Source organism: Antechinus flavipes, chromosome 1, assembly GCF_016432865.1.
Source record: "Antechinus flavipes isolate AdamAnt ecotype Samford, QLD, Australia chromosome 1, AdamAnt_v2, whole genome shotgun sequence".
Classification (NCBI taxonomy): domain Eukaryota; kingdom Metazoa; phylum Chordata; class Mammalia; order Dasyuromorphia; family Dasyuridae; genus Antechinus; species Antechinus flavipes.
Genome location: NC_067398.1, coordinates 136,051,813 through 137,205,245, shown reverse-complemented (window position 1 = coordinate 137,205,245; position 1,153,433 = coordinate 136,051,813). Strand labels below are relative to the sequence as shown.

The 1,153,433-nt window shown below is 34.7% G+C and overlaps 4 protein-coding genes across 13 annotated transcripts; 1 reads left to right on the top strand and 3 right to left on the bottom strand.

Annotated features, from left to right (window-relative positions):
• Positions 1-78,262: 78,262 nt before the first annotated feature.
• Positions 78,263-117,458, bottom strand: SNX18 (sorting nexin 18). The gene is made up of 2 exons (XM_051990713.1): positions 115,786-117,458; positions 78,263-81,570 (listed from the first exon to the last, which is right to left on the bottom strand). Exons 1-2 carry the CDS (start codon positions 117,449-117,451, stop codon positions 81,317-81,319), a joined length of 1,920 nt encoding a protein of 639 aa, XP_051846673.1. The 5' UTR covers positions 117,452-117,458; the 3' UTR covers positions 78,263-81,316.
• A 48,404-nt stretch (positions 117,459-165,862) lies between these two features.
• Positions 165,863-166,764, bottom strand: HSPB3 (heat shock protein family B (small) member 3). The gene has a single exon (XM_051978806.1). It carries the CDS (start codon positions 166,447-166,449, stop codon positions 165,994-165,996), a length of 456 nt encoding a protein of 151 aa, XP_051834766.1. The 5' UTR covers positions 166,450-166,764; the 3' UTR covers positions 165,863-165,993.
• A 67,375-nt stretch (positions 166,765-234,139) lies between these two features.
• Positions 234,140-814,873, top strand: ARL15 (ADP ribosylation factor like GTPase 15). Of its 10 annotated transcripts, none has more exons than XM_051990705.1 (9): positions 305,873-306,220; positions 351,754-351,771; positions 353,948-354,004; positions 356,037-356,087; positions 359,502-359,588; positions 469,522-469,666; positions 509,577-509,636; positions 561,120-561,328; positions 812,865-814,873. In XM_051990705.1, exons 5-9 carry the CDS (start codon positions 359,583-359,585, stop codon positions 813,015-813,017), a joined length of 573 nt encoding a protein of 190 aa, XP_051846665.1. In that variant the 5' UTR covers positions 305,873-306,220; positions 351,754-351,771; positions 353,948-354,004; positions 356,037-356,087; positions 359,502-359,582; the 3' UTR covers positions 813,018-814,873. The 10 variants fall into 10 exon arrangements, with proteins under 10 accessions (XP_051846647.1, XP_051846639.1, XP_051846631.1 ...); XM_051990708.1 differs by lacking the exon at positions 305,873-306,220 and adding an exon at positions 354,209-354,245 and having other exon boundaries at positions 351,751-351,771; XM_051990675.1 differs by lacking the exon at positions 356,037-356,087 and having other exon boundaries at positions 305,870-306,220.
• Positions 814,874-1,003,276: 188,403 nt separating this feature from the next.
• On the bottom strand, positions 1,003,277-1,153,044 carry NDUFS4 (NADH:ubiquinone oxidoreductase subunit S4). Its single transcript, XM_051990666.1, has 5 exons — positions 1,152,927-1,153,044; positions 1,087,930-1,088,008; positions 1,038,798-1,038,970; positions 1,026,762-1,026,835; positions 1,003,277-1,003,495 (listed from the first exon to the last, which is right to left on the bottom strand). The coding sequence occupies exons 1-5, from the start codon at positions 1,153,010-1,153,012 to the stop codon at positions 1,003,392-1,003,394; spliced, it is 516 nt and encodes a 171-aa protein (XP_051846626.1). The 5' UTR covers positions 1,153,013-1,153,044; the 3' UTR covers positions 1,003,277-1,003,391.
• Between the last annotated feature and the right edge of the window lie 389 nt (positions 1,153,045-1,153,433).

The window sequence follows — 1,153,433 nt, the reverse complement described above, 5'->3', positions numbered from 1 at the left end:
CCAGACCTAAAATTCTATTGTAAAGCAGCAGTCATCAAAACCATCTGGTACTGACTAAGAAATAGAGTGGTGGATCAATGGAATAGGTTAGGTACATAAAACACAATAATCAGTGACTATCCTAATCTACCCAAAAACTCCAGCTTGTGGAATAAGAGTTCATTATCTGCCAAAAATTGCTTGGAAAATTGGAAAATAGTATGGTAGAAACTAGCACTGACCATCATCTAATACCCTATACCAAAATAAGGTCAAAATGGGTGATTAAGTGTAAAGGGTGATAGTATAAGCAAGGAATAGTTTATCAGTCAGATCTTTGGAGAAGAGAGGAATTTATAACCAAACAAGAAATAGAGAACATTATAAAATACAAAATGGATAATTTTGGTTACATTAAATTAAAAAGGGTTGCACAAACAAAAGCAATGCAGCCAACATCAGAAAGAAAGTAGCAAATTGGGAAACAATTTTTACAGCTAGTGTTTCTGATAAAAGTCTCATTTCTCAAATATATAGAGAATTGTGTCAAATTTATAATACAAGTCATTCCCCAATTGATAAATGGTCAAAGGATACAAATAGACAATTTTCAGATGAAGAAATTAAAGCCATCTATAATCATGTAAAAATGCTCTAAATCATTATTAATTAAAGAAATGTGAATTAAAACAATTCTGAAGTACAACCCTACACCTATCAGATTGGTTAAGATGACAGGAAAAGACAACGATGAATGTTGATGGGGTTATGTGAAAACTTGGGCACCAATATGTTATTAGTGAAGTTGTGAACTGATCCAACTATTCTGGAGAGCAATTTGGAACTATGCACAAACATATCCTTTGATCTATCAATGTCACTATTAGATCTGTGTCCCAAAAAGATCATAAAAAAAGGGAAAAGAATCCACATGTGCAAAAATGTTTATAGGTGCTCTTTTGGGGATGGCAAAGAATTGGAAAATGTCCATCAATTGAGTAAGGCCGAATAAATTATGGTATATGAAAATAATGAAATATTATTGTTCTATAAGAGATGATGTGTAACAGGTTGATTTTAGAAAAGACTGGAAAGATTTACATGAATTGATAGTAAAGCAAGCAGAAGCAGGAACACATTGAACACAACAGCAAGATTATGTGATGATCAACTATGATTGCTTTGACTCTTCTCAGCAATTCAGTAATCCAAAGCAATTTCAATAAACTTTAGATGGAAAAAGTCATCCTCATTCAGAGGGAGAAATATAGAGACTGAATGAAGATCAAAGCATACTTGTTTTCACCTTATTTTCTGTTTTTTTTTCTCCTGGTTCTTTCCTTTTCTTCTGATTTTTCTCTCCCAACATGACTCATAAGGAAAATTTTAAAAAATGAATGTATATGTATAACCTAATTTTTTTTAATAAAATAAAAATTTTAAAAATTTGATTTGATATGTTTTCCCTTCTTTTTTGCTAGGTAAGTTTCTAGACGCAACATCATCATAGAAAAATGAGAAAATTGTCAATGTCTTAATTTCAAGATGGCAATTGAAGACTATCGTATTTTTTTCCTGGCAGTTCAGTGACCACAACCAGAAATCTTCTTAAAGAAAGGAAGTACAAAAACCACCACTGTGTGCCCAGAAGTCACATTCTATAAGAAAGCCTCTTCAAAAGTCAGAAATATAACAAGTAATGGAATCTGCTCAAGGAAAAATCAATGAAAGCAACAGAGCAGACTCAGGGCTCTTTCGTATTTTAGTCCTCTGTGCCCAAACTCTGAAAAGAAAGTGAAGTGAAAGACTAAATTAAGAAACAGGAAGAATTTGTTGTTGGTGAATTCACTCTGCTACAGATGTCTTAAAGCTAAGATTTAAAAGCAGCAATATAAAATGACCTTATTTGACTGGATCAGAAATGAGTAGCACAATTACAACAATGTGGAATTGATATTTGCAAGAAGTCACAAAGTAAGAATGGTTTGGCAACTTTCCCCCTAAATATCCTTTTACTCTGAAAAAAAAAGTCTTCCCCCTCTCGCCACTAGTCAATTACTCAATATTTATTAAGAACCTATTATGTGCCAGTCAATGTGTCAAGCTCTGGACTTGTGGCAAAAGAGTCCCTGCCCTCAAGGAGCTTACAATCCAAAGGTATTGTTTTTGGTTTTGTTCTCCAGGAATATAAAATATCTTGTATGTAGATAATTATCTACATGTTATCTGTCTTTCCTGTTATAATGTATATTCCTAGAAGGTAGATATTATTTTTTATTTCTTTGTATCCAATTTTGCCCAGTGCCTGCATATAGTAAATGCCCAATAAATGCTTTAAAAAATATTAGTTGCCTGACAAATTTAATGTTCCCAGCTTTCAAAGATGAGAGTGTCTGAGGAGAAATGTTGAGAAGACTGACCTTCTGGAGTTCCTCCTGTTATGGAAGGCCAAGAGAAAGTTGATATCAGGAAAGACTAATTTACATCAACTCCTTTTCTCCCACAAGGATCTGTGGCAAAATATGGAAGCCATCTCCGGTCTGCTACTCCCTGCTTCGAAGTCATAGGGCTCTTTTCAGACCCAGATATTGCAGCAATCTGTCCTTTGAGGTTTCCAGAAAAGCTTTCAAACTTTCCAACCACTCCACATCATCATTATAATAATGAATTCTTACTGCTGTATATGTTATATTGATTATATGTATACAATCACATGCATGGATTAGTAAAAAAATTTAGACTGGAACAATTGCTAAGCAATACTTTACAAATGGGCAGCTAAGTGACGAAATGAATAGAGTAGTAGGCCTGGAATCAGGCAGTCTCATTTTTGTGAGTTCAAATCCTGCCTCAGTCACTAGTTGTGTGACTCTGAACAAGTCACTTCACCCTGTTTGCCTCAGTTTCCTTATCTGTAAAATTAGCCAAAGAAGGCAATGGCACACCACTCCAATATCTTTGCCAAGAAAACCCCAAATGAGATCATGAAAAGTCTAACATAATTGAACAACAACACTTTACAAATAATAATTTTAACTATTTAACAAAAGCCTCTTCATAGTCTCCAGAAAATCAGGTATTTCCTCAAAAGCCTTGAAGTCTGAAGATCCTATATCTCCTCGTAGCAGAATGACCATGGCATTTAAATCCAGCCCTTTCTCCTTTAGGCCACACAAAGCTATACCTTCATCTGTTTAGAACTAGGCAGGATCCAAAACAATCCCAATAGACTTTGGATAGAAAATGTCATCTGCAACCAGAAAAAGAACTATGGAGATTGAATGTAAATCAACACATGCTATGTTTACCTTTTTTCTCTTTTGCTTCTCTTTCCCATGGTTTTTCCCCTTTTTTTCTTTCCCAGCATGATTCATAAAACAATGCATATTAAAAATTAAGCACTTAATTAATTTTATTTTTTTAAATTTAATTTTATTTAATAATAACTTTGTATTGACAGAATCCATGCCAGGATAATTTTTACACAGCATTATCCCTTGCAATCACTTATGTTTCGTTTTTTTTTCCCCTCCTTCCCTCCTCTCCCCCCCCCCCCAAGATGGCAAGCAGTCCTATATATGTTAAATATGTTGCAGTATATCCTAGATACAATACATATTTGCAGAACCGAACAGTTCTCCCGCTGCACAGGGAGAATTGCATTCAGAAGGTAAAAATAACTCGGGAAGAAAATCAAAAATCAAATAGTTCACATTCATTTCCCAGTATTCCTTCTTTGGGTGTAGCTGTTTCTGTCCATCATTTATCCAATGAAACTCAGTTAAGTCTCTTTGTCAGAGAAATCCACTTCTATCAGAATACATCCTCATACAATATCGTTGTCGAAGTGTATAATGATCTCCTGGTTCTGCTCATCTCACTTAGCATCAGTCCATGTAGGTCTCTCCAAGCCTCTCTGTATTCATCCTGCTGGTCATTCCTTACAGAGCAATAATATTCCATAACATTCATATACCACAATTTACCCAGCCATTCTCCAATTGATGGGCATCCATTCATTTTCCAGTTTCTAGCCACTACAAACAGGGCTGCTACAAACATTTTGGCACATACAGATCCCTTTCCCTTTTTTAGTATCTCTTTGGGGTATAAGCCCAATAGAAACACTGCTGGATCAAAGGGTATGCACAGTTTGATAACTTTTTGGGCATAATTCCAGATTGCTCTCCAGAATGGCTGGATTCGTTCACAACTCCACCAACAATGCATCAGTGTCCCCGTTTTCCCGCATCCCCTCCAACATTCATCATTATTCTTTCCTGTCATCTTAGCCAATCTGACAGGTGTGTAGTGATATCTCAGAGTTGTCTTAATTTGCATTTCTCTGATCAATATTGATTTGGAACACTCTTTCATGTGAGTGGTAATAGTTTCAATTTCTTCATCTGAAAATTGTCTGTTCATATCCTTTGACCATTTATCAATTGGAGAATGGCTTGATTTTTTATAAATTTGAGTCAGTTCTCTATATATTTTGGAAATGAGGCCTTTATCAGAACCTTTAATTGTAAAGATGTTTTCCCAGTTTGTTGCTTCCCTACTAATCTTGTTTGCATTCGTTCTGTTTGTACAAAGGCTTTTTAATTTGATATAATCAAAATTTTCTATTTTGTGATCGGTAATGGTCTCTAGTTCATCTTTGGTCACAAATTTCTTTCTCCTCCACAAGTCTGAGAGATAAACTATCCTATGTTCCTCTAATTTATTTATAATCTCATTCTTTAAGCCTAGGTCATGGACCCATTTTGATCTTATCTTGGTATGTGGTGTTAAGTGTGGGTCCTTGCCTAATTTCTGCCATACTAATTTCCAGTTATCCCAGCAGTTTTTATCAAATAATGAAATCTTATCCCAAAATTTAGAATCTTTGGGTTTGTCAAACACTAGATTGCTATAGTTGACTATTCTGTCTTGTGAACCTAACCTTTTCCACTGATCAACTAATCTATTTCTTAGCCAATACCAAATGGTCACTTAATTAATTTTAAAAGAAGAACTAAGAAGAAGATGGACACTCAAACTTCCCTGAACAGTTTATTATTAAGGACTGCCCTGCACCTCTGCTGTGGAGAAGCTATTGTTGTTTGTCCTTTGTTCCTGAAGAAGACCATGACACCAGGGAGATGAAGCCATGGCATGCAAGTCAATTGGATTTAAGTGAGGGAGGGCATGCAAGGTCACCTGCCTCACTTTCCCCTCCAGAGTCCTCTGAGTGTCTAGATATAGATCAGGATGACTGGAGATGCAATAGGAAACCTTGGCCTTTTTAAGCTAAGATTTTTAACAGGTCTCAGCATGACTGAGATTGCTTCTATTTAGTGATTAAGGCTAAGTAGCAATTGAGACAAAAAAATCTCTTTCACCTAGTCCAAAATAAATAAATAAATAAATAAATAAATAAAGCTGGGAGGGGGAAATCCTCAAGATTTATGACCAAGGAAGAAATGATTTCTATTTATACTCAATCTGAGCCAATTGGGATCCAAAAAATAACCAAATGGAAGTTGGCCTGGGACCAAAGTCAATCAAAGAGAATCACAAGGGTTTTGATTTAAGGCTTGGTCCTTAAGAAAGAAATCCAGTCAATAAAACTCAAGATATCTTGGGAGGGTTCAGAGATAGTAATGGTGCTCTTAACCCTTCCTCACACACACACACACCTCTGAGCAATGGCCCTTCACACTGAGGTGAACATTTGCCAACCAGATGGGCAATTGTTTAAAAGAGAAAGAAGGGCTTTGATCATTTGGAAAAATCAGCAACTCATTTGTGCAACACTATGACCAAAACATATCTAAGTTCTGTGGGTATTGTACATAAATTAGGCAGGATATGCCCCTGTGAAAACTCCCTAAAGAGATGTCCTCAGCTTGGAAAAAGAAAGCAGAAATAGGGTGTAATACAGCTTTACCCCCTGTCATGTGATGGTTTGATCAGTGGGAATACAGCTATATTTAGGAGCCCAGAATTACAGAATCTCAAGTTGGAAAGAACCTTGGTCTTCCCCATCTGCTCCAATCCACACCGGAAGAGAAGTCCCCTGCACATCATCCTCACTAAGAAACCATCTTCTCTCCATCAGAAAACCTCCTCCAGGAACAAATAAGTTACCATTTCCTGTGGCAGTCAATTTTTGGAGAATCCTAATTATGAAAAAATTTTTGTTTTTCATTCTTTGAGCTAATTCTGTTTCTTTATAACGTCTCCTGTACTGCTTTGGATTTTGCTCTCTGGGTTCAAACAGTCCAAAAAATTCTATTCTTGCATCTTGGCTATAGGTATTAAAAAGATGGGAGGTAGGAAAAAAAAAAACAAGGCAACCCCCCCCCCCAAAAAAAAAGCCCCTGAGCTGCCCTCCCTCAAAGCAGGCTACAATAGCAGATGCAGCAAATATATCCTTCTCTGCACTGTTCATGCTCAGGCTCATGGCTGGAACCCTTCCCAGCAGCTTCCAGACAGAAGCCTGGCAATGGGGGCTGGCAACAGAATCCAATGGCCATCTCCCCCCAGTGTTCTACATGCAACTTGGGGGTGGGGATGAGGAGGGGGAGGGCACATTGGGGATAATGGAGGTCTGACTGAGTTAGGGGACTATGTGAATAGAAGCTCTATCTCAAAGCAGGAGAGCAAACAAGAGATGAGGTTCCCATCCCTCAGTTGTGCCAGGAGCTCAATGTGGTATCATGGCCAGTCCAGATTTCTTCTGAGGAAATGACTTCTCTGTTAGATTTCCTTTGTTCTCTGCAGGCTCAATCTTGGCATTTTTACCAGGGATCCTTTGGCACTAGTCTACAGATTTGGTGAAGGGTAAAAGTTATAATATGACTGCCCTGAAAGGAGAAAAGTCTAGTGCAGGAGGGAAAAGTCGCTGAAGTTCAGAGAACCTGCTTAAACTGTGGATAATAGGACGATGAAAGGAGATTGTTCCAAGGGAAAAGGAGAAGCTCAGGAACCACAGTGAGCCTTCAGTCACTATCCTTGAAGAGGAAGCCTGCTGGCAGAAGGATAGATGGATGAGCCAACTCAGAACTTAGGTCCTTGACACCTCCCACCTTTGGACCTAAATTAGGTGTTTTTATACCTCATAACTCAACCAATTTCCCATTTTAACAATAATTCATAGGATCACAGATCTCTGATCCTATTCAATAAAAAAAAGATCATGCCAGTGGTTCTATATTCCATCCAACACCATTGCTACTTGGGGAGAATTCCAGGCTTTCTACAGCTTTTATATTGCTGCCTACTTTTATCCCTTAGTTCTATCCTTTTTACAGTCAGCAGCCATCATTTCATTATTCAAAGGATTTGATATGTATGAATATATTCAATTAGACTCTTGGCTCAGATCCCATTCACTGGAAAACCACCCTCTATTGCATTTCAATAACATTTGCTCACACATAGCTATATGTCATACAGCAAATTAAAGTTTTATTTTTGGTCTGCATTATGATTTCATAGTTGTAGAGAAGTCCTCGTGAGGAAACTCTCTTTACCAATGTATATTGATAACTATTATACAATTTAAGGCTTAGAGAATTGCTTGGGGTTGATTGACTAATCTGAGAGATTAATTTATCTGGGGCAACACAGACAGTTTGAGTTAGATTTGGGACTTGAACCAAGGTTTTCCTGATGCCACAGCTGGTTCCCTAACCACTACATAGTAACTCTCTCACATAATTATATTCAGGCTTTTAATCATAACCATGGGAAAAATAAAAGAATAAGGCTGACTGCATTAAACATTTAGCATTGGAGCACCCATGCTCTTTTCTTGGACCAAACCCTTTTTTGGTTGATAGGCATATGGCATCACTTCCCTGATGTCATGGTTGTCTTCAAGAAAGAAATACAAACAACAACATTCAAAGAACCCAGTTTAGATGCTCATATTCAAATCCCCTAACCCTCCAGATTTAGGAAGGGAAAGGGGCCAGCCACACGTGGAGTCCCCATCTCAGTGTCTCTGCTCACACTTCTGATGAATGGCTAACCTCTTCCTTTTTCTCAAATATTTGGATTGGAAGGTTGAATCTGGGCCCCTGTACTATATTTTTTTCCTTTCTTTAAAATCCCTCATCCTACATCTCTTCCTTTTGGGGAATTTAACTTAGCTTATTCTCTGGTATTTTCCAGTATTATCTTAGCAGAGCCAATTCAAGACTCATTCTTTAAGCTCATTTCTTCTTTTTCTTTTTCCACAGTGGGGTAGGGCGGGTAGAGGGTTACAGATATACCCCAAATTAAACACAGTTGAAATGGAACAATAATGACTGCCTAAGCTGAACTAATATAACTTTTTTTCTTATAATAAAAAAATTAAGAACAGAATAATAAAAGCAGAGAAATTTTCCTTCAGTTTTCTCTCTATTAAATAAAGAACTGCTTTAATGTTTCAAAAGAAGTTAGCCTATTAGTTTTGGCTCAGGAAAAGGGTAGAGAAAGTTTCTGGACAGAGATGCTAAGATTAGATAAGCATTGATTTATGATATCACCAAAAGATATTATTTTCTTTAGAGATTAAATTCAAATGATCTGAGAGAAGTCCTAACGTTTTATTTTTAATTTTCTCATATTTCTAAATTTTATTTTTGCCTCTATAGGTAAGAGAATTTTCCATTGGACTCCATGTTGTATGAAGAAGCAGCTGCAGACCTGTGTGCTCATTCTGGGAGCCTGGAAGGAGAAAGCAATAATGCTCACCAGAGTATTTTCTACTTGAATCATGCTTCCAAGTCCAGATGTTGGCACATCATTATTTTTATATTATCATTTGAATTTCATGAGTGGTTAGTCAGAGGTTAGAACTTTGCTCTTAGTGAGCCAATGGCATGGCTCCAGAGCATTTCAGTATTTCCACTGACCAACATGGCTGCCTGGTAAATTTGTGAAAACTAAAAACAATCTGAAGAAGGGATCAGATGTTACTAACACTATGGGTATGTTTGGGGAGTTAGCAATGTTCCATTTTTTCTTTAAAAATAATCCCTCTCCTGGAGAAAATGTAATGGAGACAGAAAGGAATACACTTTCTTTTCAGCAGTTCATGGAACCTATACAAAAATTGACCATATATTAGGACATAAAAACCTCAAACTCAAATGTAGTAAGGCAGAAATAGTAAATGCATCCTTTTCAGACCACGATGCAATGAAAATTACATTCAACAAAAAAGCAGGGGGAAGTAGACCAAAAAATAATTGGAAACTAAATAATCTCATACTAAAGAATGATTGGGTGAAACAGCAAATCATAGACATAATTAATAACTTCACCCAAGAAAACGATAATAATGAGACATCATACCAAAATGTATGGGATGCAGCCAAAGCGGTAATAAGGGGAAATTTCATATCTCTAGAGGCCTATTTGTATAAAATAGAGAAAGAGAAGGTCAATGAATTGGGTTTGCAATTAAAAATGCTAGAAAAGGAACAAATTAAAAACCCCCAGTCAAACACTAAACTTGAAATTCTAAAAGTAAAAGGTGAGATCAATAAAATTGAAAGTAAAAAAACTATTGAATTGATTAATAAAACTAAGAGTTGGTTCTATGAAAAAACCAACAAAATAGACAAACCCTTAGTAAATCTGATTAAAAAAAGGAAAGAGGAAAATCAAATTGTTAGTCTTAAAAATGAAAAGGGAGAACTCACCACTAACGAAGAGGAAATTAGAGCAATAATTAGGAGTTACTTTGCCCAACTTTATGCCAATAAATTCGACAACTTAAATGAAATAGAAAAATACCTCCAAAAATACAGCTTGCCCAAACTAACAGAGGAAGAAGTAAATATCCTAAACAGTCCCATCTCAGAAAAAGAAATAGAACAAACTATCAATCAACTCCCTAAGAAAAAATCCCCAGGACCAGATGGATTTACATGTGAATTCTACCAAACATTTAAAGAACAATTAACTCCAATGTTATATAAACTATTTGAAAAAATAGGGATTGAAGGAGTCCTACCAAACTCCTTTTATGACACAGATATGGTACTGATACCTAAACCAGGTAGGCTGAAAACAGAGAAAGAAAATTATAGACCAATCTCCTTAATGAATATTGATGCTAAAATCTTAAATAAAATATTAGCAAAAAGATTACAGAAAATTGTCACCAGGATAATACACTATGACCAAGTAGGATTTATACCAGGAATGCAGGGCTGGTTCAATATTAGGAAAACTATTAGCATAATTGACTATATCAATAACCAAACAAACAAAAACCACATGATCATCTCAATAGATGCAGAAAAAGCATTTGATAAAATCCAACATCCATTCCTAATAAAAACACTTGAGAGCATAGGAATAAATGGACTTTTCCTTAAAATAGTCAGGAGCATATATTTAAAACCATCAGTAAGCATCATATGCAATGGGGAAAAACTGGAACCTTTCCCAGTAAGATCTGGAGTGAAGCAAGGTTGCCCACTATCACCATTATTATTTAATATCGTATTAGAAACACTAGCCTCGGCAATAAGAGTCGAGAAAGATATAAAAGGAATTAGAGTAGGCAATGAGGAAACCAAACTATCACTCTTTGCAGATGATATGATGGTATACCTAGAGAACCCCAGAGATTCTACCAAAAAGCTATTGGAAATAATTCATAATTTTAGCAAAGTAGCTGGCTACAAAATAAATCCCCATAAATCCTCAGCATTTTTATACATCACCAACAAAACCCAACAGCAAGAGATACAAAGAGAAATTCCATTCAGAATAACTGTTGATACCATAAAATATTTGGGAATCTATCTACCAAAGGAAAGTCAGGAATTATATGAGCAAAATTATAAAAAAGTCTCCACACAAATAAAGTCAGACTTAAATAATTGGAAAAATATTAAGTGCTCTTGGATCGGCCGAGCGAACATAATAAAGATGACAATACTCCCTAAACTAATCTATTTATTTAGTGCTATACCAATCAGACTTCCAAGAAAATATTTTATTGATCTAGAAAAAATAACAACAAAATTCATATGGAACAATAAAAAGTCGAGAATCTCAAGGGAATTAATGAAAAAAAAATCAAATGAAGGTGCCTAGCTGTACCTGATCTAAAATTATATTATAAAGCAGCAGTCACCAAAACCATTTGGTATTGGCTAAGAAATAGATTAGTGGATCAGTGAAAAGGCTAGGCTCACAAGACAGAATAGTCAATTATAGCAATTTAAGGCTTAGAGAATTGCTTGGGGTTGATTGACTAATCTGAGAGATTAATTTATCTGGGGCAACACAGCCAGTTTGAGTTAGATTTGGGACTTGAACCAAGGTTTTCCTGATGCCACAGCTGGTTCCCTAACCACTACATAGTAACTCTCTCACATAATTATATTCAGGCTTTTAATCATAACCATGGGAAAAATAAAAGAATAAGACTGACTGCATTAAACATTTAGCTTTGGAGCACCCATGCTCTTTTCTTGGACCAAACCCTTTTTTGGTTGATAGGCATATGGCATCACTTCCCTGATGTCATGGTTGTCTTCAAGAAAGAAATACAAACAACAACATTCAAAGAACCCAGTTTAGATGCTCATATTCAAATCCCCTAACCCTCCAGACTTAGGAAGGGAAAGGGGCCAGCCACACGTGGAGTCCCCATCTCAGTGTCTCTGCTCACACTTCTGATGAGTGGCTAACCTCTTCCTTTTTCTCAAATATTTGGATTGGAAGGTTGAATCTGGGCCCCTGTACTATATTTTTTTCCTTTCTTTAAAATCCCTCATCCTACATCTCTTCCTTTTGGGGAATTTAACTTAGCTTATTCTCTGGTATTTTCCAGTATTATCTTAGCAGAGCCAATTCAAGACTCATTCTTTAAGCTCATTTCTTCTTTTTCTTTTTCCACAGTGGGGTAGGGCGGGTAGAGGGTTACAGATATACCCCAAATTAAACACATTTGAAATGGAACAATAATGACTGCCTAAGCTGAACTAATATAACTTTTTTCTTATAATAAAAAAATTAAGAACAGAATCATAAAAGCAGAGAAATTTTCCTTCAGTTTTCTCTCTATTAAATAAAGAACTGCTTTAATGTTTCAAAAGAAGTTAGCCTATTAGTTTTGGCTCAGGAAAAGGGTAGAGAAAGTTTCTGGACAGAGATGCTAAGATTAGATAAGCATTGATTTATGATATCACCAAAAGATATTATTTTCCTTAGAGATTAAATTCAAATGATCTGAGAGAAGTCCTAACGTTTTATTTTTAATTTTCTCATATTTCTAAATTTTATTTTTGCCTCTATAGGTAAGAGAATTTTCCATTGGACTCCATGTTGTATGAAGAAGCAGCTGCAGACCTGTGTGCTCATTCTGGGAGCCTGGAAGGAGAAAGCAATAATGCTCACCAGAGTATTTTCTACTTGAATCATGCTTCCAAGTCCAGATGTTGGCACATCATTATTTTTATACTATCATTTGAATTTCATGAGTGGTTAGTCAGAGGTTAGAACTTTGCTCTTAGTGAGCCAATGGCATGGCTCCAGAGCATTTCAGTATTTCCACTGACCAACATGGCTGCCTGGTAAATTTGTGAAAACTAAAAACAATCTGAAGAAGGGATCAGATGTTACTAACACTATGGGTATGTTTGGGGAGTTAGTTAGCAATGTTCCATTTTTTCTTTAAAAATAATCCTCTCCTGGAGAAAATGTAATGGAGACAGAAAGGAATACACTTTCTTTTCAGCAGTTCATGGAACCTATACAAAAATTGACCATATATTAGGACATAAAAACCTCAAACTCAAATGTAGTAAGGCAGAAATAGTAAATGCATCCTTTTCAGACCACGATGCAATGAAAATTACATTCAACAAAAAAGGGGAAGTAGACCAAAAAATAATTGGAAACTAAATAATCTCATACTAAAGAATGATTGGGTGAAACAGCAAATCATAGACATAATTAATAACTTCACCCAAGAAAACGATAATAATGAGACATCATACCAAAATGTATGGGATGCAGCCAAAGCGGTAATAAGGGGAAATTTCATATCTCTAGAGGCCTATTTGTATAAAATAGAGAAAGAGAAGGTCAATGAATTGGGTTTGCAATTAAAAATGCTAGAAAAGGAACAAATTAAAAACCCCCAGTCAAACACTAAACTTGAAATTCTAAAAGTAAAAGGTGAGATCAATAAAATTGAAAGTAAAAAAACTATTGAATTGATTAATAAAACTAAGAGTTGGTTCTATGAAAAAACCAACAAAATAGACAAACCCTTAGTAAATCTGATTAAAAAAAGGAAAGAGGAAAATCAAATTGTTAGTCTTAAAAATGAAAAGGGAGAACTCACCACTAACGAAGAGGAAATTAGAGCAATAATTAGGAGTTACTTTGCCCAACTTTATGCCAATAAATTCGACAACTTAAATGAAATAGAAAAATACCTCCAAAAATACAGCTTGCCCAAACTAACAGAGGAAGAAGTAAATATCCTAAACAGTCCCATCTCAGAAAAAGAAATAGAACAAACTATCAATCAACTCCCTAAGAAAAAATCCCCAGGACCAGATGGATTTACATGTGAATTCTACCAAACATTTAAAGAACAATTAACTCCAATGTTATATAAACTATTTGAAAAAATAGGGATTGAAGGAGTCCTACCAAACTCCTTTTATGACACAGATATGGTACTGATACCTAAACCAGGTAGGCTGAAAACAGAGAAAGAAAATTATAGACCAATCTCCTTAATGAATATTGATGCTAAAATCTTAAATAAAATATTAGCAAAAAGATTACAGAAAATTGTCACCAGGATAATACACTATGACCAAGTAGGATTTATACCAGGAATGCAGGGCTGGTTCAATATTAGGAAAACTATTAGCATAATTGACTATATCAATAACCAAACAAACAAAAACCACATGATCATCTCAATAGATGCAGAAAAAGCATTTGATAAAATCCAACATCCATTCCTAATAAAAACACTTGAGAGCATAGGAATAAATGGACTTTTCCTTAAAATAGTCAGGAGCATATATTTAAAACCATCAGTAAGCATCATATGCAATGGGGAAAAACTGGAACCTTTCCCAGTAAGATCTGGAGTGAAGCAAGGTTGCCCACTATCACCATTATTATTTAATATCGTATTAGAAACACTAGCCTCGGCAATAAGAGTCGAGAAAGATATAAAAGGAATTAGAGTAGGCAATGAGGAAACCAAACTATCACTCTTTGCAGATGATATGATGGTATACCTAGAGAACCCCAGAGATTCTACCAAAAAGCTATTGGAAATAATTCATAATTTTAGCAAAGTAGCTGGCTACAAAATAAATCCCCATAAATCCTCAGCATTTTTATACATCACCAACAAAACCCAACAGCAAGAGATACAAAGAGAAATTCCATTCAGAATAACTGTTGATACCATAAAATATTTGGGAATCTATCTACCAAAGGAAAGTCAGGAATTATATGAGCAAAATTATAAAAAAGTCTCCACACAAATAAAGTCAGACTTAAATAATTGGAAAAATATTAAGTGCTCTTGGATCGGCCGAGCGAACATAATAAAGATGACAATACTCCCTAAACTAATCTATTTATTTAGTGCTATACCAATCAGACTTCCAAGAAAATATTTTATTGATCTAGAAAAAATAACAACAAAATTCATATGGAACAATAAAAAGTCGAGAATCTCAAGGGAATTAATGAAAAAAAAATCAAATGAAGGTGGCCTAGCTGTACCTGATCTAAAATTATATTATAAAGCAGCAGTCACCAAAACCATTTGGTATTGGCTAAGAAATAGATTAGTGGATCAGTGGAAAAGGCTAGGCTCACAAGACAGAATAGTCAATTATAGCAATCTAGTGTTTGACAAACCCAAAGCCCCTAACTTCTGGGAAAAGAATTCATTATTTGATAAAAACTGCTGGGATAATTGGAAATTAGTATGGCAGAAATTAGGCATGGACCCACACTTAACACCATATACCAAGATAAGATCAAAATGGGTCTATGACCTAGGCATAAAGAACGAGATTATAAATAAATTAGAGGAACATAGAATAGTTTATCTCTCAGACTTGTGGAGGAGAAAGAAATTTGTGACCAAAGATGAACTAGAGACCATTACTGATCACAGAATAGAAAATTTCGATTACATCAAATTAAAAAGCCTTTGTACAAATAAAACTAATGCAAACAAGATTAGAAGGGAAGCAACAAACTGGGAAAACATTTTCACAGTTAAAGGTTCTGATAAAGGCCTCATTTCCAAAATATATAGAGAACTGACTCAAATTTATAAGAAATCAAGCCATTCTCCAATTGATAAATGGTCAAAGGATATGAACAGACAATTTTCAGAGGATGAGATTGAAACTATTACCACTCATATGAAAGTGTTCCAAATCATTATTGATCAGAGAAATGCAAATTAAGACAACTCTGAGATACCACTACACACCTGTCAGATTGGCTAAGATGACAGGAAAAAATAATGATGAATGTTGGAGGGGATGCGGGAAAACTGGGACACTAATGCATTGTTGGTGGAGTTGTGAACGAATCCAACCATTCTGGAGAGCAATCTGGAATTATGCCCAAAAAATTATCAAAATGTACATATCCTTTGATCCAGCAGTGTTTCTATTGGGCTTATATCCCAAAGAAATACTAAAGAAGGGAAAGGGACCTGTATGTGCCAAAATGTTTGTAGCAGCCCTGTTTGTAGTGGCTAGAAACTGGAAAATGAATGGATGCCCATCAATTGGAGAATGGCTGGGTAAATTGTGGTATATGAATGTTATGGAATATTATTGTTCTGTAAGAAATGACCAGCAGGATGAATACAGAGAGGCTTGGAGAGACCTACATGAACTGATGCTAAGTGAAATGAGCAGAACCAGGAGATCATTATACACTTCGACAACGATATTGTATGAGGACATATTTTGATGGAAGTGGATTTCTTTGACAAAGAGACCTGAGTTTCAATTGATAAATGACGGACAAAAGCAGCTACACCCAAAGAAAGAACACTGGGAAACGAATGTGAACTATCTGCATTTTTGTTTTTCTTCCCGGATTATTTATACCTTCTGAATCCAATTCTCCCTACGCAACAAGAGAACTGTTCAGTTCTGCAAACATATATTGTATCTAGGATATACTGCAACATATCCAACATATAAAGGACTGCTTGCCATCTAGGGGAGGGGGTGGAGGGAGGGAGGGGAAAAAAATCGGAACAGAAATGAGTGTCAATATAATGTAATTATTAAATAAAAAATTTAAAAAAAAAAAGAAAAAAAAAAAAAAAAAAAAAAAAAAAAAAAAAAAAAGAAAAAAAAAAAAAAAAAAAAAAATAATCCCTCTCCTTATCCCATGTGACCCCAAGCAAGAAGTCTGGGAAGAGGTAACCTTGTAAATTTTCATCCTGTCTTTGATGATGGCTGTTTACCAGAAGGGCCTTCAGCAAGTAACAGTCATCCCAGATTTCATTCAGAATCATGTCTGTGCATATTAATTATTTGTCTTACACGTTGTCTTTCCCCTTTGATGGTTAAGCGGAACAATGGATAGAATGCTGGGTCTGTAGTCAGGTAGACTCTGTTCTGTAAGTTCAAATCCAGCTTCAGACTCTTAGTAGTTGTGCAGCTGTGGGCAAGTCACTTAACCTTATTTGCCTCAGTTTCCTCGTCAGTAAAATGCACCAGAGAAGGGAAGAGCAAATCATTCCAATGTCTTTGCCAAGAAAACATCAAATAGGATCACAGTCAGACGTGACTGAAATGTCTAAACAACAACAAAAAATTGTCTCCCCCCCCCCTTTAAAAATGTAATCTTCTTGCAAATAAGGGCTGTTGTGTTTTAATTTTGGCATGAGCAGTGCTTGGTAGGGCAACATATAACAGGTACTTACTAAATGCTTTTTGATGAATTTCAAAGAGGAAGTAAGTACTGAATCCATTTGAATGTAAGTTCTTTAAAGGGAACGAATTGTCTTTTGCCTCTTTTTGAACCCCTAGTTCATACCTGGGACATACTAGGTGCTTGATAAATATTTATTGATTGACTAGATTCTCAGCAAAGGCAAGTTCAATTGATTTCCCAGTCGTCTTCATTTTTGTGTTGTCCTTTAAGAACACTGAAGTTCTGGAAATGCCACAATGTCCTTAAGGACAACACAACAATGAATTGAATTCTCTTCCTGAGTGTATCAAACCCAACTGAGTTCATCAGGGAGAACAATCCAAAAAGAGTAAATTTATCATAGTGAGCACAAGAACACAATCAGTTACTACCAGATAGCACAGTCAGCCAAGGAATCCATATGTTTTCATTACAGAGGGAACTTCCAGGTGAAGAAATTATTTTTATCAACAAAATGGGTACTTTCTTTTTAACTTCACTAAATGATGGGAAGTTAAGGAGCACACAGTCTGTATGTATCAGAAGTGGCCCTGGAACCCAATTCTTACTGATTTTAAGGACAGTTTTCTATCACCCCGTTTTGGTGTATGTGTATGCATGTGTTATGCAGCTTCAAATATAATTATTACCTTACAAATATTTTAATTAAACTCAATAAAATTTAGTTAAGGGCCTACTTTTGTTCTGATCCAGTTGAGGGGCAAAGTAGTAGAAGACTGGTGGGCTGAGAGTCAGGAAACCCTAGGTTTAAATGACCCTGGACCACCTTCATTCTATCTCCCTAAATCTTAGTTTCCACATCTGTAAAGTGAGGAGAATAATTCCCATAGTAGACATCCTCTGTAACTTTGGGATAATATCTCTAGTACCTGCCCTTCAGGGCTTAAGTGAAATAACACATGTCAAGCTCTTTGCAAACTTTAAAGGACCATACAGATGTGAGCTATGATTATTATGTTATCAAAAGTTTCCCTCCCTAACTTGTTCCATCAGTTACTCATAGGACCCCTTTTCCCACAATTGGCCTTACTTAGACTAGCTCATAGATGCCATCTCCTGATGTCTTCCTCCTTTCTGCTGCCTTCTCCTGAGCCTGCTCAACCACCAGTTAATTACCCAAGACGAGCACTTCATACTATCTTTATCTCATGAGTGGTCACATTACAGACACTGGTTACAGACACGGTGCCTTATAAATCAAAGGTGGGTGGGTCAGAAGCCTAGACACATTCCTAGATTTCTCAACATCTGCAATTTGTCTTCGAGTAGCTGAGATAGTGTCTAATTACTCCTTAGTACATGTATATGTCTGGCTACTAGTTTTCATAAGTGATTCCTGAAATGATAATAATAATAGCTAACATTTACATACTGTTTACTATGTGTCAGGCTCTGTGCTAAGCACTTTGCAAACATTATCTCATTTTGATACTCACAACAGTGATGGGTTGTTGTTATTATTACTCCTTGCCATTTCCTTCTCCAGTTCATTTTATGGATAAGTGGGTCTGTAGTGATTTATATTCAATCCTTGAATACCTACTCTGTGCAAAGTACTCACTGGGTCCTGAGCTCAGAAAACCACTTAGGACAAAATGTTTAGGTTAGTTGAGATTTCTTAGCCCAATATCTTCTCTTAAAAGCCACAATAACCCCTCCCTAGTACTGTGAATAAGTAAGTAAATGAGTGGGTATCTCAATCAGCAGTAAGGCCAAAATGGAGCTTGTCCAGGAAAGGCCAGGAAAAATAGGCAAGAGAGCCAAATGGTATAATCACAAAAACCCCAAATATGAGGTAGCTCAATGGAAATGGAAAGGTTTTGTTTTTATGGCTGGTTCTCTATTCAGAACATGAAGTCATGGTTTAAAATAATACTTGCCCTCTTTTCCATGTAGGGAAAAATGTCTGAACTTTGAAAAACAAGGTAGAGATAGAAGGGCTGTGTCCCTGGGATGCTTAGAATGTATCTCCTGTATGGAGATAAATCAAGTAGGGTTTCACCTGGCTTAGCACCTCAAATGATGGCAAATTAAGACCCAATATCCTTTCAGAAATAAAGCAAATGATGGCAAGGAGCATACTCTTGACATGTCATAGCCCATGAACATACAGTCTGCCTGGTCACTCCCTCCCCCCTATAATTTTCTAAATTACCCAAAGACAAATTTATAGTAGCTCTTCCTTTAAAATTCATGTCCAGCAGTCCGCAGTGGGTATATGCTACATGCTGCTGGGGTGAAGACTTAGAGATGGGAGCTGTAGATTTAGGGGGAAAAAAAGTGGGAGGGAGGGAGAGAGGGGAGATGGGAGAGGCTCATTTACATCACTCCAGCCCTAGGAAAGGATGGAAGATATAGAGCGATTTGGATTTAGCTATATAAGCAATGACTTCATCTGTCACACATATACACACCCTTCTTTTTGCTTAGAAAGCTAATCTTTTCATCTGTAAGGAATATGAATAGTTACTATAACTAGCTTATAATCTTTTGATGGAATATAATTTTGGAGCTATAAAACAGAGGGTTTTTTTTTTTTTAACAAAAAATATAGAATTTTATGCACTTAAGCCAAGGAGTGGCTTTGTCTACACTGGCTTGGCCAAGAGATTTAGGAATCTACATATGATGGGATATAATGGCAATGAATTCATTGCAGTGCTGACAGCTATTTCAACCTAGGAGTCACACTAGGAGATGGAAACTGCCAGAAACAAAGGTGGAGTGAAACTTTTCTCTTACTGCAGTCAAGTCTCCACAAAATTTGGTTTTCCATTCTCTTATAGGTCCTAAAGTACTTTTTCCTTTGGCAAAGACAGATTTTTCCAATATAAAGGAAGGTAACCAGGCCTAAGAGGAATCTGAAGCTTAAGAACCACCAAAGAGACTTGAACTTGCATCAAATTTTGTTACTCAGTTTGGAATTGCTCCCATCCACTCTGTTCTGCGTTCTGATTTCTCTTAAATGTTCTTGGTGGCGAAGATCTTGTTCTTTTCCTGAAGTTAATAGGAATTCCAGATACTGAAAGTATATGGAAAGGAATGGGGAAGTTCATGAGAACAAGAAGGCTCTTTCCTCCTGAGTTAATATACATTTCATTCAGTGAATTCATTATTCTATTGAACTATGCTGGTGAAACTACATCTGAGGGACTGTGTTCAGGTCTTGGCACTGTATTCTGGGAAAAAAGTTGGAAGCCATAGAATATTCCAAAGAGGATGACAAGATAGAAGTATTATCATTTTTTGGTCTATGTTACATAAAAATGAGTCAAAGGAAGCGGGGAGATTTAGTCTGGAGAAGAAAAGATTGGGTAGTAGAGTTTTTTGGGGTGGAGAAATCAGGATGGGAGATCTGATAGCTGTCTCCAAACACTTGGATGAATGAATGAAGATTATGTCAAATTTGAACTGTGAAGCCCCAGAAATTTGAATGTTGAAATGTCATTAGGAGATCCCCAGTAAACTGCCTCCTTTGGGGAGAAGAGGAAATCTAAGATGGAAAATTTGCCCATTATTTTCTCAAAGTGTTTTAAACAATTGTACTATCATTTCTTTAATATCTACAATAAAATAGTCATTATAGATATTATCTCACTAAATGCTGAGACTGATCTCTATATTAAAAGACAATTTGGCTAATATTTTAAAATATTTAGGAAAATTCAAAAATATTTTCATTTCCTTATAGATGCCAATTAATTAGATGAATGTCTTATCTTATTTAAAAGAAGACATAATTAGTACTGATCATGGAAGAATAAACAAGACCCTAACTCAATAATTAATTCTTACTAAATTTTTTGCTGAGACATCATTAGACTTTTAGCCTTTAAATATACTATTTTATATCTTTATATTTAAAATTATACTAGTTATAATAATTACCATCTAGTGGGATATAAATATATGTTAAAAACATACTTTTTTAGTCAATAGAAAGAAAAATCAACAAATAGTTTGAAATGTTGAATTTAGAGCTAAATATAAACTAAAAATTCTACTTTTTCTTCTATTACATAAGAAATAAAACCAATGTTCCATGGATAAACAGAACCATTTTGTATCAACAGATTCTTTTTTGTTCTCCATGGTGGGCTGAAACTCCTCAGGGATTTCTTTTGTTAGAAGGCCTAGTTAGTCCCTGAATCAACCCATGCTGTGCTTACTATTCAGGTCAGATTATTACCAAGCAGTTGGAGTAGTCAAATTCCCACAGCCAGATTTTCTATAAAAATCCCAAGCAATTGATATGGAAGGAAGATACACAGTAAAAGTGAAGGTAAATAATTTAGCCTAGTAGCTTTTTGCATAAGCAAAACACACTGATATATTTCCGATGTAAGGATTGGCCTAAGAGAATTTTTCTAGAGCAAGATGACCACAACCCACCTATATATCAGCTTCTCAGGTGGAAAAGATGTTGCCTTTTGCTTAAGGCTAAAGGACCTGTCAGGAACTCTGGAGTCTAGCCCTAAGTCTTCTATGTTTTTGTGTTCCTATTCTAGCCTAGTGGGTAGAAACAATTGCTCAGCTGAAGTCCTGAAACTGGCAACCTGTGCCAATCTCTGGAGTATATCTGGCCTTGGAAGTTCACAAAGTTTCAATTCTGAGGAATCTCAACTTCTCAAAAAGGGAAGCCACTCCAGGGGAATGGAAAGAGAAGTAACCTATGTACATATAAATTGAGTCTTGAACCAGCTGTTTATTCTTACAAAGAAAGCAATAAAAAAAACACGAGAGGATCACAGCATGCATAAATAAAATTATTTAATCAAGATTCAATATCTTAATTTATTACTTATCACTAGTACAGTCATCTGGAAGTCTAGTATACAGTCTAATATCATAGATAGGACTTACTAGGACATAAAGCTGTTTTTTGTCATTTTTTTTGGCAAGATTTCTAATTATGACAGATCTCAAAGATGATCTTGACCTTTCTGGTGGCTTTTCTGATAATGATTTTTCCTCTGGAAGCAGCTTAGTTAGTTATTCTCTGCAGCAGAGTCCACCCCCAGCTGCTCTGGTTCAGAGAGAAGAAGAAAGCAGGTCCAAGTTCACCAGAACAATGCAAAAGGAAGCAATTACAGAAGAGAGATAATAGCACCCAGCTAACTGAGTCCACCCACTAGTTATGGTCAGCATAGAGAAGGACTACCCTTCTCCACCCTTTGATGAAAGAACGTCTTGTTCCCTGAGGAGCTGCATCCCAGAGCATTGCTAGCCTAAGCTTTCCTCATTATCACCATATTATCAATCAGCTCTGCTGATTCAGCCACCAATGAGCAGATTCTCATGATGAGTTGTACCTAGATGAAAAGGGTCTTTCAGATGCCCCACATCATCCTCCAGAAGAAAAAGTCAGAATGTATCTTCCCATCTTGGGGAATAAGGGAGAGTGGAAGGACCCCATTATACTATAAATTTACATCTTCTTATGTCAGCTAGGTGGCTCTGCATAAAATACCAAGCCTGGGGATCAGGAAGATTTATCTTTTTGAGTTCAAATCTGGCCTCAGACATTTACTAGCTGGGTAAATCATTAACTTTATTTGCCTCAATTCCCTTATCTGTAAAATGAACTGGAAAAGGAAATGGCAAACCACTTTAGTATCTTAGCCAAGAAAACTCCAAGAGGGGTCATAAAGATTCAGACAGGCCTGAAAAATGACCAAACAATAAAAATTGCCAAATGGGAATACTCTTAATACTGTACATGAACCTAAAGCAGGGCTCTAAGAATCTTTATCAGGCCCCAAATAGTCCTATTCAAATCTAAGCATTTATTAAGCACTTGCTAATTTCAAGGTACTGTTTTAGGTTATGGGGATGGAAAACCATAGCAAAAAAATGTTGCTGCCTTCAAGGAACTTTCCTTCAGAAGTGATTAGAAATTTCATTATGTCAGCCACAATCAACCCCAAAACTTCAGAACTTTTTCTGAAAAAAAAAAAAAAAAAAAAAAAAAGGAATCTCCTCCTAATAGGGAGAATGTCCTTGAGAGCAAGAAGAAGATTTTTGTTGTTGTTGTTGTTGTTGTTATTATTTTTAGTTCTTGCACCCACCTCAGGACCTAGCTCAAATGCTTGTTTTATTGAATTGAATCAAATGAATTTTTCCTACTTGTTAAACTAATCATTGGCTATTCAGTGTGGACAAAACTAGACAACTTTCTGGAATTTCTTAGATGTCTCATCCTTTACTTCAGTTGCATAAACTCAGATTCGGGCAATGTTCCCTGAGAGGATGGTGAGAAAGGAGCTGGAGAAGGTGAGAAGCTGGTTCCTAGAACAGCCAATTGCTCCATATACAAGTCAGGTAGAATTTTAGCTAGATGAATTTGGCTAGCTTCTTTGAACTTTTTCAAAGAATTGTTTAAGATCCTTTTAGGTCAATGGGGATTCCTATTTGAAAAGTCAATATCCTATGATGATATGCTTCCCACTCTACCTTCTTTCCTTGAAAACTAAAAAATTCATCTGTTCCTTGAGTTTAGGTACTGATTCATAGGCCCAAAGTAAATTATTGAGTCCTAGCTTAAAGATGAATCCTAGGAAAAATACTGACATACTGCAGTGAATGATTACTGTGGCACTCTGAATGAATATACTAATCAAAATTTTGGTAGCTGTTGTCTAAACTTCCACTTCACAATCCTTCCTTCTTCAATGAGTTTAATTCCTGGTTCATAATCTTTATCTCTGCCTCAACTCCTGCCCTCATACTAGAGAACTTTAACATACATCTTGACTGTCCCTCAAACATCTTAACCATTCAGTTCTTCAAACTAATCACTTCCATGAACTGCTCCTCCATCCCACTCAGATATACCCAAAGATGGCCATATCCTTGATCCTTTCTTCATCCACAAATGCATCACCTCTATGTTCAAGAATTATGAGATCCCTTTATCCTACCACAATCTATTGGCTTTGCACCTCTCCCTCCACCTTGCCTTATTGAACTTTATTCCTTGTCCACACTATTCAATTTGTCAATTTTACTTTTGCCACATTTCTCAGATATGGCCCCCTTTTCTGCTCTAATACTGCTGGCATAGGCCCCCATTATCCCAGACTTGGACTGCTGCATTAGCCTGCTGGCCAGTTGGTCAACTTCAAATCTGCCCCTACTCCAAACGATCCTCCATTCAGTCACTAAAGTGGTTTTCCTAAAGAACAGGTCCACTTATATCTCACTGACCCACCTTGTTCAAAAAAACTCTAATGGCTCCCTATTGCCTTCAAGCAACAGCTAGCCCCCTCCCACCTTTCCAGTCTTCTGATACCTGACTTTGTCACATTCTCTTCTGTTCAGTGACACTGGCCTCCTTGCTATTCCCCAGACAAGATACTCCCTCCATCAGCTCTGGGCATTTTTTCTGGCTGTTCCTCATACCTAGAATTCTCTTTCTTCATTTTCACATCCTGGCTTCCCTAGCTTCCTTCAAGTTCCAACTAAAATGTCATCTTTTACAGGAAGCCTTTCCCATTCCCTTTTGATTCTAGTACCTTTCTTCTTTTAAGAATTTCCAATTTATCTAGTATGTAGCTTATTTGTATGTAGTTGTTTTCTTGTTTTCTCCCCCATTGAACTGTCAGCTCCTTGAGGGGAGGGACTGTATTTGCCTTTCCTTATGTCTCAACTTTTAGCATAATAGTTGGCATGCAGTAGGCATTTAATAAATGCTCCTTGACTTGATTTGATTGGAAACATTTTAAAAAGTAGCATTTGTACCATATTCACAGATGTCACTAAATGGTTTGTGATTCTTGACAGAGTTAAGTATTTCCTAAATTGCAAACACTGCCATTTGCCAGATGTTAAAAGTTTTGCTTCTCCAGTTCTTTAAGCTTACCATTTCAAATTAAAACCATATCTGTATTTCAGAGTCTCATCATTGGAAGGAACCTAAAAAGCCATCTTATTAACCCAGAATTCTCTAAACAAGAATTCCCTACATGACACACCGGACAAGTGATTATCCAACTTTTGCTCTTGGATCTCCAGTCAGAGGGAATATACTATGTTCTCAGAGCAGCCCAGTCCACTTTGGGATAGATTAAATTGTGATAGTTTTTCCTCCTAAATTTGTCTCTGAAACAACCATGTGGGCCTAATAATAATAATGTTATTGTTTAGTAGTATCCAACTCTTCATGTCCCCATTTGGGAGAGACTGGAGTAGTTTGCCATTTCCTTTTTCAGTTCATTTTACATATGAAGAAACTGAGGCAAACAAGATTAAGATCCTTGCCCAGGATCAAATCCTCTAGCTAGTAAGGTCTGAGACCAAATTTGAACTCAGAAAGATGAGTTTTCTTGACTCCAGGCCCATAGCTCAGTGCACTATAGAACTACCTAACTGTCCAATAATAATAATAGTTATCATTTACATAGCACTATGTGCCAGGCACTGTGCTAAATGCTTTACAGTTATTATCTTGTTTTATCCTCACAACAACCCTATGAGCTAGGGGCTATCATTATTCTCATTTTACAGATGTGGAGACTGGGGCAAAGGGTAAAGTGACTTGCTCAGGCTTATCTAGCTAGTCATTTGACAGACCTTCAAACATTTAAAGCAAATCATTTCCCCACCCAAATCCCTTCTTCTCCACACTAAACATTCCCCGTCCTTCAATTAATTCCCATCTATCATGGACTCAAGTCCCTTTGCATCCTGGTTGCACTCCTCTGGATACTTTTAGCTTACAATTGTTCTTACTAAGCTGGGGGACCCAAAACTGACCTCAGGACTCTCAGTATAGTCTGACTAACCAATACTGGAGAAGGACAATGCACTAGATACGCACACGATAATTATTTATTAACATGTATGATTAATATATTAACTCAGAAGCTATCCTGGCTTCATGATCTTCAGTCAATTATGATTTCTAAGGGAAGGTTATATTTATTTAACTATTTAATACTATAGACATATATATGTGTATATAGACAGATATATGTGAATCTTTTTCAAAAATATTTTATTTTTCCAAATACATGTAAAGATAATTTTCAACACTCATTTTTATAAGACTTGGTTTTCCAAATCTTTCTCCCTCATTCTCCCTCTATTACTTTTCCCCTTTCCAAGACAGCAAATACTCTGATATAAATTAAATATGTATAATCTTTTTAAACATATTTCCATATTTGTCATGCTGTGCAAGAAAAATTAGACCAGAAAGGGAAAAAAACCACAAGAAAGAAAAAATAAATAAACAAACAAACAAAAAAGATGAAAATTCTATGGTTCAATCCACATTTAGTCTCCATAATTCTCTCTCTGGGTACAATTGGTATTTTCCATACTAAGTCTATTGGAATTATCTTGAATCACTGCACAGTCAAGAAGAGCCAAGTCCATCATAGTTTGTAGTGTTCTCTTCTCTAAAATATAATCTGGGAACAGGTTTCTTGCGGGGCTTCTGCAGGCAGCCTTCGTTTCAGTTCAAATTAATAATCACCTCAAATGCAGCCAGCTGTTAAAAGTTCAATCCTTTATTGTTTCCTTCAAAATAGCCTGGTTAGCTTTCTTAGAGGCCTATCTCTCTGCTTGGTTCCAAGAGCTCTGGTTGCTAGTCCTTTGCCTCTTCCAGCTTCAGCCTCTCTTCTTCCGAATCCCCAGTTCTGCCCGACTGCAGTCTCTGGCTTCTCAATCTCTTCAACTGACTCCTGCCTGTGGCTCCAAGAGCTTCTTATATATGATCTCTTAAAGGTGTGAACTCAAAGGTTGACTCCTCCTCTGAGAGAGTGGGATTGTGAATCTCCCAGACTTGTGAATCTCCCGACTGAATCCTGATTTGTGAGTCTCCAACGCTAAAGTGTGAACTAATTGTGAACTCTTAAAGGTCTGAAATGTGTGAACTCTGAACTAGAGAACTGCTAAGCATGATGCTAAAATTAAACAACTGACTTATCACTTTGTAAGAATCCTAACAATAGTTGATCATCACATAATCTTATTGTTGCTGTGTACAATGTTCTCTTGGTTCTGCTCATTTTACTTAGCATTGGTTCATGTAAGTCTTTTCAGGCGTTTCTGAAATCAGTTTGCTCATCATTTCTTATAGAACAATAATTTTCCATGCCATTCATATACTATAACTTAATCACTCATTCCCCAACTGATGGGTATCCCCTCAATTTCCATTTCCTCACCACTTATGTATATGTCTATTAAATGCAAACATTCAAGGTTCCCCTTCTCCTTTCTGTTCCTCACCCTTGACATTTCTCCAGCGTTCCTTCACCTTTTCAGCCTTACAAAGTCATTTCCCTCCTGCACAGATTACCTACTCCAGCCAGTTTAACCTGATTTAGAAAGAATCGCTGAATTTCAGAAGAAACTGGAACAGAAATGGAATCCAAGTCCTCTTAGCAATGTTCGCCATCTTTTTACATATCTTACTAGCTTCTACTCTTTTGAACCTTAAAGGCTATGTGTTGACTTAACAAAGCTTTCATAGTCACTTTCTATTAAGTGTCCTTAACCTCCTCCAGGGAGCGCTCCATGATTAATCCTACCTGATATGATAATCCTACCTCAGTTTGCACTGCCCACATTTTTATATGATGTTTTTATAAAGTATTCTTGGTGTGTTTACATATATCAGCTCCAAAGAAATATAGGATCACAGACTCAAAACAGGAAAAAGCTTAGAAGCTCGCATTTTAGAAGGGAGGATGTGTAATTGACTGTCACATGACTAGCTAGATGTCTCTGGGCAAGTCATTTACCATAGGTTTGCTGGAGTCTTTTTATTTGTAAAATATGAAATTAACTGTCTTGCCCAGGATCCCACAGCTAATTAGTGCCTGAAACAGGATTTAAACCCTGGTCTTCCTGACTTTGAGTCCTGTGCTTTATCCCCTAAGGACAGAGATTGAATTTTCAATTACTTTTGCACCTCACTTCCTAGTAGTAATCACCATTCTATGCACCCAAGAGATATTCAATGCATATTATCAAATATCTCAAAGATGCTTCTTTTTTTTAGGAAAACAATAAAAATAACAAGTGATTTCTGTTATTTCCTGGTAAAACCAAAGAGGAGCCATTAACAACCTGTGAACTATAGATTTATTTACACTAAGTGTTTTCTGCTGCTGTGGCTTTATGAATTTTAAACAAAAGGCATGATTTAGACTAGAAATCTATCTTTTAAATGGCTCCATAACAAAATCTATAGTGAATAGAGACCTTGTGACTCTCAAAGCAGACAGATGACTCTAGTATTCTAAATCTTATTCCTACCCTAACATCAACTTGAATGACCTTAGGCAAGTGACAGAATTTCTAACTATACCTTAATTTCTGCAACTGAAAATTAAGACAGACCAGATGGTTAACAGAAACAGGAAGTAGGGAAACATATAGTGACATGAATACATGAGCTCCTCCTGGCATGAATGATTCTTCTCTCTGTCTTTTTATCTTCCCTTCTTCCCTCTCTCCCTCCCTCTCTTCTTTCTTCCATCTCTCTCTTTATTCCTCTTTCTCTGTCACTGTGTGTGTCTCTGTCTCTGTCTCTCTTTTTCTCTGTGTCCATCTCTCTATTTTTTTCTCTCTCTCCCTCTCTGCTTTCCTCCCCTCTCTCCCCCTCTTTTCCTCTCTCCCTCTCAAATGATTCATTTACCCCAACATGCACTCATGTTGGCATGAGTTCCCAGAGGGGAACTGGTCGCAGAAGCCACATGGTTATAATTCTCAAGGACCTGGGGATAACCCTAATGTGCAAGAAATACATGTCTGCACTTAGGTCAGTAGTTCCAGAGCTCTCACTGGTGTGTTTTCCATTTATACAAAAAAATCACAATGACATATTTGACTCATACATGAAATATTTAGTAATAAGAAAGCAAAAGTAAGAATCATCAAAACAAAAAGAGAAGACAAAAGCATAAATAATCAAAACACAAAAGTATACTAATAAACTTAAGTTACAGTCTCTTTATCAATGTACCTAGTGACTTTGGGGAAAGGACAAGGAGAATGGGCACCATTTACAGAAACCTGAGATACATATGTACACAAAGCCATGTACCTGGGACAACAGGCTATGATGTTCTTGATCTCTTTAGTGAATGACTTCTTATTTATAATTATTTAATACTTTGCTTTTAAATTACTTTCAAACAGGTCCTCTCAGTATATGTAACTGAGGAATTGTTTCTCTCAAGTCCTTACAATTACCTCAAGCTATTTTCCTCTATGCTGCTTCTTTTTCTGCCCTGTTCAAGAAATAAAATGTCAATATAAGAAAGATGTAATAGTGAATGATTGAAATAGCACTCCCTTTTCTTCATGATCTCTCTACTCTTCTGTTAGACACATCAGCTTCTCTGCTAACAGTGATATAAGCTCATTTATCAAAACAGCAGCACTGTGTTCTTTTAATGACATACCATTCCCTTAAGTTTAGAATCTATAGAACATAGGTCAGTTCTCTAGGATTTGAGGGGTTTCTCCTTTTCCACTACACAGCCAATGCTTTTTCCTTTCTCAGGATATGGATGATGCTAAGAGCAAAGACATGGCTAGTTGACTCTTAAAACCCTAGAAGATACTTCTTTCCTCCAGTGAGCTCCCAGCAGCAAAGTATGTCACCATAACTGCTCCAGCTCCTCAATTCAGAAGGGAAAAATAGTTCAGGTTTTAAGTTGTTTTTTCAGTATTCAATTCAATTGTTCTTTTCTTTCTCTGCTTTAGTCTCTCCTCCACTTACTCTGCCTTTAAAATTCTTTCAGACAGGTTCTCTCAATATATATAACTGAGGAATTGTTTTCTCTCAAGTCCTTAGAATTGTCTGTTTTTTTCTGTGCTTCTTTTTTTTTTTTTTTTTTACCTTGTTCAACAAACAAAATGTCCATATAAAAAAGATGTGGTAGTGAATGAATGAAATCATATTCACTAAAAACCAGGCACTGTGTGTTGTTCTGGAGAAATAAATACAAGTATACAAAATAATTTTGTTGAGATATTTGGCGAAATCCTGTTTCCCACAGCTAAGATCCAACAAGCAGGCTGTTCCCTGAAAGTGAAATAACAACAATCCTTTGCACTCTGGATGATCTCACCCTCTGGCAACGTTTATTTCATTGAACAGCATCAGATATTAGCTGAAGAAATTCTCCTGTTGCCCAGAGATCTGAGAGCCAGAAATAAGTGATCTGACATATCTCTTGACATGTTCACAATCCCTGTTTAATCTAATTGCCAAATAAACAGAACCAGGTACTGCATTCCTGTTTCTACCATGCTAACTCTGGTTCTATACTCCATAAGGCTCAAGGACTCTTAAGACTTAGGACAATCAACCTGGAAACTTTCTACAAATCCTAGGAATAGATTCATTGTCCACACATAAGAATTGCTAATGAAGACTAAGAATAACCATGTCATGCTTCAGCCCATTTATGCATATTAAGCAGTACTTTTGGCCCAAAATGTTAAGATCTGCTTCTTGGGGGAGGAAAGGGAGAGAATTTCCACTTGCAAGTATTTTCCTCCCTTTGAAATTAACTAAACTTCTGTTTAATTCCTGACTTTCCTGTTTCTAGCCTACTCTGTTCAGCTCAAACCACTCAAAGTCTAGAAGATAATCCCAATCCATTTGACAATCTTTACCCTCCAAGAGGTTATTATCTAAAAGAGGAAGATAATATATATAGATATAGTGTGTGTGTGTAATATAATATATAGATAATATAGACATAGATATAGTGTCTGTGACTAGTTTAAAAATACTTTGTCATTTCAACAAAAAAATTTTGAAGAAGACAAGAGCAAAATTCCCTTTAGAACCCAGGTAGAGGGGAAATATTGTTAGGGGAGGATTTCCTACAAGAATGAGAATTCTTCTAAGGATAAAATCATTGTTTGAAGGGGATATACTATACACATACACTATACTATGTCTATATTATCTATATATTATATTATATATACTACACACATGTTATCTATAAATAACATATCTCCTACATATATGTTACTTGTATGTGTTATATTATATATACTACATATATCATCTCTCTATATAGGTGAATGGTGGCCAGAAAGGAGTATTTTGGACAAGGAACTCAGAAAGAATGGAAATTAAGGATATATCTGATTGGCGTGCCTTTTAAAGGAAGGATTGAATGGTAGGTATGATTTGACTATTACTCTTTGTGCAATAAATGGAAAGGAGAAGATGAATAGAATATACATGTGGCACCTTGGCACAAAAATAGGTGAGAAGTAGTTTGGTGAGCCTGAGACCCGGCATGATAAGGTAAATGCTCATCAGACCACAGGATCATAGGCAGGAAGTAGAACTTCCAGACCAAGGTAGAAGCAGGAGCTCTAGTCACAGCATGGAAATGGCTCCGAAATGACCAGGCTACTCGAGTAGAGGAGGGAAGAGAGAATCAAAGTAACAAGCTTTTATTAAGCACCACTAGGTGGTGGGCTGGAGAATGGGCAAGATAAGGTAAATGCTCAGCAAACAGAGGCCAAGGTCATTGAGGAGGAACCCTTAGTTATAGAATAAGCTGATCTTGCTCAAAAAATATCTCATTACCAGAAATATCCAGATTAGCCATTCACTTTGTTGGAATAAAGTACTGAGAACCAAGGCAAAAATATCATTGTTATTTGTGAAGATATCACAATTCTGGTTGAATATTCTGGGCATACTCCCTAGATGCTAACCATTTCTTTCTAGATTCTAAACTTATAATTCAGACAGCTGCCATTATCAGGATACCATCGACCCAAATGGCTACGCTTCTTATACAAGTAGTGATCCTCCAGAGAAATTAACATCTGATATATGGTTTTATTAGAGAAATGTAATTCCTTATTTAAAATAATACTGTGACCTAAATCCATATAAAAGAAAAGAGAGAAAAGAAAAGAACAGAAGAAAGGAAGGAAAATGGGATTAAAATGAACTGAATTGTAGCAAAACTTTGGAAAAACCTGGAACTAGAACAAAGAATAAAAGCATGTTCTTTGTTTGTTGTTTTTATTATTTGTTTGGTTCTCTCTAATGGTTAGGGGGAAAAAATTATCCCTTGTTTTATAAGCCTATTTTGTTTTTATTGATGATTGTTTAGTTTACAAAATGACTACATGAATTTTTTAACTATTTCTAAAATATTCAAATTGATTAGTGGGTCTAATCATTGTGAATATTTCCTCCAACTGCTCCATGCCAGTTGATCCTGGATGACTTATCTATGACTGCCTATAAATTCTCCATGGCAGCCACCTAATGGATACCAAATGTCCATCAGTTGCTCCTTACCTTTGTCATGTGATTAGCCCATTTTCTTTTACAACTATATATTTCTTTAATAATACCTTTTATTAGAGTTATTTATAACTCTTCACTTGTAAAGAATATGTAATTCCCCATAATACCTCAAAATTCCTGTTCAGATTTACTATGAATTGTAAAGGGCTGAAACTCTGAGTTGATGCACTGAAGTTGGACAAGGGAAGACTTAAGGCTAATTACCAATTGGACAACACTCTATTAGCATATGCTTGGAAAATGGCCCTTCCCACTATTCTGTGCTGATTCAATCTTTTGGTGTATACAGAGAATTGTGGGAAGGATTAGGGGGTGGAGTAAGACAAGCCAAAGTCACTTAGGCGGTAGATTAAGAGAAGGAAGGTCATGGAAATCCTACCATCCAATTCACTTCCACCCCTAAAGACCAAGAATAAAGACCAAGGACTTTTGCTTATCCTGACTCCAGCTGATTCTAAAGTATCCAGGGTGTTAACTCTATCTTCACAATGTACCTATCCATCGACTTTTGAATGAAACTCATTTTTAATTCTTTTGAATGTACTATGACTTACAACAATACTGCAACACTAATAGAATATTAATATTAAAAAGATGGATCTTTTTTTCTAGGAGAAATTAGTGGTTGTTAAAAGATTTTTTCAGTTTCTCAAAGGCTCTAGCTCCCACTCCTACTCCTGTTTAATTTTGAGTCCATCTGTTGTAATCCACAAACAGAAGCATCAGGAGAACCTCACCATCCATAAGAAATCTCTTTTCAACCTGGGCCAAATACTGGATCTCCATGAAATGGGTGAACACCTTTTGCATGTCTCCCTTTTTTATGCCTCAACTAATATACATGATCAAAGGATTGTCAAACAAGGTTAGTTTTGTCACATATCTTTCAAGGAACCTTGAATGATTTTGATGTATGCAAGATAAAGACTTTGTTGAAAGATAGCCTGAGGCCAATGTTTTGCTCATCCAAATCAAACACTTTCTTTATAATCAACAAACAGCAAGCACTGCAAAAATCCCAGCTGCCTGTTTTCCTTTGGCTTTTAAAAAAATTCCTCCACTTTTATTCATTCATTCATCCAAGAAAACATATCTGGCAGAGTCTATGTGATTGCCGACTCACAGTCAGGGCCATTTAACCCCAAAGCCCATCTAACTAGAACTGACAATCTAGGATCAGATAAGATCATATTTGTAAAGCACAGTGCCTGAAACACAGAATACAATAAATGCTTGGGGCAGGCGAGGTGTTGCAGTGGAGTTGGTTCTAGACTCAGGAAGACCTGAGTTCACATGTGGCCCCAATATTTACTAATTGTGTGATCCTGAGCAAGTCACTTTACCTGGTTTGCCTTAATTTCCTCATCTGTAAAATGAGCTGGAGAAAGAAATGGCAAATCACTTTGGTATTTTTGCTGAGAGAACACAATTAAACAAAAAATAAATGTTTGTTTCCTTCTCCCCTTCAAACAATGATTTTATCCTTAGAAGAATTCTCATTCTTGTAGGAAATCCTCCCCTAACAATATTTCCCCTCTACCTGGGTTCTAAAGGGAATTTTGCTCTTGTCTTCTTCAAAATTTTTTTGTTGAAATGACAAAGTATTTTTAAACTAGTCACAGAGCATTTAAGCCATTATTAGCCTTCTAGACCTTACTGTTAATTAATATGTCAAATTATCCAGAAAGGATGACAGTTAAATTTTGATGAGGAAGAGAAGAAAAATAAAGATACCAACTCTATTGTCAGATAACATCCTGAGTATGGCCTGGGAGAGGCATCTCAATGTATGATCTTGTCTGAAGGAGGCCATTGGGAAGCTAATTACTGGTGAAATGTGTCCTTGAAAAGCAGAAGGATGTATCCAAAAGGAAATGTGGGGAAACAAAATGGCTGACTAAATTCTAATAGACTTGTGATGGAGAGAGACATCTGTATCCAGAAGGAGGACTGTGGATCACAACATAGTAAAAGAGAGCTGGAAAAGGTGGGAGGGGAAAGTACCCTTAAAGGGCCAAGATGGCAAAGTCAAGAGAATAAAGAGGGGCTGGTCTGGGCCTTCCTCCAAATGGAAAGTCTGGGAAGATTTCACCAATGGGATGAAACAAAGGGAAAAAGGACACAGTTGCTGAACAATGCTGGTAAAGTCTAGAGAATAAAATCTTGGAGATTTTTCTGAATTTATGAAACAAAATTTGGATTGAAGTAGGGAGAGAAATCTATGATATTAAAATATATTCAAAACCTTAACCATGGTTTGCATCTAAAATCTAGAATTCCTTTTGTTTCTCAGAGCAAAACAAAACTTGGGAAATGAATAGCACTTTAAATTTCTCTTTTCCAACAAGATCATAATGCTAACATCCTTCCCAGAATTATTTCCCAGTAACAGAATGCTCTGTTACTAACCAAAAAAAAAAAAGTTACTATAGTAAAGGAAGCAGCACTCCTGTTTACTATAGCTGACAAGGTGATAATTATCTATAATTATTAGGATCATAGAGTAAACCTTTGTTAAATATGTCACTCAGAAGCCTTGTTTACACATGGTGTTATTTCCTTCCCCACTGAGATGGCAGCTTTCCCATTCTTTTCTTCCCATCCTCCCTACAGTCATGGGGGCCCCTTGGGTGGGGTTCAAGCCTATGCTGATCAGTTGAAGGGGTAGATTTAGAAATCATTCAAAGAAAGCCTGAATTATAAATTCAGCCAAGAAAGTCAAACAACCAAAGAAATACCAAAGCCTAGAAAGGTAAAAACTACTGTCAGAAAGCTGTCAACTCCCACTTTTTAAAAGTCTATTAAATGCAGCTAAAAATCCAGTGGATGAGGAAAAACCTACAAATCACTGTTAGGGAATGAACACACTTAACTCTTGCTCCCTGGCTCACAAACAAGGAAAGTAAGTCCAAGTGAATCCAAGCATGAAGCAAGATAACTACAGGGTGTGTCATCCAGACCCACTGATTTTTTTTTTTTTAAACACACTGTCTTAATACATTGAATGCTAAGGACATTTGTTAACAAGTAAATGTGCCAAAAGTACTATATCTATCAGGAATTCTTAATTTTGGGTCCATGAATTTATTTTTAAAATATCTTGATAACTGAATTTCATTGGATTAATTTTTTTTTAATCCTGTACATTTTATTTATGCATTTAAAAACATGATTCTGAGGAGTTCATAGGCTGTGGAGTGGTCCATATCCCACAGAAAGATTAAGGATCTCTGGTTTAGCAACATGCACATTTTTGTGCACATGTATGTATGTATACATACATGTGCACATGTATGCTGGTGTATGCATGTATATGTGTATAGACATGGATATACACAGATATACACATAAATGTGTATAATATTTATTTAGTATTTACTATGTACCATCCACTATGCTATATCTCATTTATTCCTTCCAATAATCCTGGGGAGTAGATGCTATTATTATCTTCATTTTACAAGTAAGGAAACTGAGGCAAACACGTATAAATATATGCTGTAGCATTTTCATATTTTATATGCATGCACATGTACATGTCTATCAGCCTAAGGAATAAACTCTTCAGAAAAAGCCAGATGGAATAGCAGGTAAAACTCTGAAGTGATAAAGTGATATGTGCTTACTGAAAGTAAAAAGGCAAAGTATTTGAGGGAAAAGCACTCAAGATATGAACATTCATTAGGAAGCCAAGATCCTGCACAGTGATGATGTCAAATGGACTTGGGAGTAATAATGGTCAGCAAATTGCACATTTGCCTGCAATATGATACAGTAGCTTGACAGGAATGGGAGGGATACAACAGGTTTATGTCTGGGATCATGAAACAGGGAGGAAGGTTACAAGTCCTCTCTCCAGGAGCCTGAGGAAGACCACCCTTGGAGAATTATATTCATTATGGGAAAGATTTTGATGGGCTGGAAGGATTTCAAAGAACAACAAGAATGATTAAAGACCTGTAGGAATGGATTGATTTAAAGGATATCTATCTCAGCCAACTAAATATTTTCCTGGGAATAATTCAATATACTTTAGAACATGGCTGCTTTTCAATGAGTGATATAAAGGGGGTTAGATTTAAGGTGAAGGACCTGGATTTGAATGCTTGTTATGTCATGTACAATCTATCTGCCCTTGAGCAATTCTACCTGTGCCTCAGTTTTCTCACCTGTAAAAGAAAGAGGCTGGACTGAATGAATGCTAAAGTCCTTTTCTGTAGAATGAGAAGGGAAATAAAAAAGGGGGAATCTTAACTTTGGTGGAATTAGATGAGACCACCCAACAAAAGTAAATGAGCATGTTTACCTCCCTGGGTAAGCCATCACAAGTTGTCTGCTGAACAAACCTAATGTCGGTGAATGCCTGGGCCCAGCTATGGGTCATTATCTGGGCTCATAGTCTATCATCCTGCTGCTGGAAAGTGGGCCTGAGGCATGGGGGCAGGGCATAAAGGAGCTGGAGAAGAAAACGGCAAACCATTATGATATTTTTGCCAAGAAAACCCCAAATAGGAACCCAAAGAGTCAAATATGACTGAAAAAGATTCAGCAACAATAATCTATCTTACTCATTTTGCAAATAAAGAAACTGAGATCCAAGGACCTAGCTAGGATTTCAAAGGTAGTCCTTTTGACTTTTAATCCTACTTTTTTACCAGTAGACCATAAATGTGTAAGGTAACATGGCCATCCCATACAACCTCATAACTCTAAAGGGAAATAAGCATACAGATAATTGTAACCACATATAACTACACGTAACTAAGATGTGATTTATTCTAAAGCATTATGATGATTATTAAATTCAATACAACATCAAAAATGGATTTCAATAAGAAATGTCATGTTTGTATGTAACATGTTTTATTTGACATTCTAAATTAAGCCCAAATGTTATTTAGAAAAAAAAAAATCTGCAATGCTTACCATAATCCCTATCTTGTGAAAATTAGCATAGCTAATATAATTATAATAATCAAACTTGGTCTCCATGAAAAATTGAGAAAATAAACCCTCACGTCCATCTTTTTGGAGGTGGGAACTTAGCAAACACTGATTAGCTTCATGTGCTGGTTTATTTGGGTGGATTGCTTTTTTTTAATTAAAGGAATGGCTCATTGGGAAGTGAGGACAGAAATGGTCAGAAATAAAGGTGAAACCAAAAAGTACCAATAATAAGATTTTTTTTTTAAAGAAAGCTATTACCTTATCTTAGTCCCTAACTAAAGCATAGTCCTATTTATTAGTGAACTGATTTTTCCCTGTTTTCCCATAAAGTGACAAACTGGGAAGTGACATTGGGGTCTCTTTGTTCTCATGCAAGGCTGATTCTTGCCTCTCTTCCCCTTTCAGCCTTCCCTCCTCATCTCTGCTATTTGAAACTGGAACCACAAGAGTTGAGCCAAATCACAGCTGAGAATTATCTCAGGAGGCTTCACTCCATTCACGGCACTGAAGCCCTCAGGCAGAGCCAGTTTCCACAGCTCTGTGTATTAAGCATTGTCTGAGTATAGGGCCCAGAGAGACCAGTAAAGTTTCTAGCCTTGCAAGTGCTGGTTAGGGTATATGTGGAGCATTTCCTGAAATTTCAGAATTAATCTTTATAATACCACATGAACAACTTGGATCCTGATAATGCTGTTTAAAGAATATTTGGGTAGGGAGGCAGGGAGAGGTGGGATTGCTAAATAGAGATGTTAAGGGCTACTCATCAGGCACCTATGACCATATACTTGGGCTGTTCCCTTAAATCTTGCTAGCCTCCCATACTAAATGAATCTCATTTGATTTCAGTCAACAGCTCTTTGAAAGTTAAGAGTCTAGGCAGTCATTCGGAGACAAAGGTCACATGAAATAATCTACTGATAAACTAACTTAACTGCCAACTTCCAAAGACCATAGCCCCCAGCCCCTGACACTGGAAAACATACTCACCAGCTTCCCCTCTGATCCAACAGCTCAACATTCATTCTCCCCACACTAAGCCCCAATGTCATATCTCTGAGGGCAAAAATTATTTCACTTTGTCTTTGAACCCTCACTTGGCTAGCACACAGTAGCTTAGTGTTCTCTATCTGGGATCCTTGACTATTTTGTTTTGTAATTTGATGATTGTATTTCAACATAATTGGTTTCCTTTGCAATCCAATTTCATTTTACTTATGTATTTAAAAACATGATTTCCAGAAAGGGTCAATAGGCTTCAATAGAATGCCATAGGTATCCATGACACAAAAAAGAGAAAAAAGGTATTTAATAAATGCTTGTTGATTGATTCATTGGTTGGTAGGTAGTGTTAGTTCTTCACAGTTACTCATTTAGTCTGAAACCTACTTCTTTAGCATCTGCCCAGAAGGAGCTTCATTAGCATTAGCTATTTTTTTCTCTCCTGATTATTTAAGTGGGCACCTACAAAGTACCAAGCACAGTGTAAAGATAATCAAAGAGAACAGACTAGCTTCTTGCATTGATGGAGCTTCAAATCTGGCTAGAACCAAGGACCCCTACAGAAATAACCATAATACAAGACAAAATATGAGAGGATAATAAAAAAGCTATTTAAAATCAGAGGGTACTGAGATTGTCAGGAAGAACTTCATAGACGAGATGGTATTTGAACTGCCCTGCAAGGATGGATAGGAAGGGATTGGCCGAGGGGAGGGGGAGACTAGAAGGCTTTCTAAGTGAAATAGCATAAACTAAGGCATAGAGAGGTGATAGCACAGGTCATGTTCAGGGAACAGTGAGTGGCACAATTTAGCTGAAGGATAAAGAGCCCTTTTTTCATATTACTCAATTTCATGCATTCTTTGTTCCCAATCAAGGTGATCTTGCTCTATGTTGTCCAGCCTCAATGCATTGATCTAAGCTGTGCCCCATGTTTGAATTCCTCTCTCTTTTTACCTCCACTTGGTTAAATCTCTCTCTTCCTTCACTTCTCATTTCAAGTGTTTCCTCTATGAAGTTTCCTTTGATTCCTCCAGCTAAAAATGTTATTTCCTTTCTTATTTTCCTAGAACATTTTTATATTTTACCTTTTATCATACTTATTTCTGAATGTCTCATGTCCCCTTAGTAGATAATAAATTATTTAATGGCTGTAATTTCTCATCCTTCCTTCCTCTGCACACAGTAGGCATTTAATAAAAATTACTGAACTAAATCAAAATTGTAATGAAGAGGGGGAGCAGTAAGAAATAAGTAAAAGAAGGTAAGTTGAACTGTTAATGAAATTATGAATAGGTCAGACTATTACGAAAATTAAAAGCTTGGAAATGTATTAGAGAAGTCCCTAAATTATTCCTAGATCCCACTTCTAGGAAGATACTCCCTACCTTCAAAGGGGGAACATGACAGAAATTATGGGCTGGTGCTTTGATTTCTCCCTCTGAACATAATGCCTTTATTCCAGATGAAGCCAATTAAGGTAGAATTGGTGATCTATCTTATATCATAAAATCAGCAAGAATCCACAATATTGATAAAGGAAAATAGTATTGAGAAGTGGTGGTCAGGGCAGTAGACTTGAAATAAAGAAGATGCCTTTAAATCCTACCTTTGATACTTACTAGCTGTGTCATCCTTAGTAAATCAGTTTTACTCTAATTAAGATTTTTATCTGAAAATAAAAGAGTTGCAAAGTGATCATAAAAAATGGAAACAAATCCACATGTACAAAATGTTTATAGTAGCTCTCTTTGTGGTGGCAAAGAATTGGAAACTGAGGGTCCTCATCAATTGGAAAATAGCTGAAAAAACTATGGAACGTAAATGCATATACCACATGAATACTATAGTTCTATGAGAAATGTTTCCCAAAGAAGTTCCAGAAAAATCTGAAAAGACTTACATGAACTGATGCTGAGTAAAAATGAGCAGAACCAGAAGAACATTATACATAGTAAGAGCACCATTGTGCAGATGATTAATTTTGATAGACTTTGTTCTTCTTAGCAATACAGTGATCTAAGACAATTCCAATAGGATTGTGATGGAAAATGCCATCCACATCCAGAAAAAGGACTATGGAGACTGAATGAAAATTGAAACATACTATTTTTGCCTTATTTTGTTGTTGTTTTCTTTCTCTTGTTTTTTTTTTTTTTTTCCTTTTTGTTCTGATTCCTCTTTTACAACACGACAAATGTGGAAATATGTTTAATATGATTATACATGTATTTTTAAAAAGAGGGGTTAGATTGCATGGTCTCTAATTTCACAGTTCCAGCTGTAAATCTCAGATCTTATGATTAACACGGAATTATTCAGAGTGGTCACCAAGATTTTTATTAATCACCTATTTACTTCCACCATCTGATTTCTGTCTCCCGTCCCCTAACTTTCCTCCAAAGGCTGCTTGTTGGTATATTTTCAAAGATCTCCTCACCCAAATATTGTCTCCCCCCTCCCTTCCCTTCAAAGCGTATGGGTTGATATCTATTTACAGAATTCCACACCTTGCTAGATCTTGTGGTTGCACTTCACATCTCTAGACCTTAAAAAGGCTGTGTGAGAGCTAAAGGGGAAAAGTCATCCCTGACTGTGGACACTGACTGCTAACCTACACCAGCCAGTCTAGGGCTGCTTCTGCCCCTTCCTCAAGTTCTCTGAATTGTCCCTGTTAAAAGGTCCATGGTTTTGATTACCCATGCTCCAACAAATATGAAACAGTCCCAGATGTTTTCACTGGCACAGTGTTTGGGGGAAAACACATCCTGCTCCACTGAATTCAGACTGGAGGCTTTATTCAGACAGCTTGGCCCCAGACTCAGCTCAGTTGCCACCCTGAAAATGGAGGCCTTTTTGAGTCGATCCTTCCCTCCCTCACATCCCCTTTAAAGATTGGCATTAGACCTATCAGACACAGATATTTTCTGAAGGGGTTTCCCCAGCTCAGACTATACATGTATCTGCAAATCACAGCTACTCTCGGAGGAGTTTCCCCAGCTCCCAAGTTCCCTGATTTGCAAATGGCCCTTTCCTAGAGTTGAGATGGACTGCAAGGGCCCAGGAAAGCTAGCCAAGCAAATTCCAGGCCTGCAGGGTATAGTGCACCCATTTTGCAATGTTTCATGCCTTTTATTTTAAATCCTCAGAGAAAAAGTTCTTTGTCAGGAATGTGCAAATTTATGTAAATAACGACACACATCTATACAAGATGGTGTGCAAATTGTGTCCCTAGGTTTGCTAGGGAAGCAAAAAATCTTCAGAAATCCAGAATAAGTAAGTGGCTGGGAAGGCCAGGGCAAGGCTAGTGAGATTAGAGTGGGGTGAGGAGTGGAGGTGTTCCAGCTGTCGCTTTATCAATTCTGAGGACCCAGAAACTCACTTAATCTCCCTACCCCAGACACCAATCCTAGGAAAAACATTAAAATAATCCAAGAACTGTCAGATAAGCTATCTTGAGTCCTGGAATCATTTTTTAAAAGGGTGGCAACATTCAAAGGAAACAAACATGTCAGTGATTAAGCTCTGAAGCATTCTAGTGGGGTGAAGCAAGGACTAATGTCAGATCCTTAGACTGTTGTGTGAATTTAGGCATGTTCCAGCCTCTCTGGGCCTCCATTTTCTTGCTTGATAGAACTAGATTCAATTTCATTCAGTAAAGAGTTTCTGAGTGCCTTCTATATGCAGAGAATACTGCTCAGGAGACCCAAGATGTTCTCTAAGATCTTTTCCAGCTTGAATATTTTATGATAACTATCATTATGAAAGACCACCACAAAGCTAATTGTAGGGTGTGTTCTTTGTTTTTTCATTAATTCCCTTTATATTCTTGATCTTTTGTTCTTCCAGATGAATTTTTATATTCTTTTTCCTAACTCTATAATTAGAATACTGTGCAAAACACTTGACAAGGTATGCTAAGTCAATGATTTGGAAAGGTGAACACAACGGACAAGCTTTAAAACATGTTGGAAAATACTTTAAGGTTAAGAAATCAAAGATTTGTAGTCTATTCAGAAGTTCCATGCCTGTATATTATGAATAATTTCCTCAAAGTGAGGGACATTTTAACAACAGCTCAAAAAAAGGAAATTGCTATATTTAACAAAGGAAGGCTTGGTGACATGAGTGTAATGTTAGAATTAGCTGTTTGTAGGTATAGTGAGATGATGGACTAGATAGTACAAAGGTTGAAAGCAAATTAGAAGAAAGGTTAATGATATAAATTCAATTCAAAAATATTAAAGGTGTTGCCTGTGTAAGTCATTGCATTAGTTCACATCAGTGATGGGAGGGTAGTGGGATAGGGCATAAATACAAAGTATCTACTTTGTATATGTATACATATACACCTATATACATATACATACAGAGTAGTTAGTTTCAAGAGGGACAAAATGCTAATAATAAGAATTGGGGAAGATCTCATATGGGAGGTTATACCTTAATTATGCTTTGAAGGAGAGGGCAACTGCCAGACCTGGAGTCAGGAAGATTCATCTTCCTGAATTCAAATCTGGCCTCAGATTCTTACTAGATTTTGTGATCTTGGGCAAGACGCTTAGCCCTAATTACATCAGTTTCTTTATCTACAGAATGAGCTGGAGAAGGAAATGGCAGACCACTCCAGTATCTTTGCCAGAAAACCCAAATGGGATCATGGAGAATTAGATGCACCTGAAAATGAGCAAACAACAACAATAAGGAAGACAAATATTCTATAAATTAATAAGAAGAGGATATAGTTGGAGGAATATCCATCTACCAGAGTCCTTGTCATCTGGGTTGTGCTACCATTTTCAAGCCCTTACCTCACAAAGATGAGTTGTGAGTTTTTTTTTTTTTTTTTTTTCCCTTAAAAGTCCTTGAAGTTGACTTTGAGACTAGATCAGCTCAGGGGAGAGCTCAGGCTGTGAAAATCAAAGTCATCTGAATAGAAAAGCCAAAACAGAGAAAGTCAGGGTCTCTTCCTGGAGATTTCAAACTAACAGATTAGCATCAGAATACAATTATCTCTTCTACTGTTCAGAGGTTAGAGATGTGGTGATCTGGAAAATCCTAGTAAAATTTTTCGGTCCTTCATACCAGAGAAGTTTGGATTATTGTGGTATCAGAAAATAAAATATGTTGATATTATACCACATATATATTTTATGCATTTCTGAATTTTGAAAATTTCTGTCATCTACTCATCTTCATGTGTTATTTGCAGCTTCCACAAAATTGCCCCCAAATTCCCATTAGTTTCTTACGCTGACTCCTTGACAAAGACAAGATAGCAAAAGGCAACATGGGTTTTCAAATTCATTTGCAAAATGTAATAGATGAGGAAAGTAGAAGATATGAGCAATTATCACCTTGACAAATAGTGAAAATCAATAGGGGGAAGAAGAACTTGTAGAAAGCTTGACATGAGGTAGTAAAACCATAAATATTTATAGATGCATTTAAAAGAACAAAAGGAAAAAAATGACCAGAATTTGCAGTGTTCTGTTCTCATTATCTATGATAGCAAAACCAACTCATTTTGATTTTAACCCCTCAGTGATATTTGAGAAAGTAGAAATGATGCCTTAAAAAGATGAAGTAGTGAATAACAGCTGCACCAGAACACGTCAAAGTTGAAGAAATAAGTGCCAAAGGCAACATGATTTGGAAAATATTGAAGGGTGAAGATCTCTCAAAGAGGGGAAACTATTGAATGACAAAAAGTATTGGTGCTATTATTACACCTATATAAACATACGCATATAAACAAAACATTTCAAGAGGGTATCAGTGACCACCAATTACCTCATTTATGTAAAATATTTATGAAAATGAGCCACACACACCTATATGGTGAAAATAAAAGAAGACAACAAGAAGGCTTTTCAAATTATTTTCTACAGTAAACTACATTTTCACTGTCATACAATTGATTGAAAGGTATAGAGAATATGATATCTTGCTATTTTTTGTTTGTTTGTTTCTTTTACTTTTTTTTTTAAAGAATTTGATCTGAAGAACAAAACAGCCCTTAATGGCCCTCTCCAATACATTGTCTTTTATACATATGCTTATATTATATTATATTACAGATATAGATTATTAGATTATATTATATAGATTACATAGATTATTATAGATTACATTAGATTCCTTGAGAGTTACCACCATAAACATAGTTTTTAATCTTCTAATTATAAAGCTTATTAAAGGTATTTGCCCTTGCCACTGAGGATGACCTGTTCATAATCCAAATACAAGAGAACGGACCTCCACGTTTTCTTGTCTGCAGATGACATTGTACCACTGGCATCAAGTTTCAGAATACTTGAGGGCCTCCTCTATGAGATCTAAAACTTGCATGCTAATAATTCTGAGAGACTGGAGGTATCTTTTACACCTAAGGAAGAAACTGGGATCTGTCCAATGAAATTAGCTATAAGATCCACACACTAAAAATGGATTAGATAAATGTCTGTTGCCTTATCTATGACATGTAATAGTCGTCTGAAAAATCCACTGATTTAATTCTTTGATACATAAATCTTGGATAGAAATTGCTGATGTCTGATGTTGATGACAAGTTGGACCCAGAGTTGGACAGAGGAAGAGATCAGGCTCGATTGAATTGGGGAAATTACATAGCATGTCTAGTTTCTTGACACATGTCAAACCCTCCCCCATTTTTTAAAAATCAGTGATACTACTTGGCTGAAATAATGGAATACCCCAATCTTCAAAGAATCAAAACTGTGGGTCAACTCAAGGGCAAAAGAATGACACATGTTGGAAAAGGAACATCAGTAGACTCCAACATTTTACTAACGATCGCAAGAAGTAGCATAAAGTACATCATTAAGAAAAAATGTGTTCAGAAAAAGAGGAAGTGGGCTGGTTATGTAGTATGATGAGGCATAGCAATGGACAATATATTTTATACACTGGGCCTAGAGGAATGTTAAAAGACTCAGAAAAAGGACTACTTCCATCAATAGTTCACAATAAAGCATTTAATAAGGACATGGCCAAGATTTACATAGAATGAGAAGACATTCTCTAGGTTGTAATGGAATAGTTTCCACATCAATGAGATCTAAATCCATCCAAATATTGAACTAATATTTAATTCTAGAAGCAACACAGTATAATGAATAGAGAACCAGTGTCAAGGTGAGAAAGACTTGGTTCACTAGCCTCACTGACATTCTTCCCTTTGAGTAAATTACTTAATTTCTCTACTCCGAAGAAACTATCTAAGATTAAATGAAAAACAGAGGCTTATCTGGGTTGACTGAGAGTTTGCTTACCAGACATTCCCTACATCAGCAAAATCACAGGTGCAGACCCCCCCAGAGAACAGGGACTATACATATATACATACGTGCATGCATGCATGCATACATGCACACACACATATATATTCTATATTTCTAGTACCAAGACACTGTACATTGTAGGCATTTAATAAACTAATTTTAATTTAAACTTGAATAACTCCCATTCAGTGTCAGCCTTCTCATAAATAGGGGAAGATGGTTGATGTGATTTAAGTTCTACTAAGAATTCTATTAGTGTGAGTTAATTTAAATAGGGAGGCAATATGGTATAGTCAAAGGACCTGGGTTCAAATTCCACCTTTGCCATTTCCTACCTGCTGAACCTCAAACAAGCTACTAGGCCCAGTTTCCTCATCTATAAAATAGGAAGGTTGGAGAAAATGATCTCTATGGCACATTTGAACTTCATTTTTTGAAGTGGACCATGATATCAGGAAGACAATGCCATGACAAACATGGGAATTAGATTTAAATGAGAGTGGGCTCATTTAATCTCTCTGAATCTCAGTCATCTGTCTAATCTCACAGGGTTGTTATGAACTTCAAATTAAATCATATTTGCTAAGTGTTTTTCAAACTTTAAAGCATTATGTGTAATCTATTTCAGATTGCTTGCTGTCTTGGGGAGTGGGAGGGAAGGGAAGGAGGAAGAAAAATTTTGAACTCAAAATCTTACAAAAATGAATTTTGAAAACTATCTTTATATGTAATAGGAAAAAAAATACTATTATTAAGTGAAGAAATCAAGAAACTGAGGGAAAAAACTTTCAGGTGTTATATCAATGTTACTTATTAAGAGTTAGTACATTAACACCCTAGATAGAAAGATAGTGATGGATTCATGAAGACCTGGGTTAAAATCTAGCCTCTTGCTTGCTGTGTGATTTTGGATAAGTTGGTTTATCTCTTTTCTCATCAGTTAAAGGAGTACTACCACTTGTAGATACTAGCTCCACAGAGTTTTTGTTAGGCTCAAACAAAAAAAAAAAAAATGGGTGGAAAATACTTTGCAAACTTGTTGTTATCATTAACAGTGATCATTATCTATAATCATCAGTAATGAGAATTATAATACTGACATGCTTATATTACCAGATAAAATTGAAGACAGTTTTATAAATGGAAGCACCATATTAAATGTGCATGATAATTAACTATCAATTTGACTTGATGTGAGACTTTACTCCAAAAGAAGCCACTGAATCTGTGATGCTTTTGCACCAATGAAAAATCAGGCTGAAGTCTTAAGAGACAGAGAAACAAATTCAAATCTGTGATCCTCATGGTACAGATCTATCCCAAGAGACAAAGGAGATGGCACAGGCTGGGGGGGATTGTGTTCATCAAAAAAATTCAAGAAAATCAATTACTATTCATCTGCATTTCTCAGTTCATGAATGAAAATGGAACAAGTCAGTAAAGGAAGCCACAGCTTCAGAGTACACCAATATGCTGCTTCCTGGGATGTTTAAGGATCTATTCATTTTCCCTACCACAGAAACTGGACAGGAAACCACTCTGCTTAAATTTAATGGGAGACCACTGTTAGCTTCTTCCATGGGCTAATGTTTGACTCATGTGTATGGCAGGTTCAAAGAGCAGTGGCTTCCATCATTGATGAGGCTGAATCCTTATTGGAGTGTGATCTGATTTCTGCCACAAATTCAGAAGTTGGTGATTATACCCAGTTTCCTGAATTGCAACAAAACCTCTTGAAACACAATGCACTGACTGGCATGAGGACTTCTAGACCCGCAGAAGTACAGTAATAACTTAGAGTGGCTTGTAAATAATAATCATCCTAAAACATAAGCACTGAAAACAGAAAACTATTTCTAACTCAATCTTTTAAATCCTTTATTAGTGGGCATCAGAAGGAAAGAGTAGAATTTCTGCCCCTCCAAAAATAAAAAGTACAGCTCCTACATTTGAGATATTGCCACAAGAGTGTTGGAATATATACAGTAACTATGGTCCAGGCCCTGGAAAAGCAGGGTGAGGGAGGACCTTAGGAGAGGTTGGGCAGAGCAGCTGAGATGATAAGGGGAACATTCTGAGGGTAGCTGGCCCAGGGAACCAGTTTCTAATGGGAAGCATGCAACAGAAGGGGGGAAAGAGAGAAGAGGACATTCTCTTTGTGAGAATACTTTGGACAGCTTGGGGCAGAATCAAGAGCTGGAGAAGCTCATTGGAGAGGGAGAGATCTTCAATCTAACAACCTTTTTGTTGTTCAGTTGTTTTCATGTGTATCTGACTCTTCGTGATCTCACTTAGGATTTTCTTGGCAACAATACTGGATTGGTTTGACATTTCCTTTTTCAGGAAAATGAAGCAACCAGGTTTAAGTGACTTGTTCAGAGTCTTACAGTCAGTATCAGAGATCAAGTCTGAACTCAGTTCTTTGGGACTCCAGGCTTACTCATCTGTCCACTGCAACACCTAACTGCTCATTAACAAATATTTATTAAGTGCTTGTTGTGCTAAGGAGAGGGGAGGGCATAGTTGAAAAAGATTCAGTCCCTGCCTTTGGGGAGTGTACAATCTGATAAGAAACAATTTTTTTTTTTTAATTTTGTTTTGTTTTTAAATTGAAGCCTTTTATTTTCAAAACATATGCAAGGATAATTTTTCACCATTGACCCTTGCAAAATCTTGTATTTCAATTTCCTCCCCTTCTTCCCACCCTCTCTCCTAGATGGCAAGTAATCCACTATATGTTAAACATGGTAAAAAAAAAAAAAAAATGTAAATCCAATGTAGGCATATGTATTTATACAATTACCTTACCACACAAGATATTCAGATAAAAAAGGAAGAAAAATGAGAATCAAAATAAAATTCAAGCAAACAACAACAAAAGAAGTGAAATTGCTATGTTGTGGTCCTCATTCAGTCCCCACAGTCCTCTCTCTGGGTGTAGATGGCTCTCTCCATCACAAGATCATTGGAACTGGCATCATTCATCACATTGTTGGAAAAGAGTCATGTTCATCAGAATTGATCATTGTATAATATTGATGTTGCCATGTACAATGATCTTCTGGTTCTGCTCATTTCACTTTGTATCAATTCATTTAAGTCTCTTCAGGCCTCCCTAAAATCATCTTGCAGATTGTTTCTTATAGAACAATAATATTCCATAACATCCACATACCATAACTTATTCAGCCATTCTCCAACTGATGGGCCTCCACTCAGTTTCCAGTTTCTTGCCGCTACAAAGAGGGCTGCCACAAACATTTTTGCACATGTGGGTTCCTCTCCCTCCTTTAAGATCTCATTGGGATATAAGCCCAGTAAAAATGATGCTGGATCAAAGGGTATGCATAGTTTGATAACTTTTTGAGCATAGTTCCAAACTGCTCTTCAGAATGGCTGGATCCATTCACAATTCCACCAGCAATGTATTAGTGTCCCAGTTTTCCCACATCCTCTCCAACATTCTTCATTATCTTTTCATTATCTTAACCAATCTGAGAGATGTGTAGTATCTCAGAGTTGTCTTAATTTGCATTTCTCTGGATAATAGTGATTTAGAGTATCTTTTCATAAAATTGTCTATTTATATTCTTTGACTATCAATTGAAGAATAGCTTGAATTCTTATAAATTCTCTCTATATTTTATAAATAAGGCCTTCATTAGAACCCTTAAATGTAAAAATATCGTCCCAATTTATTGCTTTCCTTTTCATCTTGTCTGCATTAATTTTGAAATGGAAGGTTTTTAGCAAAAATCATTGTTCACCCTTCTTTTCTCTCTGTCCTCCAATCCCCTCCAACTCCCTAACCAGCACCAAAGCATCACAGGTGATGTCTTGATTTGCCCATGAATCGGATTTAAGTGAGGCAAAAAATGCACAAATTCTGATTCCTACTTTCTCTTCCAGAGTCATCAAAGTCAGGAAGGCTAGGGATGTGTGACCAAGCTAAGCTCTCCATGATGCCTCTTTCAGTGGCTATAGGAACAAATTGTCCTCATTGATTCATTCCCCAAGAGGAAGTCTTTACATACTCAGGGTAGATATTACCCTAAAATCATCTACTGATTCAAGACCTTTAGGTTATCCTTAACTTGATTTAGTACATTGACAGAGATGGTTTTACAGGGTGGGGCTTCTGCAAATGTTACAGATCCTGGGAGTCACAGGTAAACCATAACAAATGTTAGAGGTCAAAAAGTGAAGTATATGAGATTCAACAAAAGCTTTCACTTTTAGTTAAGGGAAGAGTGAGTAGGGAAGGCTTTATGAAAGAGTTGGAGGGTGAGCTGGGTCTAAATTCTCAATCTGAGGGCGCAGACAGATTTCAAGGGATGCCATAAATTTGGATGGCAACAAAATTACACCTTTATTTTCACAAACCTCTCATTAAAATTGAGCATTTCTTTCAATTATCATAAAATATTATTCTGAAAAACAATCCACATACTTCACCAGATTGTAAAAGGGATCCATGAGACATAAAAAGAATAATACTTCTCCCTCACTCCAATCTGGGGCAGTTTGGTAGTGAAGTAGATAGAGGTGCTGGCCTGAAGTCTGAAACATCTTCCTGAGTTCAAATCTGACCTCAGACACTTACTAGCTATGTGACCCTAGGCATGTCATTTCACTCTATTTGCCTCCGTTTCCTCATCTGTAATATAACCTGGAAAAAGGCAAACTATTCTTGAAGTTTCAGAAAACCTCAAATGGTGTTATGAAAAGTCAGAGGGTTGTTGTTAACAACCCTCCAGGCTAGGAAGAGAGGAAGAATTTTCACCACGACAGCAAAACTCAACAGCTTTTCAGGACTCCTTAATAGCAATAGGATAAAATACAAAGTTTACTTTCTCATTCAAAGTCTTTCACAATCTAGCTCCAATCTATCTTTTCCGCTGTATTTCCTATTACTCTCCTTGATTCAAAATGAATTACTAGATGCTCCCTGGCTTGCCCTGTTCTCTCCTCTGCCTCATTACATTTGTTGCCTTCATGCCAAGAACAGATTCAATCAATCAACAAATACTTATTTAGCCCCTACTATTTGCCAGGTGGTAGGCTTGGAGCTGGAGAAACAAAAGAGAAAAAAGAGACACAGTGTCTGTTCTCAAGGAACTTGGACTTAATCAATCAATAAGCATTTAAACACCTACTAAGTAAGACCTAGGCACTATGCTGGGAGCTGAGACTTCAAATAAAAAGAATGAAATCATCCTAACTTGTAAGGAATTTGTATGGGGATGTGGAGAAACTTAAATACATAAATATTTACAGAACAAATAAGGAGAGAAGAATTACAAAGGAATTTACAATCTCCTCACATATCTCTGCCTTTTAAAATTCTTCCTTTTTTCCTAGCCTGGAGATTATTTTGGCAAGTGTATAGCAAGTATGGTTTGGAATCCATTAAGATAGGAGGCAAAGAGATAGCACAGAAAGCTGATACAATGTGCAATTGATTGGTGATTAGGGTCTAAACTACTAGTGAATATCTATGCAGTGAAAGTAAGAGATGGATGGCAAGAAAGACTAAAGAAGGAGAATCCTCAGGTGTGACATCTGATTATGTAGGTGAAAGGAGAGGAGGGTTGAAGGAGGGGGAAGGAAGAACAAAGAGGACTCCAAGGTTTCAAGCCTCAGAGTTTTCAAATACAAATCCTCTACTGATTTTCACCAAGTTCCTAGGATCCAATCCTACTGCTTAAAATAAGCGTGAGCTGGACAACTATGACTACCACTTTACAGTTGTTGGTGTTACTACTGCTTCCACATGGGCTTGTTTCTGTCCTCGAAGCCTTTTTTTTCTTCCTTCCTTTCTCCCTCCCTCCCACCCTCCCTTTTTTCCTTCCTTCTTTTTTTCCTTCCATCCTTCCTTCCATCCATGCATCCTTTTCCTTTTGTTCTCTTCATCCTTTCTTCCTTTCTCTTCCTCTCTCATTTCTTTTTCTTCCTTCCTATTTCTCTTCTTTCTTTTTCAATCTTTCTTTCTTGTCTTCCTCCCTCCCTCTTTCTTTCTTGTCTTCCTTCTTTTTCCTTCCTCCCTTTTTTCCTTCTTTCTTTCTATTCCTCCCTCCTTTCTTTTTCTCTTTATCTTCATTTTTTCTTTCTATTCCTTCCTCCCTCCCTCATTTATTTTTCTCTTTCTCTTCCTTCCTTCTATCCTTCCTTCCTTTTTTCCTTCCTTCCTTCCCTCCTTCTCTTATGTTTTCTTCTTCTCCTTCTTCTTCTTGTTCTTCTTCTTCTTCTTCTTCTTCTTCTTCTTCTTCTTCTTCTTCTTTTTCTTCTTCTTCTTCCTTCTTCTATAACTGAATGCCATGGTGTGGCATTCTTGGGATGTAATTTTTTACCATGCAACTCAGTGCAACTGAGATGGGAAAAACCTGGAATCATCATTCTTTTAAAAGAAGAGTACAGAGCCTCCCTACTACAGATGGAATGAAACCAAGGCAAGTCTGTTCCATCATTCATGCAATCAATTAGTTGATACTTATTGAATATCTCAGCATAAGTTAGATGCCATGGAGGATACATTGAATTATGACATTTCAACCATCCTCAAGGAGTTTATAATTTACTTAAAGATGAAAAGAGTCTAACAAACTTTATCATTTATTGAAAAATTTGTAAATAACACAAGATAGTATAAGTAAATGCTAAATTGTGTGATGGAGAGCAAGACCTACTGACTGGGATCAGGAAGACCTACTGTGTTTCCCTGATAATAAGACACTGTCTTATTTTGGGGGGGGGGGGGGACGGACGGACAGAAAAACACCAGAGGGCTTATTTTCAGGGGAGGGCTTATTTTAATGAACATTGACAGCAATTTTAATAATTGTAAATGTGAACCAAAAAAAAGTACCTTTATTCAATATTGATCATGTCATCTTCTTCAACACCATCGTCATAAGTGTCCATACCCTGAATTCCGTCCTGGATGTCTTGCGCCTCTATTTCCTTCAGAAGAAGTGGACCCAATCTGTCATGTCCAGCAATATAGCTCTCTTTAAATGAAGATGTCTTGTCCAGGTAACCTGCTTGTAGTGCCTTGGTGACACAGCTGTCAGTAATTTTATCCCATGACTTCTTCACCCAAGTCACAACTTCTTGCAAACACGCAATTTCTTTGCATTCTATTTTCAATGTAGTCATTCACTTCCATGCACAAATAGTCCTTGAATGGCTTGTTTATTGCAATATCAAGGGTCTGGAGATAGGCAGTCATTCCTGCAGGAATCATTACTTGATCTATTCTTCTCTCTGCAAGGAAGTTCTTCATTTCTTTAGCGTGGTGAGTGCTGGCTGAATCCCAGATTATCAGACCTCTTTGGTTACCTTACATAACAAGTGGCAGCATTAAATCAACCCACTTTCTTATAACGGCTTGTGTACACCAGGCTTTTTCAGTTTCAAGAACGTAAATGCCTGATACACGTTCAATCTTGTCTTTCTTGCCCTTACTGATGATTAGAGGTGTGGCTTTCTTTCCATCCAAACAAATTGCCAAAACACAGATGACTCGTGTAGACAGAATAATAAAATTATGACCATCAGTCCTTCTTTTCACTCCATCATGCCCCTCAAAAATGTTTTAACCCCATCATGCTCCCTGAATGCTCCTTCTATCTTCCATGATGCCCCCTGAGTTCTTCTTTTATCCTCCATCATGCCCCCTCACTCCCGCTTAGAGGGTACCATAATGTAGCATGTAGCGCAGGGGATCACCTTCACTACAGTAGCAATCTCAATAGGGCTTATTTTCAGGGGAGGGCTTATTTTAGAGGAATTTTACACAGGAAGGGGAGGGCTTATTTTCGGGATAGGTCTTATTATCGAGGAAACTTGGTAGGTTCAGATCCTTTCTCTGATACTAGCTGTGTTTGTCCTGATCTAATTACTTAATTACCTCCATTAGGACAAGGGAACTATGAAGGTAATTGGATTAAATGACAACTAAGTCCATTCCAAATCTACTTCATCTTCGTCTTCATCTTCTTCTTTCTTATGTATGTTATTGTTGTTGTTGTTGTTCTTTTCCTTTTCTTCCTCTTCCTTCTCTTTCTCCTTTTCTTCCTCCTTCTTTTCCTCTCTTGTAATTTTTCCATTGTTCTGATTTTTTTTTCCCAATGTGATTTATAAAGAAATGTGTATTTAAAAAGTGAATGTACATGTATAACCAGAAAAATAAAACAATTAATTTTAAAAAACCATATTTCCACATTCATCATGTGATGAAAGAAGAACAATGATAAACAAAAAAAAAAAAAAAAACTTTTTAAAAAAATGAAAATAGTATGCTTCTATCTGCATTCAGACACAGTTCTTTGGATATCTCTAGGATTTCCTTCGTGAGTCTTTTGGAATTGTCTTGGATCATTGTTTTGCTAAGAAGAGATAAGTCTATCATAGTTGATCATCATACAGTGTTGCTATTACTATATACAATGTTCTCCTGATTCTGTTCACTTCACTCAATAGTTCGTAGGAGTCTTTACAGATTTTTTGTGATAGCTACCTACTCATCATTTCTTATAGCATAATATTCATATACCACATCCATATACAACAATTTGTTCAGTCATTCTGCAATTGATGAGCATCTCCTCAATTTCCAATTCTTCATCATTATAAAAAGAATTGCTATAACTATTTTTGTACATGTGGGTTCTTTCCCCCTTATTATGATCTCTTTAGGCTATAGACCTAGTAGTGGTATTGCTAGATCAAAGGGCATGCACAGCTTTAAAACCTTTTGGGCATAGTTCCAAATTGTTCTCCTGAATGACTGCATCAGTTGACAACTCTGCCAACAATATTTTAAAACAAAGTTTTCCCATAGCCCTTCTAAAATTCAATGTTTTCCTGTTTTGTCATTGTTGTTTTTATTGTTTGTCCTTCATGACGACCATGACATCAGGGAAGTGATGCTATGACATACAAGTGAATTGGATTTAAGTGAAGGAGGGCTATAAAAGATGGAGCCATCTGGGTCCAGTGACCAGATACAGATCAGGACAAGTGGAGATGGCCGTGAATGAAATGGGAGACTTTGACCTTTTTAAGCTAAGGTCTTCAACAGGTCTCAGTTTGAGTGAAGCCACACCCATTCAGCGATTAAAGCTAGGTAGCTATTGAAGCAAAAAAAAAATTTCCTCTTTCACTAGTTTAAAAAAAAAATCTAAATAAATGAATGAATGAATCTGGGAGGGGAAGATCCTCAGGGTTTCTGGCTAAAGCAAAAATGACTGCTATTTACATTGGATCTGATCTGATAGTATGAGTCCTACCTCATAGTTTACTTTGCATTTCTCTAATCAATAGTGATTTAGAGCATTGTTCCATGAATACATATAGCTTTAATTCCTTCATCTGAAAACTGCCTATTCATATCCTTTGACTATTTATCAAGTGGGGAATGACTTGTATTCTTATATATTTGATTCAGTTATCGATATATTTGAAAAATGAAACCTTCATCTGGCTGAAAAAAAAAATTGTTTTCCAGATTTCTGCTTTTTTTCTAACCTTTGTTGTGTTGGTTCAATGGACTTCTTGCTACTTTTCAGTGGTAATGGCCTGGGACTGGCTTAGAGAAAAACAATCATGCACATTGCTTTGAAGGGGGGAAAGGCTCTGTTTGGACAATAGCCAGGCAACAGATGCAGGAAATGATCAGCCAGCTGCCAACAAGACATGCTAGACTTTGCTAGATTTATTAGAATAGAAGAAAAAAAAGTTTTTGATGGAACATTGAATGGCAGCCCCTTACATTGTGAGAGAAGAAAACCTTGGGATGAACTGGGCAGTGGGAGAATTGAATCTTAGTCTGGATGGAATTGGTACAAATCAGGTCCCTGATTCACCCCAAGATGAACTTGGGTGTGATCTTTCCCTCAAACTTCATGTTTTTCTGGGATCTATTCCCTGACACAACTGCATTCCCAGCTAATACTGTAACAAGAGACTTTCTCCCCTCCCCTTATTGCAATAGCCGACCTCTGCCTCAAGTGTTTTACCCTTCCAAACTATTCTACATAATTCTGTCAAGAGTAATCCCCTCAAAAGTTTCTTTTATCACATCATTTCTATGTTCTAAGACCTCAAGGACAGTCTACCTCAGCCTCTTTAATATTATCTCCCAACTGTTCCCACAAACAAACCTTCCATTACCACCAAGCTGTCTTATGATCTGTTCCCTAAATATCCCACATTTATTGCCATCTAATCAGTTTTGTTTACACTGTTATCTGGGATGCTTTCCCCTCACCTCTCTATTTGTCCAAGTTCTGTTGTGTAGTGTTTTGTTTCCTTTGCAGCTTGGTTTAGTGCAAAGAAAGGGGAACTTAAAACATCTAGTTTTGAATCCTGCCTTTGATTTATTAGTTCTACCAAACTAACTGGCCCAGTATATGGAACATTGAGTTTGAAATCAGGAAGACCTGAGTTCTGGAGTCAGGAGGACTTGAGTTCAAATCTAGTCTCAAATACTTGCTAGCTGAATGACTGTGGGCAAGTCACTTAACCCTATTTGCCTCAATTTCCTCATCTGTAAAATGAGTTGGGAAAGGAAATGGCAAACCACTCCAGTGTCTCTGCCAAGAAAATCCTAAATGAAATCATGAAAAGTTGGATATAACTAAAATGATTCAATAATAACAAAAAACTCTAACCAAGCAAATTATCTAATCTCTGTGGACTCTAGCTTCATTTGTAAAATAGCAGGATGGTTGTAAGACTTATGCTCCATAAAGTTGAGCTATCTTCTCCTTCCTCTTCCTCATCATTCTCTCTAGGAAAGGCAGCATGGAATAGTAAATAAGCTGCTTAAATAAGTAATAAATAAGTAAATAAGCTTAATGACTCAGCTGCTGAGTCAGTAAGACTTGGATTCAAGTCCTAACCATGAAACATACCGAGGCAGGAGAAATTATTTAACCTCTTAGGGCCTGAGGCAACTTCTCCTCCAAGTAGAAAAGTTCTGATTAACATCACTGAATAGGAGTCTCCTTATCAAGAATTCTACTACACAGATGAAATGTACCAAAAAAAAAAAAAAGTTTTCTAAATCTTCCCAACCCATAATGATCTCTGAACTTCTAGAACACCATCTGTTCCACTAATGTGGAATTTACCTAGTAGAACTTTGTATTACTTTTTATCTTCTCATAGCATAGGGAAACATCATAGTACAATGGAATGGAAAGAGTGCTAGTCTTCAGGAGCAGAGTGAAAATTTCATCTTTGCTACTTATTTCTGTTATGCCACAGTTCTCTTTAACTGGCCTGACTCAGTTTCCCTGTCCCAGTTTCCTTTACTGTTCTGTCACGTAGCTCTCAGGTTATAAATTAGCAAGATAAAAGAGTAGATCTCCTGATTCTTTTACGGATTTACAAATACTCCTTTAGAATATTCCAAGATACCCCATGATATCTTTACTTCTTTGTCTCTGGAATTTTTAGGTTTTATGGTTTCCCCTCTCTGATAAAGACTTTCCCTCCCTTCTTCTTCTTTGTCTCCAAAAAGTACTTAAAGATTTGTGATTCTCCCATACAGCACTGGATAATCTGAGATGAGAGTCCTGTCCAGTCAATCTTACTCTCCAATTAATAAAATATTAAATCTCTCTAATCTCTCTCCTGCCTCAGTTTCTCCGGCATTACAATTTGGAGGTCCCACCGAGATAACAGAAACTGAGAACTGGATTAGAGATTAGAGATCTCTCGGTCTCCACCTAGGCCTGAGGGGGGCTCAGGACCTGGGTCTGTTCCTTGAGAAAAGACCAGCACTCCTAGGAAAAGGAAGCGGTTCTTCAGCCTCAGTCCAGCCTACAGTGGACAACGAAATCGATTCGGCATTTGATTCGGCATTCGGGAGAGTAAGTCTGTCTGGGTACCTTTTGGGGTACCATCTGGTTTTGGTTCTGGTTCTGGTCTGTTCTGTTGCTTGCAACCTGTGGTCTCAGAATAAATACCGACGGGTTTAAAAATTCTGAGACGGGTATTTTCTGGGACGCTGGAAAATACCCTCGGGGTATATGTTATATGTTACATGTTCGTTTAATGGTGTAACTGTGTAAGTCCGTGTGTTTTGTGTGTGTCTTGTTTGCCTGGCTTGTTACTTAGGTTTTAAGAAATTTTATAATTGGATAAAAGGGATAGAAAAGGTTAGATAAAAGTAGTGTTTAAAGATAGTAGGAGTTTTCCCTTAGTGGTATAAGATTATAAGATTATCTGTTAATTCAACCATGGGAAACTCTGCTTCAAAAACAATGAATCCACTTGAATGTCTTCTTAGTCATTTTTCTGAGACATTTAAACACCATGACTATGGAATATCTTGGAAAAAGAATAAACTAAAGCGGTTTTGCCAGAAGGAGTGGCCTTCATTTGGGGTAGGATGGCCTCCAGAGGGCACATATGACAGGGAAATAGCATTGGCGGTGCACCGGGTAATTACTGGTGAACCTGGCCATCCAGATCAATACCCCTACATTGATGTTTGGCTACAAATTGTCTCTTACCCCCCTACCTGGCTGAGGGCTGCGACCATGACAAATGGTATTCGTATTCTGATCACACAGTCCCTGAGGACAGACAAGGAAAGTTGTAAACCACCAGAGAAAAAAACCCTACAGGATTCTCTGGAAGACCCCTTAGATAATCCCCCTCCCCCACCGTATCTGGGCGTACGTCTGTATCCACCTTTGCCTGGAAACTCCCCGCCCGAATTGCCACCTGAAGGACAAAACCCTCCTGAGCCTGGTTTTTCACCACCTGGCCCTTTGGTTCCCTCTTTTCCTACACAAGGGCTTGGTACAGCCAGCACCAAGGTGCCAACTCCTGCTCAGTTGCCTTCTCTCTCCTCTGTCCCTCCTGTGCCGTTTCCCACTCCGGCTAGCCCTTCAGCTCCCCTAACTCTCTCACCTTCCTGTACTCAAGGTGGAGTTGCATATAATGCTTCAGGATCTGTCCAGCAAGCCCCAGTTTTCCCCAAATCTATTCTGCCTCTGAGGGAAATGGTGGGCTCAGAAGGGGTCCCCTTCTTAGTCTATGTCCCCTTCTCTACAAATGATATTTATAACTGGAAAGCTCAAAATCCCCCTTTTTCTGAGAAACCACAAGCCTTGATTAACCTTCTTGAATCTGTTTTCCATACCCACCAGCCCACGTGGGACGATTGTCAGCAGCTCCTTACTACTCTCTTTACTACAGAGGAAAGAGAAAAGATTAAAAGGGAAGCAAGGAAAGCTGTCCTGGGACCGGGTGGAGGGTCTGTAGAGGAGCATCGAGCTCAGGTAGAAGCTAGCTTTCCCTCAGAACGGCCCTCCTGGGATCCTAATTCCCAGCAAGGTCGTACTGCACTTTCTGCTTATCATAGATACCTTCTCCAAGGCCTTAAATCAGCAGCAAGGAAACTGGGGCAGGGAAACTGAGTCAGGCCAGTTAAAGAGAACTGTGGCATAACATTTCCTATATGACCTTGAACAAACTTTCTCCACTCTAGTCTCAGTTCCCTTTAATGCAAAATGAAGGAATAAGACTAAACAAACTTTAAGATCCTCCCTTTTAGAATACTATGATCCTAAGCAGGATGGGAAAATGTTTAACAACTGCCTCTTTGAATTTTTTTTTTTTTACATAAGATACACTTTTAAATTTCATGTGCATTTATCAACATTTTTGACCAGTTCAAGTATAGGAATCAACATCATAAATCATGCTCTCTAATTTGTAATGTGTGTCCATTTACAAGGTATAAATGCTCACATTGAAAATTTAACAATCAGTTTTTCTGAGGTGGTATGGGCTGGCTTCAGCGTAGCCCCTGATTCTAACTATGGAAGAAAACAGTTTTAGACATTAACTCTACAGGAGCTGCTTCATAGTAGGTAACTAGGAAGGGTAGGTTGGAAGCCAAGCTAGATAAGGTAGGTGTTACCATTCCAGGAATCCTATGCTTATCTGTTTTGGGGTTTCTGGTAATTGTGAGGAAGGATGCATACCTTCTTCTTAATTATTTCTCCTTCATTAATGGAGAAGGTGGAGATGGAAGTGGTCTGGGGCAGTTGCAGGGGGGAGGGAGAGAAGGAGAAGAAGGTGATACTATTCCCAAGCTTCCTGGGATAAGGATCCTAGTCTGTCTCCATTTGTTGACTCCTAAGAGTCAAGAGACCTGAATCAAAGTCTTAGCTTAGCCCCTGGACAACTAATTGGCTAGGCTGCTTTGGGCAAGATATTGAAGCCTTCTGGATCTCAGTTTTATCATCTACAAAATGAATAAATTGGACTAGTTGATCTGTAAGGTCTCTTTCACTTCTAACATCCTATCAATCTATGAAAATATGTAGTAAGTTCTTTAAGGGTAACAACTTATTTTGTACTTCTCAGGTATACAAAGCACAGTGATTATATATATACAAGATATTACATATAAGTACTTGAATAAATGAATTTTGAGAAGTATTTATTAAGTGCTTGCTATTTACAAAGCACTGTGCTAAGCACTGAAGATGCAAACAGAAAAGTAAGATGGTTCCTGTTTTCAAGGAGCTCACATTCTTATGGAAGAGAAAACATATATGGGAGATTTGAGTTCCTAGTCAGATGAAAGGTCCTGTGGTCCCTAAAGTACACTAGCAAAAAAGATGATAATGCTTCATCATTAATGTCATTTCCACTGATAAAATCATATCACTTTCTGCAGTTTTTTGAAAGTGCGAAGGATTTAAGTGGTGAGAATTTCCCTTCTTTTCTAGGTTTTTAGGAGCTGTAGGTGTGGGAATAGTTGTCAGGCTGCATCTTCTCAGTGGTTAAAGGTTCCCCTAAAGGGAAAGCATTGCTATTCCCAAGGCTCTTGGATTCAAGATCCTGGGCTATCTTCATTGAGTTCTGAGGGGAAAGAGTGGTCAAAAAGACACTCCCTGTTTCCTCTCTCTTTCTCTCTCTCTAGATGCTTTGCAATTTCAGTTAAATTGTTTTATCGGCTGTGTAGAAGTCAGCTGGTGGGAATGGCTTACCTTTTTTCAGTAAGTCAGTCAATAAACATTTATTAAGTACTTATTATGAGTCAGGAATTTGCTAAACACTAGAGATACAGAGGCAAGTGATGATACCTAACCTCAAAGAGCTTCCAATCTAATTGGGAAGACAACAAATAAATATATACAAAAAAAGTTATATATGGGATAAAGAGACAATAACAGAGGGAACAAAAACCAAAAAAGAAAGTTATATATGGGATTAAAAAAACGAGAGAGAAAACACTAGAAATGAGAGATTGGGAAAGGCTTCCTGTAAATGGTAGGATTTTAATCAGAACTTGAGAAAGCCAGAGAAGCTGGTAGGTGAAGATGAGGAAGAGAATTGCAGGCATGGGGGACAGTCAGAGAAAGTTCTTGGAGCAGATAGATGAAGTATCTTATTTTGAGAAAAAGAAGACTGGTATCACTGGATAAATTCGTATTTGGGAGGGAGTAAGATGTTAAACTGAGGGGGGGGAGAGAAAGAGAGAGCGAGAGAGAGAGAGAGAGAGCGAGAGAGAGAGAGAGAGAGAGCGAGAGAGAGAGAGAGAGAGAGAGAGAGAGAGAGAGAGAGAGAGAGAATCTTTGCTTTAGGAAAATCATTTCAATGGCTGAATGAAGGATGAATTGGAGTAGGAGGAGAGTTAAGGCAATCAGACCCAGTGCCAGGCTTTAGCAATAATCCAGCTGTGAAGTATGAGCACCTTTTACCAGGATGGTAGCAATAGCAGAGCAGAGAAGGGGGAACATTAGAGAAGTTTTTTAAAAGTGAAATTGGCAAGCCTTGGCAAGAGATAGATATGTGGGAGTGAGCCATAGTGAGAAGTTAAGGATGCTGCCTAATATTTCTCTTGACAATTAGGTAGAAATTTATAGGGTGAAAGGGTTTAGAAAAAAAGATGATGAGTTTAGTTTTGGACTCTGCAGGAGCTGATTCACAGATTGTAGTTATGAGTTTGAGCTGGAAGTAGGAGGGATGAGGGAAATTTTGCTGTTCCCAAAGCTCCTATTGGTGACAGTCAACACTCGCTGTAGGCAGTTGTGAGAAAATTAGGTCCTTTCTCCATGATAATTTCTCCTTCACTGATGGTTTCAAAGGCAGAGTTGAAAGCAGGTCTGATGATTTGGGGGATGCTATTCCTAAGATTCTTCAGGTCAAAAGTCTTGGTTTATTGATTAGTTGATTGACCTTAGAGTTTCCCCCCACAAAAAAAGATCAAAATTTTATAGGTCACAGTAAAAAAAAAAAAAATCCTCTTCTCTAGTGAATCTTGCAAGACACACATGAAGAACTGATTTGTCCTTGATACTTAGCATAGAAGCCATTTTACTCCTTGTGGTACTTGTGGGCCAATGTAGTTGCTTCCAAATAGTCTTTAGCAGACACAAAAGAACTTCTCTGGCATCCTCCTAGATACATATTCCAATGTTCTTAGCCTTTGAGTACATACAAATAGTGGGGAGAAAATAATTTTGTAATAGTTAAATAAAGAAGATAGATTTTGGATCAGACTACTTATAGTCTAGAGGCTAAATAATTACAAAGTTATCCATCAAAACTGAAGAATAAATTTAATATTAAAAATGAATGGGAACAGTTTCACTTAATGGAAAGTAAATTCACCAACTATCTATTTTCATTAAAGATCCCCTGGACAAACCTTCCTATAGATACAGCCATCTGCTTGCGCGCTATAATACCTAACATAAAAATATGATTATAAATTCAGATCACATGAGAAGAAATGGCCTTATATGAGACTAGCATGTACAAAGCTCTAAATGCAGTTTTATTTTATTAAATCTTTCTTATGCTTTATATCAGAAAAATACTACCTTGGTCCTTTCACACAGAAAACCTCTCAAGGGAAACTTAATATGTCACCTGCAAATGGGACTCAACCCAGACTATTCAAACTCATCCAACACATTGACCAACAATGTTGAAAGCAATAAGTATTCCTTGACAAATTATGGATGTCTCTGCAGAGTACAGAAAACAATGCAGTTTACTCTTAGAGAATATAAATTTTACTTGGCATCTATTCAGAATTTACATTTTCTTTTAAGAGGAAAAATGTTCATTTAGATAAAAGAAAGTCTATGTGTGTCATGGTGTATGAATGAAAACCAGGGACCAAACTCAATGCTAGTTTTTGGCTTTTCTCTACCTCTGTGGAACAGCTGTATGACCTTAGGTCAGTTAGCATACCCCTTGAGGACCCATTTTCTTAATATATAAAATGAAGATGGATCTTTAAGCAGCTCCAATTTTCCATAATTCTATCTCAGGATAAGATCAAAATATTGAGATTCTGTTTCTCAGTATGAGATTCTATCTTGGAAGACTTTCTTTGAGGTAGTGCTGCTTTGTTTAGTTGCCTTATGTTTCTTTTCTCCCAATAGGAACATAGACCTAGAGCTAAAAGACAACTCAGACATCATCCCATCCAGTCCAACCCTTCCATTCTACAGATAAGAAAAAAACTGAGACCCAAAGAAGCTAAAATCACACAGATAGCGTAAGTGTCAGAGGCAGGATTAGAATGCAGATTCCTCTAACATTGTCAGAGTCAATGTTCAATCATCCTTGGTAAGAAATTCAATGACAGGAGTTCTCTCACCATCTTATCTTAGGTTTCAATTACCTGTTAACAAGTTTCTTATTTTGTCCTTCCTAATCTAAAGATTTTTCTTGTTGTTAGAGACAACTGAGTTGAGTAGTTCTATCTTCTCTCTGTAGTCTGTTACCATCAAGCCTGAGGAGTGCTGTTAGCCTTTCTTCCCAAATAACTAAAAATGTCCCTTTTCCCTCCCAACTTAGTCTTAAAAAAAAAAAAAAAAAAAAAAAAAAAAGAGGAATCTAAATAAACAAATAAATGCTCTTAAAGGCACTTTTCCCCACCTCTTTTGATCTTTGAACCCTCCTAAGATATATTAGGGCTTTCTGACTAGATTTGTTTCTAAAGGACCAGGCCTTAAATCCAAACCAATCTGATTCTTACTGGCCACCAATAAGTCCTAGGCCAAGCCCCATTTGGTCATTGTTTGGGTGCTGTTTGATTCAAACTGAATGTATATAGAATCATTTCTGCTTTGGCAAGAAACCTTGAAAGTCTTCCCCTCCCAGCTTCATTTATTCATTCATTTATTTAGATTTTTTTGGACTAGCTGAAAGAAGAGATTCTTTGCTTCAATTGCAACCTAACTAATCACTGAAGAGGTGTGATCTCAGTCACATAGTGACCTGTTGAAGGCTTTAGCTTAAAAAGGCCAAGATCTCCAATTTCATCTAGGGCCATCCCCAGTCATTCTGATCCATATCCTGTCACTGGACCCAGATGACAAACAACAAAACAGGCAGAGATCTCAGCTTAGCTTCCAACTAGGATCACATGAAAGTAGAACTTGGACAATGAAAATGATACCAGAAATATATGAGGGAGAGCATCAGTGTTGCACATGGGAAGTCCATTTTATTTATGTTACTCTTCCCAAGGATTGGCCCATATTGTTTTCTGGTATCAGATTCTTCTGATGACATCTTTTATACCATTTTTGTGCAATCCCTCATTTCTAATATGTTACAGTTTACTCATACCCAGCAGAAACCTCTCTGTTGCCCTTTCAGTGATTCTCAATCATTATCACTTTCATAACAGCAGTAGCAACAACAAAATTTTCCCTTGACTGATTTGAAAAATAAGAGAAAGACTGTAAGATGAAAATCAGGAGAAATTTCAGTAAAAGTTCTAGACAGATTTCTAGAAATGACATCACTTCTTTAAAATCCTTAAAATCCAAACTTTAATAATTCCCTTAAGTAAAGTTTGAAAGAAGTTGCTATCAAATCTACAATTAAAGAAAAATACTATGGCTTTGTTGAGGTCTAGATTTGGGATACCTAAATGAAATTAGAGTTTAGTTGAGGTCTAGTGGCAGGTTCGGGGTACAGGGAGTCAAGCAAAGATGCCCAGCAACCCCCTTGGATTCGGCGCAAGGATATGGCGGTAAATGGGGTCTAGTAGTGGTGTGAGTCCCCAATAAAAGCATTTACTGGTCCGGAGAGCAAGATTGATAAAAGAGGTTTATTATTGGGTTTGGAAGTAAGTAGGTGAAGATAGAGATAAAGAGGGCACTGGACAAAGGGTCCAGTGGACAGAGGGTCCTCACATGGCTACCATGTTTGGAATCTCTGCAAAGAGGGGTTCCCAACGTGGCCTTTTTATAATAGGAGACTTAGCTTGAGGGGCTTTTGGGTGTAGCACCAAAGTTGGCTCAGATCCGGGTGGGGCTGGGACAGGTTCCGATCTTCTATTGGAATTCAAAGGCACCAGGATTTGTGAGTCAAAGGGTAATTACATTCACTAGGAGGGGATGGGAATCTAGAAACTAATCTTTCCCACATCATTCCCCCGTCAAGCGGTTGGAACTTAAATTCATTTAAGGAAAAAGACATGGGGCAAAATTGAGACAGAATTGAGGATTTTCTCCTTCCAGGATTTTCCAAGTTCGGGGGTCCCCTCTTCAGCTTCATTACTATTTATTACTTACCAACACCATACTAGACACTAGGGAAGAGGGGAAGAATGAACAAATGTATGACACAAATCTTGAAGATTTCTTTTTACCTGCATAGAACAAAACTACCCCTCCATGCTGAGTTAGCTTTCTTTTAAGTATACTCCAGTGGATTTCCACCCCAGAAAAGGATTGTTGATTTTGATTGTAGTCTAATGCTCTGTCAATTACCAAATCCTCTGAGAAAAAGGATGCTTCATCTACAGCCTTCTTACAGGTAAATTGGGCCCTGCTGGGAAGAAGCCACATTCTCAGATTTCCTGTCACCTGGGTATTGGGAAGTACTTGTCAGGTTACAAATATGCATGTGATTTCACGGGACAAGGGACTATACCCAAAGAGGAAGAGATGTGAGTAAGACCTGGGAGCTACCTGCCAATCTACCCCTCCAAAAGACTAAGAAGCTTACTTCACTAAAGCAAAGCAGAGAAGGAACCAAGCATCTGCAATTCATCTCTATTCTTCCCTTGTTATTTTTGTTTCCTGCTAAGTTCCTGACAATGAAGTATGGTGTTGAAACCCCCTCTTCCTTTGCAGCCATAGAGCTATATTCATACTTTTAAAACTAGTTCTGCCCACAACACAAACACTTAATTCTGGCAATTACAGAGCATACCTTGAAAGGCTGCACCTTAGAAATTCCAGGATCTGTTTTTTCTCCCCATAGACTTTTGTTTCTCATTACATTACTTCATTTTCTACATTTTTTTTCCACTGAGAGAAAAAAAAAAGTTTAAAAAAGCTTAAAGAAAAAACATAAAACTCCACAAAAAAGCTACTGTAGGGCAGAGGAATATTAGGGCTGGGGCTACATTACAATCTTGGCTATAACTGGCAAGAACAAAGCCCACACTAGAAACTGGAAAATGAATGGATGCCCATCAATTGGAGAATGGCTGGGTAAATTGTGGTATATGAATGTTATGGAATATTATTGCTCTGTAAGAAATGACCAGCAGGATGAATACAGAGAGGCTTGGAGAGACCTACATGAACTGATACTAAGTGAGATGAGCAGAACCAGGAGATCATTATACACTTCGACAACGATATTGTATGAGGATGTATTCTGATGGAAGTGGATTTCTCTGACAAAGAGACTTAACTGAGTTTCATTGGATAAATGATGGACAGAAACAGCTACACCCAAAGAAGGAATACTGGGAAATGAATGTGAACTATTTGATTTTTGATTTTCTTCCCGAGTTATTTTTACCTTCTGAATCCAATTCTCCCTGTGCAGCGGGAGAACTGTTCGGTTCTGCAAATATGTATTGTATCTAGGATATACTGCAACATATTTAACATATATAGGACTGCTTGCCATCTTGGGGGGGGGGGGGGAGAGGGAGGGAGGGGAAAAAGCGAAACATAAGTGATTGCAAGGGATAATGCTGTGTAAAAATTATCCTGGCATGGATTCTGTCAATACAAAGTTATTATTAAATAAAATTAAATTAAAAAAAAAAAAAAAAAAAAGAACAAAGCCCACAGGGAAGGAGCTCTTCTTCAAGTCTCAAGTAATGTCCACTTCCTGGTAGACAAAAGGAAGAGCTCCAAATCTTGTCATATGCCCTCCCACTGAACCTTTCAGAGTTCAGGCATTGCTATCTGCCCTTTCACTATGTTCTCCAGATCTCTGGAACTTGCCCTTCACCCTTGTACACTAAGGAATATCAGGCCTTACCATCTGCTCTGCAGCTCAATCTTAGAAATATACTGTAGTTTCTCTCTCTTAAAATGTGAGCTCCTTGAGAGCAGAGACCTATTTGCTATTTGTATTTCCTATATTAAGCACATAAAAACTATTAAATCCGCTCCCATCCAAAAAAAAAACCCCAAAACCCTATGATTATTTATCTTTAAAAGGGAAGACACATAGTTTTATTTCTTAAGAATCTCAATATGGTGGTCATAGAGAAGCTGGATTGAAATGAGGAAAGATGACACAAAAAATCAAATAAGCAAAAGCAATAATCCAGGAGGGTATTTAGGTGGCACAGTGAACAGCGCTCTGGGTCTGGAGTTAGGAGGACTTGAATTCAATTTTGTTCTCAGACACTTACTAGCTTTGTGATCCTGGACAAGTCATTTTGCCTCAGTTTCCTCTTTAAAATGAGTTGAAGAAGGAAATGGAAAACCACTCCAATATTTTTGCCAAGAAACCCCAAATGGGGTTATAAAAAGTAAGACATGACTGAAATGACCAACTAACAAGAAGCATTAATCTAGGGGAGAGGTTATAAAGACTTTATCTAGCCATGTCCATATGATAGGAGATAAATGTGAGAGATATTGTGGAGGTAGAATTGATGGGACTTGGCCACTGATCAGAAAAAAAGGGCAAAGGAGAATGAATAGGCACAAATGCTCCTCTCTATATAGGGAAGGTAAGAAGGATTAGTTTTTTGGGAGAAGAAGATAGTGAATTATTTTAAATATGGTTTGATTTGCCTATTTTGATATGCCTATGGAACTTCCAGGTAAAGATGTTAAAAATATAAATAATAAAGTGATCTTGAAGCTCAGGAAACAGATGGTGACTGGATATATAATTGGGAGTCATCTGCATTAAGATGATAATTGGCCCCATGATGGTTTCAAGATGTAGAAAGGGAAAAGAATTTAGGACAGAGGAGGTATGGAATCTGGTTGATGGTAAGACATAGCAAAGGAGACTGAAAAGGAATAATCAAAGAGTCAAATAGGTGACTACAGAGTCATGAAAATCCAGGGAAGAGTCTCTAGGACAATAAAGAGATCATCAGTATCAAAAGCCCCAGGGCAGTCAAGAAAAATGAAGACTAAGAAGCCATTGAATTTATAATTGGGAAATTGTCGGTAATCTTAGAGAAAGCAGTTTTAATTGAGTGATGAGTTCAGAAACCAGATTGCAAGGAGCTGAAAAGTGAGTGGAAAGTGAGAAAGGAGGTCATTTTCATTTCCTAAGGATATCAGAGGAACTCTCAAGCTGACTCCCTGGCTGACTAGCCCATTTTCTTTTCTTTTCATACATTTTCCTTATGACATTTTTTATTTCTATTCTTTCTTGAATGTCCTCATTGGTTATATTTTGCAGTTTGCTCACAACCACTATAATATGCCTCTCTGTTGGTTACACTGTAACATTAATTTGCCAGATTGAAGCAAGTCAATCAAATAGTTCCATCAACAAATATTTATTAAGTACTCACTATTTGTTGGATACTTTGCTAAGTACAAACATAGAGGTGATCTCTTCTGGAGGTGAGAGCATAGAGGGACTAATTACAAGATATCCAAAGGGTAGAAAGATACCAAACCACAGACAAAATCTTGGATTTTGTAAATATCAAAGAAAATGACAAAAAGCATCAACAAATTCCATTCTATATGCCTGCTTTCCCATCTATACAAAGTCTTTACAAACCCCATCGTCATAGAAGGCATCCTCAATGAGAGGAACAGAAGGGTACAGGAAGTTTTTCTCAATCAATATGCTACATTGTACTGTCTCCATCTTAGCCATCTCACAACTGACCAAAAAATAAAGATTAAGAAAATTCAAGCTCTCACTACACAAAGATACCTAATTTGATTTCACAAAATTTTACTCAAGTCAAATAAATTCAAACAAAGATTTATTACTCATGAGATCATCACATGGGCACTGGATAGCACAGAGGTCCAAAGAGTCAGAAAGGCATGAGTTCAAACACTTCTTTGCTTTCAACATTACCAGCTATGTAATCATCCTTGTTCAAATCATTTTCAGTTGTGCCTGATTCTCCATGATCCCATTTGGGGTTTTCTTGGCAAAGATACTGGAATTGTTTGCTCATTTTACAGATGAGGAAACTGAGGTAAACAGGGTGAAGTGACTTGACCAGAATCACACAGCTAGTGTCTGAAGCCAGATTTTAACTTATGAAGATGAATCTTTCTGACTTCCAGCGTAGTACTCTATCCACTGCTTAGCTAACCATGTATGCTTTGCAATTTGTCAAATGCTTTTTCTCTCAATGACCCTGTGAGTTATATAGTGCAAGTAATGACATTCCAAATTTAAAGATGAAACTAATGTTCAGAAAGTGATTTGTCCAGTGTCACGTGACATAATAAGCTATAGAACTAAAATTGAAACCTAGTGGACAGAAAATTGTGAATATGGACAAATTATTACACATAGTATTCACCACTGTTAACTCAGATTTTGAAAAACATAAGCCCAGTGCTTAATGAATATTTGTTGAATACAATTGAATATACCTCTTGATAACCCCACAAAAGGGGTCAGTGAGAGGAGAAGGGCAGAATGACAACATGAATGCTGAGATCTGGAAACAAGAGGGTCAAAGAATCAAAGAGAATCTGTCATAAGGGAAAGACTGTGGAAGATTTTGGGGGTGGGCAAAAAAGTGGAGAAAGACAGAACAGATATTTTCAAGTATCTAAAAGGCCATTACATATTGAAATAGCATTAAACTTTGTTCTCCTTGAGCCCAGTAGGCAGTTGCAGAGATGAACTTAAAGTTAAGGTATTAACCAAACTTTACATCAGTTGGAGTTGTCCAAGTGCAATCTCAAGAAGTGATCAGTCCCATGATTGCTGAAGGGAAATCTATTGAACACTGATCACCTGTCAAGGATATAGCAGAGAGAAAAGAAGCCAAACTGGATCACCTCAGTGGCTCCTCCTACTCTTAATATTTTATGACATTGATAGAAAGTAAGAGAAAGGGGGAGATATAATCTGCTTTAATTCATAGACAGGTCCTCTTAGAATCTGCCATTTTTTTGAATGTCATAAGATATGAGAGTAGATAATTGTCTCAGAAGGAAGAATATTCCTTCTTCTATAGCAATCTAGAGAATTTTGAGCTGGGGTAAATTCTTGACTGGAGATTAGAAGAAGGGCAAACCAGAAGAATGGTAATTCAACAGTTCAAGGCTTAATGTAAAAATTTGGGCACAAAATGAAGGAAGTAAAGACAGATGGTATCTGAAAGGCATAAAAGTAGAAGGAGTCACTCTAGGGGTTATGACTACTTCATCCCTATCTATAGGCTCACCATTACACTTAATATAAAATAATTCCTAGTATAGGCAAAAAAGTCTGAAAAGCCCTTCAGGAATTCTGAGTTTGGATTCTTTCATTTGTTCAAGAAACAGTTATTTAATAAACACCTACCAAAGGAAAAGCATTGTGCTAAGTGCTGAAATTTTTCTTTTTTAACAGCATGTGGGATCTGCTTTCAATGTATTTTCAATCAAATGGTGAAAAGACAAGCAGACAAATTAATAAACTACAAAAACAAATACAAAACAGATGAAGCAATATGTGAAATTTGAGAAGTGAAAATTATATTAGATGCAGATAAAGAGTTAGGAAAATTATTATAGCACTTATTGGTGTTTGTCCTTTGTTCTTGAAGAGGATCATGATATAAGATAGGTGATAGTTGATGCCATAACATGCAGGTGATTACAGTATTACAGGAAAAACATAGAATCTGAAGTTGGGTGATGATAGTGAATTGGGAGACAGAAATTAATGAATCAATTTACCGATTCTTTAGTTAGGTCTAAATTGGCTGCTTGGCAGGCAGTCTGATATAATACAAAGCTTCTTAAAATGAGTGTTGTGACCCCATATGATGTAGTATAACTGAATATCAAGTCACAAATTATGATTTATCATCAGCAAATGTTTGATTTGTAAACCCAGGTTATACACCTATATCCTCAAAATCATGTAAAAATTTCTTGGGCAAAAAAGGGTAGTGAATGGAAAAAGTTTAAGAAGCTCACTTCAACAACAATACTGTATGAGGATGTATTCTGATGGAAGTGGATATCTTCGACAAAGAGAAGATCTAATTCAGTTCCAATTGATCAATGATGGACAGAATTAGCTGCACCCAGAGAAGGAACACTGGGAAATGAATGTGGACTACTTGCATTTTTGGTTTTCTTCCCAGGTTATTTTTACCTTCTGAATCCAATTTTTCTGGTGCAACAAAAGAACTGTACAGTTCTGCACACATATATTGTATGCTAGGATATAGTATAACATACTTAACATGTATAAGACTGCCTGCCATCTAGGGGAAGGGGTAGAAGGAGGGAAGGGAAAAGTCGGAACAGAAGTGAGTGCAAGGGATAATGCTGTAAAAATTACCCATGCATATGGCCTGTCAATAAAAAGTTATAATTTTAAAAAAAGCTCTAATCTAGAAATATCCTCTTTATAGGTAGAAAATTAAACGACTCACATTGATCCAATTTTAAAATTGATGCCAAAGTACTTTTTAGAGTGGCAAAGCAATGGCAACAAAGTAGATGTTCATTAATTGGGTGGTATGTTGAATAGATAATTGTATACTGGAATATTGCAATATTCTAAGAGTTGAATATGAAGAATTTAGAAAAAATTAGAAAAACATATATGAATTGAAACAATAAACAAAACTAGCAACAACAACAAAAACCTAAACTGATAGACACAATAATCGAAATGTAATCAGAATATACAATAAAATCAATCTGAATGTTACATAATGAACAAGCTTAGCCTCCAAGAAGAGTTAAAATAATACTCTTTCATTCCTTAATTGCAGAAGTAGGAGAAAATTGTGTGGAATATTGCATATTCTGTTACATATAAGTCAATGTGTTGTTTGGTTTTACCGATTTGCCTCCCTTCCCTCCCAGTTTTGTGATCTTTATCAAAAGGGGTGGCTCCCGGGATAGAAAAGGGAGGAGAGGCATTTGTAAATAAATATAACAAAACAATGAAAAGGAATCAATAAAATTAAAATATAAAAGATAAAATACCAAATTCTGTAGTTATCTAGTTGCCTTGAATCAGAACCTGTCAATTGCATGTGTTTCCTGTTGATAAGGGGGTATTTGAAAAAAGAAAAACCTTTCAATCTCTATTTAGAAATTATGTAGTTATTGAAGAAATTAATATTTCATTCTTAGGGTCACAAATTCTAAGGCTGTTAGTCTCACCCCCCCAAACTGTTGAAGCAAACACCAATATCTGATATTTAGCAAAGTTAGGTAACAATACAGTTAATAAAATACTATCATTTGATTAATTCTTGCATGATAATCATTTGTCATGTTTATTCTACATTTGATTCAAATATGAAGGGGAAAAAAAATCTTTTCAAGGAATTTTGGTTTTTTTAACAATGCTAAGAAAGTATGAAGTCATCAAAACAACTAAATATGGAAAATTAAAGAAACCAGAGTAATAATATCCATCTCAAAGGGTCTAAAAGACGTAGATAGCCAACACATTGGCAGCTCTGTCTCTGGCTTCTGTTCACCTATGTAAAAGTGAGTTGCTACACATTTCTTCCTTGATTCTCATCTCACTAAAGAGCTGAAAGCAGAGGATAATGCCTTCTATAACATAGCACCTCATGAGGTCCAAAGCCCTTTAATTTATTCTTATTTAATCTCAACAACTCAGGTATTATTCTTATCTTGCCAATTAGGAAATAGATTCAGATTTTTAAAGTTACTTCCCTTAGTTAAAGAATAGGATCAGAACTGAAATGAAAACTCATCTTTTGACTCCTAGTCCAGGACGGTTTCCATTATTTCATCTGCTTATGCATTATTGGTACTGCTGAGAGTTAACTCATTTGTGTGTATTGCTTTGTTAGCTCCCTCACCAGATTGTAAACCCAGTGTTAGCATAGTTCCTGGCACAGAATAAATGCTTACTAAATGCTTTCTAATTAATTAGTTCTTTGGGCTAATGTTTTTCTAGATTTTCAGCAAATCTAGGGGTGGAGGGAGATAGAAATAAAATGAATAGGTTTTCAATAGTTTATAAACATTAAAGTCCTAGTCACCACTCAACGGAAGCACTAAATCCATCATGGTAGATAGAACAATCCTTCAGATTTTGGGGAAGAGAAGTATAAAAATATATTAACTTTAAAGTACTTGAAAAGTCTTAAGATTGTGGGTGGGAGTCACTTTTACTTGTATGTGGAAATAAAAATAAAGGAAGCTTAGGGAGGCATTTACAGATAAGAATACAAAAAATTAAGGTCAAGTAGGAAATGACTTCATGTATGAAATCAGAAAAAGTTCATGTCAGGGGAAATGAGGGAGGGCCAGTTGCTTTGGCCTTTAACTCACAGATTGGAGTGCAAACCCCTCTACATAAACATGTTCACAAAAAGTCTTAATTCCATTATTCAATCAGGTAGCTCATCATGGGTTGCACTGTTCTGCCAGTAATGGCATTTAGATATTACTGTACTATGTACAGCCATCAAAGGATTAGCTCCATGAATCATTAAGACCTAGGAACCTTAGGTAGAACATAAAGATTTTTATCATAAAACACACTTGTATATTCATCTCTGGGCTTCAGCTCTCTCATCTCTGAAATGTGAGAGTTAACCTAAATGAAATTCAAAGTCCCTTTCCAGCTATGTCAGCAAAACTGAGTTCAAGTCTTTGTTCCATCACTTAGGAGGTGTGTGAATCATTTAACCACTCTGAGCCTATTGCCTCATATATGGGAAGGAGATAATAATAGAGTTGTAGTGAGAACTGATGTTTGTACACCTTAAAAGGCTATACAAATATGAATTCTTATTTTTAAGAATTTTTTAAAAGGAAAAGGTATAATACCATGCCAGAATACAGAGAACTGGAGAATCTATGATATGTTAGAACTTAAAATGGTAGCTGGGAAGGCCATAGAAGTAGGTTAGAGTTAAATATGTACTGATTTTCTCAATAAGGGGATATATCATTGATGTACTAAGGCAGAAATTTACAAACAAAGGAATTTAGCTGTCAGAGTTAAGAATTAGAAGAAAATATGTAAACAGACATGGAATATGTTACACATGAAGTTTTTCTTGTCTAAAAAAGTGTTTTTAGACAAACTTGGAAGAAAGTGAACTATTAGCAAAACATCAATTAATATAATAAATCAAGTTATTAAAAATTGACAAAGTAATCATGTGGCATTATGTAGTACTCGGAGTCACCTGATTTTAAATCCAGGCCCTACCATTTAATTGCTAATGAACCTTGAAGAAAGCCACTTCAGTCATTTGGCCTTTGATATCCTCATCTGGAAAACAAGAGAGCTGAGCTTGATGAGTTTGAAAGGATGCTTTCTACTTGCAACTGAGTTTCATCGACATAACTATAATATAAAGATCAAATGGGGACTGGGGTGAAAAAATGGGGTCAAATATATAAAAAGGACAGATTGTTGTATAAAATCAGAGCAAACTCTTATGTAGTAAGAGAAAGGCCATCAGAACTATAAATAGCAGTAAATCAAATGTTTGCCCATTAGGGTGTGGAAGCAATTTCAACAAAACGATATGTATTTTCCCAGTATTTGGAATCACCCACGTACTTCCTACCACAGTAAGAACAGGAATGACTGCCTAAAGTGAAAGACGGTTAAGTGAAAGGCCTTGCAAGTAAGAAAGAACTGAAGATCAATGAAAAGGTAGCCTTTGGAGTTCTCTATCTTCTCCCCTTAGGGAAGTACTGTGACTAACAGGATTAGTATCCTAAAGTAGTAATGGAGCAAAAAAAACAAGAACTACAATCACAGATCTGGAGCCAGAAGGGACAACAAGCTGCAATGGTCAAACGACTAGCAAAGTATAATGCAAGTCTCAGGAGCTCTGCTGTATTCATAAAGCATTAATCATAAACAACTTGTATAAATTCAGCCCCTGGACTCAATGATACCAATGATGATGTACAGAATTTTGAGGTTTGTAAAGCACTTTACAAATGTTATTTGATCCTCACAGCAACCCTGGAAGCCAGGTGCTTTTCTTCTCATTTCCTATATGAGGAAACTGAGACTAAAACAGATTAAGTGACTTGCCCAGTAAACTTCTAAGGTCAGGTTCGAACTCAGTTTTTTTTGATTCCAAGTCTAATCTTGTTCACACTCTACCCATAAAACATAACTAGAAAATATAATGAAGGGCCTTGGCATTCTACACACTATAAATGTGCCAAAGTTTAGAGAAGGGCACAATCACTAAAAGAGTGGGACCTTTTGATTTTTTTTGCACATGACATATATGGAATAATGTTTAAAAGGACTGAACATATTTAACCAATAGTAGATTGCTTGCTATTCTGGGGAAAGGGGAGGGAAGGAGAAATTTTTGGAATACAAAGTCTTATAAAAATGAATGTTGAAAACTATCTTTATGTGTATTTGGAGAAATAAAATATTTTTAAGAAAAAAAAAAAGAATGAGATCTGGGTTGGATTTTGAAAAAAAGAAGGAAATTTGAACTGATTTGAATAGAAGGTACTCTAAGAAAAGGCAGAAATGATTAAGGGAGTTTTAAGAGAAAATACAATGATTAACACCTGGGATTAAGCAGTGTGTGCCCCCTGTTAGTCTACTATTAGACATTCCAGAAGATCTTGCAGTAATGCTAGTGAGGACTGGTATAAAATCAAAGAAGTGCCAACTGATTAGGTGATCAGAGTAATTTCATTAGCATAGAATTCCTTTCATGTGCTTTATGTTTTATACTCAGATATCAAGTAATATGCCATGGATCGATTTTGTCACTTAGGAGAGGAATGAAAACATAAGTAGTTTTCTGAATGTTTAACATACCTACAATTTTTTAATGATTCAAGTACAAGGCAACATGTCTAGATGGCTTCCATTACTCATCTGCCTAAAAAGTCAATTTTTCAGTGCATTAATTTTAAAATAGAAAGTATTAAAAGCTTATTATTAAAAACATTAGAGACAGATTGCTTTTCAAAGGAACAAGCATTATTTCCCACAAAGATATTTATGGTACAGAAGTAGTGCTAAATTTAGTCTGAGGAGCTGGATTCAAATCCAGCTTTGAGGCTTACTGCCTATGTGACTTTGGATCGGTCACTTTTTGGACCTATGTTTCCTAAATGACTCCTAAGATCACTTCTAGTCCTAGATGAATCATTTTAGAATTGCAATGATTCTACCCTCATTTTGTCTGTTGTCTCATATGTAATGAAGAAAACTCACATTTGTGGCATTGTACTAAAAAGACAACTGACCTTCTTGCTTGGCTTGGCAGGTAGTTCGCCAATAAATGGGATATGTGTTGTATAATGTTATCTGCCAATATCAGAACTCAATTTATTTTGTAACATGCTGTTTGATCAGTTTTCACTCGTGTCTGACTCTCATGAAACCTTTTGGGATTTTCTTGGCAAAGATACTAGAGTAGTTTGCCATTTCCTTCTCTAGTTCATTTTATAGATGAGGGAACTGAGACAAACAGGATTAAATGATTTGTGTCACACAATTAGTGTCTGAAGCCAGATTTGCACTTATGAAGATGAATTTTTCCTGATTCCAAACTTAGTAGTCTCTCCATACTTTATACATTTTGCTAAGTGGCATAGTGACTTAGACGGACTCTTTCTTCAACATTAAATGAATAATCTGCAAAATTAGAGGTTTGGACTAAAAGATCTTTTGAGGTCTCTTCCAGCATTGGTTACCTCTATGAGCTTATGAACTGCATTAATTTATTGAAAACCTGAATCTTGCTAAATTAACTTGGTAAACAAAACCTATCATGTCACTCTTAATTCTAGGGCTAAAATTAAATCAACTTCTTTTCATCCCCGTAAGATAAGTTGCTGCTAATAAAAGCAGAAATTAATAAGCTTTCCCGGGTCTAAAGCACCAGGCACACATTGGTATGCCCAAAACAAAATTTTAGCATTGACGTCTGCTTGACATACTGCTTTTAACTAAACAGAAAATCACCTCAGAGTGGCTAGCAACCTTTGCAGGATAGCTGTAGACAGCTCTAAAACTTAATGAGGGAAGTTTTATTCCACCTTCCAATCTATTACCTTATATTGTATTTTTAAAATTTTGCTTTTATGAAATAAAATCAAGTATTTCTATAACACAGGATAATAAAAAAAGATGATTTGCATATGAAATTGCAAATCTATAACTTGCTATTCCTTTTAAGTATATAATAAAGTTATAATGGAAATCTTTTTTCTCTCCAAAAAAAAAAAATAGCCAAAAAGGCTATTAGACACATATGTATATGTGTGTAAAATAATTTTATATGTCCTTCCTCTTGTATTTCCACTGACTAGATCTATCATAAATATTGACAATTCACAGTGTGCTTAGGTAACTTGCATAGGTAAATACATATTCAGCAGAAAATACAACAAAGGATTTTAGTTTCTAAGATAACAGATCTGAAATTGGAAGAGAACTTAGAGATCTTCTTGTGTAATCTTCTCATCTGACATGGAGGAAACTGAGGTTTATTGAGGTTAAGTGACTTGTTCAAGATCACATAGGTGTTAAATGGCAGAGTAGGATTTCAACTCAAGATTCAGGATTCTAAGTTCAGTGCTTTTTTCTCTGAATCCTATAAGTAACACATTAGTTATAATAAACATAATATTTAGTATTATATTCTAATATATAATAGTTATCTTACTTTATATATACAATATATAATATGTAATATTATATTACTATATTATTATAATTATCAGTTATCATTGAATTATTGGGATGAGTAGGCTTCCATCTGCAGTTAGCATATAAATTACCCAGTACAGAAGATGTTTTGTTCATTGTCTTAACATTTCTTTCTCTAGTGAGTCTTTTATACTTATTAATGAATACTTTCTTGATAAATGTTGGGGAAAAAAAGTAATATTCACTTTTGTTGAGAAATTTAACAAATCCTTTCCCTTCTTAAATGGGTAGTCATAGCTCTAGCTTACAACAAGAACTGACAGAAGAAAATACTGCTAGAAGATAAACAAAACAGTAAAGGACAACTTATAGATAAGAATTACATTGAATTTGGCAAAGAGGAGCAAAGAATAAGACAAGAACAAATTCAGTTGAAAAATTCTTGAAAAATAGAGCAGAAATGGAAACGAAAATGATGGTAGCATTGAACAGACTGTAGTCAAGAAAGATGTAACAGAAATATTTTAAAATGAGTACATATCATTTTGGAACAAGTAGATCAGAGAATAAATATTTGAACATCTAAAGTATTGTTTACAGTTATTATCAACAGGAGTTTTTAACTGTATGCATGTATTATATGTATGATTAGGGAGGTCCAAAGAAATTCCACCAACCATTTTATTCAAACTAAAAACTAACATAAAATGAGTTTATTAATAAATAATAGCTCACATTGATAATAGTGCTTTTGAGTTTACAAAGCACTTTCCTCACAACAATCCTGTGAGGTAGGTCAGGACAATATTATTTTTCCATTTTAGAGATGAGGAAAATGAGGCTCAGAAGAATAAAAGACTTGACAAAGGTAATGCAGCTCTGATGTCAGAGAGACAAGACTATTTTCCTGTTCTCCTGACCACAAGTACACTGCTCTTTCCTCCTACTATGTATCATGCTGCTCATCTTTGTAGATTCATCCTTCAAATAGGTTCTTTAGCTCTGCGTCCAAACAATCTCAACTTAAAAAAAAAAAAAAAAAAAAAAAAAAAAAGATCCAACAAATGTGATTACAAAGCAGTGAGACTGATTTTTGTGTGGTTGGGAGATCAGTCTCATTACCTCACTCTTAAGATACAGCTGTAGTTTTACTTTAAATAGAAAAATAGATTTTCACAGTGGACTGCCTCACATATGTACTCATTCTAGTCAATTCATCTCCTTATTTACCAATTCTAGAAATAAAGAAGACCAGATAATGTAATGAAGGGCATGAGAGTTTATTGGAGGGAATTGTACCATTCTGATTATGGTGACCAGCATACATGTCATGGCTTTTCTCTTAGGCATTACCATTCCAGTAATATTTGCATGCCGAAATGGTTTAATAGGCCCAAGATCGTTAGAGAAATGAAGATCTTCTCTTTTCAAATGGAAATGAAGAATAATAATTCTGGTCTTCTATGCCACAATACTAAATTAGTTTAATTTTATATGAGCCACTGGTATAACATAATGTGCTTGTTAAAAAACAAAAGCTTTCTTGTAACAAGGCAGTGTGAACTTATACTTTCTTGTGTAGCTCAATGCACACCAGTTCAGGATCTACACATTCATGACCCTGGTACACCCTAGTTTTCAGGGTTTTTGTATTTAAATTAAGTCTACACTGGCCAAAACACAGTCATAGGATTCAGATAGTGCTGCTGACCCACAAATTTTGTTTTCTAATTTTTTTTTTTTTTATCCCAAGGCATCATCACAATAAGGAGGCAAATAAATGTCATTTTCAAACCACTTGGAAAACACATTGAACATATATTGCTTATTTATCCAGTATAGAGCTAGACTTAAAAAATAAATGTTGTAATTCCCAAGCTAAAATGAACTGGGAATTTATAAACTGAACTGTTTCAGTTCAACAATGTTATTTTACAATCAATAAGATCATATCACTTATTTGGAAAACAATGAATTTGGTTACAATTCCATGGTAAAACATAGCCATATATAATTATAAGTCTGGCTCTAAGCAACCTATGGCATGAAATTCAAACCAAAGGTCAAAATAATTGATTATTTGATCTTAGAATTCAACCACCTTAGTCTACTTTTCAGAGACTTCTTAATGAAATGATAAAATTTATTTCACAAAACAACCTTCTTTATTTGGACTGCCAAGACTTTTTGATATTCCTTCTCATTCAATGAGCTAGAAAATCAAAATGGCTTTTCTTTCTTTCTTTTAACAAAATATTAGCAATACAGTACCAGAGGATTTTTGATACCTTTGTCTGACTTCACAAAATAGCAGATACTTGATCTTTCACCAACATGGTATATTTGTAAACTTATTAAGAATCATGTCATTCCCACTCATCAACTGTATCACTATGAATAGCACTTTTGCTTAAGCCAGACTCTTTTTTTTTTTTTTTGTGCTTTTGAAAATCAAGCTGCTTTTAATTTTTTTTTTTTTTGGTATTCAAAACTCATATAAATTTCCCTTGTAATAATAACAAAAGAAAAAAATTAAAAGATTTAAAACAAATTTTTTTTGGGGGGTGGGGAGGAGAAACGCCTTATAATAATAGTGATTCTTTTACATGCAGTAGAAATAAATTTGTATCTCTTCAGTATCTGGAATAGTAGAAATCATGTCTGGTCCCTCCTAAATCAACCAAAGCTACTTTTTAAATTATTTAGTACAATACTTTATAGACATCCCTGAATTTTTTTGATTGAGTAAGCCAGTGAATCACAGTGGAGTCTCGGGTCAATTATTTAACAGTGTAGCTCCATTTCAAAATCAGTGACTATCCAAACAATGAGAAAAATATTTTTTAAACTCAAAAAAAAAAAAAAAAAAAAAAAGAGTGGTCACCAAATCTATTTTTGTATCCCCTGAATTGAATTTTCTTCTTCACTCATAATGTTGAGTTATAATTTAGTAAAGAGGCTCATATGCTACCATGTCATGTACGAGACTGCAGTGGCACAATGTTCTTTCTTCCTGGTATACATAATAAATAGTCTTCACATCCAGAGTCGAGCATTGGTTCCAGGTCCTGTATTTTTAGACAGCATTTTCTCAGGAGATAATACTTGCTGTGCAAAATGATGACAGCTGATAACTCTTCCAGTCAATGAGGTTATCAGTCTGTCATTTATATGCACTGACCCTTCATTCTTTCAATTTCAAAAAATGTGGCTTACTTAAAAAAAGGGGGGGTGGGGAGGGGTGGAGAGAAGAAAAACCAAGAGTCTAAAGGCACAAAGTCGCATAGCTGCTCTAGGAGGAGTTTGTAAACAGAGAATTGGTTGAATTTAGATAATCCAAATCTACAAGAATAAAAAGGCATCCAAAGTAGGCTTTTAACTAGCCAGCTTCTTTGAGACCCTTAATGGGTTTTGAGGTCTACAAAGTATGCACTAAAATACCCATACTTCAAAAAGCAATAAGGCAAATAGTATAATCATTATTCCAAAAGTTACAATGGTAGTGTAGGCATACATAGTATAATTTAGCTACAATGTGTGGTACTGTTTCTATTACATAACCATATTAACTGTTTGTTTCCTACATAATTATATATTCAGCTGGGTTCCAGTTGAACACAAAACCATCCTTGTACCACCACTGACAGTTGGCAAGAGTTCTTTGACAGCAGTTATTTTTACTCTGTTTAAATCACCCTCAAACTGAGGGAAGTTAGAATTCAAAGTTCAGATATTAAACACTATCATACTTGTGAAGAGCTTCTTCCAACTTTTGTGTCACTTTTTGGAAAAATATTATTTGCTGCTGTAAGAAATGCTGCATCTGTGATTTGAAGTCTCTCACTCGAATTTGATGGAAGTGGTGAATTTCAGCCAAAGTAGCAAAAGAAATTGTATTACAGCGATCTTGAATGCCATCTGCCTTTTGGACCTCCATTTTCCCTTCTTCTACATGCCGTTTACTCTCCTTTACTTTGGTAAGAGCTCCTGTCACAAAGAGAAAATTAATGTTAAAAGAAGGAAGAATTTTTATTAGCAACATCACCTCAATCTAATCATGCTATACTAATCATGATTATTTATTATATTGTATTTTAGGGTACTATTAATACATTCTTAAAATATTTTATAATTTTTTAAAAACTTGTTTGTCTATGTATGTATAAAAATCATCACTTTCTGGGATTTCATTTTAGGAGTCCATCCCACTATAGGAGGCTGAATTTCTATATCAGTTTTTTTCCTCTCAAGTATCTTATTTCAGAGGAAGTGCTTATGTCACTAACAGAGAAAGAATGAAAAGTCACTTCTCAGGAAGCCCCACTGAATAATATCTTCAGAAGAATCTGACAATCCACATTCAGTATGATACATGCAAATGAAATGTAGCGATCAGCTAGACAACCTAAGAAGGTTATGTATGAGGGAAGATGAATAAATAAAGCTATCTGGATAGGTAGGAAAATATGAGATCACTGAAGGTTTTCAAAGTCAGACAGAATCTGGAATTTAATAAGCAACTTTATCATTATAAACAACAATAATGAAAAAATTCTGTTGTAAATTTATTGTATAAAATGGATTAAGATATTTCTATCAAAATATAAATAAAAACAATAACAATATTTGTCCCACCTCTTTCGATACATGAATCTGCCCAACTGTCACTTTTTAAAAATATGTTTTTATAATAATTAAAAGGCATGCTGAATTTGCATTACATTCTTTCAGAAGCCTCATCATATTTCTTTGTAATCTTCATATTTATTACATCATAGTATTTCAAATACACACACAAATACATAAGTATACATATACATACAATATATGCATACATTCTTTAGGATAAGTTGCAAGAAGGAGCAGATATGAACTGGTATATAAAATTCTTCATCAGGAGCTCTCTAGATTGATGAAATCACAAGATCAGTTAAGAATAAAATTTTATAACACATATCATGCATACATATACAAACACGCGCTACCTTCAGATTTCTGATTTCATAAGTATAGGAAATTACTAGTGTGTTTAAAATTTCTTCACTTTAAAGCAGTTATAGAACTCCATGTCTTAAGAGTTGCCTGGGGCCATACAATATGTCACAGACAAAACCTTAAAATCAAGTCTTCTCATGACAAAGATGGCCTTCTATCTACTGTGCTACATTCTCTCCCAATGAATATTGTCTTATTAATGTAATTATGCAGATTGCTGTGATTAGAAGTGAGGTCCTTAACCTCATAGTAGAGAAATATGACAAAGAATAATAAACTGTAACCCAAAATAATGATTTAGAGATAGAGAAGTTTTTGAGGAGATGGGAAGTCTTCTAAAAGGAGATGGTAAATGGATAGACTAAGATTTTAGCAGGTAAAGGGGAATTAAAGAAAGGGAAATCATTCCAGTCATAGAGAATAAATATATTCAATGATGTGGAAATATGGAAGAATTAGGATATGCATGAAGAAAAATAGTAGGTCTGGTAGGTTAAACTTTGAGAATGTGGATGAGAGTAGCATGAAAATAGAAAGGCAAGCCAACAAAGATTGGAAAAGGCACTGAATATCAAACTAAAGAGTTTGAACTTTATTTGAAAGGCAAGAGCAGCCACTAAAGAGTTAGGAGCATTGATAACTTTAGTAAACTGCAGGATACAAAATAAATCCACATAAATCATCAGAATCTTTATATAATACCAACAAACTCTAGCAGCAAGAGATACAAAGAGAAATTCCATTCAAAATAACTGTCTATAATTTTTGAGAATCTATCTACCAGGGAAAGTCAGGAACTATATGAACACAAGTACAAAACACTTTCCAAAAAGATAGTCAGATCTAATCAATTGGAAAAATATCAAGTGCTCATGGATAGGATGAGCAAATATAATAAAAATGACAATACTACCTAAATTAATCTACTTATTTAGTGCCATACTAATCAAACTCCCAAGAAATTATTTTACAGATCTAGAAAAAATAATAACAAAGTTCATCTGGAAGAACAAAAGGTCAAAAATTTCAAGGGAATTAATGAAAAAAAAAAAATGCCAATGAAGGTGATCTAGCTGTGCCAAACCTAAAATTATGTTATAAAGCAGTGGTCATCAAAACCATTTGTTACTGACTAAGAAATAGAGTAGTTGATCAGTAGAATAAGTTAGGTTCACAGGACAAAACAGTCAATAACTACAGTAATTTAGTGTTTGACAAACTCAAAGACTTCAACTTTTGGGATAAGAATCCACTATCTGACAAAAACTGCTGGGAAAAATGGAAACTACTAGAAACTAGGCACTAACCCATACCTAACATCCTCTACATAAGATGGAAATGGGTTCATGATTTAGACATAAAAATTGATATTATAAACAAATTAGAAGAACATAGATAGTTTACCTCTTAGATCTGTAGAGAAGGAAGGAATCTGTGACCAAAGAAGAACTGGAGCTCATTACTGAACACAAAGTAGACGATTTTGATTATATTAAGTTAAAAAGTCCTTGTACAAACAAAACTAATGCAAACAAAATTAGAAGAGAAGCAATAAATTTTTACATGCAAAGGTTTTGATAATGCCCTCACTTCTAAAATATATAAAGAACTGACTCAAATTTATAAGAATTCATGCCATTCTCCAACTGATAAATGTTCAAAGGATATTAACAGACAATTTTCAGAAGAAGAAATTGAAATCATTTCTGGTCATATGAAATGGTGCTCTAAATCACTATTGATCAGAGAAATGCAAATTAAGACAACTCTGAGATACCACTACACACCTGTCCAACTGACTAGAATGACAGGGAAAGATAATGCGGAATGTTGGAGGGGATGTGGGAAACCTGGGACACTGATACATTGCTGGTGGATGTGAATGAATCCAACCATTCTAGAGAGCAATACGGAATTATGCTCAAAAAGTTATCAAACTGTGCATACCCTTTGATCCAGCAGTGTTACTACTGAGCTTGTATCCCAAAGAGTTCTTAAAGAAGGGAAAGGGACCCACATGTGCAAAAATGTTTGTGGCAGCCCTTTTTGTAGTGGATGCCCATTTGAGTGGATGCCCATCAATTGGAGAATGGTTGAATAAATTGTGGTATATGAATGTTATGGAATATTATTATTCTGGAAGAAATGACCAGCAGGATGATTTCAGAAAGGTCTGGAGAGACCTACAGGAGCTGATGCAAAGTGAAATGAGCAGAACCAGGAGATTATACATGGCAATAAGGCTATACAATGATCAATTCTGATGGACGTGGCTTTTCTAAACAATGAGATGATTGAGGCTAGTTCCAATGGTCTTGTGATGAAAAGAGCCATCTACACTCAGAGAGAAGACTGTGGGAACTAAGGGTGGACCACAACATAGCATTTTCACTCTTTCTGTTGTTTGCTTGCATTTTGTTTTCTTTCTCATTTTTTCCCTTTTTTGATCCGATTTTTCTTGTGCAGCAAGATAATTGTATAAATAGGTATGCTTATATTAGATTTAACATACATTTCTACCATGTTTAACATATATTGGATTATTTGCCATCTAGGGAAAGGAATGGGGGGGGAAGGAAGAGGAATTGGAATGCAAGGTTTTGCAAGGGTCAATGTTGAAAAATTATCCTTGCATATGTTTTGAAAATAAAAAGCTTCAACTTAAAAAAAAAAAAAAGGAGCAAAGGAGTGATGTGACCAAGACCTGGCAATGGTGTGTGAAAGTGGTTCTGGACATTGATGGAGAATATGTAAGACCAGTTAGAACATTAAAATAGTGGCAAATGGAGTATAGAAGAATGTTTGGATGTTAGGAATACTGTGGAGGTGGAATCTGTAGAACTTGGTGACTTGTTTAGATACAACAGATGAATTGCAGTAGATAGCTGAGTGGCACAGTGGATAGAATGTGAAGTCTGGAGTCAGGAAGACTAGAATTCAAATGCAGCCTCAGACACTGCCCCTGTGCTTGACCCTGAACAAGTCACTTAATCCTGTGCACCTCAGTTTTCTCATCTGTAAAGTGGGAATAATAATAGCATTTACCTCTAAGGCTGTTGTAAGAATCAAATGAGATAATAATTGTCAAGCACTTGTCAAGCACTTAATATAATGCCTGGCCCATAGCAAGTACTAAATGAATATTAGCTATTATTATTAATAACCAAAGTCTTCAACACAAGAGGCCAAGCAATTAATGGTACTACTGACAGAGATAGAAGAGTCCAAAGGAGAACCAAATGTCAAAAGAGATAATAAATTTTGTTTCAGCTAAATTTGGGGCGACTATGGGACACCTAAGTTGGCAGGGTCGAGTTTAGGAAAGAATTTGATGCTAGATTTGAAATTCATCTAAAGATGGTAGCTTAAACCACAGTGGCAAGTGAAATTACCAGGAAGAGTTCAGAGAGAATAAAATAGTTGAGACCACAACAGCAGGAATACAAATTTAGGAATTTGGGAAGAGGACCAGCAAAGAAGTCATAAAAAATAGTTAAAGTGGGTAAAGAATAGTCTCAAAAATCAAAGGAGAGAGTAAGCAGAAAAATAATGAAAAGAAGTTAAGTTGCAGTGCTTCTGTCAAATGGGCTCCATTCTCTTAGTGAAGTAGGTTAGAACAGCTGCTCTAAGAGTGGGAATTGAGAGCTAGATTAGGGCTTAAAGGGAGGTTTGGATAAATGAAACCTTACTGAGTTTTCATGAACTGTTCAAATTCTTCTAAATAACTGGCCACCTTCCCTAGATCACCATTTATTTCACATCCTAAAATCAAAGATGTCCCAAAAGTGCTTAGTGGGTCCTCTTCTCTCCATAACCTCTCTTAATGATGTCACCAACAAACATGAGTTCTATTCTCTTTTCTATGTAGATGACTCTCAGATCAGTATAGTTATCCCAAGTCCTCTTGAGCTCTAATCCCACATAACCAGTTGCCCACCAGACATTTCAAACTGGATGTGTCAGAGCTATCTCAAACTCATTGTGTCCAATACACAACTCATCTTTCCTGTAAAACTCAATCATCCTTCTAGATATCCAAATAGGCAATCCCCCAAATAGCTTTGACTCCTATTTTTCCTTTATCTCCATATACAATCTGTTTTCAAATCTATAACACACCATGAATAAAGCACTGAATTTCAAGTCATGAATAACTTGGTTCAAATTCCATTTTAGACACCAATCTTCACTTTTACCTTCTTACATTTTCTTTCTGTTTGCCTCAGTTTTCTCAACTGCAAAATGAGGTGTAAGCACCTCCCTTACAAGGTTTTTGTGAGGATAAATTGAAATTTGTAAAAGACCTTAGCAGTTTCTGTACATAATAGGCAATAAATGCTTATTCCCTTCCCATTCCCATCCCATCCTCTCCTCATGTGATTGTAAATCCAATGTACTTTTTTTTTTTTGCCCCATCTCATCCAAAAACTGTGAGGTGTCTTGGGTGCTTTCCCCTGCATAAATTAAGTACCAGCTGCTTTCAGAATAGAATGGCTGTTCTAATTCTTCTAGAAAGGTCCTTGCACATTTTAAGGTTGCTGCAACATTCCAGCATTCCATCTGTGATTGTAATCTTGCCTGTAATGACAAGATAGAAATGACAGAATGACCAAGGTAGTGACAGCAGAAATGGTGGGGGAAAAAAAGTATGAATTAGAGATATTGTTAAAGAAGTATTAGGTTTAAATTTTAAAGTTGAAAGAAACCTTAAGGAGTTGGCTAGTTCAATACCCCATTTTAGAGATAATGAAACGGAGCCTCAAATGGGATTAAATGACTTGTCCAAATAACACAGCTAGTTAAAAGAAAATTCAAAACTATAACTCAGTTCTCATGACTCTTAAAGAGTCTAGTTCTCTTTCCAATTATATCATGTACAAAGTACATTGCTAGAATATTGGCCAACAGTAATATATCATACAAAATTGCTTCCTCAGGGTTGATACTTTCAAAAACTAAGAGAGAGGATTTCACAATTTTCTTAACAGCAGATTTATTATCATGGTTATACTTGCATAGACTTTTGAGCTGCATTTTAAAATCTTATCTTGTTTATTTATTTAATAACTTAAGAATTTACATTTCCCATTCTAATGTTGAATTGAATATACTAATTCAGAATGAAAAAAAAAAAAAGTAAAATGAGAATACAGAATGGTGAAATAAAGCATGAACTAATAAGTAAGGGGGCAAATAAAATGAAAGGAAGCTAAAACATTAGCCAAGAAGAATAAGAAGGTTATTTGGAAAACCTAGATCCTACAAATAATAACAAAAAAACCAACAACATAGACCCACAAAAATCAATACAATGATAGAGAATAGCCCTCAAATGATCACTTAAATTATTCAGTTATCACTAAATAAAGAAAAAAAAAAACAACTTAAAATTTCAGTAGAATGCAGGATTTTCTCTTGAAGCACTAATCCTTCTCTTAAGAGGAAAAAGAAGGGGAGGAACACTGTCAATTAAAACACTCTCTTGGGCACAAAATAAATCATTGTGAGCTAAATTCTTCTTAGAACCTGAACTCAATAACGACTATTTTGGCCAGCATAGCTAACATTTTAATATATATATTTTTAAAAACCCTTTGAAGCACTTGATACAATAAGGAGTATCTCTGGCATTTCACATTATATCTGGGGTTAATGATAATCAAGTCCACTGTATGTACCAAAATGTTTGTGGCAGCCCTGTTTGTAGTGGCTAGAAACTGGAAATTGAATGGATGCCCATCAATTGGAGAATGGCTGGGTAAACTGTGGTATATGAATGTTATGGAATATTATTGTTCTGTAAGAAATGACGAGCAGTATGAATACAGAGAGGCTTGGAGAGACTTACATGAACTGATGCTAAGTGAAATGAGCAGAACCAGATCATTATACACTTTGACAACGATATTGTATGAGGATGTATTCTGATGGAAATGGATTTCTTTCACAAAGAGACCTAACTGAGTTTCAATTGATAAATGATGGACAGAAGCAGCTACACCCAAAGAAAGAACACTGGGAAACGAATGTGAACTATTTGCATTTTTGTTTTTCTTCCCGGGTTATTTTTACCTTCTGAATCTAATTCTTCCTATGCAACAAGAGAACTGTTCGGTTCTGCAAACATATATTGTATCTAGGACATACTGCAACATATCTAACATATATAGGACTGCTTGCCATCTAGGGGAGGGGATGGAGGGAAGGAGGGGAAAAATCGGAACAGAAACGAGTGCAAGGGATAATGTTGTAAAAAAATTACCCTGGCATGGATTCTATCAATATAAAGTTATTATTAAATTTTTAAAAAATGATAATCAAGTCCAAAGGAGACAGCACTAACAACTGGTTTAAGATTTTCAAGTTACAGTATCACAAATTCCTTTGGCAATCTAGGGAAACCTACAATCCATACCTTTTCTCAGAACAACACGTTAAAAATATCTATGATTATAAAGAAAACAAATCATCAAAATGTTGTGTGTTGTGTTTTGTTTTGTTTTTTAAAGTTCACAGACCATGTCAAGAACCCTTCTTATATCTTACCACCATAGTAAGCGGCTGGCTGGATTTTTTTTTTTAAAAACTCTTTGAACACAGAAAGAGAATAGAGGCTGGAAAGATTATCTAGAATGAAAAAGAAGACTTTAGGACTAATTTCTTCCAGAAAGAGATTTGCTTGGCAGGTGCAACTAAATGTTGCTATTTTGAAAGTCTAACATTAATAAGACTATGGGTAAATGACACATGTAATAAAATAAAAACTGAAAATACAGCCTACAATACTAACATATTTTTTCAAGCTATTAAAGTTATACTTCCAGATTTAAATGATTAGAAATTAATATTTTTAGTCCAGATCAATTAAAAATATCCTAAAACAAGACGATAGAGTCATGAACATTCACACCAGAATTAAGACTACTCAATTTCCTTTTCTTTAAATCCTAGTTTATTTTTGTGAATGTGGGAGCAAAGCAACAGGCATAATCAAAAATAGTTTCTCATCTAAGGATATAGTACCAGCTAGAGTACTGGTTGGAAAATAGTGGATGCATAAAAAGGCAATTGTTAAGCATTTACCCTGTGAAGGTATCTAGCTTATAGTGTTCGGATTCAGGGGGACCCCAGAATATTGGTTTTCTGGAATGGTGACACAGATGTCCCAAAGAATTTGGAGATTTAAATAATCTCCAAGTCAAGAAGCAAATTTTCATTATAATTAAAACATAAATTAAAGCAGGATAAATTCTAAGAGAAGAAAACAGCAAAGAGTAAGGAGCAATCAGGTAAATTTATATGGATTTAGGGAGTTCAGAACAAATCATGGAGCAAGACAAATGACATCATGAGAGGAGTTCACAGGATTGGTGGAAAGTTTGGTAATGGAGACTAGCAATTATCCCCTTTCTTAACCTAAGAAGAAAACAGTTCAGACTTCTGAATGACAAAGCAGATGTCCTTCTAGAAGGATAGCCTAGTGGAATAAAGATATTGAGCCCAACTCCCTTTCTTTCACACATATTCTCTAAACTTATACCTTATCATTTCCAATAGCTACATGGTGACTATATCATTCCCAAGGTCAGGTAGCCTGGGTTTTTTTTTTTTCAAATATTAGGGTTTTCTACTATTATTGGGGCTTCTACTACATCAATAGTAGGCTCTTAATAAATGTTCCATGACTGCATTGAATATCAAAAGTTCTTTACATGGCAAAAGGAAATGTACCCATAATGCCAAACAGTTAAGTTCCTGGAAAATGTCCAATTCCCAGGCCCAGCCTCAGAAAAGCAGAATGTAATCTCCCCAACATGTGGCTTAATGGTAGAATTTCCTAAGCACCTCCTCTCTAGCAGACCCAAATTCAAGAGTTCTGGAATAAGATTTTGTAGCTAGCTTTAAGAACTATCTCAAAATTAACTTCAATTAGAGACTTATTCTAATTTTTTTTTTAAGACACCACTCCCCTTTCATGCTATACACTCTGAATTCAGTAGAAAATTCAATTTGAGGTTATTTCTACAAGAATAAAGAAAGAAATGAAAATTAATGTTGCAAATGATAACTTTAAGCCATTACAGTATCCTGAGTCATAAAATGAAAAAATATTGTTGCTTGCACAACCTGTTTCTTCTTTTCCTTTCACTTTTCCCAGTCTCTCTACCCTAGACACAGACATAGATATACACAAGAGCATGCACACACACTCAAGTCCTTACCTGCTGACACATTTTTGGCTTTCTACTAGAACTCAGAACATACTTTCCCTACAAAAATGCTGTTTAAAAAAAAAAAAAAGATAAAGCTGAAATACGTTTCAGGTATCCTTGATGGCCATTTAAGCTTTACATGGAATGACCTAAGAAACTAAACTCTAAACCACCAACTCAGAAATGTACTTTTAGAGTATAATCTATTTGTAAATTAGAGCCCACCTGCACATGTCTTGACTTTTCAGATGTGTTATAATAATGGCACCGATATATAGAATTTTCCAATATTGTTGGCATCTAAATAATGAACAGCTGGAGAAGAATAAATTATTAGTTCACCCTAAAAAAAAATGTGTTAAGTTGCAATTTCTAAGGTTTCTTTAAAAAAAAATCATTTGTATCTGTTTATAAAGAGCAGTAAAACAGGGCATGGGCATAGCCACTTACAACACTGTTCTATAACATTACAACATATTTCAAGAATTCTTTTCATTTTACTGAATTTTTCATAAAGCATGAATTCTGGAAACACAGTTTAGAGAACAAAAGAGTCCCACATTTCCATCACTGCCATCATTACAAAAATAATCCAAAGCTTTCAAAGGCTCTATTTGTTGCATGGTTTATTAGAAAGAAATACTTCCTTCTTAATGTGATCAAACATATTTATCTAAATACAAGAATAGGTAATATTGGTAATTAATAAATGGAAGCTTTTATAGCAAGATCAAGGTGAAAAAAAGTTGCTCGATGCCACCATAATTATATAACATCATATTAGAAAGATCAGTTATAACAACAAGAAAAATAAATTTATGGGAACAAGCATAATCACAGAAAGCAAACTGTGATTATTAGTTTACTTAGAAAATCTAAGAGAATCACTTAAAAAGAAAATTGAGATAATAATTTTGACAAAATAACAATATACTCTCCCCCCAAATCCAAAAGATCATGAGCATTTGTATATATTACTAACATAATCCAGAAAAAATGGGCAAAAAAAGAAATGCACTTAAAATTTTTTAAATTACATTAAATATATAGGAGTTAATCTACAAAGAAACAAAAAAGCTTCTACAAATAAAACTAAAAAATAATTTTTATAGGAAAAAAAAGACACAACATGCCCAAATGGAGGGGTATTTGATGTTCACATAAGTCGTGTTAATACAATACAGATGAAACTACTTATTAAACAAATAATCTCTGGGTTTAATATAATGTTGATGTAAATACCAAGGGATAGAAATACTTTATGAAATTAGAAACTTTAATTTAATCAACTAACACCTGAATATCTACTAAGTAGCAAACACTATGCTAAATTCCACTCCATTTCATCTCCATCAGATTTCCCCTCCAATATCCACAAATACTTTTCTTCAACATCTCCCTACTACTGGCTGCTTCCCTACTGCCTAAAAACTTACCCATCTCTCCCCCATTCTCAAAACCCCTTCATTTTATCCTTTTATTCTCTTTTATTTCCTGGCTAAACTCCTTCTCAATGGTGCCTTCAATTCTCTCATTCTCTGAACTCATCATTTTACAAGAACTACTTTCTTCAAAGCTAAAGAATTTCTTAAATATTAAATCTAATGTTCTTTTTTTCAGTCTGCATTCTTCTTGACTTCTCTAAAACCTATAACATTGTTATGTCACCTTCTTGATACTTTCTTCTCTTGAGATTTCTGAAACTCTATTACCCAGGTATATATCTGGTGGTTCCTTCTCAATCTCCTTTCCTGCATCTTCATCCATGTTGCATCTTTTTTTTAAAAACTTTTTGTTTACAAGATATATGCATAGGTAATTTTTCAGCATTGACAGTTGTAAAAACTTTTTGTTCCAAACTTTCCCCTCCTTCCCTCCATCCCCTCCCCTAGATGGTAAGTAGTCCAATACATGATAAATAAGTTAAAATGTATGTTAAAGCCAATATATGTATACACATTTATAATTATCTTGCTGCATAAGAAAAATTGAATCAAAAGGAGAAAAAAAGAAAACCTAAGAAAGAAAACAAAATGCAAGCAAACAAGAATGAGAATGCATTGTTGTGTTCCACACTCAATTCCCACGGTCCTTTCTTTAGGTGTAGATGACTCTCTTCATCACTGCACAAGTGGAACTGATTTGAATCATCTCATTGAAGAGAGCTACATACATCAGAATTGATAATCGTATAGTCTTGTTCTAACTGTGTACAATGATCTCCTGGTTCTGCTCATTTCATTGAGCATCAGTTCATGTAAGTCTCTCCAGACCTCTCTGAAATCTTCTTGATCGTTTCTTATAGAAGAATAATATTCTATAACATTCCTATACCATAATTTATTAAGCCATTCACCAACTGATGGGAAACCATCCAGTTTCTTGCCACAATAAAGAGGGCTGCCACAAACATTTTTGCACATGTGGATCCCTTTCCTCCTTTAAGATCTCTTTGGGATATAAGCCCAGTAGTAACACTGCTGGATCAAAGGGGATGCACAGTTTGATAGCTTTTTGGGCATGGTTCCAAATTGCTTTCCAGAATAGTCGGATCCATTCACAGTTCCATTAACAATATATCAGTGTCCCAGTTTTCCCACATCCCCTCCAACATTCATCATTATCTTTTCCTATCATCTTAGCCAATTTGAGAGGTGTGTAGTGGTATCTCTCAGAGTTGATTTTATTTGCATTTCTCTGATCAATAGTGATTTGGAGCGCCTTTTCATTTGACTAGAAATAGGTTAATTTTCTTCATCTGAAAATTGTTCATATCCTTAGACCATTTATCAATTAGAGAATGGCTTGATTTCTTATAAATTTGACTTGATTCTCTATAGATTTTAGAAATGAGGCCTTTATCAGAACGTTTGAATGTAAAAATGTTTTCCCAGTTTATTGCTTCCCTTCTAATCTTGTCTGCATTAGTTTTGTTTGTACAAAAAAAGTTTTAACTTGATATGATCAAAATTTCCTATTTTGTGATCATTATTGAATAATCTCTAGTTCTTCTTTGGTCACAAATTCCTTCCACAGATCTGAGAGGTAAACTATCCTGTGTTCTTCAAATTTATTTATAATCTTATTCTTTATGTCTAGATCATGAACCCATTTTAATCTTATCTTGGTATATGGTGTTAGGTGTGGGTCAATGCCTAGTTTCACATGTTGCATCTTCTCTAACTTCCAGACTTGCATCTACAAATGCCTACTAGACACTGAATATCTCCCATACAATTTCAACTCAACATGTCCAATCCCAAATCCAGTATTCTCTTCCACCTCCGTCCAAACTTTCCTATGACTACCAACATTCTTTCAGTCCCCCAGGCTCCCCAACCTAAATGTCATTCTTGACTGCTTACTCTCTCACCCCTTATAATACAGTCCTGTTTCCAAGGATGGTCAATTTTGCATTTTGCCTTTCTAGCATCTCTCATATACACCCTCTCACCTGCTACCACCCTGGTCTTCACTGCTTCAGCTGAATTACAGCAATAGCTGGTGATGAATCTGCCTGTCACAAGTCTTTCCACTTATAGCCCAATCTCCACTCAGCTGTCAAAGAGAGCTTCATATAAAATTCTCCATTTAGTGTTCAAAGCCCTTCATTACCCAACACTCTTCTCTCCTCCACTTTCTAATCTTATATCTTAACACTCCTCTCACTCCATTTACTTGGCAAACAAATGACATTGGTCTTTCTGTTCCCTTAACTTCTCCATCACCAGACTCCAGGAATTTTCACTAGTTGTCCCAAGTTTAAAATACTCTCTTTCCTTATTTCTGACTTCTAGATTCTTTTATTTGCAACTAAAAATTTACCTTCTATAAAAAGTCTTTTTTCAGTTCCCCTTATGTTAGTGTATTCCCTCTTTTGATTATTTCTAATTTATTCTGTATATTGCTTTTTTGTCTCTAGTTTGAACCTCTTCATGCTGTCTCCCTTACTTGACTAAGCTTCTTGAGACCAAGGACTATATTTTGCCTCACTTTATATCTCCAAGGCTTAGCACAGTGCCTGGAATATAATAGGTACCTAATGTTTACTGACTTACAACAGTAGAATTATTCACAAGAGAGCCTGAGTCAGCACAAAGAAGGTAAATTATATTTGCATACTCTGTTTATTAAGGCAGGGAAGTGTGTTTTGTTAACTCACAAAATATGGTTAAATAAAAAATCTCATTCTCTCATACCATTTAAGAAAAATTAGATATTATAACATATGGGTAGTCACTTAGTAGACCAGATATTACTTTTATAAGGTTTGTGAACCATATTTCAAAATAAAAGAGTCCATATAATCTTTAAAGAGCTCTGAAACGTAAAGTCCAATGATGACATCATTTATTAGTATATAGATCTGGACATATCTCAGTTCAAAAACATCCCTTCAAAGATAATAATTACACCATTAAAAATGTGATCGAGCAAAATTATTTCTAAGACGTGTTCCTTATTTTCCAACACCACAGCCATTAAGGAGTTTTGTAATCCATAGGTACAGCACAGACATATTTTGTTTCCACAAGAAAACAAAATTTAAATAATTATATATTAGAGATGAATAACTTAAACCAGTGTTTGTATAAGCAATAGATGAAGTCACCCCAAAAAATCCACTTATTTTTTCCTCACAGAAAATAATTTTGTGTTTCTAATTTAGACCTTAATGGCAAAGTTAATTTTTACTTTTCTTAAATTCAAATAATATTCTTCCTTAATTTCTGAATGTTGTCAGCAACACAAGTAGTTCCATGTTGAAAATTAATTGGCTGTTTCCTATTTATAGAATTTTTCAGTAAAGACATTGTATAAAATACCACATGAACTACAGATTTTTCTTAACTTTAAAATATATGACAGAAAATTACTAATTTATACAAAACTGAATTTGGTTCTTTTCCTGAATCTTCCTCATATAAATTATCTTTCCTTTCACTTAAAAATGGCAACCAGTGTCCCAAGGGCAGAGAAGGCAGGACTAGAAGAATCATAATAGTAGAAACAAATTAGGGAGGAAGGCAATAAGAGAGAAGAGAAAGCTAGTTTTTCCTCATTCCTTTATGCAATGAAATATTGAGATAAAATGCTAATTTGGTTGCCATTACTCATTTCTTCATCTTCTCATCACTTCTTTCCTCCCACACCCTTCCCTTCTATAGTATTCTACATACCATTTATTCATTTCTTCTTCCCACATGAATCCTGCCTTAGCTTCTCTTCATCTGCTTCTCTACTAAACTAATTCTAAATCCTCACTGCCAACTTCCAGTCTTGCTCTGACCTCACTTTAATTTTTAAAGTAATACCATAAAGAACAGAATATGCTATTGTCCTTTGTCCTTGACTCCTTAGAACTACAAGCCCTGCAAATACCTTGTCATTGTCAAATAGGTCAACACCAGAAATTGAAATGATTTTATCAATGTAAATGACATTAAAATAAGCATTAGTATTTTCTTTGTCCTGCTAAAGATCATAGGACCTTTCTATCTGACTTTCAGCAGAAACCTCAGATGTGTTATCTCCCCTCTTCCCCATAAGAATGAGCAAGAATTGTTTCATTTTTCTATTTTCATCCCAACACCTATTAAGGTATGTTGCAATAATAAATAAGAGCTCAATAAATGCCTTTTTGTTAATTCATACTGTCCATTGAAGTTGTGATATCTAATTTCAACCTAGCCTTTGCTAAGTGCAGAAAAACGTATTCCAAGATCTCAAAACCATCTCTTTTCTTTTTTTCTTTTTTTTTTTTTTTGTGTGTGGGGGGGCAGGTAGTTCCATCTCCTACTGTGAAAGACAGTAGAAGTCATCTACCCTTCTTTCCTACTCCAGACCCCCAAAGCCTCAGTGTTTTTACTCAACCTTTCCTTCTTCCACCCCCAACTCCTGTCTCTGGGGAAAAGATAAAATTCTAAGTGCCCCAGATCTTTCCACTTGGGTGTTATCTTCCAGGAACCTGCTGCAGAAAATCATTTCTTCTCTTACTCTCATTTTTTTCAAATATTTCCAGTCCTAGTTCTTACACCACAATCAAAACAGACAAACCCTCAAGCTAATCCCACCTAGGGAAGACAAATAAACCTGACCCTCCCCAAACCTTATCTTCCCCTGAAGCTATCTATTGTCTTTCAGATTCCCCTCCCTTTAGAGAAAGGGTGATAGGCAGAGTTCACAGCCAATCTCTATCTACTCACCACCATTCAAATCTCAGCTAATCTGGTTTCTAACTGAATAGACTGAGTTTACAATTGCTAAAATAACAAATTTGGCAGATAGCCTTTCCTAAATAGTCTGCGTTTTAGGCTGCTCTGTAGCTTCTGAAACTGATGACCACTAGCTACTCCTGGGTACTCCTTTCCTTGAGTTCCATGACCCTGCTGTCTCTTGGTTTTCCTCATAGCTGTCTGATCATTTTTTCCTTAGGCTCTTTTTACTATTTGCTGGATATCTCAAGCTAATATGCTACAGTCACTTCCAAGTAAAAATACTCCCAGAGTTCATCAGCTGCCCAGCCTCTACTTCCAAACTTCTCTGTAGTTATTAGGGTACTACTATCCTTCCAAAAACCCAGGCTCATTAACCCAGAAGCCCCACTAGACTTTTCCCCCCAGGGGCCAATCTTATCATTTGTACTTGGACATGAACCTCCTTTCATCTTCTGTACACTCAAAGCCATCACCCTCTTTTTTCAGACCCTTGCTCTGTTACCTGACTATCCTTAAAAACTCTCTCCCAAATAATCTACCTTTCTGTTTCTGTCTCTCTATGCTCAGTTCATCCTGACAATAATTAATCTTTTTACATGATAGGCCTTTTCTCCTGATCAAAAAAAAAAAAAAAAAAAAAAGAAAAAGAAAGAAAGAAAGAAAGAAAAGAAAATTCTAGCAGCTAGCCATGCCTCTGGAATAAAATGTAAATCAGCCTGATATTTAAAGACTTCCATTGTATGATTTCCATCCACCTGGCCCGGATTTTCCATTACTGTCTTCATGAATTCTTATATTCCAGCGAAACAAGAGCAGTAGACATTTCTTGAATTTAATATTGGGTCAATCAACAAACATTTATTAAACACCTACAACGTACAGGAACTAAAATTGAGGTACAAAAAGACTAAGACTTTTTGCAGTGTCACACAAGGTTTCAAATTCAGGTAGTACTGTCTTCACTATAGTACAATGGAATATCCTTCACCTCAAGAAGTTTGCATGGGAGAATAGGAGAGAGGAAAGCACAAAACAAGCCTGAATATTAAGGCAAATTCAAAATATATGCAAAGTAAATACAATACATATACAATATTTATACAAAGAAAATACAAGATAATTTCCAGGGCCACTAACAGATGGAGGAATTGGGAAAGGCACCATGTGGTAGCAGCACCTAAGTCAAACTTTGAAAGAAGCAGGGGATTATAAAAGGTGGAGGGGAGAGGAAGGAATGATTCCAAGCATCAGGGACACACAAGAGATGAAACAGCTACTATGACTATTCAAATCTGCTGATCTAAAATCTTGGTTTCCTTAAATGGTCAGTTCAAGTGCTGTCTCCATGTCTGCCTCTGCAGTATATCCACCATCCTTCCAGTCATTCAAGTTTGTAAGCTTAAAGTCACTCTGGAATATTCTGATTCCTTCTGCCTCTGCCTACATTCAACCAGTAACCAGGTTTTATCAATTGTACCTCCACATTACTCACATTTATTCCCTTCTCTCCAGTCACAGATCACACACTACTTCAAATATTTATCACTTCTCTCAGGCACTAATGTCACCACCTCCCCATTGTTTTCCTTGCCTCCATCCTCCCTTTCTCCAATTCATTCTCTTCTCAAATCTAAACTGTCTGAGGGAAGGTGCTTTTATATAATCTATGCTCATTTATTCTCTATGTGCAAAGTTCTTTGAGCACAGTACGTGCTTTAAAAATGTTTGCTGAACTTTATTTTTCTATCCCTCTCTACTCTCCCCATCCATCACTTTCTATCTTCCTCATTTTCTTTAACCTAAAAAAAAAAAAAAAAAGTTGAAAAAAAAAAAAAAACTGCAGCAATTGCAATTTAGGAACCTCTTTTAAAATGACTACTCGGTGACTGTACATACATAATCAATATCAAATTGCTTTCTTCAGGGAAAGGAAAAGGGAGGGAAAGAGAATTTGTAAGTTAAAAAAAATATTCAAAAGAAGGTTAAAATTAGTTTACATGTAAAAATGAAAAAATTGTTCTGCATTAAAAAATATATATCCTTACTATATGTGCATACAACTACAATATTGCCTTTCAAAATTAAAAAGTCCTGAACAGCAGGACTTCTGTATTTAATACTTCCTTTCACATAGTAATATTATATAAAAATATAATCCTAATTAGTATTCTTCTAATACTAATGACATTAGTCATTTTATGACTGTCACAAAAAAATAGAAAAGCACTTTAACAGTTCCAAGCAACGTGTCTAGATTACAGGTAATGTTATTCAATTCAACAAGCATTTTTTGAATAGTACATGCTATATATGAGACACATATAGAAAATGTTGGGAATACAAAAATAATATGAAGCAATCCCTGCCTCAAGAAGCTAGCATTTTATTGAAGGAAAGGGGCAGCACTTACACGTATAAGTATACACAAAATAGAGAGACAACAGTTTATGAGAGGAGGGCTAGAAAAGATGGACTAAGAACACTGGCTAGAATGGCTATGAGGAATCAGTGGAATGATGAAATGATTTAGGAAACCTACATTTAGGATTCTTAAAGGAATCATATCACATTTTGCAGGAGAAAAGGTAATGTTGATTTGATTATCTATCCCTGAGAAAGAAGTGGAGAAGGGGTAAGAACAGGAAGAATATCAGCAAACTATCAGGAATGATATCCAGACTAAAGTCTAATATGTTGATAGTCAATATTTCAAAGAATTTTAGATGAAAAAAGCTGCATTTTTTTTCATTTGAATCAACTTCTTATTGGAAAAGGAAAACAGTTATACAATTTCTAACTCATTCAATCCAGTAACAGGGAACCTAATGAGGCAGCCTATTCCATTATTGGAAAGTGCTAATTTTTAAAAAGCTCTCTCATGTATTGAAGGGAAAGAGAGGGATGAAAAAAGGCAACAAGCTCAGACCTCCACTTTAGGAAAACCACTTTGACTATTCTATGTGGAAAATGGTTTAGGGGGGAAGCAACCTTAGACAACTAGGTGTTCTAAATCACTACTGATCAGAGAAATGTAAATTAAGACAACCCTGAGATACCACTACAGATCTCTCAGATTGGCTAAGATGACAAGAAAAGATAATGACAAACATTGGAGGGAATGTGGAAAAACTGGGACACTGTTACATTGTTGGTGGAATTGTGGACAGATCCAACCATTCTGGAAAGCAATTTGGAACTGTGCTCAAAAAGCTATCAAACTGCATCTTCATTGAACAGGCAGTGTTTCTACTGGTTTTATATCTCAAAGAGATCTTAAAGGAGGGAAAGGGACCCACATGTGGTAAAATGTTTGTGGCAGCCCTTTTTGTAGAGGCAAGAAACTAGAAACTGAGTGGATGCTCATCAGTTGAAAATGACTAAATAAGTTACAACAGAATGATCATTATACATTGCAACAGCACAATTATACTAAGATCCATTCTGATGGACGTGACTCTTTCCAACATTGAGATGATTGAAGCCAGTTCCAAAGATCTTATGATGAAGAGACCCATATATACCCAGAGGGAGGGCTATGGGAACTGGATGTGGATCACAACATTGCATTTTCACCCTTTTTGTTGTTTGCTTGCATTTTGTTTTCTTTCTCATTTTTTTTTCCTTTTTGATCTAATCTTTCTTGTGCAGCAAGATAATTGTATACATATGTATACATATTTTGGTTTTTAACATATATTGGATTACTTACTATCTAGGGGAGGAAGGAAAAATCTGGAACACAAGGTTTTGCAAGGATGAGTGTTGAAAAATTATCCATGCAAATGAATGAATGCCTATCAAATGGAGAATGGTTGGGTAAATTGTGGTATATAAATGTTATGGAATATTATTCTTCTGTTAGAAATGACCAGCAGGATGAATACAGAGAGGCTTAGAGAGACTTGCATGAATTGATGTTAAGTGAAATGAGCAGAACCAGGAGATCATTATATACTTCAACAACAATACAATAAGGATGTATTCTGATGGAAGTGGATTTCTTTGACAAAGAGAAGATCTACTTCAGTTCCAGTTGATCGATGATGAACTGGAAGCAGCTACACCCAGAGAAGGAACACTGGGAAATGAGTGTAAATTGTTTGCATTTTTGTTTTTCTTCCCGGGTTATTTTTACCTTCTGAATCCAATTCTCCCTATGTAACAAGAGAACTGTTCGGGTCTGCAGACATATATTGTATCTAAGATATACTGTAACATATTTAACATCTAGGGGAGGGGATGGAAGGAGGGAAAGCAAAAGTTGGTACAGAAGTGAGTTCAAGGGATAATGTTGTAAAAAAAAAATTACCCAGGCATATGTTCTGTCAATAAAAAGTTATAATTTAAAAAATTTTTAAAAAAAGAAAAAGAAAAATTATCCATGCACGTTTTTTGAAAATAAAAAGCTTTATGCTTGCCATCTGGGGGAGGGGGTGGAGGGAGGGAAGGGAAAAATCGGAACAGAAGTGAGTGCAAGAGATAATGTCGTAAAAAATTACCCTGGCATGGGTTCTGTCAATAAAAAGTTATTCAAATAAATAAATAAATTAAAAATAAATTGAACATAAAAAGCTTTAATATATATTAACCTAGCAACCAACCCTTATCACCTCTAGCCTACTAACTAACCTTAACTAGCCTACTCTGATTCCAGTAGGAGTAAGTTAATTCCTCTGCTCAAAAAACTTCAGAAGATTCTGTTGATTTAGAAAAGATCTAAAAAAATCATTGGGATTAAACCAAACTAATATTTATCTTCTCCCCTCTTTTAGGATATGCACATAAGGTATATGTCACCCCATTTTTAATTCATCAATTCTATTCCTTCCTTTTTTCCTTTCTCCAAGATTCAACTTATCTTACATAAAAGCCTTATCAGCTATCTATCAGAAGCAAATGTTCTCTTCCTCTCCAAATAAGTTCCTATCTTGTACTATATTTATCCTTGATAGTAGATTGTTAGTTCTCCTTGAGCTTAGGGACTAGGTTATTATTCAATCTATATATTCCCAGTATCTAGCCCTTAATAAATGATTAATAAATTTATTGAAGTGAATATCAAAATTTCCAGATTATAACCAAATCCTGTTAAAAGAAATCTATTTTTACTATCAAATGAACAGACTATTCTTTCTCCTTTCCAAAAACCAATTTTCACCATGTACTATATTTCCAAATTGAACAACATATTACTTTACTATGAGACTATGAGAAAGCTAAATAACCATATACTTTCTCTTAACATAATGACTGTTTGAAGACATACATATACATATATTCACTATTAAATATTTTTAAATTTAGCAGTTTTGAAATAATTAAAACATTATTTTTGTTCAATATGAGTAGCAACATTTATATCTACAGATTGACATATCAAGGACTTAGGATTTCTATTACCTCCAGTGACTCAAATTGAGATCTTTCTATATGTCTTAAAGAATTACCTCAGGCTAAGCTATACTGAGTGACTTGCCTAAGGACCATACAAAGGCAGTAAATTTTCAAATAGAGATTCAAGTCTAGGTTGTCCTGACTCAAAATTCAATTTCTTTGCTTTATATCCTAGGTGTCAATTTTCAGTCTTTCAGTTACAGGCTTCCTGCAAAACTCCCCAGCAAGTACCAGATTAAAATGTATCTGAGAAATTTAACCAAATAACCAAACAGCACAACATAGAGGATGCAAACTTATGGTTTTCTAAGTCAAGCACACAAGGAGAACAAACTTCCATTAGGTTTCTACTGCAACATGTCACTGAGACATGGAGGTCACTGAGCTCTTAAAGCCTACACCAGAGAAGCACAAGCTTGGCAGTTTCTATTGAGCTGGAAAGGTTTCAAGCATAGCCCTGGTGATGTATTATGTGTCCTTTGTCTAAGGACCAGCCTAAGTTTAGAGACTTTGGCCACAGGGTGATGAATTTTTCAACAACAGAAACATGTAATCTGCCTCAGGAGAGGAAATGACACACCAATGAATGACAAATCCTTGGAGTACTGAAGTAAAATAATTATTTTCCTAAACAAGCAAACTTCTTGTCTGATTACTAGGCTGGCTGTAAGGTGACAGCTAATCTCTGACTCTGAAAAATAATAAACTGCCTGGACAGGCCATCAATTAGTTGGTGAATTAACTATAAAAGAAGTGTAACTATCATTCACCATGTCCTACACTCCAGTGTTTCATCTGGGCATCAACGTGACCTTGAGTTTTCAAAGGCTCTGCTGATTAAGCATAATATACTCAGGCCTGTTGTACCACGTGGAAAAGGCTTCAAAACATAGTCCTAGCAATAGACTGGATGTGCTTACTGAGGAACAGTTCAGTTAAGAATGGACAGGCTCATCAGTAGTATGCTAGTCACTTGGTAATGAATTCTTTGGCCACAGTAACCAATGAAACAAAGAAAAAATACAAAATAGTCGTCAAGCCTGTGAAGCCCCCTTCTGTTGCTGCAATGATGACAGAAGAATCGTGAAAACAGGCATACAACACAGAAATCACAAAGATCATATAAAAATAAATTATAAATGTTTAAGGTTCTTGTAAACATTTGCTTATAATTTAAATTACAAAATAAATACAATATATGGCAGATAATAGTAGAAAATTATATGCAGGGAGAAAGGAGTATGTGATACTTAGGTAGAATTCTACCCAGTAATAAGTTTCTCAATTAATTTGATAATAATGACACTAGCTAACATTTATAAAAAGATTACTATGTGTCTGTCACTGTGCTAAGCACTTTAAATATATTTTCTCATTTGAGCCTCATAACACTGGGAAGTAGGAAGTTCATTTTACAGACAAGGAAAGTGATGAAAACAGAGGGGTAGTGACTTGCCCAGGATCTTTCCCAACTAATAGTGTCTTTGGCCCATTTCAAGTCGGGTCTTTCTGCTTCCCTCTGCCCACACTGTGTCCCCAGGGACTGACCTTTGTCCAAAGAGATGGTGCTCCCCTTTGGAGGAAACAAGGATGCTCACCAGCTGGTTCCCAAATGCCTGACAGACTACCCACTCAGCAGTCTGTACTAGCCCTGGCTCTTCATTAGCCTTCAGAACTGCTTCTGGACCTTGCAATAGGTTTGGCAGTGGAGCGGTCAGGTGCCCCCACCTCAGCAGCCACTCAGAACAAAAGTGCCTGGAGAGCAACCCAAGGCCACTGTTCCCAAAGCCCTATCTTCAGAGTGTACAGCATTGCGAGTACCTGCGCTGATGTAACCTTGGAGAAGAAGGCTCTTGGGGACAGGACCAAATATGATAATATTTGCAAAGCACTGGACACATAGTTCTTTTACATGATGGGCAGAACATAAATGCGAGTTACCATTATTGTTATGATGGAGCTGTCCAAAGGAGCACAGAGTCATGGGAATGGAGAGAGATTTGGAAAATGCTATTAAGAAAATAGCAACTGAGTAAGCTATTAGAAATTGAGAGCAATTGAAAGCTTTTGAGCAAAAATGACATTGGCAGTTCACTTACCAAAATTACCTTTAGGTTGGAAAGAGCCATCCATATACAGAGCAGAACTATGGAGACTGTGGATCAAAGCAAAGTATTTTCACCTTTTTGTTGTTGTGTATTTGTTTGCTTAGATTTTTCTTTCTCCTGGTTTTTTTTCTCTCTTTGATCTGATTTTTCTTGTGCAGTGACGAATATGGAAATATATTTAGAAGAACTGTACGTTAAATGTTTAACCTATATTGGATTGCTTGCTATCTAGGGGAGGAGGGAGAGAAAGAGAAAAATTTGGGAACACATTGCTTTGTAAAGGTGAACGCTGGAAATTATCTTTGCATGTATTTGGAAAAAATAAAAAGCTATGATTTAAAAAATTATCCTCTAATCTAATATCTAAAGCAGATTTTTAAAATATAGCTGGATTTTATTTACCTTGAGAATCTTGGCAAAGTACTCAAAATCTCAAGAGTTTGGATTTTAGCTTCATAGTCAAAGGACCAAGGTCTGAATCCAGGTTCTGTTGCTTACTGTGCAAACTTAACAAGTTAGTTCATCTTTCTGAGTCTTAGTTTTCTCATCTGTAAAATCTGAATCTTGGATTAGATGAATAAGATCATTTTCAAATAAAAATCCTATGGTTCTTGCTAGAATTTGGAAGTTAATTCAAACTATCTTCTAATTTACTTTTTCAGTTGTTTAGTTTTTACTGTTGCATTTGGCAATAAATAATATGATTGTCAAAAAGTCATTTTTCATGGCTGAGAACATTTTTGCATAAATGAATAATGAGTTAAATTAATGTTAGATTGCTGGTTGGTGCTACTGCTTAAAAAAAAAAAAAAGCAGACAAATTTAGAGATGGTTTCCCCTATCCTGAATACCAAAATGATTAGAATTATTGAACTAGAAGAATAAGAGAAAAGTAGAGGCAGCAGAACAGAATGGGATAGAGTGCTTACTGATAACATGGAATTAGAAAGCCCTGAGTCTGAACTCTGGAAGAGATCCTGGCATAGGAAGTCATGGGCAACTTGTGATCTAAAGTTTCTTCATATAAAAATCACAAATTCTTTCAGTATTTATGAAATTAAGGAATAATCCAAGAAAGCAGAAGGAAGCCAGAAAAAACAACCAAGAAAAAACAGCACCAGAGAAGATGGTTATAGGACCAAAGAAGTTACAGTGGTCTAGGAACAGATATTCATTATGCATTCAGGCATAAAAAAGAAATCTTTATCTCTAACTAATTAGAGACAGAAGTAACTAATCTTTTTACCTCTCCCCTTTCAAAAAGTAAGACTTTACTTGATAAAAGTTATATTCCAATATAGAAGATAAACAAATTCCAAAGTACTCAAAGAGACCCATCCCAAAACTAACTATATCTTGATCAGTGTCATTATAACTCTTGAATTATTTTTTAGCCTGTGAAACTGATATTAAGGATGTCACAGAAGTAGAAACAACAATTCTAAACTCAAACACCCCACTCCCCACCTAAGAAACTGGTTTATTCTAAGAGTTCTTTCAGTTGGCCAATATTTGTCAAAATCCTAACCTCAATAATATAAAATACCAAGCTGAATAAACCTTTATTATCACAACTATTGAATAATAAAACAAACTTCTAGGACAGCAGTAGCAAGTATATCACATCATAAAAAGTCACAGAATTTGAAAACTCACTTTTGGAGTGGATTGGAGATCACTAGAGTAAAAAAACATTCTTCCCATATTGTAGTTTTCATTCTTAAGGCTCCCAGACCATTTTCTGCCTTTAGATAAGTATTTTAAAAGAGTCAACTTCAAAATCTTCACCATTTCCCCAAAACTGCCTATGGGAACATGACTCTGAGTAGGTCAGACCCAAAAATGAAAAAGATCTAAATTTCAGACTTTAACTAAGGGAGCTCCTTTATTTAGATTTAGATTTTGCTCTTCTATCCAAGTCTGGAATTTATTTGGCTCCATTAGTCTGGGAAGGTTCACAGCAAGCAAAATGTAGCAGGTAGCTACACTTACTGCACCTGCTCAATGAATTTAAGACATGGTCTGAAACTAATTTCAGGCTCTATCCCAATCCTTAAAGGCTTAAAGGTCTCAGTGATAAATAAAGGAAACCAGACATCTTAATCATCTCCTCCTTCCTCATCTCCAATCACTCAGGTGCCATCACATCTGTCACTTTCTCGTTCTTCTCCCCAGTTACACATGATAAAGTAGCCTCATTACCAACCCCTCTATTTGTTCAAATGATATCATTCTAACACATCCCCTTCAACAGACTAACTCTTCTGTCACCCCAACTCTTTTAAAAACTTTTTTTTTCAATCTCTTCCTTTCTACTGGCTCATCTCTTACCTACCTACTTACATATTCATGTCCTCCCTTATTCTAAAAAAACCTTCACTTAATCCCTGCCCCTTTTTGCAGCTAAACTCCCTGAAAAGGCCAACTACAATAGATGCCTCTACTTTCTCTCCTCTTATATCCTTACAATTTGGTTTCTTCAATCCACCAAAGTTGCCCTCTCCAAAGTCAGTAATGGTCTTACAATTGCCAAAAATCGCTGAATGGCCTTTTCTCAATTCTCATTTTCTCCTCAACCTCTCATTGACACTGCTGATCACTCTTTCCTTGATTTTCTTTTCTATAGGTTTTTAGGTTACCATTCTTTACTGATTTTCTTTCCATCTGTTTCCTTTGCTGGATAGTCATCTAAATCATAACCTTAGGATTTTGTTCTGGGCCTCCTTCTCTTGTCCCTCTCAATTACTTCAACTGGTGATCTCATTAGCTCCCATGATAGATCAATTTAATTAGCATCTTTATGCTAATAATTTTCAAATCTACTTTTCTTACCCAAATCTCCTCTCATCTTGCATCTCTGACTATTTTTCAGACATCCCCAACTGGAGTCCACTGGGCATATTAAATTCAGCATTTCAAAAAAACAATTCAGGATCTTTCCCCCTCCATTTCTCCCAGCCCCTACCTTCCGTATTACTGTAGTGGGCAGCACTATCCTCCTAGTCACTCCGGCTCAAAGCCAGAAGTCATCCTGGATTCCTTACTCTCTCTCATTTCCCATATCCAAGCTGTTGCCAAGGCCTGCTGATTTCATCTTTGCAACATTTCTCAAATGCATCCCCTTTCTCTCTTCTCACACTGCCACCAGTCTAGTGCAGGCTCTCATCACCTCATGCCTTGATTACTGCAACAGCCTGCTGATGCATCTGCCTGCCCCAAATTTCTACCCACTCCTATCCAACTCGCATTCAGCCACTAAAGTGATTTTCTTAAACACAGATTGGACATGTTATAACCCTACTCAATAAACTTCAGTGGCTCCCTATAACCTCCAGATACAAATACAAAATGTCTTTTTAGCAGCATTCATAACCAAGTCCCATCCTCCATTTCCAATTTTTTATACCTTACTTCCCAACACATAGTCTTTGATCTACTGACACTGGCCTTGTTGTTCCATCTCTCAGTTCTGGGCATTTTTTCTGGTTATTCCTCTGCCTGGAAAGATCTCTGTTTCAACTAACTGTTTTCCATGGTCTCCTTTAAGTTCCAAGCAAAATCTATAGGAAGCCATCTGCAACCCCACTGAATTCCATTGCCTTCCTATTTATCCTGTACATAGCCTGCTTTGCAAATATTTGTTTGCATTCTGTCTTCCATATTAGATAGTGAGCTCCTTGAGGGCAGGGACTGTCCTTTTGCCTCTTTTTGTATTCCCAAGGCTTAGCACAATTCGCAGAATACCATAAGCTTTTCAATTACAAGGCTTTCAATTACATTTCCACCCTTGGAGGAAATAGGTGAGTATTATACAAACACCCCACACAACCTGCTAACATTTTAAATATGACCATTTCTAAGGTACTGGCCATTTTTAGTTGTAGGACTTCATAAGAAAGACTGGACCAGATCTAGCAGAGGCTGAAAAATTAGCTTAGAAAGAAATGATCTCTCTATAATTGTAGTAAAAGAAAAAAAAAAGTTTCCTTACTCATGTACTAAGGAAGCCTGCATTCATGCAAAAAATATTAAGGACTCCTATGAAGACACCATAGAGATAAAAATGAAGCAAGAAATACAGAGAAAAAGCAGTAAGCCTTGCTCTGAAGGAGAATGCAATTTAATTCTGCTCGTGGTCCAAACCTTGATATTACTTCATATAACTTCATATTCTTTCCTGGAAAGATTGATATTTGCATTCAGTTTTTGAACATAATCTGGTTTTCTACAGCAACCTGTTACATATTCATTATTCCACAAATAATATTTTCATATTCTTATTTAGAGATTATCCCTTCCTTCAACAATTCTCCCCAAATAAGCATAAAACCTTGAAGATCCCTTTATAAAACAGCTTTACTATTAACCAGACTTACATACATTGAAAATCAAACCACATCTCATGAAACAAAATTACCTGTATTAAACATCTGACAACATACTTTATTAAGTTCACTGTTAGTCTTGTATCTCTAGCACAACATTATAAAAGTTAACCCCACTGTATCCCAGGCCAATTTCATCCATCCTGATCTATTTCTTGCCATAGCACCAAATGGCCCTGAAGGAGAAAGTGAGTTGTTGACTTTGAAGAGCCTGCTTTACTTCACTTGCATGTCATGGCATCATCTCCCTGATGTCATGATCCTCTTTTGATAATGAAGGACAATATAAAAACTAATTAATATAAGAGTGTAAAATATGCAATATCCCTTTACAAAAGAAAAAACTATGAAGCACCCAAAACAAGTCGGTACTACAGGTAAGAGTCAGTTAATAGTCTAATATTAAGGTACTAATAATTTAAAAGAGATTCCCTGTTTATTCAAAGTGAATAAATCGTTAACAAGCACCTAGTAGGCATTTACTACAGGCTAAGAATTTTGCTAAGTTCTGGGAATGCAAAGAAGGACAAAAAAAATTAGTCCTTGATTCTAAGAAAGTCACATTCCAAGAGAAAGATATGTAAATAAATAGATATATACAAGATATAAAGAAAAACTGAGTCCCCACTATGATGTCCTAAAAACTAGGACAAACTACTTTCCTCCTTCATTCTAATGCATTAACCCAGATAGGCTCACATGGGAAAGAAATATTACCTGATTAAAAAAAAAAAAATTGAAATTCTGATCTGGCAGATGGTTTTCCATTTCTAATGCCAAAAGTGAAAACTAAATCTATGCAACAACTTTAGTATATGTAAACTGTGAAGTATGAGTCTACTGGACAGAATAGTATTTATTTGCATTTTTTTATCCTCAATCTTTAATGCATCTATCACTAGCCATAAATTCTTAAGTGCTAGTTTATATTGTCTAAATTCTGATGCTGGGGCCACTTTACAAAATTATCCATTTGATGAAGTGCCTTAAAAAAACCCTTTAAGGAAGATCTATGCCTATTTCATTTCCCCAATGTCTTATCTAAAGGCTAGGAAAAGTTATATAATCAGAAAACTATGTGGAGGGTTAAGTTAAGAAAAAAACAAATTTGCTGAAAAAGAATGTGAAAGCAGTGGAAAGCAGTCTTGGCCAAATCATTTCTTCTCTCTAAGCCTCAGTTTCCTAATATATAAAATGCTGGAGTTGGATTAGATAATCTCTAAAGTTAATTTTTTTAGCAGTAGAGGAAGCTTCTTATCCTGATTTTTGGGATAAAGTCCAGGACCTATGATCTAACAATGCTTTCTCTTCCTTAAGGCAATGGTTTTCATAACTTTTGGGTTATCAATTTCTTTGGAGAAGCTTACAAACCTTTTCTAAGAATAATGATTTTTAATTTGTAAAATAAAGTACATAGAATTATAAAAGAAATCAATTACATTTAAATAGTTTTTTTTTTAATATTTTTTTAAGTTGAAAGAGGTTAAGAACTTCCCCAATCCAAAGAAAAATCTAAAAGGAATAAACATCTCTGATAATGTAATTAGAGATAAGTAACTAATTTTCCCCTCCCTCTTCATAAACCTTGAGAGGTTACTAAAATAATTATATTCCAACAGAGAATTTTAAACACAAAAGGATTATTTAATTTGCATCAAGTTTGTTTAGTTTTTTTTCATAAAAAGTTAAGGCCTTTGAAGTGATCTGACTTTCTTTCAAAGGTCTCATTCCAAGAATAACCTTTGAATCTGGGTGGGGGTGGGGGAAAATGGAACTTCTTTTTACTATCAAAATTTTGAGTATTTCTGAAAAGTTTTATCCAAGTCTATGAAAAGCAGTCCATCAGAATTCCTGGAAAACAATGTTAATGGCCTAGTATTCCAAAAGCATAGCTTTAGGCTGCAAATTCCAAACCTACCAAATCTGAAAAGAAGAAAATGAGACACAGAATTTAGGGACAATACTGTATCTTAGCTGCTACAGTGAGGAAAAATTAAAACTTTTGTTTCCTTGGCTTTTTTCTACATTCACCTCCAGTATCCCCTTCTGCAGAATGCTCATAGCCCTTTCCACCTTAGAACCTTCCTCTCTCACATTAATTTACACTTAGTCTCTCTCTTTTTTTTTTTTTTGTACCAGTTATTTGCATGTTCTCCCCCTCCTCCCTCCTCCCTGCAGTTAAACAGTGAAATCCCTCAGAGAAGGGATTGTCTTTTGCCTTTCTTTTAAGTTTCTAGTGTTTAGCACCCATTTGGCACACTGTAAGCACTTCATAAATGTTCACTGACTGAGAGCTTGTAGAGATTTTATAATCACTGGCTCTGCTTGACAGCAATAATCAATACTTTCCCCATAACAACCTTGTGACATAATGCATTTTTATCCTCCCCAAATGCAGCTAAAGACATTGAGCTGCAAGAGTTTAAGAAATTTGTTTCCCAACATGTGGCTTGCAGGTGTCCGGCCTGACCTTGAAACCACATTTTTTAAAGCCAACTCCAGGGTTCTTTCCATACCACCTTGCTATCTCTCATAAATATGCTGCTTCTAATAAAAATAATATTCCATATCTCCACATTGCTGTGACAGTACTATTTTAAATATTAAATTTTACAGCCTCACTTACTTGCTGTGTGACCATGGGCAATTCACATATATTTTTGTCTCAATTTTGTCAACTGTGAAAATGAGAATACATGAACATCCCACTGATATTGTAAGAGTCTAATGAAATACTTATAAATGCACTTAGCATAATGCCTAACTATTAGCTAACTATTATCTGGACAATGATATGGAATACAGATGTCAGATACTCAGCCCTCCTCACTGGGCAAAACCAGATTAAAATGCAAGTGGGAAATGTTCAATAAAATAAACAAAAATACAATAAAGTGTGTCAGTTTGTGATTTTTCTAATAAGTCAATATATGGCCTGCAGGGATTCACTTCCATTTGAGTTTGATACTACTAATGACATTATTTCAATTTCAATACTGTATTTGAGAATGAGTGTGGATAATTTATTTAAGTTCTAGCAATATACAAAAGCAGTTTTAAAACAGGACCATAAAACAAAGTAAGAAAAGATTTTAGATTTCCAATCTCATCTATTTAAGAAATGAGTTAATCTGAAGCTAATAAAGATGAAGTGACTTGCTAAGGACATCACTGGTGAGTCCAGTGCAGTGGAAAGGGCATTAGAGACCAGCAAAGCTGGTTATCAAAACCTAGTCCTCTTGACTCTTAAATGTGCTGCTTTCTATTACATTAATACAAGACTATCTAGCTTGGTCCTCTGCCTTTTATCAATGACTTGGCTACAGGCAGAAAGTTGGAAATAAGAGCAATAAAATGGATAAGAAAATCAAGAACTAAAAAGATCAACGCACTGAGACACAAAGCCTGAAACTAACAAGGCAATAATTTAAAGGACAAATGTGAAGTCCAAATAAGTTTAAAACAAGTAAAAACCCAAAAACAAATAAAATTTTACACAAATACAGGATCAGAGTGAAAGGTTGAAAAGGAATTAATATAAAAAAGTTCTAGGAGTTTTAGCTTATGTTAAAGTTCAATGAACACTAAAACTTGGGGGAAAAAAAAGCTGACACTAATGGAACTTCATTAACAAGAAATGTAATGACCAGAACAAGAGAATATATATATGCCTCTGAAGTCAAGGTTCTCCAGTTTTCAGATTAAATACTCAATTCCAATTTGGTTCCACTGATCAGGCCACATCTGAAGTACAGTTTTTAAGCCTAAATACCATATTTTAAACACAGAAAACTAAAGTAAATCCAGAAGTTTTACAGAACTGACGACAATGTTACATGAATGGGAATGGTTAGCCTGGGAGAATAACAAGACAGAGGGAATAGGATCATAGATCTAAAGCTGGAAGGGACCTTAGCTGACATCCATAGTCATTAGGTAAGTTCAAGAGCCCTGTAACATCCATGCTCCACAAACAACTGGCTCTGCTCTACCACCCAATCATCATCCAAGGAAGTTATTAATCCCTCTAAGGAAGAAGCCAGCCATCCTCACCACCACCATCAATTCCAAGTGCTGACTTAACTGCCAACACTGAACAGGTAAATTTAAGGATCCCAAGGAACAAGAGCTTGCCACTATTTAAGCATCCTACCTGTCCCCATAGCAACAGACCTGCTTACAAGTCTAACCTCTGACATCATTAAGGAGGCAAATCTTGTAGAGGTATGATCAGTACCTACCTCAGAAGGTACACCAACATAATAGCCACAGCTTCAAAGACTCAGAAAAAAAAAAAAAAAAAAAAAGGTTTCAGTACCAAAAGTTCTTGGCATCATCAACTGGCTCAACATAAGACTTTATTAATGAAAAGGATTCTAAAGGTGATGGATTATCATATGCTTTGCTACTGCATACCAGGCTTTTCCATCTGACTTGCAGTTAAAAGTTCATGTAGTTTCCCCATATCAGAGTGCTAGAGCTGCTTGAGAACACAAACTGCCTTACTTTTTTTTTGTATCCCCAGTACTTAGAAAAGTGCTTTGTGCAGTGTAAACAATAAACATTTTTTCATTCACTCATCTACTTCAATCACATAGATGAAATAACAGTAATAGGTACAGAGAAATTAAGTGATTTGCCTAAGTTTTTAAAGGTACTGGCAGAGCCAGTATCCAAGCCTAATGCCCTTTCCACTGCACCATGCTGTCTTCAACTGATCATGGTTGTATCTGGTAGAAAAAACTTATTGTTATTATGGGGCCAAAAATTCAATTAGCTATCAAGTGAGCTCCTTGTCATCGAAAGATATTCAAACAGAAGCTAGATCTGTTAGAAATGTAGAAAAATTCTGCTTTAGGCAGGGGACTGAACTTAAGGTTCTTTCTATGATATCAGTTTAGACTTCAATTTGTACCTCATTTTCCTGAATACAATTTAATACAAATTATGTTTACTTAGTTCATGAACTGTTAAGGTGAGGGATAGTCTTTTCCTTCCTTTTGTATCCTCAGTGCTCTGTATTTTGTCTGGCACTAAGTAGGTGCTTAGTAAATGTTTACTGATTGAATGTTATTGAGATAGCTGTAAAGTTCTACAAGTATAAACTGATGATCCCATGATTCAAAATCAAATTTTACTCCTTAGTCTAATTTCAACCTATCTTTCTAATCTTACTTCAATCTGCTCCCACCCAAAACATTATTAGCTGTTCTGCATCTTGTTCTGAATTCTACTTATTCCAATTATATTGCCCTTTGTCTCCAAGATTAGATGTACTCTCTTTCTAAATCTCTTCTTCTGGCTAACCATTAATTGGAAATTAGACTGAAAATGTTGTATTATGAATGTGATGGAATTCTGTGGTTTAGGAAAAGAGGGAGATGAGTTCAAAAAATCTTGGGAAGACTTATATGAACTGATTCAAGTGAGCAGAACTAGGAGAACATTGTACATAGTACAGCAAAACAGTAAGAAAATCACTTGAATCACAGCTCTTTGCAGCAATACAATAATCAAGGACAATCCTGAATGACTTATGATAAAAATTATCTACCTTTAGAAAATGAATTGATGGGAGTCTGGGTGCAGACTAAAGCAATTTTTTTTTCATTTTCTTTCTTTTTTATTGCTTTCTCTTTTGCAACACAGTTAATATGGAAATATGTTGTGCTCAATTATACATGTATAATTGATATTACATTTTTCTCAAAGGATGTGGGAGGGGAACAAGGGAGAAAATTTTAAACTTAAAAATTTAAAGAAAATCTTAGAAATAATATGAAATTTAAAAAGAAAATAGAAATCTTCACCTCTTTATACAAAAAGCCTATTTTTTTGCCGTTTTTCAGGGGTTTTCTTGACAAAGGTATTGGTTTGCCAGTACCTTCTTTAGCTCATTTTACAAATGAAACAGAATTAAGTGACCTGTCTGGGGTCATAGTGTCTGAGGCAGGTTTGAATTCATGAAAATGAGTCTTTCTGATTCCAAGTAAAAGGCTCCTCTGGGCCACCTAGCTGCTCCAAAACCTATGGTAAGTACCACTATCTCCTCCAGGAAATCTTCCCATATCCCTCTTACTGAAAGTGATCGGTCTTCTCAGTTTTGTATATTTGGGGATGAGGGTGGGATAGGGTGGAGGGATCCAACTCCCTTGTCTTTAACTTTTTCGTTAAACTATAAGCTTCTTGAGAGCAGGAACTGTGTTGTTTTTCCATCTTTGCACTTCCCAGTTCTTGGCAGAGTAAGCAGATTTAGGACTGAAAAAGACCCTCCAATCAGTCCAATCCTCTCACTTTAGAGATGAGGACTGAGGTTAAGTGACCTGCCCAAAGTCACATAGGTTAAGTAGTAGAGCTAGGTTTGAACCCAGATCCTCTAATTTCAAAAACACTCTACTATACTTCTTAATAAATGGTGAACTGAACTGAATTTTCACTTTTTTGACAAAAAGGCACTAAGCTACTTTTTCTGAAGCTACCTAAAATTTCTGCTAAACAAAACTTAGTTTGTTAAAGTTTCTGCAACTTTGAGTCAGGGACTCCAGAGATTACTCTACAGATGCAGAGATTAATGACTTGTCCCACAGTCAGAATGTCAGAGGTAGGATTGCTAACTCGAGGTTTTTTGGTTTCCAGTCCAAGTATACCATTTATGATGTCTTGATGCATCTGCATAACGAGCATTGCCTAACAATAACAAAAGGTGGTCACCCTAAAGTACTGAGCAACTAATTTACTAGACAATGAAGGGAACAAACTCCTGCATCTGCTTCCTGACCTGGTAGAGATCCATTTTCAAGCAATTCCTCCAAAATCACTAAAAAGAATCACTCAGCAAGCATTCAACCTGGAAAAATACACATTTTGTGACAAAAGAATAGTACTCTACCTTTCTGAACATGAATGATGTCTGGAAAGTTGGCCAGATGTCCCTGATAGAGCGCTAACAAATCCATCACTGGGTCCAGGTCCTGCCGGGGCTGCTCAGCAAAGAGCTCTCCAATGGCATCGTAGGCATCTCCGGTGAAGGCAATGGCCTGGTTCAGGCCAACGGAAAAGGCCTGTTGGTCCAGTTCAAAAGCTTGGCTAAGTCCTCGGAAGGACTGTCCCACTTTCTGATATTCCTTCTTGAAGCCAGTCACTTGCTTCCTAGCAAATTCATTGGCCGTATGGTTGAGCTGCAGGGCACTGTCATCCATCTTCTTGGTGAAACTCTTGAAACCGTCGATTTTACTCTCCACTTCTTGCAAGTCCAAGGCTGCGGCCGAAGGGGTGCTCAGGGTCAAAAAAAAGTTCGCTCCCACCATCTCGTCCTTCTCGGCTTTCCTCTTGCCCTGCTTCCAGGCCTTTTCATCTGTGCTGCTGCTGCAGGTCAGAAAGTGCTGGAAGACGTCGCACTGGGCCAGCACCGGGTGACTGGCCATGTGGTTCATCCACCAGATGAGTCCTTTCCTGCGCTTGGAAATAAAGTCCTCCTCGAAACGGCCAGTGGCCTGCTTCTCGGGCAGGTGGGGCACCGAGATGACTGGGAACTTCTCGGCCAGGCGAGCATAGAGCCAGTCGAAGTGCTTATAACGCCGGTGCACCGGCACCTGGGTGTGAGTGGGCACCAACTTGTACGAGATGTAGCTCTTCATGCCTTTGAATTTGGTCTGCTTGGTGGGGTCGTCGATGGTGCACTGGAACGGATAGGGGTTCTCCTGCCACTCGGGGCCGTAGGGGCCCAGCACCACGCACAGCTTATCCCCGTCCTTCACGAAGCCCGACGCCTCCCCCAGCACGAAGGCCTCGCCCCCCGATTTGACGAAGGTGGAGAAGCGGTTCAGGTTGCGGCTCACGGTGGCCGAGCTCTTGGCTCCCGACTGTGGGGGCGGGTGCTGGGGGTGCGCGTGGGCTGAGCCGCCCCGGGACCCCAGGGACAGATCGGAGCGCGTGGACAGGCGGTAGCGCCCGGGCGCGCAGCCGCCGCCCCCCGAGGAGGAGCCGTCGTAGTCCGGGTAAGAGCCGCTGCCCAGCGCCCCGGGCTCATCGGCCACGGTGGAGCTGTCGTCCCATTCGTCGTCCCAGTCATCGTCGCTGCCTTGGCTGGGCTGGTAGCCTCCGCCGTACAGCGGCTGCGCCGCCGAGGGCTGCAGGGCCCCGCTCCCCGCGCCGTACGGGTAGCCCGCTGCGGCGGGGGGCGGCTGCTGCACAGGCTGGAAGTTGTCGGAGGGCAGCGGCTTGAAGGAGCTCGCCAGCGACAGCCCCAGCGGCGCGGCCGAGGACACGGTGGCAGCGGCCGGGGGTAGCGGCTCGAAGCCGCCCGGCGGCACGTTGGCGTAGCGGGCCGCCGGGCCGTGGCTGTCGCCGCTGGGCGCGCTCAGGGGGTCCGGGGCGCGGATCACCTGCACGTAGGAGGCCGGGAAGAGACCGCGATCGCCGCGACTATTGACCCCCTCCAGCCAGCCCTCGATGTCCTGCTCGCTACATAGGCTCAGCACCTCGTGCTCGCGCAGGGAGATCTCGCCCGGGTTCTCCGACCTGAAGTCGTACAGTGCCCGGGCGCGCAGCGCCATGGCCCCGGCGCCCTCGACCCGCCCGCCCACACAGGGTCCTCAGCCGGTCCCTCGGCTATTCCCGGCGCGTGAGAGGCAGGCTCCGCGGCGCCCGCCTTGCGCCGCCCGTCCCGTCTCGTCCCGGGACTCGGCTGCGCTTAGGTCGCTATGCCCGCTTCCCTCAGGCTTCCCTCACAGCGACGGCGGCGGCAGCAACAGCAACAGCGCTTAGTGCCCGCTTCTCCGCCGCCGCCGCGGGCTTTGGGGGCGGGGGCGCCACAGCCTCCCACGTCCCCAGCTTTGCTAATCCACGACCGAGAGGAGCGGGGCCAGGGGAGAGCAAGCGATCGCAGAGTCGCTCCTCTGCTGCGTTCGCTCGGCTCGCTCAAGAGGAGGCAGCCGCAGCGGCGGCGGCGGCGGCGGCGGCACAACGGTTCCCGGGCCACCGCTGCCCCCTGCTGTTTGATTCCTGCAGCGCGTCACCGGGTCCGAGAAAGGGGAAAGAGCTTTCCCGTGGATCGTTACTGGGTGGAAAGGAACTTTTTTATTGTTGCGTTTAACTATCTGGTTAAAATATGCTTTGGAAAACACCTTAAATGTAAATTAAAATAGAATTACATGCAAAAGGTGTTTTGTTTGTTTTTGTTTTTAACAAGGAATGCAAGTACTGAGCTCTCGTTCCTATTCACATTGATTAACCAGTATTCTGGGAAAATGGTATACATACATATACATATAATTTCCATTTAATCTCTTACTAGAGTTTAGCAGCTTCTTCGATTATTTAAAGAACATTTTTATTAGATCCATAAGGGATCAACAGATTATCAAAGGGGTCTATGCCACAAAATAGATTAAGAATCTTTGATCTAAAAAGAAAGAAGGGAGATCAGACAATGAACAAAATAATGGGTTAGTGTTAGTAAATTAATAGTTTACATTTTTCTAATCCTTTGCAAAGTACTATATACATGTATATACATATATGTAAATTTATAGTACTATGCACTTATATATAACACACACACATACATATGTAAATATGAAATTAGACTGCCTGTAATCTCATTTAAAGTAGAGAAGTGGACCCTGCTGAATCCTTAACATGAAGAACCAGATGATTTCTAAGCTACCTTTTAGTGCTAACATTCTGCCACTCAATGTTGCCCTTTTCCCTCCAGGGGCCTGTTTTCTCTGAGGTCCCTTTCAGCTCTTGATCTATAGTCCTATGAATAATGATGGATGATTTCTGGTGCTAGCTGGTGCTGTCCAAATAGGTCAGCTTCCTTTCACAGCCTACTTACACACAACAATCTATTTCTTTGTGGGGTGGACCGTCACAGCGATGCTTTTTGGCTGGAGTGAGCAAAGCTTGCCATTGACAATTATATAGCTCAGTGACTGGAAAGTCATGTCTGACAAAAGGAGTAAAAATATGGGATGTGTGGTACCCTTTAAGAATGTGCACACACTAGCTCAGCTCAACAGGCCTACCATAGGTGTGGGCAGAGCCTGAAAGAACCTTCCTTTCCCAGGAATAGTAGGAGCCTGTATCACCGCCTCTTTTCCTTCATTTCCTATATGTCCACCTCTTCTTCGATTAGACCTTCATTGAAAGCAGAAGGATTATGTCTAGCTAGATTATTTATTCTCCCCATCCCCCAAATGCCCAGCAACAGTATGTGTTAGATAGAAATGTGTTATCAGTATATGCTTTTAACTTCTGGCTCATCTTCAAACATTTCACCTGCTTTCTGGCCTTTCATCTCCTTTAACTGGAACTGAACAGCTGCCACTGAATCTCAGGATCTGATGGTGAGCTTTCATCTTACCTGGTACAGTGCTCCCAGTCCCAAATTATACTCGCTCATATGTGCTCTTTCCACATTCAAACGTAAGCTTTTTGAGAGCAGGGACTAGCTTACTTGTTTTGAGATAGATAAGTAGAAGTATTTATACGTATATATGTGTGTGTATCTGCAACAAAGGGACATTAATGAAGGTGAAAATTCTAGAGTGGAAAGAGAATTGAATTTCTGATCAGAAGCCATAGACTTACATTACAACTCTACTACTTATTATCAATGAATCAAATCAGTAAGCATTAAGTGTTTACTAGATAGCAGGTTGTTTTAAGTGTGGCACACATACATACATACATACACACTGAAAATAGTCCCTGCCGACCTGTATGTGCCAAAATGTTTGTGGCAGCCCTGTTTGTAGTGGCTAGAAACTGGAAATTGAATGGATGCCCATTAATTGGAGAATAAATTATGGTTGAATAATTTCAATTATTCCCTATAACATTCCACCAGTTGAATAATTCAAAGAAGGAAAAGAATAAATTATGGTATATGAATGTTATGGAATATTATTGTTCTGTAAGAAATGACCAGCAGGATGAATACAGAGAGGCCTGGAGAGACTTACATGAACTGATGCTAAGTGAAATGAACAGAACCAGGAGATCATTATACACTTCGACAACGATATTGAATGAGGATGTATTCTGATGGAAGGGGATTTCTTTGACAAAGAGACCTGAGTTTCAATGGATAAATGATGGACAGAAGCAGCTACACCCAAAGAAAGAACACTGGGAAATGAATGTGAACTATCTGCATTTTTGTTTTTCTTCCCGGGATATTTTTACCTTCTGAATTCAATTCTCCCTGTGCAACAAGAGAACTGTTCAGTTCTGCAAACATATATTGTGTCTAGGATATACTGCAATGTATCTAACATATCTATAGGACTGCTTGCCATCTAGGGGAGGGGGTGAAGGGAGGGAGGGGAAAAATCGGAACAGAGACGAGTGCAAGGGAAAATGTTGTAAAAAAAATTACCCTGGCATGGATTCTGTCAATATAAAGTTATTATTAAATAAAATAAAATATTTTTTAAAAAAAGAAAAAAAAAGAAAGAAAATAGTCCCTGCCTCATGGAGTTTATATTATGAGAGAAAACATGTGCATAAACTGACAGATACACACACAAAGTAGATATAAGGAAACCTTAGAGAAGAAGGCACCAGCAGCTGGAGTGTCATCACACAGATCTCTTCTTGTCCTCTGGTCTTCAATTTCCATGTCTATAAAATGTGAAGGTTGAAATACAGGATTGTTAAAGGGTTGTTTTTTTTTTTTTCCATTTCTACATCCTAAGTTTATAACTTCTGCTAATTAATCATTCTGCTAATCATTGAATTTTAAAGTCCATATTTTAAATGGTCAACACTAGGTCCAGGGCAAAAGTTACCCAATCAGCTTTATTACATTTGTACACTTAATGAATCTAAACAATTCCTGGTGATCAGAGAAGTCAAACCGGAACAAATTCTTTTCCTTCTTTGAATTATTCAACTGGTGAAATGTTATAGGGTCAGGAAAAAGTAAATCTTAGACAAAGCAAGTCTGATCCCTCTTCCAAATGAAAGATAGGAATGGAGGAATCAATCATAAATCACCTGAAATCCACAATCAATCTTTCTGAGCCCACCACATCTATTTAATTGGTCAAGGACATAAAAATAGGTTTGAAAAATCCATAATCAACCTTGGAAGAAGTGAGCCATTGAAAGAGATGAGATGATGCTATACAGGGGAAGGATTGAATCAGTGATCATCCAGCATTTGCTTAAAAGACCCCAGTGAAGTACTGTATTACCTCACAAGGCAGCTCATCCCATTTTTGAATAGTTATATTAGGCTTTCCTCCCATTTCTTTATAATATTTGTCTCTTTACAATGTCAAGTATTTGCTCCCTGTTTTGCCTTCTGGATCTAAGCAGAAGCCAGATCCTTTTCCCATGTGAGAGCCCTTCAGTCACAGCTGTCAGAATGTCTGTTTCTTTGATACTACTTTATCACTATCCCCACATTCCCCTTTTCTGCCATCAGCAATAACCTCAGGAGACCTTAAAGTATCCAGGACCAACCAGGCAACTAAGAAGGATAAGTAAAAAAAAAAAAAAAATGCTTTATTTCATCCATAAGAGAAAGTAAATAGTTTTAGTGAGGATTATTTTCCATGAAACACTTTTTAAATTATTTCCCAATTTGAGATTGTGTGCAGAGTGATTGAGATGGCTGGAAGTATGACTTCTAGATAAATAGGTTATTTCTTTATAAATAGGGTATTTCAAAAATTTGCAACAATAAAAACTTTTTATATTGTTATTACAAGAGCTAATAGATTATAATATTGACAATATTCTAGGAGCTTTACTGAAAATAGGTCAACTTTGTTATCCAGAGCATATTAGATTCATATTACACTGAAATATGATTCATTGTCTCGAAGTAAAAAAAAATTTCAATTAATACTATTAATTTTTATTATTGTCTCCAAAGAAGTTAATATCTGTATACTCATAAAATTTGGGAATAGATTTTTCAGAATTCTCATGTACCTTTAGACAGGTACTTCAGTGAATTTACTTCTTCATTCCCTATTTTAAGTTCTAATAAACATTTGTCCAACTGTTCAATAATTACTTCATTTTGAATCACAGCTTTTGCTGAATTTCTATTATCTTTTTGCATCAGCCCAAATGAACCTGCCCATTTCCACAAAGTCAGACACTTCCACAAAAGCCCTGAGCAACCAAAAAGAATTATATATTATCCTGCTGTAAAATATTTGGGATGGAATTTGAACAGAATGAATTTTTATTCTAACATGTTCTGCTTCGTTAAGCCTTCATAGGTTTTTCTTCCTTTATTTCTAAGTCCTTTTTACCACACATAAAAATAGACCAAGCTACATTGTTAATTTGTTACTTTAATTATGAGTTTAATTTTAGCAAATAACATCATTTTTCTTCTAAATGTATGAGATCTCAGTACTTCTTTAAAATCAGTTAGTCAACAAACATTTAGTAAAAGTTTACAATGTGCCAGACACTGTATTAAGCACTGGATGCAAAGAAAAGCAAGAAAAATATGGTCCTAGTCCTCAAGAAGCATTATTTCTTCAGATTGAAGCATACTATTTTCACTATTCTTTTCATGCTTTTCCTTTTGTTCTGTTTCATCTTTCACAACATGACTAATGTGAAAATAGAAGGAAGAAAGGAAGGAAGGAAGGAAGGAAGGGGAAAAGGGAGAAAGGGAGGAAGGGAGGAAGGAAAGGATGGAAGGACATAATTGTGTTATGGCCAACTTTTCAGGAATGAATTTAATTTTTTAGGATGAATCTTTCTTCTTACTGCTTTTAGCATTTTGAATAGAATGTTCCACTGCCCTGTTAGTAGTTTAAAACATTTAAATTTTAATATTAGCTCTCCAGTCACTTCTCTAAACCTATAGTTATCAAAAAGTATGCCTCAAATTCTGCTTGAATTGTATGGGATTTCTACTCATAATCACAGTAATGTGCGGGAATTCCTCAAGGTAAAGAATAATAAATTTGAAAAACACTTTTATATTTATTTTATGCTTCTCCTTCCATCCTATCCTTAGAGATGGGAAGATGAGGGAAGATGAAACCTGATCACAAGAGAATTTGAGAATCAATGAATCTCTTTCTGGTTCTCATGATGCTCTGGACCATTTTTCTTCTACTATCAAATATAAGGATTTAGGACACTGGCATGGCCTCATGATTTCTTATGGTTACAACTTCTACTGTTTCCTGAGTTTCCTAGACAACAAACATAAACTATGATTTAAAAAAAAAATGAAGCCATTTTCCTTTTTCTACTGTTCTCTTGCTCCTTGAAAGATAATCAATAAATAAATCAATAAGTATTTACTAAGCATCTAACATGTGCCAATCACTGGGGATACAAAGTTTAACATTTTAACATTTTCTCTACTCTCAAGGACAATTAACCTCTGTTTGCCTCAGTTTCCTCAACTGCAAAATGGAGATAATATCAGCACCAATCTCAAAGAGTCATTAAGAGGATCAAATGAAATTATATTTGTAAAACACAGACCTGATCATGTCAATAAATCTAGAATGGTCAGGCCTGAACTTTAGGAAAATAGGAAAATCATGTTTTAGGAGCGATAATTTTTTGTTAACAGGACAGCTCCCCCAGGAGATTGCTACCTCAAGTCTAATCTACTCTGAGTATCTAAATCCGCTAAAAACATAGCTCATAAGCATTCACTAATGTTTTTATTTTTTTTAACTTTTAATATCAACCAGAAAACACAACTATTTCAAACTAAAGACTGTTTCTGAAATAGAGTAACAAAAAATAAGCTATTCCCCCAAATGCCCATTGCGTCTGTGAGGAGAGTTGGATGTACCTAAGGATAAACATGGAGAGACAGACATGTGTCTGTAGCTAATAATGTAGAAAGAGCACATCCATAGGAGATGTGTGAAGGTAATGCATGAACACTGATGGATGCATATAGAGTAAATGCCTTGGGCTGGGAAGCTTAGGAAGAGACTCATGCTCCCAGAGCCATCACAGTGAAGGGGCTCCTCCGGCTGATGTGATTCTCTGTTGGCTCAGTCTACGCTGGATGCTTCAGGAAGCATCATGTCTGCCATTCACTGCTTTGCTCTCATCTCCCCCAGAAGCTATTCTGCTGGACTTGTTTTCTCCATTGGACTCTGCTCAAGCAGACAAAAGTCTTCACCAGATGTTCTGCTCTGGTCTGCACTTCCAGGTTCTGGCTCTGCTGAAATCCTTGGCTACATTTTCCTCAGGGGAGCATGGGTGTTGTCATGCTTTCCCTTCCTGCTACCCCCACCCCAGTTCTTTTTTTTTTTCTTTTTAAAGCAGAAACCTTGGCATAAGCATTTTTTTTAAAGTCTCCACCCAAATTCTCTGGTCTTATTCCCCAAAAATCTTGGCTCCTGAAGTCTCTCCTCTTCCCAGCTCAAGATTTTTGGCTCCAGGTCCCAAGCTCTTTAGAACAAAAAGCAAGATTCTCCTAGCTTGCTAATGTCCTGAGCACTGATTTTTCTTTTGGGCTCTTCTTTCTGTTTCAGAGGCTTTCTGGTTCACTCTCTCTGTCCTAGTCCTCCCCTGAGCCCAAGTTGTGCAATCCATATAGCTCTCATGATTATGTGTCTAAAGGCTAAACAATAAATCAGATAATAGTTATTTGCCTAATAATAACCAAACAACTCAAAGATTCAGAATTACCTACTTTTCAAAATCTAGGTCTCTTTCATTCTCTTTTTGTGGATGAATAAGTAGGGAAAAAAGTCACAAGACACATTAAGTCTAGGGGACAAGGCCTTTCTTTGTCTCTTCTACCAGCCTAACTTCATTCCTGGCTTTTTCATATTCAGATAAAGTCAGATGAAAGTTTCATCAGAGGGGCTTTGAAGCATACCCTTACAGGTAGTTATTTTGAGAGAAAGACAGAAAAAGGGAGACAGAGATAGAGACAGGGACAAAAACAGACAGAAAGATACAGAGTCAGAGAGACAGAAATAGAGACAGACAGACAAAAAGACAGATACACAGAGAGAAAGAAAAAGATTAGAGAGGTGAGAGAGGGAGGGAAGGGGAGAAAAGGAGAAAGGAAGGGAAAGAAAAAGATGGAGGGAGGGAGGGAAAGATAGAGAAAGAAACAAGAACAAAGAAAGAGAAAGAGAGGCAGAGAGAGATTTACTGTTTTACCCTGAAAGATTAGGATATTAAAAAAAAATTTTTTTTTTAAGGAGAAGTTTATAAATGTGCAATGATTTTATGTTTCATTCGCCCTAGATTCAATGACCCTATATGGACCTTGGAGACATCCCTTCTTCCTTCTCACTATACCTCTGATATCAGATGAAAGACTTTGACTTCTTCAATTTGTCAAGATGTGTCCCCTACTGAATCTTCAAGCATCTGTCTCCCAAGGAGAGTCACTTCCTAACATGTAGATCTAGGAATTAAAACAAACCAAAAACAAATCCAACCCTACAATAGAATATTTTCTCCTTACTCATTTGAGTAGTCACTACAGACTAAAAAATATAAGTCATGGAATTAGGATGCATGGGTTCAAGTTGGCACATCTTACCTGTATAATCTTGGCAAATTATTTTAGTATTCTGAGTCTTAGTTTCCACATTATTCCAGGCCAGAGAGGCTCTTTTCTCTCTCTTTCTAGGGTACTCTGAGGGGTATGTGGGGTATTTCACTTCTAATACAATCAACCTGAGCTACCCAACATGTATCTTTTCCTACATTGTTCTACACTAGGGATTAGCTTGCCCCCTAAACCACTTAACATCCATGAGCTTTTATAAAGAATATTTACTTTGAAAATATAACCCACAGATTAGTAGTTCTAATGTTTAACAACTTTTTTCAAGATTGCCAGCTTTAGACACAAAGCCTCTTTCTGTTTTTCTCTGTCTCTGTTTCTCACACAAAAATACTTTGAAAATTTACTTTTGAAAGTATACCAAGAACAAATGTACAAATTTGCCCCATACCCCAGCACAGCACCTGGGCCATAAACTTCCCTATACCATCTTGGTCTTTGGAGGAAGAAGGCTTAGACTTTAACTCAGTTCTTATAGTGCATTGGTCCCATCAGGTTAAAGTCTAGATATACTATGACTTCCAAAGTACCCCTCATTTCAGATCCATTGGTCAAAGTCCAGAAGTTCACTCCTGAAAGTTCCAATGTTGCTCAAGGCATCAAAACTGGGCTGGCTGAAAAACTCAGTCTGGACTCTGACTCCCAGATTCCTGTGGTTTGCTTTCCTGATCTTTTGAAACTGGCAGGGCAAACAACTCCACTCCCTTTGCCTACAAGAGAAAAGAACAAAAGCAGAGACCAAGGGGCAAGGCCATTCTCAAGTCCAGATTCAAAGGCTCCACAGCCTTTCTCCTGACCACACTGTCTCCTCCCAGATGCCAGACCACTACATCCGCCAAAAGTGAGACCTAAAAGAAGATCACTGAAGTCTTTGGAGTGCTTCCCTGATGAATCCAAAAGATGCTCACTAACATTTTGGAAGAGCAGCCAAAAACCAGTTATTGTTTCCACAAGCTTTCCAAGGCAATTGTCACCACTCTCTTGAGGCAGATTTCCCAGCTTCAAATAGAAAGTTGCATCAGCTGAGCAAACTGATGGGGTCTGCATATCCATTACATCTGTAAAATGGGGATAATAATTCTTGTACTACCGATTTTATAGCAGCAGCAGCAGAAGCATTTTTCAGCTTCAATATTGCAGCTATTTTCCAACTTCCCATAAAAAATGGACAGTTATAATGAATTCCTTTTCTAAGTTTGTCTTATTAAATTTTCTTCTGTCAATCTTTGTTCTCATTTTCTTTAACTTTAAATATATAGTAGCTGGACGAAATGTATACATGGTATTTGACTAAGCTTACATGCCTAGTTTTAGAGAAAGCTAGAAAGAAGAGAAGTCTGTCAACTTGTCCTAGAAAACAAACAAAAAACCTATTGTCATTTATCTAACAATAGGGAGAAAAGTCACGTAAGAATTTAGAAGAAATGGCATCCCATGCTTCTCAAAACTTTTGATCTCAGGACACCTTTACACTCTTAAACATTACTGAGGTCCTATTACCTAAAGAGCTTTGGTTTGTTTGAGTTGTATCTATCCATATTTACTATATTAAAAGTTTAAATGTCTTAGTATTATTATGAAAATAATTTTGATATTCCAGCCACTGTAAAACAGAACTGCTGGATATAAATATAGGGGAGAGGAAGGGAGAATAGAAAAAAAGAATCTTTATTGCCATAATCCCCCCCCCCCCACCTCCAAGGAAAAGATGGCAATTGCTCGTTTTAAAGTAGATTTGAAGGGAACCCTTTTTTTTTTTTTGTTACTTGGCCTAGAGGCGAAGTTAGACCCAACCCATTACCTGTTCTAATGAGTCATAAAACTTAGTGCCACATATGTCTCTAGCAGTAGTGTAACCATATTATACAGAGCTGGTTCACAGTCATGCAGAGTTATCAATCTCTGTTGCTTATTCCCTTACCTATTTGCATACAAAGCTACTCCTTTTGGAGAAAGACACACACACACTCTCTCTCTCTCTCTCTCTCTCTCTCTCTCTCTCTCTCTCTCTCTCTCTCTCTCTCTCGGCTCTATGTTCTGTGAGCAGCATTCCTTTCAAAACAAGCCCAGGGAGATGGAGGAGGTCCTGCTCAGCTCAGTGTATTACTGTACTACTGTACAGATCTGTTGTCTAAATTCTAGAGCAGAACTTCCTAAAAAAATTTTTTTAGTGTTATACACCTTGTCTGGACCTCTAATGAACTCATGGATCCCTTTCTAAAATGTTTATTGCCAACTTCATAACAAAAGGAAATGCAGTTAGGTGGTACAGTAGATATGGCACCTCTCCAGGAGGATCTGAGTTAAAATTTGGTCCCAAATACTTACCAGTTGTGTTACCTTAGGCAACACTGATTGCCTCAAAAATTAACAAATAAATAAATAAAGGAAGGAAGGAAGGAAGGAAGGAAGGAAGGAAGGAAGGAAGGAAGGAAGGAAGGAAGGAAATGCTAAATTTCATTTTGAAATGAATGAAAAATCCAAGTTCATAGACCACCTGAAATCTATCATCGTTACGTTAAGAACTCTTGCTCTAAAAAAGATTATAAACTCCTAAAGATCAAAGCTTCTTAAATTGTTGGCCATGACCCCATACGGGATTACATAACTGAATGTGGGTAATCACAAAAAATTTGACAATAATAAAAGATAGCAAATATTTAGTCAAGTTTTAATTCTTTGTGTAAAAACAAGCACATCCATCTCATTAGTATGCAACTTAGCTTTTGTCTTTGATAAATGGTAAAATTATATGTATTCCAAAGAATTGTTTTAAAATAATTTCTTTATGATTTATTATAAACTAATGTAAGATTTGTATTCTTTTTTATATATCTACATACCTGGGGATCACATAAAAATTTCTCTGGTAAAAAGGGGTCACAAGTAGAAAAAATTTAAGAAATCCTGTTATAGATCAGTGACTGTCTTTTAGTTTTCTTTGTATCCCCAGAGTTTATAAGATACAATATCTGGTGCATAGTATCCTTACTAAATGTTTATTGACTCCCTGACTTTCTGTTTTAGAAAGATGCAAAACTGAATCAATCATGTTCTTCTTCCAGTCAGAGATGTCCTGGCACTACACAGCAGTTTTTAAAGTATTTCTCTTTCCTCCAGGGATACTTCAGAATTGCCACTTCTCAATGAATTCCAACCTAGATTAGTAGTTCTGTGGCTTAACAACTTTTATCAAGATTGCTAACTGTAGACATAAAGTAAAAAGTTAAACATGAAAAAAAAAAGTTAACAAACTTTTAAGGGACAAGGAACAAAGGTAAACTTCATTTCTTTACCTGACTTCCTGTCCCACACTGTCTATTCCAGCCTACGTGGCCTACTGTTCACAGAGGGCAACTTTCTATCTCCAGCTTTCTTAGCTTTCCTAAACTCCTAGAATTCATTACCCCCCTCACTTTTACCTCTGAAAATCAGGTCAGCAAATAGTATAAACTGAATTTTGTAAGAGGATACCACAATGTACAAAGCCAATCTAGCAAACACAAAAGTGTAGGTCAGACAGTTTAATTTTAACCAATTCAAGATTGGGAGGGAAGTATATTATTATTTCAAATAACTCCTAAAGTATTAAAAACAACAACAACAACAGAGGAACAGTGCATTTTAAAATGGGGCCTTTTTAAGCTTCAACTCCGAAGAATTGCTGGTGCTCTTTCCCTTCTCATGTTATTTTCCTTTTGCTTATCTCTACAACCCATGTCCTAATTCAATAGAATGTAATCTCTCTGATTAAATGAATGGAAAAAAGTTATTAAGCATTTACTACACACCAGGAACTCTGTTATAATACAGGGATACAATAAAAAAGTAAGGCACTCTTTTTCTTTGAGAAATTTATATTTTACTTAGGGAATGGTAGCCAGAGAAAGGAATTTGGGGATGGAGACAGAGATTTGATTCATAGACAATTGATTGATAAGCTCCTATAAAAGCAATGGAAGGATTGAATGGATTACTATGCTTAGACTGAAAAGGGGGGGAGGGAAGCAAAGCAAAATGCATAGCAGGATGGTCTTAGTAGATGACTAGATAAGAAGTGAAACATGGTCTAACCTAAGGCTAGAAAATTAATAGTAACAATAATAAAAACAACAGCAATTATAATAAATAGCTAGCATTTATATAATTATTTAAGATTTGCAAAATATTGTGCATATGTTTTCTCAATTGACCTTCACAGTAATTCTGTGAAGTTGGTACTATTATTATCCCCATTTTACAGATGAGGAAATGGAATCTGAGACGGTTAAATAGATTGTTCAGGGTTACAGAATGCCTGGGGCAGGATTCAAATTCAGGTCTTTCGTAGTTCAAATCTATACTCTAATCCCTTTAATATGTACAAGAGACAAACAGGGAAAGAGAGACAGAGACAGAGACAGAGACAAAGAGATAAAGAGACTGAGACAGAGAGAGACAGAGAGTCAGAGACAGAGAAAGGACAGAGAAAGACACAGACACAGAGCTACACAGACAGAAAGAGAAAGACAGGCAGAGGCAGAAAGACAGAGAAAAAGAGAGAGACAGAGAGACAAACAGAGAGATAAGCAGAGACAGAGAGGGACTAGATGAATTTGGATTTACTAATCAAGAGATCATATCCTTCCTCCAGTAGTCAGGGGTGATAGATGTAAATATGTATAGAAATTATTGACTAATACTCAATTGTTGGGAGAAATGAGTTAGCATGTTACTAAATGGTCCCCTTCCTCTGAGAGTGAGGGCATAAGGAGAGAAGTCTCGCCATCAGTAATGTGAGGTGTCCCTTGTTCTCTTACCTGTTCTGGACAGTGTTCACTCCCCCTCCTAGATGAGGATTCTTTTTCTGAAGACTGCCTCAGAATAAAGTTTGTGGTGCTTATTGCAGATTTAAACATTCCTAGTTAAGTTTCTGTTTAAGAGACGATTGTTGAATTAAAGTAAATAATGAAAATACATGAAATGAGCCAGGGAATTGAATAATAAACCCAATATCATATAATTGGTCAATTTGCTGACCAGAAAGAAAGAATTGATGTCATTGGCTGAGAACATTCATACACAATGCCAAGTTACACAGCATAAAAGATCATGACTTGTAAGACAATCAGACATTAACATACTCCACAAAGGTCCCATGAGACCCAGTCTTAATGTTGCAGCAGAATATCAAAAGGAAAGGAAGATACGGGTTTCAAAAGTTTCTTTGGTAAAAAGGGTTTTTTGGATTAGCTTTAAAGAAAATCCTGTGCTCTGTGTAAGCAGGAAAACAGTATTTTATCTTTATTCCTGTGTCTGTTTGTATTCTCACTTGTCAGCTTTAGCCTTACATGAAAACAGCTGCTCACACCAGACATTTGGAATACAGCCCTGTGGTTAGGACCTCTCAGGCTGCTTGGTGGAATAACCTGGAAGCACTAGATCAGCATTAAAACTAATCTTTGAATTATCCAGACTGTCTGAAGTTTTCAGAGATACCTAGGTCAGAATATAGCCATTTTCCAGTGTTGGCTTTTGTATTAAGGACTTTTGCAATAGGATTAAGCTTAAGGACCTGCATGATTTGACAGTGTTTTCCAGGATTTTTTCATTAGCTAAAGGTCTCTGGTGGTCCTTACTTAACAATAAACTGCAAGGTCAGTTGCAGAAATTGTAGATAAAAAGGGAGACACTGTACTACAGTGAAAGAGGTCTGGTTTTAGAATACAGAAGTTTATGTTCAAATCATACCTTGGTCATTTACTACCTGAGTGACCATAGGAAAACTAGGTGACTCTGTGGGTCAGGCCTGACTTGTGTGGTCATCTTCCTTGTGTGATTTGATGTGAGTCACTTGAACTTTCTGGTTTAAGTTTCCTTGACTGCAAAAGGAGATCTGACAATGACATCAGATCTTTCACTTTTAAAAATCCAAGAGGAATATGAAAATAAAATGCTGAAACAGTGAAAAGGAAAATGTGAATAAGTTTAGAATTTTGTACACATTGACTACATCAGTGAAGAAAAGGAAAAGAAACCAAAGTGAAGGACTTGGAAAGGAATATAGAACAAACATTTATTTGCTTGTTAATTATTTGTTCAGCTTAGAATACATTTAGAGCTGGAAGTAACTCAAAAACTACTGAGTCCAATCCCCTCATTTTATAGCTGAGGAAAATGAATCTGAGAAGGATTAAGTGTTTTTTTTTTTTTTTCCTGAGGGTTACTTAGTAAAATAACAAATGTGAAATTAGAACTCAGTACTGACTTCCAAGGAGTGCCTCACCCACTTTAATATATTTTACTTGTGTTTAGTTTATTTAGTGATTAGGCTTTTTTTTTTTTTTTTAGTTCCAAATTCTTTCCCTTCACCTTCCCCTGTCTACTGAGAAGGCAAGAAATTTGATACTTAGTATATAAATGAATTCACGAAAAATGCATTTCCACATTTGCCAGTTTATGAGGAGGAAAGGATGAAAAATGAAGTAAAAAAATATGCTTCAATCTATACTCAGAGTTCATCAGTTCTGTCTCTGGAGGGAGGTAATATTTTTTTTTTTTTTTATCATAAGTCCTTTGGAATTGTCATAGATGATTCTGTTGATCATTATAACTAAATCCTTAGCTTTCAAAGTTGATTACCATTACAATATTGCTGTTACTATGTACAATGTTTTCCTAGTTCTGTTCATTTTGTATCAGTTCATATAAGTCTTCTCAGATTTTTCTGAAGCCATCCACTTCATTGTTTCTTATAACACAATAATTTTCCATTACATTCATATACCACAGTTTGTTCAACCATTCCCCAATTGGTGGTCATCCCTTCAATTTCCAATTCTTTGCTACTACAAAAAGAGCTGCTATAAATATTTTGTACATATAGGTTCTTTTCGTTTTCCTCTGATCCCTTGGGGATTTTGTACCACTTTGGGTTGTTGTTGTTCACTTGTTCAGTTATATCTGATTTTTTGTGCCCACAGAGACTATATCATGCCCTTCTATCTTCCATTATCTCTCAAAGTCTGTCCAAGTTCATGTTCTGTAATGACCGTGTATTTAAAATCAGCCAGAGTCAGGAATTAAGGTTAAGGGGAAAATCTTCAATCTTTAAGTGAAGTGAAGAGGTGAATAAGGATTGTGATAGCAATATGGGCAGCTGCGACCCGAAGCCAGCTAACAGAGGGGGATCTGAGCTGAAAGGGCCGTTGCAATGGCAAATGCAAGCAGTCTCTCCTTCCCCTTCCTTTTCCACTCCCCTGCCTCCACCCACCCAAATCATCATTTCCTATACAACACATCAGGACTTGCACAAAGCTTAGGCGGGGGCCATTCTTTCTCTAAGCTTATATATTAATAGAGTATGGTCCAATTACTATTTATCCTCATGTGCTTGGGACCTCAGTGCATCAACTCAAGCCTCAACCCATTACAATGTTCATTGTTTCCATGACATTATCTATCCATCTCATCTTTTGCCGATCCCTTTCCTTTTGCCTTCAATCTTTCCCAATATCAGTGTCTTTTCCAATGAACTCTGTCTTCTCATTATGTGGCCAAAGTACTTAAATTTCAGATTCAATATTTGACCTTCCAATGAATAGTTTGAAATAATTTAAATATTGACTAAGTTCATCTCCTTGCTGTCCAAGACACACAAATATCTTTTTCCAGTACCACAATTTGGAAGCATTGATTCTGAGGCATTAAACTTTTCTTATCGTTTAATTTCTATAATCTATGGGACCTAGTTCCTAATTATTCTCTAGAACGACTGGACCATTTTATAGATCCTCCAACAGTACATTGGTGTCCCTATTTTTCCATATTCCCTCCAGCATTTGTCATTTTCCTCTCCTGTCTTCTTAGCCAAATTATTTATCTTTGTTGATCTTTCTCTATCTTACCCTTAAGTCCATTTGTAAAATCAACCAAAATATCCTCTCTTGAATCTTTTCATTTTTTCCTGACTGTTTCCTCTTTCAGGTAGCAGGGGGCTTTAGGAGTCATATGGCCCAGCCTCTCACTTTATATGGAAGTCTCACTGTAATATCTCTCATACATGAGGTCTTTTCCACCTTAAATAACCTTGTATAGTGGAGGTGTGACTAAATTTCCCAATTAGATTGAGATTTTGAGGGGGCATAATAATAATAACAGAAATAATAGCTAGCATTTACATACCTCTTTAAGATTTGCATTATTATTATTATCATCTCTGTTCTATGGAGAAGCGAACTAAGACTGACTGAGTTAAGTGAATTACCCAGCTAATAAGCTGGCAATCTAGTATCAGGTAGTATTTGAAATAGGCTTCAAATTCAGTCCTTCCTGACTCCAAGAAAATATAGGGCTCTCTCCATTAAGGCACATAGAGGTCTCACAAGGCAATTAATAAAGTCTCCTTAGCTCAGAGTTTGACTTGATTGACCAACTTTTGAAACAGGGGTGATTTGGAAAACTCATCTTCAATCTTTAGTTTTTACAAGTGAAAAGAAAGAAACTTTGCATGGCAGGATATTATCAATATTAGATTTCTAATAGTCAGACAGAAATAAATGGGGGTTTGCATCTGGGACATTTTATCAATGCCCTGTTTCAATGTTAGGGTTTGAGGGATAGCTTCCCTTTCTTTTAAATATTCAGTTTATTATGCCCAAAGGGCTATCAGACTGTGCATACCTTTGATCTCTACTAAGTCTTGTATTCCAAAGAGATCTTAAAGGAGGGAAAGGGATCCCACATGTGCAAAAATGTTTGCCGCAGCCCTTTTTGTAGTGTCAAAAAACTGGAAACTGAATGAATGCTCATCAGTTGGAGAAAGGCTGAATAAGTTATGGTATATATTTGTGTGTGTGTGTATGTGTGTGGTGATCTTCTTCTCAAAACGCAGCCAGGTGATAAAAGTTCAGATCTTTTATTATCTCCAATATAGCCCGGTTAGTTTAGAGGTCTATCTCTCTGCTTGGTTCCAAGAGCTCCCTCCGAATGTCGCCAAATCCAAAGGTCTGGTCCTTCAGCCTCTGCCTCTGCTTTCTTCTGCCTCCAACCAGCACAGAGATGGAATGAATCTCTCGTTTCCTTCACTTGGGGCTCGGCTAGCTTTCTGGTGAGTCTTTCAGACCAGCTTGGTCTCAGTGGGGGGCAGTTGAACTCTCTTCTGCGACCAGCCAGCCAAGTAGAAAATATATTCTCTCTTGCCTTGCCTCGGAGAGAGGGCTTCTGGCGTAATTCAGCTGAAATCTCGACTTGTAGTTTCTTCACTCTGAAAAACTTCTTTGACTGGCCCATTGAAGCTCTATTTATGCTCCTTCAAGAGAGGGATTGTGGGTTTTCTCCCATAGTGCTCTCTCGCCCAAAGAGCTCCAAGGGAGGTGTGAACTCATAAAGTTACAAAGTTTACTTTGTGAAACTCCCATACTTGTGAACTCCAATGAGTAAAGGTGTGAACACAAGCCTTGTATTAATTAGTTCTACTTAGTACCTTGTTTCAGGTTCTGGCCCAAAACATCTTCTTGTAAGATTAGATCAACTCTAATTAGTTAGCAGTTTGTAAAGATTCCAACATCTCCCTCTTTCTTTTGTTTTAGAACATAGGGTGGTCATGACCTCCCTGATTTCTCAAGGAGGTGAGACCCCTACCTAAAAGGTGATCACGCCTTCCCTGAATACATGGTATACATAAATTCATCAATATGGGAGGCATTATACATAATTTACATAAGCACATAGCAATATAACACAAGCTAGTATTAATGTAACATACATGAATCAACCTGAAAATTTACACATGTCCATAAGTCCTAGAAATAGTCCATAAGGAATCCACTGTCCATTAGTTCATGTGCCAGAAATCTAATAATTCCTGTAAGCTCTGAAGTACTGCAAAAAGTCTTATCAACAATTTTTCATCTCAGGGAATCCAATGATTCTTGCTGGTTTTTCAAGAACTAAAACAGTTTCGTCTTGTGTTAGGAAATCCAATGATTCCTGAAGATTTTAAAAGTCTTTTTAACAGTCTCCTTGTCAGCCATCTGATTCTTTCTCCATCTATGGAAATATAAGCAGATCCTCTTCCCCAAGCAGTTAACCTAATTCCCTTCTATTTACCAAATTTGGGATTTCTCATCATCATCTGGTAATTACATTGGAGCTGTTTGCACTGGATATTGCCTTGTTGTCTTAAAAGGCCTGTATTCTTCCCAACTGTAATCCTGATTGCTTTTCTGTTGGTTGATGACATCAGAGTCCTGAATTTCTAAAGTCTCTCTGGGTGTAACCTCAGCTGCTATCATGTCCCACCTGTCCTTTGATTGATACTTTGGAGCTGGGCCTTGCCTCTCCTTCCTCTGGGTCAATATACATTTAGAGGCCCAATGAAAGCCTCGGTTACATTTTGGACATGGGGTTTTGGGTTTTATCTCACCCTGTCTTTTCACTCTATCTCCATTTCTACATTGAGCTCTCAAATGTCCAACTTTTCCACAATGAAAACATCGACGAGTTTCTCTAGAATTCCTTTGCCAAGAAGGCCTTGTCTTTCCATGTTCATCATAGTCTGGGCATAATAAGCATTTGTGCCCACTGTGGCACAGCATCTAATGATCTCCTCTAAAGAAGCATTTTTGTCTAGCCCCCATATAATTCTCTTGCAAACCCCATTGGCATTTTCCTTAGCCAAATGTCTAGTCATTATTTCTGTGGCAGCATTATCTCCAATGGTTCTTATTACAGCTGTTTGCAGACGTCCCACAAAATCTGGGTTCATTGGGACCTTGCTCTATTTTTGTGAAAGCATTATTTCCATCTTTCTGTCCAGGGAGAGAATTCCAAGCTTTTATTGCAGCCTTAGAAACTTGCTCATACACTGTTATGGGATAATAAATCTGTTCTGAACTCTCTGCATACTGACCTTCTCCAGCTAATTGGTCAAAAGCAACTTGTACAATAGCTCCTGTTTGCCTATTGCGTTGGGCTTGAATCCTATATAATTCATGAAACTCTGAAAGCCACAATAAATTTTGTCCCGGTTCAAGACATGTTTTAGCGATGGATTTCCAGTCATTCGGGGTTAAGATTTCATAAGACAAATTATCCAGTAACATCTTCACATAAGATGATGTAGCCCCATAAAGAGTGCAACCCTTTTTCAAATCTTTAATTTTTCCCAAATTAAAAGGAGTGTATCTTCTCTCTTTTTGACCTGAAGAGTCAATCTTTTCAATCACAGGATATGCGTTTATAAAATCAGATATATCTTGTCAAGAGAGAAACAAGGACATATGTCCTTTACAGTTTGTAAAAGTTCAGTGATTTGCTGTAAACTTATAATTAAACCTTGGCTTTCCATAACTTTGACAATGCTCTCTAAACATTTTCCTTGAACAGAAACAGGCTGTTTTCTAAATATCTGTCCCATCTTAAGTGAAATTCTACTTTAACTCTTCTAACAAAATTTCTTTGTTGCACTCACCCTAATTTCTGGGTTGAAGAGTCTTTTCCACTGGATCAGGATCAGAGGCTTTTCCACTTGAATCAGGATCGTAGCTTTTCCACTGAAATCCACTGAGGGGTCTGCGCATGTGTGTGTGTATTATACATATATATTTTTTACATAGATAGATAGATATAGATATATAATATGGCATATCATTGTTCTGTAAGAAATGATTAGCGATGATTTCAGAGAGGTCTGGAGAGACATAAACTGACTGCTAAGTGAAGTGAGTAGAATCAGGAGATCATTGTACGCAGCAACAGCAAGATTATATGATGATCAATTCTGACAGACATGGATGGCTCTTTTCAACAATGAGATGATTCAGGCCAGTTCCAGTACTCTTGTGATGGAGAGAGCATCTGTACTCAGAGAGAGAACTGTGAGGACTTAGTGTGGATCACAACATAATTTTTTTTCACCTTTTTTGTTGTAGTTTGCTTGCATTTTGTTTTCTTTCTCATTTTTTTCCTTTTTAATCTGATTTTCCTTATGCACCATGATAATTATAGAAATATGTATAGAAGAATTACACATGTTTAACATATTGGGTTATTTGCCAACTAAGGCAAGGATTAGGGGGAAGGGAAGAAAAAAAATTTGGAGCACAAGATTTTGCAAAAGTAAATGTTGAAAATTATCTATGCATATGTTTTGAAAATAAACAGCTTTAATAAAAATAAGTAAATATTCAGTTTTTAGACACATCACTGGATTAGACTAGTGTACTAAAACAAGGACCTTCTACAGAATTGTTAGAGTGTTACTTATCTTGGTTCTTCAGAAAAAAATGTTTTATTAATAGTAGTTTTTTAATAAGTAATAGTATTATATTTATTTTATTAAAAAACAGAATAAAAAAGATGAATAGAAAAAAAAATACAAAACAAAACAAAAGAGTACATTGTCATATGCCCAACAGAACAGAAAATTTTAATTCTATTCCACTCACATTTTCTACAAAGTCAGACAATTTGGCTTTGGCTTTCTCCACTTTCCTGAAACTCTGGTTCCCAGTGACCTTCTCTTTACCAAATCTGACTTTTCTAATTCTCATTCTCCTTGACCTTTCTGAAGTACTTTGCCTTTTCACCAGTCTCTTTTTCTGGACACTCTCCCATTCTTTGGCTTCTGAGACACCACTTCCTTATTTTTCCTACCTCAAAAATTACTCCAACTTAGACTCTTTTCTGGGTTCTTTTTCATCTTCCCAACCCTTTGGTTCAGCGGAACATATCCATTTTCTCTTCTCTCCCCAATCTGACATAATTTCCTGGAAGAATTGTCAACCTATTCACCTATGGCCCCACTCACTTCCCTGTTCATCATTATCCTATGTATGTTGTCTCTCCCAATTAGATCATAAATTCCTTCACAGTATGAATTGTCTTTGCTTTGTATTTGTAAATGGGCACTGAACATGTTTGTGCTCATTAGCAAGTGCTCATTAAAGGCTTTTTATTCATTCATTCTTCTCTATTCCCACAGCCTCTACCCTAGTGGAGGTACTCATTATCATCACCAACAACCTGAATTAAGGCCATTAAAGGTCCTATGTAATCCGGGTACCTCTTACTTTTCCAATCTTATTTATTATTATATACAGCCTATGGTCCAGCCAAATTGGCCTTTTTACTCTTCCTCATTCACAAAATTCTATCTTTAGAGTCCATGTGTTTTTACAGGCTGTCCCCATAACTGAAATGCCTTCCTCCCTCACCTCTGCTTCTTAGAATTCCTAGTCTACTTTTCTTTAAGACTAAAATCAAATACCACTTTCTAAATTAAACTTCCTGATTCTCCATTCTTCATTTCCAGTGTCCACCTCTTAATTACTATTGTATTGTTATTGTTCAGTCATGTCTGACTCTTCCTGAGACCATGGACCACAGCATGCCAGACCTTTCTGTCCTTCACTATCTCTCAAAATCTAGCCAAGTTCATGTTCTTTATTTCCATGACACTATCTTATTCATCTTATCTTTTGCTGTCCCTTTCTCCTTTTGCCTTCAATTTTTCCCAACATCAGGATCTTTTCCAAGGGCTCCCATCTTCTCAATATGTGGCCAAAGTATATAAGCTTCAGCTTCAATATTTGACTGTTCAGTGAAAAGTGTGAATTAATTTCTTTAAGTATTGACTGCTTTGACCTCCATGCTGTCCAAGGGACTCTCAAAAGTCTTCTCTAGCACTACTATTTGAAAGTGTCAATTCTGAGGTCCATTCAGCTTTCTACAGTCATACATTGCTACTGAAAAAACCATAACTTTGACTACATGGACCTTTGTTGGCAAGGCAACTTCTGCTTTTTAGTATATTTTCCATAGCTTTTCTTCCAAGGAGCAAATGTCTTTTAATCTCATGACTGTAGTCACCATTTTCAGTGATTTTTGAGCTCAAGAAGTTAAAACATGATGCTTTTTCCACCCTCTCTCATTCTATTTACAACGAACTGATGGGACCCAGATCTTCTGCCCCAATCATGTCATATTGAAATTATATTTATTTTGTATACAGTGTACACAATATAGATATAACTTCAATACGATACTTACATTTGTGAATGTTGCTTCTGTGACTAGATTATAAACTCCTCACTCCTGAGACAGTGACTGTTTTTCATTTTGTCAGTTGTGCCTGGCACAGAACAAACATCATTATTGCCACTAACACTTATATAGTGGCTACTGTGTGCCAGGTCCCATACCAAGTCTTTTATAATTATTATGTCATTTGATCTTCACAACTCTGGGAGGTGGGTGATATTATTATCTAATTTTACTAATAAGAAAACTGAAGCAAACAGAGAGTAAGAGATCTGCTTAGGATTCCATAGCTAAAAAGTGTCTGAGGTTGGATTTTTTTTTTAATAATAACTTTTTATTGATAGAACTCATGCCAGGGTAATTTTTTACAACATTATTCCTTGCACTCACTTCTGTTCCAACTTTTCCCTTCCCTCCCTCCACCCCTTCCCCCAGATGGCAAGCAGTCCTTTACTTGTTAAATATGTCACAGTATATCCTAGATACAATATATGTGTGCAGAACCAAACAGTTCTCTTGTTGCACAGAAAGAATTGGATTCAGAAGGTATAAAAAACCCAGGAAGAAAAACAAAAATGCAAGCAGTTTACATTCATTTCCCAGTGTTCTTTCTTTGGGTGTAGCTGCTTCTGTCTGTCCTTGATCAATTGAAACTGACTTAGATCTCTTTGTCGAAGAAATCCACTTCAATCAGAATACATCCTCATACAGTATCTTTATTGCAGTATATAATGATCTCCTGGTTTTGCTCATTTCACTTAGCATCAGTTCATGTAAGTCTTGCCAGTCCTCTCTGTATTCATCCTGCTGGTCATTTCTTATAGAACAATAATATTTCATAACATTCATGTACCACAATTTACCCAACCATTCTCCAATTGAATGGACATACATTCATTTTCCAGCTTCTAGCCACTACAAATAGGGCTGCCACAAACATTTTGGCACATACAGGTCCCTTTCCCTTCTTTAGTATTTCTTTGGGATATAAGCCCAGAAGTAACACTGCTGGATCAAAGGGTATGCACAGTTTGATAACTTTTTGGGCATAATTCAGATTGCTCTCCAGAATGGTTGGATTCGTTCACAACTCCACCAACAATGCATCGGTGTCCCAGTTTTCCCACATCTCCTCCAACATTCCGCATTATCTTTCCCTGTCATACTAGCCAGTTTGACAGGTGTGTAGTGGTATCTCAGAGTTGTCTTAATTTGCATTTTTCTGATCAATAGTGATTTGGAGCACTCTTTTATATGAGTGGAAATAGTTTCAATTTCATCATCATCATATTGAGGTTGGATTTTAACTCAGGTCTTCCTGATTCCAAGCCTAGTGCTCTAATCTTTCCAATCTATTCTTCAAATCATTGCCAGACTGAGCTTCATTATACAATTAATTCCTCTTCTTTAAAGCCTTACTAAGGGCCTTTCCAAGTAATTCTGTTGTGCCACAGTTTCATTTTAATGCCCTGACCCAGTTTCCCTAATTGTCCTATTTTAGTTACTCTGCCTCAGGTTATAATCATTGCCTCTTAATCATTAGAATGTTTGATTGAATAAAGGTTTTATATCTTAGACCTCAGGCTATACTCTTTCCCTCTTAATGTTTGATGAGATAAAGGTCTTTATCCATTTTAGACATCATGAGAATATCTGGAGCCTCTCCAGTACCTCCCTCCATTATGTCATTCTAGGTGCCGCCTCCATTATGTCACTGTTCTTGTTACCCATAAAAGAATCTTGTATCCGACATTCACTGCTGGATTCTTGGAGATGATAGCTTCATTCAGCCCTGGGACCAAACCATGGATCCATTTGGTCCCAGTAAATGTCTCCCTTTCAAATAAAAATTTCAAAACAAAATTTATTAAATTGTTCTCTAATCTCTACCTTGCCTCAGTTTCTCCAGCATCACAGTCAAGGAGGAAAGTCTAGAATTCTTTCCAAAATCTGGTACCACTTTACTCTTCTAAATTCATCTCATACTATTTTACTGAGCTTCGGATACTCTGTTCTTCAGCAAAACTGGTTATTATATACTATTCCATATTTTTCCACTGGGATATCTGATACCTGATGCTTCCTATACTTAGAACCTCCCCAAATCATCTTTCTGCCTATTAAATTCCTACTAATTCATAAAGTTCAAATCAAAAGTCATCTCCTTCTTGAAGTCTTTCCTGATTTCCTAGACAGGAACACCTTTTTGACCTTCCTGCTCACTTAGTACTTTTTAAACAGACTTATCAGTTTTATTTTGCATTAGAATTATTTGTCTTTACCTCACATGATGGGAGGTAGAGAAACTATATGACTATAAACCATATAAAGGCAGAGACTCTAATCTCATCTAAACTTTGTATTTCCCCCATTGTCATCATAGTCCTATGGTAAACAGTAGATGTTTGAGAAAGATTTGTTTGAATTAAATCCTAGGTTAGGGGCTTTTTACAATGCCTAAAGTGCTAGGCAATTTACAGAGAGCAGTTGGAGGTAGCATCTATTTGGAGGTGGCCTTGTCAAGCTTCCCTAAAAATCATGATTTGTTTATCACTTTCAAACTACCATCAGCATTTATTTTATCTATTTTTTAATTTTCTCAATAGTATTTTATTTCTCCAAATACATGTAAAAATTGTTTTCAACATTCATTTTTGTAAGATTTTGTGTTCCAACTTGTATCTCTCTCACTCTTTTATCTTCCCTCTCCCCAAAACAGCAAAAAACCTGATAGAGGTTATATATCATCAACATGCATTTATTAAGTACTGATGATATCAGGCAAGAGGAGTATGATGACTTTTTTTTTTAATTGTTAATCAATGAGAGTTTATTGCCACCTTCAGGAACACCTCTTTTCCAAGGCATATCAGCCTTGAACCTACTGCCACAAGGGGTCTTTGGTATTCAGGACTGTCATTGATCTCTTTCTTTTTTTTTATTTTATTTTATTATTATAGCTTTTTATTTACAAGATATATGCATGAATAATTTTTCGGCATTGACAATTACAAAACCTTTTGTTCCAATTTTTCTCCTTCTTCTCCCCACCCTACCTCCCAGATGGTAGTTTGAACAATATATGCTAAATATGTTAAAGTATAAGTTAAATACAATATAAGTATACATGTCCATACAGTTATTTTACTGTACAAAAAGAATCGGACTTTGAAATAATGTACAATTAGCCTGTGAAAGAAATAAAAAATGCAGGCGAACAAAAATAGAGGGATTGGGAATTCTATGTAGTGGTTCATAGTCATCTCCCAGAGTCCTTGCCCTGGGTGTAGCTGGTTCTATTCATTATTGAACAAATGGAACTGATTTAGTTCATCTCATCGTTGAAGAGGGCCACGTCCATCAGAATTGATCATCATATAGTATTGCTGTTGAAGTATATAATGATCTCCTGGTCCTGCTCATTTCACTTAGCATCAGTTCATGTAAGTCTCTTCATGCCTTACTGATTATCCTGCTGATTTCTTACAGAGCAATAACATTCATATACCACAATTTATTCAGCCATTCTCCAATTGATGGGCATCCACTCAGTTTCCAGTTTCTGGCCACTACAAAGAGACCTGCCACAAACATTCTTGCACATACAGGTCCCTTACCCTTCTTTAAGATGTCTTTGGGATATAAGCCCAGTAGTAACACTGCTGGACTAAAGGGTATGCACAGTTTGATAACTTTTTGAGCATAGTTCCAAATTGCTCTCCAGAATGGCTGGATGTGTTAACAATTCCACCAACAATGTATATGATGACTTTTATAAAAGCCTCACCAATGATTTGTCAGTACACACTTCTCAGTGTGGAGGGGAAACTAGAATTCAGAGCTCTGCTTTTTTCATCTCTCTTTGGACTCCCTTCATCATCTTTGAAAACAAAAAGAATATCAAATTATATTATGTGCTCATCATCTCCCTCATTTGATTTTAAGTTCCTTGAGGGCAAAGATTGGCTTTTGTTTTTATTTGCATCCTCAGTGCTTATCACAGTGCCTTGTAGTGTTCTGGTTGGTTTTCTAGAGGTCTTTGGATGCCTCTGGAACTCCAGAACAGGGAGATGACATTGCCCTTTTTCATTAGCTTTAAAAGCTAATAAACATTTCAAAAGCACAATTAATCCAGGCAGTTTTGGTTTAATTCAATGAAGATATATTAAGATCTTACTATATTTCAGTCTTTCTTATGAGAGATATGCAAAGATGAATAAGACAAAAATCTTGCCCTTGTGGAGTATAAGGAAGAGAGATATAATGTGGAAACCAAAATGAACTAATACAAGGCAGATCATGAAACTCTAATAAGTATAAAATGTGATAATGTAGGGAGAAGATATATGGGAATGAAGAGGTTAGACTCAGAGAAGCCTTCATGATGATGACATTAATAATGGATCCTTTTTGAGGTAAGTGGTTGAGGTCAAATTTGAACTCAGGTCCTCCTGATTTTAGGATTGATTTTCTCTCCTCTTTCTCACCTAGCAGCTTCCCTCTGAACTGGGTTTTAAAGGATGAATGGGAATTTAAAAAGCAGACTAATAAAAAAGCTCACAAATGAATCAAAATTTCTTATGTTTACTTTCATAAATCTTGGTTTCAATTAATTTGTTGGGTTGCATTTAATAGTAAGTCATAAATCCATAGCTGGAAGGGACTCTGAAGGTTATTTAATCCAATGTCCTTATTTAACAGGTGAAAAAAATTTATATTTAGGAGATTAAGTGATTTGTCATAAAGAAAATAAACTTCAGATGACGAATTTTAATACAAGTCCTCATGATTAGTAATTATGTAAAAGGAAGAATTCATTTTCAAAAAATATTTATTTTAGTACACATTACTTTATGAATCATATTGGGAGAGAAAAATCAGAGTAAAAGGGTAAAACCATGGAAGAGGAAAAAACAAAATAGAAAAAAAACACATAGCATGTGTTGATTTACATTCAATCTCCATAGTTCTTTTTCTGGATGCAGATGGCATTTTCTATTCAAAGTCTATTAAGACTGCTTTGGATCACTAAACTACTGAGAACTAAGTCTTTGAAAGTTGTTCATTGCACATTCTTGCTGTTATTGTGTACAATGTATTCCTGGTTCTGCTTGTTTCACTCAGCATCACTTCATGTAAATCTTTCCAGGTCTTTCTCTTTTTATCTAGATAATTTTTTTTATTTCATTCAAAAAATTTATTTTTAATTAAAGCTTTTTATTTTCAAAACATATGCATAGATAGTTTTTAACATTCACCCTTGCAAATTCACGTGTACAATTTTTTTCTCCTTCCCTTCTTCCCACTCCTCCTCTATATGGCAAATAATCCAATGTTGGGAGTTCAAATGTTGGAGTTCTTGTTCTTCTCAAAACACAGCCGGTTTAGCTTAGAGCCCTCCGAATATCTCCAAATCCAAAGGTTCTGTCCGTTAGCCTCTGCCTCTGCTTTCTTCAGCCTCCAACCAGCACAGAGATGGAATGAATCTCTTGTTTCCTTCTCTTGGGGCTCGGCTAGCTTTCTGGTGAGTCTTTCAGACCAGCTTGGTCTCAGTGGGGGGCGTGCAGGAGCCCAGCCACCAACTACAGTGGTGTGAGATGAAGATGAATCTGGTTGTCCACTGAACTCTCACTTGTAGCTTTATCCTCTGAAAACTCTTCGTCTGCCACCAGAGTCGCTCCTCTTCAGTCCAGCTGAACTCTCCTCTGCGACCAGCCAGCCAAGTGGAAAATGTATTCTGGAATAGCTCTTTCTCCTCATTGGCCTTATATGTGAATCTTCTGAGAGAATGGGATTATGGGTTTTCTCCCATAGTGCTCTCTGGCCCAAAGAGCTTTAAGAGAGGTGTGAACACAAAGGTGTAAACACAAGCATTGTACTAATTAGTTCTACTTAGTACCTTGTTTCAGGTTCTGGCCAAAATCTTCTTGTAAGATTAGATCAACTCTAATTGGTTAGCAGTTTGTAAGGATTCCAACAATCCAATATATGTTAAACGTGCAATTCTTTATACATATTTTCACAATTATCATGCTGCACAAGAAAAATCATATCACAAAGGAAAAAAAATGAGAAAAAACAAAATGCAAGAAAACAACAACAACAAAAAGTGAAAATACTATGCTGTGATCCACATTCAATTCCCACAGTCCTCTCTCTGCACTCAGAGACTCTCTCCATCACAGAACCATTAGAACTGGCCTGAACCACTTTGCAGTTGAAAAGAGCCATGTCCATCAGAATTGATCATCTTATAACCTTTTTTATTGCTATATTCAATGTTCTCCTGGTTCTACTCATTTCACTCATGTTCATGTAGGCTTCTTCAGGTCTTTCTCAAATCATTCTGCTGATCATTTCTTACAGAACAATAATATTCCATAACATTCATATACCACAGCTTATTCAGCCATTCTCCAATTGATGAACATCCATTCAGTTTCCTGTTTCTAACCACTACAAAAAGGGCTGCCACAAACATTTTTGCACATATGGGTCTCTTTCCCTCCTTTAAGATTTCTTTGGGATATAATCCCAATACAGAAATGGCTGGATCAAAGGGTATGTGCAATTTGCTAGCCCTTTGGGCATAATTTCATAATGCTTTCCAGAATGATTGGATCAGTTCACAACTGTACCAACAAGTATTAGTGTCCCCATTTTCCCACATTGCCTCCAACGTTCATCATTTTTTTTCCTTCTCATTGTATCCAATCTGAGAGATGTGCAGGGGTACCTTATAATTGTCTTAATTTGCACTTCTTGATCAATAAAATAGTGTTTTAGAGCATTTTTTCATATGACTAGAAATAGTTTCAATTTTTTCCATCTGAAAATTGTCTGTTCATATCCTTTGACCATTTATCAATTGGAGAATGGCTTGTAATATTTTACATTTGAGTCAATTCTTTATATATTTTAGAATGAGATCCATGCCTTTCTAAAATCACCTTGTTCAACATTTTTTGTAGAACAATAATATTCCATTATCTTCATATACCACAGTCATTTCCCAATTGATGGGCATCTCCTCATTTTCCAATTCTTTACTACCAGAAAAAGAACTGCTACAAATATTTTTTTACTTGTGGGCCCCTTTCCCTTCTGTATTATTTCCTTGGTATACAAACCCAGTAATGGTACTGCTGGGTCAAAGGGTAAACACAATTTGATAGTCCTTTGGGTATAGTTCCAGATTGCTCTCCAAAATGGGTGAATCATTTCACAACTCCACCAACAATGCATCAGTGTCCTGGTTTTCCCATATACCCTCCAACATTTATCATTATCTTTTCTGGTCATCTTAGCTAATCTGAGAAATGTGAGGTGGTACCTCAGAGTTGTTTTAATTTGCATTTTTCTAATCAATGGTGACTTAAAGCATTTTTATATGACTATAGATAGAGTTAATTTCTTCATCTGAAAATTGTCTGTTCATATCCTTCAACCATTTATCAACTGGGGAATGACTTGTACTCTTATAAATTTGACACAGTTCTTTATATATTTTAGAAATGAGATCTTTATCAGAAATACTGGCTCTAAAGATTTTTTCCCAGTTTTGTACTTCCCTTTTAATCTTGTTTCTGTTGGTTTTATTTGTGCAAAACCCTTTTAATTTAATGCAATCAAAGTTGTCCATTTTGCCTTTCATAATATTCTCTAGTTCTTCTTTGATCGTATATTCCTCTCTTCTCCAAATATCCCTTGCTCTCCTAATTTGTTTATAGTATTACCTTTTACATCCAAGTCATGTACCCATTTTGGTATGGGTGTGAGATGGAAGTCTATGCCATGTTTCTGACATATCGTTTTCCAATTTTCCCAGCAATTTTTGTCAAATAGTGAATTCTTATGCCAAAAGCTAGAGTATGGGGGTTTATCAAATAGTAGATTGTCATAGGTCTTGATTATTGTTTCATGCATATCTAATCTATTCCACTGATCCACCACTCTAATTCTTAGTCAACACCAAATAGTTTTGATAACTGCTGTTTTATAATTTGGAACTATGCTCAAAAAAGTTATCAAACTGTACATACCCTTTGATCCAGCAATGTTACTGCTTATACCCCAAAGAGATCTTAAAGGAAGGAAAGGAACCCACATGTGCAAAAATGTTTGTGGCAGCCCTTTTTGTAGTGGCAAGAAACTGGAAACTGAATGGATGCCCTTCAGTTAGAAAATGGATGAATAAATTATGGTATATGAATGTTATGGAATATTATTGTTCTATAAGAAATGATCAGGAGGATGATTTCAGAAAGGCCTGAAGAGACTTACATGAACTGATGCTGAGTGGAATGAGCAGGGCCAGGAGATCATTATATACTTCAACAACAATACTATATAATGATCAATTCTGATGGAAGTGGCTCTCTTCTACAATGAATTGATTCATACGAGTTCTAATTCTTCAGTAATGAAGAGAGCCATCTACACCCAGATAGAGGACTGTGGGAACAGAGTGTGAATGACAACATAGTATTTTCACTTTCTATTGTTGTTTGCTTGCTTTTTTATTTTCCTTCTCAGATTTTTTTTTCTCTTTCTAGATCCATTTTTTCTTGTGCAGCAAGATAACTGTATGGATATGTATACATATATCGAATTTAACATATATTTTAACATGTATTGGAATACCTGCCATCTAGGGGAGGGTGAAGGGGAAGAAAGGGAAAATTTGGAACCAGGGACAGTGTTGAAAAATTACCCATGCTTACGTTTTGTAAATAAAAACCTATGATAACTGCTGCTTTATAATATACTTTTAGGTTTGGTATTGCTAAGCCACCATCCTTTGTAATTTTTTTTCATTAGTTTCCTTAATATCTTGACCTTTTGTTCTTGAAGATGAATTTTATTTTTTTCTAGTTCTATAAAATAAGTTTTTTGCAGTTTAATTGATATGGCATAAACAAGTAGACCAGTTTAGGCAGAATTGTGATTTTTATTATATTAGCTCGGTCTAACCAATTGACATTTTTCCAGTTGTTTAGATTTGACTTAATTTGTGTGAGAAGTTTTTTGTAATTGTGTTCATATAGTTCTTGGGTTTGTCTTGGCAGGTAGACCCACAAATATTTTATTTTGTTTATAGCAATTTCAAATGGATTTTCTTTCTATATCTTGCTGATGGGCTTTGTCAGTAATATATAAAAATGCTGATGATTTGTGTGGGTTTATTTTATATCCTATAACTTTGCTGAAGATGCAAATTGTTTTGAATAGGTTTTAGGATGATTTTCTAGGATTCTCTAAGTATATCATCATGCAAAGAGTGAAGTTTTATTTCCTCATTACCTATTTTAATTCTTTTAATTTCTTTTTCTTTTCTCCTTGCTAAAGTCAACATTTCTAGTACAATGTTGAATAATAGTAGTGATAATGAGCATCCTTGTTTCACTCCTGATCTTCCTGGGAATGCATCCAGCTTCTTGCCATTACAAATAATGCTTGCTGTTGGTTTTAGATAGATACTTATTATTTTAAAGAATGCTCCAAAAAGGAGAATTCTTGATCTACGTGATATCTACATGTTTGGGGCATATGTGCTTTAATTCCATACCTATATTGTAACTTTTGTTCTCAGACATGTATATAGAAAAACCTGAATTGCAGATTGTACACAGTTCAATCCCTTAGTCAATTTCTTATTGCACTTAATTAAGGCAGTTCACCACTAGAGGTCGTGATATAGTTTTATAAATGCATAGTCCTCAGAAAAGTTTTTTTTTTTTTTAATTCAGTCATTTGATACAGAAATAGTTGAGCGTTTTAAGTAATATTATTACATTTTGTCAAGTTTGGTTCAATATTCATCTGGTATTGTTATGATTTTCTTCTTTAAAATATAATAATGATGGTTTTCTCTGGGAGAAAGCAGATTTTTTGGGGAGGTTTTCTGGAGGCAGCCTTAGTTGCAGTTGAAAGTAATAATCACCTCAAAACGTAGCCAGGTGATAAAAGTTCAGATCTTTTATTGCCTCCAATATAGCCCGGTTAGCTTAGAGGCCTTTCTCTCTGCTTGGTTCCAAGAGTGCCAAATGTCTCCAAATCCGAAGGTTTGTCCTTCAGCCCAGCCAGCACAAAAGTGAATTTGTCTTGTCTCTGAGAGAGTTTCTGGCTCTCAATCTCCCAGTGTGCTCCTCTCTGACCCCAGTCAATGTTCCAAAGTAAAACTCCTCACTCAGAGAGGGCTTCTGGCTGAATTCATTTGATGCTACCCTCTCAATTTAAATTCAGCTGAACTTCCGACTGAGTCTGCTTCTTATATATCATCTCCCAAAGGTTGACTCCTCCTTCTGGAGGCACACCTAAGGGAGGTGTGAATTCACAAAGTTAACAAAGTTTGCTTTGTGAATCTCCCATACTTGTGAACTCCAATGAGTAAAGGTGTGAACACAAGCATTGTATCAATTAGTTCTACTTAGTACTTTGTTTCAGGTTCTGGCCCAAAACATCTCCTTGTAAGGTCAGATCAGTGATACAGAACCATGCTAAATTAGATAATTATTGTCTCTATCAACTCTAATGACTTAACAGTTTGTAAAGATTCCAACATGGTATAATAATAATTTTCAAATCAAGCACAATTTTACTTTGTATAGAAATCATACATAGTATTCCATGATTCACAGATGTAGAGAATCTCTCAGAAAATATTGAGGCTACAAAAACGACCTCCTGCATCATCAGACATTTGAGGAGCATGGAAAGTCCTAAACAATCTTCTCTCCTCTTCCTTTTTAATCCTATACATCTGTATTTTCTGTCCAAGACGTGTCAAGATGCACTAATTAATTTAATGGACTCCATGTCAGAATCTGGACAATGTACTTCTTTGTTGTTGTTATTGTTGAAGCCCATGTAATTATTTGGTTAATTATTTATCTTAATATAAGTTGTATTTTAACCCCTATTGATAAACTTGTTTTCATTTGTAAACGGGAACATAAAAAAAGAATAAAGCAAATGAGAAACATAGCAAAAAGATCACACATGAGTCTATATATTTCCACAAAATTTCAATTATTTACTGTTTATTAAACTCCAAATAAAAAGTGGCAATATTAGCTCTAATATTATAGCAAACAAATCATTATAATTATTTCTATGAACCCTTTTACAATCACTTTTCAAGTGTTGAACATGGACTTATTGCTGTTGTTTATGATGTGGTCAATGTAAAATTTGTGCTATTAATTATTTGTTTTCTATGGGGCAATGAAATGAATTACATTTTAAATGCTATAATGGGGGGGGGGGGCATGTCCTAATCACTGAACAGGTGTTTTTTTTTGTTGTTGTTTTTTGGTTTTTTTTGGCTTCTTAGGAATATTTTCATACAAATGGATCCTTTTTGTCCATTGCCAATAATTTTTCAGGGCATGATACCTTTAGGTCAAAGGGTACATTTTTTTGTAATTCTCTCTGTATTGTTTTCCAAAATCTTAGATCAATTCCTAATTCTATCACTAGTTTATTATAACCATTGAGCTTTTGTTATGCTTTTTACAGAATTGGATTTTATTATCTTTGCCAATGTGTTGGTTATGATCAAAAACTTCAGAGTTCCTTTAATTTATGTTTGTCTAATTTTTAGAATCTTTAACGATTTTTCCTGTGGTTATCTGTTGAAGCATATTTTGAATAAACTGATTGGATCCCAAGTGAGAGCCAGTTTGAAAGCAATGACACACAAAGGCTATATAGAACCATCTTTGAGTCAAGCATCCTCAATTCCGTTCTGTTATTTGATATAAAACATATTTTTTCCTAATTCATTCTGCTTATTTACATTAGTCAATAAATAGAATCTGAAATATTTGGGACCAATTGGAATAATCTTTAAGTTTTAATATTAATTATTATTTTGGGTAGAACAATTATTCTGGACTTCAGTTTCCTGATTTATAAAATGGAAGGTAGACATGAAGAGGTCAGATTTAATTTTTCTGTATATATTCTTGGGTTTCATCTTAGAAGTTTTAAATGTAAATTAGTCAATAAATATTTATTAAGCTCCTACTCTGTGCCAAGCATTATGCTAAGCCTTGGAGTGAAATATTAGAGCCAGAAGAGATTTTAGAGATTATTCAAATATTATCCTGTATGGAAATAATCACAAGACCAATAAGTGAAGTAAATCTTGGAGAGAAAGAGATCAGTATCACGTGGAATAATCAAAGAAAAATGACTAAGAGAAAAGGGAACTGGGTTGTCCTGTGATGTTCTATGCTAGAAGATTAGTACTCTATAGAGTCCTAAAGGAACCCTGATTAAGAAACTTCTTTGATTCTTTATATGACAAAAAATTTTTTCCTTTTAGTACAACAAAACTAATTTGAAAGAAAATTATTAATGAAACATCTCAATGGTGAGGCAGATGAGAATAATTCCTTACTTACCCATTTCCCAGTTCCAGTCCTGATCATGCCAGTTATTTATTGTGTAATTCTTGGGCAAGTCTCATAATTTTTTAAAAAATATATTTTTATTTGTCTCATTATTTCTCAATTTCATGTAAGTTTTTTTTTTAAACATTCAGTATTTTTTTTAAATTTTGGATTCCAGATTCTTTCTTTCCCTCTTGTTCCTCACTCACTCACTAAAAAGGCAAGCAATATGATATTGATTACGTGTGAAGTGACATAAAACAATTTTCATATTAACCATATTGCAAAAGAAAACACATAAACCAAGAAAAAAATTTAAAACATATCAGTCAGAGTTCATGAGTTCTTTTTCTGAAGGTGGATAGTACTTTTCATCATGGGTCCTTTGGAATTGTCTTGTGTGATTGCCTTGATCAGAGCAACTAACTTTTTCCCAGCTGATCATCCTTAGAGTATTGCGGTCATTGTGTACAGTCACAAAAATAAATAGAAAATAATTTCAGAGAGGGAGAGGGCCCTAGTTGGAAGTGCAGGAAGGGCTCAATGACCAGGCCATAAAATGGGGGCATTTGACCCATTCTTGAAGGGAGTTAAGGATCTTAAGAGGAGAAGATATGGGGGCAATAGGTAAGAATGGAGGGAGAGGGCAGATATGGAGAGGAAGAAGCCAACTTCTAATGATACTGTATTCTGTGGAAGAACCCAATGATGTCAAAACACCAAGAGAATCTTTTCCATCAGGTAGAGAAGCTGCTAGCCTTAAACTGTGATGTGAGGGTGGGAGAGAAAATTTAAAAAAAAAAATACAATCAAATCTAGATTAAACATACCAAAACATCCACATGATAGATAAAGCTTTCTGTTCCAAATTTCAGCATGTCTAAATTGTTTGTGTTTTAGAGTTTGTTTTTTGGTTTGCCTATTTTTAATTATGAAACCTATGGATACAGATATCATTTGCCAGAATGTTCATTTTTCTCAAGATGTACTAAATAGTTGTCTCAAACTTAAATTCTATGATCATCTTGATTTTATTTCAGTAATCTATTTGTGCTAAAAGTCAAATTTTTGTTATCTTCTCAAAAAAGTGTTAATCCAATTATCAATTCATCTATCTGACCAAATGGCACCTTTGGATGACTTGGCAGTTGCCAGCTGTCAGAATGAGAGATCTTAGGCTGAAGACTTTTATTAAGGATTTTAAGCTTTCAACATCATTGCATTAGGGGATCAAGCTAGAGGGGCATTTCCCTGGGAGAAGATGTTTATCTGTAGGATGTTCAGGTATTTGGAATAGGGTTTGTGGTGCAAGACAGTATGGCTTTGACAGTCTCAGGAAAGGCCTGGGGTAAGAGGCAGCTAAGAATTCTGTAATTTGTTGCACCACACTGACTTTTGAGATTTGATCAGAAAAAAGTTGTAAACTTTATATTTTAACATATTTAACATGTATTGGACTACCTGTCATCTAGGGGAGGGGGTAGAGGAAAGGAGGCAAGAATTTGGAAAGGTTTTGCAAGAGTCAATGTTGAAAAATAACCCATGCATATGTTTTGTAAATAAAAAAGAAAAAGTTGTAAACTAATGAGACATAATACTTTAGTCAAGCCTTAGCTAATGCATAGCAGTAAATATGTTGAATATTAAGGAACTGAATTTTATAATTCAATCTTTTTTGTTCAGTCTCATTCAACAAACATTTATTCATCATCTGCTATGTCCAAGAGTCTGCTAGGTATTAAAGGTTATAAAAATAAAAATAAACCAGTTTCTTCTCTAATGGAGCTTACATTCTATTGGGGAAAGGATTATATTAATGGGGTGAATGGACTCCAGCAAAAACAAACAAACAAACAAACAAAAAAACATGTCCTTGTTAGCTATCCAGTTGCTAAGTAGACCCCATCAAGCTGACCCTATGGAGTTATCTTGTACAGACAAAACTATCCTGTACTGACATCTATATTATCTTAAACAGCTTGGAGGTTAAATTGTAGACAACTTCCAAGGCTATCTTGTATAAACAGGACAGCCATGATTACCAGCTGATGTACTGATGTACACAATTAGCATCATGAGGATACCTTGCTTTGGGTCCTTTCCCATAAAAGGTTACACCTTCCCCCTTGTTAATTATTGTGAGTTCATTAGGAACTTTGTCTACCTTATGGCAACAAAATAAAGTTTTTCTCCTTGACATGGAGATGTTTTGAGCTTGTGAATTCATTCTAGATAACTTGCCACTTTTGTGACTTGTTGGATTTCATCATTTTCATGTACACAAGTATGTGTATATATGTGTACAAACAAATTATATAGAAAGCTGTATATACATATATGTGTGTGTACATATGTGTATGTATATATACATATATCTATATATATACACATGTATTTCAAGCATTCAAAATTATTTGAAGAAGCAGAAAGTGACCATTACTTGAAATAGAGGGTTAAGGGAGGAGCAGGAGGAAGACTAAGGAAAAGGCAGGAATTTTGTAAGGTAAAAATAGGGAAAGAGTATATTCCAGACAGGGAGGATTAATTATGCAAAGACAGGGAGGCAAGAGATGAAATTATCCCCATACAGGGAGTAGTTAGCAGACTAGTTTAGCTGGGACAAATAATATGTGAAGGAAAATAATGTGAAATAAGACTAGAAAGATGAGGACATTATTCATAGAGGGCTTCAAATGCCATGCTGAGAGTCAGTAAAGATTTTTAGGATCTGAAGATTCTGGATCTAAAGATTAATGGGATCTGAAACGTGTTTAAGAAATATAAATTTGGCAGCTTTGTGGGGGATGGATTGAAGAGGAAGGACTTGAAGAAGGGATAAGTAATTAGCAGATTATTGCAAAAATGACAAGCCAGATAAAAGGAGATGAGGGCCTACATAGTCTCCTTGCATTTTGCTTATTTATATTGCACGAGGAAACTATAGAATTATTTCTAGTGAAATTAATATTCTAACACTGATTTTTATGTCAAATTAGCACAGAGAACATTACTGGATATGTATAGACGTCAGATTTCCTACTCCTAAGACAAAGCAAACTACTTCCTAATTTTCAAACTGGGAGCAAGATAGAGTAGTGGAGAGGAGTATTCATTATATTTTAATGAAAGCCATTTTCTATATAAATTTGAAGGACAAATCATCTCCATTCTACAAAAATATTTATTTCCTAATCAGCTTCCTAAGTCTACAAAATATAAAATCATTTGACCTAGAAAGACCCTAAACCTGCATAGATATAACTAACTTTTCCTATTATCCCATGTTCTCTCTCAGGTCTTATTTCTACTGAATCAGGAACCAGGCCCCATTAAGTGATAAAAGTCGCTTGGCAAGAATAAGGTTTTGAATTGCTTCTTGCTCTTGGGAGCCTGGAGCAGCTGTTGTTCCCCAGTTAAGCCTGCTGTTAAGACACGTTTATTTTTTAAATTTTTTTTCATTACAATTTCAGTCCAAGAATAAATCAGCTGGTTAATTTCATTAACTAAAAAGCCTCCAGCTCAGAAACGACAATTACCATGAATAACTTTTTAACATTTTGTCCTCTTTAAAAACAAAACCATCTTTCAAAGAGAAAACTTCTATTATATGCTCTAGAAAAGATTTTTTGAAGTGATAACATATATCAGATGATATGAGGATTTATTTTGTTAACTGGCTTTTACAAGACATTAGGCCTTTCTGTCTCTGTCTCTATTTGTCTCTCTGTCCCTCTCTTTCTCTGTCTCTGTCTCTCTTTTTTTCTCTCTCTCCTCTCTCTGTCTCTCTGTCTATCTCTGTGAATCTGTCTCTGTCTCTCTGTCTCGCTCTCCTATTCTTTCTTCCATTACAAGGACAATTTTATTTGATAGGAACAGGAGCCCAAGAAATAGCAGGATCAGGAAAAGCCTCAGATCTGGTTTTGATTAGCTCAGGACTAAAATGGATACCCTAACAAATGTTGGCAATTTCATTTCTAGTTCCTCTGCATCTTTGAAAAACAGGCTGCTTTTCTAATAATTCTCCACATATTGCTGGTCTTTTTTGCAGAATTTTAAACATAACCTTGCTGGCAGGTGAAATGAGTGCAATTGTTTGGTAATTTGAACATTCCTTGGCATTATTCTTCTTTAGGACTGGAGCATAAACTGATTTTTTCCCCAGTTCATTGGCCACTGTTGAGTTTTTCAAATTTGCTGGCATATGGAGTGTAGCACTTTGATAGCATCATCTTTTAGGATTTTAAATAGCTCAGCTGGAATTCTGTTGCTTTCACTAACCTTATTGTTAGCAATGGTTTCTAAGGTCACTTTGACTTCATTTCTAGGATGTCTGGATAATCAGTAACCACACACATCTTAGTTATCAATGATATTAAGATTTTTCTTGTGTGGTTCTTTTATGTTTTTCTCCTTAATTTGTTCTGCTTCTGTTAAGTCTCTACCATTTTTGTCTTTTATCATGCCCATTTTTGCATTAAAAGTTCCCTTGATAACTCTAATTTTCTGGAAGAAATCTCTTTTCTTTTCCATTTTATTCTTTTCTTCTATTTCATTGCATTGCTCATTTAAGAAAAACTTCTTATGTCTCTCTTGCTATTCTCTGGAATTCTGCATTCAATTGGGTTTATATTTTCCCTTTTCCTTTCCCTTTCCTTTTTCTTTGAGATCTGTTGTATTGCTAACTCCTACACAATATTGTAAACTTCTGTCCACATTCTTCAAGCATTCTATCTACCAAATCGAATTCCTTAAATATATTCTTTACTTTTATTTCATATTCCTAAGGATGATATATGTAAATTTTTAAACATATATTATTTTCATTATGTGGCCTAAGTATTTAATCTTTCCATCTCCTGTTTGACTATATTAGCTTGCCTAAATCCATAGATCTTGCATTCCAGGTTCCTCTGCAGTGTTGATCTATACAGAATCAGACTTTCTTTTCATCATCAGACACTTCTGGCTTTGGCTTTTGCCTTTTGGTTTTGGCCCAGCCACTTCATTTCTTCTGGAACTACTTGGAGTTATCCTCCACTCTTCCCCAGTAATGTATTGGATATCTTCTGACTTGAGTGTCTAACCTGCCATATCTCTTATCATTTTAGTATGTCCATGGGATTTTCTTGGCAAGGATACTTGCATAAAAAGTTTCCTGGATTACTCTAATTTTCAAGAAGAGATATCTTGTCTTTCCATCCTATTGTTTTCTTCTTCTTCTTCTTCTTTTTTTTTTTTTAAGTTAGTTTTTTTGCACTGCTCATTTAAAAAATCCTTCTTATCTCTCCTTGCTATTCTCTAGAATTTTGCATTCAATTGGGTACATATTTCTTTTTATCTTTTTCCTTTCACCCTTTGTCAGAACTCTTCACTATGATCTGTCTGTCTTCAGTAACACTGCAGAGGATAACTAATAGTTTCATTGAGGGACTCAATGCCTTGATTGGGATTGGAGACATTAAGTATAAGATAGCCTTTATTTCAATTCAATAAACACATATTCAGCACCTACTGGGTGCATTGTGCTAGAAAAGCAGTTCTCCTCAAAGAGTTTACAAGCTACAATTATTTAAAGATAATACCTACAATAGGAAGCAACAAAGGAGGAAGGGGAGCATATGGAGATTTCAGGAATAGAGGCAAGTGCATTGTAGTTGTTCCTAGAAACCAAAGAGAGCTGCTGATGGAAAATGAAATAATTGCCTGAAAAGTTCTGAACTCCCTACAAAGTAGGACTTTGGGTGAAGTTTATTCCTGTTTTTCAGCTCTCCAAACAATTAAATTCAAAAAACATTTATTTAGTATTTTATGTATTCCAGGCACTAAGCTAAATGCTAGGGACACAAAAAAAGAAAAAGAAAGATAGCCCATGTCCTCAAGTGCTTACAGTCTAATGAAGAAATATATATACAAAAGGAAGCTGAAAGAGATGGGGAGAATAATAAAGGATACCTAATGTCAAAGAGTCAAATCCAAGTAGAGCTGCAGATGGAGTTGGAAGTCCCATTTCTATCCTCTATGAAAACTTTGAGAGGAATCTAGGATTTCACTTTCCAAATTGAAGGGAGAAGAGGCTGAAGCAGGTGAGAAGGTATCTGTTGATCCAAGGCTTTGTAAGCATCTCCCAAAGACTCACTCAATTGTGTTGAGCAGACATTTGTTTCTGACATGTTCCTCTAAAGGAAATTTCTCTTCTGTGTTCCAACTGCTATCAGTTCTTCAGCTGGGAAAATCCACTGGAGGCTTTAATGTGTTCAAACAGGGAACATGAAAAGTAGAAGGCAGTTAGGAAATTGAGGTCCAATAACTCCCTCTTTAGCCACCTAAAAAAGCACGTGAAATTTGTCATGTATTTGGCAATCCAAGAGATATCATTAAGTACCAAGAGAATAGATATCAACTTATTTCTGCCCTGACCTTCTGCCACAAATTATCATCAGTTTCTAATGGGAGAAAACAGCAGATGAGGACAAGTTTCCCTAACCCCTCTTACTCTTCATTGAAAATGCATCTCCATTCTCTTTTGTAGACCTCCTTTCTAATACATCACCATTCCATTAGCAATAAATATTTTGAAGGAAGGATTTCTGGGAGGACTAATGCAAGGTCTGAGATTGCTTTAAAAGAATCCTGTGAGAAAGATGCCAGAAGGATAAAGAGAAGAAGGACAAAGAGGAGAAATGGGAAGAGAAAGAAGAATGGGGAAGAAGGGAAGAGGAGAAATAAGAGGAAAAAATGAGTTCAATAGGGGGGCATGTGATACAACTTATTGGTCACATGAAGGGAGATCTAGGTGACCAGATTTGTCCTCTTCTTTCATTCAGAGAGACTGATATTGGCCATTGTCAAGGTCAATGCGGCTGGTATAGTGGTCCAGGATGATGATATGTTATGGGGCTGAACAGATCTACTTACAGCAAGACTACGCTCCAGATAGTGTCCCTATCTAACTATTCAATCATGAAAGACACATTGTGTTAACTGCATCCCATCTGGTGTTTAAGCAGGGAGTGGGGAAAGGCCATTTCTTGCCTTTGAATCAGAAGTACCTAGCCTTGACTATTGCATTGTTATTCAACTGTACTGACCAGTCCCTTCCTACTTCTCCTCCCTATGCTTTCCTTCTGTCCCTTCTAACTATTTTCTATTCCAATGACTAGATTAGGAGGAGAAAAAATTATCTTGCTTACCTTTGTTTACATGTGTTATTATTTGAGTAAAAGAAACTGGGGAGCAGAATTTGATTTGGTTAATATGACAGACTCACCCAGCTCCTTCCAGTTTCAGAGGCAGACACTAGGCACGAAAGCAACTGAGGAATGATCTCTTTCCCAGGAAGTTACTGACCCAGAGTCCTTCTGGTATAATATCCATTAGTTTAACAAAGGTGAGGATAAGGGAAAGGATAGGAACCCACTGAAAATATAGTCTTTCTAACTGGCCCCATAGTGAGTTATTTGAAAGGGGAAAGAGTGCTTTTTTGTAATACACTTCTGGGTTCTTCACTTAGCATAAATTTTCCCTAGTTTATTATTGCTCATTGTCAGAAGCCAAGGACTAAGGACAAAAGAGTCACAACATCTTCTAGTTTCTTCCATATCCTCCCAATTTATTGCTATGTGTGTTTAATGTATTGGAGCTCCAGATATCTCCCATCATTGGGGCTTCCTTTGTTATAACCTTATTATATGTGGAGTTACCCTACGCCGGAATCCCTAATACACATGGAACATACTCTGTATCACAAATGTGGCAAATATCTTTGTTACACATGGGAAGCTGCCTCCCTTTTTTATATGCATTAAAAACAGACACATATGTGACACATTTATGTGCAATACAATTGGTAGTTCCTGTGATGAGACTAAGTTCTGCTGAGTCTTTCAGTCAATCTTGGATTCCTAATCTATTATCAGGAAAGAACCACTGGATATGCTATCATGCCTCCCAACAAAGTTTTCATCTCACTGATAGGAGAATTCATCAAATTGATCAGTAACTCCTTGACCACCTTCTCCCCTTACATGCTAAAAGAAAATGACTCTCTATTTTAATCTGAAATATACCTTTGTCACCTAGGACCTAAGTGATATAGAAAAGATTTGTAGATAATAGTTTCAAATTCATTTTTTTTTTCAAATGAAGATCTTTCTTCCTCTCTTATCTACTTCCCTCCTCCACTAAGAGTGTGAGAAAAGATACCTGGAGGTTTTTTTTTTAAACAAACAAACAAAATTATATTAGTTAAGCAAAATAATTTCTTGCAATGGCTATGTTTAAAAAAAATAATAAATTAGATCTCAATCTGTACTCTAATTTCATCACCTCTAGGTAGATATTGCATCTCCTCAGTCAGCAGGAATTGTGTTTGGTTAGTGAGATGATCAGAGTTCTTTGAGTCTTTCAAAATTGATTTAACTTTTCAAAGCCATTTATAATTTAATAAATGAAGTTATAGTACCCCAAAAGTTGAAAGAATCAAGTCATTCTGATGCTGGGGAGTAAGTTCAGAAAGAAAGTCTACCTCCTATTTTCCAGACAAAGAAACCAAGAATAACATAACTATTTAGCAATTATTGTCAGATTAAAAGAACAAAGTAAGTTAGGGGTTATGTCATATTTTCCCCCCTCAAATTAAAAAAAAATACAACAACAAAGAAGAATTAAAGCCATATTTAAATTTCAAAGGATTTGAACATTGTTTGGGGGAATCTAGAAGATAATATGACTTGGGTTTGGAAAGAAAAATGATTAACCTTAGGGAGTTCCATCCTTTTGAAGAATAGAGCTTTTGATGGTATGGTATTTGCCTGACAGCTGCTTCTTAGGCAAAGGAACATTAGTATGGTATTTTTGGATAAGTAATGATCGAGGGGGGAGGGAGTGTATTATGAAGAGCTGGAGAGAGACAATGACTTTCCAGACTGGAATTCAGTCAATGCTGAAGGGTCAATACTTACCACAGACAAAAATTCTCAGCTCAAGTTAAGACATAGTTGGGTCTAAAAAAGAAAGAGATAGGAGCAGCTAGATGGCTCAATGGATAGAGCACCAGCATTGTAACACTTCCTTGTTGTGTGACCCTAGGCAAGTCTTTTAACCCCAATTGTCTCACCAAAAACTAAATAAATAAATATTCAAATAAATGAATGAATAAATTAATAAAAGAGATAAAGAGAAACTAAAAAAATAGAAAATCTGGCTAAGGCTGGGTACTTAGTGGGATGAATATTAGTTCACCTTTTGTCATTATATATTAAAAGAGAATCTCCTATTTTTAAAGGTGACTTGGGCAAAAATAAAACTAACAACTTTGAAAATGCCTGGTAACCCAATTTAATAAGTGTGTGTGTGTGTGTGTGTGTGTGTGTGTGTGTGTGTGTGTACCACATTCTCCTCCTAGAACTCAATTATTGCTTCTAAGTTCAAATAGTATAAATTATTCAAGTAAAGTTTCATTAAGTAAAATTATTCAAGAGACATTTTAAAGGACATCACAAAATGATTCTCAATATTATGAAAATTTATTTCAAAACCAAAATATTCCCTTCTTTGCCACCTTCACTCCCAGTCTTCGGGAATGCTTTAAATTACCCTCCTCTTGGATAATATTATCTTTTGCCTCTAAAAGGAACATGTAGATTACAAAGTGCAATAGAAAGAAGCAAAATTCTTCATAGAAGTGTCTTTTTTTTTTTTTCCAAGTGGATTTGGTCCCAACATTTGCTCCAAAAAATCTGGAGCAATTTCTGAAGAAGAGAAGCATACCAGAATTCTAAAAGATGTTTGTAAAAAGCTATTTTGGTATGTTTAGTATGAGAGAAGCAGAAGATGAGGAAAAGGAAGGAGGGGACAATTAACTTAATAGCAATAGTACATAACTATAAGTTTGGGACTCTTATTTTCTTTTTAAAGTGAAGCCTGAAAAAATTAATACAGACAAATTAGAAGGAAAATGAGAACTAGGGGTAAAAATTAACAGCAAGATTCTCTGATCAAGACTTTATTTCTCAATTATATGGGGAACTGAGTCAAATTTATAAAAATAAAAACTGTTCCCCAGTTGATAATTGATTGAAGGTGATTAATAGGCAGTTTTTGTATTAAAAAAATCAAAGCTATCATTAATCACATTAAAAATGCCTTAAATCACTACTGATTAGAGAAATACACAGTAAAACAACTTTGAGATTATCATCTTATAAGCATCAAATTATCTAACATGACAGAAAAAGAAAAAGACATCCTGAAGAGAATGTGGAAAAGACACTAATGCATTGTTGGTGAAGTTATGAACTAATGCAACTATTCTGAAGAATAATTCAAAACTACGGTCAAAGGACTCTAAAATCGCGTATACCCTTTAATCCAACAAGACACTAATGCATTGTTGGTGAAGTTATGAACTAATGCAACTATTCTGAAGAATAATTCAAAACTACGGTCAAAGGACTCTAAAATCGCGTATACCCTTTAATCCAACAATATCACTAGTAGGTCTGTATTACCAAGAGATCAAAGAAAAAGGAAAAGAACCTATATAGACAAAAAACAAGCAAACAAACAAACAAAAAACCCAACAGTAGCAAAGAATTAGAAATCAAGAAGATGATATGTGATTGTAATGGGTTATTATTGTGTTATAAGAAATAATAAGCAGAATGTTTTCAGAAAAACTTGGGAAGACGTGAACTAATTCAGAGTTAAGTGAGCAGAACCAGGAAAACACTGTACACAGTAATAGCAGTTTGTAAGGCTGATGTGAAAGATTTAACTACTCTGATCAAGACAATGATCCAAGACAATTCCAAAGGAATCATGATGAAAAATACTATTCAACACCAGAGAAAGAATTAATGAATTCTGACTGCTGATTGAAGCATACTTTTAATTTTTTTTTCTTTATTTTTCTTGGGGTCTTTTTTGTCTGTTTTTTTTTTCCAACATAGCTAGTATGAAAATATGTTTTGAAAGATATCATATGTCCTAACTACCCATCACTGGACATGACAACCCATCCAGCTTGGTAGGACCTGCCAAAGCTTGTGCTCTGAGGCTGGAATTATTCACAAGCTATAATGAAGCATCAGAATAAATTAAGGCAATTCTTAAAATCCAGCAATCTACTCAGTCTTATAACTAGAAGAGGATAACTGAGATTATGCTCCAGGCTACTGAAATCGAAGTGGGGTATGTTTCTTCTCCAGTGGGGAGGATGGTAGGTGTATTTGCTTCCTTGAAGATTACTGAACATTTTAGTCCTCCACCAGTTTGTATCACAATCCTTCGTATCATCCCCAATGTCTTGTCACCATGACAGCCTTTCCCTGGGACTGGTCTCCTCCCAATCTCCCTAGTGCAGATTAGTCTCTAGGGGATGAGCTGTTCCTCCCCTCTCACTCTTCTCTCCCTCCCTCCCTCCCTCCCTTAATTGCATCTATAATTCTATTGTTCACTGTGTCACTACCACATACATTCCCCACCCTAACTGAATTTGGCTCACATTCAAGAATTTCTAATTGTGCCTCTGAGCATGGCCATGTTTTACTTTAAACTTTACAGATAAAGATCATCCTGGACCATCAAAACAAAACATTCATTTCATTTTTTCAATAAAAGGAATAGAAAATATTGGGGGGGGGAGGGAACCAAGTCATTTTGTTTATAAAGAAGGGACCCTTTAAATATGTCTATTCAGGAACACAGAATGATAGGTTTTTTTATGATCAAGCTCAACTCACTTCACTAAGGACCATTTCTTATTCCATACCCATATTTAGTTATTGAAATTTTACCATCATTACCTCCTTTACCATACAGCAAGGTTTTTTAAAATAGCTTTTTATTGACAAAATATATGCATGGGTAATTTTTCAGCACTAACCCTTGCAAAAAATCCTGTTCCAACTTTTCCTCTCCTTCCCACCACCCCCTCCCCTAGATGGCCGGTAGTCCCCTACATGTTAAATATGTTAAAGTATATGTTAAAAACAATACATATAAACATATTTATACAGTATACAGCAAGTTTTAAAATACTATAATACATAAATAATTTTTACTTTGCTTTCAAATTTCTCCAAACAGGATGTTCCACTAGCTTTAGGGCTATAAGGAACCTTAGAGATGATTTGGTCCAATCTCTTAATTTTGTAGATGAGAAAACTGAGACCTACAGAGATAAATTATTTGGCCTATTATTTCACAGATACTTGGTAGAAGAGTTAAAATTTGAACCCTGGACTTCATTCTCTAAAGTTAGTGATTGTGCCAGCACTTGGCCTACTTACTAACAAAGATTTTGTGTAACTACTGGTGCTTTGAAAAAAGAGGGGAAATAATCTACTTTAAGGAGCAATAGTTATATAGACAGCAACTCCTATAGCAGCCAGAAGATTTTATAGCCTGAATGTTTCATCTAATAGAATATGAGAGCAATCCTCTAAGGTAAGTACCGAGAAAATCAATGATATTCATTTTGGGTCAGTTGATTCTAAAACCTTAGAAAATAAGCACACATCAAATATGAACCTTCACAGAACACAAAAATACACATCATCTCTACTACCTTAATCCTGGAAGAAATCTTTGTTTTGAATTAGAAGGCTGTTTTTCATTCTATAATTTTTCTCTCCCTCCTTTCCCCCCATTCTTTATGTCCTTTCCTTGTGTGCTGGTAGTTGATTTCATTGAAAACTGATTAAATTTAATCACATAGTGCTCTGATAGCAAGAAAGTCTCTATTTAGCTTGACTTCACATTGGGCATTCCTCTTCTATTCATAGAACTGCAGTCATACTTATCTTAGGTACACAAGAAAGGAGGTGGCCAAATCTCTTCCTACACCCCCCACTTTCCCACTCCCTCACTCCCCAATTGTTTAGCATTTATAGCAATGAGATAGCAAATCTGTGGAATGCAATAGACTAGCTGCTGAAAGCAACTTTCACAAAGCAATAAACACATACCTTTACTAAAATTTTAACTGCTGTTCTTTTGAACAAACTAACTGCTTAAGATAGGGCAAGCTGTAATACGAGCACTGTCAGGCATGCTGGGTAAGCACAGTGGTATTTATGACTATGTGACAAGTTTTTTTCTTTCTTATTCTTTTCTTTTAAGTTCCTTGCTATCTATTAGAAATTTAAAGACATAGGATTATATGGAAACAATGAATACACATTTGCCATTTTCTGATTATTGTCAATTTTTCCAGGGCTTAAAGTTGTCCTTTTAACTAAAGTTATCAAAAAGATAGTTATACTTTTTTAAAATGTGTTTTAAGATGTAAAATTATCATGAGATACATAGCAAATGTGTATTCTCATAAATTAACAAAGGCCACGGATCATGTTACAATCAGAGTTTAGCTGATATTTTGGTTTATTTACAACATATAGATCCAGAAGCATACCACAAATGTGCATTGTCTCTCTATTGCAGAAACAAAAAGGTTTATCTGAAATCATAGATTTGGAGTGAGAAGCGACATAGGGGTCCTGTAATCCAATCTCTTCACTTTGAAAGTGAGAAAATCGAGGTCCAGAGAAGTACAATTACTTTACTTGCCCAAAATCATACAGTAAATAGGTGGCAAAATTGGGATTGAATCCACATCTTTTGGTTTCAGGTATAGTGCTCTTTCCATTATATTTATCCCATCTTACCAGACTCAATTTTGATAAAAAATACATTGAAATGAAAAAAATCAGTTAACAGAAATACTACATTTTTCAAAGATGGCCCTTTTTCAAATAAAATTATCATATTAATTCCTTTCCTTAGTATAATCATTGTGGTCGGTTATTACCAATTCAATCCTGCATGCCTTAGTCATGCAGTTAGCACACCTGTTTTGCATTACAACAATATCAGAAATACTTATCTCAAATTGTCATAAGTTTTCAGCTGCATAAACTGCAAAGCTCTGCACTGTAGGCAAATGGCTAACCATTTTCCACTAAGAGAAAATGAATAATAAAACTCAACGTACCAAGAAATATATTCAAATTTTTTTTAATCTCCACTGTAAATGCAGCCAAGGGGGCCACATGCATGCAAGCTCTCATTACACAGAGCTGTCAGACCACATAAGGCACATACTATCTTATTAACAGCAACTGGCAGAAGTTCAGTTAACCCTTCCATGATCTTTCACTTCCACTACCAAAATGCCATCATGACAGAAGAGCGCCGATAGGTCTTTAGTTTCAACGCCATCTGGTAGCTTATATTGCCGGGTGAAGCTCCTTGAGACAAATCCATGCTCGTCCATTCTGGGACCGTGTTGAGCCTTGATCAGAAGCCAGCCTTCAAAAGTCTGGATGATGACATCTTCAGGGAGGAACTGCACCACATCCACCAAGACCTGAAAAAGAGGTTTGCTGTTGCCCTCTGGTTGCTTCTCAGCTTCTGGGGTGAGTAGCAGATTCTGGACTGACCTGGTCTTCCTCAGGTCCTCCGTGGCTGGGCCTGGCAGTGCATACAAACTGTGATCCAGCCTGCAGTCTTCAAGGCCCCGGGCTTCAAATTCCTCCTGGTAGCGTACTGGCGTTTCTATCGGGTGCCTTATGATGATTCTTTCCATGATGGAGCCAGAAAGAGCTCCCAACAGCCTGTCTCAGGGCAGGATCTTTGTTGCCTGCTGACTGGCTTTCCAGTTGAAGCTATTTTTTTAGTGTATAGTCCTAGCAGAACTTCACCACTCACTTTAGTCTGAATCACACAGCAAAACCTTCTTGTCTTTTCACAAACACTGACAATAAGCTGCTATTTATAGAGCTTGTTTCGGAGTTGCCTTAGTAGACTCCCAGCATCTGCTACCACAGTAAAAATAACTGTAATCGTTACATACTCAGTTATTTTTGGCAAAGTTTTCTCTTTATTATAAAGGAAAATTAGTTCCCCCCAAACTGTGTTTGCATGTGGATGTATATAAAAAGTCTTTAGCTAAAGAGACAGGAGGTATGTGGGTGTTCTGTAGTTGGGTACTGTCAATACTATGCTTTGGCACACTATTCTTATAGAACTCTGTGTTGCTTGGGGCTGTTTAGAAAAATTAAAAAGACATATGATTTTCCTGAAAAACATACATCCCTTAAAAATGGAAACTAATGTTGCACCTTATGAGCACAGTTTATCCAAAAACCACAAATGCAAAGTTAAGAATGAGATAAACAGTAAATCAATCTAGAAACATTTATCAGCAACTGTACTTGATACCAATGATACAAAGATAAAAATGAAAAAATCCCTGCCTGCAAGGAATTTCCACTCTAGATTTGGAATCCTGGATTTGAATCTCACCTCAGATACTACCTCATTGGGTAACATGAAAGGGGGAGTGGGAGTGGATAATAATACCTTCATGATATACAGCTACACATATAGGATGTCCCAATGGTCTTAGTGTAGTCTTAAGCTATTCTACCTTAAAACTGCACTAAAACCTTTTGGGACACCCTGAATGCATACATATATACATGTTATATACCCATGCACTCATACCTTTATGTGTTTCTTCATATGGAAATAAGTTGGAGGAAAGTGCTTTGTAAACCTCATACATACACACATGCTTGAATTGTACATTATCCTCATTCCCTACCTCTTATAATTCTTTGTTATTGTTACTGTTGAGTAATTCAGTCATGTCCAACTCTTCATGACCCAATGGACCATACTATTTTCTTGGTAAAGATACTGGAGTGATTTACCATTTCCTTTTCCAATGGATTATCAAATGACTTGCTCAGGATCAAAAAGTTAATAAGAATTTGAGGTCAAATTTGAGGTCAGATCTTTTTGCTTTCAGGCCTAGCACTCTGTCCACTGAGCTATCTAGCTGCCTTGGCTAAAAATATAGTCTGTGATAAAATATAAATTGGAAACAAATGATGTAAGCAACTACTGGGAAATGATCAAAGAAATCATGGCATCTGATCATGTAATATGATTTTGGCATAATGAATAATAAATGTGAAGAAATCAAAGAAACATCAGGTAGATTGGTATTGTAATACTGGAGAAAGTGAGCAAGACAGAGATTAGAGACCAATTCAATAGTTTATTAAATGGAGAGATATACTGGGACCAATGGATCCATATTTGGTCCCAGAGCTGGAGGAGACTATCATCTCAAAGATGATCTTTGATCATCTCAAAGTCTAGTCCAGCCCTCAGTATCACAGAGAAAGCTTTTTTATAAGATAAAAAGAACAATGACAAAATGGGGGAAATACCTGGATGGGGGTAACCTAATGGGAGGAGGCACCTAGGATGACACAATGGAGGGAGGTACGGGAGAGGTTATTGATATTCTAATGACATCTAAAATGGATAAACCTTTATCCTGTCAAACATTAAGAAGGAATGTCTATAACCTAAAGATATAAAACCTTTATCTCATCAAACATTAAGAGGGAAAGGTTATACCTGAAGCAGATAACTAAATAGGACAATTGGAGAAACTAGGTCAGGACATCAAAAGGCACAACATTCCTTTAAGGCACAACATTTCCTTTAATAGAGAAAATAACATGTATACATAAGATACAGAGAGTAGATACAAGTATTACTTGAATGTCATAGCCCATTGGTATAAGACTTTCTCCTCAATGGTGGAGATGAATGCATTGTGGATATATGAGAAGCAGGAAGTAGATGCTGAGAATGAGAGAGAAGACCACCAATTTCTTCAAGTCTTCCCATCTTTTTTGAACTTTTTCAGTCTCTTCAGAATTACTTCAGGCTCTGCTGTCATGTGGGAATTTCTATCTTCTGGCTTTGAAAGAGACTTTAGATAAGATCAATCTCACTTCAGCTTGAGAAAAGAAAAGATTGGAAAAACATGAAGGTCAATTCCTTTTAATTTTAATTCCTAATGCAAATTCCCCTCCCACCACTGACCCTCATCCTTATTGGCTGAGGATCTTACATTCTAAACGAGGGAACTACCCAAGAAATTGAACTTGATCAATAAGGACATAGTTGCCCATATTTCACTGAAATAGGGAGGATAACAAGAAGGGGACTTAAGTATGCCCTTAGGGGGATAACAGGGAGGAGACACTTTAAGTATGCCCTTGACTTAATGCTTAAAGTCCTTCAGGCCTACTCAAACTTAGAAATAGATGAAGCCTTACTCGATTTTCACAACTGTCTTGAAAGATCTCATCTTACCTCATCTCGTTCAGTCCCCCCTCTTATTTTTACACTGAGATTTCTTCAAATTCTGGTAGCATAACTTCACATTCCCTATTGAATTCCTCATCCCCTTCTGGTTCCTGTCAGTCTCCTTGGACTATCTTTGTCCTTTTAACACCATCAATCTAACAGACCCTTCAGCTTTCTCTTCCAACCTAATCATTCTAGATAATGAGGTTTGTACTATTCTGGTTATCAATCGGATCAAACTCTTTTTCTTTCTAGAGCAAAGTAGTCAAATCTTTGACCCCAACTCCCTGTTTCCTCTCCTAATGGAACAAAGTCTCCCTTGGAGAAGGATGGAGCATAAAGAGACTAGAAATGACTATTCTGCCTCTCTTTGAAGTATATAATGACATCCCCATACTACAGTTGGGGGATAGCCCTCACTATACAAGCAAACAACAGAAAAGGTGAAAACACTATGTTGTTATGATATCATCTTTATGTCTAAATCATGTGTCTATTTTGAACTTATCTTGGCATACCATGTAAGATATTGGTCTATACCTAGTATCTATCTATACCTAATATCTACTAAACTACTTTCCAGTTTTCCTAGCAGTTTTTTTTGACAAATAGTAAGTTCTTGCCCCACTAACTTGGATCTTGGGGATTTATTAAATATGGATAAATATGGTCAATTATTTCTATATGTTATATGCCTAAACTAATCCATTGATCAACAATTCTATTTCTATCTACCTAAACCAGTGATTAACAATTCCAGTACTAGATTGTTTTGATGATTAATGTATTGTAATAATAATGTATGGTATAACTAGAGGCTAGATTCCAGGATCAGGTTCCCTAAAAGAATTAAAAATTGCTCCTTCTAAAAAGACTTTAGGGTTCATAAATATTGTTCATGGACTAGCTTCTCATCAACTTATACCTATTTGCCTCTGCCATATTTCTATCTCTGCCACACTAGGGAGGTTGGAGAGAGATGGAAACTCTTTTTCTGTTCCTCCTCCCCAAGTATTTTCTAGAATGAAGATCTGTTGTATTGCACTCAAGTCTGGAAGTGTTACTGGCTCACTTTGACAGATCATACAATACAATTCCCTTTCCTCTTTTAAATTGTCTTGAAAGCTACCCCAGTAATGGATAACCAACCAATCATAGGAGGATCTCACTTCTTCCAAGAGTTGTGAAATGTTCCCTTCAAATAACTCCAGACAGAGGTCAATGATTTGCAATCTCCTCAATTTAATTAGAAAACTTTTACAAATGATTGGGGATTTTTTCTTCCCCCTATGGATCCTCTTCAGAGTAGATAAAGATAACACAATAACAAATTTAAATGCTACCGAAGAAGAAGGTGCTAAGTCTACTAGGATTTAAGATTAATAGTTGTCCAGAATAATGAACTCAGAAAAGCAATCAAAGCCTCAGTATCCTGCCTAATGATTATATTCCCTAGCCTCTTGTTTTTCTTTTCTATATTCTGCTTTCTGAGAGCAGAATTCTGACAAAATTCATTTCTTTTGACTTACATGTTGATTTTTAAACTGTACTTCCAATACGAATCTAGGAAATATTACTAAGTATGTTCAAGTCTTGGGCAAGAAACTGAAAAATATAGAGGCAGAGTGATATTTACATCACTGTTGTCCATGTAAGGTAAGGAACTCAGAAGAGAAAATCAGATTTAGGAAATGGATAATTGGTTATTTATATTACTAAATATTTCCCAATTACATGTAAACAAATTTTAACATAATTTTATAATACTTTGAGTTTTAAATTCTCCCTCCCACCCCTCTCCCTTTCTTGAAAAAATAAGTAATTTGCAATCAATTATATGTGTGAAGTCATACAAAACATATTTACATATTAGGCATGTTGCAAAAGAAAACTCATAAATACTCACAAAACAAGAAAAATAAATAAAGCTTAAAGAACATGCTTCTATCTGCCCTTAGAATTCATCAATTCTCTTTTTGGAGGGAGAAGAGCATTTTCAATCATGAGTCCTTTGGAATTCTCTCAGATCATTGTCTTGATCAAAGTAGTTAAGTCTTTCACAATTGATCATCCTTATGAAAGAGATGAGGTGAGATCTTTCAAGACAGTTGTGAAAATCAAGTAAGGCTTCATCTACTTCAGAGTTTGAGTAGGCCTGAAGGATTTTGAAGATTGAGTCAAGGGTATACTTAAGTCACCTTCCTGCTATCCTCCCATGACATCAATGTCTCTCTACTTCAGTCAAATATGGGCAACTATGTACTTATTGGTCAAGTTCAATTTCTTGGGTAGTTCCCTCATTTATAATGTAAGATCCTCAGCCAATAAGGATGAGAGTCAGTGGTGGGAGGGGGTATTTGCGTTAGGGATTAAAAGTGTTGACCTGGAGGGTGCTTCCTCCCTTCCATTGTCTGCTCAAAGGGTAGGACGTCCTTCTCGTGAGACTGTATAATAAACTTTGCTTTGCCTCTAGAGATCTCTCCAGCTTTTTTTATTAAATGGTGACCCCTCACTATTTCTGAACCACAAAATTACAATATTGTTATCATTGTGTACCATGTTCTCCTGGTTCTGTACTGAACCAATTTTCTGGAAAGACACTGTTCCTTGAATCCAAATCCATACATACCCATGCCACTGACCATAGCTATGTATTTTGTGTATGTATACGAAGAGAGTAATATGTGTCAAACCAAAGACAAAAGAATAAAAACACATGGATGGAAAAGATATTCTATTGCTTCTGACTTCTAGTGTGTCCTAAGAAAAATCTTTTGAGTCCTTCATTTATTTCCTCACTTTAAAATGGGGAATAAGTAAGGAAAAGGAATATTGATGTGTTACATAAATATTTATAATTGTATTCAATATTTATATATTATATAAATGTGTATATCATCTATTATAGTGGTTTTATTAAACAATATCTCATAAACTAAGGACTTTCACTCCCATTTTACAGCTGAGAAAAGAGGAAATTAGAGCTTAAGTGATTTGCCCAGAGTCACATAACTGTAAATATCTGATGCCAGATTTGTACTCATGTCATTCTGATTCCAATCCCAGCTTCTTTTCATTTTCTTTTGGCTTTGAATTGTGATTTAATCTGTATAGGAAATATAAGAAGCCACCAACGCTGATCAGAAACTCTTCAGCAACTTCTAGTCGTAATTAGTTGCCTAGGATGTGAGGAGCTCCCACACCTTGCAAAGGATTACACACAGCCAGTATATGTTCAGGGCGGGAGCCGAGGAGAATGTTACCCATCTATCCACTATGCTAAGCCAAGCTGCTTCTTCCTCATTAAATGGGGAAGGTAAAACTTGAAGGTCATGTGTGAAAATGCTTTGAGTCTTATAGAGTGTTCCACTTTAGACTTTCACATTTCCCTTTATCCTCCTCTTCTCTCTCAACAGCACCCCCCCCCCCAAAAAAATAAAACAAAACAAAACAAAACAAAAAAAACAGACATCGAAAACACAGATCAACTCCCTGGTTTTGAGCAAAGTGTGTAGCCCCTTTAGATAAAAATCCTGTGAGGACACAACTGCCCTCTAGTGGGCAAAGGTGGGATCTTGCTAGACGGTCTCATTCTGTGATGTTTTTTGTTTTTTAAGTAGCCCTTTTAAATTTTTCTTTCTTTTGCCTGTTGGTGAAGATCATGTCTAGCTCACATCTTAATATTTTAGCATAATTTTTGTTTTGTATAGGAAATGGATTTGGTTCTAGTGCCTTCCTTCATTTGATAATTTTCAACTTATTTTGCATATAGTGTCTTTGTATGGTGTTTTTTTTTTTTTTGGTGGGGTTTTTCGCATGTTGTTTTCCCCATTACACTGTGTGGTTCAGAAATGGTGAGGAGTCACCATTTAATTAAAAAAAAAAGCTGGAGAGATCTCTAGAGGCAAAGCAAAGTTTATTATATATTCTCACAAGAAGGGCGTCCCACTTGGGGAGCAGACTATTTGAAGAGAGGAAGCACCTTCTGGGTCAGGGTTAACACTTTTAATCCCTAACACAAATACCTCCTCCCACTACTGACCCTCATCCTTATTGGCTGAGGATCTTACATTCTAAAGGAGGGAACTACCCAAGAAATTGAACTTGACTAATAAGTACATAGTTGCCCATATTTGACTGAAACAGGGAGAAAATGATGTCATGGGAGGATAGCAGGAAAGGGACTTAGATATGCCCTTGGATCAATGCTCAAAATCTTTCAGGCCTACTCAAACTCTGAAGTAGATGAAGCCTTACTCCAGTTTCACAACTGTCTTGAAAGATCTCACCTCATCTCGTTCAATACTATGAACTTCTTGAGAGCAGAGACTGTATTTTGTCCTTCTTTTTATCTCCCACACTCAGCGCAGTGCCTGCCACATAGTATGTGTTCAATAAATGGTAATTGACTAACTATAGGAGTAAAATAAACCTAACTGAATGTTTAATTTTGAAATATAAATGTTAGTGGCCTTTGGCTTGAAGATCTGTTTTCATTCTGATTGATAATTCTTTCTGAGGCTGTGCCCAAATTTTATTATTAATACTGAATGCAAGTTCCATAGTGAGTGCATGACTGAGCCTGCTGGAATAGTAACAATGATAACAAATGTAGAGATTTAGAGCTGAAAAGTCCATCATATCCAACCTTCTCATTTTATAGATGAGAAATCTGAAGTTGAGAGGGGTTTAGTAGCTTACTTAGTAAGAGTCTGAGGCATGATTTGAATCCAGGTCATCTTAAGTCCAAATCCAGAGCTCTATGTATGAAAGATCTTTGAGGAAAGAGCTGACTGATTTAAGTTTAGTAGTAGAGAAGAAAAAGAAAGGAAAGAAAGGAAAGAAAGAAAGAAAGAAAAAAAGAAAGAAAGAAAGAAAGAAAGAAAGAAAGAAAGAAAGAAAGAAAGAAAGAAGGAAGGAAGGAAGGAAGGAAGGAAGGAAGGAAGGAAGGAAGAAAAAAAAGGAAGGAAGGAAGAAAAGGAAGGAAGGAAGGAAGGAAGGAAAGGTAGGAAGGAAAGAAAGAAAGGGAAAAGGAAGAGAGGAAGAGAGGAAGGGAAGGGGAGGGAGAGGGAGGGAAGGAAAAAGGGAGGGAGGGAGGGAGGAAGGAAGGAAGGAAGAAGAAAGAGAGGGAGGAACAAAGGAGAAAAAAGGAAGAAAAGAAAAAGTGAAAAAAGAAAACTAGAAACAAATGAACGAAATGAGGTGAGATCTTTCAAAACAGTTGTGAAAATAGAGTAAGGATTCATCTATTTCAAAGTTTGAATAGGCCTGAAGGACTTTAAGCATTGAGTCAAGGGCATACTTAAGTCCCCTTCCTGCTATCCTCCCATGACATCATTTTCTCCCTGTTTCAGTCAAATATGGGCAACTATGTACTTATTAGGGTTAGTGGTGAGAGGGGGTATTTGCGTTATAGATTAAAAGTGTTGACCCTGCCCTCGACGGGGTTTCCTCCCTTCGACTGTCTGCTCGATGGGTGGGATGCCCTTCTCGCGAGAACATAAAATAAACTTTGTTTTGCTTCTAGAGATCTCTCCAGTTTTTTTATTAAAATGGTGATCCCTCACCATTTCTGAACCACACACAAAGAAAACAAGAAAGATTGAAGAAACAAAAGAAAGAAGGAAGGAAAAAGAAAGAGAAAGGAAAGAAAGAAAGAACATGTAGCATTAACCACATTTTCTTAAACATTAATCAAAGGCTGAGAAAACAGTGGAGTTATGGTTATCCAGTAACATCCTATAATTGAAGGCAGATAAGTTTAGACCAAGCAGTTCTTGGGAAGGAATGTGTCACTGGAGGATTTGTGTTCGTCAGCTACAATCAAAATGTCTTTTTTCCATTATTGTGTTTTGAAATCCTTTGGTGAAATTAGCATTTGCTTTCCTTCACTCAGATACTGTACGAACAAATCTACTTTTCTTTCTTATCCAAAATATGGCTGGGGGTGGGAGGGGGGAGGGCAGGGAATGAGGGAGGAGGGGGAGGAAAAGTGTGAGGGAAGGAGAGGGTAGGATAGAGGGAGGGGAAGAGAAGAGGTTGGTACCAAATCAACAAAAAGTAGCCTTTTTAAAAAAAAATTTAACTGAGTCCCATTTTCCTCAACTGTAACATCAAGTGGTTGGATTGGACGATTTCTGAAGACTTTATCAGTAATATGAGCTCTTGACTATTATCATTTTACCCACCCAACACCAATACTGGTCCTTGAGGGTTGTATATACTTTATTGCTTAGCTTGGCATTTTAACTGAGTATACTCAGATAAGGAAATGAGGTGCTGAGAAGGTGAATTTTGAAGCCTTCATGGGTGCACTGAAGCAAGAGTCAGGAGACTTGGAACAGTGGAGATAAACTAATCCCCTTAGAATGGATTAGCTGATAAGATTTAAGACATAAACCCACCAAGAGCTATTTGCATTTTGATAGATTGTCCTAGAAGACAGAAAAGGAACTTGAAACTTTAAGGAATGAATCTTCAGAAGAGGAAATTTCAAGTCCTGTTTCTGATGTGGGAGGGATGAGTGGGGAAAAAGGGGTAGAAGAGGGGAGAGGACTTTCTAGGGCGCCTAGACTCAAACCTGATTATAGAACCAGCTATGGCAGCTACTGTAAGAAAATGCTGTCCCTTCAATATTTATCTCCAGAATGAATGAGTCCTGTAGGATCAAGCTAAAATCTGGGAACTAAAATATATATACTTTTTCTGAGCTACATATAATATATATGTGTGTATATATATATTATATACATGTGTGTATGAATACACATACAAGCTACACATGTGAATTTTATATTTTTTTAAACAAATTTGACAATTTCATTGGTATAGTTAACACTAGGGAGGAAACTTCCTCTACTTGCTACTTTTTGTTCCTTGTTTTTGCCTTCAAATTATTTTATGGTTCAGGGATCACTGTTCAAACTTGGAAGACTATCCTGTCTTCCTACCAAAGAGCACTTTTAAAAAGTATTGCACATTTCCTCTATCTATTCATTTATGTTCATTTGTTTGTTTGTTTGCCTATTTGTATACTTATTTTTGAGACCAGATGTCTGTATCTCACAGAAACTATAGTTGATCAGTCCAGAAACTTGCTCTACTATTTCCAAACTTGACTATTTGCCTATCATTAAGCAGTTTGATGGTCTACTCCTTCTTGGGATTTCACCATACTGTTGCCAGGCTTAGTATGGATCCCCAATTAGATTTTAGTCCTACCTCAGTTCTCCAGTAGCAGAGATTACAGGCATGCATATGACATTGAACTCAAGGAATACTAAAGAAGATTCCTGTTTCCCCATTAAGACTTTCTAGACCCATTCTATTTAACTATAGTCACTTCAGCTTTTAAAACAATATCCTCAGTTTGTGTATGGATCTTTATGGCTGCTTTGCTTTTCCTGGCTTCTAATAGATTACAGACTCTCTGATGGACTTGACAAGAGCCTTGGGCTTCTTTGTCATGTCTTCTTATAGTATCTACTTACAGTATCTATTTCTATAGTGGGTCATCACTATAGTGTTATGGCTGTATGGTTCACAAGCCTATTACTGTGCACTATTGCCCAGGATTAAAAAGAAGAGTACTTTAAGCCCAGGTCCTCGGCTCCTGATTTCACATAATGGCCTTGGTTAAATCCATGATATGACTCTGTTTCTTCTTCTATAAATGAAAACAAATATGGATCTAGGGACCATATTATTTTTAGTAATATAAAACACATTTTTTATATTTATATATATATTTAAAAGTTTTGAGTTCCAAATTCTATCCTTCCCTTCCTGAGACAGCAAGCAATCCAATATAGGTTATATATATGCAACCATGTAAAAACATTTCCATATTAGTCATTTTGTTTAAGAAGATTCAAAAAAGAGAGAAAGGGGAGAAAAGAGAGAGAGAAGGAGAGGGAGAGGAGGAGAGAGAGAGACACAGAGAGAGAGAGAGAGAGACACAGAGACAGAGACAGAAAGAGACACAGAGAGACAAAGACAGACAGACAGACAGACAGACAGAGAGGAGAGAGAAGAAATGAAGTAAGGGAAGAAGGAAGGGAGGAAGGAAAGAAGAAAGGAAGGGAGGAAGGGAGAAAGGGAGGGAGGGAGGAAAGAAGGGAGGAAGGAAAAAATAGTTTGCTTCATTCGGTAGTCAGACAATATCAGTTCTTTCTCTAGAGGCAGATAGCATGTTTCATTGTAGGAACCATATTTTTAAACCAAAAATCCAACACGACAATCTTATAAAAGCTCTTTTCCCCTTGAATTTTGTCACTGAAATCAAATGAATTCCATATGGTTTTGTCTCAATGTAGTCACCAAGAGAAGAGAGGAGAGGAGAGGGAAACAAGGAAAGGCTCAAACAAACAGAGGAGCTCCTCTGTGACTTTTAGAGAGTTGCCTGATCCTTTTGATTATTGGCCTAGGGTATAGAGCCAGTCTCTATCTAAGGTGGGATTTGAACTTATCTCTGTACCCTTCAGTTCTGACTATTCCTCCAATCTATTTTAGTCCAGCCTCAAAGGTTCTCTAGCTTCCTTTAAGGTTCATCTCAAATCCCACCTTCTACCATAGGTCTTTCCTAGTTCCAACAGCTATCACAGCTCCTTCCCCTCTACAATTTTCTTACACTATTTTTATCTCATATGTATATAGTCATTTACCTATTGTCTTGCCCAACAGAATACCAACTCTGGAGGTTTGGAATCCTTTCATCTCCCAGATCTTAGCACAGTGCCTGGCACACAGTAAGCACTTAACAAATGCTTGTTGACTGATAGAATCCAGATTCTCCAAGCTCCAAGGCTAGTCTGTGAACTACTGTGACATGGTGCCGTGTGTGTGTGTGTGTGTGTGTGTGTGTGTGTGTGTGTGTGTGTGAACTGCTGCAGGCATCCAGAATAATCCTGGTGTTTTCTTAGCCCATGATTCTCCATCTCTTATGGTGCCTAATCTTTTGAGATTTATATTTTTCTGTAGAGCTAACTTCTTGGGATTCACTCTTGTCAAAAGATTAGCACTTCTAGGACATCTATAGGTCATGGAAACAAGGGAGCTTAATATTTGAGATCAGGACTACCCTGAAAAATTATGGGACTTTTAAAAATATTGGACATACTAGGGGAGGGGAATGAAGGATAGAGAGGGAGAAAAATTTGGAACATAAGATTTTGCAAGAATGAATGTTAAAAACTATGCATGTATTTTGAAAATAAAAGTTATTAAAATATAGGACATAAAATGAGTAATGGAAAATAACTGGTGTTTGACAGCAGTTATATATAAGAGAAAAAACATTCTAAGACTGAATATTCAGGGAATTTGGGGGAGGTGGGATGGCACACTGGACAAGTGATATTTTTTTATTACTATCATGAATCTTTAACCTCCATAACCTTAACCTTCCTGTCTTCTATCCTCCCCATTTTCATGTAATTCTTGGGATGTCTCATCTGAACTGTCTCATGTTCTCCTTGGCTCCTCAGAGTGGTGGATATGCTTTCAGGGGAACAACTTATTCACAAAGAATTTCCTGTGCAGAAATCTGCTTCCTTTGGGCAGCAGGCAGGTGGAGCTGCTCCTTTCTTTTCCTTTCTAAAGCTCTTCTTTGACCCCAGTATGAGGACACTCTCATTGGCCAAGGCAACAAAAGGTGCTCAGCACAGCAAGTATGGGTAAGCCAACTTGACAGTGTATGTGGGCATTCTGCTCTGGCAACATTCTCTGCCTCCATTGTTCTCAGCCTGAAAGGCTCCTGTGAAAATGTCCTCACCATCACTTTCTAGAAGAGATTGAATGAGGACAAGGGTCAAAGTGGCATGGTTATTGAGAAAAGATTTCAACAAAAGCAATCAAATAATCAAAAAAAGTATCTTTCTTCTTCTATGTTACGAAATAGTTTCCTGAAGATTGCACCATCATGCATGAGAAGAAAATACCTAAAGACTAGGATCATAACATCAACTTCTATTACCTTCAACTAATTTCCCCTAATATAAAGCACATTTTAAATGACTTTTTTTTAAAGGAAAAAGTGCTTTTAGTGGTATTTTTTTTTAACATGCGGGTTTGCTTCTTTGCCTATAATGGACAAATAACACAGATAAAAAGCCCATTAAAAAGGGAATATGGGCTCTTACACAATTTTCAAGGCATCAAATAACAATATTTTGGTGCCTTGCAAATTGTGTAAGAGTCCAATAACAATATTGCTTCTGTCCCCTAGGAGACTCTCTCTGTACCTTCTGGAATGGAATCATTCTCACGGATATCTTTCTGGCTTATAGTTCTAATTCTCAGCTGATTTGTCTTGTTGGTGTGATGTAAAGAGGTGGGAATGTGAGATACAAGAGGAGGCTTTGAGAAGACAGAATTCTCCTGTCATTTCTGAGATCCCTGCCATGCCCTAATTCCTAAAAGGATTATATGAACTGGACCCAGGGAAACCCCACATATTTTCAATAGAAAATAAGTGATGATGTTCTTCATTTCTAGAACATAGTCCCTGAAATTCACAATTTAAAATTCGTATTTGTAACAAAATGTTGCTTGAAGAAATTGGGAAGTCAGGATGAAGCAATAAACAAAATTCTTGTGACTACCTACAAAGAGCCTGATGTTTCCAGAGGTTTATTCAGTTACCTTCCTCCTTCAACCCAACCCTGTCATAATTTCCTGACTTCTTTACTACATCCCAGAAAGGATACAGCTTCCTGGTCCCATATACCAAGCCATGCTCCCTTAGATTGTCTCTGATTCCTAGCTCAAAATTTTCTGGAACTTCTTATTCTCAGCTCTTCCACATCTAACAATGAATTCTTTGTTTATTTAATTTTTTTTAAGAAAAAATCTTTAGGATGATAAAAATAAACTGCCTCCCAAAATATTTCTTACACACAAAAAGAATATATCATCTGTTAATTCATGTTCATCTTATCCAATACCGAGTTCATAAGTATTTATTAAATACTATGTGCTAGATACTGTTTTAGTCAAAGGATACAAAAGATAAAAATGAAACTCTTCCTGCCCTCAGGGAGCTTACATTTTAGTGGGGACAAGGGACCAACAAAGTAAGTAAGTATATATAAGTAAATACAAATTTACATGTTAAGTAAATGTATATAAAATAAATTCAAAATGAGCTAATTGGAAGATGAAAGGAGAGAAGGGAACCAAGAAGGTAGAAAATGGTCAGAAATAAGGTAAGCCTGAGCTATACTTTAAAAGTAATTATGGATTATAAGAAGTTTAGGTAACAAAGGATTGTATTTCAGTTATGGAGGACAACTAAATGCAAAGGAATAGAGATAAAAGAATAGAGTTTCACATGTGAAAAATAGCAAGAAAGTTGAATTTTATTCTAAAAATGATAGGAAGCCACTGAAATTTATCTAGGAGAAGAGGGACATGATTGGACCTGAATATCATTTTGGCAGCTGTGGGCAGCATGTATTGGTGAGAAGACTTACTGTAGGGAGACTGAGTAAGAGGTTATTGCAATGGATGAGAATAAAAGATTTTTCCAACTAATTAATGGCAGAGTTGGAACTGGATGCTCCAGTCCTGGATTTTTTGCACTACCTCATCTTGTTGCTCTGCTCACTGGAAATTTTCAGCCTCCTTTAACTTCAAAATAATTAATATTTGGGATTTTAAAAATTCTTCATTGGATTTGGGAATTTAATTGGTCATCTACTTGTGAGTTTCCCCAAGGGATAGAATGCTCTGCTGACACACTAAGTAAAACAGTTGTGGATCCTGACTCTAGTCCCTGTTTCTGCTTCAACTTCTTTACAACCTCCACCCTCTATACCCTTACCAAAGCTCTATTTTTTTAGGTGGAGAATTCATGTAGGTAGGGGATGCCTAAAACTCCAGAGTCTAATTCTGTTGATCTGACCATGCCCACCAAGCATCTGATCTTTTCCAGTTTCTTCCCAGTCTTGTGACAAATTGTTGAATGATGTTACATCTTAGTCTTGCAAAATCCTTTTATCTTCTAGAATTACTTTTCCTCATCAGCCCATCCCAAAGTTAAAGTGCAACTCACTTGTTTTACCTTGATTCATATCACACCAAAGGAAAAAAAAATAATTCTGGAATCTTCTTATCCCTCTTTCTACTAAAAGAAAAAAAAAATAAAAGTGTCTCTTCTGAGAAATTTTCAGCTCTACAGGACTCCTACAGAGTAGGGCCATGCTCAGGGGGCAAGGTGATATAACAAAAAGTATAATGGATTGGAAGTCAGGAAATCCAAGTCCTAGTCTCAGTTCTTTAGCTAGCTCTGTAGCCTTAGTCAAGTAACAATTTCTATAAGTTGCTATTTCCTCAGTAATAAAATAGGTTATATCAATCATATGAATTCCAATTTGGCAAAATGAATAGAATAGCAGATATGAAATCAGGAAGAAGTGGGGTCAAATCTCACCCCAGAACCTTACTATGTAGGTGATGCTGACTGAGACTTTTAGCTTCTCTGAAACTGAGTTGCCTCATCTGTAAAATAAGCATACTTGCTGACCTTTAAGGTCCTTTCTGGTTCTAACATTGAGAGGAGATAACCCATTCAGAATCTGAACAGAAAAGGAAAGAGAAACCATGGAAAATTCCCCTATAAATTTTTTAAGTGAAACAATACAGTGTCTGAGATAATTCTCTTAGATTTATGGAAGAAAGAAGATTTCCTGCTAATGATGCTAGGAAAAGGAAAATGAATTTAAAAAAAACAACAAAGGGATAAAATTGTGCCCCTAGCAATTAAAGATAAATATTCAATACAAAATTGGTTCTTCCATTCTTGATAACATAGAAAATACATTTCTATCTTTTGTCTCTTCAATTAAAAAAAATTAAACAAGCATACTTTTATGAGTGATCTTTTCCTGGGTCTTTTTATATTTTTTGTGAATCTTAGTGTACCACTTTAGATGTCCATTGGATCGTCCTAGTTTTCATGGAATAACTAGTGAACTAGTCATATTTCCCAATAGTGTCCTTTCTCTGTTACTTTTTAAATTAAATTAAAATAAAATTGGGGGGTTACATTTTAAGTTCTGAATTGTCTCCTTCCCTCCCTACTTACCCCATAGTAGAAAAGACCACTATTTGACACATTTATAAAAATAAATAAAAATCATAATATGCATACTTTTAGTTATTAGTTCTTGCTCTGAAAGTGGGTAGTATGTTTCTTCATATGTCCTTTATATTTAGAGTATTTACAATACTCAGAATAATTTGGTAGAATAATTTGGTTGTTCACAATTCTTTTTGAACAATATCACTGTTACTATATACAACAATCTCTTGATTCTACTCACTTTACTCTTCATTATTTTATACAAGTCTTTTCATGTTTTTCTAAAATAAACCTGCTCATCATTTCTTACAATCAGTAATATTCCATCACAATCATACACTGGGTACCCTGGGTGAGAAGGAACCAGCAAGTGGTGAGTGCAGAAGCAGCAGGACAGAGACCCTGCTGGCTGTGGGCACTTGTAGGAGAATGGAGCTCTTGATTTGGGGTTCCTAGTCAGCATGGTAAGCTGAAGGGAAGCTTAAAGCACCATTTCCTTATCCCATAATTAGAGGTGCTTACACTAATACCTCTTATTTAAAAAAACTGAACCAGCAAAGAAGAAAGAATCCCATCATTGAAAGATATTATGGGAACAGAGAAGACCAGGATTCATCTTCAGAGGAGGACCCTGAAGTAAAAAAAAAAAAAGTTTCTATCTTAAAGAGTAACATAAACTGGCTCCCTACCCAGAGTGAATTTATAGAAGAGCTCAAAAAAGAATTCAAAAATCAAATGAGAGATATTAAAGAAAAACTAAAGAAAAAAATTAAAACCATCCAAGAAAAAAAAGAAGCTTATGAAAAAAAAAAGTTAACCAACTAGAAAAAAGGGTTCAGAGTCACAAAGGTGAAAATAATGCTTTAAAAATTAGAATTGGGCAAAGGGAAGCCAGTGAAGCTATGAGAGAACAAGAAATAACAAAATAGATGATAAAGAATAAGAAATAGAACAGAATGTGAAACATCTTATAAGAAAAATGACAGGTCTGGAGAACTGATCATGAAGAGAAAATATAAGATAATTGGATTGCCAAAAAGTTCTGACTAAAAAGAGAACCTTACCACAATAATGCAAGAAATAATCTAAAAATATTGTCCTAGAGTTATAAAACATGAGGGGAATATAGAAATAGAAAAAATCCACCAATCACCACCTCAAAGAGATGCATGGAAATACACAGCAATATTATTGCTAAATTTTGAAACCCCCAGATCAAAGAGGAAACTTTGCAAGAAACAAGGAAAAAACAATTCAAATATGCTGGAGCTACAATTAGGATTATACAAGACTTAGCAGCAGCTACAATAAAAGACCGCAGGTCCTAGAATCATATCTACTGACAATCAAAAGAAGTAAGCCTGCAACCAAAAATATCATATCCAGAAAAATTATGTATAATACTGAATGAGAAAAAATGGACATTCAATAGACTTGCAGATTTTCAGGACTTTTGGTCAACCAAACCCAAACTTAACAGAAAATTTAACATATAAAAGCCAATATGAAAGATCAATTTTAAGAAACTTAAAATGGACAAACTGTTTAAACATGGACAAATTATTTATATTTTTATATATAACATATAAAAACATAAATAATTTAGAATGCAAATGTGAAGTAAATAAGGGCACATGACATACACACATACATGTATATATGTAAGATTCATATCAATAATAGGATAGCTCAAAAGAAAGATTGGTAGAGTTAAGGTAAAAATAACAGTCATGTTATATAGATTTGATACAGAGGAAGAATAGATACAGAGGCATTAGAGGGGGGAGGAGGCCTCATAATTCTGAAAACCTACTCACATTGGGAATGGGTTCAATAGGTAACAATACAATGATATACCACCCTCCAAAATCTATAAAGAAATATGTGGGGATGGATGGGCAGATGAGAAAGCAAAGGATAAAGGAAGAAAACAAGGCAGGGATCTTTGGGTTGGAGAAAGTTTTAATATCAAGGCAAGTTATGGAGCAGAATTTATCTATCTGTTTATTTATTTATTTTGCTGAGGCAAATGGGATTAAGTGACTTGCCCAGGTCACACAGCTAGGAAGAGTTAAGTGTCTGAGTCCAGATTTGAACTCAAGTCCTCCTGTCTTCAGGACCAGCACTCTATCCACTACACCAACTAACTGCCCCTCTGGAGCATAATTTAAAGAGGCAGCTAGGATAAGAAAGATATGTGTGTGTGTGTGTGTGTGTGTGTGTGTGTGTCTATCTATCCATCTACATATGTATACATAAATATTTCTTTGCTTAAATGTAGCTTACTTGGGAGTAGGGGTGGAATAAAAGAATATTTTAATAAAGTATTTTATACTTTAAAAAATAGAATACGTTAATAAAATATTTAATAAAGAATAAAAGAATACTTTAGTAAATTAGGTGAACAGTAAAGAACCAAAGAACAATTTACAAAGAAGAAAAGAAAAAAATAGTCATTCATGAATATAATTTTTTTCTATTAGTATATATACTTTCTTGATTGATAATTTATTTTTATATATTTTGAATCTTCCTAGGTATTCTGCTGGTCACATTGTCATGTTCTCTTTTGTTTTGCTTTTTTTTGTTTGTTTTGTTTTGTTTTGTATTTCTTTTCTTTTTTCTTTTTTTCTTTACTGTTATTTCCCCCCTGAGACAATTGGGGTTAAGTGACTTGCCCAGGATCACACAGCTAGAAAAGGTTAAGTGTTTCAGGCCAAATTTGAACTCAGGTCCTCCTGACTTCAGGGCTGGTGCTCTATACTTTGTTTTTTTAATTAAAAAAAAAAAGGGGGGGGAACTGCCTTTTCATATCCTTCATTCATTTATCAATGGAAGAATGGCTTATATTCTTATAAATTTGATGAAGTTATCTATGTGTATTTCAGATGCAAGATGTTTATCTGAGAAAAATGTCTACAACCCCTACCCACCCACCCACTCAATTGCCTGCTTTCCTTCTAATCTTGGCTAGATTGGTTTTAATTGCACAAAAAACTTTTTGCCTTCCCTTGTTTCTTGCTCCATTGTAAATACGTTGCAATATAAATAAAAAGTTACCCCCCTAGTACAGTTTTAACAAAGTAGAGTGGTCTTATTTGAGAAACAATGATTTCCCCCAAGGGCAGAGGTCCTTTCTTGTTTATGTTGTACAGGAGATTGCTATTCAATTATGGGTTAGATTAGATAAATTTGGAGGTCCTTCCAAATTCCTAAAATTGTGATTTCATGAAATTATGTATTTAAAATATTCATAAAAACTGCAAAAAGAGCTATATGGACATACATTATTATAAATAAAAGTTATCAAGACAAAATCAAATTATTTATTTTGTTTTAACAAATTATAAAAGTAGACCTTCTATGGGCATATCCAAGTCTACTTCTTTCCTTTGTTATGATTTGCTAAAACCAAATCCTCATTACACAAACTGGCTAGTCAACCCTATAGAGCTCAGTATTCTCTGTTCTGGGTAATGTTGTTCTCCAGAGGATAGACATGAAATCTTTCACCAGACAGGTATTTAATAACCTTTCCATATGAACAGTTATTGTCCTGCTTAAGCTTATGCTTTGTTGACATAGTTTTTGACAACTCAGGATTACCTCTGCATCACAATGAGGAAAGCCCTGAATTCAAATTCAGTCTTAAACATTTGATAACTATGTGATATTGGACAAATCACTGAGCCTTTGTCTGTTTCATTTTCCTCAACTATAAAATGAGGGTGACAATAGCATCTACTCTCTACCTTGCAGAGTTGTTGTAAAGATCAAATGAGTTAATATTTAGAACAGCATCTGGCACTTAGTGCTTAATAAATGCTTCCTTCTTCCCCCACCCCCAGCCAATTGAGGTTAAATGACTTGCCCACCCACTATTGCGAAGTTAGGAAATGTTAAGTGTCTGAGGTTACATTTGAACTCAGGTCCTCCTGACTTCAGGAGGCTAGTACTTTATGCACTGTACCATATAGTTGCCCCTCTTAATTATTTTTTTCTTTCCTTCATTATCTCCTTCCTTCTTCCCTCTCTCCCTCCCTGCTTCTCTCTTTCCCTCCCTCCCTTTCTTCTTTCCTTCCTTCCTTCCTTCCTTCCATAAAAATAAAGAATATCATTCCTTACTATCCACTTACTATATGTCATTTAGAAACTAGGAAAAGTCAAGTATTTATTTAGTTCATTCTGTAATTGATTTTATTCATGTTTGGTGTGTTATTATGGCGACATTTACTAGCCATACAGATAAATACTGCCCATGAGCTTTCTATTAACTATAAGGTGGTAGGTGGTTAGGGTTGCTGCCAGCCCTGAATTCCAGATTTCCATCCAATCAGATGGATTTTTTTTTCATCATCTATGGTAGTTCACACTTTGTGACCATATTGTTTCATGCTTCCTATTCTTTGTTCTCTTGTCCTTCCTCAAACTATATAAAGATTTCATATCATGGTCTTGTAGCTGGCTTAAGAGCCAAGAGAACTATTTTATTGGTAATTGTTAGGCTCGCAAATAAATTGAACATACCTGGAATTTTGTGCTTCAGTTTCTCTTACTTTTAATCATAACAAAACAGATGGAAACTTGGTGGGCATTAGGACTTATATCCAATCTGCTTACTATGGAGAGAAAGCTTCATGGGATATTGAAGAGTTTTGTGCTATGATCATAGGATCATTTGTTTGATAGTGGCGCAATCATTTTTTTTTTTTTTTTTTGCTACACTCATAACCATTGCTACTAGAAGATAGGACTGGTAAGTCATTTAACCTTAGGAGTTCTGAGCTGCTATAAAGTTAAAGCTGAAGAGTTGTCCAAGATAAATCTGAGTCCAATATGGTGAGGCTGTGGAAGCAGGGGACCACCAGGCTGCCTAAGGAAGGGGTAAATCAACGTAGGTCAAACCTGGAAATAGAGCTAGTCAAAGCTTCCAGGCTGGGTCAGGCTTATGAGTGACCACTGCATTTCCATCGTGGGCAAAATAGGAAGATCTAATCTCAAAAACAGTTCCTTTTTTTTTTTTTTTTTAAATCCGCATCTTTTTCTACTTATATTTAATGATTTGTTCTGGAATTTTCTCAGGAATCAAAGTCAAGCTCACTGGCTTGTAGTTTGTAGTAGAAAGCTCACTGCTTTCCTTCATTTTTTGAAATTCAGGACGTTTGCCTTTCTCTAGTTAATTAGCCAGCACTTGCTCAGTTCCAATTTTGTACTAGGCATTGTAAGAATGACTAAAAAAATTGTAGTTTATTATTTAAATGAAAGAAATAACTTTTATGAATTATTTAGAGGAATTCAAAAATTGGAAAATTTGTATGTACTGATACAGATAGAAGAAAGCACCGAGCACCAAGAAAACAGAATATACAGTGACTCAAATAATGCAAATAAAATGATTAAAAGTTTGAAGTCATATTAATTGCAATGACTAATCTTGGTTCTAGAAAACTGATCTGGATTGTACTTTCTTGCTCTTGGTAGAGAGCTTAGCCTACAAGTACTGAATGTTGATTAAATTATCAAAACTATTTGTTTTGGCTAACTTCTCTGTTAGAAAGCAGAATTTCTTTGTGATGGAAGAGGTAGAAACTATTGGATGTGACCTTGGCTTAAATTTTTTTTAAATGCCATTAAAATCTTTTTTTTTCTTTTCAGAAACATATATGTAGTGTCTTCAGAAAGTGGTCTGAAACATGTATACATTGTTTGAGTATTCATTTCAAGCTTCATGCCTATGCAGAACAATAACTAGAACTTTCAAATGCACATCTGTGAAGCCATCGCTGAAGCCATCAAAGACTAATGTGCAGCTTTTCCAGATTTCCTGGTAGCTCTCATGTTTTGGGGATGGCCCAAGAATCCTGAACAAAAGCATCTTTGAGAAATTTAACTGTGTGATCACAAGCTGTAGTCAGAGAACAAAATGAGTGCCTCTATCTAAGAACATCCAAAAAGAATCTTATCATATTCAACTGCAAGTTGAATGAGCCAGAAATGTACCAGTGATAGTTTGGGCACTGTGTTCTTTTTCCTCTTTAAGTGATCTTTCCCACGTCTAACCTCATTCCGGCCACTTTTTTTAATTTGTCAAGGTCATTTCATATTATTCAAGTAATTGGAGAAATCCTTTTTTTTTCGGGCCAAGCTGGTAAAATCTGCTAATTGGATGACCAGCATACAAGCGAGAGAAGGAGCATATTGTTCCACTGACATGTCAGTGAATGGCTTTGTCCCAAGGGCATTGGAGGGGAGTTCTGACTATTTGCAGCTCCCCAGGAGACTGGATGCATTGGATTCATTCTGCTCTTGCTCAGGACAGTCAGAGTAATCCTGGGAGTTTTTGCCATTCCTGACAGCATTGTGTTTTGTCACATTGATTGACCAGATTTGTCACTGGGAAACCAGCTCCAGAATGAAAGTAAAAAGATAATCTAATTTATTTTTTTATTCACCAGGGAAAAGTCTGGCCATGAGAGGGGAAAGAAAGGAAGAGGAACCTATTTGTGGATCCTCCCCTTTACCCAGAAAGGCAATCAAAAAAAGAGGAGACCAGGTGCGGAATAAAGCCAGGATATTACTGGTTGTGACCTTGGCCAGTCATTGAATATCTCTAATCAGTAAAAATGGAGATAATGATACTTATTCTAACTACTTCATAGGGGTTTTTATAAGTACCCAAGGAGATAATGATAAAAGGAGATAAAAGGTAGTGCTTTGTAAATATGAATGTACCCTGTCAATGTCAGATATGGTTATTATTATCCAGTGTAGCAAACTGACTTCCTACGACAAGCAGAATTAAAGCCTCAGACACCAGCCCTTGCAGTTGAAGAAAATTGAATTTGCTCCCAATCTAACCTCAATACCCTACATTATGTTTCCAGTGGAAGTCAGACTAAAAAAGTTGAAAGGAAAGAAGTCTGGATCTCTACATTCTCAACATGAGAGAAATAATCAAAACAGAACCACAGTAGAGGGGATAAAATATTGACTTTGGGGTAAAGAAGACCTAATTTCAAGTCCCACTCCCCTACTTTGAGCACATAACCTCTCAGTGTCTCAGTGTTTGCCAACTTGTATTAATATGAGAAGTTCCTTGTTGGGAACCCTTTATGCAGATGAAATTACAGGTCCAACAATAAACATATAGGTATTATATTACACATATGCACACACATACACATGTGCATACATATTATATGTTGTGTACACATGAGTGTATATATTTTGGGCAAAATTTATTTTTTCGCAATTTTTAGCCTGATCATGGAATTCTTTTTTTTTTTTTTTTTAACTAATAGCTTTTTACTTTCAAAATACATTCAAAGATAGTTTTTAACATTCACCTTTGCAAAATTTTGTGGTCCAAGTTTTTTTTCCCCTCTCCCCTCTCCCTTAGAGAGCAAGTAATCCAATGTAGGTTAAACATGTGCAATTCTTCTAAACATATTTCCACAATTATCATACTACACAAGAAAAATCAGATGATCATGTAATTCTTAAATGAAGGATTCCTGACATAGGGACCATCTGTGGATGGCACAGAAAAAAATGAAGAGGAAATTTTAATTTTTAACCTTCAGCAGTAATAAGGATGTCTCTATTGATAATCATCTTAGTGTTACATACTTTAAAGAAGGGAGTCCTGTAGTGAGTGAGAGATTGACCTCTACAATAATTTCCCAGCCTATAGTTTTCTGATTCTAACAAAGTCATACATATGCTTCCAAAATGATTTTCTGCCATGGGATTGGAATAGCTATTGTTTTAGGGAGAGGTGTTATCATAAATTTGTTTTACAATCAATTTTAAAGAACTCTAATGGCAGCAACAAGTTTTTCTTGGGGACTTGATGATTATTTTATTTTAAACTATTTGGACATTGAGACTGAAGGTCAGAATGAAAGCTTCTTGAAGGCAGGGGCTGTTTTGTTTTAGAATTTGTATTCCCAGCACCTAGCAGAATAAGTGCATTAAGACATGTTATAAATGCTTGTTGGGATTAAAATAACAAGTAATATTTATAAATAAATAGCTTTACCTATTTGATCTCATTTAATTTTCACAATATGCTTATAAGTTAAGTGTTATTTTTATCTTCATTGAAAGATATGGAAAATAAGGTTCAGAGAGTTTAATGACTTCTCTATGGTCATAGCTAGTAAATGGAACTCAAACTCAGGTCTTCCTATTTCCAAGTCCAGTACTCATCTAGTATATCATGTTGTTTCAACAAACATGTACTGGCTCAACCTACATGTATCTTAATAAGATTTACCACAACCATCACCATGGAAGATCATGGAGAAGAAACTAGGTTAGCCAATCTTGTTAATCCTAATTATATAATATATTTATTTTAAACTAAAGTCTAAAATGTAGTTCTGAAATTACTTATTTTCATAGGAGTTTTACTCTACTTTCATGAGTGTGTATAAAAATTCTTACCTCTTTGAACCAATTGTAATGAGAGTGAAGTTCAAGTATTGCCTACCACCAACACCCATTTTCCCCTCCACTAGAAACTTCTTCCTTGCCTCTTTTATGTGAGAAAAATTTCCTTCTACTTTTTCCTTCTCCCTTTTCCTAGTGCATCTCTTTTTTCTCATCTCTTCATTTTCCCTTTTTATTTGAGAAAAATCCCCACATAATCACTCATACTCATACCTTCTATGTAGATTCCTTCTAATTGTCCTAATAATGATAAAATTCTTAGGAATTACATATTTCATCTTCCTTTAAAGGAATTAAAAAGTTTAACTTTATTGGATTCCTTATGATTACTCTTTACTTTGGAATTGCAACCCAGAACTGCTTATCAGCAATAGAGCTGGCAAATAGTGCTGATCCTGTACCCAATGCCCAATCTTTTTTTCTGAGCAGTTGTCTGACCCTCTGACTGTCTTTAGGTGGAGAGCTCCCAAGGCTACTGCTGCCACTGTTGCAACTATTTCCAAGACCTGCCACAGGTGCTGCCATGGTCTTGTGCTCTGGTCCAGCTCCTACCCCAGTATCACAGACTTCTCCTGACAATGTCCTTAATAGGAATCATGTCTCAGACTAATTTAAAGTATCACTCTAAAATTTGTTTTGAGACATTATTTTAAAATTGTTTGGAGGGGAATGTGGGAAGACTTCAGCTGCATGTTCTCTGCCATCTTGGCTTAGCTTTCTTGGAGAGGTCAAATGATCAAGACCATTTTTTAAAACACCACTATATACTACTCTTTGTAGTACTCCTTGTGATGTAATATGGCTGTGGGTCATGTAACATTCTGATCTATAAGAATAAAAATTAGAAGTGACTCAAAGGACAATGAAAATATGTATAGCAGCTTTAATTAGGTGGCAGTGTATTTCCAATGATAACTTGCTTTTGAGAAGTGACAGGAAAGATACAATGAAGAATAGAAATGAAAATGAGCCTGGTCTCACAACAATGAGGAAAATGAGATGAACAAGTCGAGAGCTACATTTATATGTATGAAATATAAGAAGAAAACTTCTAATATGTGGAAAGGCATGAACAAGAATCACCTGGGATGAGAACACATGGAGGTAATATATTCACAGTGGGCATACCTGCATTAATGATAATCTGTTAAAAGATCTCCTTAAGTACAAAAGTTGAAAAGAGACAAAGAGAGTCTTTCATAAGTGAAAAAAAAAAATCTTAGAAACCTCCTTCCTTAATTTCTTTACTTTATATCTTGGGAAACTAAAGCCCAGAAAAGCTAATTTACTAACCCAGAGTGCCATAGATTATAATTTCCAGAATTAGAAATGTAAATCTAAGTTCTCTTACATCCATTTCAGGGCTCTTTTCACTACCCCAAGGTTTGGTCAGGAAAGCATAAGATTAGTATGCAATATTTATTATTACTCAGTAAGTTAAGGACAAGACTATTTATGGCAAAATGGTATCAATGATAGAGAAGGAATGATTTCATTTATTGGGTGTGTAGTTTCCACGCTGTATTTAGCATATAGCAGGTACTTAACAAATGCCTATTGATTGATTTGTTTTTTTTTTTCCTTCACCTTAGATTATACAATTTAGCTACAAGAATCTCTAGTTTGTGAGACAGTGGACAATCACTTGAGTTAACTATTGAGATATTTGTTGTTCTATGTGGAAAAAACCTGAAACCAGAATCTTGTGTGTGTGTGTGTGTGTGTGTATGTGTTTATGTGTGTCTGTCTGCCTCTCTGTCTCCCTCTCTTTCTATATTTCTCTGTCTCTTTCTTTTTCCTCTCCTCCTCTCCCTTTTCTTTTCCCCTCTTTTCCCTTTCTCTTTTTCCGTGTGTGTCTTTTTCTGTGTCTCTGCCTATAGGTGTGTGTGTCTCTCTCAAACTAAAGGAACTTTCATTGATTGATAAGCCCTTCCCACTGTTTCAAATGATTGATTGATGAAAAATTTGTTCTTCAAATATAGCATGGATCCCAAATACAACTTGAAAGACATTACTTCTACATATTTAAACATATATGCAAATGTTATAGAGAAAATTTATAAATCGGATTTTTTTCTTTCTTCATAGAAAAAGGATAACTTTATAGAAAATTATGCTATGTCTCTTTGTCTGTGACTGGAATCAAGGCTATTTAAAAATCAGAGGGCTAACTTAGTGTCAACTCAGTCCAAATAAAGAATTGATACATAAGAGGAAGTGAACCATCTGAAAAGCCAGCAAGATTCCTCATATCAACAAGTTAGAAAATACAAAAATGTGATACAGAGAAGAAAGACCATTGAACAACTGGGATTAAGTAATGTCTGAGGCTCTTCTCATGGAGGGTAAAACAGGGCATTCTTGGAAGGCTTTTTTTTGGAAGGAAGAAAACAAGTATTTATTAAGCACCTCCTATGGGCTAGGTATTGTAATAAGCATTTTACAAATATTATTTTGTTTGATTATTACAACAACCCTGGGAGATAGGTGCTATTAATAATTCCATCTTATAGTTGAAGAAACTGAGACAGTTTTTAAAAAACAATATTTGTTATTCCCCAATTACATTACATGTAAAGATAATTTTTAACATCCTTTAAAAAATTTTTTTGAGTTCCAAATTTTCTTTCTCCCTTCTCTCTGTAAGAAATTTGACATAGGTTATACATATTCAATCATGTAAAACATATTACCATATTAGTCATGCTGTGAAAGAAGACACAGATGCAAAGGGGAAAATAGGAAAAATTGCAGAAAGTGAAAAATAGTATTTCAATTTACATTCAGATTCTATCAGTTGTTTCTTTGGAGGTAAATAATATTTTCATCATGAGTCCTCTGGAATTGTCTTGGATCATTGTGTTGTTGAAAATAGCTAAGTCATTAACAGTTAATTATTGAAGTGTATTGATGTTACTGTGTACTAGCAGGCAAATCAGTACAAAACAGGTACTTTTTTCTGAGTAGAATTTGAATGCAGACTTTCCTCATTCCAAACACAGCTGTTTATTAACTGTGCATGTGTTTAGCTCCCTCTATGATGAAGTGGGTTTATAGGTACTATGAAGAACTAAGGCTATACATTACTAGTTAAAGAAAGAAGCAACTAGTGGTGTCAGGTATTCTGAGGAAGCCATAAGGTGACCTGACTGACACATATCCATAACATGATGGAAGACCTCTTGAGATTTGTCGAAAATGATGATGTTGGCCAAATGTTTGTGATCTGCTTAGGAACAAATAATGCCACCAACAGAATTCCAGAAAGCATTGCTAGGATTGATGACATTCTGGGCAAGCAACTGAATATCTTAGGGAGCACAGAAGGCATTTTTCTCACTGCTGTTAATTGAAAATGGAAGAAAAAAAGTAAATTTAGGAAATGAATGACTTGTTAAGAAAATGGTCTTTGAGAATAAGATTTAAATCAATTAATTTAATTAATTTAACAATGGATTCAGTTTTTGTTTTTGTTGTTGTTTGTTTATTTGTTTCCTAAATGATTTGTCCAGGGTCACACAGCTAATGTTTTTCTTTTTTCTTAATTAAAATGTTTTTTAAATTTAAAATTTAAATACAAAATAAGAAAAACTATCGCCATCTGCACAACAGAACATAAGAGATCTGCAGCTCATCATTTGTTATACTACTACAATATTCCAACCTTATATTGTCTACTTAACTTAAATCAGTTAAAACAATATTGATTAATATGATTGACATATAATGTAGTTTCCCTATTTTTCTTCTTTGATTAAATTTATTTTAGCTTTAATTTTGTCTGAGATTGTGATTACTACCCCTGCTTTCTTTACATAATAAATTCTACTCCTGATCTTTATTTTATGTTTATGCATTTCTATGATTTTTTTATAACATTTCCTGAAAGTAACATATTATTGAGTTCAAGGTTTTAGTCATTTATCTTTTTCCATTTTATGGGTGAATTCATCTAATTTATAGTCTAAGCTATAATTATTTGTTTATTTCCTCTTTCCTATTTTTTTCACTATCTTTCTCACCCTATTCCTATTCCTCCTAACTTCTCCACTCCATCCATTAACTTGCCCTTTTACTATTTAACCAACCTCCCCTCTAAAAACCCTTCCCTTATCTTCTTCCCCATTCCTTTGCCTTCTTACATCTATCTGAATTTGGAAAACTTATACCCTTCTAAATATATATGTTGTTCCCTCTTAAACCCATTTCCCAATCATCCATACACCTTCTTTACCCCTTCCATCCTATTCTTCTATCTTATTTTTTTTATCAATTATGAAGACTTTTATTCCTTTCTAAATGTATATGTTGTTCTCTTTTTAAGCCAAATCTGAGATGAGTAGAGTTCCCTTTAAAAGCTTTCCTTTATCCCTCCTTATCCTCTATTTCTTTCTGAAATTAGAAGACTTTCATAGTTTTGTATATATATATATATATATATATATATATATATATATATATATTTTTCCACCTTATTGTTCCCATTCCCGATGAGAGTAGGATTCCAGAACTACCAGCTCTTCCCCTATCTTATTCTTCTGTATCATTTCTTCCTCTTGTACCTTTCTTATAGGAGAATTTTTTTCCTTTTCCTACAGTTTTGATTTTTAGAATGACATCCTACTCAGATCTAATTTTTCTTTCAAACTACCTAATTACTAATGACAATCTTAGACATATGGTTTACATTTCCATGTATGAAAAGTAAACAATTTGTCCTTATTGACTCTTTGATGTTAACCTTATAGTTATCTTGGATCTTGGATGTCAATTTTTTTTTTTTTTTATTAAGTTCAGGTCTTTTTGCAAAAAAATCCTAAAAATCTGGCAATTCATTGAATATCATTTTTTTTTTCGTTCAGGACTATGTTTAACTTTGCTGAGTATAATATATTCAGTCACAACCCCTTTTGCTCTTTGATTAATAGTGTTCTAAGACCTGTGGTCTTTTAATGTAGCTGCTAGGTTTTGTGTAATTCCAGTTGTGGCTTTACCATATTTGAAGTGCCTTTTTCTTGTTGCTCAAAATATTTTCTCCTTGACCTAGGGGTTTTGAAATTTGGCCATGATATTCCCATAGGTTTTCCTCTTAGAATGTCTTCCAAGTGGCTATTGGTAGATTTTTTTTTTTCTACTTGTGCTATTTCCTCTTGTTCTAACACTTCAGGACAATTTTCTTTAATTATTTCTTTTGTTGTTGCATCAAGATTTTTTCAGATAGTCCTATTATTTCTTATGTTCCCTCTCTTTGATCTGTTCTCCAGATTAGTCTTATTTCTTATGAAATATAACATTCTTTTCAACTTTTTCCTTGTTTATGTTTTGTTTTATTATTTCTTGGTCACATAACTTTTCTGGCTTCCCATTGCCCAGTTCTAATTTTCAAGGAGTCATTTTATTCCTTAAAAATTTGGAGCTCCTTTTTTAGTTGGTTGACTTTTTTATTCTTGTTTTTCTTGGATTATTCTTATTTTTAAAATTTTTCCTCATTCTCTCTTATTTGATTTTCAAAGTCTTTTTAAAGTTTTTCTATGAATTATTTTTGGACAGGTGAGCATTTGATGTTACTCTTTGGATCAGGAGAGAATTTTTACACTTCAGTATCCTCTTCTGAAAATGAACCCCAGTCTTCTCTATTTCCATAGTAACTGTCACAAGTTGAGTGAAGCAAGAGATAACGGCACATAAGATGGATAGGCTTTTCTCTAGATTGGGCAGGAGGAAATGGTCACAGTCAGTGACCTAAGTGGTGGTAAGATAGTCACCTGCTCCTAATGGACAAGGGATTGGTCTGGAGGTTCAAATCATTTTGGGGGGGGGCGGGGCGGAGTTTGTAGGTAGTTGTGATCTCTACCGCTGGATTGGTCACCATCTCTCTCTCTCTCTCTCTCTCTCTCTCTCTCTCTCTCTCTCTCTCTCTCTCTCTCACACACACACACACACACACACACACACACACACACACACCATCCCTACTCTACATTATTTCATGCACTATGAACTTACAAGTGTTGAAAGTCACAAATTGATTAACAAATCAAAACTATTCTCTAGGAAAAGCATATTTTTGCAATATATAAATGTAATGGTAATGGATTACTCAGTTTAATTTCAAAACAGAGTGTATTATATTGGAAGTCATAGCATAAATGAACATTAGCTTTCTCAACTCAAGTGGGCATAATTTGATTTGTATATTTTTCAGGAAGCACTTTGTGAGGCGTTAAAATATGATGATATATTCTTCTCTTTTGCAAGTAAATTGTCACATGTATATGACTGATTTTTTTAAAATTGATTTTATGCTATTCTGATTGATTTTCTATTGATTTTATCACATCCTGGTTAAAATTTATTTTTTAAAAATGCATTGTTGACAGATTCTCCAAGTCTCCCTCTGTGAATGATTTATTGGACTATGGCTTAGTTCATCACTGAATATAAATGAGAGGGAAAAAAATACTTTCTACATAATACCACCCAATATGATGTTCCCTAAAAGTGTGTATGAGGTCAGTGAAGAAGGGGAAATGAATAAAGGGAAAGAGAGTCTGAAGGGGGTGAAAATAGGCAGGAAATTTTTAGATTAGTTGGCAGAAATGGAATGAGCAAAGATGAGCTTTGACAGGAAGTCTCCTGTTTCTTTTCTGCCAGGTTTAAGGTGAAGGATGATTTTTAAAATTGCATTTTACTTTGAACAAAGAAATAATTGGACATAAAATGTTCCAACAATACAGTAATAACCATCCTAGAGATATACTGATACTAGCACAGCAGGGTGAAGAGAATCTCACTTCACTATTAATTTACTATTCCTGTGGGCATTTTGGCATGGATCCACAAATGAGGAGGGTGGGGGAAATCTCAGATGATTGAAAAGTAGATTTTAGTGGGCCAAATGCCCTACATTTCCTTTTGTCTATTACTCGTAAATCATACAAATGCTATATTTTGTCCTGAAACTGCTTTTGTATATTTTTCCAAAGTTGTAACTATTTGCCCTGAATTATTTAAGTCTTTGATCTGTGAGGTAATCTGCTATCTCTTCAAGTGTTGGAAGTGGGTGGTATGATTAAAAGTCTTGAGGCTCAGTAGCTTTTCAGCCAGCCCTTAATGACATTACCTTTGAATCTGAATTTACATGATAAATATAGCACAATAGAGCCAGATGTCCCTTTGCTTCAAATTACACTGCACCAGACTTTGCTCAGAACAATTTGGTTACAAAGACACAAATCTTGGCTTTATTATTAAATTTATCAAGACACTAACTAGAAATTAGAGTCAAAGATCCTAATTCTTCTGAGCTGGACTATTGAGTCCAAAAACATTTTTTCATGTCGATTAGCCTGTCAGAATTTTTTTTTCACTAATCTACAATGAATAGATTGTACATTGATATTTCATATCAATATACCATTTGTCAGAATTCTAGGATGTTGTTGGCTCATTAATTTCTCCTCGGCATATTTCTTAGAAAAAAAAAAAGAAAACATGGAGGAAAGGTGAAATAATACAATTTAATGCAAATTTATCTGTCTTCAATACTTAAACGATGCAAAAGCATCCTTGTCTCTTAAAAATTCATCTTTCATCTAAATTGATCTTTCACCAAAATGGATATTTAGGCGATTTTCTGGCACATGTAAATAGTCCTTTTACATCATACAAATTCTAGTTCTTGAATTTTTTTCATTGTTGTTATTATTATTATTATTATTTTCGTGAGGCAATTTGGGTTAAGTGACTTGCTCTGGGTCACACAGCCAGGACGTGTCAAGTGTCTGAAGCCTGATTTAAACTCAGATCCTCCTGATTCTATTCACTCTGTCACCTTGCTACTCCTCTTGTATTGTTTTTTAACTGAGTCATAGTATTCCAATGATAGTTTCAACAGTCTCCACAGAAATGAAGTTGAAGCTCACCAAAGAATCATGGAGAAACACACAGTACAGATGATTAGAATATATCATAAACAAAAAAATCTCAAAGGACTCATTAACAAAATATGTCAGATAGCAATTATGAAGAATAACGCAATAGACAAACATATGCTTGTTCCATGGATATCTGTGATAAGAGAGGGGAGGATTTATAGAAAGGCATATCACATAGCATAGCAGGCATGTATCTACAGAATAAGAGACTTAGAGATGGAAGGAGCCTGAGCAGTCACTAGTTGAGCCTTACAGCCAGCCAGTTTGCCAATTCTTATTAATTCTATCATTTTGTGTTTTTTGTTTTTTTTATTTGCTGAGGCAATTGGGGTTAAGTGACTTGCCCAGGGTCATACAGTCAGGAAGTGTTAAGTGTCTGAGACTAGATTTGAACTCAGGTCCTCCTGACTTCAGGGCTGGTGCTCTATCTACTGTGCTACCTACCTGCTCCCAATTTTTTAAAACTTAAATAAAAAATGAGAAAAAAAAATTGTCACATACATAGTAGACATTAAGAGAGGATTCAATATAAAACAATAAATTTTCATGTGAAGAAAATCTATATAATTAATGCTATATATTGTTTTCAATGCTGTTCAACTTTTCTTCTTTGTTAGTTTTCTCTTGTTCTCAGCTGTGCACTTTTTACTTTATTATTTTTCCCTTCCTCCTCCACTTTCCTCAAGGCTACAGTTAAGCATGGATATATATTTATATCTATATAGATAGATATAGATATGGATATGGATATACACATAGATATCCATAAACATATACATACATGTAAGGAAGTATTGTGTTTATTTATTCCTATGAGCTGTTTCTCTGAGGGTAGATAATATTTTCCTGTGTCTTTCTATACTTTTCAAAATTGCAATATTTCAACCCAATCACATTCTATCTGAGAGACTCTCTATGAAAGTTTTCCTCAATTTTCTACTTTCCTTCTATCCTTGGCTACATGTTTTAGTTATATAAGGATATTTTAATCTAAAATAATCAAAGTTCTCCTTTTTATATTTCAACAATGCTGTTACTTATAATATAGTTTAAAGTCAGACACTGCTGAATCTACTTTCTTTACATCTTTTTTTCCTCAGTTTCTTTGAAGTTCCTGACCTTTTATTTTTCCAAATGAATTTTGTTTTTATTTTTTCCTAAATCAGTAAAATATTTTTTTAGTAATTGAATTGGGATGACATTGAATATATAGGTTAAGTAAAACTGTCATTTAAAAAGTTATATTGGCTTTATCTACCCATGAAAAATAAATATTACTTCAATTACTTAGATCTGAGTTTATTTGTATAAAAAATGCTTTGTGTTTATATTCATATAGTTTGTGTGTCTATTTTGGCAGGTTTATGCTAAAATATTTTATATTCTCTAGGGATTCTATGTTAATAATATAATGAGCCTTCATCCTTTCTTTCCACTTAATACTCTCCAAGTACCACTTACATTTCAAGGCCCCATCACCTTTCATATTTTACAATCCTACTTCAAGCTAATTTCCTAGCCTTATTGAGGATGCCTCTCTTTCACCTACTTACTCTACATTCTAGTCAAACTGCCCAAGATACAGTTTAATCTCCCATATAGAAGCCTGAGCACTCCCCTTTTCCCCCTCCACTTCACCGAGTCCCTCACTTCCTTTAAAATAGCTCACATATTACCTCCTGCAATAGGAAACTTATCCTGATGTCTCGTTACTAGTGTTCTCTTCCCAGGGATGAATTTTATCTTTAAATTTCTTATGTATATATTGACTCGCAGTTCTGTCTCCAATAGAAATTCAGTGTTTTCCTAATTCTATCTTTCCAATATATCCAATACTTCTTATTTTCAACTTCTTCTTGACTCCCATCCCTCCTTTCTATTATTCTTTTTGTCTGAGGCAACTGGGGTTAAGTGACTTGCTAGGAAGTATTAAGAGCCTTAAGCCTTAACTCAGGTTCTCCTGACTTCAGGGTTGGTGCTCTATCCACTATGCCTTCTAGCTGCCCCCTATTATTCTTTAGGACCAAAACTATGCACAGGACTACACAGCAAAATCAAGATTCCTTTGCTTATTTTTTTGATATGCTTATGTATTATTTTGATATACTTATGTATGGATAATCAATTCTGATGCACGTGACTCTTTCCAACAATGAGATGACTGAAGTCAGTTCCAATGATTTTGTGATAAGAGAACCATCTACACCCAGAGAGAGAACTACAGGAACAGATATGGATCACGGCATAGCATTCTCATTCTTTTTGTTATTGTTTGCTTACATTTTGCTTTCTCATTTTTTTTCCTTTTTAATCTGACTTTTCTTGTGCAGCAAGATTGTTATATAAATATGTATACATGTATTGAATTTGACATATATTTAACATATATTGGATTACTTACCGTCTAGGGAAGGGGGTAAGGGGAAAGGAGGGGAAATTTTGGAACACAAGGTTTTGTAAGGATCAATGTTGAAAAATTATTCATGCATGTGTTTTGAAAATAAAAAGCTTTGATTAAAAAAAAAAAGAATATACTTATGTATTGCAGACATAGGGAGTTTGCTTTTTTTCTTTTATCTTCTTGATCTAGGAGGTCTTCTGGATATTTATCAATTGCATATTTTTTCAGATACAGATGATATTAGAAGTCTGGCTATTTAGGTTGAATAATGATCTATATGGTCTGAGTAGGAAAATGTGATTTTAGAATTTCTACCCCTTTAACTCCATGGGAGAATGAAGATAAGGAAAATAATATGCTTTGAGAACTAATATATTTTTTGGTACCATTAATCAATCAACCATGAAATATTTATTAAGGGTCTTGTTGTCTTTTGTTCTCAAAGAGAAACAAAAATGATATCACTAAGTAGAATTAAATTACAGTGTGTCCAACTGTGACTGATCAGACCAATATAAACTTGGAATGTTCTACTGCAGGTCAGTCACAAATGATCCATGTGAACATTTGAGGTAGATTCTCTAAAACTGTACAATTCACATTTCTTTTTAGTTATTTCAATTCCGCTTTACTCATAGAGCACAGCACCTTCTCTGATAAGAGCACACCATACTGGGCGATCCTTTGCCAGTGTCTCCAAAATTATTGAGAAAGACCTTGAGAGTGTCCTTGTATTTCTTTTTTTAACTACCATGTACACTTCCTTGTGTAAATTCTCTGTGAAATAAGCTTTTAGGCAAATGTATGTTTGGCATTTGAACAATGTGACCACTATATTGGAGTTGCATTTGCTGTAGCAGAGTTTGAATGGTTTCGTTTGAGAAAGGACCTCAATGTCTGGTACCTCATCCTGTTAAGTGATCACCAGCCCTTTCTGAAGTCCCAATGACTCTCAGGTAGATGACTGTTTTCCAGGTGAAGGAACAGACTCTTTAGGAGGACTCTGGCAAGAATCTTGCCAACAATGACTAAGAGAGAGACCCTCTTGTGATTGTCACAGGACAACCTGTTTCCTTTACCTCTATAGAGATGGACAATGGAAGTATTCTTGAACTCCTGAGAGATAAACTCTTCTTGCCATATGACCCAGAAAATTTCACTCAGCTTTTATATAAGCAATGAATCCCCCAACCTTAAAATCCCAGCTGGAATAAAATCAGCACCAGGTGTTTTGCCATAGGAGAGGAGTCTAATGGCATTCAAAACCTCTTCTTCAGTTAGGGAGGCATTGACTGAGGTAAACAGTCATAGGCTTCAGCAGTGATTGATGACGGTCTGTTGAGAACACTGTGAAAGTGTTCAGCCCAGCTCTCCAGGATCATGTCCTTATCACTAATCAATATGACTCCATCTGCACTGACTGGCTGAGAACCACCATATGTCTTTGGCCCATAAAAATCCTTCAGGGCATCATCACTGTCCTAGGTTCTGGAGAGACAAAAACAACAAAAAAAATTTCTACTTTCAAAGAGCTTATATAGAATATAGATAAATGAAATGCATGATTATTCAAAATGATAATTTTAGAGGCTTTGTCTGTGAGATCTTCCCAAATTTTAAACCATGGTACAAAAGGACAGATTGAAATAATCTCATTTTCCTTCCATTGGCCGCTTTTCAGTTCTAATAAACTATGAAATTGTTCTCAAATAGGGAGGATAAGAGGAAGGGTCCAAATGGTTTGGATGGTTTTTTTCCCTCTTATAGAGACTTTATGGCACCTAGGTTGGGGATCTAGATGCATGTCGATTTGAAGTTAATAGAATGCAAGCTCCTTAAAGGCAGGCATTGTTTTATTTCTGTCTGTATCCCCAGAACCTATTACAGTGTCTAACATATTGTAGATTTTTAATAAATACTTATTGAATGAAGGAAGTTTAAAACTGGTATTTATCAATAATTATGTTACCTATATCATGGAGTTGTAGGTAATATAAGATGTTGGAAATAAAATACTTTGCATACCTTAAAGTATTATATAAATGCCAATTATTAATATTATTTTTAGTATTCTTGAAAAGGAATATAGTTATGATATATAGGCTTAAATAATGTTTAATCTATTCTAATTATTTCTAAGCCCAATCCCAACACCACACCAGGACAAGGATTCCAATGCATGAAAAAGACTACAGAAGATCTCCTTGGTTAAAATTCAGAAACTGGCCCAGAATGGGAGTCAGAAGGAGTATTGTCTTAGTTCTGTGTCATAGAGAAATGATAATACTCATTCACACAGTATATTTTTTTGGGCATATTCTCTGACTCCATGACCTCTTTCTCCCTTTCCCTCTATCCCACTTTATTAACATCTGGGGCTAGCTTTGTTTATCTGAATGGGCTATGGGCATGTGTTCCTACAGTAGGACTGGTTGTCTTGTCTTTGTCCTAGGGAGGATGTGTTTATCTACAGGGCTGCACATAATTACCACTGGGGCCCAGTTCAGAAACCTCATCATTCTCAAGCAAGATTCAGGGATAAAGGATTGATTAGAAAAGATTAACAACTAGATACAGCTGTCTCCAATCCTTGATCATTAGACATTAACTAATTAGTGTGATTTCCTTTTGTGAAGTAATACACAGTGATTGGGAGGAAAATCCTGTCTCCTTGACAGGAGAAAAGTGCCATCTCCTAATGAATGCCTGCTCTGTAGTATTCTCTATGTTACCAGGATGATATCTTTTGCTGTGAGATTTCTAATGACTATATATTTTTTCCTACAGTAGATGTTTTATTATATTCATTCTTAAAATAATTAAGAGTAGAATTTCTATTCAATTCCTCCCCATATTACTCTACTTTTTGTCTGCATTCTGATAAAATTTACATTACAATGTACAAATCCTTCTCTATTTGAAATAAACATTATCCTTTGAAGATAGGGTAAAGCCATAATATGACAGCTTTCCTAAAGAAAAATTTGAAAAAAGATATGAATTTAAATGAATACATTCATCTATCGATTCATCTATTCACAGATGACTTGTAAGTGTCTTCCTGAAATGGAGAAGGAAAATAATTCAAAATACTGTAACTAGAAAATACACAAAACCTTAGATTACAAATCATCAGAATAACTCACAAATGCCTTCAGATTAAACTTTATTTCTACTTTTTGGAGTCTATTTCCTTTAATTTTCCCCATTCATTCTGTTTCCTTGGTAGAAATCAATACTTTGGTCATAACATATGAATGTCTAGTAAATATAATAAAGAAGGGAAATAAATATTAAATGCCAACTATGTGTCAGATACTATGCTAAGAGCTTTCCAAATATCTCATTTGATCCTCACAACAATCCTCCTGGGGTAAGGTCCTATATATTAAATATTAAACAAGATGGACTAACAGTAATTTAATTTTATGATGGTATTCCATTATGAATATGATGCCCCCAAAATGAGAAAATATTGAAGTTTAAAATTAAACATGAGTTTAGTGTAATTTATTTAATGACTTGGTCCATTTAAACTAGGTAGTAGAGCTGGAATTATAATCAGGAAGACCTGAATTCAAACCCTATCTCAAAAAACTAGCAATCCTTAACTTTTCTCAATTTTAGGAAAAAAGACAATAATAATAGCACCTTTTGCTCAGGATTATTGTGATAATCGAGACAGTACTCTAAGGTGCTTTGTAAACCTGACTGCTATGTTAATGCTGTTATTAATTCATTTAGTAAGTGCTTAATGTGTGCATATCATTCTGCTAAGTACCAAAGATACAAAAACTAAAATACAGAACAATCTCTACCCTCAAAGAGCTTACATTCTGACCTTCAATATTAAAGTCCAAATATTTTAAATGAAAATAACCAGTCAGCAAGAAAAAGGCTTTTGTTGCCACTAGAGGTCACTAAAACCAGATCCTAGAACAAATGTATGACAATATCTTTCCCTAAAATAATTTTCATTCTAGTCTTCTAGCAGGGAATCATTTTTAAGCTATACTTAAATATGTCATTATTAGAATCAAGATTTTATTAAGTATAAAGGTCAACTTCATACCCAAAGCAAGAATCCTTCTCTAACATCTCTGACGTTGAGGACACCAATTTGAGTCACCCCTTTCTCTGAGTATAGAGTAAATATTCTCTCCTCTCTCTTTATGTGCTATCCATAATTGTCTTCTATGTCAAGAAATCTTAATGTAACAGTTCCAAGATCAGGCTAAAAATTGTTAAAAATATTTTTTGTACAAAGCTGGACTTTTTTCCCCCCAGATCTATGTGTTTCTTGGTCGTAGAGAGTTCACAATGAGAATTCAAGCTGGCACCTTTTTAAGGAATTTACAATCTCAGGTTATTAAGACACTGAGACATTAACTGACTTAATCTGGAAAACAAAGGCAGCATGTGCCCAGAGGAGGACTTGAATCCAAGGCTTCCTGGTTCTAAGGCTAGCTCTCTATCTACTCCATGCTGTACTAGAACAATCTACTTGCTAACCGCAATAGCAAAAAGAGAGACGAATATATTTTTTTTAAATCTTCCCTGGATTATTCTAACACTTTTAACTACCATTTTACTCCATTCTTTTCTTTCTCCACTATCATCCTTATTTACATCAGTAAAAAACTATTTTCCCAATCCCATAATATCAATAATTTTTTTTTACCTTTTTTTTTAATTAACAAAGTATCTCAAGAGCTCTAGAGTCTCCTAGTATCTTTATTTTCACTGAAGATGATTAGTCAATCAGGAAAATTGTATCATCTTTACTACGTGCTAGATATTGAGCATACAAAAAAAGGAAAAAAACAAAACAAAACATGATGAGATGAAAACAATTATATATCTACAAGATATATAAAAATAATTAAGTCTCACAGTCAAAAGCTATGGGCATTGGTGGACATGAATGCTCAGCCTTACTGGGTGGGACAGAGTTGTTGAGAGTGGGAGAGATCTTCAGTTTCTTTAGTCAGTCTTGAGTTTTCTTCAGACTTTATTCAAATTTTGAGTTGCTTTGGATGCTTTTAATTTACAGCTTCAAGAAGGAAGATAGAAATGGTTAACTCCATTTCAGTTTACTGAAAAAAGACTCTGGGAAGATATAAGGAGAGCAACAGTCTCTGTTATGTGCCAATCTCCAGTTGGTTACACTGGAGACTTGAATTTCTCCTTGGACGAGATTTGGAACTTTGTCTTTCTTGGTTGAGCTGAGTTACTTCCTCCCTTCACTCTGTACTGTCTATTATATATGCTCTTTCTGATTTCTCTTTTAATACTGATTTGGATAAATGGGCTTTCTTGCCTATGTGATATGCGTATTCATTTTTGAACTGGCATTTGATGGAAAGGAAATCAAGTCTTGGATGTAAAGCCTGGGGTCCTCCTTTAACCAAATAATGACACAGAAAGTAATCAGAAGTTAGACTGAAACTAATCATATCCTCTGTACTAACAATATTTAAGGGAGCTGAGAAACATGATTCTAACTCAATATTCCCTCTCTGAGGAAAGCAGAGTGATCTCTGCACCTGACCTCTCGATTCCTTTCCTGGAAGAAATTAAAGTCTTGCTACGAGAAGAATCAGGGTAGAAGAGGCTGGAGGTATCTATTCTGCCTCCCTTTAAATCACACAGTGAAAGCCCCTTTTTAGGGGACAGACCTTGCCACAATGGGAACTCTGTCTCTCTACTCTACTTTTGCCTCTGTCTTTGTCTCTGTCTGTCTGTCTCTCTGTGTATATAACTGTATTTCTGCCTCTCTGTCTCTCTCTCTGTATCTCTGTCTCTGTCTCTCTGTCACTCTCTGTCTTTGTCTGTCTCTGTCTCTGTCTCTCTGTCTCTGTCTCTGTCTCTCTCTCTCTCTCTCTCTCTCTCTGTCTCTCTCTCTGTCTCTCTGTCTCTTTGTGTATGTGCGGGAGGGGGTGGAGAGGGAGGGCAGGAGGTGAATGGGAGATAATTTTAGAGAGAAGTGTCCTTGACCATTGGACTTGACAAAGCAGGCAACAACCTTCCACCCTGAGGATCTCTGAAAACAAAGTCAGCTGAGAATAATGCAGGAATTTCCTGTCTGGAAGGAATGGCTCACTGACAAGCAGGATAAGGAGAGAAGAGAATGAGGTAGCTTACATGCCAAAATTTGCAGAATAAATATGACCAGGGGTCCTTGCTTGGGGGGAAAAGGCAAGAGCTAAACATGAATTGACTAATTTTAGCAAATTGCATTTTCTGGAGTCAAGGTAAGAAATATTGAGTCTATCTTCAATGTAAGGTCATCCCCCAAGAAGTAAGTTATAAAAAATGGCTTCCTGCTGAGTAAGCCTCAATACTATTCCCTTAAAAAGGCAAGAAGAAAATCATAAGGACCAGATTCCTCTAGGGATGTAGTAGATAGACATGGTGAAAACTAAGGTTATGTCTGGAATTCTGTGACTTGGGCAACACTACCAGAATTTCAAATGGTGCATTGGCTGTAGTTGGTTCTAGAAGCAAAAATCAATCAATCAATAAGCATGTATAAAGAGTTGACTATAGTTTAATAACTCTTTAGCATAATTCCAGATTGCTCTCCAAAATGGTTGAATCACTTTATAATTCCACCAACAATGAATTAGTACCCTATTTTTATTTATTTAGCATTTATAGCTATTTATTTAATATTTATAAGAAGACTGCTATAAATATTTTTGCACATGTAGTTCCTTTTCCTTTTTTTTAATAATCTCTTTGGGATATAGACCTCGTAATGGGTTTTGCTGGATTAAAGGGTATGCACAGTTTGGTTGCTCTTTGGGCATAGTTCCAAATTGCTCCCCCAAATAGTTGGATCAATTCACAACTCTACCAACTACATTAGTGTCCTATTTTTTCCATAATCTCTAACCATAATTAATTACTTTCCTTTTTTGTCACATTGGCCAATGTAATAAGTATAAGGTGATAGCTCAGAGTTGTTTTAATTTGCATTTTTCTCATCAAAAATGATTTAGAGCATTTTTTTTCATACATGTATAGACAGCTTTGATTTCTTCATCTGAAAACTGCCTGTTCTTTCCCTTTGACCGTTTGTCAATTAGGTAATGGCTTATATTCTTAGAAATTTGACTCAGTTTTCTATATATTTGTGAAATGAAATCTTTATCAGAGACTCTTACTGTAAAGACTATTTTCCAGCTTTTTTTCTCTCTTTCTAATCTTGTTTGCATTAGTTGTTCTGTTTGCACAAAAGCTTTTGAATTTAATATAATCAAAATGATCTATTTTGCCTTTTGTAATACTCTCTCTCTCTTGTTTGCCATGAATTTTTTCTTTCCCCAAATATCTGACAGATAGACTATACCTTGATCTTCTAATTTCTTTATAGTGTTAGCCTTTATGTCTAAATCATGAACTCATTTTGACCTTATATGGGTATGTAGTATGAGATGTTGGTCTATACCTAGTTTGTGTCCAGTTTTCCCAGCAGTTTTTGTCATATTATCTCCCAAGCTGAGGTTTTTGGCTTGATCAAACACTAGGTTACCCTGGCCGTTGATCTTGTGTGTTAAATCACATCTTCTGATGTATCATTCCATTTCTTAGCCTGGACCAGATTGTTTTGATGGTTACTACTTTATAATATAGTTTGAGATCCGATATTGCTAGGCCACCTTCCTTTTTTCATTAATTATCTTGATATTCTTGACCTTTTGTTTTTCCAGATGAATTTTGAAGTTACTTTTTTCTAGTTCTGTCAGATAGTTTTTTGGGTAATTCAACTGGTATAGCACTGTATAAGTAAATCAGTGTAAGCAGAATTGCCATAGGCAATTGATACTTTTCCAATTATTTAGATATGACTCTATTTGTTCGGAAAGTATTTTGTAATTGTATTCATATAATTCCTAGGTTTGTTTTGGCAGGTAGATAGAGCATTTTTTCATATGACTGTAAATTGTTTTTGATGTATTCATCAAAAAACTGCCTGGTCATATTAAAAGATATGGCTCTTTATCCTTTCACCATTTTTTCTTTTTTTTTTTTTTTATTTGAAGTTTTTTATTTTTAAAACATATGCAAAGATAATTATTTAAACACTGACCCTTGAAAAATCTTGCGTTCCAATTTTTCCCCCACCCTCTCCCTTAGATGACATGTAATCCAATGTAATACCAATGTGAAACATAGTAAAAAATATGTTAAATCCAAAATAGGCATACATATTTATACAATTATCTTGCTGTACAAGAAAAATCAGATAAAAAATGAGATAGAAAATAAAATTCAAGCAAACTAGTTCTCTATTTGGTTGTAGAAGGCTCTCATCATTACTCGCTGAAAGTAGTCTGAATCACCTCATTGTTGAAGAAAGCCATTTCCATCAGAATTGATCATCAAAACAATTGATGTTGTTTTGCCATGTACAATGTTCTCTTGGTTCTGCTCACTTTACTTAGCATCAGTTCATATAAGTCTCTCCAGGCCTCTCTGAAATCATCCTGATGATCATTCCTTATAGAAAAATAATATTCCATAACATTCATATACCATAACTTGTTAGTCATTCTCCAATTGATGGATATCCATTCAGTTTCCAGTTTCTTGCCACTACAAAGAGGGCTGCCACAAACATTTTTGCATATGTGGATCCCTTTCCTTTTTTTAATGATTTCTTTGGGATGTAGACCCAGTAGAAACACTACTGGATCAAAGGGTATGCACAGTTTGATAACCCTTTGGGCATAGTTCCAAATTGCTCTCCAGAATGGTTGGATCCATTCCACCAACAATGTATTAGTGTTCCAGTTTTCTCACATCCCCTCCAACATTTGTCATTATCTTTTTCTGCCTTTGACTCATTTCTCAACTGAGATTTTCTTTATAAAGTTCCTGGGTTTGTTCTGGCAGTTATATTCCCAGATATTTTAAACTCTCTAGGGTTATTTTAGATGTATCTATTTAAAAGTATTTCTTACTATCTCTTCTTGCAGGGTTTTATTTGTTACATATAAGAATGCTGATGATTTATGTGGATTTACTTTATTTCCTGCTTCTTTGCTAAAATCATTAATTGTTTCAACTAACTTGAACTAACTTGAGTCATCTAGAAGAAAGAGATTCTGTCAGATGAAGGTAAGAAGGGAGTGCATTTTAGGCTTAGGGAAATATCAATGCAAAGGCAAAGATGCTGAATATAGGAACTGAGAAAGTCATTTTGGTTGAATCAAAGTATTCAATGAGATGTGGTCATTGTAATGTTCAAGAAACTGAGCAAGACAGGGATTAGAAAACAATTTAATAGTTTATTAAATGGAGAGATTTACTGGGACCAAATGATCCATGTTTGGTCCCAGGGCTGAACAAGACTATCATCTCAAAGAATCCAGCACTGAATGTTGGACAGCCAGACTCTTTTATAGGATAATAAGAATAATGACATAATGGGGGAGGTAATTGCGTGGGGATAACCTAATGGGGGGAGGCACCTAGGATGACATAATGGAGGGAGGTTACTGATATTCTAATGATGTCTAAAATGGATAGATCTTTATCCTGTCAAACATTAAGAAGGAATGATTATAACCTCAAGATACAAAACCTTTATCTCATCAAACATTAAGAGGGAAAGGTTATAACCTGAGGCAAATAACTAAATAGGACAATTAGGGAAACTGGGTCAGGACATTAAAAGAGAACTGTGGCACAACAAATGGGGCAGGGATAAGGTGTGTAAGGCTGAGATCAAATCTAGACTGTAACAAGCCAAAAAAAAAAAGGAGCTTTTTTTTTTCCTATAAGCTACATAGTACTCATAGAAAGCCATTGAAATGAATTGAGTAAGGGTCACATTTGCACGTAAGGAAAATTGCTAGCAGTATTGCATAAAATAGATTAGCTTGAGGTTGTTAGTTGGGGTAGTTTCTTCCAGGAAATAAATTCTTCTAAAGTCTCAGAACTTCTTATTTTTCAATCATCTCCAACTCTGTGACCTTATTTAAGGTTTTCTGGGCAAAGATGTTGGAATGGTTTACTATTTCCTTCTTCAGCTCATTTTACAAATAAGGAAACTTGAGTCAAAGAAGGCTAGTGACTTGCCCAAGGTCACAGGTCACATAGCTAATGTCTGAGGTAAAGACTCACCTTTTCTTGTGCCACAGTTCCCTTTTGATGTCCTGACCTACTTTCCCCATTGTCCAATTTAGTTACTCTGCCTCAGGTTATAAGTTTTCCCTCTTAATGTTTGATGAGATAAAGGTCTACCTCAGTTGCTCTGCTCCAAAACCCCAGGCTATAATCATTCCTTCTTAAATGGTTGATGAGATAAAGGTTTTACATTTTTAGGTTATAGACATTCCTTCTTAATGTTTGACAGGATAAAGGTCTATCCATTTTAGATGTCATTTGAATATTAGTAACCTTTCCAGTACCTCCCTCCATTGTGTCATCTTAGGGGCCTCCCCCTATTAGGTTATCCCCACCCAGGTGCCTCCCCCATTATGTCATTGTTCTTGTTATCCTACAAAAAAAGCTTGCTCTCTGATATTTAGGGCTGGATTCTTTGAGACGATAATCTTGTCCAGCCCTGGGACCAAGATCCATTTGGTCCCAGTATCTCTCCATTTAATAAACTATTAAATTGGTCTCTAACCTCTGTCTTAATCAGTTTCTCTGGCATTACACTTCCTGAGTTCAAATCCAACTTTGTCAAGTCCTCAAGGATTTTTATAATTACAGTCTTTGAACCAGTTGCCTATGTAGCATGATTATGATTGCACCATTAACAGATTATGAGAATATCACAATATCATGCCATCCCTATTCCCATCTCCACACATACACACTGAAGGAGATTCTCAAGTCCTATTTAACCATATTCAGGTAAATTTCAGGAAGTTGTTTACACGACCCTCCCTATTCTCTAGTTATCAGAAATTCAACACTTTTATTTTATTCTTGAAAATGTATAAATGACTATCCTTCATGAACCTCAGAAGCTGAATGTCTTATGCTTCACAATGGAAGCATGTCACAATGGCAGTATGTCACAATGGAAGGAGCTCTGGATTCTTAAATCCTCTTTTTGCTATTTACTGTCTATATGACCATGAACAATTCATCCAACTTCTATAGGGGGCTTTATCTATAAAACAAAAGGGTGGAACTATTAATCTTAAAATTTCCTTCTGGCTGGAATTTTATGATCTTATGGTATCAGCTTCCCTCGATTTTGAATGGGTGTGGAGAATGGATGTTTTGATCCTACACCAAAGCAGACTTGAGGGAGAATTATTCAAAGATGTGCTGATGAATGTTTAACAACCAGCTTTGGGGGGGAGAGGAAGATACCCATGATGAATGTTTAAGTTTAATCTATGTCATTAGCATTTTCTCTGTTACTTAAGTTTAGGTAACCAACAAAATAACAAATCAAACCCTTATTTGTTTATCAATTTCTTTCTTTTAAATTTTTTAAAGTTATTATTTATTTTAAACTTTTTTTTAAATTTTGAGTTCCTAATTCTTTTCTTCACTTTTACTTCTTCCCCCATCCACTGAAAAAGCAAGCAATATGATATCAATATATCCTTGTATTATATGTAATTATACATGTGAAATCATGTAAAACATTTCCATATAAGCCTTAGCAACAAAAAATAAGAAAATTAAAGAAAGGGAGAAAATATACTTCAGTTTGCTCTCAGAGTTCATCGGTTTTCTCTCTGAGGGTGGATAACATTTTTTTTCCCATTATGAACTCTTTGGAATTGTTTTGGATCATTGTATTGATCAGAGCAGTTAGTGTTTGCCAATTTTTAAAATGTAAATGTTGATACCAAAAATTTTAACAATAAGCTTTCCAGAACCAATATAACCTAGATTCAGTACTTCCCCTGTGAATAATCACTTGAAAATCAGGGCTAGGGAGAAATGGAAGATAAAACTTTCGGCCCAGACTGTGAGTTATTAAGTATGTGATTATACTCTTTGGGTTAGCTAATGCACCTGCAACCTTGAAGCACTGGATTAGTGAACTTTTGGCAGATCTTCTTGATTCTTCCCTCTGAAACTCCCAACAATTGCTAGTACCTTCTCTCTTTACATGCCATTATTTAATTATCTTATATTGATTTTGTATTTATGTGACATATATTTAGTCTGTACATTCTTACTTATATACATGTTATCTTTCCTGATATGATGTAATCTCTTTGAAAACAGGAACTACATTTTTTTTCTTTGAATTCCAATGCCTAACACACAGTAAATGTTCAATAAATGTTTATAAATCAGTTAATAAAAGCTTGTCAAACTAAACTTAATCTTCATAATTAATAACTGCATACTGTCATTGATTTGACCTTAGCCTTTTAAAGCCAAAAATCTTTAATAGGTTTCAGTTTGACTGAAGTCACCCATTCAGTGATTAAAGCTAGGCAATTAAATTTCACCTAATTGCTAAGGAGTTCATTACTCTCCCAAGGAAGCAGAAGTTTCTTTTCCTCTTTGTGGGTGGGTTTGTCTTAGCAACTTTTAGCCAAGTTATTTATTTTTCTTTTTTTAGAAAATTTTTATTGATGCATTTTGTTTTTACATTACACACATTTATCCTCCTTCAATGTATCAAAATAAATCAATTAAGGAAAATTAACAGAACAGTGTCTTCATCTGAAAGGGCATACAATATTCCGTGGAGCTCCTTCCCTTCATCATTCTCTTAAAAAATTTTTAATTGAAATCTATTTTCCTTTTTTACCTTTGGCCCATCAGGGGATGGGGACAGAAGGAAAACAAGTTTCTTATAGCAACTATTCATAGTCAAGTAAAACAAATTGATTTAATGGCTATATGTAAAAAAAATGTATATACCTTATTCTACACTCTAATCCATCACTTCTCAATCATACTTAATATTTTCACCATTGATACTCTGAAATGACAAATGCTCATTGTTTGGGTCATAGTACATAGAACTTTCAAAGTTATTCTTTTTTAAATATATATATATATATATATATATAGTTTGGTTATTATTGGTTCTGTTCATTTCATTCTCCATCAGTTCTAAAAGTCTCCAAAATGATTCACTTTTACAATATTAATGTTATAGTATGAATTATTCTTTGTTTCTGATTTTTTCACTCTGCATCAATTCATGCAAATCTATGTCTCATTAATTCAGGTTCCTGTACCAGTCACAGCTCTAAGCTGATTAAGGGGCCTGGCCTTTCCTTGGATGGGGCACACTTCAGAGTAAATCACTAGTCCCATGATCTTGGCCAGGTACATTGATACCTTGTTAAGAAGCATTACTGACCCTCCCCTGTCCTCTGGAGCCTTCCTCAATTATTGGGTAAATGATTTCAGTCAGTTCTGTCACACGATTCTGTCCCTTGTGAATTCAGACTAGCCTACATGACAAAAACACGAGAAACAAAGGTTTTCTGTTGTTCAGGAGTGGAAAGTAAAGTCAGAAAAATAGGGAGGGATAGGACTAGGAAGTCTTTAAGAAGGCATACAAAAAAATTCAAATTTCCTTTAGAGTCTAAGGGGAATAACCACTCTAAGGTCACTCTAAAAATGACACTTAAATCCATGTCAGTTTGTGGCCTCTGTCTCCCAAAATCAACACTCAGATTATAAAAATCCAGACCAAGACTACTGTTCCCAGTGTCTTTCACCTGTTTCTTTATATCTAACCTCTAGACCTCAACTTTTGCATGCATACTCTAACTGTATCTCCCTATATCCTACTTACCTATATTCTGATTCTCCAGCTATGCAGTAAATACTCAGTCTCTAAGCCTTTTCATTCTCACTTGGCATGAAAAAAAAATTCTTAAGAAATGCTTTTTTATTTATTCAATCATGCATGCATGTATTCTCCAATTTGTCCTGATAGCTTAGAGCAGGGGTTTTTAATCTAGGGTCCATGAAATTATTTTTAAAAATATTTTAATAAGCTTTATATTTTCAAAATATATGCACAGATAATTTTTCAACATTGATCCTTGCATAGCCTTGTGTTTCAGATTTTCCCCTTCTTCCCTCCTTCACTCCCCTAGATTTTTATATATGTTAAAAATATATGTTAAATCCAATTTGTGTAAACATATAAAATTATTTTTAAAATGTTTGTGGCAGCCCTTTTTGTAATGGCAAGAAACTAAAAACTGAGTGGATGTTCCCAGTTGGAAAATGGCTGAATAAGTTATGGTATATGAATATTGTGGAATATTATTGTTCTGTAAGAAATGATCAGCAGAATGATTTCAGAGAGGTCTGGAGAGACTTACATGAAGTGATGCTGAATGAAATGAGCAGGACCAGGAGATCATTGTATATGGCAACAAGAAGATTACATTACAATCAATTCTGATGGACATGGCTCTCTTCAATCCAGTGAGATGATCCAAATCAGTTCCAATTGTTCAGTGATGAAGAGAGCCATCTACACCCAGAGAGAGGACTAAGGGAACTGAGTATGGATCGCAACACAACATTTTTGGTCTTTTTGTTGTTTTTTGCTTGCATTTTATTTTTTTTTCTCATTTTTTTCCTGTTTTATTTGATTTTTCTTGTGCAGCAACATAATTGTATAAATATGTATGCATATATTGGATTTAACATATATTTCTAGCATGGTTAACATATATTGGATTATTTGCTATCTAAGGGAGGGGTTGGGGAAGAGGGGTAAATTGAAACACAAGGTTTTGCAAGGGTTTATATTGAAAATTTATCCATGTATATGTTTTGAAAATAAAAGCTTTAACAAAAAACTAAAATAAAATGACAATTTCTAAAAAATAAAAATAAAAGTATTTTTGATAATTATATTTTAATACAATTGTTTTCCTTTGTAATTCTATGCATTTTATTTTATGAAGAAAGAAGGGAAAAATTTATACAATGACTATTATATATTTAAAAGGAAGAGCAATGTTTACATAATAGATTTGCAGTTTCATGTGCAATTATCTTTTTTATCATACTACGCTATGGAAATGTTTTACTCCATAAATTAAAAATAAAATAAATAAATGAGCAAAAACCATTATTCTTAGAAGGGTCTGTTTTTATTGTTGTTGTTTGTCCTTTGTTCTTGAAGAAGACTATGACATCAGAAAGATGAAGCCAGGCTGTGCAAAATCACCTGCTTCACTTTCCTCCCTGGGGCCATCTGGATCCAGTGACCAGATACAGATCAGGATGACTGGAGGCTGCTCTGGATACAATAGGAGACTTTGGCCTTTTTAAGCTAAAAATCTTTAATATGTTTCAATTTGACTGAAGTCATAACCATTCAGTGATTAAAGCTTTCACCTAATTGCTAAGGAGTTCATTGCTCTCTCAAGATATCTTGGGGTTTATTGGCTAGATTTCTTTCTAAGGACCAGGTCTTAAACCAAAACTACTTTGATTCTCACTTATTAATCACCTATTGGTCTCTGATCAAGTCCCATTTGGTCATTATTTGGTTCCTGATTGACTCAGATTGAATGTAAATAACAATCATTTCTGCTATGGCCAGAAACCCTGTGGTTCTCCTCTCCCAGATTTATTTATTTGGATTTTTAAAAACTAGGTGAAAGAGGAGATTCTTTGCCTTAATCTAGCCTTAATTCTTTCTGTTTTATTAAAGCTTTTTATTTTCAAAACATATATGGATAATTTTTCACCATTAACTCTTGCAAAACCTAGTTACAATTTCCCTCCTTTCCTCCCACCCCTTCCCCTAAATGGCAAGTAATCCAATATATGTTATTGGTACCAATATTTACCAATATATGGTAAAATATATGTTAAATTCAATATATGCACACATATTTATACAATTATCTTTCTGCACAAGAAAAATCAAATCAAAAAGGAAAAAAAATAATGAAAATAAAATGCAAGCAAACAAGAACAAGAGTGAAAATGCTATGTTGTTGTCCACACTCAGTTCCTATGGTTCTCTCTCTGGGTGTAGATGACTCTTCATCACTGAACAAGTGGAATTGATCTGAATCATCTCATTGTTGAAGAGAGCCACATCCATCAGAATTGATCATCATATAATCTTATTGTTGCCAAGTATAATGACCTCCTGGTCCTGCTCATTTCACTTAGTATCAGTTCATGTAAGTCTCTCCAAGCCTCTTTGTATTCATCCTGCTGGTCATTTCTTACAGAACAATAATATTCCATAGCATTTATATACCATAATTTACCCAACCATTCTCCAATTGATGGGCATCCACTCAGTTTCCAGTTTCTTGCCACTATAAAAAGGGCTGCCACAAACATTTTGGCACATGTGGGTTCTTTTCCCTCCTTTCAGATTTCTTTAGGATATAAGCTCATAGCCTTAATTCTAATTAATTCTAGCCTTAATCACTGAATGGTGCAGCCTCAGTCAAACTGAGACCTTTGAAAATTTCAGCTTAAAAAGGCCAAGGTCTCCCATGGCATCCAGGGCCATCTTCAGTCATCCTGATCTATACCTGGCCATTGGACCCAGATGGCTCCAGATGTGATCTTGCCCAGCCCTCCCTCACTTAAATCTAATTCACTTGCATGTCATGGCTTCACTTCCCCATGTCATGGTCCTTTTCAAGAACGAAGGACACCCAATAACAATAAACCTTTGCCTTAAAGCTTCACTCTGTTTTTACTCTCATCTCTCACCAAGCTTGCATATTTTTTTTACTTTGTTAACTGACACCCTTTATTGATTTCTTCCTTCTATCTTTGACATCTCTGTGAATTCGGACACATTGTATAATTTCTCTGGCCCTTCGTTTCCATAAGGTGAAAGAGTTGGACTAGATAGCCTCTAAAGTCCTCACCTACTCTTTAAATCCCATGGTCCTAAGAGTTCTCGCCCATACAATGCCTACTACACAGACACCCACAACACAGAAGCTGATCCTGCTGAGTAACCTGATATCTAGTGACAAGGGATTAGGGTGAGACCAGTGCGACTGGAGCAAAAGGAAAGACTCTTACAAGGCATTTTGAGTGAAGAAATGACAGAATGTGGTGACAGATTGGACATAAAAGAGTAGGAGAAGTCAAAAAATAGCTTGAAGTTATTCTGGTTACAGAATGGGTGGTGACAGAAATATGAGAGCAAAGACATGGAATTGGTTTGAAGAACAAGGAAACCAGTCAAGAATACTTTTGACAAGAGGATTTGTATCTAGGGACAGTGGTAATAGTCTGATATTCTTTTAATCATCCACTAGACACAGACTCACCACACTTGTTTTTGTTTGAGAGGGTTCAGAATACTCTGGATGAATTTGAAGCTTGTATTAGGTTGGATCCTCCCAAGGGAACGGCACAGACCACTTTCAGTCCGCCCAGCCCAAGCAGACATTCATTGCCTCTCTTCATAAGTAACTGTTGCCTCAGGGACAAACTGTCCAAATCACCCAGACACTGCCGCTCTCTCCAGAACACTGACAGAGAACAAACCTTATTATAATCCAGCACTTTACTGAGCTCCTCAGGTATCAATATCATTTTCAGTGGCTGGATATTTACTCACAATTAGATTGAGCATCCCATGGGAACACTCAGAAATGCACACATATGGGCTTTAATCTTTTTCTTGTCTTTAGCTATTAGCTTCTCAAATCTTTATGAGATAATTTTTGAAGCTTTGTTCTTCTCCCGGAGTTTTAGTGATCTCCCAGGTTATGGAAACAACAACATCTATCTCTTTTATGCCTATCCTCTCTTTTTACCTTTATGTTGTTTATTTGTTTTTCTGGGAGAAATAATGGATTTTTAGAAACTGAAATGCATGTCTTCTTGGCTCTGGGTTTCTTGTTGTTGTTGATGATTAATACTACTACTGGGCCAGCCTGTTATTTGCTCCATTTTCGTTTCATTTTAGATGAATGATTCTGTCTCTGCCTGCCTCCTCTAGTGTCATACTGTCACTGCCTGTTAGTGCTGTTAACTTGGTTTTCCATGTTCTCTGACAGGAAGGTGAATTGATTGATTAAGCTAACCTGTCAGCCTTTGCAGCTGCCCAAGGCTTTTTCTGGAAGCATATCACATATGTCTCAGCATATGCTCCTTAATTCATCTCACCAGGCTTTAAGGGTGGTAGACTAGGGAAGAAGTCAAGGTGAGCCTTAGAATTTCAAAAAGTGAAGTCTTATATAGAGGCAGTTTGCAAAGATGATGGCTTATGGAAATATATTATTGTTTGGTCATGTCTGACTCTTTTAAATCCCATTTGAGGTTTTTGGAGAGTGGAAAAGATACTGAAATGGTTTGCTATTTTCTTCTCCAGCTCAATTTATAGATATAGAAACTAAGGTAAACAGGGTTACAGTTAGTGTCTGAGCTTGTATTTTTATTTATTTATTTTTAAATTTATGGAATAAAATAAGCATTTCCATAAATTATTAAAAAGAGGATTGTACCTGAAACTGCAAATCTATTATATACAATTTGCTATTCTTTTAAAATATTTAATTAAATTATTGTAAGTTTCTATTTTTTCTTCCCTCCTCCACCCCATCCTAGAGTCAGCTACCATTAGCCACAACAAGATGTATACACAAATAGGTGTATGCACAAATATATGTGTGTGTGTTTATATATACATATGTCATATATGTATATATATATAATTATTCTATATACATATTTATTTATCAGTTCTTTCTCTGGATGTAGATAGCATCTTTCTTCATATATCCTTTATAGTTCATTTTGGTTGTTTATAATAGTCAATATTACCTAGTCACTTAAAATCATTCTTAAAACAATATTGTTGTTTGAATTCAGGGCTTCGTGTCTCTAGGCAAATCCTTCTAAGTATATGCTATCCAGATGCCCTTGAAGGAAATATAACTGTGACAAACACCAGCATCCTTCTGGTGATAGTAAATAAATAGATCAGGCAGCTCATATCAGGGACAAATACTTAAATAATATTTCAGGGGGGAAAGGATGAGTGAATTCCTACTTTGATGGGTTTGGGGAGTACTTTGTCATACACAAAAATATCATGCCAAAAAAGCCTTCACTGGATCCTAGAACCTACTGTTGTTGTTTTTTTTTAAATATATATATATATATATATATAAATATGTAAAATTGGGATAAAAATAGTATCTATATCTATCTTTCAGCCTTCCCTGCCTTGCTCCATCAGTGTCTTGTCATGACAGAGGGGCTTAATGAAACTATGAACTTAGCTATACAGGATTACCTAAGATAGGTCATAACAGAGAGTTCTAACAAAAGGTGACCCTTTGGAGAAGGAAATGGCAAACTATACTAGTATCATTGCCAAGAAAACCCCAAGAACTGTACTAACGTGATAAAAGAGATGACATTGGAAGATGAACCCCTCAGGTCTGAAGATGCCCAGCACACCACTGGACAAGAGCAGAAAACAACTACAAGTAGCTCCAGTACTAATGAACGACTGGGCCAAAACCAAGAGGAGGTTCAGCTGCAGATGTGTTTGGTGACAAAAGGAAAGTCTGATGCTATTTGTTGGTCAATATAGAAATCAGAATGATTATATACTTTACAGCCAAAGATGGGGAAATTCTATACAGTCTGTTAAAATAAATCCTGGAGCTGACTCTAGATCAGATCATGAATTTTTTATTGAAAAATTCAAGTTTATATTGAAGAAAGTAGGAAAACTGTCAGACCATATAGGTATGACCTAAATAACGTTCTTTAGGAATATAAAGTGGAGGTAGATATAAAAGATTAGATCTAGTAAATAGAGTGCGTGGATAACTACGGACAAACATTTACAATATTGTATAGGAGGTGGAAACAATAAAAACATTCCAAAGAAAAAGAATAGCAAGAAAGTAAAATCACTGTCTGATGAGTCCTTAGTATTTCTAATTTTCTTGAAGAGATCTCATGTGTTTCCCATTCTATTATTTCTTTGCATTGCTTATTTAAGAAAAGCTTCTTAGCTCTCCTTACTATTCTCTAAAATCCTGCATTCACTAGGATATATATTTCCCTTTTTCTTTTCCCTTTCCCTTTTCTTTTTTTCTTCGGTAGCAGAGAGGTCAAATCAGTTAATATTTGAAGAGATTAATTCAAACTATTCATTGGAAGATCATATATTAAAATGGAAGCTTAAATACTTTAAACTCCATCACTCCACAATTATATTTTTCACTTTTCTGCCTCTAGGCTTTTGTTCATTTCAGTAAAGTGTGGAATGACCTCTACTGAACCTTCATATCTTGCTGATGAAATCCAAGCTAATCAAGATTCAGCTGAAATACTTCCTCCTCCAAGAACCCTTTCTATGATCCCATTCAGTCAGAAGCAGTTTCTTTCTTCTCTAATTTCTTGTTCACTTATGTTCTATTTTACATTTCACTACAAATTCCTGGAAGATGAGGATTATATTTTATTTGTCTTTCTATCTCCCTCAGCTCTGTGCATAGTAGGCACTTAGTGGTTTGGAAGTTGTTCTTTTGCAGATCTAGACTTCTAACAGTATTGGTGTAAAAAGTCTTCTGACATTCCTTGTCATAGGCAGGATTCATTCAAGGTCAGCTTTCTATCTCCTATTCCACACTAACTATGCGACACTTAGGAAATAGTTGTTAACTTAAATATTGTCAAACTATCCTTATATCATTTGAGTTTACATAATTTATCCACTATTAATGTTGTCCTCTGATGCTTAATAAAGATGACCTTGGATTATTGAATGACAGACCAACTGAATAGCAAATCCAACTGGAAAAGTCTCTAGACAAGGTTAGATGATGGATGGACTGTGAAGATTAGCCTTGTTAAAATCAGAAAGGCACATCCTCAAATTGATAGTTAGGGGATAACTTTTTAGGTTCTGGTAGCTCTTCAAAACCTTTTATTAGTCATAGAAGGGTTGTTTTCTGCCTCAAGGGAAGCAGTATCCACATTGATAAAATTATATCATTCTAGTGTTGAAATGTAAGCGAAATTGTAGCTGGTCTTTCTTTAGATACTTGGTTCTGAATCTCACCCAGTGTCAGAGAATTGTAGCATATTCAGGAGATTGCAAAGATAATTAAGAATTGGTGGTAAATGGGACATAATGTAATATCATAAAACACAATATAGTTACAATATAACATCACAACACAATATTATAATATATAATATAATAACCAAAGATTACACTGACAGAGGTAATGGCAAGACAAAAATTTGAATCCAGTTCTAACTTTAAATGCCAGACTTTCCCCACTATAATATATTGATACCTCCTGTATCTTATCCTAACCTCCATCTTTTAAAATTAGCAAAACCCCCAGTCCAAATCCCAATGAGTTTATTATTTAGTTTATCATTGGGAGGAATAGAAAAAAAATTCAGCTGGAAAACTGGTCTTAGAAAAATGAAGTCTGTTTTAGAACTTCTGAGTTTGAGGCAATGTCAAGATTCTGAGTGTTAATGTACAATAAGCAGGTGAAAGTGCTTGACTGGAGTTCAAAAGAGCAGTAGTCAGAGATGAATTGGAAGTCATCCAATTAGAAATTATATTTTAAGGCATAAGAATAGCAATTTTCTAAAGGGGAAAATAGAGAATGAGAAAAGCAGAGGACAGAGCTCAAATTTAGAGAAATAGTAAAGGAATTAGAGACATTGAATCAGATAGGAAAGTCATTGCCAGTGACACAGCCAGTGGCAAAGGAAAACCAGAAGCATATAGTGTCCCAGAAGCAGGATGGAGAAAAAGTTCCAAGAAGGCTGGGGCAATTTTGGGTCAGATTTGTAGAAAGGACAAAGAGGATGGGAACTAAGGAAATGTTGGCACATTGGCCGTTTTTTTCTACTCTATCCAGGTTTTCTCAGTTTCTCTTAAGCATTCCTGTCTTTTTTTCATATAATTCAGTTTATTTGGGTTTTTTAATGTGTTTTTATTATAGTCACAGTCTAATGAAGTAGTTAACCAACAATGGATATGCAACAGCATTGTTGTTGTTTGCTGTTTGTCCTTCTTTCTTGAAGAGGACCATGATATCAGGGACATGATGCCATATCATGCAAGTGAATTGGATTTAAGTGTAGGAAAGATGTGCAAGATCATCTATGTCACTTTCTCCTCCAGAGTAATCTGGGTCCAGTTACCAGATATAGATCAGGATGACTGGAGATGGCCTTCTACAATAACAACTTAGCAGGAGGATGGGAGCAAGGATTTTGTGAGGCAGTGACTTCAGAGGCATTCTATCACTTTCCCTCCTCACCCAGTGTTCTTCCAAACACTTATGGAAATTTCACTATGGCAGAAACAATTGGTGGAATCCAATTGGAAATATTTAATATGTTTATTAGCAGCATAATCATGGGCAAAATCTGAGCCTCAGTTTTTTCATCTATAAAATGGAAACAGTAGTATTTGGTGGGGCAACTAGATGGTACAGTGGATATGATGCAATATGATTTGTGGTCCCCTGATTTTAAGAGGGGCTTCTGTTCTAACAATAAGTTAGTAATCCTGATATCTATAACATTTTGAGACTTAACAAAACTCCCTATAGAACTAATTCTGTTTCTAGTCTATGATCAAAACTTTTGTGGTCCCCTTCCCAACCTCAACAGATAGAATGTTGGGCCTGAAATCAGGAATACTTGAGTTCAAATTCAGCCTCAGATACTTTCTAGATATGTGATCCTGGGCAAGTCACTTAACCTTGTTTGCCTCAGTTTCCTCATCTATGAGCTAGAGATAGAAATGATAAACCATTCCAATATCTTTGCCAAGAAAAACCTAAGTGGGGTCACAAAGAGTCAGATATGACAAACAATTGAACAATGACATTGTAGGGTAGTTCTATAGGGAGTTTTGTTAAGTCTCAAAATGTTATAGAAATACAACTGTTTTTTTTTTTTTTTTAGAGAAAAAAAGATAGGTTTGCTTAATCAAGATTGTTTTGCTTCTCCTGAAATCTTCCAGTTTACTTAATAATTTCTAAAAAGGAATTTAATAGAATCATTGACTTTCAGAATAGGACAAGACTCTATAGATCCTTTGGTCCAATGTCTACTTAAGCATGAATCCCTTTTACAAGCTAAAGAATAAGTTTTCCGGTTCTTGCTTGAAGATTTTGATATCTGATTGTCCATTTTGCTTATGCACAACTCTAATTGCTAGGAATTTTTATCCTACATCGAATCTAAATCTCTTCTGTGATTATAAAGAGAACAGAGAGTAAGCATAGAAAAGAATGGGGAGAATCTAAATTTACCAAGACTATTTCATAGCCTTTTATCATTTAATTTATTTATTTCACAGTTCTCTGTCTTTATGAATTATATGACCTCTTTATGTATAACTCAGGTTTCGTTGTGCTAGAGAAGAAAGCCCTAAGTATATCATTATTTTGAATTAATCATGTTACTCCCCCATCCTTAGCATAGCTAATTTATTTGGCCACCATATTCTAAATGATCATTGCTATTCATATGTTTGGCTATTGGTCTCCATATGGAGATCAATTGACTATAATTGTCCAGACTGGTTTATTTGCAATTCATCTCCTGCCTCCTTCTTTTTGCATAGGCTATATCCCCAGTCCCACCTCTATCCCTGAAATATACTCCTTTCTTAATCCTCCTCTTTAGATTCTCAGCATTGTTCAAAGTTCTATTCAGGTACTACCTCCTATAGGAAGCCTTTCCTAATTCCTCCTCATTAAAAAAAAAAAAAATTCTCTCCTTCATGAAATTCTTTCTTATTTAACTTTCCTTTTTACATATTGTATACCCTCGGTACTTTGAGAGCAGGGAAAGTTTTTCTTTAAAAAATTTTTTTGGTTACCAATAGGCTTAGCACAGAGTTTATTTGAATAAACTTATTGATTTAAAAAATCAAGGACTGTCATAAATGGTAAACATGTTATGCAGCCCATAAAGAGCTCCACCTCTGCAAAAATACCCCATGCCTTTGATTAAGAGAAAAAGTCTGTTTTTTGACTGAAAGTAAGGAGGTTAACCATCACTAGCTAACATCCCAGATTATAGAACTTGGGTCCCAGATGTGTTGACTCCTGAACACCACTGAGAATTGTTCCTCTCCACTCCATTTATTAATTGTTGGGGGAGGCAATAGCCCAGGACCAATATACATCATTTCCCCAAGAATATGTTCCCTTCTCTGGCTCCTGATAACAATATCAAGACTCTTAACCATGTGTCATATAGTTTAAATATTGACCTAAGATTAAGATGACTGGCCTGAATACAATGGTATGCCCAAAAGTTGCAGTATGGAGAATCCACAACAGAGATCCAGGACTTGGGATCTCAGCTTCCCAACCAAATAACAAAAAGGGAATCAGGATCAGAAAGTGGAAAGAGCATTGAATTTGGAAACAAAGGACCTGGGTTCAAATCCCAGCTTTATCATATGATCTTGGATGAGTCATGTGACCTCTCTATGAGTCAAGTTTCCTTATCTGTAAAATGAAAATATTGGACTAAATAGCTTCTAAGAGTCATGTCAGCTCTAAATCTATATATCCTATAGTCCTAAAAACACATCTCTTCAGGGTTGGTTCCCTTAAGAGCAAAAGAAAAATATGGCCTGTCTTTTATAATGACAAATCCAGAAACTATTGGACAGAATATTGAATCCTTGATATGGTTTCCAGTCACCCAGGACAGCCAATTCTATGTTCTCTGACATAAATGCTTGGTTGGAATCCCAGAAAATATGATACAATCCCAAAACAGTTGTGAAGTTTCCTGCTTAAAGCCAGGTGTCTGAGAAACTGAGACAAGAAACTGGTCTCAGATTGCATTCGGCTTTGCTTTTTGATCAGTTTATGGAATCAGAAGCTGTTAGGGAACCCACCTGCTAGTGGCTGCTGGATATTATGGGACCCACCTGCTAGTGACTGGCTGGGGATCTAATTCTGATCAGCAGAACAGATCCCTTCATTGTGAGAGGATGATAATACTATAAGGAGACTGAGAGGTTGCATTCTCTGACCTCCCTCCTCTTCCCTCTTGCCTCCAATTTATTTCATTTCCAATTCACAAGCAACATCTGCGTCAGTAAAGGCTGATTTACAATTCCTTCAAGTATGTTATGATTCACAGCTGTGGGGGCTTTCGGAAAACTGACCAGCCCCTTAATGGTACATCCCCTTTAATCCTTCATAGGCTTTCTGGATTTTACACTTAGGTATGGTCCTTAACAAGAAGCCCAGAATCCCAGAGTTGGAAAGGCTCTCAGAGGTCACCTAGTCTAATCCTTGCCTAAAGCTCCATGACATTCCCAAAACATGATCATCCTATGAATTCAAGAGATAGGGGCCTCCTCCAGGCATCCCAAATATTTGATAATGGCTATCATGTGCTCCATAAATTATAACTCCCCAGACCATTCAACAGATCATCATATACTATGATCTTCCCCACTCTTTACCCTATTTACTCCCATTTTATCAATGGGCACTTAGCTGGTGCAGTAGATTGAACACGGGACTTGGAATCAGGAAGACATCTTCTAGACACTAGCTGTGTGAATCTGGGCAAGTGATTTTAACGCTCTTTGACTCAGTTCATCATTTGTAAAATGATCTGGGGAAAAAACTGGCAAACCACTTCAGTATATCTACCAAGAAAAGTCCAAGTGGGGTCATGAAGAATCAGATACAACTGAAAATGACTGAACAACAGCAACAACATCTTATTCACATCTATCTAAACCATGGTTACCAGGTTGGAGCATAACAAAACAGATTATGGTCAGAGTTGTGAAATACAGAAAAATTATCACCTCCCTTATTCTCAATATAGCTTTTCTTAATGTAAATAGTTCTTTCACTGGCCATGTCATACTGCTGAATTCATTTGAACTTGCAATCTACTTTAAACCCCCACATGTTTTCCCCTTTTTGCCTTTTTAATCTTTATGCAAGACTTGGATATCTGGTAAGCAACAATCAGTACTATTCTGATAATTATTCAATAACTAGCTCTCTGATGGAAGTATAGGATGACATACATAATTTTTTTAAAAATTCCTTTTGGACTTAAATATAAAAAGATCCCCCAATAAGTTGTGATATATAAATGTTATGGAATATTATTGTTCTGTAAGAAATGACCAGTAGGATGAATACAGAGAGACCTGGAGAGACTTACATGAACTAAGTGAAATGAGCAGAACCAGGAGATCATTATACACTTCAACAACAATACTGTATGAGGATGTATTCTGATGGAAGTGGATATCTTCAACAAAGAGATCTAATTCAGTTCCAATTTATCAATGATGGACAGAATCAGCTATACCCAGAGAAGAAACACTGGGAAATGAGTGTGAACTGTTTGCATTTTTGTTTTTCTTCTCAGGTTATTTTTACCTTCTGAATCCAATTTTTCCTGTGCAACAAGAGAACTGTTAGGATCTGCACACATATATTGTATCTGGGATATACTATGATGTATTTAACATATATAAGACTGCTTGCCATTTAGGGGAGGGGGTGGAGGGAGAGAAGGGAAAAATTGGAAAAGAAGTGAGTACATAGGATAATGTTGTAAAAAATTACCCATGCATATATATGTACTGTTAATAAAAAGTTATTTTAAAAAAAGACCCCCCAAAAGAGGAACTTTTCCATGCACACAACACAACATAGAGAATTGAATATGAACCATGAATTTCCATTTCAGACTGTTTACTTTTTTCCTGAAAAATTTTATAAGTACTACACATTGTGTTTTCTTCTGTTTTCTTTTGTATTCTACCATTCACTTTTTATTTTTTTCTCCCTTTCCACCTCATCCTAGAGAAGGCTACAATTAAACACAGATACATATATATATTTGTGTGCATGTGTGTGTACATATATGTGTATATATATATATAAAGTCTGTGGTTGTGTATATATGTATATGTGTATTTATAAATATATATAATGGTATATATATGTATACACACATACATATATACACGTTCTATATATACCACATATACCACACTATACATATTTTTATTTGTAAGTATTTTCTCTGGAAGAAGATAATATGAGATCATGATCGATACCCCTGGTTTTTTTACATCTTTTGAAACATAATAAATTTTACTCCAATCCTTTATTTTAACTCTGTATGTATCTCTCATTTTAAAATGTGTTTCTTATAAATAACAAATTCTTGGATTCTTTTTTTTTAATCTACTCGGCTGTCGATTTCTGTTTTATGAGTGAGATTATCACATTCACAATTATAATTACTAGTTATATATATCCCTCCATCCTATTTCCCTTACTATCCTTTTCACCCTCTTTTAAAAAAAATCCTATCCTTCCTTAAACATCTATTTGTTTATACTGCCTCCTTAATGTACACTCTCTTATCCCCTCCCCTTGCTCTACTATTCCTTAAGCTACCCACCTCTCTAAGAGTTCCTCCTTCATCCTTTCCCCCCATTCTCTTCTTGATCTATACACCCTACTAAAAATACTTTCTTTATTCTATTCCCTCTGTGCTCCTATTTTTCAAATAAATTCAGAAGACTTTTATACCTATCTACAGGGTTGTTCCCTCTTTAACCCATAATATTCCAACATTACCACCCCTCTACCTCCATAAGCTTTCACTGATCTTCCACTCATGCTTTATTTGTCTAATTGTTTCATTTCACCTTTTCCTACCCAGTTTTATTTTATTTTTTAAATTTCTAAATTACTTTTTTATGATTTAATAGTATTTTATTTTTCCAAATACATGCAAAGACAGTTTTCAATATTCACTTTTGCAAAACCTTATGTTCCAAATTTTTCTCCTTTTCCTCCCCCTCCTCTCTCTCAAAAAAACAAGCAATCAAATTTAAGTTAAATAGGTGCAGTTATTCTAAATGTATTTCTATATTCATGATGCTGCTCACAAAAATAATCAGATCAAAAATCAGAGAAAAATGAGAAAGGAAAAAAAAAGGCAAGCAATCAACAATTACAACAAAAAAGGTGAAAATACTGTGTTTTGATTTACATTCAGTCTTCATACTTATAGATACATACATTTCTATGTACAACTAGTAGTTCTCTCTCTTGTGGATGGCACTTTCCATCCCAAATCTATTGCCTTGAACCTCCTCATCGTTGAAAACATCATTACATAATCTTGTTGTCACTGTATACAATGGTCTCTTGGTTCTGCTCACTTCACTTAGCATTAGTTCATGTAAGTCTTCCCAGGCCTTGCTCAAAAATTTATCAAACTGTGCATACCTTTTGATCCAGCAGTGTTTCCACTGGGCTTATACCCCAAAGAGATACTAAAGAAGGGAAAGGGACCTGTATGTGCCAAAATGTTTGTGGCAGCCCTGTTTGTAGTGGCTAGAAGCTGGAAAATGAAAGGATGCCCATCAATTGGAGAATGGTTGAGTAAATTGTGGTATATGAATGTTATGGAATAGTATTGTTCTGTAAGGAATGACCAGGGGGATGAATACAGAGAGGACTGGCAAGACTTACATGAACTGATGCTAAGTGAAGTGAGCAGAACCAGGTGATCATTACACACTTCAACAACAATACTGAATGAGGATGTATTCTGATGGAAGTGGTTCTCTTCGATAAAGAGAGCTAATTCAGTTTCAATTGATAAATGATAGACAGAAGCACCTACACCCAAAGAAAGAACACTAGGAAATGAATATAAACTGCTTGCATTTTTGTTTTTCTTCCTGGGTTATTTATACCTTCTGAATCCAATTCTCCCTGTGCAACAAGAAAACTGTTCGGTTCTGCACACATATATTATATCTAGGATATACTGTAACCTATTTAACATGTAAAGGACTGCTAACCATCTGGGAGAGGGGGTGGAGGGAGGAAGGGGAAAAATAGGAACAGAAGTGAGTGCAAGGGATAATGCTGTAAAAAATTACCCTGGCATGGGTTCTGTCAATAAAAAAATCCACTTTTATTTAAAAAAAAAAGGATTTCATAAATGGTAGGATAAAGTTGTCATAGAATTAAAACATTTATGAAGTTTAAAAAAAAAAGTCTTCCCAGGCTTTTCTGCTTTTCTTCTCATCATTTCTTATACAACAATAATATTCCATTACATTCAAGTACCATAATTTATTTAACCATTCCTCAACTGATGGACATCCACTCATTTTCCAGTTCCTTGATACTACAAAAAGGGTTGCTACAAACATTTTTTCACATGTGGGTCCTTTTCCCTCTTTTATGATTATTTTGGGATTTAGAACCAGTGGAGATCAAATGCACAATTTTATAGCCCTTTGGGCATAGTTCCAAATTGATCTTCAGAATGGTTGGATCATTTCATAACTCCAGCAACAATGCATTATTGTCCCACTATGAAGTGGTACCTCAAAGTTGTCTTAATTTGCATTTCTCTAATCACTATTGATTTAAATTAATTTTTTCATATAACTAGAAATAGCTTTAATTTCTTCATCTGAAAATTGTCTGTGCATATCCCTTGAGTATCACTAACTTTATTTTTTTTAGAATGATCCCATCATTCTCAACTTAAACCCAAACCTTTTATCAATGATCTTTCAAACTATCCAAGTAATGACAAAGACCTTAAGAGGACAGATAACATTTTCCCATATAAAAAGCAAACAGTTTGATCAGTTGAGTCCTTTATAATTCCTCTTCAGTGGCTACAATAGGCTTTTCCTTGACCTTATTTGTCAAAATTTCCATTGAGTTCTGGTCCTTTTTTTTTTTTTTGCAAATACCTAAAAATCCTTCAATTCATTAAATGTCCAGGTTTAATTTTTTTGTTTTTTTCATTCAGAATTATACTTAGCTTTATTGGGTAAGTTATTCTTGGCTGCAAGCCCAGCTCATTTGCTCTATGAAATATATTGTTACAAGCCCTATAGTCTTTTAAAGTAGAAGCTGCTAGATCTTGTGATATTCTGACTGTAGTTCCATAGTTAGTATTTAGTTTTTGTTTTTCTTGTTCCTTATAGTATTTTCTCCTTAACATGGGAGCTTCAAAATTTGGCTATAATATTCTTATAAGTTTTCATCTTGTTATCTCTTCCAAGTGGTCATCAATGGATTTTTTTCTATTTCAATTTTACTTTCTTATTCTAGTACTTCTGGGCAATTTTCCTTAATATTTTCTTGTAATATCATATCTAGACTCCTTTTTAAAAAATCATAACTTTCAGGTAATTCAACAATTATCACATTGTCTTTATCAATTCCACTGACTTAGCACTTTGTAAGAATCCTTGTTTCAAGTTCAGAGTTCTGGCCCATAACATCTCCCACTTTCTTTTGTTTTAGAACATAGGTGGTCCTACCCTCCCTGACTTCTAAGGGAGGTGAGAACCCCAAAAAGGAGGTGATCATGCCTTCCCTGACTCCTCAGAAAAGGGGTGAAAACACCAAAAAAGTAGGTGATCACGCCCTCCCTGACATCTTAGGAAGGGAGATGAAAACCAAAGGAAAATGGGGAATCAAACCAGATTAGTGGGTTTCTGAAGGGTCTCACTTGAAACAAATATACATAAATCCATCAACATGGGAGTTATTACATAAGCACATAGCAATATAACACAGACTAGTAGTGATGGAACAAATAACATGAGTCAACATGAGAAATTATAGGTGTTCATAAGTCCTAGAAATAGTCAAAACCAATCTCTTGTCCATTACTTCATGTGTCAGAGAATCCAATGATTCCTGTAAGTTTTGAAGTCCTGCAACAATCTTATCAACAATTTTTCATCTTCAGGAATCCAATGATTCTTGCTGATTTTGAAGTTCTACAACAGTCTTATCAACACTTTTTCATCTCAGGGAATCCAATGATTCCTGCTGGTTTTGAAGTTCTGCAACAGTCTTATCAACACTTTTTTATCTCAGGGAATCCTATGGGTTTTGAAGTTCTATAACAGTCTTATTATTAGCCATTCTCTTTCAGTATCAGATATTTCTTAGGTCTTCTTCTTTGTTTCAAGTTTTTTTCTCTTTTTCTATCTCTGTTTAGGTTCTCATTGGCACCCTTCTGATGATTCCTTCTCAATCTCTAGAGATACAAGCAAACTCTTTCTCCCAAGCAGTTAACCTATCTAGTCCCTTCCATTCACCACTTTCTGAATTTCTCCACATCACCTGGCAATTACATTGGAGCTGTTCACACTGTACACTGCCATTTTGTCAGGTTAAAAAGCCTGTATTCTCCCCAATTGTAATCTCTTTCTCCCATATGATTGTTTTTCGGCTGATCATGTAATCCCTTTCTCTCATCTGATTGCTTCTCTGCTGATTGATCATGTCAGAGTCCTGAAGTTCTAAAGATTCTCTGCATTTAATCTTGGCTATCATGCTCCACTTGTTTTTTGTTTGAGGTCTTGGAGCTGAGCCCCACCTCTCCCTTCCCTGGGTCAATCTATATTCTGAGGCCCAGTGGAAGCCCTTGCTGCATTTTAGATACAGGGTTTTGGGTTTTATTCTCTTACCCTATCCTCTCACTCTATCTCTGTGTCAACATTGAGCTTTCAGATGTCCTACTTTACCACATTGAAAGCATTGATGAGTCTCTCTGGGAGTCCCTTGCCAAGAGGGACCACATCTTCCCATGTTCTGCATCATAGCCTGGGTATAAAACACATTTGTGTCCACTGTGGCACAGCATCTTATGATCTCCTCTAAAGGAGCATCCTTGTATAGTCCAAAAATAATTCTTCTACAAATCTCATTAGCATTTTCTGTAGCAAGTTGTTTGATTATTATTCCTGTAGCTGCATTTTCTCCAATAGTTTGTATGACAGCTGTTTGCAGATGTCCCACAAAATAAGCAAAGGGTTCATTTGAACCATGCTCTATTTTCGTAAAGGCTTCCCCTCTATCTTGCTTTCCCAGGAGGCTGCCCCATGCTTTTATAGAAGCAGCAGCAATTTGCCCATATGCTATCAAAGAATAATCAATCTATACTGAAGTGTCTGCATACTGACTTTTACCTGCTAGTTGATCAAAGGTGATTTGTATATTAACTCTAGTTTGCCTATATCATTGGGCCTGTATCCTACATAGTTCACTATACTCGAAAAGCTACAAGAAGTTTTGTCCAGGTTCTAAGCATGTCCTTGTTATAGATTTCCAATCACATTAAGATTTCATGAGCCAAATTCTTTAATACCATCTTAACAGAAGATGATGTAGCCCCATAAAGAGTGCAACCCTTTTTCAAATCCTTAATTATTTCCAGATCAAAAGGTCCTTTCTTGACCTGAAGAGTCAAACTCTTCAAATAACAGGGTATGCATTTATTTTTAAATCAGATATAACCTGTCTTTCTTTTTTAGCTTTAATTAGTGCCTTTTGTAATCGTGTCATAGTCTGTTTCATAGATGGTACTGATTATGTCACTGCCCCTCCCTCTCCTCTTTCTCCCTCCACCCATGAAGAATTAATTGAGGGGGGTAGGTCAGGGGATGTGGAATGGCCTAATGGCCCCTGCTGTGAAGTACCACACTCCTTAATTTCATCAGCTTTGTACCACACTCCTTAATTTCATCAGCTTTGTACTTAACTCCTTTTTTGTCTAATACTTCCTGCTTTTCACCTAGTTTGTCATTATCCTTCCCCTCCTACACTTTCTTCTTTTTCCTTTCAACAAAACAATAAATTAAATTCAGATCTGGGCATCAAACAATTGATTTACACGGTATTTTGAGCTAGCTCCAGCACAACTTCTAATAGCCTATACCCCTACAGCCAATAATAGACAGTACTCCCTTATTTAATTTCAGAACTTCTCCATTCATTGATATCTAATACATCTTAGAGGGCCTCTCCCATTTCCAGACAAATAGATAATGAGAAGTTGCAAAGAGTTCATGTTTCAGTCTGGAATATAGTGCTTCTAGGATCCTGGATTAAGAGGCTGACTAGGAAACAAGGCTGTTTTACTGGTTCTATCTCAGGAAGAGGTTTAGGCACGTCAATAGGATTTTAATTGGCTTCAGGTGAGCTGGGTCTATCAGAGCTAATTAATTTACATTTCCTGAAGATCAAGAGTTAAGCCAAAAGGCTGAAACAAACTAGTAAAACTTCCATTTTCCTCTGATCTGAGTTCTGAGGAATCCCATGTTAGTTCAGAATGAATCATCAAGGACTGATTCTAGAGAAAAAGGGAATTTGGTTGCCATGATACTCTGTATGAATGCTGTGAGCAAGATGAGTTCACTGGTATCCATGACTATTCTAGAGCCATGGAAGGCCTTCTTGAATAGAAGTCACTTTACAATTCTTTATTCAAATACTCTAGTAAGTGGTGTTAAAGTAGTAATTTATTTGTGATGTCCTGGTTACCAGCCTTAACCACTGGGACTTTGGAACTTTCTCAAACTTCATTCAAGAATTGACAATGAAAACTTTTTCAAGGTAGGACTGCTCTGTTTTTGCACTTGTATACCTATAAAAATGCCTGGCACATAATACAAATTTTTTTTTAAAAATTTGCTTAATTGTATCAACCGGACATGTATAGGCTGCAACTTATACATGTGGAACTAGAAATAAGAAATATTGATTAAAGCTGTCATGTCCAAAATTGAAGGACTGTGGAGGTCAGAGGCCACTGAGAAATCATAGCATGTTTTCCCTCATCTATAGCATGAGGGAGTTGGAGCTGATCAATTCTAATGTTCCTTCCAGATCTAATCCTGTGACCTTGTGATTATTTAACTCTATACACCTCCACTCACCTTTTCTATGACTATGAAAATTAAAAGACTGGTCTTGTGTAATTCTGCCATTCAAAGGATGTCACAACATTGTATGTTCTCTAGTTTTGTCAACATCACTGTTAGTGACTCCCCTGAGATGTGGTTGGGGCCACCCTAAAAGAAGATCCTGGCCTTCTCCCTTCCTACATCCCATCTACCTCCAGATGCCATAAATATGTTTGTTCTTCATAATCAACTTTCTGCTCTGGCATATCTGGGTTCCAGGGATACAGATCCTAGTTGACCATTTTTGCTTTCAGAGTCCAAGGTTCAGATCACCGAGTTGAGGAAGCTGAACTATATATAACATAACTTCCCATATGAGAACTTCAGTTCTTTTTGTGAAGAAGAAAGTGATGGAATATTTCCTCAGTCAAGTCTATTGTAGTTTACATGCTACTAAGGTCCAGAATCTTTTGTTCTTAATCTTCAGTCTCCAGTTTCTTAGATCAGCTTTGTTCCACTTCTGTTAGCCCACATTTGACTTCTAAGAGGGCTTAGTTTACATTTGAAAATGAGAGAAGGGGGAAATGGCCATTTTAAATACACTAGCACTGGTCTGTCTAATGTCCCATATGTTTCAGGTACTACCTGAACATTAAGTCATATTCTGCTTGGAAAATATTTACAAATTTATTCATTTTATCACCTATATCTCAATAAATTTGGTCAGGCTACTCCATTACCATTTACATAGTTACCTAAAAGTTATTTCTTCAAGCCTACAATGTACAGTTTCTAATGTACACTAGAATATATTCTAAGTAGCTCCCCAAAAGATGAACACCATTCTATCCGGATTGTACAAAACATAGTCCATGAATTTCCGCCCTACATCCCCAGACATTTCCACATTGATAAACAAAGTAAGATTTGGAATCAGCTTGTTGACATTACCCATGTGATAATGAGTTGTTCTTGTTCTTGTTCTTGTTTTTACTCAAAGAATAATGATTTCTTCCAAACTAATGGTATAGTATTCACATAAAAGAAAAACTAAAGGGGACCAATTTCTGATTGTTTTCTTGAAGTGTACTCATTCCAGATTTGTATTCTTATGGACAGAGTCTCTTGGTTGCCAACAGAAGAAAAACAAGATTTTAAATTTTCAAAAGAGAGTAAAAAACTCGAGATAAGTCTCTAATTAGAATTATTTTTCTGAAATAGAATTTTTAAAAAATCTAATACTATAAGTCAAAGTGATTGGCCAAATTGATTAATATATAAGAGAATGTGAAATGTAATTGCTTTAAATAAAGTTTATTTGGTAAGATGGAAAAGTTACTTTCTAGGAGAAAAGAATTTTAAATGATGTGATTGGGAATGTGTTTATTTCCTTTTGAAATCAATGATCTTTGCAGGTCACCATCATCACCATTCCCTAGCATGTGAAAAATGGATTTGTGTCAAAACTCATTTTTAAAATAAAATTTGGGAGAAGGGCAAAAAGCACTGGTTATAGAAGCAAAGGCCCTGGGTTCAAATCCCACTGCTGTCATTTATTACATGTGTTCCTGTTTCCTCATCTGAAAAATGAAAAGGTTGGGCTAGATGAGCTCTGAAATCTCTTCTTACTCTAAATCTATAATAAATTTCTTTTAATTGCCCATTCTTAAGTATATTATTTATTTATTTTTAACATTCTTTTTTCTTCTTGAGTTCCAAATTCTCTTCCTCCTCTAGACTTTCCCCCACTCACTGAGAAGGCAAGCAATATGATGTCAATATAATCAATTTCTTAAATCATTTTCTTTTAAACCAAGGATATTTCTAGGGAATTATTTAAAAGCTTTAGATGAACATATTGACAAATACTAAATCTCTCTGAGAAAAGAAGGGAAATTAGGACCAAATTCTTCCATAGATTTAGCCTCCAGAGGAGCTATGAAAGAACAGCTACTGTTCTTTCCTACTCTTTCCAACAAATTAAATTAAAAGGAGTTGAGTGAGAAGTAGCTGTCTAATAATGATTTGGGCTAGCTCCAGGAATTTTTATCATTCCTAAAATTAAAAATGACCAATTTAATTTTCATGAAGGGTATCAAAAGGCATTGTTTGGGAATTAAAACCAAATACTCATTTGGCAAGAAAGAAAGACCATGATCCTGAAAGTAGTTTTCCTAAGGTCAGGTTGATCCATTGCTTTAAAGATGTATCCACAGCTACTACTTCCCCAAATACTTGAACATTGTGTAACTATATTGTTCAAGCTTGATCAGAAAAGGATCAGAAAATATATTTATTTGTAAATTATTTGTAAAGGAGGAGACCACAACGATGAAGCTTTAGTCTTCTGTCTGTCAAACTGTCAGCCTCAATTGTTAAAAAAAATACCCTCTCTGGGTAAAGCAATAAAGAGGAATATATTTGGAAATTCAAACAAAAAAAATTTTATTATGGCTTTTTATTGACCAAACATATGCATGGGTAATTTTTCAACAGTGACCCTTGCAAAAACTTCTGTTCCAACTTTTTCCCTCCTTCCCTCCACCCTCTTCCCTAGATAGCAAGTAGTCCCATACATGTTAAATATGTTAAAGTATATATTAAATACAACATAAGTATACATGTTTATACAGTTGTTTTGCTACACAAGAAAAATCGGATTTAAAAAGAAGGTAAAAATAACCTGGGAAGAAAAACAAAAATGCAAGCAAACAATAACAGAAAGAATGAAAATGCTATGTTGTGGTCCACACTCATTTCCCAGTGTTCTTTCACTAGGTGTAGCTGATTCAGTTCATTATTGATCAACTGGAACTGATTTGGATCTCATCTCATTGTTGAAGATAGCCACTTCCATCAGAATACATCCTCATATAGTATTGTTGTTGAAATATATAATGATCCCCTGGTTCTGCTCATTTCACTCAGTATCAGTTCATGTAAGTCTCGCCAGTCCTCTCTGTATTCCTCCTTCTGGTCATTTCTTATAGAACAATAATATTCCATAACATTCATATTTATTCAGCCATTCTCCAATTGATGGGCATCCATTCATTTTCCAGTTTGTAGCCACTACAAAGAGGACTGCCACAAACATTTTGGCACATACAGGTCCCTTTCCCTCCTTTAAGATCTCTTTGGGATATAAGCCCAGTAGTAACACTTCTGGGTCAAAGGGTATGCAGAGTGAAACAAAATTTTTAAGAAAGAATACACATATTGTTGACCTCTTTAAAAAAAATTAAACATAAGAGAAAACTTACTATGCTGAATTTAGAGAAAAAGAATATAAGCAATGGGGGAAAAAAGGAGAACAAACCCTCTTTTAGAATCTAAAACTAGAAACTAACAGTGGCCCTGAATGAAAAATTTATGCTAACTCCAAAGGACAAGACTTTACTATGTAAAATCTTTAAGTCTTTACTGCTATGTCCTTCTTGAATAAGGAAACCAAGCCCTGGAATGATACTCAAATAAGATTAAGGCCCTTCCTTGGTATTCACTGTGGTCTGGTTTGGATTCTTAAAAGTAAATAACCTTGGTTGATGGTCTCTTCAAGGAAGTGTTAACTGGCTGTGATGAGACTCTGGAATGCTTAACATGAGAAAACTTCAGCTTCCAATGGCAACTAGTGCGATAGAGCTACCACCTCCTAATGTTTAGCTCTAACTCCAGAAAAAAATAGCCTTCTCCTTCTACCTAGACCCAAAACAGGAGTTCCTTTTTGTTCAGCTTCAGTAGCCTTGACCTTCTGATTTTTGAAGGCTTTAACTGTGTTAGAAGCTGCCAATGGTAACTGAATAGGTAAGAGTCTCAGTGAGAAAAAGAAGTAAAGAGAAATTACAAAAGAATTTATAGGTTTAGACCTGCTCTAAACTGGCTGGCCTTCTCAAGTATCCACAAACAGTTAATAAGCTCAACAGGACTTGGGTCCTCTCGAAATGAAAGATTCAACAGTATTTTCCTAAGTCTTTTCCAGACACTAGGCCAGTATCTGTCATAGATTAAGGCTGAACGTGTTCCATAACATTGCTGGAAGCTTTATCAATTTTGGAAAAAAAGGGACGTTCTGAAATGGATACATTTCTGTACTAGTAGAGACTAAAAGTATTCAATGATAAGCCAAGGATGGTAATGAGAATACATTAGTAGAAATGAATAGGCAAGAAGGCAAGAAATCAATGAGCATTTATTAGGGTCCTCCTAGGTACCAGGAATCATGTTGAGTACTTTGAAAATATTATTTTACTGGATCCTTACAATAAGTATTATAGATACTATAATTATCTCAATTTAAAGCTGAGAAAATTTTGGCAAATAATGATTAAAGGACTTTCTCAGTTGGATTTGAACTCAGCCCCAATGTACTATCTTTTTTTTTTTTTTTTTTAAATACTTTTTATTGGCAGAACCCATGACAGGATAATTTTTTACAGCATTATCCCTTGCACTCATTTCTGTTCCGATTTTTCCCCTCCCTCCCTCCACCCCCTCCCCCAGATGGCAAGCAATCCTATATATGTTAAATATGTTGCAGTATATCCTAGATACAATATATGTTTGCAGAACCGAACAATTCTCTTGTTGCACAGGGAGAATTGGATTCAGAAGGTATAAATAACCCGGGAAGAAAAACAAAAATGCAAGCAGTTTATATTCATTTCCCAGTGTTCTTTCTTTGGGTGTAGCTGCTTCTGTCCATCCTTGATCAATTGAAACTGAATTAGGTCTCTTTATCGAAGAGATCCACTTCCATCAGAATACATCCTCATACAATATCGTTGTCGAAGTGTATAATGATCTCCTGGTTCTGCTCATTTCACTCAGCATCAGTTCATGTAAGTCTAGCCAGTCCTCTCTGTATTCATCCCCAATGTCCTATCAATTACTTACCTATCTCTAGGAAAAGATGGAAAATGGCACCTGAAGGAGAAGTAGAGTCAAAAAACAGGAACAAAGTCCTAAATGGCCATGCCATTTTGGGTCCAAAATCAAGATAAATAATAGGGTTTTTAGTTTAGCAGATAGAACTCTTACTTTGCTGTGCTCACCAATTCTATAGTCTCCAATATACTTTTATACTAAAACCAGATGAGAATGGGATGCAGAGTAAGTGGTACTGGATTCAGAATCATTAAGACCTGATTTCAAATCCTGACCCTGATATTTACTATCTATGTGATCTCAGGCAAATCAATTCACCTCTCTGGATCTCAGTAGTGATTCTAGGTCCCTTCCAGTTCTAGAAGTGCAACCTGTAAATAGCCTGCCCACCTATGACCATGGATTTAGAGCCAGGAGAGACTTTTAGTGACAGTTAAGTGGACCTATTTATAGTTGAGAAAACTGAGGCCAGAAGATTAAGTGACCTGTTTAAAGCCACATATTCAATGAGGGACAATCAACAACAATCAAGATTTGAATCCAGGTCCTCTAATATGAAATCCATTTTCACACTGTTGAGCAGAGGGCTGTAAAATGGGCATAATAATCCCCATAGTACCTGTTTCATCAGATTGTTGTAGAACTCAATGAGGATGAGGTAAACAAAGTATCTCATAGACCTCAAAGTTGTAAAAGTGGTAGCTATGGTGGGCAGGTTATGCACAGGCTCTAGAACTGGAAGGGAGGTACTTTGGAGATCCAGAAGGTTAACTGATTTGGAGAAGGTGCAGATATACTGAAAAATAATGAAAGCTTTTATAAGAAATATACTCATACAGATTTTACTTCCCATCTAAAACCTTTCCCAACCAGGCCAAGTCAAATTCAGCAGAAAGGTAAAGCCTATCTCAGGGCAGGATAACTGCCCTGTCAACCATCTCACCAAAAGATGAAGGAAAACTTTACACTTTTCACTCTCAATAGGAGCAGTTTGGTGCTCATAATTATTTGTTCCTGAGACCTCTCTAGGGATATTTATGAACCTGCCTCTTGAATTGTTTGGTGAAGTGACCCCATGAAAGTTTACAGACATGGCCAAATCTGGGCCTGGTATGCCATCATTATAAGAAATGAGTGCTCATAAGCAGTCTGTTTCATCCTGATTTTCTGCAGAAATTGCCAACTGAAGGGGTATAACCAGAAGCAAAAAATTCCTCCAGTGGTAGGGTGGAGTAATCCAACCAACCAGCTTTATCTAAAATGATGTTCTGGAATTGCAAGCTGCCTTTGTGAAAAGCATATTTAATTTCTATTTAATTTTGCAAAGTATTAGGCTGAAGGTACCATATGACTGCTGACTCTGCCACATTCTACTTAAAATGCATTCATTTTCTTCTTTTTGGTGAGAGGAATTTACCACCACCTGTTAACAACAAATTTATATAGCTCATTAAGGTTTATACAATGCTTTCCTCCCAACAAACTGCAATTTGGAGGTGTAAGTGGTATCATCCCAATTTTATAAAGAAAACCAAAAATCATAAAGATTGCAAGTAATGAGGCAAACCCAAGATTCGAATAAAAGTATTTTTTCTTTAAGACCTTACAAAGTAAGTACTACAAATGCTGTGTATGTTAAATACCATTCTAAGTTTTTGTTCTAAGTTGATCCTTTTAATTCACTGAGTAGTTTGAGGAAAAGGGCATTGGGATTGGAGTCAAAAGACTGGATCCCACTTCCCTCATTTGTTAAAGTACTAGACTAAATAACTTCTAAGTTTCCTTCCAGCTCTCTATGTTAAACTTTTTTTTCAACTTATTTTAAAACCCTGTTCAATAGTTCTCAGCCTGAATTGTAGCAATCTCCCACCTTTGACTCCCATTTTGTATCCCACCATTTTCTCCCCATCCTAGAGGACATAGTTCTTTTCAAATTGTCTCTTACATTAGACAGTGAACTGTTTGAGAGCAGAGATTGTCCTTTGCCTTCTTCTGCATCATCCTGTGCATAGCATAGAACCTGGCACATAGTAGGCCCCTAATAAATGCTTATTGAGTGATTAATTGATCTCCTATGACCTGACATCCAGAGGGATAAACCTACATGTTCACTCCAATAGAGTGCCCTGTATATAAAATATATATCAGGGCTGTACTGGAGTCACTTTGAATTTATTTCATTTATTGTTAAATTTTCAGTATGAACAATTATATCTAGGAAATCTAGGAAATGCAAAATGAATGCATTTAAAGTAGATCCAACAACAAAATGGCCCTATGGACCATATCACCCAAGAAGTTTTTTTGGAGTGGTTTTCCAATTTCTTCTTCCAGTTGATTAAGACAAACAGAAGTTAAACGATTTGCCCAAGAACACACAACTAGTGATGTCTGAGGCCAGATTTGAACTTGGGTCCTCTCCTTACTCCAGGGCCAGAACTCTATTCACTAAACCATCTAGCTACTATTCTTGGTACAGAGTGGCGATTTAATCATTGTTTTTTACTGATGAACTAATATGGACAATAATAATATAGACTAAGCTTAAAAGTGTGTCATGGATATGTTTCTTTTGGAAAGCTGATTGTTAAACATTTACCAACATATATTAAGTAGGTACTTAATTCCTTATTGAATGAAGACATAGATGTAAATAATTCAATAAAACGGTAATCTCTTCCACAGAAATTTCTGAATTCACTTAAAGAGATTTTCCTGAAACTAAAGGGAGACTTTTCTCCTGACTGGTTCAAGGTAAATGCTTCTTCTTCCCCACTCTACCTTTCCCTGCCAGAGTATTTTATTTTTTCAAAAACTTGAAAATAATTTTCTTTTTTTTTAATCTTTTTTTTTTCTTTTTGTGAGGCAATTGGGGTTAAGTACTTTGCCCAGAGTTATACAGCTAGATAATGTTAAGTGACTGAAATCAAATTTGAATTCTGGTTCTTCAAGAGGGCTGGTGCTCTATTCACTGTACCAGCTAGCTGCCCCTCCCCCCCAAGATAGTTTTCAATATCATTTTTGTAAGACTTTATGTTCCAAAAATTTTTCCCTCTTGCCCTTTTCTCCCTCCTTCTCAAGACAGTAAGCAATCTGATATAGGTTAAACATGCAATCCTTTAAAACATATTTCCATATTTTTCATATTGTACTAAAAAATCAAACCAAAAGGGGAAAAAATCATGAGAAAGAAAAAGCAAACAAACAACAAAAAGGTGAAAATACTATGCTTCAACTCACATTCAGTCTCCATAGTTCTCTCACTGGATACAGATGGCATTTCCTATAAGGGAAAAGCATCTTGTATGTGACATATCCTGAGACAGCTCTTTTGACTCACATATACCTTGTAGAGTCAGAAATCAAGCTTTCAAAGGAGGTCAGCCTTGTTTCCTCTTTCCTGGGCCATAAACCTCATCCAAGGAAATATTCTAGTTTAAGATAGAAAAGAATCTCTTCTTTGAATTTAGTGGACAAGACAGAGGGGGAGAAGAAAAAAGATGAAGTAGATTTTCTGTTCTGTTCAAGTAAAATAATTCTGTTCTATTAAAATAATTAACATTTGCACTCCTTTTGCTGTTTAGAGCCTCTTCAGAATATATCAACTATTTATGGCAAAAGGCTAATAGAATATGATCCTAAGGTTTATGATAGTCCTGCCCCACAACACTAAATTTCCTACTTCATCTTTATAACTATCAATATTCCTATTATTAATGAGTTATTTGTCTATTAAAGACTAAACAACAAAGATTTCAATTAATTTGAAATTGGGGGGGGGATTAATTTCTAGACTAGAAGATATTGTTCCTGGTTTTGCATAAATATGTATATACCCTTAAGTATCATAGCGTTTAGAAGAAGCTACATTAAAAAAATTGGCCAACAAAAATTTTTATTTTAGTTTTATCTACAAGGTTAAAAACAATGGTAGTCAACATCTAGATTAGATAGGTCCAGAACCAGAGTCAGGGGTAATAGTTAGGTACTTACAGAGTATAACAAGGTAGACTTTTAAAATATTACATTATAAATGTATATTTTAGTGCCAGAATATTACATTTTCTGTGGCACGAAGATATTTATTTTGTGTTAATCAAATGCACATATGTTGCTATGAAGGCTCCAAGACCACTATGGACAGGCAAGTATGACAGGCATAAGGGAAGGTGTCATTTTTAAATCTTGCCTAGAGAGAACTAATGTTTCTTTAATGTATTTTTAATGACCCCAATATCCTCTCTGAAACTAAAACCATTTTTAACACTAATATGCTTCTGGTGATGGTGTATGTCTACAAATCATAGACTATCACAATCACAGAAGAATCAAAATGGCAGATGTCTCAAAGGGCACTAGAGAGATGTATTGGGGAAAAAAAAGGTTCCCACAATGAATTACCCACAATGAATTGTTACCAAGAAGTTGTGTATAAGATACCAAATATATGCAAAAGAAGGTTGGTCAATCATGTAGTGAGAACCAAAAGTAGGAGATGGGAAGACTCTGCCCTGCTTCCCAACCCTTTAGCCCCATTTCATTGGTACCATTGTTAGAATCAGAGACCTAAAAGTAAGCTCTAGGGTACATATCTTGTGGGGTATTAGAGGAAAAGAATCTATAGAATGGCTTGAGATCTGCCCTAGTAGAAGGGATACTCATGTGGATCTATTGAAATATAAGCCAAGAATTCTAATAGACTTGGTATGGAAAATGCTGTTGGCATCCAGAAAGAGAACTATGGAGACTGACTATGGACCAAAGTATAGTATTTTCACTTTTTCTTTGTTTCTCATGTTTTTTTCCCCTTTAGATCTGATTTTTCTTATATAACATGACATATATGGAAATATGTTTAAAAGAATTACACATATTGAAAAGGTGCTCTAAATCACTGTTAATCAAAGAAATTCAAATTAAGACAACTCTGAGGTACACTGGACACTGATGCATTGTTGGTGGAATTATAAACTGATCCAACCATTCTGGAGAGCAGTTTGGAACTATGCTCAAAGAGTTATCAAACTGTGCATACCCTCTGATCCAGCAGTGTTTCAACTGGGCTGATATCCCAGAGAGATCTTAAAGGAGGGAAAAGGACCTGTATGTGCACAAATGTTTGTGGCAGCCCTCTTCTAGAAATTGAGTAGATGCCCATCAATTGGAGAATGGCTGAATAAATTATGGTATATGAATATTATGGAATATTATTGCTCTGTAACAAATGATCAATAGGATGATTTCAGAGAGACTTACATGAACTGATGCTGAGTGAAATGAGGAGAACCAGAAGATCATTATACACAGCAAGACTATATGATGATCAATTCTGAGCCATCTGAGATGGCTCTTTTCAATGAGTTGATTCAGGCCAATTCCAATGGTTTTGTGATAAAGAGAGCCATCTACATCCAGAGAGAGGACTGTGGGAAATGAGTGGGCATCACAACATAATATTCTCACTCTTTTTGTTATCATTTGCTTGTGTTTTGTTTTCTTTCGCATTTTTTCCTCTTTTGATATGATTTTTCTTATGCAGCATAATAATTATGGAAATATGTATAGAAGATTAACATATATTGGATTACTTGTTTAGGGGAGGGGGTGAGGGAAGGAACAGAAAAATTTGTAACACAAAGTTTTGAAATGATGAATGTTGAAAATTATCTATGCATATGTTTTGAAAATAAAAACTTTTTTAAACACAAAGAAAAAAAGAATTCCACATATTTAACCTAAACAAAAGAAAGAAAGAAAGAAATATAAGCCAAGGAAGTACTAAGCAATTGATCTATTTTGATTTTAAAAGAGGCTGATAGAGGCAACGAAATGGTGAAGTGGGTAGGGCACCAGCCCTGAAGTCAGCAAGACCTAAATTCAAATTATGCTTTAGATACTTAATACTGACCCTAGGAAAGTCACTTTACTCCAATTGCCTCAGGGGGAAAAAGAGTCTAATCTCTATATTAAAATGTAGAGGTGAGAATATTGACTCCCAGTTTACCTAAACCTCTTCCTTTAGGGATGAACCTCATAGCCACCATCTTTTTTTTCTCCAGCCTTGACCTTGTCTGTCAAGGACTTCATCTCCTTCTTTGATTGGAGGAGAATTTAAAAAAAAAAAAAAAAAAAAAAGGAAGCAAAAAATCTAAACCAAGTTGGTTACTCAGTTGGACCCTCGGGGCAGAGCCAGTTTCAGCATCAGCAGCCACCCTCAAAGCCAGTTAGTTACCTAATATTCCCCCAATGGCTGGGGCCCAAATGGAAACAGAGACACAAGGCATCTTGGTTCAAGGTGGGGGGGCGGAGAGGGCAGAGATCAGCAGATATTAGCATTAATTAGAGCTTAGTATACAGCCTCTTCTTTCTTCAGGCTATATTCCCTCATACTTAACCTGTACAAATCACAGCGTGTTACCACATCTCCCTCATAAATATAAACAAGAAATACAATCTGTCCTAATGTTCCTAGCTTCTTAGCCTAGTCAAACCAAATGATTTTCTCACCCCAGACAGAAGCATCTGTACTTATTTAATAGCTGCAGTATGGTATTCATAAGGTTCTTTCTCGCCCACTCAATTCCCGGTCAGTCTAGGGAATCAATGTGCCCAGCTTATCTTGGTAGCTTTTAAGCTGCCTCATTTAAAGAACTATTTAAATGAAAAATACAGTATGTCATTTTAAAAAATGATTTATTTTAGGAATATTTTGTATGTATATTTGTCTCCAAGGTCTTTCTGGCTTTCTAGTATTTCAGAGACCATCTTGTTATTTCAGGAAAATATGGGAATCGATCCCTCTCCCTGTACAATGTCCTCAAGTACAGATGCTGCTATACTTGATCTGACACTGAAAGATAAAAGGGACTGAGTCTCTTCCACACTGCCTCAGACCGCCTGCCCAGAAGCTATAAATCTGCCACTGTGGGAAACGGTTGCCTTAGCAACAGCCCAAGTTTTCTGCCTGGGTCTGAAATGCATGGGATCTTATTGTTTGGGAAACTCCACTAAAAATACCCAATTTAGCCAGGGCACAAGCATGCCAGGGATGGCACCCTTGGAGTTTAGTTTCCTTTTGTGAATATTTGGAGATGGGCTCCTACTGGGGACATTGCTCTTCTCTGTAATAAGAGATTTATGCAAACACTTCCCACTGATCTCAGTATCAAATGGCATTAACCATAGCCAGAGCTTAAGTTGGGTAACATATTTTGGCATCTGTCAATTTTTGCTTTTTAATTCAGAGTTTCTTAACCTAAGAGTCATTAATAGTTGAATAAATGGATGGATGGATGGATGAATGGAGGGAGGGATAGAAAGATAACTACATTTCAACTTACTTAGTTTTCGTTATGATCCAATGTATTTTATTTTACACATTTAGATACTTTGTTCTGAGAAGGGAGACTGTTGGTCTGTCAAAGGAGTCCATGTTTTAAAAAACAGTTTAAAACCCCCTATTTTAAAAGAAGTACCATTTTTTGGTTATCAGAAGGAAAGAATTAAGTAATGTTTTCTCTGAAGTGACATCATTATCCCTCTTCTTAATTTTAACTTAAAAAATTTAGTTGCCCAAAAAAAAAAAAAAAAAAGGGGTGGGGTGGGGTAATGTAAACATAGTCATTGTCAACATCCAAAAACTTCTTAAATAAAGAACTTGGAAGCTTCTCTAAAAGTAAACCTGCCCTTAAATATTTAAGAAGCTTACCAGTCCTGAATTAGAGCACATTTCTCTCTGCTCTCGGCCCCCTCTAATTGATACTTCAGCTTGAGCTCTTGGAATTGTAGTTTACTTTAAAATCCTTTCTCTAAACTTCCCCAATCAGACCAGCACTTCTTTCCAAAGCCCAAATTTCCATGTCTGTTCCAGTAATGAGGATATGAATAACATCTAATCTTTTCTATAAGCTATGAAGAGCTAAACACCCTTCAATCAACATCTTCCTGCTTTAATTTTAGAAGGAAGTTGAATGAAACAACTCTACTCCTGTTTCAATTTTCCTCTTATGAGTCAGATTTGCCTGGGGGTGGTCGACCACACAAGCACTGGAGCACCCCTTTTCAGGAGTGGATTTGTAGACAAAGCACACACACAAGTCAGATGCAAAGTTACGCCAACATTCCCCATTCTTACCTCCATGGCAGAATTAGTCATGTAGTCATAGAATATCAGAGTTGTAAGGACTTTTAGAGGTTTGACCCTTTCAGTTTTACAAATAAGGAAAAATTTAGCCTAAAAATGTTAGATTTCAAAGAATAAAAGTCACACAGTTCCGACGTCACACAGTTGTGGCATTACACTTCAGTCTTCATTAAACTTCATGACTCTGTGTCTGTTATTCTGCTAGTTTACCACACTGTTATCAGATCACCTTCCCTGTTCTAATGGTCCTTAACATTTAGCCCATGATTTTTTTTGGAGGGAGGAAGAGGGGAAAGGTGGTGGTGGTGAAACAATCAGGGCTAAGTGATTTACTCAGAGTCACACAGTAAATATCAAGTGTTTGAGGCTGAATTTGAATTCAGGCCCTCTTAACTCCAGAGTAAGTGCTCTATCTACTGCATTATCTAGCTGCTATGAATTGGCAGGCCACGAATTTTAAAATAATATTTTGATAATCTCATTTCAATATAAATATTTTCCTTTGTAGTCTTTTGTATTTTATTTTATGTTTTAAAAAAATCTTATTTTGAGAGTGAGGTTTAGCCATTTCATTGAGGTTCATAACACAAAAAGTGGTTTAGAACCCTTGGCCTAATGCTTTTTCTTTCTGTCTGCAATTATTCTAGAGCTTCTTATGTCCTCTAGCTTTCTTTCTTCTCTCACAGAACATAACATACTTCCTAATAAAAAATCACCATAGCCTGGAAAAATTTACATGAACCGATGCTGAGTGAAACAAGCAGAACTAACAATAGATTGTACATACTAACAGCAAGATTGTGGGATGCTCAACTATGAAAGAATCAGTCTTCTCAGTAGTTCAGTAATCAAGACAATCCCAATAAACATTGGATAGAAAATGCCATCTGCATCCAGAGAGAGAACTATGGATTCTTAATGTAAACTAACACATGCTGTGTTCACTTTTTTTCTTTTTCTTTCCTCTTATGGTTTTTCTCTTTTGTTCTGATTTTTCTCTCCCAACATAATCCATAAAGAAATGTGTGTTTAAAACAATTAATGTGCATGTTTAATCAGAAAAAAATAAAAATAATAAAATTATCAACTTAGTTTACAGCATCATTGATTTTGAATAGAAGATAGCTACTACAGATTCAGATAATAGCAGAGATGGTAAGATACTAAATCCGTAAGACACTTCTGCTCCATCCAGTGCCAAGGATGTTGAATAATAATACTTCTTGAGGATTATTCTAATGGTTAATCTCCTTAGACATTTTAATTTTCCAAGCTGGCTAAGAATAGAGACTCTTGAGAGAATCAATATGAATGTGGTGTTTTGTTTTTTTTTTTCCTTAAATTGGTCTCTCACTGTTGTTTCAGGCTCTCGAAGGTTCTTAACTTTTTTTTTTTTTCATCACTGACCCCTTTGACGGTTTGGGAATCTTATGGATCCTTTCTCAAAATGGTTGTCTACATATACTTAACATGCATGGGATTACCTGCCATCTAGGGGAGGGGATGGAGGGAAGGAAGGGGAAAAGTTGGAACAGAAGTTTTTACAAGGATCAATGTTGAAAAATTACTCATGAATATACAAAATGTATAAAAAGCTATAATAAAAAATGGTTGTCTGTATTCACAACAGAAAGAAATGCCAAATTTCAGTTAGAGATTAGTGTATATAAGGATGCATCTTCTGCCCCATACACATATATACTTCACCTTAAACAATTATAAAGAGCCCTGAAATCTATTTGCAGATTTTGAGGCTAAGAATTCCTGAAATAAACAACAGAAAGTCAATGAGGGAAGTTGTCTCTCAGCAAGTTTTATGACTCACCTCAGATCTAAATGGGCAGTATGATGTTATCATATGTCCTTTGTGACATTCTTGAGCCAGCTCTCCTCCAGTTATATGCCTCTTTCCTGGACACCTTAGATCCTCAGTGAGAAGATAACTCAAAAGGGGCCTGATGCCTGTAAGATGGTCTTCATAGGGTCATGGATTTAAACCTGGAAGGGACTTATAAATCCAACTCATTTTCCTGGTTAAGAAACTGAAATAGAAAGCTAAGTGACTAACCCAAAGTCATATAGGTGGCAAGAGACAGGACTAGACTGATTCCTAATCCACTCTTCTTTCCATTAGACTGATACCTGTTATGGTCTAAAGACATGGTTATATAGATTTGATTACTTGCTGTCCGAGGAAAGGATATGGGGAAGGGAGGGAGAAAAAAAATTTGGAACACAAAGTTTTGCAAGAATGAATATTGAAAACTATCTGTGCATGTATTTTGAAAATAAAAAGCTAAAAAAAAAAAGGAAGTATTTATTGCACATCAATGGGAAGTATAGAATAGTGGGATAAAATAAATAAAAACAGGGTTCTGATCATAAAAGAGGGGAAAGGACCCACATGTACAAAAATGTTTGTAGCAGTTCTTTTTGTGGTGGCAAGGAGTTAGAAATTGGGTGAATGTCCATCACTTGGAGAATAGCTGAATAAGTTGTGGCATATGAATGTAATGGAATATTGTTGTATAAGAAATGATGAGCAGTCTGATTTCAGAAAAGCCTGAAAGACTTGCATTGACTGATATAAGTGAAATGAACAGAACCAAGAGAACATTATACACAACAAGATTATGTGATGATCAATTGTGATGAACTTGGCTTTTTTCACCATTGAGGTGATTCAAGGAAATTCCAATAGACTTGTGATGTAAAATGCCATCTACATCCAGAGAGAGAACTATGAAGACTGAATGTATATCAAAGCATAGTATTTTCATCTTTTGTGGTTGTTTGCTTGCTTCGGTTTTTTCCCTTTCTCGTGTTTTTTCCCCTTTTGATCTATTTTTTTTGTTGTTGTTCAGCATGATGAACATGGAAATATATTTAGAAGAATTGCACACATTTAATCCATATCAAAATGCTTGCTGTATTGGGGAGAGCAGAGAAGGGAGAAGAGGGAGGAAAATTTGGAACACAAGGTATTGCGAAGATGAATGTTGAAAACTATCTTTGTGTGTATTTGGAAAAATAAAATACCATTAAGAAAAAAAGAAATAGAACTCTGTCGGCCACATCTTCAATTAAAAAAAATCACAAATTAACAATACCTATGTCATATTGTATTATTTATTTTGTTAACATTTCCCAATACATTTTAATCTAGTTTGGTCTGTACTGAAGAGTTTTGCCGCTGCTTATAGCCAATTTTGACCCAGTTGGTATAGAGGTTTCCAAAGTGTTTTCCTTGCATCTGTGAAGTCAGAATTATAGGAATTATTATCCCCATTTCACAGATGAAGTAATGTGGCACAGTAAGCTTTGTGTTTGGCTAGCATTTCCTCTATTTTTTTTTTTTGCAACTTTTGAAGTACAGTCAAACCTCTCACCAATCTAGATTAGCTCTTGAAGTTCACAAAGAAACATACAGCTACAGGACATTTTCATCCCAGCATTATCCCACTAACCTAGAGTTCCATTACCCCATTACGATTTCTAAGTGTGAAACCACAAAGTGCAAATCAGCAAGATGATCAAGCTGCCCCGTTTGAACCTACAAATGTTGACTGATTGCTAACAGTGCTGAGTGAGCAGCACAGTTCTGGCAAGAAGGTATCCAACTAATTGGGGAGAAATAAAACAGACTTCCTCAATTAGTAGACAAAGCAAAAACTATATGGGAAAATTCTTGAGGATGGATGAGATGAGACAAAAAAAAAAAGAAAAAAAGAATTACAGTGAGAGGAAGGAAAATGGAAGAGAAAAGAGAAACATAAAACAATAGAGAGTTTTCCTTTTCTTTCTATAATCACAGGAATAGAATTAGAGAAATGTGTAATTGAAATGGTAATCAGTTATTCTAATCCCACTGACACCTAGAGAGGAACACAAAATCCTCACACAAGTCACCACCCATCCTTCTCTTGAAAATCTAAAGGGATGGGCCACAACCTTTTAGAGCAGTTCATTCCACTTTGGGATAGTTCCAATGATTAGGAAATTTTTCCTTATATCATGCCAAAATCTACCTTTCCACACCTTCCACCCGCTGCTTCTAGCTCTGCCCTATAGGGTCAAGAAGGGCACACCTAATCACTCTTCTCCATGGCAGTCTTTGTTCCAGAACCAGGGTTGAATTAGACACTGGGTGAAAAAAGGGAATAAGAGACGCCCTCAGGGAAAGGGGGCATTAATTCTGACCAAAAATTCTTAATTTTTTTGGTTTTATGGATCTCATTGGTAATCTGGTGAAGTCTACAAATCCTTTCTTAAAAGAACAATTTCCAAATTTATAAAATGCATAGGCTTACAAAGAAAAACCAGTTACAGTGAGTTTTTTAAATTTAATTTCATAGGACCTACCTTACATAGGGAAAAGGGAAAAAGCATTTATTATAGTATTTACAAATGTTCTAACCCCTGTATTAAGTATTGTTGCCCATTTAGATCTGAGGTGAGTTCATTTGATCTTCCTAACAACTTATAGAAGTAAGTGCTATTTTTAATCCCTATTTTACAGTTTAGGAAACTGAGGCAAGCATAAATTAAGTGACTAATCCAGGGTGTATGAGGTTGAATTTATTCAGGTCTTTCTTACCTATCTGCCTCAGTGAACACTGCCTTAATGGAATTATGGCTCAAAGGCTTTTTCTTTACAAAATTTTACCCTTTGGTGAAGGATATGTAGACATGTCTTAATCTTAATCGTTCCTTCACTAAGAGTTTAAGGCTTGTTTAAAGATGAAAAATAGAGGCAGCTAATAGCCCAAAGGATAGAACACTGACTCTGGAGTCAGGAATGCCTGAATTCAAATCCAGACTCAAACACTTCTAGCTGTGTGACCCTGGGCAAGCTTCTTAACCCCAATTATCTCAGGAAAAAAAAGGGGGAAAAACTATAGTCACTGCAATATACTCAAAGCTGAGATTTATTTTTAAAAATATATCAGGGTTATATCATCTACTGTTAGATGGTAAGAAAGCATTCACCATTATGGAATATTATTGTTCGGTAAGAAATGACCAACAGGATGATTTCAGAAAGTCCTAGAGAGACTTACACAAATTGATGCTGAGTGAAACGAGCAGGGCCAGGAGATCTTTATATACTTCAACAACAATACTATACGATGATCAATTCTGATGGACCTGGCCATCCTTAGCAATGAGATGAACCAAATCAGTTCCAATGGAGCAGGAATGAACTGAACCAGCTACTCCCAGCAAAAGAACTCTGGGAGATGACTAAGAACCATTACATTGAATTCCCAATCCGTATATTTTTGCCTGCCAGCATTTTGTATTTCCCTCACAGGCTAATTGTACAATATTTCAGAGTCCGATTCTTTTTGTACAGCAGAATAATGGTTTGGTCATGTATACTTATTGTGTATCTAATTTATACTTTAATATATTTAACATCTACTGATTATCCTGCCATCTGGAGGAGGGGGTGAGGGGAAGGAGGGGAAAAATTGGAACAAAAGGTTTGGCAATTGTCAATGTTGTAAAATTACCCATACATATAACTTGTAAATAAAAAGCTACGAAATAAAAAAAAAATTTAAAAAAGAGAGCATTCACCAACCAAGTATTAAAACATCTAATATTAATATGTTTCCATCATTAATTATATGATCCTAGTATGTGACTTGGGCCAACCTAAGAGCATTACAATGGAATGTCTCAGACTGAGTGAGACTAATTGCCAATAGTTTGAAGAACTTTTCAGAAAAGGGAGGATTACGGAGCAGAGACACTTATTTTACACTTCTTATTTTTTTGTCTAGGCCTAGTCCTATTTGCCTAGGATTCTAGGTCTGGTTCAGATTAGAATTCTTGAGGGGAATTAGAGGGCCAAAGTAGGAGCAAAATGTGGAAATGTAGAAAGGCAGATTTGGAATTGATTTAAGAAAAATTTCTCTTTTACAAAAATAAGAGTTATTTCAAAGTGAAATATTAAGTTGTAGTTTTTTACCTAGATGATCTTTAAGAAGAAACTAAATGACTATTTGGTTGTTACAGTGTAGAGAGGATTTGTGGTCAGATAGAAGTGGTATTAACTTTTGGATTCTTTTATATCTAAGTCATATATCTATTTAGAATTTATCTTAGTGTGTGTGTTGTAAGAGATGAATCTAAACCTAACCTTCCAAACTACTTACCAGTTTTCCAAGCAGTTTTGTCAAATAGTATAATAGGCTATTTACTCTAGTAATTGGTGGTCTTTGGGGTCATGCTTACAATAAAATAGTTGAGAGTCTACCTGACAATACACACAAGAACTGATTGAGTATAACTATAAAATATTCTTCAGAGACAGATACAAATACTAGAGAAATATTAATAATTTCTGGTAGGCTGAATCAACACAATATGATAGTTATCTTAATTATTTGGATCCTTTGTTTTATATTCCTAATCTGCTACACAGCTCTAGTTAGCTAGCTAGCTAGCTATCCACACACACACACATATATATGTATAACCAGTACCAAATCATTTTTGATGATTACTGTTTTGTAACATAGTTTGACACCTATTAAAACTAGGTCCCAAGATGGCAGAGTAGGTTGGTAAATTTCGAGCTCTCCAAAATTTCCCCACAAATAGAACAGATTTGTGCCTCTAGGCAAACATAGACTGGTGAAAAATCAAAAAGACTTGGGGCAGAACAGGGATTTTCCAGGTATAACCTGAGAAAATCTGAAAAAAAACTTAGGGCCAGGATTAACTCTTGTGAAGTACAAACACCTCCTGACCACTTCCACAGAAACATCAAATGGGGAGACATGGGGCTAGCACCCCACAGAATACCACAGAAATTTTCACCTCCTAGACAGTGTGTGGTGTTGGGGTCTGAGTCTGGGAAGCCTGAGTAAATCTCAGCTGATTAGGAACACCAGGTCTGGCTGTACTGCAGAGTTAAGCCTCTGAGCAAGAAGGAACCAGCACACTCGTGAGTGCAGAGGCAGTAGGTCAGGGAAGGTGCTGGAGGCGGGCACTTGCAGGATGATGGAATTCTGAGTTTAGGGTCCTTGGTCAGAGGAGAGAGCTGAAGTAAAGCCAGAGACACCATCCTGCCTATCCCAGAATTAGAGATACTTATACTAATACCTCTCATTTAAAAAAAATAATAATAAAGGGGCAAAGAAGAAAGAACTCCACTATAGAAGTTTCTGTAGGAACAGGGAAGACTGGAATTCAACTTAAGAGGAGGACACTGAAGTAAAAAAAAAGCTTCCACCCCAAAGAGTAGTAATGACTCCCTGCCCAGAGAGAATTTATAGAATTCAAAAAACAATTTAAAAATCAAATGACATACATTGAGGTAAAACTAAATAAAAACCAAGAAAAACAAGAAAATTATAAAAAAATAAACAACTAAAAGCTAGAAAAAAGATAGAGTCTCAAAGATGAAAAGAATTCTTGAAAATTGGAATTGAGTAAGGGGAAGCTAGTGAAGCTATGAGAGACTAAGAAATAATAAAACAGACTCTAAAGAATTTTTAAAAATACAGCAGAATGGGAAGAAAAATGACAGATCTGAGGAACAGATCAAGAAGAAAAAATATAAAAATAATTGGACTGCCTGAAAGTTGTGACAAAAAAAAAAAAAAAAAAAAAAAAACCCTTGACATAACAATACAAGAAGTAATCCAAGAAAATTTTTTGTTCTGGAGGGATAGAATATAGGAGAAAGTAAAAATAGAAAAAACCAACACCACCTTAATGAGATCCTCTTTGGAAAACACATAGGAATATTATTGTCAAATTTTGAAATCCCAGGTGAAAGAAAAAGTTTGGCAAGAAACAAGGAAAAAAATTCAAATATGCTGGAGCTACAATTAGAATTATACAAGACTTATCAGCAGCTGCAATAAAAGACCACAGGTCCTGAAATCATATCTACCAACAATCAAAAGAATTAGGCCTGCAGTTAAAAATATGACATCCAGTAAAATTATTTATAATATTGAATGAGAAAAAAAAGGACATTTAATGAACTTGCAGATTTTCAGGACTTTCTATCAATCAAACTCAAACATAATAGAAAATTTAATATGTAAGAGCCAAAATCAAAGATCAATTTCAAGGAACTCAACACTGGACAAATAGTTTATGATTTTTAATTTACATGGGAAATGTATACCATATGTTTAAGATTGACATACAGTAGCTCAAAAGAAAGATTGGGAAAGAATTAGGATAAAAATAATAATTATGTTATACAAATAAGGTGTAGAGGAAGAATAGACATAGAGGCATTAGAGAAGGAAGAGGGTTTGTAGTTCTGAAAACCTACTTACATCAGGAATGGGTTAAATAGGCAACAATACAAATATACCATGAAGGGTATATTACCCTCCAAAATCTATAAAGAAATAAGGGAGGAGGGATAGGAGGGCTGGCAAACAAAGGATGAGAGAAGACAAGGGAGGGATCCATAGGTGGGGGGAGGCTTAAGTGATAGCAAAGCAAGTTAAGGAGCAGAATTAAAATAAAGAGCCAATAGGGATAGGGAAGGTATGTATGGGGGAGAGAGCGTATATCTAAATATATACTTTCTTAACTATAGCCTGGGAGAAAAAAAAGAATAAAGTGGGAAAAGCTGTGCAACAGAAAATAAAAGAAGAATTTACAAGGAAGTAAAAAAAAATATGGACACTCATGAAAATAATTTCATGCACTAATATAAATATACTTTCTTGAACTGGTAATTTTTTGTTATATATTTTGAATCCTTTCTGATGTTTTGCGGGGCACATGACAATGTTCAAGAGAACCAAAAATAACCTGGGTCCTTTCTCCTCATTTTTTTTATCATTTCCCTTGAGACTCTTGATTGTTTGTTCTTCCAGATAAATTTTGTTTTTAATTTTTTCAGCTCCATAAAGTAAGTTTTTGGTGATTTGATTGGTATAACACCAAAGAAGTAAAGTAAAGTAAAAATTATTTATAATATTTATTACAAGATATCATATTATAGGTACATACCATAATTTGCTTTCAATTTAATTTTTTTATGTTCAGGATTTCCATTTTAGTGTTTAATTGGGATTTTTCAAAATGTTGGTTTTCTATATTTTTAGTTGCATACATAATGATTATTTCTTTCTCTTTTGTAAATGAATATGCTTATAGTTAATCTATTTTCTCCCAAAGGATGCTTGGACTAGAGCCCACAATTTTTTAAAAAACTTATGCTTTATTTTTTAACATTTTTTTCTTCTAAATTTTCTCTTCCTCTCTCCCACTCCTCTCCCATCCACTGAGAAGGCAAACAATCTATCAATGTAATCACAATCACATGTGAAATCATGCAAAGTATTTTTATGTTAGTCAAATTTTAAAAAGTGAAAAAAATAAAGGAAGAAAATTATGTTTCAATTTTCATTCAGGGTTCATCAGTTCTCTCTCTGGTAATAGGATAGCGTTTTGTTTTGTTTTTTTTCATCATGAATCCTTTGAAATTGTCTTGGATCATTATATTGATCAAAATAACCAAATCTTTCACAATTGATCATCATTTCAGCACTGTTTTTATTGTGTACAATGATCTTAGTCTTTCTCAATTCATTTCATATCAGTTCATATAGATATTGCCATATTTTTTTTTTTCTGAAACCACATACCTTGTCATTTTTTATAGCACAATAGTACTCCATTATAATCACATACCATAATGTGTTTGGCCATTTCCCAATTGATGAGCATCTCTCCAATTTCCATTTTTTTGCCACCCCAAAAAGAGCTGCCATAATATTTTTGTATATATAAGTCTTTTTCCTTTGATATCTTTATAGTACAAATTTGGTAGTGGTTTGTTGGGCCAAAAAATATATACAGTTTTATAGCTCTTTGAGTATATTTCCAAATTGTTCTAAGAATGGTTGGATCAGTTTGCTATTCTACCAAGAAGTTATTAGTGTATCTATTTTCCCCCCATCCACTATAGCATTATTTCTGATAGATATGAAATGGTACCTCAGTGTTGTCTAATTTGCCTTTCTCTAATCAATAGTGGTTTAGAGCATTTTTCAAATGACTATAGATATTTTTGATTTCTTCTTTTGAAAACTGCCTGTTCATATCCTCTGACCACTTATCAACTGTAGAGACCACAAATTTTGATATACTGGTTCTCAATGTGATTTCCATTGATGAAATTGTTTCTATTATTATTAGTTCTTCGACCCATAAATTCCATAGGATTGTTATTTTTTCCTATTTATTTTTCATCCTGAATCAGCAAAGGATATATCCAATATTTACTTTTCTGTATTTGTTTTTATACTTTAATACATGCTCAGTTTTTCTAAAGGTGTCATGCTATGTAGAAGTGAAATTTATATATACTCTGCTATTCCCATTCAATAATTTTCAGTGATTTAGCACATCTAACTTTTCTAAAATTCTATTCAGCCCCTTTATCTCTTTTCTGGGAATAAGGGGAGAGAGTTGTCTAAGCCTAATGGTAAATGTTGAGATATCCATTATTATAGGTTTGCTTTCTATTCATATAACTTGCTTATCTTTTCCTTTAAATATTTAAATGCTATGTAATTTGGTGCATATATTTTGATATTCATCTCTGTGGCAGATTTTAGCATAATAAAATTTCCCTGTTTTTCTCTTTAAATAAAATCTATGCTTGCTATTATTTTGTCTGAGATCATGCCTGCTATTCTTGCTTTTTTTGAGTTGAGAAGAAGCAGGCTAAATTTTGCTCAAACTCTTTGTTTTAATTCTTTGTAAAATCTTATTTTTCAAGTGTGTTCTTATAAATATGTTAGATTTCATTTCAATTCATTCAGCTATTCTTTTCTATTTTCTGGATGAATTCATCCCATTCACATTCATAGTTATAATCTGCAATTATGTGTTTCCATCTATCATATTCTTGTCTAATTTTTCTTCTCTTCCCTGACATCCCACCTCTACTCCTGCTTTAAAAAAAAGAGTGGGGCAGCTAGATGGTATAGTGGATAGAATATTGGCCTTGGAGTCAGGAAAACATGAGTTCAAATCCAGCCTCAGACACACTAGCCATGTGACCCTGGACAAGTTACTTAACCCTAATTGCCTCACAAAAAATAATAAAAAATTTAAAAAGAGGGTAGGGAGAAAGGTATATGCTTAGTGCTAGTGCCATTTTTGATGTAATATGCTTCTAATCAGCTTTCCCTCTTCTTTCCTACTCACCTAGACCTCAATCAAATTTCTTCACCTGTTCTTTTTTTTAAAAAAACCTTTCTTCATTACCTTACAAGATTTGAATTTATTTTACTTATTATTAGTTCCCTCTAAATCTATCCTCTCTCCTATTCCTTTTTTCTTCTCTCTTCCTATTCCTTCCTATTTCTGTGTTGAGTTGAATGTATTTCTAGACAAAATTTTGTCTACATTGTACCATCCTTTCTCTGATTTAGATTATAATGAGTCAAATGATTCCCCACTCCTTTCAATGCTTCTTCCTTGTTTGTATAATCTACTTGTATACCTTGATTAAATGAAATAGAATGTCCTTTCATCCTTTTTCTTTCTTCCATAGTATATTCTTTTCTCTCTTTCTTTTCTTTATTCTCTTAAAATTATCAAAATATAAGAAATGCTATATTTTAGCATTGTCAGGCCCTCTGTCTAATTTATCATTTGTGTTTGTATTTCATAATTTCTATGCACTCTGATCTTTTTATCTTTAATTCTTGGAAATTTCCCACTTTATTAAAGGTCCACTTTCCCCCCTACCTGTAGGATTATATTAAATTTTGCTGAGTAAGTTATTCTTGGTTATAAGCCAATAATATCTTTTGGAATATAATTTTCTAAGCTCTCTATTCCTTCCTAGTTGTAGCTGCTAAATCTTGTGTGATCCTAACTGTAGTTGCATAATAATTGAACTCTAAGGTCTTAGTTTTTGGCTAAGTTTTCTGAGAGTTTTCATTTTGGGGTTTCAGGAAGTAACTGATATATTCTACCAATTAAAAAAAAAAAAAACTCCCAGGAAAACAAAATTTGTGAATTGGAAAAAGAAAATAACTCCTTAAAAATTTTTTATGAAATGGAAAAAAAATACCATAGAACAAAACAATTCATTTAAAAACTCATCTGGACAATTACAAAAAGAAGTTTAATGCATGTGGTGGAATTGTGAACAAATCCAACCATTCTGGAGAGCAATCTGGAATTATGCCCAAAAAGTTATCAAATTGTGCGTACCCTTTGATCCAGCAGTGCTACTACTGGGCTTATACCCCAAAGAGATACTAAAGAAGAGAAAGGGACCTGTATGTGCCAAAATGTTTGTGGCAGCCCTGTTTGTAGTGGCTAGAAACTGGAAATTGAATGGATGCCCATCAATTGGAGAATGGCTGGGTAAATTGTGGTATATGAATGTTATGGAATATTATTGTTCTGTAAGAAATGACCAGCAGGATGAATACAGAGAGGCTTGGAGAGACTTACATGAACTGATGCTAAGTGAAATGAGCAGAACCAGGAGATCATTATTCACTTCGACAACGATATTGTATGAGGATGTATTCTGATGGAAGTGGATTTCTTTGACAAAGAGACCTAACTGAGTTCAACTGATAAATGATGGACAGAAGCAGCTACACCCAAAGAAAGAACACTGGGAAATGGATATGAATTATTTACATTTTTGATTTTCTTCCCGGGCTATTTTTTACCTTCTGAATCCAATTCTCCCTGCGCAACAAGAGAACTGTTCGGTTCTGCAAATATATATTGTATCTAGGATATGTTGCAACATATCTAACATATATAGGACTGCTTGCCATCTAGGGGAGGGGGTGGAGGAAGGGAGAGGAAAAATCGGAACAGAAGCGAGTGCAAGGATAATGTTGTAAAAAAATTACCCTGGCATGGATTCTGTCAATATAAAGTTATTATAAAATAAAAAACAAAAAAAAGAAGTTTAAAAAAGTAAATGAAGAAAATAATTTGTTAAAAATCAAAACTGAACAAATGGAAATAAATGACTCGATGAAACATCAAGAATCAATCAAGCAAAACCCAAAAAATGAAAAAAATGTTAAATACCTACTTGGGAAAACAAAAGACCTGGAAAATAGATCGAGGTGAGATAATCTAAGGATTATTGAACTCCCTGAAAATCATGATGCAAAAAAGAGCCTAGAAACTATTTTTCAGGAAATCATCAAAGAAAATGCCCAGATGTGGTAGAATTAGAAGGTAAAATAGCCAATAAAAAATTCATTGAACACCTACTGAATGAGACCCCACAATTAAAACTCCAAGGAATTATGGCTAAATTTCAGAATTATTGGACCAAGGAAAAAATATTACAAATAGCTAGGGAAAAAAAATTCAAATACCCAGAAGACACAATAAGGATCACTCAGGATCTAGCTGCTTCCACATTAAAGGATTGAAGGGCCTGGAATCTGATATTCTGAAAAGCAAAGGAACTTGGAATGAAGCCAAGAATAAACTACCCAGCATTTTCTTCCAGGGAAGAAGATGGACCTTCAATGAAACAGGTGAATTCTGTTTATTTCTGATGAAAAAAAAAACCAGAGCTAAACAAAAAATTTGACCTCCAAATAAAGGACTCAAAAGAAGCATAAAAAGGTAAAAAGAACTCTTGAGAACTGTGTTTCTGTTATGGGTATACATAGAGAGTGCATGTATAATTTGATTTTACTGTTATAATATAAAAAAAGGAACTAGAGGTGGAAAGGAAATTGTACCAGAAAAAGGGAAAAGTGGAGGTAAAAGAGGGAAATTACATCTCACATAGAGGCAAAGGAAACCTATTGTATCTGAGGGAAAGAAGGGAGAGAGATGAACATTGTGTGAATATTACCCTCATCAGATTTGACTCAAAGAGAAAATATTAAACATATTTGGTTTACAGAGAAACTTCTCTCACCTCAATGAAAAGTGGGAGGGGAAAATTGAAAAGGGAAGGATTAGGCTAAATAGAAGAGAATACAGAAATAGTAGTGGAAAGGTATAAGAAAGGGGGAGATACTCTAAAGGGAAGGGATTCCCAAGGGGGAGGGCTGCTTGAGGCAAGTGGTGCCTCTAAATTAATCAAAATTATAAGTTGACCCAAAGGACAATGAAGAAAACATGATGTTGATAAGCAGTCTGTTCCATATTATAATAACTTGATCAAAAAGTATATATAAAAAAGACATCCTTAAGAATACATTTAACTGGAGAAGGAAGTTAGCTAGTAATGTAATAAGAGAAAGATTTAACACAACAGGTCTCTGTTAGGTAGGTCCCCTATGAATAAGTTTTGGAAAGATGGGACAAGAATCAGAAAACCTGGTTAGGGGTATGGCAATGATGCTCAAATGAGATAAAAGATATAAAATATTATGATCCTTAAAATACTATTTAAATACTAGTTGTTAATATTATTTTTAATCAACCTACAGTCACCAAGCCTCCAATCTGGTGATGAATTCATTTGGTGAACATGCTACTAAATTCCTGTTGAGTTAAATGTTTATAGAGCAATACAGATGCATGCAGACCTGTGCTGGTAAATATTTAACAAATGACAAAAAAATAAATAAAATATACTATACAAACACTTCTAAGCTTAATCTACATTATTAACACTTTATTAAGCCTAGACAATCAAGAAAAAAAATCAAACTCTGATTTGTAGCTTCCAGTTTCTGAGGTGTAATTGCTCACACTGAACTCATTTAAGCAGGGTTTTCACCAGAGATAGCTGCCTCCAGCACATTCCTGATCTAGATACATTATACTCTGTTCTAGGGGGAGACACACCCTTCCCATCCACCTAGTGAGATGAATAATTTAAGTATTCAGTCTATATCTCCTCTTTTAGCTCTGGGGGCTACAATGTTATATTTATTATCTAGTGCAGTTGAAAACAAAAGAGCTTCTCAAAGACTTTATTGGTATTTCCATCTGCAACTCATTTCCCACACTAAGGTCTTGTTTTCCCTCTCTTCGAGGCATTTTTATGTTAGGTGGGGACACAATGACCAAAAAAAGATTTTAAGATTCATTTCAGACAATAAAGGTTGATATTTTGGGATCAAGGTTCCCTTGCTTGAGACTTTTCAATGTCACACTTTATAGGGACTTGTTGTTTGTTATTCACTTATTTTTCAATAGTGTTCAACTCTTCATGATTCCATTTGGGATTTTCTTGGCAAAGATAGTGGAGTAGTTTATCATTTCCTTCTCTAGCTCATTTTACAGATGAGGAAACTGAGGCAAACAGGGACAAGTGACTTGCCCAGGATCACATAGCTAATGTCTGAGGTCAGATTTGGATTCAGGAAGTTGAGTTCTTTTGACTCAAGATCCAGTATTCTATCTATTATGCCACTTAGCTGCCCTGATAATCACATTGTAAAGGTGTCAATCTCCTCTGTCTATAGTTAAAGCCAGGTTTTGCTCAGGAAATATTCAGTTTCAAAGACTGCCAGGTTGCCCTGGCTAGATCTGCCAAATAGGGCTATGAGGTTAGAATTGCACCCTATATAATGTCTGCAATTGAAGTCTTCTTCAATGCCTCATCCTGGTGTGAAAGCCTGTCTGGGTTCTTGAAGTTCATGCCAACTGGACACAAGCTCTGGCAGATCCTCCCTAGCTAGAGAGATTTCAGTCCAAGCTTGGCAATGATTTATCTGTCTGTTGTTTGAAGACCAGCCTGTTGCTTTACTAGCTTATATAGCTATCATTTGAGAATTTCAGGGAAGATTTCTTATTAAAATAACACTAGGGAATGAGCTTTTGTTTTTATTGTTATAATTTTTGCCATAACAACTTATGAAAACCATTGGACAGGCATAAAGTTTTTCTGCCAATGTGGGCACTGATCCTTGAAGCACTGAATTATGTGCCTCCTTAAATGTGCTGGAATGAAGGTGGGTGACATTCTTCTCTCCCTTCACTCTGTAACTTCTGGTTTCAGTGGAGCCCACATTCTTTGAATCAGGGAAGCAGAAGTTAAGTCCTATCTTAGTGTACAGGTTTCCCTTCTTACCATAGTAAAAAAAAAGTGAGTAACATTCTTCTCTACAGGCTTCTACACAAAGAGCCCTTTCTAATATCTTCTTAAATAGGAAGAGACTAAAAGGAAATGCTTCTAGTATATTTCCAAGGGATAAACAAAGTTTTATAGTCTATATTCATAGTTAAAAAAGTATAATTCATTACTTGTTTTGTTTTGGTTCTTTTGTAAAAACTCTCAGAGGAGAATGGATTTCTTTAACCAGCTTCTTGGGTTTCTCAAAGTCATTTAGGTAACCTTAGAAAAATGATTGCGACACAGGATCAAAAGTTGTTGTTTAGTTGTTTCAATCATATTCAACTATTTATGATTCCATTTGTGGTTTTCTTGGTAAAGATGCTGGAGTAGTTTGTATTTCCTTCTCCATGAAATGTCATTTTACAGGTGAAGAAACTGAGGCAAACATGAATAAGTGACTTGCCCAACTTCTCACAGCTTATAATGTCTGAGGCCAGATTTGAAGTCAAGAAGAGACTTCCAGACTTCAGGATGGGAACTTACCCATGGCACCACCTAGCTGCCCAACCCAGATTCAAGACTAGCTTCTGATTGTATATGACTCTGGGGAACGCTCTTTAACCTTTCTCTTCCCCAGGAAATTTTCCAAGACAGTAAATAACATAGGTGGTACTGATCTACACTCATATAGCATGTTTTGCAAAGATGCTGAAATCATAGGTCTCAGCCAAAAAGAAAAAAAAAAAGATTCTATTTAAAACATTTCCCTAACTTACCCATTATCCCTGGGAATAAGAGCTTAGATATAAAGATAGAAGGGCCCTCAGAGATCTTCAATTTACATAGGAGGAAAATGAATCTTAGGAAGTCTTATCATTCTAAAGATCAGAGATGAGCTTTGATTCAGAACCGAGACCTCCAGAGCTAGGGGGTCTCCCAACAAGGAAAGGAGCCTCTGCCAAAAAAGTTTGGCCTTTGATTGGAGATATCTTGGAAGTCTGGCACATTGACTAATATTTTCAGGCCTTCTAATATTTCCCCAGCATTTAAATAATTGGCATTATCTTTACTATCCATGTAATCTGTCTGTGTGACCCAGATTATGGGAGTGACTTTCCTTCTCAGGAACCTTCTTTATGAAATGAGGATACTTTGATTCACAATAGATATCTTACCGGTATATGTGAGGTATTATTGAGGAAAGTGTTATAAAACTGTGAGCTATTGTTAGTGATGCCTTTCCATGGCTGACCATAGTTAGTTTTTCCTATTGTAACATATATTACCTGGCTAATAGAATAGATCCAGATGGATATAAATATTCAGTTTTTCAAAGATGCCTATTTCTGAGAAAAAAATACAATGAAAAAGATTTGTGCAAGAGAAACAGAATATTATAAATTTCCTCTAATCCTGTTCTGAATTATTTTAGACTCTGGGTTTGCCTAATAGCCTGAAAAAAACTATCATCAAATTGATTCTTGCTGTGAATGCCTTTGAAAAGTGACAATTTAAGATCTCTGAAAAATAGGTACTGATCCTAAATATAGTTATTACCTCTTGTCTGTATTTTTACAATAATATGGCTTTCTAACTAGTCTCCCTGACTTTGATACCTCTCTCTCTGTCTCTGTGATGTGGTCCTGAATGGTTTAGCTACATGGTCCCACTTTCTGTGGAGGTTATCCAGTCTGAAATCCAAGTTATGTTAACCCCCTGAGCCCTCTGTAGAGGTCTCAAGCAATCTCACCTTGTCATACCCTGTCAGAAAGCCCAGTCATGTCCCCGAGGTTAAACTTCCCCTATAAAATCTACTTATGGACCATCCCATGGTTGGTACCCTCCTTTGGGTCAGCCTGCTATGGTACTCTGCCTCTTGGTGTTTTTCTCCTTACCCCCACCCCATGTCACGTGGTATCTCCCCTAACTCTACTCCATTCCTCAACCCCACTTCTCCTTAAGCTAACTAAATCTTTTAAGGTGCTAAATTCCTTTCAGGAATTAGCTTTCCAGCTAAGGGCATACCTCAGTCTCATGGGGAGGACCTTTTCTACCAGGTAATTGTAAATTCCACTGAGGAACTTGTCTTTCATATGAAATCCCAACTCTGTTTCATATTTACCATATTTACCAATAGACATATTGGTGTTTATTGTATTTCTTCATTTTTTCTGTAATCTATCCCCTAAATAAATCTATCTTTTGCCAAAGAGAATGGCCATTGTGAATTTTTCACGAGACCAAACCCCGATTTTTGATGTCTACCAATATCTGGTATCTACATCATCCACATCATGTTGGTCCTCAAACCACAACATATACCTGTCTCTCTGTGTGTGTGTGTGTGTGTGTGTGTGTGTGTGTGTGTTGTGTCTCTTTCTCATCTGCCTAAACTCTTTGAGCCTCAGTTTCTTCAGCTGTCAATTTGTATCACCTACCTTTTAGATGTATAGTAAAAAAAAAATCACTTTAAAAACTGTAAAATTATATATTTATATAGACAAAAGGAGTGAGGAAACTCTTTTGATAAGAGTCTATCCTTCTTGATTCTTAGTTAACAAGCATATTTGGAGGCAGATTCACTCACTGGGTATGCAATCAAGAAGACATGAATTCAAATTCAGTCTCAGACATTTAGTACTTTGTAACTCTGAGCCAAGTCACCTACCCTCTATTCATCTCAGTTTCCCCAACAGTAAAATAAGGACAATAATAGCACCTATTTCCCAGAGTTATTTTAAGGATTAAATGAAATATTTGTAAAATACTTAACACTGTACTTAGATACAAGTACATAATAAAAAATGCTTATTCCCATTCCTTTCCCCTCACTGGGAACCAATAAGAAGCATTCTCTGTGCTCTTTCAGCAAGACCCTAAAGTAATTGTCATCCTCCATGGAAGATATCCTTCAGAGAAGATTCAAGTACTGTAATGTTTTTCAAGTTTATTGGGATACTCACCAAACTACCTGGTGGTTCATCATTTACTTTTATAATATTTCCCTACTTATATAGTGTGTTATCATTGCATACCACTTCCAGCATAATCTTTCTAAGTCATTAATGCAATGTAAAGAATGTTGTATCTGAAGCCAAGGGATCTGGGCTCAAAACTCTATTGGGTCCTTTAATTGTGGGATCTCAGACAAATCAGGTAGCAAGTCTGGACCTCAAGTTTCACAAAAGACAACTACTCCCTTTGAGATAGTTTGGATTGAAATTTACCATACAGAAGAGAGAGCCATCTGTATCCAGAAAAAGAATTGTGAGGACTGAATATGCATCACAACATAGTATTTTCTTCTTTTTTGTTGTTTGCTTGTTTTTTCTTTCTCATTTTTTTCCTTTTTGATCTGATTTTTCTTGTACAGCATGAATTCTGGAAATATGCATAGAAGAATTGTATTTGTTTAACATATATTGGATTACTTGTTGCCTAGGGGAAGAGGTGGAATAAGGGGGGTGGGGGGGATTTGTTACACAAGGTTTTGCAAGGATGAATGTTGAAAACTATCTTTTTATGTATTTTGAAAATACAAAGCTATTACTTTTTTTTAATTAAAGATTTTTCTTTTTTTTTGAAAGATAAAAACTTTATTCAACAATCAAGATCTCCTTCACATTCATCAACTCTTACTAACAAGATTTCTTAATATTCCTGCCAAATTCTATTTAACCCAAGTAACAATCATAGTTAGGCACAAAGGTTTCAGATTTCCCTTAATGTCAATTTTTTATAAAACTGAGTTTACTGCTATAAGCAGTTATTATAACTAAAAGATTTGTGTAATAGTTTTCACCTACTAATTAGTACTTACTTAAATAAAAGGTTAGAAACATTTTTGGTTTTAATATAAATTTTCATCTGAGAATAAATAGCCAGGCACTATACATGTTTAAGAAAGATTACTGAAAAGTTCATTGGCGCAATTATTGTAAAAATAAGGAGGTTTATCAGAATGTTAATATGGGATTTTACATTATTATACATTTCTTTGGTACAATATATGTACTGTAGTTGAAATTACATCAATTTTCATTAGCAGAAAGTAAGTAAGCTTTGTTTCACCAACTTTAATTGCCAGGATTTAAAATTTCAGGAATTTTTCATTTTGTGTACAATATGATATGGCACAATAATCATTATAACAGACAAATGACAACCAATGCAGATTTTCACTAGAAAATGATATAAAAATAAGCTTAAAGATTTTTCTATTTTTATAAATCAATATTAATAGTACCTGATATTAAAACTTGTAATTTTTTTTAAACTAAAAGAGATGAACTGTACTGGTAAGGGGAGACAATTGTAGAAAATTTGTTAAATCCAATGTTTAAATTTAAGTCTTTGCTATCTTAACAATGAAGCAGTTTCAAAAAGGGGGAGAAAATAGCTTGAAAGAAATGGGAAGAAAATATATAGCACTTTAAGGGACTAAGAACTGATTTTCAACAATAAGCTATTACAAATGTTTATATAACAAGAAGGTTTCAATATAAACTAAAAGTAACCCTTATTTTTACATCCAACAAAGCTTTTTATTTTCAAAACATATGCATGGATAATTCTTCAACATTGGCCCTTCCAAAATCTTGTATTCCAATTTTCCCCTTCTTCCTCTCATCCCCTGCCCTAAATGGCAAGTAATCTAATATATGTTAAACATGTTAAAAAATATATATGTTAAATCCAAAATATGTATATATTTACACAATTATCTTGCTGTACAAGAAAAATCAGATCAAAAAGGTAAAAAAAAAAAAATGAGAAAGAAAATGAAATGCAAGCAAACAACAACAGAGTGAAAATGTTCTGTTGTGATCCACACTCAGTTCCCACAATCCTCTCTTTGAGTGTAGATGGCTCTCTTCCTCACAAGATCATTGGAACTGGCCTCAATCATCTCATTGTTGAGAAGAGCCACATCCATCAGAATTGATCGTCATATAATCTTGTTGTTGCCCTGTATGATGATTTGCTGGTTCTGCTCATTTCACTCAGTATTAATTCATATAAGTCTCTCCAGGCCTCTCTGAAATTATCCTGCTGATCATTTTTTTTAATAGAACAATAATATTCCTGTTCGGTAAGAAATGACCAACAGGATGATTTCAGAAAGGCCTGGAGAGACTTACATGAACTGATGCTGAGTGAAATGAGCAGGGCCAGGAGATCATTATATACTTCAACAACAATACTATATGATCATCAATTCTGATGGACCTGGCCATCCTCAGCAATGAGATGAACCAAATCAGTTCCAATGAAGCAGGAATGAACTGAACCAGTTACACCCAGCGAAAGAACTCTGGGAGATGACTAAGAAGCATTACATTGAATTCCCAATCCCTATATTTTTGCCCACCTGCATTTTTGATTTCCTTCACAGGCTAATCATACAATATTTCAGAATCCGATTCTTTTTGTACAGCAAAATAATAGTTTGGTCATGTATACTTATTGTGTATCTAATTTATGCTTTAATATATTTAACATCTACTGGTCATCCTGCCATCTGGAGGAAGGGGTGAGGGGAAGGAGAGGAAAAATTGGAACAAGAGGTTTGGCAATTGTCAATGCTGTAAAGTTACCCATACATATAACCTGTAAATAAAAGGCTATTAAAATAAAAAAATAAATAAATAAAAGAATAATAATATTCCAAAACATTCATACACTATAACGTATTCAGCTATACTCCAATTGATGGGCATCCACATGGTTTCCAGTTTCTTGCCACTACAAAAAGGGCTGCCACAAACATTTTTGCACATGTAGGGGCCCTTTCCCTTCTTTAGGATCTCTTTGGAATATAAGCCCAGTAGAAACATTGCTGGATCAAAGGGTAAGCACAATTTGATAGCCCTTTGGGAGTAGTTCCAAATTAAAGTGATTCTTTAAAAGAAAAAAAAAAAGAAATTTATTCATACATAAAGCCTAACTATGCCCTTGTAGCATTAGCTTTTAGCTACTTTTCCTAGTTCTACTTCCTGGAGTCAAGCAGAATAAGTATAAATTTTTCTTTTGCATGCCATATCATTAATATTGCTTTTTTTGGAACCAGTTCTGATATCCAATGTTACTTATCTTTCAGCTTGGTGTCATGTCCAAATTTGATAGATAAATGGAATACAGAATCTTTTTGTGTGTGTAATAAAAAATGTTAAGCAGTACAAAGGCAAGAACAGATTTTTGAGGCATTCCACTTGGGGCTTCCTTAAACACTTAAGCAGAATCACTACTGACTATTTGACAATGGTCATTCCACCAGATCTGAATCTGTATAATTGTACTATTGTTTAAAATACAACTCTCCTATCTACCAGGAAATTATAAAAGACATTTCCAAATGCTTTCTTAAAATCTATGCCCTAATACTTTCAGCCTTCTTTTGACCTGCCAACCTAGTGACCTTTTCAAACAAAGTAAATGAAGTTGGCCTGGCATGACCTCTTCTGAATAAAGCCATGCTGAAACTCTGATCACCGGTTCTTGTTCTAAATGCATATTAACCATCCCTTTAATATGAAGCTCTAGAATAATAGAAGCTCAAAGACCTAGATTTTTTTAAGAGTTCTCCCTCCTTTTTTTTTTTTTTTTAAAGTCAGGATATGTATCTTTTTTCTCTTCCTATAGCACCTCTTTCATTCTTAAAATTTTTTCAAATATCTTTAACAGAGACTATACATTCAGAATGTAATTAGTTTGGACGTAAGTCATTGAAGGTACCTAATTAAACTATCACTATCTCCCTACTTACTTTGATTCAACATCCATACTAGTTCATTTTAGTTTGTCTTTTCTGGTACAGATTCTTTGAGAAAATCAAGGTCAAGTAAGACTTAAGTAGTTCATATCACTTCTCCCTTGTCACTTATCATCATCCCATAACTCTGAGTAGCAATAATATCTTGATTTGATCTTCATAGTTTGCTCAAAATAACTTTTTAAAAAGCCCTTTAATTTAATTAAACTGTATCATTTTAGAACTTTGGTTCTCATGCCTAAATAAGCTGATAAACTTAAAATGATGAACAATCTGATTTTAGAAAGTTCTGGATTTACCTGAACTTCAAGAGGGAAGATAGAAGTCAATTCCACTTCAGGTTGCTAAAAACAATAATAACAACTCTCAGAATAAATGAGAGGAGCTGGAAGTCCCCTTCTCAGATTGCTATATCATAGACATCAGGGAATTTTCCAGTGTGTAAGACCCAAGTCTATCTTTGTTGGTTGGAACTAGTTATCTCCCTCCCAAAGGGAGAACTCCTTCACTCTTCATTGTTTGGTTAACATTCTCCTATGTATATCTTCTATGATTTCTATTTTGCTACCAATTTGTATAAATGAGTTTTCTTTGCTATTTGCTATGTGTGTTCCTTATGAAACTAATATTAGATAAAGAGGTCAAGCCTTGGATACAAAGCTTTGGATTCCCTTTCTCCTCTACTGATGACAGTAGTAGTTAGATTGTTAGACAGTCAGAAGTTAGATTGAACCTAGTTATATCCCCTAGACCAGAATATTTAAGTGAGCAGATAAATAAAATCCTAGCCCAGAATCTTCTTTCTCTGAAAAGAGTAAATTGGCCTCTAATCCCAACTTTCTGCTTTCCCTTCTGGCAGGAATTAAAGTCTCCCTTAAAGGAAGAAGAGGTTATGAAGATACATACTGCCTCCCTTTCAGCCAAATGATAGCCTTTGACACAGTTGGGCCTCCCTATCTACAATTATCTGTCCTACCTTATGTTGTTACTGCATGCTTTTAAAAATATGTAATTGGTTAATGAGTTTCTTATGCATCGGTTTCCTTAGACAACCCCACTTTGTCCTCATCAGAATTATTTCTCTTTGAGTCTTCAGAGATATGTTTTAGGCTGATGTCTTTTAGGATTTAACTCATGGTATCCTACCCATCCTTTGTCCGAATCCTAATTTCAAAAAAAAAACCATCAAAAATGTATGTCAGATTATGTTCCACTTTTCCTTTCTATCACAAATTGTAAAATGAAATGATCATTTATCCTTAAATTTTCTCCTATCATTTCTATTTCAGCAATCAGTTCTTCTTTGTATATGAGAAATGAGTCTAGAGTAGAATTCCTTGATAGTTCTTCTACTTTTTGAAGGATGAAATTTTCATTAAAGGAAGCAAAAAAGAAAAATCAATTTCTCTATTTTGGGCAATTTTTTTTAAAAAGCTCTAGAAAAAAATCTGGATAATTGGAGTCCCTCATTATTGCTATTTTATACCTTTGTGTCAAACTTATGGTCTACCTTCTGAACTCCTCTGATATATTTTTTTCTGTTAAGTTGTCCATAGTATACTTTAAAATAATAACAATATTTCTTTTTCTTGATGCAGTAGTTTTAATCCAACTGCTCTCTAGCATCCCCCTTCTCTTTAGTTTTCCTCACTTGAAGATGTCTTTTTTTTTTTTTTAATAGAAACTTCTCAATCCCTACTTCCAGGCACTCCAAGAGACATATTCTAACTTTTGTGCCGCCTTACAATATTGTGGAATGCCTACTAGGTTAAATTTGTCTTATTGTACTAGCATCTTTATCTCTTCTTTATTTTTTTTTAAATCACTTCTGCGTATTTGTGCATCTATGTACTGAATCAGTCAATCACATGTATTTATTAAGTACTTGCTATGTGCCAGTCACTGTGGTAAGCATCAGCGATATAAACACAAGTAAAAACAGAGTTCCTGTTTGCAAGGAAATCATGAAGTAATAGGACATGCAACCAATTATCTAAATAAAGATACAGTATAAATGAGAAGTAACTTCAAAGAGAAGGCACTGGAAGTAAGAGAGAACAGAAAACTTCTCTTAAAGAAGGTAAGATATGAGCTGAGACTGAAAAAGGCCAAAAAGTAGAAGTAAAGAGGGAGAATATTCAAAGCATGGAGGACAACCAATGAAAAGGCAAAGGATTGGAAGATTGAATGTCCTGTTCAACAAACTTCAGTAAGGCCAGTGTAACTAGATTATAGCGTACATGGAGAGAATAAAAGTGTAATGAGACTGGAAAGCTGGGAAAGGGTCACTTATGAAGGTATTTAAACCAACTGAAGACTTTATATTTGATCCTGGAAGTATAAGGGAGCGATTAGAATTTATTATGGGATAGGGATGTGTGGAGTGGTAGAAAAAGGGTTGGGATAAGAAATGACATATTCAGACCTGTGCTTTCGGAAAATAGGTTTGACAGCTTAGTGGAGGATGGATTGAAGGAAGGAATGACTAGAAACAGGAAGACCAGTTATAGCTCAACATTTGCATTCAACAAAAACTGAACTCACTATCTTTCTCCCAAAACCCTTTCTCCCACGCTTTCCTATTTCTGTCAGTGGTAGCACTCATCCTTGTGGGCTCTGCATTCATAACCTTGTCATTAACCTGAACTCCTCACTCACTCTCACAGTTGCCAAATCTTGCTGTCTCTGCCTTCACAATATCTCTCAGATGTGAAGCATTCTCTCCATTCACACAGCCACCACCTTAGTTTGGGCTCTCATCATCTCTCCCCTAAGTCTCTCTCCACTCTGGTCCATCTTTTATGCTGCTGCCAAAGGAATTTTCTTTAAGAGACTATGTGACTTAACCTGCTCAATTAATTCCCGTGGCTTCCTATTGCCTCTAGGATAATCTTTTAAATTTCTACACAACCTATCTTTCCAGTCTCATTGGACATTTCCATATTCTTTGCATATTCTATGTTATAATTAACCATTCTTCTTTCTTCACACACTACATTCTATCTCCTATCTCCATGCAATTACTATCCCATGTGACTGGAATACTCAAGCCTTACTTGTCTTGCATTAAATCCCTTATTCTTAAGACAGAATAAAAGACCATGTTCTTTATCAAGTCTTTCCCATTGAAAGGGACCTGTATGTACCAAAATGTTTGTGGCAGCCCTGTTTGTAGTGGCTAGAAGCTGGAAAATGAATGGATGCCCATCAATTGGAGAATGGTTGGGTAAATTGTGGTATATGAACGTTATGGAATATTATTGTTCTGTAAGGAATGAGCAGCAGGATGAATACAGAGAGGACTGGCGAGACTTACATGAACTGATGCTAAGTGAAATGAGCAGAACCAGGAGATCATTATATACCTCAACAACGATTCTGTATGAGGATGTATTCTGATGGAAGTGGATCTCTTCAATAATGAGAGCTAATTCAGTTTCAATTGATCAAGGATGGACAGAAGCAGCTACACCCAAAGAAAGAACACTGGGAAATGAATATAAACCGCTTGCATTTTTGTTTTTCTTCCTGGGTTATTTATACCTTCTGAATCCAATTCTCCCTGTGCAACAAGAAAACTGTTCAGTTCTGCACACATATATTGTATCTAGGATATATTGTAACCTATTTAACATGTAAAGGACTGCTTGCCATCTGAGGGAGGGGGTGGAGGGAAGAACAGAAGTGAGTGCAAGGGATAATGTTGTAAAAAATTACCCTGGCATGGGTTCTGTCAATAAAAAGTTATTAAAAAAAAAAGATTTTTCCTTAAGATCTGGGAGTTTTGTGACAAAAACATGAAAGTTTTAAAATTCATTAAATATCCTTTTTTTTTTTTTTTCATTCAGGATTCTATTTAGCTTTGCTGAGTAAGTTATCCTTGGTTGTAAGTAACCCCAGCTCTTTTGTTCTATGGAATATGGTATTGTGAGACCTAAGGTCCTTCAAAATAGTATTTGCTAAATCATGTGTAATCCATATTGTGGCTCCATTATATTTATTTATTTATTCAAAAAAAAAAGTTTTTCCCATTCCTTCCAAACTGCTGGTACCTCCCAAAACTGCTTTGTGCATATTTACATTTACTTATTTTAGAATTACACTATACATATTTATTTACATACTTATCTTTACCATTAGACGCTAAGTTTCTTGCAAATAGGGATTGTTTCCTTCTTTATACTTGTATCCCCTTAGTATAATGTCTGGAATACAGTAGGCTATTATTAAATAGCTGTTTTTTAAATTGATTAAGATATAAAACTAATTTTTTGTTTTATTTCATTTTTCTGAAAATTTTTTTACTTTTGTTTCCTATGAATAATTATTTCTATAACTATCATTCTATATCATAGTTAACTTCTCTGCTGTATAGCTTAGTATATATAGAAAAGCAGTTGTAGACAAAAAGAAAGGATGAGATTAGTGTGCCAATCTAATCTTATGATACTAATCATAATGATGACAAATATATGTTAAGATTATATGTCATAAATATGTGAAATATATTTATAAATATTAAAAATATAAATAAAAATCATAATAAAGGTCCTTTCCCTGAGGATGTCATGTTTTGAAAGTAGATACCAATCTGTAGCTAAGACAGGGTTTTGCTCAAGAATCTTATTCAGTTTTCAGACTATCTTCTTGTCCCTGGACAGATCTACAAAGTAAGGTCATGTGACTAGAACTGTTCCCTATAAAAAATTTCTGCTAAAGTCCTCTTCCAATACCTCATCTTATTGAGAAGATCAGCCTGCATTCTTTCCAAAGGGAAGAGAAAGAGCCAATGGAATGCTTATCCCAGAGGGCAAGCCTGGCTGACATTTTATACATACCAATGTAAGCAGTTTTTTCCCTTTTCTTCCTTCTTTCTCAGCTTATTGACCTTTTCATTAGATATGCAGAAAGCTTAATGAATACATTTTTTAAAAAAAAGAAATGTTAAACGAACTTCTTCACTAGCTAAGAACCCATAACTCCATATTATAAGCTACAGTTCAAAAATCCATATCCTAATCTTAGATATTACCTTTTTAATCAGCCATTCACTTCCAAAATTTTTCTCACTTTTGCCAAGTCTTTTTCTTTTATTGGTAGTGTTAACCAAAAGTCATGATGCCATTGTTAAGACTTTAGTAGTAACTTGATTTACAAGAGAAAGGTACATGCATATGGAACCACACACTACAAAAAAATTCCCTTGGATATTTATGGGATAATAACAAAAAAGGGGAGATTTCACGGGAGTAATGGAAGGCAATCCCCTCCCTAGTAATAATAAAAACACTGCTTGTTCCACCACTGTTTCTTGCCTAGGATTTCATATTCTATAGCAATGCTTCAGTGCCCATCAGTCTACTTCCAATGCTCTTTACCAATTCTCTCTCATACGCCTCCTCTTTGTACATTCTATGCAAAGTGGACTTTTCTCCATTTACAATCATGTAACATATTTTTCTATGTAACATCAATCTGGAAGCCCATAGCGTGGGACTTTCTTCTAATTGGTAAAAATCAATGCCTCATCATTATATGAGAGGTGGAAGTTGATGAGGATGGGAGAGAGGAGAGGTTCTTTCTCCTCAAGATCTTTTTTGTTTTGTTTTGTTTTGTTTTGTAGCACTCTGGGCACTTCTAGTTTCTATTTTAAAGAAAGAAGATGGAAGATTATCATTGTACTTCAGATTACTAAAGGAAAGGAACTCTGGGAAAGACCTGGCTTGAGAGGAGCAGACAATCTAGTTTACAATTCTTTGGGAATCTCCCCTTAAGTAAGATCTAGGATGCTTTCTTTTGGTTGAGCTGAGTTACTTTTTTCCTAATGAGAAGTCCTTCATTCTCTGTAGTCACTCGCAGGGGTCCTCAAACTTTTTAAATAGGGGGCCAGTTCACTGTCCCTCAGATTGCTGGAGCACCAGACTATAGTAAAAACAAAAACTTTGTTTTGTGGGCCTTTAAATAAAGAAACTTCATAGCCCTGGGTGAGGGGGATAATCATCCTCAGCTGCCACATCTGGCCCCAGACCGTAGTTTGAGGACCCCTGGAACCTATGTTCTCCTACATATATTTTTGTTGATTTCTGTTTTACTACAAACTTAGAAATGGGTTTCTTTGCTACCTACCATGTGCATTCATTGTGGAACTGGTATTTGATGGAAAATAGCATCAAGTCTTGGATATAAAGCTTGGAGTCCTGCTGCCCTAATTAATGAGGTAGTCAAATCTAAGAGAGCAGACAGCATTCTTACTTGGTACCTCTTCTCTCTGAGGAGGACACATGTGAAAGCTTCTGGCCCCAATTTCCTATTTTCCCTCTTGGAAGAAATTCAAATCACTCTTTGAAAAGTGTTTGGGGAAAAGAGGCTAAAGATGTCTATTCTGCTTCCCTTGAGCCACATATGATACTCCCATTCTGTACATGGAGGACAACTTTCACTATGCTTATATTTGTGCCTTTACTCATGTTATTTCCTTCCTGTTCCTTTTATCCATTTCTGCTATTAATGTTCTCCCTATCCTTCAAGGTTCAATTCAAATGCCACCAAATTTCTCCTGATTTCTCACAAAAAAACAATCTTTTCCCTCAAATTTTTTAGAGTACTCTTTTACTTTCATATATTTTTATATGTATCTATTCTATGTTTAAATTTATATCATCATTATTTACATATCTGTCTATAAATTGAAGGTTTATTTAGAGGAACTTGATTTTTAAAAAAAAATCCTTTTGTGTGGGTTTTTTTAATCTGGGGTCTACAAATTTGCTTTTTAAATATTTTAGTATCTTTAAATGTGATTGTTCTTTGCAACTCTACATGCTTATTTTAGGCATTTAAACACATTATTGCCTTTGCTAGACTGCCAAAAGAATCTATAGCACTAAAAAGGTTAAGAAGCCCTGCTCTAGAGTTAAACTTTTTAAATAACTTGAATAAATAAAAATTGAATTGAATAGCTTCTCTAAACTTTCATTGTCCATAGAATAAGTAAAGATGTCCGTGTCCTCTTTCCTCCACTCTTCCCTCTTTTCCAACATATACTAAAGTATTCTTTGGATAGTGAGCTCCATACCAAATCATTTCTATATATCTCTTGGAGTAATAAAAATAAATAAATAAAATTATTAATTGATAATAAAATAATAATAAAAATAACTCATCTATAGGTCATATTTTACCATTTGCCTCACATGTTCATGGCACGTGTGTTTTTAGAGTGGCTTCATTTGTTGATATTTTGTTTCATTTGAGCCTTAGAAGACTTATGGAGTAGAAAGGGCAGGTATTGTTTTCATTTTACAGATTAGAAGCTGAGATATTGAGAAATAAAATTATTTGTCCAAAGCCACAAAGAAGCAGAATGATATAGTAGAAAGAACACTATCCAGGGTTTCAGAAGATCTAAGTTCTATGTTGTTGGCCTGCTACTACATAGCTCTGGTATATTGGACAAGTCACAATCACTCTGAACCACAGCTTCCTTATATTCAAAATGGAAATAATAAATTGAAGGATTGTGGGGCACAAATATTATGAAATATTATTGTATTGTAAGAAATGACAAATGTGAGAAATTCAGAGAAGCAGGGGAAGACTCTGGAATTGATATTGAATGAATTAAGTAGAACAGAGAAAAGAATATTCTCAATTACTACTACAATGAAAACAGAAAGATCAATAAAATGTAACTGAACACCATTTAATTATAATGACCAAAGAGAAGAAATGAGAAAATGCTTAGCTCTTCCTTCATTGTAATGCCAGTGTGGATTGTTGCTTTAGCTGTCAGACACAATGGTTCAGTTGTTTGCTTTTTCATAACTGTTTATTGTTTTGTATCTTATATTAAAAGAGCAGGTTTCCTGGGGAAAAGATTAAGTAGAGGCATGTTTAAAACAAATGAATGTGATATAAAAATAAAATGCATCAATAAACATTTTAATAAACAAAACAAAATAAAAAAGTCAAAAACTAAATATTTTGCTAAACTCCCTACAAGTTCTAACAATGTACAAGCCTATGACCATGTTTCCTTTTGTTCTAAATGGTGGTAACTTGCCTATTTTCTAACTGAAGCATAAAATAGTTGGAGAAGAGGAATGAAGAGTGGAAGTAAGAATACCTTATTGGAATTTGTAGAACAGACAGGTTGAATAGAACAGGCCGATTGACAATAAAAAACAAACGAATGAATAAATAAACAAATAGATTTTCACTTGTGTTCTATTGATAATATTTCTTCCTTTAAGTAAACATTATGTTCTATCCCTGAGGTTGTCCTCTATGCTACTTCTAAGTCCTTCTATACCCAAGCTTGACAATTAAAAAGCCAATCCATCCATTCCTAGGCAGATTATCAGTTTTTCATTTCAAGATAAATTCTCCTGTGAGTCTCTAGCTGACTGCTTCTATTTCAGAGATCATACTACAAGCCCTCATTATTTCGCAGCTACATTATTGTAATGCTTAGCTGGCTAGAATCCCAGCTTGGCTGCCGGATTGTTCATTCTACATTCTGCAGTCAAGTTTCTCACTCACTCACATGGATAGTTCCCAATATGTTGCCCACCTGGAAGCATTTAAATATACTCTGTTACTAAAGAAGAGGATTGGGAGATTGTCAAATACTGAATGTTACAAAAGTACAGCAGCTAGCACTAAAGCATCCTTTTCTTACAGAGAACAAATGCAACCTTCTAGCTTTTTAGGACATCAGTGATTTTTGCCATTATATATATATATGGAAATTTAACATTTTCAATTACAACAGTATACCTGAACTAAAAAGGGTCAATTCTGCATATTCAGAATGTTCACAGACATTCACCTTAATATTCAGCAGTCAGTGGTGAGGGGCTAGAGGCTCTATTTCTGTCAAGTCTTTATAGAGGATTTTCATTTCCAACCTTCATTACTTGACCTGTTCTATTCAGACTGATTGTGCTTTTCTGTTGGGAAATACTGTCAGGAAGAATTCCACTGAATGCCTTAGGACTGATTTATGTCTGTCCTTAAAGTCAAGAGAAAAAACAAATATTTATGCTGTAACAGGATTCCCCTAATTCTTCAAGAATGAATAACAGAAAATATGATCTGTTCCTACTCCACAAACTTAGGTAAAACTCAGTTTGCAATCACAGAAGTATAAATAGGTATTAGAGAAGATAAATATTTCTGAGCACTGGGGAATCTAACAGAACACACACACACACACACACACACACACACACAAAATCACTTTAAGTCTTTGTAAAAAGAATAGGAATCCATAACATATATAACAAAATTCATAAGCTGACCTTACTCTTATCACAATGAGTTTGTTTTACCACAGGATATATTTAAAGGAAGTGGAAAAATTTCTTTCAGAGAGATAACTTTAATGAAAAATCTCCTTATATTCCCAGGTTTCAGCAAAGGTCTCTCTACAAGATTCCGTTTAGTGCTTTTCAGTTATCTTTAGAAGAATTTTCAAAGGTTTCTAAAATGCTTTGAGCTATTATAAGGAATGTGGTCAAAGAACCACAAAACTTTGGTCCCTAGGCTATGTTTGGCAAGAGTGCATGTGAAAGAATTCTTAAGGACTACACAGTTTTAAAATTGCAGATGTAGGTAAATCCAGATGAAAATTAGAATAACCAAAGAGGTTTGACAATTGGATTTCAAAAGAGAAGTTGAGAAACTGGGATGGTGGATAGCAAAGGCAAAGAGGTCAAAATGCCTACATTTAGTAACCTCAATAATAAATTATAGCTGACATTTATAAAATTCTTACTATGTGCCAGGCACTGTGCTAAGTACTTCTTAATTGTTATTTCTTTTGATCCTCACAATAACTTTGGGAGATAGGTGCTGTTATTACCCCCATTTTACAGTTGAGGAAACCAAAAGAAACAAGGATTGAGTAACATAGCTATTGTCTGATGCCCAGTTAGAATTCAGATAGTCCTGACGCCAGGTCCAGCACTCTATGCCCTGCACCAACTAGCTGCCTATGTCAGAAAGACAAGTTCTAGTCTCAGACACTTATCAGAGGTAAGTAATTTAACCTCTGGTTTTTTTTTTTTCAGTCCACCAGAGAAGGATATGGCAAACCGCTCCACTAAATTTGCCAGGAAAATGCCGTGGATAATATGGTCTGAAACTGGATTTGAACTCAGGTTCTGAGTTCAGGGCTGTTACTCTATCCACTGTACCATCTAGCTGCCCCTCTCAAGCCCATTCTTAGAGAGATCAAGCCATGTTTCCTATTCTTGCCTCATATCTTGACTGGATTCTTAGAAATTTTCCCATAGCCCAGGAGTTCATTCCTCCACATAAATGGCCATTAGCTTGTAACATATCTTATGACAAAACAAAGAACAAAGGTGTCATTAAGTGTGTTCATGGCCTTTTCATTACCCCTTAATTTTGCTGAGCCAGTTTCCAGACTCTTAAACATGCAATAGATGCAATGAGCAGGCTAACATTTACCCAGGGCTTTTTTTTCAGGTTTTGTTTTTTTTTGGGGGGGAGGGGTTGTTTTTGTTTTGCTTTGTTTTTTACAGCAAGCTATCTGGCATCTAAAAGCAACTACAAATGGCTACAATAGGTCCTATAATACTAGCCCTTCCTTTAATAAGCTAGAAGGCAAACATTAAAGCCTGGGGGTTAGGAAGGAGGACAGAAAAAACCTTGAAGCATCTACAATTCTGATTCATGTATATTCATGTATTTTTCAAAGAAGATATTCCTGACAGGACAGAAGTAGCCAAGGCTTATGAATATGTGGGTCCTGAGAGAAAATGCTAAGGTCATCATAATTGCTAAGCAGCAGTAACAAAGCCTCTGACTCTTCTCTGAACATTGATGCATAGAAGCATGTTACACATTGAACTGGAATTGGGTCAGCTGTGTGAGGCGTTCTAAGAATGTATTAGTCAAGTTGATTTAAGTTGTAAAGAGAGCCTGAAGACTGAGATGAATAAATTCAAGAAACAAGCTTTTCCTCAAGTACTTTGTGAAAGGATTTGCTTTCACAAGTACTAAGTGGCATACATCTCTGCCAACAACAAACATTCTCCTTAAGAAAAAAGGGGTTGTGGCCCCTCTGTAGCTAGTAACACTGTGAGGGCTGCCTCAGAGATTTGTGTGTGTGTGTGTGTGTGTGTGTGTGTGTGTGTGTGTGTGTGTTTTCAAAGCTGTCTGCTTGTCTGAACCTGACTTATTGTCAGTCTTTCTTTAAAAGTCCAGTTTTGAGTATAATTTTAACTATATGATAACTCAAACTCTGGACTAAATATAATTGTATTTTTAACCATTGTTACCAGTAGTAGCTTTGTCAAGGAGGACAAGGTTGTAACATTTGACTTGCCTCTCTCTCTCTCCCACTAAAGTCCAGGATACTAATTTTACTAAAACCTGATACTATAGCATTTCCCTCCTCCTTCCCCATACACACACATGCACACATCAATACTGGCACTATAACCCAAGAGAATTTTATTAGTAATAGTACCTACCATCTTAAGGTTGCTAAGCATTTTATAAATATTCGGTGGGAAATAGATACTATTGTTATCTCTATTTGCAAATGAAGAAACTGAAGTAAATAACTTTGAGGCAGCTAGGTGGTATAATGGATAGAGCACTGGGTCTGAAATCTGGAAGACCTGAATTCAAATCCCGCCTCAGGGCGGGACTTATTTAGCTGTGTGATAACGAGCAAACCAATTAACCTTTGTCTGAATTCACTGGAAAAGGAAACCACTCCATTATCTTTGCCAAGAAACCCCAAATATAGTCACAGAGTTAGTCAGGACTGAACAAGTGACTTGTCCAAGGTCATATAGTCATTAAGCATCTGACAAATGTGACCAAATGTTCTATCCACTGCACCACCTAATTAGCTGTCACTGATAATGAGGCTCACACACACACAAAAAAATAATAATGACAGAAGTGTGAAGGGGAAATTCGCGCACTGAATTCAGAGTCAAAAGATCTGTGTTTTCTAGTAATTAGCCAAATAATTGGGCAACTCACTGAACTCCTTTTATGTGTGCTAAGTGAATACAGTTTAGGTCTGATTATGTCCCTCCCTTATTCAGTAAACACCAATGACTCCCTATTACCTCTAGGTCAGAGGTTCATAACCTGGGGTCTAAAAACTTGTTTTGAAAAACACATTTTGATAAATAATTCAATATAATTGGTTTCCTCTATAATCCTATGTATTTATTTATTTTTATTTATTTTTAATTTTGTTTTATTTAATAATAACTTTGTATTGACAGAATCCATGCCAGGGTAATTTTTTACAACATTATCCCTTGCACTCGCTTATGTTTCGATTTTTCCCCTCCCTCCCTCCAGCCCCCCCCCAAGATGGCAAGCAGTCCTATATATGTTAAATATGTTGCAGTATATCCTAGATACAATACATATTTGCAGAACCGAACAGTTCTCCTGTTGCACAGGGAGAATTGGATTCAGAAGGTAAAAATAACTCGGGAAGAAAATCAAAAATGCAAATAGTTCACATTCGTTTCCCAGTGTTCCTTCTTTGGGTGTAGCTGTTTCTGTCCATCATTTATCAATTGAAACTCAGGTCTCTTTGTCATAGAAATCAACTTCCATCAGAATACATCCTCATACAATATCGTTGTCAAAGTGTATAATGATCTCCTGGTTCTGCTCATCTCACTTAGGATCAGTCCATGTAGGTCTCTCCAAGCCTCTCTGTATTCATCCTGCTAATCCTATGTATTTAAAACATTATTCTGAAAAGGGGTCCATAAGTTTCATCAGACCCCCAAAGGGATCCATGATACAAAAAAGATGAAGAACCATTCCTCTAGCTTAAAATACAAACTTCTCTGTGGCATCTTAAACTCTTTGTAACTTGGTTGCCTTTCCATTACATATCACTCTCATTTACACTCATTGGCCTTCTTGCTTACCGTTATATATGACACTCCATGATTGCACTGACTACCTCCTCATACCTAGAACACACTCCCAATTCATCTCTGTCTTTCAGAAACTCTAAGTTCCTTCAAGACTCAGTTCAACTGCTACATTCTACCCCCAATCTTCCCTGGTTCTCCCAGTTGCTAGTACTTCTCCCCCACCAAAATGAGCTCATATTTACTTTCTATACATTTTGCAAATACCTACATATAATTTTTGTCATTGTTGTTCAGTTGTGTCCAACTGTTCATGACCCTATTTGGGGTTTTCATGTCAAAGGTACTGGAGTGGTTTGTCATTTCCTTCTCCAGTTCATTTTACAGATAAGGAAACTGAGGCAAACAATGATTTTTTTTTCCCCCTTAAGATCACATAGATAGTGCTGGATTTGGGACTGGATTTGAATTTAGGAAGATGTGTCTTCCTGACTCCAGGTAGCATTCTAGCTGCTGAATCATCTAGCTGATACAATGTTTCAAGAACTTATTTTATTTCTTTGAAAACATTTCCTAATGTCAGTCCTACTCCATGAAGAAAAGCTTTGTCCCTGAAGAAGGCCTTATGATTTACTCATAATCATGAATCCACATATTATTTCATTGAATCTACTGTGCTGTCTGCAGGATCTGGGTTGATGCCATAATCCAAGGAAAACTACTGTTTGCTCTCTCTTTAACTGCCAAGAACTCTCATGCCTATTAATTTAGTGAAATGAGAGGACAAAGGACTCTCAAGTCTTGGCAGTTCTGTTTCCTTGCATCAGTTGCTCATTTTTTTTCTATTCCTTAAGTCTAAATGGTAAACAAAAAATAATAACAATAAATCAAGCCCCAATTTGCCAATTTTGGAGGCGTAAAAGGTAACACTGAAAATTTAATAATTAGTTCTCTCAAACTGTCGTGACCAGCAATTCATCCTAGTAACTGCAATTAAGCATGACTTACATGAATTATGAGTTTTATTGGAGATGTATATTGATGTAGCACCCCTTGGGAAGAAGGAGATGTGTAATGGTCAGGACCCTTCTCTCTCCCCAATTCTCACCAGAATAGGTCCCAAGCTCAAAGCCATTAGGGGAAAAAGAATCCTGACAGAAGAGGATTGTCACTTTAGCAAATCCATAGAGTTCTGATATGTTAGCCAATTAAAAAGATTTTGCCCACTCAGCGGCTACATAGAGATATCTCCATTTGAAGGTGAATATATGAAAAAGAACAAAATCACTTTTCTTTTTTTCATGACTTATTTTGCTCATTATCTACTTGTAGGGCAGTATAATATAAAAGATAAAGAAATGATCTCAGAGTCAAAAAGACATAGATTCTAGTTCCCTCTTCTGACACATACTATTTGTGTGATCCTAAGCAAACCACTTTTGTTTGACAGTTCAAACCATAACATATCTGATACAAGAAGGTATTGACCTGCATTGCTAGAGGGAGTTTCCTTATCAAGATGTTCTTTCCACCAATGAAGTTCTTTACTGGAAAGGAATAATAAAAATAGGAAATTTATTTTAGAGCCTCAATTCTGGTTATAATTCATACTGTATCTTTGAGTAAATCACTTCATTTTTCTGAGTCTATTTCTTCTTCTGCAAAAAGAGGAGGGTCAGACTCAATGGCTTTGAAATCCTTTCTACTTTTAAACAATGAGTCTGATCACATGCTATTTCAAGTACTACTGCTGTAATTTTATTTTCTTGTCTGCCATTCATCTACTACCCTCCAGTCCTTTCTTTGTGTTGTTTGCTTGAATTGTCTTCTGAGGCATCTGATCATAAAATCCTTTAATAAAAATTATTTAGTAAGTAGCTGTTGCCTAATGAATAAGATATAAACTCCTAGTTGTCTCATTTAGGACTCTTCACAAGTTAGCTACAGATTACTTTTCCAACCCCTTCTTTTATTCTTTATTGTAGATTTTTTTGCCTGTGTTCTATTTCTATTTTTATTGTATCTTTTTTATCTCTGTGCCTTTTCCCAAGATTGTCTATGCCTAGAACATACTCCCTCTATATCTCTACCAGGGAAATTCTCTTTCTTCAAGTCCTACTTCATGTATTGATTACCTCCTTCTTGAAGCCTTCCTTGATATGTTCTCCTGCTTACATATATTCTCAGGCATAAATAACAGAACCTGAATAGTAGCACCCACTCCTCTATTGACTTGAACTTACCGGCCACTTCATGCCCTTTCAATATTGGGAGAAAGCAAGGTAGCATCTCAGCACATTGGGAAACCCTTCTATGGTACCTTTTGGGAAAACATGGACTAGAGTAGCCCAGAATGGGCATGCATGGACTGGTTATAATCTTCTATTTTGGAGGGAATTTCTCAGTTGATACAATCACAGGTCTTTTTGAGTAATTGAGTTGAAGACTTAGGTTTTTCAATGGCTTGAATGACATTTTGGTTTTGATTTGGATTTTCTGTCTTAAGTTTTATATCATTGCACTGATTGCTCATAAGGCAGGCTTCCTCAGTAGCTGTGCAAAGTTTTCAATTCTCTCTCCATCCTTTCAGATGACTTTGAGTTGGGTTTCCTTGGTTCAGTCTCATACTTTGACTTGCTTGTTTTTGAGATTTGTCATGAGACCAAGTGTCCTCAGTGACACCACAGAATGATCCATCATTTTTTAAAAATGTTTTAATTATCATGCTTTGAAATGACATGATCATACATAGACTAATGCTCTTGAATGATTATTTTGAACAAGACCTTGGGAATAGGCTGTAGTGACTCCATAGCTGGCCTTAAGAAATGTATGCAAATTAAAAATATCAGAGGTCCAAATGCTGACTCCTGTTGTACTCTTTTTAGTATCTCCCTAAGCTATTCGACAAAGTATTTTCTATTTTTAATCAGTGTTTTTTCCATGACTTTGTCCTAATACTTCACCATAAAACATTCAGCAAAAAAATTACTACTGGGTTTCAAAATAAAATCAGTTAATCCTTAAATGTAAGCTTAATTTTCAATCTTTTGACTGACAAGAACTTGTGAAGAAAACTCCAAATGAGGTTATGAAGAGCTGAACTTAACTGGAAAAAAAAAAAGACTGAACAATAAGGTTCAGGAGGTCCATATCTAAGGCCAGAGGTTCTAAGAGGTAAAATTATCTAGAGGAAGAGAAATGGTTCTTAAGAATGAGATTCTATGAAAACTAAATGGATGCCCATCAGTTGGGGAATGGCTAAATAAGTTATAAGTTATGATGTATAAATGTAGTGGAGTATTATTGTTCTAGAAGAAATGATCAGCAGGCTGATTTCAGAAAGGTCTGACCTGATGCAAAGTGGAGTAGAACCAAGAGAACAGTCTACATAGCAACAACAAGATAATGTGATGATTAACTATGATGGACATGGCTTTTTTCAATAATGAGGTGATTCAGGGTAATTCCAATAGATTTGTGATGGAGAGAACCATCTGCATCCAGAGAGAGACTCTGCCAATTTTAGTAACTTTTCCTCTATAGATTATTAAGTACAAAAGTATATATCCAAAATACTAATTGTGTGTCTAGCACTAAAAAAATACTTTCTTCTAACTGATTCCAGAATTATTCTCCCTATCCTTTGTTATTTAATAAAATCCCAGATCAGTATTCATGGTTCATGTGAATATATTTCAGGCCCCAAGACATTCCATGACCAAATTAATTTAAGAATCAAAGATATTTATGTAGGCTCACAGGAAACTGTTTGATGAACTCTACTTCAAAAAACAATATGTACAAAATATGGGCCCTGTTAAAAAGGAAGAAAACAAAAACAATAGGTTTGCAAAAAATGGTGGTAAGAAGACTAAAGCTAAGAATGAAATAAAGTTTATGGAAAATGCCAAATTGAATAAAAGAAACTTTTAAAGCTATATTTAGGGCAAGAAAAACAAAGAACCATTAATCTACTACTTGGAATGGATGGATAAAAGAGAAAATTATTAAGTAGGCTTTATTCATTATTTTTTGTCAAAGGAGAAAATTGGGAAGGTTAAAACAAAAAGGGTTATTAGAAAATGAGAAGAGATAGATAAGAAAAAAAAAAAAGGAGAGACCATCTATGAACTAAATGAATTCAAACTTCCTGGTCTGAATGAATAGTCTTTCATGGTACTAAAAGAACTCATACATGTGATGATCAAACTTCTCTCAGAGATCTATGAGGAATCATCAGAGAAAGAAAGTTATAATAAACTAGAATTGGGAAAATGACATTATAATTCTTAAGAATTTAGATTTTACAAACTGCTAGTCAGTGAGTTAGACACTGATGTCAGACAAAATTCCAAAATTGATTATTAACTATTAATTAGTATTTTTAAAAGAGTAGCAATGATCATTAGAAACTAATGTAGACTCACTAACACTAATGGTCAGGACTATGTTGTAGATCATATAATTATATTTATGGAAAGTTTGTCATATTTATGACAAAGTCTTTATAATTTCCTTACAGAAAAATTGGAAAAAGGAGAATTAGAGGATCATGCAGAAGGGTGGATTCATAACTGGGAAGACATAGCCACATCTCCTTAGGCTGTTGAACAAAGCTTTGACTTTAGCCTACAGTTCAGTTTTTAGTGGTTATATTGAGGGGCTCTCTCCTTGATTTTTTGCTCGTCAACATCCTTATTAATTTTATCTTCAACTAGGGAATATAGTGATACCTGCCTGCAATCCTTCCTACCAAAAAGGTGGCATAAACTCTGCAGTTCTTTGCTACAGTATATTAAGTTAATCTGATATCTGAAGTAAGCCCAGTACCAAATATGATGAGCTCCTGGGAGATATAGATGAGGGGGTCCACCAGGTTGCCTAAGGAGGAGCAAAGTAATACATAATAGAAACAGAATTTCGGGGACAATCAGTAGTGGAATGGACTGGTAGATGGTGGAGAAGAGATTTGAAAGTATCTCATACTGAAAGTCATGGAGGGAGCTAGAGATGGTATGTGAATTTAGAAACAAAAAAGAGTAAACTAGTTGGGATTTTAATAAATGTCTTTAATTATTTGAAAATATGGAAAGGAGATTGGTCTCTGGGGCTCCAGAAAGAAGAATAAGGATCAGATGATGGAATTCAGGTAGAGGTAGATTTCTACTCAATATATATAGGAAGACTTTCCAACAATTAGGGTTGTTGAAAAAGTGAAAAGGGGTGCCATGTGAAGGAAGTGAATTCCACTTAACCAAAAATTTTTGAGCAAAAACTTATATTACCATTTGTTGTTCTTGAATCATCACTGAAAACATGCTGCAGCCTACTTATGACTAGCATAGATCTTCCCTTTGCCCTTGAGGTTACTACAATTTTAATGCCTCTGAGATTGTGACATAGATTCAGAGTGAGGTTCATAAAGTACTTCCCTATATTATGTCCTTTGAGATAATATCTGCTTGCTGACATTGTAAATGTGCCTAGCAAGCATACCACTAAAACAAAGAGAAATGACTAGGTTCCTATCTTTTTCTTCTTTCCTATTTAATGAGAAATTATTCTGTGATTTCTTACACTAATTTAGAATCCACTCTTTCTAGATTATTTTCCTTGGCATGGGGGGAAAATTTCACTGAATGACTTTTTTCCTCCATCTACCTCCACAAGTTTTCCTGTTAATATGAATGAAATATGAAAATTCCATTGGTTCTGGTTTCACTCCTAGTACAGCAAAAGCAATGAGAAAAAGAGGGCTCACATTTGACACAGGACAGAGGAAGTAGAGTTAGGTAAGATCTTTGATAAATGAATGGGAGACAAAATTCAGTCCAGAGGAAGCAAAGTTCCATTGATTAATGTGCTCCTCCTGATGTCTGGTTTATATCTGTTCTTTATCATCTATCTATATCTGGAGCAAGAAAAAAGTTCAGAAATGCCAAGCTAGTATAATAGCTTCTCTACTGACAGTTACATTAAAGTAATAAGGTTTTGCAGGGTTACTTTATAATCTATGCTCTGTCTCAATCTCCTTCTATATATGGGGATGACATGGAACACAGCAGGATGTGTGTAGGGGGGAAATTTGCTTCTGAGGATTCTTCTATCTATCAAAATATCAAAGGAGCTCTCCATGTTAGGCATAGGCTGGTGAGAATTTTATGAATGATCTTCATCTATGTGTGAATTTGGATAGAAATAAGAATTTAATCATTGAAATACATGGAATATTAGTTTATGATATTTATATCTAAGAGAATAGATTAGAGGCTGATAAGGAAAGGATAGAATCTGAGCTAGAAGGAACCTTAAAAGGAATATTTATGTACAGCCTTCTTTGCAGAAACAGACATAAGCAAATTAAAGGACTTGATCATGCTTTCTGAAAATTAAGTTGAGCCAACTTTTGTCTAACTCTTCCCTAGCTCTTGGTCATTGAATGGGGATGACCTCAAACAAATTAAAACCAGGAAAAGAACTTGATTTAGAAAGGTCAAGGTCACCTGCTGCATCCTGGTCCAATGCCAGTAGTTTAGTCTTTTGTCTTATTACTGGATTTTGATGACTCTGGAGGAGAGAATGGGTCAAATGTCTTTGTGTAACTCTGCCTCACTTGTATTCAATTCATGCACAACAACAATGACTTGGTCCATGATCATATAATCAGTTGCAGAGTTGGATCTACAACCTAGATCTGCTGACTTCCAAATCAGAACTCTTTCTTTTAAGTAATTTTTCCAAACTTCCTCGTCTTCCACCGCTCCCTATTTTGAATGTCTTTCAGCTAAGGATCTTGCATCATTTATAGAGCAAGTTAAAACTATTCATGCCTTCCTCTTTTCTCTTTCCCGTCATCTCAAAACTCTTTGACATGATTTCCCTTTCTCTTCTTTTTGCCCGAATTTCTGACAAAACAGTGGTCTCTTTCCTTGCCAAGACAAATCCCTTCTACATGTGCCCTTATTCCATATCTTCCATCTTATTCAGTATGTTGTAACATCAATTATCTCTCTTTGTCCCTTGCTCCCTCTCCACTCTCTGATATTTAACATCTCCTGTCATCAAAATTGGTTCTCTTCCCCCTTCCTTAAAAATAAACAAACAAGCAAACAACAAGAGCAAAACATTCACTAGACCCTACTGTCCCTAAAGTTACGGTATTATAGATCTCACTTCCCCTTTTCAGCAAAGGGCTGAGAAAAAAAAAAGCTATCTGTACTTGATGCTTCCTCTTTCTCTCATTCCTCAACCCTCTGCGTTATATTTCCAACCTGATGTCATTCAACTGAAACTGCTTTCTCCAAAGTTACCAATAAACTCTTAATTGTCAAACCTGTCTTTTTCATTCCTCATTCTTTTCAATTTATCTATTGCCTTTGATACTGTTGGTCACATTTTTTCCCCTAACATTCCCTTTTCTCTTGGCTTTCATGATCCCTATTCTTTCCAATTCCTTCTCAGACACCTTTAATGTTTCCTTAGAGAAGGCCAATGTGTATTAAGGACATGTATTATATGGGTGGTTTCCCATCTTGTAGCACGGGAGATTTTTATGTGTCTTGAAGGGAGCTCTTCTCTCATCCCTCTCCCCTTTCTCCAAGGAAGACTTTAATTCTTGTTAGAAAGGTAAATAGAGCTTGGGACCAAGACTACTCTGCTTTCTTCAGGGAGAGGGGGTAACTGGACTAAAATTATTTGTATCTGCTCCCCTAAATACCGTGTTTTAAGAATTGCAACTTTCAGTTTTAAGCTAACTAACCCTAACCCTAACCCTAACCCCATGTTTTCTTTATATCCAAGACTTCACACCAAATACCAATTCAACAATGAGTAATGAATAGCAAAGAAATACATATATCCAAATTATAAGAAAACATAAGTCATAGAAAGTATACATAAGAGAATATATAGAGTAAAGGAGCTCTCCCATCAGAAGTGAGGTAACTCAGCTCAACCAAGAGAGAGAAGTCCTAGATTTCAGCAAAAGGGAAGTTACCTGAAATCTCACTAAGCTAGGTATAGGGATTTGATAAATTGTTGCTTCTCTGATGTCTTCCTAGAATCTTTTTCTTCAGTAACCTGAAGTGCTACTGCCTTTATCTATCTTCCTTCTGAAAGATGGAAACCAGAAGTCCCGGAAGCAACCTAAGACAATCTCCAAAAGAACTGAAGAGACAGCTCTCTACCTTGACCAACTCCACTCTGCCCACCAGGAAGAACAAAGCTGGATGTTTATCTCTATACTTTTGTTGTAATCTGGATCCCTAGTAAGATCTTGGACACAAAGTAGATACTTAAGAAGTGCTTGTTAACTGCTGATTTAACACCACAATGACTCTGCTAAATAGTTTCTGAACTTAGGAGGGCCATAGGCTCATATAATTTTAAGTGCTTAATGAATACTAATAAATAATAATTATGTAATGCTAACTCAGCATGATAGTTAAGATATAAGGGACAAAGTCCATACTAAAATGAGAATGGAAACTCCCTGTTACATGTAGAAGCAAAAAAAAAAAAAAAAAAAAAAAAAAAAATGTTAGAAATCAGTGGTGTCAATTCAAATAGAAACAGAAAAGATTGCCACAGGCCCACATAATGATTTAGAAAACCACAAATTAGTATAACTGGGTTCTATTGTGTTCTTATTTTAATTAAACATTTCCTAATTACATTTTAATCTGGTTAGAACACGACTGAAGAAGAATTGTATTGTCAATCACCAGATTTAAACCACAGTAAGTCTAGGACAGAGGTTCTCAGATTTTCTATATTTATATCCCTCTCCAAACACTCTTCTGGCTCTTCCCTCATGACCTATGTATCAGTCTTCCACAAAAACAGCTACTGAAGTGCCACTTTTTTGCAACAGCTTTGGGAACCTAAGACTTCTTAAAAATCACAGTTTCAGAAATCATGATAGACAATCATTTCAAAGTTGAATATTCCAGCTGGATTTTCTAAAACAAACTATGTCATCTCCAAAGATGGATCATTTTTCTTTGTTATTTATAGCTTTAATTGTCTCTTTTCATTGCTAGAATTAGCATTCTTATAACTATGTCAAATAGTAGTGGGGAGAGAGACCATAGTTATTTTACTCCAGTATTTATTGGACAAACTTTCTGTGATTCACCTTTGCAGATAATATGGCACTTAGTTTTAAATATATACTTTTTGTGTTAAAGAAGGGCCTTTCCATTCTTAGGCTTTAGACGATTTCAATCATAAATGAGTATTGTATTTTATCAAAGGCTTTTTCTGTCTGTTGACTTATAACCACATATATTTAGCTAATTATTTTAATATTGAATATTGAATGTAATATTGAATATTGAATTCCTGGCTTAAATCCAATTTGGTTATATTCAATAATCTTTTGAAGATATTATTATAGGGTTTTTAAAAATTAAAATCTTATTTAACATTTTGCTTCAATATTCACCAATGAGAATGAATTAACATCCTCTTTCTCTTTGTCCCTCATTGACGTGGGTATCAGAACTCTTTCACTGTTGATCAGTCATATCTGACTCTTTGTGACGCTATATGGGATTTTCTTGACAAAGATGCTGAAGCAGTTTGCCATTTCCTTTGTAATCTCATTTTACAGATGCCTAAAGCAGTCAGGCTTAAGTGACTTGCCTATGATAACATAGCTAGTAAGTGTCTGAAGCTAGGTTTGAATTCAAGTCTTCCTGACTCCAGATTCAGGCTTTATTCACTGTGCCCATCTACGTGCCTATCAGAACTCAATTTTTCTTATAAAAGTAATTTGCCAGAATACATTCTTCTTCGATTATTGAGAACAGATTTTAAAACATTACTAATTTTACTTTTAAATATAATTTACTTAAAAATCTGTCTAATGTGGCTCTTTTCAACAGCAAGGTGATTCAGGCCAGTTTCAATGGTCTTGTGATGAAGAGAGCTATCTTCACTTAGAAAGAGGGCTGTGGAGACTGAATATGAATCACAGTATTGTATTTTCACTTTTTTGTTGTTGTTTGCTTGCATTTTGTTTTCTTTTTCATTCTTTTCCTTTTTGATCTGGTTTTTCTTGTGCAAAATGATGATTGTGGAAATATGTATGGAAGAATGGCACATGTTTAACATATATTCGATTACTTGCCATCTAGGGGAGGTTGTAGCGGGAAAGGAGGAAGAAAAAAATTTGGAACACAAGGTTTTACAAGGGTGGATATTGAAAGTAATCTATATATATGTTTTGAAAATAAAAAGCTTTAATTAAAAAAAAGAAAAGGATCTGAAACTTGCTTGTGGAAATGAGCAATGGTAGAATTACAGCTTGAGAGTAATTGTGAAATACTGCAGTTTTATGCTTTCTAGCTGTTTCTCATGGAAGAAACCATGCATAAGCAAACTTGAAATTTGTGTTATACTAAAAAGTTGTTCAGTAAAATGTCAGTCACATTGTTACAAATTCACATTTCTAAAAACAAGCATTATAAAAGAACTATGTATAGTTTGTGTAGTAGTTTCTTAGAATAAAAAAAATTTCCTCTGTTGTGAGTTCAACTTATTCATTTTTAAATTTTGGTAATTTGCTCACTTTTACGAGAGGACTTAAGTTAGCTAATTTTTATTAGTCTTTTATTTTTTATTTTTATTAGTTTTATATAACCCTAGTGATGAGAGAGTTCTGAGGAGACACATTTATCATTTCTCCATATTAGAATATAAAGTTTGATCTCGGTTGGTTCTTTATGATTGCTTACTCATGGTTGCCCTTTTATGTTTCTCTGGACACCTGTATTTGTATTTCAAAGATTCTAACTCAGCTTTGATCTTTTTATCAGGAATGCTGGAAAGTCTTATCAATTATAATCCATTTTTTCCCTTGTGGGGTGATACTCAGTTTTGCTGGGTAGATTATTCTTGGTTAAAAGTCTATATATTTTGTCTTCTGGAATATTATATTCCAGCTCTATCCTTCTTTGTAGTGATAGTTGCTAAATCTAGTTTTCTAGATTCTGATCATGGCTTCTTAGAACTTCAATTCTTTTTTTTTTTTTTTTGGCAAGGCAATTAGGATTAAGTGACTTTCCCAGGGTTATACAATGAGTAAATGTTAAGTGTCTGAGGTTGGATTTGAACACAGATGCTGGTGCTCTATCACTGTGCCATCTAGCTGTTCCACTTTGATTTCTTTTTTTATGGTTGTTTATAATATTTATTTAATAGTACTTACTCCACAGAGCCCTAATTTGAAGAGTTGTTATGAGGATCAAATTAATATCTATAAAGCACTTAGCACAGTACCTGGTAGATGTTTTTGATTTTCATAGTATTAAGAGTAAAATGTTTTCCCCAGTTCTATTAGCCATAAAATGTTTTGATTTATACAAAATAAGGAAGTGGAATAATCCACAGGTAATCTCTAAACTGATTTAGGGTTCTAAACTATGCTTTTCTTTAAGAGTTTATACATGAGATTTTGTGTTGTACAAGAATTTTAAGCAAAATAGACCTGACTGTAGAATGTAATATATTAGTGGAGGGCCTGACAAACAAATATAGAAGCTTTGAAATATTTTTTCAAGTTCTAAAATAAGAAAAAGACACTGCTAAGTCTTGTAATTTAGAGGAAGGAAATGTTTTTTGCCACAGCTTGTAACATATCAAGATGGTTAAATTTATAGAAAACAATATAAAATGAATAAATATCACTTCTTGAAATTTTTTAGAGAAAGAAATAAAGAGAAGAGAAAAATTATTTTTAAAAAATAGTTGAATGCCAAAGCCTGTATAATACTTCCCGAAATTATTTCTTTAGAAAGTAACTTAAGTCTGTTTATAGATGAACAAATCTGTTTTTGTAATTGGCAATCCAGACAAAGTTACTTTTTTGGTGATGTAGCAGATGTTTCCAATAAATCCCATTCAAAAAGGATAATAATGTTCATTGTGTTTGACAAATACAAAATTAAGCAAGTTAAATCTGTCCAAAAGTAAAGTGCCTACACCGGCAATCCATCATATGCTTGAAAGGATCAACTGGCACAATTCTCTACCTGAAAACAGTACTACTTAGATAAGACTCCTAACAGAACAACAAAGCCATGTGTTTATGATCTTCTTGTATCCAGTATATTCCTTTTTAAATTCATTTTCTAAACTGCTACTTTCAAGTCAAGATCACTCAATCAATAAACATTAAGTGCTTACTATATGCTAGACATTTTGCTAAATGCTGGAAATCCCAACTAAAATTCCTCCTTCTAAAGGAAACCTTTTCCAATATCCCCAAATCCTAATGCCTTCCTTCTAAATTGATTATTTCCAACTTATCCTGTATATATAATTTGATTGTATACAGATGTTTACATCATGTTTACCTCATTAGACTGAATTCTTTGAGGGACTGTTTTTTACCTTCCTTTGTATTCTCAATACTTAGGCTTAGTGCCTACTGTGTAGCAGGTGTTTAATAAATATTTATTGACTAATTGCCCCAAATCCCTTTTGTACCTCTCTGATCATATCACTTTTCTACTTAAAAATCTTCACTTTGATTCACCAGTCTTCTGTTCGATGCTTATTATGTGTAAGGCATCATTCTAAGCACTTGTAAGACAAAGACAAAAAATGAGACACTTTATATCACTATCCTCCCTCATTACAACAATTTTTTATTAATATATCAATACATGGACCAAAGGCAAATACATACAGACATACATATATAGACACACAGACAATCCTTGCGCTTACATTGCAATGGGAGAGACAAATATAATTAACAGGTGCATACAATATATACAGAATGAAGTTTGAACTTTCCACCCTGATTTTCCACCCACTTCTGAATCCAAGCTACTATTCAACATTTTCTTCCTCTTCTTCCCTTTCTGCATCCTATTTTCCAATCAAATTGGGCACATCTTTGTCATCTTTTGATATCTTTGTTCAATACTTATTGTATTGAATAGTTTAGAATAAACTCTTTTACCCACTTCATCTGAGGTATTTTACTTTTTTTTTTTTAAAGCCCAATTTAAATGCTATCTTCTATGTGAAGTCTTTCCCCTTCTCATTTTCCCTCCAAATGAAAAGTATTCTCTCTTCAAATTTCTCATAGCACTTTGCCTGTTTCACTTTTGCCCCATTAAGTTTTACCTTGTATTATTCTTACTTGTGTGCAAATAATTTATATGCCCCTTGTTAAGACAGTAAGTTTCTTGAGGTCCCAGACTAACATGAAGTTTGCAATTCTGTCATTCTGAACCTTCATGATTGAAAGTGTATGAGTATATAGGACTGCTTGCCATCTAGGGGAGGGGGTAGAGGGAAGGAGGGGAAAAATCGGAACAGAAGCGAGTGCAAGGGATAATGTTGTAAAAAAAAATCACCCTAGCATGGATTCTGTCAATATAAAGTTATTATAAAATAAAATTAAATTAAAAAAAAAAAGAAAGTGTATGAGTCTAGTTGGAGTTTATTGGAACATAAGAATAAACTAATAGGAGTACTTTGAAGACTCAAACCCAGGTCAAGTTGCAGAACTCAGACCATAAGTGTGATGACTAATTTTTATCCTGAATCAGACCACTTTGGGAGTACTGTAAGCTTGCCAGGTCTCTTATCTGGGTTGTCACTGAGATCCTGGTATAATAATACTAAATGACTCCATGCTCTAAGAAAACAGAAGGACTTTAAGGTACAAAAGCTCAGTCCAGATGTTCTCCCAGAAGTGTGCACATCCTGGGACTAACATAAAGTCTAAAGTCAGGAAGTAGACTAGAAGAATGAGCAAACAAAGAAAGAATCCCACCTAAAAGAGCTATTATGGTCAGGATAGTTGAGACAAAATCCCACAAGAGAATAACAATAAAACACCTACAAGCAAAGTCTCAAACTTTTGAGTTCAAGTCCAAGAGATGATGCAAGAGTTGTTTGTTTGTTTTTTAAGAGTTTGAAGATGATTTAAAAACTAAATGAGAAGAAAAACTACGAAAAGAAATGAAACCTAGGAAAAATAAGCAATTAAAAAAAATTCTTTACAAAAGGTATATTTTGCTGACATGGTGGCACATACTTATAATCCCTTCTATGTGGGAGGCTGACACTGATGAATTACTTGAATTTAGAAATCCTGAGCTATTATGGATCAAGTGTCTACCCTTACTGCAACACTTGCCTAAAACTGAGTTGGAGGTCGGGTGGGGGTAATTGCTGGGGAGAAGAGCTCCACACATAAGCTATGTGACTCCAGGCAAAGTCATTTAACCTCTTCCAGTCACAGTTTTCTCATCGGTAAAATGAGAGGAAAATAGATTCAATGACCACCCAGATCTTTCAAATCTGAATTTTTATTATCCAATTTAATGTTTATCCATTGCTCTGCAATCTTAAATGATTAATTTCACTTCATTAATAGCAAAAAGAGATTTATTAACTGATCCATTCGATTGTGAAAAGAAAAAGAAAAAGTAAACCAAGGAAGGAGAGACACCTAGATCAAAAGATTCACCAGTTCCTTCATCTAACAGTAGCCCTTTAAGATAATCTTTCCACATTTCTATTCACTTTCACTCTATTGTTTTCTTTCCCACAAGAACAATTCACTTTGTTTCTATACAATCAACCTTTTTAAAGCTATATCTTAAAGTAATCTCTACTTAGGATATTGTCTCTGTGACTGCTTTACTTAAAACTCCTGGTGCTCTAATTTAATAATATAATTTAAAACTTTAAATTGCAATGAATGTAAGACTCTGAATTGGGAGAGGAAATATCCTCATCTAGAAATACTAATGAAATCACAGATCTAGTCCCTATCCTTGTCCTTTGAAGATATTTATTTTAATTTTTTTCATTTTTTATTCATTTAATTCAACCCCTGAGAGATTAATATGTTTTGATTTTACTGCTTTGGTTTTGGATACTAATTTGCTAGTAGAGATAATCGTGTCCTTTGTTGGCTGGAATGATTTGAGGTCAAAATAAATGCTTAATTTGCTGAGTAATAATCTGTTTTTCTCTCTCTAAACTGTGAATTTGATTTAAAAAATTCTCAAGTTTTCTGGCTTTTCAAAAAGCCATGTGCATTATAAAAAGCTGAAGAAAATGGCCATCTGTTTTATTGCAGTGTCCCTAAAGCACCTCTCACTCTACAAATGAAAGAGAAAAGAGGTTTATTTGTTTGTTTGTTTTTTTCTTTTTTGTGAAATCATTTATTCTTCATGTATGTGGAAAATAGGTACCTTTAAATCCGAAAATAATGATTATTACTATATACATAGTATTTCACAATTTTAAAAATGGAATTCATTCCACCCTCACATCAATTCCATGGAGTAAGTAATGCAAAGATTATCCTTTCCATTTTATTGGTAACAAAAGCACACTCAAGGGGAAAATGATTAGTCCAAGGTTTACCCAATAATAGAGTTAGGAACCTATAGCTCTAATTGCCGTTACCCTTTTTAGTTATACTCTTCTGAATCTAAGAAAAGTGATCTTTTATTGAACCTTAGATTTCATTGATGAAAGTATTTTCCCCCTGAATATAGAGGCAATACAAGTTTGAAATAACTCAGGCAGACTACTATCCATTTTTGTCACCATATTATCCAGATTCTACCAGTTCTAATTTAATAAATTCTAACTCATTCTTCATATTCATTTTGTTGTTATTCAGAAATTTCGCCGTGTCTAAGTCTTAATGACCCATTTTGGGGATTTGAATTCTTCAAGCTGAGTTTTCCTAATTTTAGACTCCACACTCTATGAAGGCCTTGGACAAATTGTCTTCTGAAGTTCCTTATGTCCTATGTCTTTCATGTGGTATCCACTTAAAAATAATTCAAAAGATATGCACAGGGCAGCTAGGTGGCACAATGGATAGAACACCAGCCCTATCAGCCCAGTCAGGAGAATCTTTGTTCAAATTTGATCTCAGACATTTAACATTTCCTAGCCATGTAACCCTGGGCAAGTCACTTACTCGCAATTGCCTCAGCAAAAAAATAAATAAATGAATAAATAATTTATATATATATATGCATCTGAAATAGAAGTCTTGTAGGGATAAAAAGCAACATAAACATAAAATTCTGAAAAAATAGATATGCAAGAAATGCAACTGTAAATATTCTTTATTTTCTTCCCATCTCCCAGATGGAAGCTGAAATGGAGCTAAGCCTGGAGGAGTCCTCCTCTGTTATTTAGAAAGGCTATCTCAGTGATTCTTTGAAAATTCTATTGAGACAAAAGGATGGGCAATTGACTCTAGTGACATCACCTTAGCCTTCAGAGAGGAAATTGGGAAGACAAAGGAAGGAAGAAAGAGCAAAATCCATTTTTTCCTATTGTAAATAAGTGGCTAAATTGCATCATAAAAATGTTTCTTTCTTCTCCAGTTTTGTAATCTGATTTGCCTAAAGGGCCTGGAATAGTATGATCTAAGAAGGGCACCAAAAAATGTACTCCTGTCAAAGAAAAAAATACATCTCCCCCCTCAAACCTCTTTCCTAAAACTGAGAAGACAGATTTCTTTTTCTGTAGTTTTTTTTTCTTTCTTTCTGGAATGATATATCATATTCTAAATAAGTACTCTGATACAAAGATGTCAAACTCACAGGCCACTTTTGTTTTCTACCAGATTCAAAATGTAATTAAATGTTTAATAAAATAAATTAAAATATAATACAACACAGATAATGTTAATTTGTGGTTTTCTAAGTCACTAAGATCCATTTTTATTTGAGTATGACATCATTGCCTGTATACATCAGTGAAAGATAAAAGAGAGTGACAAATATGTGGTAAAATGATTACCAGATACTAACTCTATTTTCTCAGACTGAATATAATAATAATAACAACAATAATATTTTGCTATCTCCAATTAATCTTATAATTAAGATTTTTTCCCCTTTCACCTTAAGGTACAAGATCTTATGCTTTTAAATCAACAAGTAAATTTTGGACACTGGGATTTCCCAGTCACTAATAGGTCACCTTTTGAAAAAGTCTAGGTACCTAGAGTTTAGGACAGTGGACTTTCTCGTGATTTAAATCTGGCCTAAAGTCTTTGCTTCTTGTTCATCCCAGGATTAATCACTTATCTTCCTCATCTGAAAAAAAAAATAGTTAGACATTTGTACTTAATAACTTTTAAGGTCCATTCCAATTCTAAATCTATATTGCTATGTTCTATGTTCTAGGTTTTAGCTTAGTTGGATTTATTTGCTATTCCCTGAATAATATATAATTTCCAACTAGCCTTCCTGATCTTACTCATCCTAGGCTTTCATAATAATAATTAGCAATAATAGGTAACATTTACATAGGTAACATGCATTATAAGATTTGCAAAGTACTTTTCAAATATAATCTCATTTGATCCTCACAACAATCTTTGAGGTAGGTGTTTCTATTAATCCCCATTTCATAGATGATAAAATGGGGACAATTCAAATCTGTCCTCAGACACTACAAGCTGTGAGACCTTGGAAACTGAGAGAGAAATTAGCTGTGAGACCTTGGGCAAGTAATTTAACTTCTCTCTCAATTTCCTCATTTATAATAGATAATAATAGCACTTCTCTCCCAGGATTGTTATAAGAATCAAATGAGGTAATAATTGTAAAGCACTTACCATAGTATCTAACATATAATAAGTGCTAATCAAATGTTAACTATAAACCATGATTAGTATTTAGGAACTTTGCTAGGATCAGACAATTAATAAGTATCTGATGTAGAATTCAAATTTAGTTCTTGACTTTAAGTCTAGTGCTATGTCTATTAGGTCACCTAGCTGCCTTCTCTGTTTCATCATAGAAACATTTTTTCAACCCCCTTTATCTGTGAACATGCTACAATAAGATACTCAGTGTTTACTGAAATTATCAAAGGTTTTATTTTATGACATTAATTTACCAGTATCTGTTGAAGCACAATTTGCATGGCCAGAATTGACCAATACAATCTTCAATGTGATTGATGTTAAAGAGAAAGGGTTGATTATGCTTAGAAAGCTTTTACAAGTTATTTTTTCACAGCTTTATGATTTGTTTGATTTCCTTACTCCCCTCTTACTCTTCCTCCCCCATTTAACAACAAATGTTTATTTAGGGCTTACTATTTTAATAGCTTTTTATTTACAAGTCATATGCATGGGTAATTTTATAGCATTGACAATTGCCAAACCTTTTGTTCCAATTTTTCCCCTCCTTTCCCCTCCCCCTCCCCTAGATGGCAGGATCACCAATACATGTTAAATATGCTAAAGTATAAATTTAATACAATATAAGTATACATGTCCAAACCGTTATTTTGCTGTACAAAAAGAATCGGACTCTGAAATAGTGTACAATTAGCCTGTGAAGGAAATCAAAAATGCAGGCAGGCAAAAATATAGGGATTGGGAATTCTATATAATGGTTCTTAGTCATCTCCCAGAATTCTTTCAGTGGGTGAGCTGGTTCAGTTCATTAGTGCTCCATTGGAACTGATTTGGTTCATATCATTGCTGGAGATGGCCAGGTCCATCAGAATTGATCATCATATAGTATTGCTGTTGAAGTATATAATGATCTCTTGGCCCTGCTCATTTCACTCAGCATCAGTTCATGTAAGTCTCTCCAGGACTTTCTGAAATCATCCTGTTGATCATTTCTTACCGAATAATAATAATCCATAATATTCATATACCACAATTTATTCAGCCATTCTCCAGTTGATGGGCATCTACTTAGTTTCCAGTTTCTAGCCACTACAAACAGGGCTGCCACAAACATTCTTGCATATATAGGTCCCTTTCCCTTCTTTATGATCTCTTTGGGATATAAGCCCAGTAGTAACACTGCTGGATCAAAGGGTTTTCACAGTTTGATAACTTTTTGAGCATAGTTCCAAATTGCTCTCCAGAATGGCTGGATGTATTCACAACTCCACCAACAATGTATGTGTCCCTGTTTTCCCACATCCCTTCCAAAATTCCACACTATCTTTCCATGTCATTCTAGCCAGTCTGACAGGTGTGTAGTGGTATCTCAGAGTTGTCTTAATTTGCATTTCTTTGAGCAGTAATGACTTGGAGCATCTTTTCATAGGGTTAGAAATAGTTTCAATTTCTTCATCTGAGAATTGACTGTTCATATCCTTTGACCATTTATCAATTGGAGAATGGCTTGATTTCTTATAAATTAGAGTCAATTCTCTATATGTTTTGGAAATGAGGCCTTTATCAGAACCTTTGAGTATAAAAATGTTTTTTCCAGTTTATTGCTTCCCTTCTAATCTTGCATTAGTTTTGTTTATATAAAAACTTTTCAATTTAATATAATCAAAATTTTCTATTTTGTGATCAGTAATGATCTCTAGTTCTTTTTTGGTCATAAATTCCTTCCTCTTCCACAGGTCTGAGAGGTAAACTATCCTGTGTTCCTCTAATTTATTTATAATCTCATTATGCCTAGGTCATGAACCCATTTTGACCTTATCTTGGTGTACGGTGTTAAGTGTGGGTCAATGCCTAGTTTCTGCCATATTTGTTTCCAATTTTCCCAGCAATTTTTGTCAAACAGTGAGTTCTTATCCTAAAAGCTGGGGTCTTTGGGTTTGTCAAACACTAGAGTTTTAAAGTTATTGACTGTTTTGTCCTTTGAACCTAACCTATTCAACTAATCTGTTTCTTAGCCAATACCAAATGGTTTTGGTAACTGCTGCTTTATAATATAATTTTAGATCTGATACAGCTAGGCTACCTTCATTTGATTTTTTTTTTTTCCATTAATTCTTAGGGCTTACTATTTGCAAGATTGAAAACATCATGACATATTGGATAGAGAGCTGAGCTGGGAACCAAGAAGATCTGGATTCTAGTCTTGCATGGTCCAGGTATTCCCAGACATGCCATTTAGATTTTCAGAGTGGTCCAGGCAACTTCCTACAAGGGTAAGTTGCAGAGAATGTGCTGGCCTTCTTTGATAAAGAATTTTCTCATTTAAGAGATTTCTATAAATGAAATCACAGGTACAGTTCCTCTCCCTTTCTGCCATGAATTATACTAACTTTTTGCTAGGAAACAAAAGGAGCGGAATTTCATTCTACTAGGGAGATATGCAAAGTATGCAAACACACACACACATACACACACACACACACACACCCAAAGTAATTTTTAGAGGGCAGATTACCAAAAACGAGAGAATCAAGATATATACATAGAGTAGCATCAGGGCTGAGGCATAGTAATTCAAAGAAGCAAATGAATACATGGTGCATTCTAGGCATGAGGTACACAGCCAAAGTAAAAGTATTTCCGGTGAGAAAAGAAAATCATGGTTGAATAGGGGAAAAAAATCTATTAAGTGCTTACTAGAACACAGTCAGTGCTGAGCATCAGCGATATAAATACAAAAAGCAAGATGATCCCTGCACTTAAGGAGCTTGTATATTAATGGGGAAAGATAAGATATAGAGGAGTAGTTGCCCCAGGGGCTGTTCAAATCTCCTCTCAGATACTATCTCAGTGACTTTGGGTAAGTCACTTAATCCTGTTTGCCTCAGTTTCTAGGTCCTAGAGTTTAGATAGTAGGATATCTGTAAAATGAATTGTAGAAGGAAATGACAACCATTTCAATATCTTTGCCAAGAAAACCTCAAACGAGGTCACAAAAAATTGGATCTGATTGAAATAGCTCAACAAGTGGCCTAAAGAAGAATGTTAGGGACTGGGAAGTTACTAGAATGGGATTAGGGGACTTCTTGGTCACCTGACTGAGTCTTTCTTTCTAGGGAGATTTGTGTTCATTTGATTATCGTTTCTAGAGGAAGGATTGGCAGTAACTATTACTATATGGCTGTAGTACATATGGCTCTGCTAAAGATCCAGAAGGCACAGCCTTAGAAATGGGGAGCAAGTTCTGGGTCAGAGGCAGAGGATAGAATGAAGCAACCTGGTAAAAAGATGGCTGCATAAGGCAAACAGCAAACATGATGATTACTTTAGTGGAGAAATGGGAACTAAATAAGTCTGACTCTCTTTTGTGAAGAGCTTTAAATAGCAAACTGAAGAGTTTGTATTTTATCCTAGAAGGATTAGGGAACACAGAAGCTTCTTGAGCAGAGGAGTGACATGATCAGATGGGTACTTTAGGAAGATTATTTTGGCAGCTGTGTGGGTAAAGACTTGAGACATACATAGTTTTTTGTGGTTTGCAAAGTGATTTAGTTACAAAGACTCTAGCTAGCTTCATTTTAAACTTCCCTTCTAATAATGCCAAGTCTCACTTTGAAATTCTAAAGACACTTATTAGAAAAAATAAAACATCATGGCTCAGTTGAGCCCATTGGCTCATAAAATATTTTACATTTTGTTTGGTATTTGATCCCAGACAGGGGCTTCCTCTGTTCTTTTCATTAAGAGCCACTCACATAAAACAATCCAGGTCCTGCATATGAAACACATATATGGTGTTCAGATGTTCAACAATTTTAGTTAAACCTATGTTTAATAATAATAATAAAAAACTCCAAATGTCTGCCCATAACACATGTAGAATATAAGTAGACCATTGATCATCAACACACTAGTAGCATTGTCTTTTTCAAGTGATATACACTTGAAATGTAGTTTGTGTTTCCTTAGAGCAATTTTAAAATCCCTTCAGAGGGCAAAGTATCCCAAGCTGATGGCAAGGTAAGTAGTCACAATAATTCTGCTCTGGCAAGTCAATTAATTATTTATTTCCCAGTTTCCTCATCTGTGATGTAAGGGTAATAGCAATAAACTACAACCTAGATTGTCGTGAAGATTGTAAGAGTTTGCAAACTTTACAAAATGCTAGCTAAAAGCTGGCTGTGGATGTCATTTGACGACTGCTCTAAGTGAGAACAGCAACAATCTAACTCAGGATTCGGAAGATTGGGTTTGAATAGGAATCCAATAAAATAAAATCCCACCTCCCTTATAAGAAGCATTCTCAATCCTTAATTCCATTGCCTTTCCCCGGCTAATTATCTCCCCTTTATTTTACATATAGCTTGCTTTATGTCAGTATGCAAACATGCAAATGTCTCTCTCCCCTATTAGCTTGGAGTGCAGAACGTCTTCTGCCTCTTTTTGGATCCCCATCACTCACCACAGTGGAGGGGATATAGTAGACACTTATTGATTTCTCCCTCTTAATTATTCCCTTTTTATCCTGCATATAGCTTGCTTTGTATAAATTTGCACGTTGTGTTCACTATTAGATTGTAAACTCTTTCAGCTTAATACTGATCTTTGCTTACCCTTTTACCCGAAAACGTATACAAAGCAAGGCATTACATAGATTGTAAGCTCCTTGAAGACAGGGCTCTCTTTTGTCTCTTTTTTGTATCTCTAAAGCTTCTAGTAGGTACCAATAAATGTTTTAATAAATTAATGAATTAATTTTTATTAAACTTAGAACCAGAAGCTCTGCGACTTCAGGTTCAGTCAACTACTCGGGGAGGAGTTTTCTCAATGAGAACGTCGGGACCGCCCCCCCAATCATGCCACTTCTACAGGACCCCCCCACTCCCCGCGGCCCGCCCACTCTTGGGCCTTTCTCTGCTCTCTCCGAACCCCCCAGCCTCCAATCACGGTTCCTCCGAGGTCCTCTCTCGGGTCCTTCTCCCGCGCTTCTCCGCTTTCACGCCGGGCAGCCGCGCCTTTTATGGAAAGCCGCAGCCAATGAGCGCTCTTCTTTCCTTATGGTCGGCGGAGGGACCAATCGTGGCGCGGCTGGTGTAATCTTCGTCCGCTCGGCTCTCCTCGGCTCTTTTCGCTGTTGCTGCCTTCCCGGGGGCGGTCGCTTCGCTGCCAGAGACGCTTTCTTTTTTTTCCGGGTTCGGAGCCGTTCCGGATGCTTTAGGTTGCCGGATGTCTGATCTTCGGATAACTGAGGCGTTACTGTACATGGATTATCTGGTAAGGTCCGCGGCGTCCGTGCTGGAAGAGCGGCGGGGTCCCCTCTCCTTCACACCCCACGCCTCGCCTCCGCCTCTCGTGTCCCTCCCCTCTTTTGGGGCGGGCGGGGAGCGGAGGGGAACTGCCTCCCCCTCTTGTCCTCTCTCACTCCCTCTTTCCCCGCTGTTCCCTTTCTTCTGTCCCCCTCCCCCCTCGCAGCCCCGTGCTTGGTTCTGGACTCGGAGCGGAGCAGAGCTGCTGTGCTGCCCCGCTTTGGGGGCGGGGACGGGGTGGGGGGATGAAGAAGCAGGAGGAGGGGGTGGGGGAACTGACAGGTAAAGGTGCAGCCCTGGGGCGAGCAGATTTATAGCCCCGGTTAAAGATCACTGTGCCAGGGACTGGAGAGAGGGTGGGCAGTGGCTGCAGGAGCAGGGGGACCCTCCCTTGTCTCCCCCTTGCCCTTCGTGTTCCCCCTGCCTTTCTGCCTTGCAGCCCCGGCAGGGAGTTTCTAGGTGCCTCTGCCACTCCCGGGTCGCTCCAGGCTCGCCTTCTTTAAGCAGGCTGCAAAAAACTATTAAAGACCCATAACCCGAATGGGTTCACCGAAGTGCACGGGCAGCCTCGGTCATTTGGTTGTTATTAGACCTCTAAAACTATGACCCCAGGTCGCTGTTGGGTTTTTAAAAAAGCACATGAACATAAAGCACGCTCCAGTGAGCTCCGTTGTAACCTTGGGCACTCGGCAGGTCTTGAACCGGGGGCCGGGTCTTCTTGCTTGCCGGGGTGGTGGGGAAGTATCTGTCTGTCTGAGGAAGGCTGCTGTTAATGTTTGGGGCAGAGGGGGAGTGTTAGGCCGAGGGAGTAGGAAAAAGTTTAGATCGAGAAAGGAATGGGCTGCTATGTGTGGAGGGGGTGGGGTAGGCGAGGGGTGGGGAGTGGAAAAAGGGGTAGTCGGAGAAATAACATCTTTGGTGTCCCCCGTCCCCCTTTTCCCTTAAACGTAATTAATTATGTTATTTCATTATTCCAGCAACAAGTATTGCTCCCAAACTCGTTTTCCTCAAAGCTTTATAGTACAAGGAAATTCTGTTTCAATGTATTGCTAAAAGCTAAATTATTTAGTAAAGTTTACTGGCACCCAGAATCATTACAGCGGTCCCGAGTTGGATCAGCTGGTGAAAATAGTGACCCAGAAATCATCTGGTTGTATGTTTGCCACATCCATTAGGCTTTAGGCTGCAGGATTGGCCGGGCAGAATTTTGACCGTGCCTTCTAGGAATTGTCAGATTGTTTTGAAACGTATGGGCCAACATGTAATTTTGAAGTTTAGAAGTTTTGAAGAACAAGTTTAAATTATAACCGAACAATTGCTTAATAGTTGAATGTTTAAATTATTATTTAACAGTTGCTTGATATTTCAAAGTTAGCTGTATTGTTGTGATTACCTGAGTTCATTTTGGGGTTATGTCACTTCATAAGTTCCAGGGTTTAAAGAGGTGGGCCTACAGATTGTTTTTAGTTTAGATATAGCTTATATATAACCTTGTATTTTGAACACTGGATGGAAGTCAAGACATCCCAGTTCAAATCTTGATTTTGCCATTCACTTATTAATAGTTCTTGGGGGCTTTTTGAAAAATAGAGTACTATCCTTTTACTCAAAGGAAGATGTGATTACTTAGTTTTCATGAATGTCATTTAAATGCAAAATGACTGTTTTTGTTGGGCAGCTGTCTTGATTATTTTTTGAAGACATCTTCAAATTTAAATGGTTATTTTTCCTCACAAAATACTCTTGATTTTTCTTTGGAATCTGTCCAAATAAAAGCCAAAGATTGTAGCTTGAAATCAGCTTATAGAGAAGTATGGTGATAGACTAAAGGTTTGTTGATAGTTCCTGAAAAACTTTAAAAAGGAAAAAAGTCTTTAATTATGTGACAAGTGAGGCAGTGTTTATATCCCAGGTATGATTTTTTAGTTATGTGCACATTTAATGTTTGAATCATTAATGTTATTTTGCATGGTGCCAAAATAATCATTAGGTTTTGTTTTTAAGCATTAGATTTGTTGGCATGAAACTGGTTAATTAAATGGATTCATGCAGACAAAGACTGGGTGGAAATCACTTTTCTTTTGGGGGGGGGGCAGTTGGGGTTAAATGATTTGTTCAGGATTACACAGGTAGGAAGCATTTGAACTCTAGGGCTGATATTTTATGCCCTGTATGACCTAGTTGTCTTGGAAGTTATTTTCTTATAAAGACAGTGATTCCATAAGAGTAGGTTCATTTTCTTGATTAGTTTACTCTATCTTGTCTTGTCAGGGTTGATAAATAAGGAATAAATCTTTTATTCTGCCTCCAAATGCATTTTCTATTTGCTTATCTTTGATTATCATTTTAAAAAATTCGAGGCATTGGAGAGGTATCATGGCATGGTGAATAGAGACAGCCTTAAAGCCTGAGTTCATGTTCTGCCTCAGACACATAGGCTATATGATTCTGGGCAAGTAATTTAAAACTTCTCAGGACTCTAGTCAAGTTAAGATTGTACCTTGAGGATAAAGTGTCTGCCTTCATAAGTTTGAGAGGCATGGAGGAGGGTTTTTTATGCCAGTGAAATCACAGGTACTACATCCCTGTGCCTCTTCTAAGAAGTCTAAGCCAATGTACCAAGCGAGATTGAGAAAACATTCTTAGAAATATCATATATAATAAAGGATATGTGCTAAGCCCTGAAAATACAAAAGAGGGACAAAAAGAAAAGAAAAGTATAAGAAAAAAATCACCACCAACAAAAAACCAAATCTCTGCCCTCAACAAGATCACAGTCTAATGAGGAAGACAACATGTAATCAAGTGGGTACAAACAAACTGTATACAGCATGAATTGGAGATAATAAAAGAAGAAACATAATCAGTGTTTGTGGCAGAAAAGGTTTCTTGTAAAAGGAGAGAGTTTAACTAGGATTTGTAGAAAGCTAGAACTAACCACCTATTGAGTAATATTTCATGGTCCTTTCTCCTAAATGTTAAATAAAAAAAATTTGGACTTAATCATCACTTTTATGCTATCCTTGAAAGAATTCCTACCAGTGTCTTATAGTGTGTTCTTTCTATCAAAACACATGATGTTTTGCCTCACTCTGTTCTGATGGAATGATAGCTTACATAGATTGTTACTTCTTTAGCAGCTTCCTTTGCTTCTCTTCCCTCAGTGAATTAACTTGTTTAATCATATCCTGTGTGGATTAATACAAATCAATTTTTTTGACTGTCACAGAGTATTTATTTCTAAAACAAGTCAGTTCTCTTGAATTTCTGCACTTACATTTCAGCTGAAAATGCAAAAGTTTTTTTGAAGTTGTAGTGTTTCAAATGTATGGACTTTGTTGGGATCCCCAACAAATTGCACCTGCCCTTTGCAGGATTGTTGTCTACTAATACAAAATTGAAAAGATATGTGAGTGCTTACTGTTGTTTTCTTGTTGGTTTTTAATAGATGTTTTATTTATTTGTTGTTGGGGTCTGGTAGAGGAAGCTCTGCCTATTATTTTTCATTCTTTAGGTGAAACATTGTCATCTTCCCCTGTATATGATTGAAGAATGAGGAAAAATGGAGAAATATGAAACAATGGAGTTGCACTTCATAATGGAAATGAGGAATTAAAAATAATTTTGGAAGCTAGTAGGAGTTTGCCATTTCTTTCATAGTTATAAGAAAATAAATATAAGTAGGGTTGAAAAGGACAGTGATAGTATTGTAAAATTCATAAGCTTAAGATTTTTTTTTCCCGCATTTCAATAAGTGAGCTTTTAGAGAGCAACAAGTATATGCTCCGATGTCAGTTAATAAACTTAAACTAGTTACAAAATATTAAATGTGTGACTTGAAGAGACTGGTATTTTCTGTTACTGACACCATTTGAAACTAAAGCTTAGATAATAAATAACCTGATAAAATCTGTTTAGTTTAGGTGTTTTGTTTTAGGGAATGCAGAATAATGTATCCTTTTCTCTTAACGGCAAGATCATCAAGATAGGACTTTTTTTTTTTTTTTTTTTTTTTTTTTTAGCTTGTCTGGCAATTTAAAAAGAAAAAAAAAAATCGCATCCCTCTCTTAGGCTTTCAACCAGGAAATCTTTTATTTTAATTCTTAGATAGATGATTCCTCCCTCGGTTCCCTAATCAGGAGCTTCTGTGAAATTTGGTTCTTTTGAATCCATATAGAATCAACGAACTGCAATAATGATTTTCCATTTATTCCCCACCAATTAAAGGGTTGGTACAAGCCTGTGATTTCATCTCTAAGAAACTCCCAGCAACAAAATTTCCTCTAACAATATAGATTCACAGTTCTGTCATTTTTTGTTTTAGGTAATTTTTTAAACATGAGAAGTGGTTACATGACTAGCCAGAGTTGCACAGACAAGCCAGGTTGGTTCTGGAGGGATTTAAAACCCTGGTTGTCCTGACTGTGAGACAGGCCTTCTTTCTATCGGTGTACTACTGCTGCTTTTAAATGACTTGCTTATATTTATCTAAATGGAAAGTTGGGATCTTTGATCTTCCTTTTCCAATAATTCCCTTTATTTTTATGTGCTCTTTTCATTCTTTCTCTTGCTCTTCACAAGGAAAAATTTGTTCTTAAATTATTGCTACTAACTTCTAGACAGAAGAGAGATTCTCTAAAGTTTGGTTGTGATACTTATCCTCTTCCTCTTAGAAAAGTATTTCTCAGGGTTAGGTCTATGCCACATGTCTATTGAATACATGTTTTAGGTTAACTCATTACAGAAACACTTGGAAGGTGTGGGTTATCCCACCATTGAAGAAAGCAATGGATCTTATTTCTGCAAGATTTTTCTGTGAATAACTTCTTTATATAATATATAATATAGTAGTCAGCACATCAAAAAGAATTTCTCACAAAGAAGGCAAGCAAACAAATAAGACTATATTCTAATAATTTTATTACTTCATTCAACAAGTATTTATTGCCTGGTAACTGTGCATAGTATTGGAACAGGTAGTGTGGGAACATTTTTATATTTTTATATACTTATTTAGGATACTGTCCATTTTATTCATTTATGTAGGTTTTGCCATTTGTCTGATTTTTGTGTTCATTGAAATATAAACAAACATATTAATGTTTGGAGAGAAATCATAAGCATGACCTAATGTTTATTCTTTCTGCCTATTTTGTTCATTTGACTGGAGCATTCTGTTGATGAGGCAAAGGAAATGAATGAATAGATATAATCCCCTAATTTGAAATAGTTCCAGGCCTATACTACACCTCCCCCATCCTGGAAACTCCTCATGTGGAGATCAGGTGAGAGAGGAGGTGAATTCAATTTAGCAAACACACATTGTTAAAATGCCTTGTGTTTACCAGGCTACCTGCTATACACTGGGATAAAATGAGAAAAAAGTCACTTTTAATTGGGGGGGAGAGCGTTCTATGTGTTTCTCTGAGCATGATGAGAGGCAGAAGAAGATAAGTGCTAAGGACAAGTGCCGACAAAGTGCTCTGAGAAATGTGAGGAAGGACTGATAAGTTTTAGGCTGAGGGCCTCAGCTCAAGCCTGAGCACCTCCCAGAGGAAGGTGGTGATAATAGTGTCTTGAAGGAAGAGAAGTATTTTCCAGAGAAGAAGAAGAGATGAATGGGAGAGCAGATGCAGATATAAGAGAAAAGTGGACTAGATAGGCGAACAACTCATTGTCTGTCCAGTTTTACTGGAATAAAACCTACATAAGGTAGAACATGAGAGTGAAGTACAGCTAGGTTGACCATTAGGAGCCAGATTGTTCAAGATCTTGAATGTCAGGCTAAGGAATTTGTATTTTATCCAGTAAGCTATTTTGTTTGTTTTTGAGCATGAGAATGATATAGACAAATCTGAGTATTGGGAAGATTGCTTTACCTTCAGTGTCAAGGATGAAGTGGAGAGAAGAAAGGCTAGAAGCAGGAAGCTCATAGGAAGCATTTATTAAGCACCTAAGAGCTAGAGATGCAAAGAAAGGCAAAAAAAAAAAAGTTCCTGTCCTTGAGGTGCTCATGATCTAATGAAGAACTCAATGTGTAGTGATAGGATTCAGTTAAAATAATTCAAGTAAGAGGTGAAAAAAGTGATAAATCAGGATATTGACAAGATGAGGGCTTGGGGGGCTATGAATATTATGGAATTCATATAAGTCATAGGCCTTTGTCCTCTGTGTGTGTGTGTGTGTATGTGTGTGAGATATGTGATCTGAGGGTTCAGTAAAATGCTTGTTCAAGTCAGCTGAAGTAAGGATGTTGGGAGAAAAGGTTAGTTTAAATAGAATGAGCAATTCATGTTTGGATATTTGAATTTGAGATATTACTGATATATCTAGATAGAGACATCCCTTAGAAAATTAAGTAACTGGAATAAAGAGAATGAGGGCTTTGAGGAAGAAGATAATTTAGTGAAAGAAAAATGGAAGAAGTGAGAATCAAGGTGGAGCTGGTTATCAGTTTCATATATAGTAGATAGCTCAGATATTAAACCAATAGGAAGTCATATGACCTTGGAGAAAGTATTTTCAGCAGTGTGCTGGGATTTGTAAGAGTTTGGAAAAAATAATTAGGCCTTGATGACTCATTTCTCATTTGATTCAGGTGGTACAAAGAATGAGAGAGCAGGACTTTGGGTCAGGAAGAACTGAGTTCAAAATTCTATCTCAGACTCTTATTTGCTCTTATTTACTCTGGACAAGTAAATCACTCTTTCTCTGTCTCAGTTGTCTACTTTGTAGAATGAGGATAATAAGGGTTTTAAGGGTCAAATGGAATAAGAAAGTAAAGCCTTAAAGGACTATATAAATGTTAGTTATTGTTATTAAATATTGACTATGCTATTTCTGAAATGAAAGAGAGGGGAGATAAGGGCCTGACAAAGATAAGAAACCAGTAAGGTTTCTTTTTTTTCTTTCTTTTTCTTTTTTTTTTTTTGCTGAGGCAATTGGGGTTAAGTGACTTGCCCAGGGTCACACAGTTAGACGTGTTAGGTGTCTGAGACCATATATGAACTGTTTTTCCTGACTTCGGGGCTGGTGCTCTATCCATTGTACCATCTAGCTGCCCTATCCTATATCCTTTATGAACTCACTATCCCATTTCGCACACTGGTTCTTCAAAATTTTTCATCACTTCTCAAACTTCTCATTGAATCTCTTCCCACCCTCTCAGCTGAGATCTTTATCTCATATTTTACAGAAAAAGATCAAGGCCATTTACCCTTTACTCCCTCTTCTCCCTTCTTCCTTATCTCCTGTAACTCATATGTCTTCTAATGTTACCTCGTTTTTTACCCCTATCTCACATGATGAAATAACCAGTAAAGTTTCTTTAAGGGAGACCTGAACTTGTTTGGATGCAACAGTTAGGGGGAGACAATGAACATGAAATGGGATGAATGGATGGAGAAAATCAATGAAGACAAATCCTGAATGGGATAGAATTGGGATATGTGATGGAGGTTAATCTTGAGAAGAACCATTGCCTTCTTATTTGAGAACAGAAAAAAGGAAAAAAATTGATGAAGTTATGGAGAGGTTTTCAGATTTGGAGGTGGGGAGAGGAAACTCACCTTGTATAATCTCTTATTTAAGGGAAAAGAGATGATGCCCTCTACCAAAAGAGAAGTGATTGGGCTGGAGTAGTGTTAGGCATTTGACAAAAATCTTTGGAGTAGCTACTATGGGACATGAGTATAGGATAAGTGAGAGGATTATTTTATAATAGATAAGTGTGAATTTGTTGAATGTCATCAGCATGGTTTTCTGATGATTGGCCTCTCAGGAAGGCCTATAGTAGGCACATGGTCTAGGGTTATCCAAGGTTGAGAATACAACAGGAACATGGTAAGGTCAGAGGACTAAGGGACTGTGAGTGGAAGAGTTTGCATTGGTGACCTACTATAACAAACCTGAGGGAGAAAAGGTGATGGAGTATTAGACTGATGAGTGAAGAGGGGAAAGGGGGACTACTACCAGAAGTTTTTTGTTTTTTTTTTTTTTTTTTTGGCTTTACAAAAGTCAACTTTTATTATTGTAAACGTTGTTATATTCTTTTCTTAGCTATAGATTTTTTTTTTAATGTTATTCAATGGTACTAAAGAGAGTCTGTTGATCAAAGTGATTATTTGGTAATCTTATAAAAATGATAAAATTAATATTTAATCAAAGGAAGTCAACGCCCTCCATCTCTTTTTTTTCCTTTAAAAATTTTAATAGCTTTTTATTTACAAGTTATATGCGTGGATAATTTTACAACATTGACAAGTGCCAAACCTTTTGTTCCAATTTTTCCCCTCCTTTCCCCTATCCCCTCCCCTAGATGGCAGGATGACCAATACATGTTAAATATATTAAAGTATAAATCAAATACAAAACAAGTATACATGTCCAAACTGTTATTTTGCTGTACAAAAAGAATCGGACTCTGAAATAGTGTATAATTAGCCTGTAAAGGAAATAAAAAAATGCAGGCAGACAAAAATAGAGGGATTGGGAATTCTATGTAATGGTTCTTAGTCATCTCCCGGAGTTTTTTTTGCTGGGTGTAGCTGGTTCTATTCATTATTGAAAAATGGAACTGATGTGGTTCATCTCATTGCTGAAGATTGCCAGGTCCATCAGAATTGATCATCATATAGTAGTGTTGTTGAAGTATATAATGATCTCTTGGCCCTGCTCATTTTACTCAGCCTCAGTTCATGTAAGTCTCTCCAGGCCTTTCTGAAATCATCCTGCTGGTCATTTCTTACAGAACAATAATATTCCATAATATTCATATACCATAATTTATTTAGCCATTCTCCAGTTGATGGGCATCTACTCAGTTTCCAGTTTCTGGCCACTACGAAGAGGGCTGCCACAAACATTCTTGCACATACAGGTCCCTTTCCCTTCTTTAAGATTTCTTTGGGATATAAGCCCAGTAGTAACACTGCTGGGTCGAAGAGTATGGAAAGTTTGATAACTTTTTGAGCATAGTTCCAGATTGCTCTCCAGAATGGTTGGATGTATTCACAATTCCACCAACAATGTATCAATGTCCCTGTTTTCCCACATCCCCTCCAAAATTCCACATTATCTTTCCCTGTCCTTCTAGCCAGTCTGACACATGTGTAATGGTATCTCAGAGTACAACTAGAAGTTTTGATAAGCTCAAGGAACAAGTTCAGGAAAAGTGAGCTAGGGGAGATGAAAGTATAGGAGATTATAATTACAGATGGAAATTTCAAAGAATCTTTGAGGTAGAGCACTTAGAAGTGATATTAAAGTCTAAAATTCAGTACAAATCTGTCATTACTATCACAAAAACAATTGAAAACTCATGTCTTACTGGAAATGATGACATGTTCTGGGAACTCAATTTGTCCAAAATTTAAAGGATGTCATAATCCTAACATAGGTAAGATGCCTGGAATGTGATTGCATGATGGATGTGGGATCTCTTTCTGGTTATTTTCCTCCATTGATATAAATTGCGATCTTTCCATGCTTTTTTATCCTATAAGATTCTTGTCCATTTTTTCCCATATCTCATCCATAGCACTTCCACCTAAAGTGCTGGTAGCCTTCTTCTAGATCTTTTGTCACATTTCCTTGGTGACAGTGGTAGGCTGATGTCATCCATCATTTTTTTTTTTTTAAATTTTCAAAACATTTACAAGGATAATTTTTCAGCAATGAGTCTTGCAAAACCTTGTGTTTTTTCCCCCTTTCACTCCCTCCTCTAGATGGCAAGTAATCCAATTTATGTTAAACATGGTAAAATATATGTAAATCCAATACAGGCATATATATTTATACAATTATCTTGGTGCACTAGAAAAATCAGATCAAAAAGGGAAAAAATGAGAAAGAAAATAAAATTAAAGCAAACAACAACAAAAGAAATGAAAATGCTATGTTTTTATTTACACTCAGTTCCCATAGTCCTCTCTCTGGGTATAGATGGTCTTATCATCACAAGATCATTGGAACTGGCCTGAATCATCTAAAGACCCCACGTCCTTCAGAATTGATCATAGTATAATCTTGCTATTACTGTGTACAATGATCTCCTGGTTCTGCTCATTTCATTTAGTATCAGTTCATATAAGTCTCTCCAGGCCTCTCTTGAAATCATCCTGCTGATCGTTTTTTATAAAACAATAATATTCCTTAATATTCATATATATCATAACTTATCCAGCCATTCTCCAACTTGGCAGCCACTGCAATTTCCAGTTACTAGCCACTACAAAAAGGGCTGCCACAAACATTTTTGCACATGTGAGTCCCTTTCCCTCCTTTAAGATTTCTTTGGGATACAAGCCCAGTAGAAACACTGCTGGTTCAAAGGGTATGTACAGTTTGATATCTTTTAAGGATAGTTTCAAATTGCTCTCCAGAATGGTTGGAACCATTCACAATTCCACCAACGATGTATTAGTGTCCCATTTTTCCCACATCCTCTCAATATTCATCATTATCTTTTCCTGTCATCTTAACCAATCTGAGAGGTATGTAGTGGTACCTCAGAGTTGTCTTAATTTGCATTTCTATGATCAATAGTAATTTATTTAGAGCATGTTTTCACACTACTAGAAATGGTTTCAGTTTCTTCATCTGAAAATTGTTCATATCCTTTGACCATTTATTATTTGGAGAATGGCTTGAATTCTTATAAATTTGAGACAGTTTTCTATATGTTTTAGAAATGAGGCCTTCATCAGAATCCTTGAATGTAAAAAAATGTTTTCCCAATTTATTGCTTCCCTTCTAATCTTGTCTGTATTAGTTTTGCTTTTAAAAATCTTTTAAACTTAATATAATCAAAATTATCTGTTTGGTATTCAGTTATGACCTCCATTTCTTCTTTGGTCACAAATTCCTTCTCCACAGATCTGAGAGGTAAACTATCTTATATTCTTCTAATTTGCTTATAATATCACGGACCCATTTTGACCTTATCTTAATATAGGATGTTAGATGTGTCTCAATGCCTAGTTTCTCCCAAACTAGTTTCCAATTTTCCCAGCAGTTTTTGTCTTATCTCCAAAGCTGGGGTCTTTGGGTTTCTCAAACACTAGTTTACTATAGTCATATAGTCACCCTAACCCTAAATTTTGTCCTGTTATCCTAACCTATTCCATTGATGGACTACTCTGTTTCTTAGCCAGTAACAAACAGTTTTGATGATCGCTGCTTTATAACATAGTTTTAGGTCTTTCTCAGCTAGGCCATCTTCATTTGCATTTTTTTTTCATTAATTCCCTTGAAATTCTTGACCTTTTGTTCTTCCAGATGAACTTTTTTCCCCTATTATTTTTCAAGATCTGTAAAATAATTTCTTGGGAGTTTTATTGGTATGGCACTAGATAGGTAGATTAATTTAGGCAGTGTTGTCATTTTTGTTGTATTTGCTCAGCCTACCCATGAGCACTTGATATTTTTCCAGTTGCTTAGATCTGACTTTTATTTTTGTGGAAAGAGTTTGTAGTTGTGTTCATATAGTTTCTGACTTTGCCTTGGTAGTTAAGACTCCCATCTATCATTCTTAATATCTTTTTTACTCCTAATGATATCCCCTATATCATTTCTTATGGATACATCATCATTGGAAATGTATTGTAGCCTGCTTGCACTTACCATGTGTTTCTCCTTTGCTTGCTGCATCTACTGTAAACCATGAAACAAAAGTTAGATGTTGTATCAGTCAGCAAGCCTTGGTTGGGCCCTGGCTCTGTGCTAGTGACTGTGGTGGGGATACAAAGACACAAAGTAAAGAGTATGTGCCTTCAGGAATTTATGTTTTATCTGGGGAAACATGTTACACATATTAGTAAATATAAGTTAGATATAAAAATGTAACTTTGGAGGAGGGTACTAGCACCTGAGAGGGGCTGTCAGGTCATCCATGGCCTCGTTCAGAATGTTCAGTTGCTCTGAACTTTGAAGGGAACTAGGGATTCTGGCGTACTGGTGGGAAATGGGGGAGGGGAAGGATAAAGCGGAGGAGTGCATTCTAGGCACCTGGACTAGTCTATGCAGATAACGGTTAAAAAGATGCGAGACTGAATGCTTCCTATGTGGACCAGCTTACTTGGACCATGGAGTGCATAAAAGTGAATAATGTATATTAATCCTGTAAATAGAGATTGGAGCCAGATTGTGAAGGTTTTTGTATTTTTGAGCTGAGAAGTGACATTTTTCAAACTTTTAGCTAGAAATACCATTTTTGCAACTGTGTTGAGGATGGTTTGGAGAGTGGAGACAAATCTGACTAAAATTTCAGACAGTGGTGATGGGGCCCCAGAAGATATGGCAGTGTGAGTGGAGAGAAGGAATAAAAGGAAGAGATGTGATTGAGCTAGAATGGACAGATCTTGGCAATCAGATATGAAGTATGCCTCAAAAGTAATTAAATTAAAAGGTTCTGATAAAGGCCTCATTTCCAAAATATATAGAGAACTGACTCAAATTTATAAAAAATCAAGACATTCTCCAATTGATAAATGGTCAAAGGATATGAACAGACAATTTTCAGATGATGAAATTGAAACTATTACCACTCACATGAAAGAGTGTTCCAAATCACTATTGATCAGAGAAATGCAAATTAAGACAACTCTGAGATATCACTACACGTACCTGTCAGATTGGCTAAGATGACAGGAAAAAATAATGATGAATGTTGGAGGGGATGCGGGAAAACGGGGACACTGATGCATTGTTGGTGGAGTTGTGAACGAATCCAACCATTCTGGAGAGCAATCTGGAATTATGCCCAAAAAGTTATCAAACTGTGCATACCCTTTGATCCAGCAGTGTTTCTATTGGGCTTATATCCCAAAGAGGTGCTAAAGAAGGGAAAGGGACCTGTATGTGCCAAAATGTTTGTAGCAGCCCTGTTTGTAGTGGCTAGAAACTGGAAAATGAATGGATGCCCATCAATTGGAGAATGGCTGGGTAAATTGTGGTATATGAATGTCATGGAATATTATTGCTCTGTAAGGAATGACCAGCAGGATGAATACAGGGAGGCTTGGAGAGACCTACATGGACTGATGCTAAGTGAGATGAGCAGAACTAGGAGATCATTATACACTTCGACAACGATATTGTATGAGGATGTATTCTGATGGAAGTGGATTTCTCTGACAAAGAGACCTAACTGAGTTTCAATGGATAAATGATGGACAGAGACAGCTACACCCAGAGAAGGAACACTGGGAAACGAATGTGAACTATTTGCATTTTTGATTTTCTTCCCGAGTTATTTTTACCTTCTGAATCCAATTCTCCCTGTGCAACAGGAGAACTGTTTGGTTCTGCAAATATGTATTATATCTAGGATATACTGCAACATATTTAACATATATAGGACTGCTTGCCATCTTGGGGGGGGGGGTGGAGGGAGGGAGGGGAAAAAATGAAACATATGCGAGTGCAAGGGATAATGTTGTAAAAAATTACCCTGGCATGGATTCTGTCAATACAAAGTTATTATTAAATAAAATAAAATTTAAATAAAAAAAAAGTAATTAAATTAATTTTCAAGTATGGAGTAAGTTTTACTACTTTAGAGTCATGTCTTGGTTGACTCTAAATTTTTTTTTTTTGGAGTAGGTGGTATCATTTATCAACAGTCTGCTCAATGTCACTATGATAATACAGTTACTTTTTACTTAAAAAATATCAAGTAAGAATACAATTTCAAATATCTAATAGTAAAGGAGTTTTTAAAAATTTAGAAAATCAGGCAGAAGCATTGACACAGAAGATGTTTGCGTTATCTCCCTGGCTGTATAATTCCTGAACTACATATTGTAAGTCACTGTGCATCAGTTTCCACTGCTCCTATGTCTATATTTCATCTTTGACTCTTTCCCTTATCCTCACTTCCCTTATTCACTCAAGTTCCAAGTCATAAATAAGTGAAAAACATTTATTAAATGCTTGTTTTCGGCCAAGCACAGTCCTAAGTGATGAGTATAAAAATACAGAAAGAATACAATTCTCTGCTCTAAAGGAGCTTAAATCTAATTTGAGAGAAAAAAAATATATAGGGGAGTAGTAGTTAGGATAGTCATAGTCTGGGATATTATATTTAGACTGTTGCCATTACCAATTTGGTCTCTTGGATCATCTTTGCTTAAACCATTGTAATAATGATCTCTGTTTTCCTATTTGGTTCATGATTCATTCAAGTAACCAGACAATCTCCTAATGTCAGAAATCTTCAGTGCCTCCCTATTAAAAATAGGATAAAATGCCAATTTCTTAACTTTTATGGCCTTGCAAAATCCAATGCCAGCTTATCCATCTTGCTAGACTTTTTTTCTTTTTCTTCCTTTTATGCATGCTGCTGTTTTCACTAAACTAAGTTACTTGCTTTCCCCTAATCTTGTTTAGATCTGTCCCTTTGCTGTTTTTTCTAGACATATGCTTGTAATGCATACCTCATGCATTTCATCTATTCATGGTATTGTACTGTCTTGGAATCTGTTGAAAACATTTTCTTTTGAGGTCAAGCTCAGGTGTTCTGTCTTCCACAGCTCTTTACTTATGTCTTCCACAGCTCTTTACTTGATCTCTGAAGCTGAAAACAATCTCTTTCTTTATAGTTTCTTGTTTAGGTCTATGCTTTCAAATCAATTCAACAAACATTTATTCAGCCTCTATGAGTTCCGAGCCTATGCTAGGCTTTAGGGATACAAATGAAACAATCTTTGTTTTGAAACATATGGATTTGGGGTAAGAAGTGAGGATTGGGTAAGCCTTAGAGTGTATATGTGTATACTCACGTGTGTGCATTTCATATTTTTATGTAAATACAGGGGCAGCTAGGTGGTGCAGTGAATAGAGCACTAGCCCTGAAGTCAGAAGGACCTGAGTTCAAATCTGACTTCACACACTTAACACTTCCTAGCTGTATGACCCTGGGCAAGTCACTTAATCCCATTTGCCTCAGCAAAAAAAAAAAAAAAAAGAAAAAAAGAAAGATATCAATATATGTAAATACAAAGTGATTTGTGGAAAGGGAAATATTGACAATTAGTAGGATCTGGGAAGGTGTCAACAAAGAAGATGAATCTTGAAGAAAAATAAACATTTTAAGAGACAGAAATGAGGAAGTGGGTGCTTTGGGTTGGAGAGGGTTAGTAGAAGTCATGCACATTTATGGAAGAAGGAGATGGCCTATGGAGATTGGGAGTTTATTTGATTGTTTGGCTATTGCAAAAGTAATGGTGGACCTGGCTTTAGTTAAGCCAGGTTAAGGAGTTTGTATTTTTTCCTGGAAGAGACAGAAATCACTGAAGATATTTGAGGGGAATAAGTGATATGGTCAGAATTTAGGGAGATTATTGTGGCATCTGTATGGAGGCTGGAGTCTATAAGAAAGAGACTAGGAGTATAGAAATTAATTAAGCGGAATTAGGAGGCTATTAAAATAGGTCAAGTGAGAAGGTAGGGTTCTGTACTAGCTTTGTGGATGTGGGAATGCAGAAGTGACTGTGGAACTAGAATTAACAATCATTAATTTTTTAAGCACCTGCTAATGTGCCAGGCACTGTGCTAACCTGTGAAGTTACCAAAAAAAAAAAAAAAAAAAAGGATAATGAACAGTCTCTTCCCTCAAGAAGCTTCCAATCTAATGAAGGGACCACATTCAAACAAATATAAACAAAACTAATTCTATGCAGGATAAGTAGGAAATAATTAACAGAGGTAATTGAGAGGTTGGGGAACCTTCCTGTAGAAAGTGGGATTTTAGTTGGGACAGAAAGGAAGCCAGGGAGGGCAGTCTCACTAGAATCAGGTGAGAAGACTGGAAAGGTAGGCAAGGGCATAAAGAGCTTTGAATGCCAACAAAGTATTTGTATTTGATCTTGAAAGCTATAGGGAGTCTTTGGAGTTTGAGTAGAGGGATGATATGATCAGACCTGTGCTAAGAAAATCATTTTTGTGGCTGAATGGAGGTTGGATTGTAGCCAGAAGAGATTTGAGGGCCTGTGATGTCAGGATCCTAGGAGGAAAAGGGGCATATTTAAAAGAGTTTACAAATCTGACCAGATTTGGTGATTACATTTACATTGTGTCATCCTTATTTTTGTGGTTGCACACCTAGCCAGCCCCTGAAAATTTGCATAAACTGCTTGAAAGCCTGGATTAAGTGGTGTCTTAGATTTGTATCTGTAGTGTTAAACACATAATTACTTATTAAATATTTGTTGAATTGGATTAATGTGTATATGAGCAGAGCAGTCTGACCATATTTAAAATATAGTTCTGAAACTTTTGGGATGCCCAAGCTGTTGATCATTCGGGAAGCCCTAGAGACAGGGATTCCACATGTCACTGGAATCCCACAGAATTGTACTGTCTCATGCAGCTTTCAGTCACCATTACCAATGCTCCTACTGTTAGACAATAAAAGTGAAATATCTCGAAAGGCAATTTTTGTTATTTATAAGGTAAGGTATATCATTTATTGACACTGTAATGTAGATTAGTTTGTTATATTTAATCCTTGTTGCTTTGGGTAGGTTACTTCCTACACAGGTAAAGTTTAATCTGGGTATTGGGGAAATGTGGGGAAAAATGGGGATATTAGAGCCTGGGAAAATATTATGGTTCATCCAGTATTACCTAGACCTCTCTTCTTACCACCAAGGAAAAATATTAAAAACAAACAAACAAACCAACCCAGAGTAGATCCATGAAATTAGGCTGGAGCTACATTGTGAAGGGCATCACATGTCAGGATGAGGATTTGAGTTTTATTCTGGAGGCAGTTGTGAGATCTACAGATTTTTGATCAGAGGAATGACATTATCTGCTCCATGTTTTAGGAAGATAATTTTGGAGGTAGATGAACTGTGGGAGTAAAGAAAGAGCAGAAATAGCGACCAATTTGGAAATAGTTGAATAAAATAGTTGAAGATAAAACAGAGGAGACAGAAGCAAAAAAAAAAAAAAAGCAACAGATGTTGAGAAGGTAGAAGTGACAAGACTTGGCATGTGATTGAATCACTGGGAGATGTGTGAGAGAAGGTGAAGAGGTGAGGATTATTACCTTGCCTGTGATTTTTATTTCAACCCTATTTGACTCTTTGTGACCCCATTTGGGGTTTTCTTGGCAAAGATATTGGAGTGTTTTGCCATTTTTTCCCCCTCTAGCTTATTTTATAGATGAGGAAACTGACGCAAAGTGTAATCAATCTGTTTATTTCTTAAATAATGGTACTACTAGCCTTGGAGTTAGGAGAAACAGATTCAAATTCAACTTAATGATCCATCTGTTATTGTGTCTGGGTAAATTTAAGTTTTGATACTTTATCCTATATAATAGGAATAAGGATAACAATACCTAGAGTTCTATTTTTCTGGATTATTCTGAGATTCACGTGAAATAAAGGAGCCTTAAAGTGCTAAAGGAATTGTCTGTTGTTTGTCATTGTCATCAACATTAAGATTGTCCTCCAAAGGTAACAATCAGAGTGGACATTCATATTGCACCTTAAAGTTGGTGAAACTTTCTGAAGACCAGCAGCATGGATGGGTGGTGATTTATATTATTAAGAGGGAATGCCCACATTAATGTGTGCATGGATACTCTGAGATTTTGGAATACTGAAAAAATATTAATGATCTATGAATAACCCAGGTTATTTTCCAAATGTTTATTTCTTGAATGACATCTTGAATGTTCATGTTACTTGAGTCCAGTTCAACAAACATTTATGAGCACCTGCTATATACTGGCCACTCTATGAGGTGCTGAAATATAGAAATAGAAGAGAAAATGGTTTCTGCTCTTAGGGAGTTTATATTCCACTGGGAGAAGCAACATGTACACAGATACATGAATGAGATTTTGAACAAAATAAATGTGAAGTCTATTTGTATTTTATGGTGGAGGGATGCTCACTAGGAGAATGAAGAAAGGCTTCAAGGAGGTGACACATTAAGGAGGCGACATTGAACTGAGTCCAAAGTTGACTGGGGGATGGAGGGGATAATTTTTTCAAAGACAAGGAGGTGGGAGATGTTATCTATAGTTAATAGGCCAGTATGGCTGGAGTATAGGATGCTTGATGGAGAGTAATATGAAATATCCTGATGACTATTATGCCTGCCATATGTCTTTCCATTGTATTTTAAGTGATCCATAGCTTTGATCACAGCTATATAGCTTCAGAATATTACTGGATGAATGTTTGCATTGTAAAGATAAAGACTTGTTTCAGGGAGCAACTTGGGAGTTTTTTACAGTTTTTCCAACTGTATTTCACTTCAGTCTCTTCCAATTCTAGGTCTGGCTCATAGTTCCTTAGCATTGTTTGCTCGAGATTTGGTACTAATGAAATAGCTCAGTGGACTCTTCATCCAGCTAGGTATTGTTAGGACATTTTTTAATCCATTTGTTTTTTCTTGCGTCATTTGTTAGATCAAACTCTTGTAATTGTAAACTACAAAATCTTGTAGTATTCAGGAACTTCTATCACATTTAGAGGCTTGTTATAGGTAGTACAAAATCATCTGTAAATACTGTAAATCATACTGTAAATCAGGCTACTGGAGGACTTTACCAGTCATACAGGATCTTTCTCCACCTAAATAAAAAATTCTTAAGCATGAGCATATATGTCTGCAGCATATCCATGCTTAAGTAACTTTTTCAATATATCAAATAGGTACAGTTTTGTGGAAAATCATTTCAATTCTCTGGACTCCAATTTCCACATTTGTAAAATGAGAATGAGTAGATGATAATTAACTTTACAATTCTATAATTTTTGTACCTTGGAACTATCCCCTTTGCATTCTTTCTCATCTTCCTTTCTTAACCTTTTATTTTTCTTATAGCTCAGGAATCTGAGAGTGAAAAGATGAAGGTGGTCAGAGTAAAGGGAAGTAGAGAATGAGTTGAATAGGGAAGAAAGCATAGGAGTTAAAGAAGGAGAAACAGGTATATAAGGATTACTGAATTGCAATTGGTGCTATATAATATTTCTCTAGCAAATTAAGGTGATGAAAATAAGACCATTTGAGAAACTCTTCCTTCTTCTATCCTCCATTTTCTCTTGCCTTAAAAAAAAAAAAAAGTAATTATTTTTGTTAAAAGTTTGGGAGGGTACCAAGGACAGCTTATAGCCATTATATATACATTTGGCCCTACTCATTGTGTACATTCACACCTTCTTTCCACTTCATTTCCACTTTCTATTAGAGTATTCAAGACCTCTAATCATAAAAATTACTTCATTTTCTTGGCCTTCATCTAGGAACCACAGTCAACTCTTCCCATTTAAAAGACCTTGAGAATTAGATTCCACAGTCTTTTTTTGCCTTTCTAGAGTATAATAAGTAATCAGATTTTTTTTGGCCTAAATGACTTTGACCCTTATCAGCCACATCCCTTGTTCTGTATTTTGGCCTTTTAGTTTCCTCCGTACTTAGAAAGGCACAGCATAATTGGCTGCTGTTCTCTTTTGAATCCTTGCCAACAGCATTAAATTGTTCCTCAGCTCTTTTCTCTAGGCTGTATTCTCCTACTTCCTTTAATTTTTCTTTTTCTTACCCTTTAATCAACCCCGTGGCTCAGAACTGAACTCTCCATAGCTTTTCCATAGCATTGAAAACTTTGATGTATATTAGGCTATTTCTAGGAAAGGAAAACTTTATTCTGAAGAAAAGGAATATGTTGGGTAACTTCACCTTGGTTGAAATGAGTAAACTGTGATTCAGAGATTTATTCTGATATCAAAAGAAAGGTGCAAGATAAATGGTGTGGTGAGACCATTAGACTTGGGAGTTAGTAGACTTAGGTTTGTCTGGATCCTAAAAGCTAGGTTATGTTGTTATTGCTTTTTAATTTTAATTTTAATTACATTAAAAAATAAACATTCATCTTCTCTCCCTCCTTCCATATTGAAAAAAAAGAAAAGGAAAATAAAGCCCTTATAAGAAAAATGCATAGTGAAGTAAAACATAATTGTTCAAAAACATGTCACATTCTGCATATTTTATTTATCATCTTTTTTGTATAAGAATTGTATAGCTTTTTTCATCGTTGGACCTCTGGACATTTTGTTGATCAGAATTCTTAAGTATTCTAAAATTGTTCATTTTCATAATGTTATATAAATGCTTTCTTTGTTGCTCACTTTACTCTGAATCATTTTATACAAATCTTTCCTAGTTTCTTTGTAACTGATTTTTTATAATTTCTTACAGCACAATAACATTGTGTTATATTCATATGCCATAATTTGTTCAGCCATGCTACAATTGATGGATATAAATTTGGTTTCTAGTTCTTTGCTACTAGAAAGAAAAAAAGCTACTATGAGCTACAAAAAGAGCTACATGTGTGTTTCTGAGAATGTGTGTGTGTGTGCACAGTGCGGATATACACACGTGTGTGTGTGTGTGTGTGTGTATCCTATATGATAGGCCTTTTTCCTCTGTTCTCTTTAGCCGTTAGACTTAGTAATATCTGGGTCAGAAGGCAAACAAAATTTAGTAACTTTTTGGGCATAATTCCAAATTGCTTTCAAGAATGGCCATACCAATTCATAGCTTTACTATGAGTGCATCAATATACCTATTTTCTGGAAGTTCTTCCAACATGTCATTTTTTTTTTTGAGGGTCAGTTTTTCTAGTGTGATATATATGAAATGGAACCTCAGAATTGTGCTAATTTATATTTGTCTATTTGCCTCAGTTCCCTCATTTGTAAAATGAATTGGAGAAGGAAATGGCAAACCGCTTCAGGATCTTTGCCAAGAAAACTACAGATGGGGTCATGAAGAGTCAGACATGACTGAAAACTATTGAACAACAACAAATCATTAGTAATTTGGAGCATTTTTTTCCCCCCACATGACTATAGTTTAGATCTTTTTCTTTGACAATTGACTGCTCATTTCATCATTTTTCAATCAAGGAAGCTGTTCGATGTCATACAGACTTGAAAACAGAAAAATCTAAGGATTTCCATGTCTGTAAAATCAGGAGGTTGAATTATATCATTTGTAAGCTTCTTTCTAAATTTTAACAGACTGTATTTGTCTTTTAGAGGGGATTCTGATATGCTGACCACAAGTATTTGCAAAGCTTTTGCTTTTTCTAGCAAGAAAGTGTTATTTTAGAAAGGTTATAAAACATTCTATAAATAGGTGTAAAGCAACTCATAGTTTAAGGTCATAGATCATTCATTCATTCATTCATTCAGTTGTAGCTGTGGGATATTTTTCAAGAGTATTTTTAGTAAGATAAAATATTTCTTCTTTGGGGTTAGTTACAGGCAGACTTGTAAAAGTATGTCACATCTGAAGATGGTGGCAGGGAAAAGAGCTTCTATGGGCAGAAAGGCAAATTCTCCAGAGTCCTTACTTAGCTTTCTCTGTGTGACTTCCATTAAAGAGAAACCTGGCTCCCAAGAGAGAATTTTGGTCATGACTTCTTAATGAGAGGCTGATTATGGTGGTTATACAAAGAACATTGGACTTAGAATCTGGAGACCTGGTTTTTGGATCCTGGCTCTGCCTTTGGACAAATCATTTAATCCCTTGGGGGGGGGGGGGGATGTTTTCCTTATCTGAAAAATGGTAATAGTTATACTTGTACATTATTTGTTTTATGTTTTTATGTACATTATTTGATTTTATCTTCAAAACTACCCTTTGAGATCTTTTAGATGCCATCATTCTTTCCATTTTTTAAATGATGAAGCTATGAGATTGAATGACTGCAGAGTAATTTCTCCATTACAGAGGAGGAAAATAAATCAGTGATCAAACAACTTATGATTAGAGAATCATAGATTTAAAATGAGCTGGAAAGGACACTGAGTCCAGTTCTTTCATTTTACTAATAAGAAAACTGAAAGAGGTTAAGTGCTTCCCTGGGGTGTTACCCATTACATAAGTTGCAGGCAGGAATCAAGTCCAGATTTCTATTTTACCATACCTACCTAACCCCTTCCTTTGTATCACTTGCAAAGCTCTCCTGGCTTCTTGGAAGAGATGAGAGCTAGAGTGGAGGGAAGCCTTGCCCTGATGCTTACAGCTCCAGTAGGGAAATTGTGGATCTTTTTGTGGTATTTTGGCACTTTAGTTTTTTGGGAATGTGTTATGAGCCAGAACCTCCCCAAGAAATCTGCTCCACAGAGAACCATCATATATTTATAGAAAAGTAGTAATCCTTGAGACTGGGAGCTCCTGAAAGTTCAGTCCTGGGGTATCTTTCCAGACATCTGTGTACTGATGGATGCATTGCTATGCTGCAATTATGGGATGATCTCAAGTTGATGAAGGTAATGGAATAAAAGGCATGAGACTGAAGTGGGAATATTATTGCAGTGACCTGAGCAAGATTAGAAGTGAAATAATAGTATTGTTCTTTTTATTTTATTTTATTTGGGCCGAGGCAATTGGGATTAAGTGACTTGCCCAGGGTCATAGCCAGGAAGTGTGAAGTGTTAAGTGTCTGAGACAAGATTTGAACTCTGATCCTATTGACTTCATGGCTGGTGTTCTATCCACTACAACAACTAGCTGCCCCAGTAGTATTGTTCTTTAAGTGTAGAATACTATACTTTGTGCTGAAGAACTTTTTTTTCTCTGTGCTTCTAATCTACTAGATGCTTTCACACTTTGCATGTCTACTCAGAGAAGCACATACATAAAAACATAATAGCTGGAAGGAACTTTCTGGAAACTATTTAGTTTAACTAGTTTATTTTAGAAGGAAAACTCAGGCCCAAGGAGGAGAGATGAATTACCAAATGACACCTAGTAAGTTAATGGCAAACATGCTGTTTTTGTAATATGTATATTTGGTGTTGGCCGGGAGATGGACTGGCTAATGAGAGCCCAGTTATTAGAGTATGGGCTATATGATCTGCCTGATATCAATTCACCTGGAGGTTTGGTGATCTTGCTTCTGGAAATTCATGATGGAGGGGTCCTTCCTGCTCTGCCTCAGATATTCTTTGAGTGGCTGCATGGTGACTAACTGCTGAGTTGCTACCATGGACTCTAGTTACTGGATTTCTTGTGATTCTTTTCATTCTTCATTATTTACAAGGACATGACATGCTCTATTCTTTCTCTGATTCACCTAAGGTTAAGAGAGAATAAACTTATCAGAAAGAAAAAAAGAAAGGGTGGGACAATACGTTGGGCACATGGAGTAGGAACCTTGGGCAGCTTGTGCTGCTACCAGCTATCCCACCACTGGCTTAGTAGCCAATTAATAAGTTTTTCATCATCATGTTGTAAAGAAGCAGGAAGCAATTATGTGATTCCTTGAGCATTCAGTGAAATTGGAGGAGACAGGCTCCTTCTGTTGTGTATCTCAGGAATACCTAAGACCTGTACTCTGGAGGAGAGAATGGGGCTGATGACTTTGCATTACCCTGCCTCATTTAGATCCAATTTGCTTGCGTATCAAGACATCACCCTTTTGATGTTGTTGGTCCTCTTGGAGAATGAAGGATGAACAACAATATCCTCAGGAAGCAGACTCCTTAGGCTTTATCTTGGTTGATTCCATGCATGCAAGGTCTGGGCTTCATTGGAAACTTCTCCTTTGACACTTTTCATATCCCCTCCATCCCACATTTTCCAACCTTTTAGATAGTTAGATATATGGGCTAGACCTGCTTGTAGTGTCTGTTTTGACCTTTAGAAACTTTTACTTTTATTAGATTAAAGTACTCTATTATCTTGGAATTATATACATGCAGGAAAAAACTGTTAGTAGATTAATTACCAGAGGGATTGTCTCTCTATTTTTCTAAGACCTTTCCAAGACTTATGAGTGAAATTTAGGTCAAGAGACATTTTTCAGCTATTTAGATTTTTGTATCTGTCTGAATTATGTGTATTTCTTATGATTTTTACAGTCAGCTTTTATTCTGTAGTAGAAATTCTAATGTTAATTTATTTGTATATAGTTTCAAAGGATTTTTTAAAGTAATTTTTTTTGTTTCCATGCCAGCAATAATCACATTCACATTTTTATACTATTCCCACTGAATAATTTTTAAGAGCCTTATGACTCTATTCAATTTAACAAGCATACCATTTTTATACAAGAAAGTAGTCAGACTACTGCACTAAGAAACCCAAACCCAACAGATCATCCCCTCAAAAGCTTATGTTCTACTTGAGAGATAAATAGTGTTCTGAAAATATTAATACAGTTTTAAGTTTTCATAGCCTAAAATTGCACTAAGACTTTTGGGACATCCTGTATCTTTTGAGAGAGTGGGGGAAAGAAAAAGAGACAGAAACAGAGAGGAGAATGCCCACTGTTACATGTGCTTTATAATGTATATTTTTACTTGTGTCTCTAGATTTCCTTACCCGACTCCATGATTGGCAGACTGTAGGGTTATAAGCTAACAGGGCAGATGGTTGGATAATGGAAACATAAAAGCAGAATGACCTACTAGTAAGGGATTGCCATTTTTGTTGATCATAACTAGTTGGGTGTATTATAATATCCACTCTGCTCCAAGACTAGTTATTATCTTAAAACTGGTGTCATTAAAAAAAATGTATTTTTGCTATGGAATTTTTTTCCATAGATAGTTTTTTTCTTAGGAATCAAAGTAACAGTTAATTTTGCATTGTTGAGTCATGCCTAATTTTTGGTACAATGGCAAAGAGAACAAGATAGAGAGCCTGGAAATCTAGGTGGTGTTGTCCTGAATTTATCACTAGCTAACCCTACCTTGGCAAGTCATTCAACTTCTCATTGACTCATTTTTATCATATGTAAAATGAGGGGATTAAATTGAACCCCAAAGGAAGTTTTCAGTTTTGAGATTGTATTTTCTTGAGACCTATGTAGGCTAACAGTTTGTTTTTAAAAAGAATGAAAATCCTTCTCATCATTATTCACCTGAGGACATTTCAAGTTGCACCAAGGAATTGGGTTGCCAATTAATCAATGTTTTAACCAGAGTTAAGCTTTGAAAATGGCTAGTTATGATTTAAAACTTAATTTTATATGTAAATCATATTTGTCAAAAATTTTAAGGACTTTTTTTTTTTTTTTGATGATAGATAGTCTTCATGTGGTATGCATGTTAAGTAATTGATCTGCAAACGGCTTTATCATTCAACTCTTTCCTTTTTGGACCTCCAAAGCCTCATGTCATTAACTCTGAGAAAGCATCTCAATTCCCCTGAATGCCTAGCAGCTTATAATCACCTTTCTATACAGGAAGGAAATTAACTGAGTGTCAGACTCTTTTCTTGAAGACTTTATAGATGGTCAAGATTCCAAGTTTCTCAGTAAAAAGAAGCAACTCCAGCACTTCCCATAGTCCATCCTACTTACTTGTCTAATGCAGTCACCTCAAACTCAAGTAGACATGACATATTATATGTTTTATTGTAGTTTTATTTACTTTGTTAAATCTTTCCCCATTAAATTTTTACCTTGTTGGGCAGCACTTTACAGGACCTGTTGCAATGAGTTTGACACCTTTGTTTTAATGAATTTATTTAAAACAAGAGATAACCATATCTGATTATATTATGGCTGCTCTGGAGGAGGCAACTGTTAACAGCAAAAACAAATGAAAAACTTCCTTTAGCCAAATAGAATGGGAAAGGTCATTAAACTAACAGAGAAGTGAATTTTGATTCCTTTTTTTTTTTTTTTTTTTTTTTTTTGGTACTGTATTTTTTTGTATTTAGGCAGTTGCTAAGCCTACTGCCTGAGAAACAATGAAAATAAATTAAGCTCTCATCATTCTATAAAAATTAGAACTTAGGTGCAATACAGAGAGATAGTGGGAAAAGAAGTAAACAAACATGGATCCTGGGTACCAGTGTTGAATATGATTGCTGCTAACAATTGAAGTCATGATAATAATTGTAAATATACCTTGAGGTGTATGTGCACATGCACATTCACTTGTTTGAGTAAAGCCCAAATGATTTCTGTATGATTTGCTTGGCCATTTGATAAAAATTTGCTCTCTGTGTCATCCTGCCACATTTTTAGAGGAGTCCACATTAGCTGTACTCTTATCATCGGATGCTGCTAATATTCTTATTACCGATAAGATTTTCTCCCACTCACTGTCCCAGCCAGGTCTGAGTTCTTCTTCCTGGGGCTGTTCCTTTCCCACTGCCCTTCTGCCCAAATCCATTTTCCTTTCCTAACTCTTGTATAAACTTGGTAACCAGCATAAGAACTAGCACTGAGGCTCATCCAATATATACCTTGAACCTGGGGTGACTTTCAGGGATATGTATATACCTGCACATGTGGGCTACTTAGATTTGAAAACTTAAGAGAAACTGATGTCCATCAGTATGGAGATTCCCTCTGTGTGATTATTTCGGTCCCCAACTATGGCAGAATGATGAATTCTGGTTTCTTCTCTCTCATTTGTGGAATGCTTAAGAGTTTTCATACAACTTTCAGAAGGCATCTTATAGTTTCTTTAAGGTTGGATCCCTTGTAGAGTTGGCAATTTATGTACAGACATCGATATTATTTGATCTGGGGATGTTGCTGGGACACTAATGGGAAGATGGAGAGGGTGAAATACATTGCACTTTTAGAAGCTTACAAGATCCTTCTGCCAAAGTGAGATTGGTACACAGAGACCTGGGCAAGATCAAAATCAAGACTTCCTCTTTTTCCACTTTCCACCCCATGTTGTGGTTCCTTTTTAGGGCCTTTACTGGAGAGTCGTACTTGCTCCAACTTCTATAAAAATTAGAATATTAAGTTTTAGTCCAAGAACTATTTTTAGATTTATAGAATGCCCTGGTAATATTCTATAGCAGCTGGAACATGCTTCCATTGCATGCTTGAAAAATATTTGATATTACTGATAGAATTTGAGGAGGTACTCTGTATTCACAGTGAAAAGCACATTGAACTAGGAATTTAGAGATTTTTGCCAACAAGTACTTGTCAAGTCATGATGTCTATTTGAGCCTCAGTTTCTTCATTTGGAAAATGAGGAGATTGGCCATAATGATCGTTCTAAAATGAAATCTTTCTAGCTCTAAAAGTATTTTTTGTTTTTACTGTGACTTAAAAGAAAGGCTTAAGTATCTATTTTGTTCTTTACACCTGTCCAAATTATCTTATATCAGTTTAAAATCTTAGGGTTTTTTTTTAATGATTGAAATTTTAATGATTTTTGGACCCCAGTGAATTTATTTTTTAGTGGTTACTAAGCTTGATTTTTTTCGGACTGCTTTGTCAGAATCGATTGTAAAGTTAATCTGGATGGACCTTTAAAATAGCTCTAATGGGCTGTTTTTTGCTTAGCTGCAGTTTGGAAATTTGCAGGGAATAGAACAAATCTCAGCAATATCATACTGTGTGATGAAGCAGCAGAAACCTCTTATCTGAAGAGTTGACTCTTCTTGAAATACTTTGTTTTGCTTTCTTCTCTCTCAACCTTTTGGATACATTGCAGAATTACTAGGTTGAAATGATTACAGTTTTCATCGTCAGCTATGTTTTAAGTTGCATCTTTGTCTGATTTATTGAGCTTAAAGACCATGACCTAATTCACAGTGACTCATATCTTTATCAGATAGTCATTAAGCAATTCCAACACAATTTTGGGGTAATTTTTGCCTAATAGAAGGACTCACTTTAATTAGTGGAGGAGTTTGCTTTGGCCCTGTGCTGGAATTGTATTACATGTTGGCTCTTTACCTCACTAGTGTTGCAATTGAGTTATTCTGAAAATACAGTTTGTACTTTTGAGAACTCTTTTGTTATTTTAGCATGTGACTGACTAGATCATCCACCAAAATCTGGCATTGGGGTGTCTAGGTGACCTTGAAGGCAGTGTTAGTGAAGTATGGGGCCTCCTGCTGAGGCAGGATAGATTGGAGAGGCATTGTGAAAAGATGTCAGTGTTTAGGCTTGGCCCTCAGGTACTCACTGACTTGAGCAAGTTTCTTTGGACGTCAGCTTTGCATTTGGAACTGGTCCAGGGACCTAGTTTTTCTGCCTGGGGTTTTTTCACTTTGCACTCATTACTAAATATGTATCTTTTTAGTCTGTTTGCACCCTTGGAACCTCAATTCAGAGATTTGCTTTATCTAAACCTCCTATTTGTTGTTTCTTTTGCTGCTGCCACCATCTCCTTAGGCCCTTTCCCTATATCTACTGTTCTTCTTCCTGTCTGTCCTCATTCTCCTCCACAATATTTGTTTTCTAAGATATAAAGGAAAAGAAATTACAGAAATGCAGAAATGATCAGTATGGTAAAGGAGATCAATCCTCTCCTAAACTAAGTATCCCTAATCTTCCTAAATTATCCTATTCTTAAAATTCAATAGTCTGGTCATCCTCTGACTCTTCCATAGATATATAGTGCTATGCCTTCCTTCCACTCATGGTTTTAGACAAGGTTTTTACCCAAGATGGATTTGTAATTGACTTACTTGAACTATCTGAATTGAGCTTATGAGAGTCCATATATTCTTCCCAATTCTGGTTATAAAAGGAAAAAAGACAAACATGATGTAGGAAGAGGGCTGAATTTGAGGTGAGATTCAAAACCTATTTTGGGGTGAGATTCAAAACCTAGTTCTGGTATTAGCAACCTTTAGCAAAAACTTAAATTCTATAGGCCAAAGTTCCTTATCTGCAAAAATGAGAGGTTGAATTAGATGACCTCTAAAATTTGTTATCCTTTAAGGTGAGTTAAAATAACCTTCATTATTTCACAATCAGAATGCAACCTGACATTTAGTTTTCCCCCAAGTTCACAAAGGTTTTTTTTTTCCTGTTACCAATGTCAACAGTTGAGTAACCACCAAATAAAGAATTTTTAAAAATAGCTGTTATATTTCATGAAGACTAGCTGTTAATGGGTTGAAGTATCAGAGTATTGATTTGGTATCATTGTTGTCATCATTTGTTTTTTTCTGAATCTTTTTTGAATAAAAAATTTTTATGAAAATCCTCTGTATGTTTTTTTCTATGCAGTGTCTCCTCAAAGTCTCTTTAAAGCTATTAAAGCTTAAAAAATCAGTAAGGTTTTTGTATTATTTATGAGCTCAGTTTTTCCCAATCTCTAAAAATGTTGAATTAAGTAATCCTTAAAGTCATTTCTGGCTGTAAATCATGTGTTTCTCTATGTGGCATTGAACCATCACCCTAATTTTGCTCCTTCTATCTGGACTTCCTATTTTGTTTTGTGGCCTGAGGTCTTTCTCTACTGCAGTCTATGTGATTTTCTAAAGTACAGGTCTGACTACATCACACTCCTATTTTAAGTAAACTTCATTAGCTCCTTGTTACATTTTGAATCAAATAAAAACTCATCTGTTGGACCTTTACAGCCTGTCCTCAGCCTATTTTTCTAAACTATTATATATTACTCCTTTTTATGCAGACTAAGGTCCAGTCAATTACCATAATTAATGTTCTCATGTTGTTGCACTGGTTGGAATCCTCCATGTCTGGAATGGAATGGAGTTATTCTTCAGAGACTTCTTTATTTCTTCAGAAACTAGTTTGGCTACCTCTTCTATACAATTGAAGCCTATGTTGATTTTTTTCCCCACCTACACATAGTATTTTACTTCCTTTATTAGGTTTAATCTGTTCTCTGTTTTTGAATATATCTGCATGGGTACATCTTGTTTCCTTTAGGTAGATGACAAATTTTCTCAAAGGCAAAGATTGTTAATATTGATGGTAGTCTTTGCAGTCCTAGAACTGAGCACTTAAATTCTTCTTGATTAATGTAGAAAAATGATTCCTGATGGTATTTCTAACTATATGGTGCATTATTTGCTAAGCTTAGGCCTAATAAGCTCTTTTCCTTGTCATACTAGCTTTTAAAAGGTGGTTTTAAAAGATGTAACTGCATAAAATAATTTAGATTGTGTCACATGTTTTTTGTTTGCTTGCTTATTTCTTGGCTATTGTGTATATCTTTCATGCCTACTATTGATATAATTTCTTTTGTTGATTATATTAGTTGTGAAACATTTTCTATTTTTACTAATTTTTCTATTTTCTATTTTTCTTTATATTAAAGGGCATAATAAAAGATGGTTTTTTTGTGTATCTAGAATTGAATATTTCTTTATCATCGTACTGAGAAGTCTTTGCCTTTACTGGCCATTTTTGTCAAAAGCAGCAGATTAATTTAGTGCTGGAAATTGTATTGAAAAATCATTGGTGTTTTGAAAAACATAATTAACTGACTTTTAAACAATAATAGCCTTTTATTTTTCAAAATACATGCCAAGATAGTTTCCAGCATTCACTCTTGCAAAACCTTGTGTTCCAAATTTTTCTCCCTCTCTTTCCACCTTCCTCTTTAGACAGCAAGTAATCCAATGTAGCTTAAACATGACATTAATTTTCATAGAGAATAGTTGCATACAAATAGATTTACCAATAGTTTCTCTTTAACGAGGAAAATATATCCAGTTCTTGACTCTGAAGTTGTGTTTTTTTTTGTTATTTTAAAATCAATTTTAAGTGTTCTCTACATATTTTCATTCTTCATCCAAAGATATTTAAAAAAATTAGAAATCATACATATGTGTCCTCCTAATGAGAGAGGGTAGGCAGAGATCTTAAGACAGGGTGAATCCATGCCTAATTTGGTACTGTCAAGTCTCCTTTGAAGCAATTTTGTTTCATTTTCCAAAATGCAGGATTTTTTTTCCCTATTAAAAATTATATTGATGCATTCCATTATTACCATTTAATATCAGATCACTTTAATCCAGATGCCTGAGTGACAATGATAGTAAGTGATGTAAAAATTGATATTTCCCCCCTCCCTCCAATAACTCAGAATTAGCTAGGGTAATAGCTCATGAAAGGATTTATCTGTACTGGCATATTTATTTGCTTGAAAAATGTAGCAACATAACCATAGTAAATAAGAGCTGTCTTTAGTATTCCAAAGTAATTTAGGCAGACAACTCTGTGACAGAACACCTTGTGAATCATGAAGTATTGTGCCTATCCCAGAAAAGTAGCTAAGTCCTACTTTTAGGACTTTTTTGGTGGATTTAAAATTAAGTCATTACAAAACATCAGCTATATATTACTATTTATATATGAATTTTGATAGGGAATAATTTTTTTATAGATACTACAGTAAAAGTGTTCTTTGCTATTCAGCATACAAGTGGTAGACAGAATTGGATATATTTCGTGATTCCTAGAAAATACAAAATGACAAGTATGTTTTCCAGAAAAAGAATAGTAGTAATCTTACTGTACCCCTTACTTATTAGATCACATAGTTTTGTTTAGTTGTGGACACTGAATTTTAAGACTACCAAGGACGAGCTATTCTGTATTTATAGGAGGGCAATAATGATGGTGAAGGGTCAAGAAATAGTCTCTTAAGATGTATTTAAAAGAATTGGAGATGTTTAGGCTTCAAAAGAGATGACATATAGGAGGAACATGATGCCCTTTTCACAATTGATGGCCCTTCAAATATTTGAAGAGGTATTAGGCTCATTCTGGATTGTTCAGCATGTTAAAACTAGGGCTAAATAAGATTTTCTGGGAGGCAGATTTTAATGTAGAGTTTTCCCAAGATGTATTGTGTACTGCTTTTTTGTAAATAGTGAGGAGCTTGTTATTGTAATTGTTCATGTAGAGACTGTATGACCCTTGTCATTTCTCTTATAGAGCAGAGACCTTCTGACTGGAATAAGATTCTGAGATTCTTAAGCTCTCATTAAAGCTGAATTCCCGACAGTCTAAGGGTTTTGAAAATCAGTTTTATACATATCTTTTTATTTCTCTTAGATTCTTCAATTTTTAATTAGTATTTTATTTTTAAAAATACATGTAAAAATTGTTTTCAACATTCATTTTTGTAAAACTTTGTGTTCCAAAATTTTTTACCTAACTCCCTTATCTCTCCCCTTCACAAGACAGCAAGCAGTCTGGTAAGTGAAAAATAAGGTTAAAAATTCTTTTAAATATATTTCCTTATTTTTCATGTTGTGCAAGAAAAATCAGAAGAAAAGGGAAAAATCACAAGGAAGAAGAAAAAACAAACAAACAAACAATAAAAACAAAAAAAGGTGAAAATACTATATCATGATCCACATTCCGTCCCTACAAGGGGACTGTAAAGTCTTAAATTATTTTAAAAAAAAAAGCTGACTTGAAAAGTGTCAGTTAATAGTCATATGGATGGAGACTTTGTTTCAGACTAATTTAAATGGATATATATATTTTGTTGTTGTTGTTGTTTGTTTTGTTTTGATCTCCCTTGGGCCTGAATGCCATATTTAAAAGTAGAAGTTTTGTTGGCTTATATGTTCCTGAAGACAGTCTTGGTGATCTTTGCTATTATAGCTGTTTTTACCACTGTGCTTGAAAAAATGGTAAACAGGTAAGTTGTAGATAATGCTTTTTGTAGCAAGCCTCCCATTTTAAGAACTTAAACTCTTAAATGCTGGAAGTGAATACCAAAATATCAACCTTAAAATTAAATTATTGACTCTTGATGGTCCCATTCTTGCACAGGACCATGGATCTAGTCTGTAAAGAGATATAGTAGCATATCAACAGAATGAACCCTATGGTGAATCACTCTATTCATAGACTAATAGGCCTCAAGATCCTTTTAACAGATGAGGAAATTTGGGACTTGCTCAAGGTTCAGAGAATTTGGGACTTGCCCAGACCCTTTAAAACTAGTTCTTTTCAGCTATTTTGCTTTCCATTACCATTAATTTGTTCATTTAATTAAAATATTATGCAGTTATTGTTCTTAGGCATGAATCTACTTCCTGGTAGTGTTGGTCAGTCTTGCACGTTAATCTCCCCCTCCCTTTATTTATTCCTTCCTTCGTTCATTTATCCATCTAGCTCTTTATTTATGTTTTATGTTTAGCATTCGTTTTTAAAAACTTTGAGCTTAAAATTCTTTTTCCTGCCCTCCTACATCCATTGAGAAAGTAAGCAATGTAATATGAATTATACATTTGAAATCATGTAAAACATACTTTCATATCAGCTATATTGCAAAAATCAAAAAGAGCAAAAGAAATAAAGTGGAAAAAATTAGGCCCTTGTATTATGCTTCAATTTGCTCTGTGTTCATCCATTCTCTTCTCTTAGAAGGTGGATATCATTTTCCTCATGGTTTCCTTAGTTGCAGGTTAACTCTTTAAGGCTACTGTCACAATATTTGTGAGGTTAAAGGATAGGGGTGTGTGTGTGTGTGTGTGTGTGTACAATACATATTTATATGTGTATACATATGTATGGTTGTAGTTTCATTTGCACTATTTTTTATTGCCTTACGTATGCTGTAGTAGCGCATAGTACAAGAGAGCAGAACCCGAGGGGTATTCTCTTACCCACTAATTTTTTCTTTCCTTCATTCCTTTGACTTTGCAGGAGACTGTTATACAGGGTATAATAAAAATTTACTTACAGGAGAACCAATTTTTCATTAACTAAAGTATATATGAAGTTATTGAGATATCAGTGTACCCTTTTTCTGGAGTAAAGGATTTCAAAAATTAAAAAAAAAAGCTTGGCATCTGGAAACACTTTAATTTTCCGTCAATATTCAGAGAATTTAGGAATGAATTTTATGCTATTCTTTTGCTCCTTAAAAAACTAAGAAAAGCATAATCCATTTGTATCTCATTAGTGAGAAGGTAAATGCTATTCAACCACAGTTGGTTGGATACAGTTTTCTTAGAAGCTACTTCCTATTAGAAGTTTTGCAAATTAACTCAGGCCACTAGGGCAAACAAAACTGTTACAGAGGACATTGATGCACTAATTTAATAGCTAGGTTTGTCAACATAATCTTACTGATAATTTGAGACTCCTTTGGAGATTCTAAATATATTTTAAAAGTACACATAATTCTCAAATAATGGAAAAAGAAAATGATGACCTTATGGGAAATAAATTACAGAATTATAATTTCCTAGGTTTTAACCTTTTGATAGATGAAACTCAGAAAAGGAGTGTTGATATAAGTGTGTACAAAAGAGGTGGCATTGGGAGTTGAAGGAGCCATATGCTCTGAGGAATGCTAAACTTCCTAAATAATACCTGTGGCTTATTAGCAGTAGTTGAGACGAGAGAGTTTAGGTATCTGTTAAAAAGTGTTATGTTTCCATTGATGTGGAGGAAACTGGCTTTTTATTTAGGTTATTTCTTAGGCTACTAGGTGGTATCAGTGCACAGAGCCTGGATCTTGAGTGCCGAAGACTTGAATTCAAGTTTGGCTTCAGATACTTATTAGCTGTGTAACTTTTGAGAAAATCAGTAAACCTGTTTACCTCCATTTCCTCATATATAAAATGAGAATAATATTAGCAGCTATCTCCCAGAGTTGTTTTGAATATGAAATCAACTAATTTATTTGTAACTCTAAGCCTAATGCCTACTACACAGAAGCATGATATAATTGTTCTTGTTATTTTGATGGAAGTCTTCCCTCCCACAAATCCCCCACAAAACAATCTTGTTTTCGGGATTTCCTACAGAAATTCATGAAAGTAGCCTGAGCAGCACCTAGAAGGAACCAGTAGAAATTTAAGTTGCTTGAATAAAAGCTTGCTGCAGCTGCTAGTGGGAAACAGCTGCAACCTGTATGTCCTAGCTCTGGAGTTCTCTGTGTCTGGTGCCTCTAGGATATAAAATGTTCAGAGGTTCTGAATCTGGCTTTGTGTTGTTCCAGGACAGCATACTATGTCATCTGCTATCTAAAGTGAAGCTACTGTTATAATGTTTCTTGATCAATGGACTCTTGGTGTTCTTTACAAAAAATATGTATTTTATTGCTATCCTTTGTTTTTACTTTGTTTTAATTTCCTTGCATTTTTATTCTCTATGCCCCATGCATAATGTTCTGTATTACAATAAAAACTCAAAAAGAAGGTAGTTAGGAAGGCCAAACCAATACCATATCAAATAGTGTGGGCAGTTTTTCACATACACATTCCAGGCCTTCGAAGAAGGGATACCCTGGTGCATTTTAATTCTTTTCCAAGGCCAAGCTTGGTCACTTTTGTTGTTATTATTTTAATTTATTTTATTGTAGTCTTTGTGTATATTGTCTGCTTATGTCATTTGGCTCAGTGGAGAGAGCACTGGCTTTGGAGTCAGGAGTCCTTGAGTTCAAATGTAGCTTCAGACACTTAACATTTCCTAGCTGTGAGACCTTGGGCAAGTCAATCCCATTTGCCTCAGCAGAAGAGGAAGGAAGAAAAAGAGAAAGAAAGAAAAAGGAATTAAAAGAAACTATCCATTTTTCTATGAATCTTATTATTTGTCATTTCTGATGGCACACAGTGTAAAGTTCTGTTACATTCATATAACTCCCTAGTTGTTGGGCATCTACTTTGTTTCCAGTTCTTTGCCTACACAAAAAGTGTTGGTTAGCATTGTTCTTGAGGAGTCATTCAACAAGCATTTCAATAACTACTATATCTTATATATTGTGTAGGTACTGCCCTTAAGGAGTTTACATTCTATCAGAGGAGATGCGTCTATAGATAAGTATGTTCAAGATAATTCATAGGGAGTCACTAGTGGCTGGGAAGATTAAGGTTTCATGTTAGAACTTGTAAGAAAATAAGAGATTCAAACAGGTGGAAGTGAAGAAAGTATACATTCCATTAAAGAATGGAGAATTATAATTTTAAGCTTTTCCCTTTTTGAAAGGGAAGAAAGCTGGCTGATTTTATTGTGCAAGGTGCATAATTTTACAGAATCATTTATATTTATGTACAGCTTTGAATCCTGTTATCTTGAGAAAAATGAAAGGAATTATCAGCTTGCAAAAAGAGGCTCAGCTGTCAGAAATTTCCATGTTGTTTGTCCTTCCTTCTTGAAGACAACCAATGGCATCATGAGGATGACATCTTGACTTGTGAGGGGATTGAATTGAAGTGAAGCAGAAAGGTACAAGGTCATCAGCTTCACTCCGAGTAGGTAGAGAATATGGTATAGTAGAAAGAAGCCTAGGGTTAGGGACTTGGGATTTGAGTTATTTGTAGTTTATGTGAACATGGTTAAATTACTCAACCTTTCTGAAGCTCAGTTGTCTCACCTCTAAAACGGCTACATTTCTGTGCCTAGTACTCTGGCATTGAAGGATTTATTTAGGTAAGAGAGACTAAGCACCTCTTATGTACTAGGTACTATGCTAAGCATGTAATCATCATTTTGTTAACTTAAAAACCGATCTAAAACATAAAATTAGATAATATATCCTACACATTTAGGACTTATGAAATCATCATAATAATATTGGTATATTGGGTTAGCTTCTTTTTGGTGCAGTTTCTCAAAACATATTACCTTTGATGCTTCTTATTCATAATGCTTTTTCAATTGCTTACTTTTTTCTTTTATTAAGTTGTTCTTTCCACAATCTCCCCACTATCTCTTTATTTAAAAAAAAAACAAACAAACACAACCAATAACAACTGTAAAAAGCAAACAAAAAACCCCAACCAAAACCAAAAATAAAAGTCTTTATATGTTCATAGTCCAGCAAAACAGTTTGCTAGATTTACCATGTTTAAATTCCTGGTAGAAGGTGAGTGGTAGGTTTCATCTTTATTCATTTGAACTTATAGTTTATCATTGCTTTGATCACACTAAAGTTTTCAATATTGTTTTTCTCTATAATCATTGTAAAGATTATTCTGTTTCTATTCACTTTACTCTGCTTCATTTCATAAAGATCCTTCCCAGTTTTCTCTGAAATTGTTCACTTCATAATTTCTTAGGATAAAATATGTGGTTGCATGTGGTGCAACAACATTATTGTTCCCTTACCCTGTATGTGCCAAAATGTTTGTGGCAGCCCTGTTTGTAGAGGCTAGAAACTGAAAAATGAATGGATGCCCATCAATTGGAGAATGGCTGGGTAAATTGTGGTATATGAATGTTAAGGAATATTATTTTCTGTAAGAAATGACCAGCAGGTCATGAATACAGAGAGGCTTGGAGAGACTTACATGAACTGATGCTAAGTGAAATGAGAAGAACCAGGAGATCATTATATACTTCAACGATACTGTGTGAGGATGTATTCTTATGGAAGTGGATTTCTTTGACAAAGAGAAGGTCTAACTCAGTTTCAATTGCTCAGTGATGACAGCAGCTACACCCAAAGAAAGAACACTGGGAAATGAATGTAAACTGTTTGCATTTTTGTTTTTCTTCCCAGGTTATTTTTACCTTCTGAATCCAATTCTCCATGTGCAACAAGAGAACTGTTTGGTTCTGCACACATATATTGTATCTAGCATATACTGTGACATTTAACATGTATAGGACTTTTGCCATCTGGGGGAAGGGGGTGGAGGGAGGGGAGGGGGTAGTCGGAACAGAAGTGAGTGCAAGGGATAATGTTGTAAAAAATTACCCAGGCATGGATTCTGTCAATAAAAAGTTATAATTATTTTAAAAAAATGTTCCCTTACATTCATCAAACACACTTTTTATTCATTATTTAATAGGATAATTTCCTTAAGTTTCCAACTTTTAATTACCACAAAAAGAGCTGTTATAAATATTTTTGTATGGATAGTTCCTTTTCCTCTTTGATTTCTTTTGATTTATAGATTTAATAAGTAGTACAGTTGACTGAAAGTATTCACAGTTTAATAACTTTAGGGTAGAGTTCCAAATTGCTTTCCAAAATGCCTAACAATTCCCTGAAATTGAGGTGTCAAATATGGGGCCCATAATACTCCTTTTTGTAGTCTGAATCATATTAAAACAAACATTTTAGTATTCAGTAAATATTTGACAATATGTTTATATGTAAATATATTAATTATATTTGATATAAACATTTAGTAGTAAAATATTAACAAAATAAAAATATAATTAAACATAATATCAATGTGCAATTTTCTAGGTCTGTATGAGGCCGATAGGGATCCCTTATGTATGTTTAAGTAGTCCCCAGTCCTATTTGAATTAGATACCACTTCATAAAGGTACAAACCCTTTCGTATTTGCAATTTTCTTCTTTTGTTATCTTTGCCATTCTGATGGGTGTGAGGTAGAATCTGCAGAATTTTTGAACATGTCAATCTGTGCTCACAATTTAGTCATCTGAAAACTCACTCCAGCTCTGCAGATAGTGTCAAAAAATCTTTTGACTCAAAAATCTTATGCTTTCCTTCTTACCAGTATTATGGCAGAGATAAAATTTAAGAAGTCAATAACAATACTATGTAGAAAGAATACTTTGTGAATGGAATCATGATTCCAGTTATGATTTGGTGAATAAAGTAATGGAATCAGACTCTTAAGAGTAGATGTTTGGCCTTGGAAAAAGTAATGAATGTTTTAAAGTTATCATTTTTTTAATCTGTAAAGAGTTGGATTTGATTTATAAAATCATTTCTTCAAAATGCATATTTCTACAACATTTATTATAACATGTGCTTTGTAAATTTATAAATTATTTGAATTTACATTTTCTGTTTTAAGTTATAGAAAGGAGTTCCTACTTCATACTTAAAAAAGAAATTTGTGTATTCTAGTACTCTTTTTACATAATAAAAGGCTTAGAATTTAGCAGATTTTCCCATTCCTGCATGAATGGTATCTTCTATTAAACTTTAGTAGATAGAGTACTGGTAGGAGCCTGTTATACCATTTCATAGATATAGTAAGGCTAAAATGCCTTTTAGGGGAGAACCTTGTATAGTTGTTCTTTATGATAAGTTAGAATACCTTAGATTAGAAACCTATTTCCAGATGATTGTTTACATGAATAGCAGGTATGTAGTACCCCATTCAGAATGAATTCTTATTGATTTCAAAGAAAATAAAGACATTTATCAAATGGATGAAATAATTTTTCATCAGTTTCTTTTATCTTGCTGCATATGTGTATGTCTATATATATGTATTTCTCTTGTAGATAAATTATTTTCGTTCCCTTGATATCATCATTGAGTTAAAGTTTTCTTGTTTATAAATCAGTTTTCATATAATTGATTGAGAAAAGTCTCAAAGGCAATTGGAAGGGATGAGATTGAAAGCACAGTTGGAAGGACTAACTGGTCTTGAGAAGGAGGGAAAATATTTCCTTCCTAGACAGAGTAAAGAATCAGTGAAGACAGATAAATTTAGAGGTAAGGAATATGGATACTGAGAAAACTCAGAGAGATGATTCCTATCTCAATAAAATAGGAGGTGTGGATAGAGGCTTGAGGAAAGTGGGAAAAAATTGAGCAGCTACTCTGTGAAAGTCAGCAAAGAATTGGTAAAAGCCCAGTTGAAGTTTGGTAGTGTGGAATGGTAGTAGAAATAGTTTTGGTGACTTCTTCCCTTCTTCCTCCCTTCTCCTCCCTAACCCCCCACCAGATGGGCATTCTGAGAGCTAGAGCAGGGCAGTAAAGGCAGAAGAGTCAAGAGATTCTAAAGTACTAGTGAAAGCACTTTGAAAATTCAATATTCTTGGCTGGGTATTGATGTTGTTGCAGCCAGGAGGGAGAATCCTGAGAAAGAAAGGGATCAGAATAAAGGTGAAGAGCAGGTTCAGTAAGAGGAGCGAAAGGGTGAGAGAAGTAGAGAGAACTGAAGAGTTTTAAGAACTGGAGCATTTTAGGTTAATGATGATGTCACATCTATGAGTGGCTGGGAGGTGTAGTGGAGGTTAAAATCATGGAATGGAAGAGATCATGGAAGCATGAACTCTAATGTTCATAGAAGGAACACTAATATGAATGTTGAAGCAATAGATGAGATATAGCAAGAAAGATAAGAGTACAGCAAGAAAGGAGGTGAATGGGAACATTTTGAGCCAGATGCCCAAGTCATTCAGAAAATTAGGGTTGTGATGTAGAGGTCATTTATTTTAATTGATGATGATAATATCAAGGATAAGGATTGAATGGGATAGGAAGATATTCCAGACATAGTTTTAATAGTCTGTTAATAAGTGTATCTGGAGAGTTTGTTGAGTTTTGGCAGAAGAACATGATCTGGAAATGGCAAGAAAGAAGGACAAAACAATTGATGTCTTGCTTTGTTAGTCAAGGGAGTGAAAAAAGGTGGGCCTTCAAGAGAATAGTGACATTAAGGGCAAAAAAAAAAAAAAACAAACAAACTTCATCAGCTTATAGAATTTAGAGTTAAGAGGTAAGAAAATGGAATGTTTTTGACTTAGATGATGTGCAAGAAGAAGCTGATGCTTTGTTAAAATTTCTTAACAGATATGAAAGAAATATAGGAGACACATTTCAGGACATTAGATAAAGTATGCATTAGAGGATGAATTGAGTAACTTACCTTAATGTGGTTATTTGGGATAATAGCAGTATAATAAGATATTAAATGATGTCAATTAAAATGATTACAAGTGAACAAATACACAAGAAATATGTATTTGATAATCCTGGAGGACAAGGTGAAGCATGACAAGGGCAGAGGTTGGGTTAACATTTGGGAAGAGGATTTGTGCTGTTTTTGTGAAGGAGAGGAATGCAAAAAGAATCTTTGGAGAAACCTGGAGAAAAATCAGTTGTATTCTGGCATTTTCTGAAGATGGGGGTTGAGGAGGGGGAAAAACATAATACTCTTTTAACTCTTCCCTACCCATCACATCATCTTGAAAACAGCTAATTTGTCTTTTGTTAAGGAAAACTTAGTGTGATTTCAGGGTGCTACTACTCCTCTGATTTTTTCTTACTTGACATACTGATGACTGAAATTTTATTTAACTATATATGAAGACTTTTATTCCCCAAGAAGCGAATAAAGAATAAATGCAAGTGTAAGTTTAGTTTTAGTTAAAGTCCACAGTGAACAGATAACACTACAGGGTTTACTATTTTGTTAATAGAAAGGTAAAGAAAAGAATTAGGAAACAGTGATTGTTTGAAGCCTGAAGGTGGCACAGGAAGTGAAGATTAGATAATTTGATGAAAAACTTGTTCATATGTAATATATAATCATAGAAAAGGGAGATCTCTATTTACATATTGAATATACATATGTTTATGTACACAAACATATATGCATAACCTTTGTTTTTATTCAACCAATTCAGTCATGTCTGACTTCAAGACCCCGTGGACATGCTTCTATTCTCTACTATCTATAGAAGTCTAAGTTCATGGTTGTTGTTTCCATTATGTTATTTATCCAGCTAATCTTTTGCCATTCTCACCCCCTCTCACCCCTCCCCCCCCCCTTTATTTTTTTGCCCCAAGTCTTTCCCAGTATCAGGGTCTTTTCCAGGGAGTCTTATCTTCTCATGTAGCCAAAGTAAGCTTCAGCTTTGGTATGTGACTTTACAGTGAGTACTTAATTTAAGGACTAACTGATTTGATGTTCTTGCTGTTCAAGAGACTCTCAAAAGTCTTCTAGTGTCTCAGTTTCAAAGTGTTGATTCTGAAGCTCTCAGCTTTCTTTATTGTCCAACTTTCACAGTCATATATTGCTATTTGAAAAACCATAGCTTAGATTATATGGACTTTTTTGTCAACAAGATGGCATTTTTGCTTTTTGCTATCTTGTATAGATTTACTTGTATAGATGTAAAGTACATCTTTTATAGATGTACTAGATTTTCCAAAGGAAAAGCATCTTTTAATTTTATGGCTTCAGTTGCCCTCTGCAGTCATCTTTGAGTCCAAGAATCTAAAATCTGACACTGCTTCCATTTTCTTTTCTATTTGCCAGAAAATGATGGAAACAGTTGCCATAATTTTTTTTTTAATATTAAGCTTCAAGTCAACTTTTATTCTCTTTCATCCTCAAAAGACTTCTTAATTCTTCCCTTTCTTCCATCAGTGTTATTGTTGAAATTATTCTCAGAGCAACCTTAATTCCAACTTTTGATTTGTCCTCCCTACCATTTTGCATGATGTTCTCTGCATATAAATTAAATAAAGTGATAATACACAGTCTTGTATTCCTTTTCAAGTCCTAAACCAATCAGTATTCTTCCCTTTCTTCCATCAATGTTATTGTTGAAATTATTCTCAGAGCAACCTTAATTCCAACTTTTGATTTGTCCTCCCTACCATTTTGCATGATGTTCTCTGCATGTAAATTAAATAAAGTGATAATACACAGTCTTGTATTCCTTTTCAAGTCCTAAACCAATCAGTTGATCTATATTTGATTCTAACTATTGCTTCTTGGCCCCTCAGGAGACAAGTAAAATGATTTGGCCATTTTGTACTTGAAGGCCAAACTTTCCTGTTAATCCAATAATCTTTTGATTTCCTGCTTTAGCATTCCAATCACCTATGAAGAATGTGACTTTTTTTTGGAAGGGAAGAGGTTTTCATAGAATCTGATCAACTTAAGCCTCTTGTTATCAGTGGTTGGAGCAGAGATTTGTATTACAATGGTTTGCTGTCACTTTTGAGATTATACCATACTCTGTTTTTCTCTCCCTATTATTGACTGAGGGCTTCTTTTATTCTAAGGGATTCTTGCCCACAGTGATATATGTAGTGGTCATCGAAATTAAATTCACTCATTTCCATCCATTTAAATTCAGTGACACCGAAGATGTGGTTGTTTAATCTTTCCATCTCCTGTTTGATCACATCTAAGCTACCTTGATGCATAGATCTTACATTCTGGGTTTTTATGCAATATTCTTTTTGTCACCAGACACATCAACAGTTGAGCCTCCACATCTGCTTCATTAGTCCTGGAGGTGCTTGTAGTTATTCTCTGCTCTTCTCTAGTGGTGTATTGAACACCTTTTCATCTGAGGGGCTCATCTACCAACATCATCTCTTTTTATCATTTTACTACTGTCCATGGTGGGTTTTTTTGGGGAGGGGGCGGGAGGCACAAAGATACTGGAATGGTTTGCCATTTCTTTCTCCAGGGGAATTCTTACTCAGAATTCTCTGTATGGCTAATCTCATAATTTCATTGAGTCCCTCTGCCATGACAAGGATACATAAACTTAACAGGTACCAAATTGGGGGGGGAAAACATTTTATTTTTCCTTGAGCTTTAGAGCAAGAGTGTGAGATTTTATGTATAAAAGAAACTACCACATGATAAGCTAGAATGCACAAAAGTTAAAACTCTTCAGGTGATGGGGGCAGAAAAATTAAAGTAAATCAGTGTATTTTTAAGAAAAATATATGTTTGTATTATATTGTAAGTCATATACCCGTATATATGTATATATACGTGTATCTATATCTCTATATATTGAAACATTAGTTATGTGTGTTTGTATTTTTATCACCTACCAAATACTATACATCTGATTTGTTTTTTAAAGGGAGATTTTTCCCTAATTCATCTTTTGTACTGCTTTCATCTTTTTTGGTATTTTAAAAAAAGGTTTTATACAACACTCTTGTTGAAGTAGAAGGTCAGTGTTGAAAGTGTTGTTCCTGTGGTTTTGAATTCAAACTCAGAAAACCCCTTAATTTGCATGACCTTGGGCAAAGCAAAGCAAAGCAAAGAAATTAACTTTGTTAACTTTTTGCTTTGTAAGATGGGGATAGTAGTATTTCTACAACCTACCATAGAAGATTATCCTAAGGAAAATGTTTTGCATCCTTTAACCACTGTATAAATGCAAAACTTTTATACGTGATTTCATTGATGAAAGTCTTGCCCAGATTTATATATAGCTAGAATGTATCAGAGTAGTACTTGAATCCAGGATTTTTATTCTGAAGTCAGCCATCCAACCAACATAGTTCTCTGTTGGTATTATTGTTAATAATAATCAGCTATGATAATAAATATATTTTAAGAAAATTAAGTTTACTTTTGGATAGATAGCTACCTGGAACCTTTGTTCTGTACCTCCCCCAAATGATTATGTATATGATAAATATGGTTTTCAGTAATTATTTTGGGTTTAATGCACGAGTTTTCAGTATTCTATATACTGTTTTGTAAAATTGACTCATTAGTAAATGTTCTATGTTTTAAAAATAAACATTTGGAATGATGGAAATAAGGCAAAAAGCAAATTCTATTTTTAGAGAGACTTAATCTTGTCAGTTTTGCTTTAGATACAGAATGTTTCCATCATCTGATTATCATGCTTTTTCCTATTTTTACGAAGTTAAAAAATAGTTGATGAGCTGTGGAAAAGATGCACTTTAAATATTAACTTAACCTCCCCCCCTCCCCAACTTTTATAATGTTTTCCGCAAAGGAAAAAAGAAAAAGCTTTTTAGTTCACTAAGTAAGTTGTTAAATAATTCACTGTTAATGTTTGCAGTGACATCTAGAACAAGACTAGCTGTAATACAGATAGCACTACAATCAGTTTATTTCAAGGCTGTCTTAGTAACTTAAGTGTGATCGCAACATATTTTCTTTATTTTGTCATATTCAAAGAGGAAAGAGAATCCTAGCAATCAGGTAGCTGATAAGGACATAGATCTTTCCCCCAGTCCTGTACCTTTTACTTTCAATATCCCTTTGCTATGGGGTAAAGACAAACAAAAAAAAAATTAGCCTTGTGGGGAAATGGGATGGTTCCACCTCTCAGATCTCCAACTAGGCTGGCTTTGTTTGAAAGGGGATGAAACCTTCTTCTGAGGGATTTCTCGCTTTTATTCTCTCCTGTGTTTCCTTATTCACACTTTGCTTTCTCTTAGATTTTCAAAAAGCATTTTTAAAAACCTGAAAAATTCTAAATTTTACATTTTTACAGGTTGTTTTTTTAAAAAAATAAAATTTAATATATTAGTTCCATCACTGTCCTGCTTTCCTATGACCTCTTCTGAATTTCTCTGTATTTTCTGTGGTTTTTTAATTGATGTTTTTAAAATCTTCCTCCACCTGTAGGGGGAAAAAGTCATCCCTTGTAGCAAGTAAGCTTAATCAAGCAAAAGAAATTCATGTATTGCTTATATCTGAAAATGTATGTTTTACTCTGCATATTTTGTCCATCCTCCTCTGCCATGAGTTGGGAAAAGGATGATTTATTATCAGACTTTGTAATCTTCAATGGTCTTTGCATTGATCATAGTTCTGTAGTCTTTCATAGTTGGTTTTCTTTATAGTGTTGTAATCATTGTAAATACTCCTGGTTCTATTGAACTTCAATTTGCATTGGCTCACATAAATTCTCCCAGGTTTTTCTGAATTAATTCCTTTTATCATTTTTTACAAAATATTGGAACTTTTTATTATACATACAACATATTTTTTAGCCATTTCCCAATTGATGGGCAAAAAAAAAATTGTTGCAGCATTTTATATATTAGCTTTCTACTTTCCTCCCCATAAAAGTTAAGCAAGGGAAGAAAATGAATCGACAGTTTTCTCTTTTGTGTATTGGGAGGATGAAGGATTGCAAAGAGAGGGTTATATTTGAAACTGTATGTTGTTTATTTTTGCAAAGAAATGTTTTTATCACTTCTGGTTGACTAAGATTTGATACATTTTTGGATTAAGTTGTTACAGACTTTCTGCTAATAATACTTGTTTTCAACTTTGTTGTTTCTTAAGGTTTTTCTTTTTCTTTTTTTGCTTTCATGCTTACCTTCAAACTTCCCTAGAGAAAACAGCTGTAAACTGTAAGTAAATCAAACAATTCAAATGCAGTGTATTCTACACTGCCCCCCCTTCCTTTCCCCCTCCACCCTTTCCCATTCTCCATCCCGGTACAAATTATTTTAGCCAGGAAAGCAATTTAGATCAGTAACTAGTTTTTGCTAATCCTTCCTTCTTTCCTCTTTCTCCCCGCCTCAGTCTTTGAGGAGGAATAGATCTTAGCTAAGGCGAGGCTAATAGAAGACAGCAGTCTGGAAGAAGCACCTCAGCTTCTTGCTTCTTTCTCAGATTTACTTGTCATAGTGTAGATTTGGAAAATGTGCAGATTAGACCAAGACAGCCATGCCTATACTTATCAGGAAATTAATTATGTCTTTCTCAAATGCGAGAATCACAATGCCATTTTTCTCAGTTTCTTATTGGGTAGAAAAACCTTTTGGCATTGATCATTGAGTCTAATGCAGGAAATATATTGATAGGAAAGTTAATTTAGCAGATGGGCCTGAGGGAAAATGCCTGTGATCAGAAGAAGAAATAGTGATAAGAATGAACTTATATAACAATTAGGGTAATTTCCAGAAATTATAGCAATTGTATTATGAAGGTTAACTATTTTGATAGTGCCCAAATTTTAATGTTTTCCATTTTTGGAGCCAGGAGGGGAAGGAAGTAAGAAAGAAGATTTCTAATGAAGAGTATCTTTTCTTTTTCCTCCCTGACCCCTATTTAAAGAGGGTAGCTCCTTTAGCAGGCAGTACTATAACCCTGAATGTTCCCTAATTGTGCCACAGCCCTTTTTCTTATGACATAGTGGATATATATGAATTTCTAAAATACAGTTATCTTACAATAAAGTATTGATTTGACCTTCTTGTCCTTTAAAATATTATTTGAGTTTTGTTCATTTTAATTAAGAAAAGCCAGTTATGCTAAAAGAAATTCATTAATAATGTTGCAAAAATGGAAGTTTTTGAAAAAATAAACCTTTACCTTAGTTAAATTATTAAATAAAAACAACAAATTGTTGGAAATTTTTGGCAACCTCAAGTTTTGGTTTAAATTATTTAGATCAACAAATATCTTCTACTCTAGTTTTCATTGAATTTTCATGTGTATGTGTGGAGGGGAGGCTATATCTATATCTATCTATCTATCTATCTATCTATCTATCTATAGTCACTGACATTGTTTTGAAGGATAAGATCTGATTCTCTTGCATAATCCTTTGATCTGATTGCTTGTGCTACAAAAAGGAAACCTTTGAAAGATTTTCATTTTTTGGTGGGAAATCCCAGGTGGGGATTCTGTGTTATTGCTATACTTGGCATAATAGATAAAACCATAATTGATCCACTTTGTGCTTCTTGGGATTGTGGCATTAAAATTCGATTAGAGAAGCATTTAGTTGATAGTATAATGAAATAATTACCGATGTACTAGTAGGTACTAATTTCATGTGAACATTTTGTGTTAAAGAAGATAGCAAGCAGCATAGTGATTTTTATGAAAAATGATGTACTCACTCAACAATACCTGACGTGTAGTAAGTGCTTGTTGATATGGAAATGGGAGCGAGCTCAGGTGTATTATCAAAACTATCTCTTCTGTCCCTCAGCTACTTGCCTCGGTTTTCTTTAGTTCCCAGAGAATAATGGTAATTGGCCTTTTCAAGAAGTTTACCCTACATGTACAAAGTTTTTATATCTCAAAAAATTTTTTATTAGTAAAAGTATAATAATGCACTTAAAGGCCTATATTGTAAAATGTATTTATGGAATAGTACTTAAATTCTGTTGTAGAGAAGGCTTAAATGTTTAGACTAAATCCTGCAAAAAAATACCAGTCTTGTCTATGTTTTATTTTTTTTTCCTAAATTGGAGCTGTTACAGTAACATTCTGGGAAAATTATATTTAAAGGAATTCATTATCAAAAGATAATTAGCCTTGTAAAACGACTTTTGAAAATTGGTATCATATATTATTCCCTGAATTTTGGTATTTTCTGAGACTAGACAAGAAGCCAAATGATATCTGTATTTATAATCAGTAATCTGTTCATCTGTAATCACTTGATAGAACTCTTATTTCTAGCATTGCAGTTTCTCCAAAGTGGGAGGTAAGGGGAAGGGGAAGGGGAAAAAAGTAAATTCCATAATATGTACACTTACTGGCAATCTCATTCTTATTTTAATCTTTTAGAGAATGTCTGAGTGTATCCAGATCTCATTTGCTGTTTGTAGAATTGGCATTTACACGGTAAGCAATGTATGTTTTTGCTGTACCAAATGTCATACAAAATAGGTGAATAGGTTGTTTTGGTTGCTTATTTAGGGGAGGGGTTAAAGAACCATGACCTTTTGACTCACTACATTCCACTAATATCCATGCTGTGGTTCAGGCATGCAAAGTTGTAAACTAATTTTCCTTTTCTTTTTCTTAAACCTTCTTTCCTTTTGAAAGGCCTAAGAAAGAGGTGCATGAGAGTGTGCCATAGCAGGTAAGAGGCCTGTGGATTTTTGAAGATTCTAATTGTCTTTAAGACACTTATGATAGAAACTTGTGTTGTTCAACTATACTACTCAGAAGAGTTTGTGTTCCTGAAAGTCTTTTGAAAAGTGTAGTGCCAGAGTTCTCCATAATGTTAAAAAGATAATCTTTCATGTCCAATTTGAATCTGGGGAATTGGGGGTGGTGGTGGTGGATTTTTTTCCTTCCTTTTTCCTCTCTGTAGGGAAAAGAACTTGTGTTATTTGGGCTAGATGCTATTATTTTGAGAACCCAGAACCCAGAGTGATTAAATATTTAATGACACCAGTAAATATATTATTAGAAGTTTAAAATTTTACAGTCAGAGATATGAAAGTGTTTTCATAAACACCAAGGCCTCAAAACAAAAGGCATCTGTGATATTTGTTCCCAGCTTGATAAATGGGTGACCTGGAGAACCAAATTGTTAGTTTTATAAGATTAGAGGGTGGGTCTATACAATAAAATAATTACAGCAGAAATCTATTACATTGATCTACTACTAAGTGGCCTGTTCTGTTGGGGGGGGGAGGGTGAGAATCTCCTTTAAAGGAAAAAATGTCCTGCTGAATGGGCAGGACCTACCAAAAAAAAAAAAATGTCCATATGATTAACCATAATTGAAAGTTAAAAATTCTATAGAGAGAAACAAAAAGAGGTAGAAAAGACCACTGACCAATAGATTGTGGTAGAATCTAATATATTTGGCTGTTCCCTTTCCTCCACAACAATTCAAGATAGTTTAGTCAACTTTCATTTCTATGACATTAATAGTACATCAAATAGTGCTTATTAAATAGTTTAAAAAAACAGTTTGAAAGTTTTGATTCTTTCCTCTTATATAAATTGAATGGTAAATTGTCACAGGCAACTATGTTGCATGGAGAAATAAGTTGGATAATATATGAATGCTTACTGGCATGGTAGTCATATAAAAACAGCAAAAATTTAATGAAAATCAAAGTATATACAGTGCATTCTTATCCTATCTCCTTTTTAAGGTTATATAGAAAATTAACAAAATAAGCCAGTACTTCTCCTGCAAGTAATGTAATCAGCTTTTCCTAGAACTTCAGTTAAGTAAGAATGGGAGGGTAATTCCCAGTTTTCAAGGTAGAGAGTTTAAGATAGAGATAGTATAACTAATTAATATTTAGTCAGTGATATAAATTAAAGTAGAACCCAACAGACCTAGTCTCCCACCTGTGTGGGAAAAGGTGAAGAACTTACAGCACATATTAATCAGAGACTGTTAGCTAAAGTAGATCAAGCCTATAGGCCTCAGTTTCTGCTTCTCCGGAGTCACGTGATTTTAGATAAGGCCTGGACTACATTCCATTGTCCAGTGTGGCCAAAGAAGCTGTATATCACCATTCCACTGACCAACCAGGGGAACAGTAGACTTATGTGACCAATCACAACATATAGAGGGTGGGATTTGGGAGGTTCTTTGTCTGACATGTATAAAAGCTGTAAGCATTTTCAAGGCTCTGGCCCGACCCTGCTGTGAAATTTGGCTCGCAGACAGGATGGGGTCTGCTTCTTGAGATTCTAATAAATAATTCTGCTTTCTATGAGTGATCTCGGTAGTAGTCAAATTGGGTAGATCTTTTTGTTCCAAACACACCAAAGCTTAGAATTTAAATGGAAGTATATTTAAGGGAAAAAAAAAAAAAAACCACACACAGTCTTTGGAGCTGAGCATCTGTTTTGAGAAGATAACTTTCTTTTATATTATTTAAAAATAATCTTTCAATTGCAGGGAATGTTACACAGGAGATAATGCATATTCTCTAGAACCTAGTGTCTTGATGTAAGTACAAAGAAGTAATTTATTTTTTAAAAACAAAAATGGTTCTGTTAAGTGGGCCCACACTATTTTTGGTATTAAAAAAAAAAAAAAAAAACCTCAATGGTTGCCAGTAAGGAGGGAGAAGGGGAAGTAGGTTAGTGCAGAAATTGTCATTACAATTGTGGTTGGATGTGGTACTGGACATGAACTAGGCTGTTTTTTGTTTTTTTTTTTTTAAATTCTAGAAAAGAAAAACTAGAAGTTTTCTTATCCTATTCTTTATTGAGGCTGCTATTTTTGTAACCTTAAAATTAACATTCTGGAATCAGAGTTTGACTAACCACAGGGCAAAGAGGGACACTCCTGAAAGCCATTTGTATAGGAGAATGGCTTGCCTTATCTCTGTATAAACTGCAAACATTTTGAGAAAAACAGGTTTTAAAGTTTCCTCAAAGAATCTTCCAGGAGCCTCTTGTCATTGAGGACAGGTGGCTTCTTTGCCAAAATAGGAAGTGTCTTGGAATTATTTTTTACTGAAGATATTAATAATGACTCCTGTCTTCTTTGGCTGTTGTTTGAAGTAATGAAGACGAGGTAAAAGAAGTGGTCAGTGTATTTCGCTCTTCTGGCAATCTACCTATGACAGGTTGCTCTGGAAGCTTAGGAATACTGATAAGAAAGGAAGAAATGGACCTTTAGTCTCAGTTCTTGGAGCTAACATTCAACCAGCATAGCACTGAGACATATTCCAAGTAGCACTAGCTGTCTCTTGGTCATTAAGGCTACATTTAAAGGAGCTTAAAATTGTCTCAACATTATGAGAATAAGGTCAAATAATATGAGATATTAAGTCTTGAAAGGGGGCATGTCATCCATAGAACTCAGGATTTGTAGCTAAGAGACTTGGGTTTAGTCAAGAGACTTAGGGTCCTGAGGTGAAAATGACCTTCAAAGTTATCTAGTGCTCCCCTCTCATTTTGTAAATAAAAAAATTGAAGCTCAAAGAAATGAACTAATTTGTCCCAAGATTTAGAAGTAATTTCAAAGGGTCCTCTGCCTCAGCCTCTGGTGATGATTGAACTGGGTTACTAGACAACTCTGATAACCCTAGTTTCTTCATTTTGTAAAATGGTAATAATAATAGTCATGATGCTTTTTCCTACAGGATAATTGAAAGTTGTTATAGAAACTTTAATGCTCCAGATAAATATGAGATAATTACTATTTTGCCACCACCAGACTCTTTTATTTTTTTTTTTTAAATACCAGATGAGATTTCATTGGTATAGGAAACTCGTCCTTCCCATGCTAGCCTAATCAGAGAAAAGCAGATTAAGACTTATTATCTACCTTCAGAAGGTCAGTATTATAAATGAGGTATCATGTGCCACATCAAAATAAAGAGCAGTGATAGTTTTCTGCCTAGTTGCTATGTAGCTTCCAATTTTGTTTATGCCACCATTCACAAAATTCACTTTCGTGATAGTTTTATCATGTACCTCTTAGCCATGTTGTTTACCATCCAAAGGCAAGACTTCTGTTTTATAACTATTCTGCTATTATTAATACTTTTTAACCTTTCAGCTCACAGGTGTATTGGATTAAACAGGTGTTAAGATTGAACTTGAAACCTTAGCTGTCTTTGTTATATTTAATATAATACAATTGAACCAGGTGTGAGATAATGGAAAATTAGCATCAAGATATCAGGGAGAAAATGAAGAATTTATGTCCAGCTGATATTGAATCAGGAATCATCTTCCTTTATGAAGAAAGGCATAGTTTAAATCTGTATATCACCAAGTTATTATCTGTTAGGCAAACTGGAACACCTGAACATTGGCTTATCAAATATTGTTTGTGATTATAGGTCCAAGAATGGTGACAATGTGCATGCAATGTGGAAAAGACTTCATTGAATCAGAATTTGGGAGATATTGATCATCTAGTCCATCCCCCTCCCGTGAGGGGAATATGAGGAAATAGTCTTGTATCAGGAATCACCTTTATCAGTAATGTGATTTTGGAACATGGGCTGCTGCAGTAGTAAGCCGAGTAGGAAGTTGAACTACCCACAAGCAAGATACTTAAAAGAATGGAAGGACAAATTAAACTGAATTTCAGGGAGCATAGCAGATTTTTGTTGATTATTGGGGAATAGAAAGAATAAGTGATGTACAGGCCAAGATGGGGGTAAAGCCAGAGATGTTGGGAAGTAAAATTGGCTTAGAGATGGGAGCAGAGCTTTTGTAACTGGCAACAGTCACTAGATAAACAATAGACCAAGTCTGCATATGGTTTTAAAAACATATGTGACAATGAATAGTTAATCGTTTGTCAGACCAGCTTCTTTCAAGCAGAAAGGAGCAAGGATGGGGCTAGAATTGTTTTTAAAATGCATATATATATGTCTGCATAACCTTCATATTGGGAGAGGCAGTTTAGAAGGGTGGACAGAGAGCTGGCTTTGGAACCAGGGAAACCTTGTTTGAAGTCTTGAGTCTGACACACACTGACCTCTGACACATTCTGGCTGTGTGACTCTAGGCAAGTCATTCAGCCCTCAAAATTTTCTGAGGCTATCTGTTCCAGGACAGTTGTCATTCTGGTTTGATAGAAGAAATTTACTTGCTGACAGTTCCTCATGTCAGTGAAATCTCAGGTCCAATTTTAAAAGTTCAACAATAACAATAAAAATCCTCTCAACAACAACACTATCAAACAACTCCAAAACCTACCCATTTAAACTTGGAATGCAGAAAATTAGAGTGTATAAATGTCAAGACACATTTAGGGGAGCTTGATATATTTAAGATAATTTTGGAAGCTCTAGAAGGACCTTAGGCACCATCTAGCAGTGGATCATTGATATCTTAGGAAGGCAATTTGGAGTGGTAGATAGAGAACAGGTCTTGAAGTCAGAAAGGTCTCAATTTGAATCCTTAAGACACTTAGATGTATGATCCTGGGCAAATCACATTAACCTTTATGAACCTCAATTTGCAAAATGGAAATAATCATAACAACTGATCTCATTGGGTTGTTGAGAGAATCCTATGAGATAATATATGTAAAATGCTTTGCAAATTTTAAGATACTATGTATTTGCTAGCTCTTACTAACAGAAAAAAGGAATATATTTAAAGCTTAACAAATGATCCAGTTTAGAACAACAAGAGTTAAGAGATCTGGGACCCCTTCATAAAATCTGAAGTGTAGTTACTAAAAAAAAAAAAGTTAGATTGAAGGAACTATGAGAAACTTCTGTAACACCTTTTGAAACTGAAACTTGAACAGTAGCAAGATAAAATCTGTTTTGGGTGTTTTGTTTTGGGGAATAGTATCTTTTGGGGAAGATAGTATCTTTTTCTCTTAACTTCAAGATAATCAAGATATGACATAGATGGCAACTTAAAGAAAATCTTTGCTTTCCAGTGCTGGGCCATTCACAAGGAAACCTTCTTGAAGCCCCACTACTCCATCTTTTTTCCTTATTTGGCTCAGGGCCAGTTTTCAATGATGGTAAGTAGAGGTCATGGTCACATCCTGTCCTCTATAGATAAAATGTTCTTTGCTGTCTTTTTCCTTCTACAGAAGCAGTTTTTGGCGCATTTTTTTGTTTTTTGTTTTTTTTCCTGAGTTAATTTGACCAATATCTAGAGCCAGTTCACACTGATTGTTAAGTTTTTCGTTGGAATATTTACATTTGGGAAATAGCTGAATATTACAAATCAGTATTTGGTTAATTTTGTTTGTTGTATTATATGTAGTTAAAAAAGTGCTGCATAAAATATTAATACACTCACATTTCTTTCTTATACTTCTTCCTTTTCTAACCCTCTTCCCTCTCCTCCCCTCCCAAAAAAGCTGGCAAACCCTCACCAATATTCTTTACAAGATGATCTCAGAAGAATTTTTAAATAGGATAGATTAGTAGTACTTAGTAAAATAATAATGGAAGAAGAAAATGTCTTTCTACTCTCATAAGTTATATAGAAGAAAGATCACTGGACCAGAAATCAGGAGGCCTTGGTATTTAATCTCAGCAAAATTCTCCATCTAGAGAATTTTCCATCTAGAAATATGCATTTTTATGGGTTTCACATGGATCCAACTTTTTAGGAAATCTTTAATTTTCTCATTTCCATTAATACTTTTTGTAGTTGAAGAAATCCTATGAAAATGAAAATTATAACATAGAAGACTGTTCAGATTATAATTTTCCCCTAGCTTTGGCTGTTTAATTTACTTCCTTTACTAACTTCAGCAGACTCTACTTTGTTTGATGGACACTAGTCATGGCTTTGATTCTGGTTAGTTAATACTTCATTTATTTAGACAAAACTTTAAAAAAATTAGTGAATTTGCACTGGACTTTTGTGTATTAAGGATAATAGATATACAGTTATTATTATTATTTTTTAAATTTTATCTTTATTTATTTATTTATTTCTAATAACTTTTTATTGATAGAACTCATGCCAGGGTAACTTTTTACAACATTATCCCTTGCATTCACTTCTGTTCCTATTTTTCCCCTCTCTCCCTCCACTCCCTCCCCCAGATGGCAAGCAATCCTTTACATGTTGAATAGGTTACAGTGATATACAGTTATTTTAGGAAAAAGTAGAATATACTGGTCAGAATCTAGGGATTGAATATAGTTGTGTAATGCCTGGGGTAATTGGTGTAAGGAAGTTAGAATTAGAAAAGAACACCCCCCCAAAAAAAAAAATCAGTTAAAATAACATAGGAAATGAATAGTTTATATATGAGGATTGACTGAAAAGTTTAGGGTTCTTTTAACCCCACTTGTACCTGTTGTTATTTTTTTTTTGTTTTTGTATCTTTAAGTAAATTTGTGTTGAACCTACTTCAGACAGTGTACAGTGTGCTGAGGAAAAATTAGCAGCTCTCGTGTGACAACTTGCCAGACCTTTTCAGAGCTGTCCATCTACCTTTGGTATCCACCTTTACCCAACTACACATAAGGCAGCATGTGTAGCAACCACACCCTGGTAAACTGTCCTGATAGGTGGAATAAATCAAGTCCAGGGTAACTGACTGGGGGGTGTCTGCCCCAAGGACTTGGAGACATTCTCCAGCAGAGTGGGCAGATGAGAACAGATCGTTCTGAAGGCCACAAAAGTGATTGAAGCAGGCTTTGTGCAGCACTTGGAACTAGCGCTTAGTCAGATCCTGGGAGATGTCAGGGTCATCCTGCATCTTGGGTTATTGCCAATTGTCTTAATTGGACTTTGGACTTTGATGACTTGGGAAGAGAGAGGGAGGCTGAAGACTTTGTGCTGCCTCGCTTAAATCCAGTTCAAGGGCAAATCAAGACATCACCTATGATATCATTGGTCCTCTTTGAAAATGAAGCACTGGCAACTACTTCAAGCAGTGATTTTTTTGAGGGTAACAATTTGAGACATTTCTGACCACATCAAAATGCCTTAAAAACATTCAAACAGCAGATTAGTTTAAAGTCATTTTAACTTATTTTTAAAGGACAGCTGTCTATACCTTAAGGATCTTTAATCTGATAAAATAAAGGCTGAGTAGTGCTATAATTTACAAGTTGGCATGTAATGAGCCCTGATAATGTTTAAATGCTATTAATGCTAGGAAGGAGATAATTTCAGGAAAAATAAATGGAAATGTGTCTTTTTCAGTGGCAATATTCTTAATTTCTATAAACTAAAAATATAAATAGGGCTCAAAGATAAACAGGGATTCAGATTCATGACACGTAAGAGGGAACTTTTGGAAATATACTCTCCTATCAGAAAATGACAGTAGTTGACAGAAAGAACACAGCATTTCTTTCTTTCTTTCTTTTTTTAAAGCTTTTTTTTTTTTTTTTAATACAAAACATGCATGGGTAATTTTTCAATATTGACTCTTACAAATCTTTCTGTTCGAAATTTTTCCCTCAACCTCACCCCTAGATGGTAGGTAGTTTAATGTATATTAAATATGTTAAAATATATGTTAAATCCAATATATGTATACATATTTATACAGTTATCTTGCTGCACAAGGAAAATTGGATCAAGAAGGAAAAAACCCGAGAAAGAAAATAAAATGCAAGCAAACATCAACAGAAAGAGTGATAATGCTATGTTGTGGTCCACATTCAGTTCCTGCAGTCCTCTCTCTGGGTGTATATGGCTCTCTTCATCACTGAATAATTGGAACTGATTTGAATCATCTCATTGTTGAAAAGAGCCATGTCCATCAGAATTGATCATTGTATAATCTTGTTGCCATGTATAATGATCTCCTGGTTCTGCTTATTTCACTTAGCATCAGTTCATGTAAATCTTTCTAGGTCTCTCTGAAATTATCCTGTTGATCATTTCCTACAGAACAATAATATTCTATAACATTCATATGTTATTTTTCAGCCATTCTGTACTTGATGGACATCCATTCAGTTTCCAGTTTCTAACCACTACAAAAAGGACACATGTAACATCACATTTCTTTTGTTGTTAAGGGTGATTTTGTAATGTGGATGATAGTATGCTTTTTGTGAATTCTTTTTTGTTTTTTTTCCATTTAAAATAATCAGGGTTAGTTTAGTTGCTCCTAAACCAGACAGGTGGCAGTTTACTGCCTTAAGTTGTCCAAATTTGTTTCTTACTTTGAAGATAGGTTATAGTTATTTAGCTTTTCATTCAAAATACAATCTTGTGAACACATAGACACTGTTTGCTTGGATACAGGTCAATTATTTCTATTTTTCATCTTGTTTGTATTTCTTTCTTTTCATCATCAACAATGTAACTCTTTCATGAAGTTGTGTTTTTAATCCCTTTTTAGTTCCTTCTCATATGTTGTTCTAAATGGATTCATTTCTAGTCTTCTGACTCCTGACTTCCATCCTTTAATTTATCTTTTCAATAGAATATTGAGATTTCTTCATAGGAATGCTGTGTTTTTCATAATCATAACTAAGTTAAATAAGCTTAAAATGTTGCAATTCCAAGGTATTTCCAGAAAAGGAGCTGAAGCTCATCACATTGGAGTTTAAACTGAGGTCCTTTTACTTTCTACTGTATCTCTCCCTGTCTTTATCCCTTTTCCTCTATTTCTGCCTTTCTCTTTCTCTTGTCTCTGCCTCTCTCTTGTTTCTCCCTGCCTTCCTTACAGATGATGGTTTCGTTAGGAGAAATTATTTAAATTTGGCCACATATAGATATCTTCTTTCAGCTCATAAATTAATTATATTGAAAACCCTAAACAATTCCAAACACAAGTATTTCAGAACATAATGAGATTACCCACACATATTTCTATTTTTAATCTTTGTGAATATTTAAATTTTTAGTTCCTTTCTTCCAACTAGTTATAATACCATTTATAAGTGGGTTATTTATTGCCACATCATAGGGAAATGGAACTTTGTTGAAGTGAGTGGCCTATCTAAAAGTTGAGTTTAGCGTGTAAGGATATTTTATAATGTGAGGAAAAGGGTATTCTTTGTATCCATTTAATCCTGTGGAAATGATGTATTTCTAAAAAAGTTGTCCATTTGATTCAACAAATAATTTAAAAAAACATTTATTAAATAAGGCAATGTGATATGCTACATCCTGGAGATGCAGAGATATATGATCCAGATATTGTTAATGAATTTATATCTCATGGGAGAAAGGGATGGAGATATAAATGCACAGATAACTGATATGAAAGCAAATTAGGATCAATGAAAAAGATCCATCTCCAAAGATAGAGATGGCTATGAAGGCAGGCAAGATCAATTTCCCTTGGGAGCGAAGCTTAGGAAAGGCTTTAAAGTAAGTTGTGGCCATTGAGTTAGGCTTTGAAAGAGGGGAAAGAGGGGAAAGAGGGTTGGATTTCATCAGAGGAAGAGTGTGAGAAGGAAGGAATGTATGAGAAATGGTGAGGACAGAGCCATGGAGTCCAGAGAAGGCAGGCAAGTCCAATTTGACTCGAAGATAGGTTATGTGTAGCCAAGAAGGCTATACATAGCACATAGTGCTTAGAGATTTCAGTAATGCTTTTCCTGTTTTTTGTAGTTTTCTTCACAAAAACCCATATAAAAGTACTCTAGGTATTGGTATTCTCATTTTATAAGTGAGGAAAAAGCTTTAGAGAGGATAAGCAATCTTAGGTCACATAGCTATTGAGTATTAAAAGTGAGATTTGAGCCTCTATTCCAATACTTTCCTGAAATAAAAAGATAATAAGAATATAGTATAATATAAGAAGAACTAACATTGGGTTACAGTACATTTTAAGAAAATTTGCAGAATTTTGAAGAAAATTTCCCAATAATTAAATTTGGTGAGTCAATTATGGAAAGAGTTTATTGAAATATATCTAGCCATTAAAAATAATTATAGATACAGGCAAGTGGTGTTACTCAAGATTCTTTGTTTTTTTGAGATAAATAAGCACAGTATAGAGCCTAATTCTTGAAATAGAATAAGGGTCTGTGCTAAAATTTACCTTAATGTTCTGACTGTCTGAAGCCAGTTAGTATAAACAGCATTGTAAAAGGCTTGTTCACTACATTCTATGATGCTGCTAATTTTAAAATGAATTATCTTTTTATTAAAGCAGACTCAGAAGGGCTTCTACATGGATAACTTTTTTTTTTTAATAATTGGATTTAATATTATTAATGTACTTAAAGTAATAAAACTACTGAATATTAAAAAAATTTTTTGTAGTTAACTGTGTCAAATGATATGCTAAGTACTCTGCAAATATATCATTTCATCCTTAAAACACCCCTGTGAGGTAGGTGCTATTATTATTGCTATTTTACAGATGACTAAATTGCAGCAAACAGAGTTTAAATCTCTCTAGCCGAGTCACACAGTTAGTGTCTGAGGCCAGATTTAAACTTACACACGCTCTATCCATTGTGCCATCTAGCCCCTCTACAGATAAAGCTGGAAAGGTGGAGGCTGGGACTAGTGATCAAGGGATTAGAGATCAAGGTTTTTGAGTAGAAGACTAACTTGATCAGAGTGAAGATATCTTATGAAGACAGACTGATAGCTGACTTGATGTAGAGATGAAGGAAGTAACCAGGAATGTGAAGATTGAATTAGCACTCTGGATACCTTAAAATCAGCCGAAGTCAGGATAAGCAAAAGTCCTTGGTCTTTATAATTGGTCTTTAGGGGTAGAAGTGAATTGGATGGACACAGGTTCTCCTTCTTCCTCGTCTACTGCCAAAGTGACTTTGGCTTGTCTTACTCCACTCCCTAATCCTTTCCACAATTCTCTGTATACACCAAAAGATTGAACCAGCACAAAATAGTGGTAAGGACCATTTTCCAAGCATATGCTAATAGAGTGTTGTCCAATGGGTAATTAGCCCTAAGTGCTCAGTTGTCTGACCTCAGTGCACCAACTCGAGTTTCAGCCCTTTACATCTCCCGCTTTCTTTTGTTTTAGAACACAAGTGGTCATGCCATCCCTGATTTTTCAGGGAGGTGAGAACCCTAAAAAGGAGGTGATCACGCTCTCCCCGATTTCTCAGGAAGGGAGGTGAAAGCATTAAAAAGGAGATGATCATGTCCTCCCTGACATTTCAGAAAGAGAGATGAAAAGCACCAAAGGGAAGTGGGGATTGGTAGTGGGTTTCTGGGCTGAAGACTATTATTAGAAACATGTATGCACAAACCCATCAGCATGGGAAGTATTAATTGATGGGGGTGTGTCAATAATATGCTCAGTAGGCGGGGTTGAAGCTGCCTTGTGAGAGGTAGAATCATCATGCTCTTCATCCTCATTTAACTCCCTATACCCTCGGATGACATTGCCATTAATCTGTTCATTATCTTCCTCTTTTTCCTCACACTTCCTCATCTGGCTGTTCTTAAAACTTTTCTTTTTTCTATAATTTGCAAGATTCTTTAAGACCAATTGCATTATGTTATATATATATATATATATAGAATGTTTCCTTGGAAATTGAATCAGGACCTTTATCATTGTAGTACTCACATAGTTTATAGCCTGCTAGTTTCCAATTATCTGTCCCTACATCTTCTTCTTTTAAGAACCAAGGGGATGTGTATTCTAATGTACTCAAGATTCTAGCAATCTGCACCCAAGTTACAAGTAAGCCTTGTCCCTTGATCAACTTAAACATACTTTTTATAGTGCCCCCTTGGCAGGGGTGGGCATGAGAATCTTTTCCTAACATCTGCCCCATTTCAGCTAGAAAAGATTACTAGTTTAGCCCTTAACAAAGTAAGTTCCCTGTTTGTCTATTGAAATATTCACCCTATTTCCTGGTCACCGGGGACTTCTTCAGTGAAATTAGAGTACTTGGTCCACACATTGGACACCAAATGTGAAGACCAAGTTAGCACCCTGGATACCTTAGAATCAGCCAGATTCAGGATAAGGAAAAGTTCTTGGTCCTAAAGACCAAGGCAGGATTGAATTGGATGGATGCAGAATCTCCATGACCTTCCTTCTCTTCATCTATCACCAAAGTGACCCTGGCTAGTCTTACTCCACCTCCTAATCCCTCCTACAATTCTCTGTATGCACCACTTATTGAGCCAGCACAGGACAGTGAGAAGGGCCATTTTCCAAGCATATGCTAATAGAGTTGGTACTCAATCGGGAATGAGCCTCAAGTGCTCTTTTGTCCGACCTCAGTGCATCAACTCAGGAATTTCAGCCCTTTACAAGGAAGAAGCTGCTATCAACAAAAATAATTATTAACAACAAATTATAATATTGGAAAAGTTAGGTGGCTTTTGGGAAGAAAAATAAGGAACTTGGCTTTTAAAATTCTGAATTAATTAAAATTAAAATTCTATTTTAAAATTCTGAAATGTTGGCTGAGCATGAGAAAGGGGATTGGAGTTTTGGAGAATTCTGTATATCAGAACCAGTCTTTATAGTAACACTGCCTTTGTGAGCTCATTCCATTGTTATAACAGTTTATGAGAATGAGTCTTAAATCTGTATCTTTTACTTGACTTTTTATTTACTATCATAAAATTTCAGAGCAAGGAGGGGACCTTAGAGATCTTCTAGTTTGTATTTCAGGCCCATGTTTCCAGTTGTCTGTGGGATATTGTCCCTTCTGCCTTGTCATTAATTCAAACACAAGCCAGAACTGAACAAATTATTTTCCCTACCCCTTCCCAAACTGACTCTTTTTCAGTTGCTATTTCTTTCAGAAACACTACCATCCTTCTAGTTTCCTGTGCTGCAAACAGTGATGTAATATAATCATTTTTTAAAAAGAGAATGAAACAGATATTCAATGATGATGTGCCACCATATGGAATTTTGGCAAATTTCAATCCTAATTACAAACATAGGATTATTGATTTGGAATTTGAAGAGATGTTAAGAGGTCATTGGAGTTGATCTTCCTCATTTTATTTTGTTAACATTTTTATGCTATTTTTTTTATTCTGATTCTAAATAACTCCAAAAATAGCATTTTTATATTTACAGCCAAACGTAAAAGGATTTGTGTGTGTATACATGCACACATATGTGCATATATATATATATATGAAATTACACACATTACTTTCAAAGCTAACCTACTTCCTCTGTGCTTCCTTCAGTTCTCTTTGGTGCTTTATAAAAATATTTATTGGATTGGGGAACAGAGATATATCTTGCTAACCACCTTCTCCTCCAACTCGCCCATCCCCAGTTAAAAATTGAAAAAAAGAAGAAAAAATATCCTTTGTAACAAATAAGCATAGAAAAGCAAAAAGAGCGGCTACATTCAAAAGTACATCTCCCAGTGTACTTTGGATCCATTACATCTTTGTTAGGAAGTGAATAACATGCTTCTTCCTGGGTCCTCTGAGACAAAGTTGGTCATATTCATTGATCACAGTCCTTAAAAGTTTTCCAAGTTATTTTTCTTTACAATGTAGTTGTCCTCATGTTAAAATTGTTCTCTTGGTTCTTTCTACTTCATTCTACATCAGTTCATATTCTCTAGGATTCTCTGAAATTCTTATCATTGCTTCAAGTACCTATGGGAATAAACCTATAAGAATAAACTATAGTTTATTCAGAATTCCACAGTTACCTGAGAAGTAATTGAAACTAGAATTTGTTATTTACTTTTTTAAAAAAATCCTTTTTAAAACCCTCTGTTCAGGATCAAGAAGTTTATTATGCCTGTATTTATTCCATGAAAGACATTATCTTTCTTAAACAATCTCCCCCCCCCCCCCGCCCCGCCTTCACTTATTTCCCTGTTGAATTTGATGTATTTCTTCAATAAACCATTTCTGTGTTTATTTAGCTTTTTATAAGCCTGAAAGTACTATGTAACTACTAGCTATTTTTTTTTTTTAAATTACTTTCACAGAAGGTTTTTTTCTCATTTCTGTTTCTCATTTAAGCATAGCTAACTTTGGCTCCCATGCCTTTGCTATTGTCCTGCCCTTCCGGCATTAACTGGGTTCATATTGCTGCCACTGCTGCCTATATCGCCGTGATTTCCTTCCACATGGAAACATTGAGTTAAGTAACGAACTCATCTACAACTTTCTGTGGTTTTTATAGTCTCTAAACATTCTTTATCCCTGCAAGCCTTCTTATCATTTTTAATCACATGCTTATTTTTTCTTTTATCTGAGCTGTGGGAGAAAACCAGCTAGGAAAACTTTTTTTTTTTTCATACTGCCTTGTTTTCTGGAAACATTATAACTCTTATGTTGCAAACAATATTAAGAGGAGAATAGAACATATGAGTGCGTCATTCATTTTTAGTTTTTTTATTTGAGGTTGGCTAAACACAAAGAAATTAGGGTTGGGATATGTTGAAATTCATGATAGTGTAAGTTTTGTTATCTTTAAAAATTCACCTTCAACCCTTATCCTTTGATGAACAACAACAAAAAAAATCTCACTGGTCATTTTTAATTTGATCCAATCAGTGCCTGAATTCCCTGCCAAGAAGGGATTTTCCCAGGTTCACACAATCTATGTCAAGCAACTGAGAGCCTGAGGTCACCTCAACCAGGTGGAAAACCAGAGCTAGTCCATCATTTAACTCCTCCTCCTCCTCAGACTGTGAGGAATTAGTATCTCTCCTAATTTGCCTCTCTAGGACAACCAGGCACCCTTGTTTCTGCTTGCAACTAAATTATTCTGCATTTTTTTTTTTTTTTAGAACAGGAGCTCCTTTAGAGTTAAGTTCTCTCAGTTTTTTGTATGTATCCCCAAGATTTATCACAAGTTTGCATAAGGTTTGCAAGAGTTGCAAAGTACTTTACAACATCTTATTTTATCCTCACAGCAATCTTGGGAGATATGTGTACTGTTTTTATCATATGAAGAAACTGAGGCAGGTGGTGAGTTAAATGACTTGCTAAGGTCACTTGCTTGGCCTGGTAAGTTTCTGAGGCCAGATTTTGATTTCAGAGCTTCCTGACTCCAAGTCCAATGTGGTGTCCACTGTGCCTCCTGCTGTCTATGTATATAAGGAAACAAGTACAAACAAAATTCCCAAGGTAGGGGTACCTCGATGCCCTCCTGATTTTAAGTTGAAGAATAGTTTCTTTTATAAAAGAACTAGGGAAAGTTTTTTAGACTAGATTATTATCTCAATTTTAAACAACCATATCATTGTTCTAATAAATACTAACATAAATCATCATGATACTCTGTTTGACCTCTTTTGTATTGCCTATCAGTCTAACGATGCAGGTGTTTATGTCTACCTTTTTTCTTCTGTTAGATTGTAAACTCTTAGATGCACAGAGATTTTTATCTTTTGTATATCCTTTGTTGTTGTTCATACATTTTTCAGTCTTTGTGATTCTACTTGGGGGTTTTCTTGGCAAAGATACTGGAGTAACTTGCCATTTCTTTCTGCAACTTATTTTATAGATGAGGGAATTGAGGCAAACGGGGTCAAATGACATGCTCAGGGTCTCATAGCTAAGAATTGTCTGAAACCAGATTTGAACTCAGGAAGATGAGCCTTCTTGACTCCAGATTCAGCACTCCATGTATATTTTCTAGGTACCTTGAATCTCTTAGCCTGTAGCACAGTAGTCCTCAAAGTGTAGTCCTAAGAATTGTTGGGGTCTCTGAAACCCTTTCAGAGGGTCTACAAATTCAAAATTATTTTTTATTTCTAATATAGTAAATAGCTATAAATATAACCCATGTGAACAAAAACTCTTTGAACAAATCCTCGATAGTTTTTTAACAACATGAAGATACTGAGAACAAAAGTTTGAGAACCACTGCTCTAGCATATTTCATACCTAAGTAAGTAGGCACATAAATATTTGTTGAGTTGAATCAAATATGACTTAATGTGACAAAGTAATATCTATGCAGTTCTAATCTTTTTAGAAAGATAGGACTGATGTCATTGTATTAATAATTTTCATACCTTCCCTTACTGAATCTTGGGCAAAAAAAAATTTCATGTCAATCTTTTTTATCTCAAAAATGGAATAATGTTGGAAATACAACTTAACATAAACTTCACCTATTTGATTCCTTTTTATCATTCCATGACAGCTTTATTAAGGCATAGGTTCTAGTCCAAGTTTTGTTAGTAATTAACTCTGTGACCTTGGGCAAATCTGTAAATTCTATAAGCCTTAGTTTCCTTATCTGTAGAATTAGTGATCACCCCATTACTCAAAACCTCTGATTCTGAAATAAGGAAGTTCATATAAAAAGGAAAAAGCACACACACACACACACACACACACACACACACACACATACACACACGCCTTGGCTTTAGTTAACTATTCTCCTGTAGTTTGCTGAAGTATGCTTTTCAATTTTTTCTTTGTTTACAATAAGAACTGATAATCATATTGATAATCTAGAATGATCAAAAAACAGGTAATGTGTTGATATATTTTATATCTTTTTAAGAAATTCTCTGTTTTTTCTTTTTTTTTTTTTCATAGCTTTTTATTTACAAGTTATATGTATGGGTGATTTTGCAGCATTGACAGTTGTCAAACCTTTTGTTCCAATTTTCCCCCTAGATGGCAGGATGACCAGTAGATGTTAAATATATTAAAGTATAAATTAAATAAGTATACATGACCAAACTGTTATTTTGCTGTACAAAAAGAATCGGACTCTGAAATATTGTACAATTAGCCTGTAAATGAAATCCAAAATGCAGGCGGGCAAAAATATAGGGATTGGGAATTCTATGTAATGCTTCTTAGTCATCTCCCAGAGTTCTTTTGCTGGACATAGCTGGTTCAGTTCATTCATTACTGCTCCATTGGAACTAATTTGATTCATCTCATTGCTGAAGATGGCCAGGTCCATCAGAATTGATCATCATCTAGTATTGTTGTTGAAATATAAGGATCTCCTGGCCCTGCTCGTTTCACTCAGCATCAATTCATGTAAGTCTCTCTAGGCCTTTCTGAAATCATCCTCTTGGTCATTTCTTACCAAACAATAAATTCCAGAATATTTCATATACCACAATTTATTTAACCATTCTCCAATTGATGGGCATCTATTCAGTTTCTGGCCACTACAAAGAGGACTGCCATAAACATTCGTGCACATACAGGTCCCTTTCCCTTCTTTATGATTTCTTTGGGATATGAGCCCAGTAGTAACACTGCTGGATCAAAGGGTATGCACAGTTTGATAACTTTTTGAGCATAGTTCTATATTGCTCTCCAGAATGGTTAGATATATTCACAATTCCACCAACAATGTATTAGTGTCTGTTGCTTTTTCTTAATGCTGTAGTCACTTTTTTATTTTAAAGCCTTTTAATTTTCAAAATACATGCATAGTTTTCAGCATTCATCTTTGCAAAATCTTATGTTCCAAATTTTTTTCTTTCTCCCTTCCTCCTCCTACCTCCCTTAGAAAGCAAGTAATCCAATATATGCTAAACATGGGCAATTCTTCTCTCTCTCTCTTTTCACAATTATCATGCTGCAACAAGAAAAATCAGATCAAAAAGGAAAAAAAATTGAAAGAAAATAAAAAGCAAGCAAGCAAACAACAAAAAAGTGAAAATACTATGTTGTGATTCACATTCAGTCCCCACAGCCCTCTCTCTGGATGCAGATGGCTCTCTTCATCACAAAGTCAGTCATTGGAATTGGCCTGAATCAACCTGTTGTTGAAAAGAGTCACATCCATCAGAATTGATTGTTGTATAATCTTGTTGCTGCTTACAATGTTCTCTTAGTTCTACTCACTTCACTTAGTATCAGTTCATGTAAGTCTCTCCAGGCCTCTCTGAAATCATCCTGCTGCTCGATTCTTATAGAACAATAATATCCCATAACATTCATATACCATAACTTATTCAGCTCCAACTGAAGGGCATCCACTCAGTTTCCAGTTACTTGCCACTATGAAAAGGACTGCCACAGATACATGTGGGTCTTTTCCCCTTTTTAATGATCTCTTTGGGATACAGACCCAGTAGAGACACTGCTGGATCAAAGAGTATGGACGTTTTGATAGCCCTTTGGGCATAGTTATGGATTGCTCTCCAGAATGATTGAATCAGTTCACAACTCCACCAACAATGCATTAGTGTCCCAGTTTTACCACATCCCCTCCAACATTCATCATTATATTTTCCTGACACCTTAGCCAATCTGAGAGGTGTGTAGCATAATCATTTTCTAATAACTATCCCTTATATAGAAATTTCCCTTGTGGAAAACAGCAGCAAGTTGTTGTTTGTACATCATTCTTGAAGAGGAGCATTGATATCAGGAGGATTGCAGTTCACTTGTAAGTGAATTGAATTTGTGAGTTAGAGTTGTACAAAGTCATTACCTTTATTCTTTCCTTCATTGGAATCTAATGTCAAGACATTGTTCAGAATGACTGGTCATGACCCCAAATGCAGTGGAGACCGTAACCTTTTAAAGTTAAGGTCTTTCCCAAATCTCACTTTGTATGAGATGAATGAAGCACATTCAGTATTAAAAACTGGGTGAGAATTGAGGCAAAAGATGGCCTAGTTTACCATCATTCTGGGAGGGGAAGACTTTCAGAGTTAAAACGGGATCAAAGACTTAAGTATTGGGATTCTTCTTAGGGAAACTTCATTATAAGAGCTGGGAGTAAAGAAGAAGAGACTGCTGAAGGGAGTTTTCAAATATAACAAAGGGGTAAAGAGGAAACTCATCGAGAGTAGTTTTGTTGAAGTATGAGGTGAAGTCCTCAATTGAGAATATGGAGGACAGGTGGGAATTGGAAGTTTGAGAAGACAAAGTTTAGAATAAGTTGTGAGGAGTTGGATAAAGAATTAAGTAGTCAGTAGATTTTTTTTTTTTTTTTTGCTACACTGAGCATCCAGTAAATGTAAGATATTAAAAGTTTGTAGTCTGCCCTGACTAGTTATGGGATTTCCTCCCTTTCTGTTTAGTAGCATGTAAAACTTGGAGTTTGGGCAAGGCATGAGAAGTGCAGAATAAGAGGATTTGAACTTAGAAAACTGAGGTCAAATTGAATTGATTAAAGTGAATTTAGTTGAAATTGGGAAGAAAGAAAAGTGAAGGTGAAGCCTGAGAAAGTACTTCAGCATGCATGTTCTGGAAGTCATGTTGAGGATTGAGGGCAAGGAATGAGGAGATTTTAAATGATAAAATATGATTAGATAAAAATTGACAAGTTTTTGACCTGGAAATGGAAGACTTGTAGATCCTTACCTATAAGTTCAAAAGTGTGTCCAAGCATGTGTGTGAATGAGGTATAGTAGAGGATTAGTAGGTCATGGGAACTGAGGAAATAGAATTGGAAAATCAGGTCTTTTGAGAAAGCATACTATGTTGGAGAAAAGAGGAAGAATAACCTGGAGATATAACCTGAATAACCTGATCTGTACTAAATGTGATTTTAGATTGTGTTAGATTGTGTATATCAAAGGACAGCAGTTGCTAAGACATAGGCTGCTGAAGGATGATTACAAAAGGAGAGTCAGAAAGTAACAGTGGGGAGCAAAGAGTATTCACTTTCCAGTACTAGGTGATAAAAAGGTTATGGGAGAAGGATGTTAAACTTGGAATGAAAATTCTACAAGGTGTAATGGAAGAGGTGAGCACCACTAGAGTGGGATATGGCAAGAGGGGTAAGATTCAGGAGGATGGAGATAAGAGAATTGGAGGGCGGGGTGACTTATTAGCAGTCTATTATGAAGTATAACCTGGATTTGGAGAGTCACAGCTTCTAGAAGTTTGCTAAACATTGGGAAGGAGCAAGAGGTGGGATGGGAGCAGTTCTGCTGAAGATCTTTTGTTTTAAAATCTACTCCTTTTTTCACTGCATTGTGTACAATGGGGCACCTTGTCCTTAAGAACTGTTGTTGTTTCACTTTCCATGTCCCCAATTTGAAGTTTTCTTGGCAAAGATACCGGAATAGTTTGCCACTTCTTTCCAGATAATTTTACAGATGAGGAAACTGAGGCAAATAGGGTTAAGTGATTTCTATAGTCACATACCTAGAAGGTGTCATAAACCAAATTTGAACTCAGCTTTTCCTGACTCCTGGGTTGACACTCTATCCAGCTGTCCTTTAGAACCATCTCGCTAAAATCAGTTTCTTTCTTTCTTCCTTCCCTCCCTTCTTTCCTTCCTCCCTTCCTTTTTCCTTCCTTCTTTCCTGTCTCCTTCCTTCCTTCCTTCTTTCCTTTCTCCTTCCCTCCCTCCTTTCCTCCCTCCCTCCCTTTCTTTCTTCCTTCCTTCCTTCCTTTCTCTCTCTTTCTCTCTCCCTCCCTATAAATTCTTAATTTTAGTACCTATTTAAAAGTTATTCAGACAAAATTCAGGTAGGATTTGTTAACATAGGAACTGAGCCAAAAGGAATGGAGAATTCTCTCATACCTGTATGTCTTTTCTGGTTATGAACAAATTTCTTCTCTGAGTAGTAGTTTTATCTGCTTCTTAAATAGTGTATCAACATAGAAGAGATCTAATAGGCTACTGAAAATTTAGAAATCTTCAAATGATGATCCTAACCACTGAATGTAGTAATTTCTACTGTGGAACTCTGCTTGAATATAAAAAAAAAAAACAAAAAACAAAAACTGATCTCTCTTAACCTGTAGTTACTTCAAGTATATCCTTAACTGTAGCTTGTAAGCCTTAACAATTCTAATTTTCTCTTGTGGTTTGGAAAATAACCTTCTTGGTTTCGAATTTTATGTGTTTATATTTTGATAGTAGTTTATTTTTGTGGTTTTCTCCTCCTCCCCCATGGAGAAGAGAAATGCCGCTGATTGAGAGTGTTTAGTATATATGCCCTGAGAAACCTGTTGTGCTAGCCTGTGATCCATTCTGTTAGACTGACTAATCTAAGGATATGGCATAAAGTTTATGTTTGAGATTAAGCTTGTGGTTAGTCTGGATAAGAAAGGGTTCATTTGATTTAATTTTTAAAAATAATAACAAATGCATTTCTAGTCTTTTCCTGTGAAAATGTACATAATTGAGGTTAAATTTTAGCTCTGCATTACTACTTTGATCACTGAATAGTGATAAATATTTGCTTCATGAATTTGAGGACCATAACGTTAGGAAGTAAGATTTACTAACTTTAAAACTTTAAATGTCCAGGCATATTCCAGTAGCTTTCTCTTGAGAAGGCACTATTTTTTTTTTTTTTTTGTTATTAGCTTTTTATTTACAAAATATATGCATGGGTAATTTTTTCAACATTGACCCTTGCAAAATCTTCTGTTCCAAAATTTCCCCTCCTTTCCCCAACACCTTTCCCTAGATGGCAGGTAGTCCAATACATGTTAAATATGTTAAAATATATGTTTTAAATATATTTTTATTTAATATATTATGATATATTATATAATATATTATATTATTATTATATATTATACATTATATAATAATATAATAAATATATTAAATATATTTAAATATAAAATATATATATACACACATACACACACACACATATACATATTTATACAGTTATCTTGCTGTGCAAGAAAGAAAAAAAAAACCTGAGAAGGAAAAAAAATGCAAGTAAACAATAACAGAAGAAGTGAGAATGCTATGTTGTGGTCCACATTCAGTTCCCACAGTCCTCTCTCTGGGTATAGATCTCTTCATTACTGAAAATTGGATCTGATTTGAATCATCTCATTGTTGAAGAGAGCTATGTCCATCAGAGTTGATCATCGTGAAGTCTTCTTGTTCAGCATCAGTCCATGGTAAGCCTCTCCAGGCCTTTCTGAAATCATCCTGCTGATTGTTTCTTACAGAACAATAATATTCCATAACATTCCATATAACACAATTTATTCAGCCATTCTTCAATTGATGGGCATCCACTCAGTTACCAGTTTCTAGCCATTACAAAGAGGGCTCACACAAACATTTTTGCACATGTCTGTCCCTTTCCCTCTTTTAAGTTCTCTTTGGGATATAAGCCCAGTAGTAACACAGTTGGGTCAAAGGATATGCACAGTTTGATAACATTTTGAGCGTAATTCCAAATTGTTCTCCAGATTGTTGGTGGAACTGTGAACGGATCCAACCGATGTATCAGTGTCCCAGTTTTCCCACATCCCCTCCAACATTCATCATTATCTTAGCCAATCTGAGAGGTGCGTAGAAGGCACTACTTCTTGAATAATATTTTGCTCTTGAAGTCTGCTCTACATTTAAAAAAAATATTATTTCTATTTCTTTCCCTCCCTTCTTCCCTCTTTCCCTTCCTTCCTCCCTCCTTCTTTCCTTCCTTCCTTCCTTCCCCTCCCTCCCTCTTTTTCTCCTTCCTTCCTTCCTTCTTTCCTTCCTCCTTCCCTCCCTTCCTCCCTCCCTCCCTTCTTCTTTCCTTCCCTCCTTTCCTTCCTCCCTCCTTCTCTCCTTCCCTCCCTCCTTCGCTCCCTCCCTCCTTCCTTCCTTTCTTCCTTCCCTAGCCTTTTTTTTTTGTTTGTTTGTTACAAGATTACTCTACCTTGCCTTCTGAATATAAAGGGAGAGGGACTCCTTAAAAATAGCTTCAACCAGTATCTCATATCTATGGTAGTTTTCAGAAGGGGTTCATTTGCAACAATCCTTCTATTTTTGTCTGCCTGCATTTTTGATTTCCTTTACAGGCTAATTATACACTCTTTAAGAGTCTGATTCTTTTTGTACAGCAAAATAACTGTTTGGACATGCATGCTTATTTTGTATTTAATTTATACTTTAACATATTTAACATGTATTGGTCAACCTGCTATCTGGGGAAGGGGGTGGGTGGAAGGAGGGGAAAAATTGGAATAAAAGGTTTGGCAATTATCAATGCTGTAAAATTACTCATGCAACTTCTAAATAAAAAGCTATTATTAAAAAAAAAACAAAAAAAAAAAGTTAAATTGCCAATCTTGAAATTTTGTAATGAGGAAATACCATTGTTTAATTGAGAATATTTGAGAAGCTTTGTTCCACTTTTAAAACAAACTCTCAAGGTCTATTGATTTTGAGTAAGAAAGAAAAAAATAGCAAATTCTTTTATTGTAGATATTTGTAATAAATATAATCAGTCTGTTGGTTTGATTATCAGGTATTTAGTAAATTAAAGTGATTTGCCTTTTATATGTATGTTTATTTATTTATTTGGCATTTCTACATGTGGCCATTTTAATTTTTTTTTTCCCTCTTTTGATCCAAGCTTTTAAAATACATGGAGCATATAAGCCTCTATTCATATGAAATCGTTTTTAAAATGTTCACAATAAGCTAGTAATAAAATTCACTTCCCTTTTCTCAATGTTTACTTTTTTGCACTTGATTAACTAGCCAACCATTTGAAATCATTCATTGCTCCTTTTATATCTCTTCAACTGATTCCATATTCCATCTCCTAATTTTAGGCAACTCATAAGATTCTGTTCTATAAAACCTCTCCTTTTTTTTTCTTCTACCCTTCCTGGGGGAGAGTATTGTCTCCATGCAAATAATTCCTAGATGTGTACATATGTATACTTACCCCTGATATACACACAATGTCCTAAGGACATTGTATATCTCTAGGTTTGACTTTTAGTTCTGCTTTTTTTTTTTTTTTTTTTTCTTTTTCCCTAATTGCTTATAGGGCAAAATTCCCATTTAATTAAAAATCAGAACATCCAATATTAAGCTCATCTCTTGCATTGTACTGAATTGACTTTTCATTCCAACTCTTCTTTATTCCTTTAAGTTGTCCTTCCAAGGCAGAAATTTAGACATAATCTCTGGCTTTACCTCTCTCTTCATTTATTAACATGACATTCTTACCATTTTTCATTTTTGGTCAAAATGTCTTAGATTTTCCCTTTTTATTCCATTTCTGCCTCTACCCTACTCTAATACACATTTTAGTTAATCTCAAAATTAATAAAAATATATTTATTGATATTATTAATTTTAAACTTTAAATTTTGTAATCCTTTTATATCTCTTCCTTATTACTAGAAGTTAGGTGTCCTTTCATATGTTTCTTTGTTTCTTTTTAATTCCCCCATAGTATCTAGTATTGTGCTGGAAAATATGAAGACTCAGTAATAAATGTTTGTTCATTGACTCCAACATCCACATATACTCACTGATATATAAAGTTTATTGCTGGGACTAAGAGGTATTAACAGAGGAGCCCTTTTATTGATATGTTTATGGAAGACTACAAGTTAAAATTTCTATTTAATGGGTAAATCAAGGAAGGATTTTAAAGGGACTGTGATGTACTCAGTTCCCCATATGGAAAGAGCATAACCATTGGGCTGGGCCTTATGGAAAGTTTGAATGAGATGATTTGTGCAGCATTGCAGTTACTACTCCTGGACCCACAGACAAGCAGGGCGAAGTACTTTACCTAGAACAGCACTGAGTAGTAAGCATATGAGAGTGCGCAGGGTCCAAAGAACTCCCAGATAGCTACAGATTTTTTGGCAGTACTTTATACATAAACACTAGCAGGTGGGTAATCCTGTGCCACCCCTTGCCAAAGCTCTAGACCTGGAAATCAAGCTCTGTGTTTGGCCAGACTGAAACAAAAACAGGAAACTCAAGGTGATATAGCTATAAATTTGAATTTAGGAATCACGAATTACTTTTCTTAAAGCATCAGTCTTTTTATTCCATTGTACTCATGGATATGTTTTTCTGCTGATGCTGAAATATTTTTTTGATTAGATTACATATTAAATCTCCCAACTTCTAATAGCTGCAATATTTTTGTAGTCTTTACATACATATAATAAATTTTTATAAGTAAAAAAAAAAATGGAGAATAATTTTGTAAGTAGAAATAAATGACAACATTTGTTGGATTGACAATGGTGGCCAGAGTGTTGAGAGAGTTTTAGTAAATCAAATTGTCTATGGACTAGGTATTTGACTTTTAGGAATAAAAAATAAAGAGGAAGCAAATGTAGGGGATGCTGTGAATGTTCCTTAAATTATTGTTTGTCATGGAACAGTATGCTTTTTCCTTGAAGATTACTCAATGCTTTTTATTGTTAATGGATTTAATCCAAGATGTAGTAGTTAAAATTACTTTCAGGTATTATGCCCATTTTTGAATGTTTTACCTTTAAAATGGAAGTTTTAAATTAGATATTATATAGTTAATATAATAGATTCCCTGGACAGTTTCCTTAAAATCTTTGATGAAAGATAACTTTTAAAAATGTTTAATATCCTTCATATTTGCATCATCTTCTTTTCCAAATATAAGATTCTATTTCCCTCTCTTAGAGAGCTATTTCTTCTAATAAATAATTTTAAAAGTAATTTACAAAGCTAAGTACCACATTACCTGAACCTTACAGTTTATGCAATGTTGGAATATTTCACATCCTTTGCTCCTATTCTCCCATGAAGAGAGAGAGAACCATTTTTGTCATCTCTTCTTTGGGGCCATTTTTTTGGTCATTGATTGAGCCCTGATTTTAGAGTCAGAGGATTTGAGTGTAAATTCTATACTTCTCATTCTTACCATTCTTACCATGACATTGGGTAAGTCATTTCATCACTTGGGTCTTCCTAACCTATTAAATGAGGAGCTTGGACTGGATGAAAGGCAGAGGCAAGTACTTGCCAGATGTCCATTTCCAGAGGGTTGCCAGGCCTGTACTCTTTTCAACTTTTGCCACATTGCATTCCCTTTGTGCCTGAGCCTTTCCACCCCACCCTTTTTCAGCTTCCTTTCTTTTGTTGTCTTCCAACATTATTGTAAACTACTTGAGGGAGGGAGTGTCTTTTTTGTATTTGTATCCTTGGCACTTAATAAAAATGCATTAAAATATAATGACTTACATTGTCGTGGTGATTGTATATATTTATATATCTACTTTACTTTGTGTTAGTTTATATGTTTGTACATATATATATATTATTTGTCTAGTCTTCATAATTAGCCATTTTTCACTTGTTGATTATCTACTTTGTCTCCAGTTTATGTCACTACAAAAAACGATTCTCTAAATATTTTGGTGTTTATGGAATCTTCCTTTTTGTCTTTGAAAGAGACTTTTATTATACTTTAATCATTACTGTTAGGAATAGAAGCTTATGTCATGAACCTCTAATGTTCCTCAGGTGGTTGAGAGCAGTGTATTTATATCTCACGTTCTTTCTGGCTCTATCCTCCACATGCAGAAAGAAATTTGGTTCTACCACAACTACTTTTTCTTTATCTATTCAATGTATAGTGAGATTGCTTCAGGGAAAGAAAATATGACTCAATGAAGTTTTTAATGACTTAAATGTGTTTTTTAAGGAATTAATGAAATTAGTGCAAGATAGGTATTTAATAGGTGTGTGTGTGTGTGTGTGTGTGTGTGTGTGTGTGTGTGTGTGTGTGTGTATGTGTGTATGTGTGTATGTATGGTGCTAGGGAATAACTAGATTTGTGTGTTGTTGCTGTAAACATTCTTAGTGAGTAAACTGATTTTAGTATTGCAGATCTGTGCAGTTGATTGGGGGGCACCAAGAACATAATTGACACACCTAGGGTCACAAACCTGAGGGTTTCAATTTTAGTTGTCTCCCAGGCAAGCTATAGTTAGGGAAAAATATATTTATGTATACATGCGAAGACCAAGTTATCACCCTGGATACCTTAGAATCGGCCAGAGTCAGGATAAGCAAAAAGTCCTTGGTCTTTATTCTTGATCTTTAGGGGTAGAAGTGAATTGGATGGACGCAGGATCTCCACGACGTCCCTTTTCCTTGTCTACTGCCAAAATGACTCTGGCTTGTATTACTCCATCCCCAATCCCTCCAACAGTTCTCTGTATACACCAAAAAGATCAAGACAGCAAAGAATAGTGGGAAAGGCCATTTCCCAACCATATGCTACTAGAGTATTATCCAATAAGTAATTAGCCTTAAGTGCTTGGCTGTCCAAGTGCATCTGCCCAGTTTCAGCCCATTACATCTCCTGCTTCCTTTTGTTTTAGAACACAGGTGGTCACCCCATCCCTGACTTCTCAGGGAGGTGAGAACCTCAAAAAGGAGGTAATCATGCTCCCTCCTGACTTCTCAGGAAAGGAGGTAAAAACATCAAAAAGGAGATGATCACGCCCTCCCTGACTTCTCAGGAAGAGAGATGAAAAGTACCAAAGGGAAGTGGAGAATCAAGCCAGATATTGCTAGTGGGTTTCTGGGCTGAAGGGTCTTATTAGAGACAAGTATGCACAAACCCATCAGCATGGGAGTTATTACACAAGCACATAACAATAATGCACAGGCTATTAGTGATGACTCTTCCCACAGCCAGTGCAGGCTCAATGTGGTATAACAAACATGAATTGTACATGCAAGTAGTGATATAACAAACAATATGAATCAACATGGTGTTGTAAAAGATTTCCAAGACTCCTAGAAGGAGGGTCAACAACAGTCACATATACACCTCCTTCAGCAACTAAGAGATAGTCCAAAACCAATCTGTTCATTACTTCATGTGAGAGGGAATCCAATGATTCCTGTAGATTTTGAAGTCCTGCAACAGTCTTTTTATATGTTAGGGAATCCAATGATTCCTGTAGATTTTGAAGTCCTGCAACAGTCTTATGTCTCAGAGAATCCAATGATTCCTGAGGGTTTTGAAGTCCAACAATTTCTGATATCCATGAGTCAAATGCCATAACTACCACGCTCTTTCAGTGGTGGGCACAGTCAGCAATGGAACCATCCAATGTTTCTTGGATCTTCTCCTCATTTCAAGGGTCTGCTCTGTCTCTCTCCGATGGACAAGGTGAATACGGCTCGTTGGCACCCATCTGATTCCTTCTCCATCTGTAGCGATACAAGCAAACCCTCTCCCCCAAGCAGTTAGCCTGGAACCAGTGACCACATATTTTAATTATAGTTTTGAGTAGTGAGAATTTGAACTTGGGCAACCTCTTCAGGGAATTCATTATTTTTACTAATTGAGATCTAGATATATAGTTATGTGAAATGTTGAACCAGCAGGTCTAGGTGACATTTGAATGAGCTGATCCTATTATAGTTAAGAAAATTCTTTTTGGAACTCTAAAGTGTATGGAAAAACCCTGCAGAGCTCACAGTGTTGAACACCATATAAAGATCATTAATAACTTTTGAGAGAGCAATTTGATTGAAGGAGGAGGTTGGCAGGCAGACTATAGAGAGTTAAAAAAGAGAATAAGCTTTTTCAAGGAATTTAGCTACTAAAGATAGAAGAAACATGGAATAACAGTTATTTGCAATGGGAGCAACCAGGTGGCATAGTGAGTAGAGCACTGGCTGTAGAGTCAGGAGGGCCTTTTATTCAAATTTGATCTTAAGACACTTACTAGCAGTGTGACCCTATCAGGTCATTTCATCCTGATTGCCTCCAAGAAATGAAATAATTAGGGGGGTGGATAGACCAAATGAAGGTTTTCTGAGGGTAGGAGTGCCATGGTCATGTGTGTAGGTAGTAGGGAATCATCCAATATATGGGGAAGAGATTGAAGATAAATGATAATGTGGGCATGGTGGAGTAGGCCATCTGCTTGCTGATATGCTGTGAAAGGGGGTCACTTGTGTACAAGGAGGGATTGACCTTGGCAAGGATGATAACAGAATGTCTGAGTGAGTTAAGGAGGGCATAAGAAGGAATTTTTGTTGAAGGATGTGTAGACTACACTTCAAAATGGAGATAATAGTTTCTGTTGTACCTACTCACAGGGTTGTTGTGAAATGAAGTATGTAATGAGCTTTCCAAACATTTAAGTGCCATATTTAATGTCAGTTGTTATGTTCATCATTTGCAATCACTTGGAAATAGTGTCTTGGCATATAATAACTGTTGTTTTCTCTACTTTGGTTAAATATTTACATTAATTTATGATTCTGATGACTGTGGAAAAAATTATAGCCAAGTTCTAAAAAATTAGATAAGGAGTATTAATCTTAAATTTACACCATATTTTGCCTTTGTTTTAAAATAAGTTTTTTCTTCCTTCCCTCTTCCTCTTTAACACCTCTCCCACCCCTCTTTGTGTTCAGAAGTTTAAAAATGGGGTGCAACAAAGGAAATGGGAAAGTGCCTATTTTGTTGTTTTGTTTTGTAGTTGTTGAGTTTAGCAGACTATGTGATCTTAGGGTGTGAATTACAGGATGTTGGTTCTGGCCTCCTCCCTACCAGCAGACCCCAGAACAAGGATATTCTATTAAGCCTCAGCCAGAGGAGACTGCAAAACATGGGATTGAGCTTTTTCAAGTTGCTAAACAGGATGCAGATATAAATAACCATTCAGTTTTAGATTTGTTGAAGCTGCTTCCTTACACACATTTTATAATGTAAAAAAGATTGTTATTTTAAAAAAAATATTAATTGGTTCCCTGAACATATTTAATAGACAATAATACCTTAATAAGGTACTTTTCTTTTAATACCTGTAACAGAATCCAATTGTATAAAATAAGACACAGATGAATTTGTTTAATCTGATGTATAATTCATGGCTGTTAATGATTTCTGTGTAGCACCTATAAATTTAGTCCTAAAGTGTTTTCTGCTAAGTAGTTTACTAGTTCAGACTTTTTTTCTCCTATGGAGGAATAACTAGACTCTTGATTATGATAAATTCATTATTCATTATTCAAGTGGAAAATGGCACTCTGGAAATAATTGTGATAGCAGTAATAAGATCTAAGATATAGCTCTTCAAGGTTTACAGAGTGCTCTGCATATGTAGCTAATTTGAATCTTGGGACAACCTTGTGAATAGTTGCTAGTATTATCCATATTTTAACACATGAAGATTTCTGAGATTCAAGGAGATTCACATGGCTGGTAACTCAATCAGGATTTAAACTCACCTTCATGATTTCAAGTCTTTCATTGTACTTACTACTCTATTCAGCTGCTTCAAATCCTGTGGTGCTATACTGGTTAGTTAGGAAATTTAACATTTTGGTGCTAGGTTCACTTTTTTTATTTTTTTATTTTACTGTTGTTTAAATGCTTCTAGAAACAGGACTACTTAAAAAAAAAAAAAGGAAGAAAAAGAACAGAGTATAACATTTTCCCCTGTGTATACCTAAGTGGTTCATAATTTCATTTAGACCTATTGTCAGTTTCAAGTTACCCTCAGAGGAGTTTTAATCCAGTATTTTTTTTTTTCTCATCATAAGCAAGTTAAATATCTTCTGCATCATCAACAATTTTTTAAAAATTAGTTACCTACAATGTTGTGCCAACTTTAATCAGTTTCCAAAGATAGTATTCTGAAAATAGACATCTCATGGTTTTATATGTGAAAAAAATAATTATATAGTACTGTACTGATTTAAAAAGAGATCATTTAGTTCCAGCTGCAGGCACTTAAGAGAATAAAGTTAAAGGTGATTTAATTCCTCAGACACAGAGCTAGCACAGAATCTGTGCTTCTTGACTTCCAAGCCTGGACTGTTTCCTCTCATCCTTGGGCTTGGGTGAGATCAAAGGTAGACAGCAAGGAAAATTTGTTTTTTTGAAATAGTAACATTTCCCTGTTTTGGCCGTTTTTTTTTTTTTTTTTTTCTTTTGGAAAATGGGGATAATGGTGGTTGCCAAGTTGGGCCTTCTCATTCTTTCCATACCTCACTGTTTAGATTTTAGAGTACAATCATAAAGACCAATTTTCCTTCTGTGGCCCTGACCATTGATCTTTTTCCTATGGATAGTTTCATATTCTATACTGTTTTTACTGTTGTTAGACATGGGCATAAGAGATGACGTGTAAATTAGAAACTTGTGACTTTTTTTGGATAATATTAAATTTCTGATTTTAGATTATATACTAAGAAGCAGAGAGGACTTCTTATCATAAAGATAACTTTGAGGTAAATATTTTGTACAAGACTTTCTTTCCATCTCTCTACCCAACACCTGTGTGTAGAACTTCCATGTCTTACTAACTTGAGTATGACTTTATTGGCTGAAGTATAATCCTGTTAAACTTTTAGAATGTCAGAAGTCTCCCTATACTCTTTTTTGGGAACTTGATATAATGTGCTGCACCTTACAAAGATGTATGGACCAGGAGATCATTATATACTTCAATAACAATCCTATATGATGACCAATTCTGATGGACCTGGCCCTTTTCAACAGTGAAATGAACTAAATCAGTTCCAATAGAGCCGTAATGAACTGAACCAGCTACACTCAGCGAAAGAACTCTGGGAGATGATTATGAACCATTACATAGAATTCCCAATCCCTATATTTTTATCCGCCTGCATTTTTGATTTCCTTCACAGGCTAACAGTACGCTATTTCAAAGTCTGATTCTTTCTGTACAGCAAAATAACTGTTAGGACATGTATGCTTTTATTGTGTTTAGTTTATACTTTAACATGTTTAATATGTATTGGTCAACCTGCCATGAGGGAAAGGGGGGGGAAGGAATGGAGGGAATGAGGGGAAAAAGTGGAACAAAAGGTTTGGCAATTGTCAATGCTGTGAAATTACCCATGCATATAACTTGTAAATAAAAAGTTATATTAAAAAAACAAAACAAAACAAAGATGTATGACAGTGATTATGTAAAAATTTATTTGGGGGAGGATTGTTTTCTGATATTCCATAATGAAGAATTCAGGGAACCTTAAATTCTAATTCAAAATGCTACAAGAATTTACTAACGGCTTACCATGGAAGAGAACTTTGTGTTCATGAAGAGATGAAGTTAAAATTAGATTGCTGAACTCAGACCTTAGAAGTAAGATCATAGTTTTAGATTGGGAAGGGACTTACTGGGTTGCCAGTTCAGCCCTTTTATTTTGTTTTTAAAAATTTGATTCTTTTTCAGTGGACAAAAATTCATCATCTAACCCTTTCAGTTAACAAATATTTCTCTTCCACTTCCCCTCCTCTGCCTCTAAAAAAGCATTGAAATAAATATGCATGTTCAAATGAAGCACATTTTTAGCATGCACATTTTCCAAAAAGTATGTCTTGGTTTGTACTTCTCTTATCAGGAGCTGTCAACTCTCACTTTTTAGATGAGGAAACTGAGTCTAAGTATAAATAAATATGTATTGTTGCATATATGCCTTAAGTGTCTCATTATGTGTATTGTGTGTAAGTATATGTATCTTATCTGTAATCAAGAATGGGGCAAATGGGATGTTGTCTCTGGTACTGCTGTCTGGGATGAGGGTTGGCTTCCTTCCCATACTTTTCAGATGTATGAGCAACAGTACTTCAAGCTCGTACTTCCAGACTCTCAAGACAATGGCACTACTCCATTCTTCTTTTGAAGATCTATAGTAAGGGAGACACTAGCTTCTGGAGCAGCCCTTTTTTTTTTTTTTTTTTTTTTAAACTCTAAACTAATATCCATGTCTCCTGCTTTTGCTCTATGAAGATAAGCTGTACAAGTCCATGTTTCATGTGGGTTCAAATAGTTGAATACAATCTTTATATCATAGAATCACAATGTCAGAATTGGAAGGGTTGAGAAACTAGTTATCCTGTAGTTAAAAACACTGGTCTCCTTAATCTTTCTAGTCATATGGTGTGAGCTTTATATTTAGCACCATATAATATTGACAGTAGCAACAATTCATATTTATATAATATTTCACTTGGCATATTTGTATTTCAAACAGCTCTAAAGTGTAGATAGTCCAGATGAAGGAAGGGGAAAACTGATTTTTTTTTTCTTTTTCCCCAGGTAAAAGGTGGTAGTGGCAAATCCAGTTTTTTTTTTTTTTCACTGCAAATTTTTCCAAAGGCTTTCATATACACATTTATTTGAACCTTATGACAATCTTATAAGATATACAGGGAGGGTATTATTGCTTTTATTTTAAAAAATTGAAATTGAATCTTGAAGAGTTTGTGATTGATTTGATCGTATAGATGAACATCAGAATTATGAGTAGGAATGACATTTTCTAGTTCTGTGAACATCTTGCTTCATCATAAACATGAAATTTTATCATAAAGGAGGGTCAGTCACTTTGCTTTTATTATGCTATTTCAGAAAATTAGCATTCTTAAGGAATGCTATATTGAAGGAAGCCATATTGAAATGTGTGTCACTGCAAAAATATCCTCCAACTTTGTAATTCTCAGGAAGAAAAATTGTCAATATTTTAAAAGAAGTAAAATAGTAAAATCTGATTCCAAGATTGCATTCACTGAAATAGAAATGTTCAAAGTCATGAAATCTTAAGTGTAGTTTTGAATATTACTCTGCATGTAATTTAAGATCTGACAATGACAGTTTTAAATTAAAATACTATTTTTGAGATTTAAAGAAATACCACAAATGTAATTGTTTAAACATGTATTTGAAATTTTAATGTTCTAGTTTGATTGCATTCATAACAAATGGAGTTATATAATATATAGCCTAATTATAGGGATCTTAAGGAAATCAGATTACTTGCAGCTTCAATAAGAATAGCAAATAAAATCATATGCCCTACTGTTTGATGTAAAATATTTGTAATTACAAAAAATCTAATATGAACATATCAGTAACTATGAAAAGAATGTTGAATTGGTGTTATGAGAAACCCGAGTTTGAATTGCTCATTTGACAGTTGTGTGACCATGGGCTTAACTTGTATGACAATATTTCCCTATCTGTAAAATGAAAATCAGAACAGTTTTCATAACTATTTCATGGGCTTATTGTGAGGATCAAATGAAATAAAGCATATAAAATGCTTTTCCAAAACTTAAATTGCTGTACAAATGTCAGCTTATTCTTATTGGGGAAATTATTCCTTAGAAATCTTTATAAGACAGTTATACAAATAGCAGGCATCTCAGATAATTGAAACAGATGATTATCATGCATCAGAAAATTCCAAAGAAACAGTAGTTGTAATCATGATTTCAGATAAGACAATAATAAAAATTGTTGCTTAAAGATATTACAGACAATATCATTATTAAATGTACTTCTACCAAAAGGAAAAGCAAGCTGCATTAAAAAAAAAAAAAAAAAACCTTGAAAAATAAAATAAAACAAAAAACAAAACAAACCCTAGAAACATTTTGATATAAACACAGTAATCACAGAAAATTTTAGTACTTCTCTATCCCAATTGATAAAAACAATTGAAAGATAAGAAGGAAAATGTATATAGCTCAATAGATTTTGTGAAAAAGTGGTTTGAAGAGGTGGTACTGAGTGGGAACATTAAAACATTTGTTCTCAGGGATAATGAAGCTATCTTAGAAAAAGTCATCATATGAGAAGGCATAAAAATGTGAAAAGGCAAAAACAAACTTTTAAAACAACATTTTTAAAAATAGGTAATCAATAAAGTAAATATGAACTTAATGTAACAGATATAAATGACATCCTGAATATTAACTGGATAAAAACACAAATCATAGGAACAGTAAATCATTGTGTTTAACAAAATGAAAATTCTTCAGGTCAAAATTTCTCTTTCTGAAAATATATTGACAAAGTATAAAAAGAAAAGATCGATGAACAGAGCCCACACTTTTAAAAATTCACAGAATAACCAGCAAATCAATACCCCCAAAACAAATTTTGAAGTCTTGTAAACTAGGGAACTTAATGAAAATCATAAGACTTTATAATTAGGAAAGGCTATTGAAATAACAAACAAGACACTTTTTTAAAGGACTAACAAAGGGAATAAATCACTGCATCGAGTTTAAAGAAAAAGCCAAGGAGTAAATCAAATTACCGAAATAAAATAAAAAAGTGATGTGCAATGAATGGAAAATAGATACTTTTCAGAAACTGTAATATATGCAGTTATGTGTCAGTAAAATCGATTGTTTAAAGGAAGTGAATGGCTAAGTATAAAAAAATTAAAACGGCTAACAAAAAGAGAACTGGAGAGTTTGAACACTCCAATCTCAGAAAAATTAATTAAAACATAAATTAACTAAAAAAGGATAAAATGTCTGATTCTGGTGGATTTACAAGTGAATAAAGAATATTTTACTTATGATACAAAAATTATCCTAAAAAATGCAGAAAACGATCTACCAATAACTCTTTTTATGAGACTACATGGTCCTGAAGTTGGGAGAGATAAAGCTGAGAAACAGAATTATAGATTAATGAATATTCATGAAAATGCTTTAACATGTTATCTTAGAAGAGATTAGAACTCTTTTTTTAATAAAGCTTTTTATTTTTAAAACATATGTGCGGATAATTTGACAAGATTTTCTCCTCCTTCCCCTCATCTCCTCCCTTAAATGATAAGCAATTCAATATATGTTAAACATGTTAACATGTATGTTAAATCCAATATGTATAAATATATTTATACAATGCTCTTGTTGCAAAAGAGAAATTAGATAAAAAAAAAAGTAAATGAGTAAGAAAACAAAATGCAAGCGAATAACAACAAAAAGTTGTTGTGATGTTATGTGAGAATGTTATGTATGATCCACATTCAGTTCCCACAGACTTCTCTTTGGGTATAGATGGCTTTCTTCATCACAAGATCATTGGAACTAGCATCAATCATCTCATTGTTGGAAAGATTCACGTTCATCAGAATTGATCATCGTATAATCTTACTGTTGCCGTGTACAATGATCTCCTGGTTCTGCTCATTTCACTTAACATCAGCTAAGTCTCTCCAGGCCTCTCTGAAATTATTCTGCTGGTCATTTCTTACAGAACAGTAACATTCCATAACATTCATAGATCATAAATTATTCAGCCACTCTCCAACTGATGGGCATCCACTCAGTTTCCAGTTTCTTGCCACTACAAAGAAGGCTGCCACAAACAGTTTTGCATATGTGGTCCCTTTCCCTCCTTTAAGATCTCTTTGGGATATAGGCCCAATAGAAAGACTGCTGCGTCAAAGAGTAGGCAGAGTTTGATACCTTTTTGTACATAGTTCTAAATTGCTCTCCAGAATGGCTGGATCCATTCACAACTCCATCAACAATATGTTAGTGTTCCAGTTTTCCCACATCCCCTCCAACATTTGTCTTTGGATATTAGAATTCTTATCTTTCTCTCTCCATTCCTGTTTTTCTGCCTTCCTACTTTTTTCCCATCCCCCAGTGAAATTATTTATTATGACAGTTTGAATTCTTACCAATGATGCAAGAAATCATTTAAAAAAAAAAAGAAGTAATCCTCTGGCCAAAAATCTGTCTTTCCTATATTCTATGCTGGGGTGGTCCAGGATGTTTAACCCATTCTTTAATGCTGTTAAAAAGATAATTATTTACCCAGCTAGTAGTTAATTTCTTACATCTTAATTTCTCAGGTAAGGTTCTTTTTTTTTAAAAAATAGACAATAATGAAATTGTCACCTATGCTTTTACATCCTTTTATTTCCTTGTCAGGATAGAAATAAAATGTTGCCTTTAAAATTTTTGACACAGTCATTTTAGACCTTTCCCTAACTCTTAGATTGAATCTTTCCTTGTAAAGAAGAAAAGAGAGGAGAGGAAAAAAAGCATTCATTAAATATTTATTTCTCTGTGTGCGAGGTAGCAAAAAATATTTATTACAGAGACCACATTTGATAGTATATGCAATTTTTTGTTTAGTAGAAAATGCAATAATGTACTTTGTTTTTTCATTTGTTCAGAATGTTAAGTCCTGTTAGTGATCCTTTCATTTACGTTGTTGTAGTAAATGTGCTTATCACTCCCTTGTTTCTGATTAGTTTATTCTGTATCACTTCAAATAGATCTTCTCACATTTCTCTGAATCCTTACATTTTTTTTCATTCATTTTTGCATTGTAGTATCATTGTATTTGAATTTCTTAGGTTTTTCTGTTTTCTACAGTTAATGGACTCCAATTTGTTTTTTATTTATTTGCTACCTAACAATGATTTAGATTGATTTGTATTAGACTTCTGTTAATTTCTTTGATGGCCTTGGTATTTTGCCAGTGGTGGGATTGAAGGGTCTAAGATATAGGTTAGTCATTTTTCTTGCATAATTTTAAGTTACAGAACTGACTTGACTGTTTTCCCAGTCTGCCAATAATGTAATTATTTTGTCTTCTTATAACCCTCCCAAAATTGAATAGTCTACATATTTTGTTATATTTACCAATTTGCGTGGTGTGAGGTGGTCTGAATTGTTGTAATTTGCTTTTCTTTTTAGATTTCTAGCATGTTTTCAAATGGTCATTTATTATCTGAGCTATTTTTTTGAAAACCGCTTATCTTCCTTGAATGCTTATCTGTTGGGGGAATGTCTCCTAGTGTTATATAAATTTCCTGTATATTTTGGTTATCAGACTCTGGTTGGAATCATTTGGTACAAATATTGTTCTTAATTTCACTTCTAGTTCTGTTTTTTTTTTAATTAATGCACAAGTTTCTTAATTTCATGTAGGTGAAATTGTCTATTTTCTCTTTTATGATCTCTGTCTCCTATTTTCAAGTGATTCTTTCTAGATTCCTTTTGGCAGTTTGGATCACCAGCACTGGATGATTATCAGCAAGTTTGACAGGTCACAAGAGACTTACTCCTCATCTCAAATGCACAATCCAGGAAGACAGCCCATCTATAGACTGTTCATCTTGGGTCAAAAGTATGGCCACTTCCATCTCTCTCAATAGAAATTCTCTTAGCACCATCACTTATCTCTGCTTCCTAGTGCTTCTAACAGATGCTTGTCACTTTTTGTGACATCTATTATTATTATCTATTATATCTCAAAAGTCCTTCCCTTATTTTTTTTTCCTTTTTTTTGTTCACATTATTCTCTCTTCCAACCTGTTGACCCTCATATTCTAATCTTGTATTTATTTGTTTCTGTATAATGTTTTTGCTTTTGTTTTCTTTCTAGCTCCCTCCTCTCCCCCCTTCTTAGGGAATGTTATCTGCCTTGTTAAATTAGAATAAGCATTTTATCCATCTTATTTTCTTTTTTAGTGGAGAAAAACATTTTTCATTTAGTGTAGACATGCTTTTTGGGAGGATTACAGACATGGTGCTATGCAACTTATTTAATACTCTCTCAAGCTGCCTAAATCTAAGTATTGAGTTGTTATTTGTAGTCTTAAATCTAAAGCTAAAAATCCTTCATAGTTATTTATATAAACTTTTAGAACTTAAAACTTTGTTAATTTAGTATTTTCAGTGGTTATTGAATGCAAATTTTGAAAATTGTGGGAAAAAAAGATTTGCTAAGCAATTGAATAGTCTAAAAATTATAGTTTAGGAAGAGAATAGAAGTGGAGATTTTAATCTGTGTGTGGTAGCAAGCTATTTTCAAGCACTTCAGAAATAGCCATTTTAATTCATTTTATCTGCCTCTTAATATATTTGTTTTTACTAAAGCAAGTAACTTAGCTATTTGCTAAAAATTTGTTAGCTCATTTCTAGTTACCGTTTGTATGTAATAAAACTATATTTATTTTCAAATATTCTGTATTTTTTTTGCCCATTTAATTATTCCAACTCATTGGAAGCAGTGAGATTTAAGTCTCCTTTGAATCGAAACATCTAGTTCTCAGATTAAAATCTGGTGATTAAAAAAAATCTTCCATTTCCTGTTTATGTTTGAAACATTTTGGGCTTCAATTAATTGTTCCACTAAAGTTAATAAGTGAGGGTGCTATTTAGAGTGAATGTGAATTCATAATTTTAGCTTTTAACTTAACTATTTGGATACTTTCTGAAAACAATTTTGCATTCAATTCAGCTATTCAGATTCAGCTATTACTACTTTGATTGGCAGATTTAACTGGTGCATCTACCAGAATACTACTTTTAGCCACATAGTACTCTCAGAATTTGCTTATACCTTTCTCAGAAGGAGAGAGGGTGGAGATTATGAGGAAGATAGGGAGCTGTGGGAAAACAATATTATTTCTGTCTTGCATTTTTAAAATGAATTACAGTACTCTAAATTATACATAAATATATGATATATAAAAGTACCCATCTCCCCAAATTGAAAATTATTCTATGATCAAACTGTATTAAGCCATGCTCTTGCAAGTACCTTCTTGATTCAATTTATATGCACACTAATTGGAATTTAATATTGATTAGGATAAAAAAAATAGTAACATGTTTTGATTTTTAAATGGACAGTAAAAATTTATTACCCTTGTGTTTTTAGTCTGCTCTGTGGAATCAGGACATCACAGATACGAAAATGTTGATAGGAAAAATAAATGGGAGGGAACAGAGACATTGTGCACTTAGGCCTTACAGCGTGCCCTTTCATTTAAAATTGCTCTTCAATCAGTTGTGGGCAACTAAGTTATTACAATAGATGTAAAATCCTATTGCACTGTATTTATAATGGGAAGTCATGGCATTACCATGAATTTTTCAGCTATTTCTCATTTTGACCTTTATTGTGTTTGAATTTGTGACCTCTGTACTGGTTTTAAAAAATTAATGTTAGGGTGTCAACAGAAAAGAAATTCCTTCCTATGCTACTAGGGAGTGGTACAAAATACATTTATGTGGCTCCATAACTATTTTTCCTCCTGAACTTCCATATAAATGAGCAAAGAAGCTGAGATCATGAAAGAGATGGGTTGGGGTATTTTACTGCAACTTTCTAATGTCATTGAAATGAAAAGCTTTGCTCGACTCTGCTCACTGCTCTCCTTTCTTTTTCTTCCTCTGTTTTGTAAAGCCATTATGTCTTTGAGGTAAAGAGTCTGTGAAATTTGATATTTAATCAGCAACTTTCAATCAGATTAGCCTCATTTTCTAGTGTGGATTGCAAATGGAAAATCTTTTTGTAGAATATAGTCTAAAGCAGTATAGGCAAGGAGAGTAATAATAATAATCATATCATTTGATTCAAAGTATTAGGAATATGTCCTAAACATTTTCATAAAAGGAAAAAAAAGAAAAGACCTTCAAGTATATTTTAAGCAAATATAATAACAAAGAAATAGAAACAACTCGGGTGTCTAATGGGAGAATAGTTGAAATCATCTATGTCATCTATATATATACAATGGGATGCTGACATGCAGTTCAAAATATGGTATAATTCAGATATGATAAATATAAATTTTAAAGGACTTTTATGAAGTAATGTAAATTTTTGAGATAAGAAATATATATATATTATATATATGTGTGTGTTAATTTCCTCTATAATAAGAAAAACTTCTTATACAAATATGCAGAGGAATAGACAAGAGGGAATAGCCAGAGACAGAAAAGAGGTGAACAAAACTCTTGTAGACATTTGGTATTTGGAATCCATTTAAAATATAAATATGTATTTTGTTAAGTGCACTGTTTTCTTTGGGGCATGAGAAGGTTGAAAAGGGAGGTGGAAAACTGTGGAGTTCATTCAGTGAAGAACTTCTGTCAAAACCTCTCAGCATCATCTCTGCTATTAACAGTCTTAGAGAGTTGCCCCAGGACTTTGAGAAGTTAACTGACTTCCTCACAATTGAAAGTACAATTTATACTCTTTACTTTTCCCTTGCCTCTTCCCTCTTCTTTTCTCATTTTCCTCTCCTTCCCTTTCCTTTAAAAAAAAAAAAATTACTTGATTGACTTTTGATGGATTCTATCCTGGCTAGCTCTCTACCTAGACCATTATACTTATTAATTATTTAGGTTAGAGAATATAAGTAGATAAGCTTCATAGGACCAAGCTAACTCTGTGCCAAAGTTTAACACAATGTCTGGCACACATAGTAGTTTCTATTGACTGATTATTGCCTGATAATATATAGAAGAGAGTTAACATATAGAAGAGAGAATTTTAAAAAAGAAATCCTTGAAGGTCTTAGATTTTAGGATTTAAAGAAATCTTTAAAAATTTACTAGACCTATCCTTCATTTTATAGATCAGAAGGTTGAGGCCCAGAAGAGTTACCCCCTCTGTATAAGTAGTGATAGAACCAGTACTCTGTGTACATTGCCACAATTTTTCCTATGTAATAGAATGCAGTCAAGATAGAGAGGAAGATGCTTGAGAGATTTGAGAATAGCCCTTATGGGACCTTACAACTAATTCAATATGGAATCTGAGAGGAAAAAAAATAAATTTGGACGTATACAATAGATGCTGTGTGTTGTTTTTTTTTTTTTTTGTTTTGTTTTGTTTTGTTTTGTCTTTAAATTGGAATTGATCTTGGCCTGAAATGGGAACATTGAGTCGGGATAATATTGAGATTTGATTCATTTCAAGGATAAAATCTGGAAGACCTCCAGTGAGGTAGAATAGGGAAAAATGTATAAGATATATTATAAAACTATACAGGGGAATTCATTGCTTTTAAAAGAACAAACGATAGAATCCAAGACATACCTGAAAATGATTTAGAGCTGAAAGAAACCCTAAACATCATCTGGTTTAAGTTCATCTTTTATAGAAGAAGATAAAGAGATCTAGAATTTTTGTGACTATCTGGAAAGCAGTTTGGAATTACTCAAAAAAAAAAAAAAATGACTGTTATGTTCATGTGTTTTGAGTCAGAGACCCCAGTGCTAGGCAAGTCAGTGATAACAAAAAAGTTATTATGTACATATGATAGGATATCACTATATTGTAAGAAACAGTGGATATAATATAGAGAAGATCATGGAAAAGTTCCAAGGAAAAACAATATATTCAACTATGAAAATGTAAGAACAATAGCAACAAAAGAATAGAAAACTGGACACTGAGAAATTATAATGAGCAAAGAAATCTGAAAGGCATTTCCCTCCATTTTTTGCCAAGTTATGAACACTGAATATAGCATCAGACTTTTTTTGAGGTGCTTGTAAGTTTTACGTAGCTACAACTGGTCCTTTTGCTGTTGTTTGAGGCTCAGCTTTTTGTTGTAGGAAGAGTGTATTGGAAATAGAACAGATAGTAATTTTTTTTTTTTTTAAAGAAACTTGAATAAGGTAGTAACATTGATCCCATTATGGGAGAAGGATGATAATAAATGACAAATTTGGCTTGTTTTCTCTGTCAGAGAAAATGATATTCAAATTGGAATGGGTGGGCTAAAGTGGAAAAGATGGACCTTTGGGAGTCAGTTTGGTAGAATAGAAAGAGTGCTGAATTTGTCAACAAAGGCCCTAATGATTTAGAATCTTGGTTCAATTTTGGTTCTGACAGTTGTTGCCTATATAACTTTGGGCCACTCACTAAACTCTCTGAGTTTCTTTGGTCTAAGCCTTCTTGAAAATGAGAGTGTAGTACTTGACTTTTAGGTATAGACTTACAACTCTATGAACTAAAACTAAAAAGGAAAATAAACGAAAAGATTAGGAAACAACTATTAGTAATTCTAGATCACCTTACTTGGGAGAAGTACATCAAAGACTGCTGAGAAATTGGCAGATGTCCTTGTTTAACCATTATTGGTGATCTTAGAGTTATTGTGAAAATTATCGTATTTGGTCCCAAGGACCAAAGAGTTAGAATTATTTAATAGTAATTAAAGAGAGCAAAATTTTAGGTCAGCATAATGAAATATTTCCAAACAGAGAGGAAAAATAAAAGATCCTTGATTTTATTAAAATGGGTGTTCCCTCCAGTGACAAGTACCAACATTCAAGCCTAAGAAAATGATTTGGTGAATGATGTTTATGATTGCTAATGTTCAAGTTCATAATAAGAGTCTTTTCTGAGTTGAGCTATTTTAGGCAGATTATCGGAGGAAAAAAAAATAGTCCTGGACTTTTCTCCAAGAATGTGACTTCTTTATATTCAATTGGTTTCGACTTCACAGCATCATGTCTCCCCTAGGATGAGTGCATCACTTGAAATTTCAACTTCATGGAGGTTGATCTAGCTTTTACAATCAACACTTTTTCAATATTTTCAGTTATTTTTCCTTTCTGAGGGTAGAGGAATGTTGTAGTTCAATCATTTCAGTTTTATACTCTTTATGACTCTGTTTGGGATTTTCTTGACAAACATACTAGAGTGATTTATCGTTTCCTTTTCCAGCTCATTTTAAGGATGATGAAACTGAGGTAAATAGGGTTTAGTGATTTGCCCAGATATACACGATTAAATGTCTGAGATTTGAACTTGGGAAAATGAATTTTCTTTACTTCAGATTAGGCACTTTACCACTAGATGTTCATTTGTTATCATCTTCATTATTATTGTTAGAATAACAAATATTCCCATGCCCCTGGTAGTCACTAGGCTTTGTGGATCTCAACTTGGAAAACTCTGCCATAGAATTTGTAATAGTTTGAGAATTTAGCCATTTTACCAGTTTGTAATATGATTTGGATTAGGAGACATTGATATAAAACAATTTTCTAGCTTTTTGGGAAATATTACTGTTTTTTAATTTTGTAGTAATGTCACATCATCATTTAGTTCCAGCTTTTCTAGTCTTCGCCTTTCTTCCAGTCCATGCTTTGAATGAGAGACCTTCCATTTAGGGCCCCATCATAACAACTCAAGTGGCATATCTATAGCACAACACTGTATCTTCTATCTTGGTGACTTTGTACTGACTGTCTCCCATGTCTTCAATGCTCTTCCTCCTCACCTCTGTCTCTGACATCCTGGCTTCTAGACTTTGATATAATGAATTTTCATTGGTCTTGTAGTCATTTGAGTATTTTTCTCCAAGATTATCTTCCTTCTGCTGTAAATGTATCTTGTGTGCAATATTTATTTATATAGGCAAGTTAGATGGCACAGTGGATAGAGTCAGAAAACTCCTCTTCCCGAGATCTTCCAGATCTGGTCTGAATACTAATATTCATATTAAATATGTGAATTTGGGCAAGTCCTTAACGCTTACCTCACTTTCCTTATGTAAAATTGAGTTGGAGAAGGAAATAGCTAGCTATTCCAGTATCTTTGCCAAGAAAACCCAAATTGGGTGCCAAAGAGTTGGACACAACTGAAAAGAATTGAACAATATATTATTTATATATTGTCTTCCCCATTAGTATGTAAGCTCTTTGTAGATAGGGATTATTGTTTTTGTTTTTGTTTTAGGTCCTAGAATTAGCCCATAATAGTGTATAGATGAATCACTTAATAAATGATCATGTGTTGGTTAAAAAATCGTAATAGAAGAAAAACATTGATATCTATATTTTCACTTGAGTGTCAGAACTCTTCTTAAAATCAGTGATCATTCCATACATATATATTTGAGGAATAATGAAGACTTTATTTTTCTCCAATAATGATGATAGTATAGTCTAGCTTGTTGATTTTATGTATATTAAACTGCTTGTTGTATATATTAAATATATTATAACAGTTGTTCAAAGCTTAGCACAGTGCCTGGCACTTAATAGGCAGTAAGCAAATGTTTACTGAATTGAATTATGTTAATAGCTTCAGCAGCCCTGTAAATCAGATATCTATCCATACATTTTGAACCCTGAATTTGAGAACTTTGGTAAAAAATCATCACTTAAGGTAGCTTCTCTGGAATTCATTTGGCATGATTATTGTCAACTAATAGTTCTAATTTACTAAATCTCAAAAAGGGAAAGTTTTGATGCCACATCATGTATTTTCTCATTTTGACTCATATTCTCTGCTTAATTGTCCTATTTCCCTTGGAAGAAACAGGCCCTTACAACAAAAGTTGTGGATGTACTTTAAATGACTTTTAGGACACTTTGATTCCATTCTTTGATTGGGAAACTACAGAGGATTCAAGCAAAAGGACACAGCATTTTGAAAATCATAGTTAATGATAAATTAAATCAGTGGTTTTTAAATAGATAAAAATTTAACCTTAAAGAATTTTGATTATTTTCTCTTAGATCCCTTAAGGAACAGAAACACTATTTTTAAGATGGGCATTGCAACATCACCATGCTCTGTAAGTTTGTAAAATGTAAAAAAAAAAAAAGTTACAATTGTATATTTGTATGATGAGAACAGTATCTAAGCATATGGTAGCACAGTGTGTATTTTTAATAAGTTGATCTAATTTTTGAAAAAAGTTCTTTCAATCTAATCCAAACTGTCTAAGGTAGTTGAACTTTGAGTTGGTAATATCAAGCAAGAATCACAAGGCACATGATTTTACATTGGTTACAACTTTTTTCCCATAAGATAAATTTGGAGAATTGCGCTACTTAGTGGCTATAGTTAGGTATTGCCGCTGAATTTTTAGAGCCTTTCAAACTCACTAATTGTAGACAGGAAAGTAGGGATATTCATTTAATCCATTGGAAAAATGTTACAATCTATGGGCTATGCTAATGAATGTTTAGGTGTAAATTAAAAAGCAAGAAATCTTACTTTGACTAGTACTGTGATTGTATTTTATACCATTTTAATGGATTAATAGATTGAGACTATAAATGGAAATTCAACTTTATAAATTTGCAAATGAAAAAGTTGAGTTACAGTAAGTTTAAATGACTTTTGTTTTAAAAGATTTCATTAATATTTTAAAAAATATGTTATTTCCTAATGATTTCTTCTTCTCCTCATATACCATCTTACATTGTAACTAATAAATATGGTTAAGTGTGGTGTTTTTCTTCTTTAAAATAATAATGGTTTTCTCTGGGAGAAAAGTTTCTTGGGGAGGTTTTCTGGAGGCAGCTTTAGTTTCAGTTAAAATAAATAATCACCCAAAATGCAGCCAGCTGGTAAAAATGCAAACATTTATTTTCTCCTTCCAAAATAGCCCGGTTAGTTGAGGCCTATCTCTCTGCTGGGTTCCAAGAGCTCTTGCAGATTGTCCTTTGCTTCTGCCTCTGCTTTCTTCAGCCTCCAGGCAGCCAAGTGGAAAATGGAATGAATCTCTCTTGCCTCAGAGAGAGGGCTTGTGGGCATCCTCCCAGAGTGCTCCTCTACGACCCTGGGAATGTTCTGAAGTAACTCTCTCTAACCTGAAGTAACTAACTGACCTGAAGCTAAGAGCCTCTTTATATATGACCTCCCAAAGATTGACTCCTCCTTCTGGAGGCGCACATCTAAGGGAGGTGTGAATTCACAAAGTTACAAAGTTTATTTTGTGACTCTCCCATACTTATGAACTCCAATGAGTACTGGTGTGAACACAAGCATTGTATCAATTAGTTCTTGTTTCATATTCTGGCCCAAAACATCTCCTTGTAAGATCAGATCAATGATACTGAACCATGCTAAATTAGATAATTGTCTCTATCTACTCTAATGACTTAACAGTTTGTAAAGATTTCAACAATTAAGCAAACAAAGACATTTGTCCATGCTTGAAAATGTATGTGCCATTTTGTTCTTGTGTTCTAGCACTTAAATCTTGAGAAATGGAAATTGTGGTTGAGTTTGAAGCCCCATATGGTCTTCACTAGTCACTTCATTAATTAGTGTTCTAAGATATTTCAGTGTTATTTTTCTTTTTATTGTTGTGATCATCATTTAAATTGTTCTGTGTTTTTTACAACTTAACAGTTCATGTAAGTATTCAAGAATATGTTGTAATTCATCATATTAATCAGTTCTTAATATTGTAATATTACTATTATATTACATATGCAACAAAAAACAATATGTATACATGACAGTTTGTTAGCAATTTCCTAATCAGTAGGTACCCAATTTTTTGTTTCTATCATTGCTGCTATAAATTTTTTTGGTATAGATAGGACCTGTATATATGCCATAGTTTATTAGCAGTTTCCCAAATAATAGGTACTCATTTTTTTTTTGTTTGTTTGTTTTTATCATTACTGCTATAAACTTTTTGTATAGATTGGCCATTTTTTTTATGAGGTCGTTGGGTATATTTCTAGCAATGGTATGTTATCATTAGATAAAAGGATACGTAGAATATAACCAAATCAACTCACCAAACATCATAATAACTTTTTTTTAAAGCAGTATAGTTTTTCTATAAATTGCGTCCCTTTGCTAAATGAATGAGTATTTTATTATGGGAATTACAGTATTCATTCATTTCTTTTTTTCTGGGCTAATTTCTAAGAGTGCTAATTTGAAACCTTTTCAGTAAGTATAAAATACTTCGAAATTGGGGAAGTCATGAATTTAGAAAATGCCCTAGCATTTAAAAAGTAATTACTTTGCCAATAGTGTATGATTTAAAAAAACACAAAATTATATATATACACACACACATATGCACACTTATTTAATGCAATAAGTATTTAAGAATAAAGAAATAGACTTCTTCCTAAAGTTGGCATCATATAATCATTTTGCTATTTTAGCCTGTAAACAATCATTCATTAAGAGAGATACTCAGTATGAGCATACTTAGAATGGTTGAAAAAAAGTTGAAAATAGTATCACATATTTGCCAAAATGTTCCCACTATTAACAATCAGAAGTTTTCAATAAACACATAAAAAGAATCTATAGAAACATTTTGTTTGCTTCCTTATCTACTCCTCATATCCATGATTTTAAGCACAAGACTACTATCAACCAACTTTTCTAATTATTTATTTACTTAACAATTCATTTGCCCAATAAATAGCTATTGAATCTCTTAAATAACTTTTTAGCATTTTTTTTTACAATTTAAAAATATTACCAATATTTTGTCATGGAAATAAATCTTACATAGAACTGTATATAACTTGAACTTTTAAAGAGAAGTTTTTTCTTGTGGGATAAGATTGCCTAGAATGTAGAGATATCTACTGTTTAATAGCTAAAAGACACAGAAAACCTGTTCTTAGAAAGAGTTAACATCAAATAAGAGATAAGAATAATTAAATCTTTGAATGAACTTTAAGTCTATATAAAGAAATTAGATTCTCTAATCTTTAAAAAAGTTTCAGAACCTTACTTAATAGTATACTGAAAAAAATTTGAGTCTTTACCTATTTTTTTTTTTGGCAAGGCAACTGAGGTTGAATGACTTGCCCAGGATCACATAGCTAGAAAATGTTGTGTTTGAGGTTGGATTTGAACTCAGGTCCTCCTGACTAATGCTCTATCCATTGCCCCATCTGGCTGCCCCCAAATTTCAAGTGTTTAGATAAAAATATAATTATATTGATGGCTAAAGCTTCTCATTTTCTAATAAAGGCAACTGAAATTCTAGCCTATGTAGTATGGGTTTATTTCTTTTCCATTTAAAAATGGCAGTTTTCTTGGAGTCTAGATAAATAGTTCCCACAAAAGCTCGTGGATTTTCCTTGTATTAATTCTATAGTCTTATGAAAACACTGCTGGAGGATTTCCTTCTCTGTTTCCCTGATGCCAGTTCTATGGAAACCCAGGGCTGCTGCAGCTTCCTTTGTCCAGAACCCTTTCTTTATAGTTGGTACTGATGTCTGGTTCAATCTCCGATTACTGAAACCACCTCAATTTCAGTTCTGGGCCCACCTTTCTGGGCTTTTCCAAATCAACTAGTCCTCACCTGCGTCAGATGCTCCTGAATATTAGATTATTTCTGTGGTTTAGTGAAGGGTGGTTGGAATTGGTATCTGAAAATCAATGATTTTCTAAAGATTAATAAAGAGGATCAGTTAAATTGAGAGAGATTCATCACCAGTGATTCAAGTTTTTGGAGGGTGGAGGAAGGCATAGCAGCCTGTTTGATTAGAATATAAGCTTCTTTAGGGGAGATTCCTTTTCCCCATATTATCCAAGCACCCATATACAGTGAGGCCCTTAATATTTGTTGAATTGATTCAAGATGCATTGAATTAAATTATTTTCTATGACACAAGATGGGAATTATTGGAAGAATGAAAGCTCAAGTCTTTAAAGTATTGAAATTATTAATTTGAAGAAATGGATAATGAATATTCAGTGCTAAATTTAAGATTATTTTGAATAGCCAGCTTTAGAAGGCAAGAATATAAACCATAATTCATATTTGGACATTATATAAGGCTATCATGATATAGTTTCACTTAAAGTCTCTTATAGTGTGTGATGCAAAATATAACAACAGTTTGGACATATTTTTATAAGATTTTAAACTAAAATGATTTTCTGTAATAGAGCAAATTCATTTTGCATTTTATTAACTTATTAGTCCACCAGAGGGTGCATTCTACTCATCTGTAATGTGAAGACATTAGTTACATACTATTTGCAATTTGGTCTATTTGAGAAGTTTCATAGAGCAGATCTCCCCTTATAATCTTAAAAATCGTTGAAGACCTCTCAAAGAGCTTTCGTTTATGTGAATTATATCTTTTGATATACTTTCATACGTATATTTCGATAGATGTATTATAAATTAAAATATATTATTATGAAAATTGTTTTGATATCCCAGATCATTCAGGGATGCTTAGGCCATTTTGTGAGAACTAGAATTCACCTGAGAAATTCTTTCACTCGTGATTAGTATTTGGGATTATTTTTGATAGAAGATGCCTTATTTGAAAAAAATCCTGCTCTTAACTTCTTAGTTGGTGATACATGATTATGTTTTCCTTTGCTTAAGTAATTTAAATATAATTAGCACTTCTGTTTACCTTTCAGTTATACTGTATTGATAGCAATTTTTTCTTCCTTTCTTAGCAAAAGCCTTAATTACCTCAGATCCCAGGGCTGGTAGGAGCCACATTGGTTTATAAACTCAGAAAAAAGCAACTTACAGACATTTTGAGTTTAGGGTGGCTATACCACATCTCTCTAAGAGGTAAATGCTGTTCATTTGGGAAGCATGGAAGTATAGAGTAATAGGCAAGATGAGGGAGTGTTTGAGCTCTCTTGAATTAGGTCTCCTGAGTGTGTGACTTCATTATTTTGTTGAGGTATTCTGAATTGCCAGAACATGAGTCACATTTAAATATATATATATGTACATATAAAATACACATATGTATATATGTAACTAAAAACCACAAATTACTTTCTTAAAATTTTTCCAATTTACTTTCCCCACCCCTCTATTTGAGTGAATAATTTAGAATTGACCATTTGAAACATGAATTCATGTTTTTTTTCAAAATGACATCATCTGATTTCTTTAGGTAGAAAAAAATCGGTATGAATTGTTCTTTTTGTTTCAATGAGATTTTTAAAAAAAATTATGTCTGAAACTAGATTACATAAAATTCATGAACCATTTTAAAGAATTTTAATGAAAAAACTTAGTTTAGTATGCTGATTGTGCTTTAAAAATATATTGATGAAAGCAAGTGATACACTAAAAATAAATCTTATTATTTATACTTTGTAGTGCAGTTTTACATTTTAAAAATATTAATTACCAAATAAGTAGTGAAACTCAATACTTGTTTATTGATCTGTAGCTCTCCCTTTTTTAAACTTGGGGAACGTCCTAGTGGCAGGGGGTGTCTGTCCCCCCCCCCCCCCCCCCCCCCCGGAATGCTTCATAAATCCTTGTTGACCTGACTCTTTGAAGGCAAACACTTTCTTGGCTAAATTTTATGTCTGCACACAGATGCTTAAAAATGTGATGTTGTGGAATGTTAATTAATGATCAATACAGTAGTAGTTTATGCAGCTTGGGATATGAGGTTTTTTAAATTCCCCATGAGATGTATTGATAACAGGTGCTAGAAGAAAAGACAAAGGCAGCCAAAGTTGTTGACTGCGGAAGTTTAGTAAACTGTCTAAGGAAAGGCTTTTATCTTATCTCTTTCCTTGGTCCAGTATATGAAACCTTAGCTCCCTGAAGACAAACTTATTGCAGGTCTTCAGTACCCTGGTGTGAAGAAATCAGTCTTGCAACACTTTAGATTTTATAGCATTCTATGGGAAAATAACCAGAACAATCATTCTGAGAAACATGCAGTGTTATTTATATTGTGATTAGAGTTAGAGGGAAGGGAATAAGTGTCTATGTAGAATGTAACATGTGCCAGCCCTTTTGCTTAGCACTTTACAAACATTATTTAATCCTCACAATCATCCTGTGAGTTAGATATAATTATGTTCACTTTACAGTTGAGGAAACTCAGGCAAACAGATTATATGACTTACCCAGGGTCACATAGCTAGTTAATGATTTAAGTTCAAATTTGAACTCAAGTGTTCCTGGCTCCAAGTCTATAGCTCTGTCCACTGTACTCCCTATCTACCCTTTTGGGAACACAGAAATGTAAGGTATGGCCTCTTTTAAAGTTCTAAAAGGACCTTTTAAAAACTGAGGATTTTGCCATCTGGGGGAAGAGTTGGGAGGAAGGAAGGGAAAAATTGGAACAAAATATTTTGTAATTGTCAATGCTGAAAAATTACCCATGCATATATCTTGTAAATAAAAAGCTATAATAATAATAATAAAAAATAAAGTGAGGATGGAAGGAACCTTGGAAATCATCTGGTATTCCCTTCATTTCACAGGTGAGAAAACTGGCTTAGGCTGACTAAATGACTTTCTGTCCAATGCCACAGAGCTAGTAAGTGGCAGAGCCTAGATCTCTTCTCTCTTATGCTTTGAGTCTAGTTTAGAAGAGGTGTACATACACAGTATGGTATTTTATGCTGTTACCTTTTTAAGTAACAGCATAAAATAGTTTAATTGATAGGTTTGAATTAATGGCAGATATAATAAATGCTACATGGAGTCTTTGAGACTGGTTTAGTCTGAAAGTGGGTTTTGGGGGAGTTATTTTTTGTTTTATTTTGTTTGAAGATGGGACTTGACCTGGACTTTGAAGGCTGACAAAGCTTCTGATAGGCTGGAGTGGGGTTGTAGAGAGGATACTGGCATGCCCTGAGTGTAGAAGCAAGCCTGCACAAAATGTGTTCAGCTAACTGTTATGAGGACAATGAGACAAAAATAGAAATTCTTTTGGAGTGTAGTAGGAGAATAAGGTTGGAAAGATGATGATGTGAACAATAAGACAAAGTAGAAATTCTTTTGGAGTACAGGAGAATAAGGTTGGAAAGAGATGGAATCTTAGAGATATAGGGGATCTCACAAGTCATCTAATCTTACTTTCTACTCCATATAGATTCTAAACAGGTGACCGCTTCTGTTTGAATAATTCTATTTATGGAGCCCAGAAAGCCCTTAGAAAACTTTAATTTTGAGAAAATATGGCTGTGTACATCAAGCTGAAATATATCTCCCAGTAATTTCATATTTGACCTGACTCTACCCTTTGGAACCATGTAAAATATACGTAATGTATCTTGGACTTCTAGGTGGAAGCCTGGCCAGCTTGGGATAAGTCTTGAGTACCAGACCAGGGAGTATAGACTTTTTCCACATGGACTTTAACCTGAGCTCTTCAAGGTTTTTAAACAGGCAGAGTGAGATGCATGATCAAAGGGTTGTTCCTAGAAAATGAATCTTGTGAAGGAATACCAGATGATTGGTGGAGGAAAGAATATGCAGGAAAATGATTGCAATACTCTAGGTGTTTAATATTTCATTAAATATCTGAATGTCTAGTGTGATGCCTACCACTGCATCAGTAGAGGTGAAAGAATAAACAGAATAAACAAATTATTGGGCTTATTGTATTTCCTAATCCTTGAATACAGGGCACCCCCAGCCTTCCAAGGAATACACACAAAACTGAGAGGGAAATAGGAACTTTGGAATAGTCACAGTTGAGCTGTGAGAAACTTTTTGGAACTTTTATTTTCTCCTATGCTCTCCTACATTGGGAGCCTCATAAAAGACAGGCCAGTTTGATAGTTATGTATCATATAGTCCTTGTGGGAAGCTCCTGTCCCCCAAAACAAACAAAACTTGTCTCTGATGTGTAGCTTCACCTGTGTTTTCTGAGTTTGGATGATTGAGTATCTGAAATGGGCAAGTCAGAAATAGGAGCTATTTTTGTGTGAGAGATAAATTTAGTTTTTTAGATAGATTGAGCTACAGGTGATGGTGGCTCAAGGCCAGTCTTCTCTATTTCATATTTCTCCTATCCCTGAACCTTTTGAACACTCCTTGTAATTTATGAAAGGTTTAAAACTGTATACAACTTGACTAAAAAATGACCTGTGCAGGAGCCTAGGTCAGCAAAAGTATAAAATATGGGTTGCTGATATAGGATTGGGCAGGCAAATGAAAGTAAACTAGGAATTTAGGATGAAAATCAGAGCAAGTATATGAACTAACAAGTAGAAGGAAAAAGAAGTCGAGGATGTACTTTAAAAAAAAAAAATCCAGTATAGTCTATTTAACTATAGCTGGGACATCATTGAAGTAATCCTTCAGGGAAAGCATGACATTTATTTAATTGAACTTATCTAAGTCTTGGCCAATACTCAGCTGGTTTTTAAGAATTTACACTGATTTTTAGCTACTAAAGAATAGTATAGTTTGTTTGGAATAAATCAAAAACACTTTTCCAGATCCCTTGATAATTGGGGATGTTAAAGTGACACAGCTGTTACCTATTATAACCAGGGATTATTTTTGAGGGAAGTACATAATTATTGAAAGTCTAGGCTGAAGGTGTGTATTATTCTGGTGTCATTCATGTAGAAAAGGACCTTCAAGAACAACTGGGGATAGGAACCATTTGTGACTTTTACTAACCAAGCAAGCAAGACTGATCCTTGCATTCCAAATGAGTTTAATGAACGGCAGATGCACCCCTGAATCACAGGAGAGAACAAGCTACCCACAAATACTTTGGAATTCCTTTCCCAGCAACAAACATAACCTTGGGCAAGATATTTTTAGGGTTTGCATGTTTGGTGTTTTAAAGTTATACTGTGACTTTCCTGTTTCTAAATCAAATGGTTCATCAAAGGAGTTTTTGCAATAAGGAAAACAGACCTCTTGACCGAAGAGTTCTTAGAATACTTAAAGTGGGGATGATGTCTGATCAAGTTTTTTCCTTGGTTTCAGAAATTTATTAAAAAGAATGTTTTTCATAATAGAAGATTGCTTGACTTGCAGTCAAGAAGACCTGATTTGGAATTATTTGTCCAGCACTTAATTACTGTATTACCACTAGCAAATCATTTTGCCCTCTATGAGCCTCAATTTTCTCATATGTAAAATGGAGATAATTATACCTATAGCAGCTGTCTTAGGAAAGAGAACATGGAAAAGTAGGTACTAAACTTGCGTCTGCTCATAAGAGACCTGGTGGGGTCAAATATTGCCTCAGATACCTCAGATACCTATGATATTAAGTAAAATCATTTAAGTAGAATTATGCATTGGTAGAGAAAGTTTTTTAACTACAGTTCCCTGATTATTAAATCACAGGCTTACGGAAAAAAAAAAATCCTTGAATATTCCAAACTTACTTCATAAAATTCTTGTGAGAGTGAAGGATAGCGCAGCAATGGGAATTGGATCTGCGATTTCGTAGACAAAGGGGAGTCCTGGACAAGGAAATTTCTTCTACTAATGCAGGATCAAATGATATAATAGATATGTATGATATATACTATTCACATTTCATTTTATAATTTTTGTAACAGGTTCTTTAAATTATTGTGGGAATGGGATGTAGACAAAAATGAAGACATTTCTGGATGTATATTATAAATGACAGGGTTTGGAATTGTCAAATATCTGTAAGTACTTAGTATTAAAATCTACTCTGCTATAAACTTAAAGAAGCAATATTTTGGAAAAAATTTGGTGGTTTTTATAGGTTTTTATAGCAATTATATAAATATGTGAGGGAGCTTAATTTTATTGTATGTGAACCCTAGAGGAAAACTCCAGCTGAAAGGAATATATATTAAAACAAAACAAAATGAAAGATATAGGCCTGTAGCCTTTGTAGAATTGTCCTATCTATGACTATATATATTTTTTCAGCTGGTTGAATTTTGTGGAGATTTTATGGATTAAAATTCTCCATTCTTTTAAATCAACTTCAAGCTTTTGCCAAGATTTTTGAATGAACATTCCTTAGCCAACTTGACTTTTGCCCTCCCTTAGGTTTCATTATTTTGGAGCATTCTTTTGGGTATCACTAGATAACAGACAATAGACTTATTAGGAAAATTAATAACTACAGGAGGAATTGGAGTAGATCATTTCTAAGATTCATTCTAGCTCTCTTAGATTGTTGAACAGTTTAATGAGCCAGTTCAGCTAAAACAAGCTAGGAATGCTTGACAAATGTCTGGGAAAAGTATATTCTTTTTATTTAGAAAGTTTTATTTGAAGAAGAGAATTTAGATTAATCATTTTCCTCAGCTCATGTATTACAAAATCTGTGAAGAAATACTCCTCCAGGTCAGGATATACAAATGACACAGGTTTTCTAGCTATTTTGGAGGATAAACAAGTGGGCCTAGAGAAACATCAGGATGTTAGCAAATAGTGAGGCCAGCTGTGACATCCAAGCATTGGCGCAAACAAAGGAGTTCGTTTGGGAGGAGGAAAAATGATTTTTTATTTTCTGTAAACTGGAACTTCAGCTGGAAGGAACAAAAGAATTCTGAAAACATAACCTATGTTTGATGGAGTAACCACATTCTCTAGAGACAAACTGTTTCATGCAAAGCCACAAATCTGTACGCACTGTCTTTCCACTCTTCATTGAAAATAGAATTTGCCTTCCAAGATGCTATGCTCTGGTCTGGCCTGCGACTCTGAACTTCTGCCCTCTGTTTAATACATAACACTCTCTGATAGAAGTCAATTCATTAAACATTTATTATTAGGGACTGAGGATATAGAAATGAAGATAGCATAGTCTTTGCCTTTAAGGAAACTGGAAATTGATTGAGGGAAGGAGAGAGCAGACATGATTATTGTATTTACGCAAATAAGCATGATACTAGTTAGAGTGAATTAAGGGGAAAGCAAAGATCTGTACTAAACACTGTAGGAAACATTAAGGAAGAAGAGAGTTGGAATCAAGGAAACTTTGTGAATGGAGGCGGTGCTGGAATGGAACCTCGAAGGCAGAGGAGAAAGCAGCAGAGTGGTAGAGTGAAGAGGATGTGGTCCAGGCATAGAGAATGGATAGTGTGTATATATAATAGTGAAAGAATTGATTGAGGGATCATATAGTAATCCAGTTTGGGCAGAAACAGGTACAGGTTGAAACAAATGTGGAAAGGAACAATGAATCTATGTTGTAGAGCTAAGCTAAGGAGTTTGTGGTTTATCCTTTGGGTAATAGCCTCCACCATATAGCCAAAAATGACAGATTTTTCAATCTGACATAATTCTAACGATTCATGTGAAGACAGTTTGACACTATAAGAAAGAATATGGAAAGCTTTGTTAAAGAGTATGAAATCTGGAGTTGGAAAATGAAAAGTTAGAGGGATCAGGTGATATTTTCTTTAGTACTGTCCTTTGGAGGCAAGGGCTTCTAAAGAGAGGAATATTTGAAAAGTAAACAGCTGGTGAAGAGGACTATGTTTATTGATGCATGCAATTATTCTCCATTAGATTGTAAACTTCTTCAGGACAGGGATTGTCCTTTGCCTCTTTTTGTTTCTCTAGGTCTTAGTACCATGGCTGAGCACTTAATAAAGGTATTTTTTGAAAATGGCATTTGAGTTTTAGAGCTGTTGATTATGTTCTGTAAATGAAAGGTTCGTGATACTAGGTTAAATATTAACATTTATTTATGTAGCACTTAAAGGTTCACCAGATGCTTTAATATGTTCTCATTTGATCCTCAGAACAAGGGGATGTAAAAAACATTTATCTGAATTCTTTCAAAATAAACAAAGGAGTATTAAACTCAAAATGAAAGTGGAGGGTAGGGGGAACATACAGAAATGCATAGGTATATGAGTTAGCTGATATATTTTAGTCAACCTTTATTGTTAAAGAAGAGGAACAATAGAGAAACTCTAATCAACAGAAGATAAAATTCCAGAATGGGTATTAATCTACTCAGTCCCATAGCCTACTTTGTTATAGACTTATGCCCAAAATGGGTAACAAAGGAAATGAGGCAGAGACTGTAATGCAAATAAACAATTGTGACCAAATCATTGCCCCTGGAGGAGACTTATGACTAGAAAATAACACTGGGAGGGTAAACCTTTTTCAAAAAAAAAAAAATGGATATATATTGGAAAGGGAGAAGGTAGTGGAATGATATATAAGAAGATATGCTCCTGCAGGAATTAAAGTACAAAACATTTGGGTGGAGATTTATACACAGGATTAGCAGTGATAGTGTCATCAGAGCATATTGCTGACCACTTTGGAGGAAATAGATAATAACCCTGACAGAGCAGCATGATGGAGTCATGATGAAACAGTTCAGTTAAAAGCTGTTAGAGCAGTCGCTGGTATTTATTAAAGATAGAAAGGCTAATAATTTCTTTGCTTGTTTTAACAAGGATTTCATCTTTTAAAAGATTAGAACTAATATTCTGGACCCAAAACTGAATAGCTAGAAGGAGCAGGTTGCTAAAGTAGAAAAGATGGGAATTTTGGAGCTGTTAGGAGGTAGAAGTGACTATTGAGCTTGGGAAGGGGACCGCAAAAGTTTGGGATCATAGACCAATGTTGTCAGCTATCTCAAAAGAATTTGCAGGCTTGAACCCCTTTCTTAGTCAAGGGGCAGAATTTTATTGTAATTGTAACACCATTACAAGTGGGCTAACTTCCAAAAGAAATTAGCAAAGTATTAAGAAAGAGGAGATTCATTGAGAGTCTATTATGTTCAAAGCTGTATATCCCAGATTAATCTAATTTCTTATTTCTGATAGTGTTACTAGACTGGTACATCAGGGGATGTTATAAGTAAAGTTTCCTTAACTTTCAGAAAAAGAATTCGACATTCTCTTTATCCTTATAAACAAGATGGAGAAATGTAGGCCGGAAGATAATAGAATTAAGATTTGGAAGTGATTGAATTTCTATAATGTGTTTTTAAAAAGAGCAGTTATGAAGTGGAAGGTGGGAAGGGTCTGTTATAGACCTATCTGGGGATTTGTGACTTTATGCCATTTTTAACAATGACTTGATTAAAGGCATAAATGGCTTGCTTGTCACATTTACAGATGACTCAAAAGAATAGGTAACATGATAGATAAGTGTATCAGATCCTGATAGTCCAGAATGCTGAGCCAATAGATTAAGATGAAATTTAACAGAGTTAAATGTAGTCTGGTACATGGGTGAAATGAAATCAAATATAAATACAAGATGAAGGAAGTGTGAATATTTAAAACTATTCTGAATGTTATAATATCCAAAAAAAAGCTTATGTATTCCTTGGGAAGAAAAGTCTGTCTACTACTCTTCTGGTAAGACCTTATCGAGAGTATTATATTCAGTTTCTAGCACCACATTTTAGGAAACTGGAAAGTGTCCAGGAGTGCCCAGGAATGAAAATACCCAAAGATCATTCCATATTAAGGTCATTTGAGGGAACTTGGGATGCTTAGCCTGAAGTGTTGAAGTTTTGAAGTTTTAGTCTGGTTATGGTAATTATCTTTACGTATTTGATAGGCCATCTTTTGGGAAAAGGATTAGATTTGTTCTGCTTTTCCCCAGAAGGCAGAGGTAAGTGATTGTGTAGCCATTGCTGAGAGGCCTACTTTAGTTGAATATGAGGAAAAACAATTTGTTGTTTCAGTCATGTCCGACTCTTGATGACTCTGAGGTTTTCTTGGCTAAGATACTGGAGTGGTTATTTCTATCTATTGTTTTCTTCAGCTTACTTTACAGATTAAAAAACTGAGGCAAACATTGTTAAATGGTCAGCATAACATGATCAGATTTGAACTCAGAAAGATAGCATCACCTAGCCGTCTTTTTATACTAATTGGATGTCTTCAAAAAGGAAACAAGGAGACTACTCTGAGAGGTTGCATTAGAAATCTTCAGATAGAGGCTGAATGGATGACCACTTGTCTGGTACTATATAAAAGAGATTTTTAAATTAATTAATTAAATTAATTGTTTTATTATTTAAGGATTCAACTGGCCTCCAGGGACCTTTTCTACTTGGAGGATGTTTGTTTATTTTGTTTGTTTTTTACTCAAGTCCCATTCACTAACCTATTGTTTTCTTCTGGACTTCTTAATAAAATTTATCCCATTGTTACTACCCATTTATTTCTCTCTTTAGTGAGTATAGGTGATGAGAATATGATAGTAGTGATTGTGAATGTCCTAGAGATTAAGTAGAAGAAAGGAGTGCTTGGAGAAAGGAGAGATACAAAGACTCCCGAAAGAGAGACAGAATATTTTATTTATTTATATATATATATATATATATATATATATATATCAATCATAACACAAAGTATAACTTAAAAAGATGTCAGTAGTCAAGGATAAATTTTTGTTGTTGCTTGTAAGAGACAGAAAAGGTACCTGTTTTGAGGTGGGGATTGAAGATCAAGAAGAGAAAAAGAATGTTTGGCAGAGCAAACTTTCAGGAGATGTCAGGGAATGAGTTCAGGCTCACAGATGAGTTAACCTGAGCTACTGGTGGGCTTGCTCATTTTCTAAGATTTTGATATGTTATTAGTCAAATAGCAGGCAGTATCTCCTTTTGAGAGAAAGGAGCTTGAGTTTGGAAGTTAGAGACAGTAAGACATGATATAAAAGACATGATAGAGATGTAGATGAGTGAAATACTTGCTTGGAAGTTACTAATGAATGGAAACAGCACAATTTCATGACTTCTGACATTATTATATAGCTTGAGATAGCCACGATAAAATAGGAAAGTAGAAGGGAGATGATCCAATATGGAAAAGATAAGCAATTTTAGAGGACTTGATAAATTCTTGGTAAAATGTCCTTATTGGGTCAACTATAGGAAATAAGGAAAGACAGAGTGACCAGAAGATATGATGAGGCTGAAGGGAGAGGCCTAAAAAGATTTAGGAAATAAGTTAAATGGAAAGACAAGAGCTCATTATCAGAAGGGAAATTTAAGAGTTCAAGATATCAGAAGTATACTATGTTAGGATGATGATTTAAGGGTAATAGGTAGCCAAGATGGAAGTCTTTGTGAAAGTTAAGTAGTATAATACATTGTTGGTGGAATTGTGACTACATCCAACCATTCTGGAGAGCAGTTTGGAACTATGCTCAAAAAGTTATCAAACTGTGCATACCTTTTGATCCAGCAGTGTTACTATTGGGCTTATATCCCAAAGAGATAATAAAGAAGGGAAAGGGACCTGTATATGCAAGAATGTTTGTGGTAGCCCTCGTTTAGTGGCCAGAAATTGGAAACTGAGTAGATATCCATCAATTGGAGAATGGCTGAATAAATTGTGGTACATGAATATTGTGGAATATTATTGTTCGGTAAGAAATGACCAACAGGATGATTTCAGAAAGGCCTGGAGAGACTTACATGAACTGATGCTGAATGAAACGAGCAGGGCCAGGAGATCATTATATACTTCAACAACAATACTATATGATGATCAGTTCTGATGGGCGTGACCATCCTCAGCAATGAGATGAACCAAATCAGTTCCAATGGAGCAGCAATGAACTGAACCAGCTAGGCCCAGCGAAAGAATGGGAGATGACTAAGAACATTACATTGAATTCCTAATCCCTATATTTTTGCCTGCCTACATTTTGGATTTCCTTTACAGGCTAATTGTACACTATTTCGGAGTCTGATTCTTTTTGTACAGCAAAATAATGGTTTGGTCATGTATACTTATTGTGTATCTAATTTATACTTTAATATATTTAACATCTACTGGTCATCCTGCCATCTAGGGGAGGAGGTGGGGGGAAGGAGGGAAAAATTGGAACAAAAGGTTTGGCGATTGTCAATGCTGTAAAATTACCCATGCATATAACTTGTAAATAAAAAACTATTAAAAAAAAAAGTTAAGTAATATGATGAACTGAGAAGAGAGGAATATGCTAGCTATGAGACATGGTTGGTGAAGTGATGGGTCCAGCAGACAGAAACACAGTAGTGATGCTTCTGGTAATAGGAGGGCTGAGTAGATTTGGCAGCAATCTCACTAAGTAAATTATTTAGTTAAAGCTTTGATAGTGTATTTTTGGCTAAGGGAAAGCAGATCAAAAAATAAAAGAACTGAAGACTGAGTTTTGGGTAACATGATTAGGAGATTGGAGTATGAGATGAGTGAAAGATTAAGAAAAACTGTCACATAGAAGAGTAGCAGGCCAAATCATTATTAATCAGAGAAATGCAAATTAAGACAACTCTGAGATACCACTACACGTACCTGTTAGATTGGCTAGAATGACAGGGAAAGGTAATGCAGAATATTGAAGGGGATGTGGGAAAACAGGGACTGATACATTGTTGGTGGAATTGTGAACACATCCAGCCATTCTGGAGAGCAGTTTGGAACTATGCTCATAAAGTTATCAAACTGTGCATACCCTTTGATCCAGCAGTGTTTCTACTGGGCTTATATCCCAAAGAGATACTAAAGAAAGGAAAGGGACCTTTATGCACCAAAGTATTTGTGGCAGCCCTGTTTGTAGTGGCTAGAAACTGGAAAATGAATGGATGCCATCAATTGGAGAATGGTTGGGTAAATTGTGGTATATGAATATTATGGAATATTATTGTTCTGTAAGAAATGACCAGCAGGATGAATACAGAGAGGCTTGGCGAGACTTACATAAACTGATGCTAAGTGAAATGAGCAGAACCAGGAGATCATTATATACTTCAACAATGATACTGTATGAGGATGTATTCTGATGGAAGTGGATTTCTTTGACAAAGAGAAGATCTAACTCAGTTTCAATTGATCAAGGATGGACAGAAGCAGCTACACCCAAAGAAAGAACACTGGGAAATGAATGTAAACTGCTTGCATTTTTATTTTTCTTCCCAGGTTATTTTTATACCTTCTGAATCCAATTCTCCCTGTGCAATAAGAGAACTGTTCGGTTCTGCACACATATATTGTATCTAGGATATACTGTAACCTATTTAACATGTATAGGATTGCTCCCCCTTCATCTGGGGGAGGGGGTGGAGGGAGAGAGGGGAAAAGTCGAAACAGAAGGTGAGTGCAAGGGATAATGTTGCAAAAAATTACTCTGGCATGGGTTCTGTCAATAAAAAGTTATTTAAAAAAAAAAGAAGAGTAGCAGGGACAAGTTTGTGAGAAATTAATGGTATCTGATGCTGTTAGAAGGTCAAGGAAGATGAAAAGACATTTAAACTTTGACAAGAAAGAGGTTATTAATGACCTTAGGATGGATCATTTCTGTGAAATGACATAAAAGCATATCAGATCTTATGGGTATGAGATTTAAGCACATATAAGGAAATGAAGTGATTAATTTAAATCACTCATTTTATAAAAGAGCTCACATTCCAAAGAATCCATAAAAGGTCATGGAGGAAATAAGATAACAGGTATGATTGTTGTATACACACACACACACACACACACACACACACACATATATATATATATATATATTCAGATATTGAAACTCATATACACTCACAAAATGCCTTCTGTTATCAACTACTTAAGTCCTTATGACTTGCATTCTTTTTTCTTGAGCAACTTCCTGTGGATTGTCCCATCAGCATCCCAAATTCACCTTGACCAAAATGGAATTAATTTTCTTTGCTCCCTAGATTCACCCTTTCTCCATACTTACTCTTCTCTGTTTAGGGCATTGCCAGCCTTATAGTTATCTAGATTTGCAACTTCAGAATCATCCTAGAATTTTGCTTCTCTTACATGTCACATAGCCAATCCAATTTTCAAGTCTACCTCTATAGCATCTCTAGTATCTCTTCCCTTCTCTCCACTCAGACAAATAATACTTGTGTTAGGCCTTCAGGAAATTGAAATTGGACAATTATATTAGCCTCCTACTTGGTGGTCTTATTTCTGGTTTCTCCTCTTCTTCCAAACCATCTTTTACATAACTATAAATACTAATCTTCCCCAAACATAGTTTTGACCATGTTAACCCATAGTTTAAGCACCTCAGCAGTTCCTTATTATCTCAAAGGTCAAATAAATACCAATTCTTTTTTCACATTGAAAGCCCTCCACATTTTGACTCTAACCTGTTTTTCCAGGCTTATTTTATATTGTCATCATATACTCTACGTATTACTCAAACTGGCCTTTTTTTTTTTCCTGTTTCTAGAATTTAACTTTTTCCGCCTTGTATTACAATTATTACTCTTTTTATTCTTCCCCCTCCCCCTTCTTCTCCACCACTACTACCATCAACTACTACCAAAATGTATTCATTCCTAATCTCACTGCTTTAGTTTCCTTCAGAGCTTGGCTTCATTGACACTGAGTATAGCATCTTAGTTACTAGAGCATTTTCTCTTCTCAAATAATCTCATTTGAATTTATCAGTTTTCCTGTTGTGTCTTTGAATAGAGAGGGATTTCCTTGAGATCAGATACTTTTTGAGATTTTGGTCTTTATATCCCTAGCACCTAGCATAGTACCTTGTATGGTTGTTATTTTTTTAATTGCACATGTGATGTCATTGATTTAAGAAAGTTTTGGTGAGGAAACTCCCTCTGCCAACAAGAATCAGCATCTGTTGTTTTTAAAAGATTGCCTGAGGCCAATTCCAATAGATTTGTGATGGAGAGAGCCATCTGCATCGGAGAGGACTGTTGGGATGAATGTAGATCACAACATAGTTTTTTCACCTTTTTGGTTGTTTTTTGCTTTTTGTTTTTTCTCATTTTTTCCCTTTTTGATCTGATTTTTCTTGTGCAGCATGATAAATGTGTAAATATGGAAGAATTGCACATGTTTAACATATATTGGATTGTTTGATGTCTAAGGGGAAGGTTGAGGGAGAAGGGAGGGAGAAAAATTTAGAACATAAGGGTGAATGTTGAAAACTATCTTTGCATATCTGTTAATTAAAAAGCTACAAAAAATAAAAATTGAAATTATAATAACAACATTAAAGTCATTTAATCACAGCCTGTCTTAGTTTTCTTATCTGCAAAATGGGGATAATAAAAGCATTTCTATTCTAGAATTGTTTTGAGGATCAAATGAGTTAATAGTTATTAAGTGTTTTGCAAACCTTAAGGTGCTTCATATAAAATCTGTATCAAATTGTTTGCCATATCAATGAAGGTAAGGGATGGGAGGGAGAGAATTTGGAAGTCAAAAAATTTTTTAAATGAGTATTAAAAATTGTTTTTATATGTAATTGAGGGGAAACAAACTATTAAATTTTAAAAGTCTTAATGTGATATTTAAAGGTTAACTATTATTATGATTATTTCTTACTCTGAGAGTGTCTGTCTCTCTAGCCTTATGTCATAATACGTCTCATAAGTGCTCAGTAAATCTTGTAAAATTGAATTCTATAAAGTCATTGTCTTTTGATGATCCCAGTCCTCAGCAAATCTATTATATTATCTTTGTGACATTGGGCTTAGACTTTCTAGGCCTATTTTCCATATAAGAAATGAAGAAATTGTACTAAACTCCTTTATTTGGCTCCCTTGTTGCTTTAAATGTGTGTTATATGGTGTTTTCCAGGGTTAAGGAGTATCTTGCAAGTTTTTCTGTAGGATTCTTCCCCTTCTTCAGTATCCTCCTTCCACCTTTTTAAAATAAGGAATTTTAGGTGTTAGCAATTGGAAGTAGAACATTTTTTGTCTGAGATGAAATTTCATTTTTTTAACCCTTTCCTTAGATTCCATATCTGTTCTACAGCCTTGTATATCTATATCTATGTATCTATAGACTTACATAAATGTATCTTTATCTTTTATATCCACATCTGTTCAATGTCCCTTATGTATAGATGACTCAGTAGTTCACATTATGTACCAGTTTTAGAATTTCCTAAACTTTAAAACTGAGATTTGTAGTAGAAATATTATTCCCCCCTCCCATTTTACAAATGAACAAACTTTCTTACAGTTATAGTGACTTACCTAGCAAATAAGTAATTAAGCTAGTGAGTATCAATGTCAGAATTCAAACCCACATTTTATGATGCCAGGTTCTTGGAGGGAGGAGATAGGGTATACTCAGGAAAGGGGAGGAAAAGTAAGGGTAAGGAAAAGTGTCTTCGTCTTGTGTAACCTGAGCTCTTTGTTCTTCACCTCTTTTTCCTCTATATTTCTTGCCAGCACTCCTTTCTACTTGTCTTTCAGCCTTCCTATTAAAGACCAAGTCCAAGTTCAGATTTAACTTCATAATCAGGGACTTGTCATTTGAATAGCAAGTACTACTCAACATTCATTTTATCAACAAAATGTGATTAACTCAGTGATACCTCAAACATGGTGAAATATGACAGCTGTTTAAAATATATAATCATGTATTAGAGAGAGAACAAGCTTCTGAATCTGGAACTTCTGGGTTCAAGTCCTTCCTTCTGACACAGACTGACTCTTTGTCTTTGTCATTGTAACCTCTCAGAGGCCCAAATAATTAAGTTACAAATGACTTGTTCTATGCTGCTGTGTGGACAGACTTTTTTTTTTTAATTAATATTTTATTTTATTTTCTTTTATAATAACTTTATATTGACAGAATCCATGCCAGGGTGATTTTTTTTTTTTTTTACAACATTATCCCTTGTACTCACTTCTGTTCCAATTTTTCCCCTCCCTCCCTCCACCCCCTCCCCTAGATGGCAAGCAGTCCTATATATGTTAGATATGTTGCAGTATATCCTAGATACAATATATGTTTGCAGAACCGAGCAGTTCTCTTATTGAACAGGGAGAATTGGATTCAGAAGGTAAAAACAACTCGGAAAGAAAAACAAAGATGCAAATAGTTCACATTCATTTCCCAGTGTTCTTTCTTTGGGTGTAGCTGCTTCTGTCCATCACTTATCAATTGAAACTGAGTCTTTGTCAAAGAAATCCACTTCCATCAGAATACATCCTCATACAATATCGTTGTCAAAGTGTAAAGTGATCTCCTGGTTCTGCGTGGACAGATTTAATGGAAATCATCAGGAAAGATTTCAAATGAAATCTTAAATTGAGAAAATCTCAAATTCAAATGAATTCTCAACAAAGTTGTCATTAATGGGCGACAAGAACTTCTGCACCTTGTATAGGTCACTTCACAGTTTCATATCTATTTAAGTGGTACTTAAGTGTTGTGTGTTTGTTTGGGTTAAAGCTTATGACCATAAGCTCTTGAGTAACATTTCTGTGAAACTGTAACATAATGATGACTACTAATTGACATTTAGATTTGGGAAAGAACTTTAAATATTTCCTAATTTGATCTTCACAATAAACTTGTGAGGTCAGTATCTTTTTTGGTTTAATCTCCTTTTTTTTCTTTTTTCTTTTTTTTTCTTTTTTACAGGTAAGGAAACTGAAACTTAGCATAAGTGACTTGTTTAATATCTCTTTCCTGGTCTTTTGCAACACTCCAACAATTTGATCATCCTGCCATAATTCTCTCCACATCAATACTTTCTTGACACAGCTGCCAAAATGATTTTTCTTAGTTCATGATTGACCGTGCCTCTTCCTTGCTCGATAAATTTTAGTGTCTCCCTGTTACCTTCAGGATCAAACATAGATGATCTTAAATTGGACACTTCAATCATTTCAGTCAAGTTTGATTCTTCATGACTCCATTTGGGATTTTCTTGGCAAAGAATTGGAGTGGTTTACCATTTCCCTCTCCAGCTCGTTTTACAGATAGGGAAACTGAGGCAAATGGGGTTAAGTGACTTGCTCAGGATCACACAGCCAATAGGTGTCTGAAGCCAGGTCTAAATTCATGAAGATGAGTCTGATTCCAGATGGGCACTAACCACTGCGCCACCTAGCTGCCCTGTGTGGCATTTACAGTTTCACCACATAGCACCTTCCAGACTTTATAGAGCCTTAGGAGACACGACTCCCCTCCACTTGTTCTACGCTTCAGACAAATCAGCCCCCTTGTTGTTTTCATGTTTAAGACCATCTCCAGGTTCTAAATCTTTGCGCCAATAGGTCCAGCCACTTGGAATTCACTCCTTCCCCAGGAGGAGGAGGAGCCCTGATTCTTTCAAGATTCATTTCCAAAATCAAGCCATTCTCCAATTGATAAATGGTCAAAGGATATGAACAGACAATTTTCAGAGGATGAGATTGAAACTATTACCACTCATATCAAAGAGTGTTCCAAATCATTATTGATCAGAGAAATGCAAATTAAGACAACTCTGAGATACCACTACACACCTGTCAGATTGGCTAAGATGACAGGAAAAAATAATGATGAATGTTGGAGGGGATGCGGGAAAACTGGGACACTAATGCATTGTTGGTGGAGTTGTGAACGAATCCAACCATTCTGGAGAGCAATCTGGAATTATGCCCAAAAAATTATCAAATTGTGCATACCCTTTGATCCAGCAGTGTTTCTATTGGGCTTATATCCCAAAGAAATACTAAAGAAGGGAAAGGGACCTGTATGTGCCAAAATGTTTGTGGCAGCCCTGTTTGTAGTGGCTAGAAACTGGAAAATGAATGGATGCCCATCAATTGGAGAATGGCTGGGTAAATTGTGGTATATGAATGTTATGGAATATTATTGTTCTGTAAGAAATGACCAGCAGGATGAATACAGAGAGGACTGGCGAGACTTACATAAACTGATGCTAAGTGAAATGAGCAGAACCAGGAGATCATTATACACTTCGACAACGATATTGTATGAGGACATATTTTGATGGAAGTGGATTTCTTTGACAAAGAGACCTGAGTTTCAATTGATAAATGACGGACAAAAGCAGCTACACCCAAAGAAAGAACACTGGGAAACAAATGTAAACTATCTGCATTTTTGTTTTTCTTCCCGGATTATTTATACCTTCTGAATCCAATTCTCCCTACGCAACAAGAGAACTGTTCGGTTCTGCAAACATATATTGTATCTAGGATATACTGCAACATATCCAACATATAAAGGACTGCTTGCCATCTAGGGGAGGGGGTGGAGGGAGGGAGGGGGAAAAAAATCGGAACAGAAACGAGTGTCAATATAATGTAATTATTAAATAAAAAATTAAAAAAAAAAAAGATTCATTTCCAAAACTGTCTTCAGCATGAGGGCTTTCTTGGTCACTTAGTAAACTTTTATTAAACTCCTATAATATTTCAGGCATTGTATTAACTCTGAGGATATAAGTACAAAGGGAAAAACGAGAGAAAGAGAGAGAGAGAGAGAGAGACAGAGAGAGAGAGAGAGAGAGATCCCCTGCCTGGAAGAAACTTACAGTAATTACAATATCTGCTAATGTCTTTCCTTCAAGGTTAACTTGTATCTGTTTTGGATGTGCCTATATATGTTCAGATTGTTACATGTCCTCTCTCCCTCACCTTAGAATTGAAGCTTCTTGAGAGCAAGGACTGTTTTGCTCTTGTATTTTTAGACCCTGGTACGTGGTAGACAATGTTGGTTGTTTGATTGGAATGGAATCTCAGATGGCTCAGTTATTGTTTATGAAAATATAAAAACTGTAGGGATTAAAGAATTAATTCATTGTTAAGTTATCCTTGTTGTATTTGCCTTCTTTCCAGTCAGTCTGGCTCATTTTAACTTTCCCATTCTCTCATATTTAAAATTTGTTTCTTAATTTATTTTGTTTATGCCTGTTTGGCTCAGAGAAGTATCCCCCAAGTCCCTTAAACCCTTTCCTTTGTTTTCTATTGTTCAATATTGTTCCAGGTTTCTTAACTAACCCTTTTTTTTGTGACCAAAAAAAAAAAAATCTGAAAATTGCTTTTCTGCTCTTTCATGGCTTAAAAAAAGACTCATATAAGAATGCTAAAGATTTTATTCTTATTTTCTGTTAATATTCTTTTAATCTTTTAAATTCTTGTTCCTATTTTTGTTTTTTAAGAAAATCTTATTTATGTGACATATAATGGGTAAATGGAGTGGTGGGAATCTTTGAGAGACTTTTTCTGAATTTGAAACTTATGAATCTTCCTTTTCTTTATCATAGCATCCTAGTGTCAAAAGAAATCATCTGGTCTAACTCTCATTTTACAGAAGAGGAAGCTAGCTTGTATGTATATACTGGACATTTAAATGGGTTCTCACTTGTGAGATTACTTTAAAAAAAATTTAACTGAAATCCCCAGAAATCTCTCAAATGAGAGGAGACAAAGAATGTTCTCTTGCCTAGGCTTGGATTGAATCTTTGTGTTTCATTTAAAATGACAAATCATCATACTTTTCAAGTGTGTTGCATCAAGGTAAATTTCCCTTCTTTTCTGGGCTTGGACACAGTTTGCCTGGATCACTTCCCAGGAAAGCCCATGTGTACAACCCCCATTAAAACAAAGTCATCATAAAATAATTTCATTTTCATGACTTTATTCTCATGACCTAAACATAATGTATTACAACTGTTGAGATACACATTCTAAATCTTAAAATTACAAAACAGGGAAAATTAAGTGAAGACTGAATTTACCTTTCTAAACTTTAATGCAGATCACAGAGAAAATGTACAATTTTTTTTCGTTTTGTATGTCAAAGTAATTTAGAGAAAGATATTAGACTTTTATGGGGTGAATGTCAGATGTTTTGATGATTTGTACTGCCCCCAAGCCCTGGGCCTGGATTCAAAATTAAGAATGAAAATTTACTTGGCCTCTGGCTCTTAATCTTGAGACATAGCAATCTTAAGACTGGGACTTGCATCAGTATATTTTTAGGGAACATACTTAATAGACTATCAAGGCAAGAGGTGTTTTAGTCATGTGTGCTATTTACTATCATTGGTCCCCAAAACAGATGAGAGTAATAAATGTTTTATGCTATGCATTCAAATGTCCTCCTGTCTGTTTATTGTAAGTTCTACCTTTTTTTAGGGAAACTGGGAATGACCCATTACTGACCAGCTCCAGGATTTATATAAGCTTTGGCTTTAGATCCATGAAATCTGGAAAAATGGGGTGATGCTATGTGTTAGTGATAAAATTCAAAAGGCATCTTAGGGTAACCTAGTGTTGAGATGATCAGGAAAATTCAGAGTAATGCAAAAAGCTCAGTGGCAGTTACTTTACAAGATCAAAATAAAGTACAAAAGTCAATATTAGTTAGATAATAGACTGATTTTAGGAAGCTAAGGAGCTCCTTTAAGAAGCCCTTTACATTTTGTTAACCAGTGGAGTTGTCCTCAGCCAAAATAGGGAGAGGATTAGCAAAAGGAAATTGAATGCATGGCCATTTTAAACTTTTATAGTAAATTATTTTCTTGCGAACCACAAATTACTACATATGGTAACAGATAACTTGGTTTTATTGCCATATAATCTGTGAGACATAAATAACTATGTACTATAATTACATGGCAGTTACTACATAATTGAAGTAGTTACATGGTTATTTGTTCCCTATAAAATAAGGTGATACTTTTTTTTTGTTTTGTTTTTATAACATATCACATAGTTTTCTTTTATATTCTTAAAGGAAGTAAATAATTTTTAATTATTCTGTAATACTCATTCAGGAAAGGTGGTTGCCCTCCTGAAGGATACCCAGTCCTGTTTTGTGGAATCTGTATCAAATCTGAATGGACTGAATTCTTCTGCTCCTTATTCTGCCATGGGCACCCACCTTTGTGGCTTGAAAGAAGCAGCCAAAATTTACTGAATTTCATCTTTTCATTCCTTAGTCACAAGTGATTTTTGGAACTTCTTGTCATATTTACTTGTTATTTGCTGTAGACCTTCTCTTCAAGGAACTTGAAGCAGAACTGGGATGATGGTGGTTAAGAGTTTAAAATTTCTAAAAATAAGGTATCTCATATAAAATGTCCCCAGATAACCCTTCCCTATGTCCTACAAGGATGCATCTTATTCGTTCTGTAGATAACTACCAAAGAGAGGCAGGATTTGAGACTTAAGATTCCATGCATTTTAAGCCTTTTTTCCCCCTTCTGATCCTCTCTATACATAGCTGCTTTGCAAAACAATTTTGTGCAAGCAGACATGACTTAACTCTCTTCCCTATGTAGAGGACTATTCAACTTTACTTTTATGTGTTCTGAATGCTGCCTCATCTTAGACTGTGACAGCAATAAAGTATGCATGGCCAACCTTATTTTAATAGTGCATGAGAGCTGCTTTTAATTAATAAGTGGATCTCTTGATGTCTGGGATTTTCAGTTTATTTTGTGGTTCTTTAGAGTTCTGCAATTATGTAGTCTAAATGGGCTATCCTGGGGGAGACTAAATCCCTTTAAAAATGTCATTTGCATGTTTTGTTTCTGTAATCTGTGGGTTTAGGCTACTTTCTTTTAAAACACCTTTTGTAGCAATTTACCCTGAAGAATGACAGAAGTTTGTAGTATTTAATTTCATATTTCTTAATTTAAAGGAAAGCTGAACCTATATATATAGGTAGATAGAATTCTAGTCATCATATTCATTTGCTTTGTTCTTCTATTTTGGATGCTTTTATATATCTCTTCTCAACATTTTTCTTAAGTGACCACTTCTTTAAAATGTATTCACACAAACAAACAACCAAATGAATTCCTTTAAGCATACATGCATATTGGGCATCTCACTAAATGTCCCAAATGGTTCTTCTGGGCTCTTCCCACATATCATTGCCTTTCCATTCTTGTGTGAAGTACATGAATTTTGAGTTAGTTCAATCAAATCCAGGTTTTCTCTGTCAAGCACATTTCACCCCACCTCCTCCCCACCAACTTCCTGAGGACTGTTGTGTTTTAACAGGAGTCCAGATCATGACTTGGACACTGGGTGATCCAAAGTGATCCCTAAATGGCAATACAAAATGATTGACACAGACACATATTCATATGCCCATTATATCTGATGATAATTTATATGAAAGATTTTTTTTTATTTCATCCTGTTTAAAGAATATTGGATAGCTGAAGAGAACTTCCAACTATTAATTTCTGTAAGAGCTTGAGAAAAGCAGATAAAAAGGTCCCTTTCCCATCTGTCTATTAATTGCTGGGAATTTCCACTTGCAGATCATTAGTTAAATTTTTAAAAATTCCAAACCAAAACATTTATTTTTCTCTTTGATTATAGGAGGGAGTTAAGAAATTATCACTTTATATTAAAAAGTAAAAATTTTGATTGAAAGGGATTAGGCATGCTTTTTCTGTATTTATCTTTTGCAGAAATATCTATCAAAATATATATCTTAAGGATTTTCTCGGATAAATCAAGATATTTTGGGCTTAGCCAATTTGAGGTCTGCTCTTTAAAAAACTAATACACTGGCAAAGAGTTGTCAGTAGATGGCAGTCCTGTTCCATTACAGTATCACAGCCACCATCAGTTTTAAATGCACAGTAACATTCCACCCCATGACTGTCTGTCTGCTTTAGAAAATGCTTGATTAGCCAGATTCAACCATGTTTGGGTGCTTCTCCCCCACCCCCAACATGCAGCAGAATTAAAGCTTTTCTCTAATAGAAGCCCACTGTTAATAGGCAACAGGAATTAAGCCGTTAAGGAAGTGCAAATGCAATGCCTGCTCCATTAGTTATATTTTATTCTAATGCAATATGTTGACTGAAATCCGCCTGGTAAATAATAAATGGATTTTTTTTTAACTCTTTCTATAGAAACCATCAGTGGAGCTGCATGAAATGTTTAGAGTTCCTGATTATCATTCCTCATTCTTTACTTCAATATTTTCTTTCCTTGGTGCTTTGCAGTACTGGTATCTATTGTAACATCTGGTCATTATGATGGCCCAGGAGTCTTTGAAGCATCCTCTGAGAGTTGTGTGTGTGTGTTTGTTTGCACTTACATTTCTTTGTGTAAGTCTTGCAAAAATTATGTCCAACTTTGCAAAAGTATCTTAGGTACTTTATCCCAAAGTTTAATCTCAAGTTTCACCAGTCCTCCATAGTTTTGACCTGTTTGAAAGTACTAGTAATAAAATTAGCTTTACTTAAAGGAGATGTCTTCTTCCATAAGCCTTTCCGTGTCCCTTAGGAAACCTGTAGAACAAGAAAGAAGTCTTCAAGTTGGTTTTGTTTTAGGATATTGTCTTGTGCAAAATGTCACTCTTGGATTTTAGAACAATAGAGTCTCTTAATCATGTTATCATCTGTCTTGCAGCAGTTCTTGAAAGATCATTTTTCTTATTAAGTTGTATAAAGATGTATATGCATGCTTATTTTATATCTGTATATTTGTGTATAATATGTATGTGACCTCATTTAGGATGAAGTACAAAAATTAGCATGTTATAAAAAATTTTTTTTACATTTAGTTGCTACAGAAAGCCTATTATATTTATGAAACATTGGAGAGAAACCCTCATGCAAACTTGGATTATTAAGGACATTATATCTATAAATATAGAAAATTGAATAAACCCCACTTTTTTCTTCCTTTTTTTTCGTTTCTAAAACAAGAGTGCAACTGAAAATACACTTAGCCTGATTTCTTTTTTTAATAGCAAAAAAGGCATTTGCAAACAGGAATTTAGTTGATGGTAGCTCCTTCACTTCAGAAAGCCCTTCAAAGCCTTAGCAAGCATTTGTAGAAATGGCAAATCATTATAAAAGTTTTGTTTAAGTTGTTATTTTTTTTTTTGAGGCCATTTGGGTAAACCAGTAATCTTAGCCAGACTTATAAACTTGAAATTTCTTATTTAGGCTACAAAATGCAATAGCTAAATTTTGTCATGAATTGCTTCTTATAAATCTCTAGATTGGGCTTTGCTCTTCCTTTTTTCTTGCTGTAATATACTTTCTTATCTACAATTTAATTTAGCAGTAGGTGATTTGGGTATTTCATAGTAAAATAATAGTTTGTGAATCTTGGATTCTGCTTTATAAACTCTACTGCTGGAAACTTGCGTGCAGTTTGTGCTGGAGCAGATGAAAAACTGAGATGCCCTTTACTGTCCCAGACAAAAGCCAGCAAACAAAGACTAGTGAATAAGAAGAAACAACTAATTCATAGGAAAATTTTAGTCATCTATATGAATGGATCCGTTTATATACTGCATGAATCTGCGCAAAAACACAAATAAGGAAAGCAAAGTGAAATAAAGTATAGAATGTATACTTAAACAATCTGTGTAGTCTCACTTTGATTATTAATAAGACCTTCCTATTTCTTGGGGAAGTTTGCATCCTCTAGTACCTAGCATTAAACTAAGCTAGTTACTTTGTACTTAAACTTTTACTTCTGAATATTATTTTGAATATTGCTAAGGAAAAAGTTTTACAAATAGTATTTAAATTTTTCTTGAAAATTTATTGACAAGGTGAACTTAAGAGGAATCAGCAATCCATGATGTGTTAAATATTTTTTGGGAAAGCAAAAATTTTTACATTAGATTTGACAAAGAAATTTCTTAAGTGGTATTTCCTAGTAATAAGAATTAGGCTATAGCATTAAGATGGAAAAACTGGTTTTGTTTCAAATTTATGTGCAGCCAGACGTACTCTTAGGTTAGTAATATTTTGAGGAGTTCAATAGGAAGCCTTCCTTTGATGCTTTGATCTAACACCACAGTGCAGTTTAATGAGAGTTTTTAATATTGTGTGCAATATTAAAATTTCTGCCAGCTCTTGACCTATATAATAAAATATAAGATTTACACCTTGGATCTCTTCTTCTGTGTCTGGGGACTATTTTTCCCTTGTCTGAAACAGGTAATTACAAAGGTCCTCAGATCAATTTTTGTAAAGGGGCACCCTGATGGGTGCCATGACTGAAGTGTGACATGAGCCTTTTCCAATACAATGGGTGGCCTAACATTCCTCTGGAAGGCCAAGCTCATTAAATATTCTGTTCCTCCCCCCCTCCTATCTCCCCCTCTCATGCACTTAGCTTGAGTCGGGCTAAGTCTGGGGTTTCTTCACTGAAGACTTAGGAAAATTGCTTAGAGTTCTCAGATTGAATTTTTTATGTGTATGACTTCATGATGGCATTAGCATGTGCTTTGATCCATGTGTGAATGGCGCTGGGTCGGCTCTTACTGCCATATCCAGATGGTGTTACAGGGAACAAACAGTTGTGTTTTAGGATTTCTCAATAGACTGTCTAGACTGGCCTTGCAGCAGACAGATACAGCCACCCATCAAATTAGCGTTTGTCAGATTTATGGTAATGGTTCACCAAAGCCTTCCTGTCATTGACATGAAGATTTACGCCTCTAAAGTTATTTTCTCTTCCACAAAATATAGCTTGTGATTTCTGAAGGCTTTTTTTTTTTAAAGTTAAAAAAAAGGTCTGCTTAATGAGAACTGTTTCTCAATGAAAAGGAAAAAAAAAGGAAATTAAACAGTAGCTTAATTTTTCAGAGCTGTATTGATTAGAGAGTTGCTTTCTCTGCCCCACCCCACACCAGCCCTCCTGCCAGTGATAAGAAGGATGTTCTGTTCAGGTTGCTGTCTCCCATTTGCCCTTTTAGGAAAGAAAAACATGTATGTGGAAGACTTTGGCCACTTTCATGTTGTTACACTGGAGTAATGTGAGCTGCTGCTTCAACGCAGTGGGAATAACCTTTTGACAGGCAGTATGTCCATTCTCAGTGGAAATGTTTTTCCAAGTCTGGCCAGAGCTGCTTTGATCATCTCTCCCTCAAATTTGGGGGTCGTAGCTACTATGCTATGTAGGAGCTGCCACTGGTTACTGAACAGAAAGGGAGAAACATGAAGGTTAAAAAAAATACATAAAAATATATATTTATACACACACACACACACACACACACAGATATAGACAGCATTTTTGGGTTTCTTTTAGTCTGTAATATTATAAAGCTAAAAATAGGGGAATACCCATGTAGCGGGTGGGATACTTCATATTTCACTTGATGTGCATCCTCTTGAATGAATGGATCAAGAGGTGCATTAAATATTTTCTCCTACAGCAATTTTCAGTAGTGAGAGTAGATCATATCCTGGACATGCTGAGGCCTATTTTTGAAATGTTCTTTCCTATTGTTAGTTTGTATAATTGACAAATGATGAAGAGGCGAGGGGTGTGATTAAAACATTCAGACTTCCATGGCAGACAGTATATTGGAAAACAGGCTTTGCAGAGGTGAAAAGCTAGAGTTTTTCAAAGGAAACTCTTTCATCTTTCCGGGATCCTGGTATTTGGGGGAAAACCCTGCTAACTCCCTGGTATGCCAAGACTGAGATCTTGTGCTTCCTATAGAACAAGGCAGAATGCTCACTGAAATCTTAACTTTCATGGTGCCTCTTATCTATTTTAATGCCAGAAGCAAAATGAGATGGCAGTTGAATAAAGTATACTGTTTAGTCTATATTTAATGGATAGAGGGCTTTTTTGGAAATCTGCAATGGATCCTGCATCCTTGAGTGTTTTGGAGGAGTTTTCTTATAGAAAATTTTTGATGGGTTGCTAATTTTGTTATTTGTTTAATGCTTTTGTGCATATATGTGTGTGTGTTTTCTCAAATTTTGTCATTAACTTGCTAAAGAAAAACATTAAAATGATGCTTTTATATAAAGTGGCAAATCAATACATTTGCTCTCTGCTTATGAATTATTGATTTTGAACACAAAATTTTAATGTCTGGAATTGAATGAAATGTTCTGGGTTTAAAGAAGTCTCTTATTTTGTCTCCCTCAATAAGGGCTAGAGTTTTCAATTAGCATGTAATTTTACTTTTCTGTAAATTCTGATCAACTTAAAATACTTGATAATGTATATGATTTTCCTGAAAAAAATTGAAAAAAACATTTTTAGTAAACACTTTTCCCCTTAGTAATAGATTTCTTGATGATTCTTTATAGATATAATTTGTTGTGATGTATTTCATTGCCCCTTTAAATTAATGTACATATTGATATTGCAAATAAAAAGTTGAACTTAAGATACTCGATTTTACAAATTAATTTATTTGGAGGTTTTGGGGAAGAAGGAGTAAGCAACCTATGGAGTTACATTGATATTTTAATTTTCATATAAAGAATAATTTTTTTTTTTTAGGAATAGTAAGATATATAGTGATTTAAAACCTTTTAGTCCTTATAAATTTCTCTTAGAAATTGGAAGGGTTGAATGAAATGACTGTTTTTTAGCAATGAATGCGAAACATTAATTAAATTTAAAACTTAGTGTTTCTAGAAATGTGTGTGTGTGTGTGTGTGTGTGTGTGTGTGTGTGTGTGTGTGTGTACCCTGTTAGTTTTAGAGAGAAATTGACTGTAAGTTTGATGCTTAATTAATTTATCTGATTAGAAAAGAATTTTTTCAGGACCAGATTGGTTTTTACCAATGATTGCTTAGCTCCTTAATATTAGCATAAGAACAGCAGCAAAAATAACTTATTTATAATGTGCATTAAAGTTTACCCTTCTTTTTTTTTTTTAATTCTTTTTTAAAATTTGTGTTTAATATTTCTTGGTGCATATTGTTATAAGTTTTATAAACCACATTTAATATGGGAATACAAACTAGATTTTCTTTGGGTAGCTATAGCTGTAACTTTCCATTGCTGTCATATCGCCTACCAGATCCATCTTTTGTTGCCCAGAGTATTTTTAAAATTGTTGTTAGGTATGCCTTATTCAAAGATATGTGTTTAGGAGGGGAAAGACAAAAAGATGAAGTTATTTCTTCTCTGTACTGTCAATTAACAAGCATTTTATTTAAGGTTATATGTCAGGTAATATGCTAAGTAATGGATATACAAAGGTTTTATAAAAAAAAAAAAAACAGTCCCTGTCCTCAAGGAGCTTATGTACTAATGAGGGAGACTACCTATAGAAACAGCAATAAGCACAGAAGAGATTTATATAGTATAAGTGGAAAGTAAGCAGATAAATTGGTGACATATTGGCTAGGACACAGGATCTGGGTTGGAGACCACTTAATGTCAAAGCTAGCCTCAGATACTTACTAGCTATGTGAACCAGCCCATACATTTTCCTTAACTGTAAACTGAGGATAATAATGAAACCTACCTTTCAGGATTGCTATGAAGATAAAGTGGGATAATATTTAAAGAGCTTTATAAACCTTACTATGGTATGTAAATGTGGACCATCATCATCATCTTATCATAGGAAGAGCAGTAGCAGCAGAAGGAGCTTGAGGGTGGACAAGAAAAGGACTTCTTCCAAAGATGATATTTGAGCTGTGTCTTGAAGGGTAGCTAGGGAAACTGAAAGGCAGATTCAGGGAGCAGAGCATTCCAGGCAAGAGAGACAGACAGTACAAAGACATAGAGATGGGAAATGGGGGCCTTGTCTGAGGATCTGCAAATAGGCCATTGTAATTGGATCAGAGAGTCTGTGGAGAGTAGCAGGGTGAGACTATGAACATAGGAAGGGACTAGGTTTAGAAAAGTTTTAAATAGCAAACAGAGGAGTTGATATTTGATCCTGGGAGTAACAGGGAACTGAATGGTCAGATTTGTACTTTAAAAAATTAGTTTTGGCTGTTAAGTGGACAGTTTCATTCCTTATTTCTGTAGGTCTTTGTTCATTTTCAAAGTAAAAAAGCTAAAGAGAAGATTTTATCCTCTTCTTTTTGAATTTAATAAAACTTGTATTAATTGTCTTGTATTAAACAATTCTTCAGGGAAGAGAAATAGTGTCTTAAACTGGAAAGAAGGTTAAAGGAAGGAAAAGGGAATAAGCATTTATATAATATTTACTATGTGTAAAATTCTGTACTACACTTTACAAATATCTCATTTAATTCTCATAATGACTTCAGAATAGATGCTGTTTTTGCAGTTGAGAAAACAGATTACAGTGACTTGGCCAGTGTAAGTATCGAAAATGCAATTGAACTCAGGTTTTCCTTACTTCAGAATCCACTACGCTGTTCTACACAGCTGCCTCTCAACACAGGATTTGGAATTAAAAGACCCAGGTTATAATAACTACCATATTATTTAATACCTTTTAACCTCAGACAAGTTATTTTTTGAAAATAATTTTTATTTATATATATTTTTTTCATGTTACCATGTTTCCCACTGTATTCTTTCCTCTTTCTCTCTTAGAAAATCGTATCGTGTACTAAAAAAATTTTTTTGAAGAGAAAGAAAATTGAGTAAAGTCCAGTAAAACTAATCAGCATATCAAAAAAAATATATTGCTAAAGGTAGTGTTCCATACCAGTTATCCTATTCCTCTGCAAAGAAATAAGTGGGGGATTTCTGGTCATTTTAACATTGCATCTTCCCCCTTTCTCTCTTAGAAAATCCTATCTTACACTAAAAAAAATTTTTTGAAGAGAAAGAAAATCGAGTAAAGTCCAGTAAAACTAATCAGCATATCAAAAAAAGTATATTGCTGTAGGTAGTATTCCATACCAGTTATCCTATGCCTCTGCAAAGAAATAAGTGGGGGATTTCTAGTCATTTTGGCATTGCATCATTCAGTTTCAATTGTTTTGTTATTGTTCTTTCCATTTATATTGTGGTTTCCATTGTGTATATTGCTTTCCAGTTTCTACTTAATTTATTTTGCTTTATTTCATTTAAGTTTTTTCATGCTTTTTTTGTAGTCATCTTTACTGGTTTCTTATTTCAGTTTCTAACAGTATGCAATCACATTCATGTTCCACAATTTGTTTAGCCATTTGCCAATCAATCACCACCTACTTTGTTTTCAATTCTTTCTGCAACATCCTCCCAGATGCTGTTAAAACATTTTGGTTTTTATGTGCATTTTGTTGTTGATATTGAATCTTTGGGATATACCTAGCAGTGCAATCTTTGTCATATTTAATAATTTCTCTACATATATGTTATAAAATTTTTTTTTCATAATAGCTAGACTAATTTAGCAGTCTAGGGAAAAATGCCTTTGGATTTTTCTTCTCAACATTTATCCTCTTTGCTACTTGGCTAGGTATGAGGTAAAACCTCAGGATTGTTTTGAGTTTGATTTTTCATATGATTCGTGATTTGCAACATTCTTCATTTGGTTATTAATAGTTTTAAATTCTTTTCAACTCTTTGTTCCTATCACTTGACTATTCCTCTATTAAAAAAGGTTAGTCTTAGATATTTCTGTTAATTATCAAGTCCTTATCAGAAATACTTGCTACAATTTTTTTTTCCTGTTCGACAGTTTTTCTTCTTATGCTAATTGTATTAGTTTGATTCATGTGAAATCTTTTCAATGTCATGATTTTGTGATTGCTGCATTATAATACAGTTTGAAATCTGAAAGTACTATACACCTTTCTGTCCTACCTTTACCTTCATTATTTTTCTTGATATTCTGTAATTTTTTGTTCTTCCAAATGAATTTTGTTGAGCTTTTTAATGGATTCTTTTGGCAGTTTGATTGATTCATCACAAAATCTCTAAACTAACTTTGGCAGATTGCTATTTTTATTATTTCACCATAACTCAATGAGCATTGACTACTCCTCCAACTTTTAGAAGCTTTTTAAAAAATTTCTTTAAAGAACATTTTGTAATTAAATAATTGAGAGTGCTGAGTGTTCTGTATTACATTGAATTTGTATATTTTGCATTTTATTAATATTTTGAATATGACTTTCTTTTTTAACTTTATCTCATAAGTCATTCTTATTATCAATTGCTATTGATTTTTATGGGTTTTATGTTGTAGCCTGAAGCTTTGTAGAAGCTATTGTCTCATTTAGTTTTTTTTTTTTTTTGATGATATTCATGCCATCCACATAGTGATAGTTTTATCTTTTTGAGTTTATATTTCTAACTAAATTTTTTCTTATTGTTTTATTGCTATTGCTTGCGTTTCTAAAACTATATATTAGCAGAAAAAGCTAATGCTTCTATCTTTATTAAGAAAGCTTCTAGTACATCCCTATTACATATAATATTTACTATTACTTGTACTACAAAAGGATGCTTCTATACCAATATTTTGCAATTTTATGAGTTTTGCATATACATATAGTCAAGTGTTTTGTGGATTTGAAATAATCTGAGATTTAGATGTTTGTATTTTGAATATGAGTAATTACCTTGTGTTGCTGATACTGAACTACATTTGCATCATTGACATAAGTTCAACTTGGTCAAAATGAATTACTTTTTGAATAATTTGCTGTCATTTTTTCTTGGACCTTATTTAAAATTGTTGAACTGATAATCATTAATAAAGTGAAATTAATAATGAAATAAAGAAATAATTCTCTTTCTTTGCTCTGTTCTTCCATACTACTGATATTGGAACTGTGATGAGTGTTCCAAAAGACTTGGTATAGTTTAAAAATGCACTAAGACTCTTGAGACACTCTGTATATATTTGTCTCATAAAAGCAATTTGGAATAGAACTTTCTCAATTTTCAAGAATAATTTATGCAACATAGGAAATAGTTCTTTAAAAGTTTGATAAAATTCACCTATAAATCCAAGGACTATGATATTGTTTGTTTGTTTGTTTGGAGAGTGGGGTAGTTGTTATTTACTACTGAGATTTACTGAGATTAAATTATTTTACCGAGTATTACTCAGTACTCAATAATTTTACTGAGATTAAATTATTTAAGTTCTTTACTTGAGTAAACTTAAGTTTACTTGAGAACTTTTAGTTCTTTACTTTTATATTTTTTAAAGATAATATGCTTTTTCTTTATTCAGCTATGTTCTGATAATTCTTTTTAATTCTGGTTTTGTTGTAATTTTTCCTTCTTTATGTGTTTTTTGTTGATTTTATTTATTGTCTTTTAAATCAAGTTGGGTAAAGATTCATCGAAGAATTAGCTTTTAGTGTTATTTGTCATTTCTGTAGTCTTTTTTGGTTTCAATTTTATCTTCTAATTTTCAATATTTTGTTCTTACTTCCTGCTTATCTTGATTTATTGGCTCCTTTGTTGTATTTCTCATACTAATAAGAACTTTATAGTTCCTTTAGAGATTTAAATTTCCCTCTATTTTAGTTCCACCCCAAAGTTTTTTATATATTGTCTGATAATTACTCTTGTTTGCACATAATTATTTTTTCTAAGATCTATTCTTTACCCCAGTCATTACTAAGTTCCGTTTGATTTTTTTTTAGGTTTTTAAATTTTATGTTCTCTGAATTAAATCCTGTAAAGGATGTGTTTAGCATTTCTTCCCTTTTTAAATATTCATTTATAATTTCTTTTTTTCTTAATTCATGGCATAGTACAATTTTTTCCAAAGGCAAATATTGCCAAGAAATGTGCATATTCTTTAGTAGTTTTATTCAGCAGCTGTCATAAATCTTTTACCTATAAATGCTGTAAAATATTCAATTCTATATTTTTCCTTTTATTATCTTTGTTTAGATTTGTCCAACTTTGAGAGAGGAACGTTAAGGTCTTCTTTCATTGAATTACCATCTGTCTTCATAATTCAGTTAATTTTTCCTTATTAATCTAGTTGAATTGACATTTGGAATACAGTTTTAATATTGATGTTGGTTTGTTGTCTGTTTTCAAAATAATGTAATTTAGTTATATTATGAACTCATATTTTTTTTGTTTTTGTTTTATCTGATACCATAGTCACAACTTATAGTTTTTGAAGTCACTTAATACAAAGCAAATTTTGTCCTAGCTTTTTATTTTTAATTTTTGTATGCCTTTGCTTTTTAGTTGTGTTTATTGTGAAAGAAAGAGATTGTGTGGTTTTGTTTTCTTATTCAACCGATCATTCTTATTATTAGATTATTTAATGTATTTCAAACAGTATATGTCTGAGAGACATCTTCAAGACAACATATCCAATATTGAACTCATTATATATCCCCTAAAATCCTTCTTTCTAAACTTGCTTTGTTGTAGGTGCCACCAGTTTTCCAGCTTCCCAAGTTTATAACCACAGCATTATCAAGGACTCCTTACTCTTTCACCTCACATAACTACTGATCAATTGCCACATCTTGAAGTTTTCTAATTTCACAACTGTTTTTGCACCTGACTCTTCTCCATTCATATATGTAAAATGCCCAAAATATTGTGTAGACCTTCTGGTTGGTGTCCATTCCTCAGACCCCTCCTAGCTCCAGTCCAGTTGAATGCTGTTGCCAATATAATTTTATAGAAGGGCAGATCTGATTATTTACCTCTTCTGTTCAGCCAATTTTGGTGGCTTCCTCTAGTCTTTAAAGTAAAATATATGCTGCTTTGTTTAGCTTTTAAAACCCTTCCTAACCTGGCCTCAATCTCTCTTTTTAGCCTCATTTCCTATACTTCCCCTCCCATATACTATGATTCAACCACCTGGCTTTTTCTCTTATATGCCTTGTCTTTTTTAGGAGCCACTGTACTGGATATCCCACATGCCTTTAAAACCTTTCCCCCTTACCTTTGCTTGAATCCTCCTTTTGCATAAAGATAAAGCTCAGGCACCAATTTCTGCATAAAGTCTTAGCAGATCTTTGTTTTGGCTAGTATTCTCCCTCCCAACTACCTTATAATTACTTTTTATTTATTAACTTTATATTTATGTATACATTTTTACTTGTACTTATCTTGACCATTAGAATATAAACTCTTTGCAATTAGAAATTGCTTCATTTTTTTTTAACATCTTGCATATTTCCTGTCATATAAGTAATAATTATCATATTACTTTTACTTCATTAATATTATTGGTTGATTGATCAAAGTTATGAAACTTAATTTTATGTTAACTCTACCTTTTTTTTTCTTGTCTTTTTTAAATGACAAAATCTTTTTAAAAGATTTACTTCTTTTAAGAACATATTTTATCCTTATGACTAGTTTTGCCTAATTTTGATGCAGCCCTTCTTCCACAGAGTATCTTCCTCCCCACATTGCTTTGCTACTCCTTTGGCTGCCATTCTGTTGTTTTGAAGTTTATTCAATTTGTTGATGTTTCTTTCTTTTTAAATTTTAAATCTTACCATTCTTTTCTCTCTTATTTCACCCTTTTCAATTTAAATAATTAGTTCAGAATTCTTTCTCTTCTCTGAATTATTTTGTCAGCTTTTTTCTTTTTCTGTGTACTTTTCAAAGGATTTTCCTCTTTTCTAATTCTTTGCTACCACAAAAAGTTATGCTGTAAAAGATTTTGATGTATTTGGGTACTTAAAAAATTATCAATGACCTTCTTTGGTCATATGCCTAGTATTAGAACTTCTGGTCAAAAGTCATAATCATTTTAGTTTATTTTCAGAATTCCAAATTGTTTTCCAAATGATTTGTATTTATTGACAACTTTATTTAAACACTGTGAGCCTTTTTATTATGGACCATCTCTGACCATACTCTCATGATTCTTTAGGGTTTCTTTCATTCATTCATTCTTTCTTTCTTTCTTTTTTTTTTTTTTTTCGGTTAGCTATTGATTCAGTATCTTTTATCTAGTCAGATATATTTAGAGAATTTTATAATTTTTTTCATGTGTTATGTGTACTTGCATTATGATGTGTGATATGTACTTTTGGATTTCATTTTTGTCATCTTTGCTAATTTGCTAGTTGTAAGGTGAAAACTTAAAGTGATTCCAATTTGTAGTTCTTTTATTATTTGTGATTGGCAGCATTATTTTATATGGTTCTTTGTTCTTAACTTTGGAACATTTGTCTATTGGAAAATAACTACATATATATTCCTCCTTAAAAGACTTTTACTTGATCAACTGTATACATTTAATGCCCCTACTTCCTTTCCTCCTCACACTTCTTAAGATTCTGAATTGTGGTGTCTAACCTCACCATTCATGCTCTCTCCATAATTATCAGTGATCTCTTACTTGCTTAATCTGATGACCCTTTCCCAATTTCAGTCTTCTTGATCTCTCTGCAACTTTTGTCTCCTTAATATTTTCCTTTTCTGTGGATTTTCATGATGCTGCTCTTTCCTGGTTTTCCTCATATTTATCTGATCTCTCCTCACTCGTTTTGTTAGTTATTCATTTGGGTTATGCTTCTAACTTTGGTTATTTGCCAGGTTTTTGTACTGAGTCTCTTCTCCTTTTACACTATTTTTACTGGTGATTTCCTATGGATTTAGTTATTATTCTTATGCAAATTATTTTTAGTTCTATTATTTGCCATATTGTTGGGCTTCTTGAACTGGATGTCCCATAGACATCTTAAACTCAAAATATCTAAAACTGACTCTTTATCTTCCCCCAAGTCTTTCTTTATTCCTGACTTTATTGTTACTATCAAGGGTACCACCAGCCTCACAGTCATCCAAGCTCAAAACCTAGGTGTCATCCTTTATTTATCATTCTCTCTCATTCCCTTTTCTCCAATCTGTCATGTCTTGTTGATTCTATCCTTAAAACATCTCTCCTGGACCTGTCACTTGCTTCTAAACTATGTCCCTCCTGCTTTCTTATCCAGGAATTTCTGTCACAAGGAACATCCAGCCACTTCACAGTTTTGTCAGGCTGGATTATCTCTCTACAAGTCCCTTGGTGAGTTCCTTCTAGAGCCCCCATTTTGTGGAATGATCCAAACTGTTCCCAACAACTCTCTCTTGGCTCCATTCCTGACTTCCAGAATTTCAAACTTTTGTCCTGATAGGTAAATTCATCCTGCTTTCATCTTCTTTTTGTATGTTGTCTTTCCCCATTAGAATATAAACTTCTTGAATGTAGAGACTGTCTCTTTGCTATATTTATATCTCCATTGCTTAGCACAGTGCCAGACACATCGTAAGTACTTTATAAATGTTTGTTTAGTTCTTTCATATATGCCCCCTTCTTTTCTTTGATACTACCACAGTCTTGATGCAGGTCTTTATCACCTCAGATCTGGACTACTGCAGTCACTTTGTCCTTGTTTTATATCTCATCCTATACTTTATTCCATTCTCTATTCAACTGCCAAAGTGATCTTTTTTAAAGCATAGGTCTGACCATGACTGTGTCACTCTTTCTCTTAAATGCCAAAGGCTTCCTGCAGGATCAAATATAAAATCCTTTGTTTGATTTTTAATCTCTTTATAACCTACCCTCTTCCTACCTTTCCTTTCTTACACTTTAACACCTGCCCCTCCAATTTAGTTTGTTACCTTGCAAATCTTCAAACACTCTATCTCTTGATTCCAGACATTTTCATGGACTGTCACATATGCCTGGAATGCTTTCACTCCTCATCTCTGCTTCCTGGCTTTCTTCAAATATCAGATAAAATTGCAGCAGCTGGGAGAAGCCTTTCCATCACTGTGGATTTGGGCAAATTAATTTATTTCTTCTCTTAATTTGTTCATATGTAAAATTAGAGGAATGGAATCGATCTTTTAAGTTTTCTTTCAGCTTTAAAATACTTTGATTCAGAAAAACTCTGCAGGCTAGATTACTTTTGATTCTGCTTAGTTTATTGGAGAATTTTAAGTAGGCCTTCTTTTTTGGGAACACAGGGTTCTCTCTCCCCATCTAGGCTTAGGAGCCTGAATAATACATAAAATGAATAACTCATATATGGGTCATCGTGAATTGATTGTCCTGCTATAAAATGGCATCTGTGTTTCCCCAAAGCCCTGTGTTATGTAAAATTGAACAATTAAAAAATCAGAATTTATGATTAAAATGGGATGAAGAACACAATACTTAAAATTTAACCAGTGACATTAAGAAAAAAAGGTAGGAGCCTAATAAAAATGGCAGCAAAGTTTTATACATGTTTAATGGTTAAGAATTACATAAATGGAACAATAAATAGTGACTTTTTTCAAGGACTTGAACTACTATTCCACCTGTCTTGACGACTGATTGAGCTGGTCAAGACATCACAAGCAGTCATGGTCAAAGGGGGTGGAGTGAAGGAAGATCAGTCTGGCCCTTCTCTGCTCACAGCCCACTGCATCAGAAGAGAGACAATATAGATAGCATTTTATTTTGACAGTGATGTGAAATTTGCTCCTGGAAATGAGTGTTGAAAAGATACAGCTTTTGAATTACTGTGAAATGGCATAGTTTTCTGAGTTCTTTTGCTATTTCTTGGGTGGATACAAGGAACTTTATGATTCCAATGAAACATTTTTGATGCTTTGAATTATTTTTTTAGCAACTTGCTACTGATTTTTAAAAGTGAATTTTTTTCATACTTTTTTGTGGGAAATTTTAAAGGAGTCCCTCTTTTTTCTTTTTGCAAAGCCATTAGGGTTAATTGACTTGCCCAGGGGTACATAGCTAGGAAGTGTTACGTGTCTGAGACTGGATTTGAACTCAGATCTTCCTGACTCTAGGTCGATGCTCTATCCACTGCATCATCTAGCCACCCCCAGAGAGTTCCTCTTTTACTTTAGTGACATAGGAAGGAAATTTGAGGATCATTTTTTTCTTTAGGTAGTGATTATCTGAGAAATTTAGTGCAATGATCAGCACACAGTAAGTGCTTTATAAATGCTTTTTTCCTTCACTCAAACTTGGGTGAGTGAGAAGTTGGCTGAGGATAATATAATGAGGAAAAAGTAAGGGAGGGATAGGCTTTTATGGAGGATCCATCATCGGGGAGAAAGCAGCAAATGGTAGACTAGAAGACTCTTTGGCTAGAGTCAGAGATCGAGTATTGGAATCCCAGCTCAGTCACTGTTGCCTGTGTGATTGAATTAATCAAGTAGTTTTCCAGGGCTTACTTTGCCTTGTACAAAAAGAGTAAATTAGTTGACTTTTAAGTACTCTAGGTTCCAGATATATAATCCTGTGACAGAAAGAAAGTCCTTAACAGTATAGTGCTCAAACCATAAATTAAGGTCAGACTGTAGAAGAAAATGAAAGTGTTTACTTGGGTGAAACTGTATGACAAGGGGCAAAAATAGATCTGATATTCATCTTGTATACTTGTTAGCATCAGCATCTGAAGGGACTTGATAGGATCTAGGAGCTATATATTGTGTAGTGCAATGGACTATGCTTAATTTAGAATCAGAGCACCTGGATTTGAAACTTGGCCGTTTTTTAATTGGCATGAAAAAATCATGACCCTGAGCAGAGATTTGGGGTTGACAGGTTACCATTTTTGGAAATTCTCTTTACCTCCCTGGGCTTCAGATCCTTATTTGTAAAATGATGGGGGCTGGACTAGCTAACCTCTGAGATTCTTTCTAGCTTTAAATCTATGATCCTACGATCTGAGGGGAGTTTATGACAGTATCGCAGCAGAGGAATTACTGTGTGGTCTGGTGTGCATTAGGCTTTTATCTGAGGTTATCTGTGGTAAAGGAAGATCATGGAAAAAGGAATGCAATTAAAAAACCCAAGAATCTTTAAGTTTTTGTGGATGTTCTATTATTCTTCCCCCTCCCCCTACCCCTCCTCTTTGGTCCAGACATGTATATTGTTATGGGCAATTCTCAGTGTTCAAATTCCTTCTACCAATGCATATGTGAATCTGAGCAACTTGTAATCTTAGAACTTCATGAGGGCCACTGATTGATTTAGAAAACCACATATTCAAATAATGTGTTTTATTATATTTTTGTTTATTTGGTTAAATATTTACCAATTACATTTTAATCTGATTCTGTCCAAACTCTTAAAGTATTATGGATGGGACCTGCAGAGTGTTTTGACGTTTTGCTTAGCACCTTCCCATCTCTCTCAGCCTCCCCTTTGATTGGAAGGCTGGAGATTGGAATGTTTACTTTAAAGATTTTCCTTAAAGAGAGCAGAAATTGGATTTCCAGTTACTCAACTTTTCATTGGTGCTCTGTTTGGTCTCATCTTCCTGAAGCTGAGAACCCCCTGATGTCATCCACATGTTCCTTCCCTCTTTCTCCCCTTTGCAGCTTCCTTTTGTGTAGTGTATTTTTCTTTTTCTTTTTCTTTTCCTTTTTTTTTTTTTTTTTTTTTTTTTTTTAAAGACTGTAAGCTCCTTGTGGGTAGGGACCAGCTTTCCTTTTCTTATTTGTGTGCTTATTACTTAGCACAGTTCCTGGCACATAGTAGATACTTTTAATAAGTGTTTATAAGATTGGGGTCCTGAGCAGTTAAATGACTTGTGCTGTATCATACACTGTCTATTTCTAGACAGTCCTTAAACTCGCATCTGTCTGACTAATTCTGGGCTCTCTCTTTCTACGTTATACCCCTTCATGTTGTCTTTACCAAGAAAAATACACTTTTTCAAAGCTGCTTTTAAATAAAGGAAAATTCTTTAATATTATATAATGTAATATAATGTGAAATAAGGACTTATAAAACCAAGCATAGCAGTTAAACATAGCAGTTCTGATCAGCTCCCTTGTCATACAAAGATGATCCTTCACTCCACTTACCATATATGTGACGCAAGTTGGTTATATAATTTGGCTTAAGTTTATCAAGCATTTCATCAGGTGACAATTTGTCTTATTGTGAAGTAATTTTTGAGAGAATTTTCATTGAAGCTTACGTAATTTTGAGCACCTTAAAGTTGGTCTATTGTTGTTTATAGATTTGTCTTTATAATGCAAGTCTTGGCATAGTTGGTCCTTCTATAGAATTTAAAAATCTTGGCTGCCTCTGAAAGTGGAAGAAACAAATTTGGCTGTAGTGTTCCTGGTGAGGGCATGCCATTTTGATATGCCATTATGTTATGTATTATTTTCTAACCCTTTAAAAATATCTGAATGTTTTAAATAAATGAATCAGCTGCTTTTGTTTGGACTTGCTTTAAAAAAAGTTTGAGTATTATTTGAATCTTGTTGGTACAAAACATCCAGACCTTTTTTGTATACTGTATGAGACAGATTGCTTGTAAGAAATTCAGACAGGTAAAGGGATTAGTTTTAATTATGCACAGAGCTGGTGTGATTGTGATGTGGGGGTAACCCCTCCCCCCAGATGCTTCCCAATGTCACAGTGCCTTGAGACATGTACCTGAAAGACGTGTTAAAAGACTAGTAGTTCTCTCCTTAGTAATAGTGAGAGGTTTCTCACTACCTGAAAAAAATAGACACATGTATACAAGTTCATATGCAAGTTTTCTACAGTGAACCTCCTGATTATTGCTTTTCTTTCTCTCTCTGTCTTGCAATTTCAATTCTTGATTCTTTTATCAGCAAATTCCCCGAGTGGGTGTTTCCCCCCTTCTCCCCCCTCATGCATACATACGCTCTTAAAAGAAGGATTAGGAAAGATTCATTATGTACTTTAATTAAAATACCTATTAATGTTCATTGTAAAATTTTAGAATGGCCTGCCTTAGTAAAGTTTTTGTTTTTGTTTTGCACCCTGAGGCCAAAATGAAGAGTGGGGAAGAAAGGGAAAAAAGAAAACATTTGAATCCTGTTCACTGTTTGATAAAGGTAGTGTGTATATTAGGGAGCAGTTAAGTGTTGAAATAGATAAAGTGCTCAGTCTGGAATCAGGAAGATTCATCTTCTTGAGTTCAAATCAGGTCTCAGACCCTTACTAGCTATGTGACACTGAACAAGTCATTTAACCCTATTTACTTCAGTTTCTTCTTCTGTAAAGTTAGCTAGAAAGGAAATGGTAAACCATTTCTCCCAAGAAAACCCAAACTGAGGTTGTGAAGAGCCTGACGTATTGAAATGCATCAACAATAAAAACAACTGCCGGAATAGGGGTGGAGGAGTGGAGGAGAATATGTTAGAATATTCAATAGTGATTCAAATCTCTGTTTTTCCAGTAGTCTCTTCTAGCCTTTTCCTAGCCATAGGAACTTGAGAAGTTCCTTATCAGTAGAAGTTTGCTTTATCAGCAAAATGACACAATAGGCAGCCAAGCTATTGTGAAGAAAATCCTTTATTAACTGTAAATGTAAATGTAGTGGTCTTATTTATCAGTTCTGTGTTTCCTTGGAATGATAGATACGAAGAGATGGAGTAGATATAATAATGATCTTTTCATCTTTTTTCCTTAGGTAATTGAAATATGCATATTAAATGTTTGCTATGTTTTTTCCTTTTGAAAGCTATATGTTCTAGGTGATTGATATCATTTTACCTGATTAAGAGTACAAGTCTAGGGTTAATACTTTCTCATCTTTAACTTTTAACTTAAAACTCACAAAATTTTCTCCCAAAAATTTCACAAAATTTCCAGGTAAGAAAAGCCTCAGATTTCGAAATGATTGTTAATTACCCCAAAGACAAATGGAATAGCAAAGAACAAATACATATGTTTTAAAGATATAACTGTCCTGTTAGAACTCAGCCTCTCTCCATGGGAAATAGGTTCGACAAATTTTAGCATCAGTGGGGCCCCATTGTGGGCCGACCATAAGAGGTTTCAGCATTTCAGGGATTGGATTCACATACTGATTGTATCTGAGCTGTTGACCTTTCATTTACTCTGCCTGGGCTTCTATCTAACATCTGAAGGTTGGACTATATTATCCCACCTGTTTTGCAGATTCCTTGATGATTTCTTAGCTTATTGACTTAGTTACTTTGTTCAATGGTCCAGAAGGCTTTGCCTAAAAATAATGTAACTTTTTGTTGTTATTTGAAGATGTTCAATTTAGATTCTTCCACTAACACTTCAGTCTAATGTGTTTAAGTTAAAGACACACGTATGTGTGCATGCACACGCGCACACACACATATACAAATAACACTACTAATATTAAAGGAAGTGAAAATCTTAAAAGTTGTCAAGAGCTGAAATGAAACACATCTGTTTCCCACGACTATTATCCCACCACCTGGAACAGTCTGTTTTCACTGCATGTGTTTATAAATACATATTCAATATTCTCCTCTGAATTTAAGCATTCCTTATTCTCATGAATGGAAATAGAGTAGAACTAAAATCTTTTTAAAATTTAATTGAATTTTTTATAGTATTTTACATTTCCAAATACATTTGTAGATAGTTTTCAACATTCATTTCCGTAAAATTTTATGTTCCAAATTTTTCTCCCTGCCTCTTACCACTTTCCTTTTCAAGACAGCAGAAAATCTCATATAGTTTAAATGTGTGCGATTCTTTTAAATGTATTTTCATATTTGTCATGTTGTGCATGAAAAATCAGATTAAAAGGGAAAAAACCACAAGAAAGGAAAAACAAGCAAATGACAATAGCAAAAATGTGAAATTGCTTCGATCCATATTCAGTCTACATAGTTCATTCTCTGGATGCAAATGGCATTTTCTATCCCAAGTGTATTGAAATCACCTTGAATCACTGCATTGTTAAAAAGAGCCAAGTCCATCACAGTTGATTGTCATATAATCTTGTTATTGCTGTGTATAATTCCTCCAATAAGGAATATTTGAGTAATGACATATGAATTGAATTAAATGTGTTAATTAAGTACCTACTCTGTGCAAAATGCTGCTAAGCACTGGTGGTTTATAGACCAAAAAATATGTCATGGTATCAGCCCTCAAGTAGTTTAAACTTTTTTGAAAAGGGATTATGAGATAGATAGGCAATAAAGGAATATGTCAAAACAGAGAAAGAAATCTAAAGTGATTTGAAATTGCAGAGTACATTAACAACTGGAAAATGAGGGAAATTGTCACATGGAAGGGAGGTAGCTGCAAAGATCAGTTTTAATGAAATTTAGGATTCTCAAGAGGAAGTGAGAAGGGGATACATTTAGCTTATGTGGCAGTTTGTGAGGAGGCACGAGGCTGAGCATAATATTTTCCTGAGCCCCTGCTTACCAAGGAGACAGAGGCTGACACATTTTGTAAACTCTTGGCCAATTGGGTAGCCATACTATCCTCTGATGAACTTTTGGAAACCTAGGAACACCAGATTTCCTCAGGAGAAATGAACCGCTTCAGGTTAGAAAACAGAGCAAGTCAAAGCTTCCATGCCAATCAGATTGGAACAGGGACTTTGAAGAGTCCCTGCTCTTCCATCATGGTTGAGGTAGTAAGACTTAGTCTCAGAAAAACCCCCAAATCTATCAGCAGATTAGATCTTAAATTCGTGAAATAATAATTAGCCTAGTTTGGTTGGAACATAGATTGTATTAAGAATAAGAAATGTGAAATAGGTCTGGAGAAGTAGTCTGGAGCCAGATTGTTGAGGGCTTTGACTGCCAAGTTAAATTTTTATTTCATTTAGAGGCAATAGCAAACCACTGAAGGTTCTTGAAGGAGAGAGAAACAAGATCAAATATATTCTTTTTTTTTTTTTAAATAACTTTTTATTGATAGCACCCATACCAGAGTAATTTTTTTACAGCTTTATCCCTTGCATTCACTTCTGTTCCGATTTTTCTCCTCCCTCCCTCCACTCCCTCCCCCAGATGGCAAGCAGTCCTTTACATGTTGAATAGGTTACAGTATATCCTAGATATAATATATGTGTGCAGAACCGAACTGTTTTCTTGTTGAACAGGGAGAATTGAATTCAGAAGGTATAAATAACCCGGGAAGAAAAACAAAAATGTAAGCAGTTTATATTCATTTCCCAGTGTTCTTTCTTTGAGTGTCCATCTTTGAAGATCAAATACATTCTTTAGAAAGATTATTTATAAGACACATAGTATAGTGAATAGAGCTTGGGAGTATTGGGAATTAGGAAGACCTGAGTTCAAATGCCCTCCTCAGACAAAATGGAGATAGTAATAGTACCTACTCCTCAGGATTGATGTGAGGATAAAATAAAGTGCTTTAGAAACTTTAAAATATAACAAATTATTGTTAAATTATTACTTTTATTATTAATATTCTGGTAGATGTGTGGAAAATGATTTGGAAAGAGGAGAAACTAGAATCATAGAGACCATTTTAAGGCTATTGCAGTAGTCTAAGCAAGAGGGATTGAGGATAGGGTCCTGACCTCCTTTTTAGCAGGGAAAAGTTAAAATATGTGAGAAATCTTTAGAAAGAAGATCAACAGGAATTAAAAAATGATTAGAAATTGATGATAAAGGAGAATAAAATCAAGATGACTGAGCTTCTGGAAATCTGGAGATTAGAATTATGGTGGTATTTTCAGTTGAAATAGAGAAATTTGAGGAAGGTAGATAGAAGTGAGCAGCTAGGTGGTACAGTGTATAAAATGCCAGGTCCTTGAAGTCAGGACAACTTGACATTAAATCTGGCCTCAGACACTCACTGGCTATTTGATCCTGGGAAAGTCAGACTGTTTACCTCAGACTCCCCATTTGTAAAATAAGCTGCAGAGGGAAATGACAAACTATTCCAGTATCTTTGCCAAGAAAAGCCCAAATGGGGTCATGAAGAATCAGATGCAACTGAAAAACTACTCAACAATAAGATATAGGGGATAAAAATAATATGTTGTCTTATGGTCATGTTGAGTTTGACATGCTTTGGTACGCCCAGTTGAAGAGACTCAATAGAAAGTTCATAATGTGGAACTAACTGGATTTCAGGAGCTGTGGAACTAGATTTGTCCCAGAATGTAAGCAAGCTCTTAGAGGACAAGGACTATCACATTTATATATTTGTATCATCAGCAAATAGCATAGGCACTTTCAGTAAGCGCTCGGTTATTGATTGTGTTGATTGGAATCATCTGAATAAAGACAATTGAACTCTTGGGAACTGATAATATCAAGAAAAGAGACCTTGAAAATTTAGAGAGAGAAGAAAGACTGAAGAAAGAACAGTAAGAGGAAATCTAAGATTTGGAGATGAAGAAACAATGATGTTATACAACAAAAGAACTTGAAAAGAAATAGATTGCTTGGATAAAAAATAGGAGAGAATATTGTTCTGAAAATTCAAGAATGTGAGAGTATTCAGGAGGCTTATGTAGTCTGTAGTGAATAGTGCTGTAGAGAAGGCAAAGAGAATGAGAATTGAACAAAAAAAGCTATTAGATTGAATAGTTAAGCAACTTCATCCAGCCTTGGTGATTGACTATAATCTCACCTCCCAGGAAGCTCAGGGAGACCTGAGCCACAGTGAAATATGCTGAATTCATGGCTGCCTTAAGTTCAGCATTAGTATAGGTTAAGCTCCAATCAAACATAGAGGAGAGCAGAGTTCCTTTGTCAGTGGAATTGGGCTATGAATAGTTCCCATACTTTCAGCATGGGTGAGATAGATCTTGGAGAGGAGGGAGTGTAGAGAAGGAAGTATAATTGGGAAAAGTAGGAGAGAGGAGAACATGGAAAAGAAATTTTATTATTGGAGAGAGTACTTTACAGTTTCTATTCAGTTTTGTTTAGTTGGAGACATGCCTAAGATCTTTATAATACATAGAAAGGACATCCTGATAAGTCTTACTATTCAGTTTTAAACTTATGGCTTGCTTATTAAAAGCAGTGGAAAGATTATATTACCAATATCAAATTTAAGAATTTGTTGTCACAAACAGTGACAATTTTCCTTATCTGTAAAATAAGGGGTTTAGAACTAGATGAATTTTTGAGTTCTAAATTTTTATGATTTATTATGCTTTAATAATGTCATTAGAGGATATGAAAGAACAAAAAATGAATCTTCTGAGTCAATGATGTTGGCAAACTCAACTTTACAGATTTTGTAGTCATGAAAGTAATTGTGTAATAAATGAAGTTGACACTTGTCTTGTATCCATGTTTTGTTCTCTTATTTTTATTGGATTGACTTTTGTCAGGAATTATGTTTAGGTAAATTTTACTTCATATTTTTACATATTTTACACACATGTTGTCTTGGTAGAGGACTTTAGTTTCTCTTTATGGGGATATCACAGAACCTGAATTGGAAGGGTCCTTTGATACCATATGGTCCAAACATGTACATGGGCAAGAATATTTTCTCCAATATCTCTGATAAGTATTATTAGACTTTTTTTTGAAGACGTCTTATTATGCCTGTTATGAGCCTAAGACATTAAATAATAGCAATGGCCTCTTGATGCTCAGAAGGACTGTCAGTTGTGAAGAAAACAAAAGGGGAAATTATAATTCTTTGTCATAGCCAATGGTCCTCCCAGACTTAATTGGCCAAGGGGACTAAGGCTGAAGCAGTGGTGGTTTCAGACATTCTTTTCATCAAGGACATCAAAAGAGGTTTGTTCACTTGGAGCCTGGGACTCTTCAGAACTGGTGTATATCTCCGTGTCAGGAGACACCTCATTCTATCCTTCTCACCACATATGTTTTTGAGTAGAGATGAGGGAAGTCAAATCTACTCAACTAAATGCTGTGTCCTTGTTGAGTATTCTCTTCCTAAGTTTGAGCTAACTAAACTTCCTTTTGTTAAATGTTGAATAACCTCTAAGATTCTCATTCCATTCCAATATTAAGTCAATATTGCCTAGTCATTCCTGTCCTATGATACTGAAGATAAAATAATGGGAAGGGAGAGAAATTTCTGTCTCTTCTCTTCCCCTCTCTCTCAGTTCCAAATATGTCTTGAAGAATCCCTGACATACTCAACAAGTAAGGGGACAATTTTTTTTTTTTGATTTTTGCTTTTTGTCTTTTAACACACACAACTCAGACTCTAGCATATTCATATTGTTTGGAAGTAAGAATAACTTGTAGATATGTATATATGTATGCACATATACATGTACACATATATAATTATATATGCATGCATGTATTTAATGCATATAGTAATGCAAATAGTAATATAGTATTGTAATCTAGATCAGTAGTCTCTTTTTTTGAACATACATATTAAAATATGCATATATTTACTTATTTATAAGTTTCATGGCTATCAAGTTTAAAATTATGTTATGTTTTCTCCCCACCTCTACCCTCAAAGTTGGTTTCAATGTTAAAATTTACCTGGTCATATAGATGTACTACTTTTTCACATTTTGGTATTTGTATAAAAATAGAAAATAAAAAGAAATGTGGTGAAAATGAAACTATTTGTTCCTAGAATGGAGAGTTGATTGGATTTGAGTAGGAGAGTGATGTGCTCAGAGTTGCACTATCTCTTCAGCTCTTTTTATGGAAAGGAGTAAGAATTGAACCATGAGGAAGAACCATGATTAGAAGGCTTCTGATTAGAAGTGATGAAGTTGGTGGCTGCCATGAACAAGAGATGGGAGAGGTGTGAGCAATATCTTAGAGGCAGAAACAACAAAATCTGGCGTGTGTTCGAATATTTGAGTGAGGGAGTTAGGCATCTAGAATGACAGAAGTTGTGAACCTAGGTGAATGAAAGAATAGTAATGCCTTTTGCACTCATAGGAAGTTTGGAAGAGGGTTACTTATTTGGGGAGAAAGATAATGAATCTGCCATTAAGATCACAACAGATCTGTGTCTGTTTATTCTATACAAGTCAATTTTCCCCCACCCAGAATGAGAAAGTGGAGGTAGGACTCTGAGAGAGATAACTACTCTGGTGGGCTAATTCCACTTTTATTCGAATGCTTGCTGTAGCCATGCAATGATGTTGGGGCACAGAAAATGCCTTTGGGATTAGGAAAATGCTAATGATACTTGTTCATTTGTTGCTTTGGGGACCTTCTTAGTGGGTAGGTTATAACTGCCTTGAGCTGTTAATGTCCAATTCAGAAATGGGGAGGTTGAAAGCTTCCGCAGCAGAGGGATGGAGCTGAAGAAGAGTTATATTGCAGGATAAGAATATATGTTGTTGGGTCAGATGTAAGTCCCTGTAATTGGCTATTAGGTTTAACATAGGATTCAGTCTATCTTTCCACATTTTTGTCAGGTTTTGGTTCTTCACAGGGGTCATGACCTCTATTTGGGAAGGTAAGGAATCTCAAGCATGCCTCAGCCTTACCTTGGAATTTCACATGGATGGTCTAGAGAGGTCTTTTCATGGACATTGTATAACAACAATGTTTGGGGAAAAAAGAATAGATTATAACAATTCACATTTATTTAGCACTTCATTTTATACAGATCTTTCTTCACTATAATCCAATGATATAGAGATCTGAATAAGGAAGGATTAGATGGGAAAATATGCTTCTGGTGTTTCAAATGATATCAGAATTTGAAAATACAAATCTAAATGGAATAAAGTATATAGCCCTTCTAGGTGTTCTCTCCCTTAATACTCTCCCACCCCAACTTACCTTTTTTTCCCCATTTCAAAACTTTTTAACTAGATGAGATTTAAAAGATTTTTTTTACTTTAGGTGACTAGAATATATCCAGCTGAAAACCATCAACCATTTAGACTACATGCTTCATTTGAATTGTGTTTCTGGATATGAATCAAGTATGAAAACTGTGAGTTTCATAACTTTCTCTTGGTTTCATAAATATTCTAGGGTCAGGAACACTTCTCTTGATCTTCCCTCATCATCAAACTATATCTTCCCCTATTCTCCCCAAAAAACTTTATAGAGCTTACGTTTTCATTATTAGGTTCCATTAACCTTATAATTGTGAGGAACCAAGATTAAGTGCTTGGTATCTTCATAATTGTTCTTTTCCCCATATCAACTCCTTCTAAACTCAAACCAATTTACTCTTTCTCTAAACATAAAGGATTTCAGAAACACTGTTGATAAAATGGGAAATCTGTATCATCTCTCATTTATTTTGTCTCTTTGAAAAATTATAAGATTTTCTCGCTTGAACTAGGGTTTCTAGACTATTGAGAATAGCTAAAAATATTGAGACTGTTAAGAGATGGTAGATGGAGGATGAGGAACTAACAGGGAAGGGTACCAATTCCCTGGAAGGAATGGTTTTTCAAATACCAAGATGGAGAAATAGTAGCATTCCTTTTTTAGTGCTCAGATCATGTTTGGAAAAAACTTACTATCCAGGTGTCTGTATTTATTTCTGATTAACTCTGATAACTTCTTCCCAATTTATCTCTTTCATTTTTGTTTAATGTTTAGTGTTTCATTATATTCATGTAAATTTCATGCTTCTTGGGTAGACCCCTGGGATGAACTTTTGGAGAAGACATTGACAACAACTAAACAGAATGGGCAGAGATGAATGTGGGGTAGTGATCTCTATCATAAGAAGAAACACCCATAGCAATGAGATCACAGGCATTTGAATACTGAGTATTGAGTTGGCTTTATAGTCAATAGAGCCAGAATTATTGTAGTGCAAGTGTAGAAAATTAGTAATTAAGATCTTGGTAAAAACTGTAATGTTTTTACCTCTATCTCCTCTTATAGTAAGATTTGTGTATGTGGATAATTACTACCCTCCCCACCACTTTTTTCTTCTTATTTTAGTTTGCTATGGGTTCTGGAGAAGTGACTATATTTGTGGGCTTGAGTTCCTTATTTAATGGGAGTGCTTGTTTCTAATTTTGCATTTAAATTAGTTTTGGGAGTCTACTTTAGCATTTTCTAATAAATAACAGAAAATCCAATATCTTAAAAATGTCTGTTATAATAAGGTATAGTATATTTGCTATTTTCTTCCTTTCCTTCAATTTTGTACTGTATGTGTTAAGGTTGAGATAGCACTTCTTTTAAATGTAAAAGGGGAAGGCATAGTATAATTTTTTATTATTTTTAAGTTCCTTTTTCTGGCTTTATAGTTGGGATTTAATTTTTAACAATCAATCATGCAGTTCTAAAGTAGAAAATCAGTATATCTGAAAGATTAATAGGAAAATGTAATCCTTTTAAAATGACTTAAAATATGGAACATATGCCATGAAAACTTTAGCATCTTTTCTTCAATGGAAGAGAAGAAACAAAAGCATTTAGAAATCTTCCTTTCCTTTCCTCTCAAAAAAACAAAAGCAAACATAATGTAAAGAGCAATAGATTTGGCTTGGGAAGACAGTTTCCTATCCTAGCTTTGTGGCTTATCGTTTATATATAATCTCTGACTTAACCTCTTTGGGCCTTAGTCTCCTTATTTGTAAAAAAAGGGGATTGGACTTGATGACATCTAAACTTCCAGTTTGAAATATGGGAAAATACCATACTTCTAAATATTTCCCTATTATAATATGATGCTAAATTTGGTATAACATCAAACTAATACTGACCTGCTTCTATAGGAAATGACCTGAAAATGCTCATGATGATTCTGTGCTTTAGGTCAGAGATTCATGGTTTCATTCACTGACTAGAAGAAATTTAACAGCAACTAGAAAAGAAGTGGCATTTTATCAACTGAAGATAAATTGTTAGAATGACATCACGGGAAAATATTATAATCACTACTTAAAGAGATTTTATTCTAAATGTAATACTCTAACAATGCAAGCTATGGGAATAAAATAATTTTTAAATGATGACAAAATATCTTATATCTTTTTGAACTTTCGTGTGGGGGGAATCTTTAGTAGATCTTGACCTCATTAAATATGGGGCATCAGCCTTCATAGTGGATTTTAGGTATTTGGAATACTAATTACAAATACTGGTGAACTCCTGGATGTGGAGCAGGTCAGTTACTATTCTTTATTCCCTTTGAAATGGCAAGCCACTCCAGTATCTTTGTTAAGAAAGTCCCAAAATGGCATCAGGCAGTCAGACATAACTGAAAAACAACACAGCAATATTTCATTATATTCATGCAGTACTATTTATTGAGCTATTTCTTAGTTAATAAGAATGTACCTGTTATCGATCATTGTTGTCATCAAAAATTGATATTATAAATATTTTGGTATCTATGGAGACTTTTATTTATTTATTTTTAGTGGGCAGTTAGTTGGTGTAGTCAATAAAATGTTATAAACCTGGATTCAGAAAGATCTGAGCATAACACTTATTAACTGTGTAGTCTTGGGCAAGTTATCTAAACTTTGCTATGCCTCAGTTTCCTCATCTATAAAATTATAATAATTAAATATTACTCTGTCTCACATATTTGATGAGATGAAATGAGATTTTGTGAATCCTGTATCCAGTTATGCTATTAAGTCAGTTAGTCATGAACATATATGTGTATTTATTTATTGCTTCACTTTCCCTCACATTTCCAGCGTGTGTGTGTGTGTGTGTGTGTGTGTGTGTGTGTGAAGGTTGTATGGTTTTGGTTTTGATGTCATTTGTACTGTTATAGTTTTACTCTTAAGTCCAAAAGTACTAAAAGTAGCAATACTAAAAAGTATTGCTTTTCAATAATGAAATGACTTATCACTGTAACTTTTTGCTGACTTATTCTGAGTCTCTATGGTCAGAGAAGTATATATTATTGATTTAGTATTTTAAAAATAAACAAATTGTTATACATGATCAACCTAATTTTTTTTCTTTCAAAGTTATTAAACTTTGATACAGCTATGTATATATGTATAACCTAAGACACAGTTTCAAAACTTTTCAATTTTTTTTTTTTTGCCATATTTGTGTAAGACTGAGAAATTGATTGCTAAGTAAGAACATATCTCATTTGAATCAGTTAATCAAAGATGTAACTCAAGCCTGGAAATCTATGTTCATTGAAGGTATTTAAACCAGGTAGAAGGGGAAATCTGTTCAGATTGATTCAGGAGTTTGGTCAAGTATGGACATAAAGTTAAAGGAGATTTGCCCTTTTAGGTATTTAGAATATCACATAATTCACTTTTAATTTTTTTTAGTGTGTGCTAATTTAAAGTTTAGAACTCATTTTATTGCTAATTATTTTACTTGATATTGAGGTAATTGTTGAAGTACAGGTTTAAGCATTTCAGGCAGTCAGGTAGATGAACATACATACTCATAGTAGTCTCCTGCTTATTTATTTGTCTTCTTTAAGTGTTCTTTACCGTCTGTCAGAATGAGATATAATTTCAAGAAAAATCATTAATGAGATCATTTGGATTTGTGAGTGAAAAAGGAAAAAATAAAAAAACAACTCAGAAGTGTTAGAAACTTCCATATTAATATTGTTTCTCAGTATATTTGTTTTTAGTTTTATTTTGTTTTTCTCCTCATTTCTCTGGTTTATATACTTATATTCAGGAAATCTGGAAAAATAGGTATTTCCATCTCCTATCTGGAGATCCTTAGCCCATTTACGTGCTGTGCACAATATTACAGAAGATTTCTTTTTTGAGATAAAAGAAACCTGAAACTTCTGAATGAATATCTCTCTTTTTCCCCAATAGAACTTAAGCTTCTTTAGGGCATTGATTGTTTCATTCATCTTTCTTACTACTAGTAGTGTCTAGCATTGTATCTTGCATGCAAAGGGCATTTAATAAATGCATATTGAATTCCCTGAAGTAGAATTTGTCCCAGAGATATGTATAAATCTCCAGAGGCATTTAGAGCATAGGAGATGATAGCTCCTCTACTCTTTTGTTGTAATGTCAGCACTGGGTTTGGGTGGTCTAAGTTACTTTCAGCTCTCAGCCTCCTGCTTACTATATGGCGTGTGCAAAATGATATTTATAAGTCATGCAAGGCCTTATCAATCTTGGTCTAAGAGGTTGAAGTTCTCTATTTGCAGTTTTCTGTTTCTACCAGTAGGTGTCTCTGGCTGTTTTCTCATTCTGTTGGAGTTTCTTTTGCAGTTCCCTTTTACTCCCACCAGGGGAACTCTAGGTGTTAGTCTTTAGACCTCTCTTTTGTTCTAAGAATGCAAACAAATTCACCTGAATACTTGAGAAACTAAATAACTATCTGCTTTGTATAGTCTTCTCCATGCAGGGAATATAAGTTGCCCGACCATTTTTATCTGGCTGGAGATGAGTGCATTTCAGTTCTAAGGTCCTAGGCTAGCTCATTTTTGTGCTGGCTAGTATAACTGGACCTAGGACTTATTATATAAATAATTTCTTTTCTGTATGATTTCTGGCTATCTCTGGCCACGTGGCCCTTTGCCCCACTGCAGGATTTTCTGTTCTTTCTTAACATCAGAACTTATCTCTGTCTTTCTTGTCTCCTTCCCATAACCTTAAATTCAAGGTTCAGATATGGTGTTGACAAATCCAACCAAGGAACAAAAGCCCAATCAAGAGAATGATTCCTTGACCAATTCAGGAGCTGAGTGGGGTCCCTTCTGACACATCCAAAATTACTTGAACTATCTACTATTAGCTATTAATCCACATGCATGACTGGTTTAAAAGAAAGGACACAGTCTCTCATACGTGCTCAGATTCTGCTGTTCAAAGTAGTTCAGAAAGTAACTTTAAAATGTTTCAATTTCTCCAATTACTAGCTTTTTGAGGTAACTTTTCAAACTTAATTAGGTTGTTGCATTATCTTGCTGTGCCCCCTCTGCTTTTTTTTTTTTTTTTCATAACCAATAACAGACCCTGCAGTCAGAATTTGATATTTGCATTGATGGGTGAAACAGGACAAAATTGAGTGGACTCTATAGCTTTTCACTGCTAAACCATAATAAATACTTACTTTTGTCAGCAATGAAAGCAACATAATTTGAGGACCTACAGGGATTAGATTGAGAATAGAGGATGCTTTTTTTTTTTAAACCGTTGTCTAAACCCTTGAATATTACAGATAATTTATATCCAAGGAAAGATTATTTAAATCTTAACATTAAGCAGATGTATTTAAAAATTACTTCAAAAATGTTCATGAAGGATTACAGTATATGTTATAATGTAGAATAGCAGCTGTGGCTTGTGACCTCTCCATTTGATAGAGTTGAGGAAAATTAAAGAGTCCATAGGTAGTTATATATTTTTAACATTATTACCGGAAGTTCTAACAAAGTACTCTTGGTCTCAATTGAGGGCAGTATTTTATATGCTTTATTGAATTAATTAATGGAAAATAGAAGCAAAAACACAAAAAAGCCCAACATTTATGGAACATGTGAAATGCTAATGGCTTCCCCAAAGAGCTATTAGCCATCTCCCAAATTATTTTTGAGGATTTTTTTTTTAATAAGGAAAATACCTTACCTTTTTTGAATTTATTGAAAAGAGGAACCTATGGAATGACCCAGCCCATATCAAGCTATCTTTGTGGAGTTTAAGGACTTTTTTTTTTTTTTGGAGGGATATCCAGATTTTTGTACCAAAAAATGTGGTATAAGATTTTCTTTTTTCAAAAACAAAGGAAGAAAGGAAATTCACATTTCAAGATGAACTTTCTGTACCAGGAAGAGAATCTTTATTTCTGTCTTCTCTTTCCTCAAAGGTATCAACAGATGCCAAGACTCTTCACTTGGTTCCTTTCCTGGAGAATCCTAGCTGCTGTTGTAATTTGCCCCAAAGAATCCATAGACTGAATTAAGCATTCTGCTTATACACAGATCATTAAGGAATCATTGAAATATAAGGGGATATTGAGGGGTTTGAGGAGTTCCCTCCTCCTCTTTTCTGTTTAAAAAGATAAGCCTAAAAGATTGCGTGGTGAAAATTTGGTCCAGAATAGCAACATGTATTTTTCTTTTTAAAGTTTTAAAAATAAGTTCAATAGAAAAAAGATCATGGTCCATATTTTTAGTTCTAGCTTAGTTTGTATTTCCCACATTCTTACAAAATAGTAGAAAATACCGAGTCTGAAAAGGACTTAGTTTAATCTTTCATTTGTGGTATATGTATGTTTCTTTGGACATGGTAGCTTTTATGAAATTTAAGGCCCTGTGGAATAATGTCTAGTATGATTATAATAGAAAACACTCATTTTGTACCATCTCTGCCTGGGGAGTACACTTTTAATACTCCTGGTTTTTATTTATTCCCTTGATAGACCCTAAGATTTTGGGAATGAACAAAGTAGGAAATGGGCCGTTTTATTGTTCTTATATGGAATTTGGGTTTGATAAACATAATTGTATTGAATGGGACCCACTCAAATCTAATAATCTTAAGCCTAACCCAATTTGGGTTTTTCATTAAGGAAATGTATAAGTCTAATAATGCTTTGGCTCAGGGATGACTAATGTATAGATTGAGAGCCACGTGGGTCCCCGGTTTGGTTCAGTACTGCTTCCTCAATTGAAAGTTTCACATGTATGACCCTCTGCAAAGCAGTGAGGCCACAGTGTATGGCAGCTAAGCATGAAATCCCCTGCTTCTGTTTGTTTCTTTTGTTGCCACGAGTTAATAGGGACAGGGACAGAGACAGAAGACGGCCCCAGAACAAAGCAGAAATAATGGAGTATTTCACCCCAAAAAGGAATGTGGGTTGGAAAATACAATGAGCAAGGCACAGAAAGACTCTGTGGCCTGAGGCAATGCAAAGTATTGGCCAGAGAACAGTAGTACTAACTTCATAGAACCCTTGTGGTCCAGAGTCTCAGTTTGAGATCTCTGCATAACCCACATGGCAAAAAAGGTTTCCATGTATTCTGTAGACACAAGTTAATTGTTTTCTCTCACTAGGGTTTTAAAGGACTGTTACTTTTTTTAAACTTAAAAAGTAGACTGATTTGAGGAAAAGCTTATTACAAGACATTGAGTATCATAGATGCTCCTTTAAGTAGTTCATTTCCTTATCCTGTTTCTTGTTTCTGTTACTTTAGGTCGTGTTTGAAATTTGTATCTTTTGTAAATATTGTGTAGATGCATTTAGATATTCTAGGCCTATGATGGGTACTGGTGAATTGAATGCATTAAAAAAAAAAACAGATCTGGCAAATAATAACATTATAAGTGAATTATTATTTTAAACCTTGAGTCTCAGGTAGGGATAGAACATTTCTTTGATGAATAGTTAATAGTCCAAACAGCTGCGATTTCTTCAGTTTCCCTACCTGTGACCATTCTGCTTCATAAAACTTAATAACCTCACCTGAAATGCCACCTTAAAATATTTTTACTGACACAAATGTCTGCTATTCATAAGCAATGATCACATGCTATGTAATGTGTATCTGTTGTATCAAAAAATCATCACTGTTTACATTTTGACAAATGCCAGTCTGCTTTGAGATAGAAATTATTTTAATTTTATTGTGAATCAGTCATTATTTCACCATTCTTGCATTTTGTTCAATTAAGAGTATTAGATTTTGTATTGTTTGTCTAGAAGTTAGTTTGTGAGTGGAGTCTAGAAGCTATGTTATGTTGTGCAAAAAACACCTCCAGAAAAATAATTTATCTTTTCTTTGGGAGATCCTGTACCGCTGTACCAAATAAAGCATTTTAAATGTTTGACTTAAAAATTATTTATCAAATATTTTTGGTATACAAGATACTCTGCCAGTTCTGAATGGTGAAATTTAGATTTCCCTTTTGTATCACAAGTACACAGGTCTGAAATAAAAGTCATATTATCATTTAAGTTTCATCATTTTTCATTTATTTTATTACTTATGTACTAAAAATGGTTTAGATTTTAGAAGTTTAAAAAAGTCTCAATTTTTACAGATGGACCAAAACAAGTCAAGATTATACCCACAATTCCTAACAAGCTCATTGAATTTAACTCTCTTACATTGTACTTGACCTTTCTTTCCCAAAAGTTTGGGAGGAAAGTAGGATGAGTACTGGAATAAGGAATTCTTGGAAAGGAAAGAATCTTAAAAAGACTGTGTGAGTGGGGCTGGATTGTTTGGAAACAGAAGCAATTTCTTAATTATTCACTTAGAGAATATAATGTTTGGTTGTAGCTGCTTCCCCAGTTCTTCTTTCCCTCCTCTCTTGCTTTTTACCCCTTTTTTTCCCTAAACCAAGTGATAGTCAAGAATTTACCTTTTTTTTTTTTTTTTTTAATGGTTTCAAGTGGGGCAGGTTCTGTAGAAGCTTCTGCCTATTGGTAGAGAGAGAAGAGAGTAGGATTGCTCACATACATGGCTAACCCTAATGACAAAAATCATTATTATTCATTTGTCCTTGAAAGACTATATCCTGGTAATTAATTGGATGTCTTATTATTACTATTATACCAGTACATTGAACAAATATTGTACAATAAGCATTCCTCTGAGGAGGAAGGTAGTAAATAAAATGATAAAATTTACATTTAATAGTGGCTAAATTACAGAGTAGATAATTTAAGTTATATTGAAGTTACATGATTAAATTGTAGTCCTTTAACCATCAGAACGACCTATTTATTATATTAATTATTTGGGTATAATGGAAGGCTTTCTTTAAATTTTTTTTCAAATTGTTTTAATTAGTCAAGATATATCTATTTACCCTCCTACACACATTTGAGAACATAAGGAAAACAGTACTCATTATAAACATGTATAGCCATTTAAGAAAATTTCTGTATTGGTCATATTAAAAGTTTTTTTCTTTTGTCTCACATATTCTAAATCTTTCAACTTTTTATCAGGAAATGGCTAGCACATTTCATCCTCCATTCCCTGGTACCCTTGTTGGTCATTACGCTGATAAGAAGTCATCATAAAAATATTCCATCATATTAATGAATCATAACTTTTCCATCCCCCAATTTATGAGCATTCCTTCAAATTCCCATCCTTTACTACCTCAAAAAGAATTATAAATATTTTTGTACATTCTTGGAGTTTTAAAATTAATTTAACTTAATAATTTAATTAAGATTAATTTAAGACTAACTTCCCCCTCCTTAGTCTACTCTCCTAATTTTCCTCTCCCTACTCCCTTTTCCTTCCTATTTTTCTATTGACTAAAATGTATTTCTGTACCCAACTGTGTGTGTGTATTTCTTCCTTCTTTTGACCAGTTTATATAAGGCTGAGATTTAAATGTTAGCTGCTTTCCCCTCCTTACTCCCTTCTACTTGTTTGAATAGGTATCTGCTAGAACATTGATTATATAATTTTCCCTAACTTTTCTTTTACTTCTCCTAGACTTATTTCCCTGTCTTTCCATTCTTTTCTTAAGATGAACAGATTAAGAGAGCTACTCCTAAATCTTTTCTAATTAGATTCTTTACATGAACCCTGTTGAGGGATAGGAGTCATAAGTTTTGCATAATCATCTCCCCATATTTTAATGGAACCAGTTTATCCCTGTTTAAACCTTTTATCATTGTTCATTCATATTTATCATTTTTATGTTTTTCTTTACTCCTCTGTATTTAAGAGTTTTTATGCAGCTCTTCTCTTTTTATCAGAAATGTTTGCAAATCCTCTGTTTTAAGACCTGTTTTCCTCTTGTGGCATTGTAAGCAATTTGGTTGGATATGATATTCTTGCCTATAACCCCATGTAATTTGTTTTCTGGAATATCATTCCAAGTTCTCCTTTCCTTATAAATGGTAACTACTAAATAATAAGTCATCCTTGACTTTGGCTCCTTGGTTCTTGATTTCATTCATTCCTGCTACTTGCAGTATTGTTTTTTCTTTGTCTTGGCTGGAAGGTTTTATTTTGAAGTTTCTTTCATAAAGTGAATAGTGAATTCCTTCTATTCCAACTTTTCTTTGGTTCTAAGAGATTGGATTTCCTTTTAAGACCTTGAAATATGATGTCTAAGCTCTCTCTTTTTTCCTTCAGTTATGGAATTCAGACAGTCCAGGGATTCTTAAATTTTTTCCCCCTCAATTTGTTTTCCAGGATACTTTTTTTCCCATTATAAGATGCCTTATACTTTCTTTTTCACCCTTCCACTGTTTGACTTTGTTTTTAATATTTCTTGTTTCCTCATGTAGTACACATTTATTTGGTCCATTTTGTTTTTCCAGTAGTTTGTTACTTAGGCAGAGGGTTTTTTTTTTTTTTTTTTAGCCTTGGAGGCTTGCTGTTGATTTCCTTTCCAGTTTTTTCTTTCGTAACTTTCATTTTTAAACCCATTTTTTTCCATTCAAGGACTTTGGATTTAGTTATAAATTTTCAAAAAATCTTTTTTAAACTCTTGCTTCATCTTCTCTCCAGTTGAATTTGTGTCCAAGTTGTGTTAAGGTGTTGCTTGTAGATGTTTTGGAGCCATTCTCTTCTGCATTTATATTTTGAGATTATTGTGACCATATTATCTCATTATGATGGAGTTCCTTTTTTATTTTCCCATTCTTCCAGCCTATTTCAACAGTCCTTGAGAAATGTTTAGACTAATCCTCTTGCTACTTTCTAGGGGGTATTGAGTATTGTGTTGTGTGAGTATCTTAGAAACAAACTAGGGACTTGAAAGCTTTCAGTGATCTTTAAAGTATTCTGATCCAAAGAAAAGTCTGATTATCCATGACTTCCCTCTCTTCATTCTCTTCATCTTCCTCCTCCCCACTTCCAGCCCCCTGCACATTCCTGACCTGGGTTTGGGTCTGTGCAGTAGTAGTAGTCTCAGCCCTTATCAGCCAGCTGGAAAACTTTTTTGGTTCAGTCTGGCAGAACTGTAGACTCCCCTTTCGTCAGAGATTCCTTCCTTGGTTATTTTCCTGTAGGCTGGCCTAGAATTTGGAAATGATGTCCTATTGTACGCCTGGGTCTGAGCCACATGCTGCTGCTGCTGCTGCTGCTGCTGCTGCTGCTGCTGCTGCTGCTGCTACTGCTACTGTTTTGAACTTCCTCCTTTCTTGGTTTACTATCTAGGACCTTTCTTATTGGAGAACCCCACACCATTTTCACTCTACTCCACTCCCCTTCTATCTTTATTCTTTTGCTCCCTCCACTTTCTTTCTCACTTTATCCTATATATGTGCTATAATCCTGTGCAGGTTCCTTTCTTTCTCTACCATGGATCTGTGACCCAGGACTGGGGAGTGGGTTACAAAGCTGCCAGTTGGCACCTGTTCCATCAGGGTGAATCATGGAGATTCAGACATAACTTAAATGACCAAAAAACAGCAAAAGGTGGCATAATCATTAGAATGCCAGACTTGAAGTCAAGAAAACTCCTCTTTGAGTTAAAAAATCTCTCCCCAGATACTCAGTCGGTGTATGTATGATCCTGAGTAAGTCATTTAACCCTATAAATGACCTGAGTGTCTGAATTTGTAAAATGAGCTGGAGAAAGAAATGGCAAACCACTCCAGTATCTTTGCCAAGAAAATGCCAAATGAGGTTATGAAGAGTTGAACATGACTGAAATGACTTAACAACAACAAAGTATTAGGACAATAATTTAAAAGTTAATTCTTGACATTGAGAACAAATTTGCTGCTTTGCAGCTGATACTTATTCTCCATCTTCCACATAATAGCCCCTTAGAAACTTGAATAAAACTTACCACATCTCTAATGAGTCTTCTCAAAATTAAGCATCCCTTTTCCCCTTAAATGCCCTTCATTTGGCAGGGTCTCAAGGCCTACAGCATCTCAGGTGCTTTCCTCTGCCTCCTTGGTTCATTTCTTTCTAAACTTTGGTTTAGTCTTCCAGAAATAGTTAGATCAAGCTCATCAGTGATCTTTTAATCATCAAATCGTATGGTCTTTAACAAATCCTTCTTTTTCTTGAACTCATTAGCATTCTAAATTATTGAACCTCTTTTCTTCTTTGATACTTTCTCTTCTGGTTCTCCTATATGTGTAATTATTTCTTTTAAGCATATTTTTAATAATACAAGTTAAATAGGGAGGTAATCAATCACATAAAATTTAATTTCCATAAACTCCTATTAGGACAAGAACTTTGCTAGGCAGAAGGAATGGTTTTTGAATGTTTGGGGAAATTTACTATAGTTTCCCTGATAAATAGATTATACCTAAAGCATAAAGACAAAGTAATCCTTAGAGACCAGGTAGAGAAATAGGAATCCTTTAAGGAAGACTTCTTGAAGTTCAGAATTGGGCAAATTGGGTCTAATATTCTACAATACATCAGGAAGAAGATTGGGTAAAACTTTGTGTATATTGCCTGAGTAAATGCTTTAAGTAATAGATAGCTTATACTAAATTTATTGAACAGAGAGGCAAGAAAACAAAAGTGTAAATTAGGGGAATCCAGGGATATCATTTATTTGAAGTTTTAAAAATGTCCACAAGATTATGTAAATAAGGTTTTAAAAAAGAAAGAAAATCTGTATTATCTATAAACTGATATTACCTCATTTAAACATGGGACTTATGAGAAAATCAGAAAACATTGGCCTTTCCTTGTATATAGTTTCATGCTATATCTTTAGCTGTAATTCCCTGTGTAACTTTGAACTCCAGTATTCAGGGAAGACATGTTAGAACTGACAGTGTCTTAAGAAGAAAAACAATCGGAGGGAATAGCTGTATAAGGACTTCTGAAAATTGGACTCCTGAGACAGGATCAAAGTCTAATCCTAGCTAGAAGGACACAGACTTCCACAAGGCCGGAACTAGGGGCCCTGTAGAGTGGGTGAACAAACTATGGATGAAAATAACATGCTGGGGGCCTGGATTCTATTTCTTGTGGCAGCTGTGTAATAAAGAGAGATTTCCTGGGTTCAAACCCTGCACTCCTGAAACCAGATGAACCTAAGAAGGTGTGGAGAAAGCTTCCATTAGTCTTTTCCTTGTCGTCCTATGAAAAATTTATAGGTCTTGTAAGTCTGCTCTAACCAATTAGAGAATGGATTTATTCTGTGGTGTGAGTTAAGTAACAACAGACTTCTTACATGCTTCTCCTCCTGGGGGTTCTGGATGCTAACAGAAGCTTGAGGTAGCTTTCTCTCCACCCCCCCACCCCCCTTTGACCATTGACTCTCATGAGTCATTCAGGGGCTTAACAACCCTCTCATTATTTCAACCTTGTTAAGTTGCAGAAAGCTAAGGGTGGTGAGAAAAGCAACTTAGTTGTATCACCAAAGCTGGCAGTAGTACTGAGGAAAGCAGAGGGCTCAGAGGAATAAGAGTAGAGGGCATGAACCCTGAACATAAAAAGGGGCCCTCAAAGCTCCATTCACAATCTGTGGAGTAGTGACTCTTATTATCTGAAATTCTCCACCCTGCCAGCTGCTACATTGGAAATTGACCTTAAAGGAAAAACTGCTAACTTATCATTCATTCCATAACTGGGGCAAAGATGGCAAATAGGCCTGTAGTGAATCGTCCTTGGAAGTGGGCTTGAGGAAAGCAGTGTAAGTATTCCCTTGTTCTGTTTAGCTCCTCTGGGTTAAAATCAGGGGTAAGCCTCAATTTTATCCTCTTAAGCAGTTGCTAGGTTTTATTTTAACTCTGATGATCAATAGTATCAAATTACATTTGATGTGCTCTTCACAACTTACAAAAACATTTCCACATTCATTTTCTTGTTTTATCCTCAAGATCAGGGCTCAATTTGGTGCCTGACACACAATAGGCATTTATTAATATTTTTAGTTCAAATTGTATTGTCTCTCCAGATGAGGAAACTGAATCTAAGGAGTATGAAGTGTCTTGTTCACATCAAATAACTAATTTAAGTGGAGCTGACTTTTGAACTAAGAGCTTTCTGACTTTGTGGTCAAGATTCTTTAACACGACTCATTGTCTATTACTGTCTGTTACTGTGTTGATTCAAAACTTTCCATGAAATATTATGTAAGATTATGCTATCCTAATAAGTATAGGTAGTCAAGAGAAGGGGTGAAAAAGACTATGAGCAAGGTGCTGAAATATTTGAGAAAGGAAATAGAGAAGAGAGACCCCAAGAAGGGAGACAGACAGATATTTACATGGTTTAGTGGAATGAGTACTGGATCTGGATTTCAGAAGACCTGCTTTCAAATTCAGTCACAGACACTTATTAGTTGTGTGACTATGGGCAAGTTACTTTAATCTCTGTTTCAGTTTTCTCATCTGTCAAAAGATGATTACCTACTTAGTATAGTGAGCATCATTTGAGAGAATATTTGTAAAACACTTTGTAAAACTTAAAGCTCTTTATAATTACTAGCTAGCAATTAGCTGGAGGCCAGGTACATTGACAAGGATCTGAAGAAGTAATGATGAAATGTACCTCAAAGGAGAGTGAGTTTCTAGGGTAATGGCAATAGAATGATAGTCAAAAAAGGTCAAGGGGAGGAAGAGACAGGATAAATCTTCCTTTTGTTCCAGCTGTGATATGAGAATAGGAATAACTCATATTTAATGAAACATCAATTCTTTAGCATTTTTTATTATCTGGGTCCACCCAATTTTCTCTATATAATTTTATATTATTCCCCTGTGGTAAACTCTTAACAAAGCAGCTAGTTGTCCTCCAATAGTACATTTCCCTGTTCTAGGCATTTGCATAAGTTGCCTCCTCCTATTTCTGGAATGTATTCCTTTTTTTCCAAAACCATTTTTGTCATTGTGTAGTAATGCTTTGTATGTAGTAGGTATGGGATTACAGAATCATAAATCTAGAGATGGAAGGGACTTTAGAATCTAATCTAACCATTTTAAAGTTACAGTTAAGGAAATTAAATATTATTAAGTGATTTGGCTGCTACTGCTGCTGTTACTGTTAATATTGCCACCATTGCTACTGTGATTCTACTGTTACTACTGTTACTGCTCTTGCTGTTACTGATGATACTGTTACTGTTACTGTTACTGCTATTGCTACTATTGTTGCTACAACTGTCTGTTGTTGAGACTAGTACTTCTGCTATTGTTATTGTTGCTGCTATTACTATTATTGTTGCCAGTACTACTACTACTATTATTGTTGTCAGTACTATTACTGTTGCTGCTACTACTACTACTATTACTGTTGCTGCTATTGTTACTGTTATTATTGTTGCTACTATTGCTGCTGCTATTTTTATTGTTACTTTTGCTACCTCTGCTGTTAATATAGCAAGGTAGATAGTAGAGTCAGAGGCAGAATTTGAATGAAGTTCCTTTTCACTATACAACCCAAAATCTTTTTATTGCACTGTGCTGCCTCCACTTAACACTTTTGTTGAATTAAATTGAAATAAGGAAACTTTAAAGCCTGGGACAGACCTCTTTTAAAATGTTTTCTCTGATTGTGCTTATATTTTATAAAATATATTTTATTTATATCATTACTAAGGAGTAAAAAATAAAAACTCAACAGCTAGCAAAAACTAAAACCAAATCCCTTGAGTACAAAATAGATTCCTAAGTATACTTTTATTCAGGGATTTCAGTTCCTGTATAACTGGATACATTTGTCTGTCTTCTTTAAAATTATAAATCCTTTTAAGTTATAGCATAAGATCTGATCTTGACCATTGTTTCGTGAATATGTTCTAGGAATACTTACTGATAGATATACTTATTTAGGGGTATTTTTATTTCAGAATGCTGATAGCCTAAGACTGATTTGATTAGGGGATAAAAGTATGGAGGCATTTCTTCTTTGTGGATTCAAGTGTATTCTGAAAAAAAAATGCAAATTTTAATTAGGTAAAATCAATGTGGACTTTTGCAGTTAAAATTTTGTGATATTAAATTGAATGTGATATTTTCCTTTAAGAAAATAATTTCAAAGCCTTTTGCCCAAAAATGGCATTATTTTTCATGTTTGTAAAAATGTAAAAGGAAGGGTCTTTAGGTAATGGTTAAAAAATCATGGGAAGTATCAAAGTTCAACTAAAATTTCCCATTTGAGTGATATATTAATTTGTGCCATTAGACAAATAAAGAAAAATGAAATTCTTATGTATTTTTGTGCCTTTAGATTATTGAATAATCATGCCAATAGTTGCCCCCATCAAAATGTACTAGTCACTCAAGAAGCATGTAGTTAATGTTTAGTGTTTAATATCTACCAGGATAGTATTTACTATCCTGTCCTAAGTGCTGGGGATATAAAAAAAGGGCAAAAAACATGGTCTTGCCTTTAGGGAGTTTCAGATTTTTATAGAATAAATGAGATGCAAACAACTTTTTTTTTTTAACTTACCCCCCAAATCAAGCAGTTGTTGTTCAGATGTTTCAATTATCTGAATCTCCATGACTCCACCGGGGTTTTCTTGGCAAATATGTTATAATAGTTTGCCGTTTTTTTCTCCATTTCATTTTACACATGAGGAACTGAAGCAAACCAGGTTAAGTAGACTTGTCCAGGATCACACAGTTAATATCTAAGACTGGATTTGAACTGAAGATGAAACTTCCTGATTCTGAACTCAGTGCTCTGTCTACTGCACTATTTAGCTGTTCTGAATCAAGCAAAAAAGGAGGGGGTTAACTTTTATAGTTCCATACTGAGTAACTCATATGAGTGAATGTTGCTTTGGCCCTTGCATAGCCCTGTAATTGGAAGGCTAATTTGTACCGAAGAATCTGCTCCAGTTGAAATTATTCTCATACTCATGAATATAATACTATATCTAGCTGATTTTAGAACTCCTAAAGATTGGAAATTTCTCTAAAAAAGTCAGGGCTGTTTGATTTGGTCCAGCATGGAACTTTTGGAGATATACTCAAATTAAGTGATGCATTCTTGTATAGCCAGTTAATTCTCCAGTTGTTCTATGGGTTGGAATTGATTTGGGACTGATTTATTCTTCCTTGGTTTTGTCTCTGTATAAACTGTCTTCGCCAGATTTGATGTGAATTTTTATGATTGCTGAGAAAGCAGAAACTGTCATTTTCAGTGTGGATTCATGTTTAGCAACAAGGAAATAGTGTCAGATAACATAAATGTTATGTCATCTGTATGGTATGTTAGTGTCCAGCTCTTCATTATCCCATTTGAGATTTTCCTGGCAGTGATACTGGAATGGTTTTCCATATCCTTCTCCATAGTAGGTGAGGAAACTGAGGCAAACAGGGTTAAGCAACTTTCCCAGGATTACTCACTTAGTAAGTTTCTAAGGCCAGATTTGAACTCAGGTCCTCCTGAATCCAGGCACAATGAGAGCACTGTGACACTCAGCCTCTGTGACTTAAAACAGGTTCTATAAAATTGGCTTATTCAGTGACATGGACTAGAAGAGATGTACTCAGTTATTTAGAATGCTGTACTATTTTGTTGCTATAGACTTTAAAAGACATGTCTTTTTTCTCTCTTCTCAGTGTTTTAGAGCACTTTGCTGCAAGGGACCCCCTCCTCCACGACCAGAATATGATTTAGTCTGCATAGGCCTCTCGGGTGCTGGCAAAACCAGTATGTTGTCGAAGCTATGTGGTGAGAGCCCGGAGAATGTCGTGTCTACAACAGGTAGAGTTCTACAGTCACACTGCTTTTTCTTTTGTTTTCTCCCTAGATTATTTGTATGCTTTATATGGTCTTCATTTATATTATTAAATCAATGTATTCAACAGGGTTAAATTTCTACATTCATTTTTATTTGGCCTAATGATTGTATAGCTACTTTGACAAAATCAAATTTAGAAAAAGTGAAGTTTTATAATAGTCCTGAAACTATTAGTTAACCATATATCTTTAGTAAAATGAGTTTTTATTTTTGAAACAGAGATGTGATAGTACACTTGACGGCTTAAGGAAAGAAAGGGAATCTAATGAGCATCATTAGGCAGCTAGGTGGCAATATAGATAGAGCACAAGGTCTGGAGTCAGGAAAACTCATCTTAAATTCAAATTGCCTCAGACACTTCCTAGTTGTGTGACCCTAGGTGAGTCACTTAATCCACTTTGCCTTAGTTTGTTCCTCTGTTAAATAAGATGGAGAAGGAAATAGCAAACCTCTCCAGTATCTTTGCCAAGAAAATCCCCAATAGAGTTATGGAGACTTAGGCATGACTGAACAACAAATAAGAATTATTGTCCCATGAACAGCCAATCAAACTTATTTAACATTTGAGGTCATACAGTGTAAACTTGGCAATGCCATTCATACATTCTGGAAGATCAAGACAAAATGGGGAAAGACCTAGCAAATTTTTTTTTCCTATTCCTCAGAAAATGTTTAGATCTTAGCAGAGGCACTGTAAGCTTAGATCTAAGCCAACATGGGCGTCATACCCCATATATACCCTCTAGTTGTTTGTGGTAGCTGGAGAGACTGCAGCACAAATAAAGAGCAAAGAAGACAGGGAGGAAGAGCCTTGAGTCCTTTGAGTACTAGCTGTACCACTTATTTGATCTATAAAGTAACTCTAAACCTTCCTGAGCCATTTTCCTGTCTTTAAAATAGACATAATATTTTACAAATTCCCTTTCTTTCTTTAAGGTGTCAAGTGTACTACCACATCTCTGTTTCAAAAAAAGATTTGACTTCTTATTTTACAGAGAAGATAATAGACATCAGCTCAGTTCCTAATTTTTGGTCCTTTCCACCTCAAAAATCTCTTTACATTTATATTTTTATGCTTCCCCAGCATGAGCCACTCTTAGAAGATGAGCTAAAGTATCTCCTGGCCTAACCTAAGCATTTCACTTTCACTTCTCATCTCATTCCCTTTTTTCTCTTTTGGGAAATTGTCTCAATGGTCATTCTCTCTCTTTTATTTGTTTATTTTTTCCTCTGTTGCTTTCAAAAATGTCTAGTTTTTGTTTTTGTTTTATTTTGTATAAAGAGAGTAAGTATGGCTCTGTGGCCTTGCTTTTACTCCTTTTTCCTTGTCTTGTTCGTGGGCATATTATTAAGGGTAAGCCAAGAAAAAAGATAAGAACAGGACTCTGGCTCGCGCTCTCTCTCTCTCTCTCTCTCTCTCTCTCTCTCTCTCTCTCTCTCTCTCTCTAATTTAATTTTATTTAATAATAATTTTATATTGACAGAATCCATGCCAGGGTAACTTTTTTACAACATTATCCCTTGCACTCATTTCTGTTCCAATTTTTCCCCTCCCTCTACCCCCTCCCCTAGATGGCAAGCCGTCCTATATATGTTAGATATGTTGCAGTATATCCTATATACAATGTATGTTTGCAGAACTGAACAGTTCTCTTGTTGCACAGGGAGAATTGGATTCAGAAGGTAAAAATAGCCCGGGAAGAAAATCAAAAAAGGCAAAAAGTTCATATTCGTTTCCCAGTGTTCTTTCTTTGGGTGTAGCTGCTTCTGTCCATCCTTGATCAACTGAAACTCAGTTAGGTCTCTTTTGTCAAAGAAATCCACTTCCATCAGAATACATTCTCAAACAGTATCACTGTTGAGGTATATAATGATCTCCTGGTTCTGCTCATTTCACTTAGCATCAGTTCATGTAAGTCTCGCCAGTCCTTTCTGTATTCATCCTGCTGGCCATTCCTTACAGAACAATAATATTCCATAACATTCATATACCACAATTTACCCAGCCATTCTCCAATTGATGGGCATCCATTCATTTTCTAGCTTCTAGCCACTACAAACAGGGCTGCCACAAACATTTTGGCACATACAGGTCCCTTTCCCTTCTTTAGTATTTCTTTGGGGTATAAGCCCAGTAGTAGCACTGCTGGATCTAAGGGTATGCACAGTTTGACAACGTTTTGGGCATAATTCCCGATTGCTCTCCAGAATGGTTGGATTCGTTCACAACTCCACCAACAATGCATTAGTGTCCCAGTTTTTCCGCATCCCCTCCAACATTCATCATTATTTTTTCCTGTCATCTTAGCCAATCTGACAGGTGTGTAGTGGTATCTCAGAGTTGTCTTAATTTGCATTTCTCTGATCAATAGTGATTTGGAACACTCTTTCATGTGAGTGGTAATAGTTTCAATTTCATCATCTGAAAATTGTCTGTTCATATCCTTTGACCATTTATCAATTGGAGAATGTCTTGATTTTTTATAAATTTGAGTCAGTTCTCTATATATTTTGGAAATGAGGCCTTTATCAGAACCTTTAACTGTGAAGATGTTTTCCCAGTTTGTTGCTTCCCTTCTAAATTTGTTTGCATTAGTTTTGTTTGTACAAAGGCTTTTTAATTTGATATAATCAAAATTTTCTATTTTGTGATCAGTAATGGTCTCTAGTTCATCTTTGGTCACAAATTTCTTTCTCCTCCACAAGTCTGAGAGATAAACTGTCCTATGTTCCTCTAATTTATTTATAATCTCGTTCTTTATGCCTAGGTCATGGACTCATTTTGATCTTATCTTGGTATATGGTGTTAAGTGTGGGTCTATGCAGGACTCTGGCTCTCTTGTCTTTCTTCTCATTCCTTTTGCTCTGTCCTCTCTTTCCTCCTTATCTTTCTCCCTTCCTCTCCCTCACCTCCTTCTTTCCTTTTCTCTCCCTTTCACTCCCTCCCCCTCAATTAATATTTGGTCTGTTTTTCCTGGCCCTTTCTTACATATATATTTATTAAAGCTTTTTATTTAAAAAGAATATGCATGGGTAATTTTTCTGACATTGACCCTTGCATAACCTTTTGTTAAAAATTTTTCCCCTTCTTCTCCTCACTCTCTCCCCATCTGTCAGGTAGTCCAATACATCTTAAATATGTGGAAATACATGTTAGATCCAATATGTGTATATATTTATACAGTTATGTTGTTGTTCAAGAAAAATCAATTTAAGAAGGAAGAAAAAGAAAAACTGAGGGAAAAAACCCCAACAAAATGCAAGCAAATAATAACAGAGTGAGAATGCTATGTTGTGTTCCACACTCTGTTCCTATGGTTCTCTCTCTGGGTGTAGGTTGTTCTCTTCATCACTGCACATGTGGAACTGGTTTGAATCATTGCAACATTATATATAATTTTTATTGCATCATGATACATTTACTATTTCTGCCTTTCTACATTTGATTTTTGAGGTTTTTATACCTTAATACACAGTTAATTTTTGTGTAGGTTCCATATACCATCAAGAAGAAAATATATTCCTTTCTGTCTCCATTCAATTTTCTCCAAAGGTCTATCATACCTAACTTTTCTAAAATTCTATTTACCTCCTTAGCTTCTTATTTATTTTGTGATTTGATATATCTTGTCCTGGTAGAACAGAGTTGAGATAACCCATTAGTATAGTTTTGCTTTCTAATTTTTCTTGCAGCTCTCTTAACTTGTCCTCTAGGAATATGGATATTATATCATTTGGTGCATATATGTTTTGTATTGATATTATTTCATTATTTATGGTACCTTTTAGCAAGATGTAGTTTCCTTCCTTATTTCTTTTTATTAGATCTATTCTTGCTTTTGCTTGATCTGAGATCAGAATCACTATCCCTGTTGTTTTTTTTAACTTCAGCTGAAGCGTAATAGATTCTGCTCCCTCCTTTTACTTTTATGCTGCATGCATCTTTCTACTTTAAATGTGTTTCTTGTAAACAACATATTATAGGATTCTGACTTTTAATCCAATCTGCTATCTGCTTCTATTTTATGGGAATATCCATCCCATACACATTCACAGTTAAAATTGCTAAATCTCCATTTCCTACCATCTTACTTTTCTCAAGTTATACTTTTCTCTTTCCTTCCTTTCTTCCTTCCTTGTGTTTTGCTTCTGACCACTGCCTCCCTCAATAGCCCTCTCCTTTTACAACCTTTTAGAACTTTCTTATCTCTTTCTCCTTCTGTTCTCCTTTTTATTAGCCTCCTCCTTTCCTTTCCCCATTGCTCTCCTACTTCCCTATTGGATGAGACAAGTTTCTCTATGAAGCTAAATGTTTCTGATATTCTCTCTTTGAATCAGATCTTATGAGAGATTCACACAATTCTCATCCTTCTCTCTTCTTTCTCTCACTTGTAATAGGCCTTTTTTGCCTCTTCATGAGTTATAATGTACCCCCATTTTACCTCCGCTTTCCTCTTCTTCTGATGCAATCCCTTTTCCACTTCTAGTTTCTTTTTTATATCATCACAATAAAGTCAAATTATACCTAGGCCCTCTAATATAAGCATAACAGAGATACAGTTCTCAAGAGTTAATATATTATTTTGTCATATTGGGATGTAAACTTTTTAACTTTTAAAAGAAAATTATTTTTTTTTCTTTCCTTTTTACTTTTTTGTGCTTCTCTTGGATTCTGTATTTGAGGGTCAAATTTTCTGTAAATGAATTTTGCCTATTTTATTGAATGTTCATCTTTTCCCCCAAAAAATAATGCTTAGTTTTGCTGAATAGTTGGTAGATTCTTGGTTGCAATCCAAGGTCTTCTGCACTTCAGAATATCATATTCCAGACCCTTTGATCCTTACACATAGAAGCTGCTAGGTCCTGGGTAATCCAGATTGTGGCTTCTCCGGTATTTGAATTGTTTTCTTTCTAACTACTTGAAATATTTTCTTTGTGATCAGATAATTCTGAAATTTAGCTATAATATTCCTTAGAGCTTTCATTTTGGGGTCTCTTTCAGGAGGTAATAGGTGAATTTTTTCAATGGCTATTTTACCCTCAGGTTTTAGGACATCAGGACACTTTTCCTTGATGATTTCCTGAAAAATATTATCTAAGCTTTTTTTTTCATCATGGTTTTCAAGTAGTCCAATAATTCTTAGGTTGTCTCTCATGGATCTATTTTCCAAGTCAGTTGTTTTTTCAACAAGGTAGTTTACATTTTTTTTTCTATTTTTAAATTTTTCTAGTTTTGTTTGACTTTTTGTTGCTGTCTCACTGACTCATTCACTTCCATTTGTTCAATTGTAATTTAGTTAATTATTTCATTCAGTTAATTTTTTTAAATCTTCTTTTGTATTTGACCAATTAAACTTTTATTCATTCATTTATTTATTTATGTATGTATGTATGTATGTATGTATGTTATTTTTTAAGATTGTCTCTTAATTTTTTTATTGTAGTCAGTTTATTTTTAATACACTTTGCTTTATTAATCATGTTGGGAGAGATAAATCAGAGCAAAAGGGAAAAAATCATGAGAAATAAAAAGACAGAAAAAAGAAGTAAACATAGCATATGTTGATTTATATTCAGTCTCCTTGGTTTTATTTCTGGATGCAGATAGCATTTTCTGACTAAAGTCTATCAGATTGCTTTGGATCATTGAGCTACTGAGAAGAATCAAGCCTTTCATACTTCATCATCAGACATTCTTGCTGTTATTGTGTACAATGTATTTCTGGTTCTGCTTGTTTTACTCAGCATCAGTTCATGTAAATCTTTCCAAGCCTTTCTATAATCAGCTCGTTCATCATTTTTAAAAGAACAATAATATTCCATTACTTTCATGTACCACAACTTGTTCAGCCATTCCCCAGTTGATGGGCATCCACTCTTTTTCCAGTTCTTTGCTACCACAAAAAGAGTTGCTACAAACCAATTGAACTTTTTAAATGAATTGTTTTGTTCATTGGATTTTTTTTTCTATTTCACAAATGCTGTTTTTCAAGGTGTTGGTTTCTTTTTCCATTTGGTCAGTTCTATTTTGTAGGGAGTTATATGCTTTTTCCATTTCGCTAAATATATTTTTAAAAGAATATTCTTCAAATAATTTCTGTTTCCTTTTCCAAACTCTCCTGCAAAGTTCTCATTTCCTTTCTCCATTTTTCTTCCAACTCTCTTTTAAGATCCTTTTAAAATTCATATGTATATATATATATATTTATATTTGTGGATTAGGCTCCCATTATTGCCCATGTCACCCTTTTTCTTTTATTTTTGAAAAAGAAGAAGGAACTGGTTAGGATAAAAGTGAACCATAATCTTATGAAAATAAAGTTATACAGAGGTGCATCATAGGCTCTACTAAGATGGACCATATCTCCAATGATGATGTGCTTAAGATGTGTAAAAGATTTCACTGAAGAAATTTGTATATAATTAGATAGAGGTAGGTTGGTTGTGAGCTATAAATAAGAATTTCTCTATTTGGTAGCGTACAAATTTTCAATGGGTATTTTTTTTTTTAAGTTTATATATCCTGCTCTTTTTTTTCCCTCTCTTTTTTTTTTTTTTTTTAATATTTTCTTTTATTTTATAATAACTTTATATTGACAGAATCCATACCAGGGTAATTTTTTTTTTACAACATTATCCCTTGCACTCGATTCTGTTCCGATTTTTCCCCTTCCTCCCTCCACCCCCTCCCGTAGATGGCAAGCAGTCCTATATATGTTAAATATGTTGCAGTATATCCTAGATACAATATATGTGTGCAGAACCGAGCAGTTCTCTTGTTGCACAGGGAGAATTGGATTCAGAAGGTAAAAAACAACTCGGAAAGAAAAACAAAAATGCAAATAGTTCACATTGGTTTCCCAGTGTTCTTTCTTTGGGTGTAGCTACTTCTGTCTAATGGGTATTTTTTTTAAAAGGCAATTTAGCCTGTGCAGTTAATGAAATACACATTTATGTGTAAGTTTTGCTTGTGAAAGAAAATAATCCCCCCCCAAAAAAAAAATTCAAGAAATAAAAGAAAAAATATCATCAATTTGAATTGAAGCTCCACCACTTCTTTTGTTGGAGGTGGACAACACCTTTCATCATAAAGTCCTTCACAATTATCTTGGATCATTGTATTGATAAGAATAGCTAAATTATTTACAATAATTCATCATTCATTGCTGCTACTATGTACAGTAGTAGTTCTTCTGGCATGGCTCATTTCATTTGGCATCAGTTCATGTAAATCTTTCCATGTTTTCCTGAGAGCATCCTGTCTATCTCTTCTTATAATACAGTAGTATTCCATCACAATCATATTTAACAATTTGTTCAGCCATTCTCCAATTGATAGACATCCCCTTTCCCACCATTAAAAGAGCTGCTATAAATATTCTTACATATAGAGCTTCTTTTCCTTCAAATTGTAAAAGAGATCTAGTTTTAGGGGATCTTAACATTTTTTGTGTCATGAACCCTCTGGCAATCTGGTAAAGCCCTTTTAGAATCATTTTTATATTTGTAAAAATCAAATATACATGATAACAAAGAAATTCCATTATATGAAATATAGTTATCAAAATTTGGGGGGAAAAGGGCAAAACCAATTGATGGATTCTTGCTTAAATACCTTTAACATAAAGAACAGGCTTTTAGCCTATTAGGTAAATCCTTTGTGGCATATCGGTGGAAGAACATGGACTGGGATCTCAAAGAAGAAGGAAGTGAGAAATGGATTGCCATCTGTACTAACAGAGGGAATATCTATGTGGATGACATTATAGATCTTTTGTTGTATTGAAACTAACATTGCTGTTAGCAGCAAAAACCTTAAAAGGACTCTCAAGATATGAAAGTAAGTATGAGATTATTATGGGAAATTCTTTATTACATTGAGGATTAATGAGAAAGTATAGTCAAAAGAAACAGGTATGGACATGAATATAGGGGTCGGCCAATTTCTAGAGCTCCAAGAAGAAACTAAAGGGAGTATTAGAGAGTTTACATTTATGGAGGTGTGTGATTAGTATTTAGTTTTTTTTTGTTTTGTGTTGGTGAGGCAATTGGAGTTAATTAAGTGACTTGTCTAGGGTCATTTGGCTAGTCTCTGAAGCCAAATTTGAACTCAGTCCTTTTGGCTTTGGGGCCATGCTCTCTCCACTGTGCCATCTAACTGCTCCTGTGATTAGTATTCACATAGTAGAAGACTAATTCCTTCACATAATGAATAGGAGTTTATTTTCTCAACAAATTCCTTTTGGTACCTCCAGCAATCTGTGTGGATATTAATGATGTCCAAAAGGAGCAGCAATATTTCTTGATTTACTTTTATAGGTTTTATGGGAGAAAACTTGATAAAATGAGATTTTAGAATTATTTAATTTCAGTTGTTTTTTTTATTTGCATTTAGATTTTCCTTTAATTTTGGCTGTGATTAGGGTCTAAAATTTAAGAATTATGTTGTAGAAGAGTTTTAAAAATAGATTTAAAGGTTTGAGTGGTGATCTTGAAGAGGTAGTTTCTTAATAAGAAAACATCCCAAGAAGGAACTGTCCACTGTATCCTTGAAAAGCAAGAGCATTTGCCTCTTTTGAAGGAGAAGGGATTGAGGACTGGATTCTTAATGTGAGCTATTTTTCACATTTGACAGAATTTTAAAAAGTTACTTAAGTTGTCAAAACTCAAAGGCTTGAGAAATTCTCCAGAGAACCAAACCTGAGTTTAGAAGAGGAGAAATTGGATAAAAGGGCTTCCTACCTTTCTGTGTTGGTATGAAAACTAGAATGAAGTGTATACGTCAGTAGATTCCTTAGGCCATATTCTGTCCAGGAATTTGTTGATAAGAAGGATTGTTAAGTTATACATTATACAAATTTAAGGGCTTTTATCAGAGAAAAAACCTAAAGGCTTAGAATAATATATTGACATAATAATTGAAAACAGACAGAGAGAAAGTAGGAATTTGTTGTTGAAACATAGAGGTTGATGATACACACCTATCTAAAGTAATAGGTTACTGTACTTGTATAACTACACAATGTTATTTGATTAAAAGAAACTTGATAATAGTAACTTAAGATATTATAAAAGGCCATGATAATTTGAAAAAGACATTTACATAACTTTGGCATTAGTTGGGAATGTGTTAAGTCAACAAACAGTTCTGTTAGAGAAATTTTGATATCTGCTGTAGGATTGTGTTCTCTAAATGTTAAAATATTAAATCTTGTTTTATGATGTTGAAATCATGTTTACAAGAATCTTAGCAGAATACAGTCCAAGCACCACAAAGTTGCCATAGTCCTAGTATGCCCTTATTTTTGGTCAAGTTCTCCAGATTCTGTGGAATGTCTTTGCCTCGAATAGCTCTGTAGAGCAATTTAGAATTTCAAAACCTTGTCATGTGTACATACACACGCGCACTCTTTCTGTCTCAATCAAATTTTGTGGTTTGTATTTGCAAGTCCAAGCAAAATACTTGCCTATTCCACACGATGAATAAAAATAGACAGGCTAAATTGGGAAAGTATCCTTTTATTGCAATTCTAGGAATGTTCCCATTGTATAAAAAAATAAAAAAATTTAAGTCCCAAATGTATATTTGGGGCTTGAAGAGAGAAAAGGAATATGTGCAGTAAAATTGATTTAAGGTTTGAAAAATGTAGACTCTTAGACTTAAAGTTAACATACGTAAAATATTTCCTATCAAAGTTATCAATTTTTATGTTGTAATAAAATTTGCATGTTTAACTTTTTTATGAGATTTGAAGCTTTTCTAAATAATTTAGGTGGATGAGCCAGGAAAAAAAAAATGACTGGATGCTTTAGACATCACAATCAAATTGCTACATATGAGGGCCAGAAGGAGCTTGTTACATTTTAATTCGCCTCTCAAGAAGCAGAAACAAACTGCTGTTTCATCTTAATTTTTCCTGTTGTGGTTAGAGGCATCACTGTTTAGAAACCTCAATGACCAAACATTCATAGACCTATTTATCCATCTCTATAATGTTTTTTATGAGAATAATTGACATACATATCAAGTGCATCCTTGTTGAAGATTTAGGAAAAGACATACAAAATTTTACAGATGATACTTTAAAGCTTACCACAGCTTTTTAATTATGTGATTGATTGAAGGGAACAGAAAAGATAAATTTCCTCTAGACTTATTGTTTACTGATTATAAAAAACATTTTATTCAATTAATATTAGATTTAGTAGAACAAAATCCTGCCTTAAAGTTTCTCTTCTAGTATATATTCCATGTGTATGTCAAAATCATATATGATACCTTAAATCCCTTAGGAGATATAACAGAAATAACCTTTTTGAAGATCCTTTGATAATAAATATCAATTTATATATGAAACAGAGAAACATATTTGCCAGTATATCAGATGGTGGTCATCACAGTATTTAGATGGGAAAGGACTTCATATATGGTGAGTCCTCTACGATATTCTGCTGATTGCCTCAAGTTTCATAAGATTCTAAAGCCTATTTTGTAAAGTATTTAATCACTCAAAGTAGAATTTGAAGTCACTCTTCATTCAAGGAAAAAAAATGCATGAAAGCATTTGTTAAATATTTGGATAGACCTAGGTATGTCTTGGTAAACATTATGGTCAAAAATATTGGACAATTAAGAATTAAATGATATGATAGGGCCCGGGTGGTCTTTGGAAATGTTAATAATGCTATTAAAATGATCTGTTAACTACTCTGCACCAAAAAAGGCTGTCTTTTAAATAGTTGTATTTCAGACATAGCTTTATAGAACACTTCTCTTTGTGAAGAATTTAAATTTTTGATTACTTAAAAGAATAGAGAGGTATATGTGGAATTCAAAGAAGCCATTGCATATTAGTAACTAAATATTGTATAGGATAAACAATTTCAGAGTTATCCTCAAAGAGATATATGACTGGAAAAACAAATGGGACAGTCATAATATGAGACCAATAGATTACTGAGGGACAGCCTGTATGTACCAAGAAAATCTCTGTATGGTGAGCTACTTATGGAGGAATTGTGGAGGCACATGGAAGAGTCCATGTGGTGAATGTGCATGGATGATTTGTATTCTTTTCAATCACAGGGAATATTTGTAATAATGAAGTCACAGATTCATCTAAGTCATAGCTGAAATTCCTAGTCATTGGAAATTTCTATTCATTGCAAACTCCATATCGTTTTTTTGAAAATTAAATACTTGTCAAAAATAGCAGTGATAACTCAGATGGCATTAAAAAGGAGATAGGTACACCTAGATTATAATTCTGAAAACCCCTTTTTGAATTTTTATCACATGAATGCAGCTAGCAGAACAAATATCCCACAACATTAATTCTAAAAAGTATTCTGTAATCAATTTGACTGAATGTCTTCCCATATGGTATTTGACAATATAAAAACATTTCATGTATTGTTCAAAACAATATATGTGGCAGCAATAGCTATAGCAATTGGTGGAAATGTAAAGTTATCAATGAATGACCTCTAATTATAAGCTTCAAACACCAGAAGTGTTTTGCAGAAGTGACTTGAGAAATCTAGTGAAGATCTATAGAAAGGCCTTACAAGATTATAGCAATATCTAGTTACACATAGAAGACTTGACTAGCCAATATAAGTACTTCAGTGGAAGCAGGAAGATAAGCCCTCCCACATGCATTTCAGAAAAGAAAACATGTAGACATATCAAATTGAATAATGATCAAGAAATCATGTATTGGGGCAGCTAAGTGGCGCAGTGAATAAAGCACCAGCCCTGAAGTCAGGAGGGACCTGAGTCAAATCTGGTCTCAGACACTTAATTCCTAGCTGTGTGACCCTGGGCAAGTCACTTAAGCCCAGTTGCCTCATCAAAAAACCAAAAAAAAACAAGAAAAGAAAAGAAAAAAGAAATCATGTATCAATTATATCATATTGAGTAGTGATCAAAAAATCCAATGGAAAACTGTAATAAGTAACCTTATCAATTTCAAAATTGCATAAAAATGTTAGAAGCTCATGAAGAATAACAAAATGAGCTAGTATCAAATTCAACATCAGCATAGACAAACAAGTCTTCCAGAGCAATCAGTGGCTTGTGAGAGACATGTATAACCAGTCCTAAGGCAGCAAGACAGTAGGGTTTTGATGAAATCAATGGGAACCCAAAGCATGGATTCTGGAAGAAACCAAGAAAAACAGCTTGTATGGGCAAGACAATGCTCAGACGAAGACATCATAGGACTCCAAGTTTTTTTAGTACTTTGTTCTGAGATGCTAAAAGTGGCCCTGAATCTCAAAGTTCTAGGGGCACCTAGTCTTAGGAACAGGAATCAACTAAGCAACTCCCCCTTTCCTCCCCCCCCCCTTTTGTTTCCAAATAGTATGATGCCTGACCTATAGTGGGCACTTGATAAATGCTAGTTGAGTAATCCATTTTACTTCTGTGTTGAATTTGGTTCTTTCACAAAGCCCCAGTTTCCAGTTAGACTGGAAAGAAAAAAAAATTAAATGAGATGCCTTTAATTCAGCTTAGAAGATAAGAGTAATGCCTTGAGAAGTATAAAGTGTCAAAGGAAAAAAAAAAATCTTTACCAAAAGGATTATGACCAACCAGAAGAAATGGAGTAAGAGTTGAAACAAACTGACCAGAAAAGCAGGTCAAGGATAGATGTGTTAAGAATCACTACCTAAATTAATTTGCTTATCTAGTGATTTGTCAGTCAAAATACCAAAGAATTACTGTATAAAACTAGAAAAAATATTCAGCCAGAGGACCAAAAGATGTTAAGAAACTCAAGGAAATGATGAAAAAAATAGGAAGGAAGAAATCCTATATGGAAAAGATATCAAACTATGATTCCAAGAAATAATCATTAAAATATCTTGGTATTTATTAAAGAGAGGTTGTTCAGTAGAACAAGTAAGATACATAGCATACCAAAGCAAATGAATGTAATAGACTGTTGTTTGACAAATTCAAAAACCTTATGTTTCGGGGAAAGGATTCAGTATTTGTAATGTTCGGGCTAGCTTTCTAGGGGACCTTGGGGTCAGCCTTAGTCTTTAGTGGAGGAGTTCAGGAAACAGGAGAGCCACCAAGAAGCTGGTCAAAGATGGAATCTCTCATTTCCAGTCCTTCTCAGCCCTTAAATACCCTATTATAATTACATCATTATAACATCCTGATTATGTGTGAACTAGAGATATCACCATGCTAAGTACTAAGTATATGTATACTAGAGAATCATCATCTCATCAATTCCACTGAGTTAACACCTTGTTTCAAGTATACTTGTTTGAAGTATACTCCTTCAGAGTTCTAGCCCTCTACACTTATTCAACAAGAATTGCTAGGAAAATTGAACAGCATTTGGTAGAAATTGAGTTGAACCAATATCTTATACTATATATACCAAGATAAATCCCAAAAGGATATGTGAGATATATATATATATATATATGAGGTCATAGCATAAATCAGAGGAAAAAAAGAAAAAAATATCTTTAGAATCTGTGAATGATGAACAAAGAATAAAGAGCATTTTAGAATTTAAAATGACAAATTTTAATAAGATTAAAAGGGTTTTGCACAACTATTGCATATAACTAAAATTAGTATGGAAACCATTTACGGGGGGGGGGGGGGGGAATTTAGCCATAAGTTTCTCTGATAAAAGTTTCATTCCTAAGAGTTACATGAAACTTCTTCAGATTTATAAGAATAGAAGTCATTCATTTTGTTGATTAATGGTCAAAAGATATGAAATAATTCTCATGGAAAGAAATCCTGTTATCAGTAACTATAAAAATGTTTCAAATACGTAATGAGTGATTCACATTAAAACAGCTCTGGGGATCTACCTTATGGCTATCAAATTGTCAAACATTGACATAAAAAGAAAATAATATAGGTTGGAGAGACTGAGGGGAGATGGCACATTGAATTATTGATGCAACTATGAATTGGCATAGCCACTATGGAAAGCATTAAGAACTAAGCCCTCCAAATGATTGATCTTTGATTCTCTGATACTACTACTTGATTTATACTACAGAGATTAAAGAAAAAGAAAAACATTCTATATGTACAAAAAAAATAATAATTCTTTTTCTAGTGGCCAGGAATTGGAACTAAAGGGACACACATCAGTTATGGAATGGCTGAATAAATTATGATATATGAATATATTGGCATATCATTGTTCTGTAAGGAATAAAGAGATTATGGTTTTAGAATATTTGTATAAACTGATAAAGAGTAAAATAAACAGAAACATGAGAATAAATGACATTGTAAATATGAGCAATTTTGAAAGATTTTTAAAATATGATCAACATGGTGATATAATCAATTACTATGATTATAAAAAAGCCAGTGATAAAGAATGCTGTTCATATTTTAAAAAGGGAGGTGATGGATTAAGTATGCAAAATGATATATTTTAGCTCATTGAAGCATGTTTGCTTGATTACACATGTTTGCTAGAAATATCCTGGGTTTTTGTTGTTGTTGTTGTTGTTGTTGTTGTTTTCTCTTTGATCAAATTGGGGGAGATGGGAGGGAAAATGTTTGACAGTTTGGAAAAAATTGGACTACCTTAAAAAAAAAACTTGACTTCTATAATTTTTAAAAATCATAAATGAAAACTGCCCAGATCTAGTAGAAACACAGGATAAAGTGAAGATAGAAAAACCAATGAGACCTGAATGTAATTACAAGAGGAAATAAAATCTTAATGTGTAGATAAAATCCAAGGCTTCAATTAAAAAACAAAACAAAACATTGTTAAGTATCCAGAAAAAAAATATTTCATGTATTCAGGAACAAAGTCAAGATCACACAAGAACTGATAGAGTTACTATAAAAAGCCCGAACTTTACAAATTACTTGGAATGCAGGATTTGAAAATAGAAAATATATAGACTTATTGGCTTCTAACCAATAATTAAATTTAACTCAGAAGGCTGTATATAATCCTAAAGAGGGAAAAATCAAACAACTGAACATTTAATGGGATAGAGGACTTTGAAACATGTCTAATGTAAAGACCAAAGTTGAGTAGGAACTTTGAAATGAAAACATACGAATGCAGAGAACCCCAGAGAGGTAAAGTCTTTTGAGCAGTTGGGAGGAGCTGCTATAATGCTAACATCCTCATTTGAAGAAAAGAGTAAAAAAAGTCTCTTTAGAATGTTCATTTCTTAACAGGATATTGAGGGAGTTAAATAAAGAAGACCAGAAGTCTGGTAATGGCTTGTTAAAAATTCTGAGAATTTTAATAGAAGAAAGAGAAAAGAGAATAAAAGGAATATATTAGTATAGAAGAAAGAAGGAAGATGATTGAACTTGCTACCTTACATAATTGGGATATTTGAGAAGAATAGTATTCATACACAGTGGAAGATTTGGAGACATCAGATTAAATTCAGTCTAATTTGCACTGATAAAGGATTGTTAAATACAAGCTTATATACTTAAGCATACACACACATATAATCATTTTGGTATTGAAATATATGTAACTCAAAAGAGAAATAAATGGCAAAGGGAGAGATGGTGGTAAGAGGGTATTTACTATTAGGGAAGATTGGTTCTAGTCCAAAATTCCTGAACTTGAAAGAGGTGAGGAGATTAAAAGAGAAAAAAAAAAAGAGAGAGAAATGGAATCTATAGAGGGCACTTAACTATTGAGAATTGCAGAACAAATTTAGTATAAAAGTAAAAAGGAATATTATTGTGCCATAAGAAATGATCAAGGATTCTGAAAAAATGAACCTATTACCAAGTGAGGTGAGCACAACAATTTACTCAGTGACAGTATTGTAAAGGAAAAAAGACCTGTGAAAACTTAAGAACTTTGATTAAAAAGCAAAGACTAACCAGATAATCTATGATATAAATAAGCCAGTTTCTGAGAGTGAGGCAGGCAGTGAAGAGTATCTCAAGTTGCAGAGACCTATGTGTTTTTCAGAAATGGTCACAATATGGATTTGTTTTTCTTAATTATACTTAATAATATTTTCCCCTCTTTTTACTTTTGGGAAGAGGGTTATCAATAGTGATATCTTCAACATACGTGCCTTTGAAATATTTTTTTTAAATGCACAGAAGAAAACAAAAAGAAATGGAAAAAGAAGCACAGGTAAGCAGCATAGTTTTGAAAGCAATGTATTAAACATACATACACATGTGTAGATATGCATATATTTATGTTTACATATACATGTACATATATACACACACATTTTAAAGTATGGTTTATGAAATGGAAACTCACAGATACAATCTTCTTTTTGTGTTGTATTTTATATTTGGAAATGCTCCCCTTTCTTGATAGAGTAAGATCAGAAAAAAAAAAAAAAACTTTAAATGCTACTCACCCAGTCAAAGGCAGTGGGGGGGGGAAAAAAAAACAGGCAGAAAGGAATCTAGGAAACAGATCCATATTCCAAATACTAGATTATTTTCATCAACAATTAAAGACAAAGAACAAAGTAAATTCAACTTCAGTTAAATACTTTATAATCTTGAAAAATAAAGCAAAATTCATGAAGATAGTGGGAAATTTTTGATTACCTACATGATTACAAGAAAGCTCAATACAATGAAAACATAAGAGAGATTAAACAGTTTGCATATTTTTATAATTATGAATTATAGAATGATTATGTCAAAGTTTGAAAGAATCTGGACTAGATAAAAGCCATGACTATTGTCTCAAATGCTTCACAATAAAGTGTAAATAATTAGCAAGGCCCACTATCTGAAAATCCCAAGCCTACCTTTCTCAAATGTTATCATGTATCTATAGCAAAAGATGGGTATTGTATCCAAATATAAATGAAAATATAGACTTGTACAAGTTACCCATGGTTTGGATTAAGTTAAAAAAAAAAATCCCAACAACCACCAAATCCTTTAAAGCATACAGTACCCAAACTATCTTCCACATCCCACTAATGGAAAGAACTGTACATTATTAATTTGGTAATTATTGAAGAAGCTGCTCCAGATCACCATTGTATTTTTATTACTTTATCATTACAAAACCTTTGACTCAGTCCTGCACTCATGGCTTATTCATCTAGTGCAAATAAAATAGATCTAAGTATATTGAAAATTCTAGAGTAGTTGATATTTACATGAAAAATTATTTTCTATTTAAACAGGCCAATTGATCTTCACACAGTAATGTCAAGATTAATTCATATAAAAATGACATTTTTCACAGATCATTTAAGTCCATTTTGGTTCCACCTAACATTAAGTATATTAAAATCTTTTCTAAGTAGATGTAAACCTGGCTTCCAGATTAATGAGAGAATCAAACCAAAATATTGTGGTATTTATAGATTGCAACAAACTATATAGTTTTACTAAAAGACATCTTAAATAGTTCCCTTATCTCATGTTATCATTGTATAATTACATCAGAATGTAATTTTGGAATCAATAATTATAAATCATGAATATATAGAAAGGAAAAGCAGAAACTGAAGTCTTTCAGCTAGAAGTTGGAGAGCACAGTGAATCATTAAAGTGGTAAATATTTCAAGACGACTGTAGTTGAATACCTTAAAAGACATTGATAGTCTGAAATTAAAGCTAAATGTGTATTCCACAATTAAATCAGTTAACAGTTATACAGTATATATCATTGTTCAGCTTTAGAATTGTAAAGTCAACTATCACAAATTTGAAAAGTTTCTTTAAAAAACTCGTACAAACACTATTTCAAAGTCCGATTCTTTTTATACAACAAAATAACTATATAGACATATATACATATGTTGTATTTAATATATACATTAGCATATTTAACATGTATTGGTCAATCTGCCATCTGGAGGACGGGGTGGGGGGAAGGAGGGGAAAAATTGGAACAAAAGGTTTTGCAATTGTGAATGCTGAAAAATTACCCATGCATATATCTTGTAAATAAAAGTTATTAAAAAAAAACTCATAAAAAATTAATGAACCAAAGGACCTGCCATTCTAAGGCAATTATAGAAAATTAACTCTTCTCATCAAAAAGGAAGGAGAGAATAGGTGGATATTATTAGAACATATGACAGAGTGGTGAAAAACACACTGAAATATGGTGGTATAAACAAACATTACTACACTAAAAAATAAATAATAACAACCTAGAACCTAGAAAATAGGCATAAGATCAATCCAAGAATGGATTAAAAGGGTCATATATGAAAAACATCCACATGAATTACAGCAAGGTGTTGATCAACTGACTCAGTCTTGAATTGAAGTCCACTTAAAACATAAAAGAATGATAGGGTATTGATTTTTCTCAGGACAGTTTCTATCTGAACTTGATTGAATATAAAATGAAAAAGAATAAGGACAGTAATATGAATGATAATTAGAAAACAAACATCCATACTAGTACTTTCAGTTACAAAGAGAGATATTTCATACATCTCTATACAACAGGCTATAGAATGTTAAGTGTACTGGAATAATATGGCAACTTATACTCAGACCATGTGTATCCAAATTCCATTAAAAACAAAAACAAGTTCCTTCTCTCTCTCTCTTTCTCTCTCTTTTAATCTCTCCCTTGCTTTTTTCCTTTTGCTCAGAATTTTTTATCCCAATATGATTCATGTAATGTGTATTAAAAGTAAACTTATTACAATCAAAAAAGAAAAACGTAAGAACAGAAATATGCATAACAATGTGATTTATAGTGATTTATGTATTACAAAGCACTTTATATACTCGTGATCCTCATAACAACTCTGTGCAATAAGTAAAGTAATATTCTCATTTTTCAGATAAGGGGTAATGAGGCTCAGAAAGTTTAAGTGACTTGCCTATGATACACAGAAAGTGTCAGAGATAGGATTTGAAACCAGGTTTGACAGCAATAATAACAGCAAAACAAATAAGCATGAAGTAAGTCTAGTTTTGCTTTTTATGGCCTATTTTGTCTTTCTTGTCTTGTGAAGACTGAGTTAGCACTCTGGATACCTTAGAATCAGCTGGGGTCAGGATAAGCAAAAGTCATTGGTCTTTATTTTTGATCTTTAAGGGTAGAAGTGAATTGGATGGATGCAGGGTCTCCATGACCTTCTTCCTCGTCCACCACCAAAAAGTGACTCTGGCTTGTGTTACTCCACTCCCTAATCCTTCCCACAATTCTCGATATACATTAGAAGATTGAACCAGTACAGAATAGTGGAAAGAGCCATTTTCCAAGCATATGTTAATAGAGTATTGTCCAAGTGGTAATTAGCTTTAAGTGCTCAGTTGTCCAACCTCAGTGTATTAACTCAGAGTTTCAATGGACAAGGCGAATATGGCTTGTTGGCACCCATCTGATTCCTTCTCCACCTGTAGAGATACAAGCAAACCCTCTCCCCCAATCAGTTAACCTATCTGATCCCTTCCATTCACCACTTTCTGGATCTCTCCACATCACCTGGCAATTAAAGATAGTGGAGTTACTCGCACTGGACACTGCCCTTCTGGTGGGTTATAAAACCTGTCCGCCGGAGCCAGTACATCTTTGTCAAAAATCAAGAAGTTAATAGTATAAAGAGGTAGATTTAGAAGTTCTCTAGGGTTACATGTGGCTCCCCCTTTCTTTTGTTTTTGGAGGAGTGTCTTAATGTCTCTGTTTCTCTTCTCTACTATTGCCTGTCCTTGAGGATTAAAGGGTATGCTAGGGGTGTGTAAAATCTGATACCACTTTCAGTGGTGGGCACAGTCAGCAATGGAAACACCTGATGTTTCTTGGGTCTTCTTCTTTTGAAGGGGCTACTCTGTCTCTCTCCAATGGACAAGGTGAATATAGCTTGTTGACATCCTTCTCCATCTCTTTATCAAGGAGACAGTGTGATAGAGTGTCTTTGAATTTTTTCTGGAGCTATGTGCAATTTGTACTTCCTTAGTGTTTCTATAGTCTTTTGTAGACATGTTTCTTTTTTTTTTTTTTTTTCCTTTTTTAAAAAAAATATTTTATTTTATTTTATTTAATAATAACTTTATATTGACAGAATCCATGCCAGGGTAATTTTTTTTTTTTACAACATTATCCCTTGCACTCATTTCTGTTCCAATTTTTCCTCTCCCTCCCTCCACCCCCTCCCCTAGATGGCAAGCAGTCATATATATGTTAGATATGTTACAATATATCCTAGATAGAATATATGTTTGCAGAACTGAACAGTTCTCTTGTTGCACAGGAAGAATTGGATTCAGAAGGTAAAAATAACCCGGGAAGAAAAACAAAAATGCAGATAGTTCACATTCGTTTCCCAGTGTTCTTTCTTTGGGTGTAGCTGCTTCTGTCCATCATTTATCAATTGAAACTCAGTTAGGTCTCTTTGTCAAAGAAATCCACTTCCATCAGAATACATCCTCAAACAGTATCACTGTTGAGGTATATAATGATCTCCTGGTTCTGCTCATTTCACTTAGCATCAGTTCATGTAAGTCTCGCCAGTCCTCTCTGTATTCATCCCACTGGTCATTCCTTGCAGAACAATAATATTCCATAACATTCATATACCACAATTTATCCAGCCATTCTCCAATTGATGGGCATCCATTCATTTTCCAGTTTGGGCTGCTACAAACATTTTTTTTTAGTATTTCTTTGGGAGATAAGCACAATAGAAACACTGCTGGATCAAAGGGTATGCACAATTTGATAACTTTTTGGGCATAATTCCAGATTGCTCTCCAGAATGGTTGGATTCGTTCACAACTCCACCAACAATGCATCAGTGTCCCAGTTTTCCCGCATCCCCTCCAACATTCATCATTATTTTTTCCTGTCATCTTAGCCAATCTGACAGGTGTATAGTGGTATCTCAGAGTTGTCTTAATTTGCATTTTTCTGATCAATAATGATTTGGAACACTCTTTCATATGAGTGGTAATAGTTTCAATTTCATCATCTGAAAATTGTCTGTTCATATCCTTGGCCATTTATCAATTGGAGAATGGTTTGATTTCTTTTTTTTTTTTTTTTTTTTTCTCTTTTTTTTTTTTAATTTTTTATTTAATAATTACATTATATTGACACTCATTTCTGTTCCGATTTTTTTTTCCTCTCCCTCCCTCCACCCCCTCCCCTAGATGGCAAGCAGTCATATATATGTTAGATATGTTACAATATATCCTAGATAGAATATATGTTTGCAGAACTGAACAGTTCTCTTGTTGCACAGGAAGAATTGGATTCAGAAGGTAAAAATAACCTGGGAAGAAAAACAAAAATGCAGATAGTTCACATTCGTTTCCCAGTGTTCTTTCTTTGGGTGTAGCTGCTTCTGTCCATCATTTATCAATTGAAACTCAGTTAGGTCTCTTTGTCAAAGAAATCCACTTCCATCAGAATACATCCTCAAACAGTATCACTGTTGAGGTATATAATGATCTCCTGGTTCTGCTCATTTCACTTAGCATCAGTTCATGTAAGTCTCGCCAGTCCTCTCTGTATTCATCCCACTGGTCATTCCTTGCAGAACAATAATATTCCATAACATTCATATACCACAATTTATCCAGCCATTCTCCAATTGATGGGCATCCATTCATTTTCCAGTTTGGGCTGCTACAAACATTTTTTTTTAGTATTTCTTTGGGAGATAAGCACAATAGAAACACTGCTGGATCAAAGGGTATGCACAATTTGATAACTTTTTGGGCATAATTCCAGATTGCTCTCCAGAATGGTTGGATTCGTTCACAACTCCACCAACAATGCATCAGTGTCCCAGTTTTCCCGCATCCCCTCCAACATTCATCATTATTTTTTCCTGTCATCTTAGCCAATCTGACAGGTGTATAGTGGTATCTCAGAGTTGTCTTAATTTGCATTTTTCTGATCAATAATGATTTGGAACACTCTTTCATATGAGTGGTAATAGTTTCAATTTCATCATCTGAAAATTGTCTGTTCATATCCTTTGGCCATTTATCAATTGGAGAATGGTTTGATTTCTTTTTTTTTTTTTTTTTTTTTCCTTTTTAAAAAAAATATTTTATTTTATTTTATTTAATAATAACTTTATATTGACAGAATCCATGCCAGGGTAATTTTTTTTTTTTTACAACATTATCCCTTGCACTCATTTCTGTTCCAATTTTTCCTCTCCCTCCCTCCACCCCCTCCCCTAGATGGCAAGCAGTCATATATATGTTAGATATGTTACAATATATCCTAGATAGAATATATGTTTGCAGAACCGAACAGTTCTCTTGTTGCACAGGAAGAATTGGATTCAGAAGGTATAAATAATCCGGGAAGAAAAACAAAAATGCAGATAGTTCACATTCGTTTCCCAGTGTTCTTTCTTTGGGTGTAGCTGCTTTTGTCCATCATTTATCAATTGAAACTCAGGTCTCTTTGTCAAAGAAATCCACTTCCATCAAAATATGTCCTCATACAATATCGTTGTCGAAGTGTATAATGATCTCCTGGTTCTGCTCATTTCACTTAGCATCAGTTCATGTAGGTCTCTCCAAGCCTCTCTGTATTCATCCCACTGGTCATTCCTTGCAGAACAATAATATTCCATAACATTCATATACCACAATTTATCAAGCCATTCTCCAATTGATGGGCATCCATTCATTTTCCAGTTTCTAGCCACTACAAACAGGGCTGCTACAAACATTTTGGCACATACAGGTCCCTTTCCCTTTTTTAGTATTTCTTTGGGAGATAAGCACAATAGAAACACTGCTGGATCAAAGGGTATGCACAATTTGATAACTTTTTGGGCATAATTCCAGATTGCTCTCCAGAATGGTTGGATTCGTTCACAACTCCACCAACAATGCATCAGTGTCCCAGTTTTCCCGCATCCCCTCCAACATTCATCATTATTTTTTCCTGTCATCTTAGCCAATCTGACAGGTGTATAGTGGTATCTCAGAGTTGTCTTAATTTGCATTTTTCTGATCAATAATGATTTGGAACACTCTTTCATATGAGTGGTAATAGTTTCAATTTCATCATCTGAAAATTGTCTGTTCATATCCTTTGGCCATTTATCAATTGGAGAATGGTTTGATTTCTTATAAATTTGAGTCAGTTCTCTATATATTTTGGAAATGAGGCCTTTATCAGAACCTTTAATTGTGAAGATGTTTTCCCAGTTTGTTGCTTCCCTTCTAATCTTGTTTGCATTAGTTTTGTTTGTACAAAGGCTTTTTAATTTGATATAATCAAAATTTTCTATTTTGTGATCAGTAATGGTCTCTAGTTCATCTTTGGTCACAAATTTCTTTCTCCTCCACAAGTCTGAGAGATAAACTATTCTATGTTCCTCTAATTTATTTATAATCTCGTTCTTTATGCCTAGGTCATGGACCCATTTTGATCTTATCTTGGTATATGGTGTTAAGTGTGGGTCCATGCCTAGATTCTGCCATACTAATTTCCAGTTATCCCAGCAGTTTTTATCAAATAATGAATTCTTATCCCAAAAGTTAGAATCTTTGGGTTTGTCAAACACTAGATTGCTATAGTTGACTATTCTGTCTTGTGAACCTAACCTTTTCCACTGATCAACTAATGTATTTCTTAGCCAATACCAAATGGTTTTGGTGACTGCTGCTTTATAATATAATTTTAGATCACGTATAGCTAGGCCACCTTCATTTGATTTTTTTGGACTTTTCCTTAAAATAGTCAGCAGCATATATTTAAAACCATCAGTAAGCATCATATGCAATGGGGAAAAACTGGAACCTTTCCCACTAAGATCTGGAGTGAAGCAAGGTTGCCCACTATCACCATTATTATTTAATATAATATTAGAAACACTAGCCTCGGCAATAAGAGTCGACAAAGATATTAAAGGAATTAGATTAGGCAATGAGGAAACCAAACTATCACTCTTTGCAGATGATATGATAGTATACCTAGAGAACCCCAGAGATTCTACTAAAAAGCTACTAGAAATAATTCATAATTTTAGCAAAGTAGCTGGATACAAAATAAATCCCCAGAAATCCTCAGCATTTTTATACATCACCAACAAAACCCAACAGTAAGAGATACAAAGAAAAATTCCATTCAGAATAACTGTTGATAGCATAAAATATTTGAGAATCTATCTACCAAAGGAAAGTCAGGAATTATATGAGCAAAATTACAAAAAAAGTCTCCACACAAATAAAGTCAGACTTAAATAATTGGAAAAATATTAAGTGCTCTTAGATAGGCTGAGCGAATATAATAAAGATGACAATACCCCCTAAACTAATCTATTTAGTGCTATACCAATCAGACTTCCAAGAAAATATTTTAATGATCTAGAAAAAATAACAACAAAATTCATATGGAACAATAAAAAGTCGAGAATCTCAAGGGAATTAATGACATGCTTCTAATATTTGTTCCTCAGGTGCACATCCCAATTTATCATCCATGTAATATAATAACATTATTTTTGGAAATGCTTTTCTTACTGGAGCAAGAACAGCAGCAACATACATTTGACACATAGTAGGGCTGTTTTCATGTGGCAAAACTGTCCATTCATATCTTTTATAAGACTCAGCTAAGTTAACACTGGGCACTGAAAAGGCAAGTCTTTTCATATCCTCCTTATCCAGAAGGATAGAATAGAAACAATCTTTAATGTCTATAACCCAAAGAGACCATTCTCTAGGCAATTGAGTAGGAGATGAAAGTCCAGGCTGAAAAGTTCCCATAATTTCCATTTGTTCATTTACTTTTCTTAAATCAGTGAGCATCCTCCATTTTCCAGATTTCTTTTTTTAAAACAAGTACTGGGGAATTCCAAGGACTTAGGGAAGGTTGTAAGTGTCCTTGGTCAAGTTGCTCCTCTACTATATCTAATAAGGCCTGAATTTTATTGCTCCCTAAGGGCCATTGTTCTATCCACACTGGTGTATCAGTTTTGCATTGGATAGGAACAGGTGAAAGTGTTGGCAGGCCTTCAATAGCAGCTCTGCCTAAAAAAACCTAAGTACTCATTTGTAATCCTAATTGTTGTAAAATGTCTCTTCCCCAGAGATTGATGGGGAGTTTTTCAACTATAAAAGGAGTAAAACTCCTGTTTCATCTTCAAAAGTCTATCTCAAAAGGGTAGCACTAACTTCAGCTGCTTTTGTTCTTCCTACTCCAGACATATAGGTGTCTGCCTTAATCTTTGGCCAGTGACTGGGCCAGTTGGCACCTCTAATGACTGTACGATATGCACCAGTGTCTACCAGTCCTTCCAATGGTAGGCCATTTATATAGATAATGAGCATAGGTTGGTCAGCTGTCACAGCTGCTGTCCGGTATATTCCTGGATTTTGTGGCTTGGAGTCAGAATCTGGGTGACTATCACCAGATTGCTTATTAGGAGTCTGTATCAGTAAACCTGATGCTACTATTTCTTCTGGTTGATAAGTCACACATTGTCTACTTGTGTTAGTGACTGGGATATATCTACACATTCCCCAGTTTCCCATATCTGTGTATGGGTGGACACTGTTTTTTAAGTGCTCTCAGGAGGTGAAATGGTCAAGTCTACTGTACCTGGAGGCAAGGGATCCATAGGCTGGAGAGGAACAGATTTCACCTCTTCAGAGGGTATCTCAGTTGTCTCAGCTGTATACAACTCTATTCTCCCCAATTGTAATTCCTTTGTCCCATCAGGTTGCTTCCTGGCTGATTGATTGTGTAATCCCTTTTTCCCATCAGATTGCTTCCTGGCTGATAGGTCATTTTGGGTTACTGAACGTCTAGGCACTCTCTGGGTGTGGCCTTGGCTGCCATCATGCCCCAAGCATTTTTTGCCTTGGGCCCTGGGGCTGGTTCCCTTATCCTTTTTCCCTGAATCAGTCTACATTCTGATGCCCAATGGAAGGCTCTGTTGCATTTTGGACATGGGGTATTGAGGTTTGTTCTTCCACCCTGTTTTCTCACTCTGTCTCTATGCCAACATTGAGCTTTCAGATGCCCTACTTTACCACATTGAAAGCATTGACGAATCTCTCTGGAAGTTCCTTGCCAATAGGGAACCTGTCTTCCCCTGTTCAGATCTTGGGAAGTCTGCATCATAGCCTGGCTATAAAAGGTATTTGTGTCCACTGTAGAAGAGTATCTTATGATCTCCTAATACTTCCTCATCTGGCTGTTCTGAAAACTTTTCTTTTTTCTATAACTTGCAAGATTCTTTAAGGCCAATTGTATTATGTTGTATATATAAAATGTTTCCTTAGAAATTGAATCAGGATCTTTATCATTGTAGTACTCACATAGTTTGTCTCCTGCTTGTTTACCATTATCTTCCCTCTAATTTATAAGAAATCAAGCCATTCTCCAATTGATAAATGGTCAAAGGATATGAACAGACAATTCTCAGACGAAGAAATTGAAACTATTTATAGACATACGAAAATACGCTCCAAATCATTATTAATCAGAGAAATGCAAATTAAGACAACTCTGAGATACCACTACACACCTGTCAGATTGGCTAGAATGACAGGGAAAGATAATGCGGAATGTTGGAGGGGATGTGGGAAAACAAGGACACTGATACATTGTTGGTGGAATTGTGAACACATCTAGCCATTCTGGAGATTAATTTGGAACTAGGCTCAAAAAGTTATCAAACTGTGCATACCCTTTGATCCAGCAGTGTTTCTACTGGGCTTATACCCCAAAGAGATAATAAAGAAGGGAAAGGGACCTGTATGTACCAAAATGTTTGTGAAAGCCCTGTTTGTAGTGGCCAGAAGCTGGAAAATGAATGGATGCCCATCAATTGGAGAATGGTTGAGTAAATTGTGGTATATGAACGTTATGGAATATTATTGTTCTGTAAGGAATGACCAGTGGGATGAATACAGAGAGGACTGGCGAGACTTACATGAACTGATGCTAAGTGAAATGAGCAGAACCAGGAGATCATTATATATCTCAACAATGATACTGTTTGAGGATGTATTCTGATGGAAGTGGATCTCTTCAATAAAGGGAGCAAATTCAGTTTCAGTTGATCAAGGATGGACAGAAGCAGCTACACCCAAAGAAAGAACACTGGGAAATGAATATAAACTGCTTGCATTTTTGTTTTTCTTCCCAGGTTATTTATTCCTTCTGAATCCAATTCTCCCTGTGCAACAAGAGAACTGTTTGGTTCTGCACACATATATTGTATCTAGGATATACGGTAACCTATTTAACATGTAAAGGAATGCTTGCCATCTTGGGGAGGGGGTGGAGGGAGGGAGGAGAAAAATTGGAACAGAAGTGAGTGCAAGGGATAATGTAAAAAATTACCCTGGCATGGGTTCTGTCAATAAAAAGTTATTTTAAAAAAATACAATTTCTGTCCTACATCTTCTTCCTTTAAGAACCAAAGGGATGTGCATTCTAATGCACCCAAGAGTCTAGCGATCTGCACCCAAGTTACAAGTAAGCCTTATCCCTTGATCAACTTAAGTATGCATTCTATAGCCCTCCCTCAGGCTGGATGTGGGGGTGGGGTTGGGGTTGGGGGAGAATCTTTTCCTAATATCTGCCCCATTTCAGCTAGAAAAGGTTACTAGTTTAGTCCGTAACAAAGTAAGTTCCCTGTTTGTCTATTAAAATACTCACCCTATTTCCTGGTCACTGGGGACTTCTTCAGGGAAAGTAAGGTCCTTGGACCATATATTGGGCACCAAATGTGAAGACCGGGTTAACACTCTGGATACCTTAGAATCAGCCGGAGTCAGGATAAGCAAAAGTCCTTGGTCTTTATTCTTGGTCTTTAGGTGTAGAAGTGAATTGGATGGACGCAGGTTCTCTATGATTTCCTTCTTCCTCGTCCACCACCAAAAAGTGACTCTGGCTTGCCTTACTCCACTCTCTAATCCTTCCCACAGTTCTCTGTATACATTAAAAGATCGAACCAGCACAGAATAGTGGGAAGGGCCATTTTCCAAGCATATTCCCAGCCAATATTTCCAAGTATTGTCCAATTGGTATTTAGCCTTAAGTGTGCGGTTGTCTGATCTCAGTGCACCAACTCAGACTTTCAGCCCTTTACATTGTCTGACTTTCTAAATATCTGTTAAATAGGTAAAATATAACTTGATTCAGGGAACTCTTCTCGTGGTCAAGGTCTATTTATGCTTAAACTAATATGTATTTGAAGAGATTATGTGTTCCAAGGTTTCGTTTTTCCTGCAAGGAAAACAGAAGCTGTAGGGGCTCTTTGATATAGCAACTTGAGGTATTACAAAAATTGTTACTATACAATTTTTACTGAGGCTGCTAGGTAACTCAGTGGATAGAATGTTGGACTTAGAATTTGGAAGATTCCAATTCAAATTCTACCACGGGCTCTTTCTAGTTGTGTGACTGGGTGAATCACATAATCTCGCTCAGCTTCTTTTTCCTCATCTCCAAAATGGTCAAAATAATTATCTTTATTCCACAGAATTATTGTCAAGATCAAGTGAGATAACATATAAAGCATTTTGCCAGTCTTAAAGCATTATTAATTAATTGGTTCCCAATTTAGTATTCCTTGAAATATTGCATCTCATTCTTTTATCTTCAAATCTTTCTCTCCCACCATCCCTACCTAAATGTCATATTGCCTTCTAAACAGCAGGAAGCTTGATACCCTTTAGAATGTCAACAGGGAGATCACATTCTCATATGCCAGCATAGTCTGCTGGATTTTGGTTTTTGTATTTATGGTTGTATAAAATTAACTTGTAAATAAGTTCTTTCAGAAGATAACTGGACTGATATTTCTCTTTTCCTTGGATCAGAATAGAGGATAGAGGAAGGCCTAGGCAAATAGTCTCATAGTATACAGCAATTTGTGGGCAAATTGGCTTTACCAGATAGAATCATTGATGGTTTTTCTGAGTCTTTTGAAGTTTTCCTACTCAACCTATTGGCACTCAGGCAAATATGAAAGGCAGAAATGGATATAAAAGGGAGATTTGGCTTTGACTACTATGTTCTTTTTTCTTTTTCTTTCTTTTTTTCTTTTTGCATCAGTGGAGTGAATAGGAAACAGGAAAGCATGCCATGCTTGTCTCTTTGCCAGCAGAAAGGCAGAGAGTGGTATTCCACTAATTATCTAATATCCACTTGATCCTTTGATGCTTTGTCTTTTGTTTCTTTGTTGGATCTATTATTTCATTTACTTCTTCCATATGAAGGGATACTCCCTCATAAATATAGATCTGAACCCCTCTTTGCCTTCTCATATTTATCCATGTTTTCCTATGAATACTCTATAGAGAATCCATCCAAGTATCTTAATTTTGTTGGGTCAGTTCCCAGGGTTGGAGAGGTCCTCAGTTTCTCTTGCCCATTCCTCAAAATTTAGCCTTAATGCTCTCTAACTAAATAGTTATGTTGTGTATTTGAATGTGAAAGCAAAACTCACTGTGCAACTAATTTTCAAGTGAGTTCTATTGTAGAGATGAATTGCAGCCAACCAGATCTTTACTGGATATCAATATAAGGACTGAGAAGTACCCCTCACGTGAAGGAGGTATCATTTTTTTTTTTTTTGTTCAATCTCCCTTGTATTAATGTGAGTACCCATTTATTTGTGAGTATCATAGGAAGCATCTTTGGTAGCAATATGATTTGAAGTAGGATTTGTTTCTGCTTATGTTGGTTCCCCAGTTCTTGGAAAGAGGTGGGCATGGAAAGGGATGTACAATCTTTTGCAGAAATTTTGTAAAGGAAGAAAAGAACCTGATGTATTTTTAACAGGCCAGTTTTTGAGACTATCAGCAAAGATTCTCTAAAGAAGACAGTTATCTCTTACAGATAAAAAAAATTACAGCAAACAAGATTTCATACAGAAATTTCTTCTGCTTGGGTTAGAGTTTGTCCAAAATGTCATTTTGAACTTGTAGTTTCCATGTGCAAGAAATAGTAATAGTAATGAGTATCAGCAACAGTAATCACTTTGCCTTGATCCTGTATTTCACTCTCTTGAATTTATATTGTATTCCATCTACATATTAGCACCTCTAATAAAATGTTAATTCATGAGAGTAAGGACAGAAAATTCAAATTCTTTGTATTTCTAATACCTAGAACAGTACCTAGCCCAGAGCAGATACTCTAAAAACAATAATAACAGTACTAGTATTTATAGAGTGCTTTAAAGTTTGTAAAGTTCTTTATCAGTATCTCATTTGGTTCTCACATCAATTCTGGGAGATAAGTATTATTATTTTCCCTATTTTATAAATGAAGATGTTGAATCAAACAGTAAGTAACTTGCCCAAGATCACACAGTTAGTGAATGTCTAAGTCATATTTTGTGTCGGGTCTTTCTAACTTCAGGTTCAGCACTCAGTCCACTGTATCCCCTATCTCTTTACTATTCAGATCATTTTTGTAAAGGCTTATAGATTCATGCTTATCTGTTTCATGAACTGGATCCATGAAAATACAACATTTAATAAAATGATCTTAAATGGGGAAAAACAGTTCCAGAGAAATAGTCTGAAAAATGAGTGATCTGTTCCTGACTTGGTAGTTATGTGGTCACAGCAATCTAGTACAATGGCCATTGAGCTGAGCTGAGTATGAGTGCTAAGAGAGATGCAAAAGCAGGAGGCTTGGGGAGAGTGGAAATGATTGCTTAGCTAGGGGTACTCTGCTGCATGTCATAGACTTGGCAATATATGATTATCATGTCCTTTTTTTTTCTATAGAGAGTGATTAGGCTAATTTCTTTTCCATTGCTTTTCCATTCCATTTCATTAAGGAAGTAGACTCATGATAAAGTGGAAAGAATGTTGGACTTAAAATTAAGAAAGAACTGGGCTTGAATCCCACCTCTGTACTTTACTAACTCTGAGATCAAAGGAAAGTCATGTAAACTCTCTGAGCCTTGATGTCCCCATTTGTGAAGTAGGGGTGATAATAATTATTACCTACTTCACAGGGATGTGGTAGGGATTAAATAAGAGAATATGTAAAGCATTTGCAAACATTAAAGTACTCTAAATAATTAGATGTTATTAGGATTATGTATATGATTTGGAGGCCACTGTCTGATCTTGGAAAGAGGTGGGCATGGAAAGGGATGTACAATCTTTTGCAGAAATTTTGTAAAGGAAGAAAAGAACCTGATGTATTTTTAACAGGCCAGTTTTTGAGACTATCAGCAAAGATTCTCTAAAGAAGACAGTTATCTCTTACAGATAAAAAAAATTACAGCAAACAAGATTTCATACAGAAATTTCTTCTGCTTGGGTTAGAGTTTGTCCAAAATGTCATTTTGAACTTGTAGTTTCCATGTGCAAGAAATAGTAATAGTAATGAGTATCAGCAACAGTAATCACTTTGCCTTGATCCTGTATTTCACTCTCTTGAATTTATATTGTATTCCATCTACATATTAGCACCTCTAATAAAATGTTAATTCATGAGAGTAAGGACAGAAAATTCAAATTCTTTGTATTTCTAATACCTAGAACAGTACCTAGCCCAGAGCAGATACTCTAAAAACAATAATAACAGTACTAGTATTTATAGAGTGCTTTAAAGTTTGTAAAGTTCTTTATCAGTATCTCATTTGGTTCTCACATCAATTCTGGGAGATAAGTATTATTATTTTCCCTATTTTATAAATGAAGATGTTGAATCAAACAGTAAGTAACTTGCCCAAGATCACACAGTTAGTGAATGTCTAAGTCATATTTTGTGTCGGGTCTTTCTAACTTCAGGTTCAGCACTCAGTCCACTGTATCTCCTATCTCTTTACTATTCAGATCATTTTTGTAAAGGCTTATAGATTCATGCTTATCTGTTTCATGAACTGGATCCATGAAAATACAACATTTAATAAAATGATCTTAAATGGGGAAAAACAGTTCCAGAGAAATAGTCTGAAAAATGAGTGATCTGTTCCTGACTTGGTAGCTATGTGGTCACAGCAATCTAGTACAATGGCCATTGAGCTGAGCTGAGTATGAGTGCTAAGAGAGATGCAAAAGCAGGAGGCTTGGGGAGAGTGGAAATGATTGCTTAGCTAGGGGTACTCTGCTGCATGTCATAGACTTGGCAATATATGATTATCATGTCCTTTTTTTTTCTATAGAGAGTGATTAGGCTAATTTCTTTTCCATTGCTTTTCCATTCCATTTCATTAAGGAAGTAGACTCATGATAAAGTGGAAAGAATGTTGGACTTAAAATTAAGAAAGAACTGGGCTTGAATCCCACCTCTGTACTTTACTAACTCTGAGATCAAAGGAAAGTCATGTAAACTCTCTGAGCCTTGATGTCCCCATTTGTGAAGTAGGGGTGATAATAATTATTACCTACTTCACAGGGATGTGGTAGGGATTAAATAAGAGAATATGTAAAGCATTTGCAAACATTAAAGTACTCTAAATAATTAGATGTTATTAGGATTATGTATATGATTTGGAGGCCACTGTCTGATCTTTGAAAGATTGTGGAGATTGGGAAATGTTAGTTTTGAAAAAAAGGAGAACAGTTTGTAAATTTTACACTTAAGTTTACTTGTATTTCTGGAAGAATTCTTGAATGTATTATTAAATAAATGATTAATGAATATCTCTAAAGGGAGACAAATAATCAAGAGCTATCAGCTAACATTCCTAGGAATAGGTGATGTCAGTCTAACTTTATTTCCTTTTTAGATAAGGTTAATGGGGCTATAATAGGTTAAGTAAATGTTGATCTATAGTTTATTTAGATTTTACTGGAGCATTTGACAATGTCTTTCTTACTATTGTTGTAGACCAGACGGAGAGATGTTGAATAGACATCTAATAAGAGTTAAGTTGCTTGAACCAAAGAATAATCATTAAATGCTCACTATTCATTTGACAATGTCTTTCTTTGTAGGAGGGTCTCTGGTAAGAATGCTTTAGGGATCTATTTTCAGTTGACTCTGACCTTTAACATTTTTTCAGTGCCTTTTGTAAGGCATAGGTGGTATATTATCAAATTTGTTAGATGACTCAAAATTTGGAATGATAGCTAATGCTAACAAGTAATGTGCCCTACTGGCTCTGGATTTGGAATCAGAAAGATCTGATTTGATAGGGCTCACATACTATTTTTGACATTTGTTGGAGAATAATGGGTAAATCATTTAATTTTTCTGGATCTATTTTTATATCCAAAAAATGGATGTCATAATATCTATATCTATACCTTATGACAAGGCTGTTGAGAGATATTAAATAATATGTGTAGAGCACTTTGCAGATTTTGAAGTGCTACATAAAGGTTAATTATTGTTATTGTTGTGAATATAATGCTAAGTATTTTTGTCGCAGAGACAATAGAATGAATAGAACATTTAATTTGGAATTTGCATTTTTTTCAAGCTACTTAGTAGTTGCTGACATTGGTCAAATTAATTAGCCACTCCCAGCCTTTCCTTCCTCATTGTAAAAAAACAGTCAATAGCCCTTTCTCATTTTAGTATTTTGAGGAATGTATGAAATCATATATGTAAAGTGCTGTGTATACTTTATAGTAATTATATTATCAGTTATCATGGTGATGTTGATAATGCTGATAAAGCTAAATGACCTAAGGATCTAAGAAGTCTTAACAGTAGAGCACAATGGGTTAAATTAAATAAGTTGAAATTTAATAGAGTTTCTCTCCTCCCCCCATGTAATGTGTTATGCTTGTGTTTTTTTTTAAAAAGCATTCATTTAAGAACAGGAAGTCTGGTTATCTTGGTTCAAATCTTTAATCCCATCTATTTTGGAGGCTGGAAATTTTCTTGAAATTGCATCATCTGATTTACAGTGGTCTAAACTTATTAAGTGTCCAAAATAAGAGTGGCATTAATATGTTGATCCTCCAGGGGAGGCAAGTATTACTTTGCCCAAGGATGGATTAAAACTTCCATGACAGTGAGTAGTGTGATTGATGCTATTCTAGTGGCAATGCAGAGAGTTGTGGGAATTCCCTTTTGGTTGGAGGCGCAGATTCTTCATGGAAGAATTCACAAACCCTAAATATTAGTGGCAAAAAAGGAGGTTTTATTGGCATTGAGAGGTTAGCTTTGCTAGAAAAACTGAATTCCGAATGGCATTAGGGAAATGGAGGCTGGCACTGAGAAGAGAATATCTTCACAGTGGGCAGGAGTCCTGGCAGCTACGCAAAGGAACAAAGCAAACTACTTAGGAATGCTGCAAAAATATGAATTTTAAAATTACTTTTATAGAAGTCTCAGGCTCAGGTTTCAAGCCAATGTCCCCCCATAGGCCTAGATACTTATCAATATCAGGCTCAGATCTCCAATTGAATGAAAATCACTTTGAAGGCTTTTCCCCAGAATTTGAATGGGGATATGGCTATTCAAAAGATCAGTTGGGAGGGGGGTGGCATTTGCTTTAGAAAAACCCAGACTTCAGAGTTGTCTTAATTTGCATTTCTCTGATCAATAAAGATTTGGAACACTCTTTCATATGAGTGGTAATAGTTTCAATCTCATCCTCTGAAAATTGTCTGTTCATATCCTTTGACCATTTATCAATTGGAGAATGGCTTGATTTCTTATAAATTTGAGTCAGTTCTCTATATATTTTGGAAATGAGGCCTTTATCAGAACCTTTAACTGTGAAAATGTTTTCCCAGTTTGTTGCTTCCCTTCTAATCTTGTTTGCATTAGTTTTATTTGTACACAGGCTTTTTAATTTGATGTAATCGAAATTTTCTATTCTGTGATCAGTAATGGTCTCTAGTTCATCTTTGGTCACAAATTTCTTTCTCCTCCACAAGTCTGAGAGATAAACTATTCTATGTTCCTCTAATTTATTTATAGTCTCGTTCTTTATGCCTAGGTCATAGACCCATTTTGATCTTATCTTGGTATATGGTGTTAAGTGTGGGTCCATGCCTAATTTCTGCCATACTAATTTCCAGTTATCCCAGCAGTTTTTATCAAATAATGAATTCTTTTCCCAGAAGTTAGGGGCTTTGGGTTTGTCAAACACTAGATTGCTATAATTGACTATTCTGTCTTGTGAGCCTAGCCTTTTCCACTGATCCACTAATCTATTTCTTAGCCAATACCAAATGGTTTTGGTGACTGCTGCTTTATAATATAATTTTAGATCAGGTACAGCTAGGCCACCTTCATTTGATTTTTTTTTCATTAATTCCCTTGAGATTCTCGACTTTTTATTGTTCCATATGAATTTTGTTGTTATTTTTTCTAGATCAATAAAATATTTTCTTGGAAGTCTGATTGGTATAGCACTAAATAAATAGATTAGTTTAGGGAGTATTGTCATCTTTATTATGTTCGCTCGGCCGATCCAAGAGCACTTAATATTTTTCCAATTATTTAAGTCTGACTCTGAGATACCACTACACACCTGTCAGATTGGCTAAGATGACAGGAAAAAATAATGATGAATGTTGGAGGGGATGCGGGAAAACTGGGACACTAATGCATTGTTGGTGGAGTTGTGAACGAATCCAACCATTCTGGAGAGCAATCTGGAATTATGCCCAAAAAATTATCAAATTGTGCATACCCTTTGATCCAGCAGTGTTTCTATTGGGCTTATATCCCAAAGAAATACTAAAGAAGGGAAAGGGACCTGTATGTGCCAAAATGTTTGTAGCAGCCCTGTTTGTAGTGGTTAGAAACTGGAAAATGAATGGATGCCCATCAATTGGAGAATGGCTGGGTAAATTGTGGTATATGAATGTTATGGAATATTATTGTTCTGTAAGAAATGACCAGCAGGATGAATACAGAGAGGACTGGCGAGACTTACATGAACTGATGCTAAGTGAAATGAGCAGAACCAGGAGATCATTATACACTTCGACAACGATATTGTATGAGGACATATTTTGATGGAAGTGGATTTCTTTGACAAAGAGACCTGAGTTTCAATTGATAAATGACGGACAAAAGCAGCTACACCCAAAGAAAGAACACTGGGAAACGAATGTAAACTATCTGCATTTTTGTTTTTCTTCCCGGATTATTTATACCTTCTGAATCCAATTCTCCCTACGCAACAAGAGAACTGTTCGGTTCTGCAAACATATATTGTATCTAGGATATACTGCAACATATCCAACATATAAAGGACTGCTTGCCATCTAGGGGAGGGGGTGGAGGGAGGGAGGGGGAAAAAAATTGGAACAGAAACGAGTGTCAATATAATGTAATTATTAAACAAAAAATTAAAAAAAAATAAAATAAAAATTGAAGAAAGATTTAAAAAAAAAAAAAGAAAGAAAGAAAGAAAAACCCAGACTTCTCCTAGACTTCTGGAGACTGGGAGGCTGGAATCTCCCTTCTTTTACAGATCAAAAGGGGAAACAATTAGTGGTTATTAGTGATAATTTTACAGATTAAAGGGGACAGTTTCACCCATCCACCCCCATGATGCAGCTCATGAATAACTCCTGCATTTCAAATCTCTTGATTCTTTTATGGATTTACAATATTCCTTTAGAATATTCCGAGATCAACCCATGATATCTTTACTTCTTTGTCTCCGGATTTTTTAGAGTTTTATGACTTCCCCTCCCTGCTAAAAACTTTCCCTCCCTTTCTCTTCTTTGTCTCCAAAAAGGTATTTAAGAAGTTGGGGTTCTTCCATTCATTGCTGGAGAATGGCGGCTGGCAGCTGTATGCTGGACGCTGGATTCTTTGGGTCCTCCAGCCCTGGGACCAATATGGATTCCTTGGTCCCAGTATACTTATCTCTGTCTGACTGGATAATCTGAGCCGAGAGTCCTGTCCAGTCAATCTTACTCTCCCATTAATAAAATATTAAAACTCTCTAATCTCTCTCCTGCCTCAGTTTCTCCGGCATTACACAGTCTTCAAAAAATGAAACAAAACATGATATAAAACCAACTACAAGATGAGGGAAGCAAGGTTAAAATAACTTTGTTAAAAAAAAGATCTGGGTGTTGCACACTGAAAGCTCATTATGTTGCTAGTATATGATATGGTAGCCAATGAATCTAATTCCACCTTAGACTTCCTTGATAAGCCTCATATCTGATGCTATAGAGATAATAATGCTATTTTCTATTGTGTTTACCAGAAAACATCTGGAGTATCAACATTTTAGGGAGGACTTGGACAAACTAGGGAGTGTTCAAAGGAGGGCAGTCAGACTAGAAGAGATCATTTCCTATAAACATCAGTTAAAGGAATTGAGAACAGAACTAGAAATGTAGACTTTGGACGTAGTTGATTGAGTAAATGAATGAGTGGACAAGTATTTATCCAGCACCAAATTTGTGTCAAGCATTGTGTTAGTTTCTAGGGATGCAAATAAAAATGAGATATTTTTGCCTTTAATTCTAATAGGATAAAGCAACATAAAAAGAGGAAAGGGAATTTACATTTGGTTAGTTGCAAGCCTTGTGAATGGAGCCTTTGGAAAACACATTGCCTCAGGCTTTTCCAAAGCCACTTTCCAAAGTATTAGCATTACTTATTCTGAAACTAGTAGAGGTAGAAATTGTGGGTGGGTAAGGATAAGATTGACAAGGTTGGTCAAAAAGCAGATGATTATATTATATTTTGAGTTTACCCAGCATGGGCCTTTTGCATAATTGCTGGCTGGGAGTTAAGGATGGATTTTAACCAGCCAGTTAGAATTGCTTAGGTGAGTTTTTGCTTACCTAGCTATCTGTCCAGAGCAGCCCCAGGGTAGAGGTCTCAGTGAATTGCTCCAGGATGGTGGGGCAGGGATATGCTTCACAACAGCTCGAAATTGCATTACTTTTAGTGGGGAGAAATGGAGGCAGTGGCAGCATTCTTGTGTTGTGTAGACCCTAGTGTCTTGGGTCTGGCTGGATGTAATTTGAAACATAGTCTGTAGCTGGCTAGATAGATTGGATTTGGTGAGTAATCTTTCAAATATTTTGGGGAGTGGAGAGGAAAGAGCATTGGATCCGCAGTTGGAAGATTTCAGTTCAAATCCTAGTTCAGCCCCTAATTTACTGTTTTTCTGAGCTTCATATTCATCTGCAATAATGGGGTTGATTAGATGGTTTTAAAGTCTCTGTAAGCTCTTTGAGGCTTTTTTAGAGGGCTGTAACACGGAAGAGGGATTATATTTGGTCTGCTTGGCCTTAGAGGGCAGAACTATGGGCAGTGTGTTGAAATTTCAAAGAGCCTTGAATTTAGACTTTATGTAAGGAAAAATTCCTTCCAATAAGAGCTATCTTGAAGTGGAATGTGCTGCCCTAGGAATTAATACCTTCACCCTTTTCCCTGGAGATCTTTTAGCAAAGGCTGAATTACTATGTGTTGGGTGTTGAAGGAATTCTCACTCATTGATCTCTGGAATTTCATCTAACGCTGAGATTTTGTATATTGTTCTTGGAATCAATGAAATTAATTGGAGGGAAAAGGACACTTGAAGCACTTCACCATCCTTAGAGTCTCCTTTTATTTGATTTTCACATGTCATCTTCCATGAAACTCCCATGTTCATTTGGGAAGGAAGCTTCTTTCTTCCCTCCTTCTCTCCTTCCCTCCCTTGTTCCCTCCTTTCCTCCTTCCTTCTCTCCTCTCTCTCTCCTTTCTTTTTTCCTTCCTTCCTTTCTTTCCTTTTCCTCTCTTCCTCCCTCCCTCCTTCCTTTTTTCTTACCTCCTTTCTTCCCTCCATCTAACACCCTGGTGTGGTGAGTAGGTAGGTTTAGGCTTTCATATTTCTTCCAGGCTAATTTCCATGCCAGCAAAAATACTGTGATTGGCACTTGCTTTCCATGACTTCCCTTACCTGGAGATGCTCACCTATAGGTGCACGTGTATGCTCTAGCACATTAGCCATATCGTCATTTCTCATTTCTCTTTATTTTTCTCTCTCAAACTTCTGTCACTATTCCTATCATTAGCCATATGAGTTGGCTACAATTTCAACTTTCAGAATAGATAGTAATAGTATATACTTCAGAGATTATTAGCAAAATTACCTTATTTAGATTTTCATACCCTAAACACAAGTGATTTGTCATTTTCAACTTATACATTATTATTTCTACTGATACTCCAAAAAAGGCAAGTCTTTTATGCGTCTAAGTTATTTTTCTTTCAACAATTATTTTAGGTTCCTCTTTCCATGTGCCAGAGCATAAAAGAAGTAGAGGAAACAGTTGCTTTTGTTGAGATGTTAAAATTTAGTTAAGTTTGCAAAATAAACATAATTAGAGAAAAACTATCAATCATCAAATAAATGTAAGATATGGTATAAAACTATGTAGATTAGCCCTGAGAAGAAGCAGACTAAAGAGTGCATCCACTGACAGCAAATCGCAAGTACTTAAATACTTAAGCAAAAGAACATTCAATTGTTTTTTATGGGAGTATTATATCCTTAATTAATGCATGGCCTTGTATCAAATGCTTTTCTAAGTATAAATACACTTTTATATTATACTTGTGTATCATACCTGAAAATGCCCTTCTTCCCTTATGTTGCCTCCTCTAGTCCCTTTCTTCTCTTAAGTATTCAGGCACCATCTTCTTTATGAAACCATCCTCCTACAGCCACTAGACCCTTCCCCTTCTAGACTATTTTCAGTTTATACCTAATAACTATGAGAAAACTATGAGAAAAAATATATCTGTAATATAATATATATATATATTAGCATAGAGCTAGTATATATTTAAATAACAATTGGACAAATCATAAGGTCTTTTGAAAAATTATGTCATATTTTTGCTACAATACGCATTTATGTTTGAAAAATGAACAAGTTGAAGTTTTAGGTAATTTTTGGTGATGTGAATTTTTTTATTAAAATATATATTTCTTGTGAGTATATAAGAAGTGTATTTTAGGTAATCTTTCTTAATTAAAGAATCTAATAGAATGTATATTGTGAATGAAATTATGATTACATATATTTTTTCATTTTAGGTTTTAGCATAAAAGCAGTTCCATTCCAGAACGCCATCTTGAATGTAAAAGAACTTGGAGGTAAAACCCTTTAAAATTATTTATATGTCTCATTAGAAATTTTATTCTGATTTTATCTGTGGGAATTTATTATATTGTATTAGAATGAGAATGACTTGCCATCTCACCACTTTGACTTTTTACTTGAAAATATATTTCTTAGTGTTTGCTTTATTAATGTTCTGAAACTTGTTAAAAAAAACTGCTAAATATTATGACTAATGTTTAGGTCTTTACAAGACAAACTAATTGTATAATAAATATAGCTTTTATTAGATTAAAGATTCTTGGATGACATTTATTTTAATCATTACCATCATTGCTAACATTTCTGTAGTCATTTTAAATTTTGCTACTAAATGACTAAGACTGGATTTGAACTTAGATCTTCCTGATTCCAGGTACAATGCTCTATCAACTATACCACCAAGCCATCTATAATTATAATCATAAATTATAATTTATGAAATTACAAATATAAGTTATAAATCTATAAATATAAATAAAAATAAATCTTATAAATAAATTATAAAATTATTGATGGTGGATAATACATTTGTAGGCTGTACAAAAACCCATTTATTGCTCTGTTCTCCTAATTTTTCTGTTTTAGAACTTTTAAAAAGCTTTTACATACAAACCATTACTTTACCTAATATAAGTAACCTTGTAAAGCAGTATTTTAAATCAGTTCAGTAAATCTTAATTTTCATATAGCAAAGAAAATGAAACATTCTTGAGGTGTCTATATGGTATCTTATTTTAATGGTATTCACAAAGTCCTTTCTGGTTTCAAATAGGGAATTTGTTTTCATATTGATGGAAAATTTGAAGTAACTAACTTTACTGGATATGTATTTTTGAGTAATTGTCTTCTTAGCATCAATCTAGTGCTTCTGTTAAGTTCTTCATTTTCTGTGAGGTTCAGCAATTTTAAAATGTAATTCTTGGTGGGCCTGATTAGTTTATAATTATCTTTCTTCATTCTGAGTTCATGAGTAATTTCTGCTTTTTTTTTTTTTATTACCATAGCAGATTTTAAAATAAACTACAAATGTAAAGTCTATTTTCCCTTCTTTTTAGATAGCTTTTTTCAAAATTTCAACTCTCTTACACTATTTTACTACTTAATGTTCCAACAGGTTATTAGAAATGATGGTGACATTATTGAAATACTTTTGGTATATATATGTTCTGTCTAGAACATGTTTCTGACACAACTCTTTATTTCCTAATATCTGCAAAAATCTATCTAAGTGGAATTCAAGTTTGGGCTATTTGTTGAGATTTCATAGTATTTAATGGTAATTCTTTCTGGGATTGGCTTTTGCTCTGTTAAAAAGATCTTGGTTCTAGGCTAAATTCCTACAACTTTCATTCATTTGTTCTCAATACACCACTTGTGACTTGTGAATTTGTCTCATTTCTCCATCTGTTGACACCTATCTGGCACTACGTCTATTATCGTGTGTCAAGGAATTTCTTTTCCTTAGTTTTCCCTGTAAAACTACTTTCTATGAAGTTTTTCTCACAGAACCCTGTAGATAGCCAATGAGAAAAACAACCAGTGGACTAGTTTTTCTTCCCTCTGGTTATACATTTTCCCCTCATGTCTATTTTCATTTTTGCCTTTATTTGTGTCATAGCTGTCTAGATGGCAGGTCCATTGGGCATAAGATTGTTGAATTCTTTTGTCTTGAACTAACTACTACTGAGAATATTTCTAGTACTTCATACTTGTGAATAATAAATGTTTCTGTCTCTTTTCATCTTATCACTTCTCCATCTGTTTTCAGGTTTCACCTGAAAAAAAGCCTCCTTTCTCACACTTACCTTTTAATTGCTTTCTTCCTCTTTTTGACATTAACATTTTAACTATATTATAGAGGCAAGTAAAGCAATTGGCATACAGCTGAGTTGAAAGGAATAGCATACACTATGTCATTGTTCTGGTGCTGAACAGTTAGCATTCACAGATATGAGACTATTACTTCTTATTTATTTCTGTTCCTAAATAGATTTCCTTTTGCTTCTTTGGAAACATGTTTGTAATCATGAATTAAGATATGAATGGTTCAATTAGAGAGGCGATAATTTTGTTTCATAATTTATAACCTGACATGAATACAGACATTACATTTTCCTTCCTCTTTAACTTGAAATTAGAATTGTTGGTTTTATTAGGTGCCCATTTTTCATTCTTTAACATTCTATTGTGATACATCAGAGTTCTTTTTCCTCAATTTATTCTGTGGAAGTGTTATCTGGGCATTTAACATTGGGAGACTCAAGGGGGATGGTGAAAGAGAGGGAGAAACAGAAACAGAGGCAGAAAAAGGTGTTTGTCTTTAAAGCTTCCCTGTCTTTTGCTACCACCTATCAATCAGAAACAAAAGGCTTCATTAAGATTTTTTTGTTTGCTCTTTATTTTATGTTCTTTCAAAAAGGTGAAAATCTTTTGTTGTTAATGGAAAAAAGCAAGTCATGTCCATTTGACATATGAACATATGAAAGATAGCCTTGCACTAGTGATTGAATTATTTTTGAGGATTGTCAGCTAAGCCATTTTTAAAGGTTCCTTCTTTCAGCAGCCAAACTGTTATATGAAACAGATGTTGACTGTGTACTGTTTCTTTGTTTGGCTCAAGGAATATGCCTCCTTGTAGTGAAAGGTGGTGCTTGTTTGTACCATGCTAGTTACCTCCTGGTGCTGTTAATCTGTCCAGGTTGTTTGCATTTTTAAATTTCTCCAAAAATTATTCAGGGTGGATCTTTACAAGCATATCCAGGGCACTGCTTTCTACTCTAGGGTTTATTAGTTCAGTTGTCTTATGTACCTCAGCCCTATAGTGTCTTATATTAAAAGCCTAACTCCTGTGTTTTGACCCCCTCCTTTGGATAGGATATAGTAACCATACATTTTCTCATCTACTATAGTCAGTCTGGTAAGACATATGCACAGAGTTTCCAGAGGGGGAAAATCTTGGTACAGATCTGTCCAACCATTGTAGTAGCTTAGATTTGACTAGCATATTCCTGTAAGATGAAGCACTTGCTCAAGGTAAGGACAATTAAAGATAATATGAATCTGTAAATTTTTGAAGTGTTTTCTATAAAAACCATCAAGACAGACAGAATTAGGGGAGTGTTGTGGTCAGATTGCTTTATCAGACAGGTATAGCTTAGGATATTTCTTCAAACAAAAAAGGAAATCAACTTGCCCATATAGAATCTGCATTAAGGTTTTCCCAGATATCTGGGTATCAGTGGTATATCAGGCAGGAAACCATGCATTTAGCAAGGGAATGTTGACTTGGAGAAGTGTACAAAATAAGCACAGGATACAAAAACTTTATCCCCAAATACTTTGCAACCATGCTGTAAATTGCATTATCACTCAGTTACATACCAGTGTATACTGTGTGCATTCCTTGCATTGCCACAGTGGAAATAGAGGGTTATTCCATGAGCAAAGACTTGAATTGAGGTATTTTGCCACTTTGTGGTCTCTGGAATTTTTGCTGTTCTTCATTTCTCTTCTAAAAATGATAATTTTAATAACTAACCCCCATTCAATTCTAAAGGGGATGAGGCTGAAAAGAAAATGTGTAAAACTTCTCTAGAGATATTTTAAAATTAGATGTTGCTCCAAAGAACCATATAACATATAACTGAAACTACTTGTTATAACCTTGTTTCCTTATCTAGAATGAGAACCATGTCATCTTGGAAAAGGGACAACCAGTTAATTCCTGGCTCTCTGAGCTGTGTACTTTTCTCTTCAGACCAGGTCTATACTAGGGGAAATGATATTGGGATTCATCCAAGTCACTTGGACATTAGTTAAAAGGCTCCAACTATCTGAATTGGTTGAACATGATCCCAGGGTGGTGTTATTCAAGCATTTTTTACACTTGCTAAGGGAAAACACAGCCAACCTGACAACTGAGCCAAATAAATGAATACAGAGGCCCAGAAGTAAGTTACTGACTAATATAGTCCTGAACTTAATTTTTGTTTTCTCTTGGATAAATACCCTAGAGCTTTTCAACTCTGTCTTCTTTATCATTTTTCGGATTATGATACAGGTTTTATTAGACCAAATCCTTGAGGAATGATGTCTCTCTATATAGTATTAGTAGAAGTAACTATGGCATAGCTGATAGAAAACTGACCTTGGATTCAGGAGGACATGGTTCAAGTTCTCACTCTCATATATTCTGGCTTTGTGACCTGGAAAAAGCACTTAAACTCTGTAACCCGGGCAATTCTTTAAAATGACAAATTAATTACAAAAGTAAGTGGCAATTTGCATAAGTGGAGACCATTTCCTCACTGAGAGTTCCCTCCATTAGTAAAATTACTGATCTCTGCTTGGAGGCAGTGAAATGGTACAATCAAAAGAGTACTAGGCCAAGAATTAGGAGCCTCAGGTGCTGATTATCTGGGCAAGTCACTCAACCATTATTTTAGTTGCTTCAACTTAAAATGGGAGTAATGATATTACCTATCTCCCAAAAATTGTTGCAAAGATTAAATGAGATATTTGTAAAGTGCTTAAGCAAAGTGTCTGGCATGTAGCAGACTTCCTCACTGCTGGCCATTTCCATCTCTCTGCCTCTGTCTTTATCTTTGTCTGTCTCTGTTTTTGTCTTTACAAATATACATGAGTATATGTGTGTGTCTTATATATATATACACACACAGACACGTGCTCACACATGCATACACATACATAAATAGATACCATTATTCTTACCTAAGTGGTTGTAATCATTACTTCATGGATTTGAAAAAGGGTTAATAATGCATGTACTTCATAATTCTGATAATTGCCTTTCAAGGGGTTACTCATTTAATTTTATGACTGTTAGCTTACTGACTCCCAGAAAGGAAGAACAGGTATTTTTAGGATTAGGATGAAATTTTTTTGGGACATGAAAATTTGAGATCATAGTAGGACATTCATTCAGTGCTTGAGATCTTGCCCAGAGAATAGAAAATATGGGGCCAGAGGGCAAGGCAAGACTGGGATGTTGACTTGAAAGTCATCTCTATACATGTTTAATCTATATTGAATTATTTCCTGTCTAGGGGGAGAAATCGGTGAGAAGGGAGAGAGAAAATTATGGAACTCAGGGTTTTGCAAGGGTAAATGTTGAAAACTATCTTTGCATGTATTTTGAAAAATAAAAAGCTGTTTTTTTTTTTTTAAGTCATCTGCATAGAATTGATGATTGAAGTCATAGGAGTGAATGAAATAACCAATGTAAAGAGTTGAGATTTTTGAAAAGTAGGCCAAAGATCGAGCCTCCTGGGATGCCCATACTCAGTGGTTATATACATTTGAGAAACTTATCAATAATAAGAGAGTTATTAAGAAAAGTTACTTCTCTTTCAAAGAATCTTATATTTGCCTTTTAATTATTTCATTGACAATAAAGATATAGTCTGTTTTAGATTGCCATTTGCAAAAAAACTTCCCACTTACTTCTTAGACCTTCACCAAAGAAGCCCTTTATATTTATCTAGATTGTTCTCATAAATCATTTGTATAGGCAGAGAGCAAGTATTTGATTTAGTCGTTTATCATATTTTCCTGATCTCTATCCCCTTTTCCTTTTTTTTTTTTTTTTTTTTTCTTTTGAGAGGGTACTAAAGCCCATGATTTCATCCAAGCATTTGATATTCTTCCTTTTTTCAGATATCTTAAAATTTGGTTTCTTAGTTGTAGAGGGCTGAAACTATTGAGTCAATGCACTGAGGTCAGGACTGCCGAGCACTTGAGGCTAATTACCGATTGGACAGTACTCTATGGGCATATGCTTGGAAAATGGTCCTTTCCACTATCCATGCTGGCTCAATGATTGGTGTATACAGAGGATTGTAGGAGGGACTAGGAGATATGGAGTAAGACTAGCCAGAGACACACTTGGGCAGTAGAAGAGGGAGAAAGCGGTCACAGAGATTCTGCTTCCATCCTGTTCAATCCTGTATCTAAGGATCAAGAATAAAGACTGAGGACTTTTGCTTATCCTGACTCCAGCTGATTCTGAGGTATGTGGGGTACTAGCGTGGTCGTCACACTTAGTGCCATTAATATTATATACTTTCCCCTTTATGTGGCTAGTCTAGTTCACTTCTTTTTTCCATCTTAAATTTCTTTGTCTACTTGGTAACACAGTACATGAGATAATGTGGAGCTAGAATTCCAGTACTGTACCTTCTTTATTATTGATGAAACGAATTATTGAAATTTTTATTGATTTTTTTTTCTTTCTATTTTCCCCTAATTTATTTTAGATCTGTTCTTACCAAGATTTTTGAAAATTTGTTTGCCTTTCACTATTTTTTTCTTCTTTTATGAGTTAATATGATTTCTAATCTTTTTTCATCCTTCTTCTGTAAATTTTATAAATTGATATCTAAGCTAGTGTGGCCTGAGCTATCATATCAAAGGAGATGAAGTATTTGCAGGCTGAGGCTATTTCTGAAATACTTCTCCTGATAACTGATTTTCATTAGTTACACTTAGGAAATGATTATAATTGATACCATGTCTTTTAACTCCTTTTCCTTTTCCCCTCCAGTCAACAGTTTTTTTGGATAAATCAGGTTATAGTTACTTTATAACAATATTATTATTATTTATATATTCTCATTTTTTATTCTGCTAATTTAGTACTGATTTCGATCCCAAGTAGCTTGTCTTACTGAATACTCTCAGAGCTTATTTGGAAATAATTAACACATTGCTGATGGGTCCTTCCTTTTTTTTAAAGTCTGTGTGTAAGTATGTATGTATATGTACCTATATATGTATATGTGTATAAGTGCGCACACATGGGTGTGCATACGTATGTGATATTTGATGTTTGTCATGTACAATGTCTCTACACTATTAACATTTCTTGTGTGAGGGCTTGCTGAGCTCTTTTCAAGGCTGCTCATCTACCTTTGATTTCCCCCACTTCTCACTTGTGTCTCCAAGAAGTTGTAGCATGTACAGTGGTCATATTCTAGTAACACCATCTTGGCAGACAGGCTAAACTAAGCCAAGGATTATAGGTAGGCCTCAAACCTTTCAAAGAGTATGGGTCTATCTCTCTACCCAAGCATACAAAAAGTTCCCCATGCCAGATGGGTAAATGAGAACAATATATTTCAATGGCCTTGAAAGCAGCTGAAGCAGGAGCTTGGTCGGATGCCAGTTATCCACTGCACCTCACTCAGGCCTTTTCTGGTAGACAACTGGACTTTTGTCCTGTTGCTGGACTTTCATGATTCTGGAAGAGAGAGGGAAGCTGATGACTTTTTATGGCTCTACCTCATTCAAATTCAATTTAAGTGCAAGTCTAGCTCCCACCCCATGTTATTGGTATTCTTTGAAAACTAAGACAAACAGCAGACTCTCTATATTATCTTTTTCTTCAAAAAACCATTTATGACATATATATATATATTTTTTTTATATATTCAATATATACTTATATAATACAATGAAATTCTGTAAGATCTATAATACTTTGACTCATTTTTTCACCCCCAAATTGTATTTTCTAACATTTTCCCCAATTGTATTTTCTAACATTTTCCCCAACTTTTCCCAAGTCACCATTTTTCTGTCATCATTGAATATTAAAAATGTATTTTAATTGGGGTCAAGTGACTTGCCCAGGATCACACAGCCAGGAAATGTTAAGTGTCTGAGGGCACATTTGAACTCAGGTTCTGACTTCAAGTCTGGTGCTCTATCTACTACATCAACTAGCTGTCCCCTTTTAGTTGCTTAGTTTAGGTAAATTTGTGAGCCATCTTTCCACTTAGCTGTAACTTATTTTTTAATTTGGTTAATTTAATTTAGTCAGAATAAGGATCTCATATTTAGCTTACCAGCAGATAACTGTTTATACCTAATCTTAAAAGCATAATATTTTAATACCCTTTGTTCCATTTTTCATAACTGTGGTGCCATTCCTGTACAATTGGAAGGGGCTAATATATATTTTTATTTTATTTTATGCTGTGTTCAGAATTCCTCACTGAATAGCTAGCCTACTGTTGATGTTTCTGCAGCTCTTATACTTTTTTCCAGCAAGCAGACAATCTACTAGTTAAAATCTGTCAGAGCTTATGTTCTACTGGCTTAGCTTTTGAGTACTGAGTCACCTATGAATTTAGGTTTGCTTATGTTTACTGCCTCCAAATTCCAACATGTCTTCAGGATTTCAGTCTTATATTTACATCTTCATATGAAGTTTAAAAAATATTATGTATTCATTTTATCTAACATATTGCACAATTACTGTTATTGTAAATTTTATTACCTTTCATTGCCTCTCTTTTGATAAACCCAATTCATTTTGAAATCAATGAATCTCAATTTTACTCCTTGGCCGGAGATTAAAAGAACAGCATACTTGGCTCAACATCAGATCATCTTTTACTTCTGACTTATTTCAGCTCATAGTTCCAAATTGCTCTCCAGAGTTGTTGGATCATTTCACAATTCCACCAACAATGCTTTAGTATCCCAGTTTTCCCACATCCTCTCCAACATTCATCATTATCTTTTCCTGTTATCTTGGCCAATCTGAAATGTATGTGGTGGTGCCTCAGAGTTGACTTAATTTGCATTTCTTTAGTCAATAGTAATGTAGGGCTTTTTTTTCATTTGACTAGAAATGGCTCTAATTTATTTATCTGACTATTCATATTCTTTGACTACATCAATTGAGAAATGTCTTGTATTCTTATAAATTTGAATAAATTCTCTCTATATTTTAAATATCTATATATTTTAAAAATTATCAAAAACACTGGTATAAAAAATGTTTACCAGCTTTCTGCTTCCCGTCTGATCTTGGCTGCATTGGTTTTGTTTGTATAAAATATTTTTAATTTAATGTAATCAAAATTATCCATTTTGCATTTCATAATGTTCTCTAGTTTTTCTTTGGCCATAATTTACTTCTTTCTCCACAGATCTTAGAGGTAAACTATCCATTGTTCTTCTGATTTGCTTATGCCTAAATCGTCTATTATGTCTAAACCCATTTTGACTTTATTTTGGTATAGTGTTTTAGATGTTGCTCAATTCTTAGTTTCTACCATACTGTTTTCTAGTTTTCCCAGCAATTTTTGTCAAATAGTGAGTTCTTATCCCAGAAACTGTAGTGTTTGGGTTTGACAAAGCTAACATATTCCACTAATCCACTACTATTATTTCTTAGCCAGTATCAAATGATTTTGGTGACCACTGTTTTATAATATAGTTTTAGCTCTGGTACAGCTAGGCAACCTTCCTTTGCTTCCCCCCTCTCCCCCAATTAATTTACTTGAAATTCTTGTCTTCTTGTTCTGCCAGATGAATTTTGTTTTTATTTTTCTAGCTCTATAAAGTAATTTTTTGGCAGTTTGCTTGGTATGTTACTGAATAATAGATTAATTTAGGTACAATTGTCATTTTTATTATATTATCTTGGCCTACCCATGGGTATTTGACATTTTTCTCATCTATTTGTGTGAAATGTCTATTTCTCAAATCTATTTATGGGAAAAATGTTTTGTAATTGTTTGTATAGTTCCTGGCTTTGTCTTGGCAGGTAGACTCCCAAATATTTTATATTATTTACAGTTATTTTAAATGGGATGTCTCTACTCTTGCTGCTGGGTTTTGTTGGCAATGTATAGAAATGCTGATGATTTATATGGATGTATTTTATATCCTGAAATGTTGCTAAAGTTGTTAATTTTTTCTAGAATTTTTTTAGTCGATTCTCTAGGATTCTCTAAATATACTATCATATCATCTGCAAAGAATGATAGTTTTGTTTTTTCATTATCTAGTCTAATTCCTTAAATTTCTTTTTCTTCTCTTATTGCTAAAACTTTCTAGTATAATATTGCATAATAGTGGTGATAATGGCCAACTTTGTTTCACCCCTTATTTATTTCACCCTTTATTCCCATCTTATTGGGAACACTTAGACAGCTGTTCTTATTACCACTCTAGGGTCTACTTTCTTTGTACAAAAGCCTGTGTGGCTCTATCTCTGCTACCTTCTGCCCTCCCTGTGTGATGCTCATCACCTATCTTTACAAGACTACCTGCTCCAAATTATTTTGACTCCTTTATCTACCTACTTGGCAGAACCTTCTGCTCATCATTGGACCCTTCTAATAACAGTTGCCTCAGCCTGTATCTCTACTTTTTTTCTGCTTCCACATTACTTAGTTTCCCTATTTACTTGTTTAGACCTCCTTAATCATCCAGCCTGATTAGCCATCTTAATTTCAACAGTTTCTTCCCATAATTCCTAGTACTAGCAGTGTCTTCACTCCTTGAAGGAGATCATTGTATAAATCAGTGCATTCCATGCATTATAATTTTTAATAATGTTTGATAAATGAGCAAATGATATTAAGTACATTAACAAAAGGAAAAAGGGATTATTTTCTCTTCAGATGAATCATTTGTTTTTTAAAATCTACTATGGAAATTTTTAGAAATTCACTTGAACTTTTAAATGTAGATCTTGCTTGTCTGCTTAAAGTGATTAAATTTTTAATGATCTTACAATGTATAAAGTGAGATACATTTATAACCGTTAGAAGGCTTCTACACATAGAGAGGTTTATAATAAGGTAAAATATACATACTCAGTGATTTTAATTTTATTTTCTTAGCTTGATCTCTCTGACTCTTTATAAACTAAGTGATAATTAGACTATTATAACATTTTTTGTTCATATGATCTTTTTTTTTTAACCTTCAGATTATTTTAAAGGAAAAATTAGTTGGAACCTTAGCTCAGGAAATCTGTTTTTCAGCTTAGACATTCTATGTATTTTTATTAAACTTCAACCCTCTTTTCATCTATCTATGTCCTTTATCAAGCTTACTTCCCATACAGTTCTGCCATTTTTAAAATTTGAAATTTTTATCTCTCTTTAATGTGTTCCAGTCTATTTTACTAGCCTCCAGAAAATCCTAAAAAACTCATCTATGATAATTTTGTGGCCTTTCATCTATAATTATCTAAGTATACCTTAATTAGCCACATTTTCATGGGCTAACCTTGCTGCCTTCACAGGAAAATCCCCTTGGGAAAGATTTGGACTCTCTTTGTTTGGTAGTTATCAGGATGAAAGGTCTCATATTCACCTTTGCTTGTTATATCTTGAGATAAGAGACCCTGAGGGAAGAAGCAAAGAAACTAGCATAATTGGGTATGTGAGTGAGAATAACTTGAAAGTAAGAAGATGGAAATTTGTAGAGTTAGAGTGCATCTCTTTGCTTCCATCCCACCTGATCTAGAGTTAGATTGGAATTACAGCCTTTTCTGCTTTTGCCCCATGCACACTTTATTGGAGATGAAGTATTATCTGCTTGTTGAAAGTTTTGTTGCTTAATTTTAGTATTTGTAAATATTTGCCTCCTCATTCTTTCATTTTGACTGTTATATGTGATAGGTTGGGTAGTGCTGGTCTCCATTTCTAAGAGAGTATACTGGAGTCCAGAAAATAAATAATTTGGCAGCAGATTAGTAGCCATATAATCTGAATCTTTTCAAGTTAAGAATTGATAATGTTTTTAAAAGCATTGTTATTTGCCTTTGTTTCCTTTGGGAACCTTAGGTCTAAATTTTTTTCCTTCCTGGATTGGCCCATATACTTTATGTATAATGGAAGGACTCTCAGAGTCCTTGGAAAATTTTACCTATGGTAAGTTACTAGCAGAAAAACAACAAAGGAAATTACAGGACAGCCATATTAAATATCTGGGCCACATGGTAGCCATGTCAAAGCCATTTTGGGGGGGACCACAAAATGCTTAACATGACTGAAATATTACTTTGCTAGATTCTGGCATGATTCTTGTTTTTAATGTGCAATGAATACCATTTCATAAATATTGTAGCTGTTGACCTAGAAGAGCCTGAAAAGAAAGTTATCTACTGCAACTCTAAATCAAATGATTTTTTTTTTAAAGGGAAGAAGAGTAGAGAGCATTTTAATATTTGTAGCTGGAAAAGATGTATTTGGAACTGTGCAACTGGCAGTCAGCAATGTAACGACTAAACAGAAGGGATAATTCTTGGGCCAGTGTTGGACATGAACTGAGCTAAATGTAACCCAGGCAATTTCTGCTGTCCGGTTTCCCAGTAAAGTCAGAGGGGAAAACCCTGGCAGTACTATGGATTTGTACACTGGGATAGATATCAACAGCAAAACTTTCAGCCCTGTGATTACTAAAAGAAATAATTTGTATGATATATTCTGTTTTAAAATATACTAAGGGTAGTAGCTTAGCATTTATTCTAATATATAGGAATATCATCTTGTAAAGTGTTTTCAGATGTCTTTATTATGTAATATTGTCTTCCAATTCTCCCTTATATATATGTTTGTTTTTGAACAATCTGTTAAAAAGATCAATTTCTATTTGTCCTTACAACATGATGCTATTTTATGTTTTTAATTTGAATGTGATTTATTGAAACTGGAAGCATATGATTACTTGAATAAACTCTATGTATTGTTTATTTAGGGAAAAAGTACATTTTATATGTTTTTCTTTTTTTTATATTTTTTTATTTAATTTTTTAATAATTATAACTTTTTATTGACAGAGTCCATGCCTGGGTAATTTTTTTTTACAATATTATCCCTTGCCTTCACTTCTGTTCTGACTTTTCCCCTCCCTCCCTCCACGCCCTCCCCGAGATGGCAAGCAGTCCTATACATGTTAAATATGTCACAGTATATCCTAGATACAATTGAAAAATTGAATGTAGTTTGTCTTTACTAGGAGTAAACAATTTTAATTCATACTTCAACACTGTTGTCTTTTGGCTTAATTTTAAATATAGAGCTTCTGATATCCACATACGTGTGTGTGCACCTGTGTGTGTGTCTCCTTACTAGGGCCACTAGCTATTTGCAATCTTTAAAAATATATATTAAATTTAGCAGTATTTCTAACATTGCCTTCCTTATCTGTGATCTCTTCTGAACTTTGCTGTTTACATGTATGTATATGTGTATATATAATATGCATAATCAACATACTTTTCCTCTTTTTTTTTTTTTTTTTTTTTTTTTACCATATATCATTATCTCTTTCCAATGTGTGTTTCCCCCTTTTCATACCCCCTGCAAATACTTCCTTTGTCACAAACAAATATAGTCAATCGAATGTGGAAATTCTGTACTTTTAATCTATTGCCTCTGAACTAAAGGGTTGAAAGCATGATTCATCTTTTTTCTGAAGTCTTCATTGATCATTTAATTTATCATCATTTTTAGGTATTTCACAGTTGTTTGTTTTTACAATGTTGTAGTATATAAATGGTTTTTCTCGTATTGCTTACTTCACTCAGAATCCATTCTTTTAAGTAATTCAAATTTTCTCTGAATTTGCCCCCTTGGGCATTTCTTATAGGGCAGTAATATTCCATTACATCCATAATCTAGTCATTACCTTAATCAATTAATACCCATTTTGTTTTTGGTTTTCTGCTATCTCAAAAAGTATGGCTATAAATTTTTATATAGTTTCTTTATTTCTTTGATTTTTTTGAATATATACCTAGTAGTAATATTGCTACATCAAAAGACATTTATAATTTAGTTACCTTGGGCGACAAAATCAAACTGACTTCTTGAATCTTTGGATTAGTTCTTAGTTCTACCTGCTTTCATTAGTATGCCTTTCTTTTTATAATTCAAATAATTGTCATTTTCTTTCTTTGTTGTCTTAACCAGTCTGATAGGTTTGAAGTAGGATCTCGGAGTGTTCAATTTATCTTGAAATTAATGATTTGGAACATTTAAAAAAAATTAGTAATAACTTGTCTTCTTTTGAGAACCATCTGTTCATATGCTTTTCCACTTATCTATTGGGGAATGACTCTGGACCATGTACTTTTTTCTTCTTTTTTTTAATCTTTTAAACATTTTTTTTTCATTAAAGCTTTTTTTCAAAACATGCGCATCGATAATTCTTCAACATTAACCCTTGCAAAACCTTGTGTTCCAATTTTTCTTCCCCTTCCCCCACTCTCTTCCCTAGATGGCAAGTAGTCCAAAATACATGGAACATGTATCTTTGAACCAATTCCACATTTATCTTGGATATCAGACCTTTATCAGGGAAATTTTCTGAACAGATTTTTTTTTTTCAGTTAAGGGTTTTCTTCTAAATGCATTAATTTGATTTATGCAAAAACATTTTAATTCTATGTAACCAAAATTACCCATTTTATCCTGTCCTTTGTTTTGCTAAGAACATTTCTATTTTCCACAACTGTATAAATATCTCCTTTCTTGGCCTTTTAATTTATTTCTGATATAATCTTTTATATGTAGGTCATGTATCCATTTTAGATTATTATATGTGATGTGATATCTTGGCCAAAACATAACTTCTACCAGACATCTTTCTGATTTTCCTAACAATTTTTCTTCAGTAATTCTTCTCTTAGCAGTTGAAACCCTTGGATTTACCAAATACTGTATTACTAGGTTTGATTACCTCTGAATGTTGTGTGTGTAATGAGTTCTATTAATTTTTTTTTCTAATTTTCCACCCAGATCAGATAGTCTTGAATGTTATTGCTTTGGTATAGTTTGAAATTTGGTAGTAGAAGTGCTCTTCCTTCCTATTTTTATCCATTGTTGTCCCTGAGTATCTTGACTTCTTGTTTCTCCAGTTAGATTTTGTCTTTTTTTTTTTTCAGTTTTGTAAAGTAACCTTTTGATAGTTTGATTGGCATGACATTTGTTCTGTAAATTTACTTAGGTTTTATTATCATATTATTATATTGCTATGGCCCAATGAACAGGAATTAATAGCTCTCTAATGATGTATATCTCCCTTTATTCTTGGACTTTTATACTTTTATTCATATCATTCCTATTCATGTCTTGATGGTTGAAATTATAGATATTTTGTAGGTATTTGTAGTTATTTATAAGGGAATTTTTTCCCCTTTATGATATACTTTCTTGGCATAATGTATAATTGGTATAATTGGATGGCATAATGATATAATTGGATAAAATGTATACTTGGAAAAAATCCTGCTTATTGTAGCTGAATCTCTAAGGTATTATAAGTAAAATATATCATCTTCAAAAATTTAATTTCATTTTTGGGTATGCTTATTCTTTCAGTTTATTTTTTTATTACTATAGTTCGTATTCCTGGAACTAATCAAATTATAGTGGTGAGAATTTGTGTCATTACTTTGCTCCTGACTTTCCTGTTTTTTTTTTTTTTCAATTTTTTTTCCAATAAATATAGAGCTATCTCTTAGATTTAGATACTTTGTTTACTATTCTAAGGAAACATTTATTTATTCATATTTAAATTAAAAATAAAGTGATATATGTCTAAATTTATTCATCTATTGATACTATTATGGAAGATTTATTATTGCTATTAATGTGATATGTTTATAGTTTTGCTAATATTGAGTGAACCTTATAATAATGATATAAATTCAGTATAGTAAAAGTATATCATTTAAAAAAAATATTGCTATATTCCAATACACTTTGCAAATAACATTTTAATCAGCTCTCTGGAAGATATCGGGAACAGCCTTGAGTGTTTGGTCTTAGTGGAGGAGTGAAGAAGGCCGGAGACCCCCGAGGATGGTCAAAGATGGAGTCCCTATTTCAAATCCTCTCAGCCCTAAAATACATTAATATGATTAGACTAAGCATGTGCCAACTAGAGCAAATGCTAACTATAAGCACCCTGCTATTGATATATAAATGTTTCTCTTTATTGTAAATATCTCTTGCTTCAAGTACAATACAGGTGGTCATCCCCTCTTGACTTCTTAGGAAAGGTGAGAGCCCTTAGGGGAGATGGGGAGCCAAACTGGACATTGTCAGCAGATTGTTTCTGGGCTAAAGGGTCTTATACCTTACCTAGAGTTCCCCCACTATCTGTGGCCCTCTACATCTCCCTCTTTCTTTTGTTTTAGTTGAAACAGGTATACATAAATCTTTATCAGTATGGGAGGTATTACTCAAGCACTTAGTAATGTAACAAACAATATGAATCAACATGGTATTATAAAAGAGTTCCATGAGTCCTAAAAGGAAGGTATATAAATAACAATCACACATATACCTCCTTCAACAGCCAAGAGGTAGTCCAAAATCAATCTCTTGTCACTTCAGAGAATCCAATGATTCCTGTAGGTTTTGCACTCCTACAATAGCCTTATCATGTCTCAGAGAATCCAATGATTCCTGAAGGTTTTGAAGTCCTGCAACGGTTTCATCAAAAATGTTTGATGTTCATGAGTCAATTGCAATACACATTGGATTAACAATCATGTTCTTTCATGGCTCTTGTAGTCAGAGATGGAACTACCAGATGTTTCCTAAGTCTTCTCCTTCGTTTTGAGGGTCTTCTCTTTTTCTGCCTTTCTCTAATGGACAAGAAGAATACAGCTTGTAGTCACCCATCTGATTCCTTTTCTATCTGGAGAGATAAAAGCAAACTCTCTCCCCCAAGCAGTTAACCTGTCAGGTCCCTTCCACTCACCACTTTCTGAATCTCTCCATATCACCACAGCAGTTATTTAAAGATAGTGGAGCTGCTCGCACGGGACACTGCCCTTCTGGTGGGTTATAAAACCTGTCTATTGGAGCCAGTGCATTTTATCAAAAATCAAGAAGTTAATTTTATAAAGAGCTAAATTTAGAAGTTCTCCAGTGTTACTTGTGGCTCCCCCTTTCTTTGGTTTTTGGAGAAGCATCTTGATATCTCTGTTTCTCCTCTCTACTGTTGCCTGTCCTTGAGGATTAAAAGGTATGACAGTGGATGTGTAAAATCTGATACTGTGCACAAAAGTGTGTAAAATGTTTAGAAGTATATGCAGGTCCATTATCTGTTTTTGTTGCTTGTGGCCCACCCGTAATTGCAAAAGCTTGTATAAGGAATTCAATAACCAATCAGGCTGTCTCTTTTAATACTGGTATTGCAAAAGTAAATCCTGAAAAGGGGTCTATTACAACATGGATAAAAGACAACCAAAAGCTTTATAATGGTCACATCCATTTGCCAAATTTCCCTGGATCTCAAACCACTAGGGTTCTTCCCTGGAGGGAGTGTAGAAGCATGGAAAGGAAGGCAAGCTGTACAGGCTTTTACTATGCTCCTAGCTGCTTCTTTTGTTATTCCAAATTGTAAACGTAAAACTCAAGCAGCCTGATGATATTTAGAATAAGATTCCTGGGCTTCTTGGAATAAAGGAGTATTGGGTAATATGGTGAGAGGTCTATCTGTCTTTGACTTTCCATCAAAAATAGGACCTGGAAGTCTACTATGAGAGTGGACATGCTTTCTCACTTGTTCTTGAAGTTCCTTAAAGAGCTGATGATATATTGGAAGCTACAAATTTTATTTGGGCTGTGGCAGTTCTTTGTACCACACCTACTGAATAGGCTGAATCAGATATTATATTTATATCTCCTGGATAAGAAGTAAGAGCTAGCATGATTGCATACAATTCATTCCACTGAGTGGACTGAAAAGGAGTTCTGACTACTCTCTTTATAGTATATGAAAATATACAGCACAAATGTTATGTTTGAATGTATCTGTAAAGATAGCTGGTCCTTTAAGAGGAACCTTAAAAACCCTTCCTTCAGGAATCCATCGCCAATTATGTAATAGTAGGGTTATCTTTAATGGAGACCTTGTGTAAAATTTGGAGCCATGGTCAATAAAATTTGCCACCCTGGGATGGTTTCACAGCATACATTAATTTGTGCATTGGTATAAAAGATGTATCTCTTGTCAGGTCTTATCCCAGATAATTATACTACTTGATTAATAGCTTTTAATAAAATTCTAGCCACAAGCACTGGGTAAGGAGTAAGACTTTGTTCTGGTTGTTCTGGGAGGGTCACCCACTCTATCATACTGTCTCCTTAATGAAGGACTGCTGTGGGTGCCTCTTTTGTAGCAAAAACTGATGTTTCCATGGGTTTCTGAGTGACTCTTTCAACCACATTGGATAAAGCCAGTTCAATTTCTCTCAAAGCTTCGTTAGCTTCTTTTGTAAGCTGGTGTGGTAAGATTAAAGCATTGTCTCCCCTTAAAATGTCATATAATGGTTTTAATTGCTAGGTAGTTAAGCTTAATACTGGATGCATGCATTGGATATCTCCTATCAATTTCTGAAAGTCATTTAAGGTGTTCAACTTCTCTGTTATTTTTTTTTTTTATTATTTTTGGTTTGCTATTATCTTTTATTTTTTTTTAATTTTTATTTAATAATTACTTTATATTGACACTCGTTTCTGTTCCAATTTTTTTCCCCCTCCCTCCCTCCACCCCCTCCCCTAGATGGCAAGCAGTCCTTTATATGTTGGATATGTTGCAGTATATCCTAGATACAATATATGTTTGCAGAACCGAACAGTTCTCTTGTTGCATAGGGAGAATTGGATTCAGAAGGTATAAATAACCCGGGAAGAAAAACAAAAATGCAGATAGTTCACATTCGTTTCCCAGTGTTCTTTCTTTGGGTGTAGCTGCTTTTGTCCATCATTTATCAATTGAAACTCAGGTTTCTTTGTCAAAGAAATCCACTTCCATCAAAATATGTCCTCATACAATATCGTTGTCGAAGTGTATAATGATCTCCTGGTTCTGCTCATTTCACTTAGCATCAGTTCATGTAAGTCTCGCCAGTCCTCTCTGTATTCATCCTGCTGGTCATTTCTTACAGAACAATAATATTCCATAACATTCATATACCACAATTTACCCAGCCATTCTCCAATTGATGGGCATCCATTCATTTTCCAGTTTCTAGCCACTACAAACAGGGCTGCTACAAACATTTTGGCACATACAGGTCCCTTTCCCTTCTTTAGTATCTCTTTGGGATATAAGCCCAATAGAAACACTGCTGGATCAAAGGGTATGCACAATTTGATAATTTTTTGGGCATAATTCCAGATTGCTCTCCAGAATGGTTGGAAACTTCTCTGTTCTTAAAGAAAGTTTTTGTACTGTAAGCAACTTAGGGTATACTTCATATCCTAAATATTGAAAAGGAGCGTGCCTTATAATTTTTTTCTGAGGCTGTATACAATTGGTAGTTAATGTTTCTATGGTCTTTTGTAAATATGCTTCTAACATTTGTTCCTCAAGTGCATACCCCAAGGTATCATCCATGTATTATAATAGCATAACTTTTGGAAATGCTTTTCTTACAGGAGTAAGAACAGCAGCCACATGCATTTGGCACATAGTAGGGCTATTTATTTTCATTCCTTGTGGCAAAACTGTTTATTCAAATCTTTTATGAGGCTCAGCTAAATTAACGCTGGGCACTGAAAAGCAAATCTTTTCATATCCTCCTTATCCAGAGGGATAGAATAAAAATAACCCTTAATGTCTATAACCCAAAGAAGCCATTCTCTAGGCATTTAAGTAGGAGATGGAAGTCCAGGCTGAAGAATTCCCATAGTTTCCATTTGTTCATTTACTTTTCTTAAATCAGTCAACATCCTCCATTTTCCAGATTTCTTTCTTACAACAAATACAGGGGAATTCCAAGGACTTAGAGAAGGTTATAAGTGTCCTTGGTCAAATTATTCCTGTATTATATCTAATAAGGCCTGAATTTTATTGCTCCCTAAGGGCGACTGTTCTATCCAAACTGGCGTATCAATTTTCCATTGAATGGGAACAGGTGAGAGTGTTGGCAGGCCTTCAACAGCAGCCCTGCCTAAAAAGCAATTTGTAATCTTAACTGTTGTAAGATGTCTCTTCCCCACAGATTCGTGGGGATTTTTTCAACTACAAAAGGAGTAAAAGCTGTAATAGCTGCAGTCCAGAATATTCCTGGATTCTGTTGTTGGGAGTCAAAATCTGATAAATATCACCAACTTGCCTATCAGGAGTGTGTATCAGTAAACTTGATGCTGCTACTTCTCCTAGGTGATAAGTCACACATTTCCTACCTGTATATTAGTGACTGGGATATTAGCTACACATTCCCTATTTTCCCAAATCAGGGTATGCATGCATACTGTTTTGCAAGCACTCTCAGGAGGTGAAATGGTCAAACCTACTGTGCCTCGAGGCAAGGGATCTATAGGCCAGACAGGGACAGATTTTATCTCTCCATTGGCTATCTCAATAGTCCCAGTGACATACAGCTCTATTCTCCCTAGTTGCAATCTCCCTCCCCCATCAGGTTGCTTCTTGGCTGACTGCTCACGTTAGAATACTGAGCTTTCAAAGATTCTCTGGGTGTAACATCAACTGTCATCATGCCCCAAGTGTTTTTTTTTTTTTTTTTTGCCTGGAGCCATGGAACTGAGCCCCGCTTCCTGTTTCCCTGAGTCACTCAGCATTCTGATGCCCAGTTGGAGCCCTTGTTGCATTTTGGACATGGGGTTTTGGGTCTTGTTCTCTTACTCTGTTCTTTTACTTTATCTTTTTGCCAACCCTGAGCTTTCATAGTCCCTGCCTTACCACATTGAAAGCACTGAAGAGTCTCTTTGGAAGTTCCTTTCCAAAAGCGACCCTATCTTTCCATGTTCAAATCTTAAAAAGTCTGGATCATAGTCTGGGCATAAAAGGTATTTGTGCCCACTATGGCATAGTGTCTTATGATATCTAAAGGACTTTTTTAGTCCTAGTATAATTCTTCTATAATTTTCATTAGCATTTTCTCTAGCAAGTTGTCTTATAATTTCTGTTGCTACATTTTCACTAGTAGTTTGTATGACAGCTGTCTGCTGATATCCCAGAAAATCAGCAAAGGGTCCATTTGGACCTTGTGCTATTTTCGTGAAGGCTTCCCTTCTATCTTGTCTTCCTGGGAGTGTGCCCCATGCTTTGGTAGCAGTAGAACCAATTTGCTCATATGCTGGGAAAGGGTAATTAATCTGTGCTAAAGTGCCTGCATAAAGATCTATACCTGTTAGTTGGTCAAAGATGACTGGTATATTAACTTCAGGTTGCCTATTTTATTTGGCTTGTATTCTATATATTTCACTATACTCAGAAAGCCCCAACAAGTTTGGTTCAGATTCTAACCGTGTCTTTGTATAGATTTCCAATCATTAGGGGTTAAAATTTCATAAGCCAAATTCTCTAATACCATCTTAACATAAGATGATGTAAACCCGTAAAGACTGCAAGCCTTTTTCAGATCTTTAATTTCCAGTATCTTCTCCTGACTTGACCTGAGGAGTCAAGCTCTTCAGTCATAGGGTATTAGAATTCTTACAAGGTACTAAGTCAATGGAATTGATAGAGACAATGGTTGTTTAGCAGGGTGCTTAACAGTTCTCTAGATGTACTTAGTACTTCCTTAGTTCCACAAGATTCACACCTTTAAGAGAGCATATATAAGCTAGGAGACTCAACCATGATGAAGGCTGGGAGATTCACAAGGCAGGATTCAGTCCAGGAGATTTACAAGCCAGAGACAGCAATTGGGCAGAATGAAGGAAGACAAAGAAGTAGTGGCAGACTCTCCTGTGGAGAACACTAATACCAAGATCCCGAAGGCCTACAGAAAATTAGCCCAGCCCCAAGTGAAGGAGATAAGATTTTGGAAGAGACAATAAAGGATTTGGACTTTATTTGGCTGCATTTGAGGTGATTATTACTTTGAACTGAAACAAATGCTGCCTCCAGAAGCTCCCCAAGAAACCTGCTCCCAGAGAACATTATATTTTAGAGAAGAACATTGCAATAGGGTAATCTTCTATTCTCAAACCAGATGTATCCTGTCCTTCCTTTTTAGCTTTAACTAATGCCTCTTGAAATAGTGACATAGGGTGTGGGCAAAACTGCTGCATGGGCGGGGCTGATGGTGTCACTGCCCCTCCCAATTCTTCTACTCCCTCCCATGAAGGTGGAATTGAGAGAAGAGGGTCAGGATGTTGGGAATACCCTAAGGGCACATGTTTGGGTATAGGTGCAACAGAAAGTGAAAAGTGCCACACTCTAAGCTCAATAGCACTATCCTTAAGGTACTTAACTCTTTTCCTGCCATGCCCTCAAACTGCTTTGTCAGTATCATCCCCCTCCTCACATTTCCTTGTCTGGCCATCCACATTTAAATCTTTTCTTGTTGCAAAACTTGTGGGATTCTTTAAAGCCAGTTTTATTATATTGTATATAAGGAATGTTTCCTCAGGAATTGCATCCGGATACATAGCTTTGTAATATTAGTTGCTCTCCCACTATTTTCCACATCTCTGGCTCTAATTTTTCTTCCTTAGAGAACCAAGAAAACATGCACTTTAATATATTTTAGAGCCCAGTGATCTTCTTCTGAGTTACCAACACACCTGTTTCTCTATTAACCTAACTATGCATGTTACATATTCCCCTCTGGTTATGGGAGCCTCTTATTATTTACCCCATTTCCGTTGAAAAACAAAAATGACTAATTTAGCCCTTACTGAATCTTCTTGCTTGCTTATTTTTGTATTTTCCCTATTTCCAGTCATGGGTTGCCCATTGGTGAGCTGGTGAGTGTAGGACCTAACGTCTAGAACCTCACGTCTTGGGACCTGCATTGGGCATTAAAATGTACCATCCGAACTAGCTCTCTGGAGGATCTCTGGACCAGCCTGAGTCCTTGGTCTTAGTGGAGGAGTGAAGAAGACAAGAGACCCAAGCGGATGGTCAAAGATGGAGTCCCTATTTCAAGGCCTCTCAGCCCTTAAATACCTTAGTATGATTACATCATTACAGCACACTAAGCTTATGCCAACTAGAGAACCATTATGTCATCACATCACACTGAGCAAGTGCTAACTATAGTAACATTACATCACCACTGCACACTGAGCAAGTACTAAGTATAAATACCCTGCTATTGATATAGAAATGCTTCTCTTTATTGTAAGTATCCCTTGCTTCAAGTAGAACACAGGTGGTCGCACCATCCTTGACTTCTCAGGAAGGATGAGAGCACCAAAGGGTAATGGGGAGCCAAACCAGATGATGTCAATAGGTTTCCTCTCGACTGAAGGGTCTTATACCTTATCCAGAGTTCCCCTACTATCTGCTGCCCTCTACAAATCTATATTCATTAATATTGCCCAATAGCTTTCTATTTATTCTTCTTTCTTTGGGTTATTGCCAATATCATATTTATCTCATAGAAGGAAATTGGTAGGAGCTCTTTCTTCCCTATTTTTCAAATAACTTAATTGATATTAGAATTAATTGTTCTAGGAATGAATGTATGCTAGAATTTATTTGTAAATCCATCTAGTCCTAAAATTTTTATGTCCTTTTTGGATAGTTCAGTTGATTTTTCTGGACTGTGGTTATATAAATTTTCTACATCTTATCCTTTTAATTTGGGTATTTTTGTAGGCATTCTGCCATTTAACTTAATTTATCATAATCTTCTGATATTTGACTGGGCAAAAAAAAAAATTCCGATTTTTGGTTGATTGCAGGTGTTTGGACATATTAAAATTTCCCTAAAGATTGCTTTGGCTGCATTTAAAATGTTTCCATATATTATTTCATTGTTTTAATTTTCTTTTTAAATTAGTTATTTGTTTTTATGATTTATTTTTCCCCTGACATATTCAGTGGGACTAAATCTAATCTCCATTTAAGTATGAATCCTTTTTTCCCCCTCAAATCTACTTTATTGATTCAATTAAATATGAAATTAAATACAAATTTTGTTATAGTTACAATGTAATTACAAAATTACAATTTTTGAGTTTTTAATGACCCAGTATGTGATTAACTTTTGTCATGGTTTCTTGAATCCCTGAGAAATATGTATGTTCCCTTTTTTTCCCATTACATAATTTTCAGGGATATGTAACATCAAATTTTTTTAAGGATGATGAATTATTTAGGTGTTGACACTCTGTAGATAGAGGGATTGCATTGTGGACAAGTGGAGAAAATGCCCATGTTGATGAAATTTCAGATTTTTAGGTATTGACATATCTAAATCGGCATCAAAAGATCATTGATAGTCTTTTGGCAGCTGCCAAAAGAAATGATGTAGGTAGAAAATAATGAGAACTGAATGAAGGTGGTGACTGTGAATAGAAAGACACAGCAGACGTGAGAGGTATTGGGAAGGTAAACCTGTTCTGGCTTGGCAATTATTTGGATTTCAGAAGTGAAGGAGAAGGAAATCAAATTTGACTCTAAGGTTTGAATGTTGGTGAATAAGTACATGGTGACATTCTCAGTGTAACTTTTGAATTTTGGAGGAAGGGAAGGTTTAGGGAAAAGATGGACCCATTTTGGAATAATGAGTTTCAGAAGCCTTCGTGATATCTAGTTCCAGATGTCTAGCAGGCATTTACTGATGTGAGTGGAATACAGTTGAGAAATTCATATTGGATTCATAGGTTTAGGAGTTCTCTGTTTAGAGATGAAACTTGAATATCAGATAAACAAGAAAGATAGTGTAGATGGAAAAAAAGTGGAATCAAAACAGGATCTTAAGGGAAAAATGCTTGTAGGCAAGAGATCTATGATGTTTCAGAAATTGATAAAGAGCTGTCAGAAAAGAAATAATCACACAACCTAAAAAAAAGTCCAGAAGTGGGAGATAATGAATAGTATGAAAATTGTTAGAAACATTTAATGTAATGAGAACTCAGAAGGTCATGTAATCAGATTTAGCTGTGAAGAAATTGAAAGAAAGCTTTAGTAAAAGTTGGGCTGTAATATAAATTACAAAAAAGTTCAGAAGTAAGCAGTGAGGATATAAGTATACTGTAGTTTGTTCTTTCTAGAAGGGTTTGGTAAAAGTGAAGAAAGTTGAGGATTTTTTGGTTCTTCATTTTCATTTCTTTCTTTTCTGAGGAAAAAAGTTCAATAATTTACTTTTTCAAATATATGTAGAGGTAATTTTCAACATTTTTCTCAGATTTTCTATTGAAAATTTTTTATGTCCTTACCCCTCCCTTCCCCAAGACAGCAAGTAATCTTATATAGGTTAAACATTTACAATCCTTTTAAATACATTTCTGTATTTGTCATGTTGTGCAAAAAAGTCAGAACAAAAGGGAAAAAACATGAGAAAGAAAAAAGCAAACAAATTTTAAAAATCAAAACACTATGCTTCAATCCTCATTCAGTTTCCATGGTTCTCTCTCTCGAACATGTAATTTTCCAAGCATATTGGACTTGCTATGAATCATTGCATTTCTGAGAAGAGCGAGCCAAGTCCATCATAATTGATCACATAATCTTGCTGTTACTGTGTACAATGTTCTCTTAATTCTCCTCACTTCATTCAGCATCAGTTCATATAAGTGAAAAAGAAGAATAAAGGATAATAGTGGAATGGAATATTAAAGCCAAGTGAACAGGTTTTTGGTGGTGTTTTTCTTGTTATTTGTTTTGTTGTTTAGGATGAGTTAAATCTCAACATATTTTTAGACAATGAAGAAAGAACTAATAGAGGCTGAAGATGAGAGAGGTTGATTGAAGTATACTTCTAGAGGAGGTGGGAGGGAACAGCAGGTCACAGACATCAAAATTGGAATTTAATTTCTGGTTTCCCTGATAGCAAATTCATTCTATCTACTGAAATCATTACCTAAATAAACTTTAGTTCCTGTTTCTTTTTGAGATCTTGTAATCTCTGTGATATCCAGAATCACTGCAAAATTAACATGATATAATAAAAATATGCCCGTGTTTTTAATAAAATGCTGTAATGAGCTTAAAAAGTTATCTTTTCACATCATGTCTTTCTTGGTTCATTATTAATTTCTTAATTCATAGTTTTATTTCACTGTTAGGGACTGATTTTAGTAGCCTTTGGAAACTCTTGACTTTGTTTAACAAGACAATTTGTTTATTTTCTTTTTTCTCCTTAGATATGAATTGAACTGTTTTATTTCACCTGGAAGGTTATTTCTCAGCTGCCTTGTTAATTGGTCTACAATTGCCAGTAACATTTCTTTAAGGGATAGAGAGTCATCAGTACTGTCACATGTTCAAAGAAAAATAATCCTTTCCTTTATCTTTGATTCGATGTTCCCTTTAAAAATCACCAAGTCAGTCTTTTCCTCATGCTTCAAAGACTGTGATGGAACCAGTTGAATAAGACTAATGCAGAACTGACTAACTTTATAGAAGCAGTTACCCTGTCATAACTGTGTTTGCTAGAATTCTTTACAGCAAGAGATGACCTCCCAGTATTATTGATTCAAAAATGCTGCTTATTAACATCTCACCACTGTAAGAGAGCTCACATTCTTCACCAAAATGGCCTTTATCCCAACTGACTGAATAGACTTCTCATTGGAGTACCCCCCTACTTTGCTGGAAATAGCCCCCATTTGTTTGCAGTATTCATAGTAGTGGTCAGCACCATGGCTAGGGACAGCAACTCATACAGTTACTGCTAATCATGTAGGAAAGCAAGGGAATTCCTGAAGCTAGGCTGTAATTTTTCTGCTGTTATGGCAGTATTAGGGGACTTTGGCCAGAAATTTAAGGAGGAAGAAAAGCTTTTACAAGATCTGGCATATTTTGGTCTTTCTGGTCAAACTTGATACCTCCAGATTTTATTTACACTGGCTGAATCTAATGCTTATAGCCCATTTGACCTAGAGTGTGTAGTTCAAACCCCTTATGCTTGGGAAAATTCTATTCTATTATCTGTGCCTCTAGAAGAGACCTTTCCCTGAGATGGGTTGGTCTTGATAACTCTTCTGCTATGCTAACTGGCAAGGAGGCAGCCAGAGAAGACTATTTTTTTTTAACCATGCCCTTTATAGATCTAGATATCTACCCTTGTGAAGAGACTTTTTCTTGAGACAGATTTCAAAAATGATGGTTGTTAATTCTTGAGTTGATAAAAGGACTTCTATGTTCTCAGGTGTTTTAAAGATTGGATTAAGACATTTTTGCTGGATAAGTGATTGCCATAGAAGCTGGTCCTTCCAAGGGAAGTCTCAGATCTCTGAGAGATCAGTGGGAGATATAGTAGTCACAAGTAAAAACCTAAAGAGTAGTCTTTAAAGATCCAATTCAGTTCCAGTTGATCAGTGATGGACTTAAATCAGCTACACCCAGGGAAGGAACACTGGGAAATGAATGTGGACTCCTTGCATTTTTGTTTTTCTTCCCAGGTTATTTTTACCTTCTGAATCCAATTTTTCTTGTGCAACAAGAGAACTGTATGGATCTGCACATGTATATTGTATCTAAGATATACTTTAAACATGTTTAACATGTATAAGACTGCCTGCCATCTAGGGGAAGGGGTGGAGAGAGGGAAGGGAAAAGTTGGAACAGAAGTGAGTGCAAGAGACAATGTTGCACCAAAAATTACCCATGCATATGTTCTGTCAATAAGAAGCTATAATAATAATAATAATAATAACAACAATAAAACAGTAGTCTTTGATTCTATGATATTTGCTATCAATGACTTAGATTAAGGAATGGATTGCATATTTTATCAAATTAACAGATGGCACAAAACTAGGAAAGATGTAATAAATTGGATGAAAAAGTCAAATGGGACTTTTGAACAATGAGACAAATCTAATAAGATTTCATTCAATAGGATACAATTCTATGCTTGGTGTAAAAGAATCAGCTTAAAAATGTGGAAGCGGGTTGTGTTGCTAAATAGTTTTTCACAAGGTAGGCAGGGTATAAATTTAAGCTCTCTATGAATCAGTAGTGCAATATAACAATCACAAAAATTAAAGAACTTTTAACTTGTATGTATTTTTAGTCTACAATATTTAGCCTGTGAACAGTAAAACTCATACTGTACTCCATGTTTTTTAGACCACATTTAGTGTATTGTATTTATTTTGGATAGCACTTATAAAGGAAGTACATTGACAAATTGGAAAGCATCCACATTAAAGTGATGAGGGTGGTAAAAAACTGTTACAGGATAATAAAAGGATCTGGGGATATTTAATTTGGTGAAGAGAAGATAGTAGGAAGTAAGGTTTAATAGATGTTTTTAGGTATTTGAATGACTGTCAGAGACATGTGATTCAACTTATTTGTCCTTCCTTAAGAGTGTTTGGGGAAAATTATAGTCACCATAGATTGTCTTAATATAAGGGGTAACCCACCCCAGAAATCTTTCTAGCAATTAAAGCAGTCCAAAATAGGAACGGATTGATGTGTTAGTGGGTATCCCTTCATTGGGAAATTTCAAGGGGTGACTATCAATTAGTAATATAGATGCGGTTTTTCTTCGGATATATCTTGCACTAGCTGACTTCTGAAGTCCCTTTTAACACAGAAGTTCTTGGAAGCCATATATAGGGGAATTAGCCTCCATTAAAACCTGACTCCTTACGAATTACTCTAGGTCAGAATTCTCATTTAATTTAGCCATAAAACACTTAGGGGCTTAAACTATGTTGAGGGATCTCCCAATAGTAATGGTCTGGGGGGGATGTTGGCAGTACAGAATATCTTTTAGATGAAAAGAGTTGGAGTAAAAATGTGACAAAAATGGAAAGGGTGAAGAGTACAATATGATGGAAAATGGTAATAAGTGTATGCAAAATACAGGGAAGAGTGTGAGAGGGATTTGGGGTAGTTATTAAAAACACAGTATATGGGGTATGATGTGAAGGGATTTTGTTCATGGAACAAAAGGTTTGGCAATTGTCAATGCTGTAAAGTTACTCATACATATAACCTGTAAAAGCTATTAAAATAAAATAAAAAGAAAAAAATCATAATGATCTATTCCATAGCCATAAAATGATGGGGAATTAGGGTTTTAGTCTTTAGTCAACCACAATGAGAAGATGTGAAAATTTTGAAAATATCTTTTGCAGATTATGAATATGAGTGAGAGTTACACAGTAGAGGTGTGTGCATGTGTCAAATATAAGGAGCAGGGATGGAATCCTCTGTGTATGTATATGAACTAGTATAATAGGTAGTAGAATATATGTTTTATGGCTTCTTGGTATGCAGAACAATGAAAAAGTATGCTTAGGGATTTTTTTGAGAAATCTAAACACAGTATTGAAGAAAGATGGTTGTTTTGAAGAAAGATGTTATGTTATATGACTGGGATGAGCCCGGTTATTCTTGGAAGGGAAAGAGGGAAGGAAAGGGAATAAGCATTTATTAAATGCTGTGTCACAGAGGGTAGAGTGTCAGATCTGGAGTGGGGAAGACGTCTCTTCCGAATTCAAATCCAGCCACTTACTAGCTATGTGACCCTGGGTAAGTGACTTAATGAGTTTACCTCATCTATAAAATGAGATAAAGAAGGAAATGGTAATCTGCTCCAGTATCTTTGCCAAGAAAACTCCAAATGGGGTTACAGTTGAATGTTACTGAAAAAAAAATTGAACAAAAACAACTATGTGCCATTGTGCAAAGAGTTTTACAAATATTATCTCATTTTATTCTCACAAAAAACCTCTGAGATAGGTGATGGTGGTATCCCAGTTTAGGAAACAAAGATTGACATGCCCAAAGTAACACAATAAGTAAATGTATAAAGCTGGATTTGAATTCATGGCTTTCCTTACTCTACTGTTGCTACTCTACTCTCTACTCTTGCTCTACCTACTATCTCACTTTGATACCTATGCCAATGTCAGTGTAATGAATTAAAAGAGAAGTGGCTGGTTCCTCACTGTCACATAAGAAAACAGAAAATAATGTCTTTTCTTAGTTAAGGAAATTACATGGAATATCCCGTTACTGAGCTGATAACTTCTACTTTGCAGTATTTTTTTCCCAGATTCCATTCTGATAACTCACTTTAGAACTCTACTGCAATCTCCTTTTTCAACTTTCCGTCTTCTTTTAGTATTTAGTATGTCTGTGAACTTTTGCCATGACCTTGTATGGCCTCTGTTTGATCATGTTGTGGATAATACTTTGTTCTCCCAGGAGAGAACAGGCCATGTTTTTCTCTCCCCTACTTCTACCCCAGCAATTTAACAATGTCCTGACCCAAACATTAGCTCAAAATATGACAGAACCATATTGTTTTTGTTTTCTGTAAGCATTCATGCTTATGAAATCAAGGTGTTCAAGTGCTGTAGAAGCAAGGGTTGGACCAAAATCACAAGAACTGGCTGTGCTTCCAAGACATTTTGTAGCTTTATAGGAAATGAGAAGGGAATGGAGTAAGTTGTCCTACTTCTAGGAAGCACAGAGAGACCCCTAATTTATTTCATCAAGCAATTAATGAATCTCTTGATGTTTCTGGCTTATGATATTTTCCATGAGAACTAGTTTACCTTTGTATTTTTCTTTCTCACCTTCTCTTCTTGTTAGGAATGAGGGGAGTGAGAAGACAGAGGCAGATACTGCCATTTCTGTTTCCAAAATAATCCAGTGTATAATGTGGAATATATTCAGGAACTCAAGTCGATCTTTATATTCTTCTTTGATCTGAAATTTCCAACCATTAGATTTGCTAACTCTGGCAAGAGCTGAAGTCTGAGCTAGAACATAGAATTTCCTTCTGAACCCTTAGTCATCATGTGAGGCTTAATATCCCTGACCTGCTCTTTTTTTTGTTGTTGTTGTTTTTTTTTTTTTGTTTTTGTTTTTGTTTTTTACAAAAGTTGGCCATACCTTTTCTTGATAAGTTAGCTGTGATACTCACTCATGTTCACCTTAAACCCTACTTTGGTCATGTCATAAACTGAGGAGGCTCCTGCCTGCCTATTTGGAATTTGGTATTCAATTGCAGAAAGTTTGTATAATTTAAGGGTACCGTATCTGACCCACTTGTACTACCTACAGCAAGCAAATAGTTCATGGTAAGTGTCAGAGCTGCCATTTAGCAATTTTGGCAATAAGGGCAAGTAGCCATAAGTAACCTCAATTCATTTGTAATCAGGGAAAGGGATGAGAGTGACATTAGACTTTAGAATTAGAAGAATATTATTATGTTGAGGTTGGGGAGGATGCCATTTAGATAAAAGCAGTAAGATTCAGCTGCTATGCTGGTAGGCTGGAAAAAGAGTAGGTGAAAAATAGAAATCAGGTAGTTTCCTATTTTAATTATTCTTGCTGAAGTTTTTGTACTGCTAAAGAAGTGAAAGTGTTATCAAAATATTAAATGTGATTGTTTTTAACATCACATAATCTGCAAAAGATATTTTCAAAATTTTCGCATCTTCCCATTGTGGTAGACTAAAGACTAAAACCTTAATTCCCCATCTTAGTTATGGCTATGGAATAGATCATTATTATAACACTCAACTTATCTCCAATGAGGGAAGGATTTTGATAGCCTGCCTCATGGCCCTTTTATACTTGATCATTTAATTAGAACTTTCAGAATGTTTCAGTATTGACTCCATTGTCAATCAAGGAGAATCAAGGCTGTGTGGGGAGACATTGTTAATTTTTTAGTCTAATTCTCCCTTCCCCCTGTCTTTCCCACCTAATGCTTTATTTACCATGTGATATCCTTGTCCTGTAGGAAATGCGGCACACCCAAAGTAGGATAACAAGGCAGAGTTCTCAGTGTTACTAGATTAAAGGTACTGGTTGTAGGAAAAAAGGCAAGAATCCATTTACTAGAACTGGGACATAAAGCTTAAGTGGAATCAGTTACTGAATTTACTCATTTTATGAGCCTTTATAAATTCCCCTCCAAGGGGCTGGATTAGTCCCAGAGCTTGGAATAATACAAAATTTTCACTTGGGAATTGTAGCCCCAGCTGTAGAGATTTGGGGAAGGAAGCCAAGAGATGAATTATTACAGTGAGTCTTCTTCTGGATCTATTTTCCTGCTGTTTTTTTTCTGAGAATTTCTGGGCATTTCTTTAACTTTTTCTGTTCTTTCTGTATTATGCTCATTAACTTGAAAAAGTATCTGATTGGCTTTACAGTGTTATTTGGTCATTTTTCCCCATCCTATCCTGTTTAAACTTGAATTCAAAGTTCTTTTATTCAGATTAATGTTATTTTCTGCCATTTTTTAAAAAACAGTTTTTGTGAGCTGCATTTCTGTTCTTAACTGTTAAGAACTCAACATTTATATCCTAAGCTGAGATCTAGCAATTGATTTCTGATACTTAGTACCATTGACATAACCTGCGAGTCACTTATCTTTTTTCTTTCAGTGATCCTACTTTACAAAGGAAGAAAACATGGTTTCTGAAATGTTTTATAACTTAAATTCTCTGATCACCTATCACCAAGTACCTCAATTTTCTTTCAGTTTAGGTATTTAGGAGTTTTAGGAGGCATTTCTGGATTCTACAAACAATAGCATTTTGATTTATTTTGTTTAACCTATCTACCAGCTTCTAATTTCATTAATATTTATGTCAATGATTTACTTTTGAGCTATCTTAGCTAGCTTTATTAAAGTTCCCTAATATTATAACACTGTGGAATAGTCAAAAGCATAATGAATTGATAGTCAGACGAGATGAAGAAATAATATAGCATCTACCACAAATTGATTATATAATCTTGAAAAATTGACTTCATTCCTCTTCTCCCTAATATCCTCACTTTGAAAATGCATGGATTAAAGTAGACAGTTTGCTCCTGCTACTTCCAGCCCTAACATTATATTAATTAGTATAAAATATCAGCAATTTCTAAGACATCGTTCTTGTGAATCCCATATATGTAGAAAATTTTTACAAGTAAATTTGGCATTTTGGAAGGTTGCTTTAACTATTTCAAGTTACTAATTTAATCTTCTGAAGGAATAATTTATTTAATAGCTTCTTTTAACCTTCAAGAGCTATCACATTACAAAAGCATGTCCAAATGAATTTCATGGGATTATTTTATTTTATTTTTTTGATTGAAGTAATAAAAGCTGATCATCACTCATGATATCAGAATTGAATTATTTTGCCTCCACTTTAGTGTCTTTCACTAAAGAGAGCAGGTAATGATTAGGTCCAACCATACCTCATTATTTGTTGGATTTTATGAACAATTGCTCAGTAGTCTAAACTTGTGAAAAAGCATGTAAAAGTGAAATCTCACCAGTTAAACAAGTTCACACTGGCACAGCAATAGTCATTAACTTTTTCCTTCCAAAAAATTATTGTACAGACACAAAGAGATTTTATCTGGGTCAGCTCTACTGAGTTTGTAATTCACACTATGTGATAAATTCTACTCTTCGAAAGTAAAGTATATTCTTTTTAAAAAATACACAATCATCAACATTTGAGGTATTTGGCCATTTGGGAGAATGGTGTATTTGTAATTAGTGCATTTGTCATTCAACTGAATCTTATCCCGTAAGTGATAAAACCCCACTAATTTTTGATGAAAGTATTTCAGAAATAAAAAGGAGGTTAGAAGGATGAATAAACATTTACACAGTGCCTATTTATGTGCTAGGAACTGTGCTAATTGCTATTATCCTCTCAGCAATGTAATATGAATGCTTTGATTATCTCCATTTTATGGTTGAAGAAACTGAGGCAAACGGGGTTAAGCGACTTGCAGGGTCACTTAGCTAGTAGATATCTGAAGCCAGATTTGAACTTAGGTCTTTCTAATTCTAAACCTTGCCATATCTACTGCACCACTTACTTTTCTGATTTATTTCTCTCTATTCTTCCCCATAGCCCCTCCCATTTTAAAATAGAGTATTCTATGTGTTACTTAAAACTTGTTCTTGATTCAAGGTTATCATTCCAACATCACATTTCCTATGTGCTATAAGGTAGTGATGTTTGCACGGCATCTTGGGAGTATGGCATATACTCCAGAAGCTTCCAGAGCTTGTTCTGATTACTCAGTTTAGTTCCCTTCTTATGTCTTTTTTGGGTCTCCTACTTTGCTTTGTATTTCCAGATCCTTGCATAATTCATAGTAGATATTTGATAAATGACTAATAACAACAATAATAACTAACATTTATATAAAGGGTAGCTATATGGCTCAGTGTATAGAGCACGGGCTTGAAATCAGGAAGACTCATCTTACTGAGTTGAAATCCATCCTCAGACATTAACTAGCTGTGTTACCCTGAGCATGACACTTAATCCTGTTTTCCTCAGATCCCGGATCCTTCAAGGAGCTGACGAAAGAAATAACAAACCACCGGAGTTTCTTTGCCAAGAAAACTCCAAATAGGGTCATTAAGAGTCAGACACACAACAGCATTTATATAGCACTTACTATGTGCCAGTGAGGAGATTGGGCACCAAATAATGAGGTAGACACCAAATAGTGAGTTTGGGGTAGCAATTCCTAGTTCAAAATACAAAGCTGAAGGCACAATGGACTCCTCTTTGCCAAAAGGTATCTTTATTTATGAGAATAGTTTATGGATAAATAAAGAGTTAAAATAAATAGCAGGAGTAGTAAATATAAAATAGATTTGGGGGGATATATACTTAACAAGGAAAGGGATTTTTAACAATTAACAAGGGAAAAGACAACTTCCCTAGTGGAACTTACAATTAACCAGAAAAAAGGGAGTAACCCATGAGGTGGTAATATGCCATTGACTGGCAGGCTAAATTCATAGAGGAGTTTAGCTCTCTAAAAGAGTTAACAAGGAGAAAGACTCCATGAGGCATGGGGGAGGGGTGAAAATAAAAAAACATGAGGCAGAATGTTATGGAGAGCTAACCCAAAAGGGATTTAGCAGAGATGGCTAGGTAAGCACATATTTATAGGGGAAATTTTTTTTATTTTAATATATCTTTTTATTTACAAAACATGCATGGGTAATTTTTTCAACATTGACCCTTGCAAAACTTTCTGTTCCAAATTTTTCCCTCCTTCCACCCAATCCCCCAGATGACAGGTAGTCCAGTACATGTTAAATGTGTTAAAATTATAGGGGAAATTTAACCTTAGGTTTTTGACATTATAACTTGGCTTTCTGATTGGATACAATAAGGTGGGGTTTCCAAAGACTTCCACTGGGATGGGACTGGAAGGCTGAGCTAATCCCCAGCAGTGCCCTTCCTTGCTTGCTTCAGGGAGTATTATAATCTTATCAGTGCTCCATTTAGGTTTTCCCTGCTATTCTGTCTGGCTACCCATCACCTCATCATCAAGCATTGTGTTTAAAGCTTTACAATTATCTATCATTTAATTAGTTAGATCTGGGAGACAGGTGCTATTATTTAACCTGAGTTTTATTTTTTTTAAATGAGTTATTATTTAAACTGAGTTAAACAGTTAAATGTCTTGATTGTTTTGATGTCTAAGTATCTGAGCCTGGATTTGACTTAGGTCTTCCTGATTCCAGGCCCAGGGCTCTATCCACTGTGCCACTTTCATACCATTGTATTTCCTGATGAATAGGATTAGAGGAATGGAAGGGTGTGGATCCACTTATTGGCGCATTATAAGATGAAATCCAATTTCTTTTGTTAGCATTAAAAAAAAAAAAAAAAAGCCCTTTCCCAGGCTCAGAAGCCTTCATTTCCAAACCTGTTAAACATTTCCTCTCATTCAGCATAAAATGTTGACAAATCAGCCTTTTTGCTGTTTCATAAATAACATACAACTTTTCTGCTTTTGTGCTTTTCCTCAGGCTGTCCTGTATGCTTGGAATGTACTCCTTATTTCAAAACTCATCTTGTGTCAGCTCTTAAGATCTTTTCTGATTTTTTCCACCTGTCTCCTAGCAGCCAGTGTCTCCATCTCCCCTTAATGTATATCATTTGTATTTATTTACCTGTGATGTAAGTGCCTGGATTTTGAAGGGTGAGTTCCTTAAATTATACCCGGTTCAAAGTACTGTGTGGGTTCCATCTCCTAAAACTCTTAGCTCATGATTCACCAATGATGTAATTGATATCCTTTAATAGCCACCCAGAGGACAGGATTAGTTCAAAGTAAAGGCATTTAATGAAATGGAATAATGAGAAAAATTGCAACAAAGCATACCTCCTATGAACATAGGGTGCACTCTGTCAAAAATGTACAAACATCATGGAGAAGAGTAGAAATCATCAGAATATATGCCTAGACCCACATGTGAGGAACATATAAATATGGGGTGGTATCTCATGTCTTGGGTACTGTAAACTGCTGCCTTCTAGTGGTGTCATTGTGTACCTTCTTGATCTTAAACTTGTGGTCTCTGTTAGATGGAACTGCTTCCCATGTCCTAGTAGTTGTTACTTTCTGCTTAGCTGAAAAATCTCATGCTCTTTTGGCTTAAAGCCTATACTTTTTATTTTCCCTAGCTATTTTTAGAAAAGACCAAAAATCCTTTCATTGACACCAGGAGAAAAACCTTTCCTCTCTTAATCCTTCTGCAACTTGATTATTTAGACCTTTCATTTTCTTAGTAAGAAATTTTCAGTCCTAGATTCCAAGTTCTTTAAAACAAAGATCAGGGAAGTCTCACTTAGCATTTAGACTTATCTGTATTCCTTTTTCTAGTAAAGGCCTTGATCCCTTGGAAGAAGGGGAGTAAGTAATGGAATGAGTGAAGGAGGAAAGAAAAAAGAAGGAAAATATCAAAAAAGTGCTTTATTATGTGATTTACAAATATCTTATTTCCTCACAGCAACCTCATGGATAAGTGCTATCATTATCCCCATTTATAACTGAGGAAATTGAGGCAGATAGAGTTATTTAAGCTCCTTGCCTAGGCCACATAGTACCTGAGGATGCATTTGAAGTCAGATTTTCTTAATATGTAGGCCCAAATCATTGCACTCTTAGGTGTTTGGTCATTTACTCTATAGATTCACAACTAATACATTAGTCAATCAGTAAATATTTATTAAGCCCTTACAGTCAAGAACTGTTCTAAGAGCTAATGATATAAAAAGAGTCAAGTCCTACTCTCATTGAGAAGTTGTTCATAATCTAATGGAGAAAATCAAATACACACACACACACACACACACACACACACACACACACAAATGAAAAGGTTGAGAAAAGGATTCTGTAAAGAGATTTTAGTTGGGACTTAAAGGAAGCCAGGGAAACCAAAATGTGGAGATAAGGAGGGGAAAAAAAGGTGTTCAGAGTCAAGAGATGGAGAATCTTTTTTTGCAAAAGCAAGGAAAACACTTCCATTGGATCAGAGTGTATGTAACAAGAAGTAAGGCCAAAGAATACTGGAAAGCTGGATGTGGGGTAGGTTATATAGGATTTTGACAGTGAAATACAGAAATTTATATTTAATCCTGATAGTGAGAGAGCCACTGGAATTTATTGAGTAGGAGAGTAACATGGTCAGACTTGTTTTGAGAAAAATCACTTAGATAACTTAATGTAGGTTGGACTGGAATGGGTAGACACTTTTGGTAGCCAGGCCCACCAGTGAGACTATTGCAGTAGTCCAAGAATGAGATGATGTGGGTGTGCATCGTGGTGGTGATAGGATCAATGGAGACAAATTAGGAAGACACAATTGGCAGATCTTGGCAACAGAATGGATATGAAGTATGAGAGAAAGAAATCCAGATGATTCCTGTGTTGGGAGCCTGAGGGTCTAGGAAGATGGTAGTGTCCTCTGCAGTAATAGAAAGGAGAAAGAGTTTAGGGGAAGATAATGAATTCTATTTGGGATATGTTGAGTTTAATATGTTTACTGGACATAACTTGAAATATCTAAAAGGCAATTGCATAATTGGAAGTTAGCAGAGAGTTTGGACAGAATAGGTAGATTTGAGAATCATCATTATAAAGATGGTAATTAAATCCCTGAGAGCTGATGAGATCATCAAATGAATTAGTATATAGGGAGAAGAAGGGAAAGTCTAGGATATCTGTGGGATGCCTATGGTGTTACATTAAAATGTAATCTCCTGGAGACTTGAGATGATTTAATAATAATAATAATAATAATAATTATTATTATTATTATCTTTAATATTCCTGGCATGTTGTTGTTGTTTAGTTGTTTCAGTCATGTCCCATTCTTTGTAACCTCATTTGGCGTTATCTTGGCAAAGGTTGTGAAATGGTTTGCCATTTCCTTTGTCCTGGCACATAATAAACATTTAATAAACAATTACTGTTTGACTGAAAAGTCAGGGATTTCACCTTAGTATACTTCCAAATCTTCATGTTTCATGGATATAAAGGAGGTAATGGTTATTTGTATAACTAAAAAGAAGTTCTGTGGGCCTGATGTTTTCCATTTTTTCAAATGCTAAGTCTTTCCTGTTTCTCACTGGAGAAAATGTTACTTGAGCATGAGGCCTAAATCTGCTGAGTCGATTTGCTCACTCATCAATTCCACAGAGTCAAAAATTCTTTGAGATACATAACCTGATTCTCTGCCTTTTACATGGAGACCCCAATTTAGTCCCTCTGCTCTCCAGAAAAAATCCTTCACTTATTTCTTCCTTTACTTCCAAAGTAACTTAATGGAACACTCTATTAACATTGGATAATTAAAAAAAACCAAAACATAAAAAAAAAAAATCATGGGCTAAGAAAACATTCAAAGGAAAAGTTGTGTGTTCCTCTTTGTGTTTCTTCCTTTACTTCCAAAGTAACTTATTGGAACAATCCATAAGGAATAATTCTTTATTGACTATATGACTCAAGTCTCTTACCTGGTAGTTCATATTTAGCATGTTTACTATTCTCATTCTTAAGCAGTTAAATGTAGTAAATGGAAAGAAAACTTGCTATTTAGTAGAGATTTTCTCCAATGTAAAATTTCTTTCTTTTTTTTTTTTTTTTTAATATAACTTTTTATTGATAGAACCCATGCCAGGGTAATTTTTTTACAACATTATCCCTTGCACTCACTTCTGTTCCGATTTTTCCCCTCCCTCCCTCTACCCCCTCCCCCAGATGGCAAGCAGTCCTTTACATGTTGAATAGGTTACAGTATATCCTAGATCAATGTAAAATTTCTAAAGAGAAAAATTTGACCAGAAAATGAAGATAAATTTTCAGTAAACAGAATTAAAGAAGTACCAATTTAGAAATTAATTTGGCTGCTAAACATGTTGAGGAAATTAATACAGAACTCTAAAGCTGTTCATAATTTATAGAAATTTAAAAATGCTATCCCATATCAAATATTATCCATGGACCCAGCAAATTCATGGGCAATGAGTAAATGATTTAGGAAACAACACAATTTTAAAAAATGAAACAAATACTATGCATGACCAAATTAAAGAGTCGGTAGACCAAAGCAAGAAGCATAACACTAATTTACTTGAGATTCCAAAAAAATTTTTTAATAAAGAATAAAATCTAGATATGATGTTTGAAAAATTTAGAAAGACATTTTTACATTGGTTTAGAATAGATGGAAAAGATACACACAACACGAACCATTAGAAACCCTGGCTCAGAAGGATTAAGGTATGCAATTGGAAAACTACAGAATTAAAAGAAAAATGTAGGGAAGTTTAATGTCTGATAGCTAGTAAATATCTAAGACCAGATTTGAAATTGGATCTTCCTGATTACTGGCATCTATCCACTGTCATCTACCTATTTAAGGACAAAAGGGAGAGAGAGCATAGGTAATTTTGAATTCAATCTGCTAGAGTTGTTGGGAGGGGAATGATTGTCAAAAATAAAAATAGATGGATTGGTTTTAAAAAGCAGAAAGAACATATCTTCATCTGGAACCGAAGTGAAAATTAGGAATAATAGAAATTTTGTGATACAGAGTAAGATAAATGAGGGAGCTCTCTGTGAGTATGCTTAGTCATCTCTAGATTATTAGTTGAGATCTGCTGAGAGAGTGTGAGAATAGGGAAATAGAGAAGTTTTAGAGCAACAACTACTATGTGGAGTGGCATTGAGAGTCTGGGAAGAGAAGCAAAGAAAAGAAAATTCCCTTGATGCTGTTAGCTAGTTGAGGTCAGTTATCAGCATAAATGTTATAGTGCTTAATTTATTCATAGACTTACTTTTACTCTTGTTTATCCCACATTCATTCATCTGTTACACAAAAATAGTATGAAAGATTTATCAAATACATCTAGGTACACAATATTTATAGCATCCCTCTTATTTACTAGTTAAGTAACTTTGTAAAATAAAAATATACTTAATCTGGCATGACCTATTCTTGATAAGTCAACTTTGATAACAGAACTTTTCCTTTGAATGTTTTCTTAACCATGTTTTTTTTTCTTTTCTTTTCTTTTCTTTTTTTAAAAAATTATCTATTGTATAATTTTGTTGGGAATTTAAGTCTCAAGCTGGTTGACTCCATTCTTTCCTCCATCTTTCTCTCTTTTTTTAGGGAAAAATATAATAAAAAAAAAATCAGAATAGCTGAGTTATTTCCTTCATTATATTTTTCCAGAGGTTAATCAGTATTTTTAAGTGTAGATCAACTGGATCTGAAGATTTGAATTTCATCTGTGTCAGCTTTATGCCTTTTTTTTTTTTTTAAACTATCTCTTTACTTATTTTGAGTATCACCTCCCTTGAACCATTTTAGATCTCTCCTTTCTCATATCCCTTTCTACCCCCAGACTAAAGACAATTTTTCTTGCTTGAGAAGACAGGAAGCAAAGCAGAATAAGATGGTTTTCCTTAGGCATCCTTGCCATTTTTTAACACCTTATGAGTTCAGTACCCAGGAGGCTAATTTTATACTGTGGTGTCATACTAATGAATTGATCTTTATTTAGGCACCATATCTTCCCTAGTCTATATGAATTTGTTAATGAGTTCCCTCTGCATCCACATCAATTTTTTATGAGCACATAATCGGACTAGGACCATACATATTTTTATGGTTTGGGAAACAGTAAACACATAGATGTATATGTTTATGTGCCCATATATAGTTCCAGGGTGATAATGCCCTGGAAAACTCTCTCATCCTAGTCTTAGAGATCAAGATGAAAACTCTGGGCTGATTACATTTTTCATTTAATCTATATCAAGCCAGCATATAAAGAAAACAGTATTCATGGGGGGAAATTGCAAGGGTATTTTATCAATTGCTCAGGTGTTCTAGAATATTAGAAGTATAATAAATATTTAGAAACAACTACAAGTGGAAAGGAGTGGCACTTTGCAAATATGGTTGCAGTCAATATTTTTTAAGCCCAAAAGAATTTTTCTCTGTCTTTATGGATAAATGTTTTTATCAACTCATATTGAAACCAAACTTCTGTAGAAGCAGAATGGTAGATATAACAGTTTGAATCTTTTTTTTCTTACTAATTTTCATAATTTATGAGATTAGAAAAGAACTTATAAGAGATTATTTACTCTAACAGTCTGATTTTACATGCAGTATCTTTTCTGGTCCACCATTCTGACTTGCAAGTTGAGTTACCAGCTAGTATTTTATTTCTCATTCTAAAGTATCCTATGGGTTTGTTCTCCTAAAAATATAATTCACAGAGTCACATAAATGAGCTTAACTTCAATAGTTAGCCAGTTGATAAAGTTTATTCAAAATGGCATAGTAAGAATAATAGCAACAAAATGTCATCCTACACCTGTTAACCTGAATGAATCTGTGGGAAAAGGAGGCAGAACTTTGCTTATGCTAAATTTGTTGAAAACATGTTGAGAACACATGTGGCCAAAATAACTCATGCTTCTGATGCATGACAGCCTAGATATCCTCATGACACTTTACTTGCTAGAATGTCTGTTAGGAGTCTAGAACTATTGAAATATAGTATGGATGATTCCATTAGTAGGCATTTATTTATTCCTCTTCCTCTCCTATAAATTAAACAACAAAAAAGAAAATCCACTAACTAATAATTTTCTCATTGACCACCATACTGAAAAACTGTTTTTCATTCTTCACTTTGAATCTATGACCTTTCCTTCTAGAAGTAGGTAGCATGTTTCAACTTTGGTTCTAAAGAATCATGATTTGTTATTTTATAGGTCGGAATTCTAAAGCTTTTCAAAATAATTGTATTTTATAAAATTCTTTTTATTTTATAAATTATTCTTCTACTTTTTGTTCACTTTAATTCATAAAGGTTTTCTCAGTTTTCTCTGAAACTGTTCAAGTCTTATATAGATTATTGAAAGGGCTTGCTGATTTAAGACTTTTTATCTCCACTTAAATCTACTCTCCACATTGCTTCCAAATTGATTTTTTTTTAATGTAGATTTAACAATTTCATTTCCCTTGAAATACTGGCTAAGTTTAAGACAATTAAACTAATAAATCTAGTTAATGTTTGAATGCTACACCATTATCTCAGGATATTTATCCATCCAATAAAGAAATTTGAGTCTTAAATAAAATAAGTATTGTTTAGTAAAACCTAAGCCAAATTCTTACCACAATTTCTTTTCCCTACTCTATAAACTTGATGGTTCCCTATTGCCTCTAGAATTATCTAAAACATTTTATCTAAAACTGTTTATTGTTTAAAGCCTTTTATAACCTTGTTCCAGCCCTTTTTCTGTTTTGTTCTTTCTCCTATATTCTGCCATTTGGCCTCTGTTCCTCATATAAGACATTCTGTATATTCTCTCTATGTCTGGAATGCCCTCCCATCGTGCCTCCACTTTATATAGAGTGAAGTGCATCCTTCTAGATGCAGTTGAAGCACTATATTCCTGGCTTTTTCCAGTCACACTATTAACTGCAAGTGTCCTCCTTCTCTTTGTACTTAATTTGTAGTTTTTTCTCTTTAAATGTATTCTGTACACACACACACACACACACACACACATAATCACAATAGTGATTACATAATTTATAAGCATACACATTCTTGTTATCTAACCTGTTGGGATGTAAGTTGCTAGTAAATATGAATTGTTTTTTTCATTGTACTTATATCTCCTCTATCTAGCGCAATGCTTGGCATATAGAAGACATTTAATAAATATGTATTGGTTGATAGATTATAAAATGTCTCAGTCTGGTTACCACATTTTCTGGAGGGAAAAAAAAATCTAAGTATTTTGCATAGATATGGGAGCTATTTTGGAAGAGAAGATTCTAGGAATTCGTATGCCTAGCAAGCGTTGGAAATATGGAAGTCATAAACACCTTCAAGTTTGGATCTAATACTGCAGTGGTATCCAAAAATATTTGCACACTCTGGATAATAAAAAATATTATACATCCTTATCAGTAAAAATGTTTGACCATAAAGTCCAATATGTGTGTGTGTGTGTGTGTGTGTGTGTGTGTGTGTGTGTGTGTAAATTATATAATCACTATTGTGTTATATACCTAATAAAACACAAACATTTTAAGGATGATAAAGATGAAAAACGATATTTAAAATTTATTTTATTTCTGAATTTTCCTTGTATCCTTTCCTCCCATCTATGTAATAAATACTTTCATCTAAACCAAAAGATAAAGAAGGGGGGAATCATTCAACCTAAATAACAAATCAAAAATTTATGAAAATATATAAAATATTTCAAATCCATGAACCTCCCACCTGTGCAAAGGAGTGGGAGAAGGGGACTTCTCACATCTTTTTTTTGGAGCAATGGTTGTTCTTTGCAGTTTTGAGACATTAATTTTTTTATTGTTTTGTGGTGGTGGTTGCCATCCTTATGTATGTTGGGTTTTTTGGATTTTTGGGGTTTTTTTACTCTGCCTACTGCACACTCTGAATTAGTTCATTTAAGCATTTCTATGCTTGTCTATATTATAATTTTTTTATTTCTTGCAATGCAAGAATATTCCATTACATTCATATATCACATTTTTTCCAGCCATTTCCCATTTGATGAGGTCAGTATTGCTATAAATATTTGACATAGCTGGGGACTTTTTTCTTTTTTTTAATCAGTAAACTCTTTGGGGTATATGCTTACTAGTAGGATCTCTGGGGCAAAGGGTACTGACATTTGCAGAATTCCAAATCACATTCTAAAATATTTATACTAATCTGAATAACCCTAGAGTACCTGTCTTCTTACAATTGCTTCAACATTGAATATTACTATATTTTATCATTTTTGTCATTTTATTGTTTGCCAGGTAAAACAGTAGAAATATCTTCATATACATATTTATATCTTCTCATTATTGCTATTTCCACTTGATTTATGATTCTAGTACTTATACTTCAAAAGTTTGAAGCACTATTATGTCATCTATGCAAGTATTCCCTATATCAAATAAAATCTCCACCTCTCTATGGTTTAGGAGTTGTTTTAAGTTACTGTGGCACCAAAACTCCTCATCATGTGGTTAACTTGATGAACTTTTTTGAGTTTAGACAGGTTGGTCCAATACCAAATATGCCATCCATCATATGGTCCATCCTTGTAACCTCTTTAGCTTAAAATAGAATATGCCAGGACTTATGCCCCACTGTTACAGCTTTGGAGAATACAGGATCACTTTCATATTATAATGAACCACAGAAGTATGGATTTAATTTTTGACAATCTTTTTTAAAAAAAAAGTTTTATGGTTTAGTTGTTATTATTGTTGGATATATTGCTTTTATTTGAATTTATGGAGGGATGATGATTGATTCTATTCTTAGAATGAATCCATCCCTTCTCCATATATCTGTGTAAATATGGGCACTTGTGCATATACACAGTAGAGGTTCTTAGACTGCTTAAGTCTTCCCTTCTCCTCCTCTGTCTTCTTTTTGGGTTTTCAAGCAAAATAAAAAACATAGTCTTGATGTGACTTAGTTTAGGGGATATAGTGCTTGACATTAGATCAAGGAAGCCCTGAGTACCAGTTCTTTTTCAGACATAATAGTGATCCGGGGCAAGTTACTTAACCTATTTCAGTCTTGTTATAAGGATTAGATGTGATGGTACAGGTAAACAAATTGCTTTGTAAACCTTAAATGGTAGCTGCTATAATAATAATAATAATAACTATTATTTCCAAGACCTAAGGAGATTTGATTGGACTGATATAACTTGCGTTTTAATAATACATTCTGACTGATAGTGATTGCCCCTTTCTTTTCTAAATGCTCATAAGGTGTTGTGCCATTGTGTTTCACAATATGGCTAGGAATAAAAGTCAAATTCCTCAGTCTATACCAGGCAGGGGTCTTCAAACTACGGCCAGCGGGCTAGATGCAGCAGCTGAGGACGTTTATCCCCCTCACTCAGGGCTTTGAAGTTTCTTTATTTAAAGGCCCACAAAACAAAGTTTTTGTTTTTACTATAGTCCGGCTCTCCAACAGTCTGAGAGACAGTGAACTGGCTCCCTATTTAAAAAATTTGAGAACCCCTGGTATAGTTTGAAGAATCCATCTTTTACCTCCCTTTAGAAAATCAGGACATATCCCTGTTTCCTGTTCTTTATCTTCATGGTTTTTCCGAAATCATGAATAACACTGTTCAGCAGTTACCCAGGCAAGTTCTGTAATAATTTGGGAAATAGTTAATTTGGGTCTCCTGATTTGCCCTTGTTTTTAGCAGCTAGGTGCCCCCTTATTATCTTAACTCCCTCTTCCTACAAAAAGCCCATAAGGAAAATAGAAATTAAATAATTCTGCTTTCTCTTTGTCATCCTAAACCTCTTTCACTCTAAACAGAAATCTTATCTCTTCTTGGATCTTTTTCTTGACCACAATATAGCTAACAAAGCAATTTTTCTTGTCCTTAGTATACACTTCTCTCCTTATCCCTAATCCTCTAGCATTCCTGACATTTTTATAGGTCTATGCTATCTTTTGGTATTAATCTGCATTTTGTTGTCCTTTCTTCTATTTTTATGTCCCATTTCATTAAGTTTCTTTATCCATTATAGCTAATAAATCTTCCGGATCTCATCAGGGTTTGTTGTTGTTCAGTTTTTAGTCATGTCTGACTCTTCATGACCCCATTTGGGATTTCCCTATTAATATCTGAAACTGGATTTGAACTCAAGAAGATTAGTCTAGCTGTCCCCATCAGGGTTACTGTCTACCTTATTTAAGTTCTTGTAAGCTTCATTATTATTGCATTCTCCTTATTGCAGTCTCCTTGTTGCCTCCAGTATTTTTTCTCTCCTATGCTAGTAAAAACATGTAGGTTTAATCTTTACAGCCCTATCCCAGTCTGGCTTTCCAGATTTAACCTCCATGTGCTTTCTTCCCTGTATAAATGTTCTATTCTAGCCAAACTAGTTTACTCTTGCTTTTCTTGCCTTCCAGTAAAAACATATGAAGTTCTCCACCCTTCTCTTATTCCCATATACATATCTAAATCCTACTCAGCTTTCAAGACCCAACCCTGAACCCACACATTCCTGGAAACCTCCCCTGATTTCCCCAGACAGACGGGATTTCTCTTTTAGCTCTTGTGACATTTGATGACACATTTTTTGTACCACTAATATTTTACCTAACTGTGTTTTGCTGTATCTTTTAGTCATTTTATGCATATATCCTCTTCCTTCCTAAATCATATTATTGTGGAAGACAGGGGTCATTTTACACTTCTTGTTAACTCTGTATTGAACTTATCTCATTTGATGTGTCATTTGTGTATAACACTGGCCATCAATTTGTACTGAGTATAAAGTAATAAAATTACTTTGTTATTACACTGAAGAATTTGGGGCAGATGAGCTGTTGGGCCAGCACGATAGGCCACAACTACAATCAATAAAGGAGAATTAGATCGTAGAGACTATGCCTTTTTTTTTTTTTTTTTTTTACTGTGTAAAGGATGTCAAAGGCAAAAAAAGCAAACTAGCTGGTATTTTCTGCTCACTCATAATATTATTAATTATAGAAATTGTTTTGTTAGAAAGAAGGTGAAAAAAAGAGACTAGTGAGATTTCACTAGCTCAATTACCAGGTTTTGATGTTAATGAATAACTTTCTTGTGTGTCTGAGATTGTAAGACTTTTGCATATAGAATTCTACTATGTGTGATAAGTATGTATGTGCATGCATGTGCTTCAAGCTTCAGGGTTTGAGAGCACTTGACAACTTAGTCAAGAGAGGAAGACAAACTCTTGTTCTTGCCTCAGAATGCTGCAGGCTGGGTAAATATAAATAGGGTTGGACCTTAGGATCAGGCCATCCTGAAAAAGTAGGAAGTGTCCCAGCTGGAAAGGCTTAGCTGTCAGACAATGATTGGCCACTAGGAGAGAGAAGGTCATTTCTGTGATTCCTTTTAGGTTTTCTCAGTACAAACTGATGGTCAATTATTTATTGAAAATATATATACCAGGCTTTGATGATGCATAATCAGATATTTGACCCTATGATGAGCCATTAAGCTGAAATATAGAAGATGTGGGACCATCCTAGAGCTTTAATGATATTATGTAGCAGCATCTATCATTCAGAAAAATAACAATTGACCCTTATAAAGTCAGGGAGGGAGATATTGTTCTCAGTGCAAAGAGATTTTATTTGTTAATCTTTATTTTAAGTAGTAATTGTGTTTTCATATTGTTTGGCCCCTTTCCTTCTTTTACATTATACTCTGTATGTATGGTATATTTTTTTTCCTCATATCTTCATATGATAATATTTGTTGCCTAATTGAGCTTTCAAAATGCCATTTTGTATTTTTTCCAAAAAAAAGCTATTTTTTTGTGTTACTTATCTCTTAAGAACCTACATGGCTTGCCAGTAGCTTATACACCAAGTCCTTTGTATGGTTCTCAAGATTTTATTTTAATTAGGAGAAATCATTTCCAATGGTTTCACATAGTTTCTACTGTACTCTTCTCGCCATTCTCCATATTTGAAATTTTTTTTAAATTTAGGAATAAATTATTAGTAAACATTATAATATTCAAAAAAAGAAAAAAGAGTACCTACATTCTGATTTTTAAAAGAATATTAAAAAAAAAAACAAGAGCAAAAATCGAATCTATTGTACTTAATTGGGTAGTATCAGTATTGTCCTGTTTATGTTCCTTTTTGAAGTTCTTTTTGTTTTCTCTTGCCTATTTACATTTGTTGACTCTTTCTTATGTTGTTTTCCACAATAACATTGCCTTCTCTTCTTCCCTTATCTAACTTTTAGTCATGTTTCAGCACCTTTGGACATATTTAAAAAAAAAAACCCATTTGGACATATTTTTTAAAAAACACATTTTATTAAAAATGTGTTCATTCAATTTAGCAAATATTAAGTCCCTCTTTGTGTGAGGTCCTCTAGTAGCTATATTGTAATTTGTTCCTATATTTTGGAAGTGTTCTTTAAGCCATCTTATTCCTCATTATGAAATTATATTGGCACTCAGTAACTGGAAAGACCACATGGGCATGCTTTTTCCAGTGAACTCATCTTTGGTATCCTAATGTTTTCTCCTTTCAAAAAGCCAAACAAAGCAAACACCTGGTTCTCTTCAGAGAACTTAGTTATAGGTCTTCATTAAAAATTTAATTCATGTTGACTCAATAAAATCAAATATGTTGTAGGTTTTAATAGGTGGGAGGAGGGAGTAATCCTTTGAAGATCATTTTCTTTTATAATTTATTTTGTCTTAAACAGAAATACCATATTCATATACATCCGTCTAGTCTCCTTCATAAGACCTCTTGCTTAAATTTTGTAAAAGTTGGTAGATTCACAGTGTCTTTTTCTAAATGAAGAAAACAGTCAAAGCATTATGCAAAGTCAGAGAGTGATGTATTCATTCAGGTGGGATATATAAAGGATTTTAAATTTATTCCTTCTTACTTCTCCATAATAACCTCTTCATAGACCAGGTACTTTATACAGGAGCATACATTTCATAACATCACCTTCTTTAACAGCTGAACCTGAACAATTTTGATTACAGAGATGAGAATTCAGTAATTAGAATGTTTTTACTTTTAGACTACTTATTTAGAAGATGGTGTTTTTGTTATTTCTTTTGAAATTGCTTTTTTGGTGTAGAGTTTTGCCTTAAAGGTACTTGCCGTCTATGCTGAGAAAAAGTAGTGTCATTTTTTTTTTTTTTTAATGGAACAGCATGCCACAAACTATTAAGATAGAATGGAGGACTATACACAGTCATTAGCTTTTTAATATAAAAATACTTTAAAAGTACCTACTATGTGTAGAACATTATGTCAGGTGCTATGTTTAAGATTAAAATTTGATATCACCTTCACCATGAAACCTTACCTGACCTCTCTGTTAAAATGTTGTCACCTTTCAAACTTTGCTCAAGCTTGTTTTTCCTTCCTTCATCATGACAATTATCTAATTCTAACTTGTATCAAAATTATTTTTGCTCTTGTATTTTCCCTAAGAAGTTTGTAGACACTGTGGACAGAGTTAATGTTTTAATTCCACATAACTTACCATAGTGCTTTGAACTTAATAAACATAATTGTGCTAAATGGAATTGTTGAATTATATGACAAGGTTCCTGACTTCATGAATTTTATAGTCAGGTTGACATTCTAAAATGAGAAAAACAATTATTAATACTATTTCTTCTCCTCCTCTTTTTCTTCCTCCTCCTTCATGGCTTTTTTTTGTTGTTGTGTCTGAACTATTTCTGACTGAAAGTATTTTGAAAAAAAAGCTAAATTGGGAGATCTTCTAAAGTTTAGGATTTTTTGGTGAAAGTTAAACATTTAAAGACTAGTTCCTGGATCTTGGAAGTATGAATGCCAAATATAGAAGAAATCTTATTTTAAATTTGTATTATATACATATATGTACATGTATGTGTATATGTCATACATATGTAATTAGAGAATCTTAGAAATCTGATAATTTTTTCCTTCATTTTTTTTCAATTCATTACCAAAATAACCAAAAATATTGTCATTTTGGTTTACAGAGTATTGAACCTGAAGTCAGGGAGATCTGAATTCATATCTGTCATATTAGCTATGTGACCTTAGATGAATCTTAATTAATAATTATTATATATAATATATTTATATATTCAATTATACATAGAATTCATATATAATAACATAATACATAATTTATCTTAATTTCTGTTTGCCTCAATTTCCTTAGCTGTAAAATGGGTTTCATTAATAATACCTACCTCCCAGGGTTTTTGTGTAAAGTGCTTAGTGCAATTTCTGCTATTTCTCCTGCTGCTGCTGATTATCATCACTTCTTGGAGTAAGAGAAAATCAGAACTGGAGTTCTTTTTACATTAATTTTGATAACAAAAAGCTTTTTGAAATGGGAGCAATTTCATTATCTTAATTCTAAAGCCTGACTTTTTTATCCCCATTCCCACTTTCATCTCCTCAAAATCATTCTGACTCATCTTAAGGCTTCCAAAGTTGTGTTCCATTAATGGAGGTGAAGAGACCAAGAAAATTTACTGTTATTTGGAAATTCTCTTGTTGGGGATATTTTCATTGTACACAAGAGTCACCTATCTGGGTTATTATGTCTTTTTCAATCTCACATGTTCCATATCTTTCATCTTTCTCTCTGCCTTAGGGATAAACTTTCTTTCTTTGGCCTCCACTACTCTCTAGGTAATGTCATCTATTTTTGTGTCAGACATATCATGTTGAAATCTATAACTTCCAGGAATAAAATCAGGTTTGGAATGATTTGGTACTATAGTCAGTGTTTTGCAATTAGTTGTCAAGGTTGTTAACATACACACCAAAGTTTTTAGATCAAGAGAGTCCTTTGAGGATTGGAGGTATAGCAGAAGCAATATATGTATTTTCATCAAGAAGAAGGACTTTCAAAGGAATAGTTACCAAAATTCATCAAAGAAATAATTTTAATTTGATAATGTACAGCATAATCAATAAACTTATCTAATTTTAAATAACTTTCACTCCATATAAATTGCTCTTCAATTACCAAGTCAAAGATAAAGCTTTAAAATTTCTTTAGAAATATTTTAAAAGATGAAATAATTCACTCTCATTTCTTTTTCACAATATTTTCCAGTGTTCTTTTTTAAAAGACATATACACACACAGGGGAGATCTATTTATTTGTTTGTGATTTATGTTTTGACTATTCCATAAAATTCTGCTTTTTGTCTTCTAGATTTATCATACTTGCTAATTTGTAGTGTATCCATGGATTTTTATGTTATAAAATGAAATCATTAGCCTTCTGAAGGTTAGCAAAACTGATCAGCTCCTCTGCTCAAAATAAAGTTGATGTGAGAAACATTTTGGGGATGATTCAGTTGGTTATAATGTACTTTTTCATGACGTTTAACTCATGCGTGGTATGACTCATGTTTTTTATATTGACAGTTCTGACATAGGAAGAAGAATTCTGCATTTATCTAAAAAGTCCTTCTGCTTTTACTTTATTATTATTATTATTATTATTATTATTATTATTATTATTTTTTTTTGCTGAGGCAGTTAGGGTTAAATGACTTGCCCAGAGTCACACAGCTAGGAAGTAATTAAGTGTCAAATCAAAACTCGGGTCCTCCTGATGTCAGGGTTAGTATTCTATCCATTAAGCCATCTAGCCATCTACTTTATTAATTTTGACAAAGATAATATTGTATAATTTACCTTAACTTTTCTTCTCCCTTCGGATCTTCATTTTTGCAACCTTTTTCTCTGATTACTCCTGCCTATACTGAGTCTGATGATTGTCATTCCTGTCATACCAAATATCTTCACACTTTATTGTTAAAAATTAACTTTTTTTTAGTTAGTAATTATTATTGTTTGAATTCTGAGTCATGTAATATTGTATTGGTTGTTTTTATTAAAAAAAATTCTATTTTATTTTGAAAGGGGCTGATAACATTAGGAAATACTGGAGTCGCTACTACCAAGGATCTCAAGGGGTAATATTTGTATTAGACAGTGCTGCTTCAGAAGAGGAACTAGAAACCTCTAGAAAAGAACTACATTCAGCTCTTCAGCACCCACAGTTATGTACTTTGCCATTTTTAATATTGGCCAATCATCAAGACAAGCCAGCTGCTCGATCAGTACAAGAGGTATGTCTTTTTTAGTGGGTATACTCATTTTCTTTATGTTTGCCTCATCAAATTGAAATATTGGAATATTTGCCTTATCAAATTAAAAGATGTATATGCTTTTATATATATATATATATATATATATATATATTTTAAAATGATATTTATATCCTTAATCTTGTTAGCAAAAACCTAGAATGATCTGATATGCCTTTATTCCCTCTGATTTTACAAACATCTATTTCAATAAGAAAAGAATTATCTAGCTGCTTAGTGAGACCAAAAACAGTGTCAGGGTGAACTTTTTGTTTTTCCCTTTGAAGTTATATTTACCTATTCATCTAAAAGTATTGTTTTTATACTCAAGTTTTTATATTACATGATTATAACTGTTTAAGTTATACATGAAACCTATCACTATACTGCCTCATTTAAAACTGAGCTTCTTTCCTTTCTAGGCTAAAATATGATATTTTTTTCTTGGCTTCTATATCAACCAGTGAATCTTGAAATGGCCTATTTTCTTCCTCATTTTGTTTTTCTTAGATTAATATATTCATACTATATAATTAAGGCCAAGTATTGGTAGACTATGACATACTGTTTCATACAATATGTTTTTGATTTGTGATTTGAAATAATCTGACATTAGCAGTGGTAAGTGATGAGATCTTAGTAACTGGGTGCAATTGGCAAAGAGGAACTGGAACATTGATGGAATTGTTCCCTGGGGCAGGTGGAGAAAGAACTCTGATAGAGATGAGTTTAGCCTTGTGGTCCTACTCTCTGTGCAGGTCATCCAGTCAGAGATTCAAGTTATATCACACCCCTGAGGTCTATCCCCTGTGCAAGTTGTGGGCAGCCTCCCCTTGCTTTGTTCCACTAGAAATCTGAGTTATGTCCCTGATGTTAAATTTCCCCTGTAAATTTGTCCATGGCTCATGCCAGCTTTGTTCAGTCCCTCTTGGGACTGCCTCATAATGTCTCTTCCTTCACTCTTCTCCCATTCCAGGTTGTGTGTCTCCTCTCAAACCCTCCCTTTATGTTGTCTTTTTCCTTCTTATCTCTAACTCTTTTAGGGTACTTCCAGGTAAGGGCATCCTCCAACCTTATAGGGTGCTTCTTTCTCCTGGCATTAGGAACTTGCAGTTATTATTATAAATAAACTCTTTCCTTGCTATGTACTCTGTCAGCTCTTTCATATTTACTGTTTTTGGTGTCTGTAACTTCTTTTACTAAGTAAAGTTACTTTTTGTCAAAGAGAATGGCAATTGTGAAGTCTTTACATTACAGAACTCCAATGTATAGTGCTCTCCTAAATCATATCATTTGATGCTGACTACATCAGTAAAGAGCTAGTGAAATCAGAACTTTTATTGTATTTTGTTGTGTTCCTCCTATTAATTTTTAGGATACTTTTTTTTATTATGAAAGTTACTTCTCAAGTAATTTTGAAAGAAAATAACAAGAATGACACTGTAGGTTATAATCTGAAAATGGAGCAAAATGTCAAGAACATTTTTAATTTTTTTTTTGCATTTTTAAGTTTTAATTCAGTCAGTTCTATATTATAGTGTGTTCGGTGACTACTGGGCATAGAATTGCTTATCTGCCAAACAGGAATTATATTGTTTTCATGCTATGTCAATTATGATTGATTTGGATAATGTACTTTGAAGTTGTGAAGTGCTATTGAGGCAGTACCATATTTATAATGTCTTAATTTTAAAAGATTATTAATGAATGCATATATGGAAAAGCTCTGTGTGCTAAGTATGCTTGAATAATATGTTGTCTCATCAGGTGTAAAGCCAATTTTTAATATATTGTCTTAATTTACAAATATGAAAAACTTCATAATTATGTGTTCATAATATGATACAAAGAAGTGAAATTTTGGGAATCATCTGAATTTTAATTTCTGATGTGATTGTAATCCTTTTTTGGGGTCTTAGCCGATTCATTAACTTCTTAGCATTTTTTTTTTTCCGCATGTAGAAAGGAGATAGTTAATAATTTGGGATAATTGTGTTGTTCAGTTTGTTACTGGCTAATAATATTCAGTTGTAATATAAAGTTTCAGTTAGTTAAAAATGCATTTATTTTGGTGTTCATTTTGGTGATGGTTACGCTTAAAAATTATTTTCTTAGAACTGTACCCTCAGGACTTATTTGTAACTAATAAATAAGGGAAGTGTTCTTGTTAAATACTATGCATTTTTAAAGGAAAATGGCCATTTAGAAATTGTGAGACTTTTGTAGTTTCATTATTCTTAATTATACATTTTTCTTAATAAGTGAGATAAATGTGTTATTTAAATTCAATAGAAAACTCTCACTTAAGGCTAATTTTCAGAAGTAAAATCAATAAAATTGGAGAAAGGAAACTTTAAACAAATAAATCAATTATATGCCATATGTGTGTGTGTGTGTGTGTGTGTGTGTGTGTGTGTGTGTGTGTGTATATATATAAAATCTAGGTCAGTTCTTACTCTAAGAAATTCTCATTCTTCCCATTGTTTAAATATTTTTAGTGTTCTTTATAGAATGATGATGATGATGGTAAATTTCTTATTAAAATATATAGGAACCTGCTCTGAAAATCATCCGTGTGTCTCATACATAGAAAAATTATTTAGCTATAATTATTTTCTTTTTTTCATTTGTATCAGTTATTGAAGAAGGGACCCCAAAACTTGAAAACTCCTTGAAGGAGAAAATCTTCAACTCTGCCTCAGTGAGAGATCCTACCCGAAGAAAACAAGACAAATGGTTATCTAGGTGGGGTTGGTTCAGTTCTGAGCAAAAGTATTACAACCCTATTGAATTAAAGAAACTCATTCAATTCTATTCAAATTCCAACTCAAGCTGAAAGATGAGCCAACTTGGGACTCCACCCACTTGTCTCCTTCAGCTTGTAGCCAAAGCTCCTATTATAAAAGAGCCAATCTAAAATTCTCTCTTTGCAGAGGTTCTAAACATGCCATGCTATGCCATGCCATGCCAAGGAGGCCTCTGCCCATTGGATACTATTCTTTCCAGTGTTACCCTCTCTTTACCCTCACCTATTTCCCTAAAGAGACTTTATGCCTCTGTCAGGATTTCTAACCTTACTTCCCAATCCCTATAATGAACCACTTTTATCAATCTAGGTTTTTGGGTTTGTAAATTCCTTTACAGAGAATCCCTGTGCCACCAGAAGGGGGGTTCCCCAAAACTCCCTACCCTAAGGGGGTACAGGGAAGCCAAACCTCTCCATTTGGTTCCCTGAATCCTAAACCTGCCACTAGAGCTTATCATTTAACTTCCTGACCACCAGAAACCCTAATGTCATTTTGGTTCCCTAAATCTAGACCTTATCATTTGGTTCCCTATAAAAGGGAACCCCAAAATCTAAACCTCATCATATTTTAGTTCCCATACTGGGAGCCCCCAAAACTAGACTTCACCTCATCATTATGACAATTTAGCTCAATTCATGTAGGAATATATCTTTAAAATTAAATCAGATCTTCACTTCCAGAACAATAGTGAAGGAATGTCTTTCAAATATTTTTGTGAAGACTATTTCTAAAGACTTTATTTATCATTTAGCAGTGACTTTAATTTAGAACTGAAATGTTACTTCATTACATTTAATAAACAATTAATGTTTGTATCTCAAAACTTAAGTATATTAGAATATGCACCTGTTAAATGTGTGGTATTTTGAAATTTCAATCTTTGCAAAATATCTTACTGGGAATTGTGGGCAAATGCTATTGTAGGTGTGTTCTGAGTTTTGTTCTTTCAGAACAATGGAAAAATACCTTCAGTTTACATAAGAATTAAGAACAATTGTTTGATGCAGTTAAGGAGACAATGAGTCATAAAGACTTATTGGTTCTTTCTGATTAAATTGTTACATTCTGTGCTTACTGCATAATGCAGCATTGCACAATTACTTATGCTGTCTTTGGAGTAGAAAGGTATACACCCCTTTAAAGAATTTATTGGCATTATTTAATTAGGTTATCACTGATTTGGAGAAGACAGTGAATTCTGAGGGAAGAAGTTGAATTATTATGTAGGTATTCCCTGAGTTCAAAGAGAATGAAACTTCCAGGACTGTATTCATTTTATTGCTCTGAGTGCCCCTGAGTAGAAATGTTTGTGTGGAACATTAAAAAAGGACAATTGTTTAAATTACTATATAATCCAAAGTCAGAGCGCAACATGCCCAATTATTTTGTTGCCATTTTCAAGTACAAGTGCAATCTTGTAGAAGACATATTTTCCCTTTATGTAATACCTAGAAGACCAACCTTATCAGATTAAAAAATAGGCATATTATATTTTTATATATATTTATTTATTAAACTTATGTTGTACACACACGTTGTTATAATGTACAATGGGGATCTACGTTTTAAATAAATTATCATACTATGCTTGTTTGCTTTTTAATAGCAAAAGCCCTAAGAAGAATACCCTTTATTAAACTGTCTAAAGGCCAAACACTCTCCACAACAGATGTTTGTTGCATTCACTTTGGGGAGGTGTAGTTGCCATAGTTTTCCAAAATTTACTTTTATCAGACTTTTTTTTTTTCATTTTATATTACTTACCATTGAAATCTTTGCTTACTTCTAATGTGCTATCTTGACTCATTAAGAAAAATAAGCAATGGAATTGGAAAAACTTAGTAATGAGAAATTGTCACCGTACCTTGATGGGTTGTTTATTTGTATTGAATTGTAATTGTATCTAATTTTTTTTTTTTTTTTTACATCTCCCATAGGACTGCATACTTCAGTTCTCATGTTATTTAAGAGATGAGGGGGAATTTTATGAAAAGTTGATATAGAGGCCAATAAATGCAATCACAGTTCTCTTTAGATGGTTACTGAATGTGGCTATTTCATCTCCTATTTTAAGAAATCTGAAATTTTAAATTGTATTATATTTATTTTAAAAATATGGAAATGACTATTCTCATGTTTTCATTTTGTTAATTTTTTTTTGCATTAATTTTTGCTTCTCCCAAACTCAGATGTTTAACCTTTTCAGTACTGATACATCAAATTACTGAATTATTTGCATATAGACAATTTTTGTTATTCCTAACATTAGCATGACAGTTGTAAAGCCTTGATATTTAAGGCCTAATGGATGAATGGTTAAATTGGTTATCTAGTTCTTCAGTTGTAAGATAGAAAATTCAATCACTAAATTAAGATGGCCTCATAAAACTAGAATTTAACTTGTGTCCATGCATTCCTCAATTTTCATTCAATTAACAATTGAGTTTTAATTCTGTGTGTTATGACAAGGAAATTTATTTATTTGTGAAGCTAATACTAGATGATAAATTTGAATAGAAATTGTATACAAATGTGAGAATTTTACATGTTTACAAAAACATAAACCTTGCCAATTTTTAAAATCTGAGACTTAATTTTAGATTTTTTTAAACAAATAGAACTTTATATTCATTATATCCTGAGTAGCTTGCCTAGTTCTCACATTTTTATAATCGTAAAATTGCCTTTGGGAGGAGTACTAACATTCTTTTCAAGGATATTTACCCATTACTCTTAAGGTATACACATTAATTGTACACATCTTTCTAACTTGTTATTGTTACCTTTTTTAAATACCAGAGACAGTATTCTGATTTTGAGATATTAGACCATGGTATTTATATCCCTGAATAATAAAGGATTCATATATCTAGGTTTTTAAAAAGTATTTTTATAGCATAATTGTTGTGTGATATCTATATAAACAATGAAATGCAAACTCCCACCCCCCACAGTATTACATGATAAATCTCTAATAGAAAATACAAAGTTATATTTATTCTTTTCATTCTTCTCATTCATTAAAACTATATGCTGTTAGAAGAAAGGAAGAAAACACTTTCTTGTAACTTTATATCTTGTAAAATTAGCTGTAACACTCTATTGTGAATCTCCTGCATCTTCCAAGTATCTTGAATTGCTCCTTGGCTGCTTTCTAGAATGCTGATTTGATTTCAGAGAAAGTCATATACATACCTATTGTGGCAGTTTGAAAATTCCCTTATGGGATATGGACTTATTTTCAAATGATATAGGAGTGATGTATATACTATTTTTAGGACATTCAATACAGATGTGTATTGTACATCCACAATTCAGTATCGGAGAACAACATCCTCATCTGTTTCAACTACAAAATTTTTCTGTGACATACAGAAGCATGATGGCACCTTTGAAAAGAAGCTATATTAAGAAGTCTTTGACTTGGTTGATGCCAAATTTTGTTTACTGACATAATTTAACAACTTTTAGATCAGGGTAGTTAGCCAAAGTAATATCATCTGACTCTTTTCCCTTTCTATAACCTCTCTTGAAAAATTTCATCTTTTCACCTGGTTTCAATTATCGTAAGCCTGCCTCTTAACTCTGGCCTCTCCATTTTATCTGTACTTCTTGCCTTCTCTGCGTACAATGCATATACAATACATGTAACACCAATGCCCAGAACCTTTCAATATTTGATCAACAAATCAAAAATCTACCATATGCACAGGACCTATGTTAGTCACTCTCTGGGAATAAGGCTAAGTGGTGGCTTTTGTTCTCAAGTTTGCAGGCTATTTGGAAAAATAATAATAAACTTCTTTATGATTTTAGTATATAAAATTAGAATGAATGTTGGTGATCAACCTGTTCAATCTCTTCAATTTAAATCTGGGGAAATTGTATCACTGAGAAGATAATAGATTTGCCTAGAGTCATGCAACTCATAATCTCTAGCATTTAAGGATAGGTCCTCTGTGTTCAAGCCTGTGTGCTTTATTGACGTTATTAAAACCACTTGTAGTGCTGTAATCTTGAGCCTCCCTTTTACATTTCCCCTCAATAGCAATAATAGCCATTGCCAGTTAATATCACCTGAGTTTTATCAATAACAGCAATTTTTACCTGATTATCAATTTAACTACTTAATAACCTCCTTAATTTTGATAACCAGCTAACATTAATTGCTCAAGATAAAACATGGTGAAATATTTATGGAAAAGATACAGTAAGAACCAAAAAAACCAAAATTCCTTTCCTCTTTAACTTTGCCTTTCGTCCTTTCTACCACCTTGATCTCTGGCAGGGGTGAGGTGAAGGTCAAATGTGGCAGAAGTGATGAACAAATTGCTGCCATATTTATCAAAGTGTCTTAGTTGCTAGTCTGGGTTAAAGAGATCGTTCTTCAGGGCTATATAAGTTAGGACTGCTGACATGTTCTACTGACTCTTTTGCTCTTTTGAAGCCCACAAGGTCATTCTGTCCTCAATCCTCCTTTATCTGAGAACTAGAAAGAATAGGCACAAGGGTTAGGTGGCTCAGTAGACCGAGTGCTAGACCTGGAAGCCAGCAAGACTTGATACTCAAATCCTGCCTCCCATACTTACTGAACTTGAACATCAGCAGCCTCAGTTTCCTTCTCTTTAAAATGAGATTAATAATAATAGCACCCATCCCATAAGGTTATTGTAAGGATCAACTGAGATAATGCACATAAAATGTTTCATGAACCTTAGAGTGCTGTATACTTACTAATTATTAATACGACAGAGGCAGAGTTCACATAGGCACCCTATTTTCTAGCCCAAGTGGTACCTGCAGGGTCAGGATCCAAAATCTCTCCTGAACCAGATAGTATTTCTTGTTTCATTTGCCCCCAGGGGAGGTACAGATAGATTTGGTCCATAAGTATGTTTTGTATATGCATTCATTTCAGAATCCAAAGCCAATTAAAATTAAGCTTTATTTATCATGTAATAAGCAGGTAAGAAATCATCATGAATACCAGTGCATGCTATAAATTAAGGTGAAGACTTCTCTGCATTTTAGGTCATTATCAATTTCCAGCAAAAAGTTCCTTAAGCAACCTTGTTGGCTGACTCCAGTCAGGGTCTCCTGCACGTTTTCAGGGGAGGGTAGGCCCTCATTTCCCAGTCTCTTCTCTTTGTTCAGTTTTATTTACATCATCCATTAAGTCTCTTCCTATTTATTCTCTTATGTGTAAAATGATGATCAAATGAGTTAGTTGCTTTAAAGTACTTTGTAAACTATAAAGTGCCAGCTATGATCTTCTTTGTCATGGTCTTCCTCTTCCTCTCAATATCCATCATTAGGTGAGCACTTGTGCTCTCTATGGATGATATAAACACAAAAGGTAAATGGTCTCTGCTCTTACAACTAGTGAAGGAAGCAATATTTATATATTTAGGTACATGCAAAACCGCAGCCAACAAAAGGTCATCTTGGAATGGCATATCTCTAGCAGCTTGTCAGTTGTGAAAGGCCTCCCTTAGAGCTGATGCTTGAGCTGATTTTGAGGAAAGATAATTGTCTTGTAAAAATATGATTGTGATGTAGATTTGCAAGTCATCTTCATATGAAGGAAAAATTGAAGTTATGGATGCTGATGAGGCTACTAAATATGAGAGTTTTAAGAGAAAAGAGAAAAGGGTACATACAGGCCAGAGTTTTGTTGATATTGATTCAGGAGGGAAAAAAGTGAGTGTTCAGAAATGAACAAACTGGTTGGTGTTTGTCATTTATTTTTGAAGAAGACCAATGATATCACAGTTAATGTTTTGATTGGCCTGTAAATTGGACAGTTTTCTGTAAGTATTGATGATTTGACTCCTCTGTTCAGTCAACTTGAGGAAGCCTCCTGTTGCCTCTAAGGAAAAATGCAAACTATTCTACTGAGCTTTTAAATAAGTTCACAACCTGGCTCCAACCTAAGTTTTTATCTTCTTTAGATGTCACTCTTCTTCCTGGATTTGATTTCAGCAAAACTGTCTTTCTTCTGTTTTGTACATCATAAACCTTTATACTATCTCCTGTGCCTAGAAGGCATTCCTTCTTTGTTCAGTAATATCTTACTCTTCATAATCCCCTTTGGGCTTTTCTTGGCAAAGGTCCTGTAGTAGTTTGTTATTTCTTTCTCCAACTCATTTTTACAGATGAGGAAAGTGAGGCAAAAAGATTTAAGGGATTTGCTCAAGGTCACAGAGCTAGTATCTGTGGTTGTATTTGAATTCATGAAGATTTCTTCCCTTCAGATAGAGCATAAACACTACTTCAAAGTTAATAAAGTAGGTCTTCCCAACATTGGTGTCTTCTCTCCCAAACTACCTTGTATTGTTTATATTTATTCATTTTATATTTATGATGTGATGTATGTGTATGTACACATGCACATATGTATGCATATATGGAAATGTGGATTGGAAGTTATGTGTATATCCTTCCAACTGTCTGCTTGTCTATCCGCATTTCTTATCTACTTATTAAAATATCAGATCTTTTAGAGTAGGGATTATTTTATTCTTTGTTCTTGAATCCCTAGAACCTGGTACATAGTTAAGTGTTTAATAAATATTTGTTGAATTATTATTAATATTAATTATGATATTTATTATTTAGCAATAATCTTAAATTGGATCTACTGATCTCAGAAGTTCCTTCTAGCTCTAAAATTCTACTATTTTTTACTTCTTTCTCAGGTACTAACCACCAAAAACCGGTGGATACAGCTTTGATAGAGTATGTATATGCACACATTGACACATCTCTCTCTCTCTCTCTCTCTCTCTCTCTCTCTCTCTCTCTCTCTCTCTCTCTCTCTCTCTCCATCCATTCTTTGTTTTGTGAATATTTACGTATTTTCTTGGGGGCAGCTAGGTAGCATAGTGGAAATAGTATTTTCCTTAGTTTCCTTATCTGTCAAATGAGTTAGAGAACAAAATGGCAAACTACTTCATTATCTTGTTGAGAAATCCCAAATGTTCTTAAAGGTTCCAGACTGTACTGAATTATACCAATAAAGTATTTTGCTTGTATTTGTCCTAATCTCTTTTAGATTATAATCTCTGCATTGAAACAATACTATTGTTCCTTTTTTGCCTCTCTTTGTTCTTTATGGTCTGCATGTGTTGATTAATAAACACATTTTCTTTTGGCCGCTTACTTAGATTTGATCTAATTTGGGGATATTCTGTACTATTGTTTTTGAAGTTTTCTTTCCATCTTTCAAAAATTGTATGGTAGAAAATAGAACACTAATACAATGAACTCAAATTTAATTCAAGTGAATTTCATTTTTCAATTTAGGGGAAAAGTGTTTAAAGTAATGTTTCTATGTGGGCTTAATTTTTAGAAAGAATTAGAAAGTTTTAAAATTTGATTTTATGTCGATATATACTTTTCTTTAATAATAGCAATTAAAGATAAGGTTCCATAATCATTTTATGTTATTCAAGTCTTTATTTTTCATATTTTCACATTTTTTGGCTAATTTAAATTTTTTTTTAACATTTTAGATATTATAATAAATTAGAAGTCACTTTTTTCAACTTTATATTTGGTTAAAAATTTAGTTATGTGAATAGCAGTTATTCCGAAGATATAATGATTTTGAAGTCAGAATGTATATTGTGCTATTTCATTAGTTGTTAGATTCTCCCCTCCCTTTTTTTCCTGGCCAAAAAAAACCGAGACAGTCAGAACACATTCCATAGCTTACAAAGTTAATAAAACATTTGTCCAGTTAAATTAATTTGAAAATAGGCACATAGTTAACGTTGGTAAGGTACTTTGAAGATAAAAAGCACAATAAGTGTTGGTTATTATAATTATGATAATTATTATCATTATTATTATTACATAGTGTCTGCTTGAAAATATCCTTGGTTACTCTGGGATGGTTGAGACTAATGAGAGAGGTTAATCTGCTGGAGTTTATCCAGAAGTAAGGGTCTGAGACACAGTGGGCTCAAGTTTTCATCAAGGGAATCTGTTGTGTTGTGTGCTTTTATTTTTTCTTTAAAGCTGTGAAGAGTGAACTTCCTAATGAACTTTTAACTGAAGTATCAGGATTCTTTTTAATCTCTTAGACACTTTATTTTGTTTGACAGGTTTACTAAAAATGAATTGGATACAAATAGAAACTTCCACAATTTAAAAGATTTAAACAACCTAGAATTTCTAAATCTTTTTCAGCCTATTTAGGGAAATGTAAAATCCTAATTAAAATTGAAGACAACAATTCAAATGGCAAAAAAAAATTACAAAACTGGTTACCATAATTGATTCTATGAATTATACAGGAAATAAGAGATCTGAAATTAAGTTAAATAATCTTTTAAATGGGGGAGGGGCAAACTTTGGGATTAAACAGGTGTTTTTTTAAAAAGAACAAAATGTTTTATAAGATATTGTAAATATTGTTACCCCAAGCCAGAGAGAGAAAGAAAATGTTCTAGCTGTACTTGAACTAGTAAGAGTGGGACTCGGGAGTCTTTCCCCACTTGGTAATCAGTGAGACATCAGTGACAGGTCTGAAGAAGACATTCCCCAATATTATTGCAGACAAAGTAATGAAGGATCTCCTGGGAATGAAAAGAGAAAAGGTGCCTGGAGCCAATGAATTACAATTGACAACCTAAAAGCAGTTGAAGAACCAATTGCTCCAGTGATTGCAAAGCTATTCATAATGTGCAGCAGACAGAGAGAAGCAGGAGAAACAATGCCTCAGTTCCACTATAATGCTTCATGAGAATAGAAAGAGAGAGAACCCTAAGAGCTACTGACCCTGAGACCAATTTCCAGGCAGCTGCACAAACTATATCCTGTAATTAAAGGTTCTGACCAGTAATCACAGCAATGCCAGACTACTACAAGTCCAGCGAACTAGCTTGTTTTACAATTAGGGAAACATCCTTAAAGTTAAAAAAAAAAAAAATCATTGAAAATCTTTGGAGGGGAAAACTTGCTAGTTAATGCAAAAGTTGAAATCTTAATAATTTTGCCTTTTTAAAGAAAGACTACTGCTTTTGTCTTTGAATGGAAGAAGACTCATAATCGGGAACAAACTTTTTCTGCTTGTTTTTTTCCTTCTAGTGTTTTACCCACTAAAAGTTTTTTTTTTTTATATGATGGTGCTGAAAGAATGTCTTTGAAGGATCTCTTGTGTGTAATTGTTGCTTTTAGCTATATGTTGCAAACCCACCATACCATAGTTGAAATTTTAGCTGATCTTGGGTCATTTTAATCCTACAGATTTATCACCTGGTGACGCCTTCCAGATTTAAGTTGACAGGTCCTCAAATAACAGACACATTGGGCCTTTGGTTATAAATAGTGTACCTTGGTTAGCTGGCATATCCCTTGAATGGCCTTCTTGAATGTAGCCTCATGCTTAGGCTACAATTAGGCACAAGAAAACTATTTTATTGCAAAGACTGTTATAAATTTCTCCTTAAGTATTTCCCAACATTTTAGCATTCATATCTTTCTAATATACTGTCAACAGGTCTCTGTACTTACAGCATCTGAACTCATTATTAGTGTGATACTATTCTAGTCTATCATCATCCAGCCTTTTAAAAAAAATCTTGTGATAATTATGCATATCTAAATAACTTTTATATATGCTATTCTGTTGTTTAGTTATTTGTAGTGGTGTCTGATGCTTCATTATTCCATTTTGGAGTTTTTTTGTCAAAGGTAGTGGGAGTGATTTGCCATTTCCTTGTACAGCTCATTTACAGATGAGGAAACTGAGGCAAACAGCATTAAGGGATTTGCCTAGCTAGAAAGTGACTGGGGCCAGATTTGAATTCAGGAAGATGAGTATTCCTGACTCCAGGCCCCATACTATCAGCTGTTCTATCTACTGGCCCTGTATATGGATATAAGTAGCTACTATAGAAATATCATGGTCAGTGCCATATATATATGGAAGTATGTAATACTATAAGTAAATATTTGTTACTGTATGAATCTGGTAGTTCAGTTGTTAACAATGTGGTAGATTCTTGTATACCTCATCCATGATAAGAATTAAGAGACTAATATATATATATATATATATATATATGTATATATATATATATATACACACACACACACACACACACACACACACTATATAATATATACTTTAGTTGGGGAGTCATCCTGACTCAGGAAGGTATGAAATTTAGGTCTAACCTTTTGATTTGTATTAGCTGTGTGAACTAAGCTCAGTAATCTTTAGAAGGTGAGAGTTATAGACTTGTCCTAAGGGAGCAGAGGGGAAGAAGAAGGGTTCTTCATTTTCTTTGAGGTAGTTAGTCTGGGCCTTATTTGCAGAATGATCATATCTAGCTTTATTACCTAATACCCCCATACTTAGCCTTATCCTTGTGATGGTATCCATTCTTTTTACTTCAGAGCCTAGTGTTCACCTCTTGGAGTGATTATAAGCTAACCACTACTGGGGCCCCCTCAACAGTTGTACATGTATCATCCACTTCATCCCTTAGTATTTCCATTCACCTAAGATCAAGACTAGCTTGTAGGTATGGAAGGCAAGACTCTGCACCTGTAAGGCTTTGACCATTGAGAGAAATCATCACTTTCCTCCTTTTAAGTGTGGATGAGACAAAACCCCATATTACCACTAAGTAATGAGCACACATTAAGAATGAGACCTCAGATTTTTTTCTTTTTATAAATAGCTTTTTGGCCACTGTCCAGTATGGTTTATAGTTTACTTAAAATCTTAGTGAATCCAGAACACTCTCCTAAGAGATAGATCAGTAGCTGTTCTGCATTGGCCAGGAATTCTCTTACTAGAGAACCAGTGAGATCATAGGTCTGCCATCTCTTCCCTCCCCGCCTTGTCCCCAAATTAAAAAAAAAAAAAAATCCTTTTTGCTTGACTAGTTGTCTCTACAGGAAAAATATTTAATCAACAAGAAAGACGACCTATTTTCTGAATTTATTTTTAGGATATTTGATATTTCTTGACTTAGAAGCCTTTGATACTCACTATTGCCAATTCCATAAAAAGATCATGTAATTTGTAGAGCTAGAGATCTTGGGACATGCTCTTCTCTCCATAATTTCTCAATCCCCATTTTGCAACCTGTGGAAATCATATGGTTCAAAATTTTAAAAAGGAGAAGAATTTGAGATGCTTTTCATGATATTTCAGATTTAGAATCCAATATCTATTAAGTGCCTAAATTCAGAGCTGGGAAGTACCAAAGTTTGATTAGATCTAATATTTTTGTACCACCCCTGACTCATTCTTACTTTTTGTGCGGCAATTGGTATTAAGTGACTTGTCCCGGATTACAGAGCTAGTGTTAGTACTGTGTGATGTTATAGCTGTTTGGGGGTAAAATTATTTAATGTTGTGACTAGAACAAAATAAAAATGAATTCTAACTTTATTTCATTTGAATTCACATCCTTTAAGGCTTAGATTATGTTTGTAATTATTTTTTAATCTGGTTTCTGGTCTAGAACACTGAAAGGTCAAGTGACCGGTGTAGAGTCACACAGTTTATGTCAGAGCTGAACATAAGAACCCCAGTCCTGGTCTTCATCTGTTATGCTAAGTTACTTCCCCACAGTTAACAATCTAGTAGTCATTTGTATATTTAAAAGAATGATTATTTTAAAGTATAACACCAAATTCTGTATTTCCAAAAAAAGCATTAAAGCTCAAAAAAGGTCTATATTCTATGTTATTAACTAGATTGCTCTTTGAATTTGACTCAGTGTTAGGAAAAGGTAATTGTTTAATGGTAAACATAACTACATGGATTAAATAAAATTGAAGTTTTGTAAAATACAGTATGCAAATGGCAAAATACATGAGGGTAGTAGTTTTCCTATGAAAATATTCAAGGTATAAATTATCATATTAACTTGATATTAAAGTCTTTTTGTTCTCTCTCCCTTCCTTTTCTTTTTATCTTTTTCTTTCTCTCTCTATTTTTTCTTTCTCTCTCACTTTGCCTCTTATTAATGGCCACCTTATTAGACACAACCATTTAACTCTGTGACCTGGCAAGTCATGTAACCCCATTTATTTGCCTCAGTTCTTTATCTGTGGAATAAGCTGGAGGAAAAAAAAATGATGAACTACTCGGTGTCTTAGACAAGAAAATCCCAAACAGAGTCATGAAAAATTAGACACGACTAAACAATGACAAACAAAATACTGTGTTAATTGTTGGTAATGTTTTGCCAACCTCATGTTTATTTTGTATCTGTGAGCAAATAGATCAGTTTCTAAAAGTAAGAAAATTACGGAAGAAAAATTTTTTTCAAACTAAACCCTCAGAGAGCAGTACTATAGTACACATGTAATCATCAAGTGTTTTGATTAATGAACTTGTCTGTTTTAAGATTTAGCCAGAAAACTATTTTTGTCAGATTGTATTATTTTTTTCCTGAAATATCTTCATATAATCATATATATATATGTTATAGTATAAAATACACAAGATGTCTTGCCTTAGGAAGTACAGCATACCATATCCATTTTTATCTTTATATGATCCTTCAGTTTCTTGCCTAGAGACTCATTTAGAATATTCTATACCCATTAATTATATAAAGGAAAGGACATATCCTATGCGTTGATCCTATTAAAAATAACTATCTAATTTAAATATTCTTCTTAAATTTTGTCTTCTCACTTAATACATAGCAAAGAGAAAAAATTATGATTAATTGAATTTTTAAAAATTAGGTTCCATTCAATTAAGACTAAATATTTGATGACATGTAAATCTAAACTCTTTGAAAATGACTGTAGATGCTTTTTATAACCTGAAATCAGGGGAAGTTACTTCAATCTGTTAATTTTGCTATTAATAACTGACTTTTTAGTTTGAAGTAACAAAATCAAGAACTGATTGTCATCGAGACCAACTAATGCAGAACTTCTTGGTTTTCAAATGAAAAAAAAAAAAAAAAAAAAAACTTTGCTCAGAAAGGTTTAAGATACGTTATCCAAGGAGCAAAGAGCAGAATTAGGGTTTCAGTTGGATCTGCTTAATCCAGACCTGCTATCTATTCCACTATTAAACATTTGCTAAGTGATATAATAGCACTGTATTAGCACTATCAATATAAAAAACAAGCAAACAAACAAACAAAAAAACCCAATCCCTGGCTGCACGAAGTTTACATTGCATTGAATGTAAATGTATAATCCTTATACATGGAATTGTGGAAATAGGGCTGTCCTTGGAATAGGATGGACCAGAAGTTCAAGTTCTGCTTACAACTTGGACTAATTTTTTGTTATTAGGCAAGTAATTTAATATTTAGGTTTCCATATCTGTAAAATTAATATAAAAATACTGTGTATATCTCACAAGGTTGAGAAGATCAAATAAAGTAAAATATGTGCATGGGGTCAGCTATCAGCTATTGCAAGATAACCTGAGAGAAACATTGAAGGATTCAAATGATAAAAAGTTTCACCAAACAGGTAGCATCTTAGACAAGATTTAAAGAATATAAGGTTCTTGATATGTCCAAGTACAGATGAGGAAGAAATTCATTCCAGACTAGAAGGAAATTTGTGAAGATGCAGAGAGATGGAAACAAACTTTGGAATTCAGAAAACAACTTAATTAGATTTGCTGTTCTGGTTGAGTAGGTTAAACAGTCAAGATTAACTGAAAAGAGGTAATGTGAGATAAGGTTGGGAAAGCTGTATGAAAAGATCATTGCTTTTTGAAGGAAGATTATTTTTAGAGCTTTGTAGAGAAGGAAGGAATTGGAAGCAGAGTGACCTAATAGAAAAGAATAATCCATGGGAGAAGTGATTAGCATTGGGATTAAAGCAGTGGTTATATGAATGAAGGGAAGGAGGGCAATTTAAGAAATGTGGATGTATAATTAATCAGTTGGTTAAATGTGGGGAGTGTTGAGATAAAGGAAAGAGCAAAAATTGACACCAGGTTTATGAACCTACATGATTGAGCACATGATGCTATCTTAAATAGAAATAAGAAAATTTGGATTAAATGAGAATTTGAAAGTGAGGAAGATGAGTTATTTGGGGGACATGTTGAATTTTAGGTGAAAGAATTTAGGTGAAAAAATTTTAGTGAAGAAAGTTTTAGGAAATCAAAATATGTATTGTACCTGTCTAAGTATCAAGCCCTAACTCAAGCATTACCCTGTCTCTTTTAACAAAGTTTCACTTTGTTGAACAGTGTCAGAGATGTGTCGTTTACTCATGATTTTGTAAAAAGTATCAGTAAAAATTGTGCCATGTTTTTAAGATTTTCATGGAGTCCAAGAACTTTGCTCTTAGATGCACTTTTGTCATTGGTACACAGTTTATTTGTTGAATTGCAATTTGATTTTTTAAAAATAGTAACTTTTTACTTTTCAAAATGCAGACAAAGATAGGTTTCTAATTTATCCTTGCAAAACTTTGTTTTCCACATTTTTTCTCCCTCCTTGGATATTCTCCATGTCCTAGACAGCAAATAATCCAATATAAGTTAAACATATGAAATTCTTCTAAACATATTTTGACATTGAAGAAAGAAAAAAATAAAACAAGCAAGCAAACAATAACAAAAAAGGTGAAAATACTATATTGTGATCCACATTCAGTCCCCATAGTTCTCTCTCTGTATATTGATGACTCTCCCTCTATCACAGGTCTATTGGAATTGGCCTGAATCACCTCATTGTTGAAAAGAGCCACATCTATCAGAATTGATCATAACATAATCTTACGTTGTGTAGAATGTTTTCTTAGTTCTGCTCATTTCACTTAGCATCAGTTCATGTAAAGTCTCTTCAAAAAAGAGACCTCTATGGAATCATCCTACTGATCATTTCTTACAGAACAATACTATTCTATAACATTTATATACCATAATTTATTCAGCCATTCTCCAATTGATGGGCATTCGCTCAGTTTCCAGTTTCTTGCCACTACAAAGAGGGCTGCCACAAACATTTTTGCAGATTTGGGTTTCTTTTTCTTCTTTATGATCTCTTTCGGATACATGCCTAATAGAAACACTGCTGGATCAAAGGTATGCACAATTTGACAGCCCTTTGGGCACAGTTCCAAATTCCTCTCCCAAATGGTTCGATTAGCCCACAACTCTACCAACAAGGTATACAATTTCATTTTAAAAGGAAACTGGAAATTAAAAACACAGGAGGCCTCTGAAAAAATATTTTCCCTTGCCAGCTTGCCTCATTGCCTGAAATTCCCACTAAGAGGCCCTATTGAAGTCCTTTACTGAAAATGTGATAAAATAATATAATAATGGCAATTTTTATCATTATTAACCTTGGATAGTGTATTTTAGTCTCTCTAAGTCTTAGTTTGCTAACAGTATCCTGAGCACACAAATAAAGGAACAGGTAAATTATAATTGGGGGTGTAGGGAAAAATCTGAAGTGTGGAACACTGGGCAAATGTTGACAGAATATCTTAGTGGGGTACAATATGTACTAGGGAAAATGAAAGCTGGCAATGACCAGAAACCATAATGAAAAGGGTTCTGAAAATAAACTGCCTACTTCAGGAGGCTAACTTTCTATATTCTAATTTGTAAAACAAATAATTGATAAATAAGTAAACTCTGCATCATTGGCAGTATTATACCTTAGAGCAAGTCCTCTGGCATATAGATTTGGTGTTGAATAATATTCTCTTAAATGATTGTGGGCTGTACTCTAGAGTATCATAAAGTAAAGTAATTAATGTAAAGCTAAAGTAATTATCATGAGGAAATTTTTCTAGTAATTAACTCTTTTAAAGGAATTATCACTAAGATATGATTGTTCTAAACTATATAGTTGAAATAGATAACAGATGAGTCCCATGAAGATTCTTTTGAAATAATGCAAGAAAAATTGCTTTATTCATAAGCCTTAATAGTTGTATATTCATATTCATTGAAACAAAGAGAAATACTCATTTAGAGTGGGGAGGCATGCTGTATATTAAATCAAAAAATATAGAGAGCAAGTAAAGGATCTATTGTAGCAAAAGACACAATTATTAACAACAGTCTCAAAGTCCTAAATTTGAAATAAATTGAAACTAGTCATATAGTTTTCAACATACATCTTTTAAAATATAAGTAGAATCTAACTTACAGATATTTGATTGGAGTCAATTCATATATAAACATGAGTGCTCCCAAGGCTATGGAAGGCTCCACAGAAGCTCCAGGACCCACTGATGCATATGGATGTCCCAAACCTTTATAATTTTATCCCCGGTTTCCAGATTGCGGTCCCTCTATGCATTCCCCCATCCCTTTGGTGTTTATTCCTCTCTTAATGGGAAGACCACAGGGAGCTTGGAAACCCAGTAATATTTTCAAAAATCAGAATCTGACTAAACTTCCCGATATAAATGTCATTTGGTGGGGACTGTCCCCCAAAACCTTAAAGCTCCTAGAGTTGCCATTATAGATATCCTGAATCTCCACATTGGAGAATAGCTATTGAGTACATCCTCTCTTGGCTGGATAAAACTCACCAGATCTCTAGTGCTTTGTCTGTTTGTTTGGGTAAGAAAAACTCCTTTAATAAAGACTTGGGGACTGTGGCCTTGGTGGTCACAGGTTTCAAGAAGAGGGATTCTTGACAAATCTTTAGATTTGAGATGAGATGGAAATGGAAGTACATTTTGCCTACAGTAGTAGAAACTACCATAGTACGTGAAAACTTTAGGGTATTAACTGAGCTGCTTTTTCTTTTCTTTTTTTTTTTTTTCCTTTTTTTTGGTTATTATTCTTTGTTTTGTTTTGTTGGTGTGGGAGGACAGAGACGGGAGAAAAGATATATAGGGAACACAATTGAATTAATATTCAAAGAGGAATAAGTACTTCTCTTTTTATTATATTTAATCATAAGCAAATTTGTAGCTGACAAAAAAATTCTCCTCTTTAATTACTTTTTTTCTAAAAGCCCATTAAATTATTTATTTTCATAGGCAAACTGGACCATGCTTGATATTCTAGGTGGTTTGTGGCTTATTTCCCCCACATTAACTTCTACACATTATCACATTAGTTAGGTTTTAAAGTTTTCTTTAGCTATTAATTGAACCATTTTATTTATTTTGCTATTTTACAATTGGTCTTTCCAATTCAAAATGAAAGAATGAGAGGATGGATTGAAAAAAGGGCCACCATCATTACCTGCTGCCTTTACTGCTCTTATAGATTCTGAGAATTTCTTTAATGTGTCACTAGGATGGATTCTTATAACATGATTGACAGGCTTGCTATTTTCTTTCTCTGAAGGCCCAGTCAGCCATTGGAATTATCTCAGAGTGTTCTGTGTAATCATAATACTTATTTTCAATTTAAATAAACTCTCCTTGAGAATGAAAGGTAGATTGCTTTGTATTATTGTTGTGTTCCTTTTTGAATGTTTCTAGAGACATTTAAGAATCTTCTTTAAGATTGCATTTCCAATGGTATATTTTCTTCATGTGAGTTTTAAGGATTAGTTGCAATCTACTATTTAATACCCCCAAACATCTGATGCTTAATTAAAAAAAAAAAAAAAAAAACTAGACTAGTGCATTAGTTGAGGAAAGATGCATAGCACCTTTGTATTCCATATAATAAATCAGAAGTCTGTATCTGTGTGTGTTTTTTTTAACAAAAACGAGTGTGTGATTTTTTTTTTCTCCTCCACTATTCTCAGTTTCTTTTGATCATTGATCTGGGTGACCCCACGCTCAGGGTTTTTTTTCTTCATTTGACATGGACAGAGTTTTGAAGTATAGCTCTCCTTTGGGAACCCTGGGCAGTTCCACTTGACTAACCTGTGATCTAATGAGCAGTAATGCAGGGTTACAGTGACCATTTTGTTTGCTTTGAGGGAGGATGGCTAGACAGAGAGTGGGAGAGAGGCTGTGTCTGTGGAGAAAAAGAGATGCAGGGTGATCGAACAGTGTGAAAAAGACTTGTTAGCCCACATTAGTTTGCCTGATTTACTTCACAACAGGTCAGGAAAGGCCAACAGCAGGGCTGTCATTAAATTGCAAAGTTGAAGATCCCAGTATTTGAAAGCTTTCAGGTCCCTGAAAGCTATTAATTCAAAAGTTGGGTGTAATTCATGTTTGAATTACTGCACATGCAGTAAAATCCGACTTTTATCCCGTCTTTAAGATTAATATGAAATAAGTATATAATCCTAGATAAGGAGGAAAAAAAGTCCTTCAACTTTGAGACATATTTTCATGGTTGAGTGTTTTACAATGAGCTTTGGTGTGAAAGAGAGGCCAAACACTAACAAGGTCGTGGCACATCCTTTATACACTGTGTGTGCCTCTTAATGATGTGCCCGTGCTTCTCTTTTTGAAATGCATTAAATGTATGGATTTGTCAATTCATATCATGTATAACAATATGCATCCCTTAAGGCTGCTGTGAGTAAAGCAGGCATAGATGGGTGAATTTGGGGTTTTTCTTCTTGTTTGTTTTTTCAGTGTTGTACTCCTTGTGGATTTCCACTAGTCAAGAAACTAATTCATACATATACTCAAGAATAGTGTTGGTTTCTCTTTAAATTTTACCCTGTTTTTTATATTATAGCTTTTTCTTTTTTCTGTTTACCATTATAAAGTGTGAAAGGTTGCTCACCTTTGATTTTTCTTTTTTACACAAGAGATGATACCTAAGAGTCTCTATTTGTTGCTTAATTTAGGTCTCACATACAAGCTGTCCTCTTCATATTTTTCCATCATAGGAAAATTGCATTTCTTAATTTAAAAAATGTTGGTGTTCATAACACTACATGTACTTGACTATCATTTCTGTAAGACTAAATATCAAAAGTCACCTTTCATTGAAACAATGAAGATTATGGCTTTTCACTCCTTTTTTCAAAAATCATAAAACATCTTAAAAATAAGCAGTTTGGTTATAATGGAGGTTAGTGCAATAACATAAGTAATCTCAGTATTAAGAGGAAATGGGAATCACTTGATTGCCCATAATAATTAGTTTGGGGCTACTATTCACACACAATAGCCATTGAAGATACATGAAATAAGACACTTTCATGTATAATTTTCATATTGTGAAGACCCTGGATATTGGACATGTTTGCTGTAATTAGAATGACCTTTTCCCATTTCAGTCAGGTGATGGAGACATTTTAAGGATAGTACAAACTCTTCTTTATATATTGTGTTTAAGCCCAAATCTAGTACTTAATAAAATGGTTAATATAAGCAATAAAAACTCATTATGTATTAGTATTACTGTATTTGTAAATAAGACTAGCTTTTGGAAAATTTGGTCCTTAGTCATGTTCTGAGAATTTAGGCCATTCAAAGTAATAAACTCACTTTAAAAAACACTCATTACTTTCATTTGGGTTCCAAAATAATCAAATTAATTATGAAATGCCTTAATAAACTGACTTCCAATAGTGGAATTAGTGTAATATTTATTTCAGAACTTAAAATACTTTTATTTATATGATTTTTAAGAGTCTTAGTAACTGATTTTGTCATAGACCATAAATGAAGCAGCTCACCTTTTTCTTTGCCTCAGATAGATTGAATGTGTAGATTTTGCAGATGGATGCAGTTGGGACTCATTTGCAAGTGTGCTTGGTGTATTGATAGAACCAAATCGAGTATGTTTATTTTTTATGTTTAAATATTTGGGAAATATGTATAGTTGGTTTGAGGTTAGATTTATTCACCAAATAAATTGATAATGCCAACCTTAAGCAATACAAAATAGGTCTTAGTGATTACTAAAATAATTTCTGGTGATATCCTTGTTATTTATTACTGAAATTTTCCCAACCTTATCACCTCTACCAGCTCTCATTCTCCTTATCCAGTCTTGAAATGAACTGTAACTTTTGTGAATACAGACCTCCCTTTGCTCTTGGGAAAAGCATGCAGCCAATCTTTAAGAAAAAGAGTTTACTGAATAGTTTCCTCAGCTCCTCCACTTACTCCTTTGAACTCACTTCCTCCCTCCCCTCCCCCTACCTGCCTGACTATGTCCACTACCACCCAGGTAGTAGGCAAAGGAAAAGAGGGATGGGAAGTGAAGAGTGGGACCAGGAGGCTGAGTAGCTTCCCTGTGTTCCTAAGACCCTTTCCCCTCTGCTCAGAGAGATGATGATGGCTCACTGAAGGGTTGAAGAGGTTAGAAAAATTTTTTTGGCACTCTAGGATAAAAAGGTTGCTGACCTCTGATTTTAAGTCATTAACTACAGAGCAGCAGCACTGTTGCCTTAAGTAGGAACTCTCTAGTTGCCTTAGAGTTTCTGCTTCAGAGACAGTTATAACTATTCATGCTGAAGGTGACTAATGACCTGCCAAGTTGATAGTTTTAGAAAATGATTTTAAGAGTGTGACTTCATTTTCTTAGTGAATAAAATGACTCTGAAAGATTCTGAAATTCCAAAGCTTTAACTAAGTATTAATAAGCGAGAATTATTAATCCTTGGGAAATGCTTTGGGATCTCAATAGTAATAATCTTAGAGAGACAGTTTGTTAAACTGCCTAAAAAGTATACTTTGGTCAAAGTCACCAGGGAGGAAAATGTTAAATGCCCTGATATATTCCTTGTTTTGCTTAATAAGTTTTATATTGAATTGAATTTGGTAATTCAACAGGCTTTTATTAAGTTATTAGGATTCAAGTTGTCGTCTAGCTTCTGGGGATAAAAAGACCAATAGAAGTAAAACCTTACTTTAAGGGAATTTCAGTATAAATTTTTACTTGGATGAAACTAGAGGTATACACTTAAGTAAACACAACATAATTTTGGGATTTGGGTGAAGTGCTAACTCTTTGAATCAGGAAATGCCTTGTGCAGGAGGTGGTACTTGAATTAAATTTAATTGCTTTTTGTATTCAGGTTCATGAAGTACATATACCAATTAATTAAATGTTTATGCTAAATTAAATTTTAATTAAGAATTTCCATATTTTCTCTAAGGAGCAAAATCATTATTATTGTTAGATTTAAAATTGATCTGGGAATTATTGAGAATTTTGGGGGTGATAGAACAGTTTTTTTTTTCTCTGCTTCAAGAAATTTCAAGAAAACAGTAGAATCCTACAATAAACTGGGGAAATATGGCAATTTGCTACGAGATCTAAATCAAAAGCACGTAAGGCCAGTTGTGGTAAAAGTCAGAAATTTGGTGAATCTCAAGATTAACTAGTGTGACATTTATGAAGGCAGGTGGTAAATGTCAAAAATATATCTCCTTGCCTTATGTGGCAGACATTCACTGAATATCCAGAACAGCGAAGTCTCTTGGGTAATCATTTGAAATGTCTTTCATCTGTTTCACTAATTGTTTCATAGACTGAAACCTGGATATAACTCTTTAGTTGAGACCAAGTTTTTAAAAAAGGCTTTGCTTTTGTTGGTGGGATGGAATTCATATCTCAAAGCTTTATTTATAGCAGACTCAACATCTGAAAAGAATATATTGCTAATGTCTCACAAATAAGGGAATCCTTTTGATATTGTACTATTAATAGAAAGGGAGGAGAAGAAGGGTGGTGGATCAATGCCTGAATCTTTTCTTTTTGTCTCTTTCCTAGTATAAGTGGGACTAGTGTGAAAGCTGAATAGAAATGGGAATGACTGGAGTGAACAATTCACCAGGAAAGAGAAGACTACACTAGATTTGCAGTCTTAGAAGTCCTGATATGATGATAGATTTTTAAAAAATTTCCTTGCATACATTTGATTCTCAAATGAAGTATTTATTCAGTATTTAAGTTATTGAATGAATGATTTGATAAGATCCGACATGCAATTATAGTGTAAGCAGACTTTTACCTCATTTTTCTGACCTTCACAATTCTCTTTCTAAAAAACTCTCTTCTATTCCCTCCCCATTATGGAATCATTACTTTTATGCTATCCTCTCTGACTATCCACATTTTTCTGTCATAACCAACTGTTGGCTTAGATTCAAAAATCACCTTCCTGCATGTAGTTCTAATCATTGTTGGCCCTCCCCCCAAGAAAACAAAGCACACCTCATTTTATTATATTTCATTTTGTTGAGCTTCACAAATAATGCATTTTTAAAAATAGAACATTGAAGGTTTGGGTCAATCCTGAGAAAAAGAAGTCCATTGGTGCTATTTTTTTCTGATAGCAAGTACTTATACTATATCTCCATGACAAGTTTTATTGATCCTTGCAATATTTCAGATGTTTTCAATGTTATTATACCTGTTATGGTGATCTGTGATCAGTGATCTTAGATATTACTATTATAATTATTTTGGGTTACCATCAACCATACCATGAAAAGATAAATATCATAGGTGTTCTCACTGCTCTACTGACTGGTTGTTCCTGGTCTCTCCCTCTGCCTACATTTCCTTATTCCCTGAGAGACAATAATATTGAAATTAGGCCAATTCAGAGCTCTGCTATGGCCTCTAAGTGTTCAAGTAAAAGGAAGAGTAAGTTGGCGAATTTCATTGTTGTCTTATTTTAAGAAATTGCCAAACCTCTACCCCAAACTTCAGCACCCTAATCAGCCAGCACACCCCCGACATAGTTAAGAAGACTCTTCACCAGCAAAAAGATGATGACTTTCTTAAAGCCTACATGATGGTTAGCATTTTTTGGCCAAAAAAAAAAAAAAAATTAAATGAAGTTTATATACATTGGTTTTTTTTAAAGATATAATTATTACTATTGCACTACAGTATAGTATAAATATAACTTTTATATGCACTGGGAAACCAAAAAAGTTTGCGTGATTTCCATGTTCTGGAACCAAATAGGCTGTATTTTCTACTTAAGTGTATAATTGTTATACATTGAAATGGAAATAATAATGATTAATAATAATAGATAACATTAAGGCTTGCAAACACCTTACATATTTTAGCTCTGGATCCTCACAGTAACTCTGTGAGATGAGAGTTGTTATCATTCTCCTGTTTTTAAATTGAAGTCAAGTCTGAATGTAAGTGATTTGTCCAGCATCCTTGAATCTAGTAAGTATTTGAATGGAAACTTGGGTGTTCTGATTCTGAATTCAGGGATCTAACAACTATTCCTTTGCATAAAATAGACACAGAGCTATGAACAATGGTTAATTTAAAGTTCCTTTACATTTTAAAGTAGAAGCCTTTAAAGTCCAAAAAAATTTAATTAGTATTATGTTTTAAAAATAATATTTTTCTTTAATTTGTTAAATATTGCCCAGTCACATGAAAAATATTTTTAAGCATTCATTTTTAAAATTTTGAGTTTCAAATTCTTCTTTCATGCTCATCTGTCCCTCACATCTTGGGAAGGGAAGCAATATGATATCCATTATACATGTGGCAGCCAGATGGTTCAATGGTTATCATCTTCCTAAGTTTAAATCTGAACTCAGCTAGCTATGTGATCCTGGCCAAGTCATTTAATCTTATTTGCCTTATTTTCCTTATCTATAAAAAGAATTGTTGAAAGAAATGACAAACCAGTGCAATATCTTTACCAAGAAGATCCCAAATGAGGTCATAAAGAGTTGGATATGAGTGAAACAACTAAGCAGCAGCATATAAAGTCATACAAAACATATTTTCAAAGTAGCCATGTTGCAGAATGAAAAAAAAAATGGTGTCAAGGAGGGGAAGGGGAATAGAATTTTTAACCCAGTATTTTTATGTTCCTTTTCTGGGTTGGCCCCATTGCAAGTTTTTCCCAAAGATCTGGGTGAAAATAATTACAGTTTGGGAAGAGAATACAGAACACATTTCCAATCTCTAAACTTCGAGATCTTCACAGAAACCAGCATTGAAATTAACCTCAGAGGCCATTTCTTGTGACCCATATCTGTACAAGAATCCCCTCTGCAATATATCCAATGAATGCCCCATTTCTATTAGATGATCTTCAACAAGATTTCTAGGAAGAAGGGAGGTTAAGAAAGCCTTTGGTCTCAGCAGCTGGGAAGCATCTTTTATTGGTCGCCAGAAAAGTAGGAATCACCACATTTGACAAACTGTATACAATTCACTTGTCGGAACAACAGTCTACAAGGTAACAGGCCTCTCTCTTGTTGACCACCAATACTTGTCTCTTATTCTGTTCCTTATGGGAAAATCTCTTTCCTCAATAGACCACATCATTATTCCTCAGAGAGAAGATTTTTAGAAAGGCTTTCCTTTCTTCTTATTTCTTCGAAGGAAGTCCCATATTCTGCCTTAGAATTTTAGATTGAGAATTTTAAGGTACCTTCAGTACCATCAAAGCCTTATTTTACAATGAGGAAACAGAAGGACAGAGAGTGTTGACCAGGGTCAGCTATCTAGTAAAACAGTATCTTCTTTACTAATAAAAAAAAGTGCAGGGCTCCAAGCATTAAGTCACCTAGCCACATCCAAAGAGGCATGGAAGTCAGACCTATGATTTCATTGATGAGAAGATCTCTAGCTAAGGGACTACTTCTATCAGTATACGTCAGCCAACACCTTCTTCTTCTTTGTAGCCCCAGAGTGCGGTCTACAGAATTGAAAGGCTTTATGAATATGGCCCAGGGTCATATAACCAGCACATATGAAAGATGGAATTTAACCCAAGTCTATTTGTCTCTTTCTGTCTCTTTTATCTTTCTGCTTCTCTCTCCTCTTTCTGTCTCTGTCTCTCTCTGCCTCTCTTTCTTCCTGTCTGTCTGTTTCCTGTCTCTATCTCTATCGCTGTTTCTCTTTCAGTTTCTCTATAGCCAAAATTGTGACTTGCCCAGTATGTCTGAGGCTGTATTTGAATTCACGTCTACCTGACTCCATGCTTCATGCTTTATCCTCTAAGGCACCTTGGTGCACTTTTTCTGTGATCTTTCAAAAATCCCTGACAATGATTCAGTTATGGGATATAGCGGATGAATCTGGTGAATTGAACTTAATGACAGCTAAAATCTAGTTGTGCAAAATAAGTCTGTAAATTTTAGACCCATAACTTTGACGACACCCTTATTCTCTCCATACTTATTTCAGATTGCAACTCTCTTTAAGTCATTTTTTGGTCTCACCTTTCCATTTCAAACCTCAAATTGAACAGTGTTTGGCTTTCTCATTGTCATCCACTATTGTTTCATTCACCCTAAACAACAGCCCCAGTCCCTTCCATGTGTCCCCTTCTCATCCTCATAAACACTCCTTTTGTTGTTTCCTGGTCTCATTTAATTTCTACCTCGATTTATTCAAAGATTTTGTAGCACTAAAATTATTTCACAGGACCATTACATATTTTTGTGTTTACCCACTATTATTCTTCTTGCTTTGACTTTAGTACATGTCTTTTAGAAATTTTAATGGATCAGTGAGTTTCTTGTAAATCTACATATCTTTTCAGGCAACTTTGCTGAGTCATCTCTTTATGGTTTGAGTAGTTCATTTTTAGAGCTTCCTATTTCTCCAATGCTGACTTAACTCCTATATACAGTCTACAGAAAACTTATATTTCCTTTCTCTGAAGCTTTTGAAATCTTTTCTTTTCCATATCTAGGGGGCATGTCAGATAATGCTCAGCTTTACTCTTCTTGTCTGTCAAAATTCACCCATCATTCTTACTTTCAGTGATCATTTTTTTTCATGCTTTAGTGAATCAAATCCAGCATAGAACTTCTCATTGCAGATTTCATCTATTAAATAAAATTAGCTTTCAAACAATTCATAGAATTTTATGCTAATCTTGTTTTGGCAAAAAAGAAAAATCCAGCTGATTTTTAGATATTTGAAACTCCTTTTACTACTATAACATACTTTTTCATGCCAAATTTGTGATTTATTTATCCTACTCCTCAGTTTTTCCCCTTTATTTCCAAGTGGCGTCTTATGTGCCACCAGAACAATTATTATTTACTCTGTATCCACTGCCAATGAACTCCATTCAGATATGCTTTTTCATTTGCTTCTCCTATCTAGTTTTTGGATTCCTTCATATCGGTAGATCTTCTTAGGATGAGTATTCTTTCTTAGGATATATTTTCTACTCTTTTTCTCTCACTACACCTTTTTATGAAACTGTTCATTATGATTAATTGCCCTAATCCTGTCATGGGAGCTGATTTATTAAGTCTTACTGATATCAGTGATGTCTTTTCCACCTTATATCAGATGTTTCGTTCATCTTACTGTTATCCATACTTTGTGTCTTTTTTATGTAGACATTATAATCCATAGGCTATATTGTTGAGTCCTTTCTTGGATGATATCTTTGTATATATCTGGATATCTTTGCTATTATTCATTTTTTTCTGTTATGATTACTCTATGTTATTTCCATTTTTGCTTGTTATGTATAAGCATTTTCTTCTTCCTGACTTTCATAGTTTATAGGCTTTTTCATTTAGACTTACAAGCCTCAAGATCAGGCATTCTTACCCTTTCTTGTATCATGCCCTCTGTTGGCAGTCTAGTGATGTGTGTGGACCTTTTCTTAGAATCATATTTTTAAATAATGGAAGGAAATGCTATATTTCCATTTTTAAACTAATAAAAAGAGAGATGTAATTCCCCCCCTTATTTAATTAAGCACATAGATGCCCAGAAATCTAATCATATATATGCTTTGTAGGCCCTCAGTCTCCAGTTTGAAAAGCTACAGGCCAGTAGAGTTTTATCATGTTAGATGTACTTCATCCTTAGATATATGCTTATCATTCCTAAATTTTCAGCCAGTGTGTAGAAATATCCAGACCCTTTTCTCAGACATCATCTTCCTAACCAGTTATTTATTTCCTAAATTTTACTTTCTTTGCTATAATTTTGCTTTTTATTTGGAGCTGTGATAAAATATTGCCTCTGCCCAGCCAATCTTTAATTTTCTTTTGAGATTTAGCACTATTTTGCTAAAAGAAATACATTCTAAATTTAAATGATAATTTCATATTTGTTGATCATTCTCTACCTTCCTCTTCATTTATACATACATGTATATTATAACCATAAATGAGATTTCAAAGAACAAGCAAGGAAACAAGAAACCTAGCAATCAGTTTCTTCTTGTATTTGAGAATCAAATTCAGCCTAGCAATTCTTCTCATTGATTATTTCACCTATTGAAAGATTAAGTTGTTCCTAAGTCTTATTCCTTCAAAGCTCAGGAAGTTCCCAAAAGTTAGAAGATGTTTTATCTCTTTTTGGTTATATATACTACACAAAGCTTTGATGCCTTCTTTCAAAAGAAATTACTATAAGCACTACTATATCTTTAATAAATTAAATGATATTGTCTTATTCATGTCTGCCTCTTTGTGACACAGTGGTCCATACTGTCTTTGGCTTGAGGGCTTTTTTTTTTAAGTTGAGTTTTATTTCTTTTATATTAACTTAAGGCAAACAGATTAAAAGATTTTCTCAGGATCATGCAGCATATAAGTATTTGAGGCTATATTTGAACTCAAATCTTCCTGACTCCATGTCCTGCACCGTATCCACTCGGCCACCTAGTTTCCATATGTGTGTATTATATACTAGAAATCTTTCTTAACAGGTAACTAAACAGAAAATGGTAATGGAATATATGCCCTTTCTCTCACATTTACGGATGTCCGTAGAGGATGACCTGTGATGAGCTTAGGTTTTGAGACAATCCCCAGAAAGGTACTTAGAGTCCAGTGCCTATTTGGAGCCCTCAGAAAGTCCACTTGACAAATGCAAACAATTGACAAAAACAAGAATTTTAAAAAGTAGATGCCTCACATTCTAAAGAAAGTTTCAAAGGACATTTTCAGAAAAGTCTTAAGTCTGGGTAGCATCAATGAAACAAGGATATATAAACTCTCTACGTGAAAACCTGGAAGAGAAAAACGTGTCTTTTCCTCTACAATTCCTGGTATGTTTATTTCAAATAATAACCTCACATAAAAAATAACAATCATGTATGAACATGTGTAGTCTCCCCTCATCTCCCCATGGCTCAAAAACTAGTTCAGCAGACTATCCATTAGCCACATGTTACTAGCCTGGGGGAGAGAGAAGGTATGCACAGAAATATGTCTGACTTGGGATGTCTCGTTTCCAGGAACAGTTGCCAGGTGCTGGCATGTCCAGAGAGCCAGAATTTGGCCCACTTGGTTGTTCAGGTCCAGCCAGCCCTTGTGGCACACCCCTGGCAGACAACTGTTCTAGGTGTGGTCTGGTTTCTTTCACCAATGATTGGTATTGGCAAGCACTGATAGTGGGAGCCCAATGCATTTTTTGTTTCTGTTTCTTAGTCTCTACATCTCAGGTTCTACTCAGCTGCTGAGCTATAGAAATGAATCCCAGCCATGTGCCAAAATATGTGTGCTCTTGTTCCCAGTGGCATGAGTCCAACTGTCAGTGACAGGTGGACATAACACCTTGGGGACATACTTTGCTTCATGTACCAGATGGAGTTGAACTGATCCAGGAAAAGGTAGACAACTGGGTTGCTGGAACAGATGCTCTGAAGCCAGTCATTGAGTTCTCCTTCCCTCCCTTTCCCACTTTCCTCCACTGCTCATAGAGATAGACAGACACTGGTAATGCTTTTGGATAGATCCACAGTGGGCATTTCTATTCCAAACTGTTGACTTGAGGGAACTTTTTTCATTGCTTAGGTAATTAGGTGGCTGAATGACATAGACAGCCATAAGATGTGAGCAGTGTCCTTATCAAACATAGGTCATTAAAACATAGGTCATTTATGCTAATATTTGCCAAAGGGGCTTGTTGGCTAGTAATGGTTGTGTTGATATTTTAATTGATTTTCATTCTTTCATTGCATAGTTTGGAGTTAAATTTAATAACATTATATACGTAAGTAATACCTTTCAGATTTTAAATACATAAAAGACACAAGTGGAAAATCTATTTTTCAAAACTCATTTCCTCTCTGGTCTAATACATATCCTTATGTTTATTACAAATAATGTCAAAAACAAAAATGTGGAATAATCTGTTTTCCAACCTATTACTTAAAATTTCTTAGAGGAAATCTAATTCAGTCAACTTCCCCACCCCCATCCCTTTTTTAAAAAAATAAATGAATACCAGTATTTTCTGTGATTTTTAAAAAAGATACAAAGATACATGTTTTTTATCTTAACACATCTTCAAAGTTGTGAAATTTTGGTAGTGGTTTTTTGTTTGTTTGTTTTGTTTTGTTTTTATTTTGTTTTTTTAAGAGTGGATGGTGGAAAGTGTCCAAACTCTTTAATGTTTAGAAGGCTCCTTTTGTTGTTATCATATTTGTTCTTTTATTAACAGAAAAGAAATGAATAAACCTGTAATTTTTTAAAACATTCTTAAAGAAAGACATTATGATAGATAATTCACTTGAATTTACTATAAACTCTTTGTTGGTTGAAACCATTTATGAGCTTTTTAGTCCCATATGTTTGAGACTTTTAAATAATAATGATAGTGTTTGTTTTTGTTATTACTATATATTTCTGTAATGTTCAACAGTTTTTATAAAATGCTTTCCTCACAACAATTCTATATAGTTATAATATTTTTATTTATTTATAAGTGATGACATTTGGGCCTAGAAATGAAAAGTAACTCTCCTCAATTCACATAGCAAGTATCAGACCTAGACTAGACCCTAAATCTTTTCCTTAGCACATACTTGGAATTTCTAAATGAGTTCTAGCAATGTATATCCAGTTGTGATAATTGCTGCTGAGTAAAATTGTTTTGTATATTTCCCAAGTTCTTACTCCAAACTTTAGGTTTTCCATATTTTGATAATGCTTTTTTCTTTTTTGACCATAAAAATTCCTTTCTGATAATATTTCCAGCTTTCTATGTACAGATTGTATGTAATACAATGTATAGATAATCAATTTATTTTATTCAATGGAAAGATTTTCTTACACATGATTACAATGTCATTTTAGAATTAAAAGAACACCAAATATTACATCAAAACTCTGATGCCAATGGGATGTCTACTTTATGCACTTCCTATGTCTAATTTTCAAAATGCCAAAGTATGTTATAATACCACAGCATATTGTAAATATAGTTTTTTTTTAATCTATCAATTGCCGTAATGTCCTTTAATTTAATTTGATGTGAATCAAACAAATGTATCTTGAAGTTGGGGAAGATGGATTGCAATGAGAACAAAATGAGATCTCTCCTCAAAGTACTTATACTTAGGGTTCTTAGTAATATCTTAACTTCATAAGTATACAAAGAGAATAATACACGAAACGGTAAAGGTCTTGATTAATGTTCACATTAGTGGTGTAGACAATAAATGGTATGAGTTAAGAAGTTGGGAAAGAGGGATCATTGTGGCTGAAATAGGCTGAGAAGGATTTATGGGAGAGATGGGACTGGGGATGGGACTGGAGCTGCACCCTAAAGTGAAGCTTTGTTTGCTTTAATGGGGTACTGAATAACAAACTTTGCCCCACTGAACTGACCACAAACATTTCTCTTGGTTATTCCAGACCTCAGATGGAAATTCCAGGCATAAAGTTTGGGAGACATGTAGCAGAAATGCATTTGGTTGACAAAATTTATTGTCACTAAGATAGCTAGAAACCATTTTTAATCTGAAACTGCTCACAGCTACCAGCAATGCTATCCTATATTATTTCATTGTTACATAATACATGAATACTCACACCGACTCAGTTGCCTCAGTGCCCTCCTCTTTAATTGAGTAGTCTGTCTTTACTCAAATCTCTACCATAGTACTGCTTACTATTGAAAAACCTTTGGGATAAGTAACCTTTATAACTAAATGACATTAGGTTGTCTATCAGCAAAATTATCTTTAGTAGAATTCTGCATTTAACAGCTTCTATAACTACTATTAATAACTTATTCAACTTTTTTGTGGTTTTTTTTTTTTTTTTCTCTTTGCCACTCCCTTCCCTTTCTTTATTTAGGTCCAAATCCATGACAATGAACATCAATGAGATGTCTAAAATCTCTTTATTGTACCAAAATGCCATTGTATTGGCTATTGTTCAGAATAAATGGACCCCTGGTCAGAGTTGGAAATCTTCTTGTTATTACTGGGATTTCCATTACAATGGTTAGTTAACAAGCATTTATTGAACACTTACTGGGTGAAGCTCTGTTCTTAATGCTGGGAGAGATGTATAAGAAAATGCAAAATAACAATAGTTAAAAGAGATAATGGACAAGCTATCAAAGAAGCTAATAAAATCACACTATATGATTAATTCCTATTTAGTCTGTATTTGGAAGTTATCATTAGCTCTCAAGAAATGTAAGGTATAATTCCTAGCAAAATCCATAATAATGTATGTGATGCATATTTATTGTTTAAATGAACATTTTTGGCTATATGTCCACTCTCCAGGTATGCTCCTATACCTATGTCTCCTATTAATATTCCCAACTTTATGTTTCTTACTTAAATATCATTGAATTTTACATCTTTACTTAGATTTTTTTTTTCAAATGCTATGCTTTCTTTATCTTCCTTGTAAAGTCTTTTGAGACATAACTCCAATTTCATCTCTTTGTGAGGCGCCCCCATTCTGCCCTTTTGAAACATGGTTTTTCCTTCTCCAGAAATTTTATATCTCCCTTTGTCCGCTTACTGAATATTATGATTATATGCTAACAGTTATTTTCTTTAAGACCCTTAAAGACAGCAAAAATTTCATTCTAGCAGAACTTTGTTCATAGTATGCTCTTAAGATATGTCTGTTTCATTGAACCAATTTATTGAAGTCAATAAATAGACTTAATTTCTATTTGCAAAATGCTGAATTTTGTTGACAGGTAAAATCAGTCCAGGAAAAAAAAAAAACGATTGCTTATCTTAGTACTTACATGTTGTCCTTCTTTAAATTGTATATTATATGTGGTAATCAGGACTGCTTAAGAAAATATCCAGTTCATTGTTTTCTTGATAGGATACAATTCTACGATAGGATCATAGGATTGTAGGATTTAAAGGTGGAAAGAACCTGAGAGACTATCTAGTCCCATTTCCTCAGTTTATTGAGAGCCAAAGAGATTAAGTGATTTGTTCACAATTATATTAAGTGAATCTTCTCACAGCAGGGCCAGAATTCCAATCCATAAACTTTTAACTACAAATCTTCTGCAGCACACAAAAAAAGTTTTCTATTTTCTTTAAAGTTTAACAAACTTTATTTTTTATATCTTTATTACTTTGGTTAAATTTGGCTGATTACTAGTAAAACAGGCTGAGAAAACTTTTATTATTCCAGGCATGTAATGGAAGCAGAGTCTTATTTATGTATCAAGTAGAATTTTTTTATGGTCCTAGTGATATTTTAAAAATATGGATGTACTATATTTTAACATATTTAACATATATTGGACTACCTGCTATCTAGGGGAGGGAGTGGAGGGAAGGAGGGGAAAATTTAGAGCAGAAGATTTTGCAAGGGTCAGTGTTAAAAAACAAACAAACCATGCATAGGGTTTATAAATGGTTTCTAAAAAGCTATAATAAAATGAATTAACAATAAAATATAGAATACAAATATCCAACATTTAAAAATTCAGTCTTGTAGATATGTTGGTCAATTAGACAGCCAAGAATTTTACTGGCTGGGTCACATAAATCAATCATTTTGCTGCCATATTAATTGTGCATAATCCTCCAACCACCCTGATTCCTAGTAAAGCTTTCCTTTCAACCTATATTTTTTCAATACTTGTGTTTTTAATCACATCAAGCCCTACCTGTTGACACCAGTTTTTTTTTTTCCCCCTAGTCTTTAATTTTTTTCTGCTTAGGTCTATTACCTTTCTTGCTGATCCGCTTGTCTTCTGGAAAGAGCCATGATTTTGAGCAGAGTTTTTGTCATCTTAATACAACTTTAAATAACTTATCCAATGCATCACACTTCTGTGGATAGCTTATCAGTAAAGAGACATGTAAAATTTGTGAATAAGATGATATTTGGAATTGTAAAAGCATATAATTTAATCTTTGGATATAGATTTGATAGTAGTGATTTTCTTTTTAAATTTCCCTAAAAAATTCTATTGAGGAGGAGCATACAAGTAATGAATGCTGATGGAGTACATTCAAATATTTAAGTCACAGCAGAGAAGAGTGTTCTGATAAATGCAGTTGTGGCTTAACACCTCTGCCTTTCCAACACCACTGGCAAATCCACAGGCGCTACTTTCCAAAACTCTCATTCAGAATCACACAGCATACCTTAGTTTCACTTATTGCTTGCTGCTTGCTACAAGGAGCTCCAATATACCAAATAAGGGATTCAGAAAATATTACTAACTGCTTACTGTATGTAAGGACCTACTATCTCTCTCTCTCTCTTTCTGTGTGTGTGTGTGTGTGTGTGTGTGTGTGTGTGTGTGTGTGTGTGTGTGTGTAAGGGACAGGCAGAAAGCATCCATGAGAAAAAGTATACCCAGCATTGGAGAAGGTTGTCAGAGACTTAATATATTCTGGAGACAACCAAGTTTCCATGAATTGAGGAAAATAGAAAGAGTTTTAAAAGTTCAGATTTAAGATGTAGAATAGATTCTTAGGGACAGTGGTCCTGTAGTAGATGAATGCTCTGGTCCTGGAGGTGAGGAACTTAGTGTCTGAGATTGTGATCCCAGAGGTGAAAAGAATACCTGTTGTCTTAAGGACAAAGGTCTTAGAAGTGAAAGCTGAGATATGTTCAGTGCAGTGGGATGCTTTGGCTTTGGGAATAGGGTTTTTCCAACCATATAGACTTTGCCCTTTCTCAGCATGACAAAAAATAGAGTTTATTTGTAGCTGTAGAGGTGACGCAGTGAATTATGACATAAGAAGAGAAGGAGAAAGCTATGAATGACTACTTAGGTTTGAAGAAGATATGATTGCCAGTTCTACTGATGATGGCTGACTTGTGCTGAACTGTTGCTTTTATTTTCAGACTTTTATCTTAATGGTCTTTTGTTAAGATCTCTCTCTACCAAAATAAAACATTTTATTTCCCTTACCATACTTTTCTCAGCCACAGTGCCCTGATATATTTTGCTATCCCATTCTGCACATTCCCTCCAGTTATACCATTAGCAGGCCTGCCAGCAGGCAGGGTCACATAACTATCAAGTATCCAAGGCAGAATTCAAACATCTCTCCTTCTGGTTCATGGTCTCTAAAATACCTCTCTCCTTACATACACAAGAACCCCCAAAGAAATTATTAAAATTCCCATACATGAGATGTATATATAAGCATTTGGTATCCTCTGGCATTTGATGTCATAATTTCTTACTATTTAAGTGGCACTTCTGCCTAAACAAAAAACTGTCTACCCATAGGGAAAAAAAATACACTAATCTCTTGGGATAAGTCCTAATGGAGATAACTAAGGCGTGAAGAAACTGTGATGTACTGTCTGTGACATTTTACCATCCAGATCTTTCTGAGGACTATCCTTTTTATCATTCTTTCCATGGGAGTTTCATGTGAGTCATGTAAACCATTTCTTCAAGTATTATAAATTTCACATCTTTTTAATATCATCTCCATTATCCTCCTTTTTTACATTTCCCATAAAAAGGTAGCTTTTCTCCTTGCCAAGGACTCTTAATCTCATTTATTTTTTGTCTTCTTTAGCAGATAAGTCCTTTCATTCTCTCCCTTCTCCCATATACATTTCATTATTTAGGTCAGTCCTTATCACTATAAAGATTTATTTGTAATCATATTCATACAATTCTTGTGTGTGTGTCTTGATAGATAGACTCACAAGTATTTTATACATTCTATAGTTATTTTAAGGTAAATTTCTTTACTGTATTTTGAAGGTAATTTTTCTTTGAAGGTAAATTTATTTATATGAACTGTATTAATCTATTTTCAGAATTAAAGAATCAACTAAATTCTAATTGAATTTTAGTTGATTCTTTACAGTTCTGCAAATAAATTAAAAATCATCTAAGAAACTCCCAATAATACTGCTTTTTCCTTATCAGTGATTTTTTATGAATTTCATTTTTTGGTTTTAATAATAAATCTAGCATCTAAATAAAACAATAGTGCTGATATTGCGCGATCTTGCATTACACTATTCTTATTGTAAAAGCCTATATTGTCTTCATTACATATGATTCTGCCTCTTGACTTTAGAAATATATTACTTATCATTTAAAGAAAGTGACCATTTATTCCTTTATTTTCTAATAAAAAATAAAATGTTAGATGTAAGGTGTTTTTTGTAGTATGCAGATTTTACTGTATTTTTGGAGATAAAATATGAATTATTTTTGTTCTTGTTATTAATATAGTCTATTTTGTTGATAATAGAAAACCAATCATCTATTCCTGATATGGATCTAACTTGGCCACAATATTCAGTTTTTTGGCTATTTAACTATAGTCCTTTTGTTCATATTAAAATTTTTTGCATAATATTAAGAATATTCTGTTTTGACTGTGACTGCTAATCTCAACTTTTTATATCCTATTCATTTTGGCTAGTGCTTACTTTCATAACTGTATTAATATATTCAATCTTTGGAGTTTTTATTTTTAACTAAATATTTAAATTACTTTATGTTGTAGAAAAGCAGAGCATTCACAAATCAAATAATAATCTCTAAATAAAGCAGCACCCACACCCAAGAAATAATACATTTTACCACTTTTTGTGTCTGTCCTGGAATACTGCTCATGAGTCTCATAAATCCACAAGTCAACTTTTCTTATGGATTGCAGAGTAGTATGGAAGGTCCATCACCTTACACTAATATAATTTGCCTGCAGAGAATTGTTCCTTTTTATTTTCCCCATCAGATTCATCCCCCACCCTTTTGATGTCCAATACCAAATTCATGTAACAATTACCATTTATTAATCTTAAATCTTTTCTCCTTGTTTCCCCATAAAGTTCTATTCTGGGTGAGGATATCAATTATCACTTTAACAAATCTCTTAAACAGTGAGCTTGATGAAATTCAAATCAAATAAACTTGTTTAAGCTACTGCAAAGGAAAAAAAAATACAAGAATTAGTTTTGCTTAATAAGTTTTATATTATATGTAAAGGCCTTTTTTCAGTTCAAGATACCTATGAACTCACTGGAGCACATGGGTAGGATAAAGATATGTGCGCTCATTAAAATAATAGAATTTTAGAATTGGAAAAGTCCTTGAAAAAGAAATTCCACGATATTCTTATTACTTGGTTGTATTCTCCATAAATGCTCAGGAGTTCTAATTCCTTTGGTTTCTGAGCACTCATTGCATTCCTTCCTTCTCCCAATTTCTTGTGTAAACAATTTTCTTCCATACTCTTCCAAAATGTCTCTTAGTACTTCCACCTTCTAGTCAAAATTTACAAAAGGACATAAATAAATTCTAAGACACTCAAGACTTTTTCATTATGCTCTGTGGTTTCCATGTACAATATCTTTGAAATTCTGGCATAGTAAATTATTCAGCCATTCTATATTTAATTGCAACATTTAAAAAAAATTCAATTCATATTTATATGAGATTGAAATAGCAGCTTTTCAATAAGTTGCTTAAAACAAAAAAATTCATACTGCAAAGGAAAATGAAATCAGGAACATAAGGAAATGAAGGAAAAAGGAGATCATGAAATGAAATGGGGAAAAAAATTTCCAAATTCCTAACAGCTTATAAAACAATTGTCAGAGCAGTTAGGATCCTGATGATGAAGACAAAATAGCTAACATCTAGAATTTTCTCTCAATGTGGCAGATAGGAATTGTCACAAGGAAAATACTATTCACCTGGTAGTCTCTCCCTAATTTTTTTAAAAATCTGATTTCAATTATTATCTTTTATTTTTACATTGCTTTCCTTTCCAAAAATATTCTTCCCTCTTTCCCTAGCTAAAAAGGCATTCCTTATGGCAAAGATATTTCTGTTTCTGTCTATCTATCTATCTGTGTTTTTCTCCCTCCCTCCCTTCCCGCCCCCCCCCCCCCCCCACACACTCTTCAGAAAAATCCAACAGACATCTCTATTATGTTTGAGTGTGTTTATAGTAGTCCATATTCATAATCTTTCACCTCTTCAAAAAAGACAAGGATCCAGAAAACTTTTTAAAAGATAGCCCTAAAAGGTGTTGTCCAAAAGTTGGAGAATACTGTCTGTCTTAGGAGTAGGGATCAAGAAAGATAACAATTAGGCTTTGGTGAATTATTTGAAAAGCATTATACAGAAATGACATTGACAAGTCAGATTGACAACATGGAGGGATAAAACCATTGGAGCAAGACTGCATTTGGGTTACAGAGAGACAAGGTTAAAGAATGTAGTTTAAGAGAGTTGGAAGGTAGAAGAATGAATTTGATAAGAAAGGAAGGAAAATTCTTTGTCTTTGGGGCTCTGTAGCAGGTTTGAGATTTTTCCTATAGAAGGTAAAGTAAGACCTTCCTTCTGAGCAGAAAATCCCCTCTGGTGAATGATGATAAAAATCTGTAGGTATCACCAAATTAAAAAAAAAAAAATTCCATTCTGTGATAGAAAGGAGAAAGAAATTATGGTGGTTACAAAAGAGCAGAAAAGCTGTCTGTCATATCCTCCACAGTGGAGGTATGTAATCAGAACTGTTATCAGAACTGTTTACATGTTTTTGTTGCAACATAGTATTGCTCCAAAGTTGAATCACTCTAAATAACCAACATTAAGATAATGTTAAATAAACAATTCTTTTTATTATGGGATACGTAAATGCCACCAAAATGAATCAGTGTGAGGAATAGAGATATTTATAAAGTGTTACTTAAAAAAAAAAAAGAGCAAATCCAAGAAGAATGGAGAGCATATTAGTTTTAATCATTAGAAGAAAAAGCAAAGCCAATGAATGAATAAAGAAACTTGATGAGTATAACTTAATGGGGTACCCTTGTGTATTGAAATAAATTAATTTAAATGTAAATTGTTACAGAAAAGTTTAGTTTATTTTGATATCCAGTATTATCTTTGACCTTTTGTCTGGAATTCTCTAGAGGGGATTCTTGTAGTAAGGATTGAGTTAGGTGCTCTCTGGCTTGTTACTCAACTCTGATAATTACGTTATTTTATGACTCCAGGCAATTATAAGCTGTTAGTATTCTTGAGCTAGAAACTGTGTTGCTCATCTGTCCAAGTGATAGATCCACCCTTCTGAACTATATAGCATTTTGTTACAGGATCAATTTTTTGTACTGATGAGCACTTCAGGATTGTGGGAGATTGCCATCAGTGGAATGCCTTGAGCAATGTCAGGATATGAATATTTTTAACCAGTTTTTGTTAAACTGGTTAGTCAGTTTAGCCTACCTGGTTGACCAGATACTGTAGTTGAGTCTTCCTATTGAGGAGAGTCCAAGAAACTTCCTAATGTGAATTTTTCTTAATCTTCCATTATTCCCATTTCTTTTTCCCTGAAAAGCATCCCAAAGTGAATTTCAAGGATGGGCTCAGATTTTCTAATGAAATAGGGAAGGGAAAAGGAGGGAAAGGAAAAGGAAAGAAGCATTTATATAGCTTGTAACATGTGCCACACATTGTGCTAAGAGATTTTTGCTATTATCTCATTTGAACAATCCTTTGAAGTAGGTGCTATTATTTATCCGCATTTTTATAAGTAAGGAAATGAGGGAGATAGCAATTATGTAATTGCCCCAAGGTCACATATCTAGTTAAGTATTTGAAATAGGATTTTGTACTCAGGTCTTTCCTATTCCATGGTCTGTTCACCACATGACCAGAGACATATGTACCATATTTCCCTGATAATAAGACACTGTCTTATTAAAAAAAAATTTTGACCGAAAAACACCAGAGGGCTTATTTTCAGGGGAGGGCTTATTTTAATGAACATTGACAGCAATTTTAATAAACAGGTAAATGTGAACAAAAAAAAGTACCTTTATTCAATAATGATCATGTCATCTTCTTCAACAACATCGTCATAAGTGTCCATACCCTGAATTCCATCCTGGATGTCTTGCGCCTCTATTTCCTTCAGAAGAAGTGGACCCAATCTGTCATGTCCAGCAATATAGCTCTCTTTAAATGAACATGTCTTGTCCAGGTAACCTGCTCGTAGTGCCTTGGCGACACAGCTGTCAATAATTTTATTCCATGTCTTCTTCACCCAAGTCACAACTTCTTGCACGCAATTTCTTTGCATTCTATTTTCAATGTAGTCATTGACTTCCATGCACAAATAGTCCTTGAATGGCTTGTTTATTGCAATATCAAGGGTCTGGAGATAGGCAGTCATTCCTGCAGGAATCATTACTTGATCTATTCTTCTCTCTGCAAGGAAGTTCTTCATTTCTTTAGCATGGTGAGTGCTGGCTGAATCCCAGATTATCAGACCTCTTTGGTTACCTCGCATAACAAGTGGCAGCATTAAATCAACCCACTTTCTTATAGGCTTGTGTACACCAGGCTTTTTCGGTTTCAAGAACGTAAATGCCTGATACACGTTCAATCTTATCTTTCTTGCCCTTACTGATGATTAGAGGTGTGGCTTTCTTTCCATCCAAACGAATTGCCAAAACACAGGTGACCCGTGCACTTTCATAGCCAGTGGTGGGAATGTAGATTGACGTTGCACCCCTGTGATGAATTGTTGTTTGAGATCCTTGTCCCATAAACACTGCAGTTTCATCCATAGCAATAATACTGCAGGTTTGGTACTTGGAAATGTCGATCCTATCAATAAAGGACTTGAATGAAAGTGCACATTTAATAACTTCAGCATCTTCCAGCTTAAACAGTGTTGTTGATCTTCTTAGGGACAGTTCATACCATTGAAGGAAACCGTCCAACCAGTGTTGTGATGATTTGAATCCTTCTGAGACTATTTCAAACTCTGGTGCCATTGAAAGGACAAATGCTTGAATATCAGCCCTGCGCACAACCAAGGCCTTTGCTCTCCTGTGAGCAATCCATTCACCAATGAGGATCTCCAAGTCAGGATATAAGGGTTGCTGACCTGATCCAGACCTGCGCTTTTTCCCTTTTCCCTCATCCACCTGTTGATTGAGGTTATTATAATCTGCTCTCCATTTTCTGACCATTCGAAGATCCAAAAGTTTTTCTTTACAGAAAACTGCAAGATTCTTGCCATGTGACTCCTCTACAATTGCTTTCTTGTACTCAACAGTATAGCTCTTCCTTTTTGTACTCATGTCTGGGAGGTCAAAACAGACAGAATAATAAAATTATGACCATCAGTCCTTCTTTTCACTCCATCATGCCCCTCAATAATATTTTAACCCCATCATGCTCCCTGAGTGCTCCTTCTATCCTCCATGATGCCCCCTGAGTTCTTTTATCCTCCATCATGCCCCCTGAGTTCTTCTTTTATCCTCCATCATGCCCCCTGAGTTCTTCTTTTATCCTCCATCATGCCCCTTTTATCCTCCATCATGCCCCCTCATTCCCGCTTACATACCGGCTTTTTATGTTGTCCTGCCTCAGCTCTCCTCCGCGGCACTGCTCTCAATGGCGCCAGCAAGCAAATCACTGGGGAAGAACAGGAGACACGCTAACTGCTGCAGCTCTGACTGGATGCAGCTCAGAGCGCAGCATGCATTTCACCCCGGGGGAGAGAGGGGGACGGTGCATACAGAGGGTACTGTAATATAGCGTGTAGCACAGGGGATCACCTTCACTACAGTAGCAATCTCAATAGGGCTTATTTTCAGGGAAGGGCTTATTTTAGAGGAATCTTACACAGTAAGGGGAGGGCTTATTTTCGGGATAGGTCTTATTATCGGGGAAACACTGTATATATGTCTAAGTTTTTATGTATTTATATGTGGATCTCAATATTGATTGTCTGTTTGGGATGCCCCAATTGTAAAGTTAGACACAAAAATTATAACTTCATGGATTAAGTATTAAGATTGCCTATAGTTAACATCTTTTAAACTCCCATGACATAAAACTCATTTTGCCTTCTAAAATTCTCATCTCTGTGATTAGTGTATAATGTTTATTGGACTCCAACAGCATATTAGTGGTTGTGTAGACTCTTAAGATTTCTGTATTATGATCTAGCTTGAGAAGACAAGACAGCAGTGTCATTTCTGATCTTCAGAAATGAATTCAACTTTATTAAAAGTTCAGAATTGTTCTCTACTTTCTATGAATTATACATTTTATGGTTATATATTATATTAAATAAATATATTTATTGAAATATTAGAAAATTACCTTATACATTCTCCAACATTAACACATTAGCCACAAGATATTCTTAGCATAGGTGCTTTAAATATGGTCTTTCTAGAATAATCATCTTGAAAGGACTTATTATTTTTTAGTAGCCAAAAAAATTAAGGTTTTGAAACTCACATTATACTCTGAGTAAATATTAATATGAATAAAATCCGATTCTACTCTCCTTTGCCAGAGACTTTTTCTGTCTTTTCTGGCTGGTAGTGGTTGTCTCCATATGTTTACAAAATTTAGACCATTTGGGCTTTGTGTCCCCCAGATTTGTCACATGTCCTGGTCCTCTTCCAGAAGGAAAGGCAATTGACAACAACAAGAAATCCAGCTTCCTTTGGTGACCGATACTCAATCACAGCTGTAAAAGATGAGATTGAAAGAGTATAATGAACCGCACTACTCTTTGTGAGGATTACCCTCTGAAGCTGAGTGAAAGACAGGTGAAGCTTTTTCAGGAAGTCTATGGGACTAGACCTAGATTACATGGTCGTTATCCCTATTCCCAGAGGTCTGCAGAGCAGAAAGATGGGTCACATTATCTGTGGGCCTAGAGATCTCTAAAGGTCAAGATCCAAGTCAGTGACAGGAAGTGATGTGACCCACAGGAAGCAGACAATATTGGTGATCATTGGTCAAGGATGGTTAGTTACTTCCTTTCTGTCTGTCCAATGAAAAAGCTTGGGTTTTTGTGTGTGTGTGTGTGTGTGTGTGTGTGTGTGTGTTGTGTGTGTGTGTGCTAATTAAGCCCTGACAACTTTCCCACTTGTCAGTTTGTCTAGCACATGTTGGAATCTGGGATGTCTCCCAGAGTTGCTTGGGCCTCTCTCTGAAGGGATTAAATAAATGCTTTCTCTTTATACCTGATAATATCTCTGATTAGTTAATTTGGGGACGAGGTCTAGCGCTCGTCCCACACAAAGGTTGCTCTTCCTTATGCTACTCATTCTTCTCCCACCCCTTTAGGATTGTTTGTTTAGATGAAACCAAGGAATTTTTATTTGAACTTCTGAAACATTTCCTAAGTAAATCAGAAGAAGTGGGGGGGATGGTTTTTCCCTTGAGCAGCAGTAAAGTTCTAGGTTACCTGTCATTGAAGCCCCAAGCTTTCAAGAAAGTTCTGTAGTGCTTTGAATTGGAAAACACCATAGTCTTAGAAGAATCACCTTCATCCCACAATTTGTAGTAACATACTGCTAGGAGGAAAATATTGATGTTAACAAAATGGATCTTCTTGAGGACTTGTGTTGTTCTGGGGCTACATGTCATCAGCACGATGTCCAGTGTAAACAGCAGCATCTGCACAACTTCACCATCTCTAGATAATCCTTCTATTTGGATGTTCTCCATGATACTAGAAACAATTTGCTAATGGTTTGTCTTTATATTTTATGCTTTGCTTAATATTAATCTTCAAAGGATCACTGAATCTATGTATAGCTGGTGCTACCAATTATTTCTCTATGATTTTAGCTCATGCTGTGTAGGGGACACTTTATTTGGAGGAGAGCCCTCTGACTGACTGCATTTGGTTCCACTGTATCAGATACTTCTTTTGTAAGCATGATGTTCCTCTTAAATACTCTTGATTCTCATTGCACCATAAGATTCATTTTCTTTTCTTTCCCCAAAACTCTACCACAGTGAGAGAGAGACACACACATAGAGAAATGAGAAATAGAGACAGAAACAAAGAAACAAGGACAGAGAGAAAGAGAGAAACAGAGAGACTGAGAAAGAGAAGAAAAGAAAAATAGAAAAGGTATACAAAGGAGTAAGAGCTCTTTAGTGTTTTTTCTTCTGTTTCTTGTGCTACCAAGATAAAGAATGAATTGCCTTCTGATAATGAATCTCTCCAGAAATAGCTGAAATTGTCCTTGGGCAACAGATAGTCTCTGGGCCTATACTATAAAACTTTCCAATTTCTTTGCAACTACCAACAATTGCTTTTAATGAGCACAGCCTTCAAGAGGACACCTCCAGGGATACCTGTGAACAGAATTTATATGAAGACCTCTACACCACCCACATTAATCTTTGAGATTCTCACCCCAAATTAGTAATTGTAATCATAATTGTTTGTATGTATGTAATTTATTTACATTTATCTAATACAAATATAAAACTCATATAATAAATATATACTGCAATATACTTACATATTCTAAATTTTTTTTTTTTTTTGCTGGGGCAGTTGGGATTAAATGACTCACTCAGGAGTCACCCAGCTAAAGAGTGTTAAGTATCTGAGGCTGTAAAGTAAAGTAAAAGTAAAGTCTGAGGCTGTAAAGTAAAAATACTTTAAATTTAAATACATATATACATAAATATGAAAACAGTTACCTGGGAGATTAATGCTTTTATTATTCTCTCTCTCTCTCTTTTTTTTTTTTTTTTTTGGTGGGGGGGCAGCAATTGGGATTAAATGACCTTCGTACAGGGGTCACATAGTTAGGAAATGTTAAGTGTCTGAGGCTGGATCTTGAACTTAGGTTCTTCTGACTTCAAGTCCAATGTTCTATCCACTGAGCCATCTAGGTCCTTTCCTCTTTCTCTCCCCTCTGTCCACATAAAGTATCATATTTGTATCTATAGATTCTCTTAAAAGCATTTTTTTTTCTTCCAAGATATCTTGGGGCTATTGGCTAGATTTCTTTCTTGAGGACGAGGCCTTAAATCAAAGCTATTCTGATTGTCATTGCCCACCAGTAGGTCCTAGACCAAAATATTTGGTCATCATTTGGGTACCGAGTATTGTTGAAGATCTTAGCTTAAAAAGACCAAAGTTTCCCATTCATCCAAGGCCATCTCCAGTCATCCTGATCTCTTTCTGGCTACAGGACCCACATAACTCTGGAGGGGAAATATGAAGCAGATGACCTTGGACAGCCCTCTCTGCCTCATTTAAATCCAATTAAGTTGTGTATCATAGGATACATCACCTCTCTGAAGTTATCATCCTTTTCAAGAGTGAAGGACAAACAACAACCTATATTATAGACAGAGAAACTGGAACAGATAATAATAATAATAAAATAATAATGATAACTGGTAATAGCTAACATTTACATGATACTTACTTGGTGCCATACACTGGCCAAACATATGTTTTTTGTTATATCCTGTTACTTGCAAGGTGCTAATTGCCCCAGAAAGGCTTTTTTTTTTTTTTTTTTAAATTAAAGCTTTTTATTTACAAAATATATGCATAGGTAATTTTTCAACATTGACCCTTGGAAAACTTTCTCTCCTTCTCCTCACCTTCTTCCCTACATGCAGATAGTCCAATACATGTTAAATATGTTAAAATATATGTTGAATCCAAAATATGTATACATATTTATACAGTTATCTTGCTGCACACGAAAAATCAGATCTAGAAAGAAAAAACCTGAGAAGAAAAACAAAATGCAAGCAGACATCAACAGAAAGTGTGAAAATGCTATGTTGTGGTCTATATTTAGTTCCCACAGGCCTTTCTCTGGGTGTATAATGGCTTTCTTCATCACTGAACAATTGGAACTGCTTTGAATCATCTCATTGTTGAAGAGAATTATGTCCATCAGAATTGATCATTGCATAGTCTTGTTGTTGCCATATACAGTGATCTCCTGGTTCTGACTATTTCATTTAGGATCAGTTCATCTAAATCTCTCCAATCATCCTGTTGGTCTTTTCTTCCAGAACAATATTCCATAACATTCATATACCACAACTTATTCAGCCATTCTCCAATTGATGGGCATCCATTCAGTTTCCCGTTTCTAGCACTGCAAAAAGGGCTGCCATAAACATTTTTACACATATGGGTTCCTTTCCTTAAGATCTCTTTGGGATATAATCCCAATAGAAACACTGCTGCATCAAAGATATATACGGTTTCATAATTTTTTGAGTATAGTTCCAAATTGTTCTCCAGAATGGTTGGATCTGTTCCCAGTTCCACCAATAATATATCAGTATCCCCGCTTTCCCACATCCCCTCCAACATTCATCATTATTTTTTCCTGTCATCTTAGCCAATCTGAGAGGTTTGTAGTGGTATCTCAGAGTTGTCTTAATTTGCATTTCTCTGATCAATAGTGATTTGGAACACCCTTTCATATGAGTAGAAAGTTTCAATTTCATCATCTGAAAATTGTCTGTTCATATCCTTTGACTATCAATTGGAGAATGGTTTGATTTCTTATAAATTAAGAGTCAATTCTCTATATATTTTGGAAATGAGGCCTTTATCAGAACCTTTAACTATGAAAATGTTTTCCCAGTTTGTTGCTTCCCTTCTAATCTTGTTTGTATTAGTTTTGTTTGTATAAATTTGATATAATCAAAATTATCTATTTTGTGATCAATAATGGTCTTCAGTTCTTCTTTGGTCACAAATTCCTTCCTCCTCCACAGGTCTATGTTCTTCTAATTCGTTTATAATAACATTCTTTATGTCTAGATCATGAACCCATTTTGATCTTATTTTGGTATATAGTGTTAGGTGTGGGTCAGTGCCTAGTTTCTGTGATCCTAGTCTCCAATTTTCCCAGTAGTTCTTGTCACATAGTGAGTTCTTATTCCAGAAGCTTGGGTCTTTGGGTTTGTCATACACTAGATTACAATAGTCATTAACTGTTTTGTCCTGTGAATCTAACCTATTCCACTGACTAACTACTTTTTTTCTTAGCCAGTATCAAATGGTTTTGATGGCCGCTGCTTTCTAATATAGTTTTAGATCTGGTACAGCTAGGCCATCTTTATTTCCTTTTTCCCCCCATTAATTCCCTTGAAATTCTTGACCTTTTGTTCTTCCAAATGAATTTTATTGTTATTTTTTCTAGGTCAGTAAGATAGTTTCTTGGGAGTTTGATTGGTATAGCACTAAATAAATAGACTACTTTAGGTAGTATTGTCATCTTCATTATATTCGCTCGACCTATCCAAGATTACTTGATATTTTCCCAGTTGTTTAGATCTGACTTTATTTGTGTGGAAAGTGTTTTGAAGTTTTGCTCATATAGTTCCTGACTTTCTCTTGGCAGATAGATTCCCAGATATTTTATACTATCAACATTTATTTTAAATGGAATTTATCTTATCTCTTGCTGTTGGATTTTGTTAGTGATATATAAAAATGCTGATGATTTATGTGCATTTATTTTGTATCCTGCAACTTTGCATCTTATCATCTGCAAAGAGTGATAATTTGTTTTCCTCATTTCCTACTCTTATTCTTTTAATCTCTTTTCTTCTCTTATTGCCAAAGCTAGCATTTCTAGTACAATGTTGACTAATAAAGGTGACAGTGGGCAACCTTGTTTGACCCCTGGACTTACTGGGAATGATTCTAGTTTATCCCCATTGCATATTATGTTTGCTAATGGTTTTAAATAGATGTTACTGACTGTTTTAAAGAAAAGTCCATTTATTTCTATACTCTCTGGAGTTTTTAATAGGAATGGGTGTTGGATTTTATCACATGCTTTTTTGGTATCTATTGAGATAATCATATGGTTTTTATTAATTTGGTTATTTATATAATCAGTTATGCTCATAGTTTTCCTAATATTTAATCAGCCCTGAATTCCTGGTATAAGTCCTAGTCATGGTGTATTATCCTGAGGATGATTTTCTGTAATCTCTTTTCTAATATTTTATTTTTAAGATTTTTGCATCAATATTCATTAAGGAGATTGTCTATAATTTTCTTTCTCTGTTTTCGTCCTACCTGGTTTAGGTATTAGTATCATGTTTTTGTCATAAAAGAAATTGATAGGAATAGTTCTTTCCCTATTTTTTTCAAATAGCTTATATAGTATTGGAGTTAATTGTTCTTTAAATGTTTGGTAAAATTCACATGTAAATCCATCTGGGCCTGGGGATTGTTCCTTAGGGAATTGATTAATAGCTTGTTCTATTCCTTTTTCTAAAATGGGATTATTTAAGTAATTTATTTCCTCTTCTTTTAATCTGGGTAATCTATATTTTTGTAGGCATTCCTCTGTTTCACTTAGTTTATCAAATTGGCATAAAGTTGGACAAAGTAACTCCTAATTATTGCTCTAATGTCCTCTTCATTGATGGAAAGTTCTCCCTTTTACTTTTTGAGACTTACAATTTGATTTTCCTCTTTTCTTTTTCTAATCAAATTAATTAAAGGTTTATCTTATTTTTTTTTTTCATAAAACCTACTTTTAGTTTTATTAATTCAACAGATTTTTTTACTTACAATTTTATTAATCTCTCCTTTTATTTTAGAATTTCAAATTTGTTATTTGATTGGGGGTTTTAAATTTGTTCTTTTTTTTTTTTTTTTTTTAGCTTTTTTAGGTGCAAGCTCAATTCATTGATTTTCTCATTCTCTATTTTATGCAAGTAAGCACTAGAGATATAAAATTTCCCCTTATTAGCATTTTGGCTACATCCCACAAATTTTGGTATGTTGTCTTATAATTGTACTTTTCTTGGATGAAATGATTAATTTGCATGTATGATTTACTGTTTCACTCATTCATTCTTTAGGATGAGATTTTTTAGTTTCCAATTACTTTTTGGTCTATTTCCTCTTAGTCTTATATTGTATGTGATTTTTATTGTAGCATGATCTGAACACCAAAAAAACGTCTTTACTATTTCTGCCTCAGAAAGGCATTTTATGAGGGAAAATAAATGTAGATGGCAAATCAAGGTAACTAAATAAATATACAAAACTTGTAATGTTTTAGAGAATAACAGTAAGTAAATTCATACAGTGTAAGAGTTACTCTAATATAAGGCTAATTCCCTAGCCTCTCTTTGATTTCTAATGTAGTACCAAAGCTAATAAATGAATGCAAACTTATGATTTCCTTATTATTTTTCTAGGCAGTTTTATCATAGTGTATAAACTGTTGGACTTGGAGTCAGAAAGACATACATTTAAATCCTTTCTTTGATTTGATACTTTGTGTGACTGTGAATAAGTCACAACTTCTGTACTTGGAATTATCTGCTATATCATAGATGACTTTGAGTTTGATGACATCTTTTTCAAACTTGTGTTCCATGTTTAGTCTATTGTAGTCTTTTGCACATGCTAAGACTGTAGATATAAGTTCATTTTACTTTAATACTTTTCTAATAGACATAATTGGAGACATTCTGAGTTGAGAATGATAGTGTAGATAAAACTTTGAATCACATGAACAAAAAATCTAGAAGAATAGAAATAGGGACACATAGATAAAAAGTTGACCATTGTCATTGTGGTTTTAAAATTTTTCCCTGTGCCATTTTTCTTAAGTTGTCTGTTTTTTCAAAAGTTGATCGTTGAATCTATAAATGAAGAATATGTTGATATTATGAAAGTTAGCATTTGGGTGTTGAATGAGTTGAATATGATATGATTTTACATTAGCGCTTATTTGGGAGTCCATAGAATTTTATACTGTTTGCATTTGGTAGGATTTCCTTTTAGTATTCATGTAAGATTCTATTTCTTTTTACTCTTTATTCTTGGTTATTGGGTTGGATGGTTTTGATGCTTTTTAACAATGGATCTTTTGAATAATGAACTTCAATGCATTATTATATAGTGAAATCATAGTGAAGTGATGATGACAAAAAATCAACTTATTTTCAGCTAGTAATATTAATGACATGATATGTTCATTGATCCATTTTGTATTCTCCAGTATCTAACTTTACCTGGATTATTTTCCATATTCTTAATGTTTAAAATTTTTTTTAAAGCAGAGACATTGTTGCAAAGTGAAAACTTTAAATGCTGTACTGTGCTTTTTTTTTTTAATCAGTGAATTCATAACTTGATTATCTTAGTGTTAAATATGAGAAATGAGTTTTTTTGAATTATGCAAAATATTACCAAATTCTTTTAAATTAAGTATCATAGTTACTATCTTCCTTTCTAGATGACATAATTTATCTACTTTGCATCTCAATTTCCTCCTTTGTAAATGGGAAAGTAGGTAGGTCTTATTGATCTTTTTAAGATCTTATTTTAGATGTGGACTCCTTGAGCCTTTTTTTGTGTCCTGTTGCCCTTTCGATAGTCTAGCAAAGTCTATGAATTCCTTCCCAGTTAAGTACAAAAGATTACAAAGGAAGGCCATTATAGTGAAATATAGACGTCAAAATATTAAAATAAAAACCCAAGCTTTCAGACTCCAGATTGGATCCCTGTTGTTCAACTATGATTCCCTCTCAGTAGGCATATTCCAGTAGAAGTTAGACAGCCACTGATGGTTATGTTGTAATAGGAATCCTTATTCAAGATTCCTTGGAATATTGGAATAGTTGCCTTTTGGGCCCTCCCGTCTTCAGAGTTTTATGATTAATACTACTTTTATTACCTTCTACAAACATGGTACTAATTTGAAACCTACCCAGATGAAGAATCCAGGTTGGGAGTTGGACATTAGGGATGAAGGGTTAGTGGTAAGATATATATTATATAGAACTCAAGCAATAGTAGTATTGAATTTCTTTTCCCATTTGTGACCTTGTGGATGCTGATGACAAAACAACAAATTCAAGGAGAGATTTTAGGTCTGTGCCAAATTGCTCCAAGAAAACCCAGCAACACTGTTGTCAAAGGCAGTGAAAATAAAGTACTTGCTTTCTTTTTTTATAAGTAATTTTAACAGAGTTTTCAAGAAAAGGGACAAAGCACATGGAAATCAAAAGGATCATATGGTGGCTTCATTTAAATTCTGGTAAAGTTATTGTTCCAAGACAGTAATTAGTTTAGGAATTACTGAAATTGACATTATAATCAAATTAACATAATTTAAGAAAGAAAATCAGTCATAATGATTTATGAATTACATCGTTCAGAGGGGGAGGAGTTTTCTGGACTCCCCAAATGCTTTAAGGCATATAGTCCCTAATGCATTGTAAAATGTTTTTTGGAATATGTACAAAATAGGATCTCATAATACTAGACCCTCTATGCTGGTAAAGTCCTTTATGTTCAGATCATTACCAAGTGGCTAGGCCCTTGACCTGTCTGAATTAAAAGATTCTGTGTCATGTTGTGCTACTGGAAAACTATTGTAAAACATTCAGAATTTTCATGATGGTATGTGTCCCACATCAGTATCCCATTCTGCAAACCTGGGATTTCATTAATCCATGTTAATTAAGGAGCAAGTACCCCACAAGAACATTTAGTACAAGAGCATGACCTATTCCTTAGAATAATGAGCATCAGTTTCTCATAACATCTGACCTAGAACATTTCAATAAATTCATTTGGATTTTTATAATAGTTCATGCCCTGTTCCCTGTTGGTGGGTTGTTTTTTGGTTACCTTTTTATTTACATAGCCATGCATATTTTGTTCAGTTACAATACAGCTTCTTAAGCTCACTTTTTGGGGGGTATTGCAACCATTTGTCATTAACTTTTTAATGTGCTGACCTCCAAAGAATGTGGTGGACAATCTAACGGGACACATTTATACTTGATTCTGGCAAGAAATTTTGTGAATTGCTTCTTAGCAACTATATGTACTTTGCTATTTTCACACTCTTTCCACATGTTCATTCTTCCAAAAGACAAACTGCTGTTTTGGGGAGCACTAGACATGGCCTTACTTAAATCCAAGTTTGAGAAAATAAGATCTCAGAAATTTCACTTACTCCTATTTTTTCCAATCTCAAATAAGCTAGAATCTGAGGATCTCATAGAAATGAATGACAATACATAATCAGGATTATGTTAAAATGGAGCAAACCAATGTTTTTTTTCTTCTCTCCATTTTTAAAGTAGTTAAACATTGCTATTTCCTCTAGAAAGTTCTTTGTGCAGTAAAGATAGGATTACTAAACAAAATATTCATCATGTTTATGCATCATTCATTTTAACTATCCATTGGTCTATCATCCATATCAGTAATTTCCCTCTTAAAGTATTTAATTAACAATCTCATGGGATTTGTATGAGCATGAGCAAATGAACTAAAACATTGTATTTCAAAGTTTGCTGACAATAGGATTAACTCTTAGATTGAAAAAGCTTCTATTATCAGACTGGCCTTCAAAGATTCAGTCAGTAATTATTACTGAAAGAAATTGATTGTTGGACATTTACATCAGTTTTTGTATACTTAACTGAAGTTAGCATTACATGTAAGCAAAAGAGACTGGAGAAACATATTAGGAAAATAGCTTCCCCCCTCCCTTCACTTTTTAGAAGATCTTTAATGGAGGCATACATTTATTGCATGTGTATGTGTCTGTCATGAAAATCTTACTAATTTTCTTCCCCTTGACAGCCACAGTATGTTGTTTTCACATTTCTCAGAGATGTTACTTCCCCATTAGAAAGGGAAAACAGTGTGTTTTACTCAAATTGGCTCGACTCAGCTTGTTTTTTATTTTTTTTCCTTAGTATTAGTCTTTTACATTTTTTCATTTCCCATTTCTTAATTTTCTAGTTATTAAGAATGCCATTCTGTTTATTTCCTTACAGCCACCATTTTTCTACTTCTCATTTCTCCCTTCCTTTCCAGAATTTGGTCATTAATTTCATTATCTTAAAATGGTACTTTTCTATGAAATCTTTATAAATCACTGATTGTGTATGTGTATGTATTTACATATATGTATATCTTATATAAGTAAATATAGAAATTATATGTAAATAACTATATGTAGCTTTTCTTAAGATAATTTAACATAATATTTATGTAAATATTTATATAAAATAGGTTCTCCATTTCTTGTCTTTTTTTTCCCCAGAAGTTCTATTGTTAGGAGAACATCAAGGAATATGATTTCAAAGCTCCAAATTTTCAACAATTTATTTTTAAATATAGGTTTACAGTAATGTAGCTGAGATTCTTGGCTCTGTTAATATTTGTGGTAGATTTAAAAACTGGGGGCATAAACATTTGTTGTTTGGAATGCCTTCATGTGAAAAGTGATGCAGAAGAACTGTAATGAATTGTAAAAGATAAATACTTTTTTTATGTATTGTGCTCATTTCAATGGTCCAAAGTGTTCTTATTGTTTCTTGTACCTCAGAATGATATTTTAGTGTTTATTTTTAAATTTTTTTCAAAAAGGTTAATCTTCATCTTTTGCAGATGTTTAAAAAAAATTGGTTATTAAAACATAGATGAAATCCTTAAAGTTTGGGGAATTTCTAAAACTTTAAATGAGCTAAAGATAAACATCTTGACTAATTTTGGGATTTTTTGCATTGATTCCATTGGAATGAAATGTGCACTTCAACTTATTTACATTTTTCAAAAACAGAAATATCAAAAGTTAAAAATTTAATTCTTTTAAAATGATCAGAAATTTCCTGTTCATAGGAGTTCCATATCAAATAGATTTATTTGTAAATGAAATATTTAATTTTTTAAATTGTTGACTCATTGGAAGTACTAGAGGTCTTATGTTTTTGGTATTTGTCAGATTTATGCAGAAATTCCAATTTATGTTCTTTGCTATTAATAAGTGTTCATGATTTTTCTGTTGTTCATGTTTGTTATTTATGCACTGACTAATACTATACACAAACATACACATTTGGAAATGTGTTACATATTGTCCAAAAACATTTACAATATCCAAAACAACATAGATTTAGAGATTTCTTGTAGAAGGTAAAACTTTAGCTGAGATTAGAGGGAAGACAGAAAGTGGCACTGAGGAGAAAAGAAAATTCCATTGGAAATCAATGGTTCATGAGTCTTTAAAGGCAAGTAATAATAGTTTGGAATATTTTTGAAGACAAAGCTTTCACTTGTAATATGAATACTTTCTCATTTGTTTAGACATTTATCACTTACTAAATAAGTGATCTTGTACAAATCACATAACCACCATATCTTGAATTCCACGTCTATAAGATCGAGAAAAGGAGTATCTGACATAGATTTTTCATAAGGATTAAATGAGATAATTTATGTGAAAGTGATTTAAAGAGAATAAACAGGTGTAAATATAAGATGTCCTCCATAACTGTAGGTAGTGATTCTATATATCTTGTATCTAGGCAGTTTTTGCATCATCTCTTTAGTAATTGAATGTCAACCTACATAAGCCTTAGCATTGGTTATTATAGGAGTATAGAAATGATAATATCAATTTCAGAACTTCTCTGTGGACCCAGAAGGGTCTGACCAACTCAAAGAATATAGTTTTCCCATGGTTTTATTAAGCAAAAATAATTAAGTAGTGACAGGAAAATATGACAGCAGTCAAATGAAAGAAAGTATTCTGGTTATGTAGTGAGACTAGGGAATAAACTAAACAGCTCACATCCTCCAATCACTTGATCATGAACATTGAATGATCTAGACAAAAGTTAATTGGAGGAATTTCCAATAGAAGATGTGGAAAGACATAGATAAAAGTCATTTAGGATATGCAGACATGGTTGAAACTATTAAAAATGTACCTGTATTGCTGAGTGATCATGTATATTGACATAATAGTAACTGATTTGCTTTGAACAAGATGATAATTGAGACTCATATAGTTGCTTACAGAATCTGACAATCAGAAGTGACCTTGGAGTTGGTCATCTGGGTGGATCTATCTTTTAATAAGCCTTTTCACTAAAATACTCAAGAATTAGTTATCCAGCATTTGCTTGTAGACTTCTAGTGAGAAGGAACCAACTACTTCCTATAGTTGTCCATCAGATAACTCTAATCGCCAATTAATTAATCTCTAACATCTAACCTAAGTTGATTTCTTTCTTATTTCTATCCAGTTATTTCTAGTTCTGCTCTCTGCAATAAAGGAGAACAAGTATAATTCTTCTTTCATATAACAGACCTTTAAGTACTAAAAAACAGCTTTCATGTCCTCCTTGAGTCTTCTGTTTTATAAATTAAACATCTCCACCTCCTTCAGATGATCCTAATATAGAATGAACTTTATCTTCTTATTTTCCTTTTCTTGGTTGTTCTCAAACTTATCACTGGAAGAACCTAAAATGAGGTGACCTGAACTAAATGTTATACTCTAAAAATTATCTGATCATATCAGAATAAAACATGGTTTTAATCTCTCTGATCTTGGATACTTTTCCTCTTTTAAATTAGCTTTTCATTGCATTAGCTATCTGACCTTTTATATCACACTGTATGAGGTATTATGTTTAGTTCTGGGTACCACAGATTAGTTTGTTGGTTGGCTTCTGTCCTCTCTCTTGAAGAGGATCAAAATGACATGTGTGTAATGTGTACAGTGTATCTAACTGTGGCAGATCAGATCAATGTGAGCATGGAATGGTCTCCCATAGGTGAAACACACATCGCCTTCTTTTATGCAGACATACCCTTTTGAGTGGTCTTTTGCCAGTATCCCTCATGTCACACAATCGATTCCAAAGTTCTTCAGAGAGACCTTGAAGAGTCTCCTTGTATTGCTTATTCTGCCTCCTTGTAAGCACTGACAAGTGCTTACCTTGTGTGTGTCCTCTGTAAAATCAGTCTTCTAGAAAAATATAAGTTTGGCATTCAAATAATATAGCCAGCCCATCAGAATTGTGCTTATATAATAGAGTTTGAGTGGTTGGCAGTTTAATTCACGAAAGGACCTCAGTGTCTGGTACTATATCTTATCAAACGATCTTCAGAATCTTTCTAAGACAATTCAAGTGGAAGTAACTAGCATGATGCTGATATACTCATCAGATTTCATAGGCATATCACAGTAAGATCAGCACAACACCTGCAGTCCTTCAATTTGGTAATCAGTCTATACCTATTCTCTCCCACATTTTCCTTTGGAGTCTCTCAAACACTGAGCTAGCTCTAGCAGTTCATGCGTCAACCATATAATTTAAATATACATGCTTGAAAATATAATGCCAAGGTAAATGAGCTTATCCACAGAATTCAATATTTCTCCATTTGTTGTAACTAATGTTTTCATGTTTGGACAGTGTGGTGCTGGCTGATGAAGAATCTGTGATTTCTTGGTGTTGTTGGGCCAAAATTAGCACAAGTAGGAGAGAATCCTTCATTGTTGATCTCAACCTGAGAGGTTCCATTGACTACACAGTTTTCTGTAAATAAAAACTCTCGATCAACTTTCCACTTTTCAAGTTAAATAAATTACCATCATTACAGCAACTAACCTTGCTGCTGTTTTTGTCTTCATGGAAGGCATCTGAAAATATCACCAAAAATATCATGCTAAGAAAGCAGGAGAGCAAACATAGTGCCCTGCTTCACTCCATTGGTGACTGATAAAGCACAAGAACATTGTCCATTTTCAGAATCAGGACAAGCAAGCCATTGTGAAACTGAAGTGCAATTCTAATAAATTTTTCCAAGTGGCCAGATTTTTCCATAATTTTCCACAAGCCTTCATAACTGATAGTATCAAAAGCTTTGACATAAACCTCTGTTCTGCTACTGGCATTTTTTTCCTGGAGTTATCATATCAACCATTCTCCTGCTCTTTCTAAAAACTGCATTGATTCTTAGGGAAATGATCTTCTTCCAGGTAAAGGATCATCCTATTAAGGAGGACTTTGGCAAGAAAGACTTTGAAAATCTCAAGAGTGGACAGTGGATGGCAGCCAGAATGATAAAGAGCTTTGCATCTATGAAAATTGAAATCAGTTTAAGAAATTGGACATATTTAGTCTGGAGAAGAGCTGGGGAGGATGTGATAGCTTTGTTCAAATATTTAAGTGGCTCCTATGTGGAAGATGGATTGGATATGTCTATTTGGCCCCAGAGGGTGGAAGTTGTAAGGTGACTGATTGAGATTTGATATCTGGGAAATTTTCATTTGTTAATAGAAGTGTTTGCTTCAAGTGGTAGTCAGTTCCTCATCCTTGGAGGTCCTGTATACAGCACAGGGTGGATAACCACTCATTGAGTATGTTGTAATGGGGATTTGTTTTGTGTATGGGTTGGATTAGATGGCCTTTGAGGTCCCTTCTACCTGAAGTGATGTGATTAATTGTTCTTATCCATTAAGCTTTATGGAAGCAGATGCAAGGGAAAAGTTGATATGTTTGGATTTTATAAGCATCTTTTCTCATTGTATTCTCCTTGTTACTTTTTTCTATTATTGTTACTATTCATTTATCTGTTAAATGCCTTCTTTGGTCCATGACATTGTTTTGACAACGTAAAATATACTGACTAGATTGAACTGTTTCTGAATTTGGGAAATTTATCATTTAGATGCTATCATTTGGCAAAATAGTCAAATTGATAAGCAAAGCAAAAAAAATTGAAGCAGAGGGTATCAGTAACTATAAATAAATAATCACTAAGTAAACAATGGATATTTTCAGCATAAGCTTTTAATAATGTCATCATAACAAACAGAACTATCTTGTAAATGCTATAATGTTCAAATAAAGACCATTAATCCTCTATGTTGTCTTATCCTCTTATTTTTGCTCAAAATATTTGAAAACAAATACATGAAAACTCTTGTTATTTTAATGGATACAGTGGGGCACAGCTGGCACTTTTAAATCCAGCTAATGAATTGTTATTCTTTATTCCCACCTTGGTGAGAGTGAAATGTACCTTCCTCTTTCCCCTCCTCCTCCTGCTTACCACTCTTAGTACCAAAAACTTCTGGATATTGTTAGTATGAACTGCATTTGGCTCTTCTAGGTTTTCTTTTAAGCAAAGAGACAAGATCTTGGAGAACTTTCCCTATATGTTTAAATAATGTCAGTAATAATAAGCACAATTTAAAAGAAAAAGTTGATTTGTTATTACTATTGTAAAAATGTTAATTTTTATTTATTTAATATATTATATAAAAACTTTAATCAATGTGCTTTTATTAGAATAATTTAGCATTTATTGGCTCTTGTGTTTGTATTTTTATGTGAACTTTTTAGTTTCAACAATTTAAAAATACTTCTATGTTAAACTAGGGTTTAAAGCATCATACTAATATATATTATATATATGTATACACACATATATAAATTTTTTTCAGTTTTGAGCACTATTGTATATATGACGAGAAATTTAAAATCATTCCTATTTATACAGCCTTTGGCAGTTTGAGCAATGTGTTTTGTCACCTGTTTGCTGTCTTATGAAGATCTGGAAAGTTTATGAAGAAATAGAAAATATGACTTTGAGCTCTTGACATTTTAAAATAAATGTACATATTGTTAGTGACAGATTGCTAAACTTGGCTTTAGACACTTAGCTGTGGTTCTTGCCAAAAGTAATCCAGATGTGCATAATTTATCCGGCTGCCATATGTGCACTGACATGTCTTTCTATAATCAACTGTCTGTTCAGTATTGTTACAGTTAAATGTTCTTTTTTATCAACAATCTTTTGAAATAGCACTGACTTGATAAATTATCTAAAATAGTAAAAACATTCTGTTAAAATTCTCATTTTTAAGTTTTTATTAAAGCTAAATAACGAATATTTTTCTAGAAAAAAGCAGTGGCAATCCAATTTTCGTGGATACTATATGTGTGTATATACACATATAAGTATGCATATATACATACATATACATATGTGTTTATGTTGTACATATGTATTTTTTTTTTCTAGGAGAGAAACTAAAAGCTCAAAAGTTTACATAATTTCTTTCTGATGAGTTTCCTAGGAGCTGATTTAGAATAAAGGAATATATAAATAAACAAATACTTTTTGGGGAAAAAAAAAGTAGTATAGTTTTCTAACCAGGTCATTTAGTTTGGAAATGAAGTGGGAAAAGGAAATTTTGATACAGATTAAGTAAACATATGGAAATGAGGCATTCCTTTTCTATCACCTACTCCACCCCTCTTGTGCTAGATAAGAGCCATTTTCTGAACATGTGTAAAGCTTGTTTTGTGGTGGCCTAATTGCCTGGTCAAGAAAAGCATTTTATCCAGTGAAGTCTATAAGACAAATGTAAACATAGGAAAAAGTCTTTCCTTTGTTGCTACTGCTTGATGTTCAGAGGGTTTGAAGAAATTCAGATATCTTAACTTTGGTATCTCTAATTCTGTATTATTCTTTGCAGTATCCTTGCTTTGAGGGAGGTAGGGTGGTCCTTTGCAACAACAATATTGCTTTTTGTATGCAGTGTCACCAAACTACCATCCTGTCTAGACCAGGGATGCTTATCAACCATGTGTGTCATCATTTGTGTTTGTCCACAGCTGCAATTAAGGTTTTCACACTGTCCCCATCTGTGAAGGCTGGCTGTGCAGTGACCTTGGTCAGTCTAAAATCTGTTCAACCAAGCCCATATGTGGGGAGAAACCAGGAAGACAGATGGCAGGACTGATGATGGGGAACTTTTTTGTTATCTATTGTTACTCATGAAATACAAACATTTTTCTTTAGTACTGTGATTCCAAAGAAATGCCTTATTGTAATACATTAAAATAAAGGAGGTTCATAGAAATATATTTTGAGCTAGCTATATATTTTCTTTATGCTAACTACTAATCCTTGAATTTGATGATCTGATCTGGATTCACTGACTTAGTGCCACAGTATATGGTGGACTTTGTTGCCAAAAATCCTTGATGCACTATAGAAATTGTAGGGACTGCCTCTTTGCTCAGAGTCTGTGGGTTGAACTGTATGACTCCTTTGCTTCCTTTGAGTTTTACCTTTTGCCATTAGTATATGTGTGGCTGGGAGGTGGGATGTTTAGCTTTTTTTGTTTTTTCCCCCAAAATTTGGGATGTCTGAGTCTTCTCTGTGTAGCTAGTTATTTCTGACCCTATCAACCACTTACTTTTTTGCACAAGTGAGATATTTCATTGATCATTTATTATACACTTTTTATTTTTTGACATTCTCCTCATTGGGCATGTAGAATTTTTCATTTTAGTGTATGCCTTGACATCATTGATTAATAAGAATTAATTTTAATTCCAATAGTCTTTTTAAAAGTGGATTTCCAAGACTGTAATGGTGAGCTGGGATGGATAATAGAAGTTAGATTAGTTCTGAAAAAAATGAGAGACCTTCAAAAATGATGTTTTTGTCAGAAAGTCAGTAAAAATTATTTGAATGAGAAGAAAAGAGCGAAGGGTCCAAAAACACCAATTTGTTTATACTGGCAATTCACTGACATTCATATTTTATAAAGAAATAGATAAGATAGAAGTAAAAAATAATGCAAAAGAGTGGCAAGAAGCTGTGAGAATACTATTAAAAAGGTTAAAACTCAATATGAGCAGAAGCTTATGGTTAGCATTGACGACAACAAAAGAAAAATAATTAAAATTTTTAAAACTTATTTTTAGCTACTTTAGTTATCAATTGAGAGTTTTTTTTGTTTTTTTTTTTTTTTTTAAAGCTTAGACACAGTCTTGGGGCAAATAAGCAGAATTACTCAGCTCCTATCATTCTTCTTTCATGTGTTTTCTTAGCCAATGTGAATATTCTTCAGACTGGAGGGATTAGAACCAAAGAGTTTCCAGAGAGTTGTAATGCAAAAATAAAAGAGTAATTAGTAAGTGAGCTTCAAGTTGCCATTAGTGAGTTCAACTCACCTGGGCCTGTTTCTCAGAGTATTAAAAGTTCTTGAGGATGTAATTGAACTGTTGCTAATAACATTTGAGACATATGGCAAATAGTATTTGAGCAAGAAGCTCTCTTGAAAAGAACCCAGGGACATTAATATACTTAATGATTTGGAGGAAGGCAAACTTTGTTTTGATTTAAAAAAGAGAGAGGGAAAAAAAGTGAGGGCTAAGTTGATTATAGTTTAGTTAACTTAGAAATTCTGAATAAAATTCCAATATGAATTACTCAGGTCTATTTTTTGAGTAATTAGAGTAGAAAAATTAGATTACTAGAAACCTATTTGTTACCAAGTGTTTTTTTTAATTAAAAAAATCATTCTTCTCTAGTATTTATAATCAATAAGTCATATTTAATCTCATTTCATTTTTTTTTTTTTTGGTATTAGTAGATGAAGGATTGTATTAAATATCTTAGATTTATTAAAGTATATTGGCCAAGAGGAATGTTTTCAACATAGAATAGCGTGTGGTGTTTTTTTTTTTCCCAGCAAAATATTTCATGATCTTATAGTATGAATGAATCAGTCAGTGGACTGATTGATAGTATAGCTAGTTGAATTAAAAACTGGTTGATCAGTTACACTCAAAGATTTGATTACTGATTCAGTGTCAACTTTTTCCTATTTTCCTGATTATTTTATGAATAATTTAGATGTTTTCATCCCAATTTTATGTTTATATGCCTATATTGATTTGAATATGTAAGCAGCGGGGGTTGCATTGTGGATACGATTACTGGGTCTCTAGAGAGGAGAATTCATCTTTTTGAGTTAAAACTTGGCCTCACACACTTATTAGCAATGTGACACTGGGTGAGTCACTTAACTCTTCCTTCCTCAGTTCGTCATCTATAAAAAGATCTGGAGAAGGAAATGACCAACCACTAGATCATACCTTACTTAAATGGGTCAGGAAGAGCTAGACACAACTGAAAAGTGACTGAACACCCCCAAAATGGACTTGAAAACTATCTATAGAAGGAGTGCCATCAATGACATAAATCTTGGAGGGAGAGATAAGACATTATTTGATAAAATTGGATCTTAAAAATCCTAATAAGCTGGTTTAATAATGACCCAAAGAGGGATAACTGTGAAGATCCATGCAGGTCATTTTTGGCACAATGCTATAGCTTTATACTCAGTACATGTCTTTTCATTGCCCTTTTGTTCATCTGTAATTGTGTTTTTTCTGATATCATGTTCCTTGATTTGGAACTATAATATATCACTAAGAAAATATTGGTGATAAAAAGATACTTTGTGTATGTTTGGCTATAAGTAACTTGGAATTATTGAAAATACTAAGTAATTTTCTTTATGGAATTTCATCTCATCTTCTCTTTAGTTCTGAAACCAGTTCTTTTCTAACATATATTGACTGATGTGCAATCTAATAGGTTCCCCTGCTCAATTGCCTAGGCAATAGTTACTTTTGAAAGAAGATAAAATTTGGAAGTGTGTCTAAACCTGACCAAAATATGAATAGAAAATCTATGTACTAGAAGCAGTAAGGGGTCGATGCACCTATCTGCAGATTATATTGGGCTGGTTATATCATACCCGAAACATTAGAAGATCTTTTTGATGACAACCATAAGTAACTCAGAAGAAATCAGATTAAGTATTCATATAGGAATTCACTTCAACTAATAGTCACTACTTACCAAGTTCAAGGCACTATCCTAGACACATAAAATCAGTATGAAAAATATATTTACATAAATTATGTTATGTCTCTCTTAGGTAATTGAATATTGCTTTCCCTTTGGACTTGGGAAATTCTTACTCTTTGATTTAGTTATGATATTGTTTAGTCTTTCAGACTTACTACTTACTAGACCACATGCTCTAGAGATCATCTGTAATTGTAATTTTTATGATATGATATTCCATAACTTATAGCTATATATAATATCATATATATGTGTACATATAACACATATATAACATTCTATATTTATAACACATATATAATTTCATTTAAGAGAATATCATCATTATAAAGATAATTTTTATCATCTGTTATCTATCTGTTATTCTTTTGGCTCTTCAGCTAGAAAATGGTCTTCTGAAACAAGTTTTCAAATATAGCATTATGATATTTTTACATCATAGTGAGGAAGGATTAACTCTTTCCTAGTGATCCTTTTATTCTTGAAGGCTTTCCCAAGACATAAATGGTTCTATGGCTTTTTTCCTCTTTTTTTTTTTTTTTCCCTGAGGAAAGGCCTAAATAAAATTCTCATGGATGTTTTATTTTGTAGTTGCTTTTGAATAACTTGCTCTAATAGTACCAGATACTCCCAAGAAATAGAGGAGTTAAATTAAAATGTGAAAAGATCTGACTATAAAAATTTACTATTATAACTAAGAGTTAATATAAGATTAAGTAATTTAAAATACTACATGATATAATGGATAAAGTTTCAGGCCTGGAGGCAGGAAGACTTATTTTCATGTATTCAAATTTGGTTTCAGGCACTTATTAATTTATGTGAATCTGGTCAAGTCACTTAATCTTGTTTGCCTCAGTTTCCTCATCTGTCAAATAAACTGGAAAAGGGAATGACAAACCACTCCAATCTTTGCCAAGAAACCCCCAAATGGCATCAGAAAGACTTGAACATAACTGAAAGGACTGAACAAATTTAAACTTGAGTAATTAGTTTTAAAAGTCTAAAGCTATTCCTTAAACAGTTATGAGTTATCAGAAACAATTTATACTTCTGAAGCTTTCAACTAAAACTTGTTTTTACCAGTTGATTATTATACACACATGCGTGTGTGTGTGTGTGTGTGTGTATGAATGTGACATCCAGACATCCTCTAGTAAGGAATGGAGAACTGGCCTCAGAATTGAAAAACAAAAACAAAAACAAACAAACAAAAAAAAAACCTAGTTTGAAGTCTTTGATTTGCTGACTATAGGTTACTAGATGAGTCCTTTACCTTCTCTGTGCCCCAAGCAAATTTATAAGACTTTTAAGTTATGCAGCAGGGTCTGTCTGTGCAGATAATTTCCTCCTTGGGTGATCTTCATGCCAATGAAATCATAGGTTTCATTTTTTAAAATATGTATATGAGACCTTACATTTTTTAGACTGTAGTCTACTAAATAAAGTTGGCTAGACTGTATGACATTCAGAAGGTGAGGGACTTCTTTAGAGTAAAAGTATGAAGATGCATTACCTTTCATAAAGGTTTTAAAGCAGGAGAACTCCACAGGAAATATGATTTCTGATTACCTTAATCTTGAGATGGCTTACACAATGATTTCATTTTTACAATGAAATGTTTTTAAACCCTATAAATAGAGACTCTGTTCTTGCCCTCAAGGAAGTAGGACTGACAAGTAAGGGCATATATGTGAGGTGATTTGCATTTGGGGCTTGTGAAAATGTGTCTGACTCTTTTATTTATAGTCACATCTTTTATCTAGTAAAATATTGTAACTTTAGAGGTACCATTCTAGAATAAAGTACTTAGTCTTCTTATTGAATTGTAAAATCTACTTTAGTGTTTTCTGTCTTTCTTTTCCTTTCTGTCTGTCCATACTATTACTACTTTCCCCATCACTGCACTTAGTGCTCAATTCTCTAAGACTCAGTTTTGTCCAAAATTCAGTTTTTCTTTGAAAATTCATGTTGTCCTTATTAAAGCTGATTGCAATAAAAGGAAAAAGAAACCAGCAAAGAGGGAATAATACAAAAGAATAAAAAACCAGTTTCAGCTACTCCTTTAATAATGGGCACTTAGACTTTTTCCACAAAGTGTGCTGCTCTGAATATCTGACATTTATTGGACCTTACTGTTTTTGATATTCTCGAGGTATATTTCTAGATATGGGCTCATTGGATGAAAGGGTATGATAACTTAATCTTGGGAAGTGGGTTTTTTTTTTTTTTCCTGTTGCATAATTCCAAATTGAACTCTTGATCTTTTAAAATTGTTGCATTAAAAATTTGGAAAGAAACATATGGTAACTAATCAAATTAACCACATTTTCTGCCTCTAATAAGTTTCCACCACAAAACGTATCAGCCTGCACATATAAATGAAAAGGATTTTTTCAAAAGTGTAATTACAATTAGGTGTATAAAGATATGTCAAAAATTAGAAGGAAATTGTAAGAATATATAGAATTTAAACAGGAGTGGGGGAGAAGGGGGAAGTCTTATTCTGTCGTCTCTTTAACTCTTATAGATTTTTGACAATAAATGGCAAATAAATTTGTCGAGGGAAAGGAATATGTGTTATAGATTCTACATCTTTGACTTTAGTGCATGTTATTAATGCTTAAAAAGAGTTAGGGAAGTTCTTTCCAAGCAAAAATCTTGATGAGATACTGTTATCTATAGATGATAAGACATTATATGTTTCATGTGTAAATTTTCTGACTACATAAGATCAAACCATTTGTTTATTTGAAGGGAAAAATATAATAGTAATTAATTCAGCAAACCCCGTAACAGGTACTGTTAGCTTCTGAAGATAATAGACAAAAATAAAACAGCACGTGCCCTCAAGATACTTACATTTTACTAGGGTGAAACAACATGACTACATATAAGCATATAAGTAATATATAAGTATTCATAAGTAATCATAAATTTAAATTAATTTCAGGGATGACTAAAGAGCACAAATAACTAGGGGATCAGGAAGAAGCTGATTGCTTTGAAGGTTAAACAAGCAAGATTCTAACTTTATGATCGATCATAAGATATATTTTGCAGTAAGACATTTAAAAAAGATTGAAACCTATAATTTGAAAATACCATTTTACATTTTAATTGATTTCCTTAAAAAATGATAACCAGGGGACAGCTAGGTGGCGCAGTGGATAGAGCACCAGCTCTGAAGTCAGGAGGATGTGAGTTCAGATTTGTTCTCAGACACTTAACACTTCCTAGCTGTGTGACTTTGAGCAAGTCACTTAATTCCAATTGCCTCAGTTAATAGATAGATAGATAAATGAAAATGATGACCCAGGCTGCTTTTTTTATTCCACACTCTTTTGTTGTAGGTGATTGAATTGAAAAAGACATGAATAGTTTGTAGATGCATTTTCAGTCATATTTATTGGCAAAGTAAATATATGTATTTTTATGGTAACTTTAAGCAGATAATATATTTGTTTAAGAAGTTTATTTCATTAAATATTTTTTAATAGAATTTGTACCATATGCTGGTTTTTATTATATTTCTTTTCATGACAAATATTATAAGCTAATGTAGGTAATAAAGAATGTTTCAGAAGCAATATTTTCCCTTCCCTACTCTCCTTTCAACTACACAATGTAAATAACATCACAGTTAAGTTGTCAATTTCTGTAATAATATCATCCATAAAATCTTCCTTGTTCACAAGAGTAAGGAAAATACTGTGATGCTTGACAAAATGCGATCCCTCAGTTAAAGGGGACTCACTTAAAGTGTATCAGTCACTTAGTTCACAGTTACTTATTAGGAGCCACCCTTAGGATTTTACTTTCTAACTCATTGAAAGTATTTAAATGGGCTTTCAAAATAAAAGTATGTTTTGTGCCAATCTAGGAATTTGGGAATGAAAGTGATTATTATATTAATTCTCTCTGCTCCTTCCCCAGGCCCGTCCCCAAAAGATAAAATGCAGTGGAATTTGTATACTTGTGTGGTATTTATGATGTATTGAAATTCCTGGTTCTCAGGAATTTCATTTCATTTAAAAGAAATAATATGCAAAATAATTTTCTTATATTCTCCACCTATTTCCCAAGCCCTGGCAGAAATGTATTAAAAAAAAGAAAGAAAGAAAAAGAAAAATAACTTATATAGGCACTGAAGTATTAGCTATATTCATTGTTTCTTAACCTTTGATTATACTTTACAAATAAGATACTATTAGGAGTTTAATAATAGAGAAATACAATATGCCATTCACTTTGGATTGAAAGGTCTGGAGTTTATGGTAAAGGGATCATCTTTTTCTTCCTATGTTTTGTTTCATTTTATAGGAATAGGTTGAGTTTTTTGTTGTTATTTTTTAATATTATAAGTATCTTATGTACTGTATAAAAACAACAAAACATTAGATGAATATGTGAACACACGTGACCTTTATGATGAAGAATATAGTTGTATTTGTGGATATGGCCACTTCTGAAATATTAAAGCCAAACTTCCCAAATCTTATTGCCTTAATAGGATTAAAAATTTACTTAAATTTTAATTTCCTCCACTGTAATTATTCTGACTTTTATAGTCACTTTCCCCTTTTGCTTTATTACTACAAATTCTCATTTTGGTCTTCATGAGCTAATTTCTTTTCCACATGAAATCCCTTTGTATTCAGTAATGTTGAGATCTCAGATTCCAGTGGGATGGCCTTAACACATATTTAGTTTCTTTTAGTAGGCTTATTCCAAGAAAACTTTCAGCACCCTCTCACTCAAGAGAATGTCTCCTTTGGCTCCTTTTGCTGTGGACCTGGTCTGTGAACCATTTTTATTTTGGTATTCCATTGATTTACTTTCAGTCATCCAACATGTTGTACATTTTGTATGGAATAGGAGAACTTTGCTTGGGAAAATGTTTTGTGCTTGGATATTTCACCTGATGTACGTATTTGTAGGAAGAAATTGATGCTTTGAAGAAAGGAAATCTTTGGTAAAAATACAAAAAGCCCATTGGCTTTTGGTCAAGTGTTACTTTGTACAATAAGTGTTAAGGATGCCATGGTCATAGGGTAAAATCTGTACCCACAGCAACAGTATTGGAAAGAAAATTTTTAATTTTAAAAATAGTCTTGTTAACATCATAGCCACTTCTAATGGCTGTTGAAATTAATAAAGCTTCAAACACTTCCCAGCTTAGTTTTATTTTTAATTTAAAAGTGCAAGACGTGAAAGTGGTAATTTGTATTAGTCCAGTACCTAGAATTAAATGAGGAAAAAATAAGTTGTGAACAATCCCTTATTGAGAGGAAAAAAGCATTATATAAGTCAATTTCATCTGAGTAATTTTGTAGTTTCCCTTAATATTCATATTTATGATTATCTATAAAGGAGTTAAATTAATGTAGCCATATTAAATTTAGACTTTTTTTAGCTTTGCTTATTTTTGGTGTTAGGAAGATATGCCTTATCTTAATGCCTCCGTTTATCTTTTTAAATCAAAAAATGTTTCTTAAGGTCATAAATTCTTAGAACTCATAGCTGAAGTACTGTGTTTCCCTATTTTTTTGGACAGAAAAACACCAGAGGGCTTATTTTATTGAACATTGACAGCAATTTTAATAAACAGGTAAATGTGAACAAAAAAAAGTACCTTTATTCAATAATGATCATGTCATCTTCTTCAACAACATCGCTATAAGTGTCCATACCCTGAATTCCGTCCTGGATGTCTTGCGCCTCTATTTCCTTCAGAAGAAGTGGACCCAATCTGTCATGTCCAGCAATATAGCTCTCTTTAAATGAACATGTCTTGTCCAGGTAACCCGCTCGTAGTGCCTTGGCGACACAGCTGTCAGTAATTTTATCCCATGACTTCTTCACCCAAGTCACGACTTCTTGCAAACAGGACTTCACAAAGTTTCCACACTGATTTCTTTCCATTCTATTTTCAATGTAGTCGTTGACTTCCATGCGCAAATGGTCCTTGAATGGCTTGTTTATTGCAATATCAAGGGTCTGGAGATAGGCAGTCATTCCTGCAGGAATCATTACTTGATCTATTCTTCTCTCTGCAAGGAAGTTCTTCATTTCTTTAGCACGGTGAGTGCTGGCTGAGTTCTTCTTTTATCCTCCATCATGTCCCCTGAGTTCTTCTTTTATCCTCCATCACACCCCTTTTATCCTCCATCATGCCCCGTCACTCCCGCTTACATACCGGGTTTTTATGTTGTCCTGCCTCAGCTCTCCTCCGAGGCACTGCTCTCAATGGCGCCAGCAAGCAAATTACTGGGGAAGAACAGGATGACACACTCACTGCTGCAGCTCTGGTTGGATGCAGCTCGGAGCGTAGCGTGCGTTTCACCCGGGGGGGGGGGGGGGTGGAGAGGGGGGATGGTGCATACAGAGGGTACTGTAATGTAGTGTATAGCGCAGGGGATCACCTTCACTACAGTAGCAATCTCAATAGGGCTTATTTTCAGGGGAGGACTTATTTTTGGGATAGGTCTTATTATCGGGGAAACACGGTAGCAAGGGAGTACAGTAGATATAGTCAGGAATACCTAAGTTCAAATTTCACCTCAGATACTGACCCTGGACATCTGTTTGCTTCAGTTTCCTTGACTATATAGTGGCCATAGCCATTTTGTAGGTGGGAAGCACCCACCTTCCAGAATTGTTATAATGATCAAATGAGAATATATTTGGGAAGATTCTTAGCACAGTTCCTGGCATGTAGTGGGAGCTTAATATGAGCATTTTTTTTTCTATCATCTTTTATGAGCTGAGCCTTTAAAAGACATTTAATGAAAATTTCAATTTAGCGAATTAGGAAATCAATATACAAAATATCATAACCAGGATTAGAATCCAGTTCCTGCCTTATTTCCTATGTGGTTTTGCTTTGCAAGTCAATCTAAAAACTCTTCTTTCCTGGATGACAGTACAGGTGTTCAACCACAGGACGATTGAAAAAATATAGATGACTCCTTTGGGTAGGCCTGACCATCTGATCATTTTGTAGGTTAGAAAATGGATTGTAGTAAAATAGCTTCTTTTTCATCAGGTATTGATGATCACAACTTTTTAATATCATGAACTTGGTTGTCAGATTTTGTCAATTACTTGGTGAACAAATGTTATTTGCCAACAGTCTGGGCAGATCCTTCCTCTAGGTACCATATTTATGTATGAACCTGAAACTCATATGGCACCCATGACTGGATATGTAAGCACATTGCTTAAGTTCATGTTCTTCTACTTTAATCTTCATATTATTAAACATAGACTCACAAGTAGCATTATGTAGGAAGGGAGGGAAAATACATAGAACTTCATGATCCATGCCTTTAAAAAATACTTTCAGTTCATGAATCAAAATAATTATATTACAAAGTATAGCATAAGTACATGCAATGCAAAATGCTGTGTAAAGTCAGGAAAGAAAAGTTCATTGTCAACCATTGACAGTGGGTGGCACTGGGGCAGGGGGTCAGTATCTGAGATAAGAGATGATTTCATTGAGCAGTAGGTATTTCCTTGGTTGTTGAAGGACAGGCATTATTTCAATAGAAGGAAAAAGAAGGTGTAGCCATTCCATGTCTAAGAAATAATTTCAACAAAGCCATTAAGACAGAAAAAGTGAAACCTGTACAGATGCTCTGAGTTCTCTTTAACTACAGTACAGAATTTATAAAGGATACTGAGATCAGATACAAAAGATAGGATTTATATATGTCACACATATATAGGTATATGGTAGCCTCTAAGATACCTTCCAATGCTGAAATTCTATGTTGGGTGTACTTATTTCAAATATAATGGATATATAATGTGAAGCATGTGTTGTATGTGTCACAGAATCCTACTATAAGAAGGTGTCTTAGAGGCCATCTCACTCAACCATGTTTGAATATCCCCTCTATAATATTTAAAATAGATACATCTAGCCTTCATTTTGGGATTTCTAACAAAGTACCCTCAAAAGCAACACTGGAATTATCTGGTTCTAATATTATAGAATTTATAAGTTGTAAGAAAATAAGCCTGTTTGTGCAAAAACTTGAACATTAAAGGAAATTTTTTTCAAATTAAAGGAAAAATGTTTTGATTCTTTTTCAAAATCAGTATTTACCTAATGATACTGTATGACTGCAAATCAAATACCAAAAGGCTATGTGATATATAGTGGCCCTGTAGTCAAAGAACAGAAATTTCATATTTCTCCTGTGATACTTGTGTGACTGTGGACAAATCCCATCACTTCCTGCACCCTAGTTTTGTCATATGTAAAATGAGGGCATTGGAATAGTTGGTCAGTATTCAGGGTTTTCCCTGTCTCCCCCAAAAGCTAGTAAGCTATCTTCAAACCTCAATTGGTTTAGGGAGCAACGACTTCAGCCATATCACAATTGATTCAGTTTCTTTGTGGTATCCAGCCATATTAATGTTGGCTTCTTGGTCACCCTAAGACCCAAAAAGGGCCACCCACATAAAGTCATGGTCTTTCAGACTTGTGTCTGAATAGAAGTGAGAAGAGAACTGTATTTACTAAACTAAGTTTTGCTGTATTTTTAATGAATATCCTTTCTGTCCTGTACCTAAGGAAACCTCTTTTTTTGTTCACCGTAAGCATTTTTTTCATCTTAATCAGGTCTGTCCACAGCCTCCATGTTTCTCATTTTAGCTTTAAAACTATGATTCTATGTCAGCACAACCAGTATTGCAGGTGCTCCAGAGGGCAGGAAAATGATGCTTGGTGAATATAGGTAAGCTGAAGCATATTTTCATAGTATGTGCATAAGAAAAGTACAAGAGAAAAGTGTGACCAGAAAATAAGGCCCACTGGTCTCATAATAACAGTAAAGAATGACAGATTCTAGTAGAGTGATATACTAGCATTCATGATAAAAATAAGAGGAAGACCCTTCCCTCATCTGATAGGGATGAGGGTTTTATTTTTACCCGTTTTACTGCAAGGGAGGCTTCAGTGTGTAGATAAGAATGGGTTAAATATATATTCAGAAATTATTCCATATTATTGTATAAGAAATGATTGGCAGGCTGATTTCAGAAAAACCTGGCAAGACTTACATGACCTGATGTCAAATGAAGTGAGCAGAACCAAGAGAACTTGGCGCTTTTCAATAATGAGGTCATTCAAGGCAGTTCCAATAAACTTGTGATGGAAAGTGCCATACACATCCAGAGAAAATATGAAAACAACGTGGATCAAAGCATAGCATTTTCAACTTTGTAGCTGTTTATTTTTCTATTCTTGTGTTTTTTTCCCTTCTCTGTTTTTCCCTCCTTCCCTCCCTCTCTCTGTCTCTCTGTCCTTCCCTCTCTCCATACTTTCCTCCTTCTGTCTGTCTCTCTCTCTCTCTCTCTCTCTCTCTCTCTCTCTCTCTCTCTCTCTCTCTGTTTTTTTTCTGCCTCTCTCTCTGTCTCTCTCTTTTGCTCAGCATGTTGAATATGGAAATTTTAGAAGAATTGCACATATTTAACATATCAGATTGCTTGCTGTTTGGGGGATGGGGGAGAGAGAGAAATCTGGAAAACAGGATTTTGTGAAGGTGAATTTTGAATACTATCTTTCCATGTGTTTGGAAAAAGAAAATATTAAAAAAAGAAATTATTCCAAATTTTAAAAAACTTTGGGGAACTTATGAGAAGGATGAATGAGTTATAATTTGTTCTAGTGGAGAAAGTACCTGGATTAGTAAGAACTTAGAAGATCTATTTCTATTAAGTTTAAATTCTTAACACTTGTGATTTTATAAATCTCTGATTTCAGTCAGATCAATCAGTAAGCATATATACACTCATGCACTTATAATGTATATAGTCACAGGCACTATAGTAAAACTGAGGATGCATAGACAAAAATGCAACAGTGTCTACCCTTAAGGAGTTTAAATTCAAGTAAAGGTGACAATATTGAGTTATGTAAAACATGCTGAAGAAATACAGATTAATGTGGGAGATGGATCATACAAATCTTGGTTTTTGAGCTGGACTTTTAAGGAAACAAGAAATTCTAAGAGATGATATGAGGATATAGAGTTTGTGCTAGGTATAGTGGACAGCCTGTACAAAGACTCATAGACTGAAGATGGAATTTCATGTTTTGAGGAACAGCAAAAAATTTACTTTGAGGCCTGCCAGGACTTACATGAATTGATGGTAAGTGAAGTGAGTAGAACCAGGAGAACGTTGTACATAGTAACAACAAGATTAAGTGATAATCAACTCAGATGGACATAGCTCTTTTCAACAATGAGATGATTCAGGGTAGTTCCAATAGACATGATAGAGCGAGCCATTTGCATCCAGAAAAAAAGTCTGTGGGAAATGAATGTGGACCACAGCATAGGATTTTTACCTTCTTTGTTGTTGTTTTCTTGCTTTTTATTTTTCCTCACTTTTTTTCTTATATCTGATTTTTCTTGTGTAGCATGATAATTTTGGAAATCTGTATAGAAGAATTGCACATGTTTAACATATATTGGATTACTTGGTGTCCATGGATGGAGATGGGGGTTAAGGGAGGGAGAAAAAATTTGTAAACCAAGGTTTTTCCAGGATGAATGTTGAAAACTATCTTTGCATATATTTTGAAGATAAAAAACTATTAAAAATAAATAAAAAGCTATTTTAAAAAAAGTTTTATTTTTTTATACCATTACATGGTACAAACATGTAATAAACCCAGAAAGGTGTATATACAAGTAAAGTTGCTAAGGATTTTAAATGCCTAACAGGGGTTTGTATTTTATCCTAAAAGTTTTAGGGAGCCACTGCAGTTTGATCTGAGAAATGACATGATCAGACTGAAGAAAGAATGAAGAAGGCATTTATTTAGCACTTACTGTGCACCAGATACTCTGCTATGTACTGGGGATATAAATGCCTATAAGCAAGACATAATTTCTCCCCTAAATGAACTTATATTTTCATAGTGAAGGACAACATTAATAGCGAAGCAGGAGTTAGAAAGTCAGGAGAAAAAGGAGAGAAAATATAGAGCACATATGAAATGGCTTTGCTTGGAGATGCCTGGGAACTGGAGTATTGAGCCTAGGAAGCTCATAAGATAAAAGATAGGTGACTAGTCAGAGGAAGGGGCCCAGGGAAGCCATCAAAGAGGTGACCAGATTACAGGCAGTATGGTTTGGAAATGGTGGCTAAAAAGTGTCCTGATGTTACCAGGACTACTGAGTAAAATAAGGTGATAGTTTACTAGAACTCAGTTTCCCATGAATCCAAAGTTCCAGTGGGAAGGGAGTAACTTGTAAACAGGGTCACCTTTTAATTAATAGGTAATTAAATCCATGGAAGCTAATAAGGAGCTCACCAGTGGAGATTATGTAGAAGAACAGAGAGCCCAGCCCAGGGTTTCTCAAATTTCTTTTTGAACTCCTATCACAAGCTAATCCCCAAACTCTTATTCCCAGGGTCCATTTGACTTCCTAACTCTTTGTTTTGTGTTTGGCCTTTAATCTCTGTGAAATAACCAGTCTCTTAAATATCAGCTATGATCTTTGCTAGTGCCCAAATAACTCCCTTGACATAGCCCTGTCATAGAAATATGATTATAGAATTGGAAGGGTCCTTAGAGATCTTCCTGAGGGCTTTTTTTTTTTTTTTTTTGGTATGCATTGGAGCTTGTCTTAGAGGAAGAAAAGTATTACTGTTTGTTTACCATGTAAGCCTTCTTTTGGAAAACTATGTTGGCTCATGGTTATCAATCTTTTCAAAAGCTGGAAGCATAAAATATCATTCTCTTCATGAAACAGTAAGTAAATATTTCTTCAAAACCTGTTTAGAACAGAACATTTAAATTACTTCTAATGCCTACTTATATGTATAAACAAGTGCTTTATAAATTTTATTAATACAAATTAATAGATATAAATCAGACTTAGATGGATCACATTACTTACAGATTTAGGAAAATCATGAAATGATATAACATTTCTTCATCATATTTAATGGATTATTATTTGAAAATTCAAGTATACTTTAAAGGCAAAAGCCATAATTTGCTGTGATTCCCCAGGACTCAATGAAATCAATTATAAAAAAATCTAATGATAGTCCTAAGAACTGCAATATTCTACTTCATAGCAATATTGTATACACAAGACTACATCATCTACATATCAGTTTCTTTATCTTTTTTCTGGATTTGTGATCTTTTCAGATTCTAAACGTGTTTAAATTCTATGTAATGCAGGAAACTGGAGAATGAATGGGGAGGGAGGCTGAGGGGTGCGTACTCTAAAGATAATTGGCTTAGTAAACACCTCATATTTTACCACACTAAAAATATACTTATGGCTTAGTTATAGATTATGATCAATTATTAAGGAAACTTTGGAATAATACTTTTTTATATTGTGTCCAAAATAGCAGTAAAAGAGCTCATTATACCACTTTCTGACCATCTCAAAACAAGTATCTTGCATGTGCTCACCCCTTACTTCCCCTACCTTTCCCACCCTTATTCCTCAATGTGAATCATCTTTCCCTATTAGAAATAAACTCTTTGAGGTCAAATTAGAGAACAATTTGGTGTGGAAGACCCTTAAGTGCTTCTTTCTGCTTTCAAGGAGCTGATAAGGTAATAAAGGAAGCATCATTAACTGTATAATATGGTAACTGCAAACATGCATGGAAGTAGAAGAGTGGATGGATTGCATGTTAGTTGGACTTTACTAAGGAAATTTACTTGAGGAGGGACCTGGAAGTCTGAACCTAGAACTATGATTTAAGGGAGTAAAGTGTTGGGGGTAGGATGGAGATGATTAATTTCTAGTCATTTGGAATAATCTAAAACTTAAAAATTAGAAGTAAGAGATTGAGGATAAGCCAACATAATACCACAGGATTGCTATGATAAAAATACCATTGACATGTCAATTATTAAAAAAAAAATTGATGGGTGCAGAATGTAAAATAATGCCAAATTGATAAAATTCTATTCTGTAGTCTTTAGTGTTCATGTTATTTATAAATATTATCAACAAAAATTGTAATATAATTTATAGGCCATTCCATACATTAAAAATAATGAAAAGTAACTCTCCTTTTTAGAGGAAGATTAAAATGTCAACAGCTGTTCTTTCAATAATAGCAAGAAAATTGTACAAATTAGGTGGTTATAAAAATATATTGATAAATGGGGCAGGTAGGTGGCACAGTGGATAGAGCACCAGCCCTGAAGTCAGGAGGACCTGAGTTTCAAATCTGGTCTCACACACTTAATACTTCTTAACTGTGTGACCCTGGGCAGGTCACTTAACCCCAAGTGTCTCAGAAAAAAAAAAGATGATAATTTTTTAAAAAAATTGATAAACTAAAATTCCTTTCAAAAATTGGTTTTGAGTTAGCATCTGCTACTTCATCACCTCTGATTAATTTGCTAACCTAACCTATTTCTGAAGAAAAGCAAGGCCGATGATCTTTAAAGACTTATGAAAATATAGGTTTTTTAAAAAACGAATATATTTTATCAAGATTTTGTAATCTCTGAGAATGATTTGCATTCATAAAGTACCTTTATTTGAAAAGATTTGACATTATTTTGCAAATATATATTAATGGTACTTGTTTCCATTTTGGCTCTATAACGCCTTTCTGTCTTACTATAAATCACATTGCTCTAAAGTTAATTTCCCTTCATTGATGAATTCCAGGCTTTGTTTTATGAAGCTATAAATTTCTTTCTAATTATAATTTTTATTTCTGCTATATTAATTATTCATTGCTAACCATCTAGAGGGTGAGATCTAGAAGTATCTTATGTACCCTTTATTTAAAATATGAAAACCTGAACTGGAGTTGATTGAATATTTTTGCTTTGGAAGAAAATATGAGTTAGAGAGCACCAGTTTCTGGGGTATTTCGTATAGATGTAAAAATTTTGACCATTAATGAAGTTTAAAGAGTGTACCTAGAGGTTATTTTCTTATCTCCCTCTGACCCCAAAGTTTTAGCAAATGGTATGGTGTTGAGCATTTTTATCTAATAAAGTTCAAAGGTAATATTCTGTTTACATGGTGTGATTTGTTTGGCTGCAAAAAGAACTACACTACTTCATCTCTAATTGTAAACGAAACAGTGCAAATAGATTAATCCTTGTTTGGATTTATAAGTAAGAATTAAGTTGTTCCCAATGTAATGTAGCACCAGATCGAAGTAAACAGGCTATGATTTCAGTGCTAGACACTGCCTTAAGGCAGAAGAAATTACACTGTCATGCAGAGGATATGTAGCTGCTGCTATTTTTGTGTTTGAGTTCTTTGTTGTCACATAGTTGAAGTCAATCCAGATGAGGAAAAAGTGTTAACCAACAAAAGGAGAAAATTACCTGCACATGGCCAGGGGGTTGTGGGGAGGAGAAAGGATAGCATAATGCTGTCTGAATATATAGTAGGTCTGTTTTGGTAAGCACTTTCATCTTGTTCTGATTGGAAATGAGTTTTTCATGAGAACAAAATGCCACCTAAACATGAAATTAAAATTTTATCCAAGGCTTTTGCTGCTGTGCTGAAATCTGGATAAAGGGAAAGTATAAACACATGCATACATACATACACATGTATGTATCTCTGAGTGTATGTGTAATTGCTTTGTTGAATAAATCATCTGGGTACCATAAATCAGCTGGGTACTAATGGAGAAGAAAGTAGAGGAGATATAGGAAATATATAGGGAAAAATATTGAGGAAAATGGAGTTGCTTTTTTTATAGAGATTTTACTTAAGTTATGCTTAAGAAGCATAACTCTAATCATAAATCACTGATTTTTATATAAGACTTTAAGGCTTGTAAGTCCTTTGCATATTTAAAGTCTTGCCTCTAAAGCCAGGTAAATTTAGAATGAAGACACTAATATTTTAGTAACTGAAATATCTATGGTAATTTAAGATTAAACATTAGAATCCAAAGTTGTTGGAACTGAGTATATGAATTTTAAAAAGATGTAAAATATGCCACAATTGAGTGATTTTTCTTTTTAGAGATTCTTAAAATTAAAATAATTAGGAAGCCCAGCAGAGTTATATGAGAACAATATTAAATATAAAATAGAGGTCCCTACTAAAGTATTTCCCCAAGCATTTAATGAAAATGTATCATAGATTCATTGATTAGAAGAATAACTATGGTACATGAATACCATGGAATATTTTTCTGGTGTAAGAATCAATGACTGTGGTAAGTAGAAAATAAAATGCATATGAACTGGCAAAAAGTGAAAAAAGCAGAACCATAAAAAGAATATACACAATGACTTAAATTATATAATAATAGTAAATAATTGAAACTGAATTCTTTGAAATTATAATGAACAAGTTTGAGCTCAACAAAGAGCCATGCGTGAAAAGACAATTTCTCCCCTGTTTTTGCAGAAGTGGGGCCATATAGGTGTGAAATGCTTCATATAATATCATATATTTTAAAAAAGATATTGGTTAGTTTGACTAAGGTGGATTTTCCCCCTCTTTTAAATTCTTTGTTATGAAGGATGCTTCCCTGAGGAATAAAGATAAAGTCATATGATGAGAAATCTGGGAGATATAAAAGAAAAATCTGTATGAAAACTTAAAATCTGTCTTCAAAAAAAAAAAAGAAAATAAATCTTGAGAGCAAAAGGATAAGATTGAACATCAAGTATTAACAATTGGATTTTTATTAGCTGTATTTAGTTGCTTTACAAAGAAACCTAAAGCTCAACTATACAAGATGGATTATTAAAGGGTAAAGATCATATTGAATATTGAATCTATTGAATATTGAATATATAATCCCCACTATCTCTTACATTCAACTTTTGCATCTTAGATATTTTGGCTTCCTCTACTGTGTTTTGATTCTAAGCCATCTTCTATCTAACCACTAGATTACTCATCTTAAAACATTATTTTGATCATGACACACCCCCTGCTAAAGAACACTCAGTGACTCCATTGTCTAAGAATGAAGACAAAATTCCTTTTGGTGGCATATAAGGATCTTCCAATAGGTGATCAATTTCCATTTCTAACTTTCCCTGATTCATCTACTCTATAAATTATCTTATTTACTATCTTCTGAATATGGTTTATATTTTTTTCTTTCTGGTTTTGCTCCCACTGTACCCTTATCTGAAATGCCCTGCCTCTTTCCAATTGATCCAGATTCTGTGACTCTTCAAGAAACAGCTGAAATCCCATCTCCCTCCTTGAATTCTTTTTCTGACTCTCACCTCTTGAAGTAATCTTGGTTTGCTTTGAATACTATAAAACTCCTGTTAATTTGTTTTGTGACAACCCTGCTGTTATCTTGAACTTTTTTTTGTTTGTTGTTTAGTTATGTTTGATTCTTTATGATCTTTTCTATTTTTCACTATCTCCTGTAGTCTAAGCTCATGTTCATTGCTTCCCATGATACTATCAATCCATTTATTATTCTGCTGTCCTTTTCTCCTTTTTGCCTTCAATCTTTTCCCTTGTCAGGCTCTTTTCCAATCAGTTGTCTTCTCATTTTGTGGCCAAAATATTTAAGCTTCAACTTAAGTATTTGACCCTTCAGTGGATAATCTGAATTAATTTATTTAAATATTGGCCAATTAGGGGCTAGTTAGATGGTGCAGTGGATAGTGTGAGCCCTGAAGTCAGGAGGACCTGAATTCAATTCTGAGCTCATATTCTTAACACTTCCTAGCTGTGTGACCCTGGGCAAGTCACGTAACCCCAATTGCCTCAACAAAACAACAGCAACAAATATTGGTCAATTTGATATTCTCTCTATCCTATGTACTCTTAAAAATCTTCTCCATCACCACAATTAAAAGCTCAGCTTTCTTTAAAGTCCAACTCTCACAGACATACATTGCTACTGGAAAAACCTTAACTCTGATTATCTGGACCTCTGTTGGCAAAGTCATATCTCTGCTTGAGCATTCTCACAATGGCTCAACTGTGAGAAGAGCCATTTATCCAAATGTATGCTAATAGAGTCACTGTTTCATATGAATAGGTAATTAACCTTAAGTGCTCAGGTGTCTGATTCATGTACACCTTTTCAGAGTTCCAGCCCTCTACAATCTGAGATCAGATTTGAACTCAGGTCCTTCTGACTTCAGGGCTGGTGCTCTATCCACTGTGGCATCTAGCTGCCCCTGATCTTAGTTTCTTTTAATGTTAAGTTTCAAGCCAGCTTTTATTCTCTTCTCTTTTACTATCATCAAGTGGCTTCTTCTTCATTTTCTATTGTCTGAGGGGCATTGTCTGCATAATTTGAGATTGTTAATCTCTCTCCTAGAAACCTTAACTCCATCTTTTGATTCATCCCATTTGGCATTTCACATGCTGTGCTATGCATACAGGTTTTCCAGTCTTAAATCAGTCAGTTGTAGCTTATTCAGTTCTAATTGTTGCTTCTTGACCCATATACAGGTTCTTCAGGAGACAAGTAAGATGATCTAGTACTCCCATCATTTTGAGACTTGCCATAATTTTTTGTGATCCACACTGTCATAATTGTGGATCTGATTTATTATAATCAGTGAAGTATATGTAGATGTTTTTACTGAAATTCTCTTGCTTTCTCTGTAATCCAGCGAATGTTATCAATTTGGTTTCTAGTTCTTCTACCTCTTTGAATTTCAGCCTGCACTTCTGGTATTTCTTAGTTCACATATTATATTGTTGAAACCTGGCTTGTAGAATCTTAAGCATAACTTTGTTGATATGTGAAACGAGGCAATTGGTCAGTAATTTGAACATTCTTTGCCATTGCCCTTCTTGAAGATAAGGATGTTAACTGATCTTTTCCAATCTATTGTTGAATTCCACTGCTGATTTTTCCAAATTTGCCGGGAAATTGAATGTAGCACTTTAACAGCATCATCTTTTAGGATTTTAAATAGTTCAGTGGAGTTTTGCCAACTCCGCTAACCTTATTGTTAACAATGATTCCTAAGGCCTATTTGACATTCTTAAGGATGTCTGGCTCTAGATCAGTGATCATACTTAAGGATATTGATAATGTTAAGATCTTTCTTGTATGGTTCCATTGTGTAATCTTGCCACCCTTTTCTTAATTTCTTCTATTTCTGTTAAATTCCTATTATTTTTGTCTTTTATCATGCCCATTTTTCATGAAACATTTCCTTGATGAACCCAGTTTCTGAAGAGAGCTCTTGTCTCTCCCATTTTATTGTTTTCTTCTATTTCTTTGAATTGCTTATTTAAGAAAACTTTAAAATTGTTTTCTGGTATTCTGCATTCAATTGGGTATATGTTACCATTTTTCCTTTACTTTTCAGTTTCCCTTTTTCTTATGCTATTTGTAAAGCCTCAAGAGATAGCCATTTTGCTTTCTTACTTTTCTTTTTCTTTGGGATGCTTTTTGTTGCTGTCACCTAGTATAATATTGTAAACCCTTATACATAGTCCTTCATAGCATAATTCATACTTTCATTGAGCTATGGGAGCCCTTCTGTCACAACAAGGCTGTAATCCAGGGGAGACTCTCAAAATTTTATTCAAACATTAAATCATTATTTGATTTTTCTCGCTTATGTTACAAATTTCTAACTTGATCGAAACCTCATTGAACTGAAGATCTTCTTTTGTGTCATCTACAGTAATGAATTAAGTACATTACCTTGTGCATAGAATGTAATTGTTAAGCATTTTAAGATAAAACTGCAAAACAGACCTAGAAAGTGGTTGCCCTATTTATTCTTTTATAATCACTTTTAAAAAACTCAGTGCTAATTGTCTGATCTTTCATTGTGAGAAATGGTGACTCCAATCCATTGTTTCACACATTTATTTATTTTTTTAGTTATGCTTAAGATTCTACAAGCCAGGTTTCAACAATATAATATGTGAACTAAGAAATACCAGAAGTGCAGGCTGAAATTCAAAGAAGTAGAAGAACTAGAAACCAAATTGATAACATTCGCTGGATTACTGAGAAAGGAAGAGAATTTCAGTAAAAACCTCTACATATACTTCACTGATTATAATAAATCAGATCCACAATTATGACAGTGTGGATCACAACATGCAAATGATCCTGACAGCTTTTGCATGTATAATTATGCACACCCACAATCATATATATATATTGCTTCTATGAATTTAAAAATCAAATAGCCAAACTTTCTATATTATCCTCCCTCAAATGCTTCTTTTTAGGAGACTGTATTTTAATCTCAGATAATTGTTCAAAATCAGTTTTTTTGTCTTTATGATAAAAACAGTTTACCATTCTCAAAAGCATTTTGATGTTTATCACTTCAAATTGTCTCCATTGAATTAAATGGATATGTGGTTATTATCAACAAATGTAATTTATATGTATGATATTTGAACTAGATAGATACAACAAGAGATGAAAACTATAGAGAGAAGAATCTCCTATTTTAAAGATGCTTTCAATCTATCTTTACAATTGGTTTAACTTACTGAACAGATTCATATAATAAGTGGCTTTATGTTGTGAACAGGGACTAGAGCTATGATTTCATTAATAGTGGCAACTCTTTGAAGAAAAAACTCCATCTATCAATGCAGATCTTTACTTTCTTTGTATTTAGAGTCTTAGAGAATTGTGGTGATCTTCCCAAATGCAACCAGGTGATAAAAGTTCAGATCTTTTATTATCTCCAATATAGCCCGGTTAGTTTAGAGGTCTATCTCTCTGCTTGGTTCCAAGAGCTCCCTCCGAATGTCGCCAAATCCAAAGGTCTGGTCCTTCAGTCTCTGCCTCTGCTTTCTTCTGCCTCCAACCAGCACAGAGATGGAATGAATCTCTTGTCTCCTTCACTTGGGGCTCGGCTAGCTTTCTGGTAAGTCTTTCAGACCAGCTTGGTCTCAGTGCGGGGCGTGCAGGAGCCCAGCCACCTACCACAGCGGTGTGAGATGAAGATGAATCAGGTTGTCCACTGAACTCTCGACTCGTAGCTTCTTCCTCTGAAAACTCTTCTTCTGCCACCAGCCAGCCAAGTGGAAAATATTCTGCCTTGCCTCGGAGAGAGGGCTTCTGGTGTAATTCCGCTGAAATCTCGACTTGTAGCTTCTTCACTCTGAAAAAACTTCTTTGACTGGCCCATTGAAGCTCTATTTATGCTCCTTCAAGAGAGGGATTGTGGGTTTTCTCCCATAGTGCTCTCTGGTCCAAAGAGCTTCAAGGGAGGTGTGAACTCATAAAGTTACAAAGTTTACTTTGTGAAACTCCCATACTTGTGAACTCCAATGAGTAAAGGTGTGAACACAAGCCTTGTATTAATTAGTTCTACTTAGTACCTTGTTTCAGGTTCTGGCCCAAAACATCTTCTTGTAAGATTAAATCAACTCTAATTAGTTAGCAGTTTGTAAAGATTCCAACAGAGAATTGCCTAGAAAACTGATAAGTTGTGACTTTTTAGAAACATAGGTTATCTAGTCAGTCATCTAGTTGGTCATCAATTCAGGTCTTTTGTCTTTGTGGCCAGTTTTTATCTCCTTTAATATAAATATAGTAAAACTACTTTTAAATGCTTCTATTTGGCACAGTCCTAATATGTTGTCTTGTATTACACTCTTATCACTCTTTTTATATTGCATGAGAGCTTTGTTTTAGGCAGCTTGATTTGACTTGTAGCATGTCCAAATCTTAAGAATAGAAATTAAGATTATAATTGGGTTCTACTATAATTTTTCTTAGTTTTTTAAGTTAAATTATACATATTTAGTTAGCATTTGAAAATGGGATTGTGGAAGCCTTGGCCAGGGAAAAATTAAAAGAATCTCAAAAGGCCATATTAAACAGTATAAACAGCTTTAACAACATTAACTAAGCTTTTAGCATAGTGCTTGGCTTATACCAAGTACTTATTAAATATTAGTTGACAAAGATGCTGTTTTTCCAATAAAAAAAAAGAAATTTGGTATTATCAGATATTTTGTGAAATATTGTTGATTCAAAAAATTTTCCTTGAAATCTGATTATTAAAGTGGACTACTAGAAGACACTGAAATAAAAAACATGTCTTCTACCTTTTAATAACATTAAATAGCTTCCTATCCAGAAAGACTTTATAGAAGAATTCAAAAAATCATTTAAAAATTAGAGACATTAAGGAAAAACTTTTAAAGAAAAAATTAAAAACTATCCAAGAAAAATAAGAAAATTATGAAAAAAATGTTCATCTACTAGAAAAGGAGATAGAGTCTTAAAGACAAAAATGACTCTTTGAAAATTAGAATTGGGCCAATTAAGGTATGAGACCAAGAAATAACAAAACAGAATATAAAGAATGAAAAAAAAAAAAAGAACAGAATGTAAAACATAAGAAAAACAACAATTTTGGATCAAGAGGAGAAAATATAAGAATAATTGGACTGTCTGAAAGCTGTGACCAAAAAAAGAACCTTGATGCAAAAAATAATCTAAGAAAATTGTCTTGAAGTGATAGAAAGTAGAAATAGAAAAAAAAAAAAAATCCACAATTACCACTTCATAGAGATCCTTTGTAAAAACTACATAGGGATATATTGCCAAATTTTGAAACCCCAGATGAAAGAATAAATCTTGCAAGAAACAATAAAAATCAGTTCAGATACTCTGGAACTCTAATTAGACTTGTACAGCAGCAGCTTCAATAAAAAGACCTCAGAAGTCTTGGATTCATATCTACTGACAACAAAAAAATTAGACCTGCAGCCAAAAATATTACATTCATTAAAATTATCTATTATATTGAATAGTGAAAAAAATAGTCAACAAATTTGCAAGTTTTTGGAACTTTCATTCAACCAAACCTGAACTCAATAGAAAAATTAATATGTAAGAGCCAATATCAAACATCAATTTTCAGGAACTTAATGGACAAATTTGTTGTGATTTTTACATGGAAACTTATATCATATGTTTAATAATGACATCAATAATTGGGTAAATCAAAAGTAAGATTGGGGCAGAATTAAGGTAAAAAAAAATAAGGTAATTATGTTATACAAATGAAGTGCAGAGAAAGAATAGTCACAGAGGGGGAAGGAAGGCTGGTGGTTCTGAAAATCTACTTTCATCAAGAATGGGCTAAATATATCTATACTGTAAAAGGTATAGTACCCTCCAAAATCTATAAAGTAATAATAAAGAGGGATAGATGGAGAAGGAAGCAAAGGGTGAGAGAAGAAGACAAAGGAGGGATTCATGGATGAGGGAAGGTTAAGTAATAGCAAAACAAGTTAAGGAATAGAATTAAAGCAAAGAGTTACAGGGCTAGGAAAGATATGTGTTTGTGTGTGTGTGTATGTGTCTGTGTGTGTGTATCTATATATGTATACATAAATATATCCTTACTGAACTATAGCTTCTTTTGGCTTCCTTTCTTAACTCCCACGTACTTCTTTTGTTCTCTGCTGTATGAGGAAAAGGAATTAAAGAAAAGAGGGATGCTTATGAATATAATTTTTATATATTACATATTATATTACATATATCCGTTCTTGAACTAGTAATTTATTGATATATGTTTTGAATCCTCCCCGGTGCTCTGCTGGGCACATTCCAGTGTTCTGTTTTGTCTTGTCTTGTTTTCATTTTCTGTTTTTCTTTTTTTTTTTTAATTCTACTTTTTTAATAAAATAAAAAAAAATTAAAAAGAAATCAAGAGTAATCCCTGCCTTTGATGATATAATGTAGGAATGGAAAATTAAATATGATTATGTATATATCTATAGTAAATTTAAGAAATAGTATTTAAAGTTATTTTTAAATATTTGATTAAGAAGCTATAGATGTTTTGTAGGAATATTTTCTGAAGTTCTTTTCCTGGCTGATTGAAGATATTTATACATTTTTCAAGGTAATAACATTATTTAAAAGTTTAAAATATTTTCATTTTTACTATGTTATATGGAGGGAATGGATAGAAGAGTTCTTTCTTAAGTGTATTGTGGAAAACCAAAGCAATTTCTGTCACTGTAAGAAAGCAACTGACATTGAGAATTTCAAAGTTTTTTTTTAATTGTTTGTTTGTCAGTTATAAGTTACATTCTATTGGCTATTTTATGTGACTCTTCTTAATCACAATTTTTGCTTTAAAAATAAGGTTAAAGATATATTAGATTATTTGCTCTCTAAAGAGAGAGGATGGTGAGAGGGAGAAAAAAATTTGGAACACAAGGTTTTACAAGGATGAATGGTGAAAACTATGCATATGTTTTGAAAATAAAAAAGCTTTAAAACACAACAAAAGAAAAAGGCTAGACTAGATAAGTTACAAAAGTTTCTGTTCTAATTCTCCATGATTAGAAAAAATCATGGGTGTTTTTGCATATTTTTATTTTCTTTTTCTTTTGTTACCTAAAAGTAAAAACAGGCCTATTAAATTGAAACTTTCCATTTATTAAAATGGTGATGGTTATTCTTCCTGCTCAAAGAGGACCAAAATGACATCATGATGTCAAGGTAAAGATAAAGTATGTCTGACAGTGACTGATCAGACCAGCATGTAGTGGTAAGATTCTGCCACATATTGGGTACAGATACCTCTTATGAACCTTTGGGATGGAGAGGTTTCTAAACTGATACATTTTACATATTCTTTGAGCTACTGACTTGAAACTTTCATGGAATGATACTTCTTTAGCAGATTTCTAAGGAAGACCATCCAAAGAATAACTCCTTGAGTTCTTCACACCATTTTTGGTTTGACTGAACTGGTTATTTTGCTGTTGTTCACATGACAGAATTTTTTTTTTCTCCTTTTCACACTCCTCTATGGACTTCTTCCTTTTCAAATAATAAGCTTTCTTTATTAAGTAATTTCAACTAAAACCTGTTCTTGAAGACTTTTCAACTGCTAGTGTTTATAACATTGAGGGAGAGAGAAATGTGATAATGAATGAATGAGATAGAAATATAACAGTAAATGCTTTTATTTTTTCAGTTCTTGGTAGACCAGAGAATCTTGGAAGATAATGGAAAAAAATCAGTAAAAAGAAGGGGGGAGGGGGGAGAAGAAAGTAAATGAGAGAGAATGTTATAGAATAATAATGTGAAATAAAGGTTCTAGAATCAAACATAGGAAGATAGATTAGACTTAGAATGAATGAATTTTAAAAACATTTATTAAGCACTTACTGTATGCCAAGTACTAGGGGGGAAAATATATATATATATATATAAAGTAAATGTCTATTATGTGTATGTTATGTACTTTCTAATTATCTCATTTGGTCCTCCCAAACACTTGAGGAAATCTAGGCTGCCAGAGACCAAGTGACTTGCTCAGGGTCATACAGTTAGTATCTAAGGCCAGATCTGAATACTTGGCTTCCTCATTCCAGACCCAACTCTCAATCCATGGTATCAGTAACTTCCTTGATATTAAGACTACAAGTACTTTTAAAGAGCTCATGCTCTAGTTGGGGGAGACAAAATAATAATAATAATAATAATAATAATAATAATAATAATAATAATAATAATATATATATATACATATATATACACACATATGTTTAATGTATGTATTATATACATATACATATATACACACATATATATTACACACACACACACTCCTGTTTCTTCATTTCCCATAGTTATTGTGAGCATTATATGAAATTTTTGTGAGATTTTGTAAACGTTAACTCACTGGTATTGATTCACCAATATACCCTTTTTTTGTCAACAAGGATTGATAGATCCAATTGATAGATGCTGTAATTGTAAATTGCAGCAGCAGAGGGAATGCTTTAATTGATGGAATCCCAGAGTTTTATTTGAGTATTTAATGATATTTTTTCTAGAAATTTATCATGACCTGATGTGTTTAAGGAATTCTGACCCAAAAAATAGGTTAAAATAGTACATATCATGGCTATCTTAAGTAGGGAATTAAGCAAGAATTTATGGAAAATATACAATCTTATCTTGCAAATAGAGGCATAATTAATGTGCCTTTGAAGTGGAAATATAAAGATTACTTATTCAAAATGCTTCTGTTTTTGCAGTATAAAAACATTTAAGGTGTTTGAAATACCATCACTAATAGACTACAGATCCCATAAAAAATTGTTCAAAAATGGCACCCCAGCCTCATCCTAGTATAAGGAAAAGAAATGATTTTCAAACTATTCAAAACTGTGGAAAATTTTGAAAATTCCTTCCAACTTTGTCTAACACGGGCATATCTAATTTAAATTCCTTGGCTATCCAAGAATATTTAAAAAGTATTATAGGTCTTCCTCTCCAACTTTATAACATTTTTGAGATACTTTAAATAATTTCCCTCAAAAATATAGCAAGAAAAATGCAATTCTTGTTATTATACAACTTGGATTAATGTCCCAATATTATCTCTTTCATGGAACATAGGTCCAAAATCATTGATGTCAGTGAAAAAAAAGAATGAGTTGAAATAGTGTTTTAAGTTATAGTTTTGGCTCAATCACCAGCTATAGAAACATAGAATCTTTAAAATTGGCAGCAAACAAGGTCCTTTTATTCCAAATTCCCTCCTAGTACAGGAATCTCTTCTATAGATTGATGTCCAATTGACTATCCATTTCACTTGAATATTGCAGGTGCTATTTATCTACATCCTGTTTCATTAGCAGCTCTAATTCTTAGAAAGAATTTTCTTATAGTGAACAGTGTCTCCCAGTGTCATGCACCCATTAATTGAGATTCTGCCCTCTACAAGTAAATTCAAGAAGCCATCTCTCTCTCTCTCTCTCTCTCTCTCTCTCTCTCTCTCTCTCTCTCTCTCCATACACACACACACACACACACACACACACACACACACACACACACTTTCTTTTCAACTATTTAAAACTTTCTTTTTCCTTCCTTCCCTATTTTTCTCTCTCCTCTCTCTAAATCTATTTTTTTTTCTGGGCATAATCTTCACTTTGTACAGCCATTCCTTCCCGTCCCTCCCTCCTCCCCCAGGGCCTTTTACCATCTTAAAAACTATTCCCTGCAATTTGCTATATTTATAAATGTGCTTCTTGAAATGGGGTATTTAGAATTATACACAGTATAAAAATATTGTATTATTATTGCATTGTACAGTGATGCTACTTCCTTTGCCCTAGTGACCATATTACTTCTGCTTGGCTTGTAAGTCCTTAAATAAATGTTTGTTATCTGATTGACTTAACACTATAGGAGATTACATTTTTTTTCCCAACTAAGTATGCTGTTTTTGAGTCATTGAATGAGTTTCTGATTGACTAACACTATGGGAGATTACTTTTTTTTTTTTCCCAACCAAGTATGCTGTTTTTGAGTCATTGAATGAGTTGTCCATGAAAAATAGGTTAACAAACTTTTTAAAAAATAATCATTTCCTGAGCATTCTGCAATACTTGCTACTTCTGTTTTAACAATAAAATATTTAGCCTAACATCTATAAATAGCTCATAAATTTGTTGCCAGGCGCTGCCCTGCTTGATGGTGAGAGTGAAGATACTTTTCTTGAGCAGTTGGGTTAATTGGTTTCCGTATCATTATCTTGTGTGTTTCTCATTTTTTCCTTTGGCTCTGAAATCATTAAGGCGTATGTTACTCCAACAGAATATTTTCTTGGCTTACTTCAGCAAAAGAGTGACCAAGTCTGCTCTGCACTAGCTGGCAGTGGTATTGCAGTCATGGGAATAAAATGATATCCTAAGGAGACTCTCTGAGCCTTAACATGAGGAGTTACAAAGTAAAAACAAATAGATCCCTGCTGTTAGTCCTTCTAAATGTGGGGAGCTGAGAAGCACTTGACGAGCATGTTCCAACACTATTTGTAAAAATTGTTGTAGAATAATTCCCTGATACGTTATGGACAGTATAATTTTTCTGAATAACAATGGCAGCCAAAAACTCTTTAAAGATGCTTCCTCTACATTAACAAATCAGCTCAAGCAATTATTAAGCAGTAATTATAACAATGTAGCCATGTTAGACATGGCTATGAACTATTCCTGGCTCCTGAATTTAAAACACACACACACACACACACACACACACACACACACACACACACACACACACACACAGACAACAAAACGTTTTAGATGAAGTTACAAGCCCAGTTATGATCTGTGTCTTAGTGAATTACTGTTTTTCATGTTTTACTCGTAGTTTGTGGGAACAATGAACATAGAATCCAAGCTTTTTAACTGCAGTTATTTCTGCATAAAACTGAAGAGAAATATGATTCTCTGACAAAAAAAATAGTGAACACTGTCTGAAAATTATGGCTGCTTTTGGAGATGTTCTTGTAGCTCATATGTTAATATACTTGATTTTTTAAATTCCTCATTTCACTGGAACTTAGGTACCTAATAATTCATCTCTTAGAATAAGAACTTTTTTTTTCCATTAAGAGGACAAAGTGTATTAATGATATGTCTTGGCCACTTTTATAGGATTTATCTCTTTGTAACCCCATTAACCAGGAAGAATGTAGTAACATTGGTGTCAGATAAGTCTAAATAAGATTTTAATGCACAGCAAAATTAAGAGATAAGGACTATCAATAATCCAAGTTAGAATTGTTGTCAAAACTGTTCTGTGAATCTCATGGAAGTAAATACACAGGAACCTAGAACTAATGTTTTGTCAAAATAAACAGAACTATAATCTTAAACATCCTAGGTCCTAGTTTTGCTTTAGCATAAATGGATTTTAACATTAGCACTGTGCTATAATAGTTTGTTATTACAATCTCTTGTCTATTATACAGTGGTTACCTCTGTTGCAAAGTAACATGTTATAAGGCACACATGAATCGTATCTTCATATTTAATTCTTATCATATGCTTCAGATGTTAGGGCAGATGTCTGCTTCATTTCATTTTATTTTTCAAAAATCATTCAGATCTCCTGAAATACTTACTTTTTAAATAGTAATACAGAATATTCCATAGGGTCCTCTAGTCCTGACTACCAGAATTTGAAAGAGCATAAAAAAAGTCAGTATCAAAAAAGTCAAAATAAAATCTTACCAGATGACATGCAAACATACTTGTATTATCAAATGTCATTAGAGTCCCACAGAAACATGGAGTTATGTTTATCTGAACACATTACAGTAAGTGAGATCACTGAGAATAGTAATTTTCATGGCAACAGAAATAAAGGGGACAGAGTTTAGATAGAGGTTGATATGACGTTTATTACTACACAGAAATCTTAGGGTAAAGTTTTGTCTTGAGAATATTATTATGAAAGTGTTTTATCCAAAGCAACATCATATTGCATTCATCTGTATAAGGATTTAGCCATAGTTTTCCCTGTCATTTCCCAAAAGTATTAATATCAGTTGTTCTTCAATGATTCCTCTAAAGATCTCTGATAAAGCAGGAATCCTTCAACAGTCTGAAAGGAATTGTCAATAGGTCTTGAAGCTTTGCTTTTGAAGCTTGGCTCTTCAAGAAAATTGCCATCATCACCCTCCTACTTACTCCTTATCCTCAGTATTTGCCAGGATTCTTCATAGAGGAAAGGAATAAAACTAGCAAAACTATCCTGAATTTCACTGTAATTATCACCCATGATAGCATCTTCCCCAATTCCTGGCACACAATAGCTGCTTAATAAAGCTGATTCTTAATTGATTATCACAGCCCCTTCCTGACCATCCCATTCCATCCCATCCCATCCTATCTACCCACTTATTCTTCCTAGGAAGAAGGTTCAGAAATTTTCTTTTTCTTTTTCTTTTTTTTTTTTTTTTAAATAATTTTTATTGACAGAACTCATGCCAAGGTAATTTTTTACAACATTGTCCCTTGCACTCACTTCTGTTCTGATTTTTCCCCTCCCTCCCTCCATCCCCTCCCTCAGATGGCAAGCAGTCCTATACATGTAAAATATGCCACAGTATATCCTACAGAAAGTAGATACAGAAGGTAGAAATAACTCGGGGAGAAAAACAAAAATGCAAATGGTTTACATTCATTTTCCAGTGTTCTTTCTTTGGTTGTAGCTACTTCTGTCCATCCTTGATCAATTGAAAGTGAGTTAGATCTCTTTGTCAAAGAAATCCACTTCCATAAGAATACATCCTCATACAGTATTGTTGTTGCGGTATATAATGATCTCCTGGTTCTGCTCATTTCACTTAGCATCAGTTCATGCCAGTCTCTCAAAGCCTCTTTGTATTCATCCTGCTGGTCATTTCTTACAGAATAATAATATTCCGTAACATCCATATACCACAATTTATCCAACCATTCTCCAATTGATGGACAGCCATTCATTTTCCAGTTTCTAGCCACTACAAACAGGGCTGCCACAAACATTTTGGCACATACAGGTCCCTTTCCCTTCTTTACTATTTCTTCAGGATGTAAGGCCAGAAGTAACACTGCTGGATCAAAGGGTATGCACAGTTTGATAACTTTTTGAGCATAGTTCCAGGTTGCTTTCCAGAATGGTTGGATTCGTTCACAACTCCACTAACAATGTATCAGTGTCCCAGTTTTCCCACATCTCCTCCAACATTCATCATTATTTTTTTCTGTCATCTTAGCCAATCTGACAGGTGTGTAGTGGTATCTTAGAGTTGTCTTAATTTGCATTTCTGGGCTCAACAGTGATTTGGAGCATATTTTCATATGAGTGGAAATAATTTCAATTTCATCATCTGAAAATTGTCTGTATCCTTTCATAATAACTTGTGAATATAGGAAAGTAGAGTTAATGTTTTGGAGGTGAGACTACTTGACAAGTGAAATTTAGTGAGACAGGAATGGGGGGGCAAAGAGGTGTGTGTTAATAAATTAATTATGAGAGTGATTTCAGGAGCTGCAAACACTGTTTCCTTTATTTAGAGCCATCCTTGGTTGCCTAAACAGTCCTTTTCTATAAGACTGGAACTGGTCTCTTCTTTCATTGAAGCTCCTAGTTGGTAATATTTTGTGACAGTCCAACCATTGTGGTTTCTTGAGAACATTTGTCTAAGACACAACCAAGTAGGGTGAATTGTCAAGCTATTCTTTTGAGTACTCCCCAAGTAAAAGTTACATGAAGCATTCATGTTATAGTTTACAAGCAAGTACAACAATGTTGTTTACATTGATTATCTAGAATGTATTTTCTGTATTTTTCCTTGATCACAGAAATGAGCTTTGTCAAGGATAAAAGTACTATATATGAAAATTAGATTAGATTCTTTGGCATTTGATTCTTTTCCATTTCTGGAAAGTTTCTGTCAGGAGTTTTACGGATTTTTTTTTTTTTTAAACAGTTTATCATTAAGTTCATATAAACTAAGTTCATGGTAGGTCCAAAACATTTGAACACACAGCTCTTCCATTTTAATACATTGTACCAGGCCCATTCAGGGACATTTGTGGAAATAAATTTTCAAATGAACTTATGTGTATATTTGACCAGACTGCTTAAATGCCATCAGGATCAGTTCTGCATAACTAGTTATGCCAAGATGGTGTCGTGTTTGAATTATGCCGTTATTGCAGCTTTTAGTATTTGAATAAACTATAGTTTTCCAGATAGCCTTAAGCAAAGTACACAAGCAGATTCTCTCTCTAGACAGAAGTTTAGAGATACCATTATATACTAAAGCTTTAACAAAAAACAGTATCTTGCATATATAACACTCTCTTGTCAAAACATCCAGATATACTGCAACCACATATCTTAATTTCTGTAAAATTTTACTTGGGTCTAAACTCATTTGTTTTCTACTAGTATAAAAATTAAAACATACTTTTGATTGCTAAATAAGAAGATATATATTATTTTCACACTCTATCTAGGACATGGAAGAATCCCAGGATTAAAATGGATAATTTGGATCCTTATTTAAAATCTAAACTTTTGAGGAGCACCAGTAAAGTATGGGGATGTTTTGTTGGAAAGTAAACAGGAACGCTTATTAAAAGGACTTTTTTAGTGATTATTAAGGCATCCCAAGAGTTAGTTGCTAATATAATATTTTCAACTTGGTTAAAATTTGAGGTTGATGTAAGTATAAGTGTTGAGTTACACATCAGCGACATATTTTTAAGTAACTCAAAAAAAAAAAAATCCAGTGATTATGAACATTTCCATGTAGAATATATTGAAATCCCAGAGACATCTGAAATGTATTTTATTTCCATTTTCCAGATAAAATTGTTCTACTTGATCCATCTAACTCTAATTAGGGTGGAGTCATTGGCAAACATGCAGACTATTTCTGGCTGTTGCTTTGGGAGTTGAATGGTCAGTTTTTTAGTGTCCAGAAACAGAACAACCTATTTAATTTGTGTGAGTAAAAATGAGATTTTACTTTATACTACTAAACCAATAAATGAATATTTAGCAAATGCCTCTTCTTTTAACTTTAGACTTCCTCTGGGGAACACTATATAAACTTTTTCTCTAATTCAGGAGGAACTTATAAATTATAATATTTTCTAATTTCTTTTGGAAGAAACGTGAAAATTTGCTACAAATTACCCATGACAAAAAAAGGATGATGGAAATTACTACTCTAGTTGAAAATTATTTTAAAATAATCTTTAATTTAATTTCTTTTAATAGTATATTTGTTACTTAAAGATTTTTGAATTTATTATTGAAATTATTATTTGGGAACTTTCAAACAAGAGTAAGAAATTTTCAAAGATATATTCTTTCTTTCTTTTTTTAAATGCCTAGTAATGATCTAATTTTATTTAAGATGCAAAGATTATTTGGCTAACCTGAAAAGAGACTGATTTCTGATCTACACAAAGCCATCTAAATTGTTCCATAATGAATTCATGTTCATATAAAGTACAGTACTACTTTTTAAAGGATTTAAGTGTAGATAATGTAATTAATTAATAAAATATACTTGGAGGTCTGTGCTTTTTAAGACTTTCAAAGAAAGAAAAAAATTACTTAGTTATAAGTTTCACTTATACAATTCATAAAATGCATGAAGCCATATGTGGAATTTGTATATAATGCTTTACAGTTTGAGATGGATCTATTTTCAAACTTGCTGTACCAGTTTATATTAGGGAATATATAAATGCACATACATATACATATATGTATATATTATGAATCCTTTATAAATTTGAGCTAAGAATAGCTCTCTTTTATTTTTTAATATCAATTAGATTTTAGTTTATAGTACTACAGTTCTAACTTTTGGCATATTTATATATTTTCAAGTCCCTAACTAAACTCTGTTTTGAAATCAAATTGTAAATGATAGAATGATAGTTAACCACTGAATTAATTTAGTTGTTGATCCTAGTTAATTATTTAGGGAAAATTTAATTATACCTTTCTATTAATTTTTTGAAAATAGTGATCATGAGCTTTTCTTTCTTTCTTTCTTTCTTTCTTTTTTTTTTTCTTGTTACTTTGACCAGGATGGTAATTTCTCTTTTGAAAGGAGCTTTAAGGTCAGAACTCCCTCTACAAATACAAATTAGCATCTGTTCTTCTTACTGTCTTAGAATGTCCTAAAGGACTGAAAGGTTAAAAATAAAGTACCTCTGTTATTCAGTCTATATGTGGCAGAGGCCCTTCTCAGGCCTTCGATTTCTTAGTGGCCAAGCACTTTCTCTATTCCACTGTCATTTCTTGTGAGTGTCATTTAAATTAATTTTGAAATAATTACCTAAAGTAGCAATTAATCTAAAAAGTAAAACTCATTCTTACTTGTCTGTTTTAATCAATGTAACATTGACTGGAAATTCTCTATCTCATTTAACTTAGCCTCCAACTAGACCATTTGACTGAAATAGGAAAGAAAGTATTTTATTTTTCATCACTATTCTATCAATTAATGTGACATGGGAATTTAAACTGAAATTAGTACCCAAAAATCCATCGAGTAAAAAACTTTTTTTGAGGCCCCATATTATTCAGTGCCACAAAAGCAACTTAATAGTTCATGAAGCATAAATGTGATTTAAAAATTTTTTTTTATTTTTTAGTTTTCTATCTTCTCTCTCTCCCTTCTTTCCTCCCTTTCTTTTTTTCTTTTTCCTTCATACTTGTTCATTCATTTAACATTTTTAGAAAATTGAATTTCACATTCTCTCCCTTTCAGATTCTTTCCCACACATTGAAAAGGCAAGCAACATGTTATCACTTATATGTGTGAAAATCATACAAAACCTATTTCCATATTAGCTATATTGCTTCCCCGTCCCAAGGGCAAGAAAAATAAAGAAATTGAAAAAAAAATCACGCTTTAATAACCATTCAGAGATCAGTTCTCTTTCTGGTGGGTAGAATTTTTCATTATGAATCCTTTAAAATTGTCTTAGATCATTGTATTGATCAGAGTAGCTAAGTCTTTCATAGTTGATCATCACAAAATATTGATGTTATTATATACAATGCTCTGGTTCTACTCTCTTCACTTTGCCTCAGTTCATAAGTCTTTCAAGGTTTTTCTGAAATTATTCTCCTCAACATTTCTTATAGCAGAACTTGTCATTCTTTTTCCACTCATGACCCTGTCTCAAATCAAAAACGAGGTGTTTCCAGCAGCTTTCATGCATGTGCATTAAGTGCAAAGTGTACAAGTTGTGTGTTTAGGACCAAGACTGCAGAGAAGTCATATTAAACAACTTGGGCAAGCACTGCCAAAAACACTTCAGATTTATTATGTGTTTGATTTTAAATTAATTTTTGGTCTTTGCATTCAGAAACTTTTCATTATTACCAAATTTTTTATAACCCCCACATTCAGTCACAGAACCCCATATGGGATGGGGATGCACAGTTTAAAAAGCTATGTCTTATAGTATAATAATATTCCTTTTCAATCATGTATTTCAATTCACTTAGCTATTCTGCAATTGGTGGATATCTCAGCATTTCCAATTACTTATTACAGTAAAATGAGCTGCTACAAATATTTTTGTGTATATAAGTCCTTTTCCCTTTTCTTTGATCTCTTTGGGCTATAGACTAGTAGTGATGTTGCTGGACCAAAACGGTACGTGCAGTTTTAGAGCTTTTGGGGCATAATTCCAAATTGTGGAGTAAATGATTTCTAACATCTATAAACTTATGGATCCTATTGAATATAGTGCATAGCATTGTAAATTTGTTAATTGAAATGTGCAACTTTAATCAGTTTAAATGTATACAGCTAACTTTCTGAATCTCTGAGTATTCAGACTCATCTTGAAGAACATACATTTAGGAATAACTACACAGGCCTAGTGGATTAAATCAACAAAATTCTAATGGATTCTAATGGAATGTAATAAACCTTCTGTGATTATGGAAAATAATTCTAAATGAAGTTTGAATGTTTGCTGACGCAAAATGAAAGGAATCACAAATTTTTAGTTTACTTCTAGTTTGTTTTTTTGTAAGTAGGTTTTTAATGATGTCTTATGTTTTTATATTGCCTACATTTTTTTCCTTCCTCTTTTTTTCCTCCTTCCATATCCATCCTTCAATTTTTTTTTTTTTAAGAGAGGGAAGAAAAATTCATCAAAATCAAACAGTGCAGTATATACTGTGTTTTACCCCTGAAGACCCAAAACTCTACAAAAAAACTTGAGGAGATGTTTTCTCCTATCTTTACTTGGGGCAAAGCCTTTTCTTTATAATTAAACAGTTGTTTCGTGATGGTTCATTCTATATAATTTATATTGTTGTATATGTTGTTTTCTTGTCTCTGATTCTAGTTTTGTTTTTATTTCTTCCCCTCTATTTTTAATCTCTGTATTAATCACAAATTATAGGACACTATTATTCCATCACATTCTTGTACCATAAAGCCAATCAATGGGCATTTACTTTATAAATCTTTGTCAGCACAAGAAATGCATTCTGAATATTTTAGTGAGCAAAGGACTTCTCTTTTCCCTTGATCTCTCCCTCATTCCCTTCTTCTCTACTTTCAGTCTCCCTTCTTTCACTTTTTTCCCACATTAGTGATCTTCTTGGGATATACTAGGTACATAATTTTGTAACTAAAGGATATGACTAGTTTAATCATTTTTCTTACATAATATAATTTTCATAATGATTTCAATTCAACCGAGTATTTATTAACTGTGTCAATCTTCTCATAGTTCCCCAAATATTTACTATAACCATATTTTTCAGGTATGCCAATTTGTGAGTATGAGGTGAAGCTTCAGTATTATTTAGATTTTTCATATCCCTTACTATTAATGATCTGGAACATTCTTTCACATAATTTTTTCGTCATTGTTGTTCTTCTTTTGAGAACAGTTTTTTGTATCATTAACCATTTTTGGGGGGGGCAATGGAATTTTTGTTTGTTATTTATAAATCTTGGATACCAGACTCTAGTAGCTGATAAATTTGTTACAAATATTTTTTTTCCCCTCAGTCAACTATTTGTCATCTCACCCTAATTTTTTTTGGTTTGTGCAAAAGTATTTCAATTCCATGTTATCAAAATGATCTGTTTCATCTTTTATCATTGTTAAACTTTTATCATTTAAAAATTCATTTCCTACCCACAGTTGTGCAGGTTATATAATGCTTTTTGTTTTGTTTAATTTATTTTTAATATTAACATATTTCCATTTTGAATTTTATGTGGAATAAGATATAAAGTGTTGGTCTAAGCCTTATTTGTGTCAGATTGCCTTCTAATTTTCCAAGCAGTTTTTCATAAATGAGAGTTTTTTCCTAAGTAATTTTTTGTTATCTGATTTTTCAACACTTGATTATTGAACTAAATAGCTTCTGATTTCCTTGTCTAATCTCTTCTATTGATTTTCTTTTGTATTTTTTTAAAACTAATATCAAACTGTTTTGATAATTGCTCCTGGTTTGAAATCTGTCTATTCCTCATTCATTTTTGACATCTTAGACCTTTTTTTTTTCCAAATAGATTTTGTCATTGTTTTTATCAAATTCTAGGAATTATTTCATTTGTAATTTAGTTAGTATAGCACAAAATGCTCAAATTAACTTTGGTATTATTGTTTGTTTTTAATATTTTGCCATAGTCCAGCTATTAGCACTGAATATCTGTACTGTGATTTAATTTTTTTTTTCTTTAAGGAAAATTTTATAATCTGATCTATAAAGCATCAAGTATTTTTTGGTATCTTAACTCTGAAGTATATATATAGTACTTATTTTAGAATAACACTTCCCTTTCTATTATTACCCACTAGATTTTCTTATAATTATATTGAAATGCTATTGACTGGTGTGGGGTTTTGACACCTGAAACTTTGCTTTACCTCAACTATCACAATTAGTTTCTTTACTAACTCCCCAGGATTTTCTAAGGAAACTTATTATTCTGCCAGCTAAGATAGTTTTGTCTCCTCTTTAACTTTATGCAAATTTATGCATTTAATTTATTTTTCTTGTCCCATTATTATTGTTAGCATTTCTAGAACTATACTTGTTCTTACCTTATAGTGGTTATTTTTAAATTTTTTGTTCTTTCTTATTGTTTGCATTTTAGATTTTAAATCCGATAATAGCAGAGGAAGGATACATACTTGCTTTACATGTGTATTACTGGAGAAGATCTAGCTTATCTCCATTGCCCAAGATGTTAGCTTTTTAGATATATTATTGTTTGCCAAAAGAAAAAAATCCTTCTATGCCTAGACATTTTAGTGGGTGTTTTTGCTTCATCAGTCAGTAGTGTACTTTGTCAGAGATGTTTTCTGAAACAATCATGTGGTTTTGGATGTTTCTGTGATTATCTTCCTATTGTTGAATCATAATTGTTTTTGTCAAAATTTTATTTAAATTATAAAATTCATGTTTATTAATTAAATTGGTTTATAATATTCCTTTTTTGCTTTATCTTTCTTTGGTTTAGGTCTCAGGACTATATTTGTCTTTTTTGGTTGCTTGCTTGCTTCTAAGATTTAACAATAATTTTTGTAGTATAGGTTTTAAAATTCTTTAAAAATTTGAGAGAATTTTCCTATACATCCATCAGTATCAGAGACCCTTTCTTCCTTTTTTGTTTTTTCTTTTACAGTTACTCCTAGTTACTTTTCTTATTATTTAAGATTTTTACTTGGTTTTTGTTTCCTTTGAGTGTTTTATTTTTCAGAAGGTAATCATCTGGTTTTTTCCCCCCATTAAAAAAAAAATAATTAACTGCTTAAATTAGATTCAGAAAAATCCTTTATTTCTTCAGATTTTGATCATCATCTTGTTCATTAGATGTTTTATTGATTTAATTTTTAACCTGGTTGACTTAAAGGTTTATATGTTTTATTGATATTTTCAAAAAAAAAAAAAACAGATTCTAGTTTTGTTCCTTATATCTATACTCTTTCTTTGTTTCTAGTTTATCTTTCTAATTTTTAAAATTTCCTCTTTTGTGGTTATTTGATTTTGTTTATTTCTTGGTTTTCTACTTCTTGAAAATACACGTGCAGTTTATGTACTCTTTTTGCATGCATATATATATTTATATATATATATTTATAAAATTTAAGGATAATTCTTTCATATGAGGTTTGATTTTATTCTACTTTTGAAACTTTGATATGTTATCTCTTTATCAATGTCTTCCATAAAATGATCATTGAGATGATTTGTTCATTGACCTTTTTGTTATTTAGAATTGCCTTCTTTTAGGTCTGTTTCTTTTCTATGTGCTACCAAATTATTTGTATGATGGAACTCTGTAAAGAAAGCATTTAGAGTTTACATATTTTTGTGTATTTGTAGTTTCTGTGCCCTTTTATGTAAAAATGTCATATGGTGGTAAGAAATGTCTGTATTTTTTATTGGTCTTATTGAGAAGAAGCAATTAATCTTTTAGCTCTAAATTCTCAAATCATTTGTTTAACTCTATATATTTACTCATCTCAAGTTTATTTTTGTCTAACCTTGAAAAAGGAACATTAAAACCACCTAGTATTGTGTTAACAATTTGTCTTTATACTAACCATTTTTTTACTTTATAATTTTAAATTCTATAGCAATTAAGAGCATATGTCTAATGTTGATACTGATTTTTTGTCCTATTCCTGTTTTGCAACTTCCTCATTTATCTCTGTTTATGTTGTGAATTTTAAATTTTGCTTTGATAAAACAGGTTTTTTTTTTAAACTTCCATTTTTTTAGATTTACTTAATATAAATTCTGTTCTTTTAATTTTTTTTAACATCTTTTCTTTGCTATTGAATCTATTTGGGACCTTGCCCTTACCTTTTCTAAGTATCTATCGCCCTGAGGAGCACTGATTTCCCTTTTGAGATTAGATATTGTCCACAAAGATATATAAATCACTCTTAAAATTTGTCTCCCTATACACTAATGTTCCACATATTTGACCCATTTTATAATTTGTTTACCATTTTATACATATACTTCTATGCCATTGGCAGTGCCCTACCTGGCACTATGTTCCCACATCAATTTGAGACCTCCTTTTATTCTCCTTGTAACCTCTCCAATTCTCTTCCAGCCCTGTTCTTGCTCAGAGACTATAGTAATAATCTTCCCTTTGTTATTCACTCTCGTACTTGGATATAAAATATTCATTTCCCTTTATCTTCTTTTTATCTAGATTCCTATTCTGCAACTTTGTTCCACAAAATAAAAAATTAAAAAGTGAGGCAATTTGTGCTGAATAATTTTTGAAGGTTCAGGTCTATTTTTCTGCTACTACTTTTCTTTTCCTTTAAATTTTGCTTTCAACTTTCAACTTTATCTGTTTGTGCTCTTAAAACAATCTCCTGGTTATTTCTTTGTCACAGATCTTTGAAATAGTTTCTAGAAATTTATTTATTTAATTACTTATTCTTTCATATTTCTATTCATTTACCCTTCTTGTGTTTCAGGTTTTGGGGATGTTTACAAATCCCATATTTTGTTCACATATATTCTTTGTTACAGGAATGCTCCAAATATCTTTCATTTTTTTAAATTGAAAGATTTTTTTTCATTGTTTATCAGGGTCAGGTTTGAATATTGAGCTTCTTTTCTTTATAGTTTATTACTTCATTCTCAGTTTGTGGTGGGTGCTGAATAATCATATGATATTTAAACTTCATTTTATTTATTTTTGAAGATGTTTCTCTTAATCAGTTGCTGAATAGTTTGCTTATGAAATTGTTAAATTTAATCACCAAGTATCTTAGCATTTCAACAGTATGTCTGCCTTACTTCCATCCTCATCCCCCAATCAATATGAGGATTTTTTCTACTAGTATATTTTGCTTTTAGTTTGTTTTTTTCCAGAGGGGGAAGTGCAGAAAGAAGTTAGTTTTATTTGTATACACAAATTCTAGACAGTTTTCTTGTATGATCAGGCTTTCCATTTTTTCTTGTTTTGGAAGAACTCTGATTTTAAGTTTTCTCTATGTTTCTTGTCAAAAGCCATGACTCTTTTGTTTCATTTGTGATACAGGGGTTTGGCATATTCCCAGACCACCTAAAGTGAAGACACTTGTGGGAAAGTTCAGGAACCTGCTTTTCAGAAACCACAGACCTGTTGCATGCATGAACATTGTGCATGCTCCTACCACATTGTTGAGCAGATCCTTTTTACATAAGCTGCTGTGGTTTTGAATCCACCTGAATGAAGAATAGTCTTCCTTTTTTTTCTAATAACATTCAAGGATGAAGGACTTATTCATTCAGCAGAGGCAGAACATGAACAAAGTGCAGTAAAAGGGAAGGACCAAGGGCACTATCTTACTCTTCTCTTAGTCCCTATTGCCCTAAGGAAAGGGCTTGGATTTTTGGTTTTATATTAATAGTTTGTCATTTTCACTTTTTAGGGGCAAGGAGAGGAGTCCTGAACCTGGGAATTTGGGACATGGGGAAATTGAAGTTCAAGAGTCTAGACTAAATGTTTATATTTACTATAGTTATAAATCTATTATAGATTACTACCAGGTAGTACTAACTAACTAACTAAGTAATACTATTTATGGTACTAATAGCTATATATTTATAGTATATATACAAATAGTGTATACACATATGTGGGCATAATTCATTACATATATGTGTACACACATGAATGAAAATCTTATTCTAGAATATATTGGGTACTTGATATATGGAGCATAAAACATCACAATAAAATTCATAATATTAATCTTATTTTAATGAAGAAATCTTTTAGATAGTTTATGTAAGTCATACTGAATCAGTTGTTTATAATCAGGCAGTTCATTAAAGCCTCAAATCCACAGTAAATTAGAAACCTTAAAATGAATTAAGACAGTGAACAATTTCAATAGATTCAATCTGACCTATTTTTTGTTGTTGTAAAAAAAAAAAAAGTGAAAAAAAGAGATTATATTAGCCTTATCATTTCCTGTAAAAGCCTAAGTAATATTAAACCGTCACCACAAGAATGCCAATAGATTTAGCCTATCTATACTGGGTATCCCACCCAATCAATGGGAGGTGACAACCAAGTACAATAACAATAAAATGTTACAAAAGAGGAGGACAGAAAACAAATAGCAATATTGCCATCTAAAATACTAAAAAGCCAATGTGGAAGCAGTCACTTCTATAAATGTCCTTAGGCTGAGAAAGCTCATTTGTGTCTCACTTCAACAATTTATAAATACTTTTAGTCTAGATATATTTGCATAGTGTAGATAGATTTGGAAATACTTTAGTCTACATATCTGTTTACTAAGTGCTTTGTTATTAAAAAGAAAAATTCTTTTCATTGCCCAAAACATTTTTAATAAATGCTTTCAAATTTCATTTTTTATTAACTCCTTATCTCCTTTTTTCCAGTCAATTTCAAATTAGCAACCAGACTATTCCAGTTTTATACCTGGCAACATTTTAGGTTTAATATATGGAAAATAAAGTAGTCATCATAAGTGCTCTTTGCATAGTTATTATTTTATTTTATTTATTTTAATTATACTACCAAAAAACCCCAATAAAATAAAACCCTGCTTTTTCCATCCCATCCTTAGATATGATCTTTGTTCTCTTTTATCCAGCCCTTCTATATGTGACATTTTCCTTTTCCTTGCAATTCTGGTCTTCTCTCCTCTCTTCCTACAAAAGTCCATAGCTCACAGCCATAAGAAGGTAGTGGAAAGAATGCTTGATTTGGAATCAAAGCCCCAGTATTTATAAGCTATATATTATAATCTAGCTTTCTTATTATTCATTTATTCTTAGTCAAGTCACTTATGCCTCCATTTTCTCATCTGTAAAAGAATGAGGTAGGATTATGTAATTTGAATTTTAAGTTTCTGATCCTAACATTTCTTTAATAGATGATTCCAGGCACTCATTTTTATCTTTTTAGAATCTATATGTATATTACTATATACTGTTTATATATTTTATCTTCCTCTAAGAGAGAGAATATTATAGTGGTTTGGGACAACTGATTGAAATGCTAAATGCCAGGGTGAAAATATAGCCCTTCAACAAGTACTAAAACATGATTGTTAGAGTTGACAGGTAAATTCAACTATTATATTACAAAATTTTTATTTAGCAGTAGATTTTCTGCTATGTAATAAATAGTGACTTCAGACTTTGTCAGCATTCATAGTAGACCTATCCAAACATAATTAATCCATCTTTGTCTAATGTCATATTCTGCAGTTGAGTTCAGTGTACTGCATTATAGAGCCTCGGGGACTGCACCTGAATTTCATTAAGGAAGTCTAAGTAATATGCAGAGGAATCCTACCATTCACAATTGCCTTAGACTGGTTAAGACAAGATGAATATAGCTTCAAAAAAAAAATCTCTATAACCACAGCTTTATTGCTTTTTTGTTTTGTTTTGTCTTTTGGTGAGTTAGATGTTTGATCATATTGACTCTCAATATACTTTCTGTAAATACTGAATGATGGCATGTTTCTTTTTCCAATCTTGCCTATTCACAGCTTAGTATGATAAAATGTAAACAATCTAGCACATAAATTTTTTTAATCTGATTTGAAAGAAGGAACAAAAGCTCTTTGGTCATAAGCTTATCTCATGCAGGTAAGGAGACATTCTGAAATTTACCACAATTTTTACTGCTACGAGAATTATAATTTTTGTTTTGTTTGCTTTGACATATAAAAGTATAGTTTGTAATACTTTGATTGGATAAGCCTGTTCATGTGTAAGCTTCCTATGATTTTCATTTATGTTGATATCTTAGAAGTAACTAGAACTTTTTTTTTTACTTGCTTAATAGCATTTATTCCTTATATCGTCTGTCTTTGAATCCTCACTGACTTATTCTTTAGGACGTTTTTATTTTAAATGCTTTCTCATAATGATCTTGGCAGATCCTAAAGATGGTAGAATAGGTAACTTTTATGGTAGTCAGATCTCTACTGGCCCTTTTCCCAATCTCTCCTATTCCCCTAGAAAAAGTACAGAACATTGAGATTAACTATAGATTTTGGGCACATCTCATTGCTCTCCTATTTCTGTCGAGGTTACTAACATCCTTTTATTGATTGAGGTTCATGACTTCAGCGTAGTCCTCTCTGCCTCATTCTCCCTTCCCTCATCATATCCAAAGAAAGAGTTGATAATCTTGTTATTTATACTTCCAAAACAGCCTATCCATAAGAAGCCTTTTCCTTACAACTATGTTCCCTATTGTAGTTCATCTCTTCTCCACTGTTGCTTAGAGATTACCTGCTAAAGTTGGTCTCTTCATTCTCCAATACATTCTCCATCCAGTTGTCCATTGATTTTCCTTAAATAAATGTCTGACTATATCACTTTCCCACTGAATGGACTCCAATAACTACCTATTTCTTTTAGCATGAAATATAACTTTCTGTTTGATTTTAAAGCCATTAACAATCTGGCAACATCTTCTTGACTTTCCAGTGTGGTTATTCCTTTTCCTACACTTGGTGTTCCCACCAAAGCAGATGTCTTTCTGGCCTTCCCATACAATTCTCTAGCTTCCATTTCTGTGTTTTTGTTTTTTTTTTTTTACAGTGAATTATCACTTACATCTCCCTTTCACTTCTATACATCCCTTGTTTTCTTTATAATTCAGACCAAATACCATTTTTCACCTGAAGGAGTTCCATATTGTCACTGATCTCTACCGTTAGCTTTCTCTCCTCTAGAATTACCTTACATTTTGGGACAGGGGAGATATATATATATATTTTATATTAGAAGCAGCATTGACATAGGCTAGCAAGTTACCCTATCAGGTAAGACAAGTCCTGTCTCTGATACATACCAGAAAATTGTTTAACATCTTCTAGGCAACTCACTAAAATGAGTAGGCATAAAGACCTTATCCTGCAGTAGTAAAGGGAATTTGTTTATTTGAGCTTTTTGAATGCAGTTCCTTCCAGATTTAGTCTCTGTCCCTATATTTTTCATAAATGATATCTCCCCTATGAGTCATGGTTATTTAATTTGATCTTTATATAACTAGTGCCTACGTCAGTGCCTGGCATATATTTGATGGTTAATAAATGCTTGTGGATTACTTGATTGCAATAGTTTGATTTTAAATGGCAGCATAAAAGTCATAAACAAAGTAAAATATCTATATAATTGGTGTTATATTTTTTCTAGTGTTTCTTTAACATGATACTGGATTTATGCCTGTGGAGCATAAATCTAAGAACTCCGCAATTCCTCTTTAAAGGAGTAAATTTAAGCATACTTTTCACCAGTGGATTTTGGTATTCATATTTGCAAAGTGATGATTATCATAAGCCTCTGAAAGGTATCATTAGAACAGATAATCTTTTAAAAAAATAATAAAAGCTTTTTACTTTTCAAAATACATGTAAAGATTGTTTTCAACATTCAACCTTGCAAAATCTTGTATTCCAAATTTTTCTTCACTCCTTCCCTAGACAGCAAGTAATCCAATATAGGTTAAACATGTGTAATTCTTATTAATATATTTCTACATTTATCATGCTGCAAAAAAGAAAAATCAGATCAAAAAGGGAAAAAAGAGTAAGAAAAAACAATCTAGCAAACAACAATAAAAATAAAAGGTGAAAATGCTATGTTTTGTTTGACATTCATTCCCCATAGTCCTCTTTCTGGATGCGGACGGCTCTTTCCTTCACAAGACTATTGGAATTGCCTTGAATCATCTCATTATAGAACATATATTCTTAACCTTGCAATTTTCTCACCTGATGAATTAGATTCTAAAATCAATTGTTCTTGGAGGTATTAGATAGTTTCTGTTACAAAGAAACAAAAAGTTATATCCCAGTAACTTAAACTTTGTGTTTGAGTGGATGGGCTGCGGTGGATATTTGTTCAGATGCTCCTATACCATTCACATCAAAATGATAAAATAATTTTAAGCAATTTTTTTTTTTTTGGTATTGTGTGTCTCTCTAAGAGATTTATGACATTTTGCATGTGCGTTCCTGCAGTTATACGTATATGTAAAAATGTGTTGAGAACACCTTGGAAATTCCCTTCAAGCTCTACATTTGCTTTGCATTTTATTTGCAAGACTCCATGATATGAATTTCTCTTATCATTTCCTGTCAAAATACCTTTTTCCATAAGCCATAATATTAAACTTGTCGTTATTGGTATGACAAATGTTAGGTTATAGGTAGTTATTTCAATGAAATGTTCTTTGTTTCTTTTCACAAGGTGAGAATACTATAGATGTTCAAAACTTCCCATCATATATTATCACTTCCATTACTTCCTAAAAAGACAATTGCTTCATCTAGAGGATCTTTCCATTTGTGGAACTAAAAATAATGCTTCCTTTGTTTATTATAACAAAGTATCCTTGTGATTATTTTCCTTTTGAATATTGACTTTTAAGTTCAGCAGTAGTTTTTTTGGCGTCTATATATAATAGACTAAAAAAGTATATGACATTTTTTCTTTTTTGTGTCCTTTCTCATATACTTCAAAATATTTATAATAAATTGATATTTTGAAAATAGCATATTAGACCATTACAAATACATAATTCCTCCATTGTCAGAAAACAGGAAAGACATAATGAATGTAAATTGAAAAATTTTCAATGCGCTACCTATTTACTAAGTCTTTGGGATACCATTTTAAATAGTTTATAGATAATAATTTACCCATGATACAATAAATTACTGTTCACACCACACACAAATAACAAATTTTTAAAGAATGAAAATTCAAGAAAATCACAAAACAATTATGATCATAACTTTATTCTTCTTTAATGATTCCAGCTATTTTCATCTGTGTTATTATTTTGAAAATAAACTATCATTGTACAGTCCTTTAGCATTGTGATTCTAAGAGATTAGGATGAATCTGTATTGCCCCTATTATATACAAAGAACTTGATGTTTAAAAAAAAAAATCCCAGCTCTTATTTGACATTTATCTTTTCTTCATTTACATAGAATTCTATAATTGAGAATGAAACATGTGAGTTTGCTTAATAAATTAGAATTTATAAGGGAAATTGCATAATTAGAATGTAATATAAACATGAAGGTTTCATGCTGGTTTTCATATTTATTGTTATTTATTTTCTACATGTTTACTATAAGTTTGGCATTTTGGTATTAATTTATAGTAGGTTACCATATAGTTAATTCTGAGATTTCCTTTGCTACTTTTACACATCCTTGACTATATTTCTTTCAGAACTGTAGATCAGTATATATTTAGTTTTCGTCAGACTAGTTTTAACACACAATCTTAAATTTTTGGCTGGTGTAGCAGGTATTATTTGAGAACTGCTAATTTGCTTTTTAAATGTGAGAATAGAATAATTATGAAGTGCTCTGCAGATGAAAAGGATAATGCTTTTCTAGGTATTTTGTAAAAAAGTAAGAGTAAAGTCATAAATGAGTTCATTTTTATGGAAATAAGCAATACTCTAGATTCTTATTACTTAAGTTTATTGCCAATAGGTCTAGAAACACTGCTTTTTCCAGATTTTGATGGAAATGTTTGTGTTTGTGGAAGACACTGTGAAGATATTCAGTTGAATGTCAAAGTCTAATGTTCACATAATTGTTCTAGATTTAGGAAAGATATTATTATCTTTCTAGCCTAAGATCTGAATTTGAAATATGAATATATGTAAACAAAAGAAATATTCAGAAACTTAGGTCATGGTTTTTATGGCTTTAAGGTAGCACAATATTGTATAGCATCCTACTTGTTAAAAGCATTTTTCAAAAAATACATTTTAAATAATTCTAGAAACGGATATATAAGCACAATTCTCTTTGAATTCGCCAAACTTGGCCTTTTAATGGCTATCAAGACTTTCTAACCATTCACAAGATAAAGCTTTCCAGAGTTATATGTCATAGCTTCTTAAGAATATGGCATACCAAAGGGATTTGACAAGAAAGACCAGCTTATAAGGAAACTTTATTCACTTTAATCAACCTAGTTTGCTTACCCTTAAAAAGTTCGGGCAGGTATATGTGTATATGTCATAAATAAAATCACATCCAAGTACCTTAACTGTCAGATGATTATCAGGCTGTATAACTTCTGAATTGGAAGCTGGACCATGGCTTGTAAATTAAAATGTTTATACTGGGAGGTTATCTTTATTAAGTGTTTCCTTTCTTATTATTTAAACATTACAAAGTTTTGAAAAATACTTTTAAAAAAATTTGTTTGATGTAAACATCTGTAATCAAAATGCCAGTTGTGAGTAAAAACCTCAAAGAACAAAGAAGCCAGAAGAGCCAAAATAGTCACGAAACTGATCCCTTTCCTCAACTAGTTTAGTCTGCCTACATTATCTGGAAGTCGGCAATTCATAGACAAAACAACACTGCAAACTGTAATATTTTAAAACCACTTTGGTTTTTTCATTTTCCCCCCTCTTTCTTCTTAAGAAAAGAAGAGCCTCTGCGTACCATGTTTGTCTCTTCACTTGGAGAACATAGGGCTAGACTTTACGGTTTGTTTAGCTGTGAAGGGATGACAGACTAGGGGGATGGTGAGGGGAGCTTAGTTTTGGAATGTAAATACATGTAGAGCTCGTCTCCTTTGGTTTAGCATCTCTTTAAACTAAGACAAAAAAAAATCAGTGAATGAATGAATAGCAGCATGGTGAAATACCTAAATGTTTGAGTTAAAATTTTTGGATGTTTGAAATCCTATTTGGATCCTTTTCCCAGATCGCAGTGCATTCATATGCACTCAGCAGGAAACTTCATGGAGATGCACATTTGGGCAGAAGGTCTTTGACGGTGCCTTTTTCTAAACTTGTGCCTTTTCTTCTTTTGAAGAAAGTAATGGCTTAAGTCTGACTGAAGAACAATCTTTTTTGTATGTTCCCTATAAGAATTTACTTATGGTTCACAGATTTTTACCCACCATCTATGTCTGCAATCCTTTCGATTTAAAATAGCATATATCCTACTGCAGACTACAGGAAACGCCAAATTAAAGACTTAATGACATACTGCTGAAAAAAGACAAAAGGTGACAAATTATAAAACAGTCAGCTACACTTCTAAAGTGAAACTGGGGGGAAAACATTGGAGCATTTGAGCAGTTGAAGAAAGAAGAAAGCATTTCATTACCCATAAAGGCAGGTAAATTAATAGGAAAATTGGATTTGAATCTAGAAATTGAAATTAAAACAATGTATCTCTTCAGTTCAACTTAATTTCTATTTGGGCTAATTGGCTCTTCTAAAATTTTAGTTATGGAAACATTTGCATTTTTCTTTGTTTTAAATTTCAGTGAAAAATCTAATTTTTTTTTTACCCTATCCACTTCATATGACTGACTTTTTCTCTTAATTTTCCTTACTCATACTCAGACCCATTCCACTTTTCCTGATTTGTAAAGGAGTAGGGATGTCCTTTGTTCTGTTGCTTAAGTTCTGGGGAAGGGAGCAAGAACAAGAGACTCTGTGGGGTTAATGGAGGGGTTAGAGAACAGATGGAATGAGAAGGAAAAAGCCTCCTCCCCTCCTTTAAAAAATAGTTTCAAAGGCCCCCAGTTACTGCTTCTGGCCCATTTTCTAGCCCTTCTTTGGAGGCTTCCTTTTACAAAGATAGTAACTTCCCTTAAAATCTGACAGAACATGTTCCTCCTGGGTGATAAGTTGGAAATGAAGACCCATGATGGAAGCACAAGTAACAGTATAGCTGGTAGTTAGGTGATAATGGAATGAAATATACTTCTTGACTGCTCCCAGATAGCAGTGAGTTGTTCTTTGAGCCTTGAAGTGTGATAGTTGTATATAATCACAACTTTTCAAGAAGAGAACCTAGTTGAATGAGACTATTAAATTCATATAAATGAAATAAAACAACCTTGAGCTCGATTTCATTTGAGTTCATTTGAAGTTACTAAAAACACTATTCAGACACAAAAAAAGCATTATGAAAAAATGTTTCCAGCATAAGCTCTCCTTTGTATATATGAATAGAATCCTAAAATCAAATTTATTTATGAAAATTCCATAATTCATTATCATTGTTGTTGTTGTTTCATGCCAGAGGCCAAGTTGTATTATAATACATATGAGACAAGCAAGATATTACCTAGTGAAATTTGACCAAAACCATTAAGTGAAGATAGGAGATTTAACATGATTCAGGTACTCTCATCATTTTTTGCTGCAGTTTCCCCCTCTAATTTTTAATTGGCCTATAGTTAGATTTTTGGTTGGCTTTTTAAACTATTACATCATGTTCTTTATTTGGGTAAAATTATTTTTAAAAAATATCAAAATTAAAGAAAAGCTTTCTAAAGGAGTATATTTTGAGAAGAGACTTGAAGAAGCTTCTTGACTTGGCAAATAAATTAGGTAGAATGTTCACATGTTGAATACAGATTGAAGGTGTTTACAAAACAGATAGCAAGTGAGCAATGGGAAAATGAGATCAGTAATAGAATGAGTCCTGCCTTATGTTGAAGTAATACTTTGAGTCCCAGGAAAAAATACTGAGTGAACATGTTTCAAGAAAGGATTCCCAGGAGTGCTCCATGCTGGCACACTAGGAGAATGCTGTAGATAGAGTATATCTGGATTTCATCAAAGCATCAGCAACTGTTTTCATTATATCCTCGTGGACAAGATGGATAAATGTGGGCTGAATAATAGTAAAATATTCCTAGCTGCTTGAAACACCATATCCAAAGAGTTTTAATTGAAGGATCCATATCAGTCTTCAAAATATCTAGAGAATTTTAGAGTACTCTCTTGTAATATTCAACATTTTTTAAAAAATCAGTGGCTTTCATAGAAGTAAAGAAAACATGCCTAACAAATCTATGGATGACATAAATCAGCTAGTAACCAATATGAGACATTAATGTGCCTTGCTTTCTCCTCACCGACTTTTGTACATCTACAAATCAAATACCCCATCCTTGCCCTCAACTTCATCCCTCAGGAATGGACTTCTTCCAGATTTCTTCCCATTAAAATTTTTTTTTTCCTTCAATATTTAGTTTAGATGACAAATCTTCTATGTTGCCTGCCCTAATCACTTTTTCCCCACCTTTAATTGATTCCTGCCTAACCCTTCATCCTTCTCTTTATTGTTATAAAATATATTCCAAATTTTATTGTAGCACATATTCCTATTCCATGATTATTATGATTATTATTATGAGCTCCTTAATATAAACAGTCTTTAATCTCTGTATTTCCCACTATTCATGGCAGACTTTTTTTGAATATTCATTAAAGAGAATTTGAGTCAAAGAGAACTGGGCACACAATAAACAAAAACAAAAACAAGTATTGCATTTAGATAAATCCAATTAAACAAATGTAAGAATGGGGAAGACTTATTCTAGCAGAAATTTATATGGATGTTATTTTTCTAGAAATTACATATAGGCCAATAATGTAATATGACTACCAAAAAATGCTAATATCATATTATGGTGCATTAAAAGAAACAAGACCAGTGATAGTTCCACTGACCTTTGCACATCTTAGACCACATTTATAATGTTCTCCAGGTATCATACTTGATGTATACTGACAAACTGAAGTACATCCAGGATGGTAACAGATCTTAAAAACATGTTATATGAAAAGCTAGAGAAAATTTAAGGAACAAATAATGACTATATTCAGATACTTTAAATGTTATGTAAAAGGTTTAGATTATTTTTTGATAGTTCCAGGTGACATGCCAAGGTGAAATTATAAGGAATCAAATTATAACTCAATGTAAGTAAGACCTTTTTGGTGATAAGAGTCTAGAAATTGAAAGAGTTGTCTTCTGAGCATATTTCAATGAAAGTGAAGATGTAAGATAACTGGAAATGAAATTTACTCTTAAAAGCATGTCACTAAAAGTATTTGACCTGAGATGATTACTGGTATGGGGAGAATGTTTGGACTAGATTACCTTTAAAGATTCTTTCACCTAAAAGTTCCTAAGTTACCCTGAGTCTATGCTGGTTATTAACTTATAGGTCAAGCTATGTTCCCTGAATTATAAAAAATAGAAAAGGTAATAAAATATAGAGATCTAATGAATTGATATTGTGTCTTACCAACTAATAATTTAAGATACCAGTTAATTATTTTTAGGAATTATTTGAGGGGTTCAATATCAGATATGCCTCTTCATTATTCTTAATGCCCAGGAAAGAACAAACAAGAAAATGTACTAATGTAAAAACAAGAGAGATTTGATGATTTAAAGAATTTCTAATCATTGAAATCATAAACTATTGTGATGGGATACTGAAGGAAATTAGGGAATTTCTCTGCCCTTGAAAATTTAAATAATGGAGCAGAAAATATATTTTAGGTAGCTTAGAAACTTTTCTACTTGAAGACTAAGAATGCTATATCATTTCTCATTATTTTTCAATACTATGATTGGACTTTAAACATTGTAAATATACTCTGATTGTAGTGTGAGGTAGTATAAACACATGCAAACAGTTTTTATTTGTTCTGTTTAAATTTATCTTAAGGTGAGTAGCAATGTATTATATAGAGCTACTCAGAAATATGTCCTTTACCCAAAATGTGATTTTTATACTCACCATAATAAAAAAAAGCTTAAAGTAATTTACTAGTACTAGCTTATTGATCTTCCCAAGAACATGTGTTCATGTGAAAGGCAGTTTGGAAATTTTATTGTTTGCATTTAAAAAATATATACACAAAATATTTCTTTGTCACAAATTTTTCTTAGATGAGCTGTTGAATTGGAGCCAAGACTGGAACTCATGAAATTTTTGACTCGCCATCAGCTTCACCTGTCATTAATTATTTTCTTTTTTATTTTAAATAATGATAATTTGCTCGCTAGCTACAGTTACAGATTTTAAAAATCATTTTTAATGTATTTGTAATCCTGAGTTCAAGCCTGGAGCATTTGCATAAAACTTTTCTCTTTGGTGGAAAAGTGTTGCCCTAGCAATGCATAAATGTATGAGAGGTGGAATTGGCACAAGAGCTTGGGACATGAGAGTCAGTCTTCTTGCTTTCAGATTTGAGAGAGGACACACTGAGTCATAGTCCCCTCTTCTCACCCATCCCCTTGGGTATAAAGACAAGGGAGAAAGAGAACAAACTTTGGAAGATAAGTTAGAAGAGCCAATACCTTAATTTGTCTATAATTCCCAGCTTGCTGCCATAGAAACTTGATTGGATTTTCCCTCGGTGAGATGTGTCTCTTTCAATTGAGCTGAGATATCTCATTCCAAATAAGAGAGTATTCATTCTTTGCATTGTCTGATATATTCTAATCTATATAATTTGTATGATTTCTATTTTTTAACCTGATATTCACAATTTATGATGGTCTTTTACATAACTATCATTTGATAAGAGGCTATCAAGTTTTCTTTTAGAATCATCAAGGAATACAGACCAAGAAAACAGCTTGGACCTAAGAAAGAAATCATATGTGTAGTATTTAGAGCAAGAATATAGATATTTAGTTGTGTGTCCTCTCTAAGACAATAGAGTAACAGTCTTATAGTGCTTTATCTTGTTCTCAAAGTACGCCTTTCAGAAAGATCCCCACTAGCCTCATTTGGATAAACTAATGTAGAAATACACATAACTTACATGGACAGTACTCCTATCCTATTTTCTAACTGTTACTGATAGATAGCATGATTGCATGAGTTTATAGATTTAGACTTTGAAAAAGACTTAGAGAAAATCTAGACTATCTCCCACTTTTAACAAAGGAAGACACTGAGGTCAAAATTGAAATCAGAGGTCACAAATAAGTAGTAAGGAGTCAAACAAATTCTCAGGCCTAAAATCCAATAATGGGGATCAAATATAATGATGAACAAGATAATTGTCAGTATCACAAGTCATTCCTAAGGGTGGCAAGTATTTGCCTATAAAAGTGAATTTGATATCTAGAAAGAGCCAAATATTACTCAGACTTGGTGAGTAAAACGAGTGATTGAACTACTTAATATATGATTTGTGTGTGTCCAGAATTGATAAGCTACTAATATAGGTTTTGACCTGATCCCTGTTATCTGTCTCTTAAATCAACTCTAGAATAGGAGCTCAAAAATATTTCAGATGATGGTCATATCATTGGAATATGTGGATCCTTGCTCAAGATTATTGCTTTGAGTGACAGTAATATATGTAGAATGACCGTGTTTAATAATCACAACTTATACATTCAATAGTTTTGAAGTTAACTAAATACCAAAGCAGCCAGATGTTGCAGTGGATAGAACAATAATAGGTCTGGAGTCAAGAAGACTAATTATTCTTAAGTTCAAATCTGGCCTCAGACATTTCCTAGCTGTGTGACCCTGACCAAGTCCCTTAGCCCTAGTTGCTTCAGTTCCTTATTTGTAAAATGAGAAGGAAAAGGAAATGGCAAACAACTCTTAATATCTTTACCAAGAAAACACCAAATGGGGTCATGAAGTATCAGACACAACTGAAAAACAACTCAACAATACACATAAAATATTTAGACAGCATGATATTATTGTTTGTAGCTTGATTATTGGCTTGTGAACTACTCAGTTCTCTTCTTGACATCAATGCAGTCATTTCTACACCCCCCAAAATCACCTATGTAATTATTTTAACTTTCAAAAAAATTTTTTTTAACATCTTCTTTTTATTGATGTCCTTCAGGAAGTAAATAAGAAATCCAAAGACTTTTCTAAGAAGTTTTAAAAAACAAAAAACAACTAAAATTTTTTTCCCCTCTTTTTTTCCTCCCTCCATATCCATCCTTCATTTTTTTTTTTTAAGTAAAAAGAGGGAAGAAAAATTCAGTAAAACCAAACAGTGCAGCATATACTATGTTTTACCCCTGAAAACCCAAAACTCTACAAAGAAACTTGGACATATTTTCTCAAATCTTTACTTGGGACCAAGCTTTTTTTTTTTTTTTTTTTTTTTTTTTAAATAAAACAGTTGTTTTGTGGTGGTTCATCCTGTATAATTTATATTGTTGTAGTCCTTGTATATGTTGTTTTCTTGTCTCTGATTCTAGTTTTGTTTTGATTTTTTTTTCCTCCTACATATGATTGTTTAAAGTATTGTGAGCGATCCTCCATAATCTTATTTCCTTCCATTACTATAGATCATTGAGAATTGAATCTTTTACCAATTTAGATTGTTATTAATCTCCCATATTTAGGAGCCACTTTTAATCAAATTAGTCTTAATACTAGAGTCACCAGATCTTGACATTAAATGTGCTAATGCCTGCCACATTATGTTCAGCTCAATTCTTTAATGACCACTAATCTGAATGTATTAAATGATTGAATACTTTGTAAAAATAGGATATAGCCATGTATTCCTAAGCGGGATATCTAGTAATATGAACTGTTTACTCATATCTGATTTAACCATAAATACAAAAATAAAATACTAATCTATACTTTATAGTTTTTTTTTTTTTTTAAGAATGAATGGTTGTCTCTGAGATACCACTACACACCTGTCAGATTGGCTAAGATGACAGGAAAAAATAATGATGAATGTTGGAGGGGATGCGGGAAAACTGGGACACTGATGCATTGTGGTGGAGTTGTGAACAAATCCAACCATTCTGGAGAACAATCTGGAATTATGCCCAAAAAGTTATCAAACTGTGCATACCCTTTGATCCAGCAGTGCTACTACTGGGCTTATACCCCAAAGAGATACTAAAGAATGGAAAGGGACCTGCATGTGCCAAAATGTTTGTGGCAGCCCTGTTTGTAGTGGCTAGAAACTGGAAATTGAATGGATGCCCATCAATTGGAGAATGGCTGGGTAAATTGTGGTATATGAATGTTATGGAATATTATTGTTCTGTAAAAAAATGACCAGCAGGATGAATACAGAGAGGCTTGGAGAGACTTACATGAACTAATGCTAAGTGAAATGAGCAGAACCAGGAAATTATTATACACTTTGACGATATTGTATGAGGATGTATTCTGATGGAAGTGGATTTCTTTGACAAAGAGACCTAACTGAGTTTCAATTGATAAATGATGGACAGAAGCAGCTACACCCAAAGAAAGAACACTGGGAAACGAATGTGAACTATTTGCATTTTTGTTTTTCTTCTCGGGTTATTTTTACCTTCTGAATCCAATTCTCCCTGTGCAACAAGAGAACTGTTCGGTTCTGCAAACATATACTGTATCTAGGATATACTGCAACATATCTAACATATATAGAACTGTTTGCCATCTAGGGGAGGGGGTGAAGGGAGGGAGGAGAAAAATTACCCTGGCATGGATTCTGTCAATATAAAGTTATTATTAAATAAAATAAAATAAATATATATATATATATATATAAAAGAATGAATGGTTGTCATCAGTAAGCATCATATGTAATGGAGATAAACTGGAACCATTCCCAGTAAGATCAGGAGTGAAACAAAGTTGCCCACTATCACCATTACTGTACAATATTGTATTGGAAATGCTAGCTTTGTCAATAAGAGCTGAGAAAGAAATTAAAGGAATTAGAGTAGGTAATGAGGAAACCAAATTATCACTCTTTGCTGAGGATATGATGGTATATTTAGAGAACCCCTGAGATTTTACAAAAAAGCTATTAATAATTACCCATACCTTTAGCAGTGTTGCAGAATACAAAATAAACCCACATAAATCATCAGCATTCTTAATTATCACTAACAAAATCCAACAGTTAGAGTTACAAAGATAAATTCCACTTAAAGTAACTACTGATAGTATAAAATATTTAGGAATCTATCTGCGAAGGGAAAATCAGAAACTACATGAGCAAAACTACAAAACTCTTTCCACACAAATAAAGTCAGATCTATCCAGTTGGAAAAATATTAAATGCTCTTGGATTGGATGAGCAAATATAATAAAGATGACAATACTACCTAAACTAATCTGTTTATTTAGCACTATATCAATCAGACTCCCCCAAAACTATTTTAATGACCTAGAAAAAATAACAAAGTTCATATGGAAGAACGAAAGGTCAGGAATTTCAAGGGAATTAATGAAAAAAAAAATCAAATGAAGGTGGCTTAGCTGTACCAGATCTAAAATTATATTATAAAGCAGCAGTTACCAAAGCCATTTGATAGTGGCCCTGAAATAGATTAGTTGATCAGTGGAATAGGTTAGGTTCAAAGGACAAAACAGCCAATAAAAAAGAAAGAATGAATGGTTATACCTAACAATTTAATAAATATTAGGGAAGTTTTTAAAATTAAATCTTACAAAAATGCATTTATATTAAAATTTTAGTTTATTTACAAATATTTTATTGGATAGGTACGAGAAAACAAAATCAAAATTTTTCATTTGTCAGATACTAACTTATGGTTGGGAATTTTGAGTTGTTTTATAATGGGGGGAAATTACAGACTATTTCATGGGTTTCTATGCTTGTGGTCCATTGCCTTTAGAGAAAGCTCTTTGAGTCCTCTTATAAAATAATTGAAACTGACTCCTTGACCATGTGATGAGACAATATGTTGTCACTGGGAATGTAAGGGAAGTTCAGAGATAATGAAATATTACCTTTTAACCACAAAAAGGCCAGTTCACAATCTCTATGAAGACTTCATAGCACATTTCAGCTGCTATGAAAGAGCACTTATTTAGCTGACCTGAGATTAGGGAGAGCCATCATCTTTATGATTTATATGTCCCAAGTTCTGAATTTTACATTTTTGTTTATATTACTGCCTCGAGTTCTGGCTCACGTGTTAGACCAATCAGATTTATAACCCTATTTTCATAACACATTGTTTTAAATATTAGTTGTAGTGTTCCGTCATTGCAAAAGAAACTTTCCTTCATCTGTCCTCCAAATGAACACAGTACTCAAAAGGCAATATGATGATATACAGTGAAACTGAGAATCTGGTTGTTAATTAAAAACTTTCATTTGTATGGTGATTTACAACCAACAACATTTCATTTCATTAACATAAACTTTAAAAGTTCTAACCTTACAGAGATAAGAATAAGATTTTAGCAAAGGATTCTGGATACAGCTTTTAAAAGTTTATAAAGAATGTGAAAAACAAAGATGAAGCATAGGGACTGGTAAAAGGGTTCACTGTTTCTCTTGTTCACGGGACAAAATATCAGTCATAATATACCCCTGTGATTTGTAGCATCTGGTAGAAATGTTGCAGTAGCGAGAGAGGGACTATCATTGGATTTGGAGAAAAAATGAGTAAACAAAACAGCATGAAAAGAAAGCCTTAGTTAGATAGCAGAGGCCCCTTTTCTCCCCAAACAAGCTCAAAGTTTGTGTGATGCCAAAATGAGAGGTCAAAAGTCTGAGGGAGCTGTTATTATGATGGGTGGTTTGTTTTCTGTTTTTTTTAAATTTTGGATTATGTAGCAAAGTCCTATGGACAAAGGACTGTGAGCCATAGATGCTGTTTTAAGACTTAGTCAATCTTAGCAATTTAGTAGCGACTAATATCCACGAATTTTTAAAACAATGTACTGCATGCATACAGTTTCTTAACCTTCTAATATTTTATGCAAGACTCCTTTTCCCTTGACTATTCCTGTTTTAAGGGTGGTACTTTTCTCTCCTTGCTCTCATGTGAAATGTTTTAAAATTTTGTACATGGGCCCAGAGATCTTTTGGCCTCAGAGCAAATTTCTCAGTGTTTGGGGGAAAAAAAAACTTTTCCTGAGTTAGAAATTTTAGTTAGCTCCTCTGAAACAGTGTATAAGCTCCATCAACTGCAGGAAAGTCAAATACAATTGCTTTTAGAGAAAGTAAGAATGAAACATCAGCCAATCTCCACACGTTTTTATGATTCAGGAATATACTTAGTCTTATACAAGGGATAGCCCTGCTTCTCTAGAGAGTGATAATTATTCCCGGTATGATAGCTTTCTCAATTGCAAAAGCCGCAGGAAGGTCAGAACCACCATTCTTAGTGATATTCTTTTGCTTTATAAACAAGATAGTAGAATCTTACTCTTTTATGAAGTACCTTCCCAATTTTGATCTCAAAGCATTCTACCCCTCAGAAACCCACTATATTCACAATGCAGTCCCTAATTAATATAATAATGAAATAAAATCTTATTTCTGTTCTTCCTAAAGAATAAATATGTATGTCAGGACAGAAATGAGATGCATCTTAGTAAACAGCATGAGAGGAAATTTGAAAGCATCCCTCTAAATTAGCAGGAATAAAATAAGTATTTTAGGAAGTGCTGCTCCTTTATTAAACATGGAAGAAAAATATAATTTATGTGACAAAATATAAATTGCATGACAAAAAATAGAGACCTTAATGTTTGTCTTACCTACATTTTTCAAAAGCCATTCTGAGAATAGGAAGATTATTAGCTGGAGTTAAGAGAAAATTACTGAAAGACTATTTAAACCTACTAATACAGAATATTTCCTTTCCAGACTACTGAGAAAAAAAAAGGTCACTGGTATTTTAAAGCTACTGCTTACTAATTTTGTGAACTGGGAGAGGATTTGGAGTTGTCTAAAGATTAAACAGAAATATGCTAAAGCCAATATTTTTAAAAAGGAAGCCAGAGTCCTGGAAGCAGTTTTGCAGACTTGTGAACTTAATTTGTATAGCTAAAGGAATCATCTTATAAAGCAGTTGATTGGTATTGCAAAGTGATATGGTTGGTATCAAGAAGCTCTCAATTTGAATCTTGCTTCAGACACTTAACTCTCGTGATCTCAAACAAATCAATTAACCTTTCAGCCTCAAATTTCCTCATCTCTAAAATAGAGATAATAGTACTTTATTTTACTGGGTTCAAATGAAGGGATCAAGTGAGACTGTGCATGTAAAGTGCTTTGCAAACCTTAAAGTAATATATTTAAAATGAGTTATTATTAGAATTAATAATAAACCAACCAGAAAACATCCAAAATAGAGTTCTAACATCATAGGTTTCCCTCTTTAAAAATTTTAACATATATTTTCATTTTGTTTACTATATTCCAATTACATTTAAAATATTTTAAAGACTCATTTTAAAAATGAGTTCCAAATTCTTTCCTTCCCTCCCTTCTTTTCCCTGTTTTCTAAGAAGGCATATGATATCAGTTATACATATGATGTCATGTAAAACATTTCCGTGTTAGTCATGTTGCAAAAGAAAACATATATAAAATAAAGAAAATTTTCTTCAATAAATGAGTTCATCAGTTCTCTCTCTAGGATGGATTGCATTTTTTCTTCATAGGGCCTTTCAATTCTTGGATCATTGTATTGATCACAGTAGCTAAATCTTTCACAGTTGATATTCTTACAATATTGCTGTTATAGTATGCAATGTTTTCCTGGTTCTCTAACTTCACTTTGCATCAGTACATATAAGTCTTCTCAGGTTTTCCTGAAACTATCATATTTGTCATTTCTCATAGCACAATAGTATTCCTTCACAACTATACATTACAATTTGTTTAACCTTTCCCCAGAAGATGAGCATTTCCTCAACTTCCAATTCTTAGCCACTACAAAAAGAATAAGCTCCATGATTTTATAAAGGATGAAATGAAAACAAGATAACATAAAATTTATTTTGATTTTATCAAGACTTTGGATTTTTGTCTTGCACAAAATGTTCATCATTAAATTTTAAAAATGCATTGTAGAATAGTCAGCTATCATACTGGACACCTACCTGTTTCAAAATTAATAATCAGTGGCTTGGAATGTCATTTGGGTCCTGAGCCTAGGAGTGACAAATCTTTTGATCGATCCTTGACCAGTATGGAAGACTAGAATATATATTCATTGACATTATAGATGAGTAAAATTATCATGCTTAGACAGGACTCAAAAATGAGTAGAAATAAAGGCTGGATCTATAAATTCATTTCTATTCTCAGATTAGAAAAACTCCCTTTACTAATGCAAGTGTTTACCTTCTTGGCAATTTATAATCTTAGAAAGTTGCCTAGACCAAAGCTTCTTAAACTGTGGAGTTTAGAGATGATAAGGGTAATGAGGTAAGTAGGCAGAATTTCCTTTTATAAGGAAATTCTCTGTATAAACTTGCCTTATATGGATAGTGTTGGCTCTGAGCATAGAATCCGCACTAAAATATTTAAAACTGACCCTGGAGTCAGGAGCATTTGAATTCAAATATATGCTCAAAAACTAACTAGTTGCATGACTATTGGCAAGTCATGGAAAGGCCGCTCCCTCAGTTATATAATCTGTAAAATGGGAATAAGAATAACACCTACCTCTCTAGGTTGTTGTAAAGATCAAATGAAATAATAATTGTAAAGCACTGAGCATAGTGCATGGCACAGTGCGCTACGTACATAGATACATTTTTGTTAGCTATTATTATTTATGTGCTTTGCAATATTATTCTTATACCATTGGATAATATTGTAATTATTACGGGGTAGCTATGTGGTGCAGTGTATAAAGCAACTAGCAATTAGCCTGTCCTTGAATTAGGAAGACCTGAATTCAAATCCATTCAGACATACTTACTATATGACCCTGGGCAAATCAGTTACTGTGGTTTACTTCAATTCCCTCTCCTGTAAAGTGAGCTGAAGAAGGAAATGGCAAACTACTCTACTGTCTTTGCCAAGAAAACCCAAAAGGATTCACGAAGAGTCATACATGACTGAAACAACTTAACAATATTATTATAGTTTACAGTTATCTCTTCCATATTACAGAGGAGTTAAAGGCTGGATACCCCTATGATCTCAAAAATCTGTAGAAAATCATATAGCTTCTCCCTCTATTCCAGAAAAGAAATCTAAATTCTTATGGTATTAAAAGATAAAATATGTTGCTATTATACAATATTATACATTTTTTGCATTTCTGATTTTCTAATCTTTTTCTGTCATTTGTTCATCTTCATGTGTCATTTGTGGATTCTGCAAAACTCCCCCCAAATTCCTATTTAATTTCTTATGCTAACCCATGATATATTGAAACCACAGTGAGGAAAGCCATAATATGGAAGAGTTAACTGTATATAAAATATATTCTGCATATAATATTATACACATATATATTATCATGTCATATTATTATATGAATATCATCATCATCATCTTCCCAGATTAGTTTCATGTCACTGGCCTGGAAAGTGGTATAACCTTCTGGCTAAGGCTTTTTGGTTGTTCTGGCTCCATAGCACAAGCAACCCTATTCTGTGTCTTAAAGATCGGCAACCTTCATATTAAACAAATAAACACTCTTAACAATGAGCAATGTTTTTATTAATATTGTTAATACAATCAAATAATAGTATCTCTTAGGAAAAGTGAAAACATTCATTGCATATCCAGGCCAGTGATCTGAAGGACCATTAGCTCTTCATGTAACTCATGGATTACAGAATTTTTTGCTCAGACCCCCTTGCTTTAGAGCAGGGGTCCTCAAATTATGGCCCACGGGCCAGATGCTGCAGCTGAGGACGTTTATCCCTCTCACCCAGGGCTATGAAGTTTCTTTATTTAAAGGCCCATAAAACAAAGTTTTTGTTTTTACTATAGTTCAGCCCTCCAACAATCTGAGGGATAGTGAACTGGCCCCCTATTTAAAAAGTTTGAGGGCCCCTGCTTTAGAATGTCACATGAACTGAAACAAGGCATATCTATATCTGTGCTTGCTGTTTTTCAGTCTAGGTTGTTAGCAGCTTTTCAAAAAGGTTCCAAGATTTCTATCTCTGCTTTCTGTCATGCAGGATAGAGGAAGATGTGTCTTCTGATGTGTCTTTGTTGACTTTTGATTGTTTTGGTCATGGAGGTTATAAATGGGTCAGTTATCAAGAATGAAATGTGAATTGTGAAACTAATAGATAGAGTGGTAGGCCCTTGCCAAGAGGCTATTTTTGGCATATATATCCATTGATTGGCCTCTTGAAAGTAATGTCAACAAGAATGATTTGATGACTTTTCAGAGTGGCTCTCATATTCTTTGAAAAATGAATTAATTATAAGGGAGATGATAATTCTTAGAATGTCATCTTGTTATAAAAGCTTTTATATTACATAATCAGACTGTATGTTACATATATGCTGCATATAATATTTTATATATATTATCATGTCAACATTATTATTATATGAATATCATCATCATCATGATCCTCCCAGATTAGTTCATGTCTGATTTCAGAGATTGATAATCATTCATTGTTATTTTTCAGATGCCCAGAAGGTAAAAGACAACAAAGAACTGTAGTTAAATATTTGGAAGGAGAAATAGAAAGCAGTATAAACTATGGATCTTTCCTCTCATGGATCTTAAATTCTAATTGCAGAAACAGCGTATCCTCTTTCTCTTTCTTTTAAGAAATACATCCTCCAAAAAAATTGCACTTGAAATTATGACAACAGTGTTAAAGTTCTGAAGCATGTAGAGAACATTCATTCTGCTTGAGTTTCCTAAGGAAAACATTAATGGAAATAAGTTTTAAGCAGGGCTTCAAAAAATGAGATAAACATCAAATGCCAGAGGAGGGACAGCTGCTTGTTGTAGGCCAATGCAGAGTTTGGAATAAAAATTCCAAAACTCATGTTACAACATCTTTCTATTAAGAACCAAATGTAACCAGAACCCAGAACTGAAATTACATTACAGTTGGATTTCGCAAGCACACTTTGAAGCAGCAGCAGTAAGGAGGATAAGAGTGCAGACTGTGGAGTCGGGGAACCTGGGAGCAGATTGGTTGTCTACTGCTTATTGCTATGTACTAACTAATAGTATGACCTTCAACAAATCATTTACCTCTCTCTTGGCTTCCTCCTCTGTAAAATGAATAGGTTACACTAAGTGAACTCCCGATTCTTACTGGAACTAAAGCTAATGATTTTTTTCTTCTTGAAAAGCAGGCTAAGACCACCCCTCTCTGTGCTCTGTGTCATGATGACTTTTATTTTGATTATTTTAGTAGCCTTCTTATGCAGTGCTGATGTTGTGTACGTGTGGCAATTTCAGGATATTTTATAGTATGTAGCTTCCCATCCTGTTGAGTGTGGGCTGCTACCTCATTTTACATCTGCTGAAGTTCCCAATTGGCCTTAATAGGGGTGAATTACAGTAATCCACTCCAGATGTCTCCAAAACATGGAGCTAAGGGTTTCCTATCCAAATAAAAGCAAAGTAGGATTCAAGATGTGAACTAAAATGGAAGTAGCTCCCCTATCTAAATGTGTGTTGGGGATTCCCTAAAAATCTAGTTGTTTTATATTTGTAAACTAGTTTTGTTACTCACGGTTTTCACCCCATTCAGAGTTTCCTTCCATTTTAAGAACAGATGTTCCTTTTGCCTATTGCAGCAGAAAACAGGGCTATGAAATATGCTTACTCTTGAAGGTAGGTGACCAGATTTTTGTTGACCCCTGTGATATGCTGTTTATGGTTAGTTTTGGTGTTATTCTTTTGCCATTGAGTCAGGAAGTTTCTGTCTGTCAGTTGTATTCAGAGTCATCCGATCATAAAGTTGGTATTGTTGCTGACTTGTTTTAACGTCACACACCCTCTTCAGTTCTGGATACAGAAAACTCCCATAAAAGATGCTTCTAATATTTTAAAGTTTTGTTCTTAGCGAAAGTTAGCATCAAAGACTCTAGTATGAAAACTATACTATAGCTGTGACTGGCATCTTGAGTTTTTTAATATGGAGTGAATGCATTGTAGGTGAATTCTTTAGCAGCTATAAGGTTTTTCCAAAGCTTTGATATTGTGTGTTTTATTTGAAGAAAGCTGCTTCACTTTAATGTGAATTTTAGTATTTCTCATATGATATGTGGTCTGCACAAGGCTAATTTTTCATGTGTACTTTTCTTTTGCTAGTTCCTTTGATAAACCAAAAGTGAAAGAAATTTCTGACTTGGAAATACAGTACCTTGCTTTGAAGTGTTACCAAATGAAAATTCAGGAGGTCCTTGGAGTATTGTTGCTGTTGTTAAAATTATCAGTCCCTCTCTCTATCTATAGTTCCTACTTGTATGTGTGGTTCTTGCAAAGACTGGATAGGGATTGTTTCTTTTATAATTCTCTGTGTCTCCATGTCTTTATGTTTCTTTGTCTCTATGTGTGTGTGTGTGTATTACATATCTATTATGTATATATGTGTATATATATTTTTCCTCTGTTCATAATAACTTAGTAACAGTTGCCAAAATATATTTTTATCTACCTTTTTTCATGTCAACAGTTCCTCATAGTTATTACTTTCACAAAAACCTGCTAAATGAATTGTAGTCCATATTATTCATTAAACCTTTCTCTGCAAGTTATCCTAAGACTATAGGTAAACTGTGGATAACGACTTTGTCTGCTACCAAAATTTTACAGGTACAAAGTCAGGATGTGATGAAATCTACAGAAGTCTGTGTAGTTTGAATTTAAAGTCTTCTAAAAATCATATTGCTTCTGGTATATCATTAGTATTCAGAGCATCCTTAAGTAGCTGTTATTTATTCTCAGAATGACAGTCAATAAAATACGTATTTGACATTGAGTTCAGTGGTAGTTGTTAAGGAACACTAGTTTTGGATTCAGTTCATATCCTGATTGACATTAACTGGATCAACTTGTAGAAGCCCCTTAGCTTCTCTGAGCTGCTTTCTTCTCTTATAAAACAGATATACCTGATTCATCAAAAGGATTTTGTTACCTTAAAATGCTATATAAAGGCAGGGTTTTTTTTTTTTTTAAATGTCTCTTCTAATTCTTGTATGTGATTTAACCAAGCCCAGTTTTGTTGTAGTTATTGTCCTTGTTTGTATGGGGGAAGGGGAAGATTTTTCTAGATATGATGTGAGAACTACTCGTGGGAGTTTTGATAAGGTTTGTAGTAGAATGGGTAAGTTGGAGACATTAAGAACTATTTGTAGTAAGTACAGTTTTAGAGATTCAAAAATATACATTTTAAGGCAACAAGAAAAACCCATAATGGATAACTTGTAAACTTTGTTGAAGGAATTCGCAATAAATGCATCTGTTAGCCATCAGTGTCTTGACTTAATAGGCAAGTTTAAAATTACTGATTACGTTGATGTGCTTCTGATTTCTTTTTGCAAAACAGATGAATAGGTTTTATTCCAAAACTTGTTCCAAATTCTATTTTTTGGCAGTATTTTAAGTTTAGTCACAGTGTGAATAAAGTATGCTTCCCAGGTCTCAATTGCACTGCCTAAAATATCTCAACACTGTGTACATTTAGTCCCTTCTTAGGTTATTACAACTAATGTTAAGCATCAACAGCTTCTTCTCTTAAACAAACTAATCAAAAAAATTGTAACTGAGCTAGTTATTCCCCGAATAACCTCAACTAAGACCCAACTCCTATTATCAATTCTCTAGTGCATCTAGCATCGCTTCCTCCCTTTTCCCACTATTCTCTCATAAACAGAAGACATCCACTTCTGTTTATATTACAAATGACTTTTTTCATCTTTTGATTGGACATCCATTTTAGTAGAAATTTTCTTGTTGTAGATATGAAAGCAGAGTCCCTTATCTCTTTTGCTAATTAAATACTATTTCTTAGTCTTTTTTCAGTCCAAATTAATTCTACAAACATTTATTAAAAGACTGTTACATGCAGTGTGCTATTATTAAGTGCTGAGGGAGAAATAATGTTTTGATAAGACACAATTCCTACCAGTAAGACGCTTAAAATATGGTAGTTCATATATGCATATATAAGTAACTAATGCTTTATGATAAATATATTGAAAAAGTTCAGAATGTTCTACATTTTCAAGGTTTATAGGACAAATGTCATTACTGACCAGGCATGAAGGAGAAAGTAGAATTTATGCTGAACACTAAAGGATGAGTAAAATTTAAGAGATCATCTGCCTAGAATACATTCAGACACAGAGAATAGCATACTTAATTGACCAAGGAGAATTATTTTGATTTCTGTCAAAACAGTACTTAATATTTAGAGAGAAATATTAGACTTAGAGTATACCTGACTTTTCAGCAAGACTTTTGACATAGATTCTAACATTTGCCTTCTGGATACTGTGGTGGTATGTGATCTAGTTCTCCCAACCAAAAACAGTGGTCTGGACACAGACTTCCAGACACCCTGTGCCTGGTCTTGAAGAAATGACCCATTTGGTTTTGACTTTATCCGTAGAGTATTGCTGCTTGATTGGCAGTTGAGAGATGCAGCCTTCACCTTAACCTTCTATAGTTCATTGGCTCCCAGTTCCTTCCTTATTCCCTTCCCACTCTTAATCCAAACATCAGAATTTAGCACAGGAATGACGATACCTATTCCCTAGCCATATGTGTAACACTCCCCTTTTCTTTTTTACTTCTTTCTCTGTAAATAAATTTGATCATTCCCATAGTAACAGGAGTAACAATCTATTATCTTGTGGCTCCACTCATAGAATAAAGCCCTCTTTCTTGTGGTGTTCTTCCTGATATATGTTTTATCCTTCAATATATTATAAACTCCTTGAGGATAGGGACTATCTTAATTCTTTATTAGTATCTCCATCAGCTTGCATAGAGTAGGTCTTTAGCATAAGAGAGTCAACAGTGAGCCATTACTGTCAGAAAATGAGAGGGAAGAGTCCTACTATCATGTTAGGCCACAACTAAAGTATTGTTTTCAGGAGTATTTATCATAATGACAAAGGCATTTCTGACATGGTATATGAATATTGGGGATATTTAATATGGAGAAGACTTAGAGTGAGAAATAATAGTTGCCTCCAAATAGAATCTAGAGTAACAAACACATTTGTTCCATTCATTGAGCTTGGTGGTCATGGAGAGGGTGGGGAGAGCTATAGCTTCTAATTCTTCTTTCTGTGTGGGACCATCTTTTAATTGATCTATTACATAAAAGAAATATCAGACTGAGATTAGTAAAAAGGATGATTTAAAGACAAGAAAGACAAGTTAGATGGATACTGAAAATAATCTAGGTAGTTGGTAATGAGGCCCATGGTCATTATAGAAATAGAGAGTAGAGAATGAATGTACATAAAATTAGAATCAATAGGAATTGACTAGTTAAGTATGAGCAGTGTGAGAGAGAGAAGAATCCAGGATAACAAGAGACCAAGACAATTCCAATGAAGATGGTAAACTAGATAAGTGAATAGAGGGGCTATTTATAGAAATAGTAAAATAAAAAAAAATTGGGGACACACTCTACCCCCTCTCCTGAAGCACTGAAATGATGCAACAAGAATTGTGTGCAATCCTAATCACTGTTTTCCACTTAACAGACAATTTATCATAGCATAACTCTAGAAAAACAAGAGCACAGTTTTCTATATCCTTAAGTTTTGAGTTTTGATTAAGTTAAATGTTATGAACTTTAATCATGGGGTATAAATCATGTGCTTTTTGAGTGACTTTTAATGAGCTTTAAATAGGCCAGTCTGATGATCTAACAGTAGTACAAGGTGTAACAATGCTAGGAATCTGAGTGTGAAATTTGAACTCAGTAATTTGCTCCTGAGCTGCCAGAGATGGTGATCCACTCATTCCCTCTGAGAGAAAAATGCTCTAGGATGTTCTCTTTGAGAACCATTTGTTAACTCTAATTATAGATTACTTGGAGTAAAATTAAACATGGGATAGGGTGAAGGATCCTTTAAGAAGAAATCTAGCACTCATTCATTTTTTTTTTTTTAATTATAACTTTTTATTTACAAGTTTATACGCATGGGTAATTTTACAGCATTGACAATTGCCAAACCTTTTGTTCCAATTTTTCCCCTCCTTTCCCCATCCCCTCCCCTTGATGACAGGTTGACCAATACATGTTAAATATGTTAAAGTATATATTAAATACAATATAAGTCTACATGTCCTAACAGTTATTTTGCTGTACAAAAAGAATCGGACTTTGAAATAGTGTACTATTAGCCTGTGAAGAAAATCAAAAATGCAGGTGGACAAAAATAGAGGGATTGGGAATTCTATGTTGTGGTTCATAGTCATCTCCCAGAGTTCTTTCCCTGGGTATAGCTAGTTCAGTTCATTACTGCTATATTGGAGCTAATTTGGTTCATCTCATTGCTGGAGATGGCCACATCCATCAGACTTGATCATCATATAGTATTGTTGTTGAAGTATACAATGGTCTCCTGGTCCTGCTCATTTCATTCAGTATCAGTTCATGTAAGTCTCTCCAGGCTTTTCTGAAATCATCCTGCTGGTCATTTCTTACCGAATAATAATATTCCATAATATTCATATACCACAATTTATTCAGCCATTCTCCCATTGATGGGCATCCATTTAGTTTCTAGTTTCTGGCCACTACAAAGAGGGATGTCACAAACATTCTTGCACATACAGATAGGTCCCTTTCCCTTCTTTAAGATTTCTTTGGAATATAAGCCCAGTCGAAACACTACTGGAGGGTATGCACAGTTTGATAACTTTTTGAGCATAGTTCCAAATTGCTCTCCAGAATGACTGGATGTATTCACAATTCCACCAACAATGTATTCATATTCCTTTTTCCCCACATTCCCCGCATTATCTTTCCCTGTCATTCTAGCTAATCTGACAGGTGTATAGTGGTGTCTCAGAGTTGTCTTAATTTGCATTTCTCTGATTAATAATGACTTGGAGCATCTTTTCATATGGCTAGAAATAGTTTCAATTTTTTCGTCTGAGAATTGTCTGTTCATATCCTTTGACCATTTATCAATTGGAGAATGGCTTGATTTCTTATAAATTAGAGTCACTTCTCTCTATATTTTGGAACTGAGGCCTTTATCAGAACTTTTGACCATAAAAATGTTTTCCCAGTTTATTACTTCCCTTCTAATCTTGTCTGCATTAGTTTTGTTTTGTACACAAACTTTTCTATTTGATATAATCAAAATTTTCTATTTTGTGATCAATAATGATCTCTAGTTCTTCTTTGGTCATAAATTCCTTCCTCTTCCACAGGTCTGAGAGGTAAACTATCCTATGCTCTTCCAATTTATTTATCATCTCATTCTTTATGCCTAGGTAATGAACCCATTTTGACCTTATCTTGTTATACTGTGTTAAAAGTGTGGGTCAATGCCTAGTTTCTTCCGTACTAATTTCCAATTTTCTCAGCAATTTTTGTCAAATAGTGAGTTCTTATGCCAAAAACTGGGTTCTTTGGGTTTGTGAAACACTAGATTATTAAAGTTATTGGCTGTTTTGTCCTTTGAACCTAACCTATTCCACTGATCAGCTAGTCCACTGATTCTTAGCCAATACCAAATGGTTTTGGTTTTAGATCTTGTACAGCTGGGTCACCTTCATTTGATTTTTTTTTTTCATTAATTCCCTTGAAATTCTTGACCTTTTGTTTTTCCATATGAACTTTATTGTTATTTTTTCTAGGTCATTAAAATAGTTTTTTGGGAGTTTGATTGGTATAGCGCTAAATAAATAGATTAGTTTAGGTAGTATTATCATCTTTATTATATTTGCTCACCCTATCCAAGAGCATTTAATATTTTTCCAGTTGGTTAGATCATACTTAATTTGTGTGGAAAGTGTTTTGTAGTTTTGCTCACAAAGTTTCTGATTTCCCTTGGCAGATAGATTCCTAAATATTTTATACCATCAGTAGTTTCTTTAAGTGGAATTTATCTTTGTAACTCTAACTGTTGGATTTTGTTAGTGATATATAAGAATGCTGGTGACTTACGTGGATTTATTTTGTATTCTGCAACTTTGCTAAAGGTGTGGATTATTTCTAATAACTTTTAAATAGAATCTCTGGGGCTCTCTAAGTATACCATCATATCCTCAGCAAAGAGTGATAATTTTTCCTCATTGCCTACTCTAATTCCTTTAATTTCTTTCTCAGCTCTTATTGCCAAAGCTAGCATTTCTAATACAATATTGAATAGTAATGGTGATAGTGGGCAACCTTGTTTCACTTCTGATCTTATTGGGAATGGTTGCAGTTTGTCCCCATTACATATGATACTTACTGATGATTTTAAATAGATGCTACTGATTATTTTAAGGAAAAGTCCATTTATTCCTATACTCTCCTCATCTGTAAAATTTACTTAATAATGCACTAGTTTCTCACATAGTCTTCAGGAAACTGAAAGTACTATATAATTATGAGCTATTTTTATATGTCAATCTATGAATAATTATTAAGTAATTCAAATACAAATAGATCCTGCTCTGGGCAGCATGTTGATCTAGAAAACCACAAATTAACTATGTTAGTGTTATACATTTATTTTGTTAAACAGTTACTGATTATATTTTAATCTGTTGTGCTGTTCTGGGAGTTGTATCTTTTTGTGTCATTTTGTTGGGGAAGGTTTGAAAAAAAAGATGGATAAAGAGTTATTTTTTTAAATTATTAATAGGAGATACATGGTTTGAATGGAAAGAAGAAGCTTCCATTTTCCTGGTTGGTGCAACAAAGTTCCATAAGTAAAGAAATTTACTAGCAGTTGTAATGATTTTAGATTTAGTTGTAATGATTTTACTTAAGCACATGGTTTTATAATGTAGTTGAGATAGGTAGTTTAACTGATAAAGTTTATTGGTTCCACTCCAGTTGTGAGTTCCATCTTCTGAGTTCTTTCTAACAGTAATAATGGTGGTTAGATGTTGTGAGTAAAAAAAAAAGAATAGACCAAAGAGGGAGACTTGGAAATCATTTTATTTTCAATTAAGCTATTTGATGGAAAAAAGAAAATTTGCCTTTTTCCGATGAGTAGTCTAACAGGTAAGGATAGATATAGGGAAAATTAAGGAAAATTGTAATAGAGAAAAGAAATTTAAGGAAAGATTTCATTTTTCTTTTCCAACTTGTGTGGTCCTTTTTTTCTTCTCTTAGATTGGCTGTTCTTTGAAGTTATCTATATATAGATATATCATCTTTTCCAAACATATGTGATCAAATGGTTGCATTAAATAATTTCTCTAACCTTAAAATATGCCCTCTTGTATTCAGTATCATAAATGAGTAATAGTGTGTATAAATAGAGGTTAAAAAGAAAGAAATAAGTATGATAGGGGCAAGAAAAAGAGATAAGAAATCAAAAGATAAAAAGAGAAGTTTTACCACTGAGACCAGCCAGCCTTGCTATAAATTTGGTTTTTGTGTTAGTTAAATTCAATGAAAGTTTGCCTGATTTTGTGGATTTTAGATTCTTGCTCTCTTAGGAAAGAATGATGTTTTAATAGCTTGAGAGGGATAAGGAGAAAGGATTGTCTAGTTTTCAAACAATAAAGGTAGGCCAATTCATAAACTTCTCCAATACAGTTTTAGTGCTAAAAGTTACTTTATTTAATGGATTAAGGAACTGAGGCTCAATGAATTGCCCAGCTAACATAGCTAGTTAGTGACAAAGCCAAACCTAGAGCTGATATTTCTTTCCATTGTATCTCATGCTCTTTTTCTAGGTCCCAAAAATGCAATTGACTTCAATTTTAAAGGGAGCCTAAGGTACCATAAGTTCTAAAATCCAAAGATATTTTACAATTCAACCAGTCCAACCTTCATGTTTTATGCATGGGAAGCATGAGGTGTGCAGTTAGAGAACTTGTCTAATTAGGGCAGTTAGGGGATGCAGTGAATAGAGTACTGAACTTGGAAGCAGGAAGACTCCTCTTCATGAATTCAAAACCTACTTCAGATATTTACTAGCTGTGTAACCCTGAGTATGTCACTAACACTGCTTGCTTGTTTCTTCATCTTTAAAATGAAATAAAAAAGAAAATGGTAAACCACTCCAGTAACTTTGCCAAGAAAATCCCCAGATGGGGTCATGGAGAGTTGGATATAACTGAAACAACTGAACTATAAGGAGACTTAGCTAATAGTGTCACACAGACAGTGACTAGTAAAGTCTGTATTTGAGCCAAAGTGTTCTGACTTCCAGGAAATTAGAAATGGCACAGTAAAGTGGGATGAGTACTGAATCTGAATTTTAATTTTTTTCCCATATTATCAGGCAGCTAAATATAATGATAAAGTGGATATTAACAGGCATTTTAGTTTCTAAAGCTCCTTCTCTTTCTAACTATATAATGAGAGAAAATCTCATCTGTCTAGGTTTTAGGTTTTTTAATTAAATAAGAGTTATACTAGATAAGCTGTAAAGGTCTTTGTTTCTAATGTTAAATGTTACATATATAGATGTATAGATACATATATCTGTAAATTTATGTATACAAATGTATTTCTATTGGGGTGTTCTTAGTTTGAGTAAGACAGGGTAATTAGCATGGTTGGATTTTATGATTTCCAAGGATCCTTATATTCTACTTGTGTATTTTTCTGCATTTTCTGCTGCACCAAAATGTTAGCTCCTTGAAAACCATAGAAAAATACAGGTTTTTCAAACTAGAGGGACAGAATGAGAATTTATGAGATGGTGAAATGTAGGCTTTATTCACAAAGGTAAGAGTGAAATATTATTTTCACAATTTTAATATTTTTAATAACATTACTAAAGTGTTATTGTAGGAAAACTAAAGATAGAACCTGAATTTAGAAGCTTGGGTTAGAGTTTACAGTAGAAATGGAGATGAGCCATTGGAAATGGAAACTAAATAGTATGTTTGTGTAACAAGGAGGTGAGCATTTGCAGTTGTGTGAAGATTTTAGTGCTCCTAGTATTATCTTTCCACTTTTCTGAGCCTTTGAGAGGAATTTGCAAGGCCCTATGTCACTGGAGGTAGATGACTGTTTAAAGAGGCAAAGGAGTAAGAGGATTTTTCTCCATTCTTGAAACACTAAGCAGGAGGTGCTGACTGTGAGGTAGAAAAAAGATTAACCCAAATTTCTTAAATCAGTTAAGAATGGGGGCCAAAGGAATTAGTATTGTAGGACAGTCTTCAGGAGGTTGTACAAGTTAAATAGTATTTGGGGATGGTCCACAAAAGAACTAGAAATGTTTTAAATAGTTCAGAAGCACATTATCCCAGGCTTTTTTTTTTTTTTCTTTTTTTTTTTAATATGAGCTATATATAACACTTTCTTGAGAAAAAGTAAATTGCTGCCATTGGCAGCAACATTGGCTGATAGCATCATTAAGTACTATAAGAGAGAAATCATCAACTTCACCCCCACCATTTTACAAATAAGGAAATTGAGATCCAGACTTAACATAGAAATAGAAAGTGACAGAGCTGAAGGGGAAGAGTAGGGACATAACTCTAAACCTAGCTTAGGAGTACTTGGGATGCTGGGAGAATGTGAAGTTGCTGGGAGAATGTGAAGTAGCAGTAACAGTGAGGAGAGAGAACAATTCTTGGGCCATTCCAAAGTCCTAGATCAGAAGTTTGTGGATCAAGCTGGGAGGTTCAGAAGTTTGGGAGTCAGTGATACACAGACAGATTATGTGGAGGAGCACTTGTCTTGAGAGTGACTTAGAATGTGCAGCAGATCAATGGCAATGGGAGTGAGGAATGTGTTATAAGTGACAGTAGGGCTTTCTAAAAAAGAGGGACCTCATCAGAAAGGAAAGTATTCTTGTCTATGGCTTTGAGGATTCAGTAATTTTGCTATGCATAATAAATTTGTTTTTCATTCCGTAATTTTTTTCTTTTAGCTTACTGATTGCAAGGGATGCATGGACATCTAGATCAGGAAAAAAATTTTTTTTGAATCAATTATATATGTTCTGAAGAAAACTGGATTTTAAGGGAAGGAGCTAGAAAATGTTATTTATTAAGCAGTTCCCAGTGGAGTGAAACGAGGCTGTGTGCTTGCTCCTGTGCTTTTCAACATGATGTTTTCAGCTATGTTCTTAAACATCTTCATTTAGGATGAACACAGCATCAAGGCCAGCTACACTGATGGTACATTCTTCAACTTTAAAAGATTACAAGTAGAAGACTAAGGTGGAGGGAATGTTGGTACATAATTTTTTATTTGTAGATGATTGTGCACCAAGTCTCTGATGCTGAGATGTAGCAAAGTACGGATCGATTCTCTGTTGCTTGTGCTAATTTTGGCTTAACAATACCAAGAAAATACAGGTATCACACCATTGGTATGGGGAACCATTGGTTACAGCAAATAGAAAAGTAAGTTCACTTAACATAGCAGTAAACTTTCCAGGCATGTTGAAGTGCCAGAGCTAACTCAACGTTTGGGAGACTGTGAAACAAAGCATGGGAGAGAAGAGATTTTGGACTTGACAATTAAACTAAAGGGCCATACAGCCATTGTGCTTACTTCATTGTTGTTTGCCTATGAAACCTGGATAGTATACCAGTGCCATTCCAGGAAACTGGATTGCTTCCACTTGAATTGTCTTAGAAAAATTTTGACAATCACCTGGCAGTATAAGACACCAGACATTTGAGGTCCTTTCTCTAACTCAACTGCCAACTATGCAGATTCTGCTACAGAGAGTATATCTCCATTGGGCTGTCCATATTGTTTGAATGCCATATATGCTTACCAAAAAGACTATTTCATAGAGAATTCACACAAGGCAAATGCTCACAAAGTGGTCAGAAAAAGTGATGTAAGGACACTCTCGAGGTCTCTTTTAAGAACTTTGAAATTATGTGATATGGAAGACATTGGCACAGGACTAGTATGGCTTGCCCTGACCAGAGAAGGTGATTTGTTCCATCAGCAAAGCAAAATTGAAGTGGCTTGGAAGAACTGCTAGATTCACAAATTTAAAGAATCCATTCAAAATGTTTTATATGGACTATTTGTACCTAGTTTGTGGTAAAGCATTCTGAGTTTGCATTAATCTGATCATTCACAGATGGACACATAACTTGACTCTAATATAGTGATGTTATTTTGGTCATCTTCAAGAACCAAGCAATTATTCTTCTACTACTTAGTGAGTATACAAAGGTGAAATACAATATACCCTCAATTTGCCCTGTCAGAACTTAAGGGGAGCAAGATTTGAAGAAAGTAAGGTACTACACAAATAACTATTATCTATCATAAATTATGACATGAATAAAACTAGGTTGTCACATGATGTAAATAATGTCGCATGATGATGTAAATAAAGTTCTTGCCTCAAAGACAGAAAAGCCTGTGTTGAAATCCCAAGCCTGACATGCTGGCCATGTGATCTTGGGCAGGTCTCAGTGTTCAGTTGAGTTTTAAAAAGACAAGTTGCAAATCAGTTGCTTATCTAAAGTGGTAGGAGGAGTTTCTTTCTAGCTGTTTCCTGCACCAATGAAATCACAGATCTGGACTGAAAAAATTTTCAAGTGAGATAGCCAGAGGTAGTCCTGTGGAAAAAGTCATAGAAGGAATTGGGAATGATGAGGCATGGGCTTATGGAAGAAATGGTCCCTGCAAGAGGCATTGAAGAAAGGAAAAGATCTCAACAATGCAACATGGAGAAGGAATATCTTCTACATTTGAAGAACAGCAGAAACCAAAACAAAGCATGGAATATTAGGCTGAGATAGTAATTATTTTTTCAACAAAGATTAAAAAAAACCCATAAAACTTTAAACCTAATATTTTTGAAAAATACCACTGCAGTTCTCTGTCCAATTTTCTTACTTCCAGACTCTTTCCTTACCCCCCCCCCCCCCCCCCCCCCCCTTTCTTTAAGTGTATCAGGTAAAATTTTTTCCAACCTTGCCTACATTCTTCTGTGTCTGGGCTCTGTCTGATCTACTGAGCGCTTGAATGTAGGTTCTTCATATCTTAGCTATTTGTCAATTTTGGACAGTTCTACCAAAACACTTGTCTCTGGTACTTGGTGGGTGTGAATATTTCAAAACACATGGAGTGAGGCATACAGTATTTAAAATAAATATTTATTTGAGTATTTTCTACTTGGATAAGGAGAAAAATAATTTCTTAATGAATTTTTAAAATTATATATGTGTTCTTCAGTAATAGATATTTGTAACTTGAAGTAAATTCACTAATACAGTTAAATGCATAAATGTCCAAAATCTATATGCTCATATTGTGAGCATCATTTATCATTCATTGTGAAAATGTTCTAGTATTTTCATTTAGGTAGATCCAATATTGTCTTTATCTTTAGAACAACTGTTAAAAATTAAATTAAAAAAATTAACAGACAGCATATTCTACATTTAAATTTGACTTGAATTTTGAAAATGAGTTGTCACTGTTGGTGGTCTCAACAAAGCCAGAACAGACATGAGGGGAGAGGGAGATGAGATGAGAGAGTAGTTTCATTTTCCTCATGTTAAGTGTACATTATCAAGGTTCAAGTTTAAAATGCTTCTAAGATAATTGGAGCCTTAGGAGGTACTTTGCTGGGAAGCTAATTCGGCTTGTGATCCCTGGAGAGGATAATTTTTGTTAAAAAACAAAAAAAAGTAAAATGTGTTGTTTTCTCATGTAATTATGTAACGACATCTTTATATAATAATACATTTGGGTGGTCTGTCCCTGAAACACTTGGTTTGTTAGGAAACATTACAGTTTCCACAAGTAATCACTTACTCCTAAATATTATGAAAGAATTTGGTATTGTTACATTGCATCATTGCGTTAGTCAGAAGCCTAACTTTCTAAATGAACTTGGCAATGAAAAAGGCTTCTAGTGTGTCACCCTCTCCCCATCATTAAGTGAACTAAAATGTGCATGCTATAGCATACTAATCAACAGGAGGTCCATTTGGTTGAAGGAAATTGCAGGGATACCTAAAATAGTTCCTTCTCCTTTTAAGTTCAAGGTTGCCTTGGTAGAGATATATTGAAATGTAAATGACTGTGGTTACATTATGGTGACCCCTTAAGAACTTCTAGTTCTCCCTCAATCAGGATATTATTGTTGACCCCACCAGATAGTATTGAAACCTATTCACTTTCTTGTTTCAATGAACCACAAAAATGTTGAAACTGGGCACATTGCCACTAGAAATGTGTTGTTTTTAACCCACGTCAGTAACATGCTACTACTGTGTCTTGTTGATTAAAGAATGCCTCCCCCATCATAATTGAATGACATTTTCCATGTTGTCTGGAGTTATTTGCTTCACTGATACTGAGGAAATTTACTCATTGCTAATCCTGAATTTAACCAGATCCTAACTTGAACTAATTATAATGGATGACTTTTTCACCTGAGGGTAATTAGGGTTTTTTTTTTTTTTTTTTTTGGTTGTTGTTGTTATTGTTTGTGAATGCCCAGAATTAAGAAGGATGTGCTTGGGAAGACTTGGACAAGAGTTATTAAAGCTGAAAAACGAAATATAGGGGATAGATAGTTAAAACAAGGAAGATGATAGCAGAAGAAAATGTACTTGCCAAAGAGATCATAGTTCAGTGATACTTAAAACCAGACTGGGAAAACAAACTTTTAAAACATCCAGTTGAGGAATCCTTAATGGGATGAGGAAGCTAATTAAGAAATGATGTGACACAGATGAAAGATTCCTCAGTCATTGAGTTCACTGCTCCTCCAACCTGTGGGTTTTGGGCCCCAGGGATTATTTCAAGGGATCCATGTCTAGTTGTATTTTTTTTTTTTCACTATATAAACACCAATATTATATTTACTACAATTAAGGATTCCTGAACGTTTTCAATAGTTTAAAAAAAAAGTGGTCAGAATTAAATATTTTAAAATTACTAATCCATAAAATTTAAATGGGAATATATGTCTGAGGGATCTCTGGTATTTGAGGATAGCAACAGGCTTTTATAGAAAAAAAATAAGAATAGAATTTGATAAATGGAAATGTAGAGGCATTTATGTGGGTATAGCTTCATGATGCAATGTATAGAATGCTAGGCTTGAAGTCGGGAAAACTCCTCCTTCTTAATTCAAATCTGGCCTCAAACACTTAAATGACTTTGGGCATGTTGTTTAACCCTCTTTGCTTTAGATTCTTACTTTAAAATGAACTAAAGAAGGATATGGCAAACTATTTCAGTATCTTTGCCAAGGAAACCCCAAATGGGATTACAAAAAGTCAGAAATGACTGAAAAATGACTCAACAACCATAAGAAGGGATGTTATGTAAAAGAATTAGAATAGAATACAGGTTTGATTTTGGAAGAAATGGGAGGATTTCAGTGTGTCTTAGAATCAGGCTTTTGTTTCCTGGAGAAGACAGTGTTATTAGCAGTCAAAACAATGTAATGATCTATAGTTTCCCTAATTGAACCAATGTATAACATGTATTCTAAAACCTTATTCCCTTTTGCTTATATCAGTACTTCTTGTAAATTCACTCCTTTTGACCTTACCATTCTGTACCATGATATTGTTTTTTGTTTGTTTTTAAAATTTTATTAAAACTTTGTATTTACAAAACATATGCATGGGTAATTTTTCAACATTGACCCTTGCAAAATCTTCTGTTCCAAATTTTCCCCTCCTTCCTCCCATCTACTCCCCTAGATGGCAGGTAGTCCAATACATGTTAAAATATGTAAAAATATGTTAAATCCAATATATGTATATACATAGTTATACAGTTATCTTGCTCCATACACAAAAAAAAAAATCTGATCAAGAAGAAAAAAAAAAGAGAAAACAAAATGCAAGCAGAGTGAAAATGCTATGTTGTGGTCTACACTCAGTTCCCATGGTCCTCTCTGGGTGTAGATAGATGGCTCTTTTGATCACAAGACCATTGGCAGTGGTCTAAATCATGTCATTGTTGAACAGAGCCACGTCCATCAGAATTGGTCATTGTATAGTCTTCTTGTTGCCATTATACCATGATATTGTAATATATGATAGAAGATCATGGCAGAATTTGATGGCTTGGAGAAGTTCATCAATAACTAGTTTCATGACAGGCTACTTGCATGGGTTCTGGAACATGAGTGATGCTCTGGGACACTTTCCCAGTCACCACTGGAGTGAAGCAGGATTGTGTGCTTGCTCCCATGCTCCCATGATATTTTCAACAGTATTGTTGGACTCCTTCAACAAGGACAAAAATATCAAGGTCTGCTACAGAACTGATTATTTGCTTTGGAAAAGCTATAAGCCAAAACTAAACTGGAGGGAGAATTATCATTTTTATTCACTGATTATTGCATATTCAATGCAGCTCCTAGACTGAGATTCAACAAAATATGAATCAATTCTCTACTGCTTGTGCTAATTTAGGCTTAACAACATCAAGAAAAAAGGTTTTCCACTAAAACAATACATGGAGAAATCATGAATACTATAGATAAGTTCCCTTCCTTTGGCAGTATACTTTCCAAGGACATACACTTGGATGATAAGTTTGATGCAGGCATTGCCAGGGCTAGACCTGACCTTGTCATATGCCTCTGAAACCCAGACAGTATACCAGCCCCATGGCAGTAAATAATCACTTCCATTGAATTAAGGAAGTTCTGAATATCACCTGGCTGAATATGACATTGGACCCTGAAATCCTTAAGATGAAATGCCAGACATTCAAAGTATGCTGCAGAGAGCACTGTTCTGATGGGCTGGCCATGTTTTTTTTGGCCTGTGAAATGTTTGCCTAAAAAATTGTTTTACAGAGCCCTCATACAAGGCATATATTCACAGAGGTCAGAACCAGCAATACATTCTCCATGTGTCGCTGAAGAGCTTTTAATATGAATTGTGAGACATTTAAGACAGGGACTTGCATTGCCCAACGTAGCATGCCTTCACCAAAGAAGGCTCTGTGCTCACCAGAAACATGAGAGAACATTTGGAATGGAAAAGTCTTTAATTTTGTTTATCACTGCCTTTTATGCCTTACCTATGTTCAAAAGTTCTGGGCTCATATTGATTCGATCAGCCACAGTGGGACAAAATGAACCTTGACAACATGGTGTCATTTTGATCCTCTTTGAGCACAAAGGATAGTTTCAAATATCAAACCATGTATGTATAACAAAACACTAAACATTTGTGAAGATTGTTGCCTTTCATCTTGTGATTCAAGTTAAATTGCTCTCCAAGTCAGTCAGCAAGCATTTATTAAATACTTGATGTGTGCTTATGCTAGGCAAAAAATATGATGTTTAGATGAAATTCTTACCCTTAAGGTGGTTACAGACGATTAGAAGGCTAAGATAGCAGCATTGAGAGCTGAGAGCTGTAATGGACTTATGGTTGCGACCTGTCAACTTGTTTCCATGAATGGTAAGTGCTCAAGTCTTAAACACAAGTGTTCCTACTAAAAGCTTGAGTTAGAACTACTTATCCAAGTGGATCAAGGAAAGTTTTTTGGAGAAGGTTACATTTGACATGTTTTTTTGTTTGTTTGTTTTTTTAGAACTAAATAGGAATTCAAAGGGCCGGTCATGCTGTCTAAAATATTTACAAAAGTAAAATTGAAATATAACCTAACATTTGTTCTGGGTATATTATAGTACAGATTAATTTATGGGTTGATCTAGATGAATTCTGTAAATTGCTTATTAAAGAAGAATCTATCAAATATATTCCTTTAAAAGTTTGGTGAATTATTTCAAATAGAAATACTTCTGAAGAGAACACATTGTATTTTGCATATAGAAAATGCAGATGAAATGATTTCAACAATTCATTTAAAAAATATATATATCCCTAGTGTTAGGGAGAATGACTTGGCCTCATAGAATTGAAGTGTATCCTACTAGAGAGGTCTCTGGAGTAAAGACCTAACAGTCCTTTTCGTCCTGTCCACCCCTCTTTTATTGGGATAATGTATAAAGCCAGAACCTCTACCTTTCCAGCACTACTTTGAACATACTAGGTGCAGCTGACAACAGAAATAAAATAACAGCTTTCTATCTGTATAGCCAAATTTTGCTTTTTTAATATGTTGTAGGGAAACTTTCTAAGAGGCAACTAGGTGGCTCGGTAAATAGAGCACAGGATCCAGACCCAGGAAGATCTGACTTCAAATCCAGACTTAGACACTTACTAGCTGTATGATCCTGGCCTACTGTTTGCCTCAGTTTCCTCATCTATAAAATGAGCTGGAAAAAAAAGTGACTTATCTCTTGTCAAGAAAAATCCAGATAAGATAATGAAGAGTTGAATCCAGTTGAAAGAACTGGAAGAACTGAAAGAACTGAACAACAATAACAAAAAGGAAAGTTGTCATTTATCCTAAAACAAATAACAGTCATCAATAACTCATCCAACATGCATTTATTAGAAGCCCACTGTATGCTAGGCATTGTCCATTACACTCTTTTGTCCCTTTGCAGTTTTTGTTAACGAATAGTTCATTTTCTTATAAGAGCAACTATGATTTCTAATTTATCACAGAGGTAATGCACCTTTTCCCCCCACAACCTTCCATGAGAGCTTCTTTAACTGCCTTTTAGCATGTCTAGCTATTTGGAAAGCTTTTCATCTAACTTCAGATCCCAAGAGAAAGTGCTCAAATATTTGAATTCCCTCCAAATTGCAGGTAGAGATATGTGAATTTGTAAATCTTAGATGTTAGCTAGATTTCCACATGAAGAAATCTGTGTAAATAATTTAAGGTTTATATCGCAAACTTTTTTTTTTTTTTTTTGTAACAGTATACTGCATTTACTTCCTTCTCTTTTGCTTCCCATCTCCAAAGTGGATGATGTGTTTCACAAGGTTTTATTTTCAATGCTTTGACTTTCTACTGTCATAGATTTCATCTACTCATATGGCTTCAGTTATCACCTCTATACTAATGACTCACAAATTGACATCTTTAGTTCTGATCTCTAGACTGTGCTCCAGTCCCTTATTTCCAACCACTTATAAGATGTCTTCACTTAGAACTCTTGTCATCACCTTCAAATTCAGTATATACAAAACTGAACTCATTATCTAAGTCACCCCACCCCCTTACCCGAACAAGTTCCTCTTTTCAGCTTCCCCATTGGCATAATCATCTTTTCAGTCTCCTGGGATTGAAACTTTGAAGTGCTTCTTTCAGCAACTTTCAGATTCAACATTCACTGAATTATGCTATGTTCAAGTAGCTATATATGGTACTAAAGATCCTAAGATGAACTTCCCCCGCAAAATAGCTCTGTCCCTTTTATTCTACTATGGAATATATGATACATCTGCAGGTTTAAATGTGATAAGCAAAAGAGCAACCCATACAGGATTCTTACAGGAATATTTGTAAGCAAGATTCATTTAGTTGGAGGAGTGGAGATCTTATCAGGAAAGATTTCATATAGAGAGCATATGAACTTTAAGAAATGCTCCTTGAGTTGAACTGAATTTCAAAGATCTCAGGAAAGAAATATATCGAAGGCACTGAGTACCTTCTGCCTGACTACACAGAGATTGGAAATGGAAGGAACATGATTGGGGAAAAACTAGTGTTTCATTTTGCTTGGATTGTATGAAGTGTTTGAAAGGAAGTAACATGAAATAAGGTAGAAAGTTTAATTCCACCTTTAGTCTGTGGAAGGCATGAAATGCCATGCAAAGGAATTTGTTTGGGTTCTTGGAAACATTGACTGCAAAAATTTTTTTGAAGAGAAGAATTATAGGGCCATTATCTTAGCATTAGGAAGAGATTTTGGCAGCATTCTGCAGACCTTGGATCTATTGGAAAGGGAATTGACTGGAGGCCAGAAGACCAGTTAAAATTTTTATTATGGTTCCATTGAAAGGTGATGGCAGAGTAGAGAAGAGAGATTATCAGGTAGATATCAGCTTCAAGGAAGTAGAATCAATAGTACTTGATAGATGGTTGCATATGGGTTTTGCCATAGGGTCTTGTTCTTAGAGTTTCCTTATGTGGCCTCTCCTCTCCAACCATATAAATTCGTTTTTCTTCAAAGCTCAACTTAATCCCTACTTCTGTAAGAGAATTTTCCGTTTCCCTTTCAACTTCTATAGTATTTGTTACTTAAGTTAGTACTTAATTATGTAGTCCTTTATTGTTTTGTAATCATTTCTTAACTCTCAATCTAAGAAAAAATTACTTCGTCAAAAGCACTACTATGTAGGTGGCTCTGTTATTTACTTCTCTTATATTTCTCTACAATGCCAAAATAATATTGAGCAGATATTTTGTAACAATTGCTCATGATTTTCCTTCTGATTGGAATATAACGTCTTCTTTCCCATTTTTGCTTTTTGAATCGTATTTATTTTTCAGCTCAAATTTTCCCAACTCAAATTCCAATTATTATGAAGCCTTCTCCATCACTGTATCTGAATACTTGGATTTTCATAACATTTTGTTCATACCAGCCATTTAGCATTTACACTCTAATTTTATTATTTACATTTCTTAATTTTTCTACTAGATTATAAATTCAGTAATGGTAGTCATTATGTCTTATTCATCACTATAAATAACCATTTTAGCTTCAAATAGAATGAATGCCTTGTACATTCATTTCTTATACATGTGTAGAATTGCTGGGGAAGATAAAAAGTTTACTTGAGACCTAAATTCTTAAAGCATTTTAGAGAAATGAGACATAAACATAGATAGATATGATGGGAAATTTTACATAATTGCATTATCGAATTACACAACTAAGTGTCAGGTGAAGGAAGAAGAAAGGTTACTAACTCTGACATAGAGAAGATTTATCAAGAAGGTGGTGTTTGAACATAATAGGTAAATTTGTTAGAAATTTCTTGAATTAATAATTGATTGTTTTGGATATTGCTATTAATGTATATTTAAAAAACCGACCAAATAAAGAGATTATATTCCTTGCATCTAATAATAGCAGAAAGTGTCTATTTTAAGATAATGTGATTCCCATAAAAGTCAATAATGGCAGTTAATGTCTTGAGTTTATTTTCTTCTCTCTTTACTCTTGTATTTATGGAAAGTACTAATGAGAAATGAAATGGTGAAATGTTATTAAAATAGAAACAGACAAATCGGTAATCTGTCCTTTAACACTTAAGGTCCTTTTTTTTTTTTTTTTCTTTTCTGTTTAACATTTTCTCTCTACAGTATCTTTCTATGGGAAAAAATTAGCCTCAAAATATTGAAAATTAAAATTTATTAGCCATCTTAAGCATCTGTAAATAAAAAGAGCATAAACAACAATTCAGGGAAATGATTTTATGAAAGATGTGTATATAATTTAGAATTGGACAAAGAGATGTAGCATTCTAGTTTCATATTCCATATTCTGGTAGTTTTTTAAATGAAGGCTGCAAGCATCGGTCTGCTTGATGAGAATGTCTTATTTTCTTAGTTCTAATCATAAAGAGATCGAAAGACTTGTCTGTCATACTGAGAGTCACTCCCAGGGCACATCGGAAAATTCCTACTCATTCTTACCAGAGTTCCATAAAAGAAACTGAAAATTAGGATTGTATAGAAGATGTTGATTTATACCAAAACTAGAGGGGAAAGAAACAAGGAAAGACTTGATATTTTCAGAGCATCAGGGAAGGAGGTATGGAAAGCTTTAAGTTCATAGAGTAGTGGGTATACCTTTAGTAATATAAGGGGCTATTTATTTATAGATCTAAATATTTGAATATATATATACATGTGTGTGTGTGTCTGTGTGTGTGTGTGTATATATATGTATGTATGTAAAAATTTTAGGCCCTATTCAACCTAGTGTGCCCTGTGAGTATACTTTGGCAAAACATGATGTGATGTAGTTTGTAGTGTGTGTGTGTGTGTGTGTGTGTGTGTGTGTGTGTGTGTGTGTGTAGTAAAGTGATCATAAAACTACAATTTTTTTTTTTTTTTTTGCTACACTGAGAGGAAATTCAAAAAGAAAGAAATTAATTCAAAAATGGAGGGGGAAGTGGCCAAATAAAAAATTACAAATATTCTATGATACTCTGATAAAGATTTTACATGAAACATTTTCATTTTCAAAAGAGCAAAGCAGTCATCATAAAAAGCATAAAAGTGTGTTGCTTTCAAATAGGTAGTGAAAAAGGAATTAGATTATATTGGTGAACTCAACATCCCATTATCCCTCTCCTGAAGCACCACTGAATTCGTGTGCATGGGTTTCTTCAAAATGCAGTGTTTCCAAAATATACAGGTATGTGATAAAGGAGAGAAAAGCATCACACAGCATCTGTGACAAGTTAGACCACACTGAGAGAGTGTGTGTCCACTTATGGGCAACTTCATCCCAGATGTGGAACAGTTGGAAGGAGTTCAGAGGAAAGCAATAAGAAAAGAATTAGAATAACAAACCAGAAAGTGCATTAGAGACCATTGTGTTTGAAAGTTGAATGTATGAAGGCAATGATCACTGGCTTTCCATTTCTCTTTTTTCTAGCAAGGGCCAGAGAGTTGAAGAGTTTTAAGAGGGTTTAGTATAGTTTGATTTCCTCCCTTTTGAACTAGGAAAACTGTCATTTTCCAATGTGTGCTATAAGCCTGAGTGAAGAAAAATAGGTGATAATGCTGAAACTGAGATGATAGAGGCCATGTGATATGAAATGGGGCAGAGTGAGGACAAAAAATATGTAAATAAAACACTAAGGAAAATTGTTTGAGTGTGGGCTCTACAAATTATAGAGCAAACTGCAAGAGAAGTGTTGGAAGCTCCATCCTTTGAGGCAAATAAAAGTAGGCTGAACTAGTACTAGAAATTTTATTGTAGGAATAATCCTTCACTTGGCAGGGTACTGAGTGAGATTACCTAATGGGTCTCTTCCGTTTATTTTCTATGATTCATCCACCCTAGCCTGGGGCAATACACAGTTGAGTCATTGCTGAATGCAGATATCTCATTAAAAATGAAATTAAATGCCCTTAAAAATGAAATGCTACTTACTTCAGATGAAAAGAAATTAGGCTTCTTTGCACTTCCAGTTGTAGAGCTTTGAAATAAAACACAAATCATAGAAACAAAATTGAGTAATTCTAAAGAGAGAGGAGTGAAAATTCTAAGAAGCAGGGAGATGCAGATTGATGATTTCTCTAGCAATATGTTGTTTTGTTTTTTAAGAAACGGGTCCCCCAAAATAAAATATTTTGAATTATCTGAAAAATTGTGACTTGTGGATTTTTCCTTCATGTGCCATTGAGACTGGAGTCTCTAAAGTGAAATTTTCAGATTAAAAAAAAAATCCATGTCACAAATTTGGATCTTGATCTTGACACTGAGTTCTCTCTATTCCCATAAGATATGAATGAATGGAGTTCATTAATCGTTTTTTAAAGTGATCCCTTTCCCATTTTTTGCACTACATTGTAAGTTTCTTTGTATGTTCCTGGAGTAAGGTGAAAATATAGAAAGTTTAACAGTGAATGTCTCCAAATAATTTTACAAATTAATTTCTAGGAGCAACAAATATTCTATTACTAAGAATATATTCATGCTTTGTGACATTCTTAAAAGTGATTGCAAAACTGTGCTAATGGTTGATACTTCATAGTTTACAAATACTTCATAGTATTTGGTTACCTCATAGTAATTTGATACTTTATAGTTTACAAAGAAAAATTATGAAATAGGGTGTTTTATGCCTGGAAAGTCTAATTAGAAATCCTAAATTCTTAGTAACACTTCCCAAATACACACATGCACACACACATTCAGCCTCATTACCTTTCCTCTTAAAACAGTATTTGTCCTATATGTATAAACATTTCTTTATGGACTTATTGTCCAGGGTACCACATTCCTAGTAGTCACCCAGATTCACAATCTTGGTGTCATTCTTTCTCAGCTTATCTCTGTCATTCATACTATAGACCTGATTGTCAGATCTTATCATCTCCACAACTTATTTTTGCAATCCTCTTCTCTGTATTCATATAGTTTAGGGTCTTAAGATGTCTTTCCTGAACTAATATTATAGTCTTCTAATTGGTCTCCAAGTAATCTGCCTCTCCCCATTACAGTATATCCTCTAAATAGCTACCAAAATTATTTTGTTAAAGTGAAGATCTGACCATCACCTCTTTAGTCAAACTCCAGTGGCTTCCTTTTATTAGCTATTAGAGTAAAGTTCCTCATAAGCTGACCATCTCTGACCATTCCATTCTTCTCTTCCATTCTCTAATCATTTGGCCACATTGGTCTACTTGCTGTCCTTTGCTCATGATATTCCTTGTCCCAGCCTTTGCATGACTCCCTGACATGCAGACTCTTCTCATCACCTTCTTAGAATCCCTGGATTCCTTTCAGGCTCCTTCCTTTCCTCATAACCTCAGCTCCTAGAACCTTCCCCTTTAAGGTTGCCTTCACACACATTCTCATTCATTCTCATTCTCTCTCCCTCTCCCTATCTTTCTCCCTTTCCCTCTCCTTCTCCCTCTCTCTTTCCCTTCCTTCCTTCCTCCCTCCGTCCCTCCCTTTCTTCCCCCCCGCCTCCTCTGTCCCCCTCCCTCTTCCTCGGTGTCTGTCTCTCTGTCTAGGTGTCTGTCTCTGTCTGTCTCTCTCTCTGTCCCCCTCCCTCTTCCTCGGTATCTGTCTGTCTGTCTCTCTCTCTCTGTCTCTCTCTCTCTGTCCCCCTCCCTCTTCCTCGGTATCTGTCTGTCTGTTTGTCTGTCTCTCTCTCTGTCCCCCTCCCTCTTCCTCAGTGTCTGTCTCTCTCTGTTCCCCTCCTCTTCCTTGGTGTCTCTCTCTCTCTCTCTCTCTCTCTCTCTCTCTCTCTCTCTCTCTCTCTCTCTCTCTCTCTCTGCCTCTCTCTCTCTCTGCCTCTCTCTCTCTTATGTCTGTCTCTCTGTGACTCTGTGTGTGTCTCTCTCTCTTTCTCCCTTCATGTATCTTTATTTACATGTTTCTCTCTCCCATTAGAATATAATCTCCTTGAGGAAAGGAACCATCTTTCCAAGGTTCTTGGCACATTTTTTAAATTCAGTTTTTAGTCACGTCCAACTCTTGGTGACACCTTATAGGGTTTTCTTGGCAAAGATATTGGAATGATTTGCCATTTCATTCTCCAGTGAATTAGGGCAAAGAGAGGTTAAGTGACTTGCCCAGAGACAATAACAGCAGGTTATTGTATGAGGCTGGATCTGCAGAAAGGGTTTCCTGAATCCAGATCCCCTGCTCTATCCACTCAGCTGCCCTCTGCGGGTCAGGCAAACAGTTGCTTTCTCTGGGTCACATAGCTAGTGAGTGAGGATTTGAACTCGACTTCCCCTCTCTAAACCCAGAATTCTTTCTACTGAGACTGTCCCTGCTTAACCCATAGTAAATACTTAATTTAGGTTTATTTAATTGTTCAACTAATTTCCTCATCATATGAGACAGTTCTGAATAAATGTACAATCAACTTGTAAAGACTTTAACCATTGTCAGTTATCCTATATGGTATATGTAAATATTTTCTGATGGGCCTTCATGTAGCTGTGCCTGAATAAGATACATGCTTCCCATTTACCATTTATTTGCAAAGTGATTAGAAATTTTAGGGATCTTTCATAGTAAGGCAATAATTGAGAATGATCACTATCCTATGTACATTTCCACCCCAAACCCTCACATTATACTTTGTTTTGTAAGGTATTTAATTAGAATACATAGCAGTATTTGAGATCTCTGTCTCAATCCTCTATCAGGAAATGAGCTTCACAATGAAAGCAGAAATCATTTCTTTAACTACACATACCAGTTCCTAGAAGTTTGCACAGTGTTCTGCTTACGCAGAGTATAGGTACAATAAATATTAGTTGAATTTAAATATGCATCAAATCTTCCCTTGTCTTTCATTCCCTTTGTGCAGTTAGTTACCAGATCCTTCTGATTTTATTCTTGGAAATATCCCTCATACTTATCTCTTTCTTTTCCTTCCCACTGGCACCCACCTGAGTCCACACCCTCATTCCTTTCTACCTGGTTTCAGTGGTATTGCCAATTTAATTTTCTTGAAACACGGTTCTTCATCATCTCATTCTACTCTAACTCAGCAAAACTCTAATAGCTTTTTTCTGCCTACAAGAAAAAATTTTATATATTTATATATATAAAATTTTCTGAAACTTAGTCCACCTAGACCAGTGTCTTTACTGATCCATTCCAATAACTATTTTGTTTTTTGACTTTCCCTTCTCCCAACTAGATCATTTTCTGAGATCAAGACTTATATAGATCTATTCTGACTTTTTCCACAAAGGTTTCTCTTAACCATTTCAGTCCATGTTGATTTTTTTTTAAATCTGATCTCATCACATTTTAGTGTATCAGACACTCTGGCACTTTCACAGTGATAATGGTCATGTTGTGATCATCCCTTGTTCTGCATTCTTCAGTTTAGATTGAGTCATTTACAGACCATCCATTTAAATTCAGAATTTGGAATACTTTTTTTAGATGTGCATTATGATGAAGCTGCAAACCTAGATGTCAAATGTTTACTGATTTCATCAAAAATTATACCATCTATAGTGGTGCATATGATTCAGTTGTATAAAATAAATAGCTTTGTCAATTTGCACAATGAATCATGCTTTTAAAAATAAATATGACCTGTTTCTCCTTTTTATATACTAACAAATAAACATGATTTGGCTTTTTAATTCCACAAACTTTTGAGACATTCTTTAATTCTTCATCATGAAATCACATTTTTACCAAATGGAATATTAAGTGTACCTTTGAAAAATCCATTTGTTCAAGTCTAAGCCATGCTTACAGCCCATACGTTTTAATGGTTGAGTATCAGGTGAGATCCCAAGCAATTGAATTATATTTAATTCAGTCTCTTAGATAAATTCCTTAGCCTTTCATGGCATTTGAAATGTGACAGGGTCATGTTGCCACATTCCATCTCCATTTGAAAATTTCTGTGATTCCAGAGTAATTCTGTTTCTCAGTATAGCAATATATTTATCTCATGCTTTTGCACATTTACTTGAAGTCATATCCATTATTAAAAACCACAGAATCAAAAAAACAAACCCAGCTACAAAGGGTAATGAAATGTACATGTGGTAACCTAATTTAATTTCATCTGGTCAAGGTCAGATGTTGCAAGTCGGCTTGAAGAATGGAACTACACCTGCATGAGCATTACGTTCACAAAATGAAATCACATCAAAATTATTGTTTGTCCCAAGATATTCTTATGCCTCTGTTATCTCTTCCTAGAATTCAATAACTTGCTGAGAGCCATATTTTATCCATAATACTAAAAGACCTTCAATAAGCAATAATTATTTACTGTGACAATATATTTTTAAACCATATCTCTGCCCTGAGTTTTAGGAAACCTGAACATTATACCTATCTAGGTCTTAGCAATATATATTCTGCACACAGTTAGAGTTTAATATTATTGAATTAAATAAATGTGTGATAGGGGGGAAAAAAAGCCCATGGTACTTTGCTTGTTAACCCCTAAAAGCTACACTGAAGAAATCAATAGAACTGGAGGACTTATTTTGTAAAGGTTTCAAGTATAATTTTTACTGCCTGTTAGACCGTATTTATTTATCAAATTTTCCCTATTTTTCTCAAGTATATTCTCCCTGAAATAGAAGATTAATAAGAAATTATGAGTGTTTAGGTACTAGTCCAATATTTCCTTTAGGAACCTTTTAAAAAATCTTTCAAAATTGTATCTTCAAAAATAATTTCGTCCAGAGTTTTATATCAATCAGTGACAATGTTCCTTAAAACCAAGAACTCAACATAACTCTCTTCGTTCAGTAATATATTTTTAAATAGAGTGAAATAGCACTCTTCATGAAGCTTTAAAATGAAATCTGTGAAATGAGGAGGGAAAATAGGTTAATGGCATTAGTGATAATGTCTTTTAATTTTAGGACCATTCTTCTGTTTCTTCCATTTGGGCAATCTTCAATGACACCTTTCTCCTTTCAAATGATATGATATGTATGGCTATCTTTACTAGTACTGGCCAGTCCTGATTATGTTTTTTTCTCATACTCTCTGACTCATTGACAATGGTGATGGAGTAAAAAAACGATTTGCTTCTTATTGGCACATCCAGACTTTTTCTCTATTGCTGTCACTCAGCAACCTCAAGTCTGAGTTTCACACTATTCAAATTTATCACTCACTCCAGATTCTAGTAGGAACTACCCACCAATGCAGGACATTTCCTCTCTTTTTTAAGTGAATTCTTTTCTTCCCTCACTCTACCTCTTTACCCCAATTCCTGCCCTGATACTAGGAGACTCCAAAATAGACATTGTTTGAGGAACTGGAAAATTAAGGCATTTGAGCAATCTACTAAGTTTCTATGACCTATTCATATACTTTACCTCAGCAACACAGAGATAGAGTAATACCTTTCATTTGACCATTACATAAAAGTATTCTATTTCTAAGTTCAAGAACTCAATGATTCCATTATCTGCTCATAATATTTTATTGTTCTTTCTTTCGCTATTCCTTACTCTTCCTATCTTTTTTTTTCTTTATGATGGATGATTTCTCCATCCTCCACCATCCCTTTTTTGGCTATGCTCTCATCATTTCCCATTCTTAACCTCTCATAGATCAATTCATCATTATACTGTTCTCTCCTCTCTGATCCCATTCTCTCTCATTCCTTGCCAGACCTTCTTCTTCTTAACAAGTTCTTTCTTTTCCTCTTGTCTTGGTTGCATACAACTCTGATATTAATCCCCATTGTTTCATCTTTTACTCCAGCATCTATTAAAGAGATGGTCCTTCTTGTCAAAGCCAACTCTTATACATTTACCACAGATCTTATTCCCTTCTATTTTCTCTATCAGATTGTCCTCACTCTTATGCACTCTTTGTGTCTCTCTCCATCTCTGGTTATTTCTCTCACCTTTAATCTTTCCTGATCTATTTATTCTTTCCTTGCTGTACATAAATATTTATTTCCCTCATCCTCAAAAATTATCAGTTGATCATACTACATATTAGTATCATTGATTCTATTTCTCTCCTTCTTTTCTTAGCTACATTCCCAAGTAAACCATACTCAATGCCTTAGCCTCCTCTCTGCTCACTCTCTTTTAAATCTCCATTAATAAACTCAAGCTTCTGATTTCATAGTTCAGTTTAAATTGTTCTCCCCAAAGTTACTAGTGATTTTTAAATTGTTCTAATCTAGTGGTCTCTTTACAGTTCTCATCCTTCTTGATCACTATCCAGCATTTGGCATTGTTGATTATTTTTTTCTCCTGATTATTTTTTCCTCTCTGATGAGTTCGTGTAATCTTGCTCTTTCTTGGTTCTTCACTCCATTGGCTTATTGCTCCTTCTCAATCTCCTTTGATAAATCTTCATTCCATGCATGCTAATTTGAGATATGCTATATATCATTCTCTTTTTTAATATTCTCTCATTTGATGATCTCATACATTTCCATCTTTATCTATGTCTGGTTTTGTCTCTGAAGCTCTAGTCCCACTTCCCAAAAATGCCTTATTAGAAATTTGAAACTGGATACCACATAGTCATTTCAAGGTGTACATGTCCAAATCAGAACTTAATCTCTTTCCCTTAAATCCATCCCTCATCTTGACTTAACTGTTACTATCCAAGCCATCATAATCTTCCCATTCAGCCAAGTTCATAGCCTAGTTGTTATCCTTATCTCTTCATTCTCTTTTATATCCCATATCTAATCACTTGCTAGATCATAGCTCCACATTATTTCTCATATATGTCCCTTTCTCTCCACTGACAGCCAGTCTTCCATTTCAGATCTTTATCCACCTCTTCCCTGGACTCTTACAAATAGCTTCCTAAATGGTCTGTGTAGCCACAGTTATATTTCTATTTTATAAATTTTATTTTATTCTAAGTGTAAGAAAAAAGCAAGCATTTTCATAAAATAGTAAAATAGAAAAAAATATTACGTATGAAATTGCAAATCTAACTTGTCTATGCCTTTAAAGTGTTTTCTCATATTTTATTTGCATCACCAGTCTTTAACATAGTGCTTTGCATATAGTAAACTCATAGAAATGTTTGTTAATTGATTACTTTATTTTTTTCTTTGTATCCCCAGGAGCTGAAGCAACAGATATTTAATAAATGCATATTGATTGATTATTGACTTGGATTTTCTTTTCTTCCAAGTTTTAGTATTTTAGCACTTTTGACTTGGATCCAGTAGGAATAGAAAGTGCTTCATCCTTTGTGATTGGTTGGAATTTCCTCCTTGTATTATTGGAGGTTTATTGAAGAATCATCATTTGCCATTCTAGCAAGGGAGTGGGGAAAGGAGATGAAAGTCATTTAGTGACTTATCCATGCCTTTGAAGAATTATTAATTATATCCTATCTAGAGGACTTCTGCTGGAGCAGAGATAATTAGCAACACAATGTCTGACAAGTAGTAGGTTTATTGACATACATAACTTAGAAATAGTGGGAATGAGAATATTTCAGTGATCCATGATTTCTGTGGTATATATACTCCCTCCACTGTTACAAGTTCATCCCCTCTCCTTTTTTTAGTAGTCTTAGTGAGTTGCTATGGCAAACAAACAAACAAAATCCCATCATCACCCAGTGCCCAACTTTCTGGTGATGAGTCTTTAACTTATTAAGCTGATCCTCAGACAGCTTAGCTGTAGCAGACACAGGCTGCTCCTAGCTGGGCCCACACTCGAAGTCTTTCCAGCTTGGCTGGGAGTGGGGTAGGTAACCTGCCAGGGCTTGCTCTCTTCTCTCAGAGGCTTCATACTTATTGCACATTATAATAACACATTATTTCCTTTGATTTTTTTTTTTTATCAAAATGTAAGTTTAAAGGAAGAAATAATAGGAGAGGAAACATGCCAATGATATAGCAGATATGGTCATTGATGTTTTACAAATGTTTATGAATTACAACCCATTGAAAATCATTGATGTTTAAGGTTTTAAATTTGGGGAGATGAAACACTAGTTTGTAGAACCATAGATATAGTTTCCATCATGGCTGGAATGGGCAGGTACCAAAGCAGATCCTTTCTTATTGTCAGAGCCTTTAATTAAGAAAAAAGGATCCAAAATCTGCATAAAAATGATTGAATTTATTCTCTTCTCATGTGACTGGACATGTTCCAAGGACTATTGATAGGATCTTAAAGAAAACTCCTTATCCTTTTGCATTGCTTTTTTGGAAGAATACCAAGAGCATTCACAGTTACCCGGTTAGGAACCATGTAGATAACTGATAATATTGGAAAGTTTTTCAGGCCCAGAGGATCAGCTACTTTGGCTTGCAGTCAAAAAACTCTCTTGCTTCATAAAGACTCTTTTCTTGAGATTAAATTTATATCTTATGGAATCTTTAAATGTGTGCATTCATTCAACAAATATTTTTTAATATCTGCTGTAAGTATGGCATTATCCTGGGCAATAGAAGATGAGCAAAACATTCCTCAGAGAGTTTACATCATAGGACAGAGCTGGGAAAGACCATAAAGGTCACACAGTTCAGACTTCCTCCCTCCCCATGAGATAATAACACCTTCTACTGTATCTTTAGCATTCTTTCTCCACTTAAATGTTTCTATTGATGAGTGGCTGGTAAGAAGATTTTGTACATTAGTGGTTCCAGGGGGAATAGTAAGGAAGAGATGAATGAAAGAAATATTGTAGAAGTAGAATCAACCAAATTTGATAAGTGTTTAAAGATGAGAACTAAGAAGAATGAGGGTTAAGGCCAAGGTTTTGAATGTAGGAGTATGGGTGAATGTTAGTGCCTTGTAGAAATAATTAAGTTTGAAAGTAAAGCAGGTTTACGGAAAAGATAGTTAAACATGGATTTGGATATGTTGAACTTGAGGTTACTTTGTGACATCTGAATGAAGGTCATTTATAGAAAGTTAGAAACACCTTTTCAAAACCTAAAAAGTAAGGTCAGTATTAAAAATCATCTGCATAGTAGTAATATATGAAATCATGAAAATAAATAAATAAAGGAATGCAAAGGGTAGTGCAAGGCAGTCAGCCTTTTGGGAAAAAGTCACTTGAAACAATTGGTGAATAGATGAAGTTATCTAAAGGCATGTCCTGAAATATGTATATTATATGTTTTGGAATCTACATATTAAAAGGAGCAGAGTTTATAGTTGTGTGAAAAAATGAATTGATATTTTAACAATACAAAACAGATTTTAAACATTTTGGGCTTGAGTAGTACATTTCATCAATATCCTATCAACTCCACAGAAAATAATATTGCTGTCTTAGACCTATGGGGCACTTACTAGTTATTACTTTTTAAATTAAACCCAATAGAAATTGGCTGAGAATTATCACTATTACACTATTAGGTTTTAGTCATTCATGCAGTCAATATGCACAGATTACTATATCAAATGAACTGGATCTCTAGTGATGGAAACATTGCTTTGTGACATGTGATTTCCTAGTTTTCACATTATTCTTGAAAGAATCACAGCATTATACACACGTTGGTAGCCCACGTGAGTATATTTGTCTTTAAATTCCATTTTACATTATAGCATTAGTCCTAGTAATAATTATAAACGCTCATATAACATTTAATGTTGACCAAGCATCTCCTTTGAAAGGTACATTTTTTCCTTCCATATCACAGGGATTAGGAACATCACACCCCCAATCTGAAAAATTCATGTAAAAAATTTTGGCCCTCCCTTTGAACCAGAGAGATCTGATTTTTTAATGGGGTGTTTATAGTACCTTATTATATAATTTGGGTTGATTATGGATTTCTGAATTTCTAAATTTTCTGTTGTCTGCTAGCCTTCATGTGTTGTCTGCATGTTCCATAAAACTACCCCAAATTCCATTTAATTTCTTATGCTAACCTGTGATATATTGAAACTGTGATGTGTAAAGGATCTGTAGATAATTATTGCAAGTTTTAACTCCCTTTTAAATTTGGAGGAAAGATGAAGGTACCCGAAGTACTTAAGATCATGCAGCCAAATAATAGAAAATCTTAAATTCAAATCTTCTTCCCCAAGTCCTATGTTTATCGGAGTTAGGTCAAATCAGTGTCTTTGGCAAGGCACAGATCCATTTGTGACCATTTGGAGCATCTGAGCTCCCACAATACTAGCATTCTTTCCCATATCAACACTGATTCTCATGTTAGAATATGGGAATAGCAAAACAATGTATTATAACCCTAGCTTCTCTAATTCCTACAATAGGGACTACAGCTTTGCACTCATAGAAAAGATTCACTAGGCAAGTTATAAAGGAAATCTTCAATACTGATAGATGGGTTGCTCCAAGTTCACTTCATACCTGAAATGGTATTGGGAGGGACATAGTAGAAGAGTAGAAGAGACAGCTTAAAGAGATAATTGTTAATGAGTTGGCTAACTCCCAGACATCTAATTCTTGAATGCTGAAATGAGCAATAGAGACTGGGTGCAATAGAGTTAGCCCTTCCCAATAGGTATGACCTCTCAGTATCCTATTTGCCATTTCATTTTGTTAAATAGTTACACTGCCAGATTGTCTCTGTTAAGCCAGGGATACTGGCCAAACAGCTGTCCTGATGTTACTAAACCTATCAACAGCCTTCTACTGAGTGGATCATCATGTACTGCAAACCCACCTGCAAGCATTGTGGTTGGAGAGGATGGTGATCTCTTATTTGGCTTAGTGTCTTCTCTATTTTGAAGAGTTTGGAGAATTTATATGGGTACTCTTCTATTCTTTTACTCTTTTTTTTTTTCAGAGGGCCATTTGCATTTCGCAGTCTCATGGGTCTGGATTCTCTCACCCCTTCTGTTCAGTTTCATTAGGCAGAATTCACTAATTCATTGCTAGTCTGTATCTCGTGTTCACATTTAATACTAACCACAATAAATATTTATGATAGGAACAAATTTTGGGAAGGAAGGGATAACTCAGTTCAATTCAGCAGCCATTTATTAAGCATTAACTGTGTGCAAGCATTATTCTCAGTGCTGAAAATACAAAAACTAAGCAATAAATTCTTCTCAAGATATTTAGGGGAATACTGCATGTAAATAGAAATAAATACAGTATAATTTGAGGCAGGAGAAAATGTCATTAACTAAAGGGAAATCATAGGACCATAGATCTTGAGCTGGAAGAAACATTAAGACATCTAGGTCACCTCCTTTATTTTTCAGATCAGGAAACTGAGGCCCAGAAGATTAAATTATTTGCCAAACGTAATATAGATACTTCAGTAGGGAGATTTAAACTCAAGTTGTCTGGTCCATGCTGGATCAGCAGGTGATCCTTGCTTTGAGATTGAAGCAAAGAAGGTACAATCTGTATGAAGATAAGAGAGGCTGTTTTGACTGGATTGGTGGAACCTTGAAAAAAATGGAATGTAGATTGGAGTCAGAATGCAGAGAGCTTCAGATGCTAAAGTTAAGAATTTGTACTTTGTCTCACTGGCAGGGGGGGAGCTTATGAAGCTTCATCTCTATCACACTGCTTGGTTATTTGCTTTTCTGTCCCACATGTAATGTAGTACCTAAATAACTTAATATCTAACTCTATTAGCCTGAGATTTTTAGGAGTATTATTTTGTCATATGTTGGAGAACTATTATAGAGAGAACCCGGAAGCAATAAAACCAATGAGGAGGCTACTATGGTAATCCCTGAAGGAAGTGATAAAAGGAAGACATTGGAGGAAAGCAATTAGATGTACAGATAGGTGGTGTAGTGCTAACAAACAACAGTGTATTATCTTACTAAAATAATACACATACAGCTGAGTTAATATTTGCAAAAAGTTTAGGACAATTTTGGGACATAGTCCAATCATTTTCAATCATGTCCAACTCTTCTTGACCTCATTTGGGGTTTTCTTGGCAGAGATAATTAGAACAGTTTGCCTTTTTCTTCTCCACATCATTTTACTGTTGAGGATACTAAGGCTTTCAGGTTTAAATGACTTGTCTAGGATCCCACAGCTAATAAGTGCCTGAGACTGGATTTGAACTCAGGAAAATGAGTCTTTCTGACTCTGGACTTATGTTCTGTCCATTGTACCATCTAACTGTCTTATATAATAGACACTATAGAAATGCTTATTTCCTTTCCCCATAACAAAATCCTTGAATTTATCTTGGAGATCTTACTTAGTATCTGGAGGAATCCTATAGAGAATTACATATAAGTTCTATCTTTCACATTTCATATTTTATGAATTCAATTTAACACACTTTTATAAATGTTTAATAAAACAAAGCACTGCCATGCAAAGTTAGTGCTATACTGACACCAAAGTCAGGAGACTATTGAATTCTGCTTCTAAAGCTTACTGCTTGTATGATCTTAGACAAATCATTTAAGTTGCCTGAACCTATTTCCTTATTTGTAAAAAGATTGTCCAAAAGTCTCTTTTAAGTCCAGCTCTATGATCCTGCTTTCCCATGAATTATGTTATTTAAAATTTAACTACAATGCGACAGCTACCAAACCAGATACTAACTAGTCATGGCTGAATAAAGAATAAAGAGTGTTTCCAGGTCATTTTTTTTTTTTTATTCTTGTCTCTTATTTCTGTTTTCCTCTATTAAAAATAAATGAAAAGTAAAAGAGAAGGAAAAGGGAAGCCCAAAGAAAAGAGTTGTTCTCTAAAGAATAGTCCATTCTTCTTTGAAATAAGAGATAAAAAATATATATTTAGTTGTGATTGAGTCATAATTGAGTAAATGTTGTTTCTTTTGTCTGGTGTGGTCTCCATGGCAACTAGGATCACCTAATGTCTTTACCTAGTCCAGTATGTGCAGCAGGGTTGACCTTAATGCCTCAGTCACAACATGTTTCCCTATCATCTCTGATATAAATAACTGAATTGCCTTCCTATTTCTTCTAGTACCTTGTAGTCTAATGCTGATTTCCACAATCTGATACTGATTTTCACAGTAATCAAATGTAGGAGAGTGAATAGGAAATGTATTTTAATAAAAATGCTATAACATTTATTGCAGATTTAACTGTTTATGTTGTCCTTTAAGTGTTTCTTAAGCTCCCAACTGTTTCTTTCAATTGAAATGTTACTCGAGGTTGTAACATCTTTTAAAAAATGAAATTCACTTAACGATAGTTTAAAGACTAGAGCAACAAAAATTCTTCAATATAAAACTGGCTAAATTGTGATTCAAAAATAGCCCTTTAACTTTTATAATCTTTGTGTCCAAGTCCATTTACTTCTCAATGTCACTTCATTCTACCCCCAGTGGAAATGATGACAGATCAATTGGAATGTTTTGCGTTTGATTATGGTCAGGTCAAAATACTAGCTTCAGTTTTGCTTCTTTTCTGGTTCAGAAACCGTTACAAATGAGCAATCTATTGCTAGTACATAAGAGAATTCATACCTTTATAGAACTTGCTACATCATGGCCTCTTCTTCCACAGCCTTCAAGAATCAAGAGTTATTTCTATATGACAATTAAACACTGGATTAGCATTTTAGTTTAGCATTATTTAGCATAAATATTAGAAGATTGTAAATTGTGAAATATGCTTGTTGCAAATAAGAGTTGAAAAAGTTCATTATTAGAGCTAGCCTATTATAATTAATGAAAAGAATACTAAACTAAAAGTCAATTGAAATGGATTATAGTTGCATTTTTGCCACTAAATTTATGACCTTGAGCAAGTCAATTCACCGTACTATTCACCATTTAAAATATGGCACCCTTAATTAACAGGACCACAGGAGTCCAAATGTGGTCTGGGTAGCTAAGGAAGGTTGAATTGTTATTGCCTTATTTGTACAAAGATTTTTTTTTTTAATGTAACCTCATTTCATTAGCTGAAGTATTCACATCACAATGTAAAATCAAACAAAATCTGTGATTCTATTTGAATTTCTCTCTGATCATATATTCTCTTTTTTATCTACTTGTATAGTTGAATCAAATGCACAGCTTCTGATTTTGTTCAGATTAGCTTAATGGTTAAAATAAGTACAATTTTTTTTTTAAATTTGTGTTTATTTTATTTTAATCCATTTAAAAAAAGCAGCTCGATAATGCTCTCAGTTCTTGACTCTGCTCATATTACATATTAATATTATATAATATATTAGCTGTCTCTCAACTTCTTATCATCTACAGATTTGCTAAGTATATTGAACAGGACAGGAGCAAGGACAGAACCCTATGACATACCAAGAACCGTTCCCTTCAGTTTAATATTGATTCATCAATAACAGTCATTATATATAGTTATTTATTCATGTGCCATTAAGTGTTAGAAGTGGATTGGTTCTAAAAATTATTCTTCCAACCACTCCATTTTTGGTTCTAAAAATTATTCTTCCAACCACTCCATTTTTCCAATGATAAAACTGAGATTCAGCAGTATCAAATGCCTTGTCTAGAGTCACAAAATAGCAAGTAGAAGATTGAAATATAAATCCATTAAACCATACCATTCCTCTATTGATTCATCTAACTGGTTACCATTTTCCATTTTGTCTATAATATTAAATGCCTTGCTGAAATTTCTTTGAAATACTTTCTTTATGGCAGTTTTGTCATCTTCTAGACTAACAGCTCTATTAGGTTACTCTCCCAATTAGCTTATTCTGGTGTGATCTGTTCTTAGTTCCTCATGTGCATTGTTTTCCTTCAAAAATATTCACTAGTAATCTGATAATCAAGATTGATATTTCTTTCCAGATAATATATTTTGTACACACATATGTATATAAATATACAAATTTATATTAACTACTTAGCTTTTAATTTTATATCATGACAATGTTTGACTTATTACTCAGAAATGAGTATTTGTGAATAAAATTTATGAATAAAAATGGGAAATTTTTGCAGTTCAGACTGAGTAAAAGTACACATAATCTACTTTTGTAGAGAGTATAGATAACACATTCAGAATATGAACATTTCATAAGAATTCTATTACTATGAGTTTTGTAATCTTTTTAAACAATAGCTTGTTTCTTAGTTCAGTAGCTTTGGAATTATCAGAATATTGCATTTGCTACTAAAATTTGGACATGGTTTCAGCTCAAACTTTGATTGCTAGCCATATCCCTTAAAACCCTGCTTATTTTCCAGTTTAGATGAATAATTCCCTGATGGAATATTTTCTGGAGGAGTAGAAGTATTTACTGTTTAACTTTAGAATTGCATTGGTCTTTTTTCAATGTATCCAATTAGCTTGTGGTATTGGGGAAAATTTTTGTTTCAACAATATTTTTATCTTGATTTACCAGAATCTGAAATCGTTTTATAAAAATTTTTTGTCATTTGTCCACAACATAAAAAATTAACTAAAAATAACTATTACATATACACATTGTATCATTTTATTTTAATCCCTGAAACAATCTGTAGTCAAACTATTTTTCCCATTTGATTAGTCTAAGTTATTAACTTCCTGCTAAAATTTCCTAAAGCAAGTGAATATCCTGTTCATATATTTATTTTCTGGACCATTTGTTCTGTTCAACTGTACTTAACAGAGACCATCATTCAGATATCATTGTCATTTTCATCATCAGCAAGTAATATTTATTTACTGCCCACATGCTCTTTCTACAGCTGTTTTCCCAAGTAACAGAGTCCCAAAAATTAGCTGAATATGGCAAAATAAAATACGCTAGTATTTGCACAAATTCTGCAGTAGATATCTTTGAACAATTACAAATATGGCAGTTAAAAGAAAAATAGGTCATAGAAACCATCATCAAAGAAACCAATAACAGTAGGAAAAATATCTCTTATTTCCTCTCCTCTGTATTAGAACCTCAATTCAGTAAGTGTTCTTACTAGAGCATGTTAATTACTGTTCCTTTTCCATACCATGCTATAAAAACCTGGTTTTCAGTTATATGTAATTAGGTTATAGAGCAAATCCTTTGATCCACAATAAAGCCAAATGTGTATTAATATTTGTGTTGGCCCTGATAATCAGAAGAAATATAATAATTTATGTTAACTTGACAATTTTCAAAGTGTTTTTAGACACTGTATTATTGGAACCTCAAAGCAAGCCTATAACAATAATATTTATATTTTTAATAACAACAGCAACTAATATTTACGTAGTGCTTACTATATGCCAGGAACTGTACTGAGGATTTTATAATTATTATATCATTTGAGCCTCTTAACCTAGGAGATAGGTCCTAATGTGACCCTCTTTTTAAAGGATGAGGAAATGGGCATTTGGATTAAATAACTTGCCTAGCATCATAGAACTAGTTAGCTCCTGAGGCAGGATTTGAACTTTGTTTTTCCTAACTCTGTGCCCTGAGCTCTATCCACTAGGCTACCTACTAGCCTAAGTGGAAAACATATCTTACAAACATGCCTTTGCCTACAAATAGATAAAGCAGATTAGCCCCATTTTGAAGATGAAAAAAATTATGGGTTGGAAAACTTTAGTGTCTTATTCATAGTTATACATAGCTAATACATGACAGTACCAGAATTAAAATCTTCTAATGCTTTCTTTACTCTGTCACACTTCTCTGATCAAATAATTTAGAAAGCTATCACATTACAGAGGTACTATTTCTTTGATATTATTAAAATCACTATGATCAAATTAATGCCAAGGGCTTCAGGAAGTATAGAAAAAGCCAATATAAAGGGCAGCACTAAGTTGATAGGTAATTCTTAACCTTTATGAAAAAAAATTGGCTTAATAGATGACTTGTCTAATAGATGATTATTGTCATCTAAACAGTAAATTAAAAAAAAAAAAACTTAATAGAGTGCCCATGCAAGGGTTATTTTGGAAACAAAAATTGCATTACATCAGCAAGAATTCAATTACTGAGTCTTCCATGTCTGGCCCCTCTGCATCCCACACTAGCTGTAGATTTGCCAAAAAAGGCATAAGGAAATTTGGTACTGTATTCATTAGAAATAGCGTGTGAGTGTACTGAATATTGAATTTAACATATTATCCAACTTAAGTAACAGATCTATTTTTAACACTCCATATTGTGTATGTGTGTGTATGAATGTGTTTCAAGAAATATTTGCATGTACTTGAATCATAGAATTATAAGAAATAAGTTCCGGGGGATTAGATGCTAAATGTTATTAGTATGGAAAGATCATTCATAATTTCTAAATATTTTTGTAGTTCTTTAGGTTCTTTTATTGTCTAATTGGAAAACTGGTAAAATACTATCATTTTCCAGATAAAGTTCTTGGCAATTACTCCTCAAGCCCCATAGGACAGTTCACAGCTCCATGAAAACATGAGTCAAATACATTACAAATTTCCCAAGGAGAATCAACATATTTTCCAGCTGTTTGGATACTCTGTCTAAAATCTGACCAAAACTCTCATCTCTTAGTATTGTTCTGGACTTTTATATTTTGACTTTAATTTGTCCAATGTTTTAATTTCTATTCTGAGCCAATAGTTGGAGTCTTCACTTTTCTTCTTGAGGTTTTTAACTCTTATCACATATGAAAAAAATCCATTAACTAAAAAATACTATTTCTTTAGATATTTTTTTTTGCCAGCTCCAAAATTCCTGCTCAATATTATCAAGCTTTTTTCCTCCCCAGATACTTTCTCTATTATTTATAGAATTGAACTGTCTCCCAAATATAACATCAAAAAGCCTTAAACTTGTTTTGATTGATTAGTTTCAAGTTTTCTGTTTTAAATGTCACTTGGCGCAAGCCAAAATGCTTTAATTTATTCAGAAGGAATGCATTTGTGATCATTCCAATTAATCCCTTGTCTATTTTGTCTGGCATGTGCATGAACCTAGTTATCATAACTTTAAAGTTTGGCAAACTGAATAGTAAACTGCCCAAGGTGGTATGGAAAACTTTCAGGGCCCAATTAACAAAAGCCAACTTGTCCTCTGGCCTATCTACACAAAATCATCTGCTGCTCCAAGTTGTTTAACTGTTAATAACTTGCAATGACTATTTCAGGGCATGAAGGTGAGGCACAGCAACTGTGTCAATAAGAATGAATTCCAGGAGTGGAGACTTAAACATAAGGGAACATACATGCTTCTTCCTGCCTTCATCCTCACTTTTTTTTCCCCTTTTCTTTGTTTCAAGAGAAAAACCAAAACAGAAACAATCCATAATTATCCCAAATCTTTGATAAAATTTTATTTGAATCATTTTATTCTGAAATGTTTTCCAGGGTAAGTTGTTGTACGTATTCTAGAGATGTCTTTTTCACCCATCTAAATGATATTAGGTGACTAGAACAATATACTTTTACCTCAGCCAAAAAAAAAAAGCCTTTGCAAAAAAGGAAGGAAGAATTTAGATCAATTGGAATTTTCTCTTTAATAAAGCCATGTTTTTTTATTTCCTTGTCATTCTCTGCCTTTGTTTCTTTCATCCTCAGCTCTTTCCTTTATCACGAGATGGAAATTTCCCCAGGTGCCATGACTGCCAAGCTTGCTAATATTTTTTTTTTCCTTTAGGTTGTTAACATTCCACACCCACAATACAGAACTGAATATTATGTATTGGACATGTGCATTTTGTCTCTTCATCACCTTCTGAAGGAACAAAAATGCCTGTAAACTTCAAAATATGGACATTATCATAATTTAATTTTAAGATATCATACATGATTTTCATTTAGATTTATTCACTTTTAACAAATAGGAAGATTACCATAATTTATAACATTTTTAAAACTTAAACCTATTAGGAAATGGAAAACATCTTAAAATAGGAATTATTCTTTTCCATAAAGTACTTCAATTATTTCAAAAATTTTCTTAGCTAAAATGCTGACAGGAAAAAAAAATCTCATACTTATTTTTATTTGGAATATTTTAGTCTTTTGAGGGAAATTTAATAGGTCAATAAATTCAGAATTCTATGCTATTTAAACTCATTTCTACCATATTTCTAACTTCCCAGAAGACCAGTACTCTATTTCAAATTACATAATAAGTAAAGAGAGCAATATGGGACACTGGAGTTCAAGTCAAGAGGATATGGATTCAAATCCTGCTTTGGTCATTTACTTTTGTGACTTTGGGCAAGGAGGACAAAACTTCTTAGGTCACAGGTCCTCAAAAGTCAATTCCACCTCTAAATCCTAAAACCTTTAATATTATTGGCAATACCTTTTATTAAATATAAGCTGGAAATTTCTGTAGTGAAGGGAGATTAAAATAATTAGAAATAGGAGTGAACCTACTCTTCCTTTCTTAATGATTCTATTTTATTTACCAAAATATACACTTAAATTAATTAATGTTACTCATTGTAAAATCAGCATTTTGGTCCTGGCAATGTGTACTGAAATTATTGTCACATGTTTTTAATTTTCGAAAACCTATCTTTCTAAGATAGACATGGAAAGAAAAAGTAACTGCTCAGAACACCACATTAACAGGAAAGTAGTTGAAGTTCTGCCATGAATAGTTACAAAAAAAAAAAAAAAGTATGATACTATTTGGCCTCATCTTACTAGCTGGGGAATTCAAATTGTTGAATACCTAATAGTGCTTTTCTAAGTATTTTAGTTTTTAAAAAAATATGCTGCGGTAGACAAAGCATGCCTGTTATGTAAACATACAGTTACTAAAGATACTGAAACACTACTAAATATTTAAATAGATATAAAATGTACTCAGTTAACAATGAAAAATGACTGAAGTGGCTTTTTTTTTAAAATGCTGTAAATCAAAAATATATCGGAGAGCTTTGTGAGATTAGTAGTATCTCACATTTAATGAAATCTCATCACATAAACTAGTATTTTGTTGACTTTGTTATGCCTAAAGCTCCCTGGGAATTCCTGATTTGAGCATGCAAAGTTCTGCATTTATACTTTTATAATATCTTCAATTTGTAATCCCGGGTAGATAATTTTATTTATCCAAATTATGTTTTTCAAAATTAAAGCACACTATCTAAAAGGAAAAAAAAAATTTATCCCTGGATCTTTACAAATGATGAGAAAAATTCAGTTAAACATTTGCTAATTTAGTCCTGCAAAATTTTTGTCAGTTCTTAAGCAAAATAGGGTTCAAATGAACATTGTAAGGTCCTGTATCAGGCACTGTAGGCAATGCAAAAATTATTAAGACACAGATCAAGGCATGAAAGGCAATGTGGATAGCTCTCATTTTATATTTGCATAGTGCTTTACTTTGCATTAGAGTCTAGAGAATAACCCATTTTTCCCACTCTAGGTCCAGTTCTCTTTTCACTATGACATAACTGCCTTTATGCATCTTTGTCTCTAAAAATTACATTCAGAAATGCTAAAGAATATATTGAAATTTTTTTTATTCTGCCCATTTTCATGACACCAGTTTCAAAAAGAATTCACCTCCAATTCTCAATTATTTGAAAATAATAACCAAAAATAAAAAGGAAAAAAATTTACATGATAACTTTATTATCTATTTTAAAAGAATAGCAAGTTTTACTTAATAGATTTGTAGTTTCGTTGCAATCATTGTTGAGGTTTTAAAAATTTTACGTTGTTGAAATGTTTGTTTTAATCCATAAATTAGAAACAAAATTTTAAAAGTTATAGCCTCATTATGTGTGGCTGCTCATGGGTAAGACAAGAACTCGTGGGTGGAAGAATTGACAGTCCTATTATTTGTTTTTCTAGCCAGATCCTATCTATAGCATTGTGTTCAGTTCTGGGAGGCACATTTTAAGTACTACCTATGCAAGCTGGAGCGCATCTGAATGAGGGCAACCAGAATGGTGGGGAGGCTAGAAACAATGTCATTTGTTTAGGTTAAAAAGAAAAGACTGTAGCTCCGATGTCTCTCTTAACTCTTGAGACATTGGAGCTTTCTTCATGTGTTTGAAGGGTTGTCGTGTAGAAAAGGGATTAAGTTTGAATACAGACTGAAGCATGCTATTTTTTACTTTTTTTTCTTTTTTTTTTCTGTTGTCTTGTTCAAAATGATTAATATGAACCTTTTTTACATAATTGCACATGTATAACCTATATGTGGCTGGTTACCATCTCAGGAAGGGGGAAAGGGAGGTAAGGAGGGATGGATAGAATTGGGAACTCGAAACTTTAAGTAAATTTTTTTTAATTGAAGGAATAAAGGGGGGGGATTAAGCTTGCCATTCTTATTGGTCTTGTAGGCCAGAGATATTTGTATCAACAGATTTCAGTTTGATGAAAAAACTTCTTGGTTATTAAAGCTATCTAAAAGCTACCTTGGGCTTTAGTAAGTACCCTTCTCTGAAGTATCTTCAAGCTGAGGGAGATGCAACAGAGAGAATTTTTGTCCAGGTATAGATGAGACTAGATGACCTCTGAAGTTCTTGTACCAGAGAGATCATGTGATTCTGTGAATATAAGGATGTACATTTTACAGACCCTCCAGAAATTAATATTGAAAGAGTACTTTGAGCCCCTCTTAACCTTCCCATATGACAGTCCTTTCTTTAGAACTCAACAAATGAAAATCTTGTTTTAGAATTCAAGCCATTGGGTTACATGTTGTTTTATTGTATTTCAAAGAAAATTGTTAATTCTTAGCATGTAGGCAAAACAAGAGTCATCAATAGTTTCAAACTTATTACAGACTTGATCTACCATGTAGTCTTATTTCTACAAGTATAAATTTAGTTGCTTATCTGATCATTTCATTAGTTGATTAGTTGATCATCAGGATGAAAACAATTATATTGACACTGACCAACAAAAGTGTTATCCAGTGCAGCAGAGTTCTTTCCCTCTAATAACTCAGTTGCTAAGCTTATGTCTTCCTCTCTGTCCAATTGTCTAGCAATCCTATGTGTGCATTTAAGAACTTTTGTTTCTCAATACTTTCATATATATGTATTCAACCCAATTTATTTCTTTACAAAGATAATTCCAAATGTGTGTTATGTAGTAGATACGTGAATTTTTGTGGTTTTTAATTAAATATACAGACAGGAAACTGGATTTTCTTATATGACTTTTAACCCACTCATGGGATGTGGATCATGAGATGTTATGGGTTAAAAGTAAAACCCATCAAAAAAATAGTAGAACATACTTTCCTATTGTTTTGCCCCACATTAAGGCAATTTCAGTAGGTAGATTATATCTTGATTTGTCATAACCATTTAGTATTCTGATAACTTTGATTTTCAAATATTCATTGACAGTGTTTCTATTATAGAAAAGCTTCCCTCTCCCCCAAATTTCTTTATGTTGTTTCTAGCTTTTGTTTCATATTAGTGTTTTGTCTTTGAAAATTTTAGCTTTCCAAAATGATTATAGTAAAGAATTTTGAATTGTTCTGGGGTTGGAATGTGGGTCACATATAGAAATGTTTTTCATTGTTGATTTTACATAAGAAGGTAAATCTTTTGCTGAATGTCATAGAGCTTAACTATCTATATAACCTGTATTAGAAAGTTAACAACTGAGCAATTGGTTTGCTTTCACTAATCACTGTTGAACAAATGATTTGAAATGAATATTATGTTTCTTTTGAAGCTTAAAAAGTTCCCCTTTCAGCCCAGTTTTTTAAAAGTATTTTAATAGTTCAATTCAATATGCACTTATGGACTTCCTATATAAATGAATACGATATTTGATAGTCGGGACAAAAAGAAAGAACAAAACAAATCTTTGACCTCTGGGAACCTTAATTCTGTTACTGTTATAAATGCTTATATATTATTGTTGCATTTTCACCATGGAATAAATATCATGTGAATCATCATGAGCTCATGTAAAGTTCTGTGGGGAAAAATTGGATTTTATATTTTTATATATATTTACATACATGTAATATATATAAAATATATATATTATATATATAAAACAACTTTTTAAAAGTTAGAAAAGATAGAATATCTTTGGATTTGATATCATAATGTAATTCATTCCAGATAACCTTAATGAAGGAATTCAGATAAAGTTGAAAAACTATTGACCTTGGAAATTAAGAGAGTGGGTCCAGTCCAGGCTGTGGCATTTACTAGTAATGCGATCCCAATTTAGTCACTTATCCACTCTAGGCTTCAGTGTATTCATCTAGAAAATATAGCTAGGGATTTTTGCATTATATAGCTCAAAGAGTTCTTTTGAAGGATACAAATCTTGTATAAATGTAAAAATGTATAAATCATCACCTACAATTTATCTACCATTGCCAAAGTTTTTCACTTTAATACTTTAGGTAAAATAATTAATTTCATTAGATCAGCAACCATCGATCTGAAGCTGGAAGGGACTTTAGAAGTCATCTAGAAAGTCTGACATTCTCATTTTACAGCTGAAGAAATCTGAGACCCTGAAAAGCTTGCCAAAAGTCATACAGATAGTGTGGCACAGATTGAACCTAGATCATTCAAATTCATCACTTTTTCTATTCTGCCTCCCTGACTTGAGGCAGTAGAAAGTCATGTATTGAACACAACATTTTATATACACCAAGTCTTTATTAATGTAACCAATTAAGTTTAAGAATTTAGAATTTAGTTTCCTCATCTGTCAAATGAACTGGAGAAAGAAATGACAAACCATTCCAATATCTTTACGAAGAAAACTCCAAATGGGGTCACAAATAAATATGACTAAAATGAGTTTGCTATGTAATTCATAAAAATAAGCATTTTCTATATAGAAATGAAGGGATAAAATTCAGAAGTGACTTTTATGAACTGACCCTATAATCTTTAAAAAAAAAAAAAAACCTTTCTGGAGAGTACATTTAAATTTCTGTGTTTTAGGATCATAGGCTCATAGAGATAGAGTTAGAAGGGACCTTAGAGGCTAGCTAGTTCCCCTCATTTTACAGATGAAGAAACTGAGGCCCCAAAAGAATGAATGACTCTCCCAATGTTTTAAAAGTAAATTGAATCTGATCAGGATTTGAACCCAGTTGCTCTGACCTAATTTTTTTGCTCCTTTAACTGTACCTTTCCTCATTCCTTCGTAAATGCTTTGTGAATTTTTAAACAGTTGTTTTGATATATATTTCCAAAGACCCTCACTTTTTTGTATATAGCATTTTGAAACCTTTCAACACTGTCCTTTGAAATAGGTAAGAAAGTTAAATGAGATGAAATATTAGTAAGTATAAAAGCTGTCTGCCAAATTATTAATCAAATATCTAATTCTCCTTGTATTAAGGAAACAATTTCAAAAACTACTGATAATAAGAAATCAACAGTCCCTGTATTGCAGTTTAATATGAACTTCAATTCAGTCAATAAGGACATTGCCAAGGCATTTCTCAGCTGTTCCTGAGGTAACCCCAACCCCTTGCTCCTTTGACCTTTATTCCTTTAGTTGTAATGTTCAGATCCTAAATACTTGGCCTCAAAATGACTCCCAAAAGTCTTTGGGTTAAAATGCAATTTGAGGGTCGCTATCCAGTACAGGAGGAAAAGGACAAAGTATTCATTGAACCATCATGTGAAGTTTTTTTTTTTTTTCTGTATATTAAAGCAATAAATGCTATGGTCTTCAAGGATCTTTGGATACTTTTTTTTGTTGTTGTTATGGTTGCTTTTAAAAGTTATGAATATATCAAAAAGAATTGGACCTAATTATCATATGGTGTAATGAAGCCTGATTTGAGGACAATAAGAATTGGGGAAGAGGTTGTTAGGGAGTGATCAAAAGCTTATTCAGTAGCCAAATATTAATGCTGCAAAAGAAAACACAATTAATTATCTATACTATGCAGTGATCATTATTACTTAAGGTAACTTATTGAAACTGGTAGGATATAGTTAATGGTATATCCTGTGATTTTACTTAAACCAAAAGTGCTTATTCTGGTATCTCAGAGTCATCTTGATGTGATAACTGGTAGATAAATAAGTAACAAGATTTTTCTGGAGTTAGAGGAGAAAACCTCATGGAATTTGATAATTTTCCAATCATCTACAAATTTATAACTTTCTTCATGATGAAATATCATCATTTATGCCATAAGTGTCCCTCAGGATTTTCTTCTGGGCCCTCTTCCCTCCTCCCATTATAATACTTCGCTTGGTGATCTCATCAGCTCTCATGGATTTAATTACAGTCTCTCTCTGCTGATGATTCTCAAATTTACCTATCCTGCCCCAATTCTCTGCTGATCTCCAATCTCACATCTCCAGCTGCTTTTCAGATATCTCAAAGTGGATGTCTAGTAGACATCTTAAACTCAATATGTCCAAAATGGAAATCATTTTCTTTCCCCCTACATTCTTCTCCTTCTCCTTCATTCCCTCTTATCGTAAAGGTCAACAACAGCATTTTCCCCACTCCTTCAGGCTCACAACCTAAGAGTCATCCTGGACTCCTTGACATCTCTACCCTACCATTTCCAAACTGTTGCTAAAGCCTATTGATTTCTCCTTTGCAATATCTCTCCTACATATTCCTTTCTTCTGACACTATTACTACTTTAGGCTGGTCCCTAATCATCTCACACCTAGATTATAGCAGGAACTTGCTGGTAGGACTTTCTGCCTTCATTCTCTCTCTACTTTACTCCATCTTCCATTTTGCTGCTAACATGAATTTCCTAATGTTCTGGTCTAATCATGTCACCCCTCTTCCCATTCCTGTGCTCAATAAACTCTAGTAGTTTCCTATTTCTCCAAAAGCAAACACAAAACACTCTGGCATCCAAAGCCCCTCATTACCTCACCTCCCAACTTTTCTAGGTTTCTTACATTTTCCTATCTAGCAAGTACTGTGACATTATCCTCCTAAGTGATAAGTGATCCATCGACAAGATAGTCCATCTCTTGGTTCCAGAATGTTCTCTCTGGCTGTCCCCCATGCCTGGAAGTATTTTCCCTCCTCCCTCTGACTGTTGGTCTCCCTGCCTTCGGAAATCTCAACTTCTATAGGAAGCCTTCTCTAATCCCTCTTAATTCCAGTGCTTTCCATCTTTTAATTCTTTCTTATTTATCCAATACATAGCTTGCTTTGTACATATTTCTTTGCACATTGTCTCCCTCATTAGATGTAAGCTCTTTGAGGTCAGGAACTGTCTTTTGCTTCTTTTTGTATCTTCAGCCCATAGTGCCTGGGACATATAAACACTTAATGAACATTTATTGATTGATGGTTGAGAGGGAAAGCAATAGGAATACTTCATCTTAGTCTAGATTTTATTACATATGTAGTGAACCCATAGTACATATTATTGAAATTAATGACCAGGACAAAACATCTTTGTTAATAATAAGGACATTAGAAATGAGTTTTTAATTGTGGTCTATGATTTATCAGGCATTTAGAGTGTATTTTATATGTCAGTGCCACAGGTATAAATATATCTGTGTAAAGAAAGATATTTTAATCCACAGCAAGTTTTTACAAATTCCTCATGCCTTTGAAAATTTCATTCTTTGTCTAACAACAAGATTCTTATATAACCACTTTATAAAGAAAAGATTTTCCTATTTTCTACTGAAAAAACAGGTTTAAGGATTATTTCCCCATCACTTCCCAAACTTAGTACAAACTGGACTCTTTTTCCACAAACATTATTTCTGTTTTTATTGTAAAACCGCAATGCAGTTTTTCATTTGATTATTTTGTCATCTGATTCCTAATAATAAAAGATGCCAAAAGCTATTAGAAAAATTGCTTGCCAGAAAATATATTTTTATTCTATTTTGATTTATCTCAGTATTTAAATGGTTTTTAAAATATCAATAAATGATGTAGAAAAAGCATGTAGGCATTCCCCCATGAGTATTAAAAAAAAAGAAAGAAAGAAAATCAAAAATATTTATTCCTAATTTAAAATGAAAGAAGTGAATTTGATAGCTATACATTTGCTATATTCATTGTCAAAAGGCAATCTGCTTAACAATACATCATGTGGTGTAAGCTAAAGGTGTGCATTTAAGCTGAGGACTTGACTAGACAGTAGAGGTCAATCCCTCAGGGATACTTCTATTTCAATTCTTGAATGTAGGAGTTTTTGTGTTTTTTTTATTCCTGGCTTTCCCATAAATCCTCCACAGAGGATCTACCCATTGGAAGATTCCCTCTGGTAGTTTTAAAAATTACCAAGCTTATGAGAGACTTTTTTTAAAAATCGAAATAGAGATTTGTATTTATATGCAAAAACTTTGATTCTTATGCATAGAGACTGTGACTTCCAAAATCTTCATCCATCAAGTGCAATAACCATTTTGTTGTACACATGAAACAAAAAGAGGAAAAAATGAAGCCAAGATAATGAGCTTTTCCTAGTCATAATCCAAAATTCTGTGGAATCACTTTCAGGATCTCCCCACACAGCTGTCCCCAAGATAATGGGGGGTCACATAAGCAGACCCAGATCCATACAAATACACAGATGAATTCCAGACTTACAATATGAAAAGAAACTCTAATTCCATATAAGCATTTTTTAATATGCACCTTCTATCCTACAATAAAATAAGACAATCTTTTGTAATGCTAGGGAATATAAAATAATCCAGGTGAGAGGGGATAAAGGCTTGAAGGAGGGTAGTGACTATGTGAATAGAGAAGAGATATATAGGAAAGATGTTTTTAAAGTAGGAATGGCAAGATCTGGCAATAGACTTGTATCTTGACTGTAAAAATGATGGAGCTCTTGTTGATGATTTAAAAAAAAAAGTTCAAAAGAGGAGAAGTTTCTGGAGAAAAGATGATGACGTTTATTTTAGTTGTATTGAGTTTGAAATGTGTATGGGTCATCTATTTTCAGATATTCAAAAGGTGTTTAGTGACATGGAACTTGAGCTCATGTAAGAAAATAAAGCTGCTAGATCTAGGAATGATAGTTCCAGAGATAATCATTGAATTCATGAGAGCTGATGAATTTGACAAGTGAGAAAGCATAGAGCAGGGAGTTCTTATTCTGAGGTCCATTATCACTAAAAGTATTTATGGATAAATTTCGGTATTTGTACTTGAATGGTGGGGAAAAAATTGATCTTCATTTTTGTTGATCTTAGGCTTCCTTTGTAATTCTATACCCTTTAACAAGAAAAATATATACATAAGTATGTATGTAATAAATGAGGCTTGAGTTGATGCACTGAGGTCCCAAGCACGTGAGGCTAAATAGTAATTGGACCATACTCTATTAATATATAAGTTTGGAGGAAGAATGGCCCTCGCGAACTCTTTGTGATGTGTTGTATAGGAAATGATGATATGGTGGGTGGAGGCAGGGGAGTGAAAAAGGAAGGGGAGGAGATGGCTCAGTGGATAGAGCGCCAGCCCTGAAGTCAGGAGGACCTGAGTTCAAATCCAGCCTCAGACACTTAACAATTCCTGGTTGTGTGACCATGGGCAAGTCACTTAATCCCAACTGCCTCAGCAAAAAGCAAAAAGCAAAAAGAAGAAGAGAAACAAACAGAAAGGTCGCTGCAATGGCAAAAGCAAACAGTCTCTCCTCCCCTTCTTTTTTCACTCCCCTGCCTCCACCCACCATATCATCATTTCCTATACAACACACCAGGACTTGCACAAAGTGTGGGCGGGGGCCATTCTTTCTCCAAACTTATATATTAATAGAGTATGGTGGGACCTCAGTGCATCAACTCAAGCCTCAGTCCATTACAAATAAAGAAGAATGTCTTAGGATGAGAATAATTCTGAAAAACAGCTCTAACTTTAAATCTTTAAGAGATTGTTCTGAATAGAATACTAATAATTTTATTATAAAATATCAATGACCTCCTTTCAAATAGTTCCTAAAGTAATATTTTTATTTCTTTTCCAAATGAAAAAAAAATCCAAATCGACTCTTAATTACTCCTATTTAAAATATGTATTCTTTAAAAGAAAGATTACTTCAATAGAGAACATAACAATATTTATTCTTTACTTACATTAAAATGGCTGTGATTTCTTATAATAGCCAAAGGAGCACAATTTTAAAAAATAGTTTAGTAATCAAAGAATTCTTTTCCTATCTCGGAGGCCTAGGGGGAATGATAAATTTCATTTTTGTGTGTGTTGAATTTTAACATGTCTACTGAACATCCAGTTTTGGATGTTTGGAAGGCATTTGGAGAAGATAGATGGAGATGATAGATGACGGACTCAGTAGAGAGGCGAGGATTGGATACATTTGAGAATCATTGGTATAAAGATTATAATTAATTTGTGAGAACCAACCTCTTTACCCCAGTGAAATAGAATAAAAGAAGAGAAGAGAGGCCCAGGACAATTCTGTGATCCTGGGTGTGATCTGGAAGAAGATCCAGTGCTGAAGACTGATGAGTAGTCAATGAGGTAGGAGTAGACGTAGGAGAGATTGGTAAAAATTTAAGGCATGCAGAGAGTTCACCTCTTTTAAATTCACAGCTCCTCTCCTGAAGCTTAAGTCTTTTTAAACAGAGGCTTCAGAGCTTTATCCTTCCTTGCATACTTCCAGGTAGCACCTGATGTCTGCAGCTGATTCAACCATTCCAGCTGAGCTCAAGATCTGTGCTTGTTATCTTGTCTAATGAGATTGGTCAACCAGCATTCACCAAGATAATGAAAGATGCTAACATTGATAATGCTACTTAGTCTCTTGGTTGTTGATCCAGTGATTTCTTCATTTTGTATCTTTCAGATAGATGTTTTTTTTTAGCATTATATAGGCTTGCTCTCATTTGGAAAAAGGTAACTCTTATTGTAATGTAGCATCAAACTTGGTGGAAAGAAACCGAATTAACCAGGATTTTGATTTTAAAATGTCAAGACACTGTCAGAGCATTTCCTTCACTTTTAACTATTTTTCGTAATAGTGAAACACTTGCACATTAATATCTTGATGTAGTAATAATAAAGATGATAAGTCTCAGGGCTATGCATCAAAAACACTGTGGTATTAGAATATAGTACTTTGATTAAAGCTATATTCCAAAGATTCAAGTGAGAAAAAAAAAATAAACATAGATAACCTATATAGTATTTAACATTTAATCTTCTACTTCTATTCCTTTTGTGATAATTTTTTAAAAAAGATTTAATCTCACCTACCTTTGATTGAGTGATTTGTTGTGACCAAAGAATGTACATTAACTTCCTATAATTTCTCTATAAAATTAAGTTAAAACTTCTAGTCCTGTTGTAATTTTCTCATGGCCCTTATTTGGTTATGTTCTAGATCATTCCTTATAGAGTATATTTATATAGTACATCTTTCAAATGATTTCCCATATGCCATTTCTCTCATACATTTTGATGATAATAGGCTTGAGTTTATTAAAACTTTAGGTTTATTTTTATTAAAAGCTTTAGGTTTACTAAAGTACACCTCTTCATTGCTTTTTGGTTGACCTTGATCTTCAGTTTTTGGAGTCTTTGGTAATATGTGATTCATAGCTACAATGCATCACCAAAAGAATATTGGTTTCAAAAAGTTGGGCCTTGGTTTCTTTTTTTTTTTATTCTTGCATTTTTTTTTAATTAAAACTTTTTTATTTACAAAACATAGGCATGGGTACTTTTTCAACATTAACCTTTCCAACAACTTCTGTTCCAAATTTTTCCCTCCTTCCTCCACCCCATCCCCTAGATGCAGGTAGTCCAATTCATGTTAAATATGTTAAAATATATATTAAATCCAATATATGTATACATATTTATACAGTTATATTGCTGCACAGAGAAAATCGAATCTAGAAAGAAAAAAATCTGAGAAGGAAAGCAAAATGCAAGCAAATATCAATAGAAAGTATGACAATGCTATGTTGTGGTCCACACTCAGTTCCTATAGTTCTCTTCCTGGGTGTAGATGGCTCTCTCCATCAATGAACAATTGGAACTGGTTTGAATCATCTCATTGTTGAAGAGAGCCACGCCCATCAGAATTGATCATCATATAGTCTTGTTGTTGCTGTGTACAATGATCTCTTGGTTTTGCTCATTTCACTTAGCCTCTATTCATGTAAGTCTCTCCAGGCTTCTCTGAAATCATCCTGCTGGTCATTTCTTACAGAACAATAATATTCCATAATATTCATATACCATAATTTATTCAGCCATTCTCCTATTGACGGACATCCATTTAATTTCCAGTTTCTAGCCACTACAAAGAGGGCTGCTACAAACATTTTTGCACATGTGTGGACCTTGGTTTCATGGAAAATTTTAAGTTCAATAGAAGCATTCCATTTTCTCAAAGACAATCTTGGTTTCTCTTTTTTCTCCTTTTCAATTTTGGGCTTAGTGTTTTTGTACAGCTACACTGTCAAAGCTATACTCATAGTTGGGTATTGTAAGTGCGGTTTTTTTATCTTTTTTGTCCTTTTTCAATTATTTCAAGAATCAGCCCTTAATGCTTGCACAATTGTGCCACCAACCCTTGCTTCAATTAGGCATGTTTCCTGTTTATGTTGTGCTTCTCATTTCATGTCAATATTTTTTAGTATTATTTTCTCTTCCTTCATGAAACACATCAAGGATTGCAATGATACGAGTCCAAATGTGGTAATTTTGCCATCACTGGTACAGAAAATAGTCTGTTTTATAAATTTTCACAGGTTTTTTCCCACTCCAATTTTAATCTGTTATTCCTCTGGTTTTCATGCTTATTTATATATATTATTAGCATGATCTGACTTATGTAAATATCTTGCCAACCTAGTTGGAAATTTGTTTTTCCTTTCACTGCTTCTGAATGTTCTATGAGACACACTTCTTATATAATCTTTGCCATCTTTATTCCTAAGATTTTATGAATGTGTTTATATTGTAAACCACTTTTCACCTTGGCTGCTCTATGTCTCTCCTTGGCAAAGTCATTATTTGCTGGTTGACATAGTTTTGTGGCCCCTTTGGTTTCCCCTTTGTGGTGATTGTTTCATATATCTTAAATTTTCCTATCATTTTCAGAAATTATTATTGTCTGTGTTTAAAACATGGATAAAAGGTAAGCATTTTTTAAAACTAAGTTTTAACTAGTTGGCATTGTTAAAAATCAGTCATATTCAAAGAAAAAGGCCAGCTAGGAAATAAGTTTTAAGAAATGTCTCTTTATTATCAAACTGTGCATATATGCCCTTTGATCCAGCAGTGTTACTACTGGGCTTATATCCCAAAGAAATCTTAAAGAAGGGAAAGGGATCTGGATGTGCAAGAATGTTTGTGGCAGTCCTCTTTGTAGTGGCCAGAAACTGGAAACTGAGTGGATGCCCATCAATAGGAGAATGGCTGAATAAATTGTGGTATATGAATGTTATGGAATATTATTGTTCAGTAAGAAATGACCAACAGGATATTTTCAGAAAGGCCTGAAGAGACTTACATGAATTGATGCTGAGTGAAATGAGCAGGACCAGGAGATCATTATATACTTCAACAACAATACTATATGATGATCAATTCTGATAGACATGGCCATCTCCAGCAATGAGATGAACCAAATCAATTCCTATACAGCAGTAATGAATTGAACCAGCTACACTCAGAGAAAGAGCTCTGGGAGATCACTATGAACCACTACATAGAATTCCCAATCCCTCTATTTTTGTCCACCTGCATTTATTTCCTTCACAAGCTAATTGTATACTATTTCAGAGTCTGATTCTTTTTGTACAGCAAAATAATTGTTTGGACATGTGTTAGAGTTCAAATGTTCTTCTCAGGGCACAGCCGGTTTAGAGGCTTAGAGCCCTTCGGATGTCTCCAAATCCAAAGGTTCTGTCCTTCAGCCTCTGCCTCTGCCTTCTTCTGCCTCCAACAGAGATGGAAGATCTCTCTTATCTCCTTCTGGGGAGCCCAGCCACCAACTTGCCGCGGAGAGAGGGCTTCTGGCGTAGCTCCACTGAAATCCGTCAAAAGTGTTCTCTGCAGCAGAGTCGTTCCTCTCGAGTCTAGCGCGATCAGCCAGCCAAGAGGAAAAAATGTATTCTGGAATGGCTGTCTCGCCTTATATGTGAACCTTCTGAAAGAATGGGATTATGGGTTTTCTCCCATAGTGCTCTCTGGCCCAAAGAGCTTTAAGGTGTGGACTCTCTTGAAGTTAGAAAGTGTACTTTGTGAAGCTAGCATACTTGTGGACTCCAATGAGTAAAGGTGGGAACACAAGCCTTGTCTTGATTAGTTTTACTTAGTACCTTGTTTCAGGTTCTGGCCAAAACAACTTCTTGTAAGATTAGATCAACTCTAATTACTTAGCAGTTAGTAAGGATTCCAACAGACATGTATACTTATATTGGATTTAATTTATACTTTAACATATTTAACATGTATAGGTCAACCTGCCATCTGGAGGAGAGGGTGGGGGGAAGGAGGGAAAAAATTGGAACAAAAGGTTTGGCAATTGTCAATACTGTAAAATTACCCATGCATATAACTTGTAAATAAAAAGCTATAATTAAATTTAAAAAAAAAAAAAGAAATGTCTCTTTACCATGGCTTGAAGAGGAGTTGACTTTAGAGTTAAGAAGGATCAAAATCAATAGTATCTTAGAGAAAAGACTAAAAATAAAAAGATATTGTGTGTAACTGGACTTACAACTCCAGTCAAGTCCACTAAGTTATTTATTTATGTAACGATTTTGGACATATATGGATTGCTTAACTCAACAAGATCTCAAACCTCTAGTGACTAAATCAGATGAGTCTGCTATTTTATGAATGGACTTTCCTTATTGATGTTCTCCACACAAATAACACAATTTTTCACACAGTTCTAAAATGGAAAATTTTATATAGGTATACGTGTATGTGTGTATGGATATTTATAGACATACATACTTACATATATAGTACACAAATACATGCACATATACCTGCATGCATACACACACACACACACACACACACACACACACACACACAATCTATAGTTCTACTTAATAACAGTATTAAGTTTTCTTGTTACAATAGTTTTTAGGCTCTTTTTGTACCCTTGTTCTACTTGTTGATTTACAATAGTAAAATTTTCTTAGAAAATGAATCTAATCCCTCATTTTCTTTCTAAAATAAGAGAGATTGAATAATATTTTAGTTACTGATTATATTAAAAATCTTTTTGTACTCTCTAAAATGTTAATACGTCTAAGAATATTTTTTAGTAAAAGCAATATGATTGAATGTGTATCATTATTATTTTTTTAAATCTTGGCTTAACACTTTTGAAACATTGATTTTAATGTTTGGTTCTAAGTTCAGTCCATCCTATTCTTGAGGTTCATGGTTGATTTAGGAGAGGAAGACACTTCACACAGATTCATAGATTCACATGGAAAAAGTACATTTCTGATTGTGCTTATTAAATCATGTGGCTCCTTTTTCAATCTTACAACAATCATGCAAAGATTTTTCTTGAAATTCATTTAGTAAATTTACAACTTACTGGATAGCAGCAAAATCTTCTAATCTGAGCACAAGATAAATATATTTTTACATTTTTTAAATAATGAGTTTTAAAACCCACCAAAGGCCTTCATTTGGAAGGTTTAGATTAGAAAAAAATTCTGTTCCTAAGTTTTTGATATCTCAAGATTCAAGAATACTTAATTTTTTTTTTTAACAATACAGGAAGGAGTGTAATCAATGATGTTAAGTGCTGAAGATAGTTTTTTTTTTCCATCTTCATACTTTTGACCTATCATAGTTGACAATTGAGAGATAATTGGTAACTTTGAAGCTAGCAATTTCCATTCAGTAAGAAAGGATTATAATGAGGACTTCAGAATCTGGGAGACTGGAGTCAGGTAAATAACTAATTCATAAGAGGGATATAGATTTCAAAGTAAATATATATAAATATATGTATTGAGATCAACAGTGAAAATTGCAATCTAACCATACACTGTGCTACTCAGTTTTTACCCCCCAAAAAAGAAAAAGTTTTACTTATATAATTACATAGTTGTTGGAAGCTTTGTCCAGAGTTATGTTGTCAATAATTGTTAGATGCCAGATTTGAATCAGCAAATCGTTTAATTGCATCTGAATGGAATTGCTTTGGTCACATATGATGTGAGATTCTGCCCACTCAAAAGGTAAACCAGATTAGTCTGCAGGACATGGGAGATAAGAATTTTGTCCAGAAAGCTTCTTTAGGTGCCTGGGCTAGAGATTTAGTTATTATCCTCCTGAAGGGACTAACCTATAGTATGCCTGGAAAGTAAAGATGGAAGTGAAGGAATTAATGTAATGGGTGAAGGAAGTGGTATTGTTTGTGTTAGGGACAAAACATGATTTACTATTTGAGTCATGTGGGCACATACCTTGATGAATGCTCTTTTAGATGAAGTCAAGATCAGAATACTCTAGGTTCTTATGATGAATTGTGTTATAAAAAATTGGAGAAATCCAGGTACTCTGTTGAATTTATTTTGGTTATGAGTAGAGAACAGGATAATATAGAGCTTGCCAGACTCTTTGATAATTTGCCAAGAGAGTATATTTCCATAGAAGTATCCTACCTTTCTTGACTCAAAGATAAGGGAGAAGAGAGACAGACAGGTAGACAGAGACAGAAACTCTTTAACCTTTCCCAGCCTTCTGCTCTTTTTCCTATCTTCTTTCCCATCCCCACATGAGTTTCTCCTTTTACCTAGGAACTCTCATCTTGTTTTCCACTTCTAAAATTTCCTTATTTGTCTTATGGATGACATCAATATAGTTAATTGAAATATTTACATCCTCTTAAGGTTTCTAAGTCATTATCTATATGTGTTTATCTTGTTTGCCTGTACAGTTGTTATTTCTCTTATTTATTTGTCATGTTTATTTTTTCCATTTTGGAAGTTAAATTTTGTTTTTTTTTTTTCACTTTACAACAATCATTACATAGTCAAGCAAAACAAATTTTTACATTGATCATATAAAAATAAATGTCTTATTCTGTCAATCAATTCTCTATCAGGTGCTGGATAGCATGTTCCTCTGGAACTATGATTGGTCACTGTATTAAATAGAGTTCTTTGACCTTCAAAGTTGTTTGTTTTTATCATATTGTTATTATAGGAATTGCTTTCCTGGTTATATTCTCTTTACGCATGATTATTTTATAATAATCTTCCCAAGTTTTACTAAAGCTATCACTTTTAGACTTTCTTATGGTACAATCCTATTCCATCATACTGTATTTCATAATTTGTTCAACCATTCTCCAATTGATGAGCGCACCTCCTTGATTTCTATTTGTTTGTTACTACCCAAAAAAAATCTACCATAAATATTTCCATACATCTGAGTCCTTTGCTTCTTTTTTTGATCTCTTTGAGTGACCAGCCCAGTTATATTACTGGATCAATTTAGTCCCTTTTTCATCAGAGTTACAAATTGTTTTCCAGATTGGTTCCACCATTCATCATTAGTGTTCCTGTCTTCCCACAGCTTCTCTAATATTTGTCTTCATTTTTTTGGTCAATTTTACCAATATATAAAGTACAAATTTTTCAAATTTGTATTTTTCTAATTGTTCGGGATTTGAATATTTCTTATATTGCTCTAATAGTTCATATTTCTAATCTAGAAAGGTTCTTGTTCATCTGCCTTAACTGTCAACTAAGAAATCCCATCAATCCTATTTGTAGTTAACTAGATGCATATCTGTGTAATTCTTGTCATTCAGGAACATTGTCTCTTTTACAGATAAAAATAGTGAAAGGTATTTTGCCTGCAAAGGGAATTGCAATATCTCAGTAGATGAAGGACTGGATGTGGAATTGGGAAGACCCTAATTCAAATCCAGGATCAGACACTTACTAGCTATGTAACCTTGGCCAAGTTACTTAAACTGTGTTTGCCTTAATTTGCTAGAGAATGAAATGGCAAATCCCTCCAGGTTCTCTTTGCCAAAATATCTTTTGCCAAGAAAAACAATGGATTGTTTGGTCCACCATGTGGTCATGAAGTATCAGAGACACTGAACAATAACAATCTTTGCCAGAAAATGGGTCATTTCCAAAGAAGAACAAAATATAAGGTCAAGGGGAGAGAAGAGAAAGGAGACAAAATCAGGACAGAAAAACCAGAAGAGTAACTATTGTACAGAGTACACACATTCTGGATATTTTTCCAGTTTTTTTTTTTTTTTTTCAGTTTGATATTCTGGCCTATTCTTTTTCATCAATGAAGTTTTATGACAATCTTCTTGTTGCTATTTGTATAAACTGATTTTTTATATGTGTTAATTTCATTTTTATAGTTTCTGGATAGATTATTGAATCCACTGGAAGTAGATGCTATTTCTTTTCATTAATCTTAGAGGAAAAAAGATTTTGCTCGTGAAGAAGAGAACTTAAGACCAGTAACTACAGGTTGTTCTTCTTGTTGTTTTTAAATATTCTACCACACAGTGACAACCTTAATCTACACATAGAGGCACACATACACACCCCTACCTCTGTCTCAGATGTGGGGATTAGCTTATTATATCCTTTCTGTTCCTCATCCAATATAGCAAGTCTTTCATGTATTTCCCTATGTCTCAGACATTTTTTAAAGAATTGTGGGTATGTGTGTTGATTTTATTGATAAATCTGACTGAAATAATAACATATAATGTTTATATGATTTTATATTTTATAATTTTGTAAGAAAAACAATGCCAAATTAAAGGAGATAGGCATAATATGAGGAAGAAAAGGAATGACTAACGCCTTTGGTTAAAAAAGATAAACAGCATTGTGAAATATCAGCCATTAACATTTTGTAAGGTAGAATTTTTTTTTGAAGCTACTGAGGGCACATTATTATAAAAATAAGTAATAAAAATATTCATCTTACAGACAGTTCAAAGAAGATCCATTAACTAAACTTGGTAATTAATTGGTAGATTTTAATGAGCAATAGAATAATAAACATTTTTCTTGTGAGAGCCTGACCCAGTACAATTTTTGTTGAAACAGTTTGCTTTTACAGAACAATAAAACTACAAAGAAATTATGAGAATTAAGTCATCTGCATGATGTGATTTCTAAACTATTTGCAGTTAAATGTATAGTCACATTATTAGAAGTTCAAAAGAACTAATAGCACACTGGAAAAACCTCCCCCCGCTCCCCTTTTTCAACCTAATATTCTCAGTGACTTGGGGTTTTAACATGTTTGTATGCTTTCTTTTTATTCATTATCTTTAATTTCAAGGAATAACGGAGAACAAACTCCACATAGTTGTTTACATTTTAAACATGTTTCAGTAGTAATATAACCACAGAAATCATGTTTTAAAGTAAAATTATGGTAGCTTCAAGTACTGCAAGAGATTCTTTAGTCATATATGAGTAATTGAACAATCAAAACGTGTTTCTTTTTCTCTATCAAATGTTGAGACTTTTCCTTCTACTCTTCATGATCTTTCCCAATATTTGAACTTATTAAATTGCCAAAAGATGGAGGGAAACAATTGTGGGTTTTATTTATTTTTAAATTTTAAATGTGAATACCCTGCATTCCTGTGGGAAATTATCAAATGGTGCTCCAGACATGGTAGTCCATTAGGCATTTTTAAAAAGTAGTTAAGATTTTCATCCATGCCAAATTCTATTTCTGTGTATATGAAGTTAATACATTTTTTCTTTGATTGTTGATTTTTTTTCCTGAAAGAACATTAGATGGGTTCTAAACTGCTAAGCTTTCTCCATTGTTTGCTAGATACCGAATTTCAATCTTTGTACAGAATTTCAATTTATGTACAGAAAACCATTATGAAGTAAGTTGGTAATAGAACTCTGTTTTCTATTTTTGGAAACCTGTAGAACTTCTCTTTTTAGTCCATAAAGCCATATCGTCTCTCTACTTGGTGCTATCCAACTATTTTTAATATAATAGATCCCAACTTTAAAAGAAACAAGTTGCCCAAGAATATCCTCATGAAAAATCATTAATCACAATATAAGTTGTATGCATTTTCAATAATTAAGCAAAAATAGCAATTAGCCTGTAATTACAGTATTCAATTTAATAAAAAAAAATTATACACCTACTATGTGTTAAGCACTGTGCTAAGCACTAAAGATAGAAAAAGAGACAGAAGATATCCCCTGCCCTCAAGGTACTTACAGTTGAAAGGGGGAGACAATGCAATAAATATAAAGAAAACAAGGTATAAATAGGATAAATAGGAAATAATTAACAGAGAGAAAGCACTAGAATTCAATGGGACTGGACAAAAGTTCTGGTAGAAGATGGAATGTTAGTTGGGACTTCATTTCTAAAATGGAGGAAACTGAGACAGACAGGCGAAACAATTTACTCAAGAGTCATACAGCTATTCAGTGTCTGAAACTAAATTTAATAACATGAGTGGAATGTTCTACTTCCCAAGTAGGAGAGGCAGTATAGTCAGTTCTTAACATCTATATATGACTTCAAGCATTCATGTGATTTTTATTGATAATCTGATTTTTCACTTTCAAGTTACCAACTGCACATATTTACAATTACATCTAATTGAAAAAAAAAATCATTGTGACACTTAAAGTTTCCAAGTTTGAAGGGTTTCTTGGCATAATCAACCACCTGTCTAGAGACATTGATTCTGCTGATTCCATCATTAATTAAAGCCTCTAGATTAAACATCAACTCCCTTTGCTATGCTCCCTTACTTTGAGACCCTTGAGTATCTCAAACAGCACACAAAGCAGACATTGCTGATTGATTATTTCAAGCTGGTGTATCCTTGATCTCCAATACCATTTACCAGCCTTAAAAAACAGTCTTGATGTTTTCCAATAGCAATGACTAAATTCTCAGCAACTTCAGAGTTTTCAGAGTGAAGCTAAGGTAAAGGAGTTTACAGTAGTATAGTATACAGTACAATACCTTCACACTGCCATCTGATATAGTAGAAGGTAAGATTTAGATTTAAACAAGTTTTCATTTTAAGAATTTTCTGTCCAATATTTATGGTAGGCAGGTGATGCAATGAATCGAATCCTGGGGCTACAGTCAGAAAAACCCAAGTTCAGATTTAGCCTCAAATTCGTATAATCCTGGACAAGCCACTTAACCCTGTTTGTCTCCATTTCTTGATCCATAAAATGATCTGGAGGATATGGCAAAGCACTTCAGTATCTTTGCCAAGAAAAGCCCAAATGGGATCATTAGGAGTCAGACATAACTGAAATAACTGAACAACAAGAAGATTCCATATGTTATTGAAAATGAACATTGAAATTAATTTTTATTGATATGTTAGCACAAAAGATTAGAGAATTACTAGCAAGAAAAAATGCTTTGTATATTACCAGTTATATTTTGTGTATTTCATTTTATAGGTAATTTCGTGGTAACTGTGTAAGGAAAAGTGCATATTCTTGGAATTAATGGTTTTTTTTTTTATATTATATCCAGAAAAGTGTATTTTCAGTCATCTTTAGCAAAATAATACAGTTTATGGTGGTTGTAGAAAACTAATCTCATATTTACCATAGATTCATTATATCAACATTTGCATTTTGTTTACTTTCATACATTCTTCTAGGTACATTACTCCTATGAACTGCACTTTTTATATGGACATCTATAGATTATACATAATTTGCTCAGTATTTCTAACAATGGAAGAACAATCTAATTTATTTTAAGGGATGTTTATGATGACTGACTTTCTTTCACCTTAATGATTATGTTTGGTGGTCTTCTTAGACCTAATCCAATTAAATTAAATTTGAAATACCTCAACTTCAAGGGTGGTGGATTATAAAGACTTATACTCAAATTATCATTAAGGTGTGAGCTCCAAAGGAAGCCATGGAATGTTTGCCAGCCTGTTTATTTGTTTGTTCTTAGAGAAACTGACTTGGTGGAAATCTATAATACCCTAAAGAATTTTAGTGTAATATTATAATCCTGGGAAGTCTGCAGTGGAAAAATTGGAAAGACTGACATAAGATTCTTCTTGAAATGCATCCTGATTAAGTGTAAACACAGAAAGGGTAACTGAGGCTAGTGTGGTTAGACAGGGATGTAAACAGAGGCAAAAACTCTAAAGGAAGCAGGTTTTTCAACATGTATAAACAATCTGGCAAAAGGGAAGCATGGAAGATCTGAAACCAAAGGTTTATATGGAAAACAATGAAAAGATATGAAGCATGAAATAGCAGAGACTATTTCATAATCCTATAAAAATGTCATAATTCTCAGTGAAAAGAAGTTACAAGAAAACACCACCTAATAGAGATGCAGCTCTAGAAATCTCTTAGTCAATAATTCTTTAAGGTGGCAAAGGCATTGGGAATTGGTCAGAACTTAAGCTATTTTTCTCACTATGTGGAATGGAAAAAAATGAGCATGTTATTATGCACTTTGGGCCAGGTATTATGCTAATCCTTTTTGTTTTATTTTGTTGTAAAAATCTTACCTCATTTGATCCTTACAACTAATCTGAAAAGTAGGTATTGTAATTATCCCAATCTTACTGTTAAGGAAACTGAGACAAGCAGGGTTAAGTGACTTACCCAGGGTTGCATAGCTAGTGTGTATCTGAGGTTGGATTTGGGTTCTTCCTGACTCTACTCCTGGTCCTCCATCCAATGCATCACTAGCTTTCCCCACTATATTTTATATTAAAAAGAAAATAAACTCCTTTCACTAAAATTGAGACATGCATTACATAGTGTTTTAATGAAAGCACGAATAAGAAAGAATACATGAAAAAAATTATTCTAATACTATATGCTGTATTACTGAAATGAAGCTCAGATCAGCAGAAAAATATTTTAGATTTTATACCTTAGTTTTGCTTCTGATGTTGAATTAATAACATAGCACCATTTCTACCTTTATTAAAATGAATGATTTATGAATACTAGTCTGGCCTTGATATAAGAAATATTGGAAATTTTTAGCCTGAGAAGATCGATGGTAACATTACTATTAAATGATTTTTGTAGCAGTTGGGTTGGGACATCCCAAAAACTATGTTCCAATGCTTTTCCCTTCCATTCCAATTTCCACCACTGATTGCATACACTTGATCACATTATCTCAATTATTCTGAAGTAACTGGCAATCTTTTCACCTTGTTAGTTGAGTTATTAATTTAATTACTGTTATTGTTGTTTTTCTTATTTTTCACTTATTTTAGGTATTGAAGCTTCTTCTATAGTAAGGCTTGTGTTTAAAATCCAGAGGAGTCTTTTTTTTTTTTTTTAATTGCCACTTGAGGAAGTTTTCTGTGCTGTATTCCACAATAACCATTTATCTAATGGACAGTTAATTTGCCATTTAAGATGTCTGTGGTTAGGAATAAGAAAGTCTATTTTGTAACTGTTTATTGTGCCAAGGGTGAAAACCATCATCATTGATCCTCCAAGGAAGGATAACTCTTGGCAGGATTTAGTTCTAGTGGGTATTGTTGTTGGATTTTTTGGGGTTTTGGGGTTCTTTTAAATTTCATTTTTGGTTCCATCAGGTCTGTGTTCCCTTGAGGGAATTTGTACCCAAAGAGTATTGCATTTTTTCTGTTGATTTTTTCCCCCCTAAAATGTGTTTTTTGCATTCCTCTGTTATGCTTGCCTGCCTAAGAGATGAAGTTTCTTTCCTTATTTGGTGTGATTTTAATTAGAATTTTGTGATTAGTTTGTTTTTGTTTTTAGAAAATTGTAATCAAGAAGAAATAGTGCTGTGGAAAGAGTCATAGCCTCTTTCCCTTCTTCTCAAAGATGGTGTGACTCGATATAATATATTTCATTTCTCTGCCCCATTCTTTTCATCTGTCAAATGAAAGTTTAAATTGTTTAAATTTAAATTAAATTGTTTACAATTCTGAAATTTTGTGATTCTAACAAAACTGAAGTAGCTAGGTAATATAATGTACAGAACACCAGGTCTGGAATCAGGAGGATCTGAGTTAAAATCTGCCTTCAGATAGTTACTAAATGTGTGAGCCTGGGCAAGTCACTTAATCACAATTGCCTCCAAAAAAAAAAAAAAGAAAGAAAAAAGAAAGATCCCTAACTACAAGAAACTTATCTACCTTCAATCTGAAACGTTGAGGCTTTCAATATATAAGCTGGTTAAATGTCATTATCAGTAATAGAATCAAGAACATGCAAAATATATAAATACAGATGCACCTACATACTATAATAGTCATATGTATTTTAAAGCCCAGTTTCCTTTTCTGTTCTTGAAGAATATGCTTTCCAGAATGTGGAACTGGTATTATGTGTGTGGTGTTTTTTTTGTTTTTTTTTTTTTGTTTTTAAATGTGAAGAAATACTGTTTCCTTTGTCTTGTAATATTAAAAAAAAAAAAAGTTCAATCCTGTCATATTTGACCCTTCATGACCCCATTTGCAACTTTTTTTGGAATGATTTGCCATTTCTTCCTCCTGCTGCTCATTTTTTACAGGTGAATTACTGAAGCAAACAAGGTTAAGTGACTTGTCACATAACTATTGAGTATCTGGGTCTGGATTTGAATATAGGTCTTCCTGACTCCCTATCTACTGTGTCATCTTTCTTTAAAGAAACTAATTCTTTCTTACAACATTTTTTTTTTTTTTTTTTTTTTTTTTTGCAATTCCTGATGAATTTTTGGAACTGACTAGGTTTCTTTAATACATTGAATGTGGCTATCAAGATAAAAATCGGGTGTAAACTTTCCTACTGTATCTCTTTTCCCCACTCTTCTTCCTCCCCTTTCCCCCCTCCCCCACCTCCCATTCTTCCTACATCCTGGAAAATTCAATCATCTTTCAAAGGATTTAAATCCTTGAGATAATTGGACTCCTCACTGCAAATGTAACTCAAGTATACTTACTGAGCTAAAACAAAGTTAAAAGTAAGGTGTGGTTGAATTAAATTTAAAAAGAATAGGCTTGTTTTTACACTGTATAATCTTCTAGTAGCTGAATAGGATTTTGCTGATGACTTCTCTTTGGCAATAAATTAAAACTATTTAAATCAACAACTTGTTACTACTTATATCCTTTATAAGCAGGTATCTCTGTAACAAGCAGACAGTGCTCCTGGGTGAGAGTGGGAGTAAGAAATAGTTTTTCTAGTAAAAGGAAAAGAAATCCAAGAAAGACTTTATAGGAAAATCTGTGTCTACTAAGAAAATTAAAAATCCCATGTACTGTACTGTACTTTATTAAGTTTTGAAAGAGTTAAAATAGATCAAATGATGAGTGGTATGAGTTGTGATTCTGTTGTAAGCTCTTCCTTTCATCCCTTGTCATCTTCCAGTCCCATGTCTTCATTAAGGTCTCTCAAAAATGCCACATGTGGGAAAAAGCTGGTGATTCACCCATGTGAGAAACTCTTTTCTGCATAATTAGGTTTATTTTTTTAATCTGATCATAGGAGTCATTGTCCTAGTGTGTTTTCGCTCTGTGATGTTACCAGTTTGAATATTGAATTTGAGGCAGTAAACCTTCCTAAAGAAAGATGTACACTGTGCTTTATGCATCATTATTGAAGGAATTTTACTTTGAAGCACAGAGCGAACACTTAATTTTTATTTGCTATTATAAAAGAGACTCTTTGAGCTGACAAATATGAAAATATGACTGTGATTTGGGAAGGAGTCCAGAAATTTTAGAGAGAATGATGCTTTTATCTTTTGAAAGTCTTTTGACTACTGCATTATTCTATTAATAGATGGAAAACGGGTAATGTCATCCTTTGTGGCCTTCCTCTGTAGGAGCTGGTCTTTGCACAAACTATAGGAAAAGATGTATTTGTGTGTGGGAGAGTTTAACATACATCTGTCTATTAAATTTCATGTGTTTGAAAAGCCATTAGGTTATTTTCTTGAGATGCAGACTGCAGGCTTCCATTCTTTGAAAATGTATATGCTGTGTCTTACTTGAAAATACAATTAAAATAATAATTTGTGTATATGTATTTGCATATTTAGATTTTTCATGAAAGGGAAATGAGTGATCTTTTAATATAGTGGAAACTAATCTAATATCAAGGAATCCTACGTAAGTATTTATAGAAGCTACTGGTGTACACATAACTGAATAAGATAGGCATGGAAACCTAAGATGCTCTGCCAAAAAATCTTTAATTCATTAATGAAAATGATTTTAACAGTTTGCATTTTGAGCCCTAAGTGAAAGCTCAAAAACTTCCTTCTTAGTCAGTGAGAATTTGCAGGTTGAAGGAAATATTTTACTCAATGACATATACTTAAGAAACAAAGATCCTACAGATAGAGCATTTACACACATTATTGCATGTGCCATACTAAAGAAGAAAACATTTGCAGTTATAAAATTTGTCATATCCACCAATAATGATCTTATTGGAAGGAAGAAAAACCAACATGAGGAATGCAAAGGTACTCCCAAACCTTGATGCTATCTGTGCTCCATTAACAGTGGATTCCTGCTTTCAATGGAAGTAAACTTTTAATATGTAGACTATTACATGCTGAAATGTACACATGGGGGTTTGGGGGTAGGGTAGAGTGTAGGGAGAAGTGGTTTACCTTGATAAATGGAAGGTTTTCCTCCTTTTTTTGGGGGGGGGGAGGGGCCATTAGGTTTCAGAGAATATTCAGAATACATATTCTCCACTTTCCACCTCTGTTGGTACCAGACTTTCATTAGTTTCATCTCATAACCTGTAATAAGAAATGTTCAGTTGCCATAATTTGGGGAAAGCATCTTGAAATAATTCAAGCAAGTCTGACATAGGGAATTGTTTCAGAAGAAACTGTGGGGTTTCTGTTGAGAAGAAATATCGGAGTAATCCCAATGGGAAGATGTTTTGATTATTTAAATTTTCATTTGTACAAATTACAGCACCTACTCTGCTGACTTAGTTGAGCTAGGTTTTGTGTTCAACATAGCCCATTCATAGTTTGAGCATGATGGAGTGGCAGTTGGCAGTATAAGGAATAGAAAGAGAACCAGAGGGTAAAAGAACGTTTTATTAAATGTGACAAAGAAAGAGTGGATAAATCTTTGGGTCAGGAATCAGAAAGACCTGAATTCAAATTTAGCCTCAGACATTTACTAGCCATCATTTACCCATTGTCTGCATTAACTTACTCATTTGTAAAATGAGAAAATAATAAGGGTAAATAATAGCATCCAATTCTCTACAAGATAATTTTTTTTAAGACTGATAAAAGGAAGTTGATTATTGGTATTGGGAAGTCAGCCTTTGCTATGCATGAATAGAAAGACTGAATTCCTTAGTGGCAAGGTCCTGACAGAGAAGTAAAGTTTCTAGTAGAGAGATCGCAATAGAGAGGTATAAAGTCTTAGGTGAGAGTTAAGAGAAGTTAACACTAAAAGAGAATATCATTTCAGCAGGCAGAGGTTGCTGCTATGCCAGGAAGAGAGAGTTTCCTTGGCATGGCATATTAGGTCCTCTACCTATAAGATAATATTTGTGAAGTGTTTTGCAAGCCTCAAAGCATTATAATAGGCTAGCTATTGTTATTAGACCAAGTGTCTCTAGTCTTACTTTTCTGGGGGGGAGGAAGGAGCAAAAGTAATCAGGGTTAAATGCCTTGCATACATCATACAACTAGTAATTGTTAAGTGTCTGAGGCTAAAATTGAACTCAAATCCTTCTGATTAAAGGGTTAGTACTCTATCCACAGTGCCACCTAGCTGCTTCTGTAGTCTTACATCTTTAGAATTACTTGAATTAAGACAGAAGTTTAGAATCTCATGTCCATCATTCTTTTGAAAATCTCATGGTATTCATTTGATGCTCAGTGACATTCAGGACTTTTACTCATCTTACATGGATTTAAATTATTTTGTTTTTCAAAATGAAATTATTATCAACCAGGCACATATCCAGCATTCCCCACTACCTATAGAATAACCTGTATGTCACTTCACATTGTTTCTAAATTATATATCTTATAGTTCTCCCCAGAAATGCAAAATCTGAGCACAATCTCATTGGCATAAATTTGTATCTTGACCCAGCTAGTGATTTGCTTATGAACTTTTCTTTCTTCATTGCTTGTTTGCCATTTAGGATGTTTGTGGTTGAGAATAGTAGGTCCATTTTGTAACTAGTATCTGTGCCAGAGGTAAAAGCCATTGGCAAAACTCCTCCAAGGAGAGAGAGAGAGAGAGAGCACTTTGGCAGGATGAAGAGCTAGTGGATTTTTTTTTTTTTAATTTTGTTAGGTTTATGTTCCCTGGAGAGGATTTGTACCCAAAGTATTTTAATTTTGGTTTTCAACCTTCTCCTTTTCCTCTACCCCAAAAGTTGTACATATGTTTTCTGCATTCCTGAGTCTCGATTCTCTAGTTTGAAGGGGAAGTTTTCATCTTTATATGGTTTAAACGTGTTTGGACAAGCTCTTGCTTGTGATTTTTTTTCCTAGTGTGTAATAATTTGTGGGCACTGTGGCTAACCTTTCCTAATACACTAAAGAAAGTATAAATATCAATTCAAGTACCCCGAATTTGATATTGGGAAAAGTGTGACTGGCTCTTATAATTTTGTTAAGTAAGTACATCAAACAGAAACATAAGTAAATAATGTAATGCCACTTAGAAAGTGCACTGGGAATCCAGAGGATGGTGAGGTTAGTTTGACTACAGTTGTAAACTACAGAAATAAAATAAATATAACTATCTCCTCTCCTATTCTCTTTTGAGTTTTCAATGTGTTCTGTACTGAGAAAATGATTTCCAAAGATCCTTATTGACTCTAAATCTATGCTTGTGTGATCTACATATTTTAAAGGAAAACAGTAACCAGTTTAAAGCATTTATTCAATACTTGTTGTATGCATGTCAATGTGCTAAGCTCTAAATTTATAAAGAAAAACCTAAAACTAAACAGACTCTTCCCTCAAAAAGCTTACATTCCGGTAGAGAGAACGGTAATTCAATATTCTAAATCTATGCTTGTGTGATCTACATATTTTAAAGGAAAACAGTAACCAGTTTAAAGCATTTATTCAATACTTGTTGTATGCATGTCAATGTGCTAAGCTCTAAATTTATAAAGAAAAACCTAAAACTAAACAGACTCTTCCCTCAAAAAGCTTACATTCCGGTAGAGAGAACGGTAATTCAATATGTGTATACTTCTGTGTCTGCACATGCATGTGTGTCTCACTGCAGTTTTAAGCTATTAAATCTTGGTCAGAAAGCTTGAAGACTTTTTTTTTAAGTTTATGCCAAGAAGCAACCTCTCAGTCCTTAATTCCATCTCTGTTAATGTCTTTTAGATACTTTGATCATAACCTTAAGAGGATACCAAAAGGTCTTATTGTTATCTCTAGGATGGGGTAACTTTCTTCACCCTGAGATATCTTAAGCTAAATTGCTCCCACAATCACCAAAGCATCCTATACTACCCTTCCTGGGCTCCTCTGACCGCTCTAGGTGCTTGGGAGCTTTTGAGATTTAACTCATGATGTTTAACTAGGAAATGCTAGTTTTGATTAATGACCTTATCTCTTTAATTGTAGATTTCTTATAATTATGTTTAAAAAGTTTAAAATTGGGACACTGTAGAAATGGGGGTCCTCAAACTTTTTAAATAGGGGGCCAGTTCACTGTTCCTCAGACTGTTGGAGGGCTGAACTATAGTAAAAACAAAAACTTGTTTTGTGGGCCTTTAAATAAAGAAACTTCATAGCCCTGGGTGAGGGGGATAATCGTCCTCAGCTGCCACATCTGGCCCGCGGGCTGTAGTTTGAGGACCCTTGCGTAGAATATAATTTAAAGTGAAGAGAGAAACTATTAACAACTGGGGAAGAATCAGGGAATATTTGCTAGAGTAGAGAACTAAGCCTCAAGGAAAGACAGAGATGCTTAGAAGCTGAGATTGGAAGTATATTCCAGGAATGCAAAATGTACTACAATGTTTCTCAAAGCAAGAAGTGGAGTAATCTGTGATCTAAAGGTCTATAGATGTGAGGGTCTGGATCTAGAAGTTTCAGATGGAGTATCTATGAATAAGATCAATTAATTAAGAAACAGTCTAATTTGTCTAGAATGAATAGATGGCATTAGTGGGAGTAGTATGAAGGCTAGAAAAGCCATTAGTTCCTTAGTTTATCAATGAATTTAAGTGCCAGGCTGAAGAGCACACATTTTCTCCTAGAAGTAATTGGGAACCAAATTAAAGTTTTTAACCAGGAAAGTTACATATCTATTCCTATGTTTTGCAAAGATTATTTTGGTAGCCGGGTACAGAGAATCACTTGAAGAGGAAAGAAATGAGACGTTTTAAAATAGTTCTAGCAAGAGGTGCCAAAGTCTGAAATATTTGTTTACACTATGGTCAAGAGCTAAATATCATCAGAAGAAAAGTATTACTTGCAATTACTTTTTGATGGCAAAAGCTTTTTCAATCCCTAAAAGCAATGCAGGCCCATTTTCATCTTTTTCCTGTTCAGTTCTGGTACTCTTTGTCTGAGCTATGTCTTTTGGATCATTCAGAAAATCAATGATGTAGCTATTAACTTACTCTATCCACCTACCTAAGCCTAAGGAGATTTTAAGGAATAAATTATGCAAGCAAAACTTAGTTCCATGGTTTTGATTGGATTTTATTTTATTTTATTCATAAGGAAATCACTTGAAAATTGAGCCTTTAGAAATATTTTTAGAACTATATAATTAGTGTGGCAGTGGAAGTTTTAGAAAAAAAAAAAGCAGCTAGCTTCTTCCTTTGGTTGCTTTGTTTATAGGAATGTTCCCATGATCAACATGCAAATTTAGTTGATCTATGAAAATATTCCCTTTGGAATGCTGAGCAACCTAGAATATACTGTTTGCAGACTTAAGACCTTTGAAGTACCTTTAAGATGAACATTTCTTGCATTTTGATGGTATATTAAGTTTTTTGAAAGATATACATTCACATGATTTAAATTCCTTTGATTTGGAAAAATGCTTGAAAGGAATGACTGCCTAAATAATGACAATTTCTGTCTACCTCAAATATCGTTCTGACTTTGAGTCTCCTTGTGATACATAGCTTATTAGTGACTCCTAGGCATTGTAGCTTTGAACAAAAAGTTCAGAGTTTCTGTCTTCAGGGTGCATCTGGTTGACGAGAAAGATTCATTACTATCCAGAGTAGTAGCTACAGGGCTTTTGCTTTGGTTGGAAATCAAGACATTATTCAAATCATTACTTAAAAGAAAAAAGGAAAATATAATCATCCCCATCTTCCTTTGTTACAGACATAGATTGTGCTTTGGTGTGGTGAAAGGCAACTCTTATGTGTATGTATGATTAAAAATAAATGGAATTAAGTTGAGCAACATTGGATTTATCCAACTTCTTTTATTCTGGATTTCCCCTGTGTTTATTTTCATTGGGTTTTGGGTAGAAACCAACCTATGAAACATTTTGAATCCTCACAAGAGTTTAACAGGAAAAGAGCCAATAGGAAAAGAAGCAGCTTAGCCCAAGACCATGGCAGTGATGAAGAAAGAGAGAGCACTTAAGATCTTTGTAGCAAGAGCTTTCCCAGCATGCCTTTCTTGCTTTAGAGGCTAATCTCATCTAAGCCTCTATAGCTGTATCAGTTGCATCACTACACATTCTCCACAATTTAGCTGTGATCTTACAGATTTAATTTCATCTAAGGAACAGGTCAAAATATCCAGTAGCCAGTAATGGTCTGTCAACCATCATTTTGAAACAACTCACCTTGAAGAAATGAACTATCTAATTCCAATACAGAGATGTTTTCCTAATTTGTTTATAGGGATATTTATATGTATGTCAAATTCTGCACATATCCACACACACACACACACACACACACACATATATATATATATATATATATATATATATACACACACATACATACAGAAACATATACAATTAAAAATTCTTTAAGATTAAGTCTTGTATTAGTATCTTCATATTTATATCTTTAACATTTCTACATTGTCTTGTATATAGTAAGTGTTTAATAAAATTATAGGATTTAAAACCATAAATGATCTTAGAGTTTATCCAGTCCTTCATTTTACAGATGAGGAAACAGATCCAGAAAAGTAGTGATATGACTGAGGTCATTCAGAGAGAGTGAATTTAGATTTCATTTCAGTTTTCCTTACTTCATTTTGGGTATTTTTCTACTGTACCACACCATTGCAATATTACACTTACCCCAATGAGCAGAGAAGTTATTTTTGTTTCTGCTTCTTTAGACCTTAGTTTACATTTGCGTTAAAAGTATACAAAGCACTTTTATAAATATTGTCTCATTTGATCCTAATGACAACCCTGTGAAGTCAGTGCTATTACTATTTTCTCTGTAGTCCAAGAAAGAGAAGTATATTGTCCAGGAACATACAGCTAAGTAAATATCTGAGGTGACATTTAAACCCAAGTTTTTGTCCTTTTGACTTCTGCAGTCTATTATTTTTTCAGTCGTGCTGTCCCTCTTATGTACAAAAGTAACATAGAAGTTTTATCTTCCTTGACTATCAAGGTCACCATGCCTTCTAGTCTTGATAGTACTTTTTCATTCAGTCATAAGACCAAAGTGATAGTCAAGTGGTAAACAAGCCATTTGTAGAAGGAAAAAAAGAAAAAGCAAAACATACTCACCCACTGAAGTGAGTTCCCAGAATGCCTTTTTACAGGTAGATTATACAGTTGGATTATCTGGCTAAATGTTTCTGGAATTGAATTTTTAAATGTTTAAATTCCTAAATTTGAGGATTAAAATTCCTCAAACTGGAAGGATTATATTTATCATATGTCAACAAAGAATACTTTTCTAAGCCAAACATTTGTCAAAACTGACAATCAGTTGATTTAGATGTTCCCAATTCCTCCTTGCTATTTGGTGTTCGATCAGATAGCTTGACTTTCCCCTCCTCTTACATGTCTCTCATTTTCTTGCTTTTGCAACGTATTCCATTTATTTAAATTTTTTGAAACAAAACTGGAGAAGGGTTCTTGATAACAAAAACATCTGACCAAAGTGGTTTTTCTTAATTGCAGGCCTTACCACATCACTTTCACCTCACACTCAGTAGACTACAATAGTTCCCTGTTGTCTCTAATATTAGTCATAAAAAGCACTTTTAACTTTTGAAGGCCTTTATAAACTGGTCCCAACCTACCATCACATACTCATTACGTATTACTCCTTTCTAAAATCCAAAAAACCTCTTCCTCTGCTGTTATTCAGACATTACATTTCAACTTCAGTTACTAACCTTTTCCATTTGGGTATCTCTCAAGCTTAGAATGCTCTCAGTCCTCACTTTTGCCTCATAGAATTCCTTCCTTCAAGAATCATCTCCAAGAACAATCTTTGTGGAAAGCCAATCCTGATCCTTCTCTCTCCCTTACCACCCAATACTCCCAATTCCTAAACCACCTTGTATTTATTATGTATTCCCTCTACATATGCTAATATACAAACATCTTGTTTCACCTGATAGAAAGTAGTACTCTTTAAGAGTTAAGAACATTTATTTTTTTCCTTTGCATTCTCAATAACTAGCACAGTGCCTGGTACATTATAGATGTTTAACAGATGTATTTTGATTAACTGAAACACATATTCTATTGGATATTAAACCAAAAATTTAAAAAAGATAATTCAGAAAAACACCAGAGATGATTATGTATTGGAACAATTTGTGTTCTTCCTCCTCCTTTGGAGAAACCCCTATATTATCCAAAATAGCAATTCAGCCAAATTCAGTACTCAAGAGTATTGAAGATCTTTTGCCAACATTTAAAGGAGCACTTAATTCCCTCATCAGCATCCCTTCTCTCACCTTATCGTATATTGCCCTTTTTGCAAGAAGGTAATGTGCTTTTTTTTTTTTTTTTTTTTACTAATTTTGTCTCTAAGCACAAGGTTCCCAAAAGCAAAGAGATTTGGGTTTTTTTTTTTTTTCCTCCTCCCCAGAGAAAAACCACAAGATTCATCAAGACCTGTTGTGTAGAACACAACAAGCCTCAAGGCAATTACCTCATATAATGAGCTATTTGGTCACACTGTCAGTCAGCCATGATCTTTTTTTTTTTTTAAATATGTCTGTCTAAATATATAGATCCCTAAATCTGCTTCTCTACCTCCAAATTCTCCCATTCTGTTTAATCTTTAATCTCCTAACTTGCAATGAATATACTAATTTAAGCTCAACATAGCGAAGACTGAGCTCCTCAGATTTCCTGCTAAGTCCTTTCCTTCCCTTGTCACTGTTGACAACTTCATTATCTCTGTGTCTCTCAAGAATGCAATCTTGGCATTATCTATAACTCCTCCCTATCGCTCTCAACTTCATCTTCATTGCTTTGCCAAATAATATATTTTTTTTTAACTTGGTAAGATTTCAACAGTATCTCCTCCCTTTCTCTTCCCTTAACTAAAAACACTTTTCCATGGGTTGATACTTATTCATTCTCTTTACTCCTTATTCTTTTTTTTTTATTCAGTCACATTTGTGTCTCATTTCCTCATATCTTTTCAAGAATTCTTTCTTGCCACCCTCACTTTAGTCCATTCCTTAAAATAAAATGAACTGAATTAGAGCAGAAGAGAAAAGAAATGTGAAGGGTTTTCCTTACACTTAAAACTTGGCTATGCCTTGTGATAAAAAATGTTATGTATTCCCTAATAGAAGCGAAACATTTTCTGAGGAATCAAGCTTTTTGACATAAGAAACAATTTGTTGCCCATGATATTATATTATTCATTAATTGGATGAAATCAAATGTAAGGTAAAAGGTAGTTGGGTACTTCAGTGGGTAGAGCACAAGCTCTGAGTCAGAAAGACCTGAGATGAAATCTGATCTCAAACACTTAATAGTTTTGTGACCCTGAGCAAGTCATTTAAACTTTGCTTCAGTTTCCTAATCTATAAAATGGAAATAGTAATTATATCTATTACCTGGAGTTGTTATGAGGATTAAATGAAATTATAATTGTAAAAATATTTAGCACAGTGCCTAGCACATGATAAGCATGTTGTCAATTATGATTATTAAGACTAATATGTGACATTTCTAGTAATATGAAAAAAATGCTCTAAATCCCTTAGAGAAATGCAAATTAAGACAACTATGAAGTACCACTTACACACTTCTCAGATTGACTAAGATGACAGGAAAAGATAATGATGAATATTGGAGGGGATGTTGGAAAATTGGGACATTCATACATTGTTGGTGGAGTTTGAACTGATCAATCATTCTGGAAAGCAATATGGAACTATGGCCAAAACGCTATCAAATTGTGCAAATTCTTTGATCCAGCAGTGTCTCTGCTGATCCTGTATCCCAAAGAAATCATAAAAAGGGAAAAGGAGCTACATATGCAAAAATGTTTGTAGCAGCCCTTTTAGTAGTGGCAAGAAACTAGAAACTGAGTGAATGCCTATCAGCTGAAGAATACCTGAATAAGTTATGGTATATGAATATTATGAAATATTATTGTTCTATAAGAGATGATCAACAGCATGATTCTTGAGCAGTGAAAGTATATAATGGAAGTCCATGCTAGATAGATGGGAGGGGAATTTTTTTTTTCCTGTTTCTGTCTCCATTCTTTTATGTGCACTTTTTGGGGGAGCTATTACTACAACTCTCCAGAATAACAATCTGGCTTTTCTTAAATCCTCTTAAACCCCATCTCTCACTTCTGCTGCCTTCTTTCCTTTTTTTTACCCTGAATCTCCCAAACTTGAAATTGGTTAAGGGTTGTATGAGAATTCAAGTTGAGTAACGATGTTTCAGAGAAAATTTGAAGTACCTCTCCCCCAACACAAGCAAAAGGATCAGGTAGGAGAATGCAGATTGAACACTTATGGGTGGTGATGAAGGTATGACCATTCCTGTGTGGAACTGAAGTAGAGTGGAAAAATTGGTCATGGTATCTTACAAGATTAAGGACCTTACCATTCATATGTTTGAGCATGCATTTACATGTAAATTAAAGTCCCCTAAGGCAGGAATTTGGAGAAAGAAAAAAGAGGGAGCCAGGCATTAATTAAATTCATTGATTAAAAGAGAAAAAAGTTAGGTGCAGTGGTAGAGTAGAGTAGATAATCATCACAGTGATCTGGTTTAAGTGAAAAATTTTAATAGAGTAAACTTTGAGAGGTTGTTGATGATGCACTCCCCAAAGGAAGGAACTGTCTTCACTTTTTATACTTATGTCCCTAGTGCCTAGTACTGTGTCTGGCACCTAGAAAGCCCCCAATAAATGTTTGTTGAGTGATTGTAGATAACAGAATGAGAATACAGATCATCAACCAGAAAGAAAAGTTTTTCCTCTTTCATCCTGATCACGAAAGCTAATTTCTAAGCTAATACCTATGTTTTAAATGTTAAAACTGTTCCTTTTTAAAGGTTTTTGATGAATATTTTATATGGAGTAGACCCTCCCCCCCAAAAAAATAGAACAAATAAGAGAGATCACTGAAATTGCTGAAGTTATTGAAAATGATGGCATGGAAAGAACTAACTGTTGCTCATTAGCCAGATTACAGGGATATTGTTCTAGAACAAAGACACAGCTAATTTCTCGTGGTGTTTGTGATAGGTCTCTGTGGCCCAAATGAAGGACCGAAGTCTTGGCTAACTAAAGGAAAAGGGAGTTTTACCCAGATTACTAAAGCTGATGACTACTTCACCTTCTTTTCAGTAATTATCTTCTTTACGTTCCATGTTTATTCCCCAGCGCTGTTTTGCCAGACATGTTCCAGTTGTCTACATACTTCTCTGACAATGCTATATTGTATCTTATGAGAGCAATGATTGTAACCTTTTTTTCCTATCACCTTTCTGCTCTTCTTTGATGGAACTAATATATGAAATGAATTTTAAACTGTTTAAATTACCTAATTGTATTTATATCTTGTGGGTATTCATTCTATTTATCATGCATTTAATCTTGACCAAAACTATGAGTACTAGTTAATCTCCAGCTTTCAAATGAGTTTCAAAAATTATTTGAAGCACTTTCCCCATAGAAATTCATTGAAATGGCAATACAGACCACTGTGACTTATTTAACCAAAGTAACTAAAATATGGTATATTGGAAATTTAAGAAGCAATTATAATTCAAATTTCCTTGATTGACACTTCTAAGGTTTATAAAATACTTTTCATAAAATTTCTATTAGATACATGGTGGTAAAAATGTCTTCATGTTCATTTTAATGATGAGAACACTGAAGCTTAAAGACAAAGGGGAAGAATCCAGGGTCAAACAGTATTTTAGAAAGGACATTTAGATTCAAATTTCCTGATTCCAAGATTAATGTTCTAATTACTGCACCATTCAGCCTGAAAGGTGACCAAGGTAATCTGTTAAAAAGGTATTTTCCCCCTTCAAAATATATCATTATAAATTAATTAGAACAGAACATAAAAATTTAGTTAAAGCAGATTTAAAGGAGGGGTTATAGGTATAATTTTATAGTGATTAAGAGAAAAGTTGATCACTTCTTTAATCTTTAGAGGTTAGTGACATTTATGAAAAGTTCACTTCAAGATATATAATCTTTCCTTTTTTCATGGTATGGATGTGTCTCTAACAGAACTGACCAAGCCAGCATGATGTATTGAAAAGGGAATTCATTGGCTCAGGAGTCAGAGAACCTGGATTCAAATTCTGCTTCTTATTCTTATTACTTGTGTCCCTTTAAATAACATGAGGAGTAAAATAATAACAATTTTGAAGGAGAGGGAGATAATTAAGCTTAAGTTGTCTAGGAAGATTTTATGGAAGTTAAAAAGAGAATGTGGATTAAAGGGAATAGGTGTCTATATGTAAGAGATTAGATAAATTGAAATATGAGGTAAGATGTGAATGGCAAAAGGAAAGGGGGTTCTGAAACTCCATGCATATATTCTCTTTTAAGGAGTAAGACAAAAAAAAGGTAAGTAGCACCTGAGATGTTGGGTTATGGCTTCTGGTTCAGGACACTAGATGGTGCCAATGGCCCAGGACAGCTTCGTTGCCATCTGCCCCTCTGATCTGTTACTTCTCAAGGTGCTCTATTAACTATTAGAAACTGACAATCTGACAGAGACAGATATTTTTATTATTTCTTTTCTGGAAAGTCATAAGCTAATGACATGAAAATTTTTGCTTTCTCAATGAAAATTTTCATTCACAGTTTTCTAAATTAGGAGATCTTTAATTTACACAAGAAAACATTTATGTAGTCTTAAAAAAAAAAAAAAAACTTTAACTTTGGAAAATTAGCCAAGTAAAAATAATAACCTTTTTTCCCTCATGATAAATACTGTTCTTTGAATATTATCATATTTGCAAGGTGAAAAATATCTTTCTCCATACAGGTGACTTGTCAACATAGATAAAGTACCAGATTTGGAGTCAGAAAGATTTAATTTAAATCCAGCCTCAGATATCTAATAGCTTTGTGATCCTAAGCAAGTCACCTAACATTTCAATTCTGTTAAAAAAAAAAAAAAACTTCTGTAAAAAAAAGAAGGGAGTAGTTACAATGATTTTTAAGATGACTTTCAGCGCCAAATCTGTGATTCTATGATTAAATATATGGCATTCCAAATCATTTGCTTCTTGGAAAATCAAGATTGCCTTTTACAGTTGTATAGAAAAGTAATTTATATATAGTACTCTAAATGAGCAGTTTATTTCTTGGCCCAATAGGCTCAATTTGGGCCAAATAGCCCAGAAACACTAATTTGATTTTTACAATCAGCTGCATAATCTTTTTCTGGCTTAATAAAACACTTCTACTTCAAGAATTAGAAATGAGGGTTAGAATGGAAGTGTGATCTTGAGTTTTAGGTTAGCTGTTTTCAAGACCAGCCCAGGAAATAGTTAAATCAGTATGTCCTTGGGCTACCCTCTTTATACTACTTTGTCCTCAAAAGGTATGAACTTTACAAATGAGAAAGGAAAGCACTTTTGAGAAATAAACCTCAGAATATAGTTTCAAAATTGCCTGTACTAGCCTTAGGATGAAGTTGTGCTTTTACAGTTGTGCAGTTATCTCCATCTATAAGATCTTACTAGATGGGTACTGTTTTTTAATCTTATGGTTCATGGGTCACAGCTGGCAACTCTCCAGGATCCTGTGTGCTTGACTAGATTGTTCCTCTGATTCAGTTGATCACTGGGCCAGTGTGTTCTTGAAACTCTTGAAGCTTAATAGAATCTGCCAGCATTTTTGTGTTCAAAGTTCCTTGGTGCATTAATAATCCCATTCATTTCATTGTGTATATAGGTGAGTAAGTCATGGAGTGGTGTGATCTCTGAAGAGCCCAAATCAAAGGTGACCCAAAGAACAAAATAGATCCATGTTAGGCAGAAGCAGCATGGTCCAGCAATGACAGACTTCATGATGCAAAGCATGAAAAACAAGAAGGGCATTCATTGATTTTGAATCAACAAATGAATCCATTCTGCATCAAACATAATGCTAGGGATTTTGGTAAAAGATAAACGTGAAAGTTTTCCAGCAGGGAGCTTAATACATATTAAAGGAAACAGGAAGGCCAGTACCTATCTTTTGTGGACAAGAACCAGAATTGCCCAAAAGAGGAAAGAATCTCATGGGAGAAAATTTACAATGCTACTACTGGTAAAGAACATTCCTCAGGGAAGAGATTGATCCAAGTGTTCAACTGATTAACAAGATAATTAACATGTTTTCAGACTCTATAACTATTCCTCTGGCATTAAATTTGACCAGTCATCAAGACATTTCCTCTTTCATATCTTACTTAGCAGTTTACAATATTCTTACATACTAATCATAAGGCATTAGTTGCCTTTTGACTTTGAATTCGATAAGGAAAGTGATTGTGTCTCATCTCAACTTTCTACCTTTCCCCAGAACCTGGCTAGAACACCATAGGTGCTTAATAAATGCCTGTTAAAAGTAATTAACCAAAACATCAAAGTGCCCTCATGCTCATTTCATGTCATTTCTCTTCCTGGGCATTGGTATATGTTCTGCCTGCCCTAGTTTTCCATAAATGTCACTCATTTAATCAATATTGTTCTGTTTATTGAGTGTCTAGTGGGTCCTAAATGCCTATTAAAAAAAAAGAAGACTGAATGTTCTTAAGGAATTGGAGAGATTCTAGGTCCTTTTTCTTTCACAATTCTGGTTTAAACCCTAAATGGCTCAATCTCTTGTCTTCTGAGAGTTTTTCTTTAAACTGAATTTTAAAAAAGCTACTTATCCCCTGGCAAATTAGTGTTCACAAGACCAGTGTGGGTGGTACTTCTATTCCTTATAGTGGATACCTCCTTGGAGAGTGACCCCATTGTTTTATGGTCAATTGCTGTTTTCTTTGGGTTAAATACAGATATCTCTAGATCTCTAAGAGCAAACATGGCAAAACTCTGGCTTTACTTACATTTATTGTTATTTTATCATCCCCATTGTTGTATTTGTGAACCACATATATGCACGATGTTTATAAGATAAAACCTCTTTAGTAGAATCTTAAACTACTTAGACCATAAACTTAAGGAAGGAGAGAAAGGAGAATAAATTGAAATGAAGTTGCAAAAAAAAAAAAAAAAAAAAAGTAGCAGGAAACCTGAATCATTAGTCATTTTTAGTAATAGTTATATGTGAAATTGATATGATCTGTCAGCAAACTCAATGGCATTGTTCTTTGCCATTTGTTTGTATAAAAATAACAATAGCTAATAATTTAGATAGCACCTATTATGTACCATTCTAATGTACACTTTCCAAATATTATCTCATTTGATCCTTCCAGCAAACCTAGATAATAGATGCTATTATTATCATCCCCCTTTTACAATTGAAGAAGCTGAGGCAAACAGAGATTAAGAGCTTTACACAAGACTATACAGCTAATAAATGCCTGAGGGTAGATATGAACTAAGATCTTTTTGATTACATACCCAACACCCTATCCTCTTTCTAGCCACTTTCCTAAGCCACGTAGCAACATGAACAGGCTTATTGATGGGGTGATAAATAGAATTCATTGTACAAGTACATCCTACTTTCTATGTCACAAAAGCTCTGTGTACATTCATTTATTCTATGTACTGCTTATTAGTCAAAGAAATACCATTATATCTTTTGGGAAATTATTCCCCAATATATAATAATTTTATGTGCATAAATATATACTTCAGTTGAGATCTTCCCATAATAGTTTTGCTTGGAGTGAATTAACCTGGAATGCCCTGTAGTTCTAGAGCATATGTAGATTCTGTGAGATATTGTCCTGAACTGGAACACTCTAATTATTCTTAGAATTCATTGATATGTACTTTTCCTGTAGTGAAATGGATTTCAAATAGCCCACCCATGCCCCACCTATGCTTACAAGTCATGATTCCATTCATGTTGGGAATTTTCCTTCTTTTGTTATTTAGTGGTGGCAAATGGAACATAGAAACTGTACAGGGCTTTAGATCTCATTTATGAATAGCTTTCTTTGGTCCTTTATTGCTCTTATGATCTCATTTATATCAATTTTTTTTTTTTGTTCGATTCCTTGTTTTTAATGTGCTACTGTAATCTGCTCATGTCTTCCATGCATCCTATCCTATCTTTTCAGTGCTTTTCAGTTTAACTTCTGGGATTAATCCTACTACTTATAGCCATCTATCACCATTGGAAGACATTGCTATTAAAAAAAGATGACCCTTATTTCATTGAAGCACTTATTAATTTAAAAATATTTAGAAATATATGTAATTTATTTGTACCTTCTAATACTATTTGATAAAATTCTCTTGGGTTTTTTATTATTATCCTAGTTGCTGAAGATATGCATCCCTATATGTTGATGGTAACCATCTTCCCTTTTTTATCTTTCTTTTCTATTTTTCTTAACCTCTAACCTCAGTATTTACTCTCTTGAATTTTTTTTTTTTTGAAACAACTATGAGCCTCTTTCCTCTAGTCATAAAAAGAAAGTGATAAACTTGTTTATACTACTCTGCTTCCAAAGGAGTACATATCTCTTGGCAGGAGTGAAGTTATTTTTAAAGCGTGTAGATAATTTTACATTTATTTGTTTGGGTTCTGCTAGGAATACCTAAGATTCTACACACCATTTCATATTATATTCAGTTATTTCCCTAATTCCTTGTGTGTCAAGGAAATCAGATAATTCTAGCTTATTATCCAAATAAAAGGTATTTACTACAAAGCTGTGGTTGTTTACTACTCAATATATTAGAATAATACCCTTTGGCATGTGCTCCTTGATCTTGCAATTTTGTATTGTAGGAGTTTTTTTTTTTTTTTTAAAGTAGAAAAGTATTGTATAGTTCCTGTTGTCATGGAAATAGAGAATGATTAGCAAAAGCTTTGATTAGGATTTATTTAAGGTAATATCAGGTATCACAGTCTAGCTGCTCAGGGACTACACACAGAGCTGTCATCAGTGAGGAGTAAATAGCTCAGATATTCCTGCTCATATAAGAGGAAAAGAAAAAAAATCAACATGTAAGCCTAAAAAATGCAAAGTCAGTTATTTACCTTGTCTTAACTGTTAAGTTTTCTATAATAGTTGAACGTAGGGTTTGTTTGTTTTCAATGTAACATACTTTAGCAGAATCTACCAATGGCTCCTTTCTACAGCATGAAAACATAACCTATTTTCCCCTTCCTGAAATGTCCTTCACTTAACCCTATCATCCCTTCAAGCTGTTATCCAATAACTCTCCTCTCTTTGACACCTATTCTCCTAGAAAAAATCTTCTATGCAAATTCCTGTCAAGGTGGCTACCTAACAATTGGTAGATTCCCCAGATCCCACACCCTAGCAAAACCCTAAATTCAAAGCAGATCAAATAATGATTAACAAATCTGATGAGAAACTGTGTGTAGATTCCCCCAAAGAAGAATTGCATGATTCTATAACAACTTTAAGCAGAGATCCAAAAGGAAAACTTGATTTTCCATGTGGACCATATAAATACGTTTTTAAAAAATGAAGCAAGAGATATAAAATGAAATAAAACTTGAGGAAATTGGCAGGGGAATAACTTAGAAAGGATAGTGGTAAACCTTACCCATGAAATGAATTCCCTAAAAACTATAATAGAAGGAATAGAAATCAGTGACTCCATGAAAAGGCAAAAAAAAAAAAAAAATCAAATTAAAGATTGTAAAGATTAGAAGAAAATAAGAAAAATATATTTGATATAAAAAAGCTGACGTGGAAAATTAGTCAAAGGAGGATACTCTTTGAGAAACATGATTAAAAACAAACAAACAAAAGCATAGAAATTATTTTTCAAAAATTGTAAATGAATAATTCCCAGAGCTGTTAGAACCAGAGGACAGATAGAAAGAATATACTAGTCATTTCTAAAAGGAACCCCAAAAGAAAAAGTTCACTAGTATAATTCATAGTCTCTCTCCTCCTCTCTCCCTCTCTTTTTCTCTCCCTTTCTCTCTTTTTATCTCCTATATTTTTATGAACTTCTCTCTGTCTCTCTATATGTATACAAATATATGTATATGTGTGTGCAAACATCACGTGTGTGTGTGTGTGTGTGTGTGTGTGTGTGTGAGACATCCAGGAAAAAAAGCAGTAAAGCATTTTAAAGACTAACACTTAGGATCACTCAAAACATTGCAGATTTTACTCTTTATGAAAGGAAATATTGGAATATAATATTGCAAAAACCAATAAGTAAGATTACAACCAGGAATAATTTACCTGACAAAACTGAGTACAAAGGAAAAGATACTGAATTATTAAGCTGATTAGGAACCTTGAAATATTAACAAGATGCCAGAGAAATCTATAAAGGTAAATATATTTGAGTTATTAGAAATTAGATAATAATATAGTGCTAACATTCTAATAGAAGAAAAAAAGAAATGTATCTTCAGAACTTTGTTTTCAAAGAATATTGAAAAAATAATCTCTCTCTAATACAAACCCTTCAGAATAGAAGAATTCCAGGTTTGGGATAGGCTTTATAGTAAAGGTAAAAGGAATATAGAAAGAAATAAGGTAGAAAGGTTGGAACCTTCTATTTCTTGAAGTTGGAGTGCATTTTTAAAAGAGTATAAATATGAAGAATTCTCATCTGAACTCTCTCATATGAAGTAGACAAAGGATGCTTGAATACACATAAATAGTTGTGATGACTACGTATTTTAAAATCAGCCGGAGTCAGGAATTCAGGTTAAGGGAAAATCCTCGATATTTATTCTTTGCAGAGGTAAAGGGGGATCACGATAGGAAGTGAGTAGTCGCGACACGAACCCAACCAGCCATCTCTCTGCCTCTCTCTCTCTCCACCAAAATCGTCTCTACATCATTTCCTATACAACACATCAAAACTTGTACAGAGAGTGGACGGGGCCATTCTTTCTCCAAGTATAAATTAATAGAGTTTCGTTCAATTGCTATTTAGCCTCATGTGCTTGGGACCTCAGTGCATCAACTTGAGCTTCAGCCCATTACAAATAGTTTAGAATAGAAATGCATCAAACTCAATGTGGAAATAATCTGAAATAGGAAAGAGGTATTAAGAGGGAGGATAATACTGGATAGGAAACAGTTACAAGCCAAATAAAACTTTCCTTTCCCAAAGAGAAAATCAAAAAAGTAAAGAAAAACATTAGAATCTCGCAGGATGCCTTGCTTTAGTTTGCCTCTTAAACAATTGAAGAATTATTGAACATCATAATATAAATGTAAAGATACATTTTTTTGCCTTAAGAAATTATTTAAAAGCATTTTGGAGGATAGAATGAATTGAAGAATTATTAAGTAAGCAGAACAGAAAAAAGAGTTAGTAGAAGATCATCAGTATTGTAAAGAGAAACAATTTTGAAAAACTCAAGAACTCTGATTAAAAAATTAACAATTGTGTATCCAGCCAATCCAAGAGGAAGTATATTACCCATTTCTTGACTTTGAGATAATGCACACAAGTAGAGAACACATTTGTGCCTGTAGCCACTCTGTGGCTTGCTTTTTTTTACTTGATTTGCTTTGTTATAAGCAAATAGCCTCCATTTCTTTCCTTCTCATTAATTTTTCAGCCCCTTACATTCAGGCTTTCAACCACATCATTCAACTGAAAATGCTCTTTTCAAGGTAATTAAAATTAATATTTTCAATCCAATCTCTTTTTTTCCCTCAGACTTTGCCCTTCTTGACCTGTCCATAGCATTTGGCACTATTAGCCTTCCTGTTTTCCTGAAAACTTTGTCTCTTCTGGATGTTTCTCCCTTATCATCCCACATCCAGATAAGTACTAAGAAAAATACTGAATTACCATCCATATCCCTGTAAGACATTCCTAAAGCTATACCCTTGGAACCATCTTCTCTTTTTTCATTCTATACTGTTTCCTAATTATATTATCAGCTTCAAGGATTCAGCTGTCATCTTGATGTAGAAAATTCTCAAATGTATATCCAAGTGCAAAGTTTCTCTTGAGCTTTATTCCCACATTACCAAAATGTTTATTGGACAGTTATAGTTATGTTCCAAAAGGTATCTCAAGCTCAACATGTCTAGAAAAGAACTCATCATTTTTCCCTCAATCTTTCTAGTCCTCCTAGCTTCTCTAATTATGATGAATATATCACTATATTTCTAATCAATTTTCACAACCACAGAGTCATCCTTGACTTATTTCTCCCATAATCTTGCACATCCAATTAGTTGTCTTGTCGATTTTACCTCCACAATATCTCTTACATTTGTCCAGTATTTTATACATACAGTGCCATCACATTAATTTAGGACTTTTTTACCTGTCTTTTTAGACTACTACAGTAGATTCCTGTCTGATCTCTGAGCCCCAACATTCTCCTCTTCCCAAACAAATCTCTATAGAACTTCCTAATTGGTATTCCTAAAACACAGGTCTGATCATGTCACTTCTTTATTAAAAAATGTTCACTGGATCCTGTTGCCTCCAGAATCAAATACACCTCCTCTATTTGTATTTAAAGTTTGTCAAGTCTAATTCAAGCCTGTTTCCTAGACTTATTCATGTGCCTTCCTAGACTTTTTTTTTTACATTATTCCCTTTCATGGTCTCTATAATCTAGTCAAATTGACTTGCAATACATTTTCACACTCAGAAATCTTGCTTGCTTTAGATTTTTGCTTAAGGGTAGCTTTCTATATGAGGCCTTTACTTTTTCCTGAGTTATTACTCTTCCTGCAAATTATCTTGTGTTTATTTTGCATACCCCTCTACACATATGTATATCTCATGACACATACATATATATGCATGTTTATTTGCACACATTTGTTTGTATATATGACTATCGATGTAGAAGTAGATAGATTATATATTTAAGTTATGTGTATATATTTTTTTCCCCAAAAGAATGTTGGTTTCTCGAGGCCAGGGCCCATTACTATTTTTTGTCAAGAGTACTTGAAAATAAATGCTTAGGGAATGAATGAAAAACTGCTAAAGTTTTTAAAATGTATTTGAGTGATTAGAAATTAGATGATAATATAGTGCTAATATTCTAATAGATTCTAATAGAATGTAAATATATTCAAACAAATATAATATTTTCTAATTACACAACAATTCTATTTAAAACAGTAAATTTCTTCCTTTACCCTTCAGTCTCTAGAATCCATATAGTTGGTTGGTGTACCAAATTGTTCCAAGGCCCACACTATTTTGAGAAAGGGCCCACAAGCTTCACCAGACTGCCAAAGGGGTCCATGACATAAAAAGGTTAAGAACCCTTGTTCTAATATACCCCTAAATTTTACAAGTGAAAAAACTGGGGCCCAGTGTGGGGAGATGATTTACTTAAGATAATATCATAAGTAGTCATTCAAAATAGTAAGTATGATAAGGAAGGCTTTCAGAAGCTTCTGTCACATTAGAAACGGCTTAATTCAATTCAGTAAATATTCATTAAGCATTTTTTACATGCTCATTATGCTAGGTGTGAGGAATGCAGTGATGAAAAATGATACAATCCCAAATCCTCAAGGAATATATGCATATGTGTGTGTGTGATGTTATGACAAGGGGATTTGTCACATGTCTTGTGTTCTAGGCTTTCTTCCGACGTGTAGGCTTTTTACCGTTTTCTACCAGCTGTATCAGTGTCTATAGTTCTCATGAAGTTAATCTCTAGCTCCCATTACTCCCAAACCATAGATGATTTTATTTATGAGTAAATGGAAATAGAGAAGACTCCCAATAAAATTGCACTATCTGCTAGTGAGAATTCTCTTTTGACCCCTATCCCAGCCACTTGAACCTTTGAATGATTACAACCCTGAGTAAGAATCAGTCAAAAAGGTCCGCATTTTTGAATTTCATACCAGAGCTCTCTTTTGACCTCTATGCTGTCCAATAATACTTATTTTCTTTAGCTCTTTTTACCACTTGCTTTCTGTAGGCATTGATGCTTATAATTCTCCATTGTAGTGTCCATTGTAGTCCACTCTTCTTTCTGAAGCCTTCATCTACTTCCAGGAAGTAGTTACTTCATCCCTTCCTTCACTCACTCCCTCTGTTCTCCACAGTTCTTCCACTTGGTGATCATTGGCTAAATTGGAAGACAGTTTTCTAACCACTGTGCTTTATGGGTGTATTTATAGCTTAAAATGCTGCCATCATAATTCAGCCTGCTCTTCTGAAGTAAGCCTGTTTTAGGCTGGTCCTGTGGTTCAGGTTCAGGATTGGAATGCTCATCCCTTTTATACCACCTAATATTTAAATTAAAAAGTTTAATTACCAATCTATTTGGCAAGGACACATCTCTGATTAATCTAGATACAGCTTTCCTGATTCCACATCTACTGTGCTGGTGCATTGAGCCAGCAGAGTGTTTCAAGCCACAAATTCCACACTTACTGGGCTTTTATGTTTGGATGATTGAGAAATTAATGCAACAGTTAAAGCTTTAGCCTTGCTTCTAGGGCTGATTTATCTTTGTGGATGGCTTATTTAGGATAGTTGTGGTTCCTACTACATCTTCCTTTTATACATTTTCCTGTAGCCTTATTGGTCCTTGTGAGAAAGCTAGAAAAATATTCATCTTAAGCTTCATAAGTAAATCTCTATCCCCACCTTTTTTAGATTTGTGCTGACTCATTATTATTTGCTCTTTCTTTCTACCAGCAGTCTTCCTTTTAGGGCAGTGTTGTGTAGGTTGGGTGCTAGACCCCCTGACCCAAAGTAACTAATCAGAGACATCTTCAGATACAAAAAGAAAGCATTTATTTAGTTCCTGCAGGGAGAGGGCCAGACACTCACCTGAGAGACATCTCAGCTCCCAATATGTGCTTGACCTGGCAAGCCAGAAATAGTAAAGCTATTACTTTAAATAGCAAAGACTCAAGTCTTTTCACTGGATGGACTAAAAAGGAAGTATCCATTATTGACCATTAGTCACCAATGTTGTCTGCTTCCTGTGGGGCACATTACTCCCTCAGCTTAGACCTACATTTTGACCTTTCTTGCCCTAAAGACCTCTAGGCCTTGTGATCATGTGATTTCCTGTAACCTGGGCCTAAGGCCCGACCTTCTGGCCCTGAAGACCTCTGGGAATAGGAATCACTTGACCATCTTATAGACTCTTTGAGAAAACTTTACCTGGTCTCATTCATTATTACTGAGTCTCAGAACTGGAGCATTGTTCCTTTTTCCCAAGTTATCATTCCCACTCTCCTTCCATCTCCTCCAGTCTCCTTGTAGCTGACTTGATATTTATTGAGTCATTTTCAATTGCGTATAATTCTTTATGATCCCACTTGAGGTCTTCATGCCAAAGTTACTGGAATAATTTGCCATTTCCATTTATAGCTAATTTTACAGATGAGGAACAAATACAAACAGGTTTAAATGATTTTTCCAGAGTCATACACCTAGTTAGTATCTCAGGTCAGATTTGTATTCAAGTCCTCTTGAGTCCAGAAGCAGTGTCCAATCCACTATACCATCATATTTTAAATCACTTTTTTTGTATTGATCTTCTATTGTTAATAGCATTCTATTTTCCTCTAATCGTCAAGACAATTTTTAGCATTCGTTTTGCCAAGATTTTGAGTTTCAAATTTTCTTCCCTTCCTCATTCCCTTCCTCTCTTCTAGAAACAGTAGGCAATTTGATATTAGTTATACATGTGCTGACAGTCACAGTTGTGAAAAAAAAACAAATCAAAGGAAAAAACATGAAAAAGAATGAAGCAAGTAAAAAAAAAATCTGTGTTTCAATATCCAGAGTTCATCAGTTCTTTATCTAGATGTGGATGGAATTTCCCTTCATGAATCCTCTTCGTACTTTTCTTAGACCATTGGTATTGCTAAGAATAACTGAGTCATTCATCGTGAATCATCATACAATGTTGCTGATACTGTGTACAAGGTTTTCCTGGTTCTATTCATTTCACTTTGCATCAGTTCATACAACTTTTTCAATGTTTTTTCTGAAATCTACCTGTTCATTATTTATTGTTGCACCATCGAATTCTATTACACCACAACTTGTTCTGCCATACCCCAATTGTTGGCATCCCCTCAATTTACAATATTTTGCCAAAAAAGTATTTTTGCATATAATATCTCCTGTCCCCCCCCCCCCCTTTTTTAATGATCTCTTTGGTATACAATATTGCTGGATCAAAAGAATGCACAGTTTAGTTACCTTTTGGGCGTAGTTCCATATTGCACTTCAGAATGATTGGATTTCTTCACTGCTTCACCAGCAGTGCATTTGAATTCCTATTTTCCCACATTCTCTCCAACATTTGTAATTTTCTTTTTTTTGTCATATTGGCTCACCTGATAGGTGTGAGATAGTACCTTCAGAGTGGTCTTAATTTGTATTGCTCTAAGCAAAAGGGATTTAAAGCACTTTTTTCATATACCTATAGATACCTATTGTTATAGATGATTTTTTCCTCTGAAAACTACCTGTCATATCTTTTAACCATTTATCAATTGGGAAATGTGTGGGCTTGTATTCTCATAAATTTGATTCAGTTATATATTCGAGAAATGAGGATTTTGGTTTTTGCTCCACTTTACTTTCCACCTGGTATCCAATAGTTTGCTGAAATTAATAGGCTTGGAAATTACAAAAGATGTTAGAACTTGAGACTAAGGAGACAGTAGAGAAGAGTGACCAAAAACAGACTTTTAAGGGACATCCAGAGTCAGGTGATTACAAAAGGAAAAGGAGCTAGCTAGTTAGACTTAAGAAGTATTGAAGGAATTAGAAACAAAAATTAAGGTATGAAAAAGCCAAGGAAGGTGGGAGAATAGTCAATAGTACCAAGTGCTGTAGAAAGGTTTAGAAGGACAAGAAATGACTGTATCATTGGATTTGGCAGTGGGTTTGAGAGGTTGCTGTCTTGTAGAGAATGTAGCAATCTGAAACCAAATTGCAAGGAATTAGTAAGTGACAGTGAGGTAGCACACAGTGGTTAGAACACCACTCTCAAAATCTAGTAGATCTGGGTTTAAAGTGAACCTCAGACATATTCTAGCTGTATGGCCCTGAGTAAGTCACTTAATCCTATTTGCCTAAGTTTCTTCATTTGTAGAATGACTTGGAGAAGGAAAAAATAAACTACTTAAGTATCTTTGCCAAAAAAACCTTTTCCAAATAAGATCATGAAGAGTTGCACATGATTGAATCACAACTAATAAGTGATTGGATGATAGAGACAATAAATATAGACTTTTTTTTTTGAAAGTTTGTCAGTAAATGGAAAAGAAAAAAAAGATATCATAAGGTTAACGGAAGGATGTTGAGTATGTGGAGGTCTGAGCATGTCTTTCTGTAAATAAGAGCCAATAGAGAGATTGAAGATGGAAAATAAAAATGACACAATGGTTTTTCCATCAATTCCCATCATTTGGAAGTGGGAAATTTGTTTTTGTCCCAAAAGCAGAAGTAAATGAAATAAATGGAATTTTCAAAAGTAGCAAATTAAGGACCAATATTAGGAAAGGTTGCCTGCTACTAAAATTATCCAAAAATAAAATAGAATGTCCCAATGATTATTTAAATATAAAAATGTGTTCTATCCCTGTGTAAGATATATATGTTCACCTGGGTTGTCTAAAGGTTGTAGGCATGATTTATGATTGGCATCGCCAGAATTTGCCTCAATGTCAACTACAATTTCTACCCTGAAAGTAACTAAAGAATCATAGCTAGGCATTTATTCCTTCTCTCATCAATCCTAAGAGGCATCTCAGGCTAGAATTTTATTTATATGCTCTCCACAAATATCACCAGTTTAAGAGTCTGAATCAGGAAGAAAACCACTTCCATAGTTGTTTTGAAAGGGAAAGAGAAAGCTTAGCTTAAGCTTGCTAGCTTAGCTCCTTCTCATCAAATTCTAGTTATACCACAGATCATGATAATCACCAATAGCAAGTAAACTTCTGTGTCCCAGTGAACAGAGAGTATACAAATTGAAAAATATCAGAAAGTTCATAGGTGTGAATGACTCTTTAGATGGGAGCTCAAACTCAGCTGAAACTGGGAGGGGGGTAGAGAAAGGCGGAAGTTTCATCCAGAGAAAGTCCATTCTAATTCTCTAGAATTTTAAGTTAATTAACTTCCCATGTATGTCACCTCTTTCTAAGTCTTCTGCTTTTATTTTCCTGGATTATCATTAGTTCACCTGTCACTGGAGTAAGTCAACCCCTTATAACAGATATACACCATACTGCTCAGCCATTTCTCCAGCAATCAGGACTCGTGTCTCTCATCACATTTGCAGCTCCATGCAAAAGTCTTGATTAGAAGCCTGATTACATACATATATAAGACTACTTGCCATTTAGGGGAGGGAGTGGAGGGAGGGAGGGAAAAAATCGGAACAGAAGCGATTGCAAAGGATAATGTTGTTAAAAAAAAAAAAAATTACCCTGGCATGGATTCTGTCAATAAAAAGTTATTATAAAATTAAAAAAAAAAAAAAAGAGAAGCCTGGTTACATAAAGAGGGAAAGGTCCTTAGAGATTATCTAGTCTAACTTCCTCATTTTACATATGAAGAACTAATGATCACAGAGAAGTGTCATCCTTATCTGGAGGTCTTTGAAAGAAGCTGGATGACCATTTGTTGATCATATTATTAAGATAATTCACCTTCAGGTATGTGTTAGACTAGATCAATTCTGAATTACTTTCCAACTAAGCTACTATTTGATTGAGATATGATATGATATATGAAATCAACGAATTTGGGAGAAAAATAGGATCAAGGACATACAGTACAGCTTAGTTTTGCCAAAGGAGTTCCTCTGAGGCTTAAAAGGGATAGGAGATAAATGAATATAAAAAAGGTATTTTATAAGGAGAGGAAAGACATCAAATTTAGATTGGAAGGCAATTTAGTAGGTGACTGACTATTGGCCGAGAAGTTAAGAGAAAGATAATTGGGATCTTGAAGATTTCATACTTTTCTATCACTAAGAAGGTTTGAAGAATATGCTAGAAAGTCATTAAGAGATTATTGGTTGATAGTAATTGCTATTCTGAATTTTGAAAGAAATATTAATTAATTTTTTAATGACAATATTATTTTCTAGAGATTGTCTTCCTTATAAAGGGGCTCTAGTTGAAAAGTTGATCTGAATTTTTAAGTTGTTTAAAGAGCTGGGCTTTTGGCTTTTTTTATTTGAGTAATTCACAGACATTGTTGGCTCCCAGCAAACTTGAATATAGACATCTATCATTTTGTATTTCCATCATGATGAAAGAAGCTCTTTTCCATTGTAATCTCTACTGGGTTCCTTTGTAAGCTTGAACTGACAAGGCAATTTTCTGTTGAATCAACCTATGTTCAAATTTCTGAAAAAAAAAAAAAAGAATAAAATGATGATTCAGTCTTTTGGTATGTTCTAATAATCTTCATATCTGAAGTGACATCAGAGACACACTTAATGAATTTCAGCTCTTAAAAAAGTTGCTACATTTGGACCTTAAAGGCTTTTCTCTTGAAAGTCCAGATATCCACTTTCCCTTATCTGCTTACTTTCAGAGACCATCTAGAGAACAAATGGCTGGTAGTTTTCCAAAGGGACAGATTTTCCTATCTGATGCCTTTGTTCCAGAAAAGAAAAGAAAATGAAAAAAAAAAAAAAAAAAGATTGTAGTTTTATCCTGGGATATTGAATCTAAAGCAAACTGAAACTTTGCTGATTTCTTTTGTTATGGGCTCCTTCATATAAATATGAATAGAGTGATTACTGAATAACTGAAGTTTGGGCTAGAGGTAAGCCATCTCTTTGCTCTGCAGAGAAAGAAGAAATGGCCAAATCCCATTCTGACTTGAAGAGTTCTAAATGATACTATGTCTGCACATAATTTGCAGGATGTAAAGCTTAGTATTTCTCATTTCTATGTTTGGAAGCATTTGGGAACTTATGTTGAACATTTATCTCATGCTTCTCTGATTTTTAAATGAAGTTCCATGTTGTCTGCATATAGGGTTAGCATCAGTTTGATATCAATTAATATAAGGTACTTAGACTATAGAATATATAAGCATTTCTCTTATGGGTAGAAATTTTCTAAAAAGAAAATATTTTTGTGTACAGAAAAAAGTATTGTCTGATTTTCTTATCTTCTTTATGTATGTTACAATTTAAACTCTTCATTTGAATCTCTCTTAAGTCATTCATGATTAACTTTCCTATTTACAGCATAAAAATAATTGTAATATTAGATAAATACCTCATGTATTATGAATAAATTGCCACATTCCCATGTTAAAGTTGGAGATAATTAAAAGCTAGCTTAATATCCCACAACAAATCAGCATGTACTTAGGAAAAAAAGAGCTGGCCTTTTTTACTATAAATTTGCAATGCAATTAAAAATAAAAAATGAGATCTTATAGTATCATGTTTGGAGGATATTTCTTGTTTTAACATTTCTAAAAATATCCTTCCCTCTGTTAAATCTTTTCTCCAAAAAGTATTCAAAGAACTTAAGAGTAAGGGAAAGATCTAGTAGGTCATCTTAAGTAGTATTTTCATCTTACAAATGAGACCTTTACGGGTTATTTTCATGGAGTTCCAACTCTTGAAAACACAACTACTTAGATTAAACCTTATCATAGTCGGATACAACTATGCATTTTGAGACCACTACTTTAAAATTCATAAAACTTAATAAAAAACAATCTCTGTGGCCCCAATGATGAATCTGTATTGTTGGGTCATAAAAACTAATGCTGTTTCCCAAAATATACCCTTGTCTCAAAACATAACTAATTATATTAATACATAATTTAATATTACAATTTTTCAATATATTGGCATACATGTTATGTACTACATATCTATATTTTCTCATAATGTTGTGTCACAGTTCCCTTTTATTGTCCTAACTCAATTTCCCTAAATTGTCCCACCTTGGTTGCCCTGAATTGTTCTGCTCAATCCTGTGCAATCCCACACCTTCCTCCTACTCATCATGATCTAGACAAGAAGAAAGGTTTGATCTAAGTAGTTGTGTTTTCAAGAGTTGGAACTCCATGAAAATAACCCGTAAAGGTCTCATTTGTAAGATGAAAATACTACTTAAGATGACCTACTAGATCTTTCCCTTACTCTAAGTTCTTTGAATACTTTTTGGAGAAAAGATTTAACAGAGGGAAAGATATTTTTAGAAATGTTAAAACAAGAAATATCCTCCAAACATGATACTATAAGATCTCATTTTTTATCTTAGATATGGTGACCCCAGCCCTTCCCTATTTATCAGAATGTCCGGTGCCTCCCCCGATTCTGTCACTATTCTTCTTTATTCCAATTTATCAGAATGTCTGATGCCTCCCCCTCAGTTCTCTGACTCCGCCCCTGCCTCAGTCTACTTATGTAGCTGAGCCATATATGTATATATACTTCCTGAGAAGCACACATTCGGGACTGGATGCTTTGGACATCAGCCCTGAGGCCAATATGCCCCCATCACAACCTCTCCCTTTCAAATAAATTATTAAAAACTCTCTAATCTTTATCTTGCCTCAGTTTCTCCAGCATTATAATAACTTCTAAATATCGTTCAATAAGTGATCCCTCCTCATCCTAAAATGGTTCTTTTTAAATTTAAATGGTATCTTGTATTAATATGCCACTCCTTGTCATATGTTTCATTATAACTAATTGTTCATTGTCTTTTTAATGTATTTTTTTTATCTCCCCAACTAAATTATAAGCTTCTTTAGGGTAAAGAACTATTTTGTACTACTTTGTATTTCCCCATAATGCCTCTTAAATGCTACACATTTAATAGAATCTCAGTCATTAAAAAACATTACTATGGAAACCTCCAATTTTTTTTAAAATGATGAACCACTCTGTTCTCTTTCTAAAATCTGAACTCCATGAGAAAGGGAAGAGTGATGTTCATAAATGTGTCAGGGACTTAATCTGCTTTCCATTACAGATGATAGAAAAGGCATTTAGTAAGAGGATCCATGGGTTGGAAAATCCGAAGGATCGGAATTTAAATCTCAGCTCTTCTACAAGACTACCTATATAATATCTCTTAACTCTTCTGGGCCTGATTTTCCAAATACACACTCAGAGACATATGTATGCACATATACATGTATGTTCATATATCTATGTATATATAATTCAAATTAGAAGAGTTATCGAGGGAATCTCTAATTAATTTCATGAATTCCCTAGTCTCCTTGGGGAATTTTAGGTTTCTGAAATTATAGAACATAAGCATGGAGAGCTATCCCCATGGAAAATATGCACGTCTCACCGGCATCTTATTGAATTTGTTTCCAGGCCATGACCTACCACCAAGGTGGTTTGGCTGGAACTCTGAAGGTTAGTCTCTAGGCACAAAAACTTTCCTTCTCAGTAATTGGTAAAAGCAAACTGATAGACCAGAGTCCTTGCTCTTTTGGACTTGTTTGTTTGGTTTTGGGGTGGTGTCTTTTTTTTTTTTTTTTTTTTTTTTTTTTTTTGGTTGTTTTTTACCTTTTCCTGTTAAGGACACATATCACCAAACAGAAAAATAGACATGACTTTAATAGTGAGACTTGTCACAAAGTCTCCTCCCCCACTCCTTTTCCCCCCACCCCCCAACCTCCAAGAACTAAAAATGGTTGCTTTAGTGTAGATACAGTTGGGACTTACATGTGCTTTAAGGTGACTTGAGAATATGGGTCCTGAAAATGGAGCCCTGAGATGACAATATCTAGGGCATTGATTTTCTGAAATTACATGACAGAGGTTGTGTACCCATATGATCCTCAAAAACAGTATATAGACAGTCTTTGTGTGTTGTAAACTCTTGTTTGGAAAAGGAAATTTTAATCCCTTAAACAGTGTGGTGTTAGAATCTATTCTAATTAGTGAAGGAAAATTTTGTAGGCAGGACCTACAAGTTCAGAATTTCTCAAGTTCCAGAATTCAAGGATTACAAAAGGAAAAAAGGGGGAATTTTCTGACAGATCATACTCACTAGGATGAAAAAAGAAAAATAATTCCTCACATAGGTCCTGAGAAGCATCCTGCTTACAGAGCAGAGCCTGTGAGGTACTTGGATGGTCTAAGTCAGATAGGAAGAGTATTGTTTATTCATCAGTCTCAGTGTATTTTCCCTCTGGGAGTAATTCAAACCCAGGATGAACAATACAGTTCTGTGTGGGAGGGCTAGTAATCTATCAGAATGTCTGAAGGTTGCTCTGATGACAACTCCAATTGACTTCCCATCTAAGAGTAGCTAATGGTTGTTATGTTAGCTTTATAATGTTTCTCCATCTCTTTATGGGTTCTTGAGTTCTTTTTATATCATCCACCTTTTTTGTGAGTTGAAATACAGACTTTCCAAATTATGTACATTGCCACCTAAACAGGCTGTTAAACTGGACCTAGTACCCTGGAACCCATATTTGGGTAACCTAATCATGACCTAGGTATTAGCTATATTTAGTGACTTAATGTAACAAAAACAAGTAGGTATAGTGATCCAGAGAGAGAGAAAAAAAATTATCTATTGAGCCAAGACCAGGTATTACTAGATAATTTCTAGGGCCTTTTCAACTCTGGAATCATATGATCCATTGAGGAGAATATGACTAGTACATGCAACCATATCTCTCTTGAGATACTAATCTACTGTGATTGGATTATAGGATCACGTACCTGGAAGTATTACATGATGAGGTTAAAAAGTATATTTGGGCAAAATTGATGAATGTGGATGCTGACCCATATGTGGTCAGTTTTTTTTGCAAGTTCTATATTACTATGTGAGTTGTTTATTTGTTCGGTGGTGATTTTGTAAATTTTATAGAAGTGATTTTATAGAAAATAATGAGGAAATAGGGACTGCATTCTAAGGCAATAAGTGTATTTTTTTACATTAGAACATTTACATAATCTTCTTATAATCTATGTGGTATATTTTCTGAAGAATTCTGGGAAGGTGCTCTGCCCAATAGTCGGAGTGATTCAGATGAAATTCTGCAGTTAAAAGAATATTAGAAGTGGATATTTAGACCTAGATTCCAATTTACATTCTCTTGCTTACAAGTGAAACTGTGAGTATCACTTCACATTTCTAAACCTCAACTTCCTCATTTCTAAAATAAATGAATTGGATAAAAGAGCCTCAGAGATCTTTTTCAGCCCTGAATCTTTGTTCTTATGGAAAATGTTTCTTTTTATCTAAAGGAGGAAAAGTTCTAAGACTTACACTTAGAGGGTTAGCTAGGTGGTGCAGTGGATAGAGCATCAACCCTGAAGTCAGGAGGACCCAAATTCAAATGTGACTTCAGGCACTTAACACTTCCTAACTGTGTGACCCTGGGAAAGCCTTTCATTAACTCCATTTGCCTCGGCCAAAAAAAAAAAAAAAAAAAAAAAAAAAAGACTTACACTTATAAATGCTGAGAGCTGGAATAGATGAAAGGAGCATGGGTAAAATACTATTACAAAAAATAGCAAAACAATACAATTCCCTACATAAAGAAATGTCTAAAACTTGTCCAATAACCTATGCTTCAAATGATTTAAATCCACATACAATAATTTAGTCTCTTAGAATTGATTACAATAGATTTAGTCTAAAGTAAAAATACGTTTTGTAGAAAACTATTTTTTAAAAATTATCTTTATTGATATTTTTGTTTTATATCTCCTTAATTTCTGAATGTATCCTTCTCTTCTCCTGCCAGTGTTTTGTCCTTTGTAATAATTAACCAAAAAAAAAGGGAATGGAGAAGCAGTTCATCACAGCCAGCCACTTTATCAACTGTATATAATATTCTAGACATAATCCATCACCTCCACAAAATTGTATTTTGGCAAATCTTGCCCAAAGATACTGTTGTCATTATAAATATATATCATCCAGTTTGGTGTTTTTCTAGTTTATTTTTAAATTATGTTTATATTGTTGTCACTTAGTATATTAATTTCCTGTTCTGTTTCATTCTGATTTAGTTCATATAAGTCTCCCTTGCTTCTCTAAATTCTTCATGTTTTATGTTTTTTATAAGATAACACTTTTATTATTTCCATGTAATACAGTCATTTTTAGCTCATTTCTAGTTCTTTGCTGACACAAAAAGTAGTAATGTATGGAAATTTTCTGCCTTCAATCTCTTTGCCGTATATGCCTAGAGATAGGAGCACTGGGTTAAAGAAGATAAGGACTTTTTTTTTTTTTTAAATTAAATCTTCTTAGCATATTTCCAAATTGCTTTCTAATATTGGTTGACCAATTCACAACTCCACCAGTAGTATATATTATGCCTGTATTTCCACAGCCATTGCAGTAATGACTATTTCTATCTTTTGTTATCTTTGTCGGTTTGCTAGATATGAATTGAAACCTCAAAGTTGTTATGATTTGCATTTCTCTTAAAAGTGTGTAGAATGTAAAAATATTTTACATGACTGCACATGTGTAACACATATCAAATTGTTTGTCTTCTCAATGAGGGGGAAGAGGGAAAGAGAATTTGGAACTCAAAATTTAAAAATATATTTCTATACATACAGTATTAAAGATGTTTAAAATATTATTTGGGGAAAATAAAATATTAAATCATGACTTAAAAAATGTTTCAGAGTAAACTTGCATGAAATTCCCATCTTGAAAACTTTGTTCATATCCTTTGAATACTTACACATTGGAAATAGCTTATAGTTTTATATGTGTTGATTCCCTATATATCTTGGACATTAGTTCTTTATAAGAGATATTTAATACTAAATTTTTTTTTTCCTGTTTGATTTCATTCCCCTCTTAGCTTAGTTGCATTGATTTTGTTCATGGACATGCATTTCAGTTTGGGGTAACTAAAATCATATATATGCTTTTGTGACAGTTTCTATTTCTTCCTTGGTTAAGAATATTTTCTTAATAGCTCTAGGTATGAAAGGTATCTGATCTGGAACTTTACTAAAATTTTAATGGTGTGATCTTTTATATTCTGATAGGTATCCTTTATGAGCTTATTGAAGTATTTAGTGATACTATTGATTAAAATAATGCATTAGGAGAATGGAAAGAAATTAATTACAATTAAATTTGAGAACCTCAAAGCTGTCAAATAATCTATAATCCCCATCTCAGCAAATCAAAGGAATTCTTACCTACATATACTCGAGTAAATAGATGTTATCTCAAGAATATTATTTTATGCTGTCTCATTCATCTTTCATAATAATGTGTATATTTATCCACAGCTTTAATGTGGTATAGTAGTTCAGTGTGGATATCACTAGTTCATTAGTCACTGGTCAAAAGGAGGAAATTTTACCCAATTACTAATTGATTTTATTTCTTTAAAACACAGACATATGTTTATAAAAGAAACACACACACACACACACACACACACACACACTTTTTCCATTCCCTGGGGTAACTGAAAAACTAGAGACCCCACCTGCAATCTAAGCTCTTCCTTTCCTGAGCACGACTGAACTTGACTCTGGATGTGATATGTAAGATATTTTTCATATGATGTCAGCTTTCTTCTGATGTCAGTTTTCTTCTGTAGGATACAAGTTTAGATGTGCTCATTAACCCTGAGACTGGCACCAGTATCGGAGTATTTGATCTGAGTGCATCCCACGCATCCTCAAGATTAGATGGGAGAATATCACTGGTAGAAGTTCTTTCAAGCCAGGAAACAATCTTAATTACCAAGTTACCATTTTCTTGTCATACAGAGGAATTCTACAATGAAATGCCCAAAATTTGTTGGCCATAACTGTGGATGTAAGTACAATTGTGTAGGCACAATGATCTTTCATTGACAATGAATGTGAAACAAAAACAGTGGTTGTAATAAAATAGAAAAGTCAGGAATGCTTAGTTAAATAATATTTGGAGAGGATTTATTTTGAAGAACTTAAGAAAAACTTAAGCATACTAGATGAGGGAATGAACTACTTCCTAACTCCAAGTTAATTATTTGGTAGAGAACAAAAATATATTACCTTTTTAATGCTATCAAAGAACTATTCTATCACCCTTTCCTCTCATCTCTTCTGGAGTAGACTAGAAAGGGCCCTGATTCTAAAGTCAAAAGACCTGAGTTTGAATTTTGCCATAAACTAGTTGAGTGATTTTGATCAAGTCATCTCTTTCTGGGCCCAACGTTCACCCTGTATACAATTAGAGTGTTGGACTAGATGGTCTGTTTATAATTGTGCTTGGCAAGTAGTAGGTGCTATATACATGTTAGTATTTGGAAGAAATAAAAACATTGTGGATTTAGGTTAACAGTAACTATCATCTGTATCATTCAGTTTGTTCCAGGAGTATCTTGAAGATGCTTTCAGTGAGTCTGCATATAATAACTTTACATCCCCCTACTTTTCCAATCCCATAATATTGGTTAATACCTTCCTAAAAATATTACCACACATTTATATACAAGTATATGTATAGTTTACTTATAGTTATATTTATATTTATTTTGTTTATTTAAATTTATCATGTTTATATTTGTATATAATATCTATATCTCTATGTGTATAAAATATGTATGTGTATATATATATATATATAATATATATATATACAGATATATATACACACACATACATATATACATGATCTTATTTTACATGGTGTCTCTCCTACTAGATTGTGAGCTTTCCTCTTTTTTTTTCCTACTCCCAGCACTTTAGCACAGTTCCTGGAGCTTAGTAAGTGCTTAATAAATGTTTATTGATGACTATTTGTACAGGTGTTATGGTCTACTAATAGAATATAAACTCCTTAAGGGAAGGAGAGAAGAAAATAAACATTTATTAAGCAATTATTATGTGCTAGGCACTGTGCTAAGAGCAATATCTTTTGATCCTTACAACAACTCTGTGAGGTATGTGCTATTATTGTCCCAGTTTTACAGTTGAAGAAACTGAGGCAAATTTGAAGTGATTTTCCCAGATTCACAAAGCTAGGATAGGAAATGTCTTTGGTTGGGTTTGAAGTTGGGTCCTGCTGGGCCAATTAACTGCCTATAAAGGGCAAGAACTATCTCCTTTTTGTATTGTATTTCAGTACATAGCATAATTGTTGTTGCTTGTTGATTTTACTTATTCCATTACAAAAAAAATTGTCATTTTAGATCATGTATAGGCCACTAAATATAAAAGACTTTGAATCAGGATCCTTTAGCAAGGATTGGTTAACTAGGACCCATGGGCCAAATATAGCCCACTATATGTTTTTGTATGATCTGTGAACTAAGAATCATTTTTACATTAATAAGCTCAATTTTATTTACAAATGTGAATACAATGATCAGCTCAAAGACTGATTCAAAAACTGATTTCAATAGAAAAAGTTATTTTGGATACAAAGCCTTGTAGCAGTATGACCATTTCTATATTGAATTTCATCAAAAAAAAAAAAAAAAGCTACAAAGAAGGCTCTGAGAAGTAATTAATTGACTTGTCAGTTATCACACAGCTAGTAAATGATGGAGGCAGGGTTTTGAACCCAGACTTTCAGAATGCTTTTCCATTATGCCCTAAAAGTCCTTCCACAAGCAGATAATAAAGTGCTTTGTAAAACTGTAAAACACCAAATTAATGTTATTTATTATTTCTTCCTTAGCCCTTTTATCACCTCCTGCCCCCACCGTTGGAAATTGCCTAGGGAGTTGCAATTCCAGACAATTACCACATTTCAGCAATTTAGCTTTTGGCCTATACCTCAGAACTGAAGTATCATTAAAAAGAATTAAATGGTAAATAGTAACATTTCCATTTTACAGGTGGCAGAATGAATTTAACCAAGAAGAGGGCAAGAGAGCTAGAGGTGAGGGAGAGTTTCTAGATAAATCAGTAATTTCCCAGCAAAGTAAAAATGAGGTTTTCTAATAGGACTTAGTACTTCTTGCTATGTTGTACTTCAAAGGATTTAGTGATTCTTATCTATCCCTAGAAATTTGAACAAATTCTGGAGAAGCATAGGCTTCATCCTTTCCAGTTGGTTAATCCTCTATCTGTCAATCATTCATGTAAGAGCTGAATAGACTATAAATTCACATTTCTGGAGCCACATGGCCAAAATAGCACTTTATATTCAGTGTGAAATTCTTAAAAATGAAACCCAGCTGGCAGGCTGGAAGGGCACTCTGTGTGTGTGTGTGTGTGTGTGTGTGTGTGTGTGTGTGTGTAGGGGCTGTCAGGATGTGGATAAGTGGTGTGTGATATCTCCAAGAGCTTTTCACATGTTGTGTCTATTCAGTAATTTTTCAGCATTTACTACTAGTACAAGTGAGTTTTCAAAAACTTAATCCTAAATCAGCTGTGTCATTTATAACAGTTCATTTAAAAAAAAATCAATATAGAGATTACTTTGGGAGACTTGGAAAAATCTATCTGCCCAGAATAAAGGAATAAACTATCCAGACGGAATTGGGGAAGTAACGGTGGGAATTTCAATTCTTTTAGGCCATTGGAGTATCTTTTAATTAATCCCTCCACACACTTAGTGCATTGAGCACTAACTTGAAAAAGTGAATTCTCCTCCCCAAAGAGAACAGTTCAGTTCCAGAACCCAGCCCTAAAGATTTACTTATCTTCATAATACTCACCGTGGCTTTCTTCTCTGGGCCTTATAGGTAGTAAGTTTCCTCATCTTTTTATTGACTAGTTAAAGATCACCCTCATGTCAGAAGTGGCTAAGCAAAGCCACCAGTGAGAGTCTTTAAGTGACTGGTTCTAAGCTTTGTAACTTTTCCATACTAAGCAATAGGAGTTTGCACAAGTCAGGCTGCAATACCAATGCCAGAATACTGTACCAGGTCATCTTGTGTTGAAGGTTGAAAAGAATACTGGATAGGAGTCAAAACACTTGAGTTTGCATCTGAATCTCTGGGGTGATCACCTAGCTTTTCAGTTTCTTCATCTGTAAAATAGGAATAATAATAACATGAGCACTATCTACCTTGTAGAATTTCTCTGAGGATTATGGGTAGTGCCATAGACATAGATATCTAATATGTATGTATGCGTATATGTCAGGTGTTACTACTGGAATATTTCTGTACTTATGACTTCATAGATGTACTTTAGATTCAAATATTTGAATGGTCAAAAAGCATCTTAATTTACCAGTTGTATGTTTTATGAATGAGTTTTGCATTCAATTTCCTAACAAGAATGCAGGTTATTCTTACTCAGTTGTCTGATCAGAAGCATCTAAGAGATAGGACTTTATTTGTAAGAACCACATTTTTTCTAGAATGGTATAGGTTAAAACTCATCATAAATGAGCTTTAAAACATTTACACTCTCCTAAGACATTTAGTCTTAGGAATCTGAAATCCTAATGGCAAGCATTATTTTTCTTTGGATTGCTATTTCAGTACAATAATATGATTCACAGATCAGAGAAATTGGAACTATCCTTACACAATTATACACAAATATCATGTTTGTATATCACCTATTGATATTATGCAACATACATGCAAATAGAATAAAGTCTTTGTAAACATAAGATGAAACATTGATTTAATTACTATGGGAAAATAAATCCCAATATGAGAATTTACTTTATACAGCAGATTATAAACTGCTCTGATTTAATCAATTAAGTTGCAAATATTTTCATAAAGCACATAAAGATTAAATGACTTGGCTTGGATCAAAGAGCTTACTGTTAAGTGTCAAACCTGACTTAATCTCAATCCTGAAGCATCAGTCCTGAACCCAGGTTTTCCTGATTCCAGACTAGAGCTATCCACTCTATCATGATGCCTCAGTTAAGATGTATTATTTCTCATTTTTATTGACATTTGTTTTCATTTTAGGTGGAAAAATATGAACTGCATTGTTATTTTCTTGGAGTCAGCCAAACTGATTCTCTCCCTCCAATATTATAAGAGCATTCACTTTTATAGAGGAAAAACAGGGAAGAAAGGGAGAGTGTTTCAAGGTCAAAGTAATTTAGTGGCAAAGGAAAAAACAGGTTTGCTTCATCAAGCAATAAATTTACTTTGTATCCAAAGCAATGTAACTGATGTGTAGTCCCTGAACTGGCAATTTGGAATTCTCATTTTCTTTTATGGGTAGATTGCATTATGATTCAGTTCTTATCCTTTCTTAGTTTTTCCCCTCCAGGTAAGTGGGAATGGATGCCATCTTCAATGTACTTTATAAAGGCTTCTTGAGGGAAATGATTTTTTTCAATGTTTTGGCACCTTTGAATTAAAGATATAATCAGAAGCCTAACTAGATGGGGGGTGGGGGTGGAGGGAGAGTAATCAAGGATCTGTCCTAGCCTCCAGCATCCTGGAGAGAGATGGTAGTGTGGTAAATTTTCTTCCCTTTGGTAGTGTGTGAAATTTTCACACCTCACATCTTTCACTGGAGGATTCCTATAGGGACTGGGGAAAAAAGATCTAGCACCAAGAAAGGATGGAAAAAATAGAATCACATGCCAGCCAAGGATGGGAAAAGAAGGGAAAGATGATGTGTCACCTTTCTCAGAGTAACTGTAGTAGGAATCTGACACATACTTACCTCCGCCCCCCCCCCCCAAAAAAAAAAAAAAGAAAAAAATGTAGACATGAGTTTTTTTCTTTTTGCTATTGTCAAATCACCACAGATTGTTCTCTGTCCCTGTTTCCATCCACTCTTACCCCCCTTCCCCCCCCCAAAAAAAAAACAACTGGTTTTGTCCAAGGTGAAAAAAATGCCCGATATGTCTTTGGTAATGAATGCCTAGGTACTCCTGGTGTGTGTGTGTGTGTGTGTGTGTGTGTGTGTGTGTGTGTGTGTGTGTGTGTGTGTGAGAGAGAGAGAGAGAGAGAGAGAGAGATCTGCAATATTCTTTAAAGAAAATGAATGTTTCTGTAGGAAGTTTTAGTCGCTCCAAATCCTTAATGATATCCTATCTTAATAAGAATTTTGGTTTAGGCATTGGCTGATTATTCTATTCCTTGAACTGGCCTTTCAAGTGACAATATACATGCCCAAAAGTGTTAGCGCAGTTTTAAGCCACTGAAGGGTAAATTTTAAGAAGCCTAAAAATTAAGTGATGGAAAAGCTTAAATTTTAAGATATTAAAGCTATAAATTGCATTAAGACTTTTGAGACACCAAGAATACACTTCAGCATGAAGTCTTTATAATTTCTGAGGACTGCTTATAGCATAGCTTTCTTTTTCTCAAGACAGTTTCTAAGCTTGTATTTTTTAGTTGTCACATTTGGCTAGGGTTAGACATGCTTTGCCGTCATATCCTGAGGTTCAGTGGGCTGAAACTTTGTGTGTTCTTTCTCCCTATTAGGATGTGAATTTCTTGAGAGTAGAAACTGCCTTTCCTTTTTGTTAAGCACTTAGCACTGTACAAAGAATTTTTTATTTCTTTGATTCATATTCATGAGTTATATTTTAATTTTATTAAGATCTTATTTTTTTCATTTAATATGATTTTGAGTAATTAAAATAGCACAGTATTGTGGAAATTGAACTTGGAGTCATGAAGACCTACCTAGGTTCATTTTAGCTTCTAGCACTTGCTAGAAGCCAAGGAAAATATCATTTAATATCTTTAATCCTCAGTTCCTTCATCTGTAAAATGGGGGAAGTTATCTGTATCATAGATTTGTTGTGACAATAGAATGAAAAAAAGTATGTGAAACATTTGGAAATCTTAAATTGGCCTATAAATATCCCAGTCATTATACCTTGTTGGAATTTTTTGAGTTTGGGGTGTTTGTTGTTGTTGTTGAGCCATTTTTCAATGGTGTTGAACTCTTCATGACAATATTTGGGATTTTCTTGCAAAATACATTGGAGTGGTTTTGCCATTTCCTTCTCATCTTATTTTACACATAAGGAAACTAAAGCAAACTTTAGTGTTAAGGGACTTTCCCAGGGTCACACAAACTAGTAAACATCTGAGGTCAGATTTGAACTCAGGGAGATGAATCTTAATGATTTCAGGCTTGTCATTCTATTACCATACCACCTAGCTGCTCCATTCTTCTTGTTGGCTAGTATTAATAATAATTCCTCATATCTTAGTGCTATAATGTTGAATCTTTAGAAAAGTAATCCTCAAAGTTTGCTTTTCTCTTCATGGGGGGAAAAATCAAATAAGATTTAATCTCAACTCAACTTTTAACTTTGCTGAAACTATTTTTAGTGGGTTTTCTTTCTTTCTTTGTTAATTTCTAGATCATTAGCTCTAGGTAAAGAACCATAGAATGTGATGGTATGATGTCTTTATGCATCTGCTTACTCACTGAAGGGACACCAAGTGTACCACTGGGTTTAGTAAGAGCGTGCAGAATTTTCCCAGAGAAGATTTTGGTTTTTTTAAGCATATTCTCTTGGTTGTTCTAATCAAAAGCAGTTGCCTCCATGCATTTAGGGTAGATTGTCAAACAGTATTCAGTAGTTTTAAAGAGAATTAAAAGTGTGATTAAATGTGTGAATTTCAGATAGGAAAAAAAAACCAATCACTTAAAATATAAAGTCATTATCACTCAAAGTCAGGTTTTAATTATTATTATTAGCACATACTTTTAGTAGAATAAGAAGTAAAGATAGGGGAATGTTATTTTGATCCCTATCTTAAATGTGAAAAATGTTATCTCATTCTGAAGCTGCACAGGCAAGGGGTAACGTAATGTAAACGCAAAATGCTTTCTACCATACAGTACCACTGGGGAGAATGCAGAGGAATGGCCAGTTTTATAAAACCATTTCAGTAATTGACGGCAGATGCAGTTGTGGATAGTTGATGAGTTTCTCATTCTAATAACCCCTGACCTCATAAAATATAGAACTCAGATATGAAATCTAGACTTTATAATGCCAGACCTCCCCCCCCCCCCACCCCCACCCCCTATTTTCAGCATTGCAGTTGACTTATATCAAGGTTGGGTTTTTTTTTTTAATGCTTTAAAAGAATCAATTTCATGGTGAATGCATTTAGTTAAGCAAGCCATTTAAACAACATCTTACTCGTGTGTAGCAGACCATTTTACAAGTATCTGATAGTTTTACAAGCCTCTGTTTCAGACAAGCTAATTGGTTGTCTCTGATATGTGAATTTGAGCCTTTCACTCATTAACTTCCATCAATGTCCAGCACATACTTTAACTAGTCTCTTAACTAGTGGATGGGGATTTTTATATAGTCATATTGTAATCCTTTTTGTCAGGAAGAAGTTTTCCAGAACAGACTATTAAAGTATTACAATATTTACTCCTTGGAGATAAGTTTAGTGGTTATATAATATTCTCTTAGACATGAAGGATATTGAATTAGACTGCTAAAGAACTGTAATACAGAATCATATTTCTCTTTTGATATTGCTTGACATCAAAACAAATATTTTCCAAATGAGTGGAGAGAATACAAAATAAACATGTTCACAGAAGCAAATAGAGGGAGGGATGTTGTTTATAAGTATGAATGTGCCTATAAAAAATATATTCTGAATCTTGTTGGGAACAATCTGATATTTGCTCTTTCATACAAAGACAAGTACAGTTATATAGTTTTTATTATTGTTATCGTTATTGTGGAGATTTTGCACATAAATACTTTTATTCTTCTGAAATAAGAATTGAATGTTTTGTTTAAATGCTTGGATTAAAGGAGCAACATAAAATATAAATATGCTTTGGGTGTTGATTTCTAAATAGGATCTTTTTTTCCATGTTTTTAGTCTTCTTGGCTGGATCATCATCCCACTTCCGAAATGTGGGTATACCTAAGGCTCCATCTTGGGTGATCTTTTCCTTTCTTTCTACATATTCCCTCTTGTGATTTTGTTAGCTCATAAAGATTCAGTTATTACCTCCATGCAAGTAACTTCCAAGTCTATATATTCAGCCCAAGTCTCTCTTTTGAGCTCTAGTACCACATTTCCAACTCCCTTGTGGTCATGTTCAACAGGATGTGCCATGGACATTTTGAATTCAACATATCCAAAAACAAACCTCATTATTTTTACTCCCAAACCCACTCTCCTTCTTTACTTCTCTCTCTCTTTTTTTTTTAAATTAAAGCTTTCTATTTTCAAAACATATGCATGAGTAATTTTTCAACATTGACCCTTGAAAAACTTTGTGTTCCAATTTTTCCTCTTCTTCCTCCTATCCCATTCCCTAGATGACATCACTTCCCTATTTGTGTCTAGTCACCCACGTTCATAACTTCAGTGTACTTCAGTCTCTCACATCCCATCATTTCCAATTAGTTGCCAAGACTTACTGATTTTTCTTCTACAAAATCTCTTGCATGTGCCCCTGCCCCTGTCTTCCTACACAGCCACCATTGGGGTTTGACCTCTGTGCCTAGAGTATTGCAGTAGCCCTACAGATGATATCCCTGCCTTTAGTCTCATTGCAATCCATTCCAATTTTCGCCAGCTTGCCACATTTGACAATCTGAAAGCACAGGTCTAACCATGTCCCTTTCCTGCTCCGGGGGCTCCCTGGTATATCTAGAAGAACGAATAGACTTTTGACATTGAAAGCCCTCAACCCCTCAGTCTCCCTTTTCCAGACGTAGTACACATTACTTCCTTTCCCACATTCCAGTCAAACTGGCCTACTTGTTCTAGTGATGGTCTACCACCTTTCTGAATAACTCTCTGTATTTCTTGCCTTGCTCCAGAGCCAGGGCAGATTGTCCTTTTGCTTCTTCTTCTCCATGGCTTCTCTGCACTCCCTGCTTCCTTTCCTGGGATGCCTCTGTGCCATCTTCTGCATGAGGACTTTGGCAATTCTTATAGGGCCAGCGCGCTTCCTCCTCTCTAAAATGATCTAGAACTTACAGCACATCTATTTTACATTTATTTGTATATATACTCCAACAGAATATAAGATCTTAAAGAAAAAGATCCTCTTTTTTGCCTTTGTGTTTCTAGTTCATTGCTTGGCAATCAATGATGCTTCATAAATGCTTGTTGGAGGTATAGTATGGAGGTATGGCAGCTTTCCAGAGTGCAGAATGTCAGGCCTGAAATTAAGAAAACTCTTCCTGAGTTCAAATCTGACCTTAAGACACTTACTGTCTATGTGACTGTGAGCAAGTTTGTCTTAGTTTCCTCATCTATAAAATTAGCTGGAGAAAGAAATGATGTACCACTCCAGTATCTTTGCCAACAGAACGCCAAAAGGGTTACAGAGAGTGAAACATGACTGAAAAATTACTGAAAAAAAATGACAGACACCAGCATATCAATAAATAGGTAATTTTGAATGTCTACAATATTTAAGCAGTTATTGAAATCTCACCTTCTCCCTGAAGCCTTCCTCAACTAATTAGAGATGGTGACTTCTTTCAAGCATTCTGATCCCATAACTCTTTCTTTATTCACCTTTTTCTACATAGAATATAATGTTATATGCTATATAATTTACATCTTTTTCTAGTATTGATTCAGTCCATATTAGTAAACATCTTTGTCCTCACTACTACCAAGGTAACATGAAAGGGAGGAAATGTTAAATTAAAAAAAAAAAAGCCCAGAAACAAAAACAGTTCTTGAATTGATCATCAAGTTGTAGAGATAAGACAAGCTCATAATAAATCATGAGAGAGCAATTAAGCACCACACTTATGTGGTGTTGTGGAAAGAACATTGGATTTATCGTCAGAGGACCAGTGTCCCGGCTCTGCCACTAACTGAATCATGGGACCATGGATAAAATCTTGGGGAATATCTAGCACAAGTCCCCTCATTTTTACTTGTAGGGAAAATTGAGGCCCCAAGATAAAGTGACTTAGCAATTTTTACTCAAGTGGGTGAAGTAAAGTAATTCTAGCATTGTCTATATAACCTTGAATAAAATACTTTACATCTCTGAACCTACTTTCCTCATTTTTTGGATGAGGGGTTGACTAGATGATTTCATAGTTTTAGAGAATTTGAGAACTGGAAGAAACCTTAGAGTCCCTCTAAGCTATACATTTAAAAAGAAGACTAAATGTTAAACTGCCCATGCCTTTTGACCTAGAGATGTTATACCTGGGTGTAAATGCTCAAAAAAATTAAAAACAGCTCTCATATACACTAAATCATTCTTTTCAGCACTTTTTGTAGTGGCAAAAACAAACAAAAATGCTGGAAACAAAGGCTATGCCTATAGTTTTGGGGAATGGCCAAATAAATTTTGGTACGTGGATGTAACTGAATATTGGTACTCTGTAAGAGAAATGAAGGGTGAGGGTGGAGGCATAGAACCAAAATTAGAGTAGAGCAAGTACTCAGCCAAGTTCTCGCAACATTCTCCTTCAGATAACTTAATAATAATAATAATATATCAAATTTAATTCTAGAGTGTCAAAATCAACAAAAGGTCAGAGTGATAGTCTCCCAGCCCAAGACAACATAAGAAGTCGGAAAGAGCAATGTATGACACAGGAAAGGATGCTGGCCTGGAGCCCACATGGATAAAACAGCAGTAATGGGATTAGGTTGTAGTGATAGGTTGTAGTGATAGAAGAAACACTAGCTTTGGGAACTCTCAGGCCAGAGATAATAACTACTCAGAAAAAAATGATAATGAAACCCCTATGCTAATACTGAATCCAGAACCAGATGCTTTTTGGCAGTCCTATTGCTGAAATCCACTTCTGGGTCATAGTTCATGTGCAGAGAAAAGTACTTTCCATCCAGAGCAAGTGGGAGCCCCAAAGAGCAACCATTTAATAACTCTTGTCTATACCTACTTCTGAGTAAGAATGGACAGTAACCCTGAGGGACAGTAACACTTCAGAAAGAATCCTAGGGAGCAGTAGTGATTGCACTCCCAAGGAGTAAGGGACTCTTCATGGATAAGAACCAGAGTGAAGACCAAGAGAGCTTCCCAGGTCCTGTCGTCTTAGAAGCAGCAAAACCTTCCAAATTACCAGAATTTGCTCTGAAAACAGGAGTGTGGAAAAAGTCTGATGCTGGAGACAATGCTTCTTTAAACCCCATGCTGGGAACAGAACCGATATTAACATGAAGTTCCAAGTCAAGAAATAAAAGTAGAAAAGATCAAAAAACAACAACCACAAAAACACTTGATCATAAAAGGCTACTTGTGGACAGGAAAAATCAAGACACAGATTCAGGAGACAAGGGAGTTAAAAGAGCTACAAGCAAAATCTCTGGGAAAGAAGGAGAGAAAACTGGCTTGGACACCAGCCCTATAAGAATCCCTGAAAGAACTAAAAAATGATTCTCAAAATCAGATAAGAATAGCAGAAGAAAAATTAGATAAAGAATGAAAACAAAGGAAGAAAAATATGAAAAGACAATACCTTGGTAAAAGAGGTACAATAATAAGAGGCTATAATAGGTACAGAGAAGCATGGGAAGATTCACATGAACTTACTTTAAGTAAGTGAAATTACTTAAACCAGGGAAATAATATACTTAATGATTATAACAATGTAAATGAAAAGAATAAGAAAATGAGATTGAGTGCTACATTTTGACCACCTCTGGCTGTACAGAAAAACAATATACTTGCCTCACTTCTTTTAAGAGATGGAAGACAAGATCTTATAAGTACTGTCAGATTCAGTTGATTAGCCTCTTTTACTGAATTGCCTTTTTCTTGTTTATACACTATGTTGCAAGAAGTGACTCAATTAGGAGTGAAGGATATACTCAAAATTAAAGGTGATACAGAAACAAAAGCTATCAGAAGATTTGAGAAAAAAACTTAAATAGCTCATCTAAAACCCTTCTTTTTACAAATTAGGAAGTTGAAGACAGAAACTGCAGTTAAGTATAGTTATTGACAGAATCAGGATTGAAACCTAAGCCTATTATCTCCCAATTTTAAGTTCTTTCTACTGAGGGTATCCTGACTAAAAAGCACCACACATGACCTAAGTGATGTACTTGGGTATTTAATGCTTTTAGGAAATGGATGATGTCCTTAGAAGAAGTCTAAGAATGTTTTGAGATAAGTGAAATTGCCATAAGACGTGCCTACTTTATTCTCTTGAAAAACAAACTGTTAAAGATTATATGGTGATCAATTTGATGGACGTGGCTCTTTTCAGCAATGAGGTGATTTCAGGCCAATTCCAATGGACTTGTGATGGAGAGAGCCATCTGCACCCAGAGAGAGAACTGTGGGGATTGAGTGTAGATCACAACATAACATTTTCAATTTTTGTTGTTGTTTGCTTATATTTTGTTTTCTCTCTTTTTTTTTTTTCCTTTTTCATTTGATTTTTCTTGTGCAGCATGATAAATATATAAATATGTATAAAAGAATTGAACGTTTAACATTGGATTACTTCCTATTTAGGGGAGCGGGTGGGGGGAAGAGAAGAAGAAAAAAAAATTTGGAACACAAGGTTTTGCAGAGGTGAATGTTGAAAATTATCTATGTGTATATTTTGTTTTTTGTTTTTTGTTTTTTTGCTGAGGCAATTGGGGTTAAGTGACTTGCGTAGGGTCACACAACTAGGAAGTGTTACGTATCTGAGTTTAGATTTGAATTCAGGTTCTCCTGACTTCAGGGCTAGTGTTGTATCCACTGCGCCACCTAGCTGCCCCTATGTATATGTTTTGAAAATAAAAAGCTTTATGGGGCAGGTAGGTGGCACAGTGGATAGAACAACAGCCCTGAAGTCAGGAGGACCAGAGTTCAAATTTGATCTTCAGATACTTCATACTTCATACTTCCTAGCTGTGTGACCCTGGGCAAAGTCACTTAACCCCAATTGCCTCAGCAAAAATAAATAAATGAATAAATAAAAATCAAATAATAAAAAAAATTTAAAAAATAAAATAAAAAGCTTTAATAAAAAATTTTTTTTTAAAGAAAAACAAGCTTTATAAATGATGGTAAGGGCCAGTCATAGCCCGTCAAATGCTCAGGTCACAAAGGAAGTGATAAACTCATTGCCTTCCACCAATATTGTATTTCTTAAGTGTGTTTAAAGTCAAGATAGCTACAGTTTAATTTCATTTTTATAATATTTCTTTCACTTCTTGAAAGAGCAGAAGTTTTCCCCATTAGCCTTAGTATTCTGAGCTAATGAGGATTGATAGTTTTGTTTTTGTTTTTGCTTCTACTTGAAAATCCTAAACAGCCTTTACAAATCTTCACTGATGCCTACATTTGTTCTGTTGAATTTTTTAGTGTTGACTGCTGCATTTCTTTGTATCCCCAGGGTTTAGCACAGTGCCTGGCACATAGTAAATGCTTTAAAAATGCTTGTTGACTCTCTGTCTTAAGTTTGTCAGCTTGTCAGAGGATCTTTAGCCTAGATTCTCATCTGAATAAAACTGAGGTAAAGGTGTTAGAATAATTTAGATGGACAGAAGTTTATGTAAACTCTGCCATCTCAGTTTTGCAATGGAAGCATAATAAAATATAATCTCTTTCTGGAAATTTTAGCTTCTAGGAGCTCTTGAGACTTCCAAAAATCAGGAAAAAAGACCAACAGTGGTCCCTAATTGTTCTGAAGACTCTTACAGGCTTTTTTCCTTTAATTTCTTCTACAACTTGTATCTTAGACTACCTAACTATAGACTACATATTCAAATTTGACCTTTTTGAAAAAAAAATGTTACTGGTAATCACAATCAGCAATTCCCAAACATCTATAAAGTAATATTGTAAGACTAAAAAACATATGGTAATTAAATGATCCTTATTGCTGCTCAGTAAATTACAAACCATTCTATGTTTATAACCTGTTCAAGAGTATGACAAAGTTTATTTGGAATTAAAATGTATTCTCCGTGAATGAAGTATGTTCTTCATCTAACATCATTGCTTAGTTTTAGTTTCATTATTTGTTTTTATATTTTATGACATATTTAGTACCTTTCTAAGGATTTCAAAATTCTAGTCCATACAAGGAGAAGGAGAACAGCTGTTACCTCTCTATATATCCTAACCTTTCTTTGAACAAGCTGCCAAGAATGTACTCTGAGGAATCTTAATGATACTGGGGTACTTTATCTCCTTTCTGAAAGCCCAGTCCTGGATTCCCAGTGTGGGCAAAGTTCTTGCTTACTTTGGTGAAGATTACCAAGGCAGGATTCCCAGTGATCTTATAAATAAGACAACAAAGCTTTAAAGGTCATATCCCATATCTACACTCATGCTTCCTTAAAAACAAAACAAACAAACAAAAGGACCTGGAAAAAAAATACAAAATTGTATTTGATGTCCCCATTTCTGTACATTCCCATGTGTACGTGTAGAATATCTTCTGCCTTGCATAAAATCTTAGGAAGTGTCGTCCCATGTGTGAATTTCTAAGTTAACAGGAATAGGAAGGAACTCACAAAACCACAGCCTTGGACATTCTTCACTCCATTCATTCTCACTTAACATCTACTTAATTGGAACTAAGGGATATATTTCTCATCCTCTTTGGCTTTATTTCAGTCACCTTTCTTGTAATTAAACAATGACTACAGTTTTATAAGGGAGCTCACAACCAAGATCCACAACCAACTAAATCTGAATGAGGACTGTTTGTCTAGTATTTGGAAAAATGAAAACGTTGCAATTTGAGAGGATTTTAAAATACAGTGGAATTCTACCCTCCTTCCAGTAGAGTGTAAGTTCTTTGAAGGTAGAAACTGTTGAATTTCACTCTTTGTATATCACCAGTTCCCAAAATGGCACCTTACGCTTAATAAGGTGATTTACAAGGGGAAAATGAATAAACTTGAATAGAATTGACATCATGCATCAAATTAATAATAGTTTTAATGTTCTCACTTTTTTCTCATTTTAGACTCCATGTTCTTTTCTTTCATTTGTACCTGTAGCCTATAATATCTTTTGACTTCTCTTGATTTTCTTTCTTTAACTTATCTAATTCCATTACCAATTTTTTTTTAATTTCCTTCCTTGCCAGTCTTATCCATTACCTTCAGCATTAAGTCCTTTTGTATTTTTCAGAATCCCTCCTCACTTTTCTGCTCAGATTATATTATAAAATTAAATCACTTTTTCTACAGGTGAAGAGAAACTCAAAGATTCCTTTGTTTCTAAATGGTTTTCTTTTCCCCAGTTCCCTTTATCCTATTTGAATTGTTCTTTCTTGTGACTAATTTAAATTCCAAATAGCCCTCTTTTAAAAAATTGACTGCTTTTCTTCATACCAAACACATCATATATGGGGACCAAGAAATCAGTTTAAAAAAAAATTAGTGGGTGAAATAGGCAATTCAAAACCATGTCAGAACCCCCAAATCTAAGAATGTTAAAGAGTCTAAAAGGTTATCTAATTCAGAGCTTTTTAAATTTTTTCCATTTGCCAATCCCTCTTTGTCCAAGAAATTTTTATGTGACCCCCATGTATATAGATATGTGAGTAAAGTATACAAACCAAACATTTGCTGATAATCATAATTTTTACCCCCCATATTCAGTTATGAGACTGCATATGAGATCATGAATCACAGTTTAAGAAAATGGAATGTAATTCAACCCTTCATTTCACAGAAGAGGAACTGAGGCCTATCCAGTACAGAGAAATAACTTATCAAAAATTCAGCCAAGTTAATGAAAATTTTGGCTTAAGGACTGCTGAGACTTGGGCATACCACCTTGAAGGCCACAAATATTTTAAACTGATATTTCAAATTCCTAAGGGACCACAGATGAGAACTCAGAATTTCTATTGATTGATTGTGCTAAAGAGAAATGGATACGGATGGAAATTTCCAGGATTGAATTATTCCCATTTATCCATATGCCCTGCTTTTATTCTTCTTCTCTTTGACTTGCTGGTTCAGCCATCCTGTCAACATCATTTCCCTGGATCAGTTACATCAATTTTTGATCTGCCCCCTTCCTACCATGATTAGATTTCAGATAAGAAATAGAATATCTTCCTCTCTACAAAATGCAGTCATTTAAATTAGTTAGAAAATTCGGGTCTCATTACTTAAGAATTACATTCAACTACAAACCATTCTCCAATTGATAAATAGTCAAACGATATGAATTTTCAGATGAAGAAATCTCTCTGCAGACATATGAAAAAGTGCTCTTAATCACTTTTGATTAGAGAAATCGAAACTAAGATAATTCTGAGGTACTACCTTATACCTTCCAGAGTGGCTACTATGACAAAAAAGAAAAAAATTTAAATTTGGGGAAGTATGTGGGAAAATTGTGACACTATTGCACTGTTGGTGGAGTTGTAAACTGATCCAGTCATTCTGTAGAGCAATTTGGAACAATGCCTTAAAAGGTTACCAGGTTGTGCATCCTCTTTGACCCAGCAATAACACTACTAGATAGGAATCCCAAAGAGATTTAAGAGAGAGAGAGAGAGATGTGAGGGATGAACCTACATGTACAAAAATATTTATAGCAGCCCCTTTTTGTGATGGCAAAATATTAGAAATTTAAAGAGATACCCATCAATTGAGGAATGCTTGAACAAGCTGTGATATATGAATGTAATGGAATATTATTGTGCAACAAAAATGAAGAACAGGCAGATTTCAGAAAAACCTAGAAAAACTGGTATGAACTAATGCAAAGTAAAATAAGCAGAACAAAAACAAAACAAAACAAAACAAAAACCACCCAGAACATTGTATACAATATCAGCAACATCGTGTGATGATCGACTGTGAATGAATTACTTAGCTCTTCTCAGCAAAACAATGTCCAAGACAATACAGAGGACTCAAGAAGAAAAATGCTATCTACATGCAGATAAAGAACTGATGAACTCTGTATGCAGACCAAAGCATTTTTTTCCTTTACTTTATTCTTTTTCATGGTTTCTCTTTTTTATCTGTTTCTTCTTTTACAACTGTGACTAATATGGACATGTATTTTATATGACAGTACATGTGTAAACTACATCAAATTGCCTATTGTTTTTGGAAGAGGGAAAGGAAGGGAGGGAAAAAAATTGAGAACTCAAAATCTTGTGAAAATGAGTGATTAAAATTGTACTGATATATAATTGTGAGAAAGAATACTATTTTTTAAAAGATAGTTCCATTCATCACCACTTTCATTCTAAATTTTTCTTGTTAATCAATGATAAGATTTAGTATACTAAGACTATCTGTACTTTATTGTGTCAAAATACAGTGATTTTGTGATTCTTGCCCACCTCTTTCAATAATTCCCCTATGGGATATCCCCCAAATCACCGAAGATCTTCCTCATTCTTTTTTGTTATAATCTTAAGTACTAGTATCACAGAGGTTATCCCTATTTTTTCCTTTCCAGTCCTAATGATCTCTTTTTTTAATTTTTTTTTTTTTTTTTTTTTACTTTGAGTTAGAAGTACTAGTGTTAGGTAGAGTAAAATGGATAAAGCACTGGTCCTGAAATCAAGGTTAGACCTCAAAATGCAGCCTCAGAAACTTAGTAAATCTGTGATAAATTTCACCTGCTGTAAAATGGGAACAGTAATAGCATTACCTCTGAGAGTGGTTGAGAAAATCAAATGAGATATTTGTAAAGTGTTTAATATAGGGCCTGATAGTTTATAGGCATTGTATAAATGCTTGTTCCCTTTCCCCTTACACTGTGAATCAATTCATGGATGTCTAAAAATTGTTATCTCTAGATTCTGGAAACTGGTACATATTTTGTCAAATCCATCTTCTCTTCTTTGTCTTTTCTCAAATATCAAATACCATATCTTCCACTGAAGTCGAATTCTGATTTTGAAATTTTACCATAACCAAGGAAAATACATCACTTTAAAATACATCATTAAAAAAAAAAAGACCCTGAAAAATCTGTATTGTTTCATATTTGTCTTTCTTCCCATTTCATTTCATTTAGAATGATCTGCCTTAGCTAACTGTTGATCTAATAAAGCCAGTATATTTCCCTCACATATCCTTTTTCACTCTTCCATGAGGTTATTTTACTCATAGATTTCCATTTCCTCCTCTCTAATGTTGTGCAAGTGATCTTGTACTAAAAATTTATCACCTGGGCAAGGAGATTTATTTTCTCACTGGGGCAATTTCTGGGTTCTTACCGTCTCCTTGTGATTACCATTATACATTACTTAAATTTCTCTAAGAAATGAAAGTCAATCAGTGTCTTTACTTTTGTCCATTTCTAATTTTTGGAGATAATTGCTTCTTTAAACTAGAAATTTTACAGTTGAATGCAGTTATCTTTTTACCTTTGAACATTGATCTGACTTACACTGACAACTGAGTCTGAAATGACTGCTATCTATATCATGAACAGTTATTTCCTATATAAGATGTAATTAATTTCCTTTTTAAAAAAATTCTGCTCAACACTTGCCACATTTAGCACCTTCTCTGACTCTTCTTGAAGAAAATATTTCAATTTCTATAATTGATATGCATACAAATATATGTAGAATTGATCACAATAAATTTATGTGAATTAGAAATCTGAAATGGACAGTAAAGTCCATTTCATTTGGCGTAAGTTCCTTGTAACTATGTGAGTTATTCTAGTAGAGAAAAGACTTTTAATTATTTATTTTCTCAAGGAAGTATTAAAAAAAAAATTACTAAGTGACTACTTTGTTTTGTTATGTAATGTATCACAGTTATAACAGCTGCTGCAAACGTAAACTACCATAAGATGGTGTCAACTGGTGCCTTTTGCATTAGGACTTTACAATAAGGGCAATATTTAAATAACAGAATATAGTCAAGCAAATTATCTTATACTTTAGTGTTATTGAAGAGTCATCGTGGCGTAACAAAAACATTTGATAGTTTGTGTATGAATGTTGTGTTTTTCCATATTTGGATTAGAGACAAAACTGCTTCCTAACAAATACCCACTCTGTGGGTATCCCCCAAATAGCCATATAGCCACAGGTATGCCAGACAGCTGTACTCTGATGTAATTCCCATAAGTGCTGTCTCCAGAAGCTCTTGTGCAATGATTATTGTCTTCTTGTTTCAGCATTTTTCAGCAGTTTGGCTGGGACACTTCAAGCATCTAATAAAGAATCCAGAAGAAAGAGTCCTGTCAAATCAAATTCATTTTCCCAAAGCATTTTGCTCAGTGAGTGTGTGTGTGTGTGTGTGTGTGTGTGTGTGTGTGTGTGTGAAGTCAGCGTTTTCAGAAACACAAAACCTAGGGTTATGAAAAGCTCTGTGACAAACATATGCGCCTGCAATATCTGATATTGCTCTTGTGCCAAGACTAGTTTTGAAATTGGTATCTTTCATGTGGGTGTCTTAAGTACTCAGCCAGTAAATAGCTGTTGTCTGCCAGTAGGGGGTGTGTGCTAGACATTCACTTGGGTTAGAGGTCTAAAAATCTCAAGTTACTTGGCCCTCTTTGTCAGCTGCACACCATTAGCCTTCTTTATCAGATGGCCATACTAAATTTTGTTTTGGGCAAAGTTTTTGTGCTGCTCTCACTCTCTGCTTTTATTATATAATGTCATGTGGTTACCACTGCCCTAAGCTTCTTCTGCAACACTGCATATGTACGCATGTGTATTCAAGTGAATTTTCAAAGCTTAAATATTTACAATAGGAATCATTGACTGACGCTGATTTTTAGCTTGTGTTAAGTTTTTCAGTTTGTTGTTCATTATCAGTTTATATGTAACCATTATCTAGAGTCAGGCAGCCAAATAAATTTTCAATGTGCCTAGAATTGGCTATAAAAGAATGCTAATATTTAATCAAAGTATTTATAGGAAGTTGTTCCAGGGGGTGTTATTAATATGACAGGGATCTTTTAAAGTATCAGACTTATTTTTCATCTCATGCATTAATAGTATGTATAACACTGGCCTACATATCAGCAATTAGTAAATTTGTCAAAAGTAAAAACTTTTCCAAGCTGTACAGTTGCGTATGTGTACTATGTCTATTGACGTGAGTTCTGGTTAATCAAACATTACATTGCACCATAAGTACAAGTTTCAGCCATTTTGGGTCCAACTGATGCAATCTCCCCATCCTCTCTTTTTTTTTTTTTTTAATAACAGATCCTATGAGACTTTGGAAAAAAATAACATTAATTAAACTTCAATTCTATTTAGAGCAATTGACTTCTGTGTCTTATACAACAAATTTATGCTTGATTCCTCCAATCTGTCCTGCAAATATGTCCTGTAAATATGTCCTATTCTATAAATCCTTTTCTGTCTTTCTACTGGTTACCAGTTGCATCAGATCAATAAATAATGAACTTCTTCTATGGATAGGGTTGTTGGTAAAATTAGAAACAGTTTATTTTTACTGCCCCCTTAAAAATAAATTACATATGATTCCTTAAAAAGAGGGTGAAACAGTGCTTGTTTGGGAGTATGAACATTCATAGAAATATGAACCATATATTATCTTTGGGGACTAAAGATGTTATTTAACAATGTGTACATGTGATATTTAAACAATGTAAGGATTGGCACGTAATAAGGGAGAGCATTGAATCTGGAAAGCTTTCCGTTAGTAGCTATGTGATCAGGGACCAAGTCATTTAACCTCTTCACACCTCAGTTTCCTGATTCAGTGAAATGAGAAATGGAGATAATGAGTGGTTGTATTTACTTCATGGGATTCTTGCAAAAATCTAATGAGAAAATTATTACATATGTTAAATGTCAATTTGTCACTTTTGTTGCTCTGATTCATCAACCCTGGCTGTCATTGCATTCTGATCTCAGAATGAAACTACATTTCTAGTGGTTTTTTTAATTAAAATTTCTTTTTTTTTATTGTGAACTTAGTCATTACTAAATATATTGGAACCTTTAGCACTATATAAAATCAAAAATGGCACATAGTCTAATTGTTAAATGGTTCACCCTGAAACCTTGCTAAAACTTTCTTTATATAACATTTTGATGGTTTTCAGATCATATGTATATAAAAAAGAAGACAAAACAAGAAGGGCTTTATTTAAAAAACAAAGAAACATTTAAATATACACAGAAAAATTTTACATGAAATTGACCAGCATAGATATATAGTTCCTTTTTAAAAGACATATCTCAGGGGCAGCTAGGTGGCTCAGCCTTGAAGTCTGGAGGATCTGAGTTCAAATCTGGCCTCAGACACTTACCACTTCCTAGCTGTGTGACCCTGGGCAAGTCACTTAACCTCAATTGCCTCAGCAACAAACAAAAGATATATCTCAATATGCATATGTAAAAGTGTGTGTGTGTATGTATGTGTGTGTTTGTGTATGTGTGTGTGTGAATTTAATAAGATAGCAATAGAAGTGTTGTGTATCCCCTTCTATACTTTTTTTTTTTTGGTTTTCTACAGTACATTTTTTTAAAAAATTGTTTTACTGATTCCCTCTTTTGCATATCTATTATTACTCATCAATATGTTCTCTCTAATGTTTATAGTTCTTCAAAGTTTTAATTTAGTAGATAAATAGTTACTATCATATTCTTTGACAGGAGAAATATTGATCCTAATTGTACTTATTTATGAGTATAAAAAACATTTCTTATAAACATCCGTAACTAAAGAAGTATATCCTGGCCTAGTTCATACAGTAAAATATCATAGGGATTGATATCAAGGGGCTTTTATTCAAATTGTGCCATAGAAACTAACTTTTTTTTTAAATAACTTTTTATTGACAGAATCCATGCCAGGGTAATTTTTTACATTATCCCTTGCACTCTCTTCTATTCTGATTTTTCCCTTCCCTCTCTCCACCCCCTCCCCCAGATGGCAAGCAGTCCTTTACATGTTAAATAGGTTATAGTATATCCTAGATGCGATATATGTGTGCAGAACCGAACAGTTCTCTTGTTGCACAGGGAAAATTGGATTCAGAAAGTATAAATAACCTGGGAAGAAAAAACAAAAATAGAAACTACCTATTTGACTCTAGACTAATCATTGAATCATTATATACCTCAAACAATTCTACATCTTACCTACTAAGTCATAGCCTAATTATAAACTGTACCAATGAAAAACATTCAACAGTGAGTTCCTTTTATATTGAAATCAAAAATCCTTTACCTATCTACTTGTATTACAATTTAGAGAAAAAATGTGCAAATCAAGTCATTTTTCATACAATCTATTTCCAGTATGTCAGTGTTAAAGAAGTATGTATAATTATAGTGATTAATGTAGATTGGTATCACATTTTTAAATAGTATGAAATTGTGGTCATTTTCTGGAATCAGGTATTCGTGAAGGTAAAACCCTGGAAATTTTCCATGGTACACATTTTTTAATGGATTTTGTTGACCGAGAATGTCTTTGAGTAGTGTTTATGCTGATTGGCACCATGTTTATCTGTCATTTTGTAAAACCTTGCTCATGTTATAAATACATAAACATGACAGAGTATGTATATGAGAATAGAGAATATATAGAGAATGTACATGAAGAAATTCAACCAAAAAAAAAAAAAGGTTTTGCAATCATTGATTTTCACCTTGCCCTAAGAAAAAATAACCAATAATTTTGTAAATCAAAAGTTTAGCCATTACCTAGTACTGGGTTTATAATACTAAGTTTTACCAATATCCTATTAAATCAGTATCTTCTTCATCAGTAGAGCCTGACTTGTGATGGAGTTTTGTTAAACACATTTCAGCAGTGGTGGTATGCAAGTCTTTAGTGATTAAAAGGTGGCAAATGCCTGACCCCATTTGCCAGTTGTGAAGTCAATTCTCTATCCCCCTTTTTTCCCATAGGCAACAAAAACACCAGACTTTTCAGAGAGTGGCTTCTTTTTGCTAATATTGGTCAAGATTATCCACTTATAAGAGATACTTTTTTGTTAAATGTTAATTTGTCTTCTGAGCCATAGAGGGGGAAAGAAGGGGAACATTTTATTTGTTTTTCTGACATGGGATCAATTTATATATAAACTAATTGATTGTTGAATAACTTCCTCACAACTGTCCAGTGTCATGATGTCACCTATGCCCCCAGGCTCCAGAGTGCAATATTCTCAAGCTGTTTGATTCCTTTGAATTAATTTTGAGTTTCTGCCATCTTTAGTATATTTAGCTCTGTGCTTTCAGTGCTTGCAATTTCTTCTCAGTCTCGATAGGACCTCCCATGCTGAGAAGTGGATGGGCATTATTAGTGACTTGCAAACAGCTTGATTCTTCACTCCCTAAAGAAAACACATTCAACTCACAACCTAGAACCGATAAAGAACAGCTATTGATTGGCCTCTTAGGATGGCCTGGCTACCCCTACCCTACTCCTTTTCCAAGTGATTGTTATGGGAAAGAGTGGATTTTTTATCAATAAAGTGTTTACCTTTTTTTTTTTTTTCATAGATCAAAAAATATTTTGAACTTGAACCACTTGCACGAGGAAAACGCTGGATTCTGCAACCCTGTTCACTAGATGACATGAATGCAATAAAAGACAGCTTCACTCAACTGATACATTTGTTAGAAGAAAAGAACCCTGAACCTGTAAGAATGTGAAAGCTAGAGAAGAAAACCAATTCTTGGAAGGTCCTCGAACCTAGCCTATTTGTTTCTTGTTTTAATTTTATTTTGGTATCAAAACTATTAACCGCTTTAAAATCCATTTTTTCCCCTGCAAGTATTCCAGATTCTGTTTCATCTCTCTATTCAAATAAATATTCTGTAAGTCAGGTAAATTATCATTGATATTAAAGTCCGAGTACACACTACTGAGAGAGAATTTATTCTCTGTTTACCACTAATTATTCTGTTCATTGCATGTAGCTTCCTTCTATTGTTAGGAGAACCTCCATGATCTGCCCTGTGCTGAAATGGATGGGAGTTGAGTTCATAAGTGTCAGATATTTTGTGAAGGATGCAAAACTACTCACAGTACCTTGACTTATTTTCCAAAGGGGATCTATAAGATATGTTATGTAATATGTATACCATAGAATTTTTTATGGACATCCAGATACTCAGAAGAGATTTAATTTTAGATGCTGCCCTCGTGGACTATTTGACCACCTAGAATGGTCGCCAACAATTCCAGTAAATCATCTTATAAGGAAGGAATGCTCTATTGATGCAGGATTGGCTTTGAAGTGTCACTTAATGACAACACAAGTGATTTTGGGGTTGATTACAACTCAGGTCTCATTCTCCACCCACTTTAAAGGCATAGAGCATTAATTTTGTGTTTGAATGGGGATATCCAGGCACAAATTCCTATCAAGATGTACAGATTATATTAAGAATGATCTAGACTTGATAGCAAAGAGAATGAGATTCTTCATAAAATCAAGCTGCAACAAAATTATCAGTAAGTTGTTTTATTGTTTATAGTTTCTTTTAAGAAATCTTTAGAAGATTGATAGAAATGAAGGAGATAACAGTTGTTTTTTTTTTAAATAAAACAAAATTATGGAAATGATTAAGAATAGCCAAATGAAACATATGTAAAATTGACAGTGGTTGTCGTGTTAGTGGCAAAGATTTCAAATAAGGGATCATTTGTATCATTCATTCATAAAGTGCTAATGTATTTTAGTGGTCTGCTAGTGCCTCTCCACAGTAGATGAGGGTCTATCAGTGTTTCTATTATAAACCTCTATTTTCAGAGGTTGACAACTTGGCCTCAACAATTCGCTCTGGGCTAAATGTTAATGCATTTGTTCTTGGCTCAGCTTCAATTTTTGAACTAATTAAAAATTAATCCATTTAATTGAACTTATAGAATTGAAATGGAATGAAATGTATTGGTTTTTCTGGGGTTTGATCCCCTTTTGCCTCCTGAAACTGAAAACAGATTTCTGGATGGAGGGCTTTTAAAAATTAAATTCTCTAGGCCTTTGGTCCATAATATGGATTAGGGCCTTTGGGTCCTTATAAATATTTTTTTTAAGTGGATGAACTGTAGAAACCCTTATAATACACCTGAGCAGTAAAAACATGTTCTTACTTTTTGTTCAGCATAGACTATCCCCACACACTGCATTGTAGGACAGGTTGACATAATGCCTCATCACTGCTCCAGAGGACAAACAAACATCAGACCCTTCATGTTATTTGAATGTAGTTTTTGTGGTTTACTAGCATAGGTGGGTTTTAATGAAATCATCACCTTTTAAATGTTTGAAAACTTCAACCTTTTTTATGGAATGGATCAAAAAGCTCTGTAGCAAACGAAACCCAATTTTTTGTCCAAGGTGTTCTTGAATATTTTTAATACTGTGTAATATTTGAGCAGCACATACTTTCTATTCTGATGACCAGGATCTCAAGTTCCTGTTTCATCTTGTCCTGTTGTGGTTCACTGTCTTAGAGTAATAAATCTGACCATTAGGGATTGTTTTCCCTGCAAGTTCATTAAATGTAGAATATTGTCTTTTTAAGATACTGTGGTTTAATGCTCTGAAACCATCTGTTAAATGACTTCCCGTTGTCTGTGGATGTCTGTGTGTGTGTGTGTGTGTGTGTGTGTGTGTGTGTGTAAAGGGGGGGTGAAAGAGACAGAGAGAGAGAGAGAAAGGGGGGGGGAGAAGGAGAGAGAGAAGGAAGAGAGGAGGAGAGAGAGAAGGGGAGAGAAGGAGGGAGGGAGGGAGAGAGAGAATGTTCATTTGTGCACCAATGTTGGGCTTCCTCTCAGACCTACGACTGTCTGCAGTGTCTCAGCCGTCAGAATGAAAACATTATCAATCAGTACCCAACAACAGCTGTTTTTGACAAGTTTCTGTCTGACGCCTAATGCTTTACAACTGTCAATAAGGCTCCTTCTTTGTCTAGCAGTTCGGAGCTTGCTGTCTCACTGCTTCCGTGCTGCATCCTGTCCCTGTAACTCTAGAATTTGCCATATTTTAGAAATCCACATGGGAGAGAGGGTGAGAGAGACAGAGAGAGACAGAGACAGAGAGAGACAGACAGACAGACAGAGATTCTTATTTGCTGTGTAATGTGCCACAGGTGTCTTGGTTTGCATATTCAAGTACTATATAGGAAAAAAAAGTCTGTGATGTATTACTTCTCTTAGCTTTCATTGTATTTATGGAGTTAACAATTTTTGTACCTTATGAGCTAAAGCAGTTGCCTTTTTGTAATGGCAATTAATTTATATTACAAGAGTTTGTATCTACTGTAGTTTATGGTCTTGATTGCTAGTTAATTGTCATGTTATCCTGTCTTTATACTAAAAATACAAGTATCTATACTTAGAAGTTGACCAATTCTTGTGGACAACTGCCAGGCGGGGGAAACTTGTATTGTCAATGATTTATACGTGATTTCCACTATCTTCAAATGAAAATAAACGCTGAGTAGAATTGATGTCCTTAGCTTGCCTCCTTTCAGTTTCAGCTTTTGGAAGCCATGGTTTTCCATTTTCGTTTGTGTTGGTTATCGATACAAGGTTCTCCAAAATCAGTTCTGCTGTTCTTGGGTCAAAGAACCCTTTAAAGTGATTAACTTAAAAGCCAAGATAAGTGCCTTTTCACTTAATTTGTTTTTGGCAGTAGTTTGCTTTCATTCAAGTCATTTCCTTCAAAATGAGTGAACAAAGTTCAATTTAAGAATGCTAATGGAAAGTGGCATGCTTCAAGCAAAACAGTGTTTTATTATATTTCCTATAAAAACATATTTCTAGGAATACCTCAGTTTGGTGGAAGGAACTACTTCTACCAATGTAAATATACTTCTGAAATAAGTAAATATTTTAAAAACTATTTTGGGGGATTCCCACATGTGCACTGGTCCTTAAAGAGTAAGAGTACTTTCCAAAAAAAAAGTAAGAAAAAGGAAAAAATCTAATGCAACAGTAAAACATTCCAACCTTCAGGCTGTGTTTGGATTCCAGTGAAATCCTATCCTATCACTTCCTTTTATCTATAGGGAGCATTCACAATGCTTCCCAATGAAGTAATAGGCTTTCTGAGATCCAGCCCTTGGACAGTGTAACCCACATTCCTAGTTTGGTTTCCAAGGTAGGCAATTACCATTTATCAACTTCGTCAGGGGTCTCAGACATAACCAAGCAAGTGGGAACAGAATTGTAGAATTTTCAAGTAAATGGGGTTTTCTCTAGATTCAGACTCCATATTCAGATTTGAATGGAAATCTAATAATCGTGCCTGGTTTCATTCTCTCTATAACTGTAGAGAGCGTTTTCATTAACCTCTTGACCCAATGGTACAAACAGAAATGAGAAGGTGTGGGGGTGGGAGTTACGCAAGGGGGGATCCCTCATTTTGAGTGGGTTTGGAGGGGAGGGACCATCTCTATGCAAAGACATTCTAGGGGGCATTTAGATTCCCCAACCTCCCCCATCCCCACCTCTCTAGCCACCTCCAAGCTTGGACCTGGGAGGTCTGAAGTTCATGCTGTGAAATGCATTACCACTTCATGTTGGGAATTCCTAGCACCAAAGGGTTCACAACTTTTGGCCACCATCAAGTCAGCATGTTAAATGATTTGCATCTTAGGGTTAAGTGTTTAAAACTCTGATGCATAAAGTATCCTATAAGTATACCCTGATCTTCTCCCTACCCTACTTATTTATGAATGGAAGAATGATCTCCCCTCCCCCTTCTCTGTCCCTTTGAATTAACACCTTAAATTAAAAAAAAATCTCCACCTACTGTGTCGTTAGATATGGAAAATTTGACTCTCCTTGCTGGGAAACAGTCTATTTGGTTCATTCTCCACTCCTTGATGTACCTTTCTATAAAATCAACACAAAGTGTTTGAAAGTCATGGACAATCTCTTCAACATGTAGTTTGTTCAACTTAGCAATTTCTTTACTAAATGGTTTGCGATAAAAAATTCTTTTTTCAAAATGAAGTTCAACTCAATTCCCATGTGATAGGGTTGACCTCTTAAAACTGGACCCATTTAAATACTTTTCATTCAATGGATTTTGGTTTAGGCAGGGTACCCTATAGTGTCCTGGACTGGATATGCCCTCTTCTCCTATTCCAGATCCCTGTATTGGGACTTTAGTGGACCACCCTCTATGAATAGTTATTATACTCATGCCATTTATGTGACCCTTCTTACTTCTCAAAATACCTTCACATAAACATTCTATTTGAGCTCTTCAACATTCCTGTGAGAGTAATAGGACAAGTATAATTCTCCTGTATTTTACAGAAGGTGAAATCAGACATAGATTGTTTAAAATCAACTGGGCAACCTACTACTAACAAACCATCCTGCTATTGCCAGATATTTCCATATTAGTGACTCCTTGAGATAGCAGGATGTTCAAAATGATTGGGTCCCTTTTAAAAAAGAAAAAAAAAAGATTCTACATAACTTATTAATGAAAATATTTCCTCTAGATCTCAGGGATAGGAAAACACAAGCTTTTCCAAAGGGCTTTCCCCCCATCAATTTTTAAAGCTTTTCCTTTCCCTCTATTACCCACCAAATGACACTCTAATCATTCCCTTTTCATCTGATGTTCTCTCTAATCTGGCCCACTCTTGAACCTTCATTTAGCTATGTCAGCATTATTCATTTAAACAGCTTCACCCTGATGAAGGAAGTAAGTAAAAGATACTCTTCCCAAGAAGGAAATGCTGACTCTAGCACAATGTAACTGAATCGGCTGAAAGCAGTATTCCAGTAAGTTTAGAGTCCTCCACTCCATTGTTCCTTGTGAAAATTGTCTGTCCCTAATACATCCATGAAATATGGAAAAATCAATCCACCGGGAAGATTATTTATATCATAGACAAAACTCAATAAGACCTACAAAATTCAAATGTGAACCTGCCAGACAATTCTCTGAGAGTAGGAAGTTGAATCTTGCACAAAGCAGACCTAGGACTCTAGCGACATTGAATCATGGATTGAAAACTGGAAGGGGTCTTGGAGATTTCTACACACACCACTTCATTTTACTGATGAAGAATTTGTGGCTGAGAAGTTAAGTGCCTTCCTCAAGATCACACAGCTGATATATTAGTGGCAGAGCCAGGATCAATAAGCATCAGACCAAATGTCCAAAGCCTATAAATTGTGGTTGCTTTTCAAGTAGCTGAATGACTAAACCTAGAACTGAATGTTTGCAATATCTGAACAAACTTCCCAGACAAACTACTCAATGGGGTAGTTTATTATTTAAATATATGAACAAAGAAAGGACAATAGCCTCTCAAGGGTCCTTGATGCCATGATCATTGGCTAAGGCATTTGGGTGAGGGAAATGTATTCTGGGTAGTTTGCATGTGATGTCATCTGGAAAAACTCTTCAAGGGCACAGTAAGGCGCAATTGAGTCTGATGTAACAATAGGAAGTCATCTGAGTCAAAGCTCAATTTAGAACAGAAACGTTTACTGAAAAACCATCCACAGGACTACAGGCTGCCATTTCCCACAATCCACTTCAATTAATAACCCAATTCAAATAATAATAAAATTCAATTATGAAGTTCCTACTATGTACCAGGCACAGGACATCCATGTGGTACAGAGGAAAACACACTGGTCAGAATTCAGGTCTTGCCTGAAAGACTAATTACTTGAGTGAGATTCTTGGACATATCACCTTAACTCAAAGAGCCTCAGTATTCCTCATCTATCAAATGAAATAATTGGGTTAGATGGTTTCTGAACTCCAGATCTGTTACCTACTCTTCTAATCATTAGGGATAAAGAGAGAATCATAGAATTATACAACCTTAAGGGTAACAACACATATTACAGGGAAGGAAATAAAAATGAATTCAGAATAGTTTGGGGATTCAGATAGGTCTGCTGCAGAGCATCAATAATTGGGAGAATCAAGAAAAATTCCTTCTAAGACACTAGCTCTAATTAGGTTTATCTTTGGATTTCCTCCATTTTGTAGGCAGCTTTGTGGTATGAAATATCTACACTGGTCACTTATAGGTCTCTTAACAAGGATACTCAACAAAAAAATCTTTGTGATCTTTATGAGACCCAAGTTATAGCATTTGCCTGTAGATCTCACATAACACTAGACGTGTGTAGCCCTTAATCTTTAACATTATTGTCCTGTAAATTTTTTTTTTTGTTCGTTTAGCTTCCTTTTAATTAAATAGTTTGTCTTGTATGACCATAGGCTTCTCCTCCCCTGAATTCCTCTCCCAATACCTCAGTGGCTCAGAGGGAACCCTGGCTTTTCAAGACACACCAGGAGAGCACTATCTCTGACAGGTCCTGAGTGAAGACTGTAGACCTGGTGATGGACAGCACATCTGTGTCTGGAGAGCCACCAGCCTAATGGTGAGAGAGAGACTCAACGCCGGGAGGGCGGCCGCCAGCAGTTTGAATTTGTTTGGCCATAGCAACTCTTGAAATCAGATGTCAAGGAGGAGTATTGAGCTGTGTCAGATGTGGGACTCCCCAGCTTGATGAAGCCCTAGCTCTTGTAAAGCGTAAACCTATTTTGAAGGCTGATATCTTCGTAAGCTATATATCAGTTCATTAGTTTGAGATCACATTTTTAAGTCTGGAAGTTATTTTGTATTTTTTTGTTCCGACTTTATTTGCAGCAGCCTCCTATTCCCCAGTTTAGAGCCATCCTTCAACCTTATATTATTTTGTATTTTTTCTTGGTCCTAACTTATTTCTCTAATTTAGAATTATTTTTAAACTATATTCACAAGTCATTGAACTTTTTTTTTTTTTTTTAACTAAGACAGCTTGGTAAAATTAGGCCCCTTTTATTCTATCTTAACTGTTACAACTGGGAACAGAACACCGAGTATTTAGAAGTGGAAAACCAAACTCCACTAATCACCTCCTGTTCCTTTCATCTTCTTTGCATTTGAAGAGGCTTAGTCTCATCCTTCTGTTTGTTGGTCTGACAAACAACCAACATGTGAAATGTTTCATCAGGGGCCTCCAAAGCAGACGCCTCATTCACCCTCAGTCATGGCTTCGTCCTCTCAAATAATGCTGAGCAAAAGGCTAGTACCATTCATATGTACAGACATGGGGAGCAATCTCCAATCTGAATGGACTCCTGGATTTCTTCAACAATCAGCCAATAGCAGAGTCAGCACTTTGTCAGTGTTTCAGAAAGTTACTTTTTCATTCATCCAAGGACACACACAAATTATTGTTTAAGGTTTTTGTTTTTGTTTTTTTAATGAGAACTGGGAATTTGGAAATTTTCCCACCACTTCTACTTTTAAAAAATTATAGGCTATCCTAAATTGTAGGATTGGTAAAAACTGAAGGGTTTGGCAGGAATTGACCCAGATTTGATCTTGTAATTAAGTGACTCCACTAATCTCATTGTATACAGTTGCTACTCTCTACTGATCCCTGGCCCAGTGGGATAGTTGATCCTCCTTTCATTCAGAAGTATGTATAATTCTTTAAGAAGGATCATGACCTTAAATTGAGCACTCTTTGTTTCTATTCTCATTAATTACAGTTTATGTTAACTTCTCAACTATAACAAGAGATCACATTGTCACCCAAAAATGCCTAAAAAGTTTTGAGGTTTTTGATTTATTTTAAATTAGAGTGGAGTGGGATGTCTTGCTTGTTGATAATAAATATAAATTATTATAAATTATATATACATACATATATACATATACATGCATATATACATATACAAAAATACATATGTGTGTATACACACACACACACACACACACACACACACACATATATATATATTTCTGTGTCTGATATTATGTCAATCCTGAATGGTAAAGATGCAGAGCCAGTTCTTAGAAAAAAGCTCTTTTCACTAAGATATTTTTAAAAGCAATTTTCCTTGGTTCCCTACTAGTAGTGACTGTTAGTGAATAGCAATATTCCCCCTGGAGAATTGGGGGCAGCTTACAATATTCAAATGGTAGGCTGATCTAGACCTCGTGACGTGACACATCGTAATAGTTTTTCCAGCAAGGTCATTCCCTTGGGTTTTATTTCATGCTTTTGCGGGAAATCTTTCTAGATTAAGTGTTTCAAGCTTCACACTATTATACCCATTTTTCATTCTTCCATTCCACAATTAGTTGAAAATTGTCTCTCCAGCTGCTGGTGGTTTTTTCACTCACTGGTAATTAGAGTTGTAGATTAATTAATTTGTAGATTAATATTTTCTAATCATTCAATATCACAAACTTCTGAAAAGAAGAGACTACATCTTTTTTCTTCAGCACTGAAACAGAAAACAAAAGACCTGGCTTGGAATCTCACCTCACTGCTTTTCCGTCTGTAAGATTTTAGGAAGAGTTATTTCATTTACTTGGCTGTAGATTTCTCACCTATAAAATGATAGGGCCCTTTAGCTCCCCATCCTGGGTTCTTTTGGCTATTAGTGGTACAAATTTCTCCACAAGTTGGACTCTCTGTAAATACAATTGATTGATTCAATTTCCTTTTGGAGACCAGTATTCCAAATTTGCAACAATTAAATGGATTGTTTCATTTTCACAAGTCATGTCATTTTAATAAAGGATTAAGTTCCAAGATTCTTCTGTTGGGATAATTGTCTCACCATATTGAGGGGTGTTCATTAAGCACCTGCTCACCAGTGGCATTTCTGCTAGACCAAAAGCAAAACTGGTCCCAATTTCCTAAGACAATGGAAAATCATTATTTTTTAATTGACTGTGACCTTTACCTACTAAATCTAAACAATATACTTCATAAAACTATCATTTAAGTGGTCTTAAAGGTAAGCATCATCATGTCTGTTGTTTTCATCTTTCCTCTACCTTGAATATTAGGATTTGGTCTCACATTAAATGCCCCCAAAATACAGTGTATGTCTGGGGGGGGGAAGGGGGCTCTGCTGATTCTTGGGATATGTGAACAAATTAGGGCCTGGAGTACAATAAAGGTAGAGGAATACTAAAGAAACATTCCCTGTGGGAAGTACATAACAATGAAATAAAATGAAAGATTTTTTTAAAGTAATTTTTATAGAGGTAAAAACTGAACAACTCAATAACCAGCTATTCAATTTGTGCTACCTATCCTCTATAGGTAATGGATTCAAGATGCAGAATGAGATATGTATTTGGACATGTAAAAATTGGGAATGTGTCTTTATTGACTATGCATATTTATTACAAAGAATAGTTTTTCCTTTAAGTTGGGGTAGAGTGGGATGGAGAGAAAATAAATTCTTATTAATTGAAAAATGAAAAAAAATTTTTAAGGGGGAAACACATAGGAAGCACCCAATGTGCTTCACCCAAAAATATCTAAGAAATTCTTTAAAAAGCCTTTGAAGAAGAAAACTAAACATATTATTTGAAGTTGTTGGGAAAATAATTTCTATCTTAATTCAATAAATATTTGAGATTTTCTTATGTTCAAGAGTCTCTGTGAGACCCTGGTGGTGATATAAAGTTGTAAAAAAAAAAAAAAAAAAAAAAAACATAGCTCCAGTAATGAACTGAACCAGCTACGCCCAGCAAAAGAACTCTGGGAGATGACCAAGAGCCATTACATTGAATTCCCAATCCCTATATTTTTGCCCACCTGCATTTTTGATTTCCTTCACAGGCTAATTGTACACTATTTCAGAGTCCAATTCTTTTTGTACAGCAAAATAATGGTTTGGATATGTTTACTTATTTTGTATTTAATTTATACTTTAATATATTTAAATGGTCATCTTACCATCTAGGGGAGGGGGATTGGGGAGAAGGGGAAAAATGGGAACAAAAAGTTTGGCAATTGTCAATGCTGTAAAATTACCCATGCATATATCTTGTAAATAAAAAGCTATTAAAAAAAAAAAAAACATAGCTCCTGCTGTTAAGAAATTACATGAATGTAGCAGCAATAAAATGCATACAAATGAATGTTATGGAATATTATTGTTCTGTAAGAAATGACCAGCAGGATGATTTCAGAAAGGCCTGGAGAGATTTACATGAACTGATGCTGGGTGAAATGAGCAGGACCAGGAGATCATTATATACTTCAACAACAGTACTATATGATGATCAATTCTGATGGACGTGGCCCTCTTCAGCAATCAGATGAACCGAATCAGTTCCAGAGCAGTAATGAATTGAACCAGCTACATCCAACGAAAGAACTCTGGGAGATGAGTATGAATCATTACCTAGAATTCCCAATCCCTCTATCTTTGTCCACCTGCATTTTTGATTTCCTTCACAGGTTAATTGTACAGTATTTCAAAGTCCGATTCTTCTTGTGCAGCAAAATAACTGTTTGGGCATGTATACTTATATTGTATTTAATTTATACTTTAACATATTTAACATGTATTGATCAACCTGCCATCTGGGGGAGGGGATGGGGGGAAGGAGGGAAAAAATTGGAACAAAAAGTTTTGCAATTGTCGATGCTGTAAAATTACCCATGCATATAACTTGTAAATAAAAAGCTATAATAAAAAAAGAAAGAAAAATAAAAAATAAAAATAAAATGCATACAAGATCTCAGCCATACAGGGCAGTAAATACTGACTCATCTTGAGCAGTAGAGACTCAGGAGGTTTCTGAATACATGTAATATGACAAAATGTAAAAAGCTCCGATGATAGAATCTCAACACCTAGATTAGAATTCCTATTCAACTACTTACTGTGTGACTAATCATGTCATGGCTTTGGGCTTCAGTCTTCCCATGTGAAAAATATGGAGCCTTGATGATCACCCAGGTCTCATCCACCTCTGAATATCACAATCCTGGGAGAAATAGATGTTTCTAACTAGACAAAAAAAGGAAGACATTTGAGCTCAGGTTTGATGAAGTAGGATTTGTATTGGTGAAGATAAAATAGGAAAGAGCCCATTCCAGAAAGAAGGAACAGTTATAAACACAGTATTTGATATAATTGTGAACCAGCATGTAAAGCATATGTTGGAGCACAGGATATCATGGAGATAAAGCCCAACAGGTAGGATTGGGGATCCAATCTGGAAGGCCTTGAATGCCAACCTAAGGGATTTTAATTTTTAATTTTAATTTGGTTTTTAGTGGGGAGTGCCTGAAATTTTTGAGCAGGGCAATACAATCATAGCATTATTTGAGCATGTTGGGGGTGAAAGCATGTATAGAAGTTCTTGTAATAATTCAAGAATGACTGCAATTGATAAATGGTCACCGGATATGAATAGACAATTTTCAGATGAAATTGAAACCATTTCTAGTCATATGAAAAGGCGCTCTACATCACTATTCATCAGAGAAATGCAAATTAAGACAATTCTGAGATACAACTACACATTTCTCAGATTGGCTAAGATGACATGGAAAGATAATGAGAAATGTTGGAGGAAACATGGGAAAATTGGGACCCTAATACATTGTTGGTGGAATTGTACACTGATCCAACCATTTTGGAGATCAATATGGAATTAAGCCCAAAGGACACTCAAACTGTGCACATCCTTTGATCTAGCAGTGTTTCTACTGAGCCTACATCCCAAAGACATCATAAAAAGGGAAAAGGATGCACATGTGCAAAAATGAAAGAGGACAGGAATGGAAGGGAATTGGTGAATGCAGACACAATATATGAAAATTAAGAGAGACAAATGTTCAAGCAACCGTGTAAAGAAAACTTTGAGGACTTCAGAAATTGGAACAATGTAGTACCAGTTATGTCTTCACAAAAGAGATGAAACATTCTCTTCTGCTTTTTGGGGGAGAAGTGGTGGGCAATGGATGTGGAATGGGGCCTACCATTGTCAGAACTGACTGATGTTTGACTTTGCTTTGGTTCACTGCATTTGTTTGCTGCAAAGGATGTGGGGAGGGAGTCATTTATTGGAAAATGACAGTGATAAAAATGGAGAAAGAAGAGTCATCATGAAAGCATTTTTTTTTTTAAAAGATAAGACTGGTCAAAAGGAACTGTGACAATATTATCATAGCCAGAATTGGAAGTCTGAGACAATTCAATTCAATTCTTCAAGAACTTATTAAATATCCATTATTTGTAACGTACCAAAGATGAAGGTAAAAGAAGAGTCCCTATTCTCACAGTTTCTAACCTAACAGAGACACCATGATGCACACACAAATCTCAGCAGGGCAGATAGGTGATACAGTGATACACTCTATAATCAAGAAGACCTGAGTTCAGCCCTCAGTCACTCATTAGTGTGAACCTGGGCAAGTCACTTCACTCCATTTGCCTCAGGTCCATTCTCTATAAAATGAGCTAGAAAAGAAATGGCAAGCCTTTCCAATATTTCCACAAAGAAAACTCCAATTAGGAGCCACAGAGAGTCAGATATGATTGAAAACAACTGAATAGGAACAAGAATAACAAAAAGACACAAGATTAAATGCCACATGAGCAATACAAATTCCAGGCTACATTCTTATTGGAGCAGGACCAACAAACATAATATACATTTATATTATACAATAATATTTATTAATAAAATGTATCATATGTGAAGCTCTAAGCTTAACTCAGAGCATAGCTGGAGTGTCTCTACTGTAGTGACTGGCCAAATTTCTATAATGCCAAATCATTAAGCAAAGTTTCCACCAGCCACAGACTGTGGATCCCTCCCTACCCCCAGAGCAATTTCCAAAGAGCAAGCTTCTCTATTATAACTGTCCCAATGACCTTGGAGGGACAAGGTGAAATGATCTCATAAATTTTTAAGACACTCTAAGATTATTTAACTCTATCAGGTTATGAGGAAGAGCCTACATTTTTTATCACTGAGAAGCAGAACAGCTAGACAGCACAGTGAATAGAGTACCAGGTCTGGATTTAGGAAGTTATCAGTTCAAATCCAGCCTCAGACACTACCTGTGTGACCCTAAGCAAGTCACTTAACAGACTGCCTCAGTTTCCTTATTTGTACAAAATGAGGATTAATTGCAACACCTTCTTCCCAGGACTGTAAGGATTAAATGAGAATAATTGTAAAGAACTTAATTCAGTACATATGATTGGTGGGAAAAGAAAACAGAGAAAGGCATTTACCCTTTAAAGATAATTAAAACATTAAAAGTATGGCTTTTGTTCATGTATATAGAAGCAGCAGTACTGACTTCAAGGAAGGCTTCCTGGGTCTTGTTCATTCTCTTGATACGACTTTGACCAAAAGCACGTATCTCCGTAGCTATCTTGGGGGAAGGCAGTATGTGGTTACCCAATAGTACAAAGTCAGTGCGTCCATATGTGCAATGAACAAATGACTGACTCTGGCCTAATTATGATCTAATTGCATATCATAATCCTTTAAAAAAAAGAAAAAGAAAATGCGTAAAATGTTTTAAGAATAGAATGGTATGCATGATAATGAAGTTGGTTATTGTGTGTGTGGTCGAGACCTGAAAATTTATCACTCACTAGTGAAATGGGGCAGGTAGGTGCTATAAAGGATGGAGGGCATCTAGGACCCAATTAGTGTGAATAAAGACTTTACCCCCACCATGAGGTTGTATTATTTGAATTCACGCTGCATTTGTCTAATGGGCTGGGACCAAAGACCATATTTGCATAATTATAACTTGGAATAGTGTGAAGTTGTTGTATACATGCACTGAAGGTGCTGTGTTCAAAGAAGCTAATAAGAAATATTACTTTGGCAGGAATCTGTTAAATTAATTCTACAACAAACATTAAATAGCTACTGACTCCATGTGAGGTGCTATTGAAGCAGCACAATAAACTGACAAGAGTTTTTATTGCCTCTGAAATCAGAGAGTCTGAGTTCAAATCTTGCCTTTGATGCTTCCTACCTATATGATTTTAGGCATATTGTTTAATTTCCTATGACTTCGGTTTTCTCATCTGTGAAATGAGTGTTTAGATGAGATGATCCCTCAGGTACCTTCAATGAAAAATGTAAGAGTTTGGGCTCCTGAAGCTTAATAGGCAGGTATAGCACCTGCACCAACAAGTATTTCAAAGTAGGGTGTGAAATGGCAAAGGAAAGATCCAAGTGTCCGCCAAGAAATTGAAGAGGAAAGACTGAGGAGAGGATTGAGGGATAAGGAGGTACAGAAAAGAAATGGAGAGAAAATGTTTTGTGAAATAAAACTTGGGAGTCCTGGATTCAAGTGTTGCTACTAGGAGAAAGTCAATCTCTTGGTGCTCTAGGCAACTATTTAAGATTATAACTTGAAGACAAGGCGCCAACTTGCATTGATGGAGGGAGTTTCCTCTCCTGCAAGTTCCCTGTATCAATATAGTTCTTGTCTCCTGTCCCTAAGGAGGCAGAAGCTGGAAGGAAAAAGGTTACTGGTGGGTGGAGGGGGAGAAAGCAACTTGTCAACCTATTCACTAGGAAAGAAATGTGTCTTAACCAAATGTTGCTGATTCACAACCAAAAAACAATGTGTCTGGACTAACACCTGTTGACTTGCCAATGTGCATTTAACACAACCAAAGGGCCCAGCTGGCCCAAATGTCAATGCAAGGCGAAGGTAGGGTGCTCAGAATTTTGGAAATGTTGAATTTCAAATGAATGTTCAGGCCCCCTTTCCCAGCAATTAGCACCACCAATAGGATAAGTGTCCCCTTTTTGCCATTAATAGATTTGCCTGTGACCTCTGAACTACAGTAATACTGTATGGGGCTGGAAAACTAATCAGAGACATTGGAGGTATTAGAACTGTTTATTTCACATTCCTATGTATTTGCTGCCCAATTAACATGATTTACAGCTGAAAAAATAATGTTCTCAGTCAGAGATAAATGGACTACTTGAATTCTGAAGCAAAGGGGAGAGGACTAATAATGTTTATGAAAGTTATCACAAACAAATAGCCATCCAAAGAGAACATGGAGAGAGAATCTATTTCTCAGAATCCTTCCCATTCTGCTTTCACCATCCAAAGTCTTCCCTGGGCCAGACAGTGTGGTGTAATGCGGGACAGGGCAGGGAGTCGGTAAGAAAAGAGTGTCCTGGCTGGCCCCGAGCTAGACCTGATGAAAGTGTGACCCTCCCTGTCCCCACCCCCCCAAGGTCTCCAAGGGAAATAGAGTGGTTGAGCTTATTGTTGGCAGGGACCCCTCTTGCTGAAAACAGGCTTTTTTGGTGACCCCAGCAATCATGTGCAGTCCAGGCTAACAGATTATAAACCAGTGTTCCTTCTGCTTCTAATACTGATTTAACCTCAAAGGAACTTTTGTTTAATATTTAAACCAAAAGGCATGTGAGATTTCACTAGGCTGATGTACTACTCTCCATTCAGTCATTTGAGAAATTCTATTGAGATCTCTATGTGACTGCAGACTCCAATCATCACCAGGTTCCATGGAGATCTGGCTTGATGCTAATATACTAGAGACTTTTTTTTTTTTTGCTTGCTTGATATTGAATGGAAAGGCTTTCTGACTTAAGTGCTTACAGACAATGTGATAATTGGGGATTGGAGATTTTCATTGAGCCAATGGTATGAGGTCCAGTGACTATATGGTCTTATTGGTGAGAGGATGAAAATCTGGGTCTGCTTTTTTAGTGCTACCACCAATTCATCATTCTGGGCAAGTAGAACTCGGGTAAGTGTCCCACTTTCAGAGGGGAATTGCTCGATCATTAATTTATTCATTAATAAATATCTTTTTTTTAAATAAAACTTTTTAATTTTCAAAAGATTTGCATGAATATTATAGGATGATCAATTCTGATGGACATAACTTTTTCCAACAATGAGATGATTGAGACCAGTTCCAGTGATCTTGTGAAGAAGCCAGCCATCTACACCCAGAGAGAGGTTTGTGAGAACTGAGAGTGGATCACAACATAACATGACTCGTTTTGTTGTTGTTCGCTTGAATTTTGTTTTCTTACTCACTTTCTTTCCTTTGTGATCTGATTTTTCTTGTGCAGCAAGAGAATCGTATAAATATGTTTTTATATATTGGATTTAAGATATATTTTAACATGTATAACATATTTTGAATTGCTTATCATCTAGGGGAGGGGGTGGGGAGAAGGAAGGGAAAATCTGGAACACAAGGCTATGCAAGGGTCAATGTTGAAAAAATATCCATGCGTATGTTTTGAAAATAAAAAGCTTTAATAAAAAAAGATAGACATGGATAATTTTTCAACATTAACCCTTGCAAAAACTTGTGTTCCAATTTTCTTCCCTTACCCCACTCCCTCCCTTAGATAGTAATCCAACATATGTTAAAAATGGTTAATATATATATGTGTGTGTATGTGTGTGTGTGTGTACATATATATATATATATATGTTAAATCCAATATATGCATACATAATTGTGTACTTAGCTTCCTGCCCAAGAAAAATTAAATCAAAAAGGGAAAAAAATGAGAAAGAAAATAAAATGCAACCAAACAACAACAAAAAGTGAAAATGCAATGTTGTGATCCACATCAGTTCCCACAGCCCTCTCTCTGAGAGTAAATAGCTCTTTTCATCACAAGATCATTGGAACTGGCCTGAATTATCTCATTGTTGAAAAGAGTCATATAATGTACTTATATCTTAACATTTATTAAAACTCTGCTGCATACATTTGAAAATATAATAAGAAAGTGATTAAAATTAAGGGAGATCTCATTGCTTATTCTCCAGGAGGTTGCCCTTTGTCAGGGGTTCAGTCTTAAAAGTGGTTTCCAGGTATTATCTTTTTGAAATTGATAACTTGTTCATTAAAACCTGATAACCATAGAGGCAGCAGAGCATAGAGAAATGAGCACTGGATTGGGCGTGAGTTCCAACTTTATTGCTAATGATGGGGGTGATCTTGAGCAAGGAAGCCATGTCCCATAGTTGGACCTGTTTCCTCTTCTGTTACAATGAATAAATCACATTATATGGTCCCCAAAATCCTGGATCTAATGTTCTATGACTTGATCCCTGAGGTTTTTTCTCTCATCCATAACCTTGCAGTCAATATTTGAGCTTCCCTGAAAACTTTTACCCAAGTGAGCTCCTTTCAGGGAAGCCCAAAAATTGACTGCAAGGTTATGGATGACATCTGGCCCATGAAAACAGGGAAACTAAATTTTTTATTAGATTGGCCAGTAGAACAAATTCTAAAATTTAGCATTTTATACCCCAAATGCTCTTTTTCTCATTTTTACTGAATTTTTTGGAGAGAAAAGATGGGAGGTAGCTATAGAAGCTTTTTGGATGTCAGATAGAGAAAAGTGAGGTCAGGAAAAAGGAAGGACTTGACCAAATGCACAACTGGTGGAGATCTTAGAGTTCTCAGGTATATACGCCTATATATAAGAATATATAAATGTATATATTCATTCGCCTAGGATGAAGCCTAAGGAATTGCTAATGCAGCCATTAGGAGTGCTAGCTCTGACATTTTAGACACCGTATCCCTCATTCTGTTCCCTAAAAGTCTCAATCATCTTGCATTCATTGGAAGGACCACAAACTTTGACCTCCTCAGAGAAGAAGACTTTACCTAACCTTGCAAATATATCTCATTGTGGATGGAGGTAAGAACCATATCTGAGGAGTCTTTGGGTTAAGTGAGAATATTACTCTCTTCCAGGGAACATTTGAAAGAGAAAGAATAACTCCAGAAGAATGACCTCCCTATATCATCAGGTTCTTTGATTCAAGTTAAAAAAGGTCTATAATCAGCAGCATTTATAAAGCATCTATTTTGTGGAAAGCATTGGAGATGTGGAGATCAGATATGGGATTTGGTTCCTGTTCTCATGGATCTTATGCTCCAGGAAGACAAGATACCATCACATTATAAAGCATAATGACCTAAATGTACTGGAGAGGAACAAAGCAAGAGGTCTGAGGGTGACCTTTCCAAAAGGGACATTACTGAGGAAGTCAATAGTCGATATGTAAGATACCATTTCCTTCGAGATAGACTCCAGACTTGGAAATAGCAGATCTGCTTCCCCCTCAGTCCTTACAATTATCAAACTATCATTGAGGGAACAAATCATTGCGAGGACAAGGGCCATCTTCTTCACCATCTACAACTGCTGCCCAAGGGCTGTCAGCAGTAGTGGGGACACTGGAACTCTGGGAGAGACAGGATCTCTCATACCACTGGGTCTGCTTCCATCCCAGCCATCATCGGAGGAAGCAATGCCCATGGAGAAGAGCCGGTACAGATTGGGAGTTAGAAATATAACCCAGTGCTCTATCTACTGTGCTATCTAGCTGCCCCACTTTGCACACAGTAAGTGCTTAATAAATGTTAATATTCATTCATTCAACTAGGGTATAGGTAAGGCTTCTTGAAAGCCTTACACAGCACTTAACTTTAGCAATAATAGAATTATAGCTGAAAAGAGCCTTAGAGTGCAAGGGTACATGGGAATTCAACAGGAGAGGAAAGGTATTCCGGGTAAAGAGAAAACTATAAATAAAGGTTGGATAGTGCACAAGTTTGGGAAGATGTGGCATTTGATAGGGAATGCTAACGACAAAGAGTTGTCCATTGACTGGATAAATGAAAGGAGGGAGTAATATGAGATCAGGCTGCCCAGGACTGTTCTGGATAGTATAAGGGATACAAGAAAAACCAAACCCATACAAAAAAGCCCTTGACCTTGAAGAACTCAGAACCCTAATGATAACTTAGGGACATTAACCAATCAACTTGCATTCAAGTGCCTACTAACACATATATCTAGTTACAAAGACCAAAGGGTCCTTTCCCTCAAGGATTTTATTTCTATTAGGATAGACAACAGGGAAAAGCTAATAAGCAAGCATGCAGTACCTACTATGTGTAAGGACCTGAGATAAGAATTGTTTACAAATATTACTTCACTGAATCCTCACAAAAAGCCTGAAAGGTAGGTGCCTTTATTAGCTCCATTTTGTAGTTGAAAAAACTGAAGTGGAGAGATATTAGGATCACTCAGGATCACACAACTAGGAAGTGGCTGGGGTCAAATTTGAATATAGGCCATCTTGACTTTAGGCCCATTGCTCTATCCACTGAGCCACCTGCTGCTTGTAGGTACAAGGTGATCGGGGAAGGAGATGGGGAACTAGAAATTGGAGATATATTAGAACAAGTCTTGAAGTTGTGAAGGAAGATGGAATTCAGGAAAGAGCACATTCCAGGCAGGGCACAAGGTACAAAGTGACAGAAATGGGAAATGGAGTTCTGTGTATGAGGAAGAGTAAATGCTCTGATTGTGTCCAAACAGACATTGAAGCATATTTTCTCTCTCTTTCTCTTTCTTTCTCTCTTTCTCTTTCTCTCTCTTTCTTTCTGTCTGATAGTCTGTCTGTCTGTCTTTGTCTGTGTGTGTTTGTGTGTGTGTGTGTGTGTGTGTGTGTGTGTGTGTGTGTGTGTGTTTCTCTCTCTCTATTTAACTTTATTTTTCTTGAGAGTTTTTTAGGGGGAAGTCTATATTTTCTTTCACAACATGACTTATGGAAATGTTTTGCATAATGTCACATACGCTTTCTTAATGGAGATTGGGGGTGGGAATAAGAAAGAGAATCTGAAACTCAAAGTTTTTTTTAAAAAAACAAATGTTAAAAAATTGTTTTAAATATAACTGGGAAAAATTAAAATGTTTATAAAAATTTTTTTTATAGAAACAGTAAATGGGCTAGAGTTTGGGTCCAGTCCATAAAGGGCTTTAAATAAGAGGTTTTTATCTTTTCTTCTAGAAGTAATAGGGAACAATTCAGGTTTATTTGAAGAGGTCAGATCAATGCTATAAGAAAATCAACATACCATCCCTAAACAGAGAACTCTACCCAACAATATAAATTAAGTGACTGAGGTAGAAATGATCTTTTGCTTCCTAAATTTCTCATCTTTCTTTGGATGCCCAATGTCATCTTCCAATTTGAATCATACTTATTTGGGTATAAGTCTCATTCCCCTGCTAGACTGAAAGCACCCCGAAGCCAGGAACTATGGCTTTTGCTATAATGGGGAGGATCTTAAATTAATGACAAATCTAAAAGAAAAGAAGGTCCTAGTATTTGGCGAGGAACATGTAAGGTCAGTCATAGCAGGATCCCTACATTCTGGGACAATAGATAAGTGCTCTGTGTGAGGGATATGGTGATGGTTGCAGTAGGCACTCCTGGAACCCTCTTACAAACAGTGGCTAGACTACATCTGGAACATTTCCTTTGGCCTGTAACCCTTCTTATGTTCCCCTTAATCCTTCTGGACATGTTACATCTTCCTATTGAAAGAATTGCCTTTCTTGACAGCAATCCATACCAGAATATGCCTTTAATTGGCAGCCAGAGCAGCAACATCAAGCCCAGAGTCTCCAACTTTAAAATAACTTGTAGAGTGTTTTTATTTGATGCAGATAGATGGAAGAAAAATGTGGTAGCCTTTTGTCGATAAGTTGTGCAGAGAACATTTCTCAATCCGTGCAAACCCAGAAACTCACTTAACTTTTCCAGATGTGTCCTCCTCCCAGATGGCTGGCCAGGCCTGTGGGGCCAGTGACATTACAGATGGATGGGCTAGCACAACTGTAAGGAGATGAATATTGGTACCTTTGAAGTGATGAGGTGCCTGTTCTCATCTATTAGCCAGAAGGAAAAGCTATTTTCTTCAGGCCAGTCGGCACCTCCATTTCCACCTCAATGAGACCATATAATTAACATTCAGCCCTAGCATGGCAAGTGGGTACTAGTTCTGAGTACCCACTAAGTGTCTGAGACACTCATTCTACCACAGAGCATGTAGGAGGCAGCGTCCATGCAACCACCTAACCAATGATTCCCAACCTGTAGACTGCCACAAATTTTTACTAGTCAGTAAATTTTCTTGCTACCAAAGTCTTTCCTTTTTATAGTTTTCTTAAGCTTAAAAAAGGAATTTTCTTTCATGCCTTCCCCCCTCAAAGGGAAGACTAGAGAGACTAGGAAAAGATTAGAAAGTCCTTATCTCTTGAGGGTGAAATGTATAGAAGAAAATTTAACTATTTGCCCTATTGGAAGTTCAATTTGGGTCTGGAAACACTGTTTGAAGCAAACAAAATACCCAGGGGAGTCATCAGTTGTCCCCAGAGAAGATAATCAGCTATTAAAGAACAATATTCAAATTCTCCTCTTTTCATGTATTCATCTAAAGATCTATGATTCCCTGTCCCCAAAGACAACAATAAAAATAACTTAAGATTTTCAAAGTACTTCGCCTATGTTATTTCATTTGATTCCTAATAATCCTATGAATAGATAACATTATTATATCCTGTTTTGCAGATAAAGAAATTGAGACTGAGAAAGGTTGTTGTACTTAGTCACACAGCTAGCAGGTGTCCAAGAAGGATTTGAAATCCAAACTTTCCTAACTCTACACCCATCTTTCTCAGCTATGCTATGCTATCTCTCCAAAATGTTTCATCTTCTCCTATACTAGATGGGGTGTCTCTGAAGCAAAATAGTTTATATCTGGCAGAAACTAAAGGAATGAATAACTTGAGACAAAGAGGGAGTACATTAGAAAAGAACAATTCTCCGTGGAGTTAATTAACCTGATTCCTTGGTGGCACATCTTCCTGACACAGTTTACATCTCAGTAATCAATACTTCCTGGGAGACTGAGGCTGGCAGATCTCTGGAGCTCAGAAGTTCTGAGTTTCAGTGGACTGTGCTGATTGGATAGCTGCACTAAGCATGACATCAGTGTAGTGAGCTCCTAATAGTGGTGGTTCCCAATTAGGAAGAGATTCCTCTTCCTGAATTCAAATCCCAGCCTTAGACATTTACTAGCTATGCTACCCTGAACAGGTCACTCAACTCTATTTGCCTTAATTTCCTCATCTGTAAAATTAGCTAGAGAAGGAATGATACACTCCAGTATCTTTACCTGAAAACCCCAGATACAACACCATTGTGTGATGATCAACGCTGATAGAATTAGCACTTCTTACCAATATTGTGATCCAAGACAATTTCAATAGACTTGTGATGGAAAATGACATCCATACCCAGAAAAAGAGCCATGAAGATTGAATGAAGATTTCCACTTTTGGGGTTTTTTTTTCTTTCTTAAAGTTTTTTGTTATGATTTTTCTTTCACTACATGACTAATATACCACCCCTAAACTGCAAAATAATCTTTTCTCTCATTGCCTTACTCTGTACTAATGGGGTTGTATAAAACCCTTCTAGTCATCTCTACCATAGGTACATTCCTGATGATCAATAAGTTGGAAGGATTGATTTATTAGCTCAGATGCCTGAATCTCTAGGCTGAGTACTATTGATAAGCAGCTGCTTGTTGGCTCTTAATCTTTATCATTAAATATCTGAACTTATTCCAGGTGATTTCAGAATAATATTGCAATTTTTAGGGGTTGTAGTGACAAAATGGGGTCCACTTAAACCTGGAATTTTTTAGGAATAGCTTGAAGATGTATCTTGGGAAGAGCAGTAGGTTAGAGTAATATACACTTGAAACCAATATGAAAATGTTATTCTTTGTCACTTAGTCCCTTTGTCACTGGGATCTTGATTCTTCTTCCAAATGCACTTTTTGCACATGTGCACACACACACACACACACACACACACACACACACACACACACTTTGTTGTTTAGTTCTTTTTCATTTGTGTTTGACTCCTTCTGACCCCATTTGGGTTTTTTTCATCCCCCCACTTCATAGTATTTTATTGTTTCCCCAATTACATGTGGAGATACTTTTTCCTAATTACATGAAATGATAGTTTTGAACATTTATTTTTTTAAGATTTTGATTTCCAAATCTTTCTCCCTCCCTTTCTTTTCTCTCCCTCCCCAATACAGTAAGTAATCTGATATAGGTTATACATGTGCAATCATTTTAAGCTTATTTCCATATTAGTCATGTAGTGGAAGAAAAATCATAACAAAAGAAAAAAAAACTATGAGAAAGAAAAAAAATTAATAATCCTCTCACTGTTGTCTACTTTGAGTCTCTCCTCTCCCCAATTCATTCTACATGTCACTTTGATATTAGCCTTCCAAAAGAACTATTTCATCATGTAACTACCACGATCAAAAGCTTTCATTATTTTTTTTCTCAATCTGTCCCATTTTACCTTTCCTATCTGGGTTCCACTGTTCACAAACTCATCAAATACTCACTTATCCTTTGCCACCCCAAATCTCCATGTGTACATTCTTCTTGAATTCTCACCTTTGTCTTTTTGTTCACATTGCCCAGAAGACTTTTCCTGTGTCTCCTGCCTATCTAAAATCTGCCCATCCTTCAAGATTCAGCTTAGAGCCCCAAACCTTAAAACCTCCATAAAACCTTATCAGACTGCCTAAGCCTAGAGTGATCTCATTCCTGTGAACTCCTAAAATGTTAATCTGCTTATTAGATACTGTTTTGTATTCAAATTATCATTGATTTTGAGTTAGAAAGATCATAGGCTCATAGATATAGGGCTAAGAAGGATTTCAGAGGCTATCTAGTTCAATACTCTCTTTTTCCAGATAAGGAACCTGATATGGGAAGGGGGCTTAGAAGTAAATTGCTTTCAAGGTACAGAAGTAGTAAAGCATCAGAGATATGGATTCAAAGTCAGTATTCACTACACCATCTAGTCCAACTGACTCCTTTTTATAGATGAGCAAATTGGGATTTGGAGAGACTAAAAAGTTTGCCCTAGCCACATAGGTAGTAAAGAACAAAGACAAATGATGAATGAACCCAGGTCCTCCTTCTCCAAAGTCCAGTGTTTTTCACTGGACCACCCTGCCTTTTTTAGTTATCTTTTTAATGATGAGGTTATATATTCTTTTTTTTTTATTTTAGCAATTTATTTCCTTATATCCAATATATGTATACATATTTATAGGATTCTCTTGAAGCACAAGAAAAATCAAATCAAACCAGAAAAACAAATGAGAAAGAAAACAAAATTCAAGCAAACAATAACAGAGAGAGTGAGAATGTTATGTTGTGGTCCATACTCTGTTTCCATGGTTCTCTCTCTGAGTGTAGATGCCTCTCTTTATCACAAGAGCTTTGGAACTGGTCTGAATCAATCATTGTTGGAAAGAGTCACGAGCATCAGAATTGATCATTATAAAATTTTGTTGCCATGTACAATGGTCTCCTGGTTCTGCTCATTTCACTTAAGGCTATATATTCTTAATGAATCTGGGTCTTGGGGCCAGTGGACCATGTCTTAGTCATAATCATTGCCCCTGCAGGGCACTATGGGCATTGAATAAAATTCTGTTAATTGATTTTTATTGCTTAATAGACATCCATCTATTGAGCTTCCCACTCATCCCAATATCCAATTCTAGGATGAGGCCATATTTCATGGAATTGGACTATTGTCTTAGGGAAAGAGTAACAAAAATTATTATTCTCTTTAAGAGAAAGGTAATAGGTGACAGAATTTATATAGGACTGGACTTGGAATCAGGAAGACTAAGCTCACAATAGCTAGGAAAGTCATTCTGTCTTTGTTTTCTCAACTGTGAAATGGGAATAATAAGGACCTATTTCAGAGGGTTGCCATGAAGATAAAATGAGATAATATATGTAAAGTTTTTTGGAAACTTTAAAAATATTACACGGGTGTTATTATTATTGTTAAGTGGAATGGGATCAATAAAGACCCAAAGTGGTAAGAGAGGAGCAGGGAAAGACTTGCCTCCGACCACCAGCTTTTTAGATTTACAAACCTGTCTTCTGACTTAATAACTTGGTATTTTGATGCATTTTTAGATTTCACCTGAAAAATGCTACATTAAGGCAACATAAATGCTAACGGGCCTCAAACCATTGCATCTCAGAGTCCCAAGACTAAGGTTGTTTTCTAGTTTGGCAAGTGAACTGAGTTATTTAATATACATACATATACATATATACACACTTATATTGAATTGACACAGTAAAGCTTGAATTAACGTCAGCCCAGCAGCAATCTGGGAAGTCTGACTGCCCAAGCCTATGGAGGCGCCATAGAGATCCCATGTTTAATTATCATCATTATTGCTAACTATCCTAATTCTCAATTAAACCTGCTACCAGAATGCATGTATATGTTGTCAGTCATCGAGGGCTTCATTGATTGGCATGTGTCATCATTCCAAGTCATCATAATTATTGCTGTGGCTGCTGCCTAATTCCACTGACCCAGATTTCCGTTAGTGATTCATTCTTTTCATATTCTTATGGCATGCAATGATTAGACCAAGGCCCTCCTCTGAGGAAATGTCAGGATCCTGTGAATTTTATGGCTCCTTTCCTAACCAAGAAAACTTTACTGGCCATGCCCCAAACACAGGACATAATGGTTTAAAATTAGGTTAAGGAGAAAATAATTGATTCCTCCTCACCCATGGCAGCAGAAGGCCTCTCTGGATATTTCTTGAAATTTAAATTGCCATTCGCAGTGAGTGGGTGGTCTGATATTCTAGTGATTAAAGTAGAAGGCCACTGGTATAATCAGTAGCCTGGATGATCTTTGCAAACTATAAGAAGTATTGGGACTAAACTCAATGGTAATAAATACATAGGGATGGAAGGACTGAGCTTGAATTCAGCCAACAGACTAAATAAATAAGTAGACTGAATATATAAATGAATAGATTAAAGAATAAATAAATGTGTGTGTATGTATACACACATTATATATATATATATGTGTATGTATACACACACACATACACACAAACATATAATTAACTTACCTGTAAATGTACTGTTTTCTGTTCAGTAGAATGTAAACTCCTTGAGGGTAAGGAATTTTTGCTTTGATTTTTGTTTTGTCACACACACACACACACACACACACACACACACACACACCTCTTGCCTAGCCAATGTGTAGGCCATGATATTCAAAGTGCTTGATAAATGCTGATTCAATGTAATTGAATTAAGTTGCCTTCACAAACCTTAAGGCGTTTTCATGTTTTCAGGTGTTTAATCGTTCTTCACACAGTGGCCCCGGGGAATTAGGACAGCAGTAATTTTTTCTCACAAACACTCAAAGGATGGCTTCAACACTTTGGTTTCTTTGTTCTTCTGTGTCTGTACTTCCCCTTAGTTAAGATTTTTAATTGGTAAATTTTTAGAAGCCAGAGACCATAACTTAGTTTAGTTCATTTTCTCACAGAGCCTTTAAATGTTGAGTGTGTAATAGACATGATTCCCATACTGTCTAACCCAAGGTTCCAGTCCTTGATTGAATGACATGAAACCCAGTCCTGAGGATACTTCCTCCTATTCCCCTCTCTCACCTCCCCCTGGCCACTTGTTCAGAGCCATGACGTTGTCTTTGCCTTTGTTTATACTGGAGAAAATTATTATTATTAAATGATTATTATTATTCCTGAAGAATATCTGCTCTCTGGACCTTTATTATCTCTCTGACACCATTCCCATCAGAGCTTTCACTGCCTTGGGACATCTCAATGGATGAATGATATTTGATGTGTTCATGAATGAAAATGGCAGTGGGAGAAGGCTCTGGTAGAAACCAACATGAACATTGATGTGTCTAGCCAATGATTCAGTCAACTATTGATGCTGGTGGAAGGAAGAGATGTTTTCTTGAATGACTTATATTCATTTCTCTCCTAATAAATCATCTGATACTTTTATCATAGTTATTATTTTGTAAAATGAAACAAAATTTTGAAGTTCCAGAAGATGTCTGGAAGACACGGAAAATCAAAGAGTGAAAAGAGATGGATAGATTATTTGTGGGAAAGTAGCAACACTATTGTGTGTCTCTGCCCACTGAGCACCAATCCCTGATACACTCAGGAGTAAGTGAATGTGATCACTCACAAAACATTTCTGATTTATCCTTGCATGTGAGCTGACCCTGGAAACATTGGTAATTTAGGCTCAGGGGTTCTCACCAAGAGAGGCTTCTGTTGCTATGAAAAATTTCAACTGAGACAACATCAAATATAAAACACTTTTTTATTTAATCTTACAAAGGACACAGAATGGAGCCCCATTGGTCCCTCAATAAAGAAGAAAACTATATTTCATTTTCCGGAGGACATCAAAAAGGTCATCCCTTTTAGTGGATTTCACTTTTCCTTAGAATCTCTGCAATAAGTACGATTCACAGTTGTAGGAATGAGATAGTTCTCACTTAGTTCCTGTTTCATCAGGTGGTATAATGGCAAGCAAAGGTGAGCAGATGTGCTCTTTCATGTCATCACTTTGCTCTTTGTCACTCATCAGTGAACCTGGCATCTGCATATATCAATTTCTATAATACTGGCAAAGGCAAGTTCTATGTACTTATAATTCCTTTTGTGACCCTATGGCACTTTCAGCATCTCCATCAGGAGGCTCCTAGGTATATGTAACATGTCTTTCTAGCAAAGAGAATAGGACATTTAATAAGAACACATAAGTACTTGGAATGTCAAGTTTTCTTAACAAATTCTAGATCATTTCAAACATGCAAATCTATAAAAAGCGATTCCTATAAATTGACACTATAAGGAATACATGCACACATATGTTTCTTTCCACTTCTGTTGTCTCACCTCCTTATAGTCTTCAGGTTCCTTCCACTATATAGGAGATTACTTCTTGCATGTGTACTTGAAATATTCTCCTACCTCTAAACAAGAAGAACTTGACTGCATGCCAGTTACGTATGATTCACCCTCTTGTCCAGATTAACTTCTACCTAATCCTTCAATTGCATCAATTATTTTTTTATACAATTTGCCTAATGTTTCCTTATTCCTTTGACTCAATTTTTCACACAGTGCACAAGTTCTTTTAAATTAAATTTTTAACTTTGGATTCAAGAAACTCTTTAGTAATGATGATAATAGCCCATATTTGTAAAATGCTTTGAGATTCTCAAAATGCTTTACATTTATTGTCATTTGATATTCATAGCAACGCTGTGAGATGGGCCTGAGATTACTCCATTTTATAGAGATGATGAGGGAAGTCAGCTAACATAGTGAACAGAATGCTAGACCTGGAATCAGGGAGACTCATATTCCTGAGTTTAAATCTGACTTCCTAATTGTGTGACCTTGAGCAAGTTGTTAAATCCTGTTTGCTTCCATTTTCTCATCTATAAAAAGAACTGGAGAAGGAAATGGCAAACCTTTCCAATATCTTTGTCAAGAAAACCCCAAATGGAGTCATGAAGAATTGGACATGACTGAATAACAACAATATAAATAATGGACCTGAAATTCAGAGAGAGAGATTAAGTGATTTTTCCCAAAGTCATCCACCTAACAAGTCATTTAAGGCAGAATTTGAATCCATTTCTTCTTGACTCCAAGTCAAGCAGTCCTCAAATCTCTACTACATCTGAAACTTATGTTCACACAATAAATCAATAGATAGATGGGAGCTCCAAGCTATTACTGTCCCAACTACTGATGCTGCTGGTGAGGGTGACTGAATTCTTTCTTCTGTCTCTGCAAAGCCTGGTTTTCTCCCCAAGTTTCATAATTTACAACAATGGATGAGCTGGGTTTTGATTTCTCTCTTTAATTGTCTTAAAACATGCATAGTTTGTTTAGGAACAATGTAGGACCGAGACCAATGCAGACCACAAGGAAGGGGTACTGGGTCTGGTTGCAATTTAGAAATGAGCCTAATTAATTTTAACTCCTTGCTACTGGGTTGTATAGAATGCCTAGGAATCTGAGCTCTATCTCCACATAGCCAGTGAGAAAAATAGGATTCAAAAACTCATGAACAGGTTGGGGTTTGGAGAAATTAGTTCCTAATGATTCCATGTGTAAGTTCTGCCCTTCTTGCACACAGAGCAGGCCTCTACTAAGGCATTTGGAGATTCTCAGAGCTCAAATTGATTTAATTTAAAACAAATGGGTCCATGTGATTATCTCGACCACAAGTACGTAATACAATGTGTAATATATTTAAAATGCAAGAGGAAATTTAGTAATGGAATTTCAAAACTCTTTAAAAGAAAGGAGGTTGGAGCTGGGGGCAGGGTGCAGGGAAGAAGGAGATTGGTGACGCCAGCTTGATTATTTTCAAATACCACAGCTGGACTTAGTGTTGTACAATAGGAGGAGTTTACACTTAGTTGTAAAAGGCATGAACAGAACTCTAAGGGCCAGGAGGCCCAGACCGAGAGATGACCAGATCTCTAAAAAAAAGGGAAGGCAGCAAGCACTTTATTCGGTTCAGCAAGTAAAGACCACATTTATTCAGCCTAATGTACTTACTTCTTTTCCTTTGGGAAAATTTTCCCATTATTTGCCTCATAAATTGAGGAAATATCCAGATGGAGTAGTAATCTCTGCAAGGTAGCTTTTATTCCCTTTTCTTTCTTTTGTTACACAGCCCTCTTTTACTTAAGCTGGTTTACATCCCTTGTTGCTGAAGGACTTGATCTGGTATTAACCAGAACCCATTTCAATAAACACCTTTTCCAGAAAAACCTTACAAAAATCATGTCACAAGTAAAGCATCAAAATTTCTGTTAAAGGCCCATTTAGTGCAAACAATTCATAGTATAAGATGTCTCGGGGCAATAAAAAACAATTGAAATTTTCAAATAACTATGATGACAATATTTTTTCTATATAGGGGTTAATGTAAACAATAAGATGTTTTTAGCAAGTATACCAGATAGAATTTCTACATCTAAAGGCTGCATCCCCATCAAAGCTATCAACTTAGGAGACTGCACACTTATTCCAATATGGGTGATTCTGTTCACAGAAATTTTGGAATCCTATTCAGATTCACTTTATAAGTCACAAAAGAAAACCAGCCTCAATTGTTTATATGATTTACTCAACTTGATAAACAGCTTTATTCCCTAGATGCAAAACCTCCTACTGGCTGAATGTTTAGGAGAGATACTAATGAAGGTTCATAATATTAGGAGAGAAGACCCAAACAACTTTATTCTCTTGATGAAACATGAACTACATGAATTAGGGAGCTCATGAACTAGAGTGTTAGCCTGCGATTAGTAGTAACCCTATAGGGACCCAACCCTTGATGTTGGGTATGAATTGGGAGAACAGTCCCGATGAGTTACTTTACTCAAGCTAAAAAAAAAAAAGGAACACTTTCTAATTCTGCTCAAAAGCCAATAGACCAACCATGATCACTGTCCATTAAGAGTTAGAACTCCTCCACAAGTTCTAACTCCTCGTACATGTAATTCAAATTAACAAATAATTCTTAAGCACCTACTGTATGCAGGGCCCCCACAAAGAAAGAAAAAAAGAAAGAAAGAATGAAAGAAACAAAGTTTAAATATAGTTCTCTATCTTAAGGTAGCTTACCTGAAGATGTTATAAGGGAGTAAGACTGAGAAAACTGTTATGTATACCATTATATGATTAGTACATTTAGCAAGTAACAAAATAAAGTTCTATGTGATGTCATAGGCTTGTAGATTTAGGGATGAAAGGAATCTTAGAGAGCACTTAGACCATCCCCTTTTTTACAGATGAGAAAAGTAAGTCTTGGAGGAAAGAAGTAAGTTTCTTGAAGACACACAGACTGTAGAAAGTAGAACTGGAATTTGAACACAGGTTCTTTGATTTTAAATTCAGCACTCCACAAGGACTAAAAGGAAAAAAAAGATGGTTGTTGACATGAGGAAACCAGAGTAGGCTTTTTAAAGGCAGTAGTGCTTGGACTGAGCTTTAAAAAATGAGCAAACTAGGTGTTACAGGACCTGAGTTCAAAAATGACCTCAGACACTACCTAGTTGTGTGATCCTGGACAAGTCATTTAACCTCAGTGTCGTCCTGTTTCTTCATGGAGAATGGAGAATGACTTAGAGAAGGAAATGGAAAACCACTCCAGTATCTTTGCCAAGAAAACCCAAATAGAGTCATGGTAAGTCAGACATGACTGAACAGCAACAAAAAGAATTCAATACATTAAAAGAGAGACTAGAGGTCATTTTGTGCATATGGAAGCATGAGGCAAGGTAGGGATTCCTACTCTTTTTAGTAAGGAAGGACTAATATTCATTCCTCTAACACTCTGAAATCACTAAAAGTTGGGAGATAGAGTAGAAGCTGAGAATGGAGGCTATCAACAATTCTGGGAAGAGGGTCTCAGCCCAGGATATGCTCCCCTTCCTTCTGAGAAACTTGGACAAACATGATCAGAAAAAGCATAATGTTGACTCCCAATGTGGAGATCTAAGAGTGACTCCAGATCTCCTAGCTGGGGATTCCTTTTCCCAAAGTTCACTTTATAAATAGCAATTTCAAATGTCTACCCGCTAGATTAGCAGTACTGCTACCTCAATCCTTCCTTCCTGTTATAATTCCTTTTCATGATCCATCCAAATTCCAATCTACTATACTCATGCTGAGATCTCATGCAATGTTTTAATTTTGTGGAGCAGGAGCAAAGGAATGATAGAAAATGAAGTTAATTCCAAACCATAAGTCTGGGAGGTCAGTCTCTAAAACAGAGCCCAAAATGCCCTTTTCTTCTGTCTCCCAATACTCTTCCATGTGACCTCAGATGTGTACATGTCCCTTTTCCCCAGGACTTGTTCTGAATCTTCCATAATAAGATCTGTGAATTGGACTATCTGATTGCTAATCATTTGCCCACTGGCAAACTTCAGAATGTAAAAGAAAATTCCTTCTTGTTTAATAGAATATTTATATTAATAAGAACTGCTCAGTAAAAGGGAAGATTGTGTTTCTCTATTGAAAATGAGCGTGGGAAGAAACAGGTGTTTGCACGGCATCAAGTTGTGATGTAGCCATGTTGTCATGTTGTCTCAGCTGGTTGCAATCTCCTATTAAAGAGGCCAAAATCTGAGGTTCTAAAACTTTTAGAGGCCTATGAATGGCCAGATGGCAGCCCTAAACATGACTGGTCATCTCAGAAATTCAGGTCATCGACAGCTGAGGCTATTAGAAGACAGGTCATGGATGAATCAGTGTGAACCTATCTTCACAGGAAGAAAAACAATATCCCTTTATACTAGGAATGGATGTGAGGGTGATCTGGCTGCAATATCACTTCTTGATTGGCAGGTTTTATTCTGCTGATTTGGCTGGTTAGATAGGTTTAAGGCAAGCTCCAAGGTTTGGAGTCAGAGAACATCAAATCCAAACTTGTTTTAGCCATTCACTGCCTATTCATTCTTGGAAAAGTCATTTAACTTTTCCAGGCCTCAGTTTCCCCATCTGTAAAATGTGGAAGAAATCACTGGTGATTTCTGGGATCCCTTCCAGTTCAAACTCTATGGTCCTATGATTCCATGATCAAGGAGCACATTTACTTTAAAAATTGTATCTCATAAGCCTCTACCCCATATATTAACTTTTTCTGGTCAGTTAGTTTAAAGAAAGGGCACTTGATGAAAGACTGTAATAAGAAAGCAACAAGAGTACATTTCCTCCATAAATCTAGGACATATTTTCCCACAATTACAGACATACAATCAGTGAGAAGAGTGAAGACATCCAGGAAACATGTATTGAGAACGTATGTCAGGAACACACATGGAGAAATTTGCATGAAAAACATGTGGTTAAAGCATATGTGGGGGGGGCACACATGAGCACTCGCATGGAATATCACACTTCTTTGTATGGAGCAGACCGTTCACACCTTGGGCAGGGTTCTATTTCCTGATCCCTGGCTTCTGCCTCAGTCCCTGCATCATCAGGCAATGTGATGAACAGATCTGGGCGTGTAGGTGGGGCAAGGGGGAGGGTTGCCTGATGCACATGACCTTAGTTTTGGAGGTTTATCACCATCAGCCCATAATGTGCTAAATCTACCCCTTAGCTGATAGGATTTGCACGTCATCTCTTCATGGGGTTCAAAAGCAGGGGCAAGCACCCAGCAGTCCCCAGATGGTTGTTTCAAGATCTTTTATCTTTAGAGTGTTGGATTTGCAAATTCTGCAGAGGAATGGAAGCTCACCCCATTATAGCTTCCTCATTGTTCTGCTAAACTTAAAAAAAAATTATGTAAAGATTTTTATTTTCAAAACACAGGCACAAATAATTTATGACATTCTCTCTTGCAAAACCTTGTGTTCCAGTTTTTTTCTCCCTTCCTTCCCTCCAATCCTACCCTAGAAGTCAAGTAATCCAATATATGTTAAACATGTACAATTTTTCTATGCATATTTCCACATTTATCATGCTACACAAAAAAATCAGATAAAAAATGAGAAAGAAAACCAAATGGAAGCAAACAAGAACAACAAAAATGAAAGTATTAGGTTGTGATCCACTCTCAGTTCCCACAATCCTCTCTCTGGATGCAGATGGCTCTTTCCATCACAAAACCTTTGGAACTAACCTGAATCACCTCATTGTTAAAAAGAGCCAAGTCCATCAGAATTGATCATCATATAATCTTGCTGTTGCCTTGTACAATGATCTCCTGCTTCTGCTCATTTCACTCAGCATCAGTTCATGTAAGTCTCCCCAGGCCTCTCTGAAGTCATCTTGCTGATTGTTTCTTACAGAACAATAATATTCCATAACATTGAAATATCATAACTTATTCAGCCATTCCCCAACTGGTGGGCAGCCACTCAGTCTCCAGTTCCTTGTCACTATGAAAAGGAATGCCACAAAATTTTTTTTCTGCTAAACTCTTAAGCATGGTCATGTGGAAAATCTAAGGAATGACACTCCCAATGCTGCTTTGCTTCATCCTTTTGATGCAGTCCAGTATTTGGCACATAGTAAGAAGATCCATTGATTCGTTCCTTTGTTTGTTCATTTCCTTTTGGGGCAGGAAAGGCAATTTGGGACATACTCAAGGACATGCTGGAACCAGCTCCATGTTTGAGAGAACTGTTTAAGCTTTCATTGTGAGTGTTTACACCTTGGAAATTAACAAAGGCTTGATTTGTTGCTCTTTTGATTATCTAGAATTAAGAAAGTGATGGAAAAAATGCAAATTAAACTTTTAAAAGCCCAGTGTTTACAGAGAGCCTGCTATTAAACATTTACCTGACTAAAATGGACATATCTGACTAAGTAGTCATGGCTTAGCCTAAAGATCTCAGTGATCCTCTTGGGACAGCCTTTGCGAGGCCAGAAGAATGCTGTACTATGTCAAATTGCCTCAGAATTATTACTGCTGTAGACACCTCCTCTGTCCACAGCATGTCCTTGCATCTGTCCGTTTCTTGCCACTCCTCCACTCAGACGGACACCATTCTCAATCAGGCTCCCAGCCCCTCTCAACTGGGCTATGATAAGAGCTACCAGTTGGTCTCCTCATCTCAAGTCTCCTTTCCAATCCAACCTCCCCCAAACTGTCAAATCAATGTTCCAAAGCTCAGGTTTGATCAAGTCATCTCTCTGCTCAATAAGCATCTTTGACTTTATATGACTACTAGAATAAAATGTGTGCCATGGAAAGCTCTAGGCATGCTTCCAAACTATTTTTCCTGTTTGATTTCATATAACTTTCCCTTGTGAACTCTACTGAATTGGGACCACTTTCCATTCCCCACACCCTTTTCTATCTCTTGCCTCTGTGCTTTTTTGGTGAGCTCTCTCTCTCTTTCTCTCTCTCCCCGCCTCTCCCTCCCTCTTCCTTCTTCTTCTTCTTCTTCTTCTTCTTCTTCTTCTTCTTCTTCTTCTTCTTCTTCTTCTTCTTCTTCTTCTTCTCTTCTTCTTCTTCTTCTTCTTCTTCTTCTTCTTCTTCTTCTTCTTCTTCTTCTTCTTCTTCTCTTCTTCTTCTTCTTCTTCTTCTTCTTCTTCTTCTTCTTCTTCTTCTTCTTCTCTTCTTCTTCTTCTTCTTCTTCTTCTTCTCTTCTTCTTCTTCTTCTTCTTCTTCTTCTTCTCTTCTTCTTCTTCTTCTTCTTCTTTTCTTCTTCTTCTCTTCTTCTTCTTCTTCTCCTCTTCTTCTTCTTCTTTCTTCTTCTTCTCTTCTTCTTCTTCTTTTTCTTCTTCTTCTTCTTCTTCTTCTTCTTCTTTTCTTCTTTTTCTTTTTTTCTTCTTCTTTTTCTTTTCTTCTTCTTTTTCTTTTCTTCTTCTTCTTCTTCTCTCTCTCTCTCTCTCTTTCTCTCTCTCTCTTTCTCTCCCCATGAGACCATTCCCATTTCTCCCAGTTATTTCTCCCCAAATTACTTTATATTTATCACATTACTTCCCATGGAGCACCCATATGCAGACATCTACTTCCAGAAATGGTGAATATATTATTCCAGAATCATCAATTTGGTGACATCTTTTTATTCTGCCTTGGAGATTTGTGGGAGAGATGAAGTAAAAGAACATTTTCATTTTAAAATGTTATGTGGGAAGAAGTGAGGCAGGTAGGGTTGAGTAGTATGCCCCAATTCCTAAATGCCTGCAACCCTATTACTTTTCCTCTGGGATACTGGTGGGCTACTATTGTAGGATGATTAGAATTGGAATTTATGGGACACTAGTTACTATTCCTGCTCCGTTTCCTGCTTGATTAAGTGAAGAAGGGACAGAAGTCTAACTCTCAGCTGCTAGACAAAAGCAAGTAAGGTTCATTTATATTGTTAATATTATTTATTCTCCAATTGTTATCTCTTGAACTTGTGATTATTTTAACCCTCTGGTAGTCATCTACACTCTCTTTGCATAAGAGGTTTGGGAAGGGGTCTTTCATACCTTTATGAAAAGCCAGTACTTTTTTAAATTAAAGTTTTTATTTTCAAAATATATACATGTATAATTTTCAACATCCTTACAAGATCTTGTGTTCTCATTTTTTTCCTTTGCCTCCCCCCACTCCCTCCCCTAGACAGCAAGTAATACAATATATGTTAAATATGTTCATTTCTTCTATACATATTTCCACAAATATCATACTGCACAAGAAAAAAGGGGAAAAAAAGAAAGAAAACCAAATGCAAACAAACAACAACAACAACAACAACAAATGAAAATGCTATGTTGTCACCCTCAGTTCCCATAGTCCTCTCTCTGGGTACAGATGGCTCTCTTCATCTCAAGTCCATTGGAACTGGCCTGAATTATCCCATTGTTGAAGAGAGCCTCAAGCATCAGAACTAATTATTGTGTAATCTGGTTATTGCCATGTATCTCCTGATCATTAGTTCATGAACATCAGTTCATGTAAGTCTCTCCAAGCCTCTCTGAAATCATCCCATACAGCAATACTTCTTAACTTAAGGTTTATGAATTTAGTTTTTAAATACACACACACACATACATATATATATATATACACACACATATATGTGTGTGTATGTGTACATACACATATATAAGCTTTATTATAATTGACTTCCTTGTAATCCTATAGATTTTATTTTGTACATAATTTAAATTTAAAAATTAATTCAAACAAAAAATAAATTTTAAAATATTTCAGCAAAGGATGCCCTAGACTTAGCTAGACTACCAAGGTAGTCTGTGACACAAAACCACGAAGAATCCCTGATTTAAAGATAAGAGATGCTATTCCTGTTTCAATACATTCTGAATTAAGGCTAAGAGAAGTAAGAGTAGGAAATGGACACTAATCTTATTCAGATTCCCCATAAACCAGAAAGGTGTGCTATAATCATACCTCTTGTCAAACATATTTCCTCTCAATAGGAGAGTAGTTGAGTATAGAGCATAATCCACATATGCAAAACTTAACATAGAGAAGTCCTTAGGGCAAACAGCCTGGTCAGGATTAATCTCTTGAGTGCATTCTGAGCCAGGCTTCCCTTGAGCAGCCTGAAGTCCAGAGACATGGGGAGTGCAGGACTGTATCACCTGAGGCAACTTCCTCATCTCTTATGATTGTCCCTACACAGAGGGCTGCCCTTTCTTCCCCTCCTCCACTATGAGGACTCCATGGGGACTTTTATTACTTAATAATTTTGCATTTTCTTACCTGCATACATGTGGTACGCAGAAACTCCTTCAGGGAGCAAGTGTTTTTATTTTTACCTTGGAATTCCAAACTCCTAGACCAGTGCCCAGTAACATGGTGGGTATTATTAGATTGAATCGAATTGAAAATGATCTTGGCAGATGTAGCATGTGGGGCTGTAGCCAGGAAGAAAATGGCATCTCTCTGATCATAGAACATAGGTCTACAGACCAGAGTGGCAAACAATTCCAGCTGTTCTGCTTCCAGACAGAGAATGGTTTTGCTTCCTGAACAATGTGGAGGAAAAAAATAAAAATAAAAATACTACTGGTCCTGTCTCAGAGCTTTGAACCACACCCAGACACAGGGATCTAGATACTGATCAGTAGTAGCCTTATTTTTGAATGATATGGACTACCAAACACACATCTATCTAAATTAGATATGTCTGTGTACGCAGATTACATATGTATATGTACACACACACTTTGGAAGGCTTTTGCATTGGCCTAATGCCTTCTCTGCTTGGGGTTTGTTCAAACAAAACCTCAGTGTGACCCAAGCAATAAACAGCAGTAAAAATGAGGCATTAGATTTTTACTCAAACATCTTTCATTGTAAGTATGTCAGATTAAAGGAAAGAGAGCAATTCTACAAACCACAACATCTCCAAGTCATGCTCAGGCCTCCTGAGAGGGTTCCCAGTTCCAAATACTCGCCTTCTTGGGCATCCCAGGGGAGGAAGGGAGCTGAAAGATGGAGGGTGAGGGGGGGAAGCTGCTCTCAACTTGCTGGGGAGTTTTGTCCTCAGGCCCACAGGGCCCAGAAGGCTCTCTCTGTGGTTTCAGAGAGCTTGACCTTTGCTTGCTTGGCCCTCTGGGGAGAGCAGAAACCCTTTGGTGGTCATACACTTTCACATCCGTCTTGGAAGCTCCAACCTATCCCAGCTTTTGGAAATTCCTAGAAGTGTAAGGAGAAAAATCAGCTCAGAGATGTTGGCAGGGTTCAGTGTGTTACTAAAAATGGGCCTTGTTGAATGGAGACTTCAGAATTTTTAAGTAGGGGGGAAAGGTGACTTTTTCTACAGAAGTCAGGGCTTCTTTTCCAGAGATGCAAACAGGATCTCTGCAGGAAAGCTTCAAAAAGAGGCAGAAGTGGTTCCCTACATATCCATACTCCCCTTCCTCCCCCCCAGGTCAGTTTTGAGAAAAGAATTGGGGAAAACTGTTCAAAGTTTGGGAATGAAACTCTGACAAAGATGTTTCCTCCAATTCCCTTAACCTACCTGTATTGGGGCCCGGAATTCCCACGCCCCGTAGGACTTTGCCTTTACCTTAGAGCATTTAGCCTCTACAAAATATGGCCTTGGGCTCCTGAAGCTGTCTGCTCCCTAAATTCTGGGAGAACTGGAGGGAAGAGATACAGGAGATCTTGTTACCTCACCCATCATGCTGACTCTAAAACCCAGCTGAAATGAGCCTGGATGGGTATGTGAAAACTCAGGTCTGACTAAAGGAGAAGAGAAGAGGAGTGAGGGATGAACAGGGGAGAAGAGAGGGAGAGGTTTCTTAGTGACAAGCTGCCTTATTCATAGCTGTTCCTCCAGCAGCCAAAACTGCACTTCCTGGTACCTCTCTTGGGGTTGCATAGGAGGAGCCCTGGATGGTCTGATCCATATTTTCCCAGAACAGGGATCCTCCCAGGCCTGTTTGCTTCCCAGTGACTTCAGGAGGATGGGGCGCCTTCTGGGGGCTGCTTCTCAAAAGAGAAACTGCCCCAGATTCAGCCCCCTTTGCCTCAAGACCAAGAGGTCTTAACTTTTTTTGAGTGGGGTCATGTGTCCCTTGTGCGGTCTGATGAAGCTTATGGATGGACCCCTTCTCAAAATTGTATTTTTAAATGCATAAAATAAAATCTATAGGATGACAAAGAAAACCAACTATACAGAAAGATAGCTATTAAAATGTATTAAAAACAATAATAACAAAAACAAGGTTATGAAGCCTGTGTTCATAATTCCTGGCTTTCTGCTTCCATTTTCCCTACCTCTGTCCTCCACCATTGTCCTTCTTATATCTCTATCTTCCAGATAATGCATCCACTCAGAGCCTAGCTCCCCACTCACAGACACCATCATATGCTTTAATTCACAACTCACTCTTCTCCCTCCTTTCTCCTTTTCTTACTTCTGTCCCGTTCCCCCCCCCTTTTTTTTTCCTTACTGCTCATTTCCTCTGTCCTATTTCCTAAAACATCCCTCATCCTAGGTCTTGGAGGAGGGATTTTAGGTTCTTGTTTGGTGGCAGAATCTGCTTTGTCTTTTCAATGTTAGCCACAGCCACGTAGATCATGTCCAGCTGTTCTGTTTCTTCTTGCCTCACCTCATAGACAAAGGTAAACTTGGATTAGGCTCATAAATTCATAAACCGAGAGGGATCTTAGAGGTCATCCAGTCCAACCACTTCATTCTACAAAGAAAGAAACTGAAGTTTAAGCATATAAAGGGATTAGCCCAAAGTCATAAAAGTAGCAAGTGGAATAAAAAGCTGGAATTTTTATTCCAAACCCTGAGATTTCCAAGTTCAGGTTCCACAGCTTTGTCAATTATATCCTCCATATCTCCCTAATAATCCCAACTTCTTTCAGATGGAGAGGACTACAATTATGATTTTAATGGCATAGGGAATTATCAATGAAGGAACTCTCCCTACCAATATAGGTCAGCACCTGCTCTTCAGTTTAGAGAATCAGGGGCAGTAAACTGAGTCGCTACAAAGTAATTTTTTTAATTTTATTTTTTATTATAGCTTTTTATATACAAAACATACACATGGGTAATTTTTCAACATTGACCCTTGCCAGTGTTCCAACTTTTCTGCTCCTTCCCCCCATCTTCTCCCCTAATGGCAGGTAGTCTCATACATGTTAAATATATTAAAGTAGATGTTAAATACAATATATGTGTACATGTTTATACAGTTATCTTATTGCACAAGAAAGATCAGATTTAGAAAGAAGGTAAAAATAACCTGGGAAAAAAAACCAAAAATGCAAGCAAACAGTAACAGAAAGAGTGGAAATGTTATGTTGTGGTCCATACTCATTTCCCAGTGTTCTTTCTCTAGGTGCTACAAAGTAATTTGCCCAGGATTCCTTAGCCACGACTGCCAGTGGTTTGTAAACCCAGGTTTTCTCTTTGTTTATGATTTGTTACCACTCCCTTCTCCTACAAACTAGAAAACATTTAACTCATTGAAAGGAATAACTCATTAGAATTAGAAATTTTAGAAATCAAAGGGATCAAACTTCATCTAACCCAATTCCTGGATTTTTGAATGAGAAATTGAAGTGATTAGTCCCAAGTTAATGTAGGCAGAATACTCAGTCACCACATTAAATTCAAAGTTCCTGAAACTTTGGCAAGCAAGGGTGGCAAAAGGTGAACCATGTCTACTTGGTCTAGTTGGTTCATTTGTTTTTTTAACATAAGAAAACCAAGGAGTGCCTCTTGAGTGTCTTTGAGCCACTCCTAGGGATGGTGGACAACTAAGAACTGAGAAAATGCATCCTTGGATAAGGGCCTCATGTGGCCTTAATGTTACCAATGAGTAGACTTGAGTTTCTGGGAAATTATGACTGGTCTCAAGATTAGTCATGTGAAGGTCACATAATGTTGTAGAAAAGAAACAGGATTCAAAATGAGAAGATTTCGTTTGCTCTGTTGTTCTCCAAGCATGTGATGCTGGGAAAATCAATCCACCTCCATGGCTCCAGCTTCCTCTAGTTTTCTGGTTGAGATGATTTCTGAGAATCACAGACCTTAGAGAATCTAGAGCAAAAAGGGAAATGTTCAACCCACTTATTTTACAGATGTCCTCAGAAAGATTAAATGACTTGTCTTGTGATCACAGTTAGCTTTGGACAAAGTGAGCCCAGGTATTTTCACATTGGTGAAGTGGATGAGCACTGGGACTGGAGTTAGGAAGAGTCTTCCCAAGTTCAAATCCAACTTCAGATTCTTACTAGCTATGTGACCCTGGGCAAGTCACAAAAGTGCTTCAGTTCCTCATTTGAAAAATGAGCTGGAGAAGAAAATGACAAACCACTGCAATATCTCTGCCAAGAAAACCCCAAAAGGAGTCATAGAGAGTCAGACATGACTGAACAATAACAACAATTTTCACTTTATTTTTTCTAATTTTATTCTTTATTAAAAGAAAATATTTATTAGGTTAATTGTATAATTTTATGGATATGGCTTTCAATGTTTTGCATAATGAATCACCTGGATAACATTGTGAAGTTATTGAGGAAACATACAAGTGGCACTAATAATGTCTGTTGAATGAAGAATATCCTGAATTAAGAAGTTATATAAACTATTTCTCCTCTGAAAAATGAGAGTTTTTGTTATAAAAAAAAAATTAGCACACGGAGCTTTACCCAAATCATTTCACAATCATTTTTGGCTATCAGATATGTCATTACTTTTAAATGTTATTTTGAAAAGCAGAGGTTATATACATGCATGTCTGTGTGTGTTCAGGCTCTACAGAATAGCTAATCTGCAACTTTCATTTCAGATCTAGTGTTCAGTTTTTTTTTCTCTCACTGTGCCACACAGTCTTCTATCTAGCTCTAACATCATATAACCCTTCTCATCTAATTTTTTTGGGGGTGGGGGTGAGGATGAGGAGGGTAATGGAAGCTACAAATTTGACTCATACAGTCCATGAGAAAAACAGCTAGAATTTACAGGATGCTTTGACATTTGCAAAACACTTTACAAATCTAATCTTTTTGATTTGATCTTCACAACAACCAGTGAGATGGATGCTATTATTATCCCTATTTTACAGATAAAGAAACGGAGGGAGATAGCAGTCACTTGACTCATACAAAATCACACATCTAGTAAGTATTTGAGGTAAGAGTTGTACTCAGGCCTTCCTGACTCCAAGTCCAGCTCTGTCCATTCAGCCACCCAACTGCCTCAAAAGATTACAAAAAATATCATTTCACTTCTCCTTCTTTTCCTTTCTCTTCAACTCAGGTACCCCTTGTTGAATACCGAGAAGTAAAAGCTTCTATTGGATCCATCCTTCTCTTTTCTCCTCACCTATTCCATTGAGACCCAATTTGTTATGAGTAAAAAATCTTCTATATGAAAAAAAAAGTAAAAGTTAACATCACTGGAGTTAGCTTTGAAAAAACCTTCAGATTTGATCACTCCATTTGATGTTCATCTCTAACATCTGTCTTTACTAAAGGCAAAGCTAGTCATGCATAGGTGGAATACAAGAAAATAGTTATAATTCATATTTGCATAATGCTTTAAAGTTTACATATTACTTTTCTCAAAACTAACTTATGAAGTAGTAATACAAAAAAGTATTATCCCATTATACAGATGAACTGGCTCAGAGATTATGAGACAGTTGTTCCTGGTACCATAGCTACTAAATCACAGTCATTCTTCTAGAGCTTGAAGAGACCTTAAAGATCAACTAGCCCAACTCTTTCCTTTTATATTTGAGCAATCAGAGAATCAGAGAGATTAAATAATTTTCCTAGGGTCACACACTTAACAAGAGCCAGAGATAGCATTTGAACCTATGCCTCTTCATCTCAAGTTAAGTGTTATTTCTACTCTTTTATCTTTCAAGGTCCCCAGCTTTAAAGTATCTTTTTACCTGCCTTCCTCCAGTCTGCCTTGGTGCTTAGATTAGTCATTAGAGATTCATTATTTGGGTTAAACTTTACCCACTATATCAGGGAATTTTACATTTTTTTTTCTTGGTATCATGGACCTTTTTGGCAGCCTGGTAAAGCCTATGAACTTCTTTTCAGAAAATTTTTAAAAAGTTTTATTGATGTGTTTTTTTTTTAACATTATTTACAGATTACCCCCAGTCCATGAAAGCTCTCTTGTAACAAAGCAAAACAATTAGACAAAACTAACATAGTGATTTCATCTGAAAGTACATATAACATTCCATGTTGTGACACCCCCTCTCTATTTTTATTAACAAAAATATATTTCTCTTTTGTGATAGATATGCATTATCAAGCAAAATAAATTCTCTCAATGACTGCATTATATATTCTGCACTGTGAATATGTATGTATTTATGCATATATAAATATATATGTATGTATGTATGTATTTCTCATTCTGTACTTTAAATCCATTACCTCTTTGTCATGGATACAGACAGACAGACAGACATGGGGGGAAGGTGGGGGGAGAAAAAGCACCAATAAATTGCCTACTTCACAGTTTTATTTGGGCCCAGCTCTATTCATGGGACTAATTAATCGAATATGCTTCCAATAAAATTCACAAACCCTTGCATTTCAGCACTAGTACAATATAGGGAAAGTCACAAAGTGAGCAAGTTAGCCAAATTGTCTTGACATCCACATTTAACATGTCGGTACCACAGTATGAAATATTATATGGGAAGGAGGCGCCTGGGATGTTTATCTGTTTGTCTCTTGTCCTAATTAAGTCCATGTGGTTCCAAAGTGACTTCAGACTGTGGAGTCTATGTTTTGATTTCAGGTTGTACCTTCCCCTCACCCTAGGCTTCAGTTTGAAAGCAAAGAGTTGGTTTTTGAGATAAAGAGTGGGGAAGAAATTGTTTGTTAATCAATGGTTGAAACAACGTAGGAACTCAAGTCACTGAAACACTATTTCCAAAACTGCTTCTCTTTCCACTCTAAGAGAGAGCCTTTTAGACTTTTATGCTCTACTACTGAGCAGAGGGACAGGAAGATGGAAAATTGCACACTAGTCCAAACTTGAGGGGAGGGAGAAAGGGGGAGAAGGGGAGAAAGGGATAAAGGGAGAGAGAGACACACAGACCTACACACACACACACACACAGGGAGACACAGACAGAGAGACAGAGAAAAAGGGAGAGACAGAGACACAGAGACAGAAAGAGACACAGAGACAAAAAACAGACAGAGAGGTATGGAAGGAGGGAGAAACAGAGACAGACAGACAGACAGATGGACTGAGACAGATAGGGAAGGAAAAAGAGACAAAGATACCGAAGGGAAGAAGGGAGAGAAAGAGACACGGAGACACACAAACAGAGACAGAGAGAGAGAAAAGAGACAGAGAGGGAAGGAAGGAAAGAGACAGAGACAAAGAAAGAAAGTTCTTGAAAGCAACTGAAAGTAAGCCATGTAATTTTGTATATCCTGCAGATATACTGGCTCAGATGCTTGGGATCCTGAAGGCAATCAGGTGGGATCCGTGGGATACCTGGGAGATGGGTGCTAATTTACTGCTCTCTCATGCACAGCAGATGTGATGTTGATATACTTGTAAACCAGGGAATGGCCCTGTGTGGTTCCTGGCTTAGGGACCAAATGTTATTCATAGCAAATCATCTTAGATTTCCACACTGATAGCAACAGCAGTGTTGTTATTTTCTTCATGCATGGAAAATTCCAGCTTTCTTCAGTGTTGCTAATTAACCAATTGGTATTTTCATTTTCATTTTCAATCAGCTGCCAAAGCTAGTTGTTTCTACCTCTGTGATATCTCTCTTATTCATGCCCTTCTCCCTACTCATAAAAGCCCTTATCATCCCTCTGAGATATTGTTAAGTAGTCTCTCAATAGCTCTCCCTGCCTCAGGTCTTTTTCCCCTCTACAATCTCTGGCTCACCACAGGTGACAAAGTGATTCCAAAAATCCAAGTCAGACTACATCACTATCCTGCTCAAGAAGGCTCCCTCTGAAATAAAAACTCCTTTGATTAGGATTTCTAGATCTTCCCAATTTTCCTTCTTTGGGGGATTATTGTCCATTATTCTTGTTCATGGCAGTCTATGATATTCTAGTCAAATGGGCTATCTGTTTCCTGTACAAGACGTTCATCTCCTGATCTCTTGCTTTTGCAAATTGTCATATCCTTCTTACTATCCTTCCTCATTTCATCTCTTGGAAAACTTTCTAAAAACTTTCCTGCAAGAAATCTTCCTTGCCCCTTCCGCCTTAGAGCTCCAACCATATTACTTTGTACTTCATATATCTTTTGTATATCCTCATCATCCCCACCCCCTGATAAGTATGGTAGCTCCTTGATGCCAGGGACAATTTTTGCTTTTGGTTCCCTAGTATCTTGCACAGTGTTTGGCACATAGAAAAAAAAAAAACAGGTGGAGATTAGAATATGATTTGCTTTAAATTCCAAATTGAGGAGTTTGGTATCAAAAAACCCAACCAAGCTTCTTGGGGTTGGTTGAATGAAGCGAACAAGTGAATGACTGACTGAATGAATGAATTTGGAGCAGTTTTTGTAGGCCGTACAACTTTAGGTTCTTCCAGACTTTAATGGGAGCCGGGGCTGTCCTTGAGTCTTACCAGTGACTTTCAATGTCCTTCTTAAAACATCTTTTCATCTGTTCTCCTCAAAGGAGTTGATGGAAATCATGTGGAATGAAGCCACTAGCAGAAGATACCCTGAGGGAGAGAGAGACTAAGTTTTAGACAGCCATCTGAGAGGTGGATTTCCCTTTGCCTACAAGTTCTTAAGAGAAGATTGATTTTTCCTGTCTGCAGTGAGGTTGGAAAAGAGTGGCCTGCACTGTGTATGAGAGACAGGGGGAAAATCTCAAGGGAGAGCTGGGTCAGCAAGCCCATTCTCAATAGCCTCTCCTGTCCTCCACCACTTTCTCAAGTCCCAGTCCCGGTTCACAGCTTCCCCATCCAAACTAAATCAGCCAACTGATTAAATGAAGCATATTGTAAATCTCCCTGAGAAGCCTCTCTCTGCTGAAGGACACATATCAGGGCATAAAGTGTCTAAATCTACACAGCTTTGCCAAGAGATTTTTTTTGCCACAGCTTTTAAACATATGACGCAAGTTTTTGTGCTGTGAAAAGTCCCCATTTAAAATTAAAGTATTTTTGTTCTGAGGGATAAAAGGAAAGAAAACAAACATATAACCCATAACACACAGAGCCTGTTTACAGCATGTCAAAGGATGAGATATGTTTTACTATCTTGACTATATCACTGACTGCACTTTTAACTGGATAAATTAGTTGAAAGAGACCTCTAGGACTACTTGAAAATAAAAACAACAATCCCTCCTGTAATTAATTATATAGAAGAGAAATCAAATCTTTATTTTTTTTTCTAATATGGTTGTTCCTAGTGCTGTCAATCCTAATTTTCCATTGTAATTTGTAAAAAATAAACATTTGCTAAATATGCATTCTAATTGTTGTTGGGGGGGCCTACCTAGGAGATCATATGAATGCACTTATAATTGTGTGTGTGTATAAATATATATATATATATATGTATATATTTGCTAATTTTTGAAAGAGGAAATCTATAAAAGAGCCTAAAGGAGAGATAAGAAGGAGAGAGAGAAGGAATGAGAGAATGGCTGAAAGAGAGCTTAACTCTAATTATATCATGGGTGCCTATGAGACATTCCCAGCCTAGATGAGTAAATCGGAAAATAAAAAACAATCAGAAGCAATTAGCTCTTTCTTGGCCTGATGTCAGCACTGCCTGAGTCCCATCATTTTCCCCATCTCCCAGCTCCTTAGGCATCCCTCCTTCCGTCAGCCCTCCCACTTCACTCAGAGCATCAATTTCCAGGCAGTCAAGCAGAGAGGGACTCTCTTTAAGTATTTATTTCTCTGGAATTAGCACAGTGGTCTTTTTTAGTGGCTTCTTGAAAATCTGTCTCTTCTGATCATCATTTATGTTTTCTTTTTTTTCCCCCCTCTCTTTCTTTTTGGTTAAACCATTTTACTGGAAGAAATACTTGGCACTGAGTTTTTCTTCTTCCAGTTATGGCAACTTTGGGTCAGCTGGGGCCCACACATAGTGTCCGGGGCTCAGGATAAGAAAGTGAGTGAGTGAGTGTGAGAAGACTATTCCCCTTTAAAAAAAAAAAAAAAAAGTCCTGCATTGTGTAAATGGAAACCAGCAGACTTCTTCCCCAGTCCATTGCAGCTGGTGAAATTTGCAGCAAGATGAATCTATGTGACTTCTCTTGCCTACTTGATAGGGGGATGTAGGGGTGTCCCAATTCTTCTTCTGCTGCTGCTGCTTACCAAAACAGCAGGACCATAGTTAGAGCAGCTGTCTAGGATGCAGAACACTCAGATTTCAGGCCCAGGTTTGCTGTGATCTGGGATAAGTCATTCAGTTCTCTGATGCTGGAATGCAGTAAAAATGTCTTTTTTCACAGGACTATCATGAATCAGGATGACTAGTGCTGGGGAGTGGATGGAGAGGATTGAGAGCTCATTCAGGAAAGGACTTAAGGAACAGAAAAATGTGGCTGATGTGGTCTGCGAACTGAATTCCAGCATAGAAAAGGAAGGAAAGAAGGGAGGGAGGAAAGAAGGAAAGAAGGAAGGAAGGAAGGAACAAACGAACGAAGGAAGGAACGAAGGAAGGAAGGCTCTTGATACAAGAGCCAAACTGGCTTTTCTCTTGGTGCCTCCTGTACAAAGGAAGAGGGGAGGGAAGGAGGGAGAGAGAAAAAGAGAGAGAAAAGAAAGAAAGATGGAAGAAAGGAAGAAAGAAAGAAAGATTGGTAGTGAATAGATAATAGAGCTTGGAGCAAGGAGGATTGGGGTTTTAGTCCTACCTTTGAGACTAAATGGGTATGTGACTCTGGAACAGTCATTTTATCTGTGACCCAAGGAGCTCTCTAAAGCTCTATAGCAAATCAGTTGTTGCTCCCCAGTATCTAGCTCCTCACTTAGTTACAACCTTAAAGTAGACTCTCATTCTTCATTTTCCAGAAAACTACAGTGTCCTCCCTTGGTTTCTCTGCTTTAAGGCACTCCTTATTCCAATCCATTCTCTTTACAGCTGCTAAAATGATTTTCCTGAAGCACAGATGTAACCATGCTGTTCTCCTGCTCAACAAGCTGCAATGTTTCTTTATTATTTTTAGGATAAGATCTCTACTCCTTTATTTGGCTTTTTGAGCCCTTCCAGTTTAACTCTAACTTATCTTTCCAGATGTGTTAGAAATGACTCCCCTTTTCATGTTTTAATAATCAGCCAAACTGGCTTTTCTCTTGGTGCCTCCTGTACAAAACTCCCCTTCCCATTTCTATGACTTTGCCCTAGCAATGGTCCATGTCCAGAATTCAGTTCTTCATTTCTTTTTCACAGAGTTTTTCACTTTCTTCAAGATTCAGCCCAAAGACCACATGAAGGCTTTGCTGAGCTCTGTTGCTGGTGCCATCTCTTTATTATTTCCTTGATTGCCTTGTTTTCTATCTATTCTGTATATGCATATGTATTTACATGTTTGTCTTCCACAGTAAGGGGAAATTAAGTGGCTGGAACTGAAGTCAGAAAGATTTAGATTCCCAAGTTCAAATCCGGCCTCAGACACTTACTAGCTGTGTGACCCTGGGCAGATCACTCAATCGTGTTTGTCTCAATTTCCTCATCTGTAAAATGATGGAGGAAATGGCAAACTAATATTTTTGCCAAGAAAATCCCAAAAAAGGGCATGAAGAGTCGTTTCCAACTGAAAAAGGAGTAAACAAATTCCCACAATAAAATATAAACTCCATAAGTTGGGATTGCTTCATTTTTCACATGAAATACTTACAATAAGTGCTGGTTGGCCAATTAATTACTTTGCACTGAAAAAGGGCATTTCCTTACTTGGGAGATCCCTATATAGATGAATAATAAATTTCAGATTCCTTCTTACCCCAACTTCTGAAAAAATCTTTAAAGTAGAAAGACTTAATTCTATTTTCTTCATCCATGAAGACAAATTTTGGAATCTTTCTTTAAATGATTCATCTTTTTAGCTCTACTCTTCAGGGCATATAGAACACTGATCCTGAAGTCAAGAAGTACCAAATTTGGGGCAGCTAGATGGTATAATGGGCAGACCACCAGCTCTGAAGTCAAGAGGACCCAAGTTTGAATACAGTCTTAGATGTTTAACACTTACTAGCTGACTTGAGTAAGTCATTTAATCCCAATTGGAGGAAGAAGAAGAAGGAGGAGGAGGAGGAGGAGGTTCAAATCTAATCCCAGAAATTTACTAGCTGTATGATCCTGGATGAATCATTTAAATTCTTTTACTTCAGTTTTCTCAACTGTAAAATGGGAATTATGAAGGATTAAGCAAAATATTATTTGTAAAAAAAAAAAAATAGAACAAAGGGTGTGGCACATAGTAGGTGCTATATAACAGTTTTTCCCTTCACAAAAGGGATAGTAATCCCTTTGTTGTGACTCATACTAGAGATTCATCCTATCTCTCACATTTCCCAAAGATTTTCAAATCTTTACTGGAATAGCCAATATAAAATATACAACAAGGTTAAGCAGTCTCAATTTTTTTTCCATATGTAATTGGGTACTGACTAATGGGCCTATTATGTTGGATTGATGAAATTCTCTTGTGAATTTTGGGACATGTGTTGACATTCTTTCACTGATTTAAGTACACTAACAACATGGTGAAGAAGAACTTTTATAAAGCCAGAACTGAGGAGCCTTCAAAAGAATACTGAATCCAGAATCTTTCAGACTTTCAGTACTGAGAATACATGCTAGTAAAAGAAAATTCAGAACAATGGAAGGGAGACAGAACTGGGTGCCATTACCTGCCATAGGAACCATTTTGTCTTCCATCCTGATTTGGCTCAAAGGATGGTACAAGAAGTTGAAACTTCTTTCTGAATAAGAAAAGAAACTGCAACACGAAGTCACAACTGCTCAAAAATCAATTCTCAATTTCTATAAGGTCAATTTTTCTATAAATGTCATGGGTGTAATTTCAAGCATTTTTTCTGAATGTATTGCTATATAAGTCCAAGGGTGTCTGGTTGTTTGAGAGGGATTAGATGTGATTGACAGAGCATAGACTAGATTAGAGATTAGAGTCTTATTTGCTATTTGACATGATCCACAACAATTACCAGGTATTTCTGGAGAGAAAGATGGATGTAATTGGTGCCATTGCTAACTTGTGAACTGGACCAACAGGCACAAAAAAAAAAAAATTGCTGCTGAATACAGAGAAGAATTAGCTGTGTAAAGGCCAATTTCATCAAGGATAATACTTGAAAGGGACCCCTAATATTAGAGTTGGAAAGAAGCATATAAATCTGGATTGCAACTCTTGGAATATTAGTGGACTTTTTAGAATGTGGCAAAATAGTTTAAGAAAAACTACTTATTTGCTCTTAATAAGGTAGGCAGAATGTTTGTTTTTAAATTGAATGCTGTTAAATTTCAATTTAGGAAGATTGTTGATCAGATAAGAGCAGAAAGGCAAATGTGGGGTGTAATACAAAAGAAGTGTTATATCTTACTGAAGACTGAGAGTTCTCATCAACCTCAATGTGTTAGAACTGGGTATAGATTACATTTTGTTCAAATAGTGGAAAAAGAAAAGAAATTCACTTGATAGAAGAGATCATGAGAGAAAAAGAAAATGACAATGTTTTTGTACAAATCAAAAAAAGATGTGATGAACTTACTAAATAAATGAAGAGAGAAATGTGGCTTGTGATGAATCTCTGTGTTTAAGAAATTAGCCAGGGTGAGACTGGATTCTAAAGGAATTCAAATATGGAAAAGTTCCCACTTCTACTGAGTGCTTCTGATGTTGTATCTGGAAGACTAGATGTAAAATTTGTCATCAGTTCTGACTACCCTAACTCTGCAAGATACATATCCACCAATTTGGTTGAACTGCCCAAAGAACCCAGCACAGTATTTACTTTCTTTAAACTGAGTAATATATAGCAAATTAGTGATCTTAGTTCTGGGTTTCAGGAGGCTAACCAAGCAATCCATCCCATATTGTTTTAGCTGATCAAAGACAAAGGTTCAGGTTGTTTCAGAGATAGAGGAGACATGAAAGATCATCAAGCATGGCAGACATTCTGTGGGCAAAAGAGTAGATTTAATAAGACAGAGTTCATTCTGATCTTTTAAAGAAAGATTTGTGAGCCAAAACTACTCTCAAATTGCTCTCAAAATTACACGAATGGGAGTTTTGGAAGGAATTTTGTGTCTGTTTGTATACTGACCAGTTTTAGGACTGGTAATATGAGCTTACCAGAATAGTTATATTGGTACTCAACAATATGGAAACAATGTCCCATATAGACACAATGACCTGAATTAATAGGTACATCCATATCTTGTCACTGCAGCTTTACTCGTGTTTGGTTATCCAATACCAATGGGATAGTCTCAATAAGACTTTAAAAATACATGGAAATATCTTAATTCTTCATTATTTCTGTTTTGATTGTATATAATCAGTCAGAAGAATTATTTAAGATACATAGGAAATGCAGAAATGACAATAATTACATGTATTTTTTTCCTGAGTTCCTATATTTTCCTGAAATTTTTTGTTTGTTTATTTGTTTGAAATATAGAATAGGAAGGGAATGTCTAACCTTTTTCCAGCAAAGGTTTTGGAAGCTAAGGTGAAAGTAAGTCAGATTGTGGAGAATCTTAAACACCATGTGTTAAAGGTAAAGAGGAGCCATTGAGTTTCTGAGAAGGAAAAGAATATAACCACATCGATGTGTTAAGGAAAATGATTTTGATAGCTGTGTGGAAAATAGATTGAAGAAGACAAAGACAGAAAGCTAGGAGAACAAATAAAAAGTTATCACAATAGCCAGCCAGAAGTGATGAAGACCCAAAACTAGGGTGATGATTACCTAAATGAAGAGAGAGGAATTGATGTGGGAAATACTGTTTGCCAAATACCAGATGGAGTTGAATTGGGGGCATCTTTTCAGTCAAAGGGGATTCATGCTTTGGATGTGTATTTCTTTAACAAGTATGAAATTCTTTTTGGTTGGGAGATTTAAATAAGAGCAATGTTGCATAGTGGGTACAAAGCTCACAAGTCTGAAAGATCTGGATTCAAGTTTTTGTAGTGTGACCCTAGGCTATATCTGAAACCCCTCAATGTTTTAAGCCAGTAATGTTAAATTCACATAGACATGTGGGGCTACTACATAGTACATAAGAATTCCTTTAGATTGCATATCAATTTAGAAAATAACATCGTAACATTATCTGTGTTTTATTGCATCTTTATTTTGTCAAATATTTCCCACTTAAATTTTAATCTAGTTCAGACTGTACTTGGGAGTATTACTTGCCAGAATGCTACTGGGGTACCATTTTGACGCTTCTGCTCTAAGCAGCTAAGATTACAAATTGCAGAGAAGATGCCAACTTGCATTAGTAGAGGAAGCACATTTTGTCAATGAAATCTAGTCCCTATGCACTTTCCTTAGAAGATATAAGATCCCAGTGTAACATAAGTGGAGAAAATGAAGATAAGTTAATGTTAATTTTTTCTGTTTGTTTGTTTTAAATTCAATTTTATCTTTAGTTCCAAATCTCTCTCACCACAGTTATACTGAAAAACAAGAAAAACTAAATCCATTACACACCCACTAACACACACAATCACATAAAATAGATTCCCTCATTAGCAATGCCCAAAAATAAATAATGTAAAAATTTTTTTTTAAAAGAGAAAAGAAAACATGATTTAATCTGCACTGAGTCATAATCTCTCTATCTGGAGGTGAATAGCATGTTTCTGTCTGTAGTTCTTTGAAACCATACCTCCATGTAAACCATGACCTAACTGGAAAAGTTTCTAGCCCAATCCCATTGCCAGTAATACTTGCTTCTAGTTTTGATATATGCTACTTATCATTTTTTTATGTTTCATTTATTTCTATGCTTGCTAACTTTTTTAAGAGAAAGAGGTATTGAATTTTGTCAAAAGTTTTTTTCTGCATCTATTGAAATAATCATCTGATTTTTGTTTTTGTTATTAATTTGGTCAATTATGTTTATAGTTTCCCTAATATTGATCCATCCTGCATTCCTGGTATAAATTCAGTCTGCCATAGTGTATGATCTTTGTAATTGATTGCTTTAGTTTTCTTGCTAAAATCTTATTTTTTTTTTGCCTTAATATTTATTAAGGAAATTAGTTTATCATTTTCTCTGTTTTGACTCTCCCTGGTTTAAGTATAAAAACTATATTTGTGTCATAGAAAGAATTTTATTTGACTCTTTCTTTACCTACTTTTCCAGTTTATATCATATTAAAATTAATCATTTATTAAATGTTTGGTAGAATTCACTTATAAATCAGTCTGGTCCTGGATATTTTTCCTCTGGGAGTTAATTTATGGCTTGTTCACTTTTTTTTTTCCTAACATAGGGTTATTTAACTATTCTATTCTGTTTTCTGTTAATCTGTTAATTTGTAACTATTGGTTTAGTTCATTTAGATTATTAGTTTTATTTGCATATAGTTGAGCAAAAAAGCTCCTTATTAGGATGCTTATTATTGTTTATTAGGAAGCAATTATTATTGCTTTTATTTCAACTTATTTGATTATGAATTTACCTTTTTCATTTCAGATACTGGTAATTTGATTCTTTTAAAAAATCAAATGAACTAATGATCTGTTTTATTATGTTAAAAAAAAACAGGCTCCTAGATTTATTTATTATTTTAATCTAGTTCAAAAGTTGGTGTAAGCACCAAACAAATAGGCTCATCATCTTTGGACTAACTTACTAGGGGACTTAAGTTTCTAAATATCCAGAAAGTTGTATTCCTTCCTAAGTTGAAGCTATTAAGTGAGCAGAGTAGGACAATGGGGTGTTTCTACTGAAGTGTAAGTTTTAAAAAAAAATCTCTCTAGAGAAAGATATGGAGAGGGGGAGGGAAAAACAGACAGGGAGAGAGAGAGAGAGAGAGAGAGAGAGAGAGAGAGAGAGAGAGAGAGAGAGAGAGAGAGAGAGAGAGAGAGAGAGAGAGAGAATACACAGACACAAGGACAGATAAAGTCAGAAAGAGAAAATTCAGAGGCAAAGAGAGAGATGGAGAGAAAAACAAAGAGACAAAGAGAGAAATACAAATGGAGAAATGAAAATAGAAACAGAGAAAGACAGAGAAGAGAGATAATAAGAGTAGTAACAGCAGCAGCAACAATTGTAGGATGCTTTTCAGGAGACTTATTCAAAGAAGTTTGATATTTTTTCTCCAGGTTCATTGTTTAGTCTGTTAAGAGAATCCATCAGGGAGTAAATTGAATTATGGCTACTCTGAGATACTGCTGGAAAAGTGGTAAACTTCTTCCATGCTTAGTTTCTCCCTTCTGTTTTATTGAAGTATGGCATGTGGATTTTTAACAAAGTTTTATTAAATATAAGATATTTTAAATTATATTGTGAGCTTTTTTTGTTGCTATAGAAAATGATAAAGAGAATATGTAAGAAGCCCCATGGATAATTGATTAGACTAAATTCACCTGGATGAGTTATCACCTTCCTGACTTGGCAATCAGCAGATTCCCCTGGATCTTCAAGAATTTTATGAATTGTATGTACAATGTGTATTTTTAAGATTTTTAGTTTTGGTCAGCAGAATGATTTCAGAGAGGGCTGAAGAGACTTACAAGAACTGATGCTAAGTGAAGTGAGTAGAACCAGGAGAACATAACAAGATTATATAATGATCTATATACTTTAACAACAATACTATATGAGGATCAACTCTGATGGAAGTGCCTATCTTTGGCAATGAGAGGATCCAATTCAGATCCAATTGACCAGTAATGAACAGAATCAGCTACACCCAGCGAAAGAACACTGGGAAATGAGTGTGGACTCCTTCCTTGCATTTTTGTTTTTCTTCTCAGGTTATTTTTACCTTTCTAAATCCGATTTTTCTTGTACAACAAGAGAACTGTATAAATATGTGCACATATATTGTATTTTAGATATACTTTAACATGTTTAACATGTATGAGACTGCCATTTAAGGGAGGGGGTGGAGGGAAGGAAGGGGAAAGTTGAATCAGAAGTGATTGCAAGGGTCAATGTTGAAAAATGACCCATGCATATGTTCAGTCAATAAAAAGCTATAATTTTTTAAAAAGATTACATGATGATCAATTCTGACAGATGTGGCCCTTTTCAACAACAAGGTAATTCTGGCCAGTTCCTATGGACTTGTGATGAAGAGAGCCATCTGCACCTAGAGAGAGAACTGTGGGGACTGAGTGTGGATCACAATATAGTATTTTCACTTCTTGTTGTTGTTTGCTTGCATTTTATTTTCTTTCTCATTTTTTCCCTTTTTGATCTGATTTTTCTTGTGCACAATGATAATTGTGGAAAAATGTATAGAAGAATTGCACGTGTTTACATATTGGATTACTACTATCTAGGGGAAGGAGTGGAGGGAAGTGAAGGAAAAAGAAATTTGGAAATTTGCAAGGTTTTGCAAAGGTGAATGCTGAAAATTACCTATGCATATGTTTTGAAAATAAAAAGCTTTAATTAAAAAAAAAGATTTTTAGTTTTGCAGAAAAATGAAGCCATATGATACTAGAACCTTTTGCCCTAAATAAAACTTTTCTGAGCTAATTTCATTTTTTCCAAGCACTTAGGGAATCTGTAGCTGAGAAATGAGAGATGGTGGGTAAAATGAACCTTAAGAGAAATCACAATCTGAGCTAGCCTTAGTGAGTGGAGACAGACAAGTCAATTTTGCTTACTTCCTCCCAAAAGAGGAAAGTAAAAAGTACTCCTTATCCAACATGCTGTCCTTGTGATCTCTAGACATCACAGTAATGGGAAATTCCAACTTCTCTAATTCCTTTCAGTCACTGAGATTGAAGAAGAGAAATTCTGGAAGTGTCTTTCTCTGGCTTATGTTTTTCTCCTTCTAATAGAAAAAAGTGAGATTCCCCAAAAGGGACCTGAGCACTGAGAGATGTGGAAGTCTTCTGGACATGGTGTTAGGTGTCTAAAGTATCCTTTCACAGACTGAAAGGTAACCTCTTGGGACCATCTGGCTGTACCTTGCACCTTAATGAAAACCAAGAACAAACTTTCAGAATGCCTTTATAATAAGGTAAGTAAATAAAGAGACAGATGATTCTCAAGTACTCTGGAGCTGTTTTTAGATACTTGTTTCCTTGTAGAAAATACTTAGTAGCATCTAGTCTGCCTGCATGAAGAGGTAACCATCTCTTCAAATGAGAACTGCAACTAGTTGCCAGTGGTCACCAGTGTCTGGGTAGGGTGCTATATACTTCCCCACTGAAACAACCACTATACTTTACCTCTGGCCAATCCTCCTAGTCTTTCAGGGCACATTGTGCAAGTAGTATCTCTGAAGGATAAGCCATCCCTTCTTAACACAATGTACTCAAAGTGGGGCTGTCGTCTGAGTCACCCACCATCTCCCTAATGAATGTGCATGTAGGGTTGGTTATAGCTCCATCTCAGGCTAAAGATATTCATAAAAGTTGAGTTGTATTAGGTTGGGATCCCTGCCTTTGCTGCCTGCCTCATTCTTGTGATGGATCTTAATCTAAGAAGTCACATTTCCTGAGAGTATAACAGCTTCTTACTTCAATTTCACTTAATTGGAGAGTAGTATCTCTCACAGAAAAAGGTAGAATTTAAATCTAGAAGAGAGAGAAAGAGCTGGGGAAGGGAAAAAAAGCTAGAAAGGGATAGTAATGGAAGTTGTACCACGTGAGGCGAAAATTTGGAAATTAAATTAGGTAGGATAAATTGGCAGGGAAATAGAGAAGAGGGTGATTGTGAGTGAGCAGTAGAGTGACATAAAACAAGACTGATCTTTGGGGGTGAGAGGAGGTCTTGAAGTTGAGGCAGGGATGGGATATACAGATGGGTCAAAGATGAGTGAAAGAAGTTTGAAAGGAACTAGAATGGGAAGAGAAAGCAAAGGTTGAAGGGAGATTTAAAAAAAAAAAACTCCACAAAGATAGATTTCACCAACCCCAATGATTGTTCCTCTGAAAACAGAACAAGAGTATTGATCCAAATTAGGGGGATATATAAAAGGATGTCTTCGTAGTGTGACAATATTTGACTCAAAAGTCAGAGTTCATTTTTGAAGGACTGTTAATCTAGATAGATACACTATCCTTAGTATCTCAATAGAAGAAAGAAAGACAAAATTCTTCTTTTCCCAATATTGCCATTCAAGATAGAAATAGGAACATGACCTGTGATTTCATTGGTAGAGGGAAGTTCCAGGAGAGGAAGCTCCTGCCAATTCAGTGCAGCATCATATTTGCACTTTACAGTCTGATAGAATTGCATAGGACATTGAGAGTTAGTTTGACTTGCCCAGAGTCACACAACCAATGTGTCAGAAGTGGGACATGAACCCAAGTCATCTAGGCTTTGAAGATAACATTCTTATCAGTAATGTGTAGGTAAATGTTTAATAATCGATTCTCTGGTTTCAAGTTTAATTTGTATTATTAATATTTTCTCCAGTGTGTAAGAGATGAACATTTATACTTTACAAATTGACTAATGCTACAAATCAAGTTTTGATTTATTGTTTTGTTAATTGTCTAGACATAAAAAAGAGGGTGAAATGGTTCATAATATAGAATAAAGTATCACTCTTTGCAGATGGTATGATGGCATACTTAGAGATCCTAGAAAATCAATTTAAAAACTACTAGAAACAATTAACAACTTTAACAAAGTTGCAGGATACAAAATAAATCCACATCAATCATTAGCAATTCTATATGTTACCAACAAAGTTCAGCAGTAAAAGAGAAATTCCGTTTAAAATAACTGTGTATAATATAAAATATTTGGGAGTTACCTACTAAGATAAAATCAGGAACTAGAGGAATGCAATTATAAAACACTTTCTACACAAATAAGGTCAGATTTAAACAATTGGAAGAACATCAAGTGCTCATGGGTAGGCCGAGCTAATATAATAAAAATGACAATTCTATCTAAATTAATTTATTTATTCAGTTTCATAACAACCGAACTCCCAAGAAATTATTTTACAGATCTAGAAAAAATAAAAACTAAGTTCATCTGGAAGAAGAATTAAGAATTTCAATGAAATTAATAAAGCAAAATGCAAATTAAGTGGTCTAGCTGCACTAGCCTTTCTGTTGTTGTTTGCTTGCTTTTTGATTTCTTTCTCGTTTTCTTTCCTTTTTGATCTGATTTTTTTTTGTGTGTGTGAGCAGCATGATAAATGTGAAAATATGTATAGAAGAATTGCATATGTTTAACACATATTGGATTACTTGCTGTCTAGGACAGAGGGTGGGGGAAAGGGAGGGACAAAAAATGTGAAACATAAGGTTTTTCAAGGGTGAATGTTGAAAATTATGCATATGAAAATTTTGAAAATAAAAAACCAAAAACAATTTACTTCATTGTAATAAGAAAAAAAAGTAAATAGATTCTGAGTGAAAGGCTTTCCTAAGCCAAATTTCATTATACAAATTTTGTGATATCCAATAATGCTGATTAAATTTAATCTACTGTTTGTTTGTTTGTTTTTAAATGTGAAAGAGCTTGTTGTTAAACATTTGTCAGAAGCCCTCTGACTCTGTTCTTTCAGGCAAGAGAAAAGTCACAAAACAGTGGCAGAATGGGAACAAAAATCCAGGCCTCTCAGTGTCAATAAGAGTGAGTTTGATCAAGAATTTCTACTGGTTAAAAAAAATAATGAAAAAAACCCCAGGAAGTGAAATTCCTTTCAGTGACTGCAGCTGATGAAAGAGGAGGCTACTTGAGAGGGGAAGGGGAAGGTGTCAACCAAGAGTTCTCTGGAAATGTCATGAAGAGGCTTAGAGTCAACATACAGACTTCTGAGGTGTTTTTAAGCCCTGTGGGATCTGCTAGAGCACCAGCCTAAGCCCCCTAAGTGGACATTTCCATCAACACCAGGCTTGTTTGGGGAGTCTGGGCCACTGTGACAAGGATGGCACTAGGAGCTTGTCTTTCCGACTGAAGTCAAAACATTTGCCTGGAAGCCTCATAAATAGGCTTAGACAAGAGGGAGGGAGAAATAAATGCAGGCGATATGGGGGTGGTGGAGAGAAAGCCCAGGGTCAAAGGAGAGAGTCAGAGAAATCAGTCTGAGTAATAGTGGGTAAAGAGAGGCTGAACAGACATGAAGGAAAGAGAGATGCTTAGTGGGAATTGTCGAGGTTCAGTAGGACAATCAAGATTCCTTCCCAGGTTTTTGTCTCCTTATTTTTCCACATTTAAAGAAACTCTTAATATTGGATCTCAATGCACTCTTGTATATTTTAGAAATGTAGTAAAGTCAGGAATGAGCAATTAAATTTCTCAAACTCATATATACATCCATCTATTCATCCATTCATTCTTCATACAAGCATTAAGAATCTATTAAAATTTCAAGCACTGAGCATATAAAGTTCCTACCTTGAAGGATCTTACATTCTCAGAGTAGAAATATCACCACTACACATAAATAAATGCAATAAATAAATAAATAGGTGAGTAAATAAGTAGATAAAAAAATAATTAAATGCAATAGACAAGCAAACAAATAGATACAATAAATAAGTAAATTAATAAACAACAACAACAAAAAAAAAGCAGGAAAATAAATAAATAAATGCTGTAGTCACTTGTCATCTTTTTAGAATTTAGGATGCAGTGCATGGTTCCAGGACCAGGAAAAATGGGGATGAGTTAAGATATTTTCTGTTTTCTCCTCTGTTATTATTGGGAATTTTATCCCAAAGACACAGACTGTTGGTGGAATATAATTATGAACATTTCCCAGGATGGAGGGTTAAGAGAAACATTATGCTTCTCCCCTCCCCCTCCCCCCCCCCCAGCCAAGATATTTCTATCAGAATCTGTGATCTCATTGCACTGTTCTAATTAAGACCCATGACTTCACCCCAACTGAAAAAGCAATTGAGCTTGTTGGTCAAATAAAAAAAAACACACACACACACAAAACAATAGACTATCCAGAAAGAGCCCCTCTAATATTTAGTTCCTGTAATGGAAGCATTATTCAATTCATCTTTTTATCAAATAGAAAAATGAAGGATGTGGGTGAGTGGGTGGGGAGAAGAGGGTTAGGATTGACTACAAACCTCAGTCCATTTCTATTGTTTACATTGTAAGAGGTAAATCTGTCTGAACAATGCAGTTAATTCTCCCAGCAGGAGTAAAATATCTGGATCCTTATGGACAGCAGTAAATTACTTAAATAATTCACTCACTGGAGATAAATAATAGATGGGTTTATTTTTCCTGGAATTCACATCATTTCTCCCTTTAGTTCTAAAGACATTTCATCTGATTTTCCCCCCAAAGACAACTTTTAATCATGGCCACACTAATTCCTCAGTGTTTGATGAATACAGAGCATTTACAATGCTGAGAGAAGCCACTAACCAGGGTTTGTGGTAATAATGCTTATTCTCTGGACTTGTGCTCATTTGTTTGTTTGTTTTTACTGTAATTTCAGGCATAAAAATCACAGAATCTCAGAGCTGGAAGGGGACCTTCAGAGCCTATCTAGTTCAATCTATTTCTGAACCAAAAAATATCTCTATGACTTACCCATTTATTGATAATATTAATAATCATTAAAATCAATTATAACTCATTTAAAAAGTATTATTTCCATCCCCCCACTCCAATTCATAGGATTTTATTTTTTTCAGTTACATGTATAGATAAGTTTGAACACTTAGTAAGATTTTGATTTTTTTTTCTCCTTTCAAAAGTATTATTATTACAGCATTATATGGTGTTTTAAAGTTTACAAAATAGTTTACAAATATTATCTCATTTTATCTATAAAAACCTGGAAGATAAGTTCTCTTATGATTCCCACTTTACAAATCAAGAAATCTAGGGTAAGAAATATCAAATGATTTGCTAGGAACTCAGAGCTAGTAAATGTCTGAGGCAGAATTTGAACTAGTCTTCCTAAAATAAAGGTCCTGTGTTTTTGCCATCTAGCCTAAATACATGAGATTTGACCCCTTCCAACACTGCCTTCTGATCATCCTATATGAATCATAAATCCCATTCATCCCCTTTCCCTTTCAGCCTTTTACTTTTGTTTTTTAGTATTTTTTTCCAATTACATTTAAAGAAAGTTTTCAATATTGATATTTATAAGATTTTTGTTTCCAAATTTTATTCTTCCTCCCTCTTTTATCCCCTCCTTCCCCAAGAGAGCAAGCAATCTGATATAGGCTATACATTAAACATATTTCTATTACGTCATGAAAGAAACATTAGAACAAAAGGGAAAAACCAGAAGAAAGAAAAAACAAAATCAAGAAAAAAGTGAAAATAGTATGCTTCCATTTACATTCAGTCTCCATAGTTCTTTCTCTGGATATGGATGGCATTTTCTATCCCAAGTCTATTGGAATTGTCATGGATCATTGAATTGCTGAGAAGAGTTAAATCTATCATAGTCTATCATCACATAATCTTACTGTTGCTGTGTACAACATTTTCCTGTCCCTATTTCCTTCACTCAGCATTAGTTGGCATAAGTCTTTCCAGGCTTTTCTGAAATCATCCAGCCTCCTTTATGTCCTCTTTAATCAAACAAAATTGGTTTTGCTGTAGCTCACAAATGATATTTCAATCTTCTTCCCTCTTCATCTCTGCTTACATATCTTTCTTCAAAGTTCAGCTAAAATTCTGCATGAAAAAACCTTTCCTGATTTTTCCCAACCTGGTAGTATTTCCCCTTTACTTCTATTATTATTTTGTATTTATTTTGTTATGTATTTATTTAAATGAATGGGAAAAAAAACAAGGATTTATTATGTACTAGGTACTCTACTGAATACTGAGGAGATAGAAAGTAAGAGACTATTTGCCCTCAAGAAATTTATATTCTACTAGAAGAAAACATTACATACAGAGGGATGGTTCCAGGAAGAGGTATGATGATTGGAGTCATAGGGAAATTGATTGCCATGCCCTTTTTAGGAATGGTAATATTGTTCCTAGTGAGAGAGGCAGAAAGGATAGGATAGGGAGTGGAGAGAAGATGGTTAGAATAAAGCTGGTGGGTCAGGAACATGTTCTAGAGTGGCAGCTAGAGCAGCAGGTTGGAGATGGAGTATAAAATGATTGTTTTTGTTTTGCTTCCCTTGATAGAATATATATTCCTCAAATTCAGAAATTTCCAGCTCCTAATCTATTGCCTAGAATATCCTTAATAAATGTTTGAAGTCAGCTAAGAGGTGCAGTGGTCTAAAGTTGGGAAGCCTCATCTTTCTAAGTTAAAAATCTACTCTCAGATCAATTCCTAGCTATGTGACTCTGGGTAAGTCACTTGACCTTGTTTGCCTCGGTTTCCTCATCTATAAAATGAGGTAGTAAAGAAAATGAAAAACTACTCCAGTATCTTTGCCAAGAAAACTTCAAATGGGGTCACACAAGATTGGACATGACTGAATCAACTGAACAAAAACAATAAATAAATGTCTATAGATATATTGTTTTCCAGTAATATCTTCAACTTCCATTGTTTCCATCTCTTACCTTCAGTGCCAATATGAAGAGGTAAGATATGTCAGAGTTGTTTTAATTTACATTTCTTGGAGCATTTTTCATATAATTTTTTGATAGTTCTCATTTTTAAAAACAATTTATTCATCTCACTTATCTACTGGGATATATTTTGTAGTATCTTATATTTATGGCATTTATATGTAAAGATTGAAAGTCAAACTTTTTCAGAGCTGCTCAGTATAATTTTTTTTTATACCTTCTCTTCCCATTATAGCAACATTGATTTTGTTTTGCAGAAGCTCTTTAATTTTATAACACTAAAATTGCCTATTTTTTCTTTTGTAAACTTCTCTATTCCTTATCTGGTTATGAAGTTTTTACCAAATTATAATTATGAAAAATATGCCTTCCATTTTCCTCTTTTTAAAAAATGTGGCCATTTGTATTTAGATCACATATCCATTTATAATTTATTGGCATAATGTAAAAATATTGGTCTGAACAGATCTTCCACTAATCTCCTTTCAAGTTATTTAAGCATGCTTTTTCTATTTTGTCCTTCCCCTAGTAGTTTATTCTTGGGTTTGCTCAGCACTCGACCATTGTGTTTATTTACTTCAAAACCTTACTTATTTAGATTGTTCCACTGATCTACCTTTCTATTTTTCTTTTTTTCTTTTCCCTATTTTTCTTAAAGAGATAGCAAACAGTTTAGATGATTATTGTTTCTTGGTGTAATTTGAAATTGGGCAATACTGAGCCCTCTTCAGTCATATTACCTTCCTCATTATTCCACTAGAAATTCTTAATATTTTATTTTTCCAAGTCAATTTTGTTATTACTTTGTCAACTCCTATAAACCAACCCTTTGGTAACCTTATTATGTAGTAGAAATTCTGTAGACTAATTTAAGTAATATTACTTTAATTATATTAAATTAATACAGCCATTATTATTTGTCTTCATTTTTGAAAGGCATGTTCTGATAGTATTTATATGTCTTTTGTTTTTCTTGGTAGTTCCACTCCCACATGTTTTGTGTATTTTTGTAGCTATTTTTATAATAGCTTCTTATTTTTCCAAATATATGCAAAGATAATTTTCAACATTCACCTTTGCAAAACCTTATATTCCAAATTTTTCTCCCTCTCTCTCCCTTTACCTTCTCCCCAAGATGGCAAGTAATCCAATATGCAATTCTTCTAAACTTATTTCCATAGTTGTCATGCTGCATAAGAAAAATAAGATCAAAAGGGGAAAATAATGAGAAAAAAACACAACCAACCAACCAAACAACAAAGGTAAAAATACTATGTTTGATTCATATTTAGTCTTCATAGTTGTGTATTTGGATGCTATTTGTAGTCACTTTTAAACAGAATTTCTCTTTCTCTTATTTTCTCTAATTTTTTTCTAAGTACTACATATAAATGATAGTAATGATTATTTTTTCAAATTTATTTTGTAGCCTGATATTTTATCAAAAGTATTAATACTTTCATTTAGTTTCTTCATTAAATAAAAAAACCTTATGGTCTATATGCAGGGATATTTTTAGCTCCTTTTTATCAGTGGTCATTCCTTTAACCTCTTTTTCTTGATCTAATGCTATAAATAGCATTTCAAACATGATATCCATTAAAGGTGGAGATAATAAGCATACATGCTTTATCCTTGATCTTACTGGAAAAAATTCCATTGCTTTTCCATTGAAAATAATTCTAGTTCTCAGTCTTAAAGTAATACTTTTGGTCATATTAAAGGGCCCTTCCATGTATTTTCTTGTATTTTATTTAGGTTTTTCTTGATTTGTCATTTGCTGTCATTAATATTGTCATTTGAATTTTGTTATTTAAGTGATTATGCTAAATGTTTCCTTGTTTTTCTGGAAAAAATTCAATTCGATCATTTAAAAATATACTTTGTTCTCATTTCTTTACTAAAATATTTGTATCAATATTCATTAATGAGATTTTTGATAAAGGTACCCTGTAATTCTCAGAAATACATACATTCTTTAGTATTCCCTTTCAGAAATCACCAGAGATCATTCAGATTTATTTTCTTCAATAATCCACAGAATTTTATTTTATTTTTCCTTTTAAAAGATTATGTTCAGTTAATCCACCTTTAAGGAACATTAAAATTTCCTATGATTATTGTTACTATTCCTATTTTTATAATTCAGTACATTTTAAAAAATAACTTGGATGAGGTTGCTATTTAGTACAAATATATTATAAAATTACATTATTTAACTTGATGCTTTTAAACATTTCATCTTCTCATTAATTTCTTTTGACATTAAAAGTATTTGTTGTTGCTTCATTGGAATGATGACTGTACTTCCTGCTTTCTTGGAATCTCCTGAAGTATAATAAATTTTGTTCCAGCCCATTTTCTTCACTCCATATATGTCTCTATGCTTTTAATGTGTTTCTGTTATTCAGGAAAATTTGGATTTTACTTTTGTATTTAATCTGACATTCACTTTCATTTTATTGGGAAAAGGACTTCAATCTATTTACATTTAAACTATAATTGTTGTTTATATTTTATTATCTTGAATTCTGTCAAGTGTTTTTTCTCTTCTCTTTTAAATCAGCACCTAATCCCTGCAGGCTTTTTTGGCTTTCATTTATCTGATTTCATTCTCTTCCCACAGATTTTCCTCCACTCCCTCCTATTACCTTGCCCCCACCCAAATTCCTTGATTTTGTTGGTGGTTTTTTTCTCATTTTTTTCAATTCTGTCTGACTCTTTGTGACCCCATTTCTTGGCAAAGATACTGAAATGGTTCACCATTTCCTTTTTCAGCCCATTTCATAGAAGAGCAGACAGGGTTAACCCTTGACTTGTCCTGGGTGGTCAAAATAGAACTTGGGTCTTCCTGACTCCAGTCCTGGTGCGTCTAGCCATCATATCCACAAAAAGGCCCAGATCTTCTACTGCATCCAGGGTCATTTCCAGTTGTTCTGATCTGTATCTTGTCACTGGACTCAAATGGCTTTGGAGGAGAAATTGAAGCTGATGGTACAGCCTTCCCACACTTAAATTCAATTCACTTGCATGTTATGGTACCACTTCCTGATATTATAGTCTTTTTTGAGAATGGAGGAGAAATAACAATGGCAACCACCTGATTGCCCTTCCTTAATTTTATGTGTAATATTATTTTCTAGATCTCTTTTTCAATCTTCTCAATTCCAGTCCAGATAAGAATGTAGTATAGAATTCTTCCTGTCATCTACTGATTATCATCTTATTTCTTTTCTTGAATTATAAGCTTTTCTAAGAAATTTGAATTTGATCTATCTCCTTCTTTACTAATTTCTTCTTCTGGATACTTAGAACTTAATATCCTACTAATAGGCTTTGTAGTTAGATGTTCTTTCTTTATTCCCTCTATGATCATTCCATTAACATTAATTAAGTGCCTCATATGGGCCAGGTACTGTGCAAAAGCTGAAGATATTTTTTAAAAAAGGCCAAAAAAAAAATCCCAAACCTTTTCCCGCCCTTAATAAACTTACACTCTAATAGAGGAGACAATATACAAATATCTTCATACAGGGATGGATTCCCTGGAAGTACAAAAGCTTCCTTTATCTAGCTCAAGTATTAGTTTGATTATATATCTATTTCTTGCTTTTTTTTTTTTTTTTAATGATTTTTCCCCTAAGTAGTCTCATTTCCAGAAATATTAATTCATTAGAGAGGTAGTGTCAGAACAAGTTCTGCATTCAAAGTCAAAGAGTTTCAACCAATTGTAACTTACTTATCACATGTCCCTCCTGTGCCAGTACCTTTTCTCTCTGATGTTATATCTTCCATCTGTTTACCTCCTATAATGGATATTCCTTAATGATCCAAACATCCCCTCCCCTGGTAGTACTGAGATCCTATCCAGAAAAGGTTTCATGAAGAGCCAGCTTTCTCTAACAGTATTTATTTTGAGGCTCAAATATACACATATATTTTTCCCTTCTCTTTCCTCTCCAGCAACAAACATAAACACAAAACACCTTTCTAGGAGGAAAAAAAATGTCTTCAGAAGATTCTTCTTCCCTTCATGAGCAGGCCCTGATTCCTACTTTCCACCAATTTTTACTCCAGTTCCAACTCTGTCTACTGTCTTAAATCCCTTCTGTACATACAGGATGAGAGATAGATAATTTTTTCCTTGAATTCAGAAAAAAGCATGCATTTTTAGATCTATCTGTCCCCTTTCTCTACTCTTTGACCAAAAGGCTGAATTTTCCTACCCTTTAGAAAATATTAACTAACTAATAAGGAAACATGGGTTTAATCATGGAAATATTAATTAAATTTTCCTCTTTCCCTTCTTTCCTTATGCTGATTCTTTTGATACCTCCTCTTATGTGTCCACAGATACTTTTTGGTGTCTCAGGACTGCAAAAGAATGTGAAAATTTTTTTTCAGCATTGTGTGAAACTAGAATTATGATAGTATTAATCAAATTACTTAATTATTCCTTGCTAACTATTCCTGTTACTTTATACACTTTCTTTTTGTTTCAAAGTTTCCATGTCAAATGCTCAGCTTACCTCTAGTTTCTTTTGAAGCAATGTCTTAATTTCCTTTCCTATAATGAAAAGTCATCATTTTTATTGTTGATTAAGTGCAACTTAATGAGATTGTTATTTTAGGGAACAAAGTAATCACTTTTGCTTTTCAGATTGTTTGTTATTGGACCTTTCTTGGCAAAGATGTTGGAGTGGTTTGTCATTTCTTTTTTTGGATAATTTTACAGAGGAATAACTGAGGTAAACAGGAGGGTGAAGTCACATATGTGCTCAAAGTCACATACCTTGTAAGTGTCTGAGGTCAGATTTGAATTCATGAAAGTGAGTCTTCTTGATTCCAAGCTAAGTGTTCTATCCATTGTGCCACTTAGCTGCCATAAGCTTTTCTGATTATCATATTCTGATTTCTTTACTTGAGTCTCCTTAAATGAAAGACAGTATTGAGAATGATTTTCCTTGATATATGAAGTACTTTTTCCTGATTGTCTAAAATGCTTATTTAGCTTTCAAGTTCTAAAGTTTAGTCAGGAGAGTGGGTTTTTTTGTTTTTGTTTTTGTTTTGTTTTTGGTGAGTTAAACTTCAGATTTCTCATTGTTCATGTCCCTGTAGCTTCTTTCAAATTGTACTTAGTCCTCTGTTTCCAGTATTTATGGCAATTTTTTGATGCAGTTTCCTGAGTTGATAAGTGAAACTTTTTAATTCATCAATTTTCCAGGGAAAAAATTAGATTATCTCTTTATACAACATCTTTAAGCTTAGTTTTCTTAGAGTGTAGTCATCTACTAGTTTCTTCTAAATCTTCCCCAAAAATCTAGTTTGTAAGAGGAATTTTTTTTTCTAACATTTGCTCAGAATGAATTCTCTTTCTCTCTTCCTCCCTTCTTCCTCTCCTCTCCTTTTTATTTCTTTAGCAGCTTCAATTTCCATTGATATTTTTAAAACTTATATCATTACTCTTTAGAACCATTCTGATGTTCTTGAATTTTTCTTTTCTTTTCTTAGAATCTTAGAGAATTTATTTAATAGTTTTTTTTTTAATTGAGGGTTTAAGACTCTTCTGATTTGTCTGTGTTGTCTTGACCATAATAAGGTTTTGCTTATTCCATTTTGACTGCTTGTTTTTATTCATTTACACATTTCCTGTCACTTTGAAAAAATAGTGAGTTGAACAAGGCCTGTCATTGAGCTATGCTGATGGATATCTTTGCTTTCTCATCTTTTAGTTATTAATTCCTCCCTTCTGCCCACACCCCCAACTTTTTTGCATACTTTTCTGGCTATTTACAGATACTGAAGGGGAAGTTCACCTTATATCCAACCGTTATTCAATCTTCTTTCTGAGAAGCCCTTTGCTTCTGTTCTAGATATCTGTGCTAGGCCCCTCTATATTACCTTCGGAACTCAGTGGATTCATGAACCTCCCTCTAGAAGGTGAGAAATTCAGTTAGATCTCTTCTGAAGGGGAGACTTTTAGAGGCAATGACAAGAGATCATTTAGAGCTCAGGACATAAGCCTGATATAGTGAGAGAGAATGAGTTGCACTGGGTATGGCCAGGAGAAATGAATTAATACTATGGCCTTTTGTTACTTTTCTCATAGGAATTACTTCATAGGAAATAATTTTCTATTATTATTTTTATATGGTATATATATATTTCTTTTTTGAGGCTTTAAGAGGGGGAATCTAGAGTAATACCAAAGCTCTTGTTTGGACATATTGCTTAGAAGTTTCATACACTGACTTGGAAATTCTTTTGAAACCATAATTTATTACTTTTTCTATTGTTTTCTACAAGTTCAACTAATGCCATACCTCTCCCCATCTCCAGACCCCATCTCTGCCTGAGGCTACTTTCCTATTTCATTCTATCACATCTGTCAAGCTTAACTTGATGACTCCTTCAGACCATTCCCTATTCCTGAAGCTTCTATGTCACTATCCCCCCACAATACTTCTTATCATGTCTTACTATTAGCAGGATGAAGTTTAGTAATTATTTTAAAGAGAAACTTTTATCAAATCTACAAGCCAGGACATTATTCAATTGCTTCAGTTTCAATATCTTAACTACCAGCTCAAATCCCAGAGATAGTTGCCAAAAAAAAAAGTCTATCCCACATAGAGAAACTATTCTTATTATTCTGTGAACTAATGGAATAACCTAGAAAAGATTTTGTATTAAGAAAGGCAACTGTGTAGTTGGGAGTTTAGTATACAAAGTGTGTCTAAAATTACTAGACTCTTTTCTTCCTGTTTAAAAAAAAAATTAAATAAACACAACCAGGATAATTTCAGCTGCTTTTGTTCCTGAGGTAGAAATAAAATAAACTGTCCCCAAATGAGTGTCCCTGTCATTATATATCAGAGCATGACAGGGTTAGTTGGATAAAAATGAAGAGTCCTGGACTAGCACCTTTGGGGGAGAAGAGAGAAGCTTCATTCATTCAAATCCTATTCCTCCTCCCATTTTCTCTCACAATAAAACTATCTTCCTTATTTTCACTGACCTGGCCAGTGATTGAAAATCTGGAAGGAAAAGTGTATTTCAGTGTCTATCATGTGGTAACAACTTCTCTTAGGTGAAATTGATGATTACCAATGTGAAGTGATTTGGGGGATCAGAGAAAGTACTTGGTCATTCACAGTGAATAATCTATTGTTTTTTATTTGTTTCCTTGAAGATTACTCTTAAGTCATAAATATTTCTGGGAGAGAAAATGTGTTTGATGATTTGTTGAATATGTTTTCTTTTGACCAGAAGAATCCAGAGTAATGGGAATGTCAATGATGGTACTCTCTTTGCTGTAAAACCAGCCTTCTCCTCTTGTCCCTCACACAAAGCATCAACTCTGGCCCCCCTAGTTATCTTCTGCTCAGTGGTGGGCTTTGAGTAGTGGTAATTATGCAAATTTATCTTAAGCTCTCATTCCAGTGAATACTTTAAATTCTGAGATCATGTAGGAAAAATAAAACAGCAAAGTGTCTAATTAAGATGGATTAGCAAGATAACTGGCACAAGAAAATTTAAAAAACAAACAAACAAAAACCCAGATTCATTCTCTACAGCCTACTTGAAACAAAGGATAAAAATCTCCCAGGATATTCATTTTCAAGTGAAGAGATATTTTCCTGTTTGGCATTAGGGGAAGGAGGAATGGATGGGACAGGGATGTCAGCTCTTCCTTATCCTTTTTCAGCTTGGTTTTAGTAACCTGAATGGAGATCTTTGGGTCTTATCTAGGTATAGTAATTTACCTTTCTGGCTTTAGAATGACCAGGATTCTTCCAGGACTTAAGAGTTTGGTGACACAATTATTGACTTGTCCATATGGTCTTCATTTTTTGTGTTCTAATTAACTAACACCTGGCTTTTCTTGCACACCAATAAGACATCTTTCCTAAGAGAAAATTATCATTGTCTCTGAGCTATCTCAATTTATTTTTGATTACTAGCAAGCAGACTCATGGAATGGTTGTGCCTCAAATTCAGTGTTAGGAGTCACTCTGAACATTTTTTTCATGTAAGCTTTCCTTTCCAAAATTTTTACATCTTTCCATAATAAAATATCACACTGCCCATGTATAAATCTCATGGGATTTCAGTCCTAATGCTCTCCCTCCCCCCAAAAAGTTGTCTTTTTGCCTCCATTATTTTTTCAATGTGCACTGAATTTGGGGTTCAAAAATCTGAGTTTGAATTCTGACTCTGCTACTTACTATATGCATGTTAATGACCAAATCACTTGTCCTCTGTGGGGCTCAGTTTCCTCAGCTGTAAAATGAAGGGGAAGGTCTAAATAATTATTAGTCACAACTAATGAATGCTATAACGCACATTTAGAGCTTCACATATCATTCCTAGATCTTCTTCTGTCAGCATAGACACAAGATGAATGTTTATGATACTTCTATAATGACCCACTATCAGTTCTACAGACTTGGTACCCTAAAATATTCTAGTATAAGGTCTAAATCTGGGCCATTTAAGATCAAAGCTAAATGAAACTTTAATTCAGCTTTTATTAAGATCAGGCTTTATAGGTATCTTCAACTAGCACAGGGACTGTAGGTAATAAAGAGTTCAGTGTTCCCTCCAAATATCACTGTCCCTCCAAGGCCAAGGTCTCTCTCTGGTAGAGATAGTCTAGGCAAGTTTTCTTGAGTCTGGAATCACTGACATGCATTTTCCTCATCATTGAAATCATGATCCAGATCTTCCCATGGATTAATCTTCCACTTGTGTATAGATTACCTTGTACAAACTTAAAGACAAGTCCATTCCAAATATTTATAGGGACTCTTTGTGTCTGATCTGTGGTAGAGCATTCTGAGCTTGTAAAGATCTGATCAGCTAGTCAGATACACTATACCTAGATCATTACATAGTGATGTCAACTACTACCACCACCCATTTTCCTCTGGTGGATATATTACCTTGAGGGTAGTCTAGTCCAATGGAAAGAGTATGGTCTATGGCGCCAGAATTTCTGGATTCAAACCCTATCTACCTCTGATATTTAGGATCAGTGTGACCTTGAATAATAACTTAACATGACTGATTCTGTTTGCTTATTTGAAAAATAAATGGATCAGATAAGTGGCCTTTGAGGTCCCTTCTAGCTCCAAAATTCTTTAACAGGAATTTTCCATTGAATTTTAAGCCTGAAGTCTGGGTCAATGAATTGATTGAGTCTAGAAAAGTTGCCATAGCCAGTCAGTGGACTTCTTCCAACTGATCTCACAGGTAAATAAAAGTGCTATCAGTTCATCTCCATTTTCCAAAATTCTAAAGCATATATCAATAAATGAATAGGCAGGGATGACTTCTGAGCATCAGCTGCTGTGAAGAAAATCTTGTGTTCTTGGTGGCACTCTATGCATATATACAATGGTCATATGTTGACCTTAGTTAGCCTTCTGCTTAGGACTCAAGGCTCTCAGCATTCAGTATAATCACTCTGAGTCTCATTGAGCATGTCAAGTATTGTTCTAAGCTTCTTGATTCCTGCCAAGGTTAACAAAGTCAAATACCCCAAACCTCCATTTTGATCTAAACAAATCTTGGCAAGGATGACATATGCAGAGAAGTACTCTCCCCTTCCCAATACCACCATAGTTACTATAGAAATATTTTATTTTGAAATCAAATGATTATCTCAATAGATGCTTGAAAAAGCATTTGACAAAATCCAACACCCATTACTATTAAAAAACACTAGAGAGTATAGAAATAAATGGACTTTTCCTTAAAATGATCAATAGCACCTATTTAAAGCCATAAGCAAGCATCAGATGTGATGGGGATAAACTAGAACCATTCCAAATAAGATCAGGAGTGAAACAAGATTGCCCACTATCACCATTTCTATTCAATATTGTATTAGAAATGTTAGCTTTGGTAATAAGAGAAAAAAAAGATTAAAGGAATTAGAACAGGTAAGGAGGAAACCAAATTATCACTCTTTGCAGATAATATGATGGTAACTTAAAGAATCCTAGAAAATCAATTAAAAAACTACTAAAACTAATTTACAACTTTATCAAAGTTGAAGGATACAAAATAAATCCATCATCAGCATTTTTCTATATTACTAACAAAGACCAGCAGTGAGATAAAGAGAAATTCTATTTAAAACAGCTGTAGATAATAGAAAATATTTGGGAATCTACCTGCCAAGGCAAAGTCAAGAACTTTATGAACCCAATTACAAAACACTTTCCACACAAATAAAAGTCAAATCTAATCTTTTGGGAAAATATCAAATGCTCATGGGTATGCTAAATGAATATAATAAAAATGACAATGCTACCTAAATTAATCTACTTATTCAGTGTCATACCAATTAAACTTCCAAGAAATTACTTCACAGAGCTAGGAAAAATAATTAACAAAATTCATCTAAAAGAACCAAAGGTCAAGAATTTCAAGGAAATTAATGAAACAAAATGTAAATGAAAGTAGCCTATCTGTACCAGACCTAAAACTATATTATAAAGCAGCAATCATCAAAACCATTTGGTACTGGCTAAGAAATAGAGTAGTTGATCAGTGGAATAGGTTAGGTTCACAGGACAAAATAGTCAATGACTATAGTAATCTATTGTTTGATAAACACAAAGAACCCAGCTTCTGGGATAAGAACTTACTATTTGACAAAAATTGCTGAGGAAATTGGAAATTAGTATGGCAGAAAATAGGCACTGATCCATAGGTAAGATTGAAATGGGTTGATAATTTAGACATATTAGAAGAACAAAGGATAATTTACCTTTCAGAACTGTGGGGAAAGAAGGAATTTGTGATCAAAAAAGAACTTGAGTACATCAGTGAATGCAAAATGGATAATTTTTATTGTATTTCACTCCTTTTGTTGCTGTTTGCTTGCATTTTGTTTTCTTTATCTTTTTTTTTTCTTTTTTTGATCTGATTTTTCTTGTGCAGCATGATATTTGTGGAAATATGTATAGAGGAATTGCAAATTTAACATATTTTGGATCATATGATGATTGGGGGAGGGGTGGGGAGAAGGAAAGAAAAAAATTAGAATACAGGGTTTTGTAGGGGTAAATGTTGAAAATCATCCATGTTTATATTTTGAAAATAAAAAGCTATAATTTAAAAAAGAGAGATAAATTAGGCCTTTGCATGTCTAGTGAAGTGGTACATCATCGGTATGATGCTGCTTATGTTCTTCTAGCCTCTTCCATAGATAAGAAAATCCTTGAGAGAAGGAACTCTTTATTCTTTCCTTCCTCCCTCCTCCTTTCCTCCCTCTTCCTCTCCTCTTCTCTCCTCTCCTCTCTCCTCCTCTCCTTTCTTCTCTGCTCCTCTCCTCTCCTCTCTTTTCCTCCTTCCTTCTTCTTTCCTTTCCTCCTTCCCTTCCCTCTCTCTCTTCCCTCCCTCCCTCTCTCTCTTCCTTCCCTCCCTCTCTTTCTTCCTTCCTTTCCTCCCTCCCTCCCTGCCTTCCTTCCTTCCTTCCTTCTCTCTTTTTATCCCCAGTGACTAGAACAATGCATAGCATATAGTAGTCCCTTTTTAAATACTCATACTTATTATATATCAGCTCCAAAAGCTTATTGGTACTTAGACTTTATATACGACAATAGAATTGGTTTTCTCTGAGCACATAAGTTTCACCCATTCATCTATTAATCTTTTGGACCAAATAGAATCTATGTTGCAACAACTCCAGAGTTCTCTTTTAATACAGATGCCTAATATCTTCACATAGCACTTTCATTCCCTTGCACCAATTGGTCTTGGATGCACTAATTATTTTCTTATGCTTTTCATTGGCATTTAGGGCGCAATGTAACTTTATTTCATTGTTCTAAATGCTGTCATTCAACAATAGGGAACTAGGGAAATAAGCTTCAGTGCTAGAAGTTTTTTTCTTTTTTATCCCTTCTTTTTTTAAAATAAATATGTTATTGATTCCTTTTGCTTTTAAATTAGCTGCATTTCCAATGATAGACTCTCCTTTCCCTATCCTCACCAAATCAATCTTTTTTTTTTTTTAAAGAAATTAAAGAAGAAAAAAATTCATTAAGAAAACTAATCATCCTATTTAAAAATTCTCACATATACAGTGTTCTATACCCCATACTTCTGAGGCCTTGACTACTGAAAAAAAAGATTAAAAAATGCCTTCTCATATCTCTTTGTTGAGTTCAAGGTTGGTCATTTAAATTCCATTGCCATTTACTTGTGTTTGTGACCTAAATACAAAGATTTATAAATGTTTAACAACAGGCTCTCTCTCTCTTTTTAAAAATTATACATGATATATTTTTAAGTTTAATCAATTTTTGTTAGTCTAGAAATCAATAGAACAATGAAGTAAGCCATGATCTGTAGCATTGTGAATTTATGAAGTATAAATACACTGAAAATTTAGCAATTTCCTCATGAGACAGTTCAAGCTGATTCCAGAACATTCTTGCCTGTACATACTACTTGTTGTAGACAAAAACAGCTTTTCCCATATCAATCATCCAAGGAAAATGAGGACACAATTGAGCCAAAACTATTTATTCAGACCAACAGCACACTCTCATGGGAGAAATGTCCTAAACTCTCAGCCCCTCAGTGCGAGCAGCTTAGTTCCTTGAAAACAACTTTTACCCTTTCTGTGGAGATTAGCAAAGGTTCTAGTGCAGATGCAGATCTGAATCCATGTTGATTCTTCCCTGATCAGCTCTAAAAGTAAGGCTGAAAGTAAGTACCCATTTCTATTTTTTGTAAAGGTGTCAAGCAATATTGAAAAATAGGTTATAAGATCATATATTTAGGAATATAAAGAGTCTCAGAAATCAATGAGTCTATAACCTCTCACCTTAGGCATGAGTAAACCAATGCACAAAGATTCAGTAATTTGTCCAAAATATTAGATAATAAGAGGCAGAATTGAAATTCATCTCTCCTCCCCTCTCCTTCCCCCACCTCCTCCCCACCATGTGTTTTGGTCAAGGTATAATAACATTTTCAAGTTAAATTACATATTTTTCAATGGACAAAAATTTACCCTCTCCTTTTCCCATTTTGTCCCCAAACTGAAAAAAAGATAAAACTCTTATATAAGTAGAGTCAATTAAAAAGCAAATTCTAGCATTGACCATTAAAATAAAAAAAAATTATCAATCTGCACTATGAGGCCATCACTTCTGCAGGAGGTGAATAGCATGTTTTGTCATGAGTTCTCTGGAATCTGGATTGGTCATTGTGTTAATTAGCATTCTTAAGTATTTCAAAATTATCTTTTCACTATTACTATTTCCTTCAAAATTTCTCATAGCAAAATTGTATTCTACCACATTCCTCCTATACCATAATTACTCAAATGTTTTCACAGACTGTTCCTCAATTGATGAGTATCCCTTCATTTTGCCACCAACATATGCTTTTTTAAAATTTAGTTTAAACTTAAATACAAAATAAGAAAAGAAAAAATTCAGGATTATACTTAACTTTGCTGGGTAAGTTAACCTTAGTTGTAACCCTAGCTCTTTTGCTATATGAAATATAGTATTACAAGGGTCCTTCAATGTAACAGCTACCAGGTCTTGTGTAATTCTTATTGTAGCTCCATGATATTTAAATTGTTTTCTTTTTCAATATTTTCTCCTTAACCTGAGAGCTTCAAAACTTGGCTATGATATTCTTATGAATTTTCCTCCTTTCAGGTAGTGATTAGTAGATTTTTTTTTCTATTTTTTGCTTTGCCTTGTTTTTCTAGGTCTTCAAGGTAATTTTCCTTGATAATTTCTTATAATGTTGTATCAAGATACCTTTTTTTAAATTATAATTTTTGGCAGTCTGATTATTCTTATATTTTTCTCTTCAATTTGTTTTCCAGATTTCTCAGTTTTCTGATAAATTTCACATTTTTCTATTTTTTCTTCTTTTGATGTTGTTTTATCATTTCTTTGTGTCTTAAAATGTCATTGGCTTCCCTTTATCCAATTTTAGTTTTCTTTTTAAATTTTTTTTTTCCAATTCTAGTTTTCAAGGAATTATTTTCTTAAATTTTTGATTCTTTATTTCAAGTTGTTTAACTTTTCATAATTTTCTTATTTCCTTGGATTGCTTTTGTTTTTTTATTTTTCCTCTAAATCTCTCTTATTTGATTTGTAAAGTCCTTTTAAAGTTCTTCTAAGACTTTTTTTTTTTTGTGAGTTGGGCATCATTTGACTTTTCTCATTGAAAAAGAAGTTCCTTTTAGAGCTCCATTATCTTTCCCTGAATATGAGTCTTAATCTTCTCTATCCCCTATATTAGCTATCTATAATTGGATTCTTTTTCCTTTGCTTGTTCATTTTTATTTTTATTTTTGTTTTATCTTATTTTCAGCAGTTATTGGTATGCTCAAATTCTAGTCTCCAATAATGGGGAATTATTCTTTAAAGCTCAGGTACTTCTTACTGTTATTTTTTGTGGTCTCAATCAGGACTTAATTTTGGATTCTTTATTCCATTCCTAAATCATGGCTGGAGCCCCTGGTGAGCAAATGATTTTACTCCTTATTGTCCTCCCAGTGGCTGCCTCTCTTCCCTGGAACCAAAACCAGGGATTCTGCTTACCTGCAAGTGCCCACATCCAGTAGGGTCCTCACTCCTTTGTTATTCCACTCACCAGGTGAATCCCTCACAGGAACAGCTCAGCCTAGGATATGTTTGGTCAGCACAGCTGTGTTTGACATCCCTTGACAGTGGAAAGTCCTTCAATCCTCTTCCACTCAGCCAGAAGCCCATAATGTCTATGAGATGAAAGTTTCCAAAACTGAGGCTGTCCCCTCACCCCAGCTGTCTCCAGGGCTTGCTACTTATTTCAAAGAGTTGGCCTGGAGTTGTTTGTGTTTCACTCAGGCTGAACTTTCACCTTTGGAGGTTAGATCTTTCCCAGAGTTTTCCCAGGTTGTCTTAGAACAATTGCTTTACCTTGCCTTTTGTTTATTTCCACCACTCTACATTCCCTCTGAATAAGCGTGCTGTCTTTCTATAGAGGAAATTTGGAGAGCCAAAAGCTCTTTGACCTACTTCATCATCTTTTCAGAATCTTTTCCCAAGGTATACTTTTTAAGAATACAATTCAATGATCACCAAAGTCTTAATCATATCAAATTTTAAATTGTTGTTTATCTTTGTGTTAGATTTGTTTAAAATTGAAAGTGGCATGTTGAAGTCCCCACTGTTGTGTTACCACCAAAAACTTCTAATTAAGATAGGTCTTCTTTTGAATACCTAGATGCTATGTCACTTTAAATAATATCTATAATATTTCACAATTTATGGTACTTTAAGGAATGGTTTGCTTTCCCCATTTGTCTCTCTTTAAAACTTTATTTTTTACTATTGTTTTGTCTAAAATTGTGACTCACTTCTGCTTTTTTGGATTCAGCTAAAGCACATCAAATTTAGGTTTAATCCCTCACTTTATTTTTTTTTTTTTATTATTTTGAGGTTTTTAATGTCTTATAGAGAGGACATCGGTATTTTTTATATTCCAATCTATTAAGTCATATTCCTCCTTTTTTTTCCCCTGAGGCAATTGGGTTAAGTGATTTACTCAGGGTCATATAGCCAGGAAGTATTAAGTGTCTGAGGCCAGATTTGAACTCAGGTCCTCCTGACTTCAGGGCTACAGTGCACCAATACTATCCCCTATACATTCCTCCTTTTATGAGATGAGTTAATTTCATTCAAATTGACAGTTACAGTTGTTGATTATTTTTCCCTTTTGATCAGATCCTGTTATATTATTTCTTATTCTTTTTTTAAGAGAAAAAGACAGAAATCTATAAGTTATCTAGAGTTAATATTATCTTACACAATCCATTAAGAATCTCCATCTTGAAATTTTATACCTCTAGATGCTTACTTGCATAAAATAGAGAAAGAGAAGATCAATGGATTGGACTTGTAGCTAAAAAAGCTAGAAAAAGAACAAATTTAAAACCCTCAATCAAATACCAAACTTGAAGTTCTAAAAATAAAAGGAGAGAGCAATAAAATTAAAAGTAAAAAACTATTGAATTAATAAATAAAACTAAGAGTTGGTTTTATGAAAAAAAAAAAAAACCCAACAAAATAGATAAACCTTTAGTTAATTTGATTAGAAAAAGAAAAGAGAAAAATCAAATTGTTAGTCTCAAAAATGAAAAGGGAGAACTCTCCACCAATGAAGAGGAAATTAGAACAATAATTAGGAGTTACTTTACCCAACTTTATGCCAATAAATTTGACAACCTAAGTGAAATGGAGGAATACCTACAAAACTATAGATTGCCCAGATTAATAAAGAGGAAATAAATTACTTAAATAATCCCATTTTAGAAAAAGAAATAGAACAAGCTATTAATCAACTCTCTAAGAAAAAATCCCCAGGACCAGATGGATTTACATGTGAATTTTACCAAACATTTAAAGAACAATTAACTCCAATACTATATAAACTATTTGAAAAAATAAGGAATGAAGGACTCTTATCAAATTCCTTTTCTGACACAGACATAGTACTGATACTTAAACCAGGTAGAACAAAAACAGAGGAAAAAAAAACTATAGACTAATCTCCATAATGAATATCAATGCAAAAATCTTAAATAAAATATTAGCAAAGAGATTACAGAAAAGCATCCCCAGGATAATACACCATGACCAAGTAGGATTTATACCAGGAATACAGGGCTAGTTCAATATTAGGAAAACTATTAGCATAATTGACTATATGAATAACCAAATTAACAAAAACCATATAATTATCTCAATAGATGATGAAAAAGCATTTGATAAACTCCAACACCCATTCTTAAAAAAAAAAAACACTTGAGAGTATAGGAATAAATGGACTTTCCTTAAAACAGTCAGTAGCATCTTTTAAAAACCATCAGCAAGCATCATATGTAATAGGGATAAACTGGAACCATTCCCAATAAGATCAGGGGTGAAACAAGATCACCCACTATCAACATTACTATTCAATGTTGTATTAGAAATGCTAGCTTTGACAATAAGAGAAGAAAAAGAGATTAAAGTAGGTAATTAGAGTAGGTAATGAAGAAACCAAATTATCACTCTTCTTTGCAGATGATATGATGGTATACTTAAGAGAACCCTAGAAAATCAACTAAAAAACGACTAGAAGCAATTCACAATTTTAACAAAGTTGCAGGATACAAAATAAATACACATAAAATATCAGCATTCTTGTACATCACTAACAAAATTCAACAGCAAGAGATACAAAGAGAAACTCCATTTAAAATAACTGTCAATACTATAAAATATTTGGGAATCTATCTGCCAAGGAAAAGTCAGGAACTATATAAGCAAAACTACAAAACACTTTTCACACAAATAAAGTCAGATCTAAGCAAATGAAAAAATATCAAGTGCTCTTGGATAGGTCGAGCAAATATAATAATAACAATGACAAAACTTCCTAAACTAATCTATTTATTTAGTGCTATACTAATCAAACTCCCAAGAAACTATTTTACTGATCTAGAAAAAATTACAACAAAATTCATCTGGAAGAACAAAAGATCAAGAATTTCAAAGGAATTAATGAAGAAAAAAGTAAATGAAGGTGGCCTAGGTCATCAAAACCATTTGGTACTGGCTAAGAAATATTGTAGTCGACCAGTGGAATAGGTTAGGTTCACAGAACAAAATAGTCAGTTACTATAACAATCTAATATTTGACAAATCCAAAGACCCCAGCTTTTGGGATAAGAATTCACTTGAAAGCTAGTATGGCAGAAACTAGGCATAGACCTATACCTAACACTCTATATCCAGATCAAGTTAAAATGGGTTCATGATTTAGACATAAAGAATTATATTATAAAGAAATTAGAAGAATATAGAATGGTTTACCTCTCAGATTTGTGGAGGAGGAAGGAATTTGTGACCAAAGAAGAATTAGAGATCATTATTGATCACAAAATAGATAATTTTGATTATATTAAGTTAAAAAGGTTTTGCACAAACAAAACTAATCCAGACAAGATTAGAAGGGAAGCAATAAACTGGGAAAACATTTTTGCATTCAAAGGTTCTGATAAAAGTTTCATTTCTAAAATATATAGAGACTTGACTCAAATTTATAATAGTACAAGCCATTCTCCAATTGATAAATGGTTAAAGGATACAAACAGACTATTTTCAGATGAAGAAATTGAAACTATTTCCACTTATATGAAAGAGTATTCCAAATCACTATTGATCAGAGAAATGCAAATTAAGACAACTTTGAGATACCATAAAACACCTGTCAAATTGGCTAAGATGACAGGAAACGATAATGACTAATGTTGGAGGGGATGAGGGAAAACTGGGACACTGATACATTGTTGGTGGAACTATGAATGGATCCAACCATTCTAGAGAGCACTTTGGAACGATGCTCAAAAAGTTTGTGCATACCGTTTAATCTAGCAGTGTTCCTACTGGGATTATATCCCAAAGAGATCTTAAAGGAGGGAAAGGGACTCACATATACAAAAAATGTTTGTGGCGGCCCTTTTTGTAGTGGCAAGAAACTGGAAACTGAGTGGATGCCCATTAGTTGGAGAATGGCTGAATAAGTTGTGGTATATGAATGTTATGGAATATTATTGTTCTTTAAGAAATTATCAGGAGGATGATTTTAGAGAAGTCTGGAGAGACTTACATGAACTGATGTTAAGTGAAATGAGCAAAACCAGGAGATCACTATATATGGCAACAACAAGACTATACGATGATCAATTCTGGTAGATGTGGCTCTCTTCAACATGAAGATGATTCAAACTGGTTCCACTTGTAGTGACAAAGAGTCATCTACACCCAGAGAGAGGACTATGGGAACAGAGAGTGGACCCCAACATAGCATTCTCACTCTTTCTGTTGTTATTTGCTTGCATTTTTATTTTCTTTCTCAGGTTATTTTTACCTTTTTTCTAGATCCAATTTTCCTTATGCAGCAAGATAACTGCATAAATATGGCTACATATATTGGATTTAACATATATTTTAACATATTTAATGTGTATTGGATTACCTGCCAGCTAGAGGAGGGGGAAGGGAAATTATGGCATAAAAGGTTTTGCAAGGGTCAATGTTGGAAAAATTACCCATGCATATGTTTTGTAAATAAAATCTTTAATAAAAAAATAAAGTTAGTACTAAAAAAAAAAAAAAAAGAATCTCCACCTTTTATTATCTCATCTAAGCTAAATTCAAACCACAGTCTTGTCTCTCCCTCCATCTGAAATTCAAAATCATTCCTTGGTAGTTATATTTTTTTGGATTGTATCATTTTTGGTGATGCGCCATTTTCCATTGCTTCCTAAGCAAATATGATGTTTTCTTTTCTTTTTTTGCTGATTCACAGTTACACATCATTCTGATTGGAGTTTCTCATTATATGTCTCTTTCTAGTTACTTTCAGCGTTCTCTCTTTGATTTGAGGGCTGATAGGGCTAATAGTCTTCTTTGTTTGTTACCACAGCTACAAAGATCCTGAAGGTTCTTAGCCTAAGGTAGATAGCAGACCACCAGATTTACCACCAGATAGCATTGAGCTGAGAATAGAGCAAAGAGCTGTCTGAATAATTTGGTTTTTTTTCTTTTATTGAAAATTGTGGAAATTTTCTCCCTACTTCCTTACTTTGATATTGTTTTTATTACTTTCTTGTACTTATTGCTGTTTCAGGGTGGTGAGGGGGAGTTGGAAGCCTTCTGTTCTTCTTTTAAAAAACCAACTAATTTACTTACCTTGTGTTTGTTATTTCCTATCTACACAACTTCTAGTTCAATATAAGTTCCTAGAGGTCAGGACTGTTTTATTTCTGTCTCTAGAATACAGCATTGCGTCCCCGCACACACACACACACACACACACACACACACACACACACACGCTTCATGCTTGATAAATTCTCATTTAATTGAATTGAACCCTAATAGTCTAGTCAAGGTATATAACTATTCGTAGCTTAATCCATCATCACAAATGTACTATCAATAGGAAGTAGAACAAGATGACATCATCAGTGACAGAACAAAGGCCTAACCCAAGTTAACCTTGTTAAAAATGGTTTAACTTTGAAAAAGGGTTGACCTTGTCAAGACAATTGTCAGGATGTTAAAGTATTAGCTTCCTGATTGCTGCCTGTAATGTTCTGTCAGTAATTTGAACAGGCTGGTGCCATCTTAATTAATGCTGAAAATCCAGAGATATTTGCTATATCTAGACATTCAAGGCTTATACCTTCTTGAAGAAACCCACAACTTCTCTAGAGAATCTTATTATACTATAACCCCAAAGTAGGTATTTTCCTCACTTAGTTTTCAACAAAATTAGGGACTACATTAATCATACAGGCAAGTGCCCTTCACATAATAGTGAGAATATAATTACACAGCACAGTACCCAATGTTTTCAAACCTCACTATTGCACATCCATGGCCAGGTGGAAAGGACTTAGAAAAGGCTGTGGTAGAAGAGTGGGTCCTTCCTAACTGACTATTTCATTTTTTGATCATTAGCTTATGGTACACTAGTGCTGAGCTCTCCTCTTGAATGCACTCAGCACACGTTCTCATCTTAAGGACATTTTTATAAAAACACAGCTAGGTCCTTTGAAGCTTATTGATGCTGTACCTAAAGTTGGCTGCCTTGATACATCTAGTCCTAAGCTTCTTTGCCCTTCTGAGAGAAGTAAATCTTTGTGCCGCTCCATCTTTTAGCAGGTGTGGTCTGACTTTCTGTGATCTTTTTGTATATATGTTTGGTCTGACCATTTTCTTAACTTTCCAGAGGCAGAGTGCATAAGATATCGAACTTAGAATTGTGAGGACCTGAGTTCAAGTCCTAGCTCAAACATTCCCTATGTGATCCTTGGTTAATCTCCAGTTTCTGTTGTTCTCTGTTTCTTTATGTGTAAAGTGAAAGAATGGTAGCTGCACTTTTGGGCCCTTTCCAGCTGTAAATCTATGGCCATTAATTCTAAGAAACAAAAATACTGTCATTGGCAAGAGTACACACCCACACACATACCCGTCACTAATAGTATCAATACTATTTTATTCTATGTCAGTCTCCTGAGTACTTGGGTTAGTCTAGTGTGGTTCATGTTATGCAAAAGTCTATTTTTTTGGATTACTGCTCTGAACATGACATAAAGTGAGAATCTTTTCTCTTGTCCTGTTGGAGTATATTAAGGAATTTCATTGAGCTGTCATGCACTCTCTAGGCTCTACCAAATTGACTGTCCACCATTTGCAAAAGTTGGAGTATTATGTCACTAAAGTCATGTGAGAAAGTAGGTCCTCTGAACCTAGGCATTGGTCCTCTATTTCTGCACAATAGTTCCCTTCCTCATTCCTGCATTTCGGCATGTCTTAGATAGGACTTAAAGGGTCCATCTGCTTATGAGCAGGATTTCTTTCAGTGAACCAAAACAAAGTAGCTTTCCTCATAGAGTCTTTTGTATCCATGCTTGTTGGTGGAATGTTTGCTCCCCAAGACTTCTCCAATCAATGTCAACACTGGAGTATTGGCTACTGTAGGGGATATAAAGGCAGCTTCCTGGGTTTCTTATTGTCTTCTCTATCATGTTCTTACATGGTCATTCAAGACTTTTTAGGATGCTGTTAAATTCAAGCTCCTTATCAGCAATGGAAGGGTTTGGTAATTAATTTCCAAGTATTTCCCCCTCACTACTTTCTTGGAGAAACTGAGGGTACTCCTTGCAGTTTTCAGCAGTTTACACTGGGCTAAGGTTGTTTCATCTTTCTTCCTGTGTGATTTGTCCCTGACTTCCTCATAGATATATATTATTCTTTAGTCTACCCCTCCACAATCTTGTGAATCACATTATCCATGTGGTTTTCTCAATTAAGATACAAAAATAGCTTGCCATTTCCTTCTCCAGTTCCTTTTACAGGTGAGGAAACTGAGGCAAACAGTGTTAAATGCTTGCTCAGATTACACAGCTAGTAAGTGTCTGAGGCCACATTTGAATGTGCAGAACTTTTTGGCTCCAGGACCAGTGCTCTATCCACTTTGACATAGGTGCCTTCAAGGAAAACCAATTGTCCAATAAGAGTCTAGAGCTTAGAGGGACAAAAATTCCACGGAGATATGAACACAAATAATTTAAGCAAAGTTTTTTCAGCTACTAATATGGACAATTTATATCTTACAAAATCAATGTAGCCAACTAATGCAGCCTCTCTAACATTAACAATTTAAGGGATTAGCTTTTGCCAGGGCACAATTAGTACAGGCATTCATATCTTGACCTGAAACTCCATAAGAATACAAGAATAATTCATATATATTCTTTAAAATTTCGGACAAACTTTCATATGTTACTCAGGTACCACCTCTACTCTGGTAGTCTCAGATCCCTTGTGTTCAGTGAACTGCTGTGGTTATCTCAATTACACCCAATTACATACTTTCTCTACAAACCCCATATAGCAGATAAAAGTCAAATAGCAACAGATTTAATTAAAATAAATTTGCAAAATAACTCAAACAGGAAAATAAACAGGCAACAGAATCATTACCTAGGAAACTTATGCAAGAGTGAGAAAAATGATCAAATTTGTAGGTGACACAAAGGTGGGGAAGGGAACAAGCATTTATTAAGCAGCACCTATTATGTGCCAGGCATTGTGCTACATGATTCACAAACATCTCACTTTAGGATGATAGTTAACATCCTAGATGCTTAAACTGGTCATAACTTTGGGCCAAATGTCATAAGATAAAATTCAGTAGGAATAAATGTGAAGTCTTATACCTGGTTTCTAAAAAATCAATTTCACAAATACAAAAATGAAAAAGAAAGAACAAGACAGCAGTTCATCTAAAAAAAAAAACACACCAAAAATAATGGGGTTTTTATTCATTTATAAGCTTAATATTAGTAAATGCTGTGCTGTAATAATAATAATGACTATCATTTACATAGAAGTTTAAGGTTTGCAAACTACATGCTTACTTTCGTTTTATCCTTATAACAACTTTACCTGTGAGAAGTACTGTTTTTATCTCTCTTTTATGAATAAAGAAATGGAGGCTAAGAGAGATTCAATGACTTCTATAGGGACACAGCTAGTGTCTGAGGTCACATTTTAATTCATGACTTCCTTTCTAGAGTTCCAACATTCTCTCTATTATGTACCTAGATACCTCTGAAATCAGGCAAGAAGGCCGATTCTATTTCAAGCTGCACTAAGAAAAACATAATATTCAAGATTAGGTAGATAATTGACTCTATATATTATTGTGGTTCACTTGTTTTTCACTCATGATGATTTTTTGTGACCCCATTTGGGTTTTCTTGTCAAAGATAATGGAGTGATTAGTCATTTCCTTCTCTAGCTCATTTTACGGATGGAGAAACTGAGGAAGAAACTAACCCATAGTCACATAGCTACCAAAATGTCACATTTGAATTCAGGAAGAAGATCTTTCTGATTCCACCCTAGCACTCTATCTCCTATGCCATGTAGCTGCCCCTTTGTAGAGTACTTTTTTAAAAGATGGGTCTTGATTAGTTGAATATTAAATGTAGGGTAGTCAGGGTGGTGAAGAGAGATGGCTCCATGTCATTGCATGATTGGATTAAGAAGCTGGAGATGTTTAGTCTACTTTTGGGTGGTAGGAAAATTCTCACAAGTGCTTCAAGTGATTGAGGGACTGTCATATGGAAGAAGTATTAGAGTTATTAACAGGGCAGAACTAGCAACAATAAAATATGTGGATGTTACAAAACTCAAATGCAACCTTGGGGTAAGGAAAACCCCCCATCATGTTGATGATGATGATGATGATGATGATAACCCTCCTAATTTCCCCGCATTGGAATGGGCTGCTTCTTGGTTTACTCTTAGGAGCAAAACATCATAAATTTAAAGCTTGAAAGGAGCTTATTGACCATCAGTTCCTACACCATCATTTCACAGATAAGGAAACTGAGGTATTGATAAGCTAAGTAACTTATTTAGGACCATGTGACTAAAAAGTATCTAAGGATCTAATTCTTCTGCAAATTATGCAATTTGATCTTTCAAGCAAAGGCTAGTTGACATTTTGTCTGGCACATTGTAGAGGATATTTTTGTTCATTTTTAAGTTAAACTAGATGAGATTCTAAGTTACCTTTTTCTCCTGGGTAGGGATGGACAGAGCAGGAAAGGGGGAGTCAATCACTTCCCACCTCCTCTCAGTTTGTTGTTGGTAGCCAGCATTGAGATCTTTGGATGCCTTTCAGGTGTGGTCATTCACTTTACTGGAACCAAGGTCTTCAGAATTCTGCCAGGACTCAGTAGGAGACAAGGAATTTGCAAAAGATTGAATACAGAAAGACTGGGTGAACAAAGGGATTTTTTTCCAGTTTCAGCTCTAGTGGGAATCACTGCCTGAACTCAGCCAACAGAACTATCAACCCCTGCTCAGACAGGTAGTGACCGAAGCTTGAACCCTACCAGCAGAATCCTCTTATCTATAATAGCTGGCTGGAGACTTACATGATTCTCAACATTGCATACCTGAGGGGGAAAAAAACCTTCCTGAATTGGTTAATTGAAACAACCATCTATTTTGAGCCAGTGATGCTGGAGGATTCAGCTATAGGAAGAGCATTTTTTACTGGGGTTACATGATTTTCAACATTGCATATCTAAGGGTAAAAAACAAAAAAACAAAACAAAACAAAAAACAACTTCCTGAATTGGTTAGTTGTAACAGCCAACCAGATTAATCCAGTGATGCTGGAAGATTCAGTTATAGGAAGAAGATCTTTTATTGGGGTAAAATGATGAAATGCTAAAAACATAAGCTTGCTTCTGATCAAAAGTTCTTTTTGTGTCACAGTAGGGTTGCCCCTTTTGGGGTGTTCCCATCATTTGAACCCAGGTCTTCTGTATGTTACAGTTTTCTGGGTTTAACAATGTGATTTCTGACTCACTTCTCTTTCTTTTTGATGGAATTAGAGACCAGTTGTGCTCTTTCTTCTTACTTTGCTAAGTAAATTATCTGATTTATTTTGAGAGTTGGAAAAGGCCTTCAAGGCCATTTAATTCGATTGCCTCATTTTATATATAACTCATATAAACTCCGGGTATCTTTCTCCTGACTTCCCCCCAGAGGACTAGCTAACTCCAAATCCTTTCAGGGTTATATCCTCGGTGTCTCTCTATTCACTTGAGCCCCTAATTAAATGCATTCTAGCATGATAGTTCGCAATGATGGCTAACAACTTAGCACCAATTAGCTTTTACAATGGGATTTTTACTCCACTCAGGGACCTGAAGTAGGTAGGTTCCAGCTTAAAAGTTTGCTGCAAAGCCTTCTTCTCAAGTTCATCCCCAAATACAGCAATTACTAGATCGGTTGTTTTATTGTTTCAAGTGATGCTTTTAATGTCGTAAATTCCCTCCCTGAGCAAATTCTACCATGGTCTCTCATCAATGGACTTCTGCTTTTCAACCTTTCAAAGTCTTTTGGAGCCTTGTGCCAATGGAAAAAAAGACACTTAGAAGCTGGTCTCATTTTAGACATAGGTTTGCTCCTCACAGTCTCACCACCTTCCCTAACCAAAGACCTACAACAACTCATTCTCCTTATTAGAAAATAGGGAGGGAAGAGGAAGAAGTCAAAATGTTGAAACCCTTTGTGTGCACCTATTACAGTTGATAACATTACCATCCTTCTAATTTCTCAGGTTCACAATTTGGTTGTCATCCTTAAATCCTCACTTTTACATTTCGCTTCCCTTACCATATGATCCATATAATGCCATATAATGCCAATTTTACCTTCATAGTCTCTCTCACATATGCTCCCTACTGTCACCATCTTAATGGAGTACCTCCTCTTGTCTATATTATTTCTGGTAGGTCTTCCTGCCCCAAGTCCCTCCCTACACATCCCCTGCTCACTTGTCAAAGAGATCTTTTCAAATCACAGATCTAGTCTGGTAGCTCTGCTCCCACCTCTTATCTTGTTCAATCAATTCCAATGGCTTCCCGTCGCCTCCAGAATCAAAACAAAATTTTGTTTTGTATTAAAGCTTTTTATAACCTCCTCCCCTATCTTTCCAGACTTCTTATATCTCATATCCCTTTGCCATATTCCATGATCCACTGACGTTGTTCCTTGAACAAGACACTCCATCTTTTAACTCTGGGCATTTTTGCTGGCTGTCCCCAATATAGAGGAGACTATCATCTTCTCATCTCTGCCTCTTGGCTTTCCAGACTTCTTTCAGGTTTCAGCTAAAATTCCAGCTTCCAATGTTTATTGAATGGCTGACACACCTAGTTACTTTCCCAAAATCACATAAGTGACAAGCATTAGAAATGGGATTTGAATTGAAGTCATCTGAATCTAGAGCTAACTATTTTTTCTACTGTTCTAGGTCATCTCTGTTTTTCAGTTCTTTCTGTTTTTAGAAGCTAACAAGCTTCCCAGGTAACTGTTCTCCAATCCTATATAGGGAAGGTGAATAATTTTCCTCATTATGGACTTTTCTTTTAAACTTTTAAAATCTCCATTTGTGAATATTCCTTGACTATGTGTAATTCTCATGGTATTTCCTTTTCTTTTTAATTTTTTTCTGAACTTAAAAAATAAAACAAACATTTCTATATCACAGTGGAATAGAAAAAGGTGATTATATATATAAACTGTAAATCTATTATGTACAACTTGCTGTTCCTATTAAATGTATAGTAAAATTATCACACACCCTTATTTTTTCCTTTTTGTCTTCCCTCCCTTCTCCTCACCCTAGAATTGGCTTCTATTAGGTACAAATACGAAAAAATATTTCCATATATGTTTCTATTTATCAGTTCTTTCACTGAATGCATATATCACCTTCCTTAATGGGTCCTTTGTAGTATATTTCAGTCCTTTCAATTATTCCAATTATTTCAGCTATATGGGCAATGAGGTGAGGCAGGAATCATCCATTATGGGCAGTGACCAAAATACACACTACTATTACACTCACTATTATTTGAGAGAGAGAGAGAGAGAAAGAGAGAGAGAGAGAGAGAGAGAGAGAGAGAGAGAGAGAGAGAGAAAGAGAGAGAAAGAGAAATTGTTTCAGACCAAACTTTGATGTAAGTGCTAGTCAGCCAAGCTTGGAGCCAATTCCCTTAGAAGGAAAATTCCCAGTATGATTTCTGACCAAGTATTTAGATTTCTCCCATGATTCCTCAAATACATACAGACATGTAAAAGCTAACCAAATCTTGTCACTTCCCTCAAAGAATACACAAGTATTGTACACAACTCTTCCCATGTGCATGTTACCCAAAGTAGGAAAACTCAACTCATGCAGAAGCTAGGAAGGGTAATGGATTCTGGAGCCACCAGTGTCATAGGAGATGCACTGATTTTTCAGCCCATCTCACTATATCATATATTCAGTGCATTTTAAAGATATTATGAGATCAATTACATTTTCAGAAGCAATATGATCAGTTTTGACTAATCACTAGTGATGCTGAACTTCTGCCTGAGGCTTTTAAGATGTGTGTGTAGTTGTCACTTGGAGGAATAATTTACTGTCACCTGCCCCCAAGCACCCCTCAGCCTAGATTCCCTGATATTGACAAAGATGGATTTACCATTGATTTAGGAGGCATGTCCAACATTAGCTCAACATGGCCTGTTTATTGATTTTGTTAGTAGCAAGGGTCCTGGCTGAAGATGGACTGGTTATGCTGATGATGGAGATGAGGGGACAATAAAATCTCCCCATACACCAATCTGCCTAAGGACATCACATGTGCTAGGGACTGCTTTTCCTCTCTATAAGGAAGGGAGTATGGCAGCTGGATGGCTCAGGTTAGTGCTGGACTGGAGATAGGAAGACTCCTCTTCCTGAATTCAAAACTGATCTTGGACACTTACTATGCAAATCTGATTAAGTCACTTAATCCCTTTTTGCTTCAATTCCTCATCTGTTAAACAAGCTGGAAAAGGAAATGGCAGACCATTTTAGAATCTTTGCCAAGAAAACCCCAAATGGAGTATACAGGTGAAAAATGACTAAACATCATCATCACCTACTCACTTTCCAAGCCCATGGTGAAGGAAATACTAATAGCTGAGATTGTCTATCCCATGAATATTTGGCCTGGCCATCACCACTGTCAGACCAGATGCCAACTGGCAGAGGGACCCAAGCAAGCTCAGATAATATGGGCTCTTGCTCCTGATTAATAAAACCTCAAGCCCATAGTTTTACCCAAAAGTGCCAAGAAAGCCAAACATAAATCAAGAAAGATAGAAAACTTTAGTAATCTTAATAAGTGAATCAATGTCAAACACTTAATAATTTATACACATGCCTGGTTTTGACCCTTGGGTCTACGGGTGCCAGGCAAAGATGTAGAATGAGTTGCCCATACAAGAAAATGTAGTCAGAGACTGGAAGATAGAAAGAATCATCTAGGGTTGTTTTTTATTTTTAAGTGATAACTTAAGATCACATTTGTGAAGCACTTAGTACTGTGTCTGGCACATAGTAGGCATTTAACAAATACTTATTCCCTTTTCTTCCCATTTCCTTATGCAATGAGAAACCTTATTCTGAGAATGAACCCCTAAATCTCACCAAACTGTTAAAGGAATCCATAAAACAAAAAACTTGAAAATCCTCAATCTAATCTAACCCTCTTTTACAGATAAGGAAGCTGAGATCTGGTGTGGGGAAGTAATTTGCCCAAAGTCACATAGAGGTAGTAAGGGAAAGAGCCTGGGCAAACCCAAATCCTGTGACTCCTCATTCCATTTATCCCCACTGTACCTCAAAGCCTTTCTAATGATTTTATTTCATGTCTCTGAACTCTAGCAGTGATGGCTATCTTTGGAGAAAGACTTTGTACAAGATGTCTTTGAAGAATAATGACCAATACATGTCTGCTTAAATATGTTCCTGGAACATGTGCCATGCACAGCAAATGGTCATTTCTTTGTTGAACTCAACTACTAGCACCCAAATGACATTTTGGCATTTTCAAACCCGGTTCACTCTTGGCTCTTTGTCTGTTCCTGGCCTCATTCTGACCTGTTTATGCCAGCATTCCAACTATCTTTGGAGTTTCTCAACTTCAACTTCAACAGATCTTTTGCCTTGATGTACTTCTCTCTAATTCTTCTGGTGCTGATGAATGTCTACTGCTTTCTGACCTTTGTTTCATCTCTGCTGCAGAGCCAATAATCTATAAATTAAATGGTCTCCAAATGGGGCCAAGAGAATCCTGGATCTAATAGCATTGTTCACAAGCTTAAATTACTAATGCTTCCATCAAATAGCTCCTTATTCGACTTGAATTAAGTTAACAAACATGTTAAATGTGTATACTGATATGTTCAGCAACAGTGGTAGCAGACAGAGCAAGTCTTGAAGGAAGGGAAACTGGGTTCTAGTTTTCCCTCTGACCCATACTAGTTATGTGATCATGGACAACTCATCCTCTAAGGACCTGGGGAACTCTCTTAAGACCATAAATTACAGATGATTTGCCAACCTGTGTTTATGGAGAAAGATTTTTGACCAGGAATTCCCTATACTGAAGAAATCAAAGGTCTGAACCAAACTAAAACAAAAATTTTAGGGAACTATGTTAGGTAGCAAGGTTATAATAATGATAATTAACTTTAAAGTTTGCATAGTATGTTACATAAATCATTTGATTAAAATACAAGCTCCTTACAGCTAGAAATTTTTTCAGTAAATCCTATGTCTGGTCCAAATAGTACTTGTACCAATAACCAATAACTAAGTAGTTATTATCCTCCTGGTTACAGATGAGGAAATGGAGTCAAATAGAGGTTAAGCAACATAGGCAAACAGAGCTGCATATCTACTAAGTATCTGAGTTAGGATTTAAAGTCAAGTCTTCTCATTTTAAGTCTAGTACTCTATCCACTGAGCCACCTAGTTGCCTTTACCAATGCAATGGAATATTACAGAAACAAATTAAAATACAAGGGATATATGTTGTCTATCAGGAAGATATATTAATGTGATGAAATCCATGAACTAGAAGAAAGCTTATACAGAGTGTCCCAAAAAGACTTACTGGACCACCCTCTATTGAAAAACTTTTGGATGAGCATGAGTGGGAGGAGGAACACACAATATCATTGTGAGTGACTTACCAGGGAAATAGAGCAATTTGATGGTGAGTTATAGGAGTAGATCATAGATATGGCAAGGAGGACTTAACAGATGATAGGGAACTTCAACTATCCAGAAATCTGCTAAAGCTCTTTTTCTATTAAAAATAAGACAAGCAATATTTTTGATGTGCCTTTAATGGCATCTAAATTAATCAAAAAGGAGCAAGAGGGAGCAACAAGTATTCAAGTTTTTCTTCTCCCCCATAAAGAAGAACTGATAGTGGAGAGGTGGAATGAGGTAGTGGAAAGAACAGTCTTGAGTGAGAGGAATTACAGATTTTATGAGTTGGAAAGGACCTCAGAAATCAACTAGTTCAATCCACACTTCAACAATAATTCACTCCTCAACATACCTGATAAATCACTATCTAGCTTTGGCTTAAACCTTCCAGGCAGGAGGAACCTAACACCTCCAGACGCAGCCCTTTCCAGTATTCAATAGTTCTAGTTGTTAGGAAGCTTTTCCATCCATCACTCCTAAATTTTTTCTCTTTACAACTTCCACCCATTGCCCCTATTTCTGCTCTTTAGGACCAAACAAAATTTGATGGTCCTTCAAATGCTTGGAGATCTTCTCTTCCCCATCCCATATCAAGTCTTCTCTTTTTCAATTAAATATCCTTATTCATTCTAATTAACTCAATTTAATTAAATTAAAAACATATATTAAGAACTGAATAGTAGCTAGAGGATCAGTCTTGAAATTAAAAAGAGTAAGGTGCAAGTCCTGATTCTGAGAAGTGTAAAGCTATAACTGAATGGCCATGGGCACACACAATAATCTTTTAGCATCCAGGACATTTCTTAAGTTTCTAAATTTCAGATGAGTTTCTTTTTTTATTGTAGCTTTTTATATATAAAATATATGCATGGGTAGTTTTTCAACATTGACCCTTGCAAAAACTTTGTTTCAACTTTTCCCCACCTTCCCTCCACCCCCTCCCCTAGATGACAGGTAGTTCTATATATGTTAAATATGTTAAAGTATATGTTAAATACAATATATGTATACATATTTATACAGTTATCTTGTTGCACAAGAAAGATCGGATTTAGAAAGAAGGTAAAAATAACCTGAGAAGAAAAAACAAAAATGCAAGCAAACAATAACAGAAAGAGTGGAAATATTATGTTGTGGTCCATACTCATTTCCCAGTGTTCTTTCTTTGGGTGTAGCTGGTCTGTTCATTACAGAACAATTGGAACTGATTTGGATCTTCTCATTGTTGAAGAGAGCCACGTCCATCAGAATTGATCCTCGTATAGTATTGTTGTTGAAGTGTATAATGATCCCCTGGTTCTGCTCATTTCACTTAGCATCAGTTCATATAAGTCTCACCAGTCCTCTCTGTATTCATTCTGCTGTATTCATTTCTTACAGAACAATAATATTCCATAACATTCATATACCACAATTTACTCAACCATTCTCCAATTGATGGGCATCCCTTTAATTGCCAGTTTCTTGCCACTACGAAAAGAGCTGCCACAAACATTCTTGCCCATATGGGTCCCTTTCCCTTCTTTAATATCTCTTTGGGATATAAGCCCAGTAGTAACCTTCAGATGAGTTTCTAATCAATATCAGTAGAAAGGGTTTCAATACCAAAGTTTACCACACTGATGAAATCACAGGTTGATTCCAAAAAAAACAAACAGAACAAAAGTACAAAGCCCTCTACTAGACTCTAATAGGTGTAGGGTGTGTTCAAAGAAGACAAATACCTTTGGTGTGAATTTTGCTGATCCCTTTTCAGGATTGCTGTCCACCTTTAATGTCTACCCAATTCCCACAACTCTCATCTATGACTTCAAGAGCCCATAGCATGCACAGTAGCCACACCATAGTAAACTGTTTCAGCAGACAGGCTAACCTGGGTTGAGGATAATCAAAGTGTCTCAAATCCTTCAGTTATTTAGTGGGGTGTCTCCCTCTAGCATGTAAAGATTTCCTCTGGCAGAATGGGTGGATAAGAACAATTTGATACAGTGGCCATGAAGGTGGCTAAAGTGCCCCTCCTTACCTAGAGTGCTTAGAGCTTAGTAATACATCAAAAACACCAATTTCACCCATTGCATCCCAAGCCATTACTAATCATCTTGACTTTGTCTTGCCATTGGACTCTGCTGATTCTGGAAGAGAGAGTGAGACTGGTGACTTCACACAACTCTGTCTCACTTAAATCCAATTTATGCACAAATCGAAAATATCACTCATACCATTTGTAGTAATGTCACAACTTCCTCCAGTCCTTTCAATATTCTCATCATCCTCTTCTGGGAATATCACAGCTTGTGTATGTCCTTTGTAAAATATGATGACCAGAACCAACTTCAGGCAAAGAATAGTGTCCGCATTCTGGACAAAATGCTTTCTTAAATGCAGACTAGGACAGAGTTAAGCATTTTTGCTTATTACATTACACTGTTGACTTATACTGAACCTGCATTCACCAAGAGCTAAAGAAGTTATTTCAAATGCATTGTTGGCTAGTCATCCTCCCCAGCTGAATATTTATGAAGTTGACTTTTGAAATCTAAGAATCAAACTTTACATTTGTCCTATCAAATTTTATCTTATGAAATTTATGTAAAATGTCAAAACCTTTTTGGAACCTGCAGCTGTCATCCATTATATTAACTACTTCTTCGAGCTTTGTGTCATCAAAAGATTTGAGGAACACTCTATTGTTTTATGTAAATCATTGTTAAAATGTTGAAAAGCATAGGACCAAGGATAGCTCCCTGAGATGCTAACTCATCCACTCTTACTTTAGGTCCCATATTCTTCAAACCATTCTAAATATATCTAATCACACTGTCATCTAGCCCCCATCTCTTCATCTTGCCCATATGGATATCATGACACTTTGTCAAATATGTTGTTGAAATCTTAATGCAATGTAATCTTAGAAGACCCAAATAGCTGGATTGAATCAATAAAAAGCATAAACAGTTAACTACTATTATATTATTATTATTATATCAATTTGAGAGAAATAAAGTGCTTTAAACATTGGATAAAGAGAAATAAACATCTCCCTCTCCTGCCCTCACCAGGAAATACCTTGTAATTGATTGAAAAGATAAGACCCATCTCTGGGACTATGTAAAAAAGCCACAAGAGTTTGTAATCACAAAATCAGGACAGTCTAATGGTAGGGAAGCTTCAGCCAGCCTGCCTGCAAATGGGATGTGAAAAGAAAGTAATCTAAGTTCTACAGTACTTGCAAGGGATCATAATACACACCTCTTCTTCTCCTTCCCCCCTTCCTCAAGAGAGAAGTACCAGCCACGAACACTATAAAGACTCAGATTGTTGGAATTCATCAGAGTTGATGAGCATCTAAGATGAACCTCTCCAATGTGTGAAAGAACCTTAATAACCAGGAGCAGTGAGATACACATGTATATTTGCTACATGTATACCTTACTACCATTTTACTACAGATTTGATTCCATTATCCACAACTACCTTATGTGTGCAAGGAAAAAGCATGCCCTTGGTTTGGAGAGAATTTTTGTATCAACTGCTCTTCCTATACCTGATTAATAAATTCTCTTTACTAAAAACTAATGAAATTCAACTGGTTGATTGATAATGGGAGGCATACCAGTGAGGCTCTCCAGAACTACAGTGTTAGAAGTCACAACCCCTCAGGGTTACCACTAAAAACCTAAAGGTAAAATAGTCAATTATTCGCCGAAGATCTCCAACAGTTAGTGCAAGTCTAAGTTGAAAGAATAGTCCAAAGGAGAGGCTACATGAAAAAATTATGCCTATAATATTTTCTTGCTCTATAGATCTAGATTAAAAAAAGAAATGGAGGAGGAGAAGAAGAAAAGAAAAAGAAGAAAAAAGCTATTTTTGATATACCTTTTTGTTTTTGAAACTATCCTGACTTTTACAATTGCTGCTTGTCTTTCTAAATGCTTGCAAATAATCCTTTTAATAATGTATTCTGCAATTTTGTCAGTAAAGAAGACAATTAGTCTATGATTTGTAGATTCTAAATTCTTCCCTGCTTTGAAAATTTGCCCTTTCAACATTCCTGTGTCACTTTTTCCATTCTCCATTCCATCCAATGACCATTCAAACATCACTGATCATTATTGCTCAGTAATCACTTCTGCCATTTCTTCAGTAATTTGAACAAATCTTGAAGATTGAATTCATTAAAGACTGTCAAGCTGGAGATGGGCCTGACTCAGGCAAATATGTGGTTAGTTTAGGTTTAATGTTGGAATGAAATGAAGCACCCATTCAACATCATTCAACAACTAGCAAAAGATTTCTTTAGCTATACCAGAGAAAAGATATGGAAAATGGAAACATCTAGCTTGGGTAAATGAAATTCCCCTCATAGTGTTAGAATAGCTTGCAAGTCTGAAGGACTCAGATTTCATGTGGGTAAACCTTTTTATGCCCTGAGATGACCAGGAAGATATGCTAATATGACTAGAGGCTACTAAGAAGCCACAAAAAACAGCCTTAACCCAGGGACAAAATTTTTATTTCCTTTCAGGGAAAAACTAGCCTAACCTAAGCCATGCAAGGAGAGGAGAACTCTAGCACATAATGCCTTATAAATATTTGTTTGCATATTGTTTCAATTGTAAGTTCCTTGAGGGCAAGGGCTGTCTTTTGCTTCTCTTTGTATTTGTAGTGATATAATGGGAGTTTTGATTTTTGGAACCCAGATTGTAAATTTGATACTTCTGAATTTGACTATATGACTTTTGAGTCTGTCCAAGTCTAAGATTTGGATTCTAGGGGGGAAGCCATGCCTTGGAAAACATCTTCACATTACTGAAAATATATCTTCCTCTAATCTCTATGTGTTTAGAAATTGTTTAACATGAATTATCTTATTTGATCCTCATAACATATCCCTTTGGGATAGATAGATAGGTAAAGAACTTTTATCCTCATTTTACAGATAAAGAAACTGAAGCTCATATAAATCAAGTGAATTGTCCAAGGATAAGTAGCTAGTTAAGTGACAGAATCAGGTTTTCAGTTCTATATCTTTTGACTCCATGATTTGGTCCACTATATCATGTTGCCTCAGAAACAAGATGCTTCAGGTTACAAGCCCTTAATTGGTCAGGGTACCATTATCCTGATGGTGATGCTTAATGCTATGAGTAATAATGTTTGTTTTCTGACTCACAAGCTACAGAGCTGAACCCTGGTTCCATGGGGAAATTTTATTGTGTAATTTGTGAATGAAATTAACCCAGTGCAAATCCTTAAACATGGACGGGAAAGCAGGTCCCCAGGGGAGACAAGGACTAACTCAGGAAGGCACTTTGGCGCCTTTGCTGTCTTCTGTACTTTAAATTCTGTTGCTGGAAAATAGAGACCCACAAATTAGTTCCAACCCTCAGAAAAAAAAAATGATCCAAACAATAGGCATGTCTATGACTTACACACAAACTCCCTGCAGGGTATAATGGAGTTTCCCACAGTTTCTCCAGGGTCGCTTACACTTCTGAGTTTGCCTTTGGAGGGCATTTTTAACCTCATGCAAATCCATTGCTGGTCCCTTTCCATCATTTGCTCTCTGCTACTGAAATAGTGCTTCATGAAAACTGTATTTATGTTGTCTTCCTTATGCTTATACACAATAAAACATTTCATAAACAAAATTACTCATGGTATATTATTTCATTCACATTTAACATAATTATTGCCTCTCTTCAGATTCTGAGGAGCCATCAAATCCAGGAGGAAAAAAAATATCATTTTTATAAAATACATAAACAATTGATGATGCTGTAATTTCATAAGCTCAAGAATCTGGCTTGCTACCAATGAGTTCTACCATTCATATGAACACAAAGAACAGAGATAATTGAACTCATGATAGTTTTGGTGTTAGAAGAGTAGGGTTCAAATGTTGGTTCTTTTTTTCACTATGTGACCATGCAGAAATCCCCTCAGCTCTATGGATCTCTTGGCTCCCTAGTTTTGGAGAGGCAATGAGGTTTAGTGGAAAGAATATTTGATTTACAGAACCTTTGGATTTAATATCTGGCTGTCCGATTGATTATAAGAGTGGATAATTTACTTTGTTAAGCCTTTCCTCTTCTGTAAAAGAAAAGACCCTTGCAACTCTAAAATCCTATGTGGTTTTATAATTATTAGCAACAATTTATCAGACCAGCGAATGTTATCATCAGCTTTCTGAAAAGCAAAAAGTACACTAGATTCCACTTTTAAAAATCTCTTTATTATCCCCAGAAGTTACTCATTCCAGGAAAATAGACCTAGTACAGTTATGTGTCTCCTGCTCCAGTACCTTTCTTTTTTATTATTTTATTATTTTTAATAATAACTTTTTATTTTCAAAATACATGCTAAGATAGTTTTCAGTATTCACCCTTGCAAAACCTTGTGTTCCAAATTTTTCTCCCACCCTCCCTCCCTCTCCATCTCAACCCTCCCCTAGACAGCAAGTAATCCAACATATGTTAAACATGTGCAAATCTTCCATACATATTTTCACAATTTTCATGCTGCACAAGAAAAATCAGATCAAAAAGGGGGAAAAATGAGAAAAAAAACAAAAAGCAAGCAAACAACAACAAAAAAGTGGAAAAATTATGTTGTAATCCACATTCAGTTCCCATAGTTGTCTCTTGGGATGCAGATGGCTCTCTCCATCACAAGCCTATTAGAATTGGCTTGAATCACCTCATTGTTGAAAAGAACCAAGTCCATCAGAATTAATTGTCGTATAATCTTGTTGTTTCCTTGTATGATCTCCTGGTTTTGCTCATTTCCTTTAGCATCAGTTCATGTAAGTCTCTCCAGGCCTTTCTAAAATCATCCTCCTGATCGATTCTTATAGAACAATAATATTCCATAACCTTCATATACCATAACTTATTCAGCCATTCTCCTACTGATGGCCAGCCACTCAGTTTCCAGTTCCTTGCCACTCCCAGTACCTTTCTTTAAGACACAGGTACCACTTCTACTTTGAAGCAGGTCCCACTCCTTCTCTTTCCCTCTTTGTTAGCTCTCTCATTTCTAATTACCTTATATTTACTTTTCTAAGTATGCACTATTTTTTTTTTTCCGGTAAAGTACAAACTCGAGGTCTGGGAGTATTTGACTTTGGTTTTTGTATTTTTTTTTTTGGTCTTAGTTTTTATTCTTTGTCTAAGCATTCAGTCCCTTGATACTTTGCTGGTAGTGTTTCTTGAATTAAAGTTACTTAATGTTCCTGGACCTGAAATGAAGGGTTTGTATTAGATGGACTCTGGAGTCCCTCCCATCTCTAGGACTATTGTGATCCTTTGATATGTCTCTCTCTCTCTCTCTGTGTATGTATACATGTGTGGGTTTACATATATATATATATATATATATCCCTTTCTCTCCCTCTTTGTATGTGTATATACAAATACATATGTATATACACAAAAATATATATTCAGACAGAAAGGGAGAGTCTCTATACATATATACACACATATAAAATGCATATATGATATATATGCATATATATGTATATAAAGAGAGACAAACACATGGAGTGAGAGAGAACAAGCTTTAAATGAGCTTCTTTTAAATGGATAGCCCTCTGCATGTATACATATACACTGAGACACACACGTACCACACAGACCCTCTCCATATGTCCACACGCAGAAGGCTTTCATGTTGTACACAGAGTTACATTGTACAATAGGACAAAATGCCACGTTCCCCAACAGTTGTGTCGGGGAATTCTGAAACCAAATCATTTTTGAAATGCGTTGGCGCTCAGCTGTTTGAAAGAGCCTTGTGGGGAATCCTTTTGTAATGAGATTAGTCACTTCATTCTCTGTTTTGTAAGCTTGGACTTTCATATTTGGCTTATCCTGAATCAGAATGCTGAGACGTAGGCAAGTTTCTGAAGTTTGGCAAAAGCTGGTACTTACCACCTTTGTTCCACTTTTATTTCCAAGCTGGTCTCTCCTGCCCTTGGTCACTTCATGCTGTTCTATGACTATCCTGGACCCCTCTGTCAGAAGGTTTCTCACTCTTTCAGGGCCATCTCTAGTCCCTTGTCACTGGACCCTGATGGCTCCAGAGGAGAAAGTGAGGTTTTCCCTCACTCAAATCAAATTAACCTGCAAGTCAAGACATCACCTTCCTGATGTCATTGGTCCTCTTTGAGAACAAAGGACAAATAATAATCTGACAGGGCCCGAGACAAGGCTAATGGCTTCTCCTTCTGCATCAGAACTTGCTTTATATCCCTTTTGGAGCCTTATTCCTTGCGTTCTAAGATTATAAACAGGAAGTTAATCTGACGATCTAATCTTCAATAAGAGGATGGTGGTGTTCTTTCTAGAGGTATTTACATGTTAAAGGGGGATCTTTGGAGACTCAGGCTTAAAGCACAAAGGAATGGATTTCCAAAGGAAATTCCGGCTCTCCAGTCAGCCATCTAGTGAGTTGTTTCAGTTGTTTCAGGGCCTAAGTAGCTTCCTTAGGGACATTTAAATCATGCCTCATAGGTGGCTATCTAAGGGAGAAAGGCAAGATTTATTTATAACCTGGATTTCCAGTAATGACTGGGGATTTTGCATGCTGCTGAGCTTATGTAAAGAGAAATGACCTCTAGACTGGCAAAGAGAATACTGAGTATGATGTGATGCTGACTACCTGCTTACGGAACAGACTTAGTTAGGCTAAGTCAACAAGTATTACTGAGAGCCCACACTGTGCTAGACACTGTGTTAAACATTGAGGATACAAAAAATATACCCCCCCCCAAAAAAGAAGCAACTGCAAACACTAGTCCCTGCTCTCACGGAGCTCACAGTATAATGGGGAAGATAACATTCAAATAACTATATATGAGGTGTGGGGGGGGGGGAGAGAAAGAGAGAGAGAGAGAAGGAGAGAGAGAGAGAGAGAGGAGAGAGAGAGAGAGAGAGAGAGAGAGAGAGAGAGAGAGAGAGAGAGAGAGAGAGAGAGAGAGAGAGAGAGAGAGGAAAATTACAGGTAATCACAGAAGAAAAGTACTTACAATAAGATTGGGAAAGGTGGGAAAGACTTGACTTTATATGGGATATGAAGGAAGTCAGGAGGTGAAAATGAGAGAGACAACTCCAGATATGGAGGATAGCCAGTGAAAGTGCCCAGTCAGAAGATGGACCGTCTTGTGTGAAGAACAGCAACAGTTGGTGTGTCTCAGGCATTCAAGCTGGGAGTCATCATCAACTCACTAAACTTCAACCCCTCCTCCCCATATATACAGTCTCTTGCAAAGACCTGTCAATTTGCCATTTGAAATATCTTTTAAGTAGACCCTTTTCTCCTCTGACACTATCACACTTTGACACTTAATGCCTCATCTTTTCAATAGCTGTTCTGTTGCCATAGCTTGCTTCCACTTTAATGTATCTTCCATTTAGCCATAAGTGTTTTTCCTGAAAAATGGGTCCAATCATATCAGACTATGTAGAGAGAATAAGGTAGAAGGAGACTGGAAAAGAAGGGAATAGACTAGGTTATGAAGAGCCCTGAACATTAAACAGAAGATCTTATATTCAATCCTGAGACAAAAGGGAGCCACTTTCGTTTATTGAAATAGGAAGGATGGCCTGACAGATCTGTGCTTTTAGAAAGATTAATTTGAAAGCTGAATAATAAATTGATTAGAATGGGGGAAGTATTTATGTCATAAAGACTAACGAGAAAGTTACTGTGATTCTCTAGACATGAGGTGATGAGAGCCTAGACCAGGGTAGTAGCAGTATCAGAGGGCAAAAGAGGGCATTATATAAGAACCAGTAGGATTTGGAAACAGATTTGTATGATGGACAAGAGTGAAGAATTAAAGATGATACCAGGTTCTGAGCAAGGATAATTGGGAAGACAATGGTACTCTTGACAGTAATGGGTAATGTTAGGAAGCTGGGAAGTATTTTGGGGGGAAATAACAATTTTAGTTTTGGACATTTTCAATTTCCTTTGCTAGATCCTCACTCAGAACCTGTCCTTTAACTCTTTTTTCATGTGTTTATTTGTTTTTTGCTGAGGCAATTGGGGTTAAGTGACTTTCCCAGGGTCATGCAGCTAGGAAGTATTAAGTATCTGAGACCAGGTTTGAACTCAGGTCCTCCTGACTTCAGGGCTGGTGCTCTATCCACTGCACCATCGAGCTGCCCCTGTCCTTTAACTCTTAGTGTCCCATAGGATTTGGTCCTGGACCCTTTTCTCTTCTCCCTCTATGCTACTTCACTTAGTGATCTCATCAGCTTTCAGGGATTAAATATAAAAACACTCTGTTTGACATTCAAAGTCCTTTATAACCTACTTCCCCCCACCCTTCTAATCTTCTTACATATTACTCCCTGTCACATACCCTTTAACCCATGACACTGGTCTCCTTGATGTTCCATGTACATGAGAATCTACCTCAGCTCTGGGCATTTTCTCTGGACATCCCTTATGCCCAACATGCTTTCCTTGATCATTGCTACCTTCTGACTTTCCTAGATTTCTTTAAGTCTCAGTTAAAATCCCATATTTTACAGGAATCCTCTACCAATCTCTCTTAATTCTTGTGCTATCCCTCTCTTGATTATTTCCTGTTAATCCTGTATGTGATTTGTACATATTTGTTTGTCTCTGGTCTTTTCCATTAGATTGTGAACTCCTTGAAGTAGGGATTGTCTTTTATCCACAGTGCTTAGCAAAGTTCTTGGCACAAAATATCCATTGATTGTTTGATATGATGTTCAAGAGTGAGGAATTAATAACAATTTTAGTTTTGGATGTTTTGAGTTTAAAATATTTTTAGGATATCTAGATTGAGACGTCTAATTAGCATTTGGAGATGTGAGGCTAGAAGTTAGGAGAAAGGTTAGGCTAGATAAATATATCTGAGAATCACTGATATTGTCAAGATTTCTTGAGAGAGAGAAAATGTTTTGAAGAGACAAGAGCAAAGGGCATTCTCCAAGGAGGAGAAAGAGAGTCTGGAAGCCACAAACAGGTAGAAGAATTTGCTCAACTTTTCCCTGACTGACTCAACTAGAAATTGCAAAATGAACCTTCTTGGGTGAAATTGGATCTTGATTTAGGCTGAGTGATTCCTTCTCCCTCCCAGATTAAAAACTTGATTGCTCTTGTATATTCTGATCAACGTAACTTCTCTGACTTCTATTTACACTTTGCTTGGATATAAGGTTTTATGCACCATTCATTATTCATGATATTCTTCTGTGTCACCAGAATTTAGTGTGAAGGAGGAAGAGTCAAGTTACTTGCCCTCTTAAGAGTGATGAGGGAAGCAGTTTTTCTTTTGAATTTCTAAAAATTCCTAATCTTTGACCAAACAATATTGGAGGGGGGGCAGGGAGATAGATATAATTCTACTTTAATACTTCTCTTGACGATAACTGAAGAAAGAACAAATCCTAACTTTCTCCTGCTTCTCTCAAGGAAGAAATCATGCTATTTCCTGGAGAGGGACAAAGTATTTTTGTTCATGCAACCTACCCACAAGTCACATCTTACATTGAGATGACCCATGAGGAAAAGTTTATTTTACATGGACCTACATATCTGACACATTTGTACAAGTTTTAATTTTTCAAAAAAAGTCATGGATCTTTAGAAAAAGAAATTGAACAAGTCATCAGTGAATTCCCTAAAAAATCCTCAAGGCCAGAGGAATCCACAAATGAATTGTACCAAACATTTAAAGAACAATTGATCCCAATGCTATGTAAATTATTTGAGGAAATAGGCAAAGAAGGAATCCTATTAAATTACTTTTACAGCACAAATATGATGCTGATACTCCTAACCCAGGATTAGACCAATTTCCCTAATGAATATTGATACAAAAAATTTTAAATAAAATACTAGCCAGAAGAATATAGCAATATAACACAGGAATCATACACTATGAAATTTATGCCAGTAATTTATCAGGGCTAATTTGCTATTAAGAAAATTATTAGCATAATTTTCTATATCAATAACAAAATCAACAGAAATTCTATGATTATCTCAGAAGATGCTGAAAAAAAGTTTTTGACAAAATGCAATACTCATTCATTTTAAAAACACCAGAGAATATAGGAATAAATGGAACATTCTACAAAATGATAACTAGTATCAACAAACATTATGTGTAATGAGAATAAGCTCAAAGTCTTCCCAATAAAATCAGGAGTGAAACAAAGATGCCATTATCACTATTATTATTCAGTATAATACTAGAAATGTTAGTAAGTAGTATGAGAAGAAAAAGAAGGAATTAGAACAGAGAATAAAGAAACAAAACTAATACTCTTTGTAGATGAATAGGATTATATAACTGGAAAATTCTAGAGAATCAACCAAAAAAACTAAATAACTAATAACCTATGGGAAGTTACAGGATATAAAATGAACTCACATAAATCATCAGCATATTACCAACATAGTCTAGCAATAAGAAACAGAAAAAGAAATTCCATTTAAAATAGTTGCAGATAATATAAAATATTTGGGAATCTACCTGACAAGACAAATCCAGGTGCTACATGAATCCAGTTACAAAACATTTTTCACACAAATAAAGTCAGATCTAAACAACTGGAAAAATATTTTTTGCTCATGGATAAGCTGAGCCAATATAATAAAAACAATTCCACCTAAATTAATCTACTTATTTAATGCTGTACCAAAGTATCAAACATTATTTTATGGAACTAGGAAAAATAATAACAAAATTTATATAGAAGAACAAAAAGCCAATTATATCAAGAGGATTAATGAAAAGAAAATATATAGCTACAGCCTAGCTATACCAGATTTTAAACTGTATTATAAAGTGGGAGTAATCAAAACTATTTGGTACTGGCTAAGAATTAGAGTAGTAAATCAATGGAATAGATGAAGTAAATAATATATTATAGTAAATGGCCATAGTAATTTAATGCGTGATATAAACCCAAATATCCAAGTTTTGGGGACAGAAACTCATTATTTAACAAAAGGTGCTGGGAAAATAGTATGTCAGAAACTGGGTAAAGATCAACATCTCACACCACATACCAAAATACAGTCAAAATAAGTACATGATTTAAACATAAAGAGTGGTATCATAAGTAAATTAGGAGAGCATGGAATAACTTATCTGTCATATCTATGTGTAAGAAAAGAATTTAGGTCCAAACAAGATATATAGGATATTACAAAATGCAATTCTTTTCTTTTCTTTTTCTTTCCTCCCTTCTCCCTCCCTTCCTTCCTCTTTCTCTCTTTAAGTTTTCACGTACAGTATTACTAATATTGAAATGCTTTACATGATTGTACCTGTGTTATCTATATCAGATTGCTTATTCTCTCAGGAAGGGATTAGGCAAAGAAAGTGAGACAGAATTTGGGACTCAAAACTTAAAAATAATTAAATTGTTTTTAAATATAATTGGGGAAAATTTTTTTAAATGTTATTTTTTTTTCTTTTTAAAGTCATGTATCTGTCTTCAGGTCCAACTGTGGGTATGTTCTTATGTCATTTTTCTAACCCTATAAAAATAGCAGCAGAATATGGCGGGAAGAGCACCTGATCCAAGTTCAAATCTTTACTCTGCTTCTTGCCACCTTCATAAACATGGACAAGTTATTTAAACTCTGTGTTGGTCCCAGAGTCAAAAGATCTTTTAATTCTGACTTCCTTTTAGTAACTGTAGCTTTGAAAAAATCAATTAACAATTTGAAACCCCAGTTTCCTCCTCTGTTGGATGACCCTAGGCATGTTACTTAACCTATTAAAGTTCTCTCAAGGGAACTCTCTAAAATGTTGAGAACAACTCTCTAAGTTTCAGAGAAAGTGCTGACCTATATCAACAGAGTTCCCTCATCTGGGTTATCACTATCCCTCCCTCATCTATAAAATGACGATGTGAGTTTCGAAGGTTCCATCTAGCTCAAAGTCCTCTGGTGCTATTCAATCAGATATGTAGATTTAATAATATAATCTTTTATGACCAGGACTCCATGAGATTCTTATTTAGCTAGTCAGTGCAGTGTGATAGTGACCCTGAATTGCCCAAACAACACATCAAGAAAGCACATTCTCTGATATGTTCTACCAAGATGCAGAAGTCTCAAATAACCTCAAAATGAACAATCTGAACAACTTAGAAGTTGATTAGTTACATGGCAATGAATATTTTTCAGCTCTTAGATATGATGTAAGTCACAGAAAGTTGCAGTCTGCATTTTTTATTATAGCTTTTTATTTACAAAACATATGCATGGGTAATTTTTCAGTATTGACCCTTGCAAAATCTTCTGTTCCAACTTTACCCCTCCTTTCCCCCACCCTCTCCCCTATATGGGAGGTAGTCCAATACATGTTAAATATGTTGAAGTATATGTTAAAGACAATATACATATTTATACAGTTATCTTGCTTCACAAGAAAAAAATGGATTTAGAAAGAAGGTGAAAATAACCTGAGAAGGAAAACAAAAATACAAGCAAACAATAACAGAAAGAATGGAGATGCTATGTTGTGGTCCACACCCATTTCCCATGGTTCTCTCTCTGGGTGTAGATGACTCTCTTCATTACTGAACAATTGGAATTGATTTGGGTCATCTCATTGTTGAAGAGAGCCACATCCATGGGAATTGATCATCATATAGTATTGTTGTTGAAGTGTATAAAGATCTCCTGGTTCTGCTCATTTCACTCAGCATATAAGTCTCTCCAGGCCTTTCTGAAATCATCCTGCTGGTCATTTCTTACAGAACAATAATATTTCATAACATTCATATACCATAATTTATTCAGCCATTCTCCAATTGATGGACATCCCTTCATTTTCCAGTTTCGAGCCACTACAAACAGGGCTGCTACAAACATTTTGGCACATACAGGTCCCTTTCCCTTCTTTAGTATCTCTTTGGGGTATAAGCCCAGTAACAGCATTGCTGCATCAAAGGGTATGCACAGTTTGATAACTTTTTGGGCATAATTCCAGATTGCTCTCCAGAATGTTTGGATTCGTTCACAACTCCACCAACAATGCCTCAGTGTCCCAGTTTTCCCACATCCCCTCCAACATTCATCATTATTTTTTCCTGTCATCTTAGCCAATCTGAGACGTGGGCAGTCTATGTTTTTTAGAGGGAATAACCACATTGAAAAAATCAGGGATCCTTGAAGTGTTGGTATGCTTTGAGCGTGCAGAGATCTTTATATCAATTATCTCATTCAATCTTCACCAACAACACTGTGAGGTGAACATTATCATTTCCATTTTAAAGATGAGGAAACTGAGACTTAAAAATTAACTTAGTTGAAACTAACAACAGAAGAAACTGGCAAGGTTAAGATTTAAACTCATTTTCTGGCTGCTCTTACAATATTCTTTTCACATTGTCTCTGGAATTCTGAGGTGGAGCTTGAGCCATTTTCAGCCCACTGGGTGAATTGAGAGTGGAAGAAGAAGGAAGGGTCAGAGTTAAAATGAAGACTGTGTCTGCCAATAACTAGATCTCTGTAAAGGAACCTATGGTTTTTCTGTTATCATTTACTTAGAGATTTCAATGCCTTGCAGTCAATCCCTCAGTTGGCAAACACATTCTTTATGCTTTGCTACTGCACATGGAATCACAAATGTAGAGCTGGAAAGACATTTCTAGTCCAACCCCTGCATTTCATTATGAAGAAATTCAAGATCACAGATGTAGTAAGCAGAAAAAGCAGGATTTAAACCCAAACTCCAACCTCTGATAGAGAATTCCACTTCTTGACACTAGAACTTGCTGTCGCCTCTGTCCCCTGGCAGCCACAGTACCAGGATTTGCAGTTGTTTGATGTGGGGAATTTTGGAGTGAGGATTTATGTCTTTTAAAAATAGACTAGCCAGTGTTTATGTAGTACTTTAAAGTTTGCAAAATGCTTTATCTCATTTTATCCTCACAGTAACCCTGGGAGATAAATGCTATTGTTATCATCCCAGTTTTACAGTTAAGAAAACTGAGACATTCAGAGATCAAGTCACTTGCCCAGGATTACATATCAGTAAGTATCTAAGTGGAATTTGAACTCAGATCTTCCACACTCCAGCTCCAACATTCTAGCCACTATACCACTTAGCTGCCTTCCCTATCCCCCCAATGTTACATTTTACCCCCTGAGAAAAGGGATGGTTGCATTTCAGAAATATGAGTGAAACAGGTCTAATTCACGTCTAAAACAGATGTTCTGTGGAAAAGTTACTCTTGCCTATTTCGGTCTTGACATTCTTTGGTCCATCTGATTTCTGTTTGGCTCATATCTGTTTGAGGCAAGTTTGTATAATAGGGTTTATAAGATAATCCAGAATGATTCTATACTTGTAAGGCTAATTATGAAATGGCTCCAACTTATGCTCTCTGTTAGAGAGTGGAATTTGAGTTCTAAAGTCCCTCTCTCCTGCATGACTCTCATTGCATCCTCATGCTGCAAAGAGACACCATAAAACTACCTAAGAACTTAAGAGGAAGGTCAAAATGAGAAATAATATTAAGCATGGCAAATATAATCTTTAACAGAATAAATTGAAGAAAAAATATAGAGATGTAAAACTGGGTCAAGGTAGATAGAGCCCATCTGTTTTCAGATGTCTGGTTTCTTTCTGTGCTCTTCCTACTGATAAAAACAAAGCTACATATAACTCCCAATTTGTTCCTTTAGAGAGAAGTGATCATTTCTAGTCATAAAGAAGGATGTCCTGCCTGTCTTTATTTTGCAGACACTGGCTGCTGCCGTGGGACCACCTCATTCTGTCTCTCTCATTCTTTTCAGGAGTCCCCAAACTCCTGCTCCATACTGGAAAGAATTCCATTTTCCGGGGGGGGGGGAACTTTGTGGCCAGTCAATCCCTTGCCTAAGATTAAAACACATTAAGTTCATGTTTCTCATATCCTTAGAAATAATTTTGTTTAAGTCACTCAGTTTGTGAATGAGGAAATTAAGGCAGAGAGAAGTGTATAGAAACTTGCTAAGAAGTAACATGATGAGAATTTGAACTTGGGTCTTTCAGTTCCAAATCCAGCATTCCTTCTACTAAACTATGCTGCCCTTCTTTTCTCCCTTTATAATGAGCTATTTTAATCTCTGTGATATCATTAGTGTGGGTATTCTTTCAGCAGTATAAGCCAAATCTTCTTCTCACTCTCCCATTCAACATAATTTTTGCCTGTGTTCTTTTGACAAACTCTTCATAATAACATCAACTCAAAGCTCCAAACTCTATCTTTTGAGTTTTTTTTTAAAAAAGTGTCAGGAAGCACCATTGATACCATCATTGAGAGTTCATAAGATTTTGAACTGAAAGGAACTTTGGAGGTTGCCAAATCCATTTTACCCATCCATATCCCTGCCTTTTAAAAAATATTTGATCAGAAAAATCAGGCTCATGGAGGTCACCCAAGTTATCCAAAGTTACTCAGTGGAGTTATCCAAAGTTACATCACTTCAGGGTGGGTGTCTGAAGGAAGTCCTTGGAGTCATCTCATTTTCAGGAGGGAGAACTGAAGTTATCAGTTCAAAAGATAACATTTGAACTCAGGACTTTTTGACTCCAAGTCTAGTTTTCTACCCATAATACTTTCTAGTTGCCTCCTCTAATGTTTCATTTGGAAAAACTCAGATGTGGCAGGTACCCAAAGCATCAGGCCATGGCTTATTCTATCCCCCCACACCTCTTTTAGTACTTCCTGGGTTGGAGAAGGAGAGAAGTCCTCCTGCCCTTTCAATCTGCTACTCCTCCAGAAGGCTGGAGGCCTTTGACCAGAAACAAAGACAGCCTGAATGAGAGCTTCCAATTTCTGATAATGGATTCCAAGGAGGAATGTGCTCTTTCCCTTCCCTGCCCATCCTAGACTATATCAGCCTTAACTCAGAAGATGATAATATGTTTATAACTAATTGTTCTACAGTGCTTTTAGGTTTGCAAGGCACTTTATATTTCAATTTGGTCCTTACAACAATACAGGGAAATATCATCACTTCTATTTTCTAGATGAGGAAGCTGAGTCATACAACCAGAATCTGAAGCAAGATTCACAGTCATGTTTCCTGACTTTAAAGGCAGTATTTATTCCCTGTGCTATCACTGCCTATGATGTGCTTGGGATGGACAGCATGGGCTGATGCAGATGGAGTATTTCCCCCTGCCTTTTAAAAGAATAGGGGAGCGCAGTGTGACCAGTGGTAGCATATTCAGGCCATTAGGATTGCCCTGATCATCCCGACAATTTGCTCTCCTTCAGGGGAAGGGAGCCCCTCAAGAACTTTCTAGGCTCACCTTAAGCAGAAATTACCAACCAGAAGGGAAAAGCTGGTTATTATTATATTTTGAACAAGGGGTGGTGTTCATGGAAACCAGCCATGGAAAGCTGGGACATAGTCCTGAGGCATGCATCCAGTTTATATCTTCCATCTTCTCCAAGAGTTAACTTGGTTTATGATCCTATGGTTAGTTTTGTGTATATTGTGTAAGAATGTTCTCCTTGAAAGGCACCCCATCACCTGAGCCAAAAACATATTTAAGGAGTGCTGCTCTGCTAAGATCAGTGTGCACTGGGACAATTTCCAAAGATATTCCCAAATATCTGAAAAGAGAGGAAAATTTCATTTATCTTAGGTATCAAACTAAGGATAAGGAATTAATTGTTTGGGGTTTTTTTTGGAGGGAGAGAATGGGGTCTTCTTTGGGACATTTACCGCTCCCTCTTATGGCCACAGCTTAGCCTAGAGAGCCAGTGTGGTTCAGTAAATAGAAAACTTGATTTTTGAGTCAGAGACCAAAGGTTCAAATCCAATCTCTGACACTTATTGCCTTTGTGGACTTGGGAACATCATTTAGACTAGCTGAGCCTCAGTTTCCTTATCTATAAATCAAGAGAATCAGATTAAATGTACTTCTAAGGATACCGCCAGCTCTAAATCCATGGTCCATGTGAGCTTAATGAGTTTAAAGAAATTAAATGGGACAGAGCCAGTGAGGGTGGGTGTCTGAAGGAAGTCCTTGGAGTCATCTCATTTTCAGGAGGGAGCAATTGTTTGGGGCTCAGGGTATATGAGGTGTGTCAGACAGGCCGTTCCCCTACCAGGCCAGACCAGACACATAGCTCTTTCACCCAGCAACCACAACACATTCCTCGCTTTTAAATGTAAGATCCCAGCACTTTGGAGCCTCCTCTGCAAACCCTGTCGCCTTATTTATTCATTCTCCTTTGATGCTCCCTAACCTGAATGACTAGTTATACATTCCCTTTCTCCAAACAGGGTCAGACACTCACAGAGATACAAAACAACAGAGAGCCTATTTCTTTGGGGCCTGGAATGTGTCTGGAGATGTCCTCTCCTTTTCCATGCTTCCCTTTCTCTGTTGGCTAAGCACATGTGGATTTGCGCCTGTGGCTTTTGATGATTTCCCATTAGCTGCATAGAATGTCTAGCAGAACTGACCATAGAAAAGACTGGGAAGCTGGGAGGGGCCCCATAGTTTCTATCCAGAGATCAAGGACCCTGGGCTGGGAAGGTGGTGAACAAGCCTCAGGGAGAGAAGAACCTGGCAACAGGGGAGTGACCCTATTAGCAGGCAGCGTTGCCACTCTGGAGACATGAGGAGCATCAAACGTGGGATGGTTACATTTGATGGGGCCACTAATTATTTTGTAGTCAGAAAGGGCTCTGTAAGGGGCATAGAGGAACAATTCAATGCAATTTCCTTTTATCTGCCTTTCTAATTGATGTCTATACAGAGCAAGTGGGGCTCCCCAAACACGTCCGTCTGTTTCAGATACACAAGATTAAGTAGCGAGTGACATTCAAGACCAATCAGCCCACCCAGGAGGACTGAAACCGGCGGAAAGGCTGTCAGATTCTGCCTTTTCTCCATGAATCTTGAAGCTTTTCAATCCTGCCAGGTCGAATCTCCATCAAACAAGCTGAGAAGAGTGTCCAGTGACTTTCTGCTTCCCCCGCAGTCCCCCTCCTCCACCACCTTCTACTCAGCAATCCTGAGCCCAGTAACCCCTTCACTGCTGGGTTTCAGCTGTCTGTGGTCCATGGGGCATCTCAGAAGCAGCTATTTGCCTGCCTCATCTCCTTCCAAACTAGTCTACGGTGAGGCTCCTTCCCTGAGCCAGGACCATTGCCTGGGTGTTGGGCTTCAGAAATTAAAAACTATGACAAAATAATAATAGTGAGTCAGTGTAAGATAGTGGATAGAGTTCTGGAGCCAAGGAGATACAGGTTCAAGTCTCATCTCCGACACAAACTGGCTGTGTGACCCTGAGCAGGTCACAAAATCCTTCCAGTGTGGCAATTCTCTAACACTCTAAATGACAGAACAGTTGCAGATCTATGTTAGTAGAGGGAATTTCTTTATTTTGAATTCCCTGTAACAAGGCAATCACAGGTTTAATTCAAATAAAATCACAGTGGACTGTCATATAAATCAATCCCTAAATATTTATTAATCATCTGTTATATGCCAAGCACCACACGAGACTACAAAGGCAAAAAAAAAAAAAAAAAAAGCATTCTTCCTGCCCTCAAAGAGATGATGTTTTATTGAGGGGGATATGTAGACATTTTGAAGAGTTTTAAAATTCTTTAAAAAATGCCAAGTACTTTACACATATTATTTTATTTGATCCTCAGAATTATCCTGTGAGTCTAAGTACTCTAAATACTATGGCTATTATTAGCCTCACATTACAGATGAGGAAACTGAGTTTTAGAAAGCTTAAATGCTTTCCTATGCTAGCATAACTTGAAATTTGAAGATAGGTTTCTGTTTCTCTAAATCCAGTCTTCCTTAGATTCCTACTTATTTATAACATCTTTTATCCTTTTTTTTTTTTTTTTGGATTGATTTTATTCTTATAGGGAATTGCAAATTAGGAATTTCCTTCTCCAGAGCAGATCTCTGTAACTTACAGTGTCAGAGACTGGCCTGGAGGTATTCAGGGGTTAAAGGACTTGGTCTAGCGTGTATCAAAGACAGGACCAGGGACCTAAGTCTTCCCAATTCCAAGAGGGAATCTCTCTCTCCTTTGTTATGTTACCATCTTGTTTGAAGCTAATGACAATCCTATTATGTGAGGAAATAGAAAAAAGCCTTGTAAAATGAATCAGATGACCAGGTTTTGAGTGCCAACTCTACCATCGAGTGATCTGTTTGACATTAGGCAATTAAGTTCACTCATCTTACTGGACTGGAAAGAGGCCCTGGGGTGTAGTAGAGAGAACATTAGATTTGTAGGCCCCCAGACAAGTGAGATCACTAGGCCTGTCCCCTCCCCCATCATAGTGGACAGTCCCATCAATCAGCAAGCATTTATTAAGCCCCTACTATGTGATGACATTGGAGAAGGAAATGGCAAACCACTTCAGTATCTTTGCCAAGAAACCTCACACGGGGTCACAAAGAGTTAGAACTGAAGGACTAAAGAATAGCAGCAATGAACTGAAGGACTAAACAATAGCAGCAATGTGGTGACCAGCTACTACTGTAGGATTTCAAACACAAAAAACAAAATAGAGGTTACATTCTGATGGGAAGTGTGTGAGAATATGTTATATGCATTACATTTACACACAGATATAATATATATTATACATACATGTTTATGTATAAATATGCAAATATAAATAGATATTTGCAAAATATGTACATTTATATTATATATGTATATAAATACACCATATAGTCAATAAATTCAATTCAATAAACATTAAGTATCTACTTAAGATACTGTGCTAAGTAATGGAAATACAAAGAGACAAAAAAAATCTTTGTTCATATATATGTGTGAATTTTGATGCACACATACATGTATATAGATACACATAGATTTAGCTATAGCTAGGCAAGTTGGTTTACTTTCTAAGGAGTGGCCAGGGAGGGAGACTTTGATCTAAAAAGGTACCAAGATGGGACTAGAGATATAGGGGTGTAGATTGATGTGCTCTATCTAGGAATAATGGTTTTCTTAATCATCTGTAAAATAATGACCTCAGATGACCTTGGTTTATTCATCCATAAAGTGGAAGGATGGGATTAGATGATTTCTAAGATTCTTTTCAGCTCTAAAATTCTCAATTAAATTGTGTAATTCCCCTCCCTTTGCAAATGAGGGAACAGAGGCCCCAAAAGATAAAGAACATGCTCAAGGATACCTGTCTTGCAAAGTGGCAGAGCCCCAAGCCCTCTAATGCAAACTCTATGTTCTTCTCTTGGTCTGTCTGTAGGGGAGACTTCAAGAGAAGAAAATAAGCAACGTCTAAAGGGTTGAAAGCAGTGGTGAACTAGGGCTGAAGAATCCTTAGCTCCCAGATCCATTCAGATCGCTTCTCTGCCAGGGAGCCCTCTCTGTTCCCCCTCACTGTACAAGCTCTCTCCTCTTCTCTCACACTTACATGGTTGTAACTTCTCTGTGTGCTTGCTGTATCCCTGGGGTAGAATGTAAGCTACCTGGGGACGGGGACTTTGTTTGGTATTTGGATTTCCAATATTTGACACAAGGCTGATGTAAGTTGGTGTTTTTGGAACTTGTCCCTAAAAATGCACCATTTTCCCAAGGTGGGTTTGGAATACTGCTTAGGACAGCAGTAAGAATTAGCTGACATTCTGGTTAGTTTTGCTGATAATACCTCCTCCCCTCCCCTTCCCCCCATATCTCATTAGTTTTTTATTCTAAGGGATAGATGGGGAGGGGCCATAGAACCATAGTTTTAGAGCTGGAAGGAATCTCTAAGACTATCTAGTTTACAGATAAAGTAACAGACGCTCTGAGAAGAGATCAGTAGGTTTGAACTCTAGTTACCTGACTCCAAAGCTAGTATTCTTTGTTTTAAACCAGTCATGCAGGTTATAATTAGGAACTGGAGTGACATAGGAATAGAAGGTATTGATCATAATAAATCCTTTTTTGCTTTAAGAAAAAAGGAATAAAAAGTATTGATTTGAATATTTTTGGATTGGTTTGAATCAAATTTCACCTTGGGTAATCTAAGCAACTTGAGGCAGGAAGTAAGTGTTATTCATCTTCTACCATTATAATGAATTGTAAATGGTAGAACTTTAGAAAGGACTTTGAAAAGGACCTTGCTCTATCCCAGTCCCCTCTGGAGACTGAAATGAAGATCAGGCTGGAATGCAGGGGTCAATACCACAGAGAACTGAATCTGGTGGGCAGAGCAGAACCATGGACAAAAGCAGACACAGAAGTTGCTTGCCAGGGTGCCTGCTCGGTGCACTTTGTCTTGGGATCCCTGTGAAAAGCAGGACACAAAGTCTGGACATGGGCAGAGGCCTGAACAGGCCCCTGACTAAGAGGAGGCCGAGAAACTCTGCTCTGTCTTTGAAGCTGGAGCTCAAAGGGACACTTGGTTGGTTAGTGGTGGAGGGGGTGGGGTGGGCAGGAGGAGCTGGTCTTTTTCTGAAATCCCTGCCCCCCCCAACTCCTTTTTATTTTCCCCTGAGAACCTTTTGTGTGGTATTTATCTCTCTGTCAGTCTATGTCTATCCCCAACAATAGGTGTCTGAGAAAGTCTTGGGCTCAAGCCCTTCTGCTGGGGCTGATTTATGCCAGCAGGTACTGGCTGATGCTGTTTAAAAAAAAAAATAGAACTAGAAAAAAAAACCCTGCCCTCCACTAAAATCTTTTACAGCTCATATAGTACACACACACACACACACACACACACACACACACACACACACACACAGCCCTTGTCACCTAAACAACAATCACAATTTAAAACAAAACCAAAAGCATGTATGATTTTTTGAATGGGGTCTCCTATTCCTGCTAGTAGGTGGTTGTCTTCCACAGCTCCTAGTCTGCTCCCACTATCTTCCCCAGATGGCTCCTGGCAGTTAGGGTCCAACTTTTCTGTCCTCCTCCCACTCCCTTCCTCCCCATCCCATATCATAAAATACACCTTTGGGGAATTTGAGCTTGAGCATCTTTCATTACAGCCAATTCCTGAGCCTCTTTGCAATAACTGTCCTCTTCAATGCTCAAGTCATACTAGATAACAAACCTGAATTATGAAATTATTAAAGAGAGTTGAGTATTTAATTAGGTTCAGTTGTTAGTGTGATTTTGTTTCACGGCATAAATATTATATCCAATATATCCTTCCTCCATCCCATCCCCCTTTTGGAAAAAAAAAAAAAAACACATTCAAAAAAATTATTAGAAAAAAACCAACCACATTCTAAAAAGGAAAGCAGTTATGCCAGAGGCTAGGATGGGTATTGTGAAGAACTAACTGACAAATTTGGGACATTCCCTTTACTTAGGAAGGTTGGCACCTTCTTTGGAATTTTAATCTTAGTTTTCTAGAGCGCTGTTATGTTGTTGTTCAGTCATTCAGTCATGTCTAGCTCTTTGTGACTCTTTAGAGTCCATGGAGTTTTCTTGGTAAAAACATTAGAATGGTTTGCCATTTCCTTCTCCAGTGTGTCCCCATTTTACAGATAAGGAAATTGAGGCAAACAGGATTAGATGACTTGTCTAGAGTCACACAACTAGTAAGTGTTTGAGGCCAGATTTGAACTCAGATCTTTGAGGCTATTACTCTATGCACTGCGCCACCCAGAAGCTTTTGATAGCGTGAGTTATTTGTGTTTCAGAGGCAGGATTCAGATTTTCTAGGCTCCAAAGCAGCTTCCTATTACACTGCAGCTACTTCTCTGTTTTCATAGAATAGAGACTTTGGGGCAGGGAAGAACCTGAGCAATTATCTAGGCTAACCCCCTTATTTCACAGATGAGAAACCAGGGAGGTTAAATGATTTGTGTGATTTCAAAAACAAGTAATAAAATTGGAATTTGAACCTAGGACCTCTAACTGGGTCACACACTGGAGAGAGCACTGGGTCTGTAGTCAGCAAAACCCATCTTCCTGAGTTCACTTCTGGCCTCAGACACTTAATAGCTATGTGATCCTGGACAAGTCACTTATTCCTATTTTCCTCAGTTTCCTTATCTGTAAAATAAGTCAGAGAAGGAAATAGCAAACCACTCCAGTATTTTTGCCAAGAAAACCCCAGATGGGGTCAGATACAAGTGAAAAATGACGAAAGAGTAGCACCTTTTAAAACTAAGGTCTTTCCCAGGTCTTAGTTTGAAGCAATGACCATTCATTGATTAAAGGCTAGGAAACTGTTGAGGCAAAAGATAGCTTAGTTTGAATTTACAAAAAAAAATCAGTCTGGATGGGTCTCATGTAGTTTTTATTCATGGTTACCTGAACAAAAGATAGCAAGGAGGGAAGAGGCTGTAAGGAGAACCTTACATGGTGTCCATGATATCCTCAAAGGCATCTCTTATAGCACAGAAAAGTGGAAAGTACCTTGACAAAGGAGGCAGAAGACTTGACTTCATTGCTGATTCTTACTCCCTTACTCACTTAACTTCCATGAGCTCTTTGTAAAAATTAAAGAGATTGGACAAAATGGCGATCGGATGTTCTTTCCACTATGATATCATAGTTTCCATTATCAAGGCTGAGTCAGGGTCACAGTTGGTAAAGGTTGTAAGGTCTCCTCCAATGGACTCCTCTTCTTTCTACAAGTTTCCTCAAGGCTGAACCATGGAACATACCCTGTAATTACTAGTTGAATTAATTGAATGAAAAAGTCAGAAAAGCTGAACACAATTACTAAATGTGAGGTGACCTTGGAATAGCCTCAGAATGTGAGCTGGGAACTCTTCAAAATCTTGTCACTTTCGTACCACTTTTCACTCTTTCAGAATTTCAGATGGAGTCTGTCACCTCTGGTTTGAAAGGAAGGAAGATCATTCCTTAGCTACTCATCAGATTGCTATAGGAACCATGGTTTCACCTCTGAAAGGATGAAAGAACTGAGATGGATTTCCCAGCAGGAGTTCAGGCCTCCTACCCTAGGTCACCACATGGGCACTTTACATTTATAGTTCTCCCCAGAAAAGACGTAAAATCTCCTGACTTGGGGCCTTCTTCCATTTTTTAACGCTTTGTTTTTGATGCTGAAGGCTTAGAAGGCTCTTAGAATTATGAAACAAGCTTTGACACCTTTGTAATGTTGGTGTCCCAGGCAAGGTTAGGCTTTCAAGGAATGGTCAGAGAGATGCAGGGAGATGATTAAATCAAAGAAACTGGATTTAGCATCGGACAAGGACCTTCTAATGAAGTCTGCCTGAGAGAAGGAACTGTTTTCAAGTCAAGTGGTCCTGTCACGGGGCCTCTTAGAAGGGATGACTTTTCAATGGCTCTGACACCTTGACTTTGTATATGGCGGAGGTGGGCTACTCACCGATTCACCAAGGGCAGAATTCTGATCCTTGTCAGTGCTAGAAGAATAATGGATGCAAGGGGACCTTATGGCTTCTGCTCAAGAGCAACAGGCCAATGAACCTCAGCACTCCAGTGACCACATGGACACAAAGCCTTTAAGATCATAGTTATGATTTTTAAAGAATTTCCAAATAAATATATGAGGCACAAACATAGCATAAGCACCATGTTATTATTCATAATGATGATATGATAATGATGTCGATAACAATAGTTTGCCTTTCTTTTAGTGCCTTACAGCTGTTAAAGGTGAGGCAAGGGAGGGAGGTGGGTAGAGTGCCAATCAGAAAGACCTGGGTACAAGGCTTCTTCTGACACATACTGGCTTTGTGAACCTGGGAGAGAGTCAGTGAATTTCTCATTGTCCTCAGGAAACTTTCTAAGATCATAAATTACAGGTGAGATGCGATTGGATAAAGACTTATTAAAAATTTATTATGTGCCAGGAACTGTACTAAACTGGAAATGCTAATCAGTCATTTTTAATCATTTCAATCTGTGATCCTATTTTGGGTTTTCTTGGCAGAAATACTAGAGTGTTTTGCCATTTCTTTCTCCAGGTCATTTTATAAGTGGGTAAACTGAAGCAAATAGGGGTAAATGACTTGGCCAGAGTCACACAGCCAGTAAGTGTTTGAGGTCAGATCTGAATTCAGATGAGTCTACTTGACTCTAGGGCTGACACTCTTATCAATTGTGCTACCCAATAGCCCAAAATGGGAACAAAAGTTCAGGGGAAAAACTTATAATTTACTATGGGAAGTCAACATTTAAAAGGGAGCTGGAAAGTATTGAGGGTGGTGCAGAGAAAGAAGAAAATTAAATGAGTTGACTATGTGCATCATTGGGGGGAGTTTTCACACTGGAATATGAATTATATCGCATGTCTTCACTCCCTCCTTCTGAAGGTTTATAAAGCGTTTAATATATTATCATGCTGTTCCTATATCCAATATTCATAAAAATGTGTTTTTTTTTTTTGTTTTTTTTTTTTTTTTTTTTTTTGGTGTATGTAGGGTGTACTTTATTTTCATGCTCTTCACTTTTAGGTGAATTTAGATTTCCAGTAAGTATTTTTCTCTCCTAATATGAACTCTGAGCAATGTATTTGGAAACATCCCAGCATCACATGTTTAGAATTCTTTTTTTTTTTTTAATTTTTTGGTCTTGAGGCACTTAGGCTTCTCAAGTCTAGCCCTCTCTTCTTTCCTTCTTTCCTGCTCCCCTTTTCTTCCCCCTTAGAAACTACCTTTGATGAAGAGATCTACTTCAGTCCTGCCTAGGACATCCTGTCCTCTCTAGCTCCCTGACAGCATGGGGATCCAGGTAGGGGACTTTAGTTCTCATCCTCTGGGATTGCTTCTTTTCTGGAGCTGAGGCAGCCAGACCTTGGATTTGGCTTGTATTTCACCATGGCGACTGAGGGGCTGGGATCTCTCCCAGTTCTTGGAGCTGAGCTTTCTCCCAGCACTGTACAAACTCTCCAAGGTGCACTTTGCACCATCTTACATGCAGCACTTAGTAAATGGACTGGAAAACATTCTCGTGAAAGACACTGACAAGCCACTAGCCCTGATGAATTGAAACATTCTGTCAGCATTCAACAAATGGTGATCAAAGCAGCTCTCCTGTGTCAGGGACTGTGCGAGTTGCTAGATCACTCGGTGAAATCTACCATCATCCTTTGCCTTTAAAGAACTCATAAGCTAGCTAGGGAAAGACACACAGACATAAATAATGGTAATTCAAGTTAGAATATGAATGAGTGCAAAGGAGAAAGGTGATGGAGTGATGGGAATCACTGGCAGGACTGCTTAACATTGGAGAGTCCGGGAGAGCTGTGGATGCAGGGAGAGCTGAGTTTGGAATAAAGAAACAAAGTTTCAACAGGTGTACAGATAAACAGCCAGAAACACAGCTCCACTGTGATGTTATTCCCATCTGTCCTTGTCAAGACCTTCAAATCCAAAAGCAAGATGCAAACTACGAGAGGAAAATCTCTCTTCACCTGGGTGTGCAGGAGGGGCTGAGCAAATGATGGAAGGACAGACAGCAAGCCCGGCTACCCTGGGTACAAAAGGCAGGCCTTTGGCTGCCCGTGCAGGCACTATTTGTGGAGGCTGACCTCTTCTGCCCTCCGCCTCAGACAGGCTGTCTGGCCCCGGCTTTTCTTTGAGAAATGCCGTCCCAGGGGGCCAGGCTGCTCGCAGCGGCTGCGGCTGCTTCCTTGCTCCGACTCCCAGTGTGGGGCTGCATCTCATGGCATCTTTGTCCCATTTCTCTTGACCACCCTGCCTTCGGCCGTCCCACTTCACCAGCAGCTGCTCGGTACCCTGCTGTCACTCTCTCTCTGGATGCAGCCGGGCCAGCAAAGGCTGTCTCTTTGCAGCGAGTGCCCATCAAGGCTGGTAGACTGGCTGCCTTCCAGAGCCCGGATAGAGGGATGCAGGGAAGCTTGGGAAAGAAATGTTGGCAGAAGAGTGGTAACAAGACAAAGCCGATAGCTATTGTTATCCAGTGAGGGGAGATGAAGGTGCCATCTCCCTCACTTCAGCAGAGCTTTTTAACATTGTGGCCGTTTTTAGGAGCTGTAGAAGCAGGTCATTGCTCTGGCTGTTGATTTTTTTAGGGACACATTGATCCTTTAAGAAGCAATCTGAGGAAGTTTGTTTGCTTTTCTCATTTCTTGGTAATGTCTTCTATACGTATTTGGCTTCCCCTAATCTGGGGAACTTCCTTGATATTTCAAAAGAAGAAACTGAAAAAAGAAAGGAGTAACAAGGATGCTGTGATTTCATTGCTTATAGGGAACTCCCAGGTGAGGAAACTCCCTCTACCAATCCAGGGCAACACCTTCTTTATAATTTTGTGGTTTTAGAGAGTTGTCTAGAACAGGGCTTCTTAAAGTTTTTCCACTCTTGATCCCTTTTTACTCAAGAAATTTTTATACAACCCTGAGTATGTAGGTATGTTTAATAGGTATGCAAATCAAGCATTTACTGATAATAAATTATAAAGAAATTTATTTTAAAGCAATTCTTTGGCATACCTATAATTGTATCCTTTATTAACAAAAAAATAAATTTGCATGCTAATGAGATGGATATGCTTGTTTATTTTTACATAAAGAATTAAATCTTGGTGGAATATATGATACCTTTTACTGTTGCCAAATTTTTCACCTCCCCCACATTCAATTATGTGCAGCCCACAGTTAAAGAAGCTTTGGAATAGAGCATTAAAAGTTTAGGTGAATTATGTGGGGTCATTAATCTGTAAATCAGAAGCAGGACATCATTAACCCCATTTTACAGATAAGGAAATTGAGTCAGATGGAAGTTAAGTGTCTTGTACATGGTCGTGCATTTGGTATCAGAGGAAGAAACTAAAGCCAGATTTTCCAGGCTCCAAACATAGCAGCCTAGCTACAATGCTACGCTGCCTCATCTAAGCACAATTTTAAACTTTCTCATCCTTTCCTATAAATGCTCACATTTTAAATAACCAAAGCAATTTGCTGCTTGGCTATAGGAGCTGAACAAAGTTCACAATAGTTAATAATAAATCCATTATCATGTGTGTGTGTATGTGTGTGTATGTATGTGTGTGTGTGTCGGTGTGTGTGTGTTTATTGTCATACAGACAGTAAGTTTTCCTAACTCAGAGGTCAATTCTCTAGCTATAGCTCACATTTGTATAGCACTTGTAAACTTGCAAAGTGACTTCCATATGTAATCTTTTTTTAGTATTCAAGTTGATCCTAAAAAGTAGATGCTGTTTTTATTTTCCTTCTCAGATTATTTTTGGATTCTTTCTAAATCCAATTTTTCCTGTGCAGCAGGATAACTGTATAAATATGTATACATATATTGTATTTAAAATATACTTTAACATATTTAACATGTATTGCACTACCTGCCATCTAGGGGACGGGGTGGGGCGAGAGAGGGAAAAAAATTGGAACAGAAGGTTTCTCAAGAGTCAATGATGAAAAATTACCCATGCATATGTTTTGTAAATAAAAAGCGATAATAAAAAGAAAAAAAGAAAAAGAAAATGCTCTAGAGTGTTTAAGATGACAAAAAAAGAAGTAGATGCTGGTATAATTTCTATTTTTATAATGGAAGAAATTGAAACTCAGAGTTAACATGACTTATTTACAATCACACAGCTAGCAAGCTGTGACATAGGATCCAAATCCATATTTTCCTCTATCTACTTTGCCCCAGAGGAAGTCAATCAATCAGAGCTAGATGCAGAGTTTTGGTCTTAAACTCCAGGAATGTGGAAAGGGAAGAGAGTGAGCCCTTAATCCTTCCTGGGCAGTCTTAAAGAACTTGGAGCAACAAAATCTCCATTTAAGAAAAAAAAAACTAACTTTTTTTGGATTTTGGAGGCTAGATTAGAAGGAATGTCACCATCTTCATGATGGAGAACCATGTGCTGGCCTGTTCCAATAGCAACAATCTGTTTTCTGACCACAAGGAAATGGAAAATTAAAGTTCTGCCAATAGTTCTGGGGCTGTGGGCAAATCGAAAAGAGTACATGACAGTAGTGTTTTCTTGGCAGAACTGGTGGGGGTGGGGAGTGGAAGATGGGGTTAAGAGATGGAGCCAGAGTGACTTCTAATTAAGTCTTCAACACCAAGACTCACCCCACTTTCACACTTCCTTCAACATGGTGAATGAATCCAATTCAAATCCCCACAGTGCCAGGCTCCATTCACTGGAGCTCAGAGTTAGCTCTGCCAGCTCTGCCTTGCCCAGTCTCAAGCTTCCTAGGGATATTTCTGCCCATAGGTGGGAGGTCCAAGCTATTTCTCTTTTTTCTATTTATAGACTCATACAATGTCAGAAGAAGCCATTGTGTCCATCTTCTTTAGTGAATAGATGAGGTGATGGAGTAATTAAGTGACTTGTCCAAAGTCACACAGAAAATTAGTGGCCAATTTCTTGACTTTCAGGCCAAGGTCCTTCCCGCAATATTACCTCAAAAAGGAGAGAATCTGTTTAATTATCATTGGGTTGTCTCTCTGTACAATAATAAGCACACACACACACACACAGAGGATAATGGATTCATTATTAATTATTGCATTTACTATGTTCAATTCCTGCAACCAAATAACAAATTGCTCTATTTATTTAAAAATGTGAGGGTCTATAGGAAAAGATGATAATTTCAAATTGTGCCCAGATAGAGCAAATGGCATTGCAGCTAGACTTCTATACTTGGAGTCTGGAAGATCTGGCTTCAGATTCTTCCTCTGACACCAAATGTATGATCATGGAAAGACACTTAACTTCCATCTGACTCAGTTTTCTCATTCATAAAATGGGGCTACTAAGACAGAATCTACTGGATAAGGTTGTTATGAGACTTGAAGGATGGAATCTATGTGAAGTCATTTGCCAATTTTAAAGCCCTAGATAAACATCAGGGGATGAACAAGAAAGGCCTGAGATCAGTATGAGTGATGGGGACTATATTTAGGGAAAGTTACATGAGATCATCTGAAGATTCCCAGAGCCTTAGATTTAGGATTACTTATTAGCCACCGTGGAGAGGTTGGTGACTTTAGGGAGAAGGCAGGCAGAAGAGGAAGCTTTTTCAACTTCTTTTTCACAGGAGGTATAGAAAGCACTTGTAAAATTTATAGAAATAGAGAATTTTTCTTCCTCAGACACTTAATACTTCCTAGCTGTGTGATCCTAGGCAAGTCACTTAATCCCAACTACCTTAGCAAAAAAAAGAAAGAAAGAAAAGAGAAAAAGAAAGAAAAGAAAGAAATAGAGAATTTATTGCCAAAACAAGAATTTAGTGAGTGACTGCTTGATTTAGATTTTTTCTAAGAAAAACCCAAGGTCAGATGGTTACAGTCTCTATGATACTTCCCAGATTATCTCCAAATCCCAGAGTGAGAGGTGTCCTGGAGCTGTCTCCCTTTCTTCAAAATAATATATGACTCCTTTTCTGGAGCATTCCTTTGCCCTCATACCTTTCTATTTGGTGTCAGACTGTTTGAGGACCATCATCATCCCAAACCCCTTAGAGTTAGAGCCTGTACCATTTCTCTCCTTTGCTCCCCCTCTCCATTGTCTAGTATGATACCTTGCACAGAGCAGGTGCAAAACAAATGTTTCTTGAATGGATCAAGGCATTGGTTGTAAGGAACACCTTTGATGGGTCCATTGGCTCATTCTTTGACATGGATCACTTACTCAGGATTGGTGTCCCTTAAGGCCATAAAGCATGGAGCTGCCAGGAATGCCCAGAATCATTGGGTCATCAGATGATTTGATCCCTTGATGCTTGTGTGTGGGCTGAGATCTAGGCTGGCCTGAGAATCTTGCTCTAATATGGTACTGCTCTAAGGGACGCACCAGCTCTCAAGCAACTCCTGTAGCTCAAGAGATGCTCGTCTGTCTAGTGAGTCCTATGATTGCCTGAAGGGATTCTGACCCATTGAGGAACGACAGTTGGAATAAGGCATCAGTGGTCTCCTGAATCTAGTTTCAATTCAGTGATAACCCACCAGGGCAGCAGTGGACGGGGCCAATCATCTTGGAGTCTGGGACATGGGCCAGGGCTGGGACGGGCATTCATCCCTGTTAGCATGGTGACTCTAATGGGTGTTCAAGAAGATGCCAAATGGCCTAGTGTTTTTGGCTGTGGCAAGCAGTGCAGGGAAGTGCAGCAGGAAGGGTATGGCATCCACAGGATGGCTATTTGCCATGGTATCACTGCTGTAATTGGAATAGAGCCCAGTCCCTTGTAAGTGCTTAACAAACGCTTGCTGATTGATTGATTGCTACAGTCTACATCTACGCCTATGCTATTAGTTTAAAAATAAAATGTTATTGATATGTTTTTGCTTGGCTAAATTTCTCCCAGTTTCCCTTCCTTTTCATTGTTATGGTCATTGTCTATATTGTTTTTCTGGCTCTGCTTTCCATGCTTCTTGGTATTCATCATATTGACCATTTTATTCCGTTATATTCATGTGCCACAATATGTTTAGCCATTCTACAATTGATGGTCATAGATTTTGTTCCCAATTCTTTGCTATCGCAAAAAGTGTTGCTATTAATATTTTGGTTGTATATAGGCACCTTCTTCTTTTCATTGACATCCTTGGGATATGTGCCTAGTAGTAGAATCTCTGGATGGAAGGATATGGATATTTTAGTTAATTTGCATAATTCCAAACTGTTTTCTAAACCAGTTGTAGTGACTCACAGATTCACCAACAATGCACTGGTGTGCCTCCAACATTAACTAGTCTTATTATTTTTTTTTTTGGCCATATTTGACAACTTGATGCCTGTGAGGTGAAACTTCAGGATTGTTTGGATGTACATTTCTTTTATTATTGGTGATTTAAAGCATTCTTTTATATAGTTATTAATAGTTGAAGGGGAAAGAAAATGAGTTTTGTTTTTCACATGTTGAACTTGAAATACCTAAGGAAAATTTACTTTGAGGTATCTAAAATGCAGTTGGTAATACAAGACTAGCCCTCGAGAGAAGCTTTTATATGTGATAGGATTTTTTTTTTAAAATTGTACTTCATCCAGAATTATAGTTTCATTAATATAGGGGACTCTTCAGTGAGGAGAATTCTGCCAATAAAGGTTAGCACCTATTCTGCAGCCTACAGTCAAGAGACAGCTACCTGGGAATACTGACAAATAAAAAGACTTAACTGTAGTCATACAGATAGTATTTGTTAGAAATTTTGCTGGGATTCTGAGAGGTTAAGGAATTTGTCTAGGGTCATAACTTCATAAATGTTTGTCAGATTGGATTGAAATGTCTGATAAGTCCTCCTTATATAAGTTCTCCTTCCTCTTCCCTTTCTTTCCTTGACTCCCTCCCCAAATACACATCAGCCAGAAAAAAGTGTGGGCAGGCTGGCTGCCTGGGCTGTTTCTTGCCAACTCCTACATGAGACTGATGTGGGAGTAAAGCAGGCAAAAGAAAGTGCCCAGAAGGCTCTACTGGCATTTTGTTCTGGGGACTGACCATATAACTTTTCATAAAAGCATCTTTCTCCAACAATAAAAATCTCCCTTCTCAATTTAGAGATACTGTTTAGTTGGGAAAAGAGAGCCCCTTTGCATAACTCCACAGTTGTAGACAAAGGTCTGTTAGGTTCTTGTGTTCCCAAAATGTCACACAAAGTACTTAAGAAAGCCCTTCCCAATAGGTCAACCTCCCCAGTGCTTCCAGAGCCTTCAGTGAAAGGGTCACTATGAGGAAGTAAGTAGAAGCTATTGTTTTTACAGATGATTTCGTCATCTGGGAATATAGGAGCTCATAAAGACTCACCCACTGGGCTTCCAGGCTTCTTTCTGGCCATGTGTTTCTCCCCTGATGAATGGTCGAGTCCAAATACATGGAATTGTTTTGAGATTCCCATGTGAATAAAAGTCTTGTGTAACAGAGAAAGAGAACCCTTTCTTTTCCACTGAAGCTCTCCAGGAATATGAGTTCGACTCTTCATTTCAAATGGCTAAATAAATATATGCCAGCTAGCTCTTTTTCTTTTTTCTTTCTTTCTTTCTTTTTTTTTTTTTTTTTTTTTTTGGTTTCTTTTCCCTCTGCTCCCCATTCTTCATCTAAATTAAACACACTGGAGTTGCTCAATTGACCCTTCAGCTTCCATGACCCCAGAAAATGTTGATGACTATTTAATTTCAGCTGTTTAATTTCTTTCCTCCCTCCCAATTTTTAAACCTTTTTATTTAAAATTTTGAGTTCCAAATTCTATCCTTCCCTTTTTTTCTCTCCTCTCCCTCTCAGATAAAGCAAACATTAGGTATAGGTTATAGATTTGCAATTATGCAAAATGTTTCCATATTAAGCATTTTGTATAAGAAGACTCAAAAAATTGAATCTTATTCAGTCAATATCAATTCCTTCTCTGAAGGTAAATAGTGTGCTTCATCATTACTTCTTTGTAATGGTCTTAGATCATTGTATTGCTGAGAATAAAACACTATTGCCATTATTATGTACATGTTCTCCTGGTTCTATTCATTTCACTATGCAATAGTTGATGTTAAGTCTCTCCAGGTTTTTCTGAACTCATCTTGTCATTTCTTATAGCACAATGATATTCCATCACAATTTATACCACAGCTTGTTTAGCTATTCACCATACTTTTCATTTCCAATTCTTAGCTACCACAAAAAGAACTGTCATAAATATTTTTGTGCAAATAGATCCTTTTCTCTTTTTTTGGATTTCTTTGGGTTATAGACCTACCAGTGGTATTGCTGGATCAAAGAATATTACACAATTTTATAGGCCTTTGGGCATCGTTCCAAATTATTTCCAGAATGGTTGGAACTAGTTCACAACTATACCAATAGTTCATTAATGTCCTAATTTTCTCACATCCCCTCCAATATCCAATATCTTCCTTTTTTTTTGGTCATACTGTGATAGGTGTGAGGTGGTACCTTTGAGTTATGTTAACTTACACTTCTCTGATCAGTAGTGATTTAGAGCATTTTTTTTTATGATCATGGATAGCTTTGATTTCTTTATCTGAAAACTGCCTATTATTAACCTTTGACAATTTGTCACGTGGGGAGTAACTTGTATTTTTATAAATTTGACTCAGTTGTTTATATATTTGAGAAATGAGGCTTTTATTAGAGATAATTGTCACAAATCCCCCTTCAATTTTCTGCTTTCCTTATAATTTTGATTGTGTTGATTTTATTTGTTCAAAAACTGTCTGATTTATGTATCAAAATTATCTATTTTACATATTATAATGCTATGTCTTCTTGGTCCTAAATTCTTCCCTTATTCATAAGTCTGGCAGGTAAACTATTACATGATTTCTTAATATGCTTATGGTTATCTTTCTTTATGTATAAATCATGTACCCATTTTGGCCTTCTTTTGGTATACAGTGTGAAGTGCTGGTTTATACCTAATTTATGTCATACTGCTTTCTAGTTTTCCCAGCAGTTTTTGTCAAATAATGACAAATAATGATCCCAAACTTAGGTCTTTGGATTTATTATATATCTGATATAGTCATTTACTATAATGTAATTTGTACCTATCCTATTCCACTGATTCACTAATCTATTTCTTAATCAGTAACAGATAATTACCACTTTATAATACAGTTTGACATATAGTATGGCTAGACTACTTCTTTCACATTTTAAAAGATTTATTTCCTTGATATGTTTGAGCTTTTTTGTTTTACCAGATGTTAAATCTATATCTGTTATTATTTTTTCTAGCTCTATAAAATAGTTTTTGATAGTTTGATTGATATGGCACTAAACAAATGAATTTAAATAGGATTGTCATTTTTATTATATTGACTTTGCCTACCTATGAGCAATTAATGTTTTTCCCATTGTTTACATATGATTTTATTTGTGTGAAAGGCATTTTATAGTTTGTTCACATAATTTCCTTGTTTGTCTTGGCAGGTACCCTCCCAAGTATTTTATATTGTCTACAGTTATTTTAAATGGAATTTCTCTTTCTGTCTCTTGCTACTGGACTTTGTTGGTAATACAAAGAAATGCTGATGATTTATGTGGGTTTATTTTGTATCTTACAATTTTGCTAAAGTTGATACTAATTTCAAGGAGTTTTTAGTTGATTCTCTAGGATTTTCTAAGTGTAGCATCATATTATCTGGCAAAGAGTAATAGTTTTGTTTCCTCATTACCTATTCTAATTCCTTTAATTTTTTTTCTTATTGTTATATCTGCTGTTTAATTTCACCTGGAATTCTTCTTGACTTCTGATGCTCCAGTGAGCATTTGTTTGAGTTGTTCAGAAGTCAGGTGACAAGAAATGATTTTCCGAGTCTGGCATATTGGAACTGATGGCCCTCAAAACACCTGAAGCTTATACTCTGAATTTCCCAGCATCATTAGACTCAAACAGGGCTGCCAGGTTAGGGTACTGAGTCCTAGGCAGAAGTTCCAATACACACTGTCCTACCTGAAGAACTTGTTTTGCTTATATCAGCATAGCTTCTGGGATAAGAATGGGGAAGAAGGAAGAAGGAATAGCGAATTGTGAGGGGAAGCAGAAATAGATATTAGACTAGTATCTTAGGGATTTCACTATCTAAAGTACACTTACTGCAAGTATGACCTAGAACCACACAATATTACTCTTCTTTCATTCCTGCTACTTAACAAAGCTAAATGACCTATTCCACTCTGGCTAGTCCAGAGACCTCCTTTAATAAGTGAGATAATAGTATTATCTTTTCTCCATTCAGGATTTTTGGAGTTTTCAGTTCTTTTATTGTAGAAATGCATTATTTTAAAATATTATTTTATTATAATAGCTTTTTATTTACAAAACTTATGCATGAGTAATTTTTCAACTTTGACCCTTGCAAATTCTTCTCTTCCAATTTTTCCCCTCCTTCCTCCCACCCTCTCCCCTAAATGGCAGTAGTCCAATACATGTTAAATATGTTAAAGTATATATTAAATCCAATATATGTACACATATTTATATAGTTATCTTGCTGCACAAGAAACATCGGATCTAGGAAGAAAGAAAAAATCTGAGAAGAAAAACAAAAATGCAAGCAAACAATAACAGAAAGAGTAGAAATGCTATGTTGTGGTCCACACTCAGTTCCCATAGTTCTCTCTCTGGATATACCTGATTCTCTTCATTACTGAACAATTAGAACTGGTTTGAATCATCTCATTGATGAAGAAAGTTACGTCCATCAGAACTGATCATCGTATAATCTTATACTCCTGTGTAATGATCTCCTGGTTCTACTCATTTCACTTAGCATCAGTTCATGTTAATTCTCGCCAGTCCTCTCTGTATTGATCCTGCTGGTCATTTCTTATAGAACAATAATATTCCATAACATTCATATACCACAATTTATTCAGCCATTTTCCAGTTGATGGGCATCCATTCAATTTCCAGTTTCTAGCCACTACAAACAGGGCTGCCACAAACATTTTTGCACATGTGGGTCCCTTTCCCTTCATTAAGATCTTTTTGGGATTATGTAACACTGCTGGATCAATGGGTATGCACAATTTGATAACTTTTTGAGCATAGTTTCAAATTGCTCTCCAGAATGGTTGGATTTGTTCACAACTCAATCAACAATGGTGTCCCAGTTTTTCCCACATCCCCTCCAACATTTGTCATTATCTTTTCTTGTCATCTTAGCCGATCTGAGAGGTATTAGTGGTATCTCAGAGTTGTCTTAATTTGGAAATGCATTATTTTTTAAAAATTCATTTTTATAAGAGATCTCTTTGAGATGAAGGGAAGCACATAAAGAAATCTAGATGGTACAGCTAGATCGCTCAGTGAATAGAGCCCCATCCCTGAAGTCAGGAGGACCTGAATTCGAATCTGCCTTCAGCCATTTACCACTTCCTAACTGTGTGACCCTGGGCAAGTTACTTATCCCCAATTGCTTCAACCAAAAAAAAAAAGTTAGGTGATATAAAAACAAGGTATGGAAATAAAATTTACTTTTCCAAAAAGAAATACATTTTAGAAGGAATTCTGGGCAGAGTTCCTCTTGTACTTAAAGGCAGCACCATTAACTGATTATATATAGTATTAAGATTCTGATTCTTTTCCTTGCCTCACCTCTTCCAAGAAGTCTTCTGAGACTGAGCAGAGGAGAAATGACTAATACACCATTCTTGTCCTACTCAGTATTAAGCACTTTATGCCTGATATGCCCATATTTTTACTTTTTACCCAAAGATTCACTAATCCTTGGTAAATAGAATGCAGTATAGTACAGTTGGGTGAAAAGCTCTGGACTAGGAATCAGGAGACTTGATCAGCTGTTCTCCTGGTTCTGTTTCTGTTTGACTTTAGGCAAATCACTTAATCATTAGGTCATAATTTTCTCACATATAAAATAATGGAGTTAGATAAGGTGATTTCTAAAATTTTGCCTCAGTTTCCTCATTCATAAGATGGGGATAACAATGCCATCTACCTCCTAGGATTGCTTTGAGGATCAAATGAGGTAATATTTGTAAAGTGCTAAGCACAGGACTGGGCATATAAAAGGCACTATATAAATGTCAGGTATTATTAATAATTTATTATTTCATATGTATCACATATGGCATAATTATATTATGAATCATTAATAATTATTAATAAAACTACTTAATTAATATGATTATTTTGTTAATTAGTCATATCTGACTCTTTTTGACCCCATTTGGGATTTTCTTGGCAAAGATACTGGAGTGGTTTGTCTTTTCCTTTTCCAGCTCATTTTACAGATGAGGAAACTGAGACAAATAGGATTATGTGATTTGCCTAGGGTCATACAACTAGTAAGTATTGGAGGCCTGACTCTTAGAGAGCTATTTTGGGAATTAAAAAAGTGACTTGTCTAAGATCACACAGTTAGCATGTTTCAGAGGATGGACTGGAAGCCAGCTTTTCCTGACATTGAGAGCAGCTTTTATCCACTATGCCAGACCACTTCATTTATCTGAATTACTGCTTTATATTTTGTTTTTTCTATGTCCATAGTCAGAGAGCATGTTTAATTGAAAGTTTTTTTCTTTCCTTAAATTACATGCTCTTAAAGGGCAAGGGGCACATCTGTGTAGCTCTTAACACAGCTCCATTAGGCACAGAGGAAATGTGTTTGGAAAGTGATGATGCATCACATAACATGAATCCCTAACATCATCAATAGGGTAGTTCCTTCCTTAGTGTAGATCACAACCCATCTGTGCCTTTTTATCCCATGTGATTTTTGTCTGGGCCTTCTCAAGAATGCTCTTTAAGTGATCTGTCCAATGAGCTCGTTTTTTTTTTTTTTTTCTCCAAGCTTTGTATTTTATTTTTAAATAGATTTTTATTAGTATCTTTTGTCTTTGAATCACCTAGATATTTCCCTGTATTCTTTCATTTCTCCTCACAGAGATTTATCCTTTACAAGAAAAAACTTTTTTAAGGTTATACACATATAGTTATGCATATTTTGTTGCAAAAGAAAACAGACCAAAATAAAATCCTAAGAAAAGTAAAGTAAATAAAATGCTTCTATCTGTATTCAGAATCCATTTACAAAGAATTATTTTTAAAATACAGGAAGAAGAAAAAAATATTCTGCAAACATTGGAAAAAATTTGTGAAGATGGAATGAGATAATATTTATAAAAGTGCTTAGTACAGTGCCTGACACATAGTATGTGCTATGTAATGCTTATTCCCTCCCCCTCCTCACCTTCAATATTTCACATCCATAGTCCCCCATCTCTGCAAAGGATGTCACCTCTTTTGGCAACACTGTTCACGTCTCTTCTGTGATACCAGCCTTGTTACTCATCATGTTCTATCAAAGGCCAAGGAGAGAAAGCCCAATTTGCCCTGTTCTCCTTGACAACCCTTCAAATACTTGAAGAAAGCTAGCATTATCCCCCTAAGTCTTCTCTTATGTAGGTTAAGCATCCCCAGCTTCTTCAGTTCATCCTCATATTGGGTGAACTTGAGATCCTTCACCATTCTGGTTGCTCTCCTCCGGACAGCTCTTGTCAAAATGTTCTTCCTAAAATGTGTCATTCAGAACCAAACGTAATGCTCCAGATGTGTTCCGGCTGAAGCATGTCACAGCAGGACTATCGCTCCCTGGCACTGAGCCTTAAGGTATGTCTCTCTTAATGTGGCTTGAACTTGAATTAACTTTCTTGCCTGCCCTATCAAACCACTATAAATATTGGTTTGTAAAGTTGGAAATCCAATAGAACTCCTAGATCTTTTCTACTTTACAGATAGCTTTCAAACTACTGCATAGATATTTGAGCAATTAACTGGTCTTTCTCTCCCCCCGCTCCTCATCTTTTACTAGTGAAATTACCTTTAGGAAGACTTTCTACATTTATTTCTTGGGATTCAGTTTTTTTGATTCAGCTCAATGTTCCATCCTGCCAACATCTTTCTGATCACCAGTTCTCATCTGGCATGTTAACTATCCTTCCTAGCTTTGTATCATCTGCCTATGTATGACTTAGTATCTAAGTCATTGAATGAAATGTTACCTAATACAGGGCCAAATCCTTTTGGGAGTCTGATTATTTATTCATTTGTGAATTCTCCTAATTGTAAAGTCAGCAAGAAAGTGTGGAAAGATGACTGGCTCTAGAAATATAGGACCTGAGTATAAATCCCATTTCTAATGCATATTATCTTTGTGATCTTCAATGAGCCACCGAAATTTCCTGAGTCTCAGCTACCTCATCAATAAAATGAGAGTGAGTAGACAAAATATCCTTGGATATTCATCAATCAATAAATATTTTCTAAATTCCTACTGTGTCAGACACTGTGCTAACAGCTGGTAAAAAGAAAAGCAAAAGCCAAAGAGATTCTCTTATGGGGAAGAGAACACGCAAACTGATACGAACAATCTATATCCAAGATAGACTGGAAATGATCAAAAGAGGGGAGGCACTCTTGTTGAAGGGGTTGAGGAAAGGCTTTCTATAAAAGGTGAGGTTAGAGTTGAGTTTTAAAGGAAGCCAGGAAAACCAGGAGGTAAGTGAGCATGTTCTAGACATGGAGAACAGTCAATAAAAATGCTTAGAGTTGGAGGATGGAGTGTCTAATTCTAATTGTTCTATTTTTATGTGTCTTCTAGATTGACAAACTATTACTCTATTCTAGCTAGAGCCTTTTTTTTTAAAGCAATATGTCAGTCCCAGTAAGAATACTACTGATTAGCCTACATCTTTCCATCATATCCACATTAATAGCATGAAGTAATTTATAAAATATTTTGGTAAGAATCTTGGGAAACTATTTTATAGCATCCTGTTGGTCTGCTTGTGTAGTAATCCTGGTTTTTTTGTTTTGTTTTGTTTTAAAATAAGATTAGTCAGGCATGATTTGTCCATAAGAAAACCATGTAATCACCTCATCCTTTTCTTGATGTTCACTGACAATTTTTTTAAAAAGTTTTTTATTTTCAAAATATATGCATAGATAATTTTCAACATTCACTCTTGCAAAACTTTGTATTTCAAATTTTTCTCCCTGCTTCCCCTGACTCCCTCTCCTAGACAGCAAGTAGTCCAATATATGTCAAACATGCAATTCTTTTATATATATATATATATATATATATATATATATATATTTCTACATTTATCATCCTATGCAAGAAAAATCAGATCAAAACAGGAAAAAAAATGAGAAAGAAAACAAAATGCAAGAAATTACAATAAAAAAGGTGAAAATACTATGTTGTGATCCACATTCAATCCTCACAGTCCTCTCTCTGGGTGCAGATGGCTCACTTCATCACAAGACCATTGGAATTAGCCTGAATCACCTCGCAGTTGAATAGAGCCACATCCATCAGAAACGATCATTATATAATCTTCTTCTTGCTATGTACGATATTCTCTTGGTTTTACTCACTTCCTTTAGCATCAGGCCTCTCTGAAATCATCCTGCTGATCATTTCTTATAGAACAATAATATTCCATAACACTCATATACTATAATTTTTCAGTCATTCTCTACCTGGAGCATCCTCTCAATTTCCAGTTCCTTGCTACTACAAAAAGGGCAACTACAAAATTTTGGCACATGTAGGTCTTTTCCCCATGTTTATGATCTCTTTGGGATGCAGATTCCATAGATCTGGATCAAAGAGTATGCGCTGTTTGATAGCCCTTTGGACACAGTTCCAAATTGCTCTCCAGAATGGTTGAATCATTTCACAGCTCCACTAACACTGTATTAGTGTCCCAGTTTTCCCATATCAACATTTGTCATTATCTTTTCTTGTTATCTTAGCCAATCTGAAAGATGTTTAGTGGAACCTCAGAGTTGGTTTAATTTGTATTTCTCAGATTAATAATGATTTAGATCATCTTTTCATATGCCTAGAAATGGTTTTAATTTCTTCACCTGAAAATTGTCTGTTCATATCCTTTGACCATTTATCAGTTGGAGAATGGATTGGATCACTGACCATCTTTTTAAGAATACATTTTATTTGTGACTAAAGAAGAATTAGAGATCATTATTGATCACAAAATAGATAATTTTGATTATATTAAGTTTAAAAAGGTTTTGCACAAACAAAACTAATGCAGACAAGATTTGAAGGGAAGCAATAAACTGGGAAACCATTTTTACATTCAAAGGTTCTGATAAAGGTCTCATTTCCAAAATATATAGAGAATTGACTCAAATTTATAATAGTTCAAGCCATTTTCCAATTGATAAATGGTCAAAGAATATGACAATTTTCAGATGAAGAAATTGAAACTATTTCTAGTCATATGAAAAAGTGATCACTATTGATCAGAGAAATGCAAATTAAGACAACTCTGAAATGCCACTACATACCTGTCAGATTGACTAAGATGACATGAAACGATAATGACTAGTGTTGGAGGGGATGTGGGAAAACTGGGACACTGATACATTGTTGGTGGAATTGTGAATGGATCCAAACATTCTGGGGAACAATTTCAAACTATGTGCAAAAAGTTATCAACTGTGCATACCCTTTGACCTAGCAGTGTTACTACTGGGCTCATATCCCAAAGAGATCTTATAAGGAGGGAAAGAAACCCACATGTGCAAAAATGTTTGTGGCAGCCCTGTTTGTAGTGGCTAGAAACTGGAAACTGAATGGATGCTCATCAATTGGAGAATGGCTGAATAAATTGTGGTATATGAATGTTATGGAATGTTATTGTTGTGTAAGAAATGACCAGCAGGATGATTTCAGAAAGGCCTGGAGAAACTTACCTGAACTGATGCTGCGTGAAATGAGTAGAACCAGGAGATCATTATACACAGCAACAATAAGATTATACGATGATCAATTCTGATGGACATGGCTTTCTTCAACAATAATTGATTCAAACCAGTTTCAATTGTTCAGTAATGAAGAGAGCCATCTACACCCAGAGAGAGGACTATGGAAACTGAGTGGGACCACAACATAACATTTCCACTCTTTCTGTTATTATTTGCTTGTATTTTTGTTTTCCTTCTCAGGTTTTTTTTTTCTTTCTAGATCCGATTTTTCTTGTGCAGCAAGATAACTGTATAAATATGTATACATATATTGGATTTAGCACATGTTTTTAACATATTTAACATGTATTAGATTGCCTGACATTAGGGAAGGGAGTGGGGGGAAGGAAAGGAAAATTTGGAACAGAAGGTTTTGCAAGGGTCAATGTTGAAAAAATTACCCATACATATATTTTGTAAATAAAAATCTATAATAAAAAAGAATACATTCTAGAAAAAAATTTTAAAAATTAAAATTAGAAACAAATAAACAAACAAAAGAATACATTCTAGAATTTTGCTAGGAACCAACGCCAACTCTATTGGCCCATTCTTCCTCTCTTGCATTTTCTTCTCTTCCTCTGCCTTTTCTCTTCCTTTACTGTCTTTGACTTCTTTTCTATCTTCACCTTCTTTTTTGCCACTTTCTCCATTGCCTTCTCCTTTTCCTTCTTTTTTTCACTTTTTTGCTTTCTTTATTTCTACTTCTTTCTTCTTCTTCTCTACCTTTGTTGTCTCCTTCTTTTTTTGTTATCTTCTCTTCTCCTGTGACCTTTTCTTTTTTCCACGATCTCTCCAGAGATCACATCCAAGGAAATATTGACTTTTTTTTCACAACATCCTAGCACCATGAGATTCTCTTTTATGAGAAAGAACATAATTATTTCGTAGTAGAAAACTTAAAGCAAATTAAATGCTACAGAATATTATTTTAGCACTAAATATTGGAATACTGAAGAAATCTGTAGTTTTATGATTCTAGTATCTTACTAAATTTGGTTATCAATTTTGGAGCATTCTAATATTCTATCTTTCTGCTTGTGGTTTCCTATAGAATAAAAGAAAGTTGTTGCTATTTTAGGGGAGCAGGGGGAATTCAAATATTTAAAGAACTCTTGATATGGACTATTCCATAGCTACTCTACTGATGCTGATTGGTGCTTCTTTTCTATTTGATAGTCCTACAATTGATAGCCAGGTGACACAATGGAAGGAGTGTCAGACCTACCTAGAGTGAGAAAGATGAGTCTTTCTGAGCTCAAACCTGATCTTACTAACTTACTAAATACTTATTGTGTGTCACTCTGGGCACTTAATCTTATTTGTCTTCTTTCCTCATCTGTAAAATAAACTGGAGACAGGACAAACCATTCCAATATTTTTGCCTGAAAAATCCCAAATGAGGTCATGAAGAGCCAGACATGACTGAAAACAACTGAACCACAAAGAAAGTTACCTTCTTCAGTGAGAAGTTGTTCACAATCAAATAGCAATATGTGTTAGAGGCAAGATTTGAACTCAGATATTGTACACTTCAAGGCTATTTATTTACTGTGACACACTGCAATATTATAAGTTTATGGCAGCAAAGAAAAGGGCCCTGGAAACCATAAAGCTCTATGTAAATGTAAGCTATGGTTACAATAGCAACAATACTATGGCTAGTCTTTGAAACCACAATGTCATTTCCAATTTTGCATAAAGTTACAGAGAAGTTGAATTTACAGAGTTAGTGTCCTGAAGGAGTAACAGCTAGACCCAAACTTTAATGGTAATTCCAATAGTATTTGTTTGATATTAGAGAAAGCTATTTAATGCATTTATGCTCTTCAGAAAGGATCCTTCTTTCTGTCTTTACTTATGGTAATGTTCAAGATACAATATGAGTGAGGATAGAGTTAGCTTCCCGCCCAAAAAGCAATTCTGTGGAGCAGGACCTGTCAGTCTGACCTGCATTATGAAATGTTGGACAATTTCTAGTTCCACAACTTTCTTACCTTTCTTTTTTACAAACGACAGATAATTTGTCCCATGGAATTTAGAGTTGAAAGGATTCTTAAATATTATCCAGTTCAATTCTTTCCTTTTGCTGTTGAGAAAAAGGAGTGTTGAGGAAAAGAAGGTGAATTGCGCAAGAACATATTGGGCAAGATTCTGATACTTAACATTTTTAGTTTGAGACCAATCAGTCATAAGTAAAAGTACAAATAATAATTGGTTTACATAGTACTTTGAGATTTGCAAAGCATTTTACATAGATTATCTCTGATGAACCTCACAACAACCTTGGGAAATAAAAAATAAAATAAAAATAAAAAAGAAGAACTACCTTTTGGTCACCCAGCAAATCAATGTCAGTAAAGGGATTCAATTCCCATCTTCCTGACTGTCTATGTAGCACTCATACTGTCATCACCAATCAACCTGTTTTCATCATGAATGGTATATAATGATAATAAGTAGTATTTACATAGAGGAAGCCAGGGTGCAAAGTAGATAGACAGACAATTTTTAATTCAAGTGTTCCTCCCCTAACCAGTGCACCACCTTGGATTCTTTGCCTCAAAGGTTTGGTCATTTCCCCCAGGGATCTTGTTTTGTTTTGCCTTATAGAAAGCCCCAGAGACAACATGTTGCCTTCTTGATCTCAGTTCTGCAATAAGAAGAGGTCTGGCCTCCCTGACTGGAACTTAACATCAGGCCAAAAGTTTATGTTAGGTATGTATTTCCCATGAAGAAGCAGCAGCGGCCCTTGCAGGTGTGAACATTATAGATTCTATCTTAATCAGAAACATCTTAGAAAAAGGTAAAAGCAGGCTTCTGCCTCCTCAGCTTTTCATTTCAGAGCTAGTTTTCTCCATTGGACCAACCCTAGCCACTTGTTTCCAGGCCCCAAGCTTCCCGCTCAGGGTCTTCTCTCTCCAGGTCCCACGGACCTTATTCACACCCTTACTCTTGACCCTTTTTGCTTATCCACAGCTTCCATGACAACACAGTGGGTCCTTACTATCTGAGTGGATGCTTTCTCTTTCTTGTCTGCGGAATACCAACAGTGTACTTGGCTTTGTATGTACAAGGCAGATAAGATGACATAATCCTTGCCTCGGGGGCTCCAGGTCTAGACTAGACAGACTCAGGTGGGGCCTGTGCTCTCTCTCTCCGGGCTAAATGATGGGCCCTGAACCAAACCTGAACAGAACTGCACTCTGCAGCCGCCCCACCTTCCCTCCTCCCTGGGAGGGACTTTCACTCCTAATTCCTCAGGGTTGGCAGCAGAACTGTCTGGCTGGGACTTGGCCAAAGAAGGTAGTTCTGGGCCTCTTTTTGCTCCCTTACCAGAGGCTCAGCCCCAAGTTAGGCTGTTTAACTCCGAGGAAGGAGAATCTTCTCTCCGTCTGGTGTCATATGCCCAGAGTGCTGGCCCTGTATGGTTATGTGCAAAACCTGGCTTATCTAGCAATATAGGATGATGTAGGGGGACTTGGGACCGGCAAGACCATGTCACCTCTAGACCCAAGTCTATGAATTCTTCAGCATTTGTAATTCCAGGTTGAGATTTATTAGATCAATCAAGAAACATTTCCTCTGTTAGGGAGGAGGCTACAAAGACAAAAATGTAATCAAGAAAATTACATAGTAGCAAGAGATGGAGCATGTAGATGTTCATAAATATGGGCAATAAAAGACCCTACCACATAAAATTGAGCTTACAATTCATAGACAGGTATGTATTTATGTGAAGAGCAGAAGAAATAGCCAGTTATAAACATAAATACACACTGAATGAACACAGAAAGACTAGGTAATTTGGGAGGGAGGCAGTCACAGTTAGAAGGGCATCAGGAAAGTTAGGTGGTAGTCCTTGAATAAAAGAGAGAGATACATTGAGGCAGAAGTAAGGAGAGGATACATCCCAAGCAAGAGGATACATCCTTTTGGCTAATGCAAAAGGTATGAAGAGGCATATGGAATATCGTGTGTGTGTGTGTGTGTGTGTGTGTGTGTGTGTGTGTGTGTGAAGGACACAGAAAGGGTTAGTTTGTCTGGATTGTGGAATGGAAATGGGAATCTCATATACTGAGTCTGGAAAGACAAGTTGGGGGCTGGGGGTTAAGTTATTAAAAGCTTTTAAAGTCAAAGGAAGAAGAAGGGTATGGTTTATCTTAGAGTAAGATTGAGATTTTTGAGTAAGAATAAGTGATACGGGCAGTCCTGTGCTCTAGAAAAATTACTTTGACAGCTGTGTAGAAGATAAATTACAGCAGGGAATGATTTGAAATAGGGAGATCTATTGTAATTATCATTGTAATTGTCCAGGTGGGTAGGTGATCATAGAATCACATCATTTGTATTTGATTTATTTTATGTGATTTATTAATTTTTATTTCTATGATTTATATATAATTTATGATCATAAATCATAAATCTGGAGGGCTTTCAAAGGCTCTCTAGTTCTACCCCACTATTTTACAGCTGAGAAAATAGATGCCCACAGAGGTTAAGCTTCTCTACTGAGGTCAAACAGGTAGAAAGTATCAGAGCAAGGATTTGAATCTAGATCTTGAATCTAAGCACAGCTCTCTACTTGCTGTATTATTTTGACTTTAGTTCCTATATGCTCACAAATATGGGCAATAGAGATCCTACCACATAAAACTGATCTTGCAATTCATGGACAGGTATGTATTGATGCGAGGAGCAGAAGAAATAGCCAGCTATAAAGCCTCAAATTTTACCACATTCCCTGGTTTGAAGGGACCATGTCCTCAGTTCAAATGCATATCCACTTGGAGATGTGACTCATTAAGCCTTTATTAAACTCAGCCTGAAATAATTTGCCAGCATTCTTTGCAAACAACATATCTGGGAATTGGGACACAGAATGTATAAACTTTTGGTAGTGAAATGATGGTGTCGCAAACAGAACTGAATGTCTGGGCAGAGGATTTCTCTGGGAATTCTGGAGGAGATTAATAACTAGGGAACAGTACAGAGATCATGGACACCTGGAAGGGAAGGAAAGATCCCAAAAAGAAGATGAGGTGCTCTTTGGTGGCCATTCTTAGCCTCATAAGATCTTGCTACGTGTCTCTCCCTATGCCCATCTAACATTTCAATAATGGTGAAATTCAGCAAAAATGAACATCAAGAACAACGTATGTAAAAAAGACCATTAATGTCCAGAATTATGATTAATAGGTAGCAGTATTGCTGGGAGAGAAGGGTTATGACAGAAGGGCAAAACACATACTCCTAAAGCAAAGACACCAAACATATTCCTGCAGCCAGCAAAACTCTGAAATGCAGCTAGAATGAGACTAAAATGTAATTAGGAAACATTTAACAATTTAGAAAAATACAATAAAATATAGATAATGTTAACATGGTTTTTGAAGATAATATAAGACTGCAAAAATCATCCTATGTGGTTTAGTTGACTTCACTGGTCTACACCTACTTTCTTCCACTCTTATTTTGTTCTTGTTTTGTTCCATTCATATAAATATAATCCTCTTAGAGGATGAAGTAACCCTACTCCTTCACAAGACTAACCTTTTTATTTGTGCCTTTTTCCTTTCATCCCATCTTATCTACCCCATCTACTTCAGGAATTTGCCCTATCAACTATTCTATTATTATTATTTTCATTGCTCCCCCTGCCCCCTGCCACTTCTCTGTCTGTCTCTATCTATCTGTCTCTGTCTCAGTCTTAGTGACATTTTAATTAATTAAGGCTTAAAATAATATTAAGACTTCGGGGACACTCCATATCTATAATAGGTGTGTATAAGTAAATACATATATAAATATACTTACATGTATACATTATCATATATGTATATGTGTTTCTTTTTATATGAGCATTCATATGCATATAGACATGTGCCCAGGGTCACTTATCCTCTGTTTGTTTCAGTTACCACAATTGCAAAATGGGGATAATAATAGCAATTATTTATTAATAAAATGCTATTATTATCATCTACTTTCCAGAATTGTTGTGAGCATCATATGAGACAAAATTTGTAAAGCATTTAGCATAATGCCTGACATTTAATAAGTAAAATATAAATGTTAGCTCTTAGGCCTATATACACATATGTATATGTGTTTTTTTTCTTACCAGTTTCTAGTTTTTTCAACTTTGGGGCACTATGTATATGTAATATGTATATATGTATTTATATGTATATGCATTCTGCCAAATTTCTTTTAGGCATTTCTGACTAAGGACAATATAGGATGGTCAAGATATAATACCCTTAAGCAGAAGTAAGTAATGAATTTGCTTGATGTCTTGCAAATATAATCAAAAGAGTTTTAAACTGGCAAGGATAAAGGAAAACCCTAAGGAATATAGGGTTATCTACCATGCTAAATGCTATAAAGAGCAAATACAAAAAAAAAAAAAAAAAGGAAAAGTAGAAGTTTAAGTATCCAGTCCTTTGAAAGGAGTCAAAGTCTAAGAAACAAGCCAGCAGTAAAATGCATGACCTCATATATTTATGCACAAATGCCCAAGGTTTAGGCAACAAACAAAAATTAGACAGAAAGCCTACTGCAAGATGGTAAATTTGATCTCATAATTATCACTTAGACTTGGTGAGACCCAGGACTTGAGTATGGCTCTACATCTGTGTTCATTCAAAAGAAAGAGCATAAGGCAAGGGGGAGGAAGAGCACTATATATTGTACATGTATAAGAAAATCCAGCAACAAGAGAGGGAAAGCATTTGGGTAAGGATCAGTAAAGGGAGAAACAGAAGCAAGTTTGTCAACAAAATAAAGTTGCAGATCTCTTGAACAGAGAACAGAAATAGATGGAGAGCATGAAAACAGATCATAAGCCTAACATAGAAGAATGATTCAGTAACTATCAGGAAACCAATTATCCTGACATCTGCTGAGCTTTTCTCTTTAGCAAAAGTTGATTTTCTAATAAATCCTTGATTTGTCTGACTAATAATTTCATCTTTCAAAAAGTGAAAGTATCAATAATAGGAAATTCTACACTGAATTTGATTCAGGGAGGAATTTGTAGAAATAATAGGAATATTGATGGAGTCAGAAGGGAGGGAGAACTACTCCTTCCTAGAAGAAATGGAAGTTGGGAATAGTTTAATGTGTATCTTATATTTTGGGAAATAAGATTTAAAAGAATCCAGTTGAAAGACTGGTAGGTTTCCAGGAACAAATATTTTGCAGGAGAAGGCAATCCAGGAGGGACAGTAAATACCTCAACAATGAAATTCTGAAGGCACTAAAAAAAACAATTATTCCAAAAAAAGAGGGAAGATAGCACTCATCTGAAAATTGGTGTAGATGTATAGGGAAATTTACTGTCAACTTGGAGTTCCAAAAGATATGTCTAATGAATACATAAATAAGGATATGGAGCATATTATGGTCTTTTCAAAACAGTATCAGGAAGGGTATATTTAAGGAAAAAGAAGGATAGAACAAAGCATAAAACTGCTGACTAGACTGAATTAGAACCATGAAAAATGACAGAGCTGCCCAATTCTTCTTTTGATTCTCTTTTCTCTACTAAGGAGAATGACTTACATTGGAAATGGTGACAAAAATGAAGAATAATAGCTGAGAGGGCCCTGATATTCTATATCATAGGTTTCTTAAACATATTTGTGCCACGAACCCCCTTTTTTAGTCTGGTAAAGCATTTAAATACCGTCTTAGTTTTTAAATGAATGTAATATGGTTATCAAATTATTATTATTTTTTTAAGTTCACAGATCCCAATTTGAGAATCTCTGCTCAAGATAAATAAGGAGAAATAAGAGAGAATGTAGCTGTCATTTCATTCATGTCATCCTCTGCTGAGAACTACATGCTCATGTCCTGAAAGCGTTAGCAGAGATGGTCACTGAGTAACTGCTATCAATATGTGAAAGGCTGTGGGAAAGTGCTGTAATAATGGAGAGGGTCAAATACTCTTTATTTTCAAAAAAGAAGAGAAATCTGAAAACTGTGGGATAGCAGTTTGACTTCATTCCAGCAAAAATTTTAGACTTGATCAATAAAAAGATACTTGGTAAGCACCTGGAAAAGAAAACTCTAATTTCAGATTCAGTATGGCATCACCAAACAATGTCAGTTCACATTAATCTTTCCTCCATTTTTTGGGGGGTGGGGAGAATATAGATATTATACTAATTAGTTAGGAGAAGTTTAAAGATATAGTTTATCCTTGTTGCTTTCAAGCCATTTTTCAGTCATGTCTGAATCTTCATGACCCCATTTGGAGTTTATCTAGCAGAGCCACTGGAATGGCTTGCCATTTTCTTCTCAAGTTCATTTTATAGATGAGGAAACTGATATAAACAGGGTTAAGTGATTGTTCAGGGTTACATAGCTTAGTAAATGTCGGAGGTCAAATTTGAATTCAGGTCTTCCTGACTCCAGAGCTGGTACTTTACCTAAATTTAAATAACAAAGCATTTGATAAAGTGTGTCATACTATTCTTATGGAAAAGGTAGTGATAGATAAACTCTTTAGTAAAATAACTAAATGTATTTGGGAATGGCTGAATAGCAAGATTCAGTGACTCATTAATACTTTTAAATTTTGATTTTACTTTTTGGGGTTAGATTTTATGTTCTGAATGGTCTCCCCATTTCTCTCTTCATTCTGCAATAGAGAAGGCCATCACTTCACACACACACACACACACACACACACACACACACACATTCATTTTGACCTTTTCTTGGTATATGATATAACATACTGATCTAGACCCAATTTCTGCCACACTGCTTTCCAGTTTTGCCAACAATTTTTAATTAATAAAACAATGAATTCTTATTCCACAAACTTAAATCTTTACATTTGTTAAACTCAGTCAAACAATATTTATTATTGTGTATCGAATGTCTCGCTATGTTCTACAGATGCAATTTTAAATTTCTTATTTAGTACCAGATAATTTTGATAATTACTACCTTATAATAAACTTTAAGATCTGGTATAATTAAATCTCCTTCCTTTGCATTTTTATCTTTAATTCCTTTGATATTCTTGTTCTTTTGTTCTTCCAAATGAATTCTGTTGTCATTTATTTTCTAGCTCAATAAAATAATGTTTTAGTGATTTAATCAGGATGACATTGAATAAGTAAATTAGTTTAAGTAGAATTGTCCTTTTTATTTTATTGGCTCTGCCCATCCATAAACAACTAATATTTTTCCAATTATTTAAACATGAGTTTATTTGTATAGAGTGTTTTATTTTTATGTTTATATAGTTCATGAGTTTGTCTTAGCAGATATATTCCCAGGCACTTTATGCTATCTATAATTATTTTAAATGGGACATCTCTTTCTCATCTTGAATTTTTACTGGTGATATGTAGAAATGCTGATGATTTATATGGGTTTATATCCTGCTACTCTAACTAAAATTATTGTTTCAACTAGCTTTTTAGTTGAATCTCTAGGATTTTCCAATTATATCATCGTATCTTCTGTAAAAAGAGACATTCTGATTGCTTTAATTCTTTTTTCTTCTTTTATAGCTATTGCTAGCATTTTCAATACAATATTGAATATTGGTGTTATTGGGCATCCTTATTTCACGCCTGATTTTACTGGGAAGACTTGTAGCTTATTCCCATTATAAGTATTACTTGCTGATGGCTTTAAATAGATATTTCTTATTGTTTTAAGGAAATTATATCAATGTTGTAAAGTGTTTTTAAAAGGAATGAGTATTGTATTTTGTCAAAAGCTTTTCCTGCATTTATTGACACAAATTATTTTCATTATTGATGTAATCAATTATATTAATAGTTTTCTTTATGTTAAAATCCCTATTCTTGGTATAAAATACTACTTGATCACAATGTATAATAGTTGTTATAATCAACTAGCTAGTTTTTTTATTTAGGATAAATTCATTAGTGAAATTGGTGTATAATTTTCCTTTTCTATTTTTGTTCTTTCTGTTTTAAGTGTTAATACCATATTTGTTTCATAAAAGGATTTTGGTTAGACTTCTTATTTGCCTATTATTCCAAATAATTTATTGAATATTGAATTAGTTGATATTTAAATGTTTGGTAGCATTCACTTGTAAATTTTTTTTCCCCCTTATGAAACTCATTTATGACAATTTATTTTCCTAAAGTCTAAAATAACTATGTGATTTCCTTTTCTGTTAATCTAAGCAGTTTATATTTTTGTAAGTATTCTTTCATTTCACTTAAATTGTTAAATTTATTGGCACACAATTGGGCAAAATAATGAACTAATTGATTTGATTTTATGTTCATTAGTGACATACTCATCCTTTTTATTTTTAATACTTATGATTTGGTTTTCTCCCTTTTAAAATATTACATTAACCAATGGTTTATCTATTTTATTGTTTTCTCCCTATAAAATCAACTCTTAGTCATTAACGGTTCTATGAGAAAGTTGAATCCTTTCTGTATGTGATTTTTAAAAATTCAGTTTTATTTTATTTTTTGCCACACATCTTTTACAAATATATATAGTTGAATAAAACATATTTCTGAATTTGACAGGTAAAAAAAAAGTTACTCAATCTGCACTTTAAGCCTATCATTTCTCCTTTTGGAGGTGTATAACATGCATCATTACAAGTCCTCTTATGGTATAGTTGGAGAATGTTCTAATAATTGATCAATGAGTTCCTAAGTCTTTCAAAGTTGTCTATATAAAGTTGTTATATTATATAAATTATTCTCTTGGTTACTTTGCATCAATATTCCAATACATTCATATGGCATAATTTGCTCACACATTCTCCCCCAGAGGAGTACCCCCTCAGTTCCTAATTTTTTGCCACAACAAAAAGAGGTATTATAAATATTTTTGTGCATGTGAATCCTGTTCCTTTTTTTTTTTCATCTTTTTGGGGTATAGAATTAATAGCAGTATTACTGGGTCAAAAGGCATCCATAATTTAATAGCGTTGTAGGCATAGTTTCAAATTGCAATGGCTAGACCAGTTCTACCAAAATTGCATTAATTTCCTGCTTTCTCACAAATCCTCCATGATTCATCATTTTCATCATCTTAGACAATCTGATGGGTGTAAGGTACTGCCTCACTTGTTTTAGCATGTATTTCCCTAATTATTAGAGATTTAGAACATTTTTTCATATGGCTATTAATAGTTTGGATTTCTTCTTCTGAAAACTATCCATTCATATTCTTGATTGTTCAGTCATTTTTCAGTTGTGTCTGACTTTTTGTTACCCCATTTGGGGTTATGTTGGGAAAGATCCTGCTGTGGTTTGCCATTTTCTTCTCCAGCTCATTTTACACATGAGGAACTGGAAAAAAAAATAGGGGTGAATGTATCAAACAGCTAGTAAATGTCTGAGAACAGATTTGAACTCAAAAAGACGAGTCTTTCTGACTCCAGGCACAGCAATTTAACCACTGTTCCACCTAGCTACTCTACATCATTTATTTCATTTCCTTTGACCCTTTGTTAATTGGACAATGTGTCTTATTCCTATAAATTGGAATCAATGTTCTAAATATTTTAGAAATTAGTCTTTTAGAGTAACTTGCTGAAAAGATTTTTAAAATAATTTTTTGCTTCTCTTCTAATTTTAGTTAACTTGATTTTGCTAGTACACACATTTTAATTTCATGTGATCAAAACTGTCCATTTTACCTCCTGTGAGCTTCTGTATTACTTGTTTGGTAATGAACTCTTCCCCCATAGGTCTGACAAGTGATTTCTTCCATGATCCTATAATTTGTCTATGACGTCACTTTTTGTGTCTGAATCATGTATCCTGTTGGTCTATACTTAGTTCTCACACACTATTTTCCAGTTTTCTCAACAGTTTCTTTCAAATAGTGAGTTGCTCTAGTAGCTGGGACCTTGGGGTTTATCAAACAGCAGGGTACTGTACCAATTGGCTTTTATAAATTGTGTGCCTAATCTGTTTCAATTATTGACCTATTTCTTACCCAGTACTAAATTGTTTGGGTCATTAATAGGTTTGTAGTATAGTTTAAGATCTCATACTGCTAGATCCTCTTCTTTTCTATTTTTTTTTTCATTAGTTTCACTTGCTATTTTTGACTTTTTGTTTCTTTAGATGAATTCCATTATTTCATCTATCTCTGAAAAATAATTTTGGACAGTTTATGCCATTGAATAAATAAATTAATTTAGATTACATTTTTATTATATTGGCTTGGTTTATCTATGGGTAATTAATATTTCTCCAATTATTTAAATATGTCTTTATTTATATGAGTGTTTTGTAAATGTACTCATATAGTTCCTGTATATATCTTGGCAAGTCGATTTCTAAAAATTCTAAATGTAGTTATTATAAAGGGAATTTGTTTTTCTATCTCTCCTTGCTTGATAATTTATAGAAATGTCAATGATTTGTCAGGGTTTATTTTATGTCTTACAATTTTGCTGAGGTGTTTCAATTAGTTTTTTGGTTGATTCTCCAAGATTCTCTAGAAAAACTTTTATACTATTTGGGAGGGGGAGGGAGGGAAGTGATACTTTTGTTTTCTCTTTGTCCTTATTCTCTTTTCTTTTTTTCTTATTTCTTTTTCTTATTGCCATAACTAACATTTTTGGGTACTCTTTTGTTTTTGTTGTTCAGCCATATCTGACTCAACTTATACACTCAAATTCTTTTTATTGCTTTCATTTTTTAAACATTGTTGAATAGTAACAGATTTATAATGGAATATTTGCTTTACTACTAAATTTATTATCTTAATTACAGATGATTTTTGTTTTGCTTTATATAGATACTATTTATTATATTAAGGAAAATTGCATTTATTCTTATGCTTTCTAGAGTTTTTAAGTAGGAAAAGGTATAAATCTTGTCAAAAGCCTTTTCTGTATCTATTAATGTGATCATATGATTTTTAAGATTTTTTGTTATTAATATGGTCCATTATGCTTGTAATTTTCCTAGGATTGAAATAATTTTACAATCTTTGTATAAATCCAGCCTGTGGTGACATATAATTTTGAGATATATTTCTGTAGTCCCCTTGAAAATATTTTATTTAAAATTCTCACATGAAAGTTCATTAGGTATATTAGTCTATAATTTTCTTGCTTTTATTTTACTCTTCCTGGTTTAGATATCACCATATTTGTGTCTTAAAAGGAATTTGACAGGCACCCTTCTTTTTTCAAACAGTTTATATAGTATTGGTAGTAGGTTTTTTCTTTAAAATAGTTGACAGAATCTGTAAGTCTGTCTGGTCGTTTTTCCCCTTTTAAGAGTTCAATTATGACTTGTTCAGTTTCTTTTTCTTTTTTTTTTCTAAACATATTTTCACATTTATCATGCTAAACAAGAAAAATCAGATTAAAGGGGGTAAATGAGAAAGAAAAAAACAAGCACGCAAACAACAACAACAAAAGGTGACAATACTATGTGGTAATCCACATTCAGTTCCCACCATTCTCTCTCTGGATGTAGATGACTCTCTTTATCACAAGTCTATTGGAATTTGCCTAAATCATCCCATTGTTGAAAAGAGCCACATCTGTTACAGTTGATCATCACATGATCTTATTGTTGTTGTCTACAACATTTTCTTGGTTCTGTTCACTTCATTTAGCATCACTTCATGTAAGTCTCTCCAGGCTTGTCTGAAATCATCCTGCTGATCATTTCTTATAGAACATTAATATTCCATTATATTGATATTCTATAAATAATTCAGCTATTTCCCAGCTAATGGACATCCATTCATTTCTTTGCCACTACAAGAAGGGCTACTACAAACACTGTTTCTCCTTTTTTATCATCTATTTGGGATACAGGCCCAGTAGAGACATTGTTAAATCAAAGCGCATGCACAGTTTGATAGCCTTTTGGGCATAGTTTCAAAGTGCTCTCCTTGGATTAGTTCACAGCTCCACCAACAATGTAATAATGTCTGTTTTCCCACATCCCTTCCATCAGCTTTTTTTTCCCTAAGTTAGAATGATTTAACATCATATTTCCTCAATTTCATTTAGATTATCAGTTTTGTTGGCATATATTTGGGTGTGACAGTTTCTAGTAATTTCTATTGGCTATGAATTTACTACCTCTTTCATTTTTGATACTAGTAACCTGGTTTTCTTCTATCTTTTTAAAAACCAAGTTAGCAAATGATATCTGTTCCATAGGTTGTTGTTGTTTGTTTGTTTGTTTTTAACAGCTCTTAGTTTTATTTATTAATTCAGTGGACACTTTTATTTTTAGTTTTGTTGATTTCATCTGGTTTTTCAGGACTTCTGTATCAGTGTTTAATTTTTAAAAATATTTTGTAGCCTTAATTTTTAAGCTATTTCCCAATTCATAGATCTATCTTATTTTTGTTGTTGTTAATAAAAATATTTCATTAAAAGTAAATCCCCTCCCCCCAACATTACTCTCAGTTTTGCTTGGTAAATTATTCTTGGCTTTAAGCCTAGATCTTTTGCATTTGGGAATATGATATTCTAAGCTCTCTCTTCCTTCGTGGTGGTAACTATTAAATAATGTGTGATACTAGCTATGATTTCTCAGAACCTAATTTCTTTCTAGCTAGTTGCAGGATTTTTTCCCTTTTGATTTGGGATTCTGGATATGACCTTTTGGCTATAATATTCCTAGGAGTTTTCTCTTTAGGGTTCTTTCAAGAGGTAATTGGTAGCTTCTTTATTGCAGTAATTTTTTTTCAAAGTCTAGGTTCCTTTTTTTCATTATGGCTTTTGGGTAGTCCAATGATTCTTTAATTTTCTCTGGGTGGTCAGTTTTTATTTATGAGATAACATGTTTTCTTCCATTTTCAGTCTTTTAAATTTGTTTTAATATTTCTTGATGTCTCATGGAGTCATTAACTTCTATCTTTTCAATTCTAATGTGTCAGAAAGTTATTTGTCCCAAGTTGTTAGTTTTCTTTCTATTTCTTTTTTCCATAGCTCTCATTTTCTTTTCACATTTTTTCTTATACTACTCTCACTTAGTTTTTAAAATCATTTTTTACCCTTAAAAACAGCTTGCATTAAATTTTCTAATAATTCTGCCACAAGTTGTGTCTAACCTGTATTTTTCTTTCAGGCTTTGCATATGTATGTTTTGGAATTATTTTCTTCTTTGGGGTTTGTTTTGAGATTCCCTATCACCATTATAGGTTTATAGGGTTAGATTCTTTTTGTTATTGTTGTTGAATCATTTTCTCCAGTTTACTTCTTCACTTTGGTCTTTATGTTAAAGCTGAACTCTATATACTTCTGGTGACAAGGAGGAAAATAGTTGGATGAGCTTTTTTGTCTTCTTGGGTCCTTTTGCTACTTTCTTGGTGATGCTGAATGTATTACTCTAGGATTTTAGGAATAGCTCAGGTTGGAGACCTGCAAATTTTCAGGTCCCCAGTTTTCCTGGGGTGAAACCAACTCACTTCCTTACTTGTCTGAATTCTGCAAGTTCCTGATCCAATTTTGGGTCTGATAAAGATACCTACTGGCTTACCTCTGGTTTATGCTACTATCAGACTACTGGGAAGCTGTTCAGATTCAGAGCAACTGTAGTGAAAATTCCCTTTTGACCTTAGAGTCTACTGAAGGTGTCAGCTTGGACTGGAGGCTCCATCCTGCCTTTCCAGACTAATTTCCCTTACCTCTCCCTCAACTATTATACTCTTTACCCTTGCAGTCATGGTAGAAACAAATCTATATTTTGAGTCAGAGGACCTAGACCTACTTGCTATCTGTATGACCTTGGACAAATTATTTAATTTCTCTAGTTCTGCTTCCTCAGAAAAAAAGAATGTTTGACAACCTCTGAGTTGTCCCCAGCTTTAAAGTTATGATCCTCTGAAAGATAGTTCCTAATGAAAGCCCCCAGGCTCTAGATAACTCAGGCATAATAGTGCTTACTTCTTTCCATAAACTATACTGGAAAACATTTTTGTTGTCTCCTCTTTCTCTTTGTTGAAGTTGACACAAGGAAAGGAGTCAATAGAGTCAAGGTCAGATAAATTTAGATAAGAGTTTCTAGTCCTTATTTGGTCACTAATTAGCTCATATCTGGCAAATCGTCTTTTCTGTTACATGCCATTCTTTCTCCATCTGTAAAAGCAGGAAGAATATGCTATAGTGCCTCCCTCACCATTATCTTACAGGGACAAATAAGATTTTCTAAGAAAAGCAGTTTGACTGGGCTTATACCCCAAAGAGATACTAAAGAAGGGAAAGGGACCTGTATGTGCCAAAATGTTTGTGGCAGCCCTGTTTGTAGTGGCTAGAAGCTGGAAAATGAATGGATGCCCATCAATTGGAGAATGGCTGGGTAAATTGTGGTATACGAATGTTATGGAATATTATTGTTCTGTAAGGAATGACCAGCAGGATGAATACAGAGAGGACTGGCGAGACTTACATGAACTGATGCTAAGTGAAACAAGCAGAACCAGGAGATCATTATATACCTCAACAATGATACTATTTGAGGATGTATTCTGATGGAAGTGGATCTCTTCGATAAAGAGAGCTTTAATTGATCAGAGATGGACAGAAGCAGCTACACCCAAAGAAAGAACACTGGGAAATGAATATAAACTGCTTGCATTTTTGTTTTTCTTCCCAGGTTATTTATATCTTCTGAATTCAATTCTCCCTGTGCAACAAGAAAACTGTTTGGTTCTGCTCACATATATTGTATCTAGGATACTAGATACAGGTTATTGTAACCTGTTCAACATGTAAAGGACTGCTTGCCATCTAGGGGAGGGGGTGGAGGGAGGGAGGGGGAAAATCGGAACAGAAGTGAATGCAAGGGATAATGCTGTAAAAAATTACCCTGGAATGGGTTCTATCAATAAAAAGTTATTTAAAAAAAAAAAAGAAAGAAAAGCAGTTTGAATGCTTCAGGAGGATGGACAGACATGAAATCCAATATCTTGATTGTGATGATCCTCTTTTAACCTATAATGTCAGACCACATCAAATCTTCTTGGACAGCAAGGAGAAGAATGGCAGCAAAACAGAGAGATTCTGAGGACCTGCCTTTTACTTTACTCCATGTGTCTTTTCAAAGTGAATCCAGAGTAAACAATTCCAAGATAGAACAGGACTGCTTGGTTTCCATGAACTTGCTGCTCTTTCCCACAGAGCTGGGATCTAATTATATCCAGCCTTGAACATGAGCAGCCTGGGGGCTTGTCCCCTGCTTCTCATCCTAGCCTCTTCTCCCAGTTATGACTCATTGGGTCTTCTGAAACAAATTGCTTGCCCTTAAGGAAAAATTGTGGAAGACAGATGACTCCAGTCACAGAGTGGCAACAGCCATAGGAGATGATAGCCTTGTGGTCTGAATATGTAAAGATTAAAAAGGAGAATGTACTATCAGTTCCACTGACACAGGAAACTTCCCTTCATCAACTCCACTTTTTTGAAGATCACAATTCTAGAGATGGAAGAATTTAACAGCCATCTCTAAGGTGATGAAATTAAAACTCACAAAGTTTAGTATCTGGCCCACATGACAGTGATCACATAAGAAGCAGAATTTGAAACCAGGTTCAGATCCAAGGCTCTTTCTATAATACCACACTTTTAATATAGAAATGTCTTTTTTTCCCCCAAGATAAAATCAGTGGAGATTATTAGGAGTTCTAAGTTGCCAGAAATTTTATATTAAAAGATAAAATGTTTTCACCATTGAATGTTTTTAAAAGGCTATCTCTTTGTTCTTTTCTGCTGCTACTATATCTTCTCCACCCCATGGGTACAGCATTTACATGCAAGTTAAAGGGAAAATTCTAGCACCTGGCCCTGGTCTGCATCTGCTGAATTCCTACAAATTTATCACAAAGGTATAAGTAGGAAGTACTATTGTTCACTATTGTTCACATTCCAGCTAAGGAATGAATGGGGATTGACAAAAAGAGTGAGAAACAAAATGATATACTCCCCACCCCTTTTTCAGTAGCCAACATGGCTGGTCCAGAGACTCCTTTCATGGTCAGACATGACAAAACAAGATTCCTAAGATGAAAAAAAAAAAAAGGTCTTTTTGTAGTTTCAGATCCACCATCCTTCCCCTGGGCTAAAAATGTGTACGCCAAGTTTCAACCTAGAGCATATTTTTGCTGAGAAATTATTAAGCTCTGAGAAAATGGAGTTTTGTGATGTCAACACTGATAGAATCTTAATTATGGTCACGCTACTGAGAACTCTTCTAATAGTTTTCTCTGATCCCCTTTCTGTTTGTCATTTCCTTCTTGTTACACATTTATTTTAGTCAAGGTCTTTAATACAGGATCTTGTTAACATCCACCCCCAAAAATCCATAGCCACAACACAAGTAGCAGCACCTTTCATCCAAAGATTCTCAAATACACAACAAATTAATTACAAACTCAACCATACCTACAGGATTCACACAGTTTATTTGGCACTTGAAGGCATCATTTAAGGGAGTGGGAGACAGGGCTCTTAACTATAGAATTAACTCATGGGTTTACCATAGAAGAGGGAGAAAGGGTGGTTGGGGAGGAAGGGAGCTCTGGAGTAGATACTCTATTACCAGAATAATACCTTAAAGTGCATGGCAAAGTTTTTTCATACTTTGTGAAAATAAAACAAAATGAGGAAGAAGATACTGGCCAAAACTAGTCAATTGGCAAACTCTGATCAATCATAAGGAAGTGAAGAGTTTGATTTTGAGATGCTAATAAATAGGTAACATTTATGTAGTGTTTTAAGGTTAGCTAAGCGTTTAAATTTATTATTTCTATTTAATCTTTTTTAGATTGTGAGTTCTTTGAAAGCAGAGGCTGTCTTTTTCCTTTTGTTGTATGCTCAGTACTAAGCCCAGTGCCCAGCACAAAGTAGGTTTCTGAGAAATGCTTATTGAGTATTGATTATTTTCTCATAATTTGGTTCTCATAACAGCCTTGTGAAGTAGGCGCTGTAATCATCCCCATTTTACAAATGAAGAAATTGGACTTGAGAAAATCTAAATAATCTGCTCAAAATCACACAATTAAGTAAGTGTCTAAGGCAGAATTTGAACTCAGATTTCAGGGGTCAGTATTCAAATTTGAACTCAGAACTCAGGACTCTCTGACTCTAAGTCTAGTACTTGGTGGCAATCTTTGCAAAGCACTTTATTTCACAAAATTATACATTTTAAAAAGTATTCTATTTTATTTTGTTTAAACATTTCCTAATTACTTTTAAAATTACAGTTTTATTTAATTTTTTCTCAATTACATGTAAACAAAAATTCTTAACATTTATTTTTTTAAAAACTTTTGAGTTCTACGTTCTCTTTTCCTTCTTGAGAAGACAATTAACTTGATATAGATTACATATGTGTGGGCATGCAAAACATTTCCAGGTTAGCCATGTAGACCAAATGAAGACTAAAACTCCCAACAATAATAAAATAAAATAAAAGCATTCTTCAATCTGCATTTAGACTCCATCAATCAATTATTTCTCTGGAGCTGAATAGCATTTTTTCATCACGAGTCCTTTGGAATTGTCTTGGATTGTTGTATTGCTGAGAATAGCTCAATCATTCATAGCTGATCATTATACAATATTGCTGTTACTGTGTATAATGTTTTTCTAATTCTGCTCATGTATTGAGATAGCTTAAGTTAATCTGAATAATTTTCCTGCCAGGAAAAAAAAATGCTAAGAGGTTCTCTAAAGTGGACATAGAATTAACTCTAGAGTCAGGAAGTTCTTTGTTCAGATCCTGTTTCTGGCATCAGACAATTCTAACACAGGGTATATCATAGAACAGCAGCTAACCTGAATTGATAGAGGGAGTTTTGGCAACGAGAATTCCCTCCATGAGTGAAATGATAGGTCTGGTAAAGGGCATCAAATCACTCAAAACAAGTGGCTCTCTCCTCTTTGTTCAACTCCACCCAGAAGATTTCAACAAAGGTGAGAAATTGTCCCATACAGTCAGGGCACTTCTCTAGGATGAATCTCCACCTTTAGCCTAAGGGCGCTTATCTTGTTCCCAGTAAAGATGAAGAGAACAAGGGATGTTGCAACTGGACGCTTCTCATGACATCATCCCTTTGTCATCTTCTCTTAAGGATAAATCATCTTCCTTTGCATACCATATTGGTTAACCCTTGAATATTTTGTTTTTCTCTTCTGTAACTTCTTCACTCTTCTTCTTTGTATTTTTCCATATGAGTCTGTCTAAAACTGAACCCAAGTGAAAATTTGATTAATAATAAAGATGAAAATTTCTTTTTCTTTTCTCTCTTCCTCCCTCCTTCTCTGCCTCCTCTCTCTCTCTTTCTTTCTTTTTGTTTCTCTTTCTTTTCCTTCCTTCCTTCCTTCCTTTCTTCCTTCCTTCCTTCCTTCTTTTCTTCCTTCTTTCCTTCCTTCTTTTCTTCCTTCCTTCCTTCTTTCCTTCCTTCTTTCTTTTCTTCCTTCCTTCCTTCCTTCTTTTCTTCCTTCCTTCCTTCCTTCCTTCCTTCCTTCCTTCCTTCCTTCCTTCCTTCCTTCCTTCCTTCTTTCCTTTCTTCCTTTCTTCTTTCCTTCCTTCCTCCCTCCCTCCCTTCCTTTCCTCCTTCCTTCTTTCCTTTCTCATGTTTTAACCTTCTTCAAACATTCTGGCATTGTGCTATCCTATTTTTACACTAATAACAACTATATGCATTATCTCATTTTAATTAGCATGGGAAATAGGTAGTATAGATATTATCACCTCCTTTTTATTATTTTTTTCTTAATAGTATTTTATTTTTCCTAATACATATAAAAATAGTTTTCAACATTCATTTCTGTAAGATTTTGTGTTCCAAATTTTTCTCCCTCCTTTCCTTTCTACCTCCTACCTCTTCAAGACAATAAGCAATCTGATAAGGTTAAACATGATGTACAATGCTTTTAAACATATTTCCATATTTGTCATGTGTATCACCTCCATTTTAGAGATGAGGAAATACAGACTCAAAGATGATGGTGACTGGCTTCAGATCAGAGGTCAGAGGTTCGCATGATATGATTATAAATTAATTATACCTCTTTGCATATGGATAAAGGTTTAGATGTCGAATCAGAGGATCTTTATTTGATTCTTTACAGTATCATTTAATAATCATGAATGTTCATTTTCTTCAAATGTAAAATAAGAGAGTTGGATTGAATTATTTCAATTTTCCTCCTAGATCTTCTTTTATGGTCCAACTTTGCTGAAAGATTTTAAATGAGAGAAGGCCATGACCCAACCCAACAACATCCCATTTTCCATTTGGATAGCAGTAATTACTTAGCAGTTTTCCCCTATATCTGAGAGGCACCAGAGAATAGCAAGGCAATGAAATTTTTGAATTTTGGATTCACAGGACCTGTGATCAAATTTTAACTAGGTTTCTTACCATGATAATGGGAAAGTCATGTACCTTATTTGAGTCTCATTTTCCTCATTTGTATAAGGAGGGGGTTTCTGAAGTCTCTTCTGGCTCTAAGTTTTGATTCTAAGTTTGTACATTTGCTTATTGCTCAGGCTTCTGCCTGAAGGAAAGGGAATCTGTTCCCTTATCTAAGTAATGGCCTATCAAATATTTGAAAATAGCTACCATGGAGTCCCACATCCTAGTTCTTTCAGCCAATCCTTGGATGTCATAATCTTAGTACTTTTCACTATCCTGGTCACACTTTTCTGGATTTCTTTCAGTTTATCAGGATTCTTCCTAGTTCGGTACTCTAAACTGAACCCCACATTCCACTGTAGCCTGATAAAGAACAAAGAGGAGTTTTTATTTTTCTTCAAGATTAAATTATATATTATTTAAAGAGATTTTCATTACATTCCTATCTCAACTCAGTAAGAACTAAAAACTGAGCAATTTTGCAATGGCTTTTGATTATCCCAAACTGTCTTTACTGAAAAAGCCCATTTCCTTAACAATCATATTCCCAGGTGGTGCTGTATGGGTGCAGTTTCATGGAATACCATGAACATTGAAGGATTAAAAATTGCAAATAAATTAAAGAGCCATAGAAGGCCATCCATTGGACAGAATCAGGTCACAGTGGACAGGGAGGAAATAAGCATGCATGTCGTACCTAATATATGCCCACTTGACAATTTAGGAAACTGTAAGAAACTTGCTTACTGTCACACAGCTAGTGAGTGGCTGAAGTGTATTTGTACTGACCCATCCATTGTGCAACTTAGCTATTTATAGAGAGCATGTTAGCAAAAATCACTTGATCAACAGATATTTAGTAAGTACTTATTATTTACTAGGTACTCTTGCTAGTTGCCAAGGCTAAAAAGAGGCTGTTGAGTGGGGCACTGTGCACTAGATCTCAGTCAAAAAGACCTGAGTTCAAATCTAGTCTTAGATACTTACTGCCTATGTGATTTTGGGCAAGTCACTAAACCCCTGTCTACTTCAGTTTCCACTTCAATAAAATGATAATAGTAGTACCTACCATAACAATTGTTATGAATATAAAACAAGATAATATTTGTAAAATGCTTTGCGAACCTTGAATTATAAAAATGTTATCTCTTTTTATTATTTTAAAGAAAGGCAAAAGATAGCCTTTGCCCCCAAGGAGCTTCTGTTTTAGCAGGAAATATAACATGTATGTAAATAGGTACATTCAAGATTCATTCAGAGTAGATGAGACTTTTGAGACACCGAGTAATACTGTTTCATCTCCAATTCCTTCCTAAGCATCAAAGAGTGATTTTAAGACCTTTCTGTCATCTCTCACTGCTGCTCCCCTTCTCATCCCAGGCCTTTCTTCAAAGTATCTCAAAAGGTGTTTTTATTTCTCTTATATAGTTATACTTAAGGGCAGGTAGGAAGTAGAATTGTAGAGTGCTGCCCCTCAAGTCAGCAAATCAAATCCAGTTTCAAACACAAACTAGCTGTATGATTCTTGACAATCACTTTACCCTATTTGCCTCAGTTTTCTCATCTGTAAAAATGAATTGGTGAAGGAAATAGCAAATCATTCCAATATCTTTCTTTAAAAAACCTCAAATAGGGGAGGAGAGGGAAGAGAGGGAGAAAAAAATTTGAAGCTCAAAAATCTTACAAAAATTAATGCTAAAAAAGGTACAATGAAGACACATAAAGCAATGGAAAATCACATGAACAGGCTACAATCCATTATAAACAAGGAATTAAATGTGAAAAAAAAAAGAAGACCCCAAATGGGACTATGTAGAGTTGGACATGAAATGACTGAACTAACAACAAATAGTGGTAATTAACTCCTTTTCTAATTTTATTTCTTATTTCTGCTTGGTCCAGAATACAGAACAAGGACAAATGTTTAGAAGCTGGCAGACAGGCAGATTTTAAATTCATAAAAGAAAGTACTTTCTAACTCTAAGAATTGACCAAAAGAACAATAAACTCTCTCATGAGATAGTGACTGTCTAGTTATTAATATGCTTTAAGCAGAGGCTAGTTAATCATGTTAGATATATCAAGAGTGAATTAGGCCAAGGGACTATGGGCACTGGCATGGCCCCTACAAGTCAATTCATCCTTGCTAATGGGCTCATACTAGATGAGAGTTCCCATTCAGCTATAGATCCAAGTCAGTGACCTCTGAGCTTTGAAATCCTATAATTGATTCTGTGATGATTTGTGATTACATGGAAATGGTCAAATTAAGTCTACTGCCACCACTCAATACTTTAATCCATCAGAAAGCAAATAAAAATCATTCAAGTTTGGCAAGAATGTCACCACCTTTAAAATAAAATGAGGTGAAGTATAGGAACATTTATTAAGTACAGAGGAGAATGTTAGGTAATAGAGGACATAAGATTAATAAGTTATGGTTCCTATCTTCATGGAGCAAGGTAGGACATAATACTTATATATATATATTATAGTTTACAATAGAGTATAAATACAAAAAGGAATTAATATCAGACCTTGTTGTAATACCCTATTTTTCTCTAGAGGGTAGGATTAAGTACAAGTCAAAGGACGTTTTTACTAGTTTAACTTACCTAACTAGTATTAGTTTAAGTTAACTAATAATATTTATTGAACATTAAAATCTCTTTCCCAGACAACACTTGGAATTGATTCTTAATCTGAATAAATGAAAATAAGCTGTATCTATCCTTAAATATTAAAACCAATTCCCTAAAGATTCATCCTGAATAAACAGAATGACAAATAAAAATATTTGTTGGATTTTGTCTCTTTTCATTACCATTTTCAATATAGTAAACATAGTAATATAGTAAAACTGATTAACCAAAATACTCAGTAATATATTTCTATTTGTTCCTGCCTTCAGGAAATGGATTAAACTAGGTTGAGAATAACTGACAATTAGGGGATGTATATTCCAAGCATGTAAAGATTTTCCCAGTGGAATGAGTGATGAGAACAATTTGTTTCAATGGATGAAACAGGTGCTGTGGAGCACTTGGAACTTTTGTCAGACATCAAAAACATCACTGTATTTTGGACCATTGTCAGTCATCCTGACTTTTGTCTCGCTATTGGACTTTGATGATTCTAGAAGAAAGAATGACTTTACATAACTGCTTCACTTAAATCTCATTTATACAAAAATCAACACATCACCCAAGACGCCATTGATCTTCTTCAAAAAATGAAGGATGAACAAGATTTCTTGAACTTATTAACTGAAAATATTTGCAATTATCACATTTTGGAAGCAGAAAAATTGGGCTACTGCTATTCAAAAATATTTTAATTTATCAGAACATAAATAGAAATTGGTACAAGTTCTCCAAGAATATCACCACTATGTGCATTAATAAGACTACTTGGGGGATTGGTAGTACATTCTGAAATGATTGTGATATGAACACAAAAGGCAACAATAATTTATTTAAATTTAAATAATTTTTTAAAGAGTAAATAGTCTTTGAGTGAAGTGAGGGCTTAAAGGACTTTCCTGTTAGCAAAATGTAAGAACTTTATGCTAAGACTTTGTGAATAAATTCTCATTAATAAATGAATGTATGAGTGAGAGAATGAATTTTGTGTACCAGAGGCCTTTTTTGGGGGGGTTGTTTTCTTTCTAGTTTGCAACTATATTTTAGAGAGATAAAGTTGCCAAAGAAGTGAATTTTATTTGATTGAAGTGTTACTAATACAATTATATGGGGGAAAAAAGTTTTTCTTGCTATGAGTTCAATCCTGGAAATGGCCTACATTGGTATATGTTAATTAAAACACTAAATGCAACTATACCTTATCACTGCATCCTTTGATTTTTGAACACAAATGTAGCTCCATCTGTCCAAATGCTGTCTTTGGTGCATTAGGCTTTATCAATGCTGAATGATAAAAACTTAGCTATCGTATTACTGTGATAAAGGAGTTTTAACTCATCTGGGGCCCCCTTTGGAAAGCTGGTAAGCTGAGTTATGGACTCTACCTGAAAGATGTCCATATAGATTACATTGTAATGGACTGGTGTTGGTTTGGTTTTCTCTAGATGTATAGATTTCACTTTAAGTGGGGCTTGAGAGTAGACAGGCACTATTGACAAAAGTAACTGCATTAGTTATATTATTCTAGACAAAAGCTTAGCTATCCAACAGTGACATTTTCAACTCTACAACCAGTACAGATGGAATATGACAAAGGGCTCTGATTTTTGAGTAATTCAGATAATAGCAATATCTAGGCAAAGGCAGGACTACTCTCATGTAGAAACAAAACTCTGTGTTTAGAGTTGTCTTTCCATTAAAAAAAAAAAACCTAACTAAATGTCTTTTGCCTGTGAATTTGAAGTGATCTCTCCATCTCACACTAGGATCAATGTATAATGTCTTATTATTATTAAGTGTACATAACAGACATTCAATGTTGTAGTCTGGACTGAAATGAGTTCATCAGAAGAAAAATTGGCAGAAAAAAAAGGAAATTTAATTTCTAAGGCCATTTTAGGCTTTCTCCATTTTAAATTTTCACTTAGAATACATCCACATTATGGAAGTTTCTACTCAATAATAAAATTATTTGTTTTCTTAGTGACATTTGATCAATTCATCTATTAGTTGGTTTCATTTGGGATACCAACATAATCTTAAATCTAAGCATATAATAACTTAGAACAGATTTGCAAATAATTTTGAAATATCTCTTACCCTTTTTGTCACTTTTGTTTGGGAAATAGAGATATGGGGATAAACTGATAATTTCATGAGGAATGGATAGAAGAAAGTACGATAGTGAAAATGAATTTTGTGGGGTGAAGACTGATGAATTCCCAAATTTGGGCATTCTAGGAGAATGACACTTTCTCAACCAACCAAGAAATAACTATAACCTCATAGTACTTTTTATCTAATAACTAAAAGATCTTATGTGGGATTCATATTTAAAAGTCCTCTATAACTAGTGAAAGCTTTTGGGACAAACTACTGAGACCAATGGTAGTATCACAAGTTGCTAAAAATGACAGCACTTTATTGCTTACCCCATTCTAAGGATGATACTTCTTTCCTTTTGAGAATCATTGGCATTTCAGCTGCCTGAAAACTGCTTTTAGGTACTCAGTTTAGAAAGTATGTGTTTAAAACATGATTATAGAGAAAAGTTTTTTTATTTTAATCTAATATAATCCAACAAGTATTTATTAAAATAAAGAATTCCAAATTTTTCTCCCTCCCTTTCCCCTACCTCCTCCCCTAAAAAACAATTAACCTAGTATATATTAAATATGTGCAATTCTTCTATACATGTTTCCACAATTATGCTGCACAAGAAAAATCAGATCAAAAAGGAAAAAAAATGAGAAAGAATTAAAAAAGGATGCAAACAACAACAAAAAGGTGAAAATATTATGCTGTGATCCATATTCAGTCCTCATTGTGCTCTCTCTAGGTGCAGATGGCTCTCTCCATCACAAGTCTATTGCGATTATTGGCTCAAACTTTTTAAAGGCAAACCACAATATTTCATCATTTCTGAAAGAGGCAAGATATTATGACTCTTATCTCTTTTCAACAATGTAGAAAACAAACCCCTTTTTTGATTTTTAGAAGGGAAATAAATTTACTATCCTAGGTTTGCAAACTTCAGAGACCCCCTGCCACTGGGGGCAGTATAAGCAAAGACATGGAAATAGAAAAGACTAAAAATCACCGAGGGAGCAACAGCCTTTCCTTTTTCTCTATTGGCCTCTATTTCGTTCCCCCTGAAGAAAAATTGTTCCAGCTATATTTATTGTATAACTAAAGAATGCCCTAAACTAGCAACCTCTTTCCTCTTCCTTTTTTCTTGAATTAATGTATTTATGGGCTCTCTTTTTTTAAAGAAACTTAAGGACACAACACATGCTGAAGAGAATGATAGGCTCTAAAATCAGGAGCCAATTTCATTCCAACTATATCATTTGATGGTTATATGGAGGCCCAAAGAAATTAAGAGCTTTAGCCAAGGTCACACTGCTAATAAGTAGCATGGCCAAGATTGGAATCTAAGTCCAGCACTCTAGTGTTCTTTCTCCCTTCTTTCATGATTCACTTGTATGAATAAGAAAATTGTCTGAATGAATACTCAATATTTTTTGCATATATTTATAAGCAAGAAGCCTAGTCATACAAGACAATGGATGTTTCTTTAAAAAAAAAAAGATATGCTAAGAATTTGGTGTTTTTTTTTAAACACAATAATGGAAAACTATTCTTTTTCTTTGGTTTCTGCAGACCTTTTACAAAAAATCATCTGCCAACATTTTTTTTTTCACTTTGCTTAGTTCCACATGGGAAGATTCATGGTCATATAATGCAGATGACAGGAGGAATGGAAACACTGAGCACTGCAACTGTTTTGTGCCCATGAAGTCAGAAAAAGACCAATGTTCATAAACAAACAAAAAGAAGGAATGACCACATCTATGTTTATGATGCTGCTGCTTGCCTTTTTGTGATGTTCTAGGCCATACCTAATGATTATAATTCTTACACATTCACTCCCAAGATGACTAACAACACTCAGGCAGGTATCTATTTTTAATTGGAGATGATTTCTATAAACTTGTCTACACCTTTGTAAATTAAAATTTTTTTTTTCTCAAAGATAGTTTCATGGATAAGAACTTCAGGCTGCTTAGAGCAGGAAATCCATACTGCTGGTTCACAAAGCAACACAAAGAGAGTGTCTTGTATTTCTTTGCAAATATTATGACTTGTAAGCATGATGAGATCTACAGTGTTAGGTGTGGTTAGTAGAGGAATTGATAAAAATTAATCCCTGGAGCAGGCAGGGAGACGGCTCTGATAGAGATCAGTTTAGCTCCATAGTCCCACCCTTTGGGGGAGTGGTATCCAGTCTGAAATCCACCTTATACCAAAGGTGAGATCTACCCTCTGTAGGGATCTCCAGCAGTCTCACCTTTCCATGCCCGGTCAGAAATCCCAGTCATGTCCCTGAAGTTAAATTTTGCCTATAATATCTACTTATGAACCATGCCATGGCTAGCTGCCTTCCTTTAGGTCAGTCCCCCCTCCCTCTGCTCTCTGCTTCCTGGTGTCTTCCTTTTCCCCCATGCCACATAGTAGCTTTCCTAACTCTACTATGCTTCCCAACCCTACATCAAGCAAGAACAAAGCAGTTTTACTACAACTTCATGGCAGCAGACCTTTACCTATTTCTTGCCATGTTAAATCTAGGGCCAGGCTTGCAGAGGATATAGGAAGTGGACATTTCTCATATTGTGTTGCCCATGGGAAGGAAGCAATTTTTCTTTTCTCTCTCTCTGTTAGGGAAAGGAATGGATTCAGACCACAATTGTGGCTCCAAGGCAAGCTTTAAATCCACTTTCCCTCTGTCTCTCAAGTTGTCAAAACATGTGGGAAAAATTGGTTTTCAAAAGAAAACGAGCCTCTAAGTCATAATAACCTAGCCTGACCTTCTTCTTTCTTCTCTTCTTTTTATACTTTATTCCTTGCTAGGTAGTTTTTGATATAGTGACACAGGCCTCTTGGTTGTTCCATGAACAAGACCCTCCATTTTAAGCATGTTGTAGTGGAAGCATACACATAAGAAATATGTAGCCAGGGAGAATCATGCTTTCAGTACCATAAGGTTTTGATGACCTTATGCTCCTTGTGAAAACCTCATGTTGTTTTCCATTTGGGTACAGCATCTTTGTGGAATGAATTGTTCACCTGGGCACCTAGCAATTCCTTTTTTCTGAAGTTTAACTCTTGATTGTCATGGTTAGTTAATTCTCTTTTGAACCATGGTTGCCCTTCTCTGCTTACAGTGGCTCATAATACTTGATTCTGCTTCTTTGGTGCCTCTCTGTCTTTACCTTATGAAAATATATGTCTCTGTTACCTGCTGGATATATTATCAAGTAATTTCAAATTTAGAGGGTCATGGTCATTAGAAGAGAGAAAGAAGAAATTAACGTTCTTCTTAGAGGAGAAGAGAGATTCTTTCTCAGGGCCTAATTTCCTTTTTTGTCTTCTGGCTCTTTCCTAAATTATACTTTAGAGTTTTTTAAGAGCTATCAGGGGAAAGCAAACCTTTATCCAACACATACCTTTTCCCCTTCCAAATCAATCAACAAAAACCTCTTCAGTTTATAAATAAATGATAGGAAGAAGGCAAATCAACTACCCTTTAGTTTCATCCAAGAGAAATATTTTTCATACTTTCTAAAGGTACAGGTACTACTCATTCATTTTTCTTTTGCCTATTTTAGATGTGTTTTTAGTATTGAAATTGTTAGGTTTTTTTTTTCTCTATCCCTGCTAAATCCATTCTTATTTGTAACTAAAACTGTTCTATTTGCATTTTCTTCCATTTATTTCTTTTGTATTATTTCTTATATCCTTTCTCTTTTATCTGAACATTGTCTCTGTAATTAGTTTTTACTTGCACCCCTTTATTTTACAGATAAGGAAATTGAGGCTCAGAAATGGCTTGGCTAAGGTCACTACTTACAATTAAAGATGTAAATAGTCGAGACTTTCAAACTCCTGGTCATATTGTTCCAAGTCCTGAACTTCTTTTTTTCTACTGAATTCCACTCAATAACTCTAATTGCAATGGTCAGTATCAATCCCTGAGAACTGATAATGAAACCCTACTTCCTTTTCTTTATGGAAAGGGTAGGAAAGTAAGAATTTCTAGAGGTACAAAACATGGTTGATATTTACTATCATATGTAGCAATTATGTTAGGTAGGTTTGCTTAAAAGTTTTTCTTTATTAGAAAGGATGGTTTCAAGTCAGAGTAAAGTAGGAGGGGGAGTAAGGGAAATTACTGTAAAAACAAACCTCAAATTAAACTTTAAATAAATTATACTTAAATGCAACAACACATTCTGCTTGTGAATGTAGTGCGTCACAGATAATGGGGAACCCTGGATGAGGTATAAGATCCTTCAGCCCTGAGGGAACCTGCTAACAATGTCTGATTTGACTCCTCATTTCCCCTAAGGGCTTCCTGAGAAGTCAGGGGCATGAAAACCTGTGTTGTAATTAAAGTAATGTGATACTAAGTGGCAAAGTGACATCTGCACAAAATAACAAGTTGTTTATGTGATCCCACATGTGCATGCACAGTATGCTGTAGTTATGTAAGGGTATTAGAGTATATAAAGCTGAGAGAATTTGGAATAAATGGACTCCATGTTTGACCATCCATGTGAATTCCACCTCTTCACTCCTCACTCAATACCAGGATTTGGGCTGGTACCAAAATCCTCCAGTGTGCAGGGCTGGACATTTGGTACCCAATATGGGGCATACACCAGCTTGGCTGACAAGAGGAGTGTAAGTCTGGAAAGGAGTCTCCATGACCCAGATATAGGGTAAGTTTAAGGGAAGATTCAGTAAGGACTAATCTAATCACTTTTATTTTTCAGTCAAATGGGGCAGGTGCTAATAAAAGAACCTCCTTGAGGGAAATATATAGTAAAGTGCACATCTCAATGGTTTTCTAAAAAGGAAGTCTTTTAGCTTGACATGCCAAACAAGGAAATTTGAGGAGAAAAATAAGCAGGAGGATGGTGCCCACAGTATGATGCATGGGGTAGGGATGGAGATAAGGGAGTCTTTTATAGTATCTTGTTTATTCATATTGTTTGTTACTGCATTGGGAGGTTTGAGGAGTGTGGCACTGAAGGTTTTTCAGCCTGCCTTCATTTCCTCCTATGCTTACACATGAGTCCTTAGGGTATCCTTTGCTTCCTGATCCTCCTCCCTCAACTTTGTCTTCCTGGGTGGGAGAAGGAGGAATGAGAGGAACATTGATAACATCAGTAATGCCAGCACAGTTTTATCCTCCTGTGTTCCAATTACATTAGTTAAAGCAAGGGAGGAGGGACAAGATATCTATAGATTAAGATGGAAATTTGAAGATAAAACAAGAGTGTTTACTTCTTTTGTAGTAAAAAAAAAAAATCCATTTTAATCTGTGTGGAAGAGACATTTTACAGCAGTTGGGACAGCAATTGTGCGCTTCAGCTTTTTAGGTAGGACCAGAATTGAAGGCCTGCTAACCCTTACACCCATCCCCATCACCACTGTGGGTGGAACAGTGGCCCTTAACCAATGAAAAAAGTCAGACCTTATTAGATATAGTACAGGAGCAACTTGACCAAGAACACCTATAACGTTCTCTAAGTCCTTGGAACTCTCTTATATTTGCTATAAAAAAAAAAAATGTGGAAAATGGAGGATGTTGACTGATTATAGGAAAGTGAAGGAACAAATGTAAACAATGGGAACTCTTCAGTCTGGGCTTCCATCTCCTACTCAATTGCCTAGGTAATGGCCTCTTTGGGTTATAGCCATTAAGGATTGTTTCTACTCTGTCCCTCTGGATAGGGAGGACATGAAAAAATTTGCCTTTTTAGTGTCCAGTGTTAACTTAGGTGAGACTTGTAAAAGATTTGAATGGACACTTTTGCCATGGGGAATGAAAAATAGGCCTACATATATCATATGTATGTTGCTGCTATTCTTACTATGGTAGGAAAACCATTTCCAAAAGTTATTACACCACATGGATGATATATTAGGGTGTGCCCTGAGGAGCAAATCTTTGAAACATGCCTACAAAAGACTATAGAAACACTAAAAAATGACCAAATGTATATAACATCAGAAAAAATTCAAAGGCATGCTCCTTTTCAATATTTATGATATGAAGTATATACCCCAAGGTACTTGAGGTACAAAACCTTTTTTTAAGAATGGAGAAGTTGTGACTTTTATGGAAATGTTTTACATAACTTCACATGTTGTTTTTAAATTGTGAATAAGGATAAGGGAGAGAATCTAGAACTAAAAAAATCTTAAAAACAAATGTTTTGAATGTAACTGGGGGAAATATTACATAAATAAAAAGAAAAAAAATTAAAAATTAAAATTAATTTGCAGACTTTTTCTTCAATGCTTTTTGAAACACATCATGATTATTTGCATTGTTTTAATTTTACATGTGTAGCTTACCAAGATAATTAAAAACAAAAAAGTTTGTTTTCTATCTAATTGTGACTAAAATTATCACTAAATGAAAATTTTAGTATTGTGCAAAATATTTGGAATAAACAATCATTTTGGAGGGATTTCATCTTTTGATTGATGTAGTCATGTGTATATATTTCTACTGACACAAGGATGGCTCAAAATCTCTGATTTTTATTTTTTTTTCTATTAAATAGGCACTGGATTTAATGTAAAAAAAAGTTTTGGAATTGTACCTGCCAGTTAGAGGAGAGGATGGGGGGAAGGAGAGGAAAATTTGCAACAAAAGGTTATGCAAGAGTCAATTTGGAAAAACCACCCATCATATGCTTTGTAAATAAAAAGCTTTATAAAAAATTTTTAAAAATAGAGAAGTTGAACAACTTAAATGACTTTCAGAAATTGATAGGAGATATCCAATGGATGTGTCCAGTGTTAGGCTTAACTACTTATAAATTATAATCACTGTATGACATCTTAAGGGGAGACACTACTTTAGACTCACCCCACAAGCATATGAAAACAAGCCCAAAAGCCTCTGAAAGAGGTTGAATTGGCTTTATCCAATGTGGTTGAAAGAATCACTCAAAAACGCTTGGAAATATCAGTTTTTACTATAAAAGAGACACCTACAGCAGTCCTTCATCAAAGAGACACTGTGATCAAATGGATGACCCTCTCCACCCCCCAGCACAATCAGACCAAAGCCTTATTCATTACCCAGTGCTTGTGGATAGAATATTGTTAAAGACTATTAAGTGAATAATAAAATTATATGGAAAAGAACCTAACAAGATATACATCTTTTATATCAATATACAAATTAATCTATGCTATGAAACCACCGCAGAGTAGCAAATTTAATTGATCAATGCTCCAAATTTTACACATGAATCCCCCTTAAAGATAACCTGGCTATTACATAATTGGCCATGAGTTTTTGTAGAAAAACATAACATTTGTGCTGTATATTCTCCTGACTTACTATAAAAAGAGTAGTTATAACTTTCTTTCAGTCCACTCAGCAGAATGAGTTGTATACAATTATGCTAGCTCTTACTTAAAACCCAGGAGATGTAAATATAATATCTGACTGGACTTATTCACTAAATGTGGTACAAGGAATTGCCACGGGCCAAATAAAATTTGTAGCCTCTAATGTATTTCAGCTTTTAAGGAACTTCAGGAGCAAGTGAGAAACCATCCAGGTAAGTAATATCTCTTGCATGTCTACTCTCATACTGGTCTTCCAGAATCTTTTTTTTTTTTTTTTTTTGGCTGAGGCAATTGGGGTTAAGTGACTTGCCCAGGGTCACACAGCTAGGAAGTGTTAATTGTCTCAAACCAGATTTGAACTCTGGTTCTCCTGACTCCAGGGCTGGTGCTCTATCCACTGCTCCACCTAGCTACCCCTAGAACCTATTTTTTATGGAAACTCAAAGACAGAACACCTTCTCAACACTTTAGCCAACACTCCTTTATTTCAGGCAGTCCAAGAATCTTATTCTAAATATAATCAGGCTGCAAAAGCTTTATGCCTGCAGTTTGGGATAACAAAAAAGAAAGCTAGGAGTGTAGTAAAAGGCTTTTCATACTCCTATGCCCCCTGCAGGGAAGAATCCTCATGGTTTGAGACCCAATGAAATTTGGCAGGTGGATGTGACCCATTATAAATCTTTTGGTCGTCTGTCTTTTATCCATGTTGTAGAAGACATCTTTTCAGAATATACTTTTGCAATACCAGCAAAAAAATACTTTTTTGCAAAAGAGACAGCCCGAGTGGTCACTGAATTCCTTACACAGGCCTTTACACTTATGGGCATGCCACAAGCAATAAAAAAGGTAATGGACCTGCATATACTTGCAAACATTTTGCACATTTTTGTGCACAGTATCAGATTCCACATATTACTGGCAAACTCTTCAATCCTCAAGGACAGACAATAGTAGAGAGGGGGAACAGAGATATCAAGATGCTCCTCCAAAAACAAAAAAAGAGGGGGAACCACAGATAACCCTAGAGAACTTCTAAACTTTGCCCTTTATATTATTATTATTATTTTTTTTTTTTGGTTTTTGATGAGGACACATGGCTCTGGCAGACAGGTTTCATCATTTATTGGAAAGGCAGTGTCCAGTGCAAGTAGCTCCAGTATCTTTAGATAATTGCCAGGTGATGTGGACAGATCCAAAGAATGGTGAATGCAAAGAATGGTGAATTAACCAGAGAGGTTAATTGTTTGAGGAAGAGGGTTTGCTTGTATCTCAACAAATGGAGAAGGAATCTGATAGGTGCTGACATGCAGTATCTGCCTTATCCATCAGAGAAACTGAAAGAGAAGACCCTTAAAAATGAAGGAGAAGACCCAGGAAACATTGGGTGATTCCATTTATGACTACATCTGCCACTGAAAGAGCATGGCTGTTAGCCCTATCTGTATGACAATTGACTAACAAATATTACCATAACCATAAAAATCATTGCTAATGAAACTGATGCAAGCCTTCAAAACCTGCAGGAATCTTTAGATTCCCTAACACATGAAATGATGGATAATAGATTGGCTTTGGACTATATTTTGGCTGCTAAAGGAAGTGTATGTGTGGTTGTGAATTAATAGTTATTTTTCTATACCTTCATTGTGGGACTCATGGAAGTATTTTATAGTATCTTATTTATTCGTATTGCCTGTATGATATTACTACTTGCCTGTGTGATTCCTCCCATGCTGATGAATTTAACCACCAATGTATATCTGCTTTGTTTAAAACAAAAGAAAGTGGGAGATGTAGAGGGCCACAGATAATAGGGAACCCTGAGCAAAGTATAAGACTCTTTAATCCAGTGGAACCCTGCTGATGTGTCTGATTTAGCTCCCCATAACCCCAGGGATATCTCAGCCTTCCTGAGAAGTCAGAGAGCATGACAACCTGTGTTGTAATTAAAGAAGAGCTATACTAAGTGGCAAGGAAACATCTGCACACAATGAAAGCTGTTTATGTGATCCCACATGCACAGTATATAGTTAATACATACACAGTGTGCTATAGTTTTATAAGGATATTAGAGTATATGAGGCTGAGGGAATTTTGAATAAATGGACTCCTGTTTGACCATCTTCATGAGTTCCACCCCTTCACTCCTCACCCATATCAGGATTAGAGCTGGAACAGAAATCCCCCAGTGAGCAGATATGGACACAGTAAAGAAAGCAAAAGAAGCTTTGAGGATAAAACAAATGCAAACTGGCATTTAAAAATGCTTAATAAAAAAAAAATTCGATTTTTCTAGTCTATCTTTCCCATTTGCTCTTCAGATAACAATGGTTGTCTATCTCATAACACTACTTAAAAAACTGACTTAATTTAGAATTATTATCTACGAAAATTCATCAGTAATATGTGTTTACAGTATTATTATTGTGTTGAAATCAGGCTCTTGGCTTTCTGATGAAGTTCTTCAAAATCTAACCTTTAATACTGAAATGACATAAGCAAATCATATCTTTTAAATGTTAAAAGAAAATATATAAAGTAATGAAATCTGTCAATTTTCAAAATCAAGACAGACATGATGAAGATTTCTTTGTAGCTTTGAATAATCTATGCCCTCATCAGTATGGTTACTTCTTTTTAAAGTAATTTAATCAATCAAAGTTTAAATAATCAAAATTGTTAACAATGTAACACTGCATATTGTGTATATAAAGATTGTTCTCCTGAATCTGCTCACTTAAGTTTGCATTATTTCATAATATGCATTACTGCATATTCTCAGGTTTTTCTGAAAGCTCCCATTTCTGGTTCCTCAGGTCAAAAAGAACTGTTCTACATTATTGTACCCGTGGATCCTTTTCTTCTTTATTCTCCTTGGAGTATAGACCAAGTAAATGGTATCACAGGTCAAAAGGTATGCACTATAATGTTTGTAACTTTTTTGGACATAATTACAAATTGTTTTCTAGAATGGCTATGCCAATTCAGAGCTCCATTGGCACAATCTCTTTTCTTTCTTCACACCCATCCTCCCCATAGGATCTTCAGCATATCATTTTCTATGTTATCATCAATTTTGCCAATGTAGTGGATGCAAGGCAGAACCTCTGAGTTGCTTTAACTTGAAGTTCTTTAATTTATTGGTTATCTGGAGAAATTATTTTATATGGCTGTAGACACCTTGGATTTTTTTCCTCTGAGAAGGAAGGCCATTCATCACTTTGGGAATAGCTTAGTCTTGAACAATTATATTTATCAGGGAACTCTGCAGATATTTCCCCACCCCTATGTACCTGCTTTTCTTGTTTTAGCAGCATTGGTTTTGTGCAAAAACTTTTTAAATTAAAACTTTTAAATTTAGAAACTTTCAAAGTTTTGTATGATTTATCTGCTTTGGCTCACCTATTCCTCTTCTTTTTGCCCTTCATAGAGCTGAATTACAGGTTCTTTTCTTTCCTTTTCAGTTTCCTTCTTCACATTCTACTTTGGAGCTTGTTTACAGATTTAAATTAAATTTAAATTTATTTAAATTTTATAGATTAAACTGAACCTGAAAGAAGTTAAGTGAGTTGCCAAAGCTAGAAATTAGAAACAGAATTTGAACTCAAAGGTGAATTTAAATAGAGTATACAATATTTTTATCACCCATGCTATCTAGGAAAGTCAAATAAGGCAATTATAATAATTTAGTAGATACTTGTATACAACTGGGGGGAGGAGGGAAGAGTGGACAGTTGGAAAGGAAAATTAGGAGATATAATAAAGAAATTTGCATACCAACTTAAAGTTTGAACTATAACTTATAAGTAATAGGAAAACAGTAAAGGTTTTTAAGCAGAGGAGAAGCAGTTTGAAATAAATGTGAGTCAAATGAGGGGGAAATCTTTGCATTAAAATATCTCATACAACAGTTTACTATCCAAAGTATTTAGACAATTAACAGAAATATATAAAATCCACAAGCCATAGTTATGTGGGTGAAGAATGTGAACAAAGTGTTTTCAAAAGAACTGAAAATAAAAACATGAGGAAAATGCTGCAAATAAATAAAATAATAATGAAAGTCAAATCAAAAGAACTGCAAGATTTTACCTTACACAAAGTAAATTAGCAAAAATGACAAAAGACAAGAAGTCATTCAAATCAACAAACATTTAAAATTTAATTTTCAAAATTACTTATATAGTGTCTGAAAATTTATAAAAAAGCTTTACAAATTTTATCTCATTTTATCTTCACATCAACCTTGTAAGGTAAGTATCCTAATTTTACAGATGAGAAAACTGAGCAGACAGATGTTGAATAATTTACCCTGGGTCACACAGTGTCTGAGGTAGAATTTGAATTAAAAAAAATTTTTTTTGCTAAGGCATTTGTGGTAAGTGACTTGCCCAGTGAATTTTTTAAAATAATAGCTTTTTATTTTCAAAAAAACATGCAGATAGTTTTTAACATTCATCCTTGCAAAACCTTGTGTTCCAAATCTTTCTCCCTCTCTTCCCCTCAATCCCTCTCCCCAAGAAAGCAAGTAATATAAGTTAAACATGTGTAACAGAATTTGAATTATTAAGTGTTCACTCTGTACCAAGCAATGTGCTAAATTTAGGGGATTAAAAAAGCAGTCACTACTTTCAAGGAGCTCACATTCTAATGAAAGAGACATCATGCAAAAAACCTGCATACACAAGAAATATAATGTATTAAGTAGAAAGCAATCTCAATAGGAATGTTGTAGAAACACAGGTACACTAATGCATTGCTGGTAGAAGTGAATCAACATAACTGTTACAGAAACCAATTTGGAAAAAGTCTATACATTTGGAAATTGCTGAATTGTATGTGAATGTAATGGTGGTGGTGTAAGAAACAAAGAATATGAGAAGGATTCTGGGAAGATGGTATAAGTCAAAAAATTCCAAGCTCTCCAAATTTCTCCCCAAACAAAACAAAATTGCACAATAGATTTGGCGCAGAATAGGCATCCTACTGGAAACCTCCCCCCAAAAGACCCCAGGATCCAAGTTTCATTAGTGTGAAACATAAAGCCCTCGAAGCTAGCTCCACAGAAACAGCAAGGGGGAAGCTCTGGAGCTAGATAGATTTGGAGATAACCTCAGGCAGAACCACAGGAACTTTGACCTCATGGGGAGTAGGGCATCTGAGTTCTGCAAAGACTAAAGTGGAACCTTAGCTGATAAGGAATGTCAGGTCCAGATGTGCCTGTGAGACATTGGACTAGAAGGAACCAGCATATACTCTGAGTGCAGAACCACTGGGGCAGGGACTCTGCTGATTGCAGGCACTTGCAGGAGGGTGAAGCTTTTGGTTCAGGGTTCCACAGCAGAAGAGCTGAAGTGAAACTAGAGAAAGTATTCTTCCTTTCCTAGCATTAGAGGTGCTTACACTAATAGTTCTCATTAAAAAAAAAAAAATGAAAAGGCAAAGAAGAAAGGATCAACCATAGAAAGTTACCATGGGAATAGGAAAAACTGAGGTTCATCTTCTGAGGACAGTGAAGTAAAGGACAGTGAAGAAAAAAAATCTTCAAAATCAAATAAGAGATTGAGAAAAAACAAAACAACAACTATGCAAGAAAAACAAAATTATGAAAAAAGTTAATTAGAAAAGAATCTTTAAAAAGAAAATAATTATTCAGAAATTAGAATTGGGCAGGCAAAGCCAGTGAAGCTAGAAGAGACCAGGAAACAACAACAACAACAACAAAACTATCAAGAATGAAAAAATAGAACAAAAAGTGAAACATCTAAGAAAAACAACAGATCTGAAGGAATATGACTTAGAGAAGTATGGAAAGATGTATATGACTGGATGCAGACTGAGGCAGAGCCAAGAAAACAACATAAATGATAATATAAAAGAAAATTACCACAAACCAAAGAGAATGTAGCAAAATTATAAAGAATAAGTTTATGTCCAAAGAAGAGAGATGAGAAGACATCCCCAATTCCACTCCTTTCCAGAGGTGAAAGATCTTAAAACTTTTTGATGTACTGGTTTTGCTGATTTTTTTTTTTTTTTTGTATTTTCTTCCTCTTTAAAAGGAAATATTGTCATATGAACTGACTTTCTAGGAAAGTAGAAGGGAAGAGATAAAGAGATCCTAGGAGAAATTCTGGTGATATAAAAACATAAATGTATTGCTAATGTCATTTCACCTCTTTAGAGTATTTACAAAACAGTGTCTATCCATTCACTAATTTGGGAAACTGGGGAATGTGTAGATAATATCCCAGTAACTAATAGACAATGTGTGACCTATCAACCAGGAGAAATAGTAGCATCAGGTTTACTGATACAGACTCCTATTGGCAATCTGGTGATAGTTGCCCAGATTCTGACTCCAAGCAGCAGAATCCAGGAATATTCTTGACTGCAGCAGTTACAGTTGACCAACTTATGCTCACTATCTATGTAAATGGCATACCATGGGAAGGACTGGTAGACACAGGGGCAGATCATACAGTCATTGCCAACTGGCCCAGTCACTGGCCAAAGATTAAGGCAGACACCTACATGTCTGGCGTAGGAGGATCAATAGCAGCTGAAGTTAGTGCTACCCCTTTGAGATGGATATTTGAAGGTGAAACAGGAGTTTTTACTCCTTTTGTAGTAGAAGAAATCCCCACCAATGACATAATTGTAATAGGATATTTAAGAGCTGAGAAGGACTGAAAATGGGACATTTCATTTCTGACCATTGTCGTGGTGGCTCTCCTGCCTCCTCCACTCCTCCACTAAGATCAAGACTGGGTCAGATTGTGACAGACACAGACTTTAAAGGAAACAGACTGTGAAGGAGATAATAAAGACTCCAGACTCTATTCCTGATCATTCTTGTGGTATCTATTCTGCTGAGACCAAGGCCCATCTGAAGGACCTCCAGAAAGCTAGCTTGAATATTACATTTTGGCACCCAAATGTGAACATAAGGATCTGGAAATAGGGTGAGTAAACCAATCACTTTCGTTTTTCAACTAAAATGGGGCAAATATTAAGAAAAGAGGCTTCCCCACCCCAAGAGAAGTGTGTAACAAGCATAGTTAGATTAATAAAGAAGCAGGGTTTGTTGGTAACTTGGGAGCAGATCCCTGGATTCTTAGAAATATTAAAATATATGTCTTTTTGGTTCTTTAAGGAAGAAAAATTAGAGCCAGGTAAGTGGAAAGTAGTGGGAGAGCAAGTAATTGAATATTACAATGATAATAGTCCTGATTCAATTCCTGAGAAAAATTTCTATATATACAACATAATATAATTGGCTTTAAGGAATCCCACAAATTTTAAAATAAGAAAAAAGGAGGAAAAGTGGAGGGGGTGGAGGGGAAGGGGAATGGTACTAACAAAGCAGCTGAAAAGCATGAAGAATTGAACAAGAAAGGAGTTAAGTACAGTGCTGATGAAATTAAGAAGTATGGTACTTCTCAATCAGCACCATCCATGCAGCAGCTTTGTCCACCCCTATGACAGGATTACAAAAGGCATTAATTAAAATTAAAGATGAAGGACAGGATACATCTGATTTGAAAGAAGTATACCCTGTGATTGAAGAGTTTGACTCTTCAGGTCAAGAAAGAAGAAGATATACTTTTAAAGACTTGTACTCTTTATGGGTCTACATCATCTTATGTTAAGATGGTATTAGAGAATTTGGATTTTGAAGTTTTAACCCCTAATGATTGGAAATTTATAGCAAGGACATGTTTAGAACCGGGACCAAACTTATTGTAGCTTTCTGAGTATAGTGAACTCTGTAGAATACAAGCCCAATGAAATAGGCAACCTGGAGTTAATATACCAGTTACCTTTGACCAACTAAAAGGTTTAGGTCCTTATGCAGACACTTTAGCACAGATTAATTACCCTATAACAGCATATGAGCAAATTGGTTCTGCTGCTATCAAAGTATGGGGCATTCTCCCAGGAAAATAAGATAGAGGGGGGAAACCTTCATGAAAATAGACCAAATGAATCCTTTGATGATTTTGTAAGATGTCTGCAAACAGCTGTCATACAAACTATTGGTGAAAATGTATCAACAGAAATTGTAATAAGATAACTTGCTCGAAAAAAAAATGCTAATGAGGTTTGTAGATGAAATATACTAGGACTGAACAAGGATGCTCCTTTAGAAGAGATCATAAGATGCTGTGCAACAGTGGGCACAAATGCCTTTTATACCCAGGCTATGATGAAGAACATGGGAGGACAGGGTCCCTCTTGGCTTCCAGAGAAACTTGTCAATGCTTTCTATGTGGTAAAGTAGGGCATCTCAGAAATGGATTTCTTTGACAAAGAGATCTAACTCAGTTCTAACTGATCAATGATGGAAAGAAGCAGCTACACCCAAAGAAAGAACACTGGGAAATGAATGTAAACTGTTTGCATTTTTGTTTTTCTTCCCGGGTTATTTCTACTTTCTGAATCCAATTCTCCTTGTGCAACAAGAGAACTGTTCAGTTCTGCACACATATATTGTATCTAGGATATACTGCAACATATTTAACATATATAGGACTGCTTGCCATCTGGGGGAGGGGGTGGAGGGAGGGAGGGGAAAAATCAGAACAGAAGTGAGTGCAAGGGATAATGTTGTAAAAAATTACCCTGGCATGGGTTCTGTCAATAAAAAGTTATTAAAAATAAAAATAAAAAAAGTAGGGCATCTGAAAGCTCAATGTTGTCATAAAGATAGAATGAGAAGATAGGGTGAGAGAATAAGACCTAAAACCCCATGTCCAAAATGCAACATTGGGTATCTGAATGTAGACTGACTCAGAGAAACAAGAGACAGGGCTTGGCTCCAGGGCCCCCAAAATAGGTGGGGTATAATGGCAGCCGAGATTACAGAGTCTCAGAGTTCAGTACTCCAACATAACCAATCAGCCAAGAAGCAATCTGATGGAAGAAAGAGATTACATAATCAGTCAGCTGAGATGCAACCTGATGGGGAAAAGGATTACAATTGGGGAGAACAGAGCTGTATACAGCTGGGACTATTGTGATATCCCCTGAAGAAGTGAAATCTGTTCCTCTCCAGTCTATGGATCCCTTGCCTCCAGGCACAGTAAGCTTGACCATTTCACCTCCTTAGAGTATTTACAAAATAGTGTCTATCCATTCACTAATTTGGGAAACTGGGGAATGTGTAGATAATATCCCAGTAACTAATAGACAATGTGTGACCTATCAACCCGGAGAAATAGTAGCATTAGGTTTATTGATACAGACTCCTATTGGCAATCTGGTGATAGTTGCCCAGATTCTGACTCCAAGTAGCAGAATCCAGGAATATTCTTGACTGCAGCAGTTACAGTTGACCAACTTATGCTCACTATCTATGTAAATGGCATACCATTGGAAGGACTGGTAGACACAGGGGCAGATCATACAGTCATTGCCAACTGGCCCAGTCACTGGCCAAAGATTAAGGCAGACATCTACATGTCTAGCGTAGGAGGATCAATAGCAGCTAAAGTTAGTGCTATCCCTTTGAGATGGATATTTGAAGGTGAAACAGGAGTTTTTACTCCTTTTGTAATAGAAGAAATCCCCATCAATCTGTAAGGAAAAGACATCTTATAGCAGTTAGGATTACAATTGAGTACTTTGGCTTTTTAGGCGGGGTTGCTATTGAAGGCCTGCCAAGTATTCTCACCTGTCCCTATCCAGTGGAAAACTGATATACCAGTGTGGGTAGAATGGTGGCCCTTAGCTAGTGATAAAGTTCAGGCATTAGTAGATATAGTAGAAGAACAACTTGACCAAGGACACTTACAACCTTCTCTAAGTCCTTGGAATTCCCCTGTGTTTGTTGTAAAAAAAAAAAAAAATCTGGAAAATGGAGGATGTTGACTGATTTAAGAAAAGTAAATGAACAGATGGAAACTATAGGACCTCTTCAGCCTAGACTTCCATCTCTTATTCAATTGCTTAGAGAATGGAATCTTTGGGTTATAGACATTAAGGATTGTTTCTATTCTATCACTCCAGATAAGGAGGATAGGAAAAGCCTTTTCAGTGCCCAGCATTAATTTAGCTGAGCCTTATAAATGATATGAATGGACAGTTTTGCCACAAGGAATGAAAAATAGCCCTACTATGTGTCAAATGTATGGTGTTGTTGCACTTTCTCCAGTCTGAAAAGCATTTCCAAAAGTAATGTTATTACATTACATGGATGATATATTGGGGTGTGCACCTGAGGAGCAAATGTTAGAAGCATGTCTACAAAAGATCATAGAAACACTAAGGAACTACAAATTGCACATAGCTCCAGAAAAAATTCAAAGACATGCTCTTTTTCAATATTTAGAATATGAAGTATACCCTAAGGTGCTTACAGTACAAAAATTTTCCTTAAGTAACAGAGAAGCTAAACACCTTAAATGACCTTGAGAAATTGATAAGAGATATCCAATGGATGCATCCAGTGTTAGGCTTGACTACCTATCAATTGCAACCATTATATGACATTTTAAGGGGAGACAGTGCTTTAAACTCACCACGTCAGCTTACAAAAGAAGCTCAAGAGGCTTTGAAAGAAGTTGAACTGACTTTATTCAATGTGGTTGAAAGAGTCACTCAAAAACCCTTTGAAATATCAGTTTTTGTTACACAAGAGGCACCTACAGCAGTCCTTCATCAAGGAGATAGTATGATAGAGTGGGTGAACCTCCCAGCAAAACCAGAACAAAGCCTTACTCCTTACCCAGTGCTTGAGGCTAGAATTTTATTAAAGGCCATTAAGCAAGCAGTATACTATCTGGGATAAGACCTGACATGATATATACCTTTTATACCAATGTGCAAATTAAGGTATGCTGTGAAACCATTCCAGAGTGGCAAATTTTATTGGCCATGGCTCCCAATTTTACACATGTGTTTCCATTAAAGATAACCTGACTGTTACATAATTGACAATGGATTCTTGAAGAAAAGGATTCTAAGGTTCCCCTTAAAGGACCATCTTTACAGATGTATCCAAATATAACATTTGTGTTGTATACTCTCATGACTTAACTATAAAGAGAGTAGTCAGACTCCTTTTCAGTCCACTCAGCAGAATGAATTGTATGCAATCATTCTAGCGCTTACTTATTATCCAGGAGATGTAAATATAATATCTGAATCAGCCTATTCAGTAGGTATGGTACAAAGATTTGCCACAGCCCAAATAAAATTTGTAGCTTCCAATATATATCAGCTCTTTAAAGAACTTCAAGAACAAGTGAGAAATGATCCAGGTAAGGTTTATATCTTGCATGTCCACTCTCATAGTGAATTTCCAGGTCCTATTTTTTATGGAAATTCAAAGGCAGATTATCCTCTAACCATGTTACTCAATATTCCTTTATTTCAGGCAGCCAAGAATCTCATTCTAAATATCATCAGGCTGCTCAAGCTTTACATTTGCAATTTGGAATAACAAAAGAGGAAGCTAGGAGCATAGTAAAAACCTGTACAGCTTGCCTTCCTTTCCATGCTCCTATGCTTCCTCCAGGCAAGAACTCTTGTGGTTTGAGACTCAATGAAATTTGACCCAAATGGGTGTGACCCGTTATAAATCTTTTGGTTGTCTGTCTTTTATCCATGTTGTGGTAGACAGCGTTTCAGGATTCACCTTTGCAATATCAGCAGCAAAAGAGACATCCCCGAGTGGTCACTGAATTCCTTATACAAGCATTTTCAATTATGGATGTGCCACCAACAATAAAAACAGATAATGGACCTGCATATACTTCTAAACATTTTGCACTTTTGTGCATAGTATCAGATTTTACACACCACTGGCATATCCTTTAATCCTCAAAGACAGGCAATAGTAGAGAGGAGAAACAGAGACATCAAGACACTCCTCCAAAAACAAAAGGGCAGTCATAGGTAACCCTAGAGAACTTCTAAATTTAGCTCTTTATACTATTTTTTGATTTTTGACAAAGATGCACTAGCTCCGGCAGACAGGTTTTATAACCCACCAGAAGGGCAGTGTCCAGTGTGAGCAGCTTCACTATCTTTAGATAATTGCCAGGTGAAATGGAGAGATCCAGAAAGTGGTGAATGGAAGGAACCAGAGAGGTTAACTTCTTGGGGGAGAGGGTTTGCTTGTATCTCTACAGATGGAGAAGGAATCAGATGAGTGCCAGGAGCTGTATTTGCCTTGTCCTTTGGAAAGAAAGCAGATCCTTGAAATGAAGAAGACCCAAGAAACATCAGATGATTCCATCTCTGACTACATGTGCCAATGCCCAACAAAAATTGTTAATGAGACTACTACAGGACTTCAAAATCTGCAGGAATCATTGGACTCCCTGACATATGGAGTAATGGACAATAGATTGGTTTTGAACTATCTCTTGGCTGCTGAATGAGGTGGATGTGTGGTTGTTATTTATATACTCTCCTTCTAGGACTTATGGACATGTGTAATTCCTCATGTTGATTCATATTGTTTGTTACATCACTACTAGCCTGTGTTATATTACTATGTGCTTGTGTAATACCTACCATGTTTGTGGGGTTTCAAATAAGACTATTTAGTCCAGAGGAAACCTGCTAACAATATCTGGTTTCGTATTCTTACTTTCCTGAGAAGTCAGGATGGGCGTGATCACCTGTGTTCTAAAACAAAAGAAAGCGGGAGATGTAGAGAACCGGAACTTTGGATAAGTATACTTGAAACAAAGATACAACAAGGGGCTAACTCAGTGGAATTGATGAGATGATGATTCTCTAGTATACATATACTTAGTACTTAGTATGGTATTGTAATGGTTCTTTAGTTCACACCATCAGTATACTGTAATGATGTAATTGTAACAGGACATTTAAGAGCTGAGGACTGGAAATGAGACATTCCATTTTGACCATCCACCTGGTGGCTTTCCTGCCTCCTACAATCCTCCATTAAGATCAAGACTGGGTCAGATTGTGACAGACACAGACTGTAAAGGAGACAAACTGTGATGGAGACAATAAAGACTCTAGATTCTATTCATGATCATTCTCGTGTATCTATCCTGCTGAGACCAAAGCCCATCTGAAGGACCTCCAGAAAGCTAGCCTGAACATTATAGAAATGAAAAAACAAACAAAACAAAAACTCACATACTAAGAGGGCTAGAATTAAATTTGCGATGAATTCTTATAAAAATAGAAAAGAACAGTAAAGGGCTATTAAAAATTCATATTTTCCAGTTATTAATCTGTGCATACCCTTTGATCCAGCAGTGTTATTACTGGGCTTATACCTCAAAGAGATACTAAAGAAGGGAAAGGGACCTGTATGTACCAAAATGTTTGTGGCAGCCCTTTTTGTGGTGGCTAGAAACTGGAAAATGAATGGATGCCAATCAATTAGAGAATTGTTGGGTAAATTATGGTATATAAATTTTATGGAATAGTATTGTTCTGTAAGAAATAACCAGCAGGATGAATACTGAGAGGATTGGCGAGACTTACATGAACTGATGCTAAGTGAAATGAGAAGAACCAGGAGATCATTATACACTTCAACGATACTGTATGAGGATGTACTCTGATGGAAGTGGATATTTTCAACAAAGAAAAGATCTAATTCAGTACCAATTGATCAAATCAGCTACACCCAGAGAAGGAACACTGGGAAATGAGTGTGAATTGTTTTCATTTTTGTTTTTCTTTTCAGGTTATTTTTACCTTCTGAATCCAATTCTTCCTGTGCAACAAGAGAACTGTACGGTTCTGTATCTAGGATATACTGTGACATATTTAACAGGTATAAGACTACTTGCCATCTAGGGCAGGAGGTGGAGGGAGGGAAGGGAAAAATTGGAACAGAAGTGAGTGCAAGGGATAATGTTGTAAAAAAATTACCCATGCATATGTACTGTCAATAAAAAATTATTTTTAAAAATTCATGTTTTTCTTTACTTTTTGGCAGATGTATTAACTTAGGATTTATTTCTCTAAAACTTTGTAACAAAACCAAAATCTTGCTGTTTTATGGTGACCTCTAACCTAGTATTCTTCTTTTATTACTGCAGAAGAACTATTATTTTGGAATTATCAATTACCTAATTGTGTTTCACACTCTCACTCTTACTCTGTAAGAAAATTACTTCTGGCCACATTATTTTGTTTCAGACATATCTCTTAAAAAGTTATTTTTACATAATTTTTTTAAGGTTACACATGTACATTTTTTACATGTTTTCATATGAATCACACTGGGAGAAAAAATCAGAACAAAAAGTAAAAACTATGAGAAAAAAAAAACAGAGGAGAAAAAAAAGGTGAAAAGAGTATGCTATGATCCACATTCAGTCTCCATAATTCTCTCTGGTTGTTCATGCTATTTTCCATCCAAAGTTTAGCAAAATTATAAAGAATAAACATGACAAAAAACAGATGAGAAGACACCCCCAATTCCATTCCTTTCCAGACGTGAAAGATCTTAAGACTTTTTTGACATACCAGTTTTGCTGATTTTCTTGGATCACTGAATTGCTAAGAGCCAGGTCTATCATAATTGAAATCGCACAATTTTCTTGTTATTGTGTACAATGTGTTTTTTTTTTTTTTTTTTTTTTTGTTGTTGTTGTTGTTCTGCTTACTTCATTTAGCATCAGCATCAGTTCATGTAAATCTTCTCAGGCTTTTCTAAAATCAGCCTGATAAACATTTTTTACAGAATAATATTATATTACTTTCATATATAACTTATTTGATCATTCCCTAATTGATGGGTATTATCCACTCATTTTCCAATTCTTTGCAACTACAAAAAGAGCTGCTACAAACATTTTTGCATATGTGAATACTTTACCTCTTTTAAAAATTTCTTTGGGAAATTGGATGAATCAGAGTATGCAAAGTTTTATAGCCCTTTGAGGATAGTTTCAAATTGTCCTCCAGAAAAGTTGCATCAGTTCATAACTGCATCAGTCATTTAAGGGATTTAATTCATTTACTTTGATTGAAATCAAGAGTTCAAAATTCAGTGTTACATAAGAACTCTGTACCAGAAGCAGGATTCATTCTGAGTAGGGATGACACTGAAGTTGTTCCTACTTTTCTTAACTTGTTTACAAATGACTATAATGTTGGAAATGTCCTTTACGATGACATTCATAACTCATAACTCTCATAACTGAAAATGACTTCAAAATAACAATGATCTGTGTACATATTTTAAACCATTATTTAATAGGGACTATGGAAAATACTTGAAATGTTTAAAGGAAAAAGTAATACAATGATAGCATTTTTGAACTGGAGGGGCCCTTAGATATCATGCAGTCCACCTCCTTATTTTACATGCAAGTAAATTAAGGCCCAGTGAGAGAAAGTCATTATGGTAAAGATGAGACTAGAATTCTGATCTCCTAATTTCAAGTCTAGAACAGCTTTTAAAAAAACAAAAACAAAAACAAAAAAACTTTGTTTTATTGCTCATAATGTTTAGTCAAGGGCATTTCATTCAGAGTAATAACTTAACAAAATTTTACTAACTATACAAAAAGAGCATGAAAGAAGAGAACCAATGACTTGAAGCAAGGGTTCTGAGATCTAACACATTTCAGGAAGTACATGAAATTGGATGTTAAAAAAAAAATACATCTTTATTTTCACTAAATTTTCATTTCCTTTATAATTCTACATATTCTATTCTATGCATTAAGAAATATTATTCCAAAGAAATCCATGATGCAAAAAAAGAGTATTCTTTTTCTTGCTTAGAGTATTCACTGGATAATATGCTCTATACAATCCATCATTAGCTATACTTAAATCTTGATCAGTATCAAGGATTTTGAAGCATATAATTGGACGTGACTTACTGCTAAAATCAAAGAAAAGGGAGGGTGTGTGGTACAATGAAAAGAACACATGCTTAAAAACCATGAATCTAGATTTGGCCACTTTCTGTGTTATCTTGCAGATCATTCCCTGAACCTCAGTTTCATCATTGATAAAATGCAGTGAATGGGTTTGGACTAAATGGTCTCTGGTATTCCTTTCAGAACCCATGGGCTCTGTATCCAGCTTTAAATTCAAAGCTTCCAGCTCTCTAAATCCATGATCCTCCGATTCTAAGATAGAGTTCCAATGCAAAGACAACACTTAAAGATATGGGAAAAATTCAAGCCTAATACAAAGATAAATCAAGACTGCTGTAACCTAGAATTAATCTTTAAATACAGTATGACAACAGAGTATAAAAAAGTTACTAGGAAATGCTGAGACTTGTCCATTATGTATGCTTTTAAGACAACTTTACACTTTCTCAAGATAGTAGATTTAAGAAGATATTTAATATTATAAAGGGAGGTGAGGTTGTTGAAAATTACTTTGTTTTTCAGGTGGTCTAGACACACTTGGTCAAACAAATGCAATGAGTGAAAGAAAACAGAAATTTAACTCAAGTTCCTTAGGTATTGGAGTTACAAAACCAATTTAAATTTCAATCAACTTTGCCCATAACAGCATCTCACTATTGTTCTCTTGTATTGCACATGAAGCAATGGATCTCAATACAGACACAAGGGGAATAGTATATAAAGAAGAATTCAAACAAGTCTTTCAAATATTGTGAAGATGGCTAAGAAATCAAGTTTTGTTAGAATGAAGTCAGAAAAGAAACAGTTGCAACATTTTATAAAAAAAAAAGGGCAGGATACTTATTTGTGGAAATATCAGGATTCTAAGTATAGTGTTGACTTCTGGTATTCATTTTAACCAGTTTAGCATCAAATTCCCCACATTTTTACAGTACTGTTTTAAAATGCAATTTTAGGGGCAGCTAGATGGCACAGTGGATAGAGCACCAGTCCTGAAGTCAGGAGGACCTGAGTTCAAATCTGGCCTTAAACACAACATTTCTGGGTAAGTCACTTAACCCCAACTGCCTCAGCAAAATAAATAAAAAGAAAAATACATTTTTGCCTTTTATCTGAAATTAAATGCCTAATTTATTATGTAAAGTTAAGCCTAAGTAAAAATAAATATACTTGGAAAAGGTTATTTAACTATAGATAGCTTTTAGGGGCAGGAAAATGAAATCACAAAATTTTTATTTTAATCTGCTGAGCTTTCTTAAATTGCAGCCACTTGCATTTTTTAAAAAAGCAATTATGGGAAAATATCTAGCATTTCACACTTTGAAGAAAAATAGTTATATCTATGGCTAATACAGACTATATCCCTATTAGAAACAAAAAATTTACAGAATCTGATTTGGGAGCTGAGAAGACATTTAGTCTAATTTGTACCTGAATACGAGTCTCTTCTACATCATATTCAACAAGTGATTATGTAGCCACTACTTGAAGATCTCCAGGGAGGAGAAACCTACTACCTCAGCTTTGAGACAGTCTTAATTGGCAGAAGTTTTTTAAAAAATTGAATCCAAACCCACTGTGCTAAGATTTTCATCCATTGTCCCTAGTTTTTTCTCTGGGGCCAAAAGAAGCAAGAATTTCATGATGTTGTGCTGAACATCTGTAAGACATTCTTTACTAATCTACTTAAACTATCATTATACAACAAAAACATTATTCAGTATAGTATAATGCTCATGGCTTTATTGAAAGTGAATGATTTTTCCTGGTGGTTCTGGTATACTAAAACACTAACTAGAGAGTGAAAGACAGTATAAATTAATTTAATGACACCAATCTAATAAAAACAATTCAAATTGTAATTAACTTTGCCCATAAAAGTGCCTCACTTTTGTTCTGTATAGATTATGATACAGTGGAGCATCATACCTAGAACTCTATCAAAAAAGAGGGTTAATTTGGTATTGGCTAAGAAATAGATTAGTTGATCAATGGAATAGGTTAGGTTCATAAGATAAAATAGTCAATAACTTTAATAATCTAATGTTTGACAAGCCTAAAAACACCACCTTTTGGGCTAAGAATTCATTATTTGATAAAAATTGCTGGGAAAACTGGAAATTAGTATGGCAGAAATTAGGTAGGGACCACACTTAACACCATACACCAAGATAAGATAAAAATAGGTCCATGATTTAGGCATAAAGAACGAGATCATAAATAAATTAAAGGAACATAGGATAGTTTACCTCTCAGACTTGTGGAGGAGGAAGGAATTTGTGACCAAAGAAGAACTAGAAATCATTATTGAGCAGAAAATAGAAAATTTTGATTATATCAAATTAAAAAGCCTTTGTACAAACAAAGCTAATGCAAACAAGATTAGAAGGGAAGCAACAAATTGGGAAAATATTTTTACAGTTAAAGGTTCTGATAAAGGCCTCATTTCCAAAATATATAGAGAATTGACTCTAATATATAAGAAATCAAGCCATTCTCCAATTGATAAATGGTCAAAGGATATGAATAGACAATTTTCAGATGAAGAAATTGAAACTATTTCTAGTCAAATGAAAAGGTGCTACAAATCACTATTGATCAGAGAAATGCAAATTAAGACAACTCTGCGATACCACTACACACTTGTCAGATTAGCTAAGATGACAGGAAAAAATAATGATGAATGTTGAAGGGAATGCGGGAAAACTGGGACACTGATGCGTTGTTGGTGGAATTGTGAACGAATCTAAACATTCTGGAGAGCAATCTGGAATTACGCCCCAAAAGTTATCAAACTGTGCATACCCTTTGATTCAGCAATGTTACTACTGGGCTTATACCCAAAAGAGATACTAAAGAAGGGAAAGGGACCTGTATGTGCCAAAATGTTTGTGGCAGCCCTTTTTGTAGTGGCTAGAAACTGGAAACTGAGTGGATGCCCATCAATTGGAGAATGGCTGGGTAAACTGTGGTATATGAATGTTATGGAATATTATTGTTCTGTAAGAAATGACCAGCAGGATGAATATAGAAGGGCTTGGAGAGACTTAGATGAACTGATGCTGAGTGAAATGAGCAGAACCAGGAGATCATTATATAACTTAACAACAATACTATATGAGGAGGTATTCTGATGGAAGTGGATTTTGACAAAGAAAAGATCTAATTCAGTTCCAATTTATCAATGATGGACAGAATCAGCTACACCCAGAGAAGGAACAGTGGGAAATGAGTGTGAACTGTGCATTTTTGTTTTTCTTCCCAGATTATTTTTACTTTCTGAATCCAATTCTTCCTGTTCGGTTCTGCACACATATATTGTATCTAGGATAAACTGTGACATATTTAACATATATAAGATTACCTGCCATCTAGGGGAGGGGGTGGAGAGAGGGAAGGGAAGAATTGGAACAGAAGTGAGTGCAAGGGATAATGTTGTAAAAAATTACCCATGTACATGTACTGTCATTAAAAAGTTATAATAAAAAAAAAAGAGGGTTAGCCATTAAGTATTATGAATCTTTTACTGATTTGATAAGAATTATAAAGATCTTGATTTACTTTAATTTAGACTACACATGGATGCTCCTTAATGGCATGCCAATCAGTCAAAGTAAAAGATATACACTATGATACAATCCAAAAAGGTAGTAAGGGATTTAAGTTTACCATATTGTGTTAGGATGAATTCTCCTCTCTATAAATGATAAAAGAGAACTTTTAATAATTCAACCTATGACGGTGGTAGTTTTAAAACACATTATTCTTTTTAAAATGACTATGAAAGGCAAGTCACAATCTTAAATGTTGCAGCTAATTTCAAATATTCTTTTTAAAAGATTCCAATTACAAAGATTTCCTAGAGATATGAACATCTTGAATCTGTTCTATATATAGGAAGTTAGTAACAGGTTCAATTTGAGACATCAAAAACATTTTAAATAGACACCACAAGATGCATCTGTAGTTTAAAGGTCACATTTATTAGGAGATTAAGAGATGTATTATACATGGACTATAAATACTGCACAGCTGACTTTATTCACAGTCAGACACAGAGATATAGTCAGTGCCGACCTATTTGGTGGACACCCTTGTTCTTTTGTTCCAAGAAAAGTTTGCGCCATAAGACTTGGATTTAGGTTTGGGGACTTTTCTCTCTTGAACATCATAGCTCCAGCCTGGAAAAAAGCATACCAATAGTGTTAAACAATATACCTAACATACAATAAAAATTGAATTCATTCATGACTTGAAAAAAAAAACACCTTAAAGTTTATTTTTTTATTTGAAAGAAATACTCAATACATATCAAATACAAATAGAAATCAAATATATATTTAATAGTTTGGTTCCTTGTAATTTTCAAGAATGAAAGACAAAACAATGAATGAGAGTATAATCCTATTTCATATAAAACACTGGTTTGTCCTGTCTCAGATTCTAAGGTATAGCCAACGAGTCCAACTTCAAAGTTTCCTACTTTCTGATTGATGATTACAGGTGAACATTTCCAAGCTTCTATCATTTGACATATGACTTCTAAAAGGAATTTTTGTTGTGGCAAATACTCAATAATGATGCCAGAATTCATGTACTAAGAACTTAAGTCTTTATTGTCTGGAAGAAGAGAATGAAGAGAAAGGTGGACATATTTGTACCTATACACATACTAATAGAACAGAAAAAGATACAGAAATCTAAAAAGGATCTGGAATCTAATAGGTAAATATCAAAAATAGTTAAGATTATATCATGCGTTCTCTGATGATCTTATGGGACATATTCTCTAATTTCTTATAAAATCCAATATAAAGTTTTTATCTTTCTAAATGCCACAAATTTGCCTGTGTTTGATTAAGTCTAATCCTTCTTGAGCCCTTCTTGGAGATATAGGCAACTACCAAAAAAAACTGAATAAAAACATTTCAGAAGAGGAAATAAGTAGACTCTTCTTTGGCCTAAGCAACCTAGATCTTTTTGCTTTTTTCTCAAAGGAATTCTTTTCTATCCATTTATATTTTCTTCCCTATTCTTGTTTCCAAAATAAACACATACTTTAAAGTAAAAAAAGTACTAATTATTCTACATTTGCTATTTCACAGCAGAAAAAAGTAATCAACCAGGCATGAAAATTATTATAGTTTCAGAATTTTAAAGTTAGGAAGGACTTTTCACACACACACACACACACACACACACACACACACACACTCCCATAGCTAGAACAGAACTTCCATTATACTATATACATATATCTATATCTATGTCTATACACATCTCAAATAATTCATTTACTTGAAGACCTTCAATGAGGGGGACTTATTACTTCCCATGCCAGCCAATTCCACCTTGTAATGGCACTAATTAATATGAACTTTTTATTGATATCAACCTTAAACCTGCAATTCTCATCTTTTTTTTTTTCTTGTCTCTACGCAACCACCCCCCAGTTCTGCCCTCTGGGCATGGAACAACTCAAATCCTTTCCCCCTATAATCATGTCCTCCTCCTTTTAAGACACCTTACCTTTACTTTATTCTCTTCTTCAAGCTAAACATCCCAAATATCTTTAACCTGTTCCCATGTGAAATGGACTTGAGCCCGTTTCACCTTCTCTTGAAGTTAGTTATCTTTCAGTTCAGTTCTGAAATGACAATCATATTCCAGATGTGCTCTAACTTTGGACAGTCTAACCTCTTTGAAACTAAAAAGTTTTCTTCTTTTAATGCAACTCGGATTGCTTTAGCATTTTTCTTCTTTTTTTCTTTTTTTTTTTGGGGGGGGGGAAGAAGGGAAGGGGACCATCATAGCATATTATGAATTCATATTGAGCTTGTATTATGCAAAAATGCTTATTTAGGGAATGTATTGTCTAACCACCTTATATTTCTGAAGTTGATTTTTTAAAAAAGTTTTATGGACGTTTTGGTTTTATATTATAAATATATACAGATTATTCATTCCTTGAAAGTTTTCCTTTATTAAAGTAAAACAATTAAAATTAACACTCTAGTGACTTCATTTGAAAGTAATGTAACATTCCACATCCAAACACCTTTCAACTTCTCTTTTTTTTAATGAACAAAAATCTTATTTCTATCCTTCCAATCTCTATTTTACTGAAGAACCCTGTCACTCCAAAATCTTTGCAATCAACTATCCATAGTGAAATAAAATAAAAGCCCTTATTGGATGTACACTAAAATAAATAAATCTGCCATCTCTCTTTTAGGAGGTAGATAGTATGCTTCATTATGGATTGTGTAGAAACATGAATGATAACTATTCTGATCACAGTTCTTAAGTCTTTTAAAGTTGTCTTTACAATGCTGCTATTGTATAAATTGTTCTCATTTTGTTCCTTTCAATCTGTCAGTTTAAAATTTTTATAATATAAACATTTTAACTTCACGCTATATTAGTTCATATAAATTTTCTTCAAGGAATCTATTTCTTCCTTTTATAAAAGTATTCTATCTGTAAGCCAGTCTTAGGCTTGTAGTTTTGTGGGGTTTTTTTTGCTACCACAAAAACAGCTCCTATAAATATTTTTGTACATATATGCTCTCTTCCAATTTCTGTGATTATTTTGGGGCATAGGCAAAGCAATGTGGACTATATAAAACTTTTCCTGTAAAATTCTGCATTGCTTTCCAAAATGGTTGTAACTATTCACAAGTTCACTAATACTATGTTAATGGACCTATTTGTCCAGACCCCTTCAAAATGTATTATTTTCTTTTTCTGTCTTCTTTGTCAATCCGATAGATGTGAGATGGAATCTCAAAATTGCTTTAATTTACATTTCTTTAATTAGTAGTGACAGATTATTACCCCTTCTCTCCCTCCATGGTTATAAACAGCCTGTGTTTCTTATTTTGAGAATTGTTCATACTTTTACACCAATTATCAATTAAAGAAAGACTCTTTATTCTTATAAATTTGAATCAGATTCTTTTATATTTTAGAAATGATACTGTTCTCAGAGAAACTTCTGAAAACAGGTTTTTTCCTCAGTTAATTATTTCTCTCTTAATTTTGGCTTTTGTGAAAAAATATTTTTAAATTTTTGGTAATCAAAATTATCCATTTAATCTTTTGTGTGAACTTTCTCAGAGCAAATATATCAAATATTATTTTCACGTTTCTTTAATATATTTATGAAATGACCTTTTATATCTAGGTCACACATCAACTTGGAACTTATCTCAGTGTACAAGGTGTGAGATGTTTGTCTCATTCTAATTTTTTTCCATATCACTACCAATTTCCCTAGTAGTTTTTATCAAACAATAAGCCCTTAACTCAGTAGCTGAGGTGTGTTTATTTATTGCATAGAGGGCCACTAAGTAATATATTTTGCTTCTATATAGTATATGCCTAATTTGTTCCACTAATAATTACTTAAAAAAAAAAAAGTTTCAAATTGGTTTGAAAACTGCTGCTCTAAAAAAAAAAAAAAAAAATGTTGCTCTGTAGAATAGTTTGAAATGGGGCACCACTGCTTGTCCTTCTTCAACCTCACTTCTTTTCAATATTAACCTTGATACTCTTTACCTTCCCTCCACCTACCACTAATCAAATAAAAATCAAATGAGATAACATGTGTAAAATGTTGCTTTGCACATGGTAGGTACTTATTAAAACGCTTGTTCACTTCCTCCTTCCATTATGAATTTTGTTACTTTGTTCTATTTCTAAAAAGTAATGTTTAGTAATTTGTTATGACATTGAATAAATAAATTAATTTAGGTATCATTGTCAGTTACATTATATTGACAAGCTCTACCCATGAACACTAAGCATCTTCCTAATTACACAGTTAGTTTTTGGTTTTCTTTCTTTTTTTTTTTTTTGTAAATAGTGATTTGTAGCTGTTTTAAAGAATTCTTGCTAAGTAGTCTCCCAATTAATTTATGCATTCTGTATTAGTTTTAAATGGAATTTATTTTTCTGAATTTTATGATAATATATAAAAATGCTAATGATTTTGTTAATATTCTGCAAATGTGAATTATTGTTTCAGCTATTTTTTTTTAACTTATATCATCTGCAATGGACAGATAGGTAGGTAGACAGACATGTGGCTAGATAAATAAGTCTCCCTAGTTTATGTAACACAACTATTTTTATGTCCTAGACAGAATTTGGAAGAACTGGAGAAAAGAGGCAATTTTTGCAATTATTTTTTCTTTGAATGTTTAAGGGAACTGATTTATACAATTTGATCCTGGAGTTTATTTCTTTATAAGTTAATTTAAGGAGACAACTAGATGACACAATGGATAAGAACATTGGCCTTTAAGTCAGAAGGACCTGAGTTCAAATTTGAATTCAGATACTTAAAGCTTACTAGTTGCATGATCTTAGACAAGTCAATTAACCCCAGTTGCCTTAGGAAGAAAAGGAAGGAGGCTGAGAAGGGAGGAAGGAAGGAAGGAAGGAACTAATTTAAGGCTTATTCAATTCTTTGGATATTGGATTATTTAAATTCATTATTTTTTATTGTGTCAATTTGGTTATTTTATATTTTTACAAATATTTATTTCATAGTTTTGCTCACAAATAGCTGGGCAAATAGTTTCTAATAAAATCTTTTATTCCTTCCTTATTTGTGGTCAATTCTCATTTTAATTTTTAATACTGGTAACCTGGCTTTTCTTTTTCTTCAAATTGGCTAATTATTCACTTTGTTCTTTAAAAATAGTTCCTAAATCACTGTACAAGGCAACATCTATATTATACCACGATCAATTGTAATGGATATGACTCTTTCCAATGAGATGACTGACGCCAGTTCCAGCGATCTTGTGACAAGAGAGCCATCCACACTCATAGAGAGGACTGTGGGACCTGAATGTGGATTGCAACATAACATTCTTATTGTTTTTCTTGTTTACTTGCATTTTGTTTTCTTACTCATTTACTTTCCTTTTTGATCTGATTTTTCTTGTGTAGCATGAGAATGGTATAAATATGTTTACACATATTGGATTTAACATATATTCTAACATGTATAACATATATCTGATTGCTTGCCATTTAGGGGAGGCAGGGAAAAATCTGAAACACAAGGCCACACAAGGGTCAATGGTGAAAAATTATATGTTTTGAAAATAAAAAACTTAAAAAAAAAATAGCTCCTGATATTACTGTTCTATAAGAAATGATCAGCAGGATGATTTCAGAAAGACCTGGAGAGACTTACAAGAAGTGATGCTAAGTGAAGTGAGTAGATCCAAGAGAACATTGTACAAAGCAACAAGATGATTACATAATGTTCAATTCTGATGGGCATGGCTCTTTTCAACAGCGAGGAGATTCAGGCCAATTCCGATGATTTTGTGATGGAAAGAGCCATCTGCACCCAGATAGAGGTGTATGGGAATTGAGTGTGGATCACAACATAATATTTTCACTCTTTTTGTTTGCTTGCATTTTTTTCTGATTTTCCCCCCTTTTTGATCTGATTTTTTCTTGTGCAGCATGATGATGGTGAAAATATGTAAAAAAGAATTGCAGATATTTAACATATATTGAACTGTTTGCCATTTAGGGGGAGGAGGTAGGGAGAAGGGAGGGAGAAAAATAATTTTGGAACACAAGTTTTGCAAGGGTGAATATTGAAGATTAAGTGTATATATATATATATATATATATATATATATATATATGTTTTGAAAATAAAAATGCTTTATAAAAACAGTTCCTGGTTTTATGTAACTTTAATTTTTTTCAAATTATTAATCTCTGGTTTCAGGATTTCTACTTTGCTGCTTAAGTGAACTTTTACACTTTGTCTTCTCTTATTTATAATTGTAATTGAGCTATTCTTTCTCTTTTTTTGTTGTTAAAATGTTTAGTTATAAATATTCTCCTAAGAACTGTTTTCTCTGTATTTTCAAAAATTTTGTCATGTTTAAACTTTCTTTAATGAAATGACAATTTCTATGATTTGCTCTCTGACCTATTCTTTAGAATTGTCTCCAGTTGACTTTTAATTCCTTTTTTCTTCAGCAATCCTTTGTTAAAATTGGATTTTACTGTACTGCAGTACAGAACTGCAGTCAGAAAAGGGTATGTATAATATTTCTATTTTTCTGCATGTGTTTGTGAGACTTATGTCTTAACACATGTTCAATTTTTGTAAGGGTGTCATGCACAGCTAAGAACAGCTATTCTCTTCTAGTCCATTAAATATTTGTAAGCAGAATACCACATTTAATTTTCCTGAAATTATATATTCTTAATTTCTTTTTTTGTTTTTTGGTTAGATTTATCTAGAAATGATAAGGGTAAATCAAAGTCTATTCTGGTTTTATTATTTCTCCTTAGAATCCATTTAGTTTTTCTTTTAAAAATATTTAGAAGCTGCACCAGTGTTGTAGTCAATTCAGTGTCTCTTATTGTTCCATAAATGAGGTTTTGCTCTTCCTTTCCTTTAAATGTTTTTGCTGTTTTCTTGACTGAAATAGTATTTTGCTATTCTTGCCTTTTTATGTGTGTTCATCTGAGGTATAATAGATTCTGCTCCAATCCCTAAATTTATGATTCTGTATGTTTCAAGAGTGTCTTGTAAACACTGTTGGATTTTGCTAATCCACTTTTGCTAACCTTTTCTCTTTCAGAGGTGAATTCAAACTATTCACAGTAGTTATAATGATTTCTTTCCACGTTATCTCTTTCTTCTTTATATTTGTTTTTTTCTTTGAAGTTGTAATCCTTTCCTAATTTTTCTCTTAACCTTTTCACTAATCCTTTTCCAAAATTAAGAGTTCATTCTACTTATGACTAAATGACTAATCCTTTTCTGAATCTAACTCCTTTCACTCTTTCTTTTCTTATCTCATTCCTGTTGTGTTGAATGTATTTCTAAATCAAATTATACATGCATGTCTATTTTGCCCTTTTGACCAACTTAACTGGTCAAAGTTCAAGTGATACCAATTCCCTTCTTTCCTTTTATATATGTATGCAGTTTTATTTGTACGAACTAATTATATTTTTTCCTTATACTTCTTAAAAACATTAAAACACTATTTATGGATCACCTCTGTGACTCCTTATGATACTGGGATTCTGAAAGAACTCCTTTAATATAAATATCACTTTCCATTAGATTGTAACCACATCATATTTTAAAAAAAACCTTTTAAATTGTTCATTTGAATACATTCATATTTATTTTTCAAAGGTCTTTTCCAGCTCCAATTTTTATAGGAATGCTTGAAAGTCTTATATTTCACTGAAGATCCACTGAAGATACAGTGCTAGATAAGTTATTCTTGGTTATCTTCTTCAGCTTTTTAAATATCTCATTCCACTTTCTCTGCTCCTTTGCTGTGATAGCTGCTAAATCTTATATGATCCTAACTGTGGTCCTTTTCCCCTCATTATTGACTTTAAATATATTATTGTTAACTCCTAGGATGAATAATTTCTATTTTGCCTATTTTGATTTTGGGGGCTTTTATTAAGATAAGGTTTTTCTGTTATTTACAAAATATTCTTTAATCATTTCTTTAGAGGATTCTAAACTCTATGGACAAGCTCTTCTTTGAAGTTTTTATCTTATGTGTTTTTATAACTTACTTTCCTTTTTGAGCTTTGTATCTGATCACCTCTGGCCTTTTAAGGATTATAAAAGTCTTTTTTGTTTGTTTGTTTACTCACTTTTGAGGCCCCCAGTGTTGAGTTCTAAGTAGCCCCTATCTTTGACCCAATCAATTTGAAGTTTTTTTTTTTCTTTATCTCAAGGGTGTCTCTTTAATTAGATTCCTTTCCTACAGTTAGAGTTTTGACCCATGCATTTTTCTTCATTATAGAAACCAAAGCACTCCTTTTGTATGATAAGTCTTAGTTGAGGCTTTTTCTTTAATCCTTGGTTAAACATTACATTACATTCCTCTAATGGAAGAAACCTAAAAGTTGAGACCTTTTTTTTCAAGAGGAGGGAAGAACATTTTATTTATTTTTGCCACTGCAAGAACCTAATATCACTACTCCCACTTCCTTTTTTCTTTAAAAGGTATGGAAGACCCCTTGTGAAGATTTTTATTCCTTCACACTTAAGTTTTTTTCTTCTTCCTCTTAGCATGTAGGTCCCCAACTTAAGTGTAGCTTTCCTGTTTTATTTTAGTCTTTCAGAGAATTATTCTTGATGCTTTCCCCCCTTTCTGTGCTGAGGCTTTTTTAGATAATAGCTAAAGTTTTTCTCCCCTTGACTAGACTTTCACTTTCATTCCTTAGAGGGCTGGAATTTTATTTATTGCTTGTCTATGGAGTGAATTGTTTAGTATTTGGGTTGTTTAGTGGTAGGATAGAGCTATGCCCTACTTTTTCCTTCTATTCTGCCACCTTGTAATTGCACTACTATCTGACCTGCATCCATCAAGTTTTCCCCCAAGAATAAGAAATACTTCATCAAAAGTTTCCCTAGAATATTCATCCCCTGATTTCCAACTTTGGTAATTTTCAAAAAACCCCCAAAAAACCAACCAACCAAACAAACAAACAAACAAAAAAAAAACGAAATAAGATTTGTCTGTCATGACCTATTTTTGCTGAAGTCAGGCTGGCTCTCAGTGTTTAATGTTTTACTTTCTAGATTTTTACTAACTACTTCTTAATGCTATGTTCTTTGGAATAGTGCTCCAGGGATCCTTGCTTGGCTCTGAACTGAATAACATTTTTTAATTAATGACTTAAAGGCATAGGTGCTACATTTATCAAATCTGCAGATGAAATGAAATGAGCAATGATAGCTAAAACTAAATGATAGAGCTAGGATCCCCAAAGAGAATGAACTACAATGTAGGGTTCAGTCTAGTAAGAAGAAATTTAACAGAAGAAAATAGATGAAGAGTTTGGGAAACAACATGCCTGCCATTTCCTCAAGGTATTAATCTATCTCTCTACTCCTTTTCTCAGTCAAAACTTCTAAAAAAAAAAAAAAAGAAAAAGAAAAAAAAAGCTATTTGTACTCAAGATTTTCATTTTTCTTCTTACTTATTCTTAACTCATTGCCATCTGGTTTCCAACTCAACTAAAATTGCTCTCTCCAAAATTATGCAAATCTTCAATCTCCCACTCTGGTGTTCCTTTCTCAATCTTTGTCCTACTTGTTTTCTCCATAATATGTGACACTGCCAACATCTTTGCCTCTTGGTCACTCATCTCTGGATATTTATGCTATTGTTCTTCCTTGGTTCTCCTCCATCTCCACTGTTAGATCTGTAGTTATAGCATATGCCCTAATTGTGATGCATAAGAAAACTTTGCCCTGGGCACTTTTTTTCCCTCTATACTCTTGGAGACTTACTTTATCCGTTCATATGTATTTAATGATCATCCCTAGGTAGATGACTCATAGACCTATATATTTAGCCCTGATCTGTCTGTTAAATTTCAGTTGCACATAAGCAACTGTCTGATACACAATTCCACTTTAATGTTCTATTGGGCATTATCAGCACAACATATCTAAAGCAGAATTAATTTTCTTTCCTTCAAAAACTATTTCTTTTGGGAAATTTTATTTTTGTTGAGTGCACCACCATCTCTCAGGTATCTAATCTTCATATCATTCTCAATTCTTCATTCATTTATCCAACAAAGCTAGAAACTGCTAAATCATCCTTTCTATATCCACAAAATGTATATTCATTCTGTGTCACCACACAAAACTACTACTCTAATTCAGACTCCTGTCATCTTTTGCCTAGACTACCACAACTGCTTTTAAGCTGACCTCACATCTCTCTCCACTCTATTCTCCACACACCTACAAAAGTTTCCTAAAACACAGGTCTGACCACCTCACTATCACACTCAAAAAATTACAAACTCTGGTTTTGCATTTAAAATCCCTTAAAATCTAGTCTCTTTAAATTAAGATTTTTAGACATTACATATTATTAGATGATGTGAAATAACAAAAATGCTTAAAACAATTGCTTGTTGATCAATAGAGCAGTGACAGAAGACTTCAACGATATCTATGTCTGCTGGAAATTCTCTGTGCCAAAAGTAGATCTGTGAATAATTTCTTAAATTACTTAACTAATAATTTTATCTTTCAAAAATTTATCTTTCTCTTTGGAGAAACCAAAGAAAGATTCTATTATGAATCTGAATTTCATCAACAGGGAAAACTGATTGATGAGGGATAAAAGTGGGGTGGATCCTTAAAGTTAGCTACCACTACCTCTTGGAGTAAACAAAAGAAAGGAAAACCAGGAATAGTGTGATATACATTCTAGATTTTGATAGAACAAGATTCCAAAAGATTCAAAGAAAGGTCAGATACTGTGGCAGATAAACAACAATTTTCATATATTTTCACTTTGTGGCAGCAATGCCCATGTGTATACTTTTATGACTGATTGAATATATAAATAAAAAAAACATTTATTATGTGCTTAGTATGTTCTTGGCACTGTGCTAAAAACTAGAAATCCAAAGAGTAAAACAATTCATCCCCTTAAGAAGCTTACATTCTAATGGAGAAACAACACACAGAGAAGGACAGAAAAGTTGGAATTGAAGTAAAGCACGGTTTGGCTTTTCCTAAAATAGTAACCGTGGTGAACACTCATCAATCAGGAGAGCTATGGTCCCAAAGAAGGATATTTCTCAAGGGAAGAAAATGGTCAGTGAGGAAGATAAGGCTGTAAAGTTCTATGACATATAGCATGAATGGGACTTTGCCTGAAGTCATAATCCTGACTACTAGATGAATTGATTTTCCCACCCCCAGGAGGTACTGTCACTTGAATGCTAGATTTTATGTCATACGTGTGCATTATATTTCTCTTTTGTGTTTTAAATTTTGTGGTTTTTTAAAATGGGTAATGTTCCCCTCAACCCTGGGGGGGAATAAAAAGAAATAAAGAACTATAGCTCTTAAAGATCACACTATATAGACCATTAGTGGTTGTTGGTGTGGGAAAGTCAATCATATTTCAAGGCTCATTCAAGCCCACAATTAAACAAGAGCAATGTAAAGTACAGTCAAAAGCAAAAAGCTAATGCCAAGAACAGACAAAGTAAAAAACACTCCAATTAATCCCCAGAAAAAAATTAGCAAAGGCTTTCAATAGGAGCTGGCAGCTTGAGAGGTTATTATTGATTTTTCTATAGCAGATATTAACATATTTTTGTTTATTATTATTTTGGTAGTATAGTGAAACTTATGAATAATGTTTATAAATGTATAAAATAAAATACATAGGATTACAAAAGGAAACTGTTGAAAGAAGGATGGATGGATGGATGGATGGATAGATAGATAGATATAGATTATAGATAAACATATTCCCATCCAAGTTCACAGAACCTTTGGAATCCATCCATGGATCATTCTGGGGAAGGGGAAGGAATCTATGGACCTAAAATTAAGAACATCTGCTCTTGAATGGTCTTTTTGAAGTAGAAGAAGAGTAAGAATACTAATTTTAAAAAAAGACTGCTAACTGTTCCTATGGGGAAAAAAAACACTTGTCATGGACAATATAATATAAATTATGAGAGTAATGAAAATTGGAAAAATGTAAATTCTATACTTGGCATTCACTTTTTTCTACTAAAGGTCATACCGAAACTGTTGTTAGAAGGCAAACCTTAATAATCTAGGTCAATTATCAGACTACAAAATTTTGCCCTAAATAATGATTGGGTGATCTTTTTTTTTTTACTTCCATTGTGCCTAGAAATTTAATCTTCAACAAAAGACTGATTAAGTCTGTTAAATATCAAAATATAGTGAGAAATAGAACTGTTCCAGAATTACATAAATTTCCAAATGAAGATGGAGAGCTATAACACGACCATCTCACATATATGAAACAAACATGCTTCAATGGCCTCAAAATTAAATTGATTTAAACCCAATTGAAAACCTATGGGAAGTAACCAAGACACAAGGGCAAATAAGAGAATGAATTTAAGAGTATGCACAATACCATAAAAATACAGTGAGGAATATGTAAGAAAGCTTATAATGAAGGAAAGCTGGCAGGCAGAGCTATTTTTGTTCTTCCCAAGTACAAGACAAAGCAAGTTAAAATAGTAGCTTTTCTAAAAAAAGATATCTAGGGTTTTAGTAAACTATAAGCTCAATGGAAGTCAACTATATGAAAAATAAAAACACTACTGTGTCTTTTAAGTATATTAAATCGTAAAGCTTATAAGGACTAACACTAGTCCTGCTATGTACTCTGGTCTAGTCAGATTACATCTGTAGTAATACATTTATTTCTGATTATCAGTGATAAGAAGACACTGATAAGCTGAAGAACATTTAGATGAAATCAACCAAAATTGTGAAAAGCCACAAATCCATGCCATATTATATAAGAACTGGTTGAAGAAATTAGATACTTAGCTTAGAGAATGTGAAGGGGTGGGAAGATGATATGTGTTGTAGTGTCTTTAAGGCTTCCACGTAGAAGAGGGATCAAATGGAATTATAATTTTACTAGTAAATATATATTAATTACCTTGCACAGATTTCTGTTAGATTTCTATGTCTTCTGTGAAGTCACTGATAAGGATATTAAAAAGCACAGGGTAAAAACACCTTATGAGAAAATCCATTGGAGATCTATTCAAGCTAATATCAAACTATTAACGACCTTTTGGTCCAGTCATTTAACCAGTTCTAAAACCATCTAACTCTAGTATCTAGTTCACAATTCTCCATCTTTTCCATGAGAAATTGACAAATGCTTTGCTAAAATCTATGAAATTCTAATCTCTGTCACTTCCTTGAATCTACCACTTTAATAACTTTCAAAAAAAATGTTAGTTTAGCATAATCTGATCATGATCATGATAAATCTTTATCATGCTGGCTTTTTATTATCACCTTTGTTGTCATATTTCCTTTTCTGGATGTCCATTCACTAATTAATAATATGCTGTCGAATTTTGAAACCTCACAGGAATTAAAAACTGGCCTACATTTAATTTGCAGAATCCATTCTCTTTCCTTTTCTGGAGTTGTGATAATTCCTTCATTTTCCATGATCTTTCAAGAAGCCACTAATAGTGATTCAGAAATCGCATTGTAAGTTTTTTCACTACTACAGAATGTGTGATTCATCTGAGGCAAGTGACTAAAATTCATAAAATCTTATATGGATATGCCTTGGGTTTCAAGTTCCTATTATCCATCCCCACCCCTCTCCCCAAAGTGTAATTAATTTACAACCAGAAGAGCAGAGTTCAAATTCCTCCTCTGTTTCTTATTACCTATTTGATTTGGGGCAACTCACAAATTAACCTCTCTGGGCCTCAGTCTCCTCAATTGTAAAATGAAGCAATTGGACAACTTCTAAAGTGTCTTCCAGCTCTAAATCTGTCCTATATGATCCTAACTCAAAAATCATTCTCCCTGACAGGAAAAGAAAATAAAAATAATTAAGACTGTTTTGCCTTCTGTCATCATCCCATCTACAATAAAGCATCAATCCTATCCATTCTTTGTTCCTCTTATTTAACTCAATATGAACAAAATGCTCTCCCTCCTCATCTTCCCCAAAAAACCCAAATGATTTTTGGTCAGTCTTAGCTTTTCTTACTAGCAGCCTCCATTTATTTTATACTTTTAGCATCCCTCACATTATCTGTACAATGCTATCATCTTATTGTATGCATCTTTAAAAAGTCCAAGTTGGTAAGTCCTATACATCTTTTTATACACTTCTTTCTTTGCCTCACTGGAATGATTTCTTTTTGTGTCTTCCCAATTTTATCTTTGAGCTTCTTCCTCCAGGGTTGAATTTTTAATGGATAGGAGCCTATCTATACTTCCCCTGAAATCTGCTTTTCTCAAATCTAAGGAATATTTTTGACTATGCTTGGTTTTCCTGCCTCTGTCACAAAAACTTTAGCAATTCTAGTCACTTCCTTCACTAAGTTCCCATCACTTCCACTCCGACAACTTGATTAGAATTAAATCCTGAAAAGAAATTTTCCCTTGTTGATTTCTCAGATTTCTAAAGGAGGAACTTATCTTTATAGCAAGTCAAAAAATGATTAGGTAGCTTGACTTCTGGCAGAGAAAGGACTTCCAACAGAGGTTTGGATAACTGAAGTCCCCCGACACTAATATATATTATTCTTCTTGATCAGCTAGTGATATTTTCTGAATTCCTTATCCATTTCAGTGTAGGTGGCCTGTAATCTTCTTTTATGACGTATGTTTCCACAGATCTTTACTCAAATGCTCTCTACCATGTTTTCCCCTCACCACCTACTTTTTAGATAAGAGTATATCTTAGCTATTAAAGCCTAAAACTGCACTAAGACTTTTGAAACATCATGTATTCATTACTATTCTATTCTTCCTTTCCCTCAACAATTATCTCTTCTGTTTCTTTTTAAAAAATTATACCTCTCTAGAGTCAAAGTTTCATGGATTTCATCACACCAAGTTTTACTGATAGCTATGAATTTGAATTTGCCTTCTTCCCTTAAGATCTCTACTTCTACTTGCTTATTATCAGTAATACTTTATGCACTTCTGCACTTAACAACAAGCTAGTAAAAAGTCGGTGTAAACTGCTTCTTTGGGCTAGAAAGCCCCCCTTTTATATTTTCCCTTCGAGTATATTCCAATATTCTATTTAGAAAATATGGTCTAAGATCTATCTTGGTATATACCCTTTTAATGATGGTAGTACTAAGTTCTCAGAGATCATGCTTGAAATGTGGTTTATTTTTTGGGAAGAAGTACAGGTGAAGCAGAACCCAATATCACTGGTCTATCACCAGAAAAGAATAAGGGATTGTAATTGCTTAAAAACTGACTTTAAATCGCTTTGTGCAGTTTTAGAATCCTATCACCAGCAACAACACTCAGAGAAAATAAAGACTGAAATAAAAAAATATCCTGGGAAAACTCAGAAACATTTAAGAAACAAACAAGAGAAATTGTGGGACTTGCCTAGATCATAGTTAAAAGGCTGGCTCATGATTAGACATCAAATCTTCTATGTCACGAATTATGACTCTTGCAACACTGCTGTAGTGAGGGAATTTGTTTAATTTTCCTCTCAATATGGTGTATCAGAAAGTTGTATGACTGCAACTTACATAAATACTTGTACTGTTAGAACTACTAGATTCATTAGAATGTAGATAAGAGATTTGGTTTTTTGCCATTTGACTTGTTCAATAAATTAAGCCATAAAGCAGATTTCACTTCCTTGATTATTTAAAAAAGTTAGAAAGTATGATGCCAGTTTAAAACAAGGACTAAACTGAAGAGAAAAAGAAAGAACTGAAGGCTATGGTATATGTTCTTATAGATCTTCAGGAGTCTAATTCACTTTATAAATAGGCCATAAGTGTTGATTTCTCCATTATACAGCTACCTTCCAGAAAAGTCAACTCCCAATAATTCCAGCAAAAAAAAATAAATAAATAAAATTGGAAAAATCTTTCTCACCTTTCCTTTATCCTATTGTTCAGGGATACACAAATTTGTGAATTCTCTGAACTTCATGGTACAATATTTTTGAAATTACTTTTCACTGTTAATATAATACATTAAGGAAGAGTGCAAATGATTAAATAAGAACAGGTTAACTGGAGAATAATGAAAAATCATATTTTCATCAAGGGAAATAAGAGAGATTATGTATGAAAGCTTTATTCTTGCTTTTTTACTTGAAACTTGCTCACACAATTCTCTCTAAATTAATCTTATTCAGTTCCATACCAATCAAATTGTCACCAAAAAAAAAAATCAGTTTATAGAACTAGGAAAAAAAAAAACAACAAAATTCATCTAGTAGAACAAAAAGTCAAGAATATCAAGGGAATTAGTAAAAAAGAAAAAAAATTTCAAAGGAAGGTGGCTTAGCTGTACCAGATCTAAAGCTCTTTTATAAAGTAGCGGTCATCAAAATCATTTGGTACAGGCTAAGAAAGAGAATGGTAGATCACAAAATAGGTTAGACACAAGACACAATAGTCACCAACTTATCTACCCTTTGACAAATTCAAAGACTCTGAGTTCTGAGATAAGAATTCAGTTTTTGACAAAAATTACTGAGAAAACCAGAAAATAGTATGGCAGAAACTAGCATAGATCATATCTCATATCCTATACCAACATATGGTTGAAATGAGTTCAAGACTTAAACATAAAAAATATTATAAGCAAATTAGGAGAGCAAGGGATAGTATATCTGTAATATTTTTGGAGAAGGAAGGAATTTGAGGTCAAAGAAGAACCAGAGAACATTATGAAATACAAAATGAATAATTTTGATTGCATTAAATTAAAAAGTTTTTGTACAAACAAAATCAATGCAGCCAAGTTTAGAAGGGAAACAGAAATCTGGGGAACAATTTTTTATAGCCAGTGTTTCTGATAAAGTCTGAGAACGGAGTCAAATTTAAAAGGACACAATTAATTCCCCAATTGATAAATGATCAAAAGATATGAACAAGTTTTAGATGAAAAAATTAAAGCCATCTGTAGTCATATGAAAATATGCTCTAAATCACTATTGATTAGAGAAATGAAAATTAAAACAACTCTGATTTCTTCATACCTCCCAAATTGGCTAAGATAATAAATGTTGGAGGGGATTTGGGAAAATTAGGACATTAGCACATTGTTGTTGAAATTGTGAAGTAATCCAACCACTCTGGAGAACAATTTGGAATTATGCCCAAAGAACTATAAAACTGTGCACATTCTTTGATCTATCACTGTCACTACTGGGTCTGTATTACAAAGATAAAAGAGGGGAAAAGACCCACATGTGCAAAAATGTTTGTAGCAGCTCTTTTTGTAGTGGCAAGGGAATTAGAAAATAAGTAGATACCCTCAGTTGGATAATGGCTGGATAAGTTATGGTATATGAATGTAATGGAATATTATTGTTCTAAAAGAAATGAGCAGGTTGGTTTCAGAAAATCTTGGAAAGACTTACAATAAACTGATGTTGAGTGAGGTGATCAGAATCAGGAGAACACTGTATAGAGTAAGAGCAAGCCTATGCGATGATCAAAATGATAAACTTAGCTCTTTTCAGCAATGCAGTGATCTAAGACAATTTCAACAGATTTGGATAGAAAATGCCATCCACATTCAGAGAGACAACTATGGAGAATAAATGTGAACCAGAGTAATATTTTAAATGTATTTCCATATTATTCATATTGTGAAAGAAAAAGCAGAACAAAAAGGAAAAACCACAAGAAAAAAGTAACACTCCCCTCTCACCCCCAAAGGTAGAAATGATTGCACATCTATAATATTTATAACAAACTGCTTGCTATCTTGGGAAGAAGGGATGGGAGGAGGGAGAAAAAAATTCTGAAAATTAAACTCCTATAAAACCAAATGTTGAAAACTATCTTTATATGTAACTGGAAAAATAAAATATTGAAATTTTAAAAAATGTGTGAGGAAAATAAGAAAAAAAAATTTGCTTGCAATAGAATAGATTATGGCCAAGTAAACTGAGAAAGTATAATACAGAAATATAAGAATAACATATTTCTATAATATTTTATATAACTCCTAAATTTTTAAAATTCTTGATAATGAAATACTACATATAAAAATACTTAGCTTCTTTTAAAAGAAAAAAAAGCTACATAAATTCAAGGTGATATACAATTGTTCCATCTGTGTCTTTAGTACAATAAAACTTAGCTTAACTCTCCCCAGTTGTACAAAAGAGTTATCAAAGCAAATGAGCTAGGCTGTACCAGGGAGATGCTATGGTTCTAGCATTGCCATCATTTTCCACTGGAGAAATAAGCCATATGGCATGGATTAGTTAAAAATTCAATGACCAGTATTTAAATGATGAGCTATATCATGTCTGCTATTTCATATACAGAAATATTTCTCATTGAAACACTTCTAAATCTTCAAGTCAGCATTAGACAATATGGCAAGTGCTCCAATATCCTAACAGGATTTGGTTATAACAGTCGATGACCAATTATTTTCTCTAAATTTCCCATTTCTTTTGTAGATTTCTAGACTATGGATTTGGATGTTTAATTTTCTGTGATATGAGTGTTTGGAGGAAGTAACTATTAGTAATATTTTCAAATGCTACAAAGAAAAATGGCTATTGACACAAAATGGACCATAATTATCTTATGTACTCCATGTAAATTAAATTAAAAGAAAATTATTATTTATAGAACTGATTGCATATCTATGACAATGCAAATACAGAAGTTCTGTAGTGGCATGATTTTGTTTGTGGTATTTTTATTTGCAAGAAATTTAAATTCAAGTACTGTAAAAGGTCTTTTTTCCAAAGATAATCCAAAGTTCTGACACAAGTTCATAAGTAAACGGTTTAATGATTTTTCCTTACTCTCCATTTGTGCCCCAAAGAAAAACTACTACATAATTTGGCACAAACTGACATGACTGGCGGTCTTTGCTCAACAGAGGCTTAGTACCAGAATAGCAAAGGGTTTGTAAGGCCAAAGACTGAGGTGCATGAATACTTGGCAGGTTTCAAGATTCCTAATGCAGCTGTGTACCCACATTATGCATGGCTCAAAGCAAAGTTATAATTTCTATTCTCATTCAACTGACATATAATATAAAGGGAAAAAAAAGATATTGGGGAAAAGTCTTGCCAGAAATGACACCTGAAATATTCCTCTAATCATGAAATTTCTAGTATCTAGCACACTATCTCTCACAGAGCACTAAGGAATCATTTTATTATCTTAACTGCATTACTAATTTTTTTGTAAGCACAGGAGGCTTTAGAAACACATTTCTATACTAGCCAAGAAATTATTTCCATGAAGAATGTATAAAACAAGTCAATAAATTTACTGGAAATGTGAGGTATTTTAAATGATCCATCAGATCAATAATATTATTTTGTCTTTTTCTAAATTTTATGTCAAGAACTTAAATTTTATTTTTTGTCAAGAACTTAATTACTTTATGTCAAGAACTTAAATTTCTTCCCCAAAAGTTTTAATAGGATGTAGTTGATAGGTTCTTTAAATTTTTTATTATTTTTATTTGTAATACATTAATTTAGATTCTACTAAATGAACAAGTTCTAAGTTTAGATTTACACACACACACACACACACACACACACACACAGAGGAGAGACGCAGCCCCCAAATTACAAATAAGGAACATACTTTAAATTTGTCTGTAAATCATTTGTTATTAATTTGGAATACATTTTCCTTTAATTTCCTAGCTAGCCCACAAAAACATATCTAATATATAATATTGCTTAAGTATATGGTACTAAATTATTAAAACTACTCAACTACCACGTTTAATAATGTTTTTATGTAATGTGTCCCAGGTTATAACTTAAGATGTTGTACTCCCATCCTTACCTCTCTATTTCCCTTTTATAGTTCCTATCTGGAGGATTAACTAAATCTGCTTGGATCTCCAGCAGGGGAGGGACTGGGATGATGAATAGAAGATAGAAAGAGGGTCAAAGCTCTAGTTTTTAATCTGGGGTCCACAAACATATATATGATAACTGTATTTTTCATTACAATTGGTTTCCTTAGAGATGGCTAAATTGTGTCTAGTAGACAGAATGCAGGCTTTGAGTCAGGAACACCTGAGTTCAAATCCAGCCTCAAATATTTATTAGATGTATGATCCTGGACAAATCATTTAATCTTTGCTTCCCTCAATTATAAAAATTATTATTTTCTAGTAACTACCTTGCAGGTATGAGGATGTAATTGTAAAGTGTCTCTAAAATGCACAATGCTTGTCACATTCTAAGTTCTATATAAATGCTTATTCCCTTTCCCCTATTCTTTGCCTTCTAACCCTATTTAAAAAAATTTCCAGGGCACTCATTATACTGGGGTATACAATACAGCATATTACTGTGTTGTACAAAGAAGCATGGAATGAATCATATTAATAGATAGAAACTAAGTAAACAGAACAGGAAAACAATATATGCTATGACTACAACAAAGCAAATTGGAAGAGCAGCAAAATTAATGAAAATGAATATTATAAAACTTTAAAGATAAAACTTAACTCCAAAGAATAAATTAGAGATGATAGCCTTTCCTGACCTTTTGCAGAAGAAGACCTCCATAGGTTTGGAACATCGCAATGTGTTGAGTGATTATGATAACTTTTTATTTTTTACTAAGAAATAACCTTCTGGGAGGGGGAAGGTTTGGAAATAAAAAAGGACATGTAAGTGATACAAAAACAAAAGATATCAATAAAAACATAAAGGTGTTGTAAGTCTAGGATGAGAGATTTAGATCTTGAAGGAATCCAAGAAACCATCTAGTCTAATTTACTCATTTGTAAAATGAATAAACTGGATTTGCCATGGTCACATCACTAGTAAGGAGTAGCAGCCCACATATGAATTCAGGTCCTCTAAACTCCAATTCCTTTAATAAGATGATTTTGAGGATCTTTTCTAACTTAGGTTCTCTACTCAATGCTAAATTCTTCCCAAATCCTTTATGCTACTTATTTCCAGTGTTGCTGATTCTGAGTCTTCTCCAGTGTCAAAGTGTAATTCTTTTGTTTTTAAACAAAAAACCCCACTAAACTATGCATGTTAATTCAGGTATTGAAGTAGATCTGGGAGGGAAATAAAGAGATGGTACTTGGTCTGGTGGCAGCAGTAGAAGCAAAGAACAGAAGTGAATTTGGATTGTAATTCACAGAATCTGCAAATAGGAATATCAATAAAACCTCCATGTATAAGGAATCCATTTTCCACTTTGACACAAACCTGGAATTCTTCCAAATAAGGAGCAAATACCTTTGCTAAGAACATCTCTATGTTATTGCTTGATTTAATAATAAAATCATCAAAACACATTTTTATTATATCTTTCAAGGAAACTTAACAATTTTGACATGTATACAACATACTTTATTGGAAGACAATCTTTAAGGTAGCATCTTCCTTTTCAACATAAATTTTCAACAACTTTTTTTACATTCAACAAATAAGCACAGTGAAATTTTTGTATTTTTGAGTTACTGGTCAATATAAAGATGTAATCTGCTGCATAATGTCATTTTTGAAAGCTTTGCTATTTTCATAACTTCATCCAAGTTGTTACTGATTCATGAATAGATTATTTTTGATAAGAATTTTACAGAGCTAGGAAAATACTCATATGGATCAACAGATAAACTCTCTTGCCCACAATTTTTGGGTAATAATAAAGTCAATAAGTTTTTCTGAAGACTTTAGTATCTTCCCCTCTTTCAAACACCTTAGGATTCAATCCTTTAATACCCTTAAATACCTTTAAAACCATATCATTTCCAGTACCAACATCTTACATGAATACTCTGTTTAGTCCAGGTGTTCTTACTATCTTTATTTTCTTTAGGGCTTTTCTACTTCTTTATGAAGCAATGACACTGAAGACTAAAATTAGAGTTCAAATGTGACGACTCCACTGTCACTACTGGAGAAACAAGTCTGTTAATATAATTTTTTTAAACCTATCACTTCCATTTTCTATTTCCATATTTCTTTGAATGCCTTCAGTATGATCTAGGTTAGGTCTCTTAACAAATTGTCTACAAATCTGTTTAACCATCCATCACTACTTACTGTTCTGAGATGATACTGTTCAAAATTTATAAAAAAATCTAAAACATCTATGGTCAGATATTACAAAGATAGCTAATTAATTTGAAAATGATCCATATAAATGTAATCAGTAATTTTCTATTTTCAAATACAATTAATTTTATTCTTGTAATGCTGCTTATTTAGCATTTGCCAGCAATTTCTAAATTTCTTTTTGAAGTAGCATGATATATAGATTTGATATTTCTTTATAGCCTATCAGTCTTTGGCCTATCTTATTTCTTATTCCAGAACCAAGTTTTCCAACATATTTTTCAATGATCTTGCTGTGTCCACTTTGGCATTTAAGTCAACAACAACTATTAAAAAATTTATATTGGTTTAAGGGTCTTAACTGAGTGCTTAGCAAATCTGTCTACTTCTTCAATTCTAAAGTAAATGTCTTTAGTTTTCCCTAAAATGACAATGTCAATACTGATGTATTTTTACTCTTCAGTAGTATATTAATTTATTGATCTTTGATCTCATATTCAGAATATCAAGAGCCAAAGTTGTTATAAATCATTTAAAAAATAATTGATATTTAGCACCATTTGCCTCTTCTCCCACCATTTTTGTCACCATCATTGGAGAAGCAGAAAGAAGTCATACAAGATTAATAATTACTATATATAATTACTATATATTTTTCTTTGTTTCAATCTATTGAAATCAGGTTAACAAATGTTAAATGCCCACAGTGTTAAAAGCATTGTGTGAAGCACTGAGAATACAAAGGAAAAAATTAAGCAGTCAGTCCTTGTTTTGAAGAAACTGTGCACGAATTGTCCTAGTCAAATAACTCATCACTATGTGAATAGGCTACTGCTGTTGAGCCTCTCTGTAGTAGCTTAAAAAGCAGACACAGTCTATTGTAAAACTATACCTGAACCTCCACTGTCATAATCTTTGAGAAGCCAGGATTACCTCTGGGCACTAGCTTCTCCCCATTCCTTTCCAGCCCATAAGTGTAATGCTTTCTCTTATCTCAGTCTCTTGGAATCTCTACTTTCCTTTAAGACTCAGCTCAAGTGCCAGTTTCTGTTTGAGGCCTTTCCTGGTCATTGCAGCAGCTAATGTCTTTCTCTCCAATGTTACCTTGTTAATTTGTCTCATGGACTCTTGAACTGAATAGAATGTTTGGCACACAAATAAGAGCATGCCAAGTAATATAACATTTCATTAAATTTGGATGTCTTTTTGAAAGTATTTATTTGCAATCCCTCTACCCTTGTCAGCTTGCATTTTTGATTTCCTTCACAGGCTAACTGTACACTATTCCAAAGTATGATTCTTTTTGAACAGCAAAATAACTGTTTGGACATATATACATATATTGTATTTAATTTATACTTTAACATATTTAACATGTATTGGTCAACCTGCCATCTGGGGGAAGGGGTAGGGGAAAGGAGGGGAAAAATCGGAACAAAAGACTTGGCAATTGTCAATGCTGTAAAATTGCTCATGCATATAACTTGTAAATAAAAAGCTATTAAAAAACAGAAAGAAAGAAAGAAAGTATAGTATCTACCAGTGTGAGGAGGGGCTGTTTTTGTCTTTCTTTGTATGCCTAGAACTTAATACAGTGATTAGCAAAGTATAAGGGCTTTGCTGACTAATTGATAACAACCAAATAAGGGTAGGTTGTAATTAAGAGATCCTAGAACTTGCCATAAAATTTAATTTTTAAAAGTTTTGTTACCAAAAGTTAAAGTTCCTTAAATTCAGGTTTTAACTACTATTGAATGATAATGACTTTGGTTAACAACTTATTCATAAAATCAGGGGCTGACTGTTTTGGAGAAAAGAAGGGAATACATACCATTTTTTTCTGCGAATGCAATGGCATCTTCTTTAGTACTGAAGGTTAGAACGAGATTTGAGAGAGGATCTGCCCTGTTAAAAAATAATATTTGTGTTTAGTTATCTGGAGCTTAATATGCCAACATTTTTAGACAGATTATTGTGTGCATATATGTCTGGATTTTTTAAGCATTTTCGTGCTAAAACACAAAGGGCTATAAAGGAAAACAGGAAGAAGAAAACTGAGATATGAGGCTTCTTTTTATCCTCATCATCCAAACAGAGAACCCTGCAGAGATATAACAACAAAACTCTGGCCATCTTAATTCCATCATTACTATAAAGCATAGAGAAACTGCCAAGATATGATGAACATGGTTTGTGTTCCAACTTCTGAAGAAATCACTCCTACTGTCAGAGACATTTAGAACAATGAGGCTCCAGGACCTAATGGCATACCTGCTGAGTTTTTCAAGGAGGAATGGAGGTAATGTTTAGGCATCTAGGCTTTTCTTCCTTTCCAAAACATGAAATGCTGAAGAAATGCCACAAGATTTCAAAAATGTGACTGCCATTGTAACCCTTAATGAAAGCTGATGATAGCAAACAGGAACTATCTGGACTGGATTCTTCCAGAAAAACTCTCAACTATAACAAAATCATATACTCTCAAGAATCACACTATTTTCCTTGCTTTCTTCAAGTCTTGGATCAAATCCTACATTCTGCAAATCTTTCCCAGTTTTTCTCAATCCTAGTACCTCCCTATGAAATTACTTTAATTTACTGTGTAAATATCTTTTATGTAACAAGTGTCTTGCAGGTAAACTTGAGAACAGGGGTTGTTTGTATCTTTCTTTGCAAATCTCGAACAGTGCTGGCACATACTGTCTAATAAATGCTTGGTGACTTGATTATTTGATTTTTGCTGTTTTAAGTCAGATAAAGCAAGAATATATAAAATCTGAAGTCCTAAGGAACTCGCTATTAAGAAACAACTTTTCAGATAGAAGGGATTTGAAAGAATAGCCTGAATAATTCATTTTTATAGGTGAGGAAAAAGTGGCTCAGAATGGCAAAGAGATCTTCTAAAGATCATAAAATAATTAAGTAAGCAATATAAAGTTCTTATTATGTGCCAGGCACTAGAGATATAAAGACAAATTGTTAACAAATTAATTGTCTCTAAATTATTTCTCTAATTCCATGAATTTCCTCCAGGAATTGACATTCAATCAGAAAACATATGGATATAATTATATAAAGTATGTATGAAATGAATATAAGGGATATATGGGGAATGAACAGGTCACTAGAAGCTAGCGAAATTTTAAAAAATCTCCAAACCAGAATTTAAAACTATTGATTTTCATATTATTCTTTGTGGCATAATGACCACACTACATATAAACCATTTAAAAGCCAGTGTCAATGTGCATACAATTTATAAAATTACTTGTGATTGATGGAATGTATTCAGTTGATGAATGAACAAACAGCAGTGAAAGAGCACTAAGCTAGGAATTAGGAAATCTAAATTCAAATTCCTTGGGAAGTGAGGGAAGGGGAAAGGGGTATGTGTGCTGTGTGAATAGGGAAGGTAGTATTATCTTTATCTTTCAGATAAACAGATCTGTAAAGTTAAATAATCATATTAGTTTAATATACAAAAAAGAATATTAGAATTTTAGAGCTGGAAGAGACATTAGAGATTATTTAGCTCCATTGTCTTTTTATAGATAAAGAATATGGCTCATATGTTAACTGAATAAGAACACAAAGCTAATTTGTGGCAAAAGTGGGGTGATTCAAATGCCTGTCACCTAGTTGTCAACTCAATGTGTTTTTTTGTTTTGATTTGATTTTTTTTTTCTTTCTGTGATACTGTAATGTTTCCTTTTAAAACTGTTTCCACACACTAGTTCATTAAGTGACTTGACCAAAGGTCATATGTAATTAGCTCATGTCCCTTGATTCCTAGTCCTATATACAATATACAGTCTTTCATATATCAACTTATTCATTTCCACCAGGAAATCAAACAGACTATCTGTACTAGCTTTCCATTCCTAATTAAAAAAAAAAAGTTTGATTATTTAAACTGCAATTGTCAGTTGTCTTCCTAGGGATAGGCAAAAGAGAGGAGGAGAAAGTAGTAAGGGCTTAGTAAATGCTTATTGAAATTACAATAATAAAATATTTGAGTCTTACAAAATGATATATTCTAGTTGTGATGATTCACTTGTTCCCAAAACTAAGTTATGATTTTTTTTTTTTAAATTAGTACCGGGGCAGCTAGGTGGTGCAATGATTAGAGCATCAGCCCTGAAGTCAGGAAGACCCGAGTTCAAATCTGGTCTTAGACACTTAACACGTAACCCTAGGCAAGTCACTTAACTCCAATTACGTCAGCAAAAAATAGTACCTTTTCAATTTCTAGACAAGAGCAAACACTTTAAAAATATAATAAAAGTAAATTTAGAGGTGAAAACACAGACAATATTCACTATTTTGCTAATCACTAATAAATACCTGGATTTCACAACTGATACAACTTTCAGAGATCTCATGATTCCTCACACAGAAGCAGAGACACTATTTAAGATTATTAAAAGAACAACAGCAACAACAAAACCAAATCAAAGTGTCAACACAAACTGCCTTTTAAAAGTACAAATTTCAAGTGATATATCCAAAATATAAGTCCTTTACAAGATGTTTATAGGATATTTAAATTATAAGACATTAATGTTGACACCTTTAAAAGCAAAGAAAGTCAACTAGACTAGTTTCTACTTTTCAAAGATTAGTTTAACTCAAGCTCCTAATAGTAGTTCTGCATATCTGAAATGGTTCCAACTTGTAAAATGATTCTCTAGTCATTCCAAAAGGATCAATTAACCTATAAGTGCATTTTTAAACCTTTTTTTTTCATTTTTTGTTTTTTAAAGTTTTTAATTAACAGGCACTTAAAAATTAGCCTGTCCATACTATTACTTCCCACAGCCTAATTAAAAAAAAAAAAAAATAAAATTAAAAAAAAAAGCCCTGACATAGCTGCAAAGACTAGCAAAATAATTCCCTACATTGGCCATGCCCCAAAATGTTCCATATCATTATGTCTTTTGAGTTCAACTACTCTAAGAGGGAGCAAAATGTTTCATCTTCCTTCTTTTGGACTTATTTACTATTACATTGATCAAAGTTCTAATATCTTTTGATGTTTTTCTTTATAATGCTATCATTATATAAATTGTTCTCTAGTTCTGCTCACTTCTCTCTGCCAAAGTTCCTAGAGGTTTTCTGTCCTCTGAATCTGCTCATTTCATAATTTCTTATGACACAATAATATTCTATTACATTAACATTGTGATATAAATTCTTTATCTTAGCCATTCCACAATGGGAAACGGTTTCAATCTTCAATTTTTTGTTGAAAATAGCTGCAAAAATATCAGTACATATATATCCCTTTGTTCTTTCTTTTATTTCTATGTGGTATAGACTTAGTAGTGTTTTAGTCAGGTCAAAGGGAATATATAATTTAGTATAGATATAGTGTATATATATATATATAGTGTCAAATCTTTAAACGCATTCATAATGTATACAGACTAACAAATGAAGACCAGAATTAAATTAAACTGACATTTAATTTTTCAAGACTCTTAATAAAATAAAATAATTTATGACTACATTATCATAAAACCTAAAAACAATCTTTTTTTGAAAATATATTATTTTAATATTTTCAATAATATTATAAACATCAATGAATGCTCTTTTCAAGTTTGTGGACACACATATATCTATGTCTATATGTATACACACGTGTCAGAGATAGCAGAGGAAGGTGATATGGTGATAAGTACATAAACATTTAACTAAATTCAGTTCCACTAAATGTGGGTCAGCTATGTACATGGAATCATGACAAATATAGAAAATATAAAAACACAAATTGAATAGTGTTTGTCCTCAACAAACTTACAATTTTAAAACAATCTTAAGAGATGAATTCATGGAAATTATAAGAACATAATTTTTAAACTGCTATTCACTTAAGTTTTCAAAGTGACATTTTGCATACTATCTGCTCTCTAATCTCGATGCTTCAATCTCTATAAATTTCTCAATTAGTAAATCCTACTGCAAATAACTGATTGGTGGCACAAAGTACAATAAAATCTAGGCTGGAAGGAATGAGAAAAATATTCTTGTTCATCCCTGCCAATAAGCCCAACTGGTGCCACAGTCTTTTCCACCTGTTCTATTACAGGAATTCTCCAGGGAACTTAAATGCCTCACTAGATAAGTAGAGAAGATGGTAAACTTCCAATCTTCCCTCTAAATTATTCTAGTATATAGTCCTCTCTATACATAGATGATCAAGAAAAGCTGGCAAGATTATTATGAAAGGCTCAGTGAACTATCAATAATCATCAAAAGGTCTTGCAACCTAGCCATCTTTTTGAAAATGGATTTGGAGATTTATCATATGCTACAAACTCCCAAAATCTTTACCTTAAAAAATAAAATTAAGATTATTCTTTAACTTCAAAATTAAAAAAAAAAAACACTTTCCCAGAAATGACCACCTCTCAGGAAGTCAAACTTGAATTAATGATAGCTGTACTATATAAGTTTCTAAAAAAATCCATAAAATACTTAATCTCATTCAAGTTCTGTTTGAATCTGAAAAATCATATGCACCCTATTTGCTAGATTGTTTACTACAACATGGATAACCCTTACAGAATTAATGTGAAATATTTGTAAAGCTGTTAGCATAATGTCTGATACATAGGAGGAACTTACTAAATTGATAGTTTTCACCCCTATATGTGTTATATAACAAATTTGACCAATGAAATGGCAGGGTAAAGAAAAAAAGTAAAAGTATGATGAGTCCAATCTTCTGGCAGAGAGAGAGAAAAGGAAAAGGGAGAGGGCGGGATGAGGAGAAAGAGAAACACACACACACATACAGAGAGAGAGAGAGAGAGACAGACAGACAGACAGAGACAGAGATAGAGACAGTGAGTGAGTAGGAGTTTGGCTATTTTCAGGCTTACAAATGGCATCTGCTTTGTTGATCCAATAAGGAGTTAGGATAAATCATACTATGTGGAAATTTAGGTGCTGTAAGAATTCGCAATAGCTAAATCAGTGTGTACCTCTGCTTAAATTAGATGACCTTCTATTTCCAAGGATGACACAGAGGGCAAGTTAGTTGCCAGAAACTGAATGAGAGATGAGTTATTCTCTAAATATAAAATCCTACATTTGGTTTTCAAAGTCCTTACTAAACTGGCCCCCTCCTACCATTCTGGTCTTCCTTACCTTATTCCTTTTCATACACTCCATGACTGATTAACACTCCCTCCTTTCTACTCTTCTCAAAAGATATTCCATACTTCAACTCCTGTCATTTCTCCTATATTCTAAATTCTCTCCCTTTTCATTTCTGTCTCTTTGATTCCTCTAGGTACCAGTTAAAACACCATCTTTATCAAGAAACCTTTACCAAATTCCCCTTGATGTTAGTGCTTTTTCTCTAAGATTATTTCTAATTTCTCCAGTATATATTTTGTTTGAATGTAATTGTATGTCATCTTTCCCAGGACTGTGCATTCCTAAAGAGCTGGAGTTATTTGGGGGTATCTCTGTGTATGTCCCCAGTGGTTTGTATGTAGGGACTAAAATGATTGTCAACTAAAGAAAAAACAAAGTAAGAAAATTAAATATATATAAGCGATATAAAGATGAGAAATACTAAAAATTAATGCAGAAACTATATTAATTTTTTGCCAAAGAGGCCCACTAGTTTAATACTCACTATATGCTTAAAGAAGAAAAGCCACAGGGGACGTGGGAAAACAGGGACATTGATACATTGTTGGTGGAATTGTGAATACATCCAGCTATTCTGGAGAGCAATTTGGAACTATGCTCAAAAAGTTATCAAACTGTGCATATCCTTTGATCCAGCAGTGTTTCTACTGGGCTTATACCCCAAAGAGATACTAAAGAAAAATGTTTGTGGCAGCCCTGTTTGTAATGGCTAGATGCTGGAAAATGAACGTTCCATATGAACGTTATGGAATATTATTGTTCTGTAAGAAATGACCAGCAGGTTGAATACAGAGAGGACTGGCGAGACTTACATGAACTGATGCTAAGTGAAATGAGCAGAACCAAGAGATCATTATATACCTCAACAACGATACTGTTTGAGGATGTATTCTGATGGAAGTGGATCTCTTCGATAAAGAATGCTAATTCAGTTTCAATTGATCAAGAATGGACAGAAGCAGCTACACCCAAAGAAAAAACACTGGGAAATAAATATAAACTGCTTGCATTTCTGTTTTTCTTCCCAGTTTATACCTTCTGAATCCAATTCTCCCTATGCAACAAGAGAACTGTTCGCTTCTGCACACATATATTGTATCTAGGATACACTGTAACCTATTTAATGTGTAAAGGACTGCTTGCCATCTTGGGGAGGGGGTGGAGGGAGGGAGGGAGGGGGTGGAGGGAAGGAGGGAGAGGAAAAATCGGAACAGAAGTGAGTGCAAGGGATAATGCTGTAAAAAATTACCTTGGCATGGGTTCTGTCAATAAAAAGTTATTAAAAAAAAAACAGAAATAAGTTAAAATTTGGAAAAAGAGAGAGAGAGAGAGAGAGAGAGAGAAGAAAAGCCCCCAGTGATCATTTTAAATGTCTAGGTTTCCATGAAAATTAAAATCTTAAATAAGGCAATGATGCGAAAAAGTAACGATCAACTTAATATAGCCATAATAACCCAAGGTGGTTTAAAAAAAAAAAAAAGACACCTATGTACTGGGGGGAAAGGAAAACATGTAAAAAACAACAAATTTCACTGGTATAGAAACTCCTGGTAAGATAACTCCTACAATCAAAACTCTACAACTGATTGTTAAGATTTAAGTGATTTGTTCAGTGTCACAAGCAGGACTAGAATCCAGTTTTGATTCTGAAACAGCTTTCTACCTACTATGTAACACATTGACTCATGTGTTTCATAAACACAAGAAATTTCAATGGACTCAAAATTTAGGTTCTAGTTGACTTTTTTCCTTTTTTTAAAAAAATAACCCTGGAGAGATCATTATATACTTCAACAACAATACTATATGATGATCAATTCTGATGGACCTAGCCATCTTCAGCAGAGAGATGAACCAAATCAGTTCTAATGGAGCAGTAATTAACTGAACCAGCTACATCCAGCAAAAAAATCTGGGAGATGACTAAGAATCATTACATTGAATTCCCAATCCCTATATTTTTGCCCGCCTGCATTCTTTGATTTCCTTCACAGGCTAATTGTACAATATTTCAGAGTCCGATTCTTTTCGTACAGCAAAATAATGGTTTGGACATGTATACTTATTTTGTATTTAATTTATATTTTAATATATTTAACATGTATTGGTCACCCTGCCACATAGGGGAGGGGGTGGGAGAAGGAGGGGAAAAATTGGAACAAAAGGTTGGCAATTGTAAATGCTATAAAATTACCCATGCATGTAACTTGTAAATAAAAAGCTATTAAAAATCAATCAATCAATCAATAAAGATAACCCTGGAAGTTTACAATAATTAGAATGCAATCAAATCAAGAGTATTTTGTGATTTTAATACCTATAGATGTTTCATTATCACATCAAGAGAAAACTATTTTATTTTAAACTTCTAACCTCTAAAAATAAGGGACAAATCTTAGTCCCAAAAGAAAAGATGGGGGAAAGAGGTCAGGAAGGTTTATGTGAGTGAAATATTGCATATGCTGGCAAACATGTTCAAATGAGTTGACTTTTGCCAAACTTTTTTTTCTTGTTAATATTTTTATTAGAAGGGAATGAAAGGAAAGTATCTTTGGAAATAAAATTTAAAAATAAAGGACAGATATTAAGAAAAACTTCCAAAGACATGTAAAAAATTAAATCTCAATGTAAAAAGAACTGATGGAAATCAATGATTTATTTACATATCCCAAAAAGAGCTATAGAAACTATGTTTAAAGAGAAGGCTGGAACATTTATTTTTACAGCCTGAACATTTATAACACTTAAACCTAGTTATAGGCATTGGTATAATATGACTCATTTCATCACATAAACAAGCTCCTAAGTGATACTTATTACCTCTTGTTTGCACAGTAGTGTACATACTGCACAACATTATCTCACATAAGTCTCACAACAACTCTATGAAGTAAACAGGGCAGGTATTATCCTGATTTTATAGATGTGAAAATCAAAGCTCAAAAAGACTGAGACTTGTCCAAGTTTCCACAGTTGGCAGAATCAGTGAGGCACAGTGGTTAAGAATACAAGTTCTGGAGTCAGAAAGCGCTGGGTTCACATCCCATCCTCTAAAATACTAGATGTATAACCATGGATAAGTCTTAAACTCCTTTGAAACTGTTTCCACATATGTAAAATGGAGACATACCCAAAGAATCTAATTCATGGGACTTTTACGGTAATATATAGAAAAGCTTGCCATATTTCAAAGCACTTTATAAATACTGGTCATTGGTAGCTGTAATAAACTGAATTGGAACCCAAATCTTGGTCTTCTGATTCCTTATCAATGCTTTGCCCAGCATATGACACTAATTATAGATGCACAAATTGTTTAAAACTTTTTTGAAAGTGCCTCCGGGTCAATTTAGGAACCACAAAAAAATCCACTCCCTGAAAGGATATTTTCTATCTTGATCATCTATTAATTATTGATTGGTGTGAATAATTCCTGTGAAGAAGGAACCCTCCTTCCTTGATATCAACTATACCAACTGAAAATTTAACTGCCATGTGGCAAAGTTAACAAGCCCTAGAATCTCAGGAGTATCAGCAACTCCACTCCAGACCACCAGTTTTCCTTCTTGCTTAAGCCCAGAAAGCCATTATATAAAGAAAAAATCCTTAGGAAGACAAAATCTGGCAACTGCTTCTATGAATATGCATATGCCCATATGCAGAAAATTTTCATCATTAAAATACTTGGGAGACTGTTAAATAGTTTAGAATCAGTGAAAATGACATTAGAGAAGATCTTTTTTTTTTTTTTGCCATGGCTCTCCAAGATGAAAAGTCCATTAGAATGCGAGTTCCTTGAGAGCAGACTATCTCTGCTTTTCTACTTTAACTTGGCAGAGTGTTTTGCAAATAGTTATCATTTAATAAATGTTTCTTCATTTACTTATGAGGCTTGACTTTGAAAACATTTAAACTGTTCTTAATCAAAAGGGTAGATTTGCCACAACTAAGACTATGCAATAGAATATGGCACTTACTCTTAAGTCAATAACCATGGATGACTTGCAAAAATGTTTTGACCAATGGCAATATAATGAGATAAACACATACATATGGCTTCCTAATGATTCTGGTGTCTAAATTCTAGTATGTTTTTGACATGTTTGTCAGTTACATCAATTTGTGAAATCAAAATTCAGATCTCCTCCTACTTTGCTACTGAAGAGTCTAGATAGGCTACAACTGAGGCACTGATCACTGGCCACCATGAAAAATTTCTGCTGCCAGACTTACTACTTAACTTGGAGACTTTAGTTGAGTCTTGCAAAATGGGCCCTCAGAGCTGAAATAGGCCTTAGGGACAAAAGAGTATAATCTGGTCATTTTAAGGATGAAGATGCTGAGGCCCAAACTAGCTAAATGAGGAGTCCCAGTTTCGAGCAGAAGAGCCAGGCTAGACCAGGAACTCCCCATTTCTTCACATGATTCTATTTGTCCTTAGATGGGGGAGAACCAGGGACAAACAGACGGAAGGAGAAGCAGAGGGACAGGGAAAAAAGGGGCAGGCACAGTGTGCTAATACCTGAAAGATTTTATGCAATAGAAGAGATGTGCGTGTGTGGATATTGTGTACGCACACATACACATGTATACCCCCACACACACAGATGCATGTTTGTGTATCTGTGTCTCTGTCCATGTAGTTAAGAACTCCCCATCACCAACATTTGGCAACTCTGTGGGTGTGGGAATGGGTAGAGTGCCAGGTGCAGCACGGACAACAACATTCCTCTTTCCCCACACCCCAAAACAATTCCTTTGACTGACACTAAATAACCAGTAATAATAGATTAGCATTCCCTGTTTCCTTCTTGTACAGAGTTTTAGTCTAATAATACCTATATTGAAAATTTCATGAAAAGTCAAGTATTGAAAATTTTATGAAAAGTCAGGTGCTGAAAAATCCAGATTTTCAAAAGTTTATGTACAAAAAGTGTGGAAATAAATATACAAATATAAATGTTTTTAAAAACTACTTTGTAAATCTTGTTAATACAGAATTCCATGGTATATTCACAGTATTTAAGTCTTAAATGCTATTTTGTCATATTATTAAATTTTATGGTTGGTGGCAGGTATGGTAAATAAATGCTCAAATAGTATTTTCAAAAATTCTTTGATACTCTATTTCTGAAATTAAAAAAAAAAATTGAACAGAAGTGATATAATTAAACCTGTGAGCTAATTTTTTCCTTTTACTAACAGGGAAAATAAGAGTAATGAAACCTCTATCAAACTTAAGATTTATTAAAGCACCATTTTTATAACTATTGTATTATACTGAGTTACTCTTAATTCTTCTAAATAATTTCCCTTTTATATAAAGTTTCTATGGTTAATTTAAAAGGTATGTGTGTGTGTATGATTAAGTACAAATTTCCATATTTGTTTTTTTAAAGGCAGATCTATTTTGAAGCTCATGAAAACTACTTCAAAACCCAAACAGGAATTTCTCAGACTGAGTCATGCTTTAAATAATATAATCATATAAGCTTCTGCTTAAGAATAGTAAATCCAAAATAGTCTACCTAAATTCAAACTGTATTATTGTATTCTTGTATGAAATGTTAGGCTCAAATAAAATACTACTTATCAAAATATATTGCACATGGTAAATTCTTAATAAATATTTGATGATTGTTAAAATGTATTAATGTATACAAGCCCAAATCCCTAAAATGCTTTTAATGCTGAAGTTAGAAATGGAAAGCCATAGTAATGCTAGCATGCAAATGCTCATATTAAAATTTCAGTTAATGAAATCACAGTACTATGTTTTTTCTTAAGATTCAGATATTTCTGCTACGGGATTTTAAAATCTATATATTATATAATACATTTATTCTGAAGAATGTGCCAAAGTATCATATATGTGATGATAAAATCTAATCTGGCTAATTATAGAAAGCTATATTCAAATTTAATAATGTCAGCCATTTTAAACAGGCATTTAATCCAATGATAGATAGGAAAAGATAAGTAACATGCCTTACTAAACCCAGAAAGTTAATTTGGATTTATAACAAAATTCTGCTAGAGTTGAGTAGCATAAAATGTCTTAAGAATTCCCCATAACAACATTAATAGCAAGGCTTATTTGACTGATCTAAACTGAGACATCATTAGTATTAACACTTACTGAACTTGATTTTATATCACTTAGGAGTAAAATCATTTACTCTGGACACATTTTATGACTACTATATGTTTATATAAATTCCAACGACTGGCAACTCTCCTAAATAAGTTAAGAGCACTAATGTCTAAATCTATCTGATTACTTCCCTCTGAGCTTTATAAAGATATTTCATTGTGACAATACTAAGAAGAAAGAGTTACCTATGAGGATCATAAATCTAGAGCTGGAAGGTACAAAATTAGTAACATCTCTTCCTTAATTATCAAAGTGTAACTTTTAAGTACAATGCCATTTGGGTAACCATTACTCAGTACTCACTGTATACCCAGAACTGTACTGGTCCAGATTAACATAATAGGATGAAAGGCATCAATGTAATTTCCACATTTTATGTTTCTTCAGGCAGAGTGCCTATACTAACTTGCCTTCATACACACTGTCAAAACATAGCATCATCGCACATGAAACGACCCGAAAATTTAAAGTGTTCAAAGTAAAACAAACAAAAAGCTGCACAGAAGTAAAAGTGAAGCCCAAATTAAACCAACAAACAACACTCACGTTGATGCCCAACCCATCAAAGGGTTTTCCCATCGCTCTCTGGTATCAAACTCCATCTTCCATTTCTTTGTGTTGTTTACTCCTGATTGCATGTTATTGCGAGTAGGAACAAAAATCTGAACTTTTCTAGTTTTGATATGTTCCTCTGGAACACCAGTCAATGTAGTGATATCCTAAAAAGAAATTGACAATGTCAGATAGATTACGTACTCACAAATGTGCTTTTATAGTTCCCTTTCTTTACACTAATCTATTCACACTTCCACATCTCTATAATGATGATAGGATCTTTATGATATTCCGAGACATTTCCTTTTATTTTCACTATGCTTTCTATTTTACTGGCAAAAATAAAATAAAAAGCCTGTTGAGGCAATAATTGATAAATTAATAAACACAATGCCTTACCAACTTACAACAAAGCAGCAATACTGATAATTTTTGGAATATCTTCTTGTAAGAAGACTCTCTCTTCAAGCCTTAGGAGAAACTGCCAAGGATTCTCCAGCTTGGAGATAATCAAAACATTAACTAAACTTTAAATAGGAAAATACACAATAGCAAAAAACTCTATAATCAGTGTTTGACTATGGAGAACAAGCCATTTCCTTTACAAGAAGGACTGAAACCACTAAAAAAATAAAAACTAATTGAAACTCAATATTTTATATTTATGTATGTTGACATGTTCTAAGAGAAGGATGATTCAGACCTAATCTATCCTCCAAAGCTAAGGGGATGAAATTACCTAATTTTTCCAGCTCTGTGTGCACCGTATATCTTCTTCCCCACTCCCCTTACATGTCTGGTCAATAATAAAATGTTAATCTGGTAACTATCCAGAGACATGGGCAATCGGCATTAAGTATATTTAACAAGTCTAAGCAATACTTACATATCATACAATAACTAAACATATTTAATAAAATATTTCAGCATTTCTGTCCCTATTCAGTAATGATAAAATATTTTAATCTATTAAAAAAAAATTACACTGCTTCCAAATTATTCCCAGAAATGAAATGTCTTAATTCACATTTCACTTAATAAAGTAAACTTTGGACAACTATTTAAAATGACGAGGGGGGAAACATGCTAAACATGAAATACCAGTAGTATAATTATAAATATGATTATGCTTTTATTTGTAAATAAGTTTATGTATAGAACTATGTTTTTGAACTCTTATAAGTAATGTATACTTTTTAATAAAAACAACGCCAGTAAATGTTTGGGCCCAATGAGTAACTAACAAAACTTTTTATTTTTTTTTAATTTTAAGTAAAAATGGTTATGATCAACATATATCTAGTAATGCAAAAAAAAATACTACTATTCAAAGCTAAAACATATATGGGGAAGAGACTGATGGGTACTTCTGAATATACTAGCCTAATATATTCACAAGATTAAAAAGCAATACACTTTAAAGTTTTTTATTTTAGTTGGCAATAATTGTTATGCTTAACATAATACTTTTCCACCTGCACCAATAATGAGGTGTGGTTTTTCTGTCACAGCTTGTCTGTTTACAGAAACTATCAAAATGATACACATATATTTACACAAATATGCAATCCAAGCATGTGCCTATATTATAAAAAAGAAAAGCAAACAATAGTTGAATGGTATCTGAAATAAAAGTGAATTTGTATAATTGTCCTACACTGTAATAACAGAAAAACCAAGGTTAAGACTCAGAAAGCTGAAACATAAAAACTATTACTCCCCTCAACCAATGAACAAATTATAGAAATAACAAGCAAACCAGGAATTTTTAAAATATGAGGACTAACTCCCAAGAAAATCAATTCTAGATATCATAAATTTAGATGCTGAATTTAGTTTTAGAAAGAGAATCTCTCTGTATTATTGTAAGTACAAAAATTTATAAAATGAGCATATTTAACATTAAGTTGGTTTTTCCTCTTGTTTTGTGATAAATTATATTTCAACATTAATTTAAGGAAAACCTCCTGAAATTAATAAAATTATTTCAATTAGATATTAAATAGCTACATAATGTTGCTAATCTCTTTATATTTTTGACTTTTAACTGCTAATGTTTCCATGCCTTCTGGGAATATGGCAATTATTTATTGATATCTTCCCCAATTTAAAGTTGGCACTTGAACAGACAATTCTCAGGACAATGCATTTCTGGATTTTGAAGCCCAAGTTGTCCTGACATAGAATCACTGTTTTTGCTTGCAGTAGACATGTAAGGTACTGTAGCATAGCTGAGCTGTTGCCAAAGATAGAGAATAAAAAAGCTTGGCATCTATCACATACTTGACACCTAAAGGGCACAGAAGCTCTAAAATTCCTATTCCCTGTAGGCGTACTCTTAGTCTAGACAAACTGATTTCTCACACTTTTAAAATGCATTACAACACTCTATTGTGATCATTTCATCCACACAGCTTCAGCTAGTGACAGAAGAACCTGTCCTTTAAGCGACATTTCAATGGGCTAAAGCTCTCGCTCCAAGATGCCATTAAAACAATATAATACTTGAAAAGAACTATGCTGCACTAAGTTGAACCCTGTACTCTGTCCTCAATGCTTTGCTTTGAGTCCAAGTTCTCAATGAGCTACCTGTGATCCAATTTTCAAGAACAAAATGTCTGAAAGAGATTTTAGGTTATAAGCATGACTGATTTTTTTTTTTTTTTTGCTAAGTTATGCTTTTTGCTTTTGCATTAAAAATCAATTTAAAAGTTGAGGAATCACCTGCCAATAATGATTTGTTGGGTTTTGGAAAAAATCTAGTTGGGGAAAAATACCTTTAATTCAATAAGGATTTAAAATATTACCCATTTGAATGCCACTGGAAACTTGGCGCTATATTAAATAAATAATGTTTCTTCAAACTTCACCTAAAAAGGTTGAGCTAATTTCTTCTATAAACTAAATAGCCATTTTTTTTTACCCAACATAGTAGAAAATAGTAATCTATGCAATTATAACAAATCATGACATCATCCTACCAATAAAAACAACAATAAAAAAATCCTTTTCTAAACATTTAAAATGTGAATGATGTATATGACTCGCGTTACTGAAGATGATGGAAATATATGAATAAGATAAACTTCCAAAAATAAAATAAGATATTCTACTCTATAAATATAGATCATAGAGGAAAACCCAATTGTAACTTATGAATTCAAGGTCACCAGAATCTAGATTTGGCTATGAAAGGATGCACATCATTCTTCAGCAACAGAGTTCACACTTACAGCATCATTTCCACCTTATATTTAAAAATTTTCAAAGAAGTAGGAGCTGGTTGGCCTTCCATTTTCCCCTCCTAAATATCAAATAATTCACCAAATAGAAAAACTAAGAGAAAATAACAAGAAATGATGTGCTGATGCAAGCAAATCACATTTTTCTTCCAAATCAAGGGGCCAATGTCTTTTTTTACTCTCATTAAATACTAGCTTTTCATAAAAACTATATGATTCGGTTATCAACTATTCAGACCATTTATCTTGTGTGAATTCAACTTTTTTTTTAAACAAAGGAAGCAGTGAACAAGCAATGGGAAGTTGGTGTCAAAATGCAGAAAAACCTCCCAGCAAGCTTCTTGCAACCACCCAGGATTTAGAGTCTTGCTGGCTGCTCTCTTTTCAATACCAGAATTTCACACATTTCAATGACCATTATGACTTCAAAGAATCAAATTTTCATCATTGTCCGTCATCTGCCGGTTGATTTGTATAAAGGGGTTCTTCTGCATGCACTCCAAACAAAAGGCTCCCAACTTTCGTGGCGATATATCAAGTTTAAAAGTTCTGTTTGTGACAGTTGTGTCTGTGGTAAATTAGGGTAACACTGAAGGAGTGCAGCTGCTCCACAGGAACCTCCCTTTTGGCATCATTTCACTTAAATAAAAACTGAATAATTAGCTTCTGCCTTTATTAAACCACAAAAATGCCACTGGCCTTAGTAATTACTTCCGGTTGCCCCACCCACTTAACCTTAACAGTTTACATTTGTCGTAAAAGAGAAATAAATAGAAGTTTTTGCACTTGAAATGAATTTAACACAGACCTCTCAGAGTACTCTCCAAAGCCATAATTTTTACCAGGCCTTTGGTAATAAGTTGAAATTGCATGAAAATTTTTTTGGGGAAAAGTATAATTATCATGAAACATTATAAAATTAAACACAACTATACCATATAGGAATTTGGTTAGTTAGGATGAAATTATAAGATATTAGTTACAAAACATTATCTTTGAATTTATATTGTTAGAGTTAATAAACTTGATTTTTCCTTTTTAAGAGTCATGACATAGCAGATAAAACATTTAAAGGATTACAAAGAAATTTTTACACCATGCACTTGACATCACGACAACTCTGTGAGATAGGTAGTATTAGTGTTCCTATTTTACAGATATAGAAACTGATATTTAGAGAAATTAAATGTCTTGTGTAGGATTATATACCTATTAAATATCTAAGGCAGGATTGGAACACAGAAATTCTGGACCCCCAAGTCCAATAATCTATTTACTATGCCACCAGGCTGCATCCTCATCACTATCATTCTGAAAGACAAGTTCTAAGGAAATGAAAGGTGAACATAATTTTCATACTCAACATGGAAATTTAGGAATTCATTTAGTGAATGATTATGGATAATTCACATATTGAATTTTAGAGTTGTAAGGAGGTAGGTGGCACAGAGGACTAGACTCAGGAAGATTCAGCTTGCTGAGTTCAAATCTGATTTTAAATACTTGATAACTGAGTGATCCTAGACAAGTAACTTAATCAAATTTGGCTCAGTTTCCTCATCTATAAAATATGCTAAAAAAGGAAATAGCAAAACATTCCAATATCTCTGGCAAAAAAAATCCCAAAAGGGATCACAGAGTCAGAAATAACCAAAAATAATAATAATAATGAGACCATATAAACATAGTTCTTTTTCTTGAAGAGCCCAAAGCATCTTACAATTATCATAGACTATGGTATTCTAGAACAAACAAATATAAAATGAGTCTGGGATGGATCAAGAGGAGCAGTTATTTAAGTGACTCCCTGAATATAGGAGGCAGACCAACACGTGTAACCTTTGTGTCATAGATTCAGACCTAAAAAGGTCTTTGGAGGGAAAGTACATTGCCCTCGGACTCACAAAGATTAAGGGACCACCCCAGGGTCATACAATAGTAGTAAAGCTATGATTTAAGCAGACATCATCTGTTTACAAAATTCAAAGATATCTCTCTGACGACTATGGATAGTAAATTACTCTAGTCAAGTTTTCCAAAGGCAAGGAAATGGGATAAAACTCCTAAGATGCCAAAATACAAATAAACAAGTTTGAGGTTAATTTGAAAATGAAAAACTAAAGTATTCTTCTTATAAGTTCTATTATATCAAAATTAATTTGGTTATCAAAACTTCTCCTTTATTATGAAATTCTTCAATTTAGAAAAAACATGATAAAGGATATTCCAGAGAGCTACTGTTTAACCACACAATGGATCTTCAATACTCTTATATTTAGGGAGATGAAAAAGGAAATTTTAGGAAAACTTTTTCTCTTCTATAATATTAAAACATTTTGGTCAAATTTTTTTTAGTCCCCTGTGAACAGAAATTTTATATGGTAGGCACTCAACAAATTTTCATTAAATGAACCTCTCTGTTCACTAATCTAAGGCATTTGAGTGGTATATTTAAGAACCTCTGTTGTAATTTTGGTCGTACAGAAAAATTTAAAATGAAGCACACTTTTTTGGTAAACAGAGAGGCAAGGAACCAGGCAGAATGGGGTATATAGTTAAGAAGACATTCTTAACTGTTTGTTACATGGAAGGGGTTCGATTCTAAAATATGTGTGTGTGTATGTGTGTGTGTGTGTGTGAGAGAGAGAGAGAGATAGAGAGAGAGAGAGAGAGAGATAGACAGAGAGAGAATACATACATATATGGATATATGTCCATAAGACTAAAGCAAAAATAAAAATTAATGATATATTTTAAGAAAAAAGAACCTATGACATTCAAAAGGGAAAAAAGCAACTATCATAATAAAAATTATAATATTTTTGAAATCCCTATATTATTACGTTCAATTGTTTTTTCACTACTAAATATTTTCAATTTCATACTAAAGGCATTTTGATGGCAAGTTATATGATCTGGAGATATCACATATCACATAAGTGAACCAAATAGTGCTCCACGGTTTACTCATTTGACCCTTCCATTTCCAGTAACTATCATCCTATGTCTTCTGCTAAACTTCTTGAAAAGGCCTCCATCTTCTCTCATTCTCTCCTTAATCCTTTACAATCTAGATTTTGATGTTATCGTTGTACCAAAACTGCTCTCTCAAAGGATTTCCTAGTTGTCAAATCCAATGGCCTCTTCTCAAACCTTTGAGTCAAACCTCTTTGACCATTCTGTAACCTTTGACATCATTGGTTACTGACTCCTCAATACTGTATTCTCTCTGGATTTTAAGATTGATATTACTTTATTGTCTATGATGTCTTTTAATAAAATGTGGCTTCCCTGCTTTTCTCTTTTAATTAGAGATTAAAATTTTTGCTTTATACAAGATCATGATTGTACCACCCTTGCCTTTTTTACTTCCGTTTAATTATAATAAGATTCTACCTCAGCCTCCCTACCTTAAGTTTCTTATTCGCAACATATTTTTGGATTCTGGTTTCTAATACAGTTTACTATCCACTTCCATTTTATTGATGAATCCCATTCACATTCATAACTATGTTTATTAACTGTACATTTTCCTCCATCCTACTTTCTTCTATTCATTCTTCTTTTTTTCTTCATCCTTTCCCTTCCCTAAAGTCTGTTTTGCTTCTGACCAATGCCTTCCTCTTTCTGCCCTAATTTTCATTCTTCTCTTCTCCTCTCTCTCCTCTCCCACATACTCCTCTTCTTCTTCTTCTATCTTCCTGTTGGGTAAGACAGATTTCTATACCCAAATGAGTACTTTTCCCTCTTTGAATAAATTTAGATGAGAATAAAGTTCAAGTGTTGCTCTCCTACCCTACCATTTTCTCCTCCATTATAGACTCTTTCTAGAATGTCTTTTTTATGAGATAATTTTTCCTATTCTTTCTAATCCTTTTCCTGTCCCTGAGCATCTCTCTTTTTTTGTCCATCCACTTTTATTTTTATATCATTCCAACATTATTAACTCACTTCTGATTTCTCTAGATAGATTTAATTGCTCTGATAATGATAAAATTCTTAGAAGTTATAGATATCATCTTCCTATATAGTTTAACTTTATTATTCCCTTATTTCTCTCTCATGTTTAACTTCTTAATGCTTCTCTTCAGTCTGGTATTTGAAATTCAAACTTCCTATTTAGCTCTATCCTTTACATGGGAAATACTTGAAAATCCTGTATTTTATTATTCATCCTCCCCAACCCACCACCGTTGAATTACACTCATTTTTGCCGAGTAAGGCATTTTCAGGTTATAATCCCAGCTCTTTTTGTCTTCTGGAATATCATATTCTAGATCTTTGGCTACTTTAATGTGGAAGCTGCTAAATCTTATGTGATTCTAACAGTGGGTCCATGGTATTTGAATAGTTTCTTTCTGGCTGAATAAAATATTTTCTCTTTTGACTTAGAAGCTCAGGGATTTGGATATAATATTTCTGAGAATTTTTGTTTTGGGATCACTTTCAGATGGTGTTTACTGAATAGTTTAAATTTCTATTTTACCTTCTGGTTTTAGGATACTCAGGCAGTTTTCCTTGACAATTTCTTGAAATATTATGTCCAAATTCTTTCTTTGATCATGGATTCCAATAATTCTTAAATAATCATTCCTTGATCTATTTTTCTAGGAAAATGTTTTTTTTTTTCAATGAGACACATTTTCTCTTGTTTTTCTTTCTTTCAGTTCTGTCTGATTGTTTCTTGATATCTTGTAGTCATTGGCTTCCAGTTGTCCAATGCTAATTTTTAAGGAATTATTTTCTTCAATGAGATCTTGTATCTTTTCCATTTGGCCAATTCTGCTTTTTGAAGAGTTGTAAAAAGTTATTTCTGTGCTTCTTTTACTAAGCTGTTAATTGTCTTTTCATATTTTTCTTCTCTTATTCTCATTTCTTTACCTGATTTTTGTTCTATCACTCTTATTTGATTTTGAAATTAATTTTTTTTAACTTTTCCAAAAATTCTTGTAGGGTTTATGGCCAATTCAGCTATTTTTAATGTTACTATTTTCTTCTAATGTTTGTCTTGATCTTTCCAGGTACCCTAAGTCTTTTATGGTCATGTTCTTTTTTTGTCACTCATGTTCCCAGCCTATTTATTGAATTTGAATTTTATATTAAAGTTGGGTTCTATTCCTGCTTATAGGGGAGGGATGGAGAAAGGGACATTGTCCCAAGCTTCATGATTTTTTTATACTTCATGATTTTATATAAATATTGTCATATCTAGTTCTGGAGGGTCTAGAATTTTTTCTTAATGCTTCTAAGGGGGTATCATCTGAAGAAAGGTATGACTATTACTTTCCTAGGATGTAGTCTGGTGCTAACTTAGGAAGGGTTCTTAATCTCTTGGGGTCCCTGCTCCCTCCTGATTAAAAGTGTTCCTTTCCTCCCTTGAACTGTGATCCGGAAGTGGATATGGGAAAAACAATTGCCAAATAACATTTGGTCCTACATCCAGTACAAATACAGGAATTCCCTTTAATAGCTTTCTGACTAGTTATCAAGTCTTTTTATCATCTGTCTTGAGAGTGCCTAACCTGTGCTCCTACCTTCCCCGCCTAGTTCCACCACTGTTTGTTGCATCATGTGGGCTCTGGGTGAGCCTCTCCCTCTGTGTCATTAATCAACCACTCCCTACTCCAACTGAAAAGAAGAAAAATTGGGCTATTTTCATGTGATAAAGTACCAGGTACTAATTCTGGTCCAGCTGAGATTTATAATGTGGAGGGTCCAGTGCTCATACAAAAGCCGACTGAACTTTTCCAGATTATGTGGTAAAAGGAAATTATGACACAAATGTTCAAGGATGCCTCCTTTATCCATCTTTACCAAGGTAAAAAATTATCCTGTGACAATCACAGAGAGGTCTCTCATTTAGTTACTGCTGGCAAGATTCTTACTAGAGTCGTCCTCACTAGGCTGACTCTACACCTAGTAAAATGTCATCTGCCACTACCTGGCTCCAGAAGGGGCCGTGGAACAGCAGATGTGTGTTTACTTTCCGACAACTCCAGGAAAAATTTCAGGAGCAGAAGAGAGGTCTATATACAACATCTATAAATCTGACCAAGGATTTTGATACTGAAAAATAAGAGGGCTAATAAAAAATTGTCAACATTTGGTTGCCCAGAGAAGTTCACTAGTACAGCATGTCAATTTCATGATGGCATACTTGCCCAGATTCTGGACAATGGACAATGTTCTCAAGCTTTTCCAGTCACCAGTAGAGTGAAACAAGGCTGTGTACTTGCTCCCATGTTTTTTTAGCTTTATGTTTTATGCCATGTTGTCAAACGCCCTCATTGAGGATAAACATGGCATCAAAGTCAGCTACCACACTGATGGTAAATTCTTCCAACTTGAAAAGACTATAAGTCAAAACTAAAGTGAAGGGAGTGCTAGTACATGAATTTTTGTAGATAACAGTGCATAAACTGCAGTCTCTGAAGCTAAGATGCAACAAAAAAAGGATCAACTCTCTGTTGCTTATACTAATTTTGGCCTACAACACCAAGAAAACACAGGTACTCATCAGTCAGCACAACACCTTCCATCTGTAGAAACCTTTGGCTATAGCAAATGGAGAAGTTATGCTGTGGATAAGTTCACTTGGCAGTATGCTTTCTAGGGATGCATATCCATTGCTAATTAAGTAGACAAACACATTACCAGAACTAGCTTAGAATTTGGGAGGTTCCAAAGGAAAATGTGGGAGAGAAGAATTAGACTGACTACACCAAATTGACAGTCTATAGAATTGTTGTGCTGCCCTCATTGTTGTACGCTTGTGAAACTTGGACAGTATACTAGTGCCATGCCAGGAAACTGAAATGTTTTCATTTGAATTATCTTGGGAAGATTCTGAAGATCACCTGGCAGGATAAGATACCAGACCCACGTCCTTTCTCAAACTAAATGGCCAGGCATTCAAACTTTACTGCACAGAGCATAACTCTTTTGGGTTGGTCAGATTGTCCGAATGCCAAAAAAATTATTTTGTGGAGAACTCACACATGGCAAGCACTCACAAGATGGTTAGAAAAAAGGGGCAGCTAAGTGGCGCAGTGGATAGAGTACCAGACCTGAAGTCAGGAGATTCTGAATTCAAATCTAGTCTCAGACACTTAACACTTCCTAGCTGTGGGATTCTGGGCAAGTCACTTAACCCCAACTGTCTCAGCAAAAAAAAAAGTCAGAAAAAAACAATGCAAAGACATTTTCAAAGTCTCTCTTGAGAACTTCAGAATTAATTGTATGACAAGGCAGAACTAAATGCTTTCATCAGAGAAGGTATTATGCTTTATATGCAAATTTGAATTAGCTCATAAGAAATGCAAGATGCATAAAAGTTAGAGGATCCACCCCAGATTTTCAAAGACTATATGTGTCCTACCTATAGGGCAGAGCATTTTGAGCTCATATTGTTCTGATCAGCCACAGTTGGACACTAACTTGACTCTAATACAATGATGTCATTTTTATCCTCTTTGAGGACAAAGGAGAACCATCACCTCTACCATGTCACAAATCTCTACTTCTGATTTCCTGAATTATCTTGAGCTAGTAGAATGTCTCACCCTAAACCTTTTGTTGACTGCCCACTGAAGAATTTAACTGAGTTGTATGAAGAAGAATGTTAGAAGTTTCTAAGTGCTTCTTCTATACTGCCATGTTGGCTTCACCTCTCTAAGGTTTTGGGGATACCACTCTTTTCTCTTCTGACCATTCCTCAGTCTCATTTCCTGGAAGATCATGCCCTCAAACTGCTGATGCCTCTCAAAGATTTCTGTCTTGGGTCCTCTTCTCTTCTTCCTGTATACTAAGTCACTTGGTGATTTCATCATCTCCCATGTATATAATTACATATATAATCTATATGCTGATGAGACTCAAATTTATCTTTTTTGCTCCAGTCTCTCTGATCTCTAAACTCACATGTCCAACTGCTTTTCAGACATCTCAAACTGGATGTCCAGTCAATATGTCCAAAGCAGAACTCATCTTTACCCTAAACCCTCCCTTTTTCTAGCCTTCCCTATTTTCTTAGTTGCCAAATCTAATGGCCTTTTTTTCCCCCCAATCCTCATTCTTCTTGACTTGTCTGCAGATTCTGACACTGTTGGCTTAAATCCTAGGAGTCATTTTGGATACCAATTTCTCATTTTCCAATACCCAAGATAGTGCCAAGACCTATCAATTTTACCTGTATATCATCCTTAAATATATCCTCTACTCATTCCTAACATGGTCACTTCTAGTGCAGACCATCATTATCTCAATTCTTTATTATTGTAATCTCCTGGATGTGCTTGCTACAAGTCTTTCTCTATTCTAATCCATCCTCCATTCAGCCGATTTTTCTAAAATGCATGTCACCTTTCCTATTCTATATATCTCTAGGAGCTTTGTATTGCCTTCAAATACAACTACAAAATGTTTTGTTTGGCATTTGAATCCCTTTATAACTCAGCCCTCCTTTTTACTTTTCCAACTTTCTGAAATCTTATTCTCTGACATATGTTCTTCAATCCAATGACATTGGTGTGGGTTGTTCCACAAATGAGAAAATATCTTTTGATTCCAAGACTCTCTCTGGCTGATCCCCATATCTGAGATACCTTCCTCCTCTACTCTTTTGACTTCCTGATTTCCTTTAAGTTCCGAGTAAAATCTCAAGTTCTATAAAAAATCTTCCTCAATTCCTCCCTAATTCTAGTGCCTTCCCTGTTATTTATCTTGGGTATAACTTGATTTGTATATATTTTATGTGATGATATATACATAATAATGATATAATATATAATACATATGCATACATTATCCAATATAGAGCTTGATTTGCAGCTATTTCATCGTGTGTTATCATGCCCATTAGATCTTTCCTTGAGGAAAGATTGTTTTTTGTTTCTTTTTGCATACTCAGCACTTAAAGCACAGTGCCTGATCAAAGTACAAACTTAAAAACTGTTTATTGATTATTACAATATATTATATATTAAACAAAAATATCACCACTCACTCTTATATTTCTACTTCTTACATTACCCTATCCCAACTGAAAGCAAGAATCTTATCTTCTCAGGACAAATCTCAAAATGTACATTCAATGCAAAAATTAAAATCTCACTAATGGGTTCACAACCTTTTAATACTTTTTAAGTTGAACTTCTACCCTATTAGCTCATAGCTGGTTAGTTTGAAGCATGATTTTTCAGATTAGCACCTTCCAGAAAGATTATATTGCTGAAATGAATTTAGAATGTTTAAACTATGTATTAAACCACAGACATTTCTTTTACTGAACTCATCTTATTTTGATTAACCTTCTTTTCACCCTATACATGCATGATTGATGGTACCAGTTGAGGAATCGTAAAACTAACTTTAATACCAGATACCATTCCAATGACTGATTATGCACAAAGATGTGGCACCAGTACAAAATGTTTCAGGTAGCTGCTTACTTTCTTTCCAAAGTTCTTTTCTTTTTTGGGGGGTTAATATGATCTGATGACACTGGGAAAAGGATTTGTAGGTGCCAATTTTTCTTCAATTAAAGAGGGAGTTCAATGTCCTTTAGCTATAATGTGTCCCAACTTTGGCAGGATAAGTAGCAAAAACAATGAATGATGTAGGATGATGCTGTGATACAAGCACATGCATAATGAATTGGAGGTGCCTGTTAAAAGAATCTAAATAGCTTTCTGTATTAGCATGAGGCTTAGTTTAGAAAGCAGATCTTTTTAAAAAATATTACAATGCTATGGAATTACACTGTTACTTCTTAGTTAAATTTTCTGCATCATAACCAAAAAATTTAGTAGCATAATGCAGTGGAGTAGATTTGCAATCAAAAGACTTGAATCTAGGGTAATAAAGAAAGCTACTCACCTTCATGAGGAAGCAGAATAAGACACTTTAAAAAAAAATATGGCGATTGTGGGAATTTGTTTTGCTTGACTGTGCAGGAGTTATTTGTTATTTGAGAAAAGAAAAAAAATGAAATTAATTGAAAATTTGAAAAAAAATTAGGAAAGGACTATTGGATTTTTACATTGCCTTGTAATAACTACATGCTAATGAACAGATCACTTCATCTTAGTGTAATATTTCATCACCTATGAAATGGGGAAAATAATACAGTATCTATACTTCCTAAGACAATAACAGTAACCTGTAAATTAAAAGTTACATAAAACATGAGCTATGGTTGAATAATCTGACAAATAACACTATACACATCAGTGTCACTATTTCTGAGAACAATATTTGTGGTAGCTAAGGTCTAATATAAAATAATTTCTTTAATGTTTTGAGGGTTGTGTTTTTAATTATATGTAAAAACAATTTTTAGTGTTTGTTTTGCTAAAATGTTGAGTTCCAAACTCCTTCCCTTCCTTACTTCCCCTTTCATTGAAAAGATAAGCAATTTGATATAGGTTATACATATTTATCCAGTCATATAAAACATTTTCATATTAGTCATAGTAAAAGAAAACAGAATAAGAACAAAAATAAAAACCAAACCCACACATGAAAACTAAAGTTTTTTTTTTTTTAAGTGTGCTTCAACTTGTATTTCAAATAGCTTTTTTCATTACAAATACTTCAGAACCGTCTTAGAATACTGTATTGCTGAGAACAGCTAAGTTGTTCATGGTTGATCGTTGTACAATATTGATGTTACTGTTTACAGTGTTCTCCTGGTTCTATCCATTTAATTTCGTGTCAATTCAGGTTTTTTCAGATTTGCCTGAAAGTATCTTACTCATAATTTCTGACAGCATAATCATATACAACAATGTACTGAGCCATTCTGTAATGCCAGAGAAACTGAGGCAAGGTAGAGATTAGAGTTTCTAATATTTTATTTGAGAGGGAGAGATTGTGCTGGGGACATGTTACTGGCTCCAGCCTACGAGAGTAGATGGAGGTAGGGGTGGAGTCAGAGTACTGAGAGCTAGAACAAATTATCAATCTGGTTATGACAAGGTGAGGGGAGGCACTGGACATTCTGATAAATCGGGATCAAAAAGAACAATGACAGAATGGGGGAAGGCACCAGACATTCTGATAAGTAGGGAAGGTCTGGGGTCATAATGTCTAAGATTAGAAGGTCTTTCTCTTTATCTGGATTAAGCATTTACAGTTTATAATCATAGCATAGCCAGCCCTAAATTATATCAGTTCTAATGATCAGGAGGGAAGGATGGTGTTGCAACCAGGGTGATTGAGGCAGAACAATTAGGAACTGAGGCAGAACACTGTAAGGGAAACTGAGGCAGGACAATTAGAAGGGAACTATGGCACAACAATTCCCCAATTCATGGACATCCCCTCAATTTCCAATTGTTTACCACCACAAAGAGAATGCTATAATAATTTGGGGCATACATGTGCTTTTCCTTTTTCTCTAATCTTGGGATACACAGCTAGTTGTGGGTCAATGGGTATATACAGTTTTATAGTTCTTTGGGTATTATTACAAATTGTTCTCCAGAATGGTTGTTAGGTTAGTTTACAAATCAACCAACAGTGAATAGGTATGCCAATTTTCTGACATTTATAATATTTGCCTTTTTTCCTTTTCTGTCATATTAGTCAATCTGATAGATGTCAGATTGTCACTCAGAGATGTTTTAATTTGTATTTCTCTAATCAACAGCAATTTAGAGCATTTTTGCACATCACTATAGATAGCTTTGCTTTCTTTATCTGAAAACCGTCTTTTTATAGTCTTTGACCATTTATCTACTGGTGGATGACTTGAATTCTTATACATTTGACTCAATTTTCTATATATTTAAGAGATGTGCCCTATCAGAAAAAGTTATTTAAAAAAAAGACCTGTTTCCTGCTTTCCTTCTAAACTTCTCTACACTGCTTGTTTGTTCAAAGCCTTTGTAATTTAATATAATCAAAGTTATTCATTTGACATTGTATAATGCTATCTCATTTGGTTATAAATTCTTCCCTTATCCATAGATCTAACAGGAAACCTATTCCTCACTCTCCTAATTTGTTCATATTATCATACTTTATGTCTAAATCATGTAATCTATTCTGCTATCTGCTTCCATTTTAGAGGTAAGTTCATCTCATTCATATTCACAGTTATATTACTGTATATTTCCTTCCATCCTTCTCTTCTTCTCCATTTCTTCTTCTTCCCTCCCTCCCTCCCTTCTTCTCCTTCTCTCTGTCTCTCTCTGTCTCTCTCCCTCTCCCTCCTTTCCTCCCTCCCTCTCTCCTCTTTCATATTGTCCTCCTCAATTACCCTTTTGACCACTGTCCCCCTGAATCTGCCCTATTTTTTTTTTTTGCCCTATCTTTTAAAACGTTCTCCTTTCTCTTATTATCTTCCCCTTCTACTTCCCTGTAGGCAAAGATAAAGTTCTATGTTCAACGGAGTGTGTATGTTATTCCTTTTTTGAGATAAATATGATAACAGTAAAGTTCAAGCCCCGTCTACCCCAACCTTATCTTCCCCTCACTGTTAATAGTTATCTCACCTCTTTTATGTGAGACAATTTATACCATGATATATCTCCCTTCCAATTTCTCTCAGTGCATTTCTTTCTCACCTGCTTAATCCTGTTTTTTTTTTTTTTTTTTTTTTTTTTTTTAAAGCTCATACCATTATAGAAAACTTGTGCCTTATATCTACATATACTCCTTCTAACTGCCCTAAGAGTGATAAAGTTCTTGGTAATAAGTATCACCTTCTCATGTTTCTCTTCCCTATGTATCTATTTATTCTTCTCTTGAATGTTGTATTTCAAAGTCAAATTTTCTATTCAGTGCTGGTCTTTTCATCACAAATGCTTTTATTGAATATCCATTTCCCACCCCTACAGCAAACTCAGTTTGCTGGGTAGGTGATTCTTGGATGTTATTCAAGCTTTTTTTGCCCTCTGGAATATTATACTGCATGACCCTTTAATGTAAAATCTGCTTAAAAAAAAAAATGTTATCTGAACTGGCTCCACAAAATGTGAATTTTTTTTTTTCTGGCTGCTTGCAACATTTTTTTCTTGAGCTGGGAGCTCTGTAATTTGGCAACAATATTTTTGGGAGTTTTCATTTTGGGATCTCTTTCAGGAGATGAGCATTAGATTCTTTTAATTTCTGACTCCCTGGTTCTAGGATATTAGGGTAGTTTTCCTTGATAATTAAATATTTATTTAGCTTTGGGCTTCTTCTTATTTTTTTTTTTTAAGTCATGACTTTCAGATATGTGATAATTCTTAAATTATCTGTCCTTGACCTATTTTTCAGGTTAGTAATTTAAAAATATTTCACATTTTCTCCTATTTTAAAAATTCTCTCAATTTTTATCTTTATTGCTCCTAGATGTCTCATGGAGTTATTAGGTTCCACTTGCCCAAATTTACTTTTTAAGGAGTTCTTTTCTTCTTTGAATTTTTGTACATCTTTTTCCATTTGGTCATTTCTGCTTTTTAAAGAATTAATCTCTTTAGTACATTTTTGTGCCTTTTTTTTTTCCCCATTTAAGTAATTTTGCTTTTTAAAGAGTTCTCCTCTTCAGTGGATTTTTATGCCTCTTTTGTCATTTAGTCTAAAGTGCTATTTTCTTTAGTTTTGTGTGTGTGTAGATATGTATCTCCTTTGCCAAGTTTTTGAATTTTTTTCATGATTTTCTTGCATCATTCTTGTTCCTTTTTCCAATTTTTCTTTTACCTGTGCTAATTGTTTTTTAAAAAATTTTTGGAGGGACTTTCTGGCCAAGATAGTGAAGAAAACACACACATCTAGCTAAGCTCCTTCTTGTTCTGAGAATACTTTATTTCATGATAAGGCCTCAGAATTAGTGCTTGACTGAAAAAACCCACAAATAATTACCAACAGAAGATATCCTCGAAATTCACCAGAAAAGATCTGTTTTATAATTTTGCTCATATAATTCCTGACTTTCCTTTGGTAGATAGGTTCCCAAATATTTTATGGTATCAACAGTTATTCTGAATGGAATTTCTCTTTGTATCTCTTGCTGTTGGGTTTTGTTGGTGATGTATAAAAATGCTGAGGATTTATGGGGATTTATTTTGTAGCCAGCTACTTTGCTAAAATTATGAATTATTTCCAATAGCTTTTTGGTAGAATCTCTGGGGTTCTCTAGGTATACCATCATATCATCTGCAAAGAGTGATAGTTTGGTTTCCTCATTGCCTACTCTAATTCCTTTAATATCTTTCTCGACTCTTATTGCCGAGGCTAGTGTTTCTAATACGATATTAAATAATAATGGTGATAGTGGGCAACCTTGCTTCACTCCAGATCTTACTGGGAAAGGTTCCAGTTTTTCCCCATTGCATATGATGCTTACTGATGGTTTTAAATATATGCTCCTGACTATTTTAAGGAAAAGTCCATTTATTCCTATGCTCTCAAGTGTTTTTATTAGGAATGGATGTTGGATTTTATCAAATGCTTTTTCTGCATCTATTGAGATGATCATATGGTTTTTGTTTGTTTGGTTATTGATATAGTCAATTACGCTAATAGTTTTCCTAATATTGAACCAGCCCTGCATTCCTGGTATAAATCCTACTTGGTCATAGTGTATTATCCTGGTGACGATTTTCTGTAATCTTTTTGCTAATATTTTATTTAAGATTTTAGCATCAATATTCATTAGGGAGATTGGTCTATAATTTTCTTTCTCTGTTTTCAGCCTACCTGGTTTAGGTATCAGTACCATGTCTGTGTCATAAAAGGAGTTTGGTAGGACTCCTTCAATCCCTATTTTTTCAAATAGTTTATATAACATTGGAGTTAATTGTTCTTTAAATGTTTGGTAGAATTCACATGTAAATCCATCTGGTCCTGGGGATTTTTTCTTAGGGAGTTGATTGATAGTTTGTTCTATTTCTTTTTCTGAGATGGGACTGTTTAGGATATTTACTTCTTCCTCTGTTAGTTTGGGCAAGCTGTATTTTTGGAGGTATTTTTCTATTTCATTTAAGTTGTCGAATTTATTGGCATAAAGTTGGGCAAAGTAACTCCTAATTATTGCTCTAATTTCCTCTTCGTTAGTGGTGAGTTCTCCCTTTTCATTTTTAAGACTAACAATTTGATTTTCCTCTTTCCTTTTTTTAATCAGATTTACTAAGGGTTTGTCTATTTTGTTGGTTTTTTCATAGAACCAACTCTTAGTTTTATTAATCAATTCAATAGTTTTTTTACTTTCAATTTTATTGATCTCACCTTTTATTTTTAGAATTTCAAGTTTAGTGTTTGACTGGGGGTTTTTAATTTGTTCCTTTTCTAGCATTTTTAATTGCAAACCCAATTCATTGACCTTCTCTTTCTCTATTTTATACAAATAGGCCTCTAGAGATATGAAATTTCCCCTTATTACCGCTTTGGCTGCATCCCATACATTTTGGTATGATGTCTCATTATTATCGTTTTCTTGGGTGAAGTTATTAATTATGTCTATGATTTGCTGTTTCACCCAATCATTCTTTAGTATGAGATTATTTAGTTTCCAATTATTTTTTGGTCTACTTCCCCCTGGTTTTTTGTTGAATGTAATTTTCATTGCATCGTGGTCTGAAAAGGATGCATTTACTATTTCTGCCTTACTAGATTTGAGTTTGAGGTTTTTATGTCCTAATATATGGTCAATTTTTGTATAGGTTCCATGAACTGCTGAAAAGAAAGTGTATTCCTTTCTGTCTCCATTACATTTTCTCCAGATATCTATCATATCTAACTTTTCTAGTATTCTATTTACCTCTTTGACTTCTTTCTTATTTATTTTGTGGTTTGATTTATCTAATTCTGAGAGTGCAAGGTTAAGATCTCCCACTATTATAGTTTTACTGTCTATTTCTTCTTGCAGCTCTCTTAGTTTCTCTTTTAAGAATTTAGATGCTACCCCACTTGGTGCATATATGTTTAATATAGATAGTGCTTCATTATCCATGCTACCCTTTAGCAAGATATAGTGTCCTTCCTTATCTCTTTTAATTAGATCAATTTTTGCTTTAGCTTGATCTGAGATCAGGATGGCTACCCCTGCTTTTTTGACTTCACCTGAAGCATAGTAGATTTTGCTCCAACCTTTTACCTTTAACCTGCATGTATCTCCCCGCTTCAGGTGTGTTTCCTGTAAACAACATATTGTAGGATTCTGGCTTTTAATCCATTCTGCTAACCGCTTCCTCTTTATGGGGGAGTTTACCCCGTTCACGTTTATGGTTAGAATGACCAATTCTGTATTACTTGCCATCTTGTTAACCCCGGTTTATGCTTTTCTCCCTTCTTTCCCTTTTCCCCCCCTTCCCAGTATTAAGCTTGTGAGCACCACTTGCTTCTCACAGCCCTCCCTTTTTAGTATCCCTCCCCCCGCCTTAGAGTTCCTCCCCCTATCTTACCCCTTTCCCTCCCAGTTCCCGTATTCCCTTCCGCTTAGCTTATTCCTTCCCTTTTCACTTTTCCCTTCTCACTTTTCAATGAGGTGGGAGAAGTTTCACCATAGATTGAATATGTCTTAAGATTTTTCACTTAAAGCCAATTCTGAAGGCAGTAAGATACCCACTATATTCATCCCCCTCCATTCTTTCTCTCAGATATAATAGGTTTCCTATGCCTCTTCATGAGGTGTACTACCCCCACTTTACCCTTTTTCTGATACAATGTCCTTTCCACATCAATTTCTAGAACAAGGTATACATGTATTCTTTATACATCTATATAGTCAAAATATAGTTCCCAAGATTAATCTTTACCTTTTTAGATTTCTCTTGAGTTCTATATTTGTAGATCAAACTTTTTGTTAAGTTCTGGTTTTTTCATCAGAAATAGATGAAATTCGCTTATTTCGTTGAATGTCCATCTTCTTCCCTGGAAAAAGATGCTCATTCTCGCTGGGTAAGCTATTTTTGGTTGCATACCAAGTTCCTTAGCCTTTCGGAATATCATATTCCAGGCCCTTCGATCTTTTAATGTGGATGCTGCCAGATCCTGGGTGATCCTTATTGTGGCTCCTTGATACTTGAATTGGGTTTTTCTAGCCGCTTGCAATATTTTTTCCTTCGTCTGAGGGTTCTGGCATTTGGCCACTATATTCCTTGGTGTTTTGATTTTAGGATCCCTTTCAGTGGGTGATCGATGAACCCTTTCAATGTTTATTTTTGCCTCTGTTCCTATGATTTCTGGGCAGTTCTCTTTGATAATTTCCTGGAAAATAGTGTCCAGGTTCTTTTTTTCATCATTCTTTTCTGGGAGTCCAATGATTCTCAGATTGTCTCTCCTGGATCTGTTTTCCAGGTCTGTTGTCTTCCCCAGAAGGTATTTCACATTTTTCTCCATTGTTTGATTTTTTTTTTGGATTTGCTTGACTGATTCTTCTTGTCTCCTCGAGTCATTCAATTCCACTTGTTCAAGTCTGATTTTCAGTGAAGTATTTTCTTCACTCACTTTTTAAAAATCTTTTTCTAATTGTCCAATTGAGTTCTTTTGTTCTGTGGAATTTTTTTCCATTTCGCCAATTTTGTTTTCCAGTTCACCAATCCTATTTTTCAAGGATTTTACTTCTTTATCCACTCTCTCTTTAACTTTCTCCAGGCTCTTTTGCCAAGCCTCCCTCTCCTTTTCCCAAGCTTCCCTCTCCTTTTCCCAAGCCTCACTCTGCTTTCCCCATTTTTCTTCTAGCTCCCTTGTGAGAGCCTTTTTAATCACTTCTATGAGGTTCATCTGTGCTGAGGAACAGATGATCTCCTCCTTTGGGGATTCACCTGGAGACTGTCTGTTTTTAGTCTCCTCAGGATTTAGAGTCTGCTCTCTATCTGTATAGAAGCTGTCAAGGGTTAAAGTCCTCTTCAGCTTCTTGCTCATTCTGTCTAATAATCAAAGACAAACTACCAAAGAAAAACAGAAAAAACTGGAGTCTTTCTTTTGGGGGGGGGGGGGGGGGCTGGGTGTGTTATCGAGCTTCCTCTACAGACTGCAGGGGGCAGCAGTGAGGCACTAGCAGGACTGTGTTGCGCGTGCGCTCTGAGATCCCAGAGCGTGCTGAGTCACTGTGGGGGGGGAAGGAGGGGGCGGCCAGGTCCCGAGACACTCCAGCTGTTTGGGGTTGTATTCTTCAGCCCTGGTGTTTTTACCTTCTCTGCTGGGCTGCTGACTTGCTGCCGGAGCAAAGTATCCAAACCTGTAGCGAAGCTCTCCCCGCAGAGACGGCTGCGATCACTCCCCACCCCCTCTCCAGTCTGCTCCCGTGCTCTCACTGCCCCTGCCCGCCGCCTGCGCCCGATCTAAAACCGCCCCAGCCCTCCAGTAAAGACAGATCTTTCTTGGCGGATCTCAAGGATGGCTTCTCTTGGTAACTATATGTGGGTTTTTTTCAGTCAAGCATTGATTCAGAGGCTTGTAATGAAATGGATAGTGAGAGAAAGCGTGGAGCTAATGCAGCTGTGTGCCTCCTCTCCGCCATCTTAACCGGAAGTCTGAAAAGATCTGTTTTTTCTCATGGGTGGGGATGGTTAGATCAGGCACAGACTGAAGGCAGGCAGGCAGCAACAGCACAGCAGGCAAGAAGAGCACAGCAGGCAGCTCACACTAAGTAGACTTGAGTGGAGTGGGGTGTGATCTCTGCCATTTCTGCGGGGAGAACTTTACCACAGTGTGTCTACTTTACCCTAGCAGCAAGCTAGCAGATCAGCACAGAAGCTATAAACACAGGGGGTAAAGACTACAACCCCAAAAAGCTAGGTTCAATAGGGACCTGGCCACATCCACTCAGAATGACTCGGCAGGCCCTCAGAGTCTTAGAGTGCAGACACAGGGCAGCCATTGGTGTCCTGCTAGTCCCTCACTGCTGCCCCCTGCAGTCTGTAGAGGAAGCTCGGTAATACCATCCAGCCCTCCCTCTTCCCCCAAAAAAGCAGACTTCATTTGTTTTTTGTTAGTTTGTTTTCTTTGATTCTTCTTTGACTAAATGAACAAAAAATTAAAGAGCTCTAACAATAGAGAGCTACTATACAGATAGAGAGCAAACTTTAAACCCTGAACAGACTAAGACAGACTGTCTCCAGATGAAGACATCCCCCAAAAGGGGATAAGATCTGGTCCTCAACACACAAGACTCTCATACAAGAAATTTTTTAAAAAATCATAAAAGAGCTAGAAGAAAAATGGGCAAAGGAAAGGGAAGCTTGGCAAGAGAGTCTGGATAAGTCATCCCACTCATTTAAAGATAAGAGTGGATAAAGAAATCAAATCCTTGAAAAATAGAATTAGTGAATTGGAAAAGGTAAACAATTCCAAGGAAAACAGAATTAGTGAATTGGAAAAAGAAAATAGCTCTCTAAATAATAAAATTAGTGAAATGGAAAAAATTCCATAGAACAAAACAACTCACTTAAAAACTCAATTGGACAATTAGAAAAATTTTAAAAAATGAGTGAAGAAAATAATTCATTAAAAATCAAAATTGAACAAATGGAATTGAATGACTCAAGGAGACATCAAAAATCTGTCAAGCAAAACCAAAAAAAAAAATGAAACAATGGAAGAAAATGTCAAATATCTTCTTGGGAAAACAACAGATCTGGAAAACAGATCTAGGAGAGATAATATGAGAATTATTGGACTTCCTGAAAAATATGATGAAAAAAAGAGTCTGGATACTATTTTCCAGGAAATTATCAAAGAGAACTGCCCAGATGTTATAGAAACAGAAGGTAAAACAGACATTGAAAGAATTCATCAATCACCTACTGAAATCCTAAAATCAAAATTCCAACAAATATAGTGGCTAAATTCCAGAACTATTAGACCATGGAAAAAATACTACAAGCTGCTGGAAAAAAAAAACAATTCAAATAGAGAGGAGCCACAATAAGGATTACTCAGGATCTAGCAGAGTCCACATTAAAGGATCGAAGGGCCTGGAATCTAATATACTGAAAGGCTAAGGAACTTGGTATGCAGCCAAGAATAATGTACCCAGCCAAAATGAGTATTTTTTCCCAGGGAAGAAGATGGTCATTCAATGAAATAGATGAATTTCACTTATTTCTGATGAAAAAACCACAACTAAACAAAAAGTCTGATCTCCAAATATAGGACTCAAAATAAACATAAAAGGTAAAAAGAAACCTTGGGAACTATATTTCTGTTATAAAGATACATAAAGAACACATGTATAATCTGTTCTAGAAACTAGAGGTGGGAAGGAAATTGTACCAGAAAAAGGGTAAAGTGAGGGTACTATATCTCACGAAGAGGGAAAGAAAACCTATTCTATCTGAGAGAAAGAAGGGAGGGGGATGAACATAGTATGTATTCTACTCTCATCAGAATTGGCTTAAAGAGAAAAATATTAGACTTATTCAATTTACAGAGAAATTTTTTCCACCTCATTGAAAAGTGGGAGGGGTTCTACCAAAAAGTTATTAGAAACAATCTACACCTTCAGCACAGTTGCAGGATATAAAATAAACCCACATAAGTCATCAGCATTCTTATATATCACTAACAAAACCCAACAGTTAGAGTTACAAAAAGAAATTCCATTTAAAGTAACTACTGATTGTATAAAATATTTAGGAATCTATCTGCCAAGGGAAAATCAGAAACTTTATGAGCAAAACTACAAAACACTTTCCACACAAATTAAGTCTGATCTAATCAACTGGAAAAATATTAAATGCTCTTGGATTGGGCGAGCAAATATAATAAAGATGATAATACTACCTAAATTAATCTATTTATTTAGCGCTATACCAATCAGACTCCCAAAAAACTACTTTGATGAATTAGAAAAAATAACAACAAAGTTCATATGGAAAAACAAAAGGTCAAGAATTTCAAGGGAATTAATGAAAAAAAAATCAAATGAAGGTGGCCTAGCTGTACCAGATCTAAAATTATATTATAAAGCAGCAGTTACTAAAACCATCTGGTATTGGCTAAGAAATAGACTAGTTGATCAATGGAATAGGTCAGGTTCAAAGGACAAAACAGCCAATAACTTTAATAATATAGTGTTTGACAAACCCAAAGACACCAGTTTCTGGGATAAGAATGCATTATTTGACAAAAATTGCTGGGAAAATTGGAAATGAGTTTGGCAGAAACTAGGCATTAACCCATACTTAACACCGTACACCAAGATAAAGTCAAAATGGGTTCATGATCTAGGCATAAAGAATGAGATTATAAATAAATTGGAAGAGCATAGGATAGTTTACCTTGCAGACCTGTGGAAGAGGGGGGAATTTATGACCAAAGAAGAACTAGAGATCACTACTGACCACAACATAGAAAATTTTCATTATATCAAATTGAAAAGTTTTTGTACAAACAAAACAAATGCAGACAAGATTAGAAGGGAAACAATAAATTGGGAAAACATTTTTACAATCAAAGGTTCTGATAAAGGCCTCATTTCCAAAATATATAGAGAATTGACTCTAATCTATAAGAAATCAAACCATTCTCCAATTGATAAATGGTCAAAGGATATGAACAGACAATTCTCAGACAAAGAAAACGAAACTATTTATAGACATATGAAAATATGCTCCAAATCATTATTAATCAGAGAAATGCAAATTAAGACAACTCTGAGATACCACTACACATCTGTCAGATTGTCTAGAATGACAGGGAAAGATAATGGGGAATGTTGGAGGGGATGTGGGAAAACAGGGACACTGATACATGGTTGGTGGAATTGTGAACACATCCAGCCATTCTGGAGAGCAATTTGGAACTATGCTCAAAAAGTTATCAAACTGTGCATACCCTTTGTTCTAGCAGTGTTTCTACTGGGCTTATACCCTAAAGAGATACTAAAGAAAGGAAAGAGACCTGTATGTGCCAAAATGTTTGTGGCAGCCCTGTTTGTAGTGGCTAGAAGCTGGAAAATGAAAGGATGTCCATCAATTGGAGAATGGTTGAGTAAATTGTGGTATATGAATGTTATGGAATATTATTGTTCTGTAAGAAATGACCAGCAGGATGAATACAGAGAGAACTGGTGAGACTTACATGAACTGATGCTAAGTGAAATGAGCAGAACCAGGAGATCATTATATACCTCAACAACGATACTGTTTGAGGACGTATTCTGATGGAAGTGGATCTCTTCGATAAAGAAAGCTTTAATTGATCAAAGATGGACAGAAGCAGCTACACCCAGAGAAAGAACACTGGGAAATGAATATAAACTGCTTGCATTTTTGTTTTTCTTCCTGGGTTATTTATACCTTCTGAATTCAATTCTCCCTGTGCAACAAGAAAACTGTTTGGTTCTGCACACATATATTGCATCCAGGATATACTGTAACCCATTCAACATGTAAAGGATTGCTTGCCATCTGGGGGAAGGGGTGGAGGGAGGGAGGGGAAAAGTCGGAACAGAAGTGAATGCAAGGGATAATGCTGTAAAAAATTACCCTGGCATGTGTTCTATCAATAAAAAGTTATTTAAAAAAAAAAAAGAAAGAAAGAAAAGTGGGAGGGGAAAAGTGAAAAGGAAGGACTAAGCCTAGTGAAAGGGAATACAGAAAATGTGAGGAAAAGGGGTAAGAAACGGGGGGAACTCTAAGGTGAGGTAAGGGATCCTAAAAAGAGAGGTCTGTGAGAAGCAAGTGGTGCTTACAAGTTTAATACTGGGGAGGGGGGTAAAGGGAAAGGAAAGGAGAAAAGCATAAGTAGGGATTAACAAGATAGCAAGTAATACAGAATTAGCAATTTTAACTATAAATGTGAATAGGGTAAACTCCCCCATAAAGAAGAAGCAGATAGCAGACTGGATTAAAAGCCAGAATCCTACAATTCTGTTTACAGGAAACAAACCTGAAGCAGGGCGATACATACAGAATAAAGGTAAAAGGCTGGAGCAGAATCTACTATGCTTCAGGTGAATAAAAAAAGCAGAGGTAGCCATCCTTATCTTAGATCAAGCAAAAGCAAAAATTGATCTAATTAAAAGAGATAAGGAAGGACACTATAGCTTGCTAAAGGTTAGTATACATAATGAAGCAATATCAAACAAGAAATAGACACCAAAAATATAACAGTGGGAGACCTCAACCTTGCACTCTCAGAATTAGATAAATCAAACCACAAAATAAATAAGAAAAGCCAAAGAGATAAATAGAATAGTAGAAAAGTTAGGTATGATAGATCTTTGGAGAAAACTAAATGGAGACAGAAAGGAGTACACTTTCTTCTCAGCAGTTCATGGAACCTATATAAAAACTGACCATATATTAGGACATAAAAACCTCAAATTCAAATGCAGAAAGGCAGAAATAGTAAATACATCCTTTTCAGATCACAATGCCATGAAAATTACATTCAATAAAAAGCCAGGGGAAAAGAGACCAAAAAATAATTAGAAACTAAATAATCTCATACTAAAGAATGATTGGGTGAAACAGCAAATCATAGACATAACTAATAACTTTACCTATGAAAATGACAATAATGAGATGTCACACCAAAATGTGTAGGATGCAACCAAAGTGGCACTAAGGGGAAATTTTATATCTTTAGAGGCTTACTTGAATAAAATAGAGAAAGAGAAGATCAAAGAATTGGGCTTGCAACTTAAAAAGCTAGAAAAAGACCAAATTAAAAACACCCAATCAAATACTAAACTTGAAATTCTAAAATTGAAAGGAGAAATTAATATTGAAAGTTAAAAAAAACCTATAGATTTAATAAATAAAACTGAGTTGGTTTTATGACAAAACCAATAAAATAGATAAACCTTTGGTAAATCTGATTAGAAAAAGGAAAAGAGAAAAATCAAATTGTTAGTCTTAAAAATGAAGAGGAAATTAGAACAATAATAAGGAGTTACTTTGCCCAACTTTATGCCAATAAATTTGATAACCTAAGTGAAATGGATGACTACCTCCAAAAATATAGGCTTCCTAGATTAACAGAGGAGAAAGTAAATTGCTTAAATAGTCCCATTTCAGAAAAAGAAATAGAACAAGCTATTAATCAACTCCCTAAGAAAAAATCCCCAGGACCAGATGGATTTACATGTGAATTCTACCAAACATTTAAAGAACAATTAGTCCCAATGCTATATAAACTATTTGAAAAAATAGGGAATAAAGGCGTTCTACTAAATTCCTTTTATGACATAGACATGGTACTGATACCTAAAACAGGTAGGTTGAAAACAGAGAAAGAAAATTATAGACTAATCTCCCTAATGAATATTGATACTAAAATCTTAAATAAGATATTAGCAAAAAGACTACAGAAAATCATCCCCAGGATAATATACCATTATCAAGTAGGATTTATACCAGGAATACAGGGTTGGTTCAATATTAGGAAACTATTAGTATAATTGACCATATTAATAACCAAATTAACAAAAAACATATGATCATCTCAATAGATGCAGAAAAAGCATTTGATAAAATCCAACATCCATTCCTATTGAAAACACTGTCGAGTATAGGAATAAATGGAGTTTTCCTTAAAATAGTCAGGAGCATCTATTTAAAATCATCAATAAACATCATATGTAATGGGGATAAGCTGGAACCATTCCCAGTAAAATCAGGAGTGAAACAAGGTTACCCACTATCACATTATTCAATATTGTATTAGAAACGCTAACTTTGGCAATAAGAGTTGAGAAAAAGATTAAAGGAATTAGAGTAAGTAATGAGGAAACCAAATTATCACTCTTTGCAGATGATATGATGGTATACTTAGAGAACCCAGATATTCTACTAAAAACCTATTAGAAATAATTCACAACTTAGCAAAGTTGCAGGATACAAAATCAATCCATGTAAATCCTCAGCATTTTTATATATCACCAAAAAAATCCAACAGCAAGAGATACAAAGAGAAATTCCATTCAAAATAACTGTCAACAGCATAAAATATTTGGGAATCTAGCGACCATAGGAAAGTCAGGAATTACATGAGCAAAATTACAAAACACTTTCCACATAAATAAAGTCAGATTTAAATAACTGGGAAAATATTAAGTGTTCTTAGATAGGCCAAGCGAATATAATAAAGATGACAAGACTACCTAGACTAATCTATTTATTTAATGCTATACCAATCAGATTCCCAAGAAACTATTTTAATGAGAAAATTAACAACAAAATTCATATGGAGGAACAAAAGGTCAAGAATTTCAAGAGAACTAATGAAAAAAAAATATCAAATGAAGTTGGCCTACCTGTACCTGATTTAAAACTATATTACAAAGCAGCAGTCACCAAAACCAATTGGTATTGACTAAGAAATAGATTAGTTGATCAGTGGAATAGGTTAGATTCATAGGACAAAATAGTCAATAACTAAAGCAATCTACTGTTTGATAAACCCAAAGATCCCAACTTTTGGGATAAGAATTCACTATTTGACAAAAACTGCTGGGAAAACTGGAAATTAGTATGGCAGAAACTAGGCATGGACCCACACTTAACATTGTATACCAAGATAAGATCAAAATGGGTCCATGATTTAGGCATAAAGAATGAGATTATAAATAAATTAGAGGAACATAGGATAGTTTACCTCTCAGACTTGTGGAAGAGGAAGGAATTTGTGTCCAAAGAAGAACTAGAGATCATTACTGATCACAAAATAGAAAATTTTGATTATATCAAATTAAAAGGCCTTTGTACAAACAAAACTAATGTAAACAAGATTAGAAGGGAAACAATAAACTGGGAAAACATTTTTACAGTTAAAGGTTCTGATAAAGGCCTCATTTCCAAAATATATAGAGAATTGACTCTAATATATAAGAAATCAAGCCATTCTCCAATTGATAAATGGTCAAAGGATATGAACAGACAATTTTCAGATGATGAAATTGAAACTATTTCTAGTCATATGAAAAGATGCTCCAAATCACTATTGATCAGAGAAATGCAAATTAAGACAACTCTGAGATACCACTACACACCTGTCAGATTGGCTAAGATGATAGGAAAAAATAATGATGAATGTTGGAGGGGATGTGGGAAAACTGGGATACATTGTTGGTGGAGTTGTGAACGAATCCAACCATTCTGGAGAGCAATTTGGAATTATGCCCCAAAATTATCAAACTGTGCATATCCTTTGATCCAACAGTGTTAGTACTGGGCTTATATCACAAAGAGATACTAAAGAAGGGAAAGGGACCTGTATGTGCCAAAATGTTTGTGGCAGCCCTTTTTGTAGTGGCTAGAAACTGGAAACTGAGTGGATGCCCATCAATTGGAGAATGGCTGGGTAAATTGTGGTATATGAATGTTATGGAATATTATTGTTCTGTAAGAAATGACCAGCAGAATGAACACAGAGAGGCTTGGAAAGACTTACATGAACTGATGCTGAGTGAAATGAGCAGAGACAGGAGATCATTAAACACTTCAACAACAATACTGTATGAGGATGTATTCTGATGGAAGTGGATATCTTTGACAAAGAGAAGATCTAACTCAGCATGGGTTCTATCAATAAAAAGTTGTTAAAAAAAAAAAAAGAGAGAAGATCTAACTCAGTTCCAATTGATCAATGATGGACAGAATCAGCTACACCCAGAGAAGGAACATTGGGAAATTAATGTGGATTACTTGCATTTTTGTTTTTCTTCCCAGGTTATTTTTACCTTCTGAATCTAATTCTTCTTGTGCAACAAGTGAACTGTACAGTTCTGCACACATATACTGTATCTAGGATATACTGTAACCTAGTTAACATGTAAAGGACTGCTTATTTTATATATATATATATATATATATACACGTGTGTGTTTGTGTATGTGTGTATATATATATAAAAAATATATATAACATGGTTAATACGAGTCTTGCTCCCAGTGCCGCCAAAGAATTCTCTGTAATCTCCTTGTGACTTGTTGTTCAATTTGTGGGCTCAGAGCTCTGGAAGCTGCTACTGCTGGCTAACTGCCCAAGATCTGTTACCAACTTGCCAGGGCATAGTCTATGCTGGAGTGTGCTCAACCCAATGAAACAGACCTTTCCTGCAGATCTTCTAAGTTGTTGCGGCCTGGTAAATTGTATCCTTCCATTCTTTTGTTGGTTTTGCTACTTCAGAATCTGTTTAGAGGCACTTTTTACACACTGTTTGAAGGGGTATTTGAGAGAGCTCAGGCAAGTCTCTCCCTCTACTATTTTTTAAAAAACACATTAAGTGCTATTATCCTTGCCCTTGAACTTGAAAGGATAGACTATTATGAGACTATAAACACTCTGATAGTGCACACAATACTTTTGTCCTTAGGATCCTATAGGATCCTATAGGAGTTTGGGGAAGTTCTAAATCAATAGAATACTATTATAATTTAAAAAGCTAGTTGGGTCTAAAGCTTCATTGACAGAAGTGTAGCATTCTGGATCTGTGATATAATAATCATGAAATACTGCGTTCAGTTCTGGATGTAACATTTTAGGAAAAAAACAGATTCACTAGAACACAGTCAGGATACACTTAGAACATAGGTAAAGAGACCTGAAACAATGTCATATGAACACTGTTTGAAGGAATTTTTTTTGAGCAAAGATAGTCAAAGAGTTTTATGTTTTGTTTCACCAAACTCCTTGTGGCTCCCTGTTGGAATCTTTACAAACTTCTAACTCATTAGAGTTGATAGATTATTGATCTGATCTTACAAAAAGATGTTTTGGGCCAGAACCTGAAACAAGGTACTAAGTAGAACTAATTGATACAATGCTTGTGTTTACACCTTTACTCATCGGAGTTCACAAGTATGCCAGATTCACAAAGTAAACTTTGTAATTTTGTGAATTCACTCCTCCCTTAAAGCTCTTAGGGCCAGAGAGCACTATGGGAGAAAACCTATAATCCCTCTCTCTCATATCCCACAATTCCTCCTTCTTGTATAAAAGAAACAAACAGAGGCTCTCGGTCAGATTTCAGCAGAATTACGCCAGAAGCCCTCTCTCCGAGGCAAGAAGGAATATTTTCCACTTGGCTGGCTGGTGGCAGAAGAGAGCTCAGCTGGATTGGAGAGGAGCACTCTGGTGCAGACACAGAGCACTTTGGGAGATTGAGAGCCAGAAGCCCTCTCTCAGAGGCAAGGCAGATTCAACTTGGAGCTGATTGAAGGCTGAAGAAAGCAGAGGCAGAAGCAAAGGACAAAACTGCAAGAGCTCTTGGAACTAAGCAGAGAGATAGACCGCTAAGCTAACCGGGCTATATTGGAGATAATAAAAGATCTGAACTTTTATCACCTGGCTGCATTTGGGGTAATTATTGATCTGAACTGATACTAAAGCTGCCTCCAAGAAAACCTCCCCGGAGAAACCTACCCTCTCCTCCAGAGAGAACTATCCTACTTATTTTAAAAGAAGAAGATCACCACATTTTGGCGCCCAAATATCTCACATGCTAGTTTTGTTTCCTGGAGGGTACTAGCAAGCATAATTTATGTTCAACATCAGTGATATTCCAACATTTTACTTTACCCATTATATTATAAATTTTATATATATATATATATATATACACACACACACACACACACATACATTTTTATTTATTTATTTATATGTTTTATATATATATATATATAAAACATATACAGGTAAAAATACTAGGAATAAGGCTGTATGTCAGTTAAAGGGTTCAAGGATGATCAATTTAGAAAAGAATATATATAGAAAATATAATTGATATTCCTTTTTGAAGAACTATTATATGAAAGAAGAATCAGATTTCTTTGCATTTCTTGAAAGAAAAGAATGAAAAGTAAATGATAAAAGTTAAAGACAAGATTTATGATTAAAAAGGAAAACCTTCCTAACAATTAGAATTGTCTGCCACAAATGACATTAAATTAGCTCAATCAATGAGGCTCTAAGTCTTCACATTTCTTGTGAAAGTAAGAGATGGAATTCATTCAGTGGGTATGTAGGTGGGAGTGATGGTCTCTGAGGTCCATTTCAATTGAATAATCATATAATTCTGTAATCTGAACAATCATATAATTCTTCATTCAATCTGGAAAAACCAAAGATTTGAAAAAAATTAATAATGAAAAAGTTAAAAAGTTATATGAATTTAACAACATATTGAAAGTTAAAAGTCTTGTGTGAATTAAATGAATTGTATAAAAACAAGTGCTCTGATTTTAAAAATGAAAGGTCAAAGTGAATTCAGAAGACTTTATGGATGAAAAATTATGAGTTTGGTCTTGAAGAACATAGAAGAAGTCCTTTATTTCCTCAGATCCATATTACAATTACATTCTTGGAAAAGTACAATATAAGCCATTTAATCAACTCACAATTAATGCTCACAATTAAAACTCTAAAAATCTGCAAAATCTAAAAGTAATTTCTGATTTAAAGAAGAATTTACATTTACTTTTTTACTGTTAAAAATAATTTCATATGTTAAATGACTGAAAATTAATTGTGAATAGAATATAAGCCCCTTCAATTCAATTAAACAATTTACTAAATGCCTAATTGAATACAAAGTACTATGGTAGAAACTAAAGATAAAAGATAAAACAAGACAGTCTTTACCATGATAAGCCATGATTAGTTCAAAGGAGAGAGCTAAAGTGTAATGGCAAATTCTAAAAGGAAATAAGTATTCCATTTATTTGGAGGAATCAGAGAAGGCTTCATGTTTATATGATACTTGACCAACATGGAGAAATGGGGGAAGGAATGGAATCCATTATAGGAATGGCGGACAACATAAACATAGGCAAAGAGATGGAAAAGGGCAAGATAAAAAAAGATTAAAAACAGGAAATAGGAAAAAGGGTTTGTGATATAATAAAGTGTTATGAAATAAGGCTCGAAAGTTAAGCTGGAGTTAGATTGTGACAGGCCTTGTATACTAGGTTAAGGAGTTGTACTACTGAACTACAGTACCATACTATGCTTTTATTCAACTGCTGAAGGTTTCTGAGCAAATAAGTGAAAAAATCTGAGCAGGATATTGGGAAGTTTACTTGTGAGGAATCAATCTACATCATTCTTATGGCTAAATTGCATAGTGAATGAACACTGAAATAGTTCTTGCTCAGAAAATATTTTGGTTAATAGAAAATTCCACTTGCTTATCAGCCTAACAAGAGTTTCCTGTAATTGATTCTGCTTTCAAAAGCTTTCAGGACATTTTCCCAGAACAAAATGATTCTGAAGAATTAGAAAATCATTAAAACTGCCTAAGTGCTTTTTTTTTTTCCTTTTAAACAAAGCCCAGATGATATTAAAACAAATGTGAATAGACTACAGAAATAGTTCTTCAGAAGAATATAGGTCAAAAGCTACACTGGATTGGACAGTCATGTGACATAGTGAAAAGATAGTAAGGAAAAATCCTTTGTTTCTCAGGTCTGATATTTAACAAATAATTTGCCATGTGACCATAGGCCTTTAACCTCTTTGAACCACAGTTGCCTTATCTATAAATGGAGCAATAATACCTATCTTATCTACCTCACAGCATTCTTGGAGGAAAGCGATTTAATAAATCTCAAAGTACTAAATAAATGAGTTATTAATATTAATAACACTTTGATGGGTCTTTGATTTCACTGAAACAACTTAATGCTGCCATAGATCAAGCACTGAATCTGAGGTTTGGAAGACCTAAATTTAAATCCAGTTTCCGACGCTTCTTAGCTATATGACCCTGGTAAATCACTCAGCCTCTATTTGCCTCAATTACCTGAATAGTAAAGTGAGAAAAACAACAACACATACCTCACAGGGTTGTGCTGATGACCAAATGAGATAAAATTTATAAAGGATTTAGCACCCGCGCCTGGCACATTGTAGGTGCTATATAAACACATCTTCCCTTCCCTTCAATGGGGCAGGTGTTCTCCAGTGAAACAGACTGCAATTTCAGCATATTTTCTTTGCTAGATTCTAATTTATATTCATATATAAGTTCTTTTAATATTTCAAGAGTAACAAAAATGGTAGTAGAAGTAGTAGTGGTAATAAGATTACAAAGTCAGGTTACAAAGTACTTTGTATAGATGAACAAATTTGATACAATGTGTAAGCATTAAAGATATTCTCATTTTAAAGAGGAAATTAAGGCTCAGAAAGGCTAAATTACTTGTCCATAGTCACAAAGTTGTAAACACTAGAGACAGAATTTGAACTCTGATCTCCAAATTCAATGTTCCTTCTACAATACTATACTGCCTCTTTGAGCTATTTATCATTATCCCACATAATCTTCATTTGTCCCTACTTGACCAGAGGGCACAGTGACACAGTAGAAAGCCTACTGGTTATACAGGGTATAAAAGGTCAATTCATAAGAAGTCACTGCTTTTGTGACTTGGTTAATATTCAGTTAGTGTAACCACAGCAAACACACCCTGCAGACAAAAATGTATTTCCACATGGTAAGAAAAAAAAAAAAAAAGCTATCTACTATGTTTACCTAAATTGGAGCCATGTCCTTGCTGAGACTTTTCTCCATGCTATGGCTAACAAACTCCTCTTATTGTCTGTTAAATGATCTAAGAATGTTTTATTTTATTCCAATGACAAGCCTGATGTAAACAAAACTGGACTGACTTAAGGCCAGGCTATAACATACTTTCTTATTTCATTCATAGCAAGAATGATAAAAAGAATGTCAGTTTCTCTAAAAGTGTCGGTCAATGGTCATTGGACAAAGATTAACAATTAAAGTTCATAAAAGTTTAACATTATAAAGTTTGTAATATAAAAACTGTCTCCTTTTTCCTCCCTTTTTACCAGTTGGGTAACATGCAAGATACCACATGCTAAGCACCAAGGATAGAAAGTAAGAAAGGTAAAAAATGCTAGGAGATGTTCATTGCTTTCAAGAAGTTCTCAGTCTAATGAAGAGGACAACACACAACAACTATAAAAAATACTGGAAATAATCAGTAGAGAAAAGGCACCAGAATTTAGGGAAACCCGTAAGAAAGGCTTACTGCAAAAGGTAGGATTGTAGCTAGTACTAGAAAGCGGTCAAAGAATCCAGGAGGCATATATGAAAAAGAAAAGTGGATGAAGAAGAAGTGGGTGTCTGGATCTAGAAGCATCGAGATGTGGATATCCAGATCTACAAGTTTCTAGAAGTGGATGTCTAGCTCTAGAAGTTTTTAGAGGTGGGTGTTCAGAACAAGAAATATCTGTAAGTAGATGTCTGGATCTAGAGACAATCTAGAGATTGGGGGACACTCAATGAAAAATGTCCAGAGATTGAATGTCTTATGAAAGGAACAGTATAAGGAAGCCAATGTTACTAGATGATAGAGTACACGAAAAGAGAATAAAGCATAACAGAAGAGTTGAAAAATGGTGGTTGGAAAGTAGGTTATGACAGATTTTGAACATAAAACAGAAGATTTTATATTTGATCCTGAAGGTAATATGAAACTGCTGGGATTTGTTGCGTAGCTTATTGAATGAATGAAATCCTGTCACTAATGTTTACCAACTCTGTAACCAGACTAATCATTTAACCTTTCTGATCCTCAACTTTTTTCTTTAAAATAAGAATATATTTAATGTTTACATATTTAATCAAATTTGTTTATGTATGCAAAGCATTTTGTAAACTGAAAAGTACCATTATACTTCTCCTCCTCTTCTTATAACTTTTGTTAGTCTTGAATCACTAAAAAAACCAGAAGAATTTTCTATCCATGGTACTAATCTTCTATGAATATTCACTTCAGAAAGATCATCTTAATAAGTGAGCAAAGGATGAAATGGAATGTAGTGAGGAGAAGATTGTGTCAGGCAGACCAAACAGCAACCTCCTGCAATAGTCTAGGCATGAGGAAATGAGAGACTGCACTTAAGTAATAGAAGAATTAGAAGAAAGAAGAGGTCATAGATGAGAGATATTATGAAGACAGAATTAATAATACTTGACAAAAGATTGGATGGGGGGGGCATAAGAGTGTGACAAGTTCAGCATGGCGCCTAGATGACTAAAGAGTATGATCGTATCTTTTTTAGTAGTAGGGAATTTGGGAAGAAGAGAGAGTTGAGGAGGAAAGATATGGTCAGTTTTGGATACTGAATTTGGGACGTCTACAGAATATCTATTTCAAGGTATCCAGAAAAAAACTGAAGATGCATGCCAGGAGATAAGTAGCAAAATCAGGGTTGGATAAGTAGATCTGAGAATCATCAGGAGAGGTAAACTGAGGTCACTAAGAGCCACTTAACCATACACAGAAAAGGCAAAGGGGATAACTTGGTCTGACAAGTCTAAAAGCTGTTTTGTATTTTGAATTTATTTGTAATTTACTGTGGTCAGAAAAATGGCTAATAACTCGTGGGAAGATTTGTATCCTCTCCTCTCATAATGATTTACAGTATTACTGAAACTTACTCTTAAGCATCAATTTAGGAACAAAAATTTGCAAAATCAGCAGAGAAATGCAAATTAAGAAAACTTTGACATACCACTACACACCTGTCAGATTGGCTAAGATGACAGGAAAAGATAATGATCAATGTTAGAGGGATGTGGGAAAACTGGGACACTGATACATTGTTGGTGGAATGTGAAAGGATCCAACCACTTGGAAAGCAATCTGGAACTATGTTCAAAAAGCTATCAAACTGTGCATATCCTTTGATGCAACAGTGTTTCTACTGGCCTTATATCCCAAAGAGATCTTAAAGGAGAGAAAGGGAAATGTTTGTGGCAGCCCTTTTTGTAATGGCAAGAAACTGGAAACTGAATGGATGTTTATCAATTGGAGAATGGCTGAATAAGTTATGGTATATGAATGTTATGGAATACTATTGTTCTGTAAGAAATGACCAGCAGGATGATTTCAGAGACCTGGAGAGACTTACATAAACTGATGCTAAGTGAAATGAGCAGAACTAGGAGACCATTATACACTGCAACAATAATACTATATAATGATCGATTCTGATGGATGCTCGCTTCAACAATGAGATGATTCAAACCAATTCCAATTGTTCAGTGATGAAGAGAGCCATCTATAGCCAAAGAGAGGACTGGTGGGAGCTGAGTGTGGACCACAACATTGTATTCTCACTCTCTCTGTTGCTGTTTGCTTGCATTTTGTTTTCTTTCCCAGTTTTTTCTTCCTCCTTCTTGATCCGATTTTTCTTTTCTTTTTTTGCTGAGACAATTGGAGTTAAGTGACTTGCCCAGGATCACACAGCCAGGAAATATTAAGTGTCTGAGGTCATATTTGAACTCAGGTCCTCCTGACTTCAGGACTGGTGCTCTATTTTTTCATTACACCACTTACCTGCCCCCAATCCAAATTGTGCAGCAAGATAATTGTATAAATATGTATAGATATATTGTATTTAATATATATTTTAACATATTTAACATGTATTGGACTACCTGTCAATTAGAGGAAGGGTTGGGGAGGAGGGGATAATTTGGAACAGAAGGCTTTGCAAGGGTCAATGTTGAAAAATTACCCATGCATATGTTTTGTAAATAAAAAGCTTTAATTTAAAAAAAAAAATTTTAAAGAAGAAAATGGAGATTTAAAAAAAGGATATAAGAAAAAAATTTTAAGTGGTCTTTTCCATTAAATACTTTACATTTTGAATATGAAAACAGAATTCTAATTCAAAACCTGTCTACAATTATTTTAAAAGGAATTTATCTTTCTATCTCTTGCTGCTGTGCTTTACTAGTAACATAGAGAAATTATGTTAGTCTATAATCATTTATTATCTCATGGAATTCTTCCTACATATTTATATCAATTGTGTTTATCTCCTGAATCTAAAACTTTTGTCTGAAATATCTGATGCTAAGATTTTTTTGAAATCTTGTTAGTCAACAAGAGTTTACTGCTTTATTATGTACATACAAGATAAGAAATAATAAATAAAAAGTAATTTCAGAAGTATGGCATATGTAGGGGTGCAGAAGCCCACTAAGAAAAGCCTCTTGCAACTTATATGATTTAAGTTGAGGCTTAAAGGACACATTCTAGGCATGGAGGACAGCTAGTGTAAAAAGGTACAAAATCAGGAAGTAGAGGATTCTGTAAGAAGAAAAGCAAGAAGAACGATTATTCAATCATAGAGAACATGGCAGGGAATCAAGTGTTAATAAGATGGAAAAGGTAATAAAGGACAAAAAATACAAGGGACTTTAAAAAGGAATCAAGAGTTTTGTGTTTAGTCCTTGGGCCATTGAAGTTTCTTGACTAGAAGAGTGACATGGGTAAGACTTATACTTTAAGATCACTTTGAGAACTGAATATAAAATGGACTATATTAGGAGGAGCTTCATCTTATTCTAACTATGTGAATTTTGTTTCTATAAAAGTATTTTTATTTTATATAATCAAAACCATCAATTTTTTTCTTTTGGGATTTTTTCTATCTTTTTTTCATTACATACTTATTCCCAAATCATATATCTGAAAGTACATGCCTCCTTTCATTCTCCTTTAGTTGTTTTTTAAAATGATGTGATCTTTTATATTATTAATAGAGCTCAATTTAAAATATAATATGTAATAGTATCTCCTTTTCCCAAGCAAATTAATCAAAGGAGCATCATTTAACTGAATCAAGTCAAGACACCCCCAAAGTTTATCTTTGTTGAATATCCTTCTCCTGAAACAGCTAGGTAAGGTAATTCTCTTTTTCTTAACTGAATAATCTGTAAGTCTCTCATTTTGTTTCAATAGTAAACCTAAACTACCCAAGGACTGGCCTGAGAAGGCTCAGCCCAAAAGTAAAAAGTTATAAGAGGTTGATCTGAATCTAATTAGAAGTAAGTCAAATAAGGTTTTGAAGAAGAGAATATGGCAAACATGAAGAACAGAGAGCAACTCATTAGATTAATATAGAAGAATACAAACTCCCCCCACTCCATCCCACCCCCACAAAAACAACCAGAATTCATGGCTCTAATTCTATTGAATTAGCAAGTTTAATTTAAGAATCAGTTTAAGGCCAGGATTTAAATTAAACCAACAATTATATGTTAACGACTTACTCAAGGAAGCACAAAGCATAAAAAGCACATTTGCAAGATGTGAAATTCTAGTATTTAGGAATAAAACATGGATGGCTCTGAAGGAATATTGTTACTTATTATCTATGTAATGTTCACCAAATCTAGTGGAATAAAAGTTCCTAAATTACTGCTGAACTGATACAAATCCTGTAACAATGAGAACAATATTTCATTGTCCTTTTATGTGGGATTCAATATTTTCTTGTTGAATAAATCACCAAAACAATGATCACATTGCTGGTCCTACTTATCAACTCTATACTCCTAATTACTAACACCTGAGCATAGATTAAACCCATCTAGTAACAGCAATGAAAGAATCAGATAGTAACTTCTGCTACTTTCCTTCCTTTTCTTCAGATTAGTCAAACTACAGCTTCCTTAGATATCTGAAGATAAGAAGCAAAAGGAAGAGAATAGCAAAAGAAAAAGAAGGGATACAGAAAGGAAGAGAAGAGAAAAATGAGATTGGGGGAAAAAGGAAAGACTGGAGATATGTTTGAATAGTTATTATATATGTTCTTATGATTCTATTTACTTTTTTCTATATCAATACATACAAGTCTTTCCAAATATCTTTGAAGCCATTATATTTAGCATTAATTTAGGTGGATTTTGAAAGCCCAGATACATAAAACTTAATCAGCACCTACTTGAGGGACAGCAGCTAAACCAAGAGTCAGTTACTAAGCATTAAGGATAAAGACATTTCCAGTCTTTATCAGTAATCACTTTGAACTCAATTTCCCTCAAATTTCTTTTTAAACATATGAAATGATTTGTTATGGAGTTTATTTTCTCAAAAGATTATTTTCTCAAAATACTACTGTTTTCTAAATGAAAAAAATGGAATTTACAAAGTAAAAATAATAAAAACAGACCTTTTCTTTTCTTTTTTAACCATTTATATGGAACTTTTTATGAATTCCTGAGTTTTGGCATTATCTAGCTAATCCACCTAAGTTATAGTGTTATTTTTCAAAAAATAAATCAACCATAATCAATCATTAAATAAGTTTAAAAATATATGGAACAAATACATGCATATACAGCACATATTTGAATAAGTGAATATGTGTGTTTATGTGTGTGTGTGTGTATATATAATACACACACACAACACATATTCCACATACAAAAATACACATATATTAATATTTATGTGTGAAAACAGGCATAAGCACCTTCCAAAGCAAGCTAGTCAATTCAACAAATAAATAAGCGTACACTCTACAAAGCACTCTGTTGTCTACTGGGACATATACAAATACATTAATCAGGAATCCTAATTAATGAGTTCTAATTGTGTACAATTTATTGGATTTATCCAAAGACACAAGAAAACAACAAAATTTCCAGGTTGGAAATGACCTCAGATGCCAGTCATGGTCATATTTTAAGTAAGAATTCTTTCCTTAATGAATCTCTAATATGGAACAGCTCCTTATACCCAAGAGAGATCACTGTATTTTTTTAAATCTCTAATTATGAAGTTTTTTTTTATGCTGAACTGCAATTTTCCTCTCTGTAATTTCTACTCAATGCTCCTACTTCTGCCTTTTGTAACCCACAATAACATATTTAATCTCCATTTACAGATGACAGCTACTCAACTATCAGAAGGTTAGAGCCACACCTGACTCTTTATCTGTACTCCCACTCTATCCAATTGATGACCAAATCTTGTCATTTTTTTCCTCCACATCTTTTATTTTTCCATATACATACACCATTGCCCTCAATCACACAATATCTCCCTCCCCTATTTGTGTCTCTGTACTTGCCATCTTTGTTGTCTTAAAATACTCTCCATCCTCATACTAACGTCCTAAAATCCTTAGTTTCCTGAAAGACTAACCACAAATATCCCCTGCAACAAGCCTTTCCCTATAGTCCCAGTCTCTCCTACTTACCAATTCCTACAGTTTCTAAGGTTACTTTCTATGTCATAAATGTCACTATTACCTGGGTGATTTTGGCAAATCACATCCTTCTCTAGATATTAATGTCCACTTAGGCGCCCTTCCATTTAAATCTAAGATCCTACAGGTCTTCCTGTCTTGTCCCACACTTCTTATCCTTCAAGGATTCTCTTCTCTTTTACCATATTGGCCCCCTGCTCTTTGTTATCTATGTTTGTAATTTTTTTTATATACACACATACATAAATCTCAATATAAGGGTTGAACTAGATAATATGCAGTTTTGTCTAGCCCTAAAATTTATGCCAATGCTTTTTTTATCACCACAACATATCTTATAATAAATATTTTAAATCAATGTAGTTGTGGGAATGAATTCTTAATTACTAAGAAGGGCTATAGTAACAACTTCTTAAAAAAAAATCCATCATCTTAAAATCAAAGCCTAACATACAAATAATTATCTGGCCTCCACATTGTGAAAATCAAAACTCCTACTTAATAAATAGTATGTAAGAATTTTTAATATTGAAAGTAAGTGCAAAATAACATGAAGAATTTCCATACACAGCAGGTAGTTAAAAGCAAGAAAAGAAATGACACAATTACTCTCCTTAAAAGAGATAGACAATAAAGAACTGTTCTAAAGAGTACTACAGATCTATGCATTAAAGACGTTGTGGCTATTAACAATTTAAACCTTCACTGTATTTGGCTAATTGGTACACAGGACTTTTAAGCTTTCAACAGATAAAACATTCCAGTTCAGTTCTCCAGCAGTGTCATTTGTTCATGTGTTCCAAGCAAGAACAAAGAGGAAAAATACTGCTTTAATTGTTTAAGTACCAATGATAAAAGAGATGGATGAATACTTTAGGGGAAAGAGCTTTTGTTCCTTTTTTATTTTAATACAGGGGAATAATTCTCTAATTCACATGCCAAAGGTTTCTTGGTTTTGGTCTAAATGTAAAATCTTATTTTCTTTTTCTAGCTTTAGTAGTTATCTTAATACTATATATATATGATGAGAAGTACTACCTATAGGTGTATGGGATACAAAATAATTATAAAACTATGTTCCCAAGTAAGTTTTTTAAAGACTTTCTAGCTTTAGTAGTTATCTTAATACTCTCTCTCTATATATATATCTTTATGTATATCAATATACAAAATATATTCATTTACTTTTAGGTAATTTTGTAGATAATTCATTCTACACAGTTTGATGAGGCAAATAAGTGCATTTTTAATTAAGACTGTAAAAATATATGATAATGAGAAATACATGTTAAAATTTACTTCTATGAAGATAATTAAGAGTTGTACATTAATTATAAATGCTATCTTTCTAAATAAAATTAAAAATCAAATAATTATGACAGAAACATTGTTACCAGTTAAAGAATCTGATAATCTTGATTTATGCGATCTGATCAATGGTTTAAAAAAAAAATTTCATTCATAAAATGGGTCACTCAGAAAAAATATGTATATGCATGCTAATTATGTAAAATCAGTTCTCTAACAGAAAATATTCAAAATTAAAAAAACTTTACTTAATGTTCTACACTAAAAAATTAATTATTAACAGTAATAGAATTCATACCTCTCATCCTACTCATTATTTAGCAAAACAGTTTTTTAATTTTTTAATCTACTTTTATTGAAGTCTCATCTTTTCCTTATCTTGTAATTTTTTTATAGTGATCATAAACAATGATTAATCTTAAAATACCAAATGGTGATCCCAAAGTCTTAAAGAATAATTGTTTTGCCCTAAATTGTTCTTGTCCCAAGGAATTGTCCCTCTTTTCTGTACTGAGTTAAAGCCAAGATTCTAAAGTTTCACTCACCTTTTTTTTTTCCCCCAATAGATAATGTATGGCATAAAAATCTACCAGACTTAAAATGATCATTTTGGTCCAAATTTTCACCCCAAATTTAACTTTCCAGTGAAAATTACTTTTTCTTCCATTTGGACTATTTCATTTCTGAACACACACATATTTGTAGGCTGGAAAAAGTCTCAGGAATATCTTTTTTTTTTAATATTTAGTAAAAGTTTTTAAAGAAAAAAAAACACATGCTAAACTGCCACCATGGTAGGCTCTTCAAGGCTGCTATTCTTTGATGTAAAATGAAATACTACTTAGTGAATAAAACATAAAAAACTCCTGTCTCCCCTTCAAAGAGACATATCCTTTGACCCAGTGCTCCAGACTAAAGCCTTGACATTTTTGCACAAGAATGCTGCGTGAGGAAAGTCCAGACAAAACAGACACTTGAGATGCGAAGGGGTTGTATAAGCCCAATCGTAGCAGACACTCCCCCTTCCAATAATCTACCAGAGATACCGCTACCATACACCAAAAGAAAACTGACCCTTATTTAAAAAAAAAAAATTCCAATAGTCAAAGCAAACCTAAGCCATTAAATTTAGTTTATAATCTTTTCCCATCACCTCTTTAAAACTAATTATTCTATCTTGTATCCTTTTTAAAAAACTGGTTATTAACTTCAAGATCTTTATATTCAAAAACAAAAGCAACATAAGCATATTTAAGCAGGAAAAAAAACCATTTTTTCTATTTTTGAAAGCTTGTTAAAATCAGGCACATTCATAAAAGCTATTCTAATCATAAAACAAGCATGTCTTTATTAGAATTATTAGTGGGAGAAAAAGTTTTCTGATAGTAGATAATGCATTGCCTGCAGACATTCTTTTGAAAAGCAGTATTACTACCCAGCCAGTTGAGCTTACTACTTGTGTTACTTGCTTAATCTAATAGCAATTACTTCTATTAAAAAAAAAAAAAAAAAAGCAAGTAGCAAGTCTAAAGTCAGGCATTATTTTAACTAAAAAGGACCTACTTGCCATGAAACAAAGTACACTAATTAATAACAATAACTGGTAATGACATTTCATATCTATCTACCTACTAAAAACACTTTCAAAAGGGGTCATATTATTTAAAATAAATTTCATTGTTGAAGAGTATAATTGATTATAAATGACACCTCCTTCCTTACCCCCAATTCTTTAAAAAACAAAATAAAACAATTTTATACTTAACAATAAACAAAAAACCATTAGACTGTTTTAAGTAAAACTTATGTGTTAAACTTGCATGTATAAAACTAGATCTGCTACCCTCTACAGATGGATGTCCTTTAACAATTTAAATGTATGGTGCTACTAACCTTAAAATAATTACATAGGAAATTACAAGAAAATACAGTTAGAAACCTGTACACCCTCTATAACCACTGGTATTTAGCAAGAATTCCAGTAACATGAAGATTTTAAATTAAGTGATATGCTAAGAATAAATTAATGACAATATTTTGTTAACTATTACAAGTAAAATGGCAGCCTTCTAATAGTCTTTTCAGTAGTATAAATAAATATACTTGTCTGATATTAGTGATAAGTAAATATAAAGCAAATATGACATAGGAGTGAAGCATTTTAAAATTTAAGACTACTGAAAATCATAAATATATATCACTGTGCCTGACTCATAGACAATCTTAATTTTTAAAAAAGCTACAAATATTTGTTTCACAGTAGAAGTTAATGTAAAAAATAGTAAGCAAGATCACTACACTTAAACATTCATTAAAAATGCTAGAAGAAAGAATATGGAGAATGCAAGACATAAAACAGTTACCCTCTTAATGAAGTATGTACGTGGGTAAAGAAAAGCACCCGTCTTCATATTCAACAAAAGCTAAGGGCCATAAAAATAATAATTTATATATTTTCTTTAAAACCTATGAGAAGTACTACCTATAAGTGTATGGGGTACAAAATAATTATAAAACTATGTTCCCAAGTAAGTTTTTTAAAGACTTTAAAATCTTTATAACATAAAGACTTTGTATGCTTTTCTTGTTGAAGGCTTATGATCTGAAGAACAAAGTGGGGACGAATTACTAAAGGTTGTTTATGTACCTAAAGTGTGGGAACAGAAGTCTGGCAAAGAGGTCATTAATACAAGTGCATGTTTCCTGAGAACTGATGTTTTATGCATGCTAGGTACTTCTTTATGTTTTTTAAAAGCTGAAAATAAACCGTCATCAAATATCTCATCCACAATAACTAAAAAAATTCCTTTTAAAAGAACTTTGCCTTTTGTTGAGAAGAGAAAATGCTATTCTATACCAGCCTTCTTCCTTTGAGGTAAAAGGAGAAATAGTATTCTATCCTGCTAAATTTTCTGCCTAATTTCCAGCTTCTTAGAGGAAGAAGAAAAATACTATTCCCCTAGAACCAGTTCTTGCCTTTGGGGTAAAGTCAAGTTTCTTTCTCCTGTTGCAAAAGGAGAGCTACCATTCCTCTCTTCTCTCTTTCACAGAAAAGAAGAAAAGTCATCTTTAGAAAATCTCCAACTGGTCAAGAAGACATTTAAGATAAAATCACAAAACTGTGCTGATTTGATTCCTTACAAATTTAGATAAGCTTAACTGGATTCCTCAGTTACAATGCAATTATTTTACACTTCCCTAATTACCTCACTCTTCATTCACTACAGTGGCTCTTCCAAACCTTTTTATTTTTCCTCAAGCTCCTCATGGCTCTTTCTCTTAATCTTTTAGCTAATAACCTTGCTTGATATTTTACTAAAAATAGTAAGACCCTTAGCCAAGGGCTCTCTTTTTTAGGACTCTCTTTTTTTCTGTCCTCACCTCACATCATTCAGGTGCCTTTTGCCACTATCTCTTTTCCTAGTCTCACAAAAGGAAGTGATTCTTCTCCTTGCCTATTTCAGTGACTTGTCCAACAGTTTGCCCTTTCTATCATCTCTACTCAATATTCAATCTCTGCCTTGTACTGATTGCTTCCCTACACCCTAAAAACATGCCCCATGTCTCATTAACTTCAAAAAAACAAAAAAAATTCATTGCATCTATCTATCTCTGCTAGCTATCATTTCATATCTTCTCAATAGCCTTTTGTGGCTAAGCTCTCTGAGAAGGCTGTCTACAATTGATTTCCTCTATTTTATTCCTTTTCTCTCACTCTCTTAACATTATGCAATACATATTCTGAATTCACAAATCAAATATAACTGCTTGTCAAATCTAATGGCCTTTCTTCAATCCTCACACATCTTGACCTACTGGAAGCTTTAACATTGTCAACTATACACTTCTTTCTTCCATACTCTCTTATTTCTAGGTTTTTGTGGGAAAACTCTCTTCTAGGTTCTCCTACCAGCTACTCTAACCATCCTTTCACATTTTCTCTGCTGGACTTTCATCCAGGTAAAGCCTGTTAACGATAGGTGTTCCACAGGCTCTGCCCTGGGCCCTGGCCTCTTCTCCTTCATTTACTACTTCAATTTGGTGATTTTATCAGCTCTCGGGAATTCAATTACCATCTTCTAAGCTAATGATTTTCAAATCTACTTGAGCAATTAGATGGTATAGTAGAGCAGCAAGCATGGAATAAAGAAGACTCATCTTCCTGAGTTCAAAATTAGCTTCAGACATTTACTACCTATGTAACTCTTAGCAAGTTATTTAATTTATCTTAGTTTCCATATGTGTCCAAGAAGTAGAATTGACTATTTTAAGAGACAATAGGTTTCCCCTTCCATAAAAAAGGATCCATAAAGGCTATACAATCACCTATCAAGAAGGAATTCTTTTCTCACATGATTTAGATTTGACAATTCCCAAGTTTTGAGATTCTGTGAACAATTCTATTATAGAATTCTGTTCTATTGTTCTGTTCTTATTGTTGTTGATCCTTCATTCTTGAAAAGGACCATGACATCAGAGAGATAATACCATGAAATGCAAGTGACTTGGATTTAAGTGAAAGTGAGCTGTGCAAAGTCACCTGCCTCATTTTCTCTTCCAGAGTCATCTGGATCCAGTGGCCAGATATAGATCAGGATAACTAGGCCGTGACTTTTTTAAGTTAGGGTTTCACCTTGACTGAGCCAACATTAATTTAGTCATTAAGACTAGGTAAGAACTGAGGCAAAAATAGACTCTTTAACCTAATCAAAAGAAAAAAAATCCAATGACCATTTCTGGTCTAAATAGAAACAGTTGCTATTTAGAACAAAGGATTTAGAACTAAAAAAGCTTGTAAGGAATATGTAGTCCATGGATTTTTATTAGCACTCTGCATGTGAACTTGTCTTTTTTTTATAAAATGATTTTTAATAATTAATTCAATATAACAGATTTCCTTTGTAAGTCTATATATTTTACTTTGTGCATTCAAAAACATTTTTTCCTAAAATTTTCCTAAAATTCAATATTGCCAATGGGGTGCATGGCACAAAAAGTTAAGAATTCCTAACTTAGTACAATGTCATCACTTCACAGATGGGAAAGATATATCAATAACATAAAATATTTATATTTATTAACCTGAATAAATATAAAGGTAAAAACCAAACAAAAGCAAGAAAAATTCAAATTAATTTTAAATCATATTTCAGGAAAAAAACGGTTTGATAGATGTATGTACAAAAAACAATAACGGTTGTAAAATAATGACTTCAACAAAGCATTAAAAATAATCATAACACAGAATAGGCCACTGAATAGCAGGATGAAAAATTTTAAATACTTTTATGCACCTTAGAAAGCAGATAAAACATATGGTATATAACATGTATTCAATAAATGTTTGCTGACTTCAATCTAATTTATTTAGTGACATTTGTGAAATGAGAAAAATAGTATCATCCCAAAGTTTATAAACTAAATATAGTAAATTCAAGCTACATATCCAGGAACACAAGAATATTATAAAACTAAAGCACAATTGGTATTAACCTTTATAGGGCATGAATTATGTTTGATTCTAAGGACAAGTCAAAAGCTATTTCTGAGTACTGCTTTTATGTAAAATTAACATGACATTATAATCTATACAAAATTTAAAATGCTACATTTTAATTTATAAACACATATTATATCTGTATGCATATTATTTTAATTCATCAGTTTTAAATTTCTCTAAACTAATAAAGTCAAGTACATGAAGTCTGACTTTTGGACATAATATGCTAAACACAAGATCCTAAATATTCATTATTTAAATGTCCAAGTACATTTGTTATACTTCAGGAACTTTAAATTCTGAATGTAAACTTCCAGCATTCTGCTTTAAATATTTTAGGTATCTTTTCCTGCTCAAAGGTGAGTAATATATGGCTAAAAAACAAACAGGGAATAATCAAGTAATACATTCATGTATTCCATAACAGTAATTCAAAAATACAATGAAAAACAGGTTTATGCTATGACACATTTTCACCAGAAGTCTTGGAAGCTTTACAAAAATTATGCCATTGTAGAATATAAGCATAAATATCAGGTTGCATCTAAAGTAACGGACCACACATTGAAAAATTTTATAAGAGACTGATGCCAAAATTCTAATCTGCTACTGATTAACAGAAGAATGTTGTGCATTTGTTTCTAGTTGTAATCTAACCTTCATGCATATGCAGAAATGAGGTATGTATACAGAAACAATAACTTTGCATAGTTCTTTAAACTTTACTTCTTTTAAAAAAAGGAAAACTTAATACATTTGATTTTTTAAGTAATGGCAAATATATTGCAATTCCATTAAATGGATGCATAAACTAAGGAATTAAAAAATAGTACATTTATAAAACAAAAACAAAATCAATTACTCACTGCAACTTGACCACAATATAACCACTAAGATCTAGGCCTTTCACAACTCATACGTGTTGCCTAATATATGTGTTTGTGACTGCGTATGGTACTTTTATACACAGATTATCTTCTTGTGGTTTACTAATGTTTCTGTTTAAAGTATACTACAAATCTGGAAGTTAAAATTTATATTTTTTTCCTTAAGAAGCACAGAATACCATGCTGAATGCTTATTATGCAGAAATAACCTGAAGGCAGAATCATAATAGTATGTTGTTAAAAACAAAACAAAACAAAAAAACTTACCAATTTTTCATCAACTGTGATGAGTTGCGTGTCTTGAGCTTGGTCCTTTGCCAGCCTCCATGTGGAAGTGCTCAGTGACCTGCAGTGTAAGACTTGAAGTTAAAAAATGATTCATGCAATGAGAAAATAGAGGCAGACAAATCTTACATAAACAAGTTACTTTAACAATATCCGTCTTGTAAAAAAAAAAAAAAATGAAAGAGGAAAGATGAGGGCACAAAAATCCTTTTTCTCCCCAATTAGTTCTGTCTGCTGAGTTTTTGGCAGGCTCCCACTTAACAGTTCACAACAGGCTGAACTTTATGTCAGTCTACAAGCTCTGTGTCACATAGAGAGACTGCCAGTGGCAAGGACTGTACTGCTCTATGTGAATGTACAGTAGCTAGTCTGTCACGAAAAGACAGAAAATAAAAAGCTGAAGCAACTATTCTGGAACTCTGATCCTTAAATGATGGCATCAGAAGGAAAAAATCTTAAGAGTAAAATACAACTATATAGCTTTATAATGGGATATTAAAAGTGAAAAACTTTTTCATCAGAATTAAAAAAACAAGATAGTCCAACAAAGTACAACCTTCACAATTATTTTAATAGAACAACTAACAACTACTTTGATTCAAAAGTTTAGTTGTTAAAAATTCAGAAATGAAATTGAAACAAGAATGTGTAGTCTTCAAACAAAAACCATTTTAATATAACTTCTAAACAAATGATACACTTGTCAAATATAAAATGGATCATTATCAGATACTGTAATAGATGAAGGGAAAATTTTCAGTATTTTAAAAAAAAACACTAGCTCCTTTACATTATCTTCAAAATAATTTTTTAAAACTAAAATTTCCTATTTCAAGAATATTTTATATTTTCTCTTAGTGAACTGCCATGGATATTTGGCTTATTGACAGTTATTTTTAATACTATTTTCCAGAGTCACTTAATCTTAAAGATTTCCTTCTCTTATTTATGCAGCATAATGTTTGTTTATTCATAATTGTTAATTGTGGTTTCCTTCACTAAACTAAAGCTCTTTTTATATGCCTCATTTTTACTATATTAGGTGCTTAATCAATGTTTATGGACTGACTAGAATATTAACATTTTATATTTCTCTAAATTAATTACAAATATTCATAAATATTTCTTTCAGAAAATAAAATGATCATAGATATATAAAATTACCATTTAATATATCAAATGAAAAACAATAAATTTACACCAGAAAACACTATATACATATATGTATATAAATTTGCATACATATACATGTATATATATACACACATACAAACATAACTATTTATAATATTATAAGAGATATTAAGTAGTATTGCACTGTGTAAAATTCAACTTTCAGTAAATATATTTGAATTCAAATTTGAAAATTTGAATTTTCAATAAATATATGATCTGCTTGAAGGAAATTCATGTTACACAAATATAACTTCAGATATGATTACTGATAATGCAAAATTGTTTCACTTACAATGTACAAAAATTTGGAGGTGATTCTATCTCAAATTAGGTTCATATAGTTTATTGTTATCTATGATTCATTATAAGTATCCAATATTAAAACTATCACATTAAAGAAGTTATAAACTAGGCCTCCATTTTTTTAATATGTATATTTGAAGGAGACAAAAATACCATGACCTATTTTGTAGTCTTGTCTATTTCTAAAGTCTAATGTGGGAAGAAGATATCATTTTGGAAATTTTACTGCTTAAGAATTTACTCAATATGGATTTTAAAGATATACAACTTAAAGATCTAATATATAGTATATCTTGATTAAACTAATTTTAAAATAATGTCTTTAGTGTAAGTAGAGACATCAGAATATTAAATATAATTTTTCATGGGAACATAGCCCTCCAAAGTTGGTAGTAGGGATTCATCAATCAGAGAACTTTAGCATTGGAAGCAATTTCAGCAGCCATCTAAGTATACAGCACATTCACTAACAGAAAAAGAATCATTTTTACAACAAAGCCAGGAACTGGGCACTTAAACTTTACAAGATCTCCATTGAGGGAGCACCAAATAGCATATTTCTATTTCAAAGAAACTCTAATTGCTAGCAATTAGAAATTTATTCTGAGTTTCCCTCTTTGCAACTACCCTTAGTTCTACCCTCTGGTATCAAGTAAAAGATTAATTCCTCTCCCATGAGAAAGACTTAAAAATATATATATTAAGGCTGGACAAAAACCTCAAAATATGAAATGTAAGAGCTGTAAGGTAATAAGGAAGGAAACAATAAAAAACAAAAGAAAAAAAAACAAAGAAAGGCATTTTTTAGCAAATATAAAGACTAGGGATAAGGGCTGGTATTAGGGTTTCAGGACCCAACAAGGAAGAAGCTTCTACTGAGGCAAGCCAAAATCTTAGAAACTTTCCATAGCATTAACCTAGGGCACTGAGGTAGTAGTCAATATGTGCCAAGAAATGGGACTAAATCCCAGTTATTTTAAACTATAATGTCAGCTCTATTTATCCATTTTGCTGTCTCTTAACTAAGTAGAACTAGTAAAATTGGTTTAATGGCAAATCTGTATTTACAAAAGGGAGAAAGCAGTTCTTGTTAAGGGACAGTAGAGATACAAAATTCAGAAGAGAAAAAAATAATAGTTTAATTTTTGAAAGATTCAATCAAAAATTGAAATCAACTAACATAAATGATAAAAGAGTGGATCAAAATTGTATACTCTTTGGAACTATTTAATATAGTCATTCTGGATCCACAGATGGCAAATTAGATTTAAATCATTAGGAAGACACAATTTCAATGAAGTCTTACTAAAGTATGTTGGGTTTGCTTGTTTGTTTTTTGACAAAACATTCAAAGTATTTATTCATTTAATTCCATGTTCTATTTTGAAATAATATTTTCTATAAAGATAAATTTAGTTTATATCATTTCTTAGCAATATTAGGAAACTGAATCTTGAGTTATTTTATTTAAAAAGCTGTATCCCTTTTAAGTCTAATTCTATTTTTCTATAATTAGATATTTTTAAAAGCAGTAGCAGTTGAATATCTCCAGTCTGCATTAATTCATTCATTAGCATGCATACATTCATTTATTCATTAGCTTGGCCAATGGATTCACCAAAATAGGAAATTCTAGGAGGAACAACAATTCCTCTTACCAATGTACATTGGCAACTTACTTGTTACTTGGAAATCTTAAAAGAACTCCTAAGGGTACTGATAGGTTGTAATCAAACCAAGGTTGTATAGTTTGGATGTGAGAGAGACAAAACATGTTGTTTAAGCTATCTATGGGACATTCAATTCAATATGTGCAATGGGAATTTCGAGGTTCAAGAATGGATGCTAGAAGAGAGGTTAAGACTGGGATAAATAGATGGGAAAATCATAAAAGATGCTAAGTGAATCCATGGAAACTGCTGATATTACCAAGCGAAATATTATAGAGAGGACAGAAGAGCCCAGGCAATAGTCTTAAAAGATATCCATAGACAGGATATGTGACTTGGATAAACATCCAGTAAAGGAAAAGAGGTCAGACAGGAAAAGAAGAACTAGAAATAAGCAATTTCTTGAAAATCTAGAGAAATAAGAGTATTTAGAAAAAGAGGGCAATCAACAATGCCAAAGTCTTCAGGAGATCAAAGGGGATGAGGATGGAAAACAGGCTATTACATTTGACAGTTCAAATCATTAGCAATTTTGAAGAGAATAGTTTTAGTTGAATAATAAGGCTGGAAATGAGACTGCAAGAGAATTAAGAAGAGAGTGAGAAGAAAAAAAGGAAATAAGGATTTTATTCTGGAAGACTTTACCATAAGAATGGAGATATAAAGGAAGCTAGCTAGTAAAATAGATCAAATGAAGGCTTTCTAAGTATGAGGGAGACATGGGAATTTTTTTTTAAGAACCAATAGATAGGGAAGGATGAAAATTAGTGAAAGAGTGGAGACGATAAGGGGGACCATTTGGTAAAGATGGGATGGAAACCACACAACTTTGTAATTATAAAAGATTGTGCCTTGGCAAGGAGAAAGGCTATCTCTTTGAGTGAGACAAAGATATGACACTGATTTGCAACAAATCCCTATTTCTCCTTTCCTCCTCACCCCTTCTAGTGCTTTGTACAGACTCAGATTTCACACTACAGAAGTTTGATCAGATAGCACAAACTAGCCAGTGCTATGGCAAACCTTCAGGAACCAAAACTGTCTGGGAGTCATGACATCTCATCAGTACTACAGAAAAACCCTATAGCATCAATGCTGCAAAGTTATGAATTGTCAGGACAGGGCCAGAAATTTAAGTACAGAGGTATTATACCTATTTTATTACATCTTCAGGCTATATATATCTTTAAAGTGACAGGTTCTGCTCAAAGTGAGACCCCTGATGACCATCAATGTAAAATCATAATTTTCAATTTGAAAGGGACTTTAGAACTTTACCTGTCATTAGAATCTCCTCTGAAACTTCATGTCAGATTAGGGATAGGGTTAGCCATTCAATCTGTGCTTAAATGTTTCCACTGCCAATATGCTTTGTGAAGTAATGATCATTTTATTTCATTTTTTTGAAAAGCTATAATTATTATAAAGTTCCTCCTTATGTTGAACCACAAATCTGTTCCCCATATGACTTTAAGCAAAATAATGTTGTGACTGAATTTTACATCAGATAACTAGACTCAGCCAACATTTTCCTGCAGGAACTCAAACTCAAAAATTTTTGCCGGGGTTTTTAAAAAATCATTTAGGCAGATAAGGTTTTATTAATTTACTTAAAAGGCTTAGGAGGAAGTTAAAGAGGATTTGTCACTGAAAAGAAACTGTTTTAAAAAGCAGAAAATAAAATAAAAGAAATCTTTTATCAAGAAATTTTCATGGTAGAGTTCTTCACAAATCAGTGTATCGCTCTCTAAAATTTCAAGGAATTTTCAGGTAAGTTCATAGGCAAATCTCCAAATTTTATATATTACTGATCATGAGTGATCAGAAAAGTGGCATTTAAGCTGTTAGCATGGACAAGAGAGTAAAATAAAGCATTTGAGAAACATATCCTGCTGTGCTACAAAGATCTCAGCTATTGATTTTGACCCAGAAGTCACTAAAGTCAATGGTATAAAAACATTGCTGGTATTTTGCTAAATCAACAAAGCAAGTAAGTAAGTAAGGAGAGGGAGAGAGGGGGGAGGAAGAGAGAGAGAGAGAGAGAGAGAGAGAGAGAGAGAGAGAGAGAGAGAGAGAGAGAGATGAAAACAGGGTCCTTATATTGTAAGGGAAAAACACTGGAAACAGAACAGAAAACATCACATTAAATAAAACCTTAAATCAAAATCTGGAATACACAATGTGGTTCTAATTGCTACCTCCTCAAGAAAATTGCAAGTGACCTACAGAAAGCCCAGAGAAGAGCAGCTGAAATTATCCATGAATGGAAAAGTTTACCATATGAAGAAACCTAAAAAAACTAAAACCCTTAGGACTCTACTCTATAAAATGAAGGTTGAGGGGACAAGTGTGATCAATTTCTGAAATTATGAAGGAGACGTGTTCTCATGAAATACTGAGTTCTATTTCTTGATGTATGAAAGAGATAGCTCTAAGAGCCTCCCCCCCCCCCAAAAAAAAAAAAAAAGGTTCAATACAAAAACCTGAGAAGGAAAGGGATGAGACACCAGAATAGGACACCTCCCCCAGGAAGTACTGTGTAGCATTCTACTAAGCCTGTGGAAAAAAGATAGCATTCAGCTAAAATCATTTCTGTCCACCTGAAATTCATTTGAGAATAGAAATCTAGACCAGTGAAATATGAATTGTCAAGCATAGGAGGAGGTGGAGCCATCTGGACGTCTAGGCACCAAGAAAATCATCTTCAGAGGAGAAGGAATAAGAAAGAAAATAATAGGAGAAACTGGGGTGGGGGGGAAGGAGGGGGAGAAGGAGGGGAATGGGACAGAAGGAAATTATTGAAGACCTCGGGAAGAAAACTTTAAACATAAGGAGATAAATCAACCCAGAAAACATTAAGAAAAAAGAGGAAATATGGTCTTTAGGACTAGTTTTATCAAGAAATTTTCATGGTAGAGTTCTTCACAAATCAGTGTATCGCTCTCTAAAATTTCAAGGAATTTTCAGGTAAGTTCATAGGCAAATCTCCAAATTTTATATATTACTGATCATGAGTGATCATGTAATCAAAAACTGATAAAACAGGTAAACATTAGAAAAATGATCCCCCATTTGATAAGATAGAGGAATTTGAGAAGAACTTGGAACTAAAACATACTATTCCCAAGTGGTTCAAAAGAAAAATAAGAGCAGAATTTATGCCTACATAGCAATAATAGTAAGCAAAATAGAAAAACTGGAATTTGTGATGGAAAGTCTTGCTAAAGAAACAAAAGAAAGAACAACAGATTGTGAATGCAAACAGAAATGAAGGGAAATCTGGAAGAAGAGATGCAAAAAACAATGACATTAAAAGAAAATATTTTTCCTGTGCAATCAAAGCATATCTTGAAGATAGGATGCAGAGAAACAAGCTAAGGCTCCCAAGTCTCTCAAACAACAGGAAAAAGATCCTTAACACTATGATACAGAAAATAAAAAAGAACTGCTCAGAACTTCTAAAGTAGGAAAACTTTTCTAGAAAAAACCCATAGCTGAAAACTCCAATACACATAATGGTTGATTTTAATAATTCAATTTAGAAACAACATGTTTATACTATATGATGATCAATTCTGATGGACGTGGCCCTCTTCAACAATGAGATGAACCAAATCAGTTTCAATAAAACAGTAATGAACTGAACGAGCTACATCCAGGGAAAGAACTTTGGGAGATGACTATGAACCATTACATAGAATTCCCAATTCCTCTGTTTTTGTCCACCTGCATTTTTGATTTCCTTCACCGGCTAATTGTACACTATTTCAAAGTCCGACTCTTTTTGTACAGCAAAATAACTGGACGTGTATACATATGCTGTATTTAACTTATACTTTAACATATTTAACATGTATTGATCAACTTGCCATCTGGGAGAGGGGGTGGGGGGAAGGAGGGAAAAAGTTGGAACAAAAGGATTTGCAACTGTCAATGCTGAAAAATTACCTATGCATATATCTTGTAAATAAAAATCTATTTAAAAAAAGAAAGAAACAACATGTTCTGCACATTTATGAGAAGAAAGATTTACAAATACAAAGGAAGGAAAATTTGAATAATGTAAGACAACTCTATATCCATTGGAAAATTAAAAAGAGAATGAAATTTTTACCAAAAAAATGACCATGTACTAGGGCATAGAAATATTAAAAACAAATGTAAAAGATAGAAATAGCTTATACATCATTTATGAACCATAACACAGTAAAATAGAAATTAACTTAGGGACCACAAATAAAAGATAAGAGATCCAAATGGAGAGAATGGTGAAATAATAGTGAGGTAAAGAACAAATTACAGAAATAATTTGCTATGTAGCGCGAAACAATGTCAAAATTTTTGGAATGCAGCTAAAGCAGCAATCAGGGGGAAATGAAAAGATGTTTTTTAATAAGCATGCATTAACAAAATAGAAAAGCAGAAAGTTAATAAACTGAATATATATTTTTTAAAAATATAAAGTCAACTAATAAAACTAAAATAAGTCAAGATTAAAGTCAAGTGACATTTGTATAGCATGAATTTCAAAGAAAAGACAGATTGTTTAATGAAAGTGGATTCAGAGTAAATCAGAAATATTTTTTAAAAAAGTGAAAAGGGGAACCTTATAGTACCAGATCAAACTATACCACAAAGCTCTAATAATTAATTAATTGATTAGAAAAACAGACCTATTTAATTATTTGGTACCCATTAGAAGGCAGAGGTCAATACAAAAAAAAAATACACAATATACAATAGCAAAAAGGAAAAAAGCCCACAAAATCCAGCAACAACCAAGCAATAGCATAATCTTGAATAAGTCCAAACATCTCAAGTATTGAAATAAGCTCATAGGCCAAAACGTTAAGGAAAGTCTGAAATCAGTCTGACAGAAATTAAGTACATGCTAACATCGTACAACAAATACCAATATACACTTCAAATGGATACATGACAGATATCATGTCATAATAAATTAGAAGACCAAGAAACATAATTATGCACTGAGGAAAAATTCAAGACCAAAAATATGACACAGCCTCTCAGAAGATAAAATGTATAACTTTGATCAACTAAAAAAAAGGTTTTGTAGAAACAAATTCAAATGCAGCACAAGTTAGAAGGAAGCCAAGGTGGGGAGGAGGAGGATAGTATTAAGAGTCTAACTGTATCCACCCCTCAACTCACCCACCTCTACTTCCCCCAAGTACCACTTTGACAAAGATTTGGAAAATGAATCTGACTGAATTCTGACTGGGAAAGCCAATATGCCATAGTAAGTCTTTTTTCCTCCCCCAATCTAGAATGGCTTAGGGAGACAGAATTCTACATACGATGTGGTAGGGATCCGTCAAGGAAAGGCAGGGGTGGTGAGGAGCATTCCAACACACAGGCTTTTCCACTAGAAAGTGATCATAGAATTCCCTAATCAAGTTTGGGGTGCAGGAATGAATTATCTCATGTGGTAGCTCTGTTACCCATCACCCAGTACTAAGAGCTAGCAAACACCTGATGAGTATACAGAAAAGAAGAGACCTTGATAATTAGGCACTTGTAGGAGCACAGGGTCTCTGGTTCAGTTCCAGGGGAGAGAGCAGTAAGTTTGCAACCACCTGAGGGAGTACAGGAAGCATCATTCCCTATACTTTGGGGATACTACAATAGTAGTAGCTAAAAACAAAACAAAAAATAAAATAAAAATGAGTACAGAAAGGAGGTGTTACTAATTAGTTACTATGGGAATCTGAAGATTTGGGTTCATATTCAGAGGAAGATAATGGAGCTAAATAAGCCGCTCATTTTTCACTGAGAAATGTCAAATCATCCCAAGCACAAAAAAGTTCTTGGAAGAATTTTAAAAAAACTTTAAAAATCAAATAAATGAGATCAAGGAAAAATTAGGGAAAAAATCATAATCCAAGAAAATTATGAAAAGAAAGTCAACCAATTGGAAACAGAACCAAAAACCAAGTAAGAAAATATTTCTTTGTGAAGTGAAACAGGGGACTTCCGGCCAAGATGGCGGAGAGGAGGCACACAGCTGTGTAAGCCCAGCGTTTTCTCTCAGAATCCATTTCGTTACAAGCCTCTGAATTAATGCTTAACTGAAAAAAACCCCCACAAATAGTTACCAAGAGAAGACATCCTTGAAATTCGCCAGGAAGTCTGTTTTTGCTTGAGGGCGGGGATGTTTTTAGATTGGGCACAGGCTGAGGGCAGTCAGGGGCAGTGAGAGTGAGGCAGGCAGTTCACAGCCAAGCAGACTGGAGAGGGGGTGGGGTGTGATCTCAGCCATCTCTGCAGGGGTGGAGCGAAGGGGGGGGGGGGGTTTGCTACAGGATTGGATACTTTGCTCTGGCAGCAAGTCAGTAGCCCAGGAGAGAAGCTAAAAATACCGGGAGTGAAAAATTCAACCCCAAACAGCTGGAGTCTCTCGGGACCTGCCCACCCCTCCCCCCCCCCCCAGTGTCTCAGGAGGTCTCAGAGCTGCTGCCCCCACAGTCTGTAGAGGAAGCTCGGTAATACTACCCAGCCCCTCTCCCCAAAAAAGCAGATTCCATTTGGGTTTTTGTTTTCTTTTTTTCTTTGCTAGTTTGTCTTTGATTCTTCTCTGACAAAATGAGCAAAAAATTGAAAAGGACCTTAACCCTTGACAGTTTCTATACGGACAGAGAGCAGACTCTAAACCCTGAGGAGACTAAAAACTGTCTCCAGGTGAATCCCCAAAGAAGGAGATCATCTGTTCCTCAGCCCAGATGAATCTCATAGAAGAAATTTAAAAGGCTCTCACATGAGAGCTAGAAGAAAAATGGGAAAAGGAGAGGGAGGCTTGGCAAGAGAGTCTGGAGAAGTCATCCCACTCATTTAAAGACAAAGTGGATAAAAAAATAAAATCCTTGAAAAATAGGATTAGTGAGCTGGAAACAGAAAATAGCTCTCTAAAAAACAAAATTGGCAAAATGGAAAAAAATCCCATAGAACAAAAGAACTCAATTAGACAATTAGAAAAAGATATTTAAAAAGTGAGTGAAGAAAATACTTCATTGAAAATCAGAATCGAACAAATGGAATTGAATTACTCAAGGAGACAAGAAGAATCAGTCAAGCAAATCCAAAAAAATCAAACAATGGAAAAGAATGTGAAATACCTTCTTGGGAAAACAACAGACCTGGAAAATATATCCAGGAGAGACAATCTGAGAATTATAGGACTCCCAGAAAAGTATGATAAAAAAAAGAGCCTGGACACTTTTCCAGGAAATTATCAAAGAGAACTGCCCAGAAGTTACAGAAACAGAGGGTAAAATAGACATTGAAAGAATTCATCGATCACCTACTGAAAGGGATCCTAAAATCAAAACACCAAGAAATATAGTGGCCAAATGCCAGAACCCGCAGACGAAGGAAAAAATACTGCAAGCGGCTAGAAAAACCCAATTCAAGTATTGAGGAGCCACAATAAGGATCACCCAGGATCTGGCAGCATCTACATTAAAAGATCGAAGGGTCTGGAATATGATATTCTGAAAGGCTAAGGAACTTGGTATGCAACCAAAAATAACTTACCCAGCTATAATGAGCATCTTTTTCCAGGGAAAAAGATGGACATACAATGAAATAAGCGAATTTCACCTATTTTTGATGAAAAAAACAAAACTTAACAAAAAGTTTGATCTACAAATATAGAACTCAAGAGAAACCTAAAAAGGTAAAAAGAAATCTTGGGAATTATATTTCTGGTATAAAAATGTATAAAGAATACATGTATATCTTGTTCTAGAAACTAGATGTGGAAAGGACATTGTACCAGAAAAAGGGTAGAGTGGGGGTACTACATCTCATGAAGAGACAAAGGAAACCTATTATATCTGAGAGAAAGAATGGAGGGGGATGAATATAGTGAGTATCTTACTGCCTTCAGAATTGACGTTAAGAGAAAAATTTTAGACATATTCAATTTATGGTGAAACTTCTCCTACCTCATTAAAAAGTGAGAAGGGAAAAGTGAAAAGGGAAGGAATAAGCTAAGTGGAAGGGAATACGGAAACTGTGAGGGAAAGGGGTAAGATAGGGGGAGGAACTCTAAGGCGGGGGGAGGGATACTAAAAAGGGAGGGCTGTGAGAAGCAAGTGGTGCTCACAAGCTTAATACTGGGAAGAGGGGTAAGGGGAAAAGAAGGGAGAAAAGCATAAACCGGGATTAACAAGATGGCAAGTAATATAGAATTGGTCATTCTAACCATAAATGTGAACGGGATAAACGCCCCCATAAAGAGGAAGCGGTTAACAAAATGGATTAAAAGCCAGAATCCTACAATATGTTGTTTACAGGAAACACACCTGAAGCAGGGAGATACATGCAGGTTAGAGGTAAAAGGTTGGAACAAAATCTACTATGCTTCAGGGAAGTCAAAAAAGCAGGGGTAGCCATCCTGATCTCAGATCAAGTTAAAGCAAAAACTGATCTTATTAAAAGATAAGGAAGGGCACTATATTTTGCTAAAGGGTAGCATAGATAATGAAGCAATATCAATATTAAACATATATGCACCAAGTGGTGTAGCATCTAACTTCTTAAAAGAGAAATTAAGAGAGCTACAAGAAGAAATAGACAGCAAAACTATAATAGTGGGAGATCTCAACCTTGCACTCTCAGAATTAGATAAATCAAACCACAAAATAAATAAGAAAGAAGTCAAAGAGGTAAATAGAGTACTAGAAAAATTAGATATGATAGATCTCTGGAGAAAATGTAATGGAGACAGAAAGGAGTACACTTTCTTTTCAGCAGTTCATGGAACCTATACAAAAATTGACCATATATTAGGACATAAAAACCTCAAACTCAAATGCAGTAAGGCAGAAATAGTAAATGCATCCTTTTCAGACCACAATGCAATGAAAATTACATTGAACAAAAAGCCAGGGGAAAATAGACCAAAAAATAATTGAAAACTAAATAATCTCATACTAAAGAATGATTGGGTGAAACAGCAAATCATAGAAATAATTAATAACTTCACCCAAGAAAACAATAATAATGAGACATCATACCAAAATGTATGGGATGCAGCCAAAGCGGTAATAAGGGGAAATTTTATATTTCTAGAGGGCTATTTGCATAAAATAGAGAAAGAGAAGTTCAATGAATTGGATTTGCAACTAAAAATGCTAGAAAAGGAACAACTTAAAAACCCCCCAGTCAAACACTAAACTTGAAATTCTAAAAATAAAAGGAGAGATCAATAAAATTGAAAGTAAAAAAAAAAACTATTGAATTAATTAATAAAACTAAGAGTTGGTTCTATGAAAAAACCAACAAAATAAGACAAACCCTTAGTAAATCTGATTAAAAAAAGGAAAGAGGAAAAGCAAATTGTTGGTCTTAAAAATGAAAAAGGAGAACTCGCCACTAACGAAGAGGAAATTAGAGCAATAATTAGGAGTTACTTTGCCCAACTTTATGCCAATAAATTTGACAACTTAAATGAAATAGAAAAATACCTCCAAAAATATAGTTTGCCCAAACAGAGGAAGAAGTAAATATCCTAAACAGTCCCATCTCAGAAAAAGAAATAGAACAAACTATCAATCAACTCCCTAAGAAAAAAATCCCCAGGACCAGATGGATTTACATGTGAATTCTACCAAACATTTAAAGAACAATTAACTCCAATGCTAAATAAACTATTTGAAAAAATAGGGATTGAAGGAGTCCTACCAAACTCCTTTTACGACACAGACATGGTACTGATACCTAAACCAGGCAGGCTGAAAACAGAGAAAGAAAATTATAGACCAATCTCCCTAATGAATATTGATGCTAAAATCTTAAATAAAATATTAGCAAAAAGATTACAGAAAATCATCTCCAGGATAATACACTATGACCAAGTAGGATTTATACCAGGAATGCAGGGCTGGTTCAATATTAGGAAAACTATTAGCATAATCGACTATATCCAATAACCAAACAAACAAAAACCATATGATCATCTCAATAGAAGCAGAAAATGCATTTGATAAAATCCAACATCCATTCCTAATAAAAACACTTGAGAGCATAGGAATAAATGGACTTTTCCTTAAAATAGTTAGGAGCATATATTTAAAACCATCAGTAAGCATCATATGCAATGGGGAAAAACTGGAACCTTTCCCAGTAAGATCTGGAATGAAGCAAGGTTGCCCACTATCACCATTATTATTTAATATTGTATTAGAAACACTAGCCTCTGCAATAAGAGTCGAGAAAGATATTAAAGGAATTAAAGTAGGCAATGAGGAAACCAAACTATCACTCTTTGCAGATGATATGATGGTATACCTAGAGAACCCCAGAGATTCTACTAAAAAGCTATTAGAAATAATTCATAACTTTAGCAAAGTAGTAGGATTCAAAATAAATCCCCATAAATCCTCAGCATTTTTATACATCACCAACAAAATCCAACAGCAAGAGATACAAAGAGAAATTCCATTCAAAATAACTGTTGACAGCATAAAATATTTGGGAATCTATCTACCAAAGGAAAGTCAGGAATTATATGAGCAAAATTACAAAAAATTTTCCATATACATAAAGTCAGACTTAAATAATTGGAAAAATATTAAGTGCTCTTGGATAGGCTGAGTGAATATAATAAAGATGACAATACTCCCTAAACTAATCTATTTATTTAGTGCTATACCAATCAGACTTCCAAGAAAATATTTTAATGATCTAGAAAAAATAACAACAAAATTCATATGGAACAATAAAAAGTCTAGAATCTCAAGGGAATTAATGAAAAAAAAAATCAAATGAAGGTGGCCTAGCTGTACCTGATCTAAAATTATATTATAAAGCAGCAGTCACCAAAACCATTTGGTATTGGCTAAGAAATAGATTAATTGATCAGTGGAATAGGTTAGGTTCACAAGACAGAATAGTGAACTATAGCAATTGTTTGACAAACCCAAAGATCCTAACTTTTGGGATAAGAATTCATTATTTGATAAAAACTGCTGGGATAACTGGAAATTAGTATGGCAGAAATTAGGCATGGACCCACACTTAACACCATATACCAAGATAAGATCAAAATAGGTCCATGACCTAGGCATAAAGAACGAGATTATAAATAAATTAGAGGAACATAGGATAGTTCATCTCTCAGACTTGTGGAAGAGAAAGAAATTTGTGACCAAAGATGAACTAGAGACCATTACTGATCACAAAATAGAAAATTATGATTATATCAAATTAAAAAGCATTTGTACAAACAAAACTAATGCAAACAAGATTAGAAGGGAAGCAACAAACTGGGAAAACATCTTCACAGTTAAAGGTTCTGATAAAGGCCTCATTTCCAAAATATAGAGAGAACTGACTCTAATTTATAAGAAATCAAGCCATTCTCCAATTGATAAATGGTCAAAGGCTATGAAGAGACAATTTTCAGATGATGAAATTGAAACTATTACCACTCATATGAAAGAGTGTTCCAAATCATTATTGATCAGAGAAATGCAAATTAAGATAACTCTGAGATACCACTACACACCTGTCAGATTGGCTAAGATGACAGGAAAAAATAATGATGAATGTTGGAAGGGATGCGGGAAAACTGGGACACTGATGCATTGTTGGTGGAGTTGTGAACGAATCCAACCATTCTGGAGAACAATCTGGAATTATATCCAAAAAGTTATCAAACTGTGCATACCCTTTGATCCAGCAGTATTACTTCTGGGCTTATATCCCAAAGAGATACTAAAGAAGGGAAAGGGACCTGTATGTGCCAAAATGTTTGTGGCAGCCCTGTTTGTAGTGGCTAGAAACTGGAAATTGAATAGATGCCTATCCATTGGAGAATGGTTAGGTAAATTGTGGTATATGAATGTTATGGAATATTATTGTTCTGTAAGAAATGACCAGCAGGATGAATACAGAGAGGCTTGGAGAGACTTACATGAACTGATGCTAAGTGAAATGAGCAGAACCAGGAAATCATTATACACTTCAACAACAATACTGTATGAGAATGTATTCTGATGGAAGTGGATTTCTTTGACAAAGAGACTTAACTCTGTTTCAATTGATAAATGATGGACAGAAGCAGCTACACCCAAAGAAAGAACACTGGGAAATGAATGTAAACTATTTGCATTTTTGTTTTTCTTCCCGGGTCATTTTTACCTTCTGAATCCAATTCTCCCTGTGTAACAAGAGAACTGTTCGGTTCTGCAAACATATATTGTATCTAGGATATACTGCAACATATTTAATATATATAGGACTGCTTGCCACCTAGGGGAGGGCGTGAAGGGAGGGAGGGGAAAAATCGGAACAGAAGCGAGTGCAAGGGATAATGTAAAAAAAGTTACCCTGGCATGGGTTCTGTCAATAAAAAGTTATTATAAAAAAAAAAAAAAAAGAAGAAGTGACAGTGTCATAGAATAAGAAAAGAATATCAGTAAAACAATAAATAAACAAAAAAGAACAGGAAAAAAAAAAAAGAGATAAGTGGAACAGGATTACTACTGGGCTTATATCCCAAAGAGATTTTAAAGAAGGTTAAGGGACCTATATGTGCAAGAATGTTTGTGGCAGCCCTCTTTGTAGTGGCCAGAAACTGGAAACTGAGTGGATGCCCCTCAATTGGAGAATGGCTGAATAAATTGTGGTATATGAATATTATGGAATATTATTGTTCTGTAAGAAATGACCAGCAGGATGATTTCAGAAAGGCCTAGAAAGACTTACACGAACTGATGCTGAGTGAAATGAGTAGGACCAGGAGATCATTATAAACTTCAACAACAATACTATATGATGATCAATTCTAATGGACGTGGCCCTCTTCAACAATGAGATGGACCAAATCAGTTCCAAGAGAGCAGTAATGAATTGAACCAGCTACACCCAGTGAAAGAACTCTGGGAGATGAGTTTGAACCACTACATAGAATTCCCAATCCCTCTATTTTTGTCAGCCTGCATTTTTGATTTCCTTCACAGGCTAATTGTACACTATTTCAAAGTCCATTTTTTTTTGGTACAGCAAAAAACTGTATGGACATGTATACATATATTGTATTTAACTTAAACTTTAACATATTTAACATGTATTAGTCAACCTGCCATCTGGGGAAAGGGATGGAGGGAAGGAGGGGAAAAGTTGGAACAAAAGGTCTTGCAAGTATCAATGCTGAAAAATTACCCATGCATATATCTTGTAAATAAAAAGCTATAATTTAAAAAAAATTAAAATTAAAATAAAAGAGAGAGAATTGGAACAAGGAAAGGGAAGCTAATGACATTCTAAGACAAAGAAATAAAATAAAATCAAGAGTGAAAAAAATAGAAAAGAAAGTGAAATATCTCTTCAGAAAAACAAATGATCTAGAAACCAGACAGAAGAGAAATAATATAAGAATAGCCAGACTATCTAAAAATTACAATAAAAAAAGAATCTTCATGCTATATTACAAGAAATTATCAAGGAAAACTGTTCCGAAGTTGTAGAAAAAGAAAGCAAAGCAGAAATAGGAAAAAAAAAAATCTACCAATCACTACCTGAGATCCCAGGAGAAAATATTGGAAACAATAAGAAAAAAAAATTAAATATTAGGGAGTTACAATAAGGATTATATAAGATCTAGCAGCTACTACACTGAAGGACCATACATCTTGGAATATTATATTCTGTAGCGCAAAAGAGCTAGGATGATTTCAATTTCAACTGTAGGCCATTCAGAAAGCAAGTGATCTTCAGTTTGCAACCAGGAAAAGAGGGGAAAGAATTGAGGCTTTTAATGACATCTGTCATCAGGTATGCTGCCTGAGATGAGCCCAATTAATTGACTTTCATGTTCTAAAACAGTTTTTTAAAAAAAGTTGCTAAAACAACTGAGTAATTTCTTTCTTTCTTTTTTTATTTATTTAATTTTTATTATATCAAGAAAAGAGTGACTAATCCTGTGTGAAAAGAAATGTACATAAGGGCCTGATGAGTAGAGTTTTATATGGTTTAAAAAAAAATGCAGAGATAGTAATCATGTATTTCAGACAGGTTGAAAGCTAAAATAGATTTAATCAAAAGTGAAAACTAGAGAAACTTCATTGTGTTAGCAATGCCATTCAATATTGCAATAACACTATTTAAAATACTCAGACAATATACAATATCTAAGCATATATCTGCCAAAACAGACAGGCACTCACTATAGGAACATAAAAATAAAACACTTTTTTATACAAATAAACTAGGATCTAAATAACAAATAATATTTATTGTTTATAGGGTAGGTAAAGCAATATAATTTTTAAAATGATAATTCTACCTAATCTATTTTTTCAATGTCATCCCAATTAAATTACTAAAAAAATGATTTTACTAAGTGAGAAAAAAATAATAAAGTTCATTTGGAAGACCAAAACATCAAGAACTTAAAAGAAAACTGGTGGAGAAGAGGGAGGTTGGGAGAGGGGAAGGAAGGGAAAATATAAAGGAAGCAAATTCAGCAGTATCAGAACTTAAACTAAAATAAGACAAGGGTCTTGTTGAAGGGTATTGCTGAAGTACAAAAAGATTAATTATTTTAAATTAAAATTTTCTTGTATAAATAAAATCTATGTAAGTAAGAACAGAAGAAATGCAGAAAATTGGGGGAAAAACATTTACTGACAATCTCTCAGAGTCCTCTAACTTGTACTCCACAGAATGATAGGGTATTACAAAGGTCTGATAATAGCCTGGAACAGTAGAAAAGCACACTGGAATTCAAAAGAAATCTGGATTTAAGCAAAGCGCAACTCTGGCTCTTATTTCCTTTGTGATCTTAGGAAATATTGTTGTGGTATAGGGAATGATGAGTGGTTGATTTAAAAAAAAAAACATAGAAAGATTTAAACTTATAGAATAAAATGCTATCCACCTTCAGAGAAATAGATGATAGAAATAAGTATAGTACAGTTTTACCAAAAAAAAAAATACATGTATATGTGTGTGTATATATATATATATATATGTGTGTGTGTGTGTGTATGTATATTTATAATCTATGAATATGTAGCTTAAATGTAGCCTTCTTAGGGGAAGAATAAAGAAAATACTGCACAGCAGAGAACAAAACAAAAACAGGAAGCAAAGAAAAACTTGTCAGCTTTGTAAACAAGGTAGTATTATAGAAGTTTTCTTGAACTGGAAATTTATTGTTTTATACTGAATCCTCTCTTATGGTCTGCTGTGTACCCGACAATGTTTATTTATTTTTTTTACTTGTCATTTTGTAACTAAATTTGAAATAAAAAAATTTACAAACAAAAAATTAAGGAGATGTTTTCTGAAAAATCTTGTAAGATTTGTATGAACTTATGCAAAATGAAGTAAGAAGAACCAGTAGAATAATTTAGACAATAACAACAGTATTGTAAGGATAATTAGTTTGAAAGACTAGGCAATTCTGATTTGCACAAAAATCAACCACAATTCCAAAGAATTCGCAGCAAAATATGCTATACACTTTATAGGAAGTTGATGGACTTAAGAGTATTTATTGAAGCATATTTTATTTTCTGATATGGCTAATGCAGTAATTTGTTTTGCATGACTATCCTATTTTTATTTTTATTTATTTTATACTCTTTATCATTTTGTTTCTGTTGTTTTCTCAATGTGTGGAGAATGGAGAGAAGCAAGGCAAGAACTGAAAGTGAAATAAAACTAATTTTAAAAAACAAAATTAGAAGGGAAAACAATTATTGGGGGAAATGATTGCAGAAAAGTTTCTCTGTTGCAAAAGTTTCATTTCATATAAGTGTATATATACATAAGTAACTCATTTGAATTTATTAAGTATAAACTATGTTGTGATAAAAATCTGCAATAAAGAGATATAGAGGCATAAAATTCTGAGCAGGATCAATTAGCAAGGCTAGCAATAGCTAACAAATGGAATCCAAGGCCCCTCTAATAGGCAAAGAACCCTCCTGATAGCTAGAGTGATGAGGGGAGCCCTGAAACTCTTTCTCTTTCTCTCTGACTTTGGGAATGAGCCATGAGGTAGAGCAGCTGAGAAGCACCTTGAAGGAGAAATTCTCCTTGAACAGTGCCTCTGTGAGACAGGCCATAGGGAATCAAGATAAAAAGGGTTTATCTAGGTGAGATTAGTTAAGTCCATAGCTGGAGAATTCCAACCCTACTTTTAGCAATTTAGTGTTTTAGTAATTTAGTAATTAGTAATTAAAGATTAGTGGAGAAAGACTCATTCAATTCCAGCTCAAGCCCACCCAACCCCCATCAAGAGCAAACCCCAGCTTGTAGCCAAGGCTTCTATTATAAAAGGAGCCAATTTAAAACTCAGTCCTTGCAGAAGACCTAATATGCCATGCCAAAGAAACTCTCTCACCCTGGCATAGCAGCAAACCTCTGCCTTTTGAAATGATATTCTCTTTCAGCGTTACCCTCTCTTTATCTGTTTCACCTATTTCCCTAACAAGACTTTATACCTCTCTGTCAGGATTTCCCTACTAGAAACTGTACTTCTCTGTCAGGACCTTGCCACTAAGGAATTCAGTCTTTCTATTCATGCATAGCAAAGGTTGACTTCCCAATGCCAATAATAAACTTCTTTTTATCAGCCTAGCTTTTCAGGTTCGTACCTTTATGAAGGACCTCTGCACCACCAGAAGGGGGTTCCCACAACTCCCTATCCAGCCCCGAATCCTAAGAGGATTTAGGGGAGCCAAACCTCTTCATTTGGTTCCCTGAATTCCAAACCTGCCACTAACCTCATCATTTAACCCCCTGACCACCAGGAACTCTAACCTCATCATTTAACTCCCTGACCTGGAACCCTAATCTCATCAAGAGAAGCTCTTTTTATATAGTGAAAAGATAACAGCTTTAATATAGTGCCAAAACCATTTCTTTGATGAAAACTAAACTAACACTATAGTATGAATGTAACAGAGGTAAAGGATGAGCTTATATTTGACCTGATTCACAAGAGCACATCTTCAGGATCCATGGTAATGGGTAAAACACATTGACTAACATCCACTGGACAATCTGGTATAGAAATCCCCTTAAAAAGTTGTCCAGTTAAACACCTTATGACCAGGTCAACTTGTCTTCCCTTTCCACTTTCCTTCCTTCTGGGGTAAGATAGAATGAGTCCAGGCTGTAGTCCATTGGAACAGGAAAAATTAAACTTTCACAAACCATCCTACTAAGGTATATATTCAAATCCAAATCTGATAATTATTGATTTCAGGAATTAGATAGTTTTCAATAAATACTACAAAATAAAATGGGATGTCATTTTTCAAATTTAGTTATTCTTTAATTGATAAAGATTCAAAAGATTTAAATAGGTAGTTCTTAAAGGATTTTAACCCGTTAACTATAACCATGTGAAAATATACTCCAAATTGCCACTAATTAGAAAAATGCAAATTAAAGCAAATCTGAAGCAAAATCTCATAATTTATCGGATTGTCAAGATTATTTTTTTAAAATGACAATTGTTGGAGAGGCTATGAGAAAACAGGTACATATTGATAGAGCTATAAATTATTCCAGATATTTCATAAAATCCTTTGATTCAGAAGTATCGCTACTATTTCTACATTCCAAAAGGATCAAAGAAAGAGGGAAAGGTTCTATATATACAAAGTTATTTGTATCAGCTTATCCATGGATTTTTCTTAAGTTCTTTTCTTTGTTATACGGAGAACTCATTTTTAAAAGGAAAAGATAGGTGTATGAAAGGGAAGAATGTCTAAAAAATAACTACAATAATGAAAAGAAAATCTCTGGAAAGAAAAACATCATATATAAATGTGTATACATATTTGTATAAATATATATGTGTCTATACAGATGAATGAGACTAGGTGAAGTTTTCTCAAGAGTCTTTGATATGGAGTGGGTCAAACTAGGCCTAAATCATGTTATCCCTATTCCCAAAGGTCTGCAGAGCCTGAAGATCAGGTCCAAGTTGCAGGAAGTCACATGATTTCTAGGCCTAGAGCTCTTTAAAGGACAGACTCTAGGTCAGCTTCAGGAAGTGACATGACCTACAGGAAGCAGACAATATTGGTGATCATTAGTCAATAATGGGTACTTCCTGTTAAGTCCATCCAATGAAAAGATTTGGATCTTTTGTTATTGAACCAGCTTTACTATTTCCAACTTATAAGGTCAGGCACATGTTGGGAGCTGAGATGCTTCCCAGGTGAGCTTGGGCCTCTGTGCAGGGACTAAATAAATGCTTTCTCTTTGTACCTGAAGATGTCTCTGATTAGTTAATTTGGGGAAAGGGTTCTTATCCCCCACACAAATATACACACATGTATACATGTGTGTGTGTACACACACACACACACACACACACACAAAAACACATACACACACAAATTTATATGTAAATAATTACTGATATTCATAATGCCATTCTTGAGGCACTTGAGATCCTGAAAGATTTTTAAAATTATGATAAATACTATAACAATGTAGAATTAAATAGAAATATCTCATTCCTTATGTATTCCAGTTAATGTTTTATTATATTATAAGCGGTAAAGACAAGAGAGAAAAAATTCAATAAGTTTTTTTTCTTTTCTTTTTTTAGATTTTACATATTTCTATGAATCATGTTGGGAGAGAAAAATCAGAACAAAAGGGAAAACCATGAGGGAAAAAAAAGGTTATAAAAGGATGTGTTGATCCACATTCAATCTCCATAGTTGTCTCTCTAGATTCCGATGTCACTTTCCACCCCAAGTTTATTGGAATTGCCTTGGATCACTGAATTTCTGAGAACCAAGTTTATCACAGTTGTTCATTACACAATCTTTTTCTAACAAGTATTTTTATAATAGAGAGAATCCTGAAGAAATTGGTTTTTATGTTTATGGACAAATACAGTTTTATTTTCTTTTATTCAGATTTATGATCAATTCTAAATGTGGCTTGGGAAAGAAATTATAACATTCTATTAAACTAGTAGTCCTCTAACTTGTACTCCACAGAATGATAGGGTATTACAAAGGTCCGATAATAGCCTGGAACAGTAGAAAAGCACACTGGAATTGAAAAGAAATCTGGATTTAAGGCAAAGCCCAACTCTGGCTCTTACTTCCTTTGTGATCTTAGGCAAGTCATTAACCTAACTAACCTAAGAGTCTATAAAATGAGAATGAAAAAAGGCTCTGAATGTCTACAGAGTTTTAGATCTCTAATCCTTTTAGTGTATGATCCAATCACAGCTATTGACTTTGCCAGTCACAGAGGTGAGGGAAACACTGAAAAGAAGTTTAAAAGATTTAAGAAAAAAATGAAGGTAACTGTGGGAGAAACATGAGTAGAATGAAGTAACAAGCCAGGTAAAAATGGATCTGAAGCAAAAAGATTTTTAAAAAAGAGATGGCAAATGAAATGGAAAAAAGAAAAACAGTCACAGCAACAAACTATTACACTAAGTAAAACAAAAAAGAAACTAAAAAACTAAGATGACAGCATGTCATAAAATGACAAAATGTCATAATGCCATAATAAAAGTAATTATCTTTTCAAAAACCAAATATTATGAAAAGTACATACTTGAAAACATTGTCAAAGTATTGAACTACCTACTGAAGATGAATTTCACCAGTATGGAATAACTCATGTTAATATTTTCTAAATACAATTTGTAAAACAGTATATTGGTATAATTACCTGGGGGAAAAATTGGTATAATTACCTGGGGAAAAAAAATCTGACTTTGATCATTTAGCACCCCCTCTTGGAGACGAGCAGTAGGAAATTAGATACCTTTTTTCAAAAGGGCAATATGTATATTACACAATAAATAGCTGAATGGTAAAAACAATAACAACAACAAAACAAAAATAGGCTAAGGCCTAAAAAGGCAATTCCCTTATTAAACCCAATGTTTTTATTTTGTCAAATAAAAAAGTAATCAGAAAGGAAAGAAGTGAGAAATCATGACTTCTTCCCACTTTTCCAGTCATACTACACCTTATTTCTTGCTACATATTCTACCATCCACTAACATTGATTTCCCTCTTATTTCTCACATCAGAAACTCCAGGAATTTTTACTGGCTGTACCCCCAAAACTGGAATTCTTTCCTTCCTAATCTCCACTCCCTAGATTTCTAGGCTGCCTTCAAGTTTCAACTAAAATCCTACCTTTTACAAGAAGCATTTCCTGATCCCCCTGAATGCTCGAATGTTCTATTTGTTGATAACCTTTAATTTGTCATATATGTATATTTATTTAAACGTTTTTTTGCATGTTGTTTCAATATACTGTGAATTCTTTGAGAAAAGGCACAGTTTTTGCCCTTCTTGTGCCACACTGAATGGCACATAATAAGAACCTCAGCAACTATCCATCTTCATTGGAAGAGGAAGTTCCTCATTGGGAACTATACTAATGAAATCATGGACCAAGTGCCTATCACATAAACCCTATAAATGGGGGGTAGGGGAAGGAGAGAAAGGGAGGAAACCTTGTCTAAGGGGAAAAGAAAAAAAAAGCTTTTTTAACGCTTTATACATTAAGTTGCTGACATGAAAATTTATATTTCTTTTGTAACAGATGGCAGGATGATATAAATAGGAAATACAGAGAATTCAAGGTAAATAAAACTCATCAGGAATCCTTTGGGCATCTGAATCTCCTTTCTGTCTCCATTACATTTTCTCCAGAGATCTATCATATCTAACTTTTCTAGTATTCTATTTACCTCTTTGACTTCTTTCTTATTTATTTTGTGGTTTGATTTATCTAATTCTGAGAGTGCAAGGTTAAGATCTCCCACTATTATAGTTTTACTGTCTATTTCTTCTTGCAGCTCTCTTAGTTTCTCTTTTAAGAATTTAGATGCTACCCCACTTGGTGCATATATGTTTAATATAGATAGTGCTTCATTATCCATGCTACCCTTTAGCAAGATATAGTGCCCTTCCTTATCTCTTTTAATTAGATCAATTTTTGCTTTAGCTTGATCTGAGATCAGGATGGCTACCCCTGCTTTTTTGACTTCACCTGAAGCATAGTAGATTTTGCTCCAACCTTTTACCTTTAACCTGCATGTATCTCCCCGCTTCAGGTGTGTTTCCTGTAAGCAACATATTGTAGGATTCTGGCTTTTAATCCATTCTGCTAACCGCTTCCTCTTTATGGGGGAGTTTACCCCGTTCACGTTTATGGTTAGAATGACCAATTCTGTATTACTTGCCATCTTGTTAACCCCGGTTTATGCTTTTCTCCCTTCTTTCCCCTTTCCCCCCCTTCCCAGTATTAAGCTTGTGAGCACCACTTGCTTCCCACAGCCCTCCCTTTTTAGTATCCCTCCCCCCGCCTTAGAGTTCCTCCCTCTATCTTACCCCTTTCCCTCCCAGTTCCCGTATTCCCTTCCTCTTAGCTTATTCCTTCCCTTTTCACTTTTCCCTTCTCACTTTTCAATGAGGTGGGAGAAGTTTCACCATAGATTGAATATGTCTTAAGATTTTTCACTTAAAGCCAATTCTGAAGGCAGTAAGATACCCACTATATTCATCCCCCTCCATTCTTTCTCTCAGATATAATAGGTTTCCTATGCCTCTTCATGAGGTGTACTACTCCCACTTTACCCTTTTTCTGATACAATGTCCTTTCCACATCAATTTCTAGAACAAGGTATACATGTATTCTTTATACATCTATATAGTCAAAATATAGTTCCCAAGATTAATCTTTACCTTTTTAGATTTCTCTTGAGTTCTATATTTGTAGATCAAACTTTTTGTTAAGTTCTGGTTTTTTCATCAGAAATAGATGAAATTCGCTTATTTCGTTGAATGTCCATCTTCTTCCCTGGAAAAAGATGCTCATTCTCGCTGGGTAAGCTATTTTTGGTTGCATACCAAGTTCCTTAGCCTTTCGGAATATCATATTCCAGGCCCTTCGATCTTTTAATGTGGATGCTGCCAGATCCTGGGTGATCCTTATTGTGGCTCCTTGATACTTGAATTGGGTTTTTCTAGCCGCTTGCAATATTTTTTCCTTCGTCTGAGGGTTCTGGCATTTGGCCACTATATTCCTTGGTGTTTTGATTTTAGGATCCCTTTCAGTGGGTGATCGATGAACCCTTTCAATGTTTATTTTTGCCTCTGTTCCTATGACTTCTGGGCAGTTCTCTTTGATAATTTCCTGGAAAATAGTGTCCAGGCTCTTTTTTTCATCATTCTTTTCTGGGAGTCCAATGATTCTCAGATTGTCTCTCCTGGATCTGTTTTCCAGGTCTGTTGTCTTCCCCAGAAGGTATTTCACATTTTTCTCCATTGTTTGATTTTTTTTTGGATTTGCTTGACTGATTCTTCTTGTCTCCTCGAGTCATTCAATTCCACTTGTTCAAGTCTGATTTTCAGTGAAGTATTTTCTTCACTCACTTTTTAAAAATCTTTTTCTAATTGTCCAATTGAGTTCTTTTGTTCTGTGGAATTTTTTTCCATTTCGCCAATTTTGTTTTCCAGTTCACCAATCCTATTTTTCAAGGATTTTACTTCTTTATCCACTCTCTCTTTAACTTTCTCCAGGCTCTTTTGCCAAGCCTCCCTCTCCTTTTCCCAAGCTTCCCTCTCCTTTTCCCAAGCCTCACTCTGCTTTCCCCATTTTTCTTCTAGCTCCCTTGTGAGAGCCTTTTTAATCACTTCTATGAGGTTCATCTGTGCTGAGGAACAGATGATCTCCTCCTTTGGGGATTCACCTGGAGACTGTCTGTTTTTAGTCTCCTCAGGATTTAGAGTCTGCTCTCTATCTGTATAGAAGCTGTCAAGGGTTAAAGTCCTCTTCAGCTTCTTGCTCATTCTGTCTAATAATCAAAGACAAACTACCAAAGAAAAACAGAAAAAACTGGAGTCTTTCTTTGGGGGGGAGGGGGGGGGGCTGGGTATGTTATCGAGCTTCCTCTACAGACTGCAGGGGGCAGCAGTGAGGCACTAGCAGGACTGTGTTGCGCGTGCGCTCTGAGATCCCAGAGCGTGCTGAGTCACTGTGGGGGGGGAAGGAGGGGGGCGGCCAGGTCCCGAGACACTCCAGCTGTTTGGGGTTGTATTCTTCAGCCCTGGTGTTTTTACCTTCTCTGCTGGGCTGCTGACTTGCTGCCGGAGCAAAGTATCCAAACCTGTAGCGAAGCTCTCCCCGCAGAGACGGCTGCGATCACTCCCCACCCCCTCTCCAGTCTGCTCCCGTGCTCTCACTGCCCCTGCCCGCCGCCTGCGCCCGATCTAAAACCGCCCCAGCCCTCCAGTAAAGACAGATCTTTCTTGGCGGATCTCAAGGATGGCTTCTCTTGGTAACTATATGTGGGTTTTTTTTCAGTCAAGCATTAATTCAGAGGCTTGTAATGAAATGGATAGTGAGAGAAAGCGTGGAGCTTATGCAGCAGTGAGCCTCCTCTCCACCATCTTAACCGGAAGTCCTAGGCATCTGAATCTCAAAGGTCTAAAACAGATCAATATCTTTCCCTCACAAACTCAATCCTTTTCAAACTTCCCTGTTTCTATTAAGAAATACAATTGCAAAACCTTGTTGAATAAGTCTTATTGATTCCACTTCCACATTTTTACATCTACCCTCTTCTGCACAGATATTTATCATCTTTCTCCTAGAAAAACTCAATAATTTCTCCTATTCTGCCTTTCTACCAGGTCTCTCCTCGCTATAATTCTTCCTCTATACATGACCAAAGTGATATAACTAAAGCCATGACTTGGCTAAACTTGGCATAACTAAAGCATTGACTCACCAGATCAATAAACCAGAAGTTCCTTATTATTTCTAAAATTCAATTACAATTCCTTTTTTTTCATTTCAAGGCCTTTACAATATGGCACCAATTTATTTTTCTAGATTCATTAAATATTATTACACATCATGAATTCTTAAGTCCAGTCAAATTGGCTTTCTTGCTGTTCTCCATATAACATTCTAAATCCTAACTCTGTATCTCTGCACAGGTGACATGTCCTCTATTCTTAGAATACCCTTCCCTCCTCATCTTGGCTTTGAAAAGTCCCAAATTTACTTCAAATTTCAGTTCAAACACAATGTGAGGTCCACTCTTGATTCAATAAAATGAAAGTGTCTTCCTCTAAAAACTACCTGGTATTTATTACTTAGTAGATACTATGACTATAAGTAATTTTATCCATCGGTGCAAATGACAATATTTCCACAATTCCCCCAACTGTTCAATCTAAATGGGTGTGTGTGTAGACACACACACATACACACACATGGCAGAAAGAATTCAAGACAGAAGACACAAATGGATCTTTAAATCTTAAGTACTAGTGTATCTGAGCCAAACAATTAGTGCCCGAGTTTTAGTGCAGGGCAACTTTTCCAGGCATATGTCTTTTTTAAAATAGTATTTTATTTTTCCAAATACATGCAAAGATAGTTTTCAACATTCACCTTTACAAAACCTTGTTTCCAAATTTTTCTTCCTTCTTCTCTCTCTCCCCACTCCTCAAGACGGCAAACAACCTGATATAGCTTAAACACACATGATCCTTTTAACAATATTTTCATATTTGTCATGTTGTACAAGAAAAATCAGACTAAAAGGGAAAAAAAAACATGAGAAAGAAAAAGCAAACAAACAATAAAAGGTGAATTCAATCCATATTCAGTCTCCATAGTTCTCTTTCTGGATGCAGATGGCATTTTCCATCGCAAGTTTATTGGAATTGTATTGAATCACAGAACAGTGGCAAACAGCCAAGTCTATCGCAGTTAATCATTACATAATCTTGCTGTTACTATGTACAATGTTCTCTTGGTTCAACTCACTTCACTTAATATTAGTTCATGTAAGACCAGGCTTTTCTAAAGAAGTCTGCTCATCATTGCTTATAGAACAATAATATGTTATTATATTCATACACCATCAACTTATTCAATCATTCCCCAATTGACGGGTATCAATTCAGTTCCCAGTTTCTTACCACTAAAAACAAAAGGACTACTACAAACATTCTGCTTCCCTTCTAATATTGGTTGCATTGATTTTTTTTAAAATAAAAATATTTTTTCCAAATACATCCAAAAATTGTTTTCAACGTCCACCTTTGTAAAACCTTGTGTTTCAAAATTTTCTCCTTCCTCTCTCTTCTAGATAGTAAGCAACACACTGTAGGTTAAACATGTGCAATTCTTCTAAATATATTTCCATATTCGTCAAGCTGCACTGATTTTGTTTGTGCAAAAACTTTTTAATGTAATCAAAATTATCTATTTTGCATTTCATAATGTTCTCTAGGTGTTTGGCCATAAATTCCTCCTTTTTTCACTGATCAGAGAGGTAGACTATCCCTTATTTACCTAATCTGCATATAGTATTATCCTTTATGTCTAAATTGTGTACCCATTTCAACCTTATCTTGGTACAGGATGTCAGATGCTGGTCAATGCCTAGTTTCTGCCATCCAGTTTTCCCTGCAATTTTTGTCAAAATGGTGAGTTTTTAATCCCAGAAGCTGGAGTCTTAAGGTTTATCAAACAGTAGATTACTTATAGTTATTGACAATACTGTCAATTCCTATTCCACTGATCCATTAGTCTTATTTCTTAGTATCAACTGATTTTTGATAATTGACATTTTCCTGTACAGCAAGGCCACCTTACTTTGCATTTTTTTTTCCATTAATTCCCTTGAAATTCTTGACCTTTTGTTCTACTAGATGAATTTTGTTATTTTTTTTTCTAGCTCCATAAAGTTTCTTGGCAGTTTGATTGGCATGGTTCTGAATAAGTAGAATTATGTAGGCAGAATTGTTATTTTTATTATATTAGTTTGGTTTGCCCATGAGCACTTGATATACTTCCAATTGTTTAGATTTAACTTTGTGTGAAAAGTGTTTTGTAATTATTTCTATATAGTTCCTGACTTTGTCTTGACAGGTAGCCTCCCAAACATTTTATATTATCTAGTTATTTTAAATGGAATTTCTCTTTCTACCTCTTGTTGCTGGGCTTTGTTGGTAATAAGTAGAAATGCCAATGATTTCTATGAATTTATTTTATATCGTGCAACTTTGCTGATGTTGTTAATTGTTCCTGGTAGATTTTTTTAGTTGATTCTCTAAATTTTCAAGGATACATCCATCATCTTCAAAAAGTGATAATTATTTTCCCCTTGATTATCTATTATAATTTCTTCAATTTCTTTTTTTTTCTCTCTTACTAACTCCAACACTTCTCATGCAATATTGAATAACAAGAACTAATAAAAAAAAAAAAATCAAATGACGGTGGCCTAGCTGTACCAGACCTAAAATTTTATTATAAAGCAGCAGTTTCCAAAACCATTTGGTATTGGCTAAGAAATAGACTAGTTGATCAGTGGAATAGGTTAGGTTCAAAGGACAAAATAGTCCATAACTTTAATAATCTAGTGTTTGACAAACCCAAAGACCCCAGTTTTTGGTTTGGGATAAGAACTCACTGTTTGACAAAAACTGCTGGGAAAATTGGAAATCAGTATAGCAGAAATTAGGCATTGACCCACACTTAATACTGTACACCAAGATACGGTCAAAATGGTTTATGACCTAGGCATAAAGAATAAGATTATAAATAAATTATAAGAACATAGGATAGTTTATTTCTCAGACTTGTGGAAGAGGAAGGAATTTATGACCAAAAAAGAACTAGAGATCATTTTTTATTACAAAATAGAAAATTTTGATTATATCAAATTGAAAAGTTTTTGTACAAACAAAACTAAGGCAGACAAGATTAGAAGGGAAGCAATAAAGTGAGAAAACATTTTTACAGTCAAAGGTTCTGATAAAGATCTCATTTCCAAAATATATAAAGAATTGACTCTAATTTATAAGAAATCAAGCCATTCTCCAACTAATAAATGGTCAAAGGATATGAACAGACAATTCTCAGACGAAGAAATTGAAACTATTTCTAGCCATATGAAAAGATGCTTGAAGTTATAACTAATCAGAGAAATGCAAATTAAGACAACTCTGAGATACCACTACACACCTGTCAGATTGGCTAGAATGACAGGGAAAGATAATGCAGAATGCTGGAGGGGATGTGGGAAAACTAGGACACTGATAACATTGTTGATGAAATTGTGAATACATCCAGCCATTCTGAAGAGTGATTTGGAACTATGCTCAAAAAGTTATCAAACTGTGCATACCCTTTGATCCAGCAGCGTTACTACTGGTCTTACATCCTAAAGAGATGTTAAAAAAGGGAAAGCAACCTGTATGTGCAAGAATGTTTGTCGCAGCCCTCTTTGTAATGGCCAGAAACTGGAAACTGAGTACATGCCCATCAATTGGAAAATGGCTAAATAAATTGTGGTATATGAATATTATGGAATATTATTGTTCTGTAAGAAATGACCAGCAGGATGATTTCAGAAAGGCCTGGAGAGACCTACATGAACAGATGCTGAGTGAAATGAGCAGGACCAGGAGATCATTATGTAATTCAACAACAATACTATATGATGATCAATTCTGATGGATGTGGCCCTCTTCAACAATGAGATGAACTAAATGAGTTCCAATAGAGCAATAATAAACAGAACCAGCTACACCTAGGGAAAGAACTCTGGGAGATGAACCACTATACAGAATTCCCAATCCCTCTATTTTTGTCCGCCTGCATCTTTGATTTCCTTCATAGGTTAATTGTACACTATTTCAAAGTCCAATTCTTTTTGTACAGCAAAATAACTGTATGGACATGTATACATATATTGTATTTAACTTAAACTTTAACATATTTAACATGTATTGGTCAATCTGCCATCTAGGGGAGGGATGGGGGGAAGGAGGGGAAAAATTGGAACAAAAGGTTTTGCAATTGTCAATGTTGAAAAATTACCCATGCATATATCTTGTAAATGAAAAGCTAATATATATATATAATAACAGTGAGATAATGCGCAACCTTGGTTCACCCCTAATCTTATTGAAAATGGTTCCAATTTTTACATGACATATGTTGTTTGCTGATGGTTTCAAATAGATGCTATTGATCATTTTAAGGATAACTCCATTTATTCCTATATTCTTTAGTGTTTCTAATAGAAATGGGTGTTATATTTTGTCACATTTTTTTTTTTTTGCATCTACTGAGATAATTATATATGGTTTCTGTTAGTTTGGTAATTGATAGTATCAATTATGCTGATAGTTTTCCTGATGTTGAACAAGCCCTGCATTCTTGATATAAATTCCACTAGGTCATAGTGAATTATACTAGTGATAAGTTGATGTAAACTCTTTGCTAATATTTTATTTAACATTTTTGCATCAATATTCATTAGGTAAATTGGTTTATAATAACTTAGGTATCAATATCATTTCTATATCATAAAGGGAATTTGGTAGGACTCCTTCCCCTATTTTTCCAATAGTTTATGTAGTACTGGGATTAACTGTTTTTTAAACGTTTGGTAAAATTCACTTTTAAATCTGTCTGGTTCCAGAGATTTTTTTCTTAGGAACTTTATTAATGGCTTGTTCAATTTATGTTTCTAAAATAGAACTATTTAATATTTCATTTCCTCATTTGTTAAACTCAGCAATCTATTTTTTTTTTTTTTGGTAAGCATTCATTCATTTCTCTTAGATTATCAGAGTTATTGGCATACATTTGGGCAAAATAGCTTTTAATTATTGCTTTAATTTTCTCTTCATTGGTGTTAAGTTCACCCTTCTCATTTTTAATACTGGAAATTTGGTTTTCGTCTCCTTTTTCTAATTAGATTAACCAAAGATTTATCTATTTTGTTGATTACTTCATAAAACCAACTCTTATGTTTTCTTTTATTAGTTCAATAGTTTTGTTACTTTCAATTTTATTAATCTCTTTGATTTTCAAAATTTCCAATTTGCTATTTTTTAGTGGTGGGTTTTAAATTTGTTCTTTTTTTCTAGCTTTTTTAGTTGCGTGCCCAATTCCCTGATCTCTTTATTTCATTCATATAAGCTTCTAGAGATATAAAATTTCCCCTAAGAATTGCGTTGGCTGAATCCTAAGTTTTGATATGTTGTCTCATTACTGTCATTCTCTTAGATGAAATTATCAATTGTTTCTATGATTTGCTGTTTGATCCATTCGTTCTTTAGGATTAGATTGTCTAGTTTTCCAAGAATTTTTGGTCATTTCCCCACAGCCTTTTATTATGTACAATTTTTATTACACATGATCTGAAAAGGATTCATTTACTATTTCTGCCTTTCTGCATTTGATTGTGAGGTTTTTATGTACTAATACATGATCAATTTTTGTGCAGGTACTGTGTATCCCTGACAATAAAGATATATTCCTTTCTATCCCCATTCAATTTTCTCTACAAGTCTATCATACCTAACTTTTCTAAAACTCTATTCACTTCCTTAACTTCTTTTTTTGTTTATTTTGTGGTTAGATTTATCTATTTCTGATAGAGGGAGGTTGAGATCTCCCACTAGTATAGTTTGTCATCCTTTTTTTTTCTTGCAATTCACTTTTCTAAAAATTTGAATGATATATCACTTGGTACATACACTGTTAGTATTGCTATTACTTCACCATCTATGGTATCCTTTAGCAAAATATAGTTTTCTTCTTTATCTCTTTTAATGAGATTTATTTTATGTTTTTTCTTGACCTGAGACCAGGATCACTACCCCCTTGCTTTTTTTTTTTTTTTTAAAGTCAGCTAAAGCATAATATATTCTACTCCAGTCTTTCTTCTTTATTCTGTATGTATCTTATTGCTTCGAATGTGATTCTTATAAACAATATATTGTAGGATTCTTATTTAAATCCACACTGATATTTGTTTCCATTTTATAGGAAAGTTCATCCCATTCATATTCACAGTTAAGATTATTAACTATTTCCTGTCATCCTATTTTCCCCAAATTATGCTTTTCTCTCTCCTTTCACTCTTTTCCTCCTCACCAATGTTTTGCTTCTGACCACAATCTTCTTCAATTTGCTCCTACCTTTTTTCAGACCTTTTCTTTCTTATCCCTTTCCCTTCTATTTCAGTCCTCCCTTCTATCAGTTTCCCCCTTCCTTAAAAGGTGAGACAAAAAATTTTTTGTTGCTGTTAATTATCATTTTTTTTATTTTTAGTTTTTTTATTTATTAAAGCTTTTTATTTTTAAAACATATGCAAGGATAATTTTGCAACACTGACCCTTGCATAACCTTGTATTTCAAATTTTTTCCACCTTTCCCCCACCCTCTCTTCTAGATAGTGAATGGGACTAATTGGATGAAGTTTTCTCAAGTTTGTGGGACTGGGCTTAAGTCAATGATCCCTATACCCAAGTGAGCCCTGGGATTCAGGAAGTTACAAGATCTCTGGAGGGATGAACCTTGAATCCTGGGATGCAGAAAGTTAGTGACGTTGCAGGAAGTGACATGACCTATGGGAGGCAGTCAACATTGTGGGAGGCCATTGGTCAAGGATGGTTCTGTCCTTTTAGTCTATCCAATGAAAAGCCTCAGATCTTTTAAGTCCTGGACAAGGCAAAAGCTGGCCAGGTTCCAGCAGCACATGGCAGGAGCAGAGATGGTTCCCAGGTGTGTGTCTGAGCCTCTACCTGCAGGGATTAAATAAATGCTTTCTCTTTGTACCTGAAGATGTCTCTGATTAGTTAATTTGGGAAAGAGGATCTAGTACCCATCCCACATACTGACAAGCAATCCAATATATGTTATACATGTTAAAATATGTTAAATTCAATATATGTAAACATACAATTATCTTGCCACATAAGAAAAATCAGATCAAAAAGGAAAGAAAATGAGTAAGAAAAAAAAAATGTAAGCAAACAACAAAAAGCGTGAAAATGCTATGTTGTGATCCACACTCAGTTCCCATAGTCCTCTGAGTGTAGATAGCTCTCTTCATCACAATTTCATTGGAAATAGGCTCAGTCAATGTGAGACAAATTTCCATATCAAATTAAGTATGTAAGTTATTCCCTATTCAAGCCAAATTCCCCTCCCTTTTTTCCTCCTCAAGTGTAATAGTTTTTTGTGCTTCTTCATGTAAAATAATTTATCCATTATACTCACCTCCCTTTTTCTGTTCTCCCAGTACAATCCTTTTCCAACCCTAATTTTTTCTTTATATCACATTAAAATCAACTTATACTACAGGTTCTAAATATACTTTGACAAACATACCATTCTCAAGACCTGTACATGTTTCATCTTCCCATGTAGTAATGTAAACAATTAAGACATCTAAAAAACACCAGTTTTTTTTTTTTTTTTCTTCAGTTTTATCTTTTCATGCTTCATTTGAGTCTTGTATTTGGAAATCAAATTGTCTATTCAGCTTTTTTTCATCAGAAATGAGTGAAAATCCTTTATTTCATTTTCCAAAACAAAACATAATGCTTAATTCTTATTGGGTAGTTCATTCTTGGTTGTAGTCCAAGTTCCTTTGCCTTTTGGAATATCACATTCCAGACACTCCAATCCTTTAAAGAAGAAGCTGCTATGTTCTGGATAATTCTGATTATAGTGCCTTGCTATTTGAATTGTTTCTTTCTGGTTGTTTGCAATATTTTTTCCTTGATCTGACAACTCTGAAATTTAGTTACAATGTTCTTTGAAGTTTCAATGTGGGGCTCTCTTTCAGGAGGTAATTGGAGGATCTTTCAATGACTATTTTACCCTCAGGTTCTAGGATATCAAGGCAGTTTTCCTTGATGATTTCTAGAAAAATGTCTTCCAGGCTCTTTTTTCTCTCCTAGATCTATTTTCCAGATGAACTTTTTCCAATGAGGTATTTTACATTTTCTCTTTTCTTTTCTTTTTTGTTTTGTTTGACTGATTCTTGATGTCTCATTGAATCATTCAGTTCCATCTGTCCAATTCTAATTTATAATGAATTATTTTCTTCAGTTATTCTTTTTAACTCTTTCTACATTTAGCCAATTGTGCCTTTAAAAGAATTGTATTGTTCAGTGGATTTTTTTTAAAGGAATTTTCTTTTTCTATTTCACAATATTTATTTTTAAAGAAGTTGCTTTCTGTGATTATGACGTAATGTTATTGTTCTATAGAGGGAAAGAATGAGCAGGATACTCTCAGGAAAAAACCTTCAAAGTCCTCCATGAACTCAAGAAAAGTAAAATGCACCATATACAAAGCAATAGCAATGTTCTAGAATAATCAATACAATGATCCATGTTTACTCTGAAGGATCTGGATGAAAAATCATTCCCATACCCAAAGAAGAAACTGATTTTATATAGATTGAAGCATCCTCTTACTTTTTAAAAAACTTTATTTTTCTTGAGAATTTTTTTTGGGGGGGAGTTGGAGATCTATGTTTTCTTTTACAACATGACTTTATAGAAATGTTTTGTATGATTTCACATGTGGTTTCTTACTTAATGAAGGCTGGAGGTGGGGATAGGGGAAAAAAATCTGGAACTCAATAGTTTTAAAAATAAATGTGAAAAAATTATTTTAAATGCAACTGGGAGGAAATATTTAGTGCATAAAAAATGCAAACAAAAACTTTTCCAAGAGAGCCTTTTGAGTATGAGACTAGTTCATATCCTGCTTTGAGACTTCACCTCAAGGCATTTTGCCTTTGCTATCCTCCTCTTCTTTGAGGAAACTTTGTTCAGAGGCTTGATCTACCATTGATTCTGAAGGAAGCTGGGGAAAACTCAGGTAATATCCTATCTACTCTCTGCCTTTTTGGCTCCATCCCAGGCATATGTCTTTTAAACTTCTTAACACATATTTGTAATAGGTTCTAATATGGTGCAAATAAATACTTTCATCTTCCTTGTTCACAATTATAATTTTGATTCTCCTGAAATTATGATATAGATTCAAAATAAGAATATGTGTTCCAAAAAAGATGTGGTTCTATAGCACTTAAGTCCTCATAGATTCTTTGAGAGTATTATACAATTTTGCAAATTCAAAATAATCCAATCTCTTCTACCTAGTTACTTCTTGGCCCAACTCACTGTTCTACTATGATACAAATTTGTATATATCCGCATATATTTATGTCTATATATGTTTGTATGTTTTATAAAATGTCAATTCATCACTATTTGACAAAAACTGTTGGAAAAATTGGAAACTAGTATAGCAGAAAGTAGGCATAGACCCACCTAACACCGATAATCAAGATAAGATCGAAATGGATTCATAATGTTGGACATAAAGAATGATGTTATAAACAAATTAGAAGAACATAGGATAGTTTACCTCTCAGATTTGTGGAGGAAGGAATTTGTAACCAAAGAAAAACTAGAGATCATTATTGATCACAACATAGATAATTATGACTATATTAAGTTAAAAAGTTTTTGTACAAACAAAACTAATGCAGATAAAATTGGAAGGGAAACAATAAACTGGGAAAACATTTTTACAGTTAAAGATTCTGATAAAGCCCTCATTTCTAAAATATATAGAGAACTGACTTTAATTTATAATAGTTCAAGCCATTCTCCAATTGATAAATGGTCAAAGGATATGAATACAATTTTCAGATAAAGGAATTAAAACTATGTGTAGGTACATGAAAAGGTGTTCCAAATCACTATTCATCAGAGAAATGCAAATTAAGACAACTCTGACATACCATTACACAATTCTCAGATTGACTAAGATGACAGGAAAAGATAACGACAAATTGGAGAGAATGTGGGAAAACTGGGGCTCTGATACATTGTTGGTGGACCTGTAAATGGATCCAGCCATTCTGGAGAACAATTTGGAACTATGCCTGAAGTAATATCAAACTGTGCATATCCTTTGACCCAGCAGTGTTTCTACTGGGATTATATCCCAAAGAGATCTTAAAAGAGGGAAAGGGATCCACATGTACAAAAATGTTCATGGCAGCCCTCTTTTTAGTGGCCAGAAACTGGAAACTGAGTGGATGCCCATCAATTGGAGTATGGCTGAATAAATTATGGTATATGAATGCTATGGAATACTATTGTTCTGTAAGAAACAACCAGCTAGATGATTTCAGAGATGCCTGGAGAGACTTATATGAACTGATGCAAAGTGAAGTGAGCAGAACCAGGAGATTATTATACACGGCAACAAGAAGACTATATGGATGATCAATTCTGATGGACATGGCTCTCTTCAAACTTGAGATGATTCAAACCAGTTCCACTTGTGCAGTGATGAAGAGAACCATCTACACTCAAGAGAGAGAACCGTGGGATAAGAGTGTGGAACACAACATAGCATTCTCACTCTCTCTGTTATTTGTTTGCATTTTGTTTTCTTGCTCAGCTTTTCTTTTCCTTCCTTCTTGATCTGATTTTTCTTGTGCAGCAAGATAACTATATAAATATATATGCATATACTGGATTTAACATGTATTTCAACATATTTAACATGTATTAGACTACCTGCCAGCTAGAGAAGGGGGTGAGAGGAAGGAGGGGAAATTTTGGAACAAAAGGTTTTGCAAGGGAAATTGTTGGAAAAATTATCTATGCATATGCTTTTAAAATAAAAAATAAATAATTTTTAAAAAATGGACAAAAATGCCAATTCACATTGCATGATTCTAAGCATAAGCAAAGGATAGCAATGAATTATTACTGTGGCTACAACAATTCTATAAAACTATCCAAGATAAATGTATACTTTAATGTTGTGTGACTTCAACAAAAACATAAACATGAAGAAAAGAAACATGTTCGGAAAATATAGCACAAGTGTAAGAAACCAAAGACATGTGTGGACAATTCAAAAAGACTCAAAAACTTTTACATCATAGATATTATAAGAAAGTTAGGAGTCATAAATATCCATCTTGATAGAAAATGATGGGTTGCTGAGGTGACCATCATTACATGATGAGCTGTCTAGCAAGAGACCAATGATTTATTAGAACAAATTATTATTAAAACACACACACACACACACACACACACACACACACAACAGGGCAAGCAATAAAATTAGCTATAGCATGACCTTAATAAATGTTTATCGACAGAATGACTTATTTACCTCTAAAGATTACTGGATATCAATTCAGGCAACCAAGTATACACTATATGTGCTGGGCCTGAAATAATAATGATTTGAGTTTGATGCTGCATCAGACACAGCACTAGTGATATGATCTTGGACAAGTCACTTAATCTCATTCAATCTCAGTTTCCTCATCTATAAAACAGGGACAATAATAGCACCAATTCTCAAAGTTCTTGTGAGAATAAAATGAAATCATATATTTAAAGTGCTTTGCAAACCCTAAAGCTCTATATAAGCGCTAATTATCATTATTGTGTCAAAGTCAACTGCACTTAAAAAAAAGGGAATATTTTTAATCTTTGTAATTCCAGAGAAAAGAACAACACTTTGCATGTACAGGTAATTAATCAATGTTTTACTTAAAGTCAAAGATTGTGAGTTAAAAGTTAAGGCTTATGAAGTAGAGATAGTATATGACTTATTATGACCTGTTTATATATTTTTATACAAGAATGTTACATGGAACATGTGGTATAGGCTATTTAGACATTATAATACTTATCTCAAGATGATTTTTCATTAAAACCATCTCTCTGAAAGCTTTTCCACAAAGAATTCTTTTTAGAATCAGATTTCAAAATTCAAATTTTAAATTAAAATTATTATTTTTTAAAAAACTGCTAGATTCTTTTATTCAACAGAGAGATATTTATTGAACATATGCCATGAGAACATCATTGTTCTAGTCACTATAGGATATTAAAATAAACACAGTACAAAAATCCTTGGATATCAAATAGGATTGGAGATAAGACATACAAAAATAACAACTAAGTATCAAAATGCAAGACTATAGAAATATGGCAATGTAGACTGAAATGGCCATGAAGTCCTTTATAAGAAAAAAATGATTTAATGCAAAATTTTGAAGAATAAATAAGATTTTAATGTATATAAAAAAAGAAGGGCCTGGAATGCTATAGCAATCTTATCCTACCAAAATAAAACCTGAGCATAGGTTACTATGGTGACAGGGAAGCTCAAACACAAAGTCATAAGACAACAATGTTAAAACAGCTATCTCCAAAAGCCACACACATGAAAAAAAAAAAAACAAAAAAACTCCGAAACAAAACAAAACCTTAAATTGGTGTCAGGCTAAAGAAATTGATGAATGTTGGAGGGGATGCGAGAAAACTGGGACACTAATGCATTGTTGGTGGAGTTGTGAACGAATCCAACCATTCTGGAGAGCAATCTGGAATTATGCCCAAAAAATTATCAAATTGTGCATACCCTTTGATCCAGCAGTGTTTCTATTGGGCTTATATCCCAAAGAAATACTAAAGAAGGAAAGGGACCTGTATGTGCCAAAATGTTTGTAGCAGCCCTGTTTGTAGTGGCCAGAAACTGGAAAATGAATGGATGCCCATCAATTGGAGAATGGCTGGGTAAATTGTGGTATATGAATGTTATGGAATATTATTGTTCTGTAAGAAATGACCAGCAGGATGAATACAGAGAGGACTGGCGAGACTTACATGAACTGATGCTAAGTGAAATGAGCAGAACCAGGAGATCATTATACACTTCGACAACGATATTGTATGAGGACATATTTTGATGGAAGTGGATTTCTTTGACAAAGAGACCTGAGTTTCAATTGATAAATGACGGACAAAAGCAGCTACACCCAAAGAAAGAACACTGGGAAACGAATGTGAACTATCTGCATTTTTGTTTTTCTTCCCGGGTTATTTATACCTTCTGAATCCAATTCTCCCTATGAAACAAGAGAACTGTTCGGTTCTGCAAACATATATTGTATCTAGGATATACTGCAACATATCCAACATATAAAGGACTGCTTGCCATCTAGGGGAGGGGGTGGAGGGAGGGAGGGAAAAAAAAAATCGGAACAGAAACGAGTGTCAATATAAAGTAATTATTAAATAAAAATTAAATAAAACCAAAAAAAAAAAAAAAGTTGATGGAGTAGATATGGCTAAAGAGCAGTTTGAAAAAAATATGTGGAGGTTTTAATGGACCTCAAACTCAATCAGTTCAAGGGAAGTACAGTATCCAGGAATAATAAGGTGATAGTCCTACTCTCTGTCATCTAATCATAACTGGAGTATATTAATAATAATAATAATAATAATTTATAAAGTACCTACCATGTGCTAGGCACAATGCCTAGTGTTTTACAATTAAAAACCTCACAACAACAACAACAAAAAAAAAAAAAAAAAAGAAGTTGAACTGATCAACCATGTGTCAATTTGCAAGTGCAAATATCCTCACCTTATGCAAAATTGGCGTATTTTGGCCTTAAAACAGAAAGATCCTACCATCTAATATTCCCCTTGCTTTTTCTACTCAGCTCAGTGCTTAGGAAGGGAAGAACAGGAAAAGCCATTAAGTAAGAAGGAGACAGGAAAGAAGGAAGGAAAGGGAAGCAAGTAGAAAGTGCAAGTCCCAGAAGCTACTGAACCAGATCATGCTACTTCCCCAAGTTCAGGGAAGTCATCCAATTCTCTCTCTTTACTTTTCCTCTGAAGCTACCTATTGGCTCCATCTTTCCATGTCCTGGGATAAAATGCTTTAAGGTACTCTGAAATGTACATGAATTTTACTACTCTTTGGCAACAAGTAACTTTTTCTTTAAAATTTTACATTAAAAAAAGAAAAGGAGGAACATAGAATACTAGAAATTCATAGGAAAAAGCTTTTTAATCTTATTTTGCATATTTACAATATTTTGTGTTTATTTTATAAACCTTTAAAAGAACCCTAAAGAGCTAGGTAATTGATTTAAAGATAAGAAAACAATCCTCCACATTAAGTACTAAAAAAGAAGATAATTTCCTTGGTTGGAAAATAAATCATTGGGGAGGGAGGAGAGAAAGGGAGGGAGAAAGGAGAAGAAGAAACAAAAGGGAAGAGGAGAAGTGAGAAAAGGGGAGGAGAGAGGAGAGGAGAAGAGAGAGAGAGATAGACTGAATCCAATAAATAGCATATGAGATGGAAAGTCTAATGCTTCTAACCCTTACCCCTATTCCATAATTACTCTGTTGCTCACTCAGTTATCATCATTCACCTCTATTTTCATTTCCATTGCTACTAGATAACTATATTTGTGGTTTCTGTTAAGAAATATCTTCTCAGTGAAATTGTGTAAATTCAACTACAACATATTTTATTGCTAGCAGATATCATAATATGAGTAGGTGGAAAGCATGACATAGGAATGAATTTTTATACCTTCCCCCCCTTTTTTGCATTTTATTCCTTTGATGGTTTAAAACAACATTTCTTAAACTTTTTCCACTCATAACCTCTTTTAAATTTTTACACAACCCTTATATACAGGTATATAAAATAAGTATACAAATCAAACATTTACTGATAATAAAGCACAAAGACATTTAAAATAATTACTTTATATACATATAACTTTTACCATTTATTAAAGATGAAAGCAAATTTGCCTACTAATAAGGAATGTGGTTGTTAATCTTTACATAAAGAATTAAATCTTCATGAAATATTTGATACCAAAGTTGTCAAATTTTTTGTAACTTCCACATTTAGTTGGGTCACTATTCACAGTTTAGGAAGCTTTGGTTTAGAAAACCTAAAATATCCAGTAATCAATCTAGATGAACAAACCAAATAGATTTAGTTCCTTTTCCTTAGTTTCCCCAATGCAAACATTTTCCTATCTTCTTTCTTTCCTTCTTCCCTCCTTTTCTCCCCTTCTTCCTTCCTTCTTTTCCCTTCCTTCCTTCCTTCCTTCCTTCCTTCCTTCCTTCCTTCCTTCCTTCCTTCCTTCCTTCCTTCCTTCCTTCCTTCCTGAGTTTAGTGCCTGGCTCATAGTCTTTTCTCATTTTACCCCAATTTCTCCTGCCCTTGTACAAAGGAACTGCAACATATATTGAAAATCCCTCAAATAGTCTAACTTATCAGTTCCAATTCACTCAATTCCTATTACCCTCTCCTTCACTTCACCTCATTTACCCACAGAAATGACCATACTTTTGATCTTGCTATTATCAAAAGAGGTTCCTTATCTCTATCTATTTGAATCTTATAAATCTTTTAAGCCCTGAAATTTCTTGGCAGTAAATAAATTCCATGAGGGTAAAAGGTGTCTTGATTTTTTAGCTGAATCACTAGAATATAGCACATGATATACACTTAATAAATACTTATTCATTCTCTAACTATTCCATCTCTGAGAGATCTCATTCTCCTCTTAAGTCTTATGGTAGTTTTATATTCAATTTTGTTCTTAATTTTGTATGCTATTATATGTAATTGAGTAATAAAAAAGTTTGGTATCTGGAGTTTGTAATTATTTGGTTTCCCTTTCAGATAAGCAAATTTGAGTTGGTGGGCTGGCAGTAATAATATAAGAAGTACTTAGGAAGTGATTAACTAAATTAGAATTGAGCTGAATTCCATTTTCCTAGATATTTCTGCCAGGATTGAAGAAAGTAAACCTTAGAATATAGTCATATGATATGCAAATTCATATGATAAGCCTGTAGTTGGAGGAAGATTGACTAAAATTATATAGTAATATTTCAGAGGAGGACCAAACAATAAGATAAATAAGAATCTCAGTTTTTACCACCTTTTTGGCTCAAACTACTTTTCCCTTTGTGTTGGAGTTCAAATGTTGGAGTTCTTGTTCTTCTCAAAACATAGCTGGTTTAGCTTAGAGCCCTCCGGATGTCTCCAAATCCAAAGGTTCTGTCCTTCAGCCTCTGCCTCTGCTTTCTTCAGCCTCCAACCAACACAGAGATGGAATGAATCTCTTATCTCTTTCACTTGGGGCTCGGCTAGCTTTCTGGTGAGTCTTTCAGACCAGCTTGGTCTCAGTGGGGGAAGTGCAGGAGCCCAGCCACCAACTCCTCTCCAATGCAGCTGAACTCTCTTCTGAGACCAGCCAGCCAGGTGGAATATATATTCTCTCTTGCCTTGCCTCGGAGAGAGGGCTTCTGGCGTAACTCCGCTGAAATCTGACCGAGAGCCTCTGTCTGTTTCTTTTATCCAAGAGGGAGGAATTGTGGGATACGAGAGAGAGGGATTATGGGTTTTCTCCCATAGTGCTCTCTGGCCCAAAGAGCTTCAAGGGAGGTGTGAACTCATAAAGGTACAAAGTTTACTTTGTGAAGCTGGCATACTTGTGAACTCCAATGAGTAAAGGTGTAAACACAAGCCTTGTATTAATTAGTCCTACTTAGTACCTTGTTTCAGGTTCTGCCCAAAACATCTTCTTGTAAAATTAGATCAACTCTAATTAGTTAGCAGTTTGTAAGGATTCCAACACCTTTGGGGGGAAAAAGTTTGTCGATTAACTCTGTTTACTTTTTATCTGGCTGTCATTTTGTGCAAAATATTTCCTTTACATTTTATTAAAACAGAAATTCTAGAGTAATATCAATTACCATGAATTATTCAAAGTTTCACTCTTTACACACTATTTGAACAAAGTGATATGTGTGGCCATCACTGGTCTAGATGATTCAAAAGAACTGAATGAAAAGAGTGCAGGAGATATTTCTAGTCAAATGACCAACAAAATGGAAGATGACACTTTTTTTTAAAGGGTTAACCAACCTCTCAAACCTTTCAAATGATAAAGCAATTACATTCTTCTCATGGTCTGTGACACTAAGAACCTAACAAGGTAAAAATAAGATGAACTAATAACAGAAGGTCAATCCCTAACCCTTAAAGTGCTTATTGAACACTGCTTTTATCTACCATCCTCAGACAGAGTTACACAAGTCAACCCAGGGACTTTCAAGGAAACTCAACTCTACCTCATTCCTACTCTTTAATATGTCAGAAAACCAGAAGGCAGAAGCTCGTCCAGGATAGTACAGTTATGTGTCAGTACCTTCGTATACCACAGAGTACAGATATAGAGGAAATAGATAAATAGAGGAAAGTGAAGCATGGTAAATACGTATCCTTGTGTGGCACTTTACTAAGCCTGCAGAAAAGGTTCAGCATCAAACTTGGATCAGTTCTGTCTTTCCAGAAGTAATTTGGAGCAGAAAATAATACTGGTAAAACTTGAAATGCTCCAAATGGGAAGATAAGTATGCTATCATGTTCAGTTCCTAGCGAAACCAACCACAAAGGGAAAGGGAAGGAGTCAGAAAGTGAGCAATGTAGGACCATAAAAACAATCAATTATCATGAGATTATAGGAAGAAAATTTCTCAAGAGACCTTGCAGATAAAACAAAGACTATATTAATAACAGAAGAGTCTATGGCTTCCAGATCAGCTAGAAGAATTTAGATACATATGAGTAAATATTCACAACAAAGAAAAATAAATAAATACCTGAAGAGGCAAAGACCACATAGATTCCTGAAAACATGAAACTATAACGATGTGTTCCTAAATGGTTTAAAAGAGAAGAATCATAAGAGCAGAATTTATAACTTGCAGAGCAGAAATAATCCAAAGAACAGAACTTAAATCTTTGGTGGCAAATGTCACCAAGGTAACAAAAGGATTGAGAATGTAAATATAAAAAGTGAAGAACAATCTAGAAGAAACAAAAAGCATTAATATTAAGTAAAAATTATCTCCAGTAAAAGTAAAATTTATTGATCTTGAAAACAGAATGTATAAAAGATAACGTAAGGAATATAGGTTTCATAGAAGAACAAGGTAAATAAAAACACTCCAAAAACCTGACACCATAATGCAAGAAACAGTAAAAGAAAAATTCCCAGAATTTTTGAACATAGAAAACATAAAAGCACCATTTGGAGTGGGGGGGGGGGGGGGGAGAGGGGCAGGCACACTAAGGCAATAAGGGTTAAGTGATTTGCTCAGGTTCACACAGCTAGGAAGTGTTGTGTTTGAGGTCATATTTGAACTCATGTCCTCCTGACTTCAGGGTTGGTGCTCTACCCACTGTGCCACCTAGCTGCGCCATGAAAGTACCAATTTAAAGAATCCATAGATTGCCTCTAGAATTTTATTAGACAAGAATTAGAGTCCTTGAAGATGTCTAGGCACATGGATGATATGAGATAAAGATAAGGCTAGCGGTAATGTATAGCTGAGATATCAAATTCCTATGTGACCTAAACAGATTCAAATATAATTTGAGAAATATAATTGAGAAATTTTCCCAAAATAAATTTTTAAAAATAGAACATTTTAATCTGGTTCTCATTCACATAAAGAATGGAGTGAAAGGAGCAGCTAGGTGGTACAGTGGATAGAGCACCAGCCCTAAAATCAGGAGGATCTGAATTCAAATTTGGTCTCAGACACTTAATACTTTCTAGCTGTGTGACCCTGGGCAAGTCACTTATTCCCAATTGCCTCGGGGGGTGGGGTGGGGAAGAATGGAGTGAAAAAGAGAAAAAAGTAGCAAGTAGCAAGATATGTTTCAAAGTTGTTTAAATAATCTGGGTGGATAGTAGTAAGGATTTATAATGGAGTACTGACAGTGAGAAGAGACGAGGGTTAATGAAAATCATTAAAATGAAAAATATTTTGGTGCTTGAAAAAGGGGAAAAAAGAAAGCAGGAGAATCAGTTAAGAAACAGATCCATGGAATAATATGAAAAGGGCAGGAGTCCAGGCTTCTGGCAAGCAAGCAGACAGGAGTCCAAGACGGCTGTCTAGGGAACACTATGTGTTCCCATTATGGGTTTTAAGGGCAAACATATATTAAGTTCAACAGCTTTCATGTGCTTCAATATTATCTTTTCAACTATATTTTCTGCTTATTAAGAACAAAGACTATGGTTTATACTTGTCATATATTACCTAGAACAGTGCTGAAACCACAATGTTCACTTAGTAAATATTTAACTAAAGGAAAAATGATGACCATTTAAATAGGAGAAAAAAATGAGGGATGGAGAAAAGGATCTCAGCTGGGTCCTTGACATGCTGTTTAACAAATCTGAGTTCAAATCTTATCTTTAACACTTGCTACCTATGTGACATTGGATAAGTCACAAAGTTATTGGAACTTGTTTCCTCATATATAAAATAATGGTTTGGATTATATGGTCTCTAAATCTCTTTATTTATGATCTATGATCCTACTCTGATTAAATCAACTATTTTACACAGGGATTATTCTAAAACTTTCCTTTTCTCAAGTCCTAAATTTCTTCTATATTTAATTGAGAAATTGAGAGCATTTATCATAATGCTCTCCCAACATTCCTTCTCATATTCTCTTTTGGTCAAAGAAAGTAATGATGAAAACAATAATTTACATAGAGCTCTAAGGTTTACAAGGTGCTATGAATATATGGGTAAATTTCATATATATATGTGTATGTATGTATTGTATGTATAGATATAAAATTTGGTTTTTTATAACAAACCTTTGAGATAAGTGCTATTATTATTTTCATTTTATAGATAAAGTGATACTCAGAGATTAAGTGACTTGTCCAAGGTCACAAAACTTTTTTAAATTTTATTTTTTCCCAGCTACTTATAAAGATTAAACTTTTAAAAAATTTGACTTGCAAATTTTCTCAACCTCCCTCACTTCTCCCTGAAGTAGTAACAAATTCGATACAGGTTATACATGTTCAATTATCAAAAAATATCATATCAGTCATCTTGGATCACAGACCTTGAATAAATGTCTTAGGAAAGATTTGAATACTAGTCTTTCTCATTCTAAGCCCAGTTCCCTATCCAACTATGTCATCTTTCGGACCCAATATTCCTTATTCAAAATAATTCCTCTTGTTATGCAAATACTTCAGTGCTGCATTTTGGCAGTCATTACTTCTTTCTCAAGTATTTTCAATTTTCCCTTGCCCATTAACTATTAACTTTTTCCTCTTCCACTATATTTTCACTTGGCAATCCATGTCTCCAATAGTAATCCTTCTCTGAACTTAAGATCTCCAATGCCAACTGTCTATATAAATGACTTGTAGTGTTGTGGAATAAGCTAATCTGGATTCAAAAGTCCAAGTTCAAATCTCAAATTTGAATATATGTATGACCTTATTAGTCACTTTCCCTCCCAAGGCCTCAGTTTTCTCAACTATAATAAGAGAATGTAGAACTTAATGGCTTTCAAGATGCTCTACACAATTCTAAATCTATGATTCAATGACTTTTCTTCCTGTATAGCCCCCGTATTCCAAAAGTGAATTTCATCTCTTAAACCTCTAATTTTCTCAAATCTGTTCTTTCTTCTCACCTTCATTATTCTGGTCAGTAATATCATCATTTAGCCTACAATCTAATTAGCGATATTATCTCTCACTCTTCTTTCCTATTTTTCCAGCATTTGTGTGAACTATCTATTGTATCTCTAGGTTCCTACTTTAATCCAACATTTCTGGCATTTAAAATTTTTTGAATCTGATTCCAACCCAACTTTCTAATCTTATCACACAGACTATCAAAAGCAGAAATTTAAATTAAAGTTCTGTGTTCTTGTCACTATAACATTCATACTCTGTATTCTATCCCAAACTGTTCTGTTTAGTTCTCTGAAAGCACACCATCAACTCCTTCTGTGTAGAAGACTACTTCATTATTTATTTATTTTTGCTGGGGGAAATTGGGGTTAAGTGACTTGCCCAGAGTCACACAACTAGGAAGTGTTAACTGTCTGAGACCAGATTTGAACTCAGATCCTCCTGACTTCAGGGCTGGTGCTTTATCTACTGGGCCACCTAGCTGTGTAGACTTACTTCTAAAAGCTCTTCTTTTGCCTTTCAAAATCCTTCCCTTGGGCATTCTAAATCTACTTCAGTGAATTTCCTAGAAAGTGTTTAGCTTAAAAGTTCCAGCACTTTGGATCTCTTTTTTGCCCCATAAGGTTCTAATATAAGAGCTTAAAGGCAGAGCTTTTGACATTTTTTACCTCTGTATCCCCAGTTGCTAGCATAGGACCTGTGGATACTTAATGACAGTTAATGTGAATTCATAAGACTAACAAAACAAATAGTTTTTATACAAACTGATGCCTAGAGTTCTAACTCCTATACCTGTTCTAACTCCTATACCTTGAATTCAAAGTTCTCAACAAATTTTTAGCACTACTCTTCTTTTCCAAGTTAAATGTAGTTAAATTTGTGTTTGGGGGGAAAAAAGACTACAGGTTTAAAAAACAAAACAAAACAAAGGCAAAATAATGCTTCATTTTCTGGGCATTTCAGAATAATTCTATATAATTAAGTTTTCCAGATAATTAAAATTCACTTAGCCATCTAGATGCCAGAACTTCTATTATTTAATAATATGAAATGTAAATCTTTCTAAACTCAATTATTTACCTTCTCAGAAAGCATATACTAGACATAATTTTAAGTTTTCTTAATGAATCTAAGTCATGAGTATTATATTTTGCAGGCTGGCTTTTCAATATGGTCTCAGGCTTTCTGACTTGCAAGTGATTTTTCCCTCATTTATTTTCTTCTTGAGCCTTCTTCTAGCATTCTTTCTAAACCCTTCTTCTAATTAGTTTCTAATAATGCTAGAGACTGGATATTATAATCAAACCTGTTAGTCATATATAAAAGAGTCAATAAGCAGAGTGTATTAGAATTTTCCTAAAATGAAATTGTGTGTGATAGGAAAGAGGGTAGATGGATGCGATAGCTACTACAAGAGTTCATTAGTCCTTTTTCTGCTTCTGAATTCACATGGCAGACCAGTGGAAAAGTAAACTATTATTCCACAAGTCTAAACATTTGTTTACAACCTCTTTTATATAAATTGGCAATATGTAACTGTTTCTACTTCCTAAGGGAATTATAATTACTGAGGTGACTTTTAAAAGTTCTTGACAAGAGCTTTGTAAACTCAAAACCCTGTTATCTTATTACTTTGTTCTGGTGAAGAGTTCTTCCATTTTATGATATTCAAGCATACAATGCAATATTTTATTAGATGTGTTACAGAAATATCGAGAAGAGGAAAAATGAGGGTAGAGTGGGAGGGAATGATGTTTTAAAATGGAAGTCTCTTTAGAAGTGACATCTTGAGATCCTTACCCAATGGTATTCAGGGATGATGGAAATTCAAAAAAAAAAAAAAAAAAAAACCATTTAAAAGTATCACCTTGAGTTGTGAAATGATTGTGGAGAACAAAGTGGAACTATGCCCAAAGGGCTATAAAACTGCACTCTCTTTGATCTAGCAGTAATTCTACTGAGTCTGTATTCCAAAGAGATCATAAAAGAGTTGAGAAAAGGACCCATCCATGCAAAAGTGTTTGTAGCAGCTCTTTTTGTGGTGGCAAAAAACTGGAAATTGAGTGAATGCCCATGATTGGTGAATAGCTTAATGAGTTATGGTATATGAATGTAATGGAATATTATTGTTCTACGAGAAATGATGAGAAGGCTGATTTCAGAAAAGCCTGGATTTACATGAACTGATGCTGAGTGAAGTGAGCAGAACCAGAAGAATATTGTACACATTAAGAGCAAGATTATGTGATGATCAATCATAACAGACTAGCTCTTCTAAGCAATGCAGTGATCAAAGATAATTCCAAGAAACTTGAGATGGGAAATGTCATCCATATCCAGAGAACTATGAGGGACTGAATGTGGATCCAAGCATAGTATTTTTACCTTTTTTTGTTTATTTGCTTTTTCTTTCTGATGATTTTTTTTCCTTTTTGGTCTGAGCTTTCTTGCATAACAGGACAAATATGGAAATGTTTGGAAGAATTGTACATATATAACATATATCACTTTGCCTACTGTCTTGGGGATAAGGAAGGTAGAGAAGGGAATGAGAAAAAGTTTGGAACACAAAGTCTTATAGGGTTGGAGAATTATCTTTACATGTATTTGGAGAGATAAAATACTATTGAGAAGAATAAAATAAAATCCCCTCTTCTAAAAGAAGTCTGTCCCAAACCCATTAATGGTAATCTTGTCTGTTGATTATCTTCAATTCAATTTTATATGTGTGTGTATGTATATGCATACACACACACACACACACACACACACACACACATATATACACATAGACATTTTAGTTTATGTATCTTGTTAATACACAGGTGTTTGCATATCATCTCCTCCATTAGACTGTGAGCTACTTGAGAGCAGAAATTTTTTTTGGTCTTTCTTTGTAACCCAGTATATGGGATGTCCAGGGAGGACAGGTACCTCTGATGAGGGTTTGCCAATTCTTTTTCAGGGCTGCTCATCCATGTTTGACTTCCATCTGTCACCCAACTCTCATCTGTGACTCCAAGGAGTAATAGCTTATGTGGTGGCTACACTCTGGTATAATTTTCTTGAAAGATGAACTAAACCAAGTTGAAAGTAACTGATAGGCCTCAAGATTCAAAATCTTAGGGATATAGCTACCCCAAGATGTAAAGACATTCCCCCCTCCCCCCCATTCCCTCCACTTCCCCCCCCCCCCAACCTCTCCCCAAGGAATAGGCATTTGTTCCAACAGCCTTGAAACTAAAGCAGACATAGTGGTACGCTTTGAACTTGGTCAGACAATCCAAGACACTTAGGTTACCTGCTGCATCCTAGGCTGTCACCAGTTGTCTTGAATTGTTTTCCCACTGACTTCAATAATTGGAAAAAAGAGGGAAGCTAACAACTCTGCCTCATTTAAATCAATTCTCACACAAATCAAGACATCACCCAGTGATATCATCAGTCCTCTTGAGAAAACAAAAGGTCAACAACAATGTGAATAATAAATGACTGTTCATTGACAAAAGACTACAGCTTGCCGGAACTGGAAAATTGAGCGCACATCCATCAGTTGAGGAATGGCAGAAGAAGTTATGGGATATGAAGGTAATGGAATATTATTGTTCTATAAAAAATGATCAGCAGGATGGTTTCAGGAAAACTTGGAAAGACCTGCATGAACTGATGCTAAGTGAATAGAACCAAGAGAACAATGTACAAAACAACAACATGATCAATTTTGATGAATGTGGCTCTACTCAATGATGTGGTGTTTCAAGATAATTTCAAGAGATTTGGGATGGAAAATGCCATCCACATTCAAAGAGAGCATTATGGAGACTGAATGAGGATTAAAACATAGTATTTTCATCTTTTTTGTTTGTTTTTTCTTTATCATTTTTTTTCCTTTTTGGTTTCAATTTTCTTGCACAACATGACAAATATGGAAATATGCTCAAAGGAATTGCACATATTTAACCTATATCAGACTGTTTGCTATCTTGGGGTGGGGGAGTAAGAGAGGGAGGGAGAAAATTTTAGAACACAAAGTCTTACAAAAATGAATGTTGAAAACTATCTTTACATGTATGTATTTGAAAAAAGAAAATACGATTGAAAATTTTAAAAAGGAGGCTACAGCTTGCCTAACTTCATCTTGCACTGAATTTATCTGTTCCCTTCAATTGGCCAATTCAATTCAATTCAAACTTCTGATTAAAAACTTCTGATATTCAAGATCCTACAAATACAAACACAAAAACAAAACCTTTATCCTTAAAAAGCACTCATCTTTCCAAGAAGAATATAACATCTCAAGGTTGGTTAACCATTTCTTGGCATTGTTATAGAAGGGATCCCTCCAATTCAGGTCTAAGTTAGATTAAATGACCCTTAATATAAGATGTCTGAAGAGGTAGGATGCAGTAACACTAAAGGAGATTGAACAATGCTTCATGGAGGAAGCTGAATATGATCTGAGCCTTGAAAGAAAACAGGTATTCAGAAAGGAAAGGTTAAAAAAGTATGTTCCAAGCATGAAGGACAGCTTGTGGAGATATATGGAGAAAACTGAAACAATGTCAGTTTGAGAAGTAGCTAGTAATTCATATAGGCAGAACATAAGCCTATGTAAAGGGGTAAGAAAAGATACACTGGAAGAAGACTACAGAGGGCTAAGCTGAGGAATTTGGCATTTTATCACTGACATAATAAAAAGTCATTGAAGTAAAATAAGATGGTCAGGTCAGTGTGTTGAAAAGTAAATGGCAAAAAGAACCTTCATCTCTTACCTACTGTTTCAGGAGTTTTTAAGCATGATCCCTGAGTCAAACATAAGCTTCTAAAGATATGCCCTTTGTCTACATTCAATCTCCAGAGTTAAACTATTTCCTGTAAGTAAATTCTTGATCTGAATCATTCTGGTCAACTCAATCTTCAATCATCTCTTCCTTCTACTGCCCATAATGCTTGGCAAATGACTTCTTAGAGTCATGTCTTCAAGATCTAGATCTTATTTCATATCCCTAATATTCATCACTGACTTCCAAGTCCAATTCACAGCAGGGACCATAAACATGAATCTGATTGACACCTATAAAACCCCCACAGTCCAGACTTATCACATAAAAAATCTACTAAGATCTGTAAGAGCAAAATGTCTAATGTATTTCAGCCTCAAAACTAAAACAACCTAAAGTCAAGTATTTTTTCCTAAGTATACATCTCAGACCTAAAATATACAACTTCTATTCACATTTAACAAACTTTCAGTGATTATTCAAAATCTACCTCTTAGAGTTAGTCTATACAAATAGTCATTGGTCAAAAAATAATAGATCAAAAAGTACTTTGAGATAAAAATAACTCAAATTTAACACCAATGCTTTGACCACTTTAAGTCTCCCAAATTCTATTAGATTTAGGAGACTCCAAAAATAAAATTCTCAAACTCAAATGACTGGTCTAAACTTTTATCATACTGAGAGAATCTTATATAAAAGAAGCATCTGTTAACATTGGTCAATAAGTGTATTAAAAAAAAACACAAAAAATAGTAGTCCTCATCAAGATTGAAACATCTGTATTCACTTTAAAGCTCATCAAGACAGACTGACATTTTTAGGAGAAGCATATGGTTTGTTGAACAGTCATCTAGAACAGGGTCTTTTGTCTGGTGAGGTCTATTCAAGGTCCATTTACTTGTATATGGAGAAGCTAAATGTGGAGGGGAGGATTTTGAAGTGTAGAAAACAATAGAGAAATAAACCATCTTCTATCTCTGGTAAAGATGTAACAAAACAAAATCTGTTTCATAAAGTCATTTAGATATTTCCTTTTAAGCCCAGTTCCCAAGGTCTGAAATAATTCTAATAAAGCTATGAAACAAAAGGACTCTAGAGAAGTATGAAACTTTCATAGTGAAAGGTCTTCATCTAGCCAAAGACCACCTCCCTAAAAAAGCATTTCCATTTTAAAGGATAAAATACTTTCCTTTTAAAACAGAAAAGGGCAGAGTTCAACAGCTGTGCTATATTAAACCTGAGCCCTTCCAAAGGAAGAACAAGAGTCTCTAGAGAAAGTAGTAACATGGCTTGATTTCTCCACAGTGATCAGTAAGAAAATGCCTGCTTTTCCTCAGAGAAAACACTTTCCCAAGGAAAAAAAAAAAAAACCCATAGTGATATGAAGGTCCAAATACATAAAAACATGCCAATAAGTAACCATAAACTTTCCTTCCTGAAAGAAAGATTTTACTCTTTGAGTTGGGGGAGAGGCCTTTTGAAGAGGCTTTCAAGGAAGGGTCAGTATAGAACCTATTTTTAACAAATGTCACAAAAATATATATAATAGCACAATCAATATAAAAAGAATATGAATAAAAGAGGAAGCAAGGTGGTCCAGTGGATAGATCCCTGTATCCAAGACTCAGGAAAACGTGAAGCTGGAAGGGATATCCAGCCTTAGTCAATTAGTAACTTCAGGATCCTAAGCAAGTCACTTTATGTCTTTCAGCCTCAGTTTTCTCATCTCTAAAATGGGGGATAATAACATCTACCTCCCATTTGTAAGGATCAAATGAGATGTTACTTGTAAAGTGCTATACAGATTTTAACATGCTATATAAATACTTACTAATAATATTATAATATAGCAACTGTCTACTAAGGAAACTATTATTCTTATATGAAATTACTAAAAATATATGTAACAGCAAAAATTCTTTGAAAAAATTCTAAACTACTCATATAACCAGTATTAGCAAATATTTAGATAAACAAATGCTAGGCATCAGTTAGAATACTGCTATTGTATAGATCAGAAAGAACAAAGCTTTATCAGTGGTTTAAGAAAAACTGATAATGCATTCCCTATAACTCCTACAAGAAATAAACTAGAAATTATATTACCTAATCAATCTGGCAATTTCATAGAAAGAGCATAGCCAAGGACCAAGATGTGCTCTTCCAATTCCAGAGAAGAAAAAAAGAAACTCTGCAAAATAGGTATTATAAAGTACATATATTAAAGCATCTGCACTTTTACATTTTTTCCAAGCTTTACTCGCCATGTCCAAAGGATTATCAACCAATTACCAACTACTGGTGATAAGCTTTATCCACATCCAGCTAGTAGATTCAATGAACTGTCAAGCATACACTCAAAGCTTTTCTATACTAGCTAGAGCTTACACTTTACTTCAAGAATTCAGTTATTTCCACATTATAATGAAGCACCAATAGGTAAAGCAAATGAAGGAAACACATAAAATATAAAATAGTCCTCAATTTCTCTTTCTTTTTCTATAATGACAGTAGTGGAAGGAAGAGAGGGGATGAAGGAAGTAGGGGGAATGCTAAGGATCACATAGTTTTTAGACCTTTTATAAACTTAAATTTGGCTGCTGATATTCTGAATGTGAGATCAGTCCAATCTGACCTCCCACCACAGGATCATAGGAGCTGAAGGGATGTTACTGTCTCTAGAACAGAGTTTCTTAAATTTTTTCCATTTGAAATCCATTTTTGCCTAAGAAAATTTTCTGCAACTCCTGAGTATATAGATACATGAAACAGGTATATAAATCAAATATTTACTGATAATAAATCATAAAGAAATTTATGGTAAACATAATTTTACTGTCTGTTAAAGACAAAAGCAAATTTGCATATTGAAATAGATGTGCTTGTTTATTTTCACATAAAACTAAATCTTGGCAAAATATTTAATACCTTTCACTATTGCCAACTTTTTGTGATTCCCACATTCAGTTATGTGACCTTTATGAAATCTCCACCTACAATTTAAGAAATTTTGATCTAGAACAACCCCCTAAGCAGCTAGATGGTGTAATGGATAGAGTAGGGGACCTGAATCAAGAAGATGCAAATTCAAATCTAGCCTCAGACACTTACTAGTTTTGTAACTCTAGTAAATAACAATCCTATTCCTCAGCTTCTTTTTCCTTATCTCTAAAACATACATTAAAAAAAAGCACCTACCTTTCAGGGTTTTAATGAAGGAGGATAAAATGACATCATATTTGTAAAGTGCTTTTTAAAACCTTAATACAAAGCACTATATAAATGATTTTTTAATTTTGTGTTTAAAACTTTTTATTTTCAAAAGTATGGATAGTTTTCAACATTTACCCTTGCAAACCCTTGAGTTTCAATTTTTTTATCCCTCCCTTCCCCCACCCTCTCCTTCAGACAGCAAGTGATCCAATATATGTTAAACATGTGCAAATCTGCTATACATTGTGTATAGAATGTGCAGCATTATCATGCTGTACAAGAAAAATCAGATCAAAAAGGAAAAAAATGAGAAAACAAAATGCAAGCAAATAACAAAAAGAGTGAAAATGCTATGTTGTGAACCACATTCAGTTCCCACAGTCCTCTCTGGGTGCAAATGACTCTCTTCATCACAAGACCATTGGAACTGGCCTGACTCACCTTGCTGTTGAGAAGAGCCATGTCCAGAGTCAGCTATGTAAATGCTTTAAAAAGCTTTAAAAAAAAAAAAAAAGAAGAAGAAGAAGAAACACTGAGGTCAAGTCATTTAACAATGATTCACCCAAAATTACAGAAAGAAAGAAATCAGATTTGATTAAAAAATCAGAACTTCTGACTTGTGCTAAGTATTTTTCCAGAGGACATTCAATACAAACCATACAACACAATGATAATGGTGACAACTCCATTATACAATATGAGTCAAAAAATGGGAGAGGTCAAAAGCGTATACATTACACAGAAGCCTTACTTATCCCTTTATTAAATGAATACATTCTTTGGGAAAAGAATTAAAAGATATTGACCATAGCAAGCACTGAATACCATCAAATACACACACACAAAAAAGTGAAATTAATTTTATTTAATAAACATGTTTGTTATTATTGTTGTGGGAGTCATGTCTGAAACAGCTATGTACAGTCATATCCCAAATTTGTCAGAGAAAAGATCAAAATTAATAAAAATCTAGAAGAATGAGAAAATGACATGCTATGCCATTGAAACAACTCAATCCTGAACTATTTAAATAAGTGATCACAGAAAATAATGGCAGCAATTAGGACTTGGGAATAAAGAAGACTTAAATATGTATCTGGAGCAAGATTATATAAAATAAAACCAGTACAACTAAAATTGGGGAGAGGATGGGGAGAAACAATTAACTAGGGGAAAGGCTTGTAGAAAACTTTTCTGATAAGGGTCTCATTTCCAAGACAACTAACCCAAAACTGTAAGAAAGAGACATTTCCCAAATGATAAATGATCTAAGGATATAAATGGGCAATTTTCAAAGGCAGACATGTAAGTTATCAAGAGCCATGTGTAAAAATTCTCCAAATTCCTAATAATTTTTTTTAAAATGCAAACCAAAGTAATTCTGAGTTTCCACTTTGCATCCATCAAAATTTTGGCAAAGATGGAAAAAAAAGGAAGATCATAAATAGTTAATGGGACACAAGAAAGGAGAAAAGCACATAAATGTACTCTTGGTGAAGCTATGAATTTGTACAGCCTTTTGAAAAAGTTTCCAGAGTCACTAAAATGTCCATTATCCTTTGAACCACCAATAGTTCTAAGAAGCCTATTCCCAAAATAAATCAAAGAAATGGAAAAGATTGCATATGCATACAAATATTTATAGAAGTTTTCTGTAGGGAGAATGGCAAACTAAGCAAAGGTACCCTCAACTGAGAAATGACTGAACAAATCAGAGTATATGAATGTAATAGAATACTGTTGTACAATAGGAAAAGATGAAAGGGATGATTTCAGAGAAATATGGGAAGACAGACGTAGAGTGAATTGAGCAGAACCAAAAAGAGAAAAAAATGTATACAATAATACCACCACTCAGAACTTACATATGAAAGATTTTTCTGCTAAGTCATATATAAATTTGAATTTTTCAAACTCTTCTGAAAGAATTAAGACTCCTGATCAGTGTGATGGCCAAGCAGGCCAGATGATGGGCTATGCACCTTCTTGACAACTGATGGATTCAAAATACAGAATGAAACATATATTTCTGGACATGGACAATGTGGGGATTTGTTTGATTTGATTATACATGTTATAAGAGTTTTATTTTTATTCTTTAAAAAAAATGAGGGCAAGAGAAAATAATGCTTAACTGAAAATAAACTTTTAAAAATAAAGGAGAGAATTGGACTTAATGGCTTCTAAGGTTCTTTCCAGCTCTAAATCTGTAATCTATAAAAAAGGACAAAATAAATGTTATCAAAAGAAACATAATGATTTATATGGAAGTTTAACTGATGTAAATTGATTACAATAACAAGGATATTAAAAGCACCTAAAACACACTTTAGTTAGCAATTATTTGACTTACTTGCTAAGAAAAAATGGCAATTTAAAATTTCAAGTTATTTATAAAATATTTGAAAGAAGAATTATTTATGATTATGCATCACTTCAGAGTAGAAGAAAAAAACAGGTTATAGAAAATCTGATAAGAAATCAAACTAAGTTATTCCCAGAGCAATTAAAGATTAAAATGAAAGAATGATAAGCAGAAGAAAAATGGAAAATAGATGCAAAGATTTTTACAATAAAGATGACCAAGATAACATCAAAATGACTCTCCCAAAAACTTACTCTAATTTGCACAAAAATTTTATGAGATTCATCCTTCTATGCATCTAGGACATCTTCACATGAAGATAGTAGAAAGAAAAAGTCAGGCTTTCACAACGATTTCCTATAATGGACATCTTTACTATAAGACAATTCAATAAAAGACAGAGAATACAAGGTCCTAACACAAGCACTTGTACTTGTTTTGGATGTGTCTTTTAAAAACAAAACAAAACAAAACACAAAACACAAACACATTATTAACCTGATAACTTAAAAAGAATTTTTATAACTACTTAATTTTTTTTAATTTTATTCATTTAATAACATTATCCAAAGTTGGAGTTGTAAAAGGCTTTGCTAAAATGGCAGAGAGGGTTTACATAACACAAAAATAATTAAAAACTCAAGCTATTTACATACATGTTGTCAAATAGGGATTTGTATATAAGCTTATGCAGAATAGGAACTGTTTCACCTGTTTCTTCTTATCTATGGAATTTATCACAATGCCCAACACAAAGAAGATATTACTAAATGTTTGTTGTTTGAATGAATGATTAGTAGAATTTTTAAAAGGAAAATACCACCATTTTAAAGGCTATTTTCCAACAAGGCTTTGATCCATCCCCTACATTAAAGTTATTCAAGATTCACTGCAAATAAAACAGAAAAAACCTTATTAGAAAATCCTCATCATAACATCCGCAGGTAAGATATAAAAGAAGAAAATGAATATTCACAAAAGTAAGCATATGATAGAAGAGAATCAGAGCAGAGTTCAAATTAAAGAGAGTTTGTCTATGGAAGGTGAAGTCCTCCAGATGCCTGCTCATTTGAGATTATATTGTACTGGTTGCATCAAGATGCAGCACATTACAAAGTTCCTGGAAGAGATCTGTAGTCACTCACAAAGAGTTTGGCCTGGCCAGATACAATAAAAGAACAAGTGGATGAAGAATACAACAATCTCTGAAGAACTGAAAATGAATATCACATGGAAAGCAATGGAGAGGCACTTTATAAGGATGGATCAGACTGCAACATAAAATGAAAAAGGGACTTCAAAAGAACAGAAGAACATCAGAGAAATGCTGGGAAGAAAAGAGCTTGAACAGACCATGAGCTCCACTGGTATCCCTATGATATCAACAAAAAAATGAACAGTCTTTAGCATATGAGTGGACCCTCTATGACAAACATGGTTAGGCATAGATGGGATACTGAAAGAAAATCCAAATACCTGGGATCATAGATCCATTTTGAGTATTGATTTATTTTATGCTTATACTACAGTGATTTCCTGACATGCTCTTCTATTGGATCCCACATTTTAATGAAAACAAAAATGATGCAAAACCTGACAAAAACACAGTAGCTGATGGTGTATATAACAGTCCAACCTCTCTACTGAAAATAGCTATGTATGTTCCATCATTTGTTCTCTAGCACCAATGCTAATTGTTGAAATCCTTTGAATCTAGCTGAATTTGGTGCAACTTTTATTAATACTACTGCATCTTTTGTGGTATAAGGTTAAAAACATAGTCTTTGGAGTCCATGAAATCAAGTTCCAACGCTGTCACTCACTACCAGTATGATCCCAGGTCATTTACACAGCCTTTGGGGGCTTACTTTCCTCATCTGTAACATAAAAAGGCTGAAGCAAATAACTTTCAAGAGCCCTTCAGCTCTAAATTTATGGTCTTATGGGCCTATGAAATCATCATTATTTGTTTTTTCTTATGTTGCTGTTCAAAGGTAAAGATACAGTTTGTGATTTCCTTTTCCAATGTATTCTTATTTTACAGATGAGGAACTGAGGCAAATAGGGGTTAAGTGATTTGTCCAAGATCACAAAGCTAAGTAAAATGTTGAAGGCCAAATTTGAATTCTGGTCCTCCAGAGTCCAGGCCTGGTTTTCTATTCACTGCATCACCCAGCTGCCCCATTGTTTCTTATATCACAGAACAATAATTAATGTCCACAGTGATTACCTAGAATCATCAAAAAAACTAAACAGCAGTCTTAGCTTTTATACTAAAAAGTTTTCCATGAATTGAAATGAGACTGAAAACACTATATTTTAAAGTATTCCCCATTCCCTGAACACATCTCTCTGAGAAATAATGACAAAGAAGCAGTCCCCCTCTGGGTTTCTTTTTCACTTATTAACATGTCCTAAAATCCCTTGTTTGAAACAGACCATCTCAGTGAGCTAACTGAAGAACAGATCTACACAGCTCTCCTGTTTTAAGAGACCATTTTATATAAAAGAGGCTTGCTTTAAATTCTTAAAGGCTCAGTATGGGCACCCAAAGAACCTTGTATCTACCATTTAAAGACTAAATTCTATAATTCAATTTATCACTTAGGTGATTCAAGTTTTGGCCACATCAACTGATAAAACTGCATACTTGATGGAGAGACCATCACCTCCAATAATGGGAAAAACACCCACAATGATGAAATTAGTAACTTTAGATAACAAAGTACATGAGTATATAAGGCATAACAAGACAATTTGTTGAGAGTACTGGCTAAGAAAGTGTTAAGGCATTATTTTTAAGACATTAGATTGTTCTTGAGGGCCAGGATAGTTTTTTATCCCTCTTCATATCCCCTTCCTTGTCCCACTCACTGCTTAGCAGTGTCTGATATATAGTAGGCACTTCATAAATGTTGATTGATGAACTGACTAGAGATTGTTATGTTTTGGCAACTGATATCATTCCAAATTATTAGAAAAAAGTATCCAAAGCCTATATTTTACACAAATAGGTATGAATATAGGCTTAAATGAGATGTATTTAAAAGGGGGGGAAAAAGTACATGCTAAAAATAACTGCACAGAACTATTACATACAAATATATTTCCTTTTAATTCAAATAAAGATATTTTATCACAGGATTACTGACCATAAGGGAAAAGGATAATCTATATCCAGACCCAAATGGTATTATTTTCATAAGTCAGTATCCTACTTTTCCATCTTTATCTTTCACAGATTAGACAACTAAGTAACAAAGGAAACTATTCCAGCAGGCTTGTCACAAATTATGATTAACTGTGGGCTTTTTTAAAAACAATCATTTCAGCTAAGTATATACAGGCTATTATATTGATTACCTTCCATTTAGAGAAGAACAAACCCCTTTCTACTTGAATATACTGGGGAAAAAAATTAAAGCTATTGAAAACGTACTAGCATTCCATTCTGCCTGGATAAAGCCTTGCCTATTAAGTGCAGGTCTTACCTTACCTTTCCTCTAATAAGCACAACAATTTTTAGTGGTATTATTAAAGATTATTTTTAATACTTTATAAGCTTTAAGAACTAGCTTTGGATGAGTTAGACAATTTAAATAAAAAAAATAAAATAAAAATCAGTGTGGACGGGTGCCTATTAATACTGCCTTCTCAAACTCTGTGCCAGCAGTCACAATTGTTTTGAATAGTCCTAAATATGAATCAAATTTGAGCTAGCCTAGTTTCCTATGAATTCTCTAGTCCCTGAAATTCTCATTCACTAAGAGTTCCTGCATATTCTCATATTCAATTCCCTTGAACTGTCTAGATGTTGGGTAGAGGGTAAATTGCTATAGGACAAGTTGAAAGAGTAGATCCAAATAACTGAATCTTCTACAAATTGGTCAGTAAATATGTAAATGAACACAAGATGGTCAGTAAATATGTAACTTAATACACATAATCCAAGGAAAAAAAACAAGTGTTATAGTTATGAATTTCATTTGAAGACATTCAGTCATCAAGGATAAATAAAACTAATGTAAGTAAAGATATAAATAAGTATATAAGATATAAGTAAGTAAAAATATAAATCTGCAAGATATAGTATTCAATCTGCTTAACAGTATGAGTATGTGAGTATGCATAATAGCCATTTCTTTTCCTCCAACCCCCTCCAGTTATTACCCTAGAATGTACATCCTTAACTGAGTGGAAAATTGATGGTCATCCTACCTATATCCCCATTATTTTCCCTATTGTCTTCATTCTCCTTACATATGCTTTACTCTTTTATTAGCTTTAAATGATTTAAATATTAGTAGACTTTGAGTTCTTAAACTGTTGTTATATAATTTAAATGAGGAAGTAAAAGATAAATTATATTACATTTTACTATTTTTACCTATTGAATTAAGAGTTTCAAAAGAGCCTTTACTTGTCTGCTTTTATTTTAAAATGTTTTATATTCAGTTTGCAAACAAATTTTAATTTTGAGTAAATAGTGAATTACCTACCAAAGCTCCTCAAACCCATGATGCTCTTAGCTTTTAGTTACCACAACATGCCAAATAATAAAAGGACAGAGCTAAGGAATGGACCTCTGCTCTCACTGAAAAAGTAAATCTGGAAGGAGGAAATTTCCTGCAGGTCTGAACCTTCCTGCAACTACAGTCTGGGACATTCCTAGGACATTGAGAAATCAAATGACTTTCCCAAGATCATACAGTATGTGACAGAGATGTAATTTGATCCAAGGTCTTTCCAGGTTTTAATAATGAAGTATCAATGTCATGCAAGGAATACAAACTGTCTAATAATTAATGTACAGCTAATTACTGATTAGCCATGCAGTGTGGATGAGAGAGTAGAAAAAATTCTCTCCCATTCTAATTTCAGCTTAAGAATGTATGTTATTCATATACTTTAACATATTTAACATATATTGGACTACATGCCATCTAGGGGAGGGGGTGGAGGGAAGGAGGGGAAAAGCTGGAACAGGTTTTGCAAGGGTCAATGTTGAAAAATTATCCATGCATGTTTTGTAAATAAAAATTAGGCTATAATAATAATAAAAAAGGATAATCATTAAAAAAAAAAAATGTATGTTAGTAGTTTTATGGATAGCATAGCCTAATTCAAAGAACACCTGACTATGATGTCTGAAGACCTGAGTCAAATCCTGCCTCCATAAAAAGATTGTGACTTTGCTTAATATCTTTGCGCTTCAGTTTCCTAATCTGTAAAAAAGAAAAGAGTTGAATTGGATGATCTCTGAAATCCCTTCCAGTTCTAAATCCTGAAGAAAAAATCATTGAATTGGAAACCCTGTTCTAGTCCTAATTATAACATTATGAAACCTTGAGATGCAAGACCACTTTTCCATGTCTGTATCTAATGCAAAAATAAATGGATATTCTCTCATTTTAGAACTCATTTTATTGCTCCCAGTCATGTACTTCTATCACTGAATGTTGTATCTGTTTTCTCTAATAAGTTTCTCTAATAATAAGTTTCGAAATGTATCTCTTCTATATAAAGCCTTTGTTAGTTAACTCTAGCTTGGAGTACTCTACATTTCCTTTACATCTAGGTACCAAAGTTTACATTGTATTAATTTGCAGTAGGCTCTTTTTTTTGAGATCTTTTTAATTTTTTGCCACCTTCACCAAACTTGAACCCACCTCTTTACTTAGACCACATGGTTATTAATCTCAAGTCCATGCAGCTATGATTATATATGTGTGGATATGTATATGTACAATACACAGATGTGTTATATATATACACATCTAATACACACAGCCTATCTTTATGCGTATATATGTGTGGATAACAGTTACATTGATCCCAGGTTAAAAACTCATATTCTATGGGTATGTTATTTATATATACACACACATATGTTGTTTTCTCCATTGTCTATGTATATGTTCATATGTAAAGATGTATATATGAGCTGTATTACAATATAATTGATAATTTGAAAGTTATTTCCATATAATTAGTTTCTTTTGTAATCCAAGACATTTTATGCATTTAAAAACATTATTTAGAAGAGTCCATGGGCTTCACCAGACAAAGTGGTCTATGACACATAAAAATTTAAGAATCCCTTATTTTAGACTTAGTCTTGAAGTAACTAGGTGGTGATATGTAGTACTGGACTGAGCTGAGTTCAAATCCCATCTCAAGTACTCACTACCTTGTGTTACCTGGGCCAAGTGAATTAAATGACTTAATGACTGCCAGCCTCAATTTCCTCATCTGCAAGTTAGGAACAACAGAACCCTACCTCCCCTCCCGCCCTCCTTATTACTGAGCGTCTCAAATGAGACAATAATTGTAAAAACGTTGAGCTTTAGTAGCTGTTATCAGTAACCACTATGTAAACGTTTATTAGCTGTTCCAACTGCACCAAGACCCTGAGACACCCTGTACTAGAGCTGAAAAATTATACTGGAAATATCCTAAGGCTAAAAAGGAGAGATGCAAAAAGTACTATTCACAAACGACCATATATTTCATCTTCATCCCAGAGTAAATCTATAATAACGCCGATCGTGGAGAGAAAAGATGCAAACAACTAATTAGTGCTGGAGTGGGTGGGAAAGGAACACCCCAATAACTTGCAGTGGCAAGGTCGTTATTAGAATTTCCATATTTAGGCGTAGTTTTCCCTCTAATCTCTCAAAACCTTCGGTCTCCAGTCTTCAAGTGCAACATCTCCAGCAAGAGTTGCCAAGTCTCCCGCTTCCAGCACGGGAGCCGGGAGCAAAACATTGGGGTGCAAAGGCTGCACTGTTGAAGCCTTCCAAAGGGGAGAAAGGGAGTTTCGGGGCGCTCAAGGGAGCACCTTGCCCCGCTTCCCACTCTTGCCCCTGCCTTCACTCCTATACAAAGCCTTAGTCCCTAGTCGATCCTCACCCCAGAGGAAGAGTAGACCCAGTCGTTTCTCCGGGGACGACCCTCGAGCTCCTCCCTGCCTGGCTCTAGGTCTCCGGGGGCGGCTATTCGGGGCCGTCCTTCCTCTCGCTCTACTGGCCGAGAACGCCCGGAGAACCATGGGCCTTCCGAGGGCGCAGCTCGAGGCGAGCCGCCCAAGGGGTGCGGGGTCAGTGGCTGGGCGAGCTCCGAGGACCCGGCCCGGCCTCCCTTTGACCTTCGTAAACAGGAAAACCCAAATGTCAAGAAGAGACCGACGAAGGGAGTCAGACTCACAGGAGAGGGTGAGCCAAGAAAGGAGCTGCGTTTACCTGGTGGGAAACCGGGAGACCGCGGCCGCTGCCCTTCTCACCCCCAGGGCCTGCCTCAGAGTCGCTGACATTGAGATCGCCGCCATGTTGCAGCAAGCCAACAACCGGCCGGCTTGGACGGCTCGCCGCGAGGGACCAACTTCCTCCGTTCGCGGACAAAGGCGAACGCAAAATCAAAAAGAGATTAGTTCTAATGGATGTAGGAGGGAAAGGGAAATGAAAAAGGTGTATAGGGATTGGGAGTTGCATGAAGAAGAATAACAGGAGGAAAAAAGAATCGCAGTGCCAGTTAAATTTGTAATCTACAGAAGAACATCAATGTTGTTTGGACTATTTAAAATTTAAGAAAAAAAAAATCAACACAAGCAAACCCACAAAAACTTGACATTTGAAACAGTTACAACTTGTTGCAATAATTCTTTCAGACACTCAGAATCTAGCCTGTGGTCCTCCCTAAATTGTAAAGCCACAAGAAAGACAGTAGCCCTTTCCTTTTTGTACCTGGGC

Bases quoted from the DNA above. Each gene is read 5' to 3' on its own strand.
- SNX18 (XM_051990713.1), bottom strand. From the start codon at position 117,451: ATGGCGCTGCGCGCCCGGGCACTGTACGACTTCAGGTCGGAGAACCCG. The intron at 81,571-115,785 runs GTAGAGTACTAT...TCTTTGTGACAG, and splicing joins CATCATTCATGTTCAGAAAG to GAGCTCTTACCAAAGTAAAG.
- NDUFS4 (XM_051990666.1), bottom strand. From the start codon at position 1,153,012: ATGGCGGCGATCTCAATGTCAGCGACTCTGAGGCAGGCCCTGGGGGTG. The intron at 1,038,971-1,087,929 runs GTAAGTTTTTTT...ATTTCTTTTTAG, and splicing joins TCACAGTTGATGAAAAATTG to GATATCACTACATTGACTGG. The intron at 1,026,836-1,038,797 runs GTGAGTGTTGTT...ATTTTTTAACAG, and splicing joins TTGATGGGTTGGGCATCAAC to GGCAGATCCTCTCTCAAATC.
- ARL15 (XM_051990671.1), top strand. From the start codon at position 306,173: ATGTCTGATCTTCGGATAACTGAGGCGTTACTGTACATGGATTATCTG. The intron at 469,667-509,576 runs GTAGAGTTCTAC...TTTTCATTTTAG, and splicing joins GAATGTCGTGTCTACAACAG to GTTTTAGCATAAAAGCAGTT. The intron at 561,329-812,864 runs GTATGTCTTTTT...TTTTTTTCATAG, and splicing joins CTGCTCGATCAGTACAAGAG to ATCAAAAAATATTTTGAACT.
- HSPB3 (XM_051978806.1), bottom strand. From the start codon at position 166,449: ATGGAAAGAATCATCATAAGGCACCCGATAGAAACGCCAGTACGCTAC.